At 38.2% G+C, this 1,128,358-nt stretch overlaps 11 protein-coding genes, 1 long non-coding RNA gene, 1 other non-coding gene and 6 pseudogenes across 30 annotated transcripts; 8 read left to right on the top strand and 11 right to left on the bottom strand.

The window, feature by feature from the left end:
* Positions 1-43,133: 43,133 nt before the first annotated feature.
* Positions 43,134-69,780, top strand: HOPX (HOP homeobox). Of its 5 annotated transcripts, none has more exons than XM_037829871.1 (3): positions 43,134-43,355; positions 62,857-63,013; positions 68,984-69,780. In XM_037829871.1, exons 2-3 carry the CDS (start codon positions 62,870-62,872, stop codon positions 69,059-69,061), a joined length of 222 nt encoding a protein of 73 aa, XP_037685799.1. In that variant the 5' UTR covers positions 43,134-43,355; positions 62,857-62,869; the 3' UTR covers positions 69,062-69,780. The 5 variants fall into 5 exon arrangements, with proteins under 5 accessions (XP_037685799.1, XP_037685798.1, XP_037685801.1 ...); XM_037829870.1 differs by lacking the exon at positions 43,134-43,355 and adding an exon at positions 46,881-47,017; XM_037829873.1 differs by lacking the exon at positions 43,134-43,355 and adding an exon at positions 47,108-47,129.
* A 64,374-nt stretch (positions 69,781-134,154) lies between these two features.
* THEGL (theg spermatid protein like) lies at positions 134,155-247,282 on the bottom strand. The gene is made up of 10 exons (XM_037831426.1): positions 246,978-247,282; positions 246,829-246,941; positions 208,938-209,004; positions 195,099-195,164; positions 186,661-186,789; positions 165,445-165,582; positions 161,913-162,024; positions 137,826-137,957; positions 135,479-135,654; positions 134,155-134,269 (listed from the first exon to the last, which is right to left on the bottom strand). The coding sequence occupies exons 1-10, from the start codon at positions 247,280-247,282 to the stop codon at positions 134,155-134,157; spliced, it is 1,353 nt and encodes a 450-aa protein (XP_037687354.1).
* On the bottom strand, positions 143,318-143,710 carry LOC119528624 (annotated as a pseudogene).
* A 3,789-nt stretch (positions 247,283-251,071) lies between the features above and the next one.
* ARL9 (ADP ribosylation factor like GTPase 9) lies at positions 251,072-301,269 on the bottom strand. 2 transcript variants are annotated; one of them, XM_037829867.1, is made up of 4 exons: positions 300,612-301,269; positions 294,988-295,150; positions 277,201-277,376; positions 251,072-252,322 (listed from the first exon to the last, which is right to left on the bottom strand). In XM_037829867.1, the coding sequence occupies exons 1-4, from the start codon at positions 300,861-300,863 to the stop codon at positions 252,077-252,079; spliced, it is 837 nt and encodes a 278-aa protein (XP_037685795.1). In that variant the 5' UTR covers positions 300,864-301,269; the 3' UTR covers positions 251,072-252,076. The 2 variants fall into 2 exon arrangements, with proteins under 2 accessions (XP_037685795.1, XP_037685796.1); XM_037829868.1 differs by having other exon boundaries at positions 300,886-301,254.
* LOC119529447 lies at positions 258,144-258,851 on the top strand (annotated as a pseudogene).
* Positions 301,270-303,357: 2,088 nt separating the features above from the next.
* SRP72 (signal recognition particle 72) lies at positions 303,358-348,461 on the bottom strand. The gene is made up of 19 exons (XM_037829864.1): positions 348,065-348,461; positions 345,517-345,637; positions 343,679-343,802; positions 342,320-342,463; positions 342,129-342,240; positions 334,530-334,561; positions 333,144-333,268; positions 333,001-333,058; positions 317,747-317,878; positions 316,731-316,859; positions 315,884-315,956; positions 314,217-314,281; positions 312,774-312,869; positions 311,793-311,896; positions 311,580-311,657; positions 310,697-310,834; positions 307,606-307,643; positions 304,748-304,907; positions 303,358-304,174 (listed from the first exon to the last, which is right to left on the bottom strand). The coding sequence occupies exons 1-19, from the start codon at positions 348,171-348,173 to the stop codon at positions 303,997-303,999; spliced, it is 2,016 nt and encodes a 671-aa protein (XP_037685792.1). The 5' UTR covers positions 348,174-348,461; the 3' UTR covers positions 303,358-303,996.
* Positions 348,462-357,516: 9,055 nt separating this feature from the next.
* Positions 357,517-384,184, bottom strand: PAICS (phosphoribosylaminoimidazole carboxylase and phosphoribosylaminoimidazolesuccinocarboxamide synthase). The gene is made up of 10 exons (XM_037829866.1): positions 383,971-384,184; positions 383,806-383,872; positions 380,206-380,403; positions 374,503-374,681; positions 373,180-373,359; positions 372,967-373,080; positions 371,911-371,994; positions 370,825-371,005; positions 370,097-370,255; positions 357,517-357,822 (listed from the first exon to the last, which is right to left on the bottom strand). The coding sequence occupies exons 2-10, from the start codon at positions 383,819-383,821 to the stop codon at positions 357,656-357,658; spliced, it is 1,278 nt and encodes a 425-aa protein (XP_037685794.1). The 5' UTR covers positions 383,822-383,872; positions 383,971-384,184; the 3' UTR covers positions 357,517-357,655.
* A 348-nt stretch (positions 384,185-384,532) lies between these two features.
* On the top strand, positions 384,533-417,275 carry PPAT (phosphoribosyl pyrophosphate amidotransferase). The gene is made up of 11 exons (XM_037829865.1): positions 384,533-384,799; positions 406,910-406,976; positions 407,414-407,620; positions 409,510-409,622; positions 409,722-409,867; positions 410,385-410,457; positions 411,597-411,748; positions 412,311-412,438; positions 413,056-413,277; positions 413,690-413,810; positions 414,880-417,275. The coding sequence occupies exons 1-11, from the start codon at positions 384,672-384,674 to the stop codon at positions 415,074-415,076; spliced, it is 1,554 nt and encodes a 517-aa protein (XP_037685793.1). The 5' UTR covers positions 384,533-384,671; the 3' UTR covers positions 415,077-417,275.
* A 4,536-nt stretch (positions 417,276-421,811) lies between these two features.
* AASDH (aminoadipate-semialdehyde dehydrogenase) lies at positions 421,812-457,289 on the top strand. 5 transcript variants are annotated; one of them, XM_037829859.1, is made up of 15 exons: positions 421,812-422,049; positions 424,409-424,658; positions 427,231-427,351; positions 430,921-431,237; positions 436,856-437,048; positions 445,665-445,906; positions 446,292-446,398; positions 446,920-447,092; positions 447,525-447,717; positions 448,281-448,393; positions 449,795-450,572; positions 452,696-452,859; positions 453,982-454,104; positions 454,630-454,761; positions 456,804-457,289. In XM_037829859.1, exons 2-15 carry the CDS (start codon positions 424,429-424,431, stop codon positions 457,191-457,193), a joined length of 3,276 nt encoding a protein of 1,091 aa, XP_037685787.1. In that variant the 5' UTR covers positions 421,812-422,049; positions 424,409-424,428; the 3' UTR covers positions 457,194-457,289. The 5 variants fall into 5 exon arrangements, with proteins under 5 accessions (XP_037685787.1, XP_037685790.1, XP_037685788.1 ...); XM_037829862.1 differs by lacking the exons at positions 421,812-422,049; positions 424,409-424,658; positions 427,231-427,351 and adding an exon at positions 437,887-438,007 and having other exon boundaries at positions 431,030-431,167; positions 456,804-457,288; XM_037829860.1 differs by lacking the exons at positions 421,812-422,049; positions 424,409-424,658; positions 427,231-427,351 and having other exon boundaries at positions 431,030-431,167; positions 456,804-457,288.
* A 2,468-nt stretch (positions 457,290-459,757) lies between these two features.
* CRACD (capping protein inhibiting regulator of actin dynamics) lies at positions 459,758-738,838 on the bottom strand. Of its 8 annotated transcripts, none has more exons than XM_037829848.1 (12): positions 738,680-738,838; positions 704,803-704,916; positions 609,906-610,052; positions 528,737-528,908; positions 504,220-504,355; positions 496,741-496,905; positions 493,610-493,678; positions 491,176-491,358; positions 487,603-490,516; positions 465,383-465,573; positions 463,997-464,159; positions 459,758-462,756 (listed from the first exon to the last, which is right to left on the bottom strand). In XM_037829848.1, the coding sequence occupies exons 5-12, from the start codon at positions 504,337-504,339 to the stop codon at positions 462,596-462,598; spliced, it is 3,966 nt and encodes a 1,321-aa protein (XP_037685776.1). In that variant the 5' UTR covers positions 504,340-504,355; positions 528,737-528,908; positions 609,906-610,052; positions 704,803-704,916; positions 738,680-738,838; the 3' UTR covers positions 459,758-462,595. The 8 variants fall into 8 exon arrangements, with proteins under 8 accessions (XP_037685776.1, XP_037685777.1, XP_037685778.1 ...); XM_037829849.1 differs by lacking the exon at positions 738,680-738,838 and adding an exon at positions 727,460-727,545; XM_037829850.1 differs by lacking the exon at positions 738,680-738,838 and adding an exon at positions 720,753-720,849.
* Positions 738,839-744,000: 5,162 nt separating this feature from the next.
* On the bottom strand, positions 744,001-872,175 carry CEP135 (centrosomal protein 135). Of its 2 annotated transcripts, none has more exons than XM_037829857.1 (26): positions 871,966-872,175; positions 868,073-868,230; positions 863,207-863,397; positions 862,252-862,419; positions 857,263-857,404; positions 855,283-855,367; positions 852,764-852,892; positions 850,956-851,171; positions 846,572-846,637; positions 844,374-844,512; positions 841,701-841,924; positions 838,833-838,985; positions 837,805-837,957; positions 814,379-814,456; positions 804,671-804,822; positions 792,957-793,072; positions 792,730-792,884; positions 792,231-792,286; positions 791,273-791,441; positions 790,315-790,425; positions 789,847-790,032; positions 769,201-769,410; positions 768,117-768,319; positions 767,190-767,294; positions 762,061-762,174; positions 744,001-744,052 (listed from the first exon to the last, which is right to left on the bottom strand). In XM_037829857.1, exons 2-25 carry the CDS (start codon positions 868,183-868,185, stop codon positions 762,072-762,074), a joined length of 3,423 nt encoding a protein of 1,140 aa, XP_037685785.1. In that variant the 5' UTR covers positions 868,186-868,230; positions 871,966-872,175; the 3' UTR covers positions 744,001-744,052; positions 762,061-762,071. The 2 variants fall into 2 exon arrangements, with proteins under 2 accessions (XP_037685785.1, XP_037685784.1); XM_037829856.1 differs by lacking the exon at positions 744,001-744,052 and adding an exon at positions 756,931-758,695.
* LOC119530735 lies at positions 747,130-747,210 on the top strand (annotated as a pseudogene).
* Positions 778,801-780,292, top strand: LOC119529440 (annotated as a pseudogene).
* LOC119529044 lies at positions 821,280-821,680 on the bottom strand (annotated as a pseudogene).
* A 22,383-nt stretch (positions 872,176-894,558) lies between the features above and the next one.
* Positions 894,559-961,858, bottom strand: EXOC1 (exocyst complex component 1). Its single transcript, XM_037829847.1, is given in 20 exon segments — positions 894,559-896,704; positions 898,285-898,479; positions 902,655-902,854; positions 908,565-908,748; positions 914,054-914,282; positions 914,778-914,854; positions 915,970-916,077; positions 916,696-916,859; positions 918,120-918,164; positions 922,120-922,225; positions 927,962-928,111; positions 937,925-938,034; positions 938,690-938,822; positions 939,044-939,271; positions 948,382-948,569; positions 952,976-953,135; positions 955,305-955,349; positions 955,351-955,436; positions 957,819-957,952; positions 961,715-961,858. Coding segments are annotated over 19 exon segments (2,685 nt in total). The 5' UTR covers positions 957,943-957,952; positions 961,715-961,858; the 3' UTR covers positions 894,559-896,551.
* LOC119530703 lies at positions 924,860-924,921 on the top strand. The gene has a single exon (XR_005216093.1). It is a non-coding gene; the product is annotated as a U7 small nuclear RNA (small nuclear RNA).
* A 10,616-nt stretch (positions 961,859-972,474) lies between the features above and the next one.
* On the bottom strand, positions 972,475-973,095 carry LOC119528623 (annotated as a pseudogene).
* Positions 973,096-978,310: 5,215 nt separating this feature from the next.
* On the bottom strand, positions 978,311-994,507 carry EXOC1L (exocyst complex component 1 like). Its single transcript, XM_037829143.1, has 3 exons — positions 994,387-994,507; positions 984,663-984,793; positions 978,311-978,577 (listed from the first exon to the last, which is right to left on the bottom strand). Exons 1-3 carry the CDS (start codon positions 994,505-994,507, stop codon positions 978,311-978,313), a joined length of 519 nt encoding a protein of 172 aa, XP_037685071.1.
* Positions 994,508-1,017,389: 22,882 nt separating this feature from the next.
* Positions 1,017,390-1,085,582, top strand: LOC119528622. Its single transcript, XR_005215759.1, has 3 exons — positions 1,017,390-1,017,921; positions 1,020,395-1,020,449; positions 1,085,526-1,085,582. It is a non-coding gene; the product is annotated as an uncharacterized LOC119528622 (long non-coding RNA).
* The last annotated feature ends 42,776 nt before the right edge of the window (positions 1,085,583-1,128,358 follow it).

Raw genomic sequence — 1,128,358 nt, 5'->3', positions numbered from 1 at the left:
AAGGGTAAAGGTCTAGAAAGAGTATTCAAAGAAATTGTTGGGGAAAACTTCTCAAACCTTGTACACAATATAAATACACAAAGCATAAATGCCCAGCAAACTCCAAATAGAATAAATCCAAATAAACCTACTCCAAGACATATTCTGATCAGACTGTCAAATACTGAAGAGAAGGAGCAAGTTCTGAAAGCAGCAAAAGCAATTCAACACATACAAAAGAAACAATATAAGACTAAGTAGTGACTATTCAGCGGCTACCATGGAGGCAAGAAGGCAGTGGCATGGCATATTTAAAATTCTGAGAGAGAAAAATTTCCAAGCAAGAATACTTTATCCAGCAAAACTCTCCTTCAAATTTGAGGGAGAGCTTAAATTTTTCACAGACAAACAAATGCTGAGAGATTTTGCTAATAAAAGACTTGCCCTACTTCAAATACTAAAGGGAGACCTACCAACAGAGGAACAAAGAAAGGAGAGAGAGATATAGAGAAATTTAACAGACATATATAGAACATTACATCCCAGGTCACCAGGACACATATTCTTCTCTAGTGATCATGGATCTTTCTTCAGAATAGACCATATGCTGGGACATAAAACAAGCCTCAATAAATTTTAAAAAAATTGAATTAATTCAAAGAACATTCTCTGACCACAATGGAATACAAATAGAAGTCAATAACCATCAGAGACTTAGAAAATTCACAAATACCTGGAGGTTAAAAATGAGGGGGAGATGAAAACATTCCCAGATAATCAAAAGCTGAGGGACTTCATCATCAGTAGATGAGTCCTATAAGAAATGCTAAAGGGAATTGTGCAGACTGAAAGGAAGGGACACTAAACAATTGACTGAAACCACATGAAGAAATAAAGATTTCCAGTAAAGATCACATGGTAAATATAAATACTAATACTACTGTATTTTTGATTTGTAACTCCACTATTTACTTCCTACAGGATCTAAAATACATAAACTGTAATGATAAATCAGTGGTTTTGGACTCAATGTAAAATAGGTAATTTTTGACAAGAACTACATAAAGGTGAGGGAATGATGGAGTATAGGAACATAGTTTACATGTCCTATTGAAGTTAAGTTGGTATCAAAGAAAAACAAGATTGTTATAGATTTAAGAGGTTAAATTTAAGCCCCACGGTAAACACAAAGAAAGTATCAGAGAATATGACCATAGAGATGAAAAGTAGAGTATGGGTTATGAGAAGTGGGGGAAGGGGCAATGAGGAGTTAAGAAATGAGTGTAGGGTTTCTGTTTGGGGTGAAGGGAAATTTCTAGTAATGGATGGTGGAAGGTGATAGCATTGCAACATTCTAAATGTGATTAATCCCACTAATGGAATGCTAGGGAGGGGTTGGAATGGGAAGATTTAGGCTGTATATATGTTTCCACAATTGAAAAAAAAAAGAGAGAGAGAGAGACAGTCTAAATAGATAATGACAATTAAATGCCAAGGATGATCCTGGATGGGATCTGAGGATGGAGGAGAGGAGGCTCAAAGGGACACAGTTGGGACATAAGAAAAAAAAAGGAAATATGGAATGTAAGCTTTATATCAATGTTGAATTTCTTGAGCTTCTTAGCTTTGCTTAATGGGATTGCATAAAAGAATGTTCTTGTTCATGGGAAATGCATATGTGAATTATATTATTTGTTCAAGGATGTGTGCAGCTTGCTCTCATATGTTCAGAAGACAGAACAATAGATGATGGATGATGAGGGAGGGAAAGAAAGAAATGGTGGTGTGACAGGATGTTAAAGTTGGTGGATAGGGGTATTGGGGGAGGGTGGTCGGGGTATGCTGGAGTTCTGTGTATGGGGTTTGTATTGTTTTTGCAACTGTTCCTATAAGTTTGAATTTATTTCAAAATAAAATTTATATATATATATATATATATACACATAAAGTCTGTGACTTCTGTCTTACCAGCAGACTCTCTCTCTTGTGGCTTTGGTGAAGAAAGCTGCTATGTTGGAGAGGTTCATACAGCAAGGAACTGAGGGCAGACTCTGGCCAACAACCTCCAAAGAATTGAAGCTCTCAAACCAGTAGCTTGTGGGGAAGCAAATCCTGCCAACAATCACTGAGTGAATTGGAAATGGACCCTGCCTCAGTTGAATGTTAATTGCAGCCTTGTGAGATACCCTGAAGCAGAGATTCCAGCTAAGTCAAGTCTGGATTCCTAACCCACAGAAACTGTGAGGTAATACATGTGTGTTGTTTTAAATACTAAGTTTTGGAGTAATTTGTTACACAGCATGAGGTAACTAATAGAACAATATACCAAAATAGAAACTTGGGTACTGAGTTCAGGGCAGAGGGCCATCTTTAGAACATTAGGGTGGAAGTAGAGGAGGGCTTGTAGATGACAGCCGTGATAGAAGGAGCATCCTATGAGTTCACTGGTCAGCACTGGAGAAACTCCATCTCAGGTCTGTGTGGGAAGGACAGCAACCCTGGCTGGGTCCTTAAGGATGGGCTCGCTGAGGCTGCAGCCTGTGCTAGCACTTCCTGTCTCAAATGCTAGTCAGACTGGAACACTTAGTTCTCATCTTGCGTCACTGGCCTCTCAACAGCATTTGAGTTTGTACCCTTCTGCCAGTGCCTCCTTATCTTTATGACACCACTCCATTTGTCTGTTTATTCATTCATGCAACAACTATGGACTGGATGACTTCTCTATGTGCTGGGGACACCATGTACAAGAAGACACAGCCCTCACAGAGCTTACCGTTTCTTCTGGTATTATTTCCTTCTTTTTAATTGCTCTTCTGTCTCTGTCACAGGGGCCACTTGTTCTCTGTGGCTCTGCCTTGTTGCTTTTTTCCTTCAGTCTCATGATGTTATTTATTAAATGTGCACTGGTGATCCTAAATCTACATCTCTAGCTCAGAACTCCCTCCGATTGCCAAACATGCCCATCCCACAGACACCTCAAGCTCACAATGACCACAATTAAACTCATTTCCTCCACCTCTTCCTTCCTCTGTCCAGCCCAAACCTTTCTCTTCTCCAATAGTTCTTCTCTTAAATAAAAGTGCCATCATTTACATGGCAAATATGGGAGTCATCCAAATTCTTTCCTCCCTGCTTTGCCCTTCCTCTCAGGTCTCACCAAGTCTTGTAGATTTTTCCTCCTAAACATCTGTTTCCTATTCTCCACCATCTCTGTCGTGGGCCCATTTAAAACTTGTATCTTGTCTTATCAGGATGGATCCAATAACTTTTTAAATTGATTTCCCTTTCTCTGTGCTTCATCCTTCACAGCAGTGCCAGTGTGATGTTTCTAAATTGCTGAACTATAGTTCTGGCTCAAACCATAAGATAGTTTCCTCTGTCTACAGGCCAAAGTCCATGTTCAGCAGTTTGGTGTATGGGGCCCTTCACTATCTGATGCTACCACTCTGCCTCAACTCCACCTCCTTCTGCACGTAAACTCTATGCTCCCTTCACATGATTTGCAGTCTTCCTGTCATACCGTGGCTTGCCCTCTCTGATTGGGATGGTCCTGTCCCTCCTCCTTCCACTTCCTTGTCTACCGGGTGAACTCCAAGTCATCCTTCAAGACTCAGCTCAACATCACCTCCTCTGTGAACATTTATTTGACTGCCTGTAGAGCTGGCAGCCCCTGTTGTCTTCTGCATTACCTCCATTATAGCCTTCATACCTTTTCTGCATTAATTGTTCCATGTTACTGATCTTCACTTGCCTCTGAGTTCCTTGAAGGAAGAAACTTTGTGTTTTCGACTGCAAGTCCAGTTCTTGGTCCTCAGTAGACACCCAGTAAAGGTGTTTGAATGAATAAGTGAACAAATGAACAAATAAATAGACTGTCAGTGCAGGGCTGAGTCTGCAGGTGGAGAAATAAATGGGCCAACCACGGGAGTTCCAGGAGAACATGGGAAATGGAGTTATTTCTCTCTATGTAGCTCAGGCATTTGTTCATAGCTTTATACAGATACACCTGCCAAAAGCCTCCTAATTTAATGAAGTCAGCCCATAAAGTAAAAATCACATAAAGTCAAAACTGCTTCTTTGGAAATTCCTTAAAATGCCTGTTAAGTACAGTATGCAGATATTCCATTTCTCCATTAATAGTGTAGCCGGTTTTTTCTCCAGCATAGGAAAAGATCCATTTCTTCAATTAGAATCAAATGAAGTAGTTGGCTTGTGAGCCAGTTTGAATATATTGTGTCCCCTAAACACCATTATCTTTGATGTCATCTTGTGCAGACAGACGTTATCAGTGCTGATTAGAATGGAATTCTTTGAGTGTTTGCATGGAAATGTGCCCCACCCAACTGTAGGTGATAACTCTGATGAGATAATTTCCATGGAGGCATGGCCCCACCCATTCAGGGTGGGCCTTGATCAGTGGAGCCATATAAGTGGGCTGACAAACACAAGGAACTCAGTGTAGCTGAGAGTGACATTTTGAAGAGGAGCTACAGCCAAGAGGGACACTTTGAAGAAAGCACAGGAGCTGCAGATGAGAGACATTTTGAAAATGGCTGTGGAAAGCAGACTCTTGCTCCAGAGAAGCTGAGAGAGGACAAATATCCCAAGTGCAACTAAGAGTGACATTTTTGAGGAACTGTAGCCTAGAGAGGAATGTCCTGGGAGAAAGCCGTTTTGAAACCAGAACTTTGGAGCAGACACCAGCCATGTGCCTTCCCAGCTAACAGAGGTTTTCCGGACACCATTGGCCATCCTCCAGTGAAGGTACCTGATTGCTGATGTGTTACCTTGAACACTTCATGGCCTTAAGATTGTAACTGTGTAACCAAATAAACCCCTTTTGTAAGAGCCAATCCATCTCTGGTGTTTTGCATTCTGGCAGCATTAACAAACTAGAACAGCTTGCATTCAGGGGTCCTGTTGAAAGGAAAATGCTTATCACACTCAGCGTGGTGACACGCTCCTCTCTGTGAGAGAGAGGAGGGACCTGAGACTGATTGAGAAACCAGCTGACTCTCATTTAACATCTCATACCCACTCAGTGCTGTGTATACCTGGTAAATTCTCACTCTCCCCCAATCACCCAAATACCAAACCCACTTCTTAACTTCAAAGCCCCCATCTCTCTCAAGCCTGGCTCCACCCTGCCAATCCTACCACATGTCCTGCTCCTCCCAAGTGGTACCCTCTGCTCAAATCAGATCAGCTTTCTCCCTGATTTCTCCTCCAAGCTCATCCCCACTTCTCTGTCTTTGATCAAGCTATGCACTCTTACAGAAGCCTTCCTTATTCTTCTCCCTCTATTCAAATCCCACTGATGGGTCAAAGCCCAGCAACTTTTTAAAGGCAATTTTATTGAGATATACTTACACACCATATAATCCATCCAAAGTATACAATCAGTTGCTCACAGTGTCATCAAAAAGTTGTGCATTCATCGCCACAGTCAATTTTCAAACATTTTCATTACTCCAAAATAAAGAAAAAAATATAAAAAAATAAAAAAGAAATAAAAAAGAACACCCAAACCTTCCCATACCCTTTATCCTCCTCTATTATTTATATATTTTGTCATTATTTTATTACTCAACTGCCTATACACTGGTTAAAGGGGGTATAAGTCACCAGGTTTGCACTATCATACAATCACAGAATTAAAGCTATGTGATTATACAGCTGTTATCAAGAATCAAGTCTTCTGGATTACCACTCAACAGATTCAGGTATTTCCTTCTAGCTATTCTAATACACTAGAAACTAAAAAGGAATATCTATATAATGTGTAAGAATAACCTCCAGAATGACCTCTTGACTCTATTTGAGATCTCTCAGCCACTGAAACTTTATAGAGTTTCATTTCTTTCCCCCCTTTTGGTCAAGACGGCATTGTCAATCCCATGATGCCAGGGTCAGGCTCATCCCTGGGAGTCATGTCCCACATTGCTAGGAGACTTACATCCCTGGGAGCCATGTCCTATGTAGGGGGTAGGTAATGAGTTTATTTGTGGAGTTGAAAGCCCAGCAATTTTAACCTCTCCATATGGACACAGATGTTTTTCTTTTCTGAATTCCTGTTGCCCTTAACACTGGGACCAAACAATTAAGTTCAGTCATTAAGTGTTGGTCTGTGGAACATTTTCCGTATCTGTGATTTTTGTAGTCCAATAGCAGATATCTCTGCCTCTTTGTAGAAGAGTAATTGACAAATTGAGAAGGATAGGTAATTAGAAGAGCAGACAAAACCCAGTGTTGGCAAGACTATACAGGAACTGAAACTCTCATATGCTACTGGTAGGAAAGAACATATTTAACACTGTTAAAGCTAAATATTCATATACGCTATGACACAGCAATTCCATTCTTGGATATACATTCAATAGAAATGAGTGCTTATGTCCACCAAAAGACATATGCGTGCATGTTTCATAGCAGTTTTTAGTCATAATAGCTAAAAATTGGAAACAGCCCAAATGTCCATCAACAGTAGATTGGATATTTCATACAGTGGAAAATTATACAACAGTGAAAAGGAACAAACTACTTCAACATATAAACAATATGAATGAATCTCACAGGCATGATGCCACTATGATCAGCCAGGCCACACCCTACAACTACCCAGTGCCCATCCAAGATGATGGCAGCATGCCCGACATGCCCAGTCAACCCTAGGATCCCCAGAGCCCAAGCTTGGAGTGGCTGAAGAATCTGTGAGCACCTCCATTGACAGGAAGGAGATCCCCTCCCCTAAGACCTCCAATAAAAATGCAAAAACCAAAAAAAAGTTGGATTAGGCTGAATTTACTGATATGGGCCTACTAAGCAGAGATTCTACATTCAGTTTTGTAGCTCCAAGGGTTAGAAAGGGCCTTAACAGTTTGGGTGGTTGGCTGAAACATGGATCAAAAGGTGGCTGACATTACTTGAGGTTGAAATGCCAGAACTGCCCTGGTATAATGTAAAGGAGGGGATTCAAAGGCTTAGAGAGACTGGAATGTTAGAGTGAATTTATCACAGAATACCTGCTCACACACCACAGGAATGTCCAGAGACCTTTTACTAGGACTGTGAGAAATAAATTTGTTAGACTATCTCCATCATCCCTGAAGAGCTCTGTAGTTGCCCTTCTCTGTAGGTCAGATAATTACTGTGGGAACTGCTGTCACTGAGCTGGAATCCTTAAACACAATGGGGATAATTGGATCCCAAGTCGGCAGAAGCCATGTGGTAGCAGTTAATCACCAAAGACAAGGTAGGCATGGGTACCATTATGGACAGCAGGCTAAAGCAGCAATCAAAATATTGTGACTCAAAGAGATTTATGGCATTGGCTAGTAGATCATGGGGTACCTGGCAGTTAAATAGATGGACAGTCTGCTAAATTCTTGATTGATCTGTATAAGCAGAATTCTAGGTCAAGTGGACAAAAGTTTGACTTGAATTACAAAAACAGAGAGTTCACAGCCCCTTAATCATTTCCCAGACTTCAGAGAGTTTACAAACCCAGAGCCCCTTGAATGAGGTGAAGGCCAAGTACACTTGGGGAAGGACCCTGTTACACTGCCAAAAATTTATACTGTTAATCATCTTGCCAGCCTTCCCCAAGGGGACCCATGGCCTTTTACCAGGGTGACTGTGCATTGGGGAAAGGAAATGATCAGATATTTCAGAGATTATTAGACACTGGCAAAGAAGTGATATTAATTCTCGGAGACCCAAAACATCACTGGTCCACCATCAGAGTTGAGGCTTATGGAAGTCAGGTGATCGATGGAGTTTTAGCTCAGGTATGTCTCACTTTGTGTCCAGTGGGTCCTCAGATCCATTCTATAGTTATTTCCCCAGTTCTTGAATGCATAATTGGAATAGATATACTTAGCAATTGGCAGAATCCCAACATTCGTTTCCTGACTCACGGAGTGAGGGCTACTATGGTAGGAAAGGCCAAGTGGAAGCCACTAGAACTCTCCCTGCCTAGCAAAATAGTAAATCAGAAGCAATACAGGATTCCTGGAAGGATTGCAGAGATTAATGCCACTCCTAAGGACTTGAAGGATGCAGGGGTAGTGATTCCCACCACATCCCCGTTCAACTCTCCTGTTTGACCTGTGCAAAAAACAGATGAGTCTTAGAGGATGTGAATGGATTATCATAAACTTAACCAGGTGGTGACCCCAATTGCAGCTGCTATTCCAGATGTGGTATCATTGCTTGAGCAAATAACACATCCTCTGGTACCTGGTATGCAGCTATTGATCAGGAAAATCCTTTTTTCTCAATAGTTTTTAGTAAGGACCACCAGAAACTGCTTGATTTCAGCTGACAAGGCCAGCAGTATGCATTCAGTGGGCTACCTCAGGGGTATATCAGCTCTCCAGCCCTATGTCAATCTTGTCCACAGGGAAATTGATCATTTCTCCCTCCCATAGTTCATCACACTGGTCCCTTATATTAATTATATCATGTTGATTGGACTTAGTGAGCAAGAAGTAGCAACTACTCTAGATTTGTTGGTAAGGTACTTGTGTGTCAGAGGATGGGAGATAAATCCAACAAAAAATATAGGGGCCTTCCACCTCAGTAAAATTTCTAGGCATCCAGTGGCATGGGGCATATTGAGATAACCCTTCTAAGGGGAAGGATAAACTGTTGCATCTGGCCCCTCCTATGACCAAAAAAGAGGCACAATGCCTAGTTGGCCTCTTTGTATTTTGGAGACAACATATTCCTTGTTTGGGTGCCCTACTCCGGCCCATTTACCAAGTGACCAGAAAAGCTTCTAGTGTTGAGTGGGGACTGGAACAAGAGGAAGCTCTGTTCCAACAGGTCCAAGCTGCTGTGCAAGCTCCTCTGCCACTTGGACCATATGATCCAGCTGATCCAATAGTGCTGGAAGTGTCAGTGACAAATAGAGTTGCTGTTTAGAGCCTTTGTCAGGCTCCTATAGGAGAATCACAATGTAGGCCCTTAGGATTTTGGAGTAAAGCCTTACCATCCTCTGCAGATAAACAGAGAAACAGCTTTGAGAAACAGCTGTTGGCTTGCTACTGGGCCTTAGTAGAGACAGAACGCTTAATCATGGGCCACCAAGTTACCATGAGACCTGAGTTACCTATCATGAGCTGGGTATTGTCTGACCTACTAAGCCACAAAGTTGGGCGTGCTCAACAGCACTGAATCATAAAATGGAAACGGTGTATATGAGATAGGGCCTGAATGGGTCCTGAAGGTATAAGTAAGTTACATGAGGAAGTGGCCCAAATTCCCATGGCCCCCACTCCTTCCACATTACTTTCTCTTCCCCAGCCCAGATCTATGGCCACTTGGGGATATCTTTACAGTCAGTTGACTGAGGAAGAGAAACTAGGGCCTAGTTTATAGATGGTTCTGTATGATATGCAGGCACCACCCAAAAGTGAACAACTGCAGCACTGAAGCCCCTTTTTGGGATGTCCCTGAAGGACAGTGGTGAGGAGAAATCCTCCCAGTGGGCAGAACTTCAAGCAGTGCATCTGGTTGTTCAGTTTGCTTGGAAGGAGAACTGGCCCGAGGTGCACTAGTATACTGATTCATGGGCTGTTGCTAATGGTTTGGCTGGATGGTCAAGGACTTGGAAGTAAAATGATTGGAAAATTGGTGACAAAGAAGTCTGGGGAAGAAGTATGTGGATACACATTTCTGAGTGGGCAAAAAACATGAAGATATTTGTGTTCTATGTGAGTACTCACCAGAGGGTGACTTCAGCAGAGGAAAATTTTAATAATCAAGTGGATAAGATGACCTGTTCTGTGGATACCAATCAGCCTCTTTCCCCAGCCACTCCTGTCATTGCCCAATGGACTCATGAAAAAAGTGGTCATGGTGGTAGGGATGGAGGTTATGCATGGGTTCAGCAACATGGACTTCCACTTGCCAAGACTGACCTGGCCACAGCCATTATTGAGTCCCCAATCTGCCAGCAGCAGAGACCCACACCCATTCCCTTATATGACACCATTCTCTGAGGTGATCAGCCTACTACCTGGTGGCAGGTTGATCACATTGGACCACTTCCATCATGGAAGGGGCAGTGATTTTTCTCACTGGAATAGACACATACTCCAGATATGGATTTGTCTTCCCTACACAGAATGCTTCTGCCAAAACTACCATCCATGGACTTATAGAATGATTTATCCACTGTCATGTTATTCCATACAGCATTGCTTCTGATCAAGGAACCCATTTCACAGCAAATGAAGTGCAGGAATAGGCACATGCTCACAGAATTCTCTGGTCTTACCATGTTCCCCACTATCCAGAGGCACCTGGCTTGATAGAATGGTAGAATAACCTTTTGAAGACTCAATTACAGCACCAATTAGGTGGCAATACCTTTCAGGGCTGTGGCAATGTTCTCCAGGAAGCTGTGTATGCTCTGAATCAGCTTCCACTCTTTGATGCTGTTTCTCCTATAGCCACGAATCACGGATCCAGGAATTGAGGGGTGGAAATGTGAGTGGCACCACTCACTATCACCCCTAGTGATCCACTAGAAGAATTTTTGCTTCCTGTCCCTGCAACTTTAAGCTCTGCTGGTCTACAGGTCTTAGTTCCAAAAGGAGTATTCTGATTTGCTAATGCTGCCATTATGCAAAATACCAGAAATGGATTGGCTTTTTAAGAGGGGTTTTTTATTTTTTTTTATTTTTTTTTTATTGAGATATATTCACATACCACGCAGTCATACAAAACAAATCGTACATTCGATTGTTCACAGTACCATTACATAGTTGTACATTCATCACCTAAATCAATCCCTGACACCTTCATTAGCACACACACAAAAATAACAAGAATAATAATTAAAGTGAAAAAGAGCAATTAAAGTAAAAAAGAACACTAGGTACCTTTGTCTGTTTGTTTCCTTCCCCTATTTTTCTACTCATCCATCCATAAACTAGACAAAGTGGAGTGTGGTCCTTATGGCTTTCCCAATCCCATTGTCACCCCTCATAAGCTACATTTTTATACAACTGTCTTCGAGATTCATGGGTTCTGGGTTGTAGTTTGATAGTTTCAAGCTAAAGAGGGTTTTTATTTGGTTACAAATTTACAGTTCTACAGCCATAAAAGTGTCCAAACCTAGGCATAAACATGAGTATACCTTCACTGGAGAAAAGCCATTGGCCTCCGGAAAACCTCTGTTAGCTCAGAAGGCATGTGACTGGCATCTGCTTGCTCCCAGGTTGCGTTTCAAAATAGCATTCTCCAAAATGTTTCTCAACTTAGCTTCTCAGGGAAAACTCTGGGCCAGTATCTCCAAAGCATCAGCAAAAGTCTGCTTTCAACAGCCATCTCCAAAATGTCTCTGTAAGCTGCAGCCACATCAGGGGTCCACAACTCCAAGCATCTCTGAGCTAAGCCAGCCTGCATCTGGGCTTGTGCCAGTGTTTTTAAAGAACTCCAGTAAAGTAATCAAGATTCACATTGAATGGACAAGGCCACACCTCCATGGAAATAATCTAATCAGAGTTATCACCTACAGTTGGATGAGTCATATCTCCAGGAAAACAACCTAATCCCAATATCCCACAAGATTGGATTAAAGATCATGGCTTTTTGTGGGAGACATAATATATCCAAACCAGTACAAGGAGGAATGCTCCTACCAGGAGACACAACAATGATTCCATTGAACTGGAAGTTAAGACTGCCACCTGGCCACTTTGGACTTCTCATGTCTCTGAATCAATAGGCAAGGAAGGGGATTACTGTACTGGCTGGGGTGATTGATACTGATTATCAAGGGGAAATAGCACTACAACTACACATGGAGGTAAAGAAGACTTTTCCTGGAATACACGAGATTCCCTAGGGTGTCTCTTAGTATTACCATATCCTGTGATTAAAGTCTATGGAAAACTGCAACAACCCAATACAGGGAGGATTAACAATGGCCCAGAAACTCCAGGAATGAAGGTTTGGGTCACCCCACCAGGCAAAGAACCATGGCCAGCTGAAGTGCTTGCTGAAGGTAAAGGGAACATGGAATGGGTAGTGGAAGAAGGTAGTGGTAAATATGAACTATGGTCATATAACCAGTTACAGAAATGAGGACTATGATGTATTTAAGTTAGCAGATTTAAGAGTGAATGGTACCCATGGACTTATACCCTATTCTGGAGAGATTTAGTGCATTTCTAGTTGTACGCAGGACAGCTGAGTATTGTTTGGTGAAACGTATGCCTGTTATTGTGTTCTATTTAGAGATTAAGTATGGTTTAAGGTGATGTGAATAGCTGCCAAGTTGACAAGGGGTGGACTGTGGTGGTTAGGTTCATATGTCAACTTCGCCAGGTGATGTTGCCCAGGTGTCTGGTCAAGCAAGCATTGGCCTAACAATTACTGCAAGGACATTTGTGGCTGTTTAATAAACCATAAGGCTGGTTTATTAAATCATCAGTCATTCAATTGCATCTGTGACTGATAACATCAAGGAAGGGAGTGCCTTCAGCAATGAATCAGTTGGATTTAATCCAATCAGTTGAAGACTTTTAAGGGAGAAGAGTGAGAACGTTCACTTCTTCAGTCCACCAGCCTCTCCTGGTGAATTCATTGGAGACCCTCATCGGAGTTATCAGCTCGCTGTCTGCCCTACAGAATTTGGACTAGTGCATCCCCACAGTTGCATGAGACACTTTTATAAAATCTCATATTTACAGATATCTCCTGTTGGATCTGTTTCCCTAGAGAACCCTAACTAATACACCACATAATCCATACAAAGTATACAATGGCTTTTAGTATAATCACAATTAGGCATTCATCACCACAATCAATTTTAGAACATTTACATTACCCCCAAAAGAAAAGCCCATGCCCCTTGGGGGTTAACTCTCAATCCCTCTATCCTTCTCCAGACCTACATAACCACTAATCTAATTCTGTTTCTATAGATTTATTTATATTTACATTTTATATAAGTGGAATCATATAATATTTAGTACTTTGTGTCTGGCTTCTTTCACTTAGCATAATTTTTTTTTTAATTAGAGAAGTTGTAGGTTTACCTAAAAGTTATGTATATAATACAACACTCCCATATACCCCCTTATTGTAGACAATTTGCAATGGTATGGTACCTTTGTTCCAATGATGAAAGAATATTAAAATATTACTGCTAACTATAATTCATAGTTTGCATTAGGTGTATTTTTCCCCATAAACCACCCTATGATTAACACATTGTAGTAGTGATGTACATTTGTTATAATTCATGAAAGAACAGTCTTATATTTTTATTATTAACAATCATCATCCACAACAGGAATCACTATGTTATACAGCCCCACATTTTATCCTCTAACTTTCCTTCTAGTACATGACCCAAAACTACCCTTTCAATCACATTCACACACATAATCCAGCACTGTTAATTACACTCACAGTAATGTGCTACCATCACCACTATCCATTTCCAAACATTTACAATCACCTAATTAAAAATTCTGCACAAATTAAGCATCAGGTCTCCATATTCTACTCCCATTCTATCTGCAGGTAACATATAATCTAGTTTTCTATCTATGAGTTTACTTATTATAATTAGTTCATATCAGTGGGATCATACAATATTTGTACTTTTGTGTCTGGCTTATTTCCACATTATGTTCGCAAGGTTCATCCATGTTCTTGCATGCATCAGGACTTCATTCCTTCTTACAGCTGAATAATATTCCATCATAAGCACATGCCTTTTTTTGTTTGTTTGTTCATCCATTCATCGGTTGTTGGGTATTTGGCTTGCTTCCATCTTTAGGCAATTGTGAATAATGCTGCTATAAACACCAGTTTGCAAATGTCTATTGGTGTCCCTGCTTTCAGTTCTTTTGAGTATATACCTAGTAATGGGATTGCCAGATCATATGGCAATTGTATACTTAGCTTCCTGAGAAACATCCAAACTGCCTTCTAGAGCAGCTGCACCTTTCTACGTTCCCACCAACAATGAATAAGTGCACCTACTTCCCTACATCCTCTCCAGCATTTGTGGTTTTCTGTTTTTTTGATAATAGCCATTCCAATAGGTGTGAAATTGTATCTCATTGTGCTCTCGATTTGCATTTCCCTAACAGCTAGTGAAATTGAGTATTTTTCATAAGCATTTTAGCCATATGTATCTCCTCTTTGAAAAAGTGTCTATCCATGTCTTTTTCCCATTTTTAAATAGGGTTCTTTGTCTTTTTGTTGTTGAGTTGTAGGATTTCTTTACATATTCTGGATATTAAATCCTTATCTGATATGTGGTTTCCAAATATTTTCTCCCATTGAGTAGGCTGCCTTTTTACTTTTTTTTTTTTCAAAGTCCTTTGATGCACAAAAGTATTCAGTTTTGAGGAGATCCCATTTATTTATTTCTTCTTTCGTTGCTTATGCTTTGGGTGTAAGGTCTAGGAAGTCACCTCCTACCACAAGATCTTTAAGGTATTTCCCTACATTTTCTTCTAAGAGTTTTATGGTCTTAGGTCTAATGTTTAGGTCTTTGATCCATTCTGAGTTAAGTTTTGTAAAAGGTGTGAGATAGGGACCCTCTTTCATTATTTTGGGTATGGATATCCAGTTCTCCCAGCACCATTTGTTGAAAATTCAATTGGCTATAGAAGAGAGGAGCTATTTCTGGATTCTCAATTCAATTTCATTCATCAATATATCTGTCTTTATGCCAGTTCCATTCTTTTTTGACCACTGTAGCTTTAAAGTCAGATCTGGTGTCTTCTTAGGATCCTTTATCTCTTCAGTCATATTTTCCTTCATCTCTTTGAATTGATTTAGGAAATTTGCTTGAACATCTTTGATTAGTAGCTCTAAATTCTGTGTCTCTCCTGGAGTTTTCATTTGTTCCTTTGACTTGGCCTTATCTTTCTGTTTCTTAGTATGGCTTTTTTTTTTTTTTTGCTGATATATAGGTATCTGATTATCTCGGTGAGTTTACTCGGAAGGTCAGTTTCTCTGTCTTGCCTAGTTGATTGGCTTTGTGTTAAGGCTCTTCTTTGACACTTGGTTCAACTAGTCCTTTAGAATTGCCATGTTTAACTATCAGATTTTTTAAGCTCTTCTTCACCTGATTCTTGCCCGGGATATGTGGTACAATTTTTTAAATTGAACTATTTGTGCAATTGTTTCACTGCCAGTGAAAATCTTCCTTTCCTCTGTTCCTTCTCTGGGAATTTTGATCTATTCTGTTTGTTTTGATTTGCCTTTTTTGTTTGTTTGTTTGTTTCTCTCTTTTCATCACCTTTAGCTGCTTTTGCCTAGAAAGTAGGGTCACCCCAGAGAGCACCTTCCCAAGTCAGTATTTTCCAAAGCAGGTTCAGGAACCCACAAAGGGGGCACAGACCATTCCAAAGAGCCCTGCAGAGAGGCTCAGGAAAGATGCCCAAAAGCCTTTGGATGGCTCCCCTAACCTGCACTTTACTGGCCTGCCCAGCAAATGGTGCTTTTCAGCAAACTTTTCCCCACAACCCTAGGGAGGCCCTGTATCTCTAACCCTCCACCTTCGCCCCTGTCAGGGGCAGGGTTGAAACAATGGTTCTGTCTATGGCAGACTAAAACAGCATTTTAGAGCTGGGATGCAGGATCTAAATTCACCAGTCAAAAGACATGATCAGTGCTCAGCCATGCCCCCTCCTTGTTCTTGAGGAAGAAGCCTTCCACGCTCCCTTCCATCTGCAGCAGCCGGCCAGGGACCGGACTCAAGGCAACTCGCCTCCAGAGTGGGGAGTGGGTGCCGGCAGCTGCCGAGGAGTGGGTCACTCTCAGCTTTTTACCGCAGTGTCTTGGTCTCTTCACCCTGTTCTTCCCTGGATGCTGTACAGAGCTCCCCTGCCCTCTGGAGCCCCAGAACTGTTGTTCAGACATTTTCTCCCCGTGCACTAACTACTTTTGTAGGAGGACTTAATCCTGAAGCTCCCTATCCCACCCTCTTCCCTGGGGGTTCTCCTCCACCCCCTTCTTTATCTAGGAATTGAAACTCATTTTTAAATAGACTTTTTATTTTGGAATAATTTTAGATTTACGGAAAAGTTGCAAAGACAGTACAGAGAGTTCTAGTTCACCCAGTTTCCCCTAATGTTATCTTTCATAACCATCGTGCATTTGTCAAAGTTAAGAAATTGGTATTACTATTATTCCTTTATTATTAACCAAATTCCAGGCTTTATTCAGATTTCACCAGTTTTTCCACTAATATCCTTTTTCTGTTCCAGGAAACAATCCAGGATACCTCCCTGCATTTAGTCAAAACATCAAAACCCACTCTTTAAAACCAGTGGAAAATACTGCACAATCCTGGCTGTGATTTTCCAAATCTGTTCAGAGAGCATTTTGCTATTTCATGAATATACATTGTATCAGGGCTTTTTTGAGTGCAAGGAACAGAAAGCCCCTCAAACTAGCACAAGTAAGGTTGGAGAGAGAGATGGTGAGAATCCATAGACAGGAATGAAGAGAGAGCTTAGGAATGGAGACTGTTCTCTTAAGTTCTTTTGGCGCTCTCTCTCTCTCTCTCTCTCTCTCTCTCTCTCTCTCTCTCTCTCACCCCATCCCCCACCCTGCCCTTCTCCCTCTCCCTTTCCTTATTTTGCTTCCCTCTGCACTTCCCTCTTCTCTTCTCTCTCCTAACCTGGTTCCTCTGCTTAATCATCCTACATGTGCCCACATTAGCCACCTGGCCCACAGTCCACAGACTTGCACTTTTAGCATGCACCACCATCTGCAACTTCACTCTGCTTAAATCCCAGCTCATGTGTTCAAACACCTGCCAAGTCACAGTGGGGCCAGTTGGACTATGGATGGTGATAAACCTTGTGTATGCTTTCCATCTCAATCAACCTTGAAATACAATGTATTACAATTTGGTTTGTTACTGTGGCAGAAATATCCATTTATCTATGATCCGAACTATCACTGATTTTAACAATACTTTTGTTAGAATCCACTCACAAAAATTGCAGCGGGATGGGGACAGGGAGTAATCAAAATTGACTTTTAAATTGAGGGGGAGCTATAAAAGAACAAATCTCCAGACATTAACACACAGTTTCAGAAATTCTATTTCAAAGGATTTTGTACAAATTGTTTGGGATTCAAGCACTTTCCAAAGTTTCAGTGAAAAGAGTATTCAGCTGATTTCCTAGAAAAGAAGGCATACAGCTACTCTAAAACTTGCTAATTAATTTAATAGAACACACTTCCTCTTGATGGCTTTTGCCCTTTGGGAGAGGGAAAATAAAGTCTGCTTATAAATAGATATTTCCTTAGACTGAAATTTACTGCAGTTCTTCAGGGATTTTAGGCTTCAATAAACCAATGCGAAAGTTTTTCCTTGTAAGTATGTACACACCCTGTTCCCTCCCTCCCTTCCTCCATTCCCATCACAAATACTTACTGAATGCCTACTGTGTGCATGTACTATTTTAGGCTCTGATAATACAGCAGTGAGCAAAAAGTAGTAAACAAATAAAATAGCCTGTTAGACGATTTAAGTGCTTTGGGGAAATACAAAGCAGGAGAGGAGAGCAGGGAGTGATCTCCTACAGGTAGGGGTGCTATAATTTTAAATGTTCAGGGAAAGCCCACTTAGAAGGTGACATTTGAGCAAGACTGAAGCAGGTGTGGGCAGAAGCCATTCAGGTATATGCTTGGCAAAGTGGGAGCAGTGAGGATGGGGCAAGTTTAGGGGGAGGAGGGGAGGTAAGTCATGCAAAATCAGGGTTGGTTTGGGCCTTTCTTTAAAATTTCAGCATTTTGTGCATCATGGATTTTTTTGCATTAATTTTGATGTTACATTAGAATATTATTTATCTTGATTACTGAAGTGTTTTGGCATCTCGAGGCAGTGCCTCACTTGCTCCACTCTAGCCTGAGCCCTGGAGTCAATGTAGGGGGCTGGAACACCGGGTGAGAGAGAGAGAGTGGTAGGGGATGTGGTCAGAGAGAAGGGGCAGTGGTGATCCTAGAGACTTTAGGCCACTCTGAGGAGCTTGGCTTTGGCTTTTACTGAATGGAATGGGAAGTCATGGGCAAACTGCATTCATCTTCCATTGCTGCTGAAATGAATTACCACAAACTTAGTGGACTAAACAACACAAACTTATTATTATCTTACAGTTGTGTACATCAGAAGTCCAACATGGATCTGACCAGGCTGAACTCAAGATGTCAGTGGGGCTGTGTGTCCTACTGGAAGCTCTAGGGGAGAATCAGTTTGCTCATTCGTTGTTGTTTTTTTTTTTTTTTTTTGGCAGAATTCAGTATCTTGAGGTTATAGGACTGAAGTCCCTGTTTACTTGCTGGCTTTAGTTGAGGGTTGTTCTCAACTTCTAGACACTGCTGCTGGCTCATGGCCCTTTTACTCCATCTTCAAAGCCAGCAACAGAGGGCCAAATCCTTCTCAAGTTGCATCTCTCTGCTCCACTCTTCAGCCTTCCCCTTCTACTTTTAAGGACTCTCACTTTATTTTTTTTTTATTAGAGAAGTTGTAGGTTTATAGAAAAGTCGTGCATAAAACACATAAAATACAGAGTTCCCATATACCACCCTATTATTAATACCTTGTGTTAGTGTGGTATATTTTTTACAATTCAGGAAAGAACATTTTAATAATTATACTATTGACTATTTTTGTACTATTAACTATATGGAGTCATTCACTTTTAAGGACTGGGCCCACCCAGATGATCCAGGGCAGTCTCTCATCTCAAATTCTGTACTCTAATCACATCTGCAAAGTCCCTTCTGCCTTGTAAGGTAATACATCCACAGGTTCTGGGGATTGGGATGTGGACATCTTGGGGGAACCATTATACTGTCTTCCACAAGGGCTTTGAGCAATTATAGCCCAATTATTCTGTTGTGTTAGAATAATTGGGGGCAGAGGGAGGGGTGGGGAAGACAAGAGAAGGGAAAGTGGAGAAGAGACTAAAGCAACAATTCAGGGAGAGAAGATGGTGGCCTGGATTGGAGAAGAGCCCAGGGAGGAGAGAGACAAGGTTGGATATTGTGATGGTCAACTTGCCTAGGCTACATTCCACAGTTACTCAATCACATGTTAATCTGGGTGTTGCTGTGAAGATATTTTGTAGACGGGTTTTAAGTCCCTAATCAGTTGATTTTAAATAGGGAGATTATCAGCGATAATAGTTTGGGTGAACCTGATTCAATCAGTTGAAAGGCCTTAAGAACAGAACTGAGGCTTTCTAGAAGACAATGAAATTCTATGGACAGGAACTTCAGCTCCTTCCTCATGACTTGTCCTGTGGATTTTGGACTTGTCTAGCCAGCCCCCAAGTGGTGGTTTGAGGCTAAATATACCCCAGAAAAAACCATGTTCTTAAATTTAATCCATTCCTGTGGCTGTGACCCCATTTTTAGTAGGACCCTTTGAGGAGGTTACTTCAGTTAAGGTGGGACTCACCTCAATCAGGATGGGTCTTAGTCCTGTTACTGGAGCCCGTTATAAGTGGAATGAATTCAAACATGAGAGAGAAAACCACAGGAAGTAAGAAGTTGAAATCAACGAAATCCAGAAGACAATGGAAAGGCCAAGAGAGGCTGCCATGTGACAAGCTAAGGACCAAGAACTATCGGCAGCCAGCCCCAGAAGGCTACCTTCTTCAGGGAGAAAGCATCACCTTGACGATGCTTTGATTTGGACATTTTCCTGGCCTCGAAACCATGAGTGAATAAATTCTCATTGTTTAACCCAACCCATTTCATGGTATTTGTTTGAGCAGCCCAGGAAACTAAAACACCCAACAATTACATAAGCCAATTCCTTGCAATAAATCTTCATATATATTTCCTACTGGTTGTTTCTCTGCTTGAATCGTGACTGATACAGATTCTAATCTGTATATATTTGAATGTGGAGCCGATAGCATATGCTGGTGAACTAGAAGTGGGATGTGAGCAAGAGTGGAGTCGAAGGTGATTCCAAAGTTTTTCCTTGAACAGTCAGAAGGCTGGCTCCCTTGACTCCTTCTGAGGTAGGAATCAGTCTAACATGAAAGATCCCATTCAAGTGAGAGTGAAGGAAGACACCAGATTTCCCCCAAGAGCAGGAGTGGGGGTTGAGCCTGGCCAGTCTTGTGACTGCCCAAGCTGAGGAGGTGTTGAAGGAAAACCTCCAATCCAAGGGGGGAAACAGGGAATAAAATCACTGCTGTGCTCCCTGCCACTCATGCAGGGATATTGCGGTTTTCCATGTCATTCTGGAATCCACGGGAAAGCTAGAGCAGATTGTTTTACTGTTCTCTTCTGTGAACCCCACCTCCCCTGCTGGTCTGGGCTCTGTGGGAACCAGTGAGCTGAACCCTCAGCCAAAAACAAGCCACGGAGAGATGAATAGGGACTTTATGAATAAATGTTGCTCTGCGGGCTTCTTTTTTCTCTTTAAAGAACATGGTGTGCTTGATGTAGTGAGATTTTTTAAAAGAATCTTCCTGGAAGGCAGAAAAGAGAAAGGAAAAAAAAAGGAAAGAACAGCATTTATTTGTCACTTGTACTGCTCTGGTTAACATAGGGCCATGACCCCTTGCCAGGCCTCCCAACCTGGCACTGAATAAAATTTAAGAAATGAAAGGAACTGTTCCATAAGCCTCACAGTTCAGACAGTGGCAGAGCTGTCTGGCACTAGCTCCACACGCGGAGGCCTCCATCTCTGCCTACCTCCCAGCTCCCAGCAACCAGCGCTCCTCAGAACCTTCAGTCCTGCCCAGGCAGACCACAACCACAGATCAGCTCTTCACACAGAGTCCAAAACCTCCACCCCTAAAGGGTATAGGGTGAGCTTCTCAGTTCCCAACCTAGTCTTTGGCAATATGGAGGTTTCAGGGGCTCACTGATCAACGAATCAATGGAGCATCTTTAACTTGAAGAGAGCCAAATAGTGCGCTTCGTTGTCTCATACAAATGGCCAAAGACTTCATGCCAGGAAGTACTTTTCCAAGCCAGCTAACTTCCAGGGTCTTCTTAAGCTGTCTCCTGCGAACCTAGATTATACCTCTAGTTGGAAATAAGTTCAGAAACAGGTTCCACCTGCCCAGGGAAGTATCAGCTGCTTGTCTTCCCTCCAAAGCCAATTCTTCAACTTTGAAATGGACTTCAGATGATTCCTGCAGGGTCTTAGCTTTCTGCTCTGTCTGGAATACTCACAGCTGAGGTAGTAGTGGATGAGTTCCTTAGTGCCCTAGATCTGTACTGCAAAGAAAGAAAAAGTTTTATGTCCCACCTTCTTCTGCCTTTGATCTCTACAGGAAAGGAAAGAGAGTCTGGTTTGAGGAAAAAAGAATTCAACACACACGATTTTTGTGAGGATTAAATTAGGCCAAAGTATTTTGGAAGCTTCCAAGGGAGATACAGATGAGATAAATAGAAGTATTGGCTGAAAGCTGACCTGGATTGATACGCATAATGCAGTTGTAAGAAACTGAAGCAGCCTCTGTAGCCCTGGGTGTGGTTGCCAGACAAGGGATGTACAATACTGGGTTGATACGAAAAAGTGTCTCACAAGAGAAAGAGACAAGAAAATATTCTTAGCCCAGGAAAAAAACTAGAGAGAGGAAGAAATGGCAGCTAGCTAAATAAAAAATGATGCTATAAGAGGATCCGTGGAGTTTCTCCTTTTTATTCACTATGGTTATAGGTGTTTGAGAGACAGACTCATATTAAGGCCTCATTGGAGGGCACTCCCCAGAGGCCTCTGGGAAAGCCAACCCGAGGAGTTCTTGCTTTCTCCATGTCAGGGCATGAGGTGGAAGACATTCAAAAGAGTGGGATTGGGGTAGTGTAGGAATTTTGGCTTCTACATTGTGTTTCTTGTCAAAATGTTTGTTACTTTCTAATCTGGTGATCTCATGGTATGTATGCTAGCAAGGGAGCTGGGCTGGCTGCGTCTGTCTCATATTTCAGTTATTTTCAGAAGTGCTTAGCAAAGGGAAACATCAGTGGAAAATATGACAACAAATTACCTCAGAAATTTTCAGAAAGTTTCACTCCTAGGAAGGACGATAATAACAGTTAATGTGCATCAGATTAATGACTATGGGCTAGACACTGTTCTAAATATTCTGTGTGTATTAACTCATTTCATCTTCAATAAATACTGGAAGGTGGGATGATTATTTTCTCCATTTAACAGATGAGAAAGTTAAGGCACAGAGAAGTTAAGTAATTTGCCCAAAGTCACACAGCTGGTAAGCCCAGGTTTCAAACCTAGACTGGTCTAGCTTCAATCTTCCACTGAATAGATGTATCATATTTTTCTTTATCTATCTCCAATTAGAAAATGGGGCATCTTAGACTGTGAAGGGCAATAACATGTTAGCAAGGTCAAGATGAATTTGTTTCTATTAAGGTGGCTTTTAAAGTGGTTACTAAAATAGGGCATTACAGTTTAGAAATGCTAAAATGCTTTTGGCTGCAGGTGGCAGAATACCTAATCAAAGTAATAAGAACATTTATTATTTCATATAGCAAGAAGGATGCAGGAGGTTTCAAGGTTGGGTCAATGATGTCATCAAGGATCCAGGTATTTTTCATGTCTTGCCTCTGCCTTCCTCATTGTGTCAAAAATGTTGCTTTCATGATAACAAGACGGGTGCAGCAGTTCTAGGGATCAAATGGCAAGATTATGTCTAGTGAAGAGGAAGAGGGAGTCTCTCTCTCTCTTCCCTTTCTCTTCCCTTCCTTTCTTTCAAATACCTTTCCCATAGGACCCCCAGCAGACTTCCTGGGTCAATTGGACAGAGTTGGGTCTCATATCTATGTCCTAGCTGCAAGGATGTGAGTAGCTGGGATGTGAGTAGCTGAAATTTTTATTTCTAGAGAGGATAAGCTTCTCCAGCAAGCAAGAAGGAGGTAGGATGGAGGCAACCAACAGTGTTGACTGCAGTCACAGATTTGTCTGTCTGCTTACTGTTTTTATTTTTCCTTTTGTTTTCTCCACCTTTAAGGCGTAGATGCACAAAGGATAGATCAAGGTCATGATTTAACACAAGTTGCCAAATCATGACAACATTTCATAGCCAGCTCCAGATATTTTTCTGATCTGAGGCTGGGCCTAAAGATCAACACCAATTGAAACTACGTGATTCTCTGAATACACTGTGTGGATGGCGAAACGCCACCTCGCCCCAGCATTCCCCACCCCTCCCCACCCTAGAAAGACTCTATTTTGTTTCTCTGTCTTTCTCTTTTGTTCTTGAATCTTCTATCCTCCTGCTCACTCCACAGAGGGAGATAACCAATGTGGGAAAGACTTAAATTGGGTCATTTCACTAGATTGAATTTTTGTAAAGTACTAGATGTGCATTTCTTAAAAGCCACTGAAGAGAAGTGCTGTTATTTCCAGCTCCAAAGTGAGAGTGAGAGGATTCGTGCCTGTTGGGTTAAGTTCTGCAGCAACAGACACTAAACAGAGCCAATAATGGTTCTCCCTCATGTAAAATCCTGATGTGAGCAGTTTCTGAGCTGTGAAGGGGCCTCCACCATCATTTGACCCCAGACATTCTGCTTCGCCACTACACGATGTCCACAGAGGCACTTCAGCCATCATGTCTATGTCCCAAGCAGCAGGATGGGTGAAGGGGGGTCAAGGGACAAAGAGCATATGCCACCTGTCATTTAAAGAAATTTCCTGGAAGCTGCCACTTACATTCCATTGGCCAGAACTTTGTCACCTGGCCACATCTTGCAGCAAGGACAGTTGGGAAATGTCATCTTTATTCAAGTGGAGTTTTCTCTAGGCCAAGGGTTGGCTAACTATTGCCCATGGGCCAAATCTGGTCTGCCACCTGTTTTTGTAAATAAAGGGTTTTGGAACATAGTAACGCTCTATCATGGATATTTCGTCATGACTACTTTCACACTACCAAGACAGAGTTGGGTAGTTGTGATGAGACCACATGGCCTGATCAACCTAAAATATGTATGACATTTAGCCCTTTTTACAACAATCAACTTGTTGACCCCTTTCTAGGCAATTATGTGCCAAACTAAATATTGGGAGTTCTAAGAGAGAAAGAAAGGAAATTGGAGTAGGAAAATAGCGATCTCTACCCTCGGCAGCATAAAAGATTTGCAGCTGAGGTCTTCTAAGAACTCTCACAATCATTCAGCAACAAATGTCTTTTGAGCACCCTAGGAGGCACTGAGGGAATAATAACAAAATAGGAGTCATTTTCCCTGATCTCGAACTTAGTGGGTTAAATTTAGTGGGAAGAAATGGTCTTTGGACTCAGACTTCTGACTTTAGTCTGAATTACCAGCCATACGACTGAACCTCTCAGAACTTCAGTTTTTCTAATCCCTGAAATGAGGATGATCCTATTACTTCATAGGATTGTTTAATGAATTAAATAAGATCATCTGTGGATGTTTGGCACATTATAGGTCCTTCCTTCTTATTCAATCATGAAAGTAATAATAACTAATATTAATTGAGTTTTATCTATGTGCCAGGCCCTGAGTAAGGGTTCTCCATGTATTAACTCATTTAATCCTTACAACATCCCTCTAAGATAAGGATGGTCACTATCCCCATTTTACAGATGAGGACACTGGGAGATTAGGTGTCTTGGCAAAGACTGCCTAGTTAGCTAGTGTAGAGCTGTGATTCAAACCCAGGCAATCTGATTTCTGAGCCCAAGAGCTTAAACACTAGGCAGAACCACCACCTCCCTCTGTCAGAGCTCTCCCTCCCTCTTGTCTCTTCACTCTTCTGGCTGCAGGGCATTCACAAGGTAACTGAGCATATGCAAACAGAAAGCTAATTCATCATATGAGGTAGTGGGGCATAAATGCCAAATGAGTGGTATAGATGAGAGGTATCATTCAGAAAAGGGAGAGATTACATGAGGTTGGAGAGGACAGGGAATACATCACAGCAGGGATGGGGGGACAAGTTAGTGTGATGTGTAGGATTTAGAAGATTGGGGGTGGATGTGCCAGGCATGGAGGATGGAAAAGGTAAAGGCTTGGAGGTGGGAAAGGATGCATCATGGTTAAGGAATTACAAATGAACAGTCCTAGCTATATCACAGGAGTCTTTGAGGGAGGCCTGAGAGGGCAATCTGGAAATGAAGATGGGAATTAGGTTAAAGAAGGAACTTGAATATTGGTCTAAAAAGCTAAACTGCATTTGGTAGACGTTGGGCAGTCAGTGTAGGATTTTGAACAGTGAAATCATGTGATGGAAGCTTTTTCCTCAGAGGAATGAGGTGGGGTTTGTGAGAAGGATGATTTAGAGGTACAGAGGCTGGGAGACTAGTTAAGGGTTTTTGAAATTATCCAGACATGGAGTCGTAAGAACTTGAAATGGAGTGTTGGCAGAAGGAATGGATGGAATGGAAGGGATGTGAGAGGCACCACTAAAGCGGAGTTGAGAGTGCTCAGCGACTAGATCCGGGAAAAGGGGGGAAGGGAGGAGTCAGGGATGACGGCCAGGTTTTGAGCCTGGGTGATGGGAGAGAGAAATAGTTATGAACAGAAACAGTCAGAGGGGAACTCCATTTGCCATCTGTATCGGGGTTCTACAGAGAAACAGAACTGATAGGAGATTATATGTGTAGACATATATGCATAAATACACACACACTTATATATACATAGACACATACTCATATATATAAGAGATTTATTTTAAGCAATTGCCTCATGTGATTTTGGATGCTGACAAGTCTAAAATCCGTAGGGCAGGCTGGCAGGCTGGCAACTCAGGCAGGATTTGATTCTGCATTCTTGAGGCAAAATTTCTTCTTCTCTAGTAAACTTCAAATTTTGCCCTTGAGGCCCACCCACGTTATTGGAGGTAACCTCTTTTACATAAAGCCAACCGATTAGAGATGCTAATCTCATCTGCAAACATCTAGACTAGTGTTTGAGCAAACAATTGGGAACCAGTGCTAGCCAAGGTGACACATAAAATTAACCATCTCTCCATCCATCCTCTGAGAGGTTCTCTGTATCCACCAAGCATCTTCCTTTACTCAGCATTTACCAAAGGTACATGGAACAGCTGGCCATATTCTCTTTCATATTTACTGCAAAGTGCTGCTTTTACCAGAGAAGAATTTAGGGCACAGTGGGAAGCATGGGCTTTGGGTCCAAGAGACAGGAATTTAAATCTGCTTTTGGTTACTAGCACTGTAACTTTGGGTGTGTTTCTTATTTTCTTTGAGATTCAGGGCTCTTTAAAATGAGGCTGATAATAAGCACTTGATGGGGATATTGGAGGGACTCTCTAACATGCATAAGCATCTAGTATGGTGTCTGGCACAAAGTAGATGCTCAATACTAATGTCTATCACATTGAGCTTACTACAGGCATGGTGTGAACCGTTACGTATGTACATTAACTCATTTGTTCTTCACAACAATCCTGTGATGTAGATACCACTATTACCTCCAACTCACAGATGAAGTAATGAAGCATAGAGAAGATACAGAACTTGCTACAGTCATAGGGAATCTGTGAGGCTGAACCAGGACTTGAAGCTAGAGTCCAGCTTCAGAGTCTGTGTTCCTCACCACTACCCAGCCCTTATATTAATAAGCAGAGCTATTGTTTGCACTAAAAGGAGGCAAGAGAAGCAAAAAGGTTCCCTCAAGGGGGGATGTGGTGGTTTGGAGTAGTATGCATCCCAGAGAAATATGTTCTTAAAGTTAATCCATTCCATTGTAAGTAGGACTTTTTGATGAGGTTACTTTAGGTAAGGTGTGGCCCAATTCTAGCAGGATGGGTCTTAATCCTATTACTGGAGTCCTTTATAAGCAAAATGAAATTCAGACAGAGAGAGAAAAAACTTCAGGAAGCAAGAAGCTGAAGGTCTGCAGAACCCAGAAGAGGAGGGAGAGGCCAGGAGATGCTGCCATGTGCATTGCCATGTGACAGAGGAGCCAAGGATCTCCAGCAGCCAGCCCTGGAATGCCACAGTCTTTGGAGAGAAAAAAAAACCTTGATGATACCTTGATTTGGAATTCCTTTGGACTTCTCTTAGCCTCAACTCCATGAGCCATTAAATTCCCATTGTTTCAGCCATCCCATTGCATGATATTTGCTTGAGCATCCAAGGAAACTTAAACAGGGGATATTTAATAAAATACTTAACCCGAGTGGCTAGAACACCAACCTGTGAGAATGGCTACTCGTCATGGCTTAGAACTGGTCCTAAAGGTCCCCTTTGGTTGCTAGACTCTGGGGAGAGTACACAAGGGGTGGTCCCAGGGGATAGGCTGAGTTAAGCACTGTGGAGTGTCCCAAGGAGGCTCAGGGTAGTGGCTTTTAAACAAGTTGTCAGAAAAATTTCAATAACTAAACATTCAATATAGCAGGATAATGTTTATTAGCATGGGTTGTCTCTTACCAGTGTTCTCTGATCAACCTATGGACAAAGCAAACTATGATTTTTTTTTTAATACACTAAAAACTAGAAAGGGATTTCTATAAAACATGTAAGAAGAACCTCCAGAATGACCTCTCAACTCCATTTGAAATCTCTCAGCCACTGAAACTTTATTTTGTTTCATTTCTCCTCCCCTCTTTTGTCAATAAGTCTTTCTCAATCCCATGATGACAGGTCCAGGCTCATCCCCAGGAGTCATGTCCCATGTTGTCAGGGAGATTTACATTCCTGGGAGTCATGTCCCATGTAATGGGGAGGGCAGTGAGTTACCCGTTGAGTGGGCTTAGATAGAGAGGCCACATCTGAGCAACAAATAGGTTTTCTGGAGGGAGACTCTTAGGCAAAATTATGGGTAGGCTTAGCCTCTCCTATACAGTAACAAGCTTCATAAGGGCAAGCCTCAAGATTGAGGGCTCAGCCTTCTAAATTGGTAGTCCCCAGTGCTTGTGAGAATATCAGTAATTTCCCAGGTGGGGAAGTTTAATATTTCCACATCTTCCCCTAGTCCCTCAGTGGGGCTTTGCAAATACATTTTTATTCTCTGCCCAAATTACTTTGTGTCAGGGTTTCACACTAACCTGTACAAACCAACCAGATCTCACTCCCTATTCAAAGTTCTGTGTAATTATGGTGTTAGATTATAACTATAAACTGACCATAAAAGTTAGATTATTTAGTGAGCTACAGAAAATATAGATTTTGAACCAAATAAACATCTCTTCTTTTGGTCTCACACAGAATTTGAAGTTTTAAAACACCTTACCTTTTAGTCTGATTTGCCTTAGTCCTAACCAGATCTGCTTCATTCATATCTCTAATTGAAGTCTGAATTCTTTTTCATCTTTTTTAACAGTTGCTGAATGGGGTAATACTGACATTCATAGCTGCCGAACTCTAATTCTGATTCTCAGGTGTCACACAGATACTCGAAGTTCCAGGCGCTGACCAGGTTATACACAAAGAGCTCAGCGTCTCAGAATTTAGAGATAACCATTACAACTCAGGAATAGATTACAATCTAGGAACCTTTACCATAAGCCTTCCCCTGATAACCTATGCTCTCAGATTCAATTCTCAGAGTTTGCACATTATAGTTAGCCTTTATTAGTGAGGCATTATAATGTTAGTCTTTTTGTTTCTGGCTTATTTCATTCAAAATGCTATCCTCATGATTGTATAACAATGTAGATTACAAGAGTTGACAGTGTGATTGTGAAAACCTTGTGGATCGTACTCCTCTTATCCAGTGTATGGATGGATGAGTAGAAAAATGGGGACAAAAATGAAATGAAAAATAGGGTGGGAGTGGGGGGATGATTTGGTGTTCTTTTTTATTTTTTATTCTTATTCTGATTCTTTCTGGTGTAAGGAAAATGTTCAAAAATAGATTGGGGTGATGAATGCACAACTATATGATGGTACTGTGAACAGTTGATTGCACACCGTGGATGATTGTATGGCATGTGAATATATCTCAATAAAACTGAATTTTAAAAAAAAAAGCTGTCCTCAAGATCCACCCACTTAGTTGCATACCTCAGAACAAAAGTATGATTTTTAAGGTATTCTGAATTTTTAATATTATACTGTGTATTAGAGCTCTCTAGGTCAACAGAACCAAGAGGAGATATCTGTAAATATGGTGAGATTTTAATAAAAATTCTCATGTGACCATGGGGATGCACAAGTCCAAAATCCGTAGGGCAGGCTGCAAGCTGGGAACACCGAAGAAGGTTTTCTAAGAATTCCCCAGGAGAAGCTGGCTGGCTGAAGTAGAGATGGAAATTCTACGTCTTCCTTTAAATCCTTCAATTGATTGGATTAAGATTTCTCTCCTGTTGAAAGCAATCTCCTTAGCTGATTGTAGATTTAATCAGCCATAGACAGAATCAACTTACTGATGACTGAAGTCCTCAAAATGTCCTTACAGTAACAACCAGGCCAGTGCTTGGCTTAACCAAACAACTGGACATCATTACCTGGCCAAGTTACATATGAGCCTAACCATCACATACTGGTTTTTAAAATGTATTTTAATCATTATTCAAAACATACTTAAGTTATTATTTTTAAAAAAAATATTTGAGGCAGCTTGTAGTAAAAGACCCTTAAAAAATAAAATCATTAAGACACAGATAAAGAATAAGAGTCATATACATAAAGGGGGGAGAAGGAAAGAGATAACTATATCTGAAAACCTAAACTAAGAATACATAGTGAAACTGAGCACTGGATTTGGCTCTGAGTTTTCTACCAGCCAAGATGAAGTGAGAAATAGGATGAGTTTCCTAGTATTAATTATGAAAACTGACCTGAATGCTTTGATCCATATGCTTAGAACTTAGGTGTGCAGGACCAAAATGTCATTTTGATATGAAAATGACAAGCCTTAATTTATATTCTTGCTCAGTAAGAGGTCCACCTCATGTGTTACTCTACATGAGCATCATATAATTGAAGTAAAACATACCTGAACAGCTATGCTTCTGCTGAGCAAAAACCAATCACAGCTTTAAAATAAATGACTAAAGATAAAAGCAAGGAAAGGGCATGCTTGGTGGGAGAGGAGAGGAGAATGTGATCTGAAAGATGCTTTCTGCTTTAAAGGCCTGCCTAAGGGTAAAATGCTAGTCTGGGAAAGTAGCTAAATAAGTCAATTTGCATGCCATTGAACTCCCCCCACCCAGGTATAGGATCAGCCAGTTATACACAATCTGGCTCTCACTGGAGAAAAGATGAGAACTTTGCAGCTACTAAAGGACCTTCCTAGGGAGGCAGCCACGTAAGATGCCTAGGATTCTTTTCTCCAGCACTTCCTAGAATTAAGGAAAGTCTTTGAAATTTGCTATTATTGCTTATTGACTTAATAGTAGGCCAAAGTATTTCAGGGGGCTTGGTTCTAATAGGTTTTATGATCAAGAAGATTATAGTTTTCTAGGGTTGGAAGGAGCACCTTCACAACTTTTTGATTATTGTTCATGTGACCTAAATTTCCTGGACCTCACCACCCTGTGTCTACAAATGAGGTTGTAGTGGGATGCCCACCTTCTGACTCAGTACTTCTTACCCCAAGGTTCCAGGAGTCATCAAATACGAATAACCAGCCTGCTCCCAGTGGGCGTCTGCTGAACATCGTCTCTCTCATGTGGGTATCGGCTAATGCCTGCCACTAACTGCAGAGCAAAAGGAAACTGGGTGTTTGGCTCCTGGAAATAGCAGAAAGGGATACGGTCATAAGAGCCTGTCCCTTGGCTCCCACCTGCATCTGCTCCTGATTTGTTACAGCACCTTGTACTGGTCATCTTGGTGCTTTTTACTTCAATTTCCTTTACTACAAATGGCAAGACTCACATCTCACAAGGACATTGTGGCAACTGGCTCTTTAAGGATTGGATGATACTCCGAAAACATCAAATGTGAGTTAAGTGCTAAGGCAGGAAAGCCAAAGACTTGTGGCTTCCCTAATGAGGCAGTCGGATGTGCCTGTCTTTTTCCCCCTCTTCACTTTAAACATCCAAAGGAAATAAACTTTAAAAGGTCAGCATATTATTGAAACAAAGCAATCTTGAATCCCCAATGTCGATAAATTGCTCCTTAAGCCTCCTCCATGACATAGATTGCTGCATAGGTGAGTGTCAGGTTACAAGGAGGATAAAGTCTTGAAAAATCCTATGCAACTTGCGGTTATAAACTAAAGGCAACTGGCAGTTATAAACCGAAGGCATCAGGACTATAAAAATCTGGGAGAGGTGAGGTCCCATAACCAACCAAAATAATTGTATTTTAGCAAAAAGTAATTTAATACTAAAATACTCTAATGGAGTTAGTAGCCTTAATTGAAAACTTTATTTAACATTTAAAGAAAGTGTTTGGGAGATAAGAGAGAATGGCAAAGGCCATGGAAAAAAGGCAGATAAATTTGAAAATTTTACCTGAGATTGGGCCCTGCTTCCCCATTCATACTGTCAGGAACCATATTATAAGATGCTTCTTCCCTCAGAAAATAGGACACATTACACCCAAATGTTTTATCTTAAAGAAAAAGTGGTAATGTGGAGAAGAAGGCATTGAAGGTGGTTAACACAAGGGTCCTCAAGACGTATTCCACTACTTTAGAGATTCATTTGGGTTAACATAACCTTTTCTTTCTTTAAAAAAAATTTTTTTTATTGTGGTAACATATACAACACAAAATTTCCCTTTTTAACTTCTTTCATGCATACAATTCAGTGATATTTTTTGTGCCAGTCTGAGTATATTATGGGTGCCAAAATGTCAAGTTCTTTGATGCAATCTTGTGGGGCAAATGTATTTAGTGTTGATTAGATTAGAATCCTTTGATTGAGTGTTTCTGGAGATGTGACTCAATCAATTGTAGGTGAGGACTCTGGATAATTTCCGTGGAGGCGTGGCCCTGCCCATTCAGCATGGGCCTTGATTAGTTTATTAGAGCACTATATAAGCTCAGACAGAAGGAGCAGGCTTGCTACAGACAAGAGGAACACTTTGAAAAACGCACAAGAGCTGAGAAAGGAGCTACAGCTTACAGAGATGTTTTGAAGATGGCCCATTGAAAGCAAAGTTTTGCTGATGTTTTGGAGGTACTAGCCTAGAGTTTGCCCTGAGAAGCTGACACAGAGACATTCTAGAGAATGCCATTTTGAAATGCAACATGGGAGCAAGCAGACGCCAGCCACATGCCTTCCTAGCTAGCAGAAGCAGAGGTTTTCCAGATGCCAATGGCCTTTCTCCAATGAAGGTACCCTACTGTTGATGGACTCTTTAACCAAATAACCCCACCTTAAAAAAGCCAATGTCTGGTATTTTGCATTCTGGCAGCATTAGCAAACTAGAACATTATTACATTCACAATATTGTGCTACCATCATCACCATCCATTACCAAAAATTTTTTTATCATCCCAAACAGAAACTCTGTACCCATTAAGTAATAGCTCCTCATGCCACCCTACCTCCTGGTAGCTTGTAATCTACTATTGCCTCTATCTATTTGCTAATTCTAGGTATTTCATATAAATGAAATCATACAATATATGTCCTTTTGTGTCTGGACACATAATGTTTTCTAGGTTCACACACGTTGTTGTATGTATCAGAACTCCATTCCTTTTAAAGGCTGAATAATATTCCATTGTATAGACATACCACATTTTGTTAATCTGTTCATCTGTTGATGGACACCTAGGTTGTTTCCGTCCTTTGGCTATTGTGAATGACCCTATGAACACTGATATGCAAGTGTCTGAGTCCTTGCTTTTAATTCCTTTGGACATTGCTGGATCATATGGTAATTCTACACTTAAGTTGTTTTCTCAATGGCTGCACCATTTTACATTCCCATCAGTAATATACAAAGATTCCCAATTTTCTGCATCCTGGTTGTGCCATTTTGGATGTATTATGTTCCCAAAACGCCATGTTCTTTAATGCAGTCTTGTGGGGGCAGACGTATTAGTGTTGATTAGGTTGGAAGTTTTGGATTAGTTTGTTTCCATGGAGATGTGACCCAATGAACTGTGAATAATGCCTTCTGATTAGATTATTTCCATGGAGGTGTGGCCCCACCTACTCATTGTGGGTCTTAATTGAATCACTGGAGCCCTATAAGTGCTCAGACAGAAGGAGCTCAGTGCTGCAGCCAAGAGACACATTTTGAAGATGGCCATTGAAAGTAGACTTTTGCTATTCCGGAGTTTTCCTGGGAGAAACTAAGAGAAAACCCCCAGATACCCAGAGAGAAATGTCCTGGGAGAAAGTCATTTTGAAACACAACCCGGGAGCAAAGGAAGAAGACACCAGCCGCACACCTTCCCAGACAACGGAGGTGTTCCAGTCACCATTGGCCATTCTTCTTTGAAGGCACCCTATTGTTGATGCCATAGCTTGGAAACTTTTATGGCCTTAAGACTGTAACTTTGTAACCAAATAAACCCCCTTTATAATAGCCAATCCATTTCTGGTATTTTGCAAATGGCAGCATTAGCAAACTGGAATACTGGTCAACACATGTTACTTTCCGTTTTTAAAATAATAGCCCTCCTAGTAGACGTGAAGTTGTATCTCATTGTAGTTTTGATTTGTATTTCCCTATTGGCTAATGATGTTGAGCATCTTTTCATGTGCTTATTGGCCATTTGTATATCTTTTTGGAGAAATGTCTATTCAAGTCCTTTCCCCCACCCCCACCCCCCAGACACACACACCTTTTTTAATTCTGGTAACATATATGCAACATAACTGTTCCCTTTTTAACCACTTTCAAGTATACAGTTCTGTGGTATTAATTATATTCACAATGTTATGCTACCATCACCACCATCCATTTTTTGGGAGGGAGGGGGAATTGCCCATTTAAAAAATGGTGTTGTCTTTTTATTATCAAGTTGTAGGAGTTCTTTATATATTCCAGATACCAAATCCTTATCAGATATATGATTTCTAAATATTTTCTCCTATTCTCGGTGTTGTCTTTTCACTTTCTTGATAATGTCCTTTGATGCACAAAAGTTTTAATTTTGATAAAGTCCAATTTATCATTTTTATTTTGTTACTCATGCTTTTGTGTCATCTCTAATACTCCATTGCCTAATACAAGGTCCTGAAGGCTTTCCCCTGGGGTTTTTTTTCCCTATGAGTTTTTATCTTGTTTTTAGGTTGTTGATCCACTTTGAATTAATTTTTTTAATATAGTGTGAACATATTCTTTTCCTAAAGTACAAATATTTCTTGAAAAGGTTTTAATCATCAGTCATTTACATCTATGCATATTGTATTTTCCAAACATGACCACAATAACATCTCCTGTCTCACATTGCTCGTCTAGAACCTTGTCATTCTTCCAGTAAGAACTAAAGCAATATTCTTCCCTTTGAATATGGCTGGGCTTGTGACTCACTTGTAACCAATAGATTTTGGCAGATGTGATGTCACATGACTTCTGAGGCCAGGTCATAAAAGTCAATGTAGTTGCTGCCTTAGGAGCTGGAATACTTATGCCTGTTGGCCCTGAGGCTGCCATGCTGTGAGGAAGCCCAAGCTGGTCCATGTGGAGAGACCACATGGAGAGGGTCTGAAACTAAATGAAGACAGAAATATGCCCAGCAAGACCCCAGTTGCTCCAGCAACTCTTCCGTTCTAGGTCCAGCCACTGTCTGATTGCAATTCCATGTGGGACCCCAAACCAGCATCACCTCTCTGAGCCCTTCCTAAATTCCAGACTCACAGAAATCAGGAGAAGTAATATAATGATTGCTGTTGATTAAGCCACTAAGTTTTGGGGTGATTTGTTATGCAGCAATTTAAAGCACTTTACCTTGACAATCAAATTTCTTGACTTTTAAATTAACTGTCCCAGAATTAATTTTCTTTAGGAAAGAGCAGGAGGCACAGGAGAAAAGATGATTTGCTAATGTAGTAACATCTACTTTGTAGATTTCCCCAGAGTCTGGTGGACAATTTTATGTGCCACTAGACATCATCAGTTTTGTTCTTGTTGGCACTTTGCCCTATCACTAATTCAGAAGGTAAATGTGAAGAAGGTACCTTGTGAGTTGAACCCACTAATCACACTAACGTTTATATGAATCAGTAAACTCCTGTTTATAGAGTCCTTCTTTCTCTCCACTCCCCAAAGTGTTCTAATTATGCAAAATTGTGTCCTCAAGAGCCAGGGACAGAAACAAGTTAGTTATGACTGGTGCCAGAGCCTTGCACTTTGAATCTTCCAACTTTTGAAGATCTCTATTTTCAATCAGAATCAGGCACTAATTCTAATGATTCATACTTCATTTGTGATGGGGATAGAGGATCCAGGATGGTGACAGTATTTGCACTTTGGAGTTGGCCTGCTGAATAACCCCAGCCCTTGGCATTTTGCTAATGAGAGCCCCTCCATTCATTAGCGTGGCAGAGCTCTGCTCAATTATGAAGCACCATTTCCTCCATCATTTCCTTCCATTCATCAAAACCCTGGGTCCTTTTGACACCTTTGTGTTCCAGATACTCCCTATCTGCCCGTGGCTTGTTTTCTTTGGTGTCTTTGATTAAAGCCTCCTGTATCAGGGAATTTGAATAAATAATCCCCCCTTCCCTGCCTCTCTTTTGTTGTCAGAGTTCTTGCTTGCTGCTTCTAGTTTCCAAGACAGCTCCCAGCTTTTGCTGCCAGGGATTAAGATGCCTCTGAAATCCACCCTTGCGCTGCAAATGCCTTGTGAGGTAGCCCTTTGAAAACATTGACTCCTTTTCCTTTTTCAGCCACGAAACAGTAATTACTGGGGAAGTCATTCAGAACATGGCTATTAGTTAAGACTCTCTGCAGACAATAGCTGAGGGCAACAAAGAAGCTGAAAAGAAAAGGCTTCATAATCCCTTATTTGTGACTCCCAAGTGGTAGCTGGCAAAAGTGACTTCTGCAAGCAGGCAACTACTACTGACATTTACACTTTATCAGATGATCATAGGGTGGGGAGAGACCTTTTTCCACTCTTCTGTGTTAGCCTGGGCCAGCAAGGCTTTCTGAAGAGTGTTTCAGAAACCTCAGGTATTGCCCTCACACCTACGCATGGGGAGATGAGACGTCTCCTCTTTCTTGGAACAGAGACAGAAAAGACATGTCAATCCTTGCTTTTCCCCCTGAATGATCTTGGATGCACTTTCAATCAGAGGCTGAGATTCTAACAGCTACCAGTTATGCTTACCCACCCTAACTGCATCTCGCTTAGTTCTCGAAATACTGTATGGTGAGATTATCAATATCCTTCCTTCACAGATGAGGAAATTAAGGCTCAAACAGGTTGAATTCCTGGCTATGAAGCAAGAAAGCAAGGACAAGATAACCAGCCATCCCAGTTTGCCCAGGACTAAAGGGGGACTTTTCAGTACTAAAACCGGGACAGTTTTGAGCCATCCAGGACGTCTGATCACCCTAGGTTTGAACAGGTCCATATTGTCTCCAAAACATTTAGTCTGGACCCTTCTGTGACCCTGAATTGTCCTCAGCCTGAGATCTGGTCCTGGGGCAGATGAGGCAGCCACTAGCCAGCACCATCACGAGGACAGTCCTTTTCCCCTCTGAGTCAGAGAACACAATCAGGGGTGTCAGCTTTGTGAGATTAACCCAGGACACCAAGTCCTCTTGCAGGTTCCTCAGAACCTACTGGAAAGACTGGTCCAGGAGCTGACTCTCCAGAGGGATGAAAGCCAGATGCAGGAGCGCACACTGCCCTTTACGTGACATGCCACATCAGAGGGCATTTTACAAGGGCCTTTAACTCATACCCACTGCCAGGCTCGGGTTACAGAAACCTCAGAGAAGGCACGGTGAGGAGGCAAGTTTTTGCAGAAATGCACAAAACAGAACTGTCTGGATTTAGTGAACAAAATCTGACCACAGCATATTTTTTCCAAAAGCAGAAATCAGAACCTTGAGACATTTGTCAAGGATGATCTATAGTTGCTGCTGCTTCTTTTTCTTTCCTTCTTTCCTTCTCTCTCTCTTCCTTCCTTCTTTCTTTTTCTTTTATTCCTTCCTTCCTCTTTCCCTTCATCTCTCCCTTCTTTCCCATCCCCCCCACCCCAGCATTTTCTTTTTCAGGAACAGATGGAAGTGGAAGGCAGGGGCCAAAAAGCATGGATGAGGGTCCCCGTGCACCCCACTATGCCAGGTGTTACCCCTTCTAGTTGCTGGATCCTGGGAAGTCTGGGGAGTTCCAGAGGAGGGTCAAATTGGGGTGGGAGTGGGGAACTTGGGAGGCTTGGAGAGTGGCTGTTTACCAATTGTATGAAAGTAGAGTGTTTCAATGTTATAACAGTTGGTAGAGTTGGACCTGTGCATTCAGACTTCTCTCAGCCCCAAGGGGCAGGAGCCATCTTTCCCCCTGGTGGCTCTGGAGCCCTCTGCCCCATCCATCTGCTCCTGACTCTCTCCCCATGGAGGACAGAAGATTAAAACAGGGAGGACTTCAGAGAGATCATCTAACTCCAGTTCCTCCTTATACAGACAAGGGAACTGAGGCATCAAGAGACATAAGCTTCCCAAATTCACCCTGTGAGGCCAGCGTGGCACCTCTGGGGTGGAGAGGAGAGAGGGAGTGAAAGTCTGTAGCTTCTAATCAAAATTCTTTCTCTCCCTTTAGCTGATCTACAATTTTAGCCCAGATTATTTTCAACCCTTTCTTCCACCACTATGTCAAGCATGTAATTTGGGGAGGCTTTTGTCTTCAACTTCGTATTTTTGTTAGCTCAGTCCTCCTTTCCTCTTCCTCTCTGCCCCCAATTGAAATCATCCGCACAAGTCAAGGATCTTAAATAGACGGAACTTTGGGTGGGGGGTTCCCTGGACGATGGGGGCTGGAGCCCCCGGGGCCCTGCCAGCGCTTCCTCTCTGCTGGGGGCTCCATGAGAGGCTGTTAGAAGTGGCGGCAAAGGCAGTGCTGCCCAGTGGGGAGGAGCAGGGACTGAGGAACCAGACCGCCTGGGTTTGACCGCCCGTCAAGCCAGCGCTCCCCACCCTCTATGTTCCGAGAGCACAGGGCCCAACCCTGAAATTTCAGTAGTGGGCGTAGAGGCTCTCGCTCTCACTGTGTGTGTTAGGGGATTATCATCAGGCCGGGTGGCTCCAACCTGCCACGTCTTCCTGCCATTCATGGAAGAGGCCCTGGGAGGTGAGCTCACCCCACCCCCACCCCTCTGGAAAATGTGGCCGTGCTGCTTCTCGCTTCTCGGCAGCTCCCGCCAGCAGCAGCAAAGCCCTGATGCTGAGGGAGAGAAGCGTGGCATTCACGGGGAAAGAAAGGTGAAGAAAGGTGCCTTCCCCACCCCTTCCTTCCGCAGACAGGGTGATGCCACCCATTATGAAGGTCCCTACCCTCCCCGACCAGTAACGTGAATAGGATCATAACCCAAGAAAGCTTGGGGCCTCCCCATTCATTAGACCCTTGACTAAACTAAATGGAATGAGAAGAAACTGTGTTTCTCAAGCAGAAGGACAAAGGCAACATGGCCACACCCAAACGGAACAGCCTTACCCAGGAGCCCTTCCACGATGGGTGCTGCTTATGGGCTGACAGCAGCTTAGCTGTCAATCATCCACTGACTTAGGACTCCCTGAGGACAACAAATGGATTAGGTAAGAGGATGGAATCCACGCTTAGAATGAAATGTGTACCGTTCACCGAAAGGATGACTTCATCATTGTTATGCATTCAACAAGCTACAAAAAAGACAGAATGGGCCTGTTATAACTTCCAATCTCTCCTCACTGAGAATCTGTGAAACCCTTTGCCAAGAGTGGCCAAGGGAAATGTCTCCATCTTGGACCAGTTGGCACCCTCTTCTTTGTCCAGGTTCTCTGTCATCTGCTGATCCTCTTCTTTCCACACTGTTCCACACCCCAGCCAGCCAGGGTCGGGAAGGGCACTTCTGAGTCAGAACTTCTGCAGAGAATTCTCAGTTTCTCTGTCTAGTTTACAGCTTCCAGCAAGCATGCTTTTATACTCTGGCTATCCTTTTTCCTAATTTGCTTCCATACAGGTCAGATTTTGACCCTGGGGCAACTTATGTTCTTTGCTGTGAACTTTGGTCATTTTTTGTCTTCTTTCCCTCTGCACCATTGCTCAGTTGCACATGCTCCCTATTCACAAAGCGACTCTCCGCACATCCTAGCTTTGGACAGGAAGAGAATAATTCCTGCCACACTCCACATATCACATATCACTGCCTTCTATGTGGCTCTGCCAAACACCTGTTTGCTGCAGACCTTGGATTTTTAAATTTTATTTTATTTATTTAATTTTTTTAGGAACATGCCCACATTCCCTCCACTTGCAGGATAAAGACACAGATCTTCAATGTGACCTGAAAAGCCCTGCATGGTGTGACACCCTCCCCTTCAACCTTGTAGCAGTCCTGCTGCCCCTGGATTTCAGTGATTCAGCCACAGGGGTCTTCCTCCTGTCACAGGGCAATGATGCAGGCTGTCCTCTCTGTTTGGAATACTGTCTTCTGCCTTTTCTCCTGTGGGGTCCTGTCCATCCTTTTGACCCCAGCCTGGGATACTTCCTGTGGGGAGCCTTCCCTCAGGCCACTGCATTGCACAGTTCTGGGAGGCACCATTCAAATGGTATTTCATGGGAATAGCACCCACTGGGATCTAATCTCATGGGCAATGCCATGAATGATGATGCCTGGAGCTGTGCACTGTTGCTTGCCCCACTCTCCCCAGCTGGAGCAGTCCCTCTCATTAAACACCATCCTCCATGGCCTACATCACAGTCATAATATTTCTTTTGGCACCTTGGGCTTTTAAGTTTAACTATTTTGGCTTCTTATTGTAATTATTAGCAATAGCTACCATTTATTGAGCATATAGCATATTCTAGGCATTGTGCTAAGTGCTTTATATAATTACCTCTAATCTTTATAACAAACCTATGAGATAAGTATCATTATCCCCATTTCATAGGTGAAGAAACTGAGGCTGAAAGAAACTACATAACTTGCCTTGATCACATAGGGGGTAAGTGGCAGATCCAGGACTCGAACCCAAGCCTGTGTGATTCAGAAGCCCAGTCTTTCCTCTCTACCATTCTCCCGGTCACTCAGCAATACCTACTGAGCACCTACACCCACTTTCCAGGGGTGGTTCTTCCCTTTTGAAACTGAACATTTAGCTCATCTCATCCTTTTATCCTAATGCCTTTGATCTTTGGCAATGGAGAAAAGAGTTCCCAAAGCCAGTGGCAAGGGAAAAGTCTAGAATAGCAAATAGAAGAAAATGATGATCTGTCTGCAGGTGTTGAAGGTTTGTTAACCACCAAAAGAAAAGGAACTGTGTGAGAATTACTGGATCAGCTGCATGTCTAGCTTACACATCCCAGGGAGTAGCTGGAGCTGAGACAGAGGGGCAGAGACAGATGAAAGTATGTGGAATTATGGGATTCCACCGAAATATAATAGACAACAGGAAGGGTAGGAAAATGAGGCTTAAGCCCTTATAGGTTGTTTTGCGATCTTTTTATAGTTAGTTGCAGTATTGGATCCCGTGTTTCTAAGAAACCAACAGCTTCATGCATCCCATATGACACAGGAGGAGACAAGAGGGTGACAGATTATGTACTGTTCCCTGGGTATTCAAGACATCAGTGGTAATATAAAGAGCTGGGATCTGCACCTGTAGCCAAGAAAGAGAAAAAAAAAAAAAAAAATCACTGGGCCAGCTACATCCCTTATTTGTGGGTTGTTGAAATAGTTTTAATTTTGCTGAGGGGCAAAGTAAGCTTTCCTGATATAAAGAGAGAGTTAGCACAGAAAGAGAAAACTGATACAGTAAAATCCAACTGCCACAGCCTTGACTGGTGCCAAAGCACTAAAACAGTTTAGATTATCAGAATTTCAAGAAAGTTTTGGGATTGGTAGAACTCTTGGTAGCACTCTTCTACTTCTTCCCTGTTAACTGAACCCTGATTTTGTTCAGATATCAGAACAATTTGTCTGGGGAAGTGGATCCTTCCCTTGGGTCCAGGAGATGACCTTTCCTCTTTGCCTATGAGGTGGACATTTGACCCAGTTCTAGGCAAGGAGACATAAGTGGAAGTCTGTTAGTGACTTTGGATAGATTTTCCTCTCTATTTAAAAAAGAGATATACTAAAGAGAAAACCCATGCCCTTTCATATCTGTCTTTGGATATTTTTGTTTAACGATATGATGCACGGGGCTACTGCAGCCACTTTGCCACCACAAGAGGAGGCACTGCTGTCATACTGAGGGCTACAAATTGAATGACAGGAAAAACCTGGGTTCTTGGTGACATCATTCTACCACTGAACAACTTGAAATTATATATCTGCGGAGTTCTTAAGTAATATAGCAACTGCTCTTATGGTTTCAACCACTATTAGTTTCATCTTCATGATACACTGGATAAAAAGAAATATCTTAGAGCTGACACGTTATCTAAGAGCAAAAGAAATGTGTCTCAACCACAATAAGAGACTCTGCTGATGCCTGACCTGTTGGGTTATGGTAGCCTCTGAAAGAGTTTAGAAACTGAGCAAATAGCACATATTTGTTGAGCACCTACTAGATGCCAGATACTATGCTGGGTGATGGGGTTATAAGAGTGAACAAGGCAGACAGGGTCATTGTTGACATTGAAATCACATTGTAGAAGATAGATGACAAATAAGTAAATGAGTAAGGATAAGTAGAAGCATTCTTAGGCAACTTTCTAAATATTGGTCCAAATGAGTCCTGAGTGTAAACCCAGACTCTGGAATCAGATAGATAGCTCTGGATTCAAATTCCACCTCCACCATTTACTGTGATCTTGGGAAAGTTACTTAATCTTTCTATTAGTTTCCTCATCTGTCAAATGCAGACAATATAAACCAACTTAATAGGGTTGTTGTGAGAATTAAATAAGCAAATAAACAAACTCTGAAAAGTGCTTTACGTAGATCCTGGCATAGATGTATAGATTTGGATCATCATCATCATCACCATCATCATAATCTGTGCCATGCATTGTGGTTGTCAAAAGATGAACAAGACATAGAACCCTGCATTCAATAAATCTGGGAGACGAGAACCCAGATTTTGCCATAGAACAATCAAAAGTTGGGCAATGAATTATGCGGGAAACAAAAGAATTCCGCTGGTAACCAGGGTTGGGGTGGAATAGGTCCCCTGTCTCTATTTTTCTCCCACACATGTTTTATAACCATTACCCCTTTTTCCGAGAGGGAAAGAGATATTCTAAATGATGGCTGCTCTTCTTTCAAATACAGCCCCTGTTCCCAAGAGAATCAAGTGGGCTTTTTCTTTCTCCAGTGAAGTGAAAACTGTAGGGTGTGTATATCTGGGTGGCACTAACCGGTTTGTGCTATGCACCGGCAAATACACACAGATACTCCCATAAATGATCTCACCAAACCCTGTCTCCCTTCCTTCATCCCCTCAAAATCATACCCACTTAATGTGTTTATTAACATGCGGCAATTGACTGTTAACTGCCGTATCTAGCCTGTAAAATAAAGATAAACAGCGACTAATCCGGTCCCCACACCCACGCACATACTCCTGCCCTTAGAAACATGTCCACGGATGGTCGCACGGAGCCACTGAACACTCTTTCACACTTGGAGTGCATCTTCCCACAGTCTGGCTCACACACTGGCTTTTTATTTGAGCTCCCATGAGGACTCTTTCAACTTTCCTAAAGGAATTTCATTACAAAGGAAAGGGAGGGGAAATGAGGAGGAAAGTACAGATGCGGGGAAAATAAATTAAAATGGTTTTCGAAGGGGACCTAAAATTGTCTCCTCCTAGCCTGAACCTCCCCTTTAACTATTCTCTATTTGTACATTCTGTGCCTGAAAGAAAACAAGTTTTCATTAATTGGGCAATTGTCCAAGCTCTGAGCTTGGAGTCCAGCCCACAGAGCTGTGAAATCAACTTCACCAGGCCCAAGCTTTGAAAAGATGTAACATCTTACTGGAAGCCCACTCAAAAAGAGGAAGTTGGTACAAGGGTCTGGGCTCCTGTTTTTTTTTCCCCTCCTCTGAACTACACCTCTCTCATCCAACCTTGCTGAGGAGTCTTACTTGGTTAGGAAAGAAGACAGGGAGGGGAAGGTAAGGAGGAGGAGGTAGTAGCAAGAAAGTTCCATAAGACTATCAGAAGTCACCACCTGAATAGCAAACCTGAATAACCAGAGAGATGTAACCTGGGCATACTTTCAGTTGTTCTCATCCTGCCCACACTGCAGGTTTTTCAGGTCCCTGCCTGAGCGTGCACTCACGGGCGTAAATAAACGTGCTATCAACAGCCTGCCTCAGCCAGCCAGCTATTTAAATAGGCTGGCATCAGCCAACGCACGCAGCTTCCAAACCAAGGACTTGCCTTTGCCACCTCCACGTAAGTAACTTTCAAAGGTTTGCCTTTAATGCAGAGGAATGAATTTGTGTAGAAACTAAATGCTAAGTGTCATTATCATATTTGCTCTTCTGGTGGAAAAAAAAAGGCAGAAGCAAAAGAATAAAAATTAAAAGCTGGTCCCCAAGCAGGGAGCCAGGCAATGCTACTGGGAGTAAGATATCAGACCCTTGCAAACTTGGTTTGAGGTTGAAGTGGAATTTGCAGCAAGGGGGAGTGCACGTTGGACTTTTGACCAGCAGTTGAGATATTTCTCTTGCTCCCTCCTATTTCTGAAAGATACTTTGAAACAGCACTTGCATAACTATGCTAGATGCATACGAAGTTTTCATTTAGAAGCCAATTATTGCTAGTCTACATCCCAGCCCTTTATCTAAAATCAGACACAGTACCATTTAAAAATGTATTTTGTGTTTGATGTAGGGGAGGGAGGGAGGTTTTTCTGAGTTGAGTAGAGGTGGCTCAATTGTGAATTTGCAATGCTATTTATTGTTACTTGTGGTTCTTACAATACTTATCATTGTAACATTTAACATTAATCATTAAAACACTGATTTTGTTTAAGACGAAAGGGAATTCCCTGCTCTGGGACTTTGAGGAAGTGTAGGTTTGGATATTTGAGCACAGTGTTTTCCAGGGTAAATTGGATAGCAAGAGGAGTAAGAGTCATAGAATAAAAAGACACAACATACCATGTAGCTTAGGTGAGAAGGTCTTAACGAGAAGAGGAATGCAAAACGTTCCCATGAAGAAGTATTGCCACTAGAGAGGGCCCTGCAGTGTGTTTTAATTAAGTAGGGTTAAATATAATCAGAGGCGAGCAGAGGAAAAGACAAAGGTACTGGAGAGGGGGTGGGAATGGGAGTGGATTTATAATGAGACATCATTTTCATAAAATGCATATAGGAATATAATAAGGAGTAAGGCATGACACGAATTCAGTAGTTCATCTTCTTTGGGCCAAGGAATCTAAGAATTTGGTGAAAGTCAAAGGCCTTTCCCCAGGTAGTCCACCCACTCCTGCAAACACCCTTGAAGCTCATTTCCTGAATCCTTAGAAGTCCTCAGATCCTAAATTAGGACCTTGGGTTTAAGCTAATGCATTCTTTTTTGATTAGGCAGAAGCTTCTAACTAAGGAATCTACAGAGTAGTGGGGAGTTAAAACCCTTATCACGGCAGGCATTTCTTGGCCACCAAACTGAAGCTCAGTTATGAGTTCATGAAGGTCTTATTTCAGTCTAGCAAGTAATGATTAAGGAGGCGGGGAGGAAGAGAAAAGAAATAAAAGGTAACCCCTGTTCTCAAAGATCTAGAAATCTTAAGTACAGGGACACAGTTAAGCTCAACATTGAAGCCAGGCGGAAAAAAAAAAAAAAAAGTACATACTGTATGATTCCATTTGTATGGAATGATAGGAAATGAAAACTAATCTATAATAACAGAAGGAGATCAGTTCAGTGGTTGCCTGGGGAGGAGGGGTGGGGAGGGTTAGGAGCACGAGGGAGGGAGGGAGGGATTCCCAAGGGGCACAGGAAACTTTGGGGAGGTTTTACTATCCTGATTGCCGTGATGATTTCTCATTTGTCAAAAGTTATCAAATTGTACACTGGAAATAAATGGAGTCTATTATACGCCAAGTATATCCCAGCAAATAATACTTTAATAATATATTATTGGTTTATAAAGATTTTAATGCTGTATGGTTTATTATAGTTAAAAGCATTTCTACAAATCAGCTTATGCTATATGCTGAAAATAAAAGATGCATATTTTCAGAAAAAAAATGTAAATAAGAAAAGTGCAGGGAACAGACAAACAGGATCGTAGACTTTATTAAACTGGAAGAGTCCCTGGAAATCATCTAACCCAGTGACTGTCCAAACTGGAGAATGTTTAAAAAAACACCAGTCCTGTTACTGGGCCTCACCCTAAACTAGGTGCATCAGAATCTTTGGGTGTTTTTTTTTTTTTTTTTAAAGCTCCCCAGGTGGCTCTAATGTGCATCCATGGTTAAGAACTAGTGAAAGCCAAAGCCCTCATTTGGCAGATGAGGACAGTGAGGTCCAGAGAGAGGGTGCACCCTGTTCCTGGCAACTCAGTCACCGTGTCATAGCAGAGGACGTTGGTCACAGGGCAGGGTGCAGCTGGGAGGTGCAGGGAGCACACAACAGGAGCTCAGAGGAGGAGGGACCCGAGGCTCACACTTCTGGGTTCTCAAAACAAGACTTCCAGCGCTAGCTAGAATAGGGTATCTGGTGGTTCTCAAGTGAATTCTTGGAACACAGACATGCTTCAGGGCAGCAAGCTGGAGGAATTACTCAGAGTGCTCAAAGGTGCATTATTTAAGGATTGTGCCAATGTGTGAGGAGGGATGGTGAGAAGGGATGTTCCAAAACTGAAGCTTCCTTTTGTTCCCTGCATAATGTCTAACAAAAGCAAGAGGATTATAACTATTAAAAAGAATCACAGCAGGCACACCAGGCACTCTGCTCTGGGAGACAGGCAAGTCATTCTTTCAGGAAATATCATGAGTTCTTGGCATTGGGATGGGTCTATTTGGCACTTCGCGGCAGCTCAGATCAAAAGCATGAGTGGGGGTGAAGTTTGTCTCTGTAACTTCCACTCTTGCGGTCTGTCGCTCACCAACTCCTCCTCAGCACCCGTGTGGGTGCAGGTGGGGTGTATGGGTGGGTGTGGGACCGCAGTGCTTCAGCAGGTCAGCCCTGGCCCGCTGGCCACACTTTGGATTTTTCCCATCTCTCCTCCAACCAAATGTGCCATTTCAGGGTTCTCCTTCTCTCAGGCTTTGCTTAGCAATCTCTGAAAAACTACTTAAAGTTATGATTCTAATAGTCAATAATGTTTTATGAGTTGTGCCCCTCCCCGGGATACTAAATAGGTTATGGCAAAATAATGTATGAGGGAGTCCTTTGAAATATTATACAAATATAATCACCATTTGAATTTTAAAACAGAAGTCAGGAGAATCAGAGATTTAAGCAAAATATATAGAATTCCAAGCAACTTGCCGGGGAAAATATACCAAGATTGGGGGTTTTCAGTAGAATTCTTCAAATCACATCCTGTGGGCAACCACCTCCAGACTGTGGGTGCTGATAGATTCCCTTTTCTGAATTAGTGTTTGCTTTATTATAGGCATCCCTCCTCCTCAGAGGCGGCTGCCTTTCATTTACCTTCCTGAAAAATGGGGAAGTCCTCTTAACACGACCACAGTGGAGATAAAACACCGGGAAATTCTGCTCACGGGGCATTATCAATACGACCTGGTTCCTTCTCCCCACCAGGAGCACTGGCAGAGCAGCTTGCCCAGCCTTAGTGGCGGGGCCTTCCTCCGTTGGGGACCCAGTCGTGCAACTTGGGTCAAGGGTCTCCCCAGTCCCTGCGACTCTGGACGCATGACAACCCTTTTGCCCATTTGAAACAGCGAGATCACTGCAGCTCGCGTCAGCTGCCTGTGGCGGGACCTGCCTCTGTAGAGGGGCGTGGCGGGGTGTGTAATTAACCGCCCTTGGCGGGGAGCTGGGCCGGCGGGCGAAAGGGAGCCCAGGCGGCGGGGCAGCCAGAGGGCGCGCGGCCGGAGCGAGAGCAGCAGCGAGGCGGGAGGCCGGGTCCGCGGGTGAAGGTGAGCGCCACCCTGACCTGGGTCTCAAGCTCTGGGGAAGGCGGAAGGCGGCTGGCGTCGGGACTGCAGCCGGGGCTGGTTTCCTGCCTCCCTCTGTTTCTTCTCCCTGCTGGTCAGTTTCTGGGGTGGTTTTTGAAAACGAGATTTGCACTGCTGATAAAATAAATGGACTGCTATAAAAGTGACAGGACTTCTTCCTTCCTTGGATGAATTTTCTTTGAACTGTTCCCCTCACCTTTGTTTCCAAATTCTCTCCGTGTGGAAGTTAAAAGGATTACTTGGGCATTTTTTAAAGTCTGTGTCATGCCCTAACCCCATATTAATTTGTCCTTGTGGTTGGCTTCGTCAAACTTTTAAAAAGCCAAATGAATGGGGAAGGTCGACAAGACTATGCAAAGATGAAATTGTTGGCAAAAGGATGCAATTGTGGCTTGGAGCGATTTACAAACCACTGACCTGCCCATTTGAAAACCAACTCCTGAGGTCCCCGGGGCAGCCCCTGTCTGTCTGTCCCGGACCACACCTATTCTGTCCACCCAGCGGGGGCGTGACTGTGGGGAACAGGCTTAACTGGGGTGCATACAAGCCTGAGTCTGCGAACAGAAAGGTTTCACCTGCTCTCTTCCTGGCCCTGGTGCACTAGACTACCCCTGCCTTTCCTCGGCCCGGATGTGGATCTGGGCTTCCAGGCTGTTGCCTCTAAACAAACACGGTTTGGGGGATGTGAGTGCACCAAGCAAGTGCAGGTTAGGTTGTCGATTTTATTTGCTGAGAGATGGCCTGCACCTGCTTTTAATCAAAGTGCGGAGCAATCAGCCACAGAACTCCCCAGTGTAGACGAGTCCCAGCAGAAGGCAGCCCAGCCTGGGGGGCAGAGTCCAGGTCTGGGAATCAGGAACCTGTGTCCTATTTTTAGCTCTAACTCAGCTGTGATAGAGTTTTACAGCAGGCAGGAACTGTAAAGATTAGTTAGTAGGATTATTAACAGCACCCCCTTTCACTTTAAAAAGTACCTACCTGGCTTGAACAGTAAGTTATGTGATCACCCCATGAATATGATAGATGAGGGTAGAAGAGAGTAAAGAGACTACCTGAAGTCTTAGACTTGGTTCGTGGCTGAGCTAGCTCTGGAACCCAGGCCACCCTTATGCCTCATTCTGGCCTCTGTGCCAGGACATTTACTTCCTCTGTGACTCAGGTGCCCCTTTGGGAGACAACCGTATCCATACTGTCCAGACTGAGAACTGTTTTGCTTTTATGTGGCTCACCAAAAGAAGTTCAGTATAAATGTTGGAGGCTCAAGGAATGTTCGTGACAAGGTCAAGTGACTTTGATATTTGCTTCAGGCCCTTGTAATTTGTGGCTATGTTTGGGCAGTGATAGAAACTCTGTTAAAAGTGGGGAAGTTAGTTTTTATCCATTCCCATATAATGTCTTGTAATTGAATTCTGGTGGTTTTGACCAAATGTGACCACACATGAAAACTCTGCCAGATCTTTCCTGACTTGAATGACTCTGTTCTTATATGTTTAAGGAAAAAAAAAAAAAAAAAAGCCAAAGGCAGACATCGATCAGCTCTAATCTCTCAGTGTATACTGGGGAGGAAACTAATGGCCGTCACTCTATCAAACAGATCACAATGGAAGTTTCCTGTAACTCTTAAAGACATAACAGATCTCCTTCAACTGTCTGGTCTTTGTTGATATATTTTCATTTTCCTTCCTGTGTTGTTTCTCCCTAAGGAAATTTACATAAGCAATCTTCCCTACCTCTTAAATCCCCTCAGTCCTTTCCAAACTTCTAGTTTTCCAAACCTCTAATTTATTAGAAGCGTCCAAGAGTAAAATCTGTTTTGTAAAAAACTTTGTCAATAACTTATGCCTGTAAAGTGTCTTTCCCATTATTATGGATTCTTTACACTGTTTCCAAGAAGTAGACTAGCATCCTTTGGAGATGGCTAGAACTAGGAGTTATGAAGCAAGAGCCTGAGATCATTTCCTTTCCCTCCTTCACTAACACATTGTACCCAACCCAGGGCTCCACAATTTAAAGGGGGTGAAAGTCCTTGGATTTTCAAGGCAGAGCCTTCAAAACAACTCAACAATAAAGTCAGATCTATATGAGTGGCAAAAGGACCTGGTGTTATTTAATTTTGACAAGGAAAGTTAAAAAGTGGTTTACTGATGTTGCTCAAAAGCATGGAGGGTGGTCATGGAGGGCAATGACCAGCTATTCATCTCGTCTTCAAGGAAAAAGATAAGGCCAGGGATTAAGTCAGGCTGTAGCACAAAGGATTTTAAATGAATCACGAAGAACCCCTTCATTATGCAAAAAAAATAGATGGGAAGGAATTACACAATCAAGCTGTGAAAGATAGAACAGTCCACCATTCAAATTTTAACTTTTCAGTTTTTTTTTCCATTTTTGGATTCATGTTAAGTTAACATAGTTCTTAATTTGTGGTGCACACAAGATCCCTTATTGAGTTTTATATCTTTTTCTATTTCTCTCTTTTTTTTTACTCAACATTATATTTTAAAATCTGCTTATGTTGCTAATTGCATCTCTAAAGTATTATTCCTAACTGCCTATAAATAGGCCAGTTTTTATATGTACCCTTTAGTTATCTAATCCTCTTGTGTTGAACATCTCTGTTGCCTCCTATTCTCACGAATAATGCTGCCATGAAAAGCTTCATATGTGTGCTCCATTGCCCTTTACATCTGGTTGGTGGGAGACAGATGAAGGAAAAGAGGCTGGCCGGATGGTTTATGTTTTCTTTAAGTAACATGGATCATTGAACTGTCTGTGAGAAATGGATACACGTGTTATTGCAATTTTTGGTCTAGTATTTCAAACACTGAGAAGCTTCTCTGGGTTTCTTAGTACTTTACAAAAGATTGAGTGACTGCAATAATTTTAGGGAACTTAAAGTGAGTGATCTTCAGTGATCTTCAATGATCTCCCCTTCACAATGTCACTTTCTTAAACTCAGGCTGGTCATTTCTAGAAGCATTCATTTCCTCATATTGGTCATTGATTGCCTAGAAAAGGTAAATGAAATGTTCTAACAAACCTAGTTAGTCATGAGGTTATGTGAAGTTTCTAGAATGTTTCGCCATTTTAGATTGTGAAACCAGATGTTATTCAGTTGCTCAACATTGTATATTGAGTCATTGGGATTAGAACCTTAATATTGGTACCTTGTATTTATATAGTGTCTTATAATTTACAGAGTATTCATAAACATAATCCATCTCATTGAATCTTTCCAGCAATCCTGTGAGATAGATGGATAGGAATAGGCTTCAATTGTAGATGTAGAAATGGAAGTTCAAGGCAACTAAGTGATTTGCCCAAAGTCACTTGGAGAGAAAGTGGTAGTGCTAGGAGATTGTGGGTCTTCTGAAACTTGAACCAGTCTCTTCCTGCAACAAAAGGATGCCTGATGCTCAGAGAAATGATTTACCATAGGGTCAGAGCTATCTCCTGAGCTGGACTGTCTGGTGTATCTGTCCTCTTCAATAATTTAGTGACATTAATGAGTGGGCCAAAGCGGCACACTCTCTGTTTGTCCCATTAGCTGAACACTTGTTCTTAAAAATAACTAGATTGGGGGGAAATAAGGCCCATGTCATTGAATAGCATGCCAACAAGCAGCATGCGTAGTTGGACTTCGGCATAATTCGAAGTGCTACCAGATAGAAGCTATGTGTCATTTTATCTATTACCTCATTACGGTCATAAAATAAGAATGGCAGTTGGGACATAAATAATAATAATTAAAGTATATTTGTGCAAAGAGAGAATTCCATTCTCTCAAAAGAATCTTTTCTAGACTTTTCAAAATGCAAAAACATAGAAAGCGTATTTACTCCCTGCCATTTTAAAATATTCATGCCATTTTTCCTCTCTATGATTAGTTTAGAAAGTTGATCTTTTTGTTACTTGCTTCTAAGCTTAGGAGTGCAAATTTTTGTTTAGATTTAATGGTTCTCTTTAGGAACTATTGAGATTTTCCCCTAAAAGTGGAAATTTGTGTATCTAATTTCTTGGTGTATTTGAGCATCCAGTATTATTTGGTTTGAAAAGCCTTGAGCACATGGCTGTGCTCTGTAGAAATCTCTAGGACAAGCTGTTTTTGTTCCTCTGTTTTTATTTGATCATGGGACTGAACTCTGTTTGCAATGTAATGGATATTCACACTTACTATACATCAGTGCAACCATATTAACAATACCCAAAGCAGGCAGAGACCCAAGCATTATTCATTCTACCAGATTAATTTCTACCCTGTGGATTCAAACTGCAATAAAAATGAAAGATCAGGACATTCGAAACTGTAGTGTATTCTACCTTTAACCATAGAGCCACAGCAGTATACTTTCCTAAAAGTAAAAGAAAGCCTCCTCTTCACTACTGTTATGTATACATGGTTCTGACCTCTAAGATCTTAACAGACCTACATCTTCCTAATCCACATCAGAAGGAGAGAGAGCTAAATTCAGCAGAAGCATTTTTACTGTCCCCTACCGAAGTGAGAAACTTAATGTTTAACACATAATCAGGTGACCAGATGCCCAAGTCTGCCTGGGGTACTTCTGATTTGTGCCTGTTGTTCTGGTGTAATAGCATCCCATTTACTCTTAAGTATTCCAGGTGAGATGACAAATTATATGGTCAGCCTAATTTGACAGGCAGTAGAGGCTGAATATTAAAAAGCACCCTGGTTCAAAATGTTTCACAGGCTCTTCAGTTCTCCTTTTAGGTAGGAACTAGGCACAAACTACTTAGCAAATCAGGGACAGAGCCCCAGAAAAGACCTCTTTACTACACATTCTCAGATCAGTGACATTAATAAACTGTTTGATAAAGAATAACATGAGGATAATTTAAAACCCAGACCACTCTGATCATCAGTTTTAGAAGAGAGAAGTTTTCAGAGGTCATCTGGCCCAGAACCCTCATTTCTTGGGACTAAGAAATAATAACACTTCTGGCAATGTGTATGTCATTTTACAGGGTTCTAAGTTATTTCATAAGCATAATCTCACTGGATCGCAACTGGAGTAAATAGGCAAGGAAAGAAGTTTTTAGCCATATTTTACAGAAAAGAGGACTACATTTCAAAGAAATTAAATGACCCAGCCAAGGTCATGTAACTATTAAGTGGAAGAATTAAAATTGAAATCCCTGTCTGACTCCTTATCTGGTGCATTTTCTATTACTCCATGCCAGTTTAATATCTTTATTCATTAATGAGGATTTAAAATGTATTCCTTACCTATAATTTATCCATTAATGGCATACAAATATTCCCTCTGTAACTAATGCTATATATTCAAAAGCACCTTACTTATACTTTTCTCTTTTCCCAATTGCCAAGACCTCTGGCCAGCAACTAAGCTGTTCTAGTCTGACAGCGCCACATGGTGGCTAGCTCAGGGAATGCGAGGCACAAATCTTTCCTATCTCCTTGTCCCTTGGGTGGAAGGATTGGGGGTCTGGGAGAATCAATCCTTCACAGTTATGTTCACAGTTCATAATATCATGAACAATATTTCAGACAACCTACTTCCTCATTTCAATATTTAACATTCCCTTTCTTCCTTTCCCCTTCTTTCCCTGTTTCATCTATGATACAAATACAGCTCTAATTATTATGCTTTTATATCAAGATAAAGGAAAATATTTTGTCTTTAAATGAAAATAAAGTTCAATCAACATTCATTTAATAAATACTCACTAAGCATCTAACAATGTGCTAGGGGCTATTCTGAGTATTTGGGATGATCAGAGTTGTACTATATCTCCATAAGATCCTCAAGAGTTCCCAGAAAGCCCCATTAGTATCTACACCAAAACCTCATTTCTCTAAACCCAATTTTAATTAAAACTGCTTTGTCTGTGCCATCTCTTTTCAAAATAAAGAAATGATTTATTAAAGGTTACTAGAATATTTCAACAGTATACATATTTTTTTCAATTACAAACATACAGCACTTCAGTTTCACCACCTTTTCTGGTAGTCTATCTACAAGTTATGTTTCTAGAGAAATCTTTTTCTCAATTCATAACAATCATTGTAGAGACAGACCTTTGGGAACATGCTGTTTACAAAGTGGAGATTACCTGTATGGAGGTTATGGAAATGAGGGTGTCCTCTTTCACTCACCCATTTATTTCTAAGAAGGTAGACTAAATACCCCATTTATTTCAAAGCACACTCAAAGAGGAAGGCTAAGACTTTATTGTTGTCTTCCACCACTTCTCCATTTTTCTATATGCAAGGCTTTGGATTAGAACATGAGTTGGGCTATCCATGAAAAGAACTCAGTGTAGGTACAAAGAATTTTATGACCAGGGTTAATTAATGATTGGTTCACTTATGGAAGTCATTCACAGACACCCTCCCTCCAATAACTTTTCATAATATCTTGCTGTTTTCTGAAAGTGGCTGTAAAAAGCCTGGACCACTGAGGCACTTGTTACAACAGTTTCAAGAGTTTCCCTAATCTTTTCAATACTCCGTACATCTAGGGATTAAGTAATAGCAATTGTCATTAAGATCCAGTTGGTCTGACTGAAAGCAACCTTTCCCTTCCATTCTGTCAGATGCTGTAAAATTTTCTCATCTTTGAATTACATGATTCACATAATGTCACCTTTCAATTATGTCGGTACCAATAAAAGAAGAGCACGTAGGGAAAGAAAGCCTGCCTAGCTGGTGGTGCTGGTGGTATCAGTTGAAATCACTGGTCAGAGCTGTCTCTGGTCACCAAGGTGGAGAAACGTGCCACACAGAAGGAAGCAGTTGCCGCACTAGCCACACCCCACAGAGTCACAGCAGATACCAGGCATGGCCTCACTGTCGTCCCAGGTGTCACCACCCAGCTTAACTGCTCCCTCTTCACAGCCACCCTTCAAGGCTTTTTTGTCTATATAACTACTCAGTGCAAAGAGGAAATGAGGTGTCGTGTTTAAGGACATGGATTCAGAAGCAGGCCTTTCTTTTCTGCCACTTACAACCTGTGATTCCTTGGAAAAGGCATTTAACCTCCCTCTATATTAGTTTCCACCTGTGTAATAAAGACAATAAGAGTGCCTGCACATGGTGTTGCTGTTCCTTTGATGATTCTCTGAGTTAATACATCTAAAGCGCTTAGAACAGTGCCTGGCACACAGTAATAACTCAACAAATATATTGGTGTTGTTATAATAACAGGGGTAGATTTCTGTATGTGATTCAGTAATTAGAACCAACTCTGTGTTGTTTGAGGCAGTGAGAACCAAAGCATCTCAGAAGGCTAGAAAAAAAATTTTTTTCCAATATTATCTGTTTTGGCTTTGGAATATGCCTAGGTCTGGTTGTTGAAAACATAGAGCAGCTTCTTTCTAAGTTATAGCCTAAATCAAGTCATGCAAAATGCCATTCGTTACGTTCAGTTCAGTAGACATCCAGTGATTACCTATTATATGCCAGACACTCTGAATGAATGCTGGGGAGATATTAATATACAAGCGATGACACATCCCCCTCCATAGGAGAGCATATAATCTAGTGAGAGAAGACAAGCCCATGAACAAATTTCTTGAAAACAATTTCAATTTGGTCATTATTCTCATGGGCCAAGATAACCTTTAAAAATCTATTCACCAATTCATAGAATATTTTTTTCCTGCTTATTATAAACTTTCATATTACTCATCTTCTGTTCTGTTAATGCCTAATTGATAGATGAGAGGAAAGAAGAAACTGGGGAGTGGTGGTGAGAAACAAGCAGAGAAACCATTATTTTAGTGAAAATATCAAACCAAAGCACATTGTAGAAGTGTCTAATGAGAAAACATGATTACAATATGACATCCACCTTCTCTTCCTGCCACTTTATTGATCTTGAGAAGTTCCACTCGGGGATTCATTTTATGATGACACAACATATACAGCCTTTAATTTCTTTAAAAAACAGGTTCTCATTACAATGTGCTTTACCATTTCAGAAAGATAAAAAAGAAATTGTAAACCACAAAGAGTGCAATTTAAAACTGCTATTACCAGTTTGCCACCCAAGAGACTGCCTACCAGATACTAGCTCACAGCCATTTTAAAAACAATATCTTCCATAAGCACAGCACTTTACAGTTTATAAACACTTTCCCTCTAGTAATGTCATATGAACTTCACAACAGGGCTGTGAGCTGGGCAGAGGTACGTTTTATTATTCCCCTACTTCACGTGAGAGAAATGGAGGTTCAGTCAAGTTGAGTAACATTTCAAATGATTACTACTCAGGACTGCCAATTATTTGACCTTTTTACGACTTTACCCTAAATTTCATTTTGTTCTTAATTCTGCTGGGTTTCTTAGGGGTGTCTAATGTGAGAGGAAACCAAACTTAAAGAAGAGGACCTGGAAAGTAATAAGCTGAGTTAACAACTACACTAAATATATCTGAAAGCTAGCATCAGATAAGCAGAACTTAAAAGGTCAACAGCATTTCATATTTTTAAGCCATAGGCTAACCACCAAGAGATACGCAAAGTTAGAGTAGGGCTGAAACATTATCTTTGCCTGATCAAACTTGTGGGAATAAGAAGTGATTGGGATGATGTGGTCACGGGTGGCCAACTGGAATGAAATGAATTCAAATATCAGTTGGCATCTTTAATCCTACTACCTCATCAATTCAAGGGCAGCCTGTTCTGGGAGAACAGCATGCTCATTGCTGTGGATTGGCAAATTGTTCTCTATGGGCCCATAACTGTTACACTGCGTCAAAAGTTAAGAGCTCCAGCCTCACTAAACAAACTTCAACGAATCACCCTTTGTCTGTGCCTCAGTGTCCTCATTTGTAAAATGGAGTCAAAACAAAACTCAGAAGAGGGAGATTCTGTTGTCTCTAATGCCTTGGTGTCATGCAGTTGTTAGGGATTTCCCAAGAGATGCTGGGGAGTCTGCAAGAAGGCCACGGCAGCTAAGAATGAGGTTGGAGGGGCCAGTCCCCATTCTTCATTAAAGTAATAGACGATGACTAAAATTAGAGCCCAAAAGATCCAAACAGGCGATTCAGTGTTATCTTAGAATTTCTGGTATCACAAAAGAACATAATGAGATTATATTGGAAGGCAAAAATCAATCTTGATGTTCACGAAATCACAACATGAACTGCTTTTACTGCTGAAGCCAGGAGAAAAAGGTAGGAATCCGAGTCTTCCCTGATGTTGCAAAACAAGACTAAATCCATTCAGATTTCTAAGAAAGGATGGTGAGAGAAATTTAAATAACTTACATCAACCTGCTTTAGAACTGGAGCTCAGCACATCATGATATCACAGTCCAAACACTTGAGCACGTTATTTGATTTTGCATGTATATCTTATTTTAAACCCACAGCCTATATTTGCCATCTTTTAGATTTTTTCAGTCATCCCTTTATCCTTTCTTCTTCACTCTGTCATTTTAAAACCATCTCTGTGGTTTTCATTTGGAGATTTTGATATTTATTTTTTTTTTTGCCAATAGTTGATATAATTGATAGTTACTTTTTTTTTTTAATTAGAGAAGTTGTAGGTTTACAGAAAAATCATGCATAAAATACAGAGTTCTCATATACCACCCTATTATTAACACTTGTATTAGTGTGGTACATTTGTTACAATTCATGAAAGAACATTTTTCTAATTGTGCTGTTAATTACAGCCTCTCATTTACAATAGGGCTCACTATTTAACACAGTTATTTTTAAAAGGGCGGAATCAAGTCCTGACTCCCAGGAGCTCTGTAGAAGAGAAAATGGTAACACTATCAGCATAATATAGATAAAGGATCTGCTGTAATTAATTTTCCATACATTAAAAAAAAAATTGTTCCTGGTGACCACTGGAAATTACCAAACTAGCATAGAGACCAGAATCCAAACTCAAAAAATACCTCAAATCCCCTCTGGACTTGGACAGGAAATTCCTTTACACAGGAAATAGTGAAAATATGGAGCCTTTTACCCCCAAGAAATTACAGAGGCCAAAATTATATATAACTGCAAGAAAGGTTTAGATATTATTTGTGGATAAAAATAATACATAACAATTTTTGCAATACAATACAAGTGTTGATGAGGATGTGGAGCAAAGGAAATGCTATACATTGCTGGTAGCAGTGTAATTTTGGAAAATAATCTGATACTATGCTATAAAGCTAAACAGCACATACTTATGACCCTGCAGTTCCACTCCTAGTATATACCCTAGAGAAACCCATGCAAATGTACTTCAGGAGACATAGCTAGGAATGTTCAGAGAAGGAATATTCATAAAAGCAAAACCTAGAAACAACCCAAATATCCATTGATAGGAAAAGAAATAACAAATTATAGTACATTCATAAAATAGAAAAAGCTTGAAAATGAATGAGCTTCTAGGTATCAGAATTGTGGATGAATCTTGGTACAATGTGGAGTGAAAAAAGCAATTCACAGAAGAATTATATATAGTCTGATACCATTTTTACAAAACAAGCGAACTAAAAAATGTATGGTCTTTTATAGATCCATACACATGAACTAATTTCAAAAGTAAAGGAATTATAAATACAAAATTCAGAATTGTGATTTCCTCTGGGGGCAGGTCAGCAAGGGGATGGGATTGGGGAAGAGAAAGAGGTAGCTTCGATAGTCTTGATAGAGCTTTAATTCTTAAATTGGGTGGGGTTCGCTCGTGTTATTTGATTTATGCTTCATAACTTGCATGTACATTACATATACTCTTTTGATATCTGATGATCTTTCAATAGAAAATTAGGGATGTTTAATTCACTTCCTTAATCTTCTAAGTTAGACTTGATGGAAAATAGCTCCCATACTTTGTCTGAAAATGTTGTTTGGCATCAATAACTCTAGGCAAGAAGGACCATTGGTTTGATCAAGGAAGTCTCCTTTTAAGAAAAAAAAATGTTTTTTTTATTTAAAAGTAATAACTTGTTATAGAAAATTTGGAAAACCAGAAAAATATAAAGAAGAAAAAAAAGTAGGTCTTGCAAGTAGACTTACAGTCTAGATGTAAGTGCTGTTAACATTTTATTATATTTTTCTCCAGTTTTTTTCTATATATAAAATCAGTATAGCATTTAAAAATGTATTTTCCTATTTAGATCTGTCATCTCATTTCCTTTGAAGACAGCAATGAAGCTTGTGCCCATCCTTCATATTCAGAGTCTAATGTTCAGTCTTAAGTTCTATAATTTAAGTTGTCTATACGATAATTTACATTTTAGCATTTCCCTAGCTGGATTATTTAAGGAATTAGAGCAGAGCAAACAAATTCAAGATTACCAAATCTTCCATTGGAAACTTGTGTGATGGAGGTGGCAGGGGTTTTCTTTTGTTGACTTGACTTGGTTAAACACTGACCTCAGTACAAGAATATGTTTTTTTCTGAACTCTTTTTGTTTTAAAAGTTTTACATTATTTCTGAATTTTTGTAAGCATGGAAAAAATACCTCTTTTCTCTTGCTAATTCACAATTTTAAAGGCATTTTCTCCTATTCCTGATGATATAGACAAAAGATTAATGGATATGGTATCTAATTTTTTTATTCCACTATGTATTTTTAAATGCTTGTTCCTTTAAAACTACCTCAATCTGCCATCTACTCAACTGTTGAGATGACTGGAAGACATTTTTAATGCATCTGTACAGGTATAAGACATAAGCAGTTCTAAACATTTATAGTTGATTTTAATGATGAAATTGCAAAATCTTGAAAGAGCTGAAAACAACAAACTTCTTTTTTCTTAACCATCCTACATATGCTAGCCTGGGAAGGCACATCAATATCCCACTCTTTATTTGTCAGAGACTCTGACAGCTTAAGTGATTTCCCCCTCCTGGTCACTCACTCCCATCCCTAAACCCTCCCTCGGCTCTAGAGTAATTCAGTACGTGATATGTAGGGAGATGCTAGCCCCATCCAAAGACCCACCATTTCTCTTAGGGAAGAGAAGTATATCATTTATCTTACTTAGGACAGTACAAAATGCTTCAAGAGCCTATTGCTTCTGTGACGTTTGCAGTAAACATAAAGGAGACAATGGCTAAAGAAAACTGGAAGAAGGCCCTAAAAAGTAATCCACTAATTTTTTCCCCTTTGGCCAGCTCACTGCAGGACCCCATGTTTATGAAGAGAATCTAAGACCATTTGCCACTGATAACTATTTTCTCTTGGTTTGATATCAGTGGCATTACAGAGAGGTCAGAATGGCTGGGAGAGGAGAACAGGATGTTAAATATGAGCCCAAAGCAATTCTTGCAGGCTACCAGTTTGTAGCACTATCTGTGAGCTAGTTCATATAGGTAGATATTTTTAAAATAAATGACTGTAGGATTAGGAAACAAAGTAAAGCTATTAGATTGGCATAACTGTATACCCACACTTTGGAATCAATTTAAAAAAAAAAAACAGTAGTTTTAATTCAACCTCTTGAAAAGGTTTATGCATTGTCTTCCCCCAACCACAAAAGAAAAACACAACCACATGACAAATTACTCTTTAAATGTTTCACAAGATATTAATAACTGCAGGGCCAATAGAACTTGTGCTAAGATTAAAGTTTGTCACTTTAAATTTTTTTTTAGTTCTTTTCATCTGAGATTGTTTATGGACTACCTTCAGAGAAACTTCTCAACCATTTCCTCTTTGAGTTGAGAAACTTTATAAGGCCAAGGTTACTAGGGAGATTTGGTTTATACATTTCCTGTAAGTGAGAGAGAGAAAGAAGAAACAAAACAACAGAAAACACTTTTCACCCAAAGAGGGTGTAATAGCAGAGACTGAGCTTTATAGAGAAATAACAGGTAAATATTGTAGAGCTTGGACCATTCACCCCAATTTCTAGGTCAACTTTGTTTGCTTGGTGCACCTTGGAGAAGTAGGTGCTTTAGAATGGTCCTCCTACAAATCTCCTTAACAACCAGCCACGTACAATGGCTCTCATCCAACTAACCCAAGAAGTCCTTTAAAGTAAACCAGAACCTCCCCCATGAAACCTCATACAAACTCCTGTAACTGGAAGCCACAGAAATCTGGTAAAATGTAAGTACATTAGTAGCCCTTGAGTTTTAAAACCGCAATCAAATGACAAAAAGAAAAAAATGGTACATGCATAGCGGTCTTTGAATGAGTGCATTTCATTAATATTTTTGAAGGACTGAGGCTTCTACAAAGCAGCAGCAAAAATTTTCATGGAAGACCCAGCATAACTGTGGAAATGGAATCAGATGGAACCTTTCTTGAGCAAGAAAGAAAATCAGAGGCAGCAGTTGCCTCTCTACTGTGTTCGTTTAGGAAAAATGATCAGTCATGGATGGTTTCATTGGGTGGCTTCAGCTGGAATTAGTGTCCTAACAGAATGGGCAAAGTCCATGCCCATTCAAAATGGCAGTGAGCCTCTGCCTGCGCTTAAACTGTTGCCCTTCTGATTTTTATGCCCAACTAGAGAAAGACTGGCCTGGTAAGAAGGATCTAGTAGAGCATAGGACTGCAACAGAAGCCAAGGCTTCCCATTGTAGGGTGCTGGCCGCTCCCTGGGTGACCTTGTAAATGTTAGTCTTCCTGTACCTCATTCTCCTTGACTGTTATAGGATATGACCAGAGGAGGTCATCGCCAAGGTTCTTTCCAGCTCTCAAGTTCTATGTCAAAGAAAGGCTGGGAACCCTGTCAAAAGGAGAGGAGGCCTTTCTGATCTGGCTTGACCCCCTCCTGTCTTAGTGCTGGAACAGGAATCAATCAATTCTACAGATTTTTTTGGTAGGGGAGTCTAGAATCCCCTAAAAACACAGGAGATTTCAGAGACTTGATAAGTGACTTGAGCCTAAGACCCTTTCACAGTAAGGATGGCTCTTTGTCTTAGAGGCTAGGGAAAGACATTTATTTAGGCAGAAGATGCAGATCATGGTTAAAAAAAAAAAAAGGTTGTAACAGCATCGGGTATACTAAGCAGGCAGAACAGTGAAGTGTGGCTCATCCCCAGACACAAACCACATCAAAACCTACTTGGGGTTGTGCTGGATGATTTTGCAATTATTTGTTAAAACAACAAACCAGTGTGATTCCCACACTTGTGCTGTCTTTTACAGTCAGCAGCATCAAGTTCTGACCTGCCTGTATCAAATTCACAGCCAAGAAGATCTTGAAGGCTCTAACTTCCTTTAAGCAATGCATCTTGAATTGAGGAGAAGGGAGGAATGATGCATCTTTGCCCATTTTCTTTGCCCTGGCTCAGAGAGGCAACTCAGCCATCTAGAGAACTTAGGAGGAAGTTGTGTTGCCCAAACATCTGCTAGAGACTGTTTGGCTCTAAAGTATGGAGATTAAGAGACCTTAAATCTTGCGATGGATCCGTATTAATCAGAATTGCAAACCGCGGGAATTGGTAAATCCAAATTCTGCAGGGCAGACCTTAAGTTGGGAACTCCAATCAAGCTGCCAGGCTGAAATAGAGATAGAAATTCTTTCTGACTGCTGAAATCCTCAGTTCTCACCTCAAGATCCTCAACTGATTGGATGAGGCCATGCCTCTCATTGCTGAAGGCAATAGAGGTAATCAGACACAGATGCGATCAACTGACTAGTGATTTAAATCCGTCTACAAAATACCCTTATGGTAACAATCAGGCCAGTTCTTGCTTGACCCAACAATTGGCTAGCCAAGTTGACTTATGAAATTAACTGTAACAGACTCGGTCCCCTGACTTTCTAATAAATTTTAGTACAACCATGGTGGTGATGGTGGTGGTGGTGGTGGTGGTGGTTGTCAAAAGACAGTTGACTGTGATTCTCCTCAATTGGGTTTGGAGGTCCTCACCTCACTGGGGCAGCACCTAGTGAAGTGGACTCCAGTATACTGTGGATACCAAACCTGGCCATGCTAGGGAGTGAACAGCCCCTGGTTGGCTTGAGGCATTGGACTCATGGCTTTAATTAGAAAAATAGGGATTGGGGAAGTGAAGGAGGGAAGCAGGGGGTTGCTGATTGCAGAGTAGCCCATACAATCTGACAGAAGTGTCTTTTGTTACTCAGTCTTCCGCTTTGGGAAGTCCAGGAGTAAATCACGTCTCCTCCATGAACTCCATCTCTGTATAATGAAAAGACTTTGAGAGAGACGCCCTCATTTCCCCACTATGAGAAGTAACTTCTGTCCTGCGGGTAAAATTTCTTTGAAGGAGTGTACGGTTCTCCCTAGCGAGGACCTCCAAGTGCTAAACCACTTCAGTGGCAGAACGACCAGTACTAATAGAGCATCCTCGCAACGAACTCGGACGTGCCCACCTTCGCGATCTGTCTGTCCCCAGGGAAGTCTGTCCCAGAGCAGTTAACTCCCCATCCCCGGAGGTAGCTTTTAAGGCGTTTTTTCAAAATCAGCTCGGTGCTTCCTCTTTTTCCTTAGAGCCAGAACTGCGCGTTGCGTCATCTTCCTGCCCCCACCAACCTCTAGGAGAGACCAAGGGCCCGGGGAAAGTTGTTGTAAAAATTCCCGGGGAAGCCCGGGAGGCCCGAGGAGGAGCAGCTCAGCTGTAGCAGCATTTCAGGAGCATCCTGGAAAGCGCAGCCCGGGGCGGGGTGGGGACCGCTGCCAGCCCAGCTCCCGCCGCCGCCTGCAGCCGCCGGGTACGCGCGCAGCGGGGGGACAGCGGGAGGAGGGTGTCAACCCCGCCCGCCCAGGGTGCGCCGGCCTGTGAGTGAGCCCGGACGGTGGGTGTCCGGGGCGCCCCCGATCTCGGTCCTTCCTTTCGTCCCGCCCTCCCGTGACCTCGCTCACCGCCGCCACTTCTCCCTCTCCCTCAGCGGCGCAGGGACCATGTCCGCGCAGACCGCGAGCGGCCCCACTGAGGACCAGGTGGAGATCCTGGAGTACAACTTCAACAAGGTTAACAAGCACCCGGACCCCACCACGCTGTGCCTCATCGCGGCCGAGGCCGGCCTTTCCGAGGAGGAGACCCAGGTGAGCCCCCCAGACGCACCCTGCGCGCGCCGACCCCGGCCCTTCTGGGACCGCCGCGCCCACCCTCTCCGCAGCTGGGATCTCCTTCGCGCTCGCTTTCCGGCTCGCCGCGCGTGCCCCTGGGCTTTCAGCTTTCCTCACTCCTGCCCGCATCTCGGGAGCGCCATCCCGGGAACCCAGACTCTGCACGCCTCCCACCGCTGTATCCCAGCTTTCCCGCTCCCACCGGCGCTCTGTCTGCCCCTCTATCCCCAATCTGCGGTCGTTTTTCCAGGAGCTGCGTGGAAACCTCAAGGTCCCCCTTCTTTCACTTTGCTTTTCCACTTTCGCTTACAGCCCAGGATAAACGCTTTCTCCTCTCTCCGGGTTGGGAGCAGCGTCTCTGGCCCGCTTTTGCCTCACTTTCTTCTGTTCAATGTCTACTCTGGGCGGTGACCGAAACCTGCGCTAGAGGTGCGTTTTGCGCTCTCTGCTCCCGGCGCCCTCTGTCCCTTCTGGTTGGGAAAGTCAGAGCTGGGAGGGATCTCGGTGGTCATCTATAAGATCAGCCATCGGGTTTGGCAAACGAGGAAACTGAGACCTACAGGAAAAGACCTAGATAGTCGCCAGGATGCGATGGGCCGTTAGCAGCAGAGCTGCATATAGAAAGCCACCTCCAGGACCCAGCTCCATTCTCTGTCCACATCATGCTGCAGCTTTCTCTTAATTGCAGAGCCAAAATTATAGCCAGGAAGATTTAGTTCCAATTTTTAAAAAATTCTCTGCGGTCTAAAATTTCGAATCTTTTTTCTGGAGATTTCTAAGAAAGTAGACACCTGACGTTACAGTTGAAGGGAGTGGAAGCAGATGTCTCCTTCAGCACTGTGGTTTATCTGGTTTTTAAAGCTCAGGTGTTATGTTATCCTGAAAATTGCTTGGAGTAAAGAATGCAAGACTGTCCACCTGCAGTGTTGGCTCCTTAAACTTTTTTTTTTTTTTTTTTTAATCTCTGTCTATGCTCTGACTTCTATTTTCCCTTAAGTCATGGAAAGACAGCTATGCACAATAATACCCCTTGGAAATCATCTGGTTCTTTTTGGTGGGAGCACGAAGCACTTCACAGTTCAAATCTCAACTCTAAAGCTTGGGACCTTCTTTTCCTTCCCATTTCATAGATCAGAGCACAGGCATTTTGTCCTCTCCTCACCATGAACCATGCTCAGTGGTAAAGGGTGCTCCAATGCACCTAGAACCAAGATCCTGGACCCCAAGACCAAAAGGAGTTTTACTAATTAAGCCAGACTCACTTTGGAGTCTCTCACTTTGGAGAGATAATCCTCTCATTCAGAGGTCAAAAGAAAGGCAAACATATCTGTTTTTAGAAAATGGAACAGCTGTCTGGCTAACCAGAACCAGAACCTAATGAAAGGTGATTTACTGTAACCCAAGTCAAACAGCTCAGATTTCTTTCAACTCCCTGAGGAGGCAGCCTGCTGAAGTTTTATCATTTAAAATCCCACACTGTATTTGGAAATGAGGAATGAACACAGGGACAATAACACATCTTTTAAAACCAAGGCTTTGGGTTTATTGTGGGCAGAGTACCAACTAGGGGTCTAGCCCCTTCTCAGCCCCTATTTCTCCTGGGGTCAAGTTATCATCATTTCTCTTAACTGAAAAGCAGAATAATTATGTTGACCTTTCTAATGAAGTGTTTCCCAAGGCACTGTTCCAATAAACATCTAAAAAATTAACTCATGTATTCCTCATGACAATACTGTGAGGTAGGTACTATTAGCCCAACTGTACAGATAGGGGAACTGAGGCACAAAAAGATTAAATAACTTCCCCACGACCACAGATCTAGGAAGTAGCAGAGCTAGGGTTCGAACCCAGGACGTGTGGCTCCAGATTCCAGGCTCTTAACCACCATGTGATGCTGTCTCTACAGAGGGAGAATGGAAACAACAGGGTGGGAGTGGGAGAGAAGGACTGAAAACTCAATTTATGCTGTATCTCTTCCTGCAAAACATCTGTGCATTGAGCAACAGTCACCCTGGACTATTTTCAAACTTTCCTTGAGATTCACCTGATATTGGAGACTTGAAATGGAATCAGGTGAGGCGAGGAAGACAGAAATGCAGCTGCATCTTTCTGTGTTTGAGGTCAGCCAGTTCAGTCTAACAGATTCTCTGTACAACAGGTTCATCTGCCCCTCTCACACAGCCCTTCTCCCACTTCTCTACTGCCATCCTCAAATGATAGACCCAGCCCCAAAATGTGTGGGTATGGAGGTGAGTCAGCCTCTTAAGCAAGGCCCCTGGCTTCCTCTTCCTGCCCCTGGGGCTGACGCCCAAGGCAATCACACCTTCTTCCTCCCTGTGGCTGCCACAGCTCTGCTTGCCCCTTTGTCTTCCTGCCTAGGCCTGCAGGGATGCCTCTGAGACCCCAGAGCTCAGAGAGAGGCAAAATTTAGCAAGTTCAGGGAAAGAGCCTTCCTAGCTACCTCAGGCTGCCTGTCCTTTGTCATCTTTACTGGATTGGGTCTCATCTTCCAACTTCCCCTCCCTCCACCTCCATGTGAACTGTGGTAGGAATGGTTTCTTCTTTAATGTTCTCAAGCAGTGTTTGCTTCCAAAGTATCCAATAGAAAAAAAAAAGTGTCTTCTGGAGAGATGATGCCCAACAATGAACTTTCAGGCGTTAATAAAATTATTGTTATTTATAGCAGGCCTTGTAAGGATCCTTTAAATAGTTCTTGGAGGCCACAGTCTGCTTGGCCTGCACATAAGCAGCATCTGGTATCAGCACTTCCTGTTTCTATTCTTTATTAGTGTTGCCCCTTTCCACGAGAAAGTCACCAAAGCCAGTGTCTCATGTGCCTGGCGCTTCATCCTTCCCCAGACCCACCCGCCTCCAGAGGCAGAATCATATTTCTCACTTTCCTAGAACAGGTAATACTTTAGAAGAAAAATAAGCATGAGATGTTCTCATGAGATAGTTAAACGAGAGCTGATTCATCCTGCTGACACTTTGGCAGGGTCAAGGGGGAGTGAGAAGATGAAACATTCTCTGACGAGGGGGCTTTGATGACCTCTTTTCATGACTCTTCCACAGCAAGACAGGGTTCTCTGAGTGAGGCGAAGGGTGCTCTAATCAAAGTAGCTTTTTAAATTGTACTTCCTGGGGACCTAGAAGAGGCTTTTCTCATGACAGTAATATAGATTTCTCTGGCATTTAAATTAGATGAAATCTTGCAGAACCCCCATTTCTCTGTCTCATTATTTTAAAGGCACTGTTAGAAGGGGCTGTGAAAAGGGGCCTCTGGGACATTGAGGTGATCTGACATTTTCTTTTATCTTTGATTGAAGCCCAGTGTAGCTGGCATTGGTTCTTAGAGAAGTTTCCAGTATTTTTATCTCTTCTTGATGTCCTGGGCCTATTCCCAGAACTCAGTGGTTCGAGTTGTTGGATGTTTTATCAGTGGAATAAAGACCTCTAAAGGTCTCCCCTTGAAAAGAATGAAATGTTCGTTGCTAGAGAAAAGCACAGGAACAATGTTATTTTGCCCCAAACCTTCCCCATCACAGTGTCTAATTATCATCTGCTCACTCGGAGTAAACAAATCCCTATCAGTGGGTAAGGGTAATAAGGGTATTCATTTAGAAGTAAGCCAGGGATGAATGTCTTTCCCAGGGGATGACTGAAACAAAGAAGAGAAGGATAAAGGTGGAGAACTGTACTGATGTGAGTGAGACGTGATATGATTCAGTACTAGACGGGGGGAAAAAAGCAAGAGAAGTGTTTAATAGGTTTTGTTGGACAGCAGTTGGTTTGCGAAATTACTATATACGTAAAGATTTAAAAAAAAAAAACTTCAGAAAACAGCTGAGCTTGTTTTGAACTCCCCCCCCACCCCTCCAATTATTCTAGGGCTTGCTTTCTAAGCAAATCACAAATTTACAAATGTGCTCCATGCTGAAGTTATTTTTAGTTGCCCTACATGTATATTCTGCTCTGTTATAGTGTAAAATTGCAGGTGGCTGTTCTGAATGAAACCAGATCAACCATTTTGTCTTAAATGAATCCTGATAGAAAACCCTCCAGATTGTAGTCAGTCTTAAGAACTCTGTTGTTTATTCAACTCTAGTAACTGGAAATCCTATTTAATCCAACTGTGTGGCCTTGAATGCCCCACTAACTCACAAATGGAATTGGAGCCATGCTGCTCTATAGGTCTTCTCCTCGAGGCCTTGATGCTTAGAGACACTTCTCTCCCTGTGGTTCTCACCCTTCTTCTGACCTTGGGCTTATGCTCAACTCCCTTTTAGCTCCCTAGATCTCTGAAGAGATGAGATATTTCCCAGCATGTCCCCAGAGCCCACCCCATTTGACCTCAGGTTGATACTGCCATCTGGGCAGGCATCAGCCTGTGCTAAGTCAGGAACCCTCTAGACGTCTCTCACCACATCATCTCCATCAGCACATCCCACACTTGGCATCTCACAGCTGTGCTCTTTGTGCTTCCTTTCTGTCCTCTTGTGTCCTTGCCCTTAGAATTGGTGAATTTTAGAAAACTCAGAAGGGCAATAGAGAGCCTCTAAGCTTACCCCTTCACTTATAGTAAAGTTGGCAGGTGCTCTGTTCTTAGGGACTTGCCCAAGTCCTCATAGCCAGTTGGTTAACAATAGACCTTCTTCTTGTCAAGGCCTGGGACTGCATAGCCCCCAGTGGTCACTTACATAAGCAGCTTGCCTATTTTTGCCAGTGTAAGACGCAAATAGTGTCATCCTCAGTGTATGCGTGAAAGATTGGGAAGTGCAGGAGAACCGATTTTGGGGGTCCCGACTTCTTGTAGAACTCGCGAACTCAGTTCCTCCATTGTAGATCAATGTTTGCTGCTTCAAACTTGTTTTCTGAAAATCCCAGTTCTCCCCTGGCCATCTCAATCCATACCCTAGCCCTGTTCCGCAACATAAGTCTCCTTAACCCCTCTTTAGGAAGACCCCAAACCCTTCATAGCATAATGAAGGCAGTCATTGACTTATCAAGATGATACCACATTGCATTCTAACATAAAAAAAATTTCTTTAGCACTAACATCATACCATGTCTAGAAGCTCCCCATCTGAGCCCCTCCCTAAATCTATGGTCACTTTTATGAGATGTGAATATTTGAGTCACATAGAGCTGGAAGATTCTGAGTGAACATGGTGGACCTACTCTGTCTTCTACAACTGTTCAGTGGCCCTGGGACAGGAGAGCTTGGTCTGGCCTACTCCATACATTCCCAAGGAAAAACACTCCAGGTTGTCCAGTTCTTAGTGATTTTTATTTTATTTAACAAATACTTGCTGAGCACTATTGGTGAGCAAAATCCTTGGTGAAATCAGTACACATTGATGAGATATGGCAGCCATAAGATCTATCTGGAAGCACTTCGGTTTCTTTTTTGCATACAATGGTCATTAATTAATCCCTAACTATTAAGCCCTTGTGCTAGGAACCAGGGATGCAATGGTGATAAGATGAATACAATCTCTGCTTTCATGGATCTTACATTCTAGAAGGGAATGTAGATTAAAAAGTGAATGTGTAAGTATATAAAGAAATTAAAAATACTGAAAGGTCTGTGAAGGTATAACAGAATGCTAAAACAGGGAATAAGGAGGTGGAGGGGGAGGTGATGCCCGTTCAAATAGAGCAGTCAGGGAAGGTTTCATTGAGAAAGTTCTATTTAAGCTGAGACCTAAGGATGAGAGGGAAATTGTCAGATAAAGAATAAAGATAGAACATTCTGGGTATCAGAAACAGCATGTGCCAAGGTCCCGAGGTAGAAAAGGTGTCACAGTGAGAAAAGCCATCCCCATCGACCCTTTCTTTGCTACCCACCTTTCCAGTTGGGCCACAAAGACTACACTTTTGGAAGGGTAGTGAACATTGCAGTTTTTCAGTATGAGACAGGTAATTTTGCACATTTCCTTCCTCCAGAAATGGTTCAAGCAGCGCCTGGCGCAGTGGCGGCGGTCAGAAGGCCTGCCTTCAGAGTGCAGATCCGTTACGGACTAAGGAGGTGGTGGGCATCCAGAGCTTCCGTTCATGAAGACCATCTGCTGTTTCTCTCCTCAGTGCAGCCAAGCTGTTTTGTTTTTTCAGTGTAGTATTTTTATGTTCCACTGTTAGCCGTTCTGCTATTTAGCACAATGTTGTATTTTTTCAATGTATATAACCAGAAAAGAAGAGAACAAGGTAGCTACGTGCAGCTTCTGTGTAAAGCATTGACTTGGCTGGGAATGTGGTATGGTTGCATTTTCCTTTGGGTCATGATGACAGTTTGTAGTGAAGACTACTAGTTTGCTTTTGACCATCAGCTCCCAGTAACAATTTACTGTCACCATCCACCTCAGAGCAAGCAAGACCTCTGTTAAAAAGATTACTTGACCAAGAAGGGAAAATATTTCCTTCTGAAGCTAATTCTCCTAGTCATTTTCCATATGTTTCATTTAAATACATTGAGTTGAGTGAGAATACAGAGAAGGATTCGAGTCATTCAAATTTCATAAAGCAGTTTCTTGGACTAAGGCTGCATTAGCTTGGAAAGAACCCAATTAGGCTAGAAGGCTGAAATAACTGGCAGAAAAAGCAAGTAACTAAGAAAAAAATCCATAGCCTTGAATTTACCTTATTTAAATGTGTTTGTTAAATTTATTTTGCTAAATGAAATGAATTGCTTTTTGCCTTTGAAATGAAAATATTCTTAATAAAACCTTAACTTTTTGTTGGAACTACATTGAGTCCTCTGTAGATTTTTAATGGAATAATAAGCATATCAGAAAGAAACAGAATAGTTCCTACATAGAAACAGACTGATCGAATGGGCTGTCTTTCTCTAAATCCTTGCTACTCAAAGTGTGGTCCAAGGACCAGCATCACTAGCATTAGACATGAGCATGTTAAAAATGCAGAATGTCGGGCTCCACCCAGACCAAAATCAGAATCTGCATTTTTATAAGGTTCCCAGGTTATTTGTATGCACATTAAGTTTGAGAAGCCCTGTTCTAAAAGACTCTGCAGTCAATTTGATCTATTTATTGTCATAGGACAGTTAACTGATTATCACAATCAGTTAAGATTGTGTTTGATTGCATAGACCAAACTTAATTACAGTGGAAGAATCATGTATGCTTTTTTGTTTGTTTGATTGCTTGTTTTCACATAAGATGTCAGGAGGTAGCTAGTCCAGGGCTGCTGGAGTGGTTCCTAAGGTCACTCTAACTTCCTACTTAGCATGTGCCTCTGGTGCTCATGGACAGAAGATGAATGCTCGGGCATCACATCAGCATTCCAAGCCGAAAAAAAAAGGGGGGGGGGAGAGCAAAAGACAAATGCCAGCTAAGACCCTCCCCTTTAAAGAGGTTTCCTGGAAGCCCCCACCTAAGAAATGTCCGCCTGCATCTCATTGGCCAGAAGCAGATCACATGGTAACCTCTAGCTGCAAGTGAGTCTGGGAAGGTAAATATTTTTGATTGGGCATATTGCTGCATTGCACAAAATTAGGGTTCTGTTAACAGGAAAGAATGAGAGGATGGATACTGGAAAGGCCACCTGCAGTATCTGCCAATTCAGCTGGAATGACTGGGGTAAGCTTCTGAAATCTTTTCTACATACAATGTGGGCACAGTCTTTCCAGTTAATTAAAATAAAGGGCCTAAAATAAGCAACACAAACAGTTTATTCAGAAGACCAAAGTTTACAAGATCCCATTAAAACTCCCTGGCAAGCTTCCTGTTCCTCTACCTTAAAACATTTCTTCTGTAAACAAATACACAGGAAACCAGGGACTGAACTGAGCAGACTCATATCTGGCATACTTCCCTGTGACCTAATTAGTGGTGATCGATCAACTGTCAGCACTCAAAGCTGGATGCTTGCATCACTTTTGGAGAAAAAGAAGGGTGAAGATGGGAATGAGGCAGGAACATGTACCCATAATAAATTCCTGGAATATAGAAAGCATTTTATACCTTTTAAAGCACTTTCATAGATAATAGCTAATAGGTAGAGAGAAATAAGTGGTGGTAACACGAGTGTGGACAAAGCAGACATAGATAGACGACAGGAATTTTGCCCATGTCGGGCAATGAAAGAGATGCTAAGCCAGGTCTAAGACCCAGGTCAGAGGCTTTTCTTTTTTTTTTTAATTTAATAAATTTTATTTTGAAATAAATTCAATCTTACAGGAACAGTTGCAAAAACAGTACAAACCCCATACACAGAACTCCATCATAACCCGACCCCCCTCCCCCGATACCCCGATCCACCACCTTTGACATCCTGTCACACCACTTCTTTCTTTCCCTCCCTCTCTCCCTCCTTCCCTCCCTCCCTATCTGTCATCCATCATCTATTGCTCTGTCCTCTGAACATACGAGAGCAAGCTGCACGTATCTTTGAACAAACAATATAATTCACGTACACCTTTCCCATGCACAAGAACATTCTTTTATGCAATCTCATTAAGCGCAGCTAAGAAGTGGTCAGAGGATTTTCTAGCACATCACTTCTAGAGGCATGATCTAAGAACAACCAAGGAAAAGAGGAGTTAACCAGCTTTGCAGAGTGTGTGCCTTCATCTTGGGGCCAGAAGCACCACTTATGGCAGAAAGATAATTTTCTGTGCTTTTTTTGGCCTAGGAGCCTAGAGTCCTTGAATGCAATGTTTTGGGAGGGAAGGGAGATTCAGTATCCTTTTAAATGTGAATTTGTTACCAATACTAATCTCCTTGAGTTGGCTTTTTCACTTGTAAAACAAGGCTAGTAATACTCTACCAAAAGAAAGCACTTTGTCAGCAGTAGTAATAATCATTGATACAAAGTACTAAAGAAGACAGGACAGGATTCATTTTGATGTCTGAGTTAAGTCTTAATGAAGACCATGAGGTTTAAATTATATTTTCAGAAGTCCTGTCTAGATACTCTCCCGGGTCACACACCAGATACCCTCCCTAGACTGAGATAAGACCTATCCAAGTCTGAAAAAAATCTCTGCACAGCCCCTTCTCTTTACTTTGTATCCTATTTCTGGCATTGATGACAGTTGTTTGCCTGGACCAATAATCACTGCCACCCGCTTCTCTGTTGCTGCCTTTTCCTGTCGAGGCAGTAAAGGCTGTGGAAATTAAATACTCCCTTTTCCCCTCTGCCCTTGAAGCTAGAGTGGTCACATGACACGATCCGGCCAGTGAAGCTTAGGTTGAAGACTGGAGGGAGCTGAGGCTTCTGGGAAAGTTTTTGTGCTTCTCAATAAAAGGTACAGAGGCAGCAGGTTCTGTCCTTTCTTCTCTTCTTGCCTTGAGCTAGTTGCATTTGTTAATCATAAAAATGGAGTTGAGCAAAAAATAAAACATATAATAAAACCAACAAAACCTATAAAAATTACTCCTGATCCCACCACCCAGGGATAAGCTCTTATTAACCTTAATATTCCTGTGTACCACAGGGAGCATATGTTTTCTGGGTGCATAAATTCATAGGGAGAAGGGAGAAAAAAATGTAATCATTTTAGAAGCTAGTGGAGTTTGAATCGTTGCTCTAAGAAGATGGAAGTATCCCTCCTAAGGAGAAAATTTGCTTTTTTGTTTAGGAAAATACCTTGATGAGATTTGGGGGCTGTGAAAAGTAGAATAAGAAGGAAAAGTAAATAAATAAGTCAGTGGCTGTGCACAGCAAAGTAGCAGGAATTTAGGACTGTGTCCCATGGAAACTCACGTAGGAGAACATTCTGGACCTTCAGGCACATAGAAAAGGGGAGTGATCGATCAGAATTATCTGGTGAGGGAAGCAGGCCCCAGTAATATGTCAGCTGACCTAGAGAGAGCCAGTGAGAAGCTGGTGGGGTTGGCTTAGGGGTTTTAAATGTCAAATATTCTATTTCAAATTAATATCTGTGCCGTACTGGACTTGCTATTGCTATGCTGTAATAACTGCCCATTATTGTCCTCAAACCTTCAGGAATGCTCTTGTATCAGTGATGGTTTGGGGGAATGGAGAAGGAGCTGCTTGAGCCAGGCTGTGGCATGCAGTGGACTTCGGCAGCACTTGTCGGCCCCTCTTCTGGCAACAGCACCTCTTTACATTTGAAGAACTCCCCACTTCCTATGGTCCTGACAGAATAGTTAATTGCAATGCCCTATATTCTCCATCCCTAACACAGAGTTAGACCCATGACCCAGGCTAGCCTCTCACATTAATATATTCCTTGCACAAAAGGACTGAACTAACCCTTACCCTCTCCATGTATAAATCTTCTTTTACATATTCTACTGTCCAGTACTACAAGGTCATTAAAAAACCTCACATCAACTATTTCAAATGTATCCTTGCCCAAACTCAATACCACAATGGCTAGCAATAATAATGGTAATAATAAAAATAACGTGATGCTTCACATTCTCTTCCCATGATAGAAGTGCTAAGAAGTAGTGACGTGGACACAAATCAGGCAAAAATCTGGGATAACAGCCACTCCTTATATTGACAATGCAGGAGAATAAGACGTTTTGGTTTTATGAAGCCTGGTGCTGTGATGTTGTGTTCTATATAAATAATTACAGGAATGAAGAAGTAAAGACTCCTGGAGACTCTCCTTTCACCTTCACCATCCCAGTTGTTCTGCTACAAATATTTGAGTGCTGCCCTAGGAATGTGCTTCTTTAAACATAATTTTCAGTGAGGCTTATTATAAGATTTACCGTCTAAACTCAGAAAAGCATAAGAAACATGGAATGTGCATCTCAATTTATGTAACTCATCCAACTATTTAAATGCAATGACTCATAGTTTATATGAATCATCCTGAGAGATCAAGATAAGCAATGCAGATGGTTTTTTCCTTCTCTTTCTTCCAGATGGAAGCCCAAGGAGGGGTCCTCTCCCCACTCCTTATCAAAAAGCTTTTCACTTGGCATCATCTGGGAGTGAAGAAGGCAAGTTTCTGGGGATAGTGATCCCAAGGAGAAGAATCCTCAGGATTATAAGAATTACAATCCAGAAGCACAGACTCTTTTCAGGATAAAGAATTTGTGTTTTTGTATAGGAAGGAGGCTGCACATGAATATTTATATGTAGCAGTGGAACTTCGCAAATTTTAGATGAGGAGATGGCTGCCCGCCTAAAGACTAAATTTTCTAACTTTTCTTGTAAGTAGATTTTTTAGCCAGCTTCCACGATGCTGTCAATAATCTCTGCCAACTGATATTCACACCTTTGCATTCACATTGTACCAGCGTTGGTCTGTGTGGCCAATAAAAACAGCAGAAAAGATGATGTTTCACCTCTGAGATTAGTTTCTAAAAGACATGGCAGCTTCCAACTTGGTTTCTCTTTCTCTGTCTGGGAGGAAGCCAGATGTCACGTTGAACATCCCTGTGGATCAAGAGGAATTGAGGCCTCTTGATAACAATCAGTGAGGAGCTGAGGTCTGCCAACAACTGGGTCAGTGTTGGAAAATTCCGCTTTACATACTGGCCTTCACAAAGAGCACTTCAGGCAAGCCATTTTTACACAAAACGTCTAGTGCCCAGAATAACATGCTGCAGCCACTGCATCCTGCCCCAAACCCCTCTTCTGCAGCTATACACATTCCAGTCCTTAAAAGGGCATAGAAACCCACTACTCACTTCTCCATTGGCTCATCGCCATTCCACCCCAGTTCCCACTCCAACAGACCCCTGGGTGCAATCACCACTTGATCCATCAGCTAAAGCCCTGTCCATCTTTACCAAGTCACCACCCTGAAAGCAAAGCATAATACAGCTCTCCCTTTGAAGCTTTATTTCAGACCCCTGCCGTGCTGATGGCGCCTTTCCTTCCGATCCCCACCATGCTGCCTTTCCTGCCTGAAAGTCAACTGGTCTCCATGCCTCTATGACTGTGCACCCCGAAAATTTCTAAGTCAGTGAACATGGAAGTGAACCCTCCACCCCGCACTGAGCTTTCAGATAACTGCAGCCCCTGAGCCAGCATCACCCAGCTAGGTAGGCAGTTCCTGAAACTGTAAGATAATAAATGTGTGCTGTTTTAAGCTGCTAAGCTTTGGGGTAATTTGTTATGCAACAATAAACAGCTAAAATACTAGGTGTGGCCATGTAACTAAGTTCTGGCTAATGGTATGTGAGAGGGAGTAATGAGTGCCACTTTCAGGTCATTCTCCTAAAAAGAATAAGTGTACCTTTTTGTTTCTCCTTCCCACTTCCCATGAGCTAAAATTAGACCATGGTAATAGCCATTTTAGATCATGTGGATGACCTTAGGGTTTGGAGGGCAATAATACAGAAAGAGCCTGTGTCTCTGTATTAGTCAGGAAATACTAGGTTTAACTGCATTAACAACCAACCTCCAATCTCAGCAGCTTAAAAATAATGGTTTTATCTGATTCCCACAAATCTGCTGCAGCTCTGAGCAAGTTTTCAGGAGAATTGTCCTATGTAGAGTGGTTCAATACACACATCCATGTCAACACTACTTCCACAAATCTCAGTACAAGGGGACGAGAGTGCAAGAGAGCCTTGCACTGGCAACTAAATGCTTCTGTGACATACATTTCATTGGCCAAAGCAAGTTACATGGCCATATCTAACCTCAAGGGGGCAGAGAAGTAAAATACTTCCATATTTCCAGAGGAAGGAGAAACAGAAATATTTTTTCAGCAGAACCAATATTTTCCAAAGTACTCAACATCATTGTTCTAGTTTGCTAATGCTGCAGAATGCAAAACACCAGAGATGGACTGGCTTTTATAAAAAGGGGGTTTATTTGGCTATACAGTTACAGTCTTATGGCCATAAAGTGTCCAAGGTAACACATCAGTAATCAGGTACCTTCACTGGAGGATGGCAAATGGCGTCCGGAAAACCTCTGTTAGCTGGGAAGGCACATGGCTGGCGTCTGCTCCAAAGTTCTGGTTTCAAAATGGCTTTGTCCCAGGACATTCCTCTCTAGCAAGCTTGCTCTTCTTCAAAACGTCACTCACAGCTGCACTCCATTTCCTCTCCTTGAGCCAGCTCATTTATATGGCTCCACTGATCAAGGTCCACCCCGAATGGGTGGGGCCACACCTCCATGGGAGTATCCCACCAGAGTCACCTCCCACAAGATTGCACCAAAGAATATGGCTTTTTCTGGGGGACATAATACATTCAAACCAGCACAATCATCAAGTCATCACAACAGCTCTAAATTCCTATCTAGGCAGTTTCCTGATAGAGAAATAAACTTCTATCTTAGTTATGTTACAGTATTTGGGGTGTCTTATTGAGCTTAACCAATATCCTAAGCAATAAAGGCATACAGCTGTTAAAGAATGCCTGCCTACTAACTGGTTCCAAGTCATTGACAAGGAAAAACAAAGGCACAAATGGATAATTTCCACTTGCCCTTCCAGATCCATTCTCCTTCCTTTTCTCCCCAACTCTGTGGCCAGGGAAAATGACATTTACAGATTTCATCAACCAGGCATCTGATTTCTGGTAGAGTTTAGCCAATGAGAGGTACTAGCAGGAGATCAGAGGGTAGCAGGAGAGAGATGCCAGGCTTTTCCCTGGCTCTGTCCATCCATGGTTTAGCAGTGACTATGTCTTCCTACTCAAGGCCACAGCTTCTGCTGGGAGGCCCTCTCCAAAGCTGCAGGTCTCTCCAGCTTCCAGCAATCTCTTCCTCCCCTTGACCCATTCTAAGCCTAGGAGTGGTAACTGTTGTCAGCCCCAATGCTTCACTATACCTTGTTGGCTTCCCTTATTACACCTTTGTAGAGTTCTTCCATTTAATTCTCTTCAGTCAACTGTCCTCTATTTCTTGCCAGTACCCTGACCAATATTTCTCCCTCAAATTATAGTTATTCGTTAAAACAACCAGTGACATAAGAAATTGGCAGATGTGTAAGTCCAAGAAAAGATGATTTTTTTAGATCAACAATATAATTAATCAAAGCAAACATGCATTAGCACCCAAATCTTATAATGCAAGGGAAAGATATCCTTCCTTTATCTGCATCACTGTAACTGACAGAAGCCAACTGACATATGAAATATTTATAACTGTAGGCCAAATAATTCCATTAAGAAGCTATTTGATCTACTTATTCCAAAATTAAAGCTTATCCCTAAATATCTCCATTATTCATGTCAAATATCACTGGCTTACCAACTTAATTCCTTAGTCAATATTCCATCAAGTTCAGCCAGGAAGCTCTGAGTTACAACATGAGTTTTTTCAGGTTTCTGTTTGAATAAGATTCAGGGAGGCCTCCAAAAGTTTCACAGGCCACAAAGAGTGCAGCTCACACCCTAACTCGTATCCCATGGCAAACAAGAGAAAGAGAGAGAGAAAGAGAGAAAGAGAAGAGAGGAAGAAAAGAAAAGAAAGAAAGAAAGAAGAAAGGAAGAAAGAAAGAAAGAGAAAGGAAGGAAGGAAGGAAAGAAGGAAGGAAGGAAGGAGGGAGGGAGGGAAGAAGGGAGGGAGAAGGGAAAGAAAGAAGGAAATAAAGGAGGGAGGGAAGGAAGAAAATAAGAAAGGAGGGAGGGAAGGAAGGAAGGAAATAAGAGGGAAAGAGGGAGGAAGGAAAGAAGAGGGAAAGGGATGAAGGGAGGGGTGGAGAAGGAGAAAGGGAGGGACAAGGAAAGTAGGAAAAAAGAAAAAAACTTACCTATCAAGTTTACAAAAAGCAAGATGATTGTTCTCATGAGGCATTGCCTTGTCTACATTAACAAGAAAAAAATCCTCATTTTGAATTGCTCCTTTAGGGGCACAAAGGGGGCAGATAACCTTGCCTAAGGCTGGACTGTGGCTTTGCTTTCAAACATATCAATGTCTAAAGGCAAATCTGCAGTGGCCAAAAAGGAAGAAAATAAACTCATGGAATATGATTTCTTGCCTACAAAGATGTCTGGGATAGAAAATGAAAATGTCAGGTTCTTCATACATTTACTAAAATATTCACCCATTCTATGCCAAAACAAATAATGCCAACAAAATCTTGCATATTTATTAGGATGCGTTTGGCTGCAAGTGACTGAACATCCAACTAAAAGTGGCTTATCAGGTTTTCCATTATTCATATAACAAAGGTAAGTGATCCCAGGTTTGGATAATTCGATAACCTGCCTGGGCCTGAGTGCTGGGTCATCCTGTCTGGGATTCTCTTCTCTTTTTCCCCATGGCCCATGAGTATGACACGATGACTGCCCCAATTCCAACCATCACATCCCACATGACATCATCCAGATGCAGGAAGGAAAACCTCTGGATTTCCCTTCAGACATCTCTCATTCTTATTTTATCAGGGAGGAAAAAACTTTTCCCAGAAGTGCCTCAGCAATCTTCCCCTTGTCTTTCATTGTCCAGACTGGAACACATATCCAATGCATGCCTATAATTGGCAAAGATCTCCAGCACTTAAGACCAGACTGGCACATAATAGGAGCATATGAAATATTTATTGAATGAATGAAAGAATGGTTTAAGCTATGAAATATTTATTAAATGAATGAATATTGGTTTAAGCCAACTATGGCTCATTTTCTAGAGCAGGGGATTGAGGGCACCTTCCCAGATTACATTGTAAATACTTGATGGCTGAAGAAAATTGGCAATTTTTTCTTATCAAGGATGAAGGAAGGAATGACTATTAGGTATTCAACCAATAGTGTATGCCACATATGCTATTTATTTTTAAAGCAGGGAATGAGAGTTGTGGTAGGTTGAATTATGTACTAAAAAAAAAAAATGTTCTTAATCCATGCCTGTGGGTATGAACCCATTGTAAATAAGACCTTTGGAAGATATTGTTTTTAGTTAGGGTTTGACCAAATGAATCAGGATGGATCTGAATCCTATTATTGAAGGCCTCATTCAAAAGGTTACAAGGAGAAAGCCACCAGGGAAGAGAAGAAACTGGAAGTCAACAGAACCCGGAAGAGAAAGGAGGGCACGATGCCATGTGCATTGACACGTGACAGCCAAGGACCCAAGGAATGCCAGCAGCCAGCCCCAGAATGCCACAGTCTTTGGAGACAAAGCATCTCCTTGCTAATATCTTGATTTTGGACTTCTCCTAGCCTCAAATCCATGAGCCAATAAATTCCATTATTTAGGCCAACTCATTGAATGGTATTTGCTTTAGCAGCTGGGAAACTAAGTCAAGAATGACCCAGAAAAAGGGTTTATTATTTTCTAATGGTTACTTAAAATTTTGTGTGTGTGTGTGGTTTAAATTGTTCATGCAGGGGGTGTCTCGTTAGATAAGCAACAATATTCTAAAGAGAAATGTTGTGATTTTTTCCCCTGTCCCAGCCGAGACATCAGTCCCTTCCTACTGCCAATCTGGGTTAGATGTCTTTCCTGTACATTATTAAGCAATCTTTATTTTCCCATATGTTTGGTTTGTTAAAGCTGCTGGAATGTAATATATCAGAAATGGATTGGCTTTTACAATGAGGATTTATTAGCTTACAAATTTACAGTTCCAAGGCCATGAAAATGTTCAAATTAAGGCATCAGCTGGAAAATACCTTCTCTGAAGAAGGGCTGCCAGCAACTGGGACATCTCTGTCACATGGGAAGGTACATGGCCAGCACTGCTTGTCCTTCTTTCCTGAGTTTTGTTGTCTTCAGCTTCTGTTTTAGTGGCTTCCTCTCTCAGCTCCTGTGTGTCCTCTCTTTGCTTCTCCAGGGCTTTTCTCTAAGTTCTCTGGGCTTTTTCTGTCTTTTATCCTCTCATAAAGGACTCCAGTAAAAGGACCAAGACCCACCTTAAATGGACGGGTCACATCTCAATTGAAATAACCTAACCAAAATGTCCCACCCACAATAGGTCTGCACCCACAGGAATGGATTAAAAGCATATGGCCTTTTCTGGGGTACATAACAGCTCCAAGCTACCACACCATATTACATGCAGTGCTTACCACATGGGATTATACTTGCTTTCATCTCAACAGTAGAAGGTATTTTGTGTTCACTAAGCCCCATTGCTTTTTTCTTCTGTGCACCCACCTACAATTCCCAACCGCCTTTGCAGTTAGATGTGGCCTTGTGAACGTGTCTGGTCAATAAAACATGGGTAAAAAGTGATGTATGCCACTTCCAGTCTTGGCATAACAACTGCTCATGCAATCTCCTAGCTCTCTCTCTCCATCTCCTGACTGAATGAAGAGGACTCTGCAGACATAGAAAAAATGTGGAAGAAGCCTGAGACCCTGAATGACAGCATGGAGCAGAACCTTTGTCCTTTCACCAACCTGAATTGAACTTAGGTGAAATAAGTGAAAAGTACTTTTTTATTGTGCTAAGTCATTGAGAATTGGGTATTTTATGTTTTTGTTACAGTAGTTATTCCACTTGGATTATACAGTTCCCCATTAGAACAAAAACTTACTTTTTTAGAAACCTCCTCCATCTTATTCACCATGGTTTTCCTTGCAGAGTTCCTGGCACATAATTGGCAATTTATTGAATGAAATAAATGCGATTATCTCAACATGTATCAATTATCCACCATGTGCTAAAATAGCTTTGACTTTGTAATGCTATATTGGTCATTTTATACATCCCTGTGAGGTGGTTTGGAGCTGTGTACCCCAGAAAAACATGTTCCTAAACTTAACCCATTCCTGTGGGTGTGAACCCATTTTAATTAGGACCTTGTAATGAGGTTATTTCAGTTAAGGTGTGGCTCTCCTCAATCAGAATGGGTCTTAATCCTATTACTGGAGTCATTTATAACTGGAATGAAATTCAGATAGAGAAAGAGAAAGCCACAGAAGGAGCAACCAGAAGCTAGAAGCCAGAGGAACCCAAAAGAGAATGGAGAGGTCCGGAGAGGTCACCATGTGCATTGCAATGTGACAAAGGAGCCCAGGACCAAGGATCACCAGCAACCAGACCCAGAACACAAGTCTTCAGGAAGAAAGCATCACTTTGATGAGGCCTTGATTTAGACTTTTCCTATTCCCCAATGCATGAACTAATAAATTCCTGTTGTTTAAGCCAACCCACTGCATGGTATTTGCTTGAGCAGTCAAGGAAACTAAAACATTTTCAACATGGAAACCAACATCAAATTCCTTAAAAAGGGTATTGGGAGTTGTCCATGGTGATTATCTTCCTTGGCAACAAGGAAGGGAGAGGAAAAACTGCATCTCACATTTTAACCTATAAAAGAAGGCAGTAGAACCTCAGGGGACAGAATGAATGGTGGAAATTTTGTTCCCAATTTTTATGAATTTAAAAGGTACTTAGTCCTGATTACAAAGTTGCAGTAATCAAAACACTGTGACACTGGTATAGGGACAGACATATAGACTCTTCCAGTTTGCTAATGCTGCCATTATGCAAAATACCAGAAATAGATTGACTTTTATAAAGGGGGTTTATTTGGTTACACAGTTTCAGTCTTAAGGTCATAAAGTTTCCTTGGTAAGGCATCAACAATCCTCCAGTACCTTCACTGAAGGATGACCAATGGGTGTCTGGAAAACCTGTTAGCGTGGAAGGAATGTGGCTGGTGTCCGCTTGTTCCCAGGTTGCATTTCAAAATGGCGTCCTCAAAAATGTTGCTCTTGGAGTGTTTTGTCCTCTTTTAGCTGCAGCTCTTCCCAAAATGTCACTCTGAGGTCCTTCTGTCTGTGAATTCCTTTTTAAGACTCCAGTGATCCAATTAACACCCACCCTGAATGGGCAGAGTAATACCTTCATGGAAATTATCCAATCAAACCTTTCACTCACAGTTGATTGAGTCACATCTCCATGGAAACACTCAATCAAAGGATTCCAATCTAGTCAACACTAATACATCTGCCCCCACAAGATTGCATCAAAGAACATAGTGTTTTGGGGGACATAATACATCCAAACTGGCACAAGGCCCTTGCAAATTTCCCACTGCCAAGGACTTGGCCAAAGCCAAGGTGTTTGCTGACTTCATTTTCATCTCAAAAATGACCAGTGGAATTTTCATTGTCAGTGGAAGTGTAAAATGATACAACCACTTTGGAAAACTGTTTGGCAGTATCTGCTAAGCTAAAAATACACTTATCCTATGACTCAGCAATTCCACTCCTAGGTATGTACCCACAAAAAATGAATGTGTATGTCTGCAAGAAGGCACATACACCAATGTTCATAGCAGCTTTCATAACACAAAAATATGTTAATACATTGTTCAGTGGGCTTAATTAGGGCCACTGTGGTTTTGAACACTATCCCAGTTAGGTTTGCCAGACGGTGAGTGGCATGGCCAAAGCAACGTGGTAAGCTGCTAGTAAGCGGAGGATTTAGAAAACTAAAGGTGGAGCCTCTAGGAGGCCAAGCTTAAGGAAGGTTAAATAAACTAGGGTATTACAGCTATACGATAAATACAGAAGAGACAGTGTGCACCCAGTGTAAAGTCTGTTGCTGGCATCTTGTATCTTAAGTTTTCCTTTAAGAATTTCACAAACTATAAAATCCATGTTTTGCAGAGCAGAGCAGAGGTGCCAACAAATTTGGACAAAATCCACTTTTGTTCCAAAGGAGAACAAGTGATTCTCTGCCTACTATTGAATCACGGCAATACAATTCAACATGAGAATAACATGTAAAGAATAAAATATACCCTTTACACTACTGAACTTTCCAATTTTTCCACAAAAAGGAAAATTCTTGTGAATTAGGGGAAATTAAGGAGCCACCTTGACTTGGAAGAGGGGTCAGTAGTTGAGGATCTGCTGCTCTCTTTGCTGATTACTGTAAATAGAAAGAAAATAGACAGTGAGTGAGTGCAGTCACTTTTTGAGTGACCCCAACCTCCTAAAGAGCCATGACCTGCTGGGTCACTGGTTCTTGGCTATACATTGGTATTACATGGGAATCTTTAGAAAACACTGAGGTCTAGATCCCACTCCAGCAATTCTGGTGTAATTGGTCTGGGGTGAGACCTGGGCATCTGGAGTTTTAAAAGCTCTCATGTGATTTTAATGTGCAGCCAAGGTGGAGAACCACTGTTCTTTGTCTAGAACATAAGCCCAGCAGGGTACATAGCACTCAGTTAATATTTGGGCGGCTGAGTGTAGTAATAAATTTTTTTAAAGTTGAGATAGCATCCATATAACATAAAATTCACCATTTTAAAGTGTACAATTCAGCATCTTTTATTATGTTCACTATGTTATGCAACCATCACCACTATATAATTCCAAAGCATTTCCATCACCCCTAGAAAAAATCCCACACCTATTAGCAGTCAGCCCCCATTTCCAAATTCTCTATGGATTTGCCTATTCTGAACATTTCTGGGCCATAGTATTTTGATAACATACACAATGCCCACTCTTTTCTCTTTTTTGATGACTGCAGTCAGCAGCACCTAAGATGGCTCCAATGATCCCCCTATTCTGGTGTTGATGCCCTTGTGTAAACTCCCCTTCCCCTCTTGAGTGAGGTTTGGATCTAATGGCTTCCTTCTAACCAACAGAATATGACAAAGTGATGGGATGTCACTTCCAAGATTAGGTTGCCAAAAGACCATGACTTCCATCTTGCTCTCCCCTTTCCTCAGGCTGAGGGAGCCGGCTGCCATTTATGAGCTTCCCTATGGAGAGCCACCAGTGGAGGAGCTGAGAGAAGCCCCTGACCCACAGCCCAGGAGGAAATGAAGCACCCACCTAAGCTGCACCCAGATTCCCGCCCCACAGAAACCGTGAGATAACAAATGTTTGCTGTTTTAAGCCGTGTAGTTTTGAGGTAGTTATGCAGAAATAGACATTTTATACAATGTCTTTCAGAAAAGGCAAAATAAGGGACAATTGTAAGCTAAATTAAATCCCTAACAGCAAAACACTCATACCTCTAAAGGTAAAGCAAATGGTATTCAGTTAACCAAATGGTGTCTACAGAGCCATCATAACACAAATACTAAAGAGATTTCCAACAACAATGAAAAAATGAAATATAACTTATTTTGTATCTGCAGTGTCTATATCTTTGAATCACCCATTCAGGAAATCTGAACCAGTTTCTCTTCCCTACCTCCCCTTAGCCACTGCTATTTGGGCTACCTTCAAACTGATGCGAGGCTACAGAATACAAGTAATTAGAATATCAGTCTAAGCAAAACAAGGTTGGGAAATGACTTAGAGATCCAACTAGTAGGCAATATATACAAAGTGACCATATGACCCACTCCAACAATAGTCCTAATTTCAAATCTTTTTTCTCATGCACAGGACGTAATCTTTTGGGGGTTCAGAAAATAGGTTGCCCCAGATATATCACAAGGTCAAAGAGCAATCATTCAGAATCTTTTGCAAGTTTAGATCACTCTGTTCCATTTCAATTAGGTTATTCCATTTGCATTAACTATTGAGAGTTATGTGAGTTAATGAGTAAAAACTCTACCAAGAGTTTGAGACTCTGCAATTAGTAAATAAGTCATAGACTACCATCTCTAAAGTCAAGAAAGTTCCAAAATAATAGTAGCAACCTGAGAGGTCCTTTTTATGGGTTTAGCTGAGTCTAAACAAGGATAATACACTGTCTGGGGGAAAAGCCACAGCCAGGTCATGTCTAACACATATCCCAGACAGAAGGCTGTTTTGTTCCAAGGAGCTTAGCAGCTGGCCAGAGGGAAGAAAGAACCTTTGGTAATCCTGCTCTAGCCAAATCTGTCATTCCTTTCATCTTTTCTCAAAAGGAATCTGCTATGTTGTCCAGTACTGATACAAAATGCTTATTCCATAAAAGCACATGAGTGTCTGGCAAGATGAAAGGGAATTTTCCTTCACTTTGCACTCCTTTACACTATGCAAAGAAGAAAAGCAAAAGACAAAGAATTGGGATTTTCTGGTTCAAGTAATAAAACTAGTTTATCTGTTTTTAGAGCCCAAGACTTGTTTACGGTTATTAAAGATTTTGGTAAGGTGGACCCAAATTCCACCAGTGTGGACTAAGTGCAGCTTTATTTCAGTACGGTAAATGTTACGAGTGCCTACACAGTGGCAGATGCAAGGCCTGCTCTCAGCGGACAGATCAGTGCAGCATTCAGCCTCAGTGTTTCAGCGGAGCATCCCAGGGCCGTGTATTGCTGCCTCAGACAGTACAATTGCTCCCCAAGTCCCCATAGTATTTGCATTCAACCTCAGAACTGCACCCAAGCAGAGCTCAGGTTGGAGTTTGAATAAGGGTCTTTGCCTCCCTTGCTAAAGCTAGAACAGTACGAGCTCACTCTTTGGTGAAACATCCCAGCAGTACCTCATTAGCTGTTTGTTGCTGTTTTACCACATCTCTGAGATTGAGGCACACCCCAGAGCTGCTTAAACTGGAAGTGAAGAGAGCAAGGTGATTACTCCAACAGCTGTGTTTTCCATTCCCAGTGGATGACCAATGGCTGGGCACCCAAATGGCTTGTCTTGTCCCAGCAGTGAGGTTAAGATGACATATCGTCCTCTCTTTAGATAAAAAGTGCAAGGGGGAATACTGAGAAGGGAAGAGTTAATGGCCATGACAAGGTTTAGGGCTATGGGCATCTGGGGAGAGCATCTCCTCCTCACCTCCAGCCCTGGGTGGTCCAAGCAGGAAAGGTGCTCTGGGAAGGTGGACAGCTGGAGGCATGCAGAGGTGAAGGTAACTAGGAAAGCTTTTTCTCTTCCCTTCTCCATCGCCGTGCTGCCTCCCAGTGGCCCTGGGACTCCAGCCCACACAGCGGAAACCCTGGGGAGCCAGCCACCACCATCTGTGGGCTCCCTGCTTGGGTGAGCCAAGAATGAATGAGGCTTTCATCAACAACTCACAAAAGAGAAAGTTGGCAGTCTCTCGCATTGTCTTTCCACAGAAGCTGGGCCCATCCTGGACAAAATCATAAATTTGGGGGCTGGTTTCTCAGCTCCTTTTATGTCCCATTCTTTATCCCAATTTCCCCTTGGCAGACTACGGCTTTTCCATTTCCTGATCAATACCCACCATCTAAACTTCCCTGTCCTACGTCTCATTCCTTTGGGGTTTGCTCTCTGTTGCATAACTATTAAGGTCATCTAAGAGCATCACCAAATAGCACATTTGCATTTTAAGATCTTCAGTGCCTCAGCCACAAGGTTGTCTGATGTGAGAATTCTGGATAAGCACTGTGGCATTTTGGGGTTGGAGACTCAAAGTATCAAGGTTTCTACCCATTTCCCTCACCACACATAGTCATCTGGTTATTTATATTCACTATTCTCTTTAATTATTTGGACTGAAATTTTTCCATTCAATAAAAATTCCATTTACTCTGAGAAACTGTGTTCATAGGTACCCTGTATCCTCAGGGATGACCAAAAATATAATAGTTGGTAATTACTGGGAAGAAAAGTCTTGTGAATTAGCAGCAGAGATGTGACCATTATGACCCATGGGGTAGCCCCAGAACCTTCCTCAGAGCGGAACAAGGCTTAAGGGAGAGCCACCAGAGATGGTCAGGAGACCGTCATCTCACTCTGTAGGCTCTATGGTGGGCACCAAGAAACAACCTCTTCAAACCGGCAGCTTAAAATATGCTAGGAGGGATAAGACTTACATACATATAAAATACATGGTCAAATAACATTTTTGAAATATGTATTTCTTCCTTTTTCTCTTTGTAGTACTTTGCCCTCCTTCCATCCCGGCAGGCTCTGGGCCCATTGCCTCAGGGGAGCAATGAAGGCAGTGAGAAAAAAAAATTTACAAGATTTTTTTGCTTCTGTTCCAAAAGCTTACACCCTTAGGGAATCCTAGGGGTGGGACATCGTGGAAGAGATTAAAGAAAGAATTTGTGTTACAAACTCTTAAAGATGAAGTGGAGAGAGCTGAGCTCCCGGGAGCTCCCAGGCCCCCATCCTGGAACTCAAAATTTGAGTTTTCCATAGGTTAAAGAGAAAGAAATGAGAGGTCATGGGTTCTAGGAGCAGAAAAGATCTGTGTGCAGCTTCATAGCACTGTCATTACAAGGAAAGAAAACACTAGAGACCTCTGTCAAAGCAAAAAAACTGCACCAGACAATGTTAAATAGGCAAGGGTGACTTTATTTAGGGGCTGGCTGCTTTAGCAGGGGAAAGAGAGTAGAACTCATCTCTGTTAAAACAAAGGACAAGTTTTTCAAGGGCTCAATGGGTTGGTGAGGATGATAGAAGATTGATTTAGTGAGGTTGCAATTAGGACCACCTGATTTGGGAAGGTTTTCTTTGCCATGATTGGGCAGCCTGCAGGCCTGTAGGGCTGGGAGAGAGGGGGAGGGAGATGAGGAATTGCCTAGTTAGGAGCCTCTCAGGTGCCTGGGTAACCAGGGTGAGAGGGAGAGGAGACAGGGAGGTAAGGAGTAAGACTGATATATAGAATAGTTTGGGTCTGAAGTTGGCTTTTGTCCTTTTTTTTTTTTTCCTCTGCAGTCCCACAGCTGCAAGATTAGTTTCAAGGTAGACAGGGTGGAGGAGGGAGCAGGCAGGGGTGCACGAGGAGTAAGGCCAGCAGCTCGGTCAGGAGAAGGAAGGTCGTGGTCACCTCCCAGTCAGAGCAGAGACGCAGCAGAAAGCTGGGGGACCTGTAGGGAACAGGCAGGCAGAGAGCCCTGATGCCTCAGCAGTAGCCTGTGGGCACCCAGAGGCTCTCCCCACCACCACTCCACCCTCAATACCCACCCCTCAACCTCTTGGCACTTGGGAGGCTCTTGGAACCCCAGAAAGGTGTGAGGTTGTTTTTCCACCAGCTCAGTGGAATAAGGTTCACAGTCAGAAAACAAGTTGAATTATAAAGTCATGTTTTTCATACACATGTGTAGACAGATGCCCATGCTTCAAGGCAGAGAGAGTGGTGAGTGACGTGACAGAGAGGGATATGTGATGGTGGAGAGCCTGTTTGAAATCTGCTGCACTGGGATTCTCCAGCCCAGGGAGGGAGGTAAACTCTTGGTTCTCTGCCTAAGCAAAAGCTCTATGTTCTGAAGAAGTCACATGTGGTACTGCTGCCACCACCAGCACCTTGCATTGGTGTGAAACATTTGTCACCATAGATGATAGCACTTTTTAAATAATTGCACTATTTTTTTTAATCATCATTTTATTGAGATATATTCACATACCACGCAGTCATACAAAACAAATCGTACATTCGATTGTTTACAGTACCATTACATAGTTGCACATTCATCACCTAAATCAATCCCTGACACCTTCATTAGCATGCACACAAAAATAACAAGAATAATAATTAGAGTGAAAAAGAGCAATTGAAGTAAAAAAGAACACTGGGTACCTTTGTCTGTTTGTTTCCTTCCCCTATTTTTCTACTCATCCATCCATAAACTAGACAAAGTGGAGTGTGGTCCTTATGGCTTTCCCAATCCCATTGTCACCCCTCATAAGCTACATTTTTATACAACTGTCTTTGAGATTCATGGGTTCTGGGTTGTAGTTTGATAGTTTCAGGTATCCACCACCAGCTACCCCAATTCTTTGGAACCTAAAAAGGGTTGTCTAAAGTGTGCGTAAGACTGCCCACCAGAGTGACCTCTCGGCTCCTTTTGGAATCTCTCTGCCACTGAAGCTTATTTCATTTCCTTTCACATCCCCCTTTTGGTCAAGAAGATGTTCTCCGTCCCACGATGCCGGGTCTACATTCCTCCCCGGGAGTCATATTCCACGTTGCCAGGGAGATTCACTCCCCTGGGTGTCTGCTCCCACGTAGTGGGGAGGGCAGTGATTTCACCTTTCAAGTTGGCTTAGCCAGAGAGAGAGGGCCACAACTGAGCAACAAAGAGGCATTCAGGAGGAGACTCTTAGGCACAAATATAGGGAGGCCTAGCCTCTCCTTTGCAGCAACCGTCTTCCCAAGGGTAAAACTTATGGTAGAGGGCTCAACCCATCAAACCACCAGTCCCCTATGTCTGTGGTCATGTTAGCAACCATGGAGGTGGGGTAGGCGAATACCCCTGCATTCTCCACAGGCTCCTCAAGGGGGCACTACATCTTTTTTTTTTCCTTGTTTTTCTTTCTTTCTTTCTTTTTTTTTTTTTAACTTTCCCTTCTTTTTTAAATCAACTGTATGAAAAAAAAAAGTTAAAAAGAAAACAAACATACAATGAAAGAACATTTCAAAGAGACCGTAACAAGGGAGTAAGAAAAAGACAACTAATCTAAGATAACTGCTTAACTTCCAACATGTTCGTACTTTACCCCAAGAAAGTTACATAATATAGCAACATTTCTGTGAACTTGTTCCTACTATATCCATCAGAAATTAACAGACCATAGTCATTCCTGGGCATCCCCAGAACGTTAAATAGCTTATCTGTTCTTCTTGGATTATTGTTCCACCTTCCTTAATTGCTCTCTACTGCTAGTTCCCCTACATTCTACATTATAAACCATTTGTTTTACATTTTTCAAAGTTCACATTAGTGGTAGCATATAATATTTCTCTTTTTGTGCCTGGCTTATTTCGCTCAGCATTATGTCTTCAAGGTTCATCCATGTTGTCATATGTTTCACGAGATCGTTCCTTCTTACTGCCGCGTAGTATTCCATCGTGTGTATATACCACATTTTATTTATCCACTCATCTGTTGAAGGACATTTGGGTTGTTTCCATCTCTTGGCAATTGTGAATAATGCTGCTATGAACATTGGCATGCAGATATCTGTTCGTGTCACTGCTTTCCGATCTTCCGGGTATATACCGAGAAGTGCAATTGCTGGATCGAATGGTAGCTCTATATCTAGTTTTCTAAGGAACTGCCAGACTGACTTCCAGAGTGGCTGAACCATTCTACAGTCCCACCAACAATGAATAAGAGTTCCAATTTCTCCACATCCCCTCCAGCATTTGTAGTTTCCTGTTTGTTTAATGGCAGCCATTCTAACCGGTGTTAGATGGTATCTCATTGTGGTCTTAATTTGCATCTCTCTAATAGCTAGTGAAGCTGAACATTTTTTCATGTGTTTCTTGGCCATTTGTATTTCCTCTTCAGAGAACTGTCTTTTCATATCTTTTGCCCATTTTATAATTGGGCTGTCTGTACTATTGTCATTGAGTTGTAGGATTTCTTTGTATATGCAAGATATCAGTCTTTTGTCAGATACATGGTTTCCAAAAATTTTTTCCCATTGAGTTGGCTGCCTCTTTACCTTTTTGAGAAATTCCTTTGAGGTGCAGAAACTTCTAAGCTTGAGGAGTTCCCATTTATCTATTTTCTCTTTTGTTGCTTGTGCTTTGGGTGTAAAGTCTAGGAAGTGGCCACCTAATACAAGGTCTTGAAGATGTTTTCCTACATTATCTTCTAGGAGTTTTATGGTACTTTCTTTTATATTGAGATCTTTGGTGCATTTTGAGTTAATTTTTGTGTAGGGGGTGAGGTAGGGGTCCTCTTTCATTCTTTTGGATTTGGATATCCAACTCTCCCAGCCCCATTTGTTGAAAAGACCATTATGGCTCAGTTCAGTGACTTTGGGGGCCTTATCAAAGATCAGTCGGCCATAGATCTGAGGGTCTATCTCCGAATTCTCAATTTGATTCCATTGATCTATATGTCTATCTTTGTGCCAGTACCATGCTGTTTTGGCAACTGTGGCTTTATAATAAGCTTCAAAGTCAGGGAGTGTAAGTCCTCCCACTTCGTTTTTCTTTTTTAGAGTGTCTTTAGCAATTCGAGGCATCTTCCCTTTCCAAATAAATTTGATAACTAGCTTTTCCAAGTCTGCAAAGTAGGTTGTTGGAATTTTGATTGGGATTCAATTGAATCTGTAGATGAGTTTGGGTAGAATTGACATCTTAATGACATTTAGCCTTCCTATCCATGAACATGGAATATTTTTCCATCTTTTAAGGTCCCCTTCTATTTCTTTTAGTAGAGTTATGTAGTTTTCTTTGTATAGGTCTTTTACATCTTTGGTTAAGTTTATTCCTAGGTACTTGATTTTTTTAGTTGCTATTGAAAATGGTATCTTTTTCTTGAGTGTCTCTTCAGTTTGTTCATTTCTAGCATATAGAAACATTACTGACTTATGTGCATTAATCTTGTATCCCACTACTTTGCTAAATTTGTTTATTAGCTCTAGTAGCTGTATCGTCGATTTCTCAGGGTTTTCTAGATATAAGATCATATCATCTGCAAACAATGACAGTTTTACTTCTTCTTTTCCAATTTGGATGCCTTTTATTTCTTTGTCTTGCCGGATTGCCCTGGCTAGCACTTCCAGCACAATGTTGAATAACAGTGGTGACAGCGGGCATCCTTGTCTTGTTCCTGATCTTAGAGGGAAGGCTTTCAGTCTCTCACCATTGAGTACTATGCTGGCTGTGGGTTTTTCATATATGCTCTTTATCATGTTCAGGAAGTTTCCTTCAATTCCTACCTTTTGAAGTGTTTTTATCAAAAAGGGATGTTGGATTTTGTCAAATGCTTTTTCAGCATCTATTGAGATGATCAATTGATTTTTCCCTTTCAAGTTTTTAATGTGTTGTAATACATTGATTGTTTTTCTGATGTTGAACCATCCTTGCATGCCTGGAATAAACCCCACTTGGTCATGGTGTATGATTTTTTTAATGTGTCTTTGGATTCGATTTGCAAGTATTTTGTTGAGGATTTTTGCATCTATATTCATTAGGGAGATTGGCCGGTAGTTTTCCTTTTTTGTAGCATCTTTGCCTGGTTTTGGTATTAGATTGATGTTAGCTTCATAAAATGAGTTAGGTGGTGTTCCATTTTCTTCAATGTTTTGAAAGAGTTTGAGTAAGATTGGTGTCAGTTCTTTCTGGAAAGTTTGGTAGAATTCCCCTGTGAAGCCATCTGGCCCTGGGCATTTATTTGTGGGAAGATTTTTGATGACTGATTGGATCTCTTTGCTTGTGATGGGTTGGTTGAGGTCTTCTATTTCTTCTCTGGTCAGTCTAGGTTGTTCATATGTTTCCAGGAAATTGTCCATTTCTTCTACATTGTCCAGTTTGTTGCCATACAGTTGTTCATAATATCCTCTTATAATTTTTTTAATTTCTTCAGGATCTGCAGTTATGTCACCTTTTTCATTCATTATTTTGTTTATATGGGTCTTCTCTCTTTTTGATTTTGTCAGTCTAGCTAGGGGCTTGTCAATCTTGTTGATCTTCTCAAAGAACCAACTTTTCGTGATATTTATCCTCTCTATTGTTTTTTTGTTCTCTATGTCATTTATTTCTGCTTTAATCCTTGTTATTTCTTTTCTTCTACTTGGTTTAGGATTGGTTTGCTGTTCATTTTCTAGCTTCTTCAGTTGATCCATTAGTTCTTTGATTTTGGCTCTTTCTTCCTTTTTAATATATGCGTTTAGTGCTATAAATTTCCCCCTTAGCACTGCTTTTGCTGCATCCCATAGGTTTTGGTATGTTGTGTTCTCATTTTCATTCGTCTCTATATATTTAGCAATTTCTCTTGCTATTTCTTCTTTAACCCACTGATTGTTTAGGAGTGTGTTGTTTAACCTCCAGGTATTTGTGAATTTTCTAAGTCTCTGATGGTTATTGACTTCTAATTGTATTCCATTGTGGTCAGAGAATGTGCTTTGAATAATTTCAATCTTTTTAAATTTATTGAGGCTTGTTTTATGTCCCAGCATATGATCTATTCTGGAGAAAGTTCCGTGAGCACTAGAAAAGTATGTGTATCCTGGTGATTTGGGATGTAATGCCCTGTATATGTCTGTTAAATCTAATTCATTTATCAGATTGTTTAGGTTTTCAATTTCCTTATTGGTCTTCTGTCTGGTTGATCTATCTATAGGAGAGAGTGATGTGTTGAAGTCTCCCACAATTATTGTGGAAACATCAATTGCTTCCTTTAGTTTTGCCAATGTTTCTCTCATGTATTTTGTGGCACCTTGATTGGGTGCATAGACATTTATGATTGTTATTTCTTCTTGCTGAATTGCCCCTTTTATTAGTATGTAGTGGCCTTCTTTGTCTCTCAAAACATCCCTGCATTTGAAGTCTATTTTATCTGAGATTAATATTGCTACACCTGCTTTCTTTTGGCTGTAGCTTGCATGAAATATTTTTTTCCATCCTTTCACTTTCAGTTTCTTTGTGTCCCTGTGTCTAAGATGAGTCTCTTGTATGCAACATATTGATGGTTCATTTTTTTTGATCCATTCTGTGAATCTATATCTTTTAATTGGGGAGTTTAATCCATTTACATTCAACGTTATAACTGTGAAGGCATTTCTTGAATCGGCCATCTTATCCTTTGGTTTATGTTTGCCATATTTTTCCCTCTCTCTATTAATATCCTTTATTGTACCCATACAGAATCTCTTTAGTACTGAACCTTTCTCCAAGTCTCTCTGTCCTGTCTTTGTTTGTCTGTCTATAGGGCTCCCTTTAGTATCTCCAGTAGGGCAGGTCTCTTGTTAGCAAATTCTCTCAGCATTTGTTTGTCTGTGAAAAATTTAAGCTCTCCCTCAAATTTGAAGGAGAGCTTTGCTGGATAAAGTATTCTTGGCTGGAAATTTTTCTCACTCAGAATTTTAAATATATCGTGCCACTGCCTTCTTGCCTCCATGGTGGCTGCTGAGTAGTCACTACTTAGTCTTATGCTGTTTCCTTTGTATGTGGTGAATTGCTTTTCTCTTGCTGCTTTCAGAACTTGCTCCTTCTCTTCTGTGTTTGACAGTGTGATCAGTATATGTCTCGGAGTGGGTTTATTTGGATTTATTCTATTTGGAGTTCGCTGAGCATTTATGATTTGTGTATTTATGTTGTTTTGAAGATTTGGGAAGTTTTCCCCAACAATTTCTTTGAATACTCTTCCTAGACCTTTACCCTTTTCTTCCCCTTCTGGGACACCAATGAGTCTTATATTTGGACGTTTCATATTATCTATCATATCCCTGAGGTCCATTTTGATTTTTTCAATTTTTTTCCCCATTCTTTCTTTTATGCTTTCATTTTCCATTCTGTCATCTTCCAGGTCACTGATTCGTTGTTCAACTTCCTCTAGTCTTGTACTATGAGTGTCCAGAGTCTTTTTAATTTGGTCAACAGTTTCTTTAATTTCCATAAGATCATCCATTTTTTTATTTAGTCTTGCAATGTCTTCTTTATGCTCTTCTAGAGTCTTCTTGATTTCCTTTATATCCCGTCCTATGGTCTCATTGTTCATCTTTAGTTCTTTGAGTAGCTGCTCTAGGTGCTGTGTCTCTTCTGGTATTTTGATTTGGGTGCTTGGGCTTGGGTTATCCATATCGTCTGGTTTTTTCATATGCTTTATAATTTTCTGTTGTTTTTGGCCTCGTGGCATTTGCTGAACTTGATAGGGTTCTTTTAGGGTTTGTAGACCTATTGAAGTCCTTATCTCTAATTTATGAGATCTACAGCTTCGTGGAGTACACTTTCTCTAACTAACCAGCAGGTGGCGTCCACGAGCCACCTGTTCTCCACAAGCCAGTTCTCCCCTGCTTAGCCTTTTTGGTGAGTGGGGGAGTGAGTCTTGTGGGGCCCAATTGGTGTACCAAGCTTGCGTGTGTAGTTGGTGTTGCCTGCCCTGTATGTGGGGCGTGTTTCTGGGCAGTCGGGGAGCGGGGGGTGGCCCTAACAATCAAATCTCCCTGGTGATCCTAGAGTTTTAAAGCTGCTGCAATAGTCTAATCCTTCAGTTCAGTCCTGCCACAGTTTGTCTCTGCCACTGACCCACAAGTCCTTGGTATTGGCGTATGGCTCCTGAGACTTGCAAGTGGGCCCCTCTTCCAGGCTGTGCACCCCGGGTCCTCTGTTGAGGGATGACTGTGCTATGTCACAGGTGAGTGCCGTCCCCCCAGGGCAGTTCTGGGCTGCTGGGCTGTGTAGGGAGGCTCCCAGTCTGCTCAAATGATGGCTGAGTGGGGCTTTGTTAATTCACACTGCTCCACCTTCCCAACTCTGGGATAATCAGCTGAGGTTGCAGGGAAGGCTAATGCCCACGCCCAGTTTTGTGGTGTGTGCCTGTTATTTGAAGCACTTCTGTCACACTGGGTTGTCTGGGGCAGCTCTGGGCTATGAGGCTGGCGATGGGCAGGAGTATTTCCTGTCCACCAGGATGGTGGCTGTGAGCGGACACCCCCCTTTTCTTGGGAAGTTGTGGTGTTTAGTGAATTTTCTCAGCCACTGGATTATTGCCTTTTGTCTCAGAGCTCTCTTAGTTCTGCTCTTGACTTGACGTGCCCAAATTGAAAGTCTTTGAAGCTTTCTCTATTGGGCTTCTTAGAGTAGTTGTTTTAGAAAAAGAAAAAAGGATTAAAAAAAAAAAAAAAAGGGCCCTCCTCAGAGATCTAATGGGTTATTGAAATGCTAATAGACAAAGCAACCAGGGCCATTAAGGAAAGGTCCACAGGGCAGAGAGATCAGCTTTTCTTCGGGATTTGCATATGCGCCTCAAGGCCTGAGCTCCGCCCTTCCCCTTTCTGTGTTCACCAGAACTCCAAAAATCCTCTGCTTTTATTTTGGAGTTTTTCGTGTTGTTTTTTTTTTTCTATGCCTGTCTCCTCTCTGCTGGGCTGGCTGCTCTCAGATTCTCTGGTGTCTGGTCTCAGTCTATCTATGGTTGGAGTTTGGATCAGTAGAATGAGTTTCCGATAAGGGCTGCCAGTGCAGTTCTCCCTTCTCCTTCCCGGAGCTGACAGCCCCTCCTCCCACGGGACTGAGCCTGGCAGGGAGGGGCGCGGGTCCCCTGGCCGCAACAACTTACAGATTTCGCTGATCTCAGCAGTTCGACATTTTCATGAGTGTTGTATGAAGTATGCCCAAAGTCAGATTGCTCTATGGTGTCCAGTCCACGCAGTTCCTGGCTTTCTACCTACTTTCCTGGAGGAGTAACTAAAACATACAGCTCACCAGTCCACCATCTTGCCCCACCTATCGCACTATTTTTTTTAACTGAAAGATTATCAAAACAGTTCTATCATCCATTATTTACATGTGATACATTTTTCCCATATACAACCCTATTATAACCACCTTGTATTACTATCATTCATTTGTTATAATTCATGAGAGAATTTACTTATACTAGTACTATTAACTATAGTCCATTGTCTATAGTAGGATTCATTGTGTTGTACAGGCTTAGGTATTATCTTTTAATTTCTATTGTAATAATATACAGATCCTCAAGTTTCCTCTTTTAACCACATTCACCTACACTGTTCAGTGCTGTTAATTATACTCACAGGTATGTGCTGTCATCACTCAGTATATGTTTCTAAACATCTACCATCAGCCTAAATGGAAAATCTGTACAAATTAAGCATTAACTCCCCATTATCTAGCCCCAATTTATCTCTTGGTAAACTGCTATATCCTGGATTCTAACTCTATAAGTTTGCTTATTATAATTAGTTTATAACAGTGAAATCATACAATATTTGTTCTTTTGTGTCTGGCTTATTTCACTCAACATAATGTTCCCAAGGTTCATCCATGTTCTTGTACGCATCAGGGCTTAATTCCTCTTTACAGCTGAATAATATTCCATTCTCTGTATATACCACAATTTGTTTATCCATTCATTGTCGATGGACACTTGGGTTGATTTCATCTTTTGGCAATTGTGACTAATGTCGCTGTGAACATTGGTGTGCAAATGTCTGTTCATGTCCTTGCTTTCGGTTCTTCTAAGTATATACCTAGTAGCAGAATTGCCTGCTCATATGATAATTCTATACATAGCTTCCTGAGGAACTGCCAAACTGTCTTCCACAGTGGCTGCAACATTTTACTTCCCTACCAGCAATGAATGAGAGTTCCTATTTCACCACAGCCTCTCCAACACTTGTAGTTTTCTATTTCCTAAATAGTGGCCATTCTAGTAAGTGTGAAATGATATCTCATTAATGGTTTTGATTTGCATTTCTCTAACAGCTAGTGATGTTAAGCATCTTTTCTTATGCTTTTAGCCATTTGTATGTCCTCCTTGGAGAAATGTCTATTCAAGCCTTTTTCCCATTTTTTTTTTTTTGGCTTAAACAGTAGGAATTTATTAACTTAGTTTTGAAGACTAGGAGTCCAAAATTAACTGGCTATGACAGTTTCTCAGATTTTGTTTTTTGATGACCTTTACAGTACTTTTTTATAGAATGTCCCTCAATTGAGATTTGTGTAATGTTTTCCTTATGAGCAGACTGTTGTTACAGTTTCTGGGGAGAAAGAACACACCATGCCATTTTCATCACATCATATCAAGCGTACGTATCAATATGCTTTACCACAGTTGCTACTGACCTTTGTTTTAGTCTCCTTGGTTGCTCAAGCAAATATCATGCACCAGGTTGGATTAAACCATGGGAATTAAGTAGCTCATGTTTTTGAGGTTAGGAAAAAGTCCAAATCAAGGTGTCATCAAGTTGATGCTTTCTTCTAGAAAACACATTCGGAGGCTGGTGGCCAGTGATCTTCGCTTCTGGGCTTCTCTGTCATATGGCAATGCACATGGCACCCTCTCCTTTTTCTTCTAGGTTCCACTGACCCTCAGCATCTTGTTTCCTGTGGCTTTTTCTCTCTCTGTCTGAATTTCATTATGCTTATAAAGGGCTCCAATAATAGGATTTAGACCCATCTCACAGCTTCACTCCTTCTCATAGTTGCTCAATATTCCATTGCATGCATACACCACAGTTCACCATTCTGTTCCTCAGGCAATGTACCCTTAGGCCACCTCCTCCCATTGCAAATCTTGAGTACTGCCACCATAAACACCAGTGTGCAAATGTCCATTCATGTCTCTGCTCTCAGATCTTCCAAGTATATGCCCCATAATGAGACTGCAGGACTTTATGGCCCCACATACTTAGCTTCTTGTGGAATCACCACACTGACCTCCAGGAAGGCTACACCATTCTGCCTCCTCATCAACAGTAAATAGGTACATTCCTCTCTCCATGTTTTCTCCAGAACTTTTATCCCAGTTTATATTTTTTCCTACAATTTTATAGCAATATATTCACATACCATACAATTATCCACAACGTACAATCAGTTGTGCATGGTATCATCATATAGTTGTGCATTCATCACCACAGTCAGCACTTGTACATATTGATTACTATGAAAAGAAAGTGGGTTTTTTTTTAGCAAATAATAAAAAAGATAATAAAAAGAAAAATAAAATATCATGCAATACAATATAATAGTAAGGTCAGAAAACAACACCACTACCAAGAATTCCATATCTCTCCCTTATATCCCCCTCTCATACGCATTTAGCTTTGGTATATTGCCTTTGTTACATTTAATGGAAACATATTACAATGTTACTGTTGACCATAGACTCCAGTTTGCTTTGATTTATTTTTTCCCCAATACCATCTGTTCCGGTTTGCTAATGCTGCTGTTTTGCAAAACACCGAAAATGGATTGGCTTTTATAAAGGGGGTTTATTTGTTGACAAAGTTACAGTCTTAAGGCCATAAAGTGTCCAAGGTAAGGCATCACAACAGGGTACCTTCACTGAAGGATGGCCAAGGCGTCCAAAAACCTCTGTTAGCTGGGAAGGCACGTGGCTGGTGTCTCCTTGGCCCCAGGTTGCATTTCAAAACGGCATTCTCCAAAATGTCATTGTCAGCTTCCAATGGCTGTCTTCAAAATGTGTTTCTCAGCTGCAGCTTCTCTGGTGCTTCTGTTTGTGAGCCCCTTTATAAGACTCCAGTGAACTAATCAAGGCCCATGCTGAATGGGCAGGGCTACACCTCCATGGAAACATTCAATCAAAAATCACACCCTAACCAAAGGTGTCACTCACAGTTGGGTGGGTCACAACTCCATGGAAACAACCTAATCTCAATATCCCATGAGATTGGATTAAAAAATCATGGCTTTTTCTTGGGGGGACATAATATATCCAAACTGGTGCACCATCCCTTTTTCAACACTCTGCATGGTTGACATTCATTTGTTCTCCCACATGTAAAAACATTTGTACATTTAGTCACATTCATTGACCACTCCAGTTTTTGCTAAGTTATACAGTCCCGTCTATCTTTACCTCTGGTGTCATACATGCCCCTATCCCACCTCTTTCAGCTTTGCTCACAGATCTTTTTCCCATTTTTAAATTGGGTTATTTGTCTTTTTGTTGTTGAGTTGTAGGATTTCTTTATATATTCTGGATAATAAACCTTTATCAGAGATGTGGTTTCCAAATATTTTCTCCATTGAGTAGGTTTTCTTTTCACTTTTGTGATAAAGTCCTTTGCACAAAAGTTTTTAATTTTGAGGAGGTCCCATTTATCTATTTTTTTCTTTCATTCTTGTGCTTTGGGTGTAAAGTCTAAGAAACTATTGCCTATGACAAGATCTTGAAGATGCCTCCCTATGTTAACCTCTAGGAGATTTATGGTCCTGACTTTTATATTTATGTCCTTAATCCATTTTAGTTAATTTTTGTATATGGTGTGAGATAGAGGTCCTCTTTCATTCTTTTTTTTTTTTTTTTTTTTTAAATCATCATTTTATTGAGATATATTCACATACCACGCAGTCATACAAAACAAATTGTACTTTCGATTGTTTACAGTACCATTACATAGTTGTACATTCATCACCTAAATCAATCCCTGACACCTTCATTAGCACACACACAAAAATAACAAGAATAATAATTAGAGTGAAAAAGAGCAATTGAAGTAAAAAAGAACACTGGGTACCTTTGTCTGTTTGTTTCCTTCCCCTACTTTTCTACACATCCATCCATAAACTAGACAAAGTGGTGTTTGGTCCTTATGGCTTTCCCCATCCCATTGTCACCCCTCATAAGCTACATTTTTATACAACTGTCTTCGAGATTCATGGGTTCTGGGTTGTAGTTTGATAGTTTCAGGTATCCACCACCAGCTACCCCAATTCTTTAGAACCTAAAAAGGGTTGTCTAAAGTGTGCATAAGAGTGCCCACCAGAGTGACCTCTCGGCTCCTTTTGGAATCTCTCTGCCACTGAAGCTTATTTCATTTCCTTTCACATCCCCCTTTTGGTCAAGAAGATGTTCTCCGTCCCACGGTGCCAGGTCTACATTCCTCCCTGGGAGTCATATTCCACGTTGCCAGGGAGATTCACTTCCCTGGGTGTCTGATCCCACGTAGGGGGGAGGGCAGTGATTTCACCTTTCAAGTTGGCTTAGCCAGAGAGAGAGGGCCACATCTGAGCAACAAAGAGGCATTCAGGAGGAGACTCTTAGGCACAAATACAGGGAGGCCTAGCCTCTCCTTTGCAGCAACCGTCTTCCCAAGGGTAAAACTTATGGTAGAGGGCTCAACCCATCAAACCACCAGTCCCCTATGTCTGTGGTCATGTTAGCAACCATGGAGGTGGGGTAGGTGAATACCCCTGCATTCTCCACAGGCTCCTCAAGGGGGCACTACATCTTTTTTTTTTTTTTTTTTTCCCCTGGTTTGTCTTTTTTTTTTTTTTTTTTTTTTTTTTTTTTTTTTTAACTTTCCCTTCTTTTTTCAAATCACCTGTATGAAAAAAAAAGTTAAAAAGAAAACAAACATACAATAAAAGAGCATTTCAAAGAGACCATAGCAAGGGAGTAAGAAAAAGACAACTAACCTAAGATAACTGCTTAACTTCCAACATGTTCCTACTTTACCCCAAGAAAGTTACATAATATAGCAACATTTCAGTGAACTTGTTCCTACTACAACCATCAGAAATTAACAGACCATAGTCATTTCTGGGCATCCCCAGAACGTTAAATAGCTTATCTGTTCTTCCTGGATTATTGTTCCCCCTTCCTTAATTGCTCTCTACTGCTAGTTCCCCTACATTCTACATTATAAACCATTTGTTTTACATTTTTCAAAGTTCACATTAGTGGTAGCATATAATATTTCTCTTTTTGTGCCTGGCTTATTTCGCTCAGCATTATGTCTTCAAGGTTCATCCATGTTGTCATATGTTTCACGAGATCGTTCCTTCTTACTGCCGCGCAGTATTCCATCGTGTGTATATACCACATTTTATTTATCCACTCATCTGTTGAAGGACATTTGGGTTGTTTCCATCTCTTGGCAATTGTGAATAATGCTGCTATGAACATTGGCGTGCAGATATCTGTTCGTGTCACTGCTTTCCGATCTTCCGGGTATATACCGAGGAGTGCAATCGCTGGATCGAATGGTAGCTCTATATCTAGTTTTCTAAGGAACTGCCAGACTGACTTCCAGAGTGGCTGAACCATTATACAGTCCCACCAACAATGAATAAGAGTTCCAATTTCTCCACATCCCCTCCAGCATTTGTAGTTTCCTGTTTGTTTAATGGCAGCCATTCTAACCGGTGTTAGATGGTATCTCATTGTGGTCTTAATTTGCATCTCTCTAATAGCTAGTGAAGCTGAACATTTTTTCATGTGTTTCTTGGCCATTTGTATTTCCTCTTCAGAGAACTGTCTTTTCATATCTTTTGCCCATTTTATAATTGGGCTGTCTGTACTATTGTCATTGAGTTATAGGATTTCTTTGTATATGCAAGATATCAGTCTTTTGTCAGATACATGGTTTCCAAAAATTTTTTCCCATTGAGTTGGCTGCCTCTTTACCTTTTTGAGAAATTCCTTTGAGGTGCAGAAACTTCTAAGCTTGAGGAGTTCCCATTTATCTATTTTCTCTTTTGTTGCTTGTGCTTTGGGTGTAAAGTCTAGGAAGTGGCCTCCTAATACAAGGTCTTGAAGATGTTTTCCTACATTATCCTCTAGGAGTTTTATGGTACTTTCTTTTATATTGAGATCTTTGGTCCATTTTGAGTTAATTTTTGTGTAGGGGGTGAGGTAGGGGTCCTCTTTCATTCTTTTGGATATGGATATCCAACTCTCCCAGCCCCATTTGTTGAAAAGACCATTATGGCTCAGTTCGGTGACTTTGGGGGGCCTTATCAAAGATCAGTCGGCCATAGATCTGAGGGTCTATCTCTGAATTCTCAATTCGATTCCATTGATCTATATGTCTATCTTTGTGCCAGTACCATGCTGTCTTGGCAACTGTGGCTTTATAATAAGCTTCAAAGTCAGGGAGTGTAAGTCCTCCCACTTCGTTTTTCTTTTTTAGAGTGTCTTTAGCAATTCGAGGCATCTTCCCTTTCCAAATAAATTTGATAACTAGCTTTTCCAAGTCTGCAAAGTAGGTTGTTGGAATTTTGATTGGGATTGCATTGAATCTGTAGATGAGTTTGGGTAGAATTGACATCTTAATGACATTTAGCCTTCCTATCCATGAACATGGAATATTTTTCCATCTTTTAAGGTCCCCTTCTATTTCTTTTAGTAGAGTTATGTAGTTTTCTTTGTATAGGTCTTTTACATCTTTGGTTAAGTTGATTCCTAGGTACTTGATTTTTTTAGTTGCTATTGAAAATGGTATCTTTTTCTTGAGTGTCTCTTCAGTTTGTTCATTTCTAGCATATAGAAACATTACTGACTTATGTGCATTAATCTTGTATCCCGCTACTTTGCTAAATTTGTTTATTAGCTCTAGTAGGTGTATCGTTGATTTCTCAGGGTTTTCTAGATATAAGATCATATCATCTGCAAACAATGACAGTTTTACTTCTTCTTTTCCAATTTGGATGCCTTTTATTTCTTTGTCTTGCCGGATTGCCCTGGCTAGCACTTCCAGCACAATGTTGAATAACAGTGGTGACAGCGGGCATCCTTGTCTTGTTCCTGATCTTAGAGGGAAGGCTTTCAGTCTCTCACCATTGAGTACTATGCTGGCTGTGGGTTTTTCATATATGCTCTTTATCATGTTGAGGAAGTTTCCTTCAATTCCTACCTTTTGAAGTGTTTTTATCAAAAAGGGATGTTGGATTTTGTCAAATGCTTTTTCAGCATCTATTGAGATGATCAATTGATTTTTCCCTTTCGAGTTTTTAATGTGTTGTAATACATTGATTGTTTTTCTGATGTTGAACCATCCTTGCATGCCTGGAATGAACCCCACTTGGTCATGGTGTATGATTTTTTTAATGTGTCTTTGGATTCGATTTGCAAGTATTTTGTTGAGGATTTTTGCATCTATATTCATTAGGGAGATTGGCCGGTAGTTTTCCTTTTTTGTAGCATCTTTGCCTGGTTTTGGTATTAGATTGATGTTAGCTTCATAAAATGAGTTAGGTAGTGTTCCATTTTTTTCAATGTTTTGAAAGAGTTTGAGTAAGATTGGTGTCAGTTCTTTCTGGAAAGTTTGGTAGAATTCCCCTGTGAAGCCATCTGGCCCTGGGCATTTATTTGTGGGAAGATTTTTGATGACTGATTGGATCTCTTTGCTTGTGATGGGTTGGTTGAGGTCTTCTATTTCTTCTCTGGTCAGTCTAGGTTGTTCATATGTTTCCAGGAAATTGTCCATTTCTTCTACATTATCCAGTTTGTTGCCATACAGTTGTTCATAATATCCTCTTATAATTTTTTTAATTTCTTCAGGATCTGCAGTTATGTCACCTTTTTCATTCATTATTTTGTTTATATGGGTCTTCTCTCTTTTTGATTTTGTCAGTCTAGCTAGGGGCTTGTCAATCTTGTTGATCTTCTCAAAGAACCAACTTTTGGTGATATTTATCCTTTCTATTGTTTTTTTGTTCTCTATGTCATTTATTTCTGCTTTAATCCTTGTTATTTCTTTTCTTGTACTTGGTTTAGGATTGGTTTGCTGTTCATTTTCTAGCTTCTTCATTTGATCCATTAGTTCTTTGATTTTGGCTCTTTCTTCCTTTTTAATATATGCGTTTAGTGCTATAAATTTCCCCCTTAGCACTGCTTTTGCTGCATCCCATAGGTTTTGGTATGTTGTGTTCTCATTTTCATTCGTCTCTATATATTTAGCAATTTCTCTTGCTATTTCTTCTTTAACCCACTGATTGTTTAGGAGTGTGTTGTTTAACCTCCAGGTATTTGTGAATTTTCTAAGTCTCTGATGGTTATTGACTTCTAATTGTATTCCATTGTGGTCAGAGAATGTGCTTTGAATAATTTCAATCTTTTTAAATTTATTGAGGCTTGTTTTATGTCCCAGCATATGATCTATTCTGGAGAAAGTTCCGTGAGCACTAGAAAAGTATGTGTATCCTGGTGATTTGGGATGTAATGTCCTGTAGATGTCTGTTAAATCTAATTCATTTATCAGATTGTTTAGGTTTTCAATTTCCTTATTGGTCTTCTGTCTGGTTGATCTATCTATAGGAGAGAGTGATGTGTTGAAGTCTCCCACAATTATTGTGGAAACATCAATTGCTTCCTTTAGTTTTGCCAATGTTTCTCTCATGTATTTTGTGGCACCTTGATTGGGTGCATAGACATTTACGATTGTTATTTCTTCTTGCTGAATTGCCCCTTTTATTAGTATGTAGTGGCCTTCTTTGTCTCTCAAAACATCCCTGCATTTGAAGTCTATTTTATCTGAGATTAATATTGCTACACCTGCTTTCTTTTGGCTGTAGCTTGCATGAAATATTTTTTTCCATCCTTTCACTTTCAATTTCTTTGTGTCCCTGTGTCTAAGATGAGTCTCTTGTATGCAACATATTGATGGTTCATTTTTTTTGATCCATTCTGCGAATCTATATCTTTTAATTGGGGAGTTTAATCCATTTACATTCAACGTTAAAACCGTGAAGGCATTTCTTGAATCGGCCATCTTATCCTTTGGGTTATGTTTGCCATATTTTTCCCTCTCTCTATTAATATCCTTTATTGTACCCATACCGAATCTCTTTAGTACTGAACCTTTCTCCAAGTCTCTCTGTCCTGTCTTTGTTTCTCTGTCTGTAGGGCTCCCTTTAGTATCTCCAGTAGGGCAGGTCTCTTGTTAGCAAATTCTCTCAGCATTTCTTTGTCTGTGAAAAATTTAAGCTCTCCCTCAAATTTGAAGGAGAGCTTTGCTGGATAAAGTATTCTTGGCTGGAAATTCCTCTCTCTCAGAATTTTAAATATATCGTGCCATTGCCTTCTCGCCTCCATGGTGGCTGCTGAGTAGTCACTACTTAGTCTTATGCTGTTTCCTTTGTATGTGGTGAATTGCTTTTCTCTTGCTGCTTTCAGAACTTGCTCCTTCTCTTCTATGTTTGACAGTGTGATCAGTATATGTCTCGGAGTGGGTTTTTTTTGGATTTATTCTATTTGGAGTTCGCTGAGCATTTATGATTTGTGTATTTATGTTGTTTAGAAGATTTGGGAAGTTTTCCCCAACAATTTCTTTGAATACTCTTCCTAGACCTTTACCCTTTTCTTCCCCTTCTGGGACACCAATGAGTCTTATATTCGGACGCTTCATATTATCTATCATATCCCTGAGGTCCATTTCGATTTTTTCAATTTTTTTCCCCATTCTTTCTTTTATGCTTTCATTTTCCATTCTGTCATCTTCCAGGTCACTGATTCGTTGTTCAACTTCCTCTAGTCTTGTACTATGAGTGTCCAGAATCTTTTTAATTTGGTCAACAGTTTCTTTAATTTCCATAAGATCATCCATTTTTTTATTTAGTCTTGCAATGTCTTCTTTATGCTCTTCTAGGGTCTTCTTGATTTCCTTCATATCCCGTACTAGGGTCTCATTGTTCATCTTTAGTTCTTTGAGTAGCTGCTCTAGGTGTGTCTCTTCTGGTCTTTTGATTTGGGTGCTTGGGCTTGGGTTATCCATATCGTCTGGTTTTTTCATATGCTTTATAATTTTCTGTTGTTTTTGGCCTCGTGGCATTTGCTGTCCTTGATAGGGTTCTTTTAGGGTTTGTAGACCAGTTGAAGTCCTTATCTCTAGTTTATCAGATCTACAGCTTCGTGGAGTACACTTTCTCTAACTAACCAGCAGGTGGCGTCCACGAGCCACCTGTTCTCCACAAGCCAGATCTCCCCTGCTTAGCCTTTTTGGTGAGTGGGGGAGTGAGTCTTGTGGGGCCCAATTGGTGTCCCAAGCTTGCGTGTGTAGTTGGTGTTGCCTGCCCTGTATGTGGGGCGTGTTTCTGGGCAGTCGGGGAGGGGGGGTGGCCCTAACAATCAAATCTCCCTGATGATCCTAGAGTTTTAAAGCTACTGCAATAGTCTAATCCTTCAGTTCAGTCCTGCCACAGTTTGTCTCTGCCACTGACCCACAAGTCTTTGGTATTGGCGTATGGCTCCTGGGACTTGCAAGTGGGCCCCTCTTCCAGGCTGTGCACCCCGGGTCCTCTGTTGAGGGATGACTGTGCTATGTCACAGGTGAGTGCCGTCCCCCCAGGGCAGTTCTGGGCTGCTGGGCTGTGTTGGGAGGCTCCCAGTCTGCTCAAATGATGGCTGAATGGGGCTCTGTTAATTCACACTGCTCCCCCTTCCCAGCTCTGGGACATTCAGCTGAGGTTGCAGGGAAGGCTAATGTCCACGCCCAGTTTTGTGGTGTGTGCCTGTTATTTGAAGCACTTCCGTCACACTGGGTTGTCTGGGGCAGCTCTGGGCTATGGGGCTGGCGATGGGCAGGAGTGTTTCCTGTCCACCAGGATGGTGGCTGTGAGCGGACACCCCCCTTTTCTTGGGAAGTTGTGTTGTTTAGTGAATTTTCTCAGCCACTGGATTATTGCCTTTTGTCTCAGAGCTCTCTTATTTCTGCTCTTGACTTGACGTGCCCAAATTTCAATTCTTTGAAGCTTTCTGTATTGAGCTTCTTAGAGTAATTGTTTTAGAAAAAGCAAAAAGGATTTAAAAAAAAAAAACAAAAAAAAAAAAAACAAAAAAACGGCCCTCCTCAGAGATCTAATGGGTTATTGAAATGCTAATAGACAAAGCAACCAGGGCCATTAAGGAAAGGTGCCCTGGGCAGAGAGATCAGCCTTGCTTCGGGATTTGCATATGCGCCTCAAGGCCTGATCTCCGCCCTTCCCCTTTCTGTGTTCACCAGAACTCCAAAAATCCTCTGCTTTTACTTTGGAGCTTCTCGTGTTGTTTTCCTTCTATGCCCGTCTCCTCTCTGCTGGGCTGGCTGCTCTCAGAGTCTCTGGTGTCTGGCCTCAGTCTATCTATGGTTGGAGTTTGAATCAGTAGAATGAGTTTCCGATGAGAGCAGCCACTGCAATTCTCCCTTCTCCTTCCTGGAGCTGACAGCCCCTCCTCCCCCGGGACTGAGCCTGGCAGGGAGGGGCGCGGGTCCCCTGGCCGCAAAAACTTACAGATTTCGCTGATCTCAGCAGTTCCACTTTTTCATGAGTGTTGTATGAAGTATGCCCAAAGACAGATTGCTCTGTGGTGTCCAGTCCACGCAGTTCCTGGCTTTTTACCTACTTTCCTGGAGGAGTAACTAAAACATACAGCTCACCAGTCTGCCATCTTGCCCCACCTCCCTCTTTCATTCTTTTGCATATGGATAACTAGTTCTCCCAACACCATTTACTGAAGAGACTATTCTGTCCCAGTTGAGTTGATTTATCAAATATCAATTGTCCATAGACATGACAGTCTGTTTTTGAACTCTCAATTTGATTCCATTGGTCAATGTATCTATCCTTATGCCACTACCATGCTATTTTGACCACTGTAGCTTTGTAATATGCTTTAAGTCAGAAAATGTGAGTCCTCCAACCTCATTCTTCTTTTCCAAGATGTTTTTGGCTAATTGGGGCCCCTTACCCTTCCAAATAAATTTGATAATTGTCTTTTCCATTCTACAAAGTAGGCTATTGGAATTTTGATTGGGCTTGCATTGAATCTGTAATTCAATTTGGGTAGAATTCACATCTAATGATATTTAGTCTTCCGATCCATTTATTTAGGTCTTTGATTTATTTTAACAATATCTTGTAGTTCTGTGTATAAATCCTTCATATCCTTGGTTAAGTTTTTTCCTAGATATTTGATTCTTTTAGTTGCTATTGTAAATGGATTTTTTTTCTTGATTTCTTCCTCAGATTGCTCATTACTACTGTGTAGAAACACTACTGATTTTTGCATGTTGATCTTGTATCCTGCCACTTTACTGAACTCATTTATTAGCTCTAGTAACTTTGTTATAAATTTTTCAGGACTTTCTATATATGGGATCATGTTACCTGAAAATATCCAGTTTTACTTCTTCCTTTCTAATTCGGATGCATTTTATTTCTTTTGATGGCCTAAATGCTCTAGCTAGAACTTCTAGTACTATGTTGAATAACAGTGGTGACAGTGGGTGTCCTTTTCTCATCCCAGAGCCTAGAGGGAATACTTTCAGTCTTTCACCATTGAGTATGATGTTAGCTGTGGGTTTTTTATATATGCTGTTTTTCATGTTGAGGAAGTTTCCTACCATTCCTATTTTTTGAAGTGTCATTATCAAGAAAGTATGCTGGATTTTGTCAAATGCCTTTTCTGCATCAATTGATTGATCATGTGGTTTCCCTTTTAATTTGTTAATACGGTGTATTATATTAATTCTTTTAATGTGCTGTTGGATTTGATTTGCAAATATATTGTTGAGGATTTTTGCATGTGTAATCATAAGAAATTTGATCTACAAAGTTCTTTTCTTGCAGTATCTTTATCTGGCTTTGGCATTAGGGTGATATTGGCCTCATAGGATGAGTTAGGTAGTGTTCCCTCCTCTTCAATTTTTTGGAACAGTTTGAGCAGGATTGGTATTATCCTTCCTGGAATGATTGATAGAATTTACCCTGTGAAACCATCTGGCCCTGAGCTTTTCTTTGTTGGAAGGTTTTTGATGACGGATTCAATCTTTTTGTTTGTAATTTTTCTGTTGAGGTCTTCTATTTCTTTTAGAGTCAGTGTAGGTGGTTGTCCATAAGTTTCTAGAAATTTGTCCATTTCATCTAAGTTGTCCAATTTGTTGGCATAAGTTGTTCATGGTATCCTCAATCCTTTTTATTTTTGTGGGGTCAGTACTAATGTCCCCCCTCTCATTTCTGATTTTATTTATTTGCTCTTTTCTCTTTTTGTCTTTATCAGTCTAGCTAAGTGTTTGTCAATTTTATTGATCCTCTCAAAGAATCAACTTTTGGTTTTGTTAATTCTCTGTTGTTTTTTTTTAAATTCTCAATTTCATTTATTTCTGTTCTAATCTTTGTTATTTCTTTCCTTCTGTTGGCTTTGGGATCAGTTTGCTGTTATTTTTCTAGTTCCTCCAGGTGTGCAGTAAAGTCTTCAATTTTAACTCTTTCTTCTTTTTAAATTAAGGCATTTAGGGCTATAAATTTTCCTCTCAGCACTTCCTTTACTGCATCCCATAAGTTTTGATATGCTGTGTTCTTGTTTTCATTCATCTCAAGATATTTACTGATTTCTCTTGCAATTTCTTCTTTGGCCCACTGGTTGTTTAAGAGTGTGTTGTTTAGCCTCCACATATTTGTGAAATTTCCAGTTCTACACACGTTATTGATTTCCAGCTTCATTCCTTTATGGTCAGAGGAAATGCCTTGTATGATTTCAAACTTTTTAAATGTATTGAGACTTGTTTTGTGGCCCAACAAGTGGACTATCCTGGAGAATGATCCGTGAGCACTTGGGAAGAATATATAGCCTGCTGTTTGGGGGTGCAATGTTCTGTATATGTCTATTAGGTCTAGTCCTTTTATCATATTATTCAAGTTTTCCTTTCTGATCGTCTGTCTAGATACTTTGGTTATTGATAAGAGTGGTTTATTGAAATCTCTATTATTGTAGAGGCATCTATTTCTCCCTTCAGTTTTGCCACATGTATTTTGGGACCCTGGTTAGGTGCAAATATATTTATGATTATTATTTCTTCTTGATACATTGCCCCTTTTATTAATATATAGAGTCCTTCTTTGTCTCTTATAACAGCTTTGCATTTAAAGTCAACTTGTGTCATATTAGTATAGCTACCTCAGCTTTTTTTGGATACAGTTTTTGTGGAATATTTTTTTCCAGCCTTTCACTTTCAACCTCTTTGTGTCTTTGGGTCTAAGGCAAGTCTCTCGTAAACAGCATATATTTGGATCATATTTTTTTATCCATTCTTCCAATTTGTGTCTTTTGATAGTGAAGTTTAGCCCATTAACATCCAATATGATTACTGTAAAGGCTATACTTACTTCAACTATTTTATCCTTTGTGTTTTTTTTAAATATATGTCCTATTGTTTTTTGTCTTTTTACCCTTTTAGTTACCCTTACTGATATTCTTCATTTCTTCACTCTACTCCAAGCCATTCTCTCCTAAATTTTCCTTTCATCCTGAAGAACTCCCTTTAGTATTTCTTGTAGTGTGGATCTCTTGTTGATGAACTCTCTCAGTTTCTGTTTATCTGTGAATATTTTAAACTTCCCTCATTTTGAAGGACATTGTTTTGCTGGACAGAATTCTTGGCTGGCAGTTATTCTCTTTCAGTACCTTAAGTGTATCATTTTTACTTTCTCACCTCCATGGTTGCTGATGAGAAATCGTGACTTAGTCTTATTGCACATCCCTTGTATGTCATGAATTGCTTTGCTCTTGCTACTTTCAGGATTCTCTCTTTATCTTTGGCATTTGACATTCTGACTAGTGTGTGTGTCAGAGTAGATCTATTAGGAGTTACTCTGTTTGGAGTCCATTTTTTGAATATGTATATTTAAGTCTTTCATAAAAGTTGGGAAATTTTCAGCCATTATTTCCTCAAATATTCTTTCTGCCCCTTTTCCCTTTCTTCTTCTTCTGGGACCCTCATGTCATGCATGCTTCTGTGAGTCATACTGTCATTCAATTCCCTAAGAGCTTGCTCAATTTTTTTCATTATTTTCTCTATCTGTTCTTCTGTTTGTAAGATTTCTACTGACTTCTAGTTTGCTGATTCTTTCTTCTGCCTGTTCAAATCTTCTGTTGTATGCCTCTACTATATTTTTAATCTCTTCTATTGTATCTTTCATTCCTATAATTTCTGTTATATTTCTTTCTATACTTTCAAGTTTGTCTTTATACTCACCCAGTGTCTTCTGAATGTCTTTTACCTCTTTAGCCATATTTTCCTTCATCTCCTTGAATTGATTTAGGAGAATTGTTTGGAAAATCTTTGGTTTTTCCAAATTCTGTCTCTCCTCTGAAGTTTTAATTTGTTCCCTTGACTGGGCCATATCTTCCTGTTTCTTAGTATGGCTTGTAACTTTTTGCTGATGTCTAAGCATTTGATTATCTTGATAAGTTTGCTCTGAAGGTCAGTTTCTCTCTCTTGCCTAGAGTTTTATGGTTGGTTGGGTTTGTATTAAAGCTCTTCTTTAACACTTCATTCAAGATGTTTTAAGCTCTTCTTCATCTGATTATTGCCCTGGATATGCAGTACAATTTTTAAGATTGCACTTTTTTTGTGTGCAATTGTTCCATCCCAGGAGAAAGCTTCCTTTCCTTGGCTGTTTCTCTGGGTATCTTGATCTGTTCTGTTTGTTTTTGTTTTGCCTGCATAATATTTTTACACTGCTTTCATTGTCTTTAGCTGCTTTTGCCTGGAGGACAAATTCTGGGAGGATGGTCACCCCAGAGAGAACTTTCCCAAGTCAGAAGTACTTAGCCAAAACAATGCCAGGGACCAACGAAGGGGGTGTAGACTGCCTGCAAATTGACCTGGGGAAGCATCAGGATGGAAGCCAAAAACCTCTTTGATGGCTCCCCAATGCTGTGCTTTCATGACTTGCTCAGTAGATGGCGCCCTTCAGCAACTGTTTCCTGCACCCCTGAGTAGGCCCTGCATCTTTAAATCTCCATGGCCTCTGCTCCATCAAAGGCAGGGATGAAACAATGGTTGCCATTGCCTTTGTCTGGGATGGGTTGAAACAGTAGTTCAGAGATGGGACCCAGGGATCCAAATTTGCAAATCAAAACCCATGACCAGTGCTTGGCCCTGCCCTGCCCTGTTCTTGGGGAAGAGGAGTTTATGTCCCTTACCATCATCAGCAGCTAGGCAGGGACTAGCCAAGGGGACCTGCTGCGAGAGTAGGGGGTGGGTGCTAGCAGTCACCGAGCAGAGAGAACTCACAGTTCTTTGCAGTAGTTTATCAGCCTCTTTCTCTCACTCTTCCCTGGATGCTATAGTGTTCTTCTGGCCTCTGGGGCCCTGGCACAGTTGTCTCAGACAGTTCCTGGCTGTCAGCTAGCTATTTCGGAGAAAGGGCTGAATCCTGGAGCTCCCTACTCTGCCGTCTTCCCCAGAAGTCCCCTGAAGTTCTTGATTTAATGTTCGTGGTATTCAACAAAATGAAAAAGCTTATTTTGGCAATGGATGCAAGGCATTTTATTGCTCTCACTTTGTCCTTTATTCTTATCTCTTTGTAAAATAAACAATGGAACTTTTTAAAGAACCAAATGCATATTTTAACCTGATTTCTGTGGGATGAGTCAAGATTTCCCTAAAATTATATCATACAGCAGTCTCCTTTTCTACCAATTTACTTTTTAAAATTTTTATTGTGGTAATGTATATATAACATAGCATTTCCATTTTAGCCACTTTCAAGTATATAATTCAGATGTGTTAATTACATACGAATTTACTTTTATCATTCACACAAACAACTTTGGAGAAAATGAGACCCCAATGAACATAAGTACTATTTGCATCAGTTAAGTCCCCATCTTTATCACTATGTGAGCGTACATTTTTCCATAGCTCTAATAACTGCACACTATTTTGCACTGTGTTTCCAATCAGCATTACTTCATAGATAGAGTTCCATGTACAAGCAGAGTCCACATCTTTTCATCTCTAATCTTGACATAATTTTTAAGGATGAATTATCTTATAGTTATCATTATTTGTTAGTGTCTGGTTATGAACCTACAGAATAGATTCTGTCAAAGTTCGATGGGCACTTAATTTGGAAAATTGAAGCAGTCAGTGCCATAGAGCAAAATAGTAGCAGTTCATTGGGGAACTTACAGACTGGGAAGCTGGTCCTGGGAAGATATTCAGAGTAGATGTTCAGCTGTACCACCCAGGGAATTACAAGGGGTTATATTGGGTAAGAACAAGGAAGGCATAGAGCCAAGTTGGAATTTGCAAGATCATAAACATGTTTCTTTGAAGTTACGGATATGTAGCAGGAATGGTTCTAGTACAGATAGCTCTCATGCTTAGGAATCTGCATGTGCCCTTTAAGATGCACCTGTGGCAGGGGGTGGGGTAGGGTTGTCTTATCTAGGAACTCATGGCTTCTCTGGTTTATGGACTCAAACTCCACCTCTCAAAAACCCCACTCTTACATTCTGCACAACCCTCTTCTGCAAATATCTCTGAAGGGCAATTGAGAGGTACATCTGGACGCAGAATCCACAACAACAATATAAGACACATATACTAATACCTATGCCTGCTACTGTCAAGAGGAAAATGGGTAAAACAGATCCCCAAGTCCCTGGTAGTTGGTGCAGCCAAGTGGTGAAAGCATCAGGATCCTCCATATTAGTGATAGCCGGTATTTTATTTTTCGTATGTGATAACAGATCAGTGATATTAGCTTCATTGTCAGGTATATATGTGCAACAACTAGTTTTAATCAAGGTACAAGTTCCTCCCTGTGCTATATGAGAATATCTAAGGCCATATGATTACCTTGCACATTTGGGTGGTTCTTCTGTTAATCATTGAATACTTTACCACAATTTAGAGTTTTAGTAGTATAATGTGCAAGAGCATCTATTTGTAAATGAGCATCAAGGGCTCCCACTGATGGGAGGACTATGGCCAGCGGATATTCCCGTCCAGCTATATCATGTGTCTAGTGGGCTTTCAGGGGTGGAAAGTTATGGGGTGTCTCTAGTAAAGTTTTTAGTATTTGCCCCCTTAAGAGACAATATCCTAGTGTGCATTGACCTGTCCAACCACAGGGTAAATATGGCCATAGATGGTTTCCAAATGCCCATATACCCTGGCTAGGGTCTGGATAAACACCATGGGTGTAGTTTTTATGCCTATGTCCTGTGTTCTGTGTATCAGATACAATATATATTCGAGTGCATGCTTGCATGGAAGTCCATCCTGAATGTACAGGAGTGTTATTACTTTCAGTTTCATCTCACTCTAAGCATAGGGGTGCCATCTCCCTTAAGACACCTTGTTTGGCTGTGACCATATTGAGTACCCTAAAGGGGAGCGGCTGGTGTTTAGTGTGTATCTATGTTCTATTTACAGCTTCATTTGTTGGATGGGGTGTGTGTGTGTGTGTGTGTGTGTGTGTGATTAAAAACAAGTTAGTTAATGGTAAATTCCAATCATCTTGAGACTATTTGTCAGATACCCAGGATCCCCACTCTTTTGGATTAAAAGATAATACTATCCAAGGCATTCCATCTCTGCTGGAAGTTGGTAACTATCTGCATACCTAGCACTCAGTCGGGTTATGAGTTACAGCCAATTTGCCCATTTCAGGAATTCATTTCCTTCTGTTGTAATGATTACAACGTAATCTTGTTGTAACATCACTTCTTTGTTCCAATGTTACTTCTTTTCTTACTGCTGATGGAGTGGACATTGGAGTCCTGAAATGTTTGTATGCTGAGGTTTGTCCAGTCATCACTGCACTATTTATAACCCTAACTGCTTCCTGTAAATGAGATGCCCATCTGTGCAATGGAAGATTGGGAAGTAGCTGCTGTAGCTGTTGTTTTAAAATACTATTCTTCCTTTCTATCAGACAAGTGGCCTGGGGGTTCTATGGCAGAAGAAAATTCTAGGCAATTTCTCTTTCTTGCACCCAGTTTTGGACTTGGTGACCTGTAAGATGGGTGCCTTGGTCACTGTCAATATGTCGTGGGTACCCATACATACAGGAAAGTTTCTCAAGTCCTTGTATGGTTGAAGCCTGGTTTGATCGTTGACATCCAAAAGCCTGCAGAATGCCTAAAGCAGTATCTACTCAGGTTAGTGCGTACTTGTCCATCTGACAGAGGAAGTTGTCTTATATAGCCTATTTGCCAGCATTGTGTGGCCTGCGTTCCCAGTGGTATCTGCCCTATATTATGGGGTAGGAGGTGCCTTTCGTTGACTGCATGTTGGGTGGAACTCACAGGCCATAAGCACATCACTATATTTCTGAGACAGATGCAACCTTTTACATAATTCCCGTACAGTCTTAGGACCCTTATATCCGGATTTACAGTGTAACCAATCTGCTTGGTTACGGTTTTCATCAGCCCATCTAATTTTAGCTAAGGTGCCAGCTTCCAAATTTCCTGGAAGCATGCATGAAGTATGGGCTGGAATGTGCCAGATTGTTATTTTGGTGTCAGGATTTTGTGCCTTAACCCATATCTTCCCAACAGGGCTTTCCCCCATATGTGTTTACTGGCTATGGTCATTTCTCCCTTGCCTCTGTCCCATCCAGAGAGTCTGACCATGAAACATGGTCCAGCTCTCAGTGCATTTGGAAATCGGCATAGGCTCATGGACTATCACCATCTAAATGGCCCCTAGCTCAGCCCACTGACCACTCTGATATTCTCCTTCATCCATCTATCTGGTGTCTGTAGTTATTTGAACTGTTCTAGTGCAGTTTGGAGGTCAGTTGCCCTCTTCAGGAATCATCAGTATACCAGGCATCCTATGATAGGGCTCCTACACCCTCTATTATTGATCCCTCTTTCTCCAGTACTGGCATGAAAGGCATAGAGGAGTTTGGATTCTCTACGTACATAACTGGCCCCAATAATTTATGTAACTCTTCAGATAGTGGAATAGAATGGAGAGAACTTTGCTGTCATAAATAAGTATGCCATTTTGCTAACCTGTGCACAAGCCCTTTTGGGTTGCATACAAGTGTCTTTGACCTATCCACTTATTGGCAAAGATATTCACAGTTATTGGCAAAGTCATTGTTCTAGGCTCAGTTTGCATAAGAGCAAGATAGACTGCCAACAATTGTTTTTCAATAGGACTATATCATTGTTCTGTTCCTTTCCATAACTGGGAGCAGACCCAAGTGGTACTCACTTCCTGTTTTATTTTTCCACAGGCCCCATCCAAACCTTTCTGGGTAGCTGGCAACATCCAATTCACAAGCTTGCCCTGCTATTAAAGCACCTAGAGACTGGATCTGTTTTACAGCTATTTTTGCTTGTTGGAATGCTTGCTCAGCCTCAGTGTCCCAATACCAGTGAGCTCCCTTTTTTATCAATCTATATAATGGTTGAAGTATTTGAGCTAGGTGGGGTATAAAGGGTCTCCAGTCATTTAATAAGCCATGACAGAAGGTGGCGCTATGTAGGTACCCTTGTGGAAACACCTGGAAAGTCCTTTGCTGCCCTCCCCACGTAAATGTGAACTGATCTTGGCCATCTTCAACTAGTAGTCTAGGAGATCTGAAAAAATTTCTTTAGTGTTATGGAATATATCTCCCATTGTCTACCCAATTATTATGAACCCCAAAGCAAGATCTTATTATTGGAAAAGCATTTGTTATCGGTTACTGAACTACCCTCCATCTGTTAGGTAAAGAGAAGAGGAAGCATGTATGTACTTGGAATAAATTTTGCTTCTGAAACACATATCAACCTGAAAAAAAATTACTGAAAAAGGCATTAGCTAAGTCTAATACATAATAGGACTCTCCTAAGTGGGTCATTAAGTTGTCTAAAAGCATTGCAATATTTGGCACTGTGGGGTGAATAGGAGGAAAAATTTATTTAATTCTCAATAATTAATTGTCATTCTCTAACTACCATCAGGTTTTTTACCAGCCATCTAGGACAATTAAATGGGCTCTGTGCTGGTTATTTGATCCCTGTTCTGGCAAGTTCTTGCAATGTTTCACTGATTTTAGCATGTCCACCCAGAAGGCAATATTGTTTGCTATGAGTGACCCTCCTGGATGGGGGCAGCTGCACTGGGGACCAAGGAGCAGCACCCTATATAATTGATTTCACCACAAGGATGCTGTGCTGGTTTGAATGTATTATGTCCCCCAGAAAAAGCCATATTCTTTGATGCAAACTTGTGGGGCAGACATATTAGTGGGGATTAAGTTGGAATGTTTGGATTAGGTTGTTTCCATGGAAATGTGCCTCACCCAACTGTGGGTGATAACTCTGATTGGATAACTTCCATGGAGGTGTGGCCTCGCCCATTCAGCATGGGCCTTGATTAGTTTACTGGAGCACTATATAAGCTCAGACAGAAGAAGTGAGCTTGCTACAGCCAAGAGGGACACTTTGAAGAATGCAGATGAGCTGAAAGAGGAGCTGCAGATGAGAGAGAGTTGAAGATAGCCGTTGAAAGCAGACTGTTGCTCCAGAGAAGCTAAGAGAAGACAAATGCCCGAAAAGCAACTGAGAGTGAAATTTTGAAGAGGAGCTGTGGCCTAGATAGGAGCATCCTGGGAGAAAGCTATTTTGAAACCAGAACTTGGAGCAGATGCCAGCCATGTACCTTCTCAGCTAACAGAGGTTTTCTGGATGCCATTGGTCATCCTCCAGTGAAGGTACCCAATTGTTGATGTGTTACCTTGGTCTTAAGCTGTAACTTTGTAACCAAATAAACCCCTTTTATAAAAGCCAGTCCATTTCTGGTGTTTTGCATTCCAGCAGCATTAGCAAACTAGAACAGATTTTGGTACCAGGAGTGGGGTCTGGGTCAGCAAACCACAGTGCAGTGGGTATGCACGAGTCCAAATTCTGTAGAGCAGGCAGCAAACTAGCAACTCCAATGAAGATGTTCGAAGAACTCCTCAGGAAACGAACTGGCAACTTCGATGAACATGTTCAATGAACTCCTCAGGAAATGAACTGGCAACTTCAACGAACTCCTCAGGAAACGCTTCACTGGGCAGCCAAAGAAGTGAAAGTCCTCTATCTGTCTTGCTTAAAAGTCTTCAGCTGATTGACTGGATTAAATCCAGCCAGTTGCAGTCTCTCATTGTGGAAGACACACCCTTCATTAAAGTCATCAGCCCCAGCTGCAGCCAATTGACTGATGATTTAATAAACCAGCCTGTTGGTTTATTAACCAGTCACAAACGTCCTTGCAGCAATGGGTAAGCCAGTGCTTGCTTGACCAGACAGCTGGGTACCATCACCTGGCCAAGTTGACACATGAACCTAACCATCACAGATGCAAAGGCAAAATTCACTGTTAGTGGTGGTAAGGTCTATGTATTGTAACACATCCATCCCTAATATATATTTGGGAATGGGGGAAATACATACAATATACTTTCAGGGGATGAGGTGCCTGATGTACAATATTAGGGTAGTTTGCACTACTCATGTGGTTTTCCCCCCATACTCATCTGTCACTTTTAGGGGCCCATTAAGTCTCTGGGGATTCCCTTAGATAAGTGTGCACTCTGCTCCAGTATCAATAAGGGCTACACCACATAAATGGTTTGTTGGAGATCAGTGGAGTACGTGAGGCCTCCAATCACCTGCTGTTGTCCGTGTTTGCAAGCAACCATGTCCCCACCCCTGGTTTTCACATCTAACTTTTATTCTGTACTTCTTGATTTATATTCTCATTTTTCAGCCCTAATTTTAGCAACATTATCACTAGAATGCTATCGCTATAGGATTCATAAATTCTTTCATAATAATAGTAAACGTTAGAATAACAATGTAGTTAACACTAAAATCACTCACAGGATTTCAGATGTCTTCAAATATTCACAGTTCTCCTGATATTGAGAATGAAGAGGATTAGTTTGTCAGTTAATTGATACTCCCAGGGGCCAGCAGATAATAGCTTACAAATCACTTCCTTATATAGCGAGACTTCATCAATATTTTCATATCATATTACCTTAAATTCACAAAAATCAAGTTTACCTACAATGCATTTCCACAGCAGAATGCAGCCCTCAGCCAGCCCTCTCTGAACTGCATGCACCTTATAAACATTAGAAATTTGATTTGCTCCCTTTAGGCTGCAACTTATTTTACCTTATCAAAATAGGGGAAAAAAAACCTTTGGACTGTAAGCTTGTGGTTTTCTTTTTTTGATAAGAAACCTCCCTTAAGAGCTGGACAACAGCAACTAGTTTAAAGAGTATCATTCTCTCTGTGTAAGAATCAGTGCAATTCCTGGGCTCTGACTTTTCTTTCCTTAAGATGTTACTTTGTGTAGATTGTAGGCAAGGCTAGTGGCCCTGTTCTACAATTTCCCATGCAGTATTTATAACCTCACTGCTGAAGGGAGACCTTGTGAGAGATTTTGAAAGTCATTTCAGCCAGCTTCTTACATTTGTTTAGGTAAAGGTAGATGGTGCAGAATCTCAGCTAGCAGATGTTAGCTGTGATCCTGCAATGTTTACTACTGTTACCTAAGATTTTCCTCTAGTCAGCCTCGCAGACTATCCAACAATTGGCATTCAATATGTATCGAAACTATGTAGACTTGGAAGGGAAATAAGCAGAGGAAAATATGAATATCTCATTTTTAAACATTTTAGTTGGCCAATGGAGGCTGGTAAAGGAAGCTCTTGGACTGTCTTAGTTTGCCAGGGCTGCTATGGCAAATACTACCAAATAGTTTGGTTTAAACAACAGGAATTTACTGGCTCAAGGTTTCTGAGGCTCAAAGTGCAAGATCAAGGTGTTAGGAAAACCCTACTTTCTCCCCAAAGTCTGGAGCATTCTGGTGCTGGCTTGCTGCAAATCTTGGGGTTCCTTGATCTGTATCTCTGATTCTGTCACATGGCAAAATCTGTGTCCTTGTATCTGCTCTTCTGGCTTCCACTGACTTCTGGCTTCTCCCTGTGGCCCTCTCTGACTGGCTGTCTCTGAATTTCTTCTGCTTATAAAGGACTTGGGTAATTTGAATTAAGGCCCATCTGATTCAGTTGGGTCTCGCCTTCACTAATATCTTCAAAAGGTCCTATTTACAATGGTTTCACATCCACAGGAATGTAGATTAAGATTAAGACTATGAAGAAGGTCTCCCACACCTTGGAATATTCAACAGGGGGTCTGAAGATAGGAAGCCCTCATGTGCTACTGGAGGAGTGAAAAGTTCTCACAATAGTCTACAAAGCCCTGGCTCCTGGCTATTTCTTTGACTCACTCACGAACACTCTCCCCCCTGCTCACGGTGCTCCAACCACACTGGCCCCTTGCTGTTTAGTGCACGGAGCTCATTTCTACTTCCTGGGACCTGCTGTCACCTCCACCTGGGCTGTCCCCCTCCTGAATACACTGAGCTGGAGGCTCTGCTCCAATGTCCCCTTCTACAAGAGGCCTTCTTCGATACCACTCTCCAGCAACCCCAATTACTTTCTATTGCTTTGTTTTCCCTCGTATGTTATATAACTATATTTATATTACATAATTGTTTCAAATCTGTTTTCAACATGGAAATAAAAGTTCCAGGAGGGCAAGAAATGGGTCTATTTCATTTGTTGCCTAGAACAGGGCTTGGCAATGTGCTCAGTGAATATTAGTCGAATGAGTGAGAAATTAAGACTCATCAGAGCAGATCATGTAGTTCTCCCAGGTCCCAGCAAAGTAAAGGAAATAATTTGTGATGTAGCGAACAGGTACTTTGTAAAAATTCTTTCCCTAGCGCCAGAGGGAAGGAGAAAGAGAACTCAGGGATTTCATTAACATCAAAGGAATATATAAAACATGGCATAAGAGATAATACTTGTGCCAGTTTGAATGTATTGTGTCTCCCAAATGCCATTATCTTTGTGGTCTTGTGTGGGGCAGACGCTTTGGTGATGGTTAGATTTGCTTGGAATATGCCCCACCCAGCTGTGGGTGATGATTTTGATGAGATGTTCCCATGGAGGCGTGGCCCCGCCCATTCAGGGTGGGCCTTGATCGGTGGAGCCATATAAATGAGCTGACTCAGAGAGAGGGAACTCAGTGAGTGCAGCTGTGAGTGATGTTTTGAAGAGGAGCAAGCTTGCTAGAGAGGAACGTCCTGGGAGAAAGCCGTTTTGAGGCCAGAGCTTTGGAGCAGACGCCAGCTGCCTTCCCAGCTAACAGAGGTTTTCCGGATGCCATTGGCCATCCTCCGGTGAAGGTACCCGATTGCTGAGGTGTTACCTTGGATGCTTTGTGGCCTTAAGACTGTAACTGTGTAGTGAAATAAACCCCCGTTTTATAAAAGCCAATCCATCGCTGGTGTTTTGCATTCTCCAGCATTAGCAAACTAGAACAATACTTCTTATAAATGACAGTTAACTGGTGATATAACTATTTCTTTGATCTCTGGATTCTAGAGTTGTGGATTCCACACACTCAGCAGGCAGCATGAGCATCACCTGGGAGCCTTTTAAAAATGCTCATTCTCAAGCCCCACCCCAAACCTACTGATACAGACTCTCTGGGGTGAGCTCCTAAAATCTGCACTTTAACAAACCCTCCCAGGGATTCTTAAGCAGCTAAAGTTTGAGCAGCACTGATCTAGAGCAGTGGCTCTCTGGCTGCACATTAAAATCACCTGGGGAACTTTTTAAACTGTGCAGCGCCTGAGCCGCAGCTTGAAATGATCAAATTGGTAGGGGGTTGAGTGATTGTATGGCCAGGGTTGTGTATCAGGGGTTTGCAAGGGCAGACCCTGCTTAGGTTTTTTTTTTTTTTTTAATTCTGGTAATACATATATACATACACATATATATCATAAAATTTGCTATTTTAATCATTTTTAAGTATATAATTCAGTGGCATATATTTTTACGGTGTTGTGCTACTATCACCACCTTCCATTACTAAAACTTTTTCATCATTCCAGACACTCTTTATCCATTCCCCTCACCCCACCTGTATTCTACTTTGTCTCTATGAACTTACTCTAGATATTTCATATAGGTGGAATCATAAAATATTTGTCCTTTTGTGTCTGGCTTATTTCACTTAGCATAGTGTTTTCAAGGTTCATCCATGTTGTAGCATGTATCAAAGCTTCATTCTTTTTCATGGCTGAATAATATTCCATTGTATGTATATACAACATTTAAATTATACATTCATCTATCGATGGACACTCAGATTGTTAACACCTTTTGACTATTGTGAATAATGCTGCTGTGAACATTGGTGTACGAGTATTTTGAGTCTCTGCTTTCAAAGCTTGGGGGTAAATACCTAAGAATGGAATTGCCAGGTCATATGACAATTCTATGTTTAACTTTTAGAGGACCAACCAAACTGTTTTCCCCAGCAGCTGCACCATTTTACATTCCCACCAGCAATGCACGAGAGTTCCAATTTCTCCACAACCTTGTCAACACTTGTTATTTTGTAGTGTTTTTTTTTAAATAATAGCCATCTTAATAGGTTTGAAATAGTATCTCATTGTGGTTTAGATTTGCATTTCCCTAATGGACAATGAGATTGTGCATGTTCTCATGAACCTATTGGCCATTTGTATATTTTCTCTGGAAAAATGTCTGTTCAAGTCCTTTGCCCTTTTCTAAATTGGCTTGTTTGTCTTTTTGTTGTTGAGTTGAAGGTTTCTTTATATATTTTGGAAATTAAACCCTTAATAGATATATGATTTTCAAATATTTTCTCCCTTTCTGTAGGTTGTCTTTTGACTTTATTGATAAAGTGCTTTGCACAAAACTTTTTAATTTTGATGAAATCTAGTTTATCTATTTTTCCTTTGGTTGCTTGTGCTTTTGGTGTCATATCTAACAATCTCTTGCCCCAAACAAGGCCATTGTTTTTGTAAAGCTCCTCTGTTGCAGTCAAGGTTGAGATCTCCTGTTCTTGAGCCTTCTGGTGTGGTATAGAACCCTAGAGAAGAGGGTACTGATCACAGATCCTTTGGGGGTAAACTGAGGCAGTTTACTAGCTCCCTAGCCTAAGAAGCTTCTTTGGTAGTATGTGATTTCAAGAACAACTGGATTGCTTCTCTAGAGATAATGACACATCCCTTCCTTCACCTGCACTTCCTCAGCTCAGGCTTCATGACTGGGTAAGAGGATTTAAATAAATTGATCAAAGTAGCTGACCCCCTAGATTGAGAGACAGAAATTCAGGGATTTGGGCCTAACCCTGTTGTCATTTTGCATTGCATGAAATTGGAAATGTGCAAGACTTTCTAGAATTGCTTAAGGATGTATGGTGCTAGGTCTCCTAAGGGGTTAATACAGCTTATTCTAAGCTCCCAGGCTCCCCAAACCCTTCTCTCTTTCTTTCCTCTTGCTCTAACAGGCATCCAAAATCCCCATAAGCTTTTTACCCCATTTCAGTATCGAATCTTGCTCTCCAGATGTTTAGAACTCTTCCTTTTTGAGGTGTAAATGCCTAATAAGTTTTAATGAATTACCTTTTCCTGCTTGTGTTTACATTTTAAAAAGGGATAAAGCCTTAAATTATGGGAAACAATTCTGGAAGTGGAATCTTATGCATTAGCAAACTGGCAGGAGAGGTTGGGTTTGGATAGGAAAATAACAATAATAATGGTGACAATGTTGAGTATTATTATGTGCCATGCCTGTCCTTGGGGCATTTCATCCATTACCTCATTTATTCTTCACCACAAGGCTGGTGATAAATTCAGAGAAATTGGACCTAAACCATCTACACCCACACAACTCGCTGTCTTTGCAAACATGACTTTTTACTATTAAACTGCCTTCACTAATAGGACATTAGGAAATGCTTGCCTAGAATATGAAGTTCCAAATCATTTTTGTTACTGTTCTGAAAGTGTTCCACTAATCTTGCCAACTCTCCAAGGTTCACTTCGAATCCCTCGCTTTGCTGTGCCTATTGGTCCCTTACCCGGTGTTAATCAAGTTCTCCCATGGAAAGATGGGCCTTAAACTAGACACCCTCCAAACCTCATAAATATCCCGTCTTTGTCTTCCCCCTTCCTAGATGCTACTGAGTCTGTCAAAGTAGAGAGCTCCCTTCTGCAGTAAGGAGCAGTTTTTGCTCTGCAGTTTTGTTTTAACAATGAAGTATTTGGTGGTGTGGGGGAGCCAGCATTTAACAATACCGTCCTTGCCTCTATCTTACAGCCCACCATTGGCGGAGAAAGGCTAGGAGCAGCATACGTTCTGGATTCCACCAATGGTCAGTCATGTGGTCATAATCCAACGACGCCAGAACTTGAAATGGTTCCCTGACTTGGGCTGTGTTTTAAGCTCGCGGAAGCCAGGACTGTGGTGTTTTGAAACTTATCTAAGCCTCAGGGCACTCCTGCCTGCTTAGATCATTAAACAAAGAAGTGTATTACCTGGTGTTTCCTTTGATGCACACCTCCTTGAGCAACAGCCACAGCCATGCTCATCCTTTCCATCCTCCAGCACTGTGTTCCTGGGCCTTGGTATCTCAGGTTGCCTCTGCTCCCTACTTCATACCGGAGACTTGCTGCTTTTGTGCTCCCCTGCTTTCTGAGTCCCCTTTCCCCCTTCCCAGCCTTGTGCCTGCCCTGTCTTGCAATCCATCCCTGGATGCCCAGCCCTGGAAGTTCTAGCAGACCACACCTTGGCAATTGAGAGGCAGGCAGGCAGATACACACTGGTGACGGGTGGGGAGCTTCCCATCTGGCAGTCCCTCCCAAACGGAAAAATCATCACAAACTATGAAAGAATGTGAGTCTTCAGGCTCCCTGCCTCTCTGCTGCCTGGGGATATCTCTGCTGCCAAACGTGACCAAGGGCCAGGACCTCATCAAACTGGCCCTTAGGAAGCGAAACCCTCCTGCAGGAGGAGGGAGGAGTAAGGTAAGGTGGGAGGCTCAGCCTTGCCAGTGACCAATACACTCTTCTGCCTCAACTCATGCAAGTTCTTACTGGCCAACAGTGGGTCACTTGAATTCAGGTCTGCCATGGGTTGGTTCACACAAGTTGTTATGGGAACTTGAATCACTTAATTGAAGAAGTATCTATCTGCTCATTTAGCAAAAAAAAAAAAAAACCAAGGATATGCTCACAAGCCTAAGGAAATCAGCCAGCTGCAGTCAGAACCACTCTTTGATTCCTGCCCCCCCCCCCACCAAGGCTTATTTCAGCCTGTAGCTCTGCCAGCTTGTTACCCATTTTAATTAGCTATTGATGAATAGCAAACCAACTCCAAATACAATTCTGGGGGTAGCTGGGCAGTTCTTCAGCTGGTCTTGCCTGGCTTTCATACGTGGATGCTTTCAGCAGAGGGCTGGCTGGGGACTGGGACTCAGCACCCAGGACTGGGATGGGAGGGCTAGGTCTCCCTTTCCATATGGTCTTTCATCCTCAGAGAGGGTTTCTTCACCTGCAGCCTCAGAGCGGTGTTCCAAAAGGGCAAGAGCAGAAGCTGCAAGGCTTCTTCAGGCCTGAGCTTGGAAGTCATGCAACCATACTTCTGCCACCTTCCACTGGTCAAAGCAAGTCACAGACCAGCCCAGGTTCAAGGAGTGGGGAAGTAGATGCCACCTCCTGAAGGCGAGATTGTATTTTTATTGGAAATGTAACTAGTACCACCAGAGGCAGTAAGCTAAGCTCATTATCCGGGAATGAGGTGGGAAGCTTCTCACCATCCAATAATAATACTGACTAAAAACCCGATTATTATGTACTGGATACTGTGCTAAGTACTTCACAAGGATTGTCCATCAAGAACCCAATGAGGTGGATATTACGGATGAATGCTTATTTCCCATTGCGCCTGCTTCCATGTGGAGAAGCAGAGTTCCCTAGAGAAGAATATCTGGCCTCTTGCTGCACTCCGTGTCTTCCTTTCCATGGAAGGATGAGTGATTATATACTGGTGAATCTAGGATCTGATGACCTACAGGCAGAGGACATTCTGGTTTGCTCTGGGGCAGGTGTGTCCTGTGGAGTAGGCCTGCTGATGTGAGGGCTCAGTTCAATTCAAGAGGGAGCACATATTAGCAAAAACTTTTGACTGGACCAAAATCACATTCTCCAAACAGCTTCCTCAGCTGTAAAGGAGCTGTATTTTTTAACTCTATCTGCCTGACTTCTGGGCCTCTCAACTGTTTGAATTCAGGCTGGGAAAAGAAGGGTGTGATTTATTGAAACCTTTCTAACCCCACAAGTTAGTGCCTTTTCATTGAAAAGTTAAGCACTTGCCCAAGGTTGCAGGATTAATACTTGGAGAAGACTTGTTCTAGAACCAGCCCTCTTGACAGGAAGCAGGACTTCAACCCCTCTCTCCCTGGCTTCAAGAAGCTATTTAACATCTGTGCCAGTTTGTATATATTATGTCCCCCAGAAAAAGCCATACTCTTTGATACAATCTTGTGGGGGCAGATGTATTAGTGTTGATTAGGTTGGAACCTATTGGTTGGTTCAGTGTTTCCATGGAGATGTGACTCAATCAACTATGGGTGAGACCTTTCATTGGATTATTTCCATAGAGGTGTTGCCTCAGTCATTCAGGGTGGGTCTTTATTGGATCACTGGAGTACTTTAAAAAAAGCCACACAGGCCCAGACACAGAGCAGCTGCAGCTAAATGAGGACAAAATGCCCCAAGAGCAACACTTTGGAGAACGCCGTTTTGAAACGCAACTTGGGAGCAAGCAGATACAGCCACATGCCTTCCTAGCTAACAGAGGGTTTTCTGGATGCCAATGGCCTTTCTTCAGTGAAGGTACCCTTTGTTGATGCCTTACCTTGGAAACTTTATGACCTTAAGACTGTAACTTTGTAACCAAATAAACCCCCTTTATAAAAGCCAATCCATTTCTGGTATTTTGCATAATGGCAGCGTTAGTAAACCAGAACAACATCCATGTCACAGTTCTCCAAATCCAGTTAACTATGCTAACACCTTTGTTTCCTGTTATTCTTTATGTACCTACCATTTATTGGGCCCTAATTGTGTGTTAAGCCCTTGCAATCCAGAGATCAAAGGAGGCACCCTTACCTCGGAAGATTCCATTGAAATTGATATCATACTCCCCCTCACCCATAAATGTGGTTAAAGTCCTGAGTCCCTCCCTCCTTCATCTGCTCCCTGTGCAGCTGTTTACCTTATTTTATCTTATTCTTAGTGGCTTATGACTCCAAGATCCCCCTTCCACTGAATTATAAATTCTCTTACTATCCTGTATGTGCCATTTCTCCTCCACACTGTCCTCAGCTATGGAATACAGACAATTTCCCACCTTCCCTTAAATAACACTTACCCCAAAATTTGGGAGTTAAACAGACCTGACTGAGATGTAGTATGTTAAAGGAGTTTTACATTACTCAGGGCCTCCTTAAATCTCTGCTCATTTCTGTAATTGTCCAACCTCACTGCCCCCCCAATTCCTCTCCTCTCATATTTTTTCATTTTATTGAGATATATTCACATACCATGCAGTCATACAAAACAAAGCGTACATTCAATTGTTTACGTACCATTATATAGTTGTGCATTCATCACCAAAATTAATTTTTGACATTTTCATTACCACCCACACAAAAATAATAAGAATAAAAATTAAAGTGAAAAAGAACAATTAAAGTAAAAAAAGAACACTGGGTGCCTTTTTTTTTCTTTTTCTTCCCCCATTTTTCTACTCATCCACCATAAACTAGACAAAGGGGAGTAAGGTCCATATGGCTTTCCCAATCACATTGTCACCTCTCATAAGCTACATTTTTATACAATCATCTTCAAGATTCGTGGGTTCTGGGTTGTAGTTTGATAGTTTCAGGTATCTACCGCCAGCTGCCCCAATTTGTTAGAACCTAAAAAGGGTTGTCTGTATTGTGTGTAAGAGTGCCCACCAGAGTGACCTCTCGGCTCCTTTTGGAATCTCTCTGCCACTGAAGCTTATTTCATTTCCTTTCACATCCCCCTTTTGGTCAAGAAGATGTTCTCCGTCCCACGATGCCAGGTCTACATTCCTCCCCGGGAGTCATATTCCACGTTGCCAAGGGGATTCACTCCCCTGGGTGTCAGATCCCATGTAGGAGGGAGGGCAGTGTTTTCACCTGCCAAGTTGGCTTAGCTAGAGAGAGAGGGCCACATCTGAGCAACAAAGAAGCATTCAGGAGGAGGCTCTTAGGCACAGTTATAGGGAGGCCTAGCCTCTCCTTTGCAGCAACAGTCTTCCCAAGGGCAAGTCCTGTGGTAGAGGGCTCAGCCCATCAAACCACCAGTCCCCTATGTCTGTGAGCACATCAGCAACCATTGAGGTGGGGAAGCCCAACACCCCTGCATTCTCCACCAGTTCTTCTCATATTTTTTATACTCTTTAAATACATAAAATAAAAGAGAGAACATTATAATGAACCCTTGTGTTCCAGTTTGCTAATGCTGCCATTTTGCAAAATATCAGAATAGGGTACTTTCATTGTAGAATGGCCAATGGCATCTGGAACACCTCTGTTGTCTGGGAAGGCATGTAGCTGGCATCTTCTTCCTTTGCTCCCAGGTTGTGTTTAAATATGGCTTTCTCCCAGGACATTTCTCTCTAGGCATCTGGGGGTATTTTCTTAGTTTCTCCCAGGCAAACTCTGGAGTAGCTAAAGTCTATTTCCAATGGCCATCTTCAAAATGCCTCTCTTGGCTGCAGCAGCAAGCTCCTTCTGTTTGGGTGCTTTTATAGGACTCTGGTAAACTAATCAAGACCTACTCTGAATGGGCGGGTTCCATATTTCTATGGAAACATTCAATCAAGAGGTCACACCCTAATCAAAGGTGTCACTGACACTTGGGTGTATCACATCTCCATGGAAACACTCAATCAAAAGGTTTCAACCTAATCAACACTAATACATCTGCCCCCACAAGATTACATCAAAGAACATGGCATTTTGGGGGACATAATACATCCAAACCGGCACACCATGTTACCAGACAAAGGTGGTGGATTCTTTGCCCGATGCATTCACATGACCAATTCCTGAGACACTGGGGTTTCAAAGAGAGAAAGCAGAACAGATGGCCTATTGGCCCAAAAATCTGTCTCCCTGAACTGCAGTAATTCTGAGACTTTTATAGTATTAAAGATGGGCAGGTTTTAGGATAATGAGTACAATGGCTCCAGATGATGTAATTAGAGGTGATCTAATTATTGGAGTGTGCAGATTGATTACATGTTTAGTCACAGAACATATGTAAGAAAATGATGCCCTTAATACAATGATGGGCATGATTTTTAGTGTAATGAGGTATGTCATTTATAGGTTAAAGTCTAAGCTCCTGCTCATGTCAGGTGGGCGCATTTTGTTTAGATCCAGCTTCAGTTATCAAGATAACTTTTGAATTGGGGTGGGTTAGGGCTGGGCTGACTCAAGACCCTTCATTAATAAACATTAGGGGCTGTCTTTAGTGATCACAAGACTCCAAAGTCGAAAATCCGGATAAAATGGGTACAAGTGAGGGTCAGTCACAAAGTTTTTACAATCACAAGGGCACAAGATAAAGGCTATAGAATCATTATCAACAATCAAGGCAGCTAGATTACAGTTCAGAAATTTCAGATATTTCCCTCTGTCTACTCTAATATACCAGAAAGAAAAAAAGGAATAACTATATAATGATTCAGTAATCATAATAATCCTTTAAATCCTAACTTCTGTTACCCTCTTATGTTCCTGTCACTTAGTTTCAGCCATCACCAACTCACAGCCGATCTTGTTTTCCCTTTACCCTCAACCACTCCTCTGTCCAGATTATTTGAAACAAACCCCAGATATCATTTCATCTATAAATATTTCAATATTAGTCATGGTTTTCCAGAGAAACAGAACACTTAGGACTATATATATAAAAAGATTATAGGAATTGGCTCAGACAACCAGGGGGATTGGCAAGTCCGAATTCCATAAGGCAGGCCACAAGCTAGGAACTATGAAGGTGACAATGAATTTCCTAGGAGAAGCTGTCTGGCTGACATAGAAATTCTTCTTTCTGACTGCTGAAATCCTCAGTTCTTGCTTCAAGGCCTCTAAGTGATTGGATGAGGAGACTAGGCTCATCACTGAAGGCAGTTTTCTTTGTTGAGTACAGATGTAATCAGCCAAAGACGCAATCAAGTGACTAATTATTTAAATCCCCTAGGAGACACCTTCCCAGTAACAATCAGGCCAATGCTTGCTTCACCAAACAACTAGACACCACAATCTAGCCAAGTTGACACATGAGATTAACCATCACACTCTCTAAAATAACTGTCTTTAAAAACATAACCATAATACTAATACCATTCCTAAATATAATTAATAGCAATTCCTCAATATCAGCAAATATCCAGCCAGGGTTCATGCTCTCCTGGTCCTCTTCTTTCATCCCCAGGGGCTTCATTCCCCACCTAGGAGACATGACCCACACATTTGTTACCTCCATCAGACTTCAGATCTCATCTCTCAGACAGACCCATATACTATCAGAGCCCATATGATAACTGCCTATTTGGCCAGTTGACAGTAGGCACAGTGCCTAAGGCCCACAGTAGTTTCAAGGGTGCACAAAAATGTTTTATTTCTTTTAAAATCAAGAAGGAAAAAAAAATGAATGTTAGGGTCAAAGAAAATGTTTTAATGTATAATATTAATATTGCATCTTTATACTAGTCATAAAATATGTATATATATATATATATAATATATATATATATATTATATATATATATATATATTTTTTTTTTTTTTGTTATGGAGGAAAGGACTCAGGAAGGCAAAGTGCCTAGGGCCCATGAAAGTCAATGTGGCCCTGGACCTGACATCTCTTTTTCAATGTCTCAAAACCATCCTGTGGTCTAAGTGTCCAAAGCTGAGCACACATTTCTCCACCCTCCCCTGGTCCTCTCCCAGTGTGCCTTACATCAGCGAAGGGTTCTCTATTGGAGAAATAAACGAAGACCACCTCATCAGGACTAACAGTCCTGGCTCTAGGAAGGGAGTCAGCCACCATCTCTTACATCTGGCAGAGACTCAAGGGCAGTTAGAGGAGTAGGAAAGCTTTTAGAGTGAAAAAAAAAGAGAAGGCTTTAGAAATGGTCCGATTGGAGGCTACTGGCATGGGGAAGCTGGAGGTTGATTAATTAGAAGCAGGGCATCCTATGTGATTGGTTTGGGGAGCATATTTTGGTTTCTCTAGTTGATCTTGGGTTAGAAGTGGGGGCAAAAAATAGGGAAGCTGGCAGTTATTGACCCGGTCCTGACCATTCTGGGCAGAGGTGTGGTTTGGCTTCTTGGCCTGATTGCTGCGGAAGTTGTGGATCAGAGTTCTATTTTTACATGTGGTCCGGCCATTGTCCATTTGTATATTCAGTCCCTCACTATCTCTCTTGTTACCTAAGCAAGAAACCCTGGAATTATCTTGAATCCCTCTCTCCCTCCCATACCCAACCCATCATCAAGTCCTATAAATCGACACCTCTTCAAATATCCCTCAAGTCTTATTACTTCTTTCCATTTCTACCACCACACCACCAAACTATTTCCACTATTCATCAGATCTAACTTGGTCTACTACCTCCACTGTCCCCTCCCCAATCTATTTGCTAGAGTAATTTTTTAAAAGGCAATCTTGATTACATCATCCCTAGGCTTAAATTACTTCAGTGCCTTCCTACTGGTATTAGGATAAAGACTAAAATCTATAAAGAACTTCCTGAAGGAGAAGAGTTACATCCTTGGCCTCCTCTTTTATCATATGTTCCCTTCTTTCTTTCTGCCTGAGCCACACTGACCTTTTTTCATCATACCACCTGCTGCAGGGGATTTATAGGAGGGCTATGGAGAGCTCCAGAATCAAAGAAATAGCTGAAGGAGACTAGGGCAGGAGCTCAGTAGCTCCAGGGATACAGACAGTAGGAGTGAAATGAAATCTCATCAGGGCACTTATGATGGGAAATATTAACTTCAAATGCCTCCTGCCCCTCGCATCGTTCTGCTTAAGATCTGAAGTTCTCAGAGGGTAGTTCAATAGGCCTGGTTGGCTTTGGTCACATGTCCTTCCTTTGGCCAGGACACCTTGAATAAAAGTCCTAATAAAGCTTTAAACAATGAGTAGAAAGTAATTCCCCAAAAGGAGATTTGGGAGTTCTTAAAATAAGGAGGAGGAATGGATGCAAGGTGGCCCCCAAAAAATCAACAAATGTCCACTAACCATAAGTATTACCACTACTTTTCCTTTCCCCTCTCAAACTAGATTATCCTGCTCAGTTTTCAGATCCCAGTCCAATTGTCCCATTCATCAGGGAAGACTTCCCTCACCTTCACAAGACAGTCAAATTTCTCTATTCTGTTATTTCATAGCACCATACCCCTCTCCTTCGTGGCATGTGCCACTGTTGTAATTTTATATTTATTTGTGAATGTTTGAATTACATCCATCTCTCTCAATAGGCTAAATGGTCCATGAGAGCACAGTCTGTGTCTGTCTGGCTCACTAAGTATCTCCAGTGCCTCGCAGAGTGCCTGGCAAAACAGAGATGCTCAATAAGCATTCATTTAATGTATGAACCAAACCGTGAAGTTACCCAATTTCCCACTGACATGAATTTTGCCACTCCCCCACCTACGAAGGCAAAAGCAGCTCTATTTTTAAACATTTTTTTCCAATTCATACTTTATTACATACATTTTCTCATTAATCTTTACAACAACACAGCAGGAATCCACTTTACACATAAGGAAACTAAGGCACAGATCGGTAATTCGTTCAAGTTCTCTAAGTTTAAACTCAAGTTTAAAACTCCTATGTGATATTGCCTAGCCATAATACTGTTTATCTCCTTAACACAAAGGTCTTTTTTTTTTTATCTTCATTTTATTGAGATATATTCACATACCATGCAGTCATACAAAACAAATCATACATTCGATTGTTCACAGTACCATTACGTAGTTGTACATTCATCACCTAAATCAATCCCTGACACCTTCATTAGCACACACACAAAAATAACAAGAATAATAATTAAAGTGAAAAAGAGCAATTGAAGTAAAAAAGAACACTGGGTACCTTTGTCTGTTTGTTTGTTTGTTTCCTTCCCCTATTTTTCTACTCATCCATCCATAAACTAGACAAAGGGGAGTGTGGTCCTTATGGCTTTCCCAATCCCATTGTCACCCCTCATAAGCTACATTTTTATACAATTGTCTTCGAGATTCATGGGTTCTGGGTTGTAGTTTGATAGTTTCAGGTATCCACCACTGGCTACCCCAATTCTTTAGAACCTAAAAAGGGTTGTCTAAATTGTGCGTAAGAGTGCCCACCAGAGTGACCTCTCGGCTCCTTTTGGAATCTCTCTGCCACTGAAGCTTATTTCATTTCCTTTCACATCCCCCTTTTGGTCAAGAAGATGTTCTCCGTCCCACGATGCCAGGTCTACATTCCTCCCTGGGAGTCATATTCCACATTGCCAGGGAGATTCACTCCCCTGGGTGTCTGATCCCATGTAGCGGGGAGGGCAGTGATTTCACCTTTCAAGTTGGCTTAGCTAGAGAGAGAGGGCCACATCTGAGCAACAAAGAGGCATTCGGGAGGAGGCTCTTAGGCACAATTATAGGGAGGCCTAGCCTCTCCTAACACAAAGGTCTTAAAGATAGAACTCATTTATCTGTAAAATTTGTTTTCAAAAAAGTTCATTTCCATGTAAATCTAGATATGCCCCATAATAGTATAATTTGTAAAATGCTGATCCATGGAGAGAATAAAATAAAATAAATTTCAAAAACCAAAGCAAAACCCTGGGCAGATGGAATTTGACAGGAAATTGGAATGCTTACCAATTTCTTAGGGTCATTTGTGCTACATGACACCAAGTATGAGTGAAGGAACAGAGACTGGTGGAGATGTGATCATTTAAGGTAATCTGCTCCCTAGATGCCATCTAAATAAGCATCCATCCATAAAAAGCATTGCAATTTATCCAAAAGGCTTCATCGGTTGTGTTATGTCTAGGTAATGAGGGTAGCTAGCAAAGTAACGCAAACAGTGACCACAATGCCCAGGTCTTACTAGAGAAGGGACAGAGGCAGGATCAGCTACTGGGGAAAAAGGAAAAGCAAAATCCGCAAAAAAAAAAAAAAAAAAAAAAGAGGAGGAGTGTTTCTTTAAGTCAGCCACAGTAATGAGACAGCCAAGGTGCTTGTGAAGAGAATAAGGATAAGGCAGGCCATCGTTTTCTCTTTTATTGCATGCTCATGCTGGAGTCCCCAACCTACGAAAGATATGTTTACAGGTAACAGTAGCAATTGCCACTAGATGGTCATGGTGGTATTCCCTGGAGGTGTCCTGGTTTGTTTTTTTGGGGTGGGTGTGGGGGAGGAGGAATGCAAACTGTCAGTACCAGAGAAGAGAACTAGTCATCTAATATGTGTTCGTGATACGTCACTAGAGTCTGAATGATGTGGCTTTCTGTATTTAACGAATAAGAGGTTCTGCCAACTCCCGGATCCTTGGAGAACACTGTGCTTTCATAGCAGCTGGCTTGACATTAAAGACATTTGGATCATAATATGTAACATGCACAGCAGTCCTGAAATGGGGGGAAAAAACGAGTTCAAACTGAAGATGAAAAGAAAAGACGACTAACGTTTCTCAAGCACCCACTATGTGTTAAGTACAATGATATTATCCCATTTTGATTTTCATAAGCATTCTGTGAAACAGGTTTCATGACCCCTACTTTACAGACAAGGAAATGAAGGCTCAGAGAGATTATAAAATGATTTATTGTCAGATTCCAAAGTCTGTACTCTTTTCACAGAAAGTGAATTCTGGAAATTTCTCAATAATTTGGCAATATTAAAACAAGCCATACAGTCCTATGGTGGACTTCAAGAATTCAAGTTTTTGAAGTTCACCACCCTCAGCACCTTACCTCCAAATAACTTTACCACTGGGATAAAATGTTAAGCACTTGGTCTTACTCTTCCCCGCCCTTCCTCCCTGAACAGAGAATGACTGACATTTCATTAGATGCTGAACTTGAATTTTTTAAGGATAAACATGTTATACATTAAAATATTTTTTCTTTATAAGAATTAACATTCTATGCTTTTCCCTGAACTTAACACACCCACAACTTTTTCAGACTCTCCTAGATTCTTTTGATGATGCTTAAGACGGGAGATCAGGTATGTTATCTCTTGAAGGTAACAAAATAAATTGAGGTTCAGGCAAATTAAGAGGAAGGACCTCCAAAAAAAATTGGGATTTAGAATAAATTTCTTCTTTGTTAAATGTGTTTGCTTATTTTCTTATTTATTTGAAATAGGTCATACACATACATGATGCAAAAACAAAACAAAACACAAAAGCTTATTTTAATGAAAAATAAGTCTTTCTCCCATCCCAGCTCCTTAGGTCCCCAAATGCAACCATTTTTCCTAATTTCTTCTGAGATTTTTAGTCATATGCAAGCATATATGTGTGTGTGCAAATGTATGTATTTTTGCACAAACTGCAACATATATGTGCTCTGTTCTGAAACTTGTTTCATTTAACAATATATGTTAGGAATAATTCCATATTGGTTCCTATATAACTGTCTCATATGTCTACATTTCAATATTTAGTGCACTGACCCTTTAACTGTAGCTTTATATTTATAGTAATAAGACCATAGATTCGTTATAATAAAATTAACAAGTTAAGTGACATGTTAAAATTTTTTTTGGTATTTCTATAATTCTTCTAACTGGCCCAATTTTTCCTGTGCCACCTTAGCTTTAAATTGACATACCTTGTATTTGGATTGGCTAGCTCCTGAATTCTGGGCGATGCTTTGGAATGGATAGCAGCATAAGATACTGGCCAATGGGCATCACGAATGGGTAAATAATCTTGATGAAGAGGCCTGCACTTAGCTAGAGCTCTTATTCGAGGGCTAGGACAGGCTTGCTTGGCAGCAGTGGTTACCTACGGTGGAAACAAAGACTCAAAAATATATTCCAAATTTCACCACTTTTCCCTGTTTCTACTGCTCTGTCCCTAACCCAAGTCACCATCATTTCTCTCCTGGTCTACTGCAACAAACTCCTAACAGGTCTCCCTGCTTCCATGCCTGCCCCCCTTACAATCCAGCCTTCATTATAGCAGTTACTTAGGGAGGGAATGAACATTTACTGAGTTCATTTGATGAGCCAGACCTGGACTAAGTGTTTTACTCATATTATGTTCACTTAATCTTCATAGCAACACTATGAGGTAAGTACTTTCTAAAGCCCAACTCAGATCATAACAATCTCAGGTTTTGAAACCTTCCTGTGGCTTCCCATTTCACTAAGAGTAACAGGCTCATTACCAAGGCCTACAGGCACAGATAGGATCAGGCTGCTGCCCCACTCCTCTGACCTCATCTTCCTCCTCTCCCCACCTGATCACTCTGATCCCAGCCTCAAAGGCCCCTTTAGCCAGGCTCTTTCTGCCTCAGGGCCTTTGCACTTCCTTGTCCTTCTGCTTGGAGCCTCTTTCCTCCATCTAGGCATGGATGCCTCCTAATCATTCAAGGCTCAACTCAATGACCTCCAAGAAATTTTCCCTGACTATCCAAGATAAAGTCAGCCTCTCGAATTTCCTGTTTATATATGACTTATTTTATCTCCTTCATATCCCTTATCAACACCTGAATCGCCTCATATCTCTCTGTTTACATGTTTATTGTCTGCTTTCCCCACTAGAACAAAAACTGCTTGAGGGGAAGTACTTGTTTGGCAAAAGCTAGAATAGGCTCTGACACATACAGAGTTGGTGTCGAATAAATCTTTATCGGCTGTCTGATAAACCCCTTTTGGGCTTATTTTGCAAAACACATCTGCCAAATTGATTTTTTATTATGTTGCTTTCTTGGTAAAGTAAGAAGGATGACTATTATTAGCTATTATTCTCTCTTTTAAATGCTAATTCAAAAGAATTAAAATGGTCAACTACCACCACTAGGTAGCCCTGAAAATGTTCTGTATTGCACTGACATAGATTTGTTTTGGCTTCTAAGAGTATGATTATCTGTATCAGTATCAGTTTATTCTAAAGATTTTTTTTAACCTGCAAACAATCCTAGCAACCAAGATAGAATGCCTAAAATTCCATTTTATATACTGAAAAACTAATAAAGTGATTTGCCTGAGGGTCACGAGGCAAGTCACTTTAGCAAACCCAAGACACTCTCCCATCATTTTTTATTCAGCCTGGATTTCTTTCCTAATAGAATTCCATATAAAATCCTCAGATTTCTGCCATTACTCAGAATCTTTCAGCTGTTCCAGGAGAGCACGGAAAGTTGTTCCCACCTCCTTTGGCAACATGATTATTAGATATTTATTGAAAACTCAACTGGGATAGGGCACCAACTTGGCACTATAATAATAGGAGGAAGTGTCAAGGAAGAGGAAGAGAAAGGGGAGTCAACGAATGTTGCAGATTCTGGGCTGAGTGCCTTATCCACATTGCTCATCACAGCAGACCCTTGGGTGGGGACTGTTACCACCACTCTCCCCTTGCTCACCTTGCTCCCTCCAATTTCAAGTGCATCCCAACTTTAGGACTCTGAAATTTGCTCTTCCCTTGACTAGAATGTGCTTCTCCCAGTACTTATCTTTTTCATCATTCAAGTTTCAGCTCCAGTATCCCATCCTTAGGGAGCCCTTTCCAGACTACCGTATTCAGAGCACCTCATTCTCCACCCTCGTCCATTTCCTATTCTATTTTCTTCATAGCACTTCTCTTATCTGACATTATCTGTTCACTCATTGTTCATCTCCCCTCACAGGCATGAAGCTCCATCTTGTTCACTGGGAACTGTGTCTGGCACAAAACTGGCATTCAAATACTTGTTTAATGAATGGGGTTCAGGAAGGTTATCACTTTTCCAACATCATGGAGCTAGCAGTGGTGAGGCTGGGATTTGAACCCACTCTTTACTGACTCCAAAGCCCATGTTCTTTGCCCTCTACCCATCTGCCCCTCTCGGTTCCTTCTTGCCATTGACCACTCTTCCAAGTTTCTCTTTTCCAGTGACTTTGGGCTATGCCCTGTGGAGGCAAGATAGCATGTAACTAAAGCCTAAGGATACCAAGGCAGTGATGTCTTACAGGACGGATGGGCATTCCAATTCTTTCTCTCTCATAGCATAGACCCTCTATCTTGAGTCTTGGCTGGGCAAGGTCTACAATTCTTGGAGTTGCAATAGCACCCAGAACAGAAGTTGAAATCTTTGTTTCAAGCTAGGTGAGAAAAATAAAACAGTACCTGTGATTATCAAACAGTAAATACTGCCTAGATCAATGTTACAAAGTATAATCTGACTTCTGGACCAGATTTCTCAGTAAATCCAGCAAAAACCTAGGATCACAGTTGAAGGGATCAATTTTCATCTTTTTCAAACTAGATTTGTATGGATTCCAACCGTTTCCCAAGAACCTAGCTGTAAAAACTAAAGATAGGGAGGAAATAGCAAACAATGTTGGATATTGCCTCAGAGATAAATGGTGATGCAGATTTGTGGACTGATAAACTCAGTCAAGAGGCAAGGCTCAAACCCACCACACGAGAAGACCCTACTGGGGAGAGCTCTGCTTTGTTCTTAATAATTTTTGCCCTTTGGAAATTAGGGCTCACATTTTCACAAATCAATGTGCTTAAAGTGAATTTAAGTGGCTCTCTTCTAACTGGAACAGGTAAGAAAACGAAGAAGAAAAGCCTTTAAGAAGAAAAGCAGAACCCAATACCTCCAAAGACAATATTGTCCTAATCCCCAAGTCACTCTTCACTTTCTTAATTATGGAAATTTGTTCAAATTACAAGGTCTTCTATTTAAGTTAGTTGCATTCAAACTTAAAAATTTACCATGAGATTTTGAAGAAGAATGTAATCAATAACTAGAAATAAAAGAGTTTTACCTGTGAGTGGGAAAATAATAGATGAGGTATTTTCCAAATCTCTTCTTGTGTAATTAAAAATGACAATAATGATGATGACGATAGCTACCATTTATAATGCTTTACGTATATTAATTCGTTTGTTCCTCACCTGGTATTACTTTTATTCGTCTGATGGGGAAACTAAGGAACTGAGAGTTTCAGTAATTTATTTAAGTATATGCAATTAGTAAGTGGCAGGGATTCAAACCCAAGGTCCTATCTGTCTATACAATACCATGATGTACCAAATAAGTATTTCAAGCACTTCCTGTAAATAAAGCTTTATCTCCTATCAGGCTCTGGTAAAATTAAATATATACACACTTAATTATATATATAATTATATATCTATATCTATATCTATATCTATATGACAACTATTGCCTTCAATTAGAGCTTACAATCCAAAAGGAAATAAAACAATCATTCATTAATTAAATTCATTAAACAAATACTTCATAAGCAATCATATTATGTAAGGCACAACAAAGAATAGCCAATATTCTTTCCTTGTTTATTGTAGGAATGAAAAATAGAAAATAACAACTTTCCTTAAAATAATTTTCATCTTAGAAGGGGTGATAAGAACTTTAAGCAAATAATTAAAATTATTTAATACCCATGAAAGAAAATAAATGCAATGTTGAGAGATAATCAGTAGAAGGGCGGAAGACTAGAGGAAGGATTCTTTTTCTCAGGCATGTCAGAGATATCTGACTGGACCTTGAAGGAAAGACAGGAATAAACAGATAGAGAAGGAGAGATAGGGAGCATGAGGGAAGGAAGATGGAAGGGAACCTTAGCACTGAAGCAAGGAAGCCTGGAGCTGGTTGTTGCTAGTATAAATACATTCGAAACAGATTAGGGTAGGGGGAATTCTTCAAAGGCAGTGAAGAACCGTCAAGTCTTTTCATGAAAGAGGAAGCATGGGCAGAGCTGCAGGTAACTCGGCCAGCAACATGTAGAGAAGGACTAAAGCAGAAACACAGGAAGCATGATTAGAAAGTAATTGCCCAAAGAAGAGTAACAAAAGTTGACACACCTTTCACAATTCTAAAATACTTTCTAAAATTACAATAATTTAAGCAAATTGATACTTGCTCTAGAATAGACAGAACAATGTAATCAAATAGGGAATTCATCAAGATAATCTAGTACAGTGGTTCTCAATTTTTTTGAGAACCAAAGAGCTTTTGTTTATTTGAGTTTGTGCCAGTTTGAATGTAGTATGTCCCCCTAAATGCCATTATCTTTGATGCAGTCTTGTGTGGGCAGATGTATTAGTGTTGATTAGATTGTAATTCTTTGATTGAGTGTTTCCATGGAGATGCGACCCACCCAATTGTGGGTGATGACTCTGATTGGATAATTTCCATGGAGGTGTGGCCCTGCCCATTCAGCATGGGCCTTGATTAGTTTACTAGAGCACTATATAAGCTCAGACAGAAGGAGCTCACTGCTAGCTGCAGATGAGAGACAGTTTGAAGACGGCCATTGAAAACAGACTTTTGCTCCGGAGAAGCTAAGAGAGGACAAACACCTCAAGACCAATTGAGAGTGACATTTTGGAGAGAAGCTGAAGCCTAGAAAGGAACGTCCTGGGAGAAAGCCATTTTGAAACCAGAACTCCAGAGCAGACACCAGCCACATGCCTTCCCAACTGACAGAGGTTTTCCGGATGCCATTGGCCATCCTCCAGTGAAGGTACCTGATTGTTGATGCATTACCTTAGACACTTTATGGCCTTAAGACTGTAACTGTGTACCCAAATAAACCCTCTTTTATAAAAGCCAGTCCATTTCTGGTGTTTTGCATAACGGCAGCATTGGCAAATCGGAACAGGGTTATACCTATCAACATTTACCATATTAGAAATAAAATTAGATATTTAACAATATTTGTTATTTCATCTAAAATAACAATAATAAACCCATTGCATTTTAACATAATGTATCTTTATGACAAATAACTATATATCTCCCAAACAAAAATAAACTGTGAGAAGACTGGCATGATTTGCATTTTTGCAAATCTCTTTAGTATTTGGTTTAAGAAGAAACAGGTGAGAGTCTCATATCTGTTTTTGATTTTGCTTCCAGTGATGTCAGAGTAGCTTGTATTGAATTAACTTTCTTGCTGATAACAGTTATAGATTCTAAAGAAGATGTGACAAAAAAAAAATTCTTTGAATGCACTGGAAAGCAATAAAAAGCAGGTGGAAACTAGATATTCTGTAACCCTTGAAAGAAGGAAAGCAGTTCTTCCCCATCCCTTCCTGAGTAATCGGGAGTGCAAAGCAAGGTAGGTGTTTGAGCCCAGCGGGAAGGGAGATGCCACAGCAGCCCAGAGCAGGGAGTTAAAGCCTGGGCCTGAGGAGGGTGACCTAGCAAGAGGTATCAGAGCCCAAGCTGGGGGAGGAGGGAACAGGCATCCTGGCAGGCGGAGGCAGAGCCTGAGGTGAGGAAGGCCCAGTGCAGGCTGTAAGTACCCACATGGAAGGAGAGATGGCAGCAGAGATGGGAGAATTACTATACACAGAGGGATTGGTGAAATCAGTAAATATATTAAGGATCATGGGAGCTATTCAGAAAATAGAGTTACAAATATAGAAAGGGAGGAAAAGAGAATAAACCCTGTAGTATTGGTTAGAGTTGGAGACCTCAATGGGAAATCATGGTTTTCAGTACAGATAGATACTGAAATAAACATAGGTGTAAATGTGTGCAAGTTGGTGTAGGTATATGCCAAAAAAATCACAATTTCATACTAATCATGGCCAAAACATTTTGAAATTTGATTAAAAACAACCCACAAATCCTCGAATTTCAGAGAAACACAAGCAGGATAAGTACAAAACAACAACAACAACAACAAAGATATGTAGGCAAATCATCGTCACCCTGTTGAAAACCAAAGATAAAGAGAAAACCAGAGGAAAGAGGCACATTAAATACCGGGAATAATAAAAATAATGGTTGGTTTCTATCTGAAACAATGAAGGCCAGAAGATATTGAAAAGATAACCTAAAGTGCTATATCCTACAAAATTATCTTTTGAAAATGAAGATAAAATACAGACATTTTTAGAAAGACAAAAGCTGAAAGATCCATTCTATAAGAAATGGTAAAGGCAATTCTTTTTTTAGACAGTTTTATTCACACACCATACATTCTATCCTAAGTAAACAATCAATGGTTCCTTGTATAATCACATAGTTACGCATTCACCACCACTATTTATATGAAGACATTTCCGTTTCTCCCACAAAGAAAGAGGAAGAAGAGAAAAAAGAAAAAAGAAAAACAGAAAAAGAATGAAAAAAAAAAGACAACTAAAAAAGCAACAAAAGAAAAAACAAAATTAAAATAAAATACAATAAAAAAGTCAGATAACACCACCAATGCCAGAATCCCATATCCCTCCCTTATATCCCCCTCTTATAGACATTTAGCTTTGGTATATTGCCTTTGTTACAATTAATGGAAGCATATATAACAATGTTACTGTTAACTATAGACTCTAGTCTATAACAGACGGTGCTGTTCAGTAATTTAATCCTTCTCAGAGGCTGATTTGCCTCTAAGCACAGGCTGTGTCTACACAGGTGAACTGAAACTGTGGGATTCCTATGCCCTCACTTTGCTGGCCAAAATCTGGCTTGATGTGGGGCTACACCTGTGGCAGAGGACTCCCTCAGCTGACCCAGTTACTCCAACTGTCCCCCAGGCGAGGAAACGACCACCAGCTGCTGCTTCCCTCAAGGGTGGAGGAAGGGTCTTCAGACCCAGGGCTGGAAACAGTCTCTGTCCATGTTCCCTTAGCCTCTTTGTCCCTCACTGACCTGGGCCTTGAAATGTCCTCCCCTGTACCCCAGGTTTTCAAACAGTGGGGTATATCTCAGTGCTGTGAGAGATTTTAAAATTTGTGTCCCTGGCAGGAGGGGTCCCATCTGCTGATTCTGTGCCTTTCCCACACTGAGCCCGACTGAGGGGAAAGGGAGAGGACCCACTGGTCTGCAACAGAAGATCCTTACCTGACATTTCTTCACTTTCTTCAATTCGGCATCTTCAGGGTCCTTCTCCAGTCTACATCTTCCCCCAGAGTTTCAAACAATTCAGAATTGTCCTTTTTTCACTGAATCTCTGGAGAGGAGTTTTCAGTAGCTGTTTACATCACCATGTTGATGATGTCACCCCTCCCCCCAATTCTTTTTTATTTTTCCCTTTAGACAATTGCTTCTTTTGCAGGAGGGAAGCATTGGGAAGTATCCTCAGGAGGACTGAACTTTGCAACCCCTTCAATAAACAATTTCCTGCTCTGCAATCTGCCTTCCTTTACTCTCTCAGTCCTTGGGAACTGGCATATAGCCCCTTATTTCTGTGGAGTTCAGAGTTCTTTGAGGTAGAGCATTCCTTTCAACAGGATCTAGAAGTCCTTGGGTTGCAGAATTTTACTGAATAGTCTCCGGAGGCCCTAAGAAGCCAGAGTTGCTTGAAACTTGGCTCAAAATCCCAGGGGAGCTCAGAACTCTACCAGGCCCTGAGTCCCATGGCGGTGAGACTCCAAGTTCTTTGAAGCCCAGAGTTCTCCACCCAGGGATATTTGGAGGCCTGGGGAGCACTGTGGCTAGGCCTAAGGTAGAAAGGTGACTGCAATAACGTCTCTATGGCTTGAAGGTGTATCCAATAACGTCACTACATCGGAGCAGTGCCTCAGCCTGCACACCTATCAGAGTCTGCAGTTGTGACACGTAGAGGTTGACCACGTCCAGGTCAGTGGCTCCGAAGTGGGCAGTCACATGCACCCCCTCGTGCAATATGAAGCTCACCTGGTGGCCCACCATGGCCAGCAGGCTGTGGAGGTAGCACTCCCGGAGGGTGGCTCGACTGCTATTCCTGGGATTCCAGAGATGCTTGAATTACAGGAAACTCCCGGGCTTCAGGACTGACAGCTTCAGGGGGGCCCTTTGTCCACTGGGGGCGAAGCCACAGCTTGAGCCGGCAGGACCCAAGAGTAGCTGGAGCACAGGCACAGGAATGGTCAGCGGAGTCTGCATTGCCCTGGCACAAGAGATTGGGAGTTCACTGCAACCCTACAAGCAGCCTGGGTTCCGTCTCCTCATCGAGGTCCACGGCAGCTGGCACCCCCACTTCCACGGGTGCCCCCTTGGCAGAGGCCCGGGTGCACCGCGAGCTGCCAAGCCTGAGTTCCGCCCACACTGCCACCCCAATTCTTTTTTAAAAAATGTTTTTATTTAAAAACAATTAAAGACCTTCCTGGCACTATTTCTGCTCAGCACAGTTATGTTTTAGGTTTTAGTAATATCTATTGCAATACAATTACAACCAACAAATCATGGGGGTGGGGGGGGGAGTGGTTCTGACCCAAACTTAAAAAGGGCCACTTCAAATAAAATTAAAAATACTTCAAAAACCTTTCAGAGTAATAGCCAACACAACTGTCTTATATTGGCATTCCTTTTCCTGCTATCTAAGCAATGCAGACATAGGTACTGCTGAGAAAAGTGTGTCCTGATAAGTTATATGGATGAGGCAATTTACAACAACGCAGAAGTTGTTACTCAGTAAACATTTGCCCCCACTCACCCACCCAATTGGGTATTTCTTTTTCATGCTTATTCAGTTACTCCTTAAGTAGCGTTTAAAAAGCTTATTTATTTTAACAGGCTCTTGGGTGGCATTTCAGAGTCCTCTGCATTCACCGTCAGCTTCTTGCAAGGTCTGATAGGTGTTAGGATGTCTGCAGCTCCCCACATCAGCCTCAGCTACACCTAGACACTCTGAGCTAGGGTGGGGTGTGATGTCTTGGTTTACAACCGCTCACCACCTCAAAAGAAAGGGTTCAAGAAGAAATAGAAAATATGATTTAACCCACATGTATGAAAAGAATTAAATTCATAACTAGAAATTGTCTCCTAAAGAAAATGTTAGATCCAGATGGCTTCAAAGGTAAATTCTGTCAAATGTTTAAGGAAGAAATAATGACAATATTCACAATCTTACTGAGAACAGCAGAGCAAGAAAGACTTTCTAACTCATTTTACAAGTCCAGAGTAATCTTAATTACAAAACTCAATATATCTTATGATGATATGCTATTCATCATGAACATAAATGCAAAATTCCTCACCAGAATATTAGTAAATCAAATTCATACCCCAGTGGGGTTTCCTTAGGTAGGCAAAGTTGGTTTCATATTTTAAAATCAATAATGCAATTCACCACATTAGCAAAATAAAGGAGAAAAATCATACGGCTATTTCAACAGAGCCATAAAATCATTTGATGCAATTCCTGATTTTAAAAAAACACAAAAGTCTCAGCAAACTATGTGTAGAAATCACCATATTAACAAAATAAAGGGAAAAATGATGTGGTCATCTCAATAGATCTAGAAAAAGCATTTGCGGAAATCCAACACATGGTTAGAAAAATTTTTTAAATAACAAAACTCATGGGCAAACTAAGAATAGAACTTCCTTAACTGGATAAAGGGCATTACATCAAGCTCAATGATGAAATGCTGAACACTTTCCCACAAGGCAAGAATGCTCATGCTCATCACTCCTACATCACGTGAACTGGACCCTGGGCCAACACAAGAAGGTAAGAAAAATAAACAGAAGGCCTAAAGACTGGAAGGAACAGAGGAAAACTCTTTACTCACAGGCAACATGATCGTATATGTAAAAAATCCTAGGTCTACAAAAAAAATAAATAAATTATGAGAACTAATGCATGAATTCAGCAAGATCATAAGATATAAGGTCAATATACTATCAACAACTGGAAAATTGAAGAAATACAATTCATTATAGCATCAAAAACATAAAATACCAGAAGTAACTTAACAAAAGATGTCAAGAGTGCTACATTGTAAACCACAAAACATTCCTTAGAAAAATTTACAATGGCCTAATAGAGGAGAAATAAAATACTCATGGATTTTGGAAGACTTGCTATTAAGATGCCAACTATCCTTAAATTGTTTTATATATTCAATACAATCTTAATCATAATCTCAGGATGCATTTTTGTAGAAATTTACAAGCTGATTCTAAAATTTTTATGGAAATGCAAAAGACCTAGAAGAGCCAAAAATAAATTGAAAGAGAAGAATGAAATTAGAGGACTTACACTATCTTAAGAACTATGACAAAATGATAGTAATTAAGACAGTATGGTATTGACATAAGAATAGACACATACATAATTGGGACAGAACTGGGAGTCCAGAAGTAAACTCAAGACAACTCAATGGGGAAAGGAGTCTTTTCATCAAATGGTACTGGAAAAACTAGATATCCACATGGAAAAAAATAAACCTCAATCCCTACTTCATACATACAAAAAACAAACAAACAAACAAACAAACCTAATTCAAGGTGGATCATATATATAAACACAAAAGTGAAAACTATTAAGTTTCTGAAGGAAAATATAAGAGAATTTTTTCACAAACTGGGGATATTCAAAGGGTCTTAGGACATCAAAAGCACTAACCATAAAAGAAAAATGGACAAATTGAACTTCATCAATATTAAAATATTTTTCTTATTGAAAGTCACCATTAAGAAAATTAATAGGTAAGGCAAAGACTGTGAGAAAATATCTACAAATACATAACCCTGACAAAGGACATGTATCTAGAATATATAAAGAACTTTTACATATTATTGATAGGAATAAAAATAACCCAATTTTTAATTGGGCAAAATCTTAATAAGACAGAAAAACTCTTTATTCATACACTACATGATATTTATGTAGAAAATCCTAAGAAATCTACCAAGAACCCGTAAATGAACAACTTACTAGCTAAATGACGGAAGAAGATACACAAATGGTCAGCAAGCACATGACAAGTGCTCAACATCATTAGTCATCCTAGATGATTAGTCGTCATTAAAACCACAACGAGATACTACTGTATGCTAACAAAAATTCGTTAAAATTGAGAGTCAGATGTTGGCAAGTCTGTGAAGCATCTGGATCACTCATACATCACTGGTGAGAGTAAAATATGGTACAATCACTTTGGAAAATAGTTTATCATTTTCTTTCAAAACTAAATATACACCTGCCCTATGACCTTTGGATAGATATTTAACCAAAAGAAATGAAAACATATGCCTACTAAAATATCTGTACATCAATGTTCATAGCAACTTTATTCATAATAGTGCCAAACTAAAAACATCCTAAATGTCCACCAAACATGAATGGATAAACAAATTGTGATATAGTTATACAATGAAATACTACCTGGAAATAAAAAGGAATAATCTACTGGTATACTAGATAATACAATAATATGTAAGAATCTCAAAACCAGTGTTAAGCAAAAGAAGCCATACATAAAGAATACATGTTGTGTGATTCCATTTATATTAAATTCAAAAGCAAACACAACTAATCTATGATAAGAATCTCAACATTGGTTGCCTCCGGGGCAGGGAGTAGAGCAAAAGTTAACTGGAAACAATATTAAGGAAACTTTTTGAGATAATGGAAATGTTTTCTATCTTGGTTTGGGTTGTTAATATATGGGCATATATATTTGCTAAGAGCTTACTGGACTACACACTTAAGATCTATGTATTTTATGTAAATTACAACTCAAAAATTTCAAATTAAAAGCTGGGGAAAATATTTGCAATATGTATAACAGTTTAAGAGTTAATATCCCTAATATGTAAATAACTTCTATGAATTGATAAAAAATGCACAGGCCATTAGGCAAAAGAAATAAAGCCAGGAATAGAGACATTTACAAAAGAAAAATACAGATGGTAATAAATGTGGGAAACTATTTGAACTTATTAATAATCAGAAAAGTGAAAGTGTTTTCATTAATGAGATATTGTTTTTGTTACAAAATTAATATTTTGTACAACAAAATTGTTCTTGTTTGCTAATGCTGCTGTTATGCAAAACACCAGAAATGGACTGGCTTTTATAAAGGGAGTTTATTTGGTTACAAAGTTACAGTCTTTAGGCCATGAAAGTGTCCAAGCTAAGATGTCAACGATAAGGTACCTTCACCGTAAATTCACTGGAGAAAGGCAGATGGTGTCCGGAAAACCTGTTAGCTTGGAAGGCACGTAGCTGATATCTGCTTGCTCCCAGGTCACGTTTCAAAATCGTATTCTTCAAAATGTCAGCATCAGCTTTCAATGGCTGTCAGCTTTCAACGGACATCTTCAAAAATGTGTCTCTCAGCTGCAGCACTCTGAGATCCTTCTGTTTGAGGGCTTTTTATAGGACTCCAGTGGTTAAATTAAAACCCACCCTGAACAGGGAGTGTCCATATCTCCATGGAAGTAATTTACTCCAATGTTTCACCCAGTTTGATTGAGTTACATCTCCATGGAAACACACAATCAAAGGATTCCAACCCAATTGACACAAGAGTGTATTAAAGTACATGGCGTTTTGGGGACATAATACATCCAAACTGGCACAAATATCTAATGTTGTCAAGGGCGCACTGAAAAGGGCAGCCCAAATTATGCAACTGAATATTTAAATCAAAATTATTTTTTGGAGCACATTTTGGGATTTTATATGAATCATCTCAAAAACGTTCATACCCTTGATCCAGTATTTATACTTCTAAAAGTTTTCTTCTCAGAAAATTATAAGATGGAGAATGATAGGGGGAGGGACATGTCCATAAAACAACTTCATAAATTGGGACAGCAAGTCAGATAAAGACATGTAAGACATCCAAAATTTGAATATATAATACTTAAAAAAGGATCTGCTAAATATAAGTAAGAGTCTTAAGAATCAAATATTTAAAATATCAACACAAATTGATTAGCTCAGGTAAGAGCTGCAGACATCCGTGAGTAGACAGAGAATGTGGGTATGGGCTAAGTGAGCTATGAGACCAACCTCCTTTTTAAGTTTTGTAGTCTCTGACAAAGTTACTACAAAAACGGGGTTCATTATGACTGAGATGAAAAGACTTGCTCCAGGTCATCCATCCAAAGTCTGTAGGGGTAAGTAACCTCAAATAACTGTAATAGTATCTTAGTTTCTTTTGTGGGCATGTGATTTTTGTTTTTTAACTCTGGGAGGATTTAGAATTAACTGTGAAAAAATTTAAGAGATTCAAAATTATAGAATCAATATTTTGTGTTAAGAATAAGCATGATATGGGATTGTACAACATAGTAAGCCTTGAGATGGATGCTGTTTAACACTACAAATAAAAATAAGTTCATTCATGAACTAGTACAAATGTATGACCCTTGCACAAAAAGTTAATAATAGAGTGGTACATGGGGAAAAAGAACCTATTGCAAGCTATGGACTATAGTTAACAGTAGTATCTTAATGTACCTTCATCAACAGTAACAAGTATACCACACCAATACTAAGGGTCAATAACGGGGGAATAAGGGATATGGGATGTTTTGGGTCTTCTTTTTTTATGTCTATCTGTTATTTTTCCTTTTTGGAGCAATGAAAATGGTCTAAAATTGAGTGTGATGATGATTGCACAACTAGGTGATGATACTGTGAGACACTTTATACTTCAGATGGATTATATGGTATGTGAATATCTCAATAAAACTTGCAGTAAAAAAAAATTAAAAAAGAATAAGCTTGTAGAATAATTGATAAAATCTAAATATGGACCAAGGAATAGATACATTATTATATCAATGTTAAGTGTCTTGATTTCATTAATAGTTCATGGTTATGTAAGGTAATGTCCTTGTTCTTATGAAATACATACTGGTTTATTTAAGCAAAGTGGGGTATGATTTCTGTAACTTACTCTGAAAAGCTCAGGAAAAAAATTAAATATATATGTATTTATAGGTACATACATATACATACACAGACTCTCTCTTTCATATTCACACACACCCTGGGGGTGGGAGATTGGGAGAATAACAAAACAAATGGAGCAAAATATAAGTTTTTGCAACTTTTTTAGTAAGTTTGAAATTAGTAAAATAAAAATATGTGCATATTTATTATTTTATGTACTTGTAATGCTTAAGAGAATTTGGCCTACTAAAGTGACAACCTTACAATTGAGATTTTATAATTGAGTGATTTAGAATTATTTTAAATTAAAATCTTATTATGTTTATGTTCAATATTAGAAAAGTCAGGTTCACCAAATTTATAAGTTTAATGAAGTATTAGATTTTAAAATAATTTACTTAATATTTGAGAAGGTTTTTTAAATTAACCTAGATGGCTGAAGTAAAGTACTTTAAAAATAAATCAAATATACTTACAAATGCGGTTTAAATTGTTGGAAGGTATGTAATTAAGTTTGGAAACCGAATCAACCATTTTTCAGGACTCTTAAAAGTCATTGTTAAAAACTGCTAGACTTATAAATGGAATAATAAAACTTGCAAGTAAACTTAAAAAAGAAATTTTTTAACATTGTAACTTTAAAAATTGACTATTAATTATTTAAATCAAGAGTATACCTCTGAAAAGTCTTCTCTGCATTCAAAAACCATGTTTGAGGAAAGCAAAAGATTCACATCCTTGGATGTGACAGGTTTTTTAAATCTGGTTATAATTGTGCCTAAGAGTCTCCCCATGACTACCTCTTTGTTGCTCAGATGTGGCCCTCTCTCTCTAGCTAAGCCAACTTACGGGTGAAATCACTGCCCTCCCCCCTACGTGGGATCTGACACCCAAGGGTGTAAATCTCCCTTGCAACACAGAATATGACTCCTGAGGATGAATCTGGACCTGGCTTCATGGGATGGAGAACACCTTCTTGACCAAAAGGGAGATGTGAAACGAAATGAAATAAAGTTTCAGTGGCTGAGAGATTCCAAATGGCGTCGAGAGGTCACTCTGGTGGGTGCTCTTATGCATCTATATAGGTAACTCTTTTTAGGTTTTAATGTATTGGAATAGCTAGAAGTAAATACCTGAAACTATCAAACTACAACCCAGTAGCCATGAATCTTGAAGACAATTGTATAGCAATGTAGCTTACAAGGGGTGACAGTGTGATTGTGAAAGCCTTCTGGATCACACTCCCCTTTATCCAGTGTATGGATGGATGAGTAGAAAAATGGGGGCAAAAAAACTAAAGGAAAAATAGGGCAGGAGTGTGGGGGAGGTGATTTGGGTGTTCTTTTTCCTACTCTTATTTTTTTATTCTTATTTTCACTTTTTTCTGGTACAAGGAAAATGTTAAAAAATAGATTGGGGTGATGAATGAACAACTATATGATCAATTGTATATTTTGGATGATTGATGGTGTGTGAATAAATCTTAATAAAAAAAAGCAGCTATAAATTCATTGACATTTCTCTCAGTAGGAGGTGGGGTTATATCCTAGCCCCCTTGAATCTGGCTAGACTTGTAACTGCATCGGGCAACAAAGTGTGACTGCAGTGACATTATGTGATGTGCCGGTTTGAATGTATTGCGTCCCCCAAATCCCATTATCTTTGTGGTCTTGTGGGACAGACGTTTTTGGTGCTGGTTGGATTTGCTTGGAATGTGCCCCACCCAGCTGTGGGAGATGATTCTGATGATATGTTCCCATGGAGGTGTGGCTCCGCCCATTCAGGGTGGGCCTTGATCGGTGGAGCTATATAAATGAGCTGACTCAGGGGGAGGAAACAGAGTGCAGCTGGGAGTGATGTGTTGAAGAAGAGCAAGCTTGCTAGAGAGGAACGTCCTGGGAGAAAGCTCTTTTGAGGCCGGAGCTTTGGAGCAGACGCCAGCTGCCTTCCTAGCTAGCAGAGGTTTTCCGGATGCCATTGGCCATCCTCCGGTGTAGGTACCCAATTGCTGAGGTGTTACCTTGGATGCTTTGTGGCCTTAAGACTGTAACTGTGTAGCGAAATAAACCCCCATTTTATAAAAGCCTATCCATCTCTGGTGTTTTGCATTCTGCAGCATTAGCAAACTAGAACATGTGACTTCCAAGGCTAGGTCATAAAAAGCCATCAGCTTCCACCTGGTTCTCTTGGAACGCTCACTCCTGGGCCACTCCATGTGAGGATGTTCTTTCTCAAAACATAGCTGCATGTTGAGAGAGGCCCAGGCCACATGGAGAGGGCACAGGAAGGTGCTCCTGCAGATAGTCCCACCTGAGTCTGGTCTTCAAGTCATCTCAGTGTGGGCACCAGCCGTAGGTGGGAAGGAGCCTCTGGATGGTTCCCACATCCTACTATTTGAGATTTCCTAGCTGAGGCTCCAGACATCATGGAGCAGAGACCAGACATTCCTGCTTGCCCTGTCATAATTTCTGATTCATGGAATGCCTGAGCATAATAAAATGGTTATTGTTTTATGCCACTGGGTTTAGGGGTAGTTTGGTATGCAGCAATAAATAACCAGATCAGAACTCTAAGGATAGGTTCTCTGTATTGGTTCCAGGCTATCTGGAATTTGTTTTCTGAGTTGTGTAGATTTAAAGATATTAATGATGCCATTGACAGTAAAAAAAAAAAAGAAAAAAAGAAAGACATTGGTAGTCTATGGCACGCAGTGGCAAACAGAAGGCAAGCCTTTGGTTGACCAAGCAGTTGCTACTAGAGAACATTTTAGTGAAAATAAAGGAGTACAATGGGGTTGGTTGGTTGCTTCTAAGTACACTGGAAAACTTTAAAGAAAATGATCTGCTCAGGACTTTACATTGCCACCTTAAGTTTCAGGGAGGGGACCAGAAAGCTTCTTTAACTGTCCTTAGAAGAAATCCTTTTCTTTATAGTCATGGGGATAAAAATTCTGGAAACCAAGCTCAAAATCTAACTCTGTGCACGGCTGAATTACCGGGTAAATGGATTCCCAGACATGTATGGTCTCTTATGTTAAAGATAGGACAATGGTTGGGAAGGAGTGGGACCTTGAAAACTGGAATAGGGATATGTGTCATATCCCAGTGAAGATGGGGCCTTAAACTCCTAAATAAAGCTGAAAATTTCTTACCACTAGAATCAGTTCCTCTCTGAGGAGGTTAGACTCCCCTTCCCTGAAGAAATTGCAATGGCCTCCTGTGAGGTGGATGCCTTCCAGGGAGGTGCTGATCCTATTCAGGACCTGCTTCTACCATCTCTCATTGGTTCTAGATTTATAACCAGATCTAAGTCCCACTCACTGTAAGAGCCTTCCATAGACTTCTCCCTTTACTCCCACAGTTGCTTAAGGTCTAATCCCTATAATAAATCCCTTATGTTATACTATATATATATTTATATCTTTATCTATATCTATATCTATATATATATATCTCACATATATAGTGGTTCTGTTTCCCTGATCAAATCCTCAGTGATACATTAAGCATAGAGGAAGCAGTCAGAAAAGTTCACCATTGGATGAGAGGATAAAATACAAAAGGATAAAAAGGAAAATACACACCTAAAATAAGAGGGTGATGCGGCAAGATGGCAGACTGGTGAGCTGTATGTTTTAGTTACTCCTCCAGGAAAGTAGGTAGAAAGCCAGGAACTGCGTGGACTGGACACCACAGAGCAATCTGTCTTTGGGCATACTTCATACAACACTCATGAAAACGTGGAACTGCTGAGATCACCGAAATCTGTAAGTTTTTGCGGCCAGGGGACCCGCGCCCCTCCCTGCCAGGCTCAGTCCCGGGGGAGGAGGGGCTGTCAGCTCCAGGAAGGAGAAGGGAGAATTGCAGTGGCTGCTCTCATCGGAAACTCATTCTACTGATTCAAACTCCAACCATAGATAGACTGAGGCCAGACACCAGAGACTCTGAGAGCAGCCAGCCCAGCAGAGAGGAGACGGGCATAGAAGGAAAACAACACGAGAAGCTCCAAAGTAAAAGCAGAGGATTTTTGGAGTTCTGGTGAACACAGAAAGGGGAAGGGCGGAGATCAGGCCTTGAGGCGCATATGCAAATCCCGAAGCAAGGCTGATCTCTCTGCCCAGGGCACCTTTCCTTAATGGCCCTGGTTGCTTTGTCTATTAGCATTTCAATAACCCATTAGATCTCTGAGGAGGGCCGTTTTTTTTTTTGTTTTTTTTTTTTTTTTAAATCCTTTTTGCTTTTTCTAAAACAATTACTCTAAGAAGCTCAATACAGAAAGCTTCAAAGAATTGAAATTTGGGCACGTCAAGTCAAGAGCAGAAATAAGAGAGCTCTGAGACAAAAGGCAATAATCCAGTGGCTGAGAAAATTCACTAAACAACACAACTTCCCAAGAAAAGGGGGGTGTCCGCTCACAGCCACCATCCTGGTGGACAGGAAACACTCCTGCCCATCGCCAGTCCCATAGCCCAGAGCTGCCCCAGACAACCCAGTGTGACGGAAGTGCTTCAAATAACAGGCACACACCACAAAACTGGGCGTGGACATTAGCCTTCCCTGCAACCTCAGCTGAATGTCCCAGAGCTGGGAAGGGGGAGCAGTGTGAATTAACAGAGCCCCATTCAGCCATCATTTGAGCAGACTGGGAGCCTCCCAACACAGCCCAGCAGCCCAGAACTGCCCTGGGGGGACGGCACTCACCTGTGACATAGCACAGTCATCCCTCAACAGAGGACCCGGGGTGCACAGCCTGGAAGAGGGGCCCACTTGCAAGTCTCAGGAGCCATACGCCAATACCAAAGACTTCTGGGTCAGTGGCAGAGACAAACTGTGGCAGGACTGAACTGAAGGATTAGACTATTGCAGTAGCTTTAAAACTCTAGGATCATCAGGGAGATTTGATTGTTAGGGCCACCCCCCCTCCCCGACTGCCCAGAAACACGCCCCACATACAGGGCAGGCAACACCAACTACACACGCAAGCTTGGGACACCAATTGGGCCCCACAAGACTCACTCCCCCACTCACCAAAAAGGCTAAGCAGGGGAGATCTGGCTTGTGGAGAACAGGTGGCTCGTGGACGCCACCTGCTGGTTAGTTAGAGAAAGTGTACTCCACGAAGCTGTAGATCTGATAAATTAGAGATAAGGACTTCAACTGGTCTACAAACCCTAAAAGAACCCTATCAAGGACAGCAAATGCCACGAGGCCAAAAACAACAGAAAATTATAAAGCATATGAAAAAACCAGACGATATGGATAACCCAAGCCCAAGCACCCAAATCAAAAGACCAGAAGAGACACACCTAGAGCAGCTACTCAAAGAACTAAAGATGAACAATGAGACCCTAGTACGGGATATGAAGGAAATCAAGAAGACCCTAGAAGAGCATAAAGAAGACATTGCAAGACTAAATAAAAAAATGGATGATCTTATGGAAATTAAAGAAACTGTTGACCAAATTAAAAAGATTCTGGACACTCATAGTACAAGACTAGAGGAAGTTGAACAACGAATCAGTGACCTGGAAGATGACAGAATGGAAAATGAAAGCATAAAAGAAAGAATGGGGAAAAAAATTGAAAAAATCGAAATGGACCTCAGGGATATGATAGATAATATGAAGCGTCCGAATATAAGACTCATTGGTGTCCCAGAAGGGGAAGAAAAGGGTAAAGGTCTAGGAAGAGTATTCAAAGAAATTGTTGGGGAAAACTTCCCAAATCTTCTAAACAACATAAATACACAAATCATAAATGCTCAGCGAACTCCAAATAGAATAAATCCAAAAAAACCCACTCCGAGACATATACTGATCACACTGTCAAACATAGAAGAGAAGGAGCAAGTTCTGAAAGCAGCAAGAGAAAAGCAATTCACCACATACAAAGGAAACAGCATAAGACTAAGTAGTGACTACTCAGCAGCCACCATGGAGGCGAGAAGGCAATGGCACGATATATTTAAAATTCTGAGAGAGAGGAATTTCCAGCCAAGAATACTTTATCCAGCAAAGCTCTCCTTCAAATTTGAGGGAGAGCTTAAATTTTTCACAGACAAAGAAATGCTGAGAGAATTTGCTAACAAGAGACCTGCCCTACTGGAGATACTAAAGGGAGCCCTACAGACAGAGAAACAAAGACAGGACAGAGAGACTTGGAGAAAGGTTCAGTACTAAAGAGATTCGGTATGGGTACAATAAAGGATATTAATAGAGAGAGGGGAAAAATATGGCAAACATAATCCAAAGGATAAGATGGCCGATTCAAGAAATGCCTTCACGGTTTTAACGTTGAATGTAAATGGATTAAACTCCCCAATTAAAAGATATAGATTCGCAGAATGGATCAAAAAAAATGAACCATCAATATGTTGCATACAAGAGACTCATCTTAGACACAGGGACACAAAGAAATTGAAAGTGAAAGGATGGAAAAAAATATTTCATGCAAGCTACAGCCAAAAGAAAGCAGGTGTAGCAATATTAATCTCAGATAAAATAGACTTCAAATGCAGGGATGTTTTGAGAGACAAAGAAGGCCACTACATACTAATAAAAGGGGCAATTCAGCAAGAAGAAATAACAATCGTAAATGTCTATGCACCCAATCAAGGTGCCACAAAATACATGAGAGAAACATTGGCAAAACTAAAGGAAGCAATTGATGTTTCCACAATAATTGTGGGAGACTTCAACACATCACTCTCTCCTATAGATAGATCAACCAGACAGAAGACCAATAAGGAAATTGAAAACCTAAACAATCTGATAAATGAATTAGATTTAACAGACATCTACAGGACATTACATCCCAAATCACCAGGATACACATACTTTTCTAGTGCTCACGGAACTTTCTCCAGAATAGATCATATGCTGGGACATAAAACAAGCCTCAATAAATTTAAAAAGATTGAAATCATTCAAAGCACATTCTCTGACCACAATGGAATACAATTAGAAGTCAATAACCATCAGAGACTTAGAAAATTCACAAATACCTGGAGGTTAAACAACACACTCCTAAACAATCAGTGGGTTAAAGAAGAAATAGCAAGAGAAATTGCTAAATATATAGAGACGAATGAAAATGAGAACACAACATACCAAAACCTATGGGATGCAGCAAAAGCAGTGCTAAGGGGGAAATTTATAGCACTAAACGCATATATTAAAAAGGAAGAAAGAGCCAAAATCAAAGAACTAATGGATCAACTGAAGAAGCTAGAAAATGAACAGCAAACCAATCCTAAACCAAGTAGAAGAAAAGAAATAACAAGGATTAAAGCAGAAATAAATGACATAGAGAACAAAAAAACAATAGAAAGGATAAATATCACCAAAAGTTGGTTCTTTGAGAAGATCAACAAGATTGACAAGCCCCTAGCTAGACTGACAAAATCAAAAAGAGAGAAGACCCATATAAACAAAATAATGAATGAAAAAGGTGACATAACTGCAGATCCTGAAGAAATTAAAAAAATTATAAGAGGATATTATGAACAACTGTATGGCAACAAACTGGATAATGTAGAAGAAATGGACAATTTCCTGGAAACATATGAACAACCTAGACTGACCAGAGAAGAAATAGAAGACCTCAACCAACCCATCACAAGCAAAGAGATCCAATCAGTCATCAAAAATCTTCCCACAAATAAATGCCCAGGGCCAGATGGCTTCACAGGGGAATTCTACCAAACTTTCCAGAAAGAACTGACACCAATCTTACTCAAACTCTTTCAAAACATTGAAAAAAATGGAACACTACCTAACTCATTTTATGAAGCTAACATCAATCTAATACCAAAACCAGGCAAAGATGCTACAAAAAAGGAAAACTACCGGCCAATCTCCCTAATGAATATAGATGCAAAAATCCTCAACAAAATACTTGCAAATCGAATCCAAAGACACATTAAAAAAATCATACACCATGACCAAGTGGGGTTCATTCCAGGCATGCAAGGATGGTTCAACATCAGAAAAACAATCAATGTATTACAACACATTAAAAACTCGAAAGGGAAAAATCAATTGATCATCTCAATAGATGCTGAAAAAGCATTTGACAAAATCCAACATCCCTTTTTGATAAAAACACTTCAAAAGGTAGGAATTGAAGGAAACTTCCTCAACATGATAAAGAGCATATATGAAAAACCCACAGCCAGCATAGTACTCAATGGTGAGAGACTGAAAGCCTTCCCTCTAAGATCAGGAACAAGACAAGGATGCCCGCTGTCACCACTGTTATTCAACATTGTGCTGGAAGTGCTAGCCAGGGCAATCCGGCAAGACAAAGAAATAAAAGGCATCCAAATTGGAAAAGAAGAAGTAAAACTGTCATTGTTTGCAGATGATATGATCTTATATCTAGAAAACCCTGAGAAATCAACGATACACCTACTAGAGCTAATAAACAAATTTAGCAAAGTAGCGGGATACAAGATTAATGCACATAAGTCAGTAATGTTTCTATATGCTAGAAATGAACAAACTGAAGAGACACTCAAGAAAAAGATACCATTTTCAATAGCAACTAAAAAAATCAAGTACCTAGGAATCAACTTAACCAAAGATGTAAAAGACCTATACAAAGAAAACTACATAACTCTACTAAAAGAAATAGAAGGGGACCTTAAAAGATGGAAAAATATTCCATGTTCATGGATAGGAAGGCTAAATGTCATTAAGATGTCAATTCTACCCAAACTCATCTACAGATTCAATGCAATCCCAATCAAAATTCCAACAACCTACTTTGCATACTTGGAAAAGCTAGTTATCAAATTTATTTGGAAAGGGAAGATGCCTCGAATTGCTAAAGACACTCTAAAAAAGAAAAACGAAGTGGGAGGACTTACACTCCCTGACTTTGAAGCTTATTATAAAGCCACAGTTGCCAAAACAGCATGGTACTGGCACAAAGATAGACATATAGATCAATGGAATCGAATTGAGAATTCGGAGATAGACCCTCAGATCTATGGCCGACTGATCTTTGATAAGGCCCCCAAAGTCACCGAACTGAGCCATAACGGTCTTTTCAACAAATGGGGCTGGGAGAGTTGGATATCCATATCCAAAAGAATGAAAGAGGACCCCTACCTCACCCCCTACACAAAAATTAACTCAAAATGGACCAAAGATCTCAATATAAAAGAAAGTACCATAAAACTCCTAGAAGATAATGTAGGAAAACATCTTCAAGACCTTGTATTAGGCGGCCACTTCCTAGACTTTACACCCAAAGCACAAGCAACAAAAGAGAAAATAGATAAATGGGAACTCCTCAAGCTTAGAAGTTTCTGCACCTCAAAGGAATTTCTCAAAAAGGTAAAGAGGCAGCCAACTCAATGGGAAAAAATTTTTGGAAACCATGTATCTGACAAAAGACTGATATCTTGCATATACAAAGAAATCCTACAACTCAATGACAATAGTACAGACAGCCCAATTATAAAATGGGCAAAAGATATGAAAAGACAGTTCTCTGAAGAGGAAATACAAATGACCAAGAAACACATGAAAAAATGTTCAGCTTCACTAGCTATTAGAGAGATGCAAATTAAGACCACAATGAGATACCATCTAACACTGGTTAGAATGGCTGCCATTAAACAAACAGGAAACTACAAATGCTGGAGGGGATGTGGAGAAATTGGAACTCTTATTCATTGTTGGTGGGACTGTATAATGGTTCAGCCACTCTGGAAGTCAGTCTGGCAGTTCCTTAGAAAACTAGATATAGAGCTACCATTCGATCCAGCGATTGCACTCCTCGGTATATACCCGGAAGATCGGAAAGCAGTGACACGAACAGATATCTGCACGCCAATGTTCATAGCAGCATTATTCACAATTGCCAAGAGATGGAAACAACCCAAATGTCCTTCAACAGATGAGTGGATAAATAAAATGTGGTATATACACACGATGGAATACTACGCGGCAGTAAGAAGGAACGATCTGGTGAAACATATGACAACATGGATGAACCTTGAAGACATAATGCTGAGCGAAATAAGCCAGGCACAAAAAGAGAAATATTATATGCTACCACTAATGTGAACTTTGAAAAATGTAAAACAAATGGTTTATAATGTAGAATGTAGGGGAACTAGCAGTAGAGAGCAATTAAGGAAGGGGGAACAATAATCCAGGAAGAACAGATAAGCTATTTAACGTTCTGGGGATGCCCAGAAATGACTATGGTCTGTTAATTTCTGATGGTTGTAGTAGGAACAAGTTCACTGAAATGTTGCTATATTATGTAACTTTCTTGGGGTAAAGTAGGAACATGTTGGAAGTTAAGCAGTTATCTTAGGTTAGTTGTCTTTTTCTTACTCCCTTGCTATGGTCTCTTTGAAATGCTCTTTTATTGTATGTTTGTTTTCTTTTTAACTTTTTTTTTCATACAGGTGATTGGAAAAAAGAAGGGAAAGTTAAAAAAAAAAAAAAAAAAAAAAAAAAATAAAAAAGACAAACAAGGGGAAAAAAAAAAAAAAGATGTAGTGCCCCCTTGAGGAGCCTGTGGAGAATGCAGGGGTATTCGCCTACCCCACCTCCATGGTTGCTAACATGACCACAGACATAGGGGACTGGTGGTTTGATGGGTTGAGCCCTCTACCATAAGTTTTACCCTTGGGAAGACGGTTGCTGCAAAGGAGAGGCTAGGCCTCCCTGTATTTGTGCCTAAGAGTCTCCTCCTGAATGCCTCTTTGTTGCTCAGATGTGGCCCTCTCTCTCTGGCTAAGCCAACTTGAAAGGTGAAATCACTGCCCTCCCCCCTACGTGGGATCAGACACCCAGGGAAGTGAATCTCCCTGGCAACGTGGAATATGACTCCCAGGGAGGAATGTAGACCTGGCACCGTGGGACGGAGAACATCTTCTTGACCAAAAGGGGGATGTGAAAGGAAATGAAATAAGCTTCAGTGGCAGAGAGATTCCAAAAGGAGCCGAGAGGTCACTCTGGTGGGCACTCTTATGCACACTTTAGACAACCCTTTTTAGGTTCTAAAGAATTGGGGTAGCTGGTGGTGGATACCTGAAACTATCAAACTACAACCCAGAACCCATGAATCTCGAAGACAGTTGTATAAAAATGTAGCTTATGAGGGGTGACAATGGGATTGGGAAAGCCATAAGGACCAAACACCACTTTGTCTAGTTTATGGATGGATGTGTAGAAAAGTAGGGGAGGGAAACAGACAGACAAAGGTACCCAGTGTTCTTTTTCACTTCAATTGCTCTTTTTCACTCTAATTATTATTCTTGTTATTTTTGTGTGTGTGCTAATGAAGGTGTCAGGGATTGATTTAGGTGATGAATGTACAACTATGTAATGGTACTGTAAACAATCGAAAGTACAATTTGTTTTGTATGACTGCGTGGTATGTGAATATATCTCAATAAAATGATGATTTAAAAAAAAAAAAAAAAAAAAAAAAATCCTATGCGGCTTCCACTCAATGGTTGGCAAACTTGGAATTGGTATGCCTAGTCTTCATTTGTGTGATGGCATTAAAAATATTATGTAGCAGAAATATTTTAATGTCTAGAAGATGTTTTTAAGGAAGAAGGTCTTCCCAGCTAGGCTATGGAACTGCTTGCTCTAACTGAGGGGTTTTATCTCTCACTTGTTCTTAGCCAGAGCTCATCTTACATGCTCATAATAGCACTAATCAGTGATATATATATTTGCTTGTTTGTTTATTGATTCTTTCACTCCTTATGATTTTGTTTCTTCCATGAGACTGTGAGTTTCTTGAAGCCATAAACCAGGACCTGGCCCCTAGTAGGTATATAGTAAATATCAGCTGAATGGTAGAAGTGTTTTGAAGAATCCAGTGTTGGCAAGGATGTGAGGGAATGGACTCCTTTATATTCTTCTGGCAGGGATGAAATTGGCATGGACTTGATGGAAGGACACTGGCAATGTGTGACAAAGTCCTTAACAGTTTATTGGAAAATTCTAGGAATCTATCCTATGAAAATCAGCAGATATTTGATCAAAGATTTATGTAAAAGATGTTCATCACAGCTTTATTTATAATATTTTAAAATTAAAAGCAACATAAATATCTAATCATATGCTAACATGCAGCCATTAAAAATATTGTTTTTGAAGAATGGTAATGATAATGTTAAAATATAATTTTGAATTTTTAGAAAAAATCACACATAAACATGTATATAATTTGAAGAAAACTGGAAATGAATACAGTGAAATGTTTAAAGAGGTTTTCTCTGGGTGGTAATCATATATGTGATTTCTATTGCTCTTTTTTATATGTTCACTTTTCCCCTAAAATTGTTTTCAATGAGTATGTAATATTCCATAGTTATTAAAATGTGTTATATTTCAAAAAAATAAAAAAATAAAATAAAATAAAATAAAATAAAATAAGAGGGTAACATGTTATGAAGTCAGTTCCCACTTACCATTTTTGGAGGTACATAGTTTGGATCTGTGCCTTTGGCTATAGAGAGTCGTAATATCCGGGGAGAAGGATCAGGGATATGATGCGAATATCTTATGTTATCACTGAAGGGCCTATATGCAAATAGAGACATGAAATACATATTACAAGTATTGGATGAAGGAGCAAGAGCCACATTTTTCATTGCAATAATCAACCTCCAATCAGTAATATATACATCTTAGGAACATCTTTTTCCCGCAATCACTAATGCTTTTTCCAACAGAATAATGTTTTTCAAACTTTTTTTACCATCATTCACAATAAGAAGTACATTTTATATTGTGATACAATACTAGGTATTGTGGTGGTTTGAAGCTGAATGTACTCCAGAAAATCATGTTCTTAAATTCAATCCATTCCTGTAGGTATGGACCCACTGTAAAACTGGGAACTCTTGACAAGGCTACTTCAGTTAAGGTATGACCCACCTCAATCAGGATGAATCTCAATCCTCTTACTGGAGACCCTTATAAACAGGATGAATACAAAGAGAGAGAAAGTCATGGAAGCAATGAAATCCAGAAGAGAATCGAGTGACCAGCAGATGCCACCACATGCCTTGCCATGTGGGAAAGGAGTCAAGGATCACCAGCAGCCAAACTTGGGAAGAATGCATCACCTTGATGATGCCTTGAATTGGACATTCTTCTCAGCCTCAAAACTGTAAGCTAACAAATTACCATTGTTAAAAGCTGCTTTCAGCAGCCTAGCAAACTAAAACAGGTAAGTGTGTGTGTGTATATAGATATATAATTATCAAAATTATCACGGCATAATGGTTGTCCTATGTGATGTATTCTGATGTTTAAAAGTTCATTTGAATATATCTAAAAAAGTTGGTTATAAACACTGATTTCATGACCCATTCATGGGTTGTGATCTTCAGATTGAAACAACTTACTTCCTACCAAAACCTCAAACTAACTCCTTGAGATAAAAATTCCAGTCACCACCAAAGCCCCTGCTATGATGGCCAGTCATCTCTACAATGCAGTTTGAGATACTACTGGCCGTAACTCCCAGTCATTGGCCAATTTTCATAGGCTGCTCTCCACATATTCCTTTTTCTCACCAAAACCTACAAGTCAACCAGCAAACCTAATATGGAAAAAATTACTCTCAAACCTGATTTTTGTATATTAATCTTGTATTCTGTAACCTTTCTTAGCTTATTTTAGCTCTAATTGTTTTGGGGAGGATTCCTCAGGATTTTCTATATACAAGATCATGTTATCTGTAAATGGAAAGAGTTTTACTTCTTTCTTTCCAATCTGGATTCCTTTTCCAATTTAGATGCTTTTTATTTATTTTTCTTGCTTAATTGTCCTGGCTAGAACCTCCAGTATGACATTGAATAAAAGTAGTGAGAACTAATATCCTTGTCTTATTCCTAATCAAATTATACTTTTATACATTGTTTGCCCATCAACACAGATTTATAACTATTGTTTTATGCAGTTGTCTTTTAAATCTAGAAGGAGAACAGAAGAGTTACAAAAAAATTGTACTGTCTGTTATATTTACCTATGTAATTAGCTCTATTGGTGCCATTTATTTATTCATGTGGAATTAAGTTTTTATATGATGTCCTTTAATTTCAGTCAGAAGGATTGATTCCCTGTAGTACTTCATGTAGGGCAAGTCTGCTTGTGACAAATTCTCTGAGTTTCTGTTTATCAGAGGATGTCTTAATTTATCCTTCACTTTTGAAGGTTAGTTCATTTTTGAAGGGAAGTTTGGGTTGTTAGTCTTTGTCTTTTGGTGATTTGTATGTCATGGTTTTCCATTGCCTTTTGACCTCTGTGATTACTGATAAGAAATCATCTATTAATTTTATTCCAAATCTCTTGTATGTGATGAGCCGCTTCTTTCTTGCTGCTTTCAAGATTCTGTGTTTATCTTTGTCAAAGTGTGGATCACAATAAGCTTATCCTAATTTAAGTTTGTCAAGCTTCTTCAATGTGTAGATTATTGTTTTCACCCAAATTTGGGAAGCTTTCAGCCATTATTAATTCAAGTAGCCCATTTTGATCTCCCCTCTCCTTCTGAGATTTCCATTATGCATATGCTGGTACTCTCAGTGGTGTCCTACAGGTCTCTGAGGTTCTGGTCATTTTTCTTCACTATTTTTTCTTTGTGTTCCTCAGACTGGATAATTTCAATTGATCTATATTCAAGTTCAAAGATTCTTTCTTCTGCCTGCTCAAATCTGCTGTTGAGACTATCCAGTGACTTTTTTATTTCAGTTCTTGTATTTTGAAACTCCAGAATTTCCATTTGGCTCATTTGTATAATTTCTGTATCTTTATTGGTATTCTCTATTTGTTATGACATCATTCTAAAACTTTTCTTTAGTTCTTTAGATATGGTTTCCTTTAGCTCCTCAAACATATTTAAAATAAAGCTGTATTAATCAAGACAGTATCATGTTTCTGAAGGTATAGATATGTAGATCAAATGTAACAGAGTAGAGTCCACAAACAGACCCACACAAATATGGTCAAACAGTTTTCAAAAAATGGCAATTCAATGGAGAAAGTATAGTTTTTCAACAAATGGAGATAGAAAAATTGGGCCTCCATATGCAAAAAAACTAAAACAAAAAACAAGAAAACAAAAAGCCTTGACCTAAACCTTACACTTTAGACAAAAACTAACTTAAAACTTTTAGAAGAAAACATCAGAAATGTCTCATGACTGGGGATTACCAAAAACATGAACTGTAAAGGAAAAACATGATAAATTGGACTTTATCAAAATTAAAAGCTTTTACTCCGTGAAATATACTCTGAAGAGAATGATAACAAAGCTGTAGACTGGGAAAAAAATATTTGCAAATCACCTATTTGACAGAGGATTCATATCCAGAATATATAGAAAACTCTCAAAAAGCAAAAATAAGAAAACAAGTAAAAAAGGGCAAAATAATTTAACAGACACTTCCTAATAGAGGATTTATAGATGGAAAATAAACACATAAAAAGCTGTTCAACATCATTAACTAGTAGGAAAATGCAAAATAAAACCATGATCAGATCCCGCTACACCTATGGCTAAAATTAAAACAACAGAAGAGATACCAAGTGCTGGTGAAGTGTGGAAGGTATCACCCAGGCTGTCTTTTAAAGACAAGTTGGAATTCAGCATTCAAAGCAGAAGGAAGAGTCTCTGCAAAGTCACAGAGGCATAAGAGAACAAGGACTACAAACTGCAAAATCTTGTGATATTTCATTTGCATATTTCCTTTTAATTGGCTGACAGTGGTGATGTTGAGTGTGAATTTTAGTTCCATCATAGACTGAGTCAAATGTAATTGTTGATGATGATCTTCTGATTCCCTACAATTGCTGCAGATACTTGATATTTTACCTGCTGCTTTGAAACATAAGTGGACTTTTAGCTCATGAAATTACACACACTGAAAAAAGAACAATATTGTGACCTTTAACCATATTACTTTAGGATTTATGGAGATTCTCAAGATTCTCAACCTGTTGCTTAGATGCTCTTGCTTGCTTCTTTTGGGCTGTGCCAGCTTCTGGATCCTTTTGGAGGGTAGGATAAACAGTGCAGGAGGAGGAATCTCCCAGATTACAGACTCTCTACCACAGCTGTAGTAATATTGAGACCTGCAAGTTGTAAAAGAGAAAAGGAGTGAAAGAAGCATGAATTACTATTATCATAGTATTTTCCAACTTTCATTCTCAGGCTTAGAGAGCAGGTATGACAGATTATCTCTTTACTGCTGAGATATTTTCCCCATGGGGAAAAATTAATTGCTTTAGGTGTGGTTACAGTCACCAAATTTTCACATAGCTTCTAGTATCCTATTGCAAAACAAGTACATTTTCTGTAATAAATTACTTCTTCTAAATAGACTTAAAATATATACTGATGAATAGAGAAAATTTGCTGCTTTTAAAATCAAATATTTTTATGGCATCTATATAAACAATTTTAAAAAATTTTACTATATTTTTAGTTAATAGGATGAGTTACATTTATATTTTTCCTTGTATTAAAGCACTCTTGATTTAGGGCTAAATTCTACTTGATTGTGGTGCACAGATTATTTGATCATTAATGGGGTTTGTTAACTAAGATTTATTTAGGATAAATAATAACATCCTTCTTCCCTTAACCCCTCAATCTTTCCTTAATCAAAATATACTATATCATCCATGGAAAAGGAAATGATATCGACTACTTCAGATCTAGTGTTATCTCAGATTGCAGCCTGCTTTGCATCCATTACTTTCCCAAGGATTTCTCCTTTAGGAGGTTTTAGTTGTGGATTTGTTTCTATCTGTCCAAGCCTCTGTTGGTTGCTGCCGTAAGCCTCTGACTGCATTTAAGCCTCTATCTTCCTTGCTTGTAATCTCCCAGACTTGAGGCCTGTCCACACCACCACACATCTGATTTCAGGGGATCTGAGACTGCCCAGCTCTAGCTCCACTGCCAGACTGAACAGATCTCCCACTCCCACCACACAAACTCACGTACAGTCAAGTTCACATGGGTAGGAAACCTCCAGCACTTACCTGGGATCAGCCTTTCGCAGGAAATGGCTGTTTGGTTGGGGAATTGGAAATGTAGAAGGAAGAGGTGATTTTGAGCAATGGGGCACCTCGGGAGAGGTAAAGGGGGCTACACTGGGTGGAAAGATGGGTAATTAGGCAGCCAATGGGCAGCACAAAGAGAAGATGCACTTGGAGATCAGTAGAGCAAAGGGGAGAGGCCTAGACAGTGGGTGAGATATACAAAAAGGAGGATGGGAGGATACCAGAGACAAAACTGAATTACTCAACATTCTCTCAGGTGGGAATGGCAAACTTCAAATGCCATGGAAGTGTATACTGACTACAATAGCTTTATTATATAGCCTTATGCTGTCAACACTTAAAAGTACATGGGTGTTCTAGGAAATGGGGAAAATAATACTTACATTTTATGATGGTTGTGAGAGTTAAATGAGAAAAGAATAAATCATTTTATAATTTACAAAGCACTATTCAAATAAGATTTTATTCTTAATCAACTTATATATTAATTTTAAATTTCAAATGTGCATATCTTTTCTCTTTATTGATATTGCTTATTAATAAATGTACAACACTAGTAGAATATTGCCTTTATATGCCTATTTCCTGCTTGTAGTCATCCACTGCACTCAAGTCTCATAATTCCACCCATGTAGTAGGTCCTCAAATATTATTGTAATATAGAGTACACAACATTTATCTCATTGCAAAAAGAGGAAAATATTTATTACAGAAAATTCATAAAATAAAAAATGTTTAAGAGCAAAAACTAAAAGCATATGTAAGCCCACCATTCAGAGATAACAACTGGCAATTCTTTGGAATAATGTAAATCTTTTTACCGTAATCATACACTAAAAAAAATACTCAATGTGCACTATGCACTGGGTTAGGCACTAGAGAGATAGTGGAAAATAAGACAAATGCAGTCACTGCTTTCTTGGACCTAATTCTACAAGTCTAGGGTAGAAAAACAAAAGTTAATAGTTGCGGTAAGTGCTATAAAGGCATCAGATAATACAGCAGAGATAGAAAATCCCAGGGTAGTATGGTAAAGAGGTGGGAAGTTATGCTGGAAAGAATAGTCAGGGGAGGTCTCTTTGAGGAGGTGACATTTAACTTGAGCACTAAAGGACCAGAATGACCCAGTCATTTAAAATTGGGAAAAAGCATTCTTGGCAGATAGAAAAATATGAAAAAGAACTTTATATGAGAAAGAGCCTTGTGTGTTTGAGGAATAAAAATTTTTAAAGAAAAATAGGGTCATATCATATATTGAATTTTATATTCAACTTTTTCACTTAGTATTGTAGCACAAGCATTTCCCCATATCATGGAATATAATTAATACTTTTCAAAAGCTAAATTACTTTGATGAATTAAAATACTTGGAAGAGACTTCTGTTTCCTGACAAGACAGAATAATAGGGACTGGTTTTAGCCCTAGACTAAAAATAGTACTGGTCCCATTAAACAAAGTTTAAAAGCAAGCCACAAAAATAGGCACATGATTTGAATTGAATTTCTTCAACAAAGTTACACAAATGGCCTATAGGCACATGAAAAGATGTTCAACATCTTAAGTCTTTAAGGAAATGCAAAGAAAAAACAGAAGATATTACTTCACACTCACTAGGATGGCTCTAATAAAAAAGACCGACAATAACAAGTGCTGGAGAGGATGTGGAAAAATTATAATACTCATACACTGCTGATGGGATTGTAAAATGATGTAGCCATTTTAGTTTGGAACTGCCAAACTATTTTCAGTTCCTCAAAAAGTTAAACACAGGGCTACCATATAACCCAGCAATTTCACTCCTATGTTTATACCCAAGAGAAACTGAAACAAACATCCATGCAAAAATTTATACATGAATGTTCATAGCAGCATAATAGCCAAAAGGTGTAAACAACTCAAATGTTCATTAACTGATAAATGGAAAAATAAAATGTGGTATATACATGCAATTGAATATTTTTTGGCAATAAAAATAAATGAAGTGCTGATATATGCTACAACATAGATAGCCCTTAAAAACATGTATGCTAAGTGAAAGAAGTCAGTTACAAAAGACCATATATTATTTGATTCCATTTATGTGGAATAAGCAAATTTATAGTGACAGGAAGTAGATTAATGGTTTCTTAGGGCTGGGGGGAAGTCTAGAATGAGTATGGGAACTGACTGCTAATAGGGTCAGGGCCTCTTTAAGGGGGGCAAAAATGTTCTAAAATGAGACTGTGGTGATATTTGCAAAAATCTGTGAAGATATTATGAAGGATGAATTTTATGGTAAATTTTGTGAATTAATTAATTAATTTAATTAAATGAATTAAAACTCAATAAAGCTTTTTTTTTTTTTAAGCAAGCCTCAAAAGGATCAAACTGTTTCCAAGTCATAAAACAATGTCCAAGAATGAAGCTCAATAATATCTATAGGAATACAAAAAGTCTGGGAGCTAATAAGGTAAAAATCACAATGTCTGGTACCAAATCAACAATTACCAGGGGTGTGTATGTGTGTGTGTGTCTCTGTGTGTTTACCATGTATGCAAATAAGCAGTAAATTATGACCTATAATGAGAAAAAGCAATCACTACAAACAAACCCAGAAATTACATGTCATAAAATTAGTGGGCAAGGACATCAAAACAATTATTATAACCACATTTCATACATTCAAGAAGATAGAGAAAGGATTGAGCACACCAAGTTGAGACAAAAGAAGTTACAATAAAACCCAAATAGTACTTCTAGGGATGAAAACTACATGTCAGATGAAAAAATATACCGGATGGCATTAATAGTATATTGGACATGCTGACTTAAGATTAGTGAACATGAAGATATAGCAACAGAAACTATCCAAAATAAAGCACAGAGATAAAAAGAAGAAAAAAATAACAGAAAAATATTCAGTGAGCTGTGAGACCACTTCAAGAAACCTAATGCATGTATAATTGGAGCCCACATAGAAGAAGAAAGGGAAGAAAATATATTGGGAGAAATAATGGCAAATTTTTTTCAAATTAAATAAAAATCATAAACCTAGAGAACCAAGAACTTCAACAAACCCCAAAAACAAGAACCATAAAGAAAACTACACCAAAACACATCAGAATAAAATTGCTTAAAACCAGAGACAGAGAAAATCTTTAAAGCAGCCAGAGATTCAAGACGTCATACACAGAGAAACAAAGAAGACAGTCAATTTTTCATCAGAAACAATGCAAGCCAGAGACAGTGAAACAATGTCTTTAAAGTGTCAAAAATGAAAGTGAAATGAAGAATTATTCATACATTCAGAAGTTGAAAGAATTCATCAGCAGCAGGCCTAAACTATACAAAATATTAAAGAAAGTCCTCCCAGCAGAAGGAAAATGACATCAGATGGAAATCTGGATCTACATAAAGTAATGAAGACACCATAAATGGTAAAAATGTAGGAAAATATAAACAACTTTTTCTTATTTTTAAAAACCTCTTTAAAATCATTGATTGTTTAAGCAAAAGTAATAACAATGTACTGTGGGGTTTATAACATAGAAGTAAAATGCATGATGACAATGGCACAAAGGCCAGGAGTAGGAGAATGGAAGTATGCTGTTGTGAGATTCTTACACTAAATATGAACTGGCATACTACTACTAGAAGGAAGACTCTGATAAGTTAAAGATGTATATTGTAAGCCCAAAAGTAACCATTATAAAATAAAAACATAAAGTTATCCTAAATAAGCCAACAAAGGAGATAAAATAGACTCATAAAAAAAAATCACTTTATCCAAAAAAAGGCAGAAAAAAAGAGAAAAAGGAACAAAGAGCAGATGGGATAAATGGAAACCGAATAACAAGATAGTAGATTTAGAACCAAACATATCAATAATCACATGAAATGTAAATGGACTTAACAGCCCAATTAAAAGACAGAGATTATCTGACTGGATAAAAAAGCAAGACCATGGTGAGCAGAAGCTCAGCTGCCCACCCCACCCCCACCCCAGGAAAGAGAGCGAGCGGCGGGACCCAAATCTGGGCCAATTGATTCCCTCTACACAGAGAGATGCCAAGATCTTTTTTTCTGACCCTGCAACTGGCACATGCAAAGGCTGAACTGTAAATGATGACTTCACACAAGAAACCCAGTCTGACAGCCAATACCTCAAAGGTGATTAGATCCTCTGGCTCTTAAAAGAGTAGGAAGTCGGAGTCGGGCAAGATGGCGGCATAGAGAGGAGTGGAAGCTAAGTAGTCCCCCTGGAACAACTACAAAAAACCAGAAACAACTAGTAAATAATCCAGAATAACTGTGGGGGGACAAACGAGACCATCCATTCATCATACACCAGCCTGAATTGGGAGGAATGCCCCAGAACACAGCATAAAATCTCTCAGTGGAGAAAGCCCCAGTCATTTTCAGTTTCCAGGGCTGTGGCTCTGGGAAGGGTGGAGACACCACAAGCAGAGAGCGAGACCATTGAAATGCTAATGACCTCCACCCGAGGGGTCTGTCTTCTCTAGGAGGAAAGGGGTGGACCCTTTCCATTCAGAACCAGACCCCAGAGCCTGGGGGAACACGGCCATACCTCCTCACACCAGTCAAGAATTATAGGCTAACAGGCGTCAACTGCTGGGCAGAAAAGCACAGTGACCCGAGGCATCAAAGGGTGGAGCAATTTTCTAAGACACACCCGCAGGGAAACCAGATACTGAATATTTCTTCCCTCTGGGACCTGAGCCTGTTCTGGTCTGAGAAAACCTGACTTGGATAACCAAGGAAACCATGCCTAGACAACAGAAAATTACAACCTACACTAAGAAAAACAAAGTTATGGCCCAGTCAAAGGAACAAACGTACACTTCAACTGAGATACAGGAATTTAAACAACTAATGCTAAATCAATTCAAAAAGTTTAGAGAAGATATTGCAAAAGAGATAGAGGCTATAAAGGAAGAACTGGACATGTATACAGCAGAAATCAAAAGTTCAAAAAACCTACTAGTAGAATCTATGGAAATGAAAAGCACAACACAAGAGATGAAAGACACAATGGAAACATACAACAGCAGATCTCAAGAGGCAGAAGAAAACACTCAGGAACTGGAGAACAAAACACCTGAAAGCCTACACTCAAAGGAGCAGATGGAGAAAAGAATAAAAAAATATGAGCAACGTCTCTGGGAACTCAAGGATGAAACAAAGTTTAATAATGTACGTATCATTGGTGTCCCAGAAGGAGAAGAGAAGGGAAAGGGGGCAGAAGCATTAATAGAGGAAATAATTAATGAAAATTTCCCATCTCTTATGAAAGACATAAAATTACAGATCCAAGAAGCGCAGCGTACTCCAAACAGAAGAGATATGAAGAGGCCTATGCCAAGACACTTAATAATCAGATTATCAAATGTCAGAGACAAAGAGAGAATCCTGAAAGCAGCAAGAGAAAAGCAATCCATTACATACAAAGGAAGCTTAATAAGACTATGTGCGGATCTCTCAGCAGAAACCGTGGAGGCAAGAAGGAAGTGGTGTGAGATATTTAAGATACTGAAAGAGAAAAACCGCCAACCAAGAATCCTGTATCCAGCAAAGCTGTCCTTCAAATATGAGGGAGAGCTCAAAATATTTTCTGACAAACAGACAATGAGAGACTTTGTGAACAAGACACCCACCCTACAGGAAATACTAAAGGGAGCACTACAGGGTGATAGAAGACAGGAGTGTGTGGTTTGGAACACAATTTTGGGAGATGGTAGCACAACAATGTAAGTACACTGAACAAAGGTAACTATGAATACAGTTGGGAGAGAAAGATGGGGAGCATGTGAGACACCGCAAGAAAGGAGGACAGATAACAACTGGGACTGTGTAACTTGGTGAAATCTAGAGTATTCAACAATTGTGATAAAATGTACAAATACGTTCTTTTACGAGGGAGAACAAGCAAATGTCAACCTTGCAAGATGTTAAAAATGGGGAGGCATTGGGGGAGGGATGCAATCAGCATAAACTAGAGACTGTAACTAATAGAATCATTGTATTATGCTTCCTTTACTGTAACAAAGGTGATATACCAAGGTGAATGCAGATAAGAGGGGGGGATAGGGGAGGCATGTTAGACACTTGACATTGGTGGTATTGTCTGATTCTTTATTCTGCTTTGATTTAAGGTTATTTTTCCTTTTGCTGCTTCCTAGCTGTCATTTTTTTTTGTTTCCTCTTTCTTTTGCCTCTCTACCTTCTTTGACTCTCCCTCCTGCCTTGTGGAAGAAATGTAGATGCTCTTGCTTAGTATGAGCAGAATGTTCAATTAGGATGAACTTAAATGTTTGGAAATGAACAGGGGTGTTGGTAGCAAGATGTGAGAATAACTAACAGCGCTGAATGGTGTGTGAATGAGGTGGAAAGGGGAAGCTCAGAGTCATATATGTCACCAGAAGGAAAGTTGGAGGTCAAAAGATGGAAATGTATAAAACTGAATCCTATGGTGGGCAATGTCCATGATCAACTGTACAAATACTAGAAATCACTTCATGAACCAGAACAAATGTATGACAATACAATTAGAAGTTAATAATAGAGGGGCATATAGGGAAGAACTATATACCTATTACAAACTATATACTACAGTTAGTAGTATTTCAACATTTTTTCATAAACAGTAACAAACGTACTATATCAATACTAGGAGTCAACAATTGAGGGGGGTTGGTTAGGGATAGGGGAGGTTTAGAGTTTCCTTTTCTTTTTTTCTTTTTTCATCTTTCACTTTATTTCTTGTCTGGAGTAATGAAAAGTTTCTAAAAATTGAACAAAAATTAAGTGTGATGGATGCACAGCTGTATGAGGGTACCAGGGGCAAGTGATTGTACACTTTGGATCTTTGGATAATTGTATGGTATCTGAACAATCTCAATAAAAATGGAAAAAAAAAAAAAGCAAGACCATATATTGTGTGTAACAAATGCACTTTTAGTATAAAGATAAATATTGGATTATAAAAAAGGATGAAAAAAAGATATGTCATACTAGCACCAATGAAAAGAAGGCTGGAGTAGTTTTTATTACTATTAAATTACAGAGTAAAAAGTATTACCAAGAATAAAGAGGGATGGATGTGGGGATGGGATGTTTTGGGTCTTCTTTTTTACTAATTTTTATTCTTATTCTTTTATTGTGTGTGTGGTAATGAAAATGTTCAAAAATTAATTGTGATGCATGTACAACTATATAATGGTTCTGTGAACAATTGATTGTACACTTTGGATAACTGTATGGTATGTAAATATCTCTCAATAAAATTGAGTTAAGAATAAAAAGGGTCATTTTATAATGATAACAGATCAATTTATCAAGAGGACATAACAATCCTGAATTTTTATGCATCTAACAGCAGAGCTTCCAGGTACATAAAGTAAAAACTAATATAACTATAAGGAGAACTAGATAATTCACAATTATGGGCAGAGATTTCAATAACCCTCTCTCAAAAATTGATGTAACAAATAAGAAGACAAAATCAGTAAGGGTTTGGAATATGTGAACGTCAACTTGACCCAATCGACGTTTACAGAACACTCCACCCAACAACAGCAGAATAAACATTCTTTTCAAGAACATCTGGAACACTTACCAAGATAGACTACATTCTGGGATATAAAATAAGTCTCAATAAATTTAAAAGGACTGAAATAGTGCAAAGTATATTCTCCAATCACAATGGTATTTAATTAGAAATCAATAACAAGATATTTGGAAAATGCCCCATGTATTTGGAAACTAAATAATACACTAAATAGTTCATGGGTCAAAGAAGATATCAAAAAGTATATTAGGGCGAGGCGGGGCAAGTTGGCAGACTGGTGAGCTGTAAGTTTTAGTTACTCCTCCAGGAAAGTAGGTAAAAAGCCAGGAACTGCGTGGACTGGACACCACAGAGCAATCTGTCTTCGGGCATACTTCATACAACACTCATGAAAATGTCGACCTGCTGAGATCAGCGAAATCTGTAAGTTTTTGCAGCCAGGGGACCCGCGCCCCTCCCTGCCAGGCTCAGTCCCATGGGAGGAGGGGCTGCCAGCTCCGGGAAGGAGAAGGGAGAACTGCAGTGGTAGCCCTTCTCGGAAACTCATTCTACTGATCCATACTACAACCATAGATAGACTGAGACCAGACACCAGAGAATCTGAGAGCTGCCAGCCCAGCAGAGAGGAGACAGGCATAGAAAAAAAAACAACACGAAAAACTCCAAAATAAAAGCGGAGGATTTTTGGAGTTCTGGTGAACACAGAAAGGGGAAGGGCGGAGCTCAGGCCTTCAGGCGCATATGCAAATCCCGAAGAAAAGCTGATCTCTCTGCCCTGTGGACCTTTCCTTAACGGCCCTGGTTGCTTTGTCTATTAACATTTCAATAACCCATTAGATCTCTGAGGAGGGACCTTTTTTCCTTTTTTTTTTTTTTTTTTTTTTTAATCCTTTTTTCTTTTTCTAAAACAATTACTCTAAGAAGCCCAATACAGAAAGCTTCAAAGAATTGCAATTTGGGCACGTCAAGTCAAGAGCAGAACTAAGAGAGCTCTGAGACAAAAGGCAATAATCCAGTGGCTGAGAAAATTCACTAAACAACACAACTTCACAAGAAAAGGGGGGTGTCCGCTCATAGCCACCATCCTGGTGGACAGGAAACACTCCTGCCCATCGCCAGCCCCATAGCCCAGAGCTGCCCCAGACAACCCAGTGTGACGGAAGTGCTTCAAATAACAGGCACACACCACAAAACTGGGCGTGGACATTAGCCTTCCCTGCAACCTCAGCTGATTGTCCCAGAGCTGGGAAGGTGGAGCAGTGTGAATTAACAAAGCCCCATTCAGCCATCATTTGAGCAGACTGGGAGCCTCCCTACACAGCCCAGCAGCCAAGAACTGCCCTGGGGGGACGGCACTCACCTGTGACATAGCACAGTCATCCCTCAACAGAGGACCCGAGGTGCACAGCCTGGAAGAGGGGCCCACTTGCAAGTCTCAGGAGCCATACGCCAATACCAAGGACTTGTGGGTCAGTGGCAGAGACAAACTGTGGCAGGACTGAACTGAAGGATTAGACTATTGCAGTAGCTTTAAAACTCTAGGATCATCAGGGAGATTTGATTGTTAGGGCCACGCCCCCTCCCCGACTGCCCAGAAACACGCCCCACATACAGGGCAGGCAACACCAACTACACACGCAAGCTTGGTACACCAATTGGGCCCCACAAGACTCACTCCCCCACTCACCAAAAAGGCTAAGCAGGGGAGAACTGGCTTGTGGAGAACAGGTGGCTCGTGGACGCCACCTGCTGGTTAGTTAGAGAAAGTGTACTCCACGAAGCTGTAGATCTCATAAATTAGAGATAAGGACTTCAATAGGTCTACAAACCCTAAAAGAACCCTATCAAGTTCAGCAAATGCCACGAGGCCAAAAACAACAGAAAATTATAAAGCATATGAAAAAAACCAGACGATATGGATAACCCAAGCCCAAGCACCCAAATCAAAAGACCAGAAGAGACACAGCACCTAGAGCAGCTACTCAAAGAACTAAAGATGAACAATGAGACCATAGTACGGGATATGAAGGAAATCAAGAAGACTCTAGAAGAGCATAAAGAAGACATTGCAAGACTAAATAAAAAAATGGATGATCTTATGGAAATTAAAGAAACTGTTGACCAAATTAAAAAGATTCTGGACACTCATAGTACAAGACTAGAGGAAGTTGAACAGCGAATCAGTGACCTGGAAGATGACAGAATGGAAAATGAAAGCATAAAAGAAAGAATGGGGAAAAAAATTGAAAAAATCGAAATGGACCTCAGGGATATGATAGATAATATGAAACGTCCAAATATAAGACTCATTGGTGTCCCAGAAGGGGAAGAAAAGGGTAAAGGTCTAGGAAGAGTATTCAAAGAAATTGTTGGGGAAACTTCCCAAATCTTCAAAACAACATAAATACACAAATCATAAATGCTCAGCGAACTCCAAATAGAATAAATCCAAATAAACCCACTCCAAGACATATACTGATCACACTGTCAAACACAGAAGAGAAGGAGCAAGTTCTGAAAGCAGCAAGAGAAAAGCAATTCACCACATACAAAGGAAACAGCATAAGACTAAGTAGTGACTACTCAGCAGCCACCATGGAGGCGAGAAGGCAGTGGCACGATATATTTAAAATTCTGAGTGAGAAAAATTTCCAGCCAAGAATACTTTATCCAGCAAAGCTCTCCTTCAAATTTGAGGGAGAGCTTAAATTTTTCACAGACAAAGAAATGCTGAGAGAATTTGCTAACAAGAGACCTGCCCTACTGGAGATACTAAAGGGAGTCCTACAGACAGAGAAACAAAGACAGGACAGAGAGACTTGGAGAAAGGTTCAGTACCAAAGAGATTCAGTATGGGTACAATAAAGGATATTAATAGAGAGAGGGAAAAATATGGCAAACATAAACCAAAGGATAAGATGGCCGATTCAAGAAATGCCTTCACGGTTTTAACGTTGAATGTAAATGGATTAAACTCCCCAATTAAAAGATATAGATTCGCAGAATGGATCAAAAAAAATGAACCATCAATATGTTGCATACAAGAGACTCATCTTAGACACAGGGACACAAAGAAACTGAAAGTGAAAGGATGGAAAAAAATATTTCATGCAAGCTACAGCCAAAAGAAAGCAGGTGTAGCAATATTAATCTCAGATAAAATAGACTTCAAATGCAGGGATGTTTTGAGAGACAAAGAAGGCCACTACATACTAATAAAAGGGGCAATTCAGCAAGAAGAAATAACAATCGTAAATGTCTATGCACCCAATCAAGGTGCCACAAAATACATGAGAGAAACACTGGCAAAACTAAAGGAAGCAATTGATGTTTCCACAATAATTGTGGGAGACTTCAACACATCACTCTCTCCTATAGATAGATCAACCAGACAGAAGACCAATAAGGAAATTGAAAACCTAAACAATCTGATAAATGAATTAGATTTAACAGACATATACAGGACATTACATCCCAAATCACCAGGATACACATACTTTTCTAGTGCTCACGGAACTTTCTCCAGAATAGATCATATGCTGGGACATAAACAAGCCTCAATAAATTTAAAAAGATTGAAATTATTCAAAGCACATTCTCTGACCACAATGGAATACAATTAGAAGTCAATAACCATCAGAGACTTAGAAAATTCACAAATACCTGGAGGTTAAACAACACACTCCTAAACAATCAGTGGGTTAAAGAAGAAATAGCAAGAGAAATTGCTAAATATATAGAGACGAATGAAAATGAGAACACAACATACCAAAACCTATGGGATGCAGCAAAAGCAGTGCTAAGGGGGAAATTTATAGCACTAAACGCATATATTAAAAAGGAAGAAAGAGCCAAAATCAAAGAACTAATGGATCAACTGAAGAAGCTAGAAAATGAACAGCAAACCAATCCTAAACCAAGTACAAGGAAAGAAATAACAAGGATTAAAGCAGAAATAAATGACATAGAGAACAAAAAAACAATAGAGAGGATAAATATCACCAAAAGTTGGTTCTTTGAGAAGATCAACAAGATTGACAAGCCCCTAGCTAGACTGACAAAATCAAAAAGAGAGAAGACCCATATAAACAAAATAATGAATGAAAAAGGTGACATAACTGCAGATCCTGAAGAAATTAAAAAAATTATAAGAGGATATTATGAACAACTGTATGGCAACAAACTGGATAATGTAGAAGAAATGGACAATTTCCTGGAAACATATGAACAACCTAGACTGACCAGAGAAGAAATAGAAGACCTCAATCAACCCATCACAAGCAAAGAGATCCAATCAGTCATCAAAAATCTTCCCACAAATAAATGCCCAGGGCCAGATGGCTTCACAGGGGAATTCTACCAAACTTTCCAGAAAGAACTGACACCAATCTTACTCAAACTCTTTCAAAACATTGAAAAAAATGGAACACTACCTAACTCATTTTATGAAGCTAACATCAATCTAATACCAAAACCAGGCAAAGATGCTACAAAAAAGGAAAACTACCGGCCAATCTCCCTAATGAATATAGATGCAAAAATCCTCAACAAAATACTTGCAAATCGAATCCAAAGACACATTAAAAAATCATACACCATGACCAAGTGGGGTTTATTCCAGGCATGCAAGGATGGTTCAACATCAGAAAAACAATCAATGTATTACAACACATTAAAAACTCGAAAGGGAAAAATCAATTGATCATCTCAATAGATGCTGAAAAAGCATTTGACAAAATCCAACATCCCTTTTTGATAAAAACACTTCAAAAGGTAGGAATTGAAGGAAACTTCCTCAACATGATAAAGAGCATATATGAAAAACCCACAGCCAGCATAGTACTCAATGGTGAGAGACTGAAAGCCTTCCCTCTAAGATCAGGAACAAGACAAGGATGCCCGCTGTCACCACTGTTATTCAACATTGTGCTGGAAGTGCTAGCCAGGGCAATCCGGCAAGACAAAGAAATAAAAGGCATCCAAATTGGAAAAGAAGAAGTAAAACTGTCATTGTTTGCAGATGATATGATCTTATATCTGGAAAACCCTGAGAAATCGACTATACAGCTACTAGAGCTAATAAACAAATTTAGCAAAGTAGCGGGATACAAGATTAATGCACATAAGTCAGTAATGTTTCTGTATGCTAGAAATGAACAAACTGAAGAGACACTCAAGAAAAAGATACCATTCTCAATAGCAACTAAAAAAATCAAGTACCTAGGAATAAACTTAACCAAAGATGTAAAAGACCTATACAAAGAAAACTACATAACTCTACTAAAAGAAATAGAAGGGGACCTTAAAAGATGGAAAAATATTCCATGTTCATGGATAGGAAGGCTAAATGTCATTAAGATGTCAATTCTACCCAAACTCATCTACAGATTCAATGCAATCCCAATCAAAATTCCAACAACCTACTTTGCATACTTGGAAAAGCTAGTTATCAAATTTATTTGGAAAGGGAAGATGCCTCGAATTGCTAAAGACACTCTAAAAAAGAAAAACGAAGTGGGAGGACTTACACTCCCTGACTTTGAAGCTTATTATAAAGCCACAGTTGCCAAAACAGCATGGTACTGGCACAAAGATAGACATATAGATCAATGGAATCGAATTGAGAATTCGGAGATAGACCCTCAGATCTATGGCCGACTGATCTTTGATAAGGCCCCCAAAGTCACCGAACTGAGCCATAACGGTCTTTTCAACAAATGGGGCTGGGAGAGTTGGATATCCATATCCAAAAGAATGAAAGAGGACCCCTACCTCACCCCCTACACAAAAATTAACTCAAAATGGACCAAAGATCTCAATATAAAAGAAAGTACCATAAAACTCCTAGAAGATAATGTAGGAAAACATCTTCAAGACCTTGTATTAGGCGGCCACTTCCTAGACTTTACACCCAAAGCACAAGCAACAAAAGAGAAAATAGATAAATGGGAACTCCTCAAGCTTAGAAGTTTCTGCACCTCAAAGGAATTTCTCAAAAAGGTAAAGAGGCAGCCAACTCAATGGGAAAAAATTTTTGGAAACCATGTATCTGACAAAAGACTGATATCTTGCATATACAAAGAAATCCTACAACTCAATGACAATAGTACAGACAGCCCAATTATAAAATGGGCAAAAGATATGAAAAGACAGTTCTTTGAAGAGGAAATACAAATGGCCAAGAAACACATGAAAAAATGTTCAGCTTCACTAGCTATTAGAGAGATGCAAATTAAGACCACAATGAGATACCATCTAACACCGGTTAGAATGGCTGCCATTAAACAAACAGGAAACTACAGATGCTGGAGGGGATGTGGAGAAATTGGAACTCTTATTCACTGTTGGTGGGACTGTATAATGGTTCAGCCACTCTGGAAGTCAGTCTGGCAGTTCCTTAGAAAACTAGATATAGAGCTACCATTCTATCCAGCGATTGCACTTCTCGGTATATACCCGGAAGATCGGAAAGCAGTGACACGAACAGATATCTGCACGCCAATGTTCATAGCAGCATTATTCACAATTGCCAAGAGATGGAAACAACCCAAATGTCCTTCAACAGATGAGTGGATAAATAAAATGTGATATATACACACGATGGAATACTACGCGGCAGTAAGAAGGAACGATCTGGTGAAACATATGACAACATGGATGAACCTTGAAGACATAATGCTGAGTGAAATAAGCCAGGCACAAAAAGAGAAATATTATATGCTACCACTAATGTGAACTCTGAAAAATGTAAAACAAATGGTTTATAATGTAGAATGTAGGGGATCTAGCAGTAGAGAGCAATTAAGGAAGGGGGAACAATAATCCAAGAAGAACAGATAAGCTATTTAACGTTCTGGGGATGCCCAGGAATGACTATGGTCTGTTAATTTCTGATGGATATAGTAGGAACAAGTTCACAGAAATGGTGCTATATTATGTAACTTTCTTGGGGTAAAGTAGGAACATGTTGGAAGTTAAGCAGGTATCTTAGGTTAGTTGTCTTTTTCTTACCCCCTTGTTATGGTCTCTTTGAAATGTTCTTTTATTTTATGTTTGTTTTCTTTTTAACTTTTTTTTTCATACAGTTGATTTAAAAAAGAAGGGAAAGTTAAAAAAAAAAAAAAAAAAGAAAAACAAGGAAAAAAAAAAGATGTAGTGCCCCCTTGAGGAGCCTGTGGAGAATGCAGGGGTATTTGCCTACCCCACCTACATGGTTGCTGACATGACAACAGACATAGGGGACTGGTGGTTTGATGGGTTGAGACCTCTACCATAAGTTTTACCCTTGGGAAGACGGTTGCTGCAAAGGAGAGGCTAGGCCTCCCTATATTTGTGCCTAAGAGTCTCCTCCTGAATGCCTCTTTGTTGCTCGGATGTGGCCCTCTCTCTCTGGCTAAGCCAACTTGAAAGGTGAAATCACTGCCCTCCCCCCCTACGTGGGATCAGACACCCAGGGGAGTGAATCTCCCTGGCAACGTGGAATATGACTCCCGGGGAGGAATGTAGACCCGGCATCGTGGGACGGAGAACATCTTCTTGACCAAAAGGGGGATGTGAAAGGAAATGAAATAAGCTTCAGTGGCAGAGAGATTCCAAAACGAGCCGAGAGATCACTCTGGTGGGCACTCTTACGCACACTTTAGACAACCCTTTTTAGGTTCTAAAGAATTGGGGTAGCTGGTGGTGGATACCTGAAACTATCAAACTACAACCCAGAACCCATGAATCTCGAAGACAGTTGTATAAAAATGTAGCTTATGAGGGGTGACAATGGGATTGGGAAAGCCATAAGGACGAAACTCCACTTTGTCTAGTTTATGGATGGATGTGTAGAAAAGTAGGGGAAGGAAACAAACAGACAAAGGTACCCAGTGTTCTTTTTTACTTCAATTGCTCTTTTTCACTCTAATTATTATTCTTGTTATTTTTGTGTGTGTGCTAATGAAGGTGTCAGGGATTGATTTAGGTGATGAATGTACAACTATGTAATGGTACTGTAAACAATCGAAAGTACAATCTGTTTTGTATGACTGCGTGGTATGTGAATATATCTCAATAAAATGATGATTAAAAAAAAAGTTTAAAAAAAAGTATATTAGAAAGTATTTTAACTATATGAAAGTTAAAATACAACATAACATTGGTGGGGTGCAGTTAAAGCAATACTTAGAGGAAACACATAGTATTAAACAATATTAGAAAAGAAGAAAAGTCTCAAATCAATTATCTCAGTTTCCATCTTAAGAAACTAGAAAAAGAGCAAATGAAACCCAAATTAAGTAGAAGAGAGGAATAATAAAAATTGGAGCATGAATCAATGACATGGTAAATAGTAAAATAATAGAGAAAAATTGATGAAATAAAAAATTGGTTTTTAGAAAATATTAATAAAACTGATAAATCTCTAGTCAGACTCATAGGAAAAAAGACAGAAGGCACAATTTACCAATATCAGGAATGAGAGAGGGATCATTATCAGAGATCTGACAGATATTAAAAAGTCAATAAGAGAACATTATGAACAACTTCATGCCAATAAATTTAAAAACTTAGATGAAATGGATTCATTCTTTAAAAGATACTACCAATGCTCGCTTACAAAGAAACATAATCTGAATAGCCCTATGCCTATTTAATAAATTTAATTTATAATTTAAAATCTTCTCACCAAAACATTCTCCATGCGCTGGTGAATTCTACCAAATATTTAAGGAAGAAATAATACCAATTCTACACAATCTCCAACTGATTCTATGAGGCCAGCATTACCCAGATACCAAAACCAAAGACATTTAAGAAAACTACAGACCAATATCCTTCATGAACATAGATTCAAATATTCTAAAGTTTTATTGCAATACAGATGGCCTCAGTTTACAGAGTCCATGGCTGCTTTGGGGCTACAATGGTGGAGTTGGATAGCTGCGGCAGAGTTAAGTAGTTGCGACAAAGACTGTGTAGCCCACAAAGTCTAAATTATTTACTATCTGGACCCTAACAGGAAAACTTTTCTAACTTTTGGTTTAAAGTTCTATATTGAAAGAGATAGAGAAATGGCCATCTTAATTATCTGGAAAACAAAACTTTAAATAAATAACAGTATCTGCAGCTTTTCCTTGTTACCAATAACTTCCCTTACCCACTACATTTCCCCTTTCCCCGTCCCATGCAGTCTTTCCTCAGAGTCAACTCAGCAGAGGGCTTAGTCATTCAACAAACAGAAAAGGAAAGCAAATTAGTAATGTGCATAAAAAACCCTAACAACATTCTTGCCTTAGATACAGTAATTAACTGAAGCCCAGGAGTATAATTTAAAATTTATGAAAACTTTTACGTACAAATATCTTCACAATTTTTGTGATATCAAAAATGGAAATATTTTATATCTCTAACAATAAAAGAATAACCTACTCAATAAACTATTTACTCTGCTCCAAAAAATATTTAGAAAGAATTTGTAATGGCATGAAAAAGCAACATATAAGTTATATATTCAGTATTTCAAATTTTTAAGTAGATTATATATAAAAATACACTCATATACAAGGAAAAAAGATACAAAGAAATACAACAAAATCAGTGTTTTTCTCTGAGTTGTAGGTCTATAGAAGATTTCTGTTTCCTTGTTATATAGCAGAGAATTAAGTGCAATCAATACATATAAAGTAAAGCTACAACAACGTGAAGCAAAGTATGATGCACATGTACTATTGATGGTATTCAACGTGATTGTAGGTGGTACTTTAGTGAATTTTTTTTTATATTTTAAGAGTTATACCAGGCACATGGCAATTTAAGTAGAAACAGTGAGTAAATAATTTAATGGTACCCAAATACTGCAACTTTTGAAGGTGGCATATGAATGGCTCATGTTTGGGGCACACAGCTCTAAAGAGCTAAAATCAGGTACTTGTATGAAAAAGAAATCACACACACATACAAACAGACTGTTGCAGGATAATATCTCTATTGAAGAATCTGAAAATGAAGATGCTGACTCCTTCCCTCTATGTAAGGATCGGATAACTGTGGAGCCTTGCCGCTCTCATACACCACCTGAAGCCTTCTGTTCTGATAGTGAAGAACCAGTTATTCCTTCTGATATACAGGCCTATTTAACAGAACTTTCACCCAAAAATACTCAAGTAAAATTTCCAAATGATAAAAAGTTGAAAGGCCTTACCATAATAACTCGGACAGATGATTCATATCCTTCAAGTCCTATATTAGAATATTGTACTAAGGGAGAAGCTTAGCAGGTCCAAGCAGGAAAGGAGAAAGTGAGGGACATAATCTGATGTAATGACTAGACTAATTACAGAATGAAAAAGAAAACTATATTAATAAGTTAGATATAAGTAATAGTAACTTCTCTTCTAATTTTTAGTTCTTATATAAGTAAAAGGTGTGTTATATTGCTCTTAAGAAAGCATAGTTTAATTAGTAGAAATATTTTCCGTAAAGTTTTATAGACATTCAAGGTTAAGTTTGAATCTCTGATAATGCTGTGAATACCCTCCTTTGTTTTTGACTCACCCGTGGTTCATTTTGCAGACATTCAAGGATAAGTTTGAGTCTCTGATAATGCTGTGAATACCCTCCTTTAATCTTGACTCACCCGTGGTTCCCCACGATAGTGAACCACCTGTAGTTCACCATCCGTGGTTCAAACATAAAAATAGAGTATGACTTAATTGAATTACCTTAAATCAAAGGCTCTATAGATACTCTGTAACTAAGACAGGAGGGGTCTTCTGATCTCGTATCAAGCTGTGTCTGGAAGCAGCAGAATTCCACAAGCTTGGTAATGTATCAATTTATTTTTCCATTGTAAACTTGTTCCTTTAACCTTAAGTGCTCCTTTAGTAAATATGTGTTGAATTTGAATTCTTGTCTTGAGTGCTCCTTACTTTTAAACTATTGTCTGTCCCTATACTTCTATTTGAGTGGGATGTTACTTGAATGAAGCCCAAATCGACTGAATCACGACCGGATAAGTCTCAGGCCTTTTCTAACAGAGATCACAGGTTTGAGGGGTAGAGAGACAAACCTGTGACAATATAGGCCTGATATAGGCCTCTATATCAGAAGGAATAACTGCTAAAATTAAAAAAAAAAGTGTGTATATATGCAAATATATGCATAATTTTATTTTTCCTGCAATAAATTATAAGAAATTGTTAACCATGGATGCATTCAGGAAGAAGGACCAGGAATGGGGAAGGCTCAGCTTTTATTTTTCTCTTTGAAAGCCCCTGCCCCGTGTAAATGTGTAAATGTGATCTCTCCTTTGAAGTCCAGAGTAGCAGTGAACTTCTCATTTGGTGTAAGTTTACTCTACTTTGTATGTCCCTGTAATAGATGACAAACTCCCTAAAGACAGTGATTTTATCTTACAAGCTTTGCCCCTGCAACACCTAACATCAATGCCTGACACCTGGTAGGAAGTCACTATATATCTGCGGAATTAAATTTAATGGTAACATGTCACCAAACATGCCAAGATCATTCATCTATTTTCTACAAAGAAGAAATTAGCAATGTACAACTGAGATTTTCTTGGTCAGAAAAACTAATTTCCACTGAAGAATTTGAAAAATTGCTGGATTCAGATTCTTAACAAACTTTTAAAAGCAAACAAACATGCCCAATATTGTATCCTGCAAATATTTGAAAGAAGTATTCAATTCAACCAGAATTAGATTTTAAAAAGAGATGTTTCAGACTTATGGAGTTGAAGGTGCCTATGGTACATCCCACAAGGGAATCCAGTAAATTTGGAGCTGAGGAGAAAGGTCTGGGCTGAAGTGAGGATTTGAGGACCATCATCACATGAAGGGAAGCAAAATCCATACATGGGAGGACAAACTCACCCGTGGGATTTAGAGAAGGAAAAGAAAGGAGCCAATGACAGGTCACTGGAAAACAAAAGCAAAGCAAAGAACCCACGAAGGATGATGAGAGGGCAAGGTCAGGAAGTAGGAGAGGAGCCAGGATAGCCATATCAGGAAGGCAAGGCAAGAGAGAACTTGGAGAAGAAGGAAGTGGCCACTCCTGCCACAGAAGGTAATGAGGGAAGGACTAAAGAGAGGCTCTCAGGCTGGGCAATTAGGATGATGCTAGAGAACTTTACCAAAGTGAGGGGCCTCTCTGTTCCTTCATGTCTGGGGGAGGCTGAATAGGTGATCTCAGAAATACCTTCAACTTCTAAAACTTCTTTGATCCTAAAATTGGAGATCCTAATTTGAAGAATGGCTTCTGTAGAATTTCTGAGAGAGTACCTTGAAGAGTTGTTTTTTTAACTACAGAAATATCACGTTATTAAAAAGCCAAAATCCTAATAAGCCAAAACATAATAAGATGAAATATGAGTCTGCAATAGCAAAGTAATAGATTTTGCTTTGGAAAAGTTTTACTATACCTTCAGATTGGAAACAGATATAGAATCCATAATCTTCAATACATTTTATGAACAAAATGTGAACAACTCATGGCTTTTAGGTAAAAAGGCTGGGCTCTGTGTCCACTTTCCCTAAGGATTCCTGATTAAGTAACCTGTTAACATACAAACACTAACCTGTTAGGTACATATTTGTAAGAGACTTTCTTGGGCTGAGCAAGGTTCTCAAGTCTTTTGGTCAGCTGAGCCTTCAAAGCACTCTGGGAAACAGGGCGAATAGGATCTTGATTCCCCCAAAATAGTTTTCTGTTAAATAGCAGAAAAACAAAATTGTAAGAAATTCACTGCTTATGAACATGTTAGAAATGGCTTCTATCCTGAATTTACTTTCCTTTAAGAACTGTCGCTATTACAGAATTTTACAATTTTCAGGCATCGGGAATGGATAAACTACTTATGGCAGTTAACATAAGAAAGAAATAAGAATGTTTTATTTTAAGTTATGTCTTAAAACATGGTAATCGCAAATGAACCTATCACAAAAATAATTTTACAAAAGAACACAAGACTAGTTCTGCCCACTAGATGCTGTCCAGCTGCTGATGGAGAGCAGATGACAGCATGAAAGAGGCTGAAAAGCAGGATCTGCATGACCCACATTTGGTGTCCAAACCAGTCTTTCCAAGTGCTCCAGCTGGGACCCAGGGATTCTGAACTGCAAAGGGGCCAAACAGATCATTCAGCTCAACAACTTCACTTCGTTTGGAAGACTGAACCCAAAGCTATCAAGTGGCTTGCAGGACACCTTAATTGGGGTGGGGTGGGAGTATCATAAAATACTCAAAATTCTTGATCTCAAGTAACCAACTGAGTTTATGGTGGTTGTTGTTGTTGTTATCATAATTTATTATTACTTTTAAAAAAGAAAATCTTTTAGAGATAGTTCTGTTTCTGCCATCATGTAATTAACTTTGCAAATGTCAGACATGCCAGCCTATACATTGTGCTTCCACTTTGGGATAAGCCCTATACCAGATTGTTAGAAAATAAAATATCAACTGAAAAATATTAATAACTACCGTTTGTGGGATACTTTCTGGGTGCCAGACATTGTGCTAAGAACTTCACAAGTATCGGTTCATTTAATCATCTCAACTGCCCTGTGAAATAGATATGATTACTGTGTAGGGGGTGAGGAAAAAAGTAATCATTGCTGGATTGATCTGAAAAAGCTTAATGTAAAAAATAGAAAGACACAGGCTGACAGAGTTGAGACACATTCCATGTTGAGGTAACAATAGGGGATGGGAATTATTAAGTCATATTTGGGCAAGGCATGTTTGGGCTGAAGCAGAAAGTCATGCTGGGAGGCAATTAAGTAACATTGCTGGAATGGGTGAGGAGAGCAGAAAGCAGCCTTAAAGACCTGGTCAAGAAACAAGAAAAAGGTACCTCAGTAACCTGACTTCTCATAGTAGCTGAATTTGCCAATTAATTGAGTGTATCCCTACCCTATAAAAGGCCTCAGATTTTTGTTTTTTTTTAACTTTGCCAATATTTTGGATATAATCTTTTTCTTTGCTCCATAGAATCAGCTAGAGTCATTAATTAATATTAATTAGTATTCCTATCCCCTACATTCTGAAGGTTCTATTTCCTAAATATTTCTCAAAACTGTTCATTTGCACATAACTATGTTATCATACTGTGGACAGTTGATTGTATACCATGGATGATTGTATGGTGTGTGAATGCATCTCAATAAAACTGAATTTAATAAAAAAAAAAAACTGTTCATTTCTCCTCAACCCCATTGCTACTTCCCTTTTCCAGACCCTATCACCTCCACTACTACTGCCAGAGTGCTCTCTCTAAACTCAACTCTTGAGACACCAAGAGTCACTCACTTGCTTGAGACACTTCAAAGTTTTCCACTGCCTTTAGAATAAAGTCCAAACTTCTTACTGTGGTTTACAAGACCCTCCACAATTTTGACAAAGAATCTCTCTAGCCTGGAATATATATTTTCTTCCAGGGGAGGGATCACAAACTACTGGTGATTTCCTGTTGTACAGTTTAATGCTGTATGCAAGAAGTACTCAATAATGGCTTGATACGTGAATGAATCAACGGTGAAAACTGGAACTCACCTGACGGTGATGTGCAGCAGAGATTAAGGAGAGAATAACCACAGGGAGAATAAAAGACTAATGCAGAGGTTCAGGCATGAAAACGATGAGACCCAGAGCAGGGAGGGCAGCAGTGGGAAAGACAGCAGCTATGCTCCTAAAGAAAAGGGTGGTGGATAGAGGTAAGAACACCATGGAATAGAAGTTAAGGAGAGAAAGATTTTGGGGACTGGATGAGAAAAAGTTTCAAATATAACTAAGACTTCCAACAAAATGGAAACCAAGGGGTGGGGTTGGGGTGGGGGCGGGGAGACAATAGGATTTGGCATGGAGAAAGAATATCACTGGAAATAACAAAGAATGAAAAGAGTGTCTGCAAAGTGGAAAATACAAGAGCTCAGGTGAAGAGAAACTAAGAGGGTCAGAGATTAGGAATCAGAGGGGTGATGTGTGTATGGGTGTGTGTGGGTATGTGTGTGTATGGATTCACCATTTCAAATAAAAAGCTAAAGTTACTTCAGATGCAACAATTAAATGAAGCCCTAAAATATGGCCCTGATGATGCATTTTAGGAACTGAACCTCCATGGGATTATTATCTGCTTGAAAAATTTGGCCAAAAATATGAGAAAACACAACATGACCTACAAGCATTGGGGGTTATGCAAAAGGCTGGGGATTTTTTATTTTATTTCATTTTTATGTAAGTTTATTGAGATATATTCACATACCATACAGTCCTTCCAAAGTATACAATCAATGGCTCACAGTGTCATCATATTGTGCATTCACCATCACAATCAATTTTAGAACATTCCCATTATTCCCCCCCCAAAAAAAAAAATATATATATATATATACACATATATATATAAATAAATAAATAAGAAGACTCAAAAATCCCATACCCCTTGTCCCCCCATTATTATTTTTTACTTTATTACTCATCTACTCATATACTGGATAAATGGAGTGTCAGCCACAGGGTTTTTACAATCACATGGTCACACAATAAAAGGAACATGGTTATAAAATTATTATCAAAGATCAAGGCTACTGGATTATAGTTCAGCAATTTCAGGTATTTCCTTCCTGCTATTCTAATATACTAGAAACTAAAAAGAAATATCTATAGAATGAGTCAGGAGTCATAATCATTAGTTAAATCCTAACTTCTCAGTTACAACTCCTCCCTCTCATTTGATCATTCTCTCAATCTTCAGGGAATTTGGGCAATGACCATTCTAATTCCTTCATGCTGGAAAGGAGTGTCCACCTTATGGGATAAAGAAATGAAATTGGTTGATGTTCTTGGAGAGACTGGTACCACTGGGGTTTAGGACTTACCTGGCATGGGAACAATCTGGAGGCCTTAAATTTCTGAAAAAAATAAACTTAATAAGAAACACTTATATAGGGTCTTGGATAGAGCCCAGGGTATTCTTTAGGGTTTCCGGGAATATTGTTGGTTGGGGCTTGGCATACTGTAGCAATTTGCAATATCTGGCTGAAGCTTGCATAAGAGTAACCTCCAGAATGACTTTTTGACTCTATTTGAAATCTCTCAGCCACTGAAGTTTTATTTGGTTTCATTTCTTTTCCCTCTTTTGGTTAAGAGGCATTCTCAATCCCACAATGCTGGGGCCAGGCTCAACTCTGGGAGTTATGTCCTACATTGCCAGGGAGACTTACACCCCTGGAAATCATGTCACATGTAGTGGGGAGGGTAGTGAGTTTATTTGCAGAGTTGGCTTAGAGAGAGAGAGAGAGACCATATCTGAGCAACAAAAAAGATTCTCTGGGGGTGAATCTTAGGCATAATTATAAGTAGGCTTAGCTTTTCCATTGAAGAAATAAGTTTCATAAGGGCAAGCCTCAAGATCAAGGGCATGGTTTATTAAATTGGGAGTCACTAATGCTTGAGAAAATAATCAGGAATTCCCCAGCTGGGCAAGTTTAATGGTTCCACATTTTCCCCCAGTTCCTCAAGGGGGCTTTGCAAACACTTTTTTTTAATATTCTGCCCAAAATATTATGGAATGCATTGGGGTATTACATTAACCTGTAGAGAATAACAAGATCTCATTCCCTATTCTAGGTTCCATGAAATTGCGTGGTTTAAATAAACTGACCACACAGGTTAAATTAGATAGTATGCTACAGAAAATTCAATTTTTGAACCAAATGAACATCTCTTCTTTTGGTCTCACACAGAAGTTGAGATTTTAAAATACAGACAAGCATCATCTTTTACCCTATATTCTGATTTACCTTAGTCCTAACCAGGTCCATTTCATTCATATCTCTAATTGAAGTCTGATCTTGTTGTCATCTTCTTTAACAGCTGATTCTCATAGCTGCAAAACTCTAACTCTGAGTCCTAGGTGTCACACAGATGCCCAAAGTTCCCAGGAACTACCAAGTTATACATAAAGAGCACAACATCATAGAATTTAGAAATAACAGTTAAAACTCAGGAATATATGTAACTGCTGTAAAAGCTTACAATCTCGGAACCTTTACAATGAGCCTTATTGAACATTCTGTACTCCTAATCATTGATTGCCCAATTTCTGCCCACTTTCTATCTCCTGATAACCTGTGCTCTCAAATTCAATTCTCATAGTTTTCTCATTATAGTTAGTTTATATTAGTGAGACCATACAATATTTGTCTCTCATTTCTGGCTTATTTCACTCAACATAATTTTCTCAAGGTTCATTCACCTAGTTGCATGCCTCATGACTTCATTCCTTCCTGCAGCAGTTCAATATTCCATCGTTTTTATACACCACAGTTCACCTTTCTGTTCATCAGTTGATGTACCCTTAGGCCACCTCCATTCATTGCCATAAACACCAGTCTGCAAATGTCTATTCATGTCCCTACTTTCAGTTCTTCCAAGTATATACCTAACAACAGGGTTGCTTGATTATATGGCAACCCTATACTTAGCCTCCTGTGGAACCACCACACTCCCCTCCAGAGGGGCTCCACCATTATACTTCCCCACCAACAGTGAATACATATATTTCTCTCTCCACATCTTCTCCAGCACTGTGTTTTTCTGTTTATGTTTTAAACACTTTTATTCACTCACCATACAATCCATCCTAAGTGTACAATCAATAGCTCCTGGTATAACCACATAGTTATGCATTAACCATCACAGTCTGTTTGGGAATATTTCCATTCCTTCCTCAAAGAAAGAAGAGGAAAAGGGAAAAAAAAAAGAGAAACAACAACAATAGGAATCCCATACCCCTCCCTTATATCCCGCTTTGATTGACATTTAGCTTTGGTATATAAAAGGCAGGAGATTTACCTCAAGAGAAGTTAGAGGGTAGATCAGTAGACTGAGAAGATCAAATTCTCTACAGTCCAGAAAAATGTGAATGCAAAGTTCATCAGGAAGGGGAGAGACTAAACAACATGTGAAAGTAGCATATTAGGTAGCTAATTCTTCATTGCACTGTCACTGTACTAGCATAAAAATTGCTGACATTTAGCAGTTACAGGGCTATCAATATCAAGGAAATAAAAATCTAACTTTCTATGGTCTCTATCCAGGATTTGACTCCAGAGTGATCCATACCTTACCTGTTTGATGCATCCATGAAATGTAACAAAGATTAATACAATCACAATTACCCATAGAATTCTAGGATAATGGACCAGAAGAATACTTAAGAGTTCAGTGTTCAGTAACCCCATTATGAACAGCTAAAACTCAAGGCTTACAGATTACCAGAGTCAGAAAACACAAACCATCTTTATTAGCCCTTTTCCAGGGTTTTATTATTCTGAAACTCTTAAAATTTCTCCTATTGTAATAATAAATCTTTACTTAGCTTTCATCTCTTTAAAATGCCTTATTTTTATTCTATTTTATTAAACAGATAATTTGTCAAATGATCTTATTTGAAACTTGACTAAAACACTTCAGTCATTGCATTGATTCCCTTTTTTGGCGGATGGTCATGGTAGACTCTATCAGTTGTTTTGCCCCTTTTACCTTTCTTTATTTTGATTGCAGTAAGGTTTGCAAATAAACCTTGCTAGGTTGTTGCTCAATTATATTTAAGTCCCTCGGAGTGTGGTAACTTACTCAGGTGAGTGGATAACAGTTACCACCCTCTCTCAAAGCAAGGACATCTTTTATTTTAATTTTTGGTCCACTAGACACAATTCCATTAATCCCTCTCTGTTTTTCAGCTATCTTAAGAGCAACCCCATCTTAAAGGTGATAAAGAATTTGAGAAGAATCTTGAAACACCATTGTAATATTTCAGTTCATGTGTCAACTTGGCCAGAACATAGTGCCCAGTTGTTTGATCAAGCAAGCACTGGCCTAATTATTACTGTGAGGATATTTCATGGATTAAATCATCATTAAGTTGACTGCATCTATGGCTGATTAAATCTATAATCAGCTGAGATTGCCTTCAGTAATGACAGACATTTCATCTAATCAGTTGAAGGCTTTAAATGGAGAAGTGATGATTTCAGCAGTCAGAAGACAGAATTTTCATCTCTGCTTCAGCAGCCAGCTTCTTCTAGGGGATTCATTGAAAGCCTTCATTGGAGTTCCCAGCTTGCAGCCAGCCCTATGGAATTTGGACTTGTGCATCTCCAAGTCACATGGGACAACTTTATAAAATCTCATTATATTTACAGATAACTCTTGTTTGTTCTGTTCCCTTAGAGGACCTTGAGCAATACAACCATCTCTACAGAAAGAAAATTTTTAAAATGTACAGACTGACAATTATTATTAAAAGCATAAATCTAAAGTATACTAGTTGTCCCCATATTCTAAAGAACCTAGGTTATGAAATAAGTCCATCCATTAAAATGCTTGAGCCTGACTGAAAAATAAATAAATAAAATAAAATAAAATAAAATAAAATAAAATGCCTTATTTACTTGAAGGCATAAATTAGATCTATCTTTACCAGACTGGTAAAACACAAATTCTTTTAATATTTCCTTATAGGATCCATTTTTCTTTTTAATAATTTTCTTTCTTAGTTTTGGAGACCCCCTCTTTCCTGGTTTTCCCTTATCTACTCTTCCTCAGCGTCCTTAGGTAGCTTCTCTTTCACAACTTGAACAATGGTGTGTGTCTCAGGGTTCTGTCATAATTGGTATTTTTTTAATTATTAATAAATACTGATGATTTCCAAATCATCCCCAAGACAGATTTTTACCTTTCTGAGTGCTCAGCCTATATTTCCAAATATCTTCTGAATGTCTCAACAGCATCCAACATTACCAAATGTATTTCCCTCCCAAAACCGTTTGCCCTTTTGTAGCTCCTTTTGCAGTTAAAATAGCATTTTTACAAATATTACTAAAGACGGAAACCTAGAAATTATATTTTACTCCTCTCTCTCCCTCAGATTCTAATATTTCATTTGCATTACATCCTGTACATCTATATCTTGACTCTCCCTCTTCTCTCAACCCTTGAGACCATTGTGTTGGGACAGGCTTCCATTATTTTCTTCTGCATTATTAAAACAACCATGAATCTATTCTTCTGCCTCTTGTTCTCCATGCCATCAGAAGGAGGGACTGTTCCTTTCTAAAACAGGCAGAGTGATGTAATGGAAAGAAATGGGATTTGTGGGCAGTAGAAATAGATTCAAATCAGTTTGACTACCTGCATGCTGTGTGAACCTGGGTAAATTACTTAACCTTCTGAAGCCAATTACCTTATCAAATCATGCCTTAAATTTTCTATGGGTTTCAAATAGGGGTGGGGTGGGAGTAGTATTCCAAGATTATTGATAGTTATAGCAATATTCACTAACATACCTCTTATCATGTGTACTTCTCATCAATAGATGTGTGTGTGTGCCCATCCATTAATAAGAGGGACTTTAAAACATATTATGTTTTTAACCTTTAAGAACAAGGCTTTTAAAAATTCAGACATTACCAGGAGCCAAAGAAGAAAAAGGGAAGTCCTATGGCCAAGGGTGGGAGGGCTGAGGGTCCAGCTTGCTGGAGGCCCGGAGGACAGGAGGGCTCTAGGCAGAGGTTTAGACACAGCAGGACCAGGTTTTAGAGGCAACGTAGTTGAATCTGGAGGATGGACACAAGAGTTGCAAAGGGTGTGCAGCAGAGTTCTCAAGATTTGATGCCTGTTAGAGTCATCTGAGGGAGCTTTTAAGACTTCCAAATCTCAGGCTGCATCCCAGACAAATTAAATTAGGATTTATGGGAATGGGACCCAGGCATCAGTCTTTTTTTTAAGCTCCCCAGCTGATTCCACCGTGAAGATAATTTTGAGAACCACTAACCTAGGGTTAGCCTCCCATGTGCTGACTCAGCTGAGGTGAGGATATACTGGTTCAGTGGAGCTATATGAGTAGGGAGGTGGATACACTTGAAATATAAGGCTAATGAGCAGGTAAGAATTATATATATTTTATATAATGGATATAACCATCACAGACAAGACCTTACAATATTGCCTTACCTGTCTGGGGCTCCTCGTTGTTTTTTAGGCCTAGAAAGTTCTTGGATTCTCTTCCTAGAGAAAGAACTAACAAATACCAACAGGTTAATTCAAAGAGAATGTATACAAATATGGTTACATTCAATGACTTCTCAAACAAATCCCACTTCCACAAAAATAAACAATGCTATATTTGATGTGATTTGAAGCGTGCTGAAAGGTTCAAAGTATCAAAATACTGTGGACTCAAAATCATCACTCCTAGAATCATTAATATAATACATAATAAAATCAAGACAATAAATATTCATAAAATCAAGAATATATTGTCCCCAGAAGACCCCAGGTAAAATGCACAATTATTAATAGGGAAAAACCCAATTAACATATTGTTAATTTGTGGATGGCCAGGTGACACTGGATTCTGAAGGGACTGAACAGATAAATTTCAGACAGAATGTCTAGCTTTAGCAAAACTATGAATTGGGCAAAATATACTTTTGGTACCACTCAGCCCCTTTTCTGCCCCACTGGTCTCTCTTGAACCTCCCACGATTGCTCCTATTACCACCTATAGCAGAGACAGTTTGTACTCGCCAAATATCCATGTGTCCTCCTTGCATTTGTTTGGAGCTATGTGACTAGTTATGTCTAACTTCAGCAGAAGTGTTGACTGTCACTTCCAGGGCAAGGCACTTAGAAGCTGGAATGCCTCCTCCATCTCTTTCTTCCCTTGTTGCAGTGACCTTGGAGGCCACACACATTCTAGATGGCATAGCTACAAAGTGGAAGAGGGCCAGCCAACTCACACTGGACTGTGGCATGAGGGAGAAATCAACTTTCATTGTGGTAAGTCGTAGAGATTTTTGTACTGTATCGTAGCCCATCCTATGCCGAGTAACATACCGCCTGTTACTGTAACTCATAATAATATGTACTTGGTTGGAGTTTGAGGGGCTCAATATATAACATTCCTTTTCTGACTACCACAATTAGGAACTGACCAAAAAACAGACACAGGAGTTAGACAAACAGGATAAAAATATTATCTCTATTATTGCTAAAACTACATTGAAGAGCAGTATGGCTCCCTGACACCCTGAATTGAACATGCCCCTCAAAGTTGCAGTCCTCCCACTCTAGAGAGACTAAGCTTGCTATGTGACAAAAAGCAGACCAGAAAGATCTGCAGACAGGCAGGTCCCAAAGAGAAAGGACTCAGAAGGGTCAGTACTCTCAAACTCATCAAATAGATGTCACTCCCACCCCTGGGATGTCTAATTAAAGGGTGAGGCAAAAAGCCGAAATTACTCAGGGGAACTGTTGCCATGTACAAAAAGAGAAGTAATGGAGGAGAGCATTCCCACTAACACTTGTCTTAGCTCTCTTTAATAGGCTCTAAACTCTATGTTAGAATAACCCCTGGCCCTGGTGACAGGTGGGATTGAATACCTGACACAGCACTTGGACACCCTGATATGAAGAGATGGCATTTCTAATTCAATGGCGATCGAAGTTCCTTTCAGAAAGTGTGGAGGTGTCCAGGAAAGATTAATAAATCAGGAGCACTTAAGATTTCACACTCACAAAACTGGGCCTGTCACCCTAAAGAGGAAGCTAAAATCCTTCAATCAGATTATCTATGTCCATGTTACTCTATGTTTAACTTCACTTGTACTGCCCCTCAGCCTTTAGCAATGATTGATTCTTACAACCTTGTTTTAGCTGTGCACTGGGAGTTATACAGGTAAAGACTGTATGTGGACAACTGGGCCACAGAATTAACCGAGGAGCCATGTTCCCCTGAGGCTAGGGAAGTGATGGCAACAATAATCAGCAAGATCCCTAAAGGGAAGGTCAAGCTTGGGGACCTGGGCCACTTGGCCCAACAATTCTTCTCATCTAAGAGATTATTAATCCAGAACAAACCTTGGAAGTTCTGAGTTTCATTTCTACAAAACAAAGGCCAATTTTCTTTTCTTTTTTTTTTTTTTGCTGAAAATGCTTTATTATTTAGGTGAATTCATATTACATTTTAACAATAGAACCCTTGAATTTTCTTCATTGATTTTTCTAGGTCTCCTCATGACTTTGTCTATTTTAAATACAAGTATTGTTAATTCTCAATTACTCAGTGAATTGCTTATTTCAAAACTACCTTTCTAGGCCCAGCTTGTTGTCTTTAACTCTTTTTTTTTTAAATCTTCATTTTATTGAGATATATTCACATACCACGAAGTCATACAAAACAAATTGTACATTCGATTGTTCACAGTACCATTACATAGCTGTACATTGATCACCTAAATCAATCCCTGACACCTTCATTAGCACACACACAAAAATAACAAGAATAATAATTAAAGTGAAAAAGAGCAATTAAAGTAAAAAAGAACACTGGGTACCTTTGTCTGTTTGTTTGTTTGTTTCCTTCCCCTATTTTTCTACTCATCCATCCATAAACTAGACAAAGGGGAGTGTGGTCCTTATGGCTTTCCCAATCCCATTGTCACCCCTCATAAGCTACATTTTTATACAATTGTCTTCGAGATTCATGGGTTCTGGGTTGTAGTTTGATAGTTTCAGGTGTCTACCGCCAGCTACCCCAATTCATTAGAATCTAAAAAAGGTTGTCTATATTGTGCGTAAGAGTGCCCACCAGAGTGACCTCTCAGCTCCTTTTGGAATCTCTCTGCCACTGAAGCTTATTTCATTTCCTTTCACATCCCCCTTTTGGTCAAGAAGATGTTCTCCATCCCACGATCCCAGGTCTATATTCCTCCCCGGGAGTCATATTCCACGTTGCCAGGGAGACTCACTCCCTTGGGTGTCTGATCCCACATAAGGGGGAGGGCAGTGATTTCACCTTTCAAGTTGGCTTAGGTAGAGAGAGAGGGCCACATCTGAGCAACAAAGTGGCATTCGGGAGGAGGCTGTTAGGCACAATTATAGGGAGGCCTAGCCTCTCCTTTGCAGCAACAGTCTTCCCAAGGGTAAATGCTGTGGTAGAGGGCTCAGCCCATCAGACCACCAGTCCCCTATGTCTGTGGTCATGTTAGCAACCATTGAGGTGGGGTAGGCCAATACCCCTGCATTCTCCACAGGCTCCTCAAGGAGGTTCTAAATAATTTTTTCCTTGTTTTTTTTTAAACTTTATTTTTTTTATATAAACTGCATGAAAAATAAAAAAATAAAAAAAATAATTAAAAAAATACAATAAAAGAATACTTCAAAGAGACAATAACAAAGGAGTAAGACAAAGACAACTAACCTAAGGTAACTACTTTACTTCAACATGTTCCTACTCTACCCCAAGAAAGTTACCTAATATAGCAACATTTCTGTGAACTTGGTCCTACTATACCCATCAGAAATTAACAGACCATAGTCATTCCTGGGCATCCCCAGAACGTTAAATAGCTTATCTGTTCTTGGATTATTGTTCCCCCTTCCTTAATTGCTCTCTATTGCTAGTTCCCCTACATTCTACATTATAAACCATTTGTTTTACATTTTTCAAAGTTCACATTAGTGGTAGCATATAATATTTCTCTTTTTGTGCCTGGCTTATTTCGCTCAGCATTATGTCTTCAAGGTTCATCCATGTTGTCATATGTTTCACGAGATCGTTCCTTCTTACTGCCGTGTAGTATTCCATCGTGTGTATATACCACATTTTATTTATCCACTCATCTGTTGAAGGACATTTGGGTTGTTTCCATCTCTTGGCAATTGTGAATAATACTGCTATGAACATTGGCATGCAGATATCTGTTCATGTCACTGCTTTCCTATCTTCTGGGTATATATCGAGAAGTGCAATCGCTGGATCGAATGGTAACTCTATATCTAGTTTCCTAAGGAACTGCCAGACTGACTTACAGAGTGGTTGAACCATTATACAGTCCCACCAACAATGAATAAGAGTTCCAATTTCTCCACATCCCCTCCAGCATTTGTAGTTTCCTGTTTGTTTAATGGCAGCCATTCTAGTTGGTGTGAGATGGTATCTCATTGTGGTCTTAATTTGCATCTCTCTAATAGCTAGGGAAGCTGAACATTTTTTCATGTGTTTCTTGGCCATTTGTATTTCCTCTTCAGAGAACTGTCTTTTCATATCTTTTGCCCATTTTATAATTGGGCTGTCTGTACTATTGTCATTGAGTCGTAGGATTTCTTTACATATGCAAGATATCAGTATTTTGTCAGATACATGGTTTCCAAAAATTTTTTCCCATTGAGTTGGCTGCCTCTTTATCTTTTTGAGAAATTCCTTTGAGGTGCAGAAACTTCTAAGCTTGAGGAGTTCCCATTTATCTATTTTTTCTTTCGTTGCTTGTGCTTTGGGTGTAAAGTCTAGGAAGTGGCCGCCTAATACAAGGTCTTGAAGATGTTTTCCTACATTATCTTCTAGGAGTTTTATGGTACTTTCTTTTATATTGAGATCTTTGGTCCATTTTGAGTTAATTTTTGTGTAGGGTGTGAGGTAGGGGTCCTCTTTCATTCTTTTGGATATGGATATCCAACTCTCCCAGCCCCATTTGTTGAAAAGACCATTATGACCCAGTTCAGTGACTTTCGGGGCCTTATCAAAGATCAGTCGGCCATAGATCTGGGGGTCTATCTCCGAATTCTCAATTCGATTCCATTGATCTATATGTCTGTCTTTGTGCCAGTACCATGCTGTTTTGACTACTGTGGCTTTATAATAAGCTTCAAAGTCAGGGAGTGTAAGTCCTCCCACTTCGTTTTTCTTTTTTAGAGTGTCTTTAGCAATTCGAGGTATCTTCCCTTTCCAAATAAATTTGATAACTAGCTTTTCCAAGTCTGCAAAGTAGGTTGTTGGAATTTTGATTGGGATTGCATTGAATCTGTAGATGAGTTTGGGTAGAATTGCTATCTTAATGACATTTAGCCTTCCTATCCATGAACATGGAATATTTTTCCATCTTTTAAGGTCCCCTTCTATTTCTTTTAGTAGAGTTATGTAGTATTCTTTGTATAGGTCTTTTACATCTTTGGTTAAGTTTACTCCTATGTACTTGATTTTTTTAGTTGCTATTGAGAATGGTATCTTTTTCTTGAGTGTCTCTTCAGTTTGTTCATTTCTAGCATTTAGAAACATTACTGACTTATGTGCATTAATCTTGTATCCTGCTACTTTGCTAAATTTCTTTACTAGCTCTAGTAGCTGTATCATTGATTTCTCAGGATTTTCCAGATATAAGATCATATCATCTGCAAACAATGACAGTTTTACTTCTTCTTTTCCAATTTGGATGCCTTTTATTTCTTTGTCTTGCTGGATTGCCCTGGCTAGCACTTCCAGCACAATGTTGAATAACAGTGGTGATAGCGGGCATCCTTGTCTTGTTCCTGATCTTAGAGGGAAGGCTTTCAGTCTCTCACCATTGAGTACTATGCTGGCTGTGGGTTTTTCATATATGCTTTTTATCATATTGAGGAAGTTTCCTTCAATTCCTACCTTTTGAAGTGTTTTTATCAAAAACGGATGTTGGATTTTGTCAAATGCTTTTTCAGCATCTATTGAGATGATCAATTGATTTTTCCCTTTCGAGTTTTTAATGTGTTGTAATACATTGATTGTTTTTCTTATGTTGAACCATCCTTGCATGCCTGGAATGAACCCCATTTGGTCACGTTGTATGATTTTTTTAATGTGTCTTTGGATTCGATTTGCAAGTATTTTATTGAGGATTTTTGCATCTATATTCATTAGGGAGATTGGCCGGTAGTTTCCTTTTTTGTAGCATCTTTGCCTGGTTTTGGTATTAGATTGATGTTAGCTTCATAAAATGAGTTAGGTAGTGTTCCATTTTCTTCAATGTTTTGAAAGAGTTTGAGTAAGATTGGTGTCAGTTCTTTCTGGAAAGTTTGGTAGAATTCCCCTGTGAAGCCATCTGGCCCTGGGCATTTATTTGTGGGAAGATTTTTGATGACTGATTGGATCTCTTTGCTTGTGATGGGTTGGTTGAAGTCTTCTATTTCTTCTCTGGTCAGTCTAGGTTGTTCATATGTTTCCAGGAAATTGTCCATTTCTTCTACATTATCCAGTTTGTTGCCATACAGTTGTTCATAATATCCTCTTATAATTTTTTTAATTTCTTCGGGATCTGCAGTTATGTCACCTTTTTCATTCATTATTTTGTTTATATGGGTCTTCTCTCTTTTTGATTTTGTCAGTCTAGCTAGGGGCTTGTCAATCTTGTTGATCTTCTCAAAGAACCAACTTTTGGTGATATTTATCCTCTCTATTGTTTTTTTGTTCTCTACATTATTTATTTCTGCTTTAATCCTTGTTATTTCTTTTCTTCTACTTGGTTTAGGATTGGTTTGCTGTTCATTTTCTAGCTTCTTCAGTTGATCCATTAGTTCTTTGATTTTGGCTCTTTCTTCCTTTTTAATATATGCGTTTAGTGCTATGAATTTCCCCCTCAGTACTGCTTTTGCTGCATCCCATAGGTTTTGGTATGTTGTGTTCTCATTTTCATTCGTCTCTATATATTTAGCAATTTCTCTTGCTACTTCTTCTTTAACCCACTGATTGTGTAGGAGCGTGTTGTTTAGCCTCCAGGTATTTGTGAATTTTCTAAGTCTCTGATGGTTATTGACTTCTAATTGTATTCCATTGTGGTCAGACAATGTGCTTTGAATAATTTCAATCTTTTTAAATTTATTGAGGCTTGTTTTATGTCCCAGCACATGATCTATTCTGGAGAAAGTTCCGTGAGTGCTAGAGAAGCATGTGTATCCTGGTGATTTGGGATGTAATGTTCTATATATGTCTGTTAAATCTAGTTCATTTATCAGATTGTTTAGGTTTTCAGTTTCCTTATTGGTCTTCTGTCTGGTTGATCTATCTATAGGAGAGAGTGATGTGTTGAAGTCTCCCACAATTATTGTGGAAACATCACTTGCTTCCTTTAGTTTTGCCAGTGTTTCTCTCATGTATTTAGTGGCACCTTGATGGGGTGCATAAACATTTATGATTGTTATTTCTTCTTGTTGAATTGTCCCTTTTATTAGTATGTAGTGCCCTTTTTGTCTCTCAAAACATCCCTGCATTTCAAGTCTATTTTATCTGAGATTAATATTGCTACACCTGCTTTCTTTTGGCTATAGCTTGCATGAAATATTTTTTTCCATCTTTTCACTTTCAATTTCTTTGTGTCCCTGTGTCTAAGATGAGTCTCTTGTATGCAACATACTGATGGTTCATTTTTTTTAATCCATTCTGTGAATCTTTTAATTGGGGAGTTTAATCCATTTACATTCAACGTTATAACCATGAAGGCATTTCTTGAATCAGCCATCTTATCCTTTGGTTTATGTTTGTCATATATATTTTTCCCCTCTCTCTATTAATATCCTTTATTGTACCCATACTGAATCTCTTTAGTACTTAACCTTTCTCCAAGTCTCTCTGTCCTTTCTTTGTTTCTCTGTCTGTAGGGCTCCCTTTAGTATCTCCAGTAGGGCAAGTCTCTTGTTAGCAAATTCTCCCAGCATTTGTTTGTCTGTGAAAAATTTAAGCTCTCCCTCAAATTTGAAGGAGAGCTTTGCTGGATGAAGTGTTCTTGGTTGGAAATTTTTCTCACTCAGAATTTTAAGTATATCATGCCACTGCCTTCTTGCCTCCATGGTGCCTGCTGAGTAGTCAGTACTTAATCTTATGCTGTTTTCTTTGTATGTGGTGAATTGCTTTTCTCTTGCTGCTTTCAGAACTTGTTCCTTCTCTTCCATGTTTGACAGTGTGATCAGAATATGTCTCGGAGTGGGTTTATTTGGATTTATTGTATTTGGAGTTCGCTGGGCATTTATGATTTGTGTATTTATGGTGTTTAGAAGATTTGGGATGTTTTCCCCAACAATTTCTTTGAATACTCTTTCTAGACCTTTACCCTTTTCTTCCGCTTCTGGAACACCAATGAGTCTTATATTCAAACGTTTCATATTATCTATCATATCCCTGAGGTCCATTTCTATTTTTTCAAATTTTTCCCCATTCTTTCTTTTGTGCTTTCATTTTCCATTCAGTCATCTTCCAGGTCACTGATTCACTGTTCAGCTTCTTCTAGTCTTGTACTATGAGCATCCAGAATCTTTTTAATTTGGTCAACAGTTTCTTTAATTTCCATAAGATCATCTATTTTTTAATTTAGTCTTGCAATGTCTTCTTTATGCTCTTCTAGGGTCTTCTTGATACCCTTTGTATCCCATACTATGGTCTCATTGTTCATCTTTAGTTCTTTGATTGGTTGCTCTGGATACTGTGTCTCTTCCATTCTTTTGATTTGAGTGCTTGGGCTTGGGTTATCCATATTGTCTGGTTTTTTCATATGCTTTATAATTTTCTGTTGTTTTTGGCCTCTTGGCATTTGCTGAACTTGATAGGGTTCTTTTAGGATTTGTAGACCAATTGAGGTCCTTATCTCTAATTTATCAGATCTACAGCTTCGTGGAGTACACTTTCTGTAACTAACCAGCAGGTGGCGTCCATGAGCCACCTGTTCTCCACAAGCCAGTTCTCCCCTGCTTTGCCTTTGTGGTGAGTTGGGGAGTGAGTCTTGTGGGGTCCAATTGGTGTACCAAGCTTGCGTGTGTAGTTGGTGTTGCCCGCCCTTTATATGGGGCATGTGTCTGGGTGGTCAGGGAGGGGGGGTGGCTCTAACAATCAAATCTCCCTGGTGTTCCTGGAGTTTTAAAGCTGTTGCAATAGTCTAATCCTTCAGTTCAGTCCTGCCACAGTTTGTCTCTGCCACTGACCCACAAGTCCTTGGTATTGGCGTATGGCTCCTGAGACTTGCGAGTGGGTCCCTCTTCCAGGCTGTGCACCCCCTGGTCCTCTGTTGAGAGATGACTGTGCTATGTCACAGGTGAGTGCCATCCCCCCAGGGCAGTTCTGGGCTGCTGGGCTGTGCAGGGAGGCTCCCAGTCTGCTCAAATGATGGCTGAATGGGGCTTTGTTAATTCACACTGCTCCACCTTCCCAACTGTGGGACAACCAGCTGAGGGTGCAGGGAAGGCTAATGTTCATGCCCAGTTTTGTGGTGTGTGCGTGTTATTTGAAGCACTTCCGTCACACTGGGTTGTCTGGGGCAGCTCTGGGCTATGGGGCTGGCGACAGGCAGGAGTGTTTCCTGTCCACCAGGATGATGGCTGTGAGCGGACACCCTGCTTTTCTTGGGAAGTTGTGGTGTTTAGTGAATTTTCTCAGCCACTGCATTATTGCCTTTTGTCTCAGAGCTCTCTTAGTTCTGCTCTTTTCTTGACCTGCCCAAATTGAAAGTCTTTGAGGCTTTCTGTATTGGGCTTCTTAGAGTAATTGTTTTAGAAACAGAAAAAAAAAAAAAGATTAAAAAAAAAAAAAAAAGGCCTCCTCGCAGATCTAATGGGTTATTGAAAAGCTAAGAGACAAAGCAATTAGGGCCATTAAGGAAAGATCCAGGGGGCAGAGAGATTAGTTTTTCTTCGGGATTTGCACATGAGCCTCAGGGCCTGATCTCTGCCCTTCCCCCTTCTATGTTCACCAGAACTCCAAAAATCCTCCGCTTTTATTTTGCAGTTTTTCTTGCTGTTTTTTGCTATGCCTGTCTCCTCTCTGCTGGGCTGGCTGCTCTCAGATTCTCTGGTGTCTGGTCTCAGTCTATCTATGGTTGGAGTTTGGATCAGTAGAATGAATTTCCGATAAGAGCTGCCACTGCAGTTCTCCCTTCTCCTTCCCAGCGCTGATGGCCCCTCCTCCCACGGGACTGAACCTGGCATGGAGGGGCATGTGACTCCTGGCCACAAAAACTTACAGATTTTGCTGATCTCAGCAGTTTGACGTGTTCATGAGTGTTGTATGAAGTATGCCCAAAGTCAAATTGCTCTGTGGTGTCCAGTCCACGCAGTTCCTGGCTTTCTACCTACTTTCCTGGAGGAGTAACTAAAACATACAGCTCACCAATCCACCATCTTGCCAGGCCAATTTTCTTATACTTGGGCAAGTTGCTTAATTCTCTGAGCTTTAGTTCATTCATTCAACAAATTTTTATTAAGCACCACTATACACAAAATACTTTTCTAAGGCTTGGGATATACTAGCGAATAAAATAGACAAAACTCCCTGCCCTCATGGGGTTGTCAGAGAGAAAGAGAATAAATGAAATAACTAACATTATGGTATGTTAGATGGTGATAAGTGCTATAGAGAAAAATAAAGCAAGTAAGGTGGATAATGAGTGCTTAGTGAGGAGAGGGTTGCAATTTTATTAGGGTGGGTAAGAGAAGGCCTTACTGAGCAGGTTATATTTGACCAGTGACCAGCCATGCAGATTTTCAGGGAAAGATCATTCCACCCCTCAGTAAAAGCAAGTACAAAGGCCTATATGTTTGAGAAACAAAAAAGGAGGCCATGGTGGTTGGTCTCATGTATAAATGAAGATAATTGTATCTCTCTCGAAGGGCTGTGTGCCTAGCACATTCCAACCATGGAGTGTGAACTCAATAAATGTTAGTTCCTTTTTCCTTTCTCATCTGCATCTCAGCGGCACCTAGCATGATACCTTGTATGTAGTAAATGCTCAGGAAGTGATGTTTGAGTTGACTTGAATTGCTATTCACTTGTTTAAAATATAGATTTTTAAATGCTCTATAAAGGGAAATCATGGAACTATCAACAAACCAGATAAAGTGATACATTTAAGATAGTTTATTCTATTGCTCAAAAAAGGTTGCTAAATAAAATACAGAGTTGAAGGTGGTAACAATGGTATTCCACCTTCACCCCAGCTGCTCAGACCCGTTTTCCCCCAATGTTTCATGCTCTGGACTCCTCTATGTCCTTCCTACTGCAACTAACATAACTGCATTTTGGTTCCTCAGGACCCTGCTGCTCAATTCAAGAGATCCCAACCTTTAGAACATTTCAAAATATCAAACGGAATCTTACACCACCCACCATAAAGCTGTAGAGGCTACCCCAAAACACCAATTTTTTTCCTGAGTTATATCATCTCTATATATTACTTCTGCTGATAAGAAAGTCTGATTAATACTTATACATGTCCTTAATTTTTTTTAAAAAAATTCAATATGGTTTGCTTTGTGAACAAAAAATATCTTTCAAAACATGAGATTGTGGTAGTGGGTAGAGACAGACAACAAAAAGATTCTTTGGTGGTGAAGTTTGGGATCTGCTGTGTAATTGATAAGAAACAACCTCCTAGCCATGCCCATTACTTTCTAGAAGGGATGAAGATACTGTCTACTACCAGAAAGAAAATCTGCATTGTGACTCAACAGAAGAATGGCTTTACCATGCAGTGACACATGGCCCCTGCTGAGGTAGCCTGAGCCAACTTTTCAGGGAGGATGGCCGAGGTAAAGGAGAAAGAAAGCCAGAGTTCCAGACAAAACATCTCAATTATTAATCGTTCTGAGAAAGTTAGCTTCTGGCCTCCATCATCACCTCTGAGTCAAGATTTTCCCTAGCTACCATTCCTTCACCAGCAAAATAATCTGTTTTAATATACTGTTTAATACAAGATGATTGATACTCCCTAGTTTATCCCAGTATTTACTCAAATTGGGTTATTACCAGTAGAAGTAATCTCATTAACATTTGCTCTGTTTGGAAGTATGACTAATACCCCCGCTTTCTCATTCACTTATTATTCATTGTGTCACCTTAGCTATGTCTCCTAGATGGATATAATAAAGATCTTAATCTTAACACGGGCTTCCCTTTTCTCTCAGGAATTGCATTACCTCACAGTGCCCTGTCATGTTCCTGTGACGAAACAAAAGAATGCAGTTGAATGACTTTAACTTTTAAAGGCAGATTTTTTTAATGAGGATTACACTGCTGTTCCATGTCTTCACTGATGATCAATCTTCTATAGCTTGCCAATAGTTAACAGGGTTTTTGAAATCTTTACCTTTGCTGCACATCAATAAATAAACATTTATATAGCAACAACTAAGGGAAAGATTTCAGGTCTGCATTGATGGAGTAATTCAAATAATTCTTCCTTTCAGTCAGAAATGCTCTTTTAAATTTATTCTTGCTTATATCCAGAAAATATTTTCCTTCATAACTAATTAGGCACAGCATATTTATGAAACAAAGAAGAATTTTTTTGTTAGAGGATGAAGACAGGAGAAGATAATGGAAATAGCACATTTCCTCACAAAATCAAACCCAAATTAACCAATCAAACAAAATCAAGTGTTTAAAAAAAATAAATAAAAGCTCTCTTCACAGTCTTTTTTTTTTTTTTTTTAAGTATAAAAACTTACCACGTATAAACAATTTTCACTACCTATTAAGCCACAGGAGAGTTTGCTCACTCAATATACATTACTTTTTTGAAGTAATGCGGTATATTTTGAGTGGATACTCAGTGAATGTTAGTTCTACTAACTATACCACTTGGTCACCATAAAACCTTGGGAAATCAACACAATTTCTCTGAATTTCATTTTTCTATCAGTAAAATATAATTTGTTATACTTTACCCTATCTACTTTTTAGCATTCTATTGTGAAAATATTTCTTTTAAAAAAACTTCAAAGCATCACACAAAAATAAGGTAGTAGTATTTACAGCATGAAAAGGGAGGAAAAAACAGTAACTAGGAAGCATGGTAAACAGAAAATACAAAATAAGTCTAAATAGTATCAATGAATATAAGTAGGTTAAACAATAACAATAAATATGAATAGTTTTAACTCACCTATTAAAAGAATGGATAAAAACAAAATCTGGTACTATTTACTTCTCATCTATATGAGCCATTGACATGGCCCTTGATATTTCTCCTCAATGATTCTATTCTGTTTCCTCTCTTAACTACACATTCTCCTAAACCAAGGATAGGCATCTATCTTCAGGATGCATTTACTGTATGTATATTGTACACACACATGCACACACACATTTTTTCCCTTTTTTTTTTTAAAGAGGTACTTCCTTGAAATTCCAGTAGCTACTGTACTTGCACTAGGAGCAAGGGGAGGTTGAGATATACTGACCAGGACTTTCACAAAATCTGTCACACAAGACAGCCAATGCAGAATCCTGAGTCGCTTAAAGGTTCAGTCCTAGCATGTAACAAATCACATCTAGCAAAGAAGTGAAAAACTGAGTTCCTATGCCAAATAAGCCCTGAAACCCAGAGGTACCAGTCTCTCCAAGATCATCAACCAGTTTCATTCCTCTACCCCATAATGTCGATACCCCTTTTCAGCAAAAAGAAGTTAGAATGGTCATTGCCCAGATATCTCTGAAGATTGAGAGAATGATCAAATGAGAGGGAGGAGTTATAACTGAGAAGTTAGGATTTAATAAATGATTATGACTACTGACTCATTATATAGGTATAGGTATTTCTTTTTATTTCTAATATATCAGAATAGCCAGAAGGAAATACCTGAAATTCATGAACTGTAATCCAGTAGCCTTGATCTTTGATAATGATTGTATAACTATATAGCTGTTATCTTCTGACCATGTGATTGTAAAAACCCTTGTGACTGACACTCCCTTTATCCAGTGTATGATAGATGAGTAATATAATAAAGCCATTCTTAAAAAAAAAAAAAAAAAAAAAAAAAAAAAAGTGAATGTAAGAAGAGTTCTATACCTCAATCTATTTCCTACCTCACTTATTAGTCACTTTATCTCCCTTCTTTCCTTTTCCCATAAAAATTTTGATTGGAAAGGGACCTTATGGCACTGGAAAAGCATGAAATCTCCTTCTCAAAAAACTCAAGGTAGATTTTAAATTCAAATGCCTCAGCAAAACTGGCCCACCAGTTTAGATCTTGAGAATAGTACTGTACCTACAGTCTTACCTTTTCCTTACAAAGTCATAGAAAACAGCATCTGCAAAAAAGAAACAGAAAAGTAAAGGAAAAAATTAGACTCAATAAGAATTAAAGATGTGATAAAAATAGCATTACAAATTAATAGTGGAAGGAGCTGGGAAAAAATAACTATTTGGGAAATGGTCGAATTAAATGTCACACCATACATGTCACACCATATACCAAAATAAACCACAAATGAATCAAGGAATTAAATGTGTTTTTAAAAAATTGAATTAGAGGAAAAAATAAGAGAGTATCTACTTGCCACTGGATTTTAATCTTCTTGGGTTAAAGGCAATAAAAGGCATAGAGGAAACTATCAATATATTACATTTAAAACTTAAAATTTCCATGTGTCAAAAATTAAAACTCTTAGAACAAAATTTTGGAGAAATATATGGCAACAAATATGATAGAAACTTAATAACATTAATAGTTGAAGAGTATGAAAGAATAGATTAGTGAGAAAAATGTTAAAGTTAAATGAACAAATGACAGGAATTGATAATTCATATATGAAGATGTATAAAGGGATAATAATATTAAAAAGTTCAACCTTGTAATAAAAACTATGTAAATAAAACAGATATTTTTAACCTATCAGAGTAGCAAAAAGTCTTTGTAAAGAATAATGATGTCTGAAAGGTATGATGAGATGAGGACCCTTGTATATTGTTGGTGGAAGTTTAAATTAGTATATAATGAAAAACAATTTGGCAGTATGAATTAGAAATGTTCATATTCCTTAATCGAGTTCTACTTCTAGAAATGTACCCTAAAGAAATAATTCTAAGAATGGGCAAAGATTTATGCGCAAAAGTGATAACTGCAGTGTCTTGGTGGAAAACGGAGTACACCTTATATGTCCAAAACAGAAGAAGTAATTAAACAAATTAAAAATCATGTTTAGATGATTTTTTAAATGTAGGAAACTGTAGATCATATATTTCCTATCTAGAAAAATGAAATGGGCCACTTTCAGGCATGTGGAAATTCCTCAGTAAAACTGCCAGCTCCCAGTCACTCTGAAAGAGTCCATCAGTTGGTACTTGCCACACATGTACAGAGCTCCCAACCATCTTTCCTGTGCTTCATTCTTCACTAAGATCAGGCTGACAAGGATCACCAGGCATCTGAGGAAAGATTTTCTGCATCATCTTTGTGTCATCCAAGAAAAAAAAAAAGATAAAAAATAATCTTGGAGAAAAGGTTTAAATTTTTAAAAAATCAAGATGACATAGCATCCATACAAAAAGAACAAGATGCTATGAAAAATGAACAGAATACAAAATTAAATTATCAGAAATTAAAAATCACTACTAAAAATGTCACTTGAAGGTTTATTTTAAAAAGTCAAGAAGTCTACCTGGAAGTAGGAAAAAAGACAAAAAGTCAAAGAAAATAAGACATATAGATAATCAAGTCAAGAGGGCTGATAACTGACCAATAGAAATTCTGGAAAGAGAGAATAAAGTCACTGCAAGGAGAAGAGAGGAATTATCAAGGAAATAAATTAAGACAATACCTCAAAGCTATGGCACATAGTCTCCATATTAAAAGAGCACATCAAGTATCAAGCATAATGAATTAAAATGAAAAACTACATCAAGGCATGTCATCATAAACTTTTCTGTTTGAATTTTACTTTATTTTAAAAATTATACCAGTTGTAGGCTTACAGAAAAATCATGCATAAAATACCAAGTTCCCACATACCCCCTGTGGTGGTCTGAAGTTGTATGTACCCCCAAAAATCATGTTCTTAAATTCAATCCATTCCTGTGGGTGTGAACCCATTGTACATAGGAACTTTTGATGCAGCTATTCAGTTAAGGTGTGACCCACCTCAGTCAGGATGGATCTTAATCCTATTATGGGAGCTTTTATGAGTGGAATGAAATTCAGACAGAGAGAAAGCCACAGAAGCAGCAGCCAGATGGTGAAATCAATGGAATCCAGATGAGAAGGGAGAGACCAGGAGATGTCACCGTGTACCTTGCTATGTGACAAACTTAGAACCAAGGATTGCCAGCAACCAGCCCCAGAATGTCACAGTCTTCAGAAGAAGGTAGTTGCTATTGTAAATGGAATTTTTTCTTGATTTCCTCATCAGATTGCTCATTACTAGTGCATAGAAACACTACTTTTTGGGGTGTTGACCTTGTACCCTGCCATTTTGCTAAATTCATTTATTAGCTCTAGGGGCTTTATTATGGATTTTTAAAAAGGATTTCTGTATATAATAGCATGCCATCTGCAAATAGGGAGAGTTTTCCCTCTTCCTTTCCTATTTGGATGCCTTTGATTTACTTTTCTTGCCTAATTGCTCTGGCCAGAATTTTTTTTCAGTTATTTTTTTAATCCCATTGCTTTATCATTTTTAGTGCTAATACTCTTTATGCACAACATTAACAATCCTTTGTTGCATTTTCAATTATAAGAACTTATAAAACATTTTTAATAATTATAAATGATTTCTGGATAGATTCCTTTATATGTATAACATTATAGCCCTTTGGTTATATGTAGCAAGGGTTGCTTTTTTTTTTTTTCAATTTAACAAGTAGTTAGAAAAGCAAATTTCAAAGAATATTATAGGTTACAGTTCCACAGTTTCAGTTATTTCCTTATTATGAAATAAAACATATATACAAAAAAGTAATATCTATCAAAGCATGATTTAACAAGTAGATATATAGGAAATTTCCAAAGTTATTATGAGTTAAGTACCATAGTTTCAGTTAGTTCCTTATTGTGATATCTAACATATATACCAAAAGGTATTCTGGCTAGAATTTGAGTGCAGTGTTGAATAAGAGTGATGACAGTGGATATACTTGACTTATTCCAAATTTTAGATGGAAAGTTTTCAGCCTTTCACCACTGAGTATGATGTTAGCAGTAGGTTTCATATATGCCCCTTATGTTGAGGAAGTTCCCTTCTATTCCTAGTTTTCTAGGTGTTTTTTACCAAGAAGAGGTACTAGATTTTGTTTAATGCTTTTCTACATCACTGTGGGTTTAGATGATCATGTGGGTTTTTTCCTTTATTCTGTTAATTGATTTTCTTATGTTGGACCACTTTTGCATATCTGGGATAAATCCCGCAGATCATTACATAGAATTCTTTTAACGTACTGTCGCTTTGGTTTGCCAGTATTTTGTTGAGGATTTTTGCATCAATATGCATAACGGATATTGGCCTGTAATTTTCCTTCTTGGCCTGTAATTTTCTTTCTTGTGGTATCTTTTCTGACTTTGGTATTAGCACAATATCGGCCTCATAGAATGAGTTAAGGAGTGTTCCCTCCTCTTCAATTTTTTGGATGAGTTTGAGTAGGGTTGGTGTTAATAATTCTTGGAATGTTTGGTAAAATTCACCTCTGTAGTCATCTGGTCCTGGGGTTTCCTTTGTTGTGAGGTTTTTTTTTTTTATTACTGATTCATTCTTTTTACCAGTTATTGGTTTGTTGAGATCTTGTATTTCTTGCTGAGTCAGTGTAAGTACTTTGTTTCTTTTTAGGAATTTGTCCATTTCATCTAGGTTATCTAATTTGTTGGCAAACAGTAGATCATAGTATCCTCTTAAAATCCTTTTTATTTCTGTGTGGTCTGCACTAACGTTCCCCTTTTCATTTCTGGTTTTAGCTATTTGCATCCTCTTCTTTTTTCTTTGTATAGGTAAAGTTTTGACAATCTTATTGATCTTTTTAAAGAACCAACTTTTGGTTTTATTGATTCTATTGTTTTTTTAATTCTCTTTTTCATTTATCTCCACTCTAATCTTCATCTTTCCTTTCACTCACTTGGGTTTTGTTTGCCCTTCTTTTTTGAATTCTTCTAGTTTTGAGGTTATGTCTCTGATTTGAGATATTTTTTCCTTTTTAACATAAGCATTTAGAGATATAAATTTCTCTCTCAGCACTGCCTTCGCTGCATCCTATATATTTTGGTATGTTGTGTTTTCATTTTCATTCACCTCAAGATATTTCCTAATTTCCTTTGTGATTTTTTCTTTGACCCATTGGTTGTTCAAGAGTACAATGTTTAATTTCCACATATTTGTGAATTTTCCAGTATTCCCACTGTTAATGATTTCTAGCTTCATTCCATTGTGGCTGGAGAAGATACACTGTATGATCAATTTTTTTTTAATTTATTGAGACTTGTTTTGTGACTTAACATATAGTCTATCCTGGAGAAAAGTCCATGTGTACTAGAAAAGAATGTGTATTCTGCTTCTGTTGGATGAAGTGTTTAAATATGTCTATTAGTTCTAGTTGATTTATGGTATCAAGTCTTCTATTTCCTTATTGATCTTCTTTCATGATTTTCTGTCCATTATTGAAAGTTGTATAATAAAGACTCCTACTACTAATTTAAAACCATCCATTTCTCCCTTCAAAACTGTCCATATTTGTTTCATGTATTTGGGGGCTCTGCCAACAGGTGCACAATTATTTATAATTGTTATGACTTCTTGTTCAATTTACCCCAATAGCAGTAAATAGTGACTTTCTTTGTCCCTCATAACAGGTTTTGAGTTAACATCTATTTTATCTTTTATTAGTATAGCTACCCCAGCTCTCTTTTGGTTACTATTTGCATGTCCCATCCTTTCATTTTTAACCTACTTGTGCCTTTGAATTTAAGGTGAGTCTCTTGTAAACAGCATATCATTGGGTCATGCTTTTATAACCATTCTGCCAGTCTCTGCCTTTTGACTGGAAACTTTAATTCATTTACATTTAAAGTTACTGCTGATAATACAGGACTTTCTTCTGCCATTTTGATATTTGATCTTTGTAAGTATTATACATATTGTCCCTCACTTCTGTTAATACCCACTTTCATGGTTATTTGATTTTTTGGAGCATTTTCAGTCCCTTCTCATTTCTTTCTGAATATATGTTTCGTATATTTTCTTTGTGGTAAAAATTTAACATCCTAAACCTTTTAACAATCATGTTTGATTTGATACCAATTTAACATCAATAGCAGACACATGGGGTGAGGCAAGATGGCAGTGTGGTGAGGTGTAGAATTTAGTTACTCCTAAATAGCCAGGAATTGTCTGGAACAACTGTTTGGGGGACTTCTGTGACAAGACACACATCATACACCAGTCTGGAATGGGTGGAATGGCTGAGATCACAGTGAAGAACTGTAAGCTTCCCCAGCCAGAGGGCACCAGCCCCTCCCACTCTGGTACAACAAACCATTTTGGAGTTGGTTTCCTGAGGGAAAAAGAAGCAGGCTCTGCTGGAAGCAAGGAGGGTGGTTCAACCAGGCTCCAATTTCAGAATTAATTAACAAATCTGGACTGCTTGATAATAGCTCTGAGTACAGATAAATTAAGAGCAAGCAGGAAAGGAATGGGGAGGTTTCACCCCAGCAGAGAGAAGGCTAACAACAACAACATTAACAACAACAGCAACAACAAAACAGAGACTTTTGGAGTTGGAGAAGCTCAGAATACTGGAAAAGGGCTGGGCCCCAAGAAAAGGGGCACATAGAAATGGGTGACCAACCCCGGCTCTTGATTGGTAAACCTGGGGAGCTGCGGTCCAGCTCTGAAAAGGGTCTCTTTTTTTAATCTTTTATTTCTCTCCATTTGTTTTTTCTTCACTTTTCAATAGCCCATTAGAGCTATGGGAACTCTCAGGTTTCAGCACTGCCCCAGGCAAGGATGAAATTAAGGTATGTCTGAGAGTAATTAGTCAGGTGAAAGAGATAATTCCCTAAAGGATGTATCTTTAAGTAGTCTCTACTGGGAGCAAGGAAAAAGTAGCTCAGCCAAGATACAACTGCAGCTTTAATACCAGCAGAGATGAGGCAGGGTTGACAGAAAAAAATAAAATGAAATAAAATAAAAAAGAATAAAGACAGAGGCTTTTGGAGTAAGCCAAGCTCAGAGTACTGGAATGGGTCTATGCCCCAAGAAGAAGGTGCACAGAGCCAGGTACCAACTCTGGCTCTTGACTAGTGAACACTGGGGGCTGGGGAAAATCTCTGAAAAGGGATTTTTTTTTCTTGTTTTTTTTTTTTCCCTTTTCTTTTTTAGCATTTCATCTTTTTAAAACCTATTCTAAGTAGCTCATTAGAGAAAGTTTCAGCTATTTTCAATTGACAGCTGGAAGGGGCAAGGGTGGAGCTAAGATAGGTCTGAGAGACAAAGCAATGAGTCAGGTCGGGGAGATTGTTCCCTAAATGGCTTATCTCACCCAAGAAGGAGGGGGACAAGCCCCAGCTAAAGTGACGGCCCTCCTTCAGAGAACTCAGACACCAGGGGTTGGAAAACAGAAACATTTTAAGACAAGAATGCACCTGGTAGGGAAATGGGCTGCTGACAATTAGAAGCACCACATCTCTTTACACTGGTGGGGAGCTTCAGGCTGACACGTGCCACCTGCTGGACAGGAAAGGAAAAACACAGAGTCCACAGATTTCACAGGAGGGTGTGACAACCTGCTGGGTCTCATTCTTAGGGAAACTTGACATGGATTATACCCTCCTCCTGAGACCTGGGCCTGTTTGGACTAGAAAAATCTGATTGGGGCCAATCATATCTGGGGAGACCCCTTCACTTAACAGTTCCATATAGACAGGTAAAGAATCAGAAAAACAAGAGCTGAAAAATTCTGATCAATTAGACAGAAACTATGCTAGAGGTCTAGAATAAGTTGAAATAAATGCCAAAGAACAGATAGAGAACAAAGCCAACCAACAACCAAACTGTAGGTGAAAGAGTGCAAATGATCTCCGGAATAAACTAATCAAGAAAATCAGATGCCTAGACAGCAAAAAATCATGACACACTAGGAAGCACAAAGATCGGCCAAAGGAAAAAACTGACACTTCAACTGAGATACAGGAGTTGAAACAACTAATTAAAGATGTTAAAACAAATCTTCTAAATCAAATCAATGAGTTGAAGGAAAAAGTGGCAAAAGAGAGAAGGTATGAAGATGACACTGGGTGACCATAAAGAAGAATTGGTAAACTTGAAAACACAAATGGCAGAACTTATGGGAATGAAAGGAACAATAGAAAGACATGAAAAACACAATGGAAACATACACCAGCAGATTTGAAGAGGCAGAAGAAAGGATCAGTGAACTAGAAGGCAGGACATCTGAAATCATATACACAAAAGAACAGATAGTTAAAAGAATAGAAAACTACAAGCAGGGTCTCAGGGAACTGAAGTACAACATGAAGTGCATGAATATATGTGTTATGGGTGTCCCAGAAGGAGAAGAGAAAGGAAAAGGGGCAGAAATAATAATGGAGGAAATAATCACTGAAAATTTCCCTACTCTTATGAAAGTCATGAAATTACAGATTCAAGAATCACAGCATACTCCAAACGGAATAGATCCGAGTAGACCTATGCAAAGACATTTACTAATCAGATTATCAAATGTCAAAGACAAAGAGAATTCTGGAAGCAGCAAGAGACAAGTGATCTATCACATACAAGGGAAGCTCAATAAGACTATGTACAGATTTCTCCACAGAAACCATGGAAGCAAGAAGGCAGAGGTATGATATATTTAAGATACAGAAAGAGAAAAACTATATCCAGTGAAACTTTCCTTCAAAACTGAGGGAGAGTTTAAAATATATTCTGACAAACAGACACTCAAGAGTTTGTGAATAAGAGACCTGTTCTACAATAAATACTAAAGAGGGTGCTACAGGCTGATAGGAAGACACAGGAGAGGTTTGGAGAAAAGTGTAGAAATGAAGACTATCAGGAAGGGTAAAAGGAGAGAGAGAGACAAAAAATAAGATATGGCCAATAAAATCCAAAAGACAAAATGGTAGAAGAAAGTACTGTCCTTACAGTAATAACACTAAATGTTAATGGATTAAACTCCCCAGTAAAAAGACACAGACTGGCAGAATGGATTAAAAAACAGGAGCCATCTATAAGCTTTCTACAAGAGACTCACTTTAGACACAAGGACAAAAATAGGTTTGAAACTGAAAGGTTAACAAAGATATTTCACACAAACAACAAGCAGAAAAGAACAGGAGTAGCCATATTAATATCAGACAAATTAGACTTCAAATGTAAAACAATTAAGGAGACAAGGACAGTATGTATTAATAAAAGGGACAATTCATCAAGAAGACATAAAAATCATAAATATTTATGCACTGAGCCAGAGTGCCCCAAAATCCATAAGGCAAACACTGACAACACTGAAGGGAGAAGTAGATACATCTACAATAATAGTTGGAGACTTTAATACACTGCTTTCATCAATGGATAGAACATCTAGACAGAGGATCAATAAAGAAACAGAGATGTTGAATTTTTATGATAAATGAACTAGATCTAACAGGCATTTATAGAACACTACACCCCACAACAGCAAGATACACATTTTTCTCAAATGCTCATGGATCATTCTCCAGGATAGACCACATGTTGGGTCACAAAGCAAGTCTCAAAAAATTAAAAAATATTGGTATTATGCAAAACACTTTCTTGGATCATAATGGAATGAAGCTGGAAATCAATAACAGGCAGAAGGTCAGAAAATTCATAAACATAAGGAGGCTAAACAACACACTGTTAAACAACCAGTGGGTCAAGGAGGAAATTACAAGAGAAATTAATAAATATCTTGAGGTAAATGAAAATGAAAACACAACATATCAAAACTTATGGGATGCAGCAAAGGCAGTGCCAAGAGGGAAATTTATTGCCTTAAATGCCTATATTAAAAAAGGAAAAAGCAAAAATCAAAGAATTAGCTGTTCACCTGGTGGAACTAGAGAAAGAACAGCAAACCAACCCCAAAGCAAACAGAAGGAAAGAACAGAAATTACAGAAAATGAAAACAGAGAAAAATCAACAAAACTGGAAGTTGGTTCTTTGAGGAAGTCAATAAAATGAATGGACCCTTATAAACCCCCTTTTACAAAAGCCAATCCATTTCTTCTGTTTTGCATTCCAGCAGCATTAGCAAACTAGAACACCGTTCCATTTTAAACACCTTGCAAAGGTGACATTCATATTTTCTCCCTCATGTAAAAGCATTTTTTGTACATTTAATCACCATCATTGACCACTCTAGGTTTCACTAAGTTATACAATCCCAGTCTTTATCTTCTATCTTTTCTTCCAGTGTCATACATGCCCTAGTCTTCCTCTTTCAACCATACTCACAGTCATCTTTGTTCAGTGTACTTACAATATAGTGCTACCATCACACAGTATTGTACTATCCATTTCTGGATCTATACAATCAATCCTGTTGAACATTACTCCTTCAGCATCAAATGCCTGATCTCTACCTCCTTTCTATCTCCTGAAAACCTGTGTTCTCAGTTTTAACTCACAAAGTTTGCTCATTAATGTTAGTTCATATTAGTGAGACCATACATTAGTTGTCCTTTTGTTTCTGGCTAATTTCACTCAACATAATGTCCTCAGGATTAATCCACATTGTTATAGGCTCCATAACTTTCTTCTGTCATACAGCTGTGTAATATTCCATCATATGTATATACCACAGTTTGTTTATCCACTCATTCATTGATGGACATTTGGGCTGTTTCCATCTCTTGGCAGTCGTCAACAATGCCTCTATAAACATTGGTTTAAAAATGTCTGTTCATATCCAAGTTTTCAGATCCTCCAAGTATATACCTAATAATGGGATTGCTGGATCATATGGTAATTCCATACTTAGCTTCCTGAGGAACCAACACACTGACTTCCAGAGTGGTTGCACCATTCTACATTCCCACCAACAGTGAATAAGTATGGCTTTTTCCACATCCTCTCCAGCACGTGTAATTTTGTTAATTTTTAAAATGATGGCCATTCTAGTAGGTGTGAGATGATATCTCATTGTGGTTGTGATTTGCATTTCCCTAATATCCAGTGAAGTTGAGCATCTTTTCATCTGTTTTTGATCCATTTGTAGTTCCTCTTCAAAAAAGTGTCTTTCCATGCCTTTTGCCCATTTTTTAGTTGGGTTCTTTGTCTTTTTATTGTTGAGTTGTAGGATCTCTTTATATCTTCTGGATATTAAGCCCTTATCTGATATGTGGTTTCCAAATATTGTGTCCTATTGCATAGGCTGCCTTTTTGCTTTTCTGACAAAGTCCTTTGATGCACAAAAGTGTTCACTTTTGAGGATATCCCATTTATCTATTTCTTCTTTCATTCTTATGCTTTGGTGACAGTTGGAGTCCTTATCTTGTTCCAGATCTTAGAGGGAAAGCTTTCAAGTCTTTCCCCCATTGAGCATGATGCTAGCTGTGGGTTTTTCATATATTGCTTTTATCATATTGAGGAAGGTCCCTACTATTTCTATACCCTTTGAGTGTTTTCATCAAGAAAGGATGTTGAAGTTTTTCAAATGCTTTTCTGCATCACCTGAAATGATCATTGGTTTTTCCACTTCGGTTTATTGATGTAGTGTATTACATTAATTGATTTTCTTGTCTTAAACCAGCCTTGCATACCTGATTGTTTACTTAGGATTCATGTATGTGTGTGAATAAAACTGTTTAAAAATAAACAGAGGGATACAAGTGCTAGAGAAAATGTGGAGAGAGGTAAGTACCTAATCACTGATGGTGGGGAAGTAGAATGGTGTAGCCCATCTGGAAGGCAGTGTGGTGGTTCCACAGAAAGCTAAGCATGGGGTTGCCATATGGGCACACAACCCCATTATTGGGTGTATACTTGGAAGACCTGAGAGCAGGGACACAAATGGACATTTGTACACTGATGTTTATGGCAGCAGTATTCACAATTCACAGTGGATGGAGGTGGCCTAAGGGAAAATAGACTGATGAATGAAATGGCATACTGTGGTGTATACATACAATGTAATAATGAAGAAATGAAGGAATGAAGTTGTGAGGTATGCAACTAGGTGAATGAAACTTGAGGACAGTGTGTTGAGTGGCATAAATCTGAAATAAAATGACAAACATTACAACACCTCACTAATACAAACTATAATGTGTAAACTCTAAGAATTGAATCTGAGGGCACAGGTTGTCAGGGGAAGGTTTATGGTAAAGGTCCCTAGACTGTAAGCTCTTACAGCAGTTACATCTATTCCTGAATTCTAATAGTTATTTCTAAATTCTGAGATGATGATATCTTTGTGTATAACCTGGTCAGTCCCTGGAACTTTGGGTATCTGTGTGACATCTGAGACTCAGAGCCAGAGTTTGGCAGCTATGAATGTCAGCATTACCCCATACAGCAAATGTTAAAGAAGCTGAAAAAGAGATCAGACTTCAATTAGAGATATGAATGAAGCTGATCTTGTTAGGACTAAGGTAAATTAGACTGAAATGTAAAGGTTGATACTGACAGTGCTTTAAAACTTCAACTTCCATGTGAGACTGAAGGAAGAGATGTTCATTTGGTGCAAAATCTATATTTTCTATAGCACACTATATAATTTACCTTGTATAGCCAGTTAATTCAAACACCATAATTAGATGGAAATTTCAATAGGGAGTGAGATCAGGTTGGTTTGCACAGGTTAGTGTGAAGATCCAATACATCCCAGAGTAATTTGGGCAGAGAATAAAAATGTATTTGCAAAGCCCCCTTCAGGGACTGGGGGAAAACATGGAAATACTAAACTTCCCCACCTGGGGAATTACTGATATTCCCACAAGCACTGGGGACTACTAATTTAGAAGGCCAAGTCCTTGATCTTGGGGCTCGCCCTTACGAAGCTTGTTACTGCAAAGGAGAGGCTAAGCCTACTTATAATTGTGCCTAAGAGTCACCCCCAGAGAACCTCTTTTGTTGTTCAGATGTGGCCTCTCTGTCTAAGCCAACTCAGCAGGTAAACTTCCATCCTACATGGGACATGACTCCCAGGGGTGTAAATCTCCCTGGCAACATGGGACATGACTCCTGGGGATGAGCCTGGCCCTGGCATCATGGGATTGAGAAAGCCCTCTTGACCAAAAGGGGGAAAAAATGAAACAAAGTTTCAGTGGCTGAGAGATTTCAAATGGAGCTGAGAGGTCCTTCTGAAGGTTGATCTTATGTGTTATATAGATATCCCTTTTTAGTTTTTAGTTGTATTGGAATAGCTAGAAGGAAATATCTGAAACTGGTGAACTGCAACCCAGTAGCCTTGATTCTTGAAGACAATTGTATAAATATATAGCTTACATGGTGTGACCATGTGATTGTGAAAACCTTGTGGCTCACACTCCCTTTATCCAGTGTATGGATAGAAGAGTAGAAAAATGGGGACAAAGATTAAATAAATAATGGCGGGATGAGGGAATGGGATGTCTTGGGTGCTGTTTTTTACTTTTGTTTTTATTCATTTTTTTTTTTTTTGGAGTAATGAAAATGTTCAAAAATTGAATGTGGTGACTGATGCACAACTATATGATGGTACTGGGAACAACTGATTGTATACTTTGGATGATTTTATGGTATGTTAATATATCTCAATAAAATTGCATTAAAAAAAGAGAGAAATCTGTTTCATTGTTAAGGCTGACACCTGCCCCAGATACAGAAGTGAAATGCATTCCCATCTGGCCAATAAGAATGCTCTATCTCTCCATTAGGATTGAATCAAGCCTGGGAATGTGACTCAGACTAATCCATTTTAGAACTTCTAAGAGGCAAAAAGTTGAGATCCATACCAAAAAATACAATACAGTAGTACTGGCATTTATAATTATCCATATGGCTACCTTTACTGGAAGTCTTTATTTCTTTGTGCTGCTTCCATCCACTGTCTAGTGTCCTTTCTTTCAGTCTGAAGAACTCTCTTTAGCATTGCTTGTAGGGCAAGTCTAGTGGTGAGAAACTCTCTCAGCTTTTGTTTACCTGGGAATGTCTTAATCTTTCCCTCAGTTTAGAAAGTCTTGGTGGATACAAAGTTGTTGGTTGGCAACTGTTTTCCTTCATCACTTTAAATATTTTGTACCACTGTGTTCCTGCCTCCATGGTTTCTGATGAGAAATCAGCACTTAATCTTATTGGGGCTCCCTTGTGCTTAACTTGTTGCTTTTCTCTGGTAGCTTTCAGAACTCTCTCCTTGTCCTTGGCATTGGACTTGGCATTTAATTTGGCATTAGGCTTGTTTCTCTGAGTTTATCCTGTTTGGGGTTTGTTTGGCTTCTTTAATGTGCATAGTCATGTCTTTCACTAAATTTGAGAAATTTACTGCTATTATTTCTTTGAGTAGTCCTTTTACCCCTTTCTCTCTTTCTTCTCCTTCTGGGACTCCTATAATACATATATTGGTACTCTTAATGGTATCTGTTCTAGTTTACTAATGCTGCTGGAATGCAAAACACCAGAAATGGACTGGATTTTATAAAAGGGGGTTTATTTGGTTACACAGTTACAGTCTTAAGGCCATAAAGTGTCCAAGGTAACACATCAACAATCAGGTACCTTCACTGGAGGATGGCCAATGGTGTCCGGAAAACCTCTGTTAGCTGGGAAGGCACATGGCTGGCATCTGCTCCAAAGTTCTAGTTTCAAAATGGCTTTCTCCCAGGACGTTCCTCTCTAAGCTGTAGTTCCTCAAAAATGTCACTCTTAGTTGCTCTTGTGGTGTTTGTCCTCTCTTAACTTCTCCAGGGCAAAAGTCTTCTTTCAAAGGCCACCTCCAAAATGTCTCTGTAAACTGCAGTTCCTCTGTCAGCTCCTGTGCATTCTTCAAAGTGACCCTCTCTTGGCTGTGGCAAGCTTGCTCCTTCTGTCTGAGCTTATATAATGCTCCAGTAATTTAATTCAGACACACCCTGAATGGGTGGGGCATCACCTCCATGGAAATTATCCAACCAAAGGTCTTGTCCACAGTTGACTGAATCACATCTCCATGGAAACACCCAAAGGATTCCAAAATCCAATCAACACCAATACATCTGCCCACACAAGACTGCATCAAATATAATGGCATTTTGGGGGACACAATACATCGAACTGGCACAGTATCCCATGGGTCTCTTAGGCTCTGTTCTTCACTCTTTTTTCTTTCTGCTTCTCAGCCTAAATCTTTGCAAATGTCCTCTCTTTGCATTCACTGATTGTTTTTCTCTGTCAGCTCCAATCTGCTGTGGGAACCCTCTGGGGAATTTTTTTATTTCAATTATCATGGTCTACAACTCTAGTAGTTTTGTTTGGTTCCTTTTACAATTTTCTCTCTTTATTGAGATTCTCATTGTTCAATCATTATTTCCCTCATATACTTTAATCTTTTTCTGTTTTCCTTTCTCTCCGTGAGCATATTGAGGATCATTTTTTAAAAGTCTTTGTCTGGTATGTCCAAAGTCTGGTCCTCTTTGTTGATGATTTCTGGCTTTTTATCTTGTTTCTTTAGATGGGCCATCATTTCTTGTTTCTTTGTTTGTCTTTCAATCTTTTGTTGCACACTGTACATTGTAATATTTTTAAGTTTTAATTCTGGGATTTAGATCCTGAGCTGTCTGTTCCCGAAGTTTGCGTCCAACCATTGATATCAGAGAGATATCCTTGAATCCCAGGAGCTAACAAAAATAAATCAAACCAAAAAAGTAAAAAGCACCTTTCACAATTATTGTAAATTGGCTTTGTTTTGGCTGGTGGTCTCCTTCAGAGCTTCACCCTCCTATCAAGAAGATCAGCCTGAAGCAAATGTGAAATGAAGGGTCCTCTCTTATCTGAATTTGCATGGAGACTGCTTCTTTTCCTGTGCTTGTACTTGCTGACCTTGGGAGTTGTCAGTTTATAGGAATTTGAATGCCCCCTCTTCATCCTTTGAAATAGACTTTTACCTCCTCCAGGGGGCTCTATTATATGACTTAATGCCATAGTGCTTTAACCCAGGCAATTTCAACTTAATTTTTTCTTACACTGCTTTAGCTGTCTGCAAGGTGCTTCAGGAAAAGTTTGGGGAAGGTGAGACCAACACAGATTTCTTGATTCAACCTTTGAGTCTTCCACCTGATAGACTGGCACTGACATACACACATCCCAGTGTGTACATAAGACTTTCCCTACTCCCTCTGGAACAGAGCCATGGACCCACAATGGGCTGGCTCCACACTGTGCCAGAAAGTGGGTGTGCTAGCAAGGGCACCATGAGAATCACCTACTGTTTTCAAGGCTGCTTTTCCTCGATTTGGCACTAGCCTAGTTGCTGCAACCCTTTAACTGTTTTCTGGAGTTTAGAGGAAAATGGCTCTGCCAGTTTTTGCTGGATGTTCAAAGATTCTTTGAGGGGAACAGAACACCATAGTGTCTTAGCTGCCATCTTGTCATCAACATAAACTTGAGAACACCAAGTATAAAGAAAAGATCCTAACACTTTCCAGAAATGTCATGTACACACTATTAAGACTTAAAATGGCATTGGGCTATTCAACAGCAATTTCTGATGCCGAAAGAAAAGACTTCAAAATGAGTAAAATTAATTAAAATCTAGAATTTTATATCCAGCAAACTATCAATGTGTAAAATAAGGAGATTTTTCAGACACAGAAGGATTCAGACAATTTATTTCCCAAGCTTGTTTCATAGATATGTCCTCCAGCATAATAAAAATATAAACTGAAAAAGGAAAATATGGCATGCAGGAAACCATCTCTCCAACTGATAAGAAAAGTCAAGGGAAGTTCCAGGATGACAGCCTGCAGGAGACCTAGAGAGCAACTAACAACTAACCCACATTAGGCCAAAGGACATAGGGTTCTGGGAGAGATATATTCTAGAACAAAAGGAACTTGATTGAATAGTTGATTTTGTAGAGTTTTGGGGGGGTGAGGGAGGGAGGAGATGAAGGTTATTATAAGGAAGATATTGAAATTTAAAAAAAAGAAGGGAACAAAAGCTCCAGGAAAAAATATAAATATTATCCAAGGAAGGAAATATAATCATAGTACAATACACTACTTAGGCTATGTAACAGACAACGTGTAGATAGGAGTGTAAACATCATTTGTTTATATAACTAAAAATAGCTAGATTGAAAAGGATGGGAGGCAATAAAACAGCTAAATCTTCATCTATCATTAAAAATAAATAAGATAATATCTTAAATTCACAAATAAAGTAAGAAAATAGCAATCATGGTTGTACAACTCTGTGAATATACTAACATTCAACTGTACATGTTATATGGATGAATTATGTCATATGTAAATTATAGCTCAAAAAAGCTGTTTAAAAATTAAGTAAATAAATAAATAAAAAGAAATAGTAGATCAAGCATTTTGATTAGAGATAAGGAGGTAACTACAAAAGAATTAAAAGGGTTTCAAGAGGAAGCAGGTCTGGAATGCAGGGAGGGGCTGGAGCATGGGGCAGTTGTTTTCTTTAAGTCTTCTGATACTGTGTTCAGGATCATGATTTTTTTTGTGGGGCTGAAACTTACACAATTGTGACACCCTCTTTAAGAAAATGAATGGAAAATTAAGTATTCTTTTGAAACTATGTTCACATGCATTAATAAAATTTAAAATTATTAAAATTAATAAATAAGTCTAATTTGTAAAGTAGGAAGAAAAAATAAAATCCCCATCCTATTCAGTCCTTGGATAATTTTAAATCCTTTCTTATTATCTCCTCTTAATTTTCCACAATTCATATTATAGTCACTTCATTTGTCAAAAACCCTGCGTTTCACCTCAATGATCCTGTCGTATTTCTCTATCTACTCAGTCATTTTAAGCAGCAATGGGATTTCTTTGAACACAGCCCAACTGATCATCAATGGTAAATAGAGATTATGGGTTAGGGGAGAAGAGTGAAATAGATTTGTACCTGCTTTTACTACCACATCACAGATTAAAGCAGTAGACATAAAAATTACCATGGGCAATATTAATATATAAAGCTAGACTAAAAACTACATTTTAATCTGGGGAGATGAGACAAGGTTGAAAAATGCATTGGTATGAAATGGCCAAAGGTGAGATAATGGCAATTTATTTTCTATGAATACATAATATGACTTCATTTAATACACATCAACTGAAATATTTTCTTTATTCCTAAGGACCTAATGAAGATCTTGAAACTCTTTTTGTCTTAAGTCTGTGGGTCTATGCTAGTGCTGCTGGCAAGACTGCCTCTGGCTAATGGTGTATACAATTTTCTGGGGGGCATGGCTTAAGTCCGAGGTATTCAAAGTTCTCTCATAATAGCTTGCAGGGACAGATTGTTCCAGACAGTGTCTTCCTGGGAATCTTGAATCACATCTGAAAGCTCTGAAATAACCTTTTCAACCTCTAGGGTGTTTGAGGGTAAAGGAAAATGGATGGGCACTAGCATCAGACAGACATGGTTAACTGTGAGATCTTGGGCAAATTATTTAACTTCTCTGAGACTCAGTTTCCCCTCCTCAGATAGAAGATATGTAGGTCTGTGGAAAGATTAGTATGTAAAGCACCTTGAATATAGTAGATGTTCAATGAATGGTAGTTATAACTATAAATTACAACTTCAGTGTATCAACAGTTCCAATAAAGCACTTTAGATAAACACTGCAATGAACTATTGATTGGGTACCTACTATGCACAAGCACGGTGCCAGTGTCAAGAGAATAAAAATGAGTAAGGTATGGTCTCTCTTCTCAAAGAGTTTACAGCCTGGTAGGAGATAGGCTATAAACTTAAGAAGAAAGTAGGTTGAATTTTTGAATTCAGATGTTTTCTATTGCTCTACTTTTTAAGGCAGAACTGACCCAGACCTAAGAAAAAATAAGCATGTATTCTAGGGTAATGCCCCTTGTACCCGGTCATTCTGTCACTCATGAAAGTCACAGCACTTGCTCTATGGACTTGTCATATATCACCCTCAGGATCATGATTTAATTGTCTGGGTTATGACCTGGAATCTGAGACCCAAAATTTTTAAGAGATCCTCAGGTGATTCTAACATGCAAACAAGTCTGGGAACCATTGTGATACTGCTTTGCTTGAGCCATTAGCTAACAACTGATACTTGAGAACTATTCTGTTCTACTAATTGGTGAGAGAACATCAAAAAATGTGTTCCCTAAAATATAGAATGAAAGTTCATTCATTACAGAAACATGTTTCTATGGCAACATTTGATTATTAAATATACATATATAATGAAAAGGGCCCCCATTATAAAAGAAACTGAATATATTCAATGGGCCAGGCTGTTTAACCTGGCTGTGTCAGTAACCAGGTGCATTATCTGCCTTACAACTGCAAAGCACCATAATTTACATTTTGAGTGTAGGAAGGCACCTCAGATACATCAGTCCAACCCCTTCCCTTCCAATTTACAGATGAGGAAAGGGGTTAAGGGAACGTAGGTGAATGGCAGGACTGGGACAAAAACACAGGCTCTCAGTACGGCTCTTTATTACACTATGTTCATTTATCCCCACAGACTGTCAAACTGTATTTGAATAAAACTGTGCTCCATGAGCCAAAGTTTTTTCAGTCTGAGGTGCCAGAAGAAATGAATTTTTATGCTTAAGTTTCTTATGCACAACTTTTTCAGTCTAGGTTTTAATTAAGATGGGGACAATTTTGATCTGTCAGTCCACTAAAGTTTAGGGCATTTACTTCAACTTGAGTTTGGGGATTATATGTGAGTGGGATGGGCTTCAAGAATTATTTATCTTTCATGCCATTTCTCTCTTCACCTATAATGTACATAATTACCTGTTCTCAAATTTAATATTTAGGTCAATGACTTGATTATTTTTTAAAAGCCAATGCCAGATACAGTAACAGGCCAATGTGAAATAGTGCAGTTTTAACATCCAATCAGGAAGAAATTTTTTTTCCAGTAAAAGATGATATAAATTATATGGAGAAATAATATTTAAAAACATTCAGAAGTAGCCCTCATTGTTAAAAGCATTTAAGGATGGCCAGCAGGGGTGAGTGATGTGCTAGACTCCAAGGAGTTTTATCAGCTTCAAAATTAAAAACAATTTTCAAAGATAAAAGGAGTGATTAATAACACAATAAAGAATAATCAGTACTGAATTTTATAAAGGAATGATTCATGTGACTTTCCAACTGAAAATAATAGAGCTTATTTACTTTCCTAAAAAATAATGATTTTGCCTTTCACTATAAAATTCAGATCTGTCATTTATAATGTTGCCTGGATTATCTGAACTAGTGGGCTTCCTGTAAAGTGTAGTTCCAGTAAACCCAGGTGAACTGTTCTTTTTGAGCGATAAATCACTGGCAATGAGGTAGGGTAGAGGCACACCTATAGATGCCAGTTGAGTTAGTCTTTGATGGCCATGGTCCAGAGGAGCATCTGATCAGTTTCCATAGTAACCACCCCAGATACATTGTAGGTATTAGAAGTTCTGACCAGTATTCCAAAACCAAGCACATGATTGGTGAGCTTCCACTTTAGGCCTGTTGTGGTAACCTGATTGCAAGGCTGTCCGACAGGTATAAGACTGCACCAATCACCTTCAATTCCAGCATTTAATGCAACTTGTGCTTTCCTGGTTGGAGCAGGTAGATGAGAGATTTATCTTGAATTATTATAATTAGCAAAGGAGTGATATCAGTCACCTGAAACAGGGTGCTCACAGATGCCATAATCTGGTCAAAACATCCACTAAGTCATACCAGTGTCACAATCTTATCAACCTGTAGGGCTTTTTCTTCTATCTTCTTTTGGAGCACTTGGAGGCACTTGGCAAAGTCAGTGTGGTTTTGATCAGGTGTTGAAATCAGCTCACAACCCTTAATACTGTAGTACTCTCTGACTCCAGGCCTAATAGAATCAAAATCTCCATTAATGGATTCAAGCAAAAAGCTGATATTTCTTAGCTTTCTTTAATTCAGCATTTGCAGGGTCATACTCCAGTCTATATCTTCCTCCAGAGTTTCAAACAATTCAGAATTGTCCCTTTTTTGTTGTTGTTGAATCTCTGGAGAGAAGTTTTCAGTAGTTGCTTACATCACCATGTTGATGCTGTCACTCACCAATTGATTTTTGACAAGGCTGCGAAGTCCACTTAATGGGGAAAAGAATAGTCTCTTTAACAAATCTTGCTGGGAGAACTAGATATCCATAGCAAAAGGATAAAAGAGGACCCCTATATCATACCACATACAAAAATCAACTCAAAATGGATCAAAGACCTAAATACAAGAAGAACCAGAACTATAAAACTTCTAGAAGAAAATATAGGGTAGCATCTTCAGGATCTTGTGTTAGGCAATGGTTTCTTAGACTTTATACCCAAAGCACAAGCAACAAAAGAAAAAGATAGATAAATAGGAGCTTATCAAAATTAAAACTTTTGTGCATCAAAGGACTTCATGATGAAAGTGAAAATGCAGCCTATTCAATGGCAGAAAATTATTTGGAAATCACCTGTGATGGTTTTAAGTTGTATGTACCCCAGAAAAGATCACACTTGGAAAACTCATCCGTTTCTGTGATTATAAACCTATTGTAGGTGGGACCTTTTGATTAGGTTATTTAAGTTGAGGCATGCCCTAGGTGGTTTTAATCCTCTTCCTGGAGTCCTTTATAAGACATGAAATTCAGAGAGAAGCTGAGAGAGAAAAGCAGGGGAGGAGCTGAGAGAGAAAGGCACACAGAAGCAGAGAGAAACCACAGAAATGGAGAGGAAGCCACTGAAGCCAGAAGCTGGAAACAATGAACCTGGGAGAGAAGGGAGAGATGAACAGATGTTGCCATGTGTGCAACATCTGGCCATGTGTGCAAGCCTGGCCACTTGATAGAGGAGCTGAAGATTGCCAGTAGCTGCAAGAATGCCCCATTTGGACATTTTCATGGCCTCAGAACTATAAACTTATAGGCTAATAAATCTCCATTGTTCCCCATGGCATTCTTTGAAATTTACTCTCTAACTACTTCTTAGATTGGACAGTTATCATTTCTATATATGTCATATCCTACAATAAAAAAATTTGATTTAAAAAAGCCAGTCCATTTCTGGCATATTGCATTTCTGTAACTTTAGCAAACTAAAGCACCACATATCCAATAAGGGTTTAATATCCAGAATATATAAAAGAAATCCTACCACTCAACAATAAAAAAACAAACAACCCAATAAAAAAATGGTTAGAAGACTTGAATGAACATTTCTCCAAAGAGGATATACAAATGGCTAAAAATCATATGAAAAGATGCTCAACATCACTGGCTATTAGGAAAATGCAAATCCAAACCACAATGAGATATCCTTTCACATCTACTAGAATGGCCACTATTAAACAAACAAAACCACATGTGTTGGAGAGGATGTGAAGAAATAGAAATACTCATTCATTGTTGGTGGGAAGGTAAAATGGTGCATCTGCTGTGGAGGATGGTTTGGCAGCTTATCAGAAAGCTAAATACAGAATTACTATATGTTCTAGTTTGCTAATGTTGCCATAATGCAAAACACCAGAAATGGATTGGTTTTTATAAAAGGGGGTTTATTTGGTTACACAGTTACAGTCTTAAGGCCATAAAGTGTCCAAGGTAACGCATCAACAATCAGGTACCTTCACTGGAGGATGGCCAATGGTGTCCGGAAAACCTCTGTTAGCTGGGAAGGCACATGGCTGGCATCTGCTCCAAAGTTCTAGTTTCAAAATGGCTTTCTCCCAGGACATTCCTCTCTAAGCTGTAGTTCCTCAAAAATGTCATTCTTAGTTGCTCTTGGGGTGTTTGTCCTCTCTTAGCTTCTCCAGAGCAAGAGTTTGCTTTCAATGGCCATCTTCAAATGTCTCTCATCTGCAGCTACTCTCTCAGCTTTTGTGCATTCCTCAAAGTGTTCCTCTTGGCTGTGGCAAGCTTGCTCCTTCTATTTGAGCTTATACAGTGCTCCAGTAATTTAATTCAGACCCACCCTGAATGGGTGGGACAACACCTCCATGGAAATTATCCAATTAGAGTCATCACCCACAGTTGGATGCATCACATCTCCATGGAAACACTCAAAGAATTACAATCTAATCAACAATAACACATCTGCTCACACAAGATTACAACAAAGATAATGGTGTTTGGGGGGACATAATACATTCAGACCGGCACAGCATATGACCTGGTAATCCCACTACTAGATATACATCCAGAAGAACTGAAAGCAGGGATTCGAGCAGATATTTGCACACTGATATTCACAGGGGCATTATTCACAATTGTCCAAAGATGGAAGCATCCCTAGTGTCCATCAACCGATGAATGGATAAACAAAACGTGGTATATACATAGAATGGAATATTATTCAGCATTAAAAAAGAATGAAGTTCTAATACATGTGACAACATGGATGAACCTTGAAGACATCATGTTGAGTGAAATAAGCCAGATACAAAAGGACACATATTGTATGATCTCACTGATATACATGATAGAGTATAGTTAATAGAACAATTATAAAAATGTTCTTTCATGAATTACAACAAATATACCACACTAATGCAAGGTTAATAATGGGCTGGTATATAAGAACTCTGTATTTAATGTATTTTATGCATGATATTTCTATAAACCTACAAGTATGTAATAAAAAAATTAATTCAAAAAGGGAGAAAGGATAAAGAGTAGTGATAAAGAATAAAACAGACTGAAAACATATCACTCCCCAGTGCAATATGTGTGGACCTTGTTTGAGTCCTAATCCAAAAAAAAAACCAACAGTAAAAAAATACATTTTTGAGATAATTATGGAAATTTAAATATTTAGTGGGTATCAGACAGTTTCAAAGAGTAATTGTAAATTTTGTTAAGTGTAATAAAACAAATTTGTCTGATAGGACTTCCAAAAACTATGGTGAGGAGAAGGGTAGTATGCTTAGATAAAACAAGATTAGAAAAATGTTAATAACTATTGAAACTAGGTGTGGTGATGAAGTGGAGCAGGTTGTGTGGGGCCTGACTACCTGGGTTCAGATCTCAGCTCTGTTACTTACTGTGTGCAAGTCATTTAACACCTCTGTGCCTCAGTTTCCTCAACTGTAAAATGGGGACATGAATAGTATTTACTTCAAAGAGTTGTTTTAAAGATTAAATGAGATAATGTTAAACTTTTATAACACTCACTGAACATAAGCTACTGTGAGCTCAGTAACAAGTAAGTGAATCTAGAGAAGTTAAAATTTTCAGGAATGTCCATATGAATCACTTTTATGCTGAATTCAGCTATTCAGTCCAAGCCTTGGAATATAGAGGGGTCATGACAAAGTCTCTATCCTGCCCTGATGCAGCTTATCTTTCAGGTGGGAAGACAGACAATAAGCAAGTAAATAATTTCAGACAGTGATAAGTGCTATGAAGAAAATAAACCCATGGGATGTGTGTGGCTGGTGAGGCAGAAGGAAGGGGTCATCTACTTTACAGAGTACTCAGGAAAGAGCCTTTCAGAGGAAATGACACTTGAAGATGAAAGTGAAAGATAAGAAGGTACCAGATACATATGAGCCAGGGGGAGAAGGAAGATGGAAAGAGGGAGAGCATTTCTAACAAAGGAAAGAGCAAGTGTAAAGGCCCTGAGGTGGAAACAATCAAGAGGCACAGCAAGACAGTTGGGGTGTTTGGAGGGAAGTGAGGCAGAGAGAGAGCCTCAGGATTTGTGGTCAGGCCAAATCACTATAAGCCTTAGAGGTGTTTTGCTATTGTTCTAAGAGCAATGGGAAGAAAACACTGAAAGATTTTGAGCAAGATGATTAATAGCATCTCTCTCTAAAATATAATCAGAAGATTATGGCTGTATTATGCCTTCTAAATGTTTATATTTTATTCTGCAGCAGACAAAACACTTTACTCATGTTTTCTCCAGCTAACAAATGGGAAGAGCTGGCCTGTGCTCAAGTCATCTGATGGGAAAGACTGCCATCTGCTGGGAAAATGGGTGATTAAAAAGCTGTTACTCCCTGATAGTGAGTATATGGAGTCACTGGACTCCAGCTGCATGTAGAGGTAAATCATTTTGTAACATGATAGGGATGAAATATCAAAGTATAACAATTCTCCACCTTGCCATTTCCCTTGCCTTTTAAGAACTCCGTGTTTGAGCTGCTCAGCCTCTAGTCCCTTGGTTGTACCAAATGAGGTACAACTGACCTACAAAGAAAAGGCAAGGAGCATCCTCAAAGGAAAACAGATCTGGGGGGAATGGGAGGAGAGGGTAAGAGAGAGGCAATCTGGGGCTTGAGAGAAATAGGTAGGGAATTTGGAGGGGGATAGCTGTTAGTATGACAGGGACTTGGAAAGAGAATTGCCTCAAGAACATTTTAGCAGGTATTACTCTGTGTTGGATGATTTAATTTCCTTTAAGATACTTCAATAAGACCTACATTACTTTTCAAGGCTTTTGAAGTCAATCTGTGCTTCTTTTAGGTACACTATTTGTGCTGGTTTGAATGTATTATGTCCCCCCAAAAAAGCCATATTCTTTGATGCAATCTTGAGGGGCAGACATATTAGTGGGGATTAAGTTGGAATGTTTGGATTAGGTTGTTTGCATGGAAATGCACCCCACACAACCGTAGGTGATAATTCTGATGAGATAATTTCCATGGAGGCGTGGCCCACCCATTCAGGGTGGGCCTTGATCAGTGGAGCTATGTAAATGAGCGGACAAACAGAAGGAAATCAGTGCAGCTGTGAGTGACATTTTGAAGAGGAGCTACAGCCAAGAGGGACACTTTGAAGAAAGCACAGGAGCTGCAGATGAGAGACATTTTGAAGATGGCCTTTGAAAGCAGACTCTTGCTCTGGAGAAGCTAAGAGAGGACAAATACCCCAAATGCAACTAAGAGTGACATTTTTGCGGAACTGCAGCCTAGCAAGGAACGTCCTGGGGGAAAGCCATTTTGAAACCAGAACTTGGAGCAGATGCCAGCTACGTGCCTTCCCAGCTAACAGAGGTTTTCCAGAGCCATTGGCCATCTTCCAGCGAAGGTACCTGAGTTTTGATGCATTACCTTGGACATTTTATGGCCTTAAGACTGTAACTGTGCAACCAAATAAACCCCCTTTATAAAAGCCAGTCCATTTCTGGTGTTTTGCATTCTGGCAGCATTAGCAAACTAGAACATTATTGTTTTAAAGACTGGCCCTAAAGCAGTCCAATTATATTTGGGTATAGCCATATTCATGAACATGAGGACATTCTGATATGCTATGATAAGTTAGAGGATCTGTTACTATTGTTCACTGTTCCTTGCTCCTCTCCCAGGTGCAGCTCCCTAGCCTGTGCTCCCCACCACCTTAGCTCAGGGCCATTTGGAAAAGAGAGAGAGTGGGAAAGGAATTTGCTTGTGGTGGAAGGCAGAAGGAAAAGGGCAAGCCTTTCATTTCATTAAAAATATCACATCCCCAAGCTAACTATTAAGTCGAAGGGGTAGACTGTCTCTTCTCAAACCCCAGAGTCTGCACTTTTGTGACATTTTTCTCTAATTTCGAATCTATTTTTCATGTTCATTTTAACCTGATTTCATCTGGGTGAAGATGGCATTAGCAACTGGGTACCCATTTGAGAAAATATAAAGTTGGATTTATAACTCACACCATATACTAGGATAAATGCCAATGGATCAAGATTTAAATGTGGGTTTTTTTAACGAAAGAAACAATGACAAAAGGGAGGTGAATTCCTTCAAAACCTTGAAGACCTTTCTAATTATGAATCAATATAGAGGCCATAAAAGAAATAATTGATAATTTTATCCTAAAAAATATTTTTATGGCAAAACAAAAACAAAAATAAACATAAGCAAAGACAATGAGACCACCCACAAACTGAAAAAATATTTCTAACACATATCCTATTCTTACCTATAAGAAAATGCCTATCGAGCCAAAACAAAAATAGGCAATGGACATGAAAAGACAGGTCAAAAAGATGCTTAATATTAGTCATAATAAGATAAATGCAAGCTAAGTTTAATTGATATTTTTCATCTATCAGATCTGCAAAAATTCAAAAGTTTGACCATACACTACAAGGGGAAACAAGACACTTCCACTTCTGGAAGGGATACAGAATAAAATAACTCCTATGGAGGGCAGTTTTGCTAAATCAAAATTACAAGTGTATTTACCCTCCAGCAATCCCATTTCTGGGAATTTATTCTATAGATATACCTGCATGTGTACCAAATGATACATATACAGGTTTGTCCATTAGGCATTGTTTGTAATAGCAATATTCTGGAAATAACCAAGCTGTGGTTAAATAATTAGTGGTACATATATGCAATGGAAAGTGATGCATCTGTTTTAAAACAGAATGAGGTGGGGGGAGGATCAAGATGGCAGTATAGGGGGTGTGGAATGGAGTTAGTCCTGTGGAACAACTAATAAATAACAAGAACAACTAGTAAATAATCTGGAACAACTACTGGGGGACAACCGTGACTGTCCACATATCGTACAGCAATCTGGATTGGGTAGAATGGCTGAGATTCACAGCATAAAATCTGTAAGTGAAAACTGTGGAAACATGCCAGGAGCCCCTTACCCTCACAGCAGGCTGAGCTGCAAAGACCTTGCTGTGGGAGAAAGCAGCATTCCCGCAGCAAGTGAATATAGTTCAGAATAGCTCCAACTGGGGTTTTAATTAATAAATGTGGACTGCTGAATACAAGCTAAAAACATAGACAAACCCCTAACAAGCAGGAAAGTACCCTGAGGTCACTCCCAGAGGAGAGGAGGTGGGGCTGATGGAAAAAAAATTAATTAAAAAAAATACAGAGGCTTTTAGAGATGACTGACCTTAAAGAGCCATAAAATGCCTGTGCCTGGGAAAGGGAGCCTAGAAAACTGGGTGTTCTTTCTGACAAATGGGCAAAACTGCGGGGGCAGGGACTGCCTCTAAAAGGAACTTTCTTTCCATTTTTCTCTCTCTCAACCTAAGTGGCTCAGTGGAGAGAGCCTCAGCCATTTTCAGTTCACAGTGCTCTGACCCAGACAGAGGTGGAGTTAACAGAGTCAGAGAGACAAAGGAGTAATTCAAATGCAAAAGATAGCTCCCTATGGGGTTATCTTCCCTAACAGGAAGGAGGTGGGTCCCAGGTCTAGTGCCAGCCTTCCCTTCAGAACTCAGACCCCAGGGCCTGAGGGTAAACAGCCAAAACAGAAACAACCTAAGCTGAGAACTAAAGGGGCCACACCTCCCCACATCAGTCAGGAGTGATAGGCTGACAGGTGTTACCTGCTGGGCAGGTTAGGAAAAGCACAGTGGCTAGAAGCCTCACAGGAAAGTCTGTCAATCTTCTAAGACACACCCTTAGGGAAACTTGACACTGAATATAACCCCATTCTGAGACCTGAACCTGTTCTGGTCTGGGAAAATCTGATTGGGGTAACCAAGGAAACCAGATGCCTAGACAACAGAAACTACAAATTACAGTAGGAAAAATGAAGACATGGACCAGTCAAAGGAACAAACTTACACCTCAATTAAGATACAGTTGAGAAATTGCTTTACTTTAATGAAACAATTAATTAAAGATTTTCAAAGAAATATGCTAAATCAATTCAAAAACCAAATCAAGTTCAGGGAAAATATGACAAAAGAGATGAAGTATATAAAGAAAACACAGCGCGAACATGAGGTAGAAATCAAAAGTGTGAAAAAACAACTGGTAGAATCTATGGAAATGAAAGGCACAACACGAGATGAAAAACACAATGGAGACATGCAACAGCAGATTTCAAGAGGCAGAAGAAAACACTCAGGAACTGGAGAACAAGTCATCTGAAATCCTATACACAAAAGAACAGATAGGGAAAAGAATGGAAAAATATGAAAAATGTCTCAGGGAATTGAATGACAACATGAAGTGCATGAATGTACATGTCACGGATGTCCCAGAAGGAGAAGAGAAGGGAAAAGGAGCAGAAGCAATAATAGAGGAAATAATCAATGAAAATTTCCCATCTCTTAAGAAAGACAAAAAATTACAGATCCAAAAAGTGCAGTGTACCACAAACAGAATAGATCTGAATAGACCTAGGCCAAGACACTTAATATTCAGATTATCAAACATCAAAGATAAAGAGAGAATTCTGAAAGCAGCAAGAGAAAAGCAATCCATCACATACAAAGGAAGCTTGATAAGACTATGGGCAGATTTTTCAGTAGAAACCATGGAGGCAAGAAGGAAGAGGTGTAATATATTTAATATACTGAAAGAGAAAAACTGCCAACCAAGAATCCTATATCTGGCAGTACTGTCCTTCAAATATGAGGGAGAGTTTATAATATTCTCTGACAAACAGACAATGAGAGAGTTTGTGAACAAGATACCTGCTCTACAGGAAATACTAAAGGGAGCACTACAGACAGATAGGAAAAGACAGGAGTGCAAGGCTTGGAACACAATTTTGGGTGATGGTAGCACAAAAATGTAAGTACACTGAACAAAGATGACTGTGAGTATGGTTGAAAGAGGAAGGTTAGGAGCACATGACACCTCAGAAGGAAAGAGGAAAGATAAAGACTGGTACTGTAAAACTGAGTGAAACCTAGAGTACTCAACAATTGTGATAAAATGTACAAATATGTTTCTACATGTGGGAGAACAAACGAATGTCAACCTTGCACGGTGTTAAAAATGGGGTCGTATTGGGGAAAAAAAATACAATCAATGCAAACTAGAGACTATAGTTAATAGAAACATTGTATTATGCTTCCTTTAATGTAACAAAGGCAATATACCAAAGCTAAATGCCTATAAAAGGGGGACATAAGGGAACGATATGGGACTCTCAGCATTGGTGATGTTGTCTGACTTTTATGGTACTTTAGTTTAATTCTATCTTTCCTTTTGCTGCTTTTTAGCTGTCTTTTTTCTTTTTCTTTTGTCTACCTTCTTTGACTCTTCCTCCTTATTTGTGGAAGAAATGGAGATGTCCTTATATAGATAGAGGTGATGGTGGTGAATGCATAAGTACATGATTATACAGGGAACCATCGATTATTTACTTAGAACAGAAAGTATGGTGGGTGAACAAAACAGTCTTAAAAAAATGGGTTGATAAAGAAACTGTGAGGGTACTATATTGAGTGAAATAAGTCAGACACATAAGGACAAATATTGTATGGTCTCAATGATATGAGAACTCATAGACATGTAAACCCATAGACATGAAATATAAGTTACCAGATATAGAACGAGGCTAAAGAATGGGGAGTGGCTGCTTATTATGAGTGAAGTGTTTAATTACATTGAACTTAAGTGTTTGGAAATGGACAGAGGTGACAGTAGCATATTATTGTGAGAATAACAGTGCTGAAGGGTGTGTGAATGTGGTGGAAAGGGGAAGCTTAGAGTCATGTATGTCACCAGAAGGAAAGTTGGAGGTTAAAATATGAAATGTATAAAACAGTGAATCTTGTGGTGGACAATGTCCATGATTAACTGTACAAATATTAGAAATCTTTTTCATGAACTAGAACAAATGTATGACACTATAACTAGAAGTTAATATTAGACAGGTATATAGGGAAAAAATATACCTATTGCAAACTATGTGCTACAGTTAGTATTATTTTAACATTCTTTCATCAATAGTAACAAATGCACTATACCAATACTATGAGTCAACAATGGAGGGAGGGTGATTAGCGGTATGGGGGGGATTTGAGTTTTCTTTTTTGTTTTTATTTCTTTTCTGGAGCAATGAAAATGTTCTAAAAATTGAAAAAAAAGTTAATTGCGGTGATGGATGCACAGCTGTATGATGGTACCATGGGCAATTGATTGTGCACTTTGGATGATTGTATGGTATGTGAATAATCTCAATAAAATTTAATTTTAAAAAAATGACATTGTACAACACAAACAGTGCACTCTATTGTAAACAATGGACTATAAATAATGGTACAATTATAAAAATGCTCTTTCATGAATTGTAACAGATATGCCACACTAATACAAGGTGTTAATAATTGGGTGGTATATGGGAACTCTGTATCTTACACATAATTTTTCTGTAAACCTACAACTTATCTAATTAAAAAAATATTTATTGCTAAAAAAAAATAATGAGGCACTCAAAACTGAAAACAATGCAAAGGACCATCAATGGGAGAATGGACATTTGGATTGTTTTCAGTTTTGAGCTCTGATAAATAAAGCTGTTGTGAACATTCTTGTACAAGTTTTTTTTGTGTGTTGTGAACATTCTTGTACAAGTTTTTTTTTGTGTGTGGGCATATGTTTTCATTTCTCCAGAGTATACACCTAAGAATAGAATTGATGGGCCATCAGATATATATATTTTGAATTTTAGTAGATACTACCAACAGGTTTCCAAAGCCTATTTGGCTGGACCAGTTTGGATGCATACCAAAAGTGTACGAGAATTCCAGTTGCTCCATAGCCTTGCCAACATTTGATATCATCAGTCACTTTCATTTTAGCCATTCTAGTACACATGTAGTAGTCCTTCACTGTGTTTTACATTTGCAATTCCTGTTGACTAAAAATAAATTGAGCCACATTTTATGTTTATTGGTCATTTGGATATCTTCTTTTGTGACCTGTTTATTCACGTCTTGTGCCCACTTTTAAATTGGGTTCTTTGTCTTTTTCTTATTGATTTGTAACAATATGTTATGTATTTTTTTTTTTTTTTGGATATAAGACCTTTGCCAGATATATGTATCATGAATATTTTCTCCCAATCTGTGGCCTGCCTTTTCATTTTTAAAAAAGGTGATTAGTAGTTTTAAATTTTAGTGAAGTCTAATTTATCTTTCATTTTTTTAAATTTTATGATTTGTGCAGTTGGAGTCAAGCTCCATTGTTTTCAGTTTGGATATCCAGTTGATCTAGAGGCATTTATTTTAAAGAACTTCCCTTCCCCACTGATTTATTTAGTGCCTTGCTGAAAATCAAATGATCAGTGTGGCTTTATGGTAGGTCTTGAAATCAGGTAACACGAGTCCTCCCACTTTGTTCTTCAGGATGTCTTGGCTATTCTGTATTATAGGTCCTTTCCATTCTTGTATACATTTTATAAACAGCTTATCAATTTCTGCAAAAAAATACCACTCTGATTTTATTAAAGAGTGCATTGAATCTGTGCATCAACTTATAGAGAACGGGCATCTTAATAATATGGAGTCTTCCTGTCCATGAACATGACATAAATTTCCATTTATTTAGGATTTTTTACATTTTTCTCAGCCAATGTTTTGCAGTTCTCTGTATAGATGTCTCGCACATCTTTTGTTAAATGTATTCCTAGGTATTTAATGTTTTTGGATTCTATTGCATATGGAGAGGATTTTTACATTTCAGTTTCCACTTGGTTGATGCTATTATAATGGTAAATAATTTTTTATACTGATCTTGCATTTTTTACTTAAATTCACTTATTAGTTAATTCACTTATTAGTTCTAGCAGTGGATTTGTCAACTCCCTTGAATTTTCTAGGTATACAATAAAGTTACCTATGAATAAAGAGTTCTGCCTCTTTGAAACAAAAATTAAAAAAAAAAAAAGAATGAGGACTTTGGCTTTTCTATGTACACAATAAAGTTACCTATGAATAAAGAGTTCTGCCTCTTTGAAAAAAATTTAAAAAAAAAGAATGAGCAAACTCTCTACATACTAATATGGGAAGATATATGGTTGAGTGAAAAAAACAGTGAGCAACAATATAGAATCTTTGAGGTAAGAGGGGGGAAATATAGAAGCACAATTATACAGTATTTTCTTATATTTGTATAAAGATACACAAGAAACTAATAAAAGTGATTATCTGTAAAAAGTGGGGGAAATGTTGGAAGGAATGGGGTGGGAGTGAGACATTTCCTTATGTGTTTTTTATATTGTTTGGCATTTGAACCATGTTAATGTCTTACATATTTTCCCAAAGTTTTTAATTAAAAAAAATTTCATTCAGTGTGATTTTTCACCATACAGTCATACTTGCCTGAGATCCTGTTTCTTTTAAGCCATTCCCTAATCCCTTATAAATACAGATCAAATACTCTGGGTTATATATACTTGAGATGAAATATTAAATGCCTATTTTAGGTAAATACCTTTTGATGAGTACTTTGGGTTTGTTTCCTTAGTTTTTCTTCCATTTTGAAATATAGAGCCTATTACGGCCATTTAACTCAGAAAAACAAAGTGATGGCCCTGTAAGATACTCCTGTCCACTCTTTGTATGCTAACATGTATGGTTATAGGTGTGTTCAGCTTCCCCAAACACACTGACAATCCTTTAATAATGGGATCCATGTTTTATTCATCTACAGCTCAGTGACTACCCCTGGAACATAGTACTGCTCATAAAGGTTAACGATGACAGTGATTTTCATTAAGATGATAATTTAGTAAGGTGACAGAATGATGGTACCTATTCCATAGTAGAAATGTTAAAAATTTGAACATAGCCAAATTGCAATGTCTTAGTTATCTTTATACCACTATAAGACACAGAAGAGTGCCTTGGTAGATGCTCAATAAGTTCTTGTTAGATGAAAGAATCTTCTTGTTAGATGAAAGAATCTTCATTGGGTAAGCAGGGGTATGGTGGTATGCTAACTAAATATTACTTAATGTTTACACTATTTTATACAAATGTCATATAAATATACTTTGTGCTTATTGAACTTTACCAAAGGAAGACACTGGAAATAACAAGGAAAATCTAGAAGACAAATTGAGAATATAGGAAGCTTCAGCATAGTGTTTTCTAAAGCAGAGACTGAAAACTGTTTAGAGTCTCAGTATGAAGCTACTTCAGAGGAGCTAATTTAGGCAGCATCAACAGGGAAGGCGACACTTGGGAAGAGATCCGAATGATAAGAATTAGCCAAGAGAAGATCCTGGGAAAACAAACATCCCAGGGAAAGGAAACTATAAATGCAGAGTCTGAAGCATGTGGAAGCATGTGGAAGGACTGACCATTTAGAGGAACAGAAAGGAAGCCAATGTGGCTGGAGAAGGAACAGGAGGGAGAGTAATAGGGGATAAAGTCAGAGAGGTAAAAGTGGGAAAAATCATGTGGAGCTCTGACAACCCCTACAGAAAGTGTGAGTTTATTCTAAGAGCAATAGGAAAGCAGTGGAAGGACTATATAGTAAGGGAAAGACACGATCTGATTTGGTTTTTTAAATAACCACTCTGGCTGCTGTAACAAAGGGATTGTAAAAGGCAAGAGTGGAAGCAGGGAGACTTCTCAGGAAGCTATTGCAGAAATAGCAGGTGAGAAATGATAATTTAGGGGAGAGTATCAGCAGTATAAATGAATGAATTCAGGAAATGTTCTGGAGATAAAACTATCAGAACCTGCATTGGATGCATTGGATTTGAGGGTGAGGAAAGAGGAATCAGGGAGGAATTGTAGGGTTTTTTGGCTTGACAACTGAAGCTATTTGCTGAGATGGGAAAGACTAAAGGAGGAACAAGATTGGGAAGAAAGTCAAGACTTCTGTTTTGAATTAATTAAATTTGAGATGCCTATTATATATCCAAATAGAGATGTTTAGTAGGCAATTGACTATTTTAGTGTGGGATTCAGGAGAAAGAGAGTAGAGTTGGAAGATATAAATTTGGGAGGCAGCAGCATAGAGATGCTATTTAAAGCCATGATTGCAGATATAACCACCTAGGGAAAAAGTGTGGATAAAGAGGAAAGGGTCACAATAGAGCCCTTTAAAGTACAGGAATATGGGGAGGGCTGATTTGCTGAAGCAAAAAGGTAGGAGATAAATTAGGAGATTATGGTGTCACAGAGGCCAAAAGCATGAAGTATTTGTTTCAAAAAGTAGAGAGTGGTCAATTGTGTTGAATGCTGCCAAGATGTCAAATAAGAGAATAATACTAGCTGCTAGTAATATTAGCCAATATCTACTGAGTACTTGCCAAGTACCATAATCAGTTCCAAGTGTTTGCACACATTAACTCATTTAATCTTCTTAACAACCCTAAGGATAGAGAAAGGAGCCACTGGATTTGGTAACATGGAGGCTGAATGAAAAGAACCTTCACTTAACAATAATTATTAAGCTCTGACTTGTGCCAGGTACTGCTTCAGGCACTGAGGATGAAACAGTGAAGAAGATAAAGGCCCTGCCCTTATGAGAGCTTACGTTAGCGTAGACAAGCAAACAAACAGATCCACTCAGATAAATATTTTAAAAGAAAATAAGCAGGCCAGAGTATAATTTTTGACAGAATAATCTGGAACAGATCTATGAGGAGGTGCCAAATACTTGAGGGAATAGTGTCCCTGGAAGAGGAAACAGCAAGTGTAATGATCCTGAGGTGGGAGCAAGAAGATCCTTGTGGCTGAAGAGCAGAGGGTAGGGGGCAGGGGAGGGTGTTGGAGAGTAGTTGGGCATGAGGTCGGGAGTGGGCAGGGGCCAGATCATACACGGTCTTTTAGTCCTGGGTAAGGACTTTAGATTATATACTAAGTGATAAGAAAACCCCCTTTGGAGGGTTGGGAGGAGGAGAGCAATATATAATTTATATTGTACAGTATCCCTATGACCTTTATATGAACAAGGAGTTGGGGGGGAGGTGGAGATGGGAAAAGTGTCAGAGAGCCCAGTTGGAGGCTATCGCAATGGACAAGGCAAAAGGTAATAGTGGCTTAGGAAGATGATGTTTTAGATATTAATAGTCATAGCTAGGATATATTTTGAACAGAGGATTTGCTAATGGTTTGAAGGCAGAGTATGAGAGAAAAACAGATGTCAAGATGATTCAAAAGTTTATGACCTGAGCACCTGGATGAATGGTGGTACTATTTGCTGAGATGGGAAACAATGAGGGAGGAACAAGTTTTGAGTGCAGAATTAACAGTTAAGTTGTGGACACTTAAACTTGACATGCCTACTGATACTCAACTAGGGATGTTAAATGGATAATTGGTTATAAAACTCTGTGATTCAGGGGAGAAGTTGAAGCTAGAGATAATTCGGGAAGTTACCAGCATATAATTAAAGTCATGGAACTGATGACATCACCCAAGGAACAAGGAAAGTTCTAGAAGAATCTGAGAGAACTGTGCTTTCAGTCACCGACCTAGAGACTGTAAAGAGGAGGGATCTGACAAGAGATAATGAGTTAGGAACAATCAGTGAGGTAGGATGACAATGGAGGGAGTGGTATACCAGAAGTCAAGTAAGAAAGAGGGAATGAATCTATTAAATGAGTAAGATGAGGACTAAATGTTAACCTGAATTCAGAAAGGCAGAGGTCATTATGACCTCAACAAGAGCAACTTCAGCTAAGTGAAGCAGTTGAAAGCTTAACTTAAATGGATTCTCAAGAGAATGAGAAGAGAGGAAGTGGAGAAAATGACTTATGAACAACTATTTTGAGGAATTTTTCTGTAAAAAAGGGCAGAGAAATAAGAGTGGTACCTATAGGGGTATAATATGGGGTTGAGGAAGGGTTTTTTGTTTTGTTTTTGCTACTTTTTATGATAGGCGCCATTGCTGCATGTTCGTATGCTGATGAGAATGATCCAGTAGAGGGGAATATCATGATGCAGGAGAAAGGCAGGCTAATTTTATGTGCAAACAGCTTGAAGTTAGATGGGATGGTATCCAACATAAGGTTGAGGAAATAGCCTTTAATAACTGCAAGTACATGGCATGCATTCATTAGCAGGAGAAAAGGTAGATTGTATGGGTACAGATGATGCAATTTGGAGTATTCAATGGTGGAAAGATAAGATCTTTTGTGATTTATATTCTCTGTGAAAAAAAAGCAAAGTCCTCAGCTAAGAGTGAGAAAGTTGGAAATGATGTAGGAGATTTGAGGAAAGGGAACACTAACCATGTTTTTTGCACTTGAAAATGAACCAGTTGGGGAATGTAGGATATTGTCAAGCAGTTCTGGAAGCCCACTTGAAATTCAAGATCATAAATGTAAAGATCAGTCAATCTAGCTCTTTGCTTTTCTCTTATCATTATGTTTTTCAACTGCAAGCAAGAGTTGGATTTTACCAGGCAAGAATGACAGAGGGAGAAAAAGGTAAGGGAATTAAGGATATTTACAAGGAAGTGATTCCACTCATGGGCCATGGAATATAAAGTGAGTAAGGAGAGACAGAAGGAAACCGGCAGTGATATATAATGAAAGGTAGTAGGATCAATGGATTGGAGGTCCTTTGAGGTTAAAGAACTGAGGAGGTGGGTACAAGGAGGAATGAGCTAGAAAGATAGATGATAAAAGATCAGAATGCTTGTAAAAAATATTTTGGAAATGGTACAGCAATTGACATTATCAAGGGCTAGGGTAGTGGGTGCCAAAGGTGAGGTGAAAGATAAGATCAATTGAAGTGTGGATGTCATAGAACTGAGTAGTCAGATGGTTCATCCATATGGATACTGAAATCATGCATGATGACAGGGCTGGAGATGGAGAGAAAGGCATTCAGCCAGAGCAGTTTTGGTGAAATGGAAGAGAATAAAGCTGAGCCAGGGGAGTTAAGAAAAGAGAGGTGGGGAAATGGAGTCAGAACTTTGACAAGTGTTGCAGTGAAGAACAGAGAAACGGCAGTGACGGTCAGGAAGGAGAGATCTTAAGAAGACACAGGGTCAAGGGTTATTTTAAAATGGACGATTTTAGAGCTCATGGGATTGATTCATTAGGAAAAAAATTGGTGCTGTAGGAGAGAGAGGGGATTACTGTAGAAACAAAGTTCTTCAGGAGACAAGAATGGAATCTAAAGCACAGGTGGAGGATTTTGCTTTTAGGGAAAGAGGCACAATTCTTCCTTGAAATATGAGAAAAGGCAGTATCTGTGGGGATAGTTGCAGGTAAGGCAATAAAAGGGTAAAATAAAAGGATAAGGGAGTTTGTGACTGCTTGCTTGTATTTTCTCATAGAGTATGAGGCAAAGTCTTCAGTGGGAGGTTGGAGAGTAAATAAGGCATTTAGTCATCATCTCAGAGATTGGGAAAATTAACTTACTAGGGGAATAATGTGGGCTTGCTAGGTAGTGTCCAGTGTCCAGTTAAGATTCACAGTCATGAAACTGAAATAAATCCAGTCAGCATGATTGTATAATTTTGTACAGCAAGAGTTAGTTGCTCATGAGTAGGCAGAGAGTAGATGGATGATTGGGTTTAACCAAGGTTGGAATTTCCCAGAAGTATGTTGAACAGCAGAAGAAGCAATGGAGGGATGTTGTAAGTGAGCAACTGAAATCATAGACCATGTAATGGAGGTCGGATAAGGGGGAGTCCATGAGAATATGAAATAAAAAGTGATCAGCCAAGGGCCCAGTGTGGACCAAAATTTGTTTTGAGTGAGGTCATAAGTGAGGGGCCATAAGTGATCAGGTGTGGGCAGAGACATTTAACATCAGCCCTGTTATCTTGTGAACTTAGTGAGCCCTTAGTAGTAGTGTACCTTTTGAATACTTGCTCAATGAATGTTTTGTTTCTACAGTTTTATTGAATTCTAGGTGCCAAACACTGACAAAAACGTCCTCCCTCTTAGTGGGGGAGAAAATCACAAAATCGTAAGTGCTGTACTGGAGGTAATGTTCCAAGGGGCAACATTCTGCAAGCAAGGAGAATGTTAACTAACTGCAGAGGAGAGTTAAGAAGGACTTCAAAAAGAAGTGGCAATGGGTTATCAAGGGCAGGTTAGGGGTTATCAAGGGCAGGTTAGGGGTTATCAAGGGCAGGTTAGGTGGAGAGAAGAGGGAGGGACTGAAGGGATTCCGTTTCTCGCATTACCAGGATCTCAATTTCCCATCAGAATCCTTTAAGGTCCAAAGAGAGGCGACTGCAAGTAGCAGGTAAATGACACAGGAGTTATCTTTCTTTAAAACAAAGCGAGCTCTTCCATACAAATTTGCGCCTTCACTATTAGCGCCCCAGTTCTAGACTGGAGGGGGGGTGGTTTGCTCAGTGCCTCCGAGGGGCCTCAACACCTACCGCGCGGGAAAGACAGCAGGATCCGTGGCAGGGACGGGGACACCAGGGAAGGGGAGATCATCGCGGCGCAAGGATGAAACTCGGCGCCGCGGGACCGGCGGTGCGGGCTGGGCCTGCGGCGCGAGCGGGACCGGTGGCGCGGGACGCACGGGCGGCGCGGGCGGGACTTGCTGGGTTCGCGGAGTTGGAGCAGTTCAGAGGACCCGTGGTGTTCGGGAGTTTCTGGGGTCTCAGTAGACTCGTCGGGCTCGTCGGACTCGTCAGATTCGTCTCGTTCGTCGGGCTCCTCCCACTCCTCGGGCTCCTCGGGCTCCTGGGACCCTTCGACCCCACCGAGGTCGCTGAGCACAAGGGACGCCAGGAAGGCCTCGGTCCCCGAGGATACTTCTGTCGTTTCGAGCCCATCAGCCACCGCCGTCAGCCGGGCTGAACCTGAAAACTCTTGGTCCTCCATTTGAGCCCAGCAGCTCCCGCCACATCAGTGTCTCCCTCGCTGCCGGTCGCCGCGGCGCGGTGGGCTTTCTGCGCGGTGGATGCGGCAGTGCGGCCGCCGGGACGCCCCTCCAGGCCCCGCCCCCCCCCCCCCGCGTGTCGTTGCGTTGCCAAGGAAACGCGCCCAGCTGGGTAGAGTGCGGCCAGAGGCCCCACCGGGGCGACAGGGGGCAGAATCCTTCCGGCTGCTCCCGGGGTCAAGGGCGAGGACTCCCAGATGTTCTCCGTTGCCGAGATCCTGCGAAGATCCAGTCTAGCGACGACGCCACTCTGACAGCAAAGTCAGTCTCAGATTTCAGAAAGTACCTGGCACAGGCTCCACCTGGGCCTTTGTGCCCTAATCATGCTGGGAGGCCATACCAAGACTGACAATATCCTAAGGTCCTCTTATCACTAAGACTGATTTCCATCAGTTTCTAGTAAATGTACATAGGAATTGAGAGAGGGAGGCTGACACCAGAGCATAACATTCAGAAAGAGCCTTAAATTTAGATTTTTTACTATCTCCCCATGAAGTTCTGCATACAGTCATAAAGAAACACTGACACAATTGAAAAAAATACATTGATCTACAACTTTAATCTTGTGCCCTGTTACTTAGACTGTGTGCCCTAATTCATTATTTTTTATAAATCCTATAATTTCATGAATAGCACAACTCTGAGTGAAACATATTTGAGTGTGTGCCTTGATAGCATTAATTTAACTGATGTTTTAAATAGGCTATACCACAAGTTTTATAACCCTGTTTTGTTACCTTCCCTCTTTTTTTTGTCACTATTGTTTTATTACACAAAGAGATTTTTTAAATGTAAGTGGCTTGGACCTCTCTGTCTCCCAGAAATGCTTTCAGCTAATTTTTATGGACATGATGGTGTGGTAGAGGAGAAGAGAAGTAGAGGAGTTTCAGTGATGTATTTGTTTTCCAGGGAAGGGACTAGAGATATTAGGTTATTTGTCAAATAATATCGTACACCCAAGTAAAACTTTTGCACATCACTGGATATACTTTGTTTCACAAATGCAAAGAAAAGTTAAAAGAGAAATATTTTGGATTGTGGATGTGATCTGGAATGGATCACATATGCATCTGTGAATCAGGAAATCTGCTCCTTCAGACTCTCATTGAAATAGATGTGTATGGAGAGTCAAAACTTGGAAAAAAGGAGATGTAAACTTACCATCAGAGAGTTTACACTCAACATGTGGACAATCAGGGAAAAGCTGTGTGAAGTTACCTTAAAGAGGCAGAATGGCACCCACCTCAATAAAACTAGCCCACAACTGAATGCAGTACCTTCAGCTATTCAAATAACATTCAGTTGGTGGGGGGTCACTATCCAAATCCAGGTTTCCATCACCTCTCACCTGGATTCTACAATGGCCTCCCAACTTTTTTACTGTTTTCTACCTTTGCCCACCTCCCATCATGACAATCCAAACCACTTAGAATAAACCCTTAGCTTTGTACCATAATGTGCCCCAGGCTAGTCCTTGCCCCTCTCTCCAGTCTTACTTTGGGCTACTCCATCCTTGCTATCCACATTCCAACTTCCCTGTTCTTCTCTAACATGTCAAGCCCTTTCCCATGAGAGCTTCTTCCTATACCTGTTCCCATTGCCTGGGCCTTCTTCTCCCTACTCTTTGTATACTGGCTCCTTCCTATCTTTTAGGGTTTAACTTAAATATTTCCTTCCCAGGCCATCTTAAAGAATGCTCCTGGCATTCTTTTCTATCTCAGCTCTTTCCTTTGACTCAATTTGTAATTATTTCATCCACTTGCTTATGTTGTGTTTGTCTCCTCAGCTAGAATGTAAGCTCCTTAAGGACAGGGACCCTCTCTGTCCTGGTTGCTGGTATGTCCCCAGTTCCTATCCTGCCCAGCATCCCTTCCCTTTTCTTCTGAAAGCAGAACCTCTCTTTTCTGTGAGGAATTCATTCCATGTGGTTTGAGGGGGAGGCTATCTCTGCCCTCCCCCATAGGTCAGGGCAGTCCGGCACACGGATTGGTTTGGGGATGAACATATGATTCCATCAACATCCCTCCATGAGATGTGCTATATGGTTGCTGAAAGAGAGTCCATTTTATTCTGGGATCTTGAGCTGTAAGAAGGTATAAGCTTTGGGTTGACAGCAGCCATCTCACTATCTTGTGGAAGGAATCTGAGAATGAAGTCAAGCAGAGGTTAGCAGGCCCAAAAGATGGAGAGACCGTCTTATTATCTTTGGACTTCTGAATCCATCTATGTCCAGATTTCTCCATAAGGTAAGTCCCACCTCCCAAATCCCCTTTTTGTGCACACACAATTTGAGGTGAGTTTCCATTATTTTCAACTAAAAGAGTTCTGGCACATGGTGCTCAATAAATGTTTAGTGAATGGATAAATGAAAAGGTGGAGTCACTCTTAGTGTGCTAACTAAGCCTGTACTTTCTGATCCTGGAAAGCTAGCAGACTCTAGGTTGTGGTAAATTCCTCAAGGTTAACGACTGCCACCCTGTAAGTCCTGTTGAGAAGACTGCCAGCCAGGCAACCTCTCTGATAACACTCCAGATTCTTTTGGCTGAGGGCCATTTCCATTAGAAACCCCTGTAACATGTCCTTCCGTCACTAGGCTGGGAGCATCTCCAATATAATAGGGTTCCTGTTTCATTAATCCCTGGCATCAAGCAGTGACTGCCATGTTGTAATTCAATAACTTTTCACTGCTGAAAAAACTCCAGTCATAACACTCGTTGCATGTGGACAAGACCTAAAATCAGAAATGTGAGAAAAAGAAGGCTGAACAAGGAAGAACAGGGGTATCTTTCCCCAACCTGAAAGCTTTGGCATCATCCTTGAAATAGGCGTCCAGGAAAATGTATGTGCCCCTGACCACCTGAGAAAATATACAGAAGAGATACCACATAGAATTAATTTTAGGGTTGGATGTAGTCTGCATTACAACTGATCCTTTTAGAAAGAGAAGACTGAATGAGACCCAAGATGGTTAAGGGATTTGTCCAGTGGCCAGTTATAGTGACAGTACTTGGGGGCAGGGGCTGAAATCCAGGGTTTCTGATGATCCTGAATCATTGTGTGTTCAGCCTCCAGAGACCAGTCATATGAAGGTTTAACACTGGACACTTGAGTGGCTGTTTGTTTGTGATATGACAGTTAAACACTATCCTTTAGCACTGACTGAGAAAGAAAGAGACCTTAAAGGCACACACTTCCATGTCTCGTCTCTCAGAGGGCAGTCATCATTTTGCACATGCATGCCTAAGTTCAATCTAACACTTGACAGAGAAGGCTATGTGTCAGCATTGGGAGGGGCTAACCGTCTTCATTACATTTTAGTTCTTTATTTTGTCTCATATTCCAAATTTTGAAAAGAAAGATTTAAAGAACAACTCTTCTTTCCAAATCTTTTTTGTTTATTTTAACTCAACACAGGGCACTAAGGTTAAAAGTTGGATTTATATTGTGTCTGTAGATAAATACAGTTACCATTCTTAATGGGGTTTTATTAGCTTACAAGCATATAGATCTGAGGCAGTGAAAATGTCCAAATCAAGACATTCAAAACAATATCTGGACTCCTCTGTTATATGGCAAGGCACAGGGTGGCATCTGCTCATCTCTCCCTTCTCATCTGGGCTTTGCTGCTTCCAGCTTCTAGCTTCAGTGGCTTTCTCTCTGCTTCAGTGGCTTCCTCCTGTCTTTTGCTCTGAACTTCATCCTCTTATAAAGGACTCCGGTAAGAGGATTAAGACCCACCTGGGGCAGGCCTCAGCTGAAATAACCTAATAAAAATTTCCCACTCACAATAGGTTACACCCACAGGAATGGATTAGCTTTAAGAACATGGTTTTCTGGGGTCCATAAAACCTCCAAAACATCACAGATGCCTTACCTAAATCTTTCTGAATACTGTTAATTTATATGTGGCATTGACAGTACTTAACTTTTTTCATTGCTCCATCCTGATATTTCTTTCCCTGCTGTATTAAACAGATCCACTTAAAGGAAAATAGTTGGATGTTTACTGGAAAGGAGAAAGTTTAATGAAATATTTAATATAAATTTCATGTCATTTAAAAATCACAAATAGGACGAATGCTTGCTGTATTAGTTTCCTAGCTGCTAAAACAAATACCATACAATGGGCTGCTTTAACAACAGGAATTTATTGGCTCAGGGATTCAGAGACTAGAAGGCTTGCTTCCTCCTGGGGTCTGTATCTTCTGGCTAGCCAGTAATCTTTGGGGTTCCTTGACTTTTCCATCACATGGCAATGCATAAGGTGGCATCTTCTCCCTTCTCTTCCAAATTCTGGTGACTTGTAGCTTCTTGCTGTACTCTGCGGCTTCTCATTCCATATCCAATTTACTTTGCTTATACATACTTCAGCCATTTTGGATTAATAAGACCCACCCTCATTCATTTTGGGCACACCTTAACTAATAACACCTTCAAAGGTCCTGTTTACAAATGGGTTCGCACCACAGGACCAGGGGTTGGGACCCGAACATGCCTTTTGTGGGGGACATGAATCTCAACACATGCCAATGTTCATTTTAATTCTGTTGATTAAACATCTAAGTCTCCCCAAATATACTGTTTTACAAATATTTTTAAAGTCCAAAATCTAAATAAAGAGATGCTCTTAATAAATTTAAATTAATATTATCTTTGTATATATGCTATGCATTGAGAAAATAGGAAATGGCTTATTTTTTATTTGAAAGTGGAAACCTTTGGCTGCAACCTTCCACTCAACACTCCATGATGACATGATGACGTGTGAGCTGACGGTGAGCTGTCCTGTGGGCCTGGGCCTGGTCACTTACATCCTCAGCCAGGTGTGCAATCAGGTTTTTAGCATCTTGCATGATGGAGGGAATCTCTGAGCCGTTCTCAGTCACTTGGGTTCCAAACAAGAACATCTTCCTGTCATTTCCCACCTCAGATAATGCCAGAGCCTCATGGATATCTGTGATATGATAGGCTGATTCAAGATCCTTAATCCAGAATGTAAAAAGAATAGGAAAAAGTTGGTTATTTTGCAAGTCTTTTGGATAGATACATTTATTACTCTCATTTATTAATCTCAGTGATACATTTTGGTAGAGAGGACATGGTGACCCCATTATTATGACTCATGACTCATGGGTTCGAACGTAAATATTTTCATCAGAGTTATACCTACATTTTGAATCGTCATGAATGTATTTTCTGTAATGAAGCCAAACCAGTATAATGATGTGATCAATTTTCTGCACAGTGCAGTCAATCTGCTACATTTTTCTTCACTTCCATTTTCATTTTTCTAAGATTACTTTTAATAGATCAATTCTTTTAAATTTATATTTAACAGCACAAATTTGATTCATTAATCTTTTTTTGTCCATATCAAATTTCACTGATTATAGCATTTGCCATTGTGAATTTTCTTTTGTGGCCATTATTTCTACCAGAAAAAAAAAAAAACCAAAAACATTTGGATCAAAGTTTGGGTGAAGGAGGGAGATGAAGAAGAGAAAGAGAGTAGGGGAAAAGAAGATTTAGAAAATGAGGTGGTAGGAAGCAAAGGTGGGAGGGAGAGATGTGGAGAGAAAGGGGATGAGAAGGAGTGATGAGGGAGGTTTAGGGGAAGGAAACTGACAGGGAGAGGAAGAGTGGGGAGAGATTAAAATGGGAGATAGGGAACTTGTGCTTATGCTTCATGCCATGGTCAAAAGCTCCTTGAAGTCAAAAGGCAAGGTCAAAGCATACTTTGCCTTCCAAATGTCAGGAATTATTATGCAAGTGACCTCTAATATTCTCCTTCATAAATACACACAGGATTCAGCTACAGTTTTTCAGTCCTTTACAAAAGTTTTTGCACTTTCACCTCTAAGATTGCATTTATAATTGTTTTTTGTTGTTGTTGTTGGTATTATTTCACAGTGTTCTCCTTAAGCTTTAGGGGATCATTTTTTTAAAAATTCAATTTTATTGAGATAATTCACGTACCATATAATCATCCAAAGTGTACAATCAATTGTTCACAGTACCATAATATAGTTGTGCATTCATCACCCCAATCTATTTTTTGAACATTTTCCTTGTACCAGAAAAAGTGAAATATGAATAAAAAGTAAAAGTAAAGAAGAACACCCAAAATACCCCTCCTCCCACCCTATTTTTCATTTAGTTTTTTGTCCCCATTTTTCTACTCATCCATCCCTACACTGGATAAAGGGAGTGTGAGCCATAAGGCCTTCACAATCACACTGTCACCTCTTGTAAGCTACATTGCTGTACAATCATCTTCAAGAGTCAAGGCTACTGGGTTGCAGTTTGATAGTTTAGGTATTTACTTCTAGCTATTCCAATGCATGAAAACCTAAAAAGTGTTATCTGTATAGTGCATAAGAGTGCCCACTTGGAATCTTGGCTCCATTTGGAATCTCTCAGCCACTGAAGTTTTATTTTGTTTCATTTTGCATCCCTCTTTTGGTCAAGAAGATGTTCTCAATCCCACGATGTGGAGTCCAGATTCATCTAGGGGATCATTTTTAAATTGCTGGAAATCCAATATTGTGTCACTTTTTTCCTGTACCAATATAAACCTATCACATTCCCTCAGTAGGTGCCTGTGAAGCTCTTCCTTATGTGTTGTACTTGGTATCTGGCTGGAGTTGATTATCTACAGATGTTGGTAGTCGCCATATATATTGCTTGTTTGAAACCTGAACTCTTTTAGTCCTAGAGCCTGTAGTAAGTTCGGTAATTGTGTTAACTGAGCCCAGTAACATGTGGATAGTGTCTCAAGTTAATAAGTTTACCATTGGAATTGAGGAGGAAGAAAATGGGAGAGGGAGGACGTTGGATGGGAGGAAGGGCGTTTTGTAATGATAAAGCACATTAGATATAAATACCAAGTTATTTTCACACTTCCATAATTACACCTTAATAGAGGTCATCACCCAAAAAGTAAAGATAGTAAGAGGACTTTTTTTTAAACCCTTATATAATAACTTGAACCAGGGAGTCATCTAAAAGCAGAGACTAAAGTATTCTGTCCAAGGGATATCAACAAAGATGCATGAATCTTAAACTAGAATATCCAAACCATTTATTATAAGCCCAAGTAAAAGTTAAAATTTGACACCAAATGGGCAATACTGCTTTGTTCTGTTTATTCCATCTGATGAAGATACCAGTGATACAAAATACAAAGGAAAATACTGATAAATTTGACTATTAAAAATAGAAACCATCTGTATAAAATGGATTCAATAAACAAACTAGGACTGAAGCTTTACTTCAGACCCCCACCATGCTGATGGCGCTTTCCTTTCCAACCCCCACCCTGCTGCTCGAATAAAACTTTCTTGCCTGGAAAAAAATAATAATAATAAAACAAAGTAAAACAATAAGTCACCAAGATCCTGGAGAAGATATGTGTAATGCATATGATTAAAAAAGGATTATTTTTCGAAAATATATGAAAGACCTACAATGCAAATAAGAAAAGATAAACACCTTAACTGGAAGTAGGGAAAAGATATTGATAGGTAGTTCAGAGATATAGAAACCTCAATAACCAATATATATATATGAAAAGATGTTCAGACTCATTAGTTTTAATGTAAGACACAATTTCACCACATCAGATTGCCATAAATCGAAAGTCTGACAATAACAAATATTGACAGAGATGTGGAGCTGCAGACACTATCATATTCTGCAGAAGAATAAATTGGTGCAACATCTTTGAAAAGCAATTTGGTAATATCTAGTAAAATTGAATACGTACACAAATGAAAATGCAGAAATTGCTCTTTAAGTATGTGTACTAGGGAAAATTCATACATGTCCCCAAGGAATCACAAACAAAAAATTTTACCACAGCACTGTTTATAACAATAAAAATCTGTTAACAATCCAAATACTCAGCAACAGGAAAATGGTAAAATTGTGGTATATTCACACATGGAATACTAAACAGTTAACCTGAATGAACTAATGCTACATGAGTCAACATAGAAAATTTCGAAAACACAATATTGAAAAAACACAAAGCAAACTCCAGAAGATAAACTGAGTATGCCATTTTTATAAAGCTTAAAAACACATAAAAAATTCTGTACCTTGTTTATAGATACAAAAGCATGTAATAAAACTATAAAAACATTCAAGGAAATGATAACCACCAAAATCAGAACAATGGTTACTGTTAAAGAGGGAAGGAGGGGAATGAGATGAAGCAAGAATACAGAAGAGGTTTTGATTACATTGGTAAGGTTTTCTATAGTGGAATGAAGGAAGGGAAAGAGGAAGGAAGGAAGAAGATCTGAAGAAAACAGGGCAAAATGTTACAATTTAATCAAGCTGGATGGTAGGTACATAGGTGTTGATTACATCATTCTCCAAATTTTTTTATGCTTCAAATGGTTCATCATTTTTTTTTCAGTGTCCATAAATAAAGTTTTATTGGAACACAGCCATGCCTACTCATCTACCTAAAATCTTATGGCTGCTTTTGTGCTACAGCAGCAGAGTAGTTGCAAAACCATGTGGCCCACACAACCTAAAAATTTACTATCTGGTCCTTCACAGTTTGCTGTCCCCTGAATGTATGGAATGTTCAGAGGCTGTTAAAAATAAAAAACACTGAAGATTTCAGCCTCAGACAGAAACCTAGCTGAAGAAAAGAGAAAAGATTTAGATCTTACAGATTTTGAAGTGATTGGTAAACTTTGGAATATCTGCGATGGGAAAATGCAGAAAAGAAAGACTGCTTTATTACCATCCATGCCCTGGTATTTCAATTCTCATGGCACAGCAAAACTTTCAGATTGGCCAAAGATTAAAGATTTTAGACTTTTTGGCAAAGAATAAAAAATAGACAGGAATTTGGTTTTAAGCAGATATATGATGGGTCAAGTATAAACATACTATTGAAACAAAATTCCATTTCGTTTTTCCAAGATGCAACAATAAGTTTATAAACAAAATTTAGAACTACTCAGGAAATCCTTTAACAAAAAAAGAAACTTCTCCACATACCAAATTTTTAAAAGTGAAAAACAAATCAATGAACAAACAAAAGTGTCCATAGCCAGCAGACCAAAGGTTGAAACCTCTGGGCTAATTTGTAAGAACTATGTATTTAAAAAATATGAACTCCTTAGTTAAAGAGGGTTTAGGAAACCTCCCCTATTCTTCCTCTCTTGGTAGAAAGGTTCATCATTTTTTAATGAAAAGATAACATGAAGGAGGAGGAGGATTAATATACAAATACCATATTCTAAGGTATTTATTATGTTTTATAAGACAGAGATACGCTAAGATTCTACATCTCCTTGTTGATAGGGTTATATAAGCTAAAATACAAGAAAAAAATCACCCATTTCATGAAAGAAATAATCATGAACCCAAAGATGCTCTCATATCTAAGTGGGCAACTTCTGTTGCTTTAGTTGCAATGGCTTTTGTGAGGATTACATGAGATAACATGTTAAGTGCCCAGCACAGTGAAATAGTTGCCCTATTTTTTAAAAATATTTAAAAATATGTTGAACATTTGTACAATCCCTTGTGGTGATTCTGAACATTTACATGCATGCTCAAACTGGAGCAAGTTGTTTTCAACATTCTGAAATAGATTATGTAGAATAGGCAGAAGGCACAATCTACCACCACTCTGGAAAAGGGGATATATTGGATACACTCTAGGGGAGGTAACAGAAGGTCATAACCTAGAAAAGCGCCTTTCATGAATATAAAATGCACTTCTTATTTAGGCTTAGGTTTATGGACTTCAGTACATAAAAGTGCTAGGTTAAATATTTGGAAAACATTTTGCTAATAGGGGATTTGGGCACTGGGTTGGATGCCTTTGTTGAACAGTATTCCTCTATACCTGATATTGACTCTGAAGGAGGTGGTAACCATGGAGGAGAATAGTGAGTCAGGACAGAGCTTTTCACCAACTGCACATTTCAATTATGATGAGCCATGCAGTCTCAAATGTACAGCAAGTTCCCTCCAGCAATGCCAGGGATACACGAGTCAGCCTTTCCTTCGTGAGTGATTATGGTAAGAACTATTGCTAAAACAGCAAAAGGGCACAAAATATGAGGAAGTGAAGACACCAAATACTAATTAACAAAGCTCAGCTTTTCCATTTAATTTGACTCCAGTTCAGTAAGCCAATGTACAATGGAAAGGAAACATATTTTAGTCTATTTTTTATTTCTTTCTTGGATGTTGAAGTTGCCCATCTCTCTCCCTAAAAGACTGGAGTAGAACAGCAAGTGCACAGGGAGATATTCCAAGAAAAAGACTCTGGACTATTCTGACATTTCCTACTTCTGTGACTCTAGGCAAGTTGCTACAACTGTCTGTAAAATGAGGATATAATAATAGTATCTATTTCATAGGTTGCTGTGTGGATTAAATTAATACATATAAAGCACTTAGAACAGTGCCTGGCATTTGGCAATGCTGTCTATTATTGATTTTTGTTTGCTTTTGTTTTTACCATCATCATTATCTAGGAATCCTTTCAACCACCTTCCATAGAGCCCTTAGTTGTATCTGATTTAAGAGTAAACAGTTTACCTAAATAGAACTTTCTCATGAGGAAGACCTCAACATTCTATCTTTGCTCTTAGAACCACTCAGAAATGCTTTTGTAGGGGCAGTATAATAGAATATTGAAAAGCATGGGTTGAATGTCACATCTCTTATGCTATAACTGTGTGATCTTAGGAAAATTATTTACTCTCTCTGAGGCTTAAGTTTTACATCTACAAAATGGGTATAATAAAATCTAACTTGGTTGGTGCCATGGCTGCCGCAAATCCTTGGCAGCTGGCGTCGGCGCCAAACGCCGCCAGGCTACTGCTGGGCCATTTCCTAGCTTTGGGTGTGGTCACTCAGGAGATGTTAAATGTATCTAAGAAATCAGCTTCTTGCTTTGTGAACTTCTCAAGACTACATCAGATCACAAACACTCAAGATGAAATCTATCAGAAAAACTTGGAAACTGAACTCCTAAAACTAGAAAAAGATACAGCAGATGTTGTTCATCCTTTCTTTTTAGATCAGAAGTGTCATACCCTGCAAAGCATGAACAATCATTTGGAAGCAGTGCTAACAGAGAAGAGGTCCCTCAGGCAGAGACTAATGAAACCCATACGCCAGGAAAACTTGCCTGTTGAAGCAGTTTATCACAGATAACATGGTATATTTGCTGGAGTTGGCAGTGACTTTCATTGAGAGATTAGAAACCCATCTTGAAACTATTAGAAATATTCCTCATTTAGATGCAAATCTGAAGAACATGAGCAAGGCTTTAGCAAAAATGGATATTTTGGTGACTGAGACAGAAGAACTGGCAGAGAACATATTCAAGTGGTGAGAACAACAAAAGGAAGTTTCCTCTTGTATCCCCAAAATATTAGCTGAAGAAAATTATCTTCATAAACATGACATTATAATGCCTCCTTTACCTTTGATTCTAAAGTTAATGTCCAAACTATTAATGGCAAGTGATCATCAACTGTTTATTTTTGCTTAATTATATGTAGTCATGAAGTCCATTTCTAATTGATTGTGGCTTGGATAGTCACAGGCTCTGCCACTAGCAATACTGAAAGAGCCACCTTGTATTAGAGCACCAGGGCTCCAGATTCATTAAGACCAAAGTGAGTTGTCCTTTGTTTTTCATATATTTTCATTCTACTTCACAGTAGAACTAGTGAGGATCAAAAATAGACATGACAATTTATTGACATGGTTGTGTTAACCATTTCTTAAGCAGTGGATTCTCTATTAAAATGCCTTTTAAAAAATGCATGTTTCTGAACTGGAAGAGTCTTCTTGAATCTGAAATTGTCTATGTTGATTATTCCTGTGGGGTTGTCAGTAAATGTGCAGAAAAGAGTTAACATAGGAGGGCTGACTGCTAACCTTTGAAAGGCCTACTTTTTAGGTTGGCCCTTGACTGGCATCTGAGAATTTAGATTTCAGGAGGGTTCCCACAATCCTAACTAAGAATGGCTCACTAAGCCTAAGCTGTTTGTACAAACAATGTGGTTTATGCTGAACATATGCTTTCCTTCTGAGAGTATGAATTTTGTTATGTGATGGGCAGAGGATGCCAACATGACTAGCCTTCTAATAAAAACCCAGGGCACTGAGTCTCCAGTGAGCTCTGTTGGTTTAGACAACATTTCTCACATGTTGTGTTGTCACAAAAGTTGCATGGGGAATTAAACATGTCCCGTGTGATCCACTGGAGAGAACTCGGGAAACTTGTGCTTGATTCCCCCAGTTTTTGCCCACGTGCCTTTTCCCCTTGTTGATTTTGCTTTGTATCCTTTCACTATAATAAATTGTATTCATGAATATGACCATATGTAGATTTCTGTGAGTCCTCCTAGTGAATTAGAACCTAGAAGTGGTCTTTGGGACCCCAGATATGCTAAGCAATTCCTGGGGTGTCCACTTGCAGCCTTAGGATTAGGCAGAGAAGAAAGGTAGAGCAAAGCAAAGAAAAAGGCACATTATAAAACTTTAGAGGCTGACTTAACAAAATGGTTGGATATTTTACTTAGTCTAAAATTGTTGTGTGTATGGTAGAGAGTGGTATAATGATAATTACAACTGCCTTAGTATACACTGATTTGTATTAGTATTCTAACTACCCTGGCTTATTTTATTTTCAGACTTGGGTTTCTGTTTTATTTAAAATGTGCACCAGTATTTTTATGCTGTCGCATTCTCTGTCACAGGGGTTCACTGATCCTTGTGTTTACTGCACTCCTCAACACAAGAATACCTAGAACACAGTATGATAAGTAGTTGTCTATAAGGAAATATGATTATTATTTTTAAAACTGCTGGTAACACAATCAGGGACCATGTTTTGAAGCCTAATCTGTTGATTTTTCAAATCGGATATAGAAGATTGGTCATGTTATTCTGAACATTACTTAGACACTTAAGAAAAGCCTTCGGGTATATTTCTTCAGAAATCTGTTCAAGCCTAGACTTGGTTTCAAAATATCTCACTTTGCTTTTTCTTAATACGATTTTTTATATTACTTTTTATATGTGTATTATATATGCATATAATGTTACAAATACTGACATGCCTGTTTTGTTTCCTGTCTATTATGTCTTTATCAAAATATAAAAATAAACCTGTAATTTCTAACTAAAAAAAAAAAATCTAACTTGATCATACTGTAATTTTGTTGATTAGGTATCCGTTTTCATCGCTTCTTTGGATACTAAAGGAGCAGACATTAAAAGACAATGGAGGAGGAGAACCTAAGAAGGCGGCTAGGTGAGACAGGGCAAAAAAACACCTCTGTGAAAAATACTAGATAGAAGCCAGAAAGTGACCCAGAACACCAGTTCCAGTGATGCACCAAATGGACAAGGTCTGCTAAATCCACAGGGACTGTGCATTTGGTGAAATCCAGAGTCTGTATTCTGAAACGAGTGAGTGAGCCAGCTGAAGGTCTGGCGGCCATGCTGTGGTGTGGGGAAACTATGGGTTGGCGTTTGGAGACGGACTAGTTCTTTTTTTAAAAAAAAAACCCAGGAGCGGCTGTGGATACGGCAGTGAGAACCATGCAGTGAAGTGCGGCAGGAGCAGGCTGTGCCAATGCCTCAATATCTGGCATGGAAGATAGCCCTTCCCACACCCATTGCTAATTGTCTTGGAGCCAGGAGAGGGGAGGGGAGCCAAAAGGAGAAAGAAACTGCACCCCTTGCAGCCATCTTCCCGGTGGGCTGGGGATGCTCCTGCCCAGTGCTGAAGCCACAGTCCAGAGCCGCGCCAAGGGTTGCAGTGTGATGAGGAGTGTTTCCCACAGCATCGCACACATGCCACAATATCAGCTGTGGACAGTGGCCTTTAGTGCACCCACAGCTAACTGTCCCAGAGCTGGGAAGGTGGAGCTGTGTGAAAAGGGGGAAATTAACATGCCTCATTCAGCCATCTTTACAGCAGGCTGGGAACACCCCTGCACGGCCCGGTGGCCCAGGGCTTCCCTGGAGGGCCGGCACACACTTGTGACATGGCACAGCCTTCCCTCAGCAGAAGTCCTGGAAGAGCACAGCTGAAGAGGGGGACCAGCTTGGAAATCCCAGGGACCCTACGCCAATACCAAGGACTTGTGGGTCAGCAGCAGAGACAATCTGTGGCAAGACTGAATGAAGTTTTAGACTCTTGCAACAGCCTTCAATCTCCGGGAACACCTGGGAGGTTTGATTATTAAAGCTGCCCTGCCTCCCTAACCCCTCAGACACATGCCCCACATTCAGGGCAGACAGCACCAACAACACACCCAAACTTACTGCACCAGTTGTACCCCACAAGAATCAGATCCCCACACACCACAAAGACAAAGTTGGGGAGAATGGACTTGAGGGGAATAGGTGACTCATGGATGCCATCTGCTGGTTAATTAGAGAAAGTGTACACCACCAAGCTATAGATCTGACAAATCAGAGATTGGGGTTTTACATATCCTGAAAGAATCCTATCAAGTAAAGCAAATGCCAAGAGGCCAAAAACAACAGAAAATTTTAAAGCATACGATAAAACCAGGCGATATGGAGAACCCAAACCAAAACACCCAAAACAAAAGATCAGAAGAGACACAGTACTCGAAACAATTAATCAAAGAACTAAAGACAAACAATGAAAGCATGGCACAGGATATAAAGGACATGAAGAAGAGCATGGCACTGGATATAAAGGACATAAAGAAGACCCTAGAAGAGCATAAAGAAGAAATTGCAAGAGTAAATAAAAAAATAGAAGATCTTATGGAAATAAAAGAAACTGTTGACCTAATTAAAAAGATTCTGGATACTCATAGTACAAGACTAGAGGAAGCGGAGCAATGACTCAATATCCTAGACGACCACAGAAAGGAAAATGAAATAACAAAAGAAAAAATGGGGAAAAAAATGAAAAAATCAAAATGGATCTCAGGGATATGATAGATAAAATAAAACGTCCAAATTTAAGACTCATTGGTGTCCCAGAAGGGGAAGAGAAGGGTAAAGATCTAGAAAGAGTATTCAAAGAAATTGTTGGGGAAAACTTCCCAAACCTTCTACACAGTATAAATACACAAAGCATAAATGCCCAGTGAACTCCAAATAGAATAAATCCAGATAAACCCACTCCAAGACATATTCTGATCAGACTGTCAAATACTGAAGAGAAGGAGCAAGTTCTGAAAGCAGCAAAAGAAAAACAATTCACCACATACAAAGGAAACAACATAAGACTAAGTAGTGACTACTCAGCGGTCACCATGGAGGCGAGAAGGCACTGGCATGACATATTTAAAATTCTGAGAGAGAAAACTTTCCAACCAAGAATACTTTACCCAGCAAAGCTCTCCTTCACATTTGAGGGAAAGCTTAAATTTTTCACAGACAAACAAATGCTCAGAGATTTTGCTAATAAAAGACTTGCCCTACTTCAGATACTAAAGGGAGCCCTACCGACAGAGAAACAGAGGAAGGAGATAGAGAGATAGAGCAATTTAACAGACATATATAGAACATTACGTCCCAAATCACCAGGACACACATTCTTCTCTAGTGATCACGGATCTTTCTCCAGAATAGACCATATGCTGGAACATAAAACAAGCCTCAATAAATCAAAAAAAAAATTGAATTTGTTCAAAGCACATTCTCTGACCATAATGGAATACAAATAGAAGTCAATAACCATCAGAGACTTGGAGAAATCACAAACACCTGGAGATTAAAAATGAGGGGGAGATGAAAACATTACCAGATAATCAAAAGCTGAGGGACTTCATCACCAGTAGATCAGTCCTATAAGAAATGCTAAAAGGAATTGTGCAGGCTGAAAGGAAGGGACACTAAACAATTGACTGAAACCACATGAAGAAATAAAGATTTCCAGTAAAGATCACATGGTAAATATAAATACCAATACTACCGTATTTTTGATTTGTAACTCCACTATTTACTTCCTACAGGATCTAAAATACATAAACTGTAATGATAAATCAATGGTTTTGGACTCAATGTAAAATACGTAATTTTTGACAAGAACTACATGAAGGTGGGGGAATGGAGGAGTACAGGAACATAGTTTATGTGTCCTATTGAAGTTAAGTTGGTATCAAAGAAAAACAAGATTGTTATACACTTAAGATGTTAAATTTAAGCCCCACAGTAAAAACAAAGAAAGTATCAGAGAATATGACCATAGAGATGAAAAGTAGAGTATGGATTATGAGAAGTGGGGGAAGGGGCAATGGGGAGTTAAGAAATGAGAGTAGGGTTTCTGTTTGGGGTGAAAGGAAATTTCTAGTAATGGATGGTGGGAAGGTGATGGCATTGCAACATTCTAAATGTGATTAATCCCACTAATGGAATGCTAGGGAGGGGTTGGAATGGGAAGATTTAGGCTGTATATATGTTTCCACAATTGGAAAAAAAAAAACAAAAAACAACAGTCTAAATAGATAATGATAATTAAATGCCAAGGATGATCCTGGATGGGATCTGAGGATGGTGGAGAGGAAGCAGAAAAGGACATAGTGGGGACATAAGAAAAAAAAAGGAAATAAAGAATGTAAGCTTTGTATCAATGTTGAATTTCTTGAACTTCTTAGCTGCGCTTAATTGCATAAAAGAATCTTCTTGTTCATGGGAAATGTATATGTGAATTATATTGTTTGTTCAAGGATGTGTGCAGCTTGCTCTCATATGTTCAGAAGACAGAGCAATAGATGATGGATGACAGGGAGGGAGGGAGGGAGGGAAAGAAAGAAATGGTGATGTGACAGGATGTTAAAGTTGGTTGATCGGGGTATCAGGGGAGGGGGGTCGGGGTATGCTGGAGTTGTGTGTATGGGGTTTGTATTATTTTTGCAACTGTTCCTGTAAGTTTGAATTTATTTCAAAATAAAATTAAAAAAAAAAAAAAAAAAAGACAATGGAAGCGACTCCCGGGAAGATGGCAGAATAGGGAGCTGCAAGGCTTACTCCTCTTCCAAAAACAGCTAGTGGACAGGTAGACACTGTCTGAAACAACTGTTCCAGGGATCAAAGACCAGGGGAGTACCACGCAGCATCCAGGGAAGAGTGGGACAAAGACACTGAGAAACTGCAGTGAAGAATTGTGATTAACTCGCTCAGTCACGTCTCCTGGCACCCATACCCCACTCTCATGGCAAGCAGCTTTGGGTCAGTTGGTCCTTTCCTGGAAGGCTGCTGCAGACTGGGAGGGCCATGGAAGCCCTCCTCCTCAATAACAGAGGGGGACACAGCCCAGTACTAATACAGCTATTGACTGGCAAATTTAGACCATCAGGTCCTGCTGCTTTAGCCCATCCTAGACAAGTGCTGATGTGCCATTGTTTCCACCTGCATCAGAGGCGGAGCCGGAAGAGGGCTAAAAATACCCTGCCTTCTTAGGACTGCCAGGAATAGGTTCCTGCAGAGTGACACCTTCTGGGCAGGTCAGGAAAGCACAGCCCTGGGTATCTGACTAAAAGGCTTTTTATTTAAAAAAAACAAAACAAAACACATTTGTACCTTTTATTACAATCATTGAGCACCCTAGGTTTCCCTGAGTTACACAGTCCCAGTCTTTATTGTTCATCTTTTGTTCTGGTGTCCCAGATATGAGTATAGCTGTGTAGCTATACTCATATCAGACAAAATAGACTTTAAATGCAAAAATGTTATGAGAAACAAAGAAGGATGTCATATATTAATAAAAGGGGAATCTACCAAGAAGAAATAGCAATCATAAATATTTATGTACCTAACCGAGGTGCCCCAATACACACGAAGCAAACCCTATCAAACCTGAAGGGAGAAAGAGACGTCTCTAAAGTAAAAGTTGAAGACTTCAGTTACTCCACTTATCAACAGATAGAACATATAGACAGAGGAGCAATAAGGAAACAGAGACCCTGAATAATATAATAAATTAACTAGACCTAACAGACATACACAGAATATTGCACCCCAAAACAGCAGTATATATATATTCTTCTCAAGTGCTAATGGATCATTCTCCAGGATAGACCACTTGTTGGGTCACAGCACAGGTCTCAATAATTTTAAAAAGACTGAAATTATGCAAAGCCCTTTCTCTGATCATAATGGAATAAAAGAGGAAATCAATAACAGGAGGAGAACTAGAAAATTCACAAATATATGCAGGTAAAATAACACACTCAAACAATCAGTGGGTAAAAGAAGATATTGCAAGAGAAATCAGTAAATATCTTGAGATTAGTGAAAATGAGAATACAACATATCAAAACCTGGGATGCAGCATATTAAAAGAATTATACACCATGATCAAGTGGAGCTTCTTCCAGGTCACAAGGGTTGTTCAACACAAGAATATCAATTACTGTAATACTCCAAATTAACAAATTGAAGGGGAAAACCATATGATCATATCAATTGACGCAGAAAAGGCATTTGACAAAATCCAGCATCCTTTCTTGGTAAAATACCTATAAGATAGAAATAGAAGGAAACTTCCTCAACATGATAAGGTGCATATATGAAAAACCCACAGCTAACATCATACTCAATGGTGAAAGACTGAAAGCTTTCCCTCTAAGATTGGGAACAAGACAAAGAAGCCCACTGTCACCACTGTTATTCAACATTGTGCTGGAAGTTCTAGCTAGAGAAATTAGGCAAAAAAGAAGAAATAAAAGTTATCCAAATTGGAAAGGAAGAAGCAAAACGTTCACTATTTGCAGATGATATAATCCTATGTAGAGAAAGTTCTGAAAAATCTACAACAAAGCTACTAGAGCTAATAAACGAGTTCAGCAAAGTAGTGGGATACAAGATCAACAAGGAAAAATCAGTAGTATTTCTATATATTAGTAATGAGCAATCTGAGGAGGAAACCAAGAAAAAAATTCCATTTAAAATAGCAACTATAAGAATCAAGCATCTAGGAATAAATTTAACCAAGGATGTAAAGGACTTATATGCAGAACACTACAAAACATTGCTAAAAGAAATCAAAGAAGACCGAAATACATGGAAAGACATAATGTATTCATGGATTGGAAGGCTAAATATCATTTAGATGTCAATTCTACCCAAATTGATTTACAGATTCAACACAATCCCCCCCAAAATTCCAAAAGTTCACCCTAAAGAATTGGAAAAGCCAATTATCAAATTATTTGGAAGGGTAAGGAGACTGAAATAGCCAAAAACATCTTAAAAAAGAAGAACAAAGTTGGAGGACTCATGCTTCCTGACTTTTGAGCATATTACAAAGCTATATTGGGCAAAACAGCATGGTACTGGCATAAAGATAGACATATTGATCAAGAAAATCAAATTGAGGGTTCAGAAATAGACTCTCACATTTATGGTCAATTGATTTTTGATAAGCCTGCCAAGTCCACTCAACTGGGACAGAAAAGTATCTTCAACAAATGGTGCTGGGAGAGCTGGATATCCATATGTAAAAGAATGAAAGAGGATGCCTATCTCAAATCTTATACAAAAATTAACTCAAAATTGATCAAAGACATACATATAAGAGCCAGGACCATAAAACTCCTAGAAGACAATAAAACATAGGGAAGCGTCATCAAGATCTTGTGGTAGGCAGTGGTTTCTTAGACTTTACATCCAAAGCACAAGCCATGAAAGAAAAATAGATAAATGAGACCTCCTCAAAATTGAATATCTTTGTGTTTCAAAGTACTTTGTCAAAAAGGTGAAAGGCAGCCTACTCAATGGGGGAAAATATTTGGTCACCACATATCCAATAAGGATTTAATATCCAGAATATAAAAAGAAATCTACAGGAGGCGGGGCAAGATGGCAGACTGGTGAGCTGTATGTTTTAGTTACTCCTCCAGGAAAGTAGGTAAAAAGCCAGGAACTGCGTGGACTGGACACCACAGAGCAATCTGTCTTTGGGCATACTTCATACAACACTCATGAAAACGTGGAACTGCTGAGATCAGCGAAATCTGTAAGTTTTTGCGGCCAGGGGACCCGCGCCCCTCCCTGCCAGGCTCAGTCCCGGGGGAGGAGGGGCTGTCAGCTCCAGGAAGGAGAAGGGAGAATTGCAGTGGCTGCTCTCATCGGAAACTCATTCTACTGATTCAAACTCCAACCATAGATAGACTGAGGCCAGACACCAGAGACTCTGAGAGCAGCCAGCCCAGCAGAGAGGAGACGGGCATAGAAGGAAAACAACACGAGAAGCTCCAAAGTAAAAGCAGAGGATTTTTGGAGTTCTGGTGAACACAGAAAGGGGAAGGGCGGAGATCAGGCCTTGAGGCGCATATGCAAATCCCGAAGCAAGGCTGATCTCTCTGCCCAGGGCACCTTTCCTTAATGGCCCTGGTTGCTTTGTCTATTAGCATTTCAATAACCCATTAGATCTCTGAGGAGGGCCGTTTTTTTTTTTTTTTTAAATCCTTTTTGCTTTTTCTAAAACAATTACTCTAAGAAGCTCAATACAGAAAGCTTCAAAGAATTGAAATTTGGGCACGTCAAGTCAAGAGCAGAACTAAGAGAGCTCTGAGACAAAAGGCAATAATCCAGTGGCTGAGAAAATTCACTAAACAACACAACTTCCCAAGAAAAGGGGGGTGTCCGCTCACAGCCACCATCCTGGTGGACAGGAAACACTCCTGCCCATCGCCAGCCCCATAGCCCAGAGCTGCCCCAGACAACCCAGTGTGACGGAAGTGCTTCAAATAACAGGCACACACCACAAAACTGGGCGTGGACATTAGCCTTCCCTGCAACCTCAGCTGAATGTCCCAGAGCTGGGAAGGGGGAGCAGTGTGAATTAACAGAGCCCCATTCAGCCATCATTTGAGCAGACTGGGAGCCTCCCAACACAGCCCAGCAGCCCAGAACTGCCCTGAGGGGACGGCACTCACCTGTGACATAGCACAGTCATCCCTCAACAGAGGACCCGGGGTGCACAGCCTGGAAGAGGGACCCACTTGCAAGTCTCAGGAGCCATACGCCAATACCAAAGACTTGTGGGTCAGTGGCAGAGACAAACTGTGGCAGGACTGAACTGAAGGATTAGACTATTGCAGTAGCTTTAAAACTCTAGGATCATCAGGGAGATTTGATTGTTAGGGCCACCCCCCCTCCCCGACTGCCCAGAAACACGCCCCACATACAGGGCAGGCAACACCAACTACACACGCAAGCTTGGGACACCAATTGGGCCCCACAAGACTCACTCCCCCCACTCACCAAAAAGGCTAAGCAGGGGAGATCTGGCTTGTGGAGAACAGGTGGCTCGTGGACGCCACCTGCTGGTTAGTTAGAGAAAGTGTACTCCACGAAGCTGTAGATCTGATAAATTAGAGATAAGGACTTCAACTGGTCTACAAACCCTAAAAGACCCCTATCAAGGACAGCAAATGCCACGAGGCCAAAAACAACAGAAAATTATAAAGCATATGAAAAAACCAGACGATATGGATAACCCAAGCCCAAGCACCCAAATCAAAAGACCAGAAGAGACACACCTAGAGCAGCTACTCAAAGAACTAAAGATGAACAATGAGACCCTAGTACGGGATATGAAGGAAATCAAGAAGACCCTAGAAGAGCATAAAGAAGACATTGCAAGACTAAATAAAAAAATGGATGATCTTATGGAAATTAAAGAAACTGTTGACCAAATTAAAAAGATTCTGGACACTCATAGTACAAGACTAGAGGAAGTTGAACAACGAATCAGTGACCTGGAAGATGACAGAATGGAAAATGAAAGCATAAAAGAAAGAATGGGGAAAAAAATTGAAAAACTCGAAATGGACCTCAGGGATATGATAGATAATATGAAGCGTCCGAATATAAGACTCATTGGTGTCCCAGAAGGGGAAGAAAAGGGTAAAGGTCTAGGAAGAGTATTCAAAGAAATTGTTGGGGAAAACTTCCCAAATCTTCTAAACAACATAAATACACAAATCATAAATGCTCAGCGAACTCCAAATAGAATAAATCCAAAAAAACCCACTCCGAGACATATACTGATCACACTGTCAAACATAGAAGAGAAGGAGCAAGTTCTGAAAGCAGCAAGAGAAAAGCAATTCACCACATACAAAGGAAACAGCATAAGACTAAGTAGTGACTACTCAGCAGCCACCATGGAGGCGAGAAAGCAATGGCACGATATATTTAAAATTCTGAGAGAGAGGAATTTCCAGCCAAGAATACTTTATCCAGCAAAGCTCTCCTTCAAATTTGAGGGAGAGCTTAAATTTTTCACAGACAAAGAAATGCTGAGAGAATTTGCTAACAAGAGACCTGCCCTACTGGAGATACTAAAGGGAGCCCTACAGACAGAGAAACAAAGACAGGACAGAGAGACTTGGAGAAAGGTTCAGTACTAAAGAGATTCGGTATGGGTACAATAAAGGATATTAATAGAGAGAGGGAAAAATATGGCAAACATAACCCAAAGGATAAGATGGCCGATTCAAGAAATGCCTTCACGGTTTTAACGTTGAATGTAAATGGATTAAACTCCCCAATTAAAAGATATAGATTCGCAGAATGGATCAAAAAAAATGAACCATCAATATGTTGCATACAAGAGACTCATCTTAGACACAGGGACACAAAGAAACTGAAAGTGAAAGGATGGAAAAAAATATTTCATGCAAGCTACAGCCAAAAGAAAGCAGGTGTAGCAATATTAATCTCAGATAAAATAGACTTCAAATGCAGGGATGTTTTGAGAGACAAAGAAGGCCACTACATACTAATAAAAGGGGCAATTCAACAAGAAGAAATAACAATCGTAAATGTCTATGCACCCAATCAAGGTGCCACAAAATACATGAGAGAAACATTGGCAAAACTAAAGGAAGCAATTGATGTTTCCACAATAATTGTGGGAGACTTCAACACATCACTCTCTCCTATAGATAGATCAACCAGACAGAAGACCAATAAGGAAATTGAAAACCTAAACAATCTGATAAATGAATTAGATTTAACAGACATCTACAGGACATTACATCCCAAATCACCAGGATACACATACTTTTCTAGTGCTCACGGAACTTTCTCCAGAATAGATCATATGCTGGGACATAAAACAAGCCTCAATAAATTTAAAAAGATTGAAATTATTCAAAGCACATTCTCTGACCACAATGGAATACAATTAGAAGTCAATAACCATCAGAGACTTAGAAAATTCACAAATACCTGGAGGTTAAACAACACACTCCTAAACAATCAGTGGGTTAAAGAAGAAATAGCAAGAGAAATTGCTAAATATATAGAGACGAATGAAAATGAGAACACAACATACCAAAACCTATGGGATGCAGCAAAAGCAGTGCTAAGGGGGAAATTTATAGCACTAAACGCATATATTAAAAAGGAAGAAAGAGCCAAAATCAAAGAACTAATGGATCAAATGAAGAAGCTAGAAAATGAACAGCAAACCAATCCTAAACCAAGTACAAGAAAAGAAATAACAAGGATTAAAGCAGAAATAAATGACATAGAGAACAAAAAAACAATAGAAAGGATAAATATCACCAAAAGTTGGTTCTTTGAGAAGATCAACAAGATTGACAAGCCCCTAGCTAGACTGACAAAATCAAAAAGAGAGAAGACCCATATAAACAAAATAATGAATGAAAAAGGTGACATAACTGCAGATCCTGAAGAAATTAAAAAAATTATAAGAGGATATTATGAACAACTGTATGGCAACAAACTGGATAATGTAGAAGAAATGGACAATTTCCTGGAAACATATGAACAACCTAGACTGACCAGAGAAGAAATAGAAGACCTCAACCAACCCATCACAAGCAAAGAGATCCAATCAGTCATCAAAAATCTTCCCACAAATAAATGCCCAGGGCCAGATGGCTTCACAGGGGAATTCTACCAAACTTTCCAGAAAGAACTGACACCAATCTTACTCAAACTCTTTCAAAACATTGAAAAAAATGGAACACTACCTAACTCATTTTATGAAGCTAACATCAATCTAATACCAAAACCAGGCAAAGATGCTACAAAAAAGGAAAACTACCGGCCAATCTCCCTAATGAATATAGATGCAAAAATCCTCAACAAAATACTTGCAAATCGAATCCAAAGACACATTAAAAAAATCATACACCATGACCAAGTGGGGTTCATTCCAGGCATGCAAGGATGGTTCAACATCAGAAAAACAATCAATGTATTACAACACATTAAAAACTCGAAAGGGAAAAATCAATTGATCATCTCAATAGATGCTGAAAAAGCATTTGACAAAATCCAACATCCCTTTTTGATAAAAACACTTCAAAAGGTAGGAATTGAAGGAAACTTCCTCAACATGATAAAGAGCATATATGAAAAACCCACAGCCAGCATAGTACTCAATGGTGAGAGACTGAAAGCCTTCCCTCTAAGATCAGGAACAAGACAAGGATGCCCGCTGTCACCACTGTTATTCAACATTGTGCTGGAAGTGCTAGCCAGGGCAATCCGGCAAGACAAAGAAATAAAAGGCATCCAAATTGGAAAAGAAGAAGTAAAACTGTCATTGTTTGCAGATGATATGATCTTATATCTAGAAAACCCTGAGAAATCAACGATACACCTACTAGAGCTAATAAACAAATTTAGCAAAGTAGCGGGATACAAGATTAATGCACATAAGTCAGTAATGTTTCTATATGCTAGAAATGAACAAACTGAAGAGACACTCAAGAAAAAGATACCATTTTCAATAGCAACTAAAAAAATCAAGTACCTAGGAATCAACTTAACCAAAGATGTAAAAGACCTATACAAAGAAAACTACATAACTCTACTAAAAGAAATAGAAGGGGACCTTAAAGATGGAAAAATATTCCATGTTCATGGATAGGAAGGCTAAATGTCATTAAGATGTCAATTCTACCCAAACTCATCTACAGATTCAATGCAATCCCAATCAAAATTCCAACAACCTACTTTGCAGACTTGGAAAAGCTAGTTATCAAATTTATTTGGAAAGGGAAGATGCCTCGAATTGCTAAAGACACTCTAAAAAAGAAAAACGAAGTGGGAGGACTTACACTCCCTGACTTTGAAGCTTATTATAAAGCCACAGTTGCCAAGACAGCATGGTACTGGCACAAAGATAGACATATAGATCAATGGAATCGAATTGAGAATTCAGAGATAGACCCTCAGATCTATGGCCGACTGATCTTTGATAAGGCCCCCAAAGTCACCGAACTGAGCCATAATGGTCTTTTCAACAAATGGGGCTGGGAGAGTTGGATATCCATATCCAAAAGAATGAAAGAGGACCCCTACCTCACCCCCTACACAAAAATTAACTCAAAATGGACCAAAGATCTCAATATAAAAGAAAGTACCATAAAACTCCTAGAGGATAATGTAGGAAAACATCTTCAAGACCTTGTATTAGGAGGCCACTTCCTAGACTTTACACCCAAAGCACAAGCAACAAAAGAGAAAATAGATAAATGGGAACTCCTCAAGCTTAGAAGTTTCTGCACCTCAAAGGAATTTCTCAAAAAGGTAAAGAGGCAGCCAACTCAATGGGAAAAAATTTTTGGAAACCATGTATCTGACAAAAGACTGATATCTTGCATATACAAAGAAATCCTACAACTCAATGACAATAGTACAGACAGCCCAATTATAAAATGGGCAAAAGATATGAAAAGACAGTTCTCTGAAGAGGAAATACAAATGACCAAGAAACACATGAAAAAATGTTCAGCTTCACTAGCTATTAGAGAGATGCAAATTAAGACCACAATGAGATACCATCTAACACCGGTTAGAATGGCTGCCATTAAACAAACAGGAAACTACAAATGCTGGAGGGGATGTGGAGAAATTGGAACTCTTATTCATTGTTGGTGGGACTGTATAATGGTTCAGCCACTCTGGAAGTCAGTCTGGCAGTTCCTTAGAAAACTAGATATAGAGCTACCATTCGATCCAGCGATTGCACTCCTCGGTATATACCCGGAAGATCGGAAAGCAGTGACACGAACAGATATCTGCACGCCAATGTTCATAGCAGCATTATTCACAATTGCCAAGAGATGGAAACAACCCAAATGTCCTTCAACAGATGAGTGGATAAATAAAATGTGGTATATACACACGATGGAATACTACGCGGCAGTAAGAAGGAACGATCTGGTGAAACATATGACAACATGGATGAACCTTGAAGACATAATGCTGAGCGAAATAAGCCAGGCACAAAAAGAGAAATATTATATGCTACCACTAATGTGAACTTTGAAAAATGTAAAACAAATGGTTTATAATGTAGAATGTAGGGGAACTAGCAGTAGAGAGCAATTAAGGAAGGGGGAACAATAATCCAGGAAGAACAGATAAGCTATTTAACGTTCTGGGGATGCCCAGAAATGACTATGGTCTGTTAATTTCTGATGGTTGTAGTAGGAACAAGTTCACTGAAATGTTGCTATATTATGTAACTTTCTTGGGGTAAAGTAGGAACATGTTGGAAGTTAAGCAGTTATCTTAGGTTAGTTGTCTTTTTCTTACTCCCTTGCTATGGTCTCTTTGAAATGCTCTTTTATTGTATGTTTGTTTTCTTTTTAACTTTTTTTTTTCATACAGGTGATTTGAAAAAAGAAGGGAAAGTTAAAAAAAAAAAAAAAAAAAAAAAAAAAAAAAAAAGATGTAGTGCCCCCTTGAGGAGCCTGTGGAGAATGCAGGGGTATTCGCCTACCCCACCTCCATGGTTGCTAACATGACCACAGACATAGGGGACTGGTGGTTTGATGGGTTGAGCCCTCTACCATAAGTTTTACCCTTGGGAAGACGGTTGCTGCAAAGGAGAGGCTAGGCCTCCGTATATTTGTGCCTAAGAGTCTCCTCCTGAATGCCTCTTTGTTGCTCAGATGTGGCCCTCTCTCTCTGGCTAAGCCAACTTGAAAGGTGAAATCACTGCCCTCCCCCCTACGTGGGATCAGACACCCAGGGAAGTGAATCTCCCTGGCAACATGGAATATGACTCCCAGGGAGGAATGTAGACCTGGCACCGTGGGACGGAGAACATCTTCTTGACCAAAAGGGGGATGTGAAAGGAAATGAAATAAGCTTCAGTGGCAGAGAGATTCCAAAAGGAGCCGAGAGGTCACTCTGGTGGGCACTCTTATGCACACTTTAGACAACCCTTTTTAGGTTCTAAAGAGTTGGGGTAGCTGGTGGTGGATACCTGAAACTATCAAACTACAACCCAGAACCCATGAATCTCGAAGACAGTTGTATAAAAATGTAGCTTATGAGGGGTGACAATGGGATTGGGAAAGCCATAAGGACCAAACACCACTTTGTCTAGTTTATGGATGGATGTGTAGAAAAGTAGGGGAAGGAAACAAACAGACAAAGGTACCCAGTGTTCTTTTTTACTTCAATTGCTCTTTTTCACTCTAATTATTATTCTTGTTATTTTTGTGTGTGTGCTAATGAAGGTGTCAGGGATTGATTTAGGTGATGAATGTACAACTATGTAATGGTACTGTAAACAATCGAAAGTACAATTTGTTTTGTATGACTGCGTGGTATGTGAATATATCTCAATAAAATGATGATTAAAAAAAAAAAAAAAAAAAAAAAAAAGAAATCTACAACTCCACAATAAAAAGACAAAAAACTCAATTAAAAAATGGGCAAAGGACTTAATAGACATTTTTCCAAAGAGGAAATACAAATGGCTAAAAATCACATGAAAAGATGCTTAGCTTCACTAGCTATTAGGGAAATGCAAATCAAAACAATAATAAGATATCATTTCACACCTACTAGAATGGTCACTATTAAAGAAGCAGGAAACCACAAGTGTTGGAGAGGATGCAGAGAAATTGGTATACTTATTCAGTGCTGGTGGGAATGTAAAATGGTGTGGTTGCTGTGGAAATAGTTTGGCAGCTCCTCAGAAAGCTAAGTATAGAACTCTCATATGATCCAGCAATTCTACTAGGTATATACTCAGAAGAACTGAAAGCTGGGATGTGAATAGACATTTGCACACTGATGTTCATAGCAGCATTATTCACAACTGCCAAAAGATGGAAGCAACCCTAGTATTCATCAACTGATGAATGGATGAATGAGTGGTATTACATATGATGGAATATTATTCAGTTGTAAGAAGAAATGAAATCCTGATGCATGCAACAACATGGATGAACTTTGAGGAAATTATGTTGAGTGAAATAAGCCAGACACAGAGGGACAAATATTGTATGATATCACTAATATGAACTAAATAATGAGCAAACTCATGGAATTAACATCTAGAATATCAGTTACCCGAAGATAGAATGAGGGTAGAGAATGGGGAGCTGATGCTTAATTTGTGCAGAAATTTTAATAAAGTTGATTGCAAATGTTTGGAAATAGAGGTGATGGTAGCACATTATTGTTAGTGTAATTAACAGTACTGAATCGTGTGTGTGATTGTGGTTCAAAGTGGAAGTTTACGATCATTATGTCATTAGAAGGAAAGCTAGAAGATGGAACACGGGACTGTATAACAGTGAACCCTGTTGTGGACGGTGAAGGTGGTTAATAGTATAAATATAAGAATGTTCTTCCATGAAGTAGAACAAATGTATATTACTTTTACAAGGTGTTAATAATAGGGTGATATATGGGAAAAATACATTTAATGCAAATTATGGACTATAGTTAGTATTTTTTTTGTATTCTTCCATCAGTTTTAACACAGGTACCACACCAATGCTAAATGTCAATAATAGGGGGGTATAAGGGATATGGAGTTTTTCTTTCTGAAGCAATGAAAATATTCTAAAATTGATTGTAGGGATGAAAGCATAACTCGGTGATTTACTAAGAGCCATTGACTGTACACTTTTGATGGGTTGTATGGTGTGCAAATAAAACTGCTAAAAAGAAATCTAGTTCATGGGGTTGAGGTGAGGACTAAATAAAATAACATATGGAATTTCCCTAGCTGAGTGCCCAGCACATACTAAGTGTTAAGAGGGGGTAATACCCAGTAATTGTTATTATTAGAGCTGTTAGGTTGAATGCTATGGAAGTTACAGTATGGCCTCTGCTCACTAGTCATCTGCTAACTTAATAAACTGTTTACAGCTCCCTCACATGTACCATGCTCTTCTAAAGCTTTGTAGTTTATGGTACTTAAGATGCTCCACTAAAATCACCAGTATTTCTTTAAAATTTTCAGCAGAATATCAAAATCTGTTGGTCTAGATTCTATACTGGACTTTAACATAGACTCCTTCTCCAGGTCATTATTTATAATTATTTTGTTTACTTCCATAAACATTCACCCATAGAAGTAGCGAGGTGGGGGGGGGGGAGACAGGAACTGAGCTCCCCTATGATTTACAAACTAGCAATTGAGAAGGGGGCTTTAATATTGCAATGCTATACACAAAGCTATGAATATTTAATATTTGTAATGCATGTGTGTGAAATAAATTCAGGTCAGTTTTGATATAAGTCAAAACTATTTCTTGGTACATGATAGTCATTCAAATATTTTGTTGAATTCTATTCCCAAATCAGTAGATGTTTATTGAATTAAATTCAACAAATATTTTGTTAAATTCCTACTCTGCCCAAGGCAGTGTACTAGGTATTACAGGGGAAAGAAAGGTGAATAAGACAGTCTCTACCCCCAAGGAGTTTATAATCTAGTAGATTTCATAAGTGTAAATTGAACTGAATATACAGCATATTGTATATATCTAGCTATTAAAAGTAGACATTTCTATTTTTTGTATTAATTACAAAACTCTTTAATTCAATCTATATTTGCACAGATTTTTACCTGTTTGTTTGCCAACACAACCAGAGGAAGGATTGGGTTTGCTTCGATTAGTTGATGAAGGTGTTTTTTGGCTTCAGGTAATCGGTTGTGATCTGCAGAATCCACCACAAAGATCAGCAGTAATCCCTTGGACAGGTACGTTTCCCAATAGGAACGGAAAGGTTCACTGCCACCAACTATAGAGAATAGGAGAGGAAGAACCCACAATTAAAAAATCGCAGAAATGTCCACCATGGAGGTAGGAAGGGCACATCTAGATAATTTCTGAACACTGGACAGGCATTCTGAAAAAATATTTCTGTGTTCAAGAGTACCCAATTTTGAGTAAAACCAGGGGTATCTCACTAAAGAACCAGTTGGTCACAGGGAATCTTTATCCTTCAAAAGTGGGTCATTCATTCTGAGATCACAAAGAATCAACATAAACTAAATACTCCAATGGATGATTCCTGATGTTGTTACACATAGCAGCCATGTCAGCAAATGCATATTTATCAATTAAGAGATTCCAAAAATTGGAGTAGACTACTGTGCTGGTTTGTATATACTATGAACCCCCAGAAAAAGTCATATTCTCTAATGCAATCTTGTGGGGGCAGATTTATTAATCTTTCTGATTAGGGTGTGCCCTTTTGATTGAATGTTTCCATGAAGATGTGACTCAATCAACTGTGGGCTAGATCTTTGATTATATCATCTCCATGGAGATATGGACCCTACACATTCAGGGAGGATCTTAATTAAATCACTGGAGTCCCATAAGAGAGGGAGGCATTTTGGAGAAGGCCATTGAAAGCTGATGCTTGGAGATGTAGACAGAAGGACATTTGGAGATGCTAAACTAAGAGATGCTAGCCCAGAGTTTGATCTGGATGGAGAAACTAAGACAGGACCCCCAGACGGTTAGTTGCACAGGAGCTGAAGAGACTAAGAGAGCAATCCCAGAGACATTTTAGGGTAAGCCATTTTGAAACACAACCCGGGACCAGCAGGCACCAGCCACATGCCTTCCCAGCTGACAGAGGTGTTCCGGATGCCATCGGCCATTCTTCAGTGAACATATCCTCTTGTTGATGTCTTAGTTGGGACACTGTTATGGCCTTAGGACTGCAATTTTGTAACCAAATAAAACCCCCTTTATAAAAGCCAATCCATCTCTGGTATTTTGCATAACTGCAGCTTTAGCAAACCAGAACAATTCAAGGTGGTGGCTTAAAACACACATTGCTCTAAAGTATTTTTAAATGGACTGAGTTCATTGGCTAGTCTTATTTGCACAATTTTTTCTCATTGTCAAAATCCCCATAACTAATCTCTCTTCTGAGAAAAATGGCTTTAAATTAATTCATACTGATTCTTCCCACAAGAAACACTTTAATACTAATAATATATATACTATAGATTTAGTTCTTCTTATCTTAGGACAAAGTTGGCCTACTACGGCCCACAGGTGAAATCTAGCCCCCCACCTGTTTTGTAAAGCCCAAGAGCATGTTTTTAAATGTCTGAGTGGAAAAAAAAGAAGAATATTTCATGACATATGAAAATTACATCAAATTCAGATTTCAGTGTCCACAAATAACATTTTATTGGAACACAGCCATGTCCATGGCTGCTTTTTTACTACAATAGCAGAGTGGAGTAGTTGCAACAGTGGTGTGCAAGTCTCGCCCTTTATAGAAAAAGTTTATGGACCCCTGCTCTAGGAAAGTAACAAAATATTTTAAATACTAAAGGAAAAACTGTGTTTGCTATTCCTTTGTTTTGAGTTGGGCTAGTTATTCTTTGAATTATTTTGTGGTTTTCATGTCTTAAAAGAATATTGTGTAATCTTGTAAGTATTCAGATAATTTTGACATTTAGTTTAAATGTCAATGGACAATTGGGTTGTTTCCCCATTTTTTTGTGTTTTTTTTTCCCTACTACAATGCTGCTCAAAACATTTTTGTATGTCTTCTGGTGCATATATGCAAGAGTTTCCTGCCTTTATGTAAGAGTAGAACTGCTCAGTTGTAGGATCTGAAAATGTTCTACTTTAAAAAGCTTTGCTGATGCCAAATTGTTTTCCATAGGTGTTGGTACCAATTTATACTCCCACCAGTAAGATTTCTTTGGATTCACATCCTCTTCAAAATTTGGTATTATTGCATTTCTTATTTTTTGTTAATCTACTGTATGTAAAAAGATATCTCATCATGGTCTCAATTTGAATTTTTTCTGCTTACAGAAAATTAAGCATTTTTTCATATTTTTATTTCTAATTTGCTTCCTTTTATGTGAAGTGTCCATGTCTTTGTCCAAGTTTTTATTATGTTGTCTCTTATTTATTTGTAGAGTGCTTTATATATTCTGGATACTATTCATTTATTGATTATATGTGCTGCATGTATCTTCTACCACTTTGTAGAATCTTTTGATAAACATAAGTTCTAAATTTTAATGTAGAATTCATCAATCATTTTTTACAGTTTTTGCTTTTTGAATTTTGTTTTTAAAAAAAACTTCTATCTTGAAGTCATAAATATATTATATATATATTTTTTCACAGAGCTTGGCTTTTACTCATCTAAAATTCATGTATGTATTTGTATATGTGGGAGTTAGAAAACCAACTTCATTATTTTTCCATATTGTCCCCACACCATTTATTGAATATTCTCTCCTTTTTCCAGTGGACTCTCTAGTCTGTTTGTTTATTTACTTTGTTCATTTTAGAGTCTATTATTGATATCTTTGATTCCATCTTTAATTCCATTTTTAAAATTACTTTTAACATTTTAATCACAGTTACTTTATATTCTGCATTTGACATTACAATACCTCTAGTCCTTGGAATCTAAATCTTCTGTTTATTGTTTTTACTGATTCTCACTGTTTAATAACTATTTTCTTAACATGTTTGGGAATTTTTAAATATAAACTCACATTTGACTGATCTTAATCTGTAGGATTTCTGGGGACATAAATTGAGGATGCTTTCTTCCATAATGACTTTACAATTGCTTCAACTAGGAGCTGGAGGAGCTACTGACTGGGAACACTTTATCTCCCTTCTGGGAGCCTCAGCTAAATGCAGGAGTGTTAGAGAGAGCTTTTGTATACTGTCATATGCCAAATGCAGATCAGATACTGGTCCTTGCATCAAGATAATGCCGCCTTTCTATTTGCTTATCTCTCCTGTCTAGTTTCAGCTCATGGATGTTTTTATTTTTATTTTGGGAGGGAGGAGTGGGACAGGTAGCCTTGAATATATTCCTTAATACCTGCAAGGTCATCAATGCAAAATGGCAGTGTAAGACACTCCAGGGTGCTGTTAACCCACAGACTCTTTGAACAACGAGGAAAAATTGGTAGGGCCATCTTCCTCAGAACTCCAGAAAACGGTTAAAGATTTACAGTAACTGATCAAGTACCAAATCAAGAAAATGCAGCTTTAAAAAAATGGTAGGAGGAACTCTTGGTGCCCTTGCTGACCCTTCCACAATCCTCACACCGGTGCACTGTGGAGTCAGCCTGCGCCTTGTTCCAGAGGGAGCAGCGTAACCCCTGTGAACATATTATGGTGCCTGTATGTCAGAGCCAATCTATCAAGTAGCAGCTTGAAAGACTGAACCAGAAACTCCTTTGGCTTTTCCTCCAAGAACTTGTCCTTCAGAAAGAAACAATTTGCAGACAGAGTAAGAAACACTTAAGTCAAAGTGGCCCAGGACAAAGGACACCTGCTTTAGGTCATCATAAAATAGAACATCTTGGAGAGGAAGAAATAATCAATACACTTGACAACAAGAAAATTGAAAATATTAAGCCTGAGAAGCAGAAAGGAAAAAGAATTTTAAAAAGGAAACAGAGCCTAAGAGAACTGTGGGATACCATCAGGTATACCAATATACACAATATGAGACTCTCAGAAAGAGAAGAAAAAAAGGGATAGGAGAAATATTCAAAGAAATAATAGCAGAAAACTTTTCAAACTTAATGAAAGACATGAATATGCAAATTCAAGAAGCCGAAAGAACCCAAAACATAATAAATTTTAAGAGAGCCACACCCCGACACATAGTAGTCAAACTGTCCAAAGTCAAGGACAAGTTGAGAGTACAAGGAGTCCCTATGTGATTAAATTCCAATTTCCCATCAGAAACCATGGGGGCAAGAAGACAGTGGGATGACATATTTCAAGTGCTGAAAGAAAACAAGTACCAACCAAGAATCTTATATATACATTATCTGTAGTTACTATAAATGTAAATAGATTAAACTCTTTAGTCAAAAGGTAGACATTGGCAGAATGGCCTTAAAAAGCATGACCCAACTACCTGCTATTTACAAGAGACACAGATTGGTTGAAAGTTAAAGAATGGAAAAAATATACCATGCAAATAGTGACCAAAAGAGAGCTACGGTATCTATACTAACATAAGATAAAACAGATTTTAAGTAAAAAACCGTTGAGGGACAAAGAAGGTAGCTTTGTACTGATAATGGAGTCAATTTACCAAGATGACAAGACAATTTTAAGTATACATGCAATTAAGTTCAGAACCCCAAAACATACATAGCAAATTATTGACAGATTTGAAGGGAGAAATAGATAATTCTACATTAATAATAGAAGACTTCAATACACCACTTTCCATAATGAATAGAACATTTAGACAGGGATCAATAAGGAAACAGAAGATTTGAATGACACCATAAACCAACTAGACCTAACAGACATATTTAGAACCTTTTGCTCAACAAGCAGAATACATGTTGTTCTCTAGTGCAAATGGATCATTCTCCAGGACAGACAGTATGTTAGCTTGCAAAACAAATCTTAATAAATTAAAAAATACTGAAATCGTAAAATGTATCTTCTCTGACTAAAATGGATTGCAGTTAGAAATCAATAACAGAGCGGTGTCTGGAAATTCACAAATACATGGAAATCAAACAACATACTCTTTAACAATCAATGGGTAGAAGAAGAAATCACAAGGTAAATTAGGGAATATCTTGAGGCAGATGAAAATGAAAACACAACATAGCAAACCTATGGAATGCAGCAAAAGGAAAATTTATATATTTAAATGATTACATTTAAAAAGAAGAAAGAACTCAAATCCAAGACCTAACATAACAACTAGAGGATCTAGAAAATGAAGAACAAACTAAACCCAAAGTGAGCAGAAGGAAGGAAATAACAAATTTAGAGCACAGATAAATAAAAAAGAGAATAAAAAACAATACAGAGAATCAATGAAACAAAAAGTAGGTTCTTTGAAAAGATAAAAAAAATCAACACACTTTTAGCTAAACTGGCAAAGAAAAAGAGAGAGGATGCAAATAGCTAGAATCAAAAATGAAAGTGGGACATTACTACTAACCCCAGAGAAATGAAAAGGATTAGAAGCACATGCTATGGACAATTGTACACCTACAAATTAGGGAACCTAGATGAAACAGACAAATTCCTAGAGAGACACAAACTGCCTACACTGACTCAAGAGGAAATTTCAACAAACCAAGAACTACAAAAGAAATTGAATCAGTAATAAAAAAAGTTCCCAACAAAGAAGATGGCTTCACTATTGAATTTTGCCAAACATCCCATGAAGAACTAATATGTGGAAAGCCGCCTCCCGAATCGGGCCTAGCGTATGCGCTGCAGCCTGCTCTAGAGTTACCCCCGCCCATCGAGTGAGCCAAGATGGCGCCTGCATCCTGTTTCCGCATAGTGACGCATGTATCCGCCACCCGCTCCTACCAATCGAAATCCTGTATACGCGATACTAGCCTAGAAGCTTATTGGTTGTTAATTGTGTATAAAAGGTCTTACCCGGACGGGGTAGGGTGAGACAGCCCACAAGGAGCCGTGCCTGACGGCCACATCGAGGCTGCTCTCCCACGAGGCGCCGTGCCCCGTGTGGGAACCAGTAACACAGAATGTTCATCTAGCTGTAGTAAAGGGCTTGCTTTCACAACTGCCGTGTGGTTCGAGTCGTGATTCATGACCAGGTTAGTTCGCGCAGTCTGCATCTCTCTCTCTCCTTCCCTGTTTCCCCTCGCCGGCCGGGAACCGGGGACCGAGCGGGGCAGCGCCGGACAAGTGGTGGCCCGTACGGGGAAGCTCCTCCTCCTGCCTCGCTCTCGACGGTCCCTCTGTGAGGAGAGCAGCGCTGCGCGTCGAGCTTACGGCGGACTTCCCGCGCCTGATCAACGCGAGAAGGTGAGTGCGTCTTATTACATGATAGTTAGGGCCCGTGGGTTTTCAGGTGACCCCGGGGGACTCGGAAGAGCTCTCCGAGTGACTGAAGTATAGTGCCGACTGCAATCATGGGGCAGTCCGGAAGTTCACCTCTCTTAGCTCCCTTAAAGAACCTTTTGAAACAACGGGGTATCTCGGTCAGGAAAAGCTCCCTTCAGCGTTTTCTTGATGATGTTGATACTTTTGCCCCTTGGTTTGCCTGCACCGGCAGCCTTAGCCTACCCTCTTGGATGAAGCTCGGTCGCGACATAGACCGAGCGCGCCAGACGGGCGTGTGTATGGACCCGATTCTAGTACCCATATGGGAGACCGTCCGTGCGGTCCTTGAACTAGAATCGGCTACCGGCCTAAGCCCGTCCTCTGTCTTGCAAGAAGCACGGTGCGCGCTCCAAGAAACCCAGTCAGTTTCGTCAGCGGACGGCTCCTGTAAGGGCAAACCGCCGGAGTCCAGTGACTCTGACTCAGAGTCAGATAGCGATACTGACGAGAAGGCGGAAGCATCCCCGCTAATTGAGTGGGAGGAGCCTCCCGCCACACCCGTGCGGCCTTCCGCCCCGCCAATGTCTACCGCTGCACCCCCAGGGACACCCCAGCTCCCAACTGACGCCTTGGGCGGTCCCACCAAAGGACCTTGCCGAGAGCTCCCTCTAGTGGCCATGCCCAGTAAATGTAATTATCCTTTGCTGCCAGACCCGGAAACCCCGATGGGTCGGTCAGGGGAGGGGCAACCTTTGCCGTACCCCCCGCCCGAGTATACAGGCCCTCAGGACCCTTTGCCATTAGGTAGTGGTGGGAGACATTTCTGGAGATGGAACCCTTTCACAACATTTAGACCTTTTGGCATGCTGGGTGGCTACCAGCCACTTGAGCCGCAGCCAGTCTCAGAAATGTACCCGGTTATTATCAATCCCCAAGGTGGCAATCGGCACGAATCATATGATTACAAACTATTGAGGGAATTGAGGCAGGCCGTCCATCAGTATGGCCCCAATGCCCCTTATACCTTGAACATGATCGAGAACCTCTCTGCTCTAAATCATACACCCGCAGATATTTTTCAGCTAGCCCGTGCTTGCTTGCCGTCAGGCCGATTCATAGATTGGAAAGCATGGTTTGAGGAGTTAGCTGAAGAGCAGGCCGCAAGGAATGCGGCGGGGAGACGTGGCGGGTGGAATGCTGACATGCTGTTGGGGAGAGGCGCCCATGCCCAGAACCAAACGGGTTTCCCACAAGAGGTCTATGCCCAGATCTTCCGCTGTTTTGTGGGTGCCTGGAAAAAGCTAACAGGTGAGGGAGAGGCTCAGGCCTCACTCAGCAATATACACCAAGGCCCCACAGAACCATTTGCGGATTTTGTAGCCAGGATGCAAACCGCAGCTGAGAGAATCTTCTCAGATCCAGGAGTAGCAGAGACTGTGGTTAAGCAAATGATTTTTGAGCAGTGCAACAAGGAGTGCAAAGTTATCCTGGCACAAAACAGAGCAAAAAATTTGACAGAGTGGGTCAGGCTCTGTAGAGATGCTGGCAGCCCTTTAACTAATGCAGGTCTAGCTGCCATGCTAGCCAGCTCCCTACAGGTGGCTACAAAAAGCCCGAGAACCTTCGGGGCAAAGTCTAACGGGTGCTATGGCTGTGGCCAATCAGGGCACTTTAAGAGAGATTGTCCCAATAGACGTCAACCCCCTGCCACTCAACGGTTTGGCGAACCAGGTGCAGCAACCAGGCCGTGTGGCCGTTGCCACAAAGGCCCCCACCGCGCAGAAGACTGTAAATCGGTTTTCGATGCGCAGGGTAGACGCCTCTCTGGCCGCCCCGAGCAGATTCCAAAAAACGGGAAGAGGGGGTCCGCCCTTTCGACGGACCCCCTTGCATGCCATTCGACAACACAGGATCCGATCAAATTCGTGCGTCCCCCGGCTCAGCAGGACTGGACCTCTGTGCCACCTCCAGACTCGTACTAACCCCCTCCATGGGTGTCCAGTTAGTAGGGACCTCCTTCAAGGGGCCCTTACCGGCTGGTACTGTAGGGCTCATATTGGGAAGAGCATCCACGGCCCTGAAAGGATTAACAGTTATACCAGGACTTGTAGATTCAGATTTCACAGGCCGTGCCCAAGTTATGGTTCAATCTCAGCGGGGCACCTTAGTCATTGCAGAAGGTGATAAGCTGGCGCAGCTCCTGCTCTTACCCAGCTTACATGCAGTCTTTCCAAGCAGAATCAGACAGAGAGGGGAAAAAGGGTTCGGATCCAGTGGAGCGATTTTTGAGGGACTCCATATGTCCCTGGAGTCTCGACCTATGCTAACCATTAAGGTGCAAGGCAGATCTTTCTTGGGCCTGCTCGATACAGGGGCCGATCGGTCTATCATAAGACAACAAGAATGGCCCCCCACCTGGCCAACAAGCAGGGCGGAAGAGCCCATTAGAGGAATAGGCCAAATTTCAGCGCCCATGCTCAGTGCAGCTGCCCTTCATTGGGCCGATGAAGAAGGACACCAAGGCAGTTTCCAGCCTTATGTATTAGCCCTGCCTGTGTCTTTGTGGGGAAGAGACATTCTGACCCAAATGGACGTTACTTTAATTAGCGGCTACTCCCCAACCTCTAAGCGACTGCTAAAAGAAATGGGGTATACCCCCGGCAAGGGTTTAGGAGCTTCACTGCACGGACGTGCGGAGCCTATACAAGCTGCCCCCAAGTCTGACAGACGAGGCTTGGGTTTTTCATAGGGGCCACTGAGGAGAGATTCCCACCCACACCTATAAAACTAAAATGGAAAACCGAGGCTCCGGTGTGGGTGCCTCAGTGGCCCTTGCCACAGGAAAAACTTGCAGCGTTGCACGCCCTAGTATCAGAACAACTAGAAAAGGGCCATATCGCCCCTTCCACGTCACCGTGGAACACCCCTATATTCGTAATAAAAAAGAAATCTGGTAAATGGAGACTGCTACATGATCTAAGAGCTATTAACGATTGCATGGAGCCTTTAGGGCCCGTTCAGATGGGACTGCCCCTCCTCTCGGCATTACCGGAGCACTGGTCGATTTTCATCATAGATCTGAAAGATTGCTTCTTTTCTATTCCGCTCCACCCTGAAGACACCCCTAAGTTTGCCTTTACTGTGCCCTCTAGTAATCAAGAGGAGCCCTGTCAACGCTTTGAATGGACAGTCCTGCCCCAAGGCATGGCTAATAGTCCTACCATGTGCCAGCTGTATGTCGCTGCGAAGCTAGCTAGCACTCGGCAGCAGTTCCCTCAAGTGAAAATCATCCATTATATGGATGACATTCTCTTAGCCCATAGAGACACAGATCTTCTTAAAACAGTTTTGTCACATTTAGTCCTCAGTCTTAGAGAAGCTAACCTAGAGATTGCCCCTGAAAAAATCCAAATGACTGACATTACCACTTTCCTGGGGGCGAAAGTCGCACCCACTCATGTTTCCCCCCAAAAGGTGTCTCTCAGGCTAGACAATATACACACTCTCAATGATCTACAAAAACTCATGGGGGATATCAATTGGATCCGTCCATACCTAAAAATACCCAATGTCAAACTAACACCTTTGTTCGACCTGTTGAAGGGGGATTCTAATATAAACTCACCTCGAAGCTTCACTCCAGAGGCAAGGCGAGCACTATGCCAGGTGGAACAGGCGCTCAGTGGCGCTGCATTGAAGAGAATAGACCCTGATGAGCCTTTTGAAGCCTGCGTGCTGCCGACAGAATTACAGCCCACTGCGGTACTGTGGCAGCGGGGGCCGCTGCTCTGGGTCCACCCTGGAGTTTCCCCCAAAAAAGTCCTAGAGCACTATCCTACAGCGGTTGCAGACTTGGCCCTAGAATGCATTAAAAGGGCTGTGCAGCATTTCGGTCAGCAGCCCAAAAATCTCAGGGTGCCTTATTCTTCCCAGCAGCTTGAGATACTCACCGGATGCATAGATCAATGGGCCATTCTCCGGTGTACATTTCTTGGTCCCATTAACAATCAGTTCCCTAAGGCTCCTCTCTTGCAGTTTGTCACCCGGCACCCAGTGATTTTTCCCAAAGTAACCTCTCCTAGGCCACTAGCAGGCGCCCCCACCGTATACACGGACGGCTCCAGCTCTGGAACAGGGGCGTATTGTGTGGAGGGGGACACTCCTAAAACAGTGCTCTTCCAACCACAAAAACCTCAATGGGTAGAACTGCAGGTTATCATTGCAGTCCTGGAAAGCCTTTCCGAGCCCTTAAATGTCGTCTCGGATTCTGCTTATGTTGTGAACTCTGTACAAATTTTAGAAACGGTGGGCATTGTCAAACATTCCTCTACAGTAAGGACGTTCTTTGCCAAACTACAGGAGGTTATATGGACCAGGCAACACCCTTTTTACATAACCCATATTAGAGCCCACACAGGTTTGCCTGGCCCTATGGCCCAGGGGAACCATAGCGCAGATGTAGCCACTCGACAGCTGCACATCTTTCCGACGCTGGTACCGTATCAACAAGCCCGAGAATTCCATGCCAAGTTTCACATCAACGCAGGTACCCTAGCTAAGCGGTTCAGCATACCACGTGCAGCTGCTCGAGATATTGTCCGAGCCTGCAACAATTGTGCAGAGCAGAGAGCAGTCCCCTCGGTTGGGGTCAACCCTAGGGGTCTCACCCCAGGGGATACTTGGCAGATGGATGTCACTCATCATTCAGAGTATGGTAAGATCAAGTACTTACATGTGTCGGTGGACACATGCTCCCAAGTTTTATTTGCCTCTGCTGAACCAGGAGAAAGAGTCTCCCACGTCATTGCACACTGCCTTGCTGCATGGGCAGCTTGGGGTAAGCCAAAGACGTTAAAGACGGATAACGGGCCTGCCTACACTAGTAAATCCTTCCAAAAATTTTGTGACAACATGGATGTCCAATTAAAACATGGCATCCCCTATAACCCTCAGGGGCAAGGAATCATTGAAAGAGCGCACAGATCTCTCAAAGACTTGCTTAAAAAACAGAAAGAGGGTATAGGCCACGGCCTGTCCCCAAAAGCTCGACTGTCTGTAGCCTTGCTCACATATAATTTTTTAAACGAAAATTCACAAGGAATGACACCTGCCCTGCAACACACCACCCCGAGTCCTCCGCATAGAGGTCTAGTCCGTTGGAAGGATGTCCTGTCGGGGCAGTGGAAAGGCCCTGACCCGGTGCTCAGCTGGGCCAGAGGCTCTGTTTGTGTTTTTCCCCAGGAACCAGGACGTCAACCAGTGTGGGTTCCGGAAAGACTGGTGAGAACCGTGACATCACCTGAAGAAGCCAAGGAACAGCTGTCAGAAACGCCAACGAATATACAACCTGAACCATTAGACCAAGCCTCCGACCCTGCTGATGATGGCGACGACCGACAAGATGATAATAGTAGGACTGACCACCCCGCGGTTGCCCAAAAAGAGGATCGGTAACTCTGTTCTTTGCTCTCCTATAGCAATCCTTCTAATCTGCCTTTTTCTTTTTAGTGGAACTATATTTCCTCCACAAGCTTCAACGAGTCCTTCCCCCTCACCAATGACACACTGATCCTCTCTTTTGCTAACCTCTCTGTCAAGGTTGTCAACACCACAGTTGCGGCGAATGCTACTTGTGAAACTGGTAATGGCGAGTTAAGTAAGGGAGTCTTGCTTGAATTTCTTAACGTTACAGGGAAGAGCCGCCAGTCTTGTGAAGGGATCTTGAGTAAAAAGGAGACTCAAAGGTGCCTTTTCCTTCCAGGGCTTGCTCCTACAGTCTGCAACCGTTCCAAAGACCCGGATGCCTCACCGCCCCGCTATCCTAGTGTATCGCCCAAGTTATGTCTGGCTCCCCGTCAAGGCAACCGACTGGGTTGGCCCTGTTTCTCAAGTTGTTTCACTTAACAATATCCCCTTCTCTAAGTCTAGGCGTCCAAGAGGCATAAAAGAATGGCTATCGAATGCTGCCAGTGTAGCTTCCTCTTTGTTTGTCCCAACGATCGGGCAGGCTGTGCTACAAGCATGGACAGATCGGCAGCTCGCCATAACGATGGAAACGGTAAATGGCTTGGTCAACCTTACCCGAGACGTGCTACGCCACCACAATCAGATGCTGAACTTAAATTTCCAGGCCATTCAGAAACTCCAAGCGGAGATAGATGAACTTGGACTGGAAATAGATGGACTCTGGAGAGTGCTTCAGCAAACATGTGACACCCGGTGGCTTACAGTTAAACTCTGTGTCACTCCTGTCAGGGCCAACGTGACCGGAAGCATTTCCAGAGTCTCTGATTGGCTGAAAAGGTCATATTTTCCTGAATTTGTTAATCTCTCCCAACAGGTGGAATCTAGTTTAGACACAATTGGGGGGATCAAGTTAAAACCCGTTAAAGTCGATCTCTCCGGGTTAGGCGAGGTTCTACAGAAACTATTGCACAGTGTTTCTTCCTGGTTCTCTTGGCCCAATTTAACTAATTGGATCCTCATTGCAGTGGGATTATTGGTGGGATTAGTCGTTGTTAAATGTTTGCTAGAACGCCTGTTTCAAGCGCAGCAGCAATTGCGTGTTACCACTATGATGGCTATGACTCCCACCTCTGTTACCCCCGATAGTGACCGATTTATTAACCATACCCCTTCCTGGTCGCCTCAGGTGGGGCGCTTTGGAGCAAAATTTGTAGCGAATCGCATGGCTGTTTCTCGGGTGTAAAAGGCGACACCAGTAGTCATAATTTTGTCTCAGGTGGGTCTCTAGGGCAGAGTCCTAGTTGTGGCCAGACTGGACCCTAGCCATTGCACAGAGACACCTAGTGACACCCCCGACTCTGGTTACTGCTGTTCCTGCCCCCGTCGTTGTTCCCCAGTTGCCAGGCAAAGCACTGCAGGGAGAGTCACGTTGCTTCCAGCTTACGGACTCTCCGGTCTCCATATGACGTGAGCATTCTGGTTGGTGCTAGAGGCTCCGCCGCTGGATGGCTGAGGCCTAGTCCAGACTCCCCAAAGCACCAAAGAGGTTGTGAACCATTTGGGTTCACGGGAGCACGCTCATCACTGGAGACACTGGGTCAAAAATAAATAAGAAAGGGGGAGATGTGGAAAGCCGCCTCCCGAATCGGGCCTAGCGTATGCGCTGCAGCCTGCTCTAGAGTTACCCCCGCCCATCGAGTGAGCCAAGATGGCGCCTGCATCCTGTTTCCGCATAGTGACGCATGTATCCGCCACCCGCTCCTACCAATCGAAATCCTGTATACGCGATACTAGCCTAGAAGCTTATTGGTTGTTAATTGTGTATAAAAGGTCTTACCCGGACGGGGTAGGGTGAGACAGCCCACAAGGAGCCGTGCCTGACGGCCACATCGAGGCTGCTCTCCCACGAGGCGCCGTGCCCCGTGTGGGAACCAGTAACACAGAATGTTCATCTAGCTGTAGTAAAGGGCTTGCTTTCACAACTGCCGTGTGGTTCGAGTCGTGATTCATGACCAGGTTAGTTCGCGCAGTCTGCATCTCTCTCTCTCCTTCCCTGTTTCCCCTCGCCGGCCGGGAACCGGGGACCGAGCGGGGCAGCGCCGGACACTAATACAAATCCTGCTCAAACTGTTTCAAAAAATTAAAGAGGAGGGAACATTCTGTAACTCATTCTGTGAGGCCAGCATCACCCTAATACCAAAGTCAGATAAAGATACCATGCAAAAAATAAAATTAAAGACCCATATCCTTTATGAATAAAGATGCAAAAACCCTCAAAAAAATACTGGCAAACTGAATCCAACTGCACATTAAAATAATAATACACCATGATCAGGTGGGATCCGTCCCAGGTATGCAAGGGTGGTTCAACATAAGAAAATCAAAGTAACATACCACCTTAATAGAATGAAAGAAAAAAAAATCATCTTCTCAATTGATGCAGAAAAGGCATTTGACAATACAGCACACCTTCTTGATAAAAACACTCAGAAAACTAGGAATAGAAGGAAACTTCTTAAACAGCATATATGAAAATCTCACAGCTAATGTCATACTCAATGATGAAAGACTGAAAGCTTTCCCTCTAAGAACAGGAACAAGACAAGGATTCCTACTGTCACCACTGTTATTCAAATTATACTAGCCAGAGCAATTTGACAAGGAAAAGAAATCAAAGGCATCCAAATAGAAAAGGAAGAAATAAATACAACTTTCTCTTTTTGGCAGATGACATGATCCTAGATACAGAAATTCCTGAAAACAAACGAACAAACAAACAAACAAACAAGAACAAAGCTACTGAAGCTAATAAACAAATTCAACAAAGTCGAAGGGTACAAATTCAGTAGTGTTTCTATACACAAGTAATGAACAATCTGAAGAGGAAATCAAGAAAAAAATTCCATTCACAATAGCAACTAAATGAATCAAATAAATTTAACCAAGGATGTAAAGGACTTACACAAGGAAAACTATAAAACATTGCTAAAAGAAATCAAAGAAGACCTAAATAAATAGAAGGACATTCCGTGTTCAGGGATTGGAAGACTAAACATTGTTAAGATGTTGATTTTACCCAAAGTGATTTATAGATTCAAAGCAATCCCAATGAAAATTCCAACAGCATTTTTTGTAGAAATGGTAAACCAAATCATCAAATTTATATAGAAGGGTAAGGGGCCTTGAATAGTCAAAACCAGCTTGAAAAAAGGAGAATGAAGTTAAAGGGCTTATACTTCCTGATTTAAAACTTAAATTTTATTAATTTAAAAGTTATTACAGAGCTACAGTAATCAAAACAGAATGGTACTGGTACAAGGGCAGACATATAGACCAATGGAATTGAATTGAGAGCTCAGAAATAAACTTTCACATTTATGGCCAACTGATTTTGACAAGGGTGCCAAGTCCATTCAAGGGGGAAAAGAATAATCTCTTCAACAAAAGGTGCTGAGAAAACTGGATATCCATATGCAAAAGAATGAGTGAAGGCAGACCTTTACCTCATACCACATACAAAAATTAACTCAAAATGGATCAAATCCTAAATATAAGAATCAAAATTTTAAAAAACCTAGAATAAAACATAAGGAATTATCTTCAGGACCTTTTGCTAGGCAATGGTTTCTTAAAACTTTCCATCCAAAATACAAGCAACAAAAGAAAAAACAGATAAATAGGATTTCATTAAAATTTAAACTTTTGTGCATGAAAGACTTCATCATGAAAGTAAAAGGACAACCTATACAATGAGAGAAAATATTTGGAAACCCACCTATCTGATATAAAGAAGATATAAAGAAATCCTACAACTCAACAACAAGACAAACAATTAAATAAACAATTAAAATATGGGCAAAAGACTTGAATAGACATTTCTCCAAAGAAAATTTGCAGACGGATGATAAGCATGTGAAAAGTTGCTAAACATCATTAGCCATTAGGGAGATGCAAATCAAAACCACAATGAAATTCCTTTCACACCCACTAAAATGGATATGATATATAGAAAAACAAACAAACAAACAAAAAACAAACAAAAAAACAACACCTGAAAGTACAAGTGTTGGAGAGGATGTGGAGAAATAGGAACACTTATTCACTGTTGGTTGCAATGTAAAGTGGTGAGCTGCTGTGGAAGACAGTTTGGCGGTTCCTCAGAACGTTAAGCACTGAATTACCATATGATCTGGCAATCCCACTTCTAGGCATATACCCAAAAGAATAAAAAACAAACAAAAAACGGGACTACAATAGATATTTGCACACCATTGTTCATAACAGCATTATTTGTAATTGCCAAAAGATGGAAGCAACCCAAGTGTCCATCAACTGATGAATGTATGAACAAAATGCAGTATATACATACGATGGAATATTATTTAGCAGTAAGAAGGAATGAAGTCCTGAAGCATGTGACAACATGGATGAACCTTGAGGACATTATATTAAGTGAAATAAGTCAGACACAAAGGACAAATATTGTATGGTCTCACTGACATAAACTAATTATAATATGTAAACTCATAGACATGAAATATAGATTACCAGGATACAGAATGAAGCTAAAGAATGGGGAGCAGTTACTTAATATGTGCAGAAAACTAGATTGAACTTAAACGTTTGGAAATGGACAGAGGTGATGGTAGCATGTTACTTCAAGAATAAGTAACAGTGCTGAATGGTGTGTGAATGTAGTGGAAAGGGGAAGCTTAGAGTCACGTATGTCACCAGAAGGGAAGTTAGAGGTTACAGCATGAGAATGTATAACACAGTGAATCTTGTGGTGGACAATGTCTACGATTAACTGTACAAATACAAAAAAGTTCTTTCAGGAACTAGAGCAAATATTACAAGGAGTTAATAATAGAGGGGTTTATGGGAAAAAATATACTTACAGCAAACTATGGACTATACTTGAGTAATATTTTAATATTCTTTCATTAACAGTAGCAAATATATGACACCAAAACCATGGGTCAATCATAGGGTGGGGATAAGGGCTACGGGAGGATTTGGGTTTTCTTTTTTCTTTTTATTTCTTTTCTAGAGCAATGAAAATGTTCTAAAATTGATCATGGGGATGCATGTACAACTATGTGACAATACTGTGAGCCACTGGTTGTATTCTTTGGATGGTTTGTATGGTGTGTGAATATATCTCAATAAAATTACATTGGAAAAAAAAAAAGAGGTAACTGCAGTTATCTAAGCAAGAGATGGAGGAGGCTCTGACTTGGATGGGGCGGTGGAAAAGGAGTGGAATTGGCAGACTGGAGATATGTTTTGGAGATAGAATTCATAGTATTTTACTTGTGGATTAGAGGAGGGGGAGCTGAAGGAGGAATCAAGGGAGACCCCCAGGTTTCTTGCCTAAGCAACTTGATGGGTGAAGAGCCACTTACTTACCAGTGGATCACAGGGAAAGGCATCAGGATAAATCAAGAGTTCTGTTTGTGACGCCAATTAGACCCCCATGTGAAGTTTGATCAGAGTTATAGAGAGACATTTGGATATGCTTGAGCTGGATATGTAAATCTGGGGATCATAAGCATATAGATTGGTATTTAAAACCATAAGAATGGATGGAATTATCCAAGGGGAAAGTGTTAAAGAGGACAAGAGGACCTAATCCAGCTGTGGGGAACTGCAATATTTTAGAGAGGTGGTGATTCTAGAATTTCTGTAGAGTGTGGGCTTCTGGGCTGCCATGTGGTTAGAAGCAGGGGTTTGGGAACTTGTCTGTCATTGAATTTGCAGAGAAGGAAGGACACTGTATTTACTTGGATTGTATGTTTATTTGGAGTAACGTGAGGGGAGGAAGGATGATGGAGATTTATAGAAGGGGGTGCTAAAGTCTCCCTCTAAACTCCCCTTTATTACCACTACTGCTTAAAAGAGAAAATAAAAAGGGCAGAGAGTGATTTTTGTCACATGACACCTTCTATTAAACTATACAATCATTCTAAAGTTTTATAAAATCTGATACAGTGTTACTTTTTACAGGGACCCAATGTTGACAGCATCATGTTTGACTTGAGAGACAACAAAATGTGGCTATCCTGTAATTATAATGAGGAAGATGGGCTTACTCTCCAGGAACTCCATTTGGCTGTCTTCAGTGTTGACGCATACTGCATTGAAACCCTGGGTGGGTGCCACGCTGTGCTGGACTGTATTTGAAGCTAAAGAGTGAAGGATGCTGGTTTTTCCTGCTCCATCCAGACCCAGTACTAGAATCTGCTTATTTTTCTCCTGTGAAACAAAAGATAAATTAATAAACCTATGCTATTAGTGGATTCCTGAGGGGCAGGGCCTCCTCTTCCTTCTTCTTTTAGTCTTCCAAAGCACGTGTGATAGGACCCAGATAATATTCATGTAATCATAAGCCAGAAAAAAACTTTACAAAAATTTTATAGGACTACAACAAACTGTATCAATTTATATTTCATAATTATGTGATATTAATCTCACATCTCTCCTCCTCCCTCCTCCAACTGCTGGTCAGTTTAATACTCTCTATCAGGATTTAAGAGAGGTGCCATAGAGCACAGGGCCTAATTCCAGACTTCAATTGGCTTCTTGAATTTACGTGCATTAGAGATTATACCAGAATTCAATTTGTTGTTTGGGGTCTTGGGACTTCCACTGTCTGTATATTGACAGTGTCACTCAGCATGCAAGCATCTAATGTCTCGTATTATTAATCTGTCTTGTCTTCCCAATTGGATAACTAGATTATAAGACCCTAAGGCAAAGTTCCCCTCTTCTACTTTTTAACGTATCATAATTAAATGAAAAGGCTGAGGTTACAGAAATTTTTAAACCAGTTCTGCTCACAAATGAACATCTATTTTTTTTTTTTTTTTTTTTTTTCTGGAGGAGAAAAGAATTTATTTACGATCTTGCAAGATGGGGCGTCCAGCCAAACACGCGGAAGGCTGGCGCACCAGAGGAAGAGAATGGCGATGTTTAAATCTCCTACTCCTAATTCGCAAGTCCCTCCCGTTTCCCCATTGACTGGGTACTACAGAGGTTACAGCCTATCCGAGAACACTAACTAATTCATCTTTTGAGATTTTAATTTGTACAGCCAATCCCAGAGAGCCAACTAGCTCATTATTGAGATTTTGAACTGATTAGCCAATGCCCCCCCAAATTTTTATTTTTTTGCTGTGAGTTCCCGCCTCTGATACTACCTCATGTCTCTTTACATCAGGCAGATTCTCTCTTCTCTTTGTCTGGGGCTTGTTTAAACTGGTTTTGCCTCCATTTCCCTTATTCCATGCTGTCTCTATGTGAAAACGAAACTTATTCCTTTCTTACAGATTCCCTCCTCTTTTTTTTTTTTTAAACACTTTTAGTTTTCACATTTTAGATTCTCAAATTTGCTAAGGGCTTTTTTACATTCCTCATCATAGGGATCTTTCTTATTTTTGATTCTAGTGGTTTTGATGGCTTTTTGAACTAGCCTTTGAGCACACGGGATTATGTAGCACCCAGCTGTTATAAACATTTTGGCTGGAATGATAAGGAAAATTAAAATAGATGTTGCAATTCCTTTCCATTTCTCGAACCAATTTTCCAACCATTCTATGACTGGGTTGTTAACGCTAGAATTCTTTTCTAGTTTCTGAAATAAGGCTGTTAAGCCTTGTAGGGCTTTGATGATAGTTCCATTAGGTGCGGTATTATTGGGGATGAATGTGCGACAATTTCCCCCAACTATAGCACAGACGCCTCCTTTTTCAGCTAGCATCATGTCTAGGGCCATTCTGTTTTCCCATGCCATTCGGCTAGTGGCATCTAACTGTTCTGCTATTTCTTTAATGACATTCCTGGTATAGTTGATAAATTTTAGCTGATGATTGACATTTTTATTGATGGTGACCCACCAGAATAAGGACAATTTAAATTTTGCAGCTAATTGATTTTTAGCTTTAAACTCATTAGGAACTTTCTGGGGAACCCCTATACTATCTACAAACATTTTTTATTGAAGGAACTAGGTACACTTTGTACATTTTTCTTTTCTCCTTTGCCTTGGGTTGGTACTTTATTACTTTCAAATGCCAGGGTAAATGAGATAGCCTATTGAACCAGAGCACAGGTTCCTCCCCACCTTTCAGGTAGTGTTGGCCAGAGGATGCCCTTCCCACAGTACCACCAGAGGTCTGCTCGGGGTATAGTTAGGCTGGAGAAGTTGCCAGTACTATCCTTGCTCACATTCCACACCTGTGTACACAAAGCCATGGTACCAAGATCCTGGAGCCCTTCTTCCCATCTGGAGAGACAGGCAGAGTGGTTTCCAGGACCAAGGTGAGACGCTGGTATGGCTTTGACACTTCCCTCCTGGACTGGAGGGAAAAGGGAGGACAACGTACTACAACTTTCACCAGGAGTAGCATTTTGAAAGAGGAGTGTTATACATTTAAACTCCCTTTCATGCTTTTTCATCCCCAAGGGGAAGGGCATAATCTGAACAGTGGGTTGTTTGGTTGTACAAGCATAACAGTCACTTCTGTTTAGACTCTGGATGGTATGTTTGCCCCATTCTACCCAGGCATTTGTATTTCCATAACCTGTCTCTATTTCTGTGGTTTGCTTTAAGTCTTTGGTCTTAAGTATTCTAATGACCTTGGGGTCAATTTGTACTGGAGAGTTAAATTCCAGCCAAGTTTCCCTTAATGGTTTTTCCTCCAACCTGGGTAAGACCCATCCCTCATACTGTGTGGTCCACCAAGCAGTGTTCGAAGAATAACAAGGGTTAGGTGTCTCATAAGTTATACTCTCAAATGTTCGCCCCCCAACAATCTTGCTTTCTATTTGAACAGTCTGCTTACATAAATGCTTATATTCCTCCCTCAGTTGTTGCTGATGTTTTAGATTTTTACAGCTCATTACTTGACAAACATCAAATTGTACAGTTTGAGACTTTAAGCCTTTGACTACACTTATAACCAGCTTAGCAGAACCTGTTACTCCTTGAATATAGAACATTATGATCAGCATAAGCAATTTCATCATTAAGCTATACACAGAGCACAATGCAAACATAGGGTTTAATCCAGCCCTTTCTCCCTTCTAATATGTTCCTTTAACTGTTGCCTATTTAAAGTGATCCTTAGGGGATCTGAGGTAGGAGTCACTTTCCAGGATTCAGGTTGAGTTGCTGGATACTTATCGTCTGGTTCAGGCACCGGTCCCTTCACTTGTGTGTAATGAGTCCAGCCTCTTTCTGCCATTCGGACTGCCGTCTCAGTTGTCAGCAAGACTTGATAGGGTCCTTCCCAGATCGGTTGAAGTCTGGATTCTTTCCACGACTGGATCAGAACCCAGCTGCCAGGCTGATGTCGATGGGCAGCAAATTCAAGAGGCGGGGTCTGAGCCAGCAGTCCACGGTGCCTTGGTCCGTGCACGGAGTTGCCTGGTTAACCAGAGGCAGGCCTTTTCTTTTCCCCCTTTTCTCATCCACAACCGGCAGATCCAAGCATCTGGTCTCGGGCCCTTTAGCTGCCGGAGATGGGCCCCCAATGGCGGAGTCCGAGACCGCTCAATCAGCGGGGCGCGCCTTCCCTTTGTCCACCTCGGGGGTCCCCCTCCGAAGCTTTGGATCCCGGACGAGCCCCCAAGTTGTCGGAAATAAAGTGGTACCTATAAGGGAATAAACGCTCTCTCAGTTCTGGAGGAGAAAAGAATTTATTTACGATCTTGCAAGATGGGGCGTCCAGCCAAACACGCGGAAGGCTGGCGCCCCTGAACATCTATTTTTAAACCTGATATACTAGAAGTAAATCTTAGAAAAGTGCATTCCATCAACATTTCAGCCTTAGAAATTTTTATGGCAAACCTCGATGGTGGGACAAGGGTAGGCTGGTGTGAAGACAGAAACAGGAGTTTCAGAGAGTTCAGAAAGGTGGTTTGTAGGATACAAACTTTAAACGGGAATAGATGAGCAACAATACAGCCAGACTGCTCATAGGAAATCAATTCTATTTCCCAAACAGCCTACTGGAGAAGTTTCTCATACACCTAAAACACTAGTAATTGTCTTTAATGGCACTGGTTTAAAACAATAGTCTTAAAAATTTCTGCTTGTTCTGCTTGAACACTGAATGTTGCTGTTTGTTAGAACAGCAATGGATTTCTAGGGGGAAAAATGACCAAAACAACATGAGAATGTCTGCTTCACCTCCTTTTTAAAAACATCATCTATGGAAAGGAACAATATTTTAGGGTTTGACCTAATAGAGACTTGTAGGGAGAGCATGTTTATTAAAGCTATCTAGTGAATGACAAAATTTGAATGAGTATATATTTGTTTATGGAGTGAATTCTTGAAGGCCCTTAGAGCAAATGGTGTTTCCTGAGAGGTTTCCTACTTCCTCCACCCCCCTCCCGTCTGCATCTATTTTATAATGCCATTCTGAAAGTGTGCATTGGTAAGGAAGAGGGACTCAGTACACAAAGGAGATTACACTGAATGGTTTAAAACTGCATGCTTTAAAGCAATGGGGCATCAAGAAATGGCTAGGGGAATGGGGCTGTGCTCCCCCCTCCCCAATCTCCACCAGTAGCCCTGCTCAGGCTATCCCAACATATTTAATCAATTCTAGAATGCACATTTCTTTTACATTTTAACATCTCTGAAATTAGAATGCATCCTAAATAGATGGCATGTCATATTTTAGTTGGCAGCATTTTTTTCTTAGTAGTATCTAAAATGATAGCATCTTATATCCCAAGAAATATTGTGAGTAAAAAGTAAAATAGCTCACTACTCCCCTTCCAACCATTGTTTCGTCTTCCCCTCCTTCCTAGTAATTCTGCAGTCACATGATGCTTTACATTTTGCTTACATTCTTAGTTGAATAGACATGCTTATTCATGTTTATCTTTTCTTAAATAAAGCTGTGATTATTGTGAGCCAATTGTTTAGACACGAAATGTGATTCTGAATACCTTTCTTTATCAAAAGTTTCTCCTTTAATCATAAACAGATCCATGCAATCTGTTTTAGAGATCAAATCTCCGTTAATAATTCAAATTGTTTGGAATCAAAAAGTAACTCTGGGCCAAGAAACCGGCCCAGGACATTCAAGGACACAGAACATCAAGCTGACCCAAATCATGCCTGCTTTCTGAAACCTATGAGCTGAAACTGTGTGACAGTCTCTTGCTAAGCGGTTGGAGTCTGAAAACAATGGAAGCAGTCACCACAGCGCCCACACAAACGAAGCAAACAGTCCAAAACACATCCTGCATAAATTCAAGTGCTGCCAAGGCCCCGCACGTTCAGATAAACAATGTGTTCATCTGAAAAGGACGCGGAAAGAGAGCCTGAGTGCCGCGGGGGGGGTTCGAACTGGTTTCTGTATGTTGTCAGGTGGTCTATGCATTAGTGGGAGCACAGTGCGGGCCAGAAGAGCCGTTTTCGGCGTTTTCATGAAGATCGAACTCTTCCTCAACACCCTGATAAACGTTAGGAAGCAGGAGTAGGGTGAGGGGTGAGGGGGGGGGCAGGGAGCCAGGGAGAGGGGACCGGCGATGGGTCGTTCGAAGCTTTCCACCCCATGCCGCCACAGATGAAAAGCCCGTACGAGAGCGCACGAGGTCTGGCGCCTCGGACGTAACAGAGTCTGCGCAAGGATCTGAAGGCGACAATGGCCTTGGGGGAAGAGTCCCGGGCCGGCCACCCGCGCACCGGGTCTCTTACCGGCGGCTCGAGCAGGGTCCTCGTCAAGGGGCTTCTGTTCTCTTTCTCTTTTCTCTTAAATTGTTCCTTCTGTTTCTCTGTCTCCTTCGTTTGCTTTTTCTTCTTTTCCTCTTTATCTTGTCCGTTCCCCTTACGTTTTTCTTTCTCCTTTTCTTTTTCCTTAATTCTCTCCTTCTCCTTCCCTTTCTCCCCAATTTTTTCTTTTTCTGTTTCCTTTCTTCCCTTCTCTCTCTTCACCTTTACTTTCTCCATCCCCACCGCTCCCGTTTCCTACCCTTCCCCCGCGCGCCCGCGCGCTGGAGCCGCGGCCCTGGGTCCCAGCAGGTGTGGCCCCGCGGGGGAAACAGGGCAGAGACGTAGGTCCACGCGGCGTAGACCACACCCGCGGTCACCACGGCCGCGGCCAGCGCTAGGGCGCGCAGGTCGCGGCCCGGCATCTCGCGTTCACGCGCCAAGGGCCGACGCGGGGCGTGGTTGGGCGGAGAGCCGGGATGCTGGTGGAAGGGTTGAGCTCAGCTGAGAGGAAAGGAAAGGCCGGGTCGCCGGAGTTGGGAGAGCTCGGAGGGGCGGGCCGTTGCTGCGGTTAAAGCGTCCCTAGGCGCTACGGGCTCGGGAGGGCTTACTCCGCGATTCTCTCGGGCCACGCCAGTCCGGTTTTGAGCGACCTCAGTGTCTGAGGTCATCCCAGAGCTCGCGGTTCCCGGCCGCCCAGCTCACGTGTCTTTCACGGGAACGCCTGAGTCGTGAGTGTCCCCAGAGATGATTCCCCACCTCATCGCCCAGGGACTAGCCTGGTAAGTGAGGTTGTGTATCTGCCGCTCTCTGTCCTGTGTTAATTTCACTAGGAATGTCTAGAGGCTGCTATCCAGGACTGTTATTCCTCCAAACAACGGAGAAATGCATTTTGCTTAAAAAACAAAACTTCGTAGATTAAATTAGTAGTCTACCAGACTCATGGCTGCTAGTAATGCTGGGTATTAAAATCACTACTAAACACGAGCTGCCCCTAATGATCTCATATGTAGCAAATGAGGCACTCACAGGGCTTTTCAAAGGTAGTGTAATGTTTTTTAGACTGGTTGAGGAGTAAATGGATTGTTCTTCCTATTACTCTAAATTGGACTCTTCTTCACAATTTAACAAAATTGTTTTAAAGCAATAAACTGACTTGACTTCATCAGATCTACAGATCATATAGGTTCTAGAAGTTTTAGGTGCTGCCAACAGTTGCTAATAAGGAATAGCTGTTTCCAAGTAGTCTTGAAAAGACTGCTTAATGGATAAATTCTGTAACTTAAAAATGTTTACTATTCAATTTGTATATATACACATACACCAACATGTTGAATTTTCAGTGAGGTTTACACAGGGTTCTCTTAATCCCATTAGATTAGTTCTGTGGCTTTGCTGCAGGAGTAGGAGGCAGTTTTAGATTCTCAGCCTAAAAGAAAAATTCTCAGATATACTAATCAGAGGTCTTCCATAATATGCCAACACCCAAGACACCTTAATCCATATTAACTGCTAGAATATTTTATTTTAAAATGTGCCACAGTGAATGGATGTATCCATCCTGGTTTTTATAAATGTACACACACACACACACACATATATATACACAAAGTATATATGTCACTGGTTAAAGACCTGTCCAAAGAGGGAATAATTACTAGCAAAGTTAATGTAGTGGTTTATATGTTTTTTGACAACTATAATTTACTTATTCGAACTGAGGTTTCAGTTGCTTAGTAATGACTGGTAATAACAATGACTAGAGAACCGTAAATTTCAGTGCTGTACTTTGGGTAGCAATTTTCAATTATGGGTAGTTTTCACCAAGACTCTGTAGCTTAGCTGTTCTAAAAAATGATTATCTTTCGCCACAGAAATTTAATGGAATCATAAATAACAAATTTACTAACAATTGTAATGGGGAATATATTCAGAAGAAATAAACGTCACTCCTACCAAAAGATTGTTCTCTGTAGAGCTTGAAAAGTATTATGACATAATAAACCATTCACATTAAGAAGTTCTCTTAGATGCCACCACCAATTCTGATTATCCTGAAAAAAAAAGCAGCACCACATTTCTTACCTTTCTCTCCTATAGTAAAGGAGAAAAGCCTTTTAAAAAATTCTTTGAAGAAGTTTTAATAGGTATGTTCAGAGTCAAACACAACAGCACTTTATTAACAAGGATTGAGTAACATGATCACAATGAAATACTCGTTAAGTCTAAATGGTATCTTGGGCAGCACATAAATGATATCAAGGGTAAAACCCCAATGTTTCTGTCTCATGGTAGTTCAATGAGACAGTGCGTGTAAGCAAGGAAAGACAAGAGTGACATGTACACCATAAATTGACTATAAAACACTTCAACTTTGAGAAGGGTAATGAATGGTCATACCTGTCACTACAAGAGGAGCCATTTGAGTACCTATTAATTGGGCCAGACAGTCCTGTTACATGTTAATACTGCCTGGTACTAAACCCTGGTGTTGATTTCTTCTCAATTTAAGAATCATGCTTTTGATAGGGGCCATTAATCTTTCTCATTGAAAGAGTACAAACCAGTCTGAACTTAGAGCATTGGGTCTAAGAGTCAACTTCTTGCAACACTGATATATTTTCCTTGAGTTCCCTACTGGTGCTAAATGAGCATAATGTTACCATAATCTGAAGATGACATGGGGGCACAAAGGAGCCTATATATATATATATATATATATATATATATATATATATATATATAAATGTAATGAAGAGTATCACATATCCTAGTATCATATGACATAGAATTTATGGTCAAAATTATTCAAGACATTTTAGTTTTCCTGTGGCCTCTCAATTTAATGAAGTGAAGAACACCAGTATATTATTAAAGGTCCCTTTTAATCACATGATATTTTGAAGTGGATATTTGGAATGCTCAGAAGATTCCACTTTCAGTCCCCTAAGGCCTCCTAAAACATAATTTAAGTGGGATTTGAATAGGAACAAGTATCTTCAGACTCAGTTGAAACAGAAGTAGTTTCTGTTTAAATCCTGGGAAAACCTTAGATAACATGCCTTGTTTGTAAAACTGATAGAAGACCAGATTAGCACATGAAAAGGAAAATTCACCAGATATCAAGGTGGGTAAATGCCCAATTATTTTGAGTCCTCATAATCTGTGCAAAGCTAGATGGTACAACTAGGCCAAGTCTCACTAGGCATCCAGTTTGAGAAAGATGTTTTCCTATTTGATGCCCAAGGGAAGAATTTCATGAAAATGTGGGGAGGGGGAGCAGCAGCTCTGTGCTTCTTGCTGTGTTACCTTTATTATGCTCCTAGTGTCATTGAGACTAGATTAAAAATGGCCCACAACAAGAATGTTCTAATCACCACCCACTTTTTCCCCCTTTCTTCTTTTTCTGCTGCTGTTTCTTTTTTGTTGCTGGAGCCCCTGCAGGTTTCTGGTGTCTTGGGGGTACAATATTACTTGTAGAGGCAGATACTGTTGCTGCACTGCCAGGTCTTGGGGAGGTGGGTGGACTGCTCACAGTTTTACTGGCATCCCTGGAATTATCAGATCAGAAAAGTTTTGGTCATTCGTATATTCAACGAAGGAAAAGGACATAATATGTATGTGTATGAATTCTGATATTCACTCCTAACAATATCCCATATATATTCTATTTCTTGCGTTTTCCAACCCCCATCCATTTTGAATAAAATCTTTTACTGTTTTATAATTTTAAAAAAGCAAAATATGGTAATCAGAAAGTACGATTTTTAAAATGACCTATAATCCTACCATGTAGAAACAACTTATTTTAATACTTCTTCTAGTCACATTATACATTTATATCAGTTTATCTAGATAATTATTAAATTGTTAAATGATCTTAGTGTATAGTTTCCTTCTGAAGGTACCTGAATCCTAAACTGAATTTACAATCTATTCAAACCAGAAATACCACGTATTTTCTTTCCTTGTCATAAGCATATTACAAAACACTTTGTGAAGTTATCTGAATATACTTCTCATACTTAAAATACATTAAATATTCTCACTAATAGCATTGAGTCAATCTCAGAAAGTTGTTAACATTATGTTCTAAGTGACTGCAGTTGTGGAATGTAACTTACAGTTCAGATGAAGCTCCTGCAGTTGCTCCCTGGGTCCCTTTTCCAATCTGATCCTTCTTTTTACCCTTCTTTCTTCCTCGGTAGTAAGAACGTTCTCTCATTGGTAACCATCTTTCTGGATCTGGGGTAACTTTTGGGTCATAATTCTTAGGCAGTTTACCTGTGTAAAAAAAATGTAAAGAAATGAGAGCTGTGCCCATAGTATGTTAAAGAGAGTTTGTTTAAACAATGTGTCTAAGCCTGGGAATAAAGAAGGTTAAAACTGAAATAAATTTATCTGAAAAAGTTTAATTTGTATAATCTAGCAGGGGGATTATAAGCATGACACAAAATTTAGAAGCCATAAAGGAAAAGATATGATAAATGTATCTATATAAAAAATTAAAATTTTTATAAGACAATAAATTTTTGAGAAACAAGAAATTGAAAAAATAATTTTGTGTTATAGAACAGAGTGGATTAATAGCCTTATTATAGGAAGAGGTCTTGTTAATCTGTAGGTTAATCACCCAAAGAAAAATGGACACATTTATAATTAGGGTAAGTCAGGAGAAATAAGTTATTAACCTAATTAAAAATGAGAAGGGGGAATAAATATTGTATGATCTCACTAATACTAAATAATTAGAATAAGAGTTAGAATCTAGAATATAGGTTACCAGAGGCTGGGTTTTGGGTAGAGAATGGGGAGTTAATGCTTCCTTTGTCATAATTTCTATTTAGGTTGATTGTAGTTTTGGAAATGAATGGTGGTGATGCATTATATTTGTGAGTATGGTTAAAAGGGTAAATTTTAGGTCACATATATGTTACCAGACTAAAAATTAAAAGATAAAACATAGGATTGTACAACACAGTGAACCTATTGTAAACAACAGACTATAAACGAAAGACTATACTTAATAATACAAGCATAAAAACGTTTTTTCTGAATTATAACAAATGTACTACGCTAATGCAAGGCGTTAATAATAGGGTGGTAGGTGGGGAAAAAAATATACCCTAATGTAAACTATGGACTATCAATAATAGTAATTATAATATTCTTTCATCAGTTGTAACAATGGTACCACACTAATACAAAGTATTAATAATGGGGGTGGCAGTGTGTTTTTAGGAATGCTGTATTTTTCACATGATTTTTCTGTAAATCTACAACTTCTCTAATTATAAAAATTTTTTTTAAATGAGAAGGTGAAAAATTCTATCAGACTAACAAATATTAAATGTAGTAATACCCAGTGTTAGTGACACAATAGTGTCAGAAGTATATACTGGTACAGCATTTATGGAAACCACTTTAATTTGGCAGCACCAGTCAAAATTTATAGACTTCTAGAAACTTATCCTGCAGAAAGACATAAGTTACAAAATTATGTGTAGGAATATCTTTGTGATATTCTTTAAAATAGCAAAACAACTTAAATATCTATCAATATGAGAAATTAAATTACTGTATACCCACATTATCATAAGCTACTTAACTGGGTTAAAAAGAATGAAGTACACATATATTGAATAATTTGGAAAAATGTTCTTCACAATACATTTTCAAGTGGAGGATTAAAACAAATAACCATAATACTATATTCAGTATCATCTCAGTTTTGTTAGCTTTGAGTCCAGGATTCTTTCATTGCAACTTTTTTTTTTGTCTCTTTGATAATTAGGAACCAAGATCAGACACACCCACTGGTGATTACCCATCTAGGGTAAAAAAGTTCTGGCCAAAATAGCAGTGTTTGGGGAAGAGAAATTACAGCTTAATGGAGAGAATCTCCAATTCCTCCAGCAATATCCACAAATTCTCCAACTGTTAGATTTCATTTTCACCTTACATGTTCCCCCAAAAATGGATACAAGTTTTTTCTTCCTTATCCTAATGATAGTACTTTTTCAATTTCTGGAAAAAGAAGCCTAACTTCCTTCCTGACTACAGTCATACTGAACGAACATCACATCAATGATAAATGTCACTACTGTAAAAACTACTTAATTTATAAGGAAATTCTGTTTCATAAATTAAAAATAATTATATATAATCCTGCTATCCCAAAGACTCAAGAATAGCTAGTTGGCTCTAGGGATATATGACTATGCTAAACCAAGTTTTATAATTCTACCCACTCCTGCCATGGATTAAGAACACAGCCTAAGTTAAACAATGTGGCATTTTCCTAATTAATGGTTTTGGGCTGAACATTTGACCTGAACATGTTGGCCCAATCAGATTAATGGGAAAGATTTGTCAACTGGGGAAAAGCCCTCTTTGTCCCACTCAGTGTACAAAACAAAAATGCATAGCCCTGGCTGTTTCCAACAAATCATCCTATGACTCTAATGCATTCAATCTTTGGACAGTAGAACAGAGATGCAAGTATCAGATCAATCAACCTTGATGCTAACCTTCCTCTAGATTTCCAGGTTTATAAATAGTAAATGTTTAAAGTCAGTTTGAATGGTGTTTTATGATACTTGTAGCCAAAAGCACCCTAATGTAAAAGGGTTTACTTTGTGCCAGGCACTGTTCTAAGAGCTTTACATGTAGTAGTAACTCATTTAATCGAATGGGGTATATAGTATCATATTCCATGAAAAACTCAGATATGTTAATTAACCCCTCCAGTCCTACAACAAGAGAATATTAGAATAAAGATTTGAATTCAGGAAAACTCCAGAGATTGTACTCACTAAAGTAATAAAATTAAATGGTAGCTATAGACAAGACAAGAGTCAGTGTTCAAAGATGCAAGAAAAGGCAGCATATTTATGCCCAAACATTTCTCTATAGGGTGAAACTCAAACTTTTATTTTATAGAAAATACTCTAAATATTTAAAACAACAACAAAAACCTTACCCTTCTTTTTCTTCTTCTTCTTTTTCAAATCTCCCTGTCTACAAAAAGAAGAAAACTCATTACCATCATCATGAAAAAATATTTATAAAGGATTAAGTAGGTGGAAGAGAGCGAGCTGGGCACTTAATCATAAAGGGTTTAAGATGTGGTGCCTGCTCATCAAAGTAACAAAATAGTAGGGATATTAATTTAGGTTAAATTTAATCAAGCTCTAGATACTATAGTTTTTGGAATGTGATAAGAAAAGAGAGGTGAAACTGTTTTCAGAAAACAGATACCATTTATACTGGAAAATAATTTTTAAGCGCACATCTTAAGTCTATGTGAATAGGTAAGAAATCTGCACAAGCATGAAAATCTACAGTACTGTGACAAGTTACCCTATGTTTATCAAAGAATATCTCTGGAAAGGTATGAATAACAGTAATATTGGTTGTGCTCCAAGGGAGGAAGGAAATGGACTAGGTGGCTGGGATAGACTAGGAAGGAAAACTTTTTACTCTGCACTCTTTTTTATCTTTTCAATTTTGAACCTTGTAAATATATTAGGTTTTTTAAAAGAAGTAAAACCTTTATTAAGTACATTGAAAAAGAACCAAAAAGATACTGAAAACAGTATATAGAAATCAAGAAAACACTTCAAAATAATTGTTTATAGAGTTTGGACAGCTATAAGTGAAAATCTATGGTAATAGTAAAAAGAGGAAGGCATGAAAATATATCTCTGTATACGTGCATATGCAATAAACTTCTAGGGGAACTATGAAACAGGGAACTAAAAAGATCAGATACCAACAGTTTCTGCTGAAAATTCATTTTACCAAGTCATTCATTTGTCAGAGTTCTTTCAGGGCACCCTAAAGAATAAGAAATGGAACTTACAGTGCCTTATTTCAGTGCTTCATCTCTAACTTATTCTATGGAATATTCTCCTAAATTTGTCTCCCTACAAGTCATACTCCATAGACATTAACTGCAATTTCCCAAAGGTTCCCTGCCATTTGTTACTGTTATGTTGTTTCTCAAACTTTGACTACCTCAGCCTCCTCATTTTCCTCAGAGTCAACTGTCACCTCCTCTATGAAGCCTTTCCTAACCTCCCACGGTCCTCAGGAAGAACTGATTATTTCCTCTAGTCCCTGCACAATCATTAGCATGTACAACCTCTACTGCAATTACTGTTTAACTGTTTCCTTCTGCTGGACTTGAGTTCTTTTGCAGGCAAGGACTATGATATATTTTTTGTCAACACCTACCATAAATCTATAATACACTGTATCTTCAAAGGAAACTAAGCCTTTGCATCTAAAGGTTAGTACAAAATAAAAAGCGTTAATAAAAATGCCTAATGAAAATACCGTGCTAAAATCTAAAAGCTTCAACATCAACGTTCATCTTAATGACTGTGTAAGGGAACAGAGAAAGATGATTAAGAGATTTAAAAAGAACTATATGTTCAAATTACCCAACCCTATTTTGCAAGAGAAAAAAAAATACTGAAAACATTTAAGTAAGTGGACTACAAAAATGGGCATTATTTGAAAATTCCCTTAAGATCTGGCATCAATGTATTTGATTTTGGGTTTCCTGTTAAGCTTTAAAATTGGAATCATATAATGAAATGTAATTTGGAACAGCATAGTATTTTCCAGACTTCAATTCCTTATTAGAACGAATTTTAATATAATGAGGATGAAAATAGTTTTTATCAAACACAGAGTTCATAATGAAGGAAATCAATCCATAGATTGTTCTGATTTTTTTAAGTTTGGAAAAAAATTGATTTCAAAAGGCATCTTAAAAAGGAGGAAAGAGTAAAAACAAATGAAAGCCACAGAACTGGAGTAGTGTCATCTCTTCAGTGCTCTATTCATCGTGAATCAAAATCTTAAATGTAATTGTAGGCTTCTGGTACTGTGTTTTGAGATGGCAATATAGAACAAGAAGAACCCTACAATCCAGCAATTTCACAGCAGTGACACAAACAGATATTTGCACACCGATGTTCAGTGGCATTGTTCACAATTGCCAAGAGATGGAAACATATACATGTCCTACATCAGACAATAAACAAAATGTAGTACATGCATATGATGGAATACTACACAGCAGTGAGAAGGAACGAGGTCATGAAGCATATGACAACATGGATGAAGCCTGAGGACATAATGTTGAGTGAAATAAGTCAGATAACAAAAGGAGAGACACTGTAAGTTACCACTAATGTGAACTCTGTGAAAACTGTAAAACAAATGTCTTATATTGTAAAATATAGGGGACCTAGAGATAGATAGTAGCTAGTGAAGGGGGAATGATAATCGAATAAGAACAGGTAAGATATTGAGGGTAATCTTAATAATATAGGAATGCTCAGGAATGACTATGGTTTGTTAATTTTCTTGTGGTATGGTAGCATATTGAAAGCAAAGAAGTTATTTCAGGATATTTGTTTTTCTACTCCTTTGTTTTGTATTTTTTTTTAAATTTTTTTTGATTAAGTTTAAAAAAAAGGAAAAATCAGAACTTGACTTCTAATAAGTTAATGATGCTGGCTAACTTTTTCTCCAAATCAGCAAAATACATCATCTGAACTTTGGCTCAGAAGTACTAAATGTACATCAGTAACTTACAGGTAAATCAAGAAGGATACATCTAGCCTATGGAATAATATGCACAAAAACAATGAAATATGTCTACATGTAGTAACATGGAAAGATCTCCAAGACTTATTAAATGAAAGCAAGTTGGAAAATAGTAAGTACTATATAATCTCATTTCTGTAAATAACAAATAATAAACTAAACTAAGAAAAATACTTCTCAGTCACCTCTGTGTAAATACCAAGAAAACATCTTGAAGGATATATGCTAAATGAATACTTAGAGGTTAATTCTGGGCAAGTGGAAGTGGGATGGAAACTAAGAGCTTGACATAGCAAAAGCAGAGGGAAACGAAATGAAGAGGACAAACTTTACGTGGAATTTTCATGACAATATTTTTTTTTATTCTTTATATAAGGAATTTTAATTTAAAAATATATTCTATTTTGCTGGATCTCAGAATTAGTGAGTGTTACAATGAAAAACATTACCCTTGCTCCTTTGGTTGATTATCTCCAGCAACTTTTCCACCCTTCTTCCGAATGTACGTAGCACCAGGAGAATTTTCAAGAGCCTCAACATCTACTTTTAGTGACATACTGTCCGACGAGGGTAAGTGTTTACTAAGACTGGGATACAACAGGAGTTAAGGAACATAAAATATATATGCCTGCCAATATATATCAATGACCAAATAAAAAGACACTGTCATTTTTTGATGATCTTCATCAAAAGCAGAAAAATGTTCAGGTCATAATGCCAATTATGTACCATATAATCTGTAAAAATCTGTGAAGGGAGTTGTAACCTAATCATACAACTCAGTAATGAGGGTGGTGGCTTAATAAAAACTTCATTCTAAAACAGCTATCAAGCTTATACAACATAACTTGCTCACTGCAAAGGTTTTTACTTCTGGCTGCTCAGCATTCAGCCCAGGGAGCCCACCCAGACTGGAGTAGCACACATAATCCAAACTCAGCCAACTGGATCCTCTTATCAACAGCAATTGCTTCAGATGGGTATGTGACTCCCAAGCTAGGCCAATCAGAATGACATTTCAGATACATCAACTACCTAAATAAAATATCCTTTCTCTTTCTCTTTTTTGCTGCTGGCCTTGAACCTGGAGGAGTACAGGCTGCATCCCAGTGACTTCAGTTTTGCTTCTGGATCAAAGTGTACTCCAAGTTGGACCTACCCCTGCATTTATGAGTTACATGGATCAATAAATTCTTATTTTTGCTTTAACTAGTTGGAAGAGGTTTTTATTTGTTTTTTGGAATTAGTAACAGAAAAAGCCCTGTCAAATGCAGGTAATAGATATCTAATGTGCTATTTGAGAGCTGTCCAGAACCACCACCAAAAGGATACATTTTGGCTTTCTCAGGATCTACAAGTGAGTAAGCAGAAATAAGCTGTGCCAGGGTGTGAATATCTTTTGGATTTTGTCTAAAAGAAGAAATAAGAAAATTACTAAACAGTTTATAAAACTGAAGAATGCAACGCAAAAAGTAGAACAGCTCCCTCATATCAAATAATAGCAATAAAATTCAGATTTTTACATCTCCACCTTTCAGAGCTTACTTCCATAGCTGTTCTAGGTCACTAATTGCCTCCTTCTTCCGTCCATATTTGAGTTTGAAGTTTGCAGCTTCTCTTATCAAGGACAAATGAGCTGGAGATTTGGGCTACAGGTTCAATACAAAGAAAAAAAATATGCTAAATATCTAGCAAATCAATGAAGTCAATATTCGTTAGACCTTTAAAATGGACCTATCCATTAAATTCCTGATCTTAAGTTTTATTGAATGTCTGAAACAACAAAACTGAAATCACATACACATGCAGGGAAGGGGTCAGCTAGACAAGTTAGTACAGGTAATCAACAATTTATGAATTTGGCACACAATCCATTCTGTATTTAGGCTTTCTTCAACTAGGAACATTCATCCTTAATCAAATTTTAAAGATATGTCATGCCAGTTCTCAAACATTAATTTAACACAGTACTTTCCAGGACACTGATGTCCTGCCACTGAACATAGTGCTAACAGTACAAAGCCACCTGTGTGTATATGTAAGAGTATTTATAAGTTGGCTATTGCCTAAACTGAGCCCATACTGGAAAAATGAAGATGTTCCAAAGACATGATATACAATTATTCCCTGTACTGTTCTTCTACCAATTATTACCACCTATGGGCTCTCCAGCCACTTAAGCTGAGATCTCATGTATAAAAAAAACATGTAATGTTACTATTCTTCTTTCTTGAGATTATACATGCAAACATACACAGGAAAGAGCTTCAGAAAATATAATGGAGTTTTTTTTTTTCGCTCTGCAGCCATTATTTCTAATAACTTTACTTGAATGTGGTATGCATAAAAAATAACTCAGAGTCTAATAGCATTCCATTTTCTTGATAATGAATTTGACAGCCTGAGTTCCATTTTCTTGATAGTGCCTCGGAATATTTTAGTTCTCTTAAAATTGAGTTCATTATTGCAGCTTTCAATTTTTACATAAAAAACATGTCCTCACAATGTTTTACTCCATTTACTTACCTGATGGTTTTGATACCACTGGATAGCTTGTGTGAAGACCTCAATGGCACTATCAATATCCTCCTCATGGCTGTACATGGTCACTAATGCAGATACCTACCCAACCAAAGGTATAGATTAATGAATAAAATTCTTCCTTCACTCCCAGAATAAACTTTATAAATGAAAAACAATGTCAAAATAGCAAATAAAGGCTGCTGGGATCTCTGCCACCCATCATCAAAAAATTTACTATCTTTAGAGAGCATTAATAAATTTATCCCTAGAAATTCCATGAACATCAGAGGTAGTTATATATAAAATATACCTTTCTTCTAAAGCAGGGCTACTCAAAGTGTGGTTGACAGTCCAGTGTAGTCCACAGCCTGTCCACAACAAGGTAAGTACAGAAATTGAGAGTAAGTGCTTAGAAACTTCTGTACAGTAAGACACTGCTGGACATTCAATGTATGAGGTATGGACTGGTGTGCTTAAACTCCTGTGGTGAGTCATATGTGGCCTGATCTGCATAAAGCCAGTGAGAAAAAGCTTTCCTAGTATATTTGAGAGATAACAAGGAGGCTCAGTGGCTGGAGTGGTGTAGAGGGAGAAGAACAGCAGGAAATGAGGATAGAAAGGAAAAAATCAAAAAGTTGAATTTTTGACATCAATAAAACTGATAAACCTCTGGCCAGACTTACACACACACACACACAAAGACACAACCAATATCAGGAGTAAAAGAGGTTCTACAGATATCAAAAGAAAAATAAGGGAATATTATGAACAGTGCAGCAACCTGGATGAAATCGATACATTCCTTCAAAGGTAACAGAAGGCTAGCTATTAAGTATTACAAACATTGTTTCAGCCATATATTATATTTGAGTCTTATGTACAGTAATTATAGCCCAGTCCCTACAATAGGAATCTTGAAAAGAGATAACACTACCATAATGATACACATTTGAGTAGGAACTGCAAACAACTGGTAATAGAGGATACAAACATGAATAAAATAGTCTCTGTTCAACAGATATATCACCACTATAGAATCAGTCTCTATGAAATAGGTGCTTTCACAGCTATATTAGTAATCTAAACTTAAGATGCTTGAATAATCAGAAGAGAACTAAAAACTAAAATTGTTGGCCACCATTACTCCATTTCTTTTTAATTCAAAGAAATCACATTGAAGATCTATATAGGTCTTAGGTTATTAAAATTGACTCTCAGTAGTAAGATAAGGCCTAAACAGCACCTGGCACTTTTGAATAAATAATATGCCAATGAAGCAGAGCAAAGAATGGAATTAAATTTATGCCAGATAAGTAACTGTTATTATCTTTACTACTCTTACATCATGAAATATATAAAGAAATAAATAAAAAAGAACACAAAAAACATCAGACATATCAATTGCATTACTTTTTCGGTCTTGTAATATTTTACTTATGAACTCACCATGCCTGGTTTATGCTTTAACTCCTCTATGCTTCTCAATATTAAACATGCTTTGGAAATATTACCTTAAGTTAAAAACAAAATCATCATCACATTGAAGAAAGCAAATTATGGAAAAAAAACAAGAAATTTTACTTCCTCCCCATTACTCTTCCTTAGTAAAGCAACCATAACGTTTATATTTTGTAACATTTGTAAATACACACAGCTTTGGGATCTTTGGGATAATGCACTCTATTTATTTTGCAGTTTAAGAAATAACATGTCTTGTTTAAGCTCACAAAGAAGTTAATGACAGAACTGCTGCCAGAGCAGAACCCCAGAAGAGAAATTCAACTTTTCCTTTGTCAGACTGTAACTTGAAGGTGGGATCCTTCTGTAAAGGCCTTAAAATATGTCACTGTAGACAAAAGTGCAACAGAAAGTTTCCTATGAGGGTAAAACTCTGATTTTCCACTCACTGCAAACCTAACAATCATTCCAAAGTCTTTAAAAACAAAATAAAACAACCCCAAACAGGCTTGTAATTTCAGGATGATATATAATCCTTGTAAAAATAACCTGATGAGGAAAGATAAAGGGGAGAGGGAGGAAAAGAAGAGGGATGGGGAGAAGGAAAAAAAAAGGCATGGGAAGGAGGTAAGGAGATGTGAGAACTGGGTAACATGGAGATCAGCAATATTTCTCAACTTTGTTTTCATTATTGTCCCATTGAGGAATCTTTTTAGATGTCTTTCCCTTGATTACCACTCCTGACTCCCATGGCTCCTCCATGAAATTTTAATACTAAAGATAAACAGCACATCAATGTACATACTGTGATCCTTCAAAAGGCCATAATCATTGTAATAGCTAAGATTTTTTCAATCCCCCCACAAAACCAATTTCTACCACCATTGAGAATGCATGGTCTGCACTAAAACTGTACAACAGAACTTTCTGTGATGATGGAAAGGCCCAAATCTGCACCATCCAATATGGCAGTCACCTGTTATGTGAGGCTACCAAGCTTCTGAAATATGGCTAAAACAACTGAGGAACTGAATGTTCAAGTTTATTTAGTTTCAGATAATTTAAACTTAAAATAGTTCAATGTGGCTACCATATTGGACAACTCAACTTTAGATAACCGTAAGGTTGGCTCAAAATCCTGGACAAAAACACTGGCAGTTTTCTGTTAAGATTGAAAATGTCAATCTTAACTTCTTAAATTTAATTCATTCAATTCCTTTGCTTTTTCCACTCAAAGATAAATGTGGTAAAGAATAAAAGAAAAGGACTAAATTAAATTCTGAAATCTAGGATGCAAAGTAATCCCTTTATAATCCTATACAGATACTACCAATAAACATACCTATACATGACATACCCAAGCTATTTGATAAATATGTCTTTCAGAAAAGAGGATACCTTTGCTTCTCCTGGCTTTCAAGAAATAGGCTGAGAGTCATTTTAACGATTTAGGAGTAGCCCAAGGAAAGACTAACTCATTACTAAATCTGCTGGAGATCATATACAATCTACCTTGATGTTTGAAAAAGCAATAAGTATACTTTACCATTATGCAAAAAATTTAAAAATCACATATTCTACAACTACTTCAGAATCTTTCCAAACTCATGTTTCTGTTAAAATGATATTTTAATCATGATGAAAATCATTAATACCTTGGGAAATTTTCAGCTGTGCCATAGTCAGCTTAATTTCAGCTGCATTTTCTGGATGCTGATCTGAAAATTCCTAAAATTTTTTTAGTTGAGGGGGAAAAAAATCACAATTTACACAACTGTACACATTACAATTAATGATCTCAGCTACACAAAGTTTTAAATCCAGTTTTAAAAGATTAAGCTTCTGGTTTCAGGTCAAAATTTTAATTGAGGAAAAATTTTATTTAACAACTACTTTGCTTTAAAGGTATACTCTGAAAATAAGTGCAATACTGTTGTGTTTCTTGGACTTCAAAAACAGAGAAATAATAGTTATGATTACTATGTAGTTTTTTTTTTTTAAGACATTCAAATATGTGGTACCTCCTTAGTGAGTCCCTGCTAGGCAACTCTGCTTCCCAGAATGGCCCTAATTTTACCCTGTGTAACTTTCCAACATAGTGTTTTTTCAAGAAAATCAAACATGTAACTGAACAGCTGGTTTGGGCTGATAAAAGCCAAGTGGTTTTGGATTAGGTCTCAGTGGTCAATACAATGAAAAAGGGGCAAGCATGTTCCGATATTATAAATCTAAAACAAATCCCTAATTCATTTAAAATAGACCTCCAAATGAAAAGCACTCTTCAGGGTTTGAGGCAAATACTTACATAATATAAATTTATATAGAACAAAACTGTAAACTGAGAATGAACTAAAGGAAAGTGACACTCTGGAATTTTTCTAGTAGTATATTACCTCTCAGTTTTCCCATTAAGTTTACAAACTTATAGGATATTATTAGCATAATGAAACTGAAACAAGGCTGTAACTGATACCTCATTAAAAATTCAATTAATTCCTTTACCTGAAGCAGCTCTATTGCTTTTATATGTTGCTTTTCACGGCAGAGCTGGGCAGCTTGGATTAACACAGGCAGGAGATGCTCAGGACTTTGGGACTGTAGACTGGTGGATATTTTGCGGCATTGTTCTGCCTAAAAGACAACGTTTTTCACCCCACAAAAATAGGCTAGTTAATTAAATTAAACATTAAGTGACCTAAAAGAAAAGGACTGTGGGAGGTTGGGGGAGAAAATCAGTTGAAACAAAATAATAAGAACAACCTAGGGTGAGGGAAGAGGTTTATAGCATTTATTCCCAATTTTTTTTCCTATAAGAAAAAGATTTCCATTTACTGAATTTAAGCTATGAGTTCTAAAAGTATTTAGTAAAGGACAAGTTCTAAACATTCAGTTAGACTCTTAAATTCTAAGATTTTGTTTTTAAAAAAATATTTTAAGTTTAAGCATTCACTTCAAAACAGTATTTTAACTTATTTTCATTTAAAAGCCTATGTGTTTCTTGTTCAAGTATTAAGAATAACTTGAATCAGTTCTACATAATAAAAGTATTAAGGGCTCTCATTCACTGACTGAAAGCCTCTGCTCTAGAAGAGTATGAAAACAATTTAATTAGCACTACATGTTGGAGTTAGAACTGACCTCTTTCATATTTTTAACATGATGTAATTATGTACAAATTAAAATGCAAGGGAGACCTTAAACCTTTGTGATCAGCATTTTTGATGATTCTTATTTTAATTCAGAGAGGTTAGAAATAAGTTAGAGGAAATCATTTCATATAAAATTATGTATACTGTTTTCTTCCTCTTAAAAGGCACCAACTCCACATCAGGAAGTGTACAAATTACTTGTTTAACAAATAAAATCTGATATATGGCATTCTGAAAAAGGGAAAAAAAACATGCATGGGCTTGAGACAAAATGTAAAGAAAAAATATAGATTGGACTTACACACCAATCATGTCTGATATGCAATATTTCAAAAGGTTTAGCAAGGGAACCAGAGCTCTATTACCTACCTGGTTTGTGTACATAGCAAGTAAAGCTTTATTAAATTCTATAGCTTGCAGTTGTTTCTTGGAAAGCTTAAACTCTACTCCCTCTGCATTCGTTAATTTCACCTTCTTCTTGGAGTCAAAGACATTTTGGTCCTGACAAAAAGGAGAAAAGTTCATCTTATTTAACATCTACTCTGCTTTAAAGGTATACTCTAACGTCAACGCTTTTTAACGTTCCACGGTCTCATTACTCTTTCGTTTAGTTATTTACAAAGATACAACCAAAGAGCTTGGAAGATCATGTATCTACTCAGTTGGGGTGCTTAATCTCCTAGAACACAAGGAAGCTTATTTTGGGGACTTTCTTCATAGAAGTAATCAAAACCACTGCAGTTCAAATCTACCAGTGTAGATATATCTATCTCACAATATAATTCTATTCTTTTAGAGCTTGGGTATTTAGCTTCCTACTTATAGGTATGAAAAGGTTTAGCAATTGAGCTGCTTTTAAGGCAAGGAAGACTAGTGTTTTATCTTTTACTAGTAACTAGTTGTTTTGAGTTTTTTGAGGAAAAATACATAGGGATAGCACAAATCTTACAGTGAAATCAGGACTATAAACATATCTAGATTTGCAATTTCTACAGGTCTTGCCCTTTAGCATTTAGATGACAAGAAAATTCATTCCTCAGAATATTGTGACTATGTAAGCAAATCTAAAACTTCAGAAATCCATTCACCCTAATTTAGAACCCATTTTTAGCAGAAAATATTCATGCAACATACCTTCTGTTTTCCTTTATCTTAAGGCCATTCTTTATTTTTCCCCCATGCCTGTCTTTATTACTCATCTAACCATACACTGGATAAAGGGAGTGTCAGTCATGAGGTTTTTATAATCACATGGTCACAAGATAACAGCTATATAGTTATACAATTATTATCAAAGATTAAGGCTATTGGATTACAGTTCAATAATTTCAGGTATTTCCTTCTAACTATTCCAATACACTGGAAACTAAAAAGAAATATTTATATAATGATTCAGCACTCAAAATCATTTGTTAAGACCTAACTTCTCAGTTAAACTCCTCCCTTTCATTTGATCATTCTCTCAATCTTCAGGGATATCTGGGCAATGACCATTCTAACTTCATGCTGAAAACGGGTGCTGACATTATGGGGTAGAGGAATGAAACTGGTTGATGTTCTTAGAGAGACTAGTACCTCTGGGTTTCTGAGCTTATCTGGCATAGGAACAATCTGGAAGCTTTAAGTTTCTGAAAAAATAAACTTAATAAGTAAAAGTTTATTAGTCTTGAATACAGCCCGGGGTATTCTTTAGGATTTTCAGGAATACTGTTGGTTAGGATTTGGCATTCTGTGGCAATCTGCAACATCTGACTGAAGTTTGCATAAGAGTAACCTCCACAATGACCTTCCGACTCTTACTTGAAATCTCTTAGGCACTGAAGCTTTATTTGGTTTCATTTCTTTTCCCCCTTGTGGTCAAGAGGGCATTGTCAAGCCCATGATGCCAGGGCCAGGCTCATCCCTGGGAATCATATCCCACATAGGGGGGAAGGTAGTGAGTTCATTTTAGAGTTGGCTTAGCTAGAGAGAGAGAGAGAGGACACATGTGAGCAACAGAAGAGGCTCTCTGGGGATGACACTTAAGCATAATTTTAAGTAGGCTTAGCTTCGCCATTGTAGAAATAAGTTTCTTAAGGGCAAGCCTCAAGATCAAGGGTTTGGCTTATTAAATTGGGAGTCCCGAATGCTTGAGAGAATATCAGGAATTCCCCAGGTGGGGAAGTTTAATAGTTCTACATATTTCTCCAGTCCTTCAGGGGGCTTTGGAAATAACTTGTTTATTTTCTACTCAAAATACTCTGGAATGTATCAGCATATTACATTAACCTGTACAGAATAACAAGATCTCATTCCCTATTCTAGGTTTCTTGTAATTAGTTTGTTTAAATAAACTGACCAGATAGGTTAAATTACATAGTGTGCTACAGAAAATTTAAATCCTGGACAATCTTCAGGGATATCTGGGCAATGACCATAAACATCTCTTCCTTTGGTCTCACACGGGAAGTTGAAATTGTAAAATACAAACAATATAATCCGTTACCCTGTATTCTGGTACTAACCAGATCAGCTTCGTTTGTATCTGTAATTGAAGTCTGATCTCTTTTTCAGCTTCTTTAACAGTTGCTGTATGGAGTAATGCTGACTTTCAGAACTGCAGAACTCTAACTCTGAGTCAGATGTCATACAGACACCCAAAGTTCCAGGAAACTACCAGGTTCTATACAAAGAGTGTAGTATCTCAGAATTTAGAAATAACAATTAAAACTCGGGAATAAATGTGACTGCTGTAAGAGCTTACAATCTAATTCCTAAATTTCTTACAAGCATTTTCTAAATGAAGCTATTTTCAGAAATAAAAATATCTGACAGTTGACTTATATTGGGGTCATCAGTCACCAAGCATAGCAGAAGTTTGGTCCTGTCTCACCTTTACACATTTACCAGGTGTTCTAGTTTGCTAATACTGCCGGAATGCAAAACACCAGAAATGGACTGGCTTTTATAAAAAGGGGTTTATTTGGTTACACAGTTACAGTCTTAAGGCCATAAAGTGTCCAAGGTAACACATCAGCAATCAGGTACCTTAACGGAAAGATGGCCAATGGTGTCCAGAAAATCTCTGTTAGCTGGGAAGGCACGTGGCTGGCGTCTGCTCTGGAGTTCTGGTTTCAAAATGGCTTCCTCCCAGGACGTTCCTTTGTAGGCTTCAGCTTTTCTCCAAAATGACACACTCAGTTGCTCTTGGGGCGTTTGTCCTCTCTTAGCTTCTCCAGATCATAAGTCTGCTTTCAAAGGCTGTCTCCAAAATGTCTCTGTAAACTGTAGTTCCTCTCTCAGCTCCTGTGCATTCTTCAAAGTGTCCTTCTTGGCTGTAGCGAGCTCGCTCCTTCTGTCTGAGCTTATACAGTGCTCTAGTAAACTATCAAGGACCATGGAAACTGTCCAATCACAGTCATCATCCACAGTTGGGTGGGTCACATCTCCATGGAAACACTCAAAGAATTACAATCCAATTAACACTGATACGTCTGCCTACGCAAGATTGCATCAAAGATAATGGCGTTTTGGGGGACACAATACATTCAAACTGGCATACCAGGGTCATGTTAATTACCAGGAAGGACATAATTGATATACTTGCCTTGCTTCTCTCTCTCTCTTTTAAACAGTTTTATTCACATACCATACGATCTATCCTCAATGTACAATCAGTGGCCCTTGGTATAATCACATAGTTATGCATTCATCACTACAGTCAATATAAGAACATTCTCATTTCTTCTAAAGAAAAAAAAATTCCATAACTCCTTGTCCCCTTATTTTTGACATTTAACTTTGGTATAGTGCCTCTGTTACCATTAATGAAAGGTATTACAATGTTACTGTTAACTATAGACTTTAGTTTACATTAATTTCTATTTTTTTCCCATATAACACCCTATTATTAACACCTTGTGATACTGATGTACGTTTGTCCTAGTTCATGTAAGAACTCTCTTATATTTATACAATTAACCACCATCACTGTCCACTGTGAGTTTCGCTAAGTTATGCAGTCCGTTTTTATCCTCTAGTATTCCTTCTAGTGACATACATGACTCTAGCCTTCATCTTTCACTCTGCTTCATTAATAACACTTACAGAATTGTGCTACCATTGCAAAGTATTGTGCTCTTCATTTCCAAACCTTTACAAATGAGCCTTGTTGAACACTCTGTACTCCTTAATCACTGATTGCCCAATCTCAGCCAATTTTCTCTCTCTTCTTAACCTATGCTCTCGAATTTAATTCTCCAAGTTTGCTCATTATAGTTAGTTTATATTAGTGATACATAAAACATTTGTCCTTTTGTTTCTGGCTTATTTTGCTCAACGTAATGTCTTCAAGGTTCATTCCCCTCATTGCATGCCTCAGGACTTCATTTCTTTCTGTAGCTGCACAATATTCCATTGTATGTTGTGCCGGTTTGAATGTATTGTGTCCCCGAAATGCCATTATCTTTGTGGTCTTGTGGGACAGACGTTTTGGTGCTGGTTAGATTTGCTTGGAATGTGCCCCACCCAGCTGTGGGTGGTGACTTCGGTGGGATACTCCTATGGAGGTGTGACCCCACCCATTCAGGGTGGGCCTTGATCAGTGGAGCCATATAAAGCATGCTGACTCAAAAAGACTGAACGGAGTGCAGCTGTGAGTGACGTTTTGAAGAAGAGCAAGCTTGCTAGAGAGGAATGTCCTGGGAGAAAGCCATTTTGAAACCAGAACTTTGGAGCAGACGCCAGCCACATGCCTTCCCAGCTAACAGACATTTTCCGGACGCCATTTGCCATCCTCCAGTGAAGGTACCTGATTACCGATGTGTTACCTTGGACACTTTATGGCCTTAAGACTGTAACTGTATAGCCAAATAAACCCCCTTTTTATAAAAGCCAGTCCATCTCTGGTGTTTTGCATTCTGCAGCATTAGCAAACTAAAACATATGTATACACCACAGTTCATCTTTCCGTTTATCAGTCGATGGACCCTTGGGACACCCCCATCCATTGGCAATCATGAATAATGTTAAGGTCCTTCTTAAGTAGGCAAAAGCACAGAGAAGCTCAATCCCTGAAATGTCTGTGATGGGCAAGCAGTATTATGTGCCTTAAGAAAAGTCTTGTTCGGTTGCTGCAAAGGAGAGGCTAGGCCTCCCTATATTTGTGCCTAAGAGTCTCCTCCTGAATGCCTCTTTGTTGCTCAGATGTGGCCCTCTCTCTCTGGCTAAGCCAACTTGAAAGGTGAAATCACTGCCCTCCCCCCTACGTGGGATCAGACACCCAGGGGAGTGAATCTCCCTGGCAACGTGGAATATGACTCCCGGGGAGGAATGTAGACCCGGCACCGTGGGACGGAGAACATCTTCTTGACCAAAAGGGGGATGTGAAAGGAAATGAAATAAGCTTCAGTGGCAGAGAGATTCCAAAACGAGCCGAGAGGTCACTCTGGTGGGCACTCTTATGCACACTTTAGACAGCCCTTTTTGGGTTCTGGAGAATTGGGGTAGCTGGTGGTGGATACCTGGGGCTGTCAGGCTACAACCCGGAACCTATGAGTCTCGAAGACAGATGTATAGGAATGTAGCTTGTGAGGGGTGACAATGGGATTGGGAAAGCCATGGGGACCACACTCCACTTTGTCTAGTTTATGGATGGATGGGTAGAAAAATAGGGGAAGGAAACAAGCAGACAAAGGTACCCAGTGTTCTTTTTTACTTCAATTGCTCTTTTTCACTCTAATTATTATTCTTGTTATTTTTGTGTGTGTGCTGATGAAGGTGTCGGGGATTGATTTGGGTGATGAATGTACAACTATGTAATGGTACTGTGAACAATTGAAAGTACGATTTGTTTTGTATGACTGCATGGTATGTGAATATATCTCAATAAAATGATTAAAAAAAAAAAAAAAAAAGAAAAGTCTTGTTATGAATTACAGAAAGTCACATACCTCTCAAGGAAGGATGTCAATGATGTCACATTGCATCGTGAGGACAAACTGAGTACCTGGGTATGTGTTTAGTGTTCTAGCTTTGTTAAATGATACATCTGTTTGTAAGTAAATGATACCACTATGCTTTGAAAACTAAGTCTTCTACCATTTAGATACTAAAAGGAGGCAAAGAAGAAATCTAAAATAAACTCAACTTTTTCTGAGTGTGGCTCTCCAAACTAAGGTGATATTTTAATGTATAGCAAGAAACTGGTTTTCATATAAATGACTCCTCAAGAAACTATATATCTAGTCAGGTCTAATGAGTCAATTCATCATGCGTGCTACTGTCAGGCTTTCCTAAACTTTGTTATCATGGCATTTATTATGCAAAAACTTGATTTTAAGGGACTTCTATAACTTGATATCACTCAATTTATCCTATTTTTTTCTTACTAACTTGCATACATGTAACTTCTAATCTCCTGTTATCTCACTTTTCTCCTACAAGTCATAACTATTTCTTCATATTATATTTGCTTATGCTGTTGCTTAACCTTCAAATTTTCCATCCTTCAAATTTGCCAACCAAGAGATCTTTCCGTTCACAAAATACTGGTTGCTATAAAATTTTAGACAGGAAATTTTAAAATTCACATCATTTTCAACAACAGAATATTTTCAACTATGTGATTATTAAGACCACATTTAATTTTTTTTTTGCTTTATCTATCACATCTAGCACTATTTTGAATAAGAAATCAGAAAAAAAACTATTGAATGAAGTTCAATGTACAAATATATAATGATTGAGACATTTAGTATTTCACATATCTTCCTAGCAACAACTGTATGTATGTTAAATAAAAGGAATTTGTCCTCATTGGCATCACAAATAATTTATAAACAAAGGCAAGTGTAATTAAATAAATATATTTAACTAGCGAAGTTGTGGGTTCACAAAAGAAAATCATGCATGAAATATAGGTTTCCCATACACCATCCTGCCCCCAACACCTTGCACTGGTGGGGAACATTTGTTACAACTGACAAAAGCATTTTAAAAATAGTTGTGCTATTTCTTTTAATAGTCATTAACTTTGTTACAATTGATGAAAGATTAAAATAGTTCTATCTGTTGTCCATTATATTAGGTGTGTTTTTCTCCCATATACTTCTCTACTATTAACACCTTGCGTAAGTATCATACATTTGTTGTACTTCATGAAAGAATACTCTTGTACTGTTAAACTATAGTCTATCATCTACAATAGAGTTCAGTGTTGTACAGTCCTATGTTTTATCCAGTGTTCCGGTATCCTAATGCTGCCGTTTTGCAAAACACCAGAAATGGATTGGCTTTTATAAAGGGGGGTTATTTGGTTACAAAGTTACAGTCTTAAGGCCATAAAGTATCCAACGTAAGGCATCAATAGGGTACCCTTCAGTGAAGGATGGCCACTGGCGTCCAGAAAACCTGTGCTAGCTCGGAAAGCATGTGGCTGGCATTGCTTGCTCCCAGGTTGCATTTCAAAATGGTGTTCTACAAAATGTTGCTCTTGGGAGTGTTTTGTCCTCTCTTAGCTGCAGCTCCTCTTCAAAATGTCACTCTCAGTTGCTCTCCAAAATGTCACTCACAGCTGCTGCATGTCTGGGCCTGTGTGGCTCTTTTTAAAATACTTCAGTGATCCAATAAAGACCCACCCTGAATAGGTGGGGCAACACCTCCATAGAAATAATCCAATGAAAGGTCTTGCCCACAGCTGATTGTCACATCTCCATAGAAACACTGAACCAATAGGTTCCAACCTAATCAACACTAATATGTCTGCACCCACAAGACTGCATCAAAGAACATGGAGTTTTGGGGGTCATAATACATCCAAACTGGCACATCTAGTAATACATACATCCTAAAGTTCTCCTTTTAATTTCCATAGTTCAGTACTGTTGATTACACTCACAATAATGTGCTACCTTTTCCACCATTCATTTCCACACCTTTACCATCAACCTAAATAGAAATTCTGTACAAGTTAAACATCAATTCCCCATTCTCTAATGCCAATCTATTTCTTGATAACCTATATTCTAGATCCTAACTCTTTCAGTTTGCTTATTATAATTAGTTCATGACATTGACAGCATACAATATTTGTCCTTTTGTGTCTGACTTATTTCATTCAACATAATGTCCTCAAGGTTCATCCATGTTCTTGCATGCATCAGGATGTCATTTCTTTTTACGGCTGAATAATATTCTATCATATGTGTACACCACATTTTCTTTATCCATTCATCTGTTGACGGGTACTTGGGTTGCTTCCATCTTTTGGCAATTGTCAATAATGCCGCTATGAGTATCGGTGTGCGAGTGTTTGTTTGCATCCCTGCTTTCAGTTCTTCTGGGTATATACCTAGTAGTGGGATTGCTGGATCATACGGCAGTTCTATGCTTAGCTTCCTGAGGAACTGCCAAACTGTCTTCCACAGTGGCTGTACCATTTTACATTGCAAACAACAGTGAATAAGTATTCCTGTTTCAACATATCTTCTCCAACACTTGTAGTTTTGTTTTTGTTTTTTTTATATTGGCCATTCTAGTAGGCATGAAGTGATATTTCACTGGGGTTTTGATTTGTATTTCCCTAATAGCTAGTGATGTTGAACATGTTTTCACATACTTCTTAGCCATTTGTATTTTCTCTTTGGAGAAATGTCTATTCAAGTCTTTTGTATATTTTTCAATTTGGTTGTCTTTCTATTGTTGAGTTGCAGGATTTCTTTATATATTCTGGATATTAAATCCGTATCGGATATGTGGTTTCCAAATATTTTCTCCCATTGTATAGGTTTTCTTTTCACTTTAATGACAAAGTTCTTTGATACACAAAAGTTTTTAATTTTGAGGAGATCCCATTTATCTATTTTTTCTTTTGTTGCTTGTGCTTTGGATGTAAAGTCTAAGAAACCATTGCTTACCACAAGATCTTGAAGGTGCATCCCTACATTTCTTCTAGGAGTGTTACTGTCCTGGTTCATATATTTTGGTCTTTGATCCATTTTGAGTTAACTTTTTTATAAGGTGTGAGATACGAGTCCTCCTTCACTGTTTTGGATTTGGATATATCCAGTTCTCCCAGTAGCATTCATTAAAGAGACTATTTTTTTCCCAGTTTACTGGACTTTGTAGCACTGTCAAACATCAGTAGACCATAGATGTGAGGGTCTACTTCTGAACTCTGAACTCAATTCCATTGGTCATATCTATCCTCATGCCAGTACCATGCTGTTTGACCACTGTAGCTTTGTAATATGTTGTAACAGACAGAAAGTGTGAGTCCTCCAATTTCTTTCTTGTTTTTCAAGCTGTTTATGGCTATTCAGGACCCCTTACCCTTCTAAATAAATCTGATAATTGGTTTTTCTATTTCTGCAAAGTAGGCCATTAGAATTTTTATTAGGATTGCATTGAATGTGTAAATCAATTTGGGTAGAATTGACATCTTAACAATATTTAGTCTTCCAGTCCATGAACAAGGAATATCCTTCCATTTATTTAGGTCTTCTTTGATTTCTTAAGCAATGTTTTGTGGTTTTCTGCATACAAGTTCTTTACATCCTTGGTAAAATTTATTTTTAGATATTTGATTCTTTTAGTTGCTATTGTGAATGGAATTTTTTTCTTGATTTCCTCCTCAGATTGTTTATTACAGTGCATAAAAACACTACTGATTTTTTAAATTTTTATTGAGATTGTTCAGATACCACACAATTATCCAAAGATCCAAAGTGTACCATCAGTTGCCCCTGGTACCGTCATACAGCTGTGCATCCATTACCACACTTAATTTCTGTTCAATTTTTAGAAACTTTTCATTACTCCAGACAAGAAATAAAGTGAAAGATGTAAAAAGAAAAAAAAAAAAGGAAACTCTAATCCTCCCATATCCCTAACCAACCCCCCTCAATTGTTGACTCGTAGTGTTGGTATAGTACATTTGTTACTGTTTATGAAAGAACGTTGAAATACTACTAACTGTAGTATATAGTTTGCAATAGGTATATATTTCTTCCCTATATGCCCCTCTATTATTAACTTCTAATTGTACTGTCATACATTTGTTCTGGTTCATGGAAGAGATTTCTAATATTTGTACAGTTAATCATGGACATTGCCCACCATAGGATTCAGTTTTATACATTCCCATCTTTTGGCCTCCAACTTTCCTTCTGGTGACATATATGGCTCTGAGCTTCCCCTTTCCACCTAATTCACGCACCATTCGGCACTGTTATTCTCACATCTTGCTACCGACACCTCTGTTCGTTTCCAAACATTTAAGTTCATCCTAGTTGAACATTCTGCTCATACTAAGCAACCACTCCCCATTTTTAAGCCTTGTTCTATATCTTGGTACCTTATATTTCATGTCTATAAGCTTACATATTACAATTAGTTCCTATCAGTGAGACCTTGGAATATTTGTCCTTACATGTCTGGCTTATTTCACTCAGTGTATTGCCCTTGAGGTTTTATCATCAACCCATTTTTTTTTTAAGACAGTTTTGTTCACACACCATACATTTCACCCTAAGTAAACAACCGATGGTTCTCTGCATGGTCTGGTTCCTGGTAAGGCAGGCAGTAGATCTGGGCCACTCCCTTTCCTCTAAGGAAGCTATGCCCCCTCCAGAGAGGTCATCTACATATCAATAAGTTCTTTGTTTCTCTGCCTCTTCTGGTCAAAGTGTTGCAATTTTAAAATGGCTGAGGCTTTCTTTACTGCAAGGTGCTGTGAACTGAAAACGGCTGAGACTTTCTCCACAGAGAGAGAAAGGCCCAGAAAGCTCCCAGATTCACCTGTCAGCCAGAGGTAGCACCTGATCCTCTGGGCTCCCTGTCCTGAGACAGCTATGTCCCCTGACTCTCCCAAGGTCAGTTGTCACCAAAAGCCTCTCTCTGCTTGAGGATTTGCTGTCTGTATTGAGCAGTTAACATTAAAACCCCAGTTGGAGCTGGGCTGAGAGAGTGCTGCTCTCTAGCACCGCAAGGCTTCCGTGAGGGAGGGGCTCTCTCGGCTCTCAGTGCGGGTCTGCAGTTTTACTTACAGATTTTATGCTGCAATCTTGGGCATTCCTCCCAATTCAGGTTGGTGGATGATGAGTGGACAGTCACGTCTGTCTCCCCACAGTTATTCCAGGTTATTCACTAGTTTTTTGGTCATTATGGATAGTTCCAGGGGGGGACTAACAGTCTTCCACGCCTCTCTATGCTGCCGTCTTAGCTCTCTCTCCCTTCATAAAACTTTTTCACACTACTGATTTTTGCATGTTGATCTTGTATCCTGTCACTTTGCTGTACTCATTTATTAGCTCTAGTAGCTTTGTTGTAGATTTTTCAACGCTTGCTATATATAGTCTTTAATTTTGAGGAGATCCCATTTATCTATTTTTTCTTTCGTTGCTTGTGCTTTGGATGTAAAGTCTAAGAAACCATCGCTTACCACAAGATCTTGACGGTGCATCCCAATATTTCTTCTAGGAGTATACGGAAAGTCATATCATCTGCAAATAGTTCAAGTTTTAATTCTTCCTTTCCAATTTGGATGTTTTTATTTTTTTTCTTGCCTAACTGCTCTAGCTAAAACTTCTAGTACAATGTTGAAAAAGAGTGGTGACAGTGGGCATCCTTGTCCTGTTCCTGATCTCAAAGGGAAAGCTTTGGGTCTTTCACCATTGTGTACCACATGAGCTGTGAGGTTTTCATGTATATCCTTTATCATGTTGAGGAACTTCCCTTCTATTTGTAGGTTTCTAAGTGTTTTTATCAAGAAAGTATGCTCAGTTTTGTCAAATGCCTTCTCTGTGAGTATTTTGTTGAGTATTTTTGCATCTCTATTTATTAGAGATTGGTCTGCAATTTTCATTTCTTGTGGTAACTTTATCTGGCTTTGATATTAGAGTGATGTTGGCTTCTGTGATGGTTAGGTTCATGTGTCAACTTGGCCAGGTGATAGTACCCAGCTGTCTGGCCAAGCAAACACTGGCCTAACAATTGCTGTGAGGACCTTTGAGGCTGGTTAATAAACCAACAGGCTGGTTTATTAAATCATCAGTCAATTGACTGCAGCTGTGACTGATGACTCACCAAAGGGCGTGCCTTCCACAATGAGAGAATGCAATTGGCTGGATTTAATCCAATTAATCAGCTGAAGACTTTTAAGCAAGACAGATAGAAGACCTTCACTTCTTCTTCGGCTGCCCAGTGAAGCATTTCCTGAGGAGTTCGTCGAAGTTGCTGGTTCGTTTCCTGAGGAGTTCATCGAACACGTTCGTCAAAGATCCCAGTTCATTTCCTGAGGAGTTTGTTGAAGTTGCCGGTTCGTTTCCTGAAGAGTTCATCATACATCTTCCTTGGAGTTGACAGTTTGTTAACTGCTCTACAGAATTTGGACTCGTGCATACCCACAGTCATGTGAGTCACTTTTACAATTTTATAGTCAGAGACACCTCTCATTGATTCTGTTTCCCTAGAGAACCCTAACTAATACAACTTGGTACCAGAGAAGTGGGGTGCTTGTGCTGCTGAGTTTGCAAATACCAAACATGTTGGAACAGCTTTTAAATGGATAAGGGGAAGATTCTGGAAGCATTGTGAGGCGCTTGATAGAAAAGGCCTAAGCTGCTTTGAAGAGACTGTTTGTGGAAACATGGACTCTAAAGATACTTACGACAAGGCCTTGAAGAGAAATGATGAATGTGTTGTTGCGAACTGGAAGAAAGACAATCCTTGTTTTAAAGTGGCAGAGAATTTGGCAAAATTGAGTCCTAGTGTCAGATGGAAGGAAGAATTTGAAAACGACAACCTGGAATACTTAGCTGAGGCGATCTCCAGACTACGTGTGGAGGATGTACCCTGGCTTCTCCTTGCAGCTTATAGTAAAATGCGAGCAGAGAGAGAGAAACTTAGAACTGAACTCTTGGATTCAAAGAAACCAGAAACTGATGGTTTGGAAAATTCCAGGCTTCCAGGGGGTGGATCCCCAGAAGATACAGCCCAACATGAGGATTTAACTAAACATGGAACCCAGCCGCCGTTTCAGTACAAGCCAAGATTGGAGATGGAATTAAGTAGAAAGGATTTGTGGAAAGTCCTATTGTCTGATGGCTTTGACCCGTGTGCTTCATGTGAAGCAAACAGAATTCCTGCGAGATCTTTATAGACAGAGCCATTGCCAGTCTGGACTGGAGGAGACAGACAAGGAACAAATTGAAGGAAAAATTTCTTCAAAGACAGAGCCATGGAGGTTGAGGTCTGGAGTCAAGGGGTCTCGGGCTGGGAGAGCAGAGCAGCCCACACGCATGGAAAGGGTGAGTTTGCCCTGGAGGTTGAGGGTGGGCCTTCTGCCTTGATGCTCAGGAAATGTCCTGCCACCCCAAGCCCCAAAGAGGGTGGAGCACATTCCCAGGGAATTGGGGAGAGCCTGGCTGCCATCACACTGTTCTGAAGGGGTTGAGCATGTGCCCCAGAGATGGAAGGGAATCCGGGAGCTGCCCCGATATTTGAGGACATGCCTTCCCAGCTAAGAGAAGTTTTCCGGATGCCATTGGCCATCCTCCAGTGAAGGTACCCGATTACTGATATGTTACCTTGGACACTTTATGGCCTTAAGACTGTAACTGTGTAGCCAAATAAACCCCCTTTTTATAAAAGCCAATCCATCTCTGGTGTTTTGCATTCCGCAGCATTAGCAAACTAGAACAGCTTCATAGAATAAGTTAGGTAGTGTTTCCTCCTCTTCAATTTTTAGAAAGAGTTTGAGCAAGATTGGCATTAATTCTTCTTGGAATGACTTGGCAAACAGTTGTTCATAGTATCCTCTAATGATGCTTTTTATTTCTGTGGGGTCAGTAGTAATGCCCTCCCCCCATTTATGATTTTATTCGCATCTTCTCTTTTGTTTTTTTAAATCAGTCTAGCTAAGGGTTTGTCAATTTTATTGATCTTCTCAAAGAACCAACTTTTGGTTTTGTTAATTCTTTCTACTTTTTTCTTTTGTTTTCAATTTCATTTATTCCTGCTCTTTCCTTTGGCTTTTGGGATCAGTTTGCTGTTTTTTTTCTAGTTCCTCCAGGTGTGCAGTTAGGTCTTTGATTTTAGCTCTTTCTTCTTTTTTAATGTAAGCATTTACGGCTATAAATTACCCTCTCACCTGCCTTCAGTACCCATAAGCTTGGATATGCTGTATTCTCATTTTCATTTGTCTCAAGATATTTACTGATTTCTCTTGCAACTTCTTCTTTGACCCACTAAATGTTCAAGTGTTTTGTTTAATTTCCATATATTTGTGAATTTTCCAGTTCTCCCCAGCACCATTTCATTATGGTCAAAGAAAGGCCTTGTATGATTTCAGTCTTTTTCAACTTGTTGAGACTTGTTTTGTGACCCAGCATGTTGTCTACCCTGGAGTATGATCCATGCACATTTGAGGAGAATGCATAGCTTGCTCTTTTGAGGTGCAATGTTCTGTATTTGTCTGTTAGGCATAGTTAATTTATCATATCATTCAAGATTCTGTTTCTTTATTGACGCTCTGTCTAGATGTTGCATCTATTGAGGAGAGGGCTGTACTGAAGTCTCCAACTATTATTGTAGAGGTGTCCTTTACTTCCCTCAGTTTTGCCAGTGTATGTTTCATGTATTGGGGCACCATAGCTAGGTGCATAAAGATTTATGATTGTTATTTCTTCTAGGCAAGTATATATTGATCCTAAAGATTCAGAAGTCACTACCAACTTTTGGAAACCTAAACCATGCCAATGTCCTGCAACATCCTATAATTACTACCCTTTTTAATGCCATTACTCCACATCTGGGGACCCTCGGAATTTCTGCTATAGAAGGAGAGGTACCATGAAGGAGTTGAAGAAGCAACTTTGGAGTCAGAGATTAAAATCTGACTCCAAGTTCTACTACTTACTTGCTGCATCCTTATACAAATTACTTATCTCCTTACAGCCTCAGATTATACTCCTATAAATCGGAGATACATACTATCCCCTAAGAGATTATTGTGATATAAAGATGGCACTTGAAAAATAACACGGCATATCAAAAGAAATCAAATGTTAGAAACATCCCTTGTTTCCTATTGACTTGGATTTCAAATCTGAACTTGAAATATTTTTCTAAGAAAGCGATCTTCCAAATGGTGGTTAATTCAATTATTACGGTACTATAAATTAGGACTGCCTATATAAATACTTGTAATATTTCACACAGACACACAAAAAATAGAGAACCTGCTATATCCACCCTAATAAAAAAAAAGGAAAGGAAAAATACTATAGACAGAGAACTTGCATTCCAACTCACTAGATGAAAAACTCATGTAAAACATGCCTGCGCTTAAAGTTTAGAAGTCCAAACAATTTACATCTCTTAATAAATGGAGATTCTGCATATATCATAAATGGGAAAAAAGGGAAGATTTTACAGTCTAGGGTTTGCAACAAGTTTTTATAATTGAAAATATTTGGCAGAATCATCATAATCATTATGATCGTTACATAATCCTCTCCATTGTGATTTTGGTACAACTGGACTTTCTATGTCACAGAAAAAAGTACACTTATCCCAGGACAATGCTGGAGTAATCTGCCTTCAGTGTAAAATGTAAGTGTAGGAAAGACATGGATATTCCATACCTTATTAATGGTAATGATGTTATTTGCAATTACAGCTAGCAATCCCACATCTGTTGGCCTGTGAAAAACAAGCAACAGTCAAAAAGGCACAAACATTTAGAAGAAACCTCATCCCTATAAAAGATTTCATTTTAATTACTTACTTAAGTTTTATTATCTGATTGTAAAGTTGCAAAGCTTCCTCTGTATGACCCTGAAGTTGCAGAATATAGGCCATCTGACCATGAATGATGGCGAGTTCTGCCTGTGGGTCTTCTTCAGTTCCATCCTAAGAGGAAGAAACAGGTTTTCTTTCCTTTAAATTCTCCAAAATGATCATATTTTTACCAAGTGATTGAAGCATTCCAAAGATATACAATCCTAAAAAAGATATAATGTTCAGAAATTTTCCCTTAAAGTTAGTTCTTTGAAGTAACTGCCAGGCAGAGAGGAAAATTTAAATGAGAATGGCAAAAAGACAAATTCTGGAAGAACATGGCAACAAGTTCAGGAATATCATTTATTGTCATTCTCTAGAATCAAGGAATCAAAAAAAAGGTAGTAAAATCAGCTTTCAGGTTTAACTTTTTACAATATACCCCTAAGTTCTGGGAAGATAATCTCATAAGAACACATTACAAAATGTTTCACTCTTAATTCTACCAGAACTGTAACTCAAAGATTACAAGGTTCTAACTAAATATCACTGTACAAAAAAACTTCAAAAGCTGGAACTAATTCTGTAAAAAGTAAAAGTTCTCTTAACTGACTCTCGAGATTAATACATATTTTCCACTGTTTCTAAAAAAAGGTTGCCTTTTGTACAGTGAATGCTCAAGACTAGGAAGCTACCCTCTTTCACCACACCCAGCAATCCTGCTTTCATTTATTTAGTGTATGATGACCAGGAGTCAAATGTGTGTGTTTCCAAATCCATTTGTGACAGTTGGGAATCACAAGGAAAGTATAAAATTTAATTAAATAGTATAGTAACAGAAGATATACAAATCTGAAAAGAGACTTGTTTCAATAAAACCCATGTTGAATTCTCAGAAAAACTCGATAAAGGTGAATTGCTAACAAAACAACTGTTTAATTAGGTGCGAGTCATAAAATGATGAAAGAGTGGTGAAAAAGTTAACATCTATAAGGACTCTACTGAAATTCCTTCATAACTATCTTTAAGATATTGTTCCACTTTAAAAAAAAAACAAACTAGAAATCATAGATTTTAGATTATGTGTGGTTTATAAAAAGAAACACACAAAAATTCCTACTCAAAGATCTTAAAAGATTCTAACATACTAAGATTGGAGAATAAATCTATATTTATATGAATTTAAAATAAAATGTTTAAGGCATGTAAAATTTTTTGTATTATGATTTCTCCCTCTAATAAACTTCATTAATTAACTGATCAAGAAGGCTTTCTACTGTGATTCCTATTTAATGCATCACCATATATTCCAAAAAGTCAATAAATACTACAGTGAGCTTCTTAATTTATATTAAAGTATGAAATATGGGTTTAACAATAGTGGAATACTTACAGTATCTTCTGATAATGAATGGCGGCAAAGATCTATAGGAGAAAAAGTGTTTAAAAAAATTAGTAATGCTGACTTACTTCCATTCCTTCCACCACTCCAAAGAGCAAGAACTTAATGTCTTGGCAAAAGATTTTAAGATAATCTTAATCTTTTTTTTTTTTTATTTTGAAATAAATTCAAAGTTATATGAACAGTTGCAAAAACAATACTAGCCCCATACACAGAATTCCATCATACCCTGACCCCCCTCCCCCGATAGCTCTATCCACCAACTTTAACATGCTGTCACATCGCTATTTCTTTCCCTCCCTCCCTCCCTATCATCCATCATCTATTGCTGTCTTCTGAACATATGAGACTTAGCTGCACACATCCTTGAACATACACTATAATTCACGTATGTACTTCCCATGAACAAGAACATTCTTTTATGCAATTCCATTAAGCGCAGCTAAGAAGTACAAGAGATTCAACAATGACACAAAGCTTACATTCTATACTTCCTTTTCCTTATGTCTCAACTGTGTCCCTTTTGAGCCACCTGTCCTCTATCCTCCAATCCCATCCAAGTTCATCCTTGGCATTCAATTGTCATCTAGTTAGACTGTCTTTTTTTTTTTTTTTTTTTCAGTTGTGGAAACATATACACAGCCTAAATCTTCCCATTCCACCCCCTCCCTAGCCTTCCATTAGTGGGATTAATCACATTTAGAATGTTGTAATCCTCTTTCCCACCATCCATTACTAGAAATTTCCCTTCACCTCAAACAGCAACCCTACACTCCTTTCTTAACTCCCCATTGCCCCTTCCCCCATTTCTCCTAACCCAAACTCTACTTGTCATCTCTATGGTTATATTCTCTGATAATTTCTTTGTGTTTACTGTGGGGCTTAAAATTAACCTCTTAAATCCATATCAATCTTGTTTTTCTTTGATACCACCTTCACTTCAATAGGACACATAAACTATGTTCCTATACCTCTTCATTCCCCCCCCTTTATATAGTTGTCTAAAATTACACATTTTACATTGAGTTCAAAACCACTGATTTGTCCTTAGAGTTTGTGTATTTTATATCATGTAGGAAGTAAATAGTGGAATTACAGTTCAAAAATTATTGACTTCTATTTGTATTCCATTGTGGATGGAGAATGTGCTTTGAGTATATTCAATTTTTTTTTTTTTTTTAAATTTCTTGAGGCTTATGTCGCAGCTTATGGTCCTTTCTGGAGAAGGATCTGTGATCACTAGAGAAAAATGAGTGCCCTGGTGATTTGGGGTGTAAGGTACTATATATGTCTGTTAAAATTCTCTATATCCCTTTCTCCTTTCTTTGTTTCTCTGCTGGTAGATTCTTTAGAATCTGAAGTAGGGCAGGTCTTTTATTGGCAAAGTCTCTCAGCATTTGTTTGTGAAAAATTTAAGCTCTCCCTCGAATTTGAAGGAGAGTTTTGCTGGATAAAATATTCTTGGTTGGAAATTTTTCTCTCTGAGAATTTTAAATATGTCATGCCACTGCCTTCTCGCCTCCATGGCCACTGAGTAGTCACTACTTAGTTTTTTTTTTTTTTTTTTTTTTTTTTTTTTTTTTTTTTTTTTTCATTTTTATTGAGATTGTTCAGATACCATACAATTATCCAAAGATCCAAAGTGTACAATCACTTGCCCCTGGGTACCCTCATACAGCTGTGCATCCATCACACTTAATTTTTGTTCAATTTTTAGAAACTTTTCATTACTCCGGACAAGAAATAAAGTGAAAGATGAAAAAAGAAAAAAAGAAAAGGAAACTCTAATCCTCCCCTATCCCTAACCAACCCCCCTCAATTGTTGACTCCTAGTATTGATATAGTACGTTTGTTACTGTTTATGAAAAAATGTTGAAATACTACTAACTGTAGTATATAGTTTGTAATAGGTATATAGTTCTTTCCTATATGCCCCTCTATTATTAACTTCTAATTGTATTGTCATACATTTGTTCTGGTTCATGAAGTGATTTCTAGTATTTGTACAGTTGATCATGGACATTACCCACCATTAAGAATCAGACAATACCACCAATGTCAAGTGTCTAACATGCCTCTCCTATCCCCCCCTCTTATCTGCATTTACCTTAGTATATCACCTTTGTTACATTAAAGGAAGCATAATACAATGATTCTATTAGTTACAGTCTCTAGTTTATGCTGATTGCATCCCTCCCCCAATGCCTCCCCATTTTTAACACCTTGCAAGGTTGACATTTGCTTGTTCTCCCTCGTAAAAGAACATATTTGTACATTTTATCACAATTGTTGAATACTCTAGATTTCACCAAGTTACACAGTCCCAGTCATTATCTTTCCTCCTTTCTTGTGGTGTCTCACGTGCTCCCCATCTTCCTCTCTCAACCGTATTCATAGTTACCTTTGTTCAGTGTACTTACATTGTTGTGCTACCATCTCCCAAAATTGTGTTCCAAACCACACACTCCTGTCTTCTATCACCCTGTAGTGCTCCCTTTAGTATTTCCTGTAGGGCAGGTATCTTGTTCACAAAGTCTCTCATTGTCTGTTTGTCAGAAAATATTTTGAGCTCTCCCTCATATTTGAAGGACAGCTTTGCTGGATACAGGATTCTTGGTTGGTGGTTTTTCTCTTTCAGTATCTTAAACATATCACACCACTTCCTTCTTGCCTCCATGGTTTCTACTGAGAGATCCGCACATAGTCTTATTAAGCTTCCTTTGTATGTAATGGATCGCTTTTCTCTTGCTGCTTTCAGGATTCTCTCTTTGTCTTTGACATTTGATAATCTGATTATTAAGTGTCTTGGCGTAGGCCTATTCATATCTCTTCTGTTTGGAGTACGCTGCGCTTCTTGGATCTGTAATTTTATGTCTTTCTTAAGAGATGGGAAATTTTCATGAATTATTTCCTCTATTATTGCTTCTGCCCCCTTTCCCCTCTCTTCTCCTTCTGGGACACCAATGATACGTACATTATTGTACTTTGTTTCATCTTTGAGTTCCCGGAGACGTTGCTCATATTTTTTCATTCTTTTCTCCATCTGCTCCTTTGTGTGTAGGCTTTCAGGTGTTTTGTTCTCCAGTTCCTGAGTGTTTTCTTCTGCCTCTTGAGATCTGTTGTTGTATGTTTCCATTGTGTCTTTCATCTCTTGTGTTGTGCCTTTCATTTCCATAGATTCTACCAGTAGGTTTTTTGAACTTTTGATTTCTGCCGTATACAGGTCCAGTGCTTCCTTTACAGCCTCTATCTCTTTTGCAATATCTTCTCTAAACTTTTTGAATTGATTTAGCATTAGTTGTTTAAATTCCTGTATCTCAGTTGAAGTGTACGTTTGTTCCTTTGACTGGGCCATAACTTTGTTTTTCTTAGTGTAGGTTGTAATTTTCTGTTGTCTAGTCATGGTTTCCTTGTTTATCCAAATCAGGTTTTCCCAGACCAGAACAGAGGGAAGAAATATTCAGTATCTGGTTTCCCTGCGGGTGTGTCTTAGAAAATTGCTCCACCCTTTGATGCCTCGGGTCACTGTGCTTTTCTGCCCAGCAGGTGACGCCTGTTAGCCTATAATTCTTGACTGGTGTGAGGAGGTATGGCCGTGTTCCCCCAGGCTCTGGGGTCTGGTTCTGAATGGAAAGGGCCCCACCCCTTTCCTCCTAGAGAAGACAGAGCCCCCAGGTGGAGGTCATTAGCATTTCAATGGTCTCGCTCTCTGCTTGTGGTGTCTCCGCCCTTCCCCGAGTCACAGCCCTGGAAACTTAAAATGACTGGGGCTTTCTCCACTGAGCCGAAAAAGAAACAGATAGTCCCCTTCAGACCCAGTCCAAGACAACCCTCCGGCTCTCCCAGGTCAGTCGTCACCCAAAGCCTCTGTCTGTTTTTTGGGGCTGCGTACCTGTAGTGAGCAGTTCACACTCGCTACTTAAAACCCCAGTTGGAGCTCAGCTGAGCTGTATTCGCTTGCTGGGAGAGAGCTTCTCTGTGGCACCACGCGGCTCCGCAGCTCGGGCTATGGGGGAGGGGGTCTCACGACTTCGTTCCACAGGTTTTACTTACAGATTTTATGCTGTGTTCTCGGGCATTCCTCCCAATTCAGGTTGGTGTACGATGAGTGGATGGTCTCGTTTGTCCCCCCGCAGTTATTCTGGATTATTTACTAGTTGTTTCTGGTTTTTTGTAGTTGTTCCAGGGGGACTGCTTAGCTTCCACTCCTCTCTATGCCGCCATCTTGCCTCAGTATCCACTACTTAGTTTTATGTTGTTTCCTTTGTATGTGGTGAATTGCTTTTCTCTTGCTGCTTTCAGAACTTGCTCCTTCTCTTCAGTATTTGAGAGTCTGATCAGAATATGTCTCGGAGTGGGTTTATTTGGATTTATTCTATTTGGAGTTCGCTGGGCATTTATGCTTTGTGTATTTATATTGTGTAGAAGGTTGGGGAAGTTTTCCCCAACAATTTCTTTGAATACTCTTTCTAGACCTTCACCCTTCTCTTCCCCTTCTGGGACACCAATGAGTCTTAAGTTTGGATGTTTTATTTTATCTATCGTATCCCTGAGATCCATTTCGATTTTTTCGATTTTTTTTCTCCACTCTTTCTTTTGTTCTTTCATTTTCTGTTCTGTGGGCTTCTAGGACACTGAGATGTTGTTCAGCTTCCTCTAGTCTTGTATTGTGAATATCCAAAGTCTTTTTAATTTGGCCAACAGTTTCTTTTATTTCCGTAAGATCTATTTTTTTATTTACTCTTGCAATGTCTTCTTTATGCTCTTCTAGGGTGTTCTTTATGTCACTTATATCCTAGGCCATGGTCTTCTTGATGTCCTTTAAATCCTTTGCCATGTTTTCGTTCCTCGATTGTAGTTCTTTGATTAATTTTGCGAGGTACTGTTTATCTTCCATATCTTGATTGTGTGTTTGGTGTTGGATTCTCCCTATCTTCTGGTTTTATCATATGTGTTAAGATTTTCTGTTGTTTTTGGCCTCTTGGCATTTGTTTTGCTTGATAGGGTTCTTTCAAGTTGTAAAAAAAAAAGGGATATTGATCTAATTTTTCAGAAACACAGTTTGGTGACATACACTTTCTCTAACTAACCAGCAGATGGCATCTGTGAGTCACCTATATCCCTCAAATCAGTTCTCAATCTTGTTCCCGTGGTGTGTGGGGAAATGATTCTTGTGGGTTCAGTTGGAGAACTCAGTTTGGGTGTGTTGCTGGAGCCGTCCGCCCTGAATGTGGGGCGTGTGTACGGGTGGCCAGGGAGGAAGGGCAGTTCTAATATTCAAATCCCCCAGGTTCCCGGAGATTCAAGGCCGCCGCAAGAGTCTAAGCCTTCATTTCAGTTCAGCCCCAGACCCTCTCTCTTGCTGATCCACAAACCACCGGACTTGGCGTAGCGTCCCTGGGTTCTCCAAGCAGGTCCCCCCTGCCAGCCGTGATCCTCCAGGAGCTCAGCCGAGGTAATGCCGTGCTATGTCACCAGTGCGCGCTGTCTCTCAAGGGAAGCCCCAGGCTGCCAGGCCGTGCAGCGGCGCACTCTCAGCCTGAAGCAAAAATGGCTGAATGGGGCGTCTCAGGCCCCTCCTCCTTGCACAGTTCCTCCTTCCCAGCTCCGGGACAACTGGCAGGGCTCTGGGCTGTGGGCATGGCCCTGGGCAGGAGTTTATCCAGCCCTCCGGGTGGCCAGCTGCTAGCCGCGGGGTTTCTTTCTGCTTCTGACTCTCCTCTGCGTTCCCCCAGACCCAAGAGTATCTGCAGTGGGCTATCTTCCCGGCCAGACACTGAGAGGCCGGCCCAGCCCCCTCTTGCTGTGTTTTACTGCATGGTTCCCACAGTCACAGCTGCAGCCACTCCTGGGTTTTTCCCTTTTTTTTTCTTTTTTTTTTTTAAAAGAGCCAGCTGGTCTCCAAATGCTGAACTCTGGCTTCCCCAGACTGCCACGCGGCTGCAGTTCTTCCAGCCAGCTTACTCATTCGTTTCAGAATGCCAACTCCCGGTTTCACCAAGTATACGACCCCTCTGGAGCTAGGAGCTCTTGTCCAGCTGGCGCATCGCTGTAACCGGTATTCTGGGTCACTTTCTGGTTTTTGGCTAGTGTTTTTTATGGAGGTGTTTTTTCGCCCTGTCTCAGCTAGCCGCTATCTTAGTGTCTCCCAATAATCTTAATCTTTATAACAAGTAAATTTGAAATATATTTTTAGCAAATATGCCTCATAAATATCATCAGTCCCTGATTATTCTAGCTCTTTGGCATTTTACTTGCACAGGTAGTATCTATGCTAAACATGTTTTCAAAAGGGCACTTAAAAATTATAAATGCAATATGTTTATCGCACAAAAAAATTCATCATAGAAAAGTACAGACATAACAATCCACCACACAGCAATAACTGCTAGCATTCCAGTTTTTCTTAATGTATATGTACATATGCATTTTTTAATGAAAATGGGATATTATACATACTATTTTGAAACCACCCTTCACCACTTAATATACTGTAGGCAATTTTATGTTATAATAAATCTAAGTCTTCATTTTTAGCAACTGCATGGTAATTCATTCTATTATAGCAAAACTTAAGTCAATTCTCTAATAAGAAATTCATGCCGTTTCTAAATGTTTGTTCTTATAAACATCCCTTCAATAACTATTCATGTAGATACTTACGTGAATTTATCTAATTATTTCCTCAAAATCAGTTTCTAGAAATGGAATTCCTGGATCAAAGGAATTCTTCCACATTGCCAAAATGCTTGCTACAAAGACTGTACTAATTTAACCTGCAAACCAGCAATATATAAAAATGCTCTTCCCCCGTACCACTGTACTGGGCATAATCAAGAAATATTCATTCTTAAACATATTTTTCTTTTTATTATGCTCTAATCTTTGCTCTTTTTTACCCTCAACATTTAAGAGTGAAACATCCTCTTTTACCTTTTTTCCCTCTTCATCCTCTATAGTCCCCATGACATCACTTTTATAGCTTTTAGGGAAAATGTATGCAGAAGAAAAGTCTAAATGTTTCAGGAGCTGAAACCAGACATAAATTCTCTAACAGATAACTTCCATTTTTTCCTAATTAAAAACTTCAAAGCATATAAATATTGTATCTGGGAACATATTAAATAGAGATAAAACATGCTCAAAGGGTGTTATCAATGTATAAAAAGTGTACACTTGCATACATCATGAGCATAGCCATACCATACCATGTTATCGCTGTACAGGAGTATGTGTTTAATAAGAATAATTAATATTTACTGAATGCTTATATTATATGCTGCATACTGCAGTAAGTGCTTAACATTAATTACTCAACTAATTACATTTAAAATTCATGGTAACATTCAAAAACCTACATCTCAAAATTCAAACATTAAGGTCTGGTATAGCTGAAAATGGACAAGTGAGTTGGACAGAAACAGAGAGAGATGGTCAAAATCCCTAAAGAAAGGCTAGATGAAGTTTGAAAAATTCCTACTGCATAAATAACCTGCATTACACTCCACAAAAGTCAAATGCAATTTTTGGAGATAATTTGCAAAGTTATATGCACATTATATTTACATATAATTTTATTAAACTTCCAACCTTCAGCCTTTTGTAGGATTTTCATTGCCTGGTTCAGCTGGCCTTGTCCTATCAGTGCACATGCAGCATTATAGCACAGTTCGTGTGTGCCTTCCTGGAGGCCCAAGTTCTCCTGTTATGGAGCAAAATACCAGTCAAACAGTAGTTGGAAATATTATTTCATGGTTTTGTTGTTATACACAGATACTCACTGGAACCACCTTTTCCCAATTGCTTTGAGCTGCAACAACTGCTGAAAGGTTTGTTTTCCTCTCCTCATCATAATCATCTTGGGAGTTTCGGACGAGATCTCTGTACACAGCCAAGCATTCATCATAGCGTTCCAACCGATATAACTGAAGAGACAAATAGCAAGTAAAAAAATATCAGATGAGAAGATAAACATGTTAAGTCAATAGTACCATACAAATCCTTCCTAGCACCATTAAGTAGGAAACATAATTCAGCATAACAATGGCAAACAACTGTTCTTTCTTTATAATTTTCTTTTGTTAGTTCTGTGTGCTACTAATACTTTCCAAAGGTACTTTTAATCTCTCTCTACTATCGTGCAGAATTGTAGGCATGATTCAGTTTAGAAAAGTCATTTTATTACCTTCATTCTTGAAGTTAACTAAGTACCTAAGTTGTGAAAGAAAATCTTTCTACAAAAGTCAATCCTGTTATATCTAAATCTGAATTACTATAAAAAAATTCTCAAAACACAAAATTATTACCAATCCCCAGTAAACAGGACTAAGATTAGATGATTTTAAAGAAAGACACTATTTCCTAGGAGTTCACTGTAACTATATTTAATATTACTTTGTTTTTCTTTTCCAGAAACCAGGTATTATTCAGGGTAGTCTCAAGTACTGACAACATAATTCCTGCTTATTTCTCAAAGGGCAATAAAAACTGCTACTGTGAGTCAATTAGTCCATCATGTATGATAGAGATTGGTGCCATTCATCAGCCTCAAAATACTGGAATTTTCCCAGCTTATCTTAAGAATTCCTTCTAGACCTGTAATCCATGAACTTGCCCAGATCTTTCAATCCATACTACCTCTTGGTGGTAATACATTCACTACAGCATTATAACCCTAAATTGACATTTTAAAAATCTCTTTAAGGGTTTCTCTGGTTCTAATATATTCATGACTAGATTTCATAGGCTACCTATTTTCATCTAAATTCCTATGCATCCTGAGTTTCTATATTTCAAACTCAGAACAAAATACCAGTTTAATACTACAAAGAAACACTGTTTCAAGATTGTGTAAGTATATAAACTCACTGGCCTTCAACTGTATAACTAAAAACTCCAAATTTCATAGGACAGTTCTTCCATATCTTGAATTTTCTAATTACTGTGAGGACGTTGTTTGTTCCTAGAATGCTAAATATGCAACTCAAGAAATGAATATATTCAAATCTCAAGAAACTGGTTTGGTGGCCAGTTTTGTGGAGCATCAGGATGAGCTGAGGCTCCTCATCCCTGCTCCTTGCTAGAGACAGAGTCATGCTCACTCAAGATGACTGTCAAAAGGTATTTTAAAGTATAATTACCACTTGTCCATAAAGCTCTTTTAGTTTGTCTGTCTGCTGGTTGGCACTTTCTATTGTCTTCAAGGCATTCTCAATTCTGTTCAGCCTGTACTCGCAATATGCCTTCTCAAAGGAAAGAGAGTTACTGAAAAAGGAAAAAACCAATATCTGATTATTAGCTAATACTATAGAGAACTTTCAGTGTGCCAGGCACTGCTCTAAGTATTTGATTTATATTAATTTATTTAATCCTCAGAGGAAGCTGACAAAGAAAGATTAGTACTTGTCTGAAAATCACACAGGTGGGAAGAGGTTGAAAATGATAGTATACCCATTTCCCCGCAGCTCACATGCCAGCTTTCATGGATATTCTTATTAGAATTACTGGTCTTTTAAAACAGACCTTTAAAGAAATCACAAGTCAGCTAAATAACCAGTTTTCTCAGAGACAAAGACAATTGGGACATTATTTTAAATGGGAATTTTAGAAGTTTCTTAAATCCACTCATCAAATAATAAGCCATGTAATGCTTCTTTTAATTTATTCAAGAAGCAAATGATTAGCACAGAAAAATAACCATAAATCTTAAGAGAAAGCAGTACTCTTAACCAAACAACTAATAAACACACAACAACAAAAATACAACTGACATCCATAGACTTAAAAATTCATCTGCATTAATATGTGATACCTGAAAGGTCTCAGTTTGAAGTTCCAAAATCCATAAGGCAAAATATTTATCAAAGCAAAGAGCTTTTACTTCCCTAACAAACATTATTTGAAAATTTTCCTATCTCACAAAATGGCCAAGATTCAAAATATCAAATTTCAGCATAAGCATGTTTAATAGTACAAAGTGGTGTCCCCTTTATTTCCCTTTTATTCTTAATAAAAATTCTAAAAATTAGTTTTTAATCTATAATATATTTATGTGGCTCAATTATGAAAATAAAAAGGTATGTACTCTGAGAGGTTTTGCTATAACTGCTATCCAAACCTATCTTGTTCTTTCTTATCCCCTACAAGTGACTATTTTATTCATTGTTTCTCCTTCTCATATTTAAAGATACAGGCAAATATGGGCAAATAAATGCATTCATAAATTCCTATATCCTCCTCCTCTTATACAAAAGGAAGTATACTCTATATTGCTGTCATCTTATAAACCAGTATCCTATTAAAGAATAAATATACTGAAAACTTTATTGTAAGACAAATTTCTTTTGGGGCTGAGTCATAGCTGCCAAGAAAAATCAAATTACAGTAACAATTCAAAATATAAGTTCAAATTTCATGAATGATAAATGAAATAAATGAAAAAGATTAACAATAATTAAAAACAAAAACAACCCTGCCATATATTCTGACTGCCAAAGAACTCTGAACTGAAAGATCTTGTCCTAAAACCATTAACCTATCCAATTCCCAACAGAGATAGGCACAGAGGTCAGGCTAAGACTGTCATTCCATCCTAGAGACCTCTATTCACTTATGTATCAATGTACTACATATTCTGCCTTCTCTGTCTTCTTTTTTTAAAAATTAAATTTCTATCTAGTCATTCTCTCTATGTTCTCCAAAGACTCTTATTATATTTATGCCCTACATTTCTTCAGTTGACATCCTTCTTAGTGGTTTTGAAGGGAAGACAGGAATTTAAAAAAAAAAGGGTCCTCCAAGTAGAAAAGGACAAAAATCACTATTGCTCCTTCCAGTTTCAGAAATATTACTTCAAGCGAAAGAAAGATACAAAAAAAAGGAAAGAAGGGCAAAATATCAGTGGGGAACAAACCATGGAAGTGGTGACAGCTACAGTAAAAGTGATTCTAATGATTGTAGAAACAATTCTATCACTTACTTGGCTAACACTTTGGTGTGAGTATTGATGACATTCAAGGCTTCCTTGAAACTTCCATTCTGGATAAGGCATACCACTTTACAGTGCAGGGCCGTTACATCATCCTTGTTGATCTGTAGTACTAGTCAACAATTTTAGGAAAGCCATTTTAAAATCCATTCCTTTTCCACATTTCTGTTATGTTTTCCAACACCACCTGACCCAGGAAGCTACATTTTGACATCTTCAGTTTTAACTTAAGAAGCGAGAACAACGAGAGTTTACAACAATGAATTAGATTTTCAAAGAGATATTTTAAAGTCTTAAGGCTCTTTAAAGAGTACAGTGAATACAGGAAAATCAAGAAGGAAGGTGTTTCTCTAACTTTGCTGAGGTGCATGCTACATCCTACATATTTCATTATTTCACAGGGTAAGAAAAGAAAAAAGTTCACGTAGACTCTGGAATCAAATGACTCCATTTTAAGTACAAGTTTCCCACTGAATGCTTTGAGGTTTTGAGAAAGTCTGCCAAATCTCAGTTTTCTGAATTGTGAAATGAGTATGAAAACTACCTACTTTACAAAGTTATTAAGATTAAATGAGAATTTTTGGGAAAGTCTTATATGCTACTAGGGACTACAATATAATGCCAGCTTAGTTCTGAAACCCAGAGGCAATAGCCTCTTCAAGAACATCAGGTAGGTATGTCTCCTTTGCCCTTTTCAACATGAACAGGTTAGGGTGGTCACTGCTTAGACATCCCTGATAATCTGGAAAGTGATTAAACTAGAGGAAGGGGTAGCAACAGACAAGATGGAATTTAACAAAGAATTATGAATACTGAATCTTTAATTTTCTTTTCCTTAGTTGCTAGGATATTAGAATAGTTAGAAGGAAAAAACTGAAATAGAACTGTAACCCATAACATCCTTTGAAATTTGTTATAAAGCTACTTGTTAAATTGTAATTTGAAAGCTGTACCTTTTTGTATGTATGTTAGATTTCACAATAAGAAAATGACTGAAATTATAGTACTATAACTCATAATAACTTTGGAAATCATGCTTTTGGAAGATAGTACCTTTCTGTATATATGTTATGTTTCATAATAAGGAAATAACTGAAACTGGAATTGTAAGCTATAATATTCTTTTGAAATTTGCTAAGTACCTGTTAAATTGCACTTGGAAAGTTATCAATTTTATGTATATATGTTATCTTCTGCAATAAAAAATGATTTAAAAAAGTCTTATACACTATAAAATACAATAGAAACAATTTATCTTGCTGATAATATTTCCAAATGCCTTTCAAAATTTCCCTCTTCACTTAATATGACCAAAGACAAGTACCAGGGAGGACTCAGGTGACCAAGTTGCAGCGCCAAACAGCTGCTCAGTGTCAAAATGACCAGGATCACTTCCCTTGCTCTTGGGCAACTATAGGAGTCCAATTCTTAGTCTAAGAATCCAAGGAATTTCAACCAATTAAAAAAATTTATATTGGTGTACAAACTGACATCTCTGCTGGTTAAAGAACTACAAAATACTACACTACTACTGTAGTAAGTATTGGTTGCTGTATAGTATTGGTTGCAGGCCTATCCATGGGGTAGTTTATTCAAATCAAGTTTCTAATTAGTAGCTACTTTCCTCAATGCTTGAAATCATCAAGGATGAGTGTGAACACAATCACTACTTTCCACATTAACCCAGCAAAGTTACTGAACAAAATTTTTTAAACAACCCTGCATGTTATGGACTGTGAATACTGCTTGAAACACCCAAACCCTGTCCTGCTAATTACTATTCCAAATCCACTAAATACATTAAAAATCATGGCCGTATTACAGTTATGTAATAAATGATAATATAATGAAACTCACACCGAAAGCAGTAAAACTTGAAATTACCACTTACGGGACAAAAATCAGGCCAAACTTTTCTTCCTACATCATTTCAAATGTTGGTGCTTTCACACATGCATTTTCTGGCTTATTAACAGGAGAGTCTATCTGTGGGAATGATACGCCTGACACACAGATCCAGCCCTTCCTCTGCCCCCCTCCACCCGCCGAATCAGTACAGCTTTCACCTTGTCAGTACCAGCTTTTAAGTTACGTGTCCCAGACAGGTTCTTCCCGCCGTCCTCTCCGACCGAGAAAGCAAACTCTCGACACTGTCTTTATCAACAGTTCAAGAGGAAAAGGAAGATGAATAGAAGGCAATTTGGAATACTTGAGAAATAAGACGTAAAAGCAGAGAAGTCATATAAGAAAACAGATCGGAAGACGGGACCGGAGTTGCGGTCTCTTTAAATCCCTCCCTCGCTCCCCGCGAGGAGTGAAGGGGGAAGTACACGTGGCTTTGAGCAACCTGGGACCCCAAACTGCCAGATGGATTTACAGGGTCTGTGAACCGCACCCACCGGGTGTTCTAAGCCTGAACCCTGAGCGACCTGGTCTCTCTCCTCCCGGCGTATACCCGGATCAGGGGCGCGCGCGCGCCGGAAGGAAATCGCGTCCGCCAGTGGGCCGAGGCCTGCCCGGCGCCGGTTCCCGCACTCACTTTTGTTGACTGTCTTGAGAGCGCGCGTGAAGTCGCCGTTTTGGCCATAACGGTTCACTTCACTCCAGAGCGCAGGCACCGAAACCCCCCCGCTGCTGCCACTCGCCATCTTGGAGGAGACGCGAAGAGGGTAGGGGCGACCCCTCCCCCGGAAGCGGATCTTGGTGGAGGCCGAGCGCAGGGGGAAGCTGGCGGTTGCTAAGCGTCGTGGAGTTGGGGCCGTCTTCTTTCCTGAGTCCGTGTTAGAGGCCTAATTTTCCGCCCTGGTGGCAAGAGGTTTATGTGGGTGGAGTCGTTTCAGCTATATCTTCAATGAAGCCGGTCTGGAGGAAAGAGGTGTCGGACCCCGGAGAAGGTTAAGTGGTTCACGGAATAGTTTCGGCTCAAAACAGCGTACTTTTCCTGAGCGACCACTGCGGATGAGGTGGCGTCCTAAGCTAACGAGGCGGAGCTTGGCGTCGTCCCTCCCCGCAAGGTGCTTAAGTAATATGGGAAAGTCTCATGGCAAAAGAATACCAACTAAAAACCTTAGGGAGTGAGTTGAAGGAGAAGGGTCGGCACAGCTTCTCGATGGTGGTTGAGAATACTTAATATAAGTATTTAAAAGGATCTCGGAAGATGATTAGGAATACCGGGGTTGGGTTCTGCGGGGGGGGGGGGAGGGGGGAGCGGAGGTGGGGAGGGCAGTCCGGCAGAGAAGAGAAAGTGAGCAAAGGGACAAGACGCAGAAAAGAATCCCCACGTGCAAAGCATGTTTGGGGAAAACCCGTTGGCTGTCTTTTGGGAACAGTCGGCAATAAGCCAGAAGGATAATGTGCTTTGGGGTAAGAATTCCCCAGCAGATCTTGGCACTGCGATTCACTGGCTGCCTTAGGATTCATAAGTTCCTTAATTTTTCAGAGTTTAACTTTTCCAGACTAGAAAAGGGCTAATATTTAATAATTGTTGTAGGGATAAAAGATAATTAATGCATCCTGGCACATAGTAAGCCCTCAGGTTAACCCTCAGGTAAACGGGATTTAGGGATTGTATAAGACCTTAAATATAGAGGTGTTCAAACGTCAAAGGGGAGTGGGTATCGAGGATATTTGAGAGTGACATAACATTTTATTGGACGCCATCTCTGTAGACTCATGTCTTGTCACAGATCTCATAATTTGCCACTTCTTGTCTCTTTCCTTCTCTCAGCAGCCTAGCTAACTCCTTCGGTATTTCAGTATCCTTTTGGTTTAAAAGTTACTTCTTTGAGGAAACCTTTGGCCTTGTGGGCAGGGCAGTGTTTCCCTGTTATACACTTTTACAGTGCTCTCTCCTTCTGAGCAGTGATGATAATTGTAATTCTTAGTTTAAGGCCTATCTCTGTCTCTAGATGGACTATAAGTTACACAAAACCAGGGATCATATTTATCTTCCTGAGTGCAGTATCCCTCCCTAGGATCAAGCCCACTTCCTGACACATAATTGGTATTCAGATTTTTAACTAACAATGAATTTTTACTTCTTAATTCTCTCCGAATCTGTGAGTCCCTTGAGGGCAGAAACTTTGTGCAGCTCCTGGTTATGTCCTGCTCATGATTATGTCCTTTGGTGCCTGGCACATTTTATGTCTGGTCAGTATAGTGCAGTGCAAAGGCAGTATTAACGGTCAAATGAACTCGAAGCAGAGGAGGGTATAATTCCTGTGAATTAGTCAAGACCATGGGAAGTGTTAGGGCTTTTACTGCCTGTGGATTTGTTGCAGGTTTCAGGCCAATTATGCCTAGGTTTCAGGGGGGTTACAGGAGTCCCAGAAGACATTTGGTATACCCAAAATTTTGTTGACTGAATTTTTCTGAAAAAAGGTTTTGTAGCTTCCATTGAATTGTCTGAAGTATCATACGACTCTGCTACCAAAAAAGTTAAAAAGCACTGTTTCAGTATTGCCTGCCTAACTTTTCAGAACATTGACTTTATATGACTACTGACAGTCTGATCCCGTATATTTTGTAGCTTCTAAAAATTCTTCAGAATTTCAGAACCTTTGATAGTTCCCTTCCCTGTTTTCCAGCACTGCTGTGGATTCTTGTTTCTATTTAGTCTTGTCATTTTAATGGAGCTTCATGGTAAACAAGATAGAAAAATATGGACTTAATCTGCCGTTTTTTGAGCAGGAGTCTTCCAAACCAGAGTGATCTTTTAAAGCAAGTGTCTGATGCTACTTTCCTACCCTTAGGATAAAATCCAAGGTACAATTCCTAACATGTAGGGGGCTTTATGATATGGCCTCACTTTACCACCTTCCCACCAGACATAGGTCGGTCCCCACTCCCCTTGCAGTATATATTCTAATATTAAATGATGTGTAATTCCTTGTCACCATTTCTCTGGGAACTTGCACATTTATGTATTCACTAAATGTCTGTGGAGTGCCTTGTATGTGCTAAGGAAACAGTTAACAGCAACAACAACAAAAGCTCAGTGTACTCATGGGATTTATTTTCTAGTTGGGGAGATAAGCAAACAAATATATACTATGTTTAATGGTAATAAATTCTATGAAGGAAATTAATGAAAGGCAAAAGGGATTGAAGATGATGGACTGTGGAGAGTTAAAGAGTCCTTTCCTTTTCACTCACAAGCCCTCCTTTGTGCACTCACAATACTCGATCCTTATTCCATATTAAGACTTGATGTAATGTTTTGAAATTGCTCCTAAAAGATTCCAAGTCATTGAGGACAGAAATTGAATCTTATCTTCATTGTATCCCCAGGATTTCGCATAAAGTAGGTACTTAAAAATTTATTTTTGCATGAATGGATGTAGCCATTTAGGTTTCAGGAAGCTTTCATGTACAGCATCTTATGTTATTTTGTCATCAACTCTGTGAGGCAAGCAGAAGAGATATTTAAAACCACTTTATAAATGAGAACTGAAGCTCAAAGAGTGATGTGCCCAAGGAAATTTCCATTCCACTGCTATTTTCAATTTACCACAATGCTAGCGTTAACAACTCCACTCCAGGTGTTTGAGGGCGTAATAAGTTAAGCAAGCATTTTCATCTAAATTTGCTAGCTGCCTGTGTCTGTTCCCAGAATCTCCCCAACCTGGAGAATAGTTCTGCATGTTCCTGTGCAAATGGCTTACCCTTGAATACTGGGATTGATGAAAGTAATTTGGATGGTGTGCCGGTTTGAATGTATTGTGTCCCCCAAATGCCATTATCTTTGTAGTTTTGTGGGGCAGGCGTTTTGGTGATGGTTGGATTTGCTTAGAATGTGCCCCACCCAGCTGTGGGAGATGATTCTGATGAGATGTTCCCATGGAGGTGTGGCCCCGCCCATTCAGGGTGGGCCTTGATCTGTGGAGCTATATAAATGAGCTGAATCGGGTGGGGGAGGAAAGGGAGTGCAGCTGGGAGTGATGTTTTGAAGAGGAGCAAGCTTGCTAGAGAGGAACGTCCTGGGAGAAAGCCGTTTTGAGGCCAGAGCTTTGGAGCAGACGCCAGCTGCCTTCCCAGCTAACAGAGGTTTTCTGGATGCCGTTGGCCATCCTCCGGTGAAGGTACCTGATTGCTGAGGTGTTACCTTGGACGCTTTGTGGCCTTAAGACTGTAACTGTGTAGTGAAATAAACCCCCGTTTTATAAAAGCCTATCCATCTCTGGTGTTTTGCATTCTGCAGCATTAGCAAACTAGAACAGATGGGAAAGGAATTTGGAAACTTTGGAACCACCCAAGGATGTCTTAAAAACAGCCAGGTTGACCACCTCTGTGCCATTGGCTTTCTAAGGAATGTGCTAAAGATGGGAGGGGAGAGTTTGTGGATACTCCATGGCATGGCATGCTTTATTTGAGCCCAGTTATGCTCTTTCTGCCCCCTTTTCCCCATATTTTTAGCAATTAAACAAGCTGATGTTAATATTGAATTCAAGCTCATTTTCATGATGCTACCATTCAGTCTTCTACATAGTCTACCACCAAATGGATATTACATAATGCATTCATGTGCCAGGAACTGTTCTATATGCTTTATGTATATTTAATTCTCATAACAATTTTGTGAAGTGCTGTTATTAGTCACATTTTATAGATGAGGGAATTGAAGCACAGAAAATTTAAGTAACTTGTTGAATGTCACATCATTTTTCACCTGGACTACAATAGTTTTTTTTTATCTATATCTTCTAATCTGCTGTTCATGGTGAATTAAAAATAAATAAATTTGAAAGTAGCATTTGAAAATATTTCATCTTAAAAATGCATGATTTGCTTATTCTAGTTATTGTTTGTTGATTTGGAGGCTTTGAGGTCAGCCCACTAAATAATTCAGTTTGTTTGGTACAAACTTTATGAATCTAATAGAAAGCAGTGTTGTTGAAAATAGGTATCAATTGAAAACAGAGAGCAGTATCAGCTATTCCCAGAGGGAAAAGACAATAATAAAACCAGTCAAGCATTACACAGCCGAGCCTGCCAAATGCCATTAGAGTGGAGAAAAAAAGTAAAGGAACATGGTAGGAAAGAAGCACTTTGCTTTATTGTTTTTCCCTCCTCAAGACCAACAAAACAAAAACTGGTAAGGGGTATGGAGGAGACATTTACAGAATAAGGATAATAAAATCTAAAATTAATCAAGCCACCTTCACCATTTTCTTAGGGCTGGAGTTACTCATTTTTATTGTTTTAACTTTTTATTTTAAAATAATTTCAAACTTACAGGGCAGTTGCAAAAATAATACAAAACCCATACAGAGAGAACTTCAATATATTCTTTACCCAGATACTCTTTTAACATTTTGCCACATTTGTATCTATTTACCTATTTTCTAAACATTCAAGAGGAGGTTGCATACATCGTTCTAGTTTGCTAATGCTGCCTGAATGCAAAACACCAGAAATGGATTGGCTTTTATAAAAGGGGGTTTATTTGGTTACAAAGTTACAGTCTTAAGGCCATAAAGCGTCCAAGGTAACACATCAGCAATTGGGTACCTTCACTGGAAGATGGCCAGTGGCGTCCGGAAAACCTCTGTTAGCTGGGAAGGCACGTGGCTGGCATCTGCTCCAAAGTTCTGATTTCAAAATGGCTTTCTCCCAGGATGTTCCTCTCTAGGCTGCAGTTCCTCAAAAATGTCACTCTTAGTTGCTCTTGGGGCATTTTTCCTCTCACAGCTTCTCCGGAGCAAAAGTCTGCTTTCAATGGCTGTCTTCAAACTGTCTCATCATCTGCAGCTCCTCTCTCAGTTCTTCTCAAGTGTCCCTCTTGGCTGTAGCTCCTCTTCAAAATGTCACTCACAGCTGCACTGACTTCCCTCTGTCCATCAGCTCATCTATATGGCTCCAGTGACTCAACTTAGACCCACCCTGAATGGGTGGAGCAACACCTCCATGGAAATTAGCCAATCAGAGTCATCACCCACAGCTGGGTGGGGCACATCTCCAAAGAAACACTCAAAAGAAATCTAATCAACACTGATAACGTCTGCCTGCACAAGATTACATCAAAGATAATGGCGTTTGGGGGACACAATACATTCAAACTGGCACAATCATGCTCCATGAACAATGAATACGTCCATATATATTTCCTAAGAGCAAGAATATTTGCTTACATAACCTTATTAAGAAATTTAAGAGTGATATGAAGCATGTAGTCTATATTCTGTTTTCTCAATTGTCCCAAAATGTCTTTTGGGCATTTTCTCCTGTTAGATCCAGTCCAGGATTGTGTATTGCATTTAATTATTGTCTCTCTAGTTTCTTTTTACTTGTGGAAGTATATATCCCCCCAAAATTTCCCATCTCAACCACTCCCAAACATACTATTCCGTGAGATTAATCACATTCATGTTGTGCTACCCTCACCACCATCCATTACAAAAGCTTTTCCATCATCCCAAACAAACCCTGCACCCATTATGCATTAACTTCCCATTCCCACCACCTGTCCACTCTGCGACACTGCTTTCTGTCTCTGAATTTGCATATTCTAGTTATTTCATGTAAGTGGAATCATACAATATCTACCCTTTTGTACCTGACTTATTTCACTCAATATGATGTTTTCAAGGTTCGTCCTTGCTTTAGCATATATCAGAATTCCTCTTTAAGGCTGCATATTCCATTGTATGTGTGTTTTACGTTTTGTTTATCCATTCATCTGGTGATGGACATTTGGGTTGCTTCCACCTTTTGGCTATTGTGAATAATACCATTTTGAACATTGGTATTATCTGTTCAAGTCTCTGCTTTTAATTCTCTTGGGTATATACCTAGAAGTGAGGTTGCAGGCTCATATAGTAACTCTGAGAAACTGCCAAACCGTTTGCCATAACCCTTGAACCATTTTACATTACCAACACCATGTTAGGGTTCCTATTTCTCTACATCTTTGCCAATACTTTTTTTTTTTTTAATAGCCATTTTAGTGAGTGTGAAATGGTATCTCGTGCTTTTGATTTGCATTTCCCTAGTGGCTAATATTGTTGAGCATCTTTTCACATGCTTACTGACCATTTGTATATTTGGAGAAATGTCTATTCAAGTACTTTGCCCATTTTTTAATTAGGTTTTTTGTCTTTTTGTTGTTGAGTTGTGGAGTTTTTATATATTCTAGATATTAAACCTTTATCAGATATATGGTTTCCAAACATTTTCTCCCATTCTGTTGGTTCTTTTCACTTTCTTGATAAAGTCCTTTGATGCTCAAAGTATTGATGAAGTCCAGTTTGTCTTTTTTCATTTGTTCCTTTAGAGTAGTTTCTTAACCATGTCCTAGCTTCTCCTCTTATCTACACAATAGCCAGAGAGAACTTTTAGACATGTTAAAGATGTGCCCTGGCTTAAGCTTTTCAATGGCTTTTCCTATCATATTTCTGTGGCCTATTGGCCCTAAGTGATTCTAGCCTTGTTTACACCATCATCATCTAATGGCACACTTGCTCAGTGCTCTAGCAACGCTGGCATTTTTTGTAAGTCTTCAAAATGGCCACGCTTGTTTTTACTTCCTATTTCCTTAATCTAGTTGGAAAAAAAGCTATTTCTCCACATCTTTACATGGCTTATCACATCGATTTGCTTTGTTCAGAAACTCTGTCTCATCCCCATCACTGTTCTCTCATCTTGCATATTCTTCATAGGCACTTATACTGCCCTGAATTTATTCTATTTATGTTTTTATGTAGCCTTTTGGTTTGGGGTGCCCACGGACTGACAAGAAATGGGTAGTTGAAAAAAATGCAAGTCTGCAGGCACAGAGGTGGGAGTTAGTAATTCCAGTTTTTGCAGGAGTGAATAAAAATTAATCAGTAAACAAGTCAGAGAACCAATAGTAGGGAACACCAATTCTTAAGAAAAAAGAAATCTCTATGAGAAATGATCACACTGAGGTTAGAATCTCATGGTAAATAAGATAAAAAAGAAGTGGTGAGTTGAATCATACCACAAGGATCAGGTGAAACAAGTAGGAATAAATAGCAGTTTTTGAAGATTGGGGTGGGGTGTGTTTGTGAGAAGTGTAGAACATGGATGCCAGTGGCAAGGGTCTTGCCAAGATTTCTTGTGGCAGGGACTCAACATTTTTAGGGGACATAGATCCCTTTAATTAAAAAATGATTCCCCGTTTCATAAAAATGAATATATGCAAGAAGTTATACATAAGTTTTAAAAAAGGGTTCATGGACACCCAGATTAAAATATGGTGACCTTTGGAAATCCTTGAGGCTGCATAATGTAACTCAGTGATTTCCAAACACTGGTTTATGGATTGATGATGAACTATTATGATTTCACTGATCCTCAAGAGAGAAATAAAATATAGCAAAATAAGGCTAATTTTATATAATTTGAAGATTTCCCTATTCTGTGATTTCCTCCTTCCTACCTTTTGCAAGTTTTTTATTGAACTGATTGGTATAGTATATAGTACTCCCTGAGGGAGCAGGGAATCCCAGGCTAGCCATGGAATATATGAAAAACATATCTTCTTTCTCTCCTGTTGAGGAGCGCTGAATTCAGAAGCAAAAGAGCCAGTACAGGAAGAGATTAAGAGAAAAGAGGTAAATGATGATGAACTCAATTTACATCACCTACCAAAAATATGCATTTGATGAATATGGCAAAGAAAAAAGGAGGAAACACTGTGCAAGATGAACTCAGATGAAATAATGCCTCAGCTATGTATGTTACTACCCAGGCCATACAATGGGATAGCACATTTCATCTCTGTGACAACTATTCCTTTAGAAGTGAATCCTCCTAGATACACTGCCTAGCCTTCTATTATTACAAGAAAGAAACTATTTGTGAAAATCACAGTAGGTAGGCTAGGCTGGTCATTTTTGTTGTGGCTAAAATGTGTATTATCAATTTAAAAAATTTTAAGATACAGAAGTACCCAGCTTACCGAGTTATATAGCCAAATAGTACTTAGGATAACAAAGGTCACACACACACACACACACACACACAAATAGTACTTAGGATAACAAAGGTCACACACACACACACACACACACACACACACACCAGGGTGGGGAGGGGGAATTTGCCCTGACACACATCAGAGGCCTTGGAAAAGTTCCCTATGGCTCCCACGGTGGTCTTTCATTTCATGTCTCCCTTCTACCCCCAGCACTATCAGAAGCAATCTAACTTGTCTTTAAAAAAATGCAGAAACAAAACATATCTATCAGCGTGATTGTGTTTGGAAAGGCAAGGTTTAGGATCTGTATGTCACTAGAAGGAAAGCTAGAGGACAGAACATGAGAGTATAACACAGTGAACCCTGCTGTGGACAGTGACTGATGAACAGTACAAATATTAAGACTGTTCTTTCAAGAACTATAACAAATGTACATCACTATTATAAGGAGTTAATAATAGAGTGGTATATGGGGAAAAATGTACCTAATGCAAACTGTGGACTATAGTTAACTAATATTTTAATATTCTTTAATCAACTTTAACAAGTGAACCACACCAATGCTAAGGGATTGGAGTTTTTCTTTATGGAGTGATAAAAATGTTCTTATTTATTATGGTGATGAATATAAAACTATCTGATAATACTGTGAACTACTGATTGTATTCTTTGAGTGGACTGTATGGTGTGGGAACATATCAATAAAACTGCTAAAAGAAAACCATATCTATCTGAGATACTGGTTGTAAATTAAAAAACAAGCCCTTAGAATTTTGTAAAAACCATAATGTAAACGGGGATTATATTGATTTTACCACTCTCTTTTAGTATATAACCATTCTATCTTTCTATAATTTATGGGTGAAGATTTAGAAGGTCAAATAGTAACTTCAGCAATCTATAATAGGATATTATTAGCATTTAAGAAATGAATTTCTTAATGTTATCTACTTAACACTGACCATATAGTGAGTAAAAAGGATTAATCTAAAAATGTCCTTATGGTAACTTCACTACTTATAAAGTAATATATTGATAAATACGTACAGATGTTCTACTAAACCATGAATCTAGAACCATTTATTCAATAAACTTTGTTTTCTGTTTTACGGAGAATGATCTTGCTTTTTTTCCCACAGCTAATCTAAGAAATTTGTAGTTTTTCTCCTAAAAAAAAATGCAACAATGCTCTTATAAACTGCAATTTCTGATTTTCTTGTCAGCCTGCTTCAAGGAAATCCATGTGTTTAATATGCTTGCTCGAAGTTTAGCCCATACCAAATGGTTGTTTAATCCAAATATCTGGGCAGCAAACTGAGCTGAACCTTCTGGAGAAAGTATGGTCGAACAGCCAAGACCTATTGATTCAGAAAGGAAAAGACAAAAAAATTGAACTTTCAGTTAATAATAAAAATACCAGTTGAGCCTTTTTATGGTCAGAAAAGTTATGTTAGCTGCAGACAATAAAATGCTACTATAATTCTTGCTTAAAGTAGATTCTGTGTGGAAGGAGTGGTAAAGTAATAAAGAGGAAAAAGTAATATTTATCTGCTCCAAACAGATACGATCTTCTCTATGAATCCATTTGCAAAGCAACCTACTTTTTTGGATGTTCTCGTCATGCATACTTTTAAATCCAGGGGAAAGGGAATACAAATAAAACACAGGACAAGATAGGTGGGTAGAAGCACCTGTTCTTATACTTGAGGTTTGTTACTGTTTTGATACTTCAGCTACTCCATTTGTCTTCGCACTTGAGTCTCACTATCCATAGTAAAATATTAAAGAATAAATCACAAGTTCAATTTATTGATTTATATTAATTTATTTGGCTCCACCACTTACTTGCTATCTAACATGGGCCAGGTTACTTAATCTTAGTGTCCTGATCTGTGAATGGGAACAACTAATAGCTACCTTATGTGAGGACTCAATGAGTTAAAACAGGTAAAGTGCTTGGGATAGTGCCCGGCAGATAGTAAGTACTCAATGAATGCCAACCATAATTACTACCACTACCGCTACCACCGCCGCCACTACCACTGCCACCTCCACCACCACCTCCACCTCCACCACCTCCACCTCCACCACTACCTCCACCACTACCACTACCACTATACTGTGGAGTGCCCCATTCTACTACCTGAAACATCTGTACCTACTACCTAGGACTCTTAGTATCAGGAAACTTCAGTAAAAAAATTAGGTTCTGTATTAAGTATGGCATCAGAGAAAGAAATAGACAGTATTCAGGATTTACAAAGGCCATTGTATCTGTTCTTCAAAAGGTTATCCCAAGTGTAATGGCAGAATGCACAAATCTTACAGATACCGGTCTCTCGTTTTTGTATATTATTAGATAAACATGGCCAAATTGTTGCTCACCATTCACCTTTTCAATTTCCATTGATGATAACCTATATTCCTCTGGCATAAATCTGGTAATAGCTTCATTTATTAGCTACAGTAGATTTTTAACTTGAAAAGATATAATAAGATATCTGGTTAAAATGGATTAAAATGAGGGAACTTGGGAACCAGAGGACTTGTGTTGGCCACACACAGAAACCTTGATGCAGCACACAGTACCTACCCCTCAGCCCTGAGGAGGGCTGCTGTGGGGGGCCTGGTTCTGGGGAGGACAGGGGAGGCAGAACTGAGCAGAACCAATCTGACAAGTGGCAGGCAAGAGAGACAGTCTATATTGCACTGTCTATGTTTCTTCTCCACAGAGGCCTGTAGCATGCATGGGCAGAGAGGTAAGGATAAGGGAGGGTACTACAAGGAAGCACCAGGAGCCCCACCCCCACCCCACCCCAGAGGCCCATGCATGCATGACAGGCAGGGATCTTGTGTACAAATGAAAAGCACACCCCTGAGCTGGCCAAGGACTGGGGAAGATGCAACTTGCAGCCCCACAGCCCGAGATTGATACACTCAGAGGCCTGGGAACCACCAGACCCTCTGTGCCCTTCAGCGGATTCTCCACTGAACTGCACAGCGCCTATACCCATCCCCGGGGCTGGAAGTCTCCAGTGCACACAGAGAACTGCTGCGTTAATTGGATTTCCACCTGGTTTGCACCCTACCCAGCAGGAAGCTGCAGTCAGGGAAAAGAGAGCTTGAGAAGGGGTAGCCCAAGAGAACTATCTGCTAGGAAGACAGAGAAAGTGCACTCTACCCAAGTTGCAGTTCTGCCAAATTTTATACACACATCCAAATAGACTTGCATATCCCAAAATAACCTTATCAAGATAAGCAAATGCTGAGAATCAATAGGAAATTGCAAAACATAGGAAAATTGAAGAAGATGTGGCGGAGGAGAACTTGTAACAACTAATCAAAGAAGTACATAAGAATTTCCAAAGGAACTTCAATGGGTTGGTTAAAGACACAAAGGACATCAAGAAGACACTAGAAGAGCAAAAAGAATTTGAAAGAGTAAATAGAAAAATAGCAAATATTATGGAAATGAAAGACACTGTAGATCAAATTAAAAATATACTAGAGAGACAACAGCAGATTTGAAGAAGCAGAGAAAAGAATAAGGACAGGACAATTGAATGTGAAAGCACAAAAGAACAAATAGTGAAAAACAGATTGAAAAATTTGAAATGGATGTCAGAGAAATGATGGACAACATGAAGTGCACAAATATAAGAATCATTGCTGTCCTAGAAGAAGAGTATAAGGCTAAGAAGAGTGAGCAGATAGTTGCGGAAAAGTTCCCAACCCTTGTAAAAGACATAAATATGCAAATCAAAGAAGCCCACTGAACTTCAAATAAATCCAAATAGACCTCCCCTAAGACACATACTAATCAGTCTCAAATGCTGAAGAGGAGAAAAATTCTGAAAGCAGCAAGACAGAAGCAATTCACCACATACACCACATACAAGGGAAACCACCTAAGACTAAGTACTGACTACTCAGTGGGCACCATGTAGGTGAGAAGGCAGTGGTATGACATACTTAAGATTATGAAAGACAAAAATTACCAGCCAAGAATTCTTTATTCAGCAAAGCTGTCCTTCAAAAGTGAGGGAGAGTTTAAAATTTTCAGACAAACAAATGCTGAGAGAATGTGTTAACAAGAGACCTGCTCTGCAAGAAACACTAAAGGCAGTTATGTCAGGTGAGAAAAAAAAAAAATGAAGAGTATTAGTAAGGGTCTTAGACCCAGCGACATGAAATTAAAAGTGAAAGTATGGAAAAAAATGTTCCAAAAAGTATTACCAAAAGAAAGCAGTAGTAGATCTACTAATATCAGATAAAATAGATTTTAAATACAAAGATGTCATAAGAGACAAAGAAGGGCACTATATATTAATAGGGAAAATTCACCAAGAAGAAATAACAATCATACATGTTTATGTACCCAATCAAGGAGCTCCAAAGTACATGAGACAAACACTGGCAAAACTGAGGGAAGCAACAGACATTTCTACAGTACTACTTCTATAGATAGAAAACCAGACAGAGGACCAATATGCAAACTGAGAACGTAAACAATGTGATAAATGAATTGACCTAAAAGACATATTGATCCTTGGATCCCAAAACACCCAGATATACATTCTTCTCTAGAGCTCATGGAACATTCTCCAGGATAGATTATATACTGGGGCACAAAACCAGTCTCAGTAAGTTTAAAAAGATTCCATAATGGAATGCAGCTGGAAATCAATATATTAACACCAAAGAACCAGAACTTTCAAAACTATATGAAGATTAAACAACATACTCTTAAACAATTAGTGAAGTCAAAGAAGAAACTGCAAGAGAAATTGGTAAATACTTGAAGACAAATGAAAATGAGAACACAACATATTAAAACCTATGGGATACACTGAAGGCAGTTCTGAGGGAAATCTGTAGCTCTAAATGCATCCTTTAAAAAGGAAGGAGCTAAAACTAAAGACCTAACTTAACAACTGAAGGTCAGTTGAGAAAGAACAGCAAACTAACCCTGAAGCAAGTAGAGGAAAAGAAATAACAAAACAAATAAATGATCTTGAGAATAAAAAACAATAGAAAGAATAAATAAAACCAAAAGTTGATTCTTTGAGAAGATCAACAAGATCAACACACCCTTAGCTCGACTGACAAAGTCAAAAAGAGAGAAGATCCAAATAAAATAAAAAATGAGATGGAGAGGAGGAAAAGTAAGGCAACAAAATAAGGTTTCAGTGGCTAAGAGAATGCCAGGCTATCCTGGGGGTTACTCCCATGCAAGCTTCAGCTAGATATGCCAAGTGGCCACAGAATGATAAGCCCAAACAGTAGTCCTGAAAACCCTAAAGAATACCCGGATACCTATCTGAAACTCTATAAAAGTTTCACTCACTTCACTAAGTTTATTCTTCAGAAACTTAAATCCTCCAGAGAACTCCTATGCCAGATTAAGTCCCAAAACCCAGAGGTAATAACCTCTTCAAGAACATCAACCAGATGTCTCCCTTTTTCCCATAATGTGGATACCCCTTTTCAACATGAACAAGTTAGGGTGATCACTGCCTAGATATCCGTGAAGATCGGGAAAGTGATTAAACTAGAGGAAAGAGTAGCAACAGACAAGATGGAATTAACAAGGATTATGAATACTGAATTTCTATATAATTTTCTTCTTAGTTGCTAGGGTATTAGAATAGCTAGAAGGAAAGAACTGAAATGGTGGAACTGTAACCCATAGTATCTTTTGAAATTTGTTATATAGCTACTTGTTAAATTGTAATTTGAAAGTTATCACCTTTTGTATATATGTTGTATTTCACAATAAGGAGATAACTGAAACTATGGTACTGTAACTCATAACATTTTTGGAAATTTCCTTTGTAACTTGTTAAATCATACTCTGAAACATATTACCTTTTTGTATATGTGTTATATTTCACAATAAAGAAATAACTGAAACTGGAACAGTAACTCATAAAATTCTTTGAAATTTGCACTCTTAACTACTTGTTAAATGGCACTTAGAAAGTATCACTTCTATGTATATGTTATATTCCACAATAAAAAAAATCATTAAAAAAAAGCTCACACACACACACACACACACAAATTTGAGAGGGGAGTGATTACTATAGAAACTGAAGAAATTTAAAAAAATCATAAGAGGATACTATGAACAACTGGATGCCAACAAACTAGACAACTTAGAGGAAATGGACAGTTTCCCAGAAACACATGAACAACACAGATTGACTCAAGAAGAAATAGCAGACCTCAACAAAGCAATCACAAGTAAAGAGATCCAACCAGTCATCAGAAATCTTCCTACAAAGAGAAGCCCAGGGCCAGATGGCTTTACAGGAGAATTTTACCGAACATTCCAAAAAGAACTAACACCATTCCTGCTGAAATTCGATCAAAAAAACTGAAGAAAAAGGAACACTGCCTAACTCATTCTAATACCAAAACCAGATAAAGATACCACAAGAAAGGAAAACTATAGGCCAATCTCCCTAATTAATACAGATGCAAAAATTCTCAACCAAATATTAGCAAATCAAGTCCAAAGGCACATTAAAAGAATTATACACCATGACCAAGTTGGTTCCACTCCATGCATGCAAGGTGGTTCAACATAAAATCAATGTAATACAACACATTAACAAAAGGGAAAAATCATATCATTTCAATAGATGTTGAAAAAGCATCCGACAAAATTCAGCACCCTTTTATAATAAAAACACTTCAGAAAGTAATCTATGTTAACTTCCTCAATATGATAAAGGGCATACATGAAAAACCCATAGCCAGCATAGTACTCAATGGTGAGAGAATGAAAGCCTTCCCCCTAAGACTGGGAATGGGACGAGGATGCCCAGTCACCTCTGTTATTCAACATTGTGCTAGAAGTTCTAGCCAGAGCAATTTGGAAAGAAAAAGAAATAAAAAGCATCCAAATTGGAAAGTAAGAAGTAAAACCGTCATTATTTGCAGATGATATGATTCTATATTTGGAAAATCCTGAGAAATCAAATGACAAAGCTACTTGAGCTAATAAATTCAGCAAAGTGGTGTGATTCAAGATTAAGGCACAGAAGTCAGTAATGTTTCTATATACTAGTAATGTCCTAACTGAAGAGGCAATCAAGAAAAAAATTCCATTCACAGTGGCAACTAAAAGAATCAAGTATCTACGAAGAAACTTAACCAAGGATATAAAAGACCTCTATGCAGAAAATTACAAAACTTTACTAAAAGAAATCAAAGAGGACTTAAACAGATGGAAAGATACTCCATGTTCATAGACAGGAAGGTTAACCGTCGTTAAGATGCCTGTGGGCAATTCTGCCTAAAATGACCCACAGATTCAATGCAATTCCAATGAAAATTCCAACAACCTACTTTGCAGACTTGGAAAAGCTAGTTATCAAATTTATTTGGAAAGGAAAGGGGCCTCAAATAGCCAAAAGTGTCCTAGAAAAAGAAGAACAAAGTGGGAGGTCTTCGACTTCCCGACTTTAAAGCCTACTATAAAATCACAGTCCTCAAAACAGCATGGTAGTGTCACAAAAATAGAAATATTGATCAATGGAATCAAATTGAGAATTCAGAAGTAGGCCCTCAGATCTATGGTCAATTACTTTTGACAAGGCTCCCAAATCCATGGAACTGGGAAAGATTAGTTTCTTCAACAAATGGGGCTAGGAGAACTGGGTATCCATATCCCGAAAACTGAAACTGCATTTTTCACAACTGCCAAAAGAAGTGAATAATCCAGGTACCCTTCAACAGATAAGTGGATTAAAAAAAGTGGTATATACATGAGATGGAGTACAATGTAACAGTAAGAAGGAATGATGTCCTAATACATTTAACAACATGGATGAAGCTTGAGGACATAATGCTGAGTGACAGAAGAGGAGAGATATTTTATGATACCACTAATATGAACCTCCTGGATAATGTAAAATCAGTGCCTTGAAAATGAGGACCTAGAGATAGATAGACGCTAGAGGAGAAATGATTGCCTAATAGGTACAGACCCGATAACGAGGTTGAACTTAAAAATGGAAAGGGGTGCTGATGGGATTATAAGTATCAGTGTGGTATTGATAAATAGCGTTTGTTTAAAGTCAGGTATCTCACAGATTAGCACTAGAAATATAAATAATTCTTGCATGATCTACTTCTATGGTATGATACTTTTACAAAGAGTTTACAGCAGAGTGGTATATAGGAAAATCTACCCCTTGCATACTATGGCCTATATTTAATATGAATACCTTACTAGTACCACACCAATACTAGGGGTAAATAAGTGGGGACAGAACAGTCTCTTCAATAAATGTGCTGGGAGAAGTAGATATTCATATCCAAAGAAAAAGAGGACTACTACTTCACTCCTATACAAAAATGAACTCAATATGGATCAAAGGCCTATATATAAGAAAAAGTACCATAAAACTCCTAGAAGAAAAAGTAGGGAAGTCAGGATCTAGTGATAGGCATTAGTTTCCTAGACCTTACACCCAAAGCACAAGCAACTAAGAAAATATAACTCATTGGGACCTCCTCAAAATTAAATACTTTGTGCTTCAAAAGATTTTGTCAAAAGTGTGAAAATGCAGCCAACTCAATAGAAGAAAATATCTGATAATAGTTTGTTAAGCAGAATATACAAAGAAATCCTACTACTCAACAATAAAAAGACAAACAACCCAATTAAAAATGGGCAAAAAATTTAAAACCACAGCAAGGTGGGGTGGGTATATGGAACACTATGTACTATCAGCTCAATTATTCTGTAAGCCTAAAACTATACTAACAAATAAAGTCTATTAATTATTTTTACAAAACAAGCTTGTGTCTGTGTAATAGATCCCTATACACTATTAAAAATAATCCACACATAATAATGCCACTAAGCAATAAAAAAGAATAAACTCCTGCAAGACAAATTCAAAATAATGATACTCAGTTATTATAGAAATGATTTCATTTATATAAAATGCCAGAACATGCAAACTAATTGTTCTAGTTATTTACTGCTATGTAACAAATGACACCAAAACCTAATGACTTAGAATAACAACATTTATCAAAGTTTCTGAGGGTAAGGAATTTGAATGCTGCTAACTGGATCCTTTGTCTTAGGGTCTCCCCCAAGCCTAAATTCAAGACGTCAGGGCTGTGATCTCATCTGCAGGCTCAACCAGGGAAGGATCCACTTCCAGGCTCACTCACATAGTTGTTGGGAAGATTCATGTTCTCCCTGGCTGTTGGCCTCAGTTTCTTTGCTACATGGGCTTCAACCATTAGGGCAGTTCACAGCATGGCAGTTTGCTTTACCAGAGTGAGCAAGTGTGAACCAAAAAGAGCAAGAATGAATGAACAAATTGGAAGTCATATTCTTTTGTAACCTAATCTTGGAGTCTTCATCCCATCACTTTTGCTGTGTTTCGTTCATCAGAAGCAGGTTACTAGGTCCAGCCTACACTCAAGTGGAGGGTAATACACAAGGACAATGAGTATTGGAAGGAGATGACTGGAGTCCATCTTAGAAGGCTGCCTACCACACTAATCTACAGTGACAGAAAGTAGATCAATAGCTACCTGGAGCAGGGTGGTTTGAGAAAGGATGGGAGAGAAAGATTATAAAGTGGCATGAGAAAACTTTTAGAGGTGATACATATGTTCACTATCTTGACTGTGACGATGGTTTCATAGGCATGTTAATATTGTCAAAACTTATCAAATTGTACACTTCAAATTTGTGCAGTTTATTGTCTCAATAGTACCTCAATAAAGTTATTTTTAAAACTATAAAAAAATAGGCAAAAGACATGAATAGATATTTTTCCAATAAGGAAATAAGAATAGGCTAAAAGCACATAAAAAAATGCTCATCTTTACTAGCTATTAGGGAAATGCAAATCAAAACCAAAATGAGGTATCATTTCACAACTACCAGAATGGCCACTATTAAACAAACAGGAAACCACAAGTGTTGGAGAGGATATGGAGAAAAAGGAACACTCATTTGTTGTTGGTGGGAATATAAAAGTGTAGCTGCTGTGGAAGACAGTTTGCCGGATCCTCAGAGAGCTAAGTATAGAGTTGCTATATGATCTGGCAATCCCACTGCTCAGTATGCACCCTGAAGAACTGAAAGCAGGAACATGAACAGACATTTGCATACCACCATTCATAGTGGCATTATTCACAACTGCCAAAAGACAGAAACAATCCAAGTGTCCATCAACAGGCAAATGGATATATAAAATGTGGTATATACATATGATGGACTACTATTCAGTGGTAAAAAGGAATGAAGTCCCAAAGCATGTGACAACATGGATGAACCTTCAAGACATTATGTTGCATGAAAGAAGTCATACACAAAAGGACAAATATCATATGATCTCACTAATATGAACTAATTACACTATGTAAACTCATAGACATAGAATCTAGAATATAGGGTACCAAGAGATAGAATGAAGGTAGAGAATGGGGAGTGGTTGCTTACAGTGTGCAGAATTTTTAACAAGGTTGAATTTAAATGAATGAAAATGGATAGAGGTGATAGTAACACATCATTGTGAATCTAATTAACAGTGATAAACTGTGTGTGAATGTCTCTGATAGGGGAAGTTTAGAGATATATAAATAACCAAAAGGAAAGCCACAGATTAAAACATGGGGCTGTATAACTGAGAAAATCTTGTGGTGGAAGAAGACTATGATTAACGGTACAAATACAAGAAGTTTCCTCCATGAACTACAACATACATATGAAGCTATTACAAGATGTTAATTGAGTAGTGTATGGGAAAAATGCACCTACTGCAAACTATGGACTATAGTTAACTCTAATATTAATCTCAATATTCTTTCACCGACAGTAACAAATTTACCACACCAATGATAGGGCAATAAAGGGTTATAGGATATTTTGGGTTTTCTCTTTTTTTCTCCTGGAGTAATGAAAATTTTCTAAAATTTATTGTGATGAATGCACAACTATGTGATATATGTGAGCCACTGCTTGTATACTTTGTATTGTATGGTTTGTGACTATATCAATAAAATTGCATTAAAAGAGAGAAAAAAGATGGACTGAACACTATTTTTGAAACCATATTAAAACAACTGTAAAGAGAATAAAGAAAGTAGGCATAAAGTCATAAGGACAAGAGCTAATCACAGCAATAACATTTTAGCAGCTCAAAAACAAATGAAGTGGTAACTAACCAATACTCAAGAAAACTTAATTCTAAACTTGAAGTTGAGAAAGATGAGAAGTAACCTAAGAAGGTAAAACACAAAGTATCTAGACTTGGGGGACACCAGGTAGAGTTGAAGGAAGGGGTACTTTAGTGAAAAAATCATTAAGTGTACACACTTATGTTGAGACCACACATTTTCCCCACTCAGTTTCCAAAATGCTGACAGCCAGGTATATAACCTCCAGGCAGGAGACTGGCAAGTTTCTCTGGGCAATTCCGGTCAGCATGTGAGAGGACTGAAATACCCTAAACGTGAGGCATTACTAAAATCACTTACCAAATCACCCTATACAGGAGACCATTTTTGACAAGCACCACCCACTTACATAGACCCTCCAACTGGCTTTTTTTTTTTTTAAACAGTTTTCCCTATCAATATTCTGCACTAGTGTGATATCTTTCATATTATTAACTATAGTCCATCATTTAAATTAGGGTTCACTCTGTTGTACAGTTCTATTCTGGTAAGACATATACAGCCTAAAATTCATCATTATAGCCATTTCCAAATATACAATTTTCAGTGTTAAATACATCCGCAATCAATTAGCTTTTTACAGTGTTCCACTCTTAAATGAGAACAGCCAAAGATCACTAAATAGTTGAGAAAAGGAACTAATGTGGAAGAGACTATTATCAGAGATGCAAATGTTACTGCAAAGATTAAAGAAGAAAAGGACGCTATGAGAAGAAAAGGAGCACAGTACAAAAATGAGGTCCAAATTTCAATAATAAATCCAAAAAAGGAAGAAAAGAAAAAATAAAGGGAGGAAATTATTAAGTATTTCAAGTAAATTCTCCAGGACTAAAGAATCGGAGTTTCAGATCAAAAGAGCCCGCTGAAAGCCTAGGATGAAGAGAGACCACCAAGACATACTTCTGAAAAATTTAAGAACAAGGACAACAAAAAGCCTACCAGTTACCAGAAAGAATAAAACAAGATTCACAAAGGACCCTAGCATCAGAAAGGCAGAAAAGCACTGGCGTTTTCAACAACTATGGAAACTGAAAGATGTTGGAGTAGCAATGCCTTCAAAATTCTGATGGAAAATGATTTTAAACCTAGAATTCTATTCCTAAACTATCAATTAATTATGAGGCTACAATAAAAACTTTTTAGAGATACAAAGTCTCAAAAATCTGACCTCCCATATACCCTTTTCTTAGGAAGTTAAAGAATAAGCTCCACTGCAATAAGAAGTAAACCAAGAAAGGAGAACACATGGAATTCAGGAAAGAGAAGATCCAAAACTAGGGGAAGGCAAAATGAATGATGGTGAAGGGAGAGACTAAGACAGCAGTGGTGCCACAGGCCTAAAGAAAAGCCAGTCCACAACCTAACAGGTGAGAGGACTCAAGTACTTAATGTACTTGATGCATATAAAGTAGTAATTTACAAAACTGGAAGAAAAGTCTGGGATTGAATTAGTGATAAGCAATAAGCAAATAAAACAACTCTTACTGAAATAATAGTGACTCTCAGGACTTGTAAAATGCTGGATTACATTTTGGACTATGATGAACATAACAATACTGTACTTTATGAATCCTCTTCATTCAATCAACAGATATGGCTTCCTTGTTTGTCATTTATTTTGGCCAATTGTTTAAAATAAAATTTTATTTTCTCTGCAAAACTACCAATCATTCACTTTATAAAATATATTACAATGATTAATGTATTCAGAAAAATCTGAATCTGATCTAAGTACAGATCTCACCACCAGTTTATAGAAAATATGGGGATAGAAGAGCATGTTAAATATCCAGGAATGTAATCATCTAAAGCCAAAATACAGAAATTCTACAGGACAAATAAAGGAGGGGAAATTGTTACAGATTAAGAGAGAGTTAAAAGTGAAAGCCCACTGTCAATGATATAAGTCTTTGACTTAATGTCAAAGAATTGTCCACTTAAAATCACTGTTACGCATATTTTGCCACAAAAATAAATTAAAAAAAAAAAAAAAAAAAAAAAAAGAAAGATTTAAGAGGCCTCAACTAAATGCAATATAAGGGCTGTAAGGATCCTGATTCAAAAACACCAATTGTAAAAAGAGATGAGATGACTAGGAAATCTTGAACATTATCTGGAGATTGGATGATTTTAAGAAAGTTTTTCTTAGTTGTGAACATGGTGTAATTATGATATAAAAACTGGAGCCCTTATCACTTAGAGATGCATACTTAAAGAGTTAAGGATGAAATAATGTAATGTTTAGGATATGTTATAAAATAATCCTGCAGGACTGGAGACTGGGTGCTACAGATAGAAAAAGATTGGTCATTTGCTAACTGCTTAAACTGAGTAATGGGTATATGGGATTTCATTACACTATTCTATCTGTAATACCACTGTACATGTTTTACAGAATTCATTGCATCTTACCACTGGGTAGTCGAAGAGAAGACCACACATCCTGAGCCCCCCAGTCTGGTGTGAGTGGAGGACAGCTGATAACTGGATATGCAGTGTTACCAGACATCACTGGTCCCAAACCATTGCTTCTGCCTGCTGCTGCCACAAATACAGTAGGAATACCATCCCCTGTGGAAATTACAAGTTAAAAAGTATGCTAAACATTCAACATTTTCAGTTGAGAGAAACACATGAATATTGGATTGTGTTTCCAGGGCTCCATTATTGTAGATCAATGATATCCCATCAAGCATTTCTTTTATGCACTATATTCTGAAACTATTCCTTAATTTCATGCTTGACAGCCTCCCAGAAGATGGCCATTAAAGATATTTGAGAGGATCTGCTATTTCAACCTCAGACCTCCCATAACTGATGAGGCTTATTTTCTGTTAAAGCATATAAGAAACAATGCTCGAGGGACTTAGCAGATAAAGATGCCAGAGGTCCTCATATTTCTAGTCTTTATTTTCCTTCCATGCTCACATTTTCAATTCTGTCTCCCTGTTCCTTTCTTTTCTAAGCTCCCATTAAGCATCTTAAACTCTGGAGATGAGTATCATGAGAGTTTAGCCTACTACATGATTGTTTTCCCTTGGAAATGTGGCAAAGCTCTTTTTCAGCAAGATTAGACTAAAACATAAAATATTTTGGCAAAATCAAGGGAACTTCCTGAAATGCTCTAGTTATTAAATTACCTTCATACTCAGCTTTAATCCTCAGAGTTTCATCTGGTCCTTTATGGGCAGAGGTTACCCGAAGTTCACATGGAATGCCAAAATTTCCACACGCCTTCTTGATTTTTTCAGAGTGACCAAGATCAGAAGTTGAGCCCATCAATACTACAACCCTGCACTGACTTTCTGATTTCAGAAGCAACTGGAAAGGAAAACATGGAATATGAAAAAAGAAGATAAAGACAAAAATGGACTAACATGAGTACCATAAGATAGTCAGTATACAGAGCTATAGTTTATAGTAAATTTACATCTGGATAGAATATTTTCTTTCTTAACAAACCAAATTTAAGACAGAGACAACCAGAAACAAAATGACAAGTGATTTTAAAAGATAACCTCTCTGTAGAAAGTAAGTGGTCTTCACAGTTAATATGATTTATCAGATAAATTATGTTTATTGATATATAAAGCAAGATAAATACTCATGCTTTCTAATTAATATTCAGGACACTGGAATATAAAATATTTCATCCTAAGATTTTTAGCATATTCTGCTTAATGAAGGTTTTAAGGCATAATCAGCTGAATTACAGAGGACATGTTATAAATTTTTAAGTTAATTGCTTAGAACTCAAATTGCATATTTTCATGGAAATTGTGTTCTAAAAGGTGGTTCTGATTCTTGGATAACCATAAACTCCATTAAACTTTTATGGAATTACAGTAATAACAGTACCATAAAACTTAAGTGACACTTTAAAGTCACTTGGAATTCTAATTCTGAATGTGGGGAATCTATCCCATCCCAATGGAACTCTAGAGTAGTGGAGAGTCAGGTTTCCCCAGCAGGAGCAAGGAGGAGACAAGGATTCCAGGTTTCCCCAACAGGATTTGGGAAGGGTACACAGCCAATTTAACAGAAAGATTTCTAGTACATCAGTCTAGCTGGTACATTTCTTAAAGGTGCATCTTTCAAGTCCCTGAAAAATAAGCACTACACCCCTTCACATTGGTTTTTGTTTGTTTTTAAACAGACGATTTTCTTAGGAAAAAAAAAACAAACAAAACACATGATACAGTATGGGTTTACTATAGAAAGTTTACCTCTACTCTCTCTGCAACCCACTCAAAATTTTTCTTTACCATCTGAAGTCCTTCAGGAGTTACTTCCTTGAGGTCACGATATGACTACAAAACAAGATTGAAAGTTTAGAATACAAGTATCTCTTGCTATTCTGAAAGTTTTTGGTTTCTGTGTTTTGGGTAGGGATTATCAAGAATTAGGACAGCAAGGGATATACTGGAAAAGGTTTCCAAATCTACAAATTTGTCTCCTGAATTCGACTAGAGTGATTTTAGACAATGATATTTTCATTTAAGAGTCAGTGTTTTCAATGTGATTGGGAAAGCAATATGGACCACACTCCCCTTTGTCCAGTGTATGGATGGATGAGTAGAAAAATGGGGGCCAAAAAAAGGGCACCCAGTGTTCTTTTTTACTTTAATTGTTCTTTTTCACTTTAATTTTTATTCTTATTATTTGTGTGTGTGTGTGGTAATGAAAATGTTCAAAAATTAATTTTGGTGATGAATGCACAACTATATAATTAATGGTAATGTAAACAACTGAATGTATACTTTGTATGACCTCATGGTATATGAACATATCTCAATAAAATTGAATTAAAAAAAAAAAAATCAGTGTTTTAACTTTCCACATTAGCAACTGCAATTAACTACCCTGAGAATTACTTATCTGTTAAGTGTAGAGATGGTCTTGCCCTAATTTTGTTTTTCAAATGAAAGAGCAATAATGGTATAAGGGCCAGAAGACTTGGGGTAAAGTCCCAAATCTGCCATTTTCTCTTGTAATTGTGAAGATATTTATCCTCTCATAGCCTTAGTTTTCAATCAGCAAAACAAGAATAATGTTTCTGTTGTTATGAGAGTCTATTAAGATAGCTGATAAATCTGCTATGTAAATGTATTGTTCCTATCTTCTTTTTCAGGACATAGGAGATATTTATCTTTAAATATAAATAGCAATCAATAAATTAGGTTCATATCATAGGGAATAATAACTACCTTTATTCTCCTCCCATCCGCCCTTTCTCTATCCCAGCTCTATATCACAAAGGTTAAAAAAATCTCAAGTATCACCTGTTTGTCCTTCTGTTGACTTCGATCTCCTGATGGCCAAAGTCTCCAGGAATCATTATCAATAACATCAGCAAGAACAATTTCTTTGGTGGTTACATCAACACCAAATTCAATCTAGAAACAACACATCAGCAAAAAATTTTTTAAAACTGTACTACTGAGGCATTTCCCAGTTATAATCTTTACTTTCAAATCTCCTTGTGTTATTTCTACCTTCATATCAACCAGTGTACAGTTCTGGGGCATCCAGGATTTTTCCAATACTTCAAAAATTGCCTGTGTAGAATGACTCATGATATCCACTTCAGTTTGGCCTATAACAAGCCCAGCAAAGCAAAATTTTGCAGCAATTAGCTGTTCCTCAGACCACTGTGGATCATTATTGGCATCATCCTGAGAATAAAGTACAGAAGTACAATTAATTTAAATCGAAAACTTTTGAACCTTTCATAAAAGCAGTTTAGAAAAAAAATTCCTCAAGGCTGAATTCCTCAGAAATATTCATCTTATGTAAAGATTTTTGTTCAAAATACCCTTTAATTCAAAGTAATTAATTTTAGTTTGTCTTGTGTCTATAGCTACTCTAAAATTTAAAACATTTACACAAGTGACTTATTTTAGGTCATGATGTATTTGAAAGAATTTGATCTTACTATAAACCAAGATAAACAAATTAAATTGATGATTTTTATTTTTCCTTAGTAAGCATCAATACAGATGGTTAAGAAGGCCAAAACACATATTAACCAATCAAATCTTTCCTAAATGCAGTTTTCATAACCTTCAAACTGCATCTTTGCTAAGAACTTATAAAAAACTACAGATCTTTAGGAAGATTTAGATAATTCAAGAGACTATATAAAAAGTAAACCTAGTAATAAAAAAATACAATACTTTCATTCTATTCTAGGTAGTGTCCCAACTTTACATGAAATCCTTCTTTTATGAATTCTTCATTTATGTAATTATAATCATAATATGGACACTTCCAAGTTATGCAACTCATTGATTAAAAATGCAACACACTAACAATGCTTCCCAATTAGAAGAACTATGCTTAACAACATAAACCAAGATGAAAAATGCAGTTTCAATGGAGAAAACCAATAAAAACTCACAGCTAGCAATTTGTACTCGATCATTCTTTATTTTATGTATTTCTGCTTATAAAAGAGACATTAATAAAATAGTTTCCCTGTATTGGAATATAGTAAGATTCCACAGACAAGCTTTTACTTTAACCTCTGCAACAGTAAGTTTTCTGAAATTTTGAATTAAATGTTTTCTTCTTCCAATAACTAATTCAAATCTGTTCATTTTGTTAGCCATCTTATTCCAATGCAAGATAAGTAGATCTTCACAGATGTTTTGTTTTTAAAAACTGATTTATCATTGCTAATGGAAGTGTCGTTATTGATATAAATATCTGGAACATGTGGCATACCAAAATCTTTAAGATGGTTAAATCTTTTGACTTTGTAATACAAGTTTACTGCTATGTTATCATAATAAAACACAGAAACATAAAATAATTACCTTGAAAAACATCTCCACTTTAGGTGGGTAAAACTTATATCCCTCCTTAACGCCAGGGTTTCTTTTGAGAAAAGAACCAGTTGCTATTCTTCTACAAACCCATTCAATTGGAATCATTTCACATTGGGGGGCAATGAAAGCTGTCTCCCCACATTTTCTAGTGAAAGCAGTTTTGATACCTACATATTAATGGTGCAAAGTAAAAAAAAAAATTAAAATTTTATTTGGAAAGGTAGATCTGAAGCATAACACTATCTTTTACAAAACACACACACACATACACAAAACCTCTATCCAGCAAATGCATTTACCCCTAAATAGCATTATCAATAAATCTATTTTTCTGAAAAAAGGTCAAAGTAGGAAAAGAAAATTAAAATGGTTTTCTATTGCTTTTATCAAAATTTTAAAGAATATTCACCTTTAATACTGCATGGCAAAGTATATACTAGACCAGAAGATTTGGGTCCCAGTGTCTTTACCATCCATTCATTCAAAAAATACCTCCTCTGCCAATGAGTATTTAACTCTGCACAAGGCACATGACTTACTAAGTGCCATTAAATTCTCTCTAAACTTTATCTGATTCCAGGATTCTCAGATTCTGTGGTCCAGTATTATATAGGCCATACAGAATATCAATCTACTGAGAGCTACATATCACAATCAGATACAGCCCTAACTTCTGAGGAGCCTGTTTCTCTTAAATGTTTAAAACCAACAATCCTTGGAAAAAAGCATCCAAGAGGTTACAACAGGCACATAATGGCCAATTTGGCCAAAAACATAGAAAATACTTGTTTTCTCTCTCCCTCAGATTGTTATGTTACTGTGATGTTTGGGATGGAAGCCAGTTCATATGATGGCCTTTGGGAAAAAAAGTCTCTAATGATAAGTTAACATGTCAAGAAGCTACTTTATGTCAGCTATTGTTCTAAGCACTGTAAATATGTTTGTTTGTTTTTTTTTTGTTTAATCCTCACACCACACATTGTAGATACAATTATAATCATCTAACACAACAGACAAGGACACTTGAGACATAGTGTAAACAGGGTTTTTAACCCATACTGGCTGAACTCCAAGGGCTGTCCATGAAACACTGTGCTACACTGACTTGCATGGAAGTCTTTATCAAATCACAGCACAAATTAATGCTACAGCATTCAAGTGAATTAAAACATCTCCCAGGATTCTAACAGGTTTAACATGGTTAATACTCATCTTTGGCTTGTAATGTTAATACCTGCAATCCCAACTTAAGATCAAATTTTCCTTTTATCAGAAAAGGCTGGGGAATTTGGATCTTACCCATGTAGCTATACTAAAGGAAACCTGCTTTACATGTTACCTTATTTAACTCACACAGAATTCTTGATGTAGGTATTATTTACGTTTCACAGTGGAAGAAGCAAAGAAGTAATTTCACAAAATGAGGCCATACTTTCAAACAGTAATGGTTTTAACTACTTGCAAATTGTACTTTGAATGTAATCACCTGTCTCTATATGTTTTTTTCTTTTTAAAATTTTTTAACTTTATCAAAAAATTAAAACAAAAAACACATTTCAAACAAAGCAAAGGATTAAGAAAAACAAATAACCTAAAATAACTACTTTGTTTCAAACATGTTCCTACCATACCCCAAGAAAATTAACAAACCATAATTATATTTGTTACATTTCACAATAAAAAAATGTGAAGAACAAAACAAAACAAAACAAAAAAAACAGTAATGGTGCCTAGGCTTGAAATGCATTGCCAGATTCCAAAACCTGTACTGTATTCTCTATATTCCTTTTGGGTTTGACTAGTAAGTCAATGTAAACAAGAAAAAAAATAAACAATGGTATGTTGCATAAACAGGAACTCTGGGAGCAAATGGGATGGGTGAAGTAAAAAATGATCATTTTAACAAACTTTAATGAATGACCTTTTGGGCAGGCAGATGATTTAAATCAATCCTTAACTAAGAGTGGTAACTAGATGCCTGGTTTCAAAAGCTCTTCTTTCTTAGGTCTGGTAATCATTACAGGCATATTTGTTCATTTGTCTACCAAGCTTGACTGATGAATATCTAATTTTATTGTTTTAATATAAACAATAGTGTGCTGGTTTGAAGCTGTTTTGGACCCCAGAAACGCCATGTTCTTTTAATCCATTCCTGTGGGTGCAGACCTATTACTGGCAGGAACTTTTGGTTAGGTGATTTCAATTGAGATGTGACTCAGCCCACTCAAGGTGGGTCTTAATCCTTTTACTAAAGTCCTTTATGAGAGGATAAACAACAGAGAAGTTTGGAGAGAAAAGCCCCACAGAAGCTGGTCTACTGCATTCCAGCAGCTTTAGCAAACTGAAACAGATTTTGGAACTGAGAAGTGGAGTGCTGCTGTGATTTGCAAATACCAAAAATGCTGGAACTGCTTTATAAATGGATAAGGGGAAAATTCTCGAAGAACTGTGAGGAGCTTGTAGGAAAAACCTAGATTGAAGAGACTATTGGTAGAAATATGGACGCTAAAGGTACTTCCAATGAGGCCTCAGAAAGAAATGATGAATGTGTCACACAAGGAGAAAGGCGATCCTTGTTTGAAAGTAGCAGAGAATTTGGCAAAAATGAGTCCTGATATAGGATGGAAGGCAGAATTTAAAAGTGATGAGACTGGATACTTAGCTGAAGAGATTTCCAAATTAAATGTGGACAGTGCAGCCTGGCTTCTCCTTGCAACTTACAGTAAAATGCAAGAGGAAAGGGATAAGCTGAGAAATGAACTCTTGTGTACAAGGAAACCAGAAATTGATAGTTTGGCAAATTCTGAGCTTTTGGAAAACAAGTCCCCAGAGAATACTGCCCCATGTGAGGATTTAACCAAACCTGGAACCAGTCAGCCATTTCAGTACAAGTCAGGATTGGAAATGCAGCTACTCAGAAAGGATCTGTAGAAAGTCCTATTGTCTGACGGTTGGGACCCTGTGTGCTGCATGCGAAACCAACAAGTTTCTGCAAGATCTATATAAACAGAACCACGACCAGCCTGGACTAAAAAGGACAGACTGAAGGAAAAATGACTTCAAAGGCAGAACCATGGAAGCTAAGGTCTGGAGCCAAGAAAACTTGGGTCAGGAGAGCAGATGCACGTGAAAAAGATGAGCCTGCACTGGAGTTTGCAGAGGGTGAACCTTCCACCCTGTTGTTTAGGAAGAGTGTTACCACACCAGGGTCTCAGATGCCTGGGGGATGTCACTTACATAGTCTGGATTATGATGGCCATATATTCTAGTTAACCTGCCCACACATCCTTGTGGCCATCTCTCTTCCCCAACTGTGGTTTAGCAACTGCCAGACTGTTATTCATATCACTAATATTACACAAAATTAGTTTCAGTGGGTTTCTGTGAGGAACCGGGATTTAATCATCACCAGAAAGGTTAGATTTTGATTTTTAAGTGTTGAGACCACATCCATAAATTTCATAACTCAAGATTCAGCATGTGTAATATTATTTCCATGAAAAAGTAGCATTACCTATTATTTGTACAGTACTGTACAGTTTGCTTATGACTAACAATGAGAAAACAAGAATTCTGATTTTCTGATTCTTGGTCCAGTGTTCTTTCCATTCTAATTCCTAGAAACACCTTAATTTGGAACATGATCTTAAGTATTAAAAAAACAGTTTTAAATAGATGACTGACAGTCATCTAGATACAGCACTTATTTAATTAGTCATAAGTAAAAATTATATAAGGAGTAATGGGATTACTAATTTATGCCCTAAAACTAATCTTAAAATTTTTAAATGCTTAGGTTTTCCTTAATTTCACAATGTTATGTATAAAACCTAGACACCACCTTTCAACAATACATGTGAACCCAGTAAATTTTAGTTGAGGTATCAAATATGGTAAGAGTTTAAAGATAATTGTTGGTGTACTCCATTTAGGGTCACCAGCTACCTCAATTTCCTTGGGAACAGGACTTTCAGAGTTAAAACTGGGGAAGTCCTGGACAAACAGGGACAATTTGGGTCATCCTAACTCACTTTCCCCAAAGCCCCAAAAGCACAGAGAGATGCTTTAAGAATAAGCAAACAAAAGCTTGGACTAGTATTCCTTGTCCAGTACTTAATTGTACACATAATCCCACAGGTATGTATAAATTACTAATGGTACAAAGAAGCTATTTATTTTTGGCAATATTTTAAAGGATTAAGCCCCTTAAGAAAATCTTTATGTGGATGGGCAGAGGGAGATAAACTGGAGGTTAAAAATGAATCAGATGTTTTATCTGCATTTCAAAAAACTTAAAATTTGTTTGATGCTCTCTCTAAAAATTTACTTAATCATTGGGATATCACTAACCAAGAAGGCCTTGAAAATAAAAATCCTGTGACTTAGGCTATAAGAGGTTCTTTAATTTCATAGCAATATAAACTTTCAATGTACAAAGGGATTTATGATGTAGATGACATATCAGGTTTGCAATTAAAAGTATTTTTTCCCACACTAACTTAAAAATGTGAAACAGGGTACTTTGGAAGGAACAAGACTACTCAAGAAATGGACTGACAGAATGAATTTAACTTGCACTGCCTTATTATTTTGTGAAAGTCAAGGACATCTACCTTAACTAGAAACAAAAGTAAGAAATTCTCCTTTTGATTTAAGAAAGATTTTAGGGCTTATAGGAAGCCCTAGGTAATGAAAAAGACAAGTGGCAATATTGGAAGTAAAAACATATGGAAAGTTATCAAATTACAAAATTAGAACTCAAAGGATGATAAAGAACAAAGGGTTTGTTTTACAAATAAAGAACCAGAGGCTTCAAAGGTTGAATAATCCAAGGTAAAGTCTCTTACACTATAGGGAAGAGCTCAAATCCATGAAGATCAAAGTTCATTTCTGCAGCCTACCTACCACTAGAGGTTATTCTTCTTGGTCTCTTTATACACTGAAGACCAATCAGCTGCTGACTGAATCCCCGGAGAAAAATTCATTATTGTACTTCTCCTTTCCACCCCTCTTCCTTCTTTCCAAATGCCCTCTACAAAATGTTCTATCTTAATTTCTCTCTCAGACGTCTCTATTGGAAAAAAAGTCTTTAATCAGTTTTACAGTAGGAGAGAAACCCTGGAAATCACTTGGGGAATGGCAGGAGAGAAGGTGTGGCTGCTTATCTTCAAATACTTTTCAGAACTTTCAAGTGAAAGAAGGATTTGAAATTCTGTATTATCTCCAAGGGGCAGAACAAGGAACTGAACTGAAATTACAGTAAAATTCAGTTCATCCATTAGAGCTGCCTAAAACTATAATAGACTTCCTTCAAAGGTAAGTTCCTTCATAATGAAGATGTCCTAGGAGAGAGAAGTTGCAGAGGGAATATATGCACCAGATAAAGAATGGCAGCAAATTGTTAAGATTCCTTTTAACTAAATGATTCTACTAATTCCAACCAAGTAAAGTGCTATGGTAAAGTTTAGGAGGTTTTGGTTTGGTTTAAATAAACCCAGCTGTGTGACATCCCCAAACAACATGTTGTTCATCAAAATGCCATTTCCCTATGAAAGAGCCTAGTGAGTGTGTGAGTGTGTGAGTGTGTGTGTGTGTGTGTGTGTGTGTGAGAGAGAGAGAGAGAGAGAGAGAGAGAGAAAGGGGAGGGGGTGTATGAGGGAAGTGGGGAGAAGAGGGTATATAACCACTTACCTGCTTCTTGTAACAGCTGAAAAATACAACTGGTAATTTTATTTGAGATTGCAGCTTTTCCTTCCAGGTGATTCTTTCTAGCTGCATTTCCTGCTGTAATCTGGTCCTTGGACTGCAGAAGGACTTTTCCTGGACTATCTAATAATTCATAGACTTCTTTTGTTTTACCCTCATAAAGCTTTTTACCAATGTTCAGTACTGTGGAAATAAAAAGGATATATAACAAGATTCCAGGAAGAAATTTATTGAATGTTAAAGACTAAATCATCTAGAACAGTTAGTTACTGAACATCCAAAGTGACTAAAGTAATAATTTCAATAAAATTCATTTGCATAGAAACTTATAATCATCTACCAAGTACTTTCACATCATTACCACATTTGATGCAGGTAATCATTTTGTGAAGAATTACAATTATATAAATAATTATACAGATTAGAAAACTAATTATCAAAAAGTCAAGGTTATGAAATTAGAAAATGGCAGAGCCAGACAAAATACAGTCTCCTGATATCAAATTCTGTGTTCTTTCTATCAATCTAACTTTCTCATGGAATAACTAAAAAAGAATTAAAATTAATTAAAATACATGTAACTAACATAGTATTTTTATAGCTACACTCACAATACATATGTAAATTAGCTTGCAGGAAAAAAATATTGTATTTTTTCTGACTTTTGCTTTCTGTAGCAGGCAGATGGGGGACATTCAGCCAGATGTTTTTGTTAGTTTCAGGTTAATGTGCAAGAGGAGGCATTTTCGTCCTGTGAAGTCAGTTTTAGGAATTAATCCAATTTTGATGTAGAGCACAAGACCTAAACAAAGGTAGACCCTGGGTCGTTAGAAACAATAAAAAAGATGAAGATAAAAGATAATAGAGGGATTGAAAAGGCCTACTTGACCAAAAGAGGGGAAAAGAAAGGTAACAAGCTGAGGTTGCAGTGGCTAAGAGATCCCAAATAGAGTCGAGAGGCTATTCTGGAGGTTTCTTTTACGCAAACTCCAGCTAGATATCCCAAATGGCCACACTATGCAATGCCCTTACCAAAAGTGGTCCCCAAATACCTAGGTCCCTATCTGAGATTCTATAAAAGATTCACTAAGTTTTATCTCTCAGAAACTTAAAGCCACCAGTGTTCCTATGCCAGACAAGTCCTAAAACCCAGAGGCAACAGCCTATTTAAGAACAACAATCAGATGCAGCCCCATTCCCCATATGGTTGACACCCCCTTTCAATATGAACAACTTAGGGCGGTCACTGCCTAGACACCCCAGAAGATGGAGAGAGAAATTAAGTGAGAGGAAAGGGCAGCAATAAACAAGATAAGCTTTAACAAAGGTCTATGAATACTGAAACTTTATATAAATATATATATATATTTTTAGATGCTGGGGTGTTGGAATGGCTGGAAGGAGGTAAATGACATGGTGGAACTAGAACCTATAAGAGTCTTTGAAATTTGCTCTACAGCTACTTGTTGAATTGTGCTTTGAAAGTCTTCCCCTTTCTATATATATATACCCTATATTTCATAATAAGGAAAGAACTGAAACTGTGGAACTGTAACCCCTAACAATAAACTACTTGCTGAGCTGTGTATCAAAAGTTAACACCTTTCTGTATGTATGTTACATTTTACAATAATGGAAATAGCTGAAGTTGGGGAACTGTGACCCATGACATTCTTTCAAATTTGCTAACTATTTGTTAAATTGTACTTTGAAAGTTACCACTGTTATGTGGTAATAAAAAATGCATGAAAAAAAAAGATAATAGAAGTTTAAGTACTTAAAATTTCCAAGGAGAGAAATCATCTCTCTTGTCCCAAAACATGAGTACATTCTTGGTATCAGCAATTTTTGAATGTGCAAGGTATTGGGGATGGACAAGTGAAGGAGGCCTAGTTCCTACTCTGAAGGGAATGAGTCTAAGGGAAGGTGATTTATTAAACAAGACATAATCCTAAACATAATGGGATAAATACATACACTGTAGAATAACATGTCCATAACAGGGCCACCTAATCTAGACATCAAAGAAGAAGTAATGATTAGGTTGAGATCTGAAGACTGATCAAAAGTTAGCCAGAAGAGGGAAGTGATAGGTAGTGGTGGTGAATAATCACCAGTAAGTGAAAGAGTGCATGCAGAACTTCTGTATGGTGGGAGCACTGAATATGTGTACTTTGCTGTTGGGCAAGTGGAGGGGGGCAGCAGTTAAGGAGTAGAAAGGACTGGAGCTACAAGAGATAAGCAGGTGAGTTGATCATGAGACTAGGCTAGAAAAACCATCACTATGGTAAATATAAACAAAGGCTGAAACTAGTTTAGGGAGTTCAGTAACTTCAGGTATTAACTTTAGGCTATTCTACAATATACTAGAGAGTAAACAAAAAAAAACCTATATAATAATTTGGTAATCATAATTATTTGTTAATTCTTAACTTCTTGGTTACAGCATTATATTTCTTTAGCACTGTTCCAGGAGAGACAGCATAAATAAAAAGAGAGTAAACTTGTGGGAAGAACAGGAATATTCAGGATTTGAATCAAAGGGTCTTCAAGCTGGCTTCTAATAGTTCTTGGGATGTGATTAAACATTTTTAAGGGAGACAGTGCATTTTAGAAAGATTAACCTACCAAGGGAATACAAGATGGAAAGAAATGGAAAAGTAAAGATCTTACAGATTTTACTAGTTTATAGGCACAGATATCTTCATTGCAGGAAAAATTCCGGTCCAATACTTTGATTTTGTAGAGTGGTTGCTCAATATCACCTGGATCTCTGTTGAGTCCTTTTGATCCAAACTCAAATTTTCTATGTAGAAAAGAATGTACTGACCAGTCAACACAAGCAATTTGGTTCACAAAATTTGGAAATTGGATATGTGGAAAAACCAACGTTTTATCAGCATAAATGGCAGGAACTATCTTTCCTTAGGGCCTGACAACTCGGGAACAAAACGATTAGTGACAAGTAAATATGATAAATTCAAAGTGAAGCAAGAAAATTTTTTTGCTTAAGAGTTTGGGGCAAAAGCCATCATGGCATCAAACTCTACTTTAAAATAGAAAAACAAAGTAAGATCACAGACACAACATCCAGACAGAAAAATCCAGAGAGAAGGTTCAATTATTAACAAAGGAGAAGCAAGACTTTGGTTTTAAGAGTCAACACTCTTAAACACGATTCTCATAAGATTGTTTTGCAAAAGAACTGTACTTATTACTTACAGATTTCCACTCACCTGTCCAATGCCTGGCCATCTCTCGTTCTAATTACCCCTCCTCTATTTTGCTACTTTCCCCCTATCCCGGAGCCAGTGCTGTGTATTTCAGTAAAGTTCGGAGACGCCCCGGGGCGCTTTGGCTTCCAGCGCGCGTCTCCGCAGTGCCTGAGCCACGTGTCCGCCCGCCCAGCACGGCCGCCAAGAAGCCGGGCACCCGCCCGGGGATGACGGCGGTCTGGGCCGCGAGACCCGCACACGCCTGCTTCGAGCCTGCGAGCTCAAAGCTGGGATCCGGGAAAGCGCCGGAGGGCAGGAACGGGGTGGTGGGCCCATGAGTCCCCGGTGGACGTCGATACCTATTGCTTACCATCAGCTGTCGCCATTATCCTGAGTGGACTGAGGTCAGCGACCGCACTAGGAACAGAGGCAGGAATCTGGTGGGGAAAAAAAAAGGGGCGGTCAGCGAGGTACCCGAGGAGAGGAGAAAGGAAGCGCGGCCCACACGCGTGTCCCTAACTTCCCGGGCTCCCACCAGCGTTCACGTAGAGGACTACAACAGCAGCCACCCCGAAGGGTCTCCGAAGACCGAGTTCCAGCTCAACTTCGGGAGAAAGAGCTACCCAAGAGCAGACCCTCCGCGCAGGCGCAGCACACGACCCCGCCTCCAGACCGCCCCCAGCGCTGTTCCAAGAAAAGCGAAAAGTGGCGCGCGCTCGCATGCCCGCCCCACTCTACAGAAGCTCGCAGACTGGGATCTCTTCTCCGCGTACGAGAGAGGGTGATAGGTTGGAGCGTACCAAGTGGTAACGGATGGGAGAAAACATGTGAAGACGGGCAAAAAAGTTTACATCTTCTGGGAGAGAAATTACAGAAACTCCGCTGTGTTCAGCACCCTAGTCTTGAGTCGTGGAAAATAACCGAGATTTCCACGTGCATAAAATGTATCGTCCTTGACGTTTCCTGTGGAGGACTAGCTCCACCCCACAGAATCCGTTAGTTCACCCCTAGGCCCGGGAGCCTCCCCCTGCGCCTCCGCTCATTGGTGGGCCTGGGCAGGGAGGGCGGGACAGGAGGCGGGAGGTTGGCGAGCTAGTCAGGCTTAGTCAAGGAAAGCACGCGCCGCCGCAGTAGTGAGGGTCGAATCTCTGGGAAAGAAGCTGCTGTCGGGATCACAGGGGCCGGGGGGGCTGCTGGTTGGCGCTTGAACCTGGGCCTCGGCGGCACGTGCTTGATATGGAACTGGAGGAGTCGGGGATCCGAGAGGAATGTGGCGTGTTCGGGTGCATCGCTTCGGGAGAGTGGCCCTCACAGCTAGATGTGCCGCATGTGATCACCCTGGGACTCGTGGGGCTGCAGCACCGGTGAGCAACCGAATGGGAGTTCGAGGCCGAACGGATGAGGGGTGGGGGTGGCGGCATGCGTGCTTTCTACAGCTGCTCAAGCCTCTTCCCGCTGCCCGGCCGCGGCTCGGCGACCCGCGCGCGCCTGAGGGCGGGGAAACTGGTACCTGTCGGTGGCATCCACTTAGTTGCCAGGCGTGCGCGAAGGCCACCTTGCCTCCCTGGACTTAATTTCCCTGCTTCCCACCCCCTGATACTCTTTAGCGGTTCGGGCCTTCCCGACCTCCTGTCTGTGCATCCGTCAGCAACCTAGTCAGTTTCTGAGGCTTCGGTTTGCTTGGGCTAGCCGCGACCAGCTCATTCCCGGCAACTTGCGGGTTCGAATCTCCCAGCGCTTGGATGGCATGACGGCTGGTCCAGGTCAACAAGATGCCTAAAAAATAGCTTTTTTCTATAAAAAGGAGGTGGGAGGGAGGAACAGACCTTGAATGTTGACTTCGAGAAATTTGGAGGCCCCTTTGTGTTTAAAAAAAAAAACAACAAAACACTTTGCACTTACACGTGACGTAACTATAAGCTGATATAAACAATTCCGTTGAATTACTGCGGTGAAAAATATAGACCTAGGTTTGACATCCAAAAAAAGCATTAAAAAGTTTCCATAAGAAAATACAGTAGCAACTTCTACAACAGTTGAGGAACTTGAGTAACACTTACCAGCAATAGGGTACGGCGTGTATAAAAGCATTCCAAATGATTAGCTTTCCCTCACCTATCTTAAATTAGAAGTAGTCTTTTTGCTGTTTTCAGAGACTTGAATCTGAGTTTCACGTTTTCTGTATTTTTTTTTTTACTAACAGTTGAGAAAAATTCAGAAACATTTTTAACTTGATTAACTCTAATCTTGGATAACTGGATGGACCATTACAGAGATTTAATCTTGAGGGTATTAAATATAATCCATTTATGTGATAGTCACGAGTAGTTAGCAATTTCAATAGTAACATTCTTAAGAAAAGTTGTTCTGGATATTCTGTCATGGGGGCAGGAGTGTTGTACAAAGTAGAGATCTTTAGAGTTGCCTGGTCTGTGGGAAATATATGAACTCACCTTGTATCTCTTTTTTCTCTTCTAAGCGATTTTTACTTTTTAGCTAAAATTACTCAGAAAGTTCTTTTCATCCCCAGTCTTTACTCCCCTTTAAACCTGTGCCTGCAGTAAAAGATGAGTTTTTTTTTTCTTTTTTTTTTTAAGTTAGCTGTTGCCACTAATTGGAATTCTATACTCAGTTTAGGAAAATACTTGGGATGTAGGTTATGATGGGTTTTAAAATTGAGATTAGATAATACAGGATAAGGGCAATAATAATGTGATTATATGGCAGTAGAGCAATGCTGAAAGGATTCTCTTAAGCTGCTCATAGTTTAGAAACTATGGTGTTGTAAATTCACCCTGTGATATCTCAACAACAGTGTCAAAAAAACACATTAGCTTCTTAAGATTACCATTATACAGTCATGGAATCATTAAGCTACACAGAGAGGACTGGTTGTTCGCCAATGATCCTACACAGTTCATGATTTTGAATGGGTCAATGTCTATAAGATATAATTGGCTGTTTGAAACCTGTTGGCAGGGACCAGAGAAAGATTAAGAACTAATGTCTTTATATGACATTGAATCAAGGAGTGTCAAAACTGGAAGCCTAAACAGGTTATCGTAGCTTAATATACAGTAGTTGTATACTCTGTATACTTTAAGAAGTGGTGGTTTGTTGCTGCAGAAAAGCCTATTTCCACACCCTCACCCCCATTAGCTCAATGGTTAGTCTTAAAACAACGAAGTATGATTGTTTTTGTTATGAAGGAATTGGTCTATGAATACATTATCTTCCTAAAACATGGAAATTAGAAGGTGGGATTTCTATCATTTTGCACTGTATTTGTATCTTTGTTTTATGCATGATCCAATATAAAGAATTTTAGTCTCAGGGATAGCAGAGTTCCTGAAAGTTGTAATATTAAATATTTCATATAAAATACCAATGGAGTGATAATTACTAGGTACATGTACTAGGATACTTCATACAGATGGATTCATTCAGAAATATTTCTTTTTAGTAGCTATTTATTCGATAGCTCTACTTTCTGTCACTGGGAATTTTAGTTTTACATTTTTAATGTTAAACTAACTAGTTGTCCTCTTAGCTGTAAGCTCTGTGTGTGTGTGTGTGTGTGTGTGTGTGTGTGTGTGCATCCAGATTCATATAATCACCAAATGCTTTTTTTGGTGCTGAAAACATCAGTTCAATGGTTTGCAGAGTTTTGAACCAGACACCCTCTTGTAGATCAGACAGTTTCATCTTTAAGCCTCAGTCACATTTTACAGAGACTAGAATGACCTAGGCATATTTGAAGATTCCATTAAAAAAATTACACAATTTTACAGATTTATCCCATCAATCGGCTAGTTCACTTTTCCTTGGTTACTTAGGATATGAGAATGCCCTTCCCATCAGTGACTGAATCACTTCTCTACGATAGGAATTGAACCCTGCAACTGATGAACATTTTCATATGTCTTCTAAGTTAAAATTTATGAGATTTACCTGATAGAGTTGGGTCGTGTACTGGGTCTCCTGTCTGTAGAAACTTCCTGTAGAATCTTTTGGTTCTGTTACACTTTGAGGAAACTGATTTGCAGTGATCTCAGGAGCCATTTTCTTACGAGAGACTGACACTGGTTCTGCAAAAGGAGTATATAACATCATCATTAGAAAGGCATTTGTGAGAAAGAGACACATACACTCAGATAAAACCTCAATAGAATTAGTTTCCAGTTATCTTCATTTAGTATATTAGAGAACACAGGAGTAGGTTCTTAGAGAACTTGCTTTTGAGTGTCAAATTAAGGCTGGGGATATCTTCCTTTATTTTAAAACTGCCCTTGCTAATTGTTCCAGTTATTGATTTTTAAAGAATTGTTATTCCATTTCTTTTGTTACCTTGTAATTGATTTGTGTGGTGGTTACATGGGTGTGCTCACTTTGGGAAAGTTCGTTGAGTACTTTACATTGTGTTGAGTCATATCTGTAAAATGCTAAAATTTGATTATCCAGAGAGGTAGTGATTTGCTGTCTTAATTAGGGTACAGAAAGACTAGAACCCAAGTTTCCTGATTCTTAATTCAGTGCTTTTTCTTCTCTATTGCATTTTTTCTCTTCTATAGGCTGAGTTACATTTTGTTACCTCTTCTGTTATCTGTGATAGGTCAATTTGTAATTATAGCTCATATAATTAGGTTGACTAAGGAGTTTAGTTTATCTGTAGACTTACTAAAATATTATGCTCAATTACTAACTGCCTTTGGAGAAAACCAAAAGTCTGTGCTTCTTAGTTTTTGGGTTTCTCCCTTTTATATCCCACTCTTCTGATGGTAGTTACTGTAAAGTATAATTTAAAGGCTCATGATAAATGCATAGTTGTGCAGAAATTTATTTCTGACTCTGGGAAAGTTTCCATTAACTCTTTAGTTTCATTCTTAATGAGCTATGAGATAAACAATTTCTCAGGATTGTCTACTCTCACACATTTCATAAGCAATGTGTTTAGTCTCATTTGTCAAGGACAGGAGTAAGCATCTCTTATCAGAAACAGTTACAAAACCTTTTCTCAACATGGAAAAACTTGGCAATTCTTAGGCTCTTACCATCTTCATGTGCTTTTCTCTTGATGCTCAGAGTTCCTGGTTTTTTGGTATGACCATCAAATAATTCTTAGAACAAAGAAAAAACATAAGAAAAGAACCATTATATGACATCATTTGAAATACATTAGTTTTCAAGCATTCACGTATACTAAAGTAAGAACATTTAAGCAATTGGACGGATGAATGACTTGAAGAATAAGGAATAAAGGAATAACTTTTGGTATCAGGATTGGAAAGAAATTGAAACTCTTGATTTAATTGAAGTATATATTTTGCTAATTTTGAGTCATTTGAACATATAATAGTGTTAGGATTTTATTTTTGCAGTTTTTTTCCTTGCTAAGTTAAAATACAAAGAAGAAACAGTAGGAAAAAAAAAGCCAATTCTGAGGTTACCATGTTTCCATTTGGCAGTTCTGAGATGTAGCTAACTTCATAAGATCTCATTTTTCTTCGCGTGTTGACATTTTTCTTTTGTAAAACTCTGTATTCGTAGTTAAAATTTTTATATTTGATACAACATTGTTTCCAGTCTTTGTCTATTCCAAACTGCATTAATCTTCTGGCAATTTCCTCAAATATTTCTTTGTATCTTGTGGCCCCTTCAGGCATTTGCCTAATTTTTTCATCAGACCATATGTGTATCAGCTCTCTGACCTCATTGTCACACCAGTGTTTTCCATTCTCTGGGTCACTCACTGTTATGATTCATAAATGGTTTTTAGCATCCTCTAAACATGATTTACAGTTATTCAAACTTATTGATAAGTCTTATATTTGGAATATTGTTTGTTTAAGACACCTGATTGGCATAAAGCACTGAGAATTAACAATAATAATTTCAATATGAGGGTCAAAAAATTTTCATGCATCCATAGTCCAACAAAATTTTAAAAAAATTATAAGGCATGCTGCTTGCCAATATTACTGTGAATGATTTAGCTTTTTAGTGATAGATGATCTTCACTGGATATTTATCAATATGAAGAGTCTTAGTGTTTAGTGATTTCTTTTAGTAAGAAGTAAGAGTAGACGTTTTCCATCTTCTACCACTTCCCTCTACCAACTCAAGTATAATAAGGAAGCATTTTGGACAATTCACAGTAGAGATCTTCCCTCTAACTACTTAAACTGGTAAATTCGACTTCAAATAGTCAATTCAACAACGTAATTGTTTTAATTACGTAATTAACGTAATTCAACAATTTAGACCCTGTACCTGACCAAGTGGTACTTGATGGTGCTTAGGGGCCACACACAGCTTGTGAGGCAGAATTATTGTATATTCCTCTGCCAGAAAACAAGCAGAAGAGCAATTTAAATTTGTTGAATACAAAATTCTAATATACTTTTGCAGTTGAAGATTGTGCTGTAAAGCTAGTAGGATTGGATTCCAGCATCAAAACTATATTGAAGTAAAAAACACTTGCCATCTCAAAAAAGGTTTTAAAATGACCTTATAGGAGTCGAACTTTCTTCAGAATCTTGGAAGTTTTCTGCCTTAAAAGTCACAAGGCAGTGAGCTGTACTGTAAGCACTTTTAGACCCAATTCATAACATCTTTCATTGTTACAGTTTAATGCTTTAGAAAGAATTTTTACATGTTTTCTCATTTCATCCTTATTGTAAACAAGAGTTATCCTTACTACATTGCATATAAAGAAATAAAAGACTGTAAGATTTAGTGGTCTTAGCAAATTTCATAGTCTATTATATATCCAGAAGAATTTGACCAGGGGAATTGAGACAACTGGACTGGTGATAAACTTTTTAAGAAAGTGAGTGTACTTAGCTTGGTAAATATAACATGAATTTATTCTGATGTACTATATCATTTTATGTATAGGATGTTAACGGTCAGTTGTTTGTGACTTGGGGAAAGTTCTCTCTCTTATTCTTATGTTGGAGTTATGGAATTTTAGCAATGCTATAGTAGCTTTTATCCCAACTACACTTTCCTAAACCATTCTATGTATCTGGCAATTTTGAAACAACTCAATTTCAGTGCAGTTGATTTTAACGATTATTGTAAAACTAGAAAATGCTTTGTTTTGATAGACCAGTGATACAAAAGGTGGTTAGGGGGCCTGTTACCATGTGCTATAATAATTATGTTGGAGAGTTACGTAAGAACAGTCCCAGAACTTATCAAGGACATGTTTATGCAGTGAAACTGGAATGAAGTTTAGCTTCTAGCAACATCAAGACTTCAAATAACAGGTAGTACTCTGGAACCACGTAGGACTACCTAATAAGGTATCTCGTTAGTGCAAGAAAACAAATATGCTAGCATAACGGAACTTAACATGGACAGTTGATGAAAAGTAAAGATTCTTTATATATCTGGGAAAACTTAGATTCATAGTCCCTTTGATATAAAAGATCATAAGAGGAAGAAAAAGGTACTATTTTGGTATACCTTCTGAAGACAACAGTCAAAGCTAGGAGGGGAAATAAGTTGGCTTGCCAAATGATGAGAAGGGTGTATTCAGCAATGCTTTCTAACAATGAGTTTCTCTCACCTCAAATTCTAATACAGATTCAATTCTGAATACCTTTTCAGACACCAAGGAAATTTGAAAACATGTTTACCTAAGTCACTCTTGTTGAATATAATTTTTAAAAGATGTTGGTGGGAATGTAAAATGGTATAGTCACTGTGGATCAGCTTTGTACATCGTCAGACAAATGTAGTTACCATATAATGCAGCAACTTGGCTCCTAGGTATATACTCAAGAAAATGGAAAATGTGGTCACATAAACAATTGTGCATGAATGTGCATAGCAGCACTATTCATACTATCCAAAAAGTAGAAACAACACAATGGCTATCAACTGTTGAGTAGGTAAATAGTGTGTATCCATGCAATGGAATTTTATTCAGCCATAAAAAGGAATGAAGTACTGATATAAGCTATACTATGTACCTTGAAAACATTAATCGAAGTGAAAGAAGCCAGGCTACATATTGTATAGTTCTTTTATGTGAAATGTCAAGAATAGACAACTGCATAGAGATAGAAAGTAGATGAGCAGATGAGGATTGCCAGAGATTGCTAACAGATATGGAATTTTTTTATGGGGTGATGAAAATGTTATGACATTGGTCATGGCTGCACAACATTGCGAATATGCTTAAAAAAAAAAAGCCACACTGAATTGTGTACTATAAAATGCTGAATTTTATTGTATATGAATTATAACTCAATTAAAAAAAAGTTGCAGGGGGTTGAATAGAAAAGAGATAAAGTGAAAGTAGTTCAAGGGTAGAGGTTAATGCAGTGAGACCTGTGAGCAGTTATAAAACAAGTAGGGAGGCAGCATAGAGAGGTGTGGAATTTAGTTAGTCCTCTAGAGCAACTAGTAAATAGCCAGGAACAACTAGTAAATAGTCTGGAACAACTGCTGGGGGACAACTGTTACTGTCCACACATCATACACCAGCCTGGAATGGGTGGAATGGCTGAGATTGCAGCATAAAAGCTGAAACTAAAAACTGCTGGACCATGCCAGGACCCCTCTCCCCCCATGGCAGGCTGAGCTGCAAAACTTCACTGTGGGAGAAAGCAGCAGTCCCTGCTGGGAACAAGCAAATATAGCTCAATCTAGCTTCAACTGGGGTTTTAATTAACAAATGTGGACTGCTGAATACAAGCTACAAACACAGACAAACCCCTAACGAGCAGCAAAGTACCCTGAGGTCACTCCCAGTGGAGAGGCGGTGGGGCTGATGATAAAAAAATACAGAAGCTTTTGGAGACAGCTATGCTTAGAATACTGGAAAAAGCCTGTGTCTCAAGAAAGGGAGCACAGAAGACCAGGTACTATCTCTGGCTGACAGGTGAAATTGGGGGACAGGGACTGGCTTTCTTTCCCCTTTTTTTCTCTCTCACTCTGAGTAGCTCAGTGGAGAAAGCCTCAGGCATTTTCAGTTCTCAACACTCTGACCCAGGCAGGGGTGGAGTTAACAGAGTCAGAGAGACAAAGGAGTAATTCAAGTGCAGAAGATAACTCCTTAGGGCTTATGTCTTCCCTAAGAGGAGGGAGGTGGGACTCAGCTCAAGTGCTGGCTCTCCCTTCAGAACTCAGACCTCGGGGCCTGGGGGTAAACAGCCAAAATGGAAACAACCCAAGCTGAGAACTAAAAGGGCCACACCTCCTTATACCAGTCAGGAGTGATATGCTGACAGGCACCACCTGCTGGGCAGGTTAGGAAAAGCACAGTGGCTAGAGGCTTCACAGAAAAGTCTGTCAATCTTCAAAGACACACCCTCAGGAAAACTTGACCCAGAATATAACCCCATTCTGGTCTGGGAAAATCGAATTGGGGTAATCAAGGAAACCAGATGCCTAGACAACAGAAAACTACAAATCACACTAGGAAAAACGAAAGATATGGTCCAGTCAAAGGAACAAACTTATACTTCAACTGAGATACAGGAATTGAAACAAATAATGCTAAATCAGTTCAACGAGTTTAGGGAAGATATGGCAAAAGAGTTGAAGGATATAAAGAAAACATTGGACAAACATAAGGAAGAACTCGAAAGTTTGAAAAAACAGCTGGTAGAACCTATGGAAATGAAAGGCACAACACAAGAGATGAAAAACGCAATGGAGATATACAACAGCGGATTTCAAGAGGCAGAAGAAAACACTCAGGAACTGGAGAACAAGACACCTGAAAGCTTACACACAAAAGAACAAATAGGGAAAAGAATAGAAAAATATAAGCAATGTTTCAGGGAATTGATGACAACATGAAGTGCATGAATGTACATGTCCGGGGTGTCCCAAGGAGAAAAGAAGGGAAAAGGGGCAGAAGCAATAATGGAGGAAATAATCACTGAAAATTTCCCATCTCTTATGAAAGACATAAAATTACAGATCCAAGAAGCACAATGTACCCCAAATGGAATAGATCTGCATAGACCTAGGCTAAGACACTTAATATTTAGATTATGAAACGTCAAAGACAAAGAGAGAATCCTGAAAGCAGCAAGAGAAAAGTGATCTATCGCATACCAGGGAAGCTTGATAAGACTATGTGCAGATTTCTCAGTAGAAACCATGGAGGCAAGAAGGAAGTGGTCAACTAAGAATTCTATACCTGGCAAGACTGTCCTTCAAATATGAAGGAGAGTTTAAAATATTCTCTGACAGGCAATGAGCGAGTTTGTGAACAAGATACCTGCTCTGCAGGAAATACTAAAGGGAGCACTACAAACAGATAGGAAAAGACATGAGTGAGAAGTTTGGAGCACAATTTTGGTGATGGTAGCAACAGCAGTGTAAGTACACTGAACAAAATGACTGTGAGTATGGTTGAAAGAGGAAGGTTAGGGGCATGTGGGACACCGGAGAGAAGGAAGGAAGATAGAGACTGGGACTGTGTAACTGGGACTCTGTAGCCTAGAGTGGTCAACGATTGTGATAAAATGTACAAATATGTTTTTACATGAGGGTGAACAGATGAATGTTGACCTTGCAGGATGTTGAAAATGGGGTGGTATTGGGGGAGTGTTGCACTCAGTGCAGACTAGAGTCTGTGGTTGACAGGAACATTGTATTATGCTTCCTTTAGTGTGACAAAGGCAATATACCAAAGCTAAATGCCTATAAGAGGGAGATATATGGGAGCGGTATGGGATTCTTGTCATTGGTGATGTTGTCTGACTCTTTTATTATACTTTATTTTAATTTTATCTTTTCTTTTATTGCTTTTTAGCTATGTTTTTTTCCCTTTCTTTTTCTTTTCTGTCTCTCCACCTTTTTTGACTCTTCCTCTTTCTTTGTGGAGGAAATGGAAATGTCCTTATATAGATAGTGGTGGTAGTGGTGAATGCATAATTACATCATTATACAGGAAACCATCTTTTCTTTACTTAGGATGGAATGTATGGTGCGTGAACAAAACCGTCTTTAAAAAAAGGGTTGATGGATGAAAGTGGAGTACATTATATTGAGTGAAATAAGTCAGATGCAAAAGGACAAATATTGTATAATCTCACTGATATGAACTAATTATAATATATAAACCCATAGACATGAAATTTAGGTTAGCAGGATATAGAATGAGGCTAAAGAATAGTGAGTACTTTCTTATTATGAGCAGAATGTTTAACTAGGTTGAACTTAAGCATTTGGAAATGGACCGAGGTGATGGTTGCACGTTATTGTGAGAATAACTAATAGTGCTGAATGGTGTGTGCATGTTGTGGAAAGGGGAAGTTTAGAGTCACATATGTCACCAGAAGGAAAGTTGGAGGTTAAAACATGGGAATGTACAACACAGTGAATCTTGTGGTGGACAATGTCCATGATTAACTGTACAAATATTAGAAATTTCTTTCATGAACTAGAACAAATGTATGACACTGTAACTAGAAGTTAACAATAGAGGGGTATATAGGGAAAAAATGTACCTATTGCAAACTCTGTACTATAGTTAGTAATATTTTAACATTCTTTAATTAGCCATAACAAATGTACTATGCCAATACTATGAGTCAGTAATAGAGGGGGCAGGTTAGGGGTATGGGAGGATTTGAGTTTTCTTTTTTATTTGTTTGTTTGTTTTCTGGAGTAATGAAAATGTTCTAAAATTGAAAAAAAATTAATTGTGGTGATGAATGCACAACTATATAATGGTACAGTTAACGATTGTACACTTTGGATGATCGTATGGTATATGAATAATCTCAATAAAATTGAATTAAAGAAAACAACTAGGGAATATGAACTGTACTGCACCTGTAAATATATTATACATTTGGATATTGGGTTTGCATTTTGTGCCTCAAAAAACATTAGTAATCCATCTCTGGAAACTAGGTGAGGAAGAATCTGAAAGGGGCAGTGACTAATTAATAGAATAGGACCTTACTAATTTAACATGTGTAAAATGTCACAATGTGGTATGTATGTTTTTGTTTATTTGTTTGCTATGTACAGCAGATGACACTTGATATTTTACACCTTTTAACTTGGCCCACACTGGAGTACTCATTTCCAGTTACTTAAGCGACTACAACTATCAGTTTTAGGCTCAGGCACATGTCCTACTTCTGGGAAATAGGAATGTTTGTAGAGATTAGGTATTAAGATGCCATATGGCAGGGGGTGGGGATGGGGGTGGGGTGGTGCAGGGGAAGATCCCTAAATTTAGGATCCTCTAAGGAAAGAAGAGCATTTTGCTTCTTAAAAGCTTACTAAAATATCAACATTAAGACCTAAAAAAATCACACCTTAATAATTAACAAGTTAAGTTCTCAGCAATATTGTTTCACGTTTTCTTATGCATTAACAATAATTTCTCTGCTAAGATTATCCATTTTGCATGCAAAGCATACAAAAGTGTTTAAGTACTCCATGTTTAAAGAAAATTATTTCTACTTTTTGTTCTTTTGAAAGAAATAATGAATTGGAGAAAATAAGATTTTTGGCATACATTCTGAGATAATAACATTAGATACTCTAATGGCCCTACTGGGCATCTTATTGCTAATTTTTGTTAACTTATGGGAATAGTTAACATTTTTATTTTGGCAATGTGCCCTACTACAGATGAAAGGAAAATAGAAAGTTTTAAGAATATTTTTATGAGAATAATATGGTCTTTCACTTGTGATTTTGAGACTGAAGATCAGAGTGACCTCTAATGTGATATGTTTTACTACTGTTATATAACTTCTGTCTCCACCCCTCCCAGCCAAAATAGATCAGATTATGACTGTCCTATATTAGAAAATAGTGAATTACAGGAATACTAGGATATTGATGTATTTCCTCTCATATATGGCAACTAATATTGGAGACAAGTAGATGATAAGATTGTCAAACACATTTCCCTTTAAGAAAACAGAGCCCTTTGTCCTCTGGTAACTTCTTCATTCCTTTTATTCTCTCTTGCCTATTCCTCAAACCAGGGAGAAAAATCAAATAAATGTATTTTTATCTCAGAGCAGTACTTATTCCATTTTTATGGGCCATTTCTTTTCACGAATTTAATAGGAGTAGCCTGAGAGTTGTGTGATTCTTTCCAGCGACTACTTTTATGTTGCATTAGCCAGTGTTTAAATAATTTATTAGATTTAACTAATTTTTCTCCCATGAAGGGAATCAAATGGAGCTTATATAATCCTCTCAACCCCAGGCTGGCCTTATTTTCTAAATATGACAGCTTAGACATCAACTCCAGCTGCACTTGAGGATCATCTGTAGAAATATAGGTGCCTGAACCCACTTTACAACCTACTAGATGAAAATTGTAGTCAGGATTTATTTAAAACTTCAACTTCTGTATGAGACAAAAGGCAGAGGGTTTATTTGGTACAAAATTTATATTATCTAGCACACCATCCAATTTAACTTGTATTGTCAGTTTATTCGAACACCATAATTACATGAAACCTTGAATAGAGGGTGAGATCTTATAGGTTTGTATAGGTTAATGTGATGCTGTGATACATCCCAGAGGTATTCGAGCAGAGAATAAAGTATTTGCAAACCCCCCTTGAGTGTCTGGGGAAAATGTGGAAATATTAAACTTTGCCTACCTAGGAAATTCCTGATATTCTCACAAGCATTGGGGACTATCAATTTAATAGGCCAAGCCCTCAATCTTGGGACTTGCCCTTATGAAACTTTACTCCTGCAAAGGAGAACCTAACTACTTAAAATTATGCCTAAGAGTCACCCCTGCCCCCCCAGAGAACCTCTTTTGTTGTTCAGATGTGGCCTCTCTCTCTAAGCCAACTCTGCAGGTAAACTTACTGCCCTCCCCCCTACATGGGACATGACTCCCAGGAATGTAAATTTCCCTGACAATATGGGACATGACTCCTGGGGATGAGCCTGCCTCTGGCATCATGGGATTGAAAAAGCCTTCTTGGACTAAAAGGGAGAGAGAAATGAAACAAAATAAACTTCCAGTGGCTGAGAGATTTCAAATAATCAATGGATTTCAAATCTGGAGGTTATTCTTATGCACTATATAGATATCCCTTTTTGGTTTTTAGGGTATTAGAATAGCTAGAAGAAAATACCTGAAACTGTTGAACAGTAATCCAGTAGCCTTGATTCTTGACAATGATTGTATGACTATATACCTTTTACAGTGTGACTGTGTAATTGTGAAAACCTTGTGACTGAAACTCCCTTTATCCAGTGTATGGACAGATGAGTAAGAAAATAAAGACATAATAAATAAATAAATAATAGGAGGGATAAGGAGTATGGAATGTATTGGGTGTTCTTTATTATTTTTATTTTTTTTCTTAAGTTTTTTGAGTAATGAAAATGTTCAGATATTGATTGTGGTGATGAATGCACAACTATATTTTGGATGATTATCTGGTATGTGAATATATCTCAGTAAAACTTCATAAAAAAATTAATAGTCAGGAATTCTAATTTTGGAACTTATCCAGATCCAGAGAATAGACCTGTATTTTTGTTTGAAATAAGGAAAAGAAGCTTATATCATACATTTAGGATGAGAAAGAAAAGAAAACTGATTTTGGGGAAATCAGTTTTATGACCAGGTGTCAAAGGTCACAATATGGAACAATAGTAACTCCAGTTAAGATATTTCATCAGTAACACATATGTAATAAAACTGAGGTAACCTATTTTTGCATGAACATATCCATCACTTTTTTCCAAAGACCATTGGGTTTGATTTTTTTTTTTTTTCTTCTGAAGATGAATATCTGTAACTTTATACTTCAACACTACAATCTCTTAAATAAAGAGGGGCAGATTTTTGCATTAATAGGTATACATTACAGGAGTACCTAAAATCCTTGCCTACTGAAATTTTTTCCATATGTATTTAGCTACTGGTATCCCTTGTGGGTTTATGTCTTTGAGTTTATTATCATGTGAAAGTTTCAAATAACAATTTTAAAGTGATTATAAATCTTCGTTTCAAATTTTCAAAATGAATTTCAAATTAACATAAATGTACAACAATTTAAAAAAAAGCTAAATCAATAGACATCTGACTTAGTCTTTTCTTTTTACATATGAAAACTTACCTTGAGATATTCTACCGAAGTGAGCTTTCCAGAGCATGAACAAGTTAAAATCTGTGTTTTATTAAACAGTGTACTAATCTGATTTTAACTGTTAGTGACAAGGGTCATTGCCATGATACCCTCAGAAACCTAAGGAGCCCTGAGCTTTGTTTACCCTTCTCATACCTCTGTAAGCAAGCAGCATGTCCCTAGCTACCTAGTCTCCTTAGTTTGTGTCAGTTTTCACTTGTCAGTGTTATACCAGCTTTTCTTTGTCCCCTGAGCTTTTACTCTCTCATATCTACTAAATCACAGAAAGACGTTTGCCAAAGAGTGTTGGGAATTTGATTACCTAGTTTGTGTAATCAACAGTCGTCTTTTACATTTTCCAAGGTTGTATGAAAGTTTTGACCTGAAAGACTGTATGCGCAAGGCCTTTTTGACAGCTAGGCTTCTGCTTAGGGGCTTGGTGATTCAACCCCTGCCCCTCTCCCCTTAGTATCCAATACTGTAAGTGCAGTGGTCTCAAACTTGATCATGTGTCAGAATTATCTGGAGGGTTTCTTAAAAACAGATTGTTGGGCCCCACTCCCAGAATCTCTAATTTTCTTAATGTAACATCACACACACACACAACAAAGAGTATTGTTTTACCTGTGTCAGGACTTTGTTTTGTATCTGTACCTCTTGGGTCTTCTGATATACTACTGACTGAGTCATCTTCAGCTGCATCTCCAGCAAGGACTGTATGGACATAATGGGAGATACAGTGGTTTGTTTTTAATCACTTTCAGAATTGTGTTTTAAACTCTTTAATGTATTTTTTTCTCTTTTAGAGTAAACTTGATACTAAATACTGTGGTTGTTTGCTTTTCTATAATTTAGATTCCCCACACTTAAACATCTTTTTTGTCTTATGGTTACTACAGATACATGGTTTATATAATAAGTCTTTAAGTAGTAGCTCTTCTGATGTATTACTGATTGAGATATCTTATGCATTTCCAGCAATTACTGAATGAATATAATCATGCCACTGTTGTTGAGCTACTTTATAGTCATCATACATTTCATTTTAGTGGGACAGAGAGAGAGCTCTCTGGCTTGCAGTTTCTTCTCTTGTCCATCAGTGAAATATTTTTGGACTTCTCACCACCATTTTCCAATCCTATCTCTCCATCATCCCCTCCCTTTCCTCCTCTCTCCCACTTAAGACACATATACTCATAGTCATCGTTTAGCCCAGATACTAAAATCTAGTAACATGGGTGGTTGAGGTCTTCAAGACCATCTTGCCCATTCCTTCCATTTTACAGAGTCAGGTCTAGAGGAGACACTTGCTTGGTTTAAGATTCCACAGACACTGAGTTAGAACTTGGATTTCCTGACTCCTGGTCTAGAATTCTTCGTTTATTTCATAGTCTTAACTTTGTGTATATGTATTGTACTTCAGTCATTTTCCCAGAAGAATTTACCACTTCTAAGACAATCTCACAAATTTTGTATTTTTCTAACTTCTTCAATACCTTCTTTCTGTTCACACAGTTTTACCACAATTGGTGTGAAAATTTGCTTTAACTTCTGCCGCCTGGATTGCATGTGTGCTTTATTAAAATTGATCTATTTTTAAATTTATACAGGAAATCCAGTTTCATATTCTCCTTTTCTATAACTTTGTACTCTTCTGGAGATCAAATATACATTAAATCTGTTTCATAATTAATTCAGCAGTATGGCATTTAAGAAGTTTTTCTTTGTCTTCCTACCTGTCTGGTCCTCTTCAGTTTTTACATTGGCACATTTTGTGGCTTGATCTCCATCTTGGAATTTCTCTTCTTGCAATTTTTCTTTTTTATTGTGTCCCAGAATAGCATCCAACTCAGTAAAAAATTTCATACTCTTAATCATGCCTAAGTCTTGAGCTGTTCTTACAATCTTGTATTCATGTTTTAGGTTTTTGTACTTTGTTCTGCACTGCTTCCAGTCTCTCTCTATTCCAAATTTCTGAAGCTTAGCAGCAATCTGTTCAAATATTCTTTTATTTCTCACTGTCCCCTCTAGTTGTTGTTGTATGCTTTTATCAGCCCAGATGCCTATTAGAGCCCTGACTTCTGGCACAGTCCAGTGTTTTCCTCCTTCATTTGCTACAGTCGGAATGAAAGTCGCATTATTAGGGGGTTCCATTGTTGATGTAGCATTACCTATATCAGGAAAGAGACACATGGATTAATACATCAGGCAAGATAAATAATTGATAGAACATTATTAATGTAACTTTCTCCATAAGAGATGAACTAACAAAGCATAGCTTAGCTTTTCTCTTAATCTAATGGAGAAAATAAGTATAGAACTTGAACCTTTCATTATCATGACAGTGACTGGCTTTAATAAAGGTTGTGTTTTTAATTAGCCATATTTTGATAATCTTTCCTCTCAATTATTTCTTTCTCTTCCATCCCACTCCTTTAGTATGTGGGGCATGTAGTGAAAGTTGAATATATAGTTTTCTAACAGTTAGATATAGAAGCAATATGGTTATATTAGAAAATGACTCACTGAAGATAATTCTCTTTTTTTTGAGGCAGGACAGGTACAATTTAACTTCCTTTTCCTTTTCCTTTATCTAATGGTTGCAGTAGCTATAAATTGGGGTCCTGGGGGAGCTTTTTTATAAACCACACCTCTCATGCTGCTTTGCCACTCACACACCCCCAGTGATTCTAGTGTGCACTCGGGGCTGAGAAGTACTGCTACTCTGAGCAAAGAGCTTGGAAGAGCCATAGACTTAAACAGTTGGTGCTTCTCATTAATCTGAGACCAAATGCTATTCATTGTCTTACTTGTGTTTTACTCAGATCTCATGGCCATACTTTAATAAAGAGGTAGTTCAGACCCCAGTGTCTATGAATTGTTTGTATTTTGTGGTGTATTTAATTTCTTTGATACTTTTCTTTATTTTTCCTTATTTGGATTAGCCTTCAATAAGAGGTTCAAAGCAAAACGAGGATCCAGGACTTCATTTTGAATTTGATATTGTTCACCTTCAGATGTAAAATTCCGTCTTAGACCCCTAGAACTCTAAAGTGGTAGGCTCATTAAATATTTATTAAGTACCTACTATATGCAATTTTAGCCATTACATTTCTTACGTATTTAAAAAATAAGGTTGGAAATTAGAGGGCTTATATTCCTAAGCAGTTTACATGTTGTTAAATAAATCATTCGTTTTAGGTATGATTTTTTTCAGTATAGGTGGCTGAAAAGGGGGGAATCATAAACTAATCCTAAGTGTTTTTACCAGGGAAAATCATCCATTTTTTCAGAATACAAGCCAATATCACTTTCCAATTAGAAATTGGATCAGTTTTATTATATTTTTTAATATCATACTATACCTAGTTCCATTGGTCTGACATGAGAAACCAAAAGTAAAGGATTTCCTGAGATGTCTTCCTCATCTTCTAATTCAGCTGATGTTTTGCCTGGAGAGAAAACAACATTCCTTCTGGAAATAAGCACTAAAGAAAATAAAAATTGGATTAACATAACTGATGAGGTCAGTGGGTTGAGGTGAATTTGATCAAATTCATGATGATTGTGGCTTTGTGATAGACACATTTTGTAACAAAGTGTTATATGGTTTAAATATTTATGTATCTAAAGGCATCTACTGATTTCTTCTTTTCCATTGACATGACTTATTTTGGACTTCCCTTAGAATTGTTGATTATTTTTTGAAGTTTCTAGAGAAAAGAAATGAATTGTGGCTGGGTTTTAAATTAAATTACATTTTAAAAGTGATATTTTATTTAGTATTTGTATCTTGGGTGCTTTTAATATAGTACTCACTTGATAAAAGATGGTATATTAGTAATGTAAAAGAGAGGTAGGAGGAGCCCTACAGTGAGATATAGTTAATCAGAAAAATCTTGCTTTATTGGCAAATATGATCAAAAGTGTCTCTTAAGTAGCTAATTGATGCATACTAAACTTTCCAGAAATCAATCTAATTTGTGCTTTAAATGCACTAAGGAATGTATTTAAGAGAACCATGACAACCTTGAAAAATAAAATGACTCCTTGATAACTTGTTTTATGGTTTTAATACAGGTTTTCATAAGGCTTAGGCTACTTTTTTAAGTAATCAAAAAGAAGAGGATAATATTGAGAAAAAAGTAAAGTACCTTTTTCAAAGGAGACATGTAGAATTTTTAAGTCAGTTGGTACTTGAAGTTGGATTTTGCCTACAATGAGTTTGCAGACTAAACAGGACATGGTTATGTACATTTTGATTGCTCTTTGTAATTTTCTGGATTAAAGAAAATATATCATTTGCATATATGTTATAGTTTCTTGTAGTGAGCAATGATTGTATTTTATATCAGGAGATCAAATGGTAGGTATGATTTTAATGGCATAAACATTCATTTAAAATCTTGATTCCCATTATATTTAGAGGCATTCCCATTAAAGAAAAGAAATGCTGTTTATCATTATTGTAAAGATGTTAGAGATTCCTTTATTAAAATACAAAAACAATTGAAAAATAAATATAGGACGTACAAAGGCCCTCCTGTTTGCAAATGTATTTTTAAACTCTAAGTAAAAATTGTCAAAATTTAAATCAAGTTTCATAATTACTTGAAGGTAAATTGCAGTTAAGGAATGTTGGAGCTTTAGTTGGGAGCACGGATTTGTTTTCCTTGGGGGAACTGGGAAAAGAAAAATCCGGAGTTACATAAGAATTCTTTTGAGAGAAATGAGGAAGATCTGATATACCCAGTCATTTGACACTTCGGCTTGATTATGAAAACAACAGGAAAGGTAAGGTTTGCCATTATTCTATTTTCTGGTTTAGGACATAGTTTTCTATACCTGGAAAGGGGCCTGATGCTGAACATCAGCAGGGGTAAATGAGATCTCTACCCAACCTCTTAACGGAATTTTTTTCTTAAATTGACTGACCCTAGCATGAATCTCATAATCATAGGCAGGGGCACTGTGCCCTGGAGATTTTACCAAAAATTCTTAAAACATTACTCCTGATTTATTTGTTTAAAGAGGAGGGACATTGAGTGGAACCTTGGTCACAGAAGAAATGTGGTTGGGCAGCAGTAGGCTAAAGGTTTTTTGATGTTGAGGATGAGGATGATTACAATGGCCAAGAAATGGAGCCTATGAGAATTGGTCTAAAGTGTATTTGGGTCTTTTTCTAAGGTTCAGGCTACCTGCTGCCTAACAGAGGGGACCAGATCGTCTACCTTACCACCTGCATGGGGTTGATCCCAACAGTGGAAAAGGCACATTTATTTTCCTCTCTTCTTCAGTTTACCATACATCAGTAAAAATCTGCTGGTTTCTCCATAGAAAAACCAGAAGACATGAATGAATCGAACTTGGAGAAAGAAGGGCTTTTTAAAGCCTTAGAAAGGCAACTATGATTACAAAACTTTTGAATTCTATAGGTTAAATAAAAATCAGCCAAAATTCTAAGCCATAAGAAGTCAAATTTCTAAGACTTTCATTGACACGAATAGTCAATTTGTAAAAGTGAATTAATGTATAGAAAAAATAGTCCATATCATTAATATTTACATAAATGCAAAATAAAGTTATTGATAGCATATACCATTACAGACTCCATTGTTTATTAAATTAGCAATCCCCGTACCCCCCTTTCCTCGAGATTACATTTCATTCACTGAATGCATGTAGTTCAGTGCCTTACATATGGTACACATAGACAGTAGTTACAGGTATTTGGAATTGAACAACTCTTCTCTTAAAAATCTCATTACTGCTATTTCCCCCCTTTGCCTAGTGATGCATGTGCTTCTACAGTGAGCAAACCCTATGTAAGTAGCAGGTCAAGAACCTTGTTTTGAACTGTAAATCATTTAATCTGTTGATTTTGTTTTACTTCATTGCTAAAATGGAGCTGTTTTTCCAAATGAATAGAAAATAAATGTGTTTAACATTATTTTTATTTTAGTGCTTTTATTTATAAATTAGTTAAGTGGGACGTTAAAATAGAGCAGAAAGTTTTGTCTTGTGGAACATGTTTGAGCTATGAAACAACAGTTGAACAGTATTTTGGATTTTTTCTTCCTTTGAGGCTTTTCTAAAATTAAAACCTGAAATATTTTAAGAACCCAGTCCATATTTAAAAGACATTTCTGACAAGGAGCAGTTGGCACTAGCAGTTAATGTCATTTTCATGTGTGTTTTTCAGGTAGTGGTGGTATTGATCTATTTTTCTTTTTTTTTTTTTAATTAAAAATTTTTAACCTGTGCAAAATAGCTTAACAAGTCATTTGTGTTTTTTTCTGTTTTTCCCCAACCTTTCAGGCCATGCTTTTCATATGGGCTTCAAAGTCCTATACTCTTACAATTTGTTAGGTTAAAAACAAGAGAATAGTACTTTTCCTTTTTACCTTCAATGTTCTCTGGGGCTGTACTTGGGTTCAGCGTTGCCAGGCGCCTGCCATTTGCATCCTTCTCCATTAATTGTGTGGCAGGTTCATACTGCAGGATCGCATCCAAATCATGGAAGAACTTCATAGTTTTAGAGCTGTTTCCAGAGTTGTGGGCATATTTAACTGTTCTGTATTCATATTTGAGATTTTTGTACTTTGCCCGGCACTGTTTCCAATCTCTGTATACTCCTAATGCTTGCAGCCTTTTAGCAATGTAAATAAATATTCCTTTATTTCTTAGTGTTCCATAAAGTTGTTTTCGTGTATTTTTTTCTGCCCAGACACTTAGCAAAGCTTTAACCTCCTCCTCAGTCCAGTGCTTTCCTGCTCCACTCTCCATGTTGAAAGTGACCTGGAAATGATTCACTATTTCTAGCCAAGGTTTTGTTTCCTAGGAAACCAGAGAGCTGATTGTCAATAAGCTCTGCAGAGCTGAAAGGATCTAGTTTAACTGGTTCAAGCTGCCTGAGGGGAGTAACTTGAGAAACTACCAAATGAGCAGGCTTTGCGATTAAAGCAGCTTGAACCTAAATGATTCCTAACATTTTCTTTAAGAAAGAATTGCCCTGGAGGCAAAAGAAACCATGTTTTTGTATTTCCTTTCTTACAGAATTTACTCGGCTTTACCAAATGATTGTTGGTTTTTAAAACTTTTTTGGAAATGGTAGTTTCTGCCCTCGTGTTTATAGCTAACATTTTTATGACTTGCTCTGACATGAATCACCTACTCTTCTAGCATCCGTTAACTTAAAGACAAAATCATTTCACTATATAAAGAAATCCTAAGTCATGATGTATTCAGATTATATAATTTTATGCATATCTATTTTTAGCATAGTATTTAATGCATTGATAAACCATTTCCATTTGAGTTTTTAGATTTTACTTTGCAAACACATTTAATATACTGTTGTTTTCTTGTTATTAAAATGCATAAACAATTACAATATGTAATTTTGAAAAATATCATTTTTACCAAATAGCTCAGGCACATATATTGATAATTATTAATGTGTACATGCAAATATAGTAAAGGTTTAATTTTCATTTGTACCTGATACAAATAATTTATTTGGAACAAAAATTTGTCAATAAGTACTTTGTACTTATTCAGTAGTTTTTCAGAACTATTACAAAATTGTTACACAAGCAGAACCTTTATTTTATAATTGGAGTTTCTACTCCAAAGAGATGCAGAACCTCTTAACTTTTAACATGTTACCCTACCTCCAGCCTATTTTTTGGCTTCTTTGTCTCATCACCTAAAAACGTTGATGCAGGAAACAGAGTACAGACATGGGAAATAGACAGAATGCCAGGTCAAACTTAGGGTTTTTAAAAACAGCATTTATTTTTTTGATATTTGTGGGAGAAAATTTGGAAAATGCAGAAAAGCAAAAAAGTATAAATAAATTTCATTTATAATTCTAATACCCAGAACTGAGCATTTTACCTGCTTTTATATTTGGAGGTTTTCATTTATATCTATCTACACATTCATCCAGCTGAAACCTTGTTTAGAGGTCATAAGTACAAAGGTTAGAAGCACAAATTATAGAATCAAATTGTCTGAGTCCTGCTCTCTGTATTAACTTCCATTCCTTTAGCATCCTTATCTGTAAAATAGGGATGGTCATAATCATATCTACTTCATAGGCTTGTCATGAAAGCCAAATTAGCTCATTTGTATAAAGTACTTAGGACAGTGTGTGGCACTGTTAGAAAAATATCATCTGCTTCTATTGCTCAATAGAATGTACTGATTCTGAATGTACTGAATGTAGAAGTTACTCATACAAGTAACACTGAATGTGTTTTCATACTGAGAACTCATGGATGCTTGTTGAGAAAGGTATCTTTGGTAAAGTTCTTCAAGAAGCTTATCAGTTGAGCTGATTTAACCATTGATAACTTTTTATATTCACAGGGGTCAGGAGAGTGCTGGTATTGTGACCAGTGATGGGAGTACAGTGCCAACATTCAAAACACACAAGGTATATTGAACATTAAGAAAAACATGTTATGAAGGTAACAGTAGCCAGATGATAATTTTGTGTATGGGGATGGGGAAGTTGAATAAATAAACATCTGTGATAGTTTGCTGCATAGGACTGATTCAAACAGGTCATTTACTTAAATACTTTAAGATGTTTTGATTTTTTTTTAATGCAAATAATTTTAGTATATATTTGACAAATTTTATTGCTTAGTAGTACATCTGTTATTAAATGTTTTAATGCAAAGTGTCTCATAAAACTTAAGTGCTTTAGAGTTTTCACAATTAAGTTAGTCTTTTTTTTTTAAGATTAGAATTTCAAAGCACAGATATTGTCTAATTTAGGATTGTCTAAGCAAAGGGCCCAGCACAGCTTTTATTACTTGCTATTTTCTGTTTTTTTTAAAGACACATTTTTACTTTTGACTTTTCTAGGGTATGGGTCTTGTAAATCATGTCTTTAATGAAGATAATTTAAAGAAATTATATATTTCAAATCTTGGTATTGGACATACAAGGTATGCTACTACCGGAAAATGTGAATTAGAAAATTGTCAGCCCTTTGTTGTTGAAACGCTTCATGGGAAAATAGCAGTGGCACATAATGGCGAATTGGTAAATGCTGCCCGATTAAGGAAAAAGGTAAGTGTTTTTTTAAGTGCTTTTCTCACTATTGGGCTTAGTTAATGAAAATAAATTATTTATCAAGGATCTTGGTAAAGGGCATTTTCTAGTTGTTGCTACCTGTTGTCTAACTGCAAAAAACAGTTTTCATCAGAATTACCTGGAATACTTGCTATTACTACAGATTCCAAGATACCACTCCAGTGTCTGGAGTGGGGGAGGTACTGAGAATCTTCATTTTAATATGCTCCCAAGGTGATCCTGATGCACTGCTTTAGAGCAGATATTTGGAAAAGTTGATTTGTGGTTGATGCTAGAAGCACAGAGAAATTAGTTTATGGATTCTTGGCAACCCTTTAACTTTGTCCCCATGTTCAAAGCATAAGAAAATTGAGCATAAACTTTAAGATGACAGATGACAAATATATTTGGAAACAACGAGAAACTAATTTATCTGTGAGGAGGGGCAAAGAGAGTTTACTTATATACATTTTTGTTCATTATATGTTGGGAGGTTTCTGTGTTATTGTGTCTAATTTGTGCCTTTTCCTTCATCCACCATTTCCTCTTCCTTTTTGAACTACTTGGTGAAAGTATTTTTCTGTTTTTCATGGCTTCTTATTTATCTATTCTGGCTGTTCATTAATTGATGTCAGGTTTCATCAGTTCATTAGATTCCAATAATCTTGGTTTGGTGACCTCAGAACCAGGTGGTATTTACTATTTAGTAAAAGGATGGTAATACATACTACACAGACACTATTATTCCCTTAGTAATGCCTGAGGCCAGGCATTTCACTTATGAAATTGAATGATGATGAACTGATGGGTGGAAAATACCTAGAACCCAAACTTCTGAACTGCTTGTTGCCCCTCTATTTTTGATACTAGCTTTTAGTATTTCCCAGGGTTTTAGAGTTCATTCAACTAATATTTATTACACCTTCTATATTTAATTGTTTAATACGGTCAATTCCTATCTTTTGTCTCCATGGTAATAAGGATGGTTAGACAGTATAACCGCCACCACCACCAAACCTGGCTTTAGAATCACCATTGTAGTTTGCTACTCTTTCTTATGGAATGTATCCTGTGCATCAGGGATGGGTTTTTTTTTGTTTGCTTGTTTGTTTGTTTTGGTAAGAGTTTAACATCCAGAATATATAAAGAATTACTACAACTCAATCACAAAGACACAAATAACCCAATTGAAAAAATGGGCAAAGGACTTGGATAGACATTTTTCTAGCGAAGATATCCAAATAACTAACAAAATAAAAAGAAGCTCAACATCGTTAGTCATTAGGGAAATGCATATAAATCATGAACTACCATTTCACACCCACTCAGATAACCACAATTTTGAAAACAGGAATAAGTTTGGCAACAATGTGGGGAAATGGAATTCTTATCTGTTGGTGGTAGGAATGTAAAATGGTTCTGCCACTGTGAAAAACAGTTTGGCAGTTCATCAGTAACTTAAACATAGAATTACTGTATGACTCAGCAAATCCCACTCCTAGGTATATATGCCAAATAATTTAAAAACAGGTGCATCAGGGGTGTTGAGGGTAGAAAAAGTTAGAACTACAATTCACATCCCAGCTACCCTCCCTTCCCCTCACCCCATTGCAGGTTTACTTTCCTTCAAACTTAGTTTTCTAAAGCTTTTCTGTAAATCTCCTAAAGCACCTTTCTTTTTCTGCTTGAAAACCTTGAGAGAATTGTCATTGCCTCTACCAGTGATTGTCCATTATTAGTATATACATACCATTAGTGGAATGCAAGATTTTCATAAGTGAGCATCAACAGAATGTCTGGGTTCTTTCTATTAATGATGGGCCACTGGGTGAGGAGTGGGGATGAAGTTTCCCACCAATGATTAAATTTTTCTCCCTTCTAAATAGATTCTGCGTCATGGTGTTGGTCTGTCAACAAGTTCTGATAGTGAAATGATTACCCAATTATTGGCATATACCCCTCCTCAGGAACGAGATGACACCCCAGACTGGGTAGCTAGGTAACTATAAAATTGGACTAAACTTTGCATCTCTGGTAATAAGATCTTGTATGTGTTTGTAACTAAAGTTTATTCATTCAATTATTTGATTAATTTCAGGATTAAAAACTTAATGAAGGAGGCACCTACAGCATACTCCCTGCTTATTATGCACAGAGATGTTATTTATGCAGTCCGAGATCCTTATGGAAATCGCCCTCTATGCATTGGTCGTCTTATTCCTGTATCTGATATAAATGGAAAAGGTAATGAACTTCAGAAGGAATTTAGCCTCATGCTTAGCAGAGTCATTGTTTTACTGCTGGCACACTTGAAAATCTCTAGGTGTAAGAAGCTTATGGGTGAGGAAGGAGTAGGTAAAAGAAAAAAAAAGCAGTATCCTTTGTTTTCAAAGTATATTTTCTTGTACACCTTCTGAGGATGAACTGCTTTTCATGTATTTATTGGCCATTCCTATTTCTTCCTACCTAAATTGTCTCTTCATATCTTTTACCCAGCTTTTTCATTTCTGCAGTATGATTTTATTGCTTTTTTGGACTTACCACGTCTTACTCAAGCCATGGAATCATTTGTTAGAAAGGATTTTGGAAGATCATTTTATGTTTGGCTCAAGCCAAATGAAAATCTTTGTGTTCTTAAAGTCGTAGCAGCAGATATTCTGTGATCTTTCTCAATTTGTCTATTTGGTATTTATTTTCTTGAATAGGTAACCTCTTTTAAAATTTCTTGAATGTATTAACTGAATTGTCTTGTGATTTACAGGGAAAAAGCTCTCAGAAACGGAAGGATGGGTGGTATCTTCAGAATCTTGTAGCTTTTTATCTATTGGTGCATTGTAAGTTTTACGTTATTAAGCATTTTCTCTACATTCATAGAGATTTTTATATGAAAGTTTTCTTTTTGATGTTCACAAGAAAACATTTATAAATGCAGTTCCTTATGTACATTGTGCTCATTTTAATTTAGCTTTTTTTAAAAATGCCGTGAGATTCATTTTAGGAAGGAGAAGTTGCCTTAACAAAGAATAGTTAAAACAGAAAAACTTAAGCCAGGATAAAAATGTCCCTTTGGCCCTTATTTTTTTTAATTCTGAATTAGAGCTTAGGGGTGTTCTGGTTTGCTGATGCTGCCATTATTCAAAATACCAGAAATGGATTGGCTTTTATAAAGGGGATTTATTCGGTTACAAATTTAAAGTTCTAAGGCCATAAAAAGCGTCCAAACTAAGGCATCAACAAGAAAGGCATCACTGAAGAAAGGCCGATGGCGTCCGGAACACCCCTGTCAGTTGGTCCTTTGCTCCTGGGTTGTGTTTCAAAATGACTTTCTCCAAAATGTCTCTGGGCTTCTGTCTTCGCTCCTCTCTGTCAGCTCCTGTGCATCCTTGCTTCTTTCTCCCAGGGCGTTTCTAAGTTTCTGGGGGTCCTCTCAGCTTCTCTGGGACAAACTCTGGGCTCCTTCTCTTAGCTTAGTATCTCCAAACATCCTTCTGTCTGTGTCTCCAAGTGTTTCTCCAAGTGTCAGTGTTTGTGTCAGCTCTTGAGGTCTCCTAAGTACTCCAGTGAACTAATCAAGACCCACCCTGAATGGGTGGGATCCAAACCTCCATGAAATGATCTAACCAAAAGGTCTCACCCACAGTTGGGTCACATCTCCATGGAAATACTCAATTGAAAGTTTCCACCCTAATCAAAAGATTAATAAGTCTGCCCCCACAAGATTGGATTACAGAACATGGTTTTTCTGGGGGACATAATACATCCAAACCAGCACAGGGGGTAACAAAGATTTACAGAAATTATTGCTGGAGGCATATTGCTTTTTAAAAATCTATCTCTAGACTTCATATTAAACTAAAGTGTTTTTCTCTCTATGAAGTAGGAGGGAACTCAATGTGTATTTCATAACAGATGTTATTATCAAACCAAAGGATCGGTTTATTAAAAGTATTCTTTCTTTAAATTGCTTACCAAGATATTTCCGTGAAGTCTTGCCTGGAGAAATTGTGAAAATATCCAGACATAGTGTCCAAACTCTTGATACTGTATCAAGGTCTGAAGGAAATCCAATGGCTTTTTGTATATTTGAATATGTTTATTTTGCAAGACCAGATAGTATATTTGAAGGTAAGGAATATTTCTTTTCTTTGATTATTGTTGATATAACTTTTATTTATCTCATTGAAACATGGCAGTTCTTGGCCCAGGGGTTCACCTAGCTCTTAAAAGGCACATAGTTAATGTTTTGGATATGGTACCTAACTTACAACTTACAAAATCACTAATATCCTCTTTCATTCAACTCTTGGATTTTTCTTTGAGTTTAAAGGATCAAGATGTTCAGAGCTGCATTAAAGTCAGATATCTTTTTTTTTTAATTTGCCAGTTTATGACTATCTGAATCATTTAATAATTTATATCTAATATTGTACAAAGGTCTTATAGTGCCAGGTAGTATATATTATATATGTATATATTATAAATCCAACTCCTTACATTTTGTTCTGAAGGATAAACTTTCAGAAGTTTGCCAAACATTTCCCACTTTAGTGTTCTTGTACATCCTGCTTTTCTTTTTTGTTCTCAATCTGAAATGTTTTAGGAAAACTAGTTTTTTATACTAGCAATATCATTTATCATATCATATCATATTAAGTAAAATAATTTCTTTCCTTTTCTAAACATACAGACCAAATGGTTTACACGGTAAGATACCGTTGTGGTCAGCAGTTAGCAATTGAAGCACCTGTGGATGCAGATTTGGTCAGCACTGTTCCTGAATCTGCTACACCTGCTGCCCTTGGTTATGCAGCAAAGGTATTTTCTTTTAATTGACATGATCGAGTGAATTATTCTCCTAGTAGTAGAATAAGAAATCCTTGTCTATAAAGATAAATTTATCAACTTACTGTAAAGAAAGGAAGGTTTAGGGGTTAATCCTAATTCTTTACAAGAGTTTCTATTCAATAAATAGTGCCTTTTCATTCAGTGGCACTATTTTAGAGTATTACCTTGAGAAGTGGATACATTACTTCCCTTCCCTCAAAAAGCATCTTAATTTCTGTGGCTGATGCTTTTTAAATATGTGAATTCTTCTGACAGTGATTTATTCTTTGCCTGTCTTCACATGTTTAGCATTTTCTTCCAAGATTGAATAATAGTGATATTTGTTTCAGAGAAGCAATACAAATTCTGGCAAAATGAATTCTTTTTCCACCAAGTATATTACTTTCACTGGTTTTTCTTTTAGCCTTTTCCCACCACAGTTTGAATAGTGAAGGGGTATTGTAATCTTATGATGAAGAGTTCAGAGTAACAGCCACACTTTGTAATTTAACATACATGCTATAATGGCAGCATGACTTAGAGAAAATAGGAGCTTAATGTATTCTGTATTTTGCTTCTCATTGTCCTTTTTTTTCCTTCTCCATCAGTGTGGACTTCCATATGTGGAAGTGTTGTGTAAAAACCGCTATGTAGGAAGAACCTTCATTCAGCCAAATATGCGGTTAAGACAGCTTGGTGTTGCAAAAAAATTTGGAGTATTGTCAGACAACTTTATAGGCAAAAGAATTGTTCTTGTAGACGATTCTATCGTGAGAGGCAATACCATCTCTCCCATAATAAAATTGCTCAAAGAATCTGGTGCAAAAGAGGTAAGGAATATTAAAACATATCTTAAAGCGCCAATAATTAACAGTATGATACTGGCATAAAAGGCCAAAATTCAGTACATTTAACACATCAACACTTTTCAAATAAAGTTGATTTGTTGGTTTAGTAATAAGTATGTAACAACTTGGAAAATATGTTGAAGATTTAGAAGCCATCCCAGTGTAACCAATTTGTCACATTGTTACATTTTTAAATTTCAAAGTTTACTCTAACTCTAAATATTTCACTTGGTAATGAATTCAGTGCAACATTCTGTAGTTTGCTTTACTTCCCGTATGTTGTTAATAAGTATTCTTTCAAACCATTTTATGTTACATTTGGACAATGAATGATAATTTTGCATATAGTTGTAGTTAATCTCAAAATAATGTGTGAAATGATTTCTTTTCCAAGGTACACATTCGAGTTGCCTCACCACCAATTAGATATCCATGTTTCATGGGAATAAATATTCCCACAAAAGAAGAGCTTATTGCCAATAAGCCAGAATTTGAACATCTTGCAGAATATTTAGGTAGGTATTAAAATTTCTTTAAACTTTATCTTTAATCATTTATTAACAGAGAAACTCCAAAAGCTCATAAAACTTTGCACTTTTAATAAAAAGTAGTGCTCAATTTTTGTTAAAAGTAGATAAGTTGAGGGGGTGTTGAGCATTATTCTGAATAGTGAGAGTGAGTTACTTATATGGGCACCACAGTAAGTGCTGTGTTGGAGAGCTAGGCCAAGGTGAGATTAGAGGACAGAAAGGCTTCCAGGAGTATGTGACTCTTGAATTTACTTCAGATAGGTTTGTGGAATGAGGCTTTCCAAAAGTCAGATCCCAAGACAAGCAAAAACAGTTTTATTACAGATCCCAATAGAGTAGTTTAGATGTGGATACAAATAAAAAAATAAAAGGCTTATGTAAGCATATCTTTAGTGATAAGGAGACTTAGAGATCTAGATTATCCTGGACAAAACATCTTCCTTTCAAAGTCAGGTGAGGTACAGATTACTTAAATATCACATAAATACTCAGCCAGTGTGCTCTGGTAACTCCATACTGGTTGTTTATGGCTGGTCATGCCCTTGCCTTACAATTAAATATTTTGAGTGATAACTTGATAGGTATCATATTGTGAGTACTCACTATTTGCCAGGAATTTCATTACATGCTTTTATCTATTTTATAATGCCATCACAAAAACCCTACATTGTTTTTCCCATTTTGCAGATGAAAAAATAGACTTAGAAAAGGTAAATGACCTTGAGCTATTTGAACCCAAATCTTACTAACTTCAAGATCTATTTTCTTAAATTAAGAAAATTATTCCTGGAGTTTTTTACACCAGAAGTCTCCACTGCTATTTTAAATTATGTTAATCTCTGAACTCCATTTTAAAATTTTAAAACTCAAGACCCTGAGTTTTATTGATTTTCCTTCCTTTCTTCTTTTTTTAAAGGCTGAAGGAGACATTTTTCAGTTTAAAAATTCAGTACCTGGCTTAGTCTTTTCTATTTGTAACTATTCTCTGTTGAGATAATTCTTGCTTTCTAAAGGAAATCTCATGACCTTTTTTCCTTCCCTCTCTCCCCTCTAGGAGCAAACAGTGTTGTATATCTATCAGTAGAAGGACTGGTTTCATCTGTACGAGAAAGAGCAAAATTTAAAAAACAGAAAGTGGAAAAGCAAGGAATTATGATTCAAGAAAATGGGAATGGTCTGAAATGTTTTGAAAAGAGCAGTCATTGTACCGCTTGTCTCACTGGAGAATACCCTGTGGAATTGGATTGGTAGCTGATGGGGACAAATTAGTCATTTCAAGATATAAAGTTGGTCAAGAAATTATAGTGATTAAGCCTTATTATCCAGTTATTGTTACTCAGTTGGTACAATGTAAAATGCCACATGCTTATGTTTACCTTTGTGAGTTTTGGGGTTTTTCTGAAAAGGCTACCAAAGTGCTATGCTTTCTTTAATAATCCTAGATAAATATTTTGGTGTTATCTAGGAATTCTGTGTGCTCCTTTCAGTTTTATTTAGTAGTTTAATAAAACTTTGAAGTTACCAATTATGAGATATCATATACACTTAATTTCAGATATTCAACAGTAATGCAAAGAAGAGGTAAATTTCTGTATTAGAATTGCCAGGTACTGTATCTTCCTAAGAATTCTTAGAGAATTTTGGAAATGTTTTTTGAGAATTGTTGAAATTCAGTTATGGAACATTTTCATAATTGAACCTTGCTAATGGTGTATAGTACAGCAATATGTGGCTTTTTTGTTTGTTTTTTACACAAGTGTTAACTAGCCTTTATCATCTGGTCAGAAGACAGATGGTAAGTGGTGTTTGTCAAGTTCATAGTGTAAAGGGTTTGCAGAGGTTAGATGTAGGTAGGATGTGTGACGCAGATAGGTGAGTAAATGCAAAATTTCATGCAGTTTGAATCCATTATAAGTGTCTAGTGTCTCTTTCTCATTTTGGTTGTGACCTTGGCTTCCCTGTCTAACTTAGACAAATCTTTTTTTTTTTTTTTAACTCACAGATGATACTTGTTCCTCAGTTTCTCCAACTGTGAATGGGGTGCTTATCTTATTAAACTAAATAGGAGTGTGAATAAGTGTCACACTTTTGGTGGTAAGAGCCATCATTTCACCCCTAAATTTTATTAGTAGCTTTTGAAATGTTGGCTGTTACTCTGCAATTGAGATTTCATTATGATGTGATGAGACACAATTTGGTAGTGCTTTGCAACTCTCATTGAGATGCCCTGAGAATGGTTGTGAAAAATGTGTCTGCTGGAAAAATATATTTCCTACATTTGACTAGAAAGTGTGATCCATAATACTTAGTGCCCTACTAGCATAAACCCAGCAGGTAAACATAATACATTTGAAATTCAGAAAAACATTTTTTATACTCAGCAAATCTTTAATTTGTTTAATTATAATATGCTTTTTTATGCAATGCTTGATCATTTGCAAACATAAATTTATTTGTATACATGATATGGGTACGCACATATAATTGCAATTAAATGAGCAAGTAGATACACTATAAGGGACAATTTTGTTTAAGGATTAAGGAAATCCATATTTGAAATTGGGTGCCCATATCCAAGAACCAATTTATAATCACTTTTTCATACTTTGTTTTATTGGGAGCTAAGAAATTAGATTTTTTTAAATTGTGAAAATATCTTTTTTTTTGAAGTTTTTTCTTAAGACATTTATGATTTAAAATTTTAAAAAGACATGCCCTACAGCCTCCCATCTGTGTAAAATTTTTAAAAACATAAAAGCTTGTACCACAATTTGATGTATATAGTGTCCATATCCATTTAGAAATTTAATATTTATTAAATATTAAATATTTCACCCTCGTTTGGGATATAGTCTCATGCGTTATATTACTGCAGGCCAAGGTAAAATCTTGATAGGTCTTTAAGCTCACCTGCACCGGCAGGTCAGATAACCCTGTGGCACAAGCAAATTGGCATTGGATTAAAGCTCTGGGACCAATTCAGCTTGTAAAACCATTTGTCTTAAATGTATTCCCTGTAGCAGCATGGAGGAGGTCAAATTTTGAACCAGGCTTACATTTGATTTTTAAAAACAAGAGACTCAGGGAAGGTACTAAACCAAAATCTTTTAATTTGACTTTTGTGTTTTCCATGGTTTTTATTTTGTTTTACTGAATTGATTTTATAATGGAAGTTAGTAATGTGACAGTTTGGTAATTCTACAGATTTTTTAATGTATTTCCATCATGTCCTTTTATTTCACAAGTTTTCAAAGTCTGAATTAAATCACATTTCTTGGCAAATGTAATCTCGTGTTGTTTAATTGCATTAAAAATTATATAGAGTATTATAAACTACAAGATGAAAAATGTGTTTTCACAGGATCTATATTGTTGTGAACTAAACTAAGCCTTCTTTTTTGTGACTGTGATGCCTTGGTGATAAATATATGTAATAAGTATGTTTCAATATGTGTCTGTGCAGTTTTTTGAAATAGTGACTTAGTATGTTAATGGTGAACAGCATGATGACAACATTTAGGTCCCATACTTTGCACAAGCTAGTCACATCTTATTTCTCTGATCCAGGCATTTATTGACCACCTGCTATCAAACAGGGACTGGAAAATATCCAGGATTAGCCCTTAAGTTCAAAACTGTTAAGTAGGAAAGAAAATAAAGTAATTATAAATTCAGTGCTAAGTAAGCACTATGAGAGTGGCAAGTTTTGTGGAAACACTAAGAGAAATGAGGAAGGTGTCACAGAAGAGGAGACTTAGGTTCCCAAAGTGTGTGTTGAGGAGAGTACTTTTAGAAATCAAAATAATACATGCATATACATTAAAAGTTGGAAAACAAAAAATTACCATTCTCCCCAGTCCTGCTGTCCAGTGCACCACATTTAAATCTTTTTCATTAAGCTCTGTTTCTAAATAATTAGCTCACAATATTTCTGAATGTACCAATTTTAGATATTATCTCTGATTCTCCTGCCCTGGAATCTGACAAAGTTTAGCTTTGACAGATTTAATCCATTCAAGTATAGTATTATTGCCTCTCATTGAACTGTTTTCTTTGAATTTCAAGAAAAGCCTACTCAATTCCTCTAGGAATGTTCTCTTCTGAGAAAGTGCATGTTCCTTGAAATGACATTTTAGAATAAGCTGCAGTATAAAAGGTAAATCTGTTTGTGTGTGCAGAAACTGGCTTTCTATGTAGCCAGGATGTTGGATGGCAGGCGTCAATGCTTTAACCTTTTAGGAGTCTTCTACACCATCTAATATAATGACTGCACAAAGGAGATTCAAGTGGGCCTCTGTACTTTCTCATTTTTGAATTTGCTTTATTGAAAAATTGCATTTTTGGTTTCTTTGGCATACTGATATGCTCACTCTCTTTGCAATGACTCTGACTTCTCTCATCCCTCTATTCTTTCATAGTTACCTGTCAAAATGCCAAGCCTGAGTGAAACTGAGCACCAGTTTTTTCATTGCTTTCACCTGAGTAGCTGAGCACTGTTAGAGTAAATCACACAACCTACCAGCTGCTTTCTCTCCCATATTCCCCCTGGCATAGTAAATGACACTATTATCTCAACCAGTTGCCTAGGCCAGAAACACAGGAGTCATTTTTGAAACTTCCCACACCCTCAACCTTTGTGTCTTTTACTCAGAATATCCCTTAAACATGCTTGGAACCTTCCCACACCCTCAACCTTTGTGTCTTTTACTCACAATATCCCTTAAATATGCTTGGAACCATCTTTTGTTTTCCATCTTCATTACCATCAACCTAGGGAAAATCACCATCTCTTACTTAGAATACTGCAGTAGCCACTTAAATCTCTTACCCACTTTTGCTTCACCCCATCCAGTCTCCAAATTCTTCTAAAGTAATCCTGATTATGTCATCATATCCTGCTTAAAATCCTTCACTGATTTCCCATTGCTCTTGAGAAAAAGTCCAAAATAAATGTGGCCTGTCTGTGAGATCTTGCCTACTTCTCATCCTTACCTCTTTTTACTCTGCTCCATCTACTTATATAAGTATCAAATGCCTCCCCCTGTACCCTGCTAGCCCTTTCCATGTTTATTCTCTGCCCAGTTCACACTGCTTTCCTTCACATAATTTAAGGCAATTCTATTGAGATACATTCACAAACCATATAATGCATCCAAGGTATACAATTAATGGCTCATAGTATCGTATAGTTGAGGATTCATTGTCACAGTCAATTTTAGAACATTTTCATTACTCCAAAATAAAGAAAAAATTAAAAAACAACACCCAAAGCATCCCATATCTCTTATGCCCCCCCCCCATTACATACATGTCTTTATTTTAACCTTCACATAACTCTTTTATCAGTTATTTCTTCGCAGGACATAATCCTTAATTCCCCTCATCCCCACTCCCAGAAAAAAGTTAGGTTCCCCTATTATGTGCTCTTGTAGCACATAAGATAATTGCGACAAAAGAGTTATTTGCTTAATGTCTGTTTTCTTAAAAGATCACAAGTCTATGTTACCTGATTGGTGGGTTTAAAAATTTCTTTAAGTCAATTTCTTTGATTCTTCTTTCAAGAGGTGGAGCTTAATTTCTCCCTGTACTGGACTTAGTGACTGAACTTGTAATGGATAGAATGTGGCAAAAAATAATGGAGTGTGGCTTCCAATATTAAGTTATAAAAGAGTGCAGTTTCTATCTGGCTATCTCTCCTGGATCATTCTCTCTGTTAGAAGCCATCTGACCTGTAGTGAGGACACTCAGACAGCTCTATGTAGAGCTCCATGTGGTAGGGAACTGAGACCTCAAGCCAACCACCATGACAATAAGCCACTTTAAAAGTGGATACACTTCTGAGTCCACCCTTCAGATGCCTGGTGACTTTTCTCAGACCAACAGCAGCAGCTTGACTGCAACCTCATGAGAACCCCAAGCAAGGAACGCTTGGATCCTCGGCTTATAAGGGTTCCAGTCATTGGATTAGGGCTCATCTTCATTCAGTTTGGCCTTAACCTTACTAATAACATCTTTGAAGATACTATTTACAGGTGAGTTCACCACAGGACCAGGAGTTATGACTTGAACATGTCATTGTGGGGAACCTGATTCAATCCATAACAAAATCTATCTTGGAAAGTGGCTTGTTTCTTTCTCCTCCTTATTCCCTTCCCTTCTAACACAACCCAACTAATCCCAATTCAGAAAAAAATTTATGCCTAAACTGAACTTGGAAAAACAAAATCTGAACTGCTGTGGTTGAGAAATAGTTGAGATGTTCCATCCTGGAAAAGTTGAATTCTAAACCAACAGGCAATCCTATTTATAGCACAGAACTCCCTAAAAAGCTCAGGAACTGGCTTCTGGAAGTAGGGGTGAAGAGGGTAAAAATAGGATTAAAAGTTCATTTAAGAATGAGTTACATCCTTGGGCCACCTTCCTCCCATCCTTCCCCTAGTCTATATCTGAAGGCTTTTTTTTCCCCAAGAGAGAGTAAAAGGGAGGGTTTTTGGATTGGAGGACACTAGGCACCTAAAATAGGAGAAAAGTAAGAAGTTATATCACGAATTCTGAGACACCTGCCCTCACCTGATTTCCAACAAATCTTAACCATGGACTCAGAGCTTCTAATCAACTTTAAATGCTCTACTTTAAATGGGGGGAAGCCTCTAACATGAAAGATGGAGCCTAAAATCAAAAGAATTAAAAAGAAAAAAAAAAAAAAAAACAAGAAGGAACTTGAGGGAATGAGGGAGATGTGAGGGAATGAGGGAGATGCAGGGGGAAAAATGTTCAGATTAAAAAAACCAACAGTACAACAGCTGTCTTTAAAGTCAGAGAGTTGACAGATACTGAAACAAAGAAAAAGATGGTATGATGGTATGAAAGAAATGGTAGCAATTCATTTAGTTGGCTCAAGCAAAACAGGAAAGGTTTAGGAACTCGTTACAATAATCCAGAAAAGGTCGACTGAGAAACTAAGCTAGTAGTTCATGGAGACGACAGCGTTTTTAAAATGTAGATTCTAGGATCCTCACTATAGGTGGGTTCAGAATCTCTGGGGCTGAAGATTCAGAATCTGGAATATGTTTTTTAAAATCACTCCAGGTGATTCTGATGTAGACAGTTGGGCATGGTACAGATATTGCGGACTGGAAGACATAGGGTTTAACTGGATATGGGAGGGTAAAAAATATATGTAGATTTCTTTAAGTGCTAGCTGGGTAGATGATGGTGTCATGCCAAAAACAGAAACAAAGACGAACCCAAAACAAAAAATGGCCATGTTTGAGTAGCCTTGTGAGACATTCCCGTGGAAAAGTTCAGCTGGCAAGCGGAGACATATCTTGGATTACTATTAGTTTCTCGCCACCAACCACTCGGGGGTCCGAGAGCATTCTATGCCCCTCACCAGAAAGAAAAAAAGAAAAAAGCCGTGCATTCTCTCTGCTATCCACAGTAGCTTATAAACACCACTATCATTGCCCTTGACAACTGGTAATAATTTACACTTCTGCTTCTCCAGAGACTTCCATTCAAGCATATAGTTTACACAACTCCTCCCTCAGCCTATTTTATTTTCTTCATAGCTCCTGTTGCCCGTTGAAATTTTCTTAGCTATCGTTTAAATCTGTTTCTTACTAACGGAATGTCAGCTTAATTATGACAGGGCCTCGGTTTGCAGTCTTAACCCAGTAGTAGAGCTTCCAGCAGTTTCGGGCGGGTTCTCAGAAAATGTCGAGTGGATGATGGTCAGATACTCTCGTATTTCACATCAACCCTACGCGACTGATTATCCCCACTTATTGAACGAGGAGACCGTGACTCAGAAGTCAAGATCTTACCAGAGTACCCTGGCTAAGTATGTGAGGCTGAGGCCCCAAGCTGGTAAGCTCCAAAGTCCTTGCAAACCCTGCCAAGACTGCGCGGCCAGAGTGGGCGTCTGAAACAAGGGCCTTCAGCAAAAGAAGCCGTCGACCAAGGAAGCCACCACCTCTACTCTCACACTAGCTCATCAGGTCTCCCAGCTGACCAGATACTGCCGATTGTGGCGACGTGACTGCATGGACGCGGACGATGACGCAAGAGTCCGCGCCACTCAGTTTCCGGAAGGGCTGCGCGGCGGGGCAGCTTTACGACTTCTGGGTTAACTGCGTCACTGTGATAGGTGGATAAAGAAGTGTTGGGGTCGAGCTGTCTGGAAAGGTCTAGAAGCGCGCGAACCTGTCCCGAGGCCTTCTGAGTAAGTTGCGGCAGGAAGCGATGTTCGGTGGGGCCTGTGAGGGAAGCGAAGTCTGGGAAGCGAAGTTGACAGGTTGGTCAACTTTAGGACCACAACCAGGCCGCGGATTTGAGGCAGTGGAGTCTGACGAGCTGGTGTGGTGCAATGACTAAGTCACCCTACCGCCGACCCTCTGTCACTTCATTCAAATGGAAATAGGCAGGTCTGCCTGTCTCCTAGTGTGGTTGCGAAGGGAAAATGAAAGAATGTTTTCCAAAACATTCCAAGCTATAAGTGCATTATTTTTTATTAAACGTAGTTGTATAACGTAAGTTAAGCAGTAGGTGAAGATGGGAAAATAAAGTTTCTAGATGATTTGCAAGTTTTAAAAATGCCCAATAGCCCACAGAGTTCCAGAAACCATAGAATTTGTAAGGCCTCTGGTGACTAAATAGCAACTTCTACAGTTATTAAGAAGCAAATATCTTAAACTTAAAAATCCCGTTACGTATAAAATGTTTATCAAGTTATTTTTTCCCCTGTAAAGTTCCAGAAATGTTTGGACAGCCAGGAAGAAATCTGGAGTGAGTGTATTTATGATTCAATTAGAAATGAAAACTTGAGTCGACAAGAATGGATTTTGCTTTAAGTCTGTAGTAACCTCTGAGAAACTGGCAACAAAAAGTAGAAAAACATATTCATTGTTGTATAGAAGTGTATGGTTAGTTCTAAAGTATTTAAAATGCCATTTTTAAAAGAATTCTTTTTATAATCTTGCCCCTTCATGTAGTGTCAAGTAATTTTAAACTGTATAATACATTCATCAGATTGTCCTCATGTGGAAAATTAATGGCTATACCTGTTTTTACATTCAAGGGAAGAGCATCTTTTGAATGTAGACTAAACTTTTGTAAAAATGCAAAAGTTTGCGTTGGTATGATACTGTACGTAGTGTAGGCAATTTGGTGTTCTTTTGCAGGAGAGTACCAGAAGGTAAACTGACTTCCCCACTAACTGTATAGTTGTTATATAAACTCCCATTCCCCATAGTTTTAGTGTATGCCAAGGAAGGGTTTCATTATTTTCATATAATGATCATTTGTGTGTCTAAGGAAAGCTTAAAAATTAGATCTTGTAAATCCCCAAAATAACTAGTATTTATAGAAATGCTTACTAAAAAGAAATTCTGTAAATACTAAGTTATCTTTTATTTTTAAACCTTATATTTAGATAATAAAGCATTTTCACACCTTACAAGTCTCAGTGATGATTGGTTTATTTCCTTCGTTTTAGGGAAGACTTACTTTTTTTCAATTGTTAATTAAATGACAGATGAAAATAAGTTTTATTTTGAATCAGTAAGGAAATCGGTTCAAATAAGTCTTAATAAATAAAAAAACTTGAATAATTAAAACAAGATACTTGATGAATTTTATTTGCTTTGAAATCTGGAAAGTAGGGTTCACTGAGAGGGAGGAATTCACCTTTATCTTAAAGGAAACACTGATAATTTGTGAGTTGTTTGTTATTATTGACCCCTGAAGTTTCATTGATGAAATACTGCTTCAAATCTTCCGTACCATTTGCATTGAGAAGGCTAGAGAACGTCGTATTGATGTAATTTTTTATTGAGTTTTAATGCTATATTAGATGTCAATTTAGATTAATTTATTTGCAATTTTAAAATCAATCTAGAGTATGAAGAGTTTACTTACTTAATTATAATAATGACTTGATGTGATCTCTTAAAGTATTATCATAAATAGTAAAAAACACAGTTTTTATATATAGTGTCCTAAAACTGAATAGGTAAAACTGGATGGGCTTTTCTTTCTTTTATTTTATCAGAGGTTGATTTTTCTTTCACTTAAATACAGGTGGTACAGAAATTTAAAAGCAGCCTTTATTTGCATTAGCATTTTTAAAGTCAGCATGCAGAGTTTTGAACATCTGTAACAGTAATATCTGTAACATCTTAATCCATCTGTAACAATAACAAGAAAAATGGAAAAATTGAGCATGTGGTATTCTAAATTTGGTTTTCTTTGTTTATTTTTTATGTTATGGTCAGTGGAGAGAGAGGTCTAAATTTCTTCCTGTTCCATCCTCGTCCATGTATACCACCCCCTCCTAAATTTTCTTCCACCTCTAATCCAGTGTTAGGTTAATTATACTGGATTAATTTTCAACCTCTTTGTTCTCAGCAAAGTTACCACAGACAATTCATAAATTCAAAGATTCTTCAATTATGTATCTTTGATATAGTTACTTTTATGAGAAGTGATTGCACGGAAGTTTCTCTTTCTCCCTTTCACCCTTGGAGTTCCCTAAAACTCATATTTGTTTTGGTAATATGTTGTATTATTTTCACTTACCAAAGATGTTTAGGTCTTCAGTGAAATGACTCTTCAGGAATTGGTACATCAGACTGCCTCCCTTCATTTGGACAAAATAGCTGTATGTTTTGATGAATGTAACAACCAGCCTCCAATTTATTACACCTACAAGACTCTGATTAATGCTGCTTCAGAATTATCAAATTTTCTGCTATTACGTTGTGATTTTCAAGGAATTTGGGAAATTGGCCTCTACTGCCATCCAGGAATAAACTTAATCTCTTGGATTTTAGGGTAATTTTTTTATAACTGTTAACCTGGTATTATTCTAAGCTAATTTATAGTTCTTCAACACATAAAATATATTTCAAGTTACTGTTCTGTTTATTACTGGACTTTTCTCTATTGGTTGGTCATTTCTGGACAGATTAAAGGAGCCTGTATGTTTTTAATCATTTAAATTAATTGCTTTGAACTTAATTAGTTGAAACAAGAAGTTTTAACTAATAGTAGAGCATTTAAATAGATGTTCTCCAAAATATAAAGGCTTAATTTTCCTGCCAAAAGAAAACAGTTTTAAATTCTGTTACTTCAAAGAAAATGAGTGTTTCAGAACTAACCTATCTTTATTTCCTCTTAGGCTGAATTTTTAGACACTTGGGTATTTAGTGAACGAATGCATGAAAGTTTTGGATATGTTTTTTTTTTTTTTTTTTATTAGAGGTGAACAATTATTTTATTTGAGATACAATTCAAATATACTGTAAAGTTCACTTTTAAAGTGGTGTCAGTGTTTTGCAATATATTTACAAAGTTGTGCAACAATCACCAGTATCTAATTCCAGAATATTTTTACAAACCTAAAGTTAACACCATACTCACTAGCAGATACTACCCATCCCCCTTCTCTAGCCACTGGCAAACTCTTATCTTCTTTCTGTATTTATGCTTCTGACTGTTTTGGACATTTCGTATAGATTGAAACATATAAAATGTGGTCTTTTCTGTCTTGCTTCTTTCACTTAGCATGTGTTCAAGGCTCATTCATGTCATAGCATGTATCAGTACTTCATTCCTTTTTATGACTGAATAATATTTCATTGGATGGATTTAACATACAGTTTATCCATTCATCAATTAATGGACATTTAGGTTTATTCCACTTTTGGCATTATGTATTATGATGTTGAGAACTTTTATGTACAAGTTTTGTACAGATGTATTTTCCATTCTCTTGGGTACATAACTAGGAATGGAATTGTTGAGTCATGTGGTATCTCTGTATTTAATGTTCTGGGAACTGGAAAACCCATTTCTGGACTTGGGGCCCCATTTTACAACTCTACCAGTAATGTATGAGGGTTCCAATTTCCCTATAACCTCACCAATACTTGTTATTGTCCATCATTCTAATTATAGTGATCCAAAAGGGTATTATGTGTTATTTCATTGTGGTTTTGAACTGCATTTCCCTAATGAATAATTATACTGAGTAACTTTTCCTTAACAGCTATTTTTATCTTTTTATTGAGATATATTCACATACCACGCAGTCATACAAAACAAATCGTACATTCCATTGTTCACAGTACCATTACATAGTTGTACATTCATCACCTAAATCAATCCCTGACACCTTCGTTAGCACACACCCAAAAATAACAAGAATAATAATTAAAGTGAAAAAGAGCAATTGAAGTAAAAAAGAACACTGGGTACCTTTGTCTGTCTGTTTGTTTGTTTGTTTCCTTCCCCTATTTTTCTACTCATCCATCCATAAACTAGGAAAAGTGGAGTGTGGTCCTTATGGCTTTCCCAATCCCATTGTCACCCCTCATAAGCTACATTTTTATACAATTGTCTTCGAGATTCATGGGTTCTGGGTTGTAGTTTGATAGTTTCAGGTATCCACCACCAGCTACCCCAATTCTTTAGAACCTAAAAAGGGTTGTCTAAATTGTGCATAAGAGTGCCCACCAGAGTGACCTCTCTGCTCCTTTTGGAATCTCTCTGCCACTGAAGCTTATTTCATTTCCTTTCACATCCCCCTTTTGGTCAAGAAGGTGTTCTCCATCTCACAATGCCAGGTCTACATTCCTGTCTACATTGAGGCATGAATGCATAGAAGACACTAATTCAAATTAATATTTACAAAATATTCAATCATTTAAATTACTCTAAACTCTTATCCTTTTATACAGTGATTACTATACTAGGGTTCTACAATAAATGAAGGCTATCAAAAAACTGATTTGAGAAGTTGATATTCATCTCATAATCTATCTTAGTACAGTAATTTTATAAGTATAAAAATACTGTTTAAAAATGTACTTTCATGAAATCTTTGATAAAAATTTATTGAGAATTTATTTTGTGCAAAGATCTAGTGTCACCAAAGTATATTTCAGATTACTTTTAGTTAAAATGGCTAACTGATCTTTGATCTTGTGTAAATATTGCCACATACAAGACAATTTTAAAGTTTTTTTCCCCTTAAGGTGTCCTGTTTTTGGTGAAATATGTCTTTTGTTGTGTGCAGATTCTGATAATGAAAGTTGCACATGGATGTTTAGCTTATTTTATTTTATATAAAGAGACAAATGAAGGCATTGGACTTTGCCACCTATTTTGTATTTTAGCACTAGAAAGTTAACCAAGTATATTATACTGTATTTCTCTATATAAGTAATGAGCATTTTTTATAGGAAATACTGAGGAACAAGATAAAATAACAATATTCGTAACCAAAGATTTATCAATGAAAGCACTGGGTATTTCTGGTAAAGTAAATAGAGAAATAGACATGCTTAAAGCAAGATTATTTTTAACAGATATTCTGTGCTGACTCTGTACTTTATTTCTTTAGAATTCTCCAAGTCCCTGCTGCTTATGCTCCTATTGATCCAGACTCACCACCAGCATTATCAGCTTACTTCATGAAAAAATGTAACTTAAAGTATATCCTTGTTGAAAAAAAGCTAGTTGATGTAAGTTTAGGTGTTTAAATTGTTTTTGTGTGTTTTACATTTATCTTTCCATTGAAGTGTTTTTTCCCCTACTGGTTGATTTCTAAATTTGCAGGTTTTCTCATCCTCAGCACTGTTGAAATTTTAGGCCAGGTAATTGTTGTGAGGAGTGTCCTGTGTGTTGTACAATGTTTAGCAACATCTCTGATCTCCACCCACTAGATGCCACCCCCGAGTTATGATAAACAAAAATGTCTCCAGGAATTGCCAAATGTCCCGTTTGCTCCTACCCACTGCCCCATGAGAACCACTGTTCCATGGCATGAAAATACCTTCTAGCCTTATAATGTATTTTGCATTGTTTTGAATTTCCTTTTTCTTTCAGAGTACTTCCTATGCTTGGAAAATTTCATAATACTTGATATATTTTATCTTTCTGTGTTGTAACAGTTATATTATGGGATGAATAAAGAATTATAATTCTTCAATGTTGCTGACTTACATCTTGAAAAAGAGGCTGGTGCCTCTTTTAGATCACACCTTTTAGATCAGACCTTTCTGGAAAACTGGATTTTTAATTTTTAGGTGACTACCAACCAAAGATCTAGCCAAGAAACACTGCTTTAAGGGCAAGAGTTACTATTACATGTTCAGCAGGATGCAGTTTATGTTTCATTATTATTTATTTACTTTGGGTTTATAAAATACTGTTTTACCGAAGAGAAAAGAATGTTACAAAAAGTGTGTTTAATTTAGCCTGTGTGTTTTCAACCATTTTCTATATGAGTAGATACTTACTATATGAACAGATTTCCTATATGAACAGATATACATTTGGAGATAAATTAAATGCATTCCACCTGGGTGTGTGTGTGTGTGCATGCATCTACATCTATAGATAGATAGATAGATAGATAGATAGATACATAGATAGATAGATAGATAGATACAAGAAAGTATCAAAAGTTTGAGATACATGAGAGATTTCCTAGAGAAGCATGGGTATTAGAATAAGGCTTCTAGAAAAGAGTAACTAAAATATGAATTTGGTTAATAAATATTTTTGGAGTCTACTGTTCCAGTTTGCTAATGCTGTCGTTATGCAAAATACGAGAAATGGATTGGCTTTTATAAAGGGGTTTATTAGATTGTAAATTTACAGTTCTGTGACCATAAAAGTGTCCAAACTAAGGTATCAACAAGAGGATACCTTCATTGAAGAAAGGCCAATGGTGGCTGGAACACCTCTGTTAGCTGGGAAGGCACATGACTGGCGTCTCCTGATCCTTTGCTCCCGGGTTGTGTCTCAAAATGGTTCTCTCCAGAATGTCTCGGGGCTTGTCTCTCTCAGCTTCTTCAGCTCCTGTGCATCTAAGCACCTGGGGGTCCTCTCTTAACTTCTGTCTCTCAGCTCCTGTGTATTCTTGGTTGTTCTCCAAGGGCATTTCTCTCTAAGCATCTGGGGCTCCTCTCTTAGCTTCTCCAGAGCAATCTCTGGGCTAGCATCTCCAAATGTCTCCAAGCATCCGTGTCTGTGTTGGGTTTTGAGCTCTCTTAAGTACTCCAGTGAACTAATCAAGACCCACTCTGAATTGGTGGGTTCCACACCTCCATGGAAATAACCTAATCAAAATGTCTCACCTACAGTTGGGTGGGTCATACTTCTGTGGAAACAACCTGATCAAAAGTCACACCCTAATCAAAAAGATTAATGTCTGTCCCCACAAGATTGCATTAAAGAACATGGCTTTTGTGGGGGGCATGATAGATCCAAACTGGCACATAAACCTGTTAACATTGTCTGGCCAAAGTTTTCTCTTCACAAATTGGTTGTTATTTTGTTGCTAATAAATAAGCAAGGCTAAAATGATTATATGATACTCATTTTTCCTAAAGCCTTGGTGAAAGTTTTATAACAGAAGTGTGGGAATTGTTAATATCAGGTATTCTTCACCACCACAGACAGTAGGGGGTTGGATACATAGAAAAACCCCATAGAAAGTCCTTTGCTTCCAATTCCATGACTTTGGTGATGGTGTTAGTGTTCTTTTTTTCCACTTTACACAGAAGCAAAAGGTGAGTATTTACTGAGCATCTGCCATGTGCTCAGCATCCACCAGAGCAGTGGTTCTTTAGTTCTCAAAGAGGGATGATTTTGCTGCCCAGGGGATATTTGACAATGTCTGGAGATATTTTTTATCATGTTGGGGAGAGGTTTGCTACTGGCCTGTTGTGAGTAGAGGCCAGGGATGCTGCTAAACATGCTACAGTACAAAATGCAGGCCCCCCAAAAAAGAATTATCTACTCCAAAATGTCAATAGTGTCAAGGTTGAGAAACCCTGCCCTAGTGACAGGGTGGTTGGGAGGGCATTAGGATGTGAAAGAAACCTATGACTTGATTTTTTCCTCCCGCTTCTTATGGTACAGTTAGAGAAAGTTAATACTCATGAACCTGTAAAGTCTATACAGTGTGTCCTTGCCCCAAGAGAAATAAATGTAACTTAGTAGGGATTGGAATATTTTAACGGAGGAAGAGGGCTTTGAGATAGGTCTTAAGAGTAACTAGAACCTTTGTTTTTGTTTGTTTGTTTGTTTTCAACATTGCAGGCCAACTCCCCCCACAGGACAAACAAACTCACAAACAAAATATAGACTGCTGGGGAGTGACCTTTTTCTCATTATTAATTTTGATTTTTTTCATATGTCAACTTGGATTATCTTGCATTAAGCTGCTTTTTCTCAACCCAAAAAGGTATACTCCAAAGATTCTCACTTTCAACATGTACAAACTGAATTCAGCATCTTTTCATCCAAACTTACTTCTGTGTTAATCTGTTTCTTTACATTAAATCACCTCAGCCAGAAATTTAGGAAGTTTTCTTAGGCTTGCTTCATATCTAGAAATTAACCAAGTCACCTATTGAGTCTTTGCTCATATCTTATATCTTTACCATTGTAAAAGATTCATTAAGTCCATCATCTATTGAGATGATGCTGTTGCCACCTTCTCTTGGATCCTATAACTTACTGCTAAGGTCTAAACTCCTTAATGCTGATTGTGCAGAGTAATTAAAGATCTAGCATCCCTTTTCCTATCACTCAATCCCACCTCCTACCCCAGTTCTGCAACTCCATGGAATGTTATAACAGTCTCCACAACACTAGCTTTCTTGGGTCAGAACCTATGTATTGGCAGTTTTCTTTGCCTGAACTGCCATTCTTTATTTGTAGAATAACTGCTTATACTTTTAAGACTTGTCTTAAAAACTACCTATGAAGTAATCTCTGCTCTTTAAGGCAAAGTTAAGTTCAACCTCTTCTATTTACATTTCAATCATATTTCGTTACCACACGACATTGTATTGCAATTGTGTATTTTTATCTGCCTGATTATTTTGAAGGTGACTTTAAAAATAAGGAAAGTGCCCAACTCTTGGGGTTTCTTATTCCTCTTTTTATTCCTGGATACATAACAAGTACCCCAAAAACCCTTGTTGAGTAAATAACTGAATGCGTCATATTACTTCTATATAAAAAAGGGATTTGTTTTTTAACATAATACTGTGAACTTTTTCCCCATCTCAAACAGAAATTCAAATCTTCTCATGAGACATTGAACTATGACACATTTGTAGTAGAACATAATGACCTAGTACTCATCAGACTTCATTGGAAGGAGGTTCAGGTAAACTTGATGCCAAATGATAAAAGAGAGAGATATGAAAATGAAAAAATGAAAAACAGCATGAGTTCTGGGAGCAGCAATGAAGAGAAATCGGAAGAATACATGGATGTGAGGCTAAAGCATTGCTTAGCTTACGTTCTTCATACATCAGGTACTACGGGGATGCCTAAGATTGTCAGAGTGCCTCATGCATGTATAGTACCAAATATCCTGCATTTTCGGTAAGTTTCTCCCTTAGAATCTTTCTTCAGTACCTGTATTTTTCTTGAATTTAAAAATATTTGTTCTTTATAACTCTTTTTCGTAAGTTGATAGTCCTAAATCATAAGTTCTCTTTTGTCTCAGCTGTATCTGAACTTTGGTTCTCTGTATACTAGGGCTTCACCTGTTTGATCTAGGCCTGGAGCCAAACACAGAACAAATGATACAATTCTAAGCTTTGCTTTAATTTCTTAACTATTAATAATAAGGCAGGAAAAGTCTTCCTGGCAGAGGTACCAGCAGAGGTAAGGTGTGGGAGAAAGAAGCAGCTTAGCTTTCCTGGGGTGTATCAGGCCAGTAGGAGGTGAGATGCTTGTGGGGATGTAAGGAACTTGAAAAAAGTGAAGACTGGAAGTCGCCATCATGGCAAGTGGGAGAGACACCTGTCTAACAGACGCTGGGCCCAGCAGAGGAAGAAACTGCCTGCAAAGTGGGAGGAAATACGTGCTCAGTGAGGGTTGAAGGGCTGATTTATTAGTAGAGTATATAAATTTCTTGTGCTTAAATTATTTTGTGCTTGAACTTAATGAAACCTAATTGCTATTAAAAATCCCTTTTTGATTAACTTTGGATTCTTGAGTAGGGTGGTAATAAATGGATTTTTTTTTTTAATTGCGATATATTCACATATCATGCAACCATGTGTGGTGTACAATCAACTGTTCACAGAACCATCATATAGTTGTGCATTCATCACCCCATTTTTTAAATTGAGATATATTTACATATCATAATTGGATTTTGAAGAGATGGAATGTTATCCAATATAGAAATTGAAACAGTAATGTTAAATTTTCTGTTTGTTTTGGACTTAAATCACTAAGCTATGGAGTACCACATTTCAGATACTGATTGCCTAGATATTACCAGAATGCAGTATCTTGTTGAAAAGACACAGCTGAGTTTTATTGCTTACCTTGGTAAATGAGAATGCCACCTTCACAGAGTGTGATCTCAGAGAGGGAAGGGCAAGGTCTGATTTATGGAGACTTTGAAATCTAGTTTAAGGCAGATCTTTCAATATTGGTGCTTAATTTTAAGGATTAGGTGAGGATCATGAAATAATAGTTTAGGATTGGTAGAAACAGCAAGAAGAAGATTTTGAAGAGAGGGTTCAGGAAGTCTTGTAAGCTCTTGATGCTTCCTATGGTAATAAACAATAAAGTTATATGCAATTTTCATTTTCTTGGTCTAGAGTCTTCTGAAATAAAGTGATGCTAATGAAGACAAATGAAATAGTAAAGTCCTGTTAATGTAGATAGTAAAGTATATGGGGTGGTGGTGGATTGTTTTTTTATCAACTGTTCCAGCACTACTCCCTGAAAGCAGGTTATGGGAGTTTGATTTCCTTTTATTCTGGTTTTTTGTTTTTTTGTTTTTTTGTTTTTCTGTTTTAATTTGCTTTATTGTTATAATAAGAACATATGAGAAGATACATAAGAATCATGTTGCTCAGGCCCAGAGGTCATGGCACTGATTTTACAAAGGCAGATGTGGTGTGTCTTCTGTATTGATAACATGGAATTGACCTGGCCTTGAAATATTTTCCAATCTTTCTAGATTATGCCAAAAAAATTAAAAAAAAATTTTAAAAAAAGCTGAAAAGTTGTTCTTTGGTAGTGTACATCAGTATATGCAGTCTTTAATTTTATGAGCAGAATCTTTAATTGTATGAGCATTTATGAGGCTTTTAGTTTTAAGGAACTAGTTTATTTTTTGTGGACAGTGGCCTAATTTGATTGCCAAGTCAGAAATGAAATGGAATTTTAAAACTTCTTTTATTTGGTCTAAAAACAAAAGTAACCAAGTGAAGGAAAAATTAGTAATAAAACATTTCTTTCAGTTATTTGGGTTTTTTCCCTTTCTTTTATTTCTCTTTAAATTCTGAAACTTGATGTCTTTAAGTAATTTAAAAGAGCACCCACTGTAGATCTGTATAGGTTAGAGTGAAGTAGCAGCATATCCCAAAGTAATTTGGGTGCAGAATAAAAATACATAATCGGGGCCCCCCTGAGGAGGTGGGTGAGGATGCAGAGGTGTTGGACTTCTCACCTGGATTGTTGCTGATGTTCTCACAAACATTGGGGACTGACAGCTTGATATGCTGAGCCCTCTATCTTGGGGCTTGCCTTTATGAAGCTTGTTGCTGCAGGGGAGAGGCTAGGCTTGCTTGTAATTGTGCCTAAGAGTCTCCCCCTGAGTGCCTCTTTGTTGCTCAGATGTGGCCCTCTCTCTTTAACTAAGCCATTTTGGTAGTTGTGATGGTTAGGTTCATGTGTCAACTTGGCCAGGTGATAGTACCCAGCTGTCTGGTCCAGCAAACATTGGTCTAACAATTGCTGCCAGGACGTTTGTGGCTAGTTAATAAACCAACAGGCTGGTTTATTAAATCATCAGTCAATTGACTGCAGCTGTGACTGATGACTCACTAAAGGGCGTGTCTTCCACAATGAGAGAATGCAATTGGCTGGATTTAATCCAATTAATCAGTTGAACACTTAGAAGGGACACAGATAGAGGACTTTCACTTCTTCGGCTGCCCAGTGAAGTGTTTCCTAAGGAGTTCGCCTAAGTTGCCGGTTTGTTTCCTGAGGAGTTCATCGGACATCTTCCTTGGAGTTGACAGTTTGCTGACTTCTCTACAGAATTTGGACTCTTGCATACCCACAGTTGCGTGAGTCACTTTTATAAATTTTCTAGTCATAGATACCTCTCATTGATTCTGTTTCCCTAGAGAATCCTAACTAATACAGCAGGTGATCTCACTGTCCTCCCCGTACGTGGGACCTGACTCCCAGGGGTGTAAATCTCCCTGGCAACGCAGGATATGACTCCCGGGGATGAGTCTGGATGCGGCATCATGGAATTGAGAACATCTTCTTGACCAGAAGGGGGATGCAAAATGAAACGAAATAAAGCTTCAGTGGCTGAGAGATTTCAAATGGAGTTGAGAGGTCACTCTGGTGGACATTCTTATGCACTGTATAGATAACACTTTTTAGGTTTTAATGTATTGTAATAGCTAGAAGTAAATACCTGAAACTACCAAACTCCAACCCAGTAGCCTTGACTCCTGAAGATGATTGTATAACAACCTAGATTACAAGGGATGACAGTGTGATTGTGAAAACCAGGTGGATCGCACTCCCTTTATCCAGTGTATGGATGAATGAGTAGAAAAATGGGACAAAAACCAAATGAAAAATAGGGTGGGATGGGGGATGATTTGGGTGTTCTTTTTTAGTTTTAGTTTTTATTCTTATTCTCATTCTTTCTGGTATAAGGAAAATGTTCAAAAATAGATTGGGGTGATGAATGCACAACTATATGATGGTACTGCGAACAGTTGATTGTATACCATGGATGATTGTATAGTATGTGAAAATATCTCAGTAAAACTGAATTAAAAAAAAGAACACCCACCAAACCATATCCTTTTTTGTCTTGGTTTAGATTACTATTCATGTTAAATGCAACTTTTATAATTAGGGTACCTTGAAGAGAACTGCAGTTATATTTCTAGTTGCGTTATCTTCTAAATTGACCCTTTTAAAAAGACATGTTTTCTCATATCCCATACCTTAAATATTATTTTGTTTAAATTTTAAAAGGAAGGTACAATTTTAAAATCCTTAAAGAATGATATTTAAAAATTAATTGATATGTATGACTTCGCTCAAGTTATTTAACGCCCCCTGAACTTCATTTTTCTACATTTTATAAAGGATGGAATAATATATCTGCTTCATAGGGTGGTTTGGAAAATGAGAAGCAATATATTAAGTACACTAATATAAGCACTAAGCCTCACAAGTAGTAAGTTCAACAAATACTTGTTCCATTTCATCTTTTTTCCTCCTTTAAATCTGTTTCTTTCTCAACTTTTCCTGTATCAAACATTTTGTATACTCCTTTTTTTGAAATTCACTGCCAGATCCTCCCTTAATGCTTAGCATTGCCTTTTTTGTTCATAGAATTGAGACACTAAAAATCATTTTCAGGGTTTAAGCTTTACTGGAAACCTGCTACAAAGTTTGCTTTCTACTGAATACCTACCTGGGAAATCAGTAAGTATTTATGAAGAATATTTTCTTCAGAAATTGAAGATCAGATATAGTCTTGAACACACAATGAGTTTTTGTCTTATCTGAAACGTATATGTAATACTATGTTGTAGTTTGCTACATGTGCTGTAACAAAATACCACAGACAGGTTGGACTTTGTCTGAAATCTGTAGTATTCTGCTGGTGGCTTGCCAGCAATCCATCACCCAATCTCATCTCTGTCACATGGCCATCTGTCTCCTTTTGTCTCCTCCGTTCCTTCTACTTGCATATCCAGATCTCCTTTGCTTATAAGTACTGTTATATTTGATAAAGGCCCATCCTGATTCAATTTGGCCTCATCCAAAATCTTCAAAGATACTGTTTACAAATTAGTCCACACCCACAGGACCAGAGGTTAGGACTTGAACATGTCTTTGTGGAGGGCATTATTCAATCTACCACACTATAATTAGATTATTAAAATCTTTATTCTATATTTGAAGATATTTTGAAGTTAAGGTAATACCTGCTTTTAGATACAGTGGATTTTGTGTGTTCAAATTTAAGGCAGTGCCATTGGTTTAACACTGATTATCTATGCTCTATAATATACTAACTTCACATATGTCCTGCTCTTTGTTCACATACTGAGAGAAAATGCCAAATAGTGGGAAAAGGGGAGTCAAGTCTCTCTTAAGCATTGTTGAGTAAGTAGGATAGAATAAGTGAGGATTCTACCAAAGAAGCAAAACCAGAAGAATATGCACATACTCTTAAGGAATTAATTACAGGGAATAGGCTCACATAATTGTGGAGGCTGGCCAAGCAAGTCCAAAGTTGGCAGGGCAGGCAGTCAGGTGGGAAAGATCATGAACAGGCTGAATTCCGACAGGCATGAGCTGAAGCCTGTCCATAGGCAAAGTCAGGAAGAAGATCTAGAGGGAAGGGAGAACAATTGCAGCTCTAGCTGCTGTTTGGAGTTCTTCTTCATGGAGAAGGCCTAAGCCCTCTTTTAGAGGTCTTGCAATTGGTCAATCCAGGATAATATCCCTTTGATTAACTTAAAGTCAACTGATTAGGGGCTTTAATCACATTTGCAAAATCCCTTTGCAGGAGCACCTAGATTAACATTTAAGTGTATAACTAAGAGAAGGTATGTATATTTGTAAAATAGCCAGTGCCTCTTTACTGTCCTTTCAGTCACTCTCAGACAGTATCCCTTGCAGCCCACCCTAATGGGAGACATACCAGAGAAAGAATTTGTAGGGTGGTAGTTTAACCTAGCCAAGTGGACACTTCAGAAAGCCATCATAGATGGTAAAATATGTCTTGATAAAAGTGGGTACTGCTTTGAATGACTTATAATCCTTATGTTTATAAAGAAGAGTTCTGGAATTAACAGCTATTTCTAAAAGAATAGAATAAAGTCTGGCCAATATCCAGAAACTTAATGGTTGTAAACATGCTTTTTTAAGGTATGTGTTTACTAAATGTTATGCATTTCTTATAACTACATTCTGTTTTGCCTTAGGGTCCTTTTTGAGATCACACAAGATGATGTTTTGTTTCTGGCATCACCTCTGACTTTTGATCCTTCTGTTGTGGAAATATTTGTTGCTCTATCAAGTGGTGCCTCTCTGCTTATTGTACCAACTTCTGTCAAAGTGCTCCCATCAAAACTAGCTGCTGTTCTCTTTTCTGATCACAGAGTGACTGTTTTGCAGGTACATCTTAGGAACAAATGATATTTTGTTTTTTATTATTCAAGATTTTAAGTGTTGTAGAGCATTTTTTGTATTTCTATAGTTCTTTACAATGGAATTATGATAATCTACTTAGATTATCAAGGGCTGCCTCTTCATTACATCATTTTGTTTGAAAATGAAAAAATTTAGTTAGCTTTTTTCCAAGAAAATCCTTTCCGTGTGTTTTTTCTGCATACTGTATAACTAGAGGAACTTGAGTTTGATTCATATCTTTTGGAATATGCTGTCCTGTTTTAAAATTTAAATGTATTTTCCACTAAAAACTAGTTTAAGTAATTTAAATCATAATTGAGTTAGACATTTAGATTTTTTTAAATTTTTATGCTGTTTTCCATTAACCTATAGAAACAAATATTTTTGTAGTTTGGCCTTTTTGTAGATTTAAAAAATGTGTATTTGAATTAATATGAGTACATAAGCCTTAAGATGTTACATTGCAAGTGGTTAAAGATACTGAAGAGAATTAACAGAATTACATGCATATCATTTATGTAGCTGTCTTAGATAAGTGTTTCTTCACTGAGAACCTCAGTCCTTACCTGTAAGTGGGAATAATACCCACCTTTCGTAGTTGTTGAATTAGTTCAATATAGATGAATATAGTTGTAAGATTTTAAATGAGATACTATAGTGTTGTTTCTGGTAGGTGTATGTGCGCACACATGTACATCTCAATTATTAGTTAACTATTTTGAGAAACAAAAGAATCAGGTTTTTATCTAATGTAATTAGATTTAAGAGAATGTTAAATTTCTGCTCCAGAGTCAAAGTATGATATTTTTGACTTTGTTTGTAGGCAATATGTTTTATCCTTTAAAAAAAAAGAACTGAGTATGCAGTGTGGCTTGCTGGGTACCAATGGATAATACCCTCATCTGTTGGGGAATTGTTCTGTAAATAAGGGCAAGATTTTTAATGTAAGTTTGATTTTCCTGTAAAATTCAAGGAGCATATGTTTCAGGGAACATTTGCAAAGTACCTTGATAGTGGGTGACAGTTATTAAAGAGAAGAAAATTTTACTTCTATGTCAAATGAGGGAATTAGCCCTCTTTAAATCTGACCCTTTTGCTTAGTGTAATTAGCACAATCTCAGATAAATTTATGTTAGCAGTGGTTTTTAACCTTTTGGGGAGTCATAGATCCTTCTGAGAAACTGATATAAATTTACTAACTCTCTTCTCAGAACACAGAAAATTTTGCATCCAATTTCATGGTGATTTTACTTTTTTCACAATACTTTGGAATGTTATCAGCATATCATGTTTGACTTAGTTTGAATAAAGAAAAGAAGTACAGAAGCTGACAGGCTATCCTTTCCATTATGTAAGACACATGTCTTTTTAATAGTGAATTTTAGCTTTGTTGTCAGGGTTCATATTTTCCCACGAAAGTCAAATTTCTTATCAAATGATACATGTCATCAAGGATTTCTGCCTTAATGTTTACAATTTAAAAATAAAGTTTTCTGTGCAAGTTTTATTTATAAATAATATCCCTGTCTAAATCTAATTTGATGAATCAAGAATCTTAAAAGCTCTCAAAAAGAACACATGCTACTAAAGTTTTGGAAATTGGAAAGAATAGGACATCTTGAGTTACTGTGGGGGAAAAGGCCCCAAAATGAAATGGACTAAACTTTTGAAAAAATTAAGGGCCTGTTTTATTTCTCTTAGGAGTAAGGAGTTTCTCCTCTTGGGAATGGAGGGGCCCCATTTTTAGTTTCTTATGAATCTAAAATATATATGGGTATTTTATATTTGATGTTCTGGGTAACAGTTATATTATTTAAACTTGATGCCCTTTAAAACTGATAACTTTTACTTAGAGCAAAAGCTTAGGTTGCTAGCTAGACAGCATGCTAGCATAATAGTGTTTTAAGTTTTTACATGAATTTTTCCTTAGAAAATTTGGAAGACACTTTAACATTCTCTACTACTTTTTCCTATTGTTTACTAAGCCCTATTTTTCTATGCCTAAGATGTTTTAATAGCAAAGGATGTTGACTTGCATTCTGCCCCTTAATTTATCGTTTCAGTTAATGACCATCTTAAAAATGTCACTATGCTTTATCTTGCTGAATGTTCATAGACATGTGTCCATTTGTAGAATCCACAACTGAAATTATTCTAAACACCAGAAACTGGGCCAGAACATTCAAATTGCTTTAATGAAAATGGAGAAAAGAATCATTGTGGCTTTCATTTTGATAAGAGATTTTCCATATCTTATGATAAAACTCTTGGTGAAAAAAGTTAAGAACCTGATTTAGGATGTTTCATAAATAGGGTGAGTGTTATAATTTATGATCAGAACCATAATCTCTTGAGAGAGAATGATCACACAGATGACTTCTGTATAGCCAAGTGAGCAGCTTGGCAAATCCTCTCCCCAAAACATAACTAAAGTGGACAAAATTGCAGAAACAACATTTCAATACTTTGGAAATCAACCAAAGGCATACAGTAATCTAAGAAATGCTTCTGTTTTTAAAAACTGCTGAACTTGGACTAAAAACAGTGGGAATCTTTGACGGTCTGGCCTGGAACAGATCCCACCCTGAGACTGATCCTACTCATCCCCTACCAGCTCAGTCAATGCAAAGGTTCTGCCAGTGTCTGTGGATTGAAGGAGACTCACTCTATTTGAAATAATAGGCATTCCCAGCCCATGCCCAGCATCATTGTCAGTGGAAATGATGATCTTGGAGGTAGGTGAGCAGGGAGGGCCAATAGGTTGTGGTAGTGTTAAGGGCAAGCACATTCCTGGCTGAGGCTGCTCCTGTGAAGCAGAGACTAGTGGGTCCAAGCTATTCACACATTCCTAGCTGACCATGAGACTACATGCATGTATCTAAGAGACACAAAAGGACTCAGTGGAGATCAAAACTGGGGCAGGCTTGAAAATGGCCTAAATCTTGAATGAGCTTCCTTATCCATACACAGATCCATTTGTGTGGACAGTCTAATTATTGCTTATCTCTCAGCTGCTTAGACACAGGAATGAACTCTAGGAAGTCCGACTTAAAAATAAAAACAAAACAGCAGGGACACCCTTGGCCACTGCTGCTGGTGAAAATAGCAAGGAGAAAGATCTCACAGATTTAGCCCATGCAAGTTACTAAACAGAGAAATGAGCAAGCACATGACAAACCAGAACAATAAAAATGTTCAGGGGAAAAAGAGAATCCAAAGTTGTTAGAATATATTATCGAAAATATCAGTTATAACAAAAAAATTTACAAAATATGAAAGAAACAAGGAAGTGTAACCCATATTTAGGAAAAAAAGTAATCAATAGACACTGTCTCTGACTGTTCCCAGTTGTTGGATTTAGCATACAAAGATGTCAGAGCAGCTAACAGAAATGTGTCCAGTGAACTGAAGGAAACTATGTTTAAAGAATTAAAAGAAGTAAGACATTAATGAATCAGTAGAGATTCTCAAGAAAGAGAATGAACTAAATGGAAATTCTGGAGTTGAAAAATACAAAAACTGAGATGAAGAATTAACTAGTGAGGCTGAACAATAGATTCAAGATGGCAGAAAAAAGAATCAGTGAACCTGAAGAAAGATCAATAGAAATTAACCAGTCTAAAAAGTAGAACAACAACGACAACAACAACAACAACAAAACAAGGAAGAAAAATTATCTGAGCTTCAGAGGCCCGTGGGAGAACATCAGTTGTACCATATGTATAAAGGGAGTCTTGGAGAAGAGAGAGAAAGAGGGACAGGGAAAAATTTAAACAATGACTGAAAACTTCCAAATTTGATGAAAAACATTAATCTGCAAATTCAAGAAGCTTAACAGGCCCCAAATAGGATAAACACAAAGATCCATATGTAGGCACATCATCATGAAATGGTTAAAAGACAAAGAGAAAATCTTGAAAGCACGAGAAAAACTACTCATCATGTATAAATGGACATCGGTATAAATCGTACAAAGTATGTTTTTTGACCACAACAGAATTAAATTAGAAATCAAACCAGAAAGATTTCTGGAAATGCCTAAGTATTTGGAAATTAAACACACTTGTAAATAACCCACAGGTCAAAAGAAGAAATTAGAAGGGAAAATTAGAAAACATTTTGAACTGACCAAAATCTAAAACAATATATCAAAATTTATGGGATGCCAATAAAGCAGTGCTTAGAAGGGAAGTTTGTAGCATTAAACACTTATATCAGAAAAAAAGAAAGGTCTTAAATTAATAGCCTAAGCTTCTATCTTGTGGAGAGCAAACCAAGACCAAAGCAAGCAGAAGAAAGGAAATAACAGTGATTTAGTAGAAATTAATAAAATAGAGAAAATCAGTGAACCAAAAGGTGGTTCTTTGAAAAGATCAACAAAATTGTCAAACTTTTAGCAAGACTGTGCTGCTTTGTATCTATTATGTACCCCATAAAAAGCCATGTCCATTTAATCCAGTCTTGTGAGGGCAGACCTATTGTGGGGTGGGACCTTTTGATTGGGTTGTTTCCATTGAGATGTGACCCACCCAATTGTGGGTGGAGTCTTTTTGATTAGATTATTTCCATGGAGAAGTGACCCCGCCCATTCAAGATGGGTCTTAATTAGTTTACTGGCATTCTCTGTGAGAGAATAAAAGGCAGAGACATTTTGAAGAGAGCTCAGAGCTGACACAGACCCAGACACTTGGAGTTGCTTAGTTAAGAGGTGAAGCCTGGAGTTTGCCCCAGAGAAGTTAAGTGAGAATCCACAGACGCTTAAAGAGAAGGCCACTGGAATCAGAAGCTGAAAGCAATGGAAACGAGAAGCTAACCCCAGGAGAGGCCCAGCAGATTCTGGCCATGTGCATTCCCATGTGACAGAGGAACCCCAGACACCATCAGCCTTTCTTCAGTGAAGGTATCCTCGTTAGTGCCTTAGTTTGGACACTTTATAGCCTTAGAACTGTAATTTGTGAACTTATAAACCCCCATTGTAAAAGTTGCATAGTGGCAACTTTAGCAAACTGAACACTGACAAATTAAAAAAGAGAAGACACAAATTGCCAAAATCAGGAATGAAAGAGGGGACATCACTACTGACCTTACAAAAATGAAAAGCGTTATAAAAGAATAGAACAGCTTTCTGCTAACAAGTTAGATAACTTGGATGACCTGGAAAAATTCCTAGAAAGATACAAATTGCCTAAATTAACTCAATCAGAAATAGAAAATCTGATAAGCCTAAACAAGTAAAGAACTTTAGATATAAAAATAATCTTCCCATGAAGAAAAGTCCAGTATCAGATGGCTTCACTGGTAAATTCTATCAAATGTTTAAGAAAAATATTAAGTATTCTTAATATTTCACAAGCTTTCGGAAAATACGAGAAAAGAATACATCCCAGGTCATTCTATGAGGCCGTTATTACTCTGATATCAAATCCAGATAAGTACCTCATAACAAACAAAAACTACACCCAAGATCTCTCAGGCATATAATACAAAAATCCTTAAAATATTAGCAAAACGAATCCAGCAACATATAAAAAGGATTATACACCATACTAGAGACATCGCTAGTATGATCCTCAGGTTTGATGATTCACTAGGTTTCACAGAACTCAGAAGTTGTTATATCCATAAATGTGTTTATTACAGTGGAAAGATTCAGGGTAAAACCAGCAAAGGTAAAAATGCCCATGGAGTAAAGTTCAGAGGAAAACCGGTACAGGCTTACAGCTTTCCCCTTCCAGTGGAGTGTCAGGGAACATGCTTTATTCCCCCAGCAACTATGTGTGATAACACATGTGAAGTATTGTCAACTCTCCTCAGCCTCCAGGGTTTTTATTGCAGGGCTCAGTGATATACTTGGGCCTGTGTGACTGAACTTACTTACTCAAACTCCAGACCTCAGATAGAAAGCTGGTATTGATCATAAATCACATTGTTAGCATAAATTATCTGGTCTAAATGTTACAGCATGCCCCGAGGCTTCAGGCATGCAAAGTCACTCTTATCAGACAGAACATTCCAAGAGCTCTGTTTCTAAGAACTGGCTGAGGACCAGTCTAAAAACAGGCCGTTTTTGGGATTATGCATTGTTTGAGCAACCCAGGCCTAATGAGTTACCCTTTCTTGCATGACGACCAACTGGGATTTATCCTAGGAATGCAAGCTTGGTTTATTATCCAAAAATCTGTTGATGTCTTACACTACATAAAAAATAAAGAGCAAAACTCACATGACTATCTCATAGATTCAGAAAAAGTATTTTACAAAATCCAACACCCAAATGATAAAAACTCTTAACAAACTAATAGTAGAAGGGAATTTTCTGACACTCATGAAAGGCATGTATAAAAAACAAAAAATGTACAAAAAACATAGTTAACATCAATAATTATGGCAAGGCAAGGATGTCTGCTTTTGTCGCTTTTATTAAAAATTATGCTGGTGGATCTAACCAGTGCAATAAAGCAAAAATAGAAAAATAAGAGAAATTAAAAGCATACCCACTGGGCAGGAAGAAGTAAAATCCTCTTTATTTTGAGATGACATGATACTATGTATAGAAAATCTCAAGGGGAGAAAACCTAAATTTAGTAAACAAGCTTATCAAGGTTGAAGGACACAAAATCAATATACAAAAATCAATTGTATATCTGTGAAATAGCAGTAAAAAAATCTGAAAAGGAATTTGAGAAAACAGTAACATCCATGATAGCATCAAAAATAATGAAATACTTAGGAATAAATTTGACAAAAGAAGACCAAGACTTGTTCACTGAAAACTACAACCTTGCTGATACAAATTCAAGACTTAAATAAATGGAGAGACATTTCCTGTTCATGGATTGAAAGTCTCAATATTGTCAAGATTGAAATTTTCTCCAGTTTGATCTATAAATTAAACACAATTCCTATCAAAAACCCATTAGATGTCTTGTCAAAATTGACAAATAGGTCCTAAATTTTATATGGAAATACAGAAGACCTAGAATAGCCAAAAGAATTTTGGAAAAAAGAACAGAGTTGGAGAACTTACACTGCCTTTTTTCAAAGCTTATTATATAAGCTACACTTATCAGGACACTGGTATTGATGCAGTGATTGGCATATAGGTTAGTGGAGCAAATTGAGGATCCAGAAATAAATCCTTACATTTATGATCAGTTGATTTTTGACAAAGGCGGCAGTGGGGAAAGATATCTTTTCAGCAAATGGTGATGGGACAATTGGCTATCCACACACAAACATCAAAAAGAAAATGAACTTGGATCCTTATACCATATGCAAAACTTAACATTAATAGGGCCTGAACTATAAAACTTCCAGAAAAAAACAGAGGAGAAAATTTTCGTGACTTTGGGTTGGGCATAGTTCTTATACCTGATCCATAAAAGAGAATACAAACTTATCCATAGTGACAGGAAATAGACCAGTATTTTTGTTTTGTTTTGTTTTTTGTTTTTTGTTTTTTTTTGGTGAGAGGGGAGGATCGGGGGGCTATCTTGTTGGAGGGAAGAATTACAAATGAGCATAAGGTAATTTAGGGGGTAATGGATATATTTTTTTTGATTGTGGTAATGGTTTCATTGGTATATACATATATCAAAACTTATCAAAATGTATACTTTAAGTATGTGCAGTTAATTATATGTAAGTTTTATCTCAATGCAGCTGTTTTTAAACATCTTTATTCATGTTGCTTTGCTTAGTCTTATTTTTTAAGCCCTTTCATGTACTTTTTCTACATAGAGCTAAAGGGATAGGGAATAGGATTTGATTTTTATAGATTTTGTCCTTTTTATCTTTAAACCCTTTTGTCAGAACTATATAACGAAACTGATACATGAAGTTTTTTCTAAAGCAAAATCAGTATCACATTAAGAAGGTAGTGCTGCCCCAGTAGTTTTCTAAATACAGTTTGACATTTAATAAGCACAGCCTTCCTTAATTTCCATGTGGGCTTCATATGTTAAATTTTTAATGCAATTTTATTGAGATATAGTCACACACTATACAGTCCATCCAAAGTATACAATCAGTGGCTCACAGTATCATCACATAGTTTTGCATACATTACCACAGTCAATTTTAGAACATTTTTATTGCTCCAAAAAAAAAAGAGAGAACCCAAAACATCTCATACACCTTATCTGTACCCCCCATCATTGACCCCTAGCATTAGTATTGTACATTTCTGTTGATGAAAGAATATTAAGATATTACTGTTCACTGTAGTCCATAGCTTTCAATAGTGCATTTTTCCTCCATACCCCTCTATTATTAACTCCTTGCAGTAGTGTTGTACATTTGTTCTAGTTCGTGGAAGAAACTTCTAATATTTGTACTGTTGTTGACAGTCATCTTCCACTACAAGATTTACCGTGTTATGCAGTCCTATGTTTTAACCTCTGGCTTTCCTTCTGGTGACAAATGTGACTCTAAACTTCCCCTATCAACCACGTTCACACACAACTCAGCATTGCCATTTATACTCACAATAATGTGCTACCATAACTTCTATCCATATGTGTTAAACTTTGAACTAATAATTGCCATGTCTACCTTTGTAAAGAAGTGAGAGGAAAGAAATTATTTTTAATTTATCTACAGGCAACACCAACATTGCTTAGAAGATTTGGATCTCAGCTGATGAAGTCAGTTGTTTTATCAGCTAGTACTTCTCTTCGAGTATTAGCCCTTGGTGGTGAAGCATTTCCATCATTGACTGTCTTCAGAAGCTGGAGAGGAGAAGGCAATAAAACGAAAATATTTAATATTTATGGTATCACAGAAGTATCAAGTTGGGCAACCTTTTACAGGATTCCAGAAAAGATTCTTAACTCTACTGTGAAGTAAGGATTTTAATTATGTTAAGTAAGGTGGACAGAAAGTGTATCTTTCCAAGATCTTAAAACTAAGTGTTTTTATAGGCATTTAGAGTAATGATTTTAGAGACGTTTTAATCTAGTATTTGAAGCTAGGAATCCAGAACCTTTCTTACCACAGTTGATGGCTAGGTGCTACAGATCCTGCTAGAACTTTTTGCGGCTAAGCAGTAATGAATAGCATGTATGATAACCTCTCCATCTAATATTTTCCTCTTGGCAGTCTTTGAATTATAAAATTACACACAAAACACTTTTTTCTTTATTTTGATACACTATGATTTAAATACATTGAGCAATATTCTATTCAAATGAAAAATTTTAAATCTGGTTTGGGTTGTGTTTTTCATAGATGTGAATTGCCTGTACAACTGGGATTTCCGCTGCTTGGAACAGTAGTTGAAGTCAGAGACACTAATGGTTTCACAATTCAAGAAGGCAGTGGCCAAGTATTTTTAGGTTGTTTTATATTTGTTGATTGAGAGTAAATTTTTTTTCAAGAAAAAAATGTCTTATGTGTTACTTTTTTTGTTTTCCTGATTTCTCAAGTCCAGTATTCTTTACAGTGATAAGTTTTAATTTTATCCTTATAGTCATGAAACATTAAATACGTTACCATGATTATTTCAGATGACAGTGTCTCATACTCTAAAGGAAGATATAAAAGTAACTGAAAAATTAGCTTCTTCCTTTATATTTGTATTTATAGCAAAAATCTATTTAATCAGTGTTTTAAGAATTTTTTAAAACTACACATGTATTTCTAGAAATAAATTCTGTTTTATTCCTCTGCTTATTTACTGAGGCTACTGTGCCTAATTTTATCAGATAACATGTAAAAGTGAGCCACCCTTTTAATAGAAATATTAAATTTTTGAAACTTAGTATTGATTTCTCAAAACTTTTGCCGATGTTTTTGATTTGATGGTTTTTTAAATATTTTCCATGGCTTTTTTATTTGATGTTTTAATCTTTTGAAGGTGGCAGAAACCGAGTGTGTTTTCTTGATGATGAAATGACAGTGCCACTTGGTATAATGCGAGCCACAGGAGACTTTGTAACTGTGAAAGACGGCGAGATATTTTTCTTGGGACGAAAGGACAATCAGATTAAACGTCATGGCAAACGTCTTAACATTGAGCTTGTGCAACAGGTAGAACTATATAAATATTAACTATCCTTTAGTATATGTAGGTATTAGAGGCAATCACTACCAATTCTCTGTTCCAGGGTTCTTTATCAGTAGTAGTTATACCAAAGATTTTTATATTAATGATGAATTACAATAAAAGGTGTGGGTAACTCAGTGTGCCGTTTATTCCCAGTGTGAAGAGATGGTTGTTTTTTAAAATAAGTGACATAAAGTGGACTTAAATAAAGTAGTTTATTTTACTTGAGGAGCTATTGGTTTTGAAAAATATTAAGAACCTTGTGTGATAGTAATAATAACTGTGGCAACCTTTAAAGAAAAAATCCCTAGTAAATCCCCAAATTTAATTTGACTGCATTGATTTCAGATATGATAAGTTTGAGCATTCAGCAAGTTTGTTTTCAGATGTCCTCTTTGGGATAATCTCTCTCGTAGGTTGCCGAAGGACTTCAGCAAGTGGAGTCTTGTGCAGTTACATGGCATAATCAGGAAAAATTAATTCTGTTCATGGTGTACAAAGAAGATTTAGTAAAGGATTACATCTTTAAAGAACTTCAGAAATATCTTCCAAGTCATGCAATCCCAGATGAGCTTGTGTTGATTGATACTCTACCATTTACATCTCATGGTAAAATAATTTGAAGGAGATATGTTTCAGTGCCAAAAAATGCTAATTATATTCATGCCTAGTTTAATTGCCACTTAAATCCTTATTATTAAATGATGATACTAGCTTTTATTGTGGTAGATCCTCTGTTAAATGCGTTACATAATTAATTCATTTATCTTTAGAAAGTCCTTTGAGTAAGTGGTATATTCTAATTAGTAATAGAGTTGAAATTCTGTTTAGGACTGTTTGACTTCAGAACCTATGCTCTTAATCACTCTATTCTATTGCCTTCCCATTTTCATCTTTATTTAATATTTACTTTGAAAAAGGTAGTAATTACTCAGTTAACAGTACCATTTCTTTAGCTTTAACTTTAAATGAGATTATAGTAGCTCCTCCTTCTTTGCCTATTTATTACTCACTACATTCTTGGTAGTATGAACTGCTTTCTTTAGAATTGATTATTTATGACAAACTCTTTATAGGATTTCTAAACTTTAAAATGAAAAATATGTGTATTCTTGTGTCTCATATAGAGGCTTTGATCTAAAATTAAAAAGTTTTTTCTCTTCTATATTAAGGCAAAATTGATGTCTCTGAGTTAAACAAGATTTATTTAGACTACATAAACCTGAAGTCTGAAAGTAAACTCAGTAAAGAGGAACTTTGGGACCAATTACAGCATTTGTGGAAGGTACAGTTTTTAAGATACAAATTTCAAATTTGTTACTATCAAGATACCTTTAGGGAACAAAAGCATCCTAATAAGTTTGATAAATTTTTCTAAGAATCTTATTGCTGGTCAACTCGTAGGTGTATAGCTTCATTTATTAAATTTTTATTAAGCCAAGGGTTAGGTTCTCTACTATAAGATTAGATTAAGCTACAAAAAAAGAAATTTAGGTGAAGTGAGGTGGTCATTAAAGCGGACAAAGCCACCCATGGCATAGCTTTTCCCTAAGAGGGGCAGTTGAGTAACTACAGTGGTAGTCTCATCAGAGCTGAGAAAATAGCCAAATCTTGCTGTACCACAATGTGTTATACTTAGGGCTTACATCATTATTCCAGAAGAACTTTTGTTAATAACGTGTACTTTTGCTTAAAGCAATTTTTATAACCAGTGGGCTGTCTTGTTCTTGAGTGAGACTTCATTGGCAAGGCCACATCCCTCATTTGGACGGGAGAAAGAATACGCAGGTATCCATGAACAATATCTCTGCCTTCAGCTTTCCGGCATTCCAAAGTCTATTTTCCCACCACTATCAAGAAGGAAACCTAGAGTTTTTCATAAACTGACAAGAATAACTCCTGTGGTAATAACAGTCAGCTTTTGTTGTTAGAGAAATAAATTTATCTTAATTTTTGACCTATTTAAAAAGTATATGCCAAAAGGGAGGCTTGTCCCAAGAGAATGGCACACTGAATTGTTCTCTTTTCAAAGATAATCTGTAATTTTAAAAAATATATGTATATTTTATCTAAGGGGAAAAATATATAATGACTACCATAGGTCAACATTTTTTCTTAGATAAAATTTTGATCTTTCTTTTCTAAAGGATTTTCAAAAGAGGATGTAATTGTATAGTCTTATTTGAAAATGGAGGATATTTAGATGTTTAGATAAAAGTCATCCATTTCCTTTTTAGATTATTGGAAAATAATTTTTATTTATATGGAGGAGAAGAAGATATTACTCCCATATTGTAGAAATTCAATATATTAGTACCTTGTAAAATCTAATTAGTAAATAAGATGTGTTTATAAGTTCATTCCTTATTTTATGGGTAGGAAAACTGCTTCAGAATGAGGTATATTTTGCAGTTATAGAAATGGGTTTATGGCAAAATTTTTAGCATGGTTGTGGTCTCCTTTAGTAGCAAAGAACATAATACTTTTAAAATTTAATTATTAAAAATATTAATTGTGCATGTCTTTTATGTTCGTGTCATTTATATAGGTACTACCTATATAAATTTACTATACTATTTATTTATAAATAAAATATACTACCTCTATATTTTACCTGTAAATGTTGAATGAAGTCTTTGGTTTTAGGCATCTACTTCACCATATTTTTCCCTTCTCTCATTTGTAGTCTATTCTCAGTCTTTCAGAAGATCCCTTCAAGGTTCCTGAAGAGTCACTGTTCTTAAACAGTGGTGGAGATTCCTTAAAGTCCATACGGCTCCTCAATGAGATTGAAAATTTGGTTGGCACATCAGTACCTGGGCTTCTGGAAATTATTCTCACCAGTTCCATTTTAGAAATTTACAATCACATCCTTCAAACAGTGTTTCCAGATGAAGATCTGCCAGTCAGCAAGGGTTATGTCACAAAAAGAAAATTCAGTGACTTTAATCAAGGAGAAACCAGTGGAAAATCTGACATGCTTTTAAATTATGATGAGATAAATGCTTGTATTGCACTAAGCAGAGGGAATCAGATCTTGTCTCTGAATACTACTAGGTTTTTAACTAAGTTAGAACCTTGCCCTTCAGCCTGTTCGTCAAGTTTAATTTCACAGACTGATATTTCCAATATGAAAAACTCAAATCCTCCAACTCTTATGGCAAAGTTAGAGGCGCCGTCCTGTATTGCGAAAGATTCTGAAGATGAGATAGCTATCGTAGGGGCTGAGAAATTGGAGTTACATGTGAGGTGGAAGTCAGACACAGGCAAATGTGTAGATGCTTCACCTCTGGTTATAATACCAGTTATTGATAAGTCATCTGCAACTGTTTACATTGGCTCCCATTCTCATAGAATGAAGGCAGTTGACCTTTACTCTGGGAAGGTGAAATGGGAACAGATTTTGGGAGATCGAATTGAATCTTCTGCATGCATATCTAATTGTGGAAACTTTGTTATAGTGGGTAAGTTTCTGAATTTGAAGCCTCAGTTTTAGGTTGAATTACCATATAATAATGCTGGTAGAACTTAGTTAAATAAAAAAAAAAAAGATGTATTGTGGGTTTGGTTGCTGTCAGAGAATAACGGTTAACCTCATGGGTCACTACAGCTTGGTGATCAACAGTGTGGGTCTAGAGATCACAGTCCTTGGATTGGAACTTAGCTCCATAGCTGTTAACGAGCTCTGTGATCTTTAGCAAATTACTGAACCTCTTAGAACTTCAGTTTGAGATCCATCCACATTATTGCATGTGTCAATAATTAGTTTCTTTTTATTGCTGAGTATTCCACTGTGTGGATATGCCACAGTTTGTTTATCCATTCACTTTTATATTGTTTCCAGTTTTGGAATAAGACTGCTCTAAACATTAGCGAACATGTTTGTATTTCACTTGGGTAAATACCTAGGATAGTGATTGCTGGGTTTTATAGTAAGTGTAGGTTTAACTTTAACAAAAGGCCACTTTATTTAACCATTTTGCATTCCCACCATCATGGTATGAGAGGTTCAGTTGTTCTCCATCCTTGGCAGTACTTGGTATTGCCAGCTCTAAATTACTTATTCATATAGGTGTGAAGTAGTATTTCATTGTGGTTTTAATTATGAAATTAATGTGGACTAATGATGTAAAGCATCTTTTCATTTGCTTATTTGACATACATATATCTTCTTTCATGAAATGTTTGTTCAGAACTTTTACTCTTTTTTTAGAAAACTGTGTTGTTTACCATCTTATTATTGAGTTGTGAGAGATTTTTATATATTCTGGGTACAAGTCCGTTATCGGATATATGCTTTATGTATTGTTTTCTCCCAGTCTTTGCTTTTTTTGCATTCTTCTAACATGGTTTCAAAGAGAAGTTCTTAATTTCAGTGAAGTCCAATTTATCACTTTTTCTTTTGTGGCTCATGCTTTTATTTTAGTATCTAAGAAATTGTTGCCTAATCCAAGGTCACAAAGATTTTATTCTGTGTTCTCTTCTAGCAGTAGAGTTTTTTTTTAATTGAACTGAAATAGAAAGAAATTTTTCATAACCCTGCTGAGTCCTGGCATGCTCTGCTATGTAGGACATTTTTCTTCCCCATCATTCATCACATTACTACTATCTTGTTATTAAGCATTAACTCCCCCCCCCCCCCAAAAAAAAGGACAAGAAACATAATGGAAATTGGGCTTTACGTGAGCAGCACTGGCTGTGGCCACAGGCAGAGCCATCCAGATAATGGTAGGCCAGTGAAATTCTAAGTAACTGCCCCCAGATTCCACCTCCAATGATTTACATGACTCCAGGGAGCGTGAGTGATCTTCACTTTTTAGATATTGACCACCCATATTACAGCTAGATTATTTTAGCTGCACCAAGGTCAGGGACTCCTGCCTTATCTTCTCACCTATAACAGCAAGTTGGGAAAGGCAGTTTACTGTAATTGTTAAGAGCACAGGCTCTGGAGCTTGACTTCTTAGATTCAAATCCTGGCTGTGCTACATATTAGCTGTGTCGTTTTGCCATAGTAACTTAACCTCTCTGTGCTTCAATTTTATCATCTATGAAATGGGGATAATAATAGAGCTTTCCTCACTGTGAGGATTAAATGTGTTAAGATATATAAAATACTCAGAGTAGTACATGATCCTGTAATAGGTCAACGTTGGCATTTCTTGAACACCTATGGGTTGGGCATTTATCCACATTCTATTACCTCACTTCTCACAATAACCCTTGAAGTAGATACCTCTGCATTTGACAGAAGAATAAACTGAGGCACAGTAGTGTTGGGTAATTTGCTCAAATATGGCCATGATGACATTTGAAACCAGGGTTGTCAAAGCCTTTCTCCACGGCAGCATGCTTCATTGTTTAAAGCACTTTAGAGTACATTTAAAAAATAAGGTGTGCCTACTAAATAAGTATTTTATACAAGTGATTATTGTTGTCTTTCCTTTACGTTGTTGAGATTTAAATCAGATGAGCTCAAACACACATGCAGAGAGAGCATCAAATATAAATCGTCATGATTTAGGCTGAAGAATTGTTTTCCAATGACATACCTAAATCTCATCTTTTATATTATGTTTCCCTATAGGCTGTTATAATGGGTTAGTTTATGTTTTGAAAAGTAATAGTGGAGAAAAACACTGGATGTTTGCCACTCAGGATGCTGTCAAAAGCTCTGCAACCATGGATCCAACCACAGGACTCCTTTACATCGGATCTCATGACCAGCATGCATATGCTTTGGATATTTATGTAAGAAGTCACTTCATCAGTCTGCCACACCATAAGCATAGAAGATTATGGAACTGTCTTGTGTTATTGAGTCTGGGAGCAGGTGTTAACTATTTTCCAAGTTTAGCATTGTAGATGGGAAAGAGTAAGGGGTTGAGTTCATGGCTTAGACATTTTTAATTTCCTTACCAAATTTACCACAAATAAATTTGCTACTTAGAGTTTTGAAATGTAAAGAGCTTAGAATTATCGTCTTGATAATAGGGAAAAAATCACAAAAGAAAATATCAATTGAGACTTGAGTATGTAAGCAAAAAATTTTATATGACAGGAATTATAAAGTTAAAAGAAATTGGGAAACATATTTGAAACAAATGTGACAGAGTTAAAATTCAATTATATTTATAAGTATAAAAAAGGAACAAATATAAATTAAGAAAAATATCAAAAGCCATATATAAAAATTAAAAAGGAAAATAAAATGCACATGTCCCTAAAGAAGAATGGTAAATATATTTAAATATTTCATACCTTTAATAATCAAAGGAATGAAAATTAAAAACCATGAGCTAGACAAACAAATGGTATTAGATTACAAAAGATACTAAAATGATAACATTGAAAGCTGATAAGAGTGGTGGGAGGTTGTGACTGGTAGAACCTCTAAGGAAAATAGGCAATAGGTAACATTTTCTTACCCTTTAATCCAGTAAAATTATTATTCTAGGAATCTCTCCTGGTAAAAGAGAAATTGATTCTGTTCGAGTTAATGCTGTGCATTAAAATTATATTTAAAGATGTTTACAAAATAAGTAAGCAAAACAAAATATCAGGTTGTATATTCAGAATGATCTCAACTGTAGTAAATCATTTATGTGTGTGCCAAAAAGATCCAAAGGGAAATTGCTAAAATTTTAACAGTGTTATCTCTAGCTCTTTTTTTTCTAAGCCTTTGTCTTCTGTATACTAATCTCTTTTCCACAATGGGCTTGTATTTTATTATAAAGTATACTAAAAATAAGTTATATTGTATGTAAATTGATGTCAACAGATTGTATAAATACATTCAAGATCATGAGGAATAGAATATATAGATTCATTATCTGTTAACAAAAACCAATTCATTTCTGTTCTCATCTGCAGAAAAAGACGTGTCTTTGGAAGTTAAAATGCGGAGCAACGGTTTTTTCTTCTCCTTGTTTGAGCCTGAATCCATATCACCTGTATTTTGCTACACTGGGAGGACTTTTGCTCGCTGTAAATCCTGTAGGCATGAAATAATATGTATTGATTTTCTTACCTATCTTTTCTCTATTATTATTTTAGTTTTGGTTTGGATTTTGAAAGCTTGAGGTAGTTTTCAGTTAGATATATCCCAGATATCACTGAACAAGACTTTATTTAAAATGATTGACATGAAAAAAAAAGATTGACGTGCAGTCTAGAAAGATAAGAAAATGTAAAGTTCCTGTATATGTCTTCTATTTTTTTAATTAGCAGAATTTTCTCAATCTATTCATATTAAGAACTTCATGTTCATCCTAAGGATAGATCTAGTTATTTCTTTGCTGGTTTTATTGCAGGTTTTTATCCTAACTTTCATAAACAGCACTGGTTAATTTTATAGCTATGTCTATGTGTACTAGCTTCATTTTTAATGTCAGCATGCCATTGTAGCATATTCTGATGTTTATAGTTCTGCCTTTGAGAGATATGTGTTTGATTTATAAAGGGTAATTGATTAGTACAATGATTTTTAATGCTGTGAATTGTTTTTTTTACCTCTGACAGGCCACTGGCAACAGAATATGGAAATATTCTTGTGGTAAACCACTCTTCTCTTCTCCACGGTGTTGTCTCCAGTATATTTGTATTGGTTGTGTAGATGGGAATTTACTCTGCTTTACTCATTTTGGAGAACAGGTGAAAATTTCTAGTTCTCTTTCACATATCTTTCTCAAAGGCAAAGTAGTAGGTGAGAACTAATGTAAAATTTTAAGCATCCTTATTCAACTCTTTGTATAGAGAACTAGTTTTCTTTTCATTGTCAAGCCATGGGTTTCTTAATTTCTAGATAATGCTATGTAAGTTTAAAAGCTTTCTACCCAAACATTGTATTACTTCTTTTGTAGTCCCCTCCCACAATTCTTAAAATTTTACTAGGGTTAGCAAATTTTACTGTAACTTCTGTTGAGGTTATGAAAATTTTAAAGACCCCCTTCCTTTTTTTTTTTTTTTAATTCAGTTTTATTGAGATATATTCACATACCATGCAGTCATACAAAGCATACATTCAGTTGTTCACAGTACCATTATATTGTTGTGCATTCATCACCAAAATTAATTTTTGAACATTTTTATTACCACACACACAAAAGTAATAAGAATAAAAATTAAAGTAAAAAAGAACACTGGGTGCCTTTTTTTTTTTTTTTTTTGCCCCCATTTTTCTACTCATCCATCCATACACTGGACAGAGGGGAGTGTGGTCTATATGGCTTTCCCAAGCACATTGTCACCCCTCATAAGCTACATTTTTCTATAATCATCTTCAAGATTCAAAGGTTCTGGGTTGTAGTTTGACAGTTTCAGGTATTTACTGCTAGCTGTTCCAATTAGAACCTAAAAAGGGTTATCTATATAGTATGTAAGAGTGCCCACCAGAGTGACCTCTCAGCTCCTTTTGGAATCTCTCTGCCACTAAAGCTAATTTCATTTCCTTTCACAACCCCCTTTTGGTCAAGGAGATGTTCTCCATCCCACGATGCCGGGTCGAGATTCCTCCCCGGGAGTCATATTCCACGTTGCCGGAGAGATTTACTCCCCTGGGTGTCAGATCCCACATAGTGGGGAGGGCAGTGATTTCACCTGCCAAGTGAGAAGCCCTTCCTTTTTAATATGAAAACCCAAATCTGTTATGCAACCAAAATTCCATTGTGTGGGGGTCCCACCACTCAACTTTGTGACTAACAGAATAGACTCCTTGGTATTTTAGAACTTTATTTGGTATTTTAATCTCCACTTCTTTTAAGTACCCACAAGTGACTATCATTTAAGGTACAACTTCAGCAGTGTGCTTGATTTGGGGGGTTATTTTGTGCACTTAAGAGTATGCTAGCTCTAATGTGAGTCCATTGATGGCCAGCATCGATTCAGTCAACCGTTTGCTTTCTATTCTATATTTACCCTGCATAGCTTTAGCAGTTCCTTTTGCTCTGTAAAGCAATTTCCTTGTGATGAAATCTTTTATTATATTCACCTAATATTTTTATTTACAAAGTAGTCTGAATATATTCTCACATCTAGATTCATGAGATGTAAGAAGAGGCAGATGCTGTTACTCCTGTTTTTTTTTTGATTAGCCATAGAAAGATTAGAGTTGGTCTGTCTGTGAGTTAGGACAGAATTGAGATTACAGATATTTTGTGAACAGGCCCACTGTTCTGTTTTTCGTTCTTCGTTATGTGGCTATTACTGTGCATTTGTAAACACTACCTTAGAATTTTGCCTTTTCTTTCCTTTTCTTCCTTGTCTTTTCTTCAAAAACTTGGCTGACAGGTTTGTCATTGGTACCTCTGAAATAAGCAAATAGTATATATCTACAGGGCAGACATACAACTCACAGGTTTGTTCTAATTTCTAATTTAAAGTATTACACACAAACTCTTCCTTTCAGTCCACTTAACTTCCTTCTCCCCCTATAGGAGAAAAGGGTAAGATACAAGTTTTAATAACATACATTGAAAATACAGTGCAGTTTTATCTTTGAACTCTGTTTCTGGAACATACTAGTAATAACTGAAATGGTGTTCAAAATTAATTTATTTAATAATATGCATAGCAGTGAGTCATGTAATGTTTCAGTGTATTTTATCTTGGATTAAGAGGCTCTTAAAGCTTTAATCTAAGGTATAATTGTTGCAATTAGATGAAGGAATTATCCTTGCTTTTATTACCCTCTTTAGGTTTGGCAGTTCTCTACTAGTGGACCAATTTTTTCATCCCCATGTACCTCAGCATCAGAGCAAGAGATATTTTTTGGTTCCCATGATTGCTTTGTCTATTGTTGTAACATGAAAGGTCACCTTCAGTGGAAATTTGAAGCTACTTCAAGGGTATATGCAACACCATTTGCTTTCCCTAGCCACAACCACAGCAATGAAATGTTGCTGGCAGCAGCATCTACTGATGGGAAACTGTGGATCTTGGACTCAAACAGTGGACAACTGCAAAGCGTATATGAACTTCCTGGAGAAGTCTTCTCTTCTCCTGTGGTCTGGGAATCAATGCTTATTATTGGATGTAGAAATAATTATGTTTATTGTCTGGATTTATTGGGTAGCAATCAAAAATAATCAGGATGCAATCCTTACCAGCATGTATCTTGTGATATTTGGAAATATTTATTTTACAATTATAGAGCTCTGTGGATAGTCTCTTATTTATATTAAAGATTATATTTTGATTAAACTTGTCTACTATACTTTATTGGAAAACAACCATATTTTACTTTCTCTAGGAGCAAAAAATGTCATTAGAAGGAGTTATTTTGAGAACAAAATACATCAATATATTTAATAGCACTTTCTTTTAATTAGGTTAGAGATTTTCTAATTTTCTACTTGAAACAATTAAATAGTCACCAAATGTTCTTTTAAAAGACTCCTGTAGAAAAAAGGCATCAGAACATAATAGGTTAAAAGCCTGGTCTGCGATATGTTGTATACCATTCATTCATTTACTTCGAGTCACGACAAAAGGTTTTGAAACGTAAGATCTGTTTATTGAATTGGCTTCCTCATTTAGTGTTTTTAAGTGAACAAGATACCAATATAGAATCAAATGTATATATTATACAGTTTTATTAGATTTTGGTGCTGTAACATCTTTTTTTATTCACTGGCTTGGGGGTAGGGAACACAACAAAAACCAGGAAAGGAAAACATATACTTTTAAGTATAGTGATATCTCTGAATGTTTAGTTGGCACTTTGCTTATGCTTCCATTTGCCTGGTATTAAGTCTTCCCCGATAGATTATAAACTTTTTAGTATTAGGAGTTATAGGAGTTTGTTACATTGGTGAACCCAAATGAACTCTACCTCCTTGTTGTGATACTCCATATGTAGTCCCCTTCCCTTATATCTGGGCTTGGCCTATGAGTCGCTTTAACTCATAAAATGTAGTGGAGGTTACACTGCGCCACTTTTGAGCTAAGTCTTAACAAGACCTGGCAGCTTCAGCTTTTGTGGACTTGGGAGCCCTGAGCTGCCAAATAAGTCGAGACATTCCAGCCAACCCTCAGCTGTTTGAACCACCTTGCTGTGGTGCCCGCCGTTTCATTCCTGATGCACAGAATCATGAGAGAGAATAAAATGGTGATCATTTTAAGTCGCTAAGTTTGGGGCTAAGTTTGGAGTAGTATGCAGTACTAGATAACTAAAACAGACTAAAACAGAGGTTGTGTGTTCTTTTCCATGTCACTTAAAATGCTCAGTAGGTGGCAAATGTCTTAATTTTCCTTTAAATTTCGTGATATAATAGCTCAGGATTTTTCTTTTTTTTTTTTTTTTTTTTTTATGATGCTTATGAATTTAGGCACTAATAGTAATAACAACTACTACTTAGGGCATATTATATCCCATACACTGCTAAGCACATAAAGTAACAAAAACATAAGCCATTGCTGAACTTTCTCCTTCATCCATCTGTACAAATCAACTGGGGTATCATTTCATTTTGTCCAGTTACCCATCAGTAAAGCTTCAACTATCAAGCATGCCTGAGTTCTTGGCTGCAAGCAACCGAAGCTAACAGTTTTTTTAAAACAGTGACTTTTTTAAAATAATGCTCAGTGGCTCTCAGAATTGTGACGGGGACTAGAAATACATAGCCAGGAGCAATGCATGTCTGAAATCGCCATATAATTTTGGCCTGGTGAAGACACGGCTGCTGTCTTGATGCTCTAAACATTCAACTTGTATCTGATACCTATAGTACTGGATGCTGCTCCCTGTTGCTAGCATCACTGCTGATGCCCCAGCAAGTGGCATGTCCTGCAGCTGCTGGACAATTCTCCCATCCTTTGGTCAGTTGTTTTTAATTCAGAGTCTCCTCCAAGCCCAGGGTGGGGAGCTAGGAAAGCACATATAAGGCATTTGATCTGCGATGTGCGATGGATGCTACCTCCTGCCAAGAACCATGAGTTGAATTCCTCAAGCACAAGAGGGGGGGTTGAGGATTTTTAGCCAAGAAGAATGACACATCTTCTGCCAGATTTTCTGTAGCTGCTTCAGAACAGTGCTTCTCAGGCCTTAATGTGCATCTGAATCACTGAGAGCCTTGCGAAAACGCATATTCTCATCAGCAGGGCCAGGAAGTTGCGGCCAGTGATGAGTAACAGTGAGGCAAAAGAAATAATCATCAGTAATGCTGAACCTATCTTTGTTTAACATGATATTTTGTTCATCATGGAGTTTTTGTTAAAGTTTTGATCTTTTAAAATATTGCATTAACATATTGGTTATCTTAATTATTGATTTAAATTTTTTTTTTTTTTTTTGGGCACCCAAGGCCAGTAAGACACTCACCTCCTTCACTGTAGTCCTGGCCCTGAGATGATTCAGTAGGTCTAGGGTGACCTAAATCTGCATTTCAAACATGCTTCCAGGTGATGCAGATGCTGCTGGTCCATGGCCCACACTGAGTAAGGAGGCTTTAGGATCATTGTGTCTGAGACAGACCATTCGATTCTAATTTGGGATGGAGATGTGTTTTATTTGCTGCTGTCATTACTCACCCCCCCCAAAAAAAAAACACAAAAATATAATAAAGCACCATAGAAAATGCCTTGAAGCTTTTTGTATTCAACAAAAGCTATGCAAATGTAATGCGACTGATTGTAGATCGTCATTGAAATTAGTAAAAACAACCTGAAAAGGAAATTCTGTCAGTGCTGAACAGCTTGTGTGTCTTTTTTTATTGAAAGATCTTTTCCTCTCAATAATGGACATTTTACATTAAAACTTTATACAACGAAAAAATCTCAACATTAAAATCACACTAAACTACTTTCATTGTAAGTCTCTACTTGATTTTATTGTTGGTAAAAATATTGCAAGACACTTGTAACTCTAATGTTTCTGCTTTAAAATAAGCAATTAAACTAAATGTCACAAGAGACAACGAATACATACTATACATTTGCTGAAAACTGGCTAAAATTATAATTTAATAGTAATAATTATCTGTGTAAGAAACAATTGCACTTGAAAAATTAAAAAAGTAAACAAAAAAATTCTAATTTTATATATAATTCTATGAACAGAGGTTAATCATCTATAACCTTGCCAGGAAAAGTGTATGTTTGTTTAAATTTAATAAACTTAAAAAGCTTAATTAAGCTTTTTTATGCTTATGATTTAACATAGCAATCATTCATTTAAAAAAAACAAACTACTTGAATTTTTTTATGTTTATATAGAATTTCCCCATTGTTGGTCACAGAAGTTTGCAAAACAACTAAAGCAAATAACACTTCATTGGTATTTAGTGCAAATTTGGGATGATTTCCATATGAAATGTTAATCATGTACCCTTTAGAAATTTGGAAGTAAGTTCTATGACTGTCCTTTTCTCAGTATAATCTTTTTTATACTCTTAAAGACTTTGATGGAAAATTTTTAACTGAGGTATTTCTCCTACTTTGTACGGGCTCAGTGGGAGGTGAGTCAGTTCAGAGTTGACTCATCTATCATTCTTTCTTAATGATTTGATTCCCTCATCCTTCCTCTGCCATTACTGTGATGTTATACAAAGCTTATAGGATGAAAGAAGTCAGTTCAGAAGAGTTACTGTAGTATTCTGAATCCAGGGCTCAAGCTGGAAAGAGCCCCACAAAAAGTGTTTTATTGGTGAGGAAACCATTGTAACTAACAAATGCCTACATACAAGATTTATAAATCAACAGCAATGTGGAAAATGTGCAGTGGACTATTAATTGCTTTCCATAGCAATAAAAAAAATTAAAGTTACATTGATTCTTTACAGTCTGAAGGTCCAGTATTTGTAATATTAAATTCACCTTTCAAGAGTACAACTACCCACCTGATCACTCATGCCACCTGCTACAGTGAAGCCGAGCTATGGTTCCCAGAAAATGCTTTCTATGTGGTGCAAATAATGTTGCTATCCTTCCTTAAGGGTATATGATAGGATACAGCACATTGCATAGTGAGTGAGCATAAAGGAAAGTTTTGATGGTTACTAATAAAATGTGTTTTTGTAGAAAAGGAAAAAGGATGTAATTCACCCTGCCCCTGGAAAAGGACTGGTACATATATTTTGGAACCAGAATCTCAGAAAAGGGGAATATATCAATACTGTGAAATATAAAGTTAGTAGCAGCAAAACGTGGGTTTGCTGGCATGTTTATCTTTCATGTAAAGCAAACTTAGGGAAATAAAAGTGAATCTATATGGTTTTAATCTGCAAAGTCCCTTTATATGGACATGTGTATGACAATAACAAGGTCACTTAAAACATCTGAGATTTTTTTAAAAGATGGCAAGGTGAATACTCTATAAATGTTACTGAACATTTGACTCTAAATATGAATTACTCAATTATGGTAAAGAAAAAACTTCTTGCAGGAAGTCCTTAGTACAAGGTCTCCAAATGTTGGTTCCCTGTTACTTTCCCTAAAGACCTAAGGATATTTTCAGAGACATGTTATGCCAATAGCCTCCCTTATCATGTAGTAAATAACTGGTTTGGGGAGTTGTTTTATTATTTTTTGTCTCACTTTTGCTTTTTTGGGTGAAATGAGCATCCCCCTTCAAACTCTGAAAGACGAGATCACATTAGATGAGTGGTTCTCAACTTTTGGGATGTATCAGAATTCATCTGAAGAGATTTTGCTATAATTACTGTCCTCACAAGATCTAACATCTTAAGAACCACTGCACTAGATGGGGATTCTCAGAGACGGGAAGAGAATTTGTAGCTCTGATCCAGAATTTCATATTAAATTAAAATGTTCCCTAGGAGCCAACAGGGCCAAATGGTTCAACATGTCCTTACGTAGGTACTGGTATAATGGAGCCTGTGGGTCAACAGTGTGGGAGAAGAGTGACTAGACTGGCTGGCTGCCTGTGTTACAGCTTCAGGATGGGGAAAATCCATGAAAACCAGACATGAGCACAGAGTTTGGAGCCAGATTGTTGCTGGTGATCCCCAGTTACTCATTATATTCAGAAGAATGGGCATTCATGTTTCTATCTATATATGATCCTTTCACCATTACTGTAGAAAAGGGTAGAAATCCCCAAACATCTGGTAGGTAAATGTTTTGGATTAAAGAAATTGGGGTAGAGAATCAAAACACCATTACAAAGATTGGCAAAAGTACATGTTTGAAACTGTGTGGGGGCTTATCTGTGGGAAAGGGCTGTGCAGTGGGTATGGCAGACTCTTGCAAGGAGTTCTGAGTTTGGAGATTTTGCTTCACATGTTCCCTTGGACGGAAGTTTCTCTTTAGAACTAGGTGTTGCTCAAGGCACCAGGGCCTACATTTGTGCAAATACATTCTTTGCGATGAACACCACCAGTTCATTTTCTAAACATTATTTTAGAGCCTATAAGACATGCTTCTTTTTCCTAGCTTGGTTTCTTTACCTCATATAAAAAAAAATAATAATAAATTAAAAGGGCAAGAGAGGAGCCAGTAACTGGCTGTAGGAATGGCTGAGTGTCACTCTTTACTTAATAATCTGAGGGCAGTCGCTCCAGGCCTTTGCTTTCCTTTTGGCCAAAGCCAGCCAGGCTGGTTCTGTCGACACAGGGGCAGCGTCTGGCGTGGAAAACCTCTTCGTGACTTCTTTTACCAGTGGCGTTGGGGGAGCTGAATCGGAGATCTCCACTGGATTTTGTTTGGAAGGAAAAGGAGAAGGGAATACGTCAGAACCAAATTTTGATTTATCAGAAGTTTTTGTTTGCTCACAGAATAGTAAATACAACTTTAATAGTGAAACCTCTGTATATTTCCAGACTTCAGCCTTCAGGAAACCAAAGCAGAGAAAAGCCTGGGTCTCAGAGTTGGGTGCCCTCCTCTGTGGAACAGTGTTGTCTGGGGTAAAAAGAAGACCTAAGAATCCCTGCAAGGGAGCTCGCTCAGATTCTCCCATCTCCCTAAGGAAACAGTGGGAAACATTACTGGATCATTTTACCTCCTAACTGAAGAGAGAATTTTAAAAAATAAGGTGTGAGTCTCTTACGTGTTATGGACATAAAAAATGACTGTTATTAATTTAACTTCAAGGACATGGTGCTGGAAAGTTTGTTTTCTGGAATCATAGACTGTCAGGAATTTTGCTTTTGAATCGCATCAGTGAGACTGGAGCGCCAACTCTTGCCTGGAGTATTTGAGCCCTGTTGGTCACTGAGATACAGAGACACAGGGTCGATTTCCCAGGTGTGGAACTCTAAGTAAGGGATTTTCAGATACAACATCCCACATGTTTATTTTAACTTTGTAGCTTCAAAGGATACAGAACCCTGAGTCCACTTTTCAGCTCAGGCTTGATTGTTAAGCCCTTTATATACAGCCCCGCTTTGCTTTGAGCCTCTCAAAACACTGCTCCATTTAAATTTTACCCCAACTTCACCCTTTCCTGAAACTCCTATATAATCTTCTCTCTTCCTTTGTTTAGAAGGTTCCTCTGGTATGTGGTTTCCTTGGCTACAGCAAGCGAATAAACCTAACTTTGTCAGTATATAGGCAGTGGGATGTTGGTGGGCGGCTCATATCACCTTGTTGAATGTTCAAGAATTTAGTGAGCCTGTCGATGTCACACTAATAGCTCGAAACTGGCCATGGTGGGAATATCTGTACCATGGAAAATGGAAAATGCACACAAATCAGAGATCTCCCCAACCCCTCAAGTACTGATTGGTAAACACTGACCATGATCCCATTCGGGAGGAGAGAGGTGAGTTTACCAGATGAGCTTTGTCAGTGCCAATGTTTGTGAATGGGACATGAGAAAGCTGGATTCCACATGCCTATAATGCTGTGCAAGCTAATACACTGTAGGAAATAAAGCATGCCCTATGAGGAGAAGCCCGTAACCATGGTCAATAGAGATGGGCCCACTCTCTACCTGTCACAGATGTGGGAAGAGTGTTGGCCTTTTTCAGCTGTTCTCTGCGCTCGAGCCTAGATGCTGCTGTCTCGGGCTTCTTCTCTTCTGGCTGAATGGTAGACTTGTGCAGGGAACCAGCTCTGCTGACACTGCTACTTCCAGGCTGTGGGCTTATAGCAACCTGGTGGGCAGAGAAAGTCAGGTAAAGCATATTTTCAACCCCAGGACATGGAATGACTGACCTTGCAGGCCTTGGGGCCTATATCTGCCAGCTCCCCCACCTCTGCTCCCAGGTGGAACCGGACTTTGCTTTTGAGCAGTGTGTGCTCAGTGCACACTCACCTGTCTCCCAGTGATAGAGGAGCTCAGTGCAATGTGCCAAAAAGGGCAAGTTCTTTTCCTACAAGAGTCACACCTAACCGACCGTAAAATCAGCGCCACAAAGCAAGACTCCTGATTTCTTCTCAACTCACTGCTCATATAACATCATTTTCATATATTGCATATAACTGTTGTATGTGTGTATCGCTGCCTGTGCCAGTTTGAATATATTGTGTCCCCCAAATGCCATTATCTTTGATGTAATCTTGTGTGGGCAGACGTCATCAGTTTTGATTAGATTTCTTTGAGTGTTTCTTTGGAGATGCGCCCCACCCAGCTGTGAGTGATGACTCTGATTGGATATTTCCATTCAGGGTGGGCCTTGATCAGTGGAGCCATATAAATGAGCTGACGGGCAGAGGGAACTCAGTGCAGCTGTGAGTGATGTTTTGAAGAGGAGCTACAGACAAGAGGGACACTTTGAAGAAAGCACAGGAGCTGCAGATGAGAGAAAGTTTGAAGACGGCCACTGAGAGCACTCTTGCTCTGGAGAAGCTGAGAAAGGACAGATACCCCAAGTGCAACTAAGAGTGACATTTTTGAGGAACTGCAGTCTAGAGAGGAACGTCCTGGGAGAAAGCAATTTTGAAACCAGAACTTGAAGCAGACGCCAGCCACGTGCCTTCCCAGCTAACAGAGATTTTCCGGACACCATTGGCCATCCTCCAGTGAAGGTACCCAATTGTTGATGTGTTATCTTGGACACTTTATGGCTTTAAGACTGTAACTGTGTAACCAAATAAACCCCTTTTATAAAAGCCAATCCATCTCTGGTGTTTTGCATCCCAGTAGCATCAGCAAACTAGAACACTGCCACTAAACGCATTACGGATTCTGCCAAACCAGGTTAATTGAACAAGGTAATGAAACCAAATCAAATTTCATACTGAAATGCTCCCCTGGTTTAACAGTGGTCAATTTATTGCCTTACCGTTTCTAAGCAGTCTTTACTTTTTAATCCTTGTGACCTAAAAGAGCCAAGCTCAGAAGGGCAAAATTAAAGTTGAAGACTAGGCTACTCACACTTTCTTTGGAGAGCTTTTCAGCCTGTTTGGCTTCTCTGGCTTGCTTCCTCTCTTCTCTAGTCGCATGCTGCTCTCGAAACCCCTTTTGCTTTTGCAGTGCTAATGTAATCCACAGTGGCTGCACAGTTTCACCTTTCTCCGTAAGTTTGGAGCCATCTAAAGAGTGCCTGCTCTGAAGCACTGGCTTTTCTGTGGGAAAAACACAAAGCAGGATGGCCATGAAAGGAATTGCTCATTTATCTTGATCCTTCACCTTAAAACTAAATAAACCTGTGACATTTTAATAAGTCCATGAAATACTCACCTGTCCCTTCCTGACACAGGCTCTGTGCTGATGCCTGACGGAGGCGGGGTGGGAAGGTAACATCTTTGATCAACAGAAAAAAAGGGCATTTCTCTTCCCCCATAAATAGAAGATGTTACTTGGCTTTGTAAGAAAAAAATTATATCTCCGGGTCATAAAATCTCAGGCTTACAGGGGACCCAGGCAGTTATTAGATGCGTATCTTTTCTATTTGTTGCTTTCTTAAATTTAATTTTAGCAATGGAACTTTTTTTCCTCCCAAACAACATCCTATGTGGAAACCCAATGTATGACAGAGGGAAAAAGGGATGGGGCTGCTGAGGGCAGCAGGGCTGTGAGGAAGCCCCGTGGAAAACCCGTGGGAAACCAGAGATGTGGGGACTAGGTCTCACATCAAGCGACATGCCACGGCCACTTGCAGACAGTACGTGGCCTAGAGCTTGAACTCAGATCTTCCAACTTCCAGTCTGTGCTTTTCTTGCCTACAGAGTTGGGGTAAACACATTTCAAAAAAGTGGTGGGTATTGGTGGGACTCTGGAATCGAGCAGACCTGGGATTGAACATATGTGACCTCAGAGGAGCTACTGAACCTCTAAGCTTCAGTTTCCTTACCTATGAAATGGAGACAATAATGGCTCATGCCTCAACAGGCTGCCCTGAAGATTAAAAGAGGTCCTGAATATAAGAACATTTGGAACAGTGCTTGGCATATAATCTCTACAGAAGTTAATTATTATTATCATTTATGTCAATGAGACGATGATCCCCCTTCTTCTCCCTCAAAGTAAAAATTATGCACTCTCAGACACAATCTTTCTGGTATTGAATCCTTTGCTATCTCAGAGGAAAAGGGCTTACTCTGGTCTTGTTCTTTTGAAATCCAGTTGATGCCTCGATTATTCAGAACCTAACCAACTGGGTCCCTCAACCAACTGGACTCTTTACATTGGTACTCCAGGATAAGAAGAAAATGAAATCACAAAAGAAAAAAAACAGGTTCAAGTTAGGAATTCAAAAAAAGAAATTCTGCTTAATATTTTATACCCTTTGTACCTATAATGCTGTATACAAGGAGAATTCATATTTATAATGAGCCTTGGGCATTGTGATATCCATTATCATCAAATAAAGATTCAATTATGACCTTACACAGGAAAAAAGACTGACACATTTTCAGAAGTTGTTTTAACAGCTGAAATTGAAAGGGTTTTTTTGATTACTCTTTAGTTAATTAGAGAATCAAAAAGAATTTACCACCTCAAGTATTCTGGTTTAGTGAAATGCTTTACATACGTACATTTGAACTGATTTAAATGAGTTCCTGTTTCTTTCTCAAGGGTTGTGTAACTTTTTTTGGCAAAATCTCTGAAAGCCAAATTGCTAATACATATCTAAATCTATCATGCAAAAGAAAATACTGGACTAAACAATTAAATTGAACTTGCTTGTCAGGTCATTAAAGCAAGTAATCAGTTTCCTGCCAACAACTATGACTGTTTATCAGGAAAATCAAAATGCCTTTAAAGTATAATAAAAACCAAATTCACAATTGACTAAAATAATTCGAAAAGAGAAATCTCTTGGACAGATTTTTATTTCCTTAGAACTATGGTCTGAGTTGAGATGATGGAGTTACGGACAGGACGTTTTTAAAAGAGGTGCTAACACAGACGTGTAAAAGTTCTATCAGGCCTGGCTTGTAGCTGGGCTCAATCAACGTAAAACAGTCCGTTAAAATAGGATTCTTGTCTGAGTTTCCCGAGGACACCCCAAAGGCCTGTAACGCAGCAGTCAATAGAACAAACTCCCACATTCCAAAGTGAGGTGCTGGATCACCTGCTCAGGTCTCACTGATGAGGCAGCAGAGATAGACACCTCAAGGGCACAGAAAAATTACGGTTGAGGCTGAAAAACAAGAGTGGAGAATTTCTTTGGGAAAGTTTGTTGGAGCACTGAGGAACGGCGCTAAGCCAAGTGTGAGGGCCCTCAACTAATCTCTCAGAGGGCTGACCTGTGTCCCCTGGAATCTGTGGGGCAGACTTTGGAGCTATATTCACACCTGGAAAAGACCAAAGGCAAGGAGAGACTGTGGCTGGCCAAGGACCTCACAGAAGAGGGAGACGAGGAGCTTGAGCTGGGAAGGCACTGGCCTCCTGGCGTGTCGGGTCAAAGAAGGTGCGAGTTTAGCAAGAGGGTCAGATATGGCCTGGTGGCAGGAAGAGGCAGATGGGAGTGGGAACCAAGGATGGAGGGGAAACAGCCAGCTCAGAAGGAGGTACCCCCACATTAAGGGAACTGCAGAGGAGAGAGCCCTAGTGACTGGTGAGGGATCTGACGATCCCACAGAAGAATCAGCACTGAGCACCCACCAAGACAAGAGAGCATTAATGACTTAATTCTCTCCTTTCCTACACTCCTGCTCTGGGGTAGGTTTCTGGGCTGGGAGGAAGGGGGGAAGTCAACCCCATATGCCTTTTCACTGTAGGCATGCTCTGAAAGAGGAGGAGGAAGAAGCTTTAACTTGAAACAGTGTTTGCAGTTTTTATTATGACACTGGGGGGAGGGGGTGGCACATTAATAACCAACATGAGATTGTCATTACTGAAAATGACTATAGGACTTGTTACCATCAAAAAGTGGCTGAAAGAACTTTGCGCAAGATATTAGACAAGAGATGGGGAAAATGAGAATTACAGATCAGGCTTAAAGGAATGAAGGAAAAAAAAAAAGGATAAAATAGTTTTTGCTAAATCCTTTGTTTTTTTGAACAAATATGTGACTAAGGTCATTCAATCCAAGAAGCCACATAAAGCCATGGATGTAAAAGTGTTTCTGAAGCCCTATGAGGAACAAGCCTTGAAGGGAAGACTTGTAGCACTGTACAAATGCCAGGTGAGAATTACTAGAGCCAGAGTCATGGAAAGAGCATTTAGCCTACCTTTGTGAATAGCAGGTAAGTCCCATTAAGATACAAATGGACAAGGACCAGGAAACTCTGGCCCACTACCTGCAACAAACAACAGTCCAGGAAGCTGGTAATTATCTACAGGAACCATCCCAGGACATCAAACCACAATCAACCCAAAATAGCCAGGACTTGATCAATAGCTGACAGCTTCCCTAATTTTTGCCCCTGCTTCTAACTGAAGACCAGAGAAGCCAACAATGCTCCCCTCACCAATCACACAGGACTCCCCACCTCTAGTTTGCCTGCAGCTTCCCCATGCCAACAGCCTCTAATCACGATGCACCTGAAGTCTCCCCTTTTTTAACACCATAAAGTTTTCCCACTCCTTGTCCTGCCTTTGAGTCTCTGCCAAAGGCAAGCGATGGTGGCCACTCTCTTGCTATAGCAAGCTTGGAATAAATAGCCTTTATTGGTTCTCATTTGGGTGTTCTTCATCTACTTCCACATCCCTAACTTTTCAGAGGTTTGTGTCATCTGTAAAATGGAGACAAGATCTACAGGCATGCTGCAAGCATCAAATAAGACAGTGCAGGTAAAAACACTTTTTAAATGATTAAGCTCAAAGAATTTTAACCAAGAAATTAAGATTTAACAAATAATTATAATGACTAAATCATTATATGGATGCCTTTTTCTTACTTTCCAGTATATTGTAGATTAGCCAAAAGGAAAAACTTGAAATTACTGAAACCCACTGAATTGCAAACTGTAAAAACCCCATGACTGAGAGACTTTAAAAGAGAAGCAAGGTAAGTATATAAACTATGTTCTACCTGTTAATTAACATAACCCTAGCAAAACTGTAAAGGTAAGACAAGACAAAACTTCTGCTATGTTCTGTGGTTGAGACTTCAATATGAGATAATTGTCAATTGTTTTTATTTCTGGAAATAGCTTTATTTGGGAAAAGATCATAAGGAAACTAAGGCCTAGATTGTAAGATCTTGCAGCAGTCATATTTGTTCCTGGGCCTTGGTTATTTCCAAATTTTGAGGTGCTTTGCTCCTTGGGTATGTGACCTGGTAGCTCCTTGGAACTTTGGGTGTCTATGTGACACCTGAGACTAAGAGTTAGAGTTCTCCAGCTCTGGAGCTACTGAAGGAGCTGCATTAATGCTAAAACGATGACTGTACAGCACCTGTTGAAGAAGCTGAAGTAGGGATCAGACATCGATTATGGATGTGAACGGGGCTGATCTAGTTAGAACTAAAGAGAATTTGAATACAGGGTAAAGGGCGATATTAACTGTATTTTAAGACTTTAATTTCTAGGACAGACCAAAGAATGAGAGATCTTTTTTGTCAAAAAATTTAAACTTTCTGAGAAAGAATCCAAGATGGTTATTTAGGGAGAGGCTAGGCTCACTTCTCTCCCAGAAGAACAACTAGGGAACAAAGAGAAACTGTCCAGAGCAAAGGTTGTGGAGCTCTGGAGATCAGGAGGACTGCTGTGCAACACCCAGGAAAGTGCAGGACGAAGAGACGGAGAAGCTGAGGTGCGAGATGGTGAGTAATGCCCTCGGCCCTGGCTCCTGGTGCCCACCCCCCACTCGCAGGGCAGAAAGCTTCAGGGTCACTGATACCTGGCAGGTGGGCAGAGGCAGACTGAAAGGGCAATGGAGGTCCACTCTCCCAAGAATAGGGCGAGATATAGTCTACAGTTCTTCCAGCTTTGGCTGAAGAATTTGGATTTCAGGGGCCAGTGGTTTCAACTCGCCCAACCCAGCACAGTTACACCATTGTCTGGAGTGGACAGCTAAGAATAGCCTGCATTCTGAGGGTTGAGGGGAATAGGTTGCTGAAGAGCCCCATCTGCTGGCAGGCAAGGAAAAGTGCAACCTTGGGGAGCAGAATTGAAGCCTTTTTTGGGCAAAGTATCAGAATTCAGACAGACAAAAGATAAGATAGACAAAAGAATGGGAAAAATTGAGCAGGGTCTTAGAGAACTGCCTGACAACATGAAGCACATATTCATGCCATGGGTGTTCCTGAAGGAAAAGAGAAGGGAAAGGGGCAGAAGGATTATTTGTGGAAATAATGGCTGAGAACTTCCCAACTCTATGAAAGACATTGATATCCACATACAAGAAGCGCAACATATTCCAAACTGAAAATCTGAATAGACCTACTCTAAGACACATAACCACTAATTTGACATAAGAATGTCAAATGCTAAAGATAAAGGGAGGATTCTGAAAGCAGCAAGAGAAAAGTGATTCATGACATACAAGGTATGCCCAATAAGACTCAGTACAGATTTCTCATCAGAAACCATGGAGGTGAGAAAGCACTGCCATGGTATATTCAGACGCTGATAAAAGAACAACTGACAGCCAAGAATTCTCCATCTGGCAAAACTGTCCTTCAAAAATAAGGCAGAATTTAAGATGTCCACAATTAAGCAGAAGCTGGGAGAGTTGGGCTGGGAGACCAGCCCAACAAGAAATACTAAAGGGGGTCCTGCAGGCTCACAGAAAGGGTATGAGAGAGAGGACTGGAGGAGAGTGTATAAATGAAGAGTAACAGTAAAGGTAACTAAAAGGGTATAAAGAAAGACTAAAATAAGATATGATGCTTAAAAGCCAAAGGATAAAATGGCTGAAGTAAGTACTGCCATTTCAGTAATAACATTGAATGTTAATGGATTAAATGCCCCAATCAAAAGATGCAGACTGGCAGAATGGATTAAAAAAAATATGTGCTATCTATGTGTTCTCTACAAAAGACTTACTCAGATCCAAGGATACAAACAGATTGAAAATGAAAGGCTGGAAAAAGATATTCCATGCAGACGGTACCCAAAAAAAAAGCTGGGATAGCTATACTTCAATATCAGACAAAATAGACTTTAAATGCAAAGCTGTTATGAGGCAAAGAAGGACATTATATATTAATAAAAGAGACAATCCACCAAGAAGAAATAATCATAAATATGTATGCATCTAACCAGGATGCTCCAAAATACATGAAGAAAACGCTAACAAAACTGAAAGAAGAAATAGATGTCTCCATAATAATAGCTGGAGGCTTCAATATATCACTCACATCAATAGACAGAATATCTAGACAGAGAATCAATAAGGAAACAGAGAAGTTGAGTAATTTGATAAACGAACTACACTTAACAGACATATACAGAACAATACACTCCAAAAACAGCAGGATATACATTCTTCTCAATTGCTCATGGATCATTCTCCAGGATAGGCCACATGTTGGGTCACAAAACAGGACTTAATAAATTTTAAAAGACTGAAATTATACAAAGCACTTTCTCTGATCATAATGAAATGAAGCTGGAAATCACCAACAAGGGGAGGACTCAAAAATGCACAAATTTAAGGGGGTTGAACAACATATTCTTATACCATCAGTGGGTCAAAGAAGAAATTGAAACACAAATCAGTAAATATCCTGGGATTAATGAAAACAAGAACACAACATATCAAAACATATGGGATGCAGTGAATGCAGTGCTGAAAGGAAAATTTGTAGTCCTAAAAGCCTACATTAAAAAGAAGAAAGAGCTAAAATCAAAGACCTAATTACACACCTGGAAGAACTAAAAGAATAGCAAACTAAAGCAAACAGAAGGAAAGAAATAAAAAAGATTAGAACAGAAATAAATGAAATTGAGCATTAAAAAACAAGAGAGAGAAGCAACAAAACTAAAAGTTGATTGTTGGAGAAGATCAAGAAAATTTACAATCCTTAGCCTTAGCTAGATTGACAAGGAAAATAACAGAGAAGATGCAAATAAATAAAATCAGAAATGAAAGGAGGGACATTACTACTGACTCCACAGAAATAAAAAAGATCGTTAAGAGGATACTACGAGGAGGCGGGGCAAGATGGCAGACTGGTGAGCTGTATGTTTTAGTTACTCCTCCAGGAAAGTAGGTAGAAAGCCAGGAACTGCGTGGACTGGACACCACAGAGCAATCTGTCTTCGGGCATACTTCATACAACACTAATGAAAATGTTGAACTGCTGAGATCAGCGCAATCTGTAAGTTTTTGCGGCCAGGGGACCCGCGCCCCTCCCTGCCAGGCTCAGTCCCGTGGGAGGAGGTGCTGTCAGCTCCGGGAAGGAGAAGGGAGAACTGCAGTGGCAGCCCTTATCGGAAACTCATTCTACTGATCCAAACTCCAACCATAGATAGACGGAGACCAGACACCAGAGAATCTGAGAGCAGCCAGCCCAGCAGAGAGGAGACAGGCATAGAAAAAAAAAAACAACACGAAAAACTCCAAAATGAAAGCAGAGGATTTTTGGAGTTCTGGTGAACACAGAAAGGGGAAGGGCGGAGCTCAGGCCTTGAGGCGCATATGCAAATCCCGAAGAAAAGCTGATCTCTCTGCCCTGTGGACCTTTCCTTAATGGCCCTGGTTGCTTTGTCTATTAGCATTTCAATAACCCATTAGATCTCTGAGGAGGGCCCTTTTATTATTATTATTTTTTAATCCTTTTTTCTTTTTCTAAAACAATTACTCTAAGAAGCCCAATACAGAAAGCTTCAAAGACTTGCAATTTGGGCACATCAAGTCAAGAGTGGAACTAAGAGAGCTCTGAGACAAAAGGCAATAATCCAGTGGCTGAGAAAATTCACTAAACACCACAACTTCCCAAGAAAAGGGGGGTGTCCGCTCACAGCCACCATCCTGGTGGACAGGAAACACTCCTGCCCATCGCCAGCCCCATAGCCCAGAGCTGCCCCAGACAACCCAGTGTGACGGAAGTGCTTCAAATAACAGGCACACACCACAAAACTGGGCGTGGACATTAGCCTTCCCTGCAACCTCAGCTGATTGTCCCAGAGTTGGGAAGGTGGAGCAGTGTGAATTAACAAAGCCCCACTCAGCCATCATTTGAGCAGACTGGGAGCCTCCCTACACAGCCCAGCAGCCCAGAACTGCCCTGGGGGGACGGCACTCACCTGTGACATAGCACAGTCATCCCTCAACAAAGGACCCGGGGTGCACGGCCTGGAAGAGGGGCCCACTTGCAAGTCTCACGAGCCATACGCCAATACCAAGGACTTGTGGGTCAGTGGCAGAGACAAACTGTGGCAGGACTGAACTGAAGGATTAGACTATTGCAGCAGCTTTAAAACTCTAGGATCACCAGGGAGATTTGATTGTTAGGGCCACCCCCCCTCCCCGACTGCCCAGAAACACGCCCCATATACAGGGCAGGCAACACCAACTACACACGCAAGCTTGGTACACCAATTGGGCCCCACAAGACTCACTCCCCCACTCACCAAAAAGGCTAAGCAGGGAAGAACTGGCTTGTGGAGAACAGGTGGCTCGTGGACGCCAATTGCTGGTTAGTTAGAGAAAGTGTACTCCACGAAGCTGTAGATCTGATAAATTAGAGATAAGGACTTCAATAGGTCTACAAACCCTAAAAGAACCCTATCAAGTTCAGCAAATGCCACGAGGCCAAAAACAACAGAAAATTATAAAGCATATGAAAAAACCAGACGATATGGATAACCCAAGCCCAAGCACCCAAATCAAAAGACCAGAAGAGACACAGCACCTAGAGCAGCTACTCAAAGAACTAAAGATGAACAATGAGACCATAGTACGGGATATAAAGGAAATCAAGAAGACCCCAGAAGAGCATAAAGAAGACATTGCAAGACTAAATAAAAAAAAGGATGATCTTATGGAAATTAAAGAAACTGCTGACCAAATTAAAAAGACTCTGGACACTCATAGTACAAGACTAGAGGAAGTTGAACAATGAATCAGTGACCTGGAAGATGACAGAATGGAAAATGAAAACATCAAAGAAAGAATGGGGAAAAAAATTGAAAAAATCGAAATGGACCTCAGGGATATGATACATAATATGAAACGTCCGAACATAACACTCACTGGTGTCCCAGAAGGGGAAGAAAAGGGTAAAGGTCTAGGAAGAGTATTCAAAGAAATTGTTGGGGAAAACTTCCCAAATCTTCTAAACAACAGAAATACACAAATCATAAATGCTCAGCGAACTCCAAATAGAATAAATCCAAATAAACCCACTCCAAGACATATACTGATCACACTGTCAAACACAGAAGAGAAGGAGCAAGTTCTGAAAGCAGCAAGAGAAAAGCAATTCACCACATACAAAGGAAACAGCATAAGACTAAGTAGTGACTACTCAGCAGCCACCATGGAGGCAAGAAGGCAGTGGCACGATATATTTAAAATTCTGAGTGAGAAAAATTTCCAGCCAAGAATACTTTATCCAGCAAAGCTCTCCTTCAAATTTGAGGGAGAGCTTAAATTTTTCACAGATAAACAAATGCTGAGAGAATTTGCTAACAAGAGACCTGCCCTACTGGAGATACTAAAGGGAGTCCTACAGACAGAGAAACAAAGACAGGACAGAGAGACTTGGAGAAAGGTTCAGTACTAAAGAGATTCGGTATGGGTACAATAAAGGATATTAATAGAGAGAGGGGAAAAATATGGCAAACATAAACCAAACGACAAGATGGCCGATTCAAGAAATGCCTTCACGGTTACAACGTTGAATGTAAATGGATTAAACTCCCCAATTAAAAGATACAGATTCGCAGAATGGATCAAAAAAAATGAACCATCAATATGTTGCATACAAGAGACTCATCTTAGACAACAGGGACACAAAGAAACTGAAAGTGAAAGGATGGAAAAAAAATATTTCATGCAAGCTACAGCCAAAAGAAAGCAGGTGTAGCAATATTAATCTCAGATAAAATAGACTTCAGATGCAGGGATGTTTTGAGAGACAAAGAAGGCCACTACATACTAATAAAAGGGGCAATTCAGCAAGAAGAAATAACAATCGTAAATGTCTATGCACCCAATCAAGGTGCCACAAAATACATGAGAGAAACACTGGCAAAACTAAAGGAAGCAATTGATGTTTCCACAATAATTGTGGGAGACTTCAACACATCACTCTCTCCTATAGATAGATCAACCAGACAGAAGACCAATAAGGAAATTGAAAACCTAAACAATCTGATAAATGAATTAGATTTAACAGACATATACAGGACATTACATCCCAAATCACCAGGATACACATACTTTTCTAGTGCTCATGGAACTTTCTCCAGAATAGATCATATGCTGGGACATAAAACAAGCCTCAATAAATTTAAAAAGATTGAAATTATTCAAAGCACATTCTCTGACCACAATGGAATACAATTAGAAGTCAATAACCATCAGAGACTTAGAAAATTCACAAATACCTGGAGGTTAAACAACACACTCCTAAACAATCAGTGGGTTAAAGAAGAAATAGCAAGAGAAATTGCTAAATATATAGAGACGAATGAAAATGAGAACACAACATACCAAAACCTATGGGATGCAGCAAAAGCAGTGCTAAGGGGGAAATTTATAGCACTAAACGCATATATTAAAAAGGAAGAAAGAGCCAAAATCAAAGAACTAATGGATCAACTGAAGAAGCTAGAAAATGAACAGCAAACCAATCCTAAACCAAGTAGAAGAAAAGAAATAACAAGGATTAAAGCAGAAATAAATGACATAGAGAACAAAAAAACAATAGAGAGGATAAATATCACCAAAAGTTGGTTCTTTGAGAAGATCAACAAGATTGACAAGCCCCTAGCTAGACTGACAAAATCAAAAAGAGAGAAGACCCATATAAACAAAATAATGAATGAAAAAGGTGACATAACTGCAGATCCTGAAGAAATTAAAAAAATTATAAGAGGATATTATGAACAACTGTATGGCAACAAACTGGATAATGTAGAAGAAATGGACAATTTCCTGGAAACATATGAACAACCTAGACTGACCAGAGAAGAAATAGAAGACCTCAACCAACCCATCACAAGCAAAGAGATCCAATCAGTCATCAAAAATCTTCCCACAAATAAATGCCCAGGGCCAGATGGCTTCACAGGGGAATTCTACCAAACTTTCCAGAAAGAACTGACACCAATCTTACTCAAACTCTTTCAAAACATTGAAGAAAAGGGAACACTACCTAACTCATTTTATGAAGCTAACATCAATCTAATACCAAAACCAGGCAAAGATGCTACAAAAAAGGAAAACTACCGGCCAATCTCCCTAATGAATATAGATGCAAAAATCCTCAACAAAATACTTGCAAATCGAATCCAAGACACATTAAAAAAATCATACACCATGACCAAGTGGGGTTCATTCCAGGCATGCAAGGATGGTTCAACATAAGAAAAATAATCAATGTATTACAACACATTAAAAACTCGAAAGGAAAAAATCAATTGATCATCTCAATAGATGCTGAAAAAGCATTTGACAAAATCCAACATCCCTTTTTGATAAAAACACTTCAAAAGGTAGGAATTGAAGGAAACTTCCTCAACATGATAAAGAGCATATATGAAAAACCCACAGCCAGCATAGTACTCAATGGTGAGAGACTGAAAGCCTTCCCTCTAAGATCAGGAACAAGACAAGGATGCCCGCTGTCACCACTGTTATTCAACATTGTGCTGGAAGTGCTAGCCAGGGCAATCCGGCAAGACAAAGAAATAAAAGGCATCCAAATTGGAAAAGAAGAAGTAAAACTGTCATTGTTTGCAGATGATATGATCTTATATCTAGAAAACCCTGAGAAATCGACGATACAGCTACTAGAGCTAATAAACAAATTTAGCAAAGTAGCGGGATACAAGGTTAATGCACATAAGTCAGTAATGTTTCTATATGCTAGAAATGAACAAACTGAAGAGACACTCAAGAAAAAGATACCATTTTCAATAGCAACTAAAAAAATCAACTACCTAGGAATAAACTTAACCAAAGATGTAAAAGACCTATACAAAGAAAACTACACAACTCTACTAAAAGAAATAGAAGGGGACCTTAAAAGATGGAAAAATATTCCATGTTCATGGATAGGAAGGCTAAATGTCATTAAGATGTCAATTCTACCCAAACTCATCTACAGATTCAATGCAATCCCAATCAAAATTCCAACAACCTACTTTGCAGACTTGGAAAAGCTAGTTATCAAATTTATTTGGAAAGGGAAGATGCCTCGAATTGCTAAAGACACTCTAAAAAAGAAAAACGAAGTGGGAGGACTTACACTCCCTGACTTTGAAGCTTATTATAAAGCCACAGTTGCCAAAACAGCATGGTACTGGCACAAAGATAGACATATAGATCAATGGAATCGAATTGAGAATGCAGAGAGAGACCCTCAGATCTATGGCCGACTGATCTTTGATAAGGCCCCCAAAGTCACTGAACTGAGCCATAATGGTCTTTTCAACAAATGGGGCTGGGAGAGTTGGATATCCATATCCAAAAGAATGAAAGAGGACCCCTACCTCACCCCCTACACAAAAATTAACTCAAAATGGACCAAAGATCTCAATATAAAAGAAAGTACCATAAAACTCCTAGAAGATAATGTAGGAAAACATCTTCAAGACCTTGTATTAGGCGGCCACTTCCTAGACTTTACACCCAAAGCACAAGCAACAAAAGAGAAAATAGATAAATGGGAACTCCTCAAGCTTAGAAGTTTCTGCACCTCAAAGGAATTTCTCAAAAAGGTAAAGAGGCAGCCAACTCAATGGGAAAAAATTTTTGGAAACCATGTATCTGACAAAAGACTGATATCTTGCATATACAAAGAAATCCTACAACTCAATGATAATAGTACAGATAGCCCAATTATAAAATGGGCAAAAGATATGAAAAGACAGTTCTCTGAAGAGGAAATACAAATGGCCAAGAAACACATGAAAAAATGTTCAGCTTCACTAGCTATTAGAGAGATGCAAATTAAAACCACAATGAGATACCATCTAACACCGGTTAGAATGGCTGCCATTAAACAAACAGGAAACTACAAATGCTGGAGGGGATGTGGAGAAATTGGAACTCTTATTCATTGTTGGTGGGACTGTATAATGGTTCAGCCACTCTGGAAGTCAGTCTGGCAGTTCCTTAGAAAACTAGATATAGAGCTACCATTCGATCCAGCGATTGCACTTCTCGGTATATACCCGGAAGATCGGAAAGCAGTGACACGAACAGATATCTGCACGCCAATGTTCATAGCAGCATTATTCACAATTGCCAAGAGATGGAAACAACCCAAATGTCCTTCAACAGATGAGTGGATAAATAAAATGTGGTATATACACATGATGGAATACTACGCGTCAGTAAGAAGGAACGATCTCGTGAAACATATGACAACATGGATGAACCTTGAAGACATAATGCTGAGCGAAATAAGCCAGGCACAAAAAGAGAAATATTATATGCTACCACTAATGTGAACTTTGAAAAATGTAAAACAAATGGTTTATAATGTAGAATGTAGGGGAACTAGCAGTAGAGAGCAATTAAGGAAGGGGGAACAATAATCCAAGAAGAACAGATAAGCTATTTAACGTTCTGGGGATGCCCAGAAATGACTATGGTCTGTTAAATTCTGATGGATATAGTAGGAACAAGTTCACAGAAATGTTGCTATATTATGTAACTTTCTTGGGGTAAAGTAGGAACATGTTGGAAGTTAAGCAGTTATCTTAGGTTAGTTGTCTTTTTCTTAATCCCTTGTTATGGTCTCTTTGAAATGTTCTTTTATTGTATGTTTGTTTTCTTTTTAACTTTTTTTTCATACAGTTGATTTAAAAAAGAAGGGAAAGTTAAAAAAAAAAAAAAAAAAGAAAGAAAAACAAGGGAAAAAAAAAGATGTAGTGCCCCCTTGAGGAGCCTGTGGAGAGTGCAGGGGTATTCGCCTAACCCACCTCCATGGTTGCTAACATGACCACAGACATAGGGGGCTGGTGGTTTGATGGGTTGAGCCCTCTACCATACGTTTTACCCTTGGGAAGACGGTTGCTGCAAAGGAGACGCTAGGCCTCCCTATATTTGTGCCTAAGAGTCTCCTCCTGAATGCCTCTTTGTTGCTCAGATGTGGCCCTCTCTCTCTGGCTAAGCCAACTTGAAAGGTGAAATCACTGCCCTCCCCACTACGTAGGATCAGACACCCAGGGGAGTGAATCTCCCTGGCAACGTAGAATATGACTCCCGGGGAGGAAGGTAGACCTGGCATCGTGGGACGGAGAACATCTTCTTGACCAAAAGGGGGATGTGAAAGGAAATGAAATAAGTTCCGTGGCAGAGAGATTCCAAAACGAGCCGATAGGTCACTGTGGAGGGCACTCTTACGCACACTTTAGACAACCCTTTTTAGGTTCTAAAGAATTGGGGTAGCTGGTGGTGGATACCTGAAACTATCAAACTACAACCCAGAACCCATGAATCTCGAAGACAGTTGTATAAAAATGTAGCTTATGAGGGGTGACAATGGGATTGGGAAAGCCATAAGGACCACACTCCACTTTGTCTAGTTTAGGGATGGATGAGTAGAAAAATAGGGGAAGGAAACAAACAGACAAAGGTACCCAGTGTTCTTTTTTACTTCAATTGCTCTTTTTCACTCTAATTATTATTCTTGTTATTTTTGTGTGTGTGCTAATGAAGGTGTCAGGGATTGATTTAGGTGATGAATGTACAACTATGTAATGGTACTGTAAACAATCGAAAGTACGATTTGTTTTGTATGACTGCGTGGTATGTGAATATATGTCAATAAAATGATTAAAAAAAAAAAAAAAAAAGAGGATACTACGAACAACTTTACGCCAACAAACCAGACAACTTAGATGAAACACACAAACAAACTACACTGACTTCAGAAGAAATAGATCTTAACAAGCCAATCACAAGTCAAGAGAATGAAACAGTCATCAAAAACCTCCCAACATACAAAAGCCCAGAACCAGATGGCTTTACAGGTGAATTCTACCAATCATTCCAAGAACAATTAATATCAACCCTGCTCAAAGTCTTCTAAAAAACTGAAGAGGAGAGAACACTATGTAACTCATTCTATGAAGCCAACACCCCCCAATTCCAAAGCCTGATAAAGATGTGAGAAAAGAAAATTATAGACCAATCTCGTTAATGAATAAAGATGCAAAAATCCTCAATAAAATACTTGCAAATCGAATCCAAAAGCACTTTAAAAAATTATACACTACAATCAAATGAGTTTTATCTCAGGTATACAAGACTGGTTCAATACCAGAAAATCAATGAAGGTAACATACCACATTAACAAATCAAAGGAAGAGAATCACATGATCATCTTGCTTGATGCTGAAAAGGCATTTGACAAAATCCAGCATCATTTCTTCATAAAAACACTTAGCAAGATAGGAATAGAAGGAAAATTTCTCAACATGATAAAGCGCATAAATGAAAAACTCACAGCTAACATCATAATCAATGGTGAAAGACTGAAAGCCTTCCCATTGTTCCTGCCGAGATTAGAAACAAGACAAGGAAGCCCACTGTCACAACTGGTATTCAACATTGTGCTAGAAATTCTAGCTAGAGCAATTAGTCAAGAAAAAGAAATAAAAGGCATCAAAATCAGAAAGGAAGAAGTAAAACTTTCACTATTTGCAGATGATACAATCCTATATAGAGAAAGTCCCAAAAAAATCTACAAAAAAGCTACCAGAACTAATAAGTGAGTTCAGCAAAGTGGCAGGATACGAGATTAGCATGCAAAAATTAGTAGTGCTTCTATACACTACTAATAAGGAATCTGAGGAGGATATCAGGGGAAAAATTCCATTTACAACTAAAAGAATCAAATATCTAGGAATATACTTAATCAAGGACATAAAGGACCTGTATTCAGAAAACTACAAAGCATTGCTAAAAGATATCTAAGAATACCCAAATAAATGGAAGGACATTCCATGTTCATAGGATTGGAAAACTAAATATTGTTAAGATGTCAAGTCTGCCCAAACTGATTTACAGATTCAAAGCAATTCCAGTCAAAATTCCAACCACCTACTTGGCAGAATTGAAAAATCCAATTATGAAATTTATTTGGAAGGGTAAGGGGCCCTGAGAGACAAGAAACATCATAAAAAAGAAAAATGAAGTTGGAGGACTCTCACTTCCTGAGCTACAGTGGTCAAAACAGTATGGTACTTGCATAAGGATAGATTTGAGAAATGGAATCGAATTGAGAGCTCAGAAGTAGACCCTCACATCCAAGGCTAACTGGCTTTTGACAAGGTTGCCAAATTCATTCAACTGGGAAAAAACAGTCTCTTTAACGAATGGTGCTGGGAGAACTGGATATCCATATACAAAAGAATGAAAGAGGACCCCTATCTCAGACCTTATCAAAAACTAAGTCAAAATGGATCAAAGACCTAAATATAAAAGCCAGAACCATACAACTCTTAGAAGAATATGTAGGGAAGCATCTTCAAGATGTTGTGGTAGGCGGTGGTTTCTTGGACCTTACATCCAAAGCAGAAACAGTAAGAGAAAAAATAGATAAATGGGACCTTCTCAAAATTAAATACTTTTGTGTATCAAAGAACTTTGCCAAGAAAGTGAAAAGGCAGCCTACTCAATGGGAGAAAATATTTGGAAACCACATATCTGATAAGGGTTTAATAGGATATAAAAACAGATCCTACAACTCAACGATAAAAAGACAAACAACCCAATTCAAAAATGGGCAAAAGATATATAGACATATAGACATTTTTCCAAAGAGGATATACAAATGGCTAAAAAGCACATGTAAAAATGTTCAACATCACTAGCTATTAAGAAAATTCAAATCAAAACTACGGATATCATTTTACACCTACGAGCATAGCCACTATTAAAAAAAAAAACAGAAAACTGCAAGTGTTGGAGAGGACGTGGAGAAATAGGAACATAGGCACTCTTGGTGGGAATGTAGAATAGTACAGCCACTGTGGAAGACAGTTTGGCAATTCTTCAGGAAGCTAAGTATAGAACTGCCGTATGATCCCACAATCCTGCTACTAGGTATATAGTCAGAAGAACTGAAAGCTGGGATGCAGAGAGACATTTGCACACTGATGCTCATAGCAGTATTATTCACAATTGCCAAAATATGAAAACAATCCATGTGTCCATCAACTGATGAATGGATAAACAAATTGTTGAATCTATATAAAATGGAATATTACGCAATTGATAAGAAGAAATGAAGTCATGAAGTATGTGACTACATAGATGAACCTTAGGGCATTGTGTTGAGTGAAGTAAGACATAAAGGACAAGTATTGTATGACCTCACTAATATGAGGTAATTACAACTAGCAAACTAATGGTGTTATAATATCTAGAACACAGGTCATCAGAAGATAGAATAAGATAAAGAATGGGGAGCTGATGTGTCATTTGTGCAGAATATGTAACGAGGTTGATTGTAAATGTGAAAATAGAAAGATGTGATGGTAGCACATTATAGTAAGTGTAATTAACAGTGATGATATGTGGGTGTGATTGTGATTGAAAGGGAAAGTTAAGGGTCATGTATATCACTAGAAGGACAACCAGAGGATGAAACATTGGATTGCATAACAAAGTGAATCCTTTTCAGGGTGAAAATGTTCTCGAATTGATTGTGGTGATGGATGCACAAGTTTGTGAATTTCCTAGAAAACAATGATTGTACACTTTAGATGGATTGTATGATATGTGAATTTATCTCAATAAAACTGCTTTTTTAAAATAAGCAAGATACATTTTTTAACTTTCATAGTACTATCTGACCTATCCTGCCTGGTCAGTTTATTTGGACAACTTAATTCAGCTTTGACATGGAACCTAGAATAGGAAATGAGATCTTAGTATTCTGTACAGGTTAATACAATAGCCTGATGCATTTAAGAGTGTTTTGGGCATAAAATGAAAAAGTATTTGCAAGGTCCCTTGAGGGACTGGGGAAAGCAAGCATGAAATTATTAAACTTTCCCACTTGGGGAATTTCTTGCTATTCTCTCAAGAATTAGGGCCTCCTAATTTACTAAAACTGTAATCAAAGAACTTTGCAAACTCTAAATGAAAGATCCATTCCTTTTTTTGAAAACATTAATTATCCCCATTTAAACTTACAACAGGGAGACCAATGAAAATAAACTCTGAAATACAAAGCCCTGCCTAGTAAAAAGAAATATGCTAATAAGCCAAGTCCTTGATCCTGAGACTTGCACTTACAAAACTCATTTCTGTAAAGATGTAATGCCTACGAGCCACCCCCTGAAAATGCTCAAATGTGGCCTCTCTCTAAGCCAAACCCTGGAAATAGTCACTATCTTCCCCACTATGTGGGACATGATTCCCAGGGGTGACCTCTCTGGCACCATGGGATTAGCAACAGATTCATGATCAAAAGATGGGAAAGAAAGAAAATAAAGTTTCAATGGCTAAGAGATTTCAAATAGTCAGGAGGTCATTCGTGAGGTTACTCTTATGCAAGTGTCAGCCAGATATTGCCAACAATATTTCTGAAAGCCCTAAGGAACATCCTGGGTTCTATCTAAAAATCTATAGTTATTTCCCCAATGGAACATAGTTATAAATCACCTAATCATAATCCTTCTACTACTTTTATTTAAACCTATAATTTTCAATTTACTTATTAAGTTTATTTTTCAGAGACTTAAAGCCTCAGGATTGTTTGTAGGCCAGTTAAACCTTGACACCCAGAGATACCAGTCTCTCCAGAAACAACAGCCAGTTTCAATCCTCTACCCCTTTTCAGCATGAAGAAGTCAGAGTGGTCATTCCCAGATACCCCTCCAGATTGAGGAATGTACAAAAACAAAAGGGAGGAATTGTTCCAAGAAATTAGGATTTAACAAGTAATTATGATGACTGAATCAATACAGTAAATGCCTTTTTCTTACCTTCCAGTATATTGTAGAATAGCCAAAAGGAAATACCTGAAATTACTGAAAACCACTGAACTGCAAATTGTAAAAACCTCATGACTGACCCCGCCTTGTACCCCCTTATCCTGTTTTATAACTTTAGAGTCTTATAATCACAAAGATAACCCCTAATGTTAATAAAGAAATTTGAGTCAGCCCAGAACTAACCATTGACTTGCTATTGCAATGGCAATAGTTCTAGCCTAGCTCCACTCCTCTACATTTGTCAACTGTAGTTGTTTATACTTGTTATTGCAATGGTAACAACTCCATCTCCCTGTGTTTGAATCCATAAAATCCCTAAAATCCTTAGACTCAGAGAGACAGATTTTGAGGCCCTTAGGCCGTATCTGTTCTCCTTATCTTGCATCGCAATAAACTCTTTCTCCTTTTGAAACTCCAGTGTCATAGATTGTCTGTTATGCACATCAGCAGAGAACCCCACAGGAATCAGGATGACAGTTGTTGAAATCATCCAAGAATGGTAATAGGTTTTCAAAGACAGGGACTATGATGTTCTTTGTTAATTGCATGACCCTTTTATTGGGGGTTGGGGGTGTGTGTAAAAATACCTAATTAAAAAATGTTTTTTGCTCAATTTTAAACCTATTCTGCCTCATTCTAAACTTAATGGATAAGGAGATCTGCAGTCCACTCTTTCCCTCAAGTTCCCTTCTTAAAGTTCTGGGGAGAAGAGCAAGTGTTTCCTGGGATTATAGGGTAACTGTCACTACTCCCACAGACCATTTCTTAGAGAAAACGGTACTTAAATCTCTGTTCTCCCTACCGTTAAGTAGGTAGGAATTTCAGAATGAGATATCTGTAATGAGTATTTACAGTACAAACATATAAGACTTTTTTTTATTTATTTATTTTTGCACTGCTATTTTAACTCCCACTGGGGCAGGTTGGGAGCCAACTCTCTCTTTTGGTCCTTGCTGGCTTGAGTCTCAGGGAATGCAGCGGGGATCTCCAGAAAAGGGTATGTGTGCCCTAAGAGATGTGCAAGGCTATTCCTTGGGAAGAAAGGAAGGAAATATTAGACTTTCCATCTATATATGTTTTAATCTAAAAATAAACACTGAATTAAGCTTTTCTAATAATTAATACACAGGCTGACACTGACATTCTCATTCTGTCCATACTCACAGAATGTCCTGCCTAACATGGTATGTATAAAGAATCCCAAGGGAAAATAGGAGGGGTATATGGCAGGGGATGGAAGTCTGGCAATGGCACACTCATTTTTTGCTTTTAGCATATTCTGAGGATCTGCAGTTAGGTGAATTTATGGGATATTTTATCTCCTTTTAATTAAATGATCTTGTACAAAATGGGCTAATAGCTTAAAGAAATTCCTGCAAACAAACCATAGATTTAATATTACCACAAATACACAAGCACAAGAAAGTGGCAGAGCTAACACTTGCCTTACACCTAGTAAAAGCTCTGTGCCTGCCACTTTATGAAGAAATCAGGTCTGACAAGAAGTCAAAGAAAAAGAGAACTAGCACAATGATTTGCAATGTGGATTTACATTGGCTGTTGTAACAAAGAACTTCCCCCTAAGTGTATCAGTGAGCCAGGAGATATTAGCTAATGATGGTACTACATGTAAACAATTAACAAATAAGTATATTTAAATTAGAGGTTCATTCCTAACATTTTTATTCCGGTGGGGCATTCTGTTACACAAATTTGGTCAGCCCTGGTCTAGAGCAGAAGAGTCAGAGAACAAAACCCCAGTATGATTTTTGGAGACAACTACCACACACAAGCCATTTAGTTCTGGTTTTCTCAAGCTTTTCTATTAATTAAATAAAGAAAAGCTCAATTATCAGAGCCGGACAGCTAGGAAGAAAAAAAAAGAGAGAAAGAGAGAGAGAAAAGGGGAAAGAAAGAAGAGGCAGTAAGTAGTTTTGGGTAGAAAATTATAATAATCAAAGGGGCTTCCCCAAGAGAAAAAAAAGTAAAGCAGAAGAGCTACTTCTTTGGGGAGAAGACGAGGGGAAGTAATAAGGCAGAGCAGGCCAGGCTGGGAGAGGGATTTGGACCATATCAGGAAAGCTAATGACACAAATGCTAATGGCAAAACTAAAAATGGGCCTCTCATACTGCAGGACAAACAGAAAACCTTGGGAATAAACAGTCTGGACACTGCTGATCAACACGTATGTCTAGGAAAGCAAGCAAGGCAAGTTAGTGTTTTGGTAAGGTGAGTAACCAAACCAAGATTCCTCGGGAAACTACTCTGGTCTCTGCAAAAGTCACCCCAAACTCAAAACAATTCAACAAAAGAGAAAAGATCCTTCCCTAAAAAAACTTCAGAGAATTTCTCTGAGACAGGTGAGCAGCTTCCCGGGCTATTCCCCAATACGTACTACCTCCTACTATTTGCAAGGCAAAAGAAAATATATTCAGCGAAGGTTCTCTATACATTTCCTATGAAGACATCTTAGAGGCAAGAGTCCCTCTAAGACTTCTTTATGGGCTTCAGACTGGAGCTGTGATGGGATGGGGTGGGGGTGGGAATCTGAGGATGTATTTGCATAAAATTGAGGAAGTCAAGTATCTGTAAGAGAGGATGGGAATGGGGAGGAGGCCCAAGGGGGATGTCTGTCTAAAGCCTCTTAAACTTCTACCTTGGCGCCATTGCTGCCTAGAGCTAGAACCCAGAATGCAAGTCCGAAAAAACTGCAGTGTCTGATCTCCACTGCACATGCCCCTTGTAAGGATCAATGACCTTCACTAATTAGGGTTGTATTTCCATTTCTACTGCCAACCAAATATGTACTAGTTTAAGTGTCAGCACATTTCACTTATTACTTGTGTAAGTAAGTTTCATTAACAGGTGTGAACTGCATCCACATAGCAGCCGGTACTTCCAAAAAGTTTAAAGAATGAGTAGAAAAGTAAAGAGTCTCACTCTTGATTCATATGACTCATGAGTGAGGGCCCTTTGGTAATGGCAAACTGGCCTCTAATTAATGAAGGTGCTCCCAGCTAATTAGCTCCACTGGCTAATTCTGGCCTTGGGCAGTTTTTGTTTCAGCTGTGACTTAGAAAATGAGCTGAACAGAAGTAGAATTTCCTGACCAATCTGCAAGTCCATACCTTTCCTCCCAGCGTCAGATGTTTGAGACAGCGTCTCTTGTCGAGTGGCACACAGAGCCAGGGAAGAGTGTTTCTTCTCCCTCGCCTCTTCCTCCTCATCCTTCTTCCTACCCCTCCTTTCCTCGGGGGCTGGTGGTGAGGGCTGCCAGGTATCGTCGCTCTGCTGGCTTTCCTTGGCCCTCTCGCTCGGCTCCGGGTCGGGCTTCCTCCCTCGGCGAGCCAGCAGCTCTACCAAGGAGGGCCGGCTCAATTTGGAGAGCGGGGATGAGGGTGGGGTCTGACCGGTGGGCTTGGGGGCCAGTGCTGGCTTCTGTGCCAGTGGCATTTTATTTACTACCTTGTCGTGATCCGGAGCTGGAGTCTGGCCGCTGGGTGGCGGGGGCCCAGGCTGAGCTGCTGGAGGAGAGTGGCTGGGAAGGTTTTCAGACAGGGCTTGTTTCCTCTCTGGGGTGAGCAGCGGGCCATGCTTGGGGACCGGTCCCTCTGTCTCCTTCTCTCCATTTGCGCTGCCCAGTGCGGGCATCCCCCCACCAGCACCGTCCCCTGTGCTGCTGTGCCTTTTCTTCTTCTTTTGTTCTGTCTGTTGGTCACAGTGGAAGCGTAAGGAGTAGCTGGTCCTTCTCAATTTTATTCCAAAAGGTGAGGTTTTTTCCTCCCCACCTGATGTCATGTGGTCTGGCTTTTCAAAGTCACCCAGGGTCTCGCTCTCTGAAGCGGTCATGCACTCGGATGGAGTCATCGCTTTCTGTGGAGGGGAGGGAAGGCTTGGAACAAGGAATGATGGAAGGTCTTTGGCAAATTTGCATCCCTCTGTGGTATCCGTTGGCTCCTGGTGCATCCCCAGTTTCTCTGGACTCTTCCGGAGCTCATTAGTTCCAGCAGCCGGAAGGTGGGGCTCTGCCTCCTCCCTGGGACCCCGCATGGCTCTTTTTCTAAGGCTTTCTGCTTCCGTGCTCTGTTTGGAGGTCTCCATGCCACCTTCAGAGAATTTCTGCCAGGCGGGCATAATAGAGAACTTCGCATTTACTGGCTGGGTCTTCCGGAGGTTCCCGCGAGAGTCACGTCGGCCCCTGGGGGCGTGCTCCTCGGCCGGCCTCAGCGGGTCTCTTCCGCCGCGCTGCTCACTCTCCGAGCCCTTCAGGATTCTGGATCGGATGGAAGCCCACTCGGCTAGTGCAGCCGCGCTGCTCGAAGACTCCTGGGGGGGCCTCCCCTTCCCGCTGCCTGCCCGCGCGTCGCCGGGGGCTCGGGGTGGGTTCTCCCGGGTGGGGAGATCCACGTGCTTCTTTTCTTCCGACAAGCCCAGGAGAGACTTGCACGCCGTGTCCTTGATCTGGTGCAGGTTGACGGCCGGGCCGCAGAGCTGTGCTCCCGTCACCAGGATGGCCGTGTGGGGAACGCTCAGGGACGAGGGGAGGCCGTGCGCGGCCGGGCTGGCCCTGTGGGCCTTGGGCTCCAGCGGAGCGGGGGCAGGGCTCGCGTCTCTCGCCGGCGTCACTGGGCTCAGATTGACTTTGGGGAAGAGAATCTGTTTCCCTCCTGACGACACCTGGAAAGTGTAGGGTCTGGGCATGGACTGCCTCTCATCCACTTCCTGCCACCTGAGTTCCTCCCCCTTTCTGTCTTTTTCTGGAGCGACGGCTTCTTTCTTCTCCACTGCAGCAGCCGGCATTTCTTCCACTTGCCCCTCTTTTTTCTGGGAAGGAGGCTCTATGTTAGTTTCTTCTCTCTTTTCTTGAACTAAATGATCATCCTCATGCCAATCCCCACTCTTTCCCTGCTGCTCTCCTGATGGTGTGGCCTCTTGGTTTTGCTTCTTGTAAATACTTGGTTCCTCAGAGCTTTCTCTCTGCTTTCTAGGTTCCACGTTTTCTTGTTCTGGTTTCTCTTCAGAGTCACTCTGAAGTGGACTCCGCAAGCGCCCTTTTTCTTCTGGTTCTGGTGTGCTCTCTTCTTCGGGTCTCTGTAGCACTTCTTGATGTTCCTTTTTGGCCTCCTGCCACCTCTGCTTCTCCGTTTCCTCCTGCTTTTTGAGATCATGCTGTCTCTTTGCCTCCTCCTCCTGAAGCTGCTTGGCCGCTTCCTCCTGCCTCCTCTTCTCCTCCATTTCCTCCTGTTTTTTGAGTTCCTCCCTTCTGGCCTCTTCCTCCTCCAGCTGAAGCTTCTTCGCCACTTCGTCCTGCTGTCTCTGCTCCTCCAGTTCCTCCTGGCTTTTGAGCTCCTTCATCCGTTTTTCTTCTTCCTCCTGGCATCTCTGCTTGTCTTCCTCTCGCTTTGGTTGTTTGTCCAGCTCCTCCTGCTGCTTGAGCTCCTCCAGCCTCCTTTCAGCCTCCTGCCTTCTCTGCTCTTCCATTTCCTCCAGCCTTCTGAGTTCCTTCAACTCTCTTTCTTCTTCCTGCCACTGCCTCTCAGCCTCCAGCCTTCTCTGTGCCTCCAGCTCTTCCTGCTCTCTGAGTTTCTCCTCTAGTCGCTTAGCCTCCAAATGCATCTGCTCTTCAGCCTCCAGGTATTTCCTTTCCTCCAGCTCTTGGACTTGGCAACCTCGCTCTTCCAGTAGCCGCCTCTCGTCTTCTTGCTGACTCTTTTCCGCCTCTAGCTGTAGTTCTCCCTCCTTTCCCTCCTCTTCTTCTCCTTCCTCCTCCAAGAGCTGTTGCCTGCGGTTCTCTTCCCAAAGCCTCCTCTCCAGGGCCTGGAGCTTCTCCTCTTCCAGGCGTCTCTTCTCTGCTGCTTCGGCCTTTTGCCTTTTGCACTTGGCCTCAAGTTCTCGCCAGTATTCCTCTTGGCATCTTTTCTCTTCCTCCAAATCCAAGGGTTCTGGTTCCTCTTCTTGCCAAATTTGCTTGTTTTCTCCAGGGTGTCCATTCTGGTCCAGGGATGGCTGACTCTGCAGGCCGCCTTGTTCGTTTTGTCGATCCTAACATTGGTAAGGGAACAGAATTAGCTTTTTTTCCTTTTTCTATAGGCAACCATTACTCATCCCAGTCACAATGCTGGTGACCCTCTTCATCTCAAAGAAAGGGACATATTTATAAATACAGGTATTGATAAACTCAGGCCCAGGACACACCAAATGTGGGAATGGAGGAAAGAACTTTGTCTTTGTTTTACCTTCTAGTCCCTTTATTTAATGTTCTCAAGTTCCTTTTTCTTAATACAAATGAAAACCAAAACCCAGCATTAAGAAGATGGCAGCAACTGAGATTTGGATTTCATCAGTGTTCCCTAAAACTTGCAAATTAGAAGTCCACCCTAATTAACTGGAGGAGCTTTGGCTAAGCCATGGCCGAGGGAAGCTAAACTATCTTTCTGCTGCAAAGCAAACAGAAAGTGTCAGGAGCCCCTCAAAGGCATCCTCTCTCTGTGTGGTCTACCAGCCTCCCAAAGGGCAACATGTCAGAAGAGCTATGGAAAGTAAATGGGCTGCTTACCCCATACCCTGCAACATAAGCAAGTTCCTAATGGGGAGAGACCTAATTCCTTCTAGGAGTCCTTCACACTACCAACCCACTCAGATGCAATTAGTGCTCAGACAGAAGGACATCTGCTTGGCCAGCCAGGACGGGCTGTACATACCCGGGCAAGGTGCCTGTGCTTCTTTGACACCCTCTGGTTTTTTGGCTTAACAGACAGTTTGTGCTTGGCGGCACTGTTGTCCAGGCGAGCAATGGCCAGGGGAATGGCATCTAGGTTGACACTTTCAATGGTGCCAGCAGAAGAGAGGTGCCTTTTTGGCCGAGATGGCTTAACTGGAGCAACCTAGAATGGAGATTAAAATATAAAGTCAGTGGGGATCAGAAAACAGCCTGCAGGAAACCGCAGAATGGTAGCACTTGTTCAAGCCTATGCTTTGCCCAGCCTGACCCAGGGATGCAGGAGAGCAGAGGGGGCTAGTGGTATACAGGGAAATGAGAACTGGTCCTGGAATCAAAGGATGAAGTTGAATATTTGTTCTGCCAATGACTACTTGTATTAACTTGTAAATGTCGTATGACGTTGAATATTTGTTCTGCCAATGACTACTTGTATTAACTTGTAAATGTCGTTTAACCTTTCAGGCCCCAAGTTTCCTATTTGGAATAATAAGGGGATTAGATAAGATCAGGAGTTGGCTAATTATAGCCAGGGAGCCAAATCCTGTGGGGAGCCTACTTGTCCTTGGCTGCTTTTGTGTTACAAGGACAGACTTGAGTAGTTTAGAGTTATAAACTTGAGTAGTTTAGAGTTATAAACTTACTGCCCACAAAGCCTAAAATATTCAGCAGTTTGCTGATCCCTGGTCTGTATCACCTCTATGCAAAGAATACTATAACTCAAAATAAGTGCCTTACCCACTACCTCAGACACTGTGTGTACATGCTTCATCTCCCACACAGGACTTCAGTCCCTGAAAGGCAGGGAATTTGTCTTTTTTAAAAAATCTTTGTATCAGTGTCCTTTATGCTCAAGTAGCAAATCTCATTCAGAAAGTGCTCAGTTAATATTTATTGAAGGAATGAAGGAACAATAAAAGTGTAATATCTATGACTAGCATATGAAATTTCTAATAAGTAAAAATGTTTTAGCACAATCACTCCCATGTCAGAATACTGAGTCCACCAAAAGGCTCAAAGAAAGAGGGCCCTGATGAAGAAACTAAGGGAAAAGTGTGCCACGTGGGTGAGGGCAATACTTCAACGGATGAATCACAGAACAGCCTGCAGTTCTGCTGTTCAGATGCAATCACTAGGGAACCGCAGTCTCAGACCCTCAAATTCACAGGTTTAGGATGGTCAGAAAGACCCTGAGTCAGCCTGAACCCAGATGCCACGGTGATTAAGAGGGCCAGAAGCCAGGCCTGTACCTACAGTGCATCGACAGGCAAGCAGCAAAGAAAGGGCTCCTGGCCACACAATGCCAACAAGCAGCAGAGGGCGCAGCCAGCCCTATCTGCTGAGGGCAGCATTAGCCGCAGCCAGGGTTCATCTGTTAGAGCTTGTTCAATGAGTAAAATCAGTGAGGTTTAGCCGAAGGGCTTGCATTTTGCAATTACTTTCCATATCTATGCACAAAATATAAAAGATTGGGCTAGCTGCATGAGCAAAATGAATGCCCAGTAAATATTAATTTATAATAAGCAGAGAAGCATGGAAAAATAATCCCAGCCTTTGGTTTTCTAGTTTTCATTTATTTATGGTTACCTTTATAATAGGTGTTAAATTCTGAACTATTGTTGAAAAGAGATGAATTAAATGTTTATTTCCACCCTTTAATAGATGCATGAATAAAAGGAGTTAAAGCCAAATGTGACTTGAAAACCCAGATAAGCGCTTGAAAATGATATTTAAATGCAATGCTTCCTTTCTGAGTTATTCCAGCTGGGTGTCTTTGTTGTTTGAGAGGTGCCCTTGTCTTGAGCGATCTCTTCAGAAGACTCGGGACAGACCCTGCTCACTGTACTGTTTGCTAACATTGGGAAGATACCTGGATGCCTGTGCAGATAGAAAGTTCTCAAAGGAGCAGACCAGCCTCTACAAGGGAGGTACACAAGCATCTCCACGGAGTTCCCTAGACTTTTGCAGGTCAAGTCCTAGGCTTAAGAGGACTGTAGAAAATTAAAAAAAAAAAACAAAAAGGAAAAGAAAAATACTAAGGTCTTTTTTTTTGGAGGAGGGGCATCTCTAAATAGAAGGGAACTCTTTTCGTTAGAGACTTGGGTACCTTTAGATGCCTTTTCAATGGCTTAACGATGTCTGGAAACATATGATACATTTAAGAAAACTACCAACCCCCAAGAGTTAAAAACAAACAGGCTGAGAGTGAGACTTCTCTGGACAGGATGAGTTTTCGCAGTTGCACTGCCACGGAAACAGATGCTGCAATGTCTACCCCTGCAGCACGGTTGCATTTTGAAGGAACTTAAATGTATAAATGCGACACTTATGAGGTGAGGCAGTAAATAGGCCGCAAAGAAAAGGGAAAATGGAAGTTAAAGTAGGAAAGCTAAGTAAATGAGTTCAAATCATATTACCTTCTCCTCCATCTCACTTCTGGCTCCAGGTAGATTCAAAGGGCTTAGAGAACTTGGCGTATCACTGGACTGGAACAGTAAAGAGAGCACTCAAGTCAAACTTCGGGACGGGAAGGTCTGGGTCACTCTGGCAAGTAACCAGGCAGTATCCGTGCCTGGGCAGGGCTGCCCCCTCCTCCACACAAAGGGGCGGCCTGCTTCAAAGAGCCAGTAGGAGTCATGGCGGGGACATCAAGACTCCACAGGGACGACCTGAGGCATCGAGTGGGCATGGTCCTTCCCCCTGAGGTCAGCACAGTTTCATACCTGGGCAGTCTCCCACCCCCATCCTTGATGTGTTTCTCCATTGCCCGAGAGAATCCGAGGTGCTGCTCCGTGACCACCTTGCCTGGGAATGGCTGTTACACACACTGCCTCCAAACTCAGAGCTTCTGACTTTGCTGGGGGCCTCCCATGCCCTTCACCTGCTGGACCTCTCACTTCTAAGGAATCAGCAAGAAGAAAAGAAATCCCCCCAACACCAAATGCAAAAGGCAGAGCTGAGAAGGTGAAAGAGCAGGGAAGAGGTGAAAAAACACACGAGGGAAACCTAAGAAAAAAGCTGAAGTTTCACACTGCAGCCACCTTTGCAGGCCCTTGGAAGGCACAGCACATCATCAGCAATTGGCACCTCTCTGATGGCACGCTATAATTTCTATCTTATATCACCGTTTTTACATCTAGAGCAACGATGTCTGCTTGGTCTACCTTAATCCATTCTCCACATTCCACCCAGAAGGATCTTTATAAGGCACAGATCAGATCATGTCACTACCCTGCTTAAAGCCACTCATAATGGATGGTGGTGAAGATAGCACAATTTTGTGAATGTGATCGATCCCATTGAAATGTATGCTTGGGAGCTGTTGAGATGGGAAAGTTTATGTTGCATATGTTTCCACAAATAAAAATAAAAGAGAAACCAAAGATACAATGACAATTAAAATTCATTATGATCCTGGACTGGATCTAATAAAGAAGGGGAAAGACCCCAGAAGGACATTATTGGGACATATGAAAAAATTGGAATATAGACTGTAAGCTTTACAAAAATCTCAAATTTCTTGAACTAGATAACTATACTTAAGGTGATGACGGAAGTGAATATCCTTGTTCTTAGGAAATGTACAGGGAAGGAATAAGTGTTCAAGGAGCATGATAGATACAACCTACTCTCAAATGTTTAGCAAATTGATAAACAGTCAACAGACAGACAGATGGATGGGTAAATAAAATGCGGCAAAATGTTAAAAGTGGGTGCATCTGGGTATCTGGGTGGGGGTGGGGAGCATGATGGAGTTCTTAGTATGAATTTTGTATTATTTTTACAACTGTCCTGTATGTTTGAAACTATTTCAAAATAAAAAGTTAAAAAAATAACGTAAAACAAAAATTAACAAAATCTGGAAGAAAACAAAAAAACAAAAAACAGCCACTCAGAAACCTCCTAGTGCCTTTGGAGCAGAAGTCACGCTCTTCCCATGGTTTACACGGTCTGGTCCCAGCATCACACTGTCCCATCTGCTTCCCCCCACCATGGTCCAGCCACCCTGGCCTGCTTTCTGCTCCTCTCTCAGGACCAGCTCGGTCCCACCTCAGGGCCTCTGCACTTGCCTTTCCCTCTGCCTGGAACACTTTCCCCTGAGGTCTGCTCATGGCTGCCCTACCCTCCTCATCAGAAGCCTAACCTCTCCCTGACCAAGTAACACACGTTTCCATTATCCTACTTTACTTTCCATGCAGTGTTTTTCTCGATCTGAAATTATTATTCAATCCCTTTGTTGACTTCTTCATAATCTGACTCCCCTCTCACTAGAATGTAAAGTACATGCGGGCCAGTCCTTGTCTGTCTTGCTCTGTGCCTAACAACCACATCTGAGATAGCATTTCTTGAGTGAATGATCCTCCTTTTTCCTCAGGAGCTTGCAATGATTAGGTGATTAGGTCACCAGTAATGGTGAGCACATTCGCTTCGGTCCTCAGGAAATCCCTGCAGCAAGGCTGAAGGTTGTTGCAGCTGCCTCGCCTTGGAGAGTTTGGGGAGAGCATCTTAGATGGGGCACATCCCTGCTTCACCCACCGCACAAAGGTGTCAACATGGGTGATGTTCACAGTCATCAGGGCCAGGGCAGGGCTGTGCAGAGACAGGAAACAGGGGAGGTCTGTCTTCCTTCACTTTCCTCTGCAAATTACTTATCTTTCTTACCACTTTCATGATACGTTAACTGATAACAAGCAAGGTTTCTTCCAGGGGCGTGCCATTTATTAACACTCAGGGTAATTTCAGGCACCCTGATAAGCAGAGCAGAGAAAATGCTTTATTTTTTTATTTTTTTTTTAAGACTTGAAGACCCAATGCCTCATCTAGCGAATTCCTTACTCTATCTATTGGGAGGACCTTGTTAGTTTTTCCATCAGAGGCCTGAGGGTGCCACTTCTGTTGCCGGAAGGACTCTCACTTCAGGACATGCTGAGAGTGTTTCTTTTAAACGCCAAAAGACCAAAACTTGGACAGGACAGTGCTGGAATACAACCGCCTGTAGAAACTAAGGAGACTTCAAGCTGGCCTGTTTGATATGTTCTGTCTCAATGAGCCCCTACCTCTTTCTTTTCGCATTTTCCATTAAATTAGCCCAACACAACAAAAAAAATTATTCAGTGCTACACATTTAGGTAAGATCCAGTTTGTCCTCAAGGAACTCAAAGTTTAGAGACGGAGAGAAAACAGCTAAAGTGGACAGAGGTACGGATCAGGCATGGATAGGCAACAAGTGCTAAGGATGTACAACCAAGGCACAGAACAGACGATGCGGCTTGTGGGGAGGCCAGGGTCTTGAAGGGAATCTGGAAGACCCTGGGAAGAGCATGTACAAAGGGCCACATCATCTTTTTCTCCCCCACTCCATGTTGGCCCAACCGGAGATCAGAGCAACTGCCAAAGAATCATGTTGGGGAGGAGCACTCTGCCCTCCAGCCCTGGGCTACTCATCAGAAAAGCTTCTCCCACCTTATTCACCCCCCTGGATGCCCCTGTCCACTGCCCACATTCTCCACTGGCTTATCAGCAGTCGGGTCATTCCCTGGAGACTTACTTTGTTCTCAGTATCTGAGAGGACGATGTCCTGATGAGTCACAATTTCCATGGGACTGGTCAGGAACAGATCCTCGTCCAGGCTAGCATCTCCACTGTCTGCCTTCTTCATGGGAATGGCACTGGGTGGTGGCTGCCCAAACTTGATGTTCTTGCCCAACTGTTGCTGGAGAGAAACAAACGAAAGACATTCTGAAGCAGTGAAGCAGTCCACGATAACTGCACCAGCTTCTCCTGCATTATCTGCTAGGCACTGAGGTGTATTTTGTGCACAACTGATTTCTAGATCAAACACCATGCCAGTAAAAAACAAAAAGCAGTCCTTGTAATAAATTAATTTGTTTTCTAGTTTCTTTTCTTTTTCTTTCCCAGCTTCTTTTCTTTTTCTTTCCCACCTTGGAGCCATGAGCTTTTTCATCCAGCCACCTCTTTCATGGAGATGTCAACAATTTCCAGTGGGTAAAGAGACTGTATTCTTTGAACCAAAAGTTAAGATATATGTTATGACAAATTCTTTTGTTTAACTCAAACTTCTGTTTATGTAAAAAGACTCTTGAAAAGTACAAAAATTTTATAGGATACAGTTACATTAAATACCCGAACCACTGGAGAAAATCAAGATCCTCTAGTTGCTGCAACAAGGAGACTCTCCAGCCCCTTTTGAGCATATTGCCCTGGAATATCTGTATTCTGACAACCTTCCTCACCAGCCCCTAGCTTGAGACCTCATCCCAGAGACAGTCCTCATTCTCCTTCTTGGGCTCTGATCTATCTGGGGCCCAAGAAAATCAGGTTCTGGTCACAGTGGGTGTCACTACCAAGGTGAAGAAGGTCCCAGTGGTCAGCAAGTCCTCCCAGGAGCAATGCTGAAATCAGGGAAGGGAAAGGGGTAAGCTTGTCCTGACATGAGGACTTCCTCTTTGCCTTTCTGCAGCCACCCACTGTGCAACAGGAGAGAGAAGGAGCCAAGCAGGGAAAGGACAGAAATGTGGGCAGGAAAAAAAGGGAGAGGAAAGGATCTGGGAAGGTAGCTCAAAGAACAGGGAGAAGGAAGGGGAAAAACAAGGAGTAGAAATTGGGAAGATAAGAAATGCCATTTGGAATAACAGAAAGGCCAGATTAGAAAACAGAAAATATTCCCTGAAGAAAAAAACTATAAATAATAGAACAGCTAAGGGAGAAGGGGCAAAATATTTAATGGACTGTGATAGAGAAAATAAATGACATTCAGGAAGAAAAAGAGGTGTGGCATGGTCATTTGAAAGGCGACTGAGCATATTCACAGTCATACAAGCTACTGCCTTTATCCTGATCAGGGTTTCTCAACCTGGGCACTACTGACATATTGGACCAGATAATTCTTTGTTGGGGGTGGGGGAAGGGGTGCTGTCCTGGGCGTTGCAGGATGTTTAGCAGCATCTCTGGCCTCTACCCACTAGATGCCAGGAGCAACTCCCCTTCCCCCAGTAGTGACAACCAAAAATGTCCCCAGACATTAATGTACCCAATGTCCCCGGGGGGTAAAATCGCCCCCGGTTGAGAACTACTGATCTGGATCCAGGTACTTGGGCTTCATAGTCCTTTTGTACTTAAAAAAAAAAAAAAAAAAAAGAATATCTGGTATTTGTCATTAATCTGGCTAATATTTAATCCCAAAGAGCTGCAAAGAGCCTTAGTAACCATTTAGATCAAACCCATCACTTGACAAAAAAGCCAGAGGTCCAGGGAGAAGAGGCAACTGGCCCAAGCTTATATGGAAAGAATGAGTGTCCCCAAAGGAATGTGGACCCAAGTCTTCCAAAACCACATTCAGCATTCTTTTTCCACTGTACTCCACTGGTTCTCATAAATTTGACATCATATTTCCTTCTTACAAACATTTTTTTTAGAAATAAAGAGATGATGCAAACATTTTTTTAATGCCTTACTTAGTTCCCAGGCACAGGAGTTCCTTGAGGGAAATGCCCTCTCTGCCTTTGAACTCAGTGGAGCCAAACCCACCCACCTCCGCCCAACTGCCCCTCAGCCTTGCATGGTGGTCACTGAGACTGCATACACAAAGGACACGCGCCCCTCCACGCACCCGCGGCACCGCAGCATGCCAAGTCACGAGCACGGGACAGCAAGGGCTTGTTACTGGTCTGCTGGTGTTTCAGCCTGAGCCTGGCTCCCCCTGCACCCCAGGGAAGGCGTGCACACCAAAGCCTGTGTTCAGCCAGAGAAGTTCAGCTTGAGCAGCCTAGAAGGGTTGCAGGGAGAAGTCTGAAAAAGGAAGTCTTCGGAAAACAAGTCTAGCAGGAAGCAGCAGTTAGTATCTACTCTAAGCGGATCCATAAGCAAGCACAGTTAGAACAGCTGATGGAATCAGACAAGAGGACACGGAGAAACAAAGTCACAGGCCCATCTCACTGCTGCTGTGTGGGAGGGGAATGGGAACCCAGCAGAAGAGGTGGGGACGGTGCCAGGAATTCCCCCGGGGACTCCCAGCCCCGTCCTTGGTCTGTTAATCCTTTCTCTAGGACACTGTTGTAAACCCTCTTAGGCAGCAGACTTCCTCTGGTCAGGGCCTGTCATTTGCCAATGCTCCTGAATGAGGATATTTCTTCTCCTTACAAGTGGAAAGAATCATTCTTCAATGCACTTCCAAGAAGCTGGCCTAACCCTCCAGCACCATGTAATTAGGATGTTCACCACTGGGACAAGACAGAATGACTATTTTGCTACTTTTATTCATTAAGAGCCTTTTTAGAATACTGATGTTGGTCCACCCTGATGATTAAGAGACAAAAAAGAATATGACAAAATAAACTTCAAAGATGGGATGACTGTTGTGGCTGCCAATGGAAAGAAAAGAGAAAATAGGAAAAAGAAAGGAAAAAAAAAAGGAATAAGAATAGGAAACTTAAGGTACATGGAACAAAGCTGGGAAGTGGAAAGAGTAATGTTGAGAAATGAGGTGGAGTTAAAGAAATGAGGCGAACGGAGAGGAAGGGGCAGGAGACCAAGGAAACACATAGAAAGAAGACAGAGAAGGGGCCAGGAGGAGCTGCAGCCCCAACTGCAGTCATAACAGGTAGCAGGAGGGAGGGGGGTGTGGTGTGTGTCTCTAAAAGGGTTGATTTATGTCACAGAAACATTAATCAACAAAAGAAACAGAATGAAAATGTGCTTCTTAGTAAAGGAGCTGATTTAAAATCTCCTCCCACCCCGAGAAAATAAATTCAGGCTGGAGACCAGAGAGTTTAGGAGGAGGAACCAAGATGGAGGGGAGGATGGCCCCCAGGTGATCAAAAGAAAGGATGGCCATGGTTGAGGGACGGGCCAGAAGCCAGACAAAGGACTGTCTTCCCAGATCCGCCTGAGGACACTCTCACTCCTGCACGCTCTCCCTCCCCTGCAGTTCCTGCTCCAAAGGCTTCCTCCAGCTGACTCAAAGAAGACTGGGCGATGTGAGATTTTTTGTGATTTGCGGTAGATTAAAAGGTTACTGCTAAAACCTATTTGGCAATCTCAGGTGCTGTGTGACTGCGGAGAGAGATGTGGCCTTTGGTTGCTTTAATTTCCACCCACTCTCCAGGCATTGTCATGAAAGGAGCGGTGTGTAAGCAATCAGTGAAGACCAGACTGTTAAGATGAGCTTGCTCTTACAGTTTCAGAGGGCTAAACAACCACTCTCCCTGCCATTGTTTTTAATACCCATGGGCTTTTTCTTTGGACACACTGCAATTATAACCACAGGGGAGAGAGGAAACGTGTGCCTATACTGAGAGTCAGGGTTGCTTGCAGCTACGATTGGACTTAACTGTTGAGACTGGAATGTGAGCTAAAGGGAACTATATTTTATTCATTCAAATTGGGCCATTTTGTTGTAATATGGGATTCCGGAGAATGATGTTATAGGAATGCACATCCATATTTATGAGGATTCTTCTTATGGTGTGGAAATTCCTAGCACATCATATTCTGCAGCTTTCACACTGCCAGTGTTTAGATTCTCCCAGATTTTTACAGCTAGTCTTTGGACCACGTCTGCAAGAATTAAGCCGAAGAAAAATAAAGTCGCTGTCGTCTTGAACGAACCACAGATATTCTCATAGTTCAAAAAAATTTTAAAAACAGAAAAAGCAGCAGCATACTGATGTGAAGACGTTTACTCTATGAAGAAGTTGCAAAGAGCAGATGTTTATTCTTTGTGTCCTAGACAGCTGCTTTAGGTGTCAAAATCATCAGATATATGATTTTGGCATTTTAAAGTGAAATCCAGCTAAGCAGAAGATACTAGCCACCTAGGATGGAGGTTTTCTCTTTTAAGCCAAATAGTCCTGTGACATAAATAGACTGAGCATTTTCTGGTCAAGGTATAGTGTAATTCTAAAAATTACCCGCAGACATAGACTGTGACACCCCTGAGTTTTATTGTCAGTTGGTATGTACCTCACAGCCTGGTCTGATCTCAAATAAACAGGAACCCTCCCTGACCTGTGCTTCGGGGTAGCGGTAGGTAATGTTAAGCTCATTCCAGTCCAAATGCCACAAAGGGCAAAGCTTACAAATCCACTCTGCACTATAGCACATGAAAAGTGGTCTCCTATGGATGGCAGGTTGAGGGGTCTGAAGTTCAGAAAGGTTAAATGACTTTACCCACAGCCACCCAGCCAGGTTCTGCTCCTTTAATTTCACCGTGCTCCCTCTCTCATCCAAATGGGTTCCGTCCTACTAGCCACGGGGCAACTGACTTGTTATGTAGAGATCCCTCAAAAAGTGTGTGTTGTTTTGGTCCTTATGACAAAATATTAAAATTTGTTCTCACCATGAACATGTATTATTTTTATACTTGGGGAAAAAAATAACAAGTAATTTTCCTTTTAAAAAGTTCAATCATTTGCCACAGAAATATTGGCAGGTGGTAGATTCACTTTCTTCAGGAAAGTATAGGCTTATTTATTCAGTATTCCATTATTCTATACCCAGCACAGAAACACTGGCCTTGGGTGCAACACAGAACACTTTTAGGTAAGGATGAACAAGTACGGACACTAGAGGGCACCCTTTCCAAATACAGTCATCACAGATGCCTTTTTCTGTGGATTTCTAGGGTTGGGAAGTTTCTTCAGCCACGGAGAAAAAAGGCTTCTTTTCTTTTTTTTTTTTTTTTTTTAATGGCATTCCAGTAGAAATCTCATTTCAAAAGAATGTCTTAATAATGGTAGCTAATCAGCTTGCCAGGGTATTTAATGTCAAATAGGTACTGGTCATTATTTCTCTCTTTCTCTTTTTAATCAACGTACACACACATACACAAAGACAATTCCAGACATAAAAAAACATACATGCCTCTGACATCATCAAACTCCCTCATTCCATGCTGGAGTCTACGAGGGGGCGGTCTTTTATGTTTTATGCTGCTTGCTAAACGTCAACACCAGCATAACGTTGTCAGGGAAAAATGCAAAGCATTCATGCAAGTTAATAAAGTTACTACTGTTTCTACAACTTACCAGGAACATACTGCTTAGTCGACTGAAAAACAAAGCACAGTCTTTTGGGGGTGATACAATTCTATCTTAAGTCACTCAAAAAATCACATTTTCTATGATAATCGTCCCCATTTCCCTCTTCAAAGAGCAAGCATTTTATTTTATATTTAGAAAAATATAACCATGGATCTAGAAGGACGATTGTGAGTCCATGTAACAGAATGCAAAATTAGGCAGACCACATTGAATGGATATCCTCCAAGTGAGAGAATTCAAATTGGAGAGGTATTCTGCTTTACTCACATTTTTTTTTCCTGTGCTAACAGAATTGTTGCTTCAGGGAATTTGGCCAAGTTTTACATTTTATTAATTATGAGATCAGATTCTTTAAAATCATGCCTTACCCACTAACAGTAATATGGGGCATTTACATATTTTTACTGAGTTTCTGTATTTTCAATATTGCGGAATTATATATTTTTCACAGCCCCAAATCTACTCCTTGGAGTGGAAGTAGCTTATGGTCTGATGTTTCAGTCAGATATGAACATTTAAGATAATAAACAATCTTATTTTTAAAGCCTCTTTAATTTTATTTTTAAAGACCTCCTAGAAATCCCTCATAAAATACAGCTTTTTTTGTGGCGCGAAATCTCTACGTTTTCCTCTTAGAAAGAGGATATTATGTGCCAGGGGTTCAAAATTTATTATGACTACTATTCCTGGGAATCAAAAGAATTCAAGAAGGAAAGGTAAGAAGGAATTGGTTAAGGTTTTCTTTGGCCACCATCATCCTTCCCTCTTCTTCAACCTATGAGAAGTGACAGCTTGTTTTTTCTAAACAGTCTATAAAAAGTTTGACAGCACAGGCACCTAGAACCAAGATAGGCTGGATAATGAAGTCCCTGGGTTAGCTCTGAAGGCAGGACTATGTTCGTGGGCAGTGGGGACAGTAAGTATGAAAGTCAAGATTGGGCACGTTCCAGGGTGTTGGCAAGTTCCCTATTTGCGATATGTTATATTCAGCTGAGTGTGTGCAGATTATGTGATCAAACTCGGATCACAAAATACATAGCTAATGCTCAGCAGAAACAAGCACATTTCAAAAAAACAGAAAATCTTATTCAAATGCAATGCTTCCTCATATAAGGAGCGATAACCAACTGTTACTTTTTTAAAAATATTCTTTCCTTCCTTCCTTCATTGATTCATTCATTGTTGTGGACTTACAGACAGATGGAAATTGGCAAACCAGAGCCCTCTGTTCATAATCTGGATGGCCTCCTTAGCACTCCCATGAATTGTACCAAGCAATCAGGCAAACCTATATCGTCAGATCCTAAGCTTCTTTGCCCTTCTTGCTTTCTTGGATTCCCATTACTTCAATTATATTTAGTGGAAATTTATTTTTATTACATTTTCGTTACTAAGGAATTACCACTTGAGTTTGTTTTATGTATTTAGGAAAACTGCCTAGCTCTGCATGGTGATCAAAAGGGGGGTAGGGTTTCAAGAGCTTTGCGGTATTCCTCTCAGACAAGGTGGCTCAGGGGAGCCAGAAGAATTGAGAATCTCACCATTCACTGTCCCATTATGGAGACTTGGAAAATAAATGCATGCTGTGCATTTTCTTAGTTGACAGCAGACCCTGTGTTCAAGGAATATGGTCAACATTTAATGGTTAGGAACTCGTTCCTCCCATAAAGTCCTGCAGCTTCCCTTGGGCACTTGTTCTCATTATGTCCAGTTAAAGAAGAGGACATGATTTGAGAGAAAAGGCAAGAGGATGTTATGTAAGTTGGTCCAATAGTGACAACGTACCTGTCACGAGTAGACAGAAGGCTTCCAGAGAACTGAGCCAGGTTCAAGACAGCAAAAATTAACACCAGAGGCTACCCTTGAATCTCCAATCCTTTACTCAAGGCAATCTAGGCATTTTCACCCTTCCTCCCTAGCGGGGCCCCCTCCTATGACTCTGCCCTTCCAAACTCAAGCTGTCTTACCTGAAGAGTTTTGACTTTGCCCAGGATGTTGTCTTGTGACATTGCTTGAACTGTCTGCTCACTTTCTGCTCCCCCATCAGGGATAAATATACTGTCATGAGAAAACGCCCGCGTTCCCATAGTATAGTTGAAGGACCTGGAATGCAAATCATGTGCTTCATTTTATTAGGATGATAACATTTTTTTTGGCAAGTCAGTTTCTTGTTCTTCCCGATTTGAGGGACTCGACCCACATTCTCTGTCGCATTCAGAAAGCACTCCCAGCATTGCGTCTTTTTTCTGCAGGGAGTCAGTCAAGTACTTGGGTAAATGAAAGGGAATATTCCCAGAGGAATAAGGACATATGTCTCTCCTACTACCCTGGATCAGAGTCACTAACTGAGAAAACTCAAAGACAGTTATTTATGTGCAGAAGACCCCAGGACCGAAGGTACTGAAGAAATTGGTGGGGTTTTTCTCCAGATGAGCTGTCACTATCAGTTTATCCCTGTAGGTCTTGTCCAACAGTGTCTGTTCAGTAACATGCAGATCTCCAACAAGACGCAAGAGTTTGTTTCTTTCAGTTTATGATCAAATTGGAATAAAGATATATAAACTCCTAAAACATGGACTAGAAGAGGACTGGAATTGCTGATATGGACTATAAATGCCTTATGAATTCGGAGAGAGGTAGAGAAATTTGTGTTAGGCCAATTCTGTCGGGCGTCATGCATATCGAGCACCTTACAGATGGTAGCACCCAACAATGAGCACTCTTCAGTTGAAGGACTGGACTTCAAGGAAGTCTGGACTTCTGCCTGACAGTGAGGTATAAGCAGGATGAACTGCAAGAACTGCAGAAAGAAAGCAGCAGAAGCAAGCTGTTCCTTACTTGGTCTTGGAAAGTAATCTCTGGGAAAGAATACACATTGTGCTACTAGCTCCTCTCAGGGGGCAGGCAGAATCAAACATCCTCCATAAGGCAAGGCAAGTAGAGTTCCATGGTACCGAGCAGACAAGGCAGCATTCCTGGGGTGAGAGAGCACCATTTCGCCCTTCTCCCTCCCCAGAAAAAAGTTTTATCAGTGACCAAGTGCATGAGACAATAGCCAGCACTGGGGGAAGTGACCTCCAGCGGGTGCCTCTGAACTTAATCAGAGAAGTGCAGTGGGCAGGGTCACGGGGCAGCTGTACTTATTATCTGTCCAAGACTAGACCTAGTTGAGAAGACTGATTATCAAATTATATCATCTAATTTGCCAAAATTACAGGCAGCATGGTTTAGAACAAAAGGCTTGGATTTGGGCCTCCTGACTGTGTGATCTTAGGCAACAATAAGAATAACCAATACTTACAGTGATGAAAATGCTGTGCCTAGAGTTTTACTTTTATTATCTCATTTAATTCTTATCACCACCCTATGAAGTGGATATTACTATCCTCTTGTTAACAGATGAAACTTGGGGTAAAGTAACTGTATCTAAAGTCATCCAAATACAAAGAGTAGAGTGGGAACAATTCAGATCTGCTGAATACAATCCCATGCCAGCTAGATGAGGTTTTTTAAAGTGGTGGGAGGCCTTAGAGTATTCCCAGGGTATGGTGGGTCATGGGGAGAAGAAGGCAGGGTACAAGTCCCGTGTGGGCTGGAATATGGGAAGGTCGAAGATATTAAATACATACAGTGAGTGAGTTTTTAGTTACATAACACAGAACACACATAGCAGCCACAAGCTTTATGAGACACAGGGCATTTATTGCTTTAGGTAACAAGAGGGGAAATTAAATATAGGTGATTATCTCTGTGATCTCTATTACAAAACGAGTGTCTACTTTCACACCCAAGAGTATTTATACTTCTGTGCTACATTTCTTCCCTAAAGCCACTAAACCTCCTGAGCCTTAGTTTCCTGATCTGTAAAATGGAGCTAGTACCACCTCCCTTGTTGAAGCCATAAGGCTGTTGTGAGGATAAAATCAGGTTATATACATCATAGTACTCTGGATCCCACTGTGAGTCATGGTATCTTCTTCTCATGACAAAACCATGAGCAACTTAATATTCAATCTCAGACATTTACAGTTCAAATCCCTTTAGGAAGGAGCACACGTCAGAGATAAGGTAGGGGCTACAGTCAGAGGATGCTGGGCATGAAGTTGACTCTAATCATTCTGGGGTTTTACGGATGGTAACATACAATAGCTCTACATTGATTCTCTCTGATAAAGCCCAGATTATTCTACAACAAAGCTCATCACCCAAATGTAAGGACAAAAATAAGGGAAAGTTGGTCCAATTCTATTGATAGACTTTGTTTTCTAAAATGCTGAGCGATTCCATATTTCCCCAATATAGTGGTCAGATTTATCCCATAAAGGCCAAACCCAGAAGGATGAAAAAAGCTTGTTTCTTCTATATAGAATTCTATTCCAAAGGACATTCAGAGAGCCACCCTCAGGGCAGGGCCGATTAACTGAGAATGTATGTAAAATCAGAGTCCCTAATGTTTGTTGTCAGCAGATACTCAAGTTACATATGCCCCACAAGGAAGAGGGAATGATGGGGTGAGGGGAGGGTAAGATGGTTGTCTTAGCAACAGTTTCACTAAGGGGATAATTGACAGTAATCAAGTGAAGAGATGAACCATAGACAAGAACATCCTTCATACTTGTACATCTCTACCCTCCACCCACGAGGGCTCCACCAATCTCAACAAAGGTGACCCCGAGTCACTCAGAGAAAGTTGGTTGAGTCCAACAGAGTTTATTTTAATAAGACAAGCGAGTGTGGTATGAAACATTTCTGTTAAATCAAATAAAACGGCTGCCTGCACTGGACATTGCTGAGTATGGCCCTTTCCAAAAAATGACAGGGACTTTCCAAAAGACAAAACAATTGATCACAGGGATGGAACCCACTAAGACCGGATAAAATTGCTTTTTGAGTAACACTTAGACACTTAGTAATAACCTGGTTTGGCCCTGTAGAGATAGCCTATAGGAAAGGGAAGAGTATATCATACTAACCAACGTGCATCTGTTCCCCATTGGGTAAGACCCTCCCATGTAATGAGAAACTTAACGTCAACCAATCACAGTAACTTCCCACTTGGAAATCCTTTAGAAATAGCTGAAACCAGAGGGCTGTGGAGACTCTCACTCCAACTCCTATTTGAGATCTCCCTGCTCAGTTTCTCTTTCACTAAACGCACTGCTCTGATTATATTAATGACTTTGTTTCATTTTATATTTCTATCAAATATGATTAAATATATATTTTTTAAAGTTTACTTCTTCAAGGTGTAACTTTTACCTGATTATCAGGGTTGTTTTTTTTTTTTTAACCCGGAATCCACAGATAGGCCTCAGGGGTTTGTGAATTCCTGAAATTGAATGCAAAAGTGTGTGTAATTTTAAAGTGCATTTTTATTGAGGGCAAACATCCACAACTGTCATCATATTCCCAAGTGGCCTGTGAAACCACACTCTATCACTCCTTGACACTCACCCCCTCCCAATCCAGGTTCACCTGAACATGCTATCAAATAAACTTTCCATTCAAAGTTCTGGAATCAGACCTTTTAATATTCTCTGTCTACACTTCCCTCTAGGATTCCTGGCTATGATTCAGATGGGTGAAGAGACAACAAACTTCATTTCTGCACGGTGTTTTTACAATCACCATATACATACACATACATTTACATACACACCATAAACATACACCTACTTATATACATACACACTTCACAAATACGCAAACACTTATGTCCCCATGCACAAGTCCACCTTAGATACTTAACAGAGGTTTAGATGTTTACTAATTTCTCAGTTGCATGTACAGAGTACACCAGAGCCAGTTCTATTCCAGCTTCTAAGCTGATCTTGACTGAGTCACGAAGTTCATCAGCCTGCTCCTATTACTTTTTTCCAGGTAAGCTAAGAATTTTCACCCACTTGCTCTTCTGTGTTGCCCCAAATGTTCCTTGTTGTCAACCAAGATTTGATGTCCACCCCTCCCCTACTTCCAGATGATCATATTGAAAAATAGAGAAAAAAATAGTAATAACAACAGTAGTACTAAAAATTCTAATTGTGGTAGTCACAGTGGTAATAGTAATACTAGGTAAATTGTATTGGGCATTTGCTACACATCTTGCATGTGTGCTAACCTTTTTCATATAATATTGAAACCCTAAGAGGAAGGCACTATTATTAAGCACACTTTATATGTGAAGGAACTAAGGCTCAGAGACAGTGAGCAAGCTGTCATAAATTAAGTGAATTAATAAATTAACATGAATCTGTTTTGGGCCTAGTTTCCATCAGTTTACTCGTCTTTTTTTTTCTTTTTTAATAAATTTTAAAATTTTAGAATACTTTTAGATTTACAGATTAATTTCAAAGACAGTACAGAGTTCCCATATGTCCACCACCCAGTTTCCCCTATTCTTATCATATTAGTATGGTACATTTGGAACAATTGATGAACCAATATCCAATAAATTATTAACTAATGTCCAAACTTTATTCATTTTTCTTTAGTTTTTACCTAATGTTCTTTTTCTGTTCTAGGATCCCATTCAGGGTAACACATTACATTTAGTTGTCAGACATGTCTCTTTGGCTTCTCTTGTCTGTGTCAGTTTCTCTGACTTTCCTTGTTTTTGAGAATTGAGAAGTCGGCATTTTGTAGAATGTCCCTCAATTGGAATTTGTCTGGGGTTAGACTGGGGTTATGGGTTTCAAGGAGGGAGACCACAAAGGAAAAGTGCCATTTTCATCACATCATATCCCAGGACTTATATTATCAACATGACTCACAACTGTTAACCTTGATCACCCAGCAGAGGCAGTGTATGTCAGTTGTCCCCATTGTGAAGTCTCTTTTTTTCCTCTCTTCCATACTGTTCTCTTTGGAAAGAAACCACTACATGAAGAAGTTATGCTCTGCCTCCTTGAAGGTGGAGTATCTACATAAATTATTTGAAATTCTTCTGCACAGGGGATTTGTCTCTTCTCTCCCATTTATTTCTTTATTTATTCAATTATTTCTTTATATCAATAGGACATTTATTTTATACTTTGGGCTATAATCCAATACTACTTTTTATTTTGTTCTTCAAATTGTTCCAGCTTTGGCCATTCAGAGCTCTTTCAGTATGCATTTGACATAACCCATCAATGTGGACTATTTTTTTTAGCACTTTCTTACATTCTAAAAATACAAGATGCTCTTATAAATTTCCTGGTCCTGTTCTAGAATCAGCAATTTTTCAAGGAGTCCTGGTTCCTCTTATTGGAGAACTGTATTAGAAACCAAGATCTGGGTGCTATGTGTGTACTTATCTGTCTGAACAGCAATTATTCCACACTGCCTAACTACTGGAGCTTTTTAAATGAGCCTTGATATCTAGGAGTTTAAGTTCTCCAGCCTTTTTTCCCAAGACAGTTATTCTTATTCCTTTACATTTCTACATAAATTTTAGAATTAGCTTGCCAATTTGCAAACACACACACACACACACAACTGCACTGCTGGGATTACTTTTGTGATTGCATTGGGTCTGTAGCTAATTTTTGGGACAATTGACATCTTTACAATATTGACTCTGCCCAATGCTTCAACATAAGGTATCCCTTCATTTATTTAGATTACCACTAATTTCCCTCAATAATGTTTGTAGTTATCTCTGGAGAAGTCTTAGACATATTTTTCTTGGTTTATTCCTACATTTTTGGTGCTCCTGAATCTAATGTAAATGGTATACTTTAAAATTTTATTTTCTAATTATTTATCTAATAATTTCTAATTATTTATAATATATAATTATATCTAATTATAAATTAGATATAAAATAAATTAGATTTTATATCTAATATATGTAAAAATGCAGTTGATATCTGTAAATTAAGCTATACTGAAAGACTTTGCCAAATTTATTAAATAATTTTAATAATCTGACCATTCTTTTGGACTGTCTATGTATAAAATCAGGTTGCTTACAAAAAAAGACTGCTTTATTTCTTCCTTTTTAATCTTACATCTTTTTATTTTTCCTAGCCATACTGCATTAGCTAGAATCTCCATACAAAAGTGAGTAGACGTGATAATGGATATGTTCTCAAACTCAGAAAGAAATTATTCAATCATTCAATATTTCATCATTATGTATAATGTTAACTATATGATTTTTGTAGATATGTTTATATTAATTTTTTTTGAAACCATCTTTTATTTATGGTTACTTTTAAGATTTTTCTCTATCTTTGGTTTTCAGCAGTTTTATTCTGGTGTGGTTAGGTAAGAATTTCTTTTAATTTATCCAGTTTGGGGTACATAGTGATTCTTACACCTGTGGCTTGGTGTCTTTTAATAGTTTTGGAAAATTCTTGGCCATTTTCATTTCAAGCATTGCTTCTGCCCCATTTTTCCTGTAATTCCCTTCTTATCCTCCAACATTAGGCCCTTTCACCATGAGTCATATGTCTTTTATGTTCTTTTCCGTATCTGCCATTCTTTTTGCTTTATATGATCCAGTTTAGATTTTTATATGGACCAAACTTCCAGGATGCTAATCCTCTCTTTAGCTCTGTCCAATCTGCTATTAAACCATCTATTGAGTTCTTAATTTCAGTAGTATTTTTCAGAATTAGAATTCCCATTTGATTATTTTTAATAGATTCCAATTCTTTGGTGAAATTCTCCATCTAGTCAACTATTTTCTTGAATATTAATCATAATTATTTAGAAGTCTCTGTCTGAAATTCCCATATCTTAGTCACCCTTAGGCTTATTTCTATTCTTTTGTTTCCCCTCGTAGACTGTTTTTTAGATAACCTGATAATTAAATTCCACATGAATGAAAAATTAGAGATGCTGGGTTCTCTCCTTCCAGAGAAGATTCACCTGATCCTTCAGCAGGCCGCAAAGGAATGGGTCACCTCAATCCAATCAGGAACTGAACTGATTCATGGCTGGTTTGCTATCTTTGTGAGGCTCCATCCACCTCTGCTTTGTCCTCATTTCTAGGGATAATCCACCTGGAGTCTCAACTGTGAGCTTGGGTTATTTACCAAAGTTTCCCCTCCTTGGTAGGCCATAAGCCCTAATTTTTGTCTTTCTAGCACCACAAGACTGCCAAAAACTCTGCCCTGCTCTTTGGCCTCTTTCCTGTGCAGCTTTATCATCAAATGCCTCAAAAGGAAAACTGTTGCCTAGATTTGGGTTCACTCCTCTGGGCTTCTCTTCCTAGGAGATCTTCTTCTTTCAAGTCCTGGCTGCCTTGGCAGCCTCAAATCCAATTTTTGTGTTTCCAGCCCCATGACATTCCCTACAGCTCTACTGCCTTCCCTGCCTCTTGACAGCCATACTCTCCCAGGTATTTTGGTCTCTTGCCCCTGGCACCAAAAGTCAACCAATTCCCATAGGAGAGAAGCAATAAGCAGAAAGTTGGGCTCATCCCAATGGACTTCAATGGGCTCCCCTGCTCTCCAGGATCTCACTGTTCAGGTTCTGGTGCCTCAGCAGCTCTGATGCCTTCAGTGAGGTGTTGTTGTTTTAACATTCTTCTTGTTTCAGGTTGTTCTTGTTGGGAACACAGATTTGCCACAAGCTACTTCATTGCAGCCAGAAAAGGAAGTAACTAAATAACTTTTTGATATTTATTAAGTTTCTACCACATGACAAACATGTCAGAACCTACTCCTTGATATGGCCATTGCTCTTAAGAGGATTACTTTTCAAAGTGACCAAAAATGTTTGCACCTTTTCCTTCTTATATTTGGTTATTGTTCCATTATAAAGCTATGAGAAGAAACAGTGGAGGAGAATGATAATTGATCTGTTAGTATATGAATGAACAATTTCTTGTAAATAATTCCGTTTAAATAATGCAAATTAACTTTAAATCCTTGGCAATTTGTGTAATAATAAATCTCTGTTTTAATCATGATCAGCAGTTCTGGCTCCAAACAACTCTACAACGTAGTAGAATATTTCCTCTTCTCTGAAGGGGAAGTTGAGTCAAAGAGTGGGTAAAAAATATTGCCTAAAGTTCCAGAGTTTGTGGCAGGGTTGGAATTGAAACTGAGTAACCCAAGTACGGAGATCTCAGCTTGAAGCTATGTTCTAATGAACAAAGAGCTTAGTGGAACCATTGTTGCTAACCAGCTGGGAACTAAGAATTACATGATTGGTAGGTGGTGGGGCAATTTACCACAAATTGTACCTTAGCAGAGTTCATCTAGACTTCTTTATTCTTGACATTTAAAGATCTTTCACAATTGATTGTGAAGCTGGGCAATCCCTCTTTCCTTTTACTATGAGTGAGTCAAGAGGACAAGGGGCCTCTGAGTCTCTAATTGCTGCAGCTTTCCTTCAAATGGGAACCTTCTCTTCCAGTGCAGAGAACACAGAGCAGCCTCTTGACCATGAGAACAGATTTATAAAGGCCTCTAAAATCCCACAGACTTTAACCTCTAACTGAAGGATTTTCGATGTAGACATTTAAGAGTAATTTTAATTTAATTTATGTAAGATCTGAAGTCGAATGCAAAGAATTTCTGGTAAAAGCAAACTCTAGAAGTAAAGGAATAGAAACCCACTTGGGAAGTCCAGAACACTGGCCTCTGAAGAGCAGTTTTAATAAGCCCAGAAAGGAATCACTGTCATGGCTTACTGAGGCCAGAAAAATGGTCCTCTTGTATTGCAAGGTGGGCTGCAGCAGAATTCCTGGGTTCCTAGGAGATAGTCAGTTCTTCCATGAGCAGAAAGGAACAGGGCTGAGATGTCCTAACTCTCATTTCCATATTTCCTTCTTGGCTTTGTTGTTGTTGTTACCGATATTATCATTGGCAGAGACGCTTGGCTTCCAAACATCTAATTAGAGTCTTCTAATCAGCCCAAAGAGACTAGCTTTTGGACTCCCCCTTCTACTCTTCACCAACTCCTATGGTTATCTTTCCCAAGGCATAAATGATAGAATAGCCTGAGACTACTCTTCTAGTTTTAGCAATCTCTTTAATAACTTACTGCCTGTCTAATTCCAATACTACACTTGCTTCACCTAGCCGGATGTCTCCAGCTGCAGAGTAGACTCTACTTCTCGGCTATCCCACTATCGCTGCAAACTTGACATGAATAAAACCAAACTCATTGACATGTACCACAAAAGTCCCGTCTTTCCTATTTCTTTGTTACCATCAATGCTCAGGCTTTGTGCTATATTATTTTATTAGTGAGGTCAGGTCCAGATGAGGGGGAAGATACAGTGCAAAAACCTTACCGGTAACATCACCTGTCCTTTCACATTCAGAAAGCCCTCAAAAACAATGTAGAAATCAATAATAGGACTGAAAATCCCGAGCTCCCAGACCCATCCAAGCCTGCACTCCAGTCTGCCTGCCCAAGTTCCTTTACAACTACTGCTCTCTACACCTCTAGTGAGTCTCTCTACAAGTGAAGTAGCAGCAACATGGGACTTGCTAACCCAGGATGCTGTGTCTCTTATGACGGATGACAGTCCTTGCACAACCAGCGTCACTGCTGGAACAGTTCTCTGTGATCTCAGAGTGCATGGCTTGAACCTCTATGGATAAAGAAGCTGAGGGCCAGGAAGGTGAAGAGAGAGAGACTTCAAGACAGAACTGAAACCAGAATTCAGGCTCCCAACTCACTGCTGACTGAGCTTTCCATTGTAATACAGTGTTTGCACATGTTTGGATTTCTTCTGGAACAAAAAAGCCAACTAAACAATGACTGCTGGACCCCTATATGACAGTAGGGTTAATTAAGAGTCCCAATTCACCCACTATTGCAAATCTTGAACAAAAGAGGGTAAAACAGTTTTACTTTTTAAACACCAAATCTGTTAACAACAAATGGGATGCCAGCATCCACTGAAGCTTTTCATATGTGCATAAGATAGAGTCACTATCTGTAAAGACTAGTGGAGACTCTGTAGGACAAAGAAAAAGAAAGAGAATGAGGAGGAGGAAGAAGAAAAACAGGAGAGATGGAGAATTCCTTGACATTCGCCTAAAATCATGGAGAAATTGGAGCCGAATCACTTGAAAGGCTGATCCTGGCATCTGATGCACAGAGCAACTGCTCTTAGGGGTCCATCCCCACCCCTCTCCACCCAAGACACCAGCTGGTTCTGGTTTCAACACCATGAATCCACTCCAGGCTCTGTTAACTGGAGACCAGAGGCTTCTAATAGGCTGAGTCAATTCTGAAGGAAGGTGTTCCAGTTTGTTAATGCTGGTGTTATGCAAAATACCAGAAATGGAAAATACCAGAAATGGATTGGCTTTTATAAAGGTGGTTTATTTGGCTACAAATTTACAGTTCTGTGGCCAGAAAAGTGTCCAAACTAAGGCATCAACAAGAGGATACCTTCACTGAAGGAAGGCCTATGGCATCCAGAACACCTGTGTCAGCTGGGAAGGCACATGGCTGGCATCTGCTGGTCCTTTGCTCCTGGGTTGTGTTTCAAAATGGCTTTCTCCAAAATGTCTCTCTCAGCTCCTGTGCATCCTTAGCTTAGCATCTCCAAACGTCCTTCTGTTTGCAACTCCAAGCCTCTCTGAGCATCTCTGTCAGCTCCCTAGCGTCTCTCGAAAAGTCTCTCTCAGCTGCTCTGAGCTCCTTCTGCCTGTGAGCTCCCTTATAGGACTCCAGTGATTTAATTAAGACCCACCCTCAATGGGCAGCGTCCATATCTCCATGGAAATAACTTAATCAAAAGATTAATGTCTGCCCTCACAAGACTGCATTAAAGAACATGGCTTTTGGGGGGCATAATCTATCCAAACCAGCACAGATGGCAGGTTGTATTAGCACTAAGACAGACTTGGAGTGGCTTAGAGGGTCCTATTCTATAACATTTAAGTCCTTTGATCTAAGTCATTATGGGTTTAGAGAGGCAGGAGGAAAGGGATACTGCTGTTTCTCCCTCACCCTCCCTTCTCTTCCCTTTCATTTACCCAGAGACAGCTGGATTGACTGTCATGAGTCTACCTGGAGGCTCTAAAGAGTAACTTTAGAATAAATAATACAATACTCTTGGGATCACTTTGACAGCACATGGACAAAAATGCAGGGCAGTTTTGAAGGGCTCATTTCTACACTTCAAGTGAGAAAAGTTTCAGGAAACTCAGCTGAGGCCTGGCTGAGTTATCCCACTCTGTTGCAATACATGAATTATTATGCTAATAACCACATCAATTGCAATATAAATTCAACATTTTTTAAACTGTGCTCTGGTGAAGCTTTTATTTTTATTATTATTAATTTCTATTCTGAAACAATTTCAGACTTACAGAAACATTGCAAGTGTAGCATGAGGAACTTGTGTTTTCCTGGACCATTTTAGAGTAAGTTGCTGACATGATGCTCCAGTACCCCCAGCGGGTGGAGGGATAGAGGACTTGTTCTCAAACACACAAGAAGACAAGCATGGGAACCTCAGAAATAAGTAAAGGAACCACTGAGGGCACTTGAAGAGCCAATGAGTGTGCAGTGGGCGTCCTCATCCTATTTTTACCTCCAGGCTATTGTAATGTGATTGACATCTGCAAATGATCTCCAACTTAAGACCTCTATAATTCCGCTTTCTCGCAAACCCTACATTAATCTTTCAGCAGTTAATTCACCAGCTCAGAAACCGCCAGCGGTTTTCTTTTGCCCAAACCCTACCACATGAAGTGGCAATGGTTGCTTGGCCCTTAAGGCTTTTCACAAAAGGGCCTCAAACTACTCTAACTTTGAAATGGAGTTGTGTAATGTGGTAATTTAGCATTCGGACTTGAAACAGAGTGCCTAGCTCTGAAACCTGGTTCTATCACTTACCATCTTTGTGACCTTGTGCAAGTCACCTCGTCTCTAGGTACCTCAGTTTCCTCATCTGTAAAATGTAAAATCTGATCACTGTTGATAGCAATCTCCACACCCTTGTGTTACAAGACCCTGCTGAAACTCTGTTCTCACACCCTCCTTGTCCTAACTCTTACAATCCACCCCCTGGGTCCCCCTGCTTTTGCAGAGCACTAACTTTCATCTTTCCCAGCCTGCCAATCTCTCATTTCAGGTCCTGCCCATCCTTCAAGCTCCAGCTCAGATCTTACCAACCCACACAGCCTTTCCTGTTCCCCCTGGAAGAAAGGGATCTTTTCTCCCCACTAACGCCCTTTGCAAGTATCACTTGGTGTTTTTAATTATAGTTACTGTAATCATGTTTTAAATGAGAGGGAAAATAAAAGTGCTTTGCATGTTGTCAAGCACAACACAGATGTGATTATAATAATGATAATGGTATTTTCTCTCCACCACAGTACTATGAGTTGCATGAGGGCAGAGAACATATCTATTATGTTTGTTTCTTCCACAGTGCCCTATACAATAAAATTTTTGAGTAAATTTTTTAAGTGGATGAGTTAATGATTGATAGTGTAGGGTGAATTAGCTTATCAGAAGGGTTTCCTGTATGGAGGTCACTGAGGGAATGCAAACACTTTGATGCAGACACTTTGACGGGAGGAGGGGGAATATTTTCAGATCATGGGTATTTTTCCGGTAGGGAAGGCCTGGGTAGGAGACCCCTGTGGGAAGCTCTGAAAAACCAAGGGGTGAGCAAGTCAGAGGACGCTTGGTACCTTTAAAAAGGTTTCTTCAGGCCTTCTTTTTTTAAATTAAAAAAAAAAATTTTAATCAGATTTATTGAACTATAATTTTACATACATAAAATTCACCTTTTTTAGATGTATGGGTCTATGAATTTTGACAAGCACACGAAGTCTTTGTTACCAATCAGCACAATCAAGATAGAAAACATTTCTATCACCCCTTGAAAATTCCCTCAAGCTTCTTTGTAGTCATTCCTTCCCTTCCCTGAGACCCCAGCCACCAGTGCTGTTTTCTGTCCCTAGTTCTGCCTTTTCCAGAATGTCACATAAATGAAATCATACAGCATATGGCCTTTGTGTCTGCCACCTTTTACTTGGCATAATGCATTTGAAATTTATCCATGTTTTTCTGTGTACCAGTACTGTCTGTCTTTCTGTTGTTGAGTAGAATTTGTTATACTGATGTACATACCCATTTACCAGTTGTACATATTGGGTGCTTCTAGTTTGGCGTGATAATGAATGAAGCCTCTATAAATAACCACATATAGGATTTTTGTGGACATGTTTTAACTACTCTTGAGTTAAGACTTCAGTGTGAGACTGCTGAGTTGAATGGTAAGCATATAAGAAACTGCTGAACTGTTTTCTAAATTACATTCCCCCCAGAAATGTATGAGAACTTCATTTGCTTCACATCCTCACCAGCATTTGGTATTGTCGGGTTTGTTATTGTTTTTTCCATTCTGATTGGTCTGTAGTGGCATCTCGCTATGGTTTTCATTTCTATATCCTTAATGACTGCCATCATCAAGCATCTTTTCATATGATTATTTGTTCTATTTGTTCCTGGCCTTCTTCTTAATTCAAATCAGGGAAGTGCTCTGGGCTTTGCTGCTCACCTTCTATTTCAAACCTCTTTCTCACCCAGTGTGCCGGTTTGAATGTATTATGTCCCCCAAAACGCCATTATCTTTGACACAATCTTGTGTGGGCAGATGTATTAGTGTTGATTAGATTGTAATTCTTTGAGTATTTCCATGGAGATGTGATCCACCCAACTGTAGGTGATAATTCTGATTAGACAATTTCCATGGAGTCATGGCCCTGCCCATTTAGCATGGGCCTTGATTAGTTTACTGGAGCACTATAGAAGTTCAGCAGAAGGAGCGAGCTTGCTACAGCCAAGAGGGACACTTTGAAGAAAGCACAGGAGCTGCAGATGAGAGAGTTTGAAAACGGCCATTGAAAGCAGTCTCTTGCTCCAGAGAAGCTGAGAGAGGACAAATATCCCAAGTGCAACTAAGAGTGACATTTTTAAGGAACTGCAGCCTAGAAAGGAACGTCCTGAGAGAAAGCCATTTTGAAACCAGAACTTTGGAGCAGATGCCAGCCACGTGCCTTCCCAGCTAACAGAGATTTCCCGGACGCCATTGGCCATCCTCCAGTGAAGGTACCTGATTGCTGATGTGTTACCTTGGACACTTTATGGCCTTAAGACTCTAACTTTGTAACCAAATAAACCTTCTTTTATAAAAGCCAATCCATTTCTGGTGTTTTGCATTCTGGCAGCATTAGCAAACCAGAACACCCAGTTTACCTGGTTTCTATCTCCATCAATCACAGCTCCTAGTTGCAAGCAACAGAAACTGACTGTAACTCATAACAAAAGAGACTTTAAGTACAGTAGGGGCTCACAGAACCCCAGTCCAGGCTTGGAAAAGAACAGGAATTAAGAGAGCTCTAGAGGTCTAAGCAATGGGGTGACAGCAGCAGTCACCCTGCAGAAGAGCCTGGTTACGAGCTGCTCTTAGAGCTGCTCCTTACCGCCTTGACCCACCTGCCAAGTCAAAGCCCTGGGAGAGGAAGTTTCATTGGCCAAGCTAGGTCGCCCCTCCTGCCAGGCTGCAGCGAGTGGGGAGGTATAGGAGTTGACCCTTTTGGCTTCTGTAGTTGGAGGCAGGCACTACGTCCTATCAGGGCTACACACAATGAGGCAAAGTTCCCTGAAAGGAAATTTGGGTGCTCTTGGGAAGGGGGACTGGATGCTGACAGATAACTTCCCCAAAATATTCACCACACTGTGCTTTTAGATCTGTGCCTTGATTCTCCTTTTCAGTCTGGACCATATAGATGGACAACTCATTTGTGCAGCTGTCTGACATTTTGGTTCTACTCTCAAGATGCTACCGTTCTTTCTTGGTGGCATGTGCTGCTGCCGGACAGCAAGCAGTGCCACACCCCATGCTCCCAGGATGTCCAAGCCCAGGTTTAGTGCCCCATGACCATGCTTATCTTGAGAACTGATGGAGAACAAACAGAGGGTGCATGAGGGACCTGCTGACTGGAATTGAGGGCACCAGAAGGTCAGAATAGAGACAGAAGACGAGAAGGAAAGCACAACAAACTTAGTTGACACTGTAGTCATGCTACTCCATCCCTCACTCGGTATGCACTTAGTGCCAAAGAAAGCAGGGAGGAGTAAAGAAGGACCATCTCCATTTTAAGTTCTGTTCTGTCTGGAACTAATGCTTGCAGCAGGGTCTGGTGTGAAAGGAATAATGAAAAGTGAGAGGAGTTACTGGGGTCGGGGAGATGTTTGGGGGAAAGTTTTCTCATTAGCAAAAAAACGACACAATATGGATGGTCCCTTTTCTGTCCTTGGTCTTTATCATCTGCATGTAATACCTGGACCTGTGACAGCCATCATGTGACTATGAGGGGGACATGCTTGAGGACAAGAGCCTACTCCCTGAGGATGCCAGAGAAAAAAGGGAATCAGACTGGATCTTGATGATGTTGCTGGGCTGTTTCATTAACCAATCTTGGAACTTGTGAAGCCCTCCAGACTTATTTCATTACTGCTGAAGACACTAGTAGTTGTGTTTTCTGTTACAGCTGAAAGAATCCTACACAATCCAGCCTTCTAGCCACTACTCTAAGCACTGGGCACATTATAAAAACCACTGATATTATCTAATGCTGGAGTGCGAGCCTGCAGAGGGAAACTCTCCCTATCTAAAAAATAAAAGACTTTATGCAGCTGCATGGTTAACACATGCCTAAGGCCAGCCATCCTACTCCTTATCCTTTGTCTTTTTTGGGCAAGCATCCTGTAATTTGGAAGCATAGATATTGGGTAATTACTATGGCAATGATTAGGGATTCATTTCTGGAATAAGGAAATATAATTATAGTCACATTTCAGCTTGTTTCTATGACAACAGGGGCAATTGCAATTGATCAGCATTTTTCTTCCTAAACAGATCCGTGAATCTCATTCAAATGAAATGCTAAACAGCAATTAAATATCCTCATAAAAAAAACTAGGGTTGCTGGGAAAGAGTGGAATCAGATTATATTTTGTGTGGCATCTTACAGGCTCATCCTGGGCTTTGGTATTCTATGAAAATAAAAGGTCCTCAACAGGCTAAATAGAACCAAATTACCTGTCAATTGCAGCAGAAACAGGACATTTGATACAAAATTCAAGAAAAACGAGGAAAGTCTGGAATCTAAAATACAGAATCTTAGAACTGGAAGTGAAAGGATCCTCTACTCCGGCCTCTAGGCTCAGTCCTGCGTCTTCCTCACGTAGAATGTGTGATGGTCTAACCTGCCTCTAAGTTCTGTGGGGTCGGGGACTCCATGGCCTTCCTGCTATCTATTCCACGCCTCAGTTGCCCCCACCCAGAGCAAGATCTTTTCAAAAACCTCTGTAACTGTCATCTGAATCATTTCCCCTTGAATTTTGCCCCAGAAATAGAAAATGCATCATCAACACCCTTTTTATCTCATTAATAATATTACCCTGCATTTATAAAGTGCTTTATCGCAAATATTGTGCCATCACATACATATTTTGTTTTAATAATCTCGAAAGACAGCATATCCATTTAACAGATGACAGGCTGGCTTGGTTCAGTTCACACAGTCTGGGAGTGAAAGCATCTGGATTCACAAGAGGACCTTGACCCCTAAGCTGTTGTTCTCTCCACACAGTATATTTCTTATAATTGCTGGAAGTGACTCAACAGCCCTATTTTCCCCTAATTTAGTCCAGCTCCATTAATTCCCCTGCTTAGTCCCTAAATTACATTCTTTTACTATTTCTTTTTTAACATCTCCCCTATTCCCTGTACAATTTCAGCATATCCCAGGTTCCAATGGATAGAGGATAAATAATCAAGTAAAATAAGTCTTTTCTGACTTCGTTTTCTGAGAAGCAGCAAGGTCAAGTGACTGAAGCCACAAGGTGGCAATTGGGAAACCAGAGTTTAATTGTAATTGCATCAGTGACATGTTGTCTCCTGACACCAATCAGGTAATTTCACTTTTCTAACGGGTCAGAGAGTCACTGATACTCTTTACCAAGGTGGGAAACTGGAGGAGGAATTAGATGAAGATTGACTGGGACAACGGGCAGAGTTCATATGGCAAAAAGAGCAGTATTCATATATTGATTTGTTAAATGACTAATTACTGAGCACCTACTATGTGCCAGTGCCAGGGACTGGAAATACAGCGAATGGCAAACCACACAGGTAGGATTCCTGCCCTTGCGGAAAAGTAAAGGAAGTTGTGAGAACAATGTCAAGGGGGCCTGTTCCAGGCTGAGGGGATCATAGAAAGCTTGCTCTCTTGAGGAAGGGGCATCTATGCAGAAAACAGAAGGATGAACAGGAATTAGCTAGGTGAAGCAGGTGGAAATGGAGAATACGGGGGTTGTTCCAGACAAAAGGACCACCATGCACAAAATCAGCAGATTTGGATTCTGGTCAGATCTCAACACTAATAGCACTGTGATCTCTTTCAGCCTCGGTTTCTGCAGCTATAAAGTAAAGGCACTGGATCAGGATTAAAAATGTCTTAAACCTTTAACACTGGGGTGTGTGTGTGTCTACTGAACAAGGGTACCATGTAAATGGAGAGTAGAATTTATATGAGCTTTTTGGGGGGTTTAGGAGCCATATGGTCAACCATAGGCAAATATTTGAAGGAGGGAGTCTCAAACTCCCTTCATCTCTTTCCTTTCTTCCCTTTCCAATGCTATCGTGCTCCCTGGTGCAGCTGCTCACCCTTTCAGGCTGGCCTGCTCTCCTCTGCTGCACAGCCCTACTTCAAAATTGTCCCTCTTTTCTATTCCACCCCAAATTTCTTCTTCCAATTTTGGTTTTAGGAGAGGAAAATAATTCCCTACTTTCCCCTGCCAACATGAGCTTATCACCTCACTCATATCTGATCTCATCAATGCCACATTCATTCCTTTTTTAAAAAACATCTTTATTAAGATATAATTCACATGCCATGAAATTTGCCCTTTGAAAGTTTACAACTCAAGTACACAATTCAAAGTATATACACAGAGTTGTGCAGCCATTGCCACAATCTAATTTCAGAATATTTTCAAGTACCCAAAAAGAAACTCTGGACCCATATGCCCTCCCCTCAGGGCCTGGCAACCGCTAATCTACTTTCTGTCTCTGTGGATTTGCCGATTCCGGAATTTCATACAAATAGAATCATACAATACCTGGTCTTTTGTGTCTGACTTCTTACACTTAGCATAATGTTTTCAAGGTTAATCCATGTTGTAGCATGCATCAGTACTTCATTCATTCTTTGATTGCCAAGAAAAATGGTCCATGGTACGGATATATCCCATTTTATGCACTGATTAACTGATGGACATGTGGGTCCAGGGACTCTTTGGCTATTGTAAATAATGCTGCTATGAATATTTGTGTACAAGTTTTGGTGTGGACATACTTTTCATTTCTCTTGGATATACACTTAAGAGAAGAATTGCTGGATCATATGGTAACTCTACATTTAATCTTTTGAGGAACTGCCAGACTGTTTTCCAAAGCAGCTGCACCATTTTACATTTCCAACAGTAACAGATGAGGACTCCAATTTCTCCAAATCTTTGCCAATGCTTGTAATTATCTGTCTTTTTGATTACAGTCTTCCTAGTGGGTGTAAAGTGGTATCTCACTGTGATTTTGATTTGCATTTCCTCTAATGGCTAATGATGGTGAATGGGCAGGTTTTCATGGGATTCTTTGGAGAAAGGTCTATTTAAATCATTTGTCCACTTTTTAATTGGGTTGTTTGTCTTTTTATTATTCAGTTATAAGAGTTCTTTATATTTGCTGGACACAAGTCTCATGTCAGATATATGACTTGCAAATATTTTCTCCTATTCTGTAGGTTGTCTTTTCACTTCTTCCTTGGTTGTATTGTTTGTAGCACAAAAGTTTTAAAGTTTGATGTAGTACAGTTTATCTACTTTTTCTTTTGTTATATAAGAAACCACTGCCTAATCCAAGCTCACAAAGATTTACCCCTTTGTTTTATTCTAAGGATTTTATAGTTCCAGCGCTTACATTAAGTATGTAATCCATTTTGAGTTAATTTTTGTTTATGGTAATAAGAAAGGGGTCTGTTCCAGTTTGCTAATGCTGCCATTATGCAAAATACCAGAAATGGACTGGCTTTTATAAAGGGGGTTTATTTGGGTACAAATTTACAGTCTGAAAGCCATGAAAATGTCCAAGCAAAGACATCAACAATAGGGTACCTTCACTGAAGGATGGCCAATGGTGTCCAGAAAACCTCTGTTAGCTGAGAAGCATGTGGCTGGCATCTGCTGATCCTTGGTTGTTCTCCAGCTCCTCTCTCAGCTCCTGTGCATTCTTCAAAATGGTGCTCTTGGGGCATTTTGTCCTCTCTTAGCTTCTCCAGAGCAAACACTGGGCTAGCATCTCCAAAGTGTCAGCAAAAGTCTGCTTTCAGTGGCCGTGTCCAAAATATCCCTCTCAGCTGCTCTGAGGTCATTCTGTTTGTGAGCTCTTTTATAAGACTCCAGTGATTAAATCAAGACACACCCTGAATGGGCAGGGACTGTATCACCATGGAAATCATCCAATCAAACGTTTCACTCACAGTTGATTGAGTCACATTTCCATGGAAACACTCAATCAAAGGATTCCAACATAATCAACACTAATAAGTCTGCCCCCACAAGACTACATTAAAGAACATGGCTTTTGGTGGGGCATGATATATCCAAACTAGCACAGGGTCCAACTGCATTCTTTTGTATGTGGATATCTAGTTGTCCCAGCATCATTTGTTGAAAAGCCTATTCTTTTCCCCATTGAATTGTCTTGGCACCATTTTTGAAACTCAGCTGACAATAAATATAAGGATCAGTTTCCGGACTCTCAATTCTATTCCATTGATCCATATGTCTACCTTCATGCCAGTACCCCTCTGTCTTAATTACTACAGCTGTGTAATAACTTTTGAAATCAGAAGTGTATCTTCAAATTTTGTTCTTATTTTTTAAGACTGTTTTGGTTATTGAGTCCTTTGCATTTCCATATGAATTTTAGGATGAGCTTCATACCTGCAAAAAACCCACCTGGGATTTTGACAGGGATCACACTGAATATGGGGAGCATTGCCATCTTAACAATATTAAGTCTTCATTCCATGAATGTGGGATGTCTTCCCATTTACTGACATCTTCTTTAATTTCTTTCAGTGATATTTGTAGTTTTCAGTGTACGTCTTGTACTTCTTTTGTTATATTTATTCCAAAGTACTTTATTATTTTTGATACTACTATGAATGGAATTGTTTTCCTAGTTTCATTTTCTGATATGTAGAAATACAATGGACTTTTGTTCATTGATCTTGTACACTACAACCTTGCTCAACCTTGTTTATTAGTTCTAACAGATTTTTTATGTGTGTGGATTCCTTAGAATTTTCTACAGAAAAAATTATGCCATCTGCAAAACAGAGATAGTTTTACTTCTTCCTTTAAAGCTGAGTGCCTGAAATGCTTTTTTTTCTTTTTCTTGCTTTTATTTTTGTCGTAGCTAGAATTTACAGTACCCTGATGAATAAAGAAGGTTAGGGAAGGCATCCTTGTCTTGTCTCTGTTCCTTATCTTATAGGGAACACATTCAGACTTTTTACCATTAAGTATGATGCTAGTTGTGGGTTTTCCATAGATGCCCCTTATCAAGTTGAAGAAGTTCCCTTTCGATTCCTATTTTGTTGTCTGTTTTTATCATGAAAGGGTATTGGATTTTGTCAAATGCTTTTGCTGTATCCACTGACATAATTGTGTGGTTTTTGTCTTTTATTCTGTTAACATGGTGATCATACTGATCAATTTTTATATATTAAACCAAATCTGCATTTCCTGGGATAAGTTCCTTTTGGTAACTGCATAAAATCCTGTTTATAAGTTGCTGGATTTGGTTTGCTGGTATTTTGTTAAGGATTTTTGTATCTATAATCATAAAGGATATTGGTCTGTAGTTTTCCTTCCTTGTGATGTCTTTGCCTGGTTTAGGTATCAGGGTGACCCTGGCCTCACAGCATGCATTGAAAAGTATCCCTCCTATTACATTTGTCACATTTATTTTTGTCTTAACATCTCTGCTCATATTTCATCATCTGAATACGTTTGTGCCTTGCTTCTCAGTCATTCCAAATCCTGCCCGTCATTTGGAGCCAGTTCAAGCCTCTTTGTTACTAAACCTTATCCTGACTGCTCCAGCTCCAAAGGGAGTTCAACTTCCTTGGAGCCCCTTCAGTTCTCACTGTGCTTATAGCTAGAACTTACTACAAAGTGAGGTAGCTGTATATTATAAAGCAAATTCTGGGTGTTAGGTAGAAACTGGAAGCAGGATAAATGGGGTCACCATAGGTAGCAAAGTCTCAGTCAGGCAGCTGAGAGCAGAAAGATATCTGAGCCTGGTGAACCAGGACCAGTAGGGTAACTTGAGGTTATGCGACTAGCTCCCTAGTAAGGCTGCAAATCCCGTTGAGACGGAGTAGCGGATGGTTAAGAATGCACCCTTTACTATTTGAATAGTGGCTCAGTTACTTACTTTCTGTTTGATCTTAGGCAAGTCACTTTTTAAACTCAGTTTTCTAATATTTGAAATGGAGATAATAATGCCAATCTCAGAAAGTTGTGGTGAACATTAAATGACCTATGCAAAACACATTGCATTAAGTTCAATGAGTGGTAGCTGTAATATGCATCCCTGGACATGCTTTGTGAAAAAAGGGTCTGTGGTTAAAGAAATTCTGGACTACATCCCTCTTCTTAGAGATTCAAAGGGCCTATTAACATATAAAAGCTCTGAAAAGTCCTACAGTAAAGAGTCCTATTTAATTTGTTTTGACCCAGAATTTCCCAAATCTATCTGACCAAGTTGACCCCCCCCTTCTTTTAAAAGATTAACACTTATTTTACACACTTTTGGAAACACAATATTAGTTGCATTTATTGCATAAAGGAAGCCACATTAAATTGTTAAAACTGATCACGTTTTATTGCTTTGCTTTTCCCAGAGGCATGTGTAATTTAAAAGCAGCAGTCTAGGGGAGATAAAGCTTCTAACCTACAGAAAGAATCAAATGCTTTAAAAGCCCAAAGGAAACAGAAAACTTCAGGCAGAAAGAGCAGATCAATAAGGAGTTATTTTTGGTCACGGAGACATTTGTAAAATCATTGATTCTTGGAATTCAACAGCATGGTAAAGTTCACCTCCTTTAAATTCCCACCTTGTACAGAAATTCTTCCTTCATCAGCCCCAACCCCTGCTGGCACACACCCAGCAGTTCTAGTTACTAGAAAATACTCCCGCACATTGGACTGGAATCTGCTTCTTTGTAACCTCTACCCAAGGTCATATTAATGGAATTTTGAGTTTTGTGTTTTGGCAAGAACTGTCGATTTTGTGGACAGCAAAGAAAATGTACCAAAAAATTGCTGAAGATTTACACAATGTAAAGTAAAATCTGTTAATTGAGAAATGAACTGAAAATAAGAATTGTTGGAAAAAACATTTTTCACTTTCTTCATCTGTAAGTGGGACTCACAATCAGAAGTTCAGCTACCCTGTAATCAATGCATGTCCTCTTTCCTCTGTGGGTGGAATCATTTAGCAGTTGTCAATTTCCGTAAGAAAAGGGAAATACATATTTTAAACTTATTTCTACTTTCTCATATTTCTATATTAGTTTTAAAAATATTTAAAGAGACATTTTACAATCTCATAGCCCAAATCATATCCTTTATTTATGAAGTGAGTTTATTATAAAAGCAAGACATAAATAATTAAAATATAGTGTATGTTTCATAAATGTAGGTTTATATACATGAATCAAGCACGAGAACAAGTAACACTACCAATATTTTATAGAAATGTAGCTGTTTGATACAATGAGGAATTTTCCAAGGCTTTATATCACTTAAAACTTTGTAAAATTGTAAAGAGAACTCCAAGATGTAAATGGAATAGGAGTTAGACAATAAGGGAGTCACCAGAATCCAAGTCCCTTTAAGTGTCTGGCATCATTCAATAAGCCATCAGGGACTGGGCAAAAGCACAGCCTAATATAAAAAGCATGGGCTGTGTTTGTACAGGACTATCCTTCCAAAGGAGACCTTACCAGACTCGCTCTCATTTTGCATTAAACTGCCACTTCATCACTTTTTAGTAGCTGTAAAAAAGTCCATATTCCTGTTTTACAAATGAAGAGAATAATGGATTCATAGTGAACAATATCACAACCGTCTATCAGTAATGGCAGTTCAGCAACTGGTTAATGCTAGCTGTGCTCTCCCTTCAGTTAAATCATTTCCTTTGGTTCAGTCCGATAGTTTCCTTACTCTAAAGGGTATAGACATTGGAAAACAAATACAGGGCTGTCTAGGAAAAGGGTCGGTATTCGTTAGGACGAACAAATGGCCGTCAACAAGCACTGTAAAGCTTTGCGCACTGCTTATCTGAGGATTTGGGCGCAACAGTAATATGTATTGGCATTTACTTACTGACACACACAACAAAGGATGTTTTTGTCTTTGTCCTTGAAGGAGAGTATGCATAGCACAGATTATATCAACTGTTCCTTCAACAGGTATCGGGGTAACTTCCGCAGTGCTAGGCATTCATAGGAAATATTTTTTGAACACTTAATAGGAGGCTGAATAATACCTGGTGCTTGACTTCATGGAACTGACAGTCTAGTGAAAGAGACAGACAAGTAAATCAATAATTTCCACTGAAAGTGACAAGTTCTTTGCTGGAACCAGGCACACAACGCCATGGGAACACAGGCAAGGGCAGACAAATCAGATCGGTAGAAGGAAAAGGCTTCTCAGAGGAGCTGATTTCTAAGCTGTCAGTATCAAAGCTCAACCATCTCTGACTCTGACTTCAATTCCCAGCACTCAGGTGACAAAGTACCTCCTGACCCTGCCTTTCTGAGTTCTTGACACTGTCACAGCCAGATTTAGAGCCTACGTTCTCAGGCAGGGAAGAAAAGAAAGGAAGGAAAAACAGAAAACAAAGAGCAGAAATTAAAAAGCTCCATTGCAGACAGGTTCCAGAAGTTGCTAGAGATGCCCGGGGGTGTGAATTTGGCCCAAGAAAGTTTCATTCCAAGGAAGGGAGACCACCTTGTGCTTGAGCACTCTGCTTCCTCATCATGGGGAGTAAAATCCAGAATATGATTTCCCTTTATCTTTGCCAACCAACAGGACTAGGCAAACAGTCTTCTTCAATCCAGGGGCCCTCCGAGACAAACCGCTGAGGTGCTGCTTTCTGCACCACTGAGGACAGGGAAATGGAAACGCGATCGCTGTGCACTCCCAGAAAATGAGGTTGGACCTTTTGCTAACGCCCTGAGTGACTTCACACAGAATGCTTCAACTGCCACTAGCTTGCCCAGTCTTCCACCTTCCCAGAGATGAAACGCATTTACAATCCTGCTTCTGCAGGCTGAAACCAAAAGCAGCGCCTGCCCCCTTTGGGATCCTATTCCCCACCCTGAGACTCTGCCAAAGACCCAAAAAGAAAGTGTAAGTAATTACCTTAGACTGTCCTCCAGGGTCTCCTCATCAGAAGAGAAGGTCCCATTGCTGACACTCTGCTGGGAGTAACTCTTTTTCTCCACGGATTCCTCCCGGGACAACAACGTATCTTTCTTTTTCCTTTTGCCAAACAATCTCTTAAAAGGTTGGAATTTGCCTCCCTTCTTCTTGTCTGTGAATTACAAGATAAACACACACTGAATTTGACAGGGCTGCACACCTGAGACTGAAACAAGTTACAGCCGAGTTGCCTCCGGCCCGGGGAGCTGGGGCAAAGGGCAGTTATCGCCTGAACCAGCGATGGAGCTTGCAGGGCGGGCAGAGTAGGAGCCGGGGGCGCAGGGAGCCTTCTGTCCCCCAGGCTCCAAGGAAACATCTGAGGAGAGAAAGAAGCGGTTCCAAGCCCCACAGTGGCTGACACAAAGGTGGTGCCCGCTTCCTTAACAAAAGCAGGTGGCCAATGCCCTCCATGGAAGAAGCTGAGAAAAAGATAAACATCAGACAGACACACTCACACGTATATCCTCTTTCAGATTCATGTTCTTAGCCTTTATTAGATACAAAAGATAACTGCAAACTCTTGGCATAAGCTTTGCCCCCAATTCCCTGCATGTCCATATATTTCCCACTTATTTCTCTTGTCTCATTTTAAAACCTGCTCTGAAAAGCCCCAAAGGAGTTGCTATGAACATCTTCCCATATATTACTTCATCTAGTCAGGATCTAGGCTCTTTGCCAGCATCTCCTTTAGATATTTAGGTAATACCTTTCAGTTCTGCTTCAGCTACAAATTCCTTCACCGTCACTCCACTCCTGCCTCAGAAAAGAAAGTGTAAATCTCCCTCTGTCAGAACAAGCATCTCCTCACATCTTTCCTTGTTCTTCAGGAACCTCAAGGAGCCATTCATCTAGTAGTCAGACAACTGTGCTTTTTAAAAATTATTTAACCCTTACTGATGGAGCAAGCTAGTCACTTCATTTCCTCTGGTAATCTTCAGCTCTGCCTTGAGAGTTGACAGAAAATGTGAAGTGAGGAAGAAGTGGTTCAAACTACCTCACCCTACACAGGGAGTAAGGCGGTGAGGAAGCAGACAGAATAATCACCCATTACAAAACGTCAACAGTCTGAGATGGTCACTACAGGATCAGCAGACCCTCAAACTTCAGCAGTCCCCAGAAACAATGTTGTCTCATAACGCATTTTAAAAGGAAAGGATGTTTATGCTATACCGGATGCCATCTACGCATAAGGCACTGTTCTAGTAAACATGTAGTCTTCAAAACCTAGTAAAATTATATTCAATTGTATTATTTAAAAAGTCAAGGAAGTTTGAATACAATTGGGATCGTATCATTTTAAAGTGAACATAAATACACAAAACTGGAGGGTCTGATTTCAGAATGTTTGTATGTTTTCAGTGGTTATTCAGGAGTGAATAGAGGCTAGAGATTTTCATGACATTTACCTTTAGTACCCATGAATAGAATCTCCAAGGGATAATTTTTAACAATTATAATCAGTAACTTTTGAAGACCATCAAAAAATAAGAGAACAGACCTATATGAAATAAGCTGATTTGCCCATTTAAAAAAATTCTACAAGGCACCACAGGTATCATTATATTGTTATATAATTGGTCTTTGACACTGCCTGATGAAATAAGTTAATACTTTCTCTACAACTGTTCAAAGATGAAAATATGTAAATGACACCAGATTTCTAGGTTTCACTGCATCATAAAAGGTGAAACAGAGATTTGTGCTATATTTCACTTATTTCCAAGGTAAAATCTTTCCTTTTATATCAGTAGCCTTTTCCCACTACAGAAATAGCTAACTCCAAATCCTTAGTTATTATTCTCTAATCAGAAATATTCTAAAAGATCATAGAAAATTTCTTTAAAAATCAGTGATGGCATCATTACACCCACCCTGAGTCCACAGATCTAGCTTTTAAGACAAGCAGAGTATTTAAGGTTATATTAGAATTTATTAAAAGGAACAAAAAAATCATCATTGCCCTAAAGCACAGTGGATTTGGTGTTCAGTGGAGCTGGAGCCAAGGGAGTGAACCATAATTAAAAAAATGAAATTACATTTCTTCAATAGGTTATCTGTGTCATTAACCAACAGGTGACTGGGTCTATGTGCTAAGTCAAGAATGTTCACGCATTCCTTTTGTCTTAGTGCCAAGAATGGTGCCAGATACCATATAAAATATTTGCTGCAATGGTCATATTGCTGGGAGAGGCAGAAAGTGAACAGAACCTGAAAGGAGTCGAAAACAGATAAAAGACAGGAAAAAAAGACAAACTTGGGGAGGACGGCAGGACACAGCGGCCTTGGTTATCCGTCTATATCATTGGCCTGTTTGAAGCTTGTGTCTGATACTGCCGCTCTGGCACTTTATATGGGCAATAACTTGGCACGAGTACACACACATTATCCTGGAAGACGTGCCGAAGTCCAAATGCCAGACAATTCTCAGGAAATACACAGGAACACTGTTCCAGCAATGCCTTAGTGATTATCAGGAAAGTAACACTAAAAACCTACTTGAACACTCCATTCAACAACCCACCCTTCTTACCATGAGACAGAAAAGATTCTAAGTCCTAAAAACATGAAACTCTTTTTACATGGGGGCTTGGAACATGGAAGCTTTCATCAGAGGTCTCTTTCAAAGTCTTAGTTTTTGTTGACATCTCCGTTATGAAAAATATTTCTCACCCTCCTAATTTCCAAAATTAATAACATATTTCCTGTCAGAAATACTTTTAAATTTTAGTTGCATTCTTTGATTATTTTATTATTAACTGCTTAGGATAAATGGTTTAATTTTCTAGAATGAACTTCATAAAAGTACCAATAATTACATTTAGACCCATCCTACATTTAGAAAGCAAAACCTGATTAAGTGACAAGAAGGAATAAAATTTTATAAATCACAGAAGAATTTTTTACTCTTTTACTTATTTGATTCTCTAATTTTATTCTCAAAGTTTGTATAAGCTCTCTCACATCAAAAAAGCAAGAACCTAAATTTTGTAAAACCTTTGCAGCCCTATGGCAACAATAACCATTAAGAAACTCTGAGCATGTGTCTATGAATATCCATTAAATAAATTATTTTATGATCCATTTATGATTTGGGGGCTGCATTAGCTTTATATACACAGAATTAATTGGATTAAATGCATGGCCATCAAAGCAGTTACTTTCTTGACAAATAACAAGGTGGTTGAATGTGAATATATTTGCAGATGGAGCCTAAAAGATCAAAGCAATTTTAACATTGTAATAAAATGGAGCCCTTCTGAAATGCTAATGTGAAATATTCCAAAATACAGCTGCCTTATATAAAAGGGGTATAGTTTAGAAAAGTATTCTCCAACATTAGTGTATTTAAAATTACATTTTAGAATTTTACGACACAAAATTTACTTTTGTTGGGTGGTTGGAGCAGTGGGAAGAAACAGTGAAGAAGTGGGGGTAGAGGAAAAAATGTTATTGCTTCCAAATTTGTTTTTTTACTGATGCAGCTCTAATTAGGGGTTAAGTGTGTGGGTCCCAGAGACAAAAGTACTTGGCCCAAATCCTAATCCCATCTCCTACTAGCTATGTAACATCTGTTTACCAGCCTCTCTTTAAATTTACCGTCTTAATTGGTAAGTTTGAATTTATAGGAGAAAAGGCAGTGTGTGCCACATCTTTTTAATATTTTAGGGTTTCTTTGTTGTAATTTTTTACATGAACGACCCTATCTATGCATATACATTGCTTCAGGGATCACAGTAATTTTCATTCTTTAAGCATTGAATTAATTTATTTTCGTCATTCAGTAATTAACTTTGGGGAATTTTTTTTCATTTAAAAAAGTGCTCATTATCCATTATTTCATGGATATAATTACATACCATTTGATGGCTGCATCATCATAATTACTAGTTTATAAAGGAGATTCTAAAAATTGAAAATCACTGGGCAAGTCAAGCATATCTGATTCGTTTTCCATTTGTCAAAAGGATGTAATCCTTAAATTTTCACTCATAAACCTGAAGTATTATAAGCATACAATAACTTTGCATTGGATTTATATGGTACACTTCCAAATGAGAAACAGAAATTTCTAAGGATAGTTCATTTTAAACCTCATGAATGTCTTAGTCTGGGGTTTCTCTGAATGTACGCTAGGGTTGTTACCAGGTTTTTTTTTTTTTTTTTATCATATTTTTAATTGTAGAATATAACATATATATATAAAAGTGATAACTTCCCAAATGCAATTTAACAAGTAGTTAGAGAGCAAATTTCAAAGAATATTATAGGTTACAATTCCACAGTTTCAGTTATTTCTTCTTATAAAATAAAATATATGTACAAGAAGGTAATATCTTTCAAAGTATGATTTAACTAGTAGATATCTAGGAAATTTCCAAAGTTATTATGAATTATAGTACCATAGTTTCAATCATTTCCTTATTGTGAAACCCAACATCTATACAAAAAGGTATAGCTTTCAAATTACAATTTAACAAGTAGCTATACAACAAATTTCAAAGGATGCTATGGGTTACAGTTCCACCATTTCAATTTTTTCCTTCTAACTATTCTACTACCCTAGCAACTAAGGAAAAGGTAATTATATAAAGATTCGTTATTCATAATCCTTTGTTAAATTCCATCTTGTCTGTTGCTACCGCTCCCTCTAGTTTAATCACTTTCCTGACCATCAGGGATGTCTAGGCAGTCACCACCCTAAGTTGTTCATGTTAAGAAGGGTGTCAACTTTATGGGCAAAGGGGACACATCTAGTTGATGTTCTTGAAGAGGCTATTGTCTCTGGGTTTCAAGGCTTAGCTGAAGAGTAAACTTAGTGAGTGAAACTGTTATAGAGTATGGTATTCCTATTAACTATAGTCCCTAGTATGCAATGCGTAGATTTTCCCCATGTACCCTTCTGTTGTTAACTCTTTGTGCCAGTGTCATACCTTAGAAGTATATCATGCAAGCACCTATCTATATTTGTGGTACTGATCTGTTGTTACCAGGTTCTTATTCAAAGGCCAGTACATTTGAGAATCCAGGTGAATTAAAGTGAAATACGTTTCTTTATTGTGGGGCCTTTTAGAGTCTTTAATATGCTATCATTACTGCTCTCCAAAAGAGGTAGAGAATATGTGCTTCCCAAACTTGTTTAACCATGGAAACCTGACTTTCCAGAACATTTATCATGATTACTATTTTCCTAAACATTCTCTGAAAAATATTGTCTTCATTATTTCTTTCACACATCTTATAGTTTCTTTAAGTACCATATATTTCACAGACGCACACACATACACACACCCTAAACTCTGGAGTACACTGCTCGGTAAACATGAGTAAGTTGGCAGAAACGTTTTTGGGCTTCATTGGTTAAATAAACTTAATGGTTTATTCCAAATTCTGGTTTCAGACATGCATGTAAATAACATATGTTAGGACACGGTACACAGAAATTGTCTGAATCCTATAATTTTATTAATTTAAGAGGAATTTTTTTTTTTTAGCTCTGCAATATCTGAGAACTTTTCAGAAGAAACCATTAATTGAAAAATATTACCAGGAGTGCACTGTAGTGAACAAACACTTCATGGCCATCACCTTTTTATTGGATGACTAAGGAGCTGGCAACATGTCAGAAGGTTCATGCTCTTCAGTGCCACACGATAACAAGACTGAGGACTGAGAAGTTTCTTCCGGAGAGCGAGGGTGGGGTAGTGTGGCAGCCTGCCAAATTTCATGGGGGAAAAAGGAACCGTTTTCTTTTTTTCTGGGAGAATGATGGAGGGAGGACAATATCGGCTGCTGTGCTGACTCAAAAAATGAAGAAACAAGATCAACATTCCTTTAGAAGGACAGGGGTCTCGGAACAAATGGTGCAAGTCCCAGGGGCAGTGGAAAACTGTGGCTTTCACAAGTCAGGGGCTGTCGGCAGACAAAGTGGTGATCAGGCCATGTCCAGGAAAGGCAGGCGTGGACATCTGGGTGCACCGGCTATGGTACGTGTGGCAGACCTCTAAGGCAGGTGTGAAGCTGGGATCTGCTTTGTTTCTTCTGCCAGAAATGTCACTTCCTTCCTTCTCAACATAATGAAGCACTATTCATTCTTCAAGACCTATATCCTTGAAGCTTTTCCCAAGTCCCCGACCCCAGCGATAACTAATCACACCTTCCTCCGGGCTCCTGTGCACTTTACTTAAACCTCTATTGTGCCACGCCACGCTCTAGTTGTGACATCAAAGAGACAACCAGGAATCTGCTGCTTGGTAACTCTGTGCCTTCACACATCTACACACGTTCTTCTTCTACCTGGAACACCTTTCTCCCCTTGCCTAGAGAACTCCCAACGACCTCCCCCGAACTCAGTTCAGGTGTCACATTCCCTGGAAAGCCTTGCTTGAACACTCCGGCCAGAAAGAATGATTCCTCCTGTGTTCTGTGTTTGTGCCCTGCACAGGCATCTATTGTAACACTGCAGAGCATGTGGTAGGTCCTCTCCTAGACTGGAGGTTTTTGGGGTACAGGGATTGTGCCTTGTTTCTCTCTGCATCTCCAGTACCCACCACAATGCCTGACACAAAACAGGCACTCCATAAATAAACATCTACTATTCCTTCTCCTCTGAGGGTCTTAGAAACCAGAATTTTTTGAGTTTTATAAAGGTTATATTTAGTGGGATCTGTGACAGTACTTTATCATTAAATGCAGTATTTTGGCAAAACTATCAATATTCACACTAAGTTTTGCTAACAAACAAATATGAGCAAAACTGACAAAGAACTTTTGGATTCCTAAGCTTTTAGGATTTTGAAAATACAGATAAAGGATGGTGATCTGTTTATGACTGACATACAGTCAGTCCTGCTATAACATTGGTTTTGAAAATGCTTATTTGTTGCAATGTGACTGATACATGCCATCTCATCCATGAGAAACATTAGGTGAATACAGGAAATTGCACCCAGCTGAATTGAGGTATATAGGAACACACAAAATGCACACACTCATATGCCTCGGTATCTACCAATTACCTGAGATCACAAGCTGTGTATAAGATACACCAATCCAATTACATCTTTCTGTCTGATTTTAAATAATCTCCTTCTGCCACCTCACAATAAAACTGATCAGCTACAACTCTTCCAATACCCCATTCCACAAACAAACTTCAGGCCCTTTTCAAGGTAAAGCACCATATTTATTGTAGTTACCAAGTTCTTATGCTTTTTTAAAAATGTCACTGACAAATTTTTGAGAGCTGTGCTCCTATCCCAGTTTCTCCCATATACCCAGGGTTTTCATTTCATGATTTTGCATAGCACATTGATTTTTAGGACTTCATTTGTCATGTTATAGCAGAACTGACTATATATGCCTGAGCAGAATCTGCTGAAATAGGTTTGTTGTTTACCCAGGTCTAGGTAAGGACCTATTTCTTAATTAAATTGACAATTATTTGGCTGTTTCTTGTTCCCCCTCCCCCATATCTCAAAACCACACCAAATTTTAATTTTTCTAGTTTTTCTCATTGGTCTGTCAGAACCTCCTTTTACATATGTTCCACAACAATTCACAAGAGAAAGTAAATGATATTTAGAAATGGTAACAGAGGCAGATATGACTTTTAATTTGAAGCCTCAGTGTTTGGCTACATTTCTCCCACGTACAAGAAGATGAGTGGGTTGAGGTTCCTTTCACTGCCAGTTTCTGCCAGTTGAGTTTCACAGGGTGCAGAGAATCTATGACCAACTTTGAGTGGAAGATGTGGGCAGGGGGAGCTGCCTACCTTCTTTGTCCTGCGTATTTACTGCAGCTGCAAACTACCTCGACAAAGATGATCTCCACACATGGCTGAACACGTTAACTTCACTCCAATTCAACACATATTATTGAACACCCACCACCTGTGGGAACTCCGTTAGACCCAGCAGGTAATGCTAATGGATAAGACACAGCTTCCAAGAACACCTGAGGCTGTATTAGCCGGGGTTCAACCACAGAAACAGAATCAGTAGATGTAACATACATATCTTACACATAAGACATGCATGATCTACATAAGATATATATGATATATGTGTGTGGGGGTGTATAAAGAGCTTTGTTACAAGGAATTAGTTTACTTGAGGTGGGGGCTGACAAAGCAAGTTCAAAATCCCTAGGGCAAGCTGTCTGAAAGGCAGGCTAGATCTCACGGGCTCAGGCAAAAGCTATTGTCCACAAGTGGAATTTCTTCTCTCTGGGAGGCCTCAGCCCCACTTTTAAGGTCTTTCTTTCAAGTGACTGAATCAGGCCCATCCACCCAGATTATCTTGGATAGTACCTCTTAAAATAGACTTTAAGAAAATACTACAGAAAGTGATTTTTCCTCTCAGTGTAATTTACAAAAAGCAAACAAGAGCATTCCCAGGACTCCAGTTTCTTGTAAATATGGGTGAATTCTAGATACAGCCATTTTCCACCCTCTTCCAGTGTAGTTTATTAATAATAGTGGCAACCATTTATTGAGTATGTAATGTATTCCAGGCATTTCTTCAAGCATTTTATATTTTTTATCTTGTTCAAGTTTCACGACAATCCTACCGGACATGTGTTATTTTCCGAATTTGAAAAGGAGGAACATGAGATATCATGAGTTTGCACCGACAGAAAGTGTCTGAGTCTGAAATAAAACTCAGTTTCGAATGTGTGTCTGGTTTATTTTACTCAACATGGTGAGCTAGACATTTCAACCAGGTGCAGAGAAAAGCACCTTCCTCACCCCCCAGGCTGTGACCAATTCATAATAATTCCTCCTTCTTGAGGATGGAGGGAGGAAGGCCATGGGATGGAACATAGACGACTTCCTTCCCTTGGAAAGGATGTATTTGAGCAACATATCCATCACTGTAAAAATTAGCTAATTTTCTCTTTACAAACAAAACACCCATAAAAATAGAGTGAAAGAAAAAGAACAAATTCAAAAGGGAGATGTATGCAAAAAAAAAAAGAGCATAAGCAAGGGACTTAACCACTATTTTTATCAGCTAGCCTTTTTTATTATTTAATAGAGAATCCTTATACTATAATAAACAAGTTTTGCTGGAAAAATATCTACGTGAATTGCTATATGTGAAATTAATAGACACACACAAGCAAGTAAACACATATACTCAGCTTTAAACATCACTTTCTCCTCCTTTCAGGAGGCCCCTTCTTTATCTGTTGATTCACAGGCATGAGGTGCCCAGAGTGGCTGGGTAACAGTCTCAATTTTCAGTTTAGTGGAATCATTATTGTGTCTTCTAGTGGAAGCACTCCTCCTCCCTTTGAAACTCAGACCTCTAGACTAGCAGAAGCTAAAGTCAAGAGGATGGGAAGCAAAAAATTTGCTAGTGGATGGAGCCATTCCCATTTCTACCCCCCGTTTCCCTGGATCTGTGAATACTGGCCATGGGAGAAACAGCACCATATAGTGGATGCTGATTTAGAGCATATACAGCCTCCTGGAGAACATGGTCTCAGCTCTGCAATGCACCGTCATTGAGTGCTGGTGCTGTCATTGAGTCTTCAAAAGGCCATCTTACTGTTCTATCAAGCCAATTGCTTCAGAATGATGGGGAAAACCAGTGACTTCCATGAGTATGAGTCTGTTGCTGCCCTTCATTTGCTGTGAACTCACTTGATTAGAGGTGATGCTTTGTGCAGTAACGTAATGGTGGATCTATTAGTTTCCTAGGGCTGCCATAGCAAAGTACTACAAATTTGGCATTTTAAAAATAACAGAAATTTATTGCCTCACAGTTTTGTAGTCTACAAGTCTGATATCATGGTCTCAACAGGACCATGCTCTTTCCAATGACTATAGAGAAGAAACCTTCTTTGCCTCTTCCTAACTTCTGGTAGTGGCCAGCACTCTTTGGTGCTACATGGTTTATAGTTGCTACATGGTTTATAGTTGCATAACTCCAGTCTCTGCTCCATCTTCACAGAGTAAGAACAGTCTCCCCTGTGTGTCTCTGTCCTTGGTCTCTTCTCCTCTTCTAAGGACACCAGTCATACTGGATGAAGACTCCACCCTTCTGCAGAATGACCTCATCTTAACTTATTACATCTACGACAATCCTATTTCTAAATGAGGTCACATTGTGAGGTTCTGGGGTTAGGACTTCACAATTCCTTTTGTGGGACAAAATTCAACCAATAACAGTTGATAAGGCATTCTGGAGGTCCATGGATGGTAGTTTTGGCAGAAGCTTTGCAGGCAGTGAAGGAAAATCCATATTCAAAGTTTGTGTCTATTTCCATAAGAACAAAGCACTGTCCCTTCTATGATGGAAGTGGTCCCACAAAATAAACCTGCCACAAATTAGCTGGCTGATCACCCCAGGGAATGCCACCATATCAGGGACTCAGTGTCATCTATCTGTTGGCAGATTGAGCATGCAGTGGTGATCAGGTCAGGCTGGCCTTGGTGAATGGAAGTCTGTGTCACTGAGCCATGCATGACCTCTATCCCTGCCATCATGGCCACTTTGTTTATGAGCCATTGGGCAATGACAGGAGTGGCTGGGGCAAGAGGCTGACTGGTATCTAAAGAATGGTCTTCCTATCTGCTTGATCATACCAAACTCCTCTGTTGATGTCATCCTTTGGTGAACATTCAAATGGAAAACATATTTTCTTTGTCTACTCTCTGTCCATTCTAAGATGTTTATACACATACTTCTTTCCCAAACTCCTCTTGCCACCAATTTTTCAATTATGTTCCTTCCAAGTTCTTGATAATCATCCAAAACATTGGCAACAAGCTCATGAATTGGTATAGACTCAAACCTCTGGCCCTTTCTCCTTCCAGGCAAAACGAACCACCAGATGTAAAACCTGAAGTTTTGCCCACTGAAGGGAGGAGGTAGCACAGGGGGAGGGAGGGAGATTTCAGGGATATTTCAAAATGGGGTCATATAGTGCTGCAGTTGTCCACTGTCAAATGATGCCTGCGTATTGCGCGAAACCATCTGTAAACAGATCTGGATTTTCTCTTCCTCACTCAATTGATCTCAGACCACACATAGGTGTGGTCTGTGGGAGAGAATATATGAAGCAGGAGTGGGGGCAATGGGCATTTGTGGCCATTACTTATGTAATTTACTTGCACTTTGAGGACCTGCTCCAGTTCAATGTTATATAGACCATGTCCATTTGATAATGGAGTGTCGCATGGCCAACTTTACAGCTTGGTGGGTCAGAAACACCCAGTTCATGGGGCAGCTCAGGCTGCATGGTAAGTTGGTAGCCCATGGTTAAGTGCTCAGTCTCTATTAAGGCCCAGTAATAAGCCAAAAGCTGTTTCTCAAAAGGAAAGAAGTTATCCATAGAGGATGGCATGGCTTTCCCCCCAAATCCTAAGAGTCTGCATTATGATTCACTACAGAGACTTTCCAAAAGCTACAACATCATCTATATCTGTCACCAACACTTCAAGTACCATTGGATCTGCTGGATCATATGGCCCAGGTGGCAGAGCAGTTTGCATGGCAGCTTAGACCTGTTACAGAGCCTTCTCTTGTTCTGGTTTCCACTCAAAACTAATGGCTTTGCAGGTTGGGTAAATGGGCCAGAGTAGCACACCCAAATGAGGAATATGTTGACTCCAAAGAGATCTATCAGGCATTGTGCCTCTTTTTTTGCTGGTAGAAGGCGCCAAATGAGTCAACTTATCCTTTATCTTAGAAGTAACATCTTAACATGCCTCAGATCACTGGACCTTTATAAGTTTCACTGAGGTGGAAGACCCCTAATTTTAGTGGGATTTATTTCCCATCCTCTGGCACACAAATGTCTTGCCAGTATGTCTGGAGTAGTTACTACTTCCTGCTTACCTGGTCCAATCAGCATGTTTCCAAGTTTGTAGCCTCTGTGATATTATTGCTGTTACTGATTTCTTTTAAAAACAAGCAAACTGATTTTTAGAAGATTCAATATCTCAGTTTGGTACCCTCTCTCTTAATCTCGAACTGTTGACAATTTGAAAGTCTTTGTGTCTTTATATTGGTGCACTCATTAAATTGAGAACTGAATAGAACTGCTAAACCAGAAATGATCCTTAAAGAATATAATGTTTATTGAGAATAGTTGAACAGTGGGCATTTAGTAACATTTGTGGCTATAAGTGTCTTAGCTATAAATGAGCTCAAGGGGTTAGACAGCTAGAAATCATGAGGAAAACTGCAGTAATTACTGATAATGTTATCAGCATAGTATATTATCAGTAATTGACAGAGAAAGGTCAATGAATTAATTGTTTAGTTACAGACTTCAGAGTGAGATTTGTTTGACACACACATTTTTTTCTTTTTCTTTCCTTTTTTTTTTATCTAGAAGCAGATGCAATCTTAGTTCCCACTGAGTTTAGGGTCAAATTCTCAAACCATGCCTGCATATAAAAGAATTCTTAGAGCTGAAGGGCAGAATTTATTAGTTTTACTATATATGCATCAGATTCTTGATGAATTTAGCAGGAATTCTAAATGATACCAGTGCTAGGTAGAGCAAGGTCAAAGTGACACTAGTATTTCTTAGTCACATCAGGCAAAGTGCTTTATTTTGGTTATTGAATAGATAAGACCCATGAAATATAGACCAAAGTGGAAGCAGAAAGAAGCCCTTGCTCTTCAGATGGTCTAGAAAAGGAATAAGAAGCCACATGGTCTTCTGTGCCTATCTGTGGGTAGAGTTACACTGAAATCATTTCTGAGAACAGAAACAAAAAAACAACCCAACCTGTTTTAAAAGATTTTCAAATGACATTCTGTTATCTGTCTCAGTGTTCAAGACTGTGTCGGTCAGGCTTATCGATTTATTCTTCCTTGACTCTAACCCTGTTCTCCTGCATTGATACTAAGTTTATTTCTTCTGGCTCCTTCTTCTGTTCTCACTGGACAGCACTGTGCTCAGATAAGGCAGTCCTTTGAGAATCACTGTCCTCCCTCCCATTTCTCTTTCCCAGACTAAATGTTGGACAACATCTCAGGTCTGTGATGTATTAGCTCTGCATTATCCTATTCTAGGAAAACAAACAAAAAAAAGACACCACTGCTACCTGTTCTGTAGAACCTTTCAATTAATTTGTGTTCCAGATATTGGTGGAATAGATGACTTTTCAATTCCAAGAGTCTGAGGTCAGGGAATTAAATTCCTGCTCATATCCTGAATGTTACTTCTTTGATTGTTCACCTCTGGGTTCCTGAGATGTAGGAATAAGGAAAAAAAAATCAAAGCAGTCTTTTACACTTTTACATTTGGGAATCAGTTTTGTGAGGCAATTTAGATACTATGGTGACAGATACCACAGAAATGCACGTTAGCCACACATCTCCTTGTCCAAAGCCCTTGGGGAGAGCCACAGGAGCTCCATAGCTAACAGTGGACACCTCAGTCGGGTCTCCCTTGAACCATACACATTACAACTCAGATTCTGTCACCTAAATGAACCTTTTGGGCATATCTTGGTGTTTGTTTTAGTTTTGTTCTGTTTTTATTTTTTTTTTAACTTCAGCATTACTGAATTTATGAACAGTGGCTAAAACTATGACATTTTCTTTTAGTATTTCTTAATTACCAGGAGAAATTTTCTTCACTTCAAAAGGCAGTGTGATGTGGGGAAACAAGTCTCTGAATCTTGGAGATTTGGGTTAAGTCACCTCTGCCATTTGCTAGCTTCTAAAGACTGCAGTTTCCACATGTGTAAAATGAGGTAACTGAACTAGGTACTATCTAGGGTCCCTCCCACCTCTAAAATTTTATGAACTGTTTCTGGGGCTAAGAAGATGCTACAGGCAAGAAAAGCAACTAACCTGCTTCAAATGACAACAAGGTTTAAAGAGGAGAATGAAATTTCAATTAGAAAATTAGATTCACCAAGTTTTTGATCATTACAAACAATAATGATAATCTTCCCAAAACGCAAGTTTGGTCAACTCTCACATACTATGACCTTGGAATTATAATTCACATATCATTAACTGCTATTTTAATTTCATATTTCTATCTTCAGCAATACTTCTCACTCAGATGATATTCATATGCACTAAGCTAACCTTCTGTCTCAAAAGTTAACTGAGAGAAAGCAGATTGGTGGTTGGCTGGGGCAGGAGATGGTGGGAGGGATGATTACAAAGAGGCAAGAGGAAAGTTTGGGGGAGTGATGAAGATGTTCTGTATTTTGACTGTGGTGGTGGTTTCTTGTGTGTACACACTAAAATTACACTTTAAATCAGTGGTTTATTTTATGGATATTTTCTCTCAATACAGTTATAATAAACAGGAAGTGAGAATCAGAGATATAAATGAAGTGGACCTGGTTGAGACTAAGGCAAATAGGGCCAAAGGGTAAAGGCTGAAACTGACTGTATGTTAAAACTTCAACTTTCATGTGACACCAAGGGAAGAGATGTTTCTTTGGTGCAGGATATATATTTTCTAAATGATATAACTTCTACAATCAGTTTGTTCAAACACCACAATTACATGGAACTTTGAATAGGAAGTGAGATCTAGTAGATTTGTATAGGTTAGAGTGAAATAGCAATACATACCAAGTAATCTGGGTGGAGAAAAAAAATATATATGCAGGGACCCCCTGAGGAGCTGGGGGGAAATGCAGAAGCATTGGGCTTCCTCACCTGGATTGTTGCTAATGTTCTCACAAACATTGAGGACTGATGGCTTGGTATGCTGAGCCCTCTATCTTGGGGCTTGCCCTTATGAAGCTCGTTACGGCAGAGGAGAGGCTAAACCTGCTTATAATTGTGCCCAAGAATCTCCCCGAGTGCCTTTTTGTTGCTCAGATGTGGCCCTTTCTCTCTAGCTAAGTCACCTTGGCAGGTGAACTCACTGCCCTCCCCTCTACATCGGGCCTGACTCCCAGGGGTGTAAATCTCCCTGGCAACGCAGGATGTGACTCCTGGGCACGAGTGTGAACCTGGCATCGTGGGATTGAGAACACCTTCTTGACCAAAAGGGGGATGCGAGATGAAACGAAGGAAAGCTTCAGTGGCTAAGAGATATCAAATGGAGTCGAGAGGTTACTCTGGTGGACATTCTTACGCACTATATAGATAACCCTCTTTAGGTTTTAATGTATAGGAATAGCTAGAAGTAAATACCTGAAACTATCAACTCCAACCCAGTAGCCTTGACTCTTGAAGATGAGTGTATAACAATGTAGCTTATAAGGGGTGACAGTGTGATTGTGAAAACCTTGTGGATCCTACTCCCTTCATCCAGTGTATGGACGGATGAATAGAAAAATGGGGACAAAAACGAAATGAAAAACAGGGTGGGATGGAGAGGATGATTCGGTTGTTCTTTTTTCCTTTTTTTTTTTTTTTATTCTTATTCTTTCTGGTGTAAGGAAAATGTTCAAAAACAGATTGGGATGATGAATGCATAACTGTGATAGTACTGTGAACAGTTGATTGTACACCATGGATGATTGTATGGTATCTGAATATATCTCAATAAAACTGAATTTAATTTAAAAAGAAGTGAGTGAGAGACAGACCTTTAAGCCCAAGCATTCCAATTCTAGTTTATATTGAACATTTTAAAAAGAACTGATAGACACTGCATTTGGGGTATAGATTGTGGGTAGAGGCAATGCTTATATTCACCGAACTGTTATCCTTTTCTTCATGGGCACACAGGAAGATGACATTTCCCAGTCCCTTTGCAATTCAACAAATTCTGGTCATTGGAATATAAGCAGAAGTGAGCTACGTAATTTCCAGACTGGTCCTTTAGAAGTCTTCTGTGAGCTTCATATTCTCTCTCTCTCTTTCTCCTCCCCGCCCCCTCATTCTTCCCTGTGGCTAGAAGCAAGAACTCTAATAAGAGTTCAGAGATATAGGTTGGAAGGAGCCCTGATCCGTAAATCATCATTTGGGGAAAAAAATAATAATGATAAAGCAAAACAACACCTTGAAGACCTACCTGCATTGGACTTCACATAGTGTGAAATTAACTTTTATTATTTTAATTAACTGATATTTTGAGGTTCATAGTTTAGTACTGCAGCACAGGTTGGCCCATCCTGACTAGTAGAGGTGCAAATTACTCTATTAGTGGATTTCAAAAACACAGAGCACTTGATTATCACCAACTGAATCCTTAAAGATGTATCATAGGATTAAAAAATTGTTAACTAACAGTGTGTTCATGTAAAATTTAAATCAGAGGGCAAATGTTTAAAACTCTGATCCAGAATGACTTTTTGGCCATTGGACAGAAAACATAATTCCAATGTCAAATCAGTTTCATTTTAGAACAAAACATATCATCAGAATAAGCCAAGCTCCAGATGCTAACACATTCTGTGCACTGGAGAGGTAAGTTGCCAAATCCATATTCCACTCGGTGATTTTTAAGTGTTGCAATTTAGGAATGAGCTTCTAAGTATAACCTTTTCTTTAACAAGCCAGGTGAGTTTAGAATATATTCTGGCTCAGAAGATTTAGAGATTATCTGTTTATTATATTTGTTATTTTTCTCCACTTCCTGTTTTATCTCTACGCAATGCTTGTTTTGTTACATTCTGGCTATTTAGCAAAATAAATGACCTTCAAGGCTTGGGAGAAGGCAGTAACTTAGTATGCAAGTATCAAAGAAGCCAGTCAACCTGCCTCTTCATGTCAGGGTCAAGGTCCAAGGAATGAAAATGCTGATAAAGAAAGGATAGTGGCACAGGCCTGGAATCCGAATCCCTAACATTTGTCACCCCACTGCCATTCTGACCAGTGAAGTTTTCTGAACTAATGTGAGAGCCTCAAATCTAGGCAAAATATGTGGACCTGCCTTCAGACACATTTCTGAGAGATCAGAGATCTCTTTATAAATCCTGAGGTTCTTCCCTTAGGAGCAAAGTCAGCTGGGCCTCATGCAGCCTGTGTTCTGGGACGATGGCACAAATGCCGGCAGCTTCTGTCACCAAATTCTGTCACAGTATATCCAAATTCTGCTAACCCTGCATTTGCCTGTGTCCTTTCTTGGTTGTCTTGCACATTCCTGCTTCAAGAATATCTGCCCTGCCTAGATAGACTCTTGCTATGCTAATAATCCTACAACTGTATATCCCTTATACTGAACTCAGGCCATCTATGGACCAGGGATGTCCTATCACAGGTCAGCACCATTTCTGCAAGAGCTATACCTAATATTGTGTCCAGTGCAGATCTGAGGCCACGGCCAACCAGTGACTATTTACTGCCGTCCTACTACGTACAGAGCATTGAGCTAGTGTTGGCATATCACAGAAATCCTAGAGGTCCTGACCCCAGCTAACACTCAAAACCTTAGGAGAACAGTTAAGTTAATTTTAAAAACTCACTAGGTTTTCAAGGCCTCTTATGAGAAAAAGTCAGAGCCTTGCTGGGAAAAAGAATCCTGACAGCAGCTGATGGGGCTCTGTCTACCTGAGGGTCCAAAGAGTTCAGTGGCAGCAGCAATGGCAGTGATGGTGATAAATGTGTGTATTGGGGATAAATGGAAAAGAGGGTATAAAATCTTCTCTTGATGGCATGTGAAACCCAGGGAGGTGAGGTGGTTATTTGGACTAAGAGGGATCCTTAAGATCATTGTTTTACAAATAGTGGGTCATAGTCCATTTAGTGGATCCTGCAATTAATTTAGTGGGTCATGACCAGCATTCTTTTAAAATTAAGAGGAAAGGAGAAGGGAGGAATAGGAAATAGAGTGCATTACAGGTTCAAGAGTGAGTACTATTTCATTAAACTTTTGTTTGCAATTTAAGTGTGTGTGTGTGTCTTCACACACAATATTGTACACACATATGCTCTGATAGAAAACATATTTCTTGCTCTGGATCAAGTAGAATATTTGAGAAACACTGGTCAAGAAAAATTAAACACATCCTAGTAAAGTTAGGCATTTAGGTGCAACAATCAACAAATATTTATCTACACAAACCACTGCATACATAGCAGTCACTTTGGCTAACTGAAGATGAGAAAGCATTTCATGCAAAACCAAGCCCAGAGCTGTCAAAGCAATTAAATAAGCTCTCTGACACGGCCAAAGACAGAAATGATGTTCATGCTGCTGAAACTCTACATTGGCTTTGATCATTTTGCTTCTCAAGTACCAAAATTCTATCTCAGAGTTGAATAAAAATCTTCCATTTCTTAATTGAGGAAGGAAGAAAACTTTATTAAATCTGAGACTTAGTGGTTCTAAGCTTGGTTTGGAGCATCAATCAAAAACCCACAATTTGGGGCATAATTTTTAAAAACTATTATGCTTTACCTTTGGTATATACTTTACCTTTAATATAAAATTTCTGCCTGGGTTAAGGGAAATCAAATCTGCAAGCACCAGATTCCATTTCTGCTGAATCACATCACTTGATATTTTTAGAGTGACTTTCACATAACAATTTCAAGGATTTAGGAGTAATGGTAAGTAATGCCTACTTGCTTTCCAAGTAGCCGTCTACAGCCTTCTCCCGTAAACTGACTTGGGAAGCTAAGCTAGCTGAACAAGGTTAGATGCCAGGGAGCGAGGAAAGCAGTCCTCTCAACTCTGAGCCGGATCTTCCTCCATCCCCAAGATCAGGCAGGTGCTCAAGTCAGAAGATCCAGACTTTTAAGGGAAACTGTATTCCTCTCCATCAGTTTTTCAAGGATCCATTTCCTAGACCAATATCCAAAGTATTTATTAAGCACCAGGATATCAGATGAAAGATTGAAGAACATCATTCTGGAACCATTAGATGGAAGAACTGGGAAATTTCAGAACTTGTTACTAACCCCTAGAAGCAGCAGAGGATGATGATATAAATGGATTCAAGGAGTCTATAGACACATTCATTAGTGATACATTCCTAATGTTTACCAAGGATGGTGAAGGATATTTCAAATATGCTTATAATCGATTGAGGCTGGATACCGAGGGGGCAAAATGCTACATTTCAAAACAAATAATATATAATAGTCAACTTTCCTAAACTTTGACTATGTGCCAAAGTTTTACATGTAATATGTCATTTAATTCTCACAACTATCTGTGGGGTAGGTATTATTTCCCATATTAATAGATGAGGAAACTGAGGTTCGGAGAAGCTAAATGATTTGCTCAGTATTACACAGTTAATAAGTGGCACTGCTGGGATTCAAACCAAGTCTGTCTAATTTGAACACCATGCGCTTAACCATTTTGCTACGTTTTTTAAAAAAAAACATGTTTTAGCCCTACTAGGTTGAGAGCTCACTATAGGTAAGGCATATGAGCTTCACACACTTGATTTAAGTCTCAATTCTCTTACCTACCAATGAGACTTTGGGCAAATTCCATAATCTCTTAACTTTCTGTGGTCTTGTCTGTAAAACAGGAATATAATAATACACATTTTACTGACTTGTAAGGATTAAATTAGATATTGTATATAAACCACTTAGCAGAATGTTTGGCACATAGTATGTACTAAAAAAAATTAACTATTATAGTACTAGCTAGTATTAAGGAATTTGAAGAATTAATGAATGGGTATATTTGACCTTTACATGGCATTTCTTAGCTATTATGAAAAGGAGAAAGGATATGAGGAAGAGAAGAGCAGAATATAAGGAAACAGAAGGGAAAAATGGGAGAAAGAAGAGAATAAAGAGGAAAAATATTGTTAGGAAATAAGTAATAAGGGAGGAAAACAAAGAGCTTTAGGTATCTTTCAGAGTAGCTCAGGTTTACTTAGTTTCTTTGTCTCATTTCACACCTATCTCAGAACACATTAAATCTCACTGACATGTGGTAGTATCTTGGGCAGTGAAAGATCATGTTATTCCTTGTGCCAGTTTGAATGTATTATGTCCCCCAGAAAAACCCATATTCTTTGGTGCAGTCTTGTGGAGCAGACATTTTGGTGCTGATTAGATTTCCATGGAGATGTGACCCACCCAACTGTAGGTGATAACACTGACGAGATATTTCCATGGAGGTGTGGCCCCACCCATTCAGGACAGGCCTTGATCAGTGGAGCCATATAAATGAGCTGACAGGCAGAGGGAACTCAGTGCAGCTGTGAGTGATGTTTTGAAGAGGAGCTACAGCCAAGAGGGACACTTTGAAGAAAGCACAGGAGCTGCAGATGAGAGACAGCTTGAAGATGGCTGTTGAAAGCAGACTCTTGCTCTGGAGAAGGTAAGAGAGGACAAACACCCCAAGAGCAACTAACAGTGACATTTTTGAGGAACTGCAGCCTAGAGAGGAACATCCTGGGAGAAAGCCATTTTGAAACCAGAACTCTGGAGCAGACGCCAGCCACGTGCCTTCCCAGCTAACAGAGGTTTTCCGGACACCATTGGCCATCCTCCAGTGAAGGTGACAGATTGCTGATGTGTTACCTTGGACACTTTATGGCCTTAAGACTGTAACTGTGTAAACAAATAAACCCCCTTTTATGAAAGCCAATCCATCTCTGGTGTTTTGCATTCTGGCAGCATTAGCAAACTAGAACATTCCTGCCTTCAAGTTGCCTACACTTCAAGACAGGCATGTAAAGAAGTAATCTTTGTAATGTATCAGGTACATGGGAAATAATATGCACCTATATAATTTCAAACTAAAGTTTAAAGAACCATAAGATAAGGCATTGTATTTTTTTCTAGTTGGGCTAAAAACCAACCTATAGCCTGGTAATGGCACTAAACTCTGCAGGTGTGATGTAGAGCTCTGGGGTAAAGGGCAAATGTGCACGTTCAGAAGAGGCATCTTCCTACCTCCAAAACGACCCAAGGGGCCTTTGTGGAGACGGAGGCTTCAGTAGTCTCTGACAGACAACAGCCAAGGTAGGTACCTGGTATTTTAATAAAATTTACTGCCTTTAAATAATGCCTTGGGCCTTGTTTGTGTCTTACTTTTTAAAAATTTCATGCTTACGTTATCTCTCCAAGCACACTGTAAGCTCCTTGAGGGCAGGGCTTGTGTCCTCTGCTTCCTTATACCCCTTATGTGACCTACCTAATAGTGGTGGCAACAAAGTAGGCACTTAATCAATACAGCATTTAGCTGTAGCTCTAGCTAGGGAATGTGAGCAGACGAATTGCTAAAGGTTGAAACCTGGAGCTGTCCATGTATGAGCAATGCTAGATCCCTCTAATGTGCATTTTTTTCCCAGTAAGATGCCAGCTTGGAGCCAGAACAAGAGTTATTTTGAGAACTATTTTCTAATAATTTGAATGAAGGCAGCTCTCTGAAAACAAACTGTACTGTGCTGTTATCCTCCACAATGCTCCTGACTTTTCAGTGGGAAACAAATAATTCCTTTGGGTTGTCTGCAAGAGCCTGTATCAAGACAATAAGCTGAGTGTTCTCTAATGGGACCTCACAGTCCTGCCACTTCAAAGACTAATTCCACATTCTGGCACTGCTGTGATTTTTTATTCATTTTCTTAGTTGGGTGGTACAGTGTATAGAATCATCAGCCTTGTGGAATCCATCCTCCTACATTATTTATCTAGATAAAATTCTGTGGGATGCTGTAAGTTGAAGCAGCCCATGCAGAATCTTCTCCAGGCTTAACAGCAGGACTCTCTAGGTGAGTTTTTCACTCATGGTTACTAATTAGAAGGTTTCCAAATATGGGGAAAGAGGATGAGAGTTGAGATCCCTCATGTAACTCTGAAAGCCAAAATGGGTTTTCTTTAGATTCCCAAGTTACTGTCAGCTGCCACTCAACTACTGCCAAAGCACACAGCTAGAAAAGGAGCTAATGTATCATCAATTACTCATAACACAGGAAATAAAGCCAGGGTGAGAAAAGCCCATCAAGAGACTACAGATTCATCGAGTAGGACTGATTTAGCCAGACAGACTTTCAAAAGATGCTGTCTACACCTGGGCTTGTGAGGCAGAAGGAGAGGATGTAATTTGTACAACAGTGGTTTTCAGCCTTACTTCTCCTACAACCCACATGATAGATGACAGTCACAAGAGCACAAAGCTTGGACTGCGAGCAATTCCCTCACTCTAGAGATCCCACTTTCACATTCAACACAGCCTATTAAAATGCAGGTAATTGGGAGTGACTTACAAAGGGTCAACCCTGAATGTCCGCAAACCTTTTTGAGTACTTAGGTTCTTTACTAATAATACCAGAGCATCTGAGAGATACACTACTGTAGAATTTCAGAGGGCAAATCCACGGCCTTTCCTTCAAGTTCAGCACACTTACCTTCTGGGCTAACTGAAGCCTAAAGCCTCCCAGTCAAACAGATGAGATTCTTCCATCTGGTAAATTATCCCAGCCAGGGACACTGCATTATGGGGTGTGCATGTCCCACTTGATGACCTCAGTAGGGCATTTGGTATATGATGAAAACTTCTACAGTCTGAGACAGGCTAGGCACAGACACCGTTGGGTTGGCTTTTGGCACAGTTCTAATTCCAGTAAGGAGAAAACGGCCAATGGAGTAGCCAATCCAGGGTTCTGGCTCTGACAGTTGCTCTAAGAAATTCTGTATAAAACAGCATAACTGTCCTCCATGCCACTGTGCATGCTTTCTTTCCCAACCCTGAAGTTACTCGCCAGACTAACTTCATTTACATTCACCTTCCACATACGACCCCAGGTGAGGATAAATAATCTTTTCATTTGGTGAAAAAGAGAGGAGATGAGAGAGAAGAGATTAGACACTTGAGCTCCATTCAGCATTTTCTAGTTTCAGAGGATAGGAAAATGGCATCTCTGGGAAGTTTCATTTCCTCTACTTCTGACAAAATAATGAATCACTGAGAACTGCATTGCAGAGCTTGAGATCTGGCTGGGTTTCCGGCCAGCAGGTTGGGGCTGGCAATCTCAGCTGAAAGTACCCTGCAGGCCTCAGCCAATGCCTCTCGCCCATATTCCTCTCCGACAGTGTCTCCCCAGGGCGATGGCGTAGCCTATGTTTTGCCTGAATCTTGTTTAAAATAACAGTGAAAAATGCAATTAGATCAATGCTAAGAAAGTAATTTGTCTGAACACCAATGACCTTGGGTTGCAAGTTATTCGCTACCTTAGCCAAACAATGGAAGTTTGATTTTTACTTTACTTCCACCAAGGGCATGTTTCTGAGAGAGATCATAGGTACCAGGGTACCATTAGGCATTCTGTGCTTATATTTGACTTCAGGAAACACTTCGTCCCAGCCAAAGCAATGACTCATTCTATGCTGCCACTTTTAACAATAGAAGCTTGATTTGCTGCAGTAGAGGAAATAGTGCAACACTCCTTATAAGAAGAGCTCCATGCTAGGACTTCTGAAAGATTAATAGAAGTCAGTGCAGAAAGTGGAATATTATTATTACCTTTTTACATTAAGGAGAGATGCCCAAAATACAACTGAAACTACCAAATGCTTCAGTTCAGAAAATCAGCAAACATTTATGCCTTTTTGGGGGTTGTGCGTGGGAAGAGGTTGTTGTTCTGTGTTTTTTTTTGGCATGTAATGAAATATTATAAGTATCAAACCCAGGGAGATTTTCATTTAAGTATGAGATTTTTCTACATAGCCCTTCTGAAGAATTGATGAAACTGTTAGCAATTATATTCCTAAGATAATTGGAAGAGTCTTTTAATTTAGATTTGTACTTTCATTTAATCAACAATTATTTATTTTCTTTCCACTATAAGAAAGACTCAGTGTCAGGCATTGTGGAAGATAAAAATAAAACCCAGACAGAAATCTGCTTTCTGGGAACTAAGCTTTTAAGGAAATACTAAGACACTCCTAACATAAAAAAGGAAGTGCTATGTTCCATTGGTGGTGGTGGGAGGGTATTTTAAGGTGGGAACTATCACTTCTAGATGGCGGAGGCTTTCTGGTAGAAGGGAAAAACGAAATGGCCTTGGAGGATGAATAAAACAGAATGAATGTTCAGAGATCAGCAAAAAGTCTTTCTCAGTAATGAGTACAAAGAAATAAAGGTGAGAAATTGTTAAGGAATCAGGGAGCAGTGAGTATTTCAGATTGTCTGAAGCAGAGGGGAAAAAAGACAGGAGTGTTGCTCAATTAGACAGGCAGGGCAGTTTGGGACCAGGTTATGGAAAGTCATGACACAGGCTAAGGAACACAGATATGTCCAAAATGTGTTCAGCCTTCATGATCTGTGAGCAGGCGTTATATGCAAAACTTTAACAACTGGACAAGAAGCTAGAGTCCTGGAGACCCAAGGCTGTGCCAGGTTTTAACCCTTTAGTTGCTAGACTGCAGGGTGATATGCTGGCTCAAGGAAAGGTTAGGGCAGCTGTGAGAGGCCCTACAGGGTTTGGGGAAGTGACCACTTACCAGTAAGTAGGGAGTTTTTCAGTATTTTAGCAACTAATACAACCACATTGATTTACACCAGGTGAATTTCAGCACTAAGTTAAAAAATAAAAACTAAAAGCCAATAAAAGCTTTTGTTTCTCTGATCTATAGACTGCACCTCTACTGAACACTCCATAGATACGACAAAGTCAGTATGCCTACAACTAAACACATCATATTCTTTCCTATGTAACGTCTCATAAGTATGTCAGGAAGTGGCACCACAAACCACTCAGGTGGTCATGCCAAAAATCTGGGAGTCATTATCAGGCCTATAACCCCATTTCCCAACCTATGAACCCCCTTTCTAGTTTTGGACAACAATCAATATGTGAATTTTAATGAGAGGCAAGGCTAATCCACGTTTCATGCTCTATGAATCTGCTTTCAGAGCCTTCTACAGTTTCCAGAACATATCAGGTATGACCAAAAATAAGGCAATCCTGAATCTCAGGCATACTCCCATTTTCCCAGCCAAGACTTTGATCAACTTAAACAGATAATACTTTAGGGATATAAATGAAATAGTCAAAGGTGTTCTTAAAATGCTATATTAATTTAATTATGTCTATATATTTAATTATATATATTAATTTAGAAATATTGTTTCCTTTGACTCCCATATTTCATGAATAAATAATATTGTTTTTGATAATTTCTTCGATAATTCCCCCTCATTATTTTCTCTTTTCACTCTTTCTGAAATTCATATTAGTAGTATGTTGGACTTACTGGAATATTCTGCAGTTTTCTTATATTTTCTCTCGTACTGCCCATCCCTTTGTTTTCTTGTTTTACTTTCTGGGAGATTTCCGCAATGTCATCTTTCAAGTCGTCTATTGAATTATCTGCTTCTTACATGTTTAATTTTCAAGCAGTCTTCCTTATTCTTTCAGTACTCCTTTTTACAATATCCTATTCTTTTTTCACATATGCAGAATCTTTCTTTTATCTCTCTGAGGATTTAATTGTATTTTCTTTAACATTTTCTTCTGCTCTCTGAAGCAAGAAGCACTGCTTCTGACTCCTTTGAGTTCCCTTTTCCCGTTTCCCCACTCTGGTTTCCGCCTGTCATGTTGGATGCTTTAAATCAAATGTCTGATGATTCTCAAGTGTCCATTCATATCGAATAATGAAGCAATACATAGCTGATTTGAAGCTAGCACATGGATGGAGCTAATGATTCGGTAGCTTTACTACAGAGTAATTGGGTAAAAAGCTAGTTTTTAAATTACTGTATTAGTTGGATTAAGACTAAGCTGCAGCAACAAAGAGGCTCCACAACACAGTGGCTCAAACAAGTTAGTTTATTTCTGTCTTTTAACACTCTGTAATTTGATGGGTGGTGTAGGATAGGTAGCAGCTGCTGCTCTTTTTATTCCTTCTATTTTTTTTTATTTTTATTTTGAAATAAATTCAAACTTCTAGGAACAGTTGCAAAAACAATACAAACCCCATACATAGAACTCCAGCATACCCGGAACCCTCTCCCCTGATACCCCAATCCACCAACTTTAACATCCTGTCACACCACCATTTCTTTCTTTCCCTCCCTCCCTATTACCCATCATCTATTGCTCTGTCTTCTGAACATATGACAGCAAGCTGCACACATCCTTGAACAAACAATATAATTCACATATACATTCTTTTATGCAATCCCATTAAGCACAGCTAAGAAATTCAAGAAATTCAACATTGATACAAAGCTTACATTCTATATTTCCTCTTTTTTTTTTTTTTTTTATCTTATGTCCCATCTGTGTCCCTGTGAGCCTCCTCTCCTCCATCCTCAGATCCCATCCAGGATCATCCTTGGCATTTAATTGTCATCTGTTTAGACTGTCTTTTTTTTTTTTTTTTTCATTGTGGAAACATATATACAGCCTAAATCTTCCCATTCCACCCCCTCCCTAGCATTCCATTAGTGGGATTAATCACATTTAGAATGTTGCAATGCTATCACCTTCCCACCATCCATTACTAGAAGTTTCCCTTCACTCCAAACAGAAACCCTACACTCATTTCTTAACTCCCCATTGCCCCTTCCCCCACTTCTCGTAACCCATACTCTACTTTTCATCTCTATGGTCATATTCTCTGTTACTTTCTTTGTGTTTACCATGGGGCTTAAATTTAACCTCTTAAATCTATAACAATCTTGTTTTTCTTTGATACCAACTTAACTTCATTAGGACACATAAACTATGTTCTTGTACTCCTCCATTCCCCCACCTTTATGTAGTTCTTGTCAAAAATTACATATTTTACATTGAGTCCAAAACCACTGATTTATCATTATAATTTATGTATTTTAGATCCTGTAGGAAGTAAATAGTGGAGTTACAAATAAAAAATACAGTAGTATTGGTATTTATAGTTACCATGTGATCTTTAAGGGAAATCTTTATTTGTTCATGTAGTTTCAGTCAATTGTTTAGTGTCCCTTCCTTTCAGCCTGCTCAACTCCCTTTAGCATTTCTTACAGGACTGATCTACTGGTGATGAAGTTCCTCAGCTTTTGATTATCCAGGAATGTTTTCATCTCCCCCTCATTTTTAACCTCCAGGTGTTTGTGAATTCTCCAAGTCTCTGATGGTTATTGACTTCTATTTGTATTCCACTGTGGTCAGAGAATGTGCTTTGAACAAATTCAGTTTTTTTTTAATTTATTGAGGTTTGTTTTATGTCCCAGCATACAGTCCATTCTGGAGAAAGATCTGTGATCACTAGAGAAGAATGTGTGTCCCAGTGACCCGGGATGTAATTTTCTACATATGTCTGTTAAATTTCTCTATATCTCTCTCTCCTTTCTCTGTTTCTCTGTTGATAGGCTTCCTGTCCTGAAGTAGGACAGGTCTTTTATTAGCAAAATCTCTCAGCATTTGTTTGTCTGTGAAAAATTTAAGCTCTCCGTCAAATTTGAAGGAGAGTTTTGCTGGATAAAGTATTCTTGGTTGGAAATTTTTCTCTTTCGGAATTTTAAATATGGCATGCCACTGCCTTCTCGCCTCCATGGTGGCTGCTGAGTAGTCACTACTTAGTCTTATGTTGTTTCCTTTGTATGTGGTGAATTGCTTTTCTCTTGCTGCTTTCAGAACTTGCTCCTTCTCTTCAGTATTTGACAGTCTGATCAGAATATGTCTTGGAGTAGGTTTATTTGGATTTATTCTATTTGGAGTTTGCTGGGCATTTATGCTTTGTGTATTTATATTGTGTAGAAGGTTTGGGAAGTTTTTCCCAACAATTTCTTTGAATACTCTTTCTAGACCTTTACCCTTGTAATTTGGACGTTTTATTTTATCATATCCCTGAGATCCATTTCAATTTTTTTGATTTTTTTCCCCATTTTTTCTTTTGTTCTTTCACTTTCCATTCTGTGGTCCTCGAGGACGCTGAGTCGTTGTTCAACTCCTTTAGTCTTGTATTATGAGTATCCAGAGTCTTTTTAATTTGGCCAACAGTTTCTTTTATTTCCATAAGATCGTGTATTTTTTATTTACTCTTGCAATTTCTTCTTTATGCTCTTCTAGGGTCTTCTTTATGTCCTTTACATCCTGGGCCATGCTCTTCTTCATGTCCTTTATATCCTGTGCCATGCTCTCATTGTTTATCTTTAGTTCTTTGATTAATTGCGCCAAGTACTGTGTCTCTTCTGATCTTTTGATTTGGGTGTTTGGGTTTGGGTTCTCCATATCGTCTGGTTTTATCATATACTTTAAGATTTTCTGTTGTTTTTGGACTCTTGGCATTTGCTTTACTTGATAGGGTTCTTTCAGGTTATAAAAAATACCAATCTCTAATTTGTCAGATCTACAGCTTGGTGGCATACACTTTCTCTAACTAACCAGCAGATAGCATCCATGAGTCACCTAGTCCCCTCAAGTCATTTCTCCCCAACTTTGTCTTTGTGATGTGTGGGGATCTGATTCTTGTGGGGTTCAACTGGTGCACTAAGTTTGGGTGTGTTGTTGGTGCTGTCCATCCTGAATGTGGGGCGTGTGTCTGGGTGGTTAGGGAGGTAGGGCAGCTTCAATAATCAAACCTCCCAGGTGTTCCCAGAGATTTAAGGCTGTTCAAAGAGTCTAAGGCTTCATTTCGGTCTTGCCACAGATTGTCTCTGCCGCTGACCCACAAGTCCTTGGTATTGGCGTACAGTCCCTGGGATTTCCAAGCGGGTCCCCCTTCTCAGCCGTTCTCTTCCAGGACCTCTGCTAAGGGAAGGTTGTGCCACATCACAAGTGCGTGCCGGCCCTCCAGGGAAGCCCTGGGCCGCCGGGCCGTGCAGGGGCATTCCCAGCTCCCAGACAATTAGCTGTGGGTGCACTAAAGGCCACTGTCCATGGCCGATATTGTGGTGTGTGCGTGGTGCTGTGGGAAACACTCCTTGTCACACTGGGTTTCTTGGCGTGGTTCTGGGCTGTGGGTCCGGCCCTGGGCAGGAGCGTCCCCAGCCTGCCGGGGAGATGGCTGCAAGGGACGTGGTTTCTTTCTCCTTTTGGCTCCCCTCTGCCCCAGTGACCCCGAGACAATCAGCAGCGGGTGTGGGAAGGGCTATCCTCCACACCAGACACCGAGGCATTGGTACAGCCCACTCCTGCTGTGCTTCACTGTGTGGTTCTCCCGTTATATCCGCAGCCACTCCTGGGTTTTTTTTTTTTTTTAAAAGAACTAGACCGTCTCCAAACGCCAACTCATGGTTTCCCCACACCACAGTGTGGCTGCCGGACTTTCAGCTGGCTCACTCACTCATTTCAGAATGCAGACTCCTGGTTTCACCAAATGCACAGTCCCTGTGGATTTAGCAAACCTTGTCCGGCTGGTGCATCACTGGAACTGGTGTTCTGGGTCACTTTCTGGTTTTTATCTAGTATTTTTCACGGAGGTGTTTTTTTGCCCTGTCTCACCTAGTCACCATCTTAGGTTCTCCTCTATTCCTTCTATTTTATTGCTTCACTGTCTCCTAAGTCTTGTCCTTGTCTGCGTGGTTGAGGCTGCTTCACCAGCACTACATCCACAGTCTAACCATGAAGGGAGCGAGAGAAAGGAAATGACAAATTTCTTTTGAGAAAGTGAAGTAGAAGCTGCTCATGTCACTGATAAGAACCTATTTAGTGGCCACACCTGGCTGCAGGGGAATTCTATTGCTAAAAAGGATAAGGGGAGAATGGATACTGGAGGGGTGGGGGAAGGGGCACAAGGGTCTTCTCCAAATTGGGGACTCTGAAATATCAATGTCTGTAGGGTTTTTCTCTGAGGTGGTTCATTTTCACTAGCGGTGGATCCTCCAATCTCTTAACTGGGGTCTAAAAGCCAGGCTGCTGGTATTCACTGTTAAATGGATAAACTTGCATCTAATCCCCGTTTTCACTATGGCTCCTCCCTCCTACTCTCCCCTAGGCCTGCTATCTCAGAATCTGGTGATTCTCCGGTTTAGTCTGTCCAGAGAACACAGTTCTGACTTCACTTGGGGCAGAGGAGGCCTGGTTACCTGTCTGTGTGGGATGGGGGTGGAGAATTGCATCCAATTGCACTTTAGACACCCCTAAAATCCATATTGTCAGCCTCCCACTGTGACTCTGTCTCCTGTGGCTCTGATGCCTTTTTTTTTTTTTTTTTTTTTTTTTTAGCTTTTCAGGAGTTCTTTGGATGTCCATACCCTGGGAACTTAAGTTTGACCTTCCTGATCTCTTACCATTTCCTTCATCTCCTTCACTTTTTTAGTCTTCATAAATTCTAGTTCAGGGTTACACATGTCTCCTAGCTTCAAAGATGGAGTTTGCATTTGTTTCTTGTTCTCTTTATTATTTAGGAGATTTGAACAAGGAGAAAGAGGTGGAAATTGCTTTACTCTACCATCATGAAACTGGAACTATATATATTTTTTCATCAATAAATGATGCTATCACTGGAAATTTTATCTCAAGCCACAAATACCCATTTGCCTAAAATAAGGACAGTTTTATTTTTCCGTTCATCCTGTGGGTACATACTCATGAACTCCACAAAGTAACCACTAAGTGTGTTTCATTTTCAAGTGATCTTTAAAAGGCATATTTGCAGTGATATCCAAGACTTGAAATTGTGAAGTCATCTCTCTCCCTCCCAAATAATTACTAAATCTATATTGAATTTCTCTGCTTCCCATGACAAATGACCTCTACAAACCAGCAGTGTGAGAGGTAGTTTCAGGCTATTGTGTCTTTCCTCAATGATTCTAAGCGGTTCAAAATAAAGTAATTGAGAGAGTGCCCTGTAATAAGAAATATTTTTAAAAGCCTTGAATAAAGGACAATTCTCTTTATTCTGAAAAGTAATTTTGGAGAACAAAACCTGTATTTTGGCATGAAAGAACTGTACTCTCTTTCGCCTCACATTTTTGCTTGTTAGGTCATATACATGGACTATCCTCTTCAGCATCTTCCTCTGGCTAACTCCTATTCAGCCTTAAGACTCATCTCAGGTGTCAGCCCCTACAACAAACAAGCTTTCCTTGATCACCTCCTGTCACCCAAAGACTGATCAGGTGCTGCACCTGCATGTTTCCATAGTACCCAGTGTTACCCTAAAATAGCACTGACTATGTTGTAATCGCTGGTTTATACATCAGTCTCCCCCAGTAACCTGTAAGCTCCTGGAGGGCAGAGTCCATAGCTTATCTTCACATTCCCGGCATATTGTATAGCATATAGACCATGCCTGGTACAAGGCGGTTGCTCATTAAGTATTCACTTATTGAATGAATGAAAGAAATTCTAGTTTCCAGTTGGGAATAAAAGCTCCTCAGTGAAATTAGGGGTAGAAGAATTAGAAGGGATAATTTGGCTTAGTTACTTTTATTCACTCATTCCCTTAGTTACTCAGTATTGACTGAGCCAAGCACAGAAAACTCAATTAAAGAAAATTTCAGAAACAGAAATTCAGCTTGGAGAGTTAAGCTAGGATTTCTGGTCAAATAAAAAGATCCATAAACTTGTGCTTTGAGTATTTGCTTTAGTCAAGGCTCTTTGGTTGCCATGAAACAGAAATCCACTCAGGTTAAAAAGGAGGGGCAGTGGACCCAAAAAGCACAAAAGCCCTATAATGAGCAGCCCCTTAAAGAGAAGAGCCATAGAGGATAGGAAAATTAGTTTCAGCTCTTCGTGAGCACTTGGGCTATAGTTTGCCCTTTTCCATATGTCAACCAGATCCATGAGAGAAAAATGGCAGCTACTTTAACATTGACTTGTGGACTGAACCGTTGGCTGAGGCATCCGAGCTCCTCCACTGCATGCAAACACTGCAGCTGCCAGCATGCAAGCCTGTCCATCAGGCTGGCAGTGTGGCAGGTTGTCTCGTAAAACTTAGTGGATGTGACTGACTGAATCACAGCTGCACTAATGGAACTCTTAGGGGAGCAACATAGCTACACAGACCTATACTTATGAACAACTTTATGAGATGCAGAGGGGTGTAGCAGAAGACAGGACCTGGGAATCTATTTTTAAAAATCAGGCTTGCAGTTGGCTAAACAGAAAAGCAACTCTGTGACTGAACCCACCTGTTCCTTGCTTAAAATTCTGATTGGTCTCCTAGGACCAAGCTGGCAAGGAAAGAGGCAAACCAGGCAAATCATGAACCACATATACCAAGCAAAACTGCACTGATGGATTTGTGTACTTTATTTATATCTCTGGGGAATCCCTCTGGATTCCTGGAACTGCTCCAATCCTAGTCTGTGTGAGGCATCTCCCCAACCCCACCATGTTTTACAGCAGATATTTGGTGCATCTCTATCAGGGTATTGATTGCCAATCTTCCTCACTTCTTGAGGTTGGGAACAACGTCTTTCATTACAAACCATTTCAATGACCTTTTGGGATGAAGGAGGGTATACATTTTTAGTCAATGAACCTCATGCCTTACGGCTGTGTATTCTTGATGCCTAATATATGACTAGATTATATGAGATGGATGAACAATTTAAAAAGAATGGATGAAATTAAAATATTTGGAATTTAACTGCTTTTTAAAAGTCCTATAGTAAGTGTTATAGGTTTTATAATTTTCCTTAACTTTCATCCAATTCATTTCACACACAAACATCAACAGAGCAGACATCCATCTGTCCTTTATAAAGTGTGCATATCTCAGAAGTCTAATAAGTTTTGAGGTAATTATAAGATAAAGCTTTTTATTTTTTATTTTGGTCTGATGTTCTTAAAACCTAGGAAACTGGGGAGGGATGTGGGTGGAGTCCTGGAAATCCTGAAGTTGAATGCTAACTGACTCTGATGGTGGTCAACTTTTTTTTTTATAAAGGTCTACTGAACCTGACAACATCCATCCTTTTACTAGTTTTGTTTTGTTTGTTTTTTTTTTACATGGAAAGACAACCTGACTTTGCTCAAGTTCAGTCCTACTTAAATACACTTAGATGGGTGATATACCATAGGCATTGCTCAGTTTAGCTAAACTTGGAGAAAATGTTTTGGGTTTTTCTTTTTTGGAGCTCTTTATCCTTCCTGGATGAAAACAGAGAGCAGATGTTGACATTTTACATTAAACGTCAGTTTCCACATCTGTAAACTGAGCATGATGACACCTATCTCACAATGTGAAGGTGAGGGATAAATGGGATGATGTGGGTTCACCATGGAGCCTGGCACGTGGTGGGTTCTCAGTATGTGTGGAATCTGACAGTTTAATCAGGATTCCACCCTGGAGATGCTCCTGTCTATTTTTTCCTAATAAAAGGCAACTTTTCTTAATAATCTCTTAGGGGATTATAGCATAGAAAATATGAGGTTTTGATAAACCAGTAGGGAATATAAACAGTGTTTCTGAAAAACAGGAGCCCTAAATAGCTTTCCCATTTTCCTCTAAACTGCTCCAACCACACTCAGATTCTATTCAACTGAAAAACTCTAGGCCTTCATCATGTTATTTCTCCTCTGCTTCTGGGAATGATTAGAAGCCACGAAGGAGTTGGGATGCAAGGTTAGAAGTTATCTTTTTCTCTCTTGCTTGCTGGAGCTTCAAATTAAACACACACACACACACACACACACACACACACACACACACACACACACACACTTTATGTCACCTTGATGCATCTGGGATGAATTTAGAAGGAGACCCTATTCAATAAAGGCTAAATACGCCCATGTCCTAAGGTACACAGTGGATCAAAGACTGTACTGAAATGTGAAATAAGAAGTTGTCTACATCTTTGCACCACCGACACCCCACTTCAAGACACTACCATTTTTGTTGGATGACTCTAATCCATTTCCATGTTTCTTAACCTCCAACCCTTTCCCTGCATAGTAGCCAAGGGGATCTTCCAACAACATACATAGATTATTGGCTCACCCAATCTGGCTTTGCCTGCCCTCCAGCATCATCTTGGACTCACTCCCCTCTGGTCACAAAGGTTTCCCTTAGGTTCTTCAAACACACTAAGTTCTCTACTTTCTTTGGGACTTTGCCTCCTCATTGAAAACTCTTTCCCTAACTCTTGTCTGGCTACTCATCATTCAGGTTTCATCTTAAAAGACTTTCTACTCTCTGCTCTCACACACCCTGCATTTTTCTTTCATAATACTCATTGCAACTTTGCAATTAAAATAAAAAAACTTTTTATTTAGCATTACTTTCAAACTTAAAGGACAGTTACAAAAACAGCACAAATCCCAGAGATCTGCAACATACCCTATTCAGTTACCCATTTGCTGTAACTATCAAAGTTTTTAGCCATTATTTCTTTGAATATTCTCTCTGCCCTTTATCTTTTTCTTCTCCTTCTGGGACTCCCTCAATGCATATATTGGTATACTTCATGGTGTCCCACAGGCTCATCAGGCTCAATTCACTTTTCTTCATTTTTTTTCTTTCTGCTCTTCAGGGTGAATGAATTCAATTGTCTTATCTTCAAGTTCTCTGATTCCTTCTTCTGCCAGCTCCAATCTATTATTGAATTCCTCTAGGGAGTTTTTAATTTCTGTTTCTCTGTTTAATTTCTGTTACTCAGCTGTGTTCAGTTTCTGTTCATAATTTCCATCTCTGTATTTATATTCTGTTTGTGTTCAGCTATCATTTTCCTGATGTTCTTAAGTTCTTTATTTATTTTTCCTTTAGCTCTTTGAGCTTATTTAGGACCATTTTCTAAAAATCTTTGTCTAGTATGTTCCAGTTCTGGTTGTTTTCATTGATGCATTAATCTTCTCCTTTGTATGGGCCATCACTTTCTGTTTCTTCATATGTTTCGTATGCTCTTGTTGAAACTTGGACATTTTGATATTTTAATGTCATCAATGTATTTTGGACTTGGAGGCATCTGTTCTATAAGTTTGTATCCAGCTAGTGTTATGACAGAGCTTTCTTTCCATGCCAGGAACTAACAAAAAATAAATAAAATAAAAGAAGAAGGAAAAACAGAAAATACCTTTCCATGTCTCTGCAGATTGATCTGTGCAAGTTCTCAACTTCAGGGCTTATCTGTACAATGAGTTTGGAGAATAACTCCAGGCCAAAGGGTGGGGTCGCCCTGTTCCTTTCTGCACATGCATTTGTGTTGGGCATGTGCATGTGGCCCTAGGAATTCTCCTCGTTAAAGGTCTTTCCTAGGAAAAGAGACTCCTCAGAGTTCTGGACATTGCACTATATATTCTACAGCCAGCAATCCCCTGCCCCAGGCAGGACGACTTGACTGCTCTCCCCCAGCATTCTGTAGGAGAGCTCTCTGAGCTGCCAGTACACACAAGGCAAGTTCTGGGAGGCGAGTTCCTCAGGCCACCATCAGACAGATAAGAGTTCTCAGTATGTACACAATGTTTACAATTGCTTACAACTGCTCCCTCCGGAACTGGGACCAGGGATCCGCACTGGGAGCACGGGCCAGCTCCACACCAGGGCGGTGAGAGGTGAGGGAGGGGCCAACCAGGACACCACGAGAGCCCACAGCTTTTAAGTAGCCTTTTTCTTGATTTGGCACGTGCCCTGTTACTGCAACCCTTTGTTTTTTTGAACTTTGGGAAAGCTGTTTCTGCCAGTTCCTGCTGGTTGTTCAAAGCTCCTGAGGGGAGGGGGCAGAGCCTTGAAGCATTTCACTTTGCCATCTTGATCCAAATATACACTCTTTCATTGGGGGATACTTGTAGTAGTACTAAAACCTTTTCTAAATATAGTATCCTCTTTACAGATTAAAGGTTCCATTTTACATGGTTTCTACCAGAATGTTATTTTCCCTGCATCATAGTACTGAATGGCAAACTATTTTTACTCTCTGCTATATACATCCAAAGTGTTTAATATCAATTCAAAGTGCTGAATTATCTGACGTAAGCTCTGCATAACTTTATACAATTTTGAACTTGGGCCTCTTTGTGACTCAGTTTCCCCTTCAGTAATGGGGGGAGGTTTGAACTAATTGTTCTCTAAGACTTGTACTCCAAAATCTGATACTATGACCAACTCATGGCTTTTGCAAAGGGTATAAACAGGCAGCTCACAAAAGAAATAAATTTTGCCAATATACATAATTAGTTCTGATTTCATCCATAACCAAAAAAAAAGGTACAGTAAAAAAAATGAGACGCTATCTTTGTTTACTAGATTGGCAAAGACGGAAAATAATATCTTTGACAGTTTCATAAAAAATCATTTTCATCACTGAACACTATTTGGAGTGGCCATTTGATAATGTGTATCAAAAACCTTATAAAGGTATTTGGCTGATTATATTTTCCAAAGATGGCCATACCAATATAGCCCATCATCCCATATGTTCTTCTTACAATGTGACATTAAGAGGGGGAGTTTGCTTCCTCCTCAATCTGGGTGGGCCTGTGACTACAGTGAAAGTGATGGTGCATGGTTTCCAGAGCTGAGTTAGAAAAGGCAACAAAGCCACCACCTGGCTTTCTTTTGGGATGCAAGCCTTTAAAGTCCTGAGCTGCCATGTTAGAAGTCCTGCTACCTTGAAGTCTACATGCTAGAGAGGCCACATAGAAATAAAGATGCCCCATGAGCCCCAGCTCTTCCAGCCCCCAGCCACTTGATTCTTCCCAACTCTGGCACCCCATATGTGAGTGAGAGACCCTTCAGATGATTCCAGCCTCCAGCATTTGAACCTCTTCAAATGGAGCAGAAATAAACTGTCCTTCATAAGTAAACTAAATGTTGTTGTTTTAAGCAGTAAGTTTTGGGGTAGTTTGTTACGTAGGTCTAGATAACTAGAATACCATATACATCTAGATTTCTGTATATCTGTATGTTCCCGTTTCCCAGATGCTAAAATAAATACCATGCCATAGGCTGACTAAATGACAGGAATTTATTGGCTCACGGTTGGAGGCTAGGAAAAGTCCAAAACTGAGGCATCAGCAAGGTGATGCTTTCTCCCTGAAGACTGTGGCATTCTAGGGCTAGCTGCTGGCAATCTTTGGGGGCTCCTAGGCTTTTCTGCCACAAAGCAATGCCCATGGCGATATCTTCTTTCTCCTCTAGGTTCCATTGACTTCTGGCTTCTGGCTGCTCCCTGTGGCTTCATTCTCTGTCTGACTTTCACTTTGTTTATAAAGGACTCCAGTAATACAGGTAAAAACACAAGCTGATTAAGTTAGGCCAAACTTTAATTGAAGTAACATCTTCAAGAGATCTTATTTACAATGGGTCCATATCCACCAGAATGTAGACCAAGACCAAGAACATGTCCAAACTGGGGTACACAATTCCACCCACCACATTATATAGAGAGATATCTTTAACCCAACAATTCTAGTTCTAGGAATTTATGCTAGGAAAATACTTGGGAAAGTGTATGTGATGGTTTGAAGCTGTATGTACCCCCAAAAGATCATGTTCTTAAAGCTAATCCATTCCTGTGGGCATAGACCTACTGTGGGTGGGCCCTCTTGATTAGGTTATTTCAGTTAAGGCCTGACCAAGGTGGATCTTAATCCTCTTACTGGAGTCCTTTATAGGAGGATAAAAGATAGAGAGGATATACAGAAAAAAGCCCCAGAGAAGCTGAGAGAGGAAGTCCCTGGGAAGTCAGAAGCTGGAAGTAACGAAACCTGGGAGAGAAGGACCGATCAGCAGATGCCACCATGTGCCTGGCCATGTGACAGAGGAGCTGAGGCTTGCTGGTAGCCGGTCTTCAGGGAGACGGTATCATCCTGTTGATGGCTTAATTTGGATATTTCACGGCCTAAGAACTGTAAACTTGTAAGTTAATAGATCCCCATTATAAAAGCCAACCCAATTCTGGGATATTGCATTTCATCAGCTTTAGCAAGCTAAAACAGTATACAAGACATGGCCACATATCGTTATTTGTAAACGAAACATTTCGAAATGATCTAAAATGTTCAGCAACAGGCAACTTGTCGAATATATTAATATAATCGATTACTAGGCACCACAACAAAGTGATGATATGAAGCAACATTTACTGACATGATGGTAAGCCATGAATCGGAAAAAATAATTAAACAATTCTTTGCACCTAAGGCCTATTTTTCTTACTAATTTTTTATAGGTCCTTATGTCCAAATAAATGGACCTTATGTGCAAAGAACTGGATTAATCCTATTCATCACGAGTTTGTGCTCGGTTCTCTTTAAATTACTTATTCATCTAAAGATATTTATGCATATTGGTTGTTCTGTTTGTTTGTTTTTAATATATTTTGCAGATTTTATTGAGTTATATTCATTTATCATATATTCCATCCAAGTATACAATCAATACCTCAAAGTATCATTACTTAATTGTTTTTAAAATTGCTCTAAAAAGAAAAGTATCAGATAAACACACAAAAAAAGAAAACCCAAAACACCCCATATCCCTTATTTCCCCCTGTTATTGACCTCTAGTGTTGGTGAGGTTTATCAGTTACTGTTGATGAAAGAATTTCAAGGTATTACTGTTAACTATAGCCCATAGCTTGCAATAGGTATTTTCCCCCACATACCACTCTATTAATTATTTGTTCTAGTGTTATACATTTATACTAGTTCATGCAAGAACTTATTTAACTTTGCAGTGTTAATTTTCAACCTTTCAACCAAATTCAACTAAAATACAGCACCGTTCTTTATACTCCCAATAACGAGCGAACTTCGCCCCAATAACTATTTCCAAACATTTTAAGTTCAACCTTGTTATACATTCTGGATGTTCTGTTCTTTTTTTAAGACAGGAATTAAACTCTACAAATTACTCTGAAATTTTTAAAAAATATTTTATGATGTATCAAAGATATCTCTCCAGGTTACAGATCTGAATTTAACTCATTCTTTCTGATAGCAGATCATAACTTATTCATCCTTTCCCCCATTAATGGACATTCAGGTTTTTCCAGTGTTTTCCTTTATATCACTACAAACAATGCCAAAAGATATTTTGATTCATATTTTTTCAGACACTGATGCTTTTATTTCTGTAGCTTAAATTCCAAAGAGTAGGACTGCTGGGTCTGTATATATTTACATCTTAATATACATTGCTAGATTAATTTCCAAAAAGGTTGTAGCAATTCATATTCTCACCAACAATGTGTGAGATTTCCCTGCATCTTCACCAGCTAAACAATATTTCTCCCTCCCCCCACCCATGTTTTTTATATGTCGGATATTAATCAATTATATGTTGTAAACATGTTTTCTGTTTGCCTTTTAACTTTTCCCATGGCATATTTTGCAGCACAAAAAGTTTAAATTTTACAGCCAAATCTATCAATCTTTTCCTTTATGGCTGTTTAGACCTTTGTTTTAAAAGCCAAACATACTGTCAGTGACTAGTATTTATGGGAGTGGTTGCATATACTAATCGGAACAGAAATGTCCTTTCTACACTGAGCATGTGAAATATGAACTTCAATTAGTACCTTTCTGCCATTGCCCAGGTTGTATGTTTGTGTGATTGTGACTTCTACACAAGGGGTTTGTCTGATCCCTTTGTTCAAAAAGAACAATTCCATTCCTGAAAGAATTTAACTTTGCTGATGGAGATATGGGCTTGTATTTCATGAGTATGTAGCACTACAGAACATGCTAATTTATTTCTTGTCCCTCCAAGGAAATAAAAATAACCTTTAAAATAATCTTTTCATAGACAGCTCACAGAATGTAAGTTTCTAAGTTCCATAATGTTTCATCAACCCTAAACAGAATCCTTAAGTAGGTTATGCAAATCCAGGCAGCTCCAGCTTTAGATGTTTTATCTGTTTCTGATGAAAGCTTTGACTTGACAAATACCCCAAGATTGGTTGCTGTATGCCATTTGGACAGATATGAGTTAATAAGAGCTTTTACAATTTCTTCCCCTACTCCCATTATACCTTTTCAAGCACATAATCTTGGGTTTTTATCTATCTAATGAAAATGGGATGGGGCATTTTATTTCCTTTAAAATACCCAGTTTGTAAACACCTTACAAGTCTATCATATTATGGTAAGCATACAAGCACCAATGAGTTGTTGACAACATGCCCTTAAACATAATAGGACTCTACTGCATGAATGAGATTAGAGGCAGAGGGCAGTAATATCTTGCTTAATTCCCTAATGGCTGGAAGAAAATCAGTTAACTACCCTGGCTTTCAGATTAATCTGATTTCCAAATATGTATTTCCAGCCTTAATTTTCTACCTAAGTTCCAGTTGTCTACAGAAAGATCTCCTCTTAAAATCACATCATATATAATTCTGTCATGTGACAGCAGAATACCACCATCCCCTATAATTTCCCAGTTTCTGTCAACAGTAACTCTAGGGCTTTAAACCCTTCAGTCAGACACCTCGTGCCCCTACCTATTCTTCACTCTATCAATTCCTGTTTTTCTTTAACCATCTATTCATTCACCAAACATTACTGCACTCTACTATATTTAAAGAAGTGCCACTTGTATTCATTTCTTCCTTTCCACTTTCACAAGTCACTTTATGAATACGTTAAACTGCCTCCTGCTAGTATTCTTATTAGAAGCTCTCCACGTTTCAATACATTCTATACACTGCTATAAGATATATATATATAGCCCTAAAACATCACTTTATTGTATTACTCATTGAATCGAGGACCTATGGTGCTTCCTACTGCCTGACAAATTATGTCCAGATGCCTCTACTTGGCATTAAAGATCCTTCATCATCTGCCCTTGAACTGCTTATAAAATTTATTTTCTAACATTTCCGGGCACCAAACGTTGGCTCCAGTCATTCTGCTTTCTGTCCCTCATGTTCTCTTCCCATCTGAAATAACCTCATTTTCCCTCCTTCATGTTTATGCATAATCTCGCCAGTCCCATTTTTAGTCCCACTTCCTCTATTAAATTTTTAGAGGCAATACTATCTCAACATGATCGTTCTTTTCTCTAAACTTCTTTTTCCTTCTTCACTATTTCCCTTTTTACAATAAATGAATACTTCTTTTATTATAACAAACAAAAAAGTCTTGGAACCACCACACAAAAATTTGTACATGCATGTCCACAGCCCCATTATTAACAGCCAAAAGGTAGAGACAATCTGTATGCCCATCAACTGATAAATGAATAAACAAAATGTGATATATCCATACAACAGAATATTATTTGGCCATAAAAAAGGAATTAAGGACTAATACATGTTACAACTTGGCTGAACCTTGAAAACATTATGCTAAGTGAAATAAGCTAATCACAAAAGCCCACATATTGTATAATTCCATTTATATGAAATGTCCAGACAGGGCAAATCCAAGGACAGAAAGGAGATCTGTGGGAGGAGAGGAGGAATGGGAAGTGGTTGTTAATGAATATTGGTTTCCTTTTGGGGAGATGAAAATATTCTAAAATTAGATAGTGTTGATGACTGCATGACACAATGAATATACTAAAAAATTGAAAAACACTTTAAAAGGGTGAATTTCATAGTATGTGAATTATATCTCAATAGAGCTGTTATAAAAAAATGGAATCTACAAATAAACTACTATAAGTAGTAGTGAGTTTAGCATCATTGCAGAATACCAGATCAATATATAGAAAATCAATTGTATTTCTATGGAATAGAGACAAACAATGGGAAGTTGAAATTACAAAGACAATACCATTCACAAAATATATTTTGGGATAAATCTGACAAAAGATGTGAAAGACCTTTATACTAAAAACTACAAAACATTGCTGAGAGAAATTAAAGTTATTAATCCTCCCCAAATTGATCTACAGATTCAACACAATACCAACCAAATTCTCAGCAGACTTTTTTGTTCAAATTGACTGATTCTAAAATTCATGTGAAAATGCAAACAAATGAAAAACCTAGAGTTGGCACAAAAACTTTTAAAACATGCACAAAATTGGAGGTTTAACACTTCCTGATTTCAAGACTTATCATAAAGCTATAGTAATCAAGACAGTGTGACACTGACATAAAGATAAATAGATCAATGGAACAGAATAAAATCCAGAAATAGAACTACACATGTATGGACAATTGACTTATGACAAAGGTGCAAAGGCAACTTAGTGGAGAAAGGTTATTCTTTTCAACAAATGGTATTAGAAAAACTGGATATCCCTATGCAAAAGAAGAATGAAGAAGGAAGAGAGGGGGGAGAGGAAGACGGGAGACAGGAGGAAGAGGAGGAAGGTAGAGGAGGAGGAAAAGGAGGAGGTAGGAGGAGGAGAGTGAGGAGGAGAAGGAGAAGGGGTAGGGGAAGAGGAGGAGGAGGAGGGAGACGAGGAGGAGGAGAAAAACTTTGAAAACAGCTTGGAAAGAAAATATATCAAAAGTCTATCAGTGGTTGTCTTCAAGCAGAGGATCTGTAAGTAATTATTTCTTTTTTCCCCTGCTTTTCTGTATCTTCTAGGAAAAACAAACATACTAACTTTCATATTCATTTTTCTCTGAATCTATGGGATGACCTAAGTTAGGATAGTCATCTTCAGAAGCTATGCTGTTGTCTGATCCACAAGTGAATGTCAAATGACTGTTACGGAACTCTTTTATCATACAATCTAGCACATATTTATTATATATGTTCTTATATTTTGTTGCCAAGTCTTAGACTCAGAAAAAAGATCAGAATTGTAAAAGATGTCAGGACTCATGTAGTCCAGTTGCTTTCAAATATCTTTAGCCCTGGAAATCTGTCTTTAGTTGAAAATTTATTTCGAGATGTAATATATAAAAGTGAGAGACCTAGAGCATTTTGAAGGTCTTGGGAGCCATAGCACTACCTGCTTAGCCCTCCATGGTGGGTCCTAAGTGCCAAGAATCCTTAAGGAACCAAGAAACACTGTTGGGAAACCAGTGATCTAGATCCATCCATTCATTTTCTAGAAAGAGAATCTGAAGCAAGGCCACAAGGCAAGTTAGCTGCAGAACCAGATCGCCTCCAGGTTTAATCTTTACCAATACACCCCTGCTTTTCAAATAGACACTATGTTTTCCAATTATAGGAACAATGTCTTACACCTCTGTGACACCCACATAGGCCACAGACATACACTGTAACCATGCTCAATACATCTGTTGTAATTGAACAATTGATACATGCCTGCTATTCTACTGAAAAAGGCCAGATTACCACCTAGGATTAATTATATGCAGAAAAGGCCATGCATGCTTTTCATAAAAGGAGTTAAGGGTCATTTCAGTCTCCATATCTAACCTCCTCAGTCGGCCCCAATCACAGTTCCCAATACCAATAAGAGGAAGCACAAGAAGGTTAGACAATGAAGCAGTTGGGCGTATAATGGACTTAAAATCAAAAGCAGGAAGACCTGTAGTGAAGAAACTTCTTCCTTCCCAGAGCAGTCAATGTGGTGAACAGATGAGGGACAGGGGACAGCTGACTATTTTCAAACTTTAGCAAGAAAATAAAAGACACGAGGAGATAAGCGGCAAATCTGCAGTGCAGGGGCAAACACAAGGATGTTTTTCTTTTTTCCAAAATATGTATTTTTTTGGTAGGCAGTAATATTTGCACAAAGTTTTACCCTGTTAGTTGTTCCTTCCATCATTATAAAGGAACTGAGCACTGGAGAGACAGAATAAGACATTCAGAGAGAAATCCCACAGTCAAGTCACAAAGCCGGGGCACCCATGGAAGCACTGGGTTGAGAATGAGATCCTGAATTCTGGTACATGCCTTCACCCCTTGGCCAGGTTTACAGAAAGGCAAACGTCCCTTTATTTAGAAGCTACAGCACAGCACTATTAGCATTGACACGTAGTACAGGCCCCCTTGCCTTCATGCCCACATTACTGAAAGGATCCTGTCTCTCTCTCTACATCTAGTTCCTTCCATTCCAACGCATTTTGCTCATACCCACAAACATAATCACCTTGCATCATGATGATCATAATTATTGTAATTTCTTACATTTGTATAAAACTTTATGACTTTCAAAGTATTTTTCATATTTATTCTCTCATTTTATCCTCACGACATCTCTGTTATTTGGCACATAAGGAAACTAGGCTGAAGGATTTTAAGTGATGATTACAAGCTCTCATGGTTAGAGTAGAAACAGGAATCTTGAACTTCTGGTTTGCAGTCCATCATTCTCCTACTAGAATAGACCTCACTTTCCACTAAACTTGAACTCCATCTTAAGTGTGGCTTTCCAGTCTCTCCTCAATCTGGCATCCTCACCTGTCTTAACTTTTCTCCCAACTCCCTCCAACACACACTGGTTGCTCCTCCTTATTTCAAAACATGCCTTGTTCCTGCTCATACTCACCCCCTCACCTGGAACGTCCTTCCTTATTCACTTAACCAAATCCTACACAGCCTCCAAAGCTCGGCACAAATGTCTGGTGGATGTAACCTTCCAACAACAGCAGTTAAGGTCTGCACTGCACATTTTAACGTATAATCATTTTCAATATATTTTTGTGGCAATGCTTAGTTGTTAAATTATTTTTACGCCGTATTTGTTAAATTATTTTGTATTTAATTGTTGAATGTTTTGAAGTCGTGTTTCTTAAGAAGACCAAATTCTCGGGTGCTAAAGGTTGTCATCATATACTTTTATTCATGAACATAAACCAGTGTCCAGCACTACCTAGGGCAGAGTAGGTACTCAGATAACAAAAGTTGGAATCATCCATTTTTGTTTCAATAGAGCGCCTCGCATCACATAAGGAAACAGCCGCTGAAACGACTGGGGTTGGAAGGATGAGGCGGAGTTTAGTTTTAGAGGAACTAGGCACCAAGGCTGTTAAGCAGGATGGGGCAGGGGTCCAAGGCCTGAAATAGGGTACACAGTGAAAGCAGAACAAGAAGCAAGGCTGACTTGTTCTTTGTAATGGATCTCCTGTTTGAGAAAGATTAGCTTCAATACTCGACCAGGACTGAACTCAGCAGCTCCTAAGAAAGGAGAAGGAGAGACAGAGGGAAGGCAGAGAGGAGGTGACCAGGCAGATCACTGGTGGGCTGTGTCTTGGAAAATAGTTACCTTCTCTAAGAGATTTCACATACATGATGCATTCCTGCTCTAAAATCTGGTTCTACTTTTTACAAGGAGATCAGGGAGTAGTTCTTGGCACGGGAGACTCAGGAGCTGTCAATAGATTCAGAAAGGTCCAGAAAGTTTCCTTCTGTTACTGATGATGCATTGCTCTAGTCTATGACTCTATCACTTAACTACTCTGTCTTAGTATAAATTTGTGAAACAGATTTTTTAATCTACTTTGTGTCTGGGGCCTAAATTTTTCTAGCATTTGTGTACTGTGTCTGGCTTTGATTATTCCCTGATGCTCATGTTCATAAGAAATGTTATAAGCAGAAAAAAGGAATCGGTTATTTATATAATTGTCAGAAAAAATAGTAATTTCTGCAACAACTTGCTTATCTGACCATTAGGAAGTAGAGGGTTTTTTGAGTTAGCAAAAGTATATTCCTCACAATGTTTACTACTTTTAATGAATCCTTTCTTAATTGGATTTCATGAACGTTTAAACTTAACAAAACAGAGTATACAGAACATAATTTAACCTGTTTTTGCTGACTCAGAATCATCAGAATGAAATTTGTTGCACCAAATTGAGCCAACACAAAAGAGCCTAGAAAACTAATTTCTTAGTTCTTGTATGTGTTTTTTTCCTCCTTTGTCCTGAGCAGCCATTCTCAGTGGAAAACCAGGATTAAAGGTCATCTAAATCAACCACCAATCTCATTCCCAGATCAAAAATATGTGCTTACGTACTGAAATGATCTGGTCTAGTTTAGCACACCAAATATTTACAGTATGCCCCTTCTGGGCCAGGTATATAGTCTTAGATTCAATGATGATTAAGACATGGTTCTGCCCTTAAGAAACATAAGTCCAACCTTGGTAGAGGCCCAATGCTCCTACTTTTTTATAGCTTAACATTTTGCCACTTTGCTATATGAACACAAAAGGAGAAAGCTCTTAAGCAGTCAGAACACATGCTTTCCAGTCAGGATTTTGCCTTATAACAATAATAGCTTTAAGATGTGGTTTCCAATAATGCATTCTATCTAAACATGGAGAATTCCTTGTAAAATATAGTAATGTCTCAAAGGATTATTTCATAACAACTAATGCTCTGATCTTGAATTACCTCCTAAGGTCCCAGAGCATGTCAAGTAGGCTTCAATATGATGCTCCTGCTGGATGCACCTGCCACTCCTCTCTGTTTCACAGTAATGAACTAGAAAAGAGTCCTAAATAGTTCTACCTAACAGCACGTGGTATATCAAGCTCTAAGATTTTTCCCTTTTAAGAAGAATTGAATCATCCCAAGACTCAAAATTAAATATAATAAAAAGAATAAGGGATAATGGGGAAAGGGAAAGATGGGAAAAGAGACAGAAAAAGGGAGAAATAAATAAAAGAGAGGTAAGAAGTGTTTAGGGAGACAGAAGGAGATGGAGGCAAGAGAAAAGAAAACCTCAAGATAAAAAAGACACAGAAGAAAAGAAAACATCTCAAATCAGGATGCCTTTATTCACAAAATTACAATTAGGTCTTCACCTAATCTCCTAAGAATAAGGGTGTGAAGAGCAGTAAGGTGAAGTCTGGGGGCATGGCCAACACCAACTTGTTAACTTTATTACTACCTAGGGCTTGTTCTCTGACACCCAACCCTCTCTAGACCTGATACCAATTGATTACATCTGACTTCCCAGCTACGGGGCAAAGGAGGCAGTTAGGTCATCTGCTGCCAAGAGCCACATCCTAGAGACTAGTGCTGGAAAAGCTGGATTTAAGCCAAAAGTGAACATGTAATTAGATGGAACTTGAAACTGAAGAATAAATGGAATTAAATAAATGGAAGTTTTAGCCAACAAAATAGAAAGAAATTAGATAAATAAAAAACTGGACTAGAGTAGGTAAACCATCACTATTGGCACATATAGTTTTGGGTTTTGATGAAAAGCCCAAGAGACTCAACTGAAAAGCTACTTCTATAGAAGAGAATTTAGTAATTCTCTTCCATATGAGTATGAGTATGAATATGAGTATGAGTATGAATCAACTCATACTCATGAGTATGAATCAACGGCTTTCATAAACAAACATAAGATAAAAAAGACCTCAATTATAATAACAGCAAAAACATTAAAATACCTCAAAATAAACTTAATAAATGTGAGAAGACATATGAAGAAAATTTTAAGACTTCCCTAAAGGACACAAAAGTGACCAAATGGAAAAGCATGCCACGGTCTTGGACAGGAAAACTCAGCATCATAAGGACATCATTATTCCTCACTTAATCTACAAGTCAAATAAAATTAAATAAAAAAGAACAGTGAGGAAAGCTTTTAAAAAGAATAGTAATATAGGAATAGCAGCCTACCAGATTAAGACATTTTACAGCCCTCCAATAATTAAAAATGTGAAATTATTACATGAAGAGACAGATCAATGGAACAGAAAAATCAGAAAACAGATCCAAATACATTTGGGAATTTAATATATGATAAAAGTGGTATCTTAAATCAGTGGGGGAAAATGGACCATTCAATAAATGGTGTTGGGGGAGTTGGATAGCCAACTGAAAAAGATAAAGTTGGAACCGTACTCACACCAGGATAAACTCTATTTAGAGCAAAGATTAAAATGTTAAAAATGAAACCATAAAAGTACTAGAAACCACAAAAACTGAGACAATCTGACATTATCTGCCCCACTGGAAGAAGATACCACCTGTGAAGTAGTCTTAAAAAAAAAAAGTCTAATCTAAATCTGATTGAGCCGCCAACTAACTTCCAATTTACAGAAAATACAGAGGACAGAGGAACACACAACTACACCACAGGGATGCAATCACCAAAATCCAAACTGTGGGAGACTCTCCAGGACAAACTCATGGTGATTATATATATTTTAAAAAACAAGAGATTTTAAAAAAAAAGAGATAGAAGAGGAATCCCTGGATTCAAAGAGACTTAAAGATGCATTACCTTAGTCCAGGTGCTCATCATCTCTTGCCTTCTGTCAGTCTCTTCAGGAACTTTCTACTTTGGAGTCTTTATGACAGTCATTATGAGGTTAAGGCCTGTGGCTTTTTTTTTTTTTTTTTTTTTTTTTTTTGGTAATTTAATAGATTCCTTAATTTTTCTTTATCTAATATTTAAATACGCAATGAATATACATAGGTCAAAAATCAAAAAGTTTAAAAAGGTATAGAGTGAAGTCTTCCTACTCCATTTCTCATGTCCATTTGCCATTCTATGTGAATCTCCCTAGAGATTTTTTCATACATTTATAAGAAAATCTATATTCTATATTCTCTTTTCCCCTGGTTAACAAATATGTGGGAGACTCTCCAGGACTCTCCAGGACAGTATGCCAGACATACTGTTCTTGCCTTTTTTCTTGGGATGACTGCAACAGATTCCAAATTTATTTTCCATACTGCAGTTCTATAACTTTCGATCCATACTCCATGTGGCTGAAGGGGTGATCTTTCTACAACGAAGATCTGATCATGCATTAAAATCTTTCAGCATCTTCCTTGAACCTACAGGATCAAGTCCAATTCCTTGGTATATCACAACATTCTACACCGTTCAGTCTAGCCCTAACCTACACCCCTCCCCAGGGGTTTGCCCTAATCTCTCCTCACTACAAATCCTAAACCCAAGCTCGCTGGACTACTTCCTGGATTCAGAATACACCTTTGCTCATGTTTATCCCTCTGCCTGGAACTTCCTTTTCACTTCTCCATCTACTGAGTTTTTACTTTCTACCCATCCTTCAAGGTGCAGCTAAAATGCTACGTCCTTTAAGAAGCCTGCACTAACTTTCCCCATGCAGAACTACAAGGGATCTTGTTCCCCCAGTAGAACTAATTTCCCCTTCCACTATGTTCACAGGGTCCTTTGTTCAAACCTATAATATAGTACATGTTACACTGTACCAACCCCATCTCTTCCCCCAGTCTCCTGAGTTCAAAGAATAGGATTCCAAAAAGAATATCAAAAACTAGGCTTGCAATAAATTTGCCTGTGCACTCAAATGAATTTATTGGCCTGTCATCATTCCAGATGGTCTTGAAAACAACATTCTGTATCATTCACACAGCACACCAAGAGCTGCAGTAGGCTTGTACCCTTCTTCCAAAAGGCTTCAGCCAACACCTTCTAATGCTTTAGCAAATCCATAAATCTGAGCTAAAGCACTGCCATCTGACTCTTCTACATTATACAGTAACCCTGGAATCACAGGATTTTGAGCTGGAAGGTATGTGACCCAATGGAAAATAAAGTGAATTTACTTGCCCAAGATCACATTAGTTAACGGCAGAACCCTGAGGGGTCTGTTTTCCCAACATCTGGTTCACTGTTATTTTTACCACATCAAGCCAGAATCTCCATTTCTTTCATTTTATTTCCTGAATCTTAGACATTAGCTCCAAATTTCTGTTTCATAACAAACTGTGGTCTAGCTCTCCACAGTCCCCAAATGAAGGAACTTCCTGATTCCAGAAACATCTTCTTGTACTATATTCAAACTCCCTCTTGCAACAGGGAGTAGAAGGGGAAGGAAGAGGAGAACTGGGTGTAAAGGGAATCACATGTTATTCATCTTCATTTCTTCCTACCAGTTAGAAAGCTGTGAGGTGACCTGCCATTACTGATTCTTTCGTAACATCCCACATTTAGTAAGCTGTACTCAGGGCAGTGAAGGTCGAAAGGCAAAGTAGGCTCTATCGCAGCAACAAGTATCAGGAAAGAAGGTAGATTTAATTGCTCTGTGTTACAGCTCCAAATAAAGGAAAGGAACAATATGATTATAAAATAAATGATTATTGTGAGATCATTCCTGAAATCATCCAAAAGCCTTTTAGGGCATAAACTATTTGCAGCCATCATAAGAAGAAAACTCCTACATATAAAGTGGACATCTGAGAAGCAACAAAGGTCTCCAATAACCCCCAGCCAGTGCCGTCAGGGATCAACACCAGGTTAACAGAGAACTACCTCGGACTGTTAGCAGAAGGTATACAGCTTAGCTTACTGCAGAAAAGAAATCCAAGGGTTTATCCACTTCAGCATAATGTACGTATTTATGCAAAGTCCAATTTTAAATGATGCTTCTCTCCAAATACCAGACGTCACTTTTGATGAACCAGGGCACAGGAAAAACTGGTTACAGACACACATGCACACACATACATGTCCCTATAGTTGGCCTTGAATAATGGAAGGTCCCACAGTTGCTGGAACTCTGATTCCAACTGATTCCTGTCAGTTTAGCAGATGAGATTGGAACAGCTGCATCTTCAATACACATCATTGTCTTAAAAAGATGCACAGCGTGAATTACAATTAAATTACAGAGCTGTCAAAAAGGGTTATAATTATAGTATTTATTCACCACATTTTCATAGCCAGACATACATAAAAGGAACTAAAAGCTGAAGGGGGGGAAAAAACAACAACACATATCACTTACCTCAGCAGGAAATTTGGTTGAGGAAAGGGGAGAAGATGCTTTAGTTATCATGCAAATAGCTCCTCTATTACAACATTTTGTGTTTCCAGAGGGTCTTCCATTCCAAAAGTTGAAGGTGCATTAAGATGCCGTCTGATAGCAAAGCATCTCTCTTTTACCATATGGAAAAAGGAGGCCCAGCAAGTTTGCCATGACTCACTCACAGTTAGGAATAAGCAAGGGAGGATTTGGGACCCAAACCAAGTGCAAGGGCGACTCCTGCCAGTAGGATGAATGAGGAATTCAAAATCAGGACATCCAGACCTGGCCCCTTAATTGCTCTCATCTTTATGAGCATATTAATTTATCCAGCAGCTATTTATCATGCAGCCATTTGGGTGGCCTGAAAATTGTCCTGCACTTCTCCTACCAAAATGACACAAAGTAAAAGAGGAAGAAAATCCTCAACTGCCTTTTATTCTAGTCAATTCTGCTTCTAGTCAATAATATATTCAGAACCACCAGAAGAATGCCACAATTCACTTAGTCACCTTCCACCTCAGTGTCTGAAAGACAAAATGAGGATAGAGATGCTTATGCAGTGAGCAAACTCTTTGAATACAAAAGAAAAAAAAAAATTAAGTAGGTCACCATACATGATTTCAATCTATCAATCAACAAATATCTATCGCACTCTCGCTACGTTTAAGACCTTGTGTTAGAGGCTGTCAGGGACACAGAGAGAGATGTAAGATTCAGACTTTCTCAAGAACTCATCGTCTCATTGAAGAGAAAAGATACACATAAAGATAAAGCAAAATAAGGTAAAGCAAAACAAAGGAATGTGGAAGAGTACATGGATGCTTCCAAAGAAAATATTCAAAGAAAATCAAAAGGTAGTGCATGTATGGTATGAAAACTACTATTCAGTCACATACATGAATTCAGAGCACAGAGAAAATTATCTGATTCTTACTAATCTGTTTCTCACCCTTTCTTCCCTGATAACAGATAATGGTGGTTTTCTTATCTGTTTCAGGTTTACCTGAATGATCCCCTACATGTTTATTTCAGTTGGTCATTCAATCTAACCTTCCTTTCCATTAGTCAGTGGTAGAAGTAATTATTCCCATTATGCACGAAGCCCCTGACCTCTCACTCCCACAGCTCCAGTCCCTTCCCCAATTTAAATCCTTGCTTGATGGCAGTGGAATGAATCACTGGGGAAAAAAGAAAACATTCTGCTACGGTGCTACCTAAGACAAAACTTATGACTCTACAGGAGTTCTCTAGTTTAGACTAAGGATAGGAAATACCTGTCACTATTCTATCCTGTACCCAGGGCAGATGCCACTTATTTATCATGTAATTCTCTTCCTGCTGAGTGCAAATACAGCCTCACAATCTTTCTTAATACAACACCACAGGCAGCCAATGGCAAGTGAACCAAGTAGACCTGTAATATGGAAGTCATTGGTGAAAAAGTCAGATATTTGCATCTCATTTATTAAGAAGCTCATTATGTCTTACACCATTTTCTGCTCAGGGTTCAAAAGGTGATGAGCAGAATATGATCTTGCAGAAAAGTGTGACAGGGACTGACAGCTGTCCCTCAGTAGCCATTCTCCCTTTCCTCAACAATGTTAGATGCCGTGATTTTGAGCTGGGTGACCTGGCCATCCTCTATAAGGTTTACACGGCTACATTCTGGCTAGTGGGATATAAGCAACTTCCGGGATGCATGCTTAGAGGGAAGACACATCCTGCTTCTTTTCCCCTTCGTCCATCTCGGTGCCCAGAACATGGACATGGTGGCAAGTCATCTTGGACCATGTGGATGACAAACACACGCTAGGGATGACCGAGCAACAAGAGACAAGAACTTAGGTCCCCGAGGTCCTTATGGAGGAGAGCCACCATGTTGTCCCTGACCCCTCTACTTCTGAACTGTTATAAGAGAGAAATAAACTTCTGTCTTATTAAAGCCCCTGTTAATTTGGGTCCTTGCTCTTCACAATCAAACTCACATCCTACCTAGTAAAATAGGCACATATTAATTGATACTAACATAGAGATCCAATTCTTTTATCAGAAACAAAGAAATGTAGAAGAGTAAAATGATGTTTTGAAATGAGAATCAAAGAAAAGATTCTTTGAGTCTGCCTTAAGTATTTTTGATGGGAAGAGTCACATATTCCTATAAATTCTGGATTGATCTACAGAAAAGGTGAGCAAGCACATATGTACATACATATCTTTGTATGTATCATAGACTATCTCTAAGTTCACAAGTATAATATTGAACCAATGAGATTTCTGAAATCTGTTTCAGACCATAACCCATGAATTGTTGCCGTCAGAATAAAAAAGGATCTTCTAGTTGGAAGCAAATCTGAGGATCTAGCCAAGTAAATAAAAGAAAGTATTTTTTTCCATAATGGGTACTGGACTTTTAACTCCCAACCTTCTCCCCAATACACACATATACACACACACTCACTTGCTCATGTCTGCTTACATGCTTGTGAAAACACACTCATATAAATGAAACATTTAAACAGGTTATACGAGAGTTTAGAAAAATCCACAGAGGTTTAATAGTCTGTACTGAAAATTTCAGCTCTTTTAAAGTACATCCCAATAGACCCTGTCCAGCCTCAATCCATTCTTTGACACCACTGCAGCCAAACACCAGACTTGATGATTGTGAAGCAACTCAGCATGGTTTTCTCTGCTACTCTAAGACATGGTATCAACATACGCAGGGTTTTCATTCTTTTTAGATGTGTGCACCATATATTTTTGGTGGGTGTGGGAAAGGAAAGAACTCTGATGCCTTTTAAATTTTTAATGTCAGATTTTAATGTCAGATTTTCCAGATGGAAAACCTTCTCAAGAATCTGATTCCTCTTGTTATTCTCTTCTCTTACTGAGCTTTATTGAGTTTACTCTCAAAAAAGCTGACCAGGAACTACAATAGACTAAAAGTGTAAAATGGCCTATTTTCTCTTTTTATATTTCATCAATTTCTTTTCTTTGTTTAGATGTATATCATCTAAGCAAGTCCACTAACTTAGAACTGAAAGATGGAAGAAGAGTCTAATAGATTTGTTGGCCTGGTAGTAAAGAAACTCATTCAGTGAAGCTAGGCAGGTAGACTGTCAGATCCCAGTAACAGGAGATTACTAACCAAAAGAAAATCAATTTTCAAAATAAGCGACAAAACAACCAATCAGAAGGGCAAAGAACTACAGGCTCGAGTGGAAAGTAGAGAAGCCTAAAGGCATGCAACACCCCAAATCAAGGGATTTGGTTTGTCACGCAGGAACTATTAAGGGGAAAGGGCATCTTTCCACTCTGCCACACTGGGCTTCTTAATGATATAAAAAGGGGCCATTCAGGTTGTTCCCTAGGAAGGGTGACTGTGTAGGATTATGCAGCTGCAGGAGGATGTTCAGCCAAAAATGCTGGACGGGGACGAAATCCAGCTTGCCTGCCACTCACCGAGAGCCAGGCAATGTGCCCCCAAACAGGGCTGTGCCTGCCTGAAGGAAGGGTCATCTTTTTTGAATATGTACAAGGCTTCCAGGCATAAACTCATGGGCTGCATCTGCCCAGAAAGGACACTTTTCACTAATTCTCAAAGAGCAGTTTTGTCCCAAGGGTTAGAAGTCTAGTAGCCTCATACGAAGGTGAGCACTGGATGTACTACACAAAAAGGAATGGAAAATAATATGAACTAACTTTTTTTGGGGGTACTATCTGTCTGCCCTCTCTCAATAATAGGATCTTCTTATCAGGAGGTGAGGCTAAGGAGAGCTGGGCTGGCTTTGTGGACAAGCAACCTGTGCAGTCCCAAAGGGTCCTGCTGTGCTTGGGTTAATGCTCTGATGTCGCTGTCTTGAAAGTCTTCATAATTTTTTAACAAGGGTCCCTGTACTTTCATTTAGCACTGGGCCCCTCAAATTATGTAGCCAGTTCTAAAAGTAAGAACAGCAGAGGGGAGCAGTGAGGAGTTAGAAATTAGTCAATTTTGTAGGCCTGTGGGTACACAGTTATGCAATTCTAGACTGCAGAGTGAAGGAAAGAAGGGACCTCAAGCAGCCACTGACCAGACACACCTGTAATCTGTGGACTAATAGTGGAACATGCAAGGTGTGTCACGAAGAAGGGAAGACGTAAGTCATGCTCCCAGAGGCAAGAAGCTTAGGGTGGCTGGCTTTGTAATCCAATTGTTCCTCCTAAATTTATATCAGGAGGATTTGAGTCCCTCAGAGAATTACTCCCCAAGCACCATAACTTAAGCACTCCAGCTGACCAGGGATGGCCCCATCATCCTTGACCTGCCCTTCGATTACTGGCTGGCTGCCAGCACAAGAGAGCAGTGTGGGAGAAACAATAACAAAGAGAACTTTCTTCACTGGCAGGTTTGATCACAGACACTTCTACTGCCATCTTTAGTAACGTGAAATTGTACGACTTGACTGGAATACTTCTCTGCCCTCCTATCTTCCTCTTTTTACCTTTCAGCATTTCTAACCTTCTCTTAATACTTATTATGAAATGAAATATTAACAAAGCTAATTTTCTACAGGAAATATTCAGGAAACATCATTATTGCATACAACAACCACTAATTTATCATTTAGAAAGTGATTAGGCTGAGGCACACTTTCATAGTAAAAATAAAATCTTTTTGAAATTTCCAATTGTAAGACACATGGAGCTTCAAGATTTAATTTACTGTTATCTCTGGGTGATAGAACCACAGATAATTTTAATTCTCTTCTTTATATTTTTATTTATTTTTAAAGTATCCTATAACGACATATATTACTTTAATGATTGGAAAATCATAAAAATTATTTTAAAAGATTTAAACCAAGGAAAAACTATTTTTTTACACTTTCGAGCATGTTTTTCCATATAAACTGCTGATAAACTTTTAGAAATAATTTTGCCTATTCATGAAAGTTGGTTCCTTAAGGAATTCTACTCGGCAATGCTTTGATAGCCTGGCCCAAACTACTGCATTATTTTACCTTTAAAAGCTCTTAAAATGTTAGTTAATTTTTCAAATTTTGGGTTTGAAAATCAGAGAAAAATGAAAGAAGTAAAAACCACACATAATCCTATCAATTGAAAAAAATCACATAAAATAAAAAGTGAAATACCCCCTAACACCAATTTTTTTTAAAACTAAAAACACTTCTTTTTTTAAAAAAATAAAAGGGGGGGTTATGGGCTTCAGGTCTCCAATCCCCACAGAAGCTCTGAATAACCAAGAACTGGCAGAAACACCTTTCTCAAAACTCCGGAAAACAGTTACTCCATGCAGTAACAGGGAAACCATGGAATCAATAAAAAGATGACTTAAAAGCAGTGGGATCTCCTGGTGCCCTAGCTGGCCCCTCCTCTGCTGCCCACCATTTAGGCATGGAGCCTACTCATGCTCCCAGTGCACAGATCACTGGTCCTGGTTCTGGAGGGAGCAGAGAAACCCTCATGCACATACTGGGAGCAGTTATGCCTGGCCCAGTCTATCTGGCAGTAGCCTGAGAAACTTGCTCTCCCAGAACTTGTCCTGCTACACTACTCACAGAGCTCTCCTATAGAATGCCGTGCAGCACCAGAGACCATGAGGAAACTGTTTTCCTATGGACATTTGATCCATGTAAATGGGGGAATTCCCCAAGACCACACGTGCACACCAAAGATAAGAGGCATGCACAAAAAAGACCAGGGAGGCCTCTATGCTTTGGTATGGTGCTATTCTCTAAACTCATTGTATGGATAAGCCCTGAAGGACAGCACTCACAAAGATCACTCAGCAAAGACTGGGGTAGGTGTTTTCTTTTTTACCTTCTTTTTGTTGTTGTTGTTAGCTCCAGAATTTAGGTAATGCTCTGTCATAACAGCTGGATATAAGCGTAAGCAACAGAAGCCTTCGAGTTTAAATTCTAATGATAAAACACATTAAAATAGGAGGACGGGGGCAAGATGGTGGCACAGAAAGGAGTGGAATTTAGTTAGTCCCCTGGAGCAACTAATAAACAACCAGGAACAACTTGTAAATAATTTGGAATAACTGCTGGGGGACAACCGTGATTGTCTACACATCGTACACCAACCTGGATTGGGAGGAATGTCTGAGATCCCAGCAAAAAATCTAAGTAAAAACTGTGAAACCTCACCAGGAGCCCCCTCCCCCCATGGCAGGCTGAGCTGCAAAACCTCACTATGGTAGAAAGTAACACTCTCTGAGCAAGCAAATATAGCTCAGCCCAGCTCCAACTGGGGTTTTAATTAACAAATGTGGACAGCTGAATAGAAGCTACAACCCCCTAACAAGCAGACAGAGGCTTTAGTGATGACTGACCTTAAAGAACCAAAAGACTCCTCTGGCCCAGGAGGGGGAATCCCAGAAGACCAGGTGTTACCTCTGGCTGATGAGTGAAACTGGGGCACCATGGACTGGCTCTGAAAGGGGGCTTTTTGTCCCTTTTTCTCTCTCTCAACCTAAGAGGCTCAGTGGAGACAGCCTCAGCCATTTTCAGTTTGAAGCGCTCTGACCCAGAGAGGGGTGGAGATAACAAAGTCAGAGAGACAAAGGAGCTATTCAAATGCAAATGACAATTCCCTAGGGTGTGTATCTTCCTTGAGAGGAAGGAGGTGGGGCCCAGCTCTGTACTGGTCTTCCCTTCAGAACAAGACCCCAGAGCCTGGGGGAAAACAGCAAAAACGGAAACTGAAGGGGCCACACCTCCTTATGCCAGTTGGGAGTGATAGGCTGACAGGCATCACCTGCTAGGCAGGTTAGGAAAAGCACAGCAGCTAGAGACCTCACAGGAAAGTTTGTCAATCTCTAAGACACACCAGCAGAAAGACTTGAAACTGAATATAACCCCATTCTGAGATCTGCACCTGTTCTGGACTGGGAAAATCTGATTGCGGTAACCAAGGAAACCAGATGCCTAGACAACAGAAAACTACAATCTACACTAGGAAAAATGAAGAAATGGTCCAGTCAAAGGAACAGATTTACACCTCAATTAAGACACAGTTGAGACACTGTTTCACCTTAATGAAACAATCTATTAGAGATTTTCAAAGAAATATGCTAAATCAAATGAAAAACCAAATCAATGAGTGCAAGGAAGATATGGAAAAAGAGATGAAGGCTATAAAGAAAATACTGGGTGAACATAAGGTAGAAATCAAAAGTTTGAAAAAACAACTGGCAGAATGGAAATGAAAGGTACAACACAAGAGATGAAAAACACAATGGAGACATACAGCAGCAGATCTCAAGAGGCAGAAGAAAACTCTCAGGAACTGGAGAACAAGTCACCTGAAATCCTACACACAAAAGAACAGATAGGGAAAAGAATGGAAAAATATGAGCAACAGCTCAGAGAACTGAATGACAACATGAAACACACGAATGTATGTATCATGGTTGTCCCAGAAGGAGAAGAGAAGGGAAAAGGGGCAGCAGCAGTAATAGAGGAAAAATCACTGAAAATTTCCCATCTCTTAAGAAAGACATAAAATTACAGACACAAGAAGTGCAGCATACCCCAAACAGAACAGATCTGAATAGACCTACACCATGACACTTAATAATCAGATTATCAAACATCAAAGACAAAGAGAGAATGCTGAAAGCAGCAAGAGAAAAGCAATCCATCACATACAAAGGAAGCTTGATAAGACTATGTGCAGATTTCTCAGTAGAAACCATGGAGGCAAGAAGGAAGTGGTGTGATATGTTTAAGATACTGAAGGAGAAAAACCACCAACCAAGAATCCTATATCCAGCAAAATTGTCCTTCAAATATGAGGGAGAGTTTAAAATATTCTCTGAGAAACAGACAATGAGAGAGTCTGTGAACAAGATACCTGCTCTATAGGAAATACTAAAGGGAGCACTACGGACAGATTGGAAAAGACAGGAATGAGAGGTTTGGAACACAATTTTGGGTGATGGTAGCACAGCAATTTAAGTACACTGAACAAAGATGACTGTGAGTATGGTTGAAAGAGGAAGGTTAGGACCATGTGCGACACCAGAAGAAAAGAGGAAAGATAAAGGCTGGGACTGTATAACTCAGTGAAACCTATGCTCAACAATTGTGATAAAATGTACAAATATGTTTTTATATGAGGGAGAACAAATGAATGTCAGCCTTGCAAGGTCTTAAAAATAGGGTGGCATCGTGGGAAAAATACAGTCAATGCAAACTAGAGACTATAGTTAACAGAAACATTGTATTATGCTTCCTTTAATGTAACAAAGGCAATATACCAAAGCTAAATGTCTATAAGAAGGGTACATAAAAGAGGGGTATGAGACACTAGGCATTGGTGATGATGTCTGACTCTTTATTCTACTTTAGTTTAATTCTATCTTTCCTTTTGTTGCTTTTTAGCAGTCATGGTTTTTTTTTCTTTCTCTTTCTTTTTCTTTTGTCTCTCTACCTTCTTTGACTATTCCTCCTTCTTTGTGGAAGAGATGGAGGTGTCCTTATATAGATAGTGGTGATGGTGGTGAATGCATAATTATGTGACTATACAGGGAACCATTGATTGTTTACTTAGGACGGAAAGTATGGTGGGTGAACAAAACCATCTTAAAAAAAAAAAGGTTGATGAAGAAACCTTGAGGGCACTATATTCAGTGAAATAAGTCAGACACATTAGGACAAATATTGCATGGTCCCACTGGTATGAACTAATTATAATACGGAAACTCACAGACATGAAATATAAGTTACCAGGATATAGAACAAGACTAAAGAATGGGGAGCGGCTGCTTATTATGAGCAGAATGTTCAACTAGTTTGAACTTAAGTGTTTGGAAATGGACAGAGGTGAAAGTAGCATGTTATTGTGAGAATAACTAACAGTGCTGAAGGGTGTGTGAATATGGTGGAAAGGGGAGGCTTAGAGTCATGTATGTCACCAGAAGGAAGGTTGGAGGTTAAAATATGGGAATGTATAAAACAGTGAATTTTGCAGTGCACAATGTCCGAATATTAGAAATCTCTTTCATGAACCAGAACAAATGTATGATACTATAACTTGTAGTTAATAATAGAGGGGTATATAGGGAAAAATATATCTATTGCAAACTATGTACTACAGTTAGTAGTATTTTAACATTCTTTCATCAAGTAACAAATGTACTATACCAATACTATGAGTCAGTAATGGAGGGAGGGGTGGTTAGGGGTATGGGAGGATTCAAATTTTCTTTTTTTGTCTTTATTTCTTTTCTGGAGTAATGAAAATGTTCTAAAAATTGAAAAAAAATTAATTGTGGTGATGGATGCACAGCTGCACGATGGTACCATGGGCAACTGATTGTGCACTTTGGATCTTTGGATAATTATATGGTATGTGAACAATCTCAATAAATTAAATTTAAGAAAAGCTTATTAAAATGTCCAGGACTCAACAAAAGATTACAAAATGTACAAAGAAACAGGAAGTGATGGCCCAGGCAAAGGAGACAATTAAAGCATTAGAAACCATCAGTGAGGACAACCAGACCTGGAACATACTAGACAAAGATTTTTAAAAATTGGCCTAAATATGCTCAAAGAGCTAAAGGAAAATATGGACAAAGATCCAAAGGAAATCAGGAAAACAACAGATGAACACAAAAAGAATATCAACAGAGAGACAGAAATTATGAAAAGGAACCAAAGAGAGTTGAAGACCACAGTAACACAAATTAAAAATTCCCTAGAGGGGTTTGACAGCAGATTGGAGCTGGCAGAAGAAAAAGCTAGTGAACTTGAAGATAAGACAATTGAGATCATCCTGTTTGAGGAGCAAAAGGAAGAAAGTGAACAGAGCCTGAGGAACCTGTGGGACCCCATCAAGCATACCAATATACTCATTGTAAGAGTTCCAGAAGAAGAAAGAGATAAAGGAGCAGAGAGAATATTCAAAGAAGTAATGGCTGAAAACTTTGCAAATTTAATGAAAGATATGAATATACACATTCAAGATGCTCAATGAACTCCAAATAGGATAAACCCAAAAAGGCCCACACTGTACCATATTACAGTCAAACTGTTGAATGCCTAAGATAAACAGAGAATTCTGAAAGCCATAAGAGAGAAGCAATCTGTCACATACAAGGGAACCTCAATAAGATAAAATGCTGATTTCTCATCAGAAACCACGGAGACAAGAAGGCATATTTAAGGAAGACATATTTAAAGTATTGAAGGCAAAAATTTGCCAACTAAGAATTCCATACCCAGCAAAACTGTCTTTCAAAAATGAGGGAGAGATTAAGATATTCCCAGATAAATGAAACTTGAGGAAGTTCATCACAACTAGATCAGTACTACAAGAGCTGCTAAAGAGAATTCTACAGGTTGAAAGGAAAGGACGCTAGAAAATTGACCAAAGCCACGTAAAGAAACAAAGATCTCCAGTAAAGATAATGACATGAGCAAATATAAACACCAGCACTATCGTATTTTTATTTGTACCTCCACTTTTTACTTCCTACAGGATCTAAAAGGCAAATGCATAAAACATGATGATAAATCAGTGGTTTGGGACTCATAATGTATAAATATGTAACTTGTGACAAGAACTTCATAAAGGTGGGGGGGCAGGGTATATAGGAAAATAGCTTATGTATGCTAAAGTTAAAATTGGTATCAAAGCAAATGAGATTGTTTAGATTTAGGATGTTAAATTTAAACCCATGGTAACAACAAAGAAAACAGAGAATGTGCAAACTCATAGAGGCAGAAAGTAGAGTACAGGTTACCAGGGGTGGGAGCATGGGTAATGAGGAGTTAATGCAAAATGAGTACAGGGTATCTTTTTGGGGTGGAGGGAAAATTCTAGTAATGGGTCGCGGTGAAAGTACTGCCACATCGTGAATGTGATTAATTCCACTGAATGGTGTTCTCAGGAAGGGTTGCAATAGGAAGATTATGTTGAATGTATGTTTCCACAATTCAAAAAAAAGAAAGAGAAACTAAAGAGATAATTATAATTAAATACAATACATGATACTGGATGGGATCTAAGAATGGAGGAGAAAAGGCTCAAAGGACATTACTGGGACATAAAAATTGGATATAGACTGTAATCTTTGTATCAATGTTAAATTTCTTGAACTTGATAACTGCTTTTATGGTGATTACATAAGTTAATATCCTTGTTCGTAGGAGATGTAAATGGAAGCATTATGTGTTCAAGGAGTACAACTTCTCCAACATGCTCTAAAATGTTCAGAAAATAGACAGATAGATGGAGAAAGAAGGGAGGGAGGGGAAAAGACGAGAGGGAGAAAGAAAGAGCAAAGGTGGAAAATGTTAAAACTGGTAGATTGGGATATCTGAGAGAGTGGGGATATGTTGGAGTTACCTGTATGGAGTATGTGTTATTTTTGTAACTATCCCTGTAAGTTTGAAAATAGAAAGTTAAAAAAGTGGGGAGCTTATGATATTTCCTTTAAAACACTGTATCATGATTTAGTCAATTTTCCTATTGCTGAACAATAGGTTGTTTCCAATTTGTTGATACTGCAAATATATAGCTTCAATGAATGTACATGAACATTTATATAAAATGCTACTACTCCTGCAAAACTCTTGAGTAGTATTCCTCAATTAAAGGGGATAGAAAATTTAAATCTTATTAAATGCCATCAAATTAGGCTCTTTTAAGAGGTTTTAGGTTGTTCAGTTACACCTCACAGTGTATGAGTACCCATTTCTCACATTCTTCATTGCACTTACCATTAATTACTTTAAAATTTTTGTGCTAAGCTGATTCCTGAAGTGTTTTCATTCCCATCCCCCTGAGTATCTCTGCAGATATTTTTCAGCCATTTGGAAGACGACTTCTGTAAATACGTTCATATCCATTGTCTATTTTTACAGACTTCTTCCTGTGGTTCACTCTTACATTCTCACTGCCCCCGTTCCCCTATATTATCAGTAGTTCAGATGACTCTTTGCAATGCCCAGTGCCAAGGTGTCCTTCATTTTAGTAGACAGCACCATCTCGGGACATACCAGCTTTATTAATTAATTTAAGGTTTTATTATTTTCACACTCTAGTATGCAGGAATAAAAGACACCTGGCAGCTGTGACCAAAAGCCTAAAGCTTTAACAAAGTTCAAATACAAGGAAAGACAGTTTAATGGAAAACATCACACCACAGCATACACGGTCATGAAGTTATTTTCTCTTGAATAATTTCATGTGTACACACAGCACTACCAACCACAGCACACCTCATCACACTGTGAGCAGCTTTAAAGAGACAGAGCCATCTACTTTCACAAGAAATTTACAAAATAATTACATACAGTACACTCATCATTCTATGTTAAAATATCTTGATGTTAAAAAAAAAAATCAAACGCTCACAAAAGAATGGTGGAAGGTGTGTATGGGCGGTGGGGAGAGCTGACTTCAGAGGTGCAGCCCACTCCCCAACTCCCTGTCCACACATCCCACTCCCTATTCCCGGGAAAGAGGCCGGGATCAAAGGAGATGCATCGGCGGAGATGCAACAGGACTGGGTGGAGTGGGCTACTCAGGCGTACTGAAATATAGAGGACGGTGCGGCCGTATTTAAGAGTTTGACAAGAAGTACAGCCCCACCCGGACTGCATCGCGGGGAGGAACTTCAGTGATCGTGTGATACATGAAACCACACACTTCATCTACTTCGAGAGTGGCCATTCTTCTGTTCAAAGCTGGTTAAAGCATGGACCGTGCCACCGACCCGAGGATCCATCCACAAACAAGGACTGGAGCCTCAACCCCAAATCGCAGAGGCAGAAATCCTCAGCCTTCTTAAGGGAACACCTTGATCTCTGAACCTTTATTTATTGTTTTGTAGAGAGCATTCTCTGTACTACTTTGTTGTGGTTATAAAACAATTAGGCAAAAAAAAAAAAAAAAAAGTGCAGGCGAGAGAGACAGAGAGGGAAAGACAGAGAGGAGTTTGGTTAGAAAGATGAATTTAGGGGATGAGTGTTTTTCTCCTTTCCTTTAAATTCTCTAAATGGTATTTTAATTTCGTCCTTTAAAAGTAAATTTTAATTCTGCAATTAGTGGTGATGGCTACATAATTCTGTGAATATGCTAAAAACAATTGTACACCTTAAAAGGCGAATTTTATGGTATGTGAGTTGTATCTCAATAAAGCTGTTTTTTTGTTTTTTTTTTTAAAGTAAACTTTAAAAGTGAAAATGCTACATTGCACTCTTTGCTAATTTCCCACTAATTCTATGTTTAAAATTCTGGTACAATGTATAAAAAATATAGCACAGAAAGCCTCTTTCCAATCCCTTGTTCCTGGCAATGAAATCTGATGACCATAAAAGAGGCTTTCTAAAGTATTAGTGAAGTGAGTGTCAGAATATTCAAAAAATACAGGGCAACTTACAGACTCCTGTGTAGTGATCTATGCACTCATTTTGCTCATTAGAATTAACTGTTAATATTGGGAGAGAGAGAGAGATTCTCTTTCTATTCTAGCTCAGATTCTGTGGCTTCAGTGATGATTGATGAAAATTTCACTGCACTGAACAATTTCATGTAAAAAAGTTAAGTTCTAGGTTAATTAAAAGGCCACAGAGTATGAACTAAATTAATCCCACTAATCCTCTGCAATATAATGGATGAGAGCTCTCCTGGGGCTGGCTATTTTATTACAACTTTCTATTTCAATGCTAAGTCACAAAGAAAGGGAGAATTTGCAGCAAGTACTACACTAGGATGCTTAAAAAGAAGCCAGAGTGAGCACCAAGATTAAAAGTAAAATTGTCTTACTATGATGAATATGGCAAAAGTAGACTTCTGAATGTTTTAATGTTTCTACTCTTTGAAAGAAAATATTAAAACAAAATCTATTTTTATTTCCCCACAATGAATGGGAACAACATTATAGCTTAGTCTAGTCACGATTCCCAATGTGGGATCCTAAAAGTCCAAAGTTTAAATTAACTTTCAGTGATGTGAAATCTGGTCTTGGAAGCTCAGAGAAGAAAATCTTTCTGGAAGGACATTTCAAAAGTTCCAAGGCAGTGAAGCATAAATCCCACTTTTATTTTTAAGACTTGCAACTAAGGACAAAGACATCTTTGGTTCTCTCTAACCAAGCCTGTTTCTCCCATCTAAATTAACTTACTGCAAAGGCATTTAAAGGATGTATTAGAATGAAAATATCTGTATAGCCAAAAATTTGCAAGTCAGAGTTAGTGGTCAACTTTAAACAGTATTTGCCACCAAATTTCAGAGTTTCTTCTATTTTCACTTTGCTGCCTCTGACAATATTTTTGTGGGCTATATCTGATTTGAAATGGCTATTTTTTTCAGATCATCTTCCTATGGCAGTGTAACTTGGGAGTGGTCTCACCCCTCTTTGTGAGTGGTCTTGCCAGTTATGCATCAAACGTTGGGAGTTGACCTAATTGCCAAAATCCCAATCTGTTCTGGAACAGGTGAGAAGGATCCCAAGAAAACACAAATAAATAAACACTCAGAAGCTAATAAAATTTAAGGGAGTCGACTTGATGAATGAAAACGTAGGAAATTTCTACAGAACACTAAGTGATCTTATAGCTGCTCAGATTTTACTAAATTTGAATAACCAATAGCCAAAACAAAAACTAGTACCTTGTGGTTAATACTTTGGTCTCATTTTAAAATATATTATTTTTTTCTTGCTATTTGTTTTCCCCTACAACTTTAAGGGCCTTAAGTCTTTTATTCTTTTTTTTTTTTTTTAGGTTCACAGGCAGTGGGCTACACAATTTCTGAGGCCCCAGATGTACTACCTTTATATATATATGCACACACACACACATATATTTGTAATCCAAAAATGAAATCTGGTTTTTTGGGGTTTAATTGAGATACTTTAGAAATAAACTGCTTTATGTCCCAAATAACAACAAATAATTGTAGGACTGTGCAGGTGAATTACATAGCAAAGTAAATCTGTGATTTCTAATAGGGAAAGGAAAGAAATAATGTAGTCAAGGCAGTCATTTAATCAAGAAAAAAAAAAAACACTGTACACAATAAAGAAAATAGGGAGGTCTACTAGACTTTGTAACCTGACCAGGAAAGATGTGGTAAAAATCTCCTTTGCCTGAGTCCCAGAAAATTAAAATGGGGCCAGGCTTCCACAAACATACTGTAAAGTCATCTAGTGGGTGGAGGGTGTGTGTTAGTGAGGTGGGATGGGGAGGGAGGGAGGAAGAGTTTAGTGCTAGTGTAATTAAGAATGTCTTCCACAGCTCTAGTTTATCCTAGTTTTGATTTCTACTTTCCTAAGGAGAAAAGTATATAACATCCAAATATGGTATTTATTTTCAACATATTTTTTTAAAGGACAGAGAAACTCTGCTCCTGATAAAACAAAACAAAACAAAAACATATAAACACACAGGAAATTAGCCAAAGAAAAGTGGGGCAAAACCAATCATTGCTAGTTTCCCTGTAGTTCACTGGAAGAATTTTTGCTAAATAAGAAAATGGGACATAAATAGGTTGGAGAATAAAATAAAAATGTTCTCACTAATAATAAAAGTATATATATTTTGGGCTTGCTCAATGCAACATATTATGATAATTCTTATTTATATGGTATTGCAGAGGAATGAGGTTAACTAAATGTTATCCCTATCAAAATTTTAAAAAATCAAAGCATTTTGAATAAAATTTTTTTATAATGGATTATATATTGAGCAGAATGTAAATTGTTCTTGATCACTCTTTGTCATTACTATTACTTTAAGATAAAATATAATGATGTTCTGAGGAGCAAATGAAGTATATGAGGTGGTCTGTCCCTATGAATGGCTCTTCTGCCTTAAAACATTTTTATGCCTATTTAAAACAAGTTTTCTTCTTCCTTCTTCCAAATTTCCAATTGTCAATTCTGATTAAGTCATGTGTCTGATTCTCATAATTGCTTCTCCTTTCTACTTTATTGCTTCTTGTGCTTGTGAGATAGGAAATCAGATAATCAAACATGACAGACTTACACGGAAAGAAGGAATCACTAGGTGTCAAGCAAGAACCCAAGAAGCCCTCCCAGGAGTTTTGTGCAAAGGCTGCATGGCACCTATTTTAGCTGCCCAGAAACTTGCTTTGCTTATATCTAAGCATTTTACTGTGTCTCAGACAGCTGAGATTATGTACAAGTTATTTACGGATAATCCAGGTATTTTTATACTCTAAAGGCAATAGGGAAAAGATGGCTTCTGTCTCTTTAATTTGCATTTCAAAGTAGCCACTTTTTACCATACCTGAAACATCAGCACTCAGAGCCTCATTATGGACATTCTGTGTAAGTTTAATTTCCTCCGTGGCCATGATTTTTTAAGTGTTACTGAAATAAAAAGTACAGCATGCAAATCTATGAACACAAAGCTTATAAAACTGGGGGAAAAAAAGTGCCCCACACTTATATTATCAGCTCCATGCTACATCTTCTACTTTAGTGGAAGAAAGCACATTACCTTTTATCATGTTAATGCACATAATACGTAATAAAATAGAAGAGATGGAGGAAACAAAATGATACCTGTAATAAAATGCCAAAATTAAGATTGCTTTCCAAAGTCTATGAAAAGGGTACATTCACTGAGTTACAGTCTCCATCAAATTGCTAACCCCTATTCCAAGGGAGAAATTAACTATATTTCTCAGACCTGAAAAGGAAAGGTAAGGTTAGTCCAGGGATGATTTTCTTTTTAGCATCAACAGAGCCAATGTTCTTACTGAATGAAACTACACAATCCCCAAACTACCCACAAGAAAAATAAATCTTATAAAATTTATAACCCTCTCACATTTAATCTATTCTACTTCAAAATGCTCCATAATATCCAAAGATTTGTTTTCTGTGATTACAGTATAATTTCTCATAATATACTTAGGGTTAGAGAACAGGTCTATAGAACAGTGTAATAATAATAATAATAATAATAATGTTCTCTATTGTTCCTGCATTATTTTCCAAATATCATTTTCCAAATAACTCAAAACTCTTTGAAGGTATTTATTCCTAGAGAGGTTATTCTTAGAGAAAAAAACCCTGGATTGACAAACAAAGGCAAAAATAATTTTCAAATGAGACATTTAAATTTATATAAGGTCAATGTTTATCTGCTTGCATTGCCAGTTATAATGTGTTTCCACTTAGAATTTTGTTTCTTCAGAAAAATTAAATTTCATGTGCTTTTCTAGTGTATACCCATAGGTTTCTTTGACACCCATATTTTTATTTCGTATGAGTAACAACCTAAATTGTCTTAGTTCCATGATGTCATATTATTTTTACCTTTCTTATACTTTTTCTAGTACCAAGCACATTTTGAAGCATTCATTTCTCTATATTTCCATAAACTTTAAACTTTGGATCTTTGGAAACTGTATTGCTTTTATCAGCTATTTTTAACAACATTTTGCCATGAAGCATTTTTGCAACTTTTTCCTATATATAGCCATATTTTGTCTGTCCTCCCCTGTATCCCCTGAAACTCCCAGATGCTGCAACAGTAGTCAGTTCTATTAAGTAAGTCATACGTCCTCTCTACTTCTCCATCACAGTGTTAAGAATTCCCTTAAAATGCAAAGTATATTTTTCATGTCCTGCTCCTTTCCAAGGTCTTATACTTTTTAAAGGACTCACACCACCCACAACAAAATCTCAAATAGAAAAGATGAAACTGAATAATTTTCTTACATCTTTTATTACCATTAGAAAAACAAAAATCTCTTCCTTTAAAAAGACCTAAATGTACTACTTCCATTCCTCTGTTATTGTATGAATTTATTGCTATGACATTTAACACAGACTCAGCATAAATGCCAACATTTGGACAGATCTATCCAAGAGGTTCAAACTACTGGATGAGGTCAGTTTACTTTCAAAGAATCATTCCTGTTTCCAACGGTTTCACTTTTCATTTGCCTACCTCTAAAACAGAACCTAAAATTTCAGTGGTTCCTTATTCAATCTTGATTCCTTATATATTTTTTAGCTGCTTCCTTAGCTTAATTACTCTGTACCTGCTAATATTAAATCCCATCATCCCTGAAGAACTGGATATTTTGAAGCTTCACTAATTTTTTTCTTTGGTACCACTGTTGCAATAACCCTTGTGAATGCAATTTGCTGGGTCTGACTGACATATCCCTCAGTAGAACTGGACTGAAATCAATTACATGTCTTCTTTTGTAGAATCTATTGTAAGTGTATACTGCAAAAGTATTGTCTGTGAGTTTGCCTTTTGTAATCTACCCATATAATCATGGAATGTTAGTAAAGAGTTGGGAAAATATGTCAATACAGCTCTCTGTCTATGATAATGCATTTCTAATCATTTTATGCCTAGCTACAATACCTTTTACAGTGCTCATACAGGTATATTTTCCATTTAATCCAAGTCATCAACTATTTGCTGAGTGCCCATGAAGCACACAATGTTCAGCTAGGCAAACGGGATAGAAACAGAGGCATAAATTATAATCTACACTCAGCAAGTTTACAGTCTCAATAGAGGCAGGACAGAGAATGCTTCAGTACCAGGATATAAAAAATAGAAGCTCTTCTTCCGGATCTTCTAAATGAACATAGTAGCCTGTAGCATTCTTGATTTAATATTTGCAAATTTGATTATTTGCAAGTAACTCCTTAAGATTATGCATACCACACTAGGCACAACAACATGTAGCAATTTGCAATTTTGTTGACGAATGATTCTCATAACTTAGTATCAACACTTGAATCTCAATACACTCATGTTGTTCTCTGTTCATAGTGCATATGTTTTCTAGGGAAAATTATATGATGTAGTGAAATGAATGATTTGGGAATGAAGCAAATCTCTTGATGTGTACTCTGAAAATCTCAATAGACTACTCTACATAATACTTTCATTTTTCTTTTCTTTATATGCCACTTCTCTTGTCAATTTCATTGAAATAGTCTCCTCCAAATGAATCAGTCATGTGACATGCAGGAAAGGACTAACTCTTTAATCATTTTATTGATGCTCAATAAACATTATGGCCACATGCTAAGCTATATGCTAGGGCTGGGGATACAAAAAAGATTTATCAGATACCATCCCTGCCCTGGAGAAACTTATAGTATTGGTTCATAGTGTTGTCAATGTGGGGTGATAGGGAGCCAAAATTAATTAATCTTATGCCACTCTCCTTGAAAGTTTGGTATATAAATCTTTTATGTGGGATTTCAAAGATCTGTCATGGCTGTACTTTGTAAGGGAAAGTTCACTTTTTTGAGTTCAGGAAAAAGTCTTATCATTCATTATTTGAAATCAACTATCTTCCTTTGGTTATCCAGTTTCCTCTGCATAGGACAATATTTGCTTTTTTCCCCAACACCTGTTAAAACAATTTTCCCATGATATGTGTTAGATATTAAGTAGTTTCTCTATGTCTTAGTCTGCTTTCTTTTCATCTCTCATTTTATTTCTCTACTCTTCCTCATGGTCAACCTCTTCCACAAGTTATTCCACATTATTAACCTCCCCATATACTGTGTTTCTATTTCAACATTTGTTTCATGCCCTACTTAGCGACTAGAATTTTGATGTTGAAGTCTACAGAGCAATAGGCATGACATAGTAAGACTCCTAGCACAGAATACCTTCCTGAACAAAGTAAACGCATTGCAAAACTTATTTGAGTTTTGTCCTTCTTTCCATGTACAGTAGATTTACATTTATATACAGTTTAAAAGGTCTTAAAAAAAAACTTGGGCAGAAAAAAAATCCCACCGGGCAGTTCCATCATACAATTTCTCTGATGCATTGCAAAAAACAGTACTGCATTGTGAAAATGCAGTACACCTGGGACTGTGGACGGATAGTACATAAGTAAACACATGTGCAAGAAGGTCTTTAGTGGTCTTCATTGTTGTAACTGCGAAGGTTACTATACAAAGAGCTCACAATTTATCCATGGATTATAAACCACCGATGTTAATTTGTTTTGTTCCGTAACTTGAATTAATTTTCTCTCAGAAATAATGTTTTAAGTGGTGGTCGTGGCAGATGCTATGTTGTACCACCCAGGTCCCCCAGTGGTTGGCAGTGCTGGAGTAGGAAGCTATTGGGGATTGAATCACGTACCCCACAAACGATATGTTCAATGGTAATCTGAGCTCCTATAGGTGTGAACCCATTTGTAAACAGGAACTTTGAAGGTGTTACTAGTTAAGGTGTGGCCAAATTGAATCAGGGTGGTCTCAATCCTTATAAAGAGAGGACATTTGGACACAGTTAGTAGAAACCAGAAGTCAGAGAAGCCAGAAGTAAAGAGAGAATACAGAGATCACCATGGGATGGAGGACTACCATCACAGAAAGCACGGCCTTGCCGCCATCTTGGTTTTGGACTTCCAGCCTGCACTCTGTGGGTCAACAAACTCTTGTTGTTTAAGTCAACCCACTGTGTGGTGTCTGTCATAGCAGCTTTGGCACACTAAGACAGATGCAAAATGGACTTTGCAGATGTGATTAAGTTAAGGATCTTGAGATGGGACAATTATCCTGGATTATCCTGGTGAACCCAAAGCAACCACAAGGGTCCTTATCAGAGGAAACAGGAAGGTCAGAATCAGAAAAGGTGATGTGATGACAGAAGCAGAGGTCAGAGAAGTTTGAAAATGCTTTGCTTCCTGCCAAGGAACACAGGAGGCCTCCAGGTACTGGAAAAGGCAAGGAAATGGCTTTTCCCCTAGAGCCTCCAGAAGGAATGCAGCACAGCTAACCTATTTTAGACTTCTGACCTCCAAAACTGTAAGATAATAAATTTGTATTGTTTTAAGACACTACGTTTGTGATAATTTGTTACAGCAGCAATAGGAAACTAATACATGTGCCTCCCCCTCCATCCCCCAAATTATCAAGGTTTCTGTGATCAAATAAGTTTGGGAGACATTATTTACTATATCTCCTTCTCAATGCCACAATTTGAGAAGCCCTACAATAAGGAATCCTGTTTAACTCTGTTTAAACCAGCATTTCCTAAAAGTATGTCCCACAGACATTTTTTACATTTCTCACAATCCCTGTTCTATGGAACCTACTTTGGGAAACATCAGTTTAAAGCTTTATGCCATGAGTGATGGCATTCAGAAGAGATGAAGACATTCTTGGATACATTTGTCTAGATTGAAGTTCCAACCACTGGAGTCATTCACTGAATTACGATTGCGTGCCCACTACAACCTAACATAGCACAAGATATTGGAATCAGTAAGGGGGTTTGAGATACAAAGACATAAAGGAAAATATCACAAGGAGACTATCGTCCAGTATGGGATATGACACATTTACCAAAAATTATAAACCAGGTAGAAAATGTTAAGTTCTGTGTGCATGTGCAAGAAACAGAGAGAGATGGACAAGGTGCTATGGGGGTAGGTGGGAAAAAGAATCACTTTGGGGCAGGGGCTCAGGGAATGAGTTGTGGGGCAGTTAGCATTTGAATTTAGACTTCAAAGACAGCTACAATTTTGGTGGGAAGAGACAGGGAGAGAAGAGTGGGAGGGCATTCTCAATTAGAAGCCTGTGGGTGAGCAATCTTACCGGCCCTATCCAACTTGAGAACTAATTTGTTTATAGATGGGGAAACAAGTCGAGCCTTTGTAAACATCCTTTTTTGTGCAATAATCAGAGTTATAAATTGTGTTGCCAGTTCTAGAAGCCCCTTATATCCCACAAAACACCAAAATTTATCACAAATGTGAAAATAAAGCAATAGATACATGTTTTTTAAATACGTAAGTATATATAACCAAATACTTAATACAAAATGCAAGTTCTGTCTTCAATATTCCTTTTGGGGGTCAATTTTCTGCATGTGATGGACTTTTTGAGACTTCTTAAAATATGTGTCCAGTAAAGTTTAAACTAAAGAAGCTTTTTCCTTTTCCAGATAAATCCTTCAAGTGGTAAATATAGGCCTTCATCATTGTTCCTTAGGCCTCTGAACTTCAATTCAGAAATAGAATCATCTATCTCAAACATTTTCAATGTCAACTCAGTATGAATGGATGTAACAAAGATTTCATAGTAAACAACAGAGGAGGCCCATTTCCGTGGTGACTGTAGCTTCCTTTTCAGTGTCAATTTTAGTCTCCTTGGAGCAGAAACAATTTTACTGTTTGTTCTTTGTAAGCCTGGACTCCAGAACAGTATCTCTTACGTGGAAGGCATCCAGATGTTGAGATGATGGAAGCTTCATGAGGAAGTGAAAACTTGGCTCCATTTAGCCAATTTAGAAAAGGAAATAAATTTATTTCAATATCCCAGAAGGGGAAGAAAAAGAAGGAAAAGGAAGGAAGGAAAGGAAGGAAGGAAGGGAGGGAGGGAGGGATAAGGAAGACTAAAAACCCAAAGTAAAAATAAGTAGCATTTTAAGGAATGAAGTTCCGATACATGCTACAACATGGGTGAACCTTAAGAAATCTTGTTGAGGGAAATAAGCCTGATGCAAACAGACAAATATTGTATGACTTTACTTATATGAAATACCTAATAAGCAAATACATAGACAAAAAGTAGATTACATGTTACTAAGGACTGGAGGGTGGCGGGGGTGGTGGTGGAGGGAAATGGAGAATTAATGCTTAATGCATAGAATTGCTGTTTGAGTGATTAAAAAATTTTGATCATGGAAGGAGGTGATGATAGCACAATATTTTAGATGTACAATCCAATATTGTGTATTGTACAATCCAATATTGTGGATGTACAATCCAATCACTGGATTGTATACATGAAAGGGGATAAAATGAGAAATTTTGTGTTGTATATGTTATCATAATAAAAATTTTAAAAATACTAGGAGGCATTTTAAGGATAAGGAATTAATATATTGATTCTGTTTTTGTTTGTTTTTTTACTTTTAGCCCCTAGAAGAAATACAGCTTATGAACACTGATTAGGCTAATGAGACACAAATCTGAATGACCCTTTATTTTGAGATTGAAAACAAGTTGTTCTTCAAGAAAACAGTTTCTTTCAAAGTTAAGGGGGAGCATTGGAGGCAATTTTTAAAGCCACCCTAGCAATGTTACTGTTCTTCTACCTGCCACTTTCTGGAAGAGAAGCATATACTGTACCTAGGCTGGATCCAAAGTTTCTGGCAAATCAAGACGTTATTTTCTGGAGTCACATTAAAGGACAAAAAGGCAGGATTTAGAGGATCAAAGGGCCCCTCCCAAGAAACAAACATCAGTATATGTGTGACTGCCGGAGATTGCGCTCCCTTTTGTTTGTCTGGCAAACACCTTCTCATCTTTCAAGCTCAGCTCAAATGACACCTCTGGGAAGCCCTCGGGCTCCCTTCCGCTGCTTGTTTACCCTGCCCTTTGTGCTCCCCAGCACTCTGTGCAAAACTCTCTCAAATATCACTAATCACAATTTATTGGGTTATCTGTTCACGCAGCTGAATTCAATTCAATAAAGTTCAATTCACATTACATGTCCTAAGCATTTTGCTAGATTCAATGCATTAGTGGCAGGACACAGCCATTAGAAACTACCTCTTAGAACAGACAAAGAAGTATGCAACGACTTACAGTTCTCTGTAATAGCAGAAGAACAGAATGCAGCAGGGAGGTGACTAGAAGGAGGATGTGGGCATGAACCCCTGGAGGGCAGGGTGTTATTTCATAGCCTTCGTCCATAGCACAGTGGCAAATAACAAGTTCAAGACATGTTATTGGAGGGAGGGAAGGAGGATTCAACAAAAATGAAACCACCACCCCTCCGTGCCATCACTCAGCTGTTTGTTGTCAAACCATTCGTTACACTAAAGATGGTATTTCCAAGCTCCTGGAAGAGATATTTTGGAGCAGATAGTTGATGGATTCATTCCTATCTAGCACATAATACAGTATATAATAATACTTGTTTGATGGAGACAAATAAAAATTTGTCCTGTGTTTAGCTCATCCCACAGTGCATGTTAAATAACACTAGACTCCTTGCAAGTCTACAGAGAAGAGACTTAAAGAGGTTGCATCTGTTGAACCACTAGCATTACACCAATGCTAATTAATTAATTCTTGGGTTCTGCATTATTAGACTAGGATGCTCTTTTGCTACTGCAAAAGGATTTAACTAGAATTTCGGTCACCTCAGAACCTTGTTGGCCATCCAGTTCCCGATTTCTCTGCCAGCTTCATCTGTGCAGCTCATCTTGGGTTACGTCTGGCAGATGGAGGATGGAATCTCGTTTCAAGCCCCTGCTGTCTCCACCCCAGAGTCCTCCCTGAGGCAGCCTCTATTTCATCCAGGAGAAAAGGGAGGAGGAGATGGGCAGCTGGGCCTCCCCAAGAGATGACAGTGTAAAGTATTCCTCAAATTTTCATCTTCAACAGCCGGTATCATTTTAACTCCCTCGGGAAAGACTATGCTTTGTTCCTTAGGCTAGCAACATAATCTCTAGCTATCCTAATGCCAAAATATCAATTACAGGCTCATTTGGATCATGGGATAAATTGGACTTCAGGCAAGTCAACAATGAGATAACCTGAGTGGGGATGCTAGAGGGGACTACACCTTATGATAGGAGTGAAATAAGGGGAAGGCGAGTTTTCCAAATCAAGTAGCTTAATTCTGAACTGCTGTTTGTCCCACGAAGAGAAGCCAGCCCATCAGCAACTAAAGTGAGGCAGGTATACCTAAAGATAATTTCTTCTTGAAGGTCCTAATTAGAGGGATGTTAATGCTCTTGTAACACCCCAGCTCTCCCAGCGTAATAATAAGAGAAGACCAAAAATTAAATATTTTGTATTCGAAGTAAATTTTTATATATTTTTTAACAATTAAAGGACTTACTATGTCTCATTTCTCAACAATCCACCATTACTGAGAAATAAGGAGAATTTTATCCCCATTCCATAGTGATAAGAGGGATGGAATAGGTCTCTAAATTCTAATATTTGTCACTCTTTGACGTGTCTTGTGAACAAGTCTAGCATTTCCCAGAATGTCTGTGGCAGAGAAGTAATTCAAACCAGTGACTCCTGATTTGCTTGGCCCAAGCAGTCTAACTTCACAATCAGCAGCAACTGTTTATCTGCAGTTACCAAGTACTGGCAAGATAATCAAAAGTCAATTGAGTGGACCTGAGTTTAGTAGACTCTTAAAACCATACCAGATGCATGTGGTCTAGCTGTGTTCTGGGGATCCCTCACTTCCTGTGGTGGGGACATCAGACAAGGAAAGCCACGCAGGCAGCTCTACAGGCAGTCTGCATAAATGTAGTGGACTTTAAAAAGTATATTGTTTTAAAAAGAGGTAAAAGACCACAGTTCTAAATCACAAGCTCCTCCCCTCATGAGCAGATAGTGTGTTCTATTCATTTTAGTATCACTAGTGCCCAAAACTTGGTAATAATCATCGTAACAGCTAACATTTGTTGAACATTTAACGTGAAGTGCTGCTAGCCACTTGTTTACAAGGATTGTCTCAATTCACCCAACATGTCTACAAGAAACTAGGATGTTGTTTTAGTTTTCTAGGCTGCTCAAGCACTCACCCATGCAAAGGGATGACTTAAACAACGGGAATTTAATGGTTCATGGTTTTGAGGCCAGGAAAATGTCCAAATCAAGGCATCATCAAAGCGATGCTTTCTCTCCAAAGACTGGCATTCTGAGTCTGCCGGCGATCCCTGGCCTTGGCTCCTCTGTCACCAGGCAAGGCACGAGGTGGCATCTCCCAGCCTCACTTCCCTTCCGGGTTCCGCTGAATTTCAGCTTTTGTATCTGTGGCTTTCTCCCCATCTGTCTGAATTTCATTCCATTATAAAGGACTCCAATAATAGAATTAAGACCCATCCTGGGCCACACCTGAATTAAAGTAACTTCATTCAAAGGTCCTACATCCTCAGGAATGGATTAAGTTTAAGAACACGTTTTTCTGGGATACATATCACCACAGAGGTGGTCAATGGGTATTCACTGAATGAATGAGATTGGCTACATGATCTTAAGAAAGTTACTTTAGCTTTCTATAAGCATACACCATGCATTTAATACACAATAGCTATTTTTAATTCTTATTTAAACAACTCACAGTATAATATGGGAGAAGATATAAGACTAATAAGAGTACTTTTTTAATTGCATCAGTTGTTTAATAAGATATCACTATCCCTTACACTGAAGATATTCATGGAGGGGTGATTATTTATGCAGTTTGACTCACAGAGTAATTAATACATTCGCAAGATAGAGTTGATTAGTGGCTTTCAAACTTTAGTAGACATAAAAATCACCAGAGGCACTTGTGAAAAATGTAAACTCTTAGACTCTACACCCAGGAATTTTTTTTTGGTATGTTTGGAGTGTGCATTTATAACAAGCACCCCTGGTGATTCTGATATGGTTGGGTGGGAGACACAAAATTAGGTACACTTGGAAATTCCCTCTATGTGTAAAATTCTGATTCTATGTGTTGGCCGCACAAAGTATTCATTTTAGGGAAACATGCACATCTCTTACACTGCTGGTGGGAGTACAGCCTCCATGGTACAGCCTCCATGGAAGGCAATTTGGCAACATCTTTCAAAATTAAAAATGCACACACTCTCTGACTCAGCAATCCATATTAAGGAATTTATCCCACAAATGTAACTGAACCTGCATTAGCTAATGTATATTCAATGTTATTAACTATAATGGCAATTCCCAAACTGCGTACTAAGGTGCTCCAGGGTGCCATAAAGAATCCACAGAGATACCACAAGATATTTTAATTCTCAAGGAAAACACAGCAATACAGAACATCTATCAGACATGGCATGAAATACTAGCTTGAGGTAGTTCACAATCTCAACATCAGACAATGTGATAGTTTGAAGCTGCTATGTACCCCAGAAAAGATCATGTTCTTCTAATCCACTGCTGTGGGTGCAGACGTATTGTGGGTGGGATCCTTTGATGAGGCTATTTCAGTTGAGATTTGACCCGTGAGGTGGGTCTTAATCCTCCTGCTAGAATCCTTTATAAGAGGATAAAGGACACACAGAAAACCCAGAGAAACTCGTGGAAAAAGCCCCAGGAAGCTGAAAGACAAGGACACACACAAAAGCTAAGAGAGGAAGCCTCTGAAGCCAGAAGCTGAAGGCAACGAAACCCAGGAGAGAAGGACCAACCAGCAGATGTCGCCATGTGCCTGGCCATGTGCAGAGTAGCTGAGGATTGCTGGTAGCTGGTCTTCGGGGAGAAGGTATCGTCTTGTTGATGCCTTAATTTGGACAATTTTACAATCTTAGAATTGTAAACTTGTAAGCAAATAAATCCCCATTATTAAAAGCCAGTCCATTTCTGGTATATTACATTTCGTCAGCTTTAGCAAACCAAAACAGACTATTGGGTCTTTTGGTGTTTGCTCTGACGAAAAGCAAATATCCTGGGAAAATCAACGCAGAACAGGCAATGAGGGCAAGCGGTATCCAATCTGATTCCAAAGTTTGAGGAGCTGTGCAGTGCCCAACAGGTGCACCCATCCCATTAGTAAGTAATTATAATTATTTAAGACTGAAATACAAACATTATTTTTTCTTCCAATTTAAATGTCTTCTTTTTTCAATTGGCTACTAAGTTGTTAGAACATAAATAAGCTCTTTGGACCTAACTTTTAAAAAAGAAACTGTTGGTTAACTCTTTTGGCCCAGGGGTGTCCTGAAAAAATTACTGAGGCAGTTAAGGGTACTGTGTTGTTTATAATAGAAAAAGATTGAAAACAATTTAAATATTTATGAATAGGACTCTAGTTAAATGAATTACAGTATGCCCATGAAATAGAATATTATGCACCCATTAAAAAGAACAAGGCAGTTTTTGTATGTAATGAAATGAAGTTTCTCCAGAACAAATCTTACTGGAAAAAAAACAAGGTATAGAACAGAGTATAGAATATTCTATTATTTGTGCTACTGAAAAAGGCAAAAATACATGAAAAAATTGATAAAAATGGTCACCTTCTGAGTGGGAACTGGGTAGCTGGGAGAGTGGGAACAAAACTTAGATTTTACAGATATTTTGAAAAATTTTTTAATGTGAATGTATTACCTGTTCAAAAATATAAGAATATTTTTTAAAAAGGAAAAGTGGGAATTTTAGGTTAAGATAACATTTTTCTTCCATTTATTAAGGAAGGATTCCAAGAAGCAGCAGAATATCTAAACTGGAGTTTCCTGGGGAGAATGAAATTAAAAAAAATAACTTTAATGTAGTCACCCTTTGGAATAATCATTCTACACTCAGAAAATCTCAAATAAAAATAAATATAAAGGTGCGTTAGGCATGATTAGGGCAACAAACGGAAAATAAAGGGATGAGAAATTAATGAAGCAAAAAAGCAACAGCTGACATCACTGATAAAAAGCCTATGGGTCAAAAGAATATACTTTCAGGATCAAAGAGAATAAATCTTAAAGAGCAGAATCATTTTTGGGAGAGAGGGAGCTTTTTTCTTTCTTTTTAAATACTAAGAAGAACGTATGCTTCAACACAAAGCAGTCAGCCGTTAAGTAGAAATAAAAGTCCAATAACTTAGGGGGAATAAAAACACATTTAGAACTGATGTTAAAAAAAAAAAAAAAAGATTAAAAAGAACCTTGAACAGAAACTACATGACTATATTATATTATATAACAAAAAAAATGGCTAACAACCATACTTAGGAAAAGCTGGTGGGGGACCCTCCTGGCTTGCCCAGAACCTTCACCTTCTCACCTCCACACCTTCAGAGCCGTGGACAAACAGCCCTCCCAAAGCCTCACACAACCCATTTTCTGATCCATTCAACCTGTATCTGGCTCCACTTCTTTACATATTTCTTATCTTTCCAATTTTGACCTTAGGACATTTTTTCCTACTACGGTTCAATCTCGCCTCCCAGACTTAACCCTTAACTTGGAGCATCTGCCTTCCTTGACCAAGATTTAGACATTCTTCCACCAATATTGCTATCAGTCGCTTCATCCACACTCAGCCCAGCCCAGGGACATTACTCCTCAGAGCATGTCCTTATAGGTGACGGAAGGTAGGGCACGGAAAGGTGCTCAGTTCCGTTTTGGTGTATTCGTCCTTTTCTCAGGTGTGTCTCTCAAGGCCAAGCCTCATATAAGGCTCTAGTGTTGATTTAGACTCACAAATGGCACAAACTTCATAATAAGACTCTTTAAAGATAGTGAGAAAGCAAAAGATATTCAATGCTTTCAAAATCCCCTAATTCTATTGCAATATGCCAACTGACTATATATATTTCTTCCTATGTTGTGTGAGAAGAATCCATGTGGTCCTGTCACAAAAGATTCGACGAGCCATAGAAATTACAATGAATTTCCTGGAAATTTTCCTGCAAGAGGGAAAAAAAAATCTGTTCTCTATGTTTGTTATACTATGAGATGAATTATGAAATGGTGAATGGAGTACAGAGGGGAAAGAACAAAATAGGACCTCTATTTTCCCTTTGATAGAAATACTGGGATAAAACATCGATTCTGGGCTCTCTCAGGGCCCGGCAACATGGTTGGGGATGGCAATGTTGCAATTCTGCATCTCTTGTCCCAGGCCAGGGCAATCCTGTCGCCTGCATCCTAATATCACTGCCACCATAATGCATGAGGCTTGGTAAACTGGACTGACGTGGCTCTTCTACTTAGTGACTATGATCTTGGCCAAGTCGCTGAAGCTTTCTGAGCCTGCCTCCACTTGGAAAATGGGGATAATATCTAATATTTATTATTTAAGGTGACAGAAGTCTAATTTCTTTATTTATTGTAGTGAGATTTTTTCCTGAATTTTTTCTTGCAGAGAAACACTTAGAAAAACACTAGGTAAATAGGTAGAAGATAAGGTAATCTTTCCCATGTATCTAAACCATGGCATTATTTCCTCCAGAGCTGCATCACCTCTCCAGAGTCACCTCCCAATATTCTCCCTCCCACTCACTGTGCTCCAGCACACTGGCCTCCTGTTCCTTGAACTCTCCAGCTAAGAATGTCCCTCATACAGATGTTACATCAGCTGCTTCCTCTTCCTGGAATACTCACAGGGCTAACTCCTGGCTTCATGACTTTACTCAACGAGGCCTGCTCTGGTCACTCTATCGTTGTAACTTGTACTCCCACCTCCACTCTACACTCCCAATCCCCCTTATTCTGCCCTACTTTTTCTTTGTTTCCATGTTCTTACTGGCTTCTAATATCCCAGGTTGGTTACTGATTTATTTATTGCATTGGTTACTATGCTTTCATGCTAGAACTGTAAGCTCCGTGAGGGCAGAGAGGGATCGTCACTCGTTTTGTTCACGGCTGTATCTCGAGTGTCTAGAATAGTACCTACTTCATAGTAGATGCATGGTAAAGATTTTTTTTAATCCATTATTTATTTTTTTAATTGATCATTTTATTATTACAAAAGCTGGACATGTGCATTATAGAAAGTAAGAAACAAAAACTTTGGTGTCTAATGCACCATGAGACACAAGACAACTACTCCGTAGAACTGTATAACAACAGAACAATAGTGATGTTGATAATGACATTTTTATATTACACTCCACCATTTACAAAGACTTTTCATATATAATTTTATAGATGAGGCTCAGAGAATTTAAGAAATTTGCCCAAATTTACTTAGCCGGTAAGTAGATCTGGGAACCAAACATGGAATTAGAAGATTATCAGTGATGTGGATCTTTTAACATGAAATTTGGTGGAAAATGTACTATTTGTAGAATTCTACTTGCAATAAATGAAATACTCTTTAGTACTCTCTCCATAAGCTACTTCCCTCCCCACCCTCTAAAACAAATGACTTACCTCTCAATAGCTACACGTCCTTTTGTTGCTGGGTAGTTCTCCACCAAAATTTTCTTCTTGTAAAAAGGAGAATTCACCTTCAGTGCTAAGTGTGTCAGAAAAGGGCGTACACTGCTGAGAAAGCCTGGGAATTACTGCTCTTCTGAACTGTTGAGAAATAACAAAACATCAAAAACTTTATGTCTTCCATCCTCTCTAGAGAAGCCTTTAAAATGAATCTCTTTTCAAGTCCTTGGCAGAATCAGTACAAAAGAGTTTTTGTTTTTTTTGTTTGTTTGTTTGTTTTTTGCTGAGGCTTCCGATTAGGTTTCATAATATTAAATTTGTATTCCTTAGCCTAAATTTATTCTAGAGCTTTACAACATTATAAACTGATTCTACTTTTGAAGGGTCTAAAGGATTTACATCCATGAAGACTCCCTTTCTTCTTACACACTGTTATCTCACATTTATTCTTCATGTTAGTTGAGCTAAAATTCAAGGAGCTAGAAGACACAAATTCAAACTATGGGAGACGTGATGGCAGTAATCAGATTATTTCTCCTCCCAGATGTGGTAAAGCACCTTTTTATTCCAATACAAATCACAAAATTATCTAGGTTAACAGGCTCACTTTGGGTAGGGCCTGCACAATCCCTTCTAAACCTGCCTGAATGAAAACTATGACATGATAATTGTAGATTTTAATTGAAACGAAGATGGGAAATGCCCAGGAAACAACCCAGATGCAAAAATGCCTTTGCAAAGCCCAGTGATACAGATGACACTTCTGGGCAACAATTTGGGAACTACTCCAAATCTCTGGATGTCAGTGGGTTTACTGGTCCTTAAGAGGAGTTCACTCTGAGTTTAGAGAAGGATTCCCAGGTCTGGCTGTGAGAGACTAGCACCTTGGTCAAAGAATATTGCACATATAATATAGTATGTTTGCAATTAAGCTAGAAATCAATATAAAAATCAAAACCAGAGAATCTGCAAATGTTTGTAAATGAAGCATTACACAGCTAAATACCATGGGTCAAAGAAGAAATCACAAAGGAAATCAGAAAATATTTTGACTTAAATAATAACAAAATGATAACAAATTAAAAATTGTGGAACACAGCTAAAGCTACGTTAGGAAAGAAGAAAGGTTGGAAATTAATCATTTATGTGTCTATCTCAAGAAATCAGAAAAAGGACAGACAAACTCAAATAAAGGAGAAAGAAAATAATAAATACAAGAAGAAAAATAAATGAAATAGAAAACAACAAAAAATACAGAAAAATGAACAAAAACAAAAAATTGGTTCCTTGAAAAAAACTAATAAAATGTATAAATTCCTAGTAGGTTTCTGGAAAGCAGGGCCAAAGCTTCTCATTTCATATGATTTCCTAGTCTTGGCCTGTCCAAGCAAAGATGATGCTATCGTTCTAATTATCAGAGAATTCCCTGATACCTCCTGAATATTAAAACGAAATGTCAGCTCTGTCCTTGTCTATCTTCCTTGCATTAGGCCCCAGGGATCCATCTTAATTTCCTTTCCTCTTTAGAGCAGACACCACCAACTCTATCACCTAGGATTCTTCTCTCTACAACACTGATTTCAGACAGATTTAGTCTCCTTAGTTCCACTTTTGCTGTTTCCAAAGACCAGTAAGCACTGTCTCTTTTGCTCGTAAGAGTTTTTCTGTTATTTACAGAGAAACAAATAAAGACTAACAGAAATAAACACAAATACTTTGCAAAGGTTTCAGAATCTCTAATCTGAGCACTTTGTCAGAAACATTATGATGTCAAAACAAGGTTGATCTAATATTTGACAAGACATCAGCCCCCAAAATCAGATACTGTCAATAAGACTGTCGATTTACATCCATAATTATTAGAACTGAACTTCATCCTAAGTGTATATTCTTCTTTAAAAGGGCAATAAATAACAGTATAAAGCAATGTAGGATATTTAAAAATTAAGTCTCCAGAATGTGAATGAAAATTTGTACCTTTGCAATACTGAAGTCAATGCTTAATAAAAAGAATTTTTCAAGCAAAAGACAAAAAGCCACATACCATCAGTGAAATATTTGTTTTCCCTGCCACAGTAAAAATGTGTTAAATAATCCACAAAAATCAACCACTTGTATTACTAATTCATTGATAATTAAATAATGCACAAATAAAAATTTGGCAACCAACCAAAATGCATTCCTTAGACAGTGAATATAGTTTTAATAGTCAAAGAAAATGTTGCTGGAGATATGCAGTAATAAATATTTTAAAAATTACTCAACATGCAAAATTTATTTTACTATTGGATCAAAGTACCGATGTTTCTGTTCCAATAATGAAGTGCATAAAGAACTACTTTTTTCTGAGCCACTAAAGAAAGATGTAGAAGAGATAACAATGAATGACTAATAATGAATGTTCTAATAATGAATGACTTCTTTAATCAAAACAATGTTTTATGAAGAGCATATACACACTGATAGGGTGGCTGCTTTGCCTGGAGTGAAGAAGGGATTCCAGGTAAAAAAGATAATACTAAACAAGAAAGCCACTCTTTGCATCCTTCAAGGTGAGCTATTATAGAAAAGAAGATCACTCCTGATAAGCACAAGGGGCTACAGAACGTCATTGACATAGTTAATTGAATAGAATTATTACAAATCTTTATAGCAAGATGTGGAGTGATCATGAATATCTTTTGTACTACATAGCGGTTCCTTGGTTATTTCATGACAGAGCACTGAAAAGAATTGTCAAATTTAAGGATGTCTCAAATACACACACACACACACACACACACACACACACACACACACACATTTTTTTTACAAATAGGCAAATGTTCTACAATCCTGACCATTCCCATGGTAAATCTTGTTCTTTTGCTATTTCCACCACATCTGCAGGTACTTCCTGCACCGAATCTTGAACATCTCAAAGTCATTCATGAGTGTTGGAATCAACTTCTTCCAAACTCCTATTAATGTTGATACTTTGACCTCTTTCCATGAATCACAAATGTTTTTAATGGCATCTAGAATGGTGAATCCTTTCCAAAAGGTTTTCCATTTACTTTGCCCAGATCAATCAGAGGAATCACTATCCATGTCAGCTATAACCTTAAGAAATGTATTTTTTAAACAAAAAGACTTGAAAGTTGAAATTACTCCTTGATCATGGGCTAACAGGCATGAAAACATTAATTTCATTGTACATGTCCATCAGAGTTCTTGGGTGACCAGGTACATTGTCAGTGAGCAGTCATATTTTGAAAAGGATCTTTTCTTTTCTGAGCAATAGGTCTCAAAAGTGGGCTTAAAATATTCAGTAAACCATGCTGTAAACAGATGTGCTGTCATCCAGGCTTTGTTGTTCCATTTATAGAACACAGGCAAAGTATATTTAGCATAATTCTTAAGTGCCCTAGGATTTTCAGATTGGTACGTGAGTATCGGCATCAACTTAAAGTCACCAGCTGCATTGGCCCCTAACAAGACAGTCTGTCTTTTGAAGCTTTCAAGCCAGGCACTGACTTCTCCTCTCTAGCTATGAAAGTCATAGATGGAATCTTCTTCCAACAGAAGAATGTTTTGTGTACATTGAGAATCTGTGTTTGGTGTAGCCACCTTCATCAATGATCATAGTAAGATCTTCTGGATAACCTGCTGCAGCTTCTACATCAGCACTTGCTGCTTCGCCTTCCACTCTCACGTTATGGAGATGGCTTCTTTATTTAAACCTCATGAACCACCCTCTGCTGGCTTCAAACTTCTCTTCTGCAGTTTCCTCACCTCTCTCAGCTTTCATAGAATTGAAGAGAGTTTGGATCGTCTCTGGATTAGGCTTTGGCTTAAGGTAATGTTGTGGCTGGTTTGAGCTTCTATCCAGACCAGTAAAACTTTCTCTGTATCTGCAGTAAGGGTGTTTTGCTTTCTAAACATTCATGTGTTCAACTGAGTAGCATTTTAAATTTAAAGAACTTTTCCTTTGCATTCACAACTTGGCTAACCGTTTGGCACAAGAGGCCTAGCTCTTGGAATATCTCGGCTTTTGACATGCCTTCCTCACTAAGCTAAATCATTTCTAGCTTTTGATTTAAAGTGAGAGACAAGCTACTCTTCCTTTCACTCGAACTGGCCTAATTTCAATTGTTGTGTCTCAGGGAACAGGGAGGTAGAGAGAGACAAGGGAACCGTTGATCAGTGAAGCGGTAAGAACACACACAACATTTATCGATTAAGTTTGCTGTTGTATATGGGTGCAGTTTGTGGCACCCAAAACAATTACAATAGTAATATCAAAGATCACAGGTCACAGATCACCATAAGAGATATGATAATAATGAAAAAGTTTGAAAAAGTCTGAAATATTGTGAGAATGACCAAAACATGCCTATGGTGGTTTGACCCATGTACCCTAAAAAAACATGTTCTTAAACTTAATCCATTCCTGTGGGTATGTATGAACCCACCGTAATAGGACCTTTTGATGAGGTTTTCTTCAGTTAAGGTGTCCCGACTCAAACAGCACTCCTATTACTGGAGTCCTTTATAAGTAGAATGAAATTCAAACAGAGAGAAAGCCAAGGAAAGCAAGAGCTGAAGGTCAACAGAACCCAGAAGGGAAGGGAGATACCAGGAGAGGGCACTATGTGCATTGTCATGTGACAGAGGAGCCCAGGAATAAGAATCACTGGCAGCCAGCCCCCGAACACCAGACTTTGGGACCAAGCTATATCACCGTGATGATGCCTTAATTTGGAGTTCTCCCAGCCTCAAAACCATGAGCCAATAAATTCCCATAGATTAAGCCAACCCATTCCATTATTTGCTTGAGCAGCCAAGGAATCTAAAACATGGCACAAAATGAGCAGATACTGTTGGAAAAATGGTGCCAATAGACATTCAATTTGTAAAAAATGCAATAGCTGTGAGGCGCAATAAAGTGAAGCACAATAAAACAAGGTATGCCATAAAGCTTCAATTTATAAAAAATGCTGTTATCTGCAAAGTGCAATAAAGCAAAGCACAAAAAAACAAGGTATGCCTGTACCAAGTCACCAGAGCAGAACTTTCCAAAGGGCCCCACATAATCTACCAACCCCTGAAATGAGTTCATCCTCTGTCCTAAAGGAGTCTCTTTCTTTCATGGGGCTCCAAGGACTGCATTGATGAGTGGCAGTAATGCCTATGCTTCTTGAGCCTTTGAAGCCTAGTTCAAATCTCATGAGGTTCGTAATTTTCATTAGTACTATGGGATGGTATTAACTATTCACTATTAACCCACGTGTTCTGGTTTGCTAATGCTGCCATTTTGCAAAACACCACAAATGGATTGGCTTTTATAAAGGGAGTTTATTTGGTTACAAAGTTACAGTCTGAAGGCCATAAAGTGTCCAAGGTAAGGCATCAACAATAGGTACTTTCACTGAAGGATGGCCATTGGCGTTAACTCAGAAGGCACGTGACTGGCATCTTCTTGCTCCCAGGTTGTGTTTCAAAATGGTGTTCTCTGAAATGTTGCTCTTGGGACATTTTGTCCTCTCTTAGCTGTAGCTCCTCTTCAAAATGTCACTCTCAGTTGCTCTCAGTTCCTTCTGTCTATGAACTGTTTTATATGGCTCCAGTGATTTAATTAAGACCTATCCTGAATGGGTGGGGTAACACTTCCATGGAAATTATCCAATCAAAGTTTTTGCCCATAGTTGACTGAGTCACATCTCCATGGAAACAATCAATAGGTTACCACCTAATCAACACTAATACATCTGCCCCCACACAACTGCATCAAAGAATATGGCTTTTTCTGGTGGACATAATATATCCAAACTGGCACACCATGTTAAAGGAAGCACTGACGTTATGTATTTGCACATATGGTTCCAAGCCTGAATTACGGTTTTCTTTTCATTTCCTTTAAATTTCTTTTCACTTAAACAAAATAAGATGGGTGAAATTCCAAACTAACACCTTTTATGACTAGCAGCAAAGCTTTAACTAACTTCCCGAAAGCCCACTTACGGATGATGTAGCAATTCCAGCTTGTTCTCAGTTAAACACTTAGATTTGGAACTCTCCTTCTCTATTCATTTCTTTTCTCATGTCTCGGGGCAACTGCAGAACACTTGAAATGTTAACAGTTTGTTTACAGTTCAAGAGGAAATATATCTGGGCACCTTTATCAAATAAAAGAACAAAATTAGCAATAAGGAGGCAATGTGTTTGATGCCACACCCTGGGGACTGACAGAGAAGAGGAAGGAGGAAGAACAATGCAATCCTTCAGCGAACTTAGGGTATGAACCTACAGGTAAACTTCTTTGAATTAGTTGAAAAGTGGACTTTGTCTATTTGTCATGGCCTTGTATAGGATGTTTCACAGCTCCTGCTGTGTGTGGTGTCTGCCCTAAAATACAAGTGCAAAAAGCAAGTTGCCTTCATCTCAAGCTCTAGGCCCAGCATTCAGGAAGACTGGGGGTTAGGACCACATCTCCAGGACCCATTCACTTCTGTAAGTCATGATGCCCGTGGCCCGGCACTTGAGAACAGATTGTAACAAAGAAACTACATCTGAACTACTCTGAAGGTTTCTACCTGGGAGTTGTAATTGTGCTGCTGGTTCTGGCCAGAACTGAATTAGGCTTCTCTCTGGGTAACAATGGTTTTGAGGAAAAATACAACATTGTCACTTTGAGCAGTACTTTCTCAGCCCATTCTCAACAGCAATCGGCAGAAGAAGCAGTGACACCAATTTTGGTGGCTCTCAGTGGGAGAGCAGAACCTGAGTAGTAACACTATCTTCCTTTTCCTCCTCCAAAGCCCCCAGCCTTACAGCAGAGTGTAGCAGGAATGAGCTGAACCTGGAGCCAGGACACCCATATTCCAGTCTTGGCTGGATATGAAATTAAAATGTTAAGTTTTTTGTTTGTTTGTTTTATTTAAAAAAAAAAAAAGAACAAAGATAAATGACCTCCTTCCATTCCTCCTCTACCTCCATGCCCTAGGGGCAGGAGGAGGGAAATTCTGCTCCTTCACCTCCAGTCTTCGCAGTCTCTTTCCCAACAGAACTGCTGGAAATCCCTTGGTACAAAAGATCTACCTGAAGTTGTGTGGCTGAAACTACAAAGTTGGAAGATTTAAAGCCATTTGCACATGGAAACATCTTCACAGGTGCCTGACCCTCATGAGTCAGGTATCAAGGGCTGAAATTTACTTCCAGATCTTTTCATTTTCCATGCTATTCCTCTGTGCAGAAAACACTTCTTAGCCAAGCTACAAGTTTTGGTAATCTGTAAGACTGCTGCCACTATTAATTTCCATTTTTCTTCTCCCTTTCACTGTTGAACTGCAGAGGCAAATGGTCTGTACCTGTTATCTCCATCACCTCCACACTGTTCTCAACTTAACCCCCATAATCACTCCTGATTTCACCATTCTATTCAAATTGCACTTTCAAAAGTCACCAGTGACCTCTGAATCCCAAGTAAGTCTCTTCTCATTTCACTTTTGTCTTGACACACCACACTCTCCCATCTACAGTCCCCCTCACATGTGATGCTGTTAACTGGGCACTACTTGAAATTTTCTGTTTGCTTGTTTACATGACACTGTCTTCCTGGTTCCTTTTAACCCTCTATATACTCTTTTTCTCTCCTCCTTCCATAAATCTCCAAAGCAAATCAAGTATCTATTCCTTACCAGCTGTAATGACAGCACAGTTTTTCCAAGACTAACACCTGTCATTTTCCTTTTTATTTCTACTTCATTCTCCATGCCTAGTTTTAAAACAATTGTATTTGTTTCATTTCTTAGAGAAACTATAACCATAGAGCTATTAAGAAGAGCATGGCAGATCTACATTGTACTGATGTGCAGTGATTGCCAATATATCTTTTTAAGGGAAAATAGAAGTAACCAGGACAGCATGTATAGTATCTGAATTTAATGTAAGAAAAAGAAGAGAGGGAGAGTTGGTGGACATATTCATATATGGCTGTATATGCAAAGAATCCCTGGAAAGACAACGAAGAAACAAGAACCATCCCTTCTCCGCCTTCCTCTGAGTCAAAGGGACTCAGGAACACAGAAACATGCCGGCTCCCTTTCATACCACTAAACTGATTATGTGTGAACAGGCATGAGAGCTAGCCTGGGAACCCAATGACCATTTATCACATAGTTTCTATGGAAAAGGCAGTCAGCATTCCAATGACTGACTTTACAGACAAACATATACAACAAACTACATTTTTTAGGCTAAAGACAATCTACGTTGATGGGACACAGAATAAAGACATTATGGATCCATAAAGATCCATCAGGTGCTGGAGTGGGGATGTATTTTCATTACTAGAAAACAAACAAACAAATGGGGATTGTTTCTTTGTAGATAAATCAGGGAAGGTTCTATACTGTACTCTTAAATCCCAGCCAAGAGACCACAGCTGTGTAGAGTCAAAAAGTACTTAACAAGACAAAGTGAGATGGAAAAGAGGTAGGAAAATGAGAGTAGAAGAAGGGAAATTCAGGACAGCCCTTGAAGAAGGTCACATATTTGAAGACTGTTGTCTTAGCATCATGTCTAAAATGAACTGAATTGAAATAAAGTCCTAAAGTATAATGTAAGATTTTGCAAAACATATTGAAGGAGGAAAAATGTTATCATCTGATCAGAAACCTAGCTTAGGGAAGAGTACTCTCCAAAGGAGAGAATCTTTGGTCTTCTGTCTCCAAGCTCTACCTTCCATAGCTGGTGAGCACATGAACAGGTTCATGACCCCACAGCAGGCCTGTCCTTTCACGCCTGAACCCTAGATTATCCTTTCAGAAACTAGGAAATTAATCGTCATTTATTTTCCAGCAAGTACCAGGGAGATGCAATTTATTTTCTAAGATGTGTTTGTGAACACTTGCCTTTGAGAAGTTGAAATAAAGTAGCAGATCAGTTTACTCATCTGTAATTCAAACAACCAGCAGAGGTATTTATCTTTAAGCCACTTTACTGCAAAGAATTCAATGAGTTCAGCTTATGATGCTCAGGTTCTGTTTGTACTTTCTCTGAGCAGCAGAACAAAAAACGCTCCCTTTTCCTCCTCCACCCTCTATCATAAAACATCCTGATGCCAACACTACAATCACAGAGGATCCTTCACTTCTTGGCTTGTCGCTCCCTACCTATCACATGCTTTCTGGGTTGAGTGGAGTAATAGTTCCTGGTAGAATCCAGTTAGCTCTGCAGGGGGGTCTTCTCTGTAGGCTTGTGGGGATCACGCATGTGGCATTGCTCTGTCATAAATCACAGTGGTGGTGGGAATATTAAGTGGAAGATCAAGGGAAAATCTTGTTTATTCTATACTGCTCATTGAAAGTAAGGGAAGCTTAGAACTGAGATTCATCTTGGATGTTTGTGGATAGCAAAGGCACTGATTTGTTCAGAGTAAGACAATTTGTGTTAGGGGCTGGTAGATGTTGGAAAATAGAAAAGCCTTGGATAGGTAAAGTGGGACCAGGTTGTGGGAGGCTTTGAATGCCTGGCTCAGTTTGAAATTTATCCTGTGATTAATTGGGAGTCATTTGCATATTTTATAAGAAGGGGGTAACTTAATGCAAGCAGAATTTACTGAATTAATCTGATAATAATGTTTAGGGCACAAAAGAAGCAGGCTAATTGAATAGTAAGATATTTTAATAAATTATAAAGATAAATTTTAAATTCCCTTTTCATAGTAAAAGCAGTAAACAACAGCCACCACACACACACAAAAATTGAGCAACGGAAAAATTTATCCAAAATCCAACTAAAACCACGCTGAAGTAGTTGTTTTGAGACAGTATTCTTAAAGTTTGGTGGACTGACCACTCTCATCAGAATCACCATAGGCACCTGTAAAATATGCAGATTCCCAGGCACTGCCTCATACTTTTTGAATCAAAATTTTTTAGAATGGGTTCTTAATATTGCATGGTTTACTAGCTGAACTTTGAAACTACAACCTTTTCTGGCTTAAAAAAAAATACAGTTCTAATTAAAGGTTACAAGCAATTTCATATTCCCACTTTTTTTCTTTTTTTTAACAACATTTTATGGTAAGCGTTTTCCACCTCACCATTATCCTTTTAATTGTCTGAATAATACTTAAGTGAATGAGTGCTTCTTAATTTATTTATCCATTCATCTATTGTTTGACATTTAGGATCTTTCCATTTTAAGCACTTTTAAAAACAATACACAACAAATATCTTTGCTGCACATAGCTTTTTATATATTTTGGGTTTCTCCCTATGGATAAAATATAAGGGGAAATTAGGGTAAAAGGAATAAATTTGTTTATGGCTCATAATACAAATGGCTCTCCAAACTGTATTAATTTACATTTCCATTAGCAATGCATTAGCCTTAGCTGTCTCTATTTGCACTCTTGGCTAATTTAATAAGCAAAATATTAAATTTCATTTTATTTTTTTCTTTCTTTTTAAAAAAGTTTTTTTTTTATTAGAGAAGTTGTAGGTTTACAGAAAAGTCATCCAGAATATACAAACTTCCCATATACCACCCTATATAAACACCTTGCATCAATGTGGTACATTTGTTACAACTGATGAAAGAACATTTTATTTTTTATTTCTTTGTAGGATAAACTTTTTTCTGTATGTATGCTAATCAATATTTTTTTTTTTTTGTAAATCGTCTATTAATGCAATTTGACCTTTTATCTCATGAGCTCAAACACAATTTACTTAATCTTTACTAATTTAACACTGCTTGTATTTAATCCTAAAGTTATTTCTTAAGGCATCTGGTACTGCTATTCTGGGACCCTATACCCAAGACCTTTCTGCTAACCTGAAAACTGCTCAGAGAGGCATTATATAAGAGCATGGATTCAGGCGCGAGTCTGCCTGGGTTTAAATCCAGGCTCTTCTACTTACTAGCTGTGTGTCCTTCGGCAAGTTATTTAGTTCCTGCAGCTTCAATTTCCTCATCTTCATATGGGAATGATAATATTAGCTTCTGGGTGACTGCATGGATTAATTGGATCGCTACACATAGCACCTGGCACATACTCAGTAAATGTGAGCTGCTAGCAATCCTCTCGAATGGAAGCTCTAGGAGAGAAGAGATGGCTTTCTTCTTTGCTGCTCTATGAGTGCCCAGCAGATAGGAGACTCTGTGTGGGTAGTTGTGCAATGACCAGCCCTGGAAACATTAACAAAGCAGTAATGTGATCACTCAAGTGTCTGCAATCTGTCCTTTCCATTTTCCTGGGCAGTCTGATCTGGGTCAGACTGAATATAGCAGAACGTGGTATCATTTACCTCAACTTCCTTAACTCCGTGAAACAAGAGCTTCTCAGAAGTCTGAAAAGAATGGCCAGAAACTGCCATCTGAGTCTGGGCATTCCAACTGCCTAAGTTGTTTCTGTCTTCCTCCCACCTGCTTTCAGAAATCAGCCCCACTCCAAGGCTCTCACTGGGTGTGTCTCTGAGAGAAAACAAATGGAGTATACCTGACCGAACTCACAGTGTTACCTCCCTTTCAGAATTTAACCTCAAGAGCAATTTCTTTGGAACATTTCAGGTATATTCTCCATTTATCTTTGTCAGAGAAACTCTCTGTAACAGTTTCGGTCAGGTTTATTGAGGTGTAAGTTACATACAGTAAAATTCATCCTTTTAAAGTTACAGTTTTGATATACGTACAGTCATATAACCACACCACAATCAAGTTAGAGAACATTCCCTCATGCCTTTTTGAGTCAATCCCTCCTCCGGTCCCCCACCCCTGGCAAACACTGATCTGATTTCTGTCCCTATAGCTTTGCCTTTTCCTGAATCAAATAAATGGAATCATATAGTGTACAGCCTTCTGTGCCCAATGTCTTTTACATAGCATAATGCTTTTACTATTCATCCATGCTGTTGCATAGATCAGCAGTTGATTCCTTTTTGTTTCTTAGTAAATATTTTTTGGGAAAATTTTAAATTATCCTCTTTGCCTCCTAAAAGTGACTTTTTCTGTCTATTTTTAAATAAGCGCCAGACAAGTATTAAAATGTCCATGAGATCACCCCCTTCGAAATACACTATATTTCATCACTACACACAAAGAATTTTTATAATTTAGAAAATCAAAACAGGAAGACATTGTGGATTTGAAATATATTGAGGATATATTACAGTGTTTCTAAATCATATAGATTTTTTTCTTATGCATTGTGTTAAGAAGTAAAATTTTAAAAGCTATTTGGTCCCACTAAAAAACTTACTATAACATAAATTTTTAAAGGACTTCATGAAAATAAAATGCAACAATCAAACTAGGTAAAAACTGCTGGTGTATAAATGTAAGGGAGCTCTCTTATGAGCAAAGGACAGATTTATTGACTAATCTCCTTTGGGACCGCTAAGGAGCAAGCATTAATTTAACATTAAAAAAACAGCATTCAGCTGAGTAATTCAAAATACTTTACATAAACTGTCTCATTAATCTTCACAACATCTGAGTTGTACAAGGAAAAATATTATTCATCAATATTTGTAGCTATAAAATTTGAGTCACTGACAGAGGTTAAATTAAATGTCTTACTCAAAGTCACACGATTTTTTTTCCCTCATCTGAGAGCTTCTTGAGTGCAGAGCCTCATTTTATTCATTTTGCAATGCTGTAGCTACCTGGCCCAGGGAAGATACTCGGTATATCAGACCGGCTGAATGGGGCAGCATAACATGGGGCTAAGAGCATTTGCCCTAGAGCAGGGGTCGACAAATCTAGCCCACAACCTGCTTTATGCAAATAAAGTTTTATTGGAACACAATCACTCCATTCATTTAAGTAGTGACCAAGGCTGTTTTCACAGTATAATAGCAGAGCTGGGTAGTTGCATCAGGGATCATCTGGCTCAAAAGTCTAAAATATTTACTATCTGGCACTTTACAGAAAAAGTGCCCACCCCTGACTTAGACTCATACCTTCCAGGGTCACATTTCAATTCTTCCACTTCTTGTGTGATCCTGGGCAAGCTAGTGATTGTTCTAAGTCTCAGGTTCTTCATTTGTAAAACTGGAATCTTTAGAGTGGCTGCCTCGTGCATTAAAACTGAAGCCCACTACCAAGACCAAGAAATTGGTTATTTCTAGATGATAAACTGTTTACTTGACTTGAAACTCCATGACAAGTAAGGTCTTGAATTCCCTATCTTTCTAGTTATCCACAGGACATGGCAGGCTACAATAAATATGTCTTAAATGGAAAGTAAACACTGGTGTTAGGTATTTTATCTGTAAATATTAGCCTTGGCTGTTAATAGCTTACTTGTTTCATAGCACAATATGAAAGAGCAAGAACTGTGAGGGTGAAATTTAAATGATACAAAATAAAAATCTAAGCTTAAAATTTAAAAATAAAATAAATCCTGCTCACCACTGATCCATAATTGTGCTTTTTAACAAAGGAGGTATTTGTAGTCTCACCTGCCATGGTTGGACTGTGGTTAGTATCAGCTAAAAGAATACACAAGCAGAAAGGTGCCAAAATCAACAAAGATATTTTAAAAGGAAGATGTTTTATTTGTCAGAAATGCAAATGGTCTGGTGGGCATATGTAACAAAACTGGGCCCCCAATTATGCCAATCTGTCTTGCTGTCCCCCCCCCATCCCCAAATATCAGAAAAGATAAAAAGATCTGATCATTCCACAGGCCCTCCTAATTTTACACAGTCTAAACATGTAAATTCATGCTAAAGCAAAATGCTATTTTAGTCCTTCTTGACAGAATCACTTTCATTAAGTGATCTTCCTATAAAAACAAATAACATGCTGAGTTATCCCTATGAATCCAAAGATGGAGAACTGGTTATTACAGTAACCAGGAATAATCAACATTTTTTCAGCTAATTATTTACTTTATAGACATTAATGAGGTTGGTTTGTTTGTTTTTAAAATGACAGCTCCTATTTAGGAGGAGGACTATCTCCATAATTTCCTTACTATATCCAGAACTCCAGATAAAGCCTTTGCCTGGGATACTTTATCATCCTCTATATCTTCCTCCTGTGCTAGTGAACAGTTTCAGGATAAAAGGTAGGCAGAGGTGAGCATTCGAAGTTCTCACCATGTAACAGGTGATATATGCGCCTCAAATCATTTCATTTCGACAGTACCTGGTAAGAGTAGGCATTACTATCCTCATTTTAAGAAATTAATTTAAGAAATTGAGACTTGGAAGGCTTAGGTAGCTTGCCCCAGGTCACCTAGCTGACAAGGAGCAAAACCAGAGTTCAAAACTGGGATCAGTGCACAATCTCTCTTTATTTGGTGTCTTTAATGATGCAGCATCCACCTTTGGAAAAGGGAGATGAGGGTCTGTTCATATTAATATGAACTTTATAAGTAGCTTACTTTATAAAGCAGATAGCAAAATAGTATGAAACCTTTCCATACACAAAAGATAGGAAGGTTAAAATATCGAAATACGGCAGTGACCTAGTTATGATTTTTTCGATGCAACTGCTTTTACTAGAATTTTCAAATATACATTTGTTTGGCAAGAAGAAAAATTATAGTAAGTTATTGTTAATAATTTTGAATAAATTCAATATTTTAAAGTCAAGGAAATGACCTTAGGTGATACCTGGCGTGGTGCCTCGATGTTGTAGGTGAGGAGAGCATCTCGACAGTGCAGCTACACTTGGAAAAACATTGTAAAGAGATCTTCTCCCAAAAAACTGGTGGAAGTGTACTAGGGATATGTCTGTAACTACTAGGGGGGTTTTCCACCATGAATATCAGTGATAACATTTTCCTGCTTTTCATGATACTTCCATAACAGGATTTTAAGCATGATTCTTCCCCAGAGAGTGAGAGATCACAAAACTATAAATTAATAACTGCTATCACATAACATAGAACATGCAATTTCTTCTGCATATGGGGAGATTGGAAATGTTCCACAGACAAAATGATATTGGGTTGAGTATGAAGAGTTGGAATTTCTTTACATGGAGAAGCAAGAAAAGAAAAGAGGAAAGAATATTTGTAAAGAAAGGCTCAGGGGACCACGTCGGCAGGTGAACTCACTGCCCTCCCCCCTAAGTGGGACCCGACTCCCGGGGTGTAAATCTCCCTGGCAATGCAGGAGATGAATCTGGACCCGGCATCGTGGGATTGAGAATATCTTCTTGACCAAAAGGGGGAGGCAAAATGAGACGAAATAAAGCTTCAGTGGCTGAGAGATTTCAAATGGAGTGGAGAGGTCACTCTGGTGGACATTGTTATGCACTATACAGATAACACCTCTTAGGGTTTAATGTATTGGAATAGCTAGAAGTAAATACCTGAAACTACCAAACTCGAACCCAGCAGTCTGGACTGAAGATGATTATATAATAATGTAGATTACAAGTGTGACAGTGTGATTGTGAAAACCTTGTGGATCTCACTCCCTTTATCTAGTGTATGGATGGTTGAGTAGAAAAATGGGGACAAAAACTAAATGACAAATAGGGTGGAATGGGGGGGGTGGTTTGGGTGTTCTTTTTTTACTTTTATTTTTTATTCTGATTCTGATTCTTTCTGATGTAAGGAAAATGTTCAGAAATAGATTGTGGTGATGAATGCATAACTATATGATCGTACTGTGAACAGTAGATTGTATACCATGGATGATTGTATGGTATGTGAATATATTTCAATAAAACTGAATTAAAAAAAAAAAAAAGGCTCAGGGGAGCAAAAGTGCAAGCTCGTATGTCTCTGTAGTTAAACAAAGCAGTACTGAAAATAAGTTGTGCTCTAAGATCTTTCCTGAAGTAGTTCTCTACTTTTAATCAATAAAAAAAGTTCAGAACTCAGCCTGAATCTTTAAAAAGCTGATGGATGACAGTGCCAGCTCACTGACATCATCCTGATGGATGGGCTCGGTTGCTGTCACCCTGTGATACACAGTCTCCTTTCTCCGTGTTGACATATCACACAGGTGACAGCCAGCGATAAAGATAAGGCACTATTTTCCCCTAAAACGAGTATCATGCAGACAACTTGTGGTCTTATGCAGAGACTTAGCTTCTTCTACAAAATACTCATAAAATAGTTGTCAATTCAGTTGAAATTATTACAACTCCTAAAAAAGGTCCTTTTTTTGAGATTAATAGGCAGGCAATATACAAGGTCTACCTTTTACAAGAGGGCAAGAACTTACTGGATGATTTTTTACTTTAATTTCTTTACAAGATTTTTTGTAAGGGCTGAGAGGCTTTCAGGCAAAAGCACTATTTAAGCAAATGGCATTTTCAGAAAGCTACAGCTACATGATCCAAACATCTTAAAGAACATATTTATACTATAGGAACTACACACATAACATGGAGAAAAAAAGCATATGCTATTATTACTTGATCAGTGGAAAAGAAATTCTTCCTACTACGCATCAGCAACCAAATTTAGAGGCCTTTGAATGAGTAGCTATCTTATTTTTTATGGCCATAAAAATGTATGTGTATTTATTTATACTTTGTTTTACCATGCAGGGATTTGAGGTGGCTAAAGCAAGTACATGTGTAACCAAATAACAGAAAATTATTAACAGAAATTTAAAAAAATCAGGCCAGGGAAAAGACAAGTGAGAGCAGAAATTCAAGACCACCGAAATAAAAGACACAAATATGCATGCTATAACTGAATTTCAAGTTTGACTTTGCAGATCTGGCAATCAAAATATAAAGGGAGGCACAACTGGTTACATAATTCTTATTAGAGGAAAGGAATCTTACAGCTCCTCAGGAAAAGCAATTTTCCTAGCCCTGAATTTTAAATGGAAATTCACAAATTATTTGGGGGCACTGAGTTGAGACAGTTGGCACTGCCCTCAAAATTTCTATAACAAATGCAGTCATTGGTTCCATGTTTTATTTTTCCTTGTAGCATCCTTTAATTAAAAAGAAAAAATCAATACACAAACCACAGGGCAAAACATTAAACATAACTCCCACTATCAAGAAAGTGAAAAGACAACCCACAGAACAGGAGAAAATATTTGCAAATCATATCTTATAAGGTACCCAAAATAAATAAAGAATTCTTACAAGTAAGTAATAAAAAGACAAATAACCGAATTTTAAAATGGGCAAAGGATTTGAACAGACATTTCTCCAAAAAATATATAAAGGGCCAATAAGCACCTGGAAAGATGTTCAATACCATTAGTAATCAGGGAAAATCAAATCAACACCACAATGAAAAATAACTTCACAGCCAATAGGATGCTATAATAAAAAAAGACAGATAATAACAAGTGTTGACAAAAAGATGGAGAAATTGAAACCGTCTTATGTTCTGATAGAAATGTAAAATGTTACAGCTACTCTGGAAAAGAGTCCAGCAGTTCTGCAAAAGGTTAACATGGAGTTACCACATGACATGACCCAGCAATTTCATTACTAGGTACACAACCAAAGGGAAATGAAAACATTCATCCAAACAAAAAGTTGTACATGAATGTTTATATAAGTAGTATTCATGATAACCCAAAAGCAGGAACAATCCAGATGTCCATCAACAGATGAATGGATAACAAAACGTGGTATATCCATATAATGGAATATTATTCAGTAATAAACAGGAATGAAGTACTGATGCATGCTACAATATGGATAAAGCTTGAAAACATTATGCTAAGTGAAAGAAGCCAGACACAAAGGCCACATATTAAAAGATTTCATTTATATGAAATCTCTAGGTATGTATTTTGATCCTCATTATTCAGAGGAAGACAATGAGGCTGCCCAAGGTTAGCAATTCATAAAGTATTCTTTCTAATGCACTGATTGGCAGGGATAACAAACTCAGCTTGAGGTGCCAAGTTTCTCAGAGGAACAGGCATCAAGCTGCACCTTTAAATGAATAAGTGAGATTTTAAAGTCACAGCATTTCCAGAAGACTATGTAAATCAAGAAAACCAAAGAGTTAGGCAAATAGTATTAACTCAAAACTATTTTAAACCAAAGTATATGTATCTCCATGGGTTTGCAAATCAGAATACTGATATGAAAGGAAAATTTAAATAGAAATTCCCAGGTCCTTAGAGATCAATAGATTGGTCCATTAGGTATCACAGTGAGAATCCCTTTAAAATTTAAGTTCCTTGAAGAGATACTACTCCTAGAAGAGTAACTACTAATACAATGTATGTCTAAGCATTCTGCAGCATTGTTCTTTTCAAAAAGTACACACAATAATGTTTTCATTTTTAGACTGCCTTTGTTTGAAGCCTGGCTCTGCCATTAACTAGCTGTGTGAAAGTGGGCCTCAATTTCCACATCTATAAAATGGAAGTAATAATAACATCTACCTATTAGGGCAATTTTGGGGATTCATTGAGTTAACCATGTAAAGAGCTTAGACTAGTACCTAGTGTGAACAGCATTCAGTAGACGTTTGTTAACGCAGTAAGTCTTACTACTGTTTCCAAATATTCATATTATATATCCCCACTGGTCACATGTGGTTTGCAGAGCCTCCTTTGGGAATATTATTTACCCCCACCCAACCCATTGACAATGGGCTGCGTCTTGTGTCTTGCCTCAGCCAACAGCATGTGAGAAGACATGACATACACCTTGTCTGTCTAGAGGCTTTAAGAACCAATGAGAGAGAGATGGGGCAAGATGGTGGCGTAGTGAGGTGTGGAATTTAGTTTGTCCTCTAGAGCAGCTAGTAAATAGCTAAGAACTGTCTGGAAGAAAAGTTTGGGGGACTTCCATGACCAGACACACATTGTACACCAGTCTGGAACGGGTGGAAGGGCCGAGACCGCAGGGAAGAACTGTAAATCAGTCTCTCAAGCTTAGAGGCTGGTGCCCCTCCTGCACTGACACAGCAGCCTGTTTTGGAGTCACTTCCCACGGGAAAAAGAAGCAGTCCCTACTAGGAGTAAGGAAAGGCTCTCATTCAGGATTTCAGACCCCAGGGGCTGCAAAATAGAAACAGTTTAAGCCCATCCTCTACCTCAGCCTCTGTCTCAACCATGCCCCTGGCAGGCACAGGGGCTGAGAATTAAAGGCACTGTACCACTTTATGCTGCTGGGGAGCTGCAGGCTGCCAAGTGCCACCTGCTGGGGAGGATAGAAAAAGCACAGAATCAAGACATTTCACAGGAAAGACTGGTATCCTGCAGGGTCTCATTCTCAGGGAACCTTGATACTGATTACACCTTCTTCCTGAGTCTTGAGCCTGTCTTGTCTGGGAGAATCTGACTGGGGTGGGGTAGACCCTACCAGAGGAAACCCTCCTCAAACAAACAAACAAAAAAACTTCCAAATAGACAGGCAAGAACCAGAAGAACAAGAGCTGAGAAATTCTGATCAGTTAAACAGAAGCTATGCTAGAGGTCTAGAATAAGTTGAACTGAATGTCAAAGAATGGATAGAAAACAAAGCCAACCAACAAAAAAAATCCAAAGTAAAACAGAAAAAAAAATGACCTCCAGAATAAACTAATCAAGGAAATCAAATGCCTAGACACCAGCAAAAAATCATGACTCATACCAGGAAGCACAAATGTATGGCCCAATCAAAGGAACAAACTAACACCTCAGATGAGATACAGGAGTTGAAACAACTAATTAAAGATGTTCAAACAAACCTTTTAAATCAATTCAACAAGTTGAAAGAAAATGTGGCAAAAGAGATGAAAGATATAAAGATGACACAGGGTGTCCTTACAAAAGAACTCGAAAGCTTGAAAAAACAAATGGCAGAAACTATGGGAATAAAAGGCACAATAGAAGGGATGAAAAACACAATGGAGGCATATAACAGCAGGGTTGAAGAGGCAGAAGAAAGGATCTGTGAGCTAGAAGACAGGACATCTGAAATCCTATGCACAAAAGAACAGATATATAAAACAATGGAGATATACAAGCAGTGTCTCAGGGAACTGAATGACAACATGAAGCACGAGAATATACATGTCATGGGTGTCCAGAAGGAAAAGAGAAGGGAAAAGGGGCAGAAAGAATAATGGGAGAAATAATAACTGAAAATTTCCCAACTCTCATGAAAGACATAAAATTACAGACAAGAAGCACAGCATACCCCAAATAGAATAGATCTGAATAGAACTACTCCAAGACACTTACTGATCAGATTGTCAAATGTCAAAGACAAAGACAGAATTCTGAAAGCAGCAAGAGAAAAGCAACCCAGCACATACAAAGGAAGCTTGATAAGACCATGAGTGGATTCCTCAGCAGAAACCATGCAGACAAAAAGGTACTGGTATGACATATTTAAGATACTGAAAGAGAAAACCTGCCAACCAAGAAGTCTATATCCAGCAAAACTGTCCTTCCAAAATGAGGGAGATTCTAAAATATTTTCAGACAGACACTGAGAGAGTTTGTGAAAGAGAGATCTGTTCTATAAGAAATAGTAAAGGAGTGCTACAGGCTGATGGGAAAAGACAAGAGAGAGAGGTTTGGAGAAGAGTGTAGAAATGAAGACTTTCAGGAAGGGTAAAAGGAGAGAGAGAAAAAAATAAGGTATAACATATATACGAAAACATTTCAAGAATAGAAAGAGAAGGAAACTTCCTCAACATGATAAAGGGAATATATGAAAAACCCACAGCTAATATAATACTCAATGGAGAAAGACTGAAAGCTTTCCCTCTAAGATCAGGAACAAGACAAGGATGCCCACTTTCACCACTGTTATTCAATATTGTGCTGGAAGTTCTAGTTAGAACAATTAGGCAAGAAAAAGAAATAAAAAATAAAAAAAAATTCAAATTGGAAAGGAAGAAGTAAAACTTTCACTGCTTGCAGATGACATGATCCTATATGTAGAAAATCCAGAAAAATCTACAGAAAAGCTACTAGAATTTATAAATGAGTACAGCAAAGTGGCAGGATACAAGGTCAACACACAAAAATCAGTATTGTATCTATACATTAGTAAGGAGCAATCTGAGGAGGAAATTAAGAAAAAATTCCATTTACAGTAGCAACCAAAAGAATCAAATATTTAGGGAAAAATTTAACCAAAGTCATAAAAGATCTATACAGAGAAAACTACAAAATATTGCTTAAAAAAATCAAGGAAGATCTAAATAAATATAAGGACATACCATGTTCATGGATTGGAAGACTAAATATAGTTAAGATGTCAATTCTACCCAAACTGACTTATACATTCAATGCAACATGAATTGAAATCCCAACAATTTACTTTGCAGAAATAGAAAAACCAATAATCAAATTAATTTGGAAGAGCAGGGTGCCATGAATAGCTAAAAATATCTCGAGAAAGAAAAATGAAGCAGGAGGTCTCACACTACCTGTCTTTAAAGCATACTACAAAGCTACAGCGGTCAAAACAGCATGGTACTGGCATAAAGATAGATAAACTAATGGAATCAAATTGAGTATTCAGAAATAGACACTCTCCTCTATGGACAATTGATTTTTGATAAGGCAGTCAAGTCAACTCAACTGGGACAGAGCAGCTTCTTCAACAAATGGTGCTTGCAGAACTGGATATCTGTATCCAAAAGAAAGAAAGAGGAGTCGTATCTCACACTTTATACAAAACTTAACTCAAAATGGATCAAAGACCTAAACATTAGAGCTAAGACCATAACACTATTAGAAGAAAATGTAGGGAAATACCTTAAAGATCTTGTGATAGGAGATGGTTTCTTAGACCTTGCACCCAAAGTGCAAGCAAGGAAAGAAGAAATAGACAAATGGGATCTCTTCCAAATTGAACACTTTTGTGCATCAAAGGACTTTGTCAGGAAAGTAAAAAGGCAGATGCAATGGGATAAAATATTTGGAAACCACCTATCAGATAAGGGTTTAATATCCCAAATATATAAAGTAATCCTACAACTCAACAACAGAAAGACAAACAACCCAATTAAAAAATGGGCAAAAAACATGAACAGACACTTTTCTGAAGAAGAAATACAAATGGCTCAAAAGCATATGAAAAAATGCCCAACATCACTAGCTATTAGGGAAATGCAAATCAAAACCACAATGAGATTCCATCCCATACCTACTAGAATGGTCATTATTTAAAAAAAATGGAAAACTTCAAGTGCTGGAGAGGATGTGGAGGAAGCGGTACACTTACTCACTGTTGATGGGAATGTAGAATGGTGCAACCACTCTTGAAGGCAGTTTGTTGGTTCCTCAGGAAGCTAAGAATAGAACTGCCATATGATCCAGCAATCCCATTACTAAGTATATATTCAGAGGAACTGAAGGCAAGGACACAAACGGACATTTGCACACCAGTGTTTATAGCGGCATTATTCATGATTGCCAAGATGGGAACAGCCCAAATGTCCATCAATGGATGATTGGATAAACAAACTGTGGTACATTCAAATGATGGAATATTACACAGCTATGAGATGGAATAAATTCATGACACAATATAACAACATGAGTGAACCCTGAGGACATCATGTTAAGCGAAATTAGCCAGAAACAAAAGGACAAATACTGTATGGTCTCACTAATATGAACTATAATGAGCAAAGCCTGAGAGCTAAAATTAAGAACACAGGTTATCAGGGGATAGAAAAAGGGTGGAGATTGGGCCTTTGATGCTGAAGGAGTACAGAATGTTCAACAGGACTGACTGCAAAGATCCAGAAATGGATAGCAAAATACTATCTGATAGTAGCACGATACTGTAGGTATAACAAACAAAGTTGAGAGTGAGTATAGTTGAAAGAGGAAGGCTAGGGGCATGTATGACACCAGAAGGAAAGATAGAGGATAAAAATTGGGACTGTATAACTTAGTGAAAACTAGAGTAGACAATGATGGTGATTAAATCTACAAATATAAGAAAGTTTTTAAATGAGGGAGAACAAATGAATGTCACCATTGCAAGGTGTTGAAAATGGGATGGTATATGGACAAAATACAATCAGTGCAAACTATGGTCTATAGTTAACAGTAACACTGTAATATTCTTCCATTAATTGTAACAAAAGGCAATATACCAATGCTAAATGTCAATAAGAGGGGGAGATAATGGAGGGTATGGGATTCTTGTTGTGGTGGTGGTGATCTCTCCTCTTTATTTTTTTATTATTCTTTTTTTTTCCCTCTTCTTTCTTTGCAGAAGAAATGGAAATGTTCTCATGTAGATTGTGGTGGAGAATGCATAACTTTGTGATTATACCAGGAGCCACTGGCAGTTCACTTAGGATGGATTGTATAGTGTGTGAACAAAACAGTTTAAAAAATAAACAGAAATTTACAAGTTCTGGAGAAGATGTGGAGAGAGAGATATACTTATTCACTGTTGGTGAATGGTGCAGCCCTCTGGAAGGCAGTGTGGTGGTTCCACAGGAGGCCAGGTTGCCATATGATCCTGCGATACTGTTATGTGGTGTATACCTGGAAGAACTGAAAGCAGGGACACAAATAGACATTTGCACACTGATGTTTATGGCAGCATAATTCACGATTCACAATGGATGGAGGTGGCCTAAGGGTACATCGATGGATGGATAGAGGGGCGAACTGTGGTGTATACATACAATGGAATATTAAACGGCTGCAAGAAGGACTGAAGTCGTGAGGCATGCAACTAGGTGAATGAATCTTGAGGACATTATGTTGAGCAAAATAAGCCAAAAATGAAGGAACAGATATTTTAAGGCTTCACTAGTATAAACTAACTATAATGAGCAAATGCTGAAAATTAAATTTCAGAGCATAGGTTATCTGGGGATAGAACAGGGCAGAGATTGGGCAATTGATGATTAAGGAGTATAGAATGTTCAATAAGGATCACTATAAAGGTTCCAAGATTGTAAGCTCTTAAAGCAGTCACATCTATTCCTGAGTTTTAACTGTTATTTCTAAATTCTGAGATGCTGAGCTCTTTGTGTATCTCTTGGTAGTTCCCTGGACATTTGGGTAGCTGTGTGGCACCTGAAACTCTGAGTTAAGAGTTCTGAAGCTCTGTAAATCAGCATTACTCCTTACAGCAAATGTTAAAAAAGCTGAAAAAGAGATCAGACTAAAATTAGAGACATGAATGAAATAGACTTGGTTAGGACTAAGGTAAATCAGAATACAGGGTAAAGGATGATACTGACTGTATTTTAAAACTCCAACTTCTGTGTGAGACCAAAGGAAGAGAGGTTTATTTGGTACCAAATTTATATTTTCTGTAGCACATTATCTAATTTAACCTGTCTGGTCAGTTTATTTAAACAACATAATTACATGGAACCTAGAATAGGAAATGAGATCTTGTTATTCTATACAGGCTAATGTAATTCCCCAATACATCCCAGAATATTCTGTGCAGAAAATAAAAAAGTATCTTCAAAATCCCCTTGAGGGACTGTGGAGGAAATGTGGAACTATTGAACTTCCCCACCTGAGGAATTCCTGCTATTCTCTTAAGCAATAGGGGCTCCCAATTTAATAAGCCACACCTTCTACCCAAAGGCTTGCCCTTATGAAATTTATCTCTTCAATGGCAAAGGTAAGCCTTCTTATAACTATGCCTAAGAGTCACCCCCAGAGAACCTCTTTTGTTGCTCAGATGTGCCTCTCTCTCTAAGCCAACTCTGAAAATTAACTCACTGTCCTCCCCTCTGGGACATGACTTCTAGGGGTTTAAGTCTCCCTGGCAATGTGGGACATGACTCCCAGGGATGAGCCTGGACCCGACATCATGGGATTGAGAAAGCCTTCTTGACCAAAAGCGGGAAGAGAAATGAAACAAAACAAAGTTTCAGTGGCTAAGAGATTTCTAAAGGAGTTGAGAGGTCATTCTGGTGCTTCTTCTTATGCATTATATAGATATTCCTTTTTAGTTTTTAGTGTATTAGAATAGCGAGAAGGAAATACCTGAAACTGTTGAACTATAATGCAGCAGCCTTGATTCTTGATGATGATTGTATATATATAAAGCTTTTACCATGCGACCATGCAATTGTGAAAACTTGTGACTGATACTCCCTGGATCCAGTGTATGGGCAGATCAGTAATAAAATAAAGACAAAAAATAAAAAAGAACCCATGAATGTTTCCATCTGTTCTCTTTTCCTCTACCATGAGCACAAATGTCTCAAATAGGGGCTGCTCCTTTCACTTGGATTCTGGAATGAAAAGACATGGAGCAGGAGACCAACCAGTGCCCATCTGCCACAGACACCTAATGTGGGCAAGAAATAAACCTCTGTTGTTACAAGCCACTGAGACTGGGGGGCTATTTGTTACTACAGAACAGATGACTAACATGGCTATTTCATCGTTATCATCATCATCATCATCATCACCATCACCAACATTATCAGATTAAATTATAATTTTTAACCAAAAAAATATCATTTTGAAAATTTAAAAGTTAAAAATCCCAAATCTTCACCCATGTGTCACTAAGAATCTAGACTGTTCTAATTGTTACAAATACCTCTTAGGAAAAGTGAGCAATTGGGTTCCTATTTTTTATTGCTTGCTGCTTCTTTTCTCCATTACCTAGCAACCACATTCCCTGACAAAACCTTATAGATAATGATGAGCATTTTCTCTGAGCTCGTTTTTTCCACTCTACATATATAGCCTCTTTGGAAGCCATCATTTAAAAAATGGAAATGGAGAGACTGGCTTTCAAAGCCCTCTCCTATGAATTCTATAGCTTTGTAAAGCAAGCTATTTTTCATTTTAAAGATGAGGGAATTCACTAATAAAGATTTCATCATCATGGTATCATTAATAGATTCTCATTGATTCTGTTTTACTGGTCTCAGTCTTTCATAGTTTTTATAAAAATTAGTTTCTCAAAATCATGTTATCCTCTTACACATCAACAAGATTTAATCTTTTTGTCTATACCTCAAAACGGGTGCATTTCTTCATTTTGGCAAGTGTACTGTGCTCATTCCTGGTGACATGCAGTACCGAACCACTCATTCCTCTCTTCTAACACCCCGTTGGCACTTATCATAATTTTGTATAGTGATTTGAGTGTTTATATTCACTTATTCAACAAACATTTCTGAATGAGAAGACACCAAAGAGTTTTAAGCAAGGAAGAGACACACATTGTGCTAGGCACTAGGGAAGACAATAGCCAACAAGCTACTCTGAGTTGTGATTCTCATAGGGCTTGGAGACTAATGCAGAAGATAAAACAATATGCAAGTAAATAATCTGCTAATCGTGCTAATTACCATGAAGGAAACAAATAAAGTGATTTGATAGAGAGTAATGAGGTATGAAGTAAGGTGAACTTAACTTAGGTAGTCAGAGTGGTCTACCATTTTAACCATTTAAATTGTTGACAATGAGTAGGAGAAAATTAAGCTGAGACCTGAAGGATAAGGAGAGTGTGGTTTTGTAAAGAGCAAGAGGAAACGTGTTCAGGTGAGGCTCTGAGCTAAGAATGCTTCAGGAACAGAAAGAAGGGAGTGTTTTCTTTGTTTCTACATTTGAAGAGGACAAGAGGAGTTGGAGAATGAAGCATAAGTCAGATTGTGTGACACTTTACAGATCATTGTTACTGTGCTTGGATTTTATTCTGATTAGAATAAGAAGACATCGAAGAGTTTTAAGCAAGGAAGTGACATGATCTGATTTGAATTTATAAAAGATGTGTGTTGATAAAAGGACAAATATTGTATGATCCCACTTTTATGAAATATCTAGAATAAGCAAATTCATGGAAACAGAAAGTAGATTAAAAGTTACCAGGGGCAGGAGGAGGGAGAAGGGAGAGTTATTGCTTAATGGGTACAGAGTTTCTGCTTTGGGTGAGAATAATCATGCACAAAATAGAGGATTCCCAAATACCACCCTACCACCAACACCTTGCGTTGGTGTGAAACACTTGTTACAATTTATAACACATTTTTATATAACTGTACTATTAAAGTGCATGGTTTAACTTAGGGTTCACTGTTTATGTAGTGAAGTTCCATCGATTTTTTTTTTATTTATTCTGCTACCATATAAACAATCTAACATTCCCCCTTTTAATCATATTCAGACGTATCTTTCAGTGTTGTTAATTGTGTTCACAATGTTATGCTACCATCACCACCATCCACTACCAAAACATTTTCATCATTCTAAACAGGAACCCTGTACATTTTAAGCCTTAACTTCACATTCCCTATCCACTCCCCCTAAATTCCCCACCCACCATCTCCTATGACCTATATTCTAGATTCTGACTCTACGAGTTTGCTTACCCTAATCCAAACCCTTACCCCCCATATTATTTATATGTATATTTGTCATTATTTTATTACTCATCTGCCCATATACTGGTTAAAGGGAGTGTAAGTCACTAGGTTTTCACTATCACATGGTCACACGATAAAAGCTATATAGTTATACAATTATCATCAAGAATCAAGTCTACTGGATTATTGTTCAACAGTTTCAGATATTTCCTTCTAGCTATTCCAATACACTAAAAACTAAAGAGGGATGACTATATAACACATAAGAAATGATCTCTCGGCTCTCTTTGAAATCTCTCAGCCGCTAAAACTTTATTTTGTTTCATTTCTCTTCCCATTTTTGGTCCAATAAGACCTTCTCAAACAGGATTCCAGGACCATCCTGGGAAGTCATGTCCCTCATTGTCAGGGAGATTTACACCCCTGGGAGTCATGTCCCATGTAGTGGGGAGGGTAGGGGGTTTATTTGCAGAGTTTGGCTAAGAGAAAGATGGCTCAGGTATTTTTACTGTCAAAATCTCTCAAACCTAGGAAATGAAGAACTTCCTCATTCTCTTGAATTCAGTTACCCTGTTCTTACTACTGTCATCTCGCTGTAAGATTACACAGCAACTTTCAACCAGTCTCCGTAGCTCCACCTTGCCTCCCTATCAATGAGTGATAGCACTTCTTGGCTTAAACCACTTTAACAGCTCTTCACAAGTCTTAGGACAAAAGTCCAAACTTCTGAACAAGTTCTACAAGGCCCCGTATAGTCTAGACTTTGGTAAGTGCCCCAGCCTCAATTCTCCACTCTCTCCTCCTCCCACTTTTGCTCTAGTCCTGAGGAAATTTTTCATTTTCTTAGAAGCACCACGTTCTCCCTCACCTGAAGGTCTTCCCACAAATTTTTCAACCTCCCTAGGACAGTCTCCTTTCCACTCCCCATTAATTCTTCTGAATGGACAATCCCTACTTAAACATCAGTTTAAATTCCTTCCTCTAGAAAGAATTTTCTGATTCCCCCAAGTCTGTGCTAGAGGCTTCTCATTTTTTTCTCCTAACACCCTGTGACTGCCATTCCTTTTAACCACTATATGGGCAGATGAGTAATAAAATAATGACAAAAATATATAAATAATAGGGGCAATAAGGGGGATGGGATAGTTTCAGTGTTCTTTTTAACTTTTTTTATTTTTTATAATTTTTAAAAAGTTATTTAAAATTTTTTAAATTTAATGCAGCATTTATTCATTGTATTTGAATTTCTTGCTTTCTTAACTCCATCCTCAATAGACTACAAGCTCCAAGAGGGCAGAGCTTTTAGCATCTTGTTCACCATTTAATCCCCAGTACTTCACAGCAGTCCTGGCTGCTGTAAAGAACATATAAATTCAATGTAATATAAATATATATAAATTCTATATAAGTTTATTAAAAGAATGCATTAAGTATAACTGAAATTAAGTATAACTGGAAATAAAATATTAATAAGTTGAATTTAGGCATCTAGTAAAAGAATAATATATCATGGTCAAAACAAGGATTTATTCTAAGAATGCAAGGATGACTCAGCATTAGGAAACCCAAGAAGAAAAAATATATATAATCACTTTGATAGATGATGAAAAACATTTGATAGTAATCAAAATTCATCACAATAACCACTCAGTAAATTTAAAAAAGAAAGATATTTCTTTAATTTTATATAAAGCATTCATTATAAGGGAATGGAAAATATCATCCTTAATTGTAAATCAACAGAGGCAAAAACAGAAATAAGAAAGAAGGTCTATGAGCACTTACTTCTATTATTGTTTTGTACATTTTAGCTAAAATGCATCAAGACAAGAAAAAGACAATAACAAAAATGGAAATAAAGATGAAAATTATCAGCTTATGACTGTCTACCTTGAAAATTTAGTAGGACTAATTAGAAGTTAGAAATTTCAGTTAATTGTCCAGTTATAAGATAACAAGTTCCCCACATTAACTAGTTAGAAAACATAATGGAAAAGAGGTTTGATTTATAAAAGCAACAAAAATTTTAATTCCTGAGAATAAACAACAAAAATACAGAACTTATACGAAGAAAAATTCTCCCAAATTAATCTTAAAATTTAATTGAAGTCCAATTAAGCCAGTAATTTTTTTATTTCTAGAACTAGATAATTCAAAAATTCTTCCAGTAAAATAAGTGATTGACAATATTTAGATATATTCTGAAAGAGAAAATCATTGAAAAGGGGTTTGCCCTATCAGATGGTAAAATAGACTAGAACCGCCAAATTTAAATAATGTGGTACCAGGACAGGAATATCCAAAAATCATCATGGGGTCAAGCAAGAGAATCCATGAAGAGACCTAAAATAATGGAATTTAGTGCAGGATAAATTTCGACTTTTAAATCAGCAAGGAAGCAATGGATGATTGAGTAATTGTTGTTGTGACAACCAACTAAACATTTGGAGGGTAATTAAGATAGATGAGTACTTTATAAGTTATACCTAAATATATCCCATGGAGATTAAAAGCATAAATATTTGCTAAATTAACTAAAATTTTACTAAAAGAAAAATTTACAATACTAAATGAAGTAGGCTTTATAAGCATGAAAACAAAGCCTGAAAACATGAGAGAAAAAAATTTTAAGCAAAACACCACAAAGTAAAAAAAAAAAAAATTGGGAAAAAAAAGGTTAATTGAGAAAAGATGTGATAATTCCAAGATTTCTCAAGGATATGGGGAAATGGTTATTTTTCTTACAAGACTGACAGTAAAAAATAGTATAAACTTTCAGAAAGGCACTCTGGCAATATTTTAACAAAATTAAGTACAAAGATATGAAATCAACCTAAAAACTCATCATTAGAGAAGTAGTTAAATTTAGATAAAACCATACAATGTAGTACTATCTAGCAATCAAATATCATAATATGGATCTATATTATTATTATTACATTATTATTATCTATAGATGACCTGTGCCTACAAGAAAATATTTCCAATGTTTTTTTCTTTAGTAAACTTTATTATATAATCAACTAAATTTTGTAGAGTAAATACATAAAGCAAAGCTTATTATCTAAAAACACACCCTACCTTTCTTTTGTAAATTCAGTTTTATTGAGATATATTCATATATCATACAATCATCCATGGTGTACAATCAACTGTTCACAGTACCATCTTAGTTGTGCTTTCATCACCCCAATCCATTTTTGAAACATTTTTGTTACACCATATGAATAATAAGAATAAAAAACAAAGGTAAAAAAGAACACCCCAATCATCCCCCCCATCCCACCCTAATCTTCATTTAGTTCCTGTCACCATCTTTCTACTCATCCATCCATACACTGGGTAAAGGGAGTGTGATCCACAAGGTTTTCACCATTGCACCATCACCCTTTGTAAGCTATGTAATTATACAATCATCTTCAAGAGGGTTGAAATTTCATAGTTTCAGGTATTTACTTCTAGCTATTTCAATTCAGTAAAACCTAGAAAGGGATATCTATATACTGCATAAGAATGCCCACCAGAATGACCTCTAAAATCCATTTGAAATCTCTCAGCCATTGAAACTTTATTTTGTTTCATTTCGCTTCCCCCCTTTGGTCAAGAAGATGTTCTCAATCTCATGATGCCGGGTCCAGGTTCATCCCCAGGAGTCAAATTCTGCATTGCTAGGGAGATGTACACCCCTGGGAGTCAGATCCCATGTAGCGGGGAGGGCAGTGAGTTCAACCACCAAGTTGGCTTAGAGAGAGAGCGCCACATCTGAGCAACAAAGAGGCACTCAGGGGGAGACTGAGGCACAATTATAAGCAAGTTTAGCCTCTCTTTTGCAGCAACGAGCTTCACGAGGGCAAGCCCCAAGAGCTCGGCATACCAGTCTGTCCTCAGTGTTTGTGAGAACATCAGCAATAATCCAGGTGAGGAAGCCCAACACCTCTGCATTTCCCCCAAGCTTCTCAGGGGAAGCCTGCATATATATTTTTATTCTCTGCCTTAATTACTCTGGGATGTGTCGCTATTTCACACTAACCTGTGCAAACCTACCAGATATCACTTCCTGTTCAAAGTTTCATGTAACCATGGTGTTTGCACAAGCTGACTGTATAAGTTAAATTGCTTAGCATACTACAGAAAATATAGATCCTGCTCCAGATAACCATCTCTTCCCTTGGCCTCACATGGAAGCTGAAGTTTCAAAACACAGTCCGTATCGTCTTTACCTTTGGCCTGATTTGCCCTAGTCCTAACCAGATCTGCTTCATTCATATCTCTAATTGAAGTCTAGACTCTTTTTCAGCTTTTTAAACAGTTGTTGTATGTGCTAATACTGACATTCATATCTGCTGAGCTCTGGCTCTGAGCCTCAGATGTCACACAGACACCCAAAGTTCCAGAGACCGATCAGGTCATCCACAAAGGGACCAGCATCTCAGAATTTGGAGATAGCCATTACAATTCAGTAACAGATGTGTGTTCCAGTTTGCTAATGCTGCCAGAATGCAAAACATCAGAAATGGACTGGCTTTCATAAAAGGGGTTTATTTGGTTACAAAGTGACAGTGTTAAGGCCATAAAGTGTCCAAGGTAAGTCATCAACAATCAGGTACCTTCACTGGAGGATGGCCAATGGTGTCCAGAAAACCTCTGTTAGCTTGGAAGGCACGTGGCTGGCATCTGCTCCAGAGTTCTGGTTTCAAAATGGCTTTCTCCCTCTCTAGGCTGCAGTTCCTCAAAAATGTGACTCTTAGTTGCTCTTGGGGTGTTTGTCCTCTCTTAGCTTCTCTGGAGCAAGAGTCTGCTTTCAACGGCCATCTTCAAAATGTCTCTGTAAACTGCAGCTCCTCTCTCAGCTCCTATGCATTCTTCAAAGTGTCCCTCTTGGCTGTGTCAAGCTCGCTCCTTCTGTCTGAGCTTATATAGTGCTCTAGTAAACTAATCAAGGCCCATGCTAAATGGGCGAGGCCATACCTCCACAGAAACTCTCCAGAGTCATCACCCACAGTTGGGTGGGGCACATCTCCATAGAAACACTCAAAGAATTATAATCTAATCAACGCTGATGCGTCTGCCTGCACAAGATTACATCAAAGATAATGGTGTTTGGGGGGACATGATACTTTCAAACTGGCACAATGTGACAGCTGTAAGAGCTTACAGTCTAGGGATCATTACAATGAGCATTCCCCTGATGAGCTGTGCTCTAAGATTCAATTCTGAGTTTACACATTGTAGTTAGTCCATATTGGTGAGGCATTATAGTGTTTGCCTTTGTTTCTGGCATACTTCACTCAAAATGCTGTCTACAGGATCCATTCACCTCATTGTGTGTCTCACAGCTTCACTCTTTTTTGCCGTTGCTCAATATTCCATTGTAAGCATACAGCACAGTTCACCATTCTATTCCTTAGTTGATGTTCCCTTAGGCCACCTGCACCCACTGCAAATCATGAATACTGCAGCCATAAACACCAGTGTGTAAATGTCCACCTACATCTCTGCTCTTAGATCTTCCAAGCATATACCCCATAATGAGGTTGTAGGACCTTATGGCACCCACATATTTAGCTTCTTGTGGAACCATCACACTGTCCTCCAGAAAGGCTACAACAGTAAATAGGTACATCCCTCTCTCCATGTTTTCTCCAGCATTTTTATCCCTATTTATATTTCTTCCTACAATTTTATAGAGATATATTCACATACCATACAATTATCCACAGTGTATAATCAATTGTTCACAGTATCATCATATAGTTGTGCATTTTTCACCACAGTCAGCACTTGAGCTTATTGATTATTACAAAATAAGTGTTTTTTTTTTGAACAAATAACAAAAAAGATAAAAAGAAAAATAAAATATCATACAATACAATAGTAAGGTCAGACAACACCACCACTACCAGGAATCCCATATCCACCCCCCCTTTTATCTCCCTCTCATACACATTTAGCTTTGGTATATTGCCTTTGTTACATTTAATGGAAGCATATTGCAATGTTACTGTTGACTGTTATTACTGTAAGGCCAGTACTTTCTTCTGCCATTTTGTCTTTTGGGTTTTATATATCACATCTTATTTTTTTTTTCTCTCTCTCCTTTTACCCTTCCTGATAACCTTCATTTCTACACTCTTCCAAACCTCTCTCTCTTGTTTTCTCCTATCAGCCTGTAGCACTCCCTTTAGTATTTCTTGCAGAGCTGGTCTCTTATTCATAAACTCTCTGTCTGTTTGTCTGAAAATATTTTAATCTCTCCTTTATTTTTGAAGGACAGTTTTGCTGGATATAGAATTCATGGTTGACAGTTTTTCTCTTTCAGTATCTTAAATATATCATACCACTGTCTTCTTACTTCCATGATTTCTGTGGAGAAATGTGTACATAGTCTTATTGAGCTTCCCTTGTATGTGATGGATTGCTTTTCTCTTGCTGCTTTCAGAACTGTCTCTTTGTATTTGATATTGGACAATTTGACCAGTAAATGTCTTGGTGTAGGTCTATTGGGATCTATTCTGTTTGGGGTACTTTGTATTTCTTGAATCTGTAATTTTTTGTCTTTCATAAGAGTTGGGAAATTTTCAGTGAATATTTCTTCTACTATTCTTTCTTCCCCTTTTCCCTTCTCTTCTCCTTCTGGGACAAACATAACACATACATTTACCTGCTTCATGTTGTCATTCAGTTCCCTAAGACCCTGCTTTTATTTTTCCACTCTTTTTACTATTTGTTCTTTTGTGTTTAAGAATTCAAATGTCTTGTCTTCCAGTTCACTGATCCTTTCTTCTGCCTGTTCAAATCTACTGTTGTATCCCTCCATTGTGTTTTTCATCTCTTCTATTGTGCCTTTCATCCCCATAAATTCTGCCATTTGTTTTTTCAAGCTTACAAATTCTTCTTTATGCTCATTCAGTGTTTTCTTTATACCTTTCATCTCTTCCCTCAGTTCATTGAATTGATTTTTGAATTGATTTAGGAGATTTGTTTGAACATCTTTAATTAGTTCTTCCCTCAGTTCAATGAATTGATTTAGGATTAGCTGTCTCAGCTCCTGTATCTCAGTTGAACTATTAGTTTGTTCCTTTGGCTGGTCCATATTTTCATGTTTCCTGGTATGGCTTATTATCTTAAGCTGTCTAGCCATTTGATTTTCTTGATTAGTTTATTCTGGAGCTTGTGTTCACTCTTTTACTTGGCGTTTTCTGTTGTTTGGCTTTGTTCTCTATCTTTTGGTGTTCAGTTCAACTTATTCAAGCTCTCTAACTTAGGTTCTATTTAGTTGATCAGAATTTTTCACCTCTTTTTCTGTTTCTTGCCCTGCCTCTACATAGCTTTTTTGTGAGAGGGTCTCCTCAGATATGGTCAACCCCAGTCAAGTTTTCCCAGTCCAGAGAGGCCCAGATCTTGGGAGGAGGATATGGAGTTTCCCTGAGAATGAGACCCTCCTATGAGGCCTTTAGACTCTGTGCTTTTCCTATCCTGTCCAGCAGGTGGCACTTGCTAGCCCGCAGCTCCCCCACCAGTGTAAAGGGGTGAAGTGCCTTTAGTTTCCCAGCTGACTCTGTCCCTGTTGGGGGTGTGGCTAACTGAAGCTGGTTTCTGATTTCCAGCCCTGGGATCTGAGTTCTTTGAAGGAGGGCTGCCAATTGAGATGGAACACACTTTCTGTAAAGAGCTACTTAGAATAGTTATTTAAAAAAAAAAAGAAAAGAAAAGAGGAAGAGAAAGGAAAAGAAAAAAAAAAAAAGAAATCCGTTTTTTAGGCCCTTCCCCAGTCCCCAAGCCTTGCCTAGTGCTTTAGGCTGTTGTCTGGATAGTTTCTTTCCAACAGCTTCAATTCCGCTCTTGCCGGGGACTACTGAAGTGCAAAAGGATAAGGAGTCAGAGGAAAAAAAAAAAAAACAAAAAAACAAGCCTTTTCCCTTCTCTTAGGGGAGATATACCCATTAGGGAGTTATCTTCTGCCCTTGAATTACTCTTTTGTCTCTCTGACTCTGTTAACTCCACCCCTGCCTGGGTCAGAGCTCTGAGAGCTAAAAATGCCTGAGGCTCTCTCCACTGAGCCACTCAGATTGAGAGAGAAAAAAACAGGAAAGAAAACCCCTTTTCAGAGCCAGTCTCTGGCCCCCCAGTTTTGCCTATCAGCCAGATAGTGCCCAGTCTTCTGTGCTCCTTTTCTTGGGGCACAGGCTTTTATGAGTACTCTAAGCACAGTCATCTCCAAAAGTGTCTGCAATTTTTCCCTGTCAGCCCCACTCCTCTTCACTGGGAGTGATCTCAGGGTACTTTGCTGCTTGTTAGGGGTTTGTCTGTGTTTGTAGCTTGTATTCAACAGACCACATTTGTTAATTAAAACCCCAGTTGGAGCTAGGTTGAGCTATATTCACTTGCTCCCAACAGGGACTGCTGCCTTCTCCCACAGTGAGGTTTTGCAGCTCGGCCTGCTGTGGGATGAGGGGGCTCCCGGCGCAGCTCCACAGTTTTTACTTACAGCTTTCATGCTGTGATCTCAGCCTTTCCACCCATTCCAAGCTGGTGTTCGATGTGTGGACAGTCACAGTTGTCCCCCAGCAGTTGTTCCAGACTATTTACTCGTTGTTCCTGGCTATTTACTAGTTGCTCTAGAGGACTAATTAATTTCCACTCCTCTCCATGCCACCATCTTGCCCCACCTCTCCAATATGTTTCACAACCCTCTGTCTGGCATTTTAAGATCTTCCATCAACCAGCTCCACTTTATCTTCCATCCCCCGTATTCCTAATGTAAACTTCCTGTCACATCAGTCATTGCTGCCTTAGTAGGAAACACAAAAAATCAGTTTAGTGTTTATCTCTGGTATGTAGGATTTTAAAAATTTTAGTTTTGTTAAATGTTTGGGTTTGGCTCTTCATAAAATGCTTCTTGGAGGAAATGGCAGAAAACTGAAGAGAAGCTAAAACTCATCCTTTCACTAATTATCTCAGTTCACAGTGACCTCCTTTTCTGACTTTGGTAACCATAGATTTTCACCTGTTCATATACTGGCAAACAGTACTTTTTTCTAATTCATTCATTCAGTCATGCCTAGTTCAATGACTTTTTTTTCCTATAAGAACTCAGCACAGCCTAAGAAAAGGCATGGAGAAGGCAAATAGTTGGGATTCATTCAAGATTTAGATTTTGCTGGGTTTGCATTATGGAAGGACCAGAAAGTTGAAGATATTGCCAAAAAAAGTGGCAGTTGGAAGAGACTATAAAATCTGATGGGGCAAAAGCAAGGGGAGAGAGCTGATAGATAGGGAGAAGGTGGATGTGTTAAAACTAGCCCCATGAAATGCTGACTAGGCTTTTCAGGATTGTCTTTCATTTAGCTTTCATTATCTAGGACTATAAATACACATTTTCACATTTTCAGAGGATAGATATGTTTATGTGCACAAGTAGTTAGATAATACAGGAATATTTACGCCATTCTATTAGGAATAAGAAATATAGAAATACAATAGTTGAGAGAAGTTCCATCAATCACACTTAATATGGAAAGATTTTTCTCTTTTGTATTGATGTATATATGTATGCTCCAGAGAGTGAGGTTATTAAAATGGAAAAACATACATAAATAGCAAAGGGCAATACGAATAGTAGAAGGGGTACCACACACCAAAGAGAGCATGCTTATTAATCACTGAGGAGTATTGATTAGCCAGTGCACCTTCCCCTAAACACACCCAGAATCATTTACAACCTCTGTTACGACCCACAGCCTAGGCTAGAGAACAAAAAGATAAGTGTGATGTACAGTAACAGTGCCTGAAAAAATGTCCAGCTCTTTTAGCTCTTCTGAGTTAAAATGAACCTTGGAGAATATCTGTGGACAGAAGATTTATATAGGGGAAGACAGCCGAGGCATAAAATGTTAAAAGGGGTTAAAATATACATTTTCAAAAAAGAAAAAGAGAAGAAAATTGATTCTGTCCTCTGGTGATCATCCTTTTACAATAGTGAGGTAAAACTAAACAACTTTAATCCAGAAACAATTTGTTGAAAAAATACAAAATGTGTATATTGTGAAGCAGACTAAAAATCTGAATACCAAATTGTATTTATGCTATGATTTAAATTCAAAATCATTTATTTATGCAGGTGGACAAATATTGAAAGGGAAAAGGAAAAAGTCAAAGTTTCAATAAATGGGGGGGTAAACATTTTTTCTTTGTTTATATAAATGTAGTTATCTTCCTGTAAAAAAAGAAAAAATGCAAAAAAGTATTTTTAGCCTTATGTAAGAATTTTCACATTCACTACATCACCAGGAGCATAAAACCATGTTCCACCTATTTGTCAGTCATCTCAGCATTTTGAAGCATTTCTCTTCCCCTCATATGGCCATCATTTCCTTTGTGAGCATTTCTTCTGAGGTAGCTGAGGTAGGTTGGAGATGCAGGGGGCGTGATACAAAATAAAAATTGAGCAGACATTGCCTCAGCATTCCCTTCAGAACCTCTGTTTTCTTTCATTATTAATTAAAAAACAATGGAGTTACAAGGTTTAATTAAAGAAGATACCTTTTCCCCTTTATATCCTCGCCTCTGGAGATGTAGCAAAAATGAAGGAAAAATGTTTTTTCCCCAATAGCAAAGAAAGAAAGAAGGAGAGAGAGAGTTTGGAAGAGGACAGGGGGAAGGAAGGAAGGACAGGACAAGACAGAGCAGAAAGGAGAGAGAGAGACAAAGAAAGAAAAGAGACTCCACTTCTAGTCAAAAGAAGAAAAAGAGGTGAAACAAGGTTTTCTCTTACTCTTAAGAAAGCTTTAGAGGTATGATGGTAATATTATGACATGCGATGGTTATTAAATATTGAAGTAATGTCACAAGTCTAGTATCATAGGGAAAAGAAACTGCATCGCTTATTTTGCAACTGAATATATGGAGGCCCCTTTGATGAAAAGAAACTTTGAAATGACTTTTCCAGCTTAGCTTGGACCCACCAAAATAGAGATGTCATTAACAATTTTATTAGCACCTTTCTTCGTGCCGTCAGTAGGCCTTTCATCGGAAGAATTACTGTGCACGCTGGCCTAATTATGAAAGCTACTAAAGCTATACTTACTATTAGAGGCTCTAATAATCAGAGGCCTTTGAAATCTGCTGAGAAAAAGGAGGGTATCTTCAGGAAAAGACAGAAAAGAGAAATCATCAAAATGATTAAAAGAGGGGCAAATTATTTTCAGTTTCCTAGGTCAGAAGCATTGAAATTAGAAGAGGCATTTCTTCTAGTAATCAGTAGGGTCTAACCTTTTCAAAAATCTGACACTTCAGGCTATTTTGATAAACTGCCCTTTTACATACAGGGAGTTCAAGTGCATGTCACCTGGTACAGGATAGTTAAAAGATGAAGTTTGAATTTAGAATCCAAGAACTGAAGTGTGAGTGATTTAATATCATCCTTCATGACCTCATCTATCTCCCAGATTGATGATTTAAATGGTTAGATCATAACATCAGAGAAAATCACCATAGCTGCTATAAACAGATGGGGATCACTGTCACCTTAACCTGAACCATGACATCTAACCTCTTGAAGAATAAATACAAAGGAAAGGCTGATGAGCTAAGGTAGCCTTAATGCAAAAGATTTCCATTGAAGTTCAGGGGAGAAAAAGGTTTTGCCTACTTCTGTATTCCCACCCCTAAATCCACAAGATGAGAATTTCTGAAATAACAACACTCTTTAAAACCCCACTCATTTGAATTTTTTCTTATTCTTTAAAAAGCTGCCCAAGTTCCAGCCATAAGGGAGAAAAAGTCACTGGATTTGCCATCTCACCTTAAACAACTAAAAAACTGAACAAAATAAAGGAAGAAATGGTTTTCCAACAACAGACAACAGAACCTGCCAAACAGTGATCACTGGGAGAAGAGAAATTAAAGAGCTAAGCCCTTTGATTGCCCAGCTTACTAATCGGAGAGAATTTACAGGCCACGGTACAGAGAAGAGAAACCCACACAAAACCCAGTGGTCTATCTTGGTGGAGGAAATAGAGTTAAAAGTTCAGGGAGGCCAAGACAGCTAAAATTCATGGGGCAGGGTACTAAAAAGAAGAGAACTACAGGTAAAAAGATGTCTGGAGCTCTGAAGAGAATTCCCCGCAAGTCTTTAACCAAGAATTAACCAGTACAAGTATGTGAGGAAACTACCTAAACTGTGGATAAGACAGAACAATAACTGGAGCTAACACAGGACCAGAAATAGCTCATAATCCCACCAGCCAGAATGGAAAGACCTAACACATGGGCAAAGAGTAACAATCCTCAGAAGGGTACTGCCAAATAAGCAGTAGACTAAAAGCTATTATGAACTCAACAAAAGGTTAAAAGTAAGCCTTGAAAGGACCAATTGTTTCCTAGAGAAATAAACTATTACCCAGGTAACTGCAGCCCAGTACACAATTCAAAAAATTTTCAAGGAATACAAAGAACACAAAATCCAGCACCCAACAACATGAAACTCACAATGTCTGTCATCCAATCAAAATTTCTTGACATGCAAAGAAGCAAAACAATATGACCAATAATGAAAAAATTAATCAACAGAAACAGATCTGAAAATGACATGGATGAGAGACTTAGTAGACAAAGATGTTAAATATCTGTTATAGATATGACCCATATTTTCAAGAAGGTAGAGGAAAACATGAGCAGGATAGAGAAATAGAAGATATAAACGAAACCAAAGCAAACTTTGAGGGATGAAAAATACAATAAAGGGATTAACAATAAATAAGACACTGTAGAAGAAAAAATAAGTAAAAGTGAATATATAGCAATACAAACTCTTCAAAATGAAACACAGGGAGAAAAATGACTTAACAGAAAAGAACAAAGCAACAGTGAGCTGTGAGCCAACATCAAGGGGACTAACATAAGTATAATTGGAGTCTCAGGGAGAGAGAGAGAGAGGGGGGGGGGGGGAAGAGATGAGAGAAGAGAAAAATCATTTGAAGAAACAATGGCTGAAAATTTTCTCAATTTCTTGAAAACTATAAATTCATATCCAAGAAGCTCAACAAATCCTCAGGCAGAAGAAACATGGAGAAACCTACACCAAGATACAACCTAATCAAATGACTGAAAACCAGTGATAAAGAGAAAAATCTTAAAAGACCCAGAGAAAAAAGACTAACATTATATACCAAAGAATAAAGATAAGAATGACAGCAGACTTCAATAGAAGTCAAAAGACAGTAGTAGGATATCTGTAAAGTCTGAAAGAAAAAAAAAAAACAAAACACATTAACCTAGAATTCTCCACCTGGTGAAAATCTCTTCCAAAAACAAAGGTGAGCTCTTTTTCGTGGCACCTTGGAGGCCAGTCAGCTGCTTCAGGATGAAGCTGAACATCTTCTCAGCCACTGGATGCCATCTCATTGAAGACAATGAACACAAACTTTGTAACTTTTATGAGAAGTGTATGGTCAAAGATGATGTGGCTGATGGTCTGGGTGAAGAGTGGAAGGATTACATTGTCTGAATCAGTGGTAGAAACCACAAACAAGGTTTCCCCATGAAGCAAGGTGTCTTGACCCATGGCCATGTCTGCCTGTTACTGAGTAACGGGCATTCTTATTATAGACCAAGGAGAACTGGAGAAAGAAGGCACAAATCTGTTCAGGCTGGCACTGTAGATGCCACTCTGAGTGCTCTCAACTTGGTTATTGTAAAAAAGAGGAGAACAAGATATTCCTGGATGGACCAATACTACTGTGCTTTGTCACCTGGAGCCCAAAAGAACTAGCAGAATCTGCAAACTTTTCGATCTCTCTAAAGAAGATAGTGTCCCCCAGTTTGTTGTGAGAAAACAAAGAAGGAAAGCACCCAAGATTGTTATTCCACGTGTTCTGCAAAACAAACGTAAGTGTACTACTCTGAAGAAACAACATTCTAAGAAAATTAAGGAAGAGATCAGAGCATATGCTCAACTTTTGGCCAAGAGAATGAGGGAGGCCAAGAAAAATGCCAGGAACATATACCAAGGGATAGAGGCTGTTCTCTCTGAAAGCTTCTACCTCTAAGTCAGTCTAGTCAAAAAATAAGACTTTCTTAGAATAATAAATAAATAAGACCCAGCATTTCTTTTTAAATGTGAAATAAAAAAGTTTTCAGACATACAAAAGCTGGAAAAATTTATCACCAGCAAGCAATACAACACTACAGGAAACTTTAAAGACATTCTTTAAGCAGAAGAATGATACCAGACAGAAGTTTGGTTATATACAACACCAGTGTACATAAGTGGTAAAAATGATCATATGACCCAGCAATCACACTCACTTCTAGATACACACCCAAAAGAATTGAAAGCATGGACTTGGATAGATATGTGTACACAACTGTTCATAGCATTATTATTCATAATAGCTAAAAGGTACAATTAACCCAAATGTCCATCAGTAGATGAACGGATAAACAAAATGTGGTATATAAATAAAGGGAATATTACTCAGCCTTAAAAAGGAATGAGTTCTGATACATGCTACAACACCGATGAACCTTGAAGACATCAGGTTGAATGAAATAAGCCAGACACAAAAGGACAGCTACTATATGATTCCACTTACATGAAATAACTATAATATGCAAGTTTATAGAGACAGAAAGTAGAATACAGGTGACCGGGGGGTGGGGGGAAGGAGAGTAAATGCATAATGGGTGTAGGATTTCTGTTTGGGATGATGGGAAACTTCTCCTAATGGATGGTGGTGAGGGTAGCATAACATTGTGAATGTGAGTAATCCCGCTGAATAGTATGCTTGGGAGTGGTTGAGATGAGAAAGTTTATGTTATATATTTGTTTCCCCAATTTTTAAAAAAGAGAAACAAAGGAGATAATGGCAATTAGATGATCGTGGACTCTTACCTAATAATGGAGGAGAAAATGGCCAAAAGGACACTGTTCTAGTTTGCTAATGCTGCCAGAATGCAAAACACCAGAAATGGATTGGCTTTTATAAAGGGGGTTTATTTGGTTACACAATTACAGTCTTAAGGCCATAGAGTGTCCAAGGTAATGCGTCAACAACCGGATACCTTCACTGGAGGATGGCCAATGGTGTCCGGAAAACCTCTGTTAGCTGGGAAGGAACGTGGCTGGCCTCTGCTCCAAAGTTCTGGGTTCAAATGGCTTTCTCTCAGGACATTCCTCGCTAGGCTGCAGTTCCACCAAAATGTCACTCTTAGTTGCTCTTGGGGTATTTGTCCTCTCTTAGCTTCTCTGGAGCAAAAGTCTGCTTTCAACGACCGTCTTCAAACAGTCTCTCATCTGCAGCAACTCAGCTCCTGAGCATTCTTAAAAGTATCCCTCTTGGCTGTAGCTTCTCTTAAAAATGTCACTCTCAGCTGCACCACGTTCCTCCTGTTTGTCAGCTCATTTATAAGGCTCCAGTGATTTAATTTAGACCCACCTTGAATGGATGGGATAACACCTCCATGGAAACCATCCAATCAGAGTCATCACCCACAGTTGGGTGGGGCACTTCTCCATGGAAACACTCACAGAATTACAATCTAATTAACACTGATAGCTCTGCCCACACAAGATTACATCAAAGATAATGGCGTTTGGGGGGACATAATATATTCAAACTGGCACAGACATTATTGGGACATAAGAAAAAATTGGAACATAGACTATAAGCTTTACATCAATGTTAAATTTCTTGAACTTCATAACTGTACTTAAAGTTTGTTTTTAGGAAATGAACACAGAAGTATTAATTGTTTAAGATTGATGTATACAACCTACTTTCAAATGTTTAGAAAACAGATAAATAGCAAGACAAATAGGCAGGGATGAATGGATGGATAGAAAGATAGACAGATGAAGAGATAGAGAAATGATACTGCCAGTGTGGCAAAATGTTAAAAGTTGGGGTGTCTGTGTATCTGGGGGGGGGATATCTTGGGGTTTTCTGTATGGGCTTTGTATTATTTTTGCAACTGTCTTGTAAGTTTGAAATTATTATTTTTTAAAAAGTAAAAGAATGGAAAAAGATATGCCATGACAACACTAACCAAAAGAAATGTGAATTGGATATATTAATATCAGTAAAATAGAATTCAGAGCAAGAAATATTACTTGTAAGATTCATCTACTCTTGCCAAGCAGTTAGCCTTCCTTGACCATTCTAGAACTTGCTGAACTCGCTTTGCCTGTAAACTCCAATCTGTACAGAATTCTCGGTTTGTATCATGCAATTTATCATTACCATTGTTCATGTTTTCTTACCTTTTGTAGGGAGGTTTCTTCTATTCCTCCCTCCAAGTTTCTAGCTCAGCCTATAATATGGGAACTTCTGTCCATCATCCTGCTCTTTTAGGGAAGTAGCAAGGAAGAAACTTTCACTCTTCTTTCCACTATCTTATTTCTTTCCCTCAAGAGAGATAAATAATTGGATTGGGGAGAAGGTCACTGCTCATGAATGAGTAACCCAGCTTCTTCCCAGCCCCTTCTCTCAGACAGAGCTGCTTGTGAGGTCAGCGTGCAGTTCTCCAGCTGTTCCGACTCCGATTTGGCAGACACATGACGGTGAGGGGGAGGACGGAATGTTGTAGGCCACACTTTAGCTTTGGGTCCCAGCCACATTCCTCGGTCCAGCTTCATCAGCAATACAGCTGTTAATACATTTTAATCTCTGCCATCAACTGGCTGAAGGAATCAGGAATGGTTAAGAGTTTTAGATAACTAGTACCACCAACATCCAGAATGACTTTCCTTCCTTTATTTGCCTGTCCAAATGTCTATCTACCCTTCCAGACTGACTTCTTATTCATGAAGTCTTTCACAATTCCTGAGGTCCTGATTAATCATTTTCTAGTCTCTGCTCCAAAGTACTATTTTTGTACCCCTCCTATAATAATTATTCTGCTTGGCATTCCAGTAAGTTGTATATATCTCTTTTGACAGTTACATTTTAAACTCCTTAAGAGAAGGGGCTATGTCATATTTACCTTTGCATCAACCAAACTGGTTTAATTTTTATATACATTTAATCTGAATCCTCTTCATAATTACTTACTTACTGTTTGTTTTTTATGCAGATTGTAAATTCAGTGAAGCAGGGAGTCACTTCTCATTAACTGCTATTTCTCTTTGTCTAGCATAGGGCTTGGCACAGAATAAACGCTCAGTAAATATTTGTTAAATTGAATTATATATTCTCTAATATGTCTCCATTCAACCCTAATAAATATTTGTTGATTGACTGATGGGGGGAGGAGGAGATATGGAGGATAAACCTAAAATCAATTTAATTTCAGAATAACTAAAAGTAAAACCTATTTCCAATAGCATCAACAATAGCAAATAGGTACTTTGTTTAAAGATAATGTTAAAACAATGAAAATCATTCCTTTACCCACTATATATGTTGTTCTTTGGGGGTTTCATACCTATAAATTACAATCTGCTTAGTGTACTATCCAATTTTCATCCTCAATATTGCTCTTGTTTTTCAATCATTGATTTCAAAAGAAAAACTGGTTTTTCACATTGCAGATATAAGGGAATCTTGGAAATAGAATCCAACCAATCTAACAGAGTTCTGAAATAGTGACTCAGCAAAAGAGTGAAAGCCACAAGGCAAAGAGACCTCCAACAGCTTTCTGCTGTGTCGTCTGCTTTTGAAAAATAGGTCAGATATTAGAGTCCTCTGCTGACTAGGGTCAATGGCAATTGGTGTCTCTTGGACTCTTAGAAGTCCCTTGACTTTACTCCAACAGATCAGTATCACAGTAGCATTCATCTATTTTAGATGCTCCAGATTCCTGAATAATTAGCACACAGCTGCAATTCAGTGACTATCAAATGATTTATTAACTATTTTATTAGGAGGGGAGAAAAAGAAATCCCAGAAAAGTGTCTAACAACTTAAACAGAGAAGTATATCTAGCAAGTGACTACTGAACATTCAGTCTGATGCTGGGTGCTTTGGAGGAAGTAGCTGCCCTCTAGAAGCTCATAGTATGGTTGATTTTTTAAAAAAACATTTCAGAACAATACAAAGTGGAATATAATGATGTGTAAGAGTTAGTGGTATAGCTGAACGAGGGTAACATTTCATGGATAAGCTGAGCCTTGAAAAAAAAACATAGGATTTAAACTGATAGAGATGAATGGGGAAGCTCAAAAAAGAGGATAAGTTCCATGAGTTATAATTTTCAAGGACAATATTTCACAAGTCCATGTTTAATCTGATCTCTCAGAGTTGATAAGGATCCACTACTCTCCCCGACAGTCCTACAGACCTGGATTGCAAAATCAGACCTAATGAAGATTCTCCTGAGTGGCTTTAGAGTGGGTTCCAGTTTCAGAAAAATCCCCGAAATTGCTGCCATCACCGAAGGCCAGGAACAGGATACCCTACAGTTGGTACTTACACAAGAGAGCATTTGTATGGACTAACTATAATGTGCAAATTCTGAGAATTATCAGGGGAAGGCTTATGGTAAAGGTTTCTAGATTGTAAGCTCTTGCAGCAGTCACATCTATTCCTGAGTTGTAATGGTTATCTCTAAATTCTGAGATGCTGAGCTGATGTATACCTGGTGTGATGGTTAGGTTCATGTGTCAACTTGGCCAGGTGACCCAGCTGTCTGGTCAAGCAAATACTGGCCTAACAATTGCTGTGAGGATGTTTGAGGCTGGTTAATAAACCAACAGGCTGGTTTATTAAATCATCAGTCAACTGACTGCAGCTGTGACTGATGACTCACCAAAAGGCATGTCTTCCACAATGAGAGAATGCAATTGGCTGGATTTAATCCAATTAATCAGTTGAAGATTTATAAGCGAGACAGATAGAGGACCTTCACTTCTTCTTCAGCTGCCCAGTGAAGCATTTCCTGAGGAGTTTGCCAAAGCTGCCGGTTCATTTCCTGAGGAATTCATCGGACACGTTCGTCAAAGGTCCCAGTTCATTTCCTGAGGAGTTTGTCGAAGTTGCTGGTTTGTTTCCTGAGGAGTTCATCGGACATCTTCCTTGGAGTTGACGGTTTGTTGATGGCTCTACAGAATTTGGACTCATGCATACCCACAGTTGCGTGAGTCACTTTTACAATTTGATGATCAGAGACACCTCTTATTGATTCTGTTTCCCTAGAGAACCCTAACTAATACACATGGTCAGTCCCTGAAACTTCAGGTATGTGTGTGATGTGATGCCTGAGACTCAGATTTAGAGTTCCACACCTATGTAAGTCAGTATTACCCCTTACAACAACCGGTAAAAAAGCTGAAAAAGAGATTAGACTTCAAATAGAGATATGAATGAAGCAGATTTGGTAAGGACTAAGGCAAATCAGACTAAAGGGTAAAGGACAATATTGACAGTGTTTTAAAACTTCAACTTCTGTGTGAGACCAAAGGAAAAGATGTTTATTTGTTGTAAAATCTATATTTTCTGTACCACACCATATAATTTAAATTGTATGGTCAGTTTATTCAAATACCGTACTTACAGGGAACTTTGAACAGGGAATAAGATTTGGTTTGTAAAGGTTAGTGTGAAGCCCAGATACATCTCAGAGTAATCTGGGCAGAGAATAAAAGTGTATTTGCAAAGCCCCCTTGAGGGAGTGGGGGAAAATATGGAAATATTAAACTTCCCCACTTGGGGAATTCCTGATATTCTCAGAGGCATTGGGGACTACCATTGTAGTAGGCCAAGCCCTTGATCTTGGGGCTTGCCCTTATGAAGCTTGTTACTGCAAAGGAGAGGCTAAGCCTACTTATAACTGTGCCTAAGAGTCACCCCCAGAGAACCTCTTTTATTGCTCAGATGTGGCCTCTCTCTGTAAGCCAACTCTGCAGCTAAACTCACTGCCCTTCCCCCTACATGAGGCATGACTCCCAGGGGTATAAATTTCCCTGGCAATGTGGGACATGACTCCTGAGGATGAGCATGGACTCAACATCATGGGATTGAGAAAGCCTTCTTGACCAAAAGGGGGAAGAAAAATGAAACAAAATAGAGTTTCAGTGGCTGAGAGGTTTCAAATAGAGTTGAGAGGTCATTCTGGAGGTTATTCTTATGCATTATATAGATATTCCTTTTTTAGTTTTTAGTGTATTGGAATAGCTAGAAGGAAATGCCTGAAACTGTTGAACTGCAACCCAGTAGCCTTGATTTTTAAAGACGATTGTGTAACTTTCTAGCTTACACTGTGTGACCCTGTGATTGTGAAAACCTTGTAGCTCACATTCCCTTTATCCAGTATACTATTTTGAACAAATATAAATATACATGAAAAACTCAGAAGAATAGGAAAATCTAGTATTTAAACTACAGTATTAATAGTATCAACTCTGGAAGACGGGCTTAGGGGGTGTTTTCATGGTCCATGTTGTAAGATTCTGATTTAAATTTTTTTATCATAAAGATGTATTATTTTGTAACCTGAAAAAAAAAACACATTAACTTATTAACTATTTCTGAAGAAAGTATTATTCAACAAAATAAGGGGTCCTCCTACTTGAAAAAGTTTGGGGTAGTGTCCTTCCCAGCTCCATTATGATCAGAATCTCCTGGAATGTCTACTTACAAGAACAGATTCCATAAAAAGTTCTACTCTACACTGGTACAAAACTCAACTCACCAGATTATTTAAATTTTTATTACATCCAGTTTCATGTCTGTCACTATGGTTGGGAAGAAAAGCATAACTATAGGCAAACTGAGATGACTCTTGTGCCTATGTTTGATTTCAGGAGCACTAAAGACGATTCTTGACCAAAAAACAATCTCTAGCCTTTGTTGGTTTTAACAAAGAAAGAGAGAAGGAAAAAATAATGTTATTAGTCATCTGTGATGTGACAAGCAAGCATTCTGCTAGAAACTTATGTAATCTCATTTAAACTCCACAACAGCTTTGTGAAATGGATATTATAATACCTATTTTAAGACAAGGAAACTGAGTCTACCAGACCCCAGAGTCTAGGTTATTGCAGCTCAACTGGGAGATGAAATCTTTCATTCCATTACCAGACTTTTTCAAGTATGTGCCACTTTATGATCTGCAAAACATTTTTCACCTATTGCTTTATTTTATTTTATCCTCACTGTAAGTCAGCAGGACAAACAAGCATTAATATCTCCATTTTACATATAAGGAAGCTGAGCCTCCAGAAGTGACAAATGGCTGATCTCAGATCTTCTCCTGAAAGCAGAGGAAAAGGAGAGAGAGGGGCAGAGAAGTGAGAGTAGCATTCAGGAAGAAAAGTCCAGAAAGGAGTAGCTACCTGCACCACACTAAGAGTCAACTAATATTCACCATTGGTCTGTAATGACACATAATGTGAGCCACATATGTAATTTAAATGATCTAGTACACACATTAAAAAAGATGAAATCAACTTAATATAATAATCATGTATTCAAAATATTATTTTAACATGTAATCAATATAAAAATTTTTAATGAGCTACTTTACATTGATTTTTTTTGTACTAAGTAGTCAAAATCCAGTGCGCATTTTACATGTACAGCACAATTCAGATTAGCTGTATTTGTGTGAGCAATAGCCACATGTGACTAGTGGCTCCTGTACTGGACAGCACAGGTCTAAGATGTGACAGGAACTCTGCATGATCTTATTACTCATCACAGCATTATTATTATACCAGTATTCTCATCTCCACTTTTTTTGAGGTAAAGCAACAAGCTCAGAAAGGGTCAGTGGTTTGCCTAAGGTCACATGGCTAAAAGCAGAAGAGTCCCAACTCTATCCTGCTACCCTGGAAATGCCGATCTTTTTCACTCCAGTCCCTGGTGGGAGGGTCAACACTTGGAAAGCATTTTGACAACATATATCAAGAGCCTTAACTGAAATTTTGGAAATAAGCTAATGTCCAAGATACGGGAAGGCAACTGTCTCTTCCTCCCCACAAACTAGACTGAAAGTACACTAGACCCTGGCACATAGGAGATACTCAGTGAACATTTTCTGAACAAATTATATATAATTATGACAATTAATATATGTAGAAATAATCAGGCACTCATTAAAAGCTGTATTTATAAAACATAAGGAAATATTTATTATATTATTAGGTTTTTAAAAATTAGAATTCCAAATAGTAGAAACAGCATGATCATAAGATGTTAAAAAAAAATAAAGAAAAAGATTAAAAGGAAATAGGCCAATTTATAAAAGTGATTTTCAATTTAATTCCTTCAGTTCAACAAACCGTAGTATTAGTACATAACATGCCAGGTATATTTATATATATTTTATATATATATATATACACACACACCATTAGTGAGACTACAGTTTATTTTAATTTTTTTCTTAAAATATTAAAAATTTTCCAAATGAGCATGTATTACTTTCAGGATAAAAATTACTCAAAATAGTATATGAAAAGATAACACAAAAGCTGTGATAATGAGAGAATAATGCAAATTATGATATTGAATACACTCAGTCTTCCAAGGTAGAAGAAAATTAGTCAAGTGGATGAAAAGCTCATGATCTGGAAAGACCATTAATTGTTGGGGGTGGAGAATCACGTCATTTCAACTAGTCAAAGAAATATTTAGCAAGCTGGGTACTATGCTAGAGGCTAGAGAGAGAATAATGAATAAGGAGCACACAGTGGAAAGGCTCAAGGAACTTACAGCCTTTTATCCTATAAGATGATAAGTTCTAAAGAAAAAAGCACAGAAAAGAGGTTTATTATATAGACTATGGGGGTGAGATAGGGGAATGTGCCAGGAAAAGCTTTCCAGATAAAGGCTTGAGCAAATGTTTCCTAAAACGGGAAGATGCCTCAAAAGTCTGCAAATTTTCTTTAAGAATTTTGTAGTTTTGTATTTTTATTCCAATAACATTCTAAAAAAATAACATAAGCCTTTTCTGGATCACCTAGATGCCCAACTTATAATTGTTTGCGGTAGGCAAAGGTGGCTGGGCTTATACCCAGGAGAAGTTTGAACTATATGCCAATCCACTGGAGGGTTTTAAATAGAAGACTGACATGACATGACTTACATTTTTAAGAGATCACTTTTGTTAATGTGTGGAGAATGGGTTATACAGAGGGCAAGAGTAAAAGAAAACATACCACTTAGGGAATTTTTAGAATAGTTGAGGCATGTAATAACAATTATTCAGATTAGGGGTATGGAAATGAGTTGGAAGGAAGTGAATGGGTTTTTCACATATGGTTGGGATTTAATTTCTTTAAAAGTAAAGCAGAAGTTTGAGCTCCGACCTAAAGGATGACTAGGAGTCGGACAGCAAGGGGTAGAGAAAAGAGGAGAGAAGGAACAGCAAGACCTGGAAATGAGAGAGAGCATGATACAGTTACAAACCTGAAAGGTCAGTGGGCTTGGATCTGAACAGTGAGTGGAGAAATATGGTGAGAGATGTGGCTGGAGGCATGAGTAGGGTCAGATGTGGCCATATTGAGGAGTTTGAACTTCATCCTAAAAGCAATGAGGACACTTTGAATGGTTTTAAGTGGAGAAGTGACATATTCTTTTCAAGAAAGATATGTGCTAAGAAGTGCCCAGTTGGATCGACAGCTTCATGGAGTAGAGCAGAAGGAAAGCACAATTTTGTCTCAGGCAAAGAAACAGAAAAGAATCATCCAATTATTGAGCATTTTTCACTAACCAACCAGCAGATGACAAAAGTAAATGAGGTGGATAAACCAGAATACAAAGTCCTTTTTTTATACCAAGCTTACCTGGAAGTCCTTAATTCTGATAGCTAATAGATGATAAAAATATAGACAAACAGATGAATAAAATAGAAAGTTACAAAGAGGTAGGGAAGGGAAGGGAGGATCCACTGTGTTTTAATTTCAAGGAAAAATTTAGAGTACTTTTAAGATGGTTTTAAACCAACAGTGAAAGAAGAATTGGTTGATAACAATTGGGGATTAAACAGAAGGTAATTAACTACATTAAGACATTTATATTCTTTTAAATCTTGTTCTAAATAATTTTCCTTCTGGCATTATGTGAATTAATTATTATTGATAGTAACTGGAGAGTTGGGGTTTTTCATTGCATTTATGGTCATAGTTTTAAAGAAAAACCTACTCTATATAAGTTATATACATTCTCTTGGAGTCAGTTATTCCCAAGACTATTCTCAGTTTAACCTAACTCATAGTCATCCCTCAAGATGCTGCTCAGAGAGTAGGTCCCAGAGGTTAGCCACATCCTTTTTCTTTGTGCTTCTGTAACAATGTGTGCATAATTCCATTACTTTGTTGGTTTTGTGTCTATCTCCCACTCCCTACTGCCAGCTCTTCAGGGCAGGGATTCTGTCTTATTCAACTTTGTATCCCCAGGGTCTAGCACAGTGCCCAATGCATAGTGTTCTAGTTTGCTGATGCTACTGGGATGCAAAACACCGGAGATGGATTGGCTTTTATAAAAGGGTTTTATTTGGTTACACAGTTACAGTCTTAAGGCCATAAAGTGTCCAAGGTAACACATCAGCCATTGGGTACCTTCACTGGAGGATGGCCAATGTGTCCGGAAAACCTCTGTTAGCTGGGAAGGCACGTGGCTGGCGTCTGCTCCAAATTCTGGTTTCAAAATTGCTTTCTCCCAGGACGTTCCTCTCTAGGCTGCAGTTCCTCAAAAACATCACTCTTAGTTGCACTTGGGGTATCTGTCCTCTCTCAGCTTCTCCAGAGCAAGAGTGCTTTCAACGGCCGTCTTCAAACTTTCTCGCATCTGCAGCTCCTGTGCTTTCTTCAAAGTGTCCCTCTTGTCTGTAGCTCCTCTTCAAAACATCACTCACAGCTGCACTGACTTCCCTCTGCCCGTCAGCTCATTTATATGGCTCCATTGATAAAGGCCCACTCTAAATGGGTGGGGCCACACCTCCATGGAAATAGCCAATCAGAGTTATTACCCACAGCTGGGTGGGCCGCAGCTCCAAAGAAACACTCAGGGAAATCTAATCAAAACTGATAACGCCTGCCCACACAAGATTACATCAAAGATAACGGCGTTTGGGGGACACAATACATTCAAATTGGCACGCATAGTAAGTTCAATAAATGCTTGTTCAACTGCTTGTTAAACAGTTTAGACCATGTAGTCCTCACCTAGCACCAGCATCTTCCTGGTGACAGCAGCCCCACAGTGCAGTTCATCAAAGAGGAATCAAACAGTGTATGGAGAGTCAGTCTTATAAGCCTCAAGCTGTGAAGTAGTAGCACATCTACTGTACTTACTATCTCAATTATACAACAAAAGCCAATTCATACGTGGTCCTACTGCATTTTTCATTGTTCTCACATAATCAACCAGGTAATGAAATAGATAAAACAGTTCAGCAGTTCCATTAGACAGAATTTTAAACAGATTTTAATAAAAATGATTGTGTGTGATGTAACTTCTAGGCTATTCAAGAATAAATACTAGCTCAAGAAATTTTACTCCAGAGATATTTTTACCTGTTGACCCAAACAATTTTAGTCATCATAGCCAAGTTATTATTTATTTTTAAGTATCTTTAGTTCTTTTCCAGTTATCACAGATTAAGGTTTCTAATTTTTTAAAAAAATGTATGAGAACATTTTATGTTGGAGGTTCAAAAACTTCTTAAGGAATATTTTTATTATAGCTTATTCGAACTGTTGTTGATCCATCCATTTAATAAAAATCAAAATTAAGCACTTTCCTAATTACATTTCCAGTTTGGTTACATCTCTAAACAACAGAAAGTGATCAAATCATCCTCGTCAAGAAGGATTTACAGTAATGGAATGAAAGATTTATCCAGCACACAAATTAATTACAAGTCTGGGAACCAGGCTAAAGAATTCCAAAATCAGCAGTGAAACAAGAACTCTGTTTCATCCTGGAAAAAGCTCTACCATCAGTGTTCTCAGAGGCCTCCAAGTCACCTTTTGCAGACTACTTTTGCTCTATGAAAAGCAGTAAATTAAAGTCATCCATTATTTTATAAACTCTGTCTAGACAGTTTGGATCAAAATCATTTCCTGGTTCACCTACATTTTAATAACAATTGGGGATTAACCAGAAGATAATTTATTCTTCCAGCATTATTTCTTAACCTCTAGCCCCTCCACATCACACACACACAACCAAACAGGAAATATTGATAAGATAGGACATAGTAGCAACTCCTATCTTTTGCATAAATCCAGCATCTGTCTGTACTTCTATCACTTCTTCTACAAAAAACACTAGAGAAAAGGTATTAACATTTCCCTCTTCAACTTACTGTGATATGAAGGACAATAATAGAAGTGTCTCTTTGTGCAAACGAAGCCCACAGACAGCTCCAATATGTGCTGCCTTGGAGTTGGCTTTGGCTCTCTGGAGCAGAGCCGAGATTTAATGAGCCTTTCCAGATTGACGATCACAATGGTGTGTTCTCTGCAGAGAACCATACATTAATCTAAGGAAGTGCATATGGCTCACTGACAACTGAGACACACTAATAGTAGATACCAGATGACATATGATAGCATTTCATAAAGCCAGCTACGCACACCCAGATATCTGTCTGATGAGACCCTAAGGTAACCAGTGCTATACAATAGGAAATGCTCCCATTCGTAGGTAGAAAAGTTCCACGATCTATTCAATTCTCAAAACATCTTGTTTGGCCTCTGCCTCTGCATCCAAAAAATACCAGCCACTTTTCATATTAAATGATAGCATGAAGGAAGTAAGAAAAAAGGGAATTCTGGGAAAAAAATAATTATAGTAACAAAGAATTTGAGTCTTTTTAAACTGGAAAACCAGGTACCTTGCTTCTACGGAGTCTTGTTCTTAAAATAAAAATCTACTTGTCCTCTCTTCACTTCCACAAGGCCATTCTTTTCATTTGAAGGTCCTTTTCTCTTTACATTCCAGACTTATGAAATATAAGTGAAGGTAAACCAGTTATTTTTCAGCAGAATTAGAAAACAAAAACAACAAAAACCAGGGTTTAGTCTTGATTCTGTTAGTGTGAAACCTTAAGAAAGCCACCCAAACCCTCAATAATCACAGGCTTTCTTACACATAAAATGTCAGAGTTGGAACACAACAGGAGGTCAGCAACTGTGTTTCACAGATATGACTGGGGTTTACAAGTCCAAGAACCCAATAAAATTGTTTGTAAAAATGTTTTCTGTATAAGCATTTTTCTAGGCCTAGTGTCTACTTTCATCAGATTTTCAAAATGGGTTGATACTCAAAAAAGGTAAACAGCCACTGGTTAAGACAATGTCTAAGTAAAAAAATTGTAAACAGAAGGGTCTACAATCCTATGATTCTTGGAATATAAGAGTGGGTTAAAGTTTAAAGTCAACTGAAAGAAAAAAGAAACCTATAAATTTTCATCCTTACAGACTGGAGAAACTAGAAATACTGTTCATTCAACCTTCAACATCCCTAAGGAATCTGTGAGAGATAAGCCTCATCAGATGTGAAAGGACTGGCATCTTCCCTCCCCATTACGTATGTCAAAAGGGCATGGAAAGAAGCAATGAGTACATCTGGTGCCCATGTCTTGGTATCTAAACACCATTTTCCACTGAAGAAATGAAGACCCTTGAAGAAATCACTGAAGTCTGGTCTAGGGCAGGGAAAGTACAAGGTGAGCCAGGACATCTTGTTGGGTCAGAAAGCAAGGAAATCTCAGAATCTGATGGGATCATGTCTAAAGTTCACAGAAAACAGCTTGAAGGCAGGACTCCCAATGGTACAATTGAAATTGGTACAATTTGAGCATCAAAAAGAATGATGATGAGGGGGAGGCGGGGCAAGATGGCAGACTGGTGAGCTGTATGTTTTAGTTACTCCTCCAGGAAAGTAGGTAAAAAGCCAGGAACTGCGTGGACTGGACACCACAGAGCAATCTGTCTTTGGGCATACTTCATACAACACTCATGAAAACGTGGAACTGCTGAGATCAGCGAAATCTGTAAGTTTTTGCGGCCAGGGGACCCGCGCCCCTCCCTGCCAGGCTCAGTCCCGGGGGAGGAGGGGCTGTCAGCTCCTGGAAGGAGAAGGGAGAATTGCAGTGGCTGCTCTTATCGGAAACTCATTCTACTGATTCAAACTCCAACCATAGATAGACTGAGACCAGACACCAGAGACTCTGAGAGCAGCCAGCCCAGCAGAGAGGAGACAAGCATAGAAAAAAAACAACACGAAAAACTCCAAAATAAAAGCAGAGGATTTTTGGAGTTCTGGTGAACACAGAAAGGGGAAGGGCGGAGATCAGGCCTTGAGGCGCATATGCAAATCCCGAAGCAAGGCTGATCTCTCTGCCCTGTGAACCTTTCCTTAATGGCCCTGGTTGCTTTGTCTATTAGCATTTCAATAACCCATTAGATCTCTGAGGAGGGCCGTTTTTTTTTTTTTTTTTTTAAATCCTTTTTGCTTTTTCTAAAACAATTACTCTAAGAAGCTCAATACAGAAAGCTTCAAAGAATTGAAATTTGGGCACGTCAAGTCAAGAGCAGAACTAAGAGAGCTCTGAGACAAAAGGCAATAATCCAGTGGCTGAGAAAATTCACTAAACAACACAACTTCCCAAGAAAAGGGGGGTGTCCGCTCACAGCCACCATCCTGGTGGACAGGAAACACTCCTGCCCATCGCCAGCCCCATAGCCCAGAGCTGCCCCAGACAACCCAGTGTGACGGAAGTGCTTCAAATAACAGGCACACACCACAAAACTGGACGTGGACATTAGCCTTCCCTGCAACCTCAGCTGAATGTCCCAGAGCTGGGAAGGGGGAGCAGTGTGAATTAACAGAGCCCCATTCAGCCATCATTTGAGCAGATTGGGAGCCTCCCAACACAGCCCAGCAGCCCAGAACTGCCCTGGGGGGACGGCACTCACCTGTGACATAGCACAGTCATCCCTCAACAGAGGACCCGGGGTGCACAGCCTGGAAGAGGGGCCCACTTGCAAGTCTCAGGAGCCATACGCCAATACCAAAGACTTGTGGGTCAGTGGCAGAGACAAACTGTGGCAGGACTGAACTGAAGGATTAGACTATTGCAGTAGCTTTAAAACTCTAGGATCATCAGGGAGATATTATTGTTAGGGCCACCCCCCCTCCCCGACTGCCCAGAAACACGCCCCACATACAGGGCAGGCAACACCAACTACACACGCAAGCTTGGTACACCAATTGGGCCCCACAAGACTCACTCCCCCACTCACCAAAAAGGCTAAGCAGGGGAGATCTGGCTTGTGGAGAACAGGTGGCTCGTGGACGCCACCTGCTGGTTAGTTAGAGAAAGTGTACTCCACGAAGCTGTAGATCTGATAAATTAGAGATAAGGACTTCAACTGGTCTACAAACCCTAAAAGAACCCTATCAAGTTCAGCAAATGCCACGAGGCCAAAAACAACAGAAAATTATAAAGCATATGAAAAAACCAGACGATATGGATAACCCAAGCCCAAGCACCCAAATCAAAAGACCAGAAGAGACACACCTAGAGCAGCTACTCAAAGAACTAAAGATGAACAATGAGACCATAGTACGGGATATGAAGGAAATCAAGAAGACCCTAGAAGAGCATAAAGAAGACATTGCAAGACTAAATAAAAAAATGGATGATCTTATGGAAATTAAAGAAACTGTTCACCAAATTAAAAATATTCTGGACACTCATAGTACAAGACTAGAGGAAGTTGAACAACGAATCAGTGACCTGGAAGATGACAGAATGGAAAATGAAAGCATAAAAGAAAGAATGGGGAAAAAAATTGAAAAACTCGAAATGGACCTCAGGGATATGATGGATAATATGAAACGTCCGAATATAAGACTCATTGGTGTCCCAGAAGGGGAAGAAAAGGGTAAAGGTCTAGGAAGAGTATTCAAAGAAATTGTTGGGGAAAACTTCCCAAATCTTCTAAACAACATAAATACACAAATCATAAATGCTCAGCAAACTCCAAATAGAATAAATCCAAAAAAACCCACTCCGAGACATATACTGATCACACTGTCAAACATAGAAGAGAAGGAGCAAGTTCTGAAAGCAGCAAGAGAAAAGCAATTCACCACATACAAAGGAAACAGCATAAGACTAAGTAGTGACTACTCAGCAGCCACCATGGAGGCGAGAAGGCAGTGGCACGATATATTTAAAATTCTGAGTGAGAGGAATTTCCAGCCAAGAATACTTTATCCAGCAAAGCTCTCCTTCAAATTTGAGGGAGAGCTTAAATTTTTCACAGACAAAGAAATGCTGAGAGAATTTGCTAACAAGAGACCTGCCCTACTGGAGATACTAAAGGGAGCCCTACAGACAGAGAAACAAAGACAGGACAGAGAGACTTGGAGAAAGGTTCAGTACTAAAGAGATTCGGTATGGGTACAATAAAGGATATTAATAGAGAGAGGGAAAAATATGGCAAACATAATCCAAAGGATAAGATGGCCGATTCAAGAAATGCCTTCACGGTTTTAACGTTGAATGTAAATGGATTAAACTCCCCAATTAAAAGATATAGATTCGCAGAATGGATCAAAAAAAATGAACCATCAATATGTTGCATACAAGAGACTCATCTTAGACACAGGGACACAAAGAAACTGAAAGTGAAAGGATGGAAAAAAATATTTCATGCAAGCTACAGCCAAAAGAAAGCAGGTGTAGCAATATTAATCTCAGATAAAATAGACTTCAAATGCAGGGATGTTTTGAGAGACAAAGAAGGCCACTACATACTAATAAAAGGGGCAATTCAGCAAGAAGAAATAACAATCGTAAATGTCTATGCACCCAATCAAGGTGCCACAAAATACATGAGAGAAACATTGGCAAAACTAAAGGAAGCAATTGATGTTTCCACAATAATTGTGGGAGACTTCAACACATCACTCTCTCCTATAGATAGATCAACCAGACAGAAGACCAATAAGGAAATTGAAAACCTAAACAATCTGATAAATGAATTAGATTTAACAGACATATACAGGACATTACATCCCAAATCACCAGGATACACATACTTTTCTAGTGCTCACGGAACTTTCTCCAGAATAGATCATATGCTGGGACATAAAACAAGCCTCAATAAATTTAAAAAGATTGAAATTATTCAAAGCACATTCTCTGACCACAATGGAATACAATTAGAAGTCAATAACCATCAGAGACTTAGAAAATTCACAAATACCTGGAGGTTAAACAACACACTCCTAAACAATCAGTGGGTTAAAGAAGAAATAGCAAGAGAAATTGCTAAATATATAGAGACGAATGAAAATGAGAACACAACATACCAAAACCTATGGGATGCAGCAAAAGCAGTGCTAAGGGGGAAATTTATAGCACTAAACGCATATATTAAAAAGGAAGAAAGAGCCAAAATCAAAGAACTAATGGATCAACTGAAGAAGCTAGAAAATGAACAGCAAACCAATCCTAAACCAAGTACAAGAAAAGAAATAACAAGGATTAAAGCAGAAATAAATGACATAGAGAACAAAAAAACAATAGAAAGGATAAATATCACCAAAAATTGGTTCTTTGAGAAGATCAACAAGATTGACAAGCCCCTAGCTAGACTGACAAAATCAAAAAGAGAGAAGACCCATATAAACAAAATAATGAATGAAAAAGGTGACATAACTGCAGATCCTGAAGAAATTAAAAAAATTATAAGAGGATATTATGAACAACTGTATGGCAACAAACTGGATAATGTAGAAGAAATGGACAATTTCCTGGAAACATATGAACAACCTAGACTGACCAGAGAACAAATAGAAGACCTCAACCAACCCATCACAAGCAAAGAGATCCAATCAGTCATCAAAAATCTTCCCACAAATAAATGCCCAGGGCCAGATGGCTTCACAGGGGAATTCTACCAAACTTTCCAGAAAGAACTGACACCAATCTTACTCAAACTCTTTCAAAACATTGAAAAAAATGGAACACTACCTAACTCATTTTATGAAGCTAACATCAATCTAATACCAAAACCAGGCAAAGATGCTACAAAAAAGGAAAACTACCGGCCAATCTCCCTAATGAATATAGATGCAAAAATCCTCAACAAAATACTTGCAAATCGAATCCAAAGACACATTAAACAAATCATACACCATGACCAAGTGGGGTTCATTCCAGGCATGCAAGGATGGTTCAACATAAGAAAAACAATCAATGTATTACAACACATTAAAAACTCGAAAGGGAAAAATCAATTGATCATCTCAATAGATGCTGAAAAAGCATTTGACAAAATCCAACATCCCTTTTTGATAAAAACACTTCAAGAGGTAGGAATTGAAGGAAACTTCCTCAACATGATAAAGAGCATATATGAAAAACCCACAGCCAGCATAGTACTCAATGGTGAGAGACTGAAAGCCTTCCCTCTAAGATCAGGAACAAGACAAGGATGCCCGCTGTCACCACTGTTATTCAACATTGTGCTGGAAGTGCTAGCCAGGGCAATCCGGCAAGACAAAGAAATAAAAGGCATCCAAATTGGAAAAGAAGAAGTAAAACTGTCATTGTTTGCAGATGATATGATCTTATATCTAGAAAACCCTGAGAAATCAACGATACACCTACTAGAGCTAATAAACAAATTTAGCAAAGTAGCGGGATACAAGATTAATGCACATAAGTCAGTAATGTTTCTATATGCTAGAAATGAACAAACTGAAGAGACACTCAAGAAAAAGATACCATTTTCAATAGCAACTAAAAAAATCAAGTACCTAGGAATAAACTTAACCAAAGATGTAAAAGACCTATACAAAGAAAACTACATAACTCTACTAAAAGAAATAGAAGGGGACCTTAAAAGATGGAAAAATATTCCATGTTCATGGATAGGAAGGCTAAATGTCATTAAGATGTCAATTCTACCCAAACTCATCTACAGATTCAATGCAATCCCAATCAAAATTCCAACAACCTACTTTGCAGACTTGGAAAAGCTAGTTATCAAATTTATTTGGAAAGGGAAGATGCCTCGAATTGCTAAAGACACTCTAAAAAAGAAAAACGAAGTGGGAGGACTTACACTCCCTGACTTTGAAGCTTATTATAAAGCCACAGTTGCCAAAACAGCATGGTACTGGCACAAAGATAGACATATAGATCAATGGAATCGAATTGAGAATTCAGAGATAGACCCTCAGATCTATGGCCGACTGATCTTTGATAAGGCCCCCAAAGTCACCCAACTGAGCCATAATGGTCTTTTCAACAAATGGGGCTGGGAGAGTTGGATATCCATATCCAAAAGAATGAAAGAGGACCCCTACCTCACCCCCTACACAAAAATTAACTCAAAATGGACCAAAGATCTCAATATAAAAGAAAGTACCATAAAACTCCTAGAAGATAATGTAGGAAAACATCTTCAAGACCTTGTATTAGGAGGCCACTTCCTAGACTTTACACCCAAAGCACAAGCAACAAAAGAGAAAATAGATAAATGGGAACTCCTCAAGCTTAGAAGTTTCTGCACCTCAAAGGAATTTCTCAAAAAGGTAAAGAGGCAGCCAACTCAATGGGAAAAAATTTTTGGAAACCATGTATCTGACAAAAGACTGATATCTTGCATATACAAAGAAATCCTACAACTCAATGACAATAGTACAGACAGCCCAATTATAAAATGGGCAAAAGATATGAAAAGACAGTTCTCTGAAGAGGAAATACAAATGGCCAAGAAACACATGAAAAAATGTTCAGCTTCACTAGCTATTAGAGAGATGCAAATTAAGACCACAATGAGATACCATCTAACACTGGTTAGAATGGCTGCCATTAAACAAACAGGAAACTACAAATGCTGGAGGGGATGTGGAGAAATTGGAACTCTTATTCATTGTTGGTGGGACTGTATAATGGTTCAGCCACTCTGGAAGTCAGTCTGGCAGTTCCTTAGAAAACTAGATATAGAGCTACCATTCGATCCAGCGATTGCACTTCTCGGTATATACCCGGAAGATCGGAAAGCAGTGACACGAACAGATATCTGCACGCCAATGTTCATAGCAGCATTATTCACAATTGCCAAGAGATGGAAACAACCCAAATGTCCTTCAACAGATGAGTGGATAAATAAAATGTGGTATATACACACGATGGAATACTACGCGGCAGTAAGAAGGAACGATCTGGTGAAACATATGACAACATGGATGAACCTTGAAGACATAATGCTGAGCGAAATAAGCCAGGCACAAAAAGAGAAATATTATATGCTACCACTAATGTGAACTTTGAAAAATGTAAAACAAATGGTTTATAATGTAGAATGTAGGGGAACTAGCAGTAGAGAGCAATTAAGGAAGGGGGAACAATAATCCAAGAAGAACAGATAAGCTATTTAACGTTCTGGGGATGCCCAGAAATGACTATGGTCTGTTAATTTCTGATGGATGTAGTAGGAACAAGTTCACTGAAATGTTGCTATATTATGTAACTTTCTTGGGGTAAAGTAGGAACATGTTGGAAGTTAAGCAGTTATCTTAGGTTAGTTGTCTTTTTCTTACTCCCTTGCTATGGTCTCTTTGAAATGTTCTTTTATTGTATGTTTGTTTTCTTTTTAACTTTTTTTTTCATACAGTTAATTTGAAAAAAGAAGGGAAAGTTAAAAAAAAGAAAAAAGACAAACAAGGAAAAAAAAAAAAAAGATGTAGTGCCCCCTTGAGGAGCCTGTGGAGAATGCAGGGGTATTCGCCTACCCCACCTCCATGGTTGCTAACATGACCACAGACATAGGGGACTGGTGGTTTGATGGGTTGAGCCCTCTACCATAAGTTTTACCCTTGGGAAGACGGTTGCTGCAAAGGAGAGGCTAGGCCTCCCTGTATTTGTGCCTAAGACTCTCCTCCTGAATGCCTCTTTGTTGCTCAGATGTGGCCCTCTCTCTCTGGCTAAGCCAACTTGAAAGGTGAAATCACTACCCTCCCCCCTACGTTGGATCAGACACCCAGGGAAGTGAATCTCCCTGGCAACGTGGAATATGACTCCCGGGGAGGAATGTAGACCCGGCATCGTGGGATGGAGAACATCTTCTTGACCAAAAGGGGGATGTGAAAGGAAATGAAATAAGCTTCAGTGGCAGAGAGATTCCAAAACGAGCCGAGAGATCACTCTGGTGGGCACTCTTACGCACACTTTAGACAACCTTTTTTAGGTTCTAAAGAATTGGGGTAGCTGGTGGTGGATACCTGAAACTATTAAACTACAACCCAGAACCCATGAATCTCGAAGACAGTTGTATAAAAATGTAGCTTATGAGGGGTGACAGTGGGATTGGGAATGCCATAAGGACCAAACTCCACTTTGTCTAGTTTATGGATGGATGTGTAGAAAAGTAGGGGAAGCAAACAAACAGACAAAGGTACCTAGTGTTCTTTTTTACTTCAATTGCTCTTTTTCACTCTAATTATTATTCTTGTTATTTTTGTGTGTGTGCTAATGAAGGTGTCAGGGATTGATTTAGGTGATGAATGTACAACTATGTAATGGTACTGTAAACAATCGAAAGTACAATTTGTTTTGTATGACTGCGTGGTATGTGAATAAATCTCAATAAAAAAAAAAAAAAAAAAGAATGATGACTGTAACAGATTGCAAACATTAAGTTTTTAAAATCCATGCAAGCAAAATGATGAGACAAAGAGAGAGTGCAATCAGAGAGCAAATAAGAGAAAGGAAAAGAAAAAGAAACAACTTTACAGAAGAATCCCAAGTAATAAATTTAGAAGAAACAACAAAATTAGAAAAGTAACCGGTTTGCAACCCCCATGTAATAACATCATGTTTCAATGGATACAAAAATCACTGGGTGAAAGGTTACTAGAAACCAAGCTATTCATCACAAGCTCTCAAAGTATCAAACAACATATTCCTTACTACCATGGTTTCCATCCCCCAAGCCTAGATTTCTAGAATGAAAATAGCATTGGATATGCTAACGAAATGATATTCTGGTTAATAGAGAATAACTTGATTATCTGTGAACTTAGTTTTCAAAGAATTAGAGCACATCATTCATTATACACTCAGCATCAGGTGATAATCATTTGAGGATTCAGAAGACACTTCTGTACTGTACTATGTCTCTTTATTAGTAGTGGCAGCATAAAAAGGATCACTACACAAAAAAAGTCTTGATACAGGAGATCTATTAAGAGATTGTCAAGCTGGCTCGCTCTCTGTCTCTCTGCTTCCCAGTGGCCAATGGTTCCATTTAAAGATAGTCGAGTCCACAATTGTTCTGTCCTTTCCCAGGCCTGAGGGAAACGAAAAGTAACTCTTCCTCACATAAAGGTAGGGAAAGAGGGCAGAGACAATTCCACAGGACTAATGACCATGTTTCTTCAACAAATGGTAAGAAAGGAAAAGTGGGGGAGAGAGAACATTTGTGGATTTGAAGAGACTTGAGAAACATAACAACCAATGCAATGTAGTAAACTTATTTGGATCCTGATTCAAACCAACCAACTATAAAAAGACATTTATGAAATATCAGGAAAATATGAACACTGACTAGATATTAGATGATATCAAAAAATTACTGTTAATTTTTAGGTTGATAATGTGATTGTTATTACATTGTTTAAAAAGAGTCTTTATAAGTTAAGATACATACTGAAGAGTTTATAGATAAAATAAAATGTCTGGAATTTGCTTTATAATAATCTGGCAGGGGTGGTAGTGGGGGAATGCAGTCTTTGCAACAAGATTGGTCATGTGTTGATAAATGTTGAACCTGGATGATGGAATCACAAGAATTCATTGTTATCCTCTCTATACTTGTGCATGTTTGGAAATTTCTATCATTAATTTTTTTTTTTTAGTAAGGAAGCCCTACTAGTTACAGTCTGTGAACTAATTCCTGTTGTTGAGATGTGTGGATGTTCAGATTCTACATTTATGTATAATTGACTTTATTTCAGGGAACCTTCACTGAATGCCTGCTAGGTTAAGGCATCTCCAGAACTCAGTGATAACTAAGGGTCCTTCTGGGTACCATCGAGAGCATAGTGGTTAAGAGTGTGATCTCTGGAGCCAGATCGACCAGACTCGAGTCTCAGCTCAGCACCTACTAGCCGTGTAATTAGGGGCAAATTGTTTGACCTCTCTCTGTCTGGGTTTCCTCGTCCATAATATGGGAATAACAAAAGAGCACCTACTTCAGATGATCTACGGGAAATACTCAGAATACTGCCTCACTCATAGTAAGCACTCAACAAATGTTAGCTATTATTATTAATGCCCATCAGTTGGTCATATCAAAAAGAAATCTATGATATACTCCATCAAAAATCTCATATAAAACACTGTCCTTATAAGGACGTCAGTCATGTTGAATTAAGACCCACCCTCATTCAGTTCGAGAATGTCTCAACATCTTCAAAGCTCCCTTTACCGAGGGGCTCACACCCACAGGACCAGGGGTTGGGACCTGAACTTTTGTGTGGGACATGATTTAATACCCAATAAAGACTCGCATATTTCCTAAAATTTAACAGCTGTGGCATTTGGCTGTGACACATCTAAGCTTATAATGGTTTGAAGAAACATTATGATCCTCCATATTAGTTGACAAAAAAAAGACACCAAGGTACAGAGTATCAAGAAATCACCCCAGCTGCCCTTTAGTGAGCCAATTTATTTGGAAATGTATTTTCGCCTCAGGCAATACATCACTGTTATTCATCTGTGGAGATAAGGTCATGCTACCATAAGCAGAATTGGAAAATGCAAATTAAGCTAATTCACCAAGAACTGTTTCTACTATTATAAAAGCTAAATCAAAATAAAGAAGGAGAATCCCCTGGCTCTTATCTGAAAGTGAGGGTTTAGTGAAACTGTTGATGTTATTGCCAATGGGGAATGAAGTCAGGAGAGAAAGGAAAAGGGGAGGTCACATTTCCATTTTAGGCAGTGGGAGATAAGCGGATCCAGGAAAGAGGTCAGGATCCACCTCAGGAGAATGCATAATGCATAAATGTATAGCAGTGTAGGTTACAATACATGGAAACATGAAAGAGAAAGCAAAAACAAAACAAAACAAAACTCAAGGCTCTAAGTGGTGTTCCAAGTACGGGGCAGTGGGAGTGGTCTGTCCCAGGTAAACGCAATGAGGGGGAAGTACACACATTAATAGAATTTTTAAATGCTAATAAACTGACTAAAAGTCAGCTCTACTACACTGCTAGAAGGTGCTGAGCTGAGATTCCAGTCTGGCCGATCTGGCTCCAGAGACCACACTCTTTTTTTATTATCCTCATGCACTGGCAGTTCCAAGCAATGTCAGTGATAAAATATTCCTCCCCCTAAAAATTTTTTCTTGGTATAAATTCTGAACAATTACTTTATCACTGTTGAGTTTTAATAACATCTATCTAATGTTGGGGATTGAATCATGTCCCCCCAAGAGACATATTCAGATCTCAGCCCTGGGTTTTGTGAGTGTGATCCCATTCCATAGAAAAGACCTTGGAAGATGTTAGTTAAGATGTGCCCAAACTGAGACTGGGCCTTAATCCAATATGGCTGAAGTCCTTGTAAGCAAAGGAAATTGGACACAGAAGGAGAACCCATGGGGAGCAGCCAGAAGCTGGAAGGCAAGGGAAGCTGGAAGAGAAAACAGAAGACACCACCCTGTGCATTGCCATGTGATAGAAAAGCCAAGGACCAAAGCTTGCAGGCAGCTAGCCCCAGAAGGCCAGTCTTTGGGGAGAAAGCATTGCCCTGCTGACACCTTGATTTGGGACTTCCTCTAGCCTCAAACCATAAGCCAAAAATTACCATTGTTTAAGCCAATCCATTTATTTGTTTTAGCAGCTAAGAAACTAATATATGTAAACTTTACATTAGCACTTTTTAAAATTTTGTATCTATAATGAACATTTATTCTACATGGAAGCTAATTTTGAGAATGTCTAGTTATTTATCTGTAAAAAGTATATTCAGCTAGTTGAATTCATTTTCAGAGTAAAGTTGTAATGGTCTAGTGAGTTTGTAATCTGGCTTTGGATACAGTTTGTGTAACCCCTGTGACAGTGTGTGTTCCCTCATTTAAACAGTAGATTCAAATAAACAATGATAGCCCAGTGATTGTAAATACAAAGATATAGAATTTTAATCACTTCAATTCTGTCACTTCATTTGACCATTTGATGTTTTTATTTGTATTTCAAATTTAAAGCAGTGAAACAGTATGAACTGCAAGGTATAATATTTTTGTTTGGTTAAATGCACATTTCATTTTATATGGGAAATATTTTACTGAACTTGAATAATATCTTTAAAACTGAAATTTATTATTGCTTTTATATTAATATTAAAGAATAAGAAATTGACATTTATTACTGATATTAATGATTTTAGCAAAAATAATTTTGTATAGAGGAGGGAGTGTTAAATGCACAAGATATGTCATTGTCTTGCTTAGTAGGTAATGAGCATCCACTCAAGATTTTTAAGCAGAAATACTTATCTGTGATTTAACAACTTTTATTCTGTGAAGAAGGCTAAGATTTTCTAAAATAGTCAAGTGGCTGCTTATCAATGGACAAAAATTTGGTAACTTCTTAGAAAATAAAAATACACTTTTCTAATATATTTGCAGTTAATTTGAGATTTTAAAATTATGTGAATCATTCATTTAATCAAGACACATCAGTAAACATTTGCTCTGTGCCTGGCACACTGCTTCTTGTTGCTACTTGGGACTTCAATGACAAGGACCAGAGTGTCGCTATTCAAGGGAATGATAACTAAAAATGAATAATTATGAAAATGTGTCTAATGAGATAATAAAGACATGTACAAAGTATTATGGAGCAAAACGAAGGAGTTCAAAATAAGCACTGTGCCAGTTTGAATGTATTATGTCCCCCAAAATGCCATTATCTTTGATGCAATCTTGTGTGGACAGACATATTAGTTTTGATTAGATTGTAATTCTTTGATTGAGTGTTTCCATGGAGATGTGACCCACCCAACTGTAGGTGATAATATTATTAAATAATTTCCATGGAGGCGTGGTCCTGCCCCTTCAGCATGGGCCTTGATTAGTTCACTGGAACACTACAAAAGCTCAGACAGAAGGAGTGAGCTTGTTATAGCCAAGAGGGACACTTTGAAGAACACACACAGAAGCTGAGAGAGTAGCTGCACTTGAGAGACACATTTTGAAGGCAGCCACTGACATTGTGGAGAACGCCATTTTGAAACACAACCTGGGAACAAGCAGACGCCAGCCACGTGCCTTCCCAGCTAGCAAAGGTTTTCCGGATGCCATTTGCCATCCTCCAGTGAAGGTACCCAATTGTTGATGTGTTACCTTGGACACTTTATAGCCTTAAGACTGTAACTGTGTAACTAAATAAACCTCCTTTTATAAAAGCCAATCCATTTCTGGTGTTTTGCATTCCACCAGCATTAGCAAACCAGAACAAGCATCAAACTTCAACTACCTTGAAACCAAGACAGAATTATGGCATGAATGTCAGAATTAAAGGTAACCAATAGATTTATCAACTTTCTCTTCACATGCAAGCAGTCTGATCACTTTGACTCACTTCATTTTCATGAGACTTATTTAATTAATTTCATCACAAAATCATTAAAATCAGAATGTTTTAGATAAATGACTGGTGGCAATGGAAACAGATGGAGGAGAATCAGCTTTGGGATAGTGGAAGAAAGGAAGAAAAAGATGTTTGTGCTTTGAAGAAGAGCATAGATGGTGATGCCTTAATAAAGTACATTAACAGAGGAAGATGAGCAGATTTGAACGCTAAGCTCGTAAGTTTATCTTTAGACACACTGGGTACAAGATGCCTATGAGACAACTACATGCAGATGACCAGGAGAAGTTGGAAAAGCAGGTTTGGAGCCCTGAGACATGTGGGGCTTGCTGATAAAGTTTTAGAAGCCATCAGTTGAGATATGGGGATTACAAACATGGTTGACACTGGCCAGGGAGAGGATGTGTAAGTGGAAGAAAAAAGACCAAGGATGGAACCCAATTATACACGGTTTTGCATTGTGTTTTTAAAAATGTAAAACATAAGTTTTGTCATAAAAATTATAAACTTTCCTAAACTTCAAGTCCCTATCTTTTGCTTCTTTTATGCAGTGCAGCGGGTCAGAGCACGGGCTCTGGAAATACAGTCCTGGCTGACACTCAGTAGCTGGGTGATCATGGGCAAGTTATGAAATCTCTCTGGGCCTCAGTTTCCTTATCTGTACAATGGGGACATCAGAATAATCATCACATGTTTTTTTGTGAGAATTAGATGACATATCTGTAAAGTGCCTAGCACAGTGTCTGGCACAGACAGCCCTCAATAAATGCAAGCTACTATGATTATGACAATGACACATCTGCCACAGAACTTACTGCAATAAAGACAAGGCTGGTCTATAGGTTTTTAAAATCTCTGTTCACTTCTCAATGAATGACCCAGGTAAAAAGTACTTTACTGAATAAAAGTAATTCACTATAATAAATACAAACAGAGGGTTTCCCCGATTATGTAAATACAATTATCACTATATAAAAAATCTGTTTGAGAAATTATTGCACTGAAAGAAAACTGAGCTCCTGTATTTTTTTCCCACTGACACTGTTATGATCTGCTGCCTTTGACTCTTCCCAACTTTAAACATTCTAAGTATTCATGAACAAAAACAAAACAAAACCCTAAGCCCTAAGTTTCCTAATCATCCAGTACAACCAAGGATGGAAACATTTGGGTAGAATTAACCACTGTTGCCTCAAAGCTCCCACAGTATCATTACCCTTTCTCCCTCTTATTAAATTGCATTATCATTGGCAATATGTCTGTTTCTTTCCATAGATTCGTAGGTATCTTGAAGTAAAAAAATCTATCATATTAATCATTAATCCACAGAATCCACCTATACAGTAGGTATTCAGTAATGTTCCTAAGTAAATAAATAAATGGTGAAGGAAGGAAGGAAGGAAGGAAAGGAGAAAATTGGGAGTATGTAGGACAGGGAAAGGAATTACCTGGATTGTACAAAATAAGGAGGGGGGACCAGTTGACCTCTGAGGTCCCTTCTGGTAGAGCTGATGATTATCAGACTATGTTGCTGCATCTCCTCAGAGTGGCTTTAAATATGTGCCCCCAACTTTAATGATGAAAGTCTGTCAGTGGCATAGAGCTAATTGATACTTAGGGCTGGCTTTGTTCTAGGAGGGGTTTCAGTATTCATAAAGTACTGCTATGTTGATAGAATAGCAATTTTAAAAATAAAAAATTCAGTCCCTTGGAAAAAGTAAAAAGATGTACTTTAAAACTGCATATGTTCACTTATGATAAGGAGGCTAAAAACAAAACAAAACAAAACAAGACAGGGCAGAGGTATGACAGACTTGTTGCTGGGAAGTGAAATTGCTACACCAAAGCCAGTCCTTTCAAAAAGAAAACTACTATTAAGCAAAGATCCCATTATAGTGTCCTATAAGATCGCCACAGTGCAGTACCAAGTAGAATTAGACTGAATTACAGCTCCATTACTTACTCTGACCTTATAAAGTGAAGACAATAATGCCTACATTGATTGTGAAACATCTGTCCTTCCATGTGTAGGCTCTAGATAAAAAGCATTCCATTATTTTTTCTTACAGAAGTTCCCTTTCCCCTATGCTCTTACAAAATCAAAACATCAGTGACACCCTTGTTGAGTCAAAGACTAGGAGTGTGTCACACACTAAACTGGATAAAATCTGCATACCCCCATGAGAAAGAATACTTATTACAATCTCTTACAGCAGAGAACACTTCCACACTACACAGAGACGAAGCTTGATAGTTAACGCAATTATTTAACAGTGTTGGCAGAGGAAAACAAGGAGCAGGAAACATGTAACACTGACTGGCAAGGAGACAGATTAGCTGATCTTTCTGATTCTGAAAATAGGTCACTGTATCCTCAGCAGTAACCTCGGAATTCTAATGATGGTAGAATCCTGTCTGTAAAACAGAGAACGCTGACCAGCGAAACAGAATGGTGGTGAGGCAAACAATTCACTGTGGTAGCTCTAGCTATAGTGGTATTAAATAATTTGCAAGGTGTGAAATCATTTCGTTTCCAGCAAGAATAGAAGATCCTGAGGTAGCATTCTCCCGGGTTCTCACATCCTTATCCCTCTTCAAGTTACCAACTGGAGTAAAAACAGTAAATAGGCTGGGAAGTTGATGCCCAGGCTGGGTTTTTGGCTAATGTTTCATTACTTTAGCTTCCTTGAATCTCCATTTCCTCAGTATAAATTAGGTGATCTTAGACCACAGGATCTCTGAATCATCTTCCAACTCTAAAACTTCAATTTTTAGACTTCAGTTTTTAAATGAATTTCATTTTATTTTATTAACAACGCCAATCTGACATTTCTATAATAACTTTGCCTTTAGGAGCACATATATGATCATTATCTCCAAAGGAGGAAACCGAGACCTGGAGGTGGAGATGGTTTGTCCAAAGTCCCTTGAGGTTCTGAGATTTGAAAATGTGGTCGTTTTTTCTGTTTTTTTTTAAAAAGGCAAAATTAATAGGTCTAGAGTGAAACAAAGGTATTCTTAACATTTTATAGTTGTAAAACAGTTTGGTTGTGAAGTATCTTACTTAGGGTTATAATGTGGGCATAATCAGTTTGGGCACAGGAGCAAACAATGCCCAGTGCATTATTGGGTAAGACAAAAAAGGAAGATTCTTTGGATCCTTCAAGTCTCAGTTCAAATGCCACCCTCTTCAAAGACCTTTCTGAACCTCTGCTCACCCCACAGAATTACTATAAACCTAACCCCACTGCTTCTACGACACTTTATTGGCATTTTTAATAGTACTACAGCGTTGTTCCCATATTATAAATATTTATGAATATGTTTCATTGCCTCTTTTATAAGTTTCCATATGTGCCCCAAATTGTTTATAATAATAAATAAATACTTTAGAATCAATGATTCTCCAAAACAATGGCTTTGACTTTTTTGACAGCAATGCACAGATAAGAAATATTTTACATTGTGACCCATATAATAAGATGTCTGGGGTAGGCAGCCTGTGGCTGATCTGCTGGCTCAACATGCCGCCATGGACTTAGGTTCTTTCTGTTCTTCCAAGGGAGGATTTGTTCTCATGCTTGTCAACAGGTGCCTGTTGCACCTCCAGTTATTGCATCCACATTTCAGGCAAGAAGGCGGGGAAAAGGGCAAGACCACATCTAACTATAAATATAGAAATGAAACAAGTGTTTCACAAAATACTTGTCCTAATCAAGTGAGATACTCTAACAGCTTCTATTCTATTTTACTCTATTTTACTCTTTTTTAATAATGGTAACAACACACTAGTTGATTTTATGAAACTGTCTTGCCCTACAGTTTGAAAAATAGTGCTCCAGAAGAGTTGTGTATTTATCCCTTGCCTTCCTATAGATGCTCAAAAGTGAAACACCTTCCCAGCTTTCCCTGCAGCTAGGCATGATCTTGACCTATTTCCGGCCAATGATATGTAAGCAGAAGTCACCAGGTGGGTCTTTTGGTAAATTTTTTTTATGGGGGCCAGATTGTGCTTACATGTCCCTTCAGCCTCTTGTCCTTTCTCCCCCTTTCTTGCCCAAAATGTGGATACAATACCTGGAGGTGCAATATGTACCTATTGACAAGTATGAGAACAAATCCTACCTCAGAAGAACAGAAAGAACCAAATCAATGGTGGCACACTGAGCCAGCAGAGCAGCACGGGCTGCCTACCCCAGACATCTTATTATATGAGACAAATAAATTCCTTACTTGTTTAGATCACTGTTAAGTTTTTGGTTACAGCTGAATTTATTCCAGATTAATACCATACTCAATTAATACTTGTGGACTCAATCCTCTTTGGGAGGTAAGGTTTTAAAGGGAAAGAGTGTCTTTTCTGAAATTTACTTTGGAGGGCTTCAAATGCTTTTGTTTATATAAAGAAGGTTTTAGAGATCTCCAGTATGGAAAATGCTTCCAGCAAAAAAAATCCTCTTTGCAAAAATTTTAATCATGTATTCATTTAATTTCATTCCCAGACATAGTGCTCATCACTGAGGATACCACAAAGAATAGAACCCAATCCCTACATCCAAGAGGCCACAGTCTGGTTGGAGAAGCAAAGACGTAAACAGGCTCATACATCGCTATGAGATAAACACTACAATGGGTCTATCAGAGCACCAGAAGGGAACAGAAGATGAGGTAGAGGGCACTCACACGCCTTTCAGTATCACAAGCAAAAAAAAAAAAAACTAGCAATTTTTGCTCAGTCATCTAAGCTCCTTTATATCCTTTTTAAAAATGTATTAAAAGTATTTGAAAAATGGAACAATGTGGCAAAATACCTTTCTATGACCTCCAAGGAAGCCAACCCTCCTAAGATCCCTGAAAATGCCTCATGGAAAAGAACTTCATTTTTCTCAATTAAATCTCCAAATAGCTTTTTGCAAACTAGAAAAAAGACTTACTCCCTGTCATCTTCCATCACATTTATTTTGTTTTTGTTGGTTAAAACTGGTACCATTGTAGGTGTTAATTGACTTCTATTTTAGCACTCTGAAAAGATCAAGAAGCCAAAATAACTAATATTTTTATTCACCAACATGTACAAGAATTGGAACAAGAAGTAAATTTTGTCACAAAAAAAAGATAAAAATTTAAAATGACACATAGCAGAAACAAGGATTTTTATCAACACAGTGACTTAGTTATTCAAATCAAACTATTACAGCAAATTCCACTTTAGGATTGCATTGACCATAATACAGTAGGTTTAACATTACAAGCATACTCTTTAACAGATAAACAGATACACCTACTGAAGTCTATCTGGGATTTTTTTAATTAATTTTTTTGTCTTAGATGCAACACCTTTACTTATTGTGACCATATTTTCAAGCAAACCAAAAATGAATGGAGCCTAATGGATGAAATTGAAACTAACCTAACAACCCATACAAATAACCATACCCAAAACCCACCTAGCCTGAAGAATGAGGGTGTGGGAGAATAAAGGGCACACAGATATCAAGCAACATGGTTTAGGTGCAATTTTTACTTTAAACACAAAGTCTTTTTCCTCAAAGAAGACAAAAGATTTCTGATAACCTTTATGATAACCATGACAGTTGGCAAACTGTAACATATTCAAAGTCAGTGCTTACCCTTATTCTAACTCTATAAATCCTTCCCTTGTTTTTATATCACCCTTTTTTTCCCTCTCAAAGTTACCATGGTCAGACTGTTAACAATTCACTTCTCAGCGTGAATTAGTTTAATATTTTAAACTCTTACAATGACTTGCATTTGGAGGGGTTAGTTTTCACTTTTGTTTACACATTTTCCTTTCTTAGATCTATGTTTCACTTACACCAAAGTTATACGAAGTTTTAAAAAGTCAAATAGTCCTACAAAACAAAACAACAGGGTCCTCCTATCCCCATTTTTCCCACTTCCTGGCAGTAATCACACTCAAATCTTCTAGTTGTTTCTTTTGGCAGTGACCTCTGTATCTCTAAATACAACGTTATATTGCTACTCTTGACTTTTCAGTTATAAAAGTTTATTATCTTTTTAACTTTCTACTATGGAAGCCACCTCCCCCCACACTCCACATACACACCCACACTTTCCATCCTCCCTTCCTACTGCTATCATTATGTCCTAATTTAATATTCAATGTTTACATTATTACTACAGCAATGCTCTTCACAGCTGAGCCACATGAGGTACTAATGATTATTTTTCTTTCCTTGAACAACTTGTCTTTCTACCCTACATCACCGTCATTTTTTAATTTTTATTTTTACTAAGCTTATTAACATATTTAACACCAATTAATTTCCAAATTCTTTGAAAATTGTTTAAATTGTCTCAATGAGCTAAACCACAAAGAATATTAATTTTGCCTTCTTGAAGACATGGCTCCTAAAGATTTTTTACCTGCTCGAATTTGGACTATTCTGTTCTTTAGGTTGATTGCAAAGCTGTCATCTTGAGATTTTCCTTTACCATTATCCAGGGGAATTCCCCTTATCTTATTCTCATATTAAATCTATTTCCTGGTTTCCATGTCTTTTTCTTTCTTTCTTTTTCTTTTCTTTTTGGCAAAGAAGCACATCTTCTAGTAATTTTCTGGGAGGTAGCATTTTTGAGGTGCTGAATGACAGAAAATATATTTATTCCCCCCTCATATACTGTCTGCCAAAAGGCAGAATCTCAAGTTGAAAATACTTTCCTCAGAATTTTGAAGGCACCACTCCATTTTCTTACTGTATTCTTCGTACTGCCTTACTGTGTGCCAACAGTGTTGTTGAAAAGTTTGATGCCATTTTGATTCTTACCTTTGGGTAACTTGTTTTCCTCCTTTTCTATAAAAGCTTTTAGTCTCTTCATCCCAAATACTTTGAAATGTCACACCAATAAGCTTCAGAGTGGGCTAATTTACATTCACTATGCTGACTGCATAATAGGAAGTTTTTAATATGGATACTCATGTCTTCCAGTTCTGTGAAAGTTTCTTGAATTATTTCTTTGATGGCATTCTCCCTTTCATTTCTCCCTTTTTCTCGATTTGGATGTTGGGCCTCCTGGATTGATACTATAATTTTCTTATATTTTCCTTCTTATTTTTCACCTGTCTTTTTTCTCCACTTTTTAAAAGTTTTCCTCAACTTTACCTTCCAAATTGTTCTATTGCATTTACTTTCATTTACCTATTGTATTAGTTAGGATTCTCTAGGGAAACGGAATCAACAAGAGATATCTATAAATATAAGATTTATAGAAGTGTCTCACACAACTGTGGGGATGCACGAGTCCAAATTCCATAGGGCAGGCAGCAGACTGGCAACTCCAATGAATGTGTTCGATGAACTCCTCAGGAGACGCTTCACTGACTAGCCGAAGAAGAAGTGAAGGTCCTCCATCTGTCTTGCTTAAAAGTCTTCAACTGACTGGATTAAATCCAGCTGACTGCATTCTCTCATTGTGGAAGGCACACCCTTCGTTGATGTAATCAGTCAGAGCTTCAGCCAACTGACTGATGATTTAATAAAGCAGCCTTCTGGTTTATTAATGAGCCACAAATGTCCTTGCAGTAATGGTTAGGCCAGTGCCAGCTTGACCAGACACCTGGGTACTATCACCTGGCCAAGTTGACACATGAACCTACCATCACATCTATGGTATTTTAATTTCTTATTTTTCTATATTTAACTTTGAAATAATTTTAGATTTACAGAAAAGTTCCATAAAATGTAGAGTTCATGTATACCCTTCATCCAGCTGTCCCTAATGTTAACAACCTATATAACACAGTACAATGATCAATTCCAGGAAATTAACATTAGTACAATACTATCAACTAAACTACAGACTTTATTCAAATTTCACCAGTTCCTCCCCTAATGACCCTTTTGTGTTCCAGGGTCCAATCCAGGATCCTGCACTGCATTTAGTGGCTATGTCTCCTTAAACTCTTCCAATCTGTGACGCGCCCAGTCTTTCCTTATCTTTCATGACACTTTAGATGAGTACCAATCAATTGTTTTGTAGAATGTTTTTCAATTTGAATTTGTCTGATATTTTCTCAGGATTAAATTGAGGTTTTGTATTTTAGGCATAGGTACCCCAGAAGTGAGGTTGTGTATCCACCCAGTGCACCACATCAGGGGTGCTGCCATATCATATTATAGGTGATAGTAATCTGGATCCCTTGTTAAGGTGGTGTCTGCCATGTTCCTCCATTGTAAAAGTACTATTTTCCCATTTGTAATTGAAAAAAATCTTGGGGGAGACCCTTTGAGGTTAGCAAAAATATCCTGTGACTCCTCAAACACACACCTGCTGATTTTACTGTCCATCAGATCTTGTTTGTCACAATTATTACAGTGGTGTTTGCTTGATGGTGATTTTGCATTTACCTCATTCTTTCCACTTTTATTAACTGGAAATCTTCTGTAAGGAAGAGCTGTCCCTTCTCCCAAGATATTTATTCATGTATATCAATATGAATTCATGGATATTTATTCTAATGCAATACTATAACTAATTACACTGCTGCTCAAACTGTTCCAGCTCTGGCTATTGGAAGTTCTTTCAAGTTGGCTCCTGTGTCTTTTTCACAGGCATTTCCTTAGGTCCTCATACCACAAAATATTCAAGATTCTTTCTGTATTCCCTGGATCAACCACATCTTCAACCAGCCCTCATTCCTTCTACTGGATAATGGTATTTAGAAACCAAGACCTGGGTGTTTAGGTGTGCTTATTGCTACAGAGGTGTTACTGTTCCTAGTCCTGCTAAGCATCTTTATGCTTAGAATACACACACACACACACACACACACACACACACACACACACATTTAACAATGACTTCATTCCTACAATCTCTAATTCCAACCCAACACCACAAGGTTCATTCTAATTTCCCCCATTTTCTTAACTACAACTTCCTCTCCAACCATGAGAAAACCAGCTCTCATCATCTGCAATACAGTCACTTATTCTACACACATAAAGTATTTACAAAATTTACTTTATACCCCTGTGAAAGTATACTCCTATGAAAAACAACTTACTAACAATATTAGAGTATTTTTGTATGGTTTTTGTGTATCCAGTCAAAATGTTGACAGTATCCAGTCGAAATCCTGTTTTCCAAGGTTATTTAAGTCAGTTCTTTTTTCCTTCGTTCCCCATCAGCATGGCATGTTATACATCTGTAATACACTTAGGTCTGTTTGTTACTGTTTGTATTTCATCTTGGGTTACGCTCACATCCTGGTTAATTTTAATGATTTATTGAAGCTGACATTATGTGAATCATTAACATGGCTCTAAAAAATATAATCAGAGAGGTATCACTCCCTCCCTATTCCTACTAACCTTTCCCTATTCTCTGCTTTTATCCCTCCTTTTCCACTCATCCCTTATAGATAACCAATCTCTTTACAGTTTCTGGTTTATCCTTCCTCTATGTCTTTTATACAAATGAGCAGATACATGCATATCTCCTGATAACCCCTTCTTTCTTATATGAAAATTAGTATAGTATAGACATTCTTCTGCACCTGGCTTTTTCAACTTAACAGTATATCCTGAAAATCACTCTGAATCAGTTCAGAGATCTTCCTCATTCTTTTTTTTTACAGATGCTTAGTATTCCATTGTGTGACTGTACCATGGTTTACTCAACCAAATTATGCAGATGACTTCAATATTTTGTGATTGCAAACAACGCTGCAACGAATAACTTTGTGCATGTGTAGTGTCATTTTATTGGAGGTGTATCTTCATGGTAAATTCCTAGAAGTGAGATTGCTGGGTCAAAAGGTAAAAGAATACATATAATTTGGGGTCAAAAGGTAAAAGAGCATAATGTAATTTTGTTATGAGGGAATATTGCCAAATTTCCCTCCAGAAGGGTTATGTCAATTTACATTTCCACCAGCAATGCACGAGAGTGCCTGTTTTCCCACAGCCTTGCCAGAGGGATATGTTGTCATGTTTTTAAATTTTTGCCAGTCTGATAGGTAAGAAATAGTATCTCACTGTTGATTTTATTTGCTTATGTTTTTCCTTGTTTTCTTAGTATTTTGTTTGTGGTGCATTCATTCTTTTTTATGGAAACATATTATCTTCTGTCATCACTCTGAGAATATTAATATAGTTTCTTCAAAGTTTTCTTCTTGTACAGTCCTCTAAATGCCGGCGAGGACAAAGTACAAGTGGAACTCTCAGATACTGCAGGTGGAAATTTAAACTGATACAATTATTTTTAAAATATAGTTAAGCGTTATCTACTGAAGACGAAAATAAGCATTTCCTTTGGCCCAGCAAGTCCACTCCTTCGCATACATCCAACAAAAGTAGTTTTATTCTACAAGATGCATGTACAAGAATGTTTTCCCTGAAGCATTATTTGTGATAACCAAGAACAAAAAAAATCCAAATGTGCATCAGTAGAACAGACACATTAATGACTGTGGTATATCATTCAACGGAATACTATGCAGCAATGAAAATGAAGGAATTACAGCAACAAGTACCAATATGAATCCACAAATATTGCATGAGAGAAGCCAGACATAAGATAATACATATTATATAATTTCATGTACATAAAAGCAAAACAGATACATATAATGGACAAAAGTAAGGTGTAGGGTATATGCTTAGGCAGTAAAACTATTAAGAAAAGCAAGAAAATTCTTACTATGAAAGCCATGACAGTGGTTACCCTGGGGTGAGGGAAGGAATAAGGAATGAAAGGGGACATGATGGGGAGATTCTGGGGTGCTGGCAATGCTCTGTTTCTTGAACTGGTGATTGTTTTTAGTTGTTTACTTTGTGATAAATCATTAGCATATCCATATTTGTTTTGTACACTTTTCCCCATTTCAACACACACTTAAAAGCTTGTAATTGAAAGACAGGGAAGAACAGAGGAAAAGTGGATGCAAGGGAAGGAAAAAAGGAGGACAGGCAGACCACTAGCTAACTGGCCCATTTGGAGCAAAAGTAGCTGCTGTGGATTAAATAGTTACTGTTGTTGTTCCTGTGTCCCATCTAAAAAAACATTCCAGAAAGGGCTCTTTTCCCTCTGAAAACATCAAAAATAAGGTGTTCTCCAGGGCTCCAGGACTCCTGGTACCCTCAGATTCAACATAGTTTGGGGATCTATCTGCACAATATTTATGTTTATGGTCCCTTTTGTTCAATAGGACTGAAAAATTTGCAAACAGCTAGAAATAGCCTAAAGTTTAAATTGCAACTTAGACAAAAATGCAGGCACCTCTCTGAGGAGAAATGAAATCACACAAATGAGTCAGCCCCACAACCTACAATATCTTCTCCATCAGAATCGACCCATTCTCTTCTTGCCTCCTAGCCATAAATGCCCATCTCAGCCAGAAAGACAACCGAGTGTGTTCACCTCCCTTAAGGGAGAATGAACAACCGGGCTCAATGATTCGAAAGAGGAAGCCTTAACCTGGAAACCTCCTCAATAGAAAGGACACCTCATTTCCACTACAAGCTGTAATCCTGAGGAGACTGATGGGCTGCCAGCTCTGTGCATCCCTAGGAATTCCAAAGCCTGAAGAAATGATAAACTGGAAAACTAAAAAGAAGGAAGGAAGAGATTAAAAGAGTGCCAAATTACAGTAGCATATCATTGTGGGAATAATTAACAGTGCTGAATGGTGTGTGCATGTGGTGAAAAGGGGAAGTTCACAGTCACGGATGTCACCAGAAGGAAAGATGGAGGTTAAAACATGGGACTGTATAACACAGTGAATCTTGTGGTGGACAATGTCCACGATTAACTGTACAAATATTAAAAGGTTCTTTCATGAACTAGAACAAATGTATGACACTATTACAAGGATTTAATAATAGAGGAGTAAATGGGGGGAAATGTACCCATTGCAAACTATAGATCATAGTAAGCAATAATATTTTAATACTCTTTCATCAACAGAAACAAATATACCACACCAATACTATGGGCCAATAGTAGGGGTGTTCTAGTTTGCTAATGCTGCCAGGATACAAAATACCAGAAATGGATCGGCTTTTATAAAGGGGGTTTATTCAGTTACAAAGTTACAGTCTTAGTGTTGAAGGTTAACTCATCAACATTCATGTACCTTCACTGGAGGATGTCCAATGGTGTCCAGAAAACCTCTGTTAGCTGGGAAGGCACGTGGATGGCATCTGCTCCTAAGCTCTGGTTTCAAAATGGCTCTTTCCCAGGACGTTCCTCTCTAGGCTGCAGTTCCTCAAAAATGTCACTCTTAGTTGCTCTTGGGGTGTTTATCCTCCCTTAACTTCTCTGGAACAAAAGTCTGCTTTCAACTGCTGTCTTCAAACTGCCTCTCATCTGCAGCTCCTGTGCTTTCTTCAAAGTGTCCCTTTTGGCTGTAGCAAGCTCACTCCTTCTGTCTGAGCTTATATAGTGCTCCAGTAAACTCATCAAGGCCCATGCTGAATGGGTGGGGCCACACCTCCATGGAAACTATCCAATTAGGGTCATCACCCATAGTTGGGTGGGGCGCATTTCCATGGAAACAACCTAATCCAAATGTTCCAACTTAATCCCCACTAATATGTCTGCCCCCACAAGACTGCATCAAAGAACATGGCTTTTTCTGGGGGACATAATATATACAAACTAGTACAAGGGGGGAATAAGGGGTATGGAGTATTTGGGTTTTCTTTTCTATTTTTATTTCTTTTCTGGAATAATGAAAATATTCTAAAATTGATCATGGGGATGTATGCACAACTATGTGATGATACAGTGAGCCAGTGATTGTATACTTCGGATAGTTTATATGGTATATGAATATATCTCAGTAAAACTGCATTAAAAAAGGTGTCAAATTAGAAACAACAGAGAAAAGAAAAAGAATAAAAGTGGCTAAAATACACTAAGAACGTATGTGCCAGGCACTGTGTAAAGTGCAATATAGATATAACAACAACATTTTAAAGTAGGTATCATCACGGCTCCATTATACATAGAGAAAAATGGAGACACTAAGTGTTAAATAACCTGTTCAAGGTCACATGGTAAGTAGTCATTCCAGGATTTGAAGCCTGGCAGTGTGACCTGGACAACAGTTCTCTTTAAATATTATGCACACCACCTCCATCAAAAGTTCACAAATACGGTTTGTGAATTTCACCAACCATCTCTGGTAGCATTAGCATGAAAACAGAGATCTTGGCCTTAAATATGCCTTGTGCTTTTTTTAGTAAATAAAGTTGCGCTTTTCTACCAGGACAACAACTATCACAGTTCAATGCAGTTCATTAAATATTTCCATGTTCTTGTACAACTCAAATGAGATTTGATTATTAAAGAGCAAGCAATTACAGATGAAACCAAGAGTAAAAGGGGGAAAAGAATAGTGATTTCCCTCAGAGGGTTCAGATAAGCCAGCCTGTTATTTGCTTTAGGGAACGATGTGACCTGCTCTGACTATAAAACAGCCTTCTTATGGCTGGTGAGAAAATTTCCACACGGCCAACAGTGAAAGGGTTTGCAGATTGAAATACATCAATTTCGCCAACCTTGGAACTTTCAAAATAGACTGTAGATTGACAGTGTCAGAAAGGCCAATCTCCCTCAATAAGGATGAGTGCTTTGAAACACTAGCAGTCTCCAGAGTTTAGTTTTATAAATTTTAGAGAAGGATTCACTCTTGGGACATGAACTTGATGTCCCCTCTCACAGTGATCCTTTGGTTGTTTAAAGTTTGTAATCCTGAGAATTCCTAGGGCCCTTCCAAATCCATGCAGAGGGCTGAGGCAGCAGAGAGAATTTAGCTTGACGACAACGTGTGACGTGGAACAAATGAGATTATGACGAGCTTTAACAGGATCAGAAGCCCAGTCTTGCAGGTACAGTCTGCCTCTCCAGGGCCCCAGAGTGGATATTTGGAAGGGCACTGCCCAGAAAAATACCTTACACACCATTTCACCTGGGGCCTGGAAGTCATTCACCAGGAGGCCAAATTCTAACACAATAACTTAAATACACATCAGTGACTCTGCAGATAGTAGGTTTTAATGGGGACAAGAGCTTGAGGGTAAGAGAGGAATCCTGAAGGAAGAAGTCAGATCACAAACCTTAGAGGCACTAAGAAAAAAATACACCTACTCCACAGTTTTGCCAAAAGCCAGATATCTAGGCCATAGTTTAGAGAGAAACAATTAAATTTTACAGGGATGGATTTGCAGAGCTGAAAGAGCAGAAAGGAGGGAGTAACATCGTACATATTCCACATTTAGAATCATGAATGGCCTGCCTTCATATTCTAACTAGCCTGGAGAATCAATGAATTTTGACAAGAAACGAAAGCATTAACGGTTGAAAAAGATGCTGTCCCTTCACTGAAAAAGACAACGTTGCTTTGCTACGTTGAAAAGCATCAGATAAAAATAATAATAATAACCTAAATAATAATAGCCAGCACTTAACATAGAGCTTATTATGTGGGAGACAGGTTCAAAACCCTTCGCTTGTATTACCCCATCTCTCACACAAAAATATGTGTTAGGTCCTTTAATTACACATTAATAGAGGCTATTATTTCATTAAAAATGAGAACAGATTCAAGTTTGTGCTTTGCTCCTACCAGATGAAACAACTCAGCTTTGCTGAATTTTAGTTATTTTTACCAAAAACACTTTAAAGAATCATTTGGAAAATTAATAATACACCACAGGCAAATATCTTCTATTTTACAACAAAAGACATTAGACTTATTTGGGGGCCGTAGTTTTATTTAATAAGCTTCAATGTTCCTATTCAGCACTCTAGCAGCCTCATCATCATGCTTGTTTTTCAGTGAAAGTGTAGAGCTTGGGGAGAGAGATTCATTGAGTTTTCGAGGCTGTGAGCAAAGTGAAGACTTAACGCCCTGCCTAAGAAACAGGTGCCAAAGCTAAACAGAAAATGGAGTGACAATTCATTATCATCCATCTTGAAAACATGTGTTTGCTACCTATTGCCAAGTAAACAATTCAAAGATAATTTTTGATAATGAATTGAGAACAACAGAGAATTGTAGCTATTTAATGTTTCAGCAATCCTGGACATGTCTGTGAAAAAGTAAAGAAGTCTCCTCCCTCCTTCTATCACAGGCAATGTGGGGTTGACAAAAGACTTAGAATAGAAAATCTAATAATAAAAGCAAGGTTTCTACTGTCAGACAGAGACACTATTTTCACTACGCCAGGCGCCCCATTAGTCTGCAAGAATTAATGGAACAAAATGATTAGTCATATACAGAACACACATAAGTCTTACAGAAGTAAAAGTTATCATTTGAGGGGTGAAAAAACAAAACCACTTTTTACTCTTATATTGTACCCTCATTTTGGATTGTCCAAACCAAAATCTTAAAAGACAAAGCCCAGCTAAGGTCTATTCAGAGACGTTCCCCTCTGAGTTACTAATAGCCACTCCTAGGCTAGAAGTGGCCTGTCCTACCACTGTCCAGACCCTCTTAGATTTGGAGTTCATCCAGCCAGCTGGCTGCACAGGAAACTCTCATGGGGAGTTCAAATGACCCATTCTGAGAGCTGCCTGATAAGGCAGATATTGATGTAGCTCTCCTCCTCCCAATGTCGAATCCTCCTTTTTTTCTCTTTTTCATCTCTTTTGCTTCTAACTTTTCCCCTTGCCATATCCTTTAAGCCATGAATATAAATCTTTAATACTGTCCCTATGGCCTCATTCTTTTCAAGAAAACACAGTTGTAGGGCTAGGCTGAGAAGGATATGAGTTTGTCCAATTAGAGACAGTGTTTGCCTCCAGAGAGTTAGGTAAGATGGGCATTTTAAAGACATTTATTCATTCACTCATGCCACATATATTTATTGCATTCCAACCACATGTCAATCACACTGCTAAAAGCTAGGGACAGAATGGCAAGCATAACCAGACACAGGGCCTGCCTGCGTGGGACTTATGGACCAGTAGGGAAGAGAGGCATTAATAAATAACCATGCACATAAATGTAGATTTGCAACAGTGAAGAGTGCCGTGAAGGGAAGGTATACAGGGTTCATGAACATAAAGTAGGGATGTGACCTCATAGGGCAATCCAGGAAGGCTTCACTGAGGAAGTGACAGCCGGAACTGAGAGCTCAAGGATGAGGTGGAGGGACAGGGCACCAGGCAGAGACTAGAACAGCTCTGTTAAGCAAGGATGAAGCCAAAAGAAAGTCAATGTGACTGGAGGAAAGACAATGAAGGTGCAAGTGAGTTGAAATTGGCAGGAGGGGCCAAATCCAGTAGACAAAATTGGGCAATTTGAGTTTTCCAATGAGCAATGGAAGCCCTGAAGGGTTACAAACAAAAAGGGGATGACTTGGGTTTTCAGAAAGTTCAGATAGAACAATATTACATATGTACTCCAGTAACCAAACTCTTTTGACCAGTTTATCACTGCTGAGATAACCCACTTCTTAATATCAGAAAGGGAATCGTTCAAATGGTTGATATGACTATTTGGTATGATAGCAAGAACAGTGGGCCAGTGGTCATGGCACCTGGATTTTTGTCTGTTTGGGGACCTTGATCTAGTTATTACATCTCTTTAGTGTGGACACTAAGACCACATGGTCCACTGTGGTTCTGTGACTCAATTGGGGGTAGAGGTGGGGGCAGATACAATTCAAAAAACTCCTGTGGTCAATAAACATGAAAAAGATGCTGATATTCACTGACAATCAGGAAAATTGAAATGCATTAGATTTGCAAAAAATAATTACTGGCAACGATGTGGGAACTCATACTATTAAGTGGGAGTGTAAATTGGTATAACCACTTTTCAGAACAATTTGGCATTATCTGCAAAAACTGAAAACATACATACCCTATAACTTAGCAATTCCACCCACAGATACATACCCTAAATAAACTTTCACACATGTGCATAAGGAAACACATACAAGAATATTCATAGCATCAGTTTGATATCAACAGAATAGAGAAATGTAGTATACTCCTAAAATGGAGAACTACATAGCAATGAAAATCCATGAAATAGAGCAATATGCACAGCAATAGGGACAAATCTCATAAACAAACCTAAGTGGAATAAAAAGAAATTGAGAAGGATGCATTCACCATTATAACTTTTTATATAATGTTTTTAATACCTTTATAAAATGTTTTATATAATGTTTAATATATGTCCAACGATATTATGCTTACTTCTTGTGATTAAAATGCCACACTTTTTTAATAAAAGTACAAAGATATGTGTGGGAATGCCAAATATCAAATTCAGGACGGTAGTCACCTCTAGGAGAAGAGAGGGAAATGTGAAGAGGGAATGGGCTTCAACTCCATCTGTAATATTTTAATAGCTTACTTATGGGCGATAGGTACACAGGTGATCATTATGTTGACAGGAGGTGAGAAGGAAGAAAGACAGGTTGCTTCTCTCCATACAAACCTGAGTATGTGGAGATACGAGAAGGAAAGGGGTTGGGCCGTGCCTTGAACCAGAAAGCAAAAGACCTAGATTCTGGGCTTGGGTGCGCCAGTAACTGACCCTATGACGACGCTGGTGGAACCACCTAAGTACTCCAAGTGTTACCTTCCTCTTCTATAAGTAAGGCGATTACAATAGGTCCTTTGTTGATCTAAAATCTCATGGTTCTCTACTGTACCCCCTCTCCCCATCGCAATTAGGGCCCCTGACCCCGGCAGCAGATGGTCAGCATGAGTCCCCCATCCACTTCAGATTCAAGCCAAATTGAGGTTTTAAACTTACAATTCACTTATTTCTCTATCAAATCTTATGTTTTTACCCTCTCAATTGCCCATCTAGAGCAATCTTCCTACCAAAAGGTTGGTGGGACATGGGGTAGAAAATAGGGAGGAGCTAGCAAAATTAATATTTACTAATTTAAATTTGTTAAGTGTTCTAATTCTATAACTGCTTACTTCTTGTGATTAAAATGCCACACTTTTTCATAACTAACCTACGGAAAATTTGTACACAGTGTCACTTAAATGGAGTGAATAAATTATTAAATTTAGCTATGTATGCTATTCAAGCCAGGTTAATTCTTCCTGGTATTGAAATTAAATTAATATGTCTTTTCTTTTAACAAAAATCCTTCATTTTCTAGAAATAATTTGGTTGGGAAAACCCTACGCAACTGGTTATAATGACCAACATCCGGTGCCAAAAATGCCATACATTTGATTTCTCCAGCATATTATTTCAATAGGCTCTGCTCATAGAGACCGCAGTTTCAGAGTTAGTCTACTGCAACACATACAGCATTGTAGGATTTAGAGCTGGCCAGTCTGTCCCACTTCCAGCCTGCTGCTCAGTTAATTTAGCCCAGTGAGTGACAAATTGAACTCTTTTGGCTTGGCCTGCGGATGTCTCGGTGTCTGCTAATCCAAACAGAGCCTCCTTTCTTGAGTCCGTAAGTCAGAGGAAAGACAGCCAGGTCTCATTAGGGCAAAACCATCAAAGGATGCTGGGAACCATGGAAACTGGCCATTTCAGAACAGTCAATATGCCAAAAGCCTAAAATGCCCTAGTGTGAGCAGCTGAAGGATACTGCTCCCCTGAGCCACAGACATGTCTATTTTTAACTTGGGGAAATTGTGGTTTTGGCCAAGTCATAGCTAGCAGAGCCTTACGCGAAAGGCAGGTGAGTACATCATCAAAGCATGTCCCAAAAGAACAGGTAAGAGGGTCCAATGCCATTCAAAAAGATAAAGGAGTCAGAGGAAATAGAGACTATATCAATACTAATGCCAGATTGTAGTCCTAAAAAAAACAGTACTTGTATAAGACTGTCCCTAACAGAGAGATACAAGCTAGCTCAGCCTATCCAAAGTCTTCTGCATGATTCTAAAGGCACCTACAACACTCTGGAAAGATGAAGGTCCAAGTTTCCAAAACAGACTGACAATTCACACAGAAGCCCCACAGTTACCTATCCCTTCAAGTGAAATCTAAACAGCCACCTATTTCTGAATGAATGGTCATTGAATCTACACAAATGCTGTTTCCAATATAATTAACAGGGTGGGAATTCAGCAGAGAGCTGTTAATCTTGGTAAAGAATAGATATTGATGACTGCATCAAGTTTAAATGTGGAGATCTCCTGGGAAACAAGCTGTCGGCCCCTGGGAATTATCCTGTTGACACCTTAAGCTCTTGTTATTAGTAAGTGGAAGGAGTGTTAATTATATCAGTTATTAAAAATGAAGCAATAGCACTCTAAATCTGTGACCACTAAAATTATTCTTAAAGAGTAGGTCAGAATAAGCCTCAGTAATTGATATTCTGTTTTAAGTTGATCACATTTTGTAGAATTACCCAAGATGATAATATTTACTTACATTTTTACCAAAGTGCCTTAAGTACATGCATATAGAGAGAGTTAACATTTAAGCTTAAGGGTCTTCATATAGCCTATGAAAAATCAAGGCAGATTATACAGCCTGCCTGTGGCAGATTCCATCACACTTCTTCACCAGAAAACCTTAAGTCCTTCCTAGTCTTGCACACTAGGCTTTTGGTTCCAGCTAACTTGACTTCAATTTCAAAGTAACTTGACTATGAGCCCTATAAGTGCTATGGTAAAACATTTCTCAAGTCAATGTGCAAACACAGCTTAACGACTAAGTTTACTGGATTTGCCATAGGGCATTTTGAAAAATATTTTAAAGAATAATATACCAGCAAAATGTTTATAGTTTTCAAACACAACTTTTTTGGAAGATGAAACATAAATACAAAAAAAAATTTTTTTTTCATTTTAGAGTTCTTCTAGAGAACTTTAAGTGTTGATATATAGAATAGCAACAACTGGTGTGGGGGAGACATAATTTAAGATTAGATAAGGTTAGGCAAAGAGATAATTCTTAAAAGCAACTGCCAACTAAAGACCAGATCAAAAATGAAAATGCTGTGTCTCTAAAATTATCGATAACAGCAACCTCTCCTTCCTACTCTCTGACTACCACTCCCTTTTTCCCCCTCTAAATAGCCCTGCTCAACAATTTCTTGACTCCACGGGGACCTACAATCCACTGATCTCACTCTTTTTTCACCATCAATCCCTAGTTGCTTGTCTTCAAACTTCTCCTCAGCTGGCTTAATGCATGGTCCATCATAACAATCACTTCCTTCATCTACCCGGGCCCTCGTCTCATTTTATCCTATTCACCTGTACCTCTTCCACAAATGCACCAGTGCTTTTAAACATGGCTCGAAAAACACACTCTACTAGACTGGTTGCATTTCCCACTCAATCACTAACCTAAAGCAGGGTCCTTAGCACGGTCAGACAATTCTATACTACTGTACCATCTGCTCTTCCACTCTCATAGGCAACTATTTCCTACCTTATCCTCCTCCCTCAAACCCCCAACAGGGCCTCTCCCCATTCACACTCTTCTCTTTTGGAACAGAGGCAATCAAAAGAGAACTTCTACAAGCTCTTACCACTGTATCTGCTCACCCACCTGTACCCGGGCCCATATCCCATATTCTGCCTTCCCTTCTATTACTATGGATGACGTGTCTATTTCCCTGTCCCAGGCCAAGCCCTCCACTTTGTGCACTAGACCCCATTCACTCTTGCCTACTCAAGGGCAAGGCTCCAGCAGTTCTCTCCACTTGTACATCATTAGTTTCCCCACACTACTTCATCATCCATTGGCATATATGTGAGCACATAAACGTGTCACATTTTCCATCTTCAAAAAAAGAAACCCTCTCTTGACTTCTCATTTCCCTTCTGTTGCTTCCATCCCATTTTCTCAGCTCCACATTCCAGCAAAACTCAAAAATGCTGTCTCTATTGATGTCTCCAATTCAGCTCCTCTTATTATCCTTTAAATCTATTCCAATCATTCGGTCCCTGCCACTGTTGTACTAAGCTGCTCTCATCAGCATCACCAATGACCTTCACACTGCTAAACCCAATGCTCAATTCTCAGGCCTCATCTTACCTGACCTTTCAGCAACATCTGAAACAGTGACTCATTTTCTCCTTCCTGAACTGCTTCCTTCTCTTGGCTCCAGAATATCATCATCACTCCCTCACTGGATGCCTTTCTCAGTCTTTGCTGAGTCCTCCTCATATCCCAAGCCTCTAAACATTGAAGCGCTCCAGGGCTCAGTCCTTGGGCATCTTTTCTTGATTTATACTCAACTTCACCCAGTCTCAATGCTTTAAATACCAACTATCTGCTGATGTTTCCTGAAGATATCTTTCCAGTCCAGGTCTCTCTCCTGAACTCCAGGCTCATATATACCTGTGACTCCTAAAAATATGGACTTGAATGACAGACATCACAAATTTAGTATGTCCAAAACTGAACTCCTGAGCTTCCTCTCCAACACAGTCCCTGCCACAATCTTTCCCATCTCAATAAACAGCAACTCCATCTTCCCAATGGCTCATTCATCAAACTTTGGCATCATCCTTTGACTCCTCTTTTTTTCACCTCCCACATCCAATCTATTACCAAATCTTGTTGGTTCTACCTTTGAAAATAAGAAATACATCAAAACATACTTAAAAATGTGACCACTTCTTGCTGCCCCATCATTATCAACCTCATCCAAGTCATCACCATATCTCACCTGGATGAGCAAGAGTCTCCTACCCAGTCTCTGTGCCCCAAAAGTCTGTTCTCAACAGAGCCATCAGCATGACTTTATAAGTCAGATTATGTCATTACTCCTCTGCCAGAATCCTCCAGTGGCTTTCCAACCCTCTCAGGTAAAAGCCCAAGTCTTTGCAACACTCTGTATGAGGGACTGGTTACCTCATCTCCCACCACTCTCACCTTAAGTTACCCCACTCCAGCCACACTGGTCTTGCCATTCCTTGAACAAGCCACGCACACCCCACCTCAGAGACCTTCCACATGTTGTTTCCTTAGCCTAGTTCACTCTTTCCCCAACAGCCACATTCCACCACCTCAATTTCTTCCGGGTGTTGCTCAAATGTCACCGTCTGAGTAAGGCCTTTCCTAACAACTGTATTAATAATTGCAACCCTCCCTATTATCTTCCCCTGCTTTTTCTCTATTGAAGCCATTGATATTTTCCATTGCAATACTGATAGTACTGATAAACTCTGCATGTTCTTAACTATACATTATACTATAGTTATAATTTTGATTTAGTTTAATTTATCAATCTTTTTATTAATTATGATTATTAATGCCTTGTTTAGGAAATCCTTCTCTATCCCCAATAAGGCTTTATGCCATTTTTCTAAAAAGAAATGAAAAATACAAATCATAAAAGAAACCAACCACTTTGTTTACTTCTCCCTGACTAAAGACACCATAAATAAGGCTAAAGGCAAGGAACAGATGAACAGAAGATCCAAAATATATGAAGAATTCCTTGAATTTGGGAAGAAAAAGACAAAAAAAATTTTAGAGGGCAAAACTGATAATGAGGCAAATTCATATTGAGAAGAGGAAATTCAATACATCAATACTCCTCAGAAACAGTGCTCTGGTTTACTGCTGATCAGAAAATGCAGAATAAAACAATTATGGAAAAACATTTACATGCATGAAATTATAGAAAATTCAGAAATCTGTCAATACTGAGTGGTGGTGAGGAAGTAGTTAAATTACAACTCTCATACTTTTCTGGTGGTAATATAAATTGGTACAACCACTTTAAAGAACAATTTGACCACAGCCAAACTCTCACACATATACAAGGATGAAGAAAGATCTGCAGAATGTGATACCATTTATGTAAATCTTTAACTTGTACAATGCTGTATATTACTATGGCTACATGTATGTAAAGTATTAAAAAAAAAAGAATGAAAAGTATATATACCAACTTTAAGACAGTGGTTACGACTAAAAGGAAGGGATGCAAATGGCATTGCGGGGGAATATAAAAGGGACTTTAAATACATCTGAAATCATCTTTTTTTAAATTAAATTAAAAAGATTTGAAGCAAATATTGCAAAAAGTCATGTGTTAAATCTAAGTGGTGAGCACATGGGTAACAACGCTTCCATAAATTTGAAAATTACATTTCTTTGTTTTTACCACAAAAAAATTTTTACAAAAACTTATCAAATTTTTGATAGATAATTCTGTTAAATATATACAAATGCATGTATATGAAGTTTTGGAATACATATGAATGAATGTGTATGCTGGTTTGAATCTATTATGTCCCCCAAAAAAGCCATGTTCTTTTAATCCGGTCTTCTGGGTGCAGACTTATTATGGGTGGGATCTTTTGATTAGGTTGTTTCCATGGAGATGTGACCCACCCAACTGTGGGTGAGACCTTTTGATTAGATTATTTCCATGGATGTGTGATCCTGTCCATTCAAGGTGGGTCTTGATTAGTTTACTGGAGTCTGTAAGAGAGCTCAGGGGCCAACAGAGAACCAGACACTTGGAGACGCAGACAGAAAGACATCAAGAGATGCTAAGCTAAGAGATGCAGCCCAGAGTTTGCCCTGGAGAAGCTAAGAGAGGACCCTCAGACGCAATGAAAGAAACACCTTGACAGAACAAGCAAGGATGCACAGGAGCTGAGAGAAAGAAGCTAAGTAAGAGAGACAGAAGCCCAGAGACATTTTGGAGAAAGCCATTTTGAAACCAGAACTCAGGAGCAAAGGACCAGCAGACACCAGCCATGTGCCTTCCCAGCTGACAGAGGTGTTCCGGATGCCATCGGACTTTATTCAGTGAAGATATCCTCTTGTTGATGCCTTAGTTTGGACACTTTTATGGCCTCAGAACTGTAAATGTGTAATGTAATAAATCCCCTTTATAAAAGCCAATCCATTTCTGATATTTTGTATAACGGCAGCTTCAGCAAACTGGAACAGTAAATAAATTCCTTCTATATTTTCCTATGCCTACATTTCCAACTAAAAGACTGTAACAGCCACTGGAGAAGAAGTCACAAACATTATTACTGACTTGTGAGGGAAGGAGGCTTAAGCTCCTTGAGGCTACAAAGTTTCAAAAGAAACAATTATTGGGAGGAAAGATATACATATAAACCAACCCAGTTTACACTGCATTTTGAATAGTTGTTTTTTGTTTTTTTTTTGGTTTTTTTTTTTTTTTTTGGTTCAAATACAATTTAAAAATCCCTCAGGTATTTAATAAAACAGCAAATCATTTTTCCAAGATTGACAAGCTATATACATGGCTTACAGATACTCAATAAATATTACTTGAATTGAACTAAAATCTAAGCATCCTATGCTATTGATTTCTGGAGACTATCATAATAAGGAGGCAAATTCAGTCCTCCAAATGATATCATTTTAAAGTTTCCTTATTCAAACCAAATTATCACGGCCGGTGTCCCAATCTGAACCTCAGGAACTGCTGGCCGAGGTGCACACATCACTGAAAGGAAAATGAAAAACCACCTGGGAAGGCAGGACCTTTGTGATTCTGCCAAAATAAAAGGCATCAGCATTTTCTTCCAGCCAAGCACTATCGAAAATGGCCTTGGGCCAGAAGGGCCTCTGGTTACATAATCCCTTGAAACATAAACAAGGTCTTCAGGATTCTGATATTGTCACTTTCCTTTGTCACTTTTGTGGACACAAGAGTATCAAAAACATTCAGAAGATAAGGCATCACTTTGGTATCGAAGCTCTCGAGTGGAACCTGGCACCAAAACTCCTATTCAGGGCATCCAGCAGGACTCGCCTTCCATGAAGAGAAAGACGAGAGCACTGACGGGAAGGGAAGAGAGCCTGAGTGCAGGAAACATGAGGCCAGGCTCTGTGTGCCTAGGGAACTCTACAGGCTCTTCATTTGCAAAATGGGAAATAATAATTTTCATTATGTAATAAAGGTCTCAGTAACCTCAAGCAAAAAGAGCAAGGCAAAATGCAGATTAATATAGTGTCATGAACCTGCACAGAAATTCCCCAACAGCAACTCTTTGAGCTCCAAACACAACTTCCAAGTATCTACAGGCAGGCATGACCAACTTATGTCACATCAGAACTCAGAGAAGAGGAACCAACATTTTTTAATTATAGACTAGCATGATCTCTCACTCTACCAAATCTAATTTAATCCTTAACGCAAGCCTACAAGGCAGTATTATTAGCCCCATTTACAGATGAAAATGGACCCAGGAGAATCAAATAAATTGCCCAAAGTAAAACAAACAAAAGCAGAAACTAAACCAAAACAGTAATAAGTAATGGAGCTAGCACTCAACCCCACATCCATCTCCAACTAAAGCACTTGCTAATTCATCTATACCAGTGCTACTCAATAGAAGCATAAAACAAGTCACATATGTAATTTTAAATTTTCCAGTAGTCACATTTAAAGAGTGTCTACTGTTTTACCCTTCTCCACAGTAACCTCTTTTATTTTTCTTCACAACACTTACCACTAACTAAACTGTCATACTCATTTATTTGTTCACTTTTTTATTGCCCATCTCCCCCACAAAAATGTAAGCTCCATGACAGCAGAGCTCTTTTCCGTATCTTTCATCACTCTTTGTCCAAAGTATGGAACAGTGCCTGACACACAGAAGGTATCCAATAAATATCTGTTGAATTAATGAACTACTATAGCCAAAGGGCACAAATTCTCTTCTCCACAAATTAGGAAATACATTTACCATGGAAATAATGTTATATGGAAGTTACTTTCCCAGGCCAGCCCAGCAAAGTCTAAAACCTGGGAGGAAACAGAAGAGCATATGACAATGACAGCAAGTGGTTTGCTAGAGTAAAAGCTCCTCAAAGGCCCAGGGCACTGTAATCACTTTTACTTCTCTGTCCAGCTATACACTGTAGGTTAAATGATCATTGGTGGGCTATTCTGGAAATCTAACCACAATTACAACACTGACTGAATTCAAATATATTTCAAGCAGCCTTCCTTGGTTCCTTAATTTGGGTTTGGTCCCATGCTATACATGTCTGTATTAGAAAAGACTGCTCTAGTGCCAAGCAACAGAAATTCAACACAAGCTACTGTAAGCTAAAAAGAGGAATCTACTGTTAGGATTTTAAGTACCCCGGCTGGATCTCAGGAAGAACTCTAACTAGAGACCCCAATGCTGCCAGAACTTTCTCTTCATCTCTGGTATCTGCACTATCCCTGTTTGCTAATGCTGCCATTATGCAAAACACCAGAAATGGACTGGCTTTTATAAAGGGGGTTTATTTGGTTACAGAGTTACAGTCTTAAGGCCACAAAGTGTCCAAGGCAAGGCATCAACAATCAGGTACCTTCACTGGAGGATGGCCAGTGGTGTCCAGAAAACCTCTGTTAGCTGGGAAGGCACGTGGCTGGTGTCTGTTTGCTCCCAGGTTGCATTTCAAAATGGTGTTCTCCAAAATGTTGTTCTTGGGGCATTTTGTCCTCTCTTAGCTTCAGCCCCTCTCGAAAATGTCACTTTCAGTTGCTCTGAAGTCCTTCAGCTTGTGAACCCCTTTATAAGACTCCAGTGAACTAATCAAGGCCCAGGCTGAATGGGCGGGGCCACACCTCCATGGAAATATTCAATCAGAGGTCACACCCTAACCAAAGATGTCACTCACAGTTGGGTGGGTCACATTTCCATGGAAACAACCCAATCCAAACATTCCAACCTAATCAACACTAATATGTCTGCCCCCACAAGACTGCATCAAAGAATATGGCTTTTTCTGGGGGGGCATAATATATACAAACCAGCACATGTGCTTTTGAGTATTGGATTTGTCTTCCTCCCATTCTCTGTACTGTGGGTTCCTCAGGCCCATGGTGAGAAACATGGCCACTAACAGCTCCTAAGCTTTATGTATCACTATTTAGACACCCAGAAATTCCTTGGCCTTTCTGCCTCCATTCCATTTCAAAAAATCCCTGGGAAAGGACAGGAATTGGCCCAGCTTGAAAGTTGCCCACCCTTGGACCAATCAATGGTGACCCCAGGATTAGGTCATGTTGTACAAACAATGACCATGTGGATGTTTTGAGTGTAAGAGGGGGCCAGGCCGACAAGCCCACTGCAATTCCATTACAGCACCCCTAAATGCTGTATTTCCCTCTTCGTTATAGTCATCACACGTGACTGCAACAACCTGTTTAAAGCTTACCTCCCCTGTGAAGCCATAAAGTCAATGAGGGCAAAATATGAGTGTTTCTCTGGTTCTCCACTCTGTCCTCTCACCAGGAGTAGTTTCTGGCACATAGATGCCCTCGGTAAATGTCTATGAAATAAATGAAACCAATTGAAAAATGAAATTTTAAGGGGAAGACATATAGTAAATATAAAATACCTAACTGGGAAGTTTTTATACAAACTAATGGTAAATTGAGACTCTATTGATTCATGAAATAAAACAGTCTCCTTTATAGGTAGGAACCCACAGCACTCAATCGGAATCCGGTGTTGCCGATCATAAAATCCTATGAGACCCTGACCAAAACTACCTTATGCAAATGTACACACCATAGATAGGCTCCCCCACAGGAAGCAATGCCCCGGGTGGCTGCTAACAGTAGACATTCTATCAAGAAACGTGATAGGGCTCAGAAAAAAAAATCTGCAAAGTGAACCCTCAGGTAACAAAAGCAGCAACGGAGCAGTGAGGGAAGAGGAAAGCATCGTGTTTACAGCTTAACAAAAGGAAGGATAAGAAGCCCTGTGACTGTGGCAATACAAGCTTCTTCCACTTAGAAAGTGACCCAGTTTAGCTGGCACATGAAATTCTACTTCAGGCTATAGTATGAACTTTTCAAGGCACATAAATTTATACTCCTAAACTTTTATAAGACATTCTAAATGTGGCCCTTCCACTGGCAATACTGAATATTAATTTTTTAAATCCTTAAACCTTAAGTACCTTTAACATAAAAGTGAAGAAGATGAGTTACAATATTGTTAAAACCAAAATAACTTGCCAGAATCTGGTCTCTGGTCTGTCTCTACATAATGTAAATCAAGTGAAAAACAGACTAAAGTAATAACTCATACTTGTATAGACCTAATGTAGCACATTCACATTTGGTATATCATTTGTTCGATTATTATTATGCCCGTTTTAAAGATGAAGAAAGGCTCAGAGGGAGTAACCAACTTACCATGAGTCAGTTTAGCTAGAAGTAGCTAAAACAGAACTTCAACCAGGTCTCTGATACTAAATCTGGTGTTCTTCCTGCTGCCTCAAAATCACGAGATAATTTTGGTAAAAATGAGTATTTCTTATATTTACAATTACCGCAAGTTATTATTTCATGTTGCATGTGTAATTAGTGTGTGTAAATACTGACAAAATCCCAGCTCTCTTACTATACTAGCTACGTGACATTGCGCAAGATCCTTAGCCTCTTTGAACTTTAGTTTCCTAATTCATAGAATGAGTACAACCAAGTCAACCATACAAGGTGTCTTAAGGGTTAAATGAGAGGAAGGCTTTAGGATACAATGAGGAATAAACAAGACTCCTACTTGGAAAAGTGCAAAGTCCAGGAGGGAAACTGATAACAAGTAACTTCAATAAAAGTGGTGCAAGAACTCTCATACACTGCTGAAAGGAATGCAAAATGGTACAGCCGCTTTGGAAAACAGTCTGGCGCTTCCTCAAATAACTAAACATAGAGTTACCCTATGACCCAGATAGCCACTCCTGGGCATATATATCCAAGAGGAATGAAAACATAGAGTCATACGAAAGTATGTATAGTAATGTTTATAGCAGCATTATTCATCATAGCCAAAGGTGGAAATGTCTATCAATTGACTGGTTGAATAAGCAAAATAATGGGATATCCACGTACAATGTGCTATTGTTTGGCTATAAAAAAGACATGAAGTACTGATACACGCTACAACATGAATGAAACTTGAAAACATTATGCTGAGTGAAAGAAGCCAGTCACAAAAGACTACATGTTATATGATTGCATTCACATAAAATATCCAGAACAGGGAAATCAATAGAAATAGAATATAGATTAATGGTTGCTTAGGGCTGGGTGGAAAGATGACAGGGGAGGTAGTAAAAGAGTACAGGGTTTCTTATTGAGGTAGGGAAAATGTTCTAAAATTGACTGTGGTGCTGGTTGCACATATCTGTGAATATACTAAAAACCACTGAATTGTACACTTTAAATGGGTTAGTTGTTGACAGGTGAACTCCATCTCAATAAAGTGGTTTTAACAAATGGTCAAAGAGAGGGATGTACAACATATGGCACCAAATCTGAGCTGAGTTTTGAAGCACAGGTGGGGTTAGTCAGGACAAAAGAAACAGCACAAGGAAAAGCAGAGAGGCATGAATTTGCACAGACTGCTACAGGAACTCCAAGAATGTGGTATTACTAGAATGTAAAGTAGACAAAAAATGTAAAAAAAAAAAAAAGGGTCTGGAGAGGTACAGGAGCCAGATCGTAAAGAGTCAAGAGAACGTCTAACAAGTTTGGACTTTATCCTGTAAGTGATGGTTGCCATGGAAGAATTTTATGGAGTGTGACATGGTACAGGTTTGCGTTTTAGATTCAGCTACAGAAGAAAGGACGGACTTAAGCAGGACACAACTGGAGAAAAATAAGAGAGGGATAGTAGGGGACGGTTGGGTCCTGAACTTATTACATGGTAGGAAAGCAGGAGAAAGAGGGATACAGAAGAAAAATAGTTAGGAGATAAAATCAGAACTTGCTAAGTGATTGGGTGAGGAAGGGAGTAGACAAAAGGGAAACATCTTGGTCTAGGAGGCTTTCACCTTTCTGTCTTGAGTGACTTGGGTAATGAGCCAGGGAATAAAAGAGGGCCTCCAGGTTTGGGGGAGAAGGTATTTAGGTCAGTTTTGCTTTTTGCATTTATGAATTTTGTGATGTCTGAGGTGCATCTAACTGGTTACTTCCAGCAGGTATCCAGATAAAAGAGTGAAGTTTAGGAGGAAAGGTTGGGATGGAGAGACACATTTGACAGCCATAAACATAGAGGGGATAGTTACCTCAAGTATGAATGAAACCAGCTTCAGAGAACATGTAGAGGGAAGAGAGTTTTGGAAAAGGACCCAGGGGAATTACAACATTAAAGGGGTAACAGAGAATGATCCCACAGAGGATACTGTTCAAGAAGGAGCAGAGAGATGCAGGAGAGGGATTGAAGCACCTGGCTAATAAAGCATTTCAAGAGTCAATAGTCAACAGTGTCTAATGCAACAAAGATGCTCAGTCAGGACTGAAAAGTGTCCATTCTATTTATCAATTTCAAAATCACTAGTGATCCCTCTGAAAGAAAACAGAGAGAGCATTTTCAGTGGAGTGGTAGGGGCTAGTGCCAAATTTACTGTGGAAGAGAAGAGAATAAATGGTGAAAAAGTAGAGCAATGAGTAGAGGCGTCTTCTTCAAGAAGTGTGCCTGAGAATAAAAGGAAAGTAGTTCAAAGTGGTCCCAGGATCAAAGCCCCAAAGTCAGTAATTAGACCACATGGCAACAGTGAGGCTGGCCTGATGAGCCAACTGCACCATCCAAGGACAGCCGTGGAGGAAAGATGAGATGGCACTCGCTGAGCAGTGCTGGAAAAGGGATGTGGCTGGACAGTGCCTGTCATGGGAATTAGATAAGAGGCACAGGAAAGAGGAGAAAAATAGGAGGCAGCACAGGACATTTTGTGGGGGGTGGGGTGGGGAGTGGAGAGACAGAGGGGGAGTTTGGGGTGCTTGCTCCACAGCGCCCTCTTCTGGACCTCATACTCCTGGAAACCCTTCCTCTCATTACTGAAGAAAAACTGAGTGCAACTATATTGCATTCAATATAGACTAAGGGGACTTTTAAAATTTAATTTTGGATTGGTTGCTTAGTCTGAGTAACAGGATTCAACTCCACTACAAAGGAAGGATTGGGGTTTTTCTTAACATTCACTACCTCTCTACACCCACTCCTACTCCCTGCCCCCTCCCAGAATTTGGGAGTTGTGGAATGGGCTCATTTCTTTGTTTAGGTCTCCAGGGACAATAAAATGGCTGTTTCCCTTTTCCTAAGTGAAAAATCACATCTTCATCTGCAAAGAAAGCCATGCTGCTAACCAGTTTGCTTCTCTGGGCAGTTTGCATGCGGTAAGAAATGTGGGGAGTGCTACAAATGGTAAACAGGAATCTTCTTGGAGAGTTGAAGAAGAATAAAAGGAGAAAGGCCTGAAATCAAATTTAAAACTGAAGAAGTTAGAAAAGGGAAACTATACAATGAATAAATACATATTATTTAAAATAAAACCAAAACAAACCAAAACCCTTGCCTCCGGAATCTACTTTTGCCTCATGTTCCTCAGACAGAGGATAAATATATCAGAGTCCTATATCTAAAGCCTGCTCAGCTCAACTCCTTTTTACTTTTGTTCCCTTTTTTTCCATTATAGGGTCAGCAAACTAAGGCCAGTGGGCCAAATCCAGCCCCCAACCTGTTTTGGAATGGCCTGGGAGCTGAGAATGGTTTTTACTTTTTTTTAAGGTTGTAAAAAACAAAAACAGAAACAGAAACAAAGTAGAATGTGCAACAGAGATGATCTGTACCCTGGGAAGTCTAAAATATTTACAATCCAGCCATTACAGAAAAAGTCTGCCAACCCCTGACACATATGAAGACTCTGGTACCCGGCCAGAGAAAAACCTTCTTAAGGACACACTGCTATTCAGAAGCAGAGCTCAGAAAAGAATGTCTTTCTCTTGACCCAAAGGCCAGGGCGTTCTCCCACCCACACACTGTAATACTGATAGGACTGGGAGCCAAACATAGATTTGCAATTATTTCCATCTGAAGGTCAAAGGAGAAGTCTTTATGGTTTCTGTAAAAGCCACAAAAATAAACTTTAAAATGAGAATGCTACTAATACTCTTTAACGAATTCTCGTTGAGTAACGTCAAATGGAAAGAAAATATTTCTTGATGTGCAACACACATTTCTCAAACTCTCTGTAGTCTCACCATCTACTCTCAAGGTGCCCCATGAAATCTATTCTAATCTGTGTCACCTGGATAAGAATGTCTGTAGCGAAGGTATGTCAGGAAGTATGATCTGTTTATGGTCAGGCACCATCCCCACCCATACTCACACACATAAAACCAAATTGTGGAGCTATGTTGAAAGATTATAGGCCTTAATCACGCCTCCTGCAATTAAAGCTGTGCCCAAAGGATATTTTCACAGGGTTTAAATGATGATACAGGTCAAATTTTCTCTCTTGTAATATTTAATGTAGGTTCCCATGTAATCCATTCACCTTGCCTTTGATGAAATTATATGTAATAATCAAAACTCACCTTCAAATTTCAAAGGGAACACATTCAGATGATAACCCCTGCATAAAATTTTCCACACTAACCAGAATATTTTCCATTTTTTTGCTCTTATTCTGAACGGCCATTCAAAAAAAAGTCCTATTGTGGAAAATATTTAATATCATTCACTAAGAAAGAGTGGCAATCATTTATCTGTCTTTAGAAATCACAACATATCCCTAGTCATCTCATCAGATATTCCTCGCTACCCATGGCCAGGTTCTGTCCTGCAGCTGGCCAGAGCTGACCACAATGGTAACAATATTATGAACAACAACATAAATATCCTAAAAGGAGAAGCCAAAACAAGAAGATAAATGCAAATTTCATATTAAGCATTATTTTAGAATGTTAAAATAGATTTGGAAATCTAGTCCAGTTTTTTCACAAAGACGCTGGGACATAAGCATAAATGCAGAACCCATGTCTAATGTCTTAATTGAGTATTCTTTCCCATGTCCTCTTGGGGAAAGATCATATTAGAATTCAAAAAACAAATGAAAAGAGAGGAGACAAATAACAAAACACAGAAATGAAATGGGAGACATTACTACCAAACTTGAAGAAATAAAAAGGATTACAAAAGGAGACTGTGAGTACATTTATAAAAAAATAAGCTATTATCAATTGCAACAAATGTTCCCCACCAATGCAAGGTGCTGGTGGTGGGGTGGTGTGTGGAAATCCTGTGTTTCATGCATGATTGGTCTGTAAATCCACAACTTCTCTAATAAAAAAAAAATTTTTAAGGATACTAATAACAACTGTATGCTGACAAATTTGATAACCTAGATGAAATGGACAAATTCCTAGCAAGACACAAATTACCAAAACTGTCCAAGAAGAAATAGAATGGGTGATGGAAGAGTTTTGATAATGGACGGTGGTGATGATAGATAGTACATCGTTGTGAATATAATTAACAGCACTGAATTATATATTTGAAAGTGGTTTAAAGGGGAATTTTAGGTTGTATATACATTATTGGAATAAAATTTTAAAAAAACCTATAGGACTGTACAACACAGTAAACCCTAATGTAAATCATACATAGTTAATAGTACAATTATAAAAACATTTTTTTCAACTGTAATAAATGTACCACACTAATGCCAGGTGTTAACAATAGGGTGTATATTGGAACTATGTATTTTATGCATGATTTTTCTGTAAACCTCAACTTCTCTAATAAAAAAAAAACCTGTTTACAAGAAGAAATAGAAGATCTAAACACAACAATGACAAGTGCAGAGATTGAATCAGTAATCCAAAACCGCCCAATAAAGACAAGATCAGGACCAGATGGCTTCACTGGTAAATTTAACCAAACATTCAAAAAAGAATACCAATCCTTTCCAAACTCTTCCAAAAAACAAAGAGGAGGTAATACTTTCTAAGACATTCTACGAGGCCAGCATCACTCTAATACCCAAAAAAGATAAAGATACCACAAGAAAAGAAAACTACAGACCAATTTCCCTTATGAATAAAGATGCAAAATTCAACAAAATACTAGCAAACTGAATACAATAGCACATTAAAAGAATCATACACAATGACCAAGTGGGATTTATCCCAGGAATTCAAAGGTGGTTCAACACAAGACAATCAACCAATATAATAAACCATATTAAAAGAATGAAGGAAAAAAAATGATCATCTTGACACAAAAAAGGCATTTGACAACATTCAGCAAGTTCTTGATAAAACACTCAGAAAACCAGGAATAAAAGGGAACTTCCTCATCATGATAAAGGGCATGTATGAAAAACTCACAGCTAACATCATAATCAATAGTGAAAGACTGAATATTTTCTCCCTAAGGTCATTTACCACTGCTGTTCAACATTGTATTAGAAGTGCTAGCTGGAGCGAATGAGCAGGAAAAAGAAAAAGGGATCCAAATTGGAACAGAAGAAGTAAAAAAATCACTATTTGCAGATGACATGATCCTATATAGAGAAAACCCCAAAGAATCTATTTTTAAAAAGCTACTAGAGTTAATGATGAATTCAGCAAAGTGGTGGGAGAAACACACAATAATCAGTGGTGTTTCTATTTGCCAGTGATGAACAATCCAAAAAGGAAATCAAGAAAACAATTCCATTTATAATAGTAACTAAAGAATAAAATATCCAGGAATAAATTTAGCTAAGATGTAAAGGACTTATATGTGGAAAACTAAACATCACTACTGAAAGAAATTAAAAAAGCACTAAATATATGGAAAGGATATTTGGTCTTCATGGATTGAAAGACTTAATATCATTAAGATGTCAATATTCGATTGTATCAAAATGTAGCTTATGAGGGGTGACAATGTGATTGGGAAAGCCATATGGACCACACTCCCCTTTGTCCAGTGTATGGATGAATGAGTAGAAAAATGGGGGCAAAAAAAAAGGCACCCAGTGTTCTTTTTTACTTTGTTCTTTTTCACTATAATTTTTATTCTTATTATTTTTGTGTGTGTAGTAATGAAAATGTTCAAAAATTAATTTTGGTGATGAATGCACAACTATGTAATGGTACTGTGAACTGAATGTACGCTTTGTATGACTGCATGGTATGTGGCTATATCTCAATAAAAATGAATTTTATAAAATGTCAGTACTACCCCAAGTGATCTACAGATTCAATACAATACTAATCAAAACACCAACAGCCTTCTTCACAGAAATGGAAAAACCAATCATCAAATTCATATTGAAGGTCAAGGGACCTTGAATAGCCAAAACCATAGTGAAAAAGAACAAATTTGAAGGATTCACACTTCCCAATTCCAAAACTTATTACAAAGTTACAGTAACCAAAACAGTGTGGTGTTGGCACAAGGACAGACATATTATATAGGCCAATGGAATAGAACTGAGAGTTCAGAAATAAACCCAAACATCTATGGCCAATTGATTTTTGATAGGATGCCAAGTACACTTAATGGGGAAAGAACAGTCTCCTCAACAAATGGTGCTGGGAAAACTGGATATCCACATGCAAAACTGGAATCCTACCTCACACCAAAAAATTAACTCAAAATGGATCAAAGACCTACACATAAGAGCTAAACCTATAAAACTCTTACAAGAAAAGATAGAGAAATAACATCAGGACCTTGTACCAATCTATTGTATTGGGCAATAGATTCTTAGACTTCACACAAAGAGCATGAGCAACAAACGAAAAACAGATAAATGATCTTCACCAAAATTTAAAACTTTTGTACATCAAAGGACATTATTAAGAAAATGAAAAGACAACCAATAGAATGCAAGAAAATATTTGGAAACTATATATATGACAAGGGTTTAATATTCAGAATATATAACGAACACCTACAACTCAACAATAGAAAGGCAACCCAATTTTTAAAAAGGACAAAGGGCTTGAATAGACATTTTTCCAAATAAGATACACAAATAGTCAAAAGGCATATGTAAAGATGCTCAACATCATTAGCCATTAGGGAAATGCAAATCAAAACCACTATGAAATACTACCTCACATGCACTAGAATGGCTATTATCTTTTAAAAATGGAAAATAACTAGTGCTGTAGAGGGTGCAAAGAACCCTGGTGCATTACTGGTGGGAATGTAAAATGGTGTACCTGCTGTGGAAAACAGTCTGATGGTTCCTCAAAAAGTTAAACATAGAACTACCATATGACCCAGCAATCCCACTACTAGATAAATATCCAAAAGAATTGAAAGCAGTGACTCAAACAGATATTTGTACAGCAATGTTCACAGCGGCATTATTCATAATAGCCAAAAGGTAGAAGCAACTCAATGTTCATCAGTAGATGAATGAATAAAAATGTGGCATATACAAATAATGGAATATTACTCAGCCATAAAAAGGAATAAAGTTCTGACACATGCTACAACACTGAGGAACCCTGAAGACATCACGTTGAGTGAAATAAATCAGACACAAAAGGACAAATATATGATTCCACTTACATGAAACAACTATAAAATGCAAATTCACAGAGACAGAAAGTATAGTGTAGGTCAAGGGTGGGGTTGGGGAATTAATGCTTAATGGGGGCAGGTTTCCATTTCAGGTGATTTAAAGATTTGGTCACAGATGGTGGTGATGGTAGAACAACACTGTGAATGTGATTAACACCACTGAATGGTATGCTTGGGAGTGGCTGAAATGGGAAATTTTATGTTATATTTTGTTACCACAATTTTTAAAAAGAGAAAGAGAGAAACTCAAGAGACAATGACAATCAGATGCAATAATAATCCTGGATTTGATCTAATAATGGAGGAGAAAATACCCAAAAGGACATTATTGGAAGAACTGAAACAATTGGTATAGATATTCCATGCTTTGTTTCAATGTTAAATTTCTTGAACTTGATAATTATACTTGATATCGTTACATAAGTGAACATCCTTGTTCTTAAGTTATATACATTGAAGTATTAAATGGTAAAGGAACATGAGGTATGCAACCTACTCTCAAATGTTTAGAAAATAGATAATGATGGTAGATAGATGATAGGATAGATAGATAGATAGACAGATAGATAGATAGATAGACAGGTGATAGGACAAAAGATAGAGATCTGGGTATCTAGGTAGGGGGCATAATGGAGTTCTCTGTATTATTTTTATATTATGTTTGCAACTTTTCTGGAAGTTTGAAATCATTTCAAAATAAATTGTTTTTTAAAAAGAAAAAAAATGGAAAGAATGAAAGAGAGAATGAAGGAGAGAAGAGAAGGTGGGAGGGAGGGCAGGAAGAAGGGAAAAAAACAAAAACAAAAAATCCTCAGCCAAATGTAGGTCTTCACTTTTCAGCCCAATGTAGTTCCAAGGCTTTTGAAATCTCTTAATTATTTTTATTCGTGACATTAGAATTCACTGGTCTTCTGTGGTGAAGCAGCGTGGAGATTCTGATAATGTTTCCTATTACAGTATATCTGGCATGTTTTTTGGTCCACTAATAATGCACTTATCTAAAACCTTGTTCCTCATATCTCATTGTTAATTCATTTGTAGGTTCTTGGAGTTATGTAGTAAACACATTTTTAACCAACAGCCAATTTTTTAAATAACTTTATTGAGATATAATTCACATACCATATGGTCGTAGCTTTTAAAGTGTACAATGCAATGGTTTTTAGTATATTCACAGAGTTGTGCAATCATCACCACAGTCAATTTTACAACATTTTCACCACCACCCCCAAAATAAAATCTGTATCCATTAGCAGTCACTCATCATTCTCCCTTCTCCCTGCCCCTGGAAACCAGTAATCTACTCTCAGTCTCTATTAATTTGCTTGCTCTAGGTATTTCATATAAGTGATAACATACAATATCTGTTCTTTGTATCTTGCTTTTTTCACTCAACCTGATGTCTTCAAAGCTCATCTGTATATCAGTAGCATGTACCAGTGCTTCCTTTCTTTTCATTGTCAAATAATATTCTATTGTACAAACAACCGACTTTTAAGAAAACTGACAACAGACCTAGGAAGGCTGTAGATTCTACAAAAGATTTTTGATGTTTGATTTACAACAGTCAATTAAAAATCTCTTAAGTGTTTTTCTTTTCTAAATGGAGCTTATTTATTACACCAAGAAATTCCCGACAATTAAGGTGGGTTTAGGGTAGTTGTAGGATAGGGTTAAGCACAGTATGGAATGTATGTATATATTTATTGTTTATTGGTTTATATGTTTATTCCAGCAACTCAACCTGTTAACTGACAGTTAATTTCTCACTTTCTTCATTAAAGGAAGAGAATCTCTTTTGGGAACCACTTTTCTTTATAGAAGTGAGTAATTGTGCACTGCTAATGATATATTTTTCCAGGTCATTATTTGATGCACTGCTTGGCTAATAATAAATTGTAAAAACCATTTTCATTCTGTAAACACTTAGGGGTCCAAGATCCTCTCGCATAATCAGGAATGGAATAAAGGCAATTTTTCTATTTCTGAAAATGATTTGGTCCCATTTGCTTTGGGTCGGTCTCTTGGTATTATTTCGGCAGTTAATTACAATAAAGAGAAAACGTCCTGACCTCTTTACAACTTGCCTCCAGCGTGTCTCTATGGGTGTAAGTGTGGAATGCAGAAGAATACAGAACTGTGTGGGTAAGCTTGTCTTTCACTTTCAGCTGTCCTTTTCGTCTCTAACTTTAAGTGTCTTTCTCTTCCTGTGTGTAATTTCCCTCTTTTAGTGTTTCTCCATCTCTTTCTCTGACTGGATTCATCCTCTTGTTTCTATATTCCACTCCTTCACTTCCCCCAACCTTCCTGCTCCACTTTTTCTCCTGACAGTCCATCAGAATTTACAATGTCTTTTCAATTACTGAATAGAATTTGATGTCCTCTCTTCTTGGAAGGATTGAATGTAAAGCTTTTTTATTTTACCAAATCTTAAAAAGCTATCCCATGGGCCAATTCTAGTCCTATCTCCATGACTGAAATGCCTGGCTCCTCTTCTCCAAATCTCATCCTTTCTTCGGAGTTCACCATCATTCTCCCAGTTGCTTAAGCCAGAAACTTAAAAATCGTCTTTGACAACCTTTTTTAGGTTCTAAAGAATTGGGGTAGCTGGTGGTGGATACCTGAAACTATTAAACTACAACCCAGAACCCATGAATCTCGAAGACAGTTGTATAAAAATGTAGCTTATGAGGGGTGACAGTGGGATTGGGAATGCCATAAGGACCAAACTCCACTTTGTCTAGTTTATGGATGGATGTGTAGAAAAGTAGGGGAAGCAAACAAACAGACAAAGGTACCTAGTGTTCTTTTTTACTTCAATTGCTCTTTTTCACTCTAATTATTATTCTTGTTATTTTTGTGTGTGTGCTAATGAAGGTGTCAGGGATTGATTTAGGTGATGAATGTACAACTATGTAACGGTACTGTAAACAATCGAAAGTACAATTTGTTTTGTATGACTGCGTGGTATGTGAATATATCTCAATAAAATGATGATTAAAAAAAAAAAAAAATCGTCTTTGATTTCTATTTCCCTCACATCCCATTTCAAATCCATTAGCAAGTCTTGTAGGCTTGACACTCAAAACATATCCCAAATCCAGCCAGTTCACTTTATCTCCCCTACCGCCCCCCTCATAAAAGACACCATAATCTCTTGCTCAAACATCTGCAGTCACCTCCTACCTAAAACTCCTGCTTCCACTGTTGCCTTCCTTAAATCCATTCTTTACACAGCATCCAGAAGGAAATTTTAAAGTATAAACAGCCCATGGCCCTTCTCTGCTTAAACCCTCCCATGGCTTACCACTGCAGTTAGCATTCAATCCTCACTCCTTACCAGAAAGTCTACCAGTCCAACAGGATCTGATCCCTGACAACCTTTCCCATCTCATCTTTCTGTTCCTCAAACATATCAGGGTCCTTCCTGACTTGGGACTGAACACTACTCCTTCTGCCTGGAATGTCCAGGGAGCGGAAAGGCTGGCTCCTTCTTGTCATCTCAGGTCTTAGCTTAAATGCAGCCTATACTTCAAAGCAGCCTATACTGACCAGCAATCTAAAGGATCCTTTCTGGGCACTCTCTATCACAGCACCCTATATTAATGTTCTGCAGAGCTGTTATTGGATATTTCTTGTTTAACAGTTTTTTGTTTTGTTCTTCCACCAGAATAAAGGAGGCTCAAAGCAGCCTATACTGACCAGCAATCTAAAGGATCCTTTCTGGGCACTCTCTATCACAGCACCCTATATTAATGTTCTGCAGAGCTGTTATTGGATATTTCTTGTTTAACAGTTTTTTGTTTTGTTCTTCCACCAGAATAAAGGAGGCTCCTGGTCGGTCTTGTCCACTGCTCTACACCCAGTACCTGGGAAACTTCCAGGCACTTACCTACCTTTCCCCTACCACTCTAGTCTACATGACATTTTTCCTTTATGACTTCATAGTATAAATTTGACTCAATGTCTCATGACATCTCTTATCCTCTTGTTTTAATTTAACTTTTCATGATGTCATCATTATCAACCAAAAGTATTAAATATGTACCTCTAATGGTTGAATGAAAAAAATCAGGAATAAAAAATGTGTATCAGAAAATTAATTTGCCCTTTTACCTGAGCATTCTACCTCAATGGGATCTTTTATTTCTGAGTGCCATGCTGCACAAATGTCCAGATCATTACAAATAAAACTATTTGTGGTACATTCTGCAGAGAATAGCTAATTAATTCTTAATGGAGACACCACCAAAAATCTGCCTTTTTAACAAGACTTGACTGTCAAGCACTAGGTGAGTCTGAGGCAAAAAAGTAAGGAGGACAAAGTGGTGGTGACTATGAAAAACCTTGGGTGTTTCCTTTGATCTAAGTCAGACAATTGGGGCAAGAGAGAAAATGACTAGCTAGTAGCTTGAGAAATGATACAATTTAGGAATTTGGGTTTTAGAGAGAAGGGCATTGCTATTCTAAACATATCAGTCACCTTTGTTAACAAAATTCTGGTATCCTGGTTGTTGGTCACTAAAGGGTGGGTATCTTTAAAAGTAATAAATATTTTAAGTGTCGTCACCTTGACTTTGCCACTGAAACCATCTCTGATGACAAAGGGGCCTTTATTTTGTAACTGCATCTTCTAGAAAACTGACCTTACTAATGAGTTGGCAAGCTACCACTGTTTACCACAGCATGTGCAATAATCAAGTTCAAAGTAAGTTCCATAAAAGTGGGAGCCACTTTTTAGTTTATAATTAGAGAGGAAGTGGCCAGCAAAGCAGGTATGCTTTAACCACCCATGCAGCAACATATTTGTGTGTCCTATAAGAGGACAGTAAAAAAATTTAAAATTACATAGTACTTCCTAGGCAGATGCGACATCTGATCTTTGGACTCATACCATAACACACCCTTTAAGACGAGTGAAAATCTGGTGCAATTTAACATCTCATCCAGTGTACTTGGTTGCCTACAAATAATGTCAGATGATTTATGGGCATTAAATTTAGCACTGTTTATACCATCTCTGGTAAAAAAAAAAAATAGCATTTTATGGTCCAGAAAGCATGATCATATTTCCAGAAGCAAGCAAATGCTACCATTGTGACATAATCCCTTGTAGTGTGTTTTTTTAACCACTACTTCTTTTAACACAGTTCTGGGTGGTGTTCTAATATAGTAAATACTGAGCTCATAACATAAGGTATAAGCCATTAGAAAAAAAATATTTCTAAGTTGCAATTTTCCTTATTCAAGGAATAAGGAAAGTTGCTTAAATTCTGATTTAAATTATCAAATTGTTCAAATATTAAGCCTACACTTGCCTTCTTATTGTTGGGGAAAAGATAAATCTGTTATTGCTCAGTTAACACTGAGGTTTTTACATTTTTAAAGAAAAGAAAATGGATTAAAAGAAAAAAATGATTAGGGGGAGATTAGAAATAAGTTCGGTTTTGACCCAGATGAAATAAACAATTGTTAGGCAACAGGGACAGAGAAAAACATCCTCTGAAGGGAAAAATACAGTGTTGAGACTCAAACATGATGCAATTAAAAACTTTTTTTTCCCCTAATCTTTCTTCCACAAATAAAATCACAAAAGAGACATTTTAACATATACACCTTTAGGGTCAGTCAAACCTTCCTCATACATGGTGAACTGAAAAGCCCATTCAGCCTCACTCTAAAGCTGATTTGGGAAAACCTCCAGTCCCCGTGTCTGGGCAAGCAGGTTGCCTTTAAACGGCCTCCCCTGCCCTGGCAAGACAGGCTGGTCTCATAAAAGGAACGTCCACCCCCAGCCAAGTCTGCAGACTTCATTTCCTGAGTAGGCGGACTTCACCTGCTCAGTGTTTCCTGCTGTGTTCTCTAGACCTGCAGTATCCTCTGAGTATTCCATTGGTGGATTCTACCCTTGTAACTTCGGGTAGATAAATCATTCAGTCTCTCCCAGATGCCTCCCAGCCACCCTCTTCCCCCTCCTCCTTGGTGGAGCACACTGCATTAATTGCATCCAGGGTAAACTCTCTCAGCGCAACTGAGCTAAACCACACCCTTTCCCCGCACACTGCAGCAAAAGATAATCCCCACCAGGCCTCTCCTGGCCTCCCAGATGAGACCCAGATGATGAAAACCAAAGGGAAAAGGGAAACTTGGGATCTGTTTATCAAAAAAGGAACCAAATGGCATCCTGTTCTGCACCCTCTCTTACAAATGTAATAACAGTTTAGAAAGTTGGGCAATGCTTTCTAATCAGGATGTTAAATTAAGTGCAAATATAGGCAATTAAAAATAAATTTGTTTATCTAATGCTCTGATCCAGTAATTAAAGGCTGGGCTTTTATTTCATTTTATATTTAGTTACAAAAACAATAGAGCAATGATATTAAAGAAAGTTCTGAAAAAGTAAAAAAAGAAACCTACCCATAATTCCACAATCACAAAACACCAACTACTGCTTTGGGGATATTCCTTTTCAGCCTTTTACCATTTACATAATCATTTTTACACCAGCTCTTTTCATAAATCGGTGCCTCTGTGTGTTCCTTAGCTTGGAATTTTCTTTCCTATTTTTCAAGTGGCAAATTCCAACTCTCCTTTCAAACTCCAGCTCAAATATGACACCTTCCCAAAATACCTCCAGGCAGAGCAGTTGCTCAGTTCTTCAGGTTATCACAGCAGTCTGTCCATATATCTACTGTAGCACTAACCTTACCGTAACAGAATTTATCTGCTTTCATGACTAATCTCCAATAAATGATATGTTCCATTAAAACACAGGTCGCTCTTACTCACCTCTATATTTTCCAGGACCTAACTTCTAACTGCCACATATATGTAGAAAGAAGGAAAGAAACTTACAATTTTAGCGTACATACAATTTGGATTCAGCTTTGCTGACTCCATTTCATGTCATAAACACTGTTCAATACCCAACTCTAACAACTGCTAGAAGGAAGAGCTCTGTTTGCATCACAGTCTCCAGTAAGTGGTTACCAGGAAACTACGAAAGGACTTTCGTAAGGCTTTTTCAATGTGGTAGGTAGCACAAAAAAATCATCTGGGCAACGTGTACATACATACAGCACTATCAGAACGTGGAAGGGGCCTAGGACACAACACACAGAGCGTGAAATAGTCTTTTGTATTCAGAGATGAACCATACCCATTGTGACAAATAATTCAGTACAGTATAGTCGAAAAGGAACTGAATTTGGGCACTAAAGAAACTAACTTCAAGTTATTACACATAGTACATATCCATTCAACAAAATATCCTTGGCACTTCGCTAGATGCTGGAAATTCAGCGGTGACAAATATGTTTTTCTTCCTAATCCCAATCCCCTCACGAAATTTAAATACCAAAGATATACTGTATAGCTGTTTATGTATGGTTTATGTGGTCCTTTGAAAGGCCACAAACCATTATACTATTTAAGATTTTTTCACCCCTCAAGAACCAATTTTTGTCCCCTTGGAGGCAATCTCACCTTGGCATTAAAAACCGAACCAGAATAACTTCTAGCTAAGGACATGAACAGTAAATAATTCAAAATAAAATTTAATGAGGGTCCCATGGAGCTAATAGAATGATTTTTCCTTTTTTGTTAATATTTTTTCAGGGTTTTATACCTTTTCTTTGCAATGATTAGATTACACTCTTTTAATCAAGAAAACCATGCTTGTTTTTTATCATCTATTTGTTCATCCATCTCCCCACTAGACAATGATCATCTAGAAGATGTTTGTAATCCGATGCCAGACACAATAAATGTTGACTGAATGGATCTAAACTCTAAAAAACCGAACTTAAAGTATAAAAAATCACTTGCTAGCTGTTCCTAAGGGCTGTGTTGAGAGAGAGAGATCACGCTGTATATAACACTCTCCTGCCCCTGCTCTGCCCTTGCAAAAGAGCCCCCTCTGGGTGAAATCAAGATAAATAAACAGGGCCACTGGCTGGAAAGAAATCACCAAAAGGGTGATGTGTGTGGAACTGGAGGAGGGCCACCCCTTAGTGGCTGATTGTGTGTGTCTTAGGGGTTTATTTCCTCTATAGCACCAGAGGGCTAAAGCATCACTGCCAACTGCCCAGCAGCAGCTGAGACCCTCAGAAACATTTCCTGTGGCCTTGAATCAAGTTTGACTGCTTTCCACAAAGTTATTTTAACACTAAAATAAAAACCATAAGAGAGTTTGGTTCATTTTGCATAAATTTTTGTTTCAGATTATAACAAATCATACAGAAATTCAGCAAAATGAGAGGGGAAAAGAACAGAGAGAGTGGCAAAGAGAAGATGGATAGAGAAGTATAAAGAGGCAGGAGACAAAGGGAAAAGAGAGTAGGAGAGAGAACAGAAAGGAACAGTTAGATGAATAATGTAATTCCACCAGCCATTCAGTCAATGAGCTTACTCACAGTGAGGACTTTGGAAAAGAAATGTGAATTTGCTTTGGATCCAATTCCTGTGTGCACTGAAATGCTAGTGTTTAAAGATAAGTAATTTTCATATAGCAGAACCACTAAATGGAAGGGCACTCTTTTAGTTGGTGCACAACTAAAGAAACAACTAGGTGAAAAACAGTGCTTAATCTCCAACATGGCACTTCCTAAGGATTGTCTAGGGTAATTTCACCTGTGTCTGTTTTGAGCCTTTCCCAATAGCTTTATAACCTAACCCAGTAAGAGACAACTCTACTCTACACAATTTAAATGCCCCTCTCCGTAATGTGAGTATTAAAAGGAAAAGAGCAATAAAGCCAAAGTAATGAAGAGAGTGTGCCACTGGCATAAGGTTAGACATATAAATTAATGAAACAGAATTGATAATCCAGAAGTAAACCCTCACATTTACAGACAATTCATTTCAGCATGGGGAAAGAAAAGACTTTTTAACAAATGGTAGTGGGACAACTGAATATCCACAGGCAAAAGAATGAAGTTGGATTCCTACCTCACACCATATACAAAAATTAACTCAAAGCAGATCAAGGACCTAAATGTAAGGGCTAAAATTATAAGTATTACAAGTTATAAAACTCTTAGAAGAAACCATAGGCATATATCATAACCTTGGAGCTTTGCCCTAGCACTAGCAGCATGACGTGCTTTATGGTTCTGACCCCCACAGAAGCCTTGAACAATCAGTAATAATCAGCCGAAACATCTTTCTCAGGGCTCCAGAAAAGAGGTAAAGGACTGAAGTAACAGGGCGAGTGCAGAATCAAGAAGAAGGGCTTCCCAATAGCGGTAGGATCTTGTAGCACCCTGGCTGCCCCCCACCATGCCCTCATCAGCTCGGCACAGGGCTGGCCCCAGCCCCAGGGCAGACCCCGGTCCTGGTTCCAGAGGGAGCAGAGTGGCCCCAGTGCACATGCCCAGAGCAGGGGTGTCTGGCCCAATCTGTCTAGTGGTGGCCTGAGGGATCTGCCATCCCAGAACTTGCCCCACATGCGGAAGGCAGCTAAGAGAGCTCTCCTACAGAAAGCAGTCAAGTCATGCTACCAGGACCATTTCAGGGAAATGCAAATCAAAACCACAATGAGCTACCACCCTCTAGGATGGCTATAATCAAAAAGACATATAATAGCAAATATTGGCAAGGATGTCCAGAAATCCAGGATGTGGAGAAATCAGAGCCCTCTACACTGCTGGCAGGAATGTAAAATTGTACAGTCACTTCGGAAAATTGTCTGGAAATTTTGCAAAAGGTTAAGCATACAGTTACCACATGACCCAACAATTCTGCCCCCAAGTACACACCTAAGAGAAATGAAAACATATATCCACACAAAAACCTGTGCACATTTTTATGTGGATACATGTTTTGGAAACAACCCAAATATCCATCGATTGATGAATGGATAAGTAAAATGTGGTATATCTATATAATGGAATATTAGTCGGCAATAAAAAAATTAATGAAGTAAGATACATGCTACACCATGGATGAACCTTGAAAACATTGTGCTAAGTGAAAGACATCCGTCACAAGTGACTATATATTATATGATTCCATTTATATGAAACACCCAGAATAGGCAAACCCATAAAGAAAGGAAGTAGATTAGTGCTTGCCTAGAGCTGGGAACTGGGGAGAAATGGAGAGTGACTGCTAATGGTACAGGGTTTCTTTTGGAGGTGATGAAGACATTCTGGAATTAGATAATAATGATGGTTTCACAACTATCCTAAAAACTACTGAAATTTACACTTTTAAAAAGGTGGATTTTATGTTATATGAATTATATCTCAATCAAGCTATTATTTTTTAAAATAGGAGAGAAGTAGAAATTACATGATAGAACAGAAGCAAATTTTCTTCTCTATTCCTGCTAGTTACCAGAGGTGAGGCAACACTGTCATTAAAGCAAATGAGCCTCCGTTTCTAAGGTCAACTGTCTTTCGCTAACATTAACAACTTCAACTGAATTAGCCCCAAGTTAATAACTATGAGGGATGACAATTGTGGTATGCCATTTTCTGATACAAAATTATGAATCCATCCACTCACTCAAGGTTTTAATAAACACCTTTACGGCATACAAGATATAAAGCCTTATATAAAATAATTTGTGAGAGTGAAAGTCTAAACAGAAGCACAATTTATGTTTCTCAAACTATTTCGACCTTAGCCAGAGTTCAGACTTTGGGCCCGGATATCCAATCCTGAAACTTCTGTAAGTGTAAAAGAAAGAAATTCAAACTTTGCCAGCAGTAATTGTTAATGTCACAATGTATTAAGGTAGAGGAAAACAGCCTAGATCTTCTATTGACCAGGTAAAAACAATTTTAGATGGAACAGCAAAGAAAACACAAGGGGGCCAATCGTTCCATTATTGTCACCACATGAAGCTCTGGTGTTTCTTCACAAGAAAGTGTCTCTCTCAAAAGATAGGTTATTGCAAGTATACATCACTGTTATTGACATTTTTCTTTCAGGGAATCAATTTTCCCTTTTCCTGGGTTATCAAAGATTATCCTAGCACAAAAACTTTAGGAGGATAAAAGTCTTATGAAAAGAAGTAAGTTATATGATCCTTAGTTGTCAGTACAAACGGAGCTATTATCCTGGCTACTCTTAATTCAAATAATATTATTAGGAGGATCTAACTTTAAAACTTGGAGATTCTTATCATCTGTAAAAGCCTTACAAGGTCTTTTTAGACTAGGTAATAAATGATGGCATAAAGCCATACAGGCCATGGCAGATACAGTGAAAAACCTGTCAGCAGGGCTTCACCAGGGCAGCTGCCAAATGAAAAAGATGGACATTCTCATTCTCTTCCTCCCCCTGGGTACCCAAAGGTACACCTGCCTGTGGGCAACACACACACACACACACACACACACACACACACACACACACTCTGCACAGCCTCTGGGTTGGTTCCCTGAGTATTCACCCAGCAAGCTCTGCTCTGCAACACAGGCAAGAAATGTCTACAGGGGAGGAAGGGGGACTGGAAGCTAGTGATGTTTTACTCCCTCCACTCCCTCCATCCCACTCACCCCTCACCCCCTACCCCCAACCCCATCCTTGCCCCAATCCATTTAGTAGCTGCAGCACCCAGTGTCCTGGAAATCATGAAAGAGAATTTCAAAGAGGAAGAGAATAAAGTTGGCTAGATAGGGCTGAAAAGAATTCACAGATGGTATTAAGAGTCGTGAAAACAGTTAAGGATCAGGTTAGGGAGAGAGGAAACAGAAGGGGTGGCAGGTGAAGCACAGAATCAATAAGGAATGAGGGCAAGCACGGAGAGGCAGACTGGAGGCACCGAGCAAAAGGGTCATCCGAGAGACCCGGGGAGAGGAGGAAGGCATGAAGTGGAGCTGGACGCAGAAAACAGAGGGCCAGGGGTGCCAAGCTAAAGACGTTCTACTGACCTTTTTTTTTTGGGGGGGGGGGAGGGTGCTGGGGGGGTAACTTAAAGGAATCACTCTTGGTTCCTGAACATCTGTGACTCAGTTTCCTTACCTATAAAATGAGGGTTTGGAATCTGAAGGTGGCTATTAATGAATAATAACTACATAAGGTGCTCACCCCTTACGTGCAGGCAGGACGCTAAGCTTGTATGAACATTATCACATTAACTGGACCCCTTCCAGGTTCAACATATTCGAAAGAAAGAGTCTACCTCTGTAATTGATTCTAATCCTTCCTTTGATCTGGGACAGTCTCTCTTTTGGGATGGAGGAAGATGAGGAACAAAGACCCAGCTTCTCGGCCACTCCAGTACTATTCTGGCAGCCTCTTAAACCGGGTAAGAGATCCCCCCTCCCTCCCTCCTCCCGATGTGAAATGCTCGCTGAAAGCAAGGAAAAAGAGCCAGTGGACTACCTTAACGGGGGAGGCATCTAACACAGCACATAATTTTTCCATTGGATACTCGGGGAGTGTGAGAAAGAGCCAGTGCTGACCCCCGACTTCTGCCAGAATGCACTCTAGAGGCTCTTCCTGAGCGCCCGAGTCTTGCCTGCCCAAACTCTGAGCGAAGAGACCCCATTCTCCTGCCCAGACACTCTCCTGGTGATCTGACCCAGTGTCGTGGCTTTAAACACCTTCCCTAAACTGCAGACTCTCAGCTTTGTACCTCCAGCCCAGGTCTCTTCCCTGAAATCAAATTCATGTGTCATCGTAACGTCTCCATGTTGAGTTTAAGCTGTCCAGAACCAAACTCCTGATCTTCCTGCACAAAACCCATGCTCTCTTTAGTCTTACCATCTCAGTTGGGAAAGAAACCCTGGAGTCATCCTTGATTACTCTTTCTCTCACACCTCACATCCAAACTACCAGTAAATCCTCTCAGCTCTGCCTCCAAAATGGATCCAGAATCTGACATTTCTCTGTCACTATCATTCTGGCCCAAGCTACCAATGACCTTCTAAATGGTCTCCCTGCTTGTATCCTTGTTCCCCTACAGTTTATTCTCAGTGTAAGTCATGAGACTTCCATTGTAAGTTATTCTCAACGTAAGTAAGCATTCTCAATATGTCAGATCATGTCGTTCTGAGGCTTAAAACCCTCCAGGGGTTTCCCATCTCATTTTAAGTAAAAGGCAAAGTCCTTATGGCCCACAAGGCCCTACACTGTCTGATTCTCTTCTCCTCAACCTCCTCTCCTGCTACCCTGTCCCCTCCCTCAGTTAGGGCTGCAGTGACCTCCTTGTTCTTCCTTAGACATGCCAGGACCTTACTCTCAGGCCTGCTTTAGTGTTAGGTGATTAATGCTAACTAAATACATAAATCCAAGTTAATAGTGGGTTACCCCTCCCAGGCAAAATATTGCATTTTTTAAGATAAACTCCCTAAAGGTAGGTGTCCACATCTAAAGAAGCGAAGTGAGTGATGAGAATCTGAGATATTACAAAGCACATTTGGATGAGTCAGATTCTTCAGCAAACCAGGATCACACCAATTGCCCATTGCAATCCTGAGGGAGGGGAGGGAACTGGCCCCTACTCCTAATCTCACCTTTCCCATCTCTAATAAACCTCTCACCTGATTCTGGTTTTTCTCTGGAGAAAAATCATGTATGTCAGTTTAAAAAAAAAAAATGCATCATTTTTCCTCTTCAGAATTCCCATTTTCCACTCCTAATATCCTACAAGAAACAGAGGCTTCTGAATGAACATGTCCACTCTTTCCTGAAAAAGCAAGCATCTTAAATAATCTTGCGGTCCAGGCAATCCTTGTTCTATTTTGCAACGTTTCATCTGAACCCTCTGTTTTGGTTTCCTAAAGCTGCCATAATGCAATATACCAGAAATGGGTTGGCTTTTTCAATGGGGTTTTATTAGGTTACAAATTTGCAGTTCTAAGGTCATAAAAGTGTCCAAAATAAGGCATCAACAAGAGAATACCTTCATTGAAGCAAGGCCGATGATATCTGGGGCTCCTCTGTCACATGGGAAGGCTCATGGCGACGTCTGCTGGTCCTTCTCTCCTGGTTCAGCTTTCAATGGCTGTCTCCAGAGTTCTCTGGGTGTTTCTCTGAGCATCTGTGAGTCCTCTCTTAGCTTTCCCAGGGCAAATTCTGGATTTAATCTCTTGGCTTCTCTGAGCTCTCTGAGTTTCATCTATCTTTTATCCTCTCATAGAGGGCTCAGCAAGGGAATTAAAACCCACCTTGAATGGGCTGGGTCACATCTCCATGGAAACAACCTAATGATAAGGTCCCATCCACATCCCTAATGAAAAGGTCAGTACCCCCAAGAATGAATTAAAAGAACATGGCCTTTCTAGGGTACATAACTGCTCCAAACCAGCACACCGTCTTAACTATTTAAATTCCTTATTAAATCTCTTTTTAAATGCATCTGGCTCTAAGCTTTACTTACCTTTGTCTTAACCCATTTCCTTTTCTTTACTTTCTCCTATCAATGTCTTCTTTCCTTCTCTATGTAGTTTTCTGGCCACAATTACTACACCTCACTTCTTCATTGATTCTTTCATGCACTGATTCAACAAGCTATTTATTTAGCTTTCTCAATGTACACAGCACCGTGACAGGCCTTCCCCATAGATTTTATGCTGTGTGTGTGTGTTCCAGGTAGACATATGGGGCCAGAACACAACAATCCTGTTTACAGGCAGAATCACCACCAACATTCATCTCCCTTTTCTTTTCCCCACATTTGAGACAATGAGGACTTCAACCTAAATTGTAGATAAGCAACCGATCCCAACTGAGATGAAAAATTCCTCACAGGGGAGGAACCCTAGAGCTTTGACGTGTATTTAACGATGTTCAGAAGAAAATTTAAGGATGGAAGTAATAATGCATTGATCAGATTTCTTACCTCTTGGGGGGGGGCGGGTGGTATTTAAAGCTAAGCAGCTTCATGCTGCCTTCTGCTGTTTGTGGAGAAGCACAAGCCCCTGCTCTGCGTTGCCTGGTATCCTAAGGGCACCTTCAAATCTCACTGGCTGTGAGCCCAGAAAGTAAACCAGGGCAGCACACACTCCATTTGAAGAAGAACTGACCTGTAATTTATCTCACTGGAGATGGGGGGTATTTCAGAGGAGGTGAGGCTCACCCCCAGGGGTGTGAGGGAAGGAAAAGTACACCTGCCAGTGGCCTCAAGCCACAAACAAGAAATACAGAAGGAAGGCGATGAGTCATGGAAAATAATGGTCTCCTGCCACCTGTGTGATCATAAAGGCTCACAGCAAGGGGTTCCAAAGGCACTGCATCACCTTCCTCAAGTACTGAAAACCTCCTGACATCCTACTTCATTTGCCTTGTCTTCTTTCACCCACTGCCCAGCAACCACCGCTGGGCCTCCCAAGCCACAATGCCAAACCTCAGATGATTTCAGACATTTTCAAGGGTGAAAAATAACTTCGGTTGTTTGTGACCAGCCTGCATCCAGATAAGGACTGTAAAAAGGGCATTGCATTTTGGGGGGCTCTGGTAGAAATTTTGGGTGACTCTGTAAAAAGCAAGCCCAGTTCAAGATGAGAATAGAAACCCAGAATGCATGAGATAAGGAATAAGTGGAAAAATTTTAAATTATGGGTAGAGACTTGAGGCTACACTTTGAAAAATGTCTGTGAATGAGTAGAAGAAAAAAGAATGGTGTCTCAAAAAGGAGTAAGGCCTGGAAGTATTTTTTTAATGATAAGAGAGGCCTAAGAATATTTACATTAAGAAGGAAAAGAATCAGAGGGGAGAAAGAAGATCATCCTCCGATTTTCTGAGGAGGCAGGAGGTAATAAGGTTAAGAGACCAAATGGAAAGGTTGACTTTGGAAAAAGGAACCACAGGGGAGAAGAGTGTGGATAAAAATTAAATGAGATAATGTCCAGGAAAGCAACCTGTCAAGTTACTGACCCACCCTATTGTAAGTTATTAATATGCAGCACCGACAAATATCAACAGAGTAAGCATTCAAAAAATGCCTGTTAAAATAACTGAGTTACAGAGAAAACCTGAAATGGTGAGGCAGTTATGGGAACTGAAACATTTGAGAAAGGAAAGGAAGACAAGCAAGTTCATGTTGAATGGACTCAATTTCCAGAGAAAAGCATGACACTACATTATCCAAAAGTGAAGGAGGCAGGACTTATCAGTTTGAGCATTTCAAGAGTATGGAAAAGGCCTGAAATAACTGCTTTGAAAAAATCTACTAAGGAGTCAAGAGCGATATATAAGAATTCATTGCAATTTGTAATTAGTTTATTAATGGAAACCTGTTAGACTTGAGAAATAATGATGGCTTAATCAGGACAGGTAATATAAATGTGTACTAGAGCCAGTGACAAGAGTTGGGGGCACAGGGAAGTGATCCAGGGTTTGGAATTGCTGGTGAGTAGTAGCTGGGGCTCAGGGAGGGTATCAAACAGTACGAGGAAGGAGAGTACTGGTGAGTACTCCTGGGTTGAGTATGAAGGTAGATAAAGCTAGAAGGAGACTGACTCGTTGGGAAAATGGGAAGGGGTAAAATAAAGAAAAGGTCTTCATGAAGGCAAAGAAGAAAGATTATCACTATGAGTAAACAGTGGGGTTAAAAGACAAGATTGTGGTCAGAGAGGGAATGTGCTGGTTGTAGGGCTTAGAACAAGAAACCCACAGTTCAGCTATGTTTGTGGGTGGAGATGAATCTATGAACTCATAGCTCAATCCTGAATCCTGGTTGTCTAAATATGTTGTTTCTCCCTTTAAACAGTGAAGTAATTTTAGAGATGCTGGAAAAAATAAGACCCTGCGAAGGCCAGGGTCTGAAAGTTTCAATTTATTCAGAAGGGGAAAGTCCTTATTTGTTTCTTCTCTTGTTGCAAGGATGGTAGGTGGTATGAACTTTATATTAAACTATTCTTAGCTCTGGAACTAATGCTAACATATTCGGTCATAGCTGAAGGAATGAGGCAAAAAAAAAAAAAAAAAAATGAGGACTCTAACCTGAGGCAAGGTACAGAAATGGCTCATTTCTTTTATAGTGATGCATTATTTGGTGCAGTAAAACTCTGAAATATCCTCTAAGGAAATACTTGTTTTCTTATTTTCTTTTTAAAGGCACTGGCTCTAACCAATCAAACACAAATACTGTATTTTGAAAAACTACCTATAAATATGACTGCATAAAGAGCAAAGTCATATATATATATAAGACATGCACACACATTTATACACATAAAAAATTCAATAACCAGAAAACTATTTCAACAAAACAGTTTTGATGTTATTATTTCACTAAATAAAAATCAAGGTTCAATTGCATCTGAGAACAACTCTTTTTCTTCTTATAAGAAGACAAAAATGCCCCAAAATATTCTGTAACAGATTCATTGACTCTATACGTGCAACACTGGGGTCATGGAATTTATCCATTTGTGAGAGCCAAGACGGCACCCTGGGAGTGAAATGAGGAGGTGACTAATAGCTCTATTCCTGCTTTGATATTAACCTATTTATCAATGCTAATTCTATAGCTCACTACAGTTAAATCAATCTCATGGACAAAAAGTGGTAGTGGAGACAAGTCCTATGAGTTCACAGTTCAACTCTGAATCCCTGCTGTCTAAACATGCATATATCCATAGTTCATAATGACTGAGCTATCAAAGTTAGGCTTCCCATCTTCTATCTTCCTACTTCTGCTGAGACATGTCAGGAAACATTACTATTTCTAAACTTCTTAATGACTCTCACTCTCCTAGAAAATTTGCTGTGTTCTCTTTTGTTCTGATTTTACTTACCAGAATTAAAGGAAGCACTTACTGAATCCTGGTTGTCTAAATATGCTGTTCTCCTCATTCTGTTCCTCCATCTATCATTTATAAGGATGATTTCCTGAAAAGCTGTATTGCATGTTTTTTACTTACTTAGTCACTGCCAGGTTGAGAGTGCCAATAAGTTTACATTGGTGTTTTCTTCCAATTGTCCTAAGTACACATTTGGGCATAGCAGTAAAGACAGTTTTCTTCATTTGGACAATGAAAATCATAATCATCAATACAGCTCCAGGTTGTAATCAAACAATAACTTTTAGTCAAAAAGGAAAATTTCTTGAAAAAGTTGAACGTAGTAGTTGCAAATCAAAGATTTATAATGAAAAACATCCTTAGTGGGAACCATGATCTATAACCCCGTCCCCATAAGAAATAACCAGATTGAAAGAAATATCTGGTTACTCACTAATCCATTGGACAACTTATCTCCCACCAGCACGAGCTATGGGCACGCTAGGACTCTAACTTCAGCAAAATGTATGATTAGTACAGAAGGAAATGTGACAGAAAAAAGCAGGTGAACACCATGGGGCAGAATATCAGTGCTAAACACAGATATGTAAGAAAACCTTCTGGGGGTTATCGGTAAAGTTTTGGGAAGCAACATGGAGGGAAAAAAACAAGAATGACCAAGGCCTGACTACTCTCCATGTCAGATACCCCAACTGTAGGAGGCCCCATATTTCTTGGAATTTACTCATGGTCTTGCCCACTGGCTTTCCAGGAGGACTCTGCCTGTAAACACACAGGAAACAAGCAAACAAAAAAATCATAACAAGATCTGCTAGAAAAGACAAAGAGTTTAACAGAAACAACAAAAATATTTGATAATCATGTTATCTTCCACATAGTAAAATAATGCTCTGAAATGCAAACTTGCACGTTTTTGGAATTGTCTCTCTAATTACTCAACTTCTACTGAGAGAGATTCAGGCTGCTCCTCCCACACTGTCTTGCTTATTAGTCCCTCTGTGATCAATGATCTGCCTTCACCAGATGCTGCGCTGGGTTAAGAGTACAACATGAGATCACAGAACAAAGCGGAGCTAACTGGCCTACCCAGGAGTTGAACCTGTGACCCTGACCTCATTAACTCTAGAAAACAGTTAACCCATCACAAGCATGCATGGCAGTTGCACAGTAAATAATGCCAGGAAAGCTCACTGCATCTGTCACACATGGAGACTCTGGTAGGGAAAAAGTCATTCTGAATTCATTAAGAACTTTACAAAATGGAAAAAAAAAAAATCTGAATGCCATCATTTAGGGAAGCATGGAATTCACCAGCAGGATCTCAACGGTTCTGCTGAATCTGTGACAAGTTTCCCAAAGAACATCAGCTGTGGGCCCCATGTGAGAAAATAAATGGCCTTGGCCATGATGGGGTTTGGAGTAATGATGTTTCTGCTTCCAAAAACAGTGATCTTGGGACCTTGGCCTTTCCTTTTTATTTCTCCCAAGTGAGGAAACTGTGGGTTAATGATTATAGACCATAATTTTCACAAATTATTCATTGAATCCGGCTTATCCCAGATTTAAATAACTAAGTTTTCAGGTGACCCTCTGTTTCACTCCCTTGCCTGCCTACCATTCTACTTCCCCTTAGTCTCAGCCAATTCTTCACCCAGGTGTATGGTGTAAGGCCAGTGGACCTCCAGGTTCTTACTTCCCCAGGTAAGAAGTGTAATACCTTTCCAACAAGTTGTCCTTCCTTTCTTGTAACTTGGAATAATTCCTCTTAGCAGCAGCGATCTGCACTTAAGTTCTATTCTAACAACCTGTGTCAGGTGAGCTATGCACTTACTCAGATTTGTATATTTTCCAAACTGTTTCCTGGATGCAATTTTTTTTATCTTTTCCTCAAACACTTAATATCTAATATAGTGCAAGTTTAACTGAAATTTCCACATAAGCCCCAAACCTTGAAGACATCGTGTGGAGTGAAATAAGCCAGGTACAAAAGGACAAATATTGTGTGACTTCACTTATGTGAAACAACCAGGATATGCAAATTCTTAGGGACAGAAAGTATATTACAGGGTCTGGGGGTTGAAGGTGGGGAATGGGGAGTTAATGCTTAATGGCTACAAGAGTTTTTGTTTGGGTGATGGAAAAGTTCTGGTAATGGATGGTAGTGATGGTAGCTCAACACTGTGCGTGTCATTAACACCACTGAACTGTATACTTGAACGTGGTTAAACTGGAAGTCATTAAATTGGGAAATGTTATGTTGTATACATATAAAAAAAAGAATAATAGTGGCACAGAATATAATAACACGAGTTCAATAATTGTCTGAACATACAAATTACAGTGACCACTTAACAGTGGGAATGTTTCTTGTTTATGCTCACAAACACTGTACCAATCCATTGAGTCACATGTTAGACAAATGGAATAAACTAATAAAATAAGCATAAAACATAGGCTTACTACAATTGTACACAATTTCATTAGCTGCAAAACTATTTTTTGAGTACCAACTCAGGGATGAAATCTGATGTCCAACATAAATGAAACTATATCTATAGTCACTTTAATCTTAATAGAAAATGATGACTAGTAAACAGAAATATACAAATTTTCAACCCACATGAAAAACCATGAAACTGCTGTTCTTTCTCTAATGTAGCATCATGATCTACACAAACTCTGATTTTTAAAACTATCAGCTTTGAAAAGACTAAACTTAATTCAACAAATAAGCTGTTATACATATATATATATATGTTTAAAAGTTTGAAGTTCCATGTAGATTGAAATTTCCAAAGCCAAAGGGCCAAAGCAGAAGCATATTTATAAATCTTTAAGTACCTGGTAATAACCTTATTTATAAGATACACTCCTACATAGACAGCAATAATGCAAACCGGGCACTACAAGAATTTGAATCTAGAAAATGTTAAGTGTGAAAAAAAAAAAAAAAAACACACAGGGAAATTTGCCTTTGCATTATCATTTTAAATGATCTATTTGGGTATGTCAAGTATCATTTAAAAAATATATATTTCCCTGAAACATTCTTTTATTCTTCCTGATAATATTTCTTAAAGAGAAGGAAGGTCCTAGAAATATTTTTTTAGAAACTGCTAAAAATTTAAGAAACATTTGCAAAGAACTGAAATATAAAAAAATATGAATAGTTAAGACTGTTGGTGATGGCTACTTAACAAATACTTGACAAAATACTTATACTGCCTTGTGATTTGAGACCAATCAATATGCTATAAAGTACTCTCTGTAGCTCTTAAGTCTTTATTTTGTGCCTTAACAAAAGCCGACATTCATTCATAATGAAGTCTTTTTATAGTTACATAGCTATTTCATGTCTCTTCTGAAGATATATTAAAACTTTAGGTGCTCAATAAAACTGACCAAGTCATTGACTGTATCACAAAACCTGAGAAGCTATTCCAAAATATTTAAATCAAAGAACAGCTAAAGCCAAACTAAATGACCAGCCTATCCAGTGTGCTTGCTTACTTTATAAAAATAGTTAGAAATCTTCTTCAGATGGTCCATTCAAAGGAAACTACAAAAGATGTGCCTTAATGGGTTTGCTTTGAATTTCTCAATATTTTCATTTAAACTTATGTTAAAGAAGGAATGAAATAACCTTAGAAATTGCTGTCAGAGAACATCAGAACAGTGTAGGGGTTAAAAGGGCAGACAGACTTTGGGGTCACATAGAACTGGGTTTGAATCCTTGCTTCATCCCTTATTAACTTTGTGACCTGGAGAAAGTTACTAAAACCTCTTTGAGTCTTATTTTCAATTATTAAAATGAAATATAAGGCCTACTTACAGGACTATTGAGAACTCAATTAGATAACATACATGATAGACTACTTACAACAGTATCTAGACTATAAGAAATAATGATTATAATTAGTAAGAAACGTTTAAGAACCTATTTTTAAGCATAATTTAATATTCAAATACCAGCTACTGTTGTAACTCATTTGAAAGAAAAACAAAGATTCAATAATAGTTTTCTTTAATGCACTCAACCCGACTAGCCTCCAAATTAGTGCTTTTCAAACTGTGGGTCCTGACCCATGAATGGGATATGAAGTCATTTAGCGGATCTCAAGTGGCATTTTAAAAATAAAATGGAATAAAACATATAAGAATGCATTGCACATAGGAAGTGTAAGCATTGCTTCATGATAATACATATTTGTAATGTGTCTGCACACTGAGTGACAATGCAAAAATGCATTTCTGGCTGTGCAAAAATAAAGCTCAACAGCCACTGTTTTTACATTATAATAATAAAAGTAAAAATAATAGATGACACTGAATGCTTTTGCTAGACATTGTGCTAAGCACATATATACATTATACATTATTCCATCTGATCCTCACAAAACTCCTGTAAGATAGGTATTACTACTGCTCCCATTTCAGAGATGAGGAAATTGAGGGTGAGAGAGATTAAGTTACTTACCAGAACTAGTAACTGGTAAGGCTGGGGCTCAAATTCAGCCACCTGACTACAGAACCTGCGTGTTTAACTACTTCAGTAAGTACAGGGTTGTAAAATGTAATTTTTCTTTATATAAAAGATATTCAAGATATTTTTCATGACACTTTATTCAAGCATGATTTGCTGGGAGTGTGGCATATTTTGGAGCAGGTTGGGATGAAGGAATCAGGTGTGAGATCCAGCTTCTGTCCCTGGCTTTGTTGCTTTAGTGATGTGGTGCTAGCAAGTCATTTAATCTTGCTGTGTCTGGATTTCCTCACCTACAAAACGGGAATGATAATATCTGCCCTGCTTCCCCACCAGCCATTGTGAGAAACGTATATGCACATACAACACGTGAATGTTGTATGGTGCTATACAAGTTGTATGAGAGTATCATTAATACCCAACAAGAGGCCCCATTCTTCATAGAAGATTACAGCAAATATGATCAAAGTAAGGTTCCCAGGCTTTCATAAACTGTACATGCTCCCTGGTGGTCTAGTGGCTGGGATTCAGTGCTTTCATAAACTGTATGTGGTAATACTCTGCACAGCACATGGCACATAGTAGGCCTTCAATAAATGTTTACCAAACTACAAGATGTATATCAATTCCAGTTACATGCATATTTTATCCATTTGTATTTTATTATTCATGAAGTCATTCTTTCCACAACTATTTGTTGAACATCTACTATGTGCCAGATTTGAAATGTGGGCTGCAAAAAAAAAAAAAAAGACTAAAAGACTTGGAAAATTCCATATTAATTTCAAAAATAATTTTTCCAACATTGTGTAAGAGAAAATTGTAAAATACAGTTTCTTCATCCACCAATAATAACAACTTCCATTTATTATAGCAGCTTATAGTTTATAGAGAACTATGTGGTTGCTTCTGATCTTCCCACCAATGGCCTAAGGACATCTAGTAGGTATTATTATCTTCCTGACTCTAAATCCAGTGCTCCCTAAGTACTAAGCCTTTAAAGTGAAAGTTTCTTGATGTTAGGTGATCATAAAAATGAGCTGCTGAATAAAACACATTTTAAATAACCAATAACGGAAAGGAGTTATCTAGTAGCATGATTTTTTTCCTTTCACATTTCTGAGGTGAAGTAATGAATAATGCAACCTTATCATCTATAAAAACATGCATTTTAAAAAAACATTTCTTTAAAAAGCCTGCCTTGAAATTATTTTCTGTTGAATGTATTGAACTAGAATTCAGTTTTCTCATGTAATAAAGGAAGTAGTAAAGGTGTCTTCCCTTTGTTGACTTTTTAAAAATTACTCAAAATTGACTGTTGTATTCAGATTCCTGAGTCACATAAATGCCGACCATTAGCCATTTTATACATAATTCAACAACTACTGTAGGCGATTCTTACAGGCAACATTGATTTCACTGACAAATTAATGAATTGAAAAATTTGTAACAGCATATTTACTAAGAACCTTTTATTAAAATTGCCTTATCCTTTGTGTTCTAACCACTCTCTCTCCACCCCCCCAACACACACACGCACACACACACAGGGACACGCACAGTCTACCTACCTACAGCAGATCAGTTTCCCGACCATTATTTGCAAAACCTTATTAAAATTTCACAACACATGATGGGAGTTACTAGGTTTCCTTCTTCTCCACTGAATGTGTCGTGAAATATATCTTCTCTCTTAAACTCCAGAATTCAGAAAATGATTACAATGCCTCTATTTTGAGAACATCTAATATAAAATTTTAACGTCTGCCCTTCTGTTTACTGATAACCAAGAATAAAAGCCATACCCCACCCACCGTATCCGTAGGGTTAGGAGGTCCAATCTCACCGCTACAGAGCTCTGCAAGAAAGGACGCTTATAGTACCAGGAAAACCATCGCAACAACCCCTGGGACTAGATAAGGAATACACATTTTCACCACCCGCAACGTGCAATCTCCCAGCTCCAGTCCTTGGTAAACAGGGAAAACCTTTGTCTTGCCTCAGCCATCAAACTGGTGGCTCATCAGAATTGGGACACCAAGAGTTTGGGTTAAATGGCTTGGCAGAGGTTAAACAAAGCATTTGCAGCTCGAGGTGGGAGGGTGGAGGGGGTACGAAAGGGCTGAGCCCGGCCAGCGTCCGAGGTCCCAGACGGCGAGGTCTCTCTGCCTCTCGCGGCAGCCGGGAGCCGAGCCGGGGACGCCCAGGACGGGATGCCGAGGCGCGGGAACGCGAGAAGAAATTAGAAGGTCCCACGCTCTCAGCAAGTTCTTCGGTCGGCAGGTTTCCTTCTATGAGATCCAAAGCCGCGCACAGCGAGCGCAGGTTCCTCTGGGAGGGTCCGCGCCCCACACGCGGGGGACACCGCCCCAAAGTCCACCGCCGGTCGCATCGAGCCCACGCCCCCCAGGGCAAGATCGGAAATCCCGGGTGGTCGCGAGGGCCCGGCCAGGCGGGTCACGAGTGGAGGGGAGAAGCCCGCCCGCTGGCCCCATTGTCTGGCTCCGGCCCCAGGCGGAGAAGACGCTCACCTGAGGTCCCCGCCTCGGCCTCTCGGCTAGCAGAATCGCTGGTCCCAGACGGGCGGTCGCCGGCCGACGGCGGACGCGGCTGAACAGCCCGCAGCAGGCTCCGCAGCCCAGCACCAGCCGCAGCAACAGCACCAGCAGCAGCGCATCCGCCTCTCAGGCGGTCGCGGCATCCATTGCTCTCCGCGCCGCGGCCGCTTGGCGGCAGTGCGCACCCGGCCTCGCAAGGCCTGGTCACATGCTCCGCCAGCCCCTCCAGTGCTCGGACCCGCGCCACGGCCCCGCCCGGCCTCGCCTGGCTTTGCTTCCCCGACCGCCGTAGGCCGTCGCCGGACACTAGACGTCCGGGGTTCCGCGAGCATCTTCCGGGAGGGGCGTGCACCGGACGGCTCCCAGGCGGCTGCCCTCCTTAGAAGTGTCCAGAAGCGAAGAGCGGGCCACAGGGAAGGGCGAGGGATTGATCAGTACCCCCACTACGGCAAGAGATGCCCGGAGGGAGTGCTGAATGCGCGGGTTCTGAAGTCGTCGTGGTGGGCTCAAAAAGAGGCGCATCCCGCGTGGGGCCAGAACCCAGGCTGCTACTACTACTTAACTACTACCGGATGCAACTCTGAGTCCTGGTACCTGGACAAGCCGAGGACAACGGGGGCAACATGGACCCCAGAGGGAGGGAGTTTTACCTTTCATCTTGCAGAGCTCCCAACCACGGGAAATGGTATTGGGACTACTGAAAGTCTAACAAGTTGAAAGATGCCACCCAGGAATAGAAATGATCGAAATTGCATAGCTGAGCCGCCATACATCTGAAAGTAATGACATTGGATGTTACTTTCCCCAGCCATAATGAAGTTAAATGTTGACCTTAGTGTTTTAAGGAAAATCATTGTTTATATTTTCCTTTTGTGGGCTAAGCAGAAACACAGAGTATTTTTCTCCACACTTTTTGCTATGACTATTTGGTTGAAATATTTGGAAATGCATTTCTGATGGACTTTTAGCTCCCTATGCATGCAAAGATGTCTTTAAAAGAGTTAAAAATAATTAAGAATCATCTTTAAATAGGAAATTTAAAATAAAGCAAAAAAAAAAAAAAAAACCTGTGATAGAAGATGAAAAGCAAACTTAATATGTACTTGCTTTTGAGCCAGATGTCCTGATGCCTGAAATAGAACTAAAATTTTTAATGCAAGTGCATGACTTAGAAGGAGCATCTGTGATAGTAGGAGAATCTAGAGCATGCTGCCTTGTCCAACTGGGCTCCTTTTGATAAACATTTTAATTATATACCAGCATAAAATATGGTTGTGTATTTTTGTGAATACAGGTGTTATTTAGTTGTTCAGTCTCACATATTCTAAACTATGTCTGCCTTCGTCCAAAGAAGAGTAATGAAGTGTTTTTGTGTTGTTTTTTTTAATAAAGGGTTAAGTAAATTCCTTTTGATTTGATGCAGTAGCATTAGAAGTTCCTAGAAACCAAAAGTCAAATCTGTGCGGGACATATAACTTGGGTCTTCTTGATATGTTATATACTTACCAACTATTTCAAAACCCACTGTATATAAAGTCAAGCTGACATAAATTGTGAGTCTCCCCTTTTTTCGTTTTGCAGGGCAAAGTGCTCCAATTTATAAATCTTTAAGCTTTTGAAAGGGTTCTAGAGTACATGCATTCCAACAACTGCACTTCAGGTCTCATGGGTCTCAGAAATCAGACACTATCAGGTGCCACCCTTGATAAGTGCTGTCTTTTCCCTCACTTTTCAAACACACTGGTTCATAGCTGCTACATAGAGGGCCATAAAAACAATGTGTACCCCAAACCAAGTATCAGTCTGCACTTCCATTTCTTTTATAGCTAACTACTTTTCAGTTAAGATACAGATTTTCAGAGACCACCATAAAATGCAAAAGAAAGATGCTGTTTGAAGGAAGATTAGGACTTTTTTACATTTTTAACCATTTAACTGCTATGTTAGGGATTATAACAAGTATGTGAGAAAGAAATTATATAGCTAGTTCAGTGATTCTCAACCATGGGCAATTTTGCCTCCTAAGAGACATTTGGCAATGTCTGGAGACATTTTGATCATCACAACCTGGGAGGGGCAGAGGTGGGGTTGGGGTGAGGGACTGCTATTGGCATCTAGTGGGTGAAGGCCAGAGATGTTGCTAAACATCCTACAATGCACAGGACAGTCCCCCACAACAAGGAATCATCCAGCCCCTAATGTGAAAAGTGCTGAGGTTAAGAAAACTTGAGTTAGACTAATCACTCCCAAAGCCACTTCATTCTGTAATCCACCATCAACCCTTTCCCTGGGCATTCACAAAGAAATTTCTTACTGCTCAGAAAGGAGTGCAATAGTAAAATCTTTCACTGGGAGAGAGTAAGGAACTGACTGAGATACAAAGTAATTGTGCAAATAAAAGGCCTGTAAGTAATAAATAAAGAAGAAAAACAGGAAAAAGCTAAAGCAGTGGAAATATTGTGGTGTCAGAATTATCTTAACTGTGTCTTGCAACTCCTTCAGAACCCCATTGTGTCTTCCCGGCAGCCTGGACCTTCAAAGTGTAAAAATTGAAGTAGACTAATGCGGTCGCAGCTAGGGGCGGGCAGCCACGGAACCCTCTGCGCTCAGCGTTGCTTGAGGGGTACCGGCGGCAGCTCTTCCTGGAGGCGAAGGTGAGGCGGGGGACTTGGCCGAGTCCCCGGCGGAGGCGTGCAAGGTGTGGAGGGCGGCGAGAGAGGGACGCGAGACACTCTCTTTTCAAGGTAGTAGAACAAAAAGCCTTTATTCAGGGGTGAGCACACGTTATATAGGGTGGCATAGAGGGCGGGGTCGGTGTTAGGGGTGTGGGGTCCTTACATGGCAATGCTGAGGGGATAAAGGCTAGGACTGGTTCTGAGAGGGCGCGGAGGTCGTTTGAAAAGGGCGGGAGTTGCTCTGGCAACGGTGTATGCGCACTGGCGGTGGCGGGAGTTGCTCTGGCAACGGGGAGTGTGCGGGCAAGATAAAGGGGGCGGTTTTCTCTGGCAAGCTTCCTCTAACGGTTGTATTTTGGGTGAGGGAGATGGGGCCTGTAGCGGGCTCCACTTTCTCAGGCCCGGGGGCCTGTGGAGGGTATTACTGCCCATGCCCACTACCCTCTCCAGGGGCTGGCCAGGTTCCCTGGCCCCGGCCCGCCAAGTTGGAACTCAGCACCAGCAACCCGCAATTCCCCCTTCTTTTCTAATTAGAAGAAGAAGCTCACAGGAGAGATCCACCAAGGGATGAGGGAAAGGGGAGGCCGGGGAGGGGAAAAGGATTGACGGCCGCTCAGAGAGGCTGGAGCTCGGCGTTGGTGTGGCGCCCGGGCGCTCGAGAGGGGCCTCGCTGCTTGCGGGATGGACGAGGGTGGTGACGCTGCGGAGGGCCAGCTTCTTCAGTAGAGGCAAGTCGTTGATACTGCACTTGTACAAATGATGAGCAGACAGCATTGGCCTGGCTTTTAACAAGTTGGACAAGTCTGCGGATAATACAGGGCCCTAGGGTGAGAGCTAGAATAATCATTAGTAGGGGGCCGATGAGAGGGAGGAGGTATGGAAGGAGGGGGGTAAAGATGTGGGACCAATAGTTGGTGGCTTCACGGTCCCTTTTGTGTTGTTCTAGTCCCTCCCGGACCTTCTTTAGGCTGTCTTCGGCGAGACCTGTGGAATTGGCATATACACAGCATTCTTCTCCTAGGGCGGCGCAAAGGCCTCCTTCTTTGAGGAGAAGAAGGTCGAGACCTCGGCGGTTTTGGAGCACGACCTCAGAGAGGGAGTTAACAGAATTTTTAAGATGGGAAATAGTGTTTTGTAAGTGACGAATGTCCTCGTTAACAGCCGCCCGGAGGTGAGTTAGGGCGGAGCCTTGACTGGCTAGCACAGCGATTCCGGTGCCAGCGCCTGCAAGACCTAGGAGGGTGGCGACCGTGAGGGCGGTGATGGGCTCTCGCTTTTGCAGAGGGGCAGGAGCTGCAGTTCTTTCTAGGCGGAGGAAGAAGTCTTCCTCGCTGTGGTATAGGACCCTAGGGATAAGGACAATTAGGAGGCAAGTTTCATGAGTTGTATTGAGGGTTCGCACGTTGAGGCAGGGGGTAAGTCCTGTAGAGGAGCAGAGCCATTGGGAGGAGTTGTGGGGAATAAGAAATTTAGCAGAGCTGTCGGGGGATGAGTAGTTGGCACAAGCTGTGAGGTTGGGAGAGTTGTATGAGAGAGGGCGGATGCATTTTCCTGTGGAGGAAACCGAATGAAAGGTTAGGGGGACGGCAGAGGTATTCCAATTGCATTCCGAGGGGCTATTCTCTGTATTTTCCGAAAAGGAGAGGTTGGAGGCGACGGGCTCATACAGGGAGGAGGAGGTGGAGAGGCAAAGCCAACAGGAGGAGGTAAGATTGGGGTGGGAGGAATTCACTGAGGTGAAGGCCGCTTGGATAAGGCCGAGGAGGGGAGAGGAGTAATGAGAGGGGGGCAGAAAAGGTTGGGGTGGTGGGGTTGGCGATGCGCTGTTTGCAGCTGAGGTGCGGCTGGAGGGCCGTGGATTAAGGGGGTTAAGGACTTTGTTGGGGCCAACGCCGCTCGGATCGGTGGCGGTGGGGTGTCTCTTTTGTATGGAGAAGAGACCACCCCAATCATAGCCCTCCATGTAGAGGCGGAGGCCATATGTGCGGCCACTAAGCCAATTGTCCTCCCCGGGGTTTTTAACCTTAAGGGTTATATTGCGCCAATTTGGCTTTGTCCATGACACTTGGAGGTGCTGATTTCTATTGGGAGCTTCAGACCATCCGTAGGCCATTGTTTCACACCCCCAGGAGGGGCAATAAAAATGCGAGGGGTCAGCACAGCCTTTGCCTGTGGAGGGACAAATGTAATAACCAGAAACGAGGCCGCCTTGACATTGATTACGTAATCAATTATTGTTGTTTAAACCTGTGAATTGAACAAAATCACAAATGCTGGCAGTAAACGAAGGAGTCTCGGCTGTAACATTATAGAGGAGGTCCTTCTCTATCCCCCCCATGATATGGACTGTCCAGTTAAAAGGTTGGTGTAGTGAGTTGGCCTGGGTGGAAGAGGCGAGGGCAAGCATGATCATTAGAAGGGAAGCAATGCTTGGGTGGGGGTTATGGAGGTGCAGGGGGCTTGCTTTTGCCCGTCTGTATAGGCGCATAATCTCCATGATTTCCTGTCTCTCCGGGGGTATCTCCGGACTGGGCTCCCGGTCTAGGTGCAAGGTTGTCATCTGGTACACCAGGTTGCGGAGACGACGGCGTTCTCGTCTCGTTAGACGCGTGGCTGCTGGTGGCGGGTCGGATTGCTCTTCCTGGGATCCAGATTGGCTGTGATGCATCATCTGGGAAAACACAAGCAAACCCGCGCCTCTGGGCGAGGAGTGGGGAGGGACCCTTCCAGGCATTACTCTCTGGGTCCTTCCAGTAGACCATCGGGGCCTGGGTGGGCCTATACGAGGGCCCCCAATGTCTATGTAGGGGCGAAAGCCCTTCCTTATTGAATGTGAATAGGTTAAGGTGAATAAGGGCTGCTATGATAAGGTCCCCTGGAGTTGCCTGGGGGAGCATGGCCCTTTCTTTTTCAATTTGTGTTTTTAAGCGGCGGTGGACCGCTTCCACAATGGCTTGCCCCTGAGGATTATAAGGGATGCCGAAATGATGGGTGATGTTATATAACTGAAGAAAGGCCGCAAAGGAGGCACTGCGATAGGCAGGCCCATTGTCCGTTTTTGTGTCCCAGGGGACTCCCATGAAGAGAATTCCTTGTCTCAGGGCCTTGATACAGTGTTTGGCCGTTTTCCCGGCAAGGGGGACTGCATAACACATGGCCGAGAAGGTGTCAATCATTACATGTACATACTTGAGGCGCCCAAAGGACGGAACGTGAGTTACGTCCATTTGCCATCTAGAATTGGGTTTTAGGCCTCGTGGGTTGACTCCCTGAGGTTGCAGGGGGCCAAGCGGCGCGAAGGGCGCACAAGTTGCGCAATTGCGGACAAAATGTTTACAGGTGTCTAGGGGGAGGCCACATAGATGATGCAACGATGCAGCCGAAAAGTGAAACTTAGAATGCAATAACTTGGCCTGGTTAACAGCGTCCCCCGGAGGGGCCGCTGTGCGAGTTAGCAGACTAATGTTTTGAAAGTTTCTGTTAATCAGGCATAAAGTTAGTAATACCTCCTGGCTAACCTGGAAATAAGCTGCTGTAAATTTTCAGAGTTCAAGGTGAATGAGGTGGGCTTATTTAAATGACTCAGTGGGCAGGCAGTAGCTCCTAGGATGGGGCAAGAATCTGAAGACATATCCTATCCATAAAATTCACTTTCTATCCCTAAGAGGAGTCTATGAGTAATTCCCTTAACTTCAGATATTTCCTCAAATCTGTAAAACGTGGATAGCTGTTCTATCTCACATGTTCCTTCTAAATTACAAAGTTATGATTATGGTTGCAATAAAGTAATGGAAAAGGAGGTATTAGGCAAATACTAATAAAAAGAAGGCTTATGAGGACAACTGGATATCCATGTGCAAAAGAATGAATTTAGACCCCTACTCACACAATTCCCAAAAATGAACTCAAAATGGATCAGAAATTTAAGAGCTGAAACTACAAAACTCTTAGAAGAAAACATGAGAATAAATCTTTGGGATAGACAGTAGTTTCTTAGATAAGAAACCAAAACCAGAAGCAACAAAAATAGACAAAATTGGACTATATCAAAGTTAAAAACTTTTGTGCAGCAAATTATACCATAAAGAAAGTGAAAATACAGCCTACAGAATGGGAGAAAATATTTGCAAATTATATATCTGATAAGGGACTGGTATCCAGAATAAATAAAGAACTCTTACAACTCAATAATTAAAAAGACAAATAACCAATTCACAAATGGGCAAAATGTTTGAATAGACATGTCTCCAGAGAAAATACACAAAAGGCCAATAAGCACATGGAAAGATGTTCAACATCACTGGTCATCAGGGAAATGCAAATAAAAACCACAATGAGAGGACCACTTTATACCCACTGAGATGACTATAATAAAAAAAGACAATAAAAAGTATTGACAAGGATGTAGAGAAATTTCCCTTGTGCATTGCTGGTGGGAATATAGAATGGTACAGCTGCTTTGAAAAACAATCTGGCTGTTCCTCAAAAACTTAAACATAGAGTTACCATATGACCCAGCAGTTCCATTCCTAGTTACATACCAAAGAAAAATGAAAACATATGTCCACACAAGTATTTATACACAAATGTTCATAGCAGCACTATTCCTAATAGTCAAAAAATGGGAACAACCAAATGTCCATCAACCAATGAATGGATAAACAAAATGTGGTAAATCCCTTGTATCCATACAATGGAATATTATTTGGCAATAAAATGGAATGAAGTACTGATACACACTACAACATGGATGAACCTTGAAACATCAGGCTAAAGAAAAGAAACCAATCACAAAAGAATACATGTTGTATGATTCTATTTATATGAAATGTCCAGAACAGGCAAATCTATAGAGGCAGGAAGTAGATTTGTGATTGCCTAAGGCTTGGGGGACTGGAGAGAAATAGAGAATAACTGCTGATGCATAGGGGGTTCTCTTTTGGATGACAAAAATAGCCTAAAATTTATTGCAGTGATGGTTGCATAAGTCTGTGAATATACTAAAAACCATTGAATTGTATATACATTTTAAATAGGTGAATTGTATGGTATGTGAATTATATCTCAATAAAGCTGTTAAAAATAAATAAAGTTAAGAAAAAGAATAGAAACCATACATGGTGATATTAGTATCCGATAAAAGAGATTTCAAGATAAAAATATCACATGGGACAAAAAGGAAGTAGTACATAATGCTAAAAGGTATATGCCAACAAGAAAATATAATAGCCCTGAGGCTTCATGTAGCTAACAAAGTTTTGTAATTTTTTCAGGCAAAAACTGAAATAAAACAAAACATAACAAATCTACTCTCATAGTGGGAGAATTTTAACTTTTCTCAAAAGTTGATATATCAAATAGGTAGAGATAATTATACAGAAAATTAACAAGCTTGATCTAAAAGATATGAAGAAATGTGCACCTAACAAATAATAAATATGCATTCTGTATAAAATTACTTGGAACATTTGCAAATAGTAATGGTGTTTTAAGACAAAATTTTTAAAAAGTCCTCAATAAATCTCCAAAATAAATCTCCAAAAGCAAAATCCATACAGGCCACATTTTTGCTCAAAATTCAATAGATTAGAAATTCATAAAAAAACATTACCTACTTGAAAAAGTTAAAACTTCCTTTTAAATAACTCTTGCATTCAAGATAGAGTGACACTGGTTCACACAAGACAGTCCTGCCTTATACCCATTGTCCTAATGAAATTATTTTACTCTCAAAAGTGTCTCAGTGTGAAGAATATACTTTCAGGGATCATTTCTATAGTTCATTATTAGAGAAAGTCCTCTGAATGTGTAGAGTACTGAAATGGAGCAGGAAAAAACACAATTTAGTGCAGATTACAGGTTACTTGCATTGAAGGACTAAAAATGGTATTCAAAACTTCAGCAAAGGTACTGCCCTTGATGAGGCAGTGGAATGGTTAGTTGAAACATTAAAGAGCAGAGAGTAATTCAACTGCTTCTGCTCCTCTGAAATGAAGGTTACATCACATACCCCTTTGGAAACAATCAACTGCCCTTCACACTATTAAATGTTAAAAATACATGATTGTTGGTATAAACTGGGCTGACTGCAATATTTGTAATAAATATAAGACTTGATTTAGCTGGAGGAGTAACTCATTTTGATTGAATCAACTGAATATCAGTTCTGTGTGATACAAAATATTCCTTCCTTGCAAAACAAACAAACAAAAAAACCCAAAATAGTATCCCAGTGTGAATGATAAATTATATAGTAGTCCCAGTTAAGGAGGAATTCAGAAATGAAATCCAAGCTATTTAGAAAGTAATGACAATTAAAGCATTATCAACATCTGTGGGGGTGCAGCCAAAGAGATGCTCAAAGGAAATTTTGTAGTCTTTAATACATACATTAGAAAATAAGAAAAGTAAAAAATTAACTAAGCATACAACTCAAGCATGAAAAAGTAAGAAAGCGAGATGGAAGGAACAGATGAAAACTGATGTCAGTCAGTAAAATAGAAAATGAATCAAAAAGTAGATTTAGTCAATAAAATACAAAGTTGATTCTTAGGAAAAAAAAACTCAATAACATTGACTACACAAAAAATTAACATTACACAAGAAAAAAGAAATAATTAAGAAATGGGTGATTTTTTTTACTCTAGATGAAATAGACAATCTTCAGAAAAAAATAAATTACAAAAACTGATTTAAGAAGAGGAAGAAATCTGACTGGACAATATTTGTGGAAGAAATTGAAAAAGTAGTCAAATAAGGAAACTGAGTAGAGATATAGAATGGGAACTTAATGCTTAATTGGAACTGAATTTCTGTTTGGGGTGATGGAAAAATTTTGATGATAGACGATGGTGATGGTAGCACAACATTGTGAATGTAATTAATACCACTGAATTACATATTTGAGTATGGTTAAAAGGGAATATTTTAGGTTACTTATGTTACTAGAATAAAAACTAAAATATTTTTTAAAAACCACAGGACTGTACAATACAAACAGTGAACCCTAACATAAACTATGGATTATAGTTAGCAGTACAAGTATAATAATATTCTTTGTATGATTATAATAATACTCTTTCATCGATTGCAGCAATTCAAAGTGTTAATAATAGAGAAAATTGCATGTGTGAGGAGGGGAGAGTATATGGGAACTCTATTTTCAGTATGATTTTTCTGTAAACCCACAAGTTCTCTAATAAAAGAAGAACATTTAAAAAATGTGGTCAAATATTTTCCTCTAAAAAGATGCCTACCTAGTTGCTTTTATGAGTTGGCACTAATAAACTTTCAAGGAACCAATAATTCCCACATAATGCAAAGTGTTCCAGAGCATGGAAAAAAAGAAATTTCACAACTCATTCCAGGAAACCAGGATAGCTATGATATCAAAGCTAGACAATGCTGCTTGCAAACAAAAGATGTCTATGGGCCAGTACCACTTATGAGTACAACCCCCCCCCCAAAAAAAATCAGAATAAAAAATTAAAATACTATAAAATCAAATATAGCAGCTCATTAAAAGTAATATTACAATTATTGGAGACAGTTCTCCATGGATTTTCATTTCTATGTATCCTTTAAGCAGAGGCACCAGTTGTTGTTCTGGACTATCTTTTCAAGGATGTTTGTATAGTGAACAGCTTTGGGAAACAGAAATAGTGTCATCCCCCAGAGCGGAGGGCAGACTTGTTCACTGTCCAGTATAATAAAGATAATATCTCTCTCTAGGGCAAAGGATGGGCAGGTTTGCTTGCAGTCCCTTATAAAAGATTGAGGTTTCTCAAATTCCTTGGCCGTGCCATCTACGCCTAACTGAGTTGCCCCCGTGATTCTAGGGGGAGAACTGGTGCAAACGAAGTTCACATTGCCTGCTGTGCTGTAATAAAAAGCTTTGTCTCTGGCCAGGAGTCCCGTGTCTTCCGCCAGCGCTCATGAAACTGTGGCAGGCTAACTTGCTAGGTTGCAGGTGGGTAAAATCTCAGACTTCTCACGGTTCATGACAGTTTTGGCAACAAGGACGGGCTGCTGACAAAGACATGGCTCTCTGGAAGGGAAAGGAGGTTAGTGGATAGGAGACAAACTGCCCGTGATCTGGTAGCTAACACTCTTGCCCAATTATCAGGTGAGGAGAGGAAATAAATGTCCGCCACTGTCCTACCTATTTAGGGGCTGAGCAATTAGAGGCAGGATTTAAACAAGCTCCCTGAATGGCACTTTCCTCCTCTGGTGGGATAAGGAAAGGGTGTTATCATGACAACGAGGTGGCAAAAGAGATTATGGCCATGAAAGCTGAGTCAAGGGTCCTCAAGCTCTGAAATAAATGGCATCAGCAGCAAATACATAGAATTTGGTTCCTTTCAGTTGAGTCCAGGCCACCGTCAGCCACTTGAAACCAAAGCAAACGCAAAGCTTCGTTTATTGCGAAGGAGCTGCTCTTTTCCTCTGAGCTTTTCTTCCTCGTCTTTCCTGAACTCAGCTATTTTAAGGATGTAAGTGATCAGGGTGGGGATAAGGTCTCCTTGTCATTAAGGAGGACTGAAGGCTATGCACACACTGTACAAATATGCTGGGGAACTTCAGAGAGAGGAGGGACTTAATTGTATATGGCTCTTTCAGGTACAGGCACGAACATCCCATCCTACCTGATCTCAAAGGGGGAGGGACGGTCAGATTTAAGTGAAGGGATTTGGGCAGAGTTCACAGCTAATATAACCTTATGGGTGAGACTTTTTGGGTTAATTCAATGTACTCTTGTTGCATCTGCATATGAATATATATAGTAGGAATTTATGTATTATATGCTTGTACTTCCTTTCCCATAAAGTGCCAGTGGGGTTATCCAATCAGGGAAAACCTGCAGGTAGTGATATGCTAGTGGGATAAACTCCCCTTCCATTTGCCACCAGTGGTGGGTCAGGATTTACATAAGTGCCTCTACCCTCTAAATTCCAAAGTTTTCACCATATAGATGATGTCCTGTTGGTTGGCACGTCACAAGACTCAGAATCAATAACTCGATTGTGATGTTATCACACCTACACCAGTAAGGGTGGCTGATAATCCCCAACAAAATGCAGAGGACTGCTTGCATGGTAAAATTTCTTGGGACTATGCCGGTAGATATACAACATTCAATTCTTCCTGCACCCAAGGAAAAAATGCTGTCTCTCTGGGCTCCCACCAACAAAAAGGAGACTGGCACCTTATTGGACTCTTTGGGTATTGGAGGCAGTGTGTGTTTCACTTGGGCATCCTACATGGTCCTCTATATCAGCTAACCAAAAAAATCAGCATTCTGAGTGACGGTTAAACCAATAGCCATCGATGTTTTCTTTGTCCCCTAGATCCTACATTGCAGCCTGGGAAACAATCACTTGGTCTGCCTTAGTCAAGAAATGGCAGTCTGACTTGCTGCTGTATCTGCCATCCCTGTCCAGGTGTTGTGAAAACAGAAAAACTCATGTGGGCAGGTCCAGTCCCGACCATTTTACTTTTCCTGATGCCGTCAATGGCAGCTCTCAAACATGGAGTCCCACTCATGCATGTATAAACAGACAGGCCGCCATGGCCTTTTCTCGTCTGATAATAATTCATATGCTTCTCCTGGCTACTGACCACCCTCAGTTTACGCCTTGTATGGCTATCAAGACTACAACTAATCAGAGACACTGCTCATGTTTCTTAACCAAACCAGTGTAACTGTGATCCAAATCAAGTTTAACAAATGCTGAACTGGAGTGTTTATATCCCTTTAGTTACATGTATGGGGGGGGAGAGGAACCAAGGACTGTCTCCTCATTGTGGTTAAGGGCCATCTTTTGGCCCATCTAGTGACCCCCTTTGCAATGACAACAGAGATTAGCAGGTGAGTCTGAATTGCCTTGCATGAGTCATAATGAATAATTAGACTAGCTTAGACTATTTCCTGGTTGTCTGAAATCACACCCACTGGTCCTCCATGATAGATATTCAGAGCTGGTTGAGTCTGGACCCCTGCAAGGCATGACTGAGGTCCATACTACTAGTTAGCCTCATCTTGCTGCTTGGAATCCTACTGATAGTAGCCTTAGTTAAATATTGCATGAGACAAATTGAACAGGCTTGGTCCAGCCTCTCTTGGTCAGATGATACAGGGTGGCCAACAGAATGGCACATTTACATGAAAATTTGAGTTTTTGCCAAGAATATGTATGGTAGATATTCCTTGGCAGAGGCAATCTGCACGATCCTAAGCATTCTTACCAAAATTGCAAAGCCCTGACCATTCTTTACCTAGGACCCTTCTCAGCTTTGTGTTTGCAGCAAGCAACTCTGAGGAACAAGGCAATGTCTCCTTCTGGGTCAATGAGTTGGCTTCTTTAATGCTTGCTTCAAAAGAGGTGGATTCCCTATGCTAGTGTTCTTAGGCTGTGATGTGGACCCTCGGCACACATAGGATTCATTTAGGCCCCTTCACATGGACGTGGAGGAGAAGGGGAACTGATATAAAGGTAATGCTTACGCCACTTGCTGTGCTGTGGTAATAAAGACCGTTAGCTCTGAACAGGGAGATGGCCACTTTCTGCTAGCATCCTTTAAACAGTAATAGACTAACTTACTCGCTTGTTAGTAGGTAATCGAATCCCAGACCCTCACCTTTGACTGTCTTCAATTTAACACACTTTGATTTTTCTAGCCAAATTCTCTATCATTTCTTAAACCAATTTTCAGCATTTTTTTATTTTCTCAAAACTTAACCATTTCATCCATATTAGCATACATCATTCTTCAAGCTTTTATTATTTTCTTGATGTATGATGTATTTGTAGTTATCTTTCCCTGTTTTTAGTTTTAAATTTTCTCTATTTTCTTTTTTTTCTTACTTGTTTCAAATACAGTCTATTAATCAATCCTTTTAAAGATGCAACTGTTGGTTTTGTTCATCTCCATTTTTGAGGTTGATGTTATTGTTCTCATTTTTTGTCCTGTGTTATTTCCTTGTTTTTATTGTATGGCGGGGGGGGGGGGTGCTGTGTTTTTTTCCAACTTCTTGAGTTAAAAGCTTGCTCATTAGGTTTTAAATTTTTATTTCCTGATTAGCATATTTAAAGCTATGTGTTTTCCTCTAATTACTTCTACTATAGCTATGTCCCACAATTTTGACTTCTAGCGCTTTTATAATAATTTAATTATCAGTTCTAAGCATTTCATTTCCTTTTTGATTTCTATTTTTACCCAAGGATAATTAAGAAATGTTATTTAGTTTCCAAACACATTGAAGCATTTTTTTATCCTTTAATTATTATTTTCTAATTTTATGCTGTATAGTCAGAGAAAATGGTTTCTTTGATTTAATCCTTTCGAATTAATTAAGGTGTCCTTTAAGGACTAATACATAGTCTATTTTTTAAATGTTAGAGGTATTCTTGAAAAGAGTATTATCTGTTGGGTATGAAGCTTTATATATATATATATATACATGTATAGCTATTTTATGATGGCTGTATCTTCTTGCCTTAATTTACTTTCAATTCTATATAACATCATTTTTCTCTTATTTGTTTTCTAACATTCTTTCTTGTCAGATAATAAATAAGATTGGCTCTCCAGCTCTCTGTTGGTTCACATTTGCTTGGTAAACCTTTTTTCATCCTTTTACTTTCAAACCTGTTTTTTCATTTCAAGTGTGTCTCTGATAACTGATAGTGTTGAATCTTTCAATCCAATCTGCCTTTTAATTGACCAGTTTTACCCACTTATATTTATTGTAGTCATTCTTACATAAGGATTTATTTCTGTCATTTGTTTCATATTTTCCATTTCCATTTACTTTTATTTTGTTTCTTTTTTCTCTTTTCTTGCTTTCCATTGCAGATATCAAGTTTTCTATTGCTGGTTTGAATGTTAAAGCATTTATAAACATGGTCTGAGTTAAAAGTAGCCCCACTATTACTAGCTATGTCCATGGGCAAGTTATTTAACCTCTCTTGCCTGTACCCTTATATGTAAAATGAGAACAAAAGTATCAATGTCTCATTATGGTGTTGTGAGATTTAAATGAGTTAATATATGTAAAACTCTTAGAATAATGCCTCGTAAGAATTAAGTTTTGTATGTATTTGCTTTTATATCATTATGATGGTTGTGCTATTTATTCCTGTCAATTTCTTAAACTTACCAATATCTTTTATCTTCCCCCAACAAGACAAGTATTTTACCTTCTTTCATGTTCTTTTTTCTTTCCCTACCCTTCCCACTATCTAGTATATTGGTGTTATTTAGATTCTAGAATTTTTGTCTGAGTTTTTTTCTTGGACCGCCTTTTTTTAGTACATTAAACTTTACCAAGCTATTTGATTATCTTGAATTCCCACATCTCTTGCACCATCTCCTAGATTTCTTTGAGTACTTCCTTCAAGTGTTTTCAATACAATACTTTTTGTATGTTTTGAGTTTTTCCATGTTTGAGAATATTTTTATTACATTCAGATTTGAATGAAAACATGGCTAGTTATAAAATAATAGGTTCAAAATTCATTTCAGTATTCTAAAAATACTACTTTGTTCTCATTTCTAGTGTAGCTCTTGACAAGTATGATGTAAGTCTGATTGTTTCTTTTTATGCTATCTGCTTTCTCTCTGGAAGCTTTTATAACTTCTCTCCTTGTCATTGGTCTTAATTTTTTCTCATGTCATAAAGGTGGATTTTTCCTTCTCTCCTATGTGGCTTTCTGAGCCCTTTTACTAAAAACCTCAGATTTTATCCTTCTTTGAATCTGAGACATGGATCTCCATTATTTCTTAAAATATTCTCTGCTCTCCCTATATTTCTCTAAGATATATTATTACTTGGATGCTGGCACTTGTACTCATATCCTCCATACTGTTTAGCTGTTCTACTTTTAATCTTTTTTAATGCCTTCTTGAAGAATTCCACAATCTTATTTTCTAATGGACTAATTCATTTTTAAGCTTTATCTATCATTTACCCTATCGACTGTGTTCTCTATTTCCACTTGTTCTTTTTGTGTTTTGTTTTTATTGTTGACCATATCTTCTTTTCAGGATTATGTTCAGTGTGTTCCAGGAATAAAGAGGCCACTGTACCAGTAGCGGTCATGGGGAAGTGTGGTGGCAAAAAATGTTGGAAAAGCCTATAGCAAATGACAGGATTTTAGATTTCATCCTTTGCTCAGAAAACACTATTAGATTTGAACAGAGTAGCAATTTAATGTAGTTTACATTGAAGGAGAATCCCTCTAGTTGCTTTCTGAATCGACTATAAGGGGGAACAGTGGAATATGGGAGATCATTTAGGAGGCATCTCAGTAGTCCAGGAGGGAGATGACTTGGTCTCAGAGAGTAGTACTGCAGGAGGTGAAGTGATCAGATTCTAGATACATGTTAATGGTACAGCTGTTATGATTCAATAATAAATTAGATGTGGAGTATGAAAGAGAGACTAGGATAATTCCAAGGTTTCTGACCTGAGCAACAAGAATAGTACAATTTACTGGGATGTCTAGCATACCATGACACGTTTAAGTGGATAGGTACTTAGACATGTCTTAGAATTCAGGAAAAAGGCAGGGATAAGGAGAAAAATGTTGAAGTTATCAGCAAGGGAGTAAATATAGATGAACTGAGTCCCAGAGTACTCCTACATTTAAAAATTAGAAAGATTTGGAGGATAGAGAAAAAGACATTGAGAAGTGGTAGCCAGGGTAAGAAAAGAAAACCAGAATGATTTGATATTGGGGAAGCAAAATGAAATGTTTCACAAAGGAGGGAAAAAGTGTGTCAAGTGCTGCTGAGAGATGGAAAAAATGGAAGACTGATACTGGTCCATTGCAATTGATAACGTGGGGGTTGTTGATGCCTTAACAGTTTCACTGGAATGGGAATTAAAACATGGTTGGAGTAGTTCAAGGAAGAAAGGGTAGAAGGGGAGGAAGTGAATATAGACAACTCGTTTCAAGGAAGTTTTGCTATAAAGGGGTGCAAAAAAAATGCAACGGTAGTTGGGTGTATGGGAGGGCTTTAAAATGGGCAACTAAATATGGGAGGTGTATATGCAAGTGGGAACATATCAATAGAGCAAAAATGACTCAGGAATGTGAGGTTAATTTCAAAAGTCTTTTGAGTAGAAGGGATGGATACTGGTTCCCAACTAGAGGGAATGGCTAGAGGGTAGAGATGGTTCATCTGTTATAACAGGAGGGAAGGAAGGTATATGGTTACAAATCAAATGTGGGTTAATAGACTTGGAAGGTGAGAAAGTTCTTATTTCTATTTTCTCAGTTAAAAAAAAAAAACTGAGAATGAAAAGGAGGGAGGTTAGAAGGGTGAGGAGAGATGAGAAGGTGTGAAATACTTGTTGAGGAGAGTGAAGTGAATCAACCAGGGACATATAGAAGGATTGCCAATCAGTACTGTGGGCCCCTTGAGTTCCACGGTCACAAATTTAGTGAAAAGAGTCAGCATAGTTGTATTTCTCTCCAGTCATGTTCAGCACATGCACTTAGGTACAGGTGCAGAGTAGATGGATAGAAACAATATTAGCATTTTCAGCTCAGAGGGACAAGGGAATTTAGGGATATGAAAGGACGATGATGTCTATGGTGGATAGAGAGGGAAATGAGGGCAATGAAATTATAGACAAAGAATGGGTGGTAGAATCAAGGGTCTGGAGATCCTGGGAGTCAAAGACCTGCTGCAATTGCTGTATTAAATGGAGTAACCTGGAAAGAGAGGTGCTATGGATATTAGAAATTGAAATTTTGGAGGCAATGATAAGATATAGAGCAGAGTTTTTCAAACTACAGGTTGAGTCCCACTAGTAGGTCATGAAATCCATTTGGTGGGTCAATACCTAAATTAGTGTTTTTAACCCTAACTGCACATTAGAATCTCCTAGAGAACGTAAAATTAAAAAAAAGAAATGCCCACACTTCATCCCCAAAGACTCAGATTTATTTGGGCTAGTATAGGGGTCAATCATTAGATTTTCATTAAAAAGTTCTCTGTTCTCCAGGAAACTCAAATGTGCAGCTATGGCCAATAACTGTTGGTTTAAGAAGATTCTGTCACACAAAGAATGAGGATAGAAGAAATGGTAGAGAAAAAAAAGAGTAAACCAGGTGCTAAAAACGTCTAAGAACTGCAGAGAGGGAGTGTGTGAGTTCAGAGTATGTGATGGAGAATTATAAGTAGCTGGCAGCATATTCTAATGGTAATTAATGTTATCACAAAGAGCGTTTGCAAATGAGAAAAATGTATATCCATCCATCCATATACACACACAACACAAGCTTGTTCAACCATTTTATGGATGGATTATGAAAAGAAACTTTGGCTCCATTTCTCATATTCTGAAAACTGGAAAACAGGCATGAAAATCAGTAAAAAGTTTCCTGGCATCTAAGTCCAGGCATTTTTCCACACCCCACCATAATAAAGTTTGATTTGAATAAATGCTAGTTAATTTTAGAATTAAAGATATTGCTCTATAAAATCTACAAAAAACTAAGAAAGAGAAAATAAATTGACTAGAAAGTTTATTGGGAAATCTATGTCAAGCTCCATAATTTTAAAAATTATTTAAAACAAAATTTAAAAACATCTATGAAAGGTCAGAACATTCAGTATTTTAAGATAAAACTCCAAAAAAAATTTTATCATGGTTATGAAAATAACAATATGCCAAGCTATACATTTTTAAATTACTGCAAACATTAAAAGCATCTAACAAAATGTCTTGCTGTTTGCTTTGGGGGAAAAGTGGGGACAGATATTTATTTTTTATTTTATTTACACATGTTTAATAAAATATTTTTCATATGCTATTTGCAAACAGTCCCATTTCTCTTGTAATTTGCTATAATACATGAATTCACACAAAGGAGATGGGATACATAAAATTACAAAGACAGTGGAAAAGTAAGCCACACCACATCTAAATACACACTGACTTATTGTAAAGGCCATAACCAGAACATACAAGGATACTAGTTTTAGAAAAAAAGCACTGTCCAGATACACACACACACACACAAACACACACACAAACTCTGCTTTATTAAATTACCAGAGGAAATAAAACATATCAAAGTAATTGGTCTGACTCTTCTTCCACTTTCCTATGTTAGTTTTAAAGTTCTTCTTTCTCAATCATAATGATATCTAGTAAGAACAGCAAATTCATCTTATGTGTATGTCTTAACCATGATTAGTTTCTGTATATGACATTCTATTTTGCACTTCTGTTCTTTTATTAATATATGCATATTTCTAAATTTTTAAAAGGACAATTTTGAAAATTAATTATAAAAAGTTTTCTGTTACTATGCCACAGTTCAGTATTTACATACTATCTGGAGAACTGATAAATTACAATATATAGGTTTAGAAGCAAAAAACTGATATTACTGAATGTATATTGGAATTTTAACAAAATGTTTCATTATATTTACCCCATATACTTTGATACTATGAAATTTTGAATTAATACAGTGAGAAATTTTATTTACTGAAAAAAAAGTCCCAAATTTCAGTTCTATTGTTTTGCAAAACTCTAAATATAGCTTTTAGTTTGATTTTTGACAGAATATGTATTATGTGAAGAGTCCATATGATAACCAAAATAATACAATATTGTATACAATGCATAAATGTAGCATAAATGTATCCTTCCCATCACAGTTGTTCTTACTGGCCATAACACATTATATATGGTAATTATTATTTTATCAAGCCTTCTGCTATTGTAGACTAGACCTGAATATATTCCTCTTGATGACAGACATTAAATCTGTGAATCATTACTTTTACACTTAGAAGGAAAAAAGTTTAGCATGATGGCATAGCATCCAAGTTGATAATTCTTCATGACTGCATTAAAGATAGGGTTTAATAAACACAGGCATGAAAACTAAAAAAACACTTTAAAAACAAGAATTGTGAAAATACTTGCATATGTATATCATGACTCAGGTTATTAAAGCATAATGTGAACAATATATTATATTAATTCACAGTATTAAACAAACTTCAAGGAGTAATTTAAGTCAGGAAAAATAAAAATTCAGATATAATATCAGTTCTCACTATTAATACATATTTTATGCTGTCACATATATGAAAATATACACATTGATGTTAAGTTCTTTTAAACCAAACTTTTAACATAAATATTCACTGATTTTAAGAAAAGTTGACAGAGGTAGAATCTGTGTCAATGTTCATGATTTTCAGGAACAAAGTACTTCAAATATATCTATTACTGTTCTGTCCTTTTATAAATCTGCATAGCCAACTCATAGAAACACTTATTCTGCAAAGGGAGAAGTGGGTAGAGAGAAAAATAGTAAACAAAGTTACTAAGTACAATAAGGAAAACTGACATGCATTCAAGTTTTAACTGAAATTATAGCCTTAACCAGTAAAATTCTGTGCCCATAATCAAGTTCTATTTAGTAGTTAAGAAGTACAGTTCTAGATATTCCCCTCAACATACAAAAGTACCTACAGAACATATTAACACTAGCTGAATGATATAAACACAGAGAAAAGGATGGGGTAATATAGCATGTTAATTGAGAAAAGTCACACAAAAGAAGGAATAAGATGATGTGTAAGTTTAATATAATTATACACCTAATACTGTAGGTTATGTTTCATGATTCTTAAAACAATGTTATGGATAATCAAATATTTTGACATTACCTTAATGCACTAATTACCTAGCCAATTAAAACACACACATTAAAATCTGAAATCCTACAAAGGAAACACTGAGAAAGTAATTATATTTCTCTTTATCTAGGATATACTAAAGGAATTATCAGACATGTTGCCAAATACTGATGTAAAAAATTATTAATAAGAGAAGAAAACAGGAAACTAGCTATATGTTCAATAAAAAGGAAAATTATATATAAATCACGGAATACCCATATGATTAACTGTTAGATCACTATTTCAAAATGGCATTTTTGAAAATGTTTTTAATGATGAGAATGACTGCTTACAATAAAGGCACAAAACTCAAAGAAAACAAAACAAAAATGGGATAAAAACTATTTTGAGTATTATTCTTATTAGAATTAGTATGTATGTATATGCATAGACATATCTGTTTATTAGAAATTAAATAAATACTGGAAGGAAGTGTACCAAAATGCTAACTGCTATCATCTCTGAGTTTTAGGATTAAAAGTGTTTTGGTTTCCTTCTTTATATTTTCTAGTATTTTAAGTTTTTTCAGTAAGCATGTATTAGATATGATGATCAGCATAAAAATTAGATATGATGATAGCATAAAAATAAAATTTGAAAACAATAAAAAAATTAGATTATATATTTTAGCTATTAGAGATACTGTAATCTACCGGTAAACGTAATGGTTTCAGAACTGGAAAAATATTTCATAGTTGGCCTCTATTCATTTCTGAGTACTTATAATGAAATCCCTTAAAATTAGTCTTGGTGATAGTTTTTAGAAAATATGAATGAAAATGTCTTATCAATTAACAATCTTAGTAGGATACTCTGTGAATTTTTAATGACTGGAAAAGCTTTCTAATCTATCACAGCTTTAGGGATTACTGTGATGTACTGTATTCTATGTCTGCAGGACCAAGCCTATTTCCATAAAACTAAGGAGTTATTTGCCTTTTTCACCATTATTCTCTCACAACTGTACAAGTTGCATTTTCCAGAGGCTATGTGATATGAAGGGACAGGTAGCAAGTATTTTAGGCTCTGCAGGTCACATGGTCTCTATAGTAAAGACTCAACTCTGCCACTGTAGAACAAAAGCAGCCTAGGAGAATATGCAAACGAAAGGGCATAGTTATGCTACAATAAAACATAATTTACAAAAATAGGCAGTGGCGTGAATTTATCCCACAGATGCTAGAGTTTGCCAACCCATGATCTAAAATGCAGCTGCCAATCAAGCAGGAGAAAGTGTTGTGTGTCATAAGTGTCATAAGACTTTATAATGAGAAGCTGAACCTCCATATAATCCTGTTCAAAATAATGCAGTAACTGAGAAGTTGTGAGGACAAAGTGATTTCTGCCAGCACTGAGAAGTGGTCCTCAAAGTAAAAGAGGAAAACAAATGTTTTCATCAAAAAAAAGAAGAAAAAAAAAAGCAGAGCAATTTGGAATCATTTAAACCAAGGCCGTACAAATAAAAACGAGAGCATCGGTATGCCAAAGCACAGCATATAATTAATGTTCAAGATGAAGATTCTCAGTCATCGAGGAAATGTTTAACTTCCTTCTATGTACTTCTATTAAAAGAGGCAAATAAATGTATACTTTTTTAGAAGACTGACCTTACAACTTCTGACAATGATACTACATTTTTCAGTCACCTATCTTTCAGACCCTGGGTCTGACTCATGCTTCTTTCCAATTCATTCCTATGAATCTGCACATCCCTTTGACTCTTCTCAGATGAAACTATCCTAGCTCTTCACAACCATTTTGGGAAACTGCTTTGCCATATCTACTGAAGCTTGAACATAGGCATATCCACTGACCCAGTAACTTTACTCCCAGGTAGATACACCAAAGAAACACGTACATCTGTTCAACCACACACAGGTGCTAGAATGTTCATCACAACACTTCTTCTAATAGCCCAAACTGGAAACTACCAAATGCCCATCAATAGTAGAATGGGTAAATGGATTGTGGTATGTTCACACAATGAATTACTACAGTGCCACAAGGTTGAACAACCTATAAGTGTACACAAGTATGGATGAATCTCTTAAATTTACAGTTGAGGAAAGCACACCGAATGTATGATTTCATTTACAAAATGTCTAAAAACAAGCAAAGGAATTTATGCATTTAACAGGACAGTGGTTACTTATAGAGTAGGCTTATGAGTAGAAAAGTGTAGGTTACATAGGTGTGCTTATTTTGTGAAAATTCATTGAGCTGCACACCTATGATATGGCACTTTTCTGAAGGTATATTATAACTTAATTTTTAAAAATATGTCCTAGTTTTCAATTATTATTATATATAAACTGCAATCACTTCACACCTCTTACTAGTCTCTACCTCTGGTTTCTACCCCTCCCCAACATGGCCCAAACACAGTTGTGAAGTTAATCTGCCAGAAGCAGTGCTTTTATCTCTACCCCACGTTTGCACTCAATCTGTATACAGGAGGACCTTCAATGGCTCCCATGACTTACAGAATAAAGTCTTCAATCTCTAATTTAGCCTTACATTCAATTTATTCTATATACCCCACTCTATCTTCCAAACGTGTTCCCATCTTATTCCCCCACAACCTGCCATTCCTGCCAGATTGGAATCTACTGTGGAATCACAAGCATATCTGTTTCTATGCCTTTGTTCACACTTTCCCACCTATTATCTGCATTCTGAATTTAGCACTTCATCAAGTATTACCCTGTGATATCTCATACCATCATTTAACATTTTGTACAATAAAATGTTTGGCTCTTAAGGGTCTAGTTCAATGAGTTTTGATGACTGTATATACCCTGTAATCACCAGCATCAAGATAGAGAACGTTTCTATTACTCCAAAAAGTTTCCCTGAACACTTTTCCAGTGAATTTCTTCTCCCCCAACAAAGAAAATTATTTTCTGAATTTTTATCAGAAAATTAAATTGGTTTTGCCTGTTCTTGGTGTTACAGACGTACCTTTGTGGTAATTATACATTTGTATGTTCAGGAGATTGTGAAGGAGACTTCAGAGTAGAACTAAGGGGCGGTGTAGTAAGACCATGTCGACGCATCTCTTGCACTGCTCGTTCTCTGTTGACAGAGATCAAAAGAGAGGTAATGGCAAGCATCCTGAAAAACCTTCAAGCTATACAAACATAAGGTGCTATTACTGTTAAGTATTTTCTACTAAATTAACTAATTAGTATTTCTACTAACTTTAAATCCTACATCTTTGTATAATTTTTGAGTAGTTAAAAGATTTCAGTTAAATTAGATTATGTGTTATAAGACATTGTTTAAAGCAATAATGGAAAAACCATGTAGGAATAGTAGGCAGTCATTAAAATAATATTTTAGGAACAAAATGCTTACAATATATTTAGTGAAAATAGGTTATGAAACAGAATAGTAGGTGTGCCAGTATGAATGTATTATGTCCCCTAAATGCCATTATCATTATTTTTGATGTAATCTTGTGTGGGCATACATTATCAGTGTTGATTAGATTGTAATTCTTTGAGTGTTTCCATGGAGATGCACCCCACCCAACTGTGGGTGATGACTCTGACTGGATAATTTCCATGGAGGTGTTGCCCCACTCATTTGGGGTGGGTCTAAGTTGAGTCACTGGAGCCATATAAATGAGTTGACAAACAGAACAAACTAGGTGCAGCTGTGAGTGTCATTTTGAAGAGGAGCTACAGCCAAGAGGGACACTTTGAAGAAAGCACAGGAGCTGCAGATGAGAGACAGTTTGAAGACAGCCGTTGAAAGCAGGCTCTTGCTCCGGTGAAGCTAAGAGAGGACAAACAGCTCAAGTGCAACTGAGAGTGACATTTTGAAGAGGAGCTGCAGCCTAGAGAGGAATGTCCTAGGAAAAAGCCATTTTGAAACCAGAACTTGGAGCAGACGCCAGCCATGTGCCTTCCCAGCTAACAGAGGTTTTCCGGACACCACTGGCCATCCTCCAGTGAAGGTACCCAATTGCTGATGTGTTACCTTGGACACTTTATGGCCTTAAGACTGTAACTGTGTAACTAAATAAACCCCCTTTATAAAAGCCAATCCATTTCTAGTGTTTTGCAGTCCAGGAGCATTAGCAAACTAGAACAGTAGGTATACACACAGACTAGACGTTAAACTCTGAAATGTTAATAGTGTTTATGGAAAGCAGAATTTACAGATATTTGTAATTTTCTTTTTCATATTTTAAAATTTTTTTAAATTTACAATGAAGTTATTTAGCTTGTACATTAGCAGGCAAATTCCTAAGCTAACTTGACCTTTCTTGTGGGATGTGAGGCTGTTAACTACTCTTGGCTTCTCTGGCACTCTCCTGGTGTTTTTCTACATAGATGACCATTTCTTAGTTCTTTTACTGAATCCTTTTCTTCTGCCTACACTTTAAATGTTGGTGTTCCCCAGGACTAGGTCTACATTTGCTTCTCCCATGCTTTAAGTAACTTTATACGCCAATGACTCTCCTAAATTTATATTTTCAGTCCTGTCCTGTGCTGTACACACACATATAAGTTCCTACTGGACATCTAAGACGCCCTAAATTAACCTTTCCATAATGATTCCAGGATAGATTAGGATCCATCCTTTGGTGTTCCTATAACATCCTACACACATTTCTATTCCTGAAGTTCAATGCTGTTTTGGCAATTATGTTTTTCAACATAATAAAGCAAATGAACTGAAACAGAAGTGAGCTACAGGGACTACACTGTAGAAGTTTAGAGCACATTCTTTAGAATTAGAAACCTGCCTGAATTTTAGTCTCAGCTCTGCCATTCACTATTTGTGTGACCTCGGACAAACCACTTTACAATCCTAAACCTCACTATCCCTAACTGTAATATAGGCAAAACAAAAGGTAGCTGGGAGGATTAATCAGATGATTTGTATTTGGAGCTTCCTACTGGACTGTATTATTTTGAGTCCCTGTAAAATTCCTAATAATTTGTTGGTTTCTTATCTATACTCTTTGAAATGAATGCCCCCATTTTGCTCTGTGGAGTGCTATACAAAACATTAATACAATACTTGCTATTTTGTTTACGGAAGGGATGTTAGCTTCCCACAATGTTTGCTGTCTTTTTATTTTTTACTTTTTTTTAATTTTAAACTTTTATTTTTCAAATACTTCCAAACTTACAGGACAGTTACAAAAGTAATACAACCCCACACAGAGAATTCCAACATATCCCCTATCCACCCAAGTACCATAACATTTGACACATTTGTTATATCATTCAATCTATCCGTCAATCTATCAATCTGCCTCTCTGTGTGTCTGTCAGTCTATTTATCAATCCATTTTCTGATCATTTCAGTGCAGGTTGTATACATCATATTCCTTGAATACTGAACGGCCATGAACACTTCCTAAGAACAAGGATATTCACTGATGTATTCACCTTAAGTGCAGTTAACAGTTCAAGAAATTTAACACCGACATAATGCTATAGTCTATATTCCATTTTTTTCATATGTCTAAATAATGTCCTTTTGAGCCTTCTCTTCTCCCTTGTTAGATCCCATCCAGGATCATGTATTGCCTTTGTCATTGTTTCTTTAGTTGCTCTTTCTTATTTTTCACTGTGAGAACGACATAACGACATAAACATTCCAATTTCAATCACTCCCAACCTTACCACGGAGTGGAATGAATCACATTCACTCTGTTGTGGTACACCTACCACCTTCCATCACTAAAACTTTCCCATCTCCCAAAACAGAAACCCTACACTCCTTATGCATTAACTCCCCATTCTCCCTGCTCCCACCCCCGGCAACCTATACTCTAATTTCTGTGTCTGTGAGCTTATATATTCTCTGATTTTTCTGTGTGTGTGTGGTTACCGTGGGGCTTAAATATAACATTCTAAATCCATACAATCTTGTTTGCTTTGATACCAACTTAACTTAAAGAGTATATACAAACTAAGTTCCTAAACCTCTCTGTTCCCCCATCTTTATGTAGTTCTTGCCAAGAATTACATGTCTAAATATTATGAGTTCAAGACCATTAATTTCTCATTACATTTTATGCATTTGCCTGTTAAATCCTGCAGAAAGTAAAAAGTGTAGAGTTAACCGAAAATACAATAGTCCTGGCATTTATATTTACCTGTTATTAACCTTACTGGAAATTGTTATTCTTCATGTGGATTCAAACTATTGCTTACTTGTCCTTTCCTTTCAACCTGTAGAACTCTCTTTAGCCTCTCTTGGAGGGCAGATCTAATGGTGATAAACTCCCTCAGCTTTTGTCTATCTCAAAATGTCTTAAACTCGTTCTCACTTTTGAAAGACAGTTTTGCCAGATACAGAATTCTTTGTTGCAGTTCTTTACTTTCAGCACTTTTAACATTTCCTTCCATGCCTTCTTGCCTCCATGATTTCCTATGAGAAGTTGACACAATTTTATTGACATGTACATGACATGTTTCTTCCCTCTGTGGCTTTCAGAATTCTCTCTTTATCTTTGGAATTTGATAGTTTGACTATAATGCCATCGTGTGGGTCTATTTGGGTTTATCCCATTTGGAGTTTGTTGAGCATGTTGGATGTGCATATTCATGTCTTTCATTAAATTTGCTAAGTTTTCAGCCATTATTTCTTTGAATATTTTCTCTGCCTCTTTATCTCTTTCTTCTCCTTCTAGACTCCCACAATGTGTATATAGATATGCATGATGGTGCAGGCTCATCAGGCTCTGTTCACTTTTCTTCATTCTTTCTTCCTTCTGTTCCTCAGACTGGATGCTTTCACTGATTCATTTTCTGCCAGCTCCAATCTGCTGTTGAATCTCTCTAGGGAATTTTTAATTTGTTACTCTGGTCTTCAGCTCCATTTGGTTCCTTTTCTAATTTCCATCTCTCTACTGATATTCTCTGTGTTCATCTGTTGGTTTCCTGATTTTCTTTAGTTCTTTATCAATATTTTCCTTTAGCTCTTTCAGCATATTTAGAACCATATTTTTGAAGTTTTTGTCCGGTATGTCCCAGCTCTGGTCCTCTCACTAATGGTTTCTAATGCTTTAATCTTCTCCTTTGCCTGGGCCATAGTTTCCTGGTTCTTTGTATGTTTTATAATCTTCTGTTGAAACCTGGAAATTCTGATATTTTAATGTGCTATTGCAGAAATTTAGACTCTGAGGCTCAGGTTCCTTATGCTTGTATCCAGCTAGCTTTATGACAGAGCTTTCCTTGAATGCTAGGAGTTAACAAAATTAAAAAAGGGAAAAAAGAAAACACCTTTCCTATTTGGCACATTAACCTGTGCAAATGCTCTTCTTCAGAGCTTATCCATACAATGAGTTTGGAGAATAGCTTGAGGTCAAAGCATAGGGCCTTCCTGATCCTTTCTGTGCATGCCTCTCATTTTGGGCATGTGCAGGTGGCCATAAGAATTCCTCTGTTTACACGGCTTCACATATCCCCTCTTCCCTAGGAAAAAATTTCTTCCTGGTTCTGGACACTGCACTGTATGTCCCACAGCCAGTAATTCCTTCTCCCAAGTAGCAGACTTCACTGCCCTTCCAAGCATTCTGTAGGAGAGTTCCTTGATCTGTCTTCTACACACAGGGCAACTTCTGGGATGGCAAATCCCTCAGGTCACCAACAGATAGATAAGGCAGACATACATGCTCCAAGTATATGCCAAAGGGCTCTTCTACTCCCTCCAGAACCAGAGACTCACACTAGGAACGCGGGCTGGCTCTGTGTCAATAGAGTGAGGGGTGGGGACGGACCAGTTAGCACACTACAAGATCTTACTGCTTCTAAGAAACCTGTTCTTGACCTAGCATTCACTGTCTTACTGCAGTCTTGTAGGTGTTCTCTGGAGTTTTGAGAAACATGTTCCTGTCAGTTCCTGCTCGTTGTTCAAAGCTTGTGTGAGAGGATGGAGCCCTGAATTCAGCATCTTCCTCCACCCTTATACTTTTTGTCTTTTTAGGAAGACTCACCAAAGGAATGTCTTTTAGATATGGTTAAAAAAAAAAAGTTTGCTATTTGTAAGACATATCAAATCTTGTTTTGAATAGAACAGGAAATAAAGTAAAAACACTGTCCAATGATAAAAATTTTTCTTACCGTTCATATCTTTCAGTTGAAATTTGCCTTTTCATAACATCAAATTCTGTTTGTAATTGTGCCATTTTGGTTCGAAGTATGGTGTTTTCCCGGCTTTGACTAGCTCTTAAAATCAAACCGAAACCAAAAAAAACCACACACACACACACAAAAACAAAGAAATAAGTAACATTCTGTTTTGTAGAAAGAAGTCCAATAGATTGTTTTTTGTTATTAATAAAAATAGAAATTTCTGGAGCTTCTATCAAATTTTTCTTTTTCATTCATCTCATTCATTTAACAAACATCCACTGAGCTCTTGCTATGTGCTAGGCACTGGAGCAATGTTGGTGATACAAATTTAAAGATAGGAACTGTAAAATCAAGATGTAAAGTATCTTCATCTACTCTTCCTTGACTCATGCCTCATAAAGAGAAATATTTCTAACTCCCTTTAAAGGCTAATTTTCCACTGGTACTATCTACTCTGTGTTTCTTTCCTCTTTGAAGAAACATGCCCAAACCTCTCCATCCTCAAGACACCATCATCAAACTCCTAAAAGTAATCAATACACTTAAGAGGATCTAATCTCATGGCCTTTTTAAAGTCTTTTCCCTAATCTACAGCATGAGACACTGTTTACTACCCATCTTGAGATACTCCCTCACAGACTCTTCTGTTCATCCCTTACCTTTAAATATTTTTCTAAAGTTCACTCCTCTCACTAACTCCCATGGCTACCACTTCATTGCTGAAGCTCTGCAATTCTACACTGCCATACATAAATGCCTCCCTTTAACTAATTCCCTGAATTTCCAAAAGAAGCAGATACTTAACTCAAATAACTTTACTTTTGTACCACTTCCCCCGCCTCCAAAAAAAAAACTGACATGAAAATATTTTTGACAAGCTGTTTTCTTCATACAGGTTGATTTTATGACACTTACAGTTTACTTTCTGAAAGGGTTAACTTCTCTTTAAGGATCTGAATTTCTGTATCCTTCTCATGGGAAGTTAAATGAGAATGAAATTCTTTATCTCTATTTGTAGCCAATAATGATTCTAGGTTTTTAATTGTATGTCTCTCGCTTGACAGTTGTTTTTTTAACAGGTCTGCTTCTGATTTTACATTTTCTAATTCTGCCGAAACCTATAAGAAAAATAGAGTACGAGTGCTTTAGCACGATTTCAGACTTACTCTGAAAATTCTTTATCTTATAATTCTGCAGAGCTATATACCTTCCAGTTGTTTCATTTTGGACATTGGTTAATGATTTTGAACTACTACTTCAATTGTAAGAAAAAACACCTTATCTTCAAAATAACCTTTACTTTTTTTCCTAAGGATTTATTTGGCAATAAATAAACTTCAAATAGTTTTCACTCAGGATACCCTTTCAAGAGAAGGTTATTAACACTGAACTCCTAAACAGCCTATCAGCAGTGAGGCTCTTCTGATCTACTAAAAATATGTACTCTGATTATACTTAAGTCAGTACATTAGCTTCTCAGCAACTGAAAATAAAGATTCTACTAAGTGAAAACTGAAAACACCCATGTCTGAAAACACCAAATGGGTTGTTTAAAGTAATGCCTCCTTTGGGAATGGGAAGTTCTAGCCAATTAAACTTTTAAAATAATGCAAGATTTAATCTCCTTGAGATTTTTATCAGGAAAAATATTCAACTTAGGAAGCAATGAGCTACTCAATTCTTCTTTTCAGTCTTACTTTCAAACAGATAAAGAAATGTATTGGGATATGCCCCTAATTTATAATCTATAATTAGAAGATTCATCATATTCTCTTAAATACCCATCTACCCCAAACAGGAACACCTAATTTCATCACCATGTTTGCCAGAGAAATCTTGACAAAGAATCTAGTTGTCAAATCTAGTAAATAAAGGATTGTAGTCAAAAGTAACTTCTCTAAACAGGAAAAGACATATTGGATAGTGAATGATAAAGCAAAACAATTAGAGTAGAGCTTAATAAAACAATGTGCCATGACATTATTTTTTTAGTCCTTACCCTCTCAAACTCAAGGTTTTTGGAATTCAATTGTTGAGTCATAATATCTTTGCTTGAATCAAGCTTAATGCAAAGCTCTCTAAGAGATGACAAATCATTTAATACTCCTGCCTTCTCATCTTCTTGACGTCTAAGTTCTTCTTCTAATCTAGACATAGCCTTTGCCATTGACGAGATCTGAGATTCGTAAGCGTGATGTGCATTTATGTGCTGAGAAAAAAAAAAAGGGCAGGTAAAAATATTGACGATAAATCACCAAATAATTTTAAGGGCTTGAATCTGTACAGCTACAACTTCACTTTATAAAAATCTGACAGCCAACTTTTGCAAATTTCAAAATGCTTTCAGGAAGTTGCCTGCTATTTAAAGATGGTCTATTATAATACTTTACAAAAGCAATTATATCTAATAATTAATCATGGTAACTAAATACATACATGCATGTATTTGGAAGATACAAAGATGAAAAATTCTTATGTTAGGGTATTGTAAATATTAGGGATTTCTGAGGTTATATTAAATTTTTCCTTTATCAATTTTATTTATTATATTAAAGTCTTTTGAGAAAAAGCAACATATATACTAATCACTCCCCAATTGATTTGAGTGTAAAATCAGAATTTTGTACATACGGTCTATTTTAAAAGTAAATTTCTGAAGTCACATTTAAATTTAACTTAACAATACAACTTCATAAAATTTTAATAATTTGAAATAATGAACAAAATTTGAAATACTCATAAAGATTGCATTTTATCAAGTTATCCATATTTTAAATTCCTCATAATTTTGAGTGATAAATACAAACTGATACATCAACAAAATCAAACCAAAGCAAAACCAAAACTAACAGGCAACTATTCTGTATCAGTTAAACCCAGGGTACCTGTATTTTTAACTGAACTCTAAATTTTATTAAGAGATTTTTATTAGACTGCCTTTATGACAAAAGTTAAAGATTTTCAAAGTTTACATAATTCAATAGAAGCAGCTATACTATTACTAAATAAAATCATGTTATCATAAACATATTAACTTGTTTAAAGAGAGAAGGAACAGTGTCATGATTTCCCGGAAAAGCAAAATTTTTAAATGCAATAATAAGTAGCATACTTTATAAAGCTCCGAACACATACCTGTAAAATTTATCCACACAGAACTACAAGTTTCACACAACCACTTACTTTTTACCATGTGTGAAAAAATTAACAAAGTAAATCTCAAGTATACTACTAATATAAGAGGAAAAAAATCCAAAGTAAACATTATAAACTCCCACTGAATTGATTTCATGCCCCATAGTTTGACACGCATTGGCTTCATATGTGTTACTGAGGCTACCCTGCATCATCTGCTAATATGCAAATGTGGAGTAAGCTCCCTATTAATAGGCCAGGAATTAAGAGGCTATAAATTTCATCACTTAATTTGAATTATCATAGGCCAGATCTGGGACAGGTCTCAATAGGTCTCAAAATCTAGCAATTAATCATTTTGTTTTCTCCCCGAGATTAACAGGATAGTTTAATGACTCACTGCATTCTCAACTTGACTGAAAACTCCCTGAGGAGCTATGTCTTATTCCCTCCTCTAACTTTTGCACAGTACCTGTTGCATAGAAGCTCAATAAATTCACTCCACAAATACTTATTGAACACCACCTATGTGTCAAACACCATGTTTTAAAACTAAACATATTTTATTCTTTGCAACTTGTCACTTGCCTGATTCAGGGAGACATTATTATACCATTAGTTAGTAGGTCAATGTTAAAATATTTAGAATTATAGGAAGACAGAAATGAACAAAACACAAAAATCTCTGTGTTCACAGAGTGTACAGTCTAATGTAGGGAGACAGACTATAAATAAATCAGTTTGTCAGATAGTGGTAAGTGATATAGAGGAAAACAAAGCAGAGGAAAGGAAGAGGTAAGGCTGGGAATAGAAAGGTGCTGAGGGTACAATTTTAACTAGAGTGGTCACTGAAGGATAATCTGACATTTGAGCTAAGACCTGAAGGAGCAGAGGGAGTGAGCCAGGCAAGGTATAGTGAGAAAGAGCCTTTGAGGCAGAGAACAAGCATAAGTGTCCTTAGATGGAAAGAATAGCAAGGAATTTAATAAACAGCAGTCGGAATATGGTGGGATGAGAAGGGGATCTGATTGTGTAGCTCTCACAAGCACTTCAGCTTTTACTGCAAATGAGATGAGACACCACTATCTGACTTACATTTTTACAGGATCATTCTGCCTACTGTATAAAGAACAGTCTGTAGAAAGTGAGGGTAGAAGAAGAAAGATCAACAGGAGAGGTTACTGCAATAATTGGGCAATAGACGACAGCAGCCTGGACCAAGGTTAAATATATTTTAAGATAGAGATGACAGGATTTGCTGATGGAATGGATGAGCAGCATGAGAAAAGAAAGAAGTCAAAGTTGACTCTAAGACATTCTGACTAAGGAAACTGAAGAATGGAGTTACCATTTCCTGAGCTAGGAAAGTCTTTGAGAAGAACAATTTTGCAGGGAAAAGGATTGGTTTGGGGCAGGTTAAGCTTGAGATATCCATCATCCAAGTAGAGCTGTTTGAGTAGTCAGCTGGATATATGAGTCCCGAGTTCAGGGAAGAGATCTGGCTGGATTTTAAAACTGGGGAACCATTAGCAGTAAAGCCAGGAGGCAGATGAAATCACCAAGGGTGAGTGTACAGAACTCACCCAAGGACTGAGTGTATTTCAAAAGTTTAAAAATTATGAAATGAGGAGGAACCAGGAAAACAGACTTAGAAGGAACATCCAGTGAAGAAAGAGTAGAGTATGTGTTTTAGCAGCCAAGTGAAGAAAATGTTTCACAGAGGAGGGAGTAATCAAGGGTTTGAATACTACTTACAGCTAAGGCAGGAAAAGAACTGGAATTGACCATTTAAGTTGGCAAACAGACGTCATTAGTGAGCCTGACAAGACAATTGTTGTGAAATGTTGGGGATATTCCTCTAAACAGGAATGAGTTTAAGGGAAAATGGGAAAAGTAGAAGTGAATATGGACAACACTTTTGAAGAATTCTCATATAAAAGGGAGAGGGAAATAAATATTTATCTATAAATGAATTCTAAGATTTTAATCAGACATGGGATCCCAAGAGTTCTAGTGCCCTAGTTATACAGGCTAGTGCACACCCAATTGTTATTTGCTGTGCACAGGTGGCCCAGCTTTGAAAAGATTGATCCTCAGAAATTTAGTCAATGGACCATTTCTGAGAACCCTTCTAAGAATAAAGAATGTCAGAAATCTACTTTAGTCAAGATTAATGAGTTTTCAATATTTTAACAAAAGGCCATGAGACTGAAATCTTATAAAAACACCTTCAATTTAAAAATATCCACCTATACTACTAAACCAGACAAGATGTAATTGACTTGCTAGAAGAATTTTACAACATCGTATTTTAAGACTAATTTCTCCTTTTCAAATTGTCACTTATCTGATTCAGTGACACTTTACTATGCCATTAATTAGTAGCTCAAATATGTTAAAATATGTAGATTCATACTGTTTAAAAATTTTCAGAATGAAAAGTATTCTAACAATTATAATGATTGTTAACATGCATTAAATTCTAACAGAGGTTTTCTCGAGTTACCTCAGTAAGCTCTCAAAACAACTCTGTGAGGTAGGTACTACTATTATTATCATTCTTCTTTTATAGATGAGAAAATGTATTCTACTACTAAGTAGCTAGGAGACCCTGAGAATGTCATTTAACTTACCTGACCTTAGTGTCCTCACTGGTAAAAATGAAAGAGTAAGATATGATTACTTCTAAAGTGCCTTCTGCATAAAAGATTTACTATGACATGAACAAATTGCCTTAATTCTTTTTATAATTTTTTTATACCTTTTCCTTTGAAAACATATTAATATTTTTACTAATTTTATAATGGTTTTTTTCTCTTCAATTACTTTAAAATCTCACCTTCTGTTTCAAAGCTTCTTTTGTTCCTCTTACACTTTTGGTTTTAGCCTCTAAATGATGTTATTAAAGGCTAGCAAAGTCATAAGCTGAAATCCACATCCAGTAATTTATTCAACAAATATTTACCAAGTATTTGCTGTGTGCTAGGTAAGAATTAAATAGAAATAAGAAATAGGAAGAAAGAACACTAAGAAAGCTTTATGGTGTTTTTATTTGCCCTTGCTCTACAGCATCCCTGGGGTGGCAGGAGACTTGAAAATGGTCACAAGTGTTCGCAGTGTGGGACCCTAGATCCTTGGTTCTGGAGAGAGCAGAGTAGATCTTATTTGTAAATTATTGTGTTGTCTATTCTAATTTGTCTGGGGGCTACCTGAAGGACTAGTGCAAGGCACTGGTATTTGTTTCATCTAATTTAGAACTCACTCAGGGCAGAAATGCAGCAGGCATTGTTGGAAAACATTTTAAGGTGAATAAAAACATCCAGAGCCACCTGGAACAAAAGATTATGGTTGAGAGACGATGAAATCAGTGAAACCCAGGAAGAGAGGGGAGACACAAGCAGATGCTGCCATGTGCCTTGCCATGTGGCAGAGGAGCCAAGGATCACCAGCAGAGAGTCTTCAGGAAGAAAGCATAGCCTTGATGATGCCTTGATGTGGACATTTTCCTGGCCTCAAAACTTGCTACTGTCAACTAAATCTTCCTGTACTATGAACAGGAGTCAGCAACAACACAATCCACAAAGCTGCATGGCGTTCAGATGCAGTCTTTTGTTTCAAGAACCTCAGCCAAGAGATGTGGTAAAGCTGTTCTCTGAAGACAAAAAGTGCAAGGCACAGAAGTGGATGTTTAGGGTTCCAAGTTTTCCTGTGTCAGAGTGGAGCACTGGATCATGAGTGTCAGAGGTGCCCATATGAACTTTAATAAGTTATTTATGTGTGCATGTGTATGTGTTCATGATATATAAGGCACTTAAAATGCAGGGCCAGGCCAGGGGGCTCCTCTTGCCCAGATCTAAGGAAGAAACTACATCAGAGAGATGAATGCCAAGATGAACTCTCTGCTCAAAAATACCTTCTCAATGAAGAATGGGATATTTATATAGCTTCAAACTATGTCCCCACAAAAACACTTATAATTGCAAAGGGGGAAAGAGAAACTTTACAGAGGAGAACCTTAGAAGACATTAATTCAATCCACTGACCAAAGTAAGAATGACATAAGGAGGGCACAGCATCACTCTGTGACATTCCTGCCAGTGGTACATAAAGTGAATATAATCAAGAGAAAACATCAGGCAAACCCAAACTGAGAGAAACTATACAAGATAACTATCCTATAATATTCAAGAGTGTCAAGGTCATGAAAGCCAAAGAAAGACTGAAATGTTCGATTTTGAAGGAGATTAGAGACATGACAACCAAATATGATGTATGGTCCTGAATTGGGTCCTTCTGCTAGAAAGGACATTTTTGGAACAACTGGAGAAACTTGAATGGGGCCTTTATATAAAATGTAGTCGTTTTGTTAATGTTACTTTCCTAATGTTGCTGGTTGTATTGTACTTATGCAGAATATCCGCATATAGATCAATACATCCTAAAGTATTTGGAGGTAACTGAAAAAAGAAAAAAAAAAAGATTCTCGGGCAAGATGGCGGCATAGAGAGGAGTGGAAGCTAAGTAGTCCCCCTGGAACAACTACAAAAAACCAGAAACAACTAGTAAATAATCCAGAATAACTGCGGGGGGACAAACGAGACCATCCATTCATCATACACCAACCTGAATTAGGAGGAATGCCTGAGAACACAGCGTAAAATCTGTAAGTAAAACCTGCGGAACCAGGTCGGGAGACCCGCTCCCCCATAGCCCGAGCTGCGGAGCCGCGTGGTGCCACAGAGAAGCTCTCTCCCAGCAAGCGAATACAGATCAGCTGAGCTCCAACTGGGGTTTTAAGTAGCAAGTGTGAACTGCTCACTACAGGTACGCAGCCCCCAAAAAAAGACAGAGGCTTTGGGTGACGACTGACCTGGGAGAGCCGGAGGGTTGCCTTGGACTGGGTCTGAAGGAGACTATCTGTTTCTTTTTTGGCTCAGTGGAGAAAGCCCCAGTCATTTTCAGTTTCTAGGGCTGTGACTCGGGGAAGGGCTGAGACAGCACAAGCAGAGAGTGAGACCATTGAAATGCTAATGACCTCCACCTGGGGGGTCTGTCTTCTCTAGGAGGAAAGGGGTGGGGCCCTTTCCATTCAGAACCAGACCCCAGAGCCTGGGGGAACACGGCCATACCTCCTCACACCAGTCAAGAATTATAGGCTAACAGGCGTCACCTGCTGGGCAGAAAAGCACAGTGACCCGAGGCATCAAAGGGTGGAGCAATTTTCTAAGACACACCCTCAGGGAAACCACATACTGAATATTTCTTCCCTCTGGGACCTGAGCCTGTTCTGGTCTGGGAAAACCTGATTTGGATAACCAAGGAAACCATGCCTAGACAACAGAAAATTACAACCTACACTAAGAAAAACAAAGTTGTGGCCCAGTCAAAGGAACAAACGTACACTTCAACTGAGATACAGGAATTTAAACACCTAATGCTAAATCAATTCAAAAAGTTTAGAGAAGCTATTGCAAAAGAGATAGAGGCTGTAAAGGAAGCACTGGACATGAATACGGCAGAAATCAAAAGTTCAAAAAACCTACTAGTAGAATCTATGGAAATGAAAGGCACAACACAAGAGATGAAAGACACAATGGAAACATACAACAGCAGATCTCAAGAGGCAGAAGAAAACACTCAGGAACTGGAGAACAAAACACCTGAAAGCCTACACACAAAGGAGCAGAAGGAGAAAAGAATGAAAAAATATGAGCAACGTCTCCAGGAACTCAAGGATGAAACAAAGTACAATAATGTACATATCATCGGTGTCCCAGAAGGAGAAGAGAAGGGAAAGGGGGCAGAAGCAATAATAGAGGAAATAATTAATGAAAATTTCCCATCTCTTATGAAAGACATAAAATTACAGATCCAAGAAGCGCAGCGTACTCCAAACAGAAGAGATATGAATAGGCCTACGCCAAGACACTTAATAATCAGATTATCAAATGTCAAAGACAAAGAGAGAATCCTGAAAGCAGTAAGAGAAAAGCAATCCATTACATACAAAGGAAGCTTAATAAGACTATGTGCGGATCTCTCAGCAGAAACCATGGAGGCAAGAAGGAAGTGGTGTGATATATTTAAGATACTGAAAGAGAAAAACCACCAACCAAGAATCCTGTATCCAGCAAAGCTGTCCTTCAAATATGAGGGAGAGCTCAAAATATTTTCTGACAAACAGACCATGAGAGACTTTGTGAACAAGACACCTGCCCTACAGGAAATACTAAAGGGAGCACTACAGGGTGATAGAAGACAGGAGTGTGTGGTTTGGAACCCAATTTTGGGAGATGGTAGCACAACAATGTAAGTACACTGAACAAAGGTAACTATGAATACGGTTGAGAGAGGAAGGTGGGGAGCATGTGAGACACCACAAGAAAGGAGGAAAGATAACGACTGGGACTGTGTAACTTGGTGAAATCTAGAGTATTCAACAATTGTGATAAAATGTACAAATACGTTCTTTTACGAGGGAGAACAAGCAAATGTCAACCTTGCAAGGTGTTAAAAATGGGGAGGCATTGGGGGAGGGAGGCAATCAGCATAAACTAGAGACTGCAACTAATAGAATCATTGTATTATGCTTCCTTTAATGTAACAAAGGTGATATACCAAGGTGAATGCAGATAAGAGGCGGGGATAGGGAAGGCATGTTAGACACTTGACATTGGTGGTATTGTCTGATTCTTTATTCTACTTTGATTTAAGGTTATTTTTCCTTTGCTGCTTCCTAGCTGTCATTTTTTTTGTTTCCTCTTTCTTTTGCCTCTCTACCTTTTTTGACTCTCCCTCCTGCCTTGTGGAAGAAATGTAGATGCTCTTGCTTAGTATGAGCAGAATGTTCAATTAGGATGAACTTAAATGTTTGGAAATGAACAGGGGTGTTGGTAGCAAGATGTGAGAATAATTAACAGCGCCGAATGGTGTGTGAATGACATGGAAAGGGGAAGCTCAGAGTCGTATATGTCACCAGAAGGAAAGTTGGAGGCCAAAAGATGGAAATGTATAAAACTGAATCCTATGGTGGGCAATGTCCGTGATCAACTGTACAAATACTAGAAATCACTTCATGAACCAGAACAAATGTATGACAATACAATTAGAAGTTAATAATAGAGGGGCATATAGGGAAGAACTATATACCTATTGCAAACTATATACTACAGTTAGTAGTATTTCAACAGTTTTTCATAAACAGTAACAAACGTACTATATCAATACTAGAAGTCAACAATTGAGGGGGGTTGGTTAGGGATAGGGGAGGTTTAGAGTTTCCTTTTCTTTTTTTTTTTTCATCTTTCACTTTATTTCTTGTCTGGAGTAATGAAAAGTTTCTAAAAATTGAACAAAAATTAAGTGTGATGGATGCACAGCTGTATGAGGGTACCAGGGGCAAGTGATTGTACACTTTGGATCTTTGGATAATTGTATGGTATCTGAACAATCTCAATAAAAATGAAAAAAAAAAAATTATGGTTGAGACATACAATAGAGTACCTAAATTCCAGGAGGAACACCCTGGCAAAGGGTTTCTTTGGGAACTCTGGGTAACCAAAAGCACCTGTGTATACTGGGGATTTAGAAAGCCACTCATATGCCCACCACAGGATGCATGCACAAAAAAGACCTGAGAAGACCACAACCTTTCATCATTGACCGATATCTAGGCTTAGTGCAGGCAGGAAGTAAAGGCTGAGGCAAAGTTGGAAATGGCCTGGTGAAGTGTTAAAGAAATGCCCAATCACAGAGCTAATCTGCAAAGACTGGAAGAGGTGTTTTTCTTTTCTTTCTTTTTTTAAAGTTCCTGACATTGAAAGAAATCTCTGTGAAATCGCTGGCTGAACAAAAGCCAAGCCTTCAACAACTAAGAACAGCAAACACCTGTAAAAGGGAGAATCTGATCTCCAGAGTAACCACATTATAATATTCAAGTGTCCAGTTTTCCTCAAAAGAATCACGAGGCACACAAAGAAACAGGAAAGTCTGACCCATTCAAAGGAAAAAAATAAATTGACAGAAACCATCCTTGAGGAGCCCAGACGTTGGACTCACTAGACAAAGACTTTAAATCAACTATCTTAAACATGCTCAAAGAACTAAAGGACTTCATAGACAAATAACCAAAGGAAACCAGGAAACAACATATAAACAAAATAAAGAATATCAATAAAGAGAAAGAAATTATAAAAAGGAACTAAACAGAAATCGTGGAGTAGAAGAGTATAATAACTGAAATGAAATATTCACTACAGGGATTCACAGCAGCTTGAGTAGAAAGAAGAAAGAACTGGTAGACTTGAAGATAGGACAAATGGAATAATCCTGTCTGAGGAGCAGAAACAAAAAAGATTGAAGAAAACTGAACAGAGTCTAAGGGACCTGTGGGATACTATAGAGTAGACTGAATGCACGTTAAAGACATAGCTGAAGGGGAAGAGACAGAGGGACAGAACAAATATTTGAATGAATAATGGCTGAAAACCTCCCAAATTTTATGAATCTACACATTCAAGAAGCTCAACAAACTCCAAACAGGACAAACTCAAAGAGATCTACAAAGACACATTATAGGCCTTCTTGCTACTGCTTTGACTTCCCGGTTCCCCCACAGACGGAGAGGGCGCCGGGTTGTGGATGGTCAGATAGCCCCCACCTCCTGCCACGAATCCCCGGCCCTGACCAGCACGGAGCAGACACTGGCAGTGGCAGAAGCAGGCGAAGAGGAAGATGGAGGGATGGCTGCTGGCCTGTGTGGTGGACCGTGGCACCGGGTATACAAAACTAGGATATGCTGGAAATACAGAATCACAGTTTATTATCCCTTCCTGTATTGCTATTAAGGAGTCAGCAAAAGTGGGTGATCAAGCTCAGAGGAGGTGATGAAAGGTGTTGATGACCTAGACTTCTTCATTTGTGACGAAGCAATAGACAAGCTTACATATGCAACAAAGTGGCCAATCTACCATGAGATAGTTGAAGATTGGGACTTGATGGAAAGATTTATGGAGCAAGTGATCGTTAAATACTTAAGGGCAGAACCTGAAGACCATTATTTTCTTTTGACTGAACCTCCACTGAATATTCCAGAAAATAGAGAATATACTGCTGAAATAATGTTTGAGTCCTTCAATGTTCCAGCCTTAGCTGCATCCTGGACCTCCAGACAAGTAGAACGGACACTGACTGGTACAGTAATAGACAGTGGAGATGGTGTCACTCATGTCATTCCTGTGGCTGAAGGGTATGTGATTGGCAGCTGTATTAAGCACATTCCAATCGCAGGACGAGATATAACATATTTTATTCAGCAACAGCTGAGAGACCAAGAAGTAGGAATCCCCCCAGAACAATCCTTGGAAATAGCTAAGGCAGTAAAGGAGCATTATACTTATGTCTGCCCAGATTTAATAAAAGAATTTAACAAGTATGACACAGATGGGTCAATATGGATTAAGCAGTATACTGGAATCAATGCTATCTCAAAGAAAGAACTTTCCATTGATGTTGGTTTTGAGAGATTCTTAGGACCTGAAATCTTTTTTAACCCAGAGTTTGCTAATCCAGACTTCACACAACCTATCTCAGGAGTAGTAGATGAGGTAATTCAGAATTGTCCTACTGATGTCAGGCATCCTCTCTACAAGAACATTGTCCTCTCTGGAGGTTCAACCATATTCAGGGACTTTGGACGTTGCTTGCAAAGAGATTTGAAAAGGACCGTAGATGCCAGGCTGAAATTAAGTGAGGAATTGAGTGGTGGTAGATTGAAGCCAAAGCCTATTGATGTACATGTGATTACACATCACATGCAGCGATATGCAGTCTGGCTTGGGGGACTGATGCTGACCTCCACACCTGAGTTCTACCAAGTAGGCCACACCAAAAAGGATTGTGAAGAAACTGGACCTAGCATTTGTCATCACAATCCAGTGTTTGGAGTCATGTCATAAAATTGACTTCTAGTTATCGGGGCTAGGGCGGTGGGGAAGAGACCTTTCTGATTACCTGTTTTGTCTGGATGGCTGGTTTTGAAGTTTAAAGCCTGACTTGACAATAATAAGACCAAACATAATCATACAGGAATATTTTAATAAGCATATCATCATGCAAATGTCGAGGAAACCTAAAATGAGTGTTTGTCTTTAGATTGAATATTTGAATCTCATGTGTAACAAAAAGAAGTAGGTTTTAGTTCTTTCTGTGCCCTGATATTTTGTATATTATTGAATTATCCAAGATTTCATGGGATTTATCGGTATAAAGATAGCTCTATAATGCTTGACTTGTACACATCTAAGTGTGCAGTGCAAGAGCTTGTTTATATTTTGTACTTTTTATACTTTGAGGAAAAAGCCAAAGAAAAACTGTAGTATTTGAGGAAAAAAAGTGACCAAGTAAAAAGATAAATTCTAAAAATAGCCTCATGAGACTTGACATACACACTCATGGGATTCCAGTTATTAGGAATTCCTTCCACCCCCTTCCACCCTCTCAATGGTTTTCTTTGCAAGTGCTTTTGGAACTAAGAAGCTAGTACTTTGGATTAACTGATGCCTGCTAGTGCTTTCTGATTACTTGCATTCTGTTTCTTACTTTAATAGAAAAGGAAAGGAGCTGTATGTTTTAGTTACTCCTCCAGGAAAGTAGGTAGAAAGCCAGGAACTGCGTGGACTGGACACCACAGAGCAATCTGTCTTTGGGCATACTTCATACAACACTCATGAAAATGTCGAACTGCTGAGATCAGCGAAATCTGTAAGTTTTTGCGGCCAGGGGACCCGCGCCCCTCCCTGTCAGGCTCAGTCCCGTGGGAGGAGGGGCTGTCAGCTCCGGGAAGGAGAAGGGAGAACTGCAGTGGCAACCCTTATCAGAAACTCATTCTACTGATCCAAACTCCAACCATAGACAGACTGAGACCAGACACCAGAGAATCTGAGAGCAGCCAGCCCAGCAGAGAGGAGACAGGCATAGAAAAAGAAAAACAACACGAAAAACTCCAAAATAAAAGCAGAGGATTTTTGGAGTTCTGGTGAACACAGAAAGGGGAAGGGCGGAGCTCAGGCCTTGAGGCGCATATACAAATCCCGAAGAAAAGCTGATCTCTCTGCCCTGTGGACCTTTCCTTAATGGCCCTGGTTGCTTTGTCTATTAGCATTTCAATAACCCATTAGATCTCTGAGGAGGGCCCTTTTGTTTTTTTTTTTTTAATCCTTTTTTCTTTTTCTAAAACAATTACTCTAAGAAGCCCAATACAGAAAGCTTCAAAGACTTTCAATTTGGGCACGTCAAGTCAAGAGCAGAACTAAGAGAGCTCTGAGACAAAAGGCAATATCCAGTGGCTGAGAAAATTCACTAAACACCACAACTTCCCAAGAAAAGGGGGGTGTCCGCTCACAGCCACCATCCTGGTGGACAGGAAACACTCCTGCCCATCGCCAGCCCCATAGCCCAGAGCTGCCCCAGACAACCCAGTGTGACGGAAGTGCTTCAAATAACAGGCACACACCACAAAACTGGGCGTGGACATTAGCCTTCCCTGCAACCTCAGCTGATTGTCCCAGAGTTGGGAAGGTGGAGCAGTGTGAATTAACAAAGCCCCACTCAGCCATCATTTGAGCAGACTGGGAGCCTCCCTACACAGCCCAGCAGCCCAGAACTGCCCTGGGGGGACGGCACTCACCTGTGACATAGCACAGTCATCCCTCAACAGAGGACCCGGGGTGCACAGCCTGGAAGAGGGGCCCACTTGCAAGTCTCAGGAGTCATACGCCAATACCAAGGACTTGTGGGTCAGTGGCAGAGACAAACTGTGGCAGGACTGAACTGAAGGATTAGACTATTGCAGCAGCCTTAAAACTCTAGGATCACCAGGGAGATTTCATTGTTAAGGCCAACCCCCTCCCCGACTGCCCAGAAACACGCCCCACATACAGGGCAGGCAACACCAACTACACACGCAAGCTTGGTACACCAATTGGGCCCCACAAGACTCACTCCCCCACTCACCAAAAAGGCTAAGCAGGGGAGAACTGGCTTGTGGAGAACAGGTGGCTCGTGGACGCCACCTGCTGGTTAGTTAGAGAAAGTGTACTCCACGAAGCTGTAGATCTGATATATTAGAGATAAGGACTTCAATAGGTCTACAAACCCTAAAAGAACCCTATCAAGTTCAGCAAATGCCACGAGGCCAAAAACAACAGAAAATTATAAAGCATATGAAAAAACCAGACGATATGGATGACCCAAGTCCAAGCACCCAAATCAAAAGACCAGAAGAGACACAGCACCTAGAGCAGCTACTCAAAGAACTAAAGATGAACAATGAGACCATAGTATGGGAGACAAAGGAAATCAAGAAGACTCTAGAAGAGCATAAAGAAGACATTGCAAGACTAAATAAAAAAATGGATGATCTTATGGAAATTAAAGAAACTGTTGACCAAATTAAAAAGATTCTGGACACTCATAGTACAAGACTAGAGGAAGTTGAACAACGAATCAGTGACCTGGAAGATGACAGAATGGAAAATGAAAGCATAAAAGAAAGAATGGGGAAAAAAAATTGAAAAAATCGAAATGGACCTCAGGGATATGATAGATAATATGAACGTCCAAATATAAGACTCATTGGTGTCCCAGAAGGGGAAGAAAAGGGTAAAGGTCTAGGAAGAGTATTCAAAGAAATTGTTGGGGAAAACTTCCCAAATCTTCTAAACAACATAAATACACAAATCATAAATGCTCAGCGAACTCCAAATAGAATAAATCCAAATAAACCCACTCCGAGACATATTCTGATCACACTGTCAAACACAGAAGAGAAGGAGCAAGTTCTGAAAGCAGCAAGAGAAAAGCAATACACCACATACAAAGGAAACAGCATAAGACTAAGTAGTGACTACTCAGCAGCCACCATGGAGGCGAGAAGGCAGTGGCACGATATATTTAAAATTCTGAGTGAGAAAAATTTCCAGCCAAGACTACTTTATCCAGCAAAGCTCTCCTTCAAATTTGAGGGAGAGCTTAAATTTTTCACAGACAAACAAATGCTGAGAGAATTTGCTAACAAGAGACCTGCCCTACTGGAGATACTAAAGGAGCCCTACAGACAGAGAAACAAAGACAGGACAGAGAGACTTGGAGAAATGTTCAGTACTAAAGAGATTCGGTATGGGTACAATAAAGGATATTAATAGACAGAGGGGAAAAATATGGCAAACATAAACCAAAGGATAAGATGGCCGATTCAAGAAATGCCTTCACGGTTTATAACGTTGAATGTAAATGGATTAAACTCCCCAATTAAAAGATGTAGATTCGCAGAATGGATCAAAAAAAATGAACCATCAATATGTTGCATACAAGAGACTCATCTTAGACACAGGGACACAAAGAAACTGAAAGTGAAAGGATGGAAAAAAATATTTCATGCAAGCTACAGCCAAAAGAAAGCAGGTGTAGCAATATTAATCTCAGATAAAATAGACTTCAAATGCAGGGATGTTTGAGAGACAAAGAAGGCCACTACATACTAATAAAAGGGGCAATTCAGCAAGAAGAAATAACAATCGTAAATGTCTATGCACCCATCAGGTGTGCCACAAAATACATGAGAGAAACACTGGCAAAACTAAAGGAAGCAATTGATGTTTCCATAATAATTGTGGGAGACTTCAACACATCACTCTCTCCTATAGATAGATCAACCAGACAGAAGACCAATAAGGAAATTGAAAACCTTAAACAATCTGATAAATGGAATTATAGATTTAACAGACATCTACAGGACATTACATCCCAAATCACCAGGATACACATACTTTTCTAGTGCTCACGGAACTTTCTCCAGAATAGATCATATGCTGGAACATAAAACAAGCCTCAATAAATTTAAAAAGATTGAAATTATTCAAAGCACATTCTCTGACCACAATGGAATACAATTAGAAGTCAATAACCATCAGAGACTTAGAAAATTCACAAATACCTGGAGGTTAAACAACACACTCCTAAACAATCAGTGGGTTAAAGAAGAAATAGCAAGAGAAATTGCTAAATATATAGAGACGAATGAAAATGAGAACACAACATACCAAAACCTATGGGATGCAGCAAAAGCAGTGCTAAGGGGGGAAATTTATAGCACTAAACGCATATATTAAAAAGGAAGAAAGAGCCAAAATCAAAGAACTAATGGATCAACTGAAGAAGCTAGAAAATGAACAGCAAACCAATCCTAAACCAAGTACAAGAAAAGAAATAACAAGGATTAAGCAGAAATAATGACATAGAGAACAAAAAAACAATAGAGAGGATAATATCACCGAAAAGTTGGTTCTTTGAGAAGATCAACAAGATTGACAAGCCCCTAGCTAGACTGACAAAATCAAAAAGAGAGAAGACCCATATAAACAAAATAATGAATGAAAAGAAGGTGACATAACTGCAGATCCTGAAGAATTAAAAAAAATTATAAGAGGATATTATGAACAACTGTATGGCAACAAACTGGATCAATGTAGAAGAATGGACAATTTCCTGGAAACATATGAACAACCTAGACTGACCAGAGAAGAAATAGAAGACCTCAACCAACCCATCACAAGCAAGAGATCCAATCAGTCATCAAAAATCTTCCCACAAATAAATGCCCAGGGCCAGATGGCTTCACAGGGGAATTCTACCAAACTTTCCAGAAAGAACTGACAACCAATCTTACTCAAACTCTTTCAAAACATTGAAGAAAATGGAACACTACCTAACTCATTTTATGAAGCTAACATCAATCTAATACCAAAACCAGGCAAAGATGCTACAAAAAAGGAAAACTACCCGGCCAATCTCCCTAATGAATATAGATGCAAAAATCCTCAACAAAATACTTGCAAATCGAATCCAAAGACACATTAAAAAAATCATACACCATGACCAAGTGGGGTTCATTCCAGGCATGCAAGGATGGTTCAACATAAGAAAATCAATCAATGTATTACAACACATTAAAACTCGAAAGGGAAAAATCAATTGATCATCTCAATAGATGCTGAAAAAGCATTTGACAAAATCCACATCCCTTTTTGATAAAAACACTTCAAAAGGTAGGAATGAAGGAAACTTCCTCAACATGATAAAGAGCATATATGAAAAACCCACAGCCAGCATAGTACTCAATGGTGAGAGACTGAAAGCCTTCCCTCTAAGATCAGGAACAAGACAAGGATGCCGCTGTCACCACTGTTATTCAACATTGTGCTGGAAGTGCTAGCCAGGGCAATCCGGCAAGACAAAGAAATAAAAGGCATCCAATTGGACAAGAAGAAGTAAAACTGTCATTGTTTGCAGATGATATGATCTTATATCTAGAAAACCCTGAGAAATCGACGATACAGCCTACTAGAGCTAATAAACAAATTTAGCAAAGTAGCGGGATACAAGATTAATGCACATAAGTCAGTAATGTTTCTATATGCTAGAAATGAACAAACTGAAGAGACACTCAAGAAAAAGATACCATTTTCAATAGCAACTAAAAAAATCAAGTACCTAGGAATCAACTTAACCAAAGATGTAAAAGACCTATACAAAGAAAACTACATAACTCTACTAAAAGAAATAGAAGGGGACCTTAAAAGATGGAAAAATATTCCATGTTCATGGATAGGAAGGCTAAATGTCATTAAGATGTCAGTTCTACCCAAACTCATCTACAGATTCAATGCAATCCCAATCAAAATTCCAACAACCTACTTTGCAGACTTGCAAAAGCTAGCTATCAAATTTATTTGGAAAGGGAAGATGCCTCGAATTGCTAAAGACACTCTAAAAAAGAAAAACGAAGTGGGAGGACTTACACTCCCTGACTTTGAAGCTTATTATAAAGCCACAGTTGCCAAAACAGCATGGTACTGGCACAAAGACAGACATATAGATCAATGGAATCGAATTGAGAATTCAGAGATAGACCCTCAGATCTATGGCCGACTGATCTTTGATAAGGCCCCCAAAGTCACTGAACTGAGTCATAATGGTCTTTTCAACAAATGGGGCTGGGAGAGTTGGATATCCATATCCAAAAGAATGAAAGAGGACCCCTACCCTCACACCCTACACAAAAATTAACTCAAAATGGACCAAAGATCTCAATAGAAAAGAAAGTACCATAAAACTCCTAGAAGATAATGTAGGAAAAGATCTTCAAGACCTTGTATTAGGCGGCCACTTCCTAGACTTTACACCCAAAGCACAAGCAACAAAAGAGAAAATAGATAAATGGGAACTCCTCAAGCTTAGAAGTTTCTGCACTTCAAAGGAATTTCTCAGAAAGGTAAAGAGGCAGCCAACTCAATGGGAAAAAATTTTTGGAAACCATGTATCTGACAAAAGACTGATATCTTGCATATACAAAGGAATCCTACAACTCAATGACAATAGTACAGACAGCCCAATTATAAAATGGGCAAAAGATATGAAAGGACAGTTCTCTGAAGAGGAAATACAAATGGCCAAGAAACACATGAAAAAATGTTCAGCTTCACTAGCTATTAGAGAGATGCAAATTAAAACCACAATGAGATACCATCTAACACCGGTTAGAATGGCTGCCATTAAACAAACAGGAAACTACAAATGCTGGAGGGGATGTGGAGAAATTGGAACTCTTACTCATTGTTGGTGGGACTGTATAATGGTTCAGCCACTCTGGAAGTCAGTCTGGCAGTTCCTTAGAAAACTAGATATAGAGCTACCATTCGATCCAGCGATTGCACTTCTCGGTATATACCCGGAAGATCGGAAAGCAGTGACACGAACAGATATCTGCACGCCAATGTTCATAGCAGCATTATTCACAATTGCCAAGAGATGGAAACAACCCAAATGTCCTTCAACAGATGAGTGGATAAATAAAATGTGGTATATACACACGATGGAATACTACGCGGCAGTAAGAAGGAACGATCTCGTGAAACATATGACAACATGGATGAACCTTGAAGACATAATGCTGAGCGAAATAAGCCAGGCACAAAAAGAGAAATATTATATGCTACCACTAATGTCAACTTTGAAAAATGTAAAACAAATGGTTTATAATGTAGAATGTAGGGGAACTAGCAGTAGAGAGCAATTAAGGAAGGGGGAACAATAATCCAAGAAGAACAGATAAGCTATTTAATGTTCTGGGGATGCCCAGAAAAGACTATGGTCTGTTAAATTCTGATGGATATAGTAGGAACAAGTTCACAGAAATGTTGCTATATTATGTAACTTTCTTGGGGTAAAGTAGGAACATGTTGGAAGTTAAGCAGTTATCTTAGGTTAGTTGTCTTTTTCTTACTCCCTTGTTATGGTCTCTTTGAAATGTTCTTTTATTGTATGTTTGTTTTCTTTTTAACTTTTTTTTTCATACAGTTGATTTAAAAAAGAAGGGAAAGTTAAAAAAAAAAAAAAGAAAGAAAAACAAGGAAAAAAAAGATGAAAAAAAAATAGAAAAGGAAAGACAAGACTGTTGCACCAGTAAAAAAAGAAAAAAAAAAAAGACACATTATAGTCAAATCATAAAAACACAAAAACATACCACACAAATGCAAGATGTTAATAAAAGGGTGGTATATGGGAATCCTGTATTTTATGCATGATTGTTCTGTAAACCCAAAACTTCTCCAATGAAGAAAAAAATTTTTAACACACACAAAGACAAAGGAAGAATCTTGAAAATAGCAAGAGTGAAGCAACTTGTCACATACAATAAGACTAACAGCTGATTTTTCACCAGACACCATGGAGGCCAAATCCCAAATATGTGGGATAACACATTTGAAGTGATGAAAGGAAAAAAAAGTCAGCCAAGAGTTCTGTATCCTGCAAAACTATCTTTTAAGAATGAAAGCAAAATTAAGACATTTATAGATAAAAGCTAAGGGAGTTCATTACAAGAAGAAAAAAAGATCTCCAGTGAGGGTAACGATTTGGATAAATATAAACGCTGGTACTACTGTACTTTTGGTTAGTAACTCTACTTTTTACTTCCTACAGGGTCTAAAGGGCAAATTCATAAAACGTAATGATAAATCAAGGGTTTTGGACTCATAATGTTTAAACATAGTTTATGTATATTATTGAAGTTAAGTTGGCATGAGATTGTTTCAAATTTAGGATGTTAACATTTAAGCTCCATGGTAACTATACAGAAAATACTGGAGAATACGCAAGCTCAGACACAGAAAGTAGAGTACCGGTTGACAGGAACAGGGGACTGGGGAGTTAATACATAATGGGTGTTGGGTTCTTGTTTGGGGAGATAGGAGTTTTAGTAATGGAAGGTGGTAAGGGTACCAAAATATTGTATATGATATTAATCTCAGTGAATGGTGCGTTTGGGAGTGGTTGAGATGGGAAAGTTCATGTTGATATATGTTCCCGCATTTGAAAAAAAAAAAAGAAAGAGGAACTAATGAAACAATGACAATTAAATGCAACACATAATTCTGGATGGGATCTAGTAAGGGAGGAGAAAAGGCTCAAAGGACATTATTAATACATATTTAAAAACTGAAATATAGACTCTGAGCTTTATAACAGCGTTAAAATTTCTTGAATTTGATAACTGCACTTAAGGTGGTTACATAAATGAATATCCTTGTTATCAGGAAATGTACCTGGTTTAAGGAGCATAATGTATACAACCTACACCCAGGTATTCAGAAAATAAGTTCATAAACAGACAGACAGATGGATATATACAGATGGACTGACAGATGGATAGACAGTTACAATAGGGCAAATGTGACAAAATGTAAATACTGGTGGATCTGATTAAGGATATAGGAGCAGTTGGAATTTTCCATATGAAGTTTGTATTATTTTTCTAAGTTTGAAAGTATTTCTAAATAAAAAGTTTTTTTTAAGAAGTGAAACACAGAACTCCCATATAACTCTGCAATTCACTGTTAGGCATAAACCCCAAAGAATTGAAAATAGGGACTCAAATAGATACTTGTATGCCAATACTCGTAGCAGCATTTTTTATAATACCCAAAGGTGGAATGAATAAACAAAATATAACACATACATAAAATGGAACATTATTTAGTCATGAAAAGTAATAAAGTCCTGATACATGTTATAACATGGATGATGCTTGAAAACATGATGCTATGTGAAATAAGCCAGACACAAAAGGACAAGTATTATATGGGATGTTGAAAAATTTTCAAACTTGATAGTGGTGATGACTGCAAAACACTGAATGAAATTAATGCCACTGAATTGTACACTTAAAAATGCTTAAGCTGGAAAAGTCTATGCTACATATATTCTACCATAATTTTTTTAAATTATTAGAATAACCAAAAATTAATAAAATTAATAACAAAAATCAATAACATAAAATTATGATCAGAACTTGATTCTATCAATGCTTACAACTAGGTCATTTAAATAAAGTATCTTTGAACATTTTCTATTTTACTAAATCATTCCTTTACAACATAAATGAATGCATTACCTCCTGAATTTCTTTTTCTAATAGCTCTACTCGTTCTCGAAGGTGTCTCCTCTCTGTGTCAATGGAAAGAAGTTCAAGTCGTACTGAGCTGCTTTCTCCCTCAGCTTGATGGGCTTTGACCTCCCAGTCTTCAGCACGACTGTGCATCATCTGAAATCTATCCAACAAATCCTCATTTTCTTTTTCCTGGTTTAAACAAAGTGAAATAATTTATAAATTAGTTATCTCACTTATTGGAATACCCAGGTCATAAATGCACAAACACACTGGGATTTTTGTTGTTTAGGAAGTATAAGTTATCTGTGCAGAAACCATACTAAAATCTGTGGGGAAATATAAAAAGACAGTAGGAAAGATCTCCATTCGTAAATGTTTAATATTTAATAGAGGAATAACACACAAACACAAAAGATTTTTCAAGAAATCAATTGTAAATTCAAAAACAATTTTTGAAAAAAATTTTTTCACCTTAGCAGCCATTAAGCTCTCCCACCGTGACACTTCAGTTATGTAATTATGAACTCTACTTTTCATTTCTTCTTTCTCTTGTACTGCTGCTTCCAATTCCAATGAGATTTCCTATAAATCAGAAAATTAAAGATAACACTAAAATGAACACAGCACCTAATGGATTCTATTTATATCCAAATGACTCCTTAGGAATTTGGGGAAGAAAAGAGGAAAAAAGAGGAAAACTGTTCCCTAAGTTTTAATTTTACATATTTTTCCTAGCTAATCTAAACTTTTGAACCAAACATTACCACACACTCCCACCACAGACTTGACCATTCATCTGGCATTTACACTAAGGGTTTACTTATGTTAAGGATGGATGGTCAGGGGTTGACATTTCTCTGATTCACATGTTCTACAATTAATAATAATGAAAGCAATTTTTTAAAAAGACAAAATATTTACAACAGGAAAGCCACGGCTCTTCTTAGTATAATGCTTTATAAATCAACACAATTTTGGCATTTTCTATTCTAAAACACTCTCTAATTTATTTACAGGTATCTCTGTAAGTCAATGAAAGTGAGCATGAATAACTAAAATCTATTATGGGTCCTTATAATACAGAAACTTTGCCTCGGGAGTGATGATGCTGAAGTCCTCACCAAATACAGTGACAACGATTTCTTTCACAGAAAACACTATACTCCCAGTTTTTGGTTTCCTTGTTATGAAGACCAAAATACTGAGGAGACCACAGATGAAGCCATTACACATCCTGTAATATATAACAGCATTCTAAATCACATTTTAAAATACCCTGATAAAATAACATTGTCTTTAAAGAATTATTTCTCATGTTTGTTGATACTTATATTATTAAATTTTAGAAAAAAATATTTAAAGATGTAAAATTTAGCAAATAGTGAAAAACTACTATGAAACTATCAAAGTTTATGCACTGTATTCCTACCTGATTTTCTCTTGCCATCATAGCCAGATCATCCTGTAATCTTCTGTTTTCCTTAAAAGCTATTTCTCTAGATCTTCCTACATCATCAAGTTCTTTGTGAATTGCATCAAGTTGGCGCCGGAGGCTGCTTATTTCACGGTCTCTATTATTCAAAGTATCCTTTACCTGGCTGTTAAATGAGTCACGTTGAAATAATAAAGCTTTTTGAAAATACTGTAGCTCATTTTACAAAAAATAAAATTGTGCTCTGTTTTATATATGCTAAGAATATAAGAAATTATAACTACTACATTAAGAAGACAAGTGATTAGGTAAAGTTATTGGTATAGTTTAGACCTTTAGCAATCATTATATGCTAATCAAGCCATAAAATAAATGTAATATTCCAAAAGTCAAGTAAGCACAAAACTTTCAAGTATCAGGAGCAGAACAAAATAACCAATTAGCAAGTATTTATTAAATGTTTAAGATCCCATTAGTACATAAAACATTTTAAAGTTTTAAAAAATAATTATAATTAATGAATTTTATCTTGAATTAGCTTACAATTTTTCTGGAGAGGCTACACATAAAATGCAAAATTTTATTCCAGTGTTCTAGATACATTTTGCTGGAGAATAAATTGAGTAAAGTAATCTCAGTGTCAAAGAATTGGGCCTGAACAAGAAGAAATAAAGAATTGAGCCTGAACAAGAAAAAATAAAGAGCAAGTAGGTAATGCAAAAGAATAATTAATAAGACAAGTGTTTAGATGAGGATGACAGAAGAGGGGAGAAAATTAAAGAGAACAGCACATTTTCAAGCCACAGTCAAGACTAAGAAATGATGCTGCCACTGGCAAAAATGGGGAAGTTGAAAAAGGAAATTTCCTGTTGTCTAACTGCTACTTATATATAGATCTATCTGTATTCATTGAAAACTTCTAAAGAAGCTGACTGCTATTTCATTAATTACTTACTTCATAGATGATTCGTATTCTGAGACTGTTATCTTCATATGAGCAATAGCTTTTTCCTATAGAAATTATGAAATTATGTAAGATTCTAAACCATTGATATAGAAGTGCTCTTTAGTTAATTTATACTACTTATCACATTTATGTAGCTCAAATCCATTGATATAAATTATGCCATAAAAGAAGGCTCCAAGTAAACATACATCCATGTCCCAACTATACTTAATAAATTGGTATGTTCCCTCCTACCCTAAGAACTTAATAGCTAGCTTCCTTAAGTTTGCTGTAATAAGATCTGATAAGTGAAATTACATTCTAGAAATGGAGGAACTTTTCTGAAGATTGAAATGAATGGGATAAAATAAAATTTAAACATATCAGAAGATACGGTCTTGGAACTCAGGTTCTTCTATTGGGAGATTAGAACCCTGTTATGTGACACAGAGAATAAAATAATCTTTTCTGGTCAGGTAACAGATAATGATATTTAACAGTCACATACTTTATTAGCTAGGCTTTCTTCTAAGCTTGCAATCCTTTCTGTCTTCTCATCTACAGTCTCCTGAAGAACGTCTTTTTCTTTATCAATAACACCAATGGTCTTTTTCATTACATTAACCTCCTCATCCTGTGAAGCCATCTTAAGGTTGAATTTATCTATAAACCAAAAGAAATGTTGTTAGACAAAATAAACTAGGATCAGCAAAAACAAAATTTAAAAACACTTACCTATTTTTCCTTCCAGTATTGTGATTTGTGCTTGGGCTGATTCAAGTTCACCTCTTTTCACAGAAAGTTGGTGCTGATAATCATCAAGTGACCGCTGTAGCTGCTCATTTACCATCCTAAAGAATCATTGGACAAATACAAATGGTATTCTTTATCTGTGATAGAAATTATTTTTTAAAAATGAGATCCTTAAAAAAAATTCATTTTTAAAGTTCTCTTATTTTAAACCTCTTCCAGTATAATCAATGGCATCTATTGCATATATTGTTTCTTCAAATTGATTCCATTTCCCCAAAATAATAGAGCATAAAAATCAAATCTTTACTAGAGGTTTCCTTGGCAGCTTTAAAACCCTTAAGTTTCCTAATATAATCAATACTTAATTACCTTAAAATCTACTTCCAATAGTGGAGTCAAAAGAAAAGTCTTAAACCTGTTTTTATCATACAGTCTGGCACTGATTAGCCATAAATCCTGCTTTTAATTTTGCTTCTTATTCTGACTTCTTTGGGAGAGAGGGGATAGTCAATTAGAAGTCAGAGTAAGTAAAGAAAGTAGGAATTTCTTGTAGTGCAATGTGGATTTAAGACTAAAGGCTGGTTTCAGTGAACAACAACAAAAAAAGGACACATAGAGGCCTAGGTGGACAACAGAGACAATTTCAGAGGAATCTGATTACTGATCAGTAAGATTATTTTTTCATAAGTACTGTCCCTGGAAGCTGTGACAACAGAAATTGCTCTCATGACATCTTCAGAATATTTTTAGCCCTGACCAAGGAGTTCTTACTTCACTGAGAAGACACTGTACTTATGCAAGGCTATATATCAGGAATCCCACAGGTTCCACTTCAGGTTTCATTTGAGGAACACAAAGAAGATATTGAGGAAGGCTTAATTAGAGCTGCCTAATGGGAAAGAGATTTAGATTCTGAAACCACTGTTAGGAAGGGACATCCAAAGAAATGAAGATACATTACTGCAATAAGGATATATTCCAAAAGACAAAAGATGTGACTCTGATGATCCCAAAAGTAAGTGACTGAGACGTAGGAAAGAAAGTCAAACTAAGACTAACTTCTTTAGAAATGAACAACCAAAAAGAACACTAACTTCATGCACTTTTACTTTATAAAATTATCTTGGAGGATGTAGTACCTACTCTGTAGTCAAGGTGTTCCTAAAAGCTATAGCTATTACTCTATGATACTTAACTACAAGAAATGGAGAAAGAGAAGAAAGCAAGCTAATATTGAATACATACTATAGTCATCATATTGATGCTTTATATACATTAGTTCATGTAATTCTAGAACAATTCCATGATTAGAACTATTATCCAAATTTCACAGAAAAAATACACAACTTGTTCATGGCCACAAAGTTAGTAAAAGGCAAAGGAAAGATGCAATTCCAGGCTAGTTTAACCTGATATCAATGTTCTTCTATTATACTGCTTTGCCTTCCATGCAGAGTACAGTGAGACCAACATCCTCTACATGTAAAGGATAATGTCTGCTGTTAAGTTATAAAAAGTCCTTTCAAAATCAGAATGTGGAACCCTGCCCCAATTCTGATGGTGGAATAAGACTCTTCAGGGTTACACCTTCCCCAGAGAAGCTTTGAAAAACCAACAAAAGCTGGCAGAAACATCTTTCTCAAAGTTCCAAAAAACAGTTAAAGAACTGTAGTAACAGGGCTTGCTCCGAATCAAGAAAAATGCTACTTATAAGTGGTAGGATCTCAGGGCGCCCTGGCTGAGTCCTCCAACCTCTCACTGGCTCAGTGCAGAGCCAAACCATGCTCCCAGCATGAGTCTGTGCTCCCGGATCTAGAAGAAGCAAAGTACCCTTTTGTACATACTGGGAGCATCTATGCCTGGCCCGATCTGCCTAGTGGTGGCATGAGAGACTCACTGTCCCAGAACCTTCCCTGCATATAGAAGGCCATTCACAGAGGTCTCCTATAGAACACTGTGAGAGAGCAGTCAAGACACGCTGCCTGGGGCAAGGGATTGCTTGCTGGCTATAGGGCATATAGTGGAGTGCCTGGGAACTTGAGAAAACTGGTCCTAGGGAAGAGGGGATACTTCTATTCATATAAACAAGGAATGTGTCACACACAAGCATGACTAAGATAACCTGCACATATACAGAAATGACCAGGAAGGCCCCTAGCTTTGGCTTCAAGCTATTCTCTGAACTGAGTGTACAGATAGGCCCTGAAGGAGAGCACTTAAACAGCTTAATGTGCAAAGACTTGGAAATGCGTTTTCCTTTTTTCTTTTTTTTTTTTTTTTTTTGGTTAGTTCCTGGCATTCAAGGAAAGCTCTATTATAACATTAGCTGGATACAATCTTAAGGAACAGACACCTGAGAGTCTAAATTCCAGCAATATCTTATTAAAATATCAAAATGTCCAGGTTTCAACAAAAGATTACAAAACATACAAAGAAACAACGGTCCAGGCAAAGAAGATGACTAAAGCATCAGAAACCATCAATGAGGAGGACCAGATTTGGGTTTTATCAGACAAAGACTTTGAAAACATGAATAAAAAACTAGAGGAAATCAGAAAAATAGATGAACAAAAAGAGAATATGAATAGAGATATGGACATTCAGGAATAGAAATTAAAAATTACTTAGAAGGGTTCAACAACAGACTGGAGCTGGAAAAAGAATGAGTCAGTGAACCTGAAGATAAAACAACTGAGAAATCATCCAGTCTGAGGAGCAGAAAGAAGAAAGAAGAAAACTGAACAGAGTCTGAAGAACCTGTAGAACACCATCAAGCATACGAACATATACACTGTGGGAGATGAAAGAGAGAGGCAGAGAAAATATTCAAAGAAATAAGTCAGAAAATTTCCCCAATTTAATGAAAGACATGAAAATTTACATCCAAGATGCTCAATGAACTCCAAACAGGATAAACACAAACAAATCCACACTGAGGCAGATTATAATCAAACTGTTGAATGCCAAAGATAAAGAGAGAATTCTGAAAGCCACAAGAGAGAAGCAACATGTCATGTACAAGGGAGCCTCAGTAAGATTAACCACCAATATTTCATTAGAAATCATGAAAGGTGAGAAGACAGTAAAAAGACATATTTAAAGTGCTGAAAGCAAAAATACTGCCAACAAAGAATTCTGTATCTGGCAAAACTGTCTTTCAAAATTGATAGGGACATTACGACCTTTCTAGATAAACAAAAGCTGAGGGAGTCTTTCACCACTAGACAGGCCCTCCAAGACAGGCTAAAGACAGTTCTGCAAGTTGAAACGACAGGACAATAGGCAACAGATCAAAGCCTCATGAAGAAGTAACAATCTCCAGTAAGGCTAATGGCAGGTAAATATAAATGCCAGTACTATTGTACTTTCGGTTTGTAATTCCACTTTTTATTTCCTACAGGATTTAACAGGCAAATGCATAAAATGTCATGAGAAATTAGTGGTCCTGGACTCATAATAATATTATTTGTGACAAGAACTACAAAAAGGTGGGGGAGTGGAGGGATATTGGAACATAGTTTGTGTATACTATTGAGGTAAGTTGGTATCAAAATAAATGAAATTGTTATAGATTTAGTATGTTAAAGTTAAGCTCATGGTAACTATAAACAACAACAACAACAAAAAACTGGAAAATGTACAAGCTCATAGAGACAGAAATTGGAGTACCAGTTGCCAGCAGCAGGGAGCAAAAGGAATGGGCAGTTAATGGAAAATGGGAGTAGGCTTCCTGTTCGGGGAGATGGGAAAGTTTTAGTAATAGGAGGTGGTGAGGATACCACAACATAATGAATTTGATTAAGTCCACTGAATGATATTCTTGGAAGTGGTTAAGATGGGAATGTTTATGTCATATAAATGTTCCCACAATTAAAAAAAAAAAAAAAAAAGGAAAGAAAAAACAACTAAATTGACAAGGACAATTAAAGGCAATACATGACCTTGGATGGGATCTAACAAGGGAGAAGAGAAAACTCAAAAGGACATTATTGGGACATATGAAAAAATTGGAATATAGACCATAACCTTTATGTTGGTGTGCCAGTTTGGATATATTATGTCCCCCAGAAAAAGCCATGTTCTTTAACGCAATCTTGTGGGGGGAGACACATTTAGTCTCGAACCCTCGGATTGGGTTGCTTCCGTGGAGATGTGACCCACTCAACTGTAGGTGAGGATTATTTCCACGGAGGTGTGGCCCTGCCCATTCAGCATGGGTCTTGATTAGTTCATTGGAGCCCCATAAAATCTCACAAACAGAAGGACCAGGGAGCACCTGTAGCTTAGAGATACAGTTTGAAAATGGCTCTTGAAGGCTGACACTGACATTTTGGAGAATGCCATTTTGAAACACAACCTGGGGGCAAGCAGATGCCAACCACGTGCCTCCCCAGCTGACGGAGGCTTTCCAGATGCCAATGGCCTTTCTCCAGTGAAGGTACCTTATTGTTGATGCTTTACCTTGGACATGGTAAAGTCTTAAGTCTTATGGCCTTAAGACTGTAACTTTGTAACCAAATAAATGCCCTTTATAAAAGCCAATTCATTTCTGGTGTTTTGCAAAATGGCAGCATTAGCAAATCAGAACAGTTGGTGTTAAATTTCTTGAACTTGATAACTGCACTTAATGTGAATACATAAGTGAATATTCTTGTTCTTAGGAAGTGTATATGGTAGTTAAGTGTTCAAGGGGCATGATGTATATAATGTATACTGAGGTGTTCAGAAAATGGATTGATAGGCAGACAGACAGATGGATAGATACAGGGAGTCAAATGGATTGATATATTGTTGGACAGATAGAATGATATGACAAATATGGCACAATGTTAAAATTGGTGGATTTGGTTATCTGGGTGTTAGGCGCTATGTTGGCATTTTCTGTACAACGCTTGTATTATTTTTGTAAGTGTCCTGTAAGTTTGAAAGTATTACAAAATAAAAAATTTAAAATTAAAAAAAATAAAGGGATTTAATTGCAAAAATAAATGAAGCAAATAAATGGTAACAGAAAACAACACAAAACAGAAAACAGAACATCCCACAGAGTTCCTAATGCAGAGCACTGAGTGGCTGAGAATACTCAATATCCCAATAAGAAATATAAAGACATCTTTATAACAATAATAAGTAGGATGATGTAGACTATCACATTATTTGTCCACAATGGTGTTTTGAAAGGAAATTCTGAGAAACTTTTGAGACTCAAGCTGTTAAGAAAAGTAAGCCAATTTCATAATCTAGGAAATGCTATAAACGTAGCAAAGGGAAGTGATGGCTTCCCACCAGTGAATAAGGGAATAAATGCGAACTTAGAAACAAGATTCTAGCTCTTCACTTACCAGCCATGCGACTAGATAGATCATTTCTCTGAGCCTCAAATTTCTGTCATATTACATTACATGGAGGTATACATGCTCTAATTTTAGAGAGCAAAAGTATTTATTTCCTTCAAGATGGAGTATATTTTAAACAAAGACAACACCTGAAAGGGTCTTTCACTCATAAGAAGTTTCCAAGTTCTAAAATGGAACTGAAGCTCCATCTAAGAAGAGTAGGTTTAGAATTTAAAAGACCTATTAGAAAAGAAGTTGATGTGATAATCCCTGTTTTATTTCAGTTGTCACTGGAAAGTCTACAGTTACAGCCCTAATTGAGAAAGGCTATTAAAATAAGCATCCTCTCTCTGTGAGTCACAGAGAGGGGAAAAGGGATTAGGATTTTTTTTCTTTTCTTTCATGCAAAGGGATGAAGATTTGTATCTGGTGGCCCTACGTGCACTGGCCTTTCTAATTCCAACTCCATGAGCTCAGCTGTCCTGGCTTAGGGCCATGGCTCTTCTTCCTGTCTCAGCAGAAATAATGTTGGGCATCCCCAGAAGATGGCTCCTAGACATCCTGGAGATGCCTCATCTTTCCCTCATCTAAAATCGTTTTCAATTCCATTATCGAATAAATACTTCTTGTGCAGGTTTGGATGTATTATGTCCCCTAAAACTTCATGTTCTTTGATGCAATCTTGTGTGGGCAGACGTATTAGTGTTGATTAGGTTGGAATCTTTGGATTAAGTTGTTTCCATGGAGATGTGACCCACCCAACTGTAAGTGATAACTCTGAATTATTTCCATGGAGGTGTGGCCCCACCCATTCAGTGTGGATCTTGATGTAATCACTGGGCTCCTTTAAAAACACTGGCACAGACCCAGACACTGGCTGGCTTAGCTCAGAGATGCTTGGAGTTATGGATCCCTGACGTTGACTGCAGCTTAGACAGACATGTTAAGATGGCCACTGAAAGCTGACACTGACACTTTGGAGAACACCATTTTGAAGCACAACCTGGGAGCAAGCAGACATCAGCCACATGCCTTCCCGGCTAATAGAGGTTTTCCGGATGCCAATGGCCTTTCTTCAGAGAAGGTACCCTATTGTTGATGCCTTACCTTGGACATTTTCATGGCCTTAAGACTATAACTTTGTAACTAAATAAATTCCCTTTATAAAAGCCAATCCATTTCTGGTATTTTGCATAACCACAGCATTAGCAAACCAGAATACTTCTTAAGGGAGACAAGCTGTATTTGGTTTCCTGACTACACTGAAACAAATCCTAGTATAACTGATATCTGTTACCATAATCTTACTGCTAACTATAGCGTTCCTGGGCTATTTCCAGGAAAATCTATTAAAGGATTTATTTGATCTCGGATAAGTATATAAACCCCTGGTTTTGAACAAGGTACATACATAACTTTAGAATTATTATCAAGATTAATTGAAAACATTCTGACCATAATTTCAGCTGCAGAAATCAAATTGTTTAGAGCCTCATGGCTAGCAATTGTGAGGATTAAGGCTATTTACTACATGATTGATTGAGAAGTTAGTTGTCTAACTGGGTTGGAAACAGTTTATCCTCCAGTAGGGGTTGGCAAACTACAGCCCACTGCCTGTTTCAGTAAGGCTTGAGAGCTAAGAATAGTTTTTACATGTTTAAATGGGAAAAAAATTATCAAAAGAAGATTAATATTTGTGATATGAGAATAACAGGAAATTAAAATTTCAATGTCCGTAAATATAGTTGTATTGGAACACTATCATACTTACTGATTTATGTATTATCTATGGCTGCTTTCAGGATACAAAAGCAGCACTGAGTCTGTGACAAGAGACTGTACGGCTGGCATGGTCTACAATAGTAACTATCTGGCCCTTTAAAGAAAAAGTTTGCTAACTCCTGCTCTACAAGGCTGGCTGTTAAGTTCTGGGGGACTAACAGACCATCATTCCTGGGTAGAAAGAAGCTCCTTTATAGCATCACAGAATTCTGATGCCAATTCTTATTAAACGCTACAATTCAAGGGAGACAGTTGCCATTTGTTTAATTTTAGAGTGGTTAAAAAAAATGGGATTCTATTTTATGTTCTGTGATTCTATGTCATAAGATCAGATGGAAGAGGCTGTGCTTGTTACAGAAAAGCCAGTCTGGTGGTACCGAAATTTGGTGAAAATGCCTGACTCTTCTGAGGAAAAAAGAAGATAGGTCCATCAGGTAGATGGAAAGGAACATATGCCCAATCTCTCTGAGAATCAGTCTCTCAAACGTCTTCATGAAAAGGGAAAGAAAATTGGATGTGATTAAAGGGGCAGTAAGATTTCTACTAACCGTATCAAAAGTGGCACAAGTTCTGGAAAATGTCATTTTGCTTCCATGGAGTGTTTGGTATTACAATTTGTACTGGGTGTAGGCTTGGATTTGGACCCAATGGCTGGCACTCACGGTTCTACCCACATTTACTGACATGGAAAATGTGACTGATACACTTTCTTTGGAGAGAGAAGAGTTTATATTTTTCTGGCAGAGCAAAACAGAGTTGTGAAAGCATGCAATTTCCCCAGGTTATGCAAAGTAGAGAGAAGAGAAAAACCCTTACAGCCCTCCCTTATAGCACAGTGTTCTAGTTTGCTAAGGCTGCTAGGATGCAAAACACCAGAAATGGATTGGCTTTTATAAAAGGGGGTTTATTTGGTTACACAGTTACAGTCTTAAGGCCATAAAGTGTCCATCAACAAAGAGTACCTTCACTGGAGAAAGGCCATTGGCATCCGGAAAACTTCTGTTACCTGGGAAGGCACGTGGCTGGCGTCTGCTCGAAGTTTTAGTTTCAAAATGGCTTTCTCCCAGGATGTTCCTCTCTAGGCCACAGCTCCTCTTCAAAATGTCACTCTCAGCTGCTCTTGGGGCATTTGTCCTCTCTTAGCTTCTCCGGAGAAAGAGTCTGCTTTCAATGGCTGACTTCAATCTCTCACCTGCAGCTATCTCTCAGTTCCTGTGCTTTCTTCAAAGTGTTTTTCTTGGCTGTAGCAAGCTCACTCCTTCTGTCAGAGCTTATAAAGGGCTCCAGTGAACTAATCAAGGCCCATGATGAATAGGAGGGGCCACACCTCCATGGAAATTATCCAATCAGAGTTATCATCCACAGTTGGGTGGGTTGCATCTCCATGGAAACATTCAGTCAAAGAACTACAATCTAATCCACACTAACATGTCTGTCCACACAAGAATGCATCAAAGATAATGGCGTTTTGGGGGGACATAATACATTCAAACTGGCATACACAGTGACTGAATTACTCCTAGTTGAGAGAAGTGGCAGCTTGAGCTCACCAGAGAAAAGGACCTTAGTGTAAGAAGGAAAACTCCAATGGTGCTGTAGGCTAGGGGATCCAAGAGAGGGCACTGAAAGCTCTGCCTTGTTAAGACTTGGAAGGGTTTCCTTTGGGGAAAGGAAAAGGGACTTGTGGTTTAATCTGAAAGAAAAAGCAAAATGGAGTGAATGCTAGATCCCACCAGCTGAAAACATAAGGGTAAATGGTGTTCTAATAATACCATGGTATCTGTACTGTGGTGTTGAATTTAGACATGAACCAGAAGAAAAAGGAATGGCTCTCCTTCACAGGGCATGTCCAGTGCTTGCAAGAAAAAGGGAAAAAGCAACTTCTATCTTAGTTCTTCCTAAAATGTAACTTACTAAGACGACTTGTAGTCAGAGGAGGAAAACAGTAAAAATTGGAGATGCCATATACGAATCACTAACAGCATTTCTTAATGGAGTGGTGTGATGGTTAGGTTCATGTGTCAACTTGGCCAAGTGATAGTACCCAGCTGTCTGGTCAAGCAAACACTGGCCTAACAACTGCTGCCAGGATGTTTGTGGCTGGTTAATAAACCAACAGGCTGGTTTATTAAATCATCAGTCAATTGACTGTAGCTGTGACTGATGACTCACCAAAGGGCGTGTCTTCCACAATGAGAAAATGCAATTGGCTGGATTTAATCCAATTAATCAGTTGAAGACTTATAAGCGAGACAGATAGAGGACCTTCACTTCTTCTTCAGCTGCCCAGCGAAGCATTTCCTGAGGAGTTCATCAGACATCTTCCTTGCAGTTGACAGTCTGCTGACTGCTCCACAGAATTTGGACTCGTGCATACCCACAGTTGCATGAGTCACTTTTATAAATTTTATAGTCATAGACACCTCTTATTTACTCTGTTTTGCTAGAGAACCCTAACTAATACAAGTGGTAAAATCTGATAGGAAAGGGGAGTGAAGAAGAGAGGGCCCACCAAGATTTCAGTGAATGTGAAACTATCTACTAATGAAAGGGACAGTCATTCTAAACAAATTTGATTACTCCTGCTCCTAGCCTGCTGCATATTGCTGGAGAAAAAACACAAATATATACATTTATATCACTATCAATTTATAATTTACAACTTCAGTTGGATCTTATAAGCTCACTAATGCTTTTGCTAATTCCTATTTATGCATTCCCCACTATAAATGTGAGTAGTCTGAAAACTGAAAATAAACTTTTGGATATGAAAACCAGAATGCCACTGTGACATTAAAGAGAAATGTTCCAAAACTTCATAAACTCTCAGTAAGTAAGCCCTCACTCCTAAATTCTTTTCCTAAATCTTACAGTAAATATAATTTAGAGAGATTTCCTCTAATTCTTCAGTGATCCTCTTCCTCTGACCTTCTTCTTACTTATTGCAGCTACTCAGTCCCGGAAAAAAAACAAACTTCTTGTCTTTTTTTTCCCAGTCTTCTGTTTTCTAAATTGATTCGTGATTAATGAACAACCCAGTTTTCCTTCTATACTGCTGGGTCTCTCTCTCATGTCCGTATTACTGGTCAGCCAATCCTTCTGATTTTATAAGAAATGTTTCCTAAATCCGGCTTCTCTTCTCCAGGTTCATTGCCACATTTCAGTCCAGAACCTTGGTGTTGACGGTTTGCCTTCAATCTCTTAACATTTCAAACCTATCATTCACGTTTCCACTAGAATTAGCTTTCTAAAGACTACTCATGTCACACTCTTTCTTAAAAAATTTGTTTGCTCAGTATCTTCAGAAAGTAAAATCCAGACTCTTTATTTTCAAAGTTCTTCATAATTGGACTCTAACCTGTAGATATGGCCTACTTTCCTATACTGACATTACCATTTTTTCAGACACATCAGACCTTTTCAGGTATATGGCATTCCTCTTTCCTACAATGGAGTTATCAACCTCCTTAATTTGAGGAGAACTTCCTGACCATCACTGGAGATCCAGCTTAAATGTTACTTTCAAAGTGATACCTCCCTAACTCTGCCTGACTATCAGTTGCTCTTTTCTTGTGTATGTCTCGATTTTATTCATTTCTATGAAATGGTTGATGTATCTGTTTACATGTCACAATTGACATGACTTCCTTGAGAGTAAAGAGTATGTCTTACTCATCTTTTTAATTCTTGTGTGGAAAGTCTGTGACACAGAGTAATGACTCCATAAGTATTTGTTGATTAATTAATTAATAAACTATAATTCTTGGTTATCCTGTGTCTAAAACAAAAGTAAATTCTGTGTAACTAACGCAAGAAGAAAAAGAGTATAACCATTTACAGCATCTGGTCAAAAGGCTCCTTCATAGTTTCAGTTTCCTATAAATCCTCCCTATGACTAATTTTATACCACCACTCTAACAATCCTTTGCACTTACTTTATATTCAAAATATCTAAAGAATCACCTAGAAACATAAGAAAACAATAGCATTTATATTACATTTATATTTATATTATATACAATTCTAAATAGAAATAACCTTTCAATGATAAAGGAAAATGAAGACAGCACAATAAAAAGGAAGAAGCAGAGAATAGCTCATGCAGAAATGAGGGTAAAGGGTGAGAAGAAGTCCATGAGTCAGGAAAGGTTAAAAATAGGAAATGAATATACTGATTTTATATTTCTTTGAAAAAGGCAAGAGAAGGAAAATGATATAGGTAGCAAAATATTATTTAATTTTCAGCATCCCTACACAATGGAATATGAATGATCTAAAGTATCTTTAAAGGGGAATTTTCAAGGAGGTAGATAGGAAAACTTGCCTGTAACCATATTAATTTGCAAAATTTTTTAAAAATACAGATATTCAAAACCCACACAGATTTACTCACTGATTCAAAACCTCTAGAGACCAGCTTCTAAACCTATACCTTTCAAAAGCTCCCCAGGTGATTCTGCTGCAAGGCCAACTTTGGGAACCACTGCTCAAAGACCCAGTCCAAACTGCCAGTTATGAACCTTACATAACCACAAACAGGCTCCAGAAGTGAAATAACAAAAATTTTAATAAACTTACCTAAGTGAGTTCATCTCTGTTTTCTGATGAGATGAGTCACCAGCAGCATGGCCAAGTTTTTGAGCTTGGAATTTTAATTTGTTCTCTAATGACTCTATTGTTTCTTTCATCATTAACAATTTAGACTTTAATTCACATTTTTCGTTTTCCAGCTATAATTTAAATTTAAAAAATTAATAGATATATAAATTAATGCTTTTTGCCTGACGCGCTCTAATAATATTTCTGGAAGAAAACTAAAGAAATGAATTAGATTTATTTTAAAATATTTTAAAGGTTATGTGTGCACATTAGGTTCTAGATGTCAAGATGGGTTTACACATGCATTTCTCCCCCTTTATATCACTGAAACGAAAGAAAAGATACTAAAGAAAAGAAAACATTCATAACAGCAATGAAATCAGGAAGGGAAAGCATTATCAGATAAAAAATTTTGAAGAATTTCTTAAAAACAGTAAGTAGGAAAGACTGAATTGATGGAAAAACCTGAGCAGAAAATACTGTAACCCAAACACAAAATGGGCAAGGCCTGTACGAAAAAACTAAAATTATCCTGAAGGCCATAAAAGATAACCTGAATTAATGTAAAGACATACTGTATTTCTTGATAGGAACACAATATTGTAAATGCATCAAATTTTCCCCCAAATAATCATAAATTCAATGAAATTCCAATAAAATCCCTACAGAACTTTTAAAAAAGGGACTGGCTTAAATTTGATAAACTGAGTCTAAACTCATTTAGGAAAAAAGAAAGCTAAGAAAAATCAGGATACATTTTGGGAGAGAATGAAGAATACAGATAGACTTGCCTTAATGGGACATCAAAACAAACTAAAAAATTACTATAATTAAAACTGTGGCTTTAGTATACAAATGGACAAGCAAATACATGAAACGGAATGAAGCAGAAAACATCATATACAGATGTAAATGTAGAAAAAATGACATTTTAGGGGAAGTAGGTAAAGGACGAGCTCTTTAAAAAGAGATTAGGAACAACAAACTGTAGACCCACCATATATTTTATTTTCTCCTCCATCTGGAAACATCACAAAGATGACAGTAAAGGAGTAAAAAAGGTATGAACTCATAAGGACATAAAAAACAAGAAAGAAATCAAGAGTAGAGAAGTTATTTCAATAACTTGTCGAAGACAAAGAACACACAGTGATTCAGAGTAGAAAAAATTATGATCTAAAGAAGAGTTTCCCAACTTAGGAACTACTGGCATCTGGGCCAGATAATTCTTTGGGAGGCACTGTCTCACGCACTGTAGGAGGTTTAGTAGCCTCCCTGGCCTCTATGTACTAGATGCCAGTAATACCACACCTCTAGCTGTGATAACCAAAAATATGTCCAGATGCTGCCAAATGTTCCCTAGGGGGCAGAAATCAATCTGAGTTGAGAACCACTGAAAAAAGTGACCACAATGGGAAATAACAATAAATAGCCATTTGATTTACTCTGCACTCAACATACAAGGCACACTTGGAGGCACCAGGTTGAGGGTAGGGGAAAGGAGCAGAGTCAAAACAAGGAGAATGCCTGAAGTACTTCCACAAAATACTCTTGGAAATTAGAAATATAACTAAAATATTTTTAAAAAACCAACAGAAGGGTTAGGAGATAAAGTTGAGGAAATCTCTCCAAAAGTGGAACAAAAAGACAGAGGAGAGAAAATAAAGGAGAAGGGATAAGAACCTTACAGGATCTCTTCAGGAAGTTTAAAACCAACTAACAAAAGTTCTGGAAAGAGAATAGAAATCACCCAATATTTTTTTTAATTACCAGAAATAAGTGTAAGTCTTTACATTGAAAGGAATCCGTACTTGTTTAAAAAAGACTTGATTTCAATGAAGTTTCAGAAAACAAGGTATAAAGAGAAAATCCTAAGATCTTTCAGAAATAAAAACACATCATACATTAAAGAGCAGGAAACAGAATAGCATCAGATATATCAAAGAAAGTTGGAAGATAATAGAGGACAACATAAAAAATCAATTTAGTGAAAATAATTTTCCAATCTAGATTTCCATATACACAGCCAAATTATATATCAAATATATAGGTTGAATAAAGACATTTTCAGACACATATAGTACCAAAAAACCTTTCCTCCCATGTATCATTTCTCAGCAAACCACTGACATGGTGCTATACTGGATTTAAGGAACAAATCAATAAAGAAAATATGGGATTCAACATAGGAAAGAGGAAATGAAAGTCTTAGGACAGCTACAGAGAGATATAAATCCACAATGGAGCAAGATGGAAATCTCACGAAGGGAGGTCTACAGCAGAAAAAAAACTAAACTGATATGTTTGTATATTTTAAAAATATTATTGACAAGTATGTGGCAGAGACATTGCTGTCTTTGGCAAAAACTAGCAATGGTTAAATGAAAACCAGGTATATTAAAAAAAAACAAAAAACAAGGCAGTTATTATCTCCAGGAAAAAGAAAAGCAGTCCTCAATCCCATTCCACAATCTCTGCTTACAAATAACAACTATCCTGAATCTTGTGTTTCTCATCCTTGCTTTTCTTTAGTGACTTGTATTTGTATGAATCCCTAAAAACTATACTGTTCAATTTTGCATGTTTCTGAACTTTATATAAATGAAATCATACTGCATGTTTTTTTCTGTGACTTGCAAACATTAGGATTCATGCATGTTGATGCTTGTAGCTATTGTTCATTTATTTTTGCTGTTGTATAATACTCCATTGCATGAATTACCACTATTTGTCCATTTTCCTTACAACAGACATCTATTGTTTTCCGTTTTCTTTTCTGCTATTTATAATGTTGCTATCACTGCTCTTGTACATGTCTCTAGGTATATGCATTCAAACATATATAGAGAGCAAAGGCTGGCAAATTTTTTCTATAAAGAGTCATCGAGTAAAGATTTTAGGCTTTGTGGGCCCTATCGTTGTCTGTGGCCACTACTCTACTATAACACAAATGCGGCCACAGACAATATGTAACCAAATGAATGTGGCTGTGTTCTAATAACATCTTAATTTACAAAAACAGGGTGCAGACTGGATTTGACCTGAGGGCCATAGTGGGCTAATTGCCAGTCTAGAATCCCCAATCCCCAATCTGCATTTCATACATATGCAGAAATGGGATTGTTGGCTCACAGAGTATGCCTTTGCTCATTAATACCAAAAAATTCTCCACAGAGAGTATATCAATTTATACTCTCAGGAGTTACACATACTTGACAATATATTACAATATGTTAATTTCTGATGACTTGAATGTAAAATGATATTTTGCTACGGATTTAATTGTATTTCCCATATTATTAAGGCAGATCATCTTTTTGTTTATTAGTCATTTGTAATTTCTTCTTCCATGAAGTATCTAGCCATAACTTCTGTTGATTTTTTTCTCTGTGTAGCAAGTTGTTCACACAATTAATGGCTTGCCTTTTCAATTTCTTTATGGTTATTTGAAAAACAAAGATGTTCTTGTCATCGTGGTCTTATTTATCTTTTTTTAGGGAATGAACATTTTTGTGTCTTGTTTACAGTACTGATTAGGAGCATACTCTGGAACCACACACCTGCTGTTTGTGTGATCTTAGGCAAGTATCCCCCTTTCTGCCTCAGTTTCCTTATCTGTAAAATGAGGGTAATAGCTTTTACTTAATGCAGTTGCTGTGAGAATTAAAATAATATACATAAAATGTTCGGGGAAGTGCCTGACACATACTAAATGCCATATAAATGATCGATAATTATGTCTCCAAAGTCAAATGACTTCCTTCTATAGTTTGCTAAAAATTTTAAAGCAGTCTTGAACACTCAAGGATGCAAGTAAACTTGAATTGAATTTTCAGTATGATATATGAGAGGTGGATCCAAATGCACTTTTGTTCATACGGCTAGCCAATTCTCCCAGAAACAATTATTGAATAATCCTTCCCTTCCTCATTAATCTGAGTCCATTTGTATGTCAAATTTCCAAATATTTGTGGGTTTGTTGCTAAGCTCTCTACGGGGTTCTATGAAGCTCTCTTAATTCCCATTTAATAACACACTGTCTTCATTATTATGATTCTCAAGTCTTTATCTGATAGGGCAAGTCCCCTACCATGTTGTTCTTTAAAATCTTTGTGATTCTTGGTTCTTTGTCTCCATGTACATTTTAGAATCTACTGTTAAGTTTCTCTCACTCTCATACACACACACACACACACACACACACACACACACACTTTGGGATTGCAGCTGGAACTGCATCAACTCTAGAGATTAATTTGGGGAAAATACATATTCTTTTTATATATATGATATCTCTGTTCCTTTTTTAGAAACATGATATATCTCTCCATTTACGTCTTTAATGACCTTCAGTAACATTGTATAATGTTTTCTTCAAAGGTCCTCCAACTTTATTCATAGGTACCTTATATTCTTTATCATTATTAAAATAGTATCTTTTAAAAATGTTTGTTGACAGTATATAGCTGCACTGTCCCATACTGTCTCAACAGTCACATGCAGCTAGTAAACACTTAAAATGTGGCTAGTCCAAATTGAAATGTGCTGTAAGTTTAAAATACACACTAGATTTCATAGCCTTAGTAACAAAAAAATAAAGCAAAATAGTTTAATAATTTTTTATATTGATTACATGCTGAAATGGTAATATTTTAGGTTTAAATCCTGGCTGCAGTATCTGTTTCTTTTTAAATATTTACAATGTGGCTATTAAAAAAATTTTAAATTATGTATGTGACTCCCACAATATGTCTATTGGACAGTGCTGGCATAGAGAAATAAAACTGGCTGTTGCATACTAATTTTATATCAAGCAGTCCTGGTAAATATTCTACTTCTATTTCTAACAATTTGTTTTTTAATAATTTGTTCTTTTTAATTTTCCATGTTGATAAAAACAGCATGTTATAAAGCTTCTTCCTTTTTAATCCACATATATTCCTCTAAACAAGCTCAAAAACAGGCATTGATCTTGCTCCCGACTTTAAAGGGAATGTAAATACTTTACCATTAAGTATGATGTTTGTTCCAGGGTTTATCAGGTTAAGAAGTCCCTTACTTTTCCTAATCTGCCAAGAGTATCTTTTTTAAGTCATGACTGAATGTTGAATTAAGAATGCGTTTTCTCCATTTATTGAAATGAGTACATGTTTCTTGCCTGAAATATAAAGGTGGTATGATTTCTGATATGAAATGAAATTTATATTCTGGCATAAACTCAACTTGATCATAATGTTTTATCTATTTTACATATTGCTGAATTTGGTTTGCTTTGCTAGTATATTGTTTAGGATTATTTATTTATCATGAAGTTAACTGTCCTATACTGTCTCATGTTATCCTCGTCAACTAGATTATGTATTATTAACATTATAGTAGCCTCATAAAAGAAGTTGGAAATAGTCTCTCTCCTTGTTTAACCTGGAATAGTCTGCCATAAGATTGAAATACGTTCTTTCAATGTCAAGAAAATCTGCCTCTGAAAGTCTGATCCTGGTATTTTCTTTCTGGGAAGATTTTAAACTACAGCTTCAATTTTTAGTGGTTGTAGGTCTACTTAGTTTTCTTAAGCCAGTTTTGATAAATTATATTTTTCTAAGAATCCATCCATTTAATCCAGTGGTTATCTACTGGAGTTTCTGTACCCCAGCAGGCAATGGCTGGAGACATTTTTAGTTGTCAGAACAAGGTAGATGCTACTGTCATCTAGGGGAAGAGGCCAAGGCTGCTACTTAATATCCTACAATGCACAAGATGGTCCCCTATAATAAATAATTAGCTGGAGCAAAATTGTTAAATTTAAAAACTCTGATTTAATCTAAGTTCTCAAATTTACTGGTATAGTCATTCATATTAATCTGCTGCAGCTTTAATCATTCTCCCCTTCTCATACTTGTCATCTCTATTTTTTGATAAATCTTCCCAAAGGTTTATCAGTTTTATTAGTTTTCTTAAAAAAAAAAGTTTTAATTTATTGATATCTTCTATTTAGTTTGTTTTCTATTTCATTATTTTCTGTTCTTAGCTTTACTCTTTCCCTACTTCCACTTTCTTTTCTTATTCTATGCAACCTATGTAACCTTTTTTTTTTTTTTTTGAGTGTTTAGAAACTTCAATAGCAATTTGGCATTTTCATTGTCTTTTACAAAAGTCATAGTCTGTGACAGATTGTAAAGATTTTTAAGTGGTCCTTTGCTCTGTATAGTTTGAGAAGCAGTATTCTACTATACTTCCAACCTGACCCCTAAAACCTCTTGAACAATCTCCTAAGACTTCTTTTTGTTGTTTGGTTGGCCAGATGCAAAGGATCTACCACAGCATTGAAGCCCTAAAGACAATGGATCTACTTAGATAGAAGTAGCCTGGATTCCTGAATGATTGATGAAGCAGAACCACCTCTCCCACCAAACACTATGAGGTGAGTGAGAAATAAGTCTTAATATATTAAGTCACAGAGATTGTGGGGTTGTTTTAGTATCTAGCGTTACTTATCTAAATACATTGTTACTGAATTATCTATGAAATTGACTTTTATCTCTATTTTAATGATTTTTGAATTTATATTTCCAAAGCACATCTCTCCCCAAAGCATCAGAGCCATATATCTTATTTCATTTTAGACAATGCCATTTGGATGTCTCACAAGACCTAAGAAAGTCAGTATTTCTAAAACTGAACCCATTATATTCCCTTCTCTTTTTTCTTCTCTATTCCTTTTTGATTGAACATATCACAATCCCTCCTATTGTTCAAACTTGAAACCTAGGAGTTACCCTCAGCTTCTGACTCTTGTGCCCACAATATCCAATCAACCATCTACCAAATTCTGAAGATTCAACCTTCTTTGTATCTCCCAACGTTTCCCCTACTCTCAATTTCCTGTTCCTCTACTCTTTCTCACTTGAATTACTACAAAAACCTTCTATTTTATACTCCTGCAACTAATTCCCTTCATTGTCATAGAGACATCTTTCTAAAAAATCAAAGTCATGCCCTTCCTGTGAAGCAGCCATTGAGGAACAGCAGTGGTGGCTCCGCACCATCCCACAGCCCTGGGCTTCAACAAGGGCCATGAGGCTACCAAGAACGTGAACAAGCCAAGGCACAGTTACTGCTGTGAGTGCCTCCTGAAGCACACCCAGTTTGTGTGGGGCATGATTCATGCAAGCTCTTTTTAATACCTAAATGAGAGCTAGACTGTCAGGATTCATATCCCAGCTCTACATCTAGCTAAGTATTCTTGAACAAGTAACTTAATCATGTTGAGCCTCAGTGTACTCATCTCTATAAATATAATAAAATACCACATGTGGTTGTTTAGACAGAGGGTTAAATGAGTTAATATTTGTAAAGGATGGAAACAGTTCTTAGCACATAGTATTATTTAAGAGTTTGTTAAATAAACAAATTAAACTTTTACCATTTAAATTTCTTTATCTCTGGTAAAGTTTTTTGCATCAATGCCTACTTTATTTTAAATTATCATGGCTACCTAGGCTTTCCTTTCCGGTTAGTCTTTGTCTGCTATATCCATTTGCTTTTAATCTTTCTGAGTCCTTAAATTTTAGTTCTGTCTTCCATAACAGCATATAGCTAGATTTTTAAAAAATTCAATCCCTTTCTTTTCTTCTTTTGGATTTATACTTTCTCATTCTCTTTTACTCCTTATCTTAGTTTGGAAGTGATTCACTAATTTCTACTCTTTTAGTAGTTATTCTAGAAATTTTAGCATGCATTGTTAGACTATTGATGTCTACAGTTAATAATAAATTTACTCTACATCTAAAAATACAAGGACCTCTCAATACTTGAACTCTAAGCACCTCTCTTAATTAATTCATAAGCCATTGTTGTGCCATATTTTCTATTTCTTTGCTTTTAAAACTCACAATTAGACTTTACTATTGCTTTATACAATTCATTTCTTTTTAGATTTATCTTTACGTCTATCATTTTTTTGTTGTTGTTGTTGCTCATGATTCCTTCTTGCATTTCAGACTTTAATCCTAGAATAATTTTCCTTCTTCCTCAGTTCGATACAAAAGTTCCTTTAATGAAGGAACTTTTGTTTGTCTGAAAAGGTCTACTTGAACTTGTTTCTTAAAACAATTTCACCAGGAATATAACTGTAGGTTGAGTTATTCTCCCCCTTCCCCACCCCAGTACTATGAAGAAATTATTACTGTTTTCTGGCTGCCTCTGCAGATATTAAGAAACCAGCCACCAGAGTAATGGACTCTTCTTTCAAGCTAATTCTAAGTTTCTCTCCATCTTTGGTGTTCTGATGTTTTACTATGGTATGTTTATACACAGGTTTTCTTTTTATTTTTCTGGTTTGAGATTTTGTCATATTTCCAGAGTTCATTATGCATTCCAAATTAGAGGATTACTGTGTTTTTATTACACCTAGAAAATTATCAGTCATAATCTCTTCAAATATTGCCTCTTCTGTATTCTATATATCCACATTCAATTCTGATTAAATATATGTTACGCATTAGCATTCTATTCTCTAAGTTTTTAAATTCTTTTATATTTTCTATCTTCTAGTCTCTTTCCAGTAACTTAAAGAATTTTCTTCAGATCTATTTTCCAGTTTATTAATTCTCCCTTTCAGCTTTGGGTCAAGCTGTAACAGCAACTAACTCCTAACTCAAGTGATTGCTGTTTGGTTACCTCAGGGCTTTTTTCAAAGAAGGAGTTCACTCAGCATAGTCAGGTAATCAGGAATGTGGGGAAGTAAAATGCCCCTGGTAATACCTCTCAACAGTGAGTAGAGAGACGTCCTAGCCTCCCATCCTTTGCAGAGACAATTCTGAGGTAGACGCTACACACTTCCTCAGAGCATGAAGACTCAGTGGTCCACAGAAGCAACCAGTTCAATAATGAGTCCTTTATTGGCCTTACCTCCTTTCCTATCTCTCTCTCCCAGTTACTTCACTTCTGCTTCCTGGGATCACATGCCAAATAATGTTTCAAGCTCTCCTTTCAGGAAAACTCAAACTGAGACACAACCAAGGCAAATCCATTAAAAATGTTAAGGCAGACTATTATACACTGAGATGGAATGAAGTCCACAATATACTGTGGGTAAAAAGCAATACATATAGTATGTTAAGAAGAAAAAGACCTCTGTAGAAGTGTGGAGGGAGGGAGCAGGAGAAGGAAAGGGAGAGTTAGCGTGTTGTGTATATTAAATAAATGCATTCAAAAAGCACTGGCAGAACACACACCAAATACTATCCTCTAGGAAGAGCAATGAGAAATGCAAGTAGACTTTAACTTTTTATGTGTATATTGTCTGATGTGTTGAAATAGCAACCACAACAATAATAAACACCTACTGAGTATGTACAGTATGCCACTCACTCTTCTGAGTTCTTTACACATATTAACTCACTTAATCATTATAATAATCCTAAGAAATAAGTACTACTATGTCCCTATTTAAAAAATAAAGAAACTGAGTGACAGAAAACTCAAATAACGTGCCTACAGGTAATATGTGCCAGAGATGGAGTTTGTCCCAACAGTCAGCCTTCAGAGTACAAACTTCTAACCACTTTTATTTAGCTTCTCTAAGCATACAATTGTATAATTTTAAAAATATATAGTATATTAAAACTGCAATTGAAATAGTCATTCACACAATAATATATATGCCCCAAATCCAGTTTGATAAATTACCTGATGATTAACACTTGTCAAATGTTCAACAGTTTTCTCTAATTCTGATTTTCCCAAATGATTCATTTCCTGGAGGTTCTGAAAGAGAATTTTATAGAAAATGTTCATTTATGTCAGACAATAAAACAAAATTTACCAAAGTAAGAAATGTGAATCTATAGTTTTAGAAAGAAAATCATTAACCATTTACAAAAATGAATTTTTTGGTTATAAATAAGCATAATAGGTTCTCATCATTTACTCATTCTACTTCCATGAATGATTGTAGAAGAAGACACAGATTGGTATGGATTCTTTTATGAAGATCAATGCATTAGGACAACTGTAGTGGGAAAAACAGCAAGTTAAGTAATAAGCTCAGGAATATGCCCTCACAAGAGAAGATGAAAGAGGAATAAGGTATGAGAGAAAGAGGAAACAGGACAAAAAGATGCAGATAATAGAATACCGTAGGGTCATGGAAGAGATCAGAGTTTCAGATAGGATGTCATCAAGATGATGGAGTGAGATTCTCCAAGGCTCCACTACCCCACAGAAGCTTTAAGCAACAAACAAGAACTGGCACAATCATCTTTCTCAAAGCTCTGGAAACTAGTTAAAGGGCTGTAGTAATAGGGCAAGTGGTAAATCAAGAAAGATAACTTAAAAACGGGATCTCGTGGCGTCCTTAGTGACCCTCTCCCCATCCCCAGTCGGCTTGGCATGAGCTGGTCTGCACTCTCAGTGTGAGCTCTGTTTCTAGTCCTGAAGCCAGCAGAGTAACTCTTGTGCACATACCATGGTACATGTGTGTCTATGCCATACTGTCTCATGGCAGCATCACCCTAATAACAAACCCAGATAGAGATACACAAGAAAAAAAATTACAGACCAATATCCCTTATGAATATAGATGCAAACATCCTCAAAAAAACACTAGCAAACCAAATTCAACTGAAGATTAAAAGGATTATACACCATGATAAAGTGGGATTTACCCAGGAAAGCAAGGGTGGTTCAATATAAGAAAATTCCATATAATATACCACACAAATAGAATGAAAGAAAAAAACCAATGTCCATCTCCATTGACGCATAAAAGGCATTTGAGAACATTCAGCACCATTTCATGATAAAAACTTAAAAACACAGGAATAGAACGGAAAACCCTACAGCTACTCCATAACCAATGGTGAAAGATCGAAGGCTGTTCAAGGATCAGGAATGAGACAAGGATAGCTACAGTCACCACCACTACTCACATTGCACTGGAAGAACCACCCAGAGCAATGAGGCAAGAAAAAGAAATAAAAGGCATCCACATTGTAAAAGAAGCAAATTAACCTTATTTGCAGATGATATGATCCTATATACAAAAAACCACAGAATCTAGAAGAATCTACTAGAGTTAATAAATGAATTCAGCAAAGTGGTGAGTTATACAAAAAAATCAGTGGTGTTCTATACAACAACAAAGGACAATCCAAAAAGGAAATGAAAGAAAATAATTACCTTTATAATATCATCTAAAATAATAAAAATCTTGGAATAAATTAAACCAAGAATGTAAACGACTTATATGCAGAAAACTACAAACCACTGCTGAAAGAAATTAAAGATGACTTAAATAAATGAAAGATATTCCATGCTGATGAACTGGAAGACTTAACATTAAGATGTCAGTACTTCCCAACATAATTTACAGATTAACAATAACCCTAATCAAAATTCCAACAGCTTTCTTCACAGAAAAGGAGAAGCTAATTATTAAATTCATAAGAAGGGCAAGGGAACAAATAGCCCAAACCACCTTGAAAACAAAATTGGAAGACACATACTTCCTGATTTTATAACTTATTAAAATGTGTGGAACTGGAATTAGGACAGAGACCAAAGGAAGAGAACTGAGAATACAGAAATAAACATGCACATCTATGATGAATTGATTTTTCTGTATCTTTCTGTTTTTTATTAGAAAAGTTGTGTGTTTCCAGAAAAATCATGTATAAAATACAGGATTTCCATATATCGCACAACAACCAACACCTTGCACTTGGTATGGAACATTTATTACAACTGATGATAGTATATTTTTATAACTGTACTATTAATTAAAGTTCATGGTTATTAATTAAAGTCCATGGTTTAACACAGAGTTCACTGTTTGTGTAGTACAGTTCCATGGATTCTTTAAAAATTTTGTTCTGTCACCATAAATACAACCAAACATCTCCCCTTTTAATCATATTCAGATATATATATTTCAGTGCTGTTAACTGCATTTACAGAGTTGTGCTATCATCAACACCATCCACTACCAAAACATTTCCATCATCCCACAGTACATTTTAAGCATTATCTTCCTATTCCCTATCCCCCTCCCATCCCCAGTAACCTATACTGTAGATATTGACTCTATGAGTTTATTTACTCTAATTGTTTCAAAACAGTGAGATCATATAATATTTGTCCTTTTGTGTCTGGCTAATTTCACTCAACATGATGTCTTCAAGATTCATCCATGTTGTCATATGTATCAGGATTCATTCCTTGATACGGCTGAATAATATTCTACTGTATGTATATACCACATTTTGTTTAATCATTCATCGATTGATGGACACTTGGGCACTTCCATCTTTTAGCAGCTGCAAATAATGCCACTATGAACATTGGTGTGCCAATATATGTCTGAGTCCTTGCTTTCAATTCTTTGGAGTATATACCTAGTAGTGGGATTGCTGGGTCACGGGGTACTTCTATACTCAGCTTTCTAAGGAAATGCCAAACTGTCTTCCACAGTGGCTGCAGCATTTTACATTGCCACCAGCAGTGAATGTGTTGCTACTTCTCCTTATCCTCTCCAACACTTGTAATTTTCCTTATTTTTAATAGCTTTTCTAATGGGTGTGAAATGGTGTCTCGTGGTTTTGATTTGCATTTCCCTGATGGCTAAAATGTTGAGCATCTTTTCATGTGCTTTCTGGTCATTTATATATCTTCTTTGGAGAGATATCTGTTCAAGTCTTTAGCCAATTTTAAAATCAGATTCTTTGTCTTTTTGTTGATATGTTGAAGGATTTCTTTATATATTCTGGATATTAATCCTTTATCAGATATGCGGTTTCCAAATATTTTCTCCCAATGTGTAGGCTGTCATTTTACTTTCACAATAAAGTCCTTTGTGGTCCAAAAGTTTTTAATTTTGATGAGGTCCCGTTTATCTATTTTTTTCTTATGTTGCTTGTGCTTGGGGTGTAAAGTCTAATAAACCATTGCCTAACACAAGCTTCTGAAGATGATTCCCCACATTTTCTTCTAGGATTTTGATATATCTAACTCTTATATTAAGGTGTTTGACCTATTTTGAATTGATTTTTGTATATGGTATAAGATAGGGATCCTCCTATTTTTTGCAAATGGAGATCCAGTTTTTACATCACCATTTGTTAAAGGAACTATTCTTTCCCAATCCAGTGGTTTTTGCCACCTTGTCAAAAATCAGTTGGCCATGAACGTGAGAGCTGATTTCTGAGCTGTCAATTCTATTCCATTGGTCTATACATACGTCTGTCCATGTGCGAGTACCATGCTGTTTTGATTACTATGGCTCTGTAATAAGTTTTAAGATAGAGAAGTAAGTGTGAGTCCTCCAACATCACTCTTCTTTGTCAAGACAGCTTTAGCTAATCGGGGACCCTTATACTTCCATATAAATTTGATGATCAGCTTTTTTTTCTGCAAAGAAGGCTGTTGGAATTTTGACTGGGACTGTAATAAACCTAAAAATTGCTTTGGGGAGTACTGCCATTTTAATGATAGTCTTCCAATTCATTAACATGGAACTTCCTTCCATTTATTTAGGTCTTCTCTGATTTCTTTTAGTAATGTTTTATAGTTTTCTGTGTACAAGTCTTTTGCATCTTGGTTAGATGTATTCCTACATATTTGATCTTTTTGGTTGCATCTGAAAATGGAATTTTTTAAAATTTCTTCCTCCAATTGTTCATTGCTCGTGTATAAAAACAATACTGATTTTTGGGTGTTGATCTTGTATCCCACCACTTTCCTGAAATTCATTTATTTCCTCTAGGAGCTTTTTTGGTGGAATTTTCAGGGTTTTCTGTATATAGGATCATACCATCTGAAAACAGGGAAAGTTTTACTTCTTCTTTCCTAATCTGGATGCCTTTTATGTCTTTTTTCTTGCCTATCTGTCTGGCAGAACAATACCAGTGGTGAGTGTAGGCATCCTTGTCTAGTTCCTGATCTCAGAGGGAACACTTTCAGTCTTTCACCATTAAGTAGGATGCTAGCTGTGAGCTTTTCATACATGCCCTTAATGATACTGAAGAAGTTTCCTTCTATTCCCAGCATTTTAAGTGTTTTTCTCAAGAAACGATGCTGGATTTTGTCAAATGACTTTTCTGCATTAATTGAATTAATCAAGTGTTTTTTCCTTCATTCTGCTAATGTGGTGTGTTGCATAAATTGATTTTCTTATAGTTGAAACAATCTTGCATACCAGGGATAAATTCCATTTGATTATGGTGTTTAATTCTTTTAATATGCTATTGGATTTGGTTTGCTAGTATTTTGTTAAGGATTTCTGCATCAATATCCATAAGATATTAGTCTGTACCTTTCTTTTCTTGAGGTAGCTTCATCCAGTTTTTGTATGAGGGTGATATCGCCCTTGTGCCAGTTTGTATTTTATGTCCCTCAGAAAAAGCCATATTCTTTAATGCATTCTTGTGGGGGAAGACTTATTAGTATGGATTGGGTTGGAACCTATTGTTTCAGTGTCCATGGAGATGTGACCCACCCAACTGTAGGTGATAACTCTGACTGGAAAATTTCCATGGAGGCGTGGCCCCGCCCATTCAGTGTAAGCCTTGTTTAGTTTACTGGAGCACTATACAAGCTCAGGCAGAAGCAGCTCATGGCTAGCTGGAGCTGAGACAGACATTCTGAAAACAGCTGTTAATGCAGACATTTTGGAGAATGCTATTTTGAAATGGAACATGGGAGCAAGGAGATGCCAGCCACGTGCCTTCCTAGCTAACAGAGGTTTCCGTATGCCAATGGCCTTTCTCCAGTGAAGGTACCCTTTGTTGATGGACACTTTTTGGCCTTAAGACTGTAACTATGCAACCAAATAAGCCCCCTTTTATAAAAGCCAATCTATTTCTGCTGCTCTGCATTCCAGCAGAATTACCAGACTAGAACAGGCCTCATAGAATGAGTTTAGAAGTGTTCCCTCTTTACCTGTTTGGAAGAGTTTGAAGAGAATTAGAGTCCAATGTTCTTGGAATGTTTGGTAGAATTCTCTTCTGAAGCCATCTGGTCCTGGGCTTGTCTTTTTTGAGAGGTTTCAATCTCTTTACTGGTAATTGGTTTTTTGAGATCTTCTATTTCTTCTTGAGTCAATGTAGATAGTTTTTGTGCTTCTAAGAATTTTTCCATTTCATCTAGGTTATCTAATTTATTGGAATACAGTTGTTCACCATCTTCTCTTCTAGTCCTTTTTACTTTAGCAGGTTTCATAGTAACACCTCCCTTTTCATTTTTCATTTTCTTTATTTGTATCCTCTTTTTTTGTCAGTCTAGCTAAAGATTTGTCAATTTGACTGATCTTTTCAAAGAATGAACTTTTAGTTTTGTTGATTCTCTCTACTGTTTCTTTTGTTCTTTGTTTTGGTCTTCTATTTCATTTATTTTTGCTCTTATCTTTGTTATTTCCTTCCTTCTCCTCACTGTGGGTTTAGTTTGCTCTTCTTTTTCTAGTTCTCCAGTTTGAGGTTAGGTCTCTGATTTGAATTCTTTCTTTTTCTTTAATGTAAGCATTTAGAGCTATAAATTTCCCTCTCAACACTGCCTTCACTGCATCCCATAAGTCTCGGTATGTTGTTTTTTCATTTTCATTTGTCTCAAGATATTTTCTAATTTCACTTCCAATTTTCTCTTAAACCCAAGATTGCTTAAGAGTATGTTCTTTAATTTCCAAGTATTTGTGAATCTTCCATTTCTCCCTCTGTTACTGATTTCTAGCTTCATTCCATTGTGGTGTATGATTTCAATATTTTTTAATTTATTGAGATTTGTTTTGTCCCTTCAAATCTGTCAGTATTTGCTTCATAAATTCTGGGGTTCTGCTCTTAGGTACATATATATTTATAATTGTTACAACTTGTTGAATTGTCCCCTTTGTCAATATGTAATGATCATCTTTGTCCCTCATAAAACATTTTTGACTTAAAATCTCTTTTATTCAATATTAGTATAGCCACCCCAGCTCTCTTTTGGTTACTACTTACATGGTGTATTTTTTTTCCATCCTTTCACCCTCAACTTATTTATGTCTCTGACTTTAAAGTGAGCCTCTTGCAGACAGCATATAGGTTGGGTCATTTTCTTTTTTTTTGATATCCATTTACATTTTCTTTTTTTAAACAAGAAGTTTATTTAAACAACAAGACTTGAAGGGAAAACTATCTAGGATTCATTTCTTTTAAAGTAATTTATCCCTACTTAAAGACAGATTGCCCTACATGTAACAGCTATGTACAAAAAAGCTATAAAATTGTCCTTGGTTTTACAATGATAAATGAAAAACATTAAAATTCTCCAATCGAACAAGGTATGCAAGGATTTTCTATGTTGTTGGTTTTTGTTAAACAGTGAGAGCAAAATAACTTACTGGAATATAAATATAAGAGTTGAATGAGCATGCCACTACTGGAGAAAGAGGGTATTTTCACAGAACCAGTATTTTCTTCCCCATCCCATCTCCATTTGATGTCAATCAAAACATACCATTGGCCATTTAGTTAAAAAAAAAAAAAAAAGCAATATGCTTGTGCACATACACCAGTTCCTTTATGTACAATAAAGGAATGGGGAAGGGTAAAATGAAGGAATACAGAAAACTATACTGTAGTAGTCAGGATGTGGTGGAACCAAATTGCAGTTTTTCTAATTGAGAACGTATTCTTCGTCTGTAGGAACAGGAGTTCTGGAGTAAAGTAGCAAGCTCCTTTTTTAATAGACACCTCCTGTCTGCTGCTAGAACACATCAATTGTATCTTCGTCCTCCATTTCCAGCTGAGCAGGTGTGTCTGTTTCACTGATTGGCTGCCTGTCAAATCGAAGCCTGATCTGCCTCATTGACAAACCCTGTCGTTCACAATACACTTTCATTAGTTTACTAAGTGGTGTATGCCTCTTAATCTTAAACTGCATCACAGAACCATCCTGCCCTGTCACCTTCAAATTAATACGATTGTTGTTCTCAGTCTTGACTCCTTCCTTGGGTTTTTTCATCTGCCATGACAAGAGCTGGAGTCTCCTCACTGCCGCTTCACAAAAGAGGTACCAGGTCCACACCTAATGAGCACACAGCAGCACCAGGAGCGGCAGAAAAAGTCCATTTACATTTGAAGTCACTACTAACAATACAGGACTTTCTTCTGTCATTTTGCTATTAAGCCTTTGCAAGTCTTATACTTTTTCTGTCCCTAACTCTTACATTTATTTGCTTTATTGTGCTGCACCATATTGGGTGTTTCTCATTTCTATCCAGATATATTTTTCATCTATTTTCCTTGTGGTTACAATGGGTTGAAATTAAACATCCTAAATATATAACAATCATATTTGGTTTGATACGAAACTTACTTCAGTAGCATGCACATATACTTTTCCTATACCCCTCTAACCCCTTGTGACCACTTATATTCACTTATATTCACTTATATCTATGTACATTGTATTCTCCAAACCTAGATTTATCATTACTTTTTATGTACTTGAATTTCAGCACTTGTAGGAAGTAAGAAGCGAAGACATGTCAAACAATACAATACAGTAATACTGGCATTTATAATTACCCAAATGGCTACTTTTAACATCGATCTTTATCGCTTTAGGCTGCATTGAACCACTGTCTAGTGTCCTTTCTTTTCAGTATGAAATGCCCTTTAGCATTTGCTTATAGAGCTGGTTTAATGGTAATGAACTCCCTCAGTTTTTGTTTATCTGGGAATGTCTTAGTCTCTCCCTCATTTTGAGTCTTGTAGATATAAAAATTCTTGGCTACTTGGCAGGTGAAATCACTGCCCTCCCCGCTACGTAGGATCTGACACCCAGGGGAGTAAATCTCCCTGGCAACATGGAATATGACTCCCAGGGAGGAATCTAGACCCAGCATTGTGGGATGGAGAGCATCTTCTTGACCAAAAGGGGTACGTGAAAGGAAATGAAATAAGCTACAGTGGCAGAGAGATTCCAAAAGGAGCCAAGAGGTCACTCTGGTGGGCACTCTTACGCACAATATAGACAACCCTTTTTAGGTTGTAATGAATTGGAATAGCTAGCAGTAAATACCTGAAACTATCAAACTACAACCCAGAACCCATGAATCTTGAAGACGATTGTATAAAAATGTAGCTTATGAGGGGTGACAATGTGATTGGGTAAGCCATATGGACAACACTCCCCTTTGTCTAGTTTATGGATGGATGAGTTGAAAAATGGGGGAAGGGAAAAAAAAAATTCTTGGCTAACAGTTGTTGTCCTTCAGCACTTTAAGTATTTCAACCCACTTCTTGCCTCCATGGTCTCTTTTTTTTTTTTTTTTAAATGTATTTATTTATTTATTTATTTTTTAATCATCATTTTATTGAGATATATTCACATACCACACAGTCATACAAAACAAATCGTACTTTCGATAGTTTACAATACCATTACATAGTTGTACATTCATCACCTAAATCAATCCCTGACATCTTCATTAGCACACACACAAAAATAACAAGAATAATAATTAGAGAGAAAAAGAGCAATTGAAGTAAAAAAGAACACTGGGTACCTTTGTCTGTTTGTTTCCTTCCCCTATTTTTCTACTCATCCATCCATAAACTAGACAAAGTGGAGTGTGGTCCTTATGGCTTTCCCAATCCCATTGTCACCCCTCATAAGCTACATTTTGATACAACTGTCTTCGAGATTCATGGGTTCTGGGTTGTAGTTTGATAGTTTCAGGTATCCACCACCAGCTACCCCAATTCTTTAGAACCTAAAAAGGGTTGTCTAAAGTGTGCATAAGAGTGCCCTCCAGAGTGACCTCTCGGCTCGTTTTGGAATCTCTCTGCCACTGAAGTTTATTTCATTTCCTTCCACATCCCCCTTTTGGTCAAGAAGATGTTCTCCGTCCCACGATGCCGGGTCTACATTCCTCCCCGGGAGTCATATTCTACGTTGCCAGGGAGATTCACTCCCCTGGCTGTCTGATCCCACGTAGGGGGGAGGGCAGTGATTTCACCTTTCAAGTTGGCTTAGCCAGAGAGGGCCACATCTGAGCAACAAAGAGGCATTCAGGAGGAGACTCTTAGGCACAAATATAGGGAGGCCTAGCCTCTCCTTTCCAGCAACCGTCTTCCCAAGGGTAAAACTTATGGTAGAGGGCTCAACCCATCAAACCACCAGTCCCCTATGTCTGTGGTCATGTTAGCAACCATGGAGGTGGGTTAGGCGAATACCCCTGCACTCTCCACAGGCTCCTCAAGGGGGCACTACATCTTTTTTTTTTCCCTTGTTTTTCTTTCTTTCTTTTTTTTTTAACTTTCCCTTCTTTTTTAAATCAACTGTATGAAAAAAAAAGTTAAAAAGAAAACAAACATACAATAAAAGAACATTTCAAAGAGACCATAACAAGGAAGTAAGAAAAAGACAACTAACCTAAGATAACTGCTTAACTTCCAACATGTTCCTACTTTACCCCAAGAAAGTTACCTAATATAGCAACATTTCTGTGAACTTGTTCCTACTATATCCATCAGAAATTAACAGACCATAGTCATTTCTGGGCATCCCCAGAACGTTACATAGCTTATCTGTTCTTCTTGGATTACTGTTCCCCCTTCCTTAATTGCTCTCTACTGCTAGTTCCCCTACATTCTACATTATAAACCATTTGTTTTACATTTTTCAAAGTTCACATTAGTGGTAGCATATAATATTTCTCTTTTTGTGCCTGGCTTATTTCGCTCAGCATTATGTCTTCAAGGTTCATCCATGTTGTCATATGTTTCACGAGATCGTTCCTTCTTACTGCCACGCAGTATTCCATCGTGTGTATATACCACATTTTATTTATCCACTCATCTGTTGAAGGACATTTGGGTTGTTTCCATCTCTTGGCAATTGTGAATAATGCTGCTATGAACATTGGCGTGCAGATATCTGTTCGTGTCACTGCTTTCCGATCTTCCGGGTATATACCGAGAAGTGCAATCGCTGGATCGAATGGTAGCTCTATATCTAGTTTTCTAAGGAACTACCAGACTGACTTCCAGAGTGGCTGAACCATTATACAGTCCCACCAACAATGAAGAAGAGTTCCAATTTCTCCACATCCCCTCCAGCATTTGTAGTTTCCTGTTTGTTTAATGGCAGCCATTCTAACCGGTGTTAGATGGTATCTCATTGTGGTCTTAATTTGCATCTCTCTAATAGCTAGTGAAGCTGAACATTTTTTCATGTGTTTCTTGGCCATTTGTATTTCCTCTTCAGAGAACTGTCTTTTCATATCTTTTGCCCATTTTATAATTGGGCTGTCTGTACTATTGTCATTGAGTTGTAGGATTCCTTTGTATATGCAAGATATCAGTCTTTTGTCAGATACATGGTTTCCAAAAATTTTTTCCCATTGAGTTGGCTGCCTATTTACCTTTTTGAGAAATTCCTTTGAGGTGCAGAAACTTCTAAGCTTGAGGAGTTCCCATTTATCTATTTTCTCTTTTGTTGCTTGTGCTTTGGGTGTAAAGTCTAGGAAGTGGCCGCCTAATACAAGGTCTTGAAGATCTTTTCCTACATTATCTTCTAGGAGTTTTATGCTACTTTCTTTTCTATTGAGATCTTTGGTCCATTTTGAGTTAATTTTTGTGTAGGGGGTGAGGTAGGGGTCCTCTTTCATTCTTTTGGATATGGATATCCAACTCTCCCAGCCCCATTTGTTGAAAAGACCATTATGACTCAGTTCAGTGACTTTGGGGGCCTTATCAAAGATCAGTCGGCCATAGATCTCAGGGTCTATCTCTGAATTCTCAATTCGATTCCATTGATCTATATGTCTATCTTTGTGCCAGTACCATGCTGTTTTGGCAAGTGTGGCTTTATAATAAGCTTCAAAGTCAGGGAGTGTAAGTCCTCCCACTTCGTTTTTCTTTTTTAGAGTGTCTTTAGCAATTCGAGGCATCTTCCCTTTCCAAATAAATTTGATAACTAGCTTTTCCAAGTCTGCAAAGTAGGTTGTTGGAATTTTGATTGGGATTGCATTGAATCTGTAGATGAGTTTGGGTAGAATTGACATCTAAATGACATTTAGCCTTCCTATCCATGAACATGGAATATTTTTCCATCTTTTAAGGTCCCCTTCTATTTCTTTTAGTAGAGTTATGTAGTTTTCTTTGTATAGGTCTTTTACATCTTTGGTTAAGTTGATTCCTAGGTACTTGATTTTTTTAGTTGCTATTGAAAATGGTATCTTTTTCTTGAGTGTCTCTTCAGTTTGTTCATTTCTAGCATATAGAAACATTACTGACTTATGTGCATTAATCTTGTATCCCGCTACTTTGCTAAATTTGTTTATTAGCTCTAGTAGCTGTATCGTCGATTTCTCAGGGTTTTCTAGATATAAGATCATATCATCTGCAAACAATGACAGTTTTACTTCTTCTTTTCCAATTTGGATGCCTTTTATTTCTTTGTCTTGCCGGATTGCCCTGGCTAGCACTTCCAGCACAATGTTGAATAACAGTGGTGACAGCGGGCATCCTTGTCTTGTTCCTGATCTTAGAGGGAAGGCTTTCAGTCTCTCACCATTGAGTACTATGCTGGCTGTGGGTTTTTCATATATGCTCTTTATCATGCTGAGGAAGTTTCCTTCAATTCCTACCTTTTGAAGTGTTTTTATCAAAAAGGGATGTTGGATTTTGTCAAATGCTTTTTCAGCATCTATTGAGATGATCAATTGATTTTTCCCTTTCGAGTTTTTAATGTGTTGTAATACATTGATTGTTTTTCTTATGTTGAACCATCCTTGCATGCCTGGAATGAACCCCACTTGGTCATGGTGTATGATTTTTTTAATGTGTCTTTGGATTCGATTTGCAAGTATTTTGTTGAGGATTTTTGCATCTATATTCATTAGGGAGATTGGCCGGTAGTTTTCCTTTTTTGTAGCATCTTTGCCTGGTTTTGGTATTAGATTGATGTTAGCTTCATAAAATGAGTTAGGCAGTGTTCCATTTTCTTCAATGTTTTGAAAGAGTTTGAGTAAGATTGGTGTCAGTTCTTTCTGGAAAGTTTGGTAGAATTCCCCTGTGAAGCCATCTGGCCCTGGGCATTTATTTGTGGGAAGATTTTTGATGACTGATTGGATCTCTTTGCTTGTGATGGGTTGGTTGAGGTCTTCTATTTCTTCTCTGGTCAGTCTAGGTTGTTCATATGTTTCCAGGAAATTGTCCATTTCTTCTACATTGTCCAGTTTGTTGCCATACAGTTGTTCGTAATATCCTCTTATAATTTTTTTAATTTCTTCAGGATCTGCAGTTATGTCACCTTTTTCATTCATTATTTTGTTTATATGGGTCTTCTCTCTTTTTGATTTTGTCAGTCTAGCTAGGGGCTTGTCAATCTTGTTGATCTTCTCAAAGAACCAACTTTTCGTGATATTTATCCTCTCTATTGTTTTTTTGTTCTCTATGTCATTTATTTCTGCTTTAATCCTTGTTATTTCTTTTCTTCTACTTGGTTTAGGATTGGTTTGCTGTTCATTTTCTAGCTTCTTCAGTTGATCCATTAGTTCTTTGATTTTGGCTCTTTCTTCCTTTTTAATATATGCGTTTAGTGCTATAAATTTCCCCCTTAGCACTGCTTTTGCTGCATCCCATAGGTTTTGGTATGTTGTGTTCTCATTTTCATTCGTCTCTATATATTTAGCAATTTCTCTTGCTATTTCTTCTTTAACCCACTGATTGTTTAGGAGTGTGTTGTTTAACCTCCAGGTATTTGTGAATTTTCTAAGTCTCTGATGGTTATTGACTTCTAATTGTATTCCATTGTGGTCAGAGAATGTGCTTTGAATAATTTCAATCTTTTTAAATTTATTGAGGCTTGTTTTATGTCCCAGCATATGATCTATTCTGGAGAAAGTTCCGTGAGCACTAGAAAAGTATGTGTATCCTGGTGATTTGGGATGTAATGTCCTGTATATGTCTGTTAAATCTAATTCATTTATCAGATTGTTTAGGTTTTCAATTTCCTTATTGGTCTTCTGTCTGGTTGATCTATCTATAGGAGAGAGTGATGTGTTGAAGTCTCCCACAATTATTGTGGAAACATCCATTGCTTCCTTTAGTTTTGCCAGTGTTTCTCTCATGTATTTTGTGGCACCTTGGTTGGGTGCATAGACATTTACGATTGTTATTTCTTCTTGCTGAATTGCCCCTTTTATTAGTATGTAGTGGCCTTCTTTGTCTCTCAAAACATCCCTGCATTTGAAGTCTATTTTACCTGAGATTAATATTGCTACACCTGCTTTCTTTTGGCTGTAGCTTGCATGAAATATTTTTTTCCATCCTTTCACTTTCAGTTTCTTTGTGTCCCTGTGTCTAAGATGAGTCTCTTGTATGCAACATATTGATGGTTCATTTTTTTTGATCCATTCTGCGAATCTATATCTTTTAATTGGGGAGTTTAATCCATTTACATTCAACGTTATAACTGTGAAGGCATTTCTTGAATCGGCCATCTTATCCTTTGGTTTATGTTTGCCATATTTTTCCCTCTCTCTATTAATATCCTTTATTGTACCCATACCGAATCTCTTTAGTACTGAACCTTTCTCCAAGTCTCTCTGTCCTGTCTTTGTTTCTCTGTCTGTAGGGCTCCCTTTAGTATCTCCAGGAGGGCAGGTCTCTTGTTAGCAAATTCTCTCAGCATTTGTTTGTCTGTGAAAGATTTAAGCTCTCCCTCAAATTTGAAGGAGAGCTTTGCTGGATAAAGTAGTCTTGGCTGGAAATTTTTCTCACTCAGAATTTTAAATATATCGCGCCACTGCCTTCTCGCCTCCATGGTGGCTGCTGAGTAGTCACTACTTAGTCTTATGCTGTTTCCTTTGTATGTGGTGAATTGCTTTTCTCTTGCTGCTTTCAGAACTTGCTCCTTCTCTTCTGTGTTTGACAGTGTGATCAGTATATGTCTCGGAGTGGGTTTATTTGGATTTATTCTATTTGGAGTTCGCTGAGCATTTATGATTTGTGTATTTATGTTGTTTAGAAGATTTGGGAAGTTTTCCCCAACAATTTCTTTGAATACTCTTCCTAGACCTTTACCCTTTTCTTCCCCTTCTGGGACACCAATGAGTCTTATATTTGGACGTTTCATATTATCTATCATATCCCTGAGGTCCATTTCGATTTTTTCAATTTTTTTCCCCATTCTTTCTTTTATGCTTTCATTTTCCATTCTGTCATCTTCCAGGTCACTGATTCGTTGTTCAACTTCCTCTAGTCTTGTAGTATGAGTGTCCAGAGTCTTTTTAATTTGGTCAACAGTTTCTTTAATTTCCGTAAGATCATCCATTTTTTTATTTAGTCTTGTAATGTCTTCTTTATGCTCTTCTAGAGTCTTCTTGATTTCCTTTATATCCCGTACTATGGTCTCATTGTTCATCTTTAGTTCTTTGAGTAGCTGCTCTCGGTGCTGTGTCTCTTCTGGTCTTTTGATTTGGGTGCTTGGGCTTGGGTTATCCATATCGTCTGGTTTTTTCATATGCTTTATAATTTTCTGTTGTTTTTGGCCTCGTGGCATTTGCTGAACTTGATAGGGTTCTTTTAGGGTTTGTAGACCTATTGAAGTCCTTATCTCTAATTTATCAGATCTACAGCTTCGTGGAGTACACTTTCTCTAACTAACCAGCAGGTGGCGTCCACAAGCCACCTGTTCTCCACAAGCCAGTTCTCCCCTGCTTAGCCTTTTTGGTGAGTGGGGGAGTGAGTCTTGTGGGGCCAAATTGGTGTACCAAGCTTGCGTGTGTAGTTGGTGTTGCCTGCCCTGTATGTGGGGCGTGTTTCTGGGCAGTTGGGGAGGGGGAGTGGCCCTAACAATCAAATCTCCCTGGTGATCCTAGAGTTTTAAAGCTGCTGCAATAGTCTAATCCTTCAGTTCAGTCCTGCCACAGTTTGTCTCTGCCACTGACCCACAAGTCCTTGGTATTGGCGTATGGCTCCTGAGACTTGCAAGTGGGCCCCTCTTCCAGGCTGTGCACCCCGGGTCCTCTGTTGAGGGATGACTGTGCTATGTCACAGGTGAGTGCCGTCCCCCCAGGGCAGTTCTGGGCTGCTGGGCTGTGTAGGGAGGCTCCCAGTCTGCTCAAATGATGGCTGAGTGGGGCTTTGTTAATTCACACTGCTCCACCTTCCCAACTCTGGGACAATCAGCTGAGGTTGCAAGGAAGGCTAATGTCCACGCCCAGTTTTGTGGTGTGTGCCTGTTATTTGAAGCACTTCCGTCACATTGGGTTTTCTGGGGCAGCTCTGGGTATGGGGCTGGCGATGGGCAGGAGTGTTTCCTGTCCACCAGGATGGTGGCTATGAGCGGACACCCCCCTTTTCTTGGGAAGTTGTGGTGTTTAGTGAATTTTCTCAGCCACTGGATTATTGCCTTTTGTCTCAGAGCTCTCTTAGTTCTGCTCTTGACTTGACCTGCCCAAATTGCAAGTCTTTGAAGCTTTCTGTATTGGGCTTCTTAGTGTAATTGTTTTAGAAAAAGAAAAAAGGTTAAAAAAAAAAAAAAAAAAGGGCCCTCCTCAGAGATCTAATGGGTTATTGAAATGCTAATAGACAAAGCAACCAGGGCCATTAAGGAAAGGTCCACAGGGCAGAGAGATCAGCTTTTCTTCGGGACCTGCACACGCGCCTCAAGGCCTGAGCTCCGCCCTTCCCCCCTCCGCGCTCACCAGAACTCCAAAAATCCTCCGCCTTTATTTTGGAGTTTTTCGTGTTGTTTTTTTTTTTTCTATGCCTGTCTCCTCTCTGCTGGGCTGGCTGCTCTCAGATTCTCTGGTGTCTGGTCTCAGTCTATCTATGCTTGGAGTTTGGATCAGTAGAATGAGTTTCCGATAAGGGCTGCCACTGCAGTTCTCCCTTCTCCTTCCCGGAGCTGACAGCCCCTCCTCCCCCGGGACTGAGCCTGGCAGGGAGGGGCGCGGGTCCCCTGGCCGCAAAAACTTACAGATTTCGCTGATCTCAGCAGTTCGACATTTTCATGAGTGTTGTATGAAGTATGCCCAGAGACAGATTGCTCTGTGGTGTCCAGTCCACGCAGTTCCTGGCTTTCTACCTACTTTCCTGGAGGAGTAACTAAAACATACAGCTCACCAGTGTGCCATCTTGCCCCGCCTCTCTCCATGGTCTCTTATGAGAAATCCACACTCAATCTAATCGGGACTGCCTTGTATGTAACATGATACTTTTCTTGTACAGCTTTCAGAACCCTCCTTGTCCTTTGCATTTGAAAGTATAGTTATTATATGATGGGTTCTCTTTTTCTTCTTTTACTAATTTGGGAATTTCTCTGTCATTATGTCTTTGACTATTCCTTCTGCCGCTTTCTCTTTCTTCTTCTTGGACTCACATGTGTATACTGGTGCACTTGATGGTGTTCCATAGCTGCTGTAGGCTATTTTCACTTTTAATATATATATTTTTTCCTTTCTGCTCCTCAGCCTGACTCATTTTATGTGTCTGTCTTCAAGTTCACTGATTCATTCTTCTGCCAGCTACAACCTGCTCTTGAAGCCCTCCTGGGCATTTTTCACTTTAGTTCTTGTGGTCTCTAACTCCAGTAGTTCTGTTTCATTCCCTTTTAAAATTTCTATCTCTTTATTTAGACTCTCATATTGCTCATTCACTGTTTTCCTGATATCCTTCAGTCCTTTCACTGTACTTTCCTTCACTCCTTGAGCATTTTTAAGATCATTTTTTTAAAAGGTTTTGTTTGTAGAACCCAGAACCCAAGAATCTCAAAGACAACTGTATAAAAATGTAGCTTATGAGGGGTGACAATGGGATTGGGAAAGCCATAAGGACCACACTCCCCTTTGTCTAGTTTATGGATGGATGAGTAGAAAAATAGGGGAAGGAAACAAACAAACAAACAGACAGACAAAGGTACCCTTTGTCTTTAATTGCTCTTTTTCACTTTAATTATTATTCTTGTTATTTTTGTGTGTGTGCTAATGAAGGTGTCAGGGATTGATTTAGGTGATGAATGTACAACTATGTAATGGTACTGTGAACAATCAAATGTACGATTTGTTTGTATGACTGCGTGGTATGTGAATATATCTCAATAAAATGAAGATTTAAAAAACAAACAAACAAAAAAAAGGTTTTGTTTGGTGTTCCACATTCTCTTCTTCATTTCAGTATTTTTATCCGCTTCCTTTGGATGGGTTATCATATCCTGTTTCTTTGTTTGTCTTGTACTCTTGTTGCACACTGTACTTTTCAATATGTTTAAATGTTAACTCTGGGATTTACTCCCCGGGATGTCTATTTCTTGGTTTTGTAACCAGCTGGTGATAAGAAAGAGAATTTTTTTTTTTTTGAGCTTTAGCCGTCCTATCACGAAGGACTGCCCAAGCCAAGGGCAGTGTGCAGGGTTTCCTCTGCCTTTCTCAGCCTGTCTTTTCCTGGGCTTTTGCTTTTTAGTTTTTTTGGAGTTCCCCCGTTTACAGGAGTTTGTTTGTCCCCTCTGTTTCTCCCAGGTATTTGATGTCAGCAGGTCTTTTATCCATACTGTCCACCTCTATAGTTTTTACACTCCTTTCAGTGTCTCATGCTGCTTTTGCCTGGAAGGAAAATTCTGGAAGGAGGGTCATCCCAGATAAGTCTTTCCCAGACAAAAAGGTCTAGGGACCCACGAAGAGGGTGCAGACTGGCTCCAAGGTGTCCTGGGGAGGGGATCAGGAAGAGCTCCCAAAGCTTCTGCAATGGCTCCCCAAAGCTGAGCTTTCTTGGCCTGCCCAGCAAATGCAGTCCTTATGCTAACTGTCCTCTGCAGCCCTGAGGAAGTGCTGTATCTTTAAATCTTCACCTGTCTAGGGAAGGTTGAAACAATGGCTGCCTTCAGGGTAGGACCCAGCTATTCAAATTTGCAAATCAAATGTCGTGATCAGAGATCAGCCGTGCCCACCCGTGTTCTTGGAGAAAAGGATTTTACACCCCTTTCTGTCACCAGCAGCTATCCAAGGATTAGAACCTGCAGCATTGAGCAGTGAGAGTTGGGGATGCGCACCAGTAGTCACTGTGGAGAGAGCAATTTACAGCTCTTTACCATAATTTATCTGCGTCTTTCTCTCAGTATTCCCTGGATGCTGTATAGTGTTCTTCTGGCCTCTGGAGTTTCAAAATAGTTGTTTCGGACAGTTCTTGCCTATTTAATAGTAGTTTTGGTGGGAAGACTGAGTCCTTGTGCTCCCTCCTACACCATCTTCCCTGGAAGCCCTGATCAACTGATTTCTGACAAAAGTGCCAAGTCCACTCAATGGGGAAATATTAGTCTCAGAACCCACAAATGGTCCTGAAAAAAACTGGCAAAAGAATGAAAATGGATCTCTACCTCACACCGCACACAAAAATTAACTCAAAATGGATCAATGACCTAAATATAAGAACTAAAATTACCAAACTTTTAGAAGAAAACATAGGGAAATTTCTTCAGGATTTTGTAGTAGGCAATGGATTCCTAGACCCTATAACAAAAGAATGAGCAACAAAAGAAAAAAAATAAACAGGACTCCATCAAAACTAAAAACTTTCGTGCAAAGGATATTATCAAGAACGTGAAAAGACAACCAACAGAATGGGAGAAAATATTTGGAAACTATATAATCTGATAAGGATTTGACATCCAGAAGATATAAAGAACTCTTATAACTCAACACCAAAAAGACAAATAACTCAATTTAAAAATGAGCAATTCTGAATAGACATTTCTTCAAAGATATACAAATGGCCAATAAATACATGAAGAGATGCTCAATATTATTAGCCATTAGGGAAAGGCAAATCAAACGTACAATGAGATGCTCCCTCATACTCACTAAAATGGCTATTAAAAAAGAAAAAGAAAAAGAAAGAAAGAAAGTAACAAGGGTTGGTCAGGATGCAGAGAAATAGTAATCCTAGTACACTGATGGGAATGTAAAATGGTGAAGCCACTATGGAAAACAGTTTGACAGTTCCACGAAAAGTTAAATATAGAAATACCATATGACCCAGCAATACCACTTTCAGCTGTATACCCCCAAAAATTGAAAGCAAGGACTCGGACAGATACTTGTATGCCAGTGTTCATAGCAGGATTATTCACAATAGCCAAAACATATAAGCAACCCAAATGTCCATCAGCAGATGAATGGGTAAACAAATGTGATATATCCATATAGTGGACTATTATTCAGCTTAAAAAGTAATGAAATTAGGATAAAACTTTGAAGACATCATGTTGAGGGAAATAAGTCAGACCCAGGGACAGATATTATATGATGTCACTTAAACGAAATAGCTAGAATATTCAAATTCATAGAGACAAAGTAGAACACAAGTTACAAGGTATGGCAGGGATCTGGGATGGGGAATTAATGCACAATGATTGCAGAGTTTTTGTTTGGGGTGATGGGAAAGTTCTGGCAATGGTGGTGAAGGTAGCACAATATTGTAAATGTGATTAATCCCACTGAACGGTATGCTTGGGAGTGGTTGAGATGGAAAAGTGCATGTTGTATTTATGTTTAAAAAAAGAGAGATTAATAAAACAATAACAATTAAATGCAATACAGGATCCTGGACTGTATCTAAAAATGGAGGAGAAAATGCCCAAAAGGACATTATTGGGACAACTGAAAAAAACTGGAATATAGACTATATGCTTTACATTAGTGTTAAATTTCTTGAAATTGATAACTATACTTGAGATGGTTATGTGAATATTCCTGTTCTCAGGAAATGCAAGTGTAAATGTTAAGTTTTCAAGGAAAATGATGTATACAACCTACTCTCGAATGTTTAGAAAACCAATAAATTCATGATAGACAGACAGATGGACAGATAGATGGATGGAACGAAACAGCCAATGTGACAAGATCTTAAAAGTTGGTGGAACTGGGTATATGGGTGAGAGATACGTTGGAGTTCTCTACACGGGTTTTGTATTATTTTTGCAAGTGCTCTGTGAAGTCTGAAAGCATATCAAAATTAAAAGTTTAAAAAAGAGAGATCAGAGTTTCAAGAAAGGGTTGGTCAACAGTGTGAACCACCAGGACTGTTTTCCTAACTATATTAACCTATCCAAACTCATGCTGTTGCTAAGTCTAATTATCAAGAGAAAGTTGTGCTGACTTAAGAGTTTTCTAGAATGGATTCATAGTTATATCCATTATAAATAAATATTTCCAGAAAAATCCATATAATGGGGATGAGTTTTTAAAGACATCTAACGCTTGCATTCCACATTTGGTAGAAAGGGTCACTGTGCTATACGTATTTATTCATTTATTCATTCAACCAAAGTTAAATGAGTACATACATAAGAAGTACGAAGCAAGGTGCTAGGAATACAGTAATGAGTAAAATGGATACAGTCCTTGACTTCATAGATACTATAGCCTTGTAGAAAAGACAAACTTTAAACAAGATATTGTAATAAAATCCATGATTATCCTGTTAGGGAAAGGATCCTTAAAAAACATATAGAAAGGAAATCTAGAATCTAGGTTAATTTCCTGTCTGAGGAGCTGATGTTTAATCTAAATCTAAAGGATGAACAGGATTAACCAGATGAGGGGATTGGGAATAGTGAAAGAATTTTTCAAGTAGTCAGTAGTTTATGCAGAAGGCTGGAGGCAAGAGAGCATCCACTAGGCCAGGACCCTTCTTGAGAAGGGGAGGAGGAGGGAGAGATGGGTTTAGGGAAAAGGAGACCTCAAAGTAGTCAAGGGCCAATCACTGAAGTCCTTGAAAACAGCTAACAGATTGTAAGTGGGAAGTGACACGATCATATTTCTATTTTTGAAATATTGCTGACTTCAGTGTGAAAAGCAGATTTGAGAGGAGCAAGAATAGAAAGTATGGAGGCCACTAATGCAATGATTTGGGTGAGAAATAATTATAGCCAGAACAGGATGGTAGCAGGCAAACGGAGAAAAGTAAACAGACTCAAGAGAAGTAATGTGAGCTCAGAAGCCAGACTCCTTGAAACTTCGTGGCTGGGTGACCCTGGGAGGGTTCTTTAACCTCACTGTAACTCAGCAACCTATCTGAGGTTACTGTGAAGATTTAATGAAATAGCCATGTGAAATAAGACACTTAAAATAGAGTCTCCCACATGGGAAGGGTTTAATAAATGTCAGGTATTATTGAAGAGGCAGCATTAATAATACTTGGTGATTGAGAGATATGAGCTTTCAGGGAAAGAGATGTCAGTGATGATTGCCTGGATTTAAAGACCGGGTGGAGAGTTGAACAACAGGAACCACTGGACGAGGCTTAGGATCAAGATGATTTAGTTCCATTTTTAATTCAAAGATCTATTCGAAAGAAATAACTCTTGTCTCCCATGAGCTACAAGGCTTCTGGTAATATGAATGCCATTTTTCCTGAATCTTCAGTCTTATTATACTTTATACCCAATTTTCACATTTCTTGGTCACTTCAGCAGATATGGAGAAGGATAAATCAATAGCCTGTGCCAAAAGCTGCCATATTACGCAGAATTTTTCTGTTTGGTAATGTTAACACTTATTTTTACAAAAAAAAAACCTTTCTAGAATGCAATATCCCAAAAGATCTCAATTAAAAGCCTTCTTAAACTGGATTGTTAGGGTAAAATGTTAACTGAAAATTTATTAACCCAATTAAAAAATAGGCAAAGAATCTGAATAGACACTTCTCCAAAGAAGACAGAAGAATGGCCAATAAGCACATAAAAATAGGTTCAACATCGTTAGCCATAAGGGAAATGCAAATCAAAACCACAACGAGATATATACCACACTAGAGATTTATACTCACATTAGGATGGCTATAATAAAAAAAGACAGATTATAACAAGTGTTAATGAAGACGTGGAGAAATGGAACTCTCATGCTGCTGGTTGGAATGTAAACTGGTGCAGTCATGTTAGAAAACAGTCTGGTCGTTCCTCAGTAAGTTAAATATAGAATTACCTATTATCTGCTAAAGCAAGCAGTCCCATGAAAGCTGCAATGACCTAACAATTTCATTCTTGGTATATACTCAAGAGAAATGAAAACAAACATCTACACAAAAACTTGTACACAAATGTTCAAGGCAGCATTATTCAGTCAAAAAACTGTAAACCACCCAAGTGTCCACAACTGATGAATGAATAAATGAAATGCATATCCATACAAAGGAATATTATTTAGCAATAAAAAGGAATCGAGCAATGAAACATGCTACAATATGTATGAACCTTGAAAACATTATGCTAACTGAAAGAAGCCAGGCACAAATAACCTTTATACGAAAATGTCTAGATGAGGTGAATGTATAGAGATAGAAAGTAAATTAAGGGTGGTCTAGGGCTGAGGGAGTTGGATGGAAATAGGAATTTACTGCTAATGGGTATAGGGTTTCTTTTTGATGTGATCAAAATGCTTTAAAATTGATGGTGGTGATGATTGTACATGCCTGTGAATATACTAAAAAACAACTGAATTTTAAGATACAGTTTACCTACCATGCAATTCACTTTAAATGGGTGAATTGCATGGTAGGTAAACTATATCTTAATACAGCCATTATTTAAAAAAATGATAATGTCCCTACACACTAAGAACTTCCTAGTTCAGAGGTTGACAAACTTTTTCTGTCAAGAGCTAGATAATCAATATTTTAGGCTGTGTGAGCCATATGGTCTCTGTTGCAACTGCTCAACTCTGCCAGTGCAGTACAAAAGAGCAACAGACAACACATAAATGAATGAGCATGGTACCCAGTAACACCTTATTAATGGACACTGAAATTTGAATTTCATATCATTTTCACGTTATGAAACATTCTTCTTTTGATATTTTTTTTCAACCATTTAGAAAGGTAAAAACCATTCTTAGCTCATGGGCCATACAAAAATGGGCAGCAGACCAAAATTTGGCCCATGTGACATGGTTTGCCAACCTGTGACCTAGTTGTACATATTCTAAATAATAACTTCACAGGAAAACACAGACAAAGACCTCCTTTTTTTCTCAATAAATTATCTTTTATAATAAATGACTTATTAAATTAAAATCTCTGGATCTTATGACTCTTATTAAATTAAAATTTCTGGATCTTAAAAATGAAAGTACTTACTTTTAACTTTTCTCTTAAAGCCTCCTTTTCTACCATAATTCTTCTTAAATCAGATAATGCAAGTTCTTTTTCTTTTTCCACAAGACTAACAATATTATGGGAGATGGTGCTTTGGGCAGATTCCTTTCTTAGTGCAGATAATTCTTCCTGAGCCTTAAAAATTAAGACATAAAAAACACTTTGGATATGCTCCCAGTTAACAACAGCAAATTTTACACATGCTACCTTTATTCTCTTGCCAAATCCCAAGAAAATGAGTAAAAGGATTAAAATAATAATAATAAAACCAAAAATACAAAGAGACTGAGGGAGGTTCCAAGCACAAAATCTGGAAACTAATCACAGACTGGACAAGAAGTAATTAAGTAAGCAGACCCACAAAAGGGGAACTTTAATCTAACAGTGGGGAAAGCCCACAGCTAGATCAATTTGCATTGCAGAACTCTAGAAAAGCTCAGAAAAGAAGAAAGCAGCTTTTGCTATTTGACCTTTAATTTGCATGTCCTCCCGCTTTCAAAGTAGTAAGATTTCATGGAAGATTGGTATGGGAACAAATTTAGGTGACAGACACCATGCTTTGCTCAGATTCTCACTGCCCTCTGACAACAACCAATCTACACTGATTCCCTTTTCTCTTGAGAAGATTATTTTCACAAAAAACTATATTCTTAATATTCAATATATCCAAGAGTGAGCTCTGCCTACCGTTCTGACAGATTGTCCCAACATGCCTGCATCCCAAGCATAAACTTAGCTCAGAGTCAGGCTGAAATCTGTTTCAGGTAGTTTTAGAAGGACATTATCTCTAACTGACTTGTCACATAGATAGGCTAAAAAAAAGGAAAAATAAATATGAAAAAGTAAAAGAAATCTTTGCTTGGGAGCAAGATGACAACAGAAACTACTACTTGTAATTCTAAGTATAAAATAGGTCTATATATTACAGTAATTGGAAGGATATATACTAGTTCCATTATAATTAAATGATTCTATATAATCTGTTGGCTTAATTATAATTAATTTCTTACTTGATTATATAAGACACTTAGTTTATCTCTTTCTGCTGTCAATAATTTAACATTGGCCTGTATTTCTTCCATATGTTTTTCAAATCTTTCTAGCATACATTGAAGTTCATCTCTTTCTCTTGTGATCAGATGAAGTTCTGAATTGTAATCACCCTGAAACATAATTTAAAAACAGATGTTATCATTTGTTACAATTATCACATGGTGTTAAAAAAAAAAAAAAAATGCCAGTGATGAGACTGACTGAAGATGCTAACAGATAAAAAGAACACACGTTCCTTTAATGTAATTAAGGAAGGCAATTTTTAAATATATAATGAGAGTAGGAGACAAGAGCACTGGTAGCCTGTGCAATGTGAGTTTCCTGGCCTTCACATTCCCAAGAAGGGACCTAGCTGCCAATGTTACTACTTGATCACATCCCATTAGATGACACCAACTGTCATTCTCCTAGAGTTGTTTATACCAGCAGAACTTACAACTGTGGTCCCTAGATCAGCAGCATAAAGGAACCCATTAAACATGCAAAACAGGGGACTCACTCAGGCCTATTCAATAAGAAACTCGGGCGGTAGGACCCAGTACCTCTAGTTTATTAAGACTTCCAGTTGATTTTGAAGCATGCTAATCTTTGAGAAGTGCTGGTTTCAATTCTCCAGGGCAGGGACCAGGTATATGGAAGCCTGCTCTCCCAGTGTAAGTAACTATAACAATGCTGAAGACTATGAGGGCAGGAGCTATGTCTTCTTTATCTCTGTAACCCCAGGGCCTCATTCTCAGCAGGCATTCAATATATATATATATATCTGTTGAACAAAACCTAACTTTACTATCTAGACTTGATGTGCTTTGATCCAGCAAAGAAAAAGGAAATGACACATTTACTGGCCATCAGGTGTTGTGCTGGGCCCTTATACAAATTACCTTATTTAATCTTAGAAAGAGGTTGTAGTTACTTTTCCTTCTTTGCAGATGAGGAAACCAGGGCTCCATGAAACTAGGTAACTAGTCATAAAACCAGTATGTGGAGTTGGAATTTGTAGCACACCTCTAACTCCGAAGCACCTTCCAGTACACCTTACTTAGGAACCATGGTGAGAACTAGGAGAAAGGGGACAGTGCCCTCCCTAGACAGATAACAGAAATTAACACCTGTCTTGTTAATAAAGATCACTGATATTAAAAAAGTCATTTTTTTTCAGAGTTGTTATAATCCCGAAGAAACTGTGCCTAACAGTTTACCATAAAGCAGGGATAGAAAAATTTACAGCTTATACCAAATCCAGCTTTAGTGAGGACTTCACTGTTTGCCAACAAAGTGCTTTTAAACATGTTTACAATACCTAATTTTAGACTGCACTCTCTAGTTCCCAGCACTCACAACTGTCTTATCCCACCCCCTTCACTCATTTACTCACCTGCAACCCAACAGACCAGCGATTTATCACTGGGTCTCTAAAATGCACTGAACACCCTGACTTTCTGAGCTTTAGAAAATGGATTCCTTATCTATGTCAGGTAAAATTATAACATTTCAGGAAAGTAAGTAAGTTGTACTGGGAAGAGAGCCTTACCTAAGTCACCAGTACCTCACCATTTTCTCTTACTTATTTTTCAATTATGACTCCAAACAAAGCAACTGAATGAAATATTTAGGTTAAAAGTTTTGAGACTTTTATCTACTTGGTGCCTCTTGATTTAAATGATCTACCATTTTGTGGAAGATTTTTCCATACAATAAAAATAATTAATTCAATGACTTAATTTTCCTGAGTCCTGAGTAAATACGGAACTTAAAAAACAACTAATATATAAATAACATATAAACATGCACTGTATTTCTCCACCTATTCTCTTTATGATAGATAACATAGTATTTGCACTGACCACTGTAAATCAAATGATGTCACTAGTCAATGAAGTTAAAAATCAGAGTCTCATAAGAAAAAGATCCCAACCTGTTCGACAATTAACACAATCTTCAGGGAAAAGATAATGGAATTGGTAAATTCAGCCAAGTCTGAAATCAAATGTTTTGAGTTTTAATGACTTTTCTCCCAATTCCCCCAATGTTACCTAGTATGTGGATAATGCTAGGATCATATAAGCCTTTCTGTGCCTCTGTGGACTCCTGTAGCTTCAAAGCTTAAAAAAAGAAAAATCTGAAGAACTCAAATGATAATCATGGAACATCAACAATAATTAAGACCTAAAATTAAGACACATAACTTTAATCTCTCATGAAGCATGGTTAGCATTAAAAATACACATGATGAGAGATGTAATTAGCTGATACACAAAGCCAACATTTTTAGACTACCTATTTGCAAACATGGTGTAGTGGACAAATGGAATGATCTGCCCAGTACCTATTTCCAACCTCCTCCCAATGATGGTTAGTAGATGCCTGCTTAGTACAATGTGATCCCCCTTCCTGACTGGTCCAAGGCTGGGAGTTATAGGAAGCCATGTTGCCCACCATGTCGACAAGCCACTTTGCTGCGAGAGAAAACGTAGCTTATAATGAAAGAAGGCCAGAGAGAAAGGAAATAAATGTCCAGCAGTGTAAGTCCCTGGTTATAGTTTCTGGAAGCCCAGATGTCAACCCCTGTACTCCTCCTGTGACTCAGCTATTCAGTCTTTTCTTAATTTCCAGAAACCCATAATAATGTTGTCCTTTGTGCTTATGTGGTTTTCCTAATTAATGCAGCATTCCTATAGTATAGGTCATGGAAGAAAACAAAAATAAAAATTAAGAAAGTTTTTAAAAGCAAACATAAAGAAAGTTGTTTAATATAATAATCAACCAGAAAAGTTTGTTCATGATATCCTTCTGCCTTGTCAATTACTCTTACAAACAAATATTACCTTTTCTGGTGTTTTAAAAATTGGATATTTTTCCCGTGCAAAATAATTTGGAGAGCAAGATCTTCTCTGTATTATATGTTGGAGTCTCTCTAGCTCTTTCTTATAATAGTCTCGTTCTTCTTCTATACCTTTCAGAAATGTATCTAAACGAGAAGGTGACCTGTCTCGACGTTTTATTCCATGTTCTAACCTCATCCTCTCAACTTCCAGAGTAAGTTCTCTTTCTGCAAATTAAAATGGTTAAGTCTTAAAAGTATGTTGCACATATAATTAGCAAAATAAATCAAAGAAAATATATCCATGAATAATTATAATATTCACATTTTTTACATTAAGCTTGAATTTAATACAGTATAAACATAAAAGCTCAAACAACTCCAAACGAACACAATTATTAGCTTTACTATAGAAATTCCCTTTTTATATGTCAAAAGCATTCAAATATCAGCAAATTCATATAGTTCAACCTAATTTAATTGATGCTTATTTCAACACTGAGGCATAGCCCGATTTTCAAGACACATTTTGAGTCATTTCCATCTCTTCTTTCATCCATTCAACAGATACTTATTGAGCATTTACTGTATGACCAGAACCTGCTAACAATGCAAGTATGAAAAACATAACCAAGGTCAAACAAATAATTATTTTAATTGTATTCAGATAAAAGCTACAAAAGAACAGTGTGTAATGCAAACTAGAGGATGAATTGGCAAATACATCTCAAGCAGGAGTGACCAAAGACGTATGAAGAAACAAGGAGAGGGTGCAATCATAGAAGCCAGGGCATGGGCAACTGTGTTGAATGCTAAGAGCTCAAATAAACAATGAATGAAAAATTTCCAATGCATTTAGCAGAATGGAGTTAACTGATGACCTTAACAAGAGCAGCTCTGGTGGTGAGGTGGGGACAGAGGCAAACTGGAGTGGACTGAGAGCAAAGGAATAGTGGGTAATCAAGCAGGAATATCAAGTGTGATGACCTTTCACATGCTGAAGCCATGAAGAAGAGGCAAGGGTGGCTGCAGGGCAACAGGTCAAGGTATTTTGTTTTAGATTGGGAGAAGAGTCAACATATTTAAATGCTAATGAGGAGGGGTTGGGAGTACAAAGAATAAAATTAAGCAAAAGAGATAATCAATATGTAAAGTTCTTAAAATTAGAAGACAGGACCTAGAAAAAAGATGGAAGCATTGGCCTTTCATAAGAGGGACACTCCTCCATTTTAACAGGAGAGATGGAGCAGGTTCAAACAGGCAGGTTTAAAACTTGGGGGCAGGAAACGGAGAGAATGCCTGCCTGATGACTTCCACTCTCTCAGGGAAACTGGATCATCTACTCAGAATGAGCGGTGGGGGAGTCATAAGTTTGAGAATGGAAAATATTTCAAACATTCCCTGCAGAGTGGGAGATGGAGCACTAAGAGAATTAGAGTAAGAATCCCACACAACACTGAGGGTCCTGTTGAGGTTGGGAACATTTAATTTACAGTATTATCAATGTGTCTGCTGTGTAATCATGCTTAGCTGCCCATGTGTAGGCATGCAGAAAGTAAATGTTTTGATGTATCTATGGCTTGAGTTTTAGCAGCGATGCACCGAAAACACTGAAAAAACACGGGAGCTTGCGATATCTGAAAGATTATGCTGAAACACTAGATCATACGTAGCTATATATAGCAAACTTTTATACATGGTTTTAAGCACTTTAATATATTAAATCACTTAATCCTCATAACAGCCTTTTGAAGTAGGTGCCATCATTATTCCCATTTGAGATAGGGAAACTGAGGCAATGAAAGATTAAGTTAACTTCAAGGTCACACAGCTAGTAAGTGGTGAAGGGTACAAAAGGATTAGTCATGTGAATTCTGAAGGCCCTAGGAAATGATTTTTTCTTAACACTAGTCTTCTTCACTTCCTAGGATACACCAAGTTTGATGGCACCAAGTTTCTGTACTTGTCATTCCTTTGGCCTGGAAAACTCTGCCCTTAGATCTTCACATTGAGTTCTTCAATTAGTCAATCTCCAGCACATCCCATTTTATCTTAATACCTCTAAAAAGAACTAAATCAGTTTGTTAGTTTATGTGCTATTAGTTTGTCTTCGTAACTAGAATAAAAGCTCCATAAAAGAGGACCTTGTGCATTTTGTTTGTCATTACATACTGAAGGACCCAGAAAACAGCCTGCTACAGAATAGGCAATTCATAAACATTTGTCAAATGAATGAATGGGCAACTTCTTAGGTTAAGTCAAGTCATTTAGGACTTGAACCTGGAAGAAAATGAGCTTATTTCAATTGTGTGTGTGGGTTTGTACTTTAAGGTGAGCCAACTGCATTTCTTTAAAAGGATTATACTATACTTCAGATTTTCTGCTATTTCAGAGTGATCTTCCTCCTAGTCTTATATTTAATTCTGTATCAGTCTGCTTCAAAGAAGTATATACTTCTATTTGAAAACTATTCAAAGAGCATTCCATGTAGCAACTAGTGAAACACAAAAGAATCCTGCAAATTCCTTGAGATGGAAATTTTTACTGCATCTACAAAGCCTAGTATGATTCCTGATATATAAAAAACACTCAACAAATATTTATTGAATGAACTAAGAAAAAATACATCAAGATACAATCAGAATCACTTTTAAATTATAAGCATTTTACATCTTACCAGTACTCGCAAAACTCTCAACTTTTTTGTTAAGTCTTTGCCTTTCTAGTTCAAGCTGATGAACAACAGTTTCAAGATCTGCTTTTAGAAGGAGTTCACCACTCAGTCTCTCCTTTTCTTTATGGCATAAGTCTAGTTCCTGCAAATTTTAATAGTATCATTAAGATTTCTAATAACTTTATAAAATATCATAACGTTGTATATATATTTATATATTACAAAATATATATAAAATACATATTTATATATATAAATATATATTTTCATAAGCACATTTATATAATAGTTATTTACGTATTGTTTTACCTATATATATACATAGGCACTTCTAATTAGTCAAATATGGTTTCAACTGATGTTAATTATCAACTAGGGCTAAAAGCACCATAAAACCCAAATATAAACAGCACTCCTTGCAGGGTGGTAAGATTATTAGATTTTATTTTCTTCTAATTTGTTTAGCATATTGTCTGTTTTTCCTAAATGAATATGTATGTGTGCAATAAAAACTGTAAAAGCTTCTTTAATTTTCAAAGAGCGCAGGAGGAAGACATAGTGTCTTAAGATTGCCAGTGTGTATCTGTAACCACACTGCTTATGTTCTCAGCCTCATCTGCACACTGGAAATAAGAGTAGTACCTAAACAAGAGAAGTCACTGGTACCCAGACACTGGATGTGACACACTTTGCACAGTACCCAGCACTTAATAAATGTACTTAATAAATGCAGATCATTAATATCATCATGATTATCATCTTTAAAATACACAAAATACAGCACTAATAGAAAAAATGAGGAAGGTCAGAAAGTAACCACAGTACTGAAACTTCATCACAAGACTCTGAGACAAATATTATGAATCACATTCAACTTTTTATAGTGTGCACAGTCAACAATAAATATCTGAGCACCTATTATGTGCCAGGCACTGTTCTAGGTTTTAGGGATGTAGCAGTCAACAAAGAGCAAGACTCCTGGACCTCACGGAGCTTATGTTCTCATGAAGACATCATCAGAACATCTACTTTACAGTTATTAACCCTGTTGGAGAATTTTATAATAGCTATGAGACTCAAGAATGGACAACATTCAGCAGGTTTAGCTAATTCAATTATTTGATATTGAATAAAATAGTTGGAGAAAAAAGGAAGCCATTGTGATATGCTGTTTATAGTGTGCATACACAAACCAACAAGTATTTGAGCACCTATATGTGCCAGCATATCACTGTAGTTTCCTTTTTAATACACCTACGCTACCAGAACATCACAGGTAGGCTGTATGGAGTATAGGTAATGAGAAAGCTTGGAAGTTAGCATTAGTCTCTTTCCAATCTTAGAGGAAACTCTTCCAATTAAACAAACTAATAAAAAAAAAATCAATAATCTTTTGGGTGAACACCAAGGAGTTTCTACCTATAAGCAAGATGTTCTTTCTGTCAGTTCCGGACTATAGGACTTACATGCTATCTGCAGGCTTACAGTAGGATGATCAAAATCTTTCCCATTCAAGATTACCAGAACAAACTTTATGACTAGGATAACAGCTTGTACTACCAAACAAGGGTACTGAAAGAGGGCGGAGTGCTTTCAATAACAGTCAACTTTATCAAGTAATTATCAATTTCTACTTTAATGTTGGTAAATTTACAAGTAATAAAGTTATTAAAAGAACATAAAATTCCTAACAGGTTTTCCAAATTTGAATTTTACTCGGCACCTACTATTTTGGAAATGAAAGAATTATGAAAATATAAAAAGTATATCCATACAATAAAATATTATTCAGGCATAAGAAGGAATGAACTACTATTGATTCATACTACAACATGAATCAATCTTGAAAACATTATGCTAAGTGAAAGAAGCCAGATACAAAAAGCTGTAAATTATATGATTTCATTTAAGAAATGTCTAGAATGGACAAATCTATAAAATGAGAAAGTAGATTGGTGGTTGCCAGGGGCTGGGGGAATCCAGGGAATGGAGAATGACTGCTAATGGGTATAAGGTGATGAACATGTTCTAAACGAGATAATTATACGATTTTGTGAATACACTAAAACCCACTGATCTGTATACTTCGAAAGGATGAATATTATAGTACATAAATTATACCAATAAAAAACCATGCATATGATAAATCATAAAAAATTTCTTACTGAAAATGTTGGCATTTCAATATGACATCTACTTACCAGCTGAAGTTTTGCCATTGTTTCTTCAAGATTCCTCATTTCAGAGAGTTTTCTTTTAATCTCTTTCTAGGAATAAAAAGTCTATTAGATAAATATCTAAAAGTCTAAGAATACTTATCACTCAGTCACAATGCAAGTAAGATCAAGTAATTTTTTGAGTAGCTCATGTTGCCTCTTACTTCTGAGATCTAAAGCTTTAACCCTAGCACTCAATTTCAATGAGGAGGCAAAGTTGAGGCTTATCTTTAATCTCCTGGCATCCTGAATATTCCCAAGAAATTTTTGTAATATCTGAAATAAGAGGACCACTTGGAAAATTTTTTTTGCCTGCATACATTTTTTTGATTTCAAGACTTTCCTGGAGCCTTGATTTTTAGGATACATGTTATGATACTGTTGATTCCTGACTTTGTTATCTGTGCCAGTTTGAATGTACTGTGTCCCCCAAACACCATTATCTTTGATGCAGTCTTCTGGGCAGACGTTATCAGTTTTGATTAAATTTCTTTGAGTGTTTCTTTGGAATGCACCCCACCCAGCTGTGGGTGATGACTCTGATGGGATATTTCCATGGAGTCATGGCCCCACCCTTTCAGGGTGGAACCTGATCAGTGGAACTATATAAATGAGCTGACTCAAAGAGAAGGAACTCAGTGCAGCTGTGAAGAGGAGCAAGCTTGCTGGAGAGGAACATCCTGGGAGAAAGCCATTTTGAAACCAGAACTTTGGAGCAGACGCCAGCCACATGCCTTCCCAGCTAACAGAGGTTTTCCGAACACCACTGGCCATCCTCCAGTGAAGGTACCCGATTACTGATGTGTTACCTTGGACACTTTATGGCCTTAAGACTGTAACTGTGTAGCCAAATAAACCCCCTTTTTATAAAAGCCAATCCATCTCTGGTGTTTTGCATTCCGCAGCATTAGCAAACTAGAACAGATTTTGGTACCAGAAGAAATTTTTGTAATATCTGAAATAAGAGGACCATTTGGAAAATTTTTTTTGCCCGCATACATTTTTTTGACTTCAAGACTTTTCTGGAGCCTTGATTTTTAGGATACATGTTATGATACTGTTGATTCCTGACTTTGCTATCCTACTTGCTTTCTCCCTAACTGCCATTACCAACCTGGATCCACTGCACTGCAACTGAGAGAGCAGAATGCCATAATTAAAATATTATGACCTAATAAAAATCTTTTGTTCAGCCAAGTTGTCATTCCTGAGTTTGTCAATAGGACATGAGAAGCTATGTTCAGTAGGTCACGTGCACAAGCATAGACAATAACAGGCCAAGACGCAAAAGGAGAGAGATGAGATATAAGATGCAATGAAACTAAAACCATAAAACCAGAAATAAAACTGCACTAATTAGTGGAGGTGACATGCAAAATATCACTTCGGTGGTAGTCTTCAAACTGGGCTATAAGAAAGACTTCCCAAGTGACATATAAGAAAGACTTCCCAAATGATATGTTATGCATATTGTTTTAAGGAAGCAATATCTCGATCCTTAACTTTCATATATATAGTCCTTAAAAATCATCTACTTGAGAACGTGTTTGTGGTCTAGGCATCATGTGGGTTCTCCTTTCCCATCTTGCTTTCACAATGGCCTTTCTTCCCCTTTGCAAGAGAAAGGCATTTCTCTCATTCATGTCATAATGGCACAGTGTCTCAAGATATAAAAACTTTTATAGCACCAGAAATGTTGGAGCTGACTGAAGCCTTTAGCTGAGATACTGTTTTATCACATTATATCTTATTAAAATACATATTTCCAATAAAATTTTACTTTTAATTTAATAATTATCAACATTTGTGGTATATTTGACATTTTGAGCCACTGCTTACTAATAACTGAAATGACAATCCTATTCAGAGGAAAATTTTAACCTTGACCCTTAAAATCATGGGAAATTTTATAAATTCATATATAAAATTTATATATATATTTGGAGTAACAGCACTGTGCTAGGTATGTGAGAAACCTAGAGAGAACACAGAGCATCTCTGCCTGAGATGAGCTCACAGTCTAGGAAGGGAGGTAAGACACAGTACACAGCCAGCTGCAGCAACACCAGTCAGAGTGGTGAGCACTGAAAACAAAACACAAAAGTGAATGCCATGGGGTCACAGACCACCATGGGATTGCTTCCAGTCAAAAGCCTAGGACAAGGATACAAAGATGACTCAGGGCTGGCCTTTGACAGGGAGCCATGTGGGAGAAGGGGATTTCTAGCAGGGAGAAGGCACACGTGTGGGCTGGTACCCACAGGTATTTATTTGTGAGGAAACCTGTGGCTGTGGAGTAGCATTTAGATAGGGCTCTACAAAGTGGGTGCTCAAGCATGGGCCAGGAGGTGGAGACAGCCACCAGCATGAAGTTTGGGAGGCTTAACCTGATGCTCTGCCCTAGAGAGTCACTGAAGATCACTGAGCAGGGAAGTGATGACCAGAAAGGTGTGTTTGGAAGATAAAGCTAGCAGCACTGTAGAGTCTGGAAGGGAGAGGTGAGAATTGAGAAAGGAACCGGTCGGAAACTGATGCCCACAGGGAGGCCATGAAAGCAAGGCTGGGGGCAATGGCACAGAAAGGAGGACAGTAGACTCCACTGGGGTGGGGGCAGGGGACTGGAAAGGAAAGGGTAGAACAGATGCAGGCTGAGGGTCTGGGGAGCTAGTATGAAGACTCCATGGGGCTTCCAGGTAGAGCTGGAGAGGCACTCCTGGATGGCATGGCTAGAGATGGGCTTCAAGTCACTACAAAGAGAGCACAAGTTCGAGTTAGGGAAGGGTGGTGATCCCTAAGGACAATGAAGCTTCTCCATGTGTGGTCCATGGGCCACCTGCATGGCATCAACCAGGGAACCTGCTGAAGCTGCAGAGTCACAGGCTATACTCCAGAGCAACTGAATAAACATCTTAAGCATCTCCAAGGAGATGCCCAAGAATGCCCAGGAAATCTGCATTTTGAACAAGAGCCACCTTCTCTGCCCCATGAGTCCTACAGTTGGTCTAAAGTTCGAGATTCCCTGCTAAAAAAAGAGAAGGGTGTCAAAGACTGGCCTTTAGATAAAGCAAAGAAGGAAAGGCATGAAGACCATCTAGGAGTGACGGAAATCTCAGAAAACAGTGATCATACGGTTAGTGGTTAAATGCTACGGTCACTGAGATTAAGAACTGAGAAACAGCCTCTGCATCTGGCAATTAGGTCACTATTATTAGGACAACTTTCCTAGGCTACTTCCACATGGTAGGGTAGAAGCCAAGTTTCTAAACTGGGAAGTAAAGAATGAGAAGGGGGAAGGGGGGAGTGTCAGCAATGAACTGAGATGATTCTTAGGGGGAATCAGTTATTCATCTTATTGTAATCTAAAGGATCCGAAATATGTGGCGCAGAATAATGGGGGAGGAGATCATAAAGAAATGGGAGTAAGCCAGTGTTTGTGGTGAGGACAGGAGAGCGGACAGGCTCCAGGACACAGAAGGAAAGGATGGGTGAGAACAAGGGATGTGGGTGGAGAGGTGGCAGTGAGAAGGGGCTCCCCAGAGAGAAGTGGCTGGGATGTGAGGTGTGGAAGGTGCCTTGTAGACCCAGAGCTACCTCTCATGGTGGGAGGAAGGGCAGGGAGCGTCTGGCTGGACAGGGGCACTGAGGGCGTAGTGGTGAGCATGTCTATTCTTTGATTGCAAAACCTGTAATAGGGTGATCAAAACTGATATTCAAGCATAAAAACAGATTATGTAATAGGATAAAATCTTGTGGGGAAGTGAAATGGAAATAGGATTTCAAGGAGAAAGGAAAATAATGTAAAATATCTGAATGTTATGACACAACTCAGTCATATGTATTGTTTCTACATGTATGATAAAGGTTATTAAATTACTATGGCATTTAGATTCCATTGGCTATATTTAAAAGAATGATGTGAGTTTTATTTTAAAGAAATGAATATTTACCAAAGCCCAAAGCCCAGAAATTACATCCTTTGCATCTAGTTAAACTTAAAAATGAAAAATGTTAGTTACCAAGTTAAAAACATGCAAGGACAAACATAGTTTCAAAAAATTCCCTTGAAAGGTTCTTGAGCACAAAAGACATAGAGAACAAAATTCAGACACTCTCGCACAAAGCAGAGGTAAAATAACATAAATGAACATCTTAAAGGAAAAGAAGCCAAAATCTGGAGATCAAGCCTAAGAATATGTGCGCTTGAGAAAGTCACCCAAAGAATTAGCACAAATGCAATCATTTGAAGGGTGTAAACACTTCAGAGAACTCTGAATTACCAAAAAGACTTGAGAACAGATATCAAAAGGGCTCAAGTTCACTGTGTTCTAGGAGAATTAATGAACATCCGCACAACCTAGCACACCATTACCTTCGCTTCCCCAAGTTCTTTATCGGCAGTCTCAAGCACTTGTTCTTTATGTCTTTCCAACTGCTGTGCTAACTGGTCTATTTCAGTTAATTCTTGGCAGAGTTTTTCATTTTTGTTACTTAAATCAACAACTTCAGTAGCCACTGTTTCCTTGGTTTTCATAAGCTCTTGTATATGCTTCTCCAGGTCTTTATTAGTTTGCTGAAGAAAGTCGACCTAAATTGAATTTGTAATTCATAAGGTATATGAATTGGACAAGTATTCTAAATACTGAACTTTCAAAATAATATTTCAACTAGAATAAGCAAATTCATTGAGACAGAAAGTAGATCAGCAGTTATCAAAGGCTGGGGGGAGGGAGATGGGGAGTTATTACTTAATGGGTACAGAGTTTCCATTTTGAGTGATGAAAAAGTTTTGGTAATGGATGATAGTGATGGTAGCACAATATTTTAAATGCAATTAATAGCACTGAATTGTAGACTTAAAATAGTTAAAATGGCAAATTTTGTTTTATATATATGTATAAAACCACAATAAATATTTTTATAAGAGGAAAATGCACATATTACATTTTAAATATAGATCAATTAAATGTAATTTAAAACATTACATGTTAAAACAGATCAACAATTAAAATCACAGCTGTTTTACAACTGAAAACTTGCATTGCTCAGATTTGCAAAAGTGACAATGTGTGGTTTAATAAAAATATACATCCACTGGCTTCAGTTTTCAAGCACAGAGAGAATAAGAAACTTGTGTAAGCTCTTTCTCAGTAGAGTTCTAAAAATGACAAGAATATCACTCTGATTAAAATATTACACTACACTGTGCTATCCAGTGTAGTAGCCACTAACAGCCAGCCATATGTGCTACTGAGCACTTAAAAGTGACTAGTCCAAATTGGAATGTGCTGTAAGTATAAAATATACATAGGATTTAATACAAAAAAAAAGTAAAATATATCAATGATATTTGATAATATTGATTACATGTTGAAATGATAATAGTTTAATAGAGATACTGGAGTAAATGAAATACATCATTAAAACTAATTTCACCTGATTTTTACTTTTTTTAATCTGCCTACTAGAAAATTTTAACTCACATACATGTCGTATCATATTTCCACTGGAGAGCACTGCTCTAGAGCTACTAGCTGATATTTTTGACATGCTCTACTCTGGTGCAACCCAGGTGGCTCTGACATATCTAAAGTTCTAAAGTTCATGAGTCATGTTTTTTTGAGCTTCCCTGCTCTCTAACTTTTAAGTCAAATGAGTGGCATTCATTACATGGGCAGAAATAAGCTAAGTATTTAATTTTTCACATTTTTAAAAACATCTTTTCTTACACTATAAAAGAAATGCATATTCATTAAAAAAAAACACTTGAAAATAAAGAAAACCATAAAGAATAATATTCCATCACCCAAAGATAAACTTTGTTGGTATATTTTGTGAATTCTCTTCCATCGTTTTCTCTCTTTGAATGTATTTATACATTTTTAAAAAGCAAATTTCAGATCATTTCGTGCCTACATTTTATTCTCCTCTTTTAAATATTTAACATTATGATGTGGATATGTTCCAGCCTCATTAAGCATTCTTTGTAAACAAGATTTTTCAATCACTACATCCTAACGTTTGTAACAATTCCCCTATTTCTAGATTCTTTGGCTCTATCAAATTTTTCCCACTGTGAATAATACCTCAGTGAACAATCCTGTTACTTTCAAAAGCCCACAGACCATTATAAACTTCTATGATTTTAGATATTCAGTGAAATAAAATAAAAGCCATTACCTGGATATTTAAATGAGCAATAAGCTTCTCGTTGGTTTTATTTCTAGTCTCTAGAGAGAGGACATCAGGGGAGCGACAACCATCCAAAGCAACTGACAGTCGTTCTATCTCTCGTTCTCTTAGCTCAATCTAAAGACAAAGTCATGTTACCATTACCATTAAAAAAAAAATCTGGTTTTGAACCCGAATGACTAGCCCTGGTCTAACACTTATTTGAATACAGTTCCATTTTTCTTATGTCCCACAATTATAAAAGAGATTGACATTCATATATGGACCCATACATACATGGGATTATGAAATGCATATATGCAGAACAAAAATAAACAACCCAGAAAATGTCAACACAATTGTCACCATAGTTTTCATAAGCATTTTTATTGACCAGAATCTTGTTAATTTAATTTGGCTGTATAAGTGTTTGTTAAAGAAAGAATAACTGATCAAAGCAAGGTCCTAAGGAGAAGAGAGGAAACAGGGCCTTGAGAACAGGTAGAAAGACTCAGCTTTAAATAAGAACAAGTTATCTACCCTTTAAGTCTTAAGGAGAGCCTGGGTGTGAATATTGCTTATTTTAAAGGCAGAGACAGGAGGTTGAGTCAAGGCAATATTCCAAGAAGGGGAGTATTATTTGGGAAGAGAGCTTGAAGAGCACAGCAAAATTGAAATATGTGCTGAGAGAAACGGAAAATAAAACTGTATACACTCAAGTAAAAAATAAATGGTAAGCAGCAGAGTAGGCTCAACTAAGATTGATAACCACTATGAACTGGTGGTTTCGATCAGAAGGGCCAGGCAATTATCTCCAAATGCCTCAGCCAAATCAAAGAGATGGTAAGGACCCATCAGTTTATGTTCATAAAGTACTTTGAAAAAATGTGATTTAAGTGTCAATTATGAATGGAAAATACTAATTATTTCTAACCCATATGCCTATTTGATATTTTCAACATCTCTTCATAAAGTAAACAACCCAGAAAATGTCAACACAATTGTCACCATAGTTTTCATAAGCATTTTTATTGACCAGAAACTTGTTAATTTCATTTTTAATTTAATTTTTTGGCTGACATTGCTACTATTCCTTATCTTTTAACTCCATTTTTATCCAAGAAATCCTCACACCAACACATAAGATGCATCTATATTTGTATGTGTAGATCAATTCATTCAAAAAAAAAAATGCAGTCATATGCAGAAAATGAAAAAAGTGTTACCCAATTTAAACTTCAGTAAGCATATAAAGAAAGCAAGCCTGTTATTACCCAAATCAGAATTTAGTCAAGATACAACAGAGAGCCTGTTGACGGTTATGACCTAACTCTGCTTCTCTTCATTCCCCTGCTTCTTCAGAAAACTGTTTTATGATGTACTTGGGCTTGTAGAGAAAACACACAAAATACGGTGTGCCAGTTTGAATGTACTGTGTCCCCCCAAACGCCATTATCTTTGATGTAAGCTTGTGTGGGCAGACCTATCAGTGTTAATTAGGTTGCAATTCTTTGAGTGTTTCCATGGAGATGTGCCCCACCCAACTGTAGGTGATAACTCTGATGAGATATTTCCATGGAGGCATGGCCCCACCCATTCAGGGTGGGCCTTGATCAGTGGAGCCATATAAATGAGCTGGCAAACAGAAGGAACTCAGTGCAGCTGTGAGTGACATTCTGAAGAGGAGCTACAGCCAAGACGGACATTTTGAGGATAGCACAGGAGCTGCGGATGAAAGACATTTTGAAGACGGCCGTTGAAAGCAGACTCTTGCTCCGAAGAAGCTAAGAGAGGACAAATACCCCAAGTGTAACTAAGATTGACATTCTTGGGAACTGCAGCCTAGACAAGAATGTTCTGGGAGAAAGCCATTTTGAAACCAGAACTTTGGAGCAGACGCCAGCCACGTGCCTTCCCAGCTAACAGAGGTTTTCCGAACACCACTGGCCATCCTCTAGTGAAGGTACCGGATTGCTGATGTGTTACCTTGGACACTTTATGGCCTTAAGACTGTAACTGTGTAACCAAATAAACCCCCTTTTATAAAAGCCAATCCATTTCTGGTGTTTTGCATTCCGGCAGCATCAGCAAACTAGAACATACAGCAATATCGAAGAACAACTTTCAGAGAGACATGTTCAAAATAACAAAATATATACTCAGTTAAGAATATTTTTAAAAGTACAAAGAATACTTCTATAAAGTATAGCACACTTCAATAAAATATCTCCTGAGATAGAAACACTAATATAGTTGTAAAACTATGTTTGAGGAAATATGGGATTTACCTAAAAGAAAAAAAAAACAAAAATAACTATTTACCTTAACGCAGAATGAAGAGAATGGACTAGAGGGCTCCTAAAGCCATCTAAGCCATTCCAGTTATTCATTCTTTAACTCTTACAAACAAACTTATGAAAAAGATAAAGCTTATAAAAATCAGGCTCAGTAATATTAAATATAACCCAATTATATTTATAATCACAGCATACCCAATTCTCTACAATATAAGTAAATAAAAATCCTACCTGCTTGTTATAATCTCTCACTCCACTTTCCATCACTGTTAACTTTTCTTGTAACTGGTGGACTTCCTGTTGAAGTTCCTGAATCCTGAAACACATTCATAACTCATGCAAATATGATTTTCTTAAGAAAAAGAAAATAATATGACATGAAACTAGATGTGTTCTTTCATGAACCCTGTATTTTCTGCTCCTCAATGAGGTGTAGGTGCTACGTCAAAGAGTTCCAAGGCCACAACATTTTAAATATAGTACATCACCTTGGAGAGTTAATTTTAAAAGAATAGATCATTTGAAACTCAGATACACAACACCATAAAACACCTACTATACTATTTTGATCCTTGGGACAACTCTTGAAGGTTCTGCTGCCAATTCTTAGGTTCAGGAAATTGAGGGTCCAGGAGGTCAAACCAAAATTCACAGCAAAGTGAAATGAGGGTCTGAAATGTGTTTTTTGTACCTAACTGCTATGTATTTTCCAATAAACTACACTACAGCCATGAGAGAGAAGAAAAACATCAAGAAACAATGCAATTTTCTAAGTAACTACCACAAAAAAGTCTACTGCTTTCTCGAACTCCAGTTAATTCTAAAAGAATCGAGATTTTGTCCAAATTACCAGAATTTTACAATTGCCTAAGTGTATTTGTATTACACCAAACTTTGTTAAGAGTTAATGTAAAAATGGCACAGTCCACTTTCATACTGGCAAGATAAAACCTAAAGTCAGGTCTGCTCTTCAGAGAGCTTTTCCATAATGGAGTAAAGGAGGCCGGACAGACAGAGCTTGTGCTGTTACTACCTATCTAGGTTTAGGAGAAGAATATAAATGCAACTGAACGCATATGTATGCATGAATGACTCTGAACACAAACAAAATGTGCATGTGCAAACTAAAGTGAACAAGATAATCAAGAGACCACTGCCTTTGATAGTTTGATAGAAAAGAAAAATGTTAAGGAAAAAGAGAAAGGCAGAAAATGATCTATATATGGAGCCCAAATAACTTCTTAAATAGTATTAACACATTGTCTGAGAAAAAGTCCGAAGTTATAACTGCAACAGAACAAAACACAAGGTATTAAGTATTTCACAGTTAAGGTCAGATAACTTCACAAGTACGGGTACATAGTACTGTGTGAATAACCAAGTGAAGGGACTTGAGTCAATACCTTCAACCAGTGTTCTTTTTTAGACTGTTATATTGAGGTTAATAAAGTAGAAAAACTCCTCCATGCTCTCTGCACAACTTATTGAAACGAAGTTATCTGCGTTAACTATTTTCACTATTTCACACTTTGAAATGATTCTCCAGGTATGACCACAGAGTCACCAGTGCTTTCTCACTCCTTTGAACCCCTTATAATTTTCTTAATGGTGTTTGGTATATTTCTCTTGTCTTATCTTCACTACAGGATTGTAAACTGCTCAAAAGCAGCAACACCGTCTAACTCATCACTATATCCCCAGAGCATTTACACAGTACCTTTACCATGGGGGCTTAATGAGGCTTTATTTAAATGGAATTTATATCTGATTCCAATTTACGGAAATACAAACATATAGAGCTAGAGAATCATCAAATAAGCATCTCAAAGTCAGTTCCAAATCTACCTATGTTCAACCAGCATTTGACATAAATCTGAGGTAATAAAGATCCTTCCAAACGATAGCTCTTACTTGGTGATGAAACTAAACATTAAATGTTAAAGAAGCTCTATCGAAATAGATTCTAGATGGTTCTCAATTATTTGGGAATATGGGCAGAAACATCAGATATATCACCTTTGAAATCAAAGTTTCAAAATAAGTGAAAACATTCTATATCATGCGGATAGTATTTATTGAGTGTCAGTGCAAAGGTTTTATATAGGCACTGAGGACCCAACAGTTAACTAGACAAAAGCCCTACTATTGAGAAGTGTACAGCTGATTGAGTGATGAATTAACTGAAGTCAACAAAAAAATTATTTAATGCACCTGTTGTCAGCCACTTGCAGGAGGTCTGCAATATAAGGGTCTTCTGGCTGAGGAACTGGATACGAATGGACTTCAGAGGGAGGGACTGGTTCGTCAATTTGCATACGCTGACGCCTGAAAGCAATACTTCGTTTCTTGCCACCTAAAGAAACAAGTGTGATTTTTTTTTTTAAATAAAAAGAAATAAAATAAAGCAAAAAGGTTAACCTTTTCTGTTATAAAGTATGTATCTAGCTCATACTACATATCAATAAAATATTTTTCCCCTCGTAAGTACTCACCCTGATCTTTAACTAAAAAATATATTCCCAAACTTCAACATGGTTATAAAACAAGTTTTATTTGCCTGAATACACATATGCCCGGATTTACTATGTTTTCTACTAGAAGGAGATCAGACTTTGGCAAGATTAAAAGCCAAGTGAGCCTTGAGGTGTTCAAGAAATCACCACTGGCAGAAAACTCAAATATGGAGGTTAAGGCAGTGAGAACTAAAATACAAATGCTTATTAAGCAGTGTCAAAAAAACCAGATAACTGAGATTTTTAAGTAGCAAACATGGTATAATGGAGAGTCATCTGTACTCTAAAATCATCCTATAACCTGAATTAGTAGGTAATGTTTTCTTAAGTATCCTTAAAAGTAGCAAATGTAGAAGGAGGTGGGGCAAGATGACGGCATAGGGAAGTGTGGAATTTAGTTAGTCCTCTGGAACAGCTAGCATATAGCCAAGTACAACTAGTAAATAGTCTGGAACAACTGTTGAGGGACATCTGTGACTAGACAAACATCGTACACCAGTCTGATATGGGTAGAACAGCTGAGATCACAGCATAGGAATGTAAGTAAAGCTCCCCAAACTGCAGAGCTGGCACCCCTCCCCCATTGGCATGGCAGGCTGAGTTTGAAGACTTCCCTGTGGGAAAAAGAAGCAGTCCCTGCCAGGAGCAAGGGAAGGTATCTCAACCAAGCTCCAACTGCAGTTTTAATTAATGAATTTGGACTACTGAATACAAGCTACAAAAACAGATAAACCCAGAGCAAACAGGAAAGGTACCTGGAGTTTCCTCCCAGCAGAGAGGAGGTGGGGCTGACAGAGAAAAAAAACACATAAATAAATAAAAACAGGGGCTTTTGGAATCAGCTGAGCTCAGAATACTGGAAAAGGGCTGTGTCCCAACAAAAGGGGCACAGAAAACTAGCACTGGTAAAACTGGGGGAACTGGAGACTGGTTCTGAAAAGGAGATTTCTTTCTTTTTTCCTTTTTTTCTCTCAAAGTAACTCATTAGAGAAAGCCTCAGGCATTTTCAATGGTCAGTGCTGACCCAGGCAACTAAGGAGTTAAGATAGAGAATCAAAGAAAGAAATCAAGAGTAGGAGATAAATCCCTAAACGGCTTATCTTCCCTAAGAAAAGGGGAAGGTGGGGTCCAGTTCAAGTGACTGCCCTCCCTCTGAGAATTCAGACCAGGGCTGGGGGTTGGAGGAAAACCAGAAACAACTTAAGCTTGGCTTCTGACACCCTAAGCACCTGGTCAGGATAGGGTCTGCTGAGAATTAAAGGCACTGCACTTCTTTACACCAATGGGGAGCTGCGGGCTGACATGCACCACCTGCTGGGCAGGATAGGAAAAGCACAGAGACTAGAGGCCTCACAGGAAAGTCTGACAACCTGCCAGGTCCCACTCTCAGGGAAACCTCATACTGATTACATCCTCCTCCTGAGACTTGGGCCCAGCTGGACTGGGAACATCTGATTGGAGTAATCAAGGAAACCAGATGCCTAGACAACAAAAAATCATGAATCACACTAGAAAAAACAAAGATATGGCCCAGTCAAAGGAACAAACTTACACTTCAAAAGAGATACAGGAGTTGAAACAACTAATTAAAGAACATCAAACAAATATGCTGTATCAATTCAAAAATCAAATCAATGAGTTGAAGGAAGATATGGCAAAAGAGATGAAGGCTATAAAGAAGACACTGGGCGAACATAAGGAAGAACTTAAAAGTTTGCAAAAACAATTGGAAGAACTTATGGGAATGAAAAGCACAATAAAAGAAATGAAAAACACAATGGAGAACAGATTTGAAGAGGCAGAAGCCAGGATTCAGGAACAAGAGGACAGAAAATCTGAAACCCTAAACAAAAAAGAACAGACAGGGAAAAGAATGGAAAAATATGACCAGGGTCTCAGGGAACTGAATGACAACATGAAGCTCAAGAATATATGTTTCATGGGTGTCCCAGAAGGAGAAGAGAAAGGAAAGGGGGCAAAAAGAATAATGGAGGGAATAATCACTGAAAATTCCCCATCTCTTATGAAAGACATAAAACTGCAGATCCAAGAAGCGCAGTGAACCCCAACAGAATAGATCCAAATAGAGCCACTCCAAGATACATAATAATCAGATTATCAAATGTCAAAGATAAAGAGAGAATTCCAAAAGCAGCAAGAGAAAAGCGATTCATCATATACAAAGAAAGCTCAATAAGACTATATGTGGATTTCTCAGTAGAAACCATGGAGGTGAGAAGGCAGTGGCATGATATATTTAAGATTCTGAAAGAGAAAAAACTGCCAACCAAGAATTATGTATACAGCAAAACTCTCCTTCAAAAATGAGGAAGAGTTTAAAACATTTTCAGACAAACTGACACTGAGAGAATTTGTGAACAAGAGACCTGTGCTATAAGAAATACTAAAGGGAGCACTACAGGAAGATAGGAAGAGACAGAAAAGAGAGGTTTGGGGAAAAGAGTAGAAATGAAGACTATCAGTGAGAGTAAAGAGAGAGAGAAAAAGAGAGAGAGCTAGAATGAAAGAGAGAGAGAGAAAGTAAAAATAAGATATGGTATATAAAATCCAAAAGACAAAATGGCAGACAGAAGACATTACATTGAGTAAAATTAGCCAGGAAAAAAAGGATAGATACTCTATGGGCTCACTAATATGAACTAACATTAAGAAGCGAAATTTGAGAGTTAAAGTTGAGAACACAGGTTGTCAGGAGATAGACAGAAAGAAGTTAGAAAATGGGTATTTGATGCTGAAGGAATACACAAGGTTCAACAGAATTGACTGTATAAATCCAGAAACGGATAGCATAATACTGTGTGATGGCAGCACAATACTGTAAATACTCTGAACAAAGATGAGTGTGAGTATGGTTGAAAGCGGAAGGCTTGGAACTTGGTAGGTAAAATTACTGCCCTCCCCGCTATGTGGGATCTGACACCCAGGGGAGTAAATCTCCCTGGCAATGTGGAATATGACTCCTGGGGAGGAATCTAGACCTGGCATTGTGGGATGGAGAATATCTTCTTGACCAAAAGGGGGATGTGAAAGGAAATGAAATAAGCTTTAGTGGCAGAGAGATTCCAAAAGGAGCCAAGAGGCCACTCTAGTGGGGACTCTCATGTACAACGTAGACAACCCTTTTTAGGTTCCAATGAATTGGAATAACTAGCAGTAAATACCTGAAACTATCAAACTACAACCCAGAACCCCTAAATCTAGAATATAAAATGTAGCTTATGAGGAGTGACAATGTATTGGGAAAGCCATACGGACCACACTCCCTTTGTCCAGTGTATGGATGAATGAGTAGAAAAATGGGGACAAAAAAAAAAAAAAAAAAAAAAGGCACCCAGTGTTCTTTTTTACTTTAATTGTTCTTTTTCACTTTAATTTTTATTCTTATTATTTTTGTGTGTGTGGCAATGAAAATGTTCAAAAATTAATTTTGGTGATGAATGCACAACTATATAGTGCTACTGTGAACAAATGAATGAACCCTTTGTATGACTGCAAGGAATGTGAATATATGTCAATAAAAATTAATTAAAAAAAAAAGGAGAGGCTAAGACTAATTATGATTGTGGTTAAGTGTCACCCCAGATAACCTCTTTTGTTGCTCAGATGTGGCCTCTCTCTCTCTAATCCAACTCTGCAGGTAAACTCAATGCCCTACCCACTATGTGGGACATGACTCCTAGGGGTATAAATCTCCCTGGCAACATGGGACATGACTCCCAGTGATGAGTCTGGACTGTGCATCATGGGATTGAGAAAGCCTTCTTGACCAAAAGGGGAAAGAGAAATGAAACAAAATAAAGTTTCAGTGGCTGAGAGATTTTAAATAGAGTCGAGATGTCATTCCGGAGGTTATTCTTATGCATTATATAGATAACCTTATGATTCTTATCACACCTTGGCCTCTCAGGTGCTAATCCCTCAACTCTCATGATTTTCTCCTCCACTCAGCTTCAGCTGCAAAACAACATAATAATGCTTTGGATTTTACCATCACTCAGAACACTACTAGCTTCCAAATCTTCTACTCTGACATTCCACTCTGACTGCAATCTGCATTCCCAGCCAAATTACTTTTAGTTCTCACCATTCCTGTTAATCCCTCAGACTCTACCTAGTCTCGTAATCCAGCAGGCTCATCTTGCATAATCTTGACCCCATGGTTCAGACATCTGAATGATGCTCTCACCAGTACTATAGATTCCTCTACCAATCTATACCTGAACAGCCACCAATTCAGGATATGCCCCATCATTTCTTTTCTCCAGGTCTAGAACTGTTAAGCATAAAGCTAAAAATAGTAAACTACAAAAACATGTTATTTCCAAATTTTCTTTAAAGATTATGGATTGTTTTTATAACTAAAAAAAAAAATTAATGAAAATAGATAAAACAATTTAAAATGACTAGGGCAATAAACCTCTGGGCATTGAAGTCAGACTACTTGTATCTAAGAAACTATTATTAAACAAGTTTCCAAACACAAGTTTTATCTAAAGTACTACTGGGTTTTTGGAAATAAATCAAGAAGTTTTTCTGACTATTGAAATAAATCTTTTCAAACACTAAATTCCAAGCATGAAAATCAAAAGTCCTATTTCAGTCAATAGTTTTAAAAGTTTTAAAAGATTAAGTGTGAAAATTTTGTTTTGAGAAGCAACAGACTTACCTGGAGTTTGTACTACTGCTTGCAAATTCTTTTCTTGAAGTTGTTGAATTTTTTCATCCTTAGCTTTGCTCTCTTTCTCAAGAAGTTTAAGTTTATGAATATACTGGTTATTTAAAAATTTCAGATCAGCTGTTTCACGTCCACACTTCTTCAGTGTAGTTTTCAATTCTTAAAATGAAAAAGATTCAAAGACTTTTTTAAAGATCAAGAAATCTAAGAAGTTCTTCCATTTAACAAAATACAAAAAGTCACAACAATTGGAAAGTTTCCACCTGATTCTTATGCCTGCTTTGTCTGAAAGCCTACTCAGCTTTTCTACCATGATTAACAAAAAACTGCAGATAAGTCACTAAACATGAAAGTGAGTTATATTTTTCTGCTGCTGTATGAGCCTAATATAAAACATGGATTTTGATCCAGTAAATGAGGTATCATGCTAAAAGATTAGGAATTCATGCCAGGTATCAGACAGAGCTTTGTACCAAATAAGAAGAAGAATTTATGAATAAGATAGCCATATAATTAACCTTTGCCTAGTATCTCTGAAATCATCTTATTCTACCTTCCAGCTCAAAGACCAATTATTAAAGTATCAGATATTAAAGAATACCTGGTTTCACCTGACTTTACTACTCTTATTTTAACAAGGGAAACAAAAAACTTATTTCAAAAACATTTCTTCAATTTCAGCATTTAACATTCTCTATAAAAATCTTCATTCTAAAAGTTTAATCCATAGATAGTAAGGACAAATATAGCTGTAGAATGTACATTTATTTTCCTTCTCAGGAATTCTTCAATATACCCTGCAGTAGTTCAGGAGATGTTAGCAGGAGGACTACGACTACCACATTTTCTAAATAATAGGTTTAAAATTAGACTTTAGCCTTCCCTAGATATAAAACAAAAAGGGCAAATATTTGGTGTTTTAAAAATGTACCAAATTTTCTTTTACCTTTAACATGTTGATCTGACTGTTCTCTCAGTCTCATTAACTCTAGGTATAATTCATTATTTTCCCTGCTCAATCTTGCATTTTCAAGTTTATAAGGTTCCAAAATAAAATCAAAATTGGCACTTTCTTTTTCAGCTTTCACAGCAGATAATTTTGATTTCCGAAGGCTCTCTGTTGTATGAACTAGGTCACTAAAATTAAAGAACAGAAAATGTAAACACAAAAACATTCCATTAGAAGGGGACCTTAAAAGATGGAAAAATATTCCATGTTCATGGATAGGAACGCTAAATGTCATTAAGATGTCAATTCTACCCAAACTCATCTACAGATTCAATGCAATCCCAATCAAAATTCCAACAACCTACTTTGCAGACTTGCAAAAGCTAGTTATCAAATTTATTTGGAAAGGGAAGATGCCTCGAATTGCTAAAGATACTCTAAAAAAGAAAAACGAAGTGGGAGGACTTACACTCCCTCACTTTGAAGCTTATTATAAAGCCACAGTTGCCAAAACAGCATGGTACTGGCACAAAGACAGACATATAGATCAATGGAATCGAATTGAGAATTCAGAGATAGACCCTCAGATCTATGGCCGACTGATCTTTGATAAGGCCCCCAAAGTCACTGAACTGAGTCATAATGGTCTTTTCAACAAATGGGGCTGGGAGAGTTGGATATCCATATCCAAAAGAATGAAAGAGGACCCCTACCTCACACCCTACACAAAAATTAACTCAAAATGGACCAAAGATCTCAATAGAAAAGAAAGTACCATAAAACTCCTAGAAGATAATGTAGGAAAACATCTTCAAGACCTTGTATTAGGCGGCCACTTCCTAGACTTTACACCCAAAGCACAAGCAACAAAAGAGAAAATACATAAATGGAAACTCCTCAAGCTTAGAAGTTTCTGCACCTCAAAGGAATTTCTCAAAAAGGTAAAGAGGCAGCCAACTCAATGGGAAAAAATTTTTGGAAACCATGTATCTGACAAAAGACTGATATCTTGCATATATAAAGAAATCCTACAACTCAATGACAATAGTACAGACAGCCCAATTATAAAATGGGCAAAAGATATGAAAAGACAGTTCTCTGAAGAGGAAATACAAATGGCCAAGAAACACATGAAAAAATGTTCAGCTTCACTAGCTATTAGAGAGATGCAAATTAAGACCACAATGAGATACCATCTAACACCGGTTAGAATGGCTGCCATTAAACAAACAGGAAACTACAAATGCTGGAGGGGATGTGGAGAAATTGGAACTCTTATTCATTGTTGGTGGGACTGTATAATGGTTCAGCCACTCTGGAAGTCAGTCTGGCAGTTCCTTAGAAAACTAGATATAGAGTTACCATTCGATCCAGTGATTGCACTTCTCGGTATATACCCGGAAGATCGGAAAGCAGTGACACGAACAGATATCTGCACGCCAATGTTCATAGCAGCATTATTCACAATTGCCAAGAGATGGAAACAACCCAAATGTCCTTCAACAGATGAGTGGATAAATAAAATGTGGTATATACACACGATGGAATACTACGCGGCAGTAAGAAGGAACGATCTCGTGAAACATATGACAACATGGATGAACCTTGAAGACATAATGCTGAGCGAAATAAGCCAGGCACAAAAAGAGAAATATTAAATGCTACCACGAATGTGAACTTTGAAAAATGTAAAACAAATGGTTTATAATGTAGAATGTAGGGGAACTAGCAGTAGAGAGCAATTAAGGAAGAGGGAACAATAATCCAAGAAGAACAGATAAGCTATTTAACGTTCTGGGGATGCCCAGGAATGACTATGGTCTGTTAATTTCTGATGGATATAGTAGGAACAAGTTCACAGAAATGGTGCTATATTATGTAACTTTCTTGGAGTAAAGTAGGAACATGTTGGAAGTTAAGCAGTTATCTTAGGTTAGTTGTCTTTTTCTTACTCCCTTGTTATGGTCTCTTTGAAATGTTCTTTTATTGTATGTTTGTTTTCTTTTTAACTTTTTTTTTCATACAGTTGATTTAAAAAAGAAGAGAAAGTTAAAAAAAAAAAAAAAAAAAGAAAAACAAGGAAAAAAAAAAAGATGTAGTGCCCCCTTGAGGAGCCTGTGGAGAATGCAGGGGTATTCGCCTACCCCACCTCCATGGTTGCTAACATGACCACAGACATAGGGGACTGGTGGTTTGATGGGTTGAGCCCTCTACCATAAGTTTTACCCTTGGGAAGATGGTTGCTGCTGCAAAGGAGAGGCTAGGCCTCCCTATGGTTGTGCCTAAGAGCCTCCTCCCGAATGCCTCTTTGTTGCTCAGATGTGGCCCTGTCTCTCTAGCTAAGCCAACTTGAAAGGTGAAATCACTGCCCTCCCCCCTACGTGGGATCAGATACCCAAGGGAGTGAATCTCCCTGGCAACGTGGAATATGACTCCCGGGGAGGAATGTAGACCTGGCATCGTGGGACGGAGAACATCTTCTTGACCAAAAGGGGGATGTGAAATGAAATGAAATAAGCTTCAGTGGCAGAGAGATTCCAAAAGGAGCCGAGAGGTCACTCTGGTGGGCACTCTTATGCACACTTTAGACAACCCTTTTTAGGTTCTAAAGAATTGGGGTAGCTGGTGGTGGATACCTGAAGCTATCAAACTACAACCCAGAACCCATGAATCTCAAAGACAGTTGTATCAAAATGTAGCTTATGAGGGGTGACAATGGGATTGGGAAAGCCATAAGGACCACACTCCACTTTGTCTAGTTTATGGATGGATGAGTAGAAAAATAGGGGAAGGAAACAAACAGACAAAGGTACCCAGTGTTCTTTTTTACTTCAATTGCTCTTTTTCACTCTAATTATTATTATTCTTGTTATTTTTGTGTGTGTGCTAATGAAGGTGTCAGGGATTGATTTGGGTGATGAATGTACCAGTATGTAATGGTACTGTAAACAATCGAAAGTACGATTTGTTTTGTATGACTGCGTGGTATGTGAATATATCTCAATAAAATGAAGATTAAAAATAAATAAAGAAAGAAAGAAAGAATTGGGGTAGCTGGTGGTGGATACCTGAAACTATCAAACTACAACCCAGAACCCATGAATCTCGAAGACAGTTGTATAAAAATGTAGCTATTAGGGGTGACAATGGGAGTGGGAAAGCCATAAGGACCACACTCCACTTTGTCTAGTTTATGGATGGATGAGTAGAAAAATAGGGGAAGGAAACAAACAGACAAAGGTACCAAGTGTTATTTTTTACTTCAATTGCTCTTTTTCACTCTAATTATTATTCTTGTTATTTTTGTGTGTGTGCTAATGAAGGTGTCAGGGATTGATTTAGGTGATGAATGTACAACTATGTAATGGTACTGTAAACAATCGAAAGTACGATTTGTTTTGTATGACTGCGTGGTATGTGAATATATCTCAATAAAATGAAGATTAAAAAAAAATCATAAAAAAAAAAACATTCCATTGACTTTCTAATAACTAAAAATACATTTCTAAAAAGGTTTAAATATATAAATATATAAAATATACGTTAATGCTAAATGAGCCTAAATCTTTAAAAAAAAATTTCTCAAAATAGGATTAATTAAAATTACAAAATATATATACACACTTAGAACTATCTTTGAATCTCCTCTCTCACTCATTCCCTATGTCCAATTAGTCACCTGATCCAGTGGAATCTGTGAGGTTTATTTGCTCATTCAGCAAGTATTTAGTGAACGCCTGCTATATGCTAAGCACCAGGGACACAACAATGAAAGAGAATCAGTTTCTTGCCTCTAAGAACATAGACCAGTGGAAAATTTATTCAATAAATATTTATTGAAAAAGAAACACAATAAAGTTCCCACTGTCATAGAGCTTATGTTTTACTGACAGATAGTCTGTCAAACATTTATAATACTATAGGATAAATTCAACAGGTGTTTCAGTGGCTACATGTCCAGCCCTGTTCTAGGTATATTAGTGACAAAGTCAAAGTCTCTGGTCTCATGGAGTTTGCATTCTAAAGGGAAAATAAAAATGTTTCCAGTAACGATAAGTATTTAAGGTGGCATGTAACAGATGTGACGGAGTCTTGCAGGAGTAAACTTAGAAGCTTCCCAGGCATAAGGGCAAGGGAAGAAGGAGAGGAGAAAGAAGTGGCTTCGCAGGCAGACAGAACAGCACATGGAAAGACCAAGGGTGAGAGCGCATGATATGTTTAGAGAGCTTCAAGTGGTTTAATACATGGGACATAAAGAGAGAAGCAGGGACTAGATCATGAAGAGTTCTGGAGGTCATACCTAAAGACCACAAAATTATCTTTTATACATTCTCTCCTTTCCATTATCATCGCTTGTCTTACTGTAAAAGCCTCCTAAGCAATTTCCCTGCTCTAGTTTCAAGCCACTACAATGCAGTTCTTGCGGAACAGAAAAAAAAAAAAATCACAAAGAACCTTTCAGTTAAGGCAACATGTAATGACCAACAAATTCTTTGAGAACCATTAATATAAAAGAAATTAAAGACCAGTGAAGCACATACAGAACTTAATAAGGAGAAAAGCATCTCCCATCTACATCAGAAAACCACACACACAAAATTGTAGTCCTATTTATAGAGAAAATTCTCAGAAACATTTACTCTTAAGGGTATACAGTGTGAATAGGGACCCTTTAGAGTTCTGCAATGTGTAGATTCTGAATCGATGACAGGGAGTAGGATCTAAGGGAGACTATATGAGCTTCAGATGATTTAAGGACTTTTCAAAAATCTAACCACTTCTTTACTGACGTATGAAGTTCAATCAGAAACTAGATAAATGGGATTAAGGAACATATATTCAGAACCGTATTTTCATCTTTACCTGAAAAGTTTTTCTACCAAAGGTAAGCATTCCACTGTCAAAGTCTGGTGGTACCCCAACTGATCCAATCTTTTTCTAATATTAACATACTTCCTTTCTGCAGCTGTAGTCATCTTGTCTTCCAAAGCTAGTTTTATTCACTTACAAAAATTAAAGTCCTAAAAGAAAAGAGCGAAATATCATTATATTATTGTAGCTATTATTGTTGTTTCATGATCTGAAGAAAAGATTTCTTTAATATGAAGCAATTTTTTGTTTCTCTTCAGGTAGGCAGTCTTCTGGAACATTTAGATTGATTTAAATCCAATGTTTATGATACTCATGTTGATACATTAAAATAAGTATCTTTTCATAAGCCTAAACATAAAAGCAAAAACAATAAAGCTTCTAGAAGAAACTAAGAAGGTTTTCCAAGCTTGAGGTAGGCAGAAAATCCTGAGAGGCCTCTTTTAAAACCACTAAACATAAAAGAAAAAAATTAATAAATTAGAACTTCATCAAAGTTAAAAAGTCTGCTTGTGAAAATACTCCATTAAGAAAATGAAAAGGCAAACCAGTCTGTGAGAAAATATTCACAATTTATATGGAATATATAAAGAACTCTTATAATGCAATAATAGTAAGACAAACAACCCAATAAGAAAATAGTCTAAAGATTTAAACAGGCACCTTGCAAAAGATATCTGAAACGAGAATAAGCATATAAAAAGATGCTCAACACCATTAATTGTCAGGGAAATACAAATTAAAACCACAAAGAGGTGCAATTTCACACCCACTAGAATGGCTAAAATTAAAAGGACAATACCAAATGTTGACAAAAATATTGAGCAACTGGGATCTTCATGCCCTGCTAACAGGAAGGTAAAATCACTCTGGAAAAAGTCTGGCAGTTTCTCATAAAGTTAAACACACTTCTACCCTTAACCCAGTAATTCTATCCCTAGGTTTCTACCCAAGTAAATGAAAACAAATGTCCATCGAAAGAATTTATGAAAATGTTCATAGCAGCTTTATTCCTAAGATGGAAACAACTAAATATTCATCAACAGAACAGATAAACAAACTATGATTATTTATACAAAATAACAATACTCAGAAATAAAAGGAGCTACTCAGACAGGCCAACAACAGGGATGAATCTTAGAAACATTATTTGACCAAAAGAGGCCAGGCACGAAAGACCGCAGGCTGCATGATTCCATGTTCAAGAACAGGCAAAATTAAACTAAGGAGCTAGAAATTAGAACAGCTTTTGCTGGGGGGTTGGGAGATAGACGGTGAGAGTAGGGGTGGGGGGGTCCTGTGAGGTGGAGAATCAACTGGAATGGTAAACAGGGAACTTTCTAGAGTGATGAACATATATGTTGACTGGGGTAGTAGTTACACAGGGGTGTATACATTTATCAAAACTCTTCAAATTGTACACCTAGGATTTGTACATTTCATATGCAGATTTTACTGCAATTTAAAAAAGGAAATAAGACACAAACACACACACAAGAATCTCTGCACATTTCATCCTTGCCTATTTTATTATTTATGAATATATTCTCTGTCAATCTGCCCTGAAACAGAATTATCCAAAGATCAATGTTTTAGAAACTTTGCTCCTTTCTAACCTTTGCCAACTAAATATAGTCATAGTATTTGCTATGGATTGAATTGTGTCCCCAAAAAAGATAGACTCAAGTCCTAACCTTCAGTCCCATGAATGTGATCCTATTTGGAAATAGGACTTTTGAAGATGTTGTTAGTTAAGATGAAGCCAAACTGGATTAGAGTAGGCTCTGATCCAATATGACTGGTGTCCTTATAAGAGATTAAACTAGCAAAAGAGAGAAAGAGAGAGAGAGAGAGAGAGAGAGAGAGAGAGAGAGAGAGAGAGAGAGAAAATATGGTCATATGATAGAGGCAGAGATTGAGTCATGCCACAAGCCAATGAACATCATGGATTGCCCGCAAGCCACTAGCAGACTTCAGAAGCAGCACGGTCTTGTGGACACCTTGATTTGGGGGCCTTCTGGCCTTGAGAACTGTAAGACAGTAAATTTCTGTTGTTTAAGTCAACTAGTCTGTGGTCCTTTGTTAGAGCAGCCCGGCAAACTAAGACAGTATACATTTTTCTAAACTGTTTAAAAACTTTGTTTTACATTTCTATCATTCTTCACAACTTATAAAATGTGAATATATGTAAAATTTATCCTTACAACTATCCTGTGAGGGAGACAGAGCTGATGTTATCATCCCTACTTAAAGGCTTTTCCCCCAAGAGTAACTTTTCCCAAATCCCATGGCCACAAAGTGGGTGGGACAGCCACTGAAAGCCTTGTCCTCTGAGTACCTGGTCCAGTATTCTGGTTTCCATACCATGTGGCCTCAACCTACCATATCACTTCTAAATTAGCATCTCTCCTATCAAAAGGTTACCCCTTTCTACAAATCTTTCTCCTTGCTCTTGCCAACCTTTTCTTTGGGTGGCTTCCCCACGGGCTTTCTCCATTCCCTTCACAAGAGGGATCTGACTGCTGTGGGGTGTGGCAGAGAGGCTTCAGCAGACAATAGAAATATACACCTGACAAAACAAGAACTAGCAGAGGCTGCAGGACTCAAAACATTTCTCCTCCTTGGGCTACCCAGAGTTAAGTCCTCCTCACATCCTGCTTTGAGAAAGAGAATTAAAAAAAAAAAAAAATCAACCTGGGCCTCAACACACAAGACAGATGAAAATCTTCCCAGGAAGGACAAAAACTTGCATTACGCTCTCCGCACCCATGGGCTGTTAACCCCCATTTCCCTCCCAATCCAAACATTCTGGCTATACTCTTAAGTTTCTAGCAAAACATAAAGTTTAGGTCTTGGGGTCCTGAGCACATACATGTTTACAACTATTCACCTGCTTAACTCTGGGGGTTTGATGTGCAAAAGCCAGCACTTCTTAATTTTACAAAAGCATCCTGCATGCATATATATAAGGGGGTAAAAAAACGTTAACTGAGGTTACCTCTGAGTAGTGAAATGGGGGGTGGGGTTGAGGGACCTGATCACAGTAAACAGTGGTGAAACTGAAAGAATAATCAAACAACACATTAAAAATAACTGAAAATTTGGTGATTTTTTTTTAAACGTTAAAATGTTTGCTCATATTTTCTTTTACCTGCAGAAAAGCTCAATTTTAAAATGACAAGTTAAAACAGTAGAAGCAACTTTCTTGCCGTTTCTGGGCTTAACGGTACCAAAAGTTTCCGAAAAGGACATTTTGTTCATTCCATAGCTCTGATAGTCCTCTGATACTTTAAGAACTGAACACGAATTAAGTTTTTTTAAATTAAAATTGCCGTAATGATAATGCTGGTACTGAAGAAAAGTTCTCATAAAACCACTTTTGTTCCTTCCCTACTGAACTTAAAATAGTAGAGGCTGCCAGGTAGAGGGAGGTGTTCTCAAAGGTGCTGAGCGAAGGCAATCTGCTTACACTTTGGGCATTCTGTTTTGAGCAAGTGTGATTCTTATACTAAGAGGGCACTGTAAATTTTAAGTGAATCAATGAATCAATAGCAAGCCAGTCTGCACAGACGCCCCTGACGGGCTAGGCAGGGAGAAGTCACGGAGTTCAGGCACCCCCAGGTCAATCTCGGGTTTGCTACTTTACTGTCGGGTGTAGAAGGGAAGGAGGTCTGGGAAGCGGGTTCGATGGAGAGCGTTTCCGCGTCTCGCCCTCACGGCCCCTGTCGGCCCCGCTCTGCCACCCCCGGTCCAAGGCACCTCTTCGGCCCCGCTTCCTCCCGTAGCCGCGCGGCCTCCCGCAGCACCCGAGCCGGCCCGCGGAGACCGCCCGGAAGGCACAGCGGCCGCCGCCAGCTCGGCCCACCCATCCCCGAGTCCGGACTCACAGGCCTCTCCGACCGCCGCTCCCTCCGCTTGCGGCCACATCGCCCTCCAGAATCTCTCTTCTCTCGATGGCTCCTTCCGCCCCGGCCCCGGGCCCCGGCACTCGGGCAGTTTGAAAATGGCGCGGACACACGATCACTCCTGGAGCGGAGGAGGCGCCCCCGTTGCCCAGGTAACCGGAGGGGCAGACAGCACCCGGCGCGCGGCGGAGACGCGCTAGACGGCGATGGCGGCGCTGGGCTCCAGAGCCCGGAAACGCAACGGCCGGAGGGCCCGAGGCTATGGCGCCCTCTGGCGGCAGGGCCGCGACAGGCCGTCCCTGAACTTCAACTGCTGCCTGAGGTGGGCTCTCTTCTCAGGAGGACGCGTTGATCGCTTACTGTGTACACGACAAAAAAACTGCTGGCCCAGTCCTAGTTCCTGCAGCGTGTTCGCCCTCCTCTGCAAGGTGAACGCTTATTCACCAGTATTCCTTAGCTTAAATATCACGTTCTGTTTGCAACTTTCCCTGATGACCAGTCAATACAATTGTTGCCCCACACCCGTGCTTTATAACACTCTTGAGTAGGCTCCTATTATAGAACTCGTCTGTGCCACTTTGGATGTTATTATGTCCCCCAAAACGCCATGTTCTTTGATGCAATCTTCTGGGGGCAGACGTATTAGTGTTGATTAGGTTGGAATCTTTGGATTAGGTTGTTTCAATGGAGATGTGACCCACCTAACTGTGGGTAATACCTTTGATTAGATTATTTCCATGGAGGTGTGACCCCATTCATTTAGCCTGGGTCTTGATTAGTTTACCTGAGCCCTATAAGAGCGCAGACAGAAGGAGCTCTGCGCTGCAGCTTAGAGAGTCATTTTGGAGACTGCTGTTGAAAGCAGACTGTTGCTAGCCCAGAGTTTGCCTGGGAGACACTAAGAGAACACCTCCAGATGCCTAGAGAGGAGTGTCCTGGAAGGAAGCCATTTTGAAATGAGAACCCTGGAGCAAGCGGACGCCAACCACATGCCTTCCAAGCTAACAGAGGTTTTCTGGACGTCACTGGCCATCCTTCAACAAAGGTAACCCTATTGTTAATGCCTCTGTTTGGATGCTTTTATCACCTTAGGACTATAAATTTGAAATCACATAAGCCCCCTTTATAAAAGCCAATCCATCTCTGGTATTTTGCTTAATGGCAGCATTAGCAAACTGGAACAGATTTTGGTACCAGAGAAGTGGGGTGCTGCTGAGCTTGCAAATACCAAACATGTTGGAATGGCTTTTTAAATGAATAAGGGGAAGACTCTGGAAGAATTGTGAGGAGCTTGATAGAAAAGGCCTAAATTGTTTTGAAGAGACTGTAGAAATTTGGACTCTAAAGATAATTTCAGATGAGGCCTTGAACAAAAGAAAGCATTATTACAAACTGGAAGGAAGGCGATCCTTGTTTTAAAGTGGCAGAGAATTTGGCAAAATGGAGTCCTGGTGTCAGACGGAAGGCAGAATTTGAAAGCAACAAGCTGGGATACTTAGCTGAGGAGATCTCCTGACTACATGTGGAGGATGTAGTCTGGCTTCTCCTTGCAGCTTAAAGTAAAATGTGACAGGACAGAGATAAGCTGAGAAATGAACTCTTGGGTACAAAGAAACCAGAAACTGATGGTTTGGAAGATTCTGGCTTCCAGAAAGTGAGACCCCAAAGGATGTTGCCCCACATGAGGATTTAGCCAAACATGGAACCCAACTGCCATTACAGTACAAGCCAGGACTGGAGATGGAGTTATCAAGAAAGGATTTGTGGAAAGTTCTATTGTCTGATGGTTTTGACCCCTGTGTGCTTCATGCCAAGCCGACAAATTTTTTGTAAGATCTGTATAGACGGAACCACTGCCATTCTGTATTGGAGGGGTCAGAGAAGGAACAAATTGAAGGAAAAATTCCTTCAAAGACAGAACCATGGAAATTGAGGTCGGGAAACCAGAGGTCTCCGACAGGGAGAGCGGAGTGGCCCATGCACGTGGGAAGGGTGAGTTTGCCCTGGAGGCAAAGGGTGGTCTTCTGCCTAGATGCTCAGGAAGAGTGCTGCCACCCCAGGCCTCAGAGAGGGTAGAATACATTCCTCGGGGATTGGGGAGAGCCTGGCAACCACCCCACTGTTCTGAAGGGGTTGGGTGTGTGCCCCGGAGATGGAAGAGAGTCCCTGGGTGCTGCCCCAATGTTTGAGGAGGGTGGGGCCGAGAAGGTGGTCTCCCCAATGTGTGGATATGTTGGAGCACTTACCCCAACTTTTGGAGAGAAAAAGGCCACCGTGAAGGGCCTTGGAAAGGATTGGACTCCTACTCTTTCAAGCCCCAAGGGTACAACGTCATTCTATAAATGACTCTCAGACTTTGAAATCTAATGGAGTTTGTCCTGTGGGTTTTAGGAACTGTTTTGGTCCCTTAAACTCTGTTTTCCTTACTGTTTCTCCTTATAGCAATGGGAATGTTTATCCTATGACTGTCTCTCTTTTGTATATTGGAAGTACATAACTTGTTCTAAGTTTCACAGGTCCACAGCCAGAGGGGAATTTTACCTTAGGACAGACCTCATCTGTAACCTATTTTGGTAAGATTTGTACTTACCTGTTGTTACTGAAATGATTTTAGTTTCTGTGATATTGTAATGGGATGAATGCATTTTGTATATGGAAAAATCATGTCATTTTGGGATCTGGGGGGTGGGATGTGCCAGTTTGGATGTATTATGTCCCCCAAAATGCCGTGTTCCTTGATGCACAATCTTGTGGGGGCAGATGTATTAGTATTGATTAGGTTGGAATCCTTTGATTGAGTGTTTCCATGGAGATGTGACTCAATCAACTGATTGGATAACTTCCATGGAGGTGTTACCCCACCCATTCAGGGTGGGTCTTAATTGAATCACTGGAGTCCTATAAAAGTGTTCACAGACAGAAGGAGGTGCTACGTCCAAGAGAGACATGTTGAAGGAAGCACAAGAGCTGAGAATGGAGCTGGAACACAACCTGGGATCAGTAGATGCCAGCCATGTGCCTTCCCAGCTAGCAGAGGTTTTCCAGATGCCATTGGCCTTCCTTCGGTGAAGGTATACTTGTGTTGATGACTTCATTTGGACATTTTCATGGCCTTCAAACTGTAACTTTGTAACCAAATAAACCTCCTTTTTAAAGCCAATCCATTTCTGGTATTTTGCATAATGGCATCATTAGCAAACTGGAACATCGTCCCATCAGGATTATAAATATTTGTTTATGTATCTCACCCTACCCACCCCTAACTGTGAATTCCTTGAACCAGAAATCATTTTACTCAGCTATGTTTCTCTAGCACATTCCATGCAATAAACATTTGTGAGTGGAGTTAACGGAAAATAAACTAGTTATCCTGCTCACATATGGAAAATACATGGCCAAGGGCTAAAATTCCATTACCTCCTCCCCCCACCCAAAAACGTTCTAGATGATCAGAGAACAGTTCGGGGCAAATGAAGTGGCACAGATAATGACAAGACTGGGAATGAGAAATGATGTCAGCTTATAAAGGCTCATCAAATTTTAGATTTCAGAGATAGAATTTAATCCAATAAGTAACGTAGAATTATTGAAAGATTTTAAACTGGAAAGTCACATGATGAAATTAGTTTTGGTAAAATCAATCTGGGTAGTAAAAGAATGGAATGGTGCAGAAAATAATGTTAGCTAGGACAAGAGTTAGAAGACTATTGTAATGGTGTGATAAAAGCCTGAGGGAAGATGGGATAAATATTACAAGGAAAGAATGGGCAGGGTGAGTGACAGACCAACCTTTGTAAGTGATGCCATGGAAGAATTCCAGGGAGACATCAAGGTTTTGAACTTCAGAGACTGAAGAATGTGCTGCCGTACAGACACTGAAGTGGTATAATCCGGACCCAGTTTGGAGTGTGCTGGGCAGGAAAAAGCAAGGCTGCTAATGAGAAGTCTGTTTTTCAATATGCTTGAAGTGAAATTACGGAAACGTCCAGGAAGCAGCTGAGTATGCAGGTAACATTAGGAGAAAATGAAGAGATAAATTCAGGTTCCTTTTTTAGGTTCCTCCTCTGTATTTTCAAAGCATATTGTGTATATCTGAACGTTGTTAACTCTACTGTAATCATGGATTGTCCTGTTTTTCCCATTAAATTATAAGCTCCTTAAGATACAAAGAAGATTAATAATGTTCTTTGTGCCCATACACCAAACAGAGTGTCTGGGACTTAATAGAAGATGGGGAAATGATTGGGTTGAATTGAGTTGAGTTGAATTGTATTGAGTTGAATTCAGTTGAATTAAACTGAACTGAATTGAGTTGAACTGAATTGAACCGAATTGAACCAAATGAACCAGGCCTGCTAATACTAAGTCTACAGTATTGCATAGTTGCTTCCCTACTGGTCTCTTTTTGGCCCATAGAAGGGGCTAAAATGTCAATATGACTGCCAGCTCTTTTATTGTTCATTATTTCATACCATTTGCTACTCTGTATTGTAATTGAGTTTTAAATTTATTTAGTAGGATTGTAAATTTAAGTCACACCACATCTCATAAGTAGGGAGAAAATGTAGCCCCTTTATTAAGGAATCCAACCTTCTCCTTGGGTCCCCACCTGCTGGCGAGGAATAAAAATAATTAACTTTTAAATCCCATTTGGTTTAAACTTAGTCTGATGCAGTAATTTATATAGATCCCTTTAGGTAATGTTAGTCTCTCTGGGGTAAAAAATGCAGTCTGTCAAATTTCTCACCCTTTCAGCAACAAGATGGCAATTGGGTTATGAATGCAGGTTAGTGTGGGGTTGCCTGACTTTGTGGTGGGGGAAAACTCATTGTCCCTTGGAGCAGTGTCCTCCACTTCTCCTACCCTTGTCCTCCCAGGTGCTCTCGGCATTGCTGATGTAATCCACGGAATTGGCCCCTCTCTAGCAGCTCTCTCTGACTCAGTCTGCCTCTGCTGGGCTCCTCCTAACACCTCCAAGGGCCGGCTGGGACTCCCATTTACCCAGGCCCATCTACTTGCTTGCACTATAGACCCCCAGACAGATTCTCAGATACTTCTGTGTCACAAGGGTCCCAGATGGAAATTGTAGGTGATTTGAAAGCTAAACCTCATGAGCTCCTCCTGCCTGACCATGCTGCCCCAACTGGGGTTCATATGGGGTGGCCTACAGCAAGGCCTTCTCCCAGAGTCTCAAATGGGAACTGGGGGAGAAAGCCCCCTTTCTGCCCTCAGTGTTTCCCCCAGTCCTAATGCACACTCAGGACACGTGTCTCATTGCTTTGCTCTTCTCGCTCTCTCTCCTTCCCACAATCCCGGGGCTGAAGAGGAATGGGCTCTTAACTCTCCTACTCACACTATCACGTATATTCCTTCTACAGCCCCTGATAGGAGGTGTGTCTTCTCTATACTTTGAGAGAACTCTAGGAGCTAAGTCTTCTGGATTTGTTTTCTAATGGATAGGGGATGAAATGAATAAAAGAATTTGAAAGAATCCTCTCCCAATATGATACCCTGGTTTTTGAGGCTATTTGAGTGGCTACACAAACTTATTTTGAAGATTAGAAGCTGAATATTATTTCTGTCTTCCTCTTTGCATTACATGTAAATTGCTTAGAACAGTGCCTGGCAAGTAGTAAGCAATAAATGTCATCATTCTGGAACAAATCATCATCTCCTTCTGAGACAAATGGGTGCCTTGGACTGACAAGGAAAATATTTCATGTATTAGGAAAAGCAAAAAAGAAAAATCATATCAATCATTTCTAAGATTACATTTTAGCATATTTCAAGGTTGTCAACTAATATATGCTTCAAGAGGAATCCAAATCATATAGAAGTATCAAGTTTACAAAGTGAAAGTCCTGCTTTCTAACAGTCTTCCCTTCCTGGGCCTCTGTTTTACTCTTTTTCCTAAAGATAACCATTGTAAACATTTTGGTTGGATCTTTTTTTCTTTCTACTTTTTACTTGTCCAGCTCCCCTGTTACACTATGAGCTTCTTGAAGTCAGTGATCTTGTCTCCCTAGCCCCACAGGCCATCAATACATGTTTGATGAATGAATAAAAGATTCCATAAATGAATGAATGAATACAATTATCAAATAATATAAAGTAAATTAAATATCTTCAAGAAAAAATGTACTATTATCCAGAGTTATTAAGATGCTACTAATTTTTTCTTTTACCTTTCTTGGTAGGATTACATATGATTAAAAATAGAACAGAGAATAAATTATTAGGCTTTATTTAGTTTTTTTCTTTTTAAATGCTTCTTGTTGTGTTTCAGTTACCTTATACAGAGTGATAGAATGAAAAGATTGGAATTATGACAAGGCATTTCAGCAAAGCTTTTGAGTTTTTATATAAATACCTGATAACATGACAGCAATGCCCAAAGCTTTTATGGCTATTTGATCTTTGATGTGCTATAAAGTATAGCCAATGCAACATTCTGTCTAATGTGCTAAAGTAAATGCAATGCATTAATGATTGATCAATTGGAATTTTCAGTGTTTTAAAGAGTAGCAATATGACTTTTTTTCAATTAAAGAAGATATAATTTTGGCAGTCTGATTAAAATGGGGGAAGAGACATATTGGTTTAGTGAAGAGATTATTGGCATATGAATAAGAAACAGCTTATTCATATGAATAAGAAACAGCACTCAGTTTATGTCTGGTATCCAGGATTAGTGAATGGGGCTCTTCCTCAGGTCATTTTGGAGGATTCTAAACCAATTTCTTGGAAGGTCAGTTGAGGATAGATGCCCTTATTCTCTGTTTGTCCCAAGTGGGCACATACCAAACTTCTCTGCCCTGGTGACTATAGCAGGGAAATACACATGATGAAGTCATTCAGGCCTGAGTTTGAATTGTGATGGTCATTTCTTAGCAGTGTGACCTTGGGAACACGTTTAACCCTTTAAGCACCATATCTTGGGCTTGTTTGGAGAATTCAGCTAGATAATACATTCTGACCACAGTGCTTGGCACTTAGTACTCAAGACTAACTACAAACTACAAGTAATTTAGAAATAAGGGCTCTGTTAACCAATGTGTTTGGGTTGCTACTGGAGGGAGCAGGCCTCTACTTCCTGCCTCCATATCTACATTCACCAGCACCTGTCCTCCCCCATCACAGGCTCACAGATGGAGTGGGGAGGCTCTAGTGGTGGCAACAGTGATGGAAGTCATGGCTGGCAGCTGTAGAAACATGATCTTGAAACCAAAAGTTCCGTGGTGGCTCTTTGACTTCTGGCTCCCCAACCTTCCCTCTGATTCTGTAAGCACATCATTTCACGAATTAAATTCTATCTCCCCCAAAAAAGCAATAAGGCAGATAGTATAATCATTATTACAAAAGTTATAATGGTCAAGTAAGCATACATATATAATTTAATTACACTCTGTGGTACGGCTTCTATTACATAACGATATTAGCTGATTCTTTCCTACATAAATATATATTCAGCTGGGTTTCAGTTGAACACTAAACCATACTTGTACCACTATTGATAGCTGGCAATAGGTCTTTCATAACAGATTTTTATTCTGCTGTAAAAATTATTCTTAAACTGAAAAGAGTCCACAATTCTATCTCTAGTCATTAAACACTATCATATTTGTGAAAACTTCTTCAAACTTCTTGGTCACTTTTTGGAAAAACAATTTTTGTTGTTGTAAGAAATGCTGCATCTGTGATTGAAGTCTCTAACTAGAACTTGATGGAAGAGCTCTTTCTTTTTGAAATACTTAGAATGTCTTTTACTTCCTGCACTGAACTCTCACTGATACACAAGCTCAAGATCATTTCAATAAAATCTTGGCTTTGACAACATTTATCTGGGTTGCCACCCAGCTTCCCTTCTTTTCCTCATAATCAAGCTTCTGAAAAGAGTAAACCTTTCCAATTCTCCCATTTGCACTTAAATCCACCACAATCAGGCTTCCTCTCTGCTACTGAAGCACTGAAATCCCTTGACCAAGGTCAGCAATGAACAACCAAAGCCCAAAATCAGTGGACTCTTTTAGTCCTTGTCTTATTTAATGTCTATTGGACTCTTCTCCATTGGACATTGTTGATTTCTTCTTGAACATTCTCTTTTCTTGGTCCCTGTACACAGTGTCTCCTACCTCTTGTAGGCTACTCTTGGTCAGCTGCCATTGTAAGCTCCTTTTCTTCTCTAATCCAATTAAATATTGGCCTTTCCCTGGGTTCCAACCTCAGAGTTCTCTTCCTATCCAGTGTACTGGGCAAACTAATAGGATTCTGTGAATTCAGCAAATATCTGTGTGGCACTGATTCTGCAACCTCCATCCCTCTTCTGGGCACTCTTCTGGGCTAGTATAGACATGTATGCGCCTTTTGGGGAGAACTGGGACTGTGATGGACACTCCCACCAGGATCAATGATTCTATTGCAATATAGAGTGATAAACAGTTCAATTCATCGCTAAAATAATTTGATACATTTTATCCCCCACCCCTAGCGAAAAGCAATATAATTTTTAAAGCAAAACAACAACAACAACAACAAAAACTGTGGTTCAAAGGCATAGCTAAGAGGCAGGAAATGATTTAAAAGACAAGGAACTCTTTAGATGGGATGTCATTCTAAGATCTACATTTTACTTTGATTACGCAGTATACTTCTCCTATCTTTCTCCTCATATTGGGCACATGCAAAGATTAGAAACCAATCAAATAACACTTCAGAATGTTCACTGAGGCTTTCATATATTAATCCACTAAAATGTTTTAGCTCATTTTTCCTTCCCAAACAAGGTGACATCTTCTGTCCTCTTCTTAGCCCTAAAGTACTTATGGGCACATGGCTTAATAACTAATGTGCTAGTTCATTTAGCTCAAAAGCAATAACTCATTACATCTATTGAATAGTAAAATCAAGTTTACAAAACCATTAATAAAATACTAGTCTTCTAATCTATAATAGAATGTCTGCTACCACAGCTTACCTTTTTAATTTAAAATGGCTACAGCCAGAATACTGATGGTTTAAGGATATTATCAAGAAAGTGAAAAGACAACCTACAGAATGGGAGAAAACAGTTGCAACCCATATATTGGATAAGTGCTTACTATTTAGACTTAAAAAGAATTTTTACTGTGCAACAACTAAAAGATCAAGAGCCCATTTAAAAATAGGCAAAGGATTTGATAAGACATTTATCCAAAGAAGATATACAAATGGCCAATAAGCATATGAAAAGATGCTCAACTTCATTAGCCATTAGGGAAATACAAATCAAAACCATAATGAGATACTGCTTTATACCCATAAAGTTGGCTATTATTTGAAAAATGGAAAATGACAAGTGTTGGAGAGGGTGCATAGAAATTGAAATTCTAGTGTATTGTTGATGGGAATGTAAAATCCTGCGGCCACTGTGAGTACAGACTTATCATATGACCTGGCAATTCCACTTCAAGGTACACACCCAAAGAAAGTGAAAGCAGGGTTTCAAACAGATACTTGTACATCAGTGCAGATAGTAGCATTACTCACAACAGCCCAAAAGTGGAAACAACAAATGAATGGATAAACAAAATGTGGTACATATACACAATGGAATATTATTCTACCATAAGAAAGAGTGAAATGAATTAGACTTAACAGACATATATAGATCGTTACATCCCGAAGTACCAGGATATACATTCTTCTCTAGTGCCCATGGAATGTTTGCCAGGATAGGTCATATGCTGGGACACAAAAAAAGTCTTAATAAATTTAAAAAGATTGAAATTATTCAAAGCACATTCTCTGACCACAATAGAATGCAATTAGAAATCAAGACCCACCAAAGAACCAGATGTTTCACAAATATATGGAGGTTTAACAACACACTCCTAAACAACTAGTGGGTCAAAGAAGAAATTGGAAGAGAAACTTTTAAATATCTAAAGATGAACATGAGAACACAACATATCAAAACCTGTGGGATGCAGTGAAGGCAGTGCTGAGAGGGAAGTTTATAGCTCTAAATGCATATATCAAAAAACAAGGAAGAGCTAAAACTAAAGACCGAACTGAACAGCTGAAGAGGCTGGAGAATGATCCACAAACTAACCCTAAAGTAAGTAGATGAAAAGAAATAACAAAGATTAAAGCAGAAATACATGAGCTGGAGAAAAAAAAAAAAACAATAGAATAAATAAAACCAAAAATTAGTTCTTTGAGAAGATGAACAAAACTGACAGACCCTTAGCTAGACTGACAAAATAAAAAAGAGAGAAGAACCAAATAAACAGAATCAGAAATGAGAAGGGGACAATTACTGCAGATCCCAAAGAAATAAAAAGACTCATAAGAGGATACTGTGAACAACAGTAAGCCAACAAGCTAGATAATTTAGAAGAAATGGACAATTTCCTGGAAATACATGAACAACCTAGACCGACCCAAGAAGAAACAGAAGACTTCAACAAACCAATCACAAGTAAACAGATCCAATCAGTCATCAAAAATCTACCTACAAATAAAAGCCTAAGGCCTGGTGGCTTCACAAACTTTCCAAAAAGAATTGATACCATTCTTGCTCAAACTCTTTCAAAAAACAGAAAAAAGGAACATTACCTAACTCATTTTATGAAGCTAATACCACTCTGATACCAAAACCAGATAAAGACATTACAAAAAAGGAAAACTATAGGTCAATCTCCCTAATGAATATAGATGCAAAAATCCTAAACAAAATACTTGCAAATCAAATCCAAAGGCACATTAAAAGAATTATACACCACGACCAAGTGGGGTTCATTTCTGGCATGCAAGGATGGTTCAACATAAGAAAATCAATTAATGTATTTCAACACATTAACAAATCAAAAGGGAAAAATCAAATGGTCATCTCAATAGATGTTGAAAAAGCATTTGACAAAATTCAACATCCCTTTTTGATGAAAACACTTCAAAAGGTAGGAATTGAAGAAACTTTATTCAATATGATAAAGGGCATATATGAAAAACCAACAGCTAGCATAATACTCAATGGTGAGAGACTTAAAGCCTTTCCTCTAAGATCAGGAATGAGACAAGGATGCCCACTGCCACCTCTATTCAACATTGTGCTAGAAGTTCTAGCCAGAGTACCTTGCCAAGACAATGTTATAAAAGGTATCCAAATTGGAAAGGAAGAAGTAAAACTGTCATTTGCAGATGATATGATCTTATATTGAAAAATCCTGAGAATTTGACCACAATTGAGCTAATAAACAAATTCAGCAGAGTGGCGGGATATAAGATTAATGCACATAAGTTGGTTATGTTCCTATACACTAGTAATAAACTAACTGAAGAGGCAATCCAAAAAAAAATTCCATTCACAACAGTAACTAAAAAAATCAAGTACCTAGGAATAAACTTAACCAAGAATGTAAAAGACCTCTACAGAGAAAACTACAAAATTTTACTAAAAGGAAAGGACCTAAATATGTAGAAAAATATTCCATGCTCATGGCTAGGAAGATTAAACATTGTTAAGATGTCAATTCTACCCAAACTGATCTACAGATTCAATGCAATTGCAATCAAAATTCCAACAACCTACTTTGCAGACTTGGAAAAGCTAGTCATCAAATTTATTTGGAAGGGAAAGGGGCCTCGAATTACCAAAGCATCCTAAAAAAGAAGTACAAAGTGGGAGGACTTAGACTTCCAGACTTTGAAGCCTACTATAAACTACATGGTCAAAACTGCATGGTACTGGCATAAAGATAGACATATTGATCAATGGAATACAATTGAGAGATAGGAAATAGACCCGCAGATATATGGTAGACTGATTTTTGATATGGCCCCCAAATCCACTGAACAGGGACAGAACAGTTTCTTCAACACATGGGGCTGGAAGAACTGGATAGCCATATTCAAAAGAATGAAAGAAGATCCCTACATCACACTCTATACAAAAATTCACTCAAAGTGGGTCAAATACCTCAACATAAGAGACAGTACCATTAAAACTCCTAGAAGATAGTGTAGGGAAGCATTTTCAAGATCTAGTATTAGGAGGTCGCTTCTTAGACCTTACACCCAAAGCACAAGCAACAAAAGGAAAAAATAGATAAATGGGAACTCCTCAAAATCGAAAGCTTCCGTACCTCAAAGGAATTTGTCAAAAAGGTGAAGAGGCAGCCAACTCAAAGGGAGAAAATATTTGGAAACCATGTATCTGATAAGAGACTAATGTCTTGCGTATATAAAGAAATCCTACAACTCAATGACAATAGTACAAACAGCCCAATTATAAAATGAGCAAAAGATATGAAAAGACATTTCTCCAAAGACGAAATACTAATGGCTAAAAAACACATGAAAAATGTTCATCTTCAAGAATTATTAGGGAGATGCAAATTTTGACCACAATGAGATACCATCTCACACCAATAAGAATGGCTGCCATCAAACAAACAGGAAACTACAAATATTGGAGAGGATGTGGACAAATTGGAACTCTTACTCATTGCTGGTGGGACTGTATAATGATACAGCCACTCTGGGAGACAGTTTGGCAGTTTCTCAGAAAACTAGATATTGAATTACCCTATGATCCAGCAATTCCACTTCTCGGTATATACCCAGAAGATATGAAAGCAGTGACACAAACAGACATTTGTACACCGATGTTCATAGCAGCATTGTTCACAATTGCCAAGAGATGGAAACAATCCAAGTGTCCTTCAGCAGACGAGTGGATAAACAAACTGTGGTATATATACACGATGGAATACTATGCAGCAGTGAGAAGCAACAAGGTCCTGAAACGTACGGCAACATCGATGAACCTTGAAGATACAATTCTGAGTGAAATAAGTCAGACACAAGAGGAGAGATAGTGTATGTTACCACTTCTATGAACTATCTGAACAATGTAAAATCAGTGTCTTATGAGGTAAAATATTGGAGACCTAGTGATAGACAGTAGCTGATGAGGGGGAATGATAATATAATATGTTTGGACATATTAATGATGGTGAATTCAAAGGTGTGGCAGTGGATAAGAGTGAAAATTTTTTGTTAATAGGATTGTAAATATCAGAGCTGTATTGAAGGTGAATAGGATTTAAAGGGGTTGTTTGAAGGCATGTTTCTCACAGATCAGCACCACAAATATAGATAGGTGCTTGCATGACATACTTGTAAGGTATGACACTAGTGCAGAGAGTTGACAACAGATGAGTACATGAGAAAAATCTACATATTGCATACTAGGGACTATATTTAATAGGAATACCATACTAGTATTACACAAATACTAGGGACAAATAATTAAGGGCTAACAGGAGCTGCGAGATGTTTTGGGTCATGAGAATTTCTTAAAATGGAGAGTAATGAGGATTGTACAGCTAATTGATGATAGTTTGAGATATGGATGGATTATCGTGGACATAACATATGCTATGTGGACTTAGGAACCCTCTGCTTTATAAGTCAAGCTCTCGATGTTGAGGCTTGCTCAGGTGAAATCTATGGTTGTAAAGGGGAGGCTAAGCCCACCTATATTTATGCCTAGGAGTCACCTACAGAGAACCTCTTTTGTTGCTCAAATGTGAACTTTCTCTCTCTAAGCCCAACTCTGCAAATAAATTCATCCCCCTCCCCCTGATGAATGAGCCTTCCTGATGAAGGACCCCCAAGATGAATGAGCCTTCCTAGTGACGTGTGACATGGACTCCGGGAATGAACCTGATCAAGGGATTGAGAGTGCCTTTTTGACCAAAAAAGGGGAAAGAAAGGCAATAAAATAAGGTTTCAGTGGCTAAGAGAGTTCAGACAGAGTCAAGAGACTGTCCTGGAGGTTACTCCTATGCAAGCTCCATCTAGATATGCTAAATGACCACAACATGATAAGCCCAAGTCAACAGTAGTCCCCCAAACCTTAAATATACCCAGATCCCTATCTGGGACTCTATAAAAGTTTCACTCACTAAGTTTATTCTTCAGTCCTTTAGAGTGCTCCAATGTCAGCTAAGTCCCCAAACCCAGAGGCAATGGCCTCTTCAAGAACATCAACTAGATGTGTCCCCTTTTCTCATAAAGCTGACACCCCTTCTAAATATGAACAACTTAGGGTGGTCACTGCCTAGACATCCCTAAAGATCGGGAAAGTGATTAAACTAGAGGAAGGGGTAGCAACAGACAAGATGGAATTTAACAAAGGATTATGAATACTGAATCTTTATTTAATTTTCTTTTTCCTAGTTGCTAGGGTACTAGAATAGCTAGAAGGAAAGAATTGAAATGACGGAACTGTAACAGACAGCATCCTTTGAAATTTGTTCTATAGCTACTTCTTGAATTGTAATTTGAAAGTTGTACCTTTTTGTATATATGTTGTATATCACAATAGGGAAATAACTGAAGCTGTGGTACTATAACTCATAACAACTTTGGAAATTTCCTATGTGTCTACTTGTTAAATCACACTTTGAAAGATATTACCTTTCTGTATATACGTTATATTCATAATAAGATAATGGCTGAAACTGTAGAATTGTAACCTATGATATTTTTTGAAATTTTCTCTGTAACTACCTGTTGAATTGCACTTGGAAGTTTGTCACTTCTATGTATATATTTTATATTTGACAATAAAAAAATGATTAAAAAATTTAAAAAATAAAGAAGTTGAGACATGCTACAACCTGGAAGAAGGTTGAAAACATTATGCTTAATGAAACAAGCAAGACACAGAAGGAAAATATTGTATGAAATCACTTAAATGAGAGGACTAGTAATAGAAAATTTGCAGAGGTAGAAAGCAGATTAGAAATTACCAGGGAATGGAAGGAGGGGGTAAATGGGGGTATTTGGGGAAAAAAGGATTAATAAGGGTTATATTTTAAGTAGGAAGAGAAAAGGGGCTATATGCAAACTACAGAACAATGAAGTACCAGCAGCTTAAACAATAAAGACAATTAATCATCTCTCATATAACAAAAAGTCTAGAGGTAGGCAGTTCCAGCGTTAAGCAGACTCCTGCTTTTTTGCTCTGTCATCCCAGTGTGCTGGCCAGTTCTCATGATCACAATGGCCACAACTTTAATTATCTTCTCATGTCACAACATCCCAAAAAGGAAGAAGAGATGGAGGCAAAACACTTTGTGTGTCTAATAGATTTCCTCTTCTATCAGAGGAAAAATCTTTTCTAGGATCCCTTAGTAGATTTTCTCTTGCATCTCACAGACCAGAATCGGGTCACACAGATCTAACACCCCTAAAGCAAACATAGGCAAAGGAGAACTGGATTGTCGTGGCTGGCTTAGCCCAATGCAACTCTGGTGCCCGATATAATTACCCAGGGAGAGGTTTGTAAAAATCCTGAGTCTCACCTCAAGAGATTCTAATTAACTCAGCTGGGGTAGTGTGCAGATATCAGTATTTTAAACACATCCCCAGTGGTTTTTCATATGTGGTAGGTTGAGAACCAATGGTATATGCCAATCTTGAATCTTCCCCTCAATCTGGACATATCTCTACCCTAAAAAAGTAGGGTTCTGTTAGCAAGGAAGAGTAAGCCACCCCTGCAGCCCACTGTGTCTACTAGAGAAACTTACAGAAGTAGATCTAGAAAACCCTTCTCCCAAAATGAGTGTATCTGAATTCTGAATTTAGATTCCCCCATAAATTTAATTCAATTCAACAAGCATTTGTACATGTAAGGCCCCATGTTGGGTGCCGTATGAAGTAAAAACTGGGAGCAGAGAACAAATTTTCTTTACCCCGTAAGCCAATTTACTTATTACCAATTCCTTCATTGTTAGAGTAATTCAGCACCAAGAATGAGTATTAGTCATTCAAGTTGCAGTTACTGAGCACTTACAGCAGGCGTTGGCTCAAGCAGTGAAGGAGGTAGGCAAAGCCTCTGCCCTAATGGAACTTTCATTCCAGAATATGGCTGTTTTAGACATTAAGGAAGTAAGAAATATGAGTGACAGTTTCCTCCTTCCATGAGTTAATAATTCAAGTCTCATGTTTCACTTTCCACTTTTTAAACTCAATATTTATTAAGTCCTCATGTGTGCTAGACACCACATTGAATATTTACTGGTCGGCTGAACAGTTTTGATCCTAGTCATAAAGCTTGCCATCTGGTGGGGGAGACAAGATAGTGAAGAAGTAAAAAGACAAATGTATATATTTGATTTGATTTTGATATATTGATTTCAATATATTTGATAATTTCTGAGAAGGAAAATCCAAGGTTCTTATGAGAGAATTACAGGGGAAATATAATTTGGGTTAAAGGAGATCAGGAAAACCTAACTGTTTAAAATTAGAGACAATTGAAAACATTCAGATTATAGCACATTCCATCAGCTTCTTCATTTCTTCTTGACTACCCTCTTCTCTAACCTATTAAGCAAAATATTTAGCTTCTAGAAAGAGCCACCATCCAGATAGGCAAATGAACCTGATTTGAGAGATGCTGATCTCAGAGAAGCAGCTTTTCCAAGACTGTGGGCAAGCAGTTTGTTCACAGATTGATGTTTCTTTGTCCCATTTGCTGTGTTGTTCATCACCATTTATACCTCCTTTCTCCATCTACTTTCATACATTCCTCTTCTCCCTTTCCCTCTCCCCTACTGTCTTTTGACACCCCACCACCACCACCAACATCCTCTCTTGAAAATGTGAATTACTTCTCTATGCAGTTAGTTAGGACTACCTCACCCAGGAATTTAGCGTTATATCACAGTACTGCATATGTAACAACCTGAGAACTTTTTTTTTAAATACAGGTGTTAAATGTAAGCAGTCTCCCAAGGGAGAAAAAAAAACCAAATAATCCTGATGTGTTTAGAGGTGTGAATGATGTAGACTCTCCCTTGCAAAGCCTTGCCACTCAAACTGTGGGCAACACACCAGCAGCCTAAATGTTACTTGGGAGTTTCTTAGAAATGCAGAATCTTGGGCTTCCCAAGACCTACTGAATCAGAATCTGCATTTCAAAAGGTCCCTGGTTGTTTCATATGCACATTAAAATATGAGAAGCACTGAAAGAGGAGTCCCAAAGCAGATGGTTATGAAAATTAATAATCTTACCTCTTTGACACCGCTTTGATATTACTTGTATAACCTTCCTGGCATAGCCAGTTTTACTTTCTCAGTACTTTTTCATCTAGAGATACTCTTTTAAGTTAAAATTAACCTTTGCCTGCTAACGTAGATATTGGACAGTTTTTGGTCCTTAGATGTGATATATATTTAGATATCTGTATCATTCCTGCTATCGGTAGGAAAACAAAACAAAACATCTAGCACTTTGAGAGGGAATTTGACAAGTGGAATACCAGGTCTGTCAATAAGTCACTTGGTCTCCTTTGAACCCAAATCATTATTTATAAATATCTACCTTTTATTATGTGTAGATAAAGATATATACATACACATCCATGAATTTGAATTTTAATCAAATTAAATTTTAATTTAAATGTTGAATCAATATACAATTTAATCTAAAGTTTATGCGTTATAAAATATTATTATACAATGAAATCCATGCACCCACTACCCAGTGTATGTAAAAGAACACTATAGTATGCCTTTAAAATCGGTGTGCCCCTGCCAGATATAATCTTCTTTCATTCCTGTCCCCCAATCACTCTCTGAAATTTTGTGCTCATTCCTTTTTCTTCATCATTTTATCACATTTGTAACCCCAAACCACATATTGTTTAATTTTGCAGGTTTTTGAACTTTTATATTAATAGAATACTGTATGTGTTCTTTTGTAATTTATTTTTTCACCTGACATTTTCCTGAAATTTATCTATATTTTTGTGGAGAGCTGAAAGTCACTCATTCTCACTATAGTATATTCATTCATTTAATGAATATACCTTGATTTATCCATTCTGTTGATGGACATTTGGGTTGTTTAGATTTTTGCTATTGCAAACACTATTGAAAGGCTCTTTCTTAAGAATTTTTCTTATTGCATAAGTACATGAATCTCTTTAATGGCACTGGGTCTCAGTACTCACTGATACCAGAATCATTGGGAGCTTGCAAAAACTATAGATGCCTGGGTCCCACCCTGGACCAATTGAAATTTAATGTCTGAAGGTGGAGCCTAAGCATCTGTAATTTGCAAACACACCACGTGATTCTAATGTGCACTTAGAGTTGAGATCTACTAGTTGAGAGCATGTATGTAGGAGTGGAATTGCTGACCCTAATCCCTGAGCCAGACAGAGATAGTAAAAGAAAAGAAAATTAAAGACCAATATCCCTTATGAATATAGACACAAAAATCCTCAACAAAATACTAGCAAAACAAATATAACTGAACATTAAAATAATTATACACCATGATCAACTGGTATTTATCCAAGGAATGCAAGGGTTGTTCAACATAAGAAAATCAATCAATGTAACATGCAACATTAGAGAGGGGAGAAAACCCCACATGATTATCTCAATTAAAGCAGAAAGGGCATTTGACAAAATTCAGACTCCTTGATAAAAACACTCAAAAAACTAGGAATTGAAGGGAATTTCCTCAATCTGATAATGGACATAAATGAAAACCCCACAGCTAACAGTATACTCAATGGTGAAAGATTGAAAGCTTCCTCCCTAAGATCAGGAACAAGAAAGGATGCCCGCTTTCACCATTTCTATCCAACATTATACCGGAAGTGCTAGACAGGGCAATTAGGCAAGAAAAAGAAATAAAAGTCATCCAAACTGGAAAGGAAGAAGGAAAACTATCCCTATTTGCAGATGACATGATCCTATATATAGAAAATCACCTAGAATCTACAAGAAAGCTACTAGAGCTAATAAAAGAATTCATCAAAGTGGCAGGGCATAAGATCAATACAGAAAAATCAGTGGTGTTTCTATACACCAGCAATGAACAATCTGAAAAGGAAATTAAGAAAACAATTTCATTTACAATACCAACTAAAATAATAGAATATAAATATCTATGAATAAATTTAACCAAGGATGCAAATGATTTGTATGCAGAAGACTACAAATCATTGCTGAAAGAAATGAAAGAGGACCTAAATAAATGGAAAGATATTTAATGCTCATGGATTGGGGTACTTAATACTGTTAAATGTCAATACCACCTAAAGTGGTTTACAGATTTAATGCAATTCCAATCAAAATTCCAATAGATTTCTTTGCAAAAATGGAAAAGCTAATCATCAAATTCATATGGAAGTTGGCCAGGGACCTCAAATAGCAAAAACCATCATGAAAAAGTACAGAGTTACAGGACTCATGCTTCTCGATTTCAAAACTTATTATTATGCTCTATCAATCAAAACAGAGTGGTACTGGCCCAAGGACAGACATTTAGACCAATGGAATTGAATTGACAGTTCAGAAATAAACCCACACATCTATACCAAATGATTTTTAACAAGAGTGCTAAGTCTGCTCAGCAAAGAAAGAATAGTCTCTTCTACAAATGGTGCTTTAAAAAACTGGATATCCACATGCAAAAGAATTAAGATGGACCTCTGCCTCACACCATATACAAAAAATTAACTGCAAAAAATGGATGAACTTAAACATAAGATCTAAAACTGTAAAGCTCTTAGAAGAAAACATAGAGACATATCTTCAGGACCTTGTGTTAGGCAGTGGACTCTGACTTTACACCAAAAGCATGAGCAAAAAAAGAAAAAATAAGTAAAAAATTTTTGTGCATCGGAGGACATTATCAAGAAAATATAAAGACAACCAACAGAAGGGGAGAAAATGTTTGGAAGACATGTATCTGATAAGGGTTTAATATCTAGAATATATAAAGAATTCCTACAACTAAATAACAAAAAGACAACCCAATTAAAAAATGGACAAAGAACTTGAATAGGCATTTCTTAAAGAAGATATACAAATAGCCAATAAGCACATGAAAAGTTTTTCAACATCATTAGCCATTAAGAAAATGGAAATCAAAGCCACAATGATGGCTATTAAAAAAAAAAAAAAAGGAAAATAACACACTCGCCATAATGGCTATTATTAAAACAAACAAACAAATAACAAAATGGAAAATAAAAAGTGCTGATGAGGATGTGGAGAAATAGAAGCCTCATGATTGTTAGTGAAAATGTAAAATGCTAGGGCTACTGTAGAAAACAGTTTGGCAGTTCCTCAAAAAGTTAAACACAGAGCTATCATATGACCTGGCAACCCCACTTCTAGGTATATACCCCAAAGAACTGAAAGCAGGGACTTGGACAGATATTTGTACAAAAATGTTCATAGCTATTATTCACAATAGCCCAAAGGTAGAGGCAACCCAAATGTCCATGAGCAGGTGAATGGATAAACAAAATGTGGTACATATGTACAGTGGAATATTATTCAGTCATAAAAAGGAATTGAGTTCTGATACATACTACAACATGGATGAACCTTGAAGACATTATGTTGATGAAATAAGCCAGACAGAAAAGGACAAATATTGCATGATTCCACTTGCAGGCACACCTTGAGATACTTTGGGTTCAGTTTCAGACCACTGCAATAAAGCCAATACCTCAATAAAGCAAGTTACATGAATGTTTTGGTTTCCCAGTGCGTATAACTTACATTTACATTATATTGTAGTCCTTTAATTGTGCAATAGCATTATGTCTAAAAAAAAAACAATGCACATACCTTAATTAAAATGTGACACAGAGACACTAAGCGAGCACAAATTGTTGGAAAAATAGTGCAGATAGATTTGCTCAATGCAGGGTTGCCCCAAACCTTCAATTTGTAATTCTGCGACATCTGCAAAGCACAATACAATGAGGTATGCTTGTATATTACATCGCTAGAATATGCAAATTCACAGAGACACAAAGTACAGTATAGGTTAGCAGGGACGAGGGAAGAGGGAATGGGGAGTTAATGCTTAATGGGGCAAGGTTTGTTTGGGGCGATGGAAAAGTTCTGTTAACAGATGGTGGTGAGCATAGCACAACACAGTGAATGTGATTAATGCTTGGGAGTGGTTGGGATGGGAATTTTTGTTTTATATGTTTCCATAATTAAAAGAGACTAGAGAGACAATGACAATTAGATACAGTACATGCCCCTGGACTGGATCTAACAGTAGAGGAGAAAATGCCCAAAAGGACATTATTGTGACATGTGAAAAAAAATTGGAATATAGATTGAAAGCTTTATATTGTTAAATTTCTTCAACTTGATAACATACTTAAAGCGATTACATAACTAGATATCCTTGTTCTTAGGAAATGTACCTGGGAGTACTAAGTGTTCTAGGAGCATGATGTATACAACTTACTCTCAACCGTTTAGAAACTAGATGAATATCTAGATAGATAAGATACAGACGGACAGATGGGCAGATGGATGGGCAGATACAATGAATGCCAAATGTGGCAAAATGTTAAAAGTTGGTGGATCTGGGTATCTGACTGGGGTGTGTTGGAGTTCTCTGTATGGGTTTTCTATTAATTTTGCAACTGTCTTGTAAGTGTGAAACTATTTCAAAATAAAAATTTTAGAAGATTTTCTCTTAAACTCTCTTCCAAAAATCCTGTAATTTTGCCTTTCACATTTAAGAATTCAATCCACATGGAAATCATTTTGTACATTTATCTTAAGGACAACCAACTGTCCCAGCACCATTTATTTCAAGTTGATCTTTTCCCCACTCACTTGCCATGCCACATTTCTAATAAAACAAGAGTCCATATTTGTGTGGGTCTGTTTCTGGGCTCTCAGTTTTGCTCCACCATTCTATTTGTTTATTCTTGCACCAATAAAACACTGCACAATATTAGTCATAGTATTTCTCCTTCCACTTTGTTCTTCAGGTGTGTCTTGGTAATTAGCCTTTTTTCCTCCATATAAATTTTAGAATCAGCTTGTCAAGGTCCACAGAAACAAAACAAAATAAAAAGATTATGATTTTGACTGGAATTGCATTGAATATTTAATTTGGGGAATAACTGGCATTTCTACCATGCTATATGTTATCTGGAAATGTGGAACATTCCTTCATTTATTTAGACCTTCTTTAATATCTTTTAATAGTTGTCTCATTTTCTCCATACAGGTTTTGCACATCTTTATTAGATTTATTCCTAAGTACTAAATATGTTTGACGCTATTATAATGGCATCTTTTTTAGTGTGTTTTTGTCATATTTTTTATTGTAGAATATAACATATATACATAGAAGTGATAACTTTCCAAGTGATATTTAACAAGTAGAGAACAAATTTCAAAGAATATTATAGGTTACAGTTCCTCAGTTTCAGTTATTTCTTTATTGTGAAATATAACATATATACAAAAAAGGTAGTATCTTTCAAAGTATGCTTTAACAAGTAGTTATATAGGAAATTTCCAAAGTTATGAGTTATATAGTACCATAGTTTCAGTTATTTCCTTATTGTGAAATATATATACAAAAAGGTGATAGCTTTCAAATTGCAATTCAACAAGTAGCTATAGAACAAATTTCAAAGGATGCTATTTGTTAGTTTCACCATTTCAATTCCTTTCTTCTAGCTATTCTAATACCCCAGCAACTAAGAAAAAGAAAATTATATGAAGATTCAGTATTCCTAACTCTTTGTTAAATTCCATCTTGTCTGTTGCTACCCCTTCCTCTAGTTTAACCTCTTTCCCAATCTTCAGGGATGTCTAGGTAGTGACCACCCTAAGTTGTTCATGTTAAGAAGGGGTGTCCATGAGAAAAGCGGACACATCTAGTTGTTCTTGAAGAGGCTATTGCCTCTGGGTTTGGGGACTTTGCTGGCATGAGTTCTCTGAAGAATTTAAGTTTCTGAAGAATAAACTTAGTGAGTGAAACCTTTATGGAGTCTCAGATAGGGATTAAGGTTTTGGTGACAACTGCTGACTTGGGCTTATCATACTGTGGTCATTTGGCATATATAGGTAAAGCTTGCACAGGAGTAACCTCCAGGACAGCCTCTTGATTCTATTTGAATTCTCTTAGCCACTAAAACCTTATTTTGTTGCCTTTCTTTCCCCCCTTTTGGTCAAAAAAGCATTCTCAATCCCTCAATGCGAGGGTCAGGCTCATTTGTGGAATCTGTATCCCACACCGCCAGGAAGACTCATTCATCTGGGGGGTCCTGCTCCACGTCGGGGGAAGGGTGATCAATTTCTTTGCAAAGTTAGGCTTAGAGAGAGGGAGCCCACATTTGAGCAACAAAGGAGGTTCTCTGGAGGTGACTCCTAGGCATACTTATAGATGGGCTTAACCTTCCCTTTACAACCATAAGTTTCACCCGAGTAAGCCTCAAGATCGAGGGCTTGACTTATAAAGCAGGGGGTTCCTAAATTCACATAGCATGTTATGTCCATGATAATCCATCCATATCTCACATTATCACTTAGTGTGCAACCCTCCTTACTCTTCATTTTAAACAATTCTCATGACCCAAAACATCTTGTAGCTCGTCAGCCCTTAATTATTTGTCCCTAGTGTTTGTGTAGTACTATTATGGTATTCCTATAATTTATAGTCCCTAGTATGCAATATGTAGATTTTTTCCATATACCCTTCTGTTGTCAACTCTCTGTGCTAGTGTCATACTTTAGAAGTATATCATGCAAGCACCTATCTATATTTGTGGTGCTGTGTGGGAAAAATGCCTTTAAACCACCCCTTTCAATCCTATTCGCTTTCAATACAGCTTTGATGCTTATAATCCAATTAACAATCGTCAATCCTATCCATTACCATACCTTTGAATTCACCTTCATTAACATACCTGAACATATTAGCATATCATTTCCCCTCACTAGCTATTGTCCACCACTAGATCCCCAATATTCCATATTATAAGACTGATTTTACATGATTCAGAGAGTTCATAGAATACTAAATACTAAGTATGTTTGATGCTATTATAAATGGCATCTTTTTTATTACATTTTTAAGTGTTTTCTTGTGTATGGCTATGCAATTAATTTTTGTATACTATTTTGTAAGAACTTGCTTTTATACAGAATATAACACATAACAGACTTAAGACTAACATTATCAAATGCCAATTTTTTTTGAAAATTCCTTTATTTCAGATTGGTATATTCAGTGCTACAGAGTCATATAATCCTGAAAATCCAAGTTTACCACTGATCATCACGAGTTCACTTATCCACATATATTAGACAAAGGGAAAAAAAACAATTTTGTACAATACTTTAGTAGTTACATGATTTGTAAGCAGTAGGGAATTAATGAAAGCTGAAGAACTCCAATTCATTACACAAAGGGTAACAACTCTCAAACACAAGAAGCTAGGCATTAAAGGAAGATTGCCTCTTCATTGACAGAAAAAGGCTAAAAGCATTTTATGAGATAAATACTTTGTTAGTACACAACCTATTGTGCAAATAAAACCACTATATAGGTTTGTACTTTTGTACTTAAAATACTTGTAGACTGTATTGCCCCTTTTTCTGACATTTAATAATACATAAAATGTTAAGTCTGGGTTCTCAAAGCAGTAGGCTGATTTTTCCGAAGTGTCTGGTGTACTTAGAGTGCTTTATTAGTTTATCTTGTCTTCTTTCATGAGCTTTAGTGGGACTGTGCAATGCTGGAGCAATAATCCAAGATGTCCTGAATAGTGAATTCCATTGTAACACCAGATCCAGGATAACAGCGAGCTATTAAACCTTCAAAGTGCTTGTACTGGCGTATAAATTCATCTTGCATGGAGTGCCATACCACCTATTAAAAAAAAGAAAAAGTAAACTATGAATGGAAATAATACATAAGTATACAGAAATAATGTCAAGGCATTCTAAGAATTTGGCATAGAGTAGTGGTATTTTGGAGCAGGAATCCCAGTTCCTTCCACTTAAAAGTTCTGTGACCTCAAGTATGTTACATCACTGCCTTGTGCCTCAAGTTTCCCAGCTGTAAAACAGGGTAATAATAACACCTCCTTCACAAGGTTCTTGTGAGGATTAAATGAGTGAATATATGTCAAGTGCACAGAACAGCATTTGACGAGTGCTCATTAAGTTTTAGCTATTATTGTATCTACTCCCACATCCAAACCAGATGTGGTTATTTTACCACTAGGTGTAGAATTAAAACTAGTGACTAAATGAAATGCAACAGTTACTGCTTATATTTCATTTCAGATAAAAGTTTAAAATTTCTTTATCTAAAATTGATTATGCAAAACATTGCTTGATGCTGTGGAGGACACCAAAACTAGCCAGACCCAGTATCTTATAATCTAGCAGTGGAGACTGATACATACAAAACTACCAAGATAAAATCTGACAGACATAATGACTTAATAGCCAATACTAATAAATTACCTTTATTGACATTTACTCTATATCAGCACAGTGCAAAGTGCTTAATGTCTATATAATCTTATTTAAATCTCATAACAACCTGGTGAGGATGGGTACAATGACTATCATCCCTATTTGACAGTTGAGAAAATGTACTCTTCCAGGTTTTTTTTCCACTACATCTCATAAATCCTAAATTCCTGTCATCTTAGATTAATCCTATTTTCCTAAACAATACTGCACTTTTTGCTTTTCGTCTTTTAGCTCATTCTATTTCTTCCACTGAGACTATTACTCCCCCACTCTACTAGTTAAAATACTATCTGACTTTCAGAGACTAACATAAATGCAATATCCTTCATGAAGTCTTCCATGATATCAAAATTAAATTATTCTCACTCATCTCTGGGTCCCTCAGTATGATGTATAAATAATGGCTCAACTGCAGGTTTAAATCTGGCTTCCACACTCTTCAGCTACTGGAGCTTGGTCATATTATTTCACCTCTCTGAGCTTTGGTTTCCTTATCTATAAAATGGCAATGACAATAATAGTATATGAGAAAGGTATTATTTCTACTTTTCAAGTGAGACAACTGAGGCTCAAAAAGCTTAAGTCACTTGCCCAAAGTCATGCAGTTTAATCTGGAGCCAGATTATGAACCTAGTTCTAACTCCAACCCCCATGTTTAGAACCACTTCACTGCACAATACTGTATACCATTTACCTCCATTAAAAATCAAAACAAACAAAACAGAGAAAAACCTCACCACAATAGAAAAGAAATGCAAAATAAGCAGGAGAAGCCACATAAACTTACAGAAATATTATTCATTATTCTTTTCTTTCTCACAATTCACAATACTGGTCCATAATTGATGAAACTTTTATCCTGCACTTAAATTAGAAACTTGATAGCATTTCCAGGGGAATATTTTGGAGAAAAGTAATATCTGTAAGGATGTCTCAAGTTAGGATGGTTAAAAGAACTAAACATACCTGAAGTAAGTTTTCGTCTTCACATAAATGTTTATCAACCTTCTTGTAGAGGTTATCTAGACCTTTTTTCACTTCCTTTCCAGGATACTCTTTAATAACTTTACGAAGTTCTTGTTTATTAAATGCAAGTTGGTAGCTTACTTCTTCCTCTCTTATACCTTGTGCTACACGAGCTTCAACACCTTCAAAGAAATGCTTCAAGGAAATGAACGGAAATAATGACTAAGAACTGCTTTTATTATCACAAATTTTAAAAAATTATCTGAATATAAAACGGTAGATATTCAATGAATAAAAAAACAGACAGTGCTTGAAAGAATAAAGAATAAAATAACGATCACCTATTATTGCATGAGAGAAAACCACTGTTAATATTTTAGATATCTTTTTAGTTTTTTGAAGTGTGACTACATAGATGAGATTACAATTTTGTATCCTGCATTTTCCGTTTAATATTACATGGTTTTCCTAAGCATAAATTTTAATAGCTACATAATATTCCATCCAATCCCTAAATCACAATTTAATTATTCATTCCTCCATTATTGGATATTTACTATTTTCCCATTTTTATCTACTGTCAATACAGTTGACATAATCATCTTTGTACACAAGTATTTACTTGCATGGCTGATTGCTTTCCAGTATTAATTTCTATGACTATACTTACTCAGTTGAAGAGCAGAACTATGCATAATGTGAAGATTCATCATATAAGCAAATTACTTTCCAGGAAACTTCAACTTATATTTCTATCAACAGTATACGAGAATACTACCTCACCATGCCATCATCAGCATTATCACAATTTTAAAACAATCCTTGCCATTTTAATAAGTGAAAAAGGTTTATTTGTTGTTTTATTACACAATTTTCTTGACTATGAAAGAGGCTATTATTTTTGCTGCATTGGTCAGAGCTTCCATATGATGTTAAATAACAAAGGATCTAGCAATGTTTCCTTTAAATTTGATCTTAAAGGAAACCTCTAATGCTGCAGTTAAGTATCATGTGAACATTAAGTTTGAGATAGACCTTTTACACAACTAAAGGAATATCTGTTTTTAAGTTTTGTAAGGAATTAGTTCTGTCTTTGACTGTCTTATAAGTAGTTCTTTGAAATATTGACAACAGATATATACTCTTAATTCAGGTTAAAAACTTACAAAAGATAACTAACCACACTGTGGACAAAGTCAGTTAGAAGGGTCCCTTTTTGCTTTCATTAAGTTGTGAAGTTTTCTAAAACCAACATTTATTTTTAATATCAGACTTGCTTTGGGGAATGGCTCAACTCAGTAAAGGAAAAGGCAATGAACAGAACAATTTTTAGTTTTCCTTTTATTTAGATACATTTTTGAAATTGTCACCAGAATGATAAAGGTTGGCTGTTTATGAGGCAAGAAATGGGAAAGAATATGGTATAATGGAAAAAGCCTCATCTAGGTTCACACCCCAGCTTTGCTACTCACAAGCTATTATAACTTTAAAGCAAGTTTATTTCTTTCAGTTTCTTCACTTGTAAAATGGGGATACTACTATCTTACCTCACATCATTGTTAATAAGAAGTAAAAGAAATTAATTAATTCTAAAGGTATATAAAGCATCTAGCAGTGTCTGATACACTGGAAGCTTCAAAAACTGGGTTTCCACAAGCATTAGGGAATCCAAATTCAATAAGTCAAGCCCTCGATCTTGGGGCTCACCCTTATGAAACTTATTCATGCAAAGTAGAAGCTAAGCCTACTAATAATTACGCCTAAGAGTCACCCCAGAGAACCTCTTTTGTTGCTCAGGTGTGGCCTCTTTCTTTCAGCCAACTCTGTAAATAAACTCACTACCCTCCCCTCTACATGGGACATGACTCCCAGGGATGAGCTTGGCCTTGGCATAGTGGGATTGAGAATGCCTTCTTGACCAAAAAGGGAAAATAAATAAAACAAAATAAAGTTTCAATGGCTACGAGATTTCAAATAGAGTTGAGAGGTCATTCTGGAGGTTATTCTTATGCATTAATATTATACTTAATATAGATCTTTCTATATTACGCATTAGAGATTTTATTGTAGTTTCTAGTGTATTAGAATAGCTAGAATACCTGAAATTGCTGAACTGTAAACCAGTAGCCTTCTTTTTTTTTTCCAGTAGCCTTGATTCTTGATGATAATTGTATAACTATATAGCTTTTATCATGTGACCATGTGATAGTGAAAACCTGGTGACTGACACTCCCTTTAACTAATGTTTGGGAGGATGAGTAATAAAATAATGACAAAAAGTAAGTAAATAATAGGGGGGCATAAGGGATTTGGGATGGTTTGGGTGTTATTTTAAAAATTTTTTTTTCTATTTTTTTTTTTTTTTAATTCAGTTTTATTGAAATACATTCACACACCATACAATCATCCATGGTATACAATCAACTGTCCACAGTATGATCACATAGTTATGTGTTCATCACCACAATCTATCTCTGAATATTTTCCTGACATCAGAAAGAACCAGAACAAGAATAAAAAATAAAAGTGAAAAAAGAACACCCAAACCATCCCCCCCATCCCACGCCATTTGTCATTTAGTTTTTATCCCCATTTTTCTACTCATCCATGCACTAGATAAAGGGGGTATGATCCACAAGGTCTTCACAATCACACTGTCACCCCTTGTAATCTACATTATTATATAATCATCTTCAGGAGTCCAGACTCCTGGGTTGGAGTTTGGTAGTTTCAGGTATTTACTTCTAGCTATTCCAATACATTAAAACCTAAGAGCTGTCATCTATATAGTGCATAAGAATGTCCACCAGAGTGACCTCTTGACTCCATTTGAAATCTCTCAGCCACTGAAACTATTTTGTCTCATTTTACATCCCCCTTTTGGTCAAGAAGATACTCTCAGTCCCACGATGCCGGGTCCAGATTCATCCCCGGGAGTCACTTTCTGCATTGCCGGGGAGATTTACACCCCTGGGAGTCGGGTTCCACGTACGGGGGAGGGCAGTGAGTTCACCTGTCGAGGTGGCTCAGTTAGAGAGAGAGAGGGCCACATCTGAGCAACAAAGAGGTACTCAGGGGGAGACTCCTAGGCACAATTATATGCAAGTTTAGCCTCTCCCTTGCAGTAATGAGCCCCACAAGGGCAAGTCCCACAATAGAGGGCTCAGCACATCAAACCGCCAGTCCCAATGTTTGTGACAACATCAACACCAGTCCAGGTGAGGATGTCCAACACTTCCGCACCTTCCCCCAGCTCCTCGGGGCTGGGGGGGTAGGCTGTAAAAATATTTTTTATTATCTGCCCAAATTACTCTGGGATGTGTCACTATTTCACTCCAGCCTATACTAACCTACCGTATCTCACTTCCTATTCAAAGTTCCATGCAATTGTGGTGTTTGAACAAACCAACTGTAGAGTTGTACCGTTTAGAAAATATAGATCCTGTACCAAATAGACATCTCTTCCCTCGGTCTCATATGGAAGCTGAAGTTTTAAAACACAGTCAGTTTTGACCTTTACCCTTTGGCCCGGTTTGCCCTGGTCTTAACCAGACCTGCTTCATTCATATCACTAATTGATTCTGGGCTCTTTTTCAGCTTTTTTTTTTTTTGTTTTTTAAAACAGTGGCTGTATGCACTAATACTGACATTCATATCTGCCGAGCTCTAGCTCTGAGTTTCAGGTGTCTCAGAGATACACATTGTTCCAGAGACCAATCAGGTTATACACTAAGGGATCAGCATCTCAAAGTTTAGAGATAGGCATTACAATTCAGGGATAGAGTTAACTGCTGTAAGAGCTTACAATCTAGGGACTATTACAATAATTATGTCCATGTTAGGCTATGTTCTAAGATTCAATTCTGAGTTTACACATTGTAGTTAGTCCATATTGGTGAGGCATTAAAGTGTTTGCCTTTATTTCTGGTGTACTTCACTGAAATACTGTGTACAGGATCCACTTTAACTAATGTTTGGGCAGATGAGTAATAAAACAATGACAAAAAGTAAGTAAATAATAGGGGGGCATAAGGGATTTGGGATGGTTTGGGTGTTATTTTTAAATTTTTAATTAAAAAATTTTTTTCTTTGTTTTGGAGTAATGAAAATGTTTGAAAATTGATTGTGGTGATGAATACACAACTATATGCTGATGCTGTGAGCCACTGACTGTATACTTTGGATGGAATATATGGTGTGTGAGTATATCTCAATAAAACTGCACAAAAAAACAAAACAAAACTGGGTTCTCCTTCTTTTCCTTTTGCACCCAGACATGAGCAAATTTAAGATATGTGTCTATATTGTTATTCATACGTAAATAGTTATATTTTGAACCAGGAAAACATACTGAATGAAGACATACTTACATTTAGTTTTTCAAGAGGTTGTCCTAAAGAGTAAATGACATAAGACTGAAGGTGATCTGTGTATTTTTGTTTGGCTTCTTTTTTTTCAGCTTCTAGACATGAGATTTTCAAACGAGAAAGAGTTGCAAAAATATGGTGAAAGTTTTCCATCATAACCACATCCCTGGGGGTCTTCTGACTTTCATTTGCTACTTTCTCCACTAAAATTAAAACAGAAAAAATGTAACACTTCTGATATGAGTATGAATACATTTAACTATGAAATATTTACATGGTTGATTCTTTTTCATTTGTAGGTTTAAATTAAGCATATTTCTGAACACTTTATAAAACACATTTTATTGGGAGGTTCTCCATATCCACCTAAGCCCAGTAAACAAATCATCCTAAAACAATCTTATATAGATATATATGGGAATTTAGCATATGATATAGGTAGCATTTCAAATCAGTGGGAAAATAATGAATTATAAAATGTGTTAGGACAACCAGCTGGTCTTTTGAATATACTAAATTTAGATTCCTATTTCACATCTTCCAGTAAAACAAATTCTAAATTGCTTAAGCACTTAAAATGTAACAAACAAATAATGAATAAAACCATAAAAGAACTAAAAAAAAAAAAAAAAAAAAAATACAAAAACTTTAAAAATAGTATTGCAGTAGTGTGGCCTTTCTAAGCATGGCCCAAACTTAGAAGCCAAAAAGGGAAAGATGGATACATATGACATAAAATTAGAAAACTCCTGTACAGTAAAAGCAGCATAAACAAAACCAAATTGGAAAACTAACCTTGTGCAACACTAATGACAAAGTACCAACAATCTTAATATATTAAAAAGCTCTTTCATAAAGTTTCACTGGCTGAGAGATTTCAAATGGAGTCGAGAGGTCACTCTAGTGGACATTCTTACACACTACACAGATAACCCTTTTTAGGTTTTAATGTAGTGGAATAGCTAGAAGTAAACACCTGAAACTATCAAACTCCAACCCAGTAGCCTTGACTCTTGAAGACGATTATATAACAATGTAGCTTACAAGGTGTGACAGTGTGATTGTGAAAATCTTGTGGATCACACTCCCTTTATCCAGTGTATAGATGGATGAGAAGAAAAATGGGGACAAAAACTAAATGAAAAATAGGGTGGGGTGGGGGGGATGATTTGGGTGTTCCATTTTACTTTTATTTTTTTATTCTTATGCTTTCTGTTGTAAGGAAAATGTTCAAAAATAGACTGGGGTGATGAAGGAATAACCATATGATGGTAATATGAACAGTTGGTTGTACACCATGGATGACTGTATGGTGTGTGAATACATCTCAATAAAACTGAATTAAATTTAAGAAAAAAAAAACCTCTTTCAAAGAAAAAGAAGAACATGTCAATAGGGGTGAAAACGGTAAAGTATATGAATGTCAATTAACAAAAGAAGAAATGCAAATGGTCAAAAAGCTCAATCACTCTAGTAGTAAGTAAAATGCAAATTAAATTAACAAGACAGTTTATAGTCTACTAGGTTATCAAAAAATAAAAAGAATGATAATACTTAGTAATATCCAGCACTGGTTCAGATATAGGACAAACTTTCACTGCCTGCTCAAGGCATGGAATTAGTGTAATCTTTCTGCATGGCAATTTGGTAAAGCCTTGGGAAAATACCCTATGACCCTGTAATTCCATTAGTAATTTACCCTAAGGAAATTATTGGGCAAGTATGTAAAGATATATTTAAAAACTGGAAACAAACTTAATGCCAATGAATAGATTTGGTAAATAAATAATGATACATGAGATACTATGCAATCATTAAAAATGCCTGTGGCTATCTATATTTATTGACAAGGAAAGACACTAAAATTACAGACTCCAGATGACAGTTCCAAAACAATATGGAAAGTATGATAGTAATTTTTATATTAAAGAATATACACAAATATTATATATATACATATATACGGGAGAAGGAAAGGGCCACATATTGAAAAATCTGGAAAGATAATAATTAAATGTTATCTCTGCACAATGAGATTATAGGTGATCTTTATTTTCTTCTTGAATTTTTTTTAATAAATGTAATTTTATTGAAATATATTCACATACCATACAATTAGCCAAAGTGTACAACTGTTCACAGTATTCTTGATTTTTAAAATCTATTTTCTTATTTTTTAGGGTGTATGTAATGATAATATATTACTTTACAATCAGATAAAGTTACTTTTAATTTGTAAAAGAAAAACCAACAAGAGGAACCTAAGATGGCAACTAGGTGAGACAGAGAAAAAAACACCTCCGTGGAAAACACTAGATAAAAAACCAGAAAGGACCCAGAACACCACTTCCAGAGTAGCACCAGCTGGACAAGTTCTGCTAAAGCCACAGGGAACCTGCGTTTGGTGAAACCAGGAGTCTGCATTCTGAAACGAGTGAGTGAGTAGGCTGAATCCCTCGGCCACACTGCAGTGTGGGGAAACGGTGGGTTGGCGTTTTTTTTAAAAAAAAAAAAAGCCCGGGAACAGCTGCAGATAAGACGGGAGTGGTGTGGACTAACGCCTCGGTGTCTGGGGTGGAGGATACCCCTTCCCACACCCACTGCTGATTGTCTCAGGTCCAGGGAAGCAAAGGGGAGACGCACAACTTGCAGCTGTCTCCCCAGCGGGCAGGGCTACTCTTGCCCAGGGCTGAACACACAGCACAGAGCCAAGCCAAGAAATCTAGCCTGACAGAGAGTCTTTCCCGCAGCACCACTCACAGGACACAATGTCGGCCGTGGACAGTGACCCACGGCTGATTGTCCCAGAGCTGAGAGAGTGGAGTTGTGCGGAAAGGGGGAAGTTAACACGTCCCATTCAACCATCTTTGAAGTGGGTTGGGAACGCCCCTACATAGCCCGGTGGCCCAGGGCTTCCCTGGAGGCCGGCGCTCACTTGTGATGTGGCACAGGCCTCCCCTCCTCAGCAGAGGTCCTGGAAAAGCACAGCAGGGAGGGGAGAACCGCTCGGAAATCCCAGGGAACCTACGCCAATACCAAGGACTTTTGTGTCAGCAGCAGAGAACAGCCTTAAATCTCTGGGAACACCTGGGAAGTTTGATTGTTAAACCTTCCCTTCCTCCCTAACCAGTCAGGCACACGCCCCTCATTGAGGGCAGACAGCACCGACAACACACCCAAATTAAGTGCACCAATTGGACCCCAAAAGAATCAGATCCCCACGCACCACAAAGTTGGCGAGAACTGACCTGAGGGGAATAAGTGACTCACGGACACCATCTGCTGGTTAGTTAGAGAAAGTGTATGTCACCAAGCTGCAATTCTAACAAATTAAAGATCTAGTAAAGCAAATGCCAAGAGGCCAAAAACAACAGAAAATCTTAAAGCATACGATAAAACCAGACGACACGGAGAACCCGAACCCAAACACTCAAATCAAAAGATCCAAAGACACACAGTTCCTGGCAGAATTGATCAAAGAACTACAGACAGGCAATGAGAGCATGGCACAGGATATAAAAGACTTGAAGAAGAGCACGGCACAGAATATAAAAGACATAAAGAAGACCCTAGAAGAGCATAAAGAAGATACTGCAAGAGTAAATAAAAAAATAGAAGATCTTATGGAAATTAAAGAAACTGTAGGCCAAATTAAAAAGACTCTGGATACTTATAATACAAGATTAGAAGAAGTTGAACAACAACTCAGCCTCCTCGAGGAGCACAGAACAGAAAATGAAAGAACAAAAGACAGAATGGGGAAAAAATTTGAAAAAATTGAAATGGATCTCAGGGATATGACAGATAAAATAAAACGTCCAAATTTAAGACTCATTGGTGTCCCAGAAGGGGAAGAGAAGGGTAAAGGTCTAGAAAGAGTATTCAAAGAAATTGTTGGGGAAAACCTCCCAAACCTTCTACACAATATAAATACACAAAGCATAAATGCCCAGCGAACTCCAAATAGAATAAATTCAAACAAACCCACTCCAAGACATATTCTGATCAGACTGTCAAATACTGAAGAGAAGGAGCAAGTTCTGAAAGCAGCAAGAGAAAAGCAATTCACCACATACAAAGGAAACAACATAAGACTAAGTAATGACTACTCAGCGTCCACCATGGAGGCGAGAAGGCAGTGGCATGACATATTTAAAATTCTGAGAAAGGAAAATTTCCAACCAAGAATACTTTATCCACTAAAACTCTCCTTCAAATCTGAGGGAGAGCTTAAATTTTTCACAGACAAACACATGCTGAGAGAGTTTGCTAATAAAAGACCTGCCCTACTGCAGATACTAAAGCGAGCCCTACCAACAGAGAAACAAAGAAATGAGAGAGAGATATACAGATTTTTAACAGACATATATAGAATATTACATCCCAGGTCACTGGGACACACATTCTTCACTAGAGATCACGGATCTTTCTCCAGAATGGACTGTATGCGGGGACATAAAAACAAGCCTCAATAAAATAAAAAATAAAAAAATGAATTTGTTCAAAGCACATTCTCTGACCACAATGGAATACAAATAGAAGTCAATAACCATCAGAGACTTGGAGAATTCACAAACACCTGAAGGATAAAAATGAGGGGGAGATGAAACCATTCCCAGACAATCAAAAGCTGAGGAACTTCATCACCAGTAGATCAGTCCTAAGAGGCTGAAAGGAAGGGACACTAAACAATTGACTGAAACCACATGAAGAAATAAAGATTTCCAGTAAAGATCACATGGTAAATATAATGACCAATACTACTGTGTTGTTGATTTATAACTCCACTATTTACTTCCTACAGGATCTAAAATACATAAACTGTAATGATAAATTGGTGGTTTTGGACTCAATGTAAAATATGTAATTTTTGACAAACACTACATAAAGGTGGGGGAATGGAGGAGTATAGGAACACAGTTTAAGTGTCCTATTGAAGTTAAGTTGGTATCAAAGAAAAACGAGATTGTTATAGATTTAAGAGGTTAAATTTAAGCCCCATGGTAAACACAAAGAAGGTATCAGAGAATATGACCAAAGAGATGAAACTTAGAGTAGGGGTCCCAAGAAGTGGGGGAAGGGGCAATGGGGAGTTAAGAAATGAGAGTAGGGTTTTTGTTTGGGGTGAAGGGAAACGTCTAGAAATGGATGGTTGGAAGGTGATAGCATTGCAACATTCTAAATGTGATTAATCCCACTAATGGAATGCTAGGGAGGGCTGGAATAGGAAGATTTAGGCTATATATATCTTTCCACAATTGAAAAAAAAAAAAAAAAAGAAAAACCAACCATACAAACATTTGATCATGCAATTATCCATCTTCTCCCTAGACTTGCTCCCACTGAAAATGTGTGGTGAGATGATTCCACTTCCTGTCAATTTTTTAGCTTTTAAAATTCCTGAATCTATGCAATCAGATCACTTACTTAAAATTAAATGACATATATAACTGTTTATGTTACTTTACTGTGGGATCTGACATAGGAAGAGAGTGAATATTAGTATTTTAGCACTAAAAAAGACTTAAGAAATCATCTATTTCACTCCCTCGTGTAACAGCTATGAAACCCGAGGCCTAAAGTAGTAACACCACTGCCCATTATCTCCAAAAGACCCTTATTAAAATGCAAATATAATGTGAGAGGTCAATTTTTGTGTTTATAAAAATGATTTTCAATTTTGCATAATGATATATCCCTATTAGCCTTAAAATATAAATGGTTCCTGATTAAGAAAAGGTTGTATGTACTGCTTATTTTCCAAATTTAAGGAATCTTTAATTTAGAAAACATAAAAAAGAAAGATCATAGAATATGGAAAATAATGAACATGTCTGCCCCCCACTTCCAAATGATCAGACATAATGAAAACAACCAACCAAACTTTTTCTTAGAACACAACAAAAAGTTTACCATTAACAAATACTCCTCTGATAAGTTTGGTATATGCTTTATCTAGATCTCCACGACGCTCAGCATTTTTAAAGATTGATTCTGCAAGTCCAGCAAATTCTTCAAATTCAGCAACAAATGGAAGAATTCCTACTTTACTCTTCTTTGAGATCTTGACTTCTTCCATTTGCCTTATTTGGTTACTCTAAAGTTAGGCAGAAAACAAGAGAGAGAGATGCCAAGCAACTTAGAACCTGCAATTAATTATAATCAAATATATAAATCATAAAGGGAGGACTTAATTCAGTACCTAGAACATTTTGAATATTTATTAACAGAAGATGAATTGCAAGAAAACTACTTTTATAGATTAAAAAGTATATAAAAATTTTCTATTATGTTTCATTTAAGAAAAAAACATCAAGGGGAAAACCCAAACTACTTAAAACAAAAGGCAGTTGAGGCTTGTGAAACTCAACTCTTTCTTCAAAGTAAAAACAATAAATATTTTTATCATTAATGCACAAGATGAGTATAAGATGTATACCCATTTTGCATCAGAGCAGACTACAGGCATATACAGGAGCTCTCCAGGTTATTACTGGTTGGTGGCCAAGTTTGAAAATCATAGCCATTTCCAATTCTTACCAGTCTAAAATTTCTGTTTGGATAAGCAAGTTCTGTATTTGGGGAAGGGGAGATACAGATAGGACAGGCAATTCTATTATGGATTTGCATTATATAGCTTTCTGTGTATTTATTATTTATTCTAATTAAGTTCAGCACCAAAGTGCTGTGCATGTTGGTGACAAGTGCAAAAGGGATGTTTAAATAGATAGAATCCAGACATCTGGGTTCGCAAAGATTTCTGCATTCAATTACGGTTTTATATACTTCTCAGGGGATCTAGATCAATTCACAGTAAGAATGACACTGCCAAATACTATAGAATCATTTTTAACTTCTACTGAGATTTGGGGGATATAACTTGAAAACTACATTACATGTGTATTAGAAAAATCATCTTTCTAGGCTGCAGGCATTAGCATAAGAAAGCCCTGTGCATACTGGCAATCATTTCATATTATCTTTACTAATATTCTGCTTCATCAGTATTGATAATATGACTGTAAGGAGTGAAAATAGAGGCAGTAGAGAGGGCAGTGGTAAGTCTGGAACCAGACTGTCTGGGTTGGACTCCAACCTCTATCATTTTTAACTGTGTGACCTGGGAAAAGTTACTTACCCTCTTGGAGCACCTTGTTATAGGGGTGATTGAGAGGATTAAATGAGATATTTTGTGTAAAGTGTATAAAAGTGCCTGGCACATGTAAGCACTAATTTATGAACAGTGAATACTGCTATTAAGTTACATGCATATTTTTGTTCTCTATGATGCTTAAATGCAAAGGATACAGACTGTAGTCTGAAAATACTTGAATATTAATAAGCAACATTCTACATGTGGTTGTCTCTGGCTTTGGATTGTAGGTTAGAAATAATCATTCATTTAAGAAAAGAGCCATCAATTAAATAAATTTATGATAAAACCCATCCAGATTTCTTTCAAGCTGAAGGTACCGCTTATTTCCAACTGGCTGACACAAATCATCTAAAGGACATGGGGTTAGTCACTATTTAAGATTACAACTTTATTTTTTTTGATAGTGAAAATATACTTTATTTTTTTTAATACAATAGCTACCAGCAATATACTGGTGTATGAGTTCCATGAGAAAGAAACACAAATACAAGGATTCTATAATAAGCTTTCATTTGCCTTTTCAAGCAATTCTAAAGAAAATACTCCAATTTTGTTCAACATTATGGCTTGAGAAATTGAACATTTTTTCCATGATAAAAATATAATTATGGTGGCCCCAATCTTGATAAGTTGTAAAGGGTAGAATAAACAAGGCCCATATAGCATATGAATAACGAATGCCTCCCTCTCTTTGGATCAAATAAGGATTATAACCAGTTTAAGAAATCTGTATCAATAAAACTTAATATGTGCATCAAAACGTGCATGAAAAAATACATTTCTATTTCCTCTCTTTTTAATTCTGAAGATATTTTCTAAATGGATTTTTTTTAATGCACAGAAATGAAAGCTCTCTACATGCATCTCTGGGGAGATTTAAAACCCAACAGAGCTAAAATAATAATGCCTAAATTCGAGTGGATCAGCTTGGTGTGAGAATAAATGTCAGAACTATCTTTTAATCGTATATAAATTGCTCAAGGATTTAGATAAATCGTGAAGGCCACAGTTACCAAGAACCCAAGTCCTTGGGTAATATTTACTCTTAAACTTGATATCCTGTAACTTAAATACTACAAATAAAGTTAATATGACTTATGTTATATGATAAGGGCATAAGACAGAGAAAAGAAAGATATTTGCTTTATGTATATATACAAACATATTCATAACAAAACAAGGAAAAAATACTTATAGCTATTATAGTCCTCATTACTGCAACCGGTCATGTGATTGTGGCTTGTATTTATAACTACCTTCTTCCACTACCCATTCCATATTCCCTTTACCTTAAACAAGCACCTCAGCTGGTCATGGTTCTTTGCCTGGTAGGGTGATCCAAACCTTCATTCCTGAATGTTTTGGGCCATTAGTAGTTCTGCCTGGATTGAGTTATTGTAGTTTTCCAGTAACCACAGGGCATGGTAGTATTAAGAGATGCCTTAAGGTATCTCCTTTATTCCAGGCAAACTCTTCTTTACCTCCATTGTGTAGTAGCAGTCCTATTTCTCCTTGATAATGAGGATCAGTTACCCCAGCCAGTATAGTAATTCCTTCTTCGCCTGTTGAATCAGAGGCATGAGGAGCCCAAAGTTGTTGTGTGGCAGTTTTAACTTACAGTTCAATGGAATCATGGTTGTGTCTGTTGGTGGAAGCACTCCTTATCTGAAGCTAACAGTCGTAGACCAGCAGAGCTTAAGGTCACAAGACAGGAAGCAAACATTTTTCTAGTGGATCACTAGAGGTAACAGTGAATTGTGCCACTCCCATTTCTACCTCTTGATTCCTGGCTATGGGAGAAACAGCACTGAAAAGTGGGCATTGATTTAGACGATATATACCATCCTGGAGAACAATGCCCCAACACTGCAAGGCCTGCCACCCAGTTAAGTCTCCAAAAGGCCATTATTCCACCATTCTGTCAATCTAGCTACTTCAGGATGGTGGAGAACATGGTAAAGCCAGTAAATTCCCCAAATATTTGCCCATTCCTGCACTTCATTTGCTGAGAAGTAGATTTCTTGATCAGAAGCAATTCTGTGTGGAACACCATGATGGTAAATTAGGCATTGTGTAAACACACAGATGGTAGTTGTGGTTGAAGCATCAAAATCCGTATCAAGAGTATGTATCCATTCCAATAAGAATAAAATGCTACCCTTCCATGATAGAAGTGCACCAATATTATCAATCTGCCACCAGGTAGCAGGCTGATTACCTCAGGGAGTGGTGCCATATGACTGCGTATTGGTCTCTGCTACCGGCAGATTGGGCACTCAGCAATGGCTGTGGACGGATGAGCCTTGGTTAGTGGAAGTCCATGTTGCGGAGCCCATGCATAACCTCTATCTCTACCACCAAGGCCATTTTAATCTTGAGCCCTTTGGGCAATGACAGGAGTGACTGGGGAAAGAGGCTGACTGGTAATCTACATAATGGGTCATCCTATCCACTTGATTATTAAAATCCTCCTCTGATGAAGTCACTGTCTGGTGAGCATTCACATGGGATACAAATATCTTCATATTTTTTGCCCATTCAGAGAGGTCTGTCCCATACCTCTCCCCCAGACCTCTCTGTCACCGATTTTCCAATCATATTCCTTCCAAATCCCTAAATAACCAGCTAAACTATTGACCACAGTCATGAATCAGTACATAAAAGCACCTCCAGCGATTTTTCCTTCCTAACTAAATGAATAACTAGGTATACTGCTCAAAGTTCTGCCTACTGGGAGGATTTCTCTTCACCACTGTCCTTCAGGATTATTGCAGAAAGGGGCTATAATGCTGTACCTCTATATTATACAGAATCATCAGTATCACAGGCCCAAGTTTTCTCTTCCTCAGTCAACTGTTGTGGGGGACTCCACAACTTAGCCAGGTTGACACATCACAACTACTATTATTTCCATTACCACCACCACCACTGCTGTTATTAGCTATCAGTTATTAAACCCTTATTCTGCTCTAGGCAACACTTCATGTGAACCTACAGCTACACCTACCCAACGCTACATCTTGTGCTTAACAGTTATGGGCTACTGGGGTGAAAGGTATTACATGAAGTAATATTTTACTGATAAAAGCAACTAAATTTTCATATTCCGGAAATGTACAGTCTTCTCATGATTTAGTGTTCCACTAAGTTACATGGGCCTCATTATCTTAGCCATTAAGTAGCATTTTCCTTTCCTTTCGTCTATCTGCAAGCAGTCAGACCTTCCAGGTTTATTACCACCTCTGGAGAAGTGGGGGCAGGGGAAAGATAAAACTCTACATGGTCAAATTCCATAATATTTCAAATAGCAAGTGAAATCATTTGGTAAGTAAGAAGGATTAATAACCCTATTGTGGTGACATTTAAGTTTTTACAGTAGATATATTGCTATCATACATATTTTCAAAAACTCAATATGTATTATTTTATAAAAGTACAAAAGATAATATATATGGTAATAGCCATTAATATTTTTCTCTTTCATTACACTATGGATATACAAGAGCTGGATATATTATGTAACTTAAAGGTTACATAGCAATTTTAGTGATTTCATTGGTTTTTCAGTTCTTACAACAGGAATATTCAAAAGATACATACCCACTTCTAAATACTAAGTATATTAATAAAATGAAGCTTTTTTAAAGACCTGGCCTAGTCCAATTAATACTTACAGGCTTATCAAAAACAAAAAGAAAGTTGTTAATGATTTTTTTAAACTATTAGAATGGAGAAAATTGCTAGAAATTATTACAATTTATTCTTAAAATAAAGCAAAAGAATTACTAAAGTTATTAAAAAATAAAATATTAAATAATGTATATAATCAGTTAAAACAACCCAATTATTAATTTTCTTACTGGAATATATTAAAAGAAGAAGAATAACAACAGCAATAAATACAAGTGATATTTTCAATTATCTCATTAAATCAGTGGTCACTGATCAGTAAACTGAGATGTCAGTAAATCCCCAAACTTAATTACCTAGATTTCTAAGCAGCTGTTATCACTGGGCCACCTACACCAGCATTTGTCAAGATTCACAGCGTCGATGGAAACAAGCTGGCATAGTGCCAACCAACTCACTCTGTTCAGATATATTACAGTCAACACTCTGAGTTAAGGACCTGGGGGACATGATCATCAGATTGTCCAACAGAAAGGTGGGAAACCCAATTTAAATAAATACATTCACCTGTTTTTTGTAATTATTAAAATTCTGAATTATTAAAAATAAAACTTACAATGCATTTGTCAAAATTCCTTTTGACAGTCACCAAAACATTTCCCAATGTAGTACTTAGAAAGGAAGCAGGGTCCACATTTTGTGCAGTCCATACATGATGACTCATTTTGACTAGCATGTAAAGGGAATTAAAGCTATCAATTTTATCTCCTAATGCGATTAGGTTGTTCAGTTCTGGCTCAATGCAGCGAAATATTTTAATCATCATTTGGCGGATCATATCTTTCCTGTTCAGAAATCACACAAAATATAAAAAGTTATTAGAAGCTTCAAGTGAATTCACCTTTAACTTTAATCCACTGGGTATACACAAAATAACTAAAATTTTACATTTCAAACTAAAAATTTCCTAAGATGTGGAACTAATTACTCTTCAACAGTATTCAATATAAAAATATTTTATTAAAGTTAAGTTTTATCACTCAAAATAACTTTGTCATTCATAAACTTCCACCTGAAATGTGCTTTTTGATTTCTGAGAAACACACTGCAATTCAAACGCTACTTTTAACCAGCAGACATTAGAACTGATTGCATTCTTTGTGATTATTGTAGTAAAGAAGAGCTGAACCAATAGGACCAATTTTATCTAACCCAGTAAAATGTTCAGTAAGACAATGGATGCACATGTCAGGGCTCTGACCCTTAAACGAGCAGCACTGATCTACGCTTGATGTAAAGTTTTGCTTTTCCAAAATAAACAATAGACAACAAACACATACTCAGATGAAACAGGTAGTGGTGTGCCAGAATTATGTTGCCGTGATAATGTTCCTCCATCCAGGTCCTCTGCTTCAGTCTGCAAAAATTATCAGGTACTTTACATAATAAAAGACCAACAATTGGACTAGTTTATATAGCAAAAGCCTGCTCAGTCTTAAAATTCCTAGGAGAGAATACATTATGAAAAATAATAATGCTTAAAGGTAGTATTGCTGATAAAGCTATACAATTATGTTGTTTAAGAATGTTAATGCTATTTTTTTTTCCCTTAACAAAATTCTTTGTTGTTAGATTTTATCCAAGAATTACTGTGGGGTGAGAAGTTTTGTTTGTGTCTGTGCACAAGGGTCAGGAGGCTTTAGGTGGAGCATGGGAGGGCAGCTGAACAAAAAAATAAAAAACTTCTAGTAACAACTTTCAGAAGAGAATTACACAATGAAAGAAATCTCATCAATCATTCTAATAAAATTTCAGCATTTAAAAAATGGTACTAAAAAATTCTTACAGAAGCCAATAAGTAAGCTAATTTAGCATCATCACCACTAACACCCTCCCCCCAGCTATTTGCAATATCAATTAATTTCTCATTCATTTTTCACTGCTTTTTACATGTTGGTTCTCCGAGGCATAAATTTTTTAGATGACCTTATTCGAAAAATCACTCTTGCACTGTGCTTTTAAGTTTTCAAAATACTCTGCCAAATCTCCCCTTTTGCTCTCCTACATTGATGTCTCCTGAGAGGAATGCTGAACAGGTATTAAATTCATCTTACAGGTGAGGAAAACTGTGGCTTAGATAATTGGCCTACGTTCTCATAGCTAGTTAGTAACAAAGCCATAACAAATATTTGGATCTTCTGAGTCCTCACTTTTTTTTTTTTTTGCTAGACCATGGTAAACACGCTCAAACACTATACTAACTTGTAAATTGCTATTTAAATAATGTTCTGCAAAGACATTTTCCCCTCACTAATTTAGCTAACGTTTAGGTTTAAGATTCAGGAATATTAAATTAGATCCCCAAACTCCAGCTATCAATGTTCTTAAAATCTTGTGATATGACAAAAATTATTTTTTAAAAATCCTTATGTCATAAACTCCTTGTCTATTCTGATACTGAAATTTTGACCATGTATTAATTAGATTACATTACAGATCATAAATACCAGCCAAAATAAATGTGAGCCATACCATAGTTCCAGGCATACTTTGATGTTGCTGCAGTTTGAAAAATTTACTTATGAAGTCCTGTTCTGCTAGACATAGGGGCTCCAGTTCACTTAGTACTTGTTCAAAGATCTAAAGAAAACCAAAATGATCTATGATGAAAGCACTTCACTAAATGCTTAAAATAACATTCTGTATTTAATTCACTTCTCTGCAGGGACCAGATGCAATCTCTATAATCAAAATAGAGTCTCAAAGACAAAAATTCTTCCAGGATTGATTGGCAGACAGGGAAATACAGTATTATCAAGGTATAAAAGGGCCACAGAATATACCTAAAATAAAACTCAATTACTTCAAATCTGGAAAGAGGAAAACAAAGATAAACTCCTGTTATTTATTTAACATAATGCAAAGAGAGTTAGCTTCACAAAAGCTGTTATTTCCTCTTTACTTTGTAGCTGCTCAAAGAACTTATTTGAGAAGTAAGCACTTCAAGATTTATAATAAATTTCAGTATCTTTTCTGTTACTCAACTGATAAGTCACATTGAACATATCAGTTGTCTAGTATTCCTTCCCCAATTCAGAATTGGAAAGTCATAGATGGTTAATGTTTAATAAAGCCAACAGAGCTCAGATCTTTGAATACACTTATTGAATAAAATTCAAAGATTTCAAGCAATAACAAACTGCTGTTAAAACAGAAAACTAATGTTCATGTCTAAGAAGTATTAATTTGTTATTTTACCTTATCAAATTTGGTTCTGTCAGCGACATCAAGATCAGAGGTTGACATGTTTCCCATATCCAGCAAGGAAGACGACTGAGACCTGCGATTCCCTGAACTCTGAACGCTGAGTTTATTTAGACTAGAAGTAGATCCAGTTAATTTCCCAGAACTTCCATGAAGACCTAAGAAATAATGAAACTTTGAAAGCTGTAACCTTTATGAATGAAAGACCCATAGCAAAAATCAGGGCTACCTTCTACTGTCTTGGTCTTCCAAGGCTTTATGTCACGTTAATTAGTGTACAAGTCTACTATATGGAACAGGCTAGGGAGTGTCCTTATCTTTCACTAACATTTGTGTCCTATTTCTAGGAATATTGTAAAAGGAAGCAAAAACTAAATAGATCCATAGTATAGGACTGAAAATGACCTTAAAGATCATATAGCCTATCCCTCATCCATCCCATGCCTGGTGACATCTCTAGGGTTTCTTTCCTACTCAAAAGCCATGAATTTGGATAACGGTAAATGACTCCCTTGTGTACTAGCTACCTAACATGACCTTATTAAATTTCTGAAGAAAACTGCTATACTGTATTACTTGCCTCCACATTAAATCAATATTAGGTTGAACCATAGGAAACTGCCAATACTTAATCATTTTTGTCCTACCAAAAAAGTCAATTACATATGGTTCAACTTAACACATTCCTGAACCCAGAAGTTCTGCTTTTACAATAAGTGAATTGCTGCCCTGCAGTTCTCTAAAATCTAACGAATAGAAAAAAATACCCTGAAAACCTGGTATAGTTAAAATACAACCAAAATGTAATGCATCATTAACCATATCAATATGGGATATCTGTGTTTAGGTATTATCTTAGGTATCCGTAACAGCCAAGAGGAAAAATGGAAACAGTACAGCTGGACAATATCATATATATATCCAGGAATTCAAGGATGCAATTTTTACAAGAAAATGTAATGCTTTTATTCAGAATTAAATACAAACAATAAATAAAATATTTTTTTATTCTTATTGAATAGTTTTCTGAGAAATATTTGCTGACCATTTGCTGATGGTCAGAAGGGATAAATGAGGATATAATAGGAGAATTAAAGAAAAACTTTGGGTTCATTATTCCAAATCTGACCATATCTATAAGAATTTTTGAACACTCTGTAAACATAGCCTGAAAATAGAAATATAAGGTTAAACCTTTTCATAAATTTCTAACACAAAGTTCTAGCATCAGACATAGAATTTTAACTATATTACATATTTCCATACCACTACCAACATACTGGCTTTCTTTCATCACATATGTAGCAATCTGAGTATTCAGTATTTTTGGATGCTAACTTTTTCAAGACAAATAACTAAATCTATACATTGAACGAACATGTATTGAGAATACCTACTAATACACTCAGCATACTCACTCTCTGTTTCCTGTTTGACAGCACTTTCTTTTCGAGGCAGTGTAGCTGTGATGGATTAGGTTGCAAGCATCAAAGACAAAGACAAGTTAATAAACTGCATTTTGCACAAACCATGCAAAACAGGAAGTTAAGCTCTAGTTTAAAAGACACATGCAAAGAACCATGAGCATCAAGTAACAAGAGGTGCAAACACATGTTTAGTTGGTCAGCTACTATCTGAAAAAATACGAGAGAAAAAACTTTACTTGTCTTTTAATGTACTGTTTTTACTCAAATATTCATATTTGTAACCTCTCCATACTTTTACATTTTTTTTTTTTTTTTTTTTTTTTTAGGTATATGAAGGCAGTACACTTAAATTTTTAAAAACTGTGATTTGGAAGTTTTGGTTTCTTGAGAAAATATAGTTCAAGTAAATAATTTAATACAGTGGAAATTCATTAGAATGAAGTTGAAGATTTAGACATTAAATGCATCAACAGTCTCACATTCCTTGAAAACTCCTGAAACGAATCTCCATTGTAGTAAATAATTTTATACTACATCTGATAAAAATTATATGAATAGGATTTTAAAACCATTTAAAAATTAAAAACAAGTATCAAGCTCAATTACTTAGTAAATGACTTTGTGAACACTAGAATGAAAGGAATATATCATAACTAATTAACAGGAGATGGGGGGGGTGGAAGGGTAAAGCCCAGGGAACAAGCTTAATCTGAGCACTTTTAGGATCATTTGGCATTTATTTTATTCTAAAACTTCTCTCTTTATAATACTTATTAGACCAATTTGAGAGATCATCTTGTGAAACAGCCTAAACTCAAAAGTTAATGTGAAAGGCAAGGAAAGAAATTACAGAATGAAACAGAAAATTAAAGACTATACTATAATCTAAAAATATCTTAAAAACAGAGAACAACGTGTCAAGTGACACTCTCCCTGCAATACAAAGCCATGCTTGAAGGCAAAAGTCAAAGTATGAGCTATAATCTGTCATACTAGAAACATGTATATTCTAAGAGTTTTGGCTACATGAAGCTCAAAGGTATATAAAGCTGAAATTAGCTAAAGTGGCAAGAGAGATCATGCTGGAGCTACCATCTAGCCAATCTGAACAGCACCTTCCGACCTTAAGATGTCACTATGCTATATTCCACAGCAAAGCATAATACTTCACATAGTTTTTTTTTAGTAGCAATAAAAAATACATTCACTAGTAGTGCCCATTGATTACAATTCATGGCTCATAAAAACAGTCTATCATTTATTAGCAACAATACGTAAAATTTTAAATAACTTTTAAAAACCTCCATGGAATATAAGCTTCATGAGGGTACGGCCTTTGTTTATTGCTGTATCTCTAGTACCTAGAACAGTGCTTATTACATAGCAGGTAATTAATAAATATATTTTTTGAATGAATCTTCCAGCCAGCCCTGATTTCAGTCTTGGAGTCAAGCCTCCCTTTGAAGTCAACAAAATTTCTTAGTTCAGTGGAGAAACATAAAAAGGAAAAATGATTTAGGCCTACTGTTTTCAAGATTTGAAACATTAAATAGGAAGGGAGTGGCAATTATTTAAATGCACATATATTTAAATCAACTAAAATGATACATATGTTTTATCTCAGCTATAGAAAGAAAAAACAACTTGTGATTTTAAAAAGAATTACTATATTTCCTTTGCCTTCTATTTCATTAAGTACATCTGTAGAATACAAAGGGAAAAAAAGCAAAATATCAGTCCTGGGTGGGTGGTGGTGGTGGGGAATTTCACAACTCTGAGGTTCTCAAAGTAGACCTATTGATTTTTAAAAAAGACAATGGCCTACATAAAGACCTTGTCACAGACAATACAATTCTTTCCAGCTGTCTTTAACTTATTTTAACTTACTTGAACTAAGTAAATGTTAAAGACCGGAATCAAGAGTAATTCAAGAGAGAGGTATATTTCCCTGAATCTCTATGATTATAATGACTATACCGTTTGTTTTCATAAGATACAAACTGACTTTCTATTCTCATCAGCATCTATGACACAGAATTCCCTGAGCAAGTAAAAAACAAAACACATTTTTATTTATAATTAATTTTGATTCATTGAAAATTATCTATTAGTTTCATTTAAACAAATCAAATCACTGAAAAAATATCTTTAAAAAATTAATTCTTCCTTATTCAAAACTTCTCAAATCATTTGTATTTAACTTGAAATTCATCTTTAAAACACTAACAAAGTTAGATCTTCCAAGATGAGCCAAACTTTTTATCCTTTGAATTCTGTTTATTATTTAGCTTTTCTTCTCTTATAGCTGATGACATCTAAATAACTGAAACTAATTTCCTGGTGCTATCAATTGTCACAAATTACTCTCACCTTATTATTTAATAGATACATAGAAAAGATGTAATTTAACATTTTTAAAAGATAAAAGTTCCTTCTAAATATGTATTAGGTTAATTAAAATACTTTTAACAAGATAATTTAAGAACTTCTCAAGGGGTAAGAAAAGAAAAAAATTAGGTCTCTAATAGGTTAATGCAATGATACCATTATATAGTATTGCACTTAATTTAAAGTATATTTTTATTACGTCATTTTCTTAATATGAATCTTAGGTTTGACGAAGTCTCATGAAACTGGGATTAATGAATTTTAGAAAAGTTTCCCTTTTAAGTTTGGTTTCTACACACTGAAGAAGAATTCTTCCAAAATCAAATGGTTCACTAACAAATGGTGACAAATATACTCAATGAAAACATTAAACATGTAACTGCATTAATAATATGCTGTTTACTAAAAAAAAAAATGCATAACATATCCACAATGAAAACATTAGCAAGAATATAAACAAACTGCTGTTTAAGAACAATTAACCTTTAGGATGAGTTAGCATTTCTGTTTCCAAAAGCCTATTGTCCCAAGATTCTTACCAGTATCTTACCAAAGTGCAGCAGATATACACACAGATTCAAACCATTTCAAATGTCTGGACTAGTATAATCAATACATTAGTACTTCATTTTTAAAAAACAGAGAATTACAAAATAATTACCCACTAAAGACAGTCTTTTCTGTCTAAAGAACAATGGAAAGATGCACTATCAATTTTCAATCTCGTTTCCTGAAATTGCTCAGGGCATAGGCTTCTTTCAACAAGCAAATGCTAGACTCATTATTCTAAAGGGGAGATATGCAGACACATTGGGGAGTACACATGGTAGCCATTTAAGGCCAGGTTTTGACTTGAATAGGCACAGAACTCCATCCATAAGGAACTCCAGGTATGGGTGCATGCAAGAGCAGACTGCAGCCTCGGCAAATCACCTTCCTTACAACTTGATACTTTCACTGGCTATCCTTTCAAATAATGTTTTTGTTCAGTTAAGGTGCTTAGAAGCAACAACAAAAAAAATTATGTTAAAAAATATCCCTTTGAAAGAATATAATCACAGGAGAAATTCTGGCAACATTTTTATAGCCTTTTGGAGGAGAGAAGACACTTAAAACTTGCTTTGTGATTCAAGGTAACCAGTGAGAAGTAAACAGAAGCCAGGAATTTCTCTGTTTCCGTGTGGAGAGCAATGACTTAAGAGGTCAGTGACTAACCCCCAAATGGTATAAAAGGTCTTTCAGGGTGTCAGAAACTGAACTCTCAACATCAGGCTCATAGTCTAATACTTCCTCTACCAGATGGGACATCATTTTCTGGCCAACCGTGTTTCCTATGAATATATATGTTTAATTATAGTGTGAATACACAATCGAATAACTGTCAGATTCACATACACAGAATTTTAATTAGTAAAAAACATTTACAGATATACAAAATATTTCTATGAAATATCTATAGATCAAACCAATGTAGTTAGACCTGCTCTTTCATTAATTCTACTGTATCTTATACCACCTTCCTAAAAAGTTTTAAATTATTTGTCATGAATAAAACCACTTTTAATATGAAAAGATGACAATGAACTGAGGTGCCTAGGCTTACCAAACTTCTTGCTTTCTTTAGTTGTGCCTGTCATCTTGATCTTTGCAACTTCAAAAAAATCTTTGATTTCTCGCTCATACAGTCGTGATAAATAATCCATGTAATTCTTAAAATAAAAGTAATGTACTTTTTATTAATAAAACAAATATAACAATTTCCATTTTTCAATCCCCACAAATCCTTCATGCTTGCTTTAACTTTTGTGGTCTAAAACTCTGATGCATTTCATAGGATATAAAAAGTAGACTATTTTTCTATCTTTTAAAAAATTGCATAGGCATTATAACATTAACAATAATTTACAAAAATATGAAGTAAAAAAACACTTCCATTTTCATTTTTACATATTAGCTTTCACATATTTTAAATGCAGCTGCAATCATACTGCATAGGTTATTTCAATCAGAGCTATTTTCACATACACAGTCCACAATTTTCCAGTCTTCATGATTTGTTTCAATGACTGCATAGTATTCCATTTTACTGATAAACCACAATTTAATAAACCAACCCCCTAGCACATGACACGTTTCTGCTATGACAGGCAATGCTGCAATAAGCTTTTCATCTCTAATGAACTGTTTCCTCGGAATGATTTCCTAAGAGTGGAATTAAAGGACCAGAGAATGTGGGAATCTTTAAGACTCTTCTTCCATATGGCCATTTTGCTTTAAAAGTGATCAAACTAATATACAGCATTAATGACAATGAAGGAGTACATTTACTTTCCCTGAACCCGTCGCCTTGGGGCATTACCCTCAAATAGGTTATTTTCAATAAGAATTTAGTGAGTATATCCTAGAGTTTTCATAATTAATTTATTTTCTTAAAACAGATTTGATTTATTCTAGTTTAAATGAAAACATCTATTATTTGTATAAAAATTCATTTATTCATCTTCTTATCATCACATAAAAATATTTTATACCTTCAGGAAGGAGTCCTCAACAGTGAAAGACTATACATTTTTCCAAGTCCTAGTTAAATGTCATAGACAGACTGACTAAATTTAAATAAATCCACAGAAGAAACACTGTACCTGGTGATTCCTTTAAATTTATCATGGACTCCAAGCTTCAACTTTCTTTTTTTTTTAATTTTAATTTTTTAATTGTTTTTAATTTGTTTTTTAATTTTATTATTTCAAATTAACATATTCACTTTTAGACCAAGTTTTTCTTGATTTAAACATCAGTTGCATTTTTCAAAAGGTACATATTATGTAAATATTTCTATGTTAATTCATAGTTCACCACTGATTTTTGTTAGATATTTTACAAATATATCATTATAAAAAAGAATTTGGACCAAACAAATTCTTTCTCAATTGGTAGGCCATATACACTTCCCATATAATCTCTGCAAGAAAAGTAACCAAACCAGCAATGCTTCCCCCTGACCTTTGCCTAACTTTAAAAACAAATATAGGAGCAGAGGCCAGCCACATGCCTTCCCAGCTAACAGAGGTTTTCCAGATGCCATTGGCCATCCTCCAGTGAAGGTACTCAATTGCTGATGTGTTACCTTGGACACTTTATGGCCTTAAGACTGTAACTGTGTAACCAAATAAACCCCCTTTATAAAAGCCAAAAAAATATATATATATTGACATTAGGTGCTGCATGCAGGGGCTAAGAGGAATACATACTCAAAGTGAGAGACATTTTTCAGCATTTGGTCAATGAAAGAACTGATACAGTAACATCTGTCTGTGGCCTTTCCCATCAGTGAGTTCTGTTAAGTACCTGGAAAAAAAGGTATTCAGTCATTTGAGCCCACTGAAAAAGTGAGATAGCCCAATGAAATAGTAATTAATTTAGAGTGTTTGTAAGTATATATAAATATATATACATATATATTTATGGGAAAGGCCACAGACAGATGTGACTGTACCAGTTCTTTCATTGACCAAATGCTGAAAAATGTCTCTCACTTTGAGTATGTATTCCTCTTAGCCCCTGCATGTAGCACCTAATGTCAAATTTAACTCTCATGCATTTAAGCATTCTGTTACCTCAGGCAGTCTTTCAACTTTATTTTCAGCTGACTGTAGATTCTTACAGAAACCTCCATGTTTTACTTTTTCTCAAGTGAAACTTAGGCTGAGAGGACATCGGAGGAATCTTCAGGACTCACTGTCAACATGTGGACATTATTAGGAGAGGAAGGCTCATTTACTACCCAAGCATGGATGGATCATCTCTATTATTACCGCCTTGCAGACATAACCCAGAATCTCAGTCAGGGGTAGTTGTCCTTGGGAGGAAGGAATCTGGGTAGTTGAGCTACAGGACCAAAACACCCTTATTTTCCACAGGTCCTAATTATGCATAATATCAGAGCTTTGCTAAGATCCAGCCATAAGTACAAATGGGGCAATGGCTAGTGGTTCCTAAAGAATTTGGAAAGGTGGAGAAGGAGGGCTTTTCCCTTTCCTGCCAAGAAGTGTGAGCCGTGTATACCTAACCACACTGCAAAGGGCTATCTGGATTTAAGTTTTATTTTTTTACTAAAGAAACACTGGTTTGTTTGTTTCCCCTTTCTTTTCTTCTTTCAATCGTTTCTTTATTCTTTCTTTTTATAATATTCCTGTTTTTTAACACTTTAGCAACCAAATTAGATTAGGAAGCAAAGATCGTCTGTCAAAAACTTAAACTACAGGATGAAGGAACACATTCCTGGGAAAATTAATCAATTTCATAAAAAAGCTCATTAATATTGTCAATCAAAAATACTCTGATAGTGTTACAGCTCTTTTAGAATTTGTCTAGCAGGTTTTCTGGCTTTAGCTGGAAACCCCCCCCCCCCCCAAAAAAATACTCTGAACACAGAATGATTCCATAAATCATCTAGGTTGGCTATAGTCTTGTTTCTTCACTTGAAATTACATTCATTAATACTGCATTATATATAAAGATAGGGCAGTAATACTCACTGAGAACACAATTAGGCAAAAAGCTTATTGATTACTTATTTGAATATTCACTAGGGGATAAAGCATTTGTTGGCACAAAACTCTTAAGGAGATATACTTTATCTTTAATTATTCAAAATATTAATCCTCCTACAACTTCAAAAGGCAAGGAATTCCAGTAATGTAAATATTTTTCCTTATAATATCTCCAAATCAGAATTCTGTTGAATGAAAACAAAACAAAATAAAATATAACACAACAGTAGAGTTGAATAACACTTAAAAGACTAATTCTGAGAAATAATCTTACCTAAATAGATAGCAGATAAGATGCAAATAAACACCTGAGGAGATGAATATCTGTTTTGAAAAGCATTTTTATTATAATTTTTAAAATATTATTCATTTTGTCAGGCTTTATGCCCCTTTTATCATTTTATTTTGGAAGCCAAAGGAGCCAGATTTTACTTTAAATGGGTAAAGACGCTTCGAACAGAAAATCCAGAAAGACTGGCATATAAGGATGTCCTATTACCAAATATGTTGACATGAATGCACTGTTAGGAATGTACGATTTGCCTTTTTCTTACCATTACCCTTCCCATAAATTTCTACTTAACCCTTCTGCTTTCTCCTGAAGCATGAACCTAAGATGCTTGAAGGGAGTTGTAATAATTATTTCAGTAGGTATAAAAATAAAATGGGTTCATGTATACACATTAATTCCCTGGGAGAAGATAATTTTCATTTAAAAAATACTTTGAAAAGAGAGCTCCTCTCTGAATAAAACTGGGCAAATACTAGCAAAACTAGGAAAACTTTGTGCTAGCAAAACTAGCCAAAAAAAAAAAAAAAAAAAAAAAAAAATAGGGTGACTGTGTTACCTAATTCCCAGTTAGGAAATTTTTGGACACAAGCACATGAGTGGGGAGAAAGAGCATTTACATTAACAATTCCAAAATCTTCGCTCTACAATATAAAACTTTGTGCTTTTTCAAATTCAAGAACATCTTTTAGGACCACACTGCCTATATAAATTATTACTAAAAATTACTAAAAATTAAAATGGCTTATGCATACTTGGATTTTCTATTTTTAAACTCCAAACTCAAAAAAATGTAAAAAATATTTTAAATGTTTCTTCAGTGTTTTTTTAAATTAAACTGTTCAACCAGGAATATATTTTATATATTGGAGTTAGAGAGGTAGCAATTCTTGGCTCCATTTTTTAAAAAAGTAACCCGGTTAATTCCTATATTAAGGTCACAATATGCATGCCAGAAAAGTACTATACCTTTTGGTTTCTTACTATTATGGACATTTGTTAAATCTAAGTCAGATCATGTCACTATTCTGCTCAAAGCATTCTAATGCCCTCCCACCTGCCATCTTACTCACAGTAAAAGCCAGACTCTTATACTGATGGTCCCAGTCCCTTCCAAATCTGCCCTGTTCTACCGCAATCCTTATCACCCCACCTTCTGTCCTTCTAAGGCTCTGCCTCTGGCTTACCGTGCTCCAACTCCTTGCCTACTTGATGCCCCTCAAGCACAGCAAGCTCGCCCTCAACTGAAGGCACTGGCACTGTGCCTGCAATGCTTTCCCCCAGAAACCCACAATGCTCTCTACCTCTTATCCTTTAAATCTGTGCTTAAGTGTCAGCTTCTCCTGCAGCCTTGTCTGACCACCCTATTTGAAATTGCAACCTTCTCTAGACCTGGCATTACTCCCCCTTCCCTGGTTTATTTTCTTCATAGCACTTAGCATCTTCTAATATGTTATATGATTAACTTTATCTGTCTTTTTCCACCAGAATATGCACTCTAATAAGGAAAGTATTTTCCTCTTTCAGTCAATGCTCTATGTCAGCACATAATAGGTACTCGATTAATCTGCTGAATCAATACTGAATGAATGACTCTCATCTTCCCCAATTACTGAATTTCAGTCAGGGGAATACCACTATTCTTTCAGTTTCCAAATCTAGCAGGTCTGGCATCATCTTAGGCCATCTGCCTTTGGAGTCTCTCTTTTTGCTTATCTTCTCTCCTGATTCCTACCATCATCTTCCTGTTGTTTAAGAACTCATTTCACCTGAATTATTTCATAAGGTTCTTAATTAACTTCTCCCATCTTGCCTTTTCTCCCCTACTTGATGAATGCTTATCTGTTCAACATAGTTTCTCACTGCTCCAGATATGAAATTTCTGCTTCAGTAAGGCTTTCCTGCTTATTATCTTTGGAAAAGGGCTTATTTTTCCTGCTGTGGTCAACATGTCTGACTCTGCAACCCTGCGATGCCCTCCCTCTTATTTATGGCTTCTATAATTAACATTTGAAATTCAATTCAAGTTCTATATCTTCCCCAAGTATTCAAGACAGCAACTTCTCCTTCCTCTAAACTGTCATATATTTGAACTCATTTCTAGCTTAGCACTTATTTTTTTGCTGATTATTTTATGTATGATTGTTCTCAAGCTAGACTTAAAAACTCTTTAAGGGTGGAAGTTTGTTTGTTAGGCCCATGTGATTGGTATAGAGACATATCTGCACTTCAGTACTTGTTTATCAGAATAGATTGCAAATTCTTAGAGGGCAAATACCTTAATTACATATCTTCATACTCCCTATAGTCTCTACTCTCTATATTGCATATAAAGAAACTCAGGCAATAATTACAGCATTTAACTAAATCCAATGATGCATCAGGCTATGGCATGGCCTAATACTATTTATACTGAACTTCAAAATTTAGCTCTTCTTTATCCAAGTATATAAAATAAATTTTATCACTGGTTAATGAGCACTCAGAAATTAAATTTCTGCCTTTGCTATGAAAGTACTACAGTATTTCAAATGTCATTTGGGGAAATGAATAAATGACCTCTTGATTCTATATTCAATGAGTACATGATACCACATCCATACCTTTGTTAGTCCCTCATATTTTCCATAATCTGTATTCTTTAGCCACTCCATCAGCTTCGCATATCGGAGCAAATCTCTATGAAATGGATGATGATTGGGTAAAGTCAGTTCAACAGAGTGTTGAGCAAGAGTTGAACTCTGATCGTGACCCTAGAGTGAGCAAATAATAAATATTACTGACTGTATAAAGAAACACTGCTACAACCGAAAATTCTAAACAATGACCAAATGCAGCCAAGCAAATGTAACAAAATATAGAAAAATAAAAACCAAGTACTTACTTATCTTCTTTTATCCTATGTATATCAACTAAACACCATCACATAAAATAAATATAATCAGGAAAGAATGGCACTCTGATAAATCAGCTACTCATTCCAACCTCTAAATGAGGATGAATGTTTTAATCAAGCTTGTCTCTCTCATACTGTATCATTTTACAATTTACTAAGCAAATAAACTTCATGACATAGACTGTATTAAGAAATTGCTGTCTTGAAGACTTGGCGAAGATATAGAACTTGAATTGAATTTCAAATGTTAATTACAGAAGCCATAAATAATTATAGAACTGAATAGGGAAGTCATTAAAAACAGAATTTCTATGTTTATGAAATTACCATTAGAATCTAGAATCTACAGTATTTAAAACAGATAAAAAATATATATAGTATACAGAGTTTTAAAGCTAGGAAAGACTATAGATGACTATATCCTGGACTTTCCAGAAAAATCTCTAATAATGTAATTAACTTTTTTCCATTAAAGTGATATGTTAATAACTATATGTGATTTTGTCTTTATACTTCAAAAATACCTTTATATAAGTAATTTAATAAGTTAACAAACAGTCTTAGATAGATGATGCATCTTGACTTTTGCCTTGGAAAATATAGACCTGGCAGATCATCAAATCTAATAATCATCTAAAAGAAGAAACTGAGACTCAATGGGTTGAGTAATTTGCTCAGGTTGCACAGGAAGAAAGCTAGAATTAGAACCTTGGTCATCTGAGTCTCACTTCCATTTTAAAAACCTGCCAAACAAAATCATTTTAACCAGACTCAAAAACTGCAACTGGTATTAAAAAAAAAAACTTCCCTTTAAAAATGTAATTTTCCAAGAATAAGGAAAGGGCAAAATAAGCCAGATTTATTTGAAGTCATTCTAAATCAATGTGATATGCCTGGATAATCAGAAGTTATTTGTTAGCATCTTGTGAAAACTGCATTACATGACATGATTTGGGGGTTGGTTAACTCATTTCCTGGTAAAGTCACCTAAAGGTAATTAAAATGTATATTATATTAGTTAATAAAGAATAACTTTTAAACATCCGAATTTCAATTATTTTAATTTGAAGGGGATTTCTTTAATCTACTTAATTATATTCTTTACTATACACACAAAATAAGAACTTTTTGGTTACAGAGTTTTAAAAAAATCTTTTAAATACAGAGTATCCAGAAAGAAAAATTCCCGGCCTACAGGAATAAACAGTTCCCTAGTAATTAAGAAGTACCTTTAGAGTAAGAAAGATCAGGTGTAAAATGGACCCAGTACTAAAACCTCCATCATTAGCTGAGTCCCTTCTTTATTAAAGTTTTGAAATTAGTCTCTTGGGAAGTTTTCTTCCAATATACTTCTCAAATTCACTTGACTGACATCTGCTCCATTTAACTTGGGAAACTGCACCGGAAATGTATAAAAGTATTCACAAAACTAGACCGACCAAATTCAACATAACAAGAACCAGAACATAAAGGCAAAATCTAACCTGAACTAACATGAGGCTATTTAAAGTGTTGGGAGTTACCTATTCATATTCTCTGCTGCAGAAACATTAATGTGTTTGATTACAGGGTCCTGTCCCAGACCCTGCTGGGGGTGGTACAGAATATACAGTAAATTCACTGTATTATTTTTACAAAATCTTAAAAATTCTAAAAACTACAGCTGACTCCAAGAGTTTTATATAAGGGAGTATGGCCCTGTTTTCTCTACAGCTAACTGAATATAAACAATCATGTCTTCTAACAGAATAATTGAGGACTAAGAGCTACAGTGTTAAAAAATGGAACAATTCTATATATTCAGAATGCTTGGAACCCAAATCTTTTCCATGAAGTAAAGGTTAACAATAAATTTGAACAAAATTAATAATATTAAATAAAACACACAGGTATTATGACTGGACTACTCTTTAATCTCAAATTATAGTTGTGAAAGGTTAATATGTTAGCATTACAGAAATGTTGAACTGCCATATCAGAAAGACAGTCAGGATTCCACAGAATTGCAGGTATTAGATATAAGGCATGCACAGACATCAGTTATAGGTTTAATAATGTCTCCGAATTGTATGTTAGTTATTACATTGAATAAAGGGAAAGAACATTTGACACACTTGTTATGGCTTATAAATGTTTTCCAAATTTTCTGTTTTCATCAATAACAATATGAAGTGTCTTTCATTATCCAAAAACAATCTTCCTCATTAATTTTCCTCAATGATTCAAGACTTAAAATAACTACATGTTTTTCTACAACTGTTTACTCAGGTTATCACATATTAAGTTATACTATTTACTTGAGTGCCAGGAAAGCTCTTCAATCATTAAAAACCTCCTGAAAATGGAAGAATAACTTTAATTATTAACATTTATAGAGTATTTTACAGTTTACAAAGCTCTTTCACAACATTACTATTAAAGTTTTCTTCTACAAACAGCATATGAACTTCACCATCATCCGAAAAAGTCATCTCTAATATTAAGAACATCATTACCATCAAACCATTATCATTAAGCTAGATTAAACGGCATTAGTATCAACAAAAAGGATTTAATTTTAGAGAAAATGCTTCCAAATAACTATAGAAAATCAGTTGAATACATATTTAATATAAATTGTTTAATTCAATCAACAATACAACTTTACCACATCTACTCTAAGGTGTAAAGAATTTTATTTCTACATTTTAAAAATTAAAACATTGTTTAATAAAATAACACTTCATTGTTACTACTTTGCTAGGTATTTTATAAACATAAAGTCTGCTCTTCCCAATAATCTTACAAAGAATTTTTGTCATTTTAAAAAATGGGGAAAATCTATTATTAACATAATTTTTTTGTAGTAAAATTTTTTTGACTTTTTATTTTGAAATACTTTCAAACTTAGAGGACAGTTTCAAAAATAATACAAACCCCATACAGAGGACTCCAACATACCCCTACCTTCCCAGATACCCAGATACAGTACTTAAAACATTTTGCCACATTTTGCCACATTTTGCCGTATCATTCTATCCATCCGTCCATCTGTCTATTGGTTGTATACATCATGCTCCTTGAATACTGCCTAGGAATAGGATATTCACTTACATAACCACCTTAAGAGCAGTAACCGTAAGTGCAGTTATTCAGCTCAAGAAATTTAACATTGATATAAAAGCTGACATTCCAATTTTCCAAATGACCCTTTGAGCCTTTTCTCCTCCCTTGCTAGATCCCATCCAGGAATACTTGTTGCATTCAAGTGTCATGTCATGGTCTCTGTAGTTGCTCTATCTTTTTTTTTTTAATCAAGGAAACATATATACAACATAAACTGTCCCATCTCAACCATTCCCAAGCATACCATTCAGTGGGATTAATCACATTCACAATGTTGCGATACCCTCATCACCTTCTATTACTAAAACTTTCCCATCTCACCTACACCCATTTTACATTAATTCCTGATTCCCCCTGCCCCCTCAACCCCCTCACCTGGCAAACTGTACTCTAATTTCTGTCTCTATGAGTTTGCATATTCTCTGATCTTTTCTTTCCAGTTACCACAGAGCTTAAATTTAACATCCTAAATCTATTACATTCTCATTTGCTTTGATATCAACTTAAACTTCAATAGTCTATGTAAACTATGTTCCTATATCCCTCTGTACCCCCACCTTTATATAGTTCTTGCCAAAAATTACATGTTTATACATTATGAATCTAAATCCACTGATTTAGCATGACATATTTTACATTTGCCTTTTAGAGGAAGTAAAAGGTGAAGTTAAAAACCAAAAATACAATAGTACTGGCACTTAAGTTACCCACGTCATTAACCCTCATGAGAGATGTTTTTTCCTTCATGCTGCTTTGATATATTATTGTCTACTGTTCTTTCCTTCTAACCCGCAGAATTCTCTCTTAACATCCCTTGTAGGCCAGTCTAGTGGTGATGGACTCCCTTAGCTTTTGTTTATTTGGGAATATCTTAATCTCTCCTTCATCTTTGAAAGACAGTTTTGCTGGATATAGAATTCTTGGTTGGTAATTTTTTGCTTTCAGCACTTTATATGTCATCCCACTGCTTTTTGCTTCCATGATTTCTGATGAGAATAATCTTATTGAGGCTCCTTGTACATGACATGTTGTATCTGTCTTGCGGCTTTCAGAATTTTCTCAAATCTATGATTTGACAGTTTGATTATAATATGTCACAGCACAGGTATATTTGGGTTTATCCTGTTTGGAGTTCATTGAGCATCTTGGATGTGTGAATTTATGTCTTCCATTAACTTCAGGAAGTTTTCAGCCATCATTTCTTTGAATATTCTCTCTTTTTTCTCCTCCTGAGACTCCCACAATGCATATATTGGTAAGCTTGATGGTGTCCCACAGGTTCCTTAGGCTCTGTTCACTTTTCTTCATTCTTTCTTCTTTCTGTTCCTCAGAATGAAAGATTTCAAATTTCTTATCTTCAAGTTGTTTTCTGATTCTTTTTTCTGCCAGCTACAATTTGCTGTTGAAGTCCTCTAGGGAATTTTAACTTTCTGTTCCTGTGGTCTTCAGTGCTGTTTTGTTCCTTTTCATGATATTCATCTCTCTATTGATATTCTCTTTGTGTTCACCTATTCTTTCCTTAATTTCTTTTAGTTCTCTGTCCATGTTTTCCTTTAGCTCTTTGAGTACTATTTAGGATCATTTTAAAAAAGCCTTTGTCTGGTATGTCCCAGGTCTGGTCTTCTTCACTGATGGTTACCAATGTTTTAATCTTCTTCTTTGGCTGGGCCATCAATTCCTGTTTCTGTGTATGTTTTGTGACCTTTGGTTGAAACCTGGATATTTTGATATCTTAAAGGGTTATCAGTGGAATTTAGACTCTGACGCATCTGTTCTTTAAGCTAATAACCAGCTAGTACGATGACAGAGCTTTCTTTAAACGCTAACAAGAAAAAAAAAAAGAAGAAAAAGGAGGAGGAGGAGGAGAAAAAGAAAACACCTTTCAGAGCCTAAGCAGATTGACCTGTGCAAATGCTCTCCTTCAGTGCTTATCCATAAAATAAGTTCAGAGAATAGCTCCAGGCCAAAGAGTAGGGGCCTCCCTGGTCCTTTATGAGCATGCGTCTTGTCTTGTAAATACACACATGGCCCTAGCATTTCCCCCTTACATTGTTCTGAATGTCCCCTCTTCCCTATGAAAAAGTTTCCTCATGGTCTCAAGGCACTGCAATGTATACCCTACAGCCAGAAATCTCTTGTCCCAGGTATCAAGATTTGACTGTTCTCTCACAGCATTCTGTAGGACAGTTCTGAGAGCTGCCTTACACATACAGGGAAAATTCTGGGATGGCAAATTCTGGTACAGAAAGTCCCTCAGACCACCACCAGACAGACTGGACCAGCCATACATGCTCCCAGTATGTGCATGAGGGTCACTCTGCTTCCTCCAGAACTGGGAGCAGAGACCCACACTGGAAGCATGGGCCAGCTCCATGATGAGCCAGTAAAGGGGGTGGGAGAGGCACCAGACAGGGTGCCAAGAGACCATACAGCTTTTAAGAAGCCTTTTACTTGATTCAGTGCTGCCTTGTTACTGCAGTCCTTTAACTGTTTTCTGGAGCTTTGCGAAAGATGTTTCTGTCACCTCTTGCTGGTTGTTCAAACCTTCTATTGGGGGATAGAGCCCTGAAGCATCTCACTCTGTTATCTTGAATGGGGTGAGGTCAGCATCATTTTAAAATAATAACTGAGTGCCTACATTAATAAATCTCCAAATTAATCTAAGAAAATACATTTTGTGAAAACTTAGTAAATTATAAATTTTCATTAGTGCATTTATTACTAGAATTTGTAGTAAACTTTGCTAACATTGAATGCCTTACTATCACCAAGTGCTGTCCCAAGTGCTAAACATATATAAACACATTAATCCTCATAACCACCCAGTGAGGTAGGTATTTTTATGACTCACATTATTCAGATGAGACAACTGAGGTGGCACAGAGAGATTAATTAACTTGCCCAAGATTACTGATCTAGGAAGTGGCAGAGATGGGGTTCCAAACCCAGGAACTTTGGCTCCAAAGTGTTCCCACTCTTAACACTTTGCTATACTAACTTTCTAATAGAAATGATACCTTTGGGTTAAATATTGAATATATTTTTCAAGACTTGGGAACTCTTACCTTCTATGCTATGACTAGTTCAGATTAGAGTGTTTTTTTTGTTTTTTGTTTTTTTTTTAAAGGAGAAACTCTGAGCAAAGTTCCAACAAACATCAGGAAAACTGACTCAAATAATCGTAAGTCTTTTTAAGCTCTTTATCAGAGATCATCAACTTGTGTTTAAAAAAGTAGGAAACATCCTTAAGAAAACAATTTTTGTGAAATCAATTGGATATTGGTGTTCTACTATACAGGTTTCATTTTACTATATGATGTTTCTGTAAATATATGTTGAAAGAAGAAAAGTTTCAAACTTTAGCATATAATAAAAACCCACAACTTTAGTTTTTTTCCTGGTACACTTTTAGTTCAGTACATTTTAGCTCAGTTTCATTTCCTCTAAGTTATAAGCATGATCAGTCTCATCATGTTGCCAAAGGCAAAGGTATAGAATCACATCATGAGGTCTCTGTGGAACCAGCTCAAAAAAGCACAGAATAGTCATCTTTTCAAACAAATCTTTCAAAAAACAACCAAAAGAATTTTTAAAAGGACATTTTCATTTTGCAAATATTTCCACAATTTCATTAGCCTTAATCTGACTGCCTGTTTGCAATATCAGAATCCTAATTAGTGTAACTAGCTTGATTCTCCTAGTTGAATATATTTCTATGAACACGAATCTCTAATAAATGTAAAAATTACGGATAGGAATCTATAATTTCAATGAAAGCTGACTATGTAGGAAGATCTAAAAGATCCAAAAGAATTTAGCCAACTGTTAAAAGTATTACTCACTGTATTACAGTAAAATTGAATATTAAATAAAACGCATTTCAAGTTTAATTAAAACAGATATATGTATAAATATTCGTATGAAAGCTGCATCACAGATAGCATGCTCTAGATTAGTGATTTCCAAATGCAAAGATGTTTTTAACTGGCATACAAAAATAAAAGAAAAACGAAATGATGGGAGTGAGTTTTTCATAAGGGTAAATTTATTAATTTTTAAAGCTTGAAATTATGTTCTTATTCTTTTAGTGTCAAAAGGTCATTTTAAAAATGAACATAGTGAAAGAAAATGGTCTTTTAAGGTCTTTACTTTGTAAAATAAAAAACTGGTGACTTGGTCAGTCTCCAAACTTTATTTCTTTTAACTTTACTGATGTGTGAATTGAAAAAACTGGGAACCAATGCTCTTTACTGTTATTTTGTGTGCAATAGATTATTTCTACTGGATTCTTCTGTACAATATTTATAAATTTTATACTATTTACTATAACCTGTATTGCATATTGCAAGGACTCTGTTCAAATCGTATCTCATACATAAAGTCATATCTGACTACTTAAATCTTCAGTAAACTCACTTTTTTTAAAAGAGCACTTTTATGTTTTTTATATATGTAGTTAATCATGATCGTAGTCCACCACAAGACTCACTGTATTATACATTCCCATGTTTTAACCTTCAACTTTCCTTCTAGAAAACTCACTTTTGATTAAAACTCTTTGGCACTTAGAATCCATAGTTCTACAATTAGCAATTTATTATAATAAACATTGTTGTAGAGCTTTAAGTACACTGGTCTTAACTCCTCCTAAGAAGTAACTTGAGGGCAGGAACCACTTCTTGTTTTACCATATTGGCCAGATCGAGTACATAATAGGCACACAGTGAACATTTAGTGAGCTGCATTATAACATGTGAATCAAATTTTTCCAGCTAGTTGGTCTCACAACCAGGAACACAAATACCCATGTTTCTTGACTTGTTTGCTAGGTGACGTGATGAACTGAATTCAACCCAGATAAAATCTCTTTCCTGCATTTGGGACATCCTCCTCCACCTTCTTCAGTACATCCCAGATTGCTGCAATGTTCTAGTTTGTAACATGCATCACTCATGTGGAACAATACATATTAGATTTGGAGAAATCTGAAGCATTCATTTTAAATAAAGCCATTAGTCTATAACGCAAAGAAGCAAAATCATAAATAAATGCATATTACAACAAACGATCAAAGGTGCAGAAAGGACCACTGTTTACTGACTTGGTATTTTTAATACCATATACAAATGTGGATAACATCACTGTCAACATATTATAATTAAACACCAAGGGATAGTGTAGAAATAGATATTACTAAAATAATGATGTGAGAGAAATGTGAATTAGAATTTCCTGTGTGATTTCTAAGTTTACTTTCTTTCTTGACACTTTTTGGGTCAAATGAAACATTGAGGCATCCTCCCTGATTTCCCCTTCCCATGCTTATGCTTCCAAACTATCACTCTCATATCATTCTTGAGTATATCTGACTGTATCCCTCCCCTATTCTGTAAACTACTCTTGGATAGGAACTGTCTCTCATTTATTCCAAGTCAATGTCGGGTATGCATCTCAATCATCTGGCAAATGTTTACTAAAAAAATGAAAGAGGAAATAAGTGAGTAACAGGAAGAAGGCAGGCAGAATGAGATTAAATGCCTTTCTAGTAAAGCAAACTCTGCTACAGGACATTAAAAAACCACTACAAATATGGTTAATGGGTAGTAAGTTAAGTCAAGCTATAAACTATAAAGATTCTGCTGCTAAGCTGAGCAAACTGTTTGGAAAAAAAATCAGAAAAGCTTGAGTCAAATTTGATGTACTCACAGGAACCGAAAGAAAGTAGGACCTGTTATAGAGTTGAAGGAGGGCCTGAGTAAACTAATTGGAAACAAAATATAGTAAATACAATTGTTTTAGAATACTGCAAAGTGAAAAGAAAATAAGAATCCAAAGTTTCAGACAGTATTTTTTAATGAATAACAGATTCCCCAAAGTTTCTTTTTACCTAATAGCCTTAATAAATAAAATAAAAAAGGTGAAAAATAAGAAATCTCATTTATTACACCATGTATTAAAATGTCTTCTATTCAAACCCCTCTAATTTAAGATTTTAATATTAACATTATTGTCACAACCTTAATTATAATATTCCTTTCCATATAAAAATGTAGACAAAGGGTTTACATGAAGATTAAATCAACTGAAATTTACAGCTGGGATATACTGATTTTTCTCACATGATCATTATCTGTATAAGTACACAGAGCCTACAAAACACTCAAAACCCCAAATCAAGTCCTGGTTCTCATCCAAAAATATACAAAAATAAAACAAGTCCACCAGTAAACATCTTTATGATCTACATGTAACAAATTTGAACTTATATAAATAAGAACGTCTAAATGGCATATGCAATAAATAAGCACAGTTACTTGATTTCTAGAATTAGAGAGTCTGAGCTGAAAGGAACTAGATTGTCTAGCTAAGGAGCCAGTTGAGGCCAAAAATATATCTATAATAAAATACGCACATATTTCAAAATCTTAAAATAAAATAAAGGTATGAAGGAATACATTGTGATACCAATTACACACATTAAAAATCTGGTAGGAATTTAAAGCTTAAGGTAATAATATGAATAAGCTAAAGGGACATGCCAGTTTTAATAATAACATAAAATTACCTGTTGAACAAAAACATTGTTGAGGTGACTGGCCAGTCTCCGGGCAAACTGCTCACGCAAATCACTGAAACGCTGTTGCTGCTGTTTGACTGCCAGAAGCATGTCATGGCCTGAAATCAGAATTACGTTTCCTGACTGATTTAATGGGTAAAAATGTTTCTTCTGATGTTTAATGGACACATTTATAAAAGTGCCCATATTTAAGTTTTAAAGAACTCAAAGTTTCACTGGTTTATACATTTGCTTATGAAAGAAAGGTAAGCAGAATTAGAAATCATCTAGTCTGGTAGCAGTTCTCTAAGTGTCATCCAGAATCAGCATTAGCATCACTTGGGAACTGTTAAAAATATGGATTCCAGGGCCCCAGCCCAGAAACTGCATCTGGGATTGGGGTCTGACAAACTGAGCAAGCTCTCCAGTGATTACTGCACACTCAAGTTCTGGAACCATTGGCCCAGCAAAAACCTTATGCTGTCTGGTCTAAACAGAGAGTGAATGAATACCTACTTTGTGCTAGGTTCTGGGACTGTAAAAGAAAAAATCATGGTTTATTCAATTACCAATAGTCAATCAGAAACAAACATACTGAAAAAAAGTTCTTAATACCAACAGAAATATGTCTGAGAGTAAGTTCAACTTGCTTGAGTAGATAATAACGTAACCCTAAACCACTTGCCCCATGTATTTCTTGTCAAAATCTTTGTATCAAATCATAGGCTTAGTCTCAGGTTCTTGGTGAGATTTTATGATCTCCAATGAATTTACCTGGCCGAAGAGCTACGTTCATGCACTGCAGAAGCGCATCAGCAGCATTGGTGCAGGCTTCAATGCCTCTGGAAGATGCAAGATCTCCTTCCTGAAGAGCCTTTATATGACCTTTGGCCAAGTCCATGTGGTTCTGGAAGATATATAAATACACAGTTTGTACATGTAACTTGGGGAAATTTATAGGTAAGATGTTATTCAATCCTATTGTCAGGTCTTCGGAATTATTTTAAATCCTGATCTTAAAAGGAAATGAGCAAATGTTTATAAATAGGCTTTATATATTATCACTAGTTTTTTTTTTTTTTTTTTTTTTTACTTGTTTTGTTTTGTTGGTCATTTAAATCAACTTACCACAAGAAACTCTATCTCGGATAGGAGTTTGACATTATTAGTGTTACTAAGATGAATTAGGTGGTTGCTTTCAGATATCTGATCCATTTGTTCTTTTACACTTTGGAGCATTTCCTCATAACTGCTCAGTTTCAATTCAATCTGATCCACCTCCTTTAGAGCCTCATCCAGCAACTTCATCAGGATGTTCACTTGCTTTTCAGAGGCCATGATTGACTGGATGTTGGCCTATAAAGTAAAAATCAAAGTAATACTTCAGATTATTTAAATGTGTATAAGAATTACAAAGATGAAATGTTGCTAAATCTCTTTGAAAGGAGGATAACAAGGATTGATATACATCTACTTTATCTTTATGCTCCACTTTTTACACGGTATTTCCTAAGGGCATACCTTGCATCTACATCAAGGTTAGGCACCATGCCTCAGTATTTTATATTTTCACAGGCTGCTCAAGTTAGGTTCTGCTTCAGAGTCTATCATTGTTAATAATATATTCTCAATTCTGTAAAATAAGGGGCATTAGACTATATCATCTCTAACATTTCTTCCAATTCTACTTTCTTACTTCTAGCTTTTATGTAAAATACTAAATAAAAGCATAATGACCTATGTAATATCATAGTTAAGAGGGTAGCAGTGATATACCAGTCTTTGAAGAATATATGGAAATAATTTATAATTGTAGTATGAGCCGTATTAATAGGCTATACTAGGGCACAGGGAAAAACAATAGCTCCATCTATCATCATCTTTCTTTTCTCTTTCATTTGCAATTACATCTTTTTCCAAGCAAAGCAGTGACAAACCACCACCCCTTACCACTGTTCTCCAAATGATTTTGACTACTGATTCTGAATTCCCTGAAATATGGAAGCTATCAAATCCAAATTAAACTGCAAAGTAATCTAATGACTTGGAATTTATATGCAACATTAATTAGAAAAGAAAATATAAATCACTAAGCCACATGAAGAAGGCAGGTAACATGGCATGGTATGATAAAAAACTCGGACAAGGAATTAAAAAGAATATCACTGTACATTTGACACTGTGACTTCACACACATTTTATTTACAATATCTCAACTGTAAGTGTAATTCAAAAGTAAGAGTCAGATAACCCTTTGCAGCCCCGTGGCCAAGAGCTCCCATGCTAGGGATAGGCGGTTGGAGCTGGGAGACTGGTGGTTGGAGCTGGGAGACAAGCACAGAAGGGGGCAGCTTTCCAAACACTGTGCACCCATCTCAGCAATTGGCAGGGGAGATAACCCTTCACAGCCCCGAGATTGAGAGCTACCCAGCTGGGGACTGGCAGTTACAGCCTACTGCCAAGCATGGAGAAAGCAGCCTTCTAAGCCCTGTGCACCCATCTCTGCAGTTGGCTGGGGAGATAATCCTTCACAGCCCCATGGCCGAGAGCTCCCATGAGGGAATTCAGGATTCAGCAGTCTTGTGACCACAACTACTCTTCCTCCATGAAACTCATGGTGTGCACAGTCAAGAGGCAAGGGTGCTGCACAGAAGTGCCAGAAGCCCCTCTCCAACCCCAAGGACTCGTGGGCACATGGCGGATAGGGACTGTGGGGAATGTGAGCTGGAAGGTGAGATGCAAAGCTCCGAGGCCCAGAATAGTCCACCCCAGGAACTGCTGGGACCACTGTGCTCTGGAGTGGACTCCCTGCCAAACTGTGGAGGACCAGCTCCTCTCCCATGGTGTGGGCAGTCCCTAGTGCACACGAAAATTCATACACTGATTGGATTCCACCTGGTTTGGACCCTGCTCAGTGCATAGACAGGTTGGGGGAGAACTGACCTGAGGGTAAGAGGTGGCTCAAAAGTGCCATCTGCTGCTAGGACAGGGAAAGTGCACTCCACCAAGCTGTAGCTCTGCCAAATTATACATAAATGTTCAAATAATCCAGCATATCCTATAATAACCCTATCAAGACAAGCAAATGCCACAAGGCCAAAAAAAAAACAAAAAACAAAAAACAGAAAACTATAAAGCACATGAAGAAACCAGAAGATATGAACAACCCAAATTAAAAAGCCAGAGGAGACAAAGAACTTGGAGCAATTAATTGAATTAATCAAAGAAGTATATACAAATCTCCAAAACAACTTCAATGTAATGGCTAAGGACATAAAGGACATCAAGAAGACCCTAGATGAGCACAGAGAAGAATCTGAAACAATAAATTAAAAAATAGCAGATCTTATGGAAATAAACGATACTGTTGATCAAATTAAAAATATACTTGAAATACACAGCAGATGTGAAAAAGCAGAGGAAAGAATTAGCGAACTACAAGACAGGGCAATGGAATGCAAAAGGACAAAAGAATAAATGGCAAAAACAAATCGAAAAATTAGAAATGGATCTCAGGGAAATGATGGACAATATGAAACACACAAATAGAAGAAACATTGGTGTTCCAGAAGGTGAAGAGTAAAGGGTTAGGAAGAGTATTCAAAGACATTGTTGACTGTCTAAACAACAAAAATATGCAAATCAAAGATGCCCAATGAACTCCAAACAGAATAAATCCAAATCAACCCACTCCGAGACATATTCTGATCAGACTGTCAAATGTTGAAGAGGAGGAGAAAGTTCTGTAAGCACAAGAGAGAAGCAATTCACCACGTACAAGGGAACCAACATAAGACTAAGTACTGACTACACACAGTGGGCACCAGGGAGGCAAGAAGGCAGTGATACGACATATTTAAGATTCTGAAAGAGAAAAACTGCCAGCCAAGAATTCTTTATCCAGCAAAGCTCTCCTTCAAAATTGAGGGAGAGTTTAAATTTTCACAGCCAAACAATTGCTGAAAGAACCTGTTAACAAGAGACCTGTCCTGTAAGAAATACTAAAGGGAGCTACACCAGCTGAGAAAAAAAAGAAAGGCGAGAGAGGCCTGGAGAACAGCACAGAACTGAAGAGAATTAGTATGGGTAATATAAAGGAAATAAAGAGAGTGAGGGGAAAAATACATCTGACAAGAAATAACAAGGATGATTTGGAGAACAAAAACCAAAGGATAAGATGGCTGATTCGAGAACTGCCTTCACAGTGATAACATTGAATGTGAATGGATTTAAACTCCCCAATTAAAAGATGGATTGGCAGAATAGACTAAAAAATATGAACCATCAATATGCTGTTTACAAGAGACTCATCTTAGACCCAGTGACACAAAGAGATTGAAAGTGAAAGGATGGAAAAAATATTCCACACAAGCTACAGTCAAAAAAAGGCAGGGGTAGCAATACTAAATTCAGATAAAATAAGACTTTAAATGCAAAAATGTCATAAGAGACAAAGAAGGACACTATATACTAATAAAAGGGACAATGCACCAAGAAGAAATAACAATCATAAATGTTTAGGCACACAATGAAGGTCCTCCAAAGTACATGAAACAAACACTGGCCAAACTGAAGGAAGCAACAGACATTTATACAATAATTGTGGGAGATTTCAATGTGATAAATAAATTAGACTTAACAAACATATATAGAGCATTATATCCCAAATTATTAGGATATACATTCATCTCTAGTGCTCATGGAAAGTTCTCCAGGATAGATCATATGCTGGGGCATAAAACAAACCTCAATAAATTTAAAAAGACTGAAATTATTCAAAGCACATTCTCTGACCACAATAGAATGCAACTGGAAGTCAATAACCATCAAAGATCTAGAACATTCACAAACACTTGGAGGTTAAGCAACATACTGCTAAACAATCAGCAAGTCAAAGAAGAAATTGCAAGAGAAACTGCTAAATATCCAGAGAAGAAAGAAAATGAGAACACAACATATCAAAACCTATGGTATGCAGCAAAGGCAGTGCTGAGGGGGAAATTTATAGCTCTAAATGCATACATTTCAAAGGAAGAAAGAGCTAAAATCAAAGAATTAACGGAACTACTCAAGAAGCCAGAGAATGATCAGCAAACTAACCCTAAAGCAAGTAGAAGAAATAACAAGGATCAAAGCAGAAAAAAAAAAAAAAAAAAAAGATATGGAGAACAAAAAAACAATAGAGAGAATAAATAAAACCATAAGTTGGTTTTTTGAGAAGATCAACAAGCTTCACAAATCCTCATCTAGACTGACAAAGTAAAAAAGAAAGAAGACCCAAATAAACAAAATCATAAATGAGAGGGGGAACATTACTGTGGATCCCGAAGAAATAAAAAAAAATCATAAGAGGACACTATGAACAACTGTATGCCAACAAACTAGACAATTTAGAGGAAATGGATAATTTCCTGGAAACACATGAACAGCCTAGACTGACGAGAGAAGAAACAGAAGACCTCAAGAAATCAATCACAAGTAAACAGATACAATCAGTCATCCAAAAGGCTCCTACCATTAAAACCAAGGCCAGATGGCTTTACAGGGGAATTCTACCAAACTTTCCAAAAAGAACTGACACCATTCCTGCTCAAACTCTTTCGAAAAACTGAAGAAAATGGAACACTACCTAACTCATTTTATGAAGCTAACATCACTCTAATACCAAAACCAGATAAAGATGTTACAAGAAAGGAAAACTACAGACCAATCTCCTTAATAAATATAGATGCAAAAATTCTCAACAAAATACTTGCAAATCAAATCCAAAGACACATTCAAAAAATCATACACCACAACAAAGTGGGGTTCATCCCAAGCTTGCAAGGGTAGTCCAACCTAAGAAAATGAATCAATGTAATACAACACATTAACAAATCAAAAGGGAAAAATCAAATGATCCTCAATAGATGCTGAAAAAACATTTGACAAAACTCAGCATCCTTTTCTGAAAAAAAAAAAAAAACAACACTTCAAAAGGTAGGAATTGAAAGTAATTTCCTCAATATGATAAAGGGAACAGATGAAAAACCCACAGCCAGCATAGTACTCAATGGTGAGAGACTGAAAGCCTTCCTTCTAACATCAGTAACGAGACAAGGATGACCGCTGTCACCACTATTATTCAACATTGTGCTAGAAGTTCTAGCCAGAGCAATCTGGCAAGACAAAGAAATAAAAGGAATCAAAGTTGGAAAGGAAGAAGTAAAACTGTCATTATTCGCAGATGATATGATTGTATATTTGAAAAATCCTGAGAAATCGACAACACAGCTACTTGAGCTAATAAATTCAGCAAAGTGGTGGGATACAAGATTAATGCACAAAAGTGAGTAATGTTCCTATACACTAGAAATGACCTAACTGAAGAGACACTCAAGAAAAATATTCCATTCACAACAGCAACTAAAAAAAATCAAGTACCAAGGAATAAACTTAACCAAGCATATAAAAGACCTCTTTCTACACAGAAAATTACATAATTTTACTAAAAGAAATAAAAGGTGACCTAAAGAGATGGAAAGATATTTCATGTTCATGGTTAGGAAAGCTAAATGTCATTAAGATGTCAATCCTACCCAAATTGATCTACAGATTCAATGAGATTCCAATCAAAATTCCATCAACCTAATTTGCAGACTTGAAAAAGCTAATTATCGAACTTACTTGGAAGGGAAAGGGGCCTCGAATTGCTAAAAACATTCTAAAAAGGAAAAACAAAGTGGGATGACTTACACTTCCTGACTTTGAAGCCTACTATAAAGCCACACTAGTGAAAACAGCATGGTATTTGCACAAAAATAGCCGTATTGATCAATGGAATCAAATTGACAGGAAGACCCCAGACCTACTGTCAACTGATTTTTGATAAGGCCCTCAAATCCACTGAACTGGGAGAGAAGTCTCTTCAACAAATGGGGTTGAGAGAACTGGATATCTTATATTCAAAAGAATAAAAGAGGATCCCTACATCACATCCTATACAAAAATTAACTCAAAGTGGATCAAAGACCTCAATATAAGAGACACTAACATAAAACTCCTAGAAGATAATGTAGGGAAGCATCTTCAAGACCTAGTATTAGGAGGTCGCTTCTTAGACCTTACACCCAAAGGACAAGCAACGAAAGAAAAAACAGATAAATGGGAACTCCTCAAAATCAAAAGCTTCTGTACCTCAAAGGAATTCATCAAAAAAGTGAAAAGGCAGCCAACACAATGGGAGAAAATACTTGGAAACCATGCAGCTGATAAGAGACTGATATCTTGCATATATAAAGAAATCCTACAACTCAATGACTGTAGTACAAACAGCCCAATTATAAAATGGGCAAAAGATATGAAAAGACATTTCTCCGAAGAGGAAATACAAATGGCTAAAAAACACATGAAAAAATGTTCACATTCACTAGTTATTAGGGAAATGCAAATCAAGACCACAATGAGATATCATCTCACAATAATAAGAATGGCTGCCATTAAACAAACATGAAACTACACATGCTGGAGAGGATGTGGAGAAATTGGAACTCTTATTTATTGCTCATGGGACTGTATAATGGTACAGCCTCTGTGGAAGACAGTATGGTGGTTCCTCAGAAAATTAGTTATCAAGTTACCCTACGATCTGGCAATTTCACTTCTCAGTATATACCCAGATGATATGAAAGCAGTGACACGAACAGATATTTGCACATTGATGTTCATAGCAGCATTGTTCACAATTGCCAAGAGATATAAACAATCCAAATGTCCTTCAACAGCTGAGTGGATAAACTAAATGTGGTATATACATATGAGGGAATATCACGCAGCATTGAGAAGGAACAAGGTTGTAAGACACATGACAACACGGATAAAACTTGAAGACATAATGCTGAGTGAAATAAGCCAGACACAAAAGGAGAGATATTGTATGTTACCACTAATGTGAACTCTGTGAACAATGTAAAGTAAGTGTCTTATAATGTAGAATATAGTGGACCTAGAGATAGACAGAAGCTAGTGAAAGGAATGATGATCTAATATGTACAGATATGATAATGAACTTAATAGTATGAGAATGGACAGGGTGATGATTGTTTATTAATGGGATTATAAAAGTGCTGCATCGAAGGTGAACATGTTCGAAAACAGTTGTTTAAATGCATGTAACCAGAGAGTAGCACTACAAATACAAATAAGTGTTAGCATGATATATTTATAAGGTATGACACTGGTACAAAGAGTTAACAACAGAGTGGTATATGAAAAAAACTATCCATTACATATTAAAGGCTATATTTAATAGGAATATCTTATCAGCACTATATTAATACTAGGGATGAATAATTAGCGGCTGATAAGAGCTCTGGGATGTTTTATATTTTGACAATTGTTTAAAATTGAGGGTGATGATGATTGTACAACTAAGTGAAGATAATGTGAGAAACTAACTGCTTATCTTGGAACAGTATATATGTTACATGAAATTAGGAACCGACTACATAATAAATCAGGCCCTCGATCTTGAGGCTTGCACTTGTGAACTTAGAGCTGTAAATGGGAAGCTAAGCCTTCCTACAATTTTGCCTAAGAGGCACTGCCAGAGAACCTCTTTTATTGTTCAGATGTGGCCGCTGTCTCTCTAAATCCAACTCAGCAAATAAATTCATTAACCTCCCCTCTACATGGGACATGACTCCCAGGGGAATGAATCTCCCTGGTGACGTGGGACATAACTCCTAGAAGGGAGGCTGGCCCTGGTACCGAGGAACTGAAAATGCCTACTTGACCAAAAAGGGGGGAAAAAGGTAACAAAATAAGGCTACAGTTGCTAAGAGATCTCAAATAGAATCGAGAGGCTATCCTGGAGGTTTCTCTTATGCAAGCTCCAGCTAGATATCCAAATGGTCACAGTATGCCATGCCGTTACCAACAGTAGTCCAAAATACCTAGGTACTTCTCTGAGATTCTATAAAAGATTCACTCACTAAGTTTTACCTCTCAGAAACTTCAATCCACCAGTGTTCCTAGGCCATACAAGTCCTAAAACCCAGAGGCATCAGCCTCTTTAAGAACAACAATCAGATGCAGCCCCCTTCTCCATAAAGTCGACATCCCCTTTCAATATGAACAAGTTAGGGTGGTCAGTGCCTAGCCACCCCTGAAGATCGAGAAAGTGATTAAATGAGAGGAAGGGGTAGCAACAGACAAGATAGGATTTAACAATGGATTATGAATACTGAAACTTTATATAAATACACATTTTTTTTTAGATGCTAGGGTATTAGAACAGCTAGAAGGAAATAACAGAAATGGTGGAACTGTAACCTATAATATTCTTTGAAATTTGCTCTACAGTTACTTGTTGAATTGTGCTTTGAAAGTCCTCACCTTTCTGTATATATCCTATATTTCACAAAAAGGAAATAATTGAAACCGTGGAACTGTAATCCACAACCCTCTTGGAAATTTGCTAACTACTTATTAAATTGTCCTTTGAAAGTTATCACTATTATGTACATAAGTTAAAGTTCACAATAATAAAAAGAAAAAGAATTAAGGAAAAAAAAAAAAGTAAGAGTATAAGCAGGGATAAGATCTACTGACATATCTTAAGCAGCAGAGCTGGGGCTTGAACTTGCCCAGGACAATTTCTACTTTAATATCTTTAAGTCTTTTTTAGGCTTTGTTTCTAGTAAGTTTTGTAAACTTGTAAGCTTGGACAATTCATGTTATCTCTTTGGGCCTGTGTTAGACTCCAAGGCCTGTACTTTTCAGTTATAAAATGTCAAAATTCTGTAATTCTTTAAAATGTTCTTTGCTCTCTGAGGGTTTTCCTTAAATGCTTAGTACCTTTTTTTTTTTTTTTAAGAAAATCAAATGTTCTTATTTTAAATTATTCTTATGTAAGTGGTGCTAATTTTAGATCTTACTTTCTAACAATGTGCATTTAGATTATAGACTTGGAAACTGGGCACACAAATTAACAGGACCTATTCCAAAAATTTTAGTGGAAAAATCAAGCATACTTTTTTCTTGGCTCTCCTGTTTCCACCATACTTATTCTGTTCCCTTTTGATAAATGATTCACTTTTCTCAGCTTCTCTTTCTAATTCACACCTATTTTTTTCAAACCACAAAAATACTATTCTTTTTCACTGATCTATCCTGATGTATTTCATTGGCTAGGGGAATAAACCCCTACGTTGGTTTCTGGTTGGCAACTTTTTACATCCATCATGTCATATCAAGAACCTCAATCCAGAATCTTCATCAACTGTCTGTTTTGACCTGACTAAAAGGAATGGTTCTGTTTTTTGAAGAACAGTGAAAGAGTGATGGCATCTAGTAAGCAGCTGATAGATAAAAACAGCAATAATCACAATATCAGGGCTTAAGTGCTGAGGCAGTAAACTATGACTATCACCAGCCTACTCAGTCCATTACACATTGCTCATTCATAGATTATAAGAACGCCTTACCCCATCTAACACCTGCAGCTCTCGGGACAACTTTTCAGCAAAGGCCTCGGCATTAGAGATTGCATATTCACAGCCTTCCATCATTATTTCAATATCCTGTTCTTCTCTTGCGTTTAACTCTTGGTATTCATCTACTGCTTCTTCATCACCTCCTGTTACACTCTGATTTTCTCCACTTGGAACAGATTCTTAAAGAAGATAAAGGTAAAAGATTCAAAATAAAATAGTCAGAAGGAGGAACAGCTAGTGATATTATGGTTACTAGCTAGGTAAAATCAGCTATAAGCATAGGTTACATAAAGTGGCTGAAAAATAGGAAATAATTATTCAAAATATATGAAAACACTTTATTTTTAAAAAGAACTATATATGTTAATGAAATAACTAAAAAATTATAATAAAAAGCATGCAGTCTAATTCTCTGATTTGTAAGTGTTAAAACAGGCTTTAGTCACAATTTCCCAAAACACAATTAAACCGGAAAACAAAAGCAAACAAACACGTGGAATAAACCAAACCTTGTTCCCTACCTGAGGTGACTGTTGCTCTTTTAAGGAAACAATAATTATGAATTCAGGAAATATGAAAACAATTTGCTTTCCTTTTTTATCCAGGTAACATTTTTCATTCTTTTTTTTTTTTTTTTTTGTTCTTTTCAGCTTTCTTATGCTTTGTTTTAACTTTTAATTGAAACAAAAAATGCAGCTACAATTCACAACTTACTTTGGACAATGAAAATATTAACTGAATTTTCTTTGTTTAACAAATTTTCACACACGTTGACAAAATTTCTACACACCAGTTCTACAGGCTTTCCCAATGAATCACAGTAAGAAAAGAAACCACAAAAACATGGCTGTTTGAAATTACAAAAATGTAAATGGTCTTCATGCTTTATAACAAAAGACCAAGAAGTTCAATCTGAGGTGCTTTCTGGATAAATGTTGCAGTTCAATTTTTTGAGGATATATTTAACATGTAGGTCTTTTGTAAAAAGCTAAGTATTCAACTTGAGGCTACGAGAAGTAAAATGAGTAAATCTTTTTTAACCCCTAAAAGATGATTTTAATCACTGTAAATTAAATTATTGATTTTCAGACTTAATGGGATACTTGCTTTAAATTAAAAGCTCTGGGTGCTTTTAATATTCATTATTTTGAAAGAAAATGAGTATTTACATTCAGCATGATCTTAACACTTCACATACATTAATCTGTCATAGAACAAAAAACAGCTTAAGAATGATAACAGCAGATTTAGAAAACTCCCCAGGAATAAAAAAAGGAAGGGATTAAACTTTTGCTATAGGCAATTATAGATAACAACATATAAATATGAATTCTTTAAAAGAGAAAGGCATCCTCCAGCTCCTTGTCATTTGAATGAGTTCATTTTAGTTCATTGTAAAAATAAATGTTAAGCTGGCATGTGTGACCACTTATTAGCCACTAGGGGGCAAGACTACCCAAATAATTTTGTACAAGTCCTTACACAAGGAGATATTTAAAACAAACAAATATTTTAAATGATCATAATAACTGCTTCAGAAGTATTTTCTCCCATGAAGCAGTCCTTTGGAAGCCAAAAATGAATACTATCATTAATTTTACTACATTATGGATTTAATAATAATAAACTTATCCCCTTGCCCAATTTCATAAAATATGGAACCAACAGTACATAACAATGGCAATAAAAATAAACAGAATAGAATAAGAAGAAAAGGTGTTACGCACCTTCTGTAACTTTAGGCAGTTCTGGAGAGTAAGAAGGTATGAGAAAAGCAGAGGAAAGTAAGCAAAGAATATTAGCTGGGTATACAGGTTTAAAATTTTTTAATACTACCCATACGTCATTTGAACTTCATGCTAAATTAAAGTTTAAAAGACAGCATTGAAATCAACTACAAAGTGGAAAGATCCATAAGAAGCTAAATTTCCAGGGTTCATTTTCCTCATTTTCAGAAAGTGGCTAAAGAAAATACATTTATCTTGTTACTTTCTCTAAGTCTTTTAGGCAACACTACTGGCTCGTCCTTGGAGGAGAAAACTGGAAAACAAATCATTTCCTGGGGATTATTTTTAGGTCAGTTGTGACTCATGCATTTAGTCTTGTTATTTTCACTCAAGGCCCCAAAACTTGACCCAGCTACTCCTTGACAATAGATTAGTCACAAAAGACTGTTGGAGAGGACAAGATTGAAGCAATTAAAAAAGCACATGGATTTAGTTCAGGCTGGGTTTAGGATCTATGTTAAAGATTTCTTTTTTTAATCTGGCTGCAAGTAAAAGAATGAAAAGGAAAAGGACAAACAAAAACCTTACTCCAACTGCTAACAAAGTCCTTTGTTAAAAACTTTATTCTGTTGAGAAACCCCAATTATTTAGCATGAATATTCAGTTGCCACCAACAAAAACTACCAAAGTTGCCAATGTCAGTATCACAAAGAAGAAAAGTCTTACTTATTTGGATAATTAATTATCTCTTAAAGGGAGGTCATGATAATTTCTTATTTTTTTTAACACCATCCAAAGTTTATTAGACATATTTATTTTTAAAAAGTGAGAATTAATGCCCATGATTTCAAGTCCATTAAAACAAGTCTGTAGACATTAATAATACTATTCCTTGAACCCCACTAAACCAAAGCAATGGTTATTGATTAACAGAAAGTAATTTCAAAGCGTGATCCTTAAGGATCTTGGTACTCTTAAAATTGATCTCAATTAGGGTTAATGTTTATAAATGCGATGATGTCTACACTTCTGTTTTAGGCCTTGAAAAATTAAATGATTTTTTTTAAATCTCAAAAACAACGATAATCTCATTGATTTGATAATGTCTCCCAATGAGGAGAATCCAGGTAAAGTATGTATTTCCCAATATTGTTGACCAATGAAACATATTGGTTTAAAATACACCTTTGGCGAGAAATAACATTTGGAAATATATATTTGAAAATAGAACAGTAAGCTTGTGAATCATTCACTCATTATAATGTTCAACCCTGAAATGGTAATGCAATGAAAAGCCACTCAAAGAAAAGTAAACCTCTATATGAAGCATGAAAAATTACCATAAATTCCTTGATGGTCATGCCCTCAACATACTCAACTACCAAAATAGTGGGAACTAATGTTGGTGAGATGGCAACCCTGGGGGTTCCAACAAAAGGCCATTCCCACTGGGGGAGCAGGAAAGGACCTCACAGATGCAGCTTGCTCTTTCCAGTTCCAAGCATCAAGCCCCAAACCAGTAACAGACTCACTAATTAATAAGTGCTGTGAAGGAATCCTACATTCAAGGAGACAACGATCCATGGTCAAACAGAAAAAGGAAAGAGTAAAAGAAAATTGAGAAGGGACAGAGGCAACTGACTAAATAAACGAATAATTTGAATCATCTGAAACTGCCATTTTTGCAGGCCAAAATGGTTGAATATTGGTAATTTCAGATGGTTCAACATTATAGAAAGCTTTTAATTTTAAATTCTAATATAAAACTTAGGACAAAACTAAGTTTTCTTTCAAATATATAATTTAGGACACACCTAAGTTTTCTTTCTCAATAGAGAAGTAACAACTTTTAAAAGCTCTGTTCACCTACATTCTAGCTGTTATTTCAATTGCTTTCTATGAGATATTACAACACTAACTTGGATCCATAAGGCATACAGACCATTTTTTTTTTACAATGTTTATGTTTTTACACAAAGAAATTTTGAAAGAATAAAATCTCATTATATATTTTCAATATTTAATGGAAGCTTTTGTCTTGCAATACAAAATAATCCACAGTCAGCAATATTCCTGAAGATACAGTGATCAAAACTATCCCAATTAACTTCATGTTTAGAAATTTTATACTGATAATATAATGGCTAATATTTCTTATCACTTTCAAATATTAAGTAATTTAATCCTCACAACAATCTTATTGGGTAGTATATATATTATTATCTCTATACCTGAAATAAGGGAAACTGACATAGAAAATGACATACATAACCTACCCAAGGTGACAGATAGTTAATGGCAAAACTGGGATTTGAAGCCAGGCAATATGACTCCAGAATTGTGTTCTTAACCACTACACCTATACTCTGCATAAAAATATAGCTATAAGAATATTCATCCCAGATTATTTAAAATAAGCAAAAACCAGAATATTAAATGATTAGCTAGATAAATTATGGTACATGTATACTATAGAATACTACGGTGCCATTAAAAATAGTGTGGGGTAAGTAATAACATGAAAAATGTTCATGACACATTATATGAAAAAGTATGTTAGAAAAGAGAATGTAAATTTCTTTATTTAATGTACTTAAATATGCACAGAAAAAGACTAGAATAACAAAACGTTATTAGTGGTTATCTCTGGGGGCAAATTTATACACGATTTTCTAAATTTAATTTAATATATCAATTTTCTATAATGAACAAGCATCACTTCTGCAATAAGAAAAATAATTTCAAAATTCCTTTACAATATAAGGTAACTCAGTGTTCTAATTAATGCGAACAATGTCAAATTAGATAGTCACTTAAAGATACATTTGATTTTACATATACATTTTATTTAACTTTACCTTCCAAAAGCTGTGAGCTAACATTGACAAAATCAATTTTCTTCCGGAGATACCGCTGATTCAATTTCCAAATGCATGAAATAAACGCATTCTTTTCAGCAGTGCTACTGGCAACCCATTTATATATTTTTTCAAAATGTAAATCAAATTCAGGATTTTCCTGAAATAAAAATATGCAAAAGAAATTATTTTTGATCATAATCTTTTGCATTATTAATGTAAAATCTCTGTCAATAAAACAAAAGGAAATTGAAACTGTTCTTAAAAAAAAAATCACCATTAAAAGTCTGCAAATGACTTTAAGAGAATGGTTCACAGAATTAAATTTATAGCAAAAACTCTGTTTATCAGCTAAAAGAAAATGGATTGAAAACAACAACTTACACTGCTATGGCAATTTCCTTCTTATGCCCAGAAAGTCTAAGAGTAGAAAAACAGAATGGTTTTGTGTCTCAGCTTTCCTCATTTGTAAAATGAAGATAATCTCTAGTTTGACTTGCTTCTGGAATTTTCTAATTAAACTGTTTTAGGATTTTTTAGTGTTACATTGTTTGTTGTTTTTGTAATACACTGTGCTTCTGACACTAACTCCCTGATAAGAAATATATCTTCTACTCATGAGAAAAAGATATATTCTACATTATATTGTGGTTTTCAAAAACAAGGTGAAAAGCAGGGACAACTCCGAATTGTTTTCTAGAATGAAAATATAGAATGATTAAAGAAGTTTCAAAAGCCAAAACTTCAGGTGGACCTTAAAATTCTTTTCAGTGACCGAGGCCAACTAATCTGAGAGAATTACACTATGCTGTCTACAGTTTCTTAAGCCTAATTTCAGCAATAATTTCATATTAGGCTTATATTTCTTTGTTGAATGTAGAACTACTTGAGTACTATATAAAAATGAAAACATATGGATATATACTTTCTTCACATCCAAGCAATTAAAACACATGCTCCAAATATTCATCATTTTCATGCTCTACAGGGTAGAAGAATAATATATTCAAGTCATTTAAAGCGTTATTTAGAGGCAACAAATGTAAACAAACATTTTAGAAGTTAGGGAAGTTATATCAGACCTTTACATGAAGAGCTATTTTAGAAATGATATTTAGAAATGAGGACTTGCCCTGTAGCAATCAAAGTACAGATTAGTTTAATTTATAGTTTAATAAACAGCACTGAAGTGTCAAAAAATTAAAAACCTGCACTCACAATGAAAAGATAATTGCATTATTACTTACAAAAACATCTAAGAGTATTGGCAACTGATATGAAACTTGATGGAAATGATCTCTTTCCTGGGAATATTCCCATAATGCCATAAAGAAGCTGAGTGCTCCAGTGGCAACACTCACACAAATCAATGTGTGATACTAAATGGCTAATGTTAGGCTATGTATAAAAATTTTATATTTTATATCCATATATAGAGTACACACACCAAGGTGCCTATATAAAATGAAAAAAAAAAAAAAAATCCATTGAGCAAGTCAGCAATGAGGCGTCAGCTGTGAGAAAGCATTCAAGTAAGCAATCAGCAATGTTAGTCAATTATGCAAGTCAATAGGGTTACAGTGCAAAACTATTCAAGTGAAAAAGGCTTTCTAATAAAGGTGCATTTCTGAAAGGCCCTTAGAGTATTTTCTTGCAAACAGAAACCTAAAAAACACAAGTCTCTGCTCTTGACTCCTTCTCATAATAGAAATCATTTATTTGTTGAAGTTTTTAAAAAAAGCCCATCCTCTTTTCAAAATAAACAAAAAATTCAAAAGCACCTGTCAAACCCTTTCTACATTCCACCTTTTGCTAAAAATCGGGTGTTGCCTTAGGGATTAAAAGTACAGGCCCGCGTTTGCCTATAATACTTAAAGGAAAGCATTCTCTGCATATGGAAGAAATTTGCATTCCACAGATACGCAGGACTCTCCTAAAGCTGTTTTTTTGCTTCATTTCTTTTGACACCTGTCTCAACTGCCTGTCATTTTTTTCCAGCTTTTAGTTCCTCAGAGGTTTATACGAGGGTAAAACCAGAATTTCATTGGATTACTCTATAAAGATAAGTTTTCTACTTCTTTCTGCCTTCTTAATAAACATATGCAACTTTGAGAATTAAGTCAAAGAGCACCTGCGATTACATAATTATTTTTAGTAGCCAGGGTGTAGGGGCAGAAAGGTGAACTGGAAGGTTGAATAATACACCTTTTAGACTAATTTTTGTTTAGAGTTTCAAGCAGTCATAAAAAAACAAGTTTAAATCATCTTGGGCTACATAAAATGAAAGACATTTTCTGAACAGAGGTCAAGGAACTAAGAAAAAATGTACCTTAATAGCATCTTTGGCATCTACCATAGCAAGGTCTCGAAGGGCCCCAAGCAATCTGCCTTTTGTAGAAATCTCCCTTATCAGATTTCTTGACTTTGACCACCTTCACCTGCACAGGGCGTTCAGTTGTTACTGTTGAGTAAACACATACTTTTATTAGAAATACTTTTCACTCACTCACTCTCTAATTCATTGAATGATATTAAAATAGGAGTAATATTTCATAACAAATTCAAGAACTGAGGAAGGCCCAGAATGCTAATGGAAGCATCTAAATCAGACTAGAGAGTCAGAGGCATGTTCCTAGAGAAGTAAAGCTTGAGACCAGTTTAAAAGGAAGAGTAGGGACTTTAAAGAGAGTTCTAAAAGAATGACTAACATATGTAAAGCTAGAGAGGCTTGAACGAATATAATGCCATTTCAGGGAATAACAATAAGGAGTTCAATATAGACAGTACATGTAATAAAGTGGATGGAAATGAAGTTAATAAAAAAGATGGAATGCAGATCATAAAGGGACTTTATCTGAAAGCTGTGGGGGAGACATTAAAGGATTTTGATTAGGGAAATGATATGCTCTAATTTCCAGTTTCTAAAAATTACTCTGGAGCAAAGAATGGAGAATGGGTTCAAAGGTCAAACCAAAGACAAGACTAGTTCAGTGGCTACTAAAGAAATCTAGGAGAGAAGTCACAGGGGCTTGCACTAATCAGGCAATGAAAATGAGGAGAAAGTAACAGATGAGAGAGATATGAGAGAAGCAGACTGTATAAAACCAGAAAACTACTTGATGGTTAGGAAGGATTCTAGCTTGGTAACTTGAAGGCTCTAGCTGGGCAACTGGACATCACTATTTACCCAATTTTAATAAAAGACAAGCCACAAACATGTAAAAGCATGTAACTAACAAAAGATGAGTATCCAGACTACGTAAGAATTTGTACAAATCTGTAAAAGGATAATGAAATCAGTAGAAAAATGAGAAGACCTGAATAGGCAAATTTCATAGATAAGGAAGTCAAATGGCTAACAATTGCTCAGTCTCATTATTAATCAGGGAAATACAATTGAAAACTACAATGAGATACCATTAAAGCCCACCAGACTGGCAACAATTAACAGTCAGTCAAAACCAAATGTTGACCAGGATGTAAAGAACTCAGAACACACACACTACTAGCGGGAATGTAAACTACTACAACCACTTTGGAAATAAGTCGTATTAGAGTTGAACATTTACCTACTTACAACCCAGCAATTCCACATCTAGGCATCTACACTAGAAATTTCTTGCCTGCATGTACCAGGAGACAAGGACAAACATGTTCATAGAAATGCTGTCTGTAAAAGCAAAAAGCTGGAAAAAAAAATTGAGGTTCTTTTTCTTTTCAGTTTGGCCTAAATATCTTCAAAGATCCTATTTACAAATGAGCTCACGCCTGTGGTGGTTTAAAGCTGTATGTACCCCAGAAAAACATGTTCTTAAATCTAACCCATTCCGTGGTGTGGACCCACTGTAACTAGGACCTTCTGATGAGGCTATGTCAGTTAAGGTATGACCCACCTCTTTCAGAAGGAGTCTTAGTCCTACTACTGGAATCTTTTATAACCGAATGAATACAGAGAGAGAGAAGAGAAAGCCATGGAAGCAAGAAGCTGAAAGCAATGAAACCCAGGAGAGAAGGGAAAGACCAGCAGACACCGCCATGTGCCTTGCTATGTGGTAGAGGAGCCAAGGATCATTGGCAGAAAGTCTTCAGGAAGAAAGCACCACCTTGATGATACCATGATTTGGACATTTTCCTGGACTCTTACCATAACTGAATAAATTCCCATTGTTTAAGCCCAACCCATTTCATGGTATCTGCTTTAAACAGCCTAGGAAACTACAACACAAATCAAATGCTCATCACTAGTAGAATGGGTAAGTAAACCATGGTACACTTATCCAGTGGAATAGTACATAACGGTGAAAATGACACAATTAAGGCTATGTGAAAGAACATGGATAAAACTCATGAACACAAACATAACATTGAGTAAAAAAAGTCACAAATGAATATATGTATTATGATTCAATTTAGGTCAAGTTCAAAAACTTGCAAAACTAAACAATATATTATTTGAGATTGCCAACATAAGTTAAAATGATAAAGCAAGAAAATAGTAAACCAAAATTCAGGATATTAGTTACCTCTTAATGGGGGAGGAGGAATGAAATCAAGGAAGGCACAGGAGACTTCAAAGACAATCGCAATATTCTTCTTATATAGGATGGAGGGTACACAAATGTTCACTGTATGGCTAGTCTTTACACCTTATACATATGTAACATTACAGAAACTCTTTTATATCTAGTCAATATTTAATAAGAACAATTTTTTTCAAATGAATTTGTTGGCCCAACAATTTTTCTAATTTTAAAGACAATGAGAATATTTTAAAACTAGGAGTAAATGTCCCCTGAAGAACAAAAGAATGCCAAACAAGTACTTTTTCTTACTAAATACCTACCTGTGGCACACAAAAAACAGTTCTTTTTCTTTTTTCCTGCTTTGCAGACATTCACAATGCTCAGCAAGCGCTCATCATTTGGTGTGAAAATGTCTCTCTGTAATGCATGCTTGATTGCCGTCATCTTTTTTCAGCTGAAAAAATTCAGAGTATAAATATTAAGTTCATCTTAAAAATCATTCTACCTTATAATGTTCCATTTATGACTAAAAAATGATTTTATTTATAGTTGATAAGCATGGGAAGAAGGAGCTAATACATTAATACACTTACATCAAATAAATTAAAAGCTCTAAGTTTGGAAATGAAATTAGAGAAGAACAAGTTGATCAAATTCTAAAATCTTTGGAAGTGCTCACCAAGTATTACAATACGAAAAAAATTAAGATTTAAAAAAAAATTGTAAAACCCAATGATCAATCTTTAAAAATAAGTCTCCTATATAAAAACCCTTGTAACTCAAACATAAAGGCAAATAACCCAAATAATTGGACAAAGGATTTGAACAGACATTTCTCTAAAGAAGATACTCAAATAGCCAAAAAGTACATGAAGAGATGCTCAACATCATTAGTCATTAGGAAAATGCAAATCAAAACCTTGAGATACTACTTCACACCACTAGGATGGCTAAAATTAAAAAGACAGACAATATACAAAAAAGACAATCCCAAATGTGTGATTCCATTTATATGACATGTCCAGAACAAGCAAATTCATAGAAACAGAAAGGGGCTAGGGATAGGGAGGAATGGGAAGTGACTGCTAATGGTTACAGGGTTTCTTTGGGGGGGTGATGAAATGTCCTTGAATTAGACAGTGGTGATGATTGTACAACCTTGTAACATGGTGAATTATATGGTATCTAAATTGTAGTTATAAAAAAAAATGTTTCTACTTATTTCCTTTTCCTCATCTAAAGCAAAATCTGTTTTCAAACATCAGTTTAAGTTAATTTTTTAAAAAAACTTTTAAATTTTATTTTTTGTACATATATATTTGTGTGTATATGTACTGTTATTTTTCAATGCTAAGTGGAAAGTATTACATATATATTGTTTGCCTAGGTAATTAAATTCTCCTTATAAAACTGTTTCTATGGAAAAATGAAGAAATTGTGAATTTTAAATAAATGACTTAGGATAAATCTTTATAACGTAACCGATACTTTTGTAAAGTAAGTCTATTATTTTACTCAATCTAAAATTGCTTTCTCACAAAAATCACTCACTTTCCTACCTCCTTCTGTCTTTACTTCTCCCTCTTTCTTCTAGTTTTAGCCTACCTGGACTCTTTTAGCTGAATTGCTTTTCCCACCTAGCCTGGAAGCAGTGCTCATTTTACTAAATCCACACTCGCTTACAATCATCTTACCCTGTTGGCTGACCAATTTATCCTGTTTTACCAATCCCCTTAAACTGTCTCTACAGCCACTTTAAAAAGCCACATATCTAAGTTCTCTGGATACATTGCAAATATCTAAATCCAGCCAAAGCTGGACTTTCAATGCTGCTCAACAATTCTTTAACATTTAATATATTCTTTGATGCTTGCTTTTCCCATTTACCATGCCACAAATCTTTACTAACTCTCCTTCAGCTCCCTATTCTAGGGTCAGGCTCCTCATTCCTCTGCAAATGACTTCATCACCTAACCTGCAAAGAACAGAGAGACACGAAGTACAATTCTCCCCAACTGCTTTCTTCTCCATTTTTTTTACATATTCCACCCATCCTAACCTTTTTTTTCTGTCTATTACTAAATGCCCCTGCCATTAAACCCTTAATATGGTCTAGGGCTGAGATTCTGTACTAAAAGCTCTAGTTCATCCTATGCCCAAGCCATACTGGACGCTGGCCAGTTTAGCTTTCTATCTCTGGGCTTTTGCTCATGTAATTTCCTTTTCCTGGAATTCTTTTCTCCCTGGGAATTCTAACTCATCTCTTTTAAGAGCCTGCTAACATGTCACCTCTGTGTGAAGAAGTCACTTCTACTTCTCAAACATTTCCCTTTTATTCTGCTAACATAGGATGTGCCAACAATATTTTCCAGCTAGCTATATTCCTTAGTAGCTCTTTGTAGGCAAGGATCATGTCTTACTCATCTTTGAATCCCTAAAACTGTCAAATTGCAAATAATAAACATTTAAATGTTTTAAAATAACATAACAACCACATCTCTCCCCAAGTTTCTGCTTTCCAAGTCTCACATCTGCAAGCAAATGCTCAGGTTCAAATCAGTCATATTTGATTCCCCTCCTCCACTGGCAACAACAAATCTTCTACATTTTATTGATTTCCTCCTGTACACATACTTTCTTCCTTCTTTTCCCACTGCCACTACACTAAACCAGGCTCTCATCACCTACGTCTATTTAATACTACAGCATCCAGTTATATCTTTGCAAGCTTCCACAACTCCCAAGTCCCCCATAAAACAATCTTAAAACACGCTTTCATCACACCATGCCTCTGCTCAATATTTTCTTAATGTTCCAAATATGAATCTTCCACTCCAATCACTCTGTTCATTCCAGGCTTACATCTTTGCTCAGGTGCTTTTCCATGCAGGGAATGTTATCTTCCCTCTATACAAGCTCTAATTACGTTTATGATTTATGTGAAGTCGACGCAGTAAAGATATTAGGTACAAATTGATCTCTCCTTTCATTTTCTATAGCACTAACTGCATTTATTTAAAAAGCTGGTACTTGGTGTCTAATTGGTTCATGATATCATAAACCATAAACTCCTGGATCTGAAGAACTAACTCTGAGGAGAGAGGAGAGAGGAGAGAGGAGAGAGAAGAGAGAAGAGAGAAAAGAAGAGAAGAGAAGAGAGAGAAAGCAAAATGCTCTATCATAGACTGGGACTTAACGGCAGGTACTCATCAAATACCTCTTGAGGTAATGTGAACTGAACAGTAAATACTGGTCAAATGAATGGACTAATGGTGACCAACATTTACCACACAGTCCCTCTCTGGTCAAAAGCAATGACTGAAATTTATGGTAAGTGGTAAAAACAAGAGAGGATTGCGCATACCTCATAAAGGAGTTAGGCATAATGAAAAGCACTATGTGACCCTTCATTTATTCAGCAAATATTTATGCCTACTAAGTGCCGGTCTATTAAAAGTGGTAAACATGACAGGCATGTTCATGAAGACACCTGCCTTCGTGGCATTTGTATTCTAAGGGTCAAATGATTAACTCACCCATCTTTATAGTACTTTCCTGTAAATCAACGAGTAATTCACACAGAGGTATTCCAAACTTATTTTCCAGATCTAAGAACCTATGTCCGACCACGTTTCAGAGGCAGTAGGCCCAATGCTTTACTCGGTGTTAGACTTACTCTCTGTGGTGGATTTGTCTGCGTGGACGAACAGCTTGTTCAGTGTGAGTGCCCCGGCGGGTGGACTGGGACCCCGTACGCTGTCGAAACCTTTCAGCGCATGGAGCGCTGTCATCCAGAAGAGAGAAAGGTTGTACGGATACAGGGAATGTATTCGAGAAATTTTAGAAGAACAAATGTGGATTTTGGCCAAGAAAGGGAAGCCTGTCACACCTTCCTCTCCTGGTCACGCCAAGCGCGTTATGAAGTGCAGGGCCGTTTGGCACAAATGAAATCTGGTTCATAAAAGACAGACAGGAAAGGGATGTGCGAGGACTGCAGTCCCTGCTCCGTATTCTCCCAGGCTCCAGAGAGCTTGGCCGGACCCTGCACCCTACACAGAGAAAGGAAGGGGGACCTGGCGGCTGAGGGAGCGATGCTCCAACCCCGGGCGCCGAGCCAGTAGCAGACTGAGGAACTACCTCAGACGCTGGAGCCCGCCCGTTTGCTCGCCTGCCCGCCGCCACAAGGACTACTGGGCAGCCCCGACAGAAGGCTTACCGCAGTGCCGGACCGAGCCCGCCCGCACCCAGGCGGGTCCTCCGAGGCGGAGAAGGTACGGGGCCAAGGTAACGACCTCTACTGGGACGCGCCCCTCAACTAAACAGTGAACGGGAAGCGGCGGTTCTACTACCACGTCCCATATCCGGGCACGTGACAAACCTCAGAGCCGGAAGTAGGCCCCGTAGGGAAGGTAGGCGAGGCGATGGGAAAAAGGGAGTGGCCAATAGACGCGGAGGGGGCGGGGCGCCACCCTAGAGCCGTAGCGAGGAGGAGCTGGGCCAGGAAGGGGCGTTTCAGGAGGGTCAGGGGCGTGTCAGGAAGGGCAGGGGCGGGGCGGGGGAGGTCCTTAGGCGTGCATACTGAGTGGGTATTTCGTACAGCGGGATGTTTATTTTCTCTAGAATATTTATTTATTCAGATGTTTTCAGCGATTCAGTTAAGAAGAGTCCGATTAAATGTTTTCTTTTCTTGCATTTGTGAAGCTCTGTTAACTCTAGATCCTTGCTACTTAAAGCGTGGAGGCCTTAAATGAGTTAAATCAGAATCTTGGTATTGGGACCCAGACATCAGTACTTTTAATAGCTTCCCAGATGATTCTGATACGTATCTAAGGTCGAGAACCATTGATCGAGTGATCCTGATATTCAAAAGTGTGGTCGGCGGACAAGTTTGATGGGCACTATGTGGGAGAATTTTAGAAAAATGCAGCCTCTCCAGCCCGCTTAGGATAAACTGAATCTGCATCCCAACATTAAACTTTTAGAAGCGCAGGTGATACCAGTGTTGCTGCTTTCAAGGCAGATGATTCATTGATTCCATATTCCTGGCACCTGTTTTATGTTAAGGCACTTGGTTTCTGGAGGTGATTCAGGCGTGCATCCTAACCTGAAGGAACTTAACAGTGTGTTAGGACTAAACAAGGTGTAGATACAAATAACTATAAAATAGGATACAAAAATAAGTGACTGAAGAGAGGTCAAGGTCAGATAAACGTGCTGGAAGTTAAAAGGAGTGATTTCTTTGCTCCTGAGCAACACAGACCTCTGCAAGGGGCTGCAGGGATCCATTCATATTTCATTAATTGGACAGACAACCAGGGCTAATTTTGTGCCAGTGTTAGGTGCTGAAGATACAAAGACAGGAAATCCACCCAAAAGGAGGCACACTCACATTGGGGAGAAAGAATTAAATAGATGGATGAATTACAGTCTAGGGAGGTAAGTCCAATGACAGAGGTAGAAAAAGGTTGACTGAGTACCCAAGAATGTAAAAGAGGGAGTAACTCACTCTGTCAGGGATAGATACACTGAGAAAGTGACAAATAAGCTGTGCAAAGTATCTTTTCAATGTCTATCTGAAGATATAATTTGGTGGGAAAATTATCAGAAATAGCCTGGTCTGTTTAACTATTGAAATGGGTTTTCACTTTCATAGAATGACTTCCATTTCAAAAGCATGATCTCTATCTAGGCTTTATTTCTCTGTAAAGGCTCCTCAGTCCCTATGCACAGGGAGTGTCCATCCCAGAGCACTTATTGTGGACATTCTTTATGTGACAATTGTATGTGGTACTTTATTCTAGCATCTCTTTTATTTACCTGTATATTTACAGCCTTCCTCAAAATTGAGAAATTAATTGTATTCCAAATGTATTTATATAGCCTGGGCTTCTTCCCTGAACTCCAGATTTCTATATCTAATTGCCTCCCTATTTCCACTTGGGTGTCCAACGGGTGTCTGAAACTTAATGTGTCCAAAAATGAAATTCTCATCTACCCCCACCTCTCCTGGATTCCCCCCAAAGTAAAGGCTTAAACAAGGCTTATGTGTTAGTACTTTACTTGGGATTATGACCTCAGGGAGCAAGAGAGAGGAAGAGAGGAGGGGAGGAGAAACAAGGAAGAGAGAAAGTCAATATAAGCATGTGTTCTTTACCACTACTCTCAACTGCTTTCTCAATACCCTAAGATCTTCTGAGAAGCCCTATGAAATGAATCTCAAAACTGCCCACTGAGAGGAAGAATGGAGGAAGGATTTATCTGTTGGCACCTGTCTGCCTTCGATCAAAGGTTAATGCTCCCAGGATAATAACTACTCCGCACTTTCAAGTTGGACAATTGCGAACGCCAAGCTGGCTCCCACCTCAGAGAGGTCCTGGGGTAGGAAGTGAGAGGAGAGCAGCTGCCATGTTTCACTTGCCCAAAGTTGATCAAACCCTGCTCAGAGCAGTTTGTCACAGCAGTGGTAGGCAAAAGAGGCTAAAGGGGTTTCAAGTAGTGCACAGAAGGTGTCCATTTAAGTTCACTCCTTACACCACTCAGATTTGCTTGTGCCATCCACAAAGTTCTGTCCTTCACAGAGGCCACTTCAAGGTGATGGCTAGCCACAATCTCTGTAAGGATTTAATGCAAGAGTTAGTGGAATAAGCTTCAGTCCCTGCTCTACACTGATGCCAAGGCCATGTTTATTTTCATTAACTCACTCTTCTACTACCCATTTTAACATCAGCTAATTTAGGTTGCTTCCCTTGTAAGAAAAGTATCCCTTCAGACTTTATTTTTCTTGCACTGGTTGGGGCATAATTACCAGAGCTGCCTTTTCAACTTACCCCTGGGTACAAAAACAACAAGACACGTTCAAATGAATTCCTTGGATTCCAGATATATTCATCCCTGCTGCTATTGTGTAGCAACAATTCTAGCTTCTGTTGCTATCACAGTTGATTACTCCCACTAGCATGATAACCAACTCCTTTGCCACCTTGTTCACTGACATGAAAAACCCAAAGCAAGCAAGTGGTAGTGAGACTTTCAAGTCCAATAAAATCCACCATACTGTGTATCTATGTGGATACATGTATTACCTCAATAAGGCCTTCCTTGATGGTCTTATTTAAAATTATGGTTTAATCCTCCTCCCAGCATTTTTTAACTTCCCTTTTCACTTTGTTTTTCTTCATGGTATTTATTACATTCTGACATATTATACATGCTATTTGCTTGTTTGTTTGTTTACTGGCTTTTGCCTTTCTTTTAGAAATAAGCTTTATGAGGGTAAGTATTTTTATCTTTTTCTTCACTGTTGTATCCCCGATGCCTTGAATGCATATGTTTTAGTTTTCCAGGGCTGCTATAGCAGATACCACAAACTCATTGGGTTTAACAACAGGAATTTATTGTCTTTCAGCTTTGGAAGCTATAAGTTCAAAATCAAGGTATTGGGAGGCCATACCTTCTCCGAAGTCTGTAGCATTCTGGTGGTGGCTTGCTGGCGATCGATCTCTGCCTCTATCACATGGCGATCTGTCTCTTCCTCTCTCCTCTTGTGGTTTCTTCAACTGACTGCACCGAATTTCCTTTTCTTTTAAGGACTTCAGTCCCATTGTATTAAGGCCCACTCTGATTCACTTTGGCCTAAATGTGTTCAATATCCTGTTTACAAATAAGTTCACACCTGTGGTGGTTTGTAGTTGTATGTACCCCCGAAAAACATGTTCTTAAACCTAATCCATTCCTGTGGGTGTAAACCCACTGTAAGTAGGACCTTTTGATGAGGTTACTTCAGCTAAGATGTGACCCACTTCAGTCAGGGTGGGTCTTAATCCTATTACTGGAGTCTTTTATAAATGGAATGAATGTATAGAGAGAAAGCCACAGAAGCAAGAAGCTCAAACTCAGTGTAACCAGAAGAGAAGGGAGAGACCAGGAAATGTCACCATGTCCCTTGCCATATGACAAGCTAAGGACCAAAGATCACCAGCAGCCAGCCTCAGGATGCCACAGTTTTCAGGAAGAAAGCATCGCCTTGATGATGCCTTGATTTGGGCTTTCTCTTCATCTCAAAGCTGTGAGTTAATAAATTCCTATTGTTTTAAGCCAAACCATTGCGTGGTATTTGCTTGAGTAGCCCAGGAAACTAGACGACAACCACAGGACTGGGATTAAGACTTGAACATGGCTTTGTGGGGGGCTTATATGCTATGCACTGTTCAAAGCACTTTATATGTATTAACTAATTTAATCCCTATATGGTAGGAATTATTATTATCCTCATTTTAAAGATTAGAAAGGTGAGGCACAGATTCATTGAGCACCTAGCCCAAGAACACATAGTGGTCTCTCAGTGAATATCCCTTTATGTCACCACAGACCTTTGCCTAAAGTAGACTTGAGAAACAACATAAAATGGTGGAAAGTACATAGTCACTGGAGTCACACAGACCTGGATTCCATCCTGCCTTTACCGTTACTGGTTCAGTGACCACAGGGCATTACTTAACCCTTCTGAGACTCAGCTTCCTCATCTGTAAATTAAAAACAATCATCCCCATCTTTCTGGGGATCATGCATATTTGATGAGATATTTCTTAGAAATCACTTGGCACATTGCTTTGCGCATAGTAAGCACTCAATAAATGGTGGCTGTTATTAGATGCAGGTTGGTTTAGAAGATTAAATTAGGTAGATTATGATTTTGAAAAACATCACTCAGTTCTCTGTCCACAGATGCCCTTGGGTCCTGCTTCTCATTCATAGAAAGGAGGCAGGAGGCACAGAGTCACATAAATCATGCAAGAGGTAATCTCATGTATTTGGATAGATTAAAATTATTTTTCCATTATTAACAAGCTCCAAGGGAAAAGAATCTCTTCTAAATGGCCAAGAGTGGTGAATATTGATGATTTAACAATTGGCGGGATGACTGAGGTTAATCATTTCCTCAGGTCACTGTTGTTACTGTGCACCAATAAAGCAGGGGTGTGGAGGCTGGAGTGACTCGACCTTCTCAGGGAGCTCAGAACAAGCTGCACTCTCTTTGTACCTTTTAGAGGGGGAAGGAGAAGCCTCTTTTCCTCAGCTTGAAAGCTCCAGGGAGGATAGACAGAAACTTCATACTGCCCAGGGCTCTCCCTGTATGAAGAACCAGTGGGTGGTAGTTCAACTGGCTTTGTGAACATAAATTTAGTGAGAAAACTCATAGATCTCATAAAAGTGGGCTTTCCTGTGGTCCATTTTTACTGAGGCCAAACTGGTCCTTGATTTAAGTATAATTGATTTTAACTTGAGTATGGGCTAAGTTCAAATGTTTAAAGAAATCATGAAAATTTGTATAATTTCATTTTCCCCTTGTTCCTAATTTTGGGGACTTTTCTCATGTCAGTTACTTTGATTTTTCTCTTTTCTATTTCTTAGCATTGCTTTTCTTATGATGCAATAATGTACGTTACTATCTGAGGAAGAAAGAACAATTTTTTTCAAAATTGTCAGATCATTAGTATCAACACAAAGAAAACCAAGTAATTTTTTTTTTTTTTGAACAGTAAGAATCACATTGCTGCACCTCCCAGATTCTTTATAAATGAATTTAACAGTTACAGCATGGAAGAAGAGTTTCTACTGTTTTACACAAAAATTGATTGGTGTTTATTTTAGGTTTTGTCAGAAACAGAAGCAAATATGCCCACATAATGCTTTGTGTTTCTTTGCAGCTTTACAGAAGGGAGTTATGGATCTCTAGCAACTAAACGAGGATGATCATTGCCTGCATCAGTATTAATTCAATAAATATTTAAAAATAAATATGAATTAGATCATATGTGCACATTTTGAACAACATGGAAAGTAATACAATAAGATATATATATATATATATACAAATAAGAAGGCAGCAAAAGTTGATATGATAGTTTGGAGCAATGTATCCCAGAAAAACATGTTTTTTAACATGTTAATCCATTCCTGTGTAAGTAGGACCCATTGTAAGTAGGACCTTTTGTTGAGGCTACTTCAGTTAAGATGTGGCCCAATTAAAATCAGAATGAGTCTTAATCCTTAATACTACTGGAGTCCTTTAAAGGAGAATGAAATTCAGACACAGAAAGAGAAAGTCACGGGAAGCAAGAGCCAGAGGTCAGTGGAGATTTGATAGAAAATCAGAGTTAATGATGAATACTCTAAGTGGCTTAAAATTATACCCCTCTTTTATCCCAAAGACTATTGTTTACCTCTTTCATCCCAAAGACTATTAAATTATCCATTTTTATGGATAAATATTCAATGGGGAAAAATTCAGTGGGATGATATTTTCCCATACATTAAGTAGTAAATATTTGAGCCACAGTTAGTAACTTTCTGGTAAGTAGCACTTAAACCGTACAAAAAGAAGACTATTGTTGCTATTATTAATTAGTGACATGTAGTGTATACAATGAATTTTTAGCAAAAATGGATGCCTTTCAGGTTCAAAAGCTTCATAGAAAGGCATGAATGAGTCCCAAGACTGTTGTTGCCTTAGAATTTGTATATAAAATCTGGTGCTGCTATGATAAGCTTGTTATTTATTTTTCTACAGAATCTTCAGTCTGTCTGGCAAAATATTAATGTTGGTAGTGAGCAAAAAAGGGATAGCCAAATCATGGAATAGAAAAGCACAGTTGTTAGGAGAAATTCATTGAAAATGGTCTAGAATAAGTCTTCCATCCTGTAATGGCAATATTAAAACAATATAAAATAACTGATATTTGGATCCAGCCATCAATAAAAAGTTAGGTTTTGTTTGGTAAACTAGTTTACCTAGAACAAATTTCCATCAGTGTGATTAAAAATTAAATGTTTTTCTCTGAAAGTTATGCCTATCTAGAAAATTCACTATACATTTCCTCGAGGATGAAACATAAATGGAACTTGCCAATATTCACTTTGGTGGAGAGTTACTTGGGTTTGTATTCCTTTCAGTGTTAATTTGCAGTAGAACTTAATGTTTTTTCTTTTGTATGGTTGTTTATTTAAAAGCGGGAAAAAAATTTGAGAGCACAGGGAAATGTTTATGTCCTTAACATTTTTGATGATGTTTTCTTAAAATATAATTTTTTGGTAGAGAATTAGATGCTTCTTTTTTTTTTTCTTATCTTCATTTTATTGAGATATATTCACATACCACACAGTCATACAAAACAAATCGTACATTCGATTGTTCACAGTACCATTACATAGTTGTACATTCATCACCTAAATCAATCCCTGACACCTTCATTAGCACACACACAAAAATAACAAGAATAATAATTAGAGTGAAAAAGAACAATTGAAGTAAAAAAGAACACTGGGTACCTTTGTCTGTTTGTTTCCTTCCCCTATTTTTCTACTCATCCATCCATAAACTAGACAAAGTGGAGTGTGGTCCTTATGGCTTTCCCAATCCCATTGTCACCCCTCATAAGCTACATTTTTATACAACTGTCTTCGAGATTCATGAGTTCTGGGTTGTAGTTTGATAGTTTCAGGTATCCACCACTAGCTACCCCAATTGTTTAGAACCTAAAAAGTGTTGTCTAAATTGTGCGTAAGAGTGCCCACCAGAGTGACCTCTCAGCTCCTTTTGGAATCTCTCTGCCACTGAAGCTTATTTCATTTCCTTTCACATCCCCCTTTTGGTCAAGAAGATGTTCTCCGTCCCACGATGCCAGGTCTACATTCCTCCCCGGGAGTCATATTCCACGTTGCCAGGGAGATTCACTCCCCTGGGTGTCTGATCCCACGTAGTGGGGAGGGCAGTGATTTCACCTTTCAAGTTGGCTTAGCTAGAGAGAGGGCCACATCTGAGCAACAGAGGCATTCGGGAGGAGGCTCTTAGGCACAATTATAGGGAGGCCTAGCCTCTCCTTTGCAGCAACTGTCTTCCCAAGGGTAAAACCTATGGTAAAGGGCTCAACCCATCAAACCACCAGTCCCCTATGTCTGTGGTCACGTTAGCAACCATCGAGGTGGGGTAGGCCAATACCCCTGCATTCTCCACAGGCTCCTCAAGGGAGCTCTCCATATTTTTTTCCTTGTTTTTTTTTTTTTTTAAATCAACTGTATGAAAAAAAAAATTAAAAAAAAAAACATACAATAAAAGAACATTTCAAAGAGACCATAACAAGGGAGTAAGAAAAAGACAACTAACCTAAGATAACTGCTTTACTTCCAACATGTTCCCACTTTACCCCAAGAAAGTTACCTAATACAGCAACATTTCTGTGAACTTGTTCCTACTGTATCCATCAGAATAGATGCTTCTAAACATTGTATAAGATAAACAAATGTTTGTCTCTTTAAGCCTCCCTACAATATCTGGGAAATAATTATGTTAATCCATATTTTCCTAGTTCAACCTACTCTAAGAAGAGAAAAACGGCTTCTCTCACATCATGAATACACTGCTCTCAGCAGTTGTGTTAACAAGTGGCCATCAGTTCCCTCTTATCAGGACTTGGCTCCATTCTCTCCAGAACTGAAAGTTTTAAAGCTTCTCCCACAACTAACCTTCAAAAATAACGGGTAACATTTTTTTAAACTAGAAAAAGTCAGCCACTGGGCTTGCAGAATCATAGACTTATTTGCTACTTGCTTATGGATAAAAAAAAGTGTATCCTTTGCAAATGGGAATTGTGGCAAATATCAATCAAAGAGATACTTTTAAATTTTAAGTCTCTTTTTTACAAAAAAAAAAAAAAATTCTGGTCTTCCAAATAAAATGTCACTTATTTCAAGCAACACTGATATTTATAAAACATCTGTTGGGGCAGAACACTGTACCGTGTGGCACGAGGAACCCAAAGATGAACCAGCTTTACCCATGTCTTCAAGGACCTTGGAATAAAAAGTGATGATCATTAGACATATCCACCCCTTAGGGCTACCAGTTACTTGCCCATGCAGCAACTTGTTATGAATTTGAATGAAGCTTTACTTTTTCAAAAGTAAAAAAAAAAAAAAAAAAAAAAAAAAAAAAATTTAGGTAGTATGTTATTGCACAACTTGAATAACTCTGTCTGAGGGAGCTTTCCAGAGCCCAGGCAGGGAGCATGCCTTCTTTCTACCTGTCATCCTCCCAACACCCATCTTCTTGAGGAGACAAAAATCAGGTGGGACTCAGACTTCTGAGAATGGTAGGTGAGCATGCGAAGCAGCATGAGGGATCTATTAGATTGAATTATCAGTCTCCACTATTCCCCTGTGTTCCTGTTATGCATCCACATCCTTGCCATGACTTCACTGTGGATGGAGTGTACTTCCCTGCCCTTTGACCTTAGGCTTGTCATACGAGTTGTTTTGACCACTGGGTTGTTGGTGAACATGATATGAGCAGATGCTTGAAATAAGCTTGCACAATTGGACTTGCCCTTTTGTGTTCCTGTCTTTGACCATAAGAAGAACAAATCTTGGTAGTCATTGGTCCAAGGAGAAAGAGAATGCAGAGCAAACCTGGATCCAACCTGCTGCTTGGAGCCCAGCCCAGAAGAGCTCAGCCTACATCAGCCATATTCCAGTCAGCCTACAGATGCATAAGCAAAAACTGAATGCATGTTGTTTTTAAGTCACTTGGATTTTATGGTTGGTTGTTATGCAGCATTATTGTGAAAATAGTGGGCTGACACAAGCAGATGTTCAGAATGTGGTCGAGAGAGGGTGTGGATGATTGCTAGGGTGTTTACAAGGAAAGAATGTCCATAAGTATTCTCTGTGAGTACTGGTAAGGGTTTAGGAAAGGGGGAGTACTCTTCCACTGCTCCACAAGTTAGCTGGGTGGTCTGAATTTGTTGTGATCATCTGTACATCCCATCTAAATTAATTTATATCTATGGTTGGAATAATTCTCCTTTAGATGTGCTTTTATGTGGTATACAACCCGAGTGCCTTTATGGGGGACTCTGATGCTCTTGGCTCCTAGGCCCTAGGAGTTTCAAACTGCTTTAGTGGCTAAGAGAAAAGAGGAGTGAAATAAAAAAAAATATATATGAGGAAAGAGTATAGAGAAAATAAAGACATTTTGCCTTGAAGAGGAATTAAACTTAAAAAGAGTTGGGAAAAAAGGCACAAAAGGCAAAGAGGAAAGAAAGGAAACAAGATAAAATATTAATGTAATCAGGTTTTCAACAAGTACCTCAAAATTAGATTTCTTTTATAAGGATTGCAGGTCAAAAAAATAAATACACCTATCTTGAGTACCTCCTGTGTACAATCCAAAGCTGAATAAGATACCATCTCCATTTTCTCTGTAAAGACATTACTCTAATATAGGAAGTGGTTACTTTTGCAAACCACAATCTGAACTTTTTACCCAAGAAGCAAACACATGAGGATAGATTTTAATTAGTTGGAGAGAGAAATGCAAGGCATGGTATATGGTATATAAGACTTTTCTAGCATATCATCATTTGTACTGCCTACTTTGAGAAAAAGGTGTTTTCACTTGTTGCCCTCCTTGTTAATTCTTAACAATAGGAGCAATTTTCAACACAGCTACACAATTAATTCACTACATTACTTGGTACCAAGGAGTAAGACTTAACTTCTTTCTTCCACATTTTCATGCTGTCTGCACATAATGACCTCTATCTTTTAGAAATATCATAAGAAATCAAATTGAATAAATCTTTTAAAAAAATTATTTGAAATACAACTTTATTCTGCTTCTGAACAGAAAGGACTCGGAATGACAGTAACAAACAAGACTTCACCACTGAATATTGTGATGTGTCTGTACCAGTCATATATTTGAAACTCAAAAAGGAAACAACTGTGTTCCAAAATGAAGCTATGTTTTGTGACTGCCACATTCACCCCAAAGCCCGTTCATCTCCTTCGGCATCCCAAAGGTTAAGCACATGTTCTCCTTAGCTATATAATAAAGTGGCAAACACACCACACCACTGACATCATAGGGCAGTTGCCTATAAAACTAGACTTCCAACGCTGGGCTCCAGCGTCATTTTCTCACAGGTTGTCATCCTCATCTGGGAGACCAGTTGTCTGAGCAACCTCTAGGTCGTGTTCATATTGTGCTGCCAAAGCTGGATCCATGACAGCCTCTGGTGGGACAAGGGCAGGCATAGAACAACCTCAAGGTCAGGGTCTCCAATCAGTAGACAAAGGAAAGACTTTTCAAAGTTGTAGTTACTTCTGGCAAAAATGTCATAGTACCGAAGATTCTTCTTTTGGTGGAAGATGATAGATTTTGCCTTAACTTTCCTGTCCTTAATAGCCACACAACACGATGAGGATGTTTTCACACATTCGTACCAGATCTCTATGCCAGTTAGATACATTCTTATAACCCTTGATAGTACTTCAAACATTATAATGGCACACTGGGCTTGGATACAATAGCCATCTCTCAGCCCACCAAATTTCTCCTGACCAGCTGTATCCCATGCTTTAAATTTAATAGGTTCTCCGTTGGTAGAACACAAGAGGATGGATGTCAACACCCAAGGTGACTGCATACTTCTCAAATTCACCAGTCAAATGATGTTTTATGAATGTAGTTTTTCCAGTACCACCATCATCAACCAATACAAATTTAATCTGAACTTGGCGTTTTCCTTGGGCACCCATCACAATGGTTCTTCCAGAAGCATCTGCATCCTCTGTCTCCCTCTGTTTTTTTTTTTAACATTTTATTTTGAAAAAAGAAATTAGACTTACAGAGCAATTGCAATGATAGTACAGAGAGCTCTTGCCTACCTCTAGCCCAGCTTCCCCAAATTATCAAAACTAAGAAATTAATCTTGGTACAATACCACTACTAAATTACAGATCTTATTCAGATTTCAACAGATTTGCCACCAATATCTTTTTTCTGTTTCAGGATCCAACCAGGATCCCACATTGCATTTAGTTGCTGTCTCCTTAAAACTTCTCTCATCTGTGACAGTTCTTCATCTTTCTTTACCTTTCTTGACCTTGACACTTTTAAAGAGCAGTACTTGTAGAAGCTCTCTCCATTTGGGTTTGTCTGATGTATTCTCATGGTAACTCTAAGGCTATGGATTTGGGGAAAGAATACCACAGAGGTGATGTGCCCTTCTCAACATATCCTATCAGGGGCCCACAACCCTGGTATGTTCCTTTACTGGTGATGTTAACCTTGATCCCCTGGTAAAGGTAGTGCCTTCTAGTGTCTGCCACTGTAAAGTTACTATTTTCCCCTTTTCAATCAACAGATATTTTGGGGGAGATACTTTGAGGCTAGTAAATATCTTGTTTCTTCTTAAACTTTCACCCACTCATTTTAGCATTCATTTCTCATCTTGTCTGCAGCAGTTATTACTGGAATGTTTTAACAGTGATTTTCTATTTCCCCGTTTTCTCTACATTTGTTAGTGTTCTTCATTCCTTCCACATTTATTGTTTGTAATTCGACTGTAAGGAAGAGTTGTCTCTTCTCTCCTATTTATTTATTTATTTACTTACTTACTTATTTATTTCTCTCAATATGAACTCAGGGATATTTGCATTGTTCTTTGGGCTATTATCCAGTACTATCATTATTCATTTGGTTGTTCAAATTGTTCCAGTGCTTGCAATTGGGAAATATGTCAGGTTGCTTCCTCTGTCCTTTTGATAGGTCTGTATTATTTTTTATTTTTAGCATTTCCTTATCTTCTGGCACCACAAGATGTTCTGGGCTTACCTTGTATTTCCCCTGCTCCAGCTCTTCTCAAGAAGCCCTGACTCTTTAAATAAAGTGATTTTCAATGTTTATTTTATCTCAGAATGATGAATTTAAGGTATTTTTAAACTGTTTATTATGAAAAATTTCAAACATATGCTAAAGTAGATAGACTGGTGTAATAAACTGTGGATTTGTCACCCAATTTCAATGATGATTAATATTTTTCCAATCCTATTGTTAATTCCTCCCCTTTTTTTGTCTTCATGGATTATTTTAAAACAAACTGTAGACTCCATGCCATCTCACCAGCAACTATTGAATGATCTTATCTAATTATAAGGGCTTTAAAAAAAAATACCCACCATGCTCTTATACACTTAACACAATTAGCTATAATTCCTTAGTATTATTCAATACGGTTTAAATTCAAATTTCTTTGATTTCTCAAAACTTCATACTTATGTTCAAATCAAGGTCTAAACAAGGTCTACATGTTGTATTTGGTTGTTATATTTCTCAAGCTTCTTTGGTCTATAACAATGATCCTCCCCTCATTTTTTTTCTGCCATCTTATTGGTTTGTTAGAAAAATAGAGTGTTTGGTTCTGTAGAATTTCACACATTTTGTATTTGGCTGATTGCTTCGTCAGAGTGTCGTTTTCCTAAAACCAATAGCTAGACCTAGAGGTTTGATTAGATTCAGGTTCAATTTTTAGGTAAGAATCCCCCACTGGCTGTGTTTAGTACTTTCTTTTTTCTTCCCAATTTCTGAACATTTTTGTCACTCCAAAAAATAATAAGAATAAAAATAAGAATAAAAATACAAGTAAAGAAGAACCCCCCAACACACCTCCCCCAACTATTCATCCAGTCCTTGTTCCCATTTTTCCACCCATCTGTCCACACACCAGACAAAGGGAGTGTGAGCCACAAGGTCCTCAGTCCACAGTCACACCACGCAAGCTACACAGCCACACACTCATCTTCAAAAATCAAGGTTACCGGGCCACAGTTCAACAGCTCCAGGCACCTCCCTCCAGCCACTCCAGTACATCAAAAACAAAAAAGGCACATCCACATAATGCATAAAAACAACCTCCAGAATGACCTTTTGACTCCATCTGAAATCTCTCAGCCACTGAAACTTTGTTTCATTTCTCTTCCCCCTTTTGGAAAAAAGGCGTTCTCAATCCCACAACACCAGGTCGAGCCAGGATGCATGTCCCACATTGCCAGGGAGACCTACACCCCTGGGAGTCATGTCCACGTAGGGGGGAGGGCAGCAAGTTTACCTGCCGAGTTGGCTCAGAGAGAAAAGCCACTTCTGAGCGACAAAGAGGTTCTCTTACAACCATACGTAGGCTTAGCCTCTCCTCCACAGCAACAAGCCCCATAAGTGCAAGTCCCAAGATCAAGGGCTTGGCCCTCCAAGTTGGTAATTCCCAATGCCTGTGAGAATATCAGTAATTCCCCAGATGGGGAAGTTTAATATTTCCACACCTTTCCCCAGTCCCTCAGGGGGATCCCGCAAATACATTTTTATTCTCTGCCCAAATTACTCTGGGATGCATCGGGACCTCACACCAACCTGTACAAACCAACCAGATTTCACTGCTCCATTCAAAGTTCCATGCAATCATGGTGTTTGAATAAACTGACCACACAAGTTAAATTATCCAGTGTGCCACAGAAAACACAGACCCTGCAACAAATAAACGTCTCTTCCTTTGGTCCCACAGAGAAGATGAAGCCTTAAACCACAGTCAGTATCATCCTCCACTCTCCAGTCTGATCTGCCCCAGTCCCAACCAGATCCACTTCACCTGTATCTCCAATTGAAGATTGAATTCTTTGTAGTATGGGGCAATACTGACATTCATAGCTGCTGAACTCTAGCTCTGAGCCTCAGATGCCACACAGACACTCGAAGTTCTAGGCCAACCAGGTTATACACAAAGAGCTCAGCATCTCAGAATCTAGAGATGACTTACTACAACTCAGGAATACATGTGACTGCTACAAGAGCCCACAATCCTAGGGACCCCTATAACAAGTCCTCCCCTGACAACCTGCACTCCAAGATTCAACTCTCAAAGTTTGCACACTACAGTCAGTCCGTGTTAGTGAGGCGTTACAATGTTCATCCCCTTGCTTCTGACCCATTTCACTCAAATGCTGGCCTCAAGATCCATCCACCCAGCTGCACGCCTTGTTGAATACCTGTTACTGTTCCTTATCGCAAGAACCTAATGCTGGCAGATCCACTTTTAGTGATGCTAAAATTGATCATTGGGTTCAGATGGTGGCAACCTAGTGTCTGCATTATAAAGTTCCCCATAATTTTTCACCTAATGGTTTTAGAATTCACTGATAATTGTTCCCTAAATCCATCATTTCATTCAGGATTGCAAAATGGTAATTTTCTAATTCTATCATTCCTATTGCATTTATTAGTTGGACTTCTTTAAAAACTTCCCTCATCATGTTACCTGAAATGCAGTATGTACAGGAAAAGCAAGATAAATGCTTGATTCATTCCTTTATCAATTTTCAGCTGCTCCAATGGTGACAAATGAGATTTTTTTTTAGTATTATTATGAAATACACGAACTTACATATATTTGATATGTTTCATTCTAATATAGACATTTGTCTGTGAGATGCCCATATGGTCAAAGTAGTAGTGGGGCTGCCTCAAGTTGGCTCCCAGTTACCCCCAGTAGATTTTGATAGCTTCCTTGCTTCCTGGCACATAAACATGCCCTATGTTCCTCTTGTACCTTTTCTGCCCCAGATCTGGAATCGCTCATTTCTTCAAGCAATCCTCATTCCTTTCAGTAGGAAATGGCATTTTGAGACCATTTCTGCAGGCAGAGGATGCTCTTTGCTTTAGAATGTCTTTGCTTCAAGGTCTTAGTAGACAAATCTGGGTAATGGATACTTATTTTTTAAAAAAGGAGTTTATACTAATATTTCTAGTTCGAATTTAGTATTACAGAGTTTTAACTTTTATATAACTTGTATATTCTCTCTCTTCCACTTAACATCTTGATTACTAATAATGTTAATATGATGGCATATGCTTTGTCTTAAAATATTCCTGTAATAGTTTCAAAATGACACTGCCAGTGTTATTAGTATCAAAAATAATTCTGAATATGGTGCTATATTTCTTTCCAGTTCCTTTTGCCTTAGATAACATATCCCATTAGGAATATACAGACAATGTGCTATGTTTTATAGTCACTCGAAGTAGTTATTTTCTCTGCGAGGTTGTGCTACTAACCTGATATACAGTTGGGTTCATTTATTTCTGTTTTCAATTTTTAGAGATTTTTTTTCCCTTTTTGACTTACATTTTTAATGACAATTATTTAAAATGTTTATATGATACTAGAGTAAAAACTCTAAACAAGGAACATTCACAGAAATCTCAGTTCTATTCCAATTCTCTACCCTGTTATCTCCTCCTACAGACAACCATTCAATTTTGGTTTATCTTTCTATTGTTTCTTTCTGAAAAAATAAGCAGATGTATTTCCCTTCTTTCTTACACAAAGAGTAGCATGTAGCATGACTTAACATTGTTCTTTACTTGGTTTTCTTAACAGTTTTTTTTCCTGGAGAGCACAACAAAGAGATATTCCTCATCTATCTATTTTTTTAAAAATTCATATCTTTTTGCCAATTTTCAGCAAACTGAGTAGTTGGTATTTTTTATCCCCCCTCTTAGTTTTAGGAGCACTTTATATATGAAGGCTATTAACACTTTGCTATATAAGTTGTACATTTTTCCAGTTTTCTACTTACTGTTTTTATGCAAAAGCATTTTATTTTTATGTAGTCAAATTAATCATTTTTTCTTCTGTTGTTTCTGGATTTTGATTCATAACTAGGAAAGTTTTACCAACTCCTAGTTTTTAAATAATTCACCCACGTTTTCTTCTAGTAGACTTAAGGCACTTTATAAACGCACAGGAAAAAAAGTCCAAAATGCTGAATGACTGCATTAAATCAAATTTCACTGCAGTTCACAAAGCAGCGTTTTATTTTCATATAAATAATAGTTACTGATGACAGGAAAAAGCAAAAACATAACTATCAGTATTTACTTGGTTTTCATAGGAAAACTGATGAAGGAACATGGAATACACCTTCAAAGTGGCAGGGGACACAGGGATAAGCACACAAGATTGAAAGCATAAAAACATATTCTCATAAGGACTAAGCAATCCTTGTTGTTGGAGGACCAGATGGAATCATCATTAATGTAAGTAGAATCAAAGTTCACAATCTGTAAGTCCTTCTTAAGATATGCATGATTCAGCTTATTTACCGTTCGAGCAAAGGCATATTTAGAAGCACAACTATATGCTTCCAAACTGTACACTTTCTTGAAGTGCAGATCAAAAAAAGGATTGTCCTGGAACAGAAAAAGAAAAATGATTTAGTTTATAGCAAAGGAAGTAGCTAGATTTCCTAGACCCTCTCATATTCTGTTGTATATGCTTATTGATTATAAAAATATCAGTATCAAACATTTTTCTAAAATCTACAAACCAGCTTTCCAAAGCTACCTACTCAAATGTAATTGCCCCTCAAAAACACAAAGGTTATTTTTGAAGCATCTGTGTTTTTTCAATTGTACAAGTGAAATATGCCTTGGGATGTGCAGTTATCAAGTCCTCCCAATGTAGTGAATTTGAGAGGATGAGTAAGGATGGAAGAAGAGAATAAACCTACCTACAGGCTTCTGTAGGGGAGTAAAAGGTCTCTCCCTTTCTCTAGTAGAAGGTTGATTTCTTGTGCTATTCCAAAGGTAGATGGGGGGAAATATAGGATGGCTAATTAGCGCTTGGCATGGGACACATCACTGCCTTATTGACTTTGAATTAAATAGCAAGAAATTACCATTAAATCATTTGACCGAAACTGACAAATTACTAACAGCTGTCTCTTACTGGATTACTCAAAGCTCTTGCTACATTTCTACTGGGGATGTTTCATGGAAAAAAAAAATATCAAACCTGATCTAAGTCCTATATGTTAAAAGAATCATAATCGTTACTGCTATTAATAGCATTAAAAATGATGCCTTACATTTATAAAATGCTTTTCAGTTTACAAAATGCTTTCACACTCATTATCTGCTCAACTTCTAATTCTCCATGAGGGTAGAGATTTTGCATTATTTATCTTTGTGACCCCAGTGCTTCTCCCCTGCGACTACTAAATTCTTAACAAATGTTTGTTGAACTGATCTGAAGTAACCCCATGAAAGAAGTGGAGGTAAAAATGGCCCTAAATTACAAAGAGGCAGAGAGGAGGGACCAAACCAAACCAGAGGATCATTAACACGTAATATGTAAACATTATATACAAACAATTTATGTGTTTGCAATTTTCTTTTTTACATAGAAAAATTCTTGCAGGAGGCAGAAAAATAACATGGGTTTTGAAGTTAGTCAACCCTTTTGACTCTCTCACCTAATGATGGGGCAAGTACTTATCTGATTTGACCCTCACTTTTCTCCTTATTTTAAATAGGGTTGCTGCAAAGTTTACATGAGATTAGTCATATAAACATTTGTTTATATGACTCAATAAATAATAGTTCCCATTCTCAAATCTGTCCCCAAAGGTCGTAATACAGGTGTTAATGTGACCTTTCTTTAGTCCATTGAAATATTCAAAAAGCAAAGCTATGCTTTTAAAAGAATGCACAAGGGTGACATGAAAATGCAGTGCTCTCCTAGTCATACCTCACAAGTTTTTTCTCGCTGGTGTAATTGCAACTTGAAAGAAAATTCTGCAGAGAATCTCAATAAAAGGAAACCCTATCTGTAAAGGATGATATTGACTGTGTTTTAAAACTTCAACTTCTGTGTGAGACCAAGGGAAGAGATGTTTATTTAGTGCAGGATATATATCTTCTACAGCACACTGAATAATTTAACTTGTACAGTCAGTCTATTCAAACACCATAATTACATGGAATGTTGAATAGGAAGTGAGATGTGGTAGGTTTGAACAGGTTAGTGTGAAATACTGATACATCCCAAAGTAATTTGGGCAGAGAATAAAAATATATTTGCAGGGCCTCCCTGAGGAACTGGGGGAAAATGAGGAAATGTTGGACATTCCCACCTGGAGTACTGGTATTCTTCCGAACATTGAGGACTAGCAATTTAGTAGGCCGAGCACTTGATCTCGGGGCTTGCCCTTATGAAGCTACTTATAATTGTGCCTAAGAGTCTCCCCCAGAGAACCTCTTTGTTGCTCAGATGTGGTCTCTCTCTCTCTCTAAGCCCACTCAGCAGGTGAACTCACTGCCCTTCCCCCCAACGTGGGACATGATTCCCAGGGGTATAAATCTCCCTGGCAACTTAGGACATGACTCCCAGGGATGAGTCTGGACCCAGCATCATGGGATTGAGAAAATCTTCTTGATGAAAAGGGGGATGTGAAATGAAAGAAAATAAAGTTTCAGTGGCTGAGAGATTTCAAATGGAGTCGAAAGGTCACTCTCGAGGGCATTCTTATGCGCTATACAGATATCCCTGTTTAGGTTTTAGTATATAGGAATAGCTAGAAGAATATACCTGAAGCTGTCAAACTACAACTCAGAAGCTTTGACTCTTGAAGATGACTGTATAGCAATGTAGCTTACAAGGGGTGAAAGTGTGATTGTGAAAACCTTGTGGCTCACACGCCCTTTATCTAGGGTATGGATGGATGAATAGAAAAATGGGGACAAAAATTAAATGAAAAAATAGAAAAATGTGGGTGGTGGTAGAATGATTTGGGTGTTCTTTTTTACTTTTATTTTTTACTTTTTTTACTTTTATTTTTTATTCTTTTTTACTTTTATTTTTTATTCTTATTTTTTATTTCTTATTTTCATTTTTTTGGAATAATGAAAATGTTCAAAAATTGATTGTGGTTATGAATGCACAACTATATGATGGAACTGTGAACAGCTGATTGTACACCATGAATGACTGTATGGTATGTGAATATATCTCAATAAAACTTAATTAAAAAAAAAAAAGGAAATGCTATCCATTCCATCACCAGATGCTAATCATGCTCTTTATGTAGCTTTCTTTCCCAAACATTTGCTCATCTTCATGTAGAAAATATTCTTCATGCCTTTGCAATACTTGGAGAAGATTAATCTTTTCTTTTAGCCTAATAATTGAAGACTAAACATGCACATAGAATATAAATTCTTCCTCTTCCCTTCCTCCCTCTTTCCCTCCCTTGCTTCCTTCCTTCCTATCTTCCTTCCTTCCTTCCTTCTGGAATCCTATAGCTAAAAGAGGATCTCACAGATCATATAGCAATCCCTTGTTTGTAGTTGAGAAAATAGTTTCCAGACAGGTGAAGTCCAGGCCACACATGTCATTGTAGGCAGAGCCAGGTCAAGAACCAAGGTCTCAATCAGCTCAACCCCATTTTTTGCTACATCATCCTGTCTCTGGTTGTACCACTTCAGTCTCTAAATCCCCAGTCATTTTGATTTCCGCTTTATAAATTGACTTCAATGTCAATTCCATTCCATTTTAAAGTTGACAGCTTCCTGGCTCAAAATTGCACTATTTAAATCTGCTTCATTGCTATTGAGAAAAATACAATAAATGCTGACTCCCAAGGATTCAATTCCAGGAGAGAGAAGAAGTAGAAATTCCCAGCACAGCCAGTATATTTTTATTTCATACGTAGAAAAGAAATCTTCAAAAGAACTACTCTTTGGATATTACTGTTTTTCTTCTGGGAATTCAGTATTTTGCTTCCTAAGTAATGAGAAAAATAGAAATACTCAACTTCTCTTTGTGTCTAGTTCACTATCAAAGGGAATTGTCTTCAAATTGGAAAAGGAAGAATCAGTGTTAAGATGGAATTAAAACTCGAAAAAGGAAGAGGTGGGATGGTAAATCCTTGAAATTGCAGATTAATGAACTTGACTTTGGTTTCTGGTAAAATTCAGTGCAGAACAGAAATTTTGGTAAATACAGGAAAGCATAAAGAAGAAATAATTTAAAAAATTTGTAATCCCATCACAGATGATTATTGTTAAAGTACTATTGTTTGCATATACATGTACATAAACACATACCTATAACTATATGTATTTTTGTATTAAAAGTTAAGATTTAGATTTCAGTTTTCAGTAATATTGTAGACTAAATGTGTAAAATTGAGATAATATTTTGTATTTGGCTGTTTTTTATAAAACATTAAATGGTGAATATGTTGTGAGGTATTCTTCTGGAAACATGATTCATAATAGCTGCATAATATTCCATCATATGGATATGTGATAACATATCTAACCATTTTCTAAGTGTTGAATATTTAGATAAGATATATTATCAGAAAAATGTTATGTGAGTACTTAACAAAGAAGGCAATGAAAGCCAGCGTGCATTTACCAAGAAATCATGCCAAATCTACCAAATTTTAAAAATAGATTTGCTAGGAGTTAAGTCAAGGTAATAGAAGTTGGCATAAATTGAATCCAGCAAAGCTTTTAGGGGCAAAATTTAGATATTCATGCTAGATAATTAATTATTTTTTCTGGCAGAATTAACTGTTTATGTCTGTATAATTCTCCACGGTACCTTCACAGTCTAGCAGGGCCTGATATATCATAGGTCCTCAACAAATGAATGAATGAATGAATTAGTAGAGGTGTTAATCAGTCCAAAGAAGGCAGATTAATAGAGTTCTCGGTAAAGTCTAGCTCAGCAGTTAATAATTGTGTGACCTCAGACAAGTCAGTTAATCTTTTTAAGTCTCCTTTTCCTCATCTTTAAAATGAGAGTAACAGTAGAATCTAATTCATGGGGTTTTGTGATGTTTATATGGTCCCTAGCACTTGGTAAGAGTTTACTGAGGTGGAGTGTTAGCAGGTAGTAGTACTGATAATGGAAGCCTGTCAATTGCCTACAGTTACCCCTGCTTGCGTCATTCTTAATCATTGACTTGGATGAAGTCCTAAATATTATGCTCATTAAATGTGTATCATACTATAGTGAATATTAAACAATCAGGATATTAGAAGATTTGATAGATTGGAACAATAGGACAAACTAAAAATATGGTAATATTAAGAATATATGAACTTAAGTTCTAATTCATCCAACAACAGCAATAACAATATTTAGGGAATGACTGATATTTGCCAGGCAGAAAGCTATTATAAAACATGAAAAGTCATGGCCCCATTTTTAAAAAGCTTCCATCCAGAGTGGAGACAGAGCAAGCCAACAATTGCAATTTTTAGGGACATGGCTATAACAAATTTACATCACAATGCAATGGGTGGATAGGATGGGGAGCCATTAGTAGGACTTTACTCAACAGAAAATCCACAAATGGGGTAGAGGATGATGTGACTGGGCATTCTAAGCCTGAAGAGTTAGTAAGTAGTTAAGCATTATGAATGCATAAAGTTCAAGGAGGCAGTGGCCAGAGATAAAGGGGTCAAATCACCAAGGACCTTTATTTAAATTTAATTCTATAGAAGTAGAGGATGTGAGAGATCAGGTTAAATGGCAATTCATGCACAAAAGACTTGAGGTTTCAGCTAAGTCTTTAATGGAAATAGGACTCCAGATCAAAGGAAATACAAACAAGTCACAGTACTCATAACGAATTGTATTTAATTCCTGAAAAACTGAACCATTCTGAGAAAATAGTCTAGTTAAAGGGTCTAGAAACAATGTCATGGAAAAAACCAACAACAGTACTACCGCTCCTTCGTGTTTGTGTAGTTCTGTACTATGTTTTGTCTTACTTGATCTTGATATGAAAATTCAAAGATTGGAAAAGCTGCTATGTAAAAAGAGGATTGGATTTGCTCTGGGTTGCTCCAGATGGTAAAACTAGGACTGATGAGTGGATATTATAGTGCAGCAGGTTTTCGTTCACCGTAAGTGGGACATTTAAAAATAAAATTAGGCAATTCAGAAATGGAATGGACTTCTTTATGTGGTAATAAGTCTCCATCAATAGAAGAGTTCAATCATAGACTGAGAAAACCAATTGTCAAGTGGTTAAATGTGGTCTTTCAATTGTAAGATAGTTGGATTTTCAAGAGTTATATGATCCTTCTAGAGGGTAAAATGGGTTTGCTAACATGAGCAGTATGAAGATTAGAGACAGAATTCCCAAAACTTATAGAGGAAGTTGGGATGGGGAGAAAGTGGTGGTGGGAGCATCATATATTTGAAAAAAAAGGTGGCATCTAAAGTTTCAGAATTGACTACATTGAAACTGTTAAGAGGCCCTTGGGAAAGATGCTTTTAAATTTAATAGACAAAATTCAAATTTGAACTCATGAAAATGGAACAAAAATATCAGTAGATCATCCCATACCACTTAAGAACAATTTAATGTTATCTTAACACTAATACATGCCAAGAATATATGAAGTGAGATATTGAACATAAAAGCCTGCAGTGAATTGATTCCACATCTCGCTCACAAAATGTAACACTTACAGTATCTGCTTCTTTTCCATCAATCATCTGCAGATCCTTCAAAGACCACTTTTTTGTTACTTCATATTTTTCATCTAAGCCTATTCTGTAGTGTTTCACCATAATTATTTTTACTTCTTCATTTTTGGTCACTGTAGGATAGAAAAACACTTCACTTACATAAACTCTTAGAGGATAATAAATGATTCATCAAGTCACACTTTTCAGTTTCCCTTTTAATATAATGACCTTGAACTCACATTGTACCTTCACCCCAATTCTCAATCCTGATATATCTGAGCCTTCACGAGTATGCCCTCAAATTTGATCAACGCACTAACTTGATTTTTGCTAAAACTATCGTTACGTATGTACTGCCACAGTGATGTCTCTCAGATATAACGTTGAGCTTTGTGCATAGAGCTTTTGTGGTGGAAAACGGGTTTCAACTTCCAGCAGGAAACAAGAGACTTCACATTAGCATACAGTCAGTGCCAAAATGTTTACTAGAACAAGTTGGAATTTTGCTTTATGACAATAGAAGAAAGTGAGGTCAGGAAAGTAAACAGTTCCACTTAAATAGCAACACAGTGTTGAAGAGTGACCCAGCAAAAACGACGGTAACCACGAATGATTTCTTTGAAGTCACTGTGACACTTGTGATGTAGCAGTGCTTGCATCTCGCTACCTTTGACCTGCTGGGTATTGTTTGATATTTTTAATCCTTTCAAAGTGTCTTCTAAGTTCTAGTATTTAAAATGTGCTGTGAACACAAAAAGTTTTAGTAATATAGTTTGAAAGAGGTGGGAAAATCATTGCTTATTTTATGTGAACAAAATGAGGGAAATAATTTCCTGGCATTAAATCATTTGTCTTGGTCCCAATAAACACCTTAGATGAATCAACATTTGAATTTAGAGCTCCTGAATTTGAAAATTATCAGAGTTAATAAAGCAGTATTCACGGAGTATTGCTATTTGCATGGTAGAACTAATAGAAATGTTACAGGGCATACTACAGTATAGATACTACAGTGTGAGCCGTGGTCCCCACTGTTTAGGAATTTATGGTTTTGTTGGGGAGACAAAGCTAATACACATGAGTCATATATAATAATGTATTATATAAAGAGGTGGCAGGTGGGGATTGAATATCTTAAATTTATTTTCAAGATTGACAATGTCACTTAGAGAATTACAAGTTGGTTCTGACTTCTGAGAGACTGGAATTTGTCTTTCGGGAAGACTCTCTCTTGGTTATGGAAAGTACCACTTTGGCATGCCCTTGTAGTTTTGTAGCTATAAAGCAATATGTTACAATATAATCATGGTGATAGATACACAGTGTGCAGCAGTCTATAGTCCAACAGGAGTTCTGAGAAAGAAGAGCAGGGAAAATTATGGAAGAAATAGAATTTGAGAAGGGGCTTTAAAATTGGTCCAGTTTGGAAAGGCACAATAATGAAGGCATTCCAAGGTGAGGGATAGCATAAGGACATGAATAGACAAAAGAAGGTAAACGTCACCAGGTAGAATGAAAGAAAATAGACTGTATAGATGGATTGGTGTTAGGATACAGTGGAAATAGGATTAACTCGGATGAGAAGGTTGTGAAATGTATTCCAAGAGTCTGGATTGAAAAGCAATAGAAAACACTCTGGACTTCTGCTGTCTGAATCCACTCCTCCAGTGGGAGGGATGGGACTGGCCTGGTTGCAGAGGGCTCCAGAATTAGGGCTGGTGAAGGTGGTAAGTCTCCTTCTGAAGGTGCAGATGATATGAAATCAATGGAATCGTCTGAGCTCAGAGTTGAAGGTGGAACTGAATTAAATACCCTAGAGAAGGGAGTCTGAGCAAGCTGACAAATCTAGGAAGGTGTTCAGCTAGATGTTAGGTGTTCTCTCAGGTGTTCCATGAAGCTCATACAATAACACAAGCTCAAGAAATCTTCCTTCCTGAGCTGGAGATGAACAAAATGGCCTGTTAAAGGAGTATGTTTCTGGCAGCAGTGGTGCACAGGATATACTGAAGAAGAAAAGAAAGAGGAACTGGAGGACCCTGGAAGGGGCAGTGTGGCTTACTGGGTCTGGCATCTGACATTCTGGATTCACATCATGACACTACCACTTACAGTAAGAGACGTCAGGCAGAGTGGAGAAGAAAGAGGTGCCAGCAGAGAGAAGGGGCCATCAGCAAGGCGACCAGCCCAATGCTAACAAGAAGACAGAGAATTCCAAGGATTAGGGGACAATCCCCTGAAGCAACTTTGTCGGGTAAAGCAGAGTTCTGTTCTGCCACTGAAGATGACCTGGGGAGGATCACTGATTGCCTATCTGAGGACAGTTCTGTAGAATGGTGAGGGCAGAAGACAGCTTGCAGATTACTTCGTGCACTTAACTAATACTAAGCGCACATTGTGTGCATGTTCCTGGGTTAAGTAGGGTTAAAAAAAAGAGACACCAAAGGCCATGATTTAGACCACAATTCCAGGAGTTTGGAGGAGGGATTCACATTTTGGGGATGGAGGGAGTAGCTGAGGGGCATGTCTGGAGAGGACCTAGCTCAGAATATCTTAACCCAGTGTCAGTGAATGGGTACAGGGTCTGTGATCCTCCTAAAGTTGGGTGAAAAGTTGATGGGTTTTCTGCCTATGTGAACTTCTCTAGCCCTATAGAAAGTCCTTCTCCAATGGTCTAGATGTTAGCTTTGGGAAGAGGGAAGGATTAGAAAAGAAGCCGTAAGTGAGGCTGGTATGTTGAAGTGGAGGCACAGTTGATTCTGTAATACTTGAAAATGAAGGGCAAGATCTTGGGTTTGATTTTACTAGGAGACAGTTGTGTCTGCCCAGACAAAAGCTGTATCTTGGAACCCAAGGGCTATTTTCTTGTTCTGTCTAGCTAATCTCAGTGGCTATCTAGAGAGAGGGAGAGGATGGGGTTGAGAAACAACTGGATACAGAATGAAAATGTAATTTGAAGTAACTCCCACTGCCTGCTGGTGAATATATCATCCTCATCTACATGTTATGATAGCCAGTTAATTAAATAAAATCACTTGTATATTTCACTAATTTGATAAATATTTATTGAGTGCTCTGTAGGTGTCAAACACTGTGCAAGGAATAGAAAAATATTAATTCCCATAAGACACTATGTCTGCTCTCACTGAGATTACAGGGAGTGGGGACCTCTGCCACAGGAGAAGCATCTTTATTCAACTGGAGGTCAGGGAGACTTTCCTCAAGGAGGTAATCTGAGTTGTAAAGGGTGGTGAGAGTTAGCAGAATGAAGAAAGGGGTAAAGGGAGTTCTGGAACAGCATGGGTACAAAGACATGAACTACCTGACATATTTTAGTCACTGCAAGTATTCTGTATTGTTGGCATGAAGGGAGAGGGTGGTTGGGCGATAGGAATTGAGTTAGACAGGGCTAGTTCCTTAAGGAGCTGGAGTACTAGGTTAAGGAGTTCTGGGTGTCACTGAAGATTTTAAATGAATAGACAGGCTGAGTCAAAATTTCAGAAAGTTCTCTTAGACTAGTTCTGTAAAGGATGGGTTGGAGGCAGGGGGATGAAGAAAAGAAACGTTAAGAAGGTAGGATCTACCAGTCATAAAATTTTTGTACACTAGTAGTCATTGCCCCACTAACACCAGACTAAGAAAAGAGCATGCTTTACAGGTTAACCTTTTTGATAAAATGATGCAGCACAGAGACACTACAGCCTCCTTAATTTGGCAAAACAGCCTCCTTTGGAGCCAAGGAGGCTCCAAGAACTGTTGTTAGCCAGGAGCCAAAGTCTACTCATGCTGGAGTGGACTCAATCCCTAATTTCCACGCTTGAGTTTTGAGTTTTGCTGCCAGCTAAAATTAAATGGCCATATCCACATTAATGCAGTGGCAAAGTGGAAACTTACCACATTATCTTAAAACAGAAAGGTGTTTATATAGTCAAAATGTTACAGCATTGGTTTCAGTGACATCAGGGGTGCCATTATATAATTATGACCTAGTGAGTAATATCTATAGACCCAGGGAATTTCAGAATTAACCTGCTCTGGATTTAATATTTTAGTCGATGCTTTCAGAATTACAATCTTCTCTTAACTTCATGCCAATCATTTATGTTCACTTTTAATTTTTAAATAAATTTTCTAATTAATAAATGCCTCCATTATCACAGTAAAATAGTCAGTATTATTTATGGGGCTAAATGGAAAGAAATTTGGTCAATTGAATCAATATACTTTGGCAGAATAAAGGAAAAACAGTAGCACACGAATAACTTGCACAAAAATGCTTTAAATAAATTAAAAAAAGAACTCTTTTATTTTACAGTCCTGATGATGCATAATTATTTTCATCATTTAAATGAAATAATAGGAAGAATTACCACGTGATATCACAGGTAAGCAGTCTCAGTGAAAATGTTACAGTGTATTGATGAATGTCTTTGGGTCATTGAGAATGCTATCATTGATTTCATCAAATAAAGTAATTTTTGAACAATATTTTTCCTAGAAATAGTTTTATAAAACCAATATTTGGGCTATACTAGATGTTTTTAAAATTAAAGTGTGTCGCTGTAAGCAAGTTAGGACATGGGTTATTGATATATATACAGAACGAGGAGACAGAATCGAAAAGAAAGAAAATGATTTTGTGAGAGCAGAAGCACTAATAAACAAAGAGGAACATCCAATGAGATTTCCTCAAGGTTTGCTTTTCTGAGCTCCCATCTAACATATTCTCAATGCCCCTGGGGAAAGCAATATAGCACAATGGTTGGATACAAAGGTACAAGTGGACCTGGATGTAAAAACCTCTATTTGTCACTTATTAGTTGGCAATCTTGGGCAAGTTAGTCAGACACTCTAAGCCTCAGTCTGTTCATTAATAAGAAGTGGCAAATAAGATAATATATGTGAAGTGCTGGGCATAGTTCCCGGCACAGGTGTTTTAAAATGCCAGCTATTCGTACTGGTTATAAGCAGTGTGGCAAAATGGAAAGAACTTGGATTTTAGAATCATATTTATTACCTGTGACCTGGGACTAGTTACTTAACTTCTAGGAATCACAATTTCCTCATCTGCATGATAGGAATGTTATCTAGCTCATAACGTTGCCTTGAAGATGAAAGGGGATTATGCACATAAGCAACGTTAAGTATACTTGTGCCTTGCATGACTTACAACTATTCCTTTCATCCCACCATCAATAATATCATTCTGATAATGAGAATTTTGAAAATCTTTTCCTCCATCAAAGCTCTGCTGTAAAAGTTCCCATTCACTCTACAAATGATTTGGTTTCGAGTTTAGAATTGGCAGATCATTATGATCTCCACATTTACATGTCCAAAGTAGTAGATTAGCCACTGGGAAAATCTGACTCATGAGTAACTAACCCATGATCATGTTGTGGGTTGTTACTGTTAGAGGTGATGATAATGTTCAAACTCTAAATTCCAGGTTCCCTTCTTGTAGAATTAAAAACAAAGTCACTATAGATGTAAGTTAACAGAAGTACTCAAATGGGAACTTCATTTCCATATTATAGTCCCCAGCTACAGTTGCCTGGATCTGGAAGGTAAAAATATTTTATTTAAATTCCTCTATGGAAACATTTAGTGATATTTGAAATATGCACCTTAGTGTGTGTGTGTGTGTGTGTGTGTGTGTGTGTGTGTGTGTGTGTGTGTGAGATGGAGGCAGCAGAGAAGAGATTTAAGAGTAACTAATCAAGTGCTTTCTTCTACTTTTAGAAGATAGAGAGCAAGTGTCATATGTGTAAAATCTACTTTGATATACCATCCCACAATCTTGATTATAGCTAAGTTTTGTGGTAAATTTTAGGATGTATGTCTTTTGTTTTTAATAAAATATATCTTTTGTAAATCAATCCTATATTTCTTTGGATCCTAATTTTTAAAAATAGAGAATGATAAATGCAGGCAAATTATGATTTCTCCCAGCGCATTCTTTTTGTGTACAGGATTCCTATGTTGTAACAGAAACAAGCCATGTTAGTATTTATTAAGGGAAATATTACAAACCATGAAAGGGGTGATGTTTAATTATTATATATAAAAAGAGCCTTGACTAAATCTGCAATTTGAGAAATAAAAAAGAATATGCATATAAACTATGCTTGTATCTATTTTCAGAACTTAGGCATAGATCTTTGGATCTATTTTGGACTATGCAATTGTTATTCTACTATTATTAATATCGTCTTTAATTTATGGAAACTTTTCAAACCATTTTCCCATGTTTTTTAAGTTTTCAAAACACTATAAATTAGTAGGATAATTTGTTGTCAATTTAGAGATGACAAAATTAAAGTAACCTCTCCCAGACAATATTATTATCCACTGAAATAAAAACTGAAGGAAAATAAAGGTCTTTAGCTAGCATTCTCTGTCATTAAGATATTGGGAATTCACAAATTTAGCAACAGTGGTTCCAAATGTAGCCTTTAAAATTGCTTTTAGCAGCCTTCTTTTTTTTAGCTTATTTTTATTTAACACAACTACCATTATTATAAATTATTTGAAAAAATTGTTAGATTGTCTGGTTCACAGAGAAGAAATTCTGTTTTGGCACCAAAATTTAAAATGTGTAGAGAACTTATGTGTATGATTTTTGTAGTTCAAGTAAATATCATTTATTTTAAATTAATGTCTATAAATGGAAATAAAACTAATAAAATAATCTGTATCTGAATTTATATGCAATTTAATTTATAAATAATATATTTATTCTTCATTTTGTATAAATTTTTAATTTTTAAATTATAAAATTTTAAATGATAGTAATATAAGTTAAAGATAACTATCTTTTATTAATTTGGAATATAATTTATCATGTTTGTTTGTTTCATAGTAAGGGTTTTACAGGGAAGCACATGAGCAGATGTAGGTGTTAGTATTTCCATTTCAGAGTTGTCAACATTGAGGCTAGAGAGATTAATTATCTTGCCCAAAATGTCACACCTGGTAGGTGGCAAAGCAGAGTCAGGATTCACAGCAGATCTGTCTGACTCTAAGGATTCCAAGGTCCATTCCACCATGCCTTGCTACTTCCCATTCAATTTTGGCTAATGCTATAATATGCTATTTCAAGACTTCCCGAATTTCTTTAATTCATTTGCATTCTCATCATTGCACAAGTGACTTATCCCTTTCTAGTGCCTGCACATAATAGAGCTCTTTTGTTCTTAAGAAGAAGGTGCTTTTAACTATCAATGATAATGATGTTTTAGGGTATGAGAGGCTAATCTCAGGGAGAAATTACCATTCAAACCCTGAGATGGCAAGAGAGTGAGGTCCAGGAAATCACCAGCATAAATCCTAGCAAACTACAGAGAGAAAGAGTAAGTGAGTTTATGATCTCTGATTTTGACATGAACCAGGTAAAGCTTCAAGATTTAATAGTAAACCACAGTCCCCTCGTTGTGAGAGCCATGCAAAAGGTAGCCTCTGGTCAGATAAATAGAAAGCGCAATCGTATTTAACCATAGTCATCTAATTTAATTTGAAAAATGTGTGATGAAATTTTGAATACTCTGGACCTGAGATCCACATATATTTAGAGCAGCTGGATTGGAGGTCAGAAAGAAGAAACCATAACTGTGACTCTGTTCTCTGACAATGGGCAGCATATCTGCCTCAACAATTGTGACGTGACCTGTTTGATTCCAAATCAACGAAAAATTTCTGAGTAACACATGGTCAAAGATTTGGACTGCCAAGCATCCCATTTACCTTACTTTAAATTACTCTCCTGTTGAGATGTATTTGCAGTTGTCATAAAGAGGTATTACATGTGAGGAAAGTGCTCACAAATTGATGGTTGGGATGTAGAGGAAAGTTAGTGAATTGCATGTGGTTCATAATGTCAACTTTTATCTGGAACATCAAAATATTGTCTTCTTTTCCTCATCTCTAAGCAGACCTTGCTTATATGTTTGCTTTTTATATGACAGAATCATAGATTTTTCTAACGAAAATGCTCTTAAGCGGTCACTTATTTTACTTTGTCATTTTCTAGGAAACCTAAAGAGGTTGCCTCTGTGCATGTTAACAAGGCCAGTCTCTTGAACTTCCAAGCCTACTTAAAAGGATTCATGTCATTTATGAAAAAAAGGCAGAAAATGACCTGGTCCTTTGTGTCCTTCTCTGAACCCAGTGGACACAGGACAAAAATCACATTCATCTCCAAAACTTTAATTCTAGGATACTTTTGTTCATGCCAGATAGAACAAGTTTAGTTAATTATATAAGTTGAAGGGGGGCACTAAGATATATTCGGCAAGTTAGATATGGAAATTATTATTTTTTTGTTTTTTGTAAGTTTTCCTTAGAAATTCTTGTATACTCATGTTGCACAATGAGAAAATAGCTTTATCAAGTAGGAATCACTGATAAATACAAAATTATTAAATTTTAATGTTATGATAAATATCTCTAGTATATTAAGTACAAACACTGTAAGGTAGAGTGATTTGCTTGTGAGGGTACAATACAGTTTCTTACTTAAATTGTTTTAATCAACCTTTTTCCATAATCTATTTTTTTTTTCTTTTCCTGGACCGATTAATAAGTTTTTTACATTGCTGATATGTCATGTTCACACATTTTGTATTCATATAGCAAAATGTTCTAGATCAAGAGTTAGATAAATATCACTATTCTTATTATTAGGTAAACATTACTGTCTTACTAGGAATAATAGAATTGTAAAGAATTCTTATGACTTTCTTTAAAGATGCTCTACTTCTCTTACAATACTTCCTTTTGACACTTTTAGAAAATTCTTTTAAGCCATGTATCAGGAAGGGAATTATAACAGGTTGTTTTCTGAAAATGCTGAGGTGTGTGCCTTAAAAATCAAAGCCCATAATCAATACTTAGAGTTTCTAAGATCTTTTCTCCTAAGCTCCTGAAAAGTATTAAAAGTCATGGATTGGGAAAAGAGAGTGTTTTATATTAAATTCAGTCATGACACAAGCATTTTTCTCTCTAAATTCAGCATAAAAATCACAGGTAAGGCAAATTACAATCAAGGGCAAAAGCCCATTCCTACTTTGGACAATTTTCTTGAATTTTTGGAAATTAAAATAGTTCAGAGAACATTCCATTATTGTTAAATCTCCATCTTCATGAACTAATTTCTACCATTTCTGTGAGCAAGATTCCAGCAGGAGAAAGAATTTTTAAAAGATCATTTCTCTTTTCAAGATAAACCACTAGAAAGTCTAAAGCAGTCCTCAGAAGAAAAATTCAACATCTTGTGTCTTTCCTAGCATGAAAAGGGAGAACACTAGTTGTCCAGACTGACTGGATATAGAACTGTGTAACTCAATTCTCCAATGTATTTAAAAATATACTGAGAGCTCTCTGTATTTGAATTTTTAAAAACGAGCTCTTAACTCTAAAATTGTATGCCATAAAAGTGATTTAAATAAAAGATGGGAAACAAAATAATCAAATCAGAAAAGTGCATATCCAGTTTCATTTCTGAACAATTATCAAAATATTCTTAATACAATGTTTTTTCTTTCTTTCACTTTAGCTTTTTTTTCATTCTGGAGACCCCAAATTCTTAAACTAGACATACTTAAGCTCTATCGCATGAAGATACACGTGCTATTACTGTATAGGAAAATAAATACAAAAACATTCTTCTATCACCCAAACATCTTTGGATTATTTGCTTTTTAAAATGAAAACAGAAAGAACAGATTACCTGACACACAGAGGTAATACCTGTCCTGGACAGAGAACTCTATTTCAATAAATTCATACAGATTCTGTGAGAGAGGCTTAAACAGTTTCTTCTCCAAGTCCTCCTTTACCAATGATGACATCTCCTCCAGTTCCACTTGGCCTGATGTCTTGACTCAAGCTCACTCTTTCTCTCCGTTTGCTTCCTAGATTTCTAGTTTCTGTCTGCAGCTCCTTGGTGAGCCCTGCTCACCTCGCAACTCTCACTCTCTTAACTTCTCATTCCCAGCCAGAATCCAGGTTCCCGAGAGCTCGGCGTGGTCAGAACCCTCACTGAGGAATCAGCTCAGTGGCAGCCGCGGCAGCAGCAGCCAAAGTACAGCAGTGGCACGGATCCCGCTGTCACTTCAGCATCCAGCCTCAAGCCGGCTTGCTCTCTGGAGCTCTGCTGTGGTTTGTGGATGGGGGAACATATTTATGAACACTAGCAGATAAACTTGTGGAGCCCCTTGGTAATTCCAGTCTGGGAGCCTTTTTCCCTTTCACGTCACTGTGCAGAGAAAGACCACTACTTCAGTTTATAAATTCCATTATATAAATCTGCTGTCTGGCTCTATTGATTGGGATCATCTTCCATTAAGAACTTTGCTATCATTGGCAAGAAAAACAGCTCCCGTGCTTGCTCCTGACACTTCCAACAAGTCTCTTTCCTTCCTTCCTTTGCTCTTCTGCAACACATTCAAATCTTTGCTTCCATGAGAGTATGCACCAATTCCTGGGTTCAAATAATTTTAAAAATGGAAATTTTAAATGGATTCACTTTGATACTATTTATTTTTCCCCTCACAAAGGAAATTTTATCAGGCACCTACCAGGCCAAAGCATTGTGTTTGTTACTTGGGAGTGTTCATTTATTCACTCATTAATTTATTTATAAATATTTACTAAAATAATAAGTCAGTTACTAAGTCTTGTAATGACTTCTTTTAGTTTTTGCAGAGCTGGTTTAGCAGTGATATATCCTAACAGATAGAATGGACAGTTGTTAGTCAATCTTACCGATCACCTTTCCTATACTAATATCGATTAGTGTTTATAGTCCTGAATGCGTGGCTTTTAGTTGTGAAAGTCTCAAATTCATTTCTGGAGGAAATACTGAAAGTTTCTCTGTAAGTCTTCAAGAAAAGAGTGTGTGTGTGTGTGTGCAGAGTGCATACACATGTTTATGGTCATGTGTGCTATGATGATTTAGGATAAGTTCCAAATATAATGTGTTTAGTGAGGTGTTTTCTGTTGTTGCCATTTGTTTTCATCTGACCGCTGTGAGAGGTATTATAAAATACAGCCTTGAAAAGAAAACAAATGCAGTTCCTTCTTTTTGTGACCACTCTTCCCTGACATTCTAACATTCATTCACGAGGACTTGTTGGGATACCTGATATCTCAGACTTCAGTTTATCACTAACATTGCAGAATGTGTCAATGGTTTGTTGTCACTGCCAGAGTCCTCATTAAGAAAGGGTTTCTCTGACTCAGCCAGAGATAGAGTACATCTTTTGCTTAGAATTCTGGTGTCATTTTAAAACATTGGATACAGGGCAGTTCCCTTTTAAAAGGGAAAAAAAAAAAAGAAATTCCAAAAGACTTTCTATGACTTCTGTGCTCTTCCATGACTTCTGACTGTATAAACACAAACCCATTTTTCAGGTAAGATTTTTTAGTCTTTTCATATAATTTTATAAATATTTTTAAATTTTATAATGTAAAGAAAAAGTTTGGATTTTACTTCTGTATGCTATAGAATAACATACAAGTGGTTTGTTTTGTTTTGATTTTTGATTCCATGGAATACATGATTTATATTCATAAAGTGACATTTATGACAAAATGTCATAAGGCAGTGAAAATAAAATTATTTCCATAGAATTCCCTCTTTTGTGGATGCTAAAACATTTATAGCAGTACAATATTTTCAAATAATTTTTCTCTAATGTTGGAGAGGAGAGGATTTCAAATTTGTTAAAAGAGAGTGTGCTGGTGTGAATCTGTTATGTACCCCAGAAAAGCCTATTAATTTAATCCATTCTGGCAGGGGCAGACCTGTTGTGGGTGGGACCTTTTGATTAGGTTGTTTCCATGGAGATGTGACCCACCTCATTCAAAGTGGGTCTTAATTCCCTTGCTGGAGTCCTCTATGAGAGGACAAAATGCAGAGACATTTTGAAGAGAGCTCAGAGATGCTCAGAAAGAAAACGCTCTGGGAGAAGCAAAAAGGACTCACAGGAGAAGCGAACACATTTTGGAGAAAGCCATGGAAACCAGAAGCTAAACCCAGGAGAGGACCAGCAGACTCTAGCCATGTGCCTTTCCATGTGACAGAGGAACCCCATATGCCATCAGCCTTTCTTCAGAGAAGGTAACAGTCCTGTTGATGCCTTAATTGGGACATTTTCATGGCCTTAGAAGTGTAAATTTGTGAACTAATAAATAATAAACCCTCATTGTAAAAACCAGTCCATTTCTGGTATATTGTGTTCCGGTAGCTTTAGCAAACTGAAACAGGGAGAAAGTCATTTGCTTGATATGCTACTAAGAATGACCAATTTATAACAATAGCTAACAGTGCTTGCCATGTGCTAAGTGCTGTTCTAAGAGCTTTACAGATATGGGCTTATTTAATCTTCACAACAATCCTCTGAGGTAGTTATTATTCTTATTCAGATTTTACATATATGGAAATCTAATTTAGTAGTTACTTGTCACACTGTGGTGGAGCTGGATTTGAATGTGAGTAGTCTTGCTCCATAGTTTGCACTCATAACTATTATGCCATTTTGACTTTTTCCAATTTGACCATGAGAAGTATTTTAAAAACTTTGATACCAAATTGTAGACATATTTCTTAGTTTAACCTGTAAGTAAAGGTGCCATTTTCTTGTCTCAACCTTTTTTTTCAATTGCCTTTTCATTCTTAGACCTTTCAATTCTGCCTGTATCCACAAAGATGCCAGGAGTTCAGACCTGGTGAAGATGAATTCCCTCATTGTAAGTACTTAATAAATGTCTCTTAAATGAATGAATGAATGCCATCTTATTAGGCTTAAAGAAAGGCCTTACTGTTCCCTTTTCTGTACTAACCACCCCAAATGGAACCAGACATTTTAAGAACCAAATGTATAGGAAATCTATTGTTTTACTTTGCCTAGCACCCTTCCCCTTTAGTCTTATAGAAGAATCCATTTTTCCTGTGGAGAAGCCATTCCCTGTAGTAGAGGTGGAGCTGCTCCCCCTGCCCCTTTGCTTGATACAGGAATGAACATATGACCCTAGACCTGACTAATCTGAGGCCTTGTTTCCCTGGTTCAGGGCTGTGCATTTAATTCAAGTATGATTGTACCAGTTCCAAATCTGCTCTCATTTGCCTTGTTTGGTGATCTTGGAGCTAGGCCCTGTAAGCATTTCTCCTTTGCCTGCTAGTAGAATGTTAAACTTCACCGACGGAAGGCAATGGAGTGGCCATCAAAGCAATAGCTGCAGGAAGATACTTCCCTTCTAGACCTTCCAGGTTCTGGTCCTACATTATCACCATTCAGGTTAGGAGCCCAGCAGCTGTGCGGGGGAGCTCTAGCTGTGCCCTCAGAACATGTTCTCGCCATCAGCAGACACTTCAGAGCTGCTTCTGATCACCCATACCCTTTGGCAATTGCAGGCTACTTCTACAGACCAGTTCCAGCCTACCCATAATGGCAGGCTGCTTCTACAGACTGATTCTGGCCTGTGCCGTTTTGCAAGTGTCTTTACCACCAGCAGGCTTGTTGTTTCTGTGGTAGGCACAACCCCTTCCAAGAGGTCTGAATCTTGGCCTTGGGGGGCAGGGGAGTAGGTAGGGATGGGGTTGGGAGGCTTTTTTAGTTCTTAGTTCCTTTATTGTTGCTCTTTCATCTTTAACCTAGAGTTAGTAGTTGTTCTTTTCTACCTGCTACTTCTGGACCCATTAGAGTCTTTGTTTTTGTTTTTGTTTTTTAATCCCTTTAAGTTAAAAAAGGGGTGGGGGCTAACTTTTAATTAACTGCTTTCTACTGTTCTAGTTAAAAAATATTTACATTAAATTTTCCCTGTTCCAATAACCATCATGGTTTTTTCCTCCAGACTGGACCCTAACTGACATAAGGGTCCATCAGTTTCCTTTCTGAAATTTTACATAGAGATTCTGGAGGAAAAGCTGATCTCTCTCTTCTTTTTGGATCAAGACCTATAAGGATAAAGTAGGCTGGAGCTGCTTGAGGCCGTTTTCCCCAATCTCAGCAAACTACTTTCGGTTAAAAATAAAAGAAAAGATGAGGTCATCAAGCACAGAGAGAGAAATAGATGTGAGAGGCATATGGAGAGAGAGAGAATTCAAACGACATCCTTTATCTCTTTGGATCCAAGACCTGAAGGCAGGTCCCCAGTCATGTGAACCAATAAATTCCCTTTTCTTTTTTAAGCAAGTTTGAGTTAGATTTCTGTTTCTCGAAATTGAAAAAACACTAATTATTATATAAAGCAACTTTGCCACAAAAGAGGGAAACACTCTTATTCATGGAACATTATCCTTTCATTTTTATTTCTAATAGCATCTTTTCTTTTTAAGATTTTACTTACAATCTACCGGAGACAGTCCCTGCAGCCTACTTGCTGTCAGCCCTCCCATAGCTGGGACAGATCCCTCCATGAAGGAGAACTGGGGAGCTGTGTCACAGTGTCCACCACAGGGTACCTAACCTAGTCTAGGGAATCAGAGAGGTTCTCAAAGTGACCACTGAGCTGATACCTGAGGGTGCTTTAGAAATGTCCATGTAAAGAAGGGGTGTATTCATTTGATCATTCAACAAACATTTACTGAATCTCTGTTTATCTTATACAAGGTATTGTGGTAGGTGTTAGTGCTACAAAATTGAAAAACGTCCCTTACTTTTAAGGAAATCACATTAGGGAAACTTTCACGTTTTTTTCTAGTCCCAACTAATCTGAAGCTTCTTGAAAACAGAGGCTGTGCCGCCTTATTCACCACTGTTTATGTACCGCAATCGGCTCCCACAGATTTGCAAGCATCATTCTTCTAATGCTTATATTCATTCCTTCTTTCTGATTTCTACCAACTCCACCTTGGTTGGTGTGTAACAAGGCACTTACGATGTGTAACAAGGCTCAGTTTCTGGTGGCTCCCTTTACCTTTCTTTCTTCTGTAAGTCTTTGTTCACTGTCAGTTGTAACGGCACTAGGTTCACCAAGCCTCTTTTGATCCTTTCAACTAGGTGTAGGCTTTCTATTTCTTTAAATATTGCACTTATTTGTTTCAACGTCTCATTGCACACTCTTCCTCTGGTCCTTATCTTATGTCTCTAGTACAGAATGAATCATATTTTAGCCATCTCAGTATTCTTAGCTCCTAGCACAGTGCCTGGAAGGGGTGTTCCGTAAATGTTTATTGAGTGAATTAAAAAAATACTAGATTATATACCCCTTGAGGGCAGGTTCTGTGTTTTATTTCTCTTTGTATAACCTGGAATATTTACCACAAGGTCTTATCTATAGATGATTAATAAATATATAGTGAATTTCATAAGACTGTAAAATAGGCAGAGTAAGTAGTATATGAATAACCCCATTACACAGATCAAAAACCTGAGGCTCAGAAAAGTTGATGCTTTGCCCAAGGCCACCAAGTTAGTGTCAAGTGGTAGATCTGGGACTACAGAACCCATATTTTGCCACCTATTCCAGGGATTTTCCACCACCCATCATGATGATAATAGCTAATGTAACAGAGTTTTTCTGATGTGCCAGGAAGATAAGGGTGTCATTGGACGTCTCTTCCAGGGTAAGATATTGCTTTTCATTATATGTATGTTTTTTAAACCTTCTCAATTTTCATAAGATTACAAATGTATCATGACTTTTATTGACAACAGATACTTAGATATGACTCTGTTATTGATTTAATAAAAGGTGAAGATTTAAAATATGTTCATTGCATGTGATGAGGAATTGACAGATACAAGGAATTTAGCATTGTTTTCTAGAGAATGATGTATCATAAGTTGATCTTAATCTCTTATTTTCCCAGAATTTTTACAGGTTGGGTTTCTTCCAATCCCCCTGCATCAAACTTGGCAACATCTCATGAGCTATTGATAAATTATTAAACTCTGATGCAAACCCAAATGCCAGGATTAACTGTAAGATGGTGTATTAGTCAAGGACCAATAAAGAGACAGAAAACAAATTATTTTGACAGGAAAAATTTAATATGAAGAAATGTTAAATATATTAAGTATAAAGAACTGTTAACTGGAAAGGAGAAAGAAAAACTCTTTGTCATGGATGGAGCAGCTACCATCCCTTGGGTTGGGGAAACAAAAGGGAGAAGTTGAAATTATTAAAATTTAGAAACTGAAAGGAGGGGCCCCGTGGAGTGGAAACTCAGGCCTCTGAAGAAGGTGTGCTGTTCGGCTGCGTTGGTATGTCTGAGTTCAGAGGAGGGACCCTGGGGACTGGAATCCTGACCTCTGAGGAAGGGCCTTCAGCTGACTAGTGCTGGAGTTTCTGATAGTTGTGTGTTGAAGCTGTTTCTACAAGTGCTGGAAAAAAACTGCAAACTGGATTCAGCTGTTGCTACAAGAAGGCCTGCACCGCCAAGGTGGAAAGGCATTGATGGAGTGATGTTCACTAAAGCAGGAAGCCAGAAGACAAAAGAAGTCAACAGGAAGCAGATGGGAAAGAGCATTTCTTTCTTCCTCTTCCAGCCTTGCCAGTCTCCCACAGTGCCCCCTGTTGAAGAACCAAATACAAATGTTGGCAAAGCAGAATCTCGGCCTTTTCAGAAGGATGGGTTTGAGGCTGAAAGACAAGAGTGTAATAACTGCCACATATGGAGATTTTACTCTGTGTCCTCCGTGTACTCGGGGGTCTGCAGCTTGTCTGACAGGCTATATCATGGTGGTTAAAGGAATATATTCTAGAGGCAGTTTGTATTTGAATCCGGACTTTGCCTTGGATTCAACTTACCTTGGGTGAGTTACTGAACCTCTTTGTGCTTCCTTAGCTCAGTTTCCTTATCTATAGAATATGTGCAATAATTTTACTTACTGTCTTAGTTTCCTGGCTGCTAAAGCAAATAATTTACAGTGGGTTAGCTTAAACAATGGGAATTTGTTGGCTCACAGTTTTGAAGTTAGAAGTCCAAAATCGAGGCATCAGCGAGGCAATGTGTTCTCCCTAAAGACTATGGTGTTCTGGGCTGGCTGCCCACAAGCCTTGGCCCTTGGCTTTTCTGTCACACGGCAAAGCACATGATGATGTCTTCTTTCTCCTATGGGTTCCATTGACTTCTGGCTCCTTCCCATGACTTTCTCTCTCTGTATCTGAATTTCATTCTGTTTATAAAGTTCTCCATAATCTCGATTAAAGCCCAACCTGATTCAGTTGGGCCACACCTTAACTGAAATAACATCTTCAAGAGATTCTTTTTACAATGGGTCCACACCTAACAAAATGTGGACCAAGACCAAGAACATGTCCTAACTGGATATGCAATTCAATCTGCCACACCTATCTCAAAGGGTTGTGGTTAGAACTAATAAGTTAAAATTGTAAAGCATTTAGAGTAGTGCTTGCCAGATGGAAAATGCCCAGTACATATTAGCACTTATTATCTCCCCAGTAGTTCTCACATCAAGCGCCACATTGCCTGAGTGCTGTCCAGGTGCCCCACATAACGGGGCACTCAAAGTCACATGCTCTTGGCTCCATTTCCAAGGCTGCCAGTTTTTCTGCTGAGACTTTCTTCTCTTCAATTAAACCTCTTCCCTCCCCAGCATCAGAGGAGGTAGTGAACATCTAGCTTTCAAAGGGGAGAGAGTTCCTGACCCTTATCATTGAACTTAACAGCAATCCAGTCCAGAGATTCTATACTCTTAAGTATTCATTTCTTAATTATTACAAATACATAATGAGCACTAATTATGTGTCTAGTCCTATACTACCTTGCCCTAAGACACACCCAACCTGGCTGAGGCAGTCATGTAACACCCTCAAATTGCTACTTTTTGATTTTTTGGTTCTAGGGCTAGCTATTGACTTCCCATTATGGAGTATGAGGATGAAGCTCTTTCTTATTCTCCTTCCCTTCCTTTCTTTTGATCTTCCCAATATATTATAAATTTGTTTAGATCAGCGTTTAGTATTTTAAATCATTATTGTTATGTAAACACTGTTCACAGCTGAACCGTCTGGTTTATATAACTATGGTTAATTTTTCTTTCTTGACCAACTGTAAAATTTCCCTGGAGTTTAAAATTTCTTTCTCATTCACTCAGTTTCCTATGTCCTTATCATTAATTTGTCCCCAGTTGTGTGAATATCCTTTCTCTCAGTTATTTGCATATCCTCTAAATACATTCAGACACATCAGATATTCTATCAATTTTATCTTCTTAAAGAAATCTGTCTTTACTCCTTCTCTGCTTGGTCTACTCTGGACTAGTTTCCTTCTGCCCTGTGACCTTAACTTATTCCATAGCCTCATTTATCCTTCTGTGGGTTACCCTTACTCTTGCCCAGCATTAGAGAAACACTTTGAAAGAAAGAGTGTAAGAGAGAGGGACATTTTGAGATCTTGCATGTCGGGGAGTATCTTTATTTTTATCTTTCAATGTGGTCAATAGTTTCACCAGGTTTAGAATTTTGTGTTGGAAATAACTCCTTCAGGTTTGAAAAGCATTGCTTCACTCTCTTCTAGTTCTCAGCATTGCTGTTGAGAAGTTTGATGCCATTAAGATTCTGATCCTTTAAATGCAGTCTCGCTTCCTCTCTAGCAATTCTAGGGTGGGAATAATTTTCCTTCAGATTTTGAAGATATTGCTCCATTGTCCTCTTTGTTTTCAACATATTGACATATCATGATAATGCGCCTTGGTGTGCATGAATTTTGATCCATTGTACCAGGTACTCAGAGAATTTTTTCACCTGGAAATTCATGCTCTTCATTTTAGAAAATTACGTTGAATTATTTCGTTTTTCCCTCCTCTTTTCCTCTATTCTCTCTCTGGAGCTCCTGTTATTCAGAAGCTGATTTAGAATCTACTGAACAGAAAAATAGAGGTCTGATCCTCCATTTTCCAAATTTTTTTCTCTCCTATTTTTCATCTCCATGTTTTTTTGTTCTCTGCTTTCTGGAAGATTTTCTCAACTTTAACTTCTAACCCTTCCATTGAGTTTTTCATTTTTGCTATTATGCACTTAATTTCCTAGAACCTTTTATTTCCTGAATATTTCTTTTTTAAGAGACTATCTTATTCTTTTTTATGGATGAAATAAATTTTCTTATCTCTTTGAGGATGTTAATGATAGTTCTTTATGGTTCTCTTTTGCCTCCATGGTCTCCAGTTCTGCAAGTTGCCATTTTTTCGTATTCCTTTGTTTTACTCCAGCTTTTATGTGATGGGCTTTCCCTTAGATACCTGGAGATCTTTGGGCATGTGCTCATATTTAAGTGCTCTCAGCTGATTGGAAGGGCTTGTTGATAGTGGAAGGATGATTTGTCAGGGACATTTTGTGGCTATTTTTAGGAATGTTTAGTCTACTCGTGTTCCCTAGAGAAGTGTTTTCCAATTTCCTGCTTGGAAGATGTAGCCCTGAGTGCCTTCATCCTGGAGTTCATCAAGAAAGGAAATGGGGAGGGGTGGTGTCTCAACATTCAATGCAAATGTTCTTTGGATATCCCTGAGTTCAGTACAATATAATTGTGCTAATGTCCAGAAAAAGCTGTATTCTGTCTTCAGAGAATAAGACTCCAGTCTTTGGATGGGGTGGTGAAAAATATTTGCTGCAAAAATGGGAGAGCAGTCTTCTTTTTTTTTAATTTTTAAAATTTTTTATTTCTGTTCTGGTTTGCTAATGCTGCCAGAAATGGATTGGCTTTTATAAAGGGGGTTTATTTGGTTACAAAGTTACAGTCTTAAGGCCATAAAGTGTCCAAGGTAAGGCATCAACAATAGGGTACCTTCACTGGAGAAAGGCCATTGACATCCAGAAAACCTTTGTTAGCTGGGAAGGCACGTGGCTGGCGTCTGCTTGCTCCCAGGTTGTGTTGCAAAATGGCAGTCTCCCAAATGTCAGCATCAGCTTTCAACAGCCATTTTCAAAATGTCTTTCTTGGCTGTAGCCAACTTCAGGGGTCCACAACTCCAAGCATCTCTGAGCTAAGCCAGCTAGTGTCTGGGTCTATGCCAGCATTTTTAAAGGACTCCAGTGAGTAAATCAAAAACCACCCTGAATGGGAGGGGGTGGGTAACACCTCCATGGAAATTATCCAATCAAATGTTTCATCCACAGTTGATTGAGTCACATCTCCATGGAAACAATCAAAGGATTCCAGCCTAATCAACACTAATATGTCTGCCCCCACAAGATTGCATCAAAGAACATGGTGTTTTGGGGAACACAATACATCTAAACTGGCACAATTTCTTTATCAGAGAAGTTTTGGGTTTATAGAACATTCATGCATAAAATACAGGATTCCCATATACCACCCTACCAACAACAACTTTCATTGGTGGAGAACATTTGTTACAATTGACAATAGCACATTTGAATACTTGTACTATTAGTGAAAGTCCATGGTTTAACTTAAGTTAGAGAAGCTTATCTTTAAAATGGGAACAATACTTAGACTAATACAAATGGTCATTGCTAACTATAAAACTAGCCAAATTTAAGATTTTCTCTGCAATGAAGCAGATACTAGGTACGCTTTGTTTATAACAGTGATAAGGCCCTCCAACCACACTGACCTACACAAACAGGGCCTTTACATGCAAAAAACTTTATACATCCCAAGAATAAAGATACATAAAATATGTGATATTGCTTTCAATGTTCCCCTCCCTTTTTTTTATTCAATTTTATTGATATATTTATGTACCATGCTATCATCCAAAGTATACAATCGTCGACAGTACCATCGTATAGTTGTGCATTCATCATCCCAGTCTATTTTTTGAACATTTTCCTTGTACCAGAAAAAGTGAAAATCAGAATAAAAAATAAAAGTAAAGAAGAACACTCAAAACATCCCCTCCCTCCCACCCTATTTTTCATTTAGTTTTTTGTCCCCATTTTTCTACTCATCCATCCCTACAGTGGATAAAGGGTGTGTGATCCATAAGGCTTTCACAGTCACACTGTCACCTCTTGTAAGCTACATTGCTATACAATCATCTTCAAGAGTCAAGGCTACTGGGTTGCAGTTTGATAGTTTCAGGTATTTACTTCTACCTATTCCAATGCATTAAAACCTAAAAGGGTTGTCTATATAGTGCATAAGAATGCCCACCAGAGTGACTTCTTGACTCCATTTGGAATCTCTTAACCACTGAAACTTTATTTTCTTTCATTTCACATCCCCCTTTTGGTCAAGAAGATGTTCTCAATCCCAGGATGTCGGGTCCAGATTCATCCCTGGGAGTCATATCCCGTGTTGCCAAGGAGATTTGCACCCCTGCGAGTCAGATCCCACACAGAGGGGAGGGCAGTGAGTTCACCTGCCGAGTGGCTTAGGCAGAGAGAGGGGGCCACATCTGAGCAACAACGAGTTACTGAGGGGGAGACTCTTAGGCACAATTATAAGCAGGTTTAGCCTCTCCTTTGCAGTGATGAGCTTCAGAAGGGCAAGTCCCATGACAGAGGGCTTGGCATGTCAAACCGCCAGTCCTCAATGTTTGTGAGCACATCAGCAACAATCCAGGTGATCCCCTCCCTTTTTTAGAAGATATTTTAATTCTAAAAAGTTGCTAAGGATAATAAGATCTCAACATGATTGTTTATGGTTTTTCTCCTTCCTTTATGTTAATGTAGTGAATTTCAATAACTGACCTTTGAATGTTAAAGCAACCTTGCATTCTGGAATAAATCCTACTCGGTCATGACATATTGCCCTTTAGATATGCTGCTGGATTCTATTTGCTAATCTCTTATGTTATGTTTATGCATTTGTTCATGAGTGCTGGGTTTGTGCATTTGTTCATAAGCAAATTTTTCTTTTCTTACAATGTTCTTGTCAAGTTTTGACATCAAAGTTATCTGAAATTCATTAAATGAGCTGGAAGTGTCTTCCCCTTTTATTCTCCAGAAAGAATATTGTTAGAATTGGTAATATTAGTATTATTTCTTTCTTAAATTTTGCAATAATTCATTATTATTTAGGGCACTTATGATTGTAGATTGCCTGGCTCTCCTTTAGTTCTGGCAAGTTTTTGCTTTATAAATTTTGAACCTAATTTATTAGGTGTGGACATATTTAGGATTATTACTTCTTTCCATTAAATTGGCCCTTTTATAATTATGAAATACCCTTCTTTTTCTGTTAAATTACTTCTTGCCTTAAAGTTGACTTTGCCTGATATTACTAAAAGTGCATCAGCCTCACCTTTGTTCTGTTTCTGGTTTGCATGGAATATAATTTTCCACTCTTTTGCCTTCAACCTAACTATGATTTTATACTTAAAGTGGACCTCTTGTAAACAGTCTTAAAAATTGGGTTTTTAAACAATCCAATTTGACAATCTATCTTTTCCATTCACATTTAATGTAATTATCCTTATGGCTGCATTCAAACTCTCTTACTATTTATTTTCTATTTGCTTCATCTGTTTCTTTGTTTCTCCTTTCTTGCCTTTATTTGGATTAGCTGAGTCATTTTTAGTATTCCATTTTATTGTTTGTTTTCTTTCTAGTTATACTTCTTTTCTTTAAATTTTGTGTTTGTTCTGGGTATTACAATATGCTTATCATCATCTAATCTAAATTAATACTACATTTCACCAAAAATAAAAGAACTTGAGATATCATTCCATTTACCTTTTTAAGCCCTTTGTCCTATTGCTATGTTGTTGCTGTCATATATTTTACTTCTACATATTTTATAAATCCCCAAATATATACTGTATATATACATTTGCTTCACACAATCAATTGTCTTTTAAGGACATTTAGAATAGGGAGAAACAGGTTTTTGTGTTTCCTCTTTTATATCCAGTCTTCTGTCAAACCATCAAAAATTATTTTTTTCTTTTCACATATTGTATTTTTTAGTTCCAAAATTGCCATTCTGGTCTTTATAGTTTCCATCTGTCTGCTTAACATTCTTCTCTATTCACCCAATCTGTCCGTCTTTTCCTATAAATTCTTTAACATATTTAAAATAGCTGTTTTAAAATTCTTATTTGCTAATTCTCGCATTTGGGTCACCTGAACTTCTACTGACTGTTCTTTTTCTGATTCTAAGATAGTTTTCAGCTTTTTGAATCTATAGATTGGATCAGATTTGGAAAATTCTCAGCTATTATTTCATCAGAAGTCATATTTTGCAGTTGTAGAATATTTATCTGATTATTTTCGGAGAGTCAATTTGTTAAAATTCTCCATCTTTTTATCAATTGCACTCATCTTTTCTTCTATTTTCTTTAACATATTAATGATAGCATTTAGAAGCTCTCGTCAGCTAACTCAGAATCAGATCTGAGTCTGTTTTTATGGTCTGTTTTATATCTTCTTTATCGATGTTTTGTGTTTTTTTTCCTGCCTCTTTGTATTTCTAGTAATTTTTGTTTTATTATTATATGTTGGACATTGTGGATGATACATTGTGACTTTCAATTATGGTATCTTCCTCTAAAGAGTGTAGATTTTTGTTCCATTAAACAGTTAAATTATCTTGTTCATGCCAAGATCTGGTTTTAGACTTTGTTGGGGAAGATCTATTTCAGTTTTGTCCTTATTCCTAGATCATGGTCCTTAATCTTTGCATGTGTTTCTTATTCCTGCAGTATGGGCCTTCCATGATTTCCACAAAAAAACCTGAAGCATTCACTACTTGATTATAACGGGGTATAAGTTCCAATATTTTCCCCAAAGTGTGCAACCTCCAGAATCTTACTTTCTGCCAAGTCTTCTGGAGTCATGCTTTGTGCAACCCTTTGGTACCCTATCCCATAACTCCCAGTGGCCTTAGCAGCTCCAAATTTTGATCTCTGTCTCCTAAGTCCAGTGAGACTGCTGACCCCTTATTGGGACCCACTTTCCTGCACCAGAGCTCATAAATTATCCCTAGGGAGAAAGAAGCCTGTGTGAGGGTAGGGCCCACCTCCTGGGTCTACTCTCTATCAAAGATACCTGATGTGCTTTCGTTGATGTGCAAGGTATTCAAACAGCTGTTTTGTATATTTTGTCCAGACTTTATGTTTGCATACAGTGGGAGGGTAAGTCCAATACCAGCTACTCTGTCATTCTTAGTACTGGGAATCTGTGGAAATTCTAGAATCCTTGAATGTACATCCTTCAGCATTTTTCCCAGTGTATGTGGTAAAGGCTTGAAAACTGCATTTAAAGAGTTTGAATAGTTGATTTTTTTTTCTTTTATTTCCCACAAATTAGGTCTGTCTATAACTTCAATTCTTCTTTCCAATTTTCAAAAGCTGTTATTAATGTCCACTCCAACAGAAAAAGAATGCAAGTTTCTGCCCCAAAATATTTTTTTATCTTCATTTTATTGAGATATATTCACATACCACGCAGTCATGCAAAACAAATCGTACTTTCGATTGTTTACAGTACCATTACATAGTTGTACATTCATCACCTAAATCAATCCCTGACACCTTCATTAGCACACACACAAAAATAACAAGAATAATAATTAGAGTGAAAAAGAGCAATTGAAGTAAAAAAGAACACTGGGTACCTTTGTCTGTTTGTTTCCTTCCCCTATTTTTCTACTCATCCATCCCTAAACTAGACAAAGTGGAGTGTGGTCCTTATGGCTTTCCCAATCCCATTGTCACCCCTCATAAGCTACATTTTTATACAACTGTCTTCGAGATTCATGGGTTCTGGGTTGTAGTTTGATAGTTTCAGGTATCCACCACCAGCTACCCCAATTCTTTAGAACCTAAAAAGGGTTGTCTAAAGTGTGTGTAAGAGTGCCCACCAGAGTGACCTCTCGGCTCCTTTTGGAATCTCTCTGCCACTGAAGCTTATTTCATTTCCTCTCACATCCCCCTTTTGGTCAAGAAGATGTTCTCCGTCCCACGATGCCGGGTCTACATTCCTCCCCGGGAGTCATATTCCACGTTGCCAGGGAGATTGAGTCCCCTGGGTGTCTGATCCCACGTAGGGGGGATGCCCCAAAATATTTTAGAATATTTATGAAAGAGATAACTATGCAAGTAGAGAATCCAAATAATCAGCACTGACATTAAAGGTGTCATCCTGATTTTTAGACTGTTTGTTTATCCAGCTGTTCAGATCTCTGTTTTGTTTCCCCAAATGATTTATACCTTTCTTGAAGGCAGGACCGTGACTTGCACTTCTTTATCTCCCTCATGGGACCTAACATTGTTACGGTTGCATGTTTATATCTATAGAGTTATATGTCTTTATTTTGAGTCAAACATTAAAACTATTGGTGATATAATAAATGAAAGAAAGGAAGGAAAGGGACATACTCAGTTAAATTTTCTCTAGTTATGGCCACAGCAAGTTCCTGCAGTTGAAAAAAGCTTATCCAAAAGGTTATGCTTTTCATCTTTTTTCTGATGATAGTTCCCAACAGGTGGAGGTTCATCAGTTTTGTTTAGTTTTTGAATAGCATTTTTATTTTCATTGATTGCATGTTTTAATTGGATACCTCTTTGATAAATATCTTGCCTTTTACTGGCTTCCAGAACTCCTTTCAGTTGGCGCTCAGAAAGCAAACCATCAACCTCCTGCTTCAGCTTCCCGCTGCCGCGCTGCATCACCTGGGGCGTTCGCAGAGGCGGGCCTCGCCAGCACCGCCCTGCGGCGGCACCCCTAACTGCTTCTTCAAGAGTCCTTAAAACAAGTTTGCCCTTACTTTCAGAGGTACCTGGTATTGCCAATTCCAGAGGCTTCTGGGATTCTGTGGCAGCACTGGGTTGCTTCTCAGTTTCCCCTGAAGGTTTAGGATTTAAGTCTGAATCAGTTATCAGAGTCAGTAGCCTCTCATTCACTTTTTTTTTTTTTTAATCTTCATTTTATTGAGATATATTCACATACCACGCAGTCATACAAAACAAATCGTACTTTCGATTGTTTACAGTACCATTACATAGTGGTACATTCATCACCTAAATCAATCCCTGGCACCTTCATTAGCACACACACAAAAATAACAAGAATAATAATTAGAGTGAAAAAGAGCAATTGAAGTAAAAAAGAACACTGGGTACCTTTGTCTGTTTGTTTCCTTCCCCTATTTTTCTACTCATCCATCCCTAAACTAGACAAAGTGGAGTGTGGTCCTTATGGCTTTCCCAATCCCATTGTCACCCCTCATAAGCTACATTTTTATACAACTGTCTTCGAGATTCATGGGTTCTGGGTTGTAGTTTGATAGTTTCAGGTATCCACCACCAGCTACCCCAATTCTTTAGAACCTAAAAAGGGTTGTCTAAAGTGTGCGTAAGAGTGCCCACCAGAGTGACCTCTCGGCTCCTTTTGGAATCTCTCTGCCACTGAAGCTTATTTCATTTCCTTTCACATCTCCCTTTTGGTCAAGAAGATGTTCTCCGTCCCACGATGCCAGGTCTGCATTCCTTCCCGGGAGTCGTATTCCACGTTGCCAGGGAGATTCACTCCCCTGGGTGTCTCATCCCACGTAGGGGGGAGGGCAGTGATTTCACCTTTCAAGTTGGCTTAGGTAGAGAGACAGGGCCACATCTGAGCAACAAAGAGGCATTTGGGAGGAGGCTCTTAGGCACAACCATAGGGAGGCCTAGCCTCTCCTTTGCAGCAGCCATCTTCCCAAGGGTAAAACCTGTGGTAGAGGGCTCAACCCATCAAACCACCAGTCCCCTATGTCTGTGGTCATGTTAGCAACCATGGAGGTGGGGTAGGCGAATACCCCTGCATTCTCCACAGGCTCCTCAAGGGGGCACTACATCTTTTTTTTTTTTCCCCTTGTTTTTCTTTTTCTTTCTTTTTTTTTTTTAACTTTCCCTTCTTTTTTAAATCAACTGTATGAAAAAAAAAGTTAAAAAGAAAACAAACATACAATAAAAGAACATTTCAAAGAGACCATAACAAGGGAGTAAGAAAAAGACAACTAACCTAAGATAACTGCTTAACTTCCAACATCTCATTCACTTCTGTTTCCTGGTTTACAACATTTTGTTGCAATGTTTCCTCTCCCATTCTTTTTATCTTGAGTATTTTAAAACAATCCTTTTACTAACATCTTTGTGGAATTTGGAGACAGTGAAAGTAAATATGTATGTGTTTGATCTTCCATTTGCCCCCAGAATGCTAATGTATTTTCAGCTTTTAATAGTCTATGAGTCTAAGATGTGTATGGTTAGTGGTAAAAAATCTAATCTCAATTATCCAAGGTCATGTTATATAAAGTAGAGATTTTCATAGTTACTGGGACTTGTCTTCTTATACTTACTTGTTTAGTGATACTATTTTAGTAGCTGCATGCAGAAAGAAAAATGTAAAAAATAAAAGTGAGGGTTTGATGTTTCAAATTATTTATGTCCCCCTAGCCCCCAATTAGTTTCAAACATTTTAATATTTTAAAATCACATTTCTTCAACATCATATGTCATTGGGGGTTGCAAATTAAGACAATAAGATGCCACTACACATTTATTAGAATGGCTAAAATCCAAACATTGACAACAAATGTTGGCGATGATGTGGAGCAACAGGAACTCTATTCACTGCAGGAGGTAATGTCAAAATGGTACATACAGTCTCTTTGGAAGATTATCTGGCAGTTTCTTGTAAAGCTAAATATAGGTTTACCATGTGATCCAGGAATCATGCTTCCAGGCATTTACCAAAATTAGTTGAAAATTTATGTCCACTGAAAAACCTGCACATGAATGTTTATAGCAACTTTATTAATAATTGCCAAAAATTGGAAGCAATCAAGATGTCCTTCAATAGGTGAATGGATAAACTGTGATATATCTGTACAATGGAACATTATTCAGTGATGAAAAGAAATGAGCTAATTGAGCTACAAAAAGACGTGGAGGAAACTTAAATGCATATTGCTAAGTGAAAAAAGCCAATCTGAAAACTACATATTGTATGATTCCAAATGCATGACATTCTGGAAAAGGCAAAACTATAGAGACAGGAAAGAGATCAGTGGTTGCTAGGTGTTTGGGGGGTCAGGGAGATGAACAAGAGCATGGGGCATTTTGGGGAAAGGGAAACTGTTCTGCATAGCACTGTAATGGTAGATACAAGGGTTGTGCATTTGTCAAATCCCATATGTAATAGGTGCCCTGCTGGCAATAGTGCCAGGCAGAACGCTGTTCCAGGTTCAGAACTCTCACCATGGAAGGAGTTCAGAGATGAGAGGGGCCAGTAGAAATTACGTAGTAAAGTTTATTAAAGAAAAAGAGAAAGAAGGGATGCTTAAGAGATAGCTTGGGTATGTTCAAGGAGAGGCCTGCACCGAGTGGGAGTGGGCTGGTTTGTTACATAGGGAAGTTTTACTGTGATCTTATCTCAACCTTTGAACACCTCCTTTGTTCTAGGAGGAGACAGTGATCAGAACTTGCCTGCCCTTGCATATCTAAAATTTGTCTTTGGGCAGATGCTTAATGACTTTTATGACCCCATGCTTTTTTGTCATTAACTGAGAATTTGCTTTGGGCCCGTGATTTTAGAAGTGTTAATGGTTTGGGGAGGTTTCAGAGCTCTAGGGGAAATTTCAGCTCCAGGAAGTCTGCAATTGAAGTTTTGCAGGTTTGCCTTAACTCTTCTGAAGCTGAATAGAAGACTAGGACCACAGCCTTAATGCCCTATTCTATTCTGCCTTGACAGAACTGTACAACCAGAAGAGTGAAACTCAAGTAAACTATGGACTTTAGCTAGTAATGAGGTATGAATATTGGTTCATTAGTTGCAATAATTGTGCCACACTAATGCAAGATGTTAATACTAGGAGAAACAATGTGTGTGTGTGTGTGTGTGTGTGTGTGTGTGTGTGTGTGTTGGGGGAGGGAGTTTATAGGAACTCTCTGTACTTCCTGCACAATTTTCTGTGAACCTAAAACTGCTCTAAAAATAAAATCTATTTTTAAAAACAACTGAAGATACTAAAATAAAATCACATTTCTTTCCAAAAGTGACAAGCAAAGGGATATGTCCTTTTCAAATGCTTTATTCATTCATGCTACTTTCATGCCTATCCTATGATAATCTTAATTATGTGAAGCATGTTCAGATGAAGAAACTGAGACGTGAAAGAGACCAGTCTAATGACTTCCCAAGTATTCATAGCTAATGAGGAGCTTTATAAGGTTAGGAAATTTATAGTTTTCTTGTTCATCTATTTCCATTTGGTGATGATGAGAAGAATAATGAAAGTATCCACACTCTGAAGAGGAGTTCACTCAGGGAAGAGATTTTGGGTAGAAATGTTAGCCTTTTGTAGCTACTATTTATGAGCAGTGAGCAAAATATTTTACATGCATTACCTCAATTGGTCTTTATTATGATCCTTTCATTTTTTACAAATGAGGAAACTGACCGCCAAATGGGTTAAGAAACTTGCTCAAGGACACATAACTTAAGTGCATGGACTGGGTTTGGAGCCCAGTCTTTCTGACTTGAAAGCTCAGGCACTTTCTACATGCAACCTCCTTCTGGGCACAGGTCAGTAGCTTAGAGCCTAGTGAAATAGAGGAAAATGGTCAATTGTAATACTGTGTGATAAAAGATATGGTGGGGTTACCAATGCCAGAAGGCGGTGTGTTAAGAGGGTTTATGGGAGGATAATCTGGGATACCTCTAGAAGGAAATCATCTCATCAGAGACCTGATAGAATAGTCTAGGGGTTAGGCAGGGAAGAAAGGCTTGAAGAGTGTTTCTGCCTGAGTGATTAAAAAGATATTCTAGTACCTTGGGAAAATCAGAGTAATTTAACAATGAGTGCCTTTGGGAAGAAGTAGGGAGAGTAAGGAGGCGAAACTGAAGAAGCAAGGGCGTGGGGAGCAGACTAGAAAGAGACTTTAAAATCTAATGAGGGAGTTAGAACTTTATCCTTGGGACAATGGGTGCCATTTAAGGGTTTTTAGCAAGCGAGTGATATTTGATATATGTACAGACTCGCATTTTATGAAGATCATTTCTGGTAACTGCAGGGGGAATGGATTTGAGAAAGGCTAAAATGAGGGAGGAGTAAAAAATGATTCTCAGGTTTTGGAGAAGTGAACTGCTGGTGGCCATGAAAAAAGAAAGAAAAAAAAGAAAAGAAAAACAAGAAAAACAAAAAAAATCTTATGGTATCTAGGACTCTAGGAGAACAATCTGATTGACTAGACCTGATTTTCCATGAGTTTTAAGTTTACAATCATTTTCTATACTGGGTTCAGAATCAACTTAAATCTGAAGAAATTTGGACATCCTTGTACTCATCCCTTTATCCTCCCCCAGTTGAGAAAATCTTGATTGTTTATATAACATTTTTTATTAAATTGAATTTTACAAAGCAATGATGGCTTTCTTGGACTTAATGTTTTAGATGAGTTTCCCCATAAAAAGAAAACAGCAACATGAGATTTTAAAAATATACATTTATATAATCAGATTTGCAATTTTTCTAGATACCGATAATCACTAAAACGTTACAAAACTGAGTAGTGGAATTACATGACACATCTTTTCAAAATGGATGTGGCTGCATTGTTATAGCCATGATAAAGAAAACGTTGCCTAATATTTGTTCATTGATCCTCTTCTCTGATATTTGTGATCTTTAGAAAATGTTATTGTTGGCTCTCCTGCTTATTCTATAGTATATATAATTTTAATCAGTAATAAAAGTATAGAACTGGAAAGAAGTATCCATAATTCATCTCCTTCATTTTACAGATGAAGAAACTGGTCTTTAGAAAACTCCCTTCTAAAATAGTAAATCACCACAGTGTCTTTTGACCCTATGTAATATTACACTATGTGAAAGAAAAATATCAACTTTGATCTTTATGTTTTATCAATTTAATAAAAAACAGAAAAATATTACAATTTCATGGAGAGGCCTAATCTCTTAACTCCCTCATGAGGGTCTTACCCCATACTTTTAGATGGAATGCAACTTCTTTACACTTGTTTTGGGAAGACATAATAACATGGGTTAACTTCATATTAAAGAGCAATAGTATTATTTATACCCATATAATTGATATTGGTTTGTAGACTACCAAAATGGAAACCTAATGAATACCCAGTCCCTATTTGAGACTCTATAAAAGTTTCACTCACTAAGTTTATTTTTTCAGAAACTAAAAACCTCCAGATTGTTCCTATGTCAGATAAATACCAAAACCCAGAGGCACCAGTCTCTCCAAGAACATCAAACAGCTGCATCCCCCTTCCCTGTAATGTCAACACCCCTTTTCAGTATGAACAAGTTGGAGTGGTCATTGCGCAGATACCCCTGAAGATTGAGACAGTGATCAAATGAGAGGGAGGATTAGCAACTGACAAGAGAGTATTTAACAAAGGATTATGACCACTGAATTATTATATAGTTTTTTTTTTTTAGTCTGTAGTGAATTAGAAGAGCCAGGAGGAAATAAATGAAATTGTGGAATTGTAACCCATAACATATACTTTGAAATTTCTATAACTACTTGTTAAACTGTAACTTGAAAGTTATCACTTTTCTGTATATGTATTATATTTCACAATAAAAAATGTTTCTTTAAAAAGGAAACCAATCACTAAAGTCCACAATGTACTAAAGAAATTATCATCAAACATTTATAGTCAAGAACATTTACAAATATGTCTTTTGCATAAGCACAATTTCCAAACTTTCTAATGATTTGATTTCATTTATAGTTAATAAAGTATAAAGCACTTTTATATACACTTAGCAACATTGTACATTTTAAACAGTTTGTACTACTATTATGACAAAAGAGAATGAAAATTTGTATTTCTATCAGGGCAAAATAGAACATGAAAAATGTTCCCTGAGAGTGCCCAGACGCAGGTCACACGCTTCCTTGGTAACAGTTGACTCCAACTGGGGTCTGACGTCCTTCTTCCCACTTCTGCTCGTGGAGGGCTCAACGCCACCCAACGCTGCTTGAAGGCGTTTCCTAGATCCTAGACCTAATGGCGCAGCGGGATCCAGTGGCGTAAACTGGAATTTAAAAAAGGCATCCCAATATATATCCTATATCTCACAATAAGGAAAGAACTGAAACTGTGGCACTGTAACCATAACATTTTTTGAAATTACCTATATAACTGCTTGTTGAGCTATATTTTGAAAGTTAACACCTTTCTGTATATATATTTTACAATAATGCACATAACTGAAATTGTGGGACTGTAACCCATAGCATTCTTTGAAATAACTTAAATTGTGGAACTGTAACCCATAACATGCTTTGAAATTTGCCCTCTAACTACCTGTTAAATTGTACTTCGAAAGTTGTCACTGTTATGTATACATGTTAAAGTTCACAGTAAAAAACGCTTTAAACAAAAATAAAAGAGGCATCTGTGTAAATAACAGCGCTGATCAAACTTGCACCCAAGAGCTCCTCCCTGCAGAACGCTATCCGAAGTTGTCCCTCACCCCCGTTAAATTTATTTTAAAGTCTCATTTATTATTTTAAGGAGGAATGAAAATTCAAATGTTACATTCTGCCGCCACTGGCTTTCCTTATTTGTTTTAATATAAATATAAAAGTTCAAGCTATCCCCAAGCTGCACACACGTATTTTCCGTTCCAGCCAAAGCTTCCAGGCTGGCGGACCGGCCACCCTACCCCCTTCCCCTAGCGGGTCTCGGGCTTCCGGGAGGGGTAGAGAGCATCCACTCTGAAGAGCTGGGAGTGGAGAAAAACAGTGACGTTCAGTCCCGGAGGCGGGCTCAGCTATAGCCCCAGGAGGGCGCGGAGCTCGCGGCGTCCCGGGAGATGGCGTAGCCTTGGCGAGCCCGGAGCCCCCACGCGCACTAAGCCCCTCTGACGCCTGCAGGCTTTGTCTGGCGGCGGCGAGGGAAGGTCTTAGGCGGGCCGCCGGGATCCTGGCGCACGTCAGGGGACTGACCCTGTGCGTGTAAAGTAACAGCCGCCAACTGCTCGCAGGCAGCGGCCAGGACAGCCCTTTCCTTTCTCTGCAGCAAGTTTGCCGAACTTGGGGGCTTCTTGGTCAGAACCCGAGGTGAACCAGCGATCGCAGCGAGTCTCCGCTTTGGGGAAGAAAATCTCTGCCTTCTCTTTCCTGGGAATCGTGCCTAGTCGCCACTGACCCATTTCACCCTTTTTAGTCAGGTGTGAGTAAATTTGGTTGGCAAAGCTAGGATGCAAACCCGGAGGAAGAGCCTCACGTTTTCCATGTTTTCCTCTGGACGGTGCAAGCGTCAGACTTGGCCTCCTGGACTTTGAGACAACCTTATGAGGACACTCCGTTGTTTGAGGAAGATTCTGGTTCATTATTGGGGTCAGAAAACATAGGTGAGGGAGGTTTTAATTTTTGTTTGTTTTACTTATCACAAGCTAGAAGAGGAATCCATCCATTGAGGACCACCCACAGAAGTAAAAAGCAGTCAGTGTTGAAATAGCATCCATCCCCACTTTTAAAACAGAGTGACACATCAGGTTAAACTCACTTGATTTTGAATTTGGGGAAAATGTCACATAAAACTTTATTCAACAAGGAGAGTGGACATTTCCATTTCATGTTATGGCCAGTTAAGTTGGGAGTGGGAAGCAGGAGAGGAAGGGAAAAGAAGGAAAAATGAAAGAAGCGAAAGACCAGGTTGAAAGAAAAGTAACAACTCAAGCAGAAAGTACAACTGAAAGTGTAACTAGCATTGTGGGACTTTGTTGTTTGTTTGGAACATAGGCTTTAAAGCAAAGTGAGCAACCAGCAGATTTTGCAGCCCCATCACAAACTGAGGAGACAAGTCCTGGAAAGAGGAGGAAATGGATGTGTCTATCTATTTAGACAGTTTCCTAGATGTGTAATGTTTAGCTTATCAAAACACACTTAATTTCTCCATAAGGCACATCACTGCCTTCTTGCATTTGGGAACACAAGACAACTTGTGGCACTACGCTTGGGGGGGCAATTTAAACAGTGAAATCACCCCCCAAAAAAGAAAAAAAAAGCACAAACTGAAAAAAAAAAAGTGGCATTAAATATACCATGAAAAGGATACTTGTTTATAGTATAAGAGCTCAAACAAGAAGGCAGTGTTGCCTTGTTTGACCTCAGCTGGCAACGTGTGCATCAGTTGACTCATTTTGCTACTCTATGCATGTCTACAAATGACAGGGAAAGTGCTGTGAGGATTCAGTATGGGGTTACAAATACATTTTAGCAAGCAGGCAAATTCACAGGTACAGAATCCATGAAAAACAAGGATTACCTGTATGTAGGATGATTTCCTCTTGAAACTAGCACAGTGAAATATATTATAGAAGCTGTGCTGTCAAAGTACTGCTTCATTCGTGTAGAGGAAATAATAGAATGACTTCTCTGCATTGCTGTTTGCCCAGGAAAACTTTATTCCTTTCAAGGATGCAGATAGTCAGAGTGGGTGATAGATGAGTATTTGATCATTGATTTTATTGACAAAACTGATTATGAAAAGGAGATATGTTAATACTGTTTTTTAACAGCTTTATTGAGGTATAGTTAACATACTTAAAGTGTACAATTTGATAAGTTTTTGACTTTATATGTATAGATATATAGCCATTAACCACCACAATCAAAATAATGAGTGTTCTAGTTTGCTAATGCTGCAGAATGCAAAACACCAGAGATGGATAGGCTTTTATAAAATGGGGGTTTATTTCGCTACACAGTTACAGTCTTAAGGCCACAAAACGTCCAAGGTAACACATCAGCAATTGGGTACCTTCACGGGAGGATGGCCAGTGGTGTCCGGAAAACCTCTGTTAGCTAGGAAGGCAGCTGGCATCTGCTCCAAAGCTCCGGCCTCAAAACGGCTTTCTCCCAGGACGTTCCTCTCTAGCAAGCTTGTTCCTCTTCAAAACATCACTCCCAGCTGCACTCTCTTAGTCTCCTCTCTCTGAGTCAGCTCATTTATATAGCTCCACTGATCAAGGCCCACCCCGAATGGGCGGGGCCACGCCTCCATGGGAACATCTCATCAGAATCATTACCCATAGCTGGGTGGGGCACATTCCAAGCAAACAACCTAATCCAAACAATGAGGGATCCATGATTTTCCAGCATTTTCTCTACCCCTTCATAACATCTGCTGTCAGTTGTAGTAACAGCGTTGAAAAAGAACTAAGAGACTGTGGTGAGATTTAGTCACTGCATAGTTCAGCATTCCTGAGAACAACGCATGCTGGTATTTCCACAGGATAAGGCCAGGAGGGAAGTCAAAGTAACTTGGGCCCGGCTGCCAGCTGCTCACTGGGAAAGGAGATGGATGGAACGCTGGACTCTGTACGGACAGCTGTTTCATCCAAGACACAGATTCCAAAGTGTGTGGCAAATTCAGATAAGATTCAGGCAAATGCTGGAATTGGGGTAGTCTGGGGTTTTGCTGGAGATTGAGAGAGGTCCTAACGGAATGATACCATCCTTGAACTGTATGACCAAAATAAAAACAGAAACACAACCCACGACTAAAACCCAGGACTCCAAGGCTGGCTGGTACTGGAAAGGAAATCACCTGGTTGGAGGGGCGGCTGCTTTCTGTCCTTCAAATTCATCATTCCTTTGGTTCTTTTATTGGTCACTACTGGCTATGGGAGACATCTGCCTTCCCATTTTAACCCTCTGGAAGTGTGCTACTTTGCAGACCAGCTTAGATGTGGAGAGAATGTTCTGAGACATTGCTGAAGGCTATGGCAAAGCAAAAGGGAAATAACACTGTGAGAGTAATAGGTCTACTCTGATGTTTAAAATACAGTTTTCTCGTCTCTGTTTTATGGTCCTCCTCAGCTTCTACACTGTCTCCCACTCCTGGAAGCCCCCTTCACTGACTCCTCAAGTCCAGGTATGACCCAGTTCGCATTATTTTCTCCGCTCCTTTCTCCTCTTACTTCTTTGCTCCTTTCTGGAGGATTCCTATGGCACAACATTCTACCCAATGGTTAGATTTATAATCTAGCCCTTGATCTCAGTGGTCTAGACCATAGCTGTTCAGTGGAAATGTAATACACGCCACAAATGTGATTCCCGTATATAATTTTAAGTTTTCTAGTATTAAGAGGAAAAAGAAACAAATGAAATTATTTTTAATAATAACTTTTTAACTAAGTCTATCCGAAATATCATTTCAACTTGTAATCTATATGAAATTATTGAATTATTTTACATTCTTTTTACATATTAAGTAGTCTCTGAAATTCAGTGCGTAGTTTATACTTATAGCACACCTCCATTTGGACTAGCTACATTTCTGTATTTGAACAGCACAGATCTAGATATAGAATAATGGCCTGGATCCAAAATTAAATGTTCTTGAGGGTGGGGGGGTCGAGAGGAAGAAGATGGGTTTTGTTTTGGATGCATAGAGTGCGGTACTAGTGGGCATTCCTGTGGATGGAGACAACAAGTCATTAGAAAAGCAGTTCTGGAGCAGCAAGACAGAGCATCTTCCAGTGTCCTTTGTCAGAGTGACATACAATTGCTTCAGTAGTAAATTGCCAATGTCACCTTGTTTTTTGAATCCATACATTAGATTATAAGAAAAACTCATACGTTAGCATTTTTCCCACAATCCTAACTTCCAAGTTAACCTATGTATACCCTATTGCAATTGATTCTGAAAATTTATCTCCATGTTAGCTTGTTTTCGTGCATGTTTTCTCTAACAGGTAGGTATTTATCACATATATTTTCTTATATATCTATTATATTTATATTTATTTTGCCTCTCCTTAGGTACATTGAAAAGAGTTGATCAAAAGAGTGGGCACTATTTCACTTAAATACAAAGAATCATTCAGCTAATAAACTATTATTTGTCATGAGCGATTTTTCTAAATATAACTTGGTTAGTATTTTTTATTTGCATCTTAACAATAGCTGTCAATTTTAAGATTAACAAGATCTGTAATATCTTTTAAAATTACATTTTTTCTCATTATAAAAGTGATTAATAACAAGACGTCACCTTTGGAAAAGATTAAAAGAATGCAATAATACTCAGTGTTTCAAAGATATGGGGAAATCAACACCCTTATCCATTGTTGGTGGGAATGTAAATTCTTACAGGGATTTTGGAGGACAATTTGACAATATATATTAAAGTTCAAAATGTGACTATCCTTTGCCTTTCTAATTCTAGTTTTAGAAATTTATCCCATAAGGATAATTGGATAAGTGTACAAATTGTATTGCATGGATATTCAATCCTATTATTTATAATAGCAAGAAAATGAAAACAACCTACATTTCAACAAATATTTATTGAGTCCTACCTCTGCCAGACACTGTAGTCGATGCTGTCCTGCAACGATTAACCAGATACAGATGGTCCCTGACTTCATACAGCTTGTATTTTAGGAAGGAAGATAGTCCACTAAACATTCTGTGCAGTGCTAGAGGATAGACTGTGACTGAAGCTCTTAAGAAGGGAGCTGGTGAGATAGCAAAAACTTTATGGAGGAAGTGATGTCTAATCTGGGTACTGAACGTTGACTGGTTTAAATATGTTGAATCATGTAGTGTAGCTGTTAAAGATGATGGTGACGTGGAAAGAAGTACACAGGATTCTTGTTGAGGAAAAAAAAAATCAGACCACAAAACAGACTAATGTAATTTTAGTTTTTATAAAATTATATGTTTCTGTGTTTTCACATATGTGTATATATGTATATAAATGTGTGTGAATACGTATTCTCCAGAAGGAATCAAAATATAACTGATTATCTGTGGTTGGTAGAATTTCAGTTGATTTCAACTTTTAATATAAAAATTTATTCTTATTATTTTAGTGCAGCAACAGGAATTTAGTAGCTCATGGTTTCAGAGCCCAGAAGGCTGGCTTTCTCCTGGGACCGGAAGTGTTCTGGCAGGCTAGTCATTCTTTTTTTTCTTTTTTTTTTAATCTTATTTTATTACTTGAAGAAGAAGAGAAAACAAAGAGATATACAAAGACAAGAAAAAGCAAGAGAATAAAAAAGTAGCATTAAGTAGAATAGTTATTATAAAAGGGCTAAATTGCTGAATCATGATGAACATCAAGGGCATTCACAAGTTGTTTACAAAAATATATTGTCATAGAAATACTGAATAAAACATCTTGGTCCAGAGAAACAGAACCAACAGGTGAATATAGGTTAACCACATCTATGAAATACCTTCGCAGTAACACCTAGATTAGTGTTTGACCAAATAACTGGGCAATATATCCTAGCCGAGTTACACATATAAAAGAAATACAAAGATATGTGTTTGCTTATTGGCAAGTCATTCTTGGCTTCCTTGGCTTTTCTGTCACATTGTGATGTCCTCTCCTTTCACTTCTGGGTTTTATTGACTTGCAGCAGGTTTTTCTCCATGTGGCTTTTTCTCCAGTAATATAATTAAGATCCAACCTCCTTCAGTTGGACCACATCTTAACTAAAAATAATACCCTTCAAAAGTTCCTATTTATAATGGGTTCACAACCACAGGAATGGATTACGATTAAGAACATGTTTTTTTTCTGGAGTACATATCTAAACCTACCATAGTCCACCCTCTGGACCCCAAAAAGACATGTTCTTCCCACATGCAAAATATATTCATTCCATTACAACAGCCAAAAAGCCTTAAGTCTTTTCAGTAACAATGCTAAGTATATGATCCCATCAAAATCAGTTATAGGTGTGGTCCATCTTGGGGCAAAATGCCCATCTGATGGACCTGTGAAACCTAGAAAACAAGTTATTTGCTTTCAACATTCAATGGTGGGACAGGTATAGAATAGAAATTTCCAATTTCAGAAGGGAGAAATGGAAGGAAAACGGGCCACAGTTCCCAAACAATTCCAAAACTCAGCAGGGAAAACTCCATCAGATTTCAGGGTCAGTAAGTTATCTGTGGATTGATGCTTTGTCTTCGAGTTTACTGGAGCAGCAGCTCTACCCTTTGCATTTCCAAGTGCTTGCACAGTGGCCATGCTCTCCCCGAATGTGGGGCCCTTGTACATAACACTGCTTTTCTCTGGCAGCTTTCAGAATACTGTCTTTGTCTTTGGCATTCCACAGTTTGGTTATGTATTTGGGATGACTCTCTTCAAGTTTATCTTGCTTGGGGTTCATTGGTATTCCTGAATGTGTATATTCATTCCTTCCATTAAATTTGGGAAGCTTTCTGCAATTATTTCTCTGAATATTCATTCTACCCCTTTCTGTTGTTCTCCTTCTGGGACTCCCATAGTGCATGTAGTGGTACACTTTGATGGTGCTCCACAGGACTCTCAGGCTCTGTTCCCTTTTCTTCATTCTTTTTTCTTTATGCTCCTCAATCTGAGTAATTTCAATGGTCTTATCTTCAAATTCAATGATTCTTTCTTCTGCCAGCTCAAATCTCCTGTTGAAACCCTCTAAGGGACTTTTAACTTCTGTTGTTATGGTCGTCAACTCCAGTATTTCTGTTTGGTTCTTTTTTATAATTTCTGTCTCTTTATTGAGATCCTCATTTTATTCATTTAGCATTTTCCTGATATTCTTTAATTCTTTCTCCATTTTTTTCCTTTAGCTCTTTGAGCATAGAGAAGATCATTTTTGAAAAGTCTTTGGTATGTCCAAAGACTGGTATTCTTTATTGATGGTTTTTGAAGTTTTATATTATTCCTTTGGAAGAGCCATGATTTCATGTTTCTTTGTAATATTTTGTTGCATATTTTACATGCTAATATTTTAATGTATTAACTCCAGGACTTTGTCCTTGAGCTCTGTTCCTTAAGTTTGTTTCCAGCTAGTGATATGACAGAGATTTCCTTGAGTGTCAGGAGCAAAAATAAAACCAAATTAACCAATGAAGAAAAAAACACCTTTCATAGTCTTTGCATATTGGCTCTGTGTTGGCTGCTATTCTCCTTCCGAGTTTAGCTCTCCTTCCAAGATCAACCTGAGGCAAAAGCTTGGGGTTATCTCCATGTCCTGGGATGAGCTTGTGGCCTTAAGAATACCCCTATTTACAGGGATTTGAATGTCCCCTCTATTCTCTATGAGATGGATTTACTTCTCCTCCTGGGTGCTCTATTTAGTATGTCTTGAAGCCTATAATCTTTTGCCCCAGGGCACTTTGATTTTATTGTTTCTTATACTGCTTTAACTGTCTGCAAGCTGCTTCTGCATGCAGGGCAAATTCTGGGATGGTGAGCCAGCGATGAGTGTCCTGGTTCAGTCCTTCAGGCTACCACCTGATAGATTGGTACTAACATACAGGCACCCCAGTATGTGCATAGAGGTTAATCTACTCCCTCTAGAACATGGTCAGGGACCCACACTGAGAGTGCAGGCTGGCTCTACACTGAGCCAGAAAGGGGATGGGAAAGAGACCAGCAGGGTGCCATGAGTTTCTCCTACCATTTTTAAGTTGTGTTTTCTTGACTCAGCACTTGCTTACTTACTGCAATTCTTTAACTGTTTTCTGGAACTCTGCCAATTTATGCTAGTTTTTCAAAGATTCTATAGGAAAATGGAATTCTGGAACATCTTATACTGCTATCTTGGTCAACTGGAACTCTCTGAAATATATTAATTTTATAATCAGAAACAATACTCCTGCAGCAATTTTTAAATCTGGAGTAAACTGAAAGTAAGACAAGTTCAGCATAGGGAATATGGAAATTATAGAAAGGCTATAAAGAAGAAAATACAAATGACTACAATTTTCTATCCCCAAGATTACAGATGATCGATTGTAACATCTTGGTGTATTTTCTTCCTCTCTTTATATGCATATGGATATATTAGTTGTTTTCATATTGATATGTTTTTTGTAGATCAGTTTGAAAATTTAATATGTTCAATATTAAAAATTAATTTGAGCTTATTATTCATATTTGTATTCTGTATATCACAGAGTAAAACAATTCTGAAAATTCTCTTCATTACATTAATAGTTAAATTCTAAGTTATTTGGGGGAATATATTGAAATCAAACAGAACTATTCACTTTCTTCTTTTTTTGATTAGGCACAATTAAAATTGTTATTTGTTAACCATATCACTAATACTTTTCTTCAGGTTGTTGGCATTCTTTCGAGTTGATTATAGGGTTAACCTAGGTAAAAGTTCATGTGAATAACATTATTAGAATCCATTAGAACAGTTCCAACCATGATGGGAATTTTAATTAGCTTCAAACTGTATGGTGTAGTTCCCACTGAAGGCAGACAGCATAGAGAGGCAAAGTTCCCTGACTTAAGGATCAAGGATCAGTGTTGCCTCACCATTTCTCTGCTATATTGCTTGGGTAGACTAGTACTGCCATCATTCATTCATTTTTAATAAACAGTACTAAAAACTGAAGATTTAAATCGGTACATTCCCTGCATGTTATTCATAGGCATGTTAAATAGCCAGGAAATTTCCTTCCTTATATAGAAGCCAAAAAAAAAAAAAGTATACTTCTTTCATAGTAGTACATAGATATATAAACTAGTGAATACAAAGTTCTTGGAATAGTGCCTGGTACATATAGTAAATGCTCAGTAAATCATTATTATTATTATTATTACTATTAATAAGAACAAACAAGTTAGCACAATGGACCTATGAATATTGTGGATCTGTATTCAGATTTTCATCACCAGGTATGGGGTGTGAAAAGTAAATTGATATCAAGATATGAGATGGAGTTTATACTTTTTCATTTTGACACCTATATTCTGGAATAAAAAGTTAAAGATAGATACTGCATTGGGAGAAATAAACTCATGTGACCTGAGTTTGATTTCAGCTGCTGGCATAGTCCTCAGTCAGTAATACTATTTTCAAACTGAATTCCCTAGATAGAAAGAAGAAAAGTGGTGTTGACATGCTTGTATGGGTACAAGGAATCTGTTGTGTGAATGTGACTCCTATTCAACTGAGTTGACTTGAGATTAAGCTCCATTCTTTGAGTGACTCATAGTCATAACTCAAGAAATAGCATTTCATTGTGCAAACAACCCTCAATTTATTGTAATGGTCCTACTGTCTTAGTTATAATCAAAATTGTTTATGTGTAATATGATCAGTGATTCCATATTGGTGCTTCAGTTATTTTAAGCAAATCTGTTTCTTAAAGTTTTTCAACAAAGTTTATGTGCAAAATAAAAAATATGACATGCATATTTCAGAAAGCTGTATGCTTCATAGTATGCACATGAGTCATAAAGAATTGAGTAAGTATAATGTCTATTTTTGCATCATCAGGAACATAATTCTGTCATAAATAGTTCGTATGAGAAAGATAAATTTAACTTAAATGATGTTTATTTACAGTGCTTCTTCCAACTTGGGCTATAATCCTTTCCAAATTTTAGAAGAAATTGTTTTCACAATTACTGGTAGGATTCATTCATGTAAGTACACTTTATTTTACAGAGCAAAGATTTTGAACACTGAAAACATTGTTGCTCATTCAACCTAAGCAAAGAAGCCAGGAAAATCTCAAAGAGGTAAAAAAAGAAGGTTTTTTTAATGATACGTGATTATTCTATTGTTACCCAGTTATGTTTTGGTCTAAGTTTGTAAGCAAATACAGGTTAACACTACAAAAATACCATTCAAATTATTTTTCTTACAGTTCTACTCTCCTGATCCTTGGGTTAACTTCAGGGTTTCAGAAAAAAAGTTATTAAATAAAGGTGGTTGGGATATCTACATTGTCTTTCAGTCTAGTGAAGCGATTCTTTTCTATCATTTATTTTCATACATGATTAAAGAAAGACTAATTACTGAATGTCCACTATGTGTTACATTTTTTGAGGTATGCTGTTTGAAATAAAGAATTGCTTTTGAATATCAATTTATTTATAGCCTTTTAAAATGTTTTCTGTAATTTTTATTTACTAATCTTTGAACTAACTTCAGAGATTCTTGATGTAGATACGGGTTTCTCTCCCTAAGGGATTAGGTGGACCTTTTCTGCTCCTATTAAAATTTAATATGCTTAAGTGAATTGGATTTACGTTTGTTGTTTTTTAGCCTCTAAAGGATATATGTTTGTAAACCAGCTAAAAAGCAAAGAGAATATTGATTCTTAAACACTTTAAGATATGAAGCATTTCAGAGTATCTAAAGAATAAAGGGCTGTTTTATTAGTATTCATCATCCTTTGGCATCAGACATTTCTAAAAGTGAATGTTTTCTATGCTTACGAGATTGCCTTGAATCCACTTTCACCATTTCAGTCTCCAGGGTTCCAACACTAGTAAATATCACAACTATGTAAATTCTTGTTACTACCAGCTGCAATTTTTGTTTGGATACAGGCAATCCTCAATGTAGTGCATTTACAACTTGGAAAAAGCACTGTAAATAAACATCATTTAAGTTAAATTTATCTTTCTCATAGGAACTATTTGTGATAGAGAATTATATTCCTGATGCTGTAAAAATGGACATTATATTTACTTAATTCATTATGACTCATGTGCATACTATGAAGCATGTAAATCAGTCAAGAAGACAGAATCACCAAGCGCTTGTAGTTTATAGACAGAAATCGTCAGAGAAGGCTTCTCAGGGTAGGAAGAAGTGCCAGGGATGAGGGCTCTGATGAGGGGGGAGACCTTCAGAGTCAGGAGTGGGGGGAGGCAGGGTTTCTTATGCAGCAGCGAACTAGCCTACAAATTCCAGATCATTGCCACCCCACTAGCCCCATGTTTTAAAAGCTCTTTGCCTCCAGAACAAAACACATGCATTAATACTTAATTTATCCTTTCCCTGTTTTTTATTGATCAAAGACATAGCTCACTGTCAGTCAGAACTTTGGGTCAGCATGAAATTACCAGGTTTCCATGCTGAGTTGACACGGTTTCAGTGGAAACAAAATCTACATGTTATTCTGGATGGCTTTATCAAAGGTAAATTAATGATCTCCTTGGGCTTTGGAAATATTAAAAATTCAAACCCCCTGCTCTTCTCCTCCTCCTTTACTTCTTCAGAGACCTCCAGAGGTAGTAGGTTGGAAATCTCCACTCTAAACTGATGTCAAAATCACACTGGCAGGGTGGATAGTTTGTAAGCAGACAGAGGTAATTGTCAGTTAAGAGAATGAAATTACTGTAAGGTCAGATCTCTTCCTCTGCATTGTCCTTAGGGTAGATGTTTGCTTCAATCATACATGCATATTAGATAAGGAGAAAGAACAAAGCTGAACATAACTGCATTATGCTTTGTTCGTCTTTCAATAAGGTGCCAATTACCACCAACTTCCATTTACTTCATTTTATCTCAGCCATCCACACCATCCACCAGAGCTAAATTATTCCGATGATGCAGGGGCTGGGAATAGAAAGGAATTGGGCTGGAGGCTTATTGTCCCTAGTCCACTCCCAGGTTTGCACAGCGGCTTGAGTTGAAATAGGGCCACCTGGCAGAGCAAAAACCAGACAGCATCCCTGGCCAATTTCCTCGTAGATTTCAGTTTGGGAAACTTGATGTGACTTGCACAGGTGATAGCCTGAGAAGTAAGTGGTTACAGCTGATTCTCCCCTCACCTGGCTCCCCCCACACCCTCACTTCCCGGCTTCAGTCGTTGGGAATGAGACCCTTTTAATTCAAATTGCTGAGTGGATTCCTGTGTTCAGCTGAAGCTCAAATATTTAAACTTTTTAATTTGAAATAATTTCGAATTTACAGAAGAGTTGTAGATAGTACAGGTAGTTCATGCATAGCCTTTGCCCAGCTTCTCTTAATGTTAACACCTCACATAACCACAATGTAATTATCAAAGCTAAGAAGTTAACAAGGGTTCAGTAAATACTATCAACTAAACTAAAACCTTTATTCAGATTTCTCTGGTGTTTCCAGAGATTCAAATTCCAGAGATTTTATTGTTCCAGGATTCAAGTCAGGATACCACACTGCATTTGGTTGTCATGTCTCCTTAGTCTTCTCCAATCTGTAACAGATCCTCGGTATTTCCTTGTCTTTCATGACTTTTGACACTTCAGAATGGTACTGATCAGGTATTTTATTGAGTGTCCCTTGGTTTGAATTTGTCAGATGTTTTCCCATGATCAGACTGAGGTTATGAATTTCCGGTACATGATATCAAAATGTCTTATTGCTGGTAATATTCCCCTGGCTCACTTGGTTAAGGAGGTCTCTGCCAGATTTCTCCACCGAAAAGTTACCATTTCCCCCTTTTCATACTCTGTCCTTTGGAAGCTAGTTACTAAGTTCAGTCCAGTCCAGGAAAATTAATCTCCACCTTTTGGAGGGAGGAGTATTTAAGAATTTGTAGACATTTGTTAAAACCACGACAGTTATTAAAAAATTTTTGGTGGTAGATATTTGGAGGCAATGTGGATACCGTACCATTTGTGTTTAAAGTTTCACCTACTAATTTTAGCATTCACTGTGGACTTTGCAGCAGCTGTCACTGTGATGTTCTAATGTTGATGTTCTATTTCCCTTATTCCTTTGGCATTCATTTAATTGGAATTCTTCTGTCAGAAAGTTGTCCCTTTTCCCTCATTTATTTATTCAATCATGTATTTATATCTCAGTATAAACTCATTGATATTTATTTTATTCTTTGGATTATAATTCATTAATACCACTGTTTATTGTATTGCTCAAATTGTCCCAGCTGTGGCCATTGGGAGGTCTTATGGGTTGGTTCCTTTCTTCTGGCACTGCAGGATGCTTCAGGATTAGCTTATATTTTCCATACCTCGGCCCTACAATCAGCCGTTTTTTCAAGGACCATGATTCCTTGAAGAATGATGTTTAGAAACCAAAGTCCAGGCTCTGGTTGTGCTGTTTGCAGGTGGGGAGTCATTGCTTCTTCTCAGTGCATAGCGCTAGGAAATGTTGGCGTGTATCTTTATCTATTTCTGCATACATCCATCTGTGTTTACATTAAAATAAACGTGAGTTCTTACTGGTATCTCTAACTCCAGTCATCACCACGGGATTCTAGCATTCCCCTTTGCATGTGTGTAACTTCTTCTCTCACAGATAGAAACCTGGCTGTCATTATCTACAACATAATTATTTATTTGTTCAACCCTCGTGTGTGTGTAAATTAGTTTCAGAATTGCTAACCTGGATCCCTTTGAGAAATAAATTTATCAAGTAGAATACAGTGTTTGTGTACAGTTCCTTTTGTCTTTAGCCTTACAGTATCTAGTCAAAACTTTTTTATACTTTTTTTAAAGGTCAGGTCCTTTTAATCCCACACCCTTCAGTGTGGTTTTGTAGACTTTTGTTAATACAGTTAGACTCATTTGTCATTGTTCTAGTTTGCTAATGCTGCCATTAAGCAAAACACCAGAAATGGGTTGGCTTTTATAAAGGGGGTTTATTTGGTTACACAGTTATAGTCTTAAGGGCATAAAGTGTCCAAGGTAAGGTATCAACAATCAGCTACCTTCACAGGAGGATGGCCAATGATGTCCAGAAAACTTCTGTTAGCCTGGAAGGCATGTGGCTGGTGTCTGCTCTGGAGTTCTGGTTTCAAAATGGTTTTCTCCTGGGACGTTCCTCTCTAGGCTTCAGCTTCTCTCCAAAATGTCACTCTCAGTTGCTCTTGGGGTGTTTGTCCTCTCTTAGCTTCTCCAAAGCAAAAGTCTGCCTTCAAAGACCATCTCCAAAATGTCTCTGTAAGCTGAAGCTCCTCTCTCAGCTCCTGTGCATTCTTCAAAGTGTCTCTCTTGGCTGTAATAGGCTTGCTTCTTCTGTCTGGGCTTATATAGTGCTCCAGTGAACTGATCAAGGCCCATGCTGAATGGGCAGGGCCACACCTCCATGGAAATTATCTAATCAGAGTTATCACCTATAGTTGGGTGGGGTGCATCTCCATGGTAACACTCAAAGACTTACAATCTAATCAACACTAAAATGCCTGCCCCCACAAGATTGCATCAAAGATAAAGGCATTTTGGGGGACACAATACATCCAAACTGGCACAGTCATAGTCTACATTCTATCTTTGGTCTCCCCCTCCCCTGCCTATCCTTGTTGATTTGTTTGTTTGTTTGTTTCTTCCTTGTTTACTAACTACTATAGAATTCACTTTTTTGGTTGTACTGTTCTATGTTTTTGTTTTGTTTTTGTTTATTTTGATTTTGACAAATGCCTAAAGTCATGTAACCACCATCATAGTTACATGCAAAACATTTTTGTTGCTCCCCAAATTTCTTTGTAGGCTGCCCTTTGTAGTTAATCCCTTTCCCAACCCCAATTCCTGGCATCTACTCATCTGTTTTCCATCCCTGTAGTTTTGCCTTCCAAAATATCATATAAATAGAATCATACTTTATATAGCCTTTTGTGTGTAGCTTAGCAAAATGCATTTAAGATTCTTCCCTGTCAATGAGTGAATCAATAGTTTGTCCCCTTTTATTGCTGAGTAGTATTTCATTGTATGGATGTACCATAGTTTATTCGTTTACCTGTTGAAGAACATCTTGGTTGCTTCCAGGTTTTGGTAATTATGAATAAAGCTGCTATAAACATTTACATAACAGGTTTTTGTGTGTACATACATTTTCATTCACATGAGTAAATTCCTAGGGATGGGAGTGGTGATTGTATGATTTTGCATTCCTACCAGCAATATATGAGTGTTTCATTTGTTCTCTGTTCTTACCAGCATTTGTGTGGTCAAAATTTTTTAAGCTATACTAATTGGTATGTAGTGTTACCTAATTGTAGTTTTAACTTGCATTTCCCTTGTGACTAATGACGTTGAATATCTTTCACATTCTTATTTGCCATCTATGTATCTTCTTTGGTGAAGTATCTGTTCAGAATTTTTGCCTATTTAAAAAATTGAGTTGTTTGTTTTCTCATTATTGAGTTTTTTGTTGTTGTTGGTTTATGCCTATGTCTACATCTGTATCTATAAATACATCTACAACTCTCTATGTCTACAACTATGACTATCACTATGCCTATGTCTATGCCTACATCTAAATCTATATCTAGAAGCATGACTATGTATATGTCCATGCCTATCTCTACATCTATATCTACAACTATGATTATGGCTCTCTATGTCTCTATCTATATCTACAAATACTATGATTATGTCTATGTCTATGCCTATGTCTATTTCTGTAACTACAACTATGATGATGACTATGTCTATGTCTACACATGTATCTACAACTATGAACATGACTATGCCTCTGTCTATCCCATGTCTACATCTGTATCAACAACTACAACCATGACTCTATGTTTATGCCTATGACTACATCTGTATCTACAACTATGACTATGAGCATGTCTATGCCAATATCTACTTCCATATCTACAACTGCAACTATGAGTATGTGTAGAATATGCCTATGTCTACATCTCTGCCTACAACTATGACTCTGTATATGTCTACATCTGTATCTACAACTACATCTATGACAATGTATGTCTTCATCTGTATCTCCAACTATAAATGTGACTGCCTATTTCTATTACTAGGTCTGCATCCTTATCTACAACTATGACTATGCCTATGCCAGAACTATGCCTATGACTACCTCTTTATCTACAACTATGACTATGTATAGGTCTATAGCCATATCTAGTACTATGACTATGACAATATCTATGTCTATGCCTATGTCTACATCCATTTCTACAACTACGACTATGACTGTGACTTTGACTATGACTATGTCTGTCTATGTCTACATCTGTATCTACAACTATAAGTATGAATGCATCTATGTCTACATCTTTATCTACAACTACAACTATGTCTATATGTATGTGTACAACTATATCTACATCCATATGTACAGTCTACAACTATGATAAGACTATATCTATGGCTACGCCTATGTCTACACATTTCTACAACTATGTCTGTGACTATGTCTATGTGTATGCCTGTGTCTACATCTGTATCTACAAGTATGACTATGACTTTGTCTGTGCCTATGCCTATGTTTATATCTGTATCTACAACAATGATTGTGACTTTGTCTATATGTATGTCTGCATGCTTCTGTCTGTCCTTGCTGCAGTCTTTTTTTTGTTGTTGTTGTTGTTGAATTTTATTTTGAAATAAATTCAAAGTTATAGGAACAGTTGCAAAAACAATACAAACTCCATACACAGAACTCCAGCATACCCCAACCCCCTCCACCCATACCCCAGATCCACCAACTTTAATATCCTGTCACTCTACCACTTCTTTCTTTCCCTCCCTTCCTCCCTCCCTATCATCCATCATCTATTGCTCTGTCTTCTGAACATATGAGAGCAAGCTGCACACATCCTGGAACAAACAATATAATTCACATATACATTTCCCATGAACAAGAATATTCATTTATGCAGTCACATTAAGCACAGCTAAGAAGTTCAAGAAATTCAACATTGATACAAAGCTTACATTCTATATTTCATTTTTTTCTTATGTCCCAACTGTGTCCCTTTGAGCCTCCTCTCCTCCATCCTCAGATCCCATCCAGGATTATCCTTGCATTTCATTGTCATTATCTATTTAGACTGTCTTTTTTTTTTTTTTAATTGTGGAAACATATATACAGCATAAATCTTCCCATTCCAAACCCTCCCAAGCATTCCATTAGTGGGATTAATCACATTCACAATGTTGCAATGCCATTACCTTCCCACCATCCATTACTAGAAATTTCCTCTCACCCCAAACAGAAACCATACACTCATTTCTTATTAACTCCCCAATGCCCCTTCTCCTACTTCTCGTAACCCATACTCTACTTTTCATCTCTATGGTCATATTCTCTGATACTTTCTTTGTGTTTACCATGGGGCTTAAATTTAACATCTTAAATCTACAACAATCTTGTTTTCTTTGATACCAACTTAACTTCAATAGGACATATAAACTATGTTCCTATACTCCTCCATTCCCCCACCATTATGTAGTTCTTGTAAAAAATTACATATTTTACACTGAGTCCAAAACCACTGATTTATCCTTACACTTGATGTCTTTTAGATCCTGTAGGAGGTAAATAGTGGAGTTACAATTAAAAAATACTGTAATATTGGCATTTATATTTACCATGTGATTTTTACTGGAAATCCTTATTTCTTCATGTGGTTTCAGTTAATTGTTTAGTGTCCCTTCCTTTCAGCCTACACAATTCCCTTTAGCATTTCTTATAGGACTGATCTACTGGTGATGAAGTCCCTCAACTTTTGATTATCCAGGAATGTTTTCATCTCCCCCTCATTTTTAACCTCCAGGTGTTTGTAAATTTTCTAAGTCTCTGATGGTTATTGACTCCTATTTGTATTCCATTGTGGTCAGAGAATGTGCTTTGAATAAATTCAAATATTTTAAAAATTCATTGAGGCTAGTTTTAGTCCCAGCATATGGTCTATTCTGGAGAAAGTTCCGTAATCACTAGAGAAGAATGTGTATCCTGGTGATTTGGGATGTAATGTTCTATATAAGTCTGTTAAGTTTCTCTCTCTGTCTCTTTTCTTTGTTTCTCCATCAGTAGGGCTCCCTTTAGTATCTGAAGTAGGGCAGGTCTTTTAGTAGCAAACTCTCTCAGCATTTGTTTGTCTGTAAAAAATTTAAGCTCTCCCTCAAATTTGAAGGAGAGTTTTGCTGGATAAAGTATTCTTGGTTGGAAATTTTTCTCTCTCAGAATTTTTAAATATGTCATGCCACTGCCTTCTCGCCTCCATGGTGGCTGCTGAGTAGTCATTACTTAGTCTTATGTTGTTTCCTTTGTATGTGGTGAATTGCTTTTCTCTTGCTGCTTTCAGAACTTGCTCCTTCTCTTCAGTATTTGACAGTCTGATCAGAATATGCTTTGGAGTGGGTTTATTTGGATTGATTCTATTTGGAGTTCACTGGGTGTTTATGCTTTGTGTATTTATATTGTGTAGAAGGTTTGGGAAGTTTTCCCCAGCAATTTCTTTGAATACTCTCTCTAGACCCTTACCCTTCTCTTCCCCTTCTGGGACACCAATGAGCCTTAAATTTGGATGTTTTATTTTATCTGTCATATCCCTGAGATCCATTTCAATTTTTTTTTATTTTTTTCTCCATTCTTCCTTTTGTTCTTTCATTTTCCATTCTGTGTTTCTCGAGGTTGCGGAGTCATTGTTCAGCTTCCTCTAGTCTTGTACTATGAGTATCCAGACTCTTTTTAATTTGGTCAACACTTTCTTTTATTTCCATAAGATCATGTATTTTTTTATTTACTCTTGCAATTTCTTCTTTATGCTCTTCTAAGGTCTTCTTCATGTGCTTCATATCCTGTGCCATGCTCTTCTTCATGTCCTGTATATCCTGTGCCGTGCTCCCATTGTTTTTATTTAGTTCTTTGATTAATTGCTCCAAGTACTGTGTCCCCACTGATCTTTCGATTTGGATGTTTGGGTTTGGGTTCTCCATATCATTTGATTTTATTGTATGCTTTAAAATTTTCTGTTGTTTTTGGGCTCTTGGCATTTGCTTTACTTGATAGGGTTCTTTTAGGATACGAAGGATTATTGAAACACCAGTCTCTAGTTTGTTAGATCTACAGCTTGGTGGCGTACACTTTCTCTAACTAACCAGCAGATGGCATCTGCGAGTCACCTATTCCCCTCAAGTCCGTTCTCCCCAACTTTGTCTTTGTGATGTGTGGGAGCCTGATTCTTGTGGGGTTCAATTGGTGCACCAAGTTTGGGTGTGTTGTTGGTGCTGTCCACCCTGAATGTGGGGCATGTGTCTGAGTGGTTAGGGAGGCAGGGCAGCTTTAATAATCAAACCCCCCAGGTGTTCCTGGAGATTTAAGGCTGTTGCAAGAGTCTAAACCTTCAGTTCGGTCTCACTACAGATTGTCTCTCCCGCTGACCCAGAAGTCCTTGGTATTGGTGTATGGTCCCTGGGATTTCTAAGTGGGTCCCTCTTCCCAGCCGTGCCCTTCTTAGGGCCTCTGCTGAGGGACAGCTGTGCTACATCACAGGTGCGTGCCATCCCTCAAGGGAAGTTCTGGGCCTCCAGGCTGTGCAGGGGTGTTCCCTGCCTGCTGTAAGGATGGCTGAATGGAGTGTGTTAATTTCCCCCTTTTCACACAGCTCCACCTTCCCAGCTCCGGGACAATTAGCTGTGGGTGCATTAAAGGCTATTGTCCACGCCCGATATTGTGGCGTGTGCTCATGTTGTTGGAAACACTTTGTATCACACTGGGTCCCTTGGCGTGTCTCTGGGCTGTGGTGCCTGTGCCGGGCAGGAGCATTCCCAGACTGCTGTGAAGATGGCTGCAAGAGGTGTGTTTTTTTTCCTTTTTTGATGTTATAACCTCTGTCTTCCTCGCTCTGAGACACTTAGCAGCAGGTGTACAGAAGGCTACCTTCCGCACCAGATACTGAGGTGTTCGCACAGCCCGTTCCTGCCACGCTTCACTGTGTGGTTCTCGCTGCCATATCTGCAGCCGCTTTTGTTTTTTTTTAAAAAAAGAACTAGTCCTCCTCCAAATGCCAACCCATGGTTTCCCCACACCGCATCATGGCCACCAGACTTTCAGCCGGCTCATTCACTCGTTTCCGAATGCAGACTCCCAGTTTCACCTAGTGCTTGGTCCCTGTGGTTTTAGCAGACCTTGCCCAGCTGGTGCATTGCCAGAACTGGTGTTCTGGGTCACTTTCTGGCTTTTATCTAGTATTTTTCACAGAAGTTTTTTTTGCCCTGTCTCACCTAGCTGCCATCTTAGGTTCTCCTCATTATTGAGTTTTAAGTGCTCCTTATATGTTCTGGATATGTGTCCTTTATCAGATATGTGATTGGAAAACATTTTCTCCTAGGCTGTGCTTGCATTTTCATTCTCTTAGCAGTGTCTTTTGCTGCACAAAAGACTTAATTTTAATTAAGTCCAATTTTATAATTTATTGATATTCTTTTATGGATTATGCTTTTGGTGTCATATTTAAAAAATCTTTGCCAAACCCAAGGTCATGCAGCTATTCTCCAATGTTTTCTTCTAATTGTTTTATAGTTTTACATTTTTATTTCAATTCTGATCCATCTTGAATTAATTTTGTATAAAATAAAATGTGAGGTTTGTGTCAAGTTTCTTTTATTTTTTTACCATATGGGTGTCCAGTTGTTCCAGCACCATTTGTGGAAAAGACTATTTTTTTCCCTGTTGAATTTCCTTTACACCTTTATAAAAAGTCAGTTGGGAAGATTTGAGTTGGGTCTATTTCTGGGTTCTCTATTCTGTTCCATGATCTGTTTGTCTATCATTTCACCAATTTCATACTGTTTTAATTACTGTAGTTTTATTTTAAGTCTTGAAATTAGGAAGTGTGAGTCCTCCAACCTTGTTCATCATTTTCAGAATTGTTTTGGCTTTTCTATTTCCTTGCCCAAACATTTTGGTTATTTGTTTAACGAAGAGGAAGCACAAGAACACTAAACATGCAGTTTATTGTGGTCACTAAAAGCATTTAAAGTAGTATCATTAAAGGGGATGGCTGTGGTAGTGGGACCTCCCAGGGAGCAGCTGGGTGACATGGCCACGATGACAGTGACTGATGTTAGAACACAATGGAACAGTCAGGTGCAAAGTCTTGAATGAAATGTATTAAAAAAATTAATGTTCTCATAATTTATAATTTTTGTTTATTTGTAAGTTCTATTTCTTTTCTCAATGAGTTCACTTAGAAGGAGTATTATAGTGGGGCTCATTTATTTTGAGAATGTATCTTTTTGAAGCATACAGTGTTACCTATTGAAAACTTTTTTTACATTCTAGATTTTTAGTTTTAGAGATTTCTTTTGGTTGCAAGAATTCATATGGAAAAACTGATATACAAAGCATTCTACCAAGTAGAACTCTTTTAACCAGAACTTCAGCATGTTGATAGCTGTTGATGTTTATAAGGATGACTTTAAAGTATTGAAAGACTCAAAAATTCCATTTTCATTACTAAAGAAATACAATTCCATTTAATTGCTGAGTATAATTTAGTTCTCTGAAATTTGGTGTTTATGATGTAGAAACTTAATTTACTATTTATAAGAATGCTTTATTAACTAAAAGGCTTCATTTCCTAAACTGCTAGATTAGCAGTGACTACTCAATTAAAAAAAAAAAACTTGACATTTTAGGGTATTTAAAGCCTTAAGTAATAGCTCTTGCATATTATAAGCATATCTTTGCTCTTAGACTTTTAAAAATGCAAACATTTTAAAGATTTAGTAGCTACTTCACAGTTTCTTTACAAAGACGGCTAGCATCTGCAGTATCAGTGCATGTTAAAACTTAATACTGTTGGGGAGATTGAAAAAAGTCATGTTTGAGCTTCTTACCTCTAATCCAATTTTATTTTTCTGGTCCTTGATTTATCCTGATTTTTTGCTAGCCAAGCAGGCTCCGAAGGAGGCAAAGGGCCTAGCACTATGGAAGAGGAACTTCTTCAATGCTGGCAGGGACCATTTCCTCACTGTATCTGATGTTTCATTCCCTTCCATAGAAGTTTTTCTCTATTACGATCATACCAAGTTCTCATGAATTCAGAGATAGGATGTTCTGCTTCCCACATTCACCAAATAAAAAATGGCTAGACTCTGTAGAACACATAAAATCTACTCTTGCTTTGGTCATAGGGAATATTGATGGGATCTAAGCTAAAAGCAGACTGTCCTAATCATTTTCCTTTAGCTGTCCTCTAAACTGTTACTACTTTCTTTCTTTCTTTTTAAAGATTCAATTATGCATAAAGAAGAATAGGTCATTTTACAGTTTGCCAAACAAAGTACAGCTCCATCTTTGTCAGACCGCAGTCTATCAAGAGTAAGTGACACAACAATAGTCCGTTTGTGTCTTGGAAGTACCTTAAGAAAGGTGTATTAGATTGTGAATAGAGTTTTACAAAACTTTAAAGATAGAAGACTTGTTACAAATTGAATCTTGCCTAAAAGAAATGTATAATGGTTTGGAGTTTGTGTTTTAAACTCTGTAAAGGAGGGATAACTTCTCAAACCAACCTAACGGAGACAAGAGTTGAAAAGGGAATGAAGAGCAAAACTTTTTATAAGCAAAATACCAAAACAATTTAAAACATGACTGACTACTATACCAGTTCACTTATTTGTCTCGAGTGGAGAAAAACGTGCAAAATGTGTTCGGTCAAGTACCCTAACTTTTATGATAAAGGTCTGTAGTTGACATTTTCAATTTGAGATTGCCCAAAATCTTTTGAACAAGCTACATGGTTATAATTCCCGATAATGTAAACTCCATCATCTTAATATAGAATTATAATAATTTTAAAGCCACCTTTCCTAGTCAAAGTCTTTTTGCTGAAAATAGAAAAAGAAATATTTAATACCTTCACATTCAAAAATTAAAATGATTACATAAATTTACATATGGTGATATTTATACATTTTAATGGAGAATTACTTTCATTAAGCACCAGTTCGTTCAATAAAGATTGAAATTAATACTTATTCACATTTTATCCTTTTAAATGGAAAATAAACAAGAATGAATCAAAGTATCTCTAAGTAATTAATAATGGTCATAGGCCCTTCTTAAAGTTCAATATACAATATGTATATTGCCATATGTAAATTTATGTTGACATTTTAAGTTTTGAATGTGAAGGTATTAAATCTTTTTCTATTTTTAGCAGAAAGACTGACTTCTATATTTGTTCGATTGCAGAGTTGTATCTATAGGGTTAACAAGAAACAGATCTTAAGGGAAATGGTGATTCCAGTTACACTGTATAAACATACACAAGTGCTTCAGGTGATCCGGAAGTATAAAATTAAATGCTTAAGCATGAGAAACCTATTTAGTATTGACATTCCTTCACATCACTCAAGTAGGCTGTTGAAGAATCATTCTGGAGTTACAGTAGCATACAAAAGGAGAGTACAGGTCCATGTGAATATTTTATGGTTTATTGTATGGGTGGGATTCTTAAATTTTAATGCTGTAGAAAAAATGGGTAGCCCTGGAATCCTTGTGTCAATGAGATAAGAGGAGGTTCATGATCCAATTAGTATAATGGGCATCTGGCAGGCGAATTATGCACTTCAAAACCTGGCTGAGAATGACTGGCCCCAATCCACACTTTCACAATATAAAGAAAAAACAGGATGTGGAATCCTCTTGCCTTTTCTGTGATGCTTTAAATCTACTGACTCATGAGTATCAGACTTTTTTCCATTTAGAGAGCTTGCCATGGATATATTAGCTCTTCCTTGTGTACCTCGCCACTTACTTGGCCCTTCCTTTCCCACCACATACTTATTTTTGGCCTTGTCTCATGATTCTGCAGTGGTCCAGGTGACTATTCTCCTATTCTTGGTTCATAGGGATCATCCATTCTCTTGAGGATATTTCTGTGATGTAGAAGTTACATTAGCAAGTTTTGATAATGTTTCAAGTCTAAGGAGTTCAGGCGGTGGCTTTTAAAAATTGGTGTCTGTTCTAGTTTGCTGATGCTGCCGGAATGCAAAACACCAGAGATGGATTGGCTTTTATAAAAGGGGGTTTATTTGGTTACACAGTTACAGTCTTAGGGCCATAAAGAGTCCAAGGTAACACATCAGCAATCTGGTACCTTCATTGGAGGATGGCCAATGGCGTCCCGAAAACCTCTGTTAGCTGGGAAGGCACGTGGCTGGCATCTGCTCCAGAGTTCTGGTTTCAAAATGGCTTTCTCCCAGGACATTCCTCTCTAGGCTGCAGTTCCTCAAAAATGTCACTTTTAGTTGCTCTTGGGGTGTTTGTCTTCTCTTAGCTTCTCCAGAGCAAAAGTCTGCTTTCAATGGCCATCTTCAAACTGTTTCTCATCTGCAGCTCCTCTCTCAGCTTCTGTGCATTCTTCAAAGTATCCCTATTGGCTGTAGCAAGCTCACTCCTTCTGTCTGAGCTTATATAGTGCTGCAGTAAGCTAATCAAGGCCCATGCTGAATGGGTGGGGCCACACCTCCAGGGAAATTATCCAATCAGAGTTATCACCCACAGTTGGGTGGGGCACATTTCCATGGAAACAACCTAATCCAAACGTTCCAACTTAATCCCCACTGATATGTCTGCCCCACAAGATTGCATCAAAGAATATGGCTTTTTCTGGGGGACATAATACATTCAAACTGGCACAGTGTCTATTAACATAAACAATGGAAAGTCATGAATCTTTTCTTTTTGATCTTGTGATCAATTTTCCAAGGAAAGCAGTGAAAATATCATTTAAAATTTCCCCTTTTCATTCTCTTCCACTGGAGCTAGAATCATAGTTATTTACATGATCATATAACTTCAGCATTCTAATTTGTATTATTATGTCCTGTATGTTGGTCTAGAATCTGCTATAGTTTCTTGTGCTCCCATGTGTCTTGCTTAGTGTACTAGAAGCTCAAGGCTTTGACCATTCTTTCACCTGGGCCACTTCTCAGGATTGTCCATGCAGCTGGCAACCCTCAGAAGTGAAGTAATGCACTGAGATTCCTGCACTGTGCCTGGTCTCTCTCTGGACAGAGAGCAGACTTGCTTACTGTTTGCTATAAAAACAGCAGATTCCCTAAGATCATGGTTACCCTCCTATGGCTTATCCCACTGAATGTGCAGGTTCCACTGGGGTCTCCACATAGCCATGTGGGACTTGGGGCTTGGGGAACTTGTGAAACCATTCTGATACCCTTACTGCTGATTTTGCTGCAACTAATAAAGTCCTTCATCTCTGACCCAAGAGTCTCTTGTCTTCTGTCAGCATCCATGGAATTGTGGTAGGCTATCTTGTTAGCTTGCATGGTTATTTCAGTGGAAGTTTTCTAACTTTCCTCCACACCATCAAACTTATTTAAGTAGGATAAAATCCCAATTCTCTATTTATAAAATATTTTCCTTTTGAGTAATTCAAAATAAAGTTATATATTTTTCTCTATAACATTACTATGAAATATATAGGTATAGGTTTATTCCCATTCTATAAATGAGGAATTGGAATTGGAGGTTAAGTGATTTCCTCAAGATAATTTAATTAATTCAAAGCAGATCAAGTGCTACAATTCAGGCCTCCTCACTGATAGCACAGCATTGGGGAGGTGTCTTTATTTCACAGTGCTGCCATCTTCTTTCCATTAACATGCTCTACAGTGATACCTATCTAATTTGGAATATAGAAATTGTAATTTCTCATCTTCCAGGAAGAGAAAAAATTCTGGGTAATATAATTACTAACTACAATCTGAAATTATCCAGATTTCCCAATATTTCAGAAAATATGTTCTGTTCCTGTCTTCACAAAAAAAGACTTCATGTAAGAAAATGATAATCAATAATGTTTGCTCATAGCTTCAAATACAGTGTTTCTCTAAGTGTGGCATGCATAAGAATAATCTTTTAGGAATATACATTCATGATCCCCACCCCAGACCTACTGCGTCAGAATTTCCATGGGACAATGAAATGCTGCAGTTTTATCAAGTGTTCCAGGTGATTCTTGTGCCTATTAAATTTTACCATGCATTACTGATAGGGATTGGTTGTTTCTATAAACCAGGGGTGGGCAAGCCACCATCCTCTGGTTAAATAGGGCCTGCTCCCTCTTTTTATGAAGTTTGATTGGAACACAGCCTCACCCATTCATTTGTGTGTGGTCTATGGTCTACTCTACAATGACAAGGTTGAATAGTTGTAACAGACACCATATGGCCTACGAAGCCTAAAATATTTACTATCTGGCCCTTTACAGAGAAATTTTGCTGACCCTTCCTATAACCATTGAACCCTGTGTATCCATAGTATCCATAGATAAGTTTACCTAAACCAACCCCGTATTTCACTAATCATAAGTCTATGTTGATTTCTTCGGGGAGTTGTGCTTTTATTGGCATATTATTCAAACACAGAACTAAGGGACTAAGGGAAGTCTGTGGTAGTCCAAGGACTCATTCATGATTATCTTGGCAGAGAAAAGGTAGTCAGGCAGATTTGCCATGCTCTTGTTTAAAGCCAGTCTGCCTGAACTGAATTAGATTGCTGGAGAATGTTAATTTGCGTCACCAGAAATGAACTTAAAATACTTTATCACGTCATGCATTTTCATCCTTGTGAGGTATATTTTTGAGTATCTGGGTCTTAAAGATTTAGATGTAAAAATAGGGAAAATGATGTATTTATAATATTGTCCCCAAATGTAGTGATTTTTTTTTAAAAAAAGTCTTGAATAAAGGTGTGCATATAAACACCACATTTATGTCTCCCAGAAAGCCAAAAATCTTGCCTTCCATCATGACTTCAGCAGTAACAGTTTTTTAAATGCCTGTATTTTCTGAAGTAGCAGAGTTCATCTAAGGAACGCCTTTGTATGGAGACCTTCTATTCTGCGGTTGTGCAACATCCTTCTTGCCTATTAATAAATTAGCTCCTACTCTCTGAAACAAGTGCCCCCACACTAGGCACTAGTGCTATAGCAGGTGGCTAAGAGCCCTGCCCTCAAGGCTTGCACAAGAAGAGGATGACAATCACTTCTTAACAAAAAGTAAAATTCTTTGCAGATGACAGCATTTCATTTTATATTTTGTTGCCTCCAGTGACTTCAGGCTTGCCATTTTGCAAAAGAAATAGTTTTGATATTCTTTCTCTCCAGGCATGAAGCTGAAAGTATGGTTATAAATAAGGACACATACCACTTGAATGCTACTTAATTCTTGCCAGACGTTTAAAGGTCATGTCAAGTAATACAAGCAAAGACAAAAATTCCAACTCTGTAATTTTAAGTGAATTTGAAGAAGGGGATTTCATTGGGGTAAACATTATCTTAATTTCTCACTCTTACCATTTTTAAATTAAAAATTAAATAATTATGTACTTTGTATGCCATTGCATTGAAATAATTAATATAGTATGCCATATTATTAACCTCAAATATTAAAAATTTCAGTAATTGAAACGTGGGTTTCTACCACATTTTTCCTTAGTAATGTAGAGCCAACAAATAGCCTAACCTACAGTTCATCAAAATACAAGACAGACAATAAGATTCATAAATGATCGTTATATGAATGATTAACCAACTAAATGAGTGAATTAAAGACCATATAGTTTTGGAGATGGGGTAGTTTTATAAAGTCTAAAAAGCATATCAAAATGGTTATTAATTCAAGGAAAGTTTTTTCATCTTTAAAATTTTGCAATTCTACTCTTGCAAAAGATTTTATGCAAAAGGAATAAGATTTAGGCTAAGAAAGCTGTTTGTGTGTAGTAATGAAACTTGATTCATTTCTATAATTAGTCAAAGCCAGATTGGATTTGGCAGTCCTCCAATCCAAAAGTCCCCAAGTGTACAGGTCTTGGGAGGTGAGAGTGGTTGCTGGGGATGATTCTGGAAATGTCAGTTGAGGTCAGTTACAGTATTAGAAGTAATTCTGAGGAGTCTGGACTTCACTCTACAGGCAGTGGAGCTTATTGAGTGTTTTTAAGCAGGGGGAGATGGATCAGATTGCCATGTGGATAGATGCCCGGTGGTGGTGTGGGGGCTATGTTATCAGAGGAAGGACAAACAGGGGGACCAGTTGGGAGACCAAGGCACTGGAAGTGGGGATATCAAATAGGAGGTGGATTCAACATATTTTGGTGGTAACAAATTCAATGAGAAGAGTGAAGGAGAAAGACCAGATGTATTTCTAACAATTTTAAGTAAAAATTAGCAAATGGCATTCCCACTGATAAAATAATGGTGTGCCATCCTGGTGGTCAAAAATCCCTTGATAGATTGAGCTGAAATTTCTTGATAAGGTGTTGGTTAAGGTGTTGCCAGCCTGTGACTGGCTGGACATTATAGAGTTGGAAGTGCTTTGCAGGCATTCTTAGAAGCTTATGGACCACTGTGGCCTCCAAGATCCCACCCAGGATCAGAGACTGTTTAGTGTCAGACAGAACCTTAGAGGTAAGCTAGACCAACCCTTTCACTTTACACCTTAGTAAATGGAGAACCAGAGCAGTAAATTGAATTAATTGCTCATGTTCACACAGGTAGTTAGTGGTAGAAATGAAAGTAGAATCCTGAATTTGGTACTCCTTTCACTTCACTGTGCTGCCTGGATTATGTGAAAATTAAATCGAGCCAGTGATTTTTCAATGTAAAGGAAGAAACTAGGAGATCAGCTGGACTGGGAATTCTCAACTTTTATTTTAAATTCATGTCACTCTCCTTTCTCTAAGATACCCGCATTCTGAGTCTTTTTTCTTTTTTTACTAGACACATAAGGAAAATAGTATTTTTGTAATTTCTTTGTATTGCTTCTTATATTTAGATTATGGAAAGGGAACCAAAGTTCTTTTTTTTAATTTTTAGTGTGTATATTTTTTTTAATTAGAGAAATTGTAGGTTTACAGAAAAGTCATGCAGAAAATACACGATTTTTGATTGCCTATCTTCAATTTTTTTATCACAATTTTGAATATGGCTACATTCTACCTCACCCCACATTGCAGCAGCATACCTCACCTCCTTTGAGTATCATGGATATAAGATCAACATCCCCACCCCAAGCTTGCTGTCTTCAGAACTAAGCACCCCTTTTTCTTAGTAATAAGGTGTTGAATGGAGATAGGACACAATGTTATGTGTATTTGTACATCATGCTGCTGTTTTAGCATACAATGTGTTCCAGCATAAGGAATCATTAAATTCAGGGTCTGTTTTGTTCAATAAACTAATGCTGCAGGACAGAAAGATTACATGAAAGGGAAATCCAGGCCAGTTCCTTATTTATTAAATCTATAGTCTCAAGATTTATTTTTTAAAAATTCATTTGATTAAAGTGATGCATATTTATACTTTCAGAGGCTCCAAGATTTCCATTCTAAGAGTGATGGCAGAGTTGAAATAATTTTAGAATAGATGCATTTGTTTTTATTTTTCAGTAAATCTGTCTGTTAACTAATGCCAATTGGCCTACTTTGATTTTATGTAAAACAGACCTAAACTCCTGGTATTAATTTAGTTGGCTGAGCCCTTGATCTTGGGGCTTGCCCTTATGAAGTTTGTTACTGCAAAGGAGAGGCTACACCTACTTATAATTGTGCCTAAGAGTCTCCCCCATAGAACATCTTTTGTTGCTCAGATGTGGCTTCTGTCTCTCTAAGTCCACTCGGCAGATAAACTCACTGCCCTCCCTCCTACGTGGGACATGACTTCCAGGGTGTAAATCTCCCTGGCGATGCAGGATATGACTCCCGTGGATGAGCCTGGACCTGGCATTGTGGGATTGAGAACATCTTCTTGACCAAAAGGGAAGAGAAATGAAACAAAGTTTCAATAGCTGAGAGATTTCAAATGGAATCGAGAGGTCACTCTGGAGGGTATTCTTATGTGCTATATAGATATCCCTTTTTAAGTTTTTAATGTATTAGAATAGCTATAAGGAAATACCCAAAGCTGTCAAACTGCAACCCAGTAGCCTTGATTCTTGACGATGATTGTATAGCTTACATGGTGTGACTGTGTGATTGTGAAAACCTGTGGCTCACACTCCCTTTTTCCAGTGTATGGACAGATGAGTAGAAAAAAGAGGGACAAAAGTAAAATGAAAAATAGGGTGGGATGGGGGAGGATGGAATGCTTTAGGTGTTATTTTTTACTTTTATTTTTATTCTTCTTCTTATTTTGGAGTAAGGAAATGTTCAAAAATTGATTGTGGTGATGAATCAATCACACAGTCACACCGTGTAAGCACAACTATATGATGGTACTGTGAACAATTGATTATACACTGTAGATGATTGTATGGTATGTGAATATATCTCAATAAAATTGAATTAAAAAAAACTTCTGGTATTAAGTAAAGAAGTAAGTATCTGAGGATATTCATAAAAAACAACTAACATTTTAAGGAAACATGTTTTGGAAGCCTGTACAAATGTCAAAACCAGGAACATAGATTGAGAATGAATACTAATGAAAGTTAAGTGTCTATCTTTAAATTGTTAGATTTTGATACTTTCTATTGATAGATTAGTAGCCTTAATTAGATAAACTACCACAGATCATAAGGTGTTTTCAAGGATCAATTTGGATAATCTATGTAAAGCCATTAAATTGGTGCCTGACTGAGAACACTGAGTAAATGGTAGTTAATATTGTTATTGTTATTGTTATTAATTATAATAAAAAAATCATTACTTGCTGTTGGTGGTAAAATACATGCCGTTCAAATAAATTTTTAAAAATATTGTCAAGCAAATGTAAGTGCTGCGTGGCTTAGGTAAACAGATGGCTTGTTCATTGCTAGGTTCATAACTTGAAGTTAAAATGATGACTCACAGGACATGCTGGGATGACACTGACACTTTTTTTAAATGCAATTTTATTGAGATACATTTACACACCAGAAAATCATCCAAAGTGCACAACCAATGGCTCATGGCATCATCATATAGTTGTGCATTCATCACCACAATCAACCCTGGAACACCTGCATCACTCCAAAAAAAAAAATGAGTGAAAATAAAAATAAAAAAGAACACCCAAAACACCCCCCCCCCATTTATTTATTTTCTGTCTTTATTTTCTTACTCATCCAGATACTGACACACTTAAAGTGTGGCAAGAGCTGAGTCTGGTTCTGTTCTTTGGCCATCACAGTACATTTTGTTACACTAACCTTGCTGCAAGTGGAAAGCAGAGTTTTTCATTCTCATTATTTTGGGGGGAGTGGTTACAAGTGTTTAACAGTGCATCTAGCAGGCTCAGGGGTGTACTATAATTCCCTTTTTATTTTTTATTTTTTTTTCCTTTTATTTTTTATTTTTATTTTTTTTTTGGTATTTTTTTTAATCTTCATTTTATTGAGATATTCACATACCACACAGTCATACAAAACAAATCATACATTCGATTGTTCACAGCACCATTACATAGTTGTACATTCATCACCTAAATCAATCCCTGACACCTTCATTAGCACACACACAAAAATAACAAGAATAATAATTAAAGAGAAAAAGAGCAATTGAAGTAAAAAAGAACACTGGGTACCTTTGTCTGTTTGTTTGTTTGTTTCCTTCCCCTATTTTTCTACTCATCCATCCATAAACTAGCCAAAGTGGAGTGTGGTCCTTATGGCTTTCCCAATCCCATTGTCACCCCTCATAAGCTACATTTTTATACAATTGTCTTGGAGATTCATGGGTTCTGGGTTGTAGTTTGATAGCTTTAGGTATCCACCACCAGCTACCCCAATTCTTTAGAACCTAAAAAGGGTTGTCTAAATTGTGCGTAAGAGTGCCCACCAGAGTGACCTCTCGGCTCCTTTTGGAATCTCTCTGCCACTGAAGCTTATTTCATTTCCTTTCACATCCCCCTTTTGGTCAAGAAGATGTTCTCTGTCCCACGATGCCAGGTATACATTCCTCCCTGGGAGTCATATTCCACGTTGCCAGGGAGATTCACTACCCTGGATGTCTGATCCCACGTAGTGGGGAGGGCAGTGATTTCACCTTTCAAGTTGGCTTAGCTAGAGAGAGAGGGCCACATCTGAGCAACAAAGAGGCATTCGGGAGGAGGCTCTTAGGCACAATTATAGGGAGGCCTAGCCTCTCCTTTGCAGGAACCGTCTTCCCAAGGGTAAAACCTATGGTAGAGGGCTCAACCCATCAAACCACCAGTCCCCTATGTCTGTGGTCATGTTAGCAACCATCGAGGTGGGGTAGGCCAATACCCCTGCATTCTCCACAGGCTCCTCAAGGAGGCACTACATATTTTTTTCCTTTATTTATTTATTTTTTTTTAACTTTTTTTTCTTTTTTAAATCAACTGTATGAAAAAAATAATTAAAAAACAAACATACAATAAAAGAACATTTCAAAGAGACCATAACAAGGGAGTAAGAAAAAGACAACTAACCTAAGATAACTGCTTTCCTTCCAACATGTTCCTACTTTACCCCAAGAAAGTTACATAATATAGCAACATTTCTGTGAACTTGTTCCTACTATTATCCATCAGAAATTAACAGACCATAGTCATTCCTGGGCGTCCCCAGAACGTTAAATAGCTTATCTGTTCTTCTTGGATTATTCTTCCCCCTTCCTTAATTGCTCTCTATTGCTAGTTCCCCTACATTCTACATTATAAACCATTTGTTTTACATTTTTCAAAGTTCACATTAGTGGTAGCATATAATATTTCTCCTTTTGTGCCTGGCTTATTTCGCTCAGCATTATGTCTTCAAGGTTCATCCATGTTGTCATATGTTTCACGAGATCGTTCCTTCTTAATACCGTGTAGTATTCCATCGTGTGTAAATATACCACATTTTATTTATCCACTCATCTGTTGAAGGACATTTGGGTTGTTTCCATCTCTTGGCAATTGTGAATAATGCTGCTATGAACATTGGCGTGCATATGTTCACTGCTTTCCGATCTTCCGCGTACATACCGAAAAGTGCAATCGCTGGATCGAATGGTAACTCTATATCTACTTTGCTAAGGAACTGCCAGACTGACTTCCAGAGTGGCTGAACCATTATACAGTCCCACCAACAATGAATAAGAGTTCCAATTTCTCCACATCCTCTCCAGCATTTGTAGTTTCCTGTTTGTTTAATGGCAGCCACTCTAATTGGTATTAGATAGTATCACATTGTGGTCTTAATTTGCATCTCTCTAATAGCTAGTGAAGCTGAACATTTTTTCATGTGTTTCTTGGCCATTTGTATTTCCTCTTCAGAGAACTGTCTTTTCATATCTTTTGCCCATTTTATAATTGGGCTGTCTGTACTATTGTCATTGAGTTGTAGGATTTCTTTGTATATGCAAGATATCAGTCTTTTGTCAGATACATGGTTTCCAAAAATTTTTTCCCATTGAGTTGGCTGCCTCTTTACCTTTTTGAGAAATTCCTTTGAGGTACAGAAACTTCTAAGCTTGAGGAGTTCCCATTTATCTATTTTCTCTTTTGTTGCTTGTGCTTTGGGTGTAAAGTCTAGGAAGTGGCCGCCTAATACAAGGTCTTGAAGATGTTTTCCTACATTATCTTCTAGGAGTTTTATGGTACTTTCTTTTATATTGAGATCTTTCATCTATTTTGAGTTAATTTTTGTGTAGGGTGTGAGGTAGGGGTCCTCTTTCATTCTTTTGGATATGGATATCCAACTCTCCCAGCCCCATTTGTTGAAAAGACCATTATGACTCAGTTCAGTGACTTTGGGGGCCTTATCAAAAATCAGTCGGCCATAGATCTGAGGGTCTATCTCTGAATTCTCAATTCGATTCCATTGATCTATATGTGTATCTTTGTGGCAGTAACATGCTGTGTTGGCAACTGTGGCTTTATAATAAGCTTCAAAGTCAGGGAGTATAAGTCCTCCCACTTGGTTTTTCTTTTTTAGAGTGTCTTTAGCAATTGGAGGCATCTTCCCTTTCCAAATAAATTTGATAACTATCTTTTCCAAGTCTGCAAAGTAGGTTGTTGGAATTTTGATTGGGATTGCATTGAATCTGTAGATGAGTTTGGGTAGAATTGACATCTTAATGACATTTAGCCTTCCTATCCATGAACATGGAATATTTTTCCATTTTTCAAGGTCCCCTTCTATTTCTTTTAGTAGAGTTATGTAGTTTTCTTTGTATAGGTCTTTTACATCTTTGGTTAAGTTTATTCCCAGGTACTTGATGTTTTTAGTTGCTATTGAAAATGGTATCTTTTTCTTGAGTGTCTCTTCAGTTTGTTCATTTCTAGCATATAGAAACATTACTGACTTATGTGCATTAATCTTGTATCCCGCTACTTTGCTAAATTTGTTTATTAGCTCTAGTAGCTGTATCCTCGATTTCTCAGGGTTTTCCAGATATAAGATCATATCATCTGCAAACAATGACAGTTTTACTTCTTCTTTTCCAATTTGGATGCCTTTTATTTCTTTGTCTTGCCGGATTGCCCTGGCTAGCACTTCCAGCACAATGTTGAATAACAGTGGTGACAGCGGGCATCCTTGTCTTGTTCCTGATCTGAGAGGGAAGGCTTTCAGTCTCTCACCATTGAGTACTATGCTGGCTGTGGGTTTTTCATATATGCTCTTTATCATGTTGAGGAAGTTTCCTTCAATTCCTACCTTTTGAAATGTTTTTATCAAAAACGGATGTTGGATTTTGTCAAATGCATTTTCAGCATCTATTGAGATGATCATTTGATTTTTCCCTTTTGAATTTTTAATGTGTTGTAATACATTGATTGATTTTCTTATGTTGAACCATCCTTGCATGCCTGGAATGAACCCCACTTGGTCATGGTGTATGATTTTTTTAATGCGTCTTTCGATTTGATTTGCAAGTATTTTGTTGAGGATTTTTGAATCTATATTCATTAGGGAGATTGGCTGGTAGTTTTCCTTTTTTGTAGCATCTTTGCCTAGTTTTGGTATTAGATTGATGTTAGCTTCATAAAATGAGTTAGGCAGTGTTCCATTTTCTTCAATGTTTTGAAAGAGTTTGAGTAAGATTGGTGTCAGTTCTTTCTGGAAAGTTTGGTAGAATTCCCCTGTGAAGCCATCTGGCCCTGGGCATTTATTTGTGGGAAGATTTTTGATGACTGATTGGATCTCTTTGCTTGTGATGGGTTGATTGAGGTCTTCTATTTCTTCTCTGGTCAGTGTAGGTTGTTCATGTGTTTCCAGGAAATTGTCCATTTCCTCTACATTATCCAGTTTGTTGCCATACATTTGTTCATAGTATCCTCTTATAATTTTTTTAATTTCTTCAGGATCTGCAATTATGTCACCTTTTTCATTCATTATTTTCTTTATATGGGTCTTGTCTCTTTTTGATTATGTCAGTCTAGCTAGGGGCTTGTCAATCTTGTTGATCTTCTCAAAGAACCAACTTTTGGTGATATTTATCCTCTCTATTGTTTTTTTGTTCTCTATGTCATTTATTTCTGCTTTAATCCTTGTTATTTCTTTTCTTCTACTTGGTTTAGGATTGGTTTGCTGTTCATTTTCTAGCTTCTTCAGTTGATCCATTAGTTCTTTGATTTTGGCTCTTTCTTCCTTTTTAATATATGCGTTTAGTGCTATAAATTTCCCCCTTAGCACTGCTTTTGCTGCATCCCATAGGTTTTGGTATGTTGTGTTCTCATTTTCATTCGTCTCTATATATTTAGCAATTTCTCTTGCTATTTCTTCTTTAACCCACTGATTGTTTAGGAGTGTGTTGTTTAACCTCCAGGTATTTGTGAATTTTCTAAGTCTCTGATGGTTATTGACTTCTAATTGTATTCCATTGTGGTCAGAGAATGTGCTTTAATAATTTCAATCTTTTTAAATTTATTGAGGCTTGTTTTATGTCCCAGCATATGATCTATTCTGGAGAAAGTTCCGTGAGCACTAGAAAAGTATGTGTATCCTGGTGATTTGGGAAGTAATGTTCTGTATATGTCTGTTTAATCTAATTCATTTATCAGATTGTTTAGGTTTTCAATTTCCTTATTGGTCTTCTGTCTGGTTGATCTATCTACAGGAGAGAGTGATGTGTTGAAGTCTCCCACAATTATTGTGGAAACTTCAGTTGCTTCCTTTAGTTTTGCCAGTGTTTCTCTCATGTATTTTGTGGCACCTTGATTGGGTGCATACACATTTATGATTGTTGTTTCTTCTTGTTGAATTGCCCCTTTTCTTAGTATGTAGTGGCCTTCTTTGTCTCTCAAAACATCCCTGCATTTAAAGTCTATTTTATCTGAGATTAATATTGCTACACCTGCTTTCTTTTGGCTGTAGCTTGCATGAAATATTTTTTTCCATCCTTTCACTTTCAATTTCTTTGTGTCCCTGTGTCTAAGATGAGTCTCTTGTATGCAACATATTGATGGTTCATTTTTTTTATCCATTGTGTGAATCTATATCTTTTAATTGGGGAGTTTAATCCATTTACATTCAACGTTATAACTATGAAGGCATTTCTTGAATCAGCCATCTTATCCTTTGGTTTATGTTTGTCATATATATTTTTCCCCTCTCTCTATTAATATCCTTTATTGTACCCATACCAAATCTCTTTAGTACTGAACCTTTCTCCAAGTCTCTCTGTCCTTTCTTTGTTTCTCTGTCTGTAGGGCTCCCTTGAGTATCTCCAGTAGGGCAGGTCTCTTGTTAGCAAATTCTCTCAGCATTTGTTTGTCTGTGAAAAATTTAAGCTCTCCCTCAAATTTGAAGGAGAGCTTTGCTGGATAAAGTATTCTTGGTTGGAAATTTTTCTCACTCAGAATTTTAAATATATTGTGCCACTGCCTTCTCGCCTCCATGGTAGCTGCTGAGTAGTCACTACTTAGTCTTATGCTGTTTCCTTTGTCTTGGTGAATTGCTTTTCTCTTGCTGCTTTCAGAACTTGCTCCTTCTCTTCCGTGTTTGACACTGTGATCAGAATATGTCTCAGAGTGGGTTTATTTGGATTTATTCTATTTGGTGTTCGCTGAGCATTTATGATTTGTGTATTTATGTTGTTTAGAAGATTTGGGAAGTTTTCCCCAACAATTTCGTTGAATACTCTTCCTAGACCTTTACCCTTTTCTTCCCCTTCTGGAACACCAATGAGTCTTATATTCGGACATTTTATATTATCTATCATATCCCTGAAGTCCGTTTCGATTTTTTCAATTTTTTTCCCCATTCTTTCTTTTATGCTTTCATTTTCCATTCTGTCATCTTCCAGGTCACTGATTCATTGTTCAACTTCCTCTAGTCTTGTACTATGAGTGTCCAGAGTGTTTTTAATTTGGTCAACAGTTTCTTTAATTTCCATAAGATCATCTATTTTTTTATTTAGTCTTGCAATGTCTTCTTTATGCTCTTCTAGGGTCTTCTTGATATCCTTTGTATCCCGTACTATGGTCTCATTGTTCATCTTTAGTTCTTTGAGTAGCTGCTCTAGGTGCTGTGTCTGTTCTGTTCTTTTGATTTGGGTGCTTGGGCTTGGGTTATCCATATTGTCTGTTTTTTTCATATGCTTCATAATTTTCTGTTGTTTTTGGCCTCTTGGCATTCGCTGAACTTGATAGGGTTCTTTTAGGATTTGTAGACCAATTGAAGTCCTTAATCTCTAATTTATCAGATCTACAGCTTCGTGGAGTACACTTTCTCTAACTAACCAGCAGGTGGCGTCCACGAGCCACCTGTTCTCCACAAGCCAGTTCTCCCCTGCTTAGCCTTTTTGGTGAGTGGGGGAGTGAGTCTTGTGGGGCCCAATTGGTGTACCAAGCTTGTGTGTGTAGTTGGTGTTGCCTGCCCTGTATGTGGGGCGTGTTTCTGGGCAGTCGGGGAGGGGGGGTGGCCCTAACAATCAAATCTCCCTGATGATCCTAGAGTTTTAAAGCTGCTGCTATAGTCTAATCCTTCAGTTCAGTCCTGCCACAGTTTGTCTCTGCCACTGACCCACAAGTCCTTGGTATTGGTGTATGGCTCCTGAGACTTGCAAGTGGGTCCCTCTTCCAGGCCATGCACCCCCTGGTCCTCTGTTGAGGGATGACTGTGCTATGTCACAGGTGAGTCCCATTCCCCCAGGGCGGTTCTGGGCTGCTGGGCTGTGTAGGGAGGCTCCCAGTCTGCTGAAATGATGGCTGAATGGGGCTTTGTTAATTCAGACTGCTCCACCTTCCCAACTCTGGGACAATCATCTGAGGTTGCAGGGAAAGCTAATGTCCACGCCCAGTTTTGTGGTGTGTGCCTGTTATTTGAAGCACTTCCTTCACACTGGGTTGTCTGGGGCAGCTCTGGGCTATGGGGCTGGCGATGGGCAGGAGTGTTTCCTGTCCTGATGATGGCTGTGAGCGGACTCCCCCCTTTTCTTGGGAAGTTGTGGTGTTTAGTGAATTTTCTCAGCCACTGGATTATTGCCTTTTGTCTCAGAGCTCTCTTAGTTCTGCTCTTGTCTTGACATGCCCAAATTGCAAGTCTTTGAAGCTTTCTGTATTGGGCTTCTTAGAGTAATTGTTTTAGAAAAAGAAAAAGGGATTAAAAAAAAAAAAAAAAAGAAAGAAAGGGCCCTCCTCACAGATCTAATGGGTTATTGAAATGCTAAGAGACAAAGCAATTAGGACCATTAAGGAAAGGTCCACAGGGCAGAGAGATCAGCTTTTCTTCTGGATTTGCATATGAGCCTCAGGGCCTGAGCTCTGCCCTTCCCCTTTCTATGTTCACCAGAACTCCAAAAATCCTCCGTTTTTATTTTGGAGTTTTTCGTGCTGTTTTTTTCTATGTCTGTCTCCTCTCTGCTGGGCTGGCTGCTCTCAGATTCTCTGGTGTCTGGTCTCAGTCTATCTATGGTTGGAGTTTGGATCAGTAGAATAAGTTTCCGATAAGGGCTGCCACTGCAGTTCTCCCTTCTCCTTCCCGGAGCTGACAGCCCCTCCTCCCACGCGACTGAGCCTGGCAGGGAGGGGTGCGGGTCCCCTGGCCGCAAAAACTTACAGATTTCGCTGATCTCAGCAGTTCGACGTGTTCATGAGTGTTGTATGAAGTATGCCCAAAGTCAGATTGCTCTGTGGTGTCCAGTCCACGCAGTTCCTGGCTTTCTACCTACTCTCCTGGAGGAGTATCTAAAACATACAGCTCACCAGTCCACCATCTTACCCCACCTCCTTTTTATTTTAAGAATATTTAGCAGATAGTCGCAGGAGACACGTAGCCTTAGTTTGAAGATGATGGTGGTCTAACAGGAGCTACTCTAACTTTTCTTTTATAGTTATTACTCAAGACAAATGGCTTTCTAGAGCTATTTAAGCCATTCCTACTCTGCCTTATAAATCTTGATGTGCCAGGTACTGGAGCGATTGCTTAGTTCATCCCTTGGGAACTGAAGTGAAAACATTGATTGGGCTCTTTTGGGCTGAGAGCCCTATTCAGCTATTTGGCTGACAGAGAGGTCTTTGTTTTTTTCATTAAGGGTACCAGCAGCATCAGAATATTGCCTGAAGATATTTCTTATTATTAGTGTGGTCATAAACACTGTCTACTGTCTACTCACAAGTACTGTTGGTAAGCCATTCTGGAAGCAAAGGAATGTACTTGAATCTGTATTTGTTTAGATGTTTTTTTAATGGATACCCTTTGTCAATACTTATCAGATAAAGCTCATGAGAGTTCTGTATTTGCTAGGATAAATCATTCTGTGATATGCTCCTTGAATTCAGAGTGGAATGTACTATAAACTGATTTGAAAATGTCACAGGAAATTTCTTGAATGTTTTAGAATCGATGAGGATCCACTCGATAGATGTGTGCTGCATACTTCTTTACTGAACCAATGTTATAGGAACATGGCAGACTGCAGTCATTATGGTCTTAGTAAGTGCCGTATACTCAAATGTCCTGTGAAAAAGCATCAGAAATACGATATGCAGAATGTGGTTTTCTTTTTAAATATTATATTTGATTCATTATTTATGACTAAAAAAGAAAGGTGAACTCCATTAACCCAGTGACCTTTATTTTTCCCCAAGCAAGATAATTGCCTTCTAATGGAAATATAGGAACAGTAGGTATAGTAAATACAACTCCCTGAACAGTGGGACTGCTTGCTTCAGCCTCTGAATGCATCCAATGGATTTCAGCCTAAATTTATAAGCAACTCAAATTCTTTACTAAACAAAATAGAAAAATGCTGCCAATGTGTTAACATCGAAAAAAATCTAATAATGTTCCTAGTGTGAATCTTTACGTTTTCTTTAGGCATATCATGTTCTTTATGAAGTAACAATTATCCATTTCATTGAAGACTGAAATTTTAGCCTCACAGTAAATGTCACTGTGGTGTATTTCAGTGGTTGCAGTGATCTGTTCATGTTTGGGATTGCTACGAGCATCTTGCGTGAAAAGCATGACTTGCAAGTCCATTCCTGAGGAATTCCACTCAGGCCACTTCTCACAGATCTTCTGTGTTTTCCTATGTGGTAATGTCATCTGGTTCTTAGGAGACAAATTTTGAGAACTTCCTGGGATCCAACTAGGAGAAGGAGGGAGTCTCAGTTATGCTTTGGGGTCCTTGGTGTTCTGGGCTCACAGAGACTATCCAACAGGAGGTCATCAGTGGTTCTTAAAGGCTGGTTCATGCTGGTCTCTGACTAGCTCTTCACCAGACAGAGCCAAAATGAGAAAGATATGGACAGTGTATGTTTTTCACAAAGCTGAATTTAGTCAAATTTTTAAAACAAGGTCCTCTACTTTTTAAATCATGTCCTTCTTATTTTGGGGGTGCTAAAGTGTCATTTGTTTTGTGAAACAATGTTGACCATCCTTGGTTGTGGTTGTCTAAGGACATTAGTTCATACTTTGCAATAACAACAACATAAAAAGAGGTTGCCAGCTGTACATCATACCCATCTACCACCACCTTTGTGTTTTTTTTTGTTGTTGTTGTTTTTAATTTAAATGATCTGGGGATTCTCAAAAATCTAGAAGCCAGTCTACTTCCGCAAACTATTTTGTCTTTATGAGGACTCAGGTCTCAGTGTTATGAAATGCTTTGCTTCTAAACTGCTGGCTTGCTATTATCTGTGCCATGTTGTCTATGGAGACAGTATTGCTTAGTGCTTAAGAGCAGGGGCTGTCAACCCAGGCCATCAGGGTGCAAATTTCAGTGTTACCTTAGTGAGCTGTGTGACCAAGGGCCACTAATTTAACCTTTTAGAGTCTCTGTTTCCCATCTGTGTAAACAGCAATAACATCAGTACCAATTAATAGAGTTGTTGTGACCATTAAATGAGTGAATATATGTAAAATACTTAGAAAAGTTCCTGGCATACAGAAAGACATATCTTGGTACATATGAATTTTGTAACTGATCATATTTTCCTTCTTTGCTTTGGTAACAGGACACTTTTAGCCAGATTTGCCAACATCTAGCCCAGGATTGTTTGGAACACAATTCAGCTATTTATCTGAACCATTTGTATTACATTCACTTTTTAGCATATGCATCCACAGACATTGACAGTTGGGGTAAGACATAAATAAACTGAATAAATAACTTTAAAAGTCCCACCTCCAGCACCAGGCTTTCACACATCACTTTCAGCCCAGAGTGAACTCACCATCCTTACTTCAGAGCTGCTTTCATTATACAACTCATTTGGCCATTAATAGATTCCTAGAATATTATCAGGAAATATCATAAATGACATGACTGTGGCCACAAGGCATCAGGGTGTTGGCTGCCAGGCAAGAAGCCATCGACTGAACCAGGACCAAGTGGGAGAGGATTAGAGGAACTAAGCGAGCTGTAACTTGCAATATCAAAAGTTACCATTTATTGAACAGTTTTTCTTTTTAAAGCCAGGTTTGTGCAAAGCATATAACCTGCATTGTCTCATTTAATTCTCATTACAACATTATGAACTATTATTGTTTTTTTCCCATTCACAGATTAGGGGGAAAGAAAGCTAAGATGATAGACAAGTTGTTCAAGGTCCCAAGATTAATAAGCAGTAGAACTGGGAATCCATGACCAAAGTACCTGTTCCGGTTTGCTAATGCTGCCATTAGGCAAAATACCAGAAATGGATTGGCTTTTAAAAAGTAGGTTTATTTGGTTACAAATTTATAGTCTGAAGACCATGAAAATGTCCAAATTAAGGCATCAACGCAAGTATAACTTTAGCAAAGGAAGGCCAATGGCGTCTGGAAAATCTCTGTTAGCTGGGAAGGCACTTGACTGGTGTCTGCTGATCCCAGGTTGTGTTTCAGCTCCTCTCTCAGCTCCTGTGCATTCTTCAAAATGTATCTAGGCTTAGTATCTTGGGATAAACTCAGCTAGTATCTCCAAAGCATCAGCAAAAGTCTGCTTTCTACAGCCGTCTTCAAGATGTCTCTCTAAGCTGCAGCAGCTCTGAGGTCCTTCTGTTTGTGAGCTTTTATATGGCTCCAGTGATTAAATCAAGACCCAAACTGAATGGGCAGGGCCACACATCCATGGAAACAATCCCATCAACAGGTCACGCCCTAATCAAAGGTGTTACTAGTCACATCTCCATGGAAACATTCAATCAAAAGTTTCCAACCTAATCAGCGCTAATACGTCTGCCCCCACAAGATTGCATTAAAGAACATGGCGTCTGGGGGACATAAAATATCCAAACCGGCACAGTACCTAACCCTAAAACTTCCACTCCTATCCACGATGACTTTCCAAATTATTCCCAATGAATGATGCAATTAAAGGTTTAGGCCTACCCATAAAATTCCAAAAGATTGTGCTAGTAAGCTTAAAAAGATAGCTGTGAAATATCTTAACTCTCAGGATAATAAAACAGGTCTCTTTAGTTGTTTGTGCCAAAATTTACTGTATAGTGGCCCTTCCTACAATATTCCACCAGTACAAAGCAAGCTTTGCAGCCTGACTCACCATTTCAATGACAGACTCACTCACTCTGTGCTTATTGTCTGGTTCAATCATGGGTGAGAAGTGTTTATTTACTATGATATATGGTTAACATTTTCCATAATAAAAACGTGGAGTTGGGTACTGAGAAGTCAGCAGGTGGCCCTCCTGTTCCATCTGGCACTTGGCAGACAAGCTCCCCTCAACAGTAAGGAAAACCTCAGCAGTGCAAGTTCATCTCAGGACATTAGCTCAGGCTCAGAAATCAATAATTGCCCTGTCTTTTGGAAAATATTTTCATGCTGTTGCAGCTAGCACCATAGTGGCTGCTTTTTTCCTAGCCAGGCGTGAAGGGGTCTCAGCAGCGTTTGCCTTTTGGAGAAAACAAATACTGTGGCAGAGACTGGGCAGCCACAGGAAGGTTGAAGTCCTTGTTTTGTGTTTTTAACGCACGCATGGCAGGTCCTACCTTAAGTCGAGTGGGATGGATATCGGCTGTGTGGGTGTGGTTGCCTAGAGTTATGGTGGAGATGACAATTTCACAATTCTGTCTTCCTAGCTTTGTTTTGTTTTTTTTTTGTTGTTGCTTGCTCAGAGACTTGATGTGTCAAAACCTTTTCAGGTTTTGTTAGATCTGGAGTCCTAGAAAAGAAAGTTCTAGAAATAACTAACCCCCTAGACCCAAAGTCTAGGTTTTTCAAAACTTGTCCCCAACAAGTACTTGGGAGATTGAGTGATCTGGATGTGTGTTACTCAGTTGCCTTGTTTGCAGTCAGAGAAACTTCTAATCTTGAGTTCTAAACCTGGCTCTGCCACTTACTTACTGTGTGGCCTTGGGTGAATGACTTGGCTTCTCTGAGCCTCAAAGCTCTCATCTTTAAATTGGAGGTGATAATACCTGTCATGCAGAGTAAGTGCAGAATTCATTCAAGTGGGCAATTGAAGGTAGTTACTGAGCCCTTAGTATGTGCTAGTCCCTGTTCTAGGCCCTGGAGATACCTGCATTCAAAAGGGGAGGGCCAGGTTAACAAGTGATTACAATAAAAAAAGATGCTGGGGAAGACAGTGGGAAGCCTGAGGGGCCTCAGGAACCTAAAAGGAAAACAACTCGGTTTAAGCTAGTGGTTCCTAGCCTTGGCTGTAGTTTAGGATCCCTGGAGGGTATGGAAAAATACCAGTGCTCTGTTCACACCACAAACCAGCTAAATCAGAATTTCTGGGAGTGCAGCCTGGGGATCAATAATTTTAAACTGTGGAGCCAGGGTTGAGAAGACTAGATATTTATCAGAGGAAGTCCTGAGGCTTAAGCCTGCAGGATGAGCCAGAGTTACCCAAATGTAGAAAGAAGGGAACTGTGTGCAGCAGGAGAAAAGTGTGAAGAACTGCGAGAAAAAGAATGTGGTGCATTCTGCGGAAAGGCAAATGATTCTGTACTAGGGGAGCATTTTGCTGGAGCAGGGTTCTGAGCGGGAGAGTTAAGCCAGGGTCCTTTAAAAAAAAAAAAAATTCAGTCTTATTGAGATATATTTATTGAGATATATTCACATACCATTCAATCATCCATTGTGTACAATCAACTGTTCACAGTACCATCATATAGTTGTACATTCATCACCCCAATCTATTTTTGAGCATTTTCCTTATACCAGAAAGAATGAAAATAAGAATAAAAAACAAAAGTAAGAAAGAACACCCAAATCATCCCCCCATCCCACCCTATTTTTCATTTAGTTTTTGTCCCCATTTTTCTACTCACCCATCCATACACTGGATAAAGGGAGTGTGAGCCAGAAGGTTTTCACAATCACGCTGTCACCCCTTGTAAGCTACATTGTTATACAACCGTCTTCAAGAATCACAGCTACTGGATTGCAGTTTGATAGTTTCAGGTATTTATTTCTAGCTATTCCAATACACTAAAACCTAAAAAGTGTTATTTATATAGTGCATAAGAATGCCCACCAGAGTGACCTCTCGATTCCATTTGAAATCTCTCAGCCACTGAAGCTTTATTTAGTTTCATTTCGCATCCCTTTTGGTCAAGAAGATGTTCTCAATCCCATGATGCCGGGTCCAGATTCATCCCCAGGAGTCATATCCTGCATTGCCAGGAGACTTACACCCCTGGGAGTCATGTCCCATGTAGGGCAGTGAATTCACCTGTCAAGTTGTAAGCCAGGGTCTTGAATTACATTCTTTTTTTTTTTCTCAGCTAGGGCCTGTCATTTATTTTATTTAGGAACAAGATAGGACTGTTAGTTTCTCTTTGATAAATTGAAAACAGAGGCTATAAAAATGACAATTGTTCTTTGAAACTGTGAATTTTCAAATTGGGAAGATTTCTTGTTTAAAACTTTCTTCTGCACAAAATGACCCACTTGGCATCTGAAAAGATGAGCTCTGGTTGTGTGTGTGTGTGTGTGTTTAAAATAGAAAACCTCAGGAAACATAAATATAGGATGGAAAAAGTACTTGATAAACTACTTTTTGTCAACTCTAAATGTTTTCACTCTAGATTTGCATCATCCCATGCATAGATTAGGTCTTTTGGGGAATGTATATGAAAGTGAATTGAGTCTGACTAACCTATGTAAGCCACATCTGGAAGAGAACATTTACAGAGAGTTTGGTTTCTTAAGGTTTGTTTATGGTATCCAGAAGATCAAGTTTGCAAAAAACCTTTAGAGTATATTAGTATCAGAATCATGATTGAAATAGGAGGGTTTTACATATGTTCTAATTGATAATCTTTGTCAGTATTTTATCTTACTGGTTCTTGAACTTTTTGTAAATCCAACTACTTGGTTTGTAAAGTTTTTTTTGTTTTTTTTTTTTTTTAATCTTCATTTTATTGAGATATATTCACATACCACGCAGTCATACAAAACAAATCGTACTTTCGATTGTTTACAGTACCATTACATAGTGGTACATTCATCACCCAAATCAATCCCTGACACCTTCATTAGCACACACACAAAAATAACAAGGAGAATAATTAGAGTGAAAAAGAGCAATTGAAGTAAAAAAGAACACTGGGTACCTTTGTCTGTCTGTTTCCTTCCCCTATTTTTCTACTCATCCATCCATAAACTAGACGAAGTGGAGTGTGGTCCTTATGGCTTTCCCAATCCCATTGTCACCCCTCATAAGCTACATTTTTATACAACTGTCTTCGAGATTCATGGGTTCTGGGTTGTAGTTTGATAGTTTCAGGTATCCACCACCAGCTACCCCAATTCTTTAGAACCTAAAAAGGGTTGTCTAAAGTGTGCATAAGAGTGCCCACCAGAGTGACCTCTCGGCTCCTTTTGGAATCTCTCTGCCACTGAAGCTTATTTCATTTCCTTTCACATCCCCCTTTTGGTCAAGAAGATGTTCTCTGTCCCACGATGCCAGGTCTACATTCCTCCCCGGGAGTCGTATTCTACGTTGCCAGGGAGATTCACTCCCCTGGGTGTCTGATCCCACGTAGTGGGGAGGGCAGTGATTTCACCTTTCAAGTTGGCTTAGCTAGAGAGACAGGGCCACATCTGAGCAACAAAGAGGCATTCGGGAGGAGGCTCTTAGGCACAACCATAGGGAGGCCTAGCCTCTCCTTTGCAGCAACCGTCTTCCCAAGGGTAAAACTTATGGTAGAGGGCTCAACCCATCAAACCACCAGTCCCCTATGTCTGTGGTCATGTTAGCAACCATGGAGGTGGGTTAGGCGAATACCCCTGCACTCTCCACAGGCTCCTCAAGGGGGCACTACATCTTTTTTTTTTTTCCTTGTTTTTCTTTCTTTCTTTTTTTTTTTTTTTTAACTTTCCCTTCTTTTTTAAATAAACTGTATGAAAAAAAAAGTTAAAAAGAAAACAAACATACAATAAAAGAACATTTCAAAGAGACCATAACAAGGGAGTAAGAAAAAGACAACTGACCTAAGATAACTGCTTAACTTCCAACATGTTCCTACTTTACCCCAAGAAAGTTACCTAATATAGCAACATTTCTGTGAACTTGCTCCTACTGTATCCATCAGAAATTAACAGACCATAGTCATTCCTGGGCATCCCCAGAACGTTAAATAGCTTATCTGTTCTTCTTGGATTATTGTTCCCCCTTCCTTAATTGCTCTCTATTGCTAGTTCCCCTACATTCTACATTATAAACCATTTGTTTTACATTTTTCAAAGTTCACATTAGTGGTAGCATATAATATTTCTCCTTTTGTGCCTGGCTTATTTCGCTCAGCATTATGTCTTCAAGGTTCATCCATGTTGTCATATGTTTCACGAGATCGTTCCTTCTTACTGCCGCGTAGTATTCCATCGTGTGTATATACCACATTTTGTTTATCCACTCATCTGTTGAAGGACATTTGGGTTGTTTCCATCTCTTGGCAATTGTGAATAATGCTGCTATGAACATTGGCGTGCAGATATCTGTTTGTGTCACTGCTTTCCGATCTTCCGGGTATATACCGAGAAGTGCAATCGCTGAATCGAATGGTAATTCTATATCTAGTTTGCTAAGGAACTGCCAGACTGACTTCCAGAGTGGCTGAACCATTATACAGTCCCACCAACAATGAGTAAGAGTTCCAATTTCTTCACATCCCCTCCAGCATTTGTAGTTTCCTGTTTGTTTAATGGCAGCCATTCTAACCGGTGTTAGATGGTATCTCATTGTGGTCTTAATTTGCATCTCTCTAATAGCTAGTGAAGCTGAACATTTTTTCATGTGTTTCTTGGCCATTTGTATTTCCTCTTCAGAGAACTGTCTTTTCATATCTTTTGCCCATTTTATAATTGGGCCGACTGTACTATTGTCATTGAGTTGTAGGATTTCTTTGTATATGCAAGATATCAGTCTTTTGTCAGATACATGGTTTCCAAAAATTTTTTCCCATTGAGTTGGCTGCCTCTTTACCTTTTTGAGAAATTCCTTTGAGGTGCAGAAACTTCTAAGCTTGAGGAGTTCCCATTTATCTATTTTCTCTTTTGTTGCTTGTGCTTTGGGTGTAAAGTCTAGGAAGTGGCCGCCTAATACAAGGTCTTGAAGATGTTTTCCTACATTATCTTCTAGGAGTTTTATGGTACTTTCTTTTATATTGAGATCTTTGGTCCATTTTGAGTTAATTTTTGTGTAGGGTGTGAGGTAGGGGTCCTCTTTCATTCTTTTGGATATGGATATCCAACTCTCCCAGCCCTATTTGTTGAAAAGACCATTATGACTCAGTTCAGTGACTTTGGGGGCCTTATCAAAGATCAGTCGGCCATAGATCTGAGGGTCTATCTCCGAATTCTCAATTCGATTCCATTGATCTATATGTCTATCTTTGTGCCAGTACCATGCTGTTTTGGCAACTGTGGCTTTATAATAAGCTTCAAAGTCAGGGAGTGTAAGTCCTCCCACTTCGTTTTCCTTTTTTGGAGTGTCTTTAGCAATTCGAGGCATCTTCCCTTTCCAAATAAATTTGATAACTAGCTTTTCCAAGTCTGCAAAGTAGGTTGTTGGAATTTTGGTTGGGATTGCATTGAATCTGTAGATGAGTTTGGGTAGAATTGACATCTTAATGACATTTAGCCTTCCTATCCATGAACATGGAATAGTTTTCCATCTTTTAAGGTCCCCTTCTATTTCTTTTAGTAGAGTTATGTAGTTTTCTTCGTATAGGTCTTTTACATCTTTGGTTAAGTTTATTCCTAGGTACTTGATTTCTTTAGTTGGTGTTGAAAATGGTATCTTTTTCTTGAGTGTCTCTTCAGTTTGTTCATTTCTAGCATTTAGAAACATTACTGACTTATTGCATTAACCTTGTATCCTGCTACTTTGCTAAATTAGTTTATTAGCTCTAGTAGCTGTATCATCGATTTCTCAGGGTTTTTTAGATATAAGATCATATCATCTGCAAACAATGACAGTTTTACTTCTTCTTTTCCAATTTGGATGCCTTTTATTTCTTTGTCTTGCTGGATTGCCCTGGCTAGTACTTCCAGCACAATGTTGAATAACAGTGGTGACAGCGGGCATCCTTGTCTTGTTCCTGATCTTAGAGGGAAGGCTTTCAGTCTCGCACCATTGAGTACTATGCTGGCTGTGGGTTTTTCATATATGCTCTTTATCATGTTGAGGAAGTTGCCTTCAATTCCTACCTTTTGAAGTGTTTTTATCAAAAACGGATGTTGGATTTTGTCAAATGCTTTTTCAGCATCTATTGAGATGATCAATTGATTTTTCCCTTTTGACTTGTTAATGTGTTGTAATACATTGATTGATTTTCTTATGTTGAACCATCCTTGCATGCCTGGAATAAACCCCACTTGGTCATGGTGTATGATTTTTTTAATGTGTCTTTGGATTCGATTTGCAAGTATTTTGTTGAGGATTTTTGCATCTATATTCATTAGGGAGATTGGCCGGTAGTTTTCCTTTTTTGTAGCATCTTTGCCTGGTTTTGGTATTAGATTGATGTTAGCTTCATAAAATGAGTTAGGTAGTGTTCCATTTTCTTCAATGTTTTGAAAGAGTTTGAGTAAGATTGGTGTCAGTTCTTTCTGGAAAGCTTGGTAGAATTCCCCTGTGAAGCCATCTGGCCCTGGGCATTTATTTGTGGGAAGATTTTTGATGACTGATTGGATCTCTTTGCTTCTGATGGGTTGGTTGATGTCTTCTATTTCTTCTCTGGTCAGTCTAGGTTGTTCATATGTTTCCAGGAAATTGTCCATTTCCTCTACATTATCCAGTTTGTTGCCATACAGTTGTTCATAGTATCCTATTATAATTTTTTAAATTTCTTCAGGATCTGCAGTTATGTCACCTTTTTCATTCATTATTTTGTTTATATGGGTCTTCTGTCTTTTTGATTTTGTCAGTCTAGCTAGAGGCTTGTCAATCTTGTTGATCTTCTCAAAGAACCAACTTTTGGTGATATTTATCCTCTCTATTGTTTTTTTGTTCTCTATGTCATTTATTTCTGCTTTAATCCTTGTTATTTCTTTTCTTCTACTTGGTTTAGGATTGGTTTGCTGTTCATTTTCTAGCTTCTTCAGTTGATCCATTAGTTCTTTGATTTTGGCTCTTTCTTCCTTTTTAATATATGCGTTTAGTGCTATAAATTTCCCCCTTAGCACTGCTTTTGCTGCATCCCATAGGGTTTGGTATGTTGTGTTCTCATTTTCATTCGTCTCTATATATTTAGCAATTTCTCTTGCTATTTCTTCGTTAACCCACCGATTGTTTAGGAGTGTGTTGTTTAACCTCCAGGTATTTGTGAATTTTCTAAGTCTCTGATGGTTATTGACTTCTAATTGTATTCCATTGTGGTCAGAGAATGTGCTTTGAATAATTTCAATCTTTTTAAATTTATTGAGGCTTGTTTTATGTCCCAGCATATGATCTATTCTGGAGAAAGTTCCATGAGCACTAGAAAAGTATGTGTATCCTGGTGATTTGGGATGTAATGTCCTGTATATGTCTGTTAAATCTAATTCATTTATCAGATTGTTTAGGTTTTCAATTTCCTTATTGGTCTTCTGTCTGGTTGATCTATCTATAGGAGAGAGTGATGTGTTGAAGTCTCCCACAATTATTGTGGAAACATCCATTGCTTCCTTTAGTTTTGCCAGTGTTTCTCTCATGTATTTTGTGGCACCTTGGTTGGGTGCATAGACATTTACGATTGTTATTTCTTCTTGCTGAATTGCCCCTTTTATTAGTATGTAGTGGCCTTCTTTGTCTCTCAAAACATCCCTACATTTGAAGTCTATTTTATCTGAGATTAATATTGCTACACCTGCTTTCTTTTGGCTGTAGTTTGCATGAAATATTTTTTTCCATCCTTTCACTTTCAGTTTCTCTGTGTCCCTGTGTCTAAGATGAGTCTCTTGTATGCAACATATTGATGGTTCATTTTTTTTGATCCATTCTGCGAATCTTTATCTTTTAATTGGGGAGTTTAATCCATTTACATTCAACGTTATAACTGTGAAGGCATTTCTTGAATCAGCCATCTTATCCTTTGGTTTATGTTTGTCATATTTTTCCCCACTGTCTATTCATATCCTTTATTGTACCCTTACCGAATCTCTTTAGTACTGAACCTTTCTCCAAGTCTCTCTGTCCTTTCTTTGTTTCTCTGTCTGTAGGGCTCCCTTTAGTATCTCCAGTAGGGCAGGTCTCTTGTTAGCATATTCTCTCAGCATTTGTTTGTCTGTGAAAAATTTAAGCTCTCCCTCAAATTTGAAGGAGAGCTTTGCTGGATAAAGTATTCTTGGCTGGAAATTTTTCTCACTCAGAATTTTAAATATATCGTGCCACTGCCTTCTTGCCTCCATGGTGGCTGCTGAGTAGTCACTACTTAGTCTTATGCTGTTTCCTTTGTATGTGGTGAATTGCTTTTCTCTTGCTGCTTTCAGAACTTGCTCCTTCTCTTCTGTGTTTGACAGTGTGATCAGTATATGTCTCGGAGTGGGTTTATTTGGATTTATTCTATTTGGGGTTCGCTGAGCATTTATGATTTGTGTATTTATGTTGTTTAGAAGATTTGGGAAGTTTTCCCCAACAATTTCTTTGAATACTCTTCCTAGACCTTTACCCTTTTCTTCCTCTTCTGGGACACCAGTGAGTCTTATATTTGGATGTTTCATATTATCTATCATTTCCCTGAGGTCCATTTCGATTTTTTCAATTTTTTTCCCCATTCTTTCTTTTATGCTTTCATTTTCCATTCTGTCATCTTCGAGGTCACTGATTCGTTGTTCAACTTCCTCTAGTCTTGTACTATGAGTGTCCGGAATCTTTTTAATTTGGTCAACAGTTTCTTTAATTTCCGTAAGATCATCCATTTTTTTTATTTAGTCTTGCAATGTCTTCTTTATGCTCTTCTAGGGTCTTCTTGATTTCCTTTGTCTCCCGTACTATGGTCTCATTGTTCATCTTTAGTTCTTTGAGTAGCTGCTTAGGTGCTGTGTCTCTTCTGATCTTTTGATTTGGGTGCTTGGGCTTGGGTTATCCATATCGTCTGGTTTTTTCATATGCTTTATAATTTTCTGTTGTTTTTGGCCTCGTGGCATTTGCTGAACTTGATAGGGTTCTTTTAGGATTTGTAGACCAATTGAAGTCCTTATCTCTAATTTATCAGATCTACAGCTTCGTGGAGTACACTTTCTCTAACTAACCAGCAGGTGGCGTCCACGAGCCACCTGTTCTCCACAAGCCAGTTCTCCCCTGCTTAGCCTTTTTGGTGAGTGGGGGAGTGAGTCTTGTGGGGTCCAATTGTTGTACCAAGCTTATGTGTGTAGTTGGTGTTGCCTGCCCTGTATATGGGGCGTGTTTCTGGGCAGTCAGGGGTGGGGGTGTCTCTAACAATCAAATCTCCCTGGTGATCCTAGAGTTTTAAGGCTGCTGCAATAGTCTAATCCTTCAGTTCAGTCCTGCCACAGTTTGTCTCTGCCACTGACCCACAAGTCCTTGGTATTGGCGTATGGCTCCTGAGACTTGCAAGTGGGCCCCTCTTCCAGGCCGTGCACCCCCTGGTCCTCTGTTGAGGGATGACTGTGCTATGTCACAGGTGAGTGCCATCCCCCCAGGGCAGTTCTGGGCTGCTGGGCTGTGTAGGGAGGCTCCCAGTCTGCTGAAATGATGGCTGAATGGGGCTTTGTTAATTCACACTGCTCTACCTTCCCAACTCTGGGACAATCAGCTGAGGTTGCAGGGAAGGCTAATGTCCACGCCCAGTTTTGTGGTGTGTGCCTGTTATTTGAAGCACTTCCGTCACACTGGGTTGTCTGGGGCAGTTCTGGGCTATGGGGCTGGCGATGGGCAGGAGTGTTTTCTGTCCACCAGGATGATGGCTGTGAGTGGATACCCTCTTTTCTTGGGAAGTTGTGGTGTTTAGTGAATTTTCTCAGCCACTGGATTATTGCGTTTTGTCTCAGAGCTCTCCTAGTTCTGCTCTTGACTTGACCTGCCCAAATTGCAGGTCTTTGAAGCTTTCTGTATTGGGCTTCTTAGAGTAATTGTTTTAGAAAAAGAAAAAAGGATTAAAAAAAAAAAAAAAAAAAAAAAGGCCCTCCTCAGAGATCTAATGGGTTATTGAAATGCTAAGAGACAAAGCAACCAGGGCCATTAAGGAAAGGTCCAGAGGACAGAGAGATCAGCTTTTCTTTGGGATTTGCATATGCGCCTCAGGGCCCGAGCTCGGGCCTGAGCTCTGCCCTTCCCCCTTCCACGCTCACCAGAACTCCAAAAATCCTCCGCTTTTATTTTGGAGTTTTTCGTGTTGTTTTTTTTCTATGCCTGTCTCCTCTCTGCTGGGCTGGCTGCTCTCAGATTCTCTGGTGTCTGGTCTCAGTCTATCTATGGTTGGAGTTTGGATCAGCAGAATGAGTTTCCGATAAGGGCTGCCACTGCAGTTCTCCCTTCTCCTTCCCGGACCTGACAGCCCCTCCTCCCACGGGACTGATCCTGGCAGGGAGGGGCGCAGGTCCCCTGGCTGCAAAAACTTACAGATTTCGCTGATCTCAGCAGTTCCACATTTTCATGAGTGTTGTATGAAGTATGCCCAAAGTCAGATTGCTCTGTGGTGTCCAGTCCACGCAGTTCCTGGCTTTCTACCTCCTTTCCTGGAGGAGTAACTAAAACATACAGCTCACCAGTCTGCCATCTTGCCCCGCCTCCCCGTGAATTACATTCTAAAGAAATGGCAATTGTAAAGTGTTCTGTGTCTGGTACATAGTAGGCCCTCGATAACTGACAAAATGGCTAATATTAGTGAGTACTTGAGTTCTTAGATTCATTTACTTGCAGAGCGAGAGGGACATTCCAACCATGTCTGACCAAGTGTGGTGAAGGAAGATTAATTCTCAGAACATTTCAATATTCTGGTCATCATAATGGGAAGAAGAGGTTGCTGTGTGTGGATTGCTGGTTTCACCCCATCCACATTATGCTTTCAGAGTCTAGCTCCTCACTAGATTTTAATTGATTTTTCTTGGACCTTAAACTCTGACCTTTTAACAGTAGAGGAATAGCTTCAATTCCAGATCATTTGTAATACCTTGAAACAGCATGACATAAGATGACACAGCAGTGTCCACAGTGTGTGCAGAAGTCCAGCCAAGTCTTTGTGACAAAGGTATCAGCATCCTGAATTACCAGCTGTGGTTTATCACATTCTGTTCCCTTGAATAATGTAAGGACAACATAAAAGTAGCTGTCTGTCTACCTTTTGGTGGATTTTTATTCTCCCTTTATTTTCTTTCCTTCATATATTTTTTTCTGTTGTTGAAACTTTGCTCTGTAGCCCACATATACCTGGGTCATGTAATAAATAAAGACCATGGACTTGGAAATGTTTCTTTTCTTCAGGCTACATGACTGATCTATTTTCATAATTCTCCCTATCCTACCCAACATTTTAATGAATAGCTCCTCAAAAGGATGAAAACCACTTGGCTAATAGTCATATGACACGTCATCACATCTCACCAGCAGCTTAATCTTCTGGAAAGAAATGGAATTGTTTCTTTCTTCCCTTCCTTTCTTCTATTTTTTATTTATCCAACAAATATTTCTAAAATATGTCAGGCATGGCATTAGGATCTAGGGATACAGTGACAAACAAGGTAGATATGGCATCTGTCCTTGCAGAGTTTATGATAGAATGGATTTAATATTGGATGATTGTTTATATAGTTGATTTCTATTTCACATAATCACCTACTGATAAATTCAGAGGATACCGAATGTGTCATGTATTCTTATATGTTTCTTTTTTTGTAACATGAGACGGTAGACCCACTTAATGAACACTAGCCAACTGGCCACCAGGCCGCCTCATAGGGTGGTGAATTTCCGTGGCCTGGGGCTGATTTTAAGTTTGCGGTTCCAGAGGTAGACAGGCATACCTTGGAGATATTGAGGGTTCAGTCCAGACTACCGCAATAAAATGCATATTGCAATAAAGCAAGTCACAAGTTTTTTGGTTTCCCAGTGCACATTTACCCTATACTTTAGTCTATTACGTGTGCATATAGCATTATGTCTAAAAAATACATAATTTAAAAATATTTTACTGCTAAAATATATATATATATATAGCACAGGCAGAGTAGAGATAGCATCATTCTTAAGGTCCATAGGATTTTCAGAATGGTAAATGAATGTTGGCTTCAACTTAAAGTCACCAGCTGCATTAGCCCCTAACAAGAGAGTCTACCTATTCTTCGAAGCTTTGAAGCTAGGCATTGACTTCTCTCTAGCTATAAAAGTCCTGGATGGCATCTTCTTCCAATAAAAGACTGTTTCATCTGAACGAGTCACTATCTTTTTGCTGGTGGAAGGTCTTGCCTCGATGTTGATGGCTGACTGATCAGAGTGGTGGTTGCTGAAGGCTGGGGTGGCTGTGGCAATTTCTTAAAATGAGACGACAATGAAGTTTGCCATATTGATTGACTCTTCCTTTCACGAAAGAGTTCTCTGTAGCATGTGATGCTGTTAAATGGCATTTTACTCAAAGTAGAATGTATTTCAAAATTGGAAATCCTCTCAAATCCTGCTGCCACTTTATCAACTAAGTTTATGTAATATTCTAAATCTTTTGTTGTCATTTGAACAAGGCTCACAGTATTTTCACCAGGAGTAGATTCCATCTCAAGAAATCACTTTCTTTGTTCATCCACAAGAAACAACTCCTCATCTATTAAAGTTTTATTATGAGATTGCAGCAATTCAGTCACATCTTCAAGTTCCAATTCTAATTCTATTTCTCTTGCTATTTCCACCACATCTGCAGTTACTTCCTCCACTGAAGTCTTGAACTCCTCAAAGTTGTCCATGAGGGTTGGAATCAGCTTCTCCTAAACTCCTGTAAATGTTGATCACAAATTTCTTAATGGCATCTAGAATGGTGAATACTTTCTAGAAGGTTTTCAATTTACTTTTCCCAGATCCATCAGAGGAATCACTATCTATGGCAGCTATAGCCTTACAAAATGTATTTCTTCAATAATAAGATTAGAAAGTCAAAATTACTCCTTCATCCATGGGCTGCAGAATAGTTTTGTGTTGGCAGGCATGAAAACAACATTAATCTCATACACCTCCAAGAGAGCTCTTAAGTGACCAGGTTCATTGTCAATGAGCAAATGAGCAGTCATATTTTGAAAGGAATCTTTTTTTTTTTTTTTTTTTTTTTTTTTTTTTTTTTTTTTTTGAGCAGTAGGTCTCAACAGTGGGCTTCAAATATTCAGTAAACCATGTTGTAAAAAGATGTGCTGTCATCCAGGCTTTGTTGTTCTATTTATGTAGCACAGGCAGAGAAGAGCTAGCATCATTCTTAAGGTCCCTAGGATTTTCAGAATGGTAAATGAGCATAGGCTTCAACTTAAAGTCACCAACTGCATTATCCCCTAACCAGAGAGTCTACTTAATCTTTGAAGCTTTGAAAACTGGCATTGACTTCTCTCTAGCCATGAAACTCCTAGACAGCATCTTCTTCCAATAGAAATCTGTTTCATCTACATTGAAAATCTGTTGTTTAGTTTAGCTTCTTTCATTAATTATCCTAGCTAGATCTTTTGGATAACTTGCTGCAGCTTGTACATCAGCACTTGCTGCTTCAATTTGCACATTGATGCTAGGGAGACAGCATCTTTCCTTAAACCTCATGAGCCAACTTCTGCTAGCTGTAAACTTTTCTTCTGCAGTTTCCTCACTTCTCTCAGCCCTCACAGAATTGAAGAGAGGGGCTTGCTCTGGATTAGACTTTGGCTGAAGGGAATATTAAGGCTGGGTTCGTCTTCTAACCAGACCACTAAAACTTTCTCCCTATCAGCAATAAGGCTGTTTCACTTTCTTATCATTTGTGTGTTCACTGGAGTAGCACTTTTAATTTCCTTCAAGAACTTCTCCTTTTCATTCACAACTTGGCTAATTGCTTGGGACAAGAGGCCTAGCTTTTAGCCTGTCTTGGCTTCCGACTTGCCTTCCTCACAAAGTGTAATCATTTCTAGTTTTTTACTTAAAGTGAGAGACGTGTGACTCTTCCTTTCACTTGAACATTTAGAGGCCATTGTAGGGTTATTATTTGGCTTTATTGGGTCTCAGGGAATAGGAGGCTTGAGGAGAGGGAGGGAGATGGGGGAATGGCCAGTCGGTGGAGCAGTCAGAACACACACATTTATCAAGTTTGCCGTCTTCTATGGGCACTGTTTGTGGCTCCCCAAAACAATTACAGTAGTAACATCAAGGACCACAGATCACCATAACAGATATAATAATAGCAAAAAAGTTTGAAATATTGTGAGAATTACCAAAATGTGACACAAAGACACAAAGTTAGCACGTTGTTTGGAAAATGGTGCCACTAGACTTGCTGGATGTAGGGTTGCCACAAAGCTTCAATTTGTAAAAAATGCAATACCTGAAAAGCACAATAAAGCAAAGTACAATAAAATGAGGTGTGTCTCTACTTGCTCGAGTCTCATAAAATGCCTCCTGGGAGGAGAGGACAGGCTCACTTTAACTTACAAGAAAATGATGTATAAATTCAAATGCTGATTTATTAATTTCGATGGAGAAATCCCTTTCCAGTCACTAAAATATTCATTTTCATTATCTATTGAACCTTCCAGTATCAGGGTGCCTGAGAGGCTGAATTAACAGTCAGAGGGTTGCTCGGTGAAGAGACAATTGAAGCAATGGGATGTATTTGTTCTCGAGGGATATTTTATTTAGGCCAAGGAGACACCTGATATAAATCCAAGCCCTTTAGCAGAGAGCATCTCTAGAGTAAATGGATCATATTTCCCATATTCCATGTCTCTCCCTGGCCAGTGTTGGATATATATGGCCAACGTTCTAAGTTCCCATTTCCTATGTTTCTAGACTGATTACTGTTCTGAGTGACATGTTGTCTCATCAGATAGGCTAATATCATCATGGTTAAGTTATAGTCAGATCATAGTCTTAGCTGTTTTATCTCTTTAAAGTAATTTTGCTTATCTCTGATCTCATCTATAATAATTATGATTATTGGTCAAATTCTTAGAGTAATGGGGCTTTTCATGCACTTCTGTCTACATTTTCCTAATCAAATTGTTCTCCTTGCATCTACCTATCACTGCGTACATAAAATTGCTGTGTTTCTTTAGAACAGAAATATTATGCACAAATAACCCAAGTACTTTTCTTTGGTTAGTCTGTTCCATTGCTTCATCCATTTAATCCATTTCTACTATATTTGCCTATGGACTAAAGTTTAGGGAAGTGCTTTGAACTGAGTTCAGTTAGGAATTCAGACTCAAGCTTTCAGAGGAAGAAAATCTGGTTCTTAATTACGACCTAGACTCCAAGGATTTGTAAAAATAAAATAGTATCAATAACCCCCATTTTGCACCGTTTATCATCTTCTGCGGAATCCCTCTTTGCTCTGTGGCTGGGTTAGTTTCCCTGGTTCTGGATGTTAGCTTCCTCCTTCTTCCCAAAGAGAGAACTCTTGACTGGGCCTATCTGAGTTTTAAGTTACAATTATCTTGAGATAGTAGGCCCTTTTCATGCGAGTCCTTGAATTGTGATGAGGTAAGCATCCACCAGCTTTTTCTGCTACAAGTCTGGCCCTTTACCCAGATATCTAGCCTCTATATTTTGAAAATAATACACTAGTTAAATGTCACATTTTTGTATTATAGCCCTGATAATTTTATGTTATCTTTCCCAGCTGTAAGAAGTTAAATTTTGTCTTTTGATGGACTTCATACCCCTAGATCTTATCATCCATTTGCCACTGTCTATTGGTAAATACCAACTGTAGAGTTTAACATTTCCTCCCCAGGAATCCAGTGCGTTGATATCATCTTTGTCATCACTATTGATAATGCTTATTTTAGGGAAATTAATGTGCTGGCTAGTGGCATTTTCACTTCTCATTTTAGGACTTTTGGGTGTGACGTGTTTTTAAAAACTATCTACTATATTAATAATGGACAACAGACGGCATCACACAAGCCAAAGGGGCCTTGAAGAATAAGTCTCTGGGGATTCAGAAGAGCAAATATTATAGAGTACATTTTATATCTTGGAAAAGGAATAGATACTATATAAATTTTTAAGTTAGCAAATTGTTTAGTTTCCTGAGGCCCTGGCAGCTTGCTGAGGTTATGGGGTTAAAAAGCACCTGCAGAGAGGAATTTCTCAGTCAGAATGGATATTTAAAGTAGTGGTGTGTTAATGCTTAAAAAGAAATTCTGCATACATTTTTTATAACTTCTAGCTTTTGCAGCTGGATCTAATGAATGATGCTCCACTAGGTGAGCCAGCTTTCCATCTTCCAGGCTCCAGCTTCCATTATTTATTTCATTTCCAATGGAGCCTATGGCACATTCTTAAATTAAAGACTTACTTTTGCTAAAAGTACAGTCTAGTACCTGAAATGGAGGTATGAGGAAAATGTCATTGAGCTGCCTTATTTTTTTTTTTTAACCCCACTATTCTTACTTAGGAATGGCAGTGGTTTAATTTCAAGTCAAGTAATATTTTCAAGGATTCTGAGTTCTCTGAAAAATGAACCTTATGTGATCAATGCTTGATTAAATGCCCAAAGAAGATAGTTCTCATCAAATCTCAAGTAGAGATGTGGCAAATAAAATTTAGATCAGGATTCAAAGGTAAATTCAAGATTCCATGAAATTTTTATGATATTAGCACAGAGTAATTTGAGTTTTTAAAAAGATAAAACAAGTATTTTGGCAGTCTTCAACAATAGGCTAAAGAAGACACGACCTAAATTCAAATGTAGTCCTACAGACACAGTGAACCATAGTTTTCTAAAGGCCTAAAGACGTGGAAATATGGAAAATGTAATAGAGCCCACCAGCAGGAGAGGAGATATGGGCCCTTACTCTTAGGCTGACTAGCTCCTGATGCCTTGTTTGATAGTGTACATGTGAGTCCTTTGTAACCTCCCACAGGCCTAAGGTACATGTTCTGGTTTGCTAATGCTGCCATTATGCAAAATACCAGAAATGGATTGGCTTTTATAAAGGGGGTTTATTTGGTTATAAAGTCACTGTCTTAAGGCCATAAAAGTGTCCAAGCTAAAGCGTCAACAATAGGTACCACAGAAGAATGGCCAATGGCATATGGAACTTTTCTGTTGTCTGGGAAGGCACGTGGCTGGTGTCTTCTTCCTTCACTCCCAGGTTGTGTTTCAGAATGGCTTTCTCCCAGGATGTTTTTTCTCTTGGCATCTGGGGATATTCTCTCAGTTTCTCCGAGGCAAACTCTGGAGTAGCAGAAGTCTACTTTCAATATCTGTCTTCAAAATGTCTGTTGGCTGCAGCTGCTCTTCAAATTCTTACTCTCAGTTGCTCTCCAACATGTCACTCTTAGCTGCTGTGAGTTCCTTCTTTAAAGCCAGAGCCTCAGATTACAAAATGGCTCCATCCCGTCCCATTCATCTCCTTGCCTTCACTCTTTTGGGAACCTCTGCTCAACCCTAGAAAAAAAAAGACTTCTCTTTCTTCAGCTCTTTTATATGGCTCCAGTGATTTAATTAAGATCCACCCTGAGTGGGTGGGGTAACACCTCCATGGAAATTGTCCAATCGAAGATCTTGCCCACAGTTGATTGAGTCACATCTCCATGGAAACACTCAATCAAAAGGTTCCACCCTAATCAACACTAATGCATCTGCCCCCACATGATTGCATTAAAGAACATGGCATTTTGGGGGACATAATACATTCCAAACCATCACAGTACAAATGCCATTTTATTAACATTGATAACCAAATCGTGGTAGCTCTTGGCCACCACTTCATCCCCTTCCTGAAATCTCCCTCCTTATTTCAGGCATCCCCAAGGTGGTATCTGCTAGTGTTCAGGAACCTGTTCACTCAAGTTCTTCTGCTCTTACAACCTCACCAGGGTCCTTCTGCTGCTTTGAGAATGCCTCTAGGCACAGTGTCAATTCTACATGTGGTCTTTTGGTCTGTTATGTAGTGGATGGTTGTATCACTCAGTGTTCTCCAGAGCAACAGAATCGACAGGAGGTAGATATGGATATGGATATAGATTAAGAGATCTATTGTAGGAATTGGCTCATGTGACTGTGGGGACTGGCAAGTACTAATTGTGTAGTGCAGGCCATAAGCTGGAAACTCTGATAAAGGTGTAATTAAATTCCTCAGGTGAAGCTGGCTGGATGACGTAGAGACAGAAGTTCTTCTTCCTGATTCTGAAGTCTTCTGTCCTGGCTTTGAACACTTCCAACTGATTGGCAGAGACTCTCCACATTGCTGAGGGCAGTCTCTGTTGTTGATTATAGATATAATCAGCTGTAGATGCAATCAACTGATTATAGATTCAAATCTATCTATAAAATACCCTCATAGTAACAATCAGGCCAGTGTTTGCTTGACCAGACAGCTGGACACCATAAGCTAGCCACGTTGACACATGAAATTAACCATCACAGAGGACTTCTCTTCCATGCCCTTCAGTTTTAACCTTCTCTGTCATGATTCAAAGCCAGAGCCTTGGATTGCAAAATGGCTCCATCCCGTCCCGTTCATCTCCTTGCCTTCCCTCTTTTGGGAACCTCTGCTCACCCCCAGGAAAAAAAAAGACTTCTCTTTCTTCAGACAAAAAAAAAATGAACCCCCTTGATTATCAACTTGTGCTGACTGATTTCCACAAGGGTCATTAGGTCACCAATTCTGCAAACCACAATCCAGTTAGGACAAGGTTAGGAAACCCTGCTGCAAATGCATTTTTACTTGAAAAACAGGAAATGTAAAAAGCTATGTACGTACATGAATCAGTGAAATAATGAGTTTTCACACAAGCTTAAAAGGCAAACAGGATTTATCCAAGGAATGTTAAAACCTTTTGACTGACCTTTGAAATTCTCTGCTGGCCTTGAGAAATAGAACCTTATTTATTTATCCCTCATTCCTCTCCGCTACAACTGTACCCTGTAAAAAAGACATAAAGACAGCAGCAACTTAAAAATGGAACATTCATTATTTCTACCCTTGAGAAGTAAGCATTGGGAAAAAAATTATCTATCGTGTACAGTCTCCTTCTCTCTCCTTGCCTCTCTCTCTCTATAGATATAGATATGGATATAGATATAGATATAGATATAGATATATACATATGACCATCCTGTGTGATCACATCTTCCTTTTTTCCCCTTAATAGTAGATTGTTGATACCTAAAAATATGCCTTATTTTTAACAGGTAAATTGTTTATTTTACAATTTTATCAACTAGTTGTCCATTGATGGACATTTGGATTATGAAATATTGTTTAGAAACAGAGCAATATATCACAAGATTATCTGTCACAAATAACAACTGAATGCCCACCAATGTCACATTGCATTTTTCAGCAGAATCACGTCTGAACACGTTCTGTTCTGAAGACTGCAATCAATATTCACAACAGTAAAGAACCCTACAGATGGGTCTTGTTTATGCTTATTCCATCTAAGAAGATCATTTGTGTGTTTTAATTCTGGAGTCATTCAGATCATTAGTGTTCAAGTGTCATTGAAAGCATAAGTTGATTTCAAAAGCATGCTTGGAATTTGCAATTTTTCAATTCATAGCAAGAATTAGCAATACATTCTAATAACATCTTTAATCACTGCTACTTAAGCAGGCAAATGTTGATTCTTTGTTGTGTGATATAAACAGATCTCTGATGAATTCGTTTTCTAATTCTTCTTCTCTGTTCTGGGCTGACAGGTAAAAGAGGCTGTCACCCTCAGGCGTCCTAGTTAGGCCTCCACATGGCTGAGGTCAGCAGGAGAGGACTGTTGCCTGTGGCTCCAGGCTGCTCAGCTTGAGCTGGACACCCCTCCTCCCCAACAGCTTATTGGAACTATCACCATCAGACCTCACACCCCAGTGGAAGCCAAGTCCTCCAGGCTTCCACCTTGCCTGCACTCTCTTCTACCATTCTTGGCTTCCACTCATCTGTCCCAATTTCCTGCTCTTTCCCAACCTCCCAGATTCTCCCACATGCCCTTTGGAACTTATTGCCTGCACCCATATCCTCAACCACTTGCTATTTGCTTGACCTGATTGAAATCTGTGTGTTCCCTAGGGATACCGCCTCCCCTGCAGCCCTCTCCAATGGAGGTGGTTTGCTATGGGTGTTCTGTTATTACTAATAGCTATTATTTTAATTCTCACAGTGCAAGTATCATAGGCCCAGGAGGTGGGGTGAATGTCCTCCTAGCACCCCAAAGCTGCTTTCAGACCATATCCCTTTCTTCCTTTGAACACCCCGCTCCTAGGAATTCCATGCCTTCAGACTTTTCCACCCCTCCACCTCTCCTTGTTGCTGTTATCTGAGGCCTCCTGGACCACAGTACTGCTTCAGTCTTTTCCCATCACTATTCCTGTCATCATTCTTGAAGATTTGAATCCAGTGTCTTGTCCTCTTTGATCTTAGATCTGTGATCTCCACCTCAGCCACCATTCCCACTGTCTTAGCTTTGACATTTCTGTCACCAATAACTGGACAACCTGCAAAATCTTGACTGACTATTCCTCTCTCAGCCAGTATCTTCTATTCATCCAGCTTGCTTACTCTAGTCCTCCCATTCCAGCAGTCCTGCAGATTTCTTTGGACCTTTCATCCACTGACCCTTCTCATTTTTAACGGTTGTTCTTTCTGCTCCTTTCCTTGGTTCCTCCATATTCAGCTTACGTATCCTTGGTCTGTCACTATAATGATGCCATTGCAAATATCCATACCTCTCACCTGCTTCTCTCTCTCTGTCACACTTATATAAGTTCTGAACCTGCAGCTGAGCAGCTGAATAACAGGGAGAAAAAAACACTGAAGCATGTTAGCTGTCTTTCCTTTAAATTCATGGCCACAAATCTCAAATCGGCGTTCTCTGATGTACCATAATTCTACTTTATTACCCTAATATATTAGCTTTCCCACTCCCTAAAGTGACGATTTCAGTTTTCTTCTCTCTGGCCTTCTCCCTACCTGCTTTGATCTGATGATCTTGGCTTATATAGTGATTAAGAGAAATAATAAGGCTGGAACCCCTCATTGTTCCATCACTGAATCAAACATCTTCCTTCCATCCGTAACCATAGCACCTGCTTTCACTCCCATTTCTGTGGATAAGCTATCCCTGAGCCTATGGAAAGCCAATCTCTTCTCTTGTGCTATAGTCCCATCCCCTTTCCCTTCCTGAGGGCAGTGCTCCTGCAGTAGTTTGCCTCAGTGGCTATGTTCTTGGGCCCCGGAGGCAGGCTGCGTGAGTATGAATTTTGGCTCTGCCACCTCCTGGGTGTGCAAGCTTAGGTAATAATGTCGCTGCTCTGTGCCTCAGTTTCCCCAGCTGTAAAATGTGGATGTGAGATATGTTGTGTACCTCACAGAGTTGTTGTGAAGATTAAAGGAGTGAATTTAAGTAAAATGCTTGCAGCAGGGCCAGGCACATAGTAAGACTGATAGCAGTGTTAGCTTCTGCCACTTACTCTTCTCTGCACTGTCAGCCCCTTCCTGTCTACTGAATCATTCTCTTCAACATTCAGACATGCTCTAGTAATTTCGTTTCTTAAACAGACAGACAAAGGAAACCTTCCCTTCTCTTCACATCCCCTCTCCAGCTACTGTCCTGTTCCTCTGCTCCTCTTAAAAGCAAAGCATCTTGAAAGAATTGTCCCTGATCACTGTCTCCACTTCCTCCTCTCACATTCTGTCCTCAGCTCATTCCGGTGGGCCTTCTGTTCCCACCACTCCCGTGAGATTGCCTCTGTCAAGGTCACCAGTGACCTCTGCATTGCTGAAAACAATGGTAATTGCTAGTGTCTTCTCTTATTTGAGATATCTGCCATCTTTGCTTCAGTTGTGCACTCCCTCTTTTTAAAAATTTATTATTTTTTTCTTTATTAGAGAAGTTGTACATTTACACAACTATCATTTCATGCTGGCTACTTCTTCACCTGTGATGTTCTAGCTGCATGGAGCCTTCTCTTTGTTCCTTGAACACTGCAAGCTTCTTCCCTTTCTAATGCTATTTGAGCTACATTACACTATGCAATGAATTTACTGGTAGCTTAAGCACTTAAGTTTGCTTTCCAGAGGAATTTGGTGACATGGCAGCTATTCCTTTCCTTTCTTCATTTTTTAAGACTTTAGTTTTATTTTATTTTTGATAATCTATAACCTTAGAACATTCATTGATTTGAGGATGGATCTGAAAGCCTTTTGGAGTCACCGTCAAATCAATAAAACACTTTTATTTCCCTTGATACTTTGAAACCTGCCAAAGGTGAGTATCAAATTAATTTGCTCTACATTTTGTTCAATAGGAATAATGGACAGTAGGCAGAACACCTTGAGGAAAAAAACAATTTTAATGGACCTTGAGCATTTGGCGGTTGAGATGGCTTGGATTTTATGAACTTCTGATTTTAGTAGGCATAATTTTCTAAACATTTTAAGCTAACTTAGTTTTTCTTTATTCACATTACAACATATTTGGTGATCAATGGGTGTTAACATGTCTAGAGCATAACAAGCACCTTGCAGAGCATCCTGTGACCCTGGAGGAGCCGGGTCTGCAAAGAGGGCATGCCAAAGATGAAGCTCAGGTCTGGGGTCGGGGGGTTGGCCCAGGAAGCACTTCAGCTCCATGTTCAAGGGTGAGAGACTGGTGTGAAGGGTGCCTTCCAGACATTGTACTTTCTGCTCCTGAGAGAAGAAAGAAAGGAGAGAGTCTGTGGGTGGGAGGAGAAAACCTGCCACTTCCTTACTCTGGTGGGGTGGGGAGAGAGTTCAGGAGCCACTCTCCCAGTGCAGTAAAGGGGGGCCTTACAGCAGGGCCCTGTGGATCCAGGCCCAATGGAGTGTGGCCTTCTGCACAGGTGAGCAGCATATCATAATCGAACTCCTGATTGACACAATGTCAGACATTGTGACAAATGCTACACTACCTGATCTCATTTAACCCTCTCAGCAACCTTCAGCAGTAGGTACTATTCTCATGGCCATTTTAAAGATGAGTTCATAGAAATGAAACACTATAAAGTTTCAGTGGCTAAGAGATTTCAAATAGAGTTAAGTCATTCTGGAGGTTACCCTTATGCATTCTGTAGATAGTCCTTTAAGTTTCTAGTGTATTAGAGTAGCTAGAAGGAAATACCTGACCCTGTTGAACCGTAATCCAGTAGCCTTGATTCTTGATGAGGATTGTGTAACTATATAGCTTTTATCATGTGACGTATGACTGTGAAAATCTTGTGACTAACACTTCCTTTATCCAGTGTTTGGGCAGATAAGTAATAAAATATAGACAAATATATATATATATATATATATATATATATATATATATATATATATATAATGGGGGGGATAAGGGGTATGGGATTTGGGGGTGTTCTTTTTAAAATGTATGTATTTATTTGAGTAAAGAGAATGTTCTAAAATTGATTGTGATGATGAATGCACAACTATATGAAGATACTGTGAGCCACTGACTATATACTTTGGATGGATTATATGGCATGTGAATATATGTCAATAAAATTGCATTTGTAAAAAAGAAAAAAGAAAAAAGGATGAGTCCATGATGGAGCAAAGAGTTGTCCAAGGAAGTCAACTGGTGAGTGACAGAGTCAGATTTGAGCCCAGGTCTATCTGACGGTAGCACCTGTGGGCTTAACCACCTGTCCAGGGTTGAAGGCTCCAGGTGAGTGGTACTGGGGCCCACTATATCACTGCAGACCCCTCTTACTACAGCCCCCAGGGAGTGCAGTACAGCACCCGGAGCTCCAGGATGGCAGCAACCCAGGGGGGAACCAAGGAACTCGGTCAACAAACTGCTCCTCTCTGCATTTTGGCCAGTCTACGAGGGGAAGATGCTGTGGCCATAGTGACCAGAGGCGAGGAATTTATTCATGATTGTGGCATAAGCAGTGAGCCAGCTTGGCAGCTAGGTCAGCAATGATCTCCCTGCTGGAGGCTGAACTCCCCCCAAAGCCCTGGCTGAGTTTATCAACTAGGAAGCTCATGCACACTATTACCTGTTAAATCATGTTCTTTGTTAACATTTATCCATCAAGGGTTCGCCCTAAGAAGACCCCGCAGTCTCTTTATGTAATATTTCTGTCGTCATTCAGGGATGCAGCTGTGCTGTAGCTCAGCTCAGATGATCAGGCATCTCTGCTTCTGGAGAACCTCATTAAACCTCACCACAGCCCTGTACTTTTATATTTTCCATATCTTTAGTGCTGAAATTTGGTTTAATATTATTGTTAGGGGATATGGTAAAACTGACAGTTGTCTTTTTAAAAAAATAGCAGCTTTATTAAGATGGAATCCACATAATGAATAATTCACCTGTTTAAAGTATATAACCCCATGGTTTTTAGTATATTCAGAGTTTTGCAATCACCACCCAATACACTTTAAAATATTTTCTTTGCTTCTCTCCCAAGAAACTCCTCCAGACTCCAGGCAACCACTCCTCAACCTACTTTCAGTCTCTATACAGTTGCATGTTCTAGACGTTTGTATAGATTGTATGATTCATGTATAAATGAAATCATATAATAGATGGATTTTTGTGACTGTTTTCTTTCTCTTAGCATAATGCTTTCAAGATTCATTCATGTTGCAGCATCTATCAGTACTTCATTCATTTTCATTGCCTAATAATATTCCATTGTATTGATATACCACATTCTATTTATCCTTTCATCAGTTGATGAACATTTTGGTTGTTTCCATTTTTGGGCTATTATGAAGAATGCTGCTATGAATAGGAGTGGAATTGTTTGGGTCATATGATAACTCGATGTTTAATTGTCTGAGGAACTGCCAGACGGTTTTCCATAATTTTCCAAAGCAGATGCATCATTTTATATTCCCATCAGCAGTGCATGAGAGGTCTACTATCTCCACATCCTCACCTGCACTTGGTATTAACTGTCTTTTAAATTCTATCCATCTTAATGGGTATGAAATGGTATCTCATTGAGAATTGATTTGCATTTCCTTGATGGCTAATGATGTTGAGCAACTTATCATGGGCTTATTGCCCACTATTGCCTTTTTATAAACTCATTTTATACATTTGCACTCCTGTTCCATTTTATGTCACTTTACTTAACTTGTTGAAAAATACTACCTATGAAATAGAATAGCTTGTTTTAAGAGAAGTTAATAATATCACTGCAGTTTGTAAGATAAAAATTATATAATTTTAAAAGTAAAGCTTCCTGAAACTATCCTGCATTTAGTTTGTTTTAAAATGAAAATAAAAGTACTTTAAAATATTATTGTCATTGAAATTTATTTCATAAAATAAATAGTGTGCTATTTTTTAACATATCTTTACTCCAGGGGAGGTATATGTTATTTTAAAAATCATTTGTATTTTCCACTTGACCAGGAAAAAATAGAGAGAGGAAGTTTACAAGATTGATTTATATGTGTGTATGTATGTAGTATGTATGTATATATATGTAGTATCTATCTATCTATCTATCTATCATCTATCACCTCTTTCTCTTTTTAGTCTTTCTAAATATAAAAAGAGAGGAGAGAGAGAAAATAAAAGAGAGAGCAATAATTATTTTTTACTTTGGTTTTCCTTTTTAGAATTTTTACTGTATTCTTGCACAGAGAATACAAGAACTGTATGAAGAAACATGCAGCTTTCTAAGGTATGATTTCTTATAGACAATTCTTTAAATTTCAAAGCAAAGTTGACAGATTTGATTGATATTTTTTATTTGAAATTCAGGCTAATCTCTTATAAATGTCTACTGTGGTGGGCGGGGCAGGATGACGGACTGGTGAGCTGTATGTTTTAGTTACTCCTCCAGGAAAGTAGGTAGAAGGCCAGGAACTGCGTGGACTGGACACCACAGAGCAATCTGACTTTGGGCATACTTCATACAACACTCATGAAAACGTGGAACTGCTGAGATCAGCGAAATCTGTAAGTTTTTGCGGCCAGGGGACCCGCGCCCCTCCCTGCCAGGCTCAGTCCTGTGGGAGGAGGGGCTGTCAGCTCCGGGAAGGAGAAGGGAGAACTGCAGTGGCAGCCCTTATCGGAAACTCATTCTACTGATCCAAACTCCAACCATAGATAGACTGAGACCAGACACCAGAGAATCTGAGAGCAGCCAGCCCAGCAGAGAGGAGACAGGCATAGAAAAAAAAACAACACGAAAAACTCCAAAATAAAAGCGGAGGATTTTTGGAGTTCTGGTGAACATAGAAAGGGGAAGGGCAGAGCTCAGGCCCTGAGGTGCATATGCAAATCCCAAAGAAAAGCTGATCTCTCTGCCCTGTGGACCTTTCCTTAATGGCCCTGGTTGCTTTGTCTCTTAGCATTTCAATAACCCATTAGATCTCTGAGGAGGGCCCTTTTTTTTTTTTTTTTAATCCTTTTTTCTTTTTCTAAAACAATTACTCTAAGAAGCCCAATACAGAAAGCTTCAAAGACTTTCAATTTGGGCATGTCAAGTCAAGAGCAGAACTAAGAGAGCTCTGAGACAAAAGGCAATAATCCAGTGGCTGAGAAAATTCACTAAACACCACAACTTCCCAAGAAAAGGGGGGTGTCCGCTCACAGCCATCATCCTGGTGGACAGGAAACACTCCTGCCCATCGCCAGCCCCATAGCCCAGAGCTGCCCCAGACAACCCAGTGTGACAGAAGTGCTTCAAATAACAGGCACACACCACAAAACTGGGCGTGGACATTAGCCTTCCCTGCAACCTCAGCTGATTGTCCCAGAGTTGGGAAGGTGGAGCAGTCTGAATTAACAAAGCCCCATTCAGCCATCATTTCAGCAGACTGGGAGCCTCCCTACACAGCCCAGCAGCCCAGAACTGCCCTGGGGGGCACTCACCTGTGACATAGCACAGTCATCCCTCAACAGAGGACCCGGGGTGCACAGCCTGGAAGAGGGGCCCACTTGCAAGTCTCAGTAGCCATACGCCAATACCAAGGACTTGTGGGTCAGTGGCAGAGACAAACTGTGGCAGGACTGAACTGAAGGATTAGACTATTGCAGCAGCTTTAAAACTCTAGGATCACCAGGGAGATTTGATTGTTAGGGCCACCCCCCCTCCCTGACTGCCCAGAAACACGCCCCATATACAGGGCAGGCAACACCAACTACACACGCAAGCTTGGTACACCAATTGGACCCCACAAACTCACTCCCCCACTCACCAAAAAGGCTAAGCAGGGGAGAACTGGCTTGTGGAGAACAGGTGGCTCGTGGATGCCACCTGCTGGTTAGTTAGAGAAAGTGTACTCCACGAAGCTGTAGATCTGATAAATTAGAGATAAGGATTTCAATTGGTCTACAAATCCTAAAAGAACCCTATCAAGTTCAGCAAATGCCACGAGGCCAAAAACAACAGAAAATTATAAGCATATGAAAAAACCAGACGATATGGATAACCCAAGCCCAAGCACCCAAATCAAAAGACCAGAAGAGACACAGCACCTAGAGCAGCTACTCAAAGAACTAAAGATGAACAATGAGACCATAGTACGGGAGACAAAGGAAATCAAGAAGACCCTAGAAGAGCATAAAGAAGACATTGCAAGACTAAATAAAAAAATGGATGATCTTATGGAAATTAAAGAAACTGTTGACCAAATTAAAAAGATTCTGGACACTCATAGTACAAGACTAGAGGAAGTTGAACAACGAATCAGTGACCTGGAAGATGACAGAATGGAAAATGAAAGCATAAAAGAAAGAATGGGGAAAAAAATTGAAAAAATCAAAATGGACCTCAGGGATATGATAGATAATATGAAACGTCCAAATATAAGACTCATTGGTGTCCCAGAAGGGGAAGAAAAGGGTAAAGGTCTAGGAAGAGTATTCAAAGAAATTGTTGGGGAAAACTTCCCAAATCTTCTAAACAACATAAATACACAAATCATAAATGCTCAGCGAACTCCAAATAGAATAAATCCAAATAAACCCACTCCGAGACATATACTGATAACACTGTCAAACACAGAAGAGAAGGAGCAAGTTCTGAAAGCAGCAAGAGAAAAGCAATTCACCACATACAAAGGAAACAGCATAAGACTAAGTAGTGACTACTCAGCAGCCAACATGGAGGCAAGAAGGCAGTGGCATGATATATTTAAAATTCTGAGTGAGAAAAATTTCCAGCCAAGAATACTTTATCCAGCAAAGCTCTCCTTCAAATTTGAGGGAGAGCTTAAATGTTTCACAGACAAACAAATGCTGAGAGAATTTGCTAACAAGAGACCTGCCCTACTGGAGATACTAAAGGGAGCCCTACAGACAGAGAAACAAAGACAGGACAGAGAGACTTGGAGAAAGGTTCAGTACTAAAGAGATTCGGTATGGGTACAATAAAGGATATTAATAGACAGAGGGGAAAAATATGACAAACATAAACCAAAGGATAAGATGGCTGATTCAAGAAATGCCTTCATGGTTATAACGTTGAATGTAAATGGATTAAACTCCCCAATTAAAAGATATAGATTCACAGAATGGATCAAAAAAAATGAACCATCAATATGTTGCATAGAAGAGACTCATCTTAGACACAGGGACACAAAGAAACTGAAAGTGAAAGGATGGAAAAAAATATTTCATGCAAGCTACAGCCAAAAGAAAGCAGGTGTAGCAATATTAATCTCAGATAAAATAGACTTCAAATGCAGGGATGTTTTGAGAGACAAAGAAGGCCACTACATACTAATAAAAGGGGCAATTCAGCAAGAAGAAATAACAATCGTAAATGTCTATGCACCCAACCAAGGTGCCACAAAATACATGAGAGAAACACTGGCAAAACTACAGGAAGCAATTGATGTTTCCACAATAATTGTGGGAGACTTCAACACATCACTCTCTCCTATAGATAGATCAACCAGACAGAAGACCAATAAGGAAATTGAAAACCTAAACAATCTGATAAATGAATTAGATTTAACAGACATATACAGGACATTACATCCCAAACCACCAGGATACACATACTTTTCTAGTGCTCACGGAACTTTCTCCAGAATAGATCATATGCTGGGACATAAAACAAGCCTCAATAAATTTAAAAAGATTGCAATTATTCAAAGCACATTCTCTGACCACAATGGAATACAATTAGAAGTCAATAACCATCAGAGACTTAGAAAATTCACAAATACCTGGAGGTTAAACAACACACTCCTAAACAATCAGTGGGTTAAAGAAGAAATAGCAAGAGAAATTGCTAAATATATAGAGACGAATGAAAATGAGAACACAACATACCAAAACCTATGGGATGCAGCAAAAGCAGTGCTAAGGGGGAAATTTATAGCACTAAACGCATATATTAAAAAGGAAGAAAGAGCCAAAATCAAAGAACTAATGGATCAACTGAAGAAGCTAGAAAATGAACAGCAAACCAATCCTAAACCAAGTACAAGAAAAGAAATAACAAGGATTAAAGCAGAAATAAATGACATAGAGAACAAAAAAACAATAGAGAGGATAAATATCACCAAAAGTTGGTTCTTTGAGACAATCAACAAGATTGACAAGCCCCTAGCTAGAGTGACAAAATCAAAAAGAGACAAGAACCATATAAACAAAATAATGAATGAAAAAGGTGACATAACTGCAGATCCTGAAGAAATTAAAAAAATTATAAGAGGATATTATGAACAACTGTATGGCAACAAACTGGATAATGTAGAAGAAATGGACAATTTCCTGGAAACATATGAACAACCTAGACTGACCAGAGAAGAAATAGAAGACCTCAACCAACCCATCACAAGCAAAGAGATCCAATCAGTCATCAAAAATCTTCCCACAAATAAATGCCCAGGGCCAGATGGCTTCACAGGGGAATTCTACCAAACTTTCCAGAAAGAACTGACACCAATCTTACTTAAACTCTTTCAAAACATTGAAGAAAATGGAACACTACCTAACTCATTTTATGAAGCTAACATCAATCTAATACCAAAACCAGGCAAAGATGCTACAAAAAAGGAAAACTACCGGCCAATCTCCCTAATGAATATAGATGCAAAAATCCTCAACAAAATACTTGCAAATCGAATCCAAAGACACATTAAAAAAATCATACACCATGACCAAGTGGGGTTCATTCCAGGCATGCAAGGATGGTTCAACATAAGAAAATCAATCCATGTATTATAATACATTAGCAAGTCAAAAGGGAAAAATCAATTGATCATCTCAATAGATGCCGAAAAAGCATTTGACAAAATCCAACATCCATTTTTGATAAAAACACTTCAAAAGGTAGGAATTGAAGGAAACTTCCTCAACATGATAAAGAGCATATATGAAAAACCCACAGCCAGCATAGTATTCAATGGTGAGAGACTGAAAGCCTTCCCTCTAACATCAGGAACAAGACAAGGATGCCCGCTGTCACCACTGTTATTCAACATTGTGCTGGAATGCTAGCCAGGGCAATCCAGCAAGACAAAGAAATAAAAGGCATCCAAATTGGAAAAGAAGAAGTAAAACTGTCATTGTTTGCAGATGATATGATCTTATATCTAGAAAACCCTGAGAAATCGACGATACAGCTACTAGAGCTAATAAACAAATTTAGCAAAGTAGCAGGATACAAGATTAATGCACATAAGTCAGTAATGTTTCTAAATGCTAGAAATGAACAAACTGAAGAGACACTCAAGAAAAAGATACCATTTTCAATAGCAACTAAAAAAATCAAGTACCTAGGAATAAACTTAACCAAAGATGTAAAAGACCTATACAAAGAAAACTACATAACTCTACTAAAAGAAATAGAAGGGGACCTTAAAAGATGGAAAACTATTCCATGTTCATGGATAGGAAGGCTAAATGTCATTAAGATGTCAATTCTACCCAAACTCATCTACAGATTCAATGCAATCCCAATCAAAATTCCAACAACCTACTTTGCAGACTTGGAAAAGCTAGTTATCAAATTTATTTGGAAAGGGAAGATGCCTCGAATTGCTAAAGACACTCTAAAAAAGAAAAACCAAGTGGGAGGACTTACACTCCCTGACTTTGAAGCTTATTATAAAGCCACAGTTGCCAAAACAGCATGGTACTGGCACAAAGATAGACATATAGATCAATGGAATCAAACTGAGAATTCAGAGATAGACCCTCAGATCTATGGCCGACTGATCTTTGATAAGGCCCCCAAAGTCACTGAACTGAGCCATAATGGTCTTTTCAACAAATGGGGCTGGGAGAGTTGGATATCCATATCCAAAAGAATGAAAGAGGACCCCTACCTCACCCCCTACACAAAAATTAACTCAAAATGGACCAAAGATCTCAATAGAAAAGAAAGTACCATAAAACTCCTAGAAGATAATGTAGGAAAACATCTTTAAGACCTTGTATTAGGCGGCCACTTCCTAGACTTTACACCCAAAGCACAAGCAACAAAAGAGAAAATAAATAAATGGGAACTCCTCAAGCTTAGAAGTTTCTTTACCTCAAAGGAATTTCTCAAAAAGGTAAAGAGGCAGCCAACTCAATGGGAAAAAATTTTTGGAAACCATGTATCTGACAAAAGACTGATATCTTGCATATATAAAGAAATCCTACAACTCAATGACAATAGTACAGACAGCCCAATTATAAAATGGGCAAAAGTTATGAAAAGACAGTTCTCTGAAGAGGAAATACAAATGGCCAAGAAACACATGAAAAAATGTTCAGCTTCACTAGCTATTAGAGAGATGCAAATTAAGACCACAATGAGATACCATCTAACACCAGTTAGAATGGCTGCCATTAAACAAACAGGAAACTACAAATGCTGGAGGGGATGTGGAGAAATTGGAACTCTTATTCATTGTTGGTGGGACTGTATAATGGTTCAGCCACTCTGGAAGTCAGTCTGGCAGTTCCTTAGAAAACTAGATACAGAGTTACCATTCGATCCAGCGATTGCACTTCTCGGTATATACCCGGAAGATTGGAAAGCAGTGACACGAACAGATATCTGCACGCCAATGTTCATAGCAGCATTATTCACAATTGCCAAGAGATGGAAACAACCCAAATGTCCTTCAACAGATGAGTGGATAAATAAAATGTGGTATATACACACGATGGAATACTACGCGGCAGTAAGAAGGAACGATCTCATGAAACATATGACAACATGGATGAACCTTGAAGACATAATGCTGAGCGAAATAAGCCAGGCACAAAAAGAGAAATATTATATGCTACCACTAATGTGAACTTTGAAAAATGTAAAACAAATGGTTTATAATGTAGAATGTAGGGGAACTAGCAGTAGAGAGCAATTAAGGAAGGTGGAACAATAATCCAAGAAGAACAGATAAGCTATTTAACGTTCTGGGGATGCCCAGGAATGACTATGGTCTGTTAATTTCTGATGGATATAGTAGGAACAAGTTCACAGAAATGTTGCTATATTAGGTAACTTTCTTGGGGTAAAGTAGGAACATGTTGGAAGTTAAGCAGTTATCTTAGGTTAGTTGTCTTTTTCTTACTCCCTTGTTATGGTCTCTTTGAAATGTTCTTTTATTGTATGTTTGTTTTCTTTTTAACTTTTTTTTCATACAGTTGATTTAAAAAAGAAGGTAAAGTTAAAAAAAAAAAAAAAGGAAAAAACAAGGAAAAAAAAAGATGTAGTGCCCCCTTGAGGAGCCTGTGGAGAATGCAGGGGTATTCGCCTACCCCACCTCCATGGTTGCTAACATGACCACAGACATAGGGGACTGGTGGTTTGGTGGGTTGAGCCCTCTACCACAGGTTTTACCCTTGGGAAGACAGTTGCTGCAAAGGAGAGGCTAGGCCTCCCTATGGTTGTGCCTGAGAGCCTCCTCCCGAATGCCTCTTTGTTGCTCAGATGTGGCCCTCTCTCTCTAGCTAAGCCAACTTGAAAGGTGAAATCACTGCCCTCCCCCCTACGTGGGATCAGACACCCAGGGGAGTGAATCTCCCTGGCAACGTGGAATATGACTCCCGGGGAGGAATGTAGACCTGGCATCGTGGGACGGAGAACATCTTCTTGACCAAAAGGGGGATGTGAAAGGAAATGAAATAAGCTCCAGTGGCAGAGATATTCCAAAAGGAGCCGAGAGGTCACTCTGGTGGGCACTCTTATGCACACTTTAGACAACCCTTTTTAGGTTCTAAAGAATTGGGGTAGCTGGTGGTGGATACCTGAAACTATCAAACTACAACCCAGAACCCATGAATCTCGAAGACAATTGTATAAAAATGTAGCTTATGAGGGGTGACAATGGGATTGGGAAAGCCATAAGGACCACACTCCACTTTGTCTAGTTTATGGATGGATGAGTAGAAAAATAGGGGAAGGAAACAAACAGACAAAGGTACCTAGTGTTCTTTTTTACTTCAACTGCTCTTTTTCACTCTAATTATTATTCTTGTTATTTTTGTGTGTGTGCTAATGAAGGTGTCAGGGATTGATTTAGGTGATGAATGTACAACTGTGTAATGGTACTGTAAACAATCGAAAGTACAATTTGTTTTGTATGACTGCAGGGTATGTGACTATATCTCAATAAAATGAAGATAAAAAAAAAAATGTCTACTGTGGTGGAAAGCAGTGGGTTGTAGTGAAAAGTACATGAACCAACTTGAAGACATGTAGACCTGGATCAGAATCCCAGTGGCAAGACTTAGTAGTTATGCATATTTTGGCAGCCAAATTTATCCCCTCTAGACTCAATTTTCTCATCTATAAAATGGACATAATAGTACATTCCTCAGTTGTTGTAGATTAAATGAGAAAAGACATAATTATTTTTAGACCCTCCTTTTATTTAGAATACCTAGTACAATGTCTAATACTTTTTACATATTTAATAAATATTTATAGAACGAACGAATGAATAAATACCATAGGTGTAAAAAAATGAAAACTGTTATATAAACCCTGTGAGTTACTCTCTTCCACTGCTCTGGCTCTCCCTGGAGCAGGACCAAATCCAGCAGTATAATCATCTGTCAGAAGCCAGTTGTGGAGTGTGTGTGTGTCTGTGGGTGTGTGTGCACGTGCTTGTGCATGTGTGCCTTACAAGGCTGTTAATTTTAAGTCATGACACAAATGCATTTGATCTTCATGCTTCTAATTTACATATGGATCATGTATTTACCGCAAATGATGTCAGACCTGTCATATAGTGTGTCACTGTGGTGGTTTGAAGCTGTACATACCCCAGGAAATCATGTTCTTAAAGCTAATCTGTTCCTGCAGGTGTAGACCTGCTATGGGTGAGACCTTTTGATTAGGTTATTTCAGTTGACTCATGCCCTAGGTGAATCTTAATCCTCTTATTGGAGTCCTTTATAAGAGGATGAAGTTCAGAGAAAAAGACAGAGAAAAAGCCACAGAAACAGAGAGGAAGCCACTGAAGCCAGTAGCTGGAAGCAACAAAGCCCATAAGAGAAGGGAGAGATGAGCAGATGCTACCCTGTGCCTTGCCATCTGACAGAGGAGTCCAGGTATTGTCTGATGACGCCTTTATTTGGATGTTTTCATGGCCTCAGAACTGTAAGCTCGCAAGCTAGTAAATCCCCAATATAAAAGCCAACCCATTTTGCGTTATGTGCATTTTGGCCTCTTTAGTGAACTAAAACAGTTACTCAAGAAAAGTTCATGAATTAAACTGGAATGTAAGAAGAGAAGTGGAAACATTTTTAAGATCAAGAGCCTTTTGACCACAAGGATTATAACTACCAAGCAGCTGAGGGCCACAGAGGTTAAAAGCATATATTTTTAATTCCAACTATGTATTTGTTATAACAGTGCTCTCATACCTCACTTATGTCATGGCCACCTCTAGCAGCCTGGATTTCTATTTGGTTAATAAAGACTAAGAGTAAGGAAATAGCAAGAAATATACAATACTTTTGCCAGTAGGGAGTTTGTAATCTAAAAGGAGAGATAAGGCACAAAGATGTATTATTTAATTAATGAATGAGGCAGTATAGAAAGGCTCCAGATATGTAGCACAGACAGTTGGCGAATGAGAGCATATAATAAGGAACTAAATGTGTGTAACTACACCAAATTCAGAAGTCAAGTTGGTGAGAATCAGGACAGACTTCACCTATCAATACGTAGGTTCTATGGCTCCCACAGTGGCACACTCGATCAATCTTAATAGTATCTTAGAAACAGGATAATCACTGTATGTCTTTGCAAAAGACTATCCCATACTGTGATGCATAACACCAATTCTAAGTGATGGATGAGTGAAAAATGATCCACTGATGTTCTGGGTAGATGTGGATTCTGCGTTATTGTTTGAAGGGAATGGTGCTAGTGTAGCACGGAGGTTTGCTGCCAAATGCAACATTTTCTCTTCCAGGAAGAATCAGGAAACAATTTGCTAGAATTTTTGTTTTTGCTCTTTTGGATTCTGGATCCCATGCCTCCTATTTTCCTGCAATAAAGAGACTGGAAACCTCAGACCAGCAGGTTAGTAGAGATGCAGTAGAGGCATGTGGCACGTTAGCAAGAGCCTTGCCCTGGAAACTTGGCTTTGAGTCCTGATATTGCCTTTAATTAGCCCTGCAATTTTGAAAAGATTCTTGAACCTATTTAGACCATGTTTGGATATAAGAAATTGACTCTACTCTAGCCTGCTGAAGTAAAGCGGGGCCTTGGAAAGATCAGAACTGGGAACTCTGGAGAAAGTCTTTCTGGGTTGCAAGGTCTCTTGTCTTTGCTTTGCTCTGTATACCTGCTTCATTCCTCTTACTTCTCACAACTGACTCCCTCTGCCCTCTTGTGCACGATTCATCAGAATTGCTCCCAAAGGTTGCCTCTGGCTGACAGGACTGTTCAAATTCAGCATCCATATCTTACTTCCTTTGGCTTTCTCTGTCACTCATTCCAAATTCCTATAAGAAAGGAAAAATCTGATCCACTCACTCCAGCCATGGATTGGTTTGGCCTTGTGTCAGGACTCTAATCAGCTGCCACCCTTCTTTGTAGGGCTTAGAGAAGGAGCAGTGAGATGGACAGGACTATCAACTAATGTCCAACATTCTTTCAAAATATGATGAAAGGGATTCCATTAAAAAAATCATAACTGAAAATATTACCAATTATTATTCTTCAAAACCAGGTTTGTTTGCTCAGACAGCTCATTTCCCAAACAACAAAGATAAAATCAAGAGGCCTAGAATTTTCTTAAGCCCTGTCTCTTAATAAGAGTTAAAAATTGATGACTTTTCTAAGTTCTGAAAGAAAGCCATTCCTATTGCTTACATTAAAAGTAATGCCTTGAAGTTCCATGGGAAGCTAGAGTTTGGAAATTATTTAATGATTAAAGAATAACCATGTAAGAGACTACATTGAAACATTATGGAAGGCTAGCAAATGTGTAAAAATAAACACTGACGGTGCTTACGAGAGTTTAAGTAGGTCAGGGTGTTTGAAATAATTTAGCTAAGATGAAAAAATCCAACATGAGGACTTATTTTTAAATAGGGAGTGCTTTAGTTATTTTTGTCTCAAGAGGCATTCTGAAGAATATCAAGAAAAACTCCACAGAATCCGATCTTCAAATGATTAAAAAAAAGTAACGTGGAGCACCTTCAAATCTTTTTTTGCCAGGAAAATATCAAATATCACAGTTGTGTTCTGTATGAGGTCTTCCAAAAAAGAAAAAATGCACTGTTTCCCAAAGAACTCTGAGGAAGAAGGCTAATGTTTTTTCTCTTCAAAATGTATAAATGACGTCAGCATCAAGCATTTGGGGGTCAAGTGCCTCTGGTTGCCCTGGTAGGTTGTATGGATGAGGAGGATTTGTTGTAAGGTAAGAAGAGCAATATCTGAGTTAAGATATTTTTAAACTTACATACACATTTGTCGGGAAGGGGAATGGAGGTTTCCAACACCAGTTGTGTCAGTCATTTAAGAGGTGCTTTTGTTCTGGACTGTTATTGTTAATTATCCCACCAGGTGGTGCTCTGAAATACTAAATAAGCTTCAGTCCTTAACTTAAAAAATTACCTTGCATGGACCTTCCAATATTGACTATTGTCAAAGATACAAGGATACATGGCTGAGTATCCTTTTTATTTAAAGTTCTTATATAATATAAATACACAAAATATTTCCCTTAGAAAGATGAAATTTGACTTGCAGCTCTGCCTCTGTCACTTGGTGATATCCTTGGTGTGGTCTCCTCTTGTGGCTTTCTCTGACTTCTCTTTATAAGGCCTCCTGTAATACAGGATAAAGCCCACCCTGATTCAGCATGGCCACACACACGGATGAGTCTGCACCTTAACTGATAATACATTTTCAAAGGGTACTGTTTACAAATGGATTCACACTTCCAGGAACATGGATTAAGATTAAGAATGTGTCTTTTGTTGGGGTACATAATTCAGTCTACCATAAGCTTCCAGAACTGTGAGACAATCAATTTCTGTTGTTTTAAGCCACCCAGTTTTGTGATACTTTATGTTGGCAGCCCTAGGAAACGAATACAGGGTGCAAAAGATTTCTGTTTTGTATTCAGGAATGATCCTACATTGCTCAATTATATAAGTGAGCCAAGGAGAGCCTTGGAAATGGGTTGCTAAATTCAATTTCCTTCATGATTTTGTCCACACTAAACTCTTCTCCAAAGACTTTGGGAGTTTGGGGGTCCAAGGAGGGCTAGAATAAGAATTGCTGGCTACATGGGGTGCACATATGGAGTGCAGAACATTACTTCTTTTATTAAATATGACACAAAAAAATCATTATCAGAATGGGTCCTGGTATCTGCTGGTATATGAGGCAGTTTGGTATTGTGGAGCAGTAGAGGAATCGTGAAATAGACATTAATAAGACATTAATCAGGCCCTTTCTCATATTATTCAGTGTTTACGTGTCTTTTCTGCCTTTCGGGGCTTCCAATCTGATTTTGCAATAAAGAAAAAAATGTCCTGGTTCTAGTAAGCCTTTGAAAAATGAGTGCAAGGAAATCTGTTAATTGAGTTTCTTGTTGATTCAGGACTCTGTGATAACAACGTCATTTCTTCCTCAGTGCCTCTCTTGACTTCTAAAGTTATCTTTTAATTTTGAAGATTCAGGAATACCTAGGATGTCGACTCCTTAAAGACAGGGATTTTGTCTATGTTGTTCATTGCCCTGTCCTCAGGGCTAGAACAGTGCCTGACGCAAATAAATGCTCAGTAGGTTTTTGTTGTATGAGTGAGTGAATGAAAGGAAACTTTGAGTTGGGTTGATAGCTTGATAATGAGAAAAAAACTGTGTCGGACCGACCTTGGTTAGAATCCTGGCTCTGCCATTCTGTGGCCTGGGGCAAATTTCTTCACTTCGGGTTCTTCCTGTGTAAGGTGCTGTTAGTACTCACCCAAATAGCAAACAGAAAGCATCAAACTCAGAGCTTGGGATGCATTGGGTGTTAGTAAACTGATGTTACCTCGTTAACTCAAATCCATTATTTTAGAATGCAGTAGATTAAAAAAGGAAGCATTTTCAGGGAACACCACCATGATTTTTAAGAGAAGTCTTTAGGAACAGAATTCTTGGGAAGTGAAGCTAACTCCTCCCTATATTCCTTAGTTTTACTAACCCTAAATCAGCCAACTACTTCCACATAATACTTCCTCAAAAGAAATATGAACACCATTTTATAGATTTCCATCATCTTCAAGTTCATTATTTTCAGACAGGAGGGAAGTTTGGGTTTAGTTGTTTTGCTTGTTCTCGTTTATTTTCCACTTGTCAAGTAGGTTGATATATGGCCCTTCCTGATGTCTGGGATGACCCAAAGGTCCTCCTTTCTTCTTCCTTGGCGTTCCATGGTTGATATATTAAATTCCTCGAACAGGTAATCATGTTTCCAAGCATTCTAGTCTTTGAGGTTGATTACAAATTCTCTCTAAAACTCAGTCATAGGATACCTAAATACCTCATTTATTTGTATGGATGATTGTTGTAATCAATTATTGATTATCTACTGTGTGTCTGTGCACTCTAGTTCTGTAAGGAATAAGTAAGAGGAAGAAATAAATAGTGGGTTTGACAGGGAGAAAATAAGGAGAATTTTAAAAAATGTATTATATGTTTATAAAATGGATTGCATAAATAAGCAGGTGATAAATAAATGGTTATTATTATAATTAATAGGTCTGTGATTAAACTGGAGAGACAAATCATGTACACATGAGACAACTAGGAAAAATTGTTAAGGAATATATGCATGATGGTGTGTAGAGATTATATTTAAATATTGCTTTGTAGTATATCACAGATAGGCCGGCTCCATCCCAGGCTGTCCAGCAAAGTGGAAGTTGCCAAGAAGGGCAAAAGAAACTAATGGGTTATAGAAAGCTAGAGCCCTTTTAGGAATGCCCACAGATTAAAATCACCATGTCTGTGGAGTATGGAAAATTCTACTGTGATATGGGCTGCAAACTGTCCTAGGGGGACTGATCCTAGAGGCTAGGGAGATGACAATAGGAACTCTTAGGTAGGGATGGTTCTCTGCAAGGTGAGTGACAGAATCATAGGTCTGGGAGATCCTTTTGGGTGAAAAAAAAAAATTGTATATCAAGGAGGTACGGCATGGTCAGGGTGGCCTTGGCTTTAAGACATGCTGAGAGATCCAGAAAGCAATAAAGTAGGATTGAGGCTAGCTGGAGTTGAGACTAGGGGAAATTAATCAGGACAAAACAGTTGTTCCCTCCAGAGAGGGACTAGAAGTCCAAATAACCAGGTTTTAGGAGGCATAGCAAACTCGAGGCTAACTTGAGGCTAATATTTCCATAAATTCACTTGTTAAAATTCACTGCCAGGCTCTGCACCAGATTTCCTGAAGCAGAATCTTTAGGTGACTTGCTTGGGATTCTGTATTTCTAGTGAGTGTGCCTCTTTAGTCTAACCCAGTCTGGTATTCCTGGGTTGATGGCCTGTGGAAGCCGTGGGGAAAGCCCACACCCTCATGGGGAATCAGCAGGCCGCGCCTCTCTTGAGGAGGATGTTCTTGCTGAATGGCAGCCACTGGGCAAAGGGCAGGTCTTCAGGAACCAGGACTCACTAAGGAGGCTCAATGGGCAGTGAAAGGACCCCAGTTCCTCTCAAAGTTTTGTTCCTTTTGCACAGATGTGAAGGGATCTGGGTGTCCTCAAAGCTTCACCCTCTTGAGGATGGCAGGATCATGGTGGGGGTAAGCATGTGCTAGATTTCCCTGAGGGGAAGCGGAATCCCAGAGGACCCATAGAGTGCTACGAGGCCCAGAAGACCCTTCCTGCAGGAGAGCTGTAGCCCCTGCAGCCTTGGAGGAGCAGCTGGATGTGCTCATTACTCTCAGGTGAGGCAGAGCAGGCAGGTAAAGGAAGGGGTGACATGTAGGTAGATGATTACTGGGCTTTGCTGGGTCAAGCTTTGGGACAGACAGACTGGGAAGTAGTGCATTGACTTTGATGGTAGAAGGAGTAGTAGAAATGACAGCTACTTTTAAAGAAATCTAACGATAGCCTAGAGGAAGCTTCTAAATTCTGGTAAATTTGTGCTCCTCTCTCAACAGGAATCTTCCATTATTCTCTTCATGGACAGAAGAAAAGATAGACTGTTATTCACTCTTCCTTACACTGATACCACAGGTTATAAATTGTTATATTTTGTCATCTAAGGCTCTCTTTTAGAAGGAAATAAATATTTGAATAAATTTTGTTAAATGAATGGTATTAGAAGACTTGGGTCTCTTCACCCTTCAGAATCCTCTGTGCCAGTGACACTCCCACCTATTACTTTTAACTTCATCAAATTCACCTCTTCCATGAAACCTAACCTGGCTCCTCTACCCATATGTGCTTTCTCCATCCTTTGAACATCATAGCATCTTGTTAGTAAGTCTTTTATGACCTCACTATTGAAATTCTTCCTTTTATTATTCAACAACATTTGATTTACATATAGTATTTATTTATAACTTTTCTTGTTCCACAAAGGAAGCCTTTGTAAAAAAAAAAAATAACAGAAATGAGAAAATGGAAATGAAAGGAAAATAAATGTAGTAATATAAGGTGAAGCTTGCTGTTACCAACATTTATTGGGTACCTTTCTATATCCAACATGTGAGACACTCCGTGCTCTCCAGGGACACATGATTGAGTCGTGGAAGAGCTGTGGCTTGTGGGCCAGCTCAACCCTGGGAAGCACCCAAAGACCAGCTTCCAGCCATCGCCAGAGTGTCTGTGTCAATAACTCAGCCCCCTAACTATCCATCTTCTCACTAAATCACCCACTTCTTACTATCATTGGTCTCTAGAAATTAGGCAACAGTGTATTCTCTATTGTACTATTATTTTTAATCAAAGACTATTCTTTCTAGCTCCATAGACACCTTGGTAGCTTTTCTCTGGGGCTCCTTCAAGTTTTAAGGGCTTCCAGCCAAGATAGTAAGCTCATTTATATAATTATGCTGGGGACATAGGGTATTCCTCAAAATTTCCAGGGAATTTCCATTCCAGCCTGTGTGTGCTTAATGCATAACACATAGTAAATGAATCCCTGGCAGTTTTTCATCAAGTTGCAGCTGCCTCTGTAAGAAAGAAGCCTCATTTGTATGTTGTTTTCTCTACATTGGCTAACTGGTAGCAAGTAAGATAAGGAAATGATCGTCATTTTCCAAATGTTGGGAGAGCAACCGTTGGCACCAACCTAGTAATTTATGGCTCCAGGGCAAACTACAGATGGAATGTTATGACTGTATAAATGTGTGGAAATGTAGATTTTTACCATGGCAACATAAAAGGTTACAGATTTCCCCAAATCACCACCTAATTTCTATATTTTGTTCAAAATTATTACAGCGGAAAGTCCCTGCCAGGCCATTTTTTAAAGCAAAGCATTTGTAATAGGAAAGTCTTTTTTTTTTTTTCAAAAATGAGCATATTTACTCTAATTTTCTTATATCTATAAGTATAAAGCAAAAATTAGAAAAATTTTAGATTGCAGTATAATTTTCATTCTAATTGACCTTTTTAAATAGTACTTTTGTTATAACATCTGAGATAATAACTAGTAATTAGAATTTCTTTCTCACAGGACTTATTTCTTCAAAAATGCTGAATATTTTCCACTCTATTTTCAAAATTTGTCTAAGTTGCTAATTCAAGATCATGGGTTGAAGCACTCCTCCATGAATTAGAGTTTTGCTCCCTGGAAAGTCTAAGAAATGTTAATTTCCTGAGTCCTCATTATGTAATACAGTCAGTTACCAGGAACTGAATACTTTAATGTGGGAAGAGGGTATTGGACCCTGCTCCCCAAAAGAGCCAGGTGTATACATTCATACATACCAGGAGTTTTGTGGTCATCACTGCTGTGCGGCACAAGGGCATCGAGACCAAGACATGGAAGGGTCAATGCGGACAGAAGCATGCCGTGGGGGGGTGCAACCTGAAGTCCAAAAATAGGCAGGGTCTATTCTGGGATGTCCTTAGGTGATGCCCGGAGCCAACAGGGGTGAAGTCAAAGCAAAATGGAGATAATCAAGCCCAGAATCTGAGAGCAACTGCTAAGTGGATCCAGATAAATTTGTGAAAGGTAGCTTTATCGCTCAGGGTAAATATTTAGAAAATTCTTGGCTATTTTTCTCACACTTTTCTGACTATGACTCACAGTAAAAAAATATGAGTTATATCATGACTAACACCCACACATCTGTAACTGTGCAGGAGTTTCAGAAAGATACTTGCTCTTACTGGGGTGATGCACTCTGATCGTTTCAGTTCTCTTGTGTTCTATTCTATTTCATTTATAAATGTTAGGTAGGAGACTTACTAAACTGATTTCATAATCTGCTGTTTGACAGAGATCCATAGTTTAAAACACACTGATTTGGGGACTGGGGAGATGGAATGGAAGAGAGTGCAAGAAAAGAATAGAGGACATGGTTTCTGGTTTCTGTATTGAAAGCTCTTTAGGAAGTTAGAATGTTACAAGTAAAGCAACAAAATAACACATTTAGAGGAGAATAAATTTAAAAAGGCAAATTAATAGTCAAATCAATATGAACACAAGGAGTGTTGGCTCAGGATATGAATAATTAAGGCTGAGTCAGCAATTGGAAATTTCCTAGAAAAGTAAGTGAAAAGTCAGACTTTGAATGACAGTGATTGGTGTGATTGGTGGAGTCCATAGCAGTAAATAGCACAGATAGCGAAACAGGAAGTGTCAGCAGAAGACCCTAAGATGTGTTTCTGGGTTTGTAGAGATGGATGAAGGAATTAACTCATAAGCGAGGAGGTAGGTGGAAGACAATAATTAAGACTCAGCTCAAAAACATTAGAAAAAACTGCTCTTACCTGCAGAAGTGACATGATGTAATTTTGTTTAAGGATTATTCTCAGGACTTTGCTGAGAGATGTGTTGCCATCAGGTTTATTGGACACACACGAAAAATTGTTGTAACCCAGAGAGTGTGAAACAAATTCCGTTTCATGTCATAGAAGTGAACATAAAAGAAGGGAAGCATCCAGGATTTGCAAGGAAGCATTTGGCTCCTGTAGATCAGTTTTGTGACCTGTCTTCTGGGCATAGTCAGATTCCAGTGCCAAGTGTGACTTTTGAGAGGTGATTAAAGGGCCTGGCTGTACACAGTCATCTCCTGCTGCCCTGCCAAGGCACTGTCTTTCCTCCAAACTGACTGAGAATTGCTAGCATGCATCATTGTAGCTTAAACCACAATGATAAAACACATTAGAAAGTCTTTGCACCTGGGAAGGATAGGACAATAAATTTCTATTAGCTTCCCTCCTAGCTCTGAACAGCTGTGTAAGAATCTTGGGAAATCTACCAATTCTTTTAAAAAAGCAGATCTGGGTCACCCATGGTAATGAAGGAACAGAGATTCCTCATGTGGGTGGGGGGGCTGGCCCACACAGCCCTGCCTCCTCTTTCTAGGAAGTCATCTTTCCCTTGGGGACCTCACTAATTTTATTGCCACTGCTCTTTTGTCAGTGCTGGGGTCACTCTTTTCCACTTTGTCTGCCGGGGAAGATCTAAGCTTGGTTTCATTAAGGGAGCTTGGTGGCAGTTTTTGGTACAAGGACCCTTTAACATCAAGCATGCTGTACCCCAGAACTTTAAGAGTGCATGAATGGTGGCTGCCTAAGTGTTCAGCCTTTTCTTAGCATTCGTGCTCATACTGCCACTCACTATTCCCTATTTTGGTTAAAGCTGCTCCCTTACTAGCTGGTAGGCCTCTCACGGACAGCATTAATCCCTTATTCTTCTCCATATAGCCCCTTAGTGCTTAACACACTGATGTTTGTAATAAATTAACTGCACAATTAGAATATAAGGCATTGTTGTTATTCCTACCGACTCTACAAGACTGACGTTAAAATTCATGTCTTATTTAGAGGACACCCTAAATTATTTCCCGTAACACTTTAGTAGACATTAGCCTGTCAGGTTAGTTCTTTGGCCTTGGATTAGCTCAGAGGCCATGGATGACGGACATTGAGGGGAAGTCCTAGGGCACCAGGAAGCTTCAGAGTCACCCAAAGAAAGGAAATACATGAAAACGGAAGAGGGAACATCAAAGTCAAACCTCACCTCTGAATAATTTAGCCTGGGGTTATCCTATATACCACTCTACATTTGCTTATATGATACCTTGTTGTGTTTCCTCAATATCTCCAAATAGATCCCCAACAGAATACATTGTTGCTTTGCAAGACTAGGCACTTTAAACTGTCCTCCTTTCCCCACCCTATTCCTCCCCCCAAATTCTAAAATACTGGCACCTAGTAGATAGTCAAGAATTACTTGTCAGTGGATAAATACTCAGAACGCCATGAAGTCATGCACTGTGCCTGTCTTGTTCATTCTGTCCTCGGCTATTGTATTTATAATAGTCTCAGTAACGATTTTTCATATGAATGAATAAATTTTCTCCAGGCCCTCTGAATTCCATCACCCCTCTCCCCCTTTTCTTTCCGGGCTGGAACAACCATTATCACTGATAACTTAAACTCTCACTTCCTTGTATTCATCAGATCTGTAAGTACAGGAAAGAAGCGTTAAGTTTCCAGTTAAAATTCTGGCAGGGAGCTACAACCAACGATTACCTCCAACGATGACCTTAATATTTGTGATGAGCTCAAGAGCTAGGGGCTAGTTGAAGCTGACCACAGATTACCAGTGACATTAGATGATTCAGTAGTACAGCTAATCAAGGATAATTTCAACTTATTTTTAATTTGTTAGTTAAATAATCTTAATATGTCAATATGGAAGATGAGAGCATTTAAAAATTTTTCTTTGGTACTTGGTTATTCATAGTAATTTTTTTAGGGTTGTTGCCTGGTAATTGCTCAGATGGAGAAATACCTGTACATTCCTGTGTGATGAAGACAGGTTTCCCTGCTCTGAAAAATTTCCACACTGTTTTTCCACCAAGAGAAACTCCCTCAATATAACTGGGGAAGTTTAGAAAATAAGAATATTTTGTGTAATAATGCTGCATAAAACGTTGGAATTTATTTCTGAGCTGTAGTCTAACAATTCCTGGTCTATAACACATTGTATTTTTTTATTAACTGCATGAACTATTTTAAATATACCTTAAAAAGAAGGAAAAAATTAAAATGAATATTTTCTTTTTCATTAAATATCCTTCCACACCACCATTTTAAGAAGTGCTTAGTATTCTCTCTAATGAATGGATCATAATTTATTTAATGTGAGTAAGTTTAAAATAACAGTTGAAACAATAAAATATCTGCCTTCCTTCAAAAAAGGCAGTGTCTTCTAGACTTCATTTACAGCTACCAGGGGAACAACACTCAACACAAAGGAAACAGCTCCAGGTAAGAGAAATGGTTTAAATATGCTGTCTCACGTCATTGTCTGGTTCTTTTCTTTCTAAAATACTGAAGATCTTTGTTCCAGGAGGTGCAGAGTCTAAAGTTAGGAAGATTCCTCTTATTTTGGCACTCACCAGGGGAACACCCTAAATTCCTGTGTTCATATCTTCAGGTCTTAAACGTCAAGCTCTTAATTACTCTTTCAGGATGAGAAGTCCACTCTTTCCCTGGGATATAGGGTACTCTGTCAAGCCAGACACAGTAAATGGCAAAATTTGTAGGAACTTCCTTGATAACACTTAATTGTATTCTTGTTTATACTTAAACTCATAAAACATTTATTAAGCAGCTACTCTTTGCTGGGATTGGAGCACAATCATGAGTAAGACCCACTGAGGAAAAGAACTTTTTATCTTAGTTGGCAAAGTGCATCATAATTTGTAAATACTGATAAGAAGTGTAAATTATGTGAAAATAACATCTTTTTTGAGAAAATTGTAGTTCATTATCACATACATCTGTAGCACAAGCAACCCGGCCTGCCTCTTGCAGAGTATCATACTTCTTCTGTCTGGAGGTCCCACCCCTGAACTTCTGAGATGCTTCCATATCTGCAAGTCTTTAAGAACAAATTAGCAAAAAGAAATGTTTAATGACACACACAGACAGCTTTGTTTAATGTCTATGTTGATAACCATCAGCTTGGTGCCATTCCCTAGGTCCCACAGAAACACATGCTCTTTCAGATGAAGATCTAACCATTGCATCGTCTTCCATTGATGGGGTCCTGGTGGCTGTTTTTAGCATTGTTGGCTCCATGTTTTGAGAGGGTTTTCACTGCTGTTAGCAGCATTAACTACTTTTTCTTTCATTGATTCACCAAATATTTATTGAGCACCTGCTCTCTAGGGCTGCTGCTCTCTGCTCATGTGACATGTCTTGGGTCCAAGGCCTTTCGCTGGTTTTCCAGATGTACGAAACTCTTGCCACACTTTGAGGGAAACAATCACATTAAATCTGATAGTCATCTTGTTGTTTAGCCAGTACTTGTTCTTTCAAAGTTATCTGTTCTACCGGCTTTGCTTTTCTTTTGATAACAGTTACTGATCATCTACCGTGTTTTGGTCATAAATACTTCACTTGACTTTTCTTCTTCAAGTATCGCCACAAACCTGAAGATATTGTTGTTGTTATTATTGTTATTCCCATTTTATAGATGAGAAACTGAAACTTAGAGAGATAAAGGGAATTCTCCAAACAGAACCCGGTTTCAAGCCCAGGTTGTCTATACTATAAAGCCTAAGCACTTACGTTACAACAGTGTCCCCCTCCCCTTCACAGAGATGATTTCATACCAGTGGGCAGAGAGGATTACTGGGTCATGCCTGATACTTCCCCATGAGGTGATCTGTCACCGTCCTTCTCTGTCCTACCTTGCACTGACATTGATTCAGGCTCACAGTCCTAGATTCCACCCTCAGTTGTGGCAGGCAGTGAGCAGTGCCTCCTTACATCTCTGGACTCTTTAGTCATCCTTGGAAGAAACTTTCCCAAGAAATGAGTCCAGCTGTCTCACAGCTGCCACAGATCTTCCTCTTCTTTACAATGCAGTAAAAGGGTATACAGTACAAGGAGAGGAACCTCCTATTAGAAAACAGAGGTATGGACTTGAACTCTTAGAGGCCTCCCTATTTAATATTCATTTTTAACCCTTTTTATAATGGGCAATGAAAGTAGAAGATCGTAGTATAGTGAATCCCATGTTGCTTCCATCCGTTTTAAACAATCATTAACTAACGGTCAATCTTGCTTCCTCTGTATCCCTATCCCACCTCCCTCCCTCTCAAATCATTTGGTAGCAAACCCAAGACATCATATTATTTCAGAGTCCTTGTACTACTATGATGCCATAATGCCATGCTATGTATATGTTTCTGTCTGTGTCTCTGTCTCTATGTCAGATCTATCATGTGCCAGACACTTCCAAGAGCTTAGTGTGATATTAACTTATGTGCTTCTCAACAAACCTATTTCAACTCCATTTTACAGGATAAGAAAACTGAAGCACACCTTTACTAATAACTGGTCCAAGTTCATGCAGCTATTAAGTAGCAGAGCTGGGATTTAACCCAGGCGGTTTAGCTCTAGAGTTCAAATTCCTAATCACTATGCTTTACCATCTCTACAGCTCAGGGCCAACTTACTCATTAGGTGCTGTAAGCACAGTGCCTAGAGCCTGTGATAATTTTAGAGACCCAAAAAGGTTTAACTTCTTATACATTAGAAAAAAAATTGAATTTGTTTTTATACCAATACAGTTGTAAAATGCAGTTATGAAAGGAAGAGACCCACAAAGGCAAAGACCCTGAGGCACATAGGGGTGCAGTGAGCAGAATCTTTCGCCCGTGTCCCCAGCCAGCGAATTCCCTCCTGCAAACTCGTAAATCCTTTCAGAGATGGTCTATGCTTATAAGCTGATATGGAGTTTTTCTTTTTACTTGCCAGAATTGTTGCTTTGTGAATAGGAAATGTATTGGGGACTCTACTCCTAGAAAATTTTCTTTATGTAAGTTTTCTTTATGGCTTAATATAATGACAATTTAGTGAATGTTATACAGGCCCTTCAAAGAAACTGCATTCTCTGTTTTCAGGATATAGAGTTCCATCTTATCTTGACTTCTCTTACTATGTCATTTATTATTTCTGTTTTCTCAGTTACTTTTGGACATTTGGTCTGTCTTAGCCTGAGAGAAGTCAATTAAAACCTCCTCCCACTAACGTATTTCTGACTATTTCCCCTACTGTATTCCCTATCAGAATTTTAAACTATTGTTCTTACTGTTGTATAGACATTAATTCTTATGTTGATATTAATAACTATTAGATATTTCACATGGATTGTACCTTTTTTGCCTTACTTAAAACTTTTTGCTTGAAATTAACCTTGTCAGATACTAAAATTGCAACTTCTGCTTTCCTTTTGTTTTGCATTTCCTTTATATGCTCTTGCAAAGTCAGTTTTAATAATCTTTTTAGCACACATTCTGGATGCACTAGAGATTTTTCATGTTACTGGTACTAACAGTGAAGTGAGGTAACTTAGGTGTAATTGGATTTGGTATGTCTTGATTGAACTAATGGAGATTACAAGCATTTGAATTTTTGAATTACTTTAATAAGGACAAAACAGTCATTTCCTAAATTAATTAATGTGTCATTTATTAACTGCCACTAAACCATTGTTTATTAAATAGAATTGTAACATTAAAAAGAAGAATGATTTCCTAAAGGAGATGAAATTATGATTTAAACTTCTGTCTTATTTGGTTTAATAACAAACATAGCATTGTATAATAGATCCAGGGCTTGGGACAAGAACATAAAGAGTCCATACAAGTAGAATATTATGGGAGTAGGAAATAGTGAAGATTATTTTCCAGTGGATGACTGGGATTCTATTGTACTCTACTTTAGTGGTTATTAATTTTTTCTTGGTTAAGAACTCAACAAACTCAAGTCAACTTATGTTTACTAAGTATGTCTTATATGACAGGCATTGTGCTGAGAGTTGAGGATTTATTTGAATGAAAACAGATACCTTGGAGAATTTAATGGGATTCTTTCCAAGAGAAAAAAATATTTAGTATGTGTGCTTATTCACACCAGTTTTTGCACACAAACTCTCAGGAGGTATACAAAAGTTCATCCATGGAGATCCCTATGTCTGTGGACCTTGTTCAAGGACCCCAGCCCTGTTTAAAGTTATTCAAGCAAGGAATGATGTGTCTTAGGACTAGTGACTTAACCACCCTAGGCTTTGATTTCATTGTGAAATGAGGGCTCTAGATGAAAGCCTTCCATTTCTAAAAATCTATGAATCTGCAAAGAGGTATAAATATACTTGTCAGTTTATTTTATCTACCTCTCTATTGTCCATATTTGTATGTAGAAAAAGAAAAGAATAACATAAAATAGGGTATAACAAAATAGAGTGGGAATAGATAATCATATGGAATTTCAAGATCATATGACTCCTCTGTGAGTAGAGGGAGTGGCGGTCCAGATGGTAAGTGGTTCCTACAGTGAGTTAGAGCTAGGACTTGGCTATTCACTGCCTGACCTGCAGCCCACTAATGTCTGCCATGGTTATGATTGATTAATCCATCTCCTTGTGAATTGACTTCAAATCTCAGTTGAATTAAGATTTTTATCTTTAATTATTAGAGGTATTACTAATAAAAATGTTTTATAAACTTGGCTCCTTAGTATGAAAGATACATAGGAAATTCAAAGATATTTGGGAAATCCAGAGAGCTGCACTAGTGGCAGAACCCTAAGAATGTCTCCTGGGTAGCTAATTTAGTTTAACCAACATTTTAAAGTTGATAAAAGTAATATGTTTTTTAAAATTTTCATCTCCTAAATGTAATAATGCTTACACAACACACACATTTTTTTCTATTTAATTTAATAAAATTATTTATGCAAAGCACCAAGCACAGTGTCTGGTATTAAGAAAACTTTTAGTATATTAGCTGCATCACCTTACCTCCTAATTATATTTAACAAAGATATTAGTTGCCTACTATTATGCCCAAAGTTACGTTATACTGTCTAATTAAGAAAAAATATTGTTTTGTTTTATCTAATTAAAATATACCTATACTTCATGGTTTGAAAAAAAAATGTAAAGAGTAGCATTCAGTCCAACAAATATAGATTTAACTTTCAAGCTAAAATAGGCAGGAGTTGGGGAAAAAAAAAGAATATGACACTGTCTGTACCCTTGAGCAGCTTACAGCTGCCACAATTTGAGAATAAAACCATATGTGAGTAAGTGCTCTGAGGTTTTATATAAATTGTAGATAGGTAGATAGACTTTTAGAGAAAGCAGAAAATATTGTGATCTGGAATGGACATATAAATGTGAAATGAGTCTTAATAAATGGAAAGGGTTTGGGTAGGCAGGGAGGAAAGAGAGAACTTCCTTGGAGAGTAAATGGTTTCTCATTCAGAAGAAAAACAAGAAATTTTTAAAACTATTTTGAAATTTTTTATACAGATTGTGGCATTGGCTGTTGCTTGTGAGGTTTGAAGTTATAAGGCCAACTTTTTTTTTAAATACAGTTTTATTGAGATATATCCCTACAAGCATCCACAGTGTACAATCAGTTATTCACAAGTACCATCATGTATTTGTGCATTCATCACCAGAATCAATTTTTGAACATTCTCCTTACTCCAAAAAAAAAAAAAAAGTGAAAAAGAACAACTAAAATGTTCCATACCCCTCATCCCACCCTATTTTTCATTTAGTTTTTGTCCCCATTTTTCTACTGATCTGTCCATGCACTGGATAAGTGTGAGCCACAGGGTTTTCACAATCACACAGTCACACCATGTAAACTACATAGTTATGAAATTGTCTTCAAGAATCAAGGCCACTGGGTTGCAGTTCAACAGCTTCAGGAATTTCCCTCTAGCCATTCCAACACCCTAATAACTAAAAAGGGATATCTATATAGCATGTAAGGGTACCCTCCACAGTGACCTCTCAACTCCATTTGAAATCTCTTAGCCACTGAAACCTTATTTGTTTCATTTCTCTTCCCCGTTTTGGTCAAGAAAATTTTCTCAATCTCACAATGCTGGGTCCAGGCTCATCCCCAGTAGTCATGCCCCACGTTGCCAGGGGGATTTACACCCCTTGGATCATGTCCCACATAGTGGGGAGGGCAGTGAGGTCACCTGCCGACTGGGCTTAGAGAGAGAGGCCACATCTGAGCAACAAAGAGGTTCTCTGGGGGAGGCTGTTAGGCACAATTACAAGTAGGCTTAGCCTCTCCCTTGCAGTAAAAAGCCTCATAAGGGAAAGCCTCCAGGTTGAGGGCTCAGCCTACTAAATTGGTAGTCTTCAATATTTGTGAGAATATCAGTAATAACCCAGATGGGGAAGTCCAACGTTTCTGCATTTTCCCCAAGTTCCTCGTGGGGGCCCTGCAAATACATTTTTATTCTCTCCCCAAATCACTTTGGGATGTACCAGGATTTCACACCACCAGATCTCACTTCCTTCAAAGCTCCATGTACTTATGGTGTTCAAACAAACTGATAGTACGAGTAAAAATATTTAGTGTGCTACAGAAAATATAGATCTGGCACCAAATAAATGTCTTTTCCCTTGGACTCACACAGAAGCTGAAGTGTTAAAACACAGTTAGTATTGTCCTTGACCCTTTGGCCTTATTTGTATAAGGCCAGCTTTTAAGAGATGCTCTGCTTAGGTGATGTTCAAAATCTCCTTTAGAAATTCAAAGACCACAGAATAACCAAGCAATCTTGAAAAAGAAGAACAAATTTGGATAACTCATACTTGCTGAATTCAAAACTTGTTACAAAGCCACAGTAATCAAGATAGTGTGGTAGTGGCAGAAGGATAAACATATAATGTGAATGAAATAGAAATGAAAGTCCAGAAATCAACCCTCACATGTATGGTCAATTGGTTTTTGACAAGGGTGCCAAGACAATTCAATGAGGGAAAGAATAGTCTTTTCAACAAATGATGCTGAGGCAACTGGATGTCTACAAGCAAAAGAATGAAGTTGAACCCGCTCCTTTCACCAGGCACAAAAATTAAGTCAAATGAATCATGTTCTAACCATAGAAGCTAAAACTATAAAATTCTTAGAAGAAAATATAGGAGTATATTTTTGTGGCCTTAAGTTAGATGATGGTTTATTAGATGGGACAACAAAAATGCAAGCAACAAAAGAAAAAAAATAGATAAATTGATTAAGTAGGTAAATTGGACTTCATCAAAATGAAAAACTTTTGCACTTCAAAGGACACCATCAAGAAATTGAAAAGACAGCCCATGGGATGGGAGAAAATATTTATAAATCCTGTATCTAATAATGGACTTGTATCTAGAATATATAAAGAACTCTTATGACTCAACAATAAAAATAACACAGTTTAAAAATAGGCAAAGGATGGTATTAATTCTCCTTTCTTTGATTGTTGGTAGAATTCACCAGTGAAGTAATCAGGACCTGAGTTTTTATTTTTCTGGAAAATTTTAAATGACTAATTTGATCTTCTTACTTGTTATAGGTCTATTTAGATTTCATATTTCTTCTTGAGTAAGTTTAGATAATTTGTTTCTTTTTAGGAATTTGTCCATTTCATCTAAGTTATCTAATTTATTGGCATACAGCTGTTTATGGTATTCCGTTTTTATTCTTCAAGATGGGCTGTGATGCCCCCTCTTTCATTCCTGGTTTTAGTAATTTTGTTTCTCTAGTCTTCCTTATTTCCTACCTTTGCACTAAGTGAATATTTTATAGTGTAACATTTTACTTCTTTTAATGATTTTTAAAATATAATTTTTGAGTTATTTTCTTAGCAGATGCTCTAGATCTTAAAATATACATTTTAACTTATGAGAGTCATTCCAGTGAAATATAGAAACTTTACTCCTATACATTCTATTTTCTCACCCCGCCATTTGTGCTATTACTGTTATGCATATTATGTTCATATATGCTCCAAACCAACAATACATTATTATCATAATTATTTTTTATATAATCTTATTTCATTTAAGGATGCTGGAAGAAAAAAGGAGACCAGGTAAATATTTATAGAGTTTTATTAACCTTCTTATTACCTTTTCTGGTACTCTTTATATCTTTCTGTGAATTCAAGTTACCTTCTGGAGTCATTTCTTTACTCCAATACAACTTTGTAATCACCCACTTCCTTTATGCTGTTATTGTCAAATATATTACATTTCTATAAGTTATAGTACCAACAATATAGTTATCAATTTTTATGCAATTGCTTTAAAATCAGTCAAGAGAAGAGATGAGAAGAAATATGTAATTATACTGAGTTTGTAATTGCTTACATAACTACCTTTATAGGTGTTCTTTGCTTTTCATGTAGATTTGAATGACTGTCTGTTGTCACTTGCTTTCAACAAGTGACTAAAGAATTTCCTTTAGTATTTCTTGTAAGGCAGGTCTGCTACCAATAACTTCTCTCCGTTTTAGCTTGTCCGAGAATGTCTTTATCTTGCATTTTTGAAATATAGTTTTACTTTATGTAAGATTCTTGGTTAAAAGTTTTTACCTTCAGCTCTTTGAATATGTTCTCCTACTGCCTCCTGGTTTACATAGTTTATAATAAGATAGCTATTAATCTTATTGGGGTTACCTTATATGTGATGAGTCATTTTTCTCTTGCTGTTATTAATATTTTCTCTTTGTCTTTCAACATTTTGACTATGATGTGTCTCTGCATTTATCCTACTTGGAGTTCGTTAAGCATATTGGATGTGTAGATTAATGTTCTTCATCAATACTGGAAAATTTTGGAGTATTATTTACTTTATTGTTTCTTTCTATCTCTGTCTATCTCCTTTCCTCCTGGGACCCCCATTTTTTGTAAGGCTTTCTGTCTAATGATGTCCCACATTTCTCTGAACTCTTCCTTTTTATTCTTTTTTCTCTCAGTTCTTCAGATTATATCATCTCTATTGATTTATCTTTAAGTTTGCTGATTCTTCTGCCAGCTCAAATCTAGTTTTGATCTCCTCTAGTGGATTTTACATTTCAATTTTTGTACTTTTAATCCCAGAATTTACATTGATTCTTTTGAATAATTTCTTTCATTTTATTGATATTCTTCATTTAATGAGACATTGTCATAATGCCTTCCTTTAATTCTCTAAGCATGGTTTCCCTTAGTACTTTGGGGACGGACCCCTTCAGAGTCAGTTTCTATTGCATGCTCTTTTTCTTATAGGTCACACTTCTTTGCATGTCTTATAATTTTTGTTGATAACAGGAAATTTAAAATAGTATATTGTAGCAACTCTAGATGCTGATTCCTTCTCCATCTCATGTTCAGGGTTTTGTTGATGTCACTTCCTTGGTCACTTGTTCATTTGTTTAGTGACGTGGCCAAACTAATCTGCAAAGTCTATTTCCCCCAAAATGTGCAGCCACTGATGTCCCTACTCAGATTTGTTTTCCTTATTTTTACCTTTTAGCCTGGCTACCTTGGGGTTGCTCCTGGGTCAGCATAAGCCACTTATTTATCAGCTGTTGATCTTAAGTCCCCTTAAATAGGTTGAGTTTTACCTTTGTATGTGTGTTTTGTTTGGAGGCTGCTATCACAGTTCAGGGAATTGCCATTGCAACAAATTCAGCCAGGGACTAGTAACTTGGAGTTTCCATCTCTGATTGCTCCAAAGAGGGAACAACTTTTGGCATGAACACAGTCCTCTGGACTTCCAGGGATGACTGTGATATTATTTTAAATTCTGTCTTCCTGGAAGTCCCCTCTGGGTCAAAGTAGTTTATTGATCAATCAGTGTTTGGTCAGGTGTGCCAGTTTGGATATATTATGTCTCCCAAAATGCCATTACCTTTGATGCAATCTTGTGGAGGCAGACTGTATCAGTGTTGATTTAGTTGGAACCCATTGATTATTTCCACAGAGATGTGACTCAGTCAACTGCAACACTTTGATTGGATAATTTCCATGAAGGTGTTACCTCACCCATTCAGGGTGGGTCTGAATTAAATCACTGGAGCCATATAAACAAGCTTACAAACAGGAGTGGAGAGCAACTGAGAGTGACATTTTGGAGAGACGCTGCAGCTTACAGAGACATTTTGAAGACAGCCATTGGAAGCTGACACTGACATTTTGGAGAAAGCCATTTTGAAGCCAGAACTCCAGAGCAAACGCCAGGCACATGCCTCCCAGCTAACAGAGGTTTTCCGAAGCCATTGGCCATCCTTCAGTGTAGGTCCCCGATTACTGATGCCTTACCTTGGACACTTTATGGTCTTAAGACTATAACTGTGTAACCAAATAAACCCCCTTTATAAAAGCCAATCCATTTCTGGTGTTTTGCAAAAAGACAGCTGAGTTTGCAAATACCAAACATGTTGGAATGGTTTTTTAAATGGATAAGGGAAGATTCTGGAATAATTGTGAGGAGCTTGATAGAAAAGGCCTAGCCTGCTTTGAAAAGACTGTTGATAGAAATATGGACTCTAAAGATACTTCTGATGAGGCTTTAAACAGGAATGATGAATGCGTTATTGCCAACTGGAAGAAAGGTGATCCTAGTTTTAAAGTGGCAGGGAATTTGGCAAAATTAGTCCTGTTGTTGGATGGAAGGTAGAATTTGAAAACAGCAAGCTGGGATACTTAGCTGAAGAGATTTCTACACTAAATATCAAAAGTGTGGCCTGGCTTCTCCTTGCAGCTTATAGTAAAATGCAAGAGGAGAGAGACAGACTTAGAACTGAACTCTAGGGTTCAAAGAAACCAGAAACTGATGGTTTAGAAAATTCCGGGCTTCCAGAAACTGAGACCCCAGAAGCTACAGCCTCACTTGAGGATTTAACCGAACATGGAAACTGATTGCCATTTCAGTACAAGCCAGGATTGGAGATGGAGTTATCCAGAACAGATTTGTGGAAAGTCCTCTTGTCTGATGGTTTTGATCCTTGTGTGCTTCATGCCAAGCCAACGAGATTTTTGAGAGAACTGTATAGCCAGAGCCATGGCCGGTCTGGACTGGAAGGGACAAAGGAACAAATTGAAGGAAAAATTTCTTCAAAGACAGAGCCATGGAGATTGAATTCTAGAGTCAAGAGGTCTTGGGCTGGGAGAGTGGAGCAGCCCATGCACGTGGAAAGGGTGAGTTTGCCCCAGAGGCAGAGCACAGGTCTTCTGCCTCGATGCTCAGGAAGAGTGCTGCCACCCCAGGCCCCAGAGAGGGTGGAGCACATTCCCTGGGGATTGGAGAGCCTGGCTGCCACCTCACTGTTCTGAGAGGGGAGAGCCTTTCCCCAGAGAGGCAAAGTCCAAGTGGCACCCCAATATTTGATGAGGGTGGGGCTGAGAAAAAGGTGGTCTCCCCAATGTGTGGATATGTTGGAGCACTCACCCCAGCATTTGGAGAGAAAAGAGCTGCTGCATGGGCCCTTGGAAAAGGTTGGACTCTCTCACTCTCTCAAGCCCCAAGGATAAAACACCATTCTCTAAATGACTCTCAGACTTTGAAATCTAATGAAGTTTGCCCTGCGGGTTTCAGTAACTGTTTTGGTCCCTTAAACCCTGTTTTCCTTACTGTTTATCCTTATGGCAATGTGAATATTTATCCTATGAATATCCCTCCTTTGTATATTGGAAGTAGATAACTTGTTCTAAGTTTTAGAGGTTCATAGCCTGTGATTGAATGTTTCCATGGAGATGCAACTCAATCAACTGTGGGCAACACTTTGATTGGATAATTTCCATGGAGGTGTTACCCCACCCATTCAGGGTGGTTCTGAATAAATCACTGGAGCCATATAAATGAGCTGACAAACAGGAGTGGGGAGCAACTGAGAGGGACATTTTGGAGAGCAGCTGCAGCCTACTGAAACATTCTGAAGACAGCCATTGGAAGCTGACACTGACATTTCGAAGAAAGCCATTTTGAAACCAGAACTCTGGAGCAGACACCAGCCACGTGCCTTCTCAGCTAACAGAAGTTTTCTGGATGCCATTGGCTATCCTTCAGTGAAGGTACCCAATTAGTGATGCCTTCCTTGCCTTGGACACTTTATGGCCTTAAGACTGTAACTGTGTAACTAAATAAACCCCTTTTATAAAAGCCAAACCATTTCTGGTGTTTTGCAAAGAGGCAGCATTAGCAAGCTGGAACATCAGGGGTTGTATTTAATCCTCTTGTGCCAGTGAGGCTTCTGGGTTGTATTGTTAGGTCTGAGTTCAGCTTGAGAATACTTTCAAGTTTGCCCCATGTCCTGCTCTGATTGCTCCTGAGTGGGCACAACCTAGTGTATGTGCTCAGCCTTCGCAACCCCCAGAGTTGACTGTGATCTCAGGATGAATTTCTTGGCTGTCTCACTCCCTTATTCTCTCTATTAAAGTCCTGACTGCTGTGGTGTTTTTCCTCCTTTTAATTGTTTTCCACCAAGATCTATATTATTTTTGACAATGCCCTTAAGCATGGGGTATCCACTCTGTTCTAAATCAAGTCAGTCCTCTTACAAAGAGCTGTAGAGCTTTTTTCCTCTATGGTCTGCCTTTCCCTCTGGGCATAACTTCTGAAGTTTTGGGTGTAGGGACCCACGTTTCCTGGAATGACTTCCCTGTTTTGTAAGTGGGCACTGGGAGGGGGATGGCAGCCTCTGATCTTCAGCATGGAACCTCTGCCTTATGAGTCAGTTGGGGTAGGGCAGTTGGGATTCTTGTATTTTTGCCTTGCTACATGTGCTGATTTAAATATATTATGTCCCCCAAAACACCATTATCTTTGATGTAATCTTGTGTGGGCAGATGTATCAGTGTTGATTAGATTGTAATTCTTTGAGTGTTTCCATGGAGATGTGCCCCACCCAACTGTGGGTGATGACTCTGATTGGATAATTTCCATGGAGGTGTGGCTCCACCCATTCAGCATGGGCCTTGATTAGTTTACTAGAGCATTACATAAGCTCAGACAGAAGGAACAAGGTTGCTACAGCCAAGAGGGACACTTTGAAGAAGGCACAGAAGCTGAGAGAGTAGCTACAGATGAGAGACAGTTTGAAGATGGCTGTTGAAAACAGACTCTTGCTCCAGAGAAGCTAAGAGAGAACAAACACCCCAAGAGCAACTAAGAGTCACATTTTTGAAGAACTGCAGCCTAGAGAGGAATGTCCTGGGAGAAAGCCATCTTCAGACCAGAACTTTGGAGCAGACACCAGCCATGTGCCTTCTCAGCTAACAGAGGTTTTCTGGACGCCATTGGCCATCCTCCAGTGAAGGTACCTGATTGCTGATGTGTTACCATGGACACTTTATGGCCTTAAGATTGTAAATGTGTAACCAAATAAACCCTTTTATAAAAGCCAATCCATCTCTAGTGTTTTGCCTTCCAGCAGCATTAGCCAACCAGAACACTACACCTGAGGTGGAGCTTCTGTCCTGCAAGTATGGGCTAGGTGGAGGAAGAGGGACCTGTTAGGTAGCCTGCCTGGAATATAGTTTTTCCAATACAGAGCTCAGTGGAATGAGAAACACCAGCATCATGCTGGTGTAGCATCAGGCTGAGAGCTGGGAAAAATAGAGCCTTCTCTTCTTGACTGCTGCACATGGGTAGAGCTGGGCAGGGGGAGGAGTTTTGGAGTGAGCATTGCTCAAATACTTCTGTTCTTAATGAAATTTAGTAGATTTTCTTGAATGACTTTCTCCATCTGCTATATGCAGTTAGGACAATTTCCAGAGAATTTAAATAATTGTTTTTGTTTTAAAAATATTTTTCACCACTTATTAAATCCATCATTCTGAAAGTCCCACTTCACTTCTTTGTTTTGAAATATATTTTCTCTAGGTATGTAATTCTGGGTTGACTTTAGTTTGTTTTTCTTTGGTATTTTGTATTTTGGTTTGCATAGTTTCTAATAGTAAGTCCGCTGTCATTCTTATCTTTGGTTCTCTACATGTAAACTTTTCTGTCTGCCTTCAAGATTTTCTCTTTATCCTTGGTTTTCACCATTCAATTATGTGGTTAGGTGTGTTTTACTTTCAATTTTCCTCACTTGGGTTTCTCTGAGCTTCTTGGGATTGTGTTTTGTTGTCTGTTATTAATTTTGGAAAAATCCTTAGCCATTATCTCCTTGAATATTAATTTTGACCTGTTCTCTCTTTTTTCTCTCTCTGATACTTGAATTACACATATATTGAACCATTTGATATTGTCCTCACATTTATTAGATCTTCTTCTTCATCATCATCTTCATTTCATATTTATCTCTGTTTCTGTCTCCATCTTCTCCTTTTCCTTTTCCTTCTCATTCTACTTCTTTTTCAGCTATGTTTTCACTTTATGTTTTAGTTTGGATTATTTGTCTTGACTTATATTCAAGTTTACTGATTCTTTCCTCTACTCTGTCCAGTTGGCTGATAAGCCCACTGAAAGAATCCATCATCCCTAATACTGTGCCTTTTATTTCTAGTATTTCTATTTGATTTTTTTTTAAATGTTCCATCTCTCTGCTAAAATGCCCAATTTGCTTATGCTTGCTGTCTACTTTTTCTTGTAAAGGCTTTAATTTATTAATCATAATTATTTTAGAATCCCTGTCAAATAGTTCCAACACTTGAGTCATCTCTGGTTCTGGTTATATGGACTGCATTAGCTCTTAATTATTTGTTTTTCCTTACTTTTTGTCTCATAATTTTTTTATTGAATACCACAGATGTGTAAAAGAATAGTAACAACTGAGAGAAACAGTGTTTATATCTGGAAATTGGCACATCCCTTCTTTAGTCAGGTTACTTAATGGTTGAGCTTGTTAACTTTTGTTTTTGCTATACTTACTTCAGTGCAACACAGATTTCAAATTTCTCCAGCAGTAAGCTTCTGTTACCTTATACTTAGTGTGAGTCCTGGGGTGCAAAATGGCTTTTCTTAGTTTTACTACTCCACCCTTAACCTTTAGCAGGCTCGCATACCTGTGTTGCAGAAGAGTTCTCTCTTTGAGATCATGTCCCTCCAGTGATATAATACTATCGCTTGTTATTTTGGGTGAGACTTATATGGTGGGGCCAGGGAGCTACTCAGTTCTTCTGTTCCAGTTTTCAGTCATAGGCAAGCCCTGTGTACCTGGGTCTTATTTCCCTTCCCTTTCCCCTTTTGTGACAACTGAACTTCACCTTGTTGGGGGGTCTTTGGTGGTAGCAAGTTTCTTATGTCACTCCTAGCAGTTGTTGTCCTCTTCTTTGTATCAGATCCTGGGCCTGAGTGGGTTCTGTGCCCCTCTTCCAGTGGCAGATAGCTTTTGCTTCTACCACTTCCTTAATAGCAGGAGACCTTCTCCTGGACTGGGAGGTAGCAGGGATTCCTACCTCTCCTCCATGGGCAGCATGTATTTTTCTGGAGCAATGGAGTGAGAGTGTTTCTTCTCTTCCCTTAAAAGTGTATGGCTTTTTCTTTTTATGAGAGAAGGGTCTTTGAAGTAGGTGGGATTTCATGACCATGCACCACCTAGGTGGGTTCTTTCAGCTCTCATGACCTGACCCTAATCTTTTGCTTGAGCACCCAGGAGAGGCCAATGGAAACATCTGGTGAGGAAGTTCAGACTCCAGATGACTCCTCTTGTGTCTGGGGCTCCTAGGGATTCTAAATTGTTATGCCAGTCCACATTCAGCCTTTAAAAATTCTTTCAAATTTCATGTCTTCTTCTTACCTTTTTGAGTGGCTACTTTTTCCCCCATAATCTGTCAAAGGTAAAATAGTTTGTATGGCTCATCTCTCTTTGGAGGGGCTTGTCAGTCTTTGGAATTCAGTTTACCTGGTTGCCTTACAATCTCAGCTCTGTGATAGTTGTGTGTCAATCCATTACAATCATTGCTTTTTTGATGCTTACATTGTACCACTTTTGTCCATTGTTGTCTCCTTCCTATGCCTTTTTGAGAGGACCCCAGTAACCTTTGAGTGTCTACTTTCTTTCTAACATAATAAAGATGGTCCAGGATCATCTGTTACGTTTCCTTCCCTAGACCAGATTTAGCCGTTTCTCCAAGGAGATCTGGTTCCTTTAGTGGGAAATCATATTTAGAGATCACAATCTGAGTCCTAGAGGTGCTCATTGATACTGAATTATCTTTGCTTTTCAGTGTACAGATCTAGAAAATGTGAACTTTTCTTAAGAGGAAAAATGTCATGACATGTCTAGTTCAAATCTAAGAAAACCTAACCTTTTTAATTTTATGCTTGTATTATTTCGTATTACAGTTAAAATCTTGGTTCCTAATGACATTAATAAAATACTTATTTGTTTATTTATGAAGTGCTTTCAAAATAACAATACCAATATTATTATTAACAATAAGATTGTTGAATGCAGTTTAGGATTTCTTTGTAATTCTTTTTATCCTTAGGACATATACTAGGAAAATACAAGGGTCAAACTCAAAACCTATTTCCACTGTGAGGTCTTTGTCCTGACTTTTTCTACTCTGTGCTTTTTACCCCCTTTGAACTTCCATACTTCCCATCCTAAAGCTCACACTCTTGTACTTGACTGAGATGGCCTTGTTTTGCCTTTTACTTATGAAAGTATATAGTGAGATCAATGTTGAAATCAGTCTTCCTAAGAGGTCTCTAGAGTCAATCTAATTTATTATTACCACTGAAAACTCTGAAGGGCAGGGGGCATTTCTGCTTATTTATACCAGAAAGATAGTCTCCCCTGTTAAAGAATTAAAGTTTGATTCTGTTTTTTTGGGGAGAACTTGTCTCAAAATTACCTTCTGAAACAGAACTAATCCCCAAGAGCTAATGCCAAATGACAAGTAGCATTTGGGTCAGAAAAAAAATGAAAATAAAAATAAAACTGGTCAAGGTTTTTGAGGATCTAGGCTAGTCCACTGAGGACTGGAGATGGAAGAGCCTTAGGTTCAGAAACCTATACTTTGGTAAAATAATTTTCCTTAACATTGCTTTTTTTTCTAACTGTTTCCTCATCTCAGATATGCCAAGAGGAAACAAGGACAGGAGTATTTCTTTGTCCATATACGGACGGCTGTAATTCCAGAGAGTTGGACAGGATGGGGGTGAGAGAAATTAAAACGAGAGAACCCCAGGAGGAAGGCAGAGTGAGAGATGAGGGCATAGGCCCTTCTTCCCTGTCTTCCAGAGCTCAGAAGGCCTGTGTTTTGTTTGAATGAGTGTCCATTCCCCACTGAAGCAGAGTGGCAAGGGGAGAACAAACAGACTTGAGCTATAAATGAGAAGAATTGAGCTCTGACCCCATTGCTTATGCAACAGTAGAATAATCCTTGAAGCCTAGCATGTCAGCATGATCTGACAGCTGCTTTCCTTGTCAACCTCAGCTTATGTCACCACCCTGCTCGCTCACTTGGCCCTCTAACCATGCTCACTGGCCAAGCTTGTTCCTGCTTCCTGTAGCTGTTTGCTCTGCTTGGAGTGCTCTTCCCCAGTGCTTTACCCTGGCAGAAGCTTTCTCATTGTTTTCCATCTCGGAGTCACAGGCCATCTCCTCAGAGAGGACTTCTCATTCAAGTGCCTCTTCTTACCCGGTCTCCGTCACATCCCTTTATCACATTTTTCAGAGTACTTCTTACTTTCTGAGATTATCTTGTGTATCTGTTTGCCTTCGTCTCTGTCTTCCTCTCTCTAGCATGTCAGTTCCACAAGGCCAGGGACCTTGTGGGCCATTTGCTGCTGTGTTACTCACACTAGTGCCTGGCCCATAGTAGGCGTTCAATAAATATTTGTTGAATGTATTGAATGATGGCGATGAAGTGAAAAAAAATAGCTTTATGTGTTTGTATGAATGTGTGTATGTTCATGTGGTTATTTATGCCCTGTTTTATTTCACAGAAGTGGCTTATAAGCACCTGACCTTGAATCTAGGAATCAATTAATTTCTCAGTGTTTGGTACTTATGCCATTGTCATTGTGATCTGCTCATCCACTTGGGGGTAAAGGGCAGAGATTTCATTTTCTGGTCCTCACAGTCTATATAAAATGGCTCCTCCTTTTCTTCCTTTCTGTCATACTAATACCAATGTTATTAACCTATTGCTATAATTGCTAGTTTTTAATAAAATAAGCAACTAATAGGTTGTTTCAGATTTTTTTTCCACTGGCAGATATAATACAAAAATCTGGAAGCAAATGAGAAAGAAAAGAATAAGAAAACAAATTATGTGTTTAATCAACAAAACATCAATGAGTTTTCTTCAACTCTGGGAATCAGTATTTTTTGTGTGTGCCAGTCTACCAGGCTTATTTCCATAATATGTCAAACTTAGTAAATTTGCATCTATGTGATTATTCATGACCAGTGAAGACAAGTAAAAAGAGTGATCAGATTAAAAAATTTAAATGACATAATTATAAAGCAAATTGCCAGATCCAAGATTGCCTACTGTCTCCCTGCAAGAGCTCCTTTTGCCATTTGGGTGATGGAAAATATGTACATAATTACTTTGTTTGTTCCTCATGTATGGAAGGATAGCAAATCATCATTATAGTAGGAATTAAAAGGAATGCAGATATCATTTGAATTAGGGTCCATGGAAAGCCTACTTAAGTGGTTTTTGGTAAGTTGCTTATATTTTTGTTTTTGTTTATTTTTGTTGCCTGTTTCCTCATCTGTACATTTAGTGGCTTAGACCCCCATGCATCAACTTCTAGCTGTAAAACTGCAGAATTCATTGACAGCTCTACCTTCTTTCCTCCATTCCCCAGGGGTTAGGTTTTGGAGGACCCCAATGGATGTCCCCAAACCTTGATTCAAATTTCTAAGCTAATTTAAATTTCCTAAAAGACCTGTTGTGGGTTTGAGGAGAGCTAAGAAGAAAGTGTGAGAAGGAGATGAAACAGGTTCCAACAGGAGAATGTGTAACACTCCTGCCTGCTGGGAATCTCTAGAAGTACATGTCATGGTCACAGCCGTCGTGGATCTCAAGTCTGACGTGTGACTCTTGGTCAACTTGTTGGAGATTTTGTTCAAAGGATAAATATTATGTGATACAAATTTATCATTTCATGTTAAAAAGAATCTTCCAATTACAATTTACCATTTATCAGCTGTATCTTAACATTCAAGCTACATGTGGGTTAGTTTGCTTTGCTGAATCATCTGTGATGCAGTTTATCTCTAAGTATTGTCTGTGAACTTCTAGCATCAGAATTCCCTGGTCTGTGTGTGGCTGAAATGCAGATGCCTTGGCCTCATCTCAAACCTACTGAATCAGAATCTGGTGGAAGGGGTGATTCTTACACTCAAGTTTGAAAACCACCATGCTAACAAGTCAGAAATGATTCCTCTCTAACTACCCTGCTGAAAATAGCATAGAGTCAAGGTAGACCAACACAACTTTGTTAGTAGGGCAAATTCTACATTAATATATGGAAAGAAAATTAACTTGACCTAGGTAACAGCATGATTTGCCTTTTAATATATAATCCTTACGGTAATTTCATTTGAGTGTCTTCTTCCTAAATTTTTGTTCCTGAATTTATTTTCAAATGATTGTGGAACCTCAAGGGATTTGTGGTATTTCTGCTTATTTTTAGCTGCTATTTAATTAAAGTAATAGATAAAATCATTTTATTTGCTTCTAAATGTTCTGAAAGTGCATACTGGTCTAGTTTAATTTAGTATCTAGTGAAAATAAAGTGTATGATAATTTCTTTGAATGTAAACCACTTCCTCTCTACTTGAAAAAAAAGAAAAGGAAAGAAGCCCCTCACACTAAAAATTATTTTAAAACCAACTCTGTCATTTGATGGGAGAGTCATTGGTCATACATCTCTAACTCATTTTTTTAGTCTATTAAAGAGTATCAATATTTTCATTTATTCTTTATTAGGTAACTTCAACAGCAACGTGTTTTGTTGAGATAAGAGTTCTGGAACAAGGTGAAATTTTTGTGAGTTTTCTTATTTTATTATTTCAACACATTTCAGGTGTGTATGTAGCAGGATCTTCCCTGAGCTGACTCGTCTGCTTCCCTACTTCCCATTCTTTCTTCTGTTATAAAGTTCCCTTTATAATAAATTTCTAATTGAAGAAAAATATTTTTAATTTCAGAGGTTTATTTAACTAACACATAGCTACACAAAATGTATGTTCTATCACCCACACAGCGTCTGTAATGTAGCAAATCATGACATGTTGAACTAAGGATGAAAGCAAACGTTTATATTTGTGATCTGCGATTTCACAGTGTTTTACATTATCTCATCTGATTCTCACATTGATTCTCCACTCTACAGACGGTATTCTTTCTCAAATGCCAATCTGATCATTTCACTATAATGTATGGGTTTTTAATGACTTCCCGATGCCCACAGAATAAAATCACACCTCCCCAGTGTGGCAGACCTTCCTTTCTAGCCTCATTCTATGTTTCAGTCAAATCAAACTACATGTAGTTTCCTGACTTCCATGCCACAGCTTATCTTGGAGTATTTATTTATGCAGTTCCCTCTGGGTGTAACACATCGGACTCCTAGTTCACACCCCACATTCACTGGGAAAAATCATTTGTACCTTATCAAGACTCAGCTCAAGTGCCGCATTTCCCATGCTGCCTGTCCTACCTGTCTCCTCTGGTGGAAGTGATGGATCCTTCCAGACCACTGTTGACCAAGTGGAAGGGACCTCTCCTTTCTGCCCACGGTGACCAGGACAGGTTTACGGCACTATTTCATATTAATCTTTGTCTCTCTTTCTAGACTATGGGTTCATCAAAGGCAGAGTCTGAGCCGAGTTAGAGTGGCTTATCTTCAGTGACTTGCACTTAGTACATGCTTAGTAAATGTATATTGAATGAGTAAATGAATAAATGGATAGGTGGATGGATGGAGCAGGATAGATATTAATATTCCTCTGAGATTAAGACTGATCGTGTGAGCTGCCTAAGATCACAGTAATTTGAGGACTATTTCAAAGCCAGATCTGCTAACCTAACGCTTTTTCCTCTCCATAAGAGAGGAAATTCTAAATTTCCTTCTAAATGTAAAATGCCAATATTAAAAACAGTGTATAAAGGGGCAGTAATATCCTTATTTAAATTATTAAGTTGATCGTTGTGAAATAGATGGATAAAACTAATTTGATTCCTTCAACATACTTGATTGGATTTGTTTCCTGATGGTCCCACTATGTCTCATTTATGAAATATTTCATTAAAATTCAGTCAGGGTTCCTTAAGATTTTGTAATAAAATACAAATATTAATATTATCCATAGCCAAGCATTATAAAAATTTGAAAATGCCTCCTTTAAGGTATATCTCACAATGATTTCTTCCCATCCATTCTCCCCTCTACCGTCCCAGTGATAGTGACAATAGGATGGACACTGAGCCCACAGAGGCCTGCATTGCCTACTTAGAATGGTCCACTCCCTAGTTATATGACCTTATTCCAAATCACCTCACCTGCATGAGCCTCACCTTGCTTCATAGCATTGTATGCATTTCATAGCATTGCTGTGAGGATTAAGTGAGGTAGTATATGCCCAGTGCCTGGCACATATGAGGTAGGCAAACCTGTCACCTCTCCTTACTTAAATTCAGTTCATTAAAAAAAAAAAAAAAAAATAGATACTTGTATTTTTTAGGATGCAATTAGATGAATTCAAAGAGTAAGCCTTGTCTTTCAAAGCAGACTGACATTTCTTTAAGGCAAAAGTCACATCTCAGTCATCCTTCCCAGTATCTGACATTCTAAATTAATTTTTCCTGATTGCTAATCGTTTTCATCAGGAATGTATATTTATAAAATACTTTTCAGTAATTTTCTTGGGTTATAATTCACTGTAATCCCCAAATGAAGAAATGAGGACAGGGGCCTTTGCACAGAATTTCAGGCGGTCACCGAGGTCAGACGACCAATTATGGCCTCTGCTTGCTACGTCTTTATGGGTTGGACATGTGTGGGGAACCAGAAACAAACCTCATTTGGCCTCACATTATCTGGCTTGTAGACTGACTCCATTCTTGATGAGTTCTGGAGAAATGAAGCTCATAGATTAAATTACACAATCTTCTCAGAGTCTGCTATTAGAAATCTCATATATACTGTATTTAATTTTTGGTTTGCATAATTTGATTAAAACAATAATTTTCCAACAAATATTCATGTGTGACCACATAGCCTAGACAACTGTTAATCTTTAAAATGAGGATGTCTGTGCCACCTCATACAAAAGGAAGAGTCTTCCGTTTATTGAGTATCTAATATAGGACTCGGGGTTTTATGTATGTTTTCACATTTGATTCTTACAATGACCTATAAGTTAATTATTATCCCCACTTTACAAATTAGAAAAAATCTGGGCTCCATGAAGTTAAGAATTTGGTTCCTTAATGTAGTAATTTTCAGAACCAGGATTGAAAGTGAGGTCTATCAGATTCCAAAACTCCTAGCCTTGTAGCAATACCAATGTTTTCCAATAAAGAGACAAAGGATAAGAATATGAAAACAAATAAGCTGGAATGATGTGCATAAACTTTGTAAGAATGAGTTCTATCATAGGCACAGGTATAAAATTCATATATGTGTATATATCACTGAACAAATTCATATATGTGTATATATCACCAGAAAATTGGAATATTTTATGTGGAAGGGAGCTAATCAATTATTATAATAAAATTTTCTTTTTTGGCAAGACCTATATTTGGTCAGAAAAATATTTTTTAAATAAATTTTAAACTGTTGAAGCAGGTCAAAGTATTTTAATTAATAATAGCTACATTAGAGTAGCCAAGTTGTTTGTTACATAATTATCCACATGCACAATTTGAAAGGTCCTATTTTTTCCTCCACAATTCAAAGACATTAGGTGAACCTAGCTTGTAAGTGCCGAGGTCTTCTGGCTCCTCAAACTGGCCTTCAGGTTTCTGATTAATTAAAATATTTAGCTTTCCCATATGGAAATGAAAACTCAATGTATTTTACCAATAAACTGTCCAGTTCTGGATTCTGTAACTTAGAAATGGGTAAAGTTTTGCTCATGGGCTA

Source organism: Choloepus didactylus, chromosome 3, assembly GCF_015220235.1.
Source record: "Choloepus didactylus isolate mChoDid1 chromosome 3, mChoDid1.pri, whole genome shotgun sequence".
NCBI lineage: Eukaryota > Metazoa > Chordata > Mammalia > Pilosa > Megalonychidae > Choloepus > Choloepus didactylus.
The sequence above is the reverse complement of the archived record's forward strand: the minus strand, read 5'-3'. Positions and strand labels throughout refer to the sequence as shown.

Bases quoted from the DNA above. Each gene is read 5' to 3' on its own strand.
- HOPX (XM_037829871.1), top strand. From the start codon at position 62,870: ATGTCCGCGCAGACCGCGAGCGGCCCCACTGAGGACCAGGTGGAGATC. The intron at 63,014-68,983 runs GTGAGCCCCCCA...TCCTTCCTCCAG, and splicing joins TTTCCGAGGAGGAGACCCAG to AAATGGTTCAAGCAGCGCCT.
- THEGL (XM_037831426.1), bottom strand. From the start codon at position 247,282: ATGGAGGACCAAGAGTTTTCAGGTTCAGCCCGGCTGACGGCGGTGGCT. The intron at 137,958-161,912 runs GTAAGTGGGAAC...TTTCTCACCTAG, and splicing joins ACTATGTACCTCCAAAAATG to CTTGAAACAAAGATTTCAAC. The intron at 135,655-137,825 runs GTAAGACATCAC...TTTCCACCGTAG, and splicing joins TTGGAATGCCCATCCGTCCT to GTAACCACTGCTGCCAAGCA.
- ARL9 (XM_037829867.1), bottom strand. From the start codon at position 300,863: ATGGAGAAAGTAAAGGTGAAGAGAGAGAAGGGAAGAAAGGAAACAGAA. The intron at 277,377-294,987 runs GTAAGCCCATCT...TATTCTCTATAG, and splicing joins CCAAATGGAGTTCCTGGAGA to TTGGTGGCAGTGAACCTTTC. The intron at 252,323-277,200 runs GTAAAAATCTGT...TTCTGGATTAAG, and splicing joins TTGTGTTGGCAAACAAACAG to GATCTTGAATCAGCCTATCA.
- SRP72 (XM_037829864.1), bottom strand. From the start codon at position 348,173: ATGGCGAGTGGCAGCAGCGGGGGGGTTTCGGTGCCTGCGCTCTGGAGT. The intron at 304,908-307,605 runs GTAAGGTTTTTG...TTTTTTACACAG, and splicing joins GAAGAAGAAGAAAAAGAAGG to GTAAACTGCCTAAGAATTAT. The intron at 304,175-304,747 runs GTAAGTTACATT...TGATAATTCCAG, and splicing joins GCAGGAGCTTCATCTGAACT to GGATGCCAGTAAAACTGTGA.
- PAICS (XM_037829866.1), bottom strand. The intron at 370,256-370,824 runs GTAATTTAATAA...TAATTTCCACAG, and splicing joins GATTAAAGCTGAGTATGAAG to GGGATGGTATTCCTACTGTA. The intron at 357,823-370,096 runs GTAAGATGCAAT...CTGAATCAATAG, and splicing joins TTCTCTTCGACTACCCAGTG to GTCTTGGCTGTTCGACCATA.
- PPAT (XM_037829865.1), top strand. From the start codon at position 384,672: ATGGAACTGGAGGAGTCGGGGATCCGAGAGGAATGTGGCGTGTTCGGG. The intron at 410,458-411,596 runs GTAAGTTTTACG...TTGCTTACCAAG, and splicing joins TTTTTATCTATTGGTGCATT to ATATTTCCGTGAAGTCTTGC. The intron at 413,811-414,879 runs GTAGGTATTAAA...TCTCCCCTCTAG, and splicing joins ACATCTTGCAGAATATTTAG to GAGCAAACAGTGTTGTATAT.
- AASDH (XM_037829859.1), top strand. From the start codon at position 424,429: ATGACTCTTCAGGAATTGGTACATCAGACTGCCTCCCTTCATTTGGAC. The intron at 424,659-427,230 runs GTAATTTTTTTA...TTATTTCTTTAG, and splicing joins TTAATCTCTTGGATTTTAGG to AATTCTCCAAGTCCCTGCTG. The intron at 447,093-447,524 runs GTAGAACTATAT...TCTCTCTCGTAG, and splicing joins ACATTGAGCTTGTGCAACAG to GTTGCCGAAGGACTTCAGCA.
- CRACD (XM_037829848.1), bottom strand. From the start codon at position 504,339: ATGGGAACGCGGGCGTTTTCTCATGACAGTATATTTATCCCTGATGGG. The intron at 493,679-496,740 runs GTAAGTCTCCAG...TTACTGTTCCAG, and splicing joins TCTCAGATACTGAGAACAAA to TCCAGTGATACGCCAAGTTC. The intron at 465,574-487,602 runs GTATGGACTTGC...TTTTTCCCACAG, and splicing joins ATCTGACGCTGGGAGGAAAG to AAAAGCCAGTGCTTCAGAGC.
- CEP135 (XM_037829857.1), bottom strand. From the start codon at position 868,185: ATGACTACAGCTGCAGAAAGGAAGTATGTTAATATTAGAAAAAGATTG. The intron at 844,513-846,571 runs GTAAGTAGATGT...TAAAATTTGCAG, and splicing joins CAATGGCAAAACTTCAGCTG to GAACTAGACTTATGCCATAA. The intron at 814,457-837,804 runs GTAAGTACTTTC...ATTCTCTTTCAG, and splicing joins CTTTAAGAGAAAAGTTAAAA to AACCTCCAGGAAATGAATCA.
- EXOC1L (XM_037829143.1), bottom strand. From the start codon at position 994,507: ATGTCATCATTGGTAAAGGAGGACTTGGAGAAGAAACTGTTTAAGCCT. The intron at 984,794-994,386 runs GTAATCTGTTCT...TCTATCCTACAG, and splicing joins GTATTACCTCTGTGTGTCAG to TGACCAAAAATGAAGAAGTA. The intron at 978,578-984,662 runs GTAAGTGTTACA...TTTCTGTTCCAG, and splicing joins ATGGAAAAGAAGCAGATACT to GACAATCCTTTTTTTGATCT.